The 975,175-nt window shown below is 37.4% G+C and overlaps 2 protein-coding genes, 1 long non-coding RNA gene and 2 other non-coding genes across 7 annotated transcripts; 3 read left to right on the top strand and 2 right to left on the bottom strand.

Moving 5' to 3' along the window:
* Positions 1-2,335: 2,335 nt before the first annotated feature.
* GABRA5 (gamma-aminobutyric acid type A receptor subunit alpha5) lies at positions 2,336-84,044 on the bottom strand. The gene is made up of 10 exons (XM_043554900.1): positions 83,941-84,044; positions 83,399-83,555; positions 69,801-69,922; positions 67,395-67,462; positions 67,064-67,284; positions 32,906-32,988; positions 13,835-13,978; positions 10,525-10,677; positions 7,379-7,590; positions 2,336-4,038 (listed from the first exon to the last, which is right to left on the bottom strand). The coding sequence occupies exons 2-10, from the start codon at positions 83,482-83,484 to the stop codon at positions 3,736-3,738; spliced, it is 1,392 nt and encodes a 463-aa protein (XP_043410835.1). The 5' UTR covers positions 83,485-83,555; positions 83,941-84,044; the 3' UTR covers positions 2,336-3,735.
* GABRB3 (gamma-aminobutyric acid type A receptor subunit beta3) lies at positions 11,028-485,813 on the top strand. Of its 3 annotated transcripts, XM_043554897.1 has the most exons (10): positions 11,028-11,350; positions 169,364-169,411; positions 231,998-232,089; positions 232,318-232,385; positions 412,851-413,071; positions 442,957-443,039; positions 445,687-445,824; positions 466,127-466,279; positions 472,114-472,358; positions 481,190-485,813. In XM_043554897.1, the coding sequence occupies exons 1-10, from the start codon at positions 11,253-11,255 to the stop codon at positions 481,529-481,531; spliced, it is 1,488 nt and encodes a 495-aa protein (XP_043410832.1). In that variant the 5' UTR covers positions 11,028-11,252; the 3' UTR covers positions 481,532-485,813. The 3 variants fall into 3 exon arrangements, with proteins under 3 accessions (XP_043410832.1, XP_043410834.1, XP_043410833.1); XM_043554899.1 differs by lacking the exons at positions 11,028-11,350; positions 169,364-169,411 and adding an exon at positions 231,048-231,142; XM_043554898.1 differs by lacking the exons at positions 11,028-11,350; positions 169,364-169,411 and adding an exon at positions 231,705-231,868.
* Positions 127,660-127,767, top strand: LOC122469722. The gene has a single exon (XR_006293614.1). It is a non-coding gene; the product is annotated as a U6 spliceosomal RNA (small nuclear RNA).
* Positions 485,814-805,266: 319,453 nt separating the features above from the next.
* LOC122467835 lies at positions 805,267-808,049 on the bottom strand. Its single transcript, XR_006293087.1, has 3 exons — positions 807,637-808,049; positions 806,292-806,367; positions 805,267-805,411 (listed from the first exon to the last, which is right to left on the bottom strand). It is a non-coding gene; the product is annotated as an uncharacterized LOC122467835 (long non-coding RNA).
* A 166,447-nt stretch (positions 808,050-974,496) lies between these two features.
* Positions 974,497-974,568, top strand: TRNAE-UUC. The gene has a single exon. It is a non-coding gene; the product is annotated as a tRNA-Glu (tRNA).
* Positions 974,569-975,175: the final 607 nt, after the last annotated feature.

The raw sequence follows: 975,175 nt of genomic DNA, 5'->3' as shown, positions 1-975,175 counted from the left end.
ATTTGTAAAACAGATTTCTCATTTACTGTACCTATTTCCCATAGCTTGTTTCATAGGAGACATAAACCACTTTGTAAAACATTCACATACAAATAGGTTAGAAGATTTACAACCTCTTTGTCAACCTTCAAAGGGTGGGGTGGTGTTTGCTAAACCATTTTAACTTTGATAGTTACTCTAGAAGCATTTGAACCCCATTACTGTAAATTAGCATTTAGACCAACTTTAGCCAAAGCCTGCCCTATATAGATCCATAGATTCCTGAGAAATACAGAAGTAATTCTGATTGCTGGCTTATTAGAATATTCTTTCTATTTATGGTAATGTCAAAAGAGATACATTTAAATACATATCCTCATTCTAAAAGTAGGGCACTGTAATTTATAATTATTTCCAAAAAATTTTATTTCTTACCTTGTTATCATTCTTCCCAAGGTGATTCTTTATTATGTCCTCACTAAAAATAACAAACACCAAAATATCTACAATATAAAATCAGTAAGCAGAAAACTAATGTGATCTTTTTCACTAAATATTAATCATTTTTAAGACTGAGCAGAATGTAAATGCAATAAGCTATCTTCAAACTGGAATTCACCCAGCAGAGCTCCTAGGGTGCTCTGTAACAAAGGCTAGAACTTTTCAAGAAAATTACTGCAACTTGATATGGAACATATCATTTTCCATTAGATGTTTAAAGTGTTTGTATGTATAGCCATTTAGACCTAACTTATAGTATATTTTTCTCCAAACTACAATGCAATGCTAAACTGTAAAGACTACAGAGGGGTGCCTGGGTGGCTCAGTTGACTAAGTGTCTGACTAAGGCTCAGGTCATGATCTCACAGTTTGTGAGTTCAAGCCCTGCGCTGGGTATTGACAGCTCGGAGCCTGGAGCCTGCTTCAGATTCTGTGTCTCCCCCTCTTTCTGCCCCTCCCATGCTCATGCTCTGTCTCTCTGTCTCTCAATAATGAATAAATGTTTAAAAAAAAGGAAGTAAAAAAAAAAACCATAGAGAAAGAATAACTAAACAATAGATAAAATAGAAGCTTCAGACTGAGCCTCAGGTTTGCCTTTTGTTATAACAGATTCTATGCTGTGGTATAAAGAAAACCACATACATTATTCTACAAATATAGCACGATTTTTAATAGAGAAACACTTCCTGCTTGAAGATTTAATCACACTTTTTTGTTGACCTTTACCTTTATATGTGTAATATCCTGAAATCAGGCAGAGATAGCGGAAAATGGACACCCATCTTTTTGAAGAATGATCTCTCATTCTACTCTGATAAAATATGATCAGTGACCTTGAATTCTATGAAAAGCCTTTATGGGATGAATCCTTTGAGTTCTCAATTAATGGATGTTAGTGGCATTTACATGGTTATTCAAGATGAAAGGTGCTGCTAAATATCTGCCTGTGTGAGTGGCCATGGCCATGGCCATATCTATGTCTACCACAGTCAGGTAAATTGGTATTAAAGAACTATGTACCTGGGCATCTGGGTGGTTCAGTCAGTTAAGCATCCAACTCTTGGTTTCGGCTCATGATTTTATGGTTCATGAGTTCAAACCCCACATCATTGAGCTCAATACTGAGAGTGCGGAGCCTGTTTGGAATTCTCTCTCTCTCTCCCCCCCTCTCTCTGCCCTCCCCTGCTTGCTCTCCTCCTCTCTCTTTCAAAATAAATAAACTTAAAAAAATTAACAACTATGTATCATTATGTAGTCAATATAGGCAGGCATAATTTTGATACTGTTTGCTAACTATCATAAATAATCCCCTATTTTTAAATTTATTTTTTATTTAAAAATTTTTGTTTTTGTTAAACAGTTTTGTTAAACTTTTGTTAAAAAGTTTTATTTATGTTTGAGAGAAAGACAAAGCATGACCAAGGGAGGGGCAGAGAGAGAGGAAGACACAGAGTTTGACACAGGCTCCAGGTTGAGCAGTTAACACAGAGCCCGGCACAGGGCTCAAACCCATGAACCATGAGATCATGACCTGAGCTGAAGTCAGATGATTAACTGACTGAGCCACTCAGGTGCCCCAATAACCACCCCTTTTTTAAAGTTTACTTATTTATTTTGAAAGAGAGAGAGTGCAGAGGAGAGGCAGAAAGAGAGGGAGAGAAGGAATCCCAAGCAGGCTGTCCCAAGCAGTGCACTGTCCCTGCAGAGCCCAACATGGGGCTCAAACTCACTAACTGCGAGATCATGACCAGAGCCAAAATCAAAAGTAGGATGCTTAACCAACTAAGTCACCCAGGGGCCCCATCATAACTCCCCTTTTATAATTCCAACTGAGTCATAGAGGAGGCAGCAAGTGTTCATTTTATACACGTTATTCTTGGATACTTCCTCCAACAGTAAGTAAATGGTCTAAATGCAGTACTTGGCATCACTGTTCACACACAGCAAAAGGAAGGAGAAAGAACTGAGCAGTTATCTTGTCCATAGCAAGCACCCAGCTTGGGAACACTGTCAGGGAAGGTTCTATCAAGGAGAGACCCATGTGATGTATGTATGGGAAAAAACTTCTGGTTTTACCTATTTACCGTGTGGTTGAAATTGCTTTCTCTTTGGTACTCTAGAGACTTAGATTGAAACAGACATGAATCACCAAGAGTTTTGGTTTTTTTTTTGCAAAGAATTTCATGATTGGTTTTCTTTATGTCATTTTTAGGCAATGAGCCCATCAAAATATGGATTTTTTTTTCCAAACAATGACATTATCCACAAGATCAGTTCTTTTTTTATTTTTTAATGAACATTTAAGGTTCATATACAAAAGCTAACAGAGCAATTAGTCAGTCATGAAATAAGTACAAGGAAATAAAATGGAAAATAACTCAATTACAGTTTCTCACCACTGAAGCACTACACGCTGGCTGCAGCAAGAGGTGGTCAATGTTTCAGCCAGTGAATGCATGGGCCAAATGCCAAGACTGTCATCACATAACTTTTTGTTTTAACATTTCCTTTTATTTCACTGATCATTATTCAGTTGGATGGGGAGGTGGGGGTGGGGAGAAATGTTTCTTTTCCAAAATAAAGAAAAAAAGGATTTTTTTAAGCAGTTAAATTTTTCCCTGGGGAAATATTTTATCTGTTCATATAGCATATAATATATTTCTGTTATTAAATTTATCTGCATAAATATTTGCCTAATCTATTTCTTAATGTAATATCATGCAGTACTTTCTAATTTCAGAACAGTAAGAATTATCAAAGGCAATTAGTTTTGTACATAAATGCCCACAATTTCCTTTTTAATGAAAAATGTGCTCTTTGTGATCTATGTTTCTTCCAAGAGAGTTGGTCAAGTAATAATCATGGAGCATTTCCTAAAATATTTATTTGCTGGGAAAATTTGTATGAAATGACATTTGAAGTATAAAAAACATTGTTAGGTAACACTTGGAACAGTTAAAAATATACTTATCTTGTTTGTAAACTATCAGTGTAAGATACTGAGTATCTGAGTGTCAGAGCCATTGTCTCCTGTTTTTCTAGAAAGTTGTTTGCTTTGTTTATCAATGTGACATCTTTGAATCATCTGACATTATATATAGAAACATCAAGGCAATATTATTTGTACATATTATTAAACATGCAAAAATTTCCTGAAAGAGAGTGCCCGAATATGGAGTCCCTCTGAGTTCAACCTCTCCTTGGTAACCATTCTGCTGGAAGTATGGCTCTCCTGGAGTTTGGGAGTGTGGTGAGTTATTTTGGAGGGGCAGCCCCTTTAATCACCGGTTCCCTATTCAAATATGTTGCCCAGTAAACTAAGTTGAAAGTGCCAAACAAGACTGGGAATACAATTCGGGACATTTTGTCAATCTTGCTGATGCTGTTGTAAGTCTTTTTGTTTTCAGAAGTTTTCTCTTCGGAAGGCTTTACTGAGGCTGAAGATGCATTTGAGGTCCCTGCCGGGGTCTGTTCCTTTGGGATGTTGGGGGGGTGGGTCATCTTCCCAGTAGTATAAGCATTTGTTGACTTACTTAGTATGAGTTCCCGCTCCTTCTTCTGCAAAATATATAATAAGACTGTAAGGGCATGCTATTTTCAGGCAATTGTCAAATCATTTCTGAAAGTTCTAAAGGTTTATCTCTCAAGAGAGATACAGAAACATCAGCTTAGCTCTAGGGGAGGGAAGTTCTCCACAGACTTCTAAGCCTACAACACCACATGGCCAGTCTTGAACATGAAATTCTAGAATGACAAAGTAATTCTAAATCAGAATAGTGGTTATCTTTGTTGAAGTGGAGACTATAAAGGGCTTTGTTGACTGGTAAGTGGCATAGTGAACTTTTTGGAGAACTGGTGATATTCTCTATCTCGACAGGGATTTGGCTTACACAGATGAACTCATCAAATGTATCCTTGGTATCTGTGCATTTTACACTATGCAAATTTTTCTTTGAAAGAATCAAATGGTAAACAAATATTGAACCCTTGTTAATGATATACATATATTTACATGTATATAAATATATTTAGTGGGAAATATAGTGTCCTTTAACATTTACTCTGGAATGCATAAGAGTATAAAGGTGGTTTGAGGATGAGTGAATGGATAGATAGATGAAAATTAGACAGTAATGACAGATTTTCATTCTGAAATTCTTTAAACATCACAAACATTTGTTTGCAAATGTATAAAATAAAATGCTGCAAAAAGCTGTTCCTTAATATAGTGCCATTAAATAAAATTTATTTGCGAAAACACAGGAAAGTAACTTAAAGGAAATATGTCTACCATAAAAACTATGAAAATGATAACAAATAGGAAGGAAGCACATAGAGCAAGGAGTGAGAGGAAGTAAGTGAAAAGAGAGGAAGAATCAATATGGAACCAGATGCAGAGAGCATGGGGACATGGTGAGAGAGGCTACACCAGTCCTGGGCTACAGTAGGGACCCTCTGGCCTACTCTTCAGAAATACTACAGTTCTTTGATACATCAGTGATCATGTGCACACCCACACTGGTCTGCCAAAAGAAACTGATAAGCATAACTATGAATTTACTGCCTTGAATGGCTCCCAACTCTTGGTGTAGCCAAGAAAAGAACAGATGCTTTAGAAGATAGTAATCTCTGTTGATAACATGTGTTTTACTTGGGGGAATGAGCAGTAGTACAGAATTCAGCACAATTACAATGGCTGTGGTATTCATTGAGATGTGTCCCAGTCCCCCTTCTAGGTCCACCTGCTGCTCAGCTGCAGACAGAGCAGCCAGGAGACAGCCTTCAGCTCCAAATCATTCAGGGCTGACTTCAACTTCTTCCTCTGCTGAAAGTCACTTCCTCTCTGTTCTTTCATCTGTATTCATCCTTACAAACTACCTTGCACTCCAAACTCTTACCTGGAATTTGCCTCTGGAGATCCCAACATGTGACAATGGTGAACACAGTCTATTTTTCAGGCTCTATACTTCTAAGTAAAAGTCAATTTACGTGAGTAGGCTAACACTATGTTTAATAATTCATGTGCATTACCCATGTCTCATAGTATGACTTGCCCACCCAAATGTCTTTAGATGCCCTGATGCTTCAACTGCACAGAACCTTTCAGGCCTAAGTGGTGGGATTCTCCAGCACTACAGCCTTTGAAGGACAACATGAAGCACTGAAGTTCTACAAGACAGTGAGGCATGCTGCTTATTCTAAAAGATCAGTGCTAATCTAGGACTAGGTAAACCATGTTAGCTTCATTCCTCCCTCTCCAAAGGTCTTGCCAGCCAGATCTATGGCAAGTAGTAATAACAGTGGGGCCAAGTGTGAAAGTGGAGGCTGACAAGGATGGTGAGCCTACCTGATAACATTTTAGGGCTCTCCATTCATTCCTTCCTCCTAGATTCAGAGATGTGTGCCTGAAGGCCTCAATTCATGCAATAAACTCCCATCTGCTCTTGTACTCATACTTGAGTATCTCCAGTCCACTGTCACATAGCCATCAAAACCCAGACCCTGAGCAATCATTTCACTTCAGGCAACACAGGGCTGGGCATTGGGAAGCCCTCTTTCCCAATTCCATTCATGCTCCTCCCCCAACAAACATCCTCCATAGCTCCTTTTGTCTTTACCATCAAGTCCAGAAGATTGGGTCAAAAATCTCTAGTTTGCCTCTACAAATGTTTTCCCAGGTCACCACCAATCCACTGTGGTCAGCTAACTCCTGTGCCCCCACTCCATCCCCAACCCCAAAAACATCCACTCCTAAGGTTGCTACTTGTCAGGGCCCTCCCTCCTATCCTGTCTCCTTTGAGAGGGCCCAGCACAGACCCCACTTGGCCTTCCTCCAACCAGGCAAGCTGGACTTTAAAATGAGTTTTCCATGACTGGAATTCTGACATGGGAAGGGATACCTGGCCCTTGGAAGTGAGAAGAATCAGATGTGTCAGCTTAAGTCATAACCTCTGACTTTTACCGGAAAGAAAATAGTTGTGTTAAATGCAAAAAGCAAGCATGAGGCCACTGATGAGACACTGATGAGTGTCCTCAACAAAAAGAGACAGCCCTGGGCGGCTGTTCCTGGTTTGTGGCCCTGACTGGGAGGTCAGGCCAGACAATTCTAGTCTTCTATAATACTTTCCAGGACTCCCTTCATGCTGAATTTTCACAGGACAGATTTTTATTTCAAGTCTACTTTGATAACTTTGATCTACTCTTCTTCAGAGCAAAGGTTTTGCTTATTTGTTTAATGCATGGTGTAAATAGCAGTTTATCAAATGCTGTTTCATTTTCTGCTCCATGTAGATTATTCTCACCTCCCCAAGGACATGGTTCAGCTTGGAATTCTGTGCAACCTTTTTTCTTCAAATATTCCTTAGATTTAGGCACAAATCACCCTCTAAATACCTGATAATTAATTGCTTTGAACAGAGTAATGCTTTCCACAATAACTGTGCATCATTAAGTGAACCAAATCATCTCTTCCTCAGGTAGGGTTTGCTGCCTCCAGTAAGCTGCATGCTCTCCACATGCCCTTAAAGCCACCCTGCAGAAGATCTACTGTATGGTGTAGTGGCAAAAGAGAGTGACAGAGAATATACAATTCAGAACCGGACAAGTAGTCACTGAACAGACAGAAGGTACGTTAGCAAAAATAGCAGACCTATGTGTAAACAGCTCAAGCCATTCACCTGACATCAGACCTTTTGCTTGATCGAAGCTAATGATTCAAAACAAAGTTGAAATAGGACCTGTTGTAAGTAAGACTTGGTAGAGACCCTCAACACAGGGAAGGAGACCTTTTTTTGTTGGGGGTGGGTGGGAGATAGGGAGGAGAAACACTTGTCTTATATTTGATATTTTGTACCATAAATGTTTTCTCTGGAGGAAAGGGGGAAAATGTAGTCAGTACCTTGACCTTGGCTGCTTCTGAGGCTTTTTTGCCATCCCAGGCCCAGCCTCTCTTTGTGAAATAGTTGACGGTGGCAAACTCAATCAGCGCAGAGAACACGAAAGCATAGCACACAGCTATGAACCAGTCCATGGCTGTCGCATAAGCCACTTTGGGTAGAGAGTTCCGAGCACTGATGCTGAGGGTCGTCATGGTCAGCACCGTGGTCACCCCTGTGGTGGTTGGGGACGGTGTGGGAGGGGGTGGGTAGGGAGAATGGAAACAGGGATCAGTACTGGCCCCCAGACCCCAGTATAACACCCCTGACCATAACAGATGAAGACAGGAAAGGAAATAGTTACCTTTATCAGTGAACTAGTTATCTTTACCAGACAGAACCTCCCTCTCTACAGTTTCATAACATTTAACACACTCATAGCATTTATTTGCTATTTTATTGCTTATTTTATTTACCTTATTAATTGGCTCCTTCCTCGAGAATACAAGCTGAGGAGGGTAGGGATTGGGTCCGATATATACACATACTCTGTGTCCCCATTGCCTTGAACCAAGCAAATAGCAAATAGCTCTTGTTCAACAAAGATGTGTTGAATAGGTAGTGTTCCTCTGTTCCATGGGGGCAATACCCAATGGAGAACAGGTAATGACATTCACATAGCATCTGGTGAAGTGTTTCACAAAAATTTGCTAGGCACCCTATGAATAGTGGACTCAAGGCAACCTGAAGAGACAAACCTGCTTTTACATGTATTAACCCAACTTGCAGACCTTGAGGAACTGAGAAGCTGAGTGCAGTAGAAGCACCATGTCTGAATCTGAGTCTCAGTACTTTCCTCCATCCAAGAGGGATCAATGTCCCCTAAAAGCCACTGTGCAGGGTGTCTGTGGCCAGTGTGCCTTGGCTTCTGTGGAAACATTGCAGTGATCATGCAGCAAGGCCAGATACGTGGAGGGGAACGTTCAGGACTGGCAGATTACAAGCCATCTATATAGCATCCACTAAGTGCCAGATTGATTTAAGCTACATTCTGGATGGGTGTAATTATCCCCATTCACAGGTGACATGTTTAAAGATTTAAAAATACTTAGCAATGTACCCCATTTCGCTAGCTGACAACTGAGAACCCATATTCAGACCAGGATCTGCAGGACCCTTATAACCCACACAACTTCCACATGCTCTGTGTCTTCCTCCTCACCACAGTTTTGTTTGCACAAGGGTGCACTTGTGTGCATAGGGTGTGGGCACAATGCACCTGCTATGGGCTGGATTGTGTTTGCCCAAAATTCATATGTTGAAGTCCTAACCTCCAGAACTTCAGAATGTAAACTAACTTGGAAATATAGCCTTTACAGAAATAATCAGGTTAAAATGAGATTGTTAAGGCAGGCCCTGATGCAACATGACAGGTGTCACAGACATGAACACAGGAAGAATACTGAGTAAAGACTGGAATTCTCTGTCACAAGCCAGGAAACTGCCAGAAACAAGGAGAGAGGCCTGAAATAGACCCTTCCCTTACAACCCTCAGAAGGAACAAGCTTTGCTGACCTCTTGATTTTGACTTGTAGCCTCCAGATCTGAGACAATTAATTTCTGTTGTTTAAGCCACTCAGGGCATGGTACTCTGTTATATAACCTTAGGAAACCAGTACAGCACCAAGTGCATAATGTCACTGGTGGTCACAGCAGCTTAGTTTTCATCCAATGTCATCCCTCAAAGGTATTTATATGTCCTTATTGAACATGGTACCATGTGTGGAATTAATAGAAATCCACTATTCTTAATAGAATAGAATCCACTTAATTCTTAACAGAATCAAGAGAAATCACTATTAATATTAATAAATTAAATATTAATTATTAAATAGTAGGCATCTTTGATTTTTCTTAGAAATCCACTTAATCATTGTACTTGGAAAGTGTTCTGGCATGACCTTTAACAGGCTTCTTGCAACTTCTTGGGTCCTTTAACACCCTAATGTGCATCTGGAATCTCCAAGAAGAAACAGATGCTAATATGCAACATTGTCCAAACTATTTTTTTTTTCTCAGCCACCTACTAATGTTCCCCTAAAGACCTGGAGCCATAAGTCAACCTCCACACCTCTCCGAAACATTCCTGAAGCTAGATGAAGCAGGGCAAGTGAAGCTGGCCATGTAGGTGGAGGTAGAGAGATAGCCTGACAGGAACACTCCTGGGCCACTCACTTAGAAACTCCCTGGGCTCTCAAGCTTCCCACAGAATTATGGTAGTGTTAACGTAAAATGCTGGTCACAATTACCTTCTTTTCAAGGGAAAGTGCAACAGTAAGAGCTGAGGCATGAAGTATACCTTACAGTTTAGAAATATGTGAGCATCCATTACCGCAACTGACCTGCAAAACTACCTTTAGTATCACTACTGAAATGCGAGGAAGCAGAATTTCCAGGTAAGAGTCAAATGCTGAATTATGTCTGCTATGCTGAGGTACCTCCTGAACTAGATCTTGCTAAACCTCATTTATGTCTTAGGGATGTCAAATGATGTTATTCTGCTAAATGGTTATCCTATATGTGTATGTATGTGTACATGTATATATTTGTATATGTATGTTTATATATATATGTGTATATAATATATATTTATTATTTATACATGAAAATATCCACATATTCATATCATAGACACCATATGATGGTATATATGATATATAGATATGTAATTTATTATTACCATACCACATATGGTATATTGAATGCTTGTTGGGAGTTAATTTTAAAGTGGTATCACGTTTCAAAGAAAACTGCTTGATAACGTAAAAAGCAGTACTTTAGGAGAAGTGTGAAAATACTGTAGCAAAATCTCACATAAGACAGATTGCTACCAGTTTCAAACCTAAAAAAAAAAAAAAAGAAAAGAAAAGCTTACCAGCAAAAGCTTTTCAAAATGGAAACAATGATCAAATAGACCAAGTGTCATTTCCTAAAACCTTGTTAGAGTGCAATCCTAAATCCTTATCCTTAACATTGAATTCTTTACTAATTGGTCTGTTTGTTTTCCAGGTCACAGAACAGACAGCACTAGTCATTCAGAGGCTGTTCTTTGGGGGTAGTTAGAAGCAGTCACAAAACACCAGTGTAGGCCTGGCTTGGGGACACTCACCAAACACTGTCCTGGCAGGGACTGATTCTCTGTTCAGCCAAAAGGACACTTGTGACAAGATCACGGTCATTATGCAGGGAAGGTAGGTCTGGATGACAAAGTACCCAATCTTCCGCTTCAGATGGAAATGAGCTGTCATGATTGTGTATTCACCTGCAAATAAACAAATTAACTCGGGCAACCACCTGTCCTACAGTCCTGCCTATGGTTCCTGCCCCCGAACGAGAGGCAGTCCAGAAGTCCCCTTCTTTCCACCTTCCCACTGGACAACTATTTGTTTGTATTGTTAGGATGAAGGAGATGAAAGAGGATGCATAGATTTCTTAGCCGTCATTCTGTAAGTATTTTGAGCCCCAGCCTCTGAAGAGCCTTTCCTGCTGGATGTTTTTCCTGGGGAAAATCAGATCTGTGTGTTTTCCTAATCCCTGGTCACAATCTGTGCCACTCTCTGCCCACCCCCTCACTGCTACTGCCATCAGGATTTCAGGATTTAGCCTCTCCAGATATAACTCAGGACATCACAGAGCCCTGTTGCAGGTGGAGAATTGTTCTCCCTATTTCCCAGCCAGGGAAAGCTGGCAGGAGCTGGGGGAAAGCACTCCCCACAGGCTCTGCACTCCGTGACAGACCCAGGTGGAGGGTGAAGAACAGCAGTTTGAGGAGGCCACTGGTCTGGCAGCCCCTCCCTCCTGCCACCTACCAGGGGAGATCGGGGCATTTCCTTGGAGATGCCCCAGTGCCTTCTCTGGATCTGCCTGGCTGTGTGGGAGGCCAGAGGGGACCTCCCACTCATTGCTGAGAATGACGCTGCCCTGATGGTGAACTGGTAAGGAGCTGAGATGGGTTGTGGTTGGAGGGTATATAAATGGATGTCAACTGGAAAGTCTTTAATGCTAGATTCCTTTTTCTGAAAAAAATATAGTTAACATATGACGTTGTATTAGTTTCAGTTGTACCACATAGTGATTCGACAATTCTGTACATTACTTAATGCTCACCATGATAAGTGTAGTCACCATCATTCACCATATAAGATAATAACAATTACTACGGTCTGTACTCTACGTTGTGCCTTTCATCTGTGTGACTGCTACTTGAATATACACCTCCCTAGGGAGATGGGGAGGCTGCTTTGAGGAGTGGAGGCAGAGTTAAGCTGATCTGAGGACAAGAGTTCTTTTGCTGAATTGCAAGGAGTAGATGGTGTGGCTGGGGAGCTGGATAGAACTGCAAAGTGGGGAGAAAGGGCTTGAGGCTGCCACTAATGCAGACCTGGGTGGGAGCCATCTGTTTGGGGGTGGGGGGAGGGTCTGCCAGAGACCAATGTGGAGCATTGGTACTTTGAGTCGGATAGCACAGATCTGCCATGTGCTATTGGAATCAAAGCCCAGAGCTCAGCATGGCCAGCTGTGGAGGTCCCTACGTGCCTTTTCTCTCAGCATGCCAGATGTCAGAGGCAGGGGGAACCATTAAGATCACATGTAGCAAAATCTGCCCCCTTCCAGAAAAAAAGACAAAATTCCTAGCAGTGTCTGCGACACACCGGCATTGGCAGGCCACATTTTCCCCATAGCCTGAAGGCAGGTCAGAGCAGCAGAGAGGGACTGAGCAGGTTTTATCACACCAGAAGGAAACAGCGACAAAGAGAAGGAGGATGAGCTATGTTTAATAGCAAGAACTGAATCTTTATAATGATCCAATGTTGCCTCTTCTTAACACCCAAGAAGAGGGGAAATACCAGTCTATTTCTCTGCAGTAGGGTTTGATATTACTCTCCTACTTATAATGTTTTTATTGTTGTTCTTTTCATTCTGTTTTTTTTTAATTTGAGTATAGTTGACACACAATATTATACTAGTTTAAGGCGTACAACATAATGATTTAACAGGTTTATATGTTATGCTGTGTTTACCACAAGTGTATCTACCATCTGTCCCAATACATCCCTATTACAATATTATAGTATCATGGACAATATTCCTTATGCTGTGCCTTGTGTTTCTGTGACTTACTCATTCCATAACTAGAAGCCTGTATCTTCCACTCTCCTTCAACCATTTTGCCCATCCGTTCACCCCCTCTTTCATTTGTTTTATTTTTGAGTTAAGGGTAGCAATATCAGATAATGTTTTAAAAAAGACCATATTTTTAGAATGCAGATAGAGGCAGAAACCCCGTTTACACATTTTTAAAGAACTGTATGAAACAACTCCAAACAGCAGCATCCTCCATCAGCATGGCATTTCTTTACCCCAGACATCTGCCATGCTACCTTTTCACTTGTTCCCATAAAATTAGGCCTGCTTCCTCTTCCTTTCTCTTTAACTAGGCATCCACATGGTGCCACCATCCTCACCATGCTGCCAGGCTCTCTCCCCTCTCCCCAGGATGCCCAGCACCAGGCTAATGGGTAGGCTCTGTAGGAGCCTGTATGTAGAGGAGGCATGCACTCAATGTCCATGAGCTTCCTGCCAGCCCTGAGGTTTGTATCATTTGGAGCGCAGAACTCATCCCCATGACAGGGCCCATTCCATCCCTGTTATACTTTTCTTCTCTGCCATATGGAGACTCTCTGGCACCCTGGGGTCTCCTCCACTCCTGACTGCTGGGGCTGGGCCTCCTGTGGCCAGGAAGCAGCCAAGGATGCACCCTGCAGGTGCAGAACCTTGAACATATTCTGTTCCTTTGGAACACCTCACCCATTTTGAATCAGGTGAAGCCAGGCTTGCCCCTGTGTTACTCAGCCCGGCCCTATGTACATGAGAGTGAGAGCCTCTGCTTCTTTCTTGGTGAGGTCTCAGCTGTTTCTATTCTGCTTGGTTGTACTCCCCAAAATTCAACCCTTGGGAAATCTTCTTAGAAATTTTCAAAACCTCCTGGTAGGGGGAGCTGGTAAATAGGAGTACTTGTAGGAAGCTGTCTACCTTTCCTGAAAAGACTACTGCCTCTATGTCTCAATGCTGGGAGCAGGGACTGCATTATATAAGGAAGTCTATGTCACCTCCAGGCAGAGCCTACGATCACAGGGGCCTGCTCACATGAGGGCAAACACATCACAGATCAATGCCTCCCATGGCTCTTCATGCTGCTAGGCAGCCACTGCAGTTGGTGCCTCCGTGTGCAGCTGCAAGAACAGGGATCTGAATTGGAGGGCTCCCGTGGACAGCACCACACAACCACAGCTGTGCCCCAGCTTGCTAAGTAGAACTCAGGTGTTCCTAGGAGGCATGCCCCCTCCCCCCACCCCCAGCATGGTACAGGAACACTGAGCTCTCCCAGGGTGTGACATTCTATGTGCACTTGGTCTCACCTGTGCTGGTGCTGATGTTCTCAGTGCCTACTGTCTGCCCCATCAAGTGGTACTGGTTCAACCTGGAGCCATCTTCTGCCACCACCACTGACTTAGTGGTTCCATTAGTCCACACATAGACAACTTCGGAATTAGGATATGCATCTGTATTGGAGCGCAGAAGGTGGTATAAACATGGAATTATTTTCAGCCTGGCACAACCAACAATGTCTATAAAAGTAGCAAGAGAGATGGTTGGAAAGTTAAAGGACCTGAAGACTGCACAGGTGGTCAAACCAAGGCAGATGCCGCCACTGTTCAGGTAGGGCCTTCTCATTTCTAGAGATCTGAGTGGTCAGCAATCAGTGCCTGTTTCCCAGTATGTATTTGCTCTTTAGGGTACGCTATCACATGGGCTGAGACTACAGTGCCGGGGGCTCTCCCAGCTCTGTGGTGTTGAGCAAGTAACTTATGGTCTGTGCCTCAGTTCTTCCATCTGTAAAATGGGATGGTTACAGTAGCTACTTCTTAGGGCTCCTGCTATCATGATACAAGCTCCATAATGACCAAATTCGTAGAGCACGTGGAGGAGCACCTGAGTGCATCAGCTATGATAAAGGTTCCACTTTGCAACTGGTACTTATTGTCTTGTCTGACACTGTCCTGGTGGGAGGGTGGCATGGTAGATATGACCTGCGTTGGTGTCATGCCTATGAATGTTACTTTATATGGCAAAGAGCACTGTGCAGATGGAGTTAAGGCTATGGGCCTTTAAATCAGAAGATTATCCTGGATTAACCCAGTGCACCCAATATAATCACTTGAGCCCTTAAAAACAGAGAACTTTCTCCAGCTGGAGCCAGTCAGAAATCCGTCTCAGAGAGATTTGAAGCATGAAGAAAGTACTTGGCTGTCATTGTTGGCTTTGAAGATGGAGGAAGGGGCCATGGCAGGTTCTAGAGGGTAAGAATGACCCCCCAGGTGACAGCAAGCAGGAAACAGGGACTTCCAACCTACAGCCATGCAGAACTGAATCCTGCCAACAACCTGAATGAAGCTGGAAGTAGCCCTGCTACTGTCAGCACTATTGACACTATAATTCTAGCCTGTGGGACCCAGCACAGAGACATCAGGCAAACACACTGTATTCTGACCTACGAAACTATAAGACAATAAAGGTGGTTTTTCTTTTTTCTTTTTTTCCAACTTTATTGAGACATAATTGACATGTAGCATTGTTTAAATTTAAAATATACATTGTAATAACTTGATAGATGTATAAATTGTACAATGATTACCACAGTAAGGTTAGTTACATATTGATTTAAACTGCTAACTTTGTAATAACCTGTCATGCAGCAATAGGAAACTAGAACAGTTAGATGGAGAACAGAGGCTCTCTCCCAGAGGAGGGAGAAAAATACACATAAAACATACAACACGTGAGTAATTGCTATGGAGAGCTACAAGTTATGAAGAGGGAAAAGGTACAATTTTAAGTGAGCTTCTCTAGGAAGACCTCACTTAGGAGACCCAAGAGATGTTCAGGAGCTGCCCACAAGGCTGTTAGGAGGAAGAGCATCCCAGGAATGGATGCTATAAAGGTCCTGAAGCAGGAGCATGCCTGCAATACCTGAGGAGAAGCCAGGCAGGCAGTGTGGCTGGACAGGGAAGAGGGCAGAGGGAAGAGGAAAACATCAGATAAAACAGTGTCTCGAGGATATTTTATAGCTTTTGCTGTGAGCTAATCAGAAGACATGGAGGTAGGGATGGGGGATTAAGCAAATAAGTGACATATTATAACTTATGCTTTAAAATGATCTGTCTGGTTGAGATGGAAGAATAGAATGTCGGTGAGAACCAGACAGAAATGGGAGACTGCCTAAGGCAACATTGAAATAATCCAGGTGAAAGGGCACCTGGGTGATTCAGTCAGTTAAGCGTCCAACTCTTAATTTAGGCTCAAGTCATGATCTCATGGTTCATGAGATCGAGCCCCACATCAGGCTCTGTGCTGACAGCACTGAGCCTGCTTCAGATCCTCTGTGTTGTTCTCTCTCTCTGGCCCTCCCCTCTCTCTTTCAGAAATAAATAAACATTAAAAAAAATCCAGGTGGAATACGACAGTGGTGGGCAATGGCAAAAAGAGGAGAAATTAGGGATACATGTTAAAGGGAAGATTTGTCCAGTTGCCAATGAATCATGTAACCTGTGACAGGAAGAAGGTGGCCAGGCTGGACATCTGGACAGTTCATTTGCACTTAGGATGGCAAAGATTCTGGAAGGACCTGGCTTCTGGTGAAATAGGAGCAGTGCAGGTGCAATGTATCAGAAATGATACCTACAAGGGGTTTACTTGGGGATCCTGAGGGAGCAGCTGGCTATATAAGTTAGTTCATGGGAATGGTACCGAGTGAACATGGGATCTCTCCAGTTGCTAGCATATGGATGTCAACTGAAGCCTGGGCTGATGAGATCACCTGAGTAGTGTTGGTGGATAAAAAAGGGTGGTAAATGACTTCCTAGCATGCTGCAGCGTGCAGAATATGAGAAGGTGAGGGGGAAACAGCAAAGCCACCGGAGCAGCAGGCACTGTGGTGGGAGGGCACAGGGAATGTGCTGTCCGGGAGACCTGTGTCACAGACTTCAGATGATGGATCAGGAGTGGTCACAGGACCTAGCAGGATCTGGCCACCATGGCAAAAGCAGTTACATAAGAGCAGCTGGCTTTGAAGAACTGACAGGCTCATTTGTTCCAGTTGTCTCTTGAGGCCCCTGAAGGTAAGCCAGCATACCTGTCCCATGATCAGGCCCATGAATCTTGAATAGATGCCACATCCAACCACTTTGACACCTTTTGAACAAAGAGGTCTGCTTTGCTCCCAGCTGCTTAAGCAGAGCATGACCCTCAAGCATGTTTGAAAGGAACCATGTACCCATAGAGATGAGAAATCTGTAGATGTCTCAGGAGATGAGGGATGAACTGCAGAGGTCTGATGACACTGCTGGCAGGGGAGCCATCCCTCAGTATGACAGCATGCTCTGCGACTCTACTCCAAGCTGAGTAAGCCCACTGCACTGTGAAGGATCCCCTGGAGCAGCAATTCTATTAGATCAGGCCAACAAAACTATGCATTTGGATCAGTGATCTTAACAGGTAGAAGTCAGAAGAATGGGCTCTGGAATGATCAAGAGTTCTACTAAAAAGCATAGAAGTTTCTTTGCTAATGCACATCACTACCTTTATTCTTATTTATGTGCAAAAGAGTATCCATACAGTTGAAAAATAATGAAATCAGCATGTATGTTGCACTCAGCATAATACAGAGGAAAACAGAAGAAGCTTCACGACTCCCTGTGCAAGACACACTGAAAACTCACATCCTCCCTACAAACTGGCATTCTGAATTTTATGATAACCATTGCACTGTGTGCTTTGTAGTTTTACTTCCTGGACAGAAGCAGAAGTCAGTAAACAAAGTTGGTTTTTGTTTTGTTTTGTTTTGTTTTGTTTTGTTTTGTTTTGTTTTGTTTTGTTTTTGGGCTTTGCCTATGTCTTCTTTGTGAAATCTGTTCATGTTTTGACTCATATTTCCTTTACATATTCTGACACTTTTCATTCTATGTATTGCAAATATCTTCAAATTTTTGGCTATTTCACTGTGTTCTTTTTTTTAATTTTTGATAAAATTAATGTTTGTCAAATTTATCAGTCTTTTCATTTTTCTGCATCTTATTTCAGAGGCCCTTGCTGTTCTGAGGTGACACTATATTACATGTGCATTATCAAAGTTTTAACACATTGTCTTTCACCATGTGAAGCTGACTTCTAGAAGCTGACTTACTAGAAGCTGACTTCTGTATATATTTTCCACACAGAAGAATCCAATGGCATTTTCTCCATGTGATTTTCTGTGTTGCCACCAAAATTATTAAGCCGTCTCTCCCAGCCACTCACTTTCAGGGTTTGCTCTGCCAAGTAAGGTTTCTGTCATGCACTGGTTTTCTCTTTGCTGGGTCCTCTGCTAAGCTCTCTTTTCCTGTCCTGCTTTAAAAGACCCCAATAACTGGAAGGGTAACATACCCCTCTTTTCTTCTTCAGGGGCCCCTGCTTATTCCTCTGCTCACCCATATACATGTTGGAATTGGCTTAGGCTTCCATAAAAATACTCTGATGAGATTTATACTGGAACTGAGCTGGATGTATATATTATAGACTGGGGAGACATGACATCTTTTGGTATTGTATTTTTTTAAATTATGGACATGATGTGTCTCTCCATGTATTTAGGTCTTTGTAGTGAAAGTGCTTGACAATAAGTTTGTTTTTTTTTTTTTAATTGTAAGACAAGCACCTGATGTTAAGCTTTTGATTGCTGAGGCATCTACTTCATGGCAGCCTTCTAGAACATACTGCTAGCTACACAACTAAATAAAGAGCCAGGCCACCCCACCCATGATATTCCCCTTTTAGAAAGCCCAGTGTGACCTAGATAGCTGACCACTTGAGTCACCCCACTTTTCCCTTCCTTTGCCCTAATTCTTGCTCTTATGGTTTAAATTTGACAATAAAGAATGAACTTGCCAAACCCTAGGCACCCCAACCTAGACCCAAATAAAGGAAAACTCTGGTTCTGTGCTCCCTCTTTCCCTCTCTCTACCTGTGACCTTGCCATATGCCCCCAGGTGTGCTGTGTACCTTCTAGGACTTGTGAGTAATAAATGTTTTTTCAAAGTTCCCTGATGACTATTGCTGAGATTATTCTTGCAATCATAATGAGAACCACAAGAGTTGGTACCACTACAGCACTGGCTCCACTAAGAGAAATGTCTGTAGGGTTTCACTATGAGTAATATGGCCAGGAAAGTGCCCAGGCATCCTAAGTGATAGCATCACTATTGACATAGGCTGAGGCCTACCCAAAAGTTTTCTATATTGAAATATTTTTAATAAGTTTGTATCATTCTCTATCTTTTTAAAAAAGTTTATTTATTTTGAGAGAAGGAGAGAGAGAGCACATGCATGCATGCACAGGGGAGGGATAGAGAGAGAGAAAAAACAGACTCCGTGCTATTGGGCAGAGCCCAACACAGAGCTCAAACTCATGAACCCATCCAGTCATGACCTGAGCCAAAATCAAGAGTTGGATGCTTAACTGACTGAGTCACACAGGCACCCCTCATTCTCTATCTTTTTGCTGGATGTCTCCTCCTAGATGTGTGATACTCAATATTCTTTTTCAGTAACCAGCGTACTCTGTCCTTGAGCAAAGGGCAAGTGATAAGCCAACTTACCAGAAAGTTGCTAAGCAAGGGTGGGGTCAGAACCATTAAAATGAGTGATGACTCTGAGATTTATCTGCATACTAATGATTTGAAATGGAAGTAAACAGAGTAGACTCCATTATAACAGTTAATGAAATATCATGGATGCTAGACTTCACTCACATTGCAGGTAAACGTTGAGTGGTATCCTTGCCCTTTTTTTTTAAATTAACATACCTTCATTTTCAAGTTTTAGGTAATATATAACTATATTTTTCACATTAAAGCTTCCTGACACAAGTACATACTGTTGTAATTTCCCTTCTCTCCTGGGGAGATGGGTGGCTCTCTCTCTGGAGAGATGAATGTGGGGGCTGATGATGCCTCTACCTTGGCAAGCTGCTTTCCAAATGTCTGGTCATAGGCGCCACTGTGCATGTGCTAATAAGACTGTGAGGGCTCCCTGCATTCTACATAAATGACAGTGAGATTTCTATCTTCCTCCTACTTTGTAAATGTTATAGGATCCTAACTATTAAAGAACTGTGGCACTCAGACATGGACTTAAGCAGAGCAGCCCTGCTGGATTCTGGTCAAGGCTGTGAGTGTGGAGCAGACAGTAGATGGTATGAAACTATATCCCCTGGCTTCTTACTGTCCCCAGACTGGCTCAGGAAGCTTCTGTTTCTATCGTCTTATACACCCGCTGTGTATCTTTTTCTCAGTTCATCCACCTCACAATGGGGAGAGCTGCTGCCTGTGAAGCTGGCCTCCCTCTGACTACAACTCTAGTGAGAAGTGCTACAGATGTCCCATTAACAACTCCTCATTCCATTTCCCAATCCATAGGGGAGATGTAAGTCTGACCTCTGGTCAAGAGAAGGGGATCCCCGCAACCCTTGGGAAATGTGAGTAGATCAGAAAATGTTAATCCTAAAGCTCAATAAGGGAACTCAAATCTCAAGGCAATAGGTTGGAGTGACCAGGGTCAGTTCTGAGAGTTAGGAACATCTGGGAACACAGACGTGTCTAAAAAAGAGTACAGAACACAGGAAACAATGTTTTCCCCATGGAACTGCTTACTTGGTGCCAAATCTGCTCAAGAAAGAAGGGAAAGGAGGTGAAGAGCATATAAGAGGCAGGAGAGAGAAGACATCAGGACACATGGAGCATTCTGAAAAGTGGTAGAGGTCTAGAGGTGCAAGTGTCCTTTCTGGTGGCCTGGAGTTAGGTCACAGATTGGAGTCCTGGGGTGGTGGAGGAAGCACTGAGGTGGGTGTGAAGACTGGTACAGGCCTATGGAAGGCACAGACCCCACCCCAACTGCTCTCTTGACTGCAGTGCTGGGAATTACTTTCTACAGTGGTATTGGAGATGGCACACAGTTGCAGATGGCTCTCCTTGAGCTCTGAGGCTAAGTGGCATGTTGAGCAGGGAACCACATCTATGCTGCAGGGATCACTGGCTGGGCACAAGGCTAACTCTGATACATGCAGGCTTGTTGGGCATATAATCTCTCAGCCTCTTTCTCCATTTTTGTTGAGTGTGTGTGTGTGTGTGTGTGTGTGTATAATAATATTTATAATAAAGACCCAATAAAATAATAATTGTTAACTATATAAAAGTTACTTGAAATCACAAAGTGATATATGAGTGTATCTTATAAGGCAAACTAATAATTCATAACATCTTGCTTTTCAAATATTAAGTAGCCTGTTCAAGTATTAAATAGCCTATTGATATTGATAATGTTAATAGCATTAATAATAACAACAAGAGCCAGTGTGGCCTCTGTCATTTCAGTTCAGTATTGCTAAGTTCTTCTCTCTTCATCAGATTAAGGGTGAGAATAAATGACACTCATGTGCATTTCACCCTGGGTATTTAGCACTAAATTATTCTCTTTGTGTTAGCTGCATGGCATTCCATCTTTTAGCCACGCACAACAGTAAATGAGGCAATCAGGTTTGTTGTGCTATCATTTGTTATGAGTTAGAGCTCTAGAAACATAATACTCGCCTCCTGTCAACCATATGTCAGCATAGTAAGGCAGGAAGGTTTTAAATACTTTCACTCTTAACTGACTTGGGAATTCATCACTGCTTTCTGAGTGGCTCCTTTTCCTGGGTTGACACTTTCTGTTTATCCAGGTCTAGCTTTGCAAATCCTGATTAGAAGGTAGAGATGTCACTTTTAACCCTTATTTATAAGGACTTTCAAAAGCAATAAGTGTTTGCTAAACTATGAAAGAAATACAGCAGTGTGACTCTGAACTTCAACAGCCAATATATGCTCTAAACCTCTATTTCCGCATCTGTAAGTTAGGGAAAATAACTCCCATATCCTAGGGTCACTGTGAGGGCAAAGTATATTCATCAATGTTAGACATTTAGCATATTCCTAACACAGTAGGTTGCTTAATAAATATTAGAAACATACCCATATATTGGGAAGAATTTTGGTTTGTGTCAGATCCAAACTTCAAACTTTGAAAAGATCTTCAAACCTAAATTGACTTTTTAACTGTCAGTCAAAGCAAACCCAATGTGTGAAGACCATTGGTTAACCTCATCTGATAGGTTGCATGGACACTTGGGAACCCAGGAACTGCCAATAACCAGACAGGAAATCCATTTTACCTTGTGCATTCATTGCCTATGATGTTAGAAGAAATGCAGATTAGTATGTACCCAATGAGCCAAATTTGGGTAATTTGAAAACATACAGAATTTAAGTTCTCTGACAGCCATGTCCTCAGCCCTCCTCTCTCTTCTGAAATGGAAGGTGGCAATGAGCAGAATAACTGCCTAAGGAGACCTCACTAACCATCACTTGTACAACCTTCTGCAGGGTCCTCAACCTCCTTGAGCCTCAGTATTCTGTGCTGAAATTCAAGTCAACACTTGACCCATCAATTGCATAATTTATATTACAAACTTCATAAGATATAAATGTATGTAGATACATTATATCTAATGGCCTACTAAATACCAATATCTCTGCTTTGAATTCAGTAGGTAAAGTTACCTATGCCTTTTTCCTTGCCTAGAATCAACTGAGACATAAGGGTAGCTATCTGCAGATGGAGATGAGCAGATAACATTTCTGCCCTGTTACCAAAGAAATTACAGTGGATGGTTGAGGGTTGCTAATCAAATGGCCCATAACCACTCCACAATCCAGTCTGTAAAATTATGTATGGTCACTGCTGCCTGGTCTAACAGAGAGAGTCAAAAAGACTACACTGTCTGTGTCCATGGACTTAAATGGGAACCAATCAGGAAAGAAGGACTAAGGCCGGTCACTACCCAGCAGAAAAGACCCTCCCCTTGTGAAAAGGAGTGAGAAGCAGAGCAAAAGCCTAGAAGTAACATTAGAAAGAAATCCCTTCATGTAATTTCCCATCACTTCATAAACCAATCAGCTTTTTTAACTGAAACCAGCAGTTCCTTCCAATCACTTTCAATTTCCTTAGGGAAAATAGATTTCCAAAGTCACATAGTCTTAAAATCACGATGCCACCCTTGACTCATGTCCCCCTTTGATCCTGGATCACATCTGGCCAACACCCTTGTCACATCTGGTCACCATGCTGTTCTCAACTCTCAGTGTCTCTAGTGCTTCAGGGCAATTCCTAGCTCTTGGTGTCACCTACCTAGTAGTGAGCCCAGCACATCCTCCCCTTGCTCCACAAACCTCTCCCACTCTGCCTACTGCTTTTACACTTTCATATTTGAATGGTTATGCCATCCTGTCATTTTCCCAAAAGAGGTGTTCATCACCTCTACTAAGTGACCCCCAGTCATTTGTGCTTTGTCCTTATTTCTGTTACCCTCTTATTCAAATCCTTCCAGGTTCAGTTTAAAATATCATCCCCATAAAAAATATATATAAATAAAAATAAAATAAAATATCATCGCCATGATGAGTTTCCCCATCTGAATTCCAAGTGGCTTTCAGCTGTACAGGGGTATTTAACCTTATTATGTAATGTGTCCATTAACTCCTTGGGAGCAGAACTTATGCTTCTGTGATTCTCACTGCATCTAGCATGAGAACACACCCAGTGTAGCTGTTAAATAGTAATCACAGTTAACTAGTGCATCTAAGACACAACACAGACAGAACTTCAATGTGTTTCTCAGACCTCACAGACTAAAATGCAGATTAGACACTTTGAAACCTGTGTTCTAGATCACCTACACTCATGCTGAGTTGCTGGGCATGATGAATGCGGTTAACAGTGTCATAATTCCACATGTTTGAATGAACTAATAGCTTACTACAGTGAGATTTACCCTAATTTTGTGAAATTCTCTCCACTGGATGTTTACCAAACAGGCATCCACATCTAATTTAGCATATATTTTCATGAATCCAGATGTTGTTTCATGGCTTAATTTACTATTTAATGCATCATTCTACAAATAAAATAAACAAAAAATAAACTTTTTTTTTAATTCCTAAAAAATCTTGATTTAAGCACTTGCTTCCAAATATAAGCCATGCCATTATCTTTAAGGAATTTCTTTGTGGACTAGGAAAGATCCCTTTGTAAACTAGGGCTAATTTCAACATTTGTTTGAATTCTTGAGAGTAGAGATAGCAATAACAGAAATGTCTGTTAATTCAGTCCTGCATTAGAGAAGCCAGAGCATGTGGCTCATTAGAATAATGACACCTATTTGCATTCCTTTGTCTCCTAATAGCAGAGAACTGTTGGATTGGGTAATTTGAAACTCATTATACTATCACATTTAGCCTCTGCACTGTGCTCAGATGCCCATGGAATGAGGGAACTACTTGGCCAAGCAGCTATTTTTAGTAAATCAAAAAGATGAAAGACAAGTAAGAGACACACTTAATTAAATAACATTTCTTCTGTTAAAATTATTATATCCTGAGCTGAAACCATATAAGCTGAGGAAAGGTAAAGTTTATGCAGTTTTTCATTTCTTGGGCAACTGTATATAAACATGATGTATGAAGAAAATCCTTTAAATCACTTTGAATCTGATAGCAATGATATTAAAATTTTTTTAACGTTTATTCATTTTTGAGACAGGGAGAGACAGAGCATGAATGGGGGAGGGTCAGAGAGAGAGGGAGACACAGATTCTGAAACAGGCTCCAGGCTCTGAGCTATCAGCACAGAGCCCAATGCAGGGCTCGAACTCAATGGACCCCGAGATCATGACCTGAGCTGAAGTTGGACACTTAACAGACTGAGCCACCCAGGTGCCCCTGATAGCAATGATATTAATAGCAGATATACAGAAACAATCAACATCTAAATCAAACCAATCTTCAAAATATCTGGCAGATAAAAAAAATAAATTTATCATGAGAGTTCAAAATCTCAAGAATGTTTATATTTGTTTGGGGCTCTCTCCTGAGTTCAAAATACACACACACACACACACACACACACAAACTGAGCCCATTTGGTATCACTGATTATAGAAGTGATGAGATCCTATCAGATGTGTATTTTATCACTGAATGTAATAAACGACTTAACTATAGTTGGTTGACTGTTGAATACGAGATATTTTAGTGAAGAATGATTTAGAGGGTCACATATTTTCTTTAACCAAAATTTGCTCTTGTGCTGCCTATCCTGTAAACCATTGTCATTATATCCCATTAACTTGATCTTATTTAATTAATGATGAAAAAAATGACAATTTCACTTTTAGTGTTTTGCCTTTGATCAAATAAAGAGCATAATTTTCACATGCAAAGAGGGGTCTAATTTTACATTATACAACTCATTTTCCTTTTGGGGACATGAACAATTTATTTTCCTTCAGGGACATGAATCAGTGGTTTCCAAATAAGATGCCTCAGGATCTTTTGAAGGTTTCATCTCAAGCACTGATGTGCACAGCCTCCACATGGCAACATATTATTTAAATAAATCCTGGTGAAAGTTGCTTTCCATTATGCTGCTTCTCCCAAATAAATGTGTGTTGAATCTCTCCTTGGCATTTAAAGGTCATAGTTTGAAAAAAAAAATATTTCCATCCAACCCAACTTTTGGCTCATCACACACATACACATTTCCTAATTCCAAAAACCTGTTTGAAATGATAGAAGTAATGCAAAAGGAACCCCTTGGAATCAAACAAACTTCCCCTGCCAGTAACAGCAAAGTGATTGTTAATAGTTGTTACTATTAACACCATGTAAAAGAGAACTCCCTGAAGCGCACTGGAGAGTGAACAAATAGAGGAAAAGACTGGAGGGAGTTGGCTCAGAGGAAGGGAATGCCTTTCTACTTAAAAAGCTTTGAGTCAGAGCTGTGAAGTGGCTAAAGCTTGGATGGATTCCTTTGGTCTTCCTGGCTCGAAGAACCAAAGGAAAAGTAGACTATCAGAATAGCACATCTGAAAAATGACGTGTAAAATCCTAGAAAGGAAAGAGCCACGGAGAAGAAATCACAAATTTGATGTAATGGATGTATGTAAATTCTACCCAGATATGTATACTTACCCTGAATTATACATACATGGAGCATAATCCTACCAGCCCAACTAAGGTAGAAGAACCATCTGACATTTCATCTGTTGCCTACTATAGGAAAGACAGTGTTTGGAGTTTTCCTTTGGCCAAGTTAATTAACTAAAAAAGAAAAAAAAATGACACTCTAAATTTAACAGAATCCAGCCTCTGCAATACAACACTGAGATAGCCAGGAAAGAATTAAAAATATATATTAAATGTAAAAGAAACACAGAAAAGTGACCCAGACTCAAGAGAAAATACAATCAATATGGAATGCTCCTAAGAGGATTCAGATCCTGGATTTAGCATATAAGGATTTTAAAGCAGATTAAATGGCTATGCTTAAGAGTGTAAAGGAAAAAAATGTAATGGTTTGTAATGAAAAAATGTAATGAAAAACTAAGAGTAAGTCTTAGCAGAGGCATTGAAATTATTTTAAAGAAACATATACAAACTCTAAAACTGACAAATACACTAAATAAATTTTTTTTGTATCAATTTAGTCACAGATTGAAATGACATAAGTCAGTAAACTTGAAGACAGAGTGATAAAAATTTTCCAATATAAAGAATAAAGAGGGGTGCCTGGGTGTCTCAGTCGGTTAAGCATCCAACTCTTTTTTTTTTAATATTTATTTTTCAGAGGTGGGGGAGGGGCAGAGAGAGAGACAGAGAAAAAGAATCCAAAGCAGGCTCCAGGCTCCGAGCTGTCAGCACAGAGCCAAGGCAGGGCTGAAACTCATGAGCCCTGAGATCAGGAACTAAGCCAAAGTCAGACATTTAACCCACTGAGTCACCCAGGTTCCTCAAGTGTTCCACTCTTGATTTTGACTATGCTGTCAGCACAGAGCCTGCCTGGGATTCTTCCTCTCCTCCTACACTGCTTGTGCTCTCTACCTCAAAATAAATAAATAATAAATAAATAAACAAACAAACATTAAAAATTAATTAGATTAGACTCCAGATGGAAAAAGAAGGATGGGAGAGAAAAATATTAGAAGAGATAATGGCCAAAATTCCTCAAATTTGGTGAAAAACAAATTTAGAAATTCAAGAAGTTCAGTAAACCCTAGGAAATATAAATAATAATAAAAATACATGCAAGGGGACTTCTGCTTCCGGGAGAATGGAGATGTGTTTTCCCCTATTCCTCTCACTAAATATAACTAGAAAATCTGGATATGACATAAAATATAGGAAGAATCTGAAAGGTAGAAAGAATAAGGCAGACAGGTCTTGGGATCTTGGTACTCAAGAGATGACCCAGTAGTGAGTTCTGTGGCTTTATTCTTGCCTTATGCATCTCAGACTGGGAGCCCAAGAAGCTTAGCAAGAGCTGGTGTTTCAGGTTGAGTACAAGGCAGGAAAAGGCCAGTGGTCCTGATTAAGCCAGTCAGGCAGGAGGACTTTCCCCATATCATTGGAAGGCCAAACATTTTGTTCTGTTCAAGACTTCAACTAGTTGAATGACATCCGCCTGCATTAGAAAAGGCAATCTGCTTCACTCAGTCTATTAATTTAAATGTTAATCATTTCCAAAAACATCCTAACAGACATCCCCCAGAATAATGTTTGACCAAAAATCTGGGCATGTCATCGCCCAGTCAAGTTGACACACAAATTAACCTTCACAGAAGTGAAAAATACAATAACTGTAATAAAAAGTTCGATACATGAGTAAATAAAAAGGATGGAGGAAAGAAAGGAAAGAGTTAGTAAACTCAAAGATAAAACAACAGAAATTAAATAATGTGAGAAACAGGGAGAAAATAGGAGAAAATGAAAGAGCCTCAAAACTTATGGGGATATATAAAAAAATCTAATATTCATGTCATTGAAATCAGGAAATGAGAAGAGAAAGATGATGGAGCAGAAAAAGTATTCAAAGAAATAATTGCTCAAACTTCTAAATTTCATAAAAATCTATAGATTCAAGAAGCTTAGCAAGGCCCAGGCAGAATAAACTCAAAGAAATCTACACCAATGCATAGTTAAATTTCTAAAAACTAAAGGCAAAGAAAATAGTCTTGAAAGTAACCAGAGAAAAATGACATCCTACCTACAAGCAAAAAATGATTTGAATGGCATCAGATTTCTTATTAGAAAACAAGGAAGCAAGCATAAAAGAGCACATCTTTCAAGTGCCAAAAGAACTATCAGTACAGAATCCTATGAAAATATCCATCAGGTATGAAGGGAAAAATCAAACCTCTTCAACTGAAAAAAAAACAAAAAACAAAGACAATTTATTGCCCAAAAAATACCTAAAGACAGTTTGCTAGTTATAAATAAGTTTTATTATAAAATATTTTGTTATTATTTTATTATAAAACAACTTAGTTATAAAGAAGAAATCTTGGAACACTGAGAATAAAAAAAGAACACAGTAAGTAAAAATATGAGTAAATACAATAGAATTTCCTTCTTGTCTTGGGTTTGTAAAATTAAGTATGATGGTTCAAATAAAAATTATAAAACTCTCTGATATGGTTCTAGACATATATAGACAACATCTTTAAGGCAACTGTATTTATAATTATGGGAAGGTAAGCACATGTAAACGGATGTAAGGTTTATTTTTCATTTGATCTGGTTAAATGAAGACACCAGTAGACTGTGATAAGTTATGTATATAGTTAACCCTTGAACAACATGGGTTTGAATGTCCAGCTCCACTAATACACAGATATATTTTTTTTTATAATTACAGCATAATACTGTGAATGTATTTTCTCTTCATCATGATTTTCTTAGTAATATTTTATTTCTCTGGTTTACTTTATTGTAAGAATATATTATATAATAGCTATAATATACAAAATGTGTGTTAATCGACTGTTCAGGTTATTGGTAAAGCTTCTCATCAACAGTAGGCTATTAGTAGTTAAGTTTTGGGGAGTCAAACTTATTGCTATGTAGTAGCAACTGTACTTCAAATTTTGAATTTTTCTCTTTTCCCAAGTTAGCAATATTTGTTCTGGGCTGTGGCAGTGAACCAAAGCTCCCAATCAATCATGTGATCACAAGGGTAAACAATTGATATATTTACAACAATTCTGTGCCCATGCAACCATTTGCATGTTTTTCATTTTTAGTACAGCATTTAATAAATTGCATGAGATAGTCAACACCTTATTGTTAAAACAGGCTTTATGTTAGATGATTTAGTCCAACTGTCAGCTAATATAAATATTCTGAGCATATTTAAGGTAAAGTAGGTTCAGCTATGATGTTCTATAGATTAGGTATAATAAATACATTTTTGATTTACAATATTTTCAATTTATACTGGGTTTATCAGATGCAATCCCATCACAAGTTGAAGAAGAACTGTATAAAATATTATAAGTCAAAATGTTATCATAATAAAACAACTAATCATAATTGTCCAGCTAACAAACAGGGAGACAGAAAAAAGGAAATAGAGAAATGAGAAAGATAAAGAACAAAAAACAAAAATAAATAAATAAAATGACAGCCTAACATATCAAAAGATACATTATATGTAAATGATGAAAATATACCAATTAAAAGACATAGATTGACCACGTCATTAAAAAATATTACGTGGCTATATGATGTCTATAAGAAACTTATTTTAACATAATGATATATAAATATTGAAGAGTAAAAATAAGAAAAATAAATACCACTCAAATATTATTCAAAAAGAAAGCAAGAGTGTCTATGCGGATATCAGACTGAGTTCAAAGCAAAGAAAATCACCAGAGACAGAAAGGGATATTATATAATGATAAATGGTCAAGCCACCAAGACATAACAAACTGATTGAATGAAAAGCAGAAACATACAAATCCACATTTATATTTGGAGATTTCATTATCTCTTTCTCAAGAATTGGTGTAAAACAACTAGACAGGAAGTTGTAAACATTAGTCTTAACTAACGCAGTATTATAAGAAAAGGAAACAAAAGGTGAAAAGATTAAGAAAAAATAAACAAAACTATCTTTCTTTTGTTGTTGTTGTTTTTAATCTGTACACCTTTATTTTCTTTTCATGCCTTATTTGCACAGGCTAGAATTTCCAGCACTATGTTGAGGTAAAAGTGGTAAAAGCAGACATCCTTGCCTTATTCTCAGTCTTAGGAAACCATTCAGTCTTTTTTTACATTAATTGTAATGTTAATTACACGTTTGCATTGTGACTGTTTGTTTGTAGAAGTGTTTAATCAAATTCTGGGATGTCCCATCTATTACTAGTTTTCTGAGAATTTTTACCATGAATAGGTGTTAATATTGTCAAATGCTTTTCCTGCCTCAATTGATATTATTATCTTAGCTTTCTTCGTTATTATGTTAAAATAGTGGATTATATCTCAGTCTTGCATCCCTGGAATAAACTCTACTTGGTCTTGGTCATTGTGTATTATTCACTTTGTTGTTGAACCCAATGAACTAATACTTTGTTAAGAATTTCTTTGTGTCTCTATACATGAAGGATATTTGTCCAAAGTTTTGTCGTTTTTGCAGTATCTTTGGTTTTGGTGCCAAGGCAATCTGGCTTATATAAAGAAAACTACAAAACTCTGATGAAAGAAATCAAAATAGAGCTAAACAAATGGAGTTATTTCATGTTCATGAACAGTAGGACTAAATTATGTCAAGATGTCAGTTTTTCCCTACTTGATCTGTAGATCCAATACAATCCCAATAAAAATCCCAGCAAGTTATTTTGTGGATATTGACAAACTGACTCTAAAGTTCACGTGGAGAGACAAAGGAATAACCAGTACAATACTGAAGAAGAGCAAAATCAGAGAACTGATACTACCCAACTTCAAGACTTACTGTAAAGCTACAGTACTCAAGACAGTGTGTATAGTATTGGCAAAATAATAGGCAACTAGATCAATGGAACAGAACTGAAAGCTAAAAAACAGACCCACACAGTCAACTGATCTTTGACAAAGGAGCAAAGTCAATACCGTGGATAAAAGATAGTCTTTTCAATAAATTGGTGTAGACATCCACATGCAAAGAAAAAAAAATGAGTATCTAGATACAAACCTTATACTTTCACAAAAATTAACTCAAAATGGATCACAGACCTACATGTAAAATTCAAAATTATAAAACTCCTAGATGAAAACACAAAGAAAATCCAGATAACCTTAGTTTTTAGATATAACCTCAGAGATGTGATCCATTAAATAAATAATAAGCTGGACTTCATTAAATTAAAAATGTCTGCTATGTGGGGATAACTGGGTGGCTCAGTTGGTTAAATGTCCAATTTCGGCTCAGGTCATGATCTCACGGTTTGTGGGTTCGAGCCCCATGTCAGGCTCTGTACTGACAGCTCAGAGCTTGGAGCCTGCTTCGGATTCTGTGTCTCTCTCTTTGTTTGCCCTGCCCCCCCCCCCCCAACTCTGTCTCTGTCTGTCAAAAATAAATAAACATTGAAAGAAAAATTTAGTTAAAACAAAACAAAACAAAAAGTCTGTGTGAAAGATACTATCAAGAAAATGAGAAGATAACCTGTAGACTTGGAGAATATATTTGTGAAACACATAGCTGATAAAGAACTGGTACACAAAATATATAAAGAACTCTTAAAACTAAACAATAAGAAAATGAACAACCAGATTAAAAATGGGCAAAATCCCTGAGCACACACCTCACCAAAGGAGATAAACAGATGGAAAATAAACATATGAAAAGACATTTAGTATCATATGTCACAAAGATATTGTAAATTAAAACAAGATACCATTAGACACCTATTAGAATGGATAAAATCCAGAATACTGATAACACCATATGCTGGTGAAGATGTGGAGCAAAAGGAACTCTCATTCTTTGTTGGTGGGAATGGCAATTTGTCAATTTCTTACACAGCTAACCATATACACACTATATGATCCAGCATTGGTGCTTCTTGATATTTAACCAAAGGAGTTGAAAATGTATGTCCACACAAAAACCCTCACACAGATGTTTTTATCAGCTTTCTTCATAATTGCCCAAACTTGGAAACAACCAAGATGTCCTTCAGTAGGTGAATGGATAAATTATGGCACAAGCATACAATGGAATATTACTCAGCACTAAAAGGAAATTAGTTCTTCAGCCAAGAAAAACATGGAGAAACCATAAATACATATTACTAACTAAAAGCAGCAATCTGACAAGGCTTTGTACTATGTATGAACATTCTGGAACTGTATGACATTCTGGAAAAGAAAAAAATATGGATACAGTAAAAAGATCTGTTAGGGATTGAGGGAAGGGATGGTGAATCGGTGGAATACAAAGGATTCTAAGGGCAGTGAAACTACTCTATATGATAATATAATGTTGGAAACATTTATCAAAACCTATAGAATATATAACACCGAGTGAACCCTAACATAAACTATGGGCCTTAATTAATAATAATGTAACAATGTTGGTTCATCGATTATTAAAAATGTAATACATTAGTACAAGGCTGCTGATCAATTTCCAGGAACACATTCTTCTGCTTTTAAAAATCAAAACTTCGCATAGCATGAGTACAAATGGATAGCATGAAGAAAGAAGGAAACAGTTTGGTTCTAACCCTGCCTCCCAACATCTCAGAAGGGAGGATGGGGCTGCAGGCACACTTTCAGAGACTGCAAAGGTGTTCACCTAATGAATAATTATTTGTTCAAGAAACACGTTTCCTAAAACGTGTACAGGGTGAGCAGTAAGGGTGAACATCACAGTGTCATTGCTTTTATGGAATATTCTATTAAGAAGTGAAGATCATGGCTGGGTACTGGAAACTGAGTCATGAATGTTGGCTCCTTAGAGGATATGACCTGCAGTCTGAGAAGTAAAAATAATTGCCAGGAGCACCTGGTGGCTCAGTCAGTTCAGCGTCCGACTTCAGCTCAGGTCATGATTCGTGGTTTGTGGGTTTGAGCCCCGCATCAGGCTCTGTGCTGACAGCTCGGAGCACGGAGCCTGCTTTGGATTCTGTGTCTCCTTTTCTCTCTGCCCCTCCCCTGCTTGTGCTCTGTGTCTCTCTCTCAAAAATAAATAAACATTAATTTTTTTTAAAAGAAAGAAAGAAAGAACTGCCAGGTGAGGGCCTGAAAACACTTCTCCAGGATCATATTCTTTATGGTATGTGCCTCGACACATAATTCTTTGTTAGAGACAAGAAAACTAGTCTGTGAGGACAAAGGTATGAGGACTCCACAGCATTCCAGTCTTCTCAAGCAGACTGCCACCCATATTGTGTTTATTCACATATGGAACCCAAGTTCTGAATGAATGTGGAAATAACCCCAAAAGTATATCCGTGGTTCTTACTTGTGAAAATAACTTACAGCTGCCAAATTTCAGAGGGCAAGCATGGGCATCCATCGGGAAGTCCTCAAGTTGCATTGGGCATTCTGCAGAAATAGTCAAGCTGAAAAATAAGAGATGAAGACTTTTTAAATGACTCACCAATTCTGGCTATTTACCGAGCAACCACCATGTTCCATAGAGCTATATTAAGTACTTCAGTCATTATTTTAATTACCATCTTTTATGAAATTGTCTGCCTGACCCACCAAATTATATAGGTTTGCATTGAAGATGGATATCATTTAAAAATATGGCTTAAATAAAATCTAGTCAGTTCTGTGGCTTCGTATGTCTATACATACGTTACCACTTGTAAAGTAATTCCAGGTGCCTTTAAAAATGATTTATTGTTTGTTTCCCATTCCTAACTCAGAATAATCAAAACATTTCCTTGGACAAGGTTGAAATATATGTATTTTATAAAATAGTTTATAAGCTCAAGAAATATAAATGTATAATAAATTCTCAGTCCAAATTCTGACCAGAAACTGGTTACAATTATTGTGTATTGGACTGATGACATGAAACAGAGTAGATGAATTGTGTCATGACAGCAATCTTCTGGTACAACCTAATTGTTTTTAACCCATGTCTGGTCTTGCAGATAGTAATACTACTGTCTGCTACGACTGCCACCAATACTCAAACAGCAATGGACATCATATCCACCAGTTGTATGTCAGGCACTGTGATAGGTGCCTTACCTGCATTAACACATCTAATCAGAGTAGCATTATGAGATTTGTTGCTATTAACATCCAAGTTTACGAGAAAGGAAAGTGATGCATAGATATTAAAAGATCAGGACAAGGATGCAGAGCTATGAAGTCAGGGAGTAATGATTTAAGCCCAAGCCTCTGACTGCAGTGGCTTCCTGACAGCACGTCCACCACACACTAAGTAGGAATGGGTTCTGTACAATTCCAAAATTGCCATATTGTTGTGCTTTTATTTCCCTACAGACTTTACTAATTAGATAGTGAATCTAAATTTCATTAATGAGTTAATCTTCTGTTTCTTAAATTTCTTCTTCTACTATTTAAAATGAAATTAAATTGTATAGAATGAAATCAAAATATAAAATATTCACCTTTAAACAGATGTTATAGTTATATTTTTAGACAAATAATAATTCAACAAGATATTAGCACCATTGGTCCTTCCCTCTTATATTGAGTCCAGATCTTGCCTTTGTGCCCAGAGTGAGAATAAAAATGTAAAAACATTCATTTTTACCTTCACTACTTCCTCCTGTTAAAACAGATTAGCCTTCTGCTCTGAGTACCTAATTCATAGTTAATGATTACAGACAAAGAAGTCAATGTATGTATACTGTGAATGAGACAAATTTACGTGTTAGTGCAAGAAAGGTCTGTGCTGATCAAAGAGAAGAAATCCTCTGCTGTCTCTGGTTTGAGGGGCCATTCCCCCAAAGATGGAGTGACTTTTAGATGGTGTGAGTGCACATAGATGAGAACACATCATCAAAGTATGACATGCAGGCAGGGAGATGGTATTTAAAATGATATGTGGTATATGTTCATAGAAGGAATGGAAATATACAAAAGAATTTTAAAGGAGAAAACTACAAGTAGGTATCATTTCACTTGTAATTTCACTTGGTAAATTTTTTCTATATATTAAAAAAACTTTTTTAAGTTTATTTATTTTGAGGGGGGCGTAGGAGGGGCAGAGAGAGAGGGAGATAGAAAATTCCAAGCAGGCTCCATGCTGTCAGTGCAGAGCCCAATGTGGGGCTCGAACTCACAAACAGTGAGATCATGACCTGAGCTGAAGTCAGATGCTTACCCTACTGAGCCATTCGGGTGCCCCTGTACAGATAATTTTGACATGTACATGTATTTTCTTTCATTCTTGTCTTTTGTATATCTAACATTAGAACAGGTTATTTCCCACATGAAGATCTCTACATAATGATTACTTTGAAAGATGAACTATATAATTATAAGATGCAGATGTCTGGACTATATGTACGTGTGTAAATATAGAATATATAACTATATATTATACACATATAACATATATACAAATGTACATATATAATATATTTCATATTATGCATATATAATATATATTCCATATACACATACATATGTGTATGTATAACATACATACATATATATGCATATGTTTCATATTAAATCAATTATGTATAATAATAAATAATAAAATAATGTATATATATTAAACTAACTAGCTATTTTTTTTTAATTTTTTTTTTCAACGTTTATTTATTTTTGGGACAGAGAGAGACAGAGCATGAACGGGGGAGGGGCAGAGAGAGAGGGAGACACAGAATCAGAAACAGGCTCCAGGCTCTGAGCCATCAGCCCAGAGCCCGACGCGGGGCTCGAACTCCCAGACCGCGAGATCGTGACCTGGCTGAAGTCGGACGCTTAACCGACTGCGCCACCCAGGCGCCCCTAAACTAACTAGCTATTGTTAGACTTTTAGACTGTTTTACATGATAAGTAATCTGCAATGGACTTCTTCAAGCATAAACTATGTATGAGGACTATTATTAGAGACTATGAAGTGGATAAGGTAAGTATTTACTTACTAGAATTAAGAAAATTATGACTTAACAATCACAGCCTGTGAGGAAAGCCTTCAGTCAGCACAAAAGAAAATAATGTTAACTTCATTTGGTTTTTAGCGAATTTAAGAAATTTTTAAGGTAAAGCAAATAGAGGGACAGAGAACTTAAATGAGTCAAATATGTTTTAGAGAATAAATTCACACTGAACTCAGAAAATCTAGAATTTTCCTCAGAAGCAAATTTTTTAGTAAGAAAATAGAAAGTGTATATAAAGCTACAATGCCAGGTACAAAGCAATGAATGCAAAAATAAGCACAAGAAATAACAGTGCTGTAGGAGCTTGGAGGAGAACAGCTTTGATTTGGAGATTCTGTGCTGGTCTACAGCCTCTGTTCAAATATTTTAGGTGTAAGGAAGACCCTGGGCTCAGATAGTTGGGGTAGTGTGGAGTGGAGTGGAAGTGGGGATGCTTCAGGTGATTCTGGCCATCCTAGCCCAGCCACAGGTACTACAGACTTGAACCAGCAGATCCAGTTCTGCAGTCTTCAAGTTGCCCCCTACACATACAATATTGACAACTTTATGGTCCCACTCCCATCATCAGGCTGATGTGGAGATGGTCTCTCCAGGGCAGAATCTTCCCTCTAGATACTGCCACGTCTGCCAGCTCACATAACTGAACTTCTGTCCCCCAAGAAACACTTTATTGCCCACTGGGTCTAGAGGCTGACTTGAAGCCAGATCTGTTGGTTTTTTGACAGTGTGGTGAATCAGAGTTAATTTCTCTTCCTTCTGTGCTTTGTGGTGGTACTTTGTTTCTATGTCAATGGCCACTGGAGGCACCACCACCTGGCATTTCTATTGTTTGCTCCTACTTCTCAGAGAAGATCCCCTCAGAGAGACCTGACCTCCCACCTTGGAAACACTGCTCACTCCTGGATTTTTCCCTTCTCCTCATGTCTTCCTTCATTCTTGGCCAACACCCTGTATTTATGAGGTATGAGAAGCCTTTCTTTTTGCCATAGTGGTCTCAACTCTTACTAAAGACAGCATCTTCTGTCCTGCTTTATTCTGGTTCCTTGGTCCTGAGAGCTGCCTACCTTCTGAAAACCACTGCACTGACATTTAAAGATGATAAGGATTGTACACCAAGGAGTCTGCTTTCAGGATATAGCTGGAAAAGTGGAGGATGTAGTGATGGTGGGCAGAGACATGTGGACGGAATTTAGCTGAATCTAAAAAGAAGAATATGTTAAAGAAGAAATAATCCCAGTAAAAAATATAAAAATAAAAAAATATAAAAATAAAAAAATATATAAAAAAGATGATAAGGATTGTACACCAAGGAGTCTGCTTTCAGCATATAGCTGGAAAAGTGGAGGGTGTAGTGATGGTGGGCAGAGACATGTGTACAGAATTTAGCTGAATCTAAAAAGAAGAATATGTTAAAGAAGAAGTAATTCCAGTAAAAAATAAAAAAAAAATAAAAAAAATATATAAAAAGATGGTAATTCTACAATTGCTATCTCAATAAATGATATCATTAAAGCCTCATGGATTGTTCCCCCATTTTAACAGACTTCCTTAGGATTAGAGTTCCAAACACTGGAAAAATATATGATAGTGTCTTTCTTCTAAAGGATGAACGCATTATTCAGCTAAATCCCCTTAAGTAAATGTTTCAGCCTCAGTAGGGGAACAACATTTAAATTTTTTATCCCTTTAAACATTTCAAAAATGGCCTATGCTTTCATAATACAAAAAAATATATATCTCTAGGTAAGAGTGAGCCTTCCATTGATGGGGTCTCTGAAATATAGAGTACCTTGATGTATAACCAACCTCCTTCATAGAGAATTGAGATCAAAGCACTCTATGGAATAATGGATTGTCCTAGCTCAAAGGAGTCAGACTACCTACCAGAAACCTTCACTTTTCAGTTGAAGGAAATGAAGCCCAAAAGGTTAAGAAATATGCCTTACAGAAAAACTTCTCTAAACTACTGGTAGATCCAAAAATCCAGCATTTCCACACTCCTGCCCCAGAGGTCAAATTTCTATTTTGCTCCTAATCTCTGTTAAGACATTCAAGCATTAACTTATTGAAACAAGCATCCCAATTTTCAACAACATTTTAATTTTAGGGTCAAGAAATGACATTTTGTGAGTTAAAATATTTGCTTCAACTTGGATTTGTATCATCCTAATCAAGGGTTTAGGGTCCTAAACTCACTAAAGAATTCTCTGCTTGACCAGGGGAAGGTCACAGTGGAGAGAACTTTAAATGGTTAAAACAGTGAAATTCTAGAGTAGCTTTGCCATTAACTAACAGTTTTACCTTTGTAAAACTGTCTAACTTCTCTGGTCCAGTCTTCCCATTTGAAAAAGAGACATAATAACAGTTGTTTTTACTCTCTGAGAAAAAAAAAATACTTAAGTGTGAAAAGGGGGTTAGTCTCTAGCTTCCCACCCAATATTCTCTTCAGATTTGAGCGTTTTCATTTATATGAAAACACTGCATCAGTGCAGTAGAAGATGTGGTGGTGGTAGGCAGAAAAATGGTCCTACAAAGATGCCCATGTCCTTACCCCTCAAACCCCCAAACCTATAGATACATTACTTTAAATGGCAAAGGAACTTTGCAGATATATTAAATTAAGGCCCTTGGGACAGGGGGGAATATCCTGGTTTATCCATATAAGCCCAGTATAATCACAAGGGTTATTTTGAGAGGGAGGCAGGAGTATCAGGAGATGTGATGTGAAAAGGAGATGTGATGGCAGAAGCAGAGGTCAGAGTCTGTGGACATGAACTCAGGAATACAGGTGGCTTCTAGAAGCTGGAAGAGGCAAAGAACAGATTCTCACCTAGAGAAATCAGAAAGAATGCAAACCTACCTACAACTTGTTTTAACCTTGTAAGACCCTTTTGGACTTCTGACTTCCAGAACTATCAGGAAATGAATTACTTGTGTTTTAGCCACTAAATTTGTGATAATTTGTTACAGCATCAATAGGAAAATAATGCAAAGTTTTGTACTTATAAGTGAGGTACTACTGTAACAAATACCTAAAAGTGTGAAAATAAGTTTGGAATTGGGCAGTAGGCAGATGCTGAAATTCATATAGAGATTTACAATACATAAAACTTTCCTTCCTTGAACAGATTGCTAATTGAAACATGGATGTTAATTATTCTGTGCTGAAGACCTGCAAGGAAGTGAGGTGTATGGCAGAGAAAACTGACAATACATGGTCATAAAGACACTGTTGATAGGAATATGGACATCAAAGATCTTGCAGACAAAGGCTCAAAAGGAAATGAGGAACATGCTATTGGAAACTAACTGGAAAAAATGAGATCTTTCTTATATAGTGACAGAAAACTTAGCTGATTTATATTTATAATTATGTGGAAAGCAAAACTTACAAGCAATTGTAGTAGGCTAAATAATGACCCCCAAAGATATCAGATCCTAATTCTGGGAAGTTGTAAACACTATCTTACATGGAAAAAGGGTCTTTGTAGATGTGATGTAAGTTAAGGGTCCAGAGATGGGGAGATTATCTAGGTGGGCACTAAATGCAGTCACAAGGATTCTTACACGAGAAAAGTAAAAGTAGATTACAACATACATAGAAAAATATAGGTGATGCATGAAAGCAGAGGGTGGTTTAAAGATGCTATTTGCTTCTGGCTTTGAAGATGTAGGAAGATGCCCTGAGACAAGGAATGCAAAGTATGCAGCTCTACAAACTAGAAAAGGCAAGAAAATGGATTCTTCCCTAGAACCTCTAGAGGAAATATGGCCCTGACACCTTGATTTTGCCCTTTGACACAGATTTCAGATTTATGGCTCCAGAAGCATAAAAGAATAAATGTGTGCTGTTTTAATCCACCAAGTTAGTGGTAATTTATTACAGCAGTCATAGGAGACTGATACAATGATGAATTTGGATATTTAGATGAAATTTCCAAGCAAAGTGTTGAAGTTGTGTCCTGTTTTCTTCCTCTTGCTTATAGTAAAACATGAGAAGGAAAAGATAGGTTGAGGGAAGAACTGACAACAAAAAGGGGACCAGGACTTGATGATTTGGGAAATTCTCAGATTATCTGGGTTGCAAAAGATGCTATAATTAGGAGATTCACTGTCAGGAAAGAATGCTCTTAAAATAAAGACTAGGGTGTGGCTGGGCGACCTTTTGCTAAAGCCTCAAAAGTGTCAAAAGGTCAGAGTATGCAGTCACACAGTAAGTAGGCTCTTTGAGATTAGGTGTGTGACTCCTGAGTCCCCTTAATCATGTAAACAAAAGCCAGGAATAAAGACTAGATTATTAACGAAAGATTTATGTAGGAACCTCTTATCTAATGGTGTGAATTCTTGAGACACACATAGGGAACCCACAAGACTTCTGAGAATTTTATACCAGCAGAAACACTGCCAATTTGTACTGAAAAGGACAGAGAGAGGGAATAGTGCTTCATTTTTTCCTGACATTTTCTCCTCTTTCAAATGGGAATATCTGCAATTGTTATACGCCTGTCCAGCCATTTGATCTTGGGAACAGAAACTTGTTTCTTGAGTTCCACAAATTCATAGATGGGAAGGAATTGCACTCAGAGTAGATCATACCCAGATCCTCTTGTATAGCTGACTTAGATAACTCAGATTTGGAACTTTTGAACTGGCAAGATTTGGGTGAGATTATGGACTTTAATTTAACAGCTGTAACGAATTTTGAATTTTGGAGATATTGGGATGGGGTTAATTATTTTGCATGTCAGACATACATGAGTTTTGAAGGGGACCAGAACACAGATTGTGGTAGGCAAAATAATAACCAAGGTGTCCTGTCCTAATCCTTCCTACCTACCAGAGCCAAAGGAACTTTTCAGATGGATGGTATTAAAGCTTTTGAGATGGGGAGATTATCCTGGGTATTCAGGTGAGCCCAATGTAATCACAGGACTACTTATAAGAAGGAAACAGAATCAGAATCAGAGAAAGATGTGATTATGGAAGGAGTGATGGGCCAAGGAAGGCACACATCTTCTAGAAGCTGGAAAAGGAAAAATATATTCTTCCCTAGAGAATCTGAAAGAAACACAGTCTTGCCAAAAGCTTGGTTTTAGCCGTGTAAAACCTGTTTTATACTTTTGGTATCCAGAGCAGTGAATAATAAATATAAACTGTCTTATGGCATTATATTTGTGGTAATTTGTTACAGTGGCAATAGGAAATAAATATAGTAGTCTCCCCCTCACCAAATAAATAGTATTACTAATCAAATAACCAGTCGTTAGTGTGCTGAACAGCAACCCCATGTATATTTTGTTTTTTTAAAAAAACTTTATTTATTTTGAGAGAGAGAGAGAAAGAGAGAGAGAGAGAGAACCCATGCAAGCAGGGGAGGGGCAGAGAGAGAGGGAGATAGAGAATCCCAAGCAGTCTCCACCCTGTCAGTGCAGAGCCTGACACAGGGCTCAGTCTCCCAAACTGTGAGATCATGACCTCAGCTGAAATTAAGAGTCAGATGCTTACCAACTAAGCCACCCTGGCACCCTCCCATGTATATCTTAAAACAATTTTCCAATGTTAAAAAATAAATTTGGTAATATTAGCCAATATATAAACATCTCACAAAGTGCTTGCTACAATGAAAACTCAGACCTTGACAATGAAATAGCATTTCATGCAAAATGTCCTGGCTTGGTCAGTTTTTGAACTGTACACCATTTACATGCGTTATATTCACTCAGTGGAAACATAACTTCTCTAGAAAGATGTTACAGTGACTCTCAGGCAATATATGAAATTTATTTGGGGACTCTTAGAATTAAATAGTTCTAATGATTGGTGTTATGGGAAAGAAATAAGGCGCAAATTGGTCGTTATACTTTTCTAGCCCAGTGAGTCTTTGTAAAGAACAGATGAATGCTTACTGTAGATAACTTTATATTTACCATATCTGTTCCCTTATGAAAGGCTTCAGGGTTTGGAGATGGAGCAAAGATAATGCTACTCACCTGGCATTCCTGCCGGCAGCATCTTTACATCTTGTACTGTAGCCTTATCGTGCTGCCTCTCGTGTGGGGCTGTGAGGGACCTTTTAACCCTTTAGTAGGGATGCTGCTAGAGAGTTCTTCCTGCTCTATAGCTAAGTTACATCCTCAAAGTTGATGGAACTGTATATTTATACTGCATGTGAGAAGCATCTTTTCTGCTGTGAGGGGGTGTCTGAAAGGAAGCCCAGCTCTGAGGGGCATATATGCCTCCTCTTCCTATATTTGACTCACCTCTAGATTAGCAAATGAAGAGAGGTCTGTTCATGCATTCAATTACAGAAAATTGATATTTTTTATTAATACAAATATGTATATATAGTATATATATAATTATAAGTTATATACATTTAATAAGTCACTAGTGATAGGAATACAGATAGCGCTATTTCTCCTTCAGAAATTTTCCTTTGATATCTTCCTGATGCCAAAACCCTGTCCCACTAGAACTTTCTCCAATGTATGCCTGACTTCAAAAAAAAAAAAAAAACTGCAAATTTTTCATCAAATAAAAGAATGCAAGAAAGCACTGGTCTTCTTATAAACAATCACTACTAACATGATGCACCATGCATACTGTTGGTTAGTTAGGAATTACCAGTTCTTGGGAACCTAGCCACAATTTACAGTAATGTGTTTAGGAAAAAGGTATTCTTTGTTTTTCCCCCCTTCAGCACGTTTTATTAACAAAGCTTAACGTTATGCCAGTTGGCAAAAGAGAAATGTTTACAGGATCCATCTCTCCTACCAGGGCAGGCAACAAAGTGTGTTTTTGGAGTGGAGAGGCAGGACATTGTTAACTGACATATTGGTATCTTCCACTTTCCTTCCTTTTTAAAAAATAATTTATATATTTAAATTCAAATTAGTTAACATATTAACATACAGTGTGGTATTGGTTTCAGGAGTAGAGCCCAGTGATTCTTCACTTACATATGACACCCAGAGTTCATCTGTACAAGTGCCCTACTCAATGCTCATCACCCATTTAGCCCATCTCCCACCCTCCTCCCCTCCAACACCCTCTTTTTATTCTCTGTATTTAAAAGTCCCTTATGGTTTGTCTCCCTCTCTGTTTTTACTTTATTTTTCCTTCCCTTATCCTATGTTCATCTGTTTTGTTTATTAAATTCTACATATGAGTGAAATCATATGATATTTGTCTTTCTCTGACTTACTTCGCTTAGCACAATACACTCTAGTGGAGAAAAATGTATTCTAAAGTTCAGTCAACTATATAAAAACTGAAATTTTAAAATCTAAACATTGTCAAGCTGGGAACAAGTTATTTTGGAAGCCCAAGGTGATTGGCAGGCTCATCCATTTCCTTGACTTTTTACTAACTGTACAGTGCGTACTGGTCCCTTCTGTGATAGTTGTAGGCCTACTGCAACTGGATTTGGTCTAGACCAAAACTGCAAGCCTAGTTGCTTTCATGGCTGGGACATTGTGCTTGTCCTGGGTAGCCAAACTCCTAAGGGATCTTCACCTTAGCACTAACCCTGCCCCTACACAAATCACAGGCAGGGTTTTTGCCTGTGATCAAAAACGGATGAGATACCAAATTTGCGAGTGGTTGGTGAAGTATGGGAATGGGAAGTAGCTAGTGGAGAGCTAAAAGTGACCTGCTTAAAATGTAATAGAATTTAAATTCAGTGAAGAGCAACCTTGTAAAAAGCAGAATTTAGAGAATTACCTGAAAGGTCAGATAAGAATACACTAAAATGATGAGTGTTCTGGTTTATACAATTGTAGAGTTTCATCCTTTCAAAAAAATCTGTTATTGAGATAACATAAATGTTTCCTTTTTAGCAATAGATCCAACTTCTACAACTTACTTCAAGCTTGAGTTACAGATTTCATTAGTCAGTTCATTGTTCATTTTCTACTCTGTTTGTTAATGTTTATTCAATTTTGAGAGATAGAGAGAGCCCAAGTGGGGAGGGGCAGAGACAGGGAGACAGAGAAGTCCCAGCAGGCTCTGCGCTGAGGCTTGACCTCATGAAACATGAGATCATGACCTGAGCTGAAATCAGGAGTTGGACACTTTAACAAACTTGAGCTACCCAGGTGCCCCTCATTTTGTACTCTTGATGTAATAGGAACATCCATGAGACCAACCATCGTAATTATACTGGACTAAAAATTCTCTCTAAACTTTGCATTCCTCTTCAATTGTTGGAAATAAGATGTCAGCAATTCTCATTTATGTTGGGAAAACTAGCATATGTGAGATAATTTTGCAAAGTTAGCATATTTTTTATCAAAAGGGGACAAACTTTATTGATATATTTTGATTAATATGGCTGGTATCTATTCTTAATACTCATATTTCTTAGGAAGGCTCTGTAATAATTAATGTGAGCATATAAATATTCTGTTTAAATTTTTATATGTATTCACATGTCCAGCAATAATCCTTCTTACTAGATCAAATATAAAAAAATAAAGACAAGCCTGAACAATAAAAACGTTGCAAAAAAGGAAGAGCACAAATATGCAAAGAAGTTCCTTTCTCAAAATAAAAATCAAATATGTCTTTAATAATAAAGTATAAGGCCAACAATACCATAATGGAGGAGAAAGCAGATAGAAGAGGCAGTGGAATCAAACAGACCCTTCAACTCTCATCTCAGTCTCCATGTACTTACTGTGTTACTCAACTATCTTGGGCATAAACTATCATCTAAAAGGGATTATAAAGTTTATTATACAGTGCTGTTTTAAGCCCTGAATATAAATATGTAATACAATGCCTGACACATGATAGATGTTTTAAAAATTCTAGGAAAGAAGTAAAAGTGACATCATCAAAAGTAGTGAATTAAGGAACATGCACAAATGCAATGAGTAAGGTGACAAAAACTGTCAGCATATATATATATATATATTTTTTTTTACAAAACTAGAATCTAATAAAGAACTTACAACAGCCAGGAGAATAATTAATGAAGAAAAAGAATACCTGAATTTTAGTGAGCAAGCTCTTTGGTATTTGAACTTATTCTGTTACCAGTCCCCATTTTCTAGCTCTGCAGTGGCCTTGAAAATGGCAGCATGCATTCCTGCTGGTTGCTGGTAAGAGGAGCAGAAGGTGGATTGCTGAAGGAATGACTCAGAGATTTCCAGGGCTGGGGTGTCCTCTAAGGGATCATTTGTTCAAAACATTTAAATACAAATATATTCACTGCAGCCATGGTGCAATGTATACAGCTGGGCAAGCAAAAGACAGACTGAAAAATCTAGGAAGGAGAGGCTAGGGAAAGAAACTCTTGGGGAAGTAAGGGCTGGAAAGCTCCACATATTCCAGAGAATCTAGAAAAATGTGTGCATGCCCAGGATTGGATGCATGTTTAGAAAAGACCCAAGAAGACTAAATTCTCATCTTCAGCTGACCTAAAGGCATTGCACAAGCAAGACATGAAAGCTATGGAAGTTGTAAACTGCCTAAGTAATGAAGGAGTGCCCAACACACACAGAACTTAGCTGCAAAGACTAAGAGAGTTTTCATTTTTTGGGCATTGTTCCAAGTTTTAATAACATACATAAATACAAATGCCAGGATTATTATATTTTTGTTTATAACCCCTCTCTTATCCTATATGATTTAAAAGACAAATTCATAACATGAGAATTATAAATCTATGTTTGTGACCACATTATATTAAAAGATCTAATTTGTTACAGTAGAAATATAAAGGAACAAAGCTATATGAGCAAAGTTTATATATATCACTGAAACTAAGTTGGTATTAATTCAAACGTGATTGTCATGAATTTGGATGTTAATTTAAATCCAGAGTAACCTCTAAGAAAATAATTAAAAATATATACAGTAAGAGAAATGTGAGAGAATTAAAATGGTACACTAGGGAAAAATGAATTGAACACAAAAGAAGATACTAATAAAAGAATTAAGAAATAAAAAAGAAGACATACAGAAAGCAAACAGAAAAAAGGCAAAGTCTTTTCTTGTCAGTAATTATATTAAATATAAATGGAGTAAAACTTCAATTAACAGCAAGAGACTCATAGAATCAATAAAGAAATATGAACTATGCTGTCTGCAACAGCAGACAATATGATAAATTGAAAATGAAAACATAAAAAAAGACATTCTATTCAAACAATAATAAAAAGAGAACTTTAAGACCAAATTTGTTATAAAAGACAAAGAAAGACACTATACAATGATAAAAGGCTCAAACTATCAAGAATATATAGAAAGTATACACATAGATGAACCTCACTTCATTACATCACTTTCAATAATGGTTAGGAAAACTGGACAGAGTATTGACCAGAAAACAGAAGACTGAAACAGAAGACACTATAAACCAATGAAACCAAACAGCCATATATAGAACACTCCATCCAACAACAGCAGAATATACTTTTTTTTTTTTTAAAGAGCACATGGAACGTGATTCAGGATAGACCATGTGTTCAGTCACAAAACAAGTTTCAATAAATTTAAACATATTGAAATCATACAAAGAATTTCTTGTGATCATAATGGATAAACCTAAAAATGAGTAACAGAAGGAAATATGAAAATTTCACCCCATGTAGAAGTTAAACAACACATTCCTAAATAACAAATGAATCTAAACTAAATCACAAGAGAAATAAGAACACATCTTTGAGATGAATGGAAATAAAAAACACAGCATACCAAACCTTATGACATGCAACAAAGGCAGTCCTCAAAATGAAATTTAGAGCTGTAAATGCTTAAATTAAAAAAGAAGAAAAATCTCATAGCAACAACCTAATTTCATATATTAAGTACTGGAAAAAGGAAAGCAAATTAAACCCAAAGCTAATTGAAGGAAGAAAATATTAAGACAGGATAAATTATATAAAGAACAGAAAAACAACAGCCTACTGGGCTTACAAAGAGGTCTTAGAGCTTAGGGCATAGCACATGCTAAGTAGTGATGTGAAAGCTCTCAGGGACATCAACACCAGTGCCAGTCTTTCACACTAAAGATGCTGCTGTTTTCAATTCCTGAATCTCTTCTTTCAGATTTCTGAATGCTCTACATAATGAGTGGGAAATTTTAGCTACTTTTAGAATGTTATTTAATATGTTTTAATAACCTAGTATCTTTTCAATGATGACACCACATCCTTCTTTTGGGGAGCTAATATAAAGTATAGTGTTGCAGCATGTGGGTGCAAAGACAGACACTTGATGTACTAAGTGATGCTAAGAAGACTGAGTTCAAGGGTGGCCACATCAGAGTGGCAGCCTGCATCCTCTATGATGCAAGGGCTTGGGCTGTTTTCTGTTGGCCTTTATTTACTGAGCAAAGAGGATTTCCTTTTCTATACTCAGAGACTTGACAGTGATTTTCTACCTGCCAATCATTTCTCTCAATTTTAATCACTGTGGTTTTCCTCTCAATCTCTTCTTCATAATTCACATTTAAAAATGCTCTATTTTCTACTATGGCAAATTCCTTGTTTTATTGAGGTGTAGGAGACACACTAATATTTTATTAGGTCAGGTATATATATATATATATATATATATATATATATATAATGATTCAACAATTCTACACACTATGAAATGCTCACCACGATGAATATAGTTACTATTTGTTACCATACAGCTATTACAATATTATTCATTACATTCCCTATGCTGTACTTTTCATCTCCATGACTTATTTATTTTATAACAGGAAGTCCATACATCTTAATCTTCTTTGTCTATTTTACCCATCCCTGCACGCATCTCCCCCCTGCCCACCATCAGTTTGTTGTCTGTATTTATGAGCCTGTTTCTGTTTTTTTGTTCATTTTTTTATGAATGGATAAAGAGTACATGCTATATATGCATATACACACACATGTAATGTAATATTAGTTACTGTGCCATAAAATAAAAATGAAATCTTACCATTTATAACAACGTGGATGGACCTAGAGGGAATTGTGCTAAGTGAAATAAGTTAGAAAAAGACAAATACTATATGACCTCACTTACATGTGGAATCTATAGAAACTCATTTTGTGACAGTCTATAATTCCTACAAAGCACATAAATATTCTAGATTATCTGGAGTTTCTGTGAATCAAGAAAGGCTTCAGGTTTCTCTCACTATTCTTCAAATTACTAAGTTCAAGCCTACCAGTACCCAAGGATCATCAACTTATAAAAGGTGAATTATTTTAGAAAAGGTGATAAAACAAGCACTACAAAATTCCTCCATGGGTCAGCCATGTCCTCAGTACACAGTGGATTCCCTAAAAGTGGCATTGATTGGTCTAAACCATGCTAGCTAGGTAAATGGTGGTCCCTGGAAGAGCCAGTGCAGTATGGTAGAGAAATAATAAAAAGCAGCAGTGATATACAAAACCAGCTGGTTAACAAAAAGTAGGGAATCAGTCACAATTTTAAAACTCTGGGATGAGTTTCAGAACTTGGCAGGATGTACATTAGGGTATGGTATCCTGTGGGCCATTAATCAGGGCTTGACTGTGTTTAAAGTATATAGGTAGATAGACAGTAGTTGGACCCATAGAAGCAGATCAGTTTTCAGAGAAGAAAACCAAAAGTGACACTAGAAGACAAAACACTAGAGGAACCCTACTTTCTGTTAGCCCCAGCTACGTCTGTATGTCCACACAACCAAGTCTCAGTTAAATTATGTACAGCATAATATATGGGCAAAATATATACCCAACCTCCTCTAGAGACAGCACACAACACACCTTGAGTGGCTATGAATAACAGATGTTAGCATCCTTCCTAGTGAGCAAGGAAAGGAATAGTTCTGGTGACCGGAGGTTACAGGAAAATACAAGCAGTGAAGAATAATGAATGTTTTAGTGCCCCAGTGTTCTGAAGGCCAAGAGATGAAGATGAAGGAAAACTGAGGGGAAACTGGATGTGACTGGGAAAAGATCCTTGCCAACCTTGGACCTGCTGTTATAAATAGGTGACAAAGAAAGGGCTAAAGCCCAAAGCTGTGAGTAAACGCGTGTTGTTCTGTGCATAATGCGGGCTGTACACAGAAGCACCTCCTGTGTGAGGCTCCAGCCCAGGCAGATATTGTGTCAGGAACCTTGCCTGCACCCATCTCATTGATGACTCTGACTCAAGGAGATTCTATAGTGACTGTTCTAATCTTCCCGGGAACCAGACTCTGAGAGATGATGTTGCCCGGTGAAGTGGCAGAGCCAGACTACTGCCAGCCTGTCTGATGAATAAAGTTTATGGACCAGACACATGGTTAGTCTCTTTCTCCTTAAGTAGCCCAAGTGTTCAGAGAGAATTGTAGTCATTACATGGAAACATGGATCCCTTCCAGAAGGGTTTTATTTTTGTGTTTTTTTTTTTTTTTCTGAAGTGAATGCTGTAGCTGCTGTACATGGTGGTCCCCATGCCATAGGTCCAAGCCTTCTGCACCCTGCTGTCTGGGGAAGGACTTTCTCACCTGGCGACTTTTTTTTTAGTCCTTTACTACTGTTTCATTAAGGATTTTTACATTTGACTTCTATTTTAGAAGTGTGTAATTTTACAAGTTATGTGAATAAAATCCCAAGATACGATGAAGAAGTTTTTTTTTTTCCTTCTATAATATACAGACCTAGCATTATTATAAAAATATTCAAAACTGACCTAGCCCTTATTTTTCACCTGGTGATTTTGACATGGCTTCTGACCTCATGACTTCCTCTTCTATTAAATGGAAATGGTGGTTCCTAGTCCTACACAGATATGTGAGGAGGAAAGGAGATATGTGGCCTATATGGGTGGCCAGGAAAGGGTCTGATCCTTTCCTTAAAATTTCCCACAGCCCAAAGTAAAAGTAACTAGCCCCAAATATAGGGATCCTTTGAATCAGCCCCTGTCCATCATTTAGGTCTTATTCCTGCTACAGCACACACTTCTAAACTAACTACTTGATTCTGATACTTTTACATTTGTATATTTGTCCCCATGTCTAGAACACACTTACAACTCCATCCCTTACCCCAACTCCTCCTCCTCAAGACTCAGCTCAGATATCATTTCTGTGAACACGTTGCCCCTCCCCAACCCACAAAGCCAGGCCCCTGCCCCTTGGTCACTGTGTATTCCCAAATATGCCAGCCTCCATCTCTGTGACATCCAGGTTCCATGGATGGTGTTCAATGCACAGCTTTTCAAGTAATTTTAAATTGATGAAGAGATAGAGCAAGTGGAGAGAAAATGATGGTTAAGTGAAGGGCTGAGCAAAGGGAGGGAAGCAGTCAGACTGTGGGTCAGCTCATGGGATAATTGCTTAGTTATTTAAATGGACACTCAGGATTAGTCCAAACAGATCCATCTTGCCTCTCCTCTCCCTGGTTAATAATATACTTTCAATAAGGAGATTAAAGTCTATCCTCTCACTCCCTCCCCTTGACACACACATGCCCACACATTGCTCCAACTCCAGTACTGACATCTTCATGAAGAATATTCTCACTAACTCAATTGTGCACCAAGAAAACAGAGTGGGGAGGGGGGAAGGAGTATGTCCTTCAGAGCATTTGAAATTTTTGGTTATCTATGTAAACAAAGCATAGCGTATATGTTTGGGGCCTGACAGAACACAAGAGATGGAGGTAAACACCAGCCCAGTGGACACCACCCAGAGACAACCAGGAAAAGATCATGTCTGTCTGCCAACCCCTAAGCATGAGCTCTGGTACACTGACCACCTGCTGTCCAGAGCTTTGTCTCTGCTACTCCACATGCAGGGAAATGGTTTAGTAATTTACTGAGAATCAAACATAAAACACCTAGTTTGATTGCATTTTGTATGTGCTACATACCTTCACTTAGCAGTCTCAGAGACTACACAAGCTCAATTTATTTAAAACAAAATTCAACCTTTCTTTGACCTTCTCAAGAAACCCTGGTGCCCTTAAAGTGTCCCCATTCACTCATTCCTTCAAATCATTTTCTTGATTTAAGGAATATTTGAGGGATAGCACAACTTCTGAAAGACAGATGGGAATCATTTTTGACATTTCTTATACATCACTCCATATCAATTCTATCAGCAAATCCTGTCAATCCGCACTCCAAAATGACTCTGTCCATTTTTTTTTTCCTATGGCTTCAGCCTCTGGCAGAGTCTTCCTTATTTCCTGCCTAGATATGGAAAGCACCCCATAAAAGCTCTTTAATTCCACTTGGAAGCCTGATTTCTTTAAACTATATTTTTTCACAAGGCAGCAGATTCCTAAGCTTAAATCACAGTAGAGGTCCCCAATGCATTTTGTAGAATGCACCTCACTCCCCACATCAGCCTGTGCTTATTTCATTAAAAATACTGAGCTCTGAGCATCTACTCATACCCCTTTTCTTACCCACCCAATGCTGCCTCATTTGCAAAATGACTTAAAGAAGCCATTCTGGCACTACTCCCAGCCTAAAGAGCCCCTCCGATTATTCTCCCATGTTCTTTTTCTTCTCTGTGTCTGAATGCTAACAGATAATAACATTTCCTAAGTTTATATTTAATAGTGTGTATTTATTGACCTTATTAATATTACATAAAGCATTGTGGAAAAAAAATAGGTTCAACTGTAAACAAAAATTATTTCAATAACAAAAATTAGATTAGCAATGTTTAATATTTCCTTATTGGATGTCTATTAAAATACTTATAGTCTATTTGGTCATTCACACTTTTTCAATGCTTTTTTTTATTTAAAAAATTTTTTTTCAACGTTTTTATTTATTTTTGGGACAGAGAGAGACAGAGCATGAACAGGGGAGGGGCAGAGAGAGAGGGAGACACAGAATCGGAAACAGGCTCCAGGCTCTGAGCCATCAGCCCAGAGCCTGACGCGGGGCTCGAACTCACGGACCGCGAGATCGTGACCTGGCTGAAGTCAGACGCTTAACCGACTGCGCCACCCAGGCGCCCCTCAATGCTTTTTTTTAAAAATCACTCTAGTTAAAACATTGTAGGGAAGTGACATCATCAAAATGGCAACTTAGGAGAGTCCGGTGTCTCTCAGAGATCCCACAAAGATCAACAATTAGCTATCCACAAACAAAAACAGCTCTGTTAGAGACCTGGAGTCCACTTAAGAAACTTTAGCAACACAGTGGAACAAACACCTGTGGATAACCACACAGAAAAGATAGGAAGACAGCTTTACTTTGTTGCATCATCCCACCCCCACTCCAGCTGGCATTATTCAGAGCCAAGAGGACACACCCCAGGTAGAAGAGTATCTCTACCAGCGAAGGAAGAGCTAAGTGAATGACCAGCTTCCCTGGCCTTTTGAGGCACCACATAAAGTTCCCACTTCAGTTACACTCAACTGAGACTGGCAATGTTGACACATATGGAGGTGGTGAAGAATAAGGAATAAACATAGGGGCTGCCAGCAGTAGCCACACAGCAGGTGCAAGAGTGATTTACAGTAATCTGCTCTGCAAACTAGTAGGTTTTACTACTGAAGAAACCAAAGGCTAACACAGCCAAAGTGGAAACCCTGCAGATTCTGCCAGCTTTTGCCCCTCAAGTATTCACATTCACCGGTGCCAGCTGGCTGAGTTCCTCTTCACTGTAACCCTGCCAGAGCCCAAGAACTGCAGCTAGCCCCTCCAGCTGTGAATAAGCATCTTCCAGCCTGATCCCTGTCACCAGTCTCTACCACCATGTACCTGTGGTATAACCCAGCAACTACGGTAGTGCACACAGACATCCAAGGCCTCTGTGTTGCCAGTGAGGCCACAGTTGGGCCCAGGCCTTTCCTGGTCCCCACCAGTACATGCAACCAGACTCTGCCACTACACAGTTACCTGCAGCTGTCTCCTACAGCCAGTGTATGCACACCACTGGTTCTGGCCACCACAGCCACCTGCCCTAGTTCCTAGGCACAGACCATGGAGATGCTGCTGAGGACCCAGCAGCCATCACAGCCACTCAGTGAAGTGTTTGCCAAGGACCACACAGTTGTTAGTGCTGTGGAACCCAGTGACTGAGGTGAAGAGACATCATGCCCCTTGGACCGAGGGTCACACATGGTCTGCATTTGGTCCCGTATGCCACTAGACTCAAGGTAATATCACTATCTAGTATACCCCCACCAGTAATTGAAAGGATTCCCTTCCAGAAATCAGTCTAGAATGTCTGAAAGAGGGTACTGTTTCTTCAAACGTGCAGACAACCATTCAAGGCTACAGAGTTCACAAAGAATCAGGGAAACATGACTACGCTGAAGGAATACAGTAAACCACTTTTAAATTACTCCAAAGAAATGGAGATCTAGGAATTGCCCAACAAAGAATTCAAAATAATTGTTCTAAAGATGTTCTGAGAGCTACTGGGGAGCACAGATAAATAATTTAACAATGTCAGGGAAATAATCATGGTCATAATAAGAAGATCAACAAAATATAAAGAAACAAAAATATAAAGAAACAAAGAACTAAAAACAACCAGTGGGGCTGAAAAAGACAATGACTACACGGATTCAATGGAGAGCTTCACAAGCAGACTTGACCAAGAAAAATAGAACATCATTGAGCTAGAAGACAGATCAATTGAAATTATCCCATCAGAGAAGTTAAAAAAGAATGAAAATGAATGAAGAAAACCTATGGAATTTATAGGACACCATCAAGGAAAAAAATATATATCATCATCAGAAAAGAGAAGAGAGGGAGATGGGAGTAGACAGCTTATTTAAAGAAATAAATAAGAATGTCCTAAACCTGGGAAGAGATTTGGATACCGAAGTCCATGAAGCTAGTAGGTCACCCAAAAATTTCAACCCAAAACAATCTTCTCCAAGACAAATTATGACCAAACTGTCTTATATCAAAGACACATAGAATTCTAAAAGCCTTAAGAGAAAAAAAAAATTCTATCATACAAGGGAACCCCCACAAGGCTATCAGTGGATTTTTCAGCAAAGACCTTGCAGGCAAGGAGAGAATGAGATGATACACCTAAAGTACTAAAGCAAAAGAAAAAATGCCAACAAAGAATACTTTACCTGATAAAGTTGTCCTTCAGAAATGAAGGTGTCATAAAGACTTTTCCTAACAAACAAAAGCTGAGGGAGTTCATCACTACTAGTCCTGTCTTATAATAAATGGTGAAGAGAGTTCTTCAAGCTGAAATTAAGGGACACTAATTAGTAACATGAAAACAAATGAAATATGTAACACACTGGTAAAGATAAGTATATAGACAAATTAAGAACACTCTGTAATACTCTTATATGGTGGTATGTTAACCATCAATACTAGTAAAAAGGGTAAAGGACAAAAAGTATTGGGGCACCTGGGTGGCTCAGTCAGTTAAGAGTTCTGCTCTTGATTTTGGCTCAGGTCATGATCTCATAATCTTCAAGCCCCACATCAGACTCTGCACTGACAGTGTGGAGCCTGGTTGGTATTCCACCTCTCTATCTCTCTCTCTCTCTCTCTCTCTCTCTCTCTCTCTCTCTCCCACTCCCCTTTTCATGCTCCCTTTCTCAAAATAAAGAAATAAACTTAAAAAAAGGAAAAAAAGTATTAAAAATAAATATAGTTACAATAATTCATTAATGATACACAATATAAAGAGATAAATTCTGACATTAAAAACAAGTGAGCAAGGTAGAGAATTTGTATATGATTGAGAATAAATTTTTATCAGCATAAAATAGATTGTGATATTCATAAGTTTTTAAAAAATTTTCTACACTTTATTTTTGAGAGAGAGAGAGAGAGAGAGACAGAGAACAAGTGGGGGAGGGGGGAGAGAGAGAAAGACAGAGAGAGAGAGACAGAATCCAAATCAGGCTCCATGCTCTGAGCTGTCAGCACAGAGCCCCACGCGGGGCTCAAACTCACAAACCGTGAGATCATGACCTGAGCCAAAGTCAGACGTGTAACCAAATGAGCCACCCAGGTGCCCCTATTCATATGATCTTTTATGGAAGCCTCATGTAAATATCATTTCACAAAGGAAGACAACAAGAGAGAGGAAAGGAACAAGGGAACTACCAAACAGCAAGGAAACAATTAATAGAATAGCATTAGTAAGTTCTTATCTGTCAATGTAAGTGGATTAAATTTTCCAATCAAAAGACATAGCGTGGCCAGAGGGATAACAAAACTAGACCCAATTACATATAACCTACAAGAGATTCAATTTAGTTTTAAGGACATACATGGGCTCCAAGTTAATAGATAGAAAAAGATATTCCATGCAAATGGACATGAAAAGAGAGCAGCAGTAGCTACACTTATATAGGACAAAATAAATTTTAAGCCAAAAAAAGATAAAAATAGATAAAGAAGGTCATTATATAATTTTAAAGAGGTCAATTCATCAAGAAGATAACAATCAGAAATATATATGCACTCAACATGGAAAACCTACACGTAATACGAAATGTAAAACCTAAATTGAATACTAACAGATCTGAAAGGAGAAACACACAATACGATACCTCACTTTCAACAATGAATAGTTCTTTGAGACAGAAAATCAACAAGGAAACATTGAACTTGAACCATACTTCAGACCAAATGGACCTGACAGACATAAATAACTATTTTCCAACATATTGGATAATCTTGAAGAGATAAATAAATTCCTAGAAACATACAACCTACCAACACTGAATCAGAAAGAAATAGAAAATCTAAACAGATGAATAATGAGTAAGGAGATTGGATCAGCAATTAAAAACTTCCAAAATAGAAAAGCCCAGGACCTTACAGTTTCAGTGGTAAAATCTTCTAATATTTAAAGAATTAACACCAAACCTTCTCAAACTTTTCCAAATAATGAAGAGGAGGGAAGACTCCAAAATTTATTTTACAAGACCAGCATTACCCTGATACCAACACTGGACAATGACACTATAAGAGAAGAAAACTGAAGATCAATTCCCCTGGTAAATACAGATGCAAAAATTCACAATAAAATATTAGCAACTTGAATTCAACATTATATTTAATGACCACTGTATGGAACCACAGAAGACCTGAATAGCCAAAGCAAACTTGAAAAAAAGAAAGCAAAGCTGGAGGCATCACAATTCCAGACTTTAAGTTATATTACAAACCTTTAGCAATCAAAATAGTGTGGTACTGGCACAAAAGTAGACACATAGATCAACAGAACAGTTATAAAATCCAGATAAACCCAAAAACATATGGTCAATTAATGTTCAACAAAGAAGAAAAGAATATCTAATGGAAAAATGACTATATCTTCAACAAATGGTGTTAAGAAAACTGTACAGCTACATGCAAAATAATGAAACCACTTTATTATATTATGCACACAAATAAATTCTAAGTGGATTAAAGACATAAATGTGGGACCTGAAACCATAAAAATCCTAGAAGAGAATACAGGAAGTAACTTCTTTGACATTGGCCACAGCAAATTCTTTCTAGATATGTCTCCTGAAGCAAGGGAAACAAAACCAAAAATAAACTATTGGGATACATAAAAATAAAAAGTTTCTGCACAGTGAAGGAAATAATAAACAAAACTAAAACAAAACCTACAGAATGGGAGAAGATATTTGCAAATGACATATCTGATTAAGGGTTAGTATCCAAAAATCTATAAAGAACTTATAAAGATCAACATCCAAAAATGAATAACACAATTTAAAAATGGCAGAATACACGGATAGACATTTTTCCAAAGAAGACATACAGATGGCCAGCAGACACATGAGAAGATGCCCAAATCACTCATCATCAGGGAAATGCAAATCAAAACCACAATGAAAATCACCTCACACCTGTCAGCATGGCTAAAATCAACAACACAAGAAACAACAGGTGTTAGTGCGGATGTGGAGAAAGGGGAACCCTCTTGCACTCTTGGTGGAAATGCAAACTGGTGCAGGTACTGTAGAAAATAGTATGGAGGCTCCTCTAAAGTTAAAACTGAAACTCCCTATGATCCAACAATTATACTACTGGGTATTTACTCAAAGAATACAAAAATACTAATTCAACGGTATGCATGCACTCCAATGTTTATAGCAGCAATCTACAATAGCCAAATTATGGAAGCAACCAAAGTCTCCAACAGCTGATGAACCGATAAAGAATATGTGGTACATATACAATGGAATACTACTCAGCCATCACAAAAGAATGAACATTTGCCATTGCAACGACACAGATGGAACTAGAGAGTATTATGCTAAGTGAAATAAGTCAGTCAGAGAAAGAAAAAAACCATATGATTTCACTCATATGTGGAATTCAAGAAATAAAACAAATGAACAAAGGGAAGAAAAGAGAGGGAGAGGCAAATCAAGAAACAGTCTCTTAGAGAACAAACTGATGATTACCAGAATGGAGTTGGGTAGGAAGATAAGTTAAATAGGTGATGGGGATTAAAAAGTACACTCATTGTGATGAGCACTGGGTGATGTATGGAAGTGTTCAATCACTGTATTGTACACCTGAAACTAATATTGCACTGTATTTTAACTAACTAGAATTTAAGTAAAAACTAAAAATAAAGTACCATACACCATGATCAAGCAGGATTTATTCCTGGGATTCAAGGATGTTTCAATGTACACCAATCAATAAATATGAAACACCATATTAATAGAATCAAACATGAAAATGATATGATCATCTCAATAGATGCAGAAAAAGTATTTGACAAAATACAACATCCTTTCATGATAAGAAACACCGAACAAATTGAGTATAAAAGGAACATAACTCAACACAAAGAGGCCATATGACAAGCCTATAGCTAACATTATACTCAATGATTAGTTTGAAAGCTTTTCCTCTAAGATCAGGAAAAAGGCAATAGTGCCCACTCTGACCTCTCCTATTCAATGTAACACTGGATGTACTGGCCAGAGAAATCAGTGAAGAAAAATAAATAAAAAGAATCTAAATTGGAAGTAAAGAAGTAAAACTGTCTTTGTTTGCAGACCATATGATCTTATATTGAAAGAATCCTAGAAACTCACTAACCAAGAAACTGTTAGAACTAACAAATTAAGTAAAGTTGCAGGGTACAACACCAACACATAACAATTAGTTGTTTTTCTCTACACTAACAATGAAACATCTGGTAATGAAATAAAGAAAATAATTCCATTTACATTGGCATCCAAAAACAATAAAAGATTTAATAAATTTAACCAAGGAGATGAGAGGTCTGTATGCGGAAAACTACATGACTCTGATGAAAGAAACTGAATGAAGAAAATACAAACACAAATCCTGTGTTCATGAATCAGAAGAATCAATATTGTTAAAATATCCATATTACCCAAAGCCATCTATAGATTCAATGCAACCCCTGTCAGAATTCTAATGACATTGTTCACAGTAGTAGAAATAACAATCCTAAACTTCATATGGAACCACAAAAGACCATAAATAGCCAAAGCAGTCTTAAGAAAGATGAACAGAGCTGGAGGCATCACACTTTCAGATTTCAACTATATTATGAAGCTGTAATAATCAAAGCAGTATGGTATTGTCTTAAGTACAAACACACGGACCTATAGTACAGTATCAAGAGCCCAGAAATAAACTCTCATGTATACAACCAATCAATGCTTGACAAAGGAGCCAAATAAACTATCAGGAACAAACAGTCTCTTCAATAGTTTTGGGAAAACTGGACAACCACATGCAGAAGAATGAAACTGGAAACCTATGTTGTACCACTCACAAAAAATAACTTGAAATGGACTGAAGATTTAAATATAAGACCTGAAGCCACAAAACTCCTAGAAGAAAACATATGGAAAAGCTCCCCAAAAATCTTCTGCAAATCAAAATAAATAATCATCAGTATGAAAAGGCAACACTGGAATTGAGGAAAAAATTTGCAAATCACATATGTGATAAGGGATTAGTTTCCAAAATATATAAAGAACTCATATAATTCAATACCAAAAAAAAAAAATCTAAATTTTAAAAATGTGCCAAGGCACTGAAAGGATGGTTTTCCAAACAAGACACAAATGGTTAACAGAAACATGAAAAGGTGCTCAATTATCACTATCAATCAGGGAAATGTGAACCAAAATCATAATGAGATATAGCCTCACAGCTGTCAGAATGGCTATCACCAGAAAAACAAGAGATTAAAAGTGTTGACAAGGATGTGGAGAAAAGAGAACCCTTATACACCGTTAGTGGGAACACAAACTGGTATAGCCACTATGGAAACAGTATGAAGGTTCCTCAAAAAATTAAAAATAGAACTACCATATGATCCAATAATCTCATGTCTCAGTATACATCCTAAGGAAATAAAACTCAGATCTCAAAGAGGTATCTGCATTCCCATATTCAGTGCAACATTATTCACAGTAGCCAAGACATGGAAACAATCTAAGTGTCTTTCTATGGATAAATGGATAAAGAAAATGTGGTATATATGTAAAATGAGAAACACAGAATACTGTATTACATACTTCAAAGTTGCTAAGAAAGTAGATCTTAAATGTTCTCACCAAAAAAAAGGGGGGGGGGATAATTATGTGATATGATGGAGGTGTTAGATAATGCTAAGGTAATAATCATTTTACAATATATAAGTGTATCAAATAAACATGTTCTACACATGGAAAATTAGATCTCAGAAAATCTGGAAAATAAATATATAAGTAAAATACCGTAGCATAAATGTTTTAACTATCGTCAAACTATTTTAAAATGTTATTGAAGTCTGAGGATTCCTGGCATCCTCGGACCGTCATCTTTTCTTCATCCCTATTGGCTTACATGCTGTATGTGCAACTATGATCAGGGACAGTGGACAAAGATGAGCACTAAAATAATGTTTCTGCTTCTCTGAAACCAGGCTTATTTGCAATGGAACTTTCCATGATGATCTAAATGTCCTACATCTATTCTGGCCAATACTGAAGCCACTCCACATCCAGCCATTGGCCTCTTGACATAGGCAAGTATGACTAAGGAACTGAATTTTAAATTTTATTTAGTTTAACATGCACTATGTGTCTATTGGCTACTATGTTGGACACCACAGAGTATTGAAAACAAAACAAAACAAAACAAAACAAAACACAAAAAAACTGATTACCCCAGGCCACTTGGGAAATAATTTTCAGCACAGATGACTCTGCCACTTTTTCCTTCTCTATAAGCATCAGGCAAATTCCTAATTATTTTCAAGGTAAATACAGAAATCCTCACTGCATTGGCCATATTACCGAGGCAATGACCCCCTTGAATTTAACACTACCGAAGGTACTTGACTAATATTTATGGACAATCTCAAATTCAAAGCATGGAGAGAGTATGCATGGGATGAGATCATCAATTTCAGAATGCTAAAGGACCGTAATCTTAGTTGACAATAGGAGGGCCGGTTATTTACTTTTCTCCAGGTGAAGGGAGGGAAGGACTTTTTCAGCATCCCCTTGATAATAAGTCAGCACTCTGGTGACCCAGTGATTTGGTGATAGATGCAAGCTAACTACAAGCTAGGGAAAGAGTGGGTCTAAGGATGGATTTTTTGGCTCTGAGCAACCTCAGGTCTATTGCAGATGTGCCAGCTGCATTTCCACGGGAACACATTCCAGAAATGCAACAGTCTATTTTCCTTAAAAGTGTTTCCATAAAACCAGTGCTTTACTCTAATCTGATAAAGTAACAGGGTACTGAGGAACTCTATCCTAAATTGGCATGGCACCATCTGCTGGACATTATTTTCACACATGTTGGCCAAAAAGAGTGCATAGAAGCAACATAACTTCTTAAATATTATATTGAAATAGATATAGGCAGGTGGATTTGGCATTTGAGCTCTAGTGATAGTGTAATTCCTCAGCTATCAACAGGTAAAATGATGGTATTAAATTCTTAGGGTGCTATGAGTTTGTTTCTGAAGCACCCAGCACATAATAAAGGCCACATATGTTTCTGAAAAGTAATTAACAGCCCAGCATAGGTAGTTCTTTTCAGACACTACTGAAGCCTGAACCTTATCTTTGTGAGGCTGGGGGCCTGGAGCCAAGACCCTATCCAGCAGCTGCCTGGGGCTTTCTACCCAGAGCCTCCCAACCACCACTTCCAAAGAGTGGTCACTAGAAATTCCTGGAAATCTTATAAAGATGTGGCTCTTAGCTTGCAGGTGGCTCATTTCCAAGAAGGTCCCTGCGTATATAAGAAAGCCAAGAGTGGCACCAGAAGCCTAGGTTCTCTCTCACTAGGAGAGAATGTCTGACAGCCTTTGTGAGGTCAGAACCTCAGAAGACAAAAATGTGCTAGAGGTGGCCCATTTGCAAAGGATGAAGTGGTCCTTCATGAAATGTGTGCCTCAGTCTGAAAGTCCAGACTGACTAGATTGAATTGACCCAGAATAATTCCAGTCATGTTTTCAAACCAAACATGCAAGAAATATGTATTAATATGTCCTCACTTGTGTCCCACAAGTACACATTGTTAGCCAAACATCAACTTGAATCTTTACAAACTGGCAGAAACCTAAGCACTGAGCATGTTTATGAAAGAGAAATTCTGTAGGTCTCTTTTCTCAGTCCCTCAAAGTAAGTTCTGAGAAGTGAGATAGCCAGACTGAGAGAAGAAGTCCCATGCATTCCATTATCACTGTTCAAGGGCCAGCCCAGGTGCTAGTTGCAGGGACCAAGATCACTCTGGGTGCCATAAATCACAGAGTATCTGCAAGGTGAGTCAGGGTGACAACAGGCTGATGAAGAACAGGAGGCTTCAGGAAGAAGTTTTGGAGAAGTCTCAGGTTTCTATGACTGAAGATACTGAGCGAGGATATGGGTGTGTGCTTGGTGGGTGACGGAGATCAGAGAGGTGGTGTGCAGGACAGCTTGCACATCCCCAAATTTAGAAACAAAGATCATTCTCAGCCAAGTCAGTGCAGGAGCTGTTCTATGAGAGTGATTTCTCAAAGGGAAAGAAGAAACTCGATGTGACTACAAACCTCAGGATGAGTCAACTTTTAGACACTGGTTGCTAATTACTTCTCCTGTAGCAAAAAGGGGCAGTACTCCATTTTCATCCTTGCATATAAGATGTCAGGGAGGAAGTGATAGAAATGATAGAGATGATCTCTACTCCCACTGCTGGTGAAAAGGAAATTGCTGCAGATTTTCTAGAGAACAACTTGAAATTGGGTATCAAAAGCCTTATCTTTTGGCCAATTCTTGGAATTTATCACAAAGATACAATTATAAGCTTGCATGGCAGTGTTGTTTATTACATGGAAAAAAATGGAAATGACAGGAATTTTTGTTAGACACCATATAATGACAGGATATTCACATGATGGAATGTGATGGACCATGAGGTTTCAGAATGATGTTTAGTGACAGGGCAGGGGAGAAGTTTCCACTATATTTCAAATTATAAAAGCTGCTTACAAAATAGTTTTCAGAGAATGAGAACACTCAAAAACTATAGCAAAGTGTGTAATGATGCACACAGATATACAGAGGTGTACATGTGTGCTTACACACATAAACACAGGTACATGATACACACCAAACCTTTAACATTGATTCTCTTTGGCCTGAGAGTTATCAGAACTAATTTCCATATCTGGCGATATTCTATGTTTCACATATTTTTAATTCATATGTAATCTTTGTTATTAAAATAAGTGTTAACTTAAAAATTGCAAGATTTAGCCAATACATCTGTCGGTATCATGAAAGACATTTTAGATAGACACTGGTGTGTGCACGTGTGTATAAAAATGGATATATAGATGCTTGTATGTGTATATAGGCACACATACACATTATCAGTGCCCTGTTAAAAACTTCTAATTATAAATGCATAATTTACTTTAAATATATTTTCCACAAGTCAAACACATATAACATACATATAACTTCCTTCAAGTTACTTGTACTATCACTTAACGGATGCCGCCAATCACTATGCAAAAATGTGATTATGCTGCCTCCCAGTGGCCATTCCAAGAATAAGTGTATATATTACCAGTTATCCAACTTTCTCAGACCCTAGAGCTACACAATTTAGGAAGAAAGAAAATGAAAAACAACAATAAAAATCACTCTAAGAGATATTGGATTCATGAGTACTAAATGATACAGTTAGGACTTGAGCTTAAGTCAGCCTAACCCTAAGGTGCATGCTCTTTTCACTACATCATAGTCCCTTAATTCAAAGCAGTGCTTTCTACTGATGAAAATGTAAATGGAGTGTTAGCATTCATAAAGATATGCTGTTCTATTAAGAGAAGTGCTTTAAAACACATGTAATAAAGATGGTTATGAGATCTGTTTGTGCAGTAAACTTTGAGGAGAGTTTATTATTTTAAGGAATGGATGATAGATCTTCCATGATGCATGTAAAGAAGTATTTTAAAACAATGGTAATAACTAAACTTAAAAGTTCTGTACTCATTTGTTAGGAAAAGATCAGTGTGGGTTTTTTTTTTTTTTTTTTTTACTGTTTATTTATTTTTGAGAGAGAGAGACAGTGCATGAGCCAGGGAGGAGCAGAGAGAGATGGAAACAGAATCTGAAGCAGGCTCCAGGCTCTGAGCTGTCAGCACAAAGCCAGATGCAGGGCTCAAATCCATGAATCTTGAGAGATCATGACCTGAACCAACATCAGACACTGGTGCCCTGGTGTGTGGGTGTGGTTTTTTTTTTTTTTTAAGTGAAGACATGTGTTTGTCATTTTTAAATGCATTTAGGGTAGTTTTAAAACACATGTAATGAAGATCTTTATAAAAGTTGTAAAAAATATGAGTTTCTCAAAATAAAAATAGCACAGGTAAATACATATTGTGTAAAGGTGACCATGCAGAGTGGAATGCAGTACATGACTCTGTCCAGTGCTTTCACTACATCAGTGCATTCTATGACCCCCAGTAGCACAATACTCAGCACAGTAAAATGTCTCTTATTACAGGCAAACGCACGGTGATCTTGGGTGGAATGACAGCCAGGTTTTCAGAGACAGGCAGAAGTCTGTGGTACTAGCAGAGTCTGCCTTGTAGTAAGTTCTTTCTTGCTTATGGTTTCCTACACAAGAAACTAAGAGAGACTTGCTCTTCTGCCAGAGCCCAAAGACTAGGAAAATATGCCCTACAGTGGGCCTCACTGTGCATCTCCCAAGAGTTTGAACTATTGGAAGATGTGGGAGAGGGACATCTGGGTGGCTCAGTTGGTTGAGTGTCCGACTTTGGCTCAGGTCACAATCTCATGGTTCGTAGGTTCAAGCCCTGCCTCTGGCTCTATGCTGACAGCTCAAAGCCTGGATCCTGCTTCAGTGTCTGTCTTCATTTCTCTCTCTCTGCCCCTCCTCTGCTCATGCTCTCTCTCTCTCTCTTTCTCTCTCTCTCTCTCTCTCAAATATAAATAAACATTAAAAAAATTTTAAAAATAAGATGTGGGGGACAGGGAGATGAGAGTAGGTCATTGTCTTCCAATTTATGTGCTCATAAAAGAACATGGATCACCAGATTTGGCATGCTCCCTGAGAGACGTGGTAGTCCTATATCACATGGGCTTGCTGGGTAATGGAATTGGGACATGCTACAAGTGAGGACAACCACAAGTTCTACCCAGGAAATAGAACAATTAGCAAGGCTGGCCAGAAGGACAAGTCATTCAGTCCCTAGATAGACTAATGTCAAGCTCTGGGCTCTGCACCTCTTCTCTCTTCAGCCCTGCAAGGGAAGGCCCAGGAAAACTGCTGCACTGAGGTTCCCTTTGAGGATTCCTGGCCACTTGTCTAATGTCTGAAGTACAACTCTAGGGATGATTCTATAAAATGTATCACTCTGTTTGCCAAAAGACTGTCCTCAAACAAATTGTTTAGTACTCTATTAAGTGTCCTCTCCTTGAGGGTCCAACAGGAAATATTTGTTTGTACTCTATGGAATTACCCTGAGCAGCTGATGATTTTTACCTTTACATCCTATAAACAGATGACCCATTGGTGGTAGAAAGTTCTTTAGAACCAAAATTGACAATGACTTCCAGGCAAACACCTAAGGTTTTTGGCACACATTTGGGGAGTGTGTATCTCAGAATACTACTTTACTATTCAAATGATATCTGGACCATGGAGAAGATTTTACACAAAAACCATAATCTGCATGGAGTTATTTTTAGAGGTTGGTAACAGTACTTTATTAGATATTTGTCTCAGTGCATCACAGGAACCCTAATTTGTTCTACACTTTCATATTTCATCCTTTTCACTAGGTCTCAAGTTTGAACAAAAATGTAAAAAAAATATAGTTTTAGCTGGAAAATGTACTAAATTTTTTATATTCCTTCCAATGTTTGGTATCATAAGTAACATAATAATAGAAATCTTTCCCCTTAAAGCTTAGTCTATATTTCTAATTATTTCCTTAAGATGGACATTACATGGGAATTCCTGGATCTAAGTATATCATTGGTTTTGCAAGGCTTGACAGGGGTGACCCAAGTGCTAACCAGAAAAGCTGTAACAACAAAGGGGTGGGGGCACTGAGACACCACTGGCCTTTTGATTGGTCACATCACACTGTCTTTGCCAAATCAATAGGTAAAATGCCATCAAATTATAGCTATAGTTCTTTCACATTAAAATTCATAACACTTTCAACTGGAACTATTTCCACATTCCAAATGTATATGACTGGAAGAGAAAACTCATTATCAACTTTGAAAATCATTAGCAGACTTCCTCTACATAAACAATGAAAAATTCTACTGCTGACAAGTTGCTCTGGTTCTCACTGTCCTCCTTCTGTGGATGACATTTGACAAGAGTAAGAAAAAGGCTATTATATGTTAAGTAATGTTGCAACCCTCCAATTTTCAAATGTGGTGGATTAAACAAGGAAATTGCTAAGCCTGAATTCAAATTCCTGCTGCCTTTCTCACTAGCTATGTGACCTTGGGCTGATTATCAAACCTTTCTGAGCCTTGTTCCCTTTTTTGGTTAATGGAAATGGTGTCACCTAGTGGCCATGCTGTTTGAGGACTGAAGGACCTGTGAATTTGCCAGGTACACAGACACTCAGTAAGAGGCCCTTCTGCTACCTCTTCCCCCTCTAAACAAGGAGCCTACCTCACCACCCTGTTTGAGCAATCATAGTCTTGGATCCAAATATAATCTTTTAGTGATACAAACCAGATGTGAACCACGGACAATAACCTGTGAGGACTAGGGATATTTTTATTCTATGAACAGAGTGAAGGTGCACAGCAGGCTCACATGGTGTCCCCACATTAACGGCATCTAATCATTCATCCCAACTGGCATCTTCCAAGATCTGGGACTCTTCACACCTACCCTCTGCTCACAAGGCTAAACAAAGTACCCTTAGATTCACTGCACAGACTACCTTTTACAAGAATGATGACCAAGGACTAATTTTCACCACTTGAGATATTTTGTAGCTTTTCAACATACTTCTCTGCATGGAAAAGGCACTGTCCTGGGGCACTGATGTTCACAATGCATGCTTCATCCATGGGCATAACATGTTCAAGATCAATGTAGGGAAAAGGAAAGAGTGAGAAATGGAACAAAATGCTATGGTATGTATTACAAGCTCATTTACCAAAATCCTTATTGGACTGTTATATAAAAAAATTGCTGTCAAATAGGTTTGGGACACAATGTATCAAACATTCCTCAGGACATATGTTAGGACATGCAGCCTCAGAAGATGACAGCATCAATGTTATTTCCACTATGATGACTTCTTTTAAATATGAAGTTTATTGTGAAGAATTCTAAGTAAGGAATTTCAATAATTCTCATATAAATACATGCTGTTTTTAAAATTTTATTTAGCTTTAGTGCTTTTTAATTCTTTTGACTTCAAATAATCTTTTCTTGAAAAATACTTAGGCCCACCATGGAAACTGAAAAGCTATGAAAGAGACTTTCTTGCCAGTCAATTTATTGATTTACTCAGATGCAATGAATAATTCAGAACAACAACAACAAAAATGACTACTGATCATTTTAAATTAGGAATACTAAAATTTAACCTCAGCATTGGAATGTTATCAGAGCCTATGAGAAATGGGCTTTTACAATTTACAAGAGTGCACAACTGCAATAAGAAAGGACCCCCATAGAGGGTTTTAAATAAAAATTTTATAAAATAAAATCTCCCTAGCTTACATTATTCTGGGTCACTCTCTCAAAGATGTTTTCGATCTTGAACCAAATAAACAAGTGGACCGATAGCAAACACATGGGCCTATAGCATTTCAAGGAAATAAGCTATATGGACATCAGTATGGGCAGGTCAAAAAGTAAAAATCACCCAAAGCACGCATATGCGCGCACACACAGCAATTTTTGAACTCAATAGGCTGTGGGACCCTTGGGGCGAGACTGGTGGCTACGTTTGCCCTGCAATGCGCCCCTGGCCAGACACGCTGCCACACCCCCCCCCCTCCCCGCCCCACCCACCACTCAACCTCAAGCGCTGCACCAGGGTCTGGGCTAAGCCATCGCCACAGTGCTGTGCGCGCCCTCTCCCCACGCTGTGCCGGCTCACCGCATGGTGTAGAGCAGCGTGCCATCGTCCTCCAGCCTCAGCAGCTTGTTGGGCGTGGTCATATTGTGGGCGATGGACTTCTTCCCGTTGTGAAAGAATGTGTCTGGGGTCCAGATTTTGCTGGCGAGAAGATTGTTGAGAGGGAGGCGCTGCATGGGCCCTTTAAACCGAAGCCTTTCATCTTTCCAGCTTTGTCGGAAAAACACATCTATGGTATATTCCTAATGCAAAGGAAGGCAACCAGGTGATGCCTTAGTAGAGAAGGCCCTTAGGGGAGCTGGTTCAGTGCCTATTTAGAATGATCTGGGCGGGGCCATGCCCTGAGACCTACCATTTCCGTGTCGGATACTGGGCCAAAGCTGGTAACGTAGATGTCCGTCCGCACCTGAGTGATTCGCTCTGAAACACAGACACAGGTTCCTGCCTAGGCACCGAGCTCACATGGAACCACCCGTCATAGCGTATTTATGTCCTTAGTCCTGTAACCAATTCATTCTTGGCAATCAGAGGGCTTTTATAATGTGTTTTTTAAATTTGGAGGACTAGACTAACACCAAATGAAATCAAACTGCTCCAAATTATAGCAGGAACTAACATATCCATCATGTAAGGAAAGGGTCTTAGCTCTCATTACACTTCTTGCCCCTTTGGGGGCAGTCGTGAACAGAGCAGAGAGGGATCCTGGTTCTTTGGCCTTGATTGGTCTTTAGTTTCCTCCTCCGTAAACCTGGAACAGTAATTCCAACCTCACAGTGCCTAACCTCACTCTCCTACAAACAGCTGCTTTCCAAAGGGTTAGGCAATTGTGATGAGGGGATAAGATTTAAAAGAATCTCTAATCAAAACTGCAGTACTAGGTGTTCTCTGAGGAAAGGATGTGTGACTTGGGACAAGACCACTTGAAAAGGAAGACCCACTTCCTTATATGTCACCTTATATGTCATTTTGAATTGTTAGAAATTTCTATCATGAGAGACTATTATAACAATTAAAATTATTAAAATATATATGGCAATAAAAGTAGCTAATAATATTGAGGGGAAATTTGTGTATGTGTTCCTTGGGCATCACCTTGCAACACCCTGTGGTCATGAATGAGGACAATAGACTATACTACAGTCCACCATTAATAACCCCAAACCACTGGATGGTATCACCACTGACTCAGAGCTTCAGGGGGCAGGGCTTTTTCTCCCTGCATCTCATTGTGTGGTAACCATATATGTTACCACATACCAAATACATGGTGTGTATTTATATGTGTGCAGGTGTACTTCTTAACTTAAGGTATGGTGCTGTGTGCTTTCGGCACCTGTCTTCCCACTGAGATGCCTGCCCCAGCAGGCAGCCCCTTTGGCTCTATGTGGTGTCCTAAGGATCCTGCTCCACAGGAGTGTGACACATCCTGGGTGAATGAGACAATATTGTATAGCAACAACTCATTGATTCTCTACGTGTTTTGATCCTTGTGGATGTGTTCAAAGGGACAGAGGCTGCTGGACACAGGAGACCCAGGGACATAACTCAGAGGGTAGAGTAAGGGGGTGTCAAGGAGGCTTTGTGGACTTTTCTTTGCCAAAAAGGTAGAGAATGGCAACTCATGCTTTAAGTGAATCTCCCTGTTAGAAATGTAATAATGAAGGGGCACCTGGGTGGCTCAGTCGGTTAAGCGTCTAACTTTGGCTCAGGTCATGATCTAGCAATTTGTGAGTTTGAGCCCCGCATTGGGCTCTGTTCAGATGGTTCAGAGCCTGGAACTTGCTTTGGATTCTGTGTCTCCCTCTCTCTCTGCCCCTCCCCTGCTCGCACTCTGTCTATCTCTTCCTCAAAAATAAATAAACAAAAATGTAATAATGGAAAAGAACTACTTTTTCCTCTAAGAATGTAGTTGTTAGAGGGTCTCAAACTTACTTAATGGAGTAAGTTCAAATGCACCACATCTAAATGGACTCGAGTCAATGGCATTGCAAATGCCTGGAAACAGCACACAATTCTCAGCACAAAATTAAGCTGTGCTAAATTGAACCCAGAAAGTGCATTTTGCTATCCACTTATTTTTATCAATTTCCATGGGGTTAAAGTAAATACAATGATTAGTGAAAAGATTAAACATAATATATAAGATGGAAAGAACAATTGCATTAAACAGTGTATTTGTGAAAAAGACTTGCATCAGTACAAGAGTAGGAAGTTGATTATAAATTATTTCTTAACTTAAGGTAGTGTTGGCTTTAGTAACACCTAAGAACTGGTTCCTCCTTAAATGAAGCAGAATGGATGTTGGGGGTGGGGGGGCAGCGCCTGGGTGGCTCAGTCAGTTAAGCAGCCTGGGCTCAGGTCATGATCTCTTGGTCTGTGAGTTCAAGCCCCGAGTTGGGCTCTGTGCTGACAACTCAGAGCCTGGAGCCTGTTTCAGATTCTGTGTCTCCTTCTCTCTGACCCTCCCCTGTTCATGCTCTGTCTCTCCCTGTCTCAAAAATAAACAAAACGTTAAAAAAAAAAAGAATGGATGTTAGGATTATCTAAGGAAAAGGGAGTTTGCATGGAGACCACATCCCCCAGCTTCTTGTACCTAGGTAATGAATATAAAGGATGTAAGAACCTTGGCAACAACTATCAGTTTAAACTCTGGCAAAAAGCTCCTTAATGAATTGGTTGAATCACAGCAGATGTGAGCTTGAGACTGAGTGTAAGCTTTTTCTGGGGTCTAGCGGGCTGCAGCTGAGAACCCACTCACCTCCAAGGCCAGGCCGCAGTCTATTGTCATAGCCATCCAAGAGCCCATCCAAGATTCTGGTAAATATTGTGATGTTGTCATTGGTCTCATCTTTTACTGAACTGGTTGGCATTTGTGAAAAGCTTTTTAACAGAGAAACAAGAGTTAAAACTTGCATTAAGAATTTAAAAATTCTTCTCAAAATACAGAAAACAAAAACATAATATGGTGACTTGTCTTGGAGGGAAGGCACCTGAAAACAGTCTCTTCTACTAATCCAGGATATTGTTTTTCATAAATAAGCCTTAATTCTTGAATTTCCAGAGAGTGTGCTGGCTCTGGGCTGTTCGTCCTGACATCATGCTCAAAAATCCATCCTTCCCTGATTCCGAGGCACAGTGTAGCCATTTTTAAAACAATAGCCACTATCCATAGACTAGCAGAACCTAATCCACTCTTAGGGGATTTCAGAAGTTTGGTTTAAATACTGAAAAACTGAGTCTTCATATTAGTGAATCACCTGTGATGAGCAGTGGGGTGTGGAGAGGACATTCAAAATCTATGCAATCTGAAAGATAAGATTGTTGGGCCCAAATTTCACTGCATCGCTAATTGGGAACATTTGTGCTATGAGGAATATGCAGAATATGGTGATAGAAACAATCATATGGTGATAGAAACAAAAGTTTATGAAATCTCTCTGGGCTCCCCTACTCATCAGCACTGCCTGTTGCTGGCACATTCAGGTCCAGACAAAACAAAGCACATATCCCAGGAGCCATGAGGTGTAAAGACCAGTCTGAAAGCCCTTATTAGGGTTTACCCAGAATTGCCTCAGATAAGGGACTCGAGAAGCACAGTATTCTGAATGACCCAGTATGTCAGACTTATAGTAAAACCCCAAGAAAAGCAGGCTGAACCTTCAAAGAAAAACCCAAGAACAATTCTGGTTTTCCCAATTCAGTGAAGTTATCCAGGCCCCAAAAGTTTATGTAGATGGGGCAAATGGAAATGAGAAACTGCCCTCTGCAGATGTGGGTAAACTGAAGAAGTTACTTGGGAGGGAAAGAAAGTCACCGGTCTAGAAGATGGTAATACACCTCAGAAACATGGATCGCACCACGGGATTCTACAGCTGCTTTCAAATCTTGCAAAAAGCGAGATGTTTGGAATTTTCAAGAACTCAACATACACATTTGGTGTGGATACAAGGAGAACTTATGCAGCTGAAAGCCAGCTGTGGGCCCCAGGAAGTTAGCATCCTTGGCACTTGGGAGAAGAACAGGAGACCCCTAGAACTTCTCTGAAGTGCCTGCTGTGGTACCCCAGCTCTCCATGTGACTATTTCTTTTCCATAAATTGTCTGAAATGAGAGTGAGACTGACCATCAGCAGTTGGCTGCTGAGAGTAGAATTGATGTGTGCTTGCCCCACCCAGTTCTTGAAACTTGGGTCATTTTTATCGATTGCATCTAAACAAATCAATTCTTTACTGCTCTGAAGCTATTCCGTTTTGAATGAGAGAGTATAAAGTTCTTTTGATCTAATTTTCACATCATCATTAACTGCATATAATTGAATCTCTAACAAGCTAAAATTCAGTCCTGTTCGTATGCAGCCCACGGATACAATATTTTACTCTGGGACTTAGTGTTTGAAAATATTAAATTCCCTTTTCTCTGACATCCGCTGTAGTTTCACACTTTAGAATGATGAAGAACTCAGTCTCACAGACCTAATACCTGGACAAAAGGCCTTAATACTGCCTTCCAGATTTGTGAGAGAAAGAAACAGTGATATTTTGCATTTGCCCAGTTGTGTAAACTGCTCAAACGACATCTGGCCTCACTGTCCACCTCGTACGATGTTCGTAACTTTTATCAGTAAGTTTGGTCATTCAATTCTAAGCTATGTCTAAATGTCCAGTTTGGGGGCAGGGCCAGTCTTCACTGGCTCTCTAACTTAGAATAGAGGGGAGAGCATACACACTAGCAGAAAAAGTATATTACTTCCATGTGCAATCTACAAAAGACAAACTTGTAGAAACATAGTAGAACGGTGGTTACCAGGGGCTGAGTGGGGGAAATGGGATGTTGTTCAAAGGGTATACACTTTCAACTAGAAGATGATTACATTCTGGAGATCTAATGTACAGCATAGTGATTATTGTCAACAATATTGTATTATAAGCTTCAAATTTTCTAAAAGATTAGATCTTAAATGTTCTCACCACAAAAAAGAAATGATAATTATGTGACATGATGGAGGTATAAGCTAAGGCTACATACTGTAATATATAAATGTATTAAATCAACACATTATACTATCAATTATATTTCAAAAATTTTGATTAAAAAATAACATCACTATCAGAAAAAAAGAAAAGAAAAATCATACCAATGTTTCAAATATATTTTTCTATGTTATTTATTACCTGTTGTGAAATGTTCTCAAATTACATTTGATCCGAACAGCCTGAAGAGTATTAGGAGACAAATACTTAACTACATCACTGACCATTTGAGATATTCCCAACACTGTCCACTTGTGGGGGTCATCTCCATGACCACTGCTTTCCTTGGCCCTCTGATGCACTGCTTCACCACAGTTTCAAAGAAACACAATCCCATTTGGCTCTGAATCCTACTTCACAAATACCCAAATCATTGCCAATATCAATCCAGTAGGATGCAAAGCTTAAGAATCCCAAATCTCACCTTCTACTTATTAGCCAGAATTTTTTTTAAAGGTGGGGGGGGGGCGGAGGGCTATTTATACCCCTTCACACATCATTACAGTTTTATTGGAAAAGTTTCAATATGTGCCCTATTCTGACATAAGTGCTTCTTGTACTTATCTGTGGGCCTATTCATGATAGAGCTATGGCTGGGGTTTGCTGTGGCTTCTCTGTATTTACTGAGGATAGGACCCAGGAGGTAGGAAACGAGTTCTAAAAGAATCTCTGAAAATGCTTTTCAGAGCAGGAGTCGAGGTTTTCTCTCAGGACCAACTGGTAGCCCTTCTCAGGTCATAGGTCATCCTAAAAATGACTAATTTGCAGCATGTGGTTATGAAATGCACCATTTCCACAATCATGGAGACAAAGGCCCTTTTTGTATCACAGAAAGCAAATGATATGCCTACACACAGGAGAATCTCACAAATGTCTGGCAAACTTACCTGTTCCTCTCTCAAGGTGCATAATCTTCCAGGGCTGCTTCTAAGGTACAGAGTAACTTTAGCTTGCTTTGTTCCATTTTGATTAGTTGAAGCCACTTGAAACCAAAATAATACAAAAACACTGGGCTATGCCTTCAATGAGCAATAATGCAAAGTTACATCTATGAAATCTCTGGGTAGAAACACAAGACTCCCTCATCTCTTTGAACACTCACTCCACTTAGGTTCAGAAGGCAGGCTTGAGCTTGCCGACATTCCATTTCAGAACTGTATTGAGTATAACCAAAGAACTCTGCTGATCCTTAGGTCAACTGTAAATACACAATTGCTTCAAAGATAAGCTCAGCTCTCTGGGGGAATGGATTTTTGTGAGCTGAAACAAAATCCATTATTACTGACAATAACCTTGGACATAATAGAAATACTTGAAAATTTTGGCAGCTGACCCTTCAGTATTAGGATTAATTAGATTCTCTTAAAATATGAATTGTTTCCTTATATTTAGTGCATATTGTCTATAAAAACATGTCACATTTAGTCCATGTGAATAGTTCCAACACTGCCAAATTACTGATGTTCCAGAAAGGGAGTCCTAAAGGAAACGCAGAACCAACCATACTTGTTAAAACACCCTGATTTCCTTGCTCAAATATTCGTTCTTACAAAAGATGCTAGGACATGATCTCTAAACTTAAACACTTTTCCAATTATTTTAGCCTGAAAAATAAGGAAATTAGGTCACTAAGCCCCATATTCTAGCCTGAGAAAGGAAGGTGGTAATTGTTAAATGGGCAGGGACATGGGTGGGCACAGTAGGACAGCAGAGTGAAGCTCAGAGGTGCGGAAGGTCTTCTCAAAAAGCTACACAATGGTACCCCATTAGATAAGTTCTGGACTGTTCAGACACTTAGTAGGTGAAGTGGAGAATGAGAAATTAAAATAAATTTCGTCCACTAGTGGGTTTAACACACTGTTTAAGAAAAATAAACATGAATGTCTTCAGAAAGGGTAAACTCTTGCTATTGTGCAAATTTTCCACTTTTCCCAGTTGTCTTACATCTGACTTCTTCAAGGCATTTGATTTTGGACTCCTGCATTAGCTTCATTCTGATTTCTAGGCCCTAGAGATTTGGCTTTAATTGCTCCCTGAGAAACAGCTACGGGTATTATTATTATTTTTTTTAAGATTCCCAAGTGATCCTCATGTGCAGCCATAGTGGAGAGTAACTGCTATAGGACTATCTAGATTGGAAATGGAAAGGATGGTTTGTAAGCCAAGTGCCAGAGTGACTATAAATGACCTCAGAGAGCTTCTCTCCTCCATTACATCTTCAAGAGGCTGTATGATGAGCTCAGTGCTTATTCCAACAGCTCAGGCCAACAAATGTATTTGGGATGTCAATCATGTATGTTCCTGGTGTTGTAGTAAGTACCAAGGATGTGAAGATGACAAAGATGGTATCCCCAACCTGTCAGACAGAGCTGTGTTCTAAGAGAATCAGTCATGTTCGCAGAGGATTTCAATAGCACATCATAGATGTAGGGATCTATGTGATACATAGGACATTCTAGGAAAACAAAGGAAAGAGAAGGAGCTATGTACAGTGCTAGAGGAGGAGAAGAGAACTAACCTGAGACTTTAAACATGAAGATCTAGTCTCAAGCTAAAGAAGGAGATGTTGAAGGGGTTGTGAGCAGTGGCCTCAGGGTAGGAAATGATGATGTTTGCAGAGGGTAGTAAAGAACCTTGGTGAGTAAAGTAATGCATGTCAGTGGAGAGCAGCACATATCAAACCATAAAGGACTTCACATGCCATGTTGCACTCCTAGGGTCAGTCCTGAAGGTAGTGGGAGCTTCAAAGCAGCTAGACAGGGGTCACTTACTTTACCTGTGGCTCCTGGGCACTTTGCACATGATGGACTTGGCAAGGGCGAGGCTAGAGGCATGGAGGCCAGTTACCCAGGCAATTGCAATGGTGATAGAGATGCGGTTGCTGGAGCCACCAGCAAGGTTTCTTAGGGAAGATGTGGGGAGGAGTCTGAGCAGAGCAGGATAGGGAATCCCAAACAAGTTACCCCCCAAATCAGACAGTTACCACACAGAGTTAACCCTATAGTAGAATCCATGCATTGCTCTGAAAAGTGAGTTGCATTATTAATTTAATCTCAGAGTAATTTTGTTCTTGAGGAACTATGAAGGATTTTACTCCAATATAACTTTATCTCAGTATTATAATTTCTAATAATAATAATAACAACAACAATATGTTGCAGATTCCATCTTTAAAGGTATTTCATTTTCCAAATAATGCCTGATGAGGTCTTATTTTGGCATTTAAAAGGGTACAAGTTCAAGAGTTATGTCACCCTTTCTGGGGTTTAGAAAAGTCTGTTGAGTAATGTATCACAAATGGTGCTATTGAAGGCTAGGAGTGATGCATTTCTTTGTGATGTTATCTCTGCTTATATTGACAGCCATTTTTGATTTATATAAAATGGGATCCATAATGGCAATGAACTTACTTTGGGAATGGAACTAAGTTGCTTTTAAGTGGCAGCTTCCCTGTCTTCTTAAATTGCATTTCTTTCTGCATTCTTTCCACAGCATTTAATTACTTCTAAGAAATATATCTTCAGTTTATTTGCTTGTCACTTTAATCTCATTAAATAAGTATCTCTAAGTGGCACCGTTGTGTGATGTTTCCCTGAGACATCTAAATTTCCACTGCACACCACTTTAACCATTTGAAAAACTATATAAAAGAAAATAACAAACATGGTGAACACTAGCTACACAATGAGTCAATCTTAAGTTTCCAAATAAGAGTTGTTCCACCCTCTTGTGGTGGAAACATGGACTTGAAATGTGTCTCATGTGGACGAAGTCATGGCCATGAAACATTATGTCAGAACTCTTAGATTGTTTTCACTGCCATGGGCCTCACATCAAAGGTGCCCCCAGCCCTGCCTATCAGCTCCCTAAATAGTGCTCAAGCTTACCCCTGCTGGCACCCTTCATGTAGTCTCTTTACTCTTGTCCATTTCACTGCAGCCCAGCTCAGAATCATACTGCCTACAAGGTAAAAAGCCGGTCTCCCATCTCATAGGCCACACCCCCTTCATCTAAACCTACCCACTTCCCTAGACTCTCCCCAACCACACAGGATGCCCCCTGTGTGTGATTATGCTGCACATGAACCATCCTGGTGTTTATTACACATGGTTTTCCCTCCATCCCTAATAATTCCTATCATCAATTACATTTGTTGTAACATATTAGGTCTTTAACATGTCTTTCATTCACCTTATATTCCCTTCCAGTTAGCATTCCATTCTTTGCCCCTCTTCTACTCAAAACTCACTGAAGAGTTGTCTATACTAGAAATCTCTGCTGCCTTTCCTTCCTTCTCTTGTACCCACTCCAGTCTGGCTTTCACTGCCTACATCCCAAAGAAGCCTTTCTTCTGGATGCTACTGCACAATGCCCAATCCAACAATCAGCTCTCAGTCCTTATTTGACCACATCTCCCTTCTTACAACACTTCCTCCTCTTGGCCTCAGGATGCTGCCCTCTTTGTTCTTCCTATATTCACTGACCTCCTCCTCTCACTTGCCCCCACCCCCTTGCCTTCCTAAACTTACACAGGGCACAGTCCAGGGACCTTTTTTTGGTTTATATTCAATCCCTAAATGATCTCAACCAATCTAATGGCTTTAAATATCTCCCATATATGAAAAACTTGAAGTTCATGTCTCTAGCCCCAATCTTTTTTGAACTCTTGACCTCTGTATCCAATGGCTGTCTGGCCACTTGGATATCTAACAGGGCTTAACATGTCCCTAACTGCACTGAAGATTTTCACTAGAACTTTTTTAACTACTGTCTTCTCCAGCTCAGCAACAGGCAATTGAATCTGTCATGTTTTCAGGTCAAATACCAGTGGGGGGAGGGGGGTCATCCTTGACTCCTTTCTTTCATGCCCATGTCAATCTACTAACAAACCCCACTGGCCAAAAATCATCCCTCCCCTGGGTCACTGCATTCGCCTCTTAACTGCCCTGACTGCTCCTTCCTTTACTAACCACCCCTGCCCCAGATTCTGTTCTATCCTCCACTCAGCAGCCAGAGCAAGTTTTTTTTTTTTTAATTTTTTAATGTTTATTTATTTCTGAGACAGAGAGAGACAGCACATGAGTGTGGGAGGAGCAGAGAGAGAGGGAGACACAGAATCGGAAACAGGCTCCAGGCTCTGAGCCATCAGCCCAGAGCCTGACGCGGGGCTCGAACTCACGGACCGCGAGATAGTGACCTGGCTGAAGTCGGACGCTTAACCGACTGCGCCACCCAGGCGCCCCGCAAGTTTTAAAGTTTAAGTCACATTACTGTCACACCTCAATTGGATCATACTTCACTCCTACTTAAAACCAATCCCAGACCTTCTTTGACTTACAAAATAAGAGTCAACTGCTCTTCCTGGTGCTACCTAGCATGGCCTACAAATTCTTTCACATATGACCCTTTCCCCCACTGCCCCACTGCCCCTCTGATTATGCCTCTTACCAGTCTTTCCTTTCAATATCCTGGCCTCCTTGCTGTGCCTACCATCCAAGCATGCTGATAACACTCGCTCCTCCTCTCACTTGTTCAGCCTTCTCCATGAACCGCACTGCTCACATCCTCACATCCCTCAGATGTTTGTTCAAGCATCTACCTTCAGTACACTCACTGTCTCCTACTCTAAATAATTCTTAATAGCAATCGTGACCCAACTGACATGTAAAAACCAGAATGCACCCTCCTTGAAGGCATGCTCTACTCTGCCCACCACAGGAACTCAGCACCTAGAACAGTGCCTGGAACATAGTGAGGACTCAATACACATTGATGCTACTAGCAGCAGGGCAATGTTCTCCACGATGCTCACATTGTAATCTCAGTTTGTGACTATGGATGTACTACATTATATGGCAAGAAGACTTTGCAGACGTGATTAAAGTTATTGGCTTTGCTATGCTTAGGCCCTGGCCCAGCACCAAGCTTATCCTGTAGGTCTAGCAAACTTTGGGTGTCTCCTGGTCACAACACCCAGAAAGATAGCTAGCCTAAACTTAGCAACCCCTCCCTACCTGGCCTTGTTTCAGCATTTAGCATACATTCAGCAACATATCCTTCACATCAGCCCTGTGACGTAGGATCCATTATTAACTCCACTTTGAGATTAGGAAACTGAGTTGCAGGCAGGTTTAGAAATTCCTCTGTAGCCACACAGTGAGCATGCAGCAACAGAGATCAGAGCAGCCTGACTGCTCTCTGTCAAAGTGATACCTAGTGCTATCTCTATAAACTTAACAGGGGTCCTAGAATAGGATCTAGTTTGATTATAGAGTGATGGCCCAATTTTTTTGTTTTGTTAAAATTGAAAATGATCTGGTCTTGGATTTCATTTATTTTTAGGTTTGCTTTTTGGTTTTGAAATAACTTGTTAAATAAATACAAATGAAATAGAGTTTTCAGTGAACTGCTAAAGCCTGTTTCCTAGCATATCTTACTTTTACTATCATATCCCTTCTCTATAATATTTTATTTCATAGGACATATTTTGTGTTTGATTTTATTTGAGCTGTGGCAGACACACTATCTTTAGAACAGTGTTATTTGAGTTCTAGACTAGGACATTCTTTTGTTCCAAATCTATAGATTTCCACCCTCATCCTTTCCCTTTTGATTGCACCTTAAATATTAGACATTCTGGAGAAGGTCCTGCAATGGAGAGCACTGGTCCAGGCCCTGAGGCCTGATATGGATCCTGATTCTGAAAATTAGACACATTTCCCTATGCTCTCCAGCCTGAACTCTTTTCACTTACAAAAGGAGTTTTTTTCATAGTAGAAAATTAAATAGTACATTTTCTGAAAATGCTTTCTAGAAATGAAGGAAATATAAACCCATACAAACAATAATTATTGTTGCTACCAACAGAGTTCTATGATAAGATTTCTTTTTACTTTTGATTCTAATATTTTGTTCTCAAATTTCACACAAATTAAAATATGCATGTTATGCAATCGTACCTTTGTAAAAATCCAAAAGCCCATATTCTCCTTCTCCCCTTGAACCAAGCCAGTGACTCATCTTGGAGCTGATCGCCAGACCGGGTCGGCTAGGTTGGTGCTGGCCGACTGTCCTCGTAAGCTTTGCTAAGCTCACTGCCTGTTGGCATGAGGAACATGCTAAAAGTTTCCTCTATAGAGCATGTAATTGGAAGTATTTTCTTTTGGTACCTTAAAAAATGTTGGGCATTACTCTGTAGCAAGGTCTTAATCACCTTAAGACCCTAATCACCTTAATCACCAAATTTTTGCTATATGCAAGATCTACCTTTCTGATCTCTGGCCTTCTCTGCACCCTGCACTTAAGATGTCCCATCACCTGTCAGTGTCCTAACTGCTTAGGCGGTGCTTCTGTGTGCTTTTTGATAATTATTACAGTGACCATTTGTCCTGGACCTCATGAACCTGCAGCCACAGTACAGGAAGAACTTGCCATCTGGGGATTCAAAAGAGAGAACTTGCCATTTAAAAAGACATTGTGAGTAGCTGAATGATTCAGAGATTGCACTTTCTGCTCAAGCTAAAAGAAAAGAACCATCCTTGAGAATGTGTATGAAAAAGCTCTCTTCATGAAACCAAAGGTACAGGTTAGCACATGCATGTAGTCAGATAAAGAATAACTTTATTCATTTTCATAAGTTACTTCTACAAGAGTCTGCTTTTAATTGCTAATTATAAAACACTGTTTACCAAAGTACATTGGAATGGTAGCTCCCATGTAATAAAATTCTAATGCACTTTTTCTTTTCCAATAGATAAACCTCTAAAATATATTTAATACAAATAAATGAATGGAAACAGATTTTACTATTATTAAGTTGATAATACTCAATTTTATCTTATAATTATCATTTGTCAATTGATTCCGATAAAGTGATTTTTCAAATGATGATAAATTAATTCCAGTTTAAATTTAATATTATGCATTTTGATATTATATTGATTCAAATATTGTTTCTGTGCTAGTTTTTCTATACCCTGTACTTCTGATTACTGGTCTTATTAAAATAATTATAATGATTCAGTCTCCAAATGTGACATAGCATAAGGCTGACAGTTAAATAAGGACTCTGTCCCATTATATGTTTGACTCATGCTCTGTTATGTAACTTAAAACTAATAAAAGAATTATAAAGGCTATTGAAAATGAGCTGCTGGTGACTCTAATCAAATCGAGAGAAGCAAAAGAAACAATACTCATATACTTTAAAAGCAATTTCACATTATCATATAATTACCAAATATATTTTACTTATCAGATTTATAAATTTTCTGATTGCCAAATCCACATACTTGTCACAAACACTGAGTATAACCTTGTATATGCACAAAAGCTCACACTTGCCTCTTTCCTTTGGCTCACTGACCAGTCTTGTGTAACCCTCTTTACCCTCCACCAGTTGTCTGGTTTCTTTTATGTATTTGCAGGAGTCAGTATTTCTCTTGTCCTAAAATGTTCAAGTTAGGACCTTGCATGCTTCTTCTTTCATCTCTATTTGGAACCCAATCACACAAACTCTTTAGGGAGGAAAGACAGAACTTACCACTACTCTTTTTCCCCCCTAATCTCAAAACAAAAAACACTCTCTACCCCAATGCATAGAATAGCTTTCAGAATTACATTCCCTTCCTTTATAGATTTGTTTGACTCAGACCTACTAGCAAGCTCTGTTTGGCCAAGGACCACTAGGGTTAAATCACTGAGGAGTGCTAAGTAACAAATCCTAGCAGTTACTGCCTGGGTTAGCCCTGCTCCCCGACTTTCCCTTCTCTAACTATAAGACAGGGCTAATGATGCTTAGCTTATAAGGTTCCTCCTAGGATTTACCTAAAACAGATAACATAGCAATAGGTGCTCCATATTGTGATAGCTATTGTTTTGTCAAGATTTTAAGTCAAATGAGTGTTAAGAAACTTTTTTTTTTTTTTGCAATTAACAAAATCATTCTTAAGTACATTTAAAGTAATAAGCAAGTGAGAGGAGCCTCGTATAATAAAGGAAATCAATAGAAACTTGTGCTCCCAGATGTTAAAATGTCTTTTGTGGCTGGTTGTTGAAAGCCACACCTTGCTAGCCAGATTTTTGAAACCCCCCTTCCCATTTTGCTAGACACCCTACTTCACTAAATGCAACTAAACCCACAGGATCACAAGTTAGAAGCAGTCTGGAAACCTGACGCAAAATTCCACTTACAGGAATATCTTCTAATAGAGATAGTTTCAAATACTTAAAATAGTTATACGCAAGTATGTTCACTATAGGACAATTTATAACAGCATTATCGGAAAGAATATAAATATCCCAAATTAGGAAAATACTAGATGATGAAGCATTCATGCACTGTAATAATACTCATCTTTTTTTAAATCATAAATATTAAAGAGTCTGTAATAACAAAACGACATGAAAAAAAAGCACAGTACAAAACTGAAGGTGCAGTGTGATCTCAACTATATAAAAATATCCATAGAAATAAGGGGAAGAAGACACCAAAATATAAAGGATGATAATTTCTGTGTGGGGGAATTAAGGATTTTTTTCATTGATATTCTGTGTCTCATGTATTTTTTGCAGTTAGCAGGCATTGTTTTAGGATGGACTATTGAGCATATGTCTTAAAAATTCAAAACTCCTCCAGCAGCTAATTCTCTAGGGAAGTTGAAGGGTCTTATACCACTTGTTCAATGTTAGCTTCCAGAAACTAACAATTATCTCTCTATTTTGAAGTTAACTTCAGAAAACCACCAAATTAAGTAAGAAATAAAGTATAGCGATGCACTAGCTATGGTTAGCCTCCATATGCACATTACTTCATATTTCAGGCTTGCATCCACCAGGAAGTGTAGAAACTTCATGAGTATGAAAAGCACGATAATACATTCAACCAAAATCTTAAAAAGAAAACATGTTTCCAATCCTAGCATATTCCTTACCTCTTAAATATTGCTAAATATATGCAGTATGTCAGTAAACATACTACCTAATGTATTAACTTGGAAATGTAAGCACTGTGTTATGATTTTACTTACGCAGCTTTCATTCAGGGGAACACCTGGAACAACATACTTTATAGGACTTAACAGATGGAAGAGACTTTGGAAAGGAAAATTTTCATTGAACAGATAAGGAAACTGAAGGCAGGGCAGGCGAGGTGTCCACTCAAGAGGAGCAGCAAGGCAAGAATAACAATGAATGCTCTGTTCCAAGGGAATACTCTGAATGGCTGAAAGGGCTACAACATAGGCATGTCCCGTGCTGAGGGACAGGCATGCCCCTCACTGACCTGGGTACCGGTCCCCATGTGGGGATGGTCACAAACCTCACTCCTCGGTAGAGACATGGAAATGTCAGAAGAGAAGAAAATGTCCAGAGGACAGAGAATGTCATGTACCTTAAGAGGGTCTTCCTTAATGGCCAGAGAGGTGTGGCCCAGAGGGGTCTCTGGGTAGCAGAGCCACTGTGTGCTTAAGATCCTTCTCTGATTTACATCAGTGCAGAATACACTGTGGAATTTTTGGAGCTTATTTTTACAGAACAAGTGCTTGGCAACTTTTGTCATTAAATTTAATTTATTAATTATGGTCCATCAACTTCAAGTTACAATCCTTTTGATTAGCTGGAACGGTTTTGGGGAGGAGAAAAGTGTGGAGGAATATCAGCACCTATACAAACATTTACCTGGAATGTTTGTTATCGCTAGTTTGATGGAAAAAAAATCATAGAATGCGTACCCTGATACTAAGGCTGAAATGAAAGAGCTTAAAGGAATCGATAATGCCCTATGCCCAGGTGTGTCTTGCAGACCTTCAGACACGCGTAGTTTCTAGTGTCTCCACTTGCATTCAGGTGGCTACAGTTCAAGGCCTTTGGATCAGGCCAGAACCGCTGCCAAGTCCTGTCAATTCCACATAGCGTGGCCTTGCCTTTAAAGGCAATCCCTTTGCATAATGGAACCAAGGAGGGTAATCAAAACATTGAACATTGTCTTGTCCAACAAGCAGTAACTCCTTTATGCCTGCGAGCTTATGAATCTTGTTTTAACCTAAGTAGAAGAAAACACAGCTGATTCTGAAACCACCTCTGCCTCCATTTCTGAAAACATAATCTGCCTCTTTTCTCTGACTCACTTCAGAGACCCCAAACGTGGCACAGCCTTGCTCAAAATGACAGTGTGGTATAGGACAAGGACTCTATTTATTTACAATAAACTGAAGGGCAGGGGACTGCAAAGACGGCAAGTGAGGGTTTGTTGATGTACTACTCAGCAAAGTGTCTTAAAGGCACTTGTGCACTGAAAACCCTAAAATAAAAGATAGATGGTAACTCACCCAAAGTGACTGGCTAAGTTCATGGAAATACAAAAGAGAAGGAGGTTTTTGATCATGATAAAGCTAGAAAACATTCCATTGTCCATTCCCAATGAGAATAATAGTTGAAGCAGATGAATTTGGAATAACGGTTCCTTTCTTCAACTTGATCTTGAAGCTGAAAGGTACACAACAGGGAAAAGCATATAATGTGATTTTTTTTGTGCCCATTCCTGAAATCATATCCTACTGCTAGTACGCACAATTTACAAAGAAAGGAACCTGGCTGTCCTTCCCCAGCACGGCTCCACAGCAGGTTGTTACCTATGTCCACTGGGCAGTAAGTTGGGACATGGAAAGGAGTTACAATATGTCTTAATTTCTTTCTACTTTTACTCAGAGTGCAGACTCATTCTCCTAATTTATTTTTTCCACGTTTTACTTTGTTTTACTTTTCAGCTTATTATCAAATGACCGATTAGTCCTATTATTAGAACAAATATCTGAAGTTATCTGATCAACTTATTTTGCATTTGTCAAATCCACAAGTGGAATCATTTTACCTTTCTGAATATTTGCCACGCGTTCAAAGCCAGCAAGCTACTCCTTGTTCTGCAATGTGCTGAGAGAAAGTATGTGGAAAGAGGGGAAAAAAGGCACATTTAAGAAACAAAGCTTCTATAGGATCACGATAATATAAGAACTGCTTTCAAAAGAGGGTTGCCACATTCTCAGCATTCTGTCCCCATAACTAAATAAGTTAATAATCCCTCCATTTGGGGAAGTCTCTCAGCTCTGTGCCGGGCCCTGATTAACGCATTTGAAGTCCAGGCAGGCACAGTCCCTGGGCTCTGCAACTAACCTTAGCAAAAGAACATATTTCTCAACATGCGCATAACGCAAATAGGTGCACATGATAGAGGAACACCGCGTGTTCACAAGGAACATTTTCCCAAGGAGACCCCAGGCAAACTCCGGAACTGGGAAACATACAACAGGTACTTCCACCTCAGAAGCGAAGGCCCTGGTGTCAAGAAGGGCAGGGTGCCATGCGGTGGTCTCCTGGGCGCGTGTCCTGAGCCTTGTCGCCAGACCCGGGCAGGAGTCGGGGCGGCGAGCACTCCGCGCTGCATGCGGGAAGCCCGGGCGGCGCCTCCTACTGCCCTCAGCCCTGATCCAGGACCCCCAAAGAGAGGCTCCGCTCCCACGGTCCCCTGACCGCGGCGGGATCTTGTGGGCGCAGGTGGGCTCAGGGGCAGCATTGCGGAGCCGCAGCCTGGCCACCCTGGCGCCGGCGGCCGGGCAGGGTCGGCCTCCCGCCCTGTCCGCAGCAGCGCGCCCCGCGCCTCAGTCTCGCCGACCCTTCCTGGCTCTTTGCTGGCCCTCGTACTCTCCCCTGCTCCAGCCTCAGGTCTGAGCCTCCTCAGCGAGAAACGCGTGCTGCAGCGGCGGCTCTGAGACCCCCGGCCTCAAGAAGCCCGCGCGACCCACCCGCTACACCCCCGCGGGGTCCGCGCCCACCCCGCCAGCAGCTCCGGGACACCACGCGCCTCAGAGCCCCGAGGCTGGCGGGGCCCTCCAGGTGGGCAATTTCGCCCCTCCGGCTCCAGGGACGGCGGCGGGTGTCCCCACACCCCAAGTCCTACCGGCGGGCCCGCGGTAGCTGCGCCCTGGTGCCCCGTCCGGCAGAGCCGCACAGCTCAGGCCGCCCCTGCCCTCCCGCTCTGCCTTGCCCCCGCAGTCGCCGGGGGAAAGTTTGCGCTCCAGGCTGCCTCAGGCGCCCCGCCTGCTCTCCACCTCCCATCTCCAGCCTTGCAGTTCGAGGCTCGGGAGCCCGGAGGAGAGGGATGCGTGCCCGGCCGGGGCCGCCCTTCCTCTCACCCTCGACCGCATCTTCTTACCCCACTGCCGGGGAGGCAAGCCGTCGGCGAGGGTGCCGCCGCCGCCTCCGCCGCCTCCGCCTCCGCCTCCTCCGCCTCCTCCTCCTCCTCCTCTCCCCCGGCTGGCAGGCGCCGAAGGCCGGTGCGGCGTCACCGCCCCATGCTGCCAGCGCGAACTTGCCCAGTTCTCCTGGGCCGAGCGGATCAGCCGCCCCGCGCTCCCGCCGCCGCCCTGCGGCCCCGCTCTGCGCCGCGCCCGAGGCCGCGCGCTGCCCCGTTGCAGATCCCCCCGCGCCCCCAGTGCACTCTCGCGCTCGCTCTCACCTCTCCTGAGCGCCACATGTCGTCTCTGGGATTGAAGAACGTTCCTCTGCAGAGGCGCTCCGGTAGAGGCCGCCAGACTCTCACCAAATGCGCCCTCGGGCCGGCTCAACAGAGGGGGAAGGGTTCACCGCCAGAGGCTTGGCCTGGTTTGGGATAGGCCATATTTCTGAAGTTTCTTGATGGCTTTCAGGAACATACTGGGTGCCTTGTGTAATAACCACTGGTTTCCCGTTTTTACAGAAGAACTGGGAAGGGAGTGTCAGCAAGGCTGTAGCCAGGGCCAGTGCTGGGAGTTATTCTTTTTAAGTCCAACGCTGAGCATCTCCCCAACCTGGTGTCCTTACTCAGTCTTCAACACACTCCTCCATGTCCTCATCTCCTATTCTCTTTAGAAATAAACTCGTTTATGAGGCTTTTTAAAAAATAATTTTATCTGCAATTCATTGCTACAGGAGGGAAAGCCAGAGCAAAACTGGATTAAATTAGAATTAAACCCTTACCTACTTGCAGTATACATTTGGCTTTTGTTTGTTTGTTTGTTTGTTTGTTTTTTCCTGAAGTGTTATTTCTTGACAAGAAGCCGCTTGTCAATGACAAGGGGCTGTGGGTCTGAAGACCTGAGAATAGGCCTGGGGTCGAGTGGAGGAAGCTCGCCAAGGAGTGCTCCTAGGACCCAGACATGGGTGCACTGCACCCATGCACACAAGGGCTTCAACACTGGGGTTTGTAGGAGTATGTCTGTCTCTGTCTCAGTGGTGCAGAGCAAAGAGGTGGCACTAATGACAACTGGAAGGAAATAAGGTCCCCTTCAAGCGACAAAACAAGATGGATACAAAAGCAAGCACCTTCCTTAAATTTAAGATTGCAGCATCTTGTTTACCCAGGAGGTGGATGCCTCTTGACTATGAAAGCCTCCAGGAGAAAATGTTCAAGATTTAAAGTTAAACCACCAAGAACACGATGAGATTTATACTATTATCCTGTATCTTTTGTGACACTGCATTGTTTATAGTCACTTAACAGAATAATTGTGAGAAAAGGCAAATTTCTAACTCTGCTTCAGAAAGGATCTTTAACTTTTCAGTGTGTGAAGTCACTGTATTTTTCAGTTATGCCTAATACTCTGTATTCCAAATCTAAGCTACCTGCTGGTACTTTTACACATTTCAAAAATTCCAAGATTCTCCAAAAGTAAGTAATTGTAAATATATTTCTGAACAGGACATAAAAAAGTATGAATGTTGCAAATATACAAGAGGTGTTATTCTGAACATACATTTAGCCACAGTATTAAATCATTCTGATTCTAGTGGTTCTACATGAAATACAAATTACATAAAAGGTTTATTTGAAATTCTGGTTCTAAACTGGTTAACTTGAACACATACATTTCTTCATTTTCTAATTTTTCAAAAGAGATAACACTGATCAGTTTGTTGATGGCCAAAATCATTAAATTAAAAACAATCAGAATCAACTTAATGTAATTCTCACCTATTAGGTGTTAGGATTCTAGGTTCGGAGATACCTGTGATAGCTGCTCTTCTCTCAGGATTAAACAGCGTAGGGTAAATGAAAGAGTTCAAAAAACTAGTGAATCCAAAAGTTTACAGATTATGAAACAAAGCCATTCAGAAATTTATGCAAAAAAAATTTGTGGATATGCCAGGAATTACTTTTGGATTAGTGAGAGTTACAGACATTAATTCTTCACAATAATACCTTATCAAGGTGTCACGGACAAATAATGAAATATAACTATAAGTGAATATATGTTCTTTTGATGAATTATTTTAAAAATTTCCATATTTTGGGTAAGTTTTTTTATCAGTTTTAATTTCAGTACATATTATTGAATATATGGACATTGTTAAGTAAAATCTAAACTTTAAAATTGTATTCAAGCATGGGGCTTAGATACTTACCGTCTCCCTGTGATAAAATGATAATGCAGTCTCTAAAATAAACTAAAACGTTTATTTTAATATACAATTCAGTGTTTGCCCTGAGGAATAATGATCTATCAACTGAATTCCCATTTATTCCATTAATATTTGCCCTTTTATTGAATGACATAAAGGAAAATAGTTACACTTCTGCAAAGCAGTAGAGGGCACCCCAGTTCCACATAACCTCAGGGTTAACCAGTCTCACTTTTAATTTAGTTTCCAGTGTGAGAGCCTAAAATAGCCGAACTTGGGGATGCTAGGCAATGGGTGGAGCATTTGCCCCAATAACATCCACTGTATGCCATCCAAAACAGAGACAGGGAAGGAAGGCTCTGTGTGAGTATGTGTTGCAGAGATGGCTAAAACATGGGAAGCAATGTCACCATGAGGAAACAGAGCTTGACAAGAAGTTGAGTAGAGGATGTCATAAGCCAAGAGCCCATTTAACAACATAAAGCATTTTTTGTGGAGCTGCATATAATTTTGTATTTATTAAAAATGAGGGTAAAGAAAGCAAGAGGTAAGATGAGGCAGATACACAGAGGCCAGGTGAAAGAAGACAGGAAATGTGGAGCTAAGGAGTTAACTTCCTCCTGCCAACAAGAAAAAGCTACTGAATAGTTTTGTTGGTCGGAGGAAGGACATGATTGTAGAAGAGATTCACCCTGGGAATTGTATAGGGGAAAAAAAAAGTGTTGGGAGGAGACAAATCCAGGCCAGAAACAGGTAAGAATATCACAGTGCCAGCCCACAGTGGGAATTTAATAAATACTTCATTAATGGAACGATAAACTCATTGATTCTCAGGTATTCAAAGCAGAATTTTAAGTGCTTTGCCCAAATAGAAACAAGAGAGTCTTTTTTTTTTTAATGTTTATTTATTTCTGAGAGACAGAACATGAGTAGGAGAGGGTCAGAGAAAGGGATGGAGACACAAAATCTGAAGCGGGCTCCAGGCTTCAAGCTGTCAGCACAGTGTCCAACGCGGGGCTCAAACTCACAAACTGGGAGATCCTGACCTTAGCTGAAGTTGGATGCTTAACCGACTGAGCCACCCAGGCACCCCAAGAGAGTTTTCACTGTTAAGGAAACAGAAAGGTCAAGTCTGACTAGAAGAAGGAAAATTCCTAGGAAAAGATGACAACTGATTTGGACTCAGAAAAAGAATTTTGACAGAAAATATCAGAAAAAGCAAAAGAAAGAGTAGGAAGAAGGGTAGAAGGTACAGGATGCTGTAAGTAATAAATGCTCCATTCACAGAAAGCATACTCTGTGTTTTCAATCCATCATGTAGTTATTTTATTTTCACTTTATTTAAGTTAGAGCTCACATATTAGCAATCTGAAGGCTACATGTATACTATGGCCATGTTTTAATTAGCCAGCATTGTTTTAAAATAAATTAGAGGAACACCTGTGTGGCTCAGTTAAGCATCTCTTCATTTCAGCTCGGGTCATGATCTCATGGTTCATGATATCAAGCCCTGCTTTGGGCTTTGCACTAACAGCTCACAGCCTGTTTGGGATTCTCTCTCTTCTCTCTCTCTGCCCCTCTCCCCACTCATGTGCATGATTGTGCGCTCTCTCTCTCTCTCTCTCTTTCTCTCTTGAAAATAAATAAACTTTAAAATATATTAGAGACAATTAAAAACCAGGCTTCACATGAATAAGTAAATAAGCAAATGAGTGAGTAAATAACTACTTTAAATTTCTGGATTTTCTTAAAAGATAAAAAATAGAAAACAGATTTAGCAATAATAAGCATACATACCCATCCTCTCATCCTACCCCACTCTACTTGTGGGCATGGGCTCCTTAGAACATTTTTTTCTTTTTACACTTAGCCTGCCCCCTTCAATCTGCCCCCCTTACCTGGCAAATATAGGGGCACCTGGGTGGCTCAGTAGGTTAAACATCTGACTTGGGCTCAGGTCATGATCTTGCGGTCTGGTCCGTGAGTTCCAGCCCCACATGAGGTTCTGTGTTGACAGCTCAGAGACTGCAGCCAGCTTCGGATTCTGTGTCTCCCTCTCTCTGCTCCTCCCCTGCTTGTGCTGTGTCTCTGTCTCTCATAAATGAATAAATGTTAAAAAAAATTATGTTACCTGACAAATAGAACCAATTGAGTTTTTTAAAAGGATTTACAATTTTTAATTCTGATTTCACCTTTCTCTCTCACTGGCTTGGTAGTTGTATCTATTTTATTTTGTTTTGTTCTAGTTGCTTTAGGGTTTATTTATTTATTTATTTTAATTGCTTTTAACGTTTATTTATTTTTGAGACAGAGACAGAGCATAAGCAGGGGAGAGGCAGAGAGAGAGGGAGACACAGAATCTGAAACAGGTTCCAGGCTCCGAGCTGTCAGCACAGAGCCCAACGCGGGGCTCGGACTCACGGACCGTGAGATCATGACCTGAGCCGAAGCCGGATGCCCAACCGACAGAGCCACCCAGGCGCCCCAAGTTGCTTTAGGGTATAAAATAGATACCTTTAAAGTAATATATAGTCTACCTTTAAATTACATCATTTCATGCATAGATTATGAATCTTACAATATGCTTCTATTTTTTCTCTGTCCTATTTGCTGCTGTTGTCACACATGTTCTACGTAGGTTAATTGTTAGTCAATTGTCTTTTAACAATCATCTTTTGTTTAATACCAGTAAAATATAATATAAAATTTACACTTAAATCTATTTAAGTGTACAATTAAGTGACATTAAGTTCACTCACTGCGTTGTGCAACAAACACCACTATCCATCTTCAGAACTTTTTCATCATTCCCAGCTGAAACTCTGTAACTACTACATAACCCACCCTCAGCTCCTGTTAATTACTGCTCTACTTTCTGTCACTGAAGAATTTGACTATTCTAGGTACCTAATATCAGTGGAATCATATAATAATTCTTCCTTTGTGTCTTCCTCATTTTACTTGTCATAATTTTTTTCAGGATTCATACATGTTATAGCACATATTTGTACTGCATTCCTTTTTAAGGCAGAATAACATTCCATAGTATGTATATGTCAAAATTTGTTTATCCATTCATGTGTATGTGGACATGTAGGTTGTTTCCACCTTTTAACTATTGTGAATCATGTTGCTATGAACATTGGTGTACCTATTCAAGCCTCTGCTTTCAATTCTTTTCTATGTATACCTAGAAGTACAGTTTTGGGATCATAGGGTAATACATATTTAATTTTTTGAGAAACTGGCATGCTGTTTTGAATAGTGGCTACAGTATTCTGCATTCCTAAGAGCAAGAGTTCCAATTTCTACACATCCTCAACAACACCTGTTTTCCATTTTTGTTTTTTGTTTTATAAGTCTCTGTTATTTTGATTTGCATTTCCCTAATGATTAGTGATGTTGAGCACCACATAATGTGCTTATTGGCCATTTTTTATATCTTCTTTCAAGAAATGTCTACACAGATTTACTCAGTTTTGAAATGGATTATTTCTTTTTTCATTTTTGTGTTATAGGAGGTTTTTTAATATATTCTGTATATTAATCTCTTACCAGATATATGATTTGAAAATATTTCTCCCATTATGTGTGTTGCTGTTCTATTCGATTGAGAGAGTCTTTTGATGCACAAAATTTTACATTTTAATGAAGTTCACTTTGTCTATTTTTTGTTGCTGTTGCCTGTACTTTTGGTGTACATTGCAAGTAACCATTGTCAAACCAATTATCAAATTCAGTCATGAAGCTTTCCTCTATGTTATTTTCTTCAAGTTTAAGCTCTTACATGTACATCTTTGATGTATGTTGAGTTCATTTCACATATGGTGTTAGGTAAAGGTTCAAGTTAATTCTTTTGCATATGAATGCACAGTTTTCTAAACACTATTTGTGGAAAATACTTTTTTTTCTGTCACTGAATGATCTTGGCATCTTTGGCAAGTCATTTGACCATATATGCAAGGATTTATTTCTAGGCTTTTTAGTCTGTCTTTATGCCTGTACCACACTATTTTGTTTACTGTGGTTCAGTGTGAGTCCTCCAACTTCATTCTTCTTTTTCAAGATTGTTTTAGGTATTCAGTGGTCCTTGAGATTCATGTGAATTTGGAAAATGTTTTTCTATTTCTGTAGAAAATAATGTCACTGGGATTTTGATAAGGATTGTGTTAAATTTGTGTATCCCTTTGAGTAGAATTTGCATCATAGCAATATTAGGTCTTCTAATCATTGAACAGGGAATATTTTGTCATTGATTTAACTCTTCTGTAATTTCTTTCAGCTACATTTTGTAGTTTTCATTGTACAAGTCTTTCACATCCTTGCTTAGGTTAATTCCTAAGTATTTTATTATTTATGCTACCTTTATACATAGAAAAAGTAATACAGTTGACTCTTGAGCAACACGGGGGTTAGGGAAGCTACCATTCCATGCAGTCAAAAAGTTATGTATAACTTAACTACTAATAGCCTACTGTTGACCAGAAGGCTTACTGATAGTCATTTAGCACATATTTTGTGTGATATATATGTATTCTATACTGTGTTCTTACAATAAAGTAAGCAAGAGCAAAGAAAATGTTATGATGAAAATCATAAAGAAAAGAATATACATTACCATTTTCATCCATTCTGTTGCAAAAAGCAAGATTTCATTCTTTTTTTAGGGATAAATAATATTCTGTTGTGTATATATAAACCACATTTTCTTTTTCCATTCATTTGTTGATGGACACTTAGTTTATTTCCATATCTTTGCTATTGTAAATAATGTTGTAATGCAATGCGGATGCAGCTCTCTTTTGGAGTTAGTCTTTTTGTTTTCTTCAGATAAATACCCACAAGTGTAATTGCTGGATCATATGGTAGTTCTATTTTTAGTTTTTTGAGGAACTCCATACTCTTTTCCATAGTGGCTGCACCAACTTACACTCCCATCAATAGTACACAGGATTCCTTCCATATCCTCATCAACACTTGTTATCTCTTTTCTTTTTGGTAATAGCCATTCTAATAAGTGTGAGGTAATATCTCATTGTTTTGATTTGCATTTCTCTGGTGATTAGTGATGTCAAGAATCTTTTAATGTACCTGTTGGTCTTCTGTATGTGTTCCATGGGAAAATGTCTGTTCAGATCATCTGCTTATTTTCTAATTGGACTATTTGTTTTTTTTCTATAAAGTTGTATGTGTTCTTCACATATTTTGGATTTATCCACTTATTGGATATATGATTTGCAAATATCTTCTCCCATTTATGAGGTTGCCTTTTCATTTTGTTGATGTTTCCTCTGCCATGAAGACACTTTTAATTTGATATAGTTCCACTTATTTATTTTTGCTTTTATTGCCTTTGTTTTTGTATAAACCCAAAAACTCATAAGCAAAACCAAGACTGATGTTAAGAAGTTTACTATCTACATCTATGTTTCTTCTAGGAATTTTATGGTTTCAGATCTTACATTCAATTGTTTAATCCATTTTGAATTAATTTTTGGGTATGAAATAAGATAGCTTTCCAGTTCCATCCTTTTTTTTTTTTTTTTTTTTTTGAGAAGGAGAGAGCACAAGTTTGGGAGGGGGTGGGGAGAGAGAGAGAGAGAGAGAGAGAGAGAGAGAGAGAGAGAGAAAGAGAGAGAGAAGAGAGAGAGAGAGAATTTCAAGCAGGTTCCACACTCAACACAGAGCCTGTTGTGGGGTTTAATCCCACAACTCTGGGATTGTGACCTGAAATGAAATCAAGAGTTGGACATTCAAACAACTGAGCCACCCAGTTACTCCTCCAATTTCATTCTTATGCATATTGCTGTCCAGTTTTTTTTCCAACACCATTTATTGAAGAAACTCTCCTTTCCCCACATGCTCTTGGATACTTTGCCATAACTTAGTTGACCATTGACACATGGTTGATTTCTGGGTTGTCTATTCTGTTCCATTGATCTATATGTCTATTTTTATGCCAATACCAGACTGTTTTGAATACATAGTTCTGTAATGTAGTTGAAATCAGGGTGTATGATACTTCTGGGTTTGTTCTCCTTTTTCAAGATTGCTTTGGATACTCAAAGTATTTTGTGTTCCCATACAAATTGTAGAATTTTTTTCTTTAGTTCTGCGAAAAATGCCATTGGAATTTTTATAGGGATTGCGTTGAATCTATACCCAAGATTACTTTGGGTAGGTTGGACATTTTAACAATATTAATTCTTCCAATTCATAAGCGTAGAACATCTTTTGATTTATTCGTGTCTTCAATTACCTTCATCAATGTTTTATAGTGTTCAATGTACATGTTTTTAATCTCCTTAGTAAAATTATATCTAGGTGTTTTATACTTTTTGATGTGATTTTATATGAGATTTAAAAATATTTCTCTTTCTGATAGCTCATTATTAGTGTATAGAAATGCAATTGATTTCTGTAGGTTGATTTTGTATCCTGTAACTGCTGAATTTATTAACTCTAACACTGTTTTTTGTAAAGTGTTCAAGGTTTTCTATATATAATATTATGTTATCTGCCATTAGTGACAGTTTTACTTCTTCTTTTCTAATTTGGATGCATTTTATTTATTTTTCTGCCCTACTTGCTGTGGCTAGGACTTCCAATACTATGTTGAATAAAATTGGGAAGAGTGGGCATCTGTGTCTTTTTCCTGATCATAGAGGAAAAGCTTTCAGCCTTTCATTGTTTTGTATTATGTTAGTTGTGGACTTGACACATATGACCTTTATTATGACGAAGAATATTCTCTTTATACTCACTCTGTTGGGAGTTTTTATCGTAAATGAATTTTGAATTCTGTCAAATGTTATTTCTGCATCTATTGAGATATGTACGGTTTTATTTCTCATTTTGTTAATGTGGTATATCATCTATATTGACATGCAGATTTTGAACCATTCTTGCAACCTGGAATAAATCTCAATTGATCATAGTGTATGGTCCTTTTAGTGTATTGTTAAATTTGGTTTTTTAATAGTTTGTTGAGCATTTTCACTGTATTAATCAGGGATATTGACCAGCAATTTTCCTTTTTTGTGTCTTTGTCTGGTTTTGATAGCTGGGTAATGCTGGCCTCAAAAATAAGTTTGGATGTGCTCCCTCTTCTTTTATTTTTTGGAAAAGTTTAAGAACGATTGATATTAACTCTTCTTTGAATGTTTGGTAGAAATTAAGTGAAGTTGTTTGGTCCTGAGCTTCTATTATTAAGGAATTTTTAAATAAAAAATTTGAATTCAAATTGGATATTGTTCCAATATCCTTATTAGTAATGGGTCTGATCAGGTATTTTATTTCTTCATGATTCCTTCTTGGAAGGTTGTATGTTTCTTGGCATTTAACAGTTTCTTCTAGGTTTCCAATGTGTTTGTGTATAATTGTTTATAGTAGTCTCTTATATTCTTTGCATTTCTGTGGTATATGTTGTAAACTCTCTGCTTTCATTATGATTTTATTTATTTCAGCTCTCTCTCTCTCTCTCTCTCTCTGACTAAAGACTTTGTACCTAAAGTTTTGTTAATGTGGTTTATCTTCTTAAAGAACAAACTATGGTTCTATCGATCTTTTCTATTGTCTTTTTAGTCACTATTTCACTAATTTCTGGTCTTATCTTTCTTATTTCCGTTCTTTTACTAACTCGGGAATTCGTTTTTCTTTGTTGTTCTTTTTAGCTCCTCTGGATGTAAGGTTTGGTTTTCAACTTGAGATTTTTCTTGTTTCTAGAGGGAGACCTGTATTGCTATAAACTTCCCTCTTAGAAATGCTTTTGCTGTGTTCCAGAAGTTTTGGATCATTATGTTTTCATTTTCATTTGTTCCCATGTACTTTTTAATTTCTTCTTTGATTTCCTGTTGACCCATTCATTGTTTAGTTGCATGTTATTTAGCCTCCATTTATTTGTGTTCTTTCCAGATTTTTTTCTTATGGTTGATTTTAGTTTAATAACATTGTGGTCAGAAGAGATTCATGCCATGGCTTCCATCTTTCTGTATTTGTTGAGCCCTTATTTTGTGGCCTAGCATGTGATCTATTCTGGAGAATGTTCCATGTGCACTTGAAAAGAAGTGTATTCTGCTGCTTTAGGATGGAATGTTCTGAATATATCTGTTAAATCCATCTGTTCCAGTGTGTCATTCAAAGCCTCTCTTTGTTGGTTTTCTGTTTGGATAATCTATCCATTGATGTAAGTTTGGTGTTAAAGTCCCCTACAATTATTTTATTACTATTGATTAGCTACTTTTTGTTTATTATTATTTCATGTATTTGAATGCTTTATGTTGGTTGCATACATATTTACAATTATTATATCTTCTTGTTGGATTGTCACCTTTATTATTTATATAGTGTCCTTCTTTGTCTCTTGTTATACTCCTTGTTTTAATGTGTATTTTGCTGATGTAATTATTGCTATTCTGGCTTTTTGACATCAATTTTTTATGATAATTGTTTGTCCAATCCCTCCCTTTCAAACTTCAGGTGTTTTTAGGTTAAAATGAGTCTCTTGTAGGCAGCATATAGATGAGTCTTGTTCTTTTTTTAATCCATTCTTTCAATTTTTGTCTTTTGATTCTAGCACTTAGTACTTTTTAATTCAAAACAGTTATTGATAAATGTGTATTTAGTGTCATTTTATTCCCTGTTTTGTGGTTGTTTCTGAAGATTTTCTCTGATCCTTTCTTGTCTTTCTCTCTTTTGTGGTTTGCTGATTTTGTTTAGTTCTATATTTATATTTCTTTCTCCTTATTATTTACATGTTAATTAGTGTTTTTTTATATATGGTTACCATTAGGTTTGTATATAACCTTTTCTGCATATAGCAGTCTATATTAAGTTGAAGATTGTTTAAGTTTGAACGCATTCTTTTCGTTCTTGACCACATTACAGGTATATGGTGTCATATTTTACATTCTTTACTGAAATGTTTATTTTACTTCTTTTGTTTTTCCCAACTTTATACTATCACTTTTGATTTTTCCTTTCCACTGGAAGTGTCCTTTTTAATATTACTTACAGGGCTGGTTAAGTAGTCTGGGAAACTCTTTATCTCTCCTGTTCTGAATGACATCTTGCTGGATAGAATATTCCTGGCTGCAGATTTTTCCCATTCAGCACTTTGAATATATTATGCCATTCCCTTCTGGCTTGCAAAGTGTCTGTTGAAAATCTTCTGCCTACCTTTGGGGTTTTCCTTTGTTAAGTTACTCTCTTCTTTTGTCTTTTTGCTTTTAAGATTTTTTTCTTTATCATTATATTTTGCCAATTTAATTAGAATATGTCTTGGTGTATGTCTACTTATGTTGATTTTGGCTGGAGTTTTCTGTGCTTCCTGGATCTGGATATCTGCTTTCTTCTTCAGAGTAGGAATGTATTCAGCTATTATTTCTTCAAATAAGACTTTTGCTCCCTTCTCTCTCTCTTATTCTTCTGGGACTCCTATAATATGAATGCTGTTATGTTTGATGGAATTCCTGAGTTCCCTAGGTCTATTGTCATTTTTGTGTAATTCTTTGTTTTCTCTTTTCAGCAGATTTCTTTTCATTTCTCTGTCTTCTCTGTCACTACTTTGTTCCTATGCTTCTTCTATTCTGCTCTTCATGCCATCAAGCATATTTCTCATTTCATTTATTAAGCCTTTTATCTCCATTTATCTCTGCTATGTTATTCCTTATCTCTGTCCTAAGGGTCTTATTCATGTCTTCTATTCTTTTCTCAAGTCCAGTGAGTATCCTTGTGATCATTGCTTTAAATTCTAAATCAGCCATGTCACTTATATCTCTTTCACTTAGATCTCTGGCCATGGCTTTGTCCTGTTCTTTCATTTTAGATCAATTTCTCCATCTCCTCATTTTGTCTGCCTCTCTGTGTCTGTTTCTATGTGTTAAGATAGTCAACTGTGTCCTCTCTTTTTTTTTTAAACGTTTATTTATTTTTGAGACAGAGAGAGACAGAGCATGAATGGGAGAGGGTCAGAGAGAGAGGGAGACACAGAATCCGAAACAGGCTCCAGGCTCTGAGCTGTCTGCACCGAGCCCAACGTGGGGCTCGAACTCACGGACTGCGAGATCATGACCTGAGCCGAAGTCGGACGCTCAACTGACTGAGCCACCCAGGCGCCCCTCCTCTCTCTTGAAAGTAGTGACTTTATGAAGAAAAGTTCCTGGAATGCCCTGCAGTGCACTGTCCCATGTTTACCAGAAACTAGAATTTCAGGAGAATATCCTATGTGTGTTGCTTATGCCCTGCTATTGTGTCTGAGTCATTTTTCCTTTCAGGTATCTGCACTGACAGTCTGCATGTTGTGGGTTGTGCTTGCTCTCTGTGGTGTTACTGGGACCCAGGCAGGTCGGCTCTGAAGGGGTATGCCCACAGGGGAACTTGGAAGTAGGGCAGCACTGTTAGCAAAATTTGCATTGGCACACTAGTCCTATTCTGGGTTCCCCCAAAGCACTGTGGCAGCTGGGAGCTGTGTGCTGAGGTGGCCAGGGGCATGAGGCTGGGTGTGGCTTGAGTGATGGCTGTGCGGGGCTGGGCTTAGAGTGGGATGGTGGCTGGGGTGCACAGCTGTGCATGGCATGCAGTGGCAACTTTCTACCCGGTGGCTGGTCATGAAGCACAACAATGGCTGGGGCATGTGGTTGGGCTCTATGATGCAACTGGGCAGAATGCATGTGAAACTTTAACACAATTTTCTCTGATCTCTGGGTTGAAGCTACAAGTGTCTGAGCAGACCTGCCTCCTGCAGGTGGCTCTGTACTTATGCTGGAAGGCAGGGGCTAAAAATGGCACCTACCAGCTCCCTCCTTTTCAAAGAAGTCCCCCAACATGTTCCAAAATCAGTATGAACAGATCTGTCTCCTGTTTGTCCCAGAATTATGCAAATTGTCATTTTTGTGTTCCTTCTCTGGGAAGGCTGTTGTCTCTGACCCCCCCCCCCCAGCTCACCCAGCACTAAATCAGCTGACTTTTAAAGCTCCAGGCTCCAACTCCCACTGTTTTTACCAAATTACAGAATTCAGCCCCTCTGGTTTTTAAACCAATGGGGATTATTATTCTTCTCCATGTAAGCTCCCTGGTGCAAGGGCCCATTTCTCTGCCCTCTCTGTGCGCACAGCTCCCTCCTTCCTGGGGGCAGACTCCTTTTGCCTTTCTGACCTCCTTAACCTTTCAGATGCAGCTTCTTCTTTATATTTAGTTGTGGAATTTGTTCTGCCAGTATTCAGATCACTCTCTGGTTTATTGACTTGGATGTAGAGGATATGTAGTTGTAAAACTGGGATGAGTTGAGCTCAGGGTCCTTCTACTCTCCATCTTTCCAAATTTTCTCAACTCTAAACCCATTTAGTGTAAATGACATACAAATGACTAAATGAGTTATAAAATATTTACCTTATGAATTAATATACATATTTCACTTAATGACTAGTTCTGTAAAATTTATACGGCTTCCTGCTACTTTAATAAACATTTAAATAAATTTTTAAAAACCTGTCAAGTGGTTGCTAGGGAAATTTGAAAATTCCCAAGGAATTCCCTTCTTTATTGTTATATTTTTCAAATTTAATTACAATATGTCTTGGCATTGGTTTTGCTAGGAGTTCTCTGTGCCTATTAGATCTGGATATTTGTTTCCTTCCCCAAATTAGGGAAATTTTCAGCTATGATTTCCTCAGATAAATTTTCTGCCCCCTTTCTTCTCTCTTCTTCTTCTGGGACTCCTATGATATGAACGTTTTTATGTTTGATGGAGTCACTGAGTTCTCTGTTTACTCTCATGATCTGTAATTCTTTCTCTCTTTTGTTCAGCTTCCTTATTTCCCATTATTTTATCTTCTATGTCACTTACTCATTCCTCTGTTTCTTCCATCCTTGTATTCATTATACCCAGTGTGTTTCAAATCTCAGTTATTGAATTTTTCATTTCTGACTTTTTTAACTCTTTTATCTCTGAAGTAAGTGTCTCCCTGATATCGCTCATGTTTTTATCAAACCCAGTGACAAGCTTTATGATGTTGCTTTGAAATCTCCATCAAGCATATTGCTTATGTATGTTTTCATTATATCTCTGGCTGTGACCTTATCTTCTTTCATTTGGAATGAATCACTTGTCTTGGCATTTTGTCTAAGTCTCTGTCTTCTCTGTGTTAGAAAAGGCTGTTATGTTTTCTGCTTCTGAAAGTAATGGCTTTATGAAGAAGAAGTCATATAGTGTTCAGGGCCTGTAGCTTCAAGAAGTGTCTCTAGTAAGTGCAGTGTGTGTTCTGTTGCTGTGTTTTGGTCACTCTATCCTTTAGGCCAGTCATCTGCAGAGGTTCTCCTTACCTGCAGGTGGTAGTGTTTGGACCTTGGCCAGAGTGTGGTGAGTTTTAACTAGGTGTGTTCTGGTCTACTTGTTAAATAAAACCTTGTGCTGCTTTTACTAGAACTAAAGACTTGCTGAACTCTGTGGTTGGGATGCATGGTGTGGGCAGGGGTTTCTACTGGCCTTCTGGGGAAAGGGCCCACTGCACTGGGACTGAGGCACACTTGCCCAAGAATGGCAGTCCAGGCAAGAGTGCTGGGGGGCAGGACTGTCTAAGCAAATTAGGTAGCCAGTGTCAGCACTGTGCTATTTGCTGCAAGTAGGTGGCTCTGTATTTATACTGAGGGGTTGGGGAAGGAAATGGTGCCAGCCAGTTCCTTTGTCCTGATAGAAGGGTCTCTGTACTTGCTGCTCTCAGGGAAGTACTCCTAGAAGAGTGAATAAGAGAGAGAGAGAATTTTAAGCCAACTTCATGTGCATCACAGCCCAATGCAGGACTCGAGCCTATAACCTTGGTATCATGACCAGAGCCAAAATCAAGAGTCAGATGCTCAACAGACTCAGCCACTCAGGTACCCTTAGCAGACCCTCTTTTGCCACAGCTTTAGAGTTGCCAAAAATTTGAATCCTAGAGACATCAAGGATTAGGTTTAAATTGAAATCCTTGATGCAAGAGTTTATTTTTTAAACAAACTTGTAAGGTCTTTGATTACTTTTGGCTCTGAGAATGCATCTTTGTATAAATATTCCCTGTAATATTAAGAGAAAAAAGGATTTAATAGTCATAGCTTTTACAAATAAATAAAATACCAAATAAATATTTTCAAGTTAGAAGATGAAAAAGAATGACATAAATTAGCAAAATTTCTTTGTCTGATTTGTCTTACAGCAAAAGAAAAGCATTTGAATGCTTTTATTTATTTTTTTTTTTGATTTTATTTATTTTTTTTTTGCATTTGAATGCTTTTAAATACAATGAGAGGTGAATTGAAAACAAAACCTAAAAGGCAAATAACTTGTTATTTTCCAACAAAAAAATAAAAAGAAAATTAGTTGCTGTTTATTCTGTACAAAAGCTACATGCTGAAAATGGCTCTTTTCTGCCCTTTCAGGTATTATACTTCTTTGAAAATTAAATTATTTATTGAATTATTATTGAACAATGGCTAGGTAGAAGTCACGCACTCTTCAAAGAGTGCTTGCTTGCATGGTCTCAGATTATACAACTGGCATGGTCAGAAGGATTCATATCTCAGCCATGAGTCTTTACAGTTTTAATACCATGTGTCTTCTCAAATTCTCTGTTTTCTGGGGGCAAGGAAGGAATAGCAACAACAAAGTCATGCAGGAGGATGGGGCGCCTGGGTGGCTCAGTCGGTTAAGCCTCCGACTGCAGCTCAGGTCACGATCTCACGGTCCCTGAGTTCGAGCCCCGCATTGGGCTCTGGGCTGATGGCTCAGAGCATGGAGCCTGCTTCCGATTCTGTGTCTCCCTCTCTCTCTGCCCCTCCCCCGTTCATTCTCTGTCTCTCTCTGTCTCAAAAATAAATAAATGTTAAACAAAAACAAAAACAAAAAAAAGTCATGCAGGAGAAGGCAGTAGAGAGCAGAAGTCTTTCCTACAATATGACATCAGAAAACATTTGCTGTGACATAGCACTGTTCTGGTGTTGCTCAGCTCTCTAAGATTGATGTTTCCCCATCTACAAAAAAGTTCAGAACTTTGCTTCTCAGGAGTAGTTCTGTACCTTATTTTTTACTCTAGTTTCATTTTGTTGTGTTTTTTTTTTTCTTTTCAAAGTGACTTTTTTTGTTAAGATATAAGTACTTTACAGGGTGCCTGAGTGGCTCAGTCAGTTAAGTGTCCAACTTTGGCTCAGGTCATGATCTCATAGTTCATGGGTTTGAGCCCTGCGTCAGGCTCTGTGCTAACAGCTCAGAGTCTGAAACCTGCTTTGGATTCTGTATCTCTCTCTCTCTCTCTCGCTGCCCCTCCCCCACTCACTCTCTGTCTCTATCTCTCTCAAAAATAAACAAACATTAAAAAAAGATATAAGTATTTTAATAAAGTTCCATTTTGGAAAAAAATTATTTTAGTTTGACTCATAGCCTTATTTTTATGTTTAAAATTGTGTTGATCAAAGGTTGTACAGAGTAATCTTAACCCAATTAAAATAAAAATTTCCACAAAGGTTTCAAAAAGTAAGCAAACTATTTCACAATTCCAAAACATATTTTTTTTCCTGGTTAAAGAGATAAATTGTCAGCTTTCTAAATTATCTTATAAAAAAGTAATATGGAAGCACCTAATAACTTGTTGTCTCAATGCCAAATTAAAGCAAATAAGATAAGGTATTTGGAAGTCTCTGAGAAATATGGCACACACATGGAAAGCACTCAGCAACTGGCATCTATAATTGTTACCATATTAATTATTAAAAAAAATCATGAGCCATGTTCATACACACACACACACACACACACACACACACCCTAAATAAGAGGTTATATATAGCAGAATTGTCTAATAAAGAGCTGGAACAGATAATCAAAGGAGAAAATAACATGAGGTAGAGTACTTATAGTGCAGTATCAACAGCAAAGCTAAAGGAGATAAAGAAGTGTTGAAAAATAACAAAGTTAATGTATGTTAAGAGATCAGCCTACAATCAACCCAAACCCATGGAGATCAGCCTGGAAAAGAGTAAATGTACCTATTATGACTAGACCTTGATAACTCAAGATAATATTTAATGGTTAAATTTATTCTAAGAATTCAAGCTGGGTTTAACATTTATAAATCAATAAGTGTAATTCACTTCATAATGGAGAAAGTAAAAATATATGTATATTATCTAAATGAATAGAGAAAACAAAAAAGGTAATGTACTTAATTTGAAAGTAATCTTTTTTAAAAATAGTAGAAAACTTCATATTTAGATTAAATAGTTTCTTTAAACTGAAGGGTAATAAAAGAATTCTCATTGTTCTCACTTCTGTTTAACATTATGCAATAAGACAAGAATATAAAATTAAAATATTAGAAAATAGGAAATAAAACTTTCATTATTTACATTACTCTGTTCATAGAAAATCCAAAGTATCTAAATATAAATTGTTATAATTTATAAATGTGTTTAAAAATTTGCTAAATAAAAGACAAAACTAGCTTTCATTTCCTATGCCAGCAATAAAATTTAAAAAAAAATTAAAAGGAAATTCCTTATTATAGAGTGAAAATGTCCAATACTTAATAATCAACATTGCAAAAGACATATAAAGCCTTCATATGAAAGATATAAAATATTACTGATATAAATTTTGGAAGACCTAAATAAGCATAGGAACAAACCATGTCTCTAGATTGGAAGATTCACATTGTAAAAGAGTAATTCTATCCAAAGTACTATTGAGTTTAATTCAGTCTCAATCAAAATGACAACAGGTTGTGCACGTGGATGTGACTTGAGAATTGATTGTAAAAGATTCAGTTAAGGGATGACAGAGTAGGAAGCACCAGAAATATGTCTTTTCATATATACAATTGAACTAACAGAATCTGTCTGATGTAACTATTTTGGAACTCTGGAGTCTATTGAAGGCTTGCAATTTCCAGGGAGAAAACTTGGTTGGTATATTGGTTAATTTTGGTCAATTCTGCTTTTAGCACAGTAGTAGCCATCCATCTCCCACCCCTCAGCCACATGGCAGGCAGATATGCATATATTCCAAAAGTAGCTTGCACACAGTTTGCAAGAACCTGGGTGGACAAAAAGAACTCTGTCCTCCAAATATTGAAGATATGTACTCTGATCATTGATTGCTGATTCTGATCACAGAGATGCCAAAAAAGTAGAGGCCAGTAGAGGCCATTACTTTTACATGTCCTCATTGCTTCAAGTCCCTACTCTGACTGAAGTAACTTCAAGAAGATTTAGAGTCAATGCCATTTTTTAAAAGTTTTAATTTAAATGCCAGTTAACATACAATGTACTAACATACAATTAGTTTCAGGAGCACAATATAGTAATTCAACACTTCCACACAACACACAATGCTCATTGCAACAGATGAATTCCTTAATCGTCATCACCAATTTAGCCCAACCTCCATCGACGTCCTTTCCAATAACCATCAGTTTGTTCTCTACAGTTAAGAGTTGGCTTCTTGGTTTCCCTCTCACTCTGTTTTTGTTTTTGTTTTTCCCTTTGCTCACTTGTTTGTTTCTTAAATTCCATATATGAGTGAAATCATATGGTATTTGTCTTTCTCTGACCGACTTATTTAGTTTACTCTCTAGCTCCATCCACGTCATTGCAAATGGCAAGTTTTCACTCTTTTTATTGCTGAATTATATTCTATTGTGTATATATACGATATCTTCTTTATCAATTCATCAGATGATGGAAACTTGGGCTGTTTCCATAATTTGGCTATTGTAGATAATGCTGCTATAAACATTGGGGGTGCATGTATCTCTTAACATACACCACATTAATAAAAGAAAGGATAAGAATCATACGATCATTTTAATAGATTCCCAAATAGCATTTGACAAAGTATGACCTTAATTCATGATCAAAACCGTCAACAAAGTACGTTTTTAAAGAATATACCTCAACATAATAAAGGTCATCTAGGAAAAATCCGGAGCTAATATCATCTTCAGGGGAGAAAAACAGAGCATTTCCTCTATGGTCAGGAAAAAGACAGGGTGTCAACTCTCACCATTTTTATTTAACATAGTTCTGGAAGTCCTATCCACAGCAATCAGACACCAAAAAGAAATAAAAAGCAGCCAAATTGGTAAGAAAGATGTCAGTCTTTTCTTATTTGAAGATGAAAGTAAGAATCCACCAAAGAAAATTGCTAGAACTGATAGATGAATTCAGTAAAGTCACAGAATACAAAACCAACATACGGAATCTGTTGCATTTCTATATACTGATAATAAAATAGCAGAAAGAGAAATTAAGGAATCCAACCCATTTATAATTGCACCCAAACCTATAAGACACTTAAGAATAAACTTAACCAAAGAAGTGAAATACCTGTGCTCTGAAAACTATAAAACACTGATGAAAGAAATTGAAGACGACACAAAGGAATGGAAAGACATTCCATGTTCATGGATTGAAGAACAAATATTACTAAAATGTCTATACTATCCAAGAATTCTACACATTTAATGCTATCCATATTAAAATACTAAAAGCATTTTTCACAGAATTGGAACAAACAACTCTAAAATTTATATAAAAACACAAAAAGACCCCAAATAGTCAATACAACCTTGAAAGAGAAAAAAAAAGCTGAAAGCATTACAATTGGAGACTTTAACTTGTATTGCAAAGTTGTGGTGACGAAAATGCTATGGTACTGGCCAAAAAAAAAAAAAAAAAAAAAAAAAAAAAAGAGAGAGAGACATAGGTCAATGGACCAGAATATAAAAACCAGAAATGAAACCACAACTATACAGTCAATTAATTTTCAACACAACAAGAAAAAATATGCAATGAGGAAAAGACAGTCTCTTCAACAAATGATGTTAAGAAAACTGGACAGCTACATGCAAGAGAATGAAACTGGACCACTTTCTTACACCATACACCCAAATAAACTCAAAATGGATTAAAGACCAAAGTGTGAGACCTGAAACCATAAAAATCCTAGGAGAGAACACAAGGAGTGTCTTTGACATCGACCATAAAAACTTCTTCCTAGTTATGTCTCCTAAGGCAAGGGAAACAAAAACAAACATAAAGTATTAGGTCTTCATCAAAATAAAAAGATCTGCACAGTGAAGGAAACAATCAACAAAACTGAAAGGCAACCTATGAAGTGGGAGATGTTCCATGCAAATGACATCTGATAAAATGTTAGCATCCAAAGCATATAAAGAACTTATGAAACTCAACACTCCCAAAACAAATAATCCAATTAAAACATGGGCTGAAGGGGAGAAGCCAAGATGGCGGAACAGCATGGAAGCTTTTTGTGTGTCTCACATCCATGAAATACAGCCAGACCAACACTAAACCATCCTACACACCTTGAAAAATGATTGGAAGATTAACACAACAATCTGCACAACCTGAACCACAGAATTCAGCAGGTACGTGACACAAAGAGCTGAACATGGAGAGCAAGAAGCCCTAAAAGGTAGGGAACTCTTTTTGCAGGTGGAGAGAGGACAGAGACTGGGGAGGCAGGGAGCATACGGGAAAAGCACCCCTCCCCAAAAGCAGCTGGAGAGAAAATGGAAAATTGGAAACAGCCACAGGGACTAAACTAAAAAGGGAGAAAGGAGAGGGTTTAAATTCCATTAAGACTGTAACCAAAGGGAGTGCAAAGGCTGCAACTCCACAGCTCGATACCTGGTGGTGCTCTGGTGGGAAAGGTGAATCCCCAGGAACAGAGTGGGGTCCGGGAGGTTCTCAGGCCACATGGGGAAAAGCGATTCCACTGCCAGAAGGACATTTGGTAGAGACTGTTCAGGCCACCTGGTCCCAGCAGACCCTAGAGGGCAGCTGCATTTGCTGGTGCTAGGGCAAGGTTGTTGAGGATGAAGCTTGATCCCAGATGTGTGTTGCGATTTTCCATGGTCCCTGAAATGCTGATGCTACATTGTCTCACAATCTTTTCTTGGGGCAGGCTGGCAACTGGCTGCAGTCTCAGGGCACTGGCAACAGCAAGGTACAGCGGGCATTCCTGGGTGTAGTCGACATTTGGCCATTGCTCATTTGGCCATTGCTTGGTGAGACCCTCCCACAGAGGGGTGGAGCAGGTCAAAGCCACAGTCCTTCAGAAGTAAGGGGCAGGGGAAAACAGCCGCATCTGAGACAAAACTCGGGAGAGAGGTACTGCCTGGGGCCTGGTCACAGAGAGTGGAAAAGTGGGGAGTGGACAAGAGCTGAAGACAGGACGGGTGCAGGATTCCTGATCCGGGTGGCTCCGGACTGGGTGGCTGGGTGGTGCCAGATTTCACCACTCCTGCGCATGCGCATCTGCACCAATGAGCACTGCAACAATCTACCCCAGTAGGCTAGCAGCGCCATCTACTGGAGAGCGGAGCTGTTACACCGAGCCCTGACCAACTGGTCCAACTTTGCTCTTCAAGAACACAAACCTCACCGCCAGCTTAATTTATGGACTATAAAGAGCTACATGGACTGACCTCTAGGGGAAAATGAAGCAATTTCAGTCCTACTTCAATCTGTTAGCAGGTTCATTTATCCAATTTTTTTCTCTCTCTTTTTCCTTTTTCTCTTTTACAATTCTTTTTTTTTCTTGAATACAAAAAGAGAAAAAACTAATTTTTATTTTCAATTTTTATTAAAAATATCTGTGTTTAATTTTTATTACTATATTTTTTACTTTTGTATAAATTTTTTTCAAATTCTGCTTTACTTCCATCATTGTATTTTAATCTACTTCAGTGTACTCACCTTTTCAAGTTTTCAAACACTTTTATTTTTTTTCTTTCTTTTTCTTTTTTTTCTCTTTTTCATTTCTTGTCTTTTTCTTGAATGCAGAAAGAGAAAAACTTCTTTTTACTTTCAATTTCTTTTGGAAATATTTTTATTTAATTTTTATTACTATATTTTTTGCTTTTATGTAATGTTTTTCAAATGCTATCTCACTCCCATCATTTTATTTCAGTCTACTACAGTGTATTCACCTTTTCTTTTTTTTTTTTTTTAGTTTTTTAAAGGTTTATTCATTTTTCAGAGACAGACAGAGTGTGAATGGGGGAGAGGCAGAGAAAGAGGAAGACACAGAATCCAAAGCAAGTTCCAGGCTCTGAGCTGTCAGCACAGAGCCTGACACGGGGTCCAAACTCACGGACAGTGAGATCATGACCTGAGCTGAAGTCGGACGCTTAACCAACTGAGTCACCCAGGCGCCCCTGTATTCACTTTTTCAAATTTTCAAATGATTTCTTTTTTTTTCTGTCTTTTCTTTTCCTTTTTAAAAAATCTTTACTCTCTTTTTCGTTTCTTTTCATTTTCCTCATATACAGAAAATGAAAAAAATCATATTTCTTTTTAATATTTATTAAAATATTTTTTATAATTTTTTTCTACTACATTCTCTACTTTTGTGCATTTTAGTCTACTTTAGTGTATTCATTTTTTCAAATTCTCAAATGATTTCTTTTTTTCTCCTCTCCCCCCCTTTTTTTTTATTCCTCTAACCTGTCAAACCACTTTCTATACCCAGACCAAAACACACCTAGGATCTAGCATCATCTATTGGATTATTGTGTGTATGTGTTTTTAATTTTTAATTTTAATATTTTTTTATTTTTAATTTATTTAATTTCAAATTTTCTACCTCATTAACTCCTTTTCTCCCTTCAAAATGACAAAACGAATAAGAGAATATTATGAGCAACTATATGCCAAAAAAATGGGCAATCTGGAAGAAATGGACAAATTCCTAGAAACATATACACTACCAAAAACTGAAACAGGAAGAAATAGAAAATTTGAACATACCCATAACCAGTAAGGAAATCGAATTAGTAATAAAAAATCTGCCAAAAAACAAGAGTCCAGGGCCAAATGGCTTTCCAGGGGAATTCTACCAAATATTTAAGAAAGAGTTAACACCTATTCTCTTGAAACTGTTCCAAAAAATAGAAATGGAAGGAAAACTTCCAAACTATTTCTATGAAGCCAGCGTTACCCTGATTCCAAAACCAGACAGAGACCCCACTAAAAAGGAGAACTATAGACCAATTTCCCTGATGAACATGGATGCAAAATTCCTCAACAAGATATTAGCCAACTGTATCCAACAACACATTAAAAAAATTATTCACCACGACCAAGTGGGATTTATACCTGGGATGCAGGGCTGGATCAATATCCGCAAAACAATTAACGTGATGCATCACATCAACAAAAGAAAGGACAGGAACCATATGATCCTCTCAATAGATGCAGAGAAAGCATTTAACAAAATAAAACATCCTTTCTTGATAAAAACCCTCAAGAAAGTAGGGATAGAAGGATCATACCTCGAGATGATAAAAGCCATATAGGAGCGACCCAAGGCTAATATCATCCTCAATGGGGAAAAACTGAGAGCTTTCCCCATAAGGCCAGGAACAAGACAGGGATGTCCACTCTTGCCACTGTTATTCAACATAGTATTGGAAGTCTTAGCCTCTGCAATCAGACAACACAAAGAAATAAAAGGCATCCAAATCCGCCAGGAGGAAGTCAAACTTTCACTCCTCACAGGTGACATGATACTGTATATGGAAAACTCAAAAGATTCCAGCAAAAAAACTGCTAGAACTGATTCATGAATTCAGCAAAGTTGCAGGACATAAAATCAAGGCACAGAAATCGGTTGCATTCCTATACACCAACAATGAAGTGACAGAAATAGAAATCAAGGAATCGATCCCATTTACAGTTGCACAAAAAAACATAAAATACCTAGGAATAAATCTAACCAAAGAGGTGAAAAAATCGTTATACTGAAAAATATAGAAAGCTTATGAATGAAATTGAAGAAGACACAAAGAAATGGAAAAAGATTCCATGCTCCTGGATAGGAAGAACAAATATTGTTAAAATGTTGATACTACCCAAAGCAATCTCCATATTCAACAAGATCCTTATCAAAGTAACACCAGCATTCTTCACCGAGCTAGAAGAAATAATCCTAAAATTTGTATGGAACCACAAAAGACCCCGAATAGCCAAAGCCATCTTGAAAAAGAAAACCAAAGCAGGAGGCATCACAATCCCAGACTTAAAGCTATACTACAAAGCTGTAACCATCAAGACACTGTGGTACTGGCACAAGAACAGACATTGAGATCAATGGAATAGAATAGGGAACCGAGAAATTGACCCACAAATGTATGGGCAACTAATCTTTGATAAAGCAGGAAAGAATATCCAGTGGAATAAAGACAGTCTCTTCAGCAAGTGGTGTTGGGAAAACTGGACAGCGACATGCAGAAGAATGAACCCAGATCACTTCCTTATACCATACACAAAAATAAACTCAAAATGGATGAAAGCCCTAAATGTAAGACAAGAAGCCATCAAAATCCTCTAGGAGAAAGCAGAGAAAAACCTCTTTGATCTTGGCCGCAGCAATTTCTTACTCAACACGTCTCCAGAGGCAAGGGAAACAAAAGCAAAAATGAACTACTGGGACCTCATCAAAATAAAAAGCTTCTGCGCAGTGAAGGAAACAATCAGCAAAACTAAAAGGCAACAGACAGAATGGGAGAAGATATTTGCAAATGACATATCAGATAAAGGGTTAGTATCCAAAATCTATAAAACTAACAAACTCAACACCCAAAAAACAAATAATCCAGTGAAGAAATGGGCAGAAGGCATGAATAGACACTTCTCCAAAGAAGACATCCAGATGGCCAACTGACATATGAAAAAATGCTCCACATCACTCATCATCAGGGAAATAAAAATCAAAACCACAATGAATTACCTACCACCTTACACCTGTCAGAATGGCTAACATTAACAACACAGGCAACAACAGATGTTGGCGAGGATGCGGAGAAAGAGGATCCCTTTTGCATTGTTGGTGGGAATGCAAGCTGGTGCAGCCTCTCTGGAAAACAGTATGGAGGTTCCTCAAAAAAACTAAACATAGAACTACCCTATTACCCAGCAATTGCACTACTAAGCATTTATTGAAGGGATACAGGTGTGCTGTTTTGAAGGGACACATGCACCCCCATGTTTATAGCAGCACTATCAACAATAGCCAAAGTATGAAAAGAGCCCAAATGTCCATCGATGGATGAATGGACAAAGAACATGTGGTGTATATATACAATGGAGTATTACTCGGCAATCAAAAAGAATGAAATTTTGCCATTTTCAACTACGTGGATGGAACTGGAGGGTATTATGCTAAGTGAAATTATTCAGTCAGAGAAAGACAAAAATCCCATGACTTCACTCATATGAGGACTTTAAGAGACAAAACAGATGAACTTAAGGGAAGGGAAACAAAAATAATATAAAAACAGGGAGGGGGACAAAACAAAAGAGACTCATAAATATGGAGAGCAAACTGAGGGTTGCTGGAGGGGTTGTGGGAGGGCGGATGGGCTAAATGGGTAAGGGGCATTAAGGAATCTACTCCTGAAATCATTGCATCAGTATATACTAACTAATTTGGATGTAAATTTAAAAAAATAAAAAAATAAAGTTAAATTTCAATTAAAAAAATGGGCTGAAGACAATGAAAGACATTTCTCCAAAGAAGAAATGCAGATTGTCAACAGACACATGGAAAGATGCTCAACATCACACTCATCATCAGGGAAATGCAAATCAAAACCACAATGAGATATCACTTCAACCCTATCAGACACACTAAAATCAACAAAACAGGAAACAGGTGTTGGAGAGGATGTGGAGAAAAAGGAGCCCTCATGCACTGTTGCTGGTAATGAAAACTGGTTCAACCACTGTTGAAAACAGTATGGAGGTTCTTCAAAAAGTTAAAAATAGAACTTCCCTATGATTCAGTAATTGCACCTCTAGGTATTTACCAAAGAATACAAAAAAAAAAAAAATTCAAAGGAATATATGCCCCTGATGTTTATAGTAGCATTATCTACAATAGCCAAATTATGGAAATAGCCCAATTTTCCATCATCTGATGAATGAATAAAGAAGATATGGTATATATACATGACAGAATATCATCCATCCATCAAAAAAGAGTGAAATCTTGCCTTTTGCAATGACATGGATGAAGCAGAGAGTAGGGTGTTAAGCGAAATAAGTCAGTCATAGACAAATACCATATGACTTCATTCATATGTGGAATTTAAGAAACAAAACAAATGAGAACAGGCAAAAAAAATAGAGCCACAAAGTATGAAACAGACTCTTAATTATAGAGAACAAACTGATGGTTAGCAGAAAAGAGGTGGTCGTAGGGGGGATGGGTTAAATAGGAGATGGGGATTAAGGAGTGCACTTGTGTTGAGCACCAGGTGTTGTAAGGAAGTGTTGAATCACTATTTTGTACATATTAAACTAATATTACACTGTATATTAACTGAAAAATAAACAAAATATATGAAGAGGATTAAACTGAATCCCCTCAAAAGAATAAACTTGAAAGATGGCAGGTGACTTAGGTTTTGAAATCAGCAAGGAAGGATTTTAAAGAAGCTATAATAATTAATTTCAAGGACATGAAGTAAAATATACTCACAATGAGTGAAAAGTTACAAATATATCATCAGGGAGATAGAAATTCTGAAAACAAATTAAAGGAAAATTGTGTAACTAAAAATTAATATCAACAATTTAAAAATTAAATTCACTGAACTAGAGAATATAGATGAAAGATAGAGAAGGAAGATTAAGCCTATTTGAAGGCAGACCAGTAGAAACTACCCAGTCTACAGAACAGAGAGGAAAAAATTAAAAAGAAATAAACAAGCCCCAGGACCTGAGGACACTTTCAAACTATTTGACATATATGTCATTGAAGTACCACAGTAGAAAGGAGCATGAGTTTGAAAAAAAAAATAGCAGAAGCTGTTGCCAAAATTCTCCCAATTTAGTAGAAAACATAAGTTTATATATTCAAGAATCTCATAAATTTCCAAACATTAAAATTACAGTTAATATCAAACCTAGGTACATTACAGTGAAACTATTAAAAATCAAAATGAAGAGAAAAATTTTAAAGTAGCCAGAGAGAAATATAGCATATAGGAGAACAGTGATTCAAATCACCACTGACCCCTCAATAATGGTAACTGAAGCTGGAAGATAGTGGGACTTCTTTAAAAGAGTTGAAAGGAGGGAAGCAAAACAAACTGTAAGCCCAGCATCTTCTATTCAATGAAAGTTTAATTTTCTATGCTATAAATGAAGTGAAAATAAGTTGTTTTCAGATTTTAAAAATAGAGATAATTTGGCATCAAGAAAATATGCCATACAAGGAATGGCAAAGGAAATTCTTGGTGAAAATTCTAATTATTCTAGATTAGAACTCAGATCTTCAGAAAGAAAGAAAAAGTATCAGAAATGGTAAATATATGGGTAATTACAAAAGGCTATCATTTATTGCTTAATATTTTAAAATGCACATGACCATTTAAAAGTAATACTATAAAATTTTTGTGAGCTGTATATCTATAAAGGTATATTATGATGGTACACCAACAATGGGGGGTGACAAATGACCATATGCCGTTGCAAGGATTCTACATTTTATGGGAATCACACAATTTTAAATCTAAGAGGGCAATACAAAATTAAGAATAATATTTTAATATACCAAGTGCCCACCAAAAAACTGTAGAAAGGTTTTGCTAAAAAAAACATCAGATATATAAAAGTGGACACCTAAAATATTTAATCCAAAAGGAGGCAAAAAAGGAAGAACACAGAAGCAAAATAACAGCAACAAGAAAAAAAGGGAACAAATGGTAAAATGGCTGACCAAAATCCAATTACATCAATAGCTAATGGAATTTTAATGGATTAAGCACTGCTATAAGAGACATAAAATGTCAGAATGGATCAAATTAAAGAAGTAGGTGTATATGGTACTTTCACCAAAATAGTACATATGCTGGACCATTAAACAAATGTCAATAATATAAAAGAATTGAATCATACAGAGTATGTTTTCTGATCACATTAAATTAAATTAGAAATTAATGATGAAAAACTTTCTGAAATTTTCCTGAAGTATTTGGAAATTAACAATGCATTTCTATATAATCCATAGACCAAAATGTCACAAGGAAAATTAGAAAATATTTTAAATTGAATGATTAAAGTACAATATATCAAAAATTGTGTGGAAACCAATTTGACAATAAATTTCATATATTAAAAAAATAAAAAATAAAAAATAAATTGTGGGGTGAAGATAGAGGGAAATTTTATAACTATAAATGCTTCTTTAAAAAAAATGTTTTATTTATCTTTGAGAGAAAGAAAATGTGAGTGGGGGAGAGGCAGAAATAGAGCAGGACAGAAAGCCCAAAGCAGAATCTGTGCTAAAAGCAGAGAACCCAGTGCAGGGTCTCAAACTCAGAAACCATGAGATCATGACCTGAGCCAAAGTCAGATGCTTAACCAACTGAGCCACCCAGGCGCCCCTGGTGCACCTAGCTATAAGTGGTTCTGATGAAAGAAAAAAGGTCTAAATTTGGTGTCCCAAGATTTCATCTTAAGAGGCTAGGTGACACAGGGGTGCCTGGGTGTCTCAGTTGGTTAAATGTCCAAGGACACTTCGGCTCAAATCATGATCTCATGGTCCATGAGTTTGAGCCCAGCAACAGGCCCTGTGCTGACAGCTCAGAATCTGGAATCTGCTTCAGATTCTACGTTTCCCTCTCTCTGTGCCCCTCTCCCACTTGTGCTCTATCTCTCAAAAAATGAATAAACATTAAAAAAAATCAACAACAAAAAGAAGCTAGCTAACACAAAGCAAAATAAATCACAGTATCTGCAAAACAAGCAGAAAGATAATAAATATAAGGGCAGAAAAAAACGAAATAGAACACAAATAAATAGAAATTTTAAATCAAAAGTTGTTTCAGAGAAAAGGTCAGTGTCAATTGCTAAAGCCATAGTTGAACAAAAGAGCAAGAACATAGTTATCCTTATTTCTTGTTTTCTTGACAGATGTTTGCTTTATGATAAATTGTTCAACTAAATGTACATTGTTTTGGTGTTTGTTTTACAATAAAATGCTTTCAAAATACTAAAAAGATCTATCTATCTATCTATCTGTCATCTATCTATCTACCTACTAATTGTGGCAATGGTACAAAACATGAGAAGGCTTTGATAAATTGCCCGGTTCTAGCAGCTATCAGCTCATGGTCCTTGTTGTTGCATCTCTATCCTCACCTATTCATTCCCTCTTCTCCCCAGATTTATTGTTAAGCAAATCTAAGATATAATCCTCTTTTATTGGAAAATAATTCCATTTGTTTTCAGTACATATATTATCAAATTTAAAAAAAAGCAAGTTGCACAACAATGTGTATACTATGATGTTCTTCTTAAAGATATATTTGTTTACATATTTATTTGTAGTTGCTGTCTGCACATATAGAAAGAACCCTGGAAACTGACACAATAGGATATAAATATGTTTTGCCTTTCATAATACATGTAGAAAATGTTTTTTTTTTTTTGCAGGATATAGTAGTTTGCACTCTGTTTACTGCCCCCAGATACACATGTTGTATCCCCTTGATAGCCACCTCAGCCTATATTAACAATAGGAATGCAAATATTTCTAGAGGTGAACAGATTTTTTGTCAGTAATGAAAGGAGATATCTATGTCTGGGAGCTTAAACATACACACACACACACACACACGCATGCACGCACACCCACACACACACCAGAAATAGTTTATTATGGATAAGTAAATGGGTAAAAGTACATGGGTAAAATGGGAAGGATATAGACAACAAGTTCAATGTAAAAATTCAACATGCTTTGATCACATACCATGGGTAGCCTCAGAACCAAGTGGGGAAATAAAAAACATGGTCCTCTCTTTTCTGTATCTGTTACAATAATGATGAACATTCTCAGCAACCAGTTGACATTTCACAAAATGTAAACATCACTCTGAAGGAATGCCCAAATTTTATTTTATTATTTTATTTTTAAAATGTTTATTTATTTATTTTGAGAGAGAAAGAGAGCATGAGAAGGGGAAGGGCAAAAAGAAAGGGGAAGAGAGAGAATCCCAAGCAGACACCACACTGTAGGCATGGAGCCAGATACGGAGCTCGAACTAACAAACCATGAAATCATTACGTTAGTTGAAATCAAGAGTTGAACACTTAACTGAGCCACTCAGGCACCATAGGAACACCCAGATTTTATGAAGGACTCCAGATAACTCCTCAAGAAGAACTTTGGTCACATCAGTGTGAAACTCAGTTTCCATGGAAAGAAAAACAAGCAACTCTGAATTGAGAAATTTTAGGGAAAAAGGAAATTGGCTACTATTCACACTATATTTTGCCACATATAAGACATGATCCAGGGTGTTGTGAGGCCTTCATTACAGGAGGAAGTTTGCCTACACTCCCTGTCCCAGCAAGATTGTTATTCAGGAGAATTGGTGTGTTATTGAGATTTACAATTTCTTGGGTGCCAATATTTGGGTAAGGTCAGGTATTGGTTGATTGATATTTAAGCCCAGTAAAATGAGTTAGTTCCTGAAAAAAATGACATTGAACTTATATAAAATTCAGCTTCCTTGATTCATCAAGTCATGAAAGTTAAAAAATAAAAAGGGTGGGAAGAGAGAGAAATTGGAAAGGATCTATTTCTCTAAAAAAGCAAGCTGATGAATTAGATGCAGGAATTTGCTCAGCTGCAGAAATATGATGCTAGATGACACCTAAGGCCTATTCATGATATTTTTATTAAACACAATAAAATTATTGACCAAAGAAAGACCTGATACATACTCTTTTTTCTAGCCTTATTGATATATAATTGACTTTCACTTCATACAATTTTAAGATGTACAACATGTTGATTTCATATACATGTCCAAAATGATGAACACCTTAGCATTAGCTAATGCCTATATCGTGTCTCATGATTAATTTACATTTCTTCTTGTGGTGAGCATATTTTAAAATCTACTTTTAATAACTGTAATCACCATGCTGTACCTGACATCCCCAGAACTTATTCATTTTACAACTGGAAGTTTGTATTCTTTGACCAAGATCAATCATTTCCCCACTTGCCCCAGCCCCTGGTAACCACCATCTACTCTCTGTTTCTGAGTTCAACTTTTTAAAATACCACATATAACTGAGATCATACGGTAGAAATCATACAGTACTTGTCTTTCTCTATTTGGCTTATTTCATTTAGTATAATGCCCTTAAAGTCAACCCATGTTGCAAATGGCAGAATGTCCTCCTTTCTCATGGTTGACTAATACCCCATTATATAAAGATATATACATATAGATAGATATAGCTATATCTCTCATTGACAGTTCACTTGTTTCCATATTTTGGCTATTGTGAATAATGCTGCAATAAATATGGTGGTGCATATATTTCTTCAAGATCCTGCTTTCACTTCCTTTGTGTATATTCCCAGAAGTGGAGTTCCTGGGTAATATGGCAGTTTTATTTTTTAATTTGCAAACTGTTTTCCATGGTGGATGCATCAATTTGTATTCCTGCCAACAGTGCACAAGATTTCTCTTTCTCAACATCCTTTCCAACACTTTTTTTTTCCTTATCATTTTGGTGACAGCTATTCTCTCTGTGCATCTAATTTCATTAGGGATATTGCCCTGTAATTTTTTTCTGATACATATTCTTAGGGAACTTACAGTGTATTGGGATAGGGGAGGTAAAAAATAATCTGATAAGGATCAGAACATGGTAAGGATGGAAAGATGGCAGCAGAATAGGAGGATCCTAGGCTTGCTTTGTCTCATGAATTCAACTAGATAACTATTAAATCACCCTAAATAGCCCCAGAAATTGGCATGAAGACTGGTAGAACAAACTTCACAACTAAAGGTAGAGAGGAGGACACATCAAAGAAAGTACGAAGTACAGAGATACGGTTTGGGAGGGAAATGGATTGTAGCTGCTGCACAGTGGTGGAGGAGGGTGAAAGATGGACTAGCAATCAGGAGAGTGCACAGGGAAAAAAATCCTCATAGTAACTGGTTTGGAAAGTAAGAGAAGCTAAATTTTGTGACTTCTGGAAAAGAAAGCCTAGAGTTTTTAAGGTTAGTGGGGGGTGCCTGGGTGGTTATTCAGTTAGACATCTGACTCTTGGTTTCAGCTCAGGTCATGATCTCACAGTTCGTGGGATGGAGCCCCATGTTGGCTCTGTGCTGACAGTGCAAAGTCTGCTTGTGATTCTCTGTCTCCCTCTCTCTCCATAGCCTCCCGCCACAACTTGTTCTGTCTCTGTCTCTCTCCAATAAATAAATCAACTTAAAAAAAAGTTTAGTGGGCTTGGCAGTGATAGAGCCCAGAGGGATTGAGCAGTTCTTGGAAGGCAGGCAGGCAAAGAATTTAAGGACAAACAACATGAAAACAATGATCTGAAGAGTACCTGGGACACATAGTGGGGAGGTTATCCATTCATCCTGGAGTGCATCCTACAGAGACAGCATTTACTGAGACTCCTCCAGGAAAAAGTACCTAGAAATCATGATTTCCCACTCCTCCCCTTTAGCATAAGCACAGGACCACCCACAAGAACCAGTGCAGCATGGACATTTGCTTTCTCACTTGCTCACACCATGCCCCCAGCACTCCAGTGGAACTGCCCTTCTAGTCATATTTGCCTCAGTACCAACACGGTGGGATCCTTCCCCTGGAAGACTAGCCAAAAACCATGCCAACATCATGTCTCCCAGGGCAGGAGTTTTGTGGATCCTCAGTTCTAGTGGTGTTGGCAACCAATAAGCTGGAGCACACTTCCACATTTAGACCAAGTAGAAAAAACTGTGCACATTAGGCAAAGACAGCCTCTACAGATGACTGGCCTGGAGGATAAAGTGGCCGGTACAAAACAGCAGAGGACATGAAGCACACACTGGAGACACTTCAGGACCTCTACCAGGCCCTGGGGAGCAGGGGGAAATTCACCTCAGGGTGCTACAGGACCTCTAATTCATAAAACCATCACCCTCAAGAACAGGAGATGTAGTTGACTTTTCTAACACAGAAAGACAGGTAAGAGACAGACAAAATGAGAAGACAGAGAAATTTATCTCAAGTGAAAGAATAGGACAAGGCCATGGGCAAAGATATAAGTAAAACAGATATAAGTCACTTGCTTTGTAGAGAATTTAAATCAGTGAACATAAGGATACTCACTGGATTTGAGAAAAGAGTGGAAGACCTGAATGGGACACTTAACACAGAGATAAGGAATAGTATAGCAGAGATAAAGGGTATAATAAATGAAATGGGAAACATGCATTGATGGAATAAACAGAAAGATGGAAGAAGCAGAGGAACTAATTAGTTACCTAGAAAACAGAGAAATGGAAAGTAATTGGCTGAGTAAAAGAGAGAAAAAAGAATTATGAAAACAACAATAGACTTAGAGAACATAATGTCTCCATCAAATCTAGTAATATTCATATTATAGGAGTCCCAGAAGAAAAAGAGAGAGAAAGGGGGGCAGAAAACTTATTTGAAGAAATAATAGCTAAATTATTAGGAAAAAGATATCTAGATTCAGGAGGAATAGAGTGTGCCCATCAAAATCAACAAAAACAGACTTGCACCGAGACATATTATAATTAAATTGGCAAGATATAATGACAAAGAAAAAAATCTTAAACGTGGTAAGACAAAAGAAGAAAATAACTTACAAAGGAAAACCCATAAGGCTAGCTGCAGATCTCTCAACAGAAACATCCTAAACCAGAAGGGAGTGGCATGATATATTCAATTTGCTGCATGGAAAAAATCTGCAGCCAAATGTACTCTATCCAGCAAGGTTTTCATTCAGAAAGAGAGAGAAAGAGTTTCCCAGACAAATAGAAACTAAAAGGGTTTATGACCACTGAACCAGCCCTGAAAGAAATATTAAATGGGAATATTCCACTGGAAAGGAGAAACCAAAAGTAATACTGTAAAGTTTGAAAACATGAAAGCAGTAAAAATGAATATTTCTATTAAAAATTCAGTCAAGGAACTCGAAAAAGGATGTACTCTTTAAATGACCATCAACTTAATATAGACTGCCAAATGCAGAAGTGATATAGAAACCTAATGGTGACCACAAATCACAAATTACTAATAAATATGTAAAGAATAAAGTGAAATAAATCCAAATAAATCACTAAAGAAAATCATCAAGGCAAGAAAGAGAAAAAGACAAGAAAGGATCAAAGAAAATCTCCAAAAACAACTATAAAACCAGTAATAAAATGGGACTAAATACATATCTATCAATAATCACTTGGAATTTAAATGGACTCAATGCTCCAATAAAAAGACACAGGGTGACAGGATGGATTTAAAAAAGAGAAAAAAAAAACAATATCCATTTATATGCTGCCTACAAGAAACTTATTTTAGACATAAAGACACCTGCAGATTGAAAGTGAAGGGATGGAGAAACAACTATCATGCAAATGGATGTCCAAAGAAAGCCACAGTAGCAATACTTATATTGGACAAAATACACATTAAAACAAAGACTGTTTTAACAAACAGTTAAATAACATTCTATAAAAATAAAGGAGACAATCCAACAAAAATATATAACAATTATAAATATTTATATACCCAACATAGAAAAATGAAAATACATAAAACAGTTAATAATAAATGTAAAGGAACTAATTGTTAGTGATAAATAATTGTAGGACCTTTAACATGCTATTTACATCAATGGATACATCATCCAAATAGAAAATCGACAAAGAAACAATGGCTTTGAATAACACACTGGACAAAATGGATTTAACAGATATATTCAGAACACCCCATCCTAAATACACATTATTTTAATGTGCATATGGAATATTCTCCAGAACATATCACAGACCAGGTCACAAAACAGGTGTCAACAAGTTCAAAATGGTTGAAGTCATACCATGCACCTTTTCTGACCACAATGCTAGAAATCAACCACAAGAAGATTCTAGAAAGAGCACAAATACATGGAGGTTAAATAACATGCTACTAAACAGTGAATGGGTCAACCAGGAAATCAAAGAAGAAATTAAAAAGTACAGGGAAACAAATGAAAATGAAAACGCAGTGATCTAAAACCTCTGGAATGCAGTAAAAGCAGTTCTAAGAGGAAAGTTTATGGCAATATAGGTCTCCATTGAGAAGCAAGAAAAATCTCAAATAAAACCTAACCTTACATCTAAAAGAGCTAGAAAAAGAACAATAAATGAAGCCTAAATGCAGAAGAAAGAAGGAAATCATAAAGATTAGATCAGAAATAAATATAAATGATACAGAAACTAAACAAACAAGCAAACAAAAGCAAAATACAACAAAACAAAACCAACCCACAATAGAACAAGTTAATGAAACTAGGAGCTGATTCTTTGAAAAAAAATCAATAACATTCATAGAACTCTAGGCATACTTATAAAAAAAAAGACTCAAAATCACAAATGAAACAGAAGAAGTAACAACCAACACTACAGAAATACAAACAATTCTAAGACAATATTATGGAAAAACTATATATCAACAAATTGGACAACCTAAAGAAGTGGATAAATTCCTAGGAACATATAAACTACAGAAACTAAACAGAAACATAAACTACAAAAACTAAACAGAAAGAAATAGAAAAATTTGAACAGACCAATAACCAACACTGAAATTGAATCAGTAATCAAAAAATTCTCAACAAACAAAAGTCCAGGACCAGATGGCTTCACAGGAGCATTCTAACAAACATTTAAAGAAGAGTCAATACCCAAAATAAGTCAGTCAGAGAAAGACAAATACCATATGATTTCACTCACTTGAGGAATTTAACAAGCAAATGAACAAAGGGGATAAAAGAGAGAAAGACAGACCAAGAAACATACACTTAACCATAGAGAACAAACTGATGGTTACCAGAATAGAGGTAGATGGGAGATGGGTTAAAGGTGATTCAGATTAAGGAATGTACTAGTTGTGATAAGCACTGAGTGCTGTATGAAAGTATTGAATAACTATACTGTACCCCTGAAACTAATATTACACTGTATGTTAACTAACTGGAATTTAAATACAAACCTAAAAAAAAAAATAAAGACTTAGTACCTATTCTTCTCAGAATATTCCAAACTATAGAAAAGGAAGGAAAACTTCCAAATTCATTCTCTGAGGCCACCATCACTTTGATCCCCAAACAAGACATAGACACAATTAAAAAAGACAACAGGCCAATACTCTTGATGAACATAGAGCAAACATCCTCAACAAATTACTAGCAAACTGAATCCAACAATACATTAAAAAAGTTCTTCACCACGATCAAGTGGGATTTATTCCCAAGCTTCCAAGTGTGGTTCAATATTTGCAAATCAATCAGTGTGATACATCATATCAATAAAAGAAAGGGTAAGAACCTTATGATCATTTCAATAGCTACAGAAAAAGCATTTGACAACGTGCAACATCTATTCATGATCAAAACCCTCAACAAAGTAGGTTTAGAGGGAAAATGACAATAATGGCCATATATGAAAAGCTTACAGCTAATATCATCCTCAATGTGGAAAAACTAAGAGCTTTTCCTCTATGATCAGGAAGAAGACAAGGATGTCCACTATCATCACTTTTATTCAACATAGTACTGGAAGTCCTAGCCATAGCAATTAGATAACAAAAAGAAATAAAAGGCACCCAAATCAATAAGATAATAGTGAAAATTTTACTATCTGCAGATGACATAATACTATATATAAAAAACTGGAAAGACTCCACCAAAACTGCTAGAGGTAAATAAATTCAGTTAAGTTGCAGGATGCAAAATCAATGTGTAGAAATCTCTTGCATTTCTATACACTAATAATGAAGCAGAATAAAGAGAAATTAAGAAAACAATCCCATTTACAATAGCACCTAAGTGACATTGGATATAATAGGACACCTAAGAATAAACCTAACCAAAGAGGTGAAATACTTGTACCCTGAAAACTATAAAACACTGAAGACAGAAATTGAAGATGACATAAAGAAATAGAAGGACATTCCAAGCTCATGGATTTAAATATTGTTAAAATGTCTACACTACCCAAGGCAGTATACCGATTCAATGTGATCCTTATCAAAATACTAATAATATTCTTCACAGAACTAGAAAAGTTCTAAAATACATATGGAACCACGAGAGACCCTGAATAACCAAAGCAACCTTAAAGAAAACAAAAACAAAAACAAAACACAAAGCCGGAGGTGTCATAATTGTAGACTTCAGGTTATATGACAAACCTGTAGCAAACAAAACAGTATGGTACTGGCAGAAAAATAGACACATATATCAATAAAACAGAATACAAAACCCAGAAATAAGCCCACAACCGTATGGTCAATTAATCTTTGACAAAGCAGTAAAGAATATCCAATAGGAAATAAACACTCTCTTCAACAAACGGTACTGGGAAAACTGGACAGATACATGCAGAAGAATTAAACTGGATCACTGTCTTGCACCATACACAAGAATAAATTCCAAATGGATTAAAGACCTAAACATGAGACCTGAGACCATACAAATCCTACTAGAGAGCACTGTGTTGGCCATTGCCACATTTTTCTAGACATGTCTCCTGAAGCAAGGGAAAAAAATAGAACTACCTTATGATCCAGTGATCATGCTACTGGATGTTTAAAGAATGCAAAAACACTAATTCAAAGGGATACATGCACCTCTATGTTTATGGCAGCATTATTACAATAGCCAAACTATGGAAGCAACAGAAGTGACCATCAATTGATGAATGGATAAAGAAAACATGGTATATCTTAATACAATAGAATTTTATTCAGCCACAAAAAAGAATGAAATCTTGATATGGATAGAGCTAGAGAGCATAGTGCAAAGTGAAATAAATCAGTCAGAGAAAGACACATACCATATGATTTCACTCATATGTGGAATTTAAGAAACAAAACAAACAAGCAAAGGGGAAAAACAGACAAAAGAGAGAGCAATAAACCAAGAAACAGACTCTAAATTACAGAGAAAAAACTGATGGTTACCAGAGGGGAGGGGCATGGAAGGCTGGATTAAATAGGTGATGGGTATTAAGGAGTACGCTTGTTGTGATAGCATGGTCAAGTATATAGGTGTTGAATAACTAAATTCTATACCCGAAACTAATATAACTCTATATGTTAACTAACTGGAATTTTAAAAATTCTTGGGGGCACCTGAGTGGCTCAGTTGTTTAAGTGTCCAACTCTTGATTTTAGTTTAGGTCATGATTCCAGGGTTATGAGATTGAGCCCCGCCTTGGGCTCCTCACTCACCTCACTGAGTGTGGAGCCTGCTTAAGATTCTCTTTCTCCCATATATATATATATATATAGTCAGAATGTGGTAAACACTGTATGTGTTTATATATGTATGTGTTTATATATGTGTGTCATATATATATGAGAGAAAGAGAATATATATACATATATATGTATATATTCACAATGTGGTAAACACTGTAAAAGAAATAAAATAGGAAGGGTATGTAGTCTGACACTAAACTCTTTCAATCTGGTAAATATTTCACATTCACAGCTTCTATATACTTTACTGTATCTAAATGTAACTACTATATCTAAATGTTGTCATTATAACAGAGATATCTATGGATTGTTTATGTCTGCAGAATATTTCATCTGTCTCAAAGGAAAGGTACTACCTACTGTAATGATACTTTTGTGAGCTTCTGATTTTGTTCTGATTGGATGCTTTCCATGCTTCAAAATTCTGAACTACAGTCATCTTTTGAAATAATGCCATACTAATTTAAATGGTGACATAAATTAAAATACTTCTCAGGTGCTTGGATTCAATTAACATCAAAGTGTCACACATCAGAAAGAAACATAATGATTTATCTTGAAGTAATCAAAGAAGTTTTCTAATACACAATTGCAATGGAGCTGTTGCAATGTGACCAAAATAAATGACTCTGGATTGTTCTACAAAAACCAGAATAGTACAGTATCATTAGTAACAGTAAGGAGTATAGGTGTTGGGACAAGACAAAGTTGAAAGTAAGCACTAACATTGCAGCTTCCTAATTGGGTGACCCCAGACAAGTGATTTATTCCCTTTGATCTTTCATCTCTAAACATTGGAAGGAAATAGAGAGATAATGAGATAATGTATGTGAAGATGGTGTGCCCACATAGCCAAACTGTTCTGTTATTATCTACTCTTCCTAGCCCACTTTTTTGCTTGCTTCTCACACTATGTTCATCTAGTCACAGGTTTATGGAAGAAGGATACACTTTAATACAAAGAGGGAGAGGTTTGGGCATATTAAAACAAACATCACTCCCTCTGCCCTAAAAGTACATGAATTATTGTTATAAAGTAGCATTTCTGTAATTTCCCCTAAAACCACATCATATTTACCATGTTTCCAGATCTCTTTAAGCTCCATTCTGTTTTCATCTCATACCTAAAACATTTCTTCTTGGTGGGAATCCTGGATTGCTCATCATTTGGACCTATGCAGTTTTACCCACTAGCCCAGCAATGTTGATCAAATCATTTTACCTCCCTATCAGCTCCTTCCTTTGTAAAATGGAAAACAATGCTTCATTGGACCCCTCATGGAGTTTACACTCTAGTAAGGTGACACTTAAAAAATGAAGAAAAGAAAAAGAAGTTGCCTATATATTACTTAGCAGTAAAAGCTAAGAAGAAAAATAAAGCGAATAAGGTAGGTAGGAAGTATTATGGTGGATAAGTTTGAAATTTCAGATAAGATGTCCAGGGAAAATGACATCTGATTCAGGACTTAAAGGGTGTGAAGGAATGAGTTCCTATAGAAATCTGGAGCAAGGTTGTTAAGTTGAATGCAATGAAAATACACAGCTCCAGACAGTAGTGCACTAAGTGTTTTCAAGGGTCATGGAAGATGCAAATATGGCTGGAGGGGTGGATGATGGAGGTTTGAGGCAATGAAGACAGAACTCTCATGGCCTCTTGTATGACACTGCAGGTAATGGCAAAAAGTTTTGTAAGAAGTAAAGCTACTGAAAGGTTTTAGACAGAGTAGTGATATGATCTGACTTCCTTTTAGTAGGACCTATGTTGAGAAAAGAATGCATGGAGCAAAAGCAGAAGCATGTAGTCCAGTTGCAATAATGTGAGCCACAATGGTAACAGGGGAAATATTGGCACTAAGAATTAAAGTATAGAAAATACTTTACAAGTGCCTGATACGTGGAGAATGAGATACAATGTTATTTTTTTATTAAAAAATTTTAATGTTTATATATTTTTAAGAGAGAGAGAGAGAGAGAGAGAGAGAGACCGAGCACGAGTGGGGGAAGGGCAGAGAGAGAAGGAGACCCAGAATCTGAAGCAGGCTCCAGGCTCTGACTGGTCAGCATAGAACCTGACACGGGCTGGAACTCATGAACTGTGAGATCATGACCTGAGCTGAAGTCTGACACTTAACCGACTGAGCCACCCAGGCATCCCTAATTTTTAATTTTTTGTAAATTTTAATTCCAGTATGGTTGACATACAGTGTTATATCAGTTTTAGGTGTATGATATAGTGATTCAACAATTATATACATTTCTTAGTGCCCATTGTAAGTGTACTCTTAAACCTCTTTACATGTTTCACCCATCTCCCCACCCACTTCCACTCTGGTAACCATCAGTTTGTTCTCCATAGTTGAGAGTCTATCTTTTGGTTTGTCTCTACCTTTCTTTGGTCATTTGTTCTGCTTCTTAAATTACACATATGAGTGAAATCATATGGCATTTGTTCTTCTCTGAGTTATTTCACTTAGCATTATACCCACTAGATCTATCCATGTTTGCAAATGGCAAGATTTAATTTTTTTTATGACTGAGTAATATTCCACTATCTATCTATCATCTATCTATCATCTATAGATCTATCATCTATCATCTATCTATCTATCTATCTATCATCTATCATCTATATCTCTATCGATGGAGATAGGCTGCTTCCATAGTTCGGATATTTGTAAATAATGATGCTATAAACATTGGGGTGCATATATCCCTTTGAATTAGTGTTTTTATATTATTTGGGTAAATCTCCAGTGGAATTACTGATCTCCAAAATTGGAATTACTGGTGATTCTGTTTTTAACTTTTTGATGAACCTCCACACTCTTTTCCACAGTGGCTGCACCAATTTACAATCCCACCCACAGAGCAAAAGGGCTCTTTTTTTCTCCACATTCTCCCCAACACCTGTTATTTCTTGTGTTGTTGATTTTAGGCATTCTGACAGGTGTGAGGTGATATATCATTGTGGTTTTGATTTGAATTTCCCTGATAATGAATGATGTTAATCATATTTCAAATGTCTGTTGGACATCCATATGTCTTTTGTGGGGGAAATGTCTGTTCATGTTTTTGCAATTTTTAATTTGGATTATTTTATTTTATGGTGTTGAGTTGTATAAGTTGTCTATATGGTTTGGATACACTAACCTTTTATCAAAAATATCATTTCCAAATATCATTTCCTATTTAGTATAGTAACCATCTGTCACTATACAACATTATTATAATATTATTGACTATATTCCTAGTCTATACTTTTCATCTCTGTGACTTATGTATTTTATTATAGTTTTAAATATTTTCTTAGTTTCATTGCTTTAGTGTTCTTATCAGAGGACTTCCATATCATATATGTTGAGCTGTCCTACATATCTTCTATCTGTATACCTTTTTCTCATGCCATTTTTATCTTTTATCTGTTTGTATTTGATAATTTTACTCTTTTTGTTGTTGTTGTTTTGTTTTCTCTTTCTCTTATGGTGGTAATCATGGTATTTAACACCCTTAGGGTGTTTTTCATGTTAAATGCTTTGGAAATATTAAGCTAGAGTTTTTGTCTCTAGTTTTGATTTTCCCAGAAGGAAACTATGAGAAGAGGGTTGGGTGAAGTAGTTCATTTGGAAGGTGGAGAAAACACAAGGGGGGATGATTGGAAGTGAGGCAAGGAAAGAAAGACAGACAAATGAGTGCATTATCAAGAAAGTTCTCTTTCTAGGTAACTAGGGCATAGTCCCCCTGGGGAACTCAAGACACTAAAGCAAAGATTCTGTCCAGAATGATTCCATCTAAAGGATGTTGGAGCATGCTCATGTTGGCAGCACATACCCTGAAAATTGAATCAATAAAGAGAAGATTAGCATGGTCCTGACACAAGGATGACACAAATTTCATAAAAGAGTGTTTGAATTAGGTCTTTTTAAAATCCCCATTATTGATTGAGGATTGCTCCAGGAGAACTTTTATTCTAAGGCACTTTACCATTTCCGAAAGTAGAGAAGCAGAGCTCTAGCCACTGGAAAATGTCCTTGGCCACTGGAAAATGTCCTGGATAAAGAGATGGTGAAAGTGAGGCAGGCAGATGCCAAACATGGTGGGGGGGGGGCACTCATAGTATGATATTTTTCATCACATTTTTGACATTTCACGTTTTGTATTTCCTTTTATCACTTTTTTTCCAGTAGGTTTTATTATTTGTTGGCATATTATTCAGTTAATATAACCATTTCCTAAGTCCTGGCTTTGATTTGAACTCTTTTTGTTCTATTAGAACCTTTTGTGAAAGCAGCAATCGTCAAGCGTAGCTCAACTTCATGGCTCAAGGCACACTCTTAAAAATAAAAGTATCTTAAAAGTATAAGAAATAACTGTGTATCCATTTCTATGTTCCTCAGGATTAACTATGATTCCAGAAGTCTTCTAATCTTTGTGTTTGTGTGAGTCAGAGTTCTACATCAGTGTGTTTTCCTTTTGCAGTAGTCTTTAAGGTCTGCTATGCCATACCCTTTCTTCCTCACATCTTTCCAATCTCTGAACCATCTTTTTCCTGTGATCCTGATCCTTTTATGTTTTGTTACCACAGATTATTCTTTGGGGTAGACTTTTGTCCTTTGAAAAGGAAATGATTAATCTTTCTGGAATCTTAAGCGATTTGGTCTGCTTCAGTACTGCTTCCCATTTAATATTTCCCCATAAATTTCATGCTTATTTGCAATGAAAAGCCTGTGAGAACATTTCTGAATAATACTAGTTTATCCCAGATTTACTCATCAGGTTATTGCTTAGTTTACAGTTTTCTGATGGTTGAGTGGTGGTGGTTTTTGTGATTTTGGGTTCTTGGGGTCATTCTATACTTTAAATTTCTGTGCCATTGCTGAGTAATGACTGGTCTCAAAAGAGCCTTTGGCTCTTTTGTGTTGGGACATGTCTTCCTTTATTCTGGGTTTCATAAAGATTCCTTGTCACTTAGTTTGATTGAAAATGTTGCATATGTTTTACACTCCTACCTCTCACCTTTGCTATCCAAACTGCTCTGTTTGGTTTTCATTAATGTAGTTGGGAATATCAAAAGCACAAACAGACAGAAAGCCTATAATGTTACCATACTCTTGTAGCCAGCATTTCTCTATTTCTTCTATGGTCTGTTTTGGTAAGGTTATTATTTTTTCAAGTAAGTATAAATTAAATAAATAAAATTATATCTCAATTTTCACAGAATTAAAAAAAATGATAATATCCTTTTATTATTTTTTTTTAAATTTCTGCAGTACTTGTAGTAATGCCTCATGTTTTATTTCTAAATATTATGTGTAGTGTCTTTTTATTCCTATTGAAATCTCACCAGAGATGTCATTATTTTTTGTTTTTCTTTTTTTAAATTATTTAATGTTTATTCTTATTTTTGAGAAAGAGAGAGAGAGAGAGAGGCAGAGCATAAGGAGGACAGGAGCAGAGACAGAGAGGGAAACACAGAATCAGAAGCAGGCTCCAGGCTCTAAGCTGTCAGCACAGAGCCCACTGGGGTGCTCAAACTCATGAACCATGAGATCATGACCTGGGCTGAAGTCTGACACTTAACCAACTGATCCACCCAGGTGCCCCTATTTTTGTTTTCAAATAATCAACTTTGGCCTTGCTAGTAATTATATTTTGTTTGTTTGTTTGTTTGTTTGTTTTGCCTTTTCATTTATTTTCTAAATTTTTTACTGAGGTCTTCTTAGTTTAATCCAATATTTGCTACTTAAGAGAAAGAGAACATGTTTTCAGTAATATGTCAGTGACTTGTATATTTACTAAATTTTCTAGAATATTAAAATCAGGGTTTTATTTTATGTTTTTTTTTAATTTAAACTCAAGATAATTAACATACAATGTAGTCTTGGCTTCAGGAGTAAAACCCAGTGTTTCACCTCTTATGTATGACACCCAGTGCTCATCCCAGAAAGTCCCCTCTTCAATACCCATCACCCATTGCTTGTACATAGTAACTAATAATTGCCTTTATTATATGTTTGTTTTCTACTTCTTTGATCTCTTCTATAATCATTCATTATTCTTGCCTTCTACTTTTTTTTAATTTGATTTTCTTTCTCCACCATCATGTAATGTACATTTAGCTAGTAAATTTTTAGTCTTTTTTTCTTTTAAAATGTAAGTATTTATGGCTATAAATTTTATCCTACTAATTTTTAGCTGTAACTCACAAGTTTGATATTTGGATTTTTTTTTATTTCACTTCAAATTTTTTAAAATCCTATTATTTCTTCTGTGACCTATGAGCTAATTTCCAAGAAAATAGTAATTTTGTATTTATCTTTTGTCACTGATTTCTAAATTAATTGCATTTTATTTAAGAAACATGTTTTGTATTTCAGTCTTTCGAAATTTATTGAGATAGGCTTTAAGATAATAATACGTTTGTAAATATTTTACATGGTCATGCAAAGAATATGTATTCTGCATTTATTGGGTGAAATATGCAATTAATGTCCATAGGATCAATTTTGTTAATAGTACTGCTCAAATTTTCTACAACCTCATTGGTATTTTGTCTGTTTGCTTGTTTGTTTGTTTTTACAAATAAGCATTTCCAAGAGTCTTTTTTAATGATTGGACAATTTTTCATTCTCTAGTATCCATTTGATCCCAAGTAATAATCTTGCCTTGAAGTTTATTAAGCCTATTTTGTTAAAGTATAGCTATATAATTTTCCTGTTGGGGTACCATTTCAGAGATATCTTTCTTCATTCTTTATTTTTAATCTTTCTACTACAACACATCATACTTGAAATTGCTTTTTTTAAGTAAGAATATTCAATATTGTAAAAATAATCTAGTAAATCTGAGAATCACTATCTTTTAAGTGGATTATTTATTCTAACCATATTTAATGAAATTGTTAATACTTAAATGTCAACCATATGAAATTGCCCTTTTTATGTAGACACATTAAAGATAGCCCCATTAGTATTATTTTGGATGTTTTCTCAAAGCAAAAAGGCAAGAAAAGAAATAAAAGACAAAAGTATTCTTTTCAAGTATTGTAATGTATACATAGAAACTTGAGCAAGCTGAAGCAAATATTATAAATTATTTTTTAATAGTTTACCAAGATGGTTAGCTACTTACTAAATATATGTTCTAATAGAAGCTATTTAAATCATCAAGAAAAATGTAAGCATATAAAGAGAATAATCTTCACATTAGACAAGCAATTAACAAAATACCTTTGGTAAGTGTAAGTACTCTGTAGCATCTTAATGAAGATAATCACAAAATGTCATTGAATGAGAAAACTTGAACAAAAAAAGAGAGAATACATACATCTGGATAGAAAAACATGAAACTATGTCAATTTTCATAGTTCTTATTTACTATTTACTATGTCTAAATAGAAGAGGAAGCACTAAATAGTGTTAAAGTACTTTATAACACTTCTGCTTTCATCTGTAATATTTGACATACTCTGCAATAAGTTGTAGCACATATCAGACAGCACTGTAATGAAAAAAAGAGGAGGAAGTTCTACTTATAATTTTGTGCACTTGTCAGCCCTTACTGAAGCATTAGCATTGGATCTTTCATATATGTGTGTTTTAATACTTTGCTACGATTTTTGATATTTATTTTAACAAAACATAAGAAGAAAGTGAAGTAGAAAATGCTCACAGGCAGAAAGAAAAAATGTTCTTTTTGGAGAATAAATTAAAGTTGCAAAATTCACCTGCTGTTGGTTTTAATTAACTTACATGCAGGGGATAGAAATATATTATTTAAGGGGCACCTGGGTGGCTGAGTAGGTTAAACGACTGGATTCTTGCTTTTGGCTCAGGTTATGATGTTGGAGTTTCTTATGTTTAAGTCCAACATCCGGCTCTGTGCTGGCAGTGTGGAACCTGTTTGGGATTCTCTCTATCCCTCTCTCTTTCTCTGCTCGTAGAATCACTGTGGTTTCCTGCTTCAACAGTGCTTGGACTGAACCAGTGCTGAACCCCGCCCACAAGGGCGTGAGGGGAGGGTGCCCTCAGAGCCAGCACTTCACCATCTCTTCACAGTCCCCTCTGATTGGTGCCACAGCGGTCTCGGACCCCACAGCCTCTCTTTTAGCCATAGGACCCAGGACTCCTTGCAGGTGCACCAGAACTACCACCAGGCCTGGAGACTGCTTCAATGGCCAGAATAACCTGGAGCTCAATGCTTCCTATCTCTTACTACTTTGACGTTGATGATGGGGCTTTGAAGAACTTTGCCAAATATTTTCTTCACCAATCTCATGAGGAGAGGGAACATGCTGAGAAGCTGATGAAGCTGCAGAACCAACCAGGTGGCAGAATCTTCCTTTAGGACATCACGAAACCAGACGGTGATGATTGGGAGAACAGGCTGAATGCAATAGAGTGTATGTTACACTTGGAAAAGAGTATGAATCTTTCACTACTGGAGGTGCACAAACTGGCCACTGATAAAAGTGACCTCCATTTATGTGACTTCATTGAGACTCATTACGTGAATGAGCAGGTGAAATCCATCAAAGAATTGGGTGACCAGGTAACCAACCTGCACAAGAGGGGCTCCTGAATCTGGCATGACAGACTAACTCTTTGACAAGAACACTTTGGGAAACAGTGATAATGAGAACTAAGCCTTAGGCTGTCTTCCCATATCCACAAGGGTGACTTCCCTGGTCACCAAAGAAATGCATGCATGTTTGGGTTACCTTTTCCTTTTCTATAAGTTGTACCAAAACATCTACTTAACTTCTTTCATTTGTACCATTCCTTCAAATAAAGTAATTTGGTACCCAAACAAACAAACAAACACACTGCTCGTGTTTTCTCTGTCTCCCTCAAAATAAATAAATAAATAAACTAAACAAATAGATTATTTAATCTTAGTTTTAGCTCTTATAGATTACTAGTCTTAACACATTTTTCTATTATCTTTCTTGTATGTCACCCCATAATCAATCTCTCCTCCATGTAAAATCTGATGTGATATTTTAAGGCTCAACAAAAAGAAATCACACCATTCCCTATGTTATTTCTACCATTCTCTATGACTTCCTATTTCAGTTAGAATAAATTAAAATAAAACTGCAACCACCAAAGAGCCTACATGATCTAGCCACACTTTCTCTCCTCCCTCAACATCTATCCTTCTCCGTATCAACCACCATTGTCCCGTGAGAGATACAGCGGTAGTTAATGAAGCACAGAAGAGATGTCTGGGCCTTCCCATGATGTAACAGTGGAATCTGCTAGAGCCATCTTGTGGTCCTGAGGAGAACTGGCCTGGGGATTGCTTTAACACAGTTGGCAGATGGAAAGATGCAAGAACTGTCAACAAGCCAATCCTACAGTAATCTTTACTCCAGTGTTCTTGTTATGTAAAATAGTAACCCTTTACTGTATGAGCCAAAAAAGCTTACCCCAAAACACTTAGGCATCAAAAAACATTCATCAAAGGGAAAAAATTTGATAAAATAAAATAGATACAGATTTTTTTGAGTAAAAAAACAGAAAAAGCAGCTATCTAGACTGGGTGCTGAGAGGGTACAGTGGAAAGGAGCCAAATGTCTGGTAGATACAGAAGATATTCCAGAATTACAGGAAGCAGATATAACAAAGACAAGAATGAGAACTGGGACAGAAATTGGAAGACTTGTTGAATTATGTATATGAGAAAGTCAGCCCTACCTTTTTTTCTCCCATGCCCCATGTACAGTTACCTATTGCTAGACATTTTCATAGAAGCATAAACTAGGGGGATCTTTTGCTGAGGAAAATGAACAAATAGGCAAATAGACATATAATCAATTTTTGTTGAAAGAATGAATGAGCATTTGCTAAAGTTGATCATATTCTACACCATAAACTGATGGAAACAGAACTCAAAAAATTCAGGAAAAAATATATCAGATTTGAAAAAGAAAGATCACATTCGCATATATAAAACACTGCATGTAACAATTCCAAAATATACATTATTTTTACGTATACATAGAACATTTACTAAAATTGACCATATAATAAGAGATAAGGACAAAATTAATATATTTAGAATTGAAACCACATTTCTTGTATTTTTTTTTACTTCAGTGAAATTAAATTTAGATATCAGCAATCCTCCTCCTCTGTGCTCACAAATGACTAGAAAAGATTTACCCATTTGGGAATTAAGACAGTGCTTTTAAATAATGCATGAGGGGAATAAAAAATAATAATGGAATTTTTAAAAATATCATGAACTAAATGATATATAAATAAAGGGTATCAAATTTCAATATGTAACTGAAGCTATGTTGATAGAGAAATAGATCATTTGAAATGCATATAAAAATAAACAAGAAAAGTTAAAGATCGATAATATAATCAGGAACTTTTGGTTCCAGTCAAGAAAGAGTTTTAGAGACTGGATCTAACTAACCTGTTACCTGAAACAAATGAAAATCAGACAGAAAAGTATAAAAATATGACTTTTAAGACATTGAAACTGGATAATGAAGGAATTTCTCAGAGACAGAAAACATACCAGGTAAGCCTATAATTGTCCTAGTTCTCAATGCCTTGGCAAAGTTAAGTATCCAGGTAGAACATGGAAGATTTTGAGTTGAGTAGATGGAACCCAATATCTGGAGAGACCAAGGAGGAAAAACTAGCACTACAGGGTCTATAAATATTAAAGGATAGTAAGAACATATTGAACAACTTCATGCCAATAAATGTGGCATGTTAAATTCCTTAGAAGACATACACTAACAAGGCTAAACCAGGATGAAACAGATAATATGGATAGCCTTATCTCTATTAAAGAAAAGGAGTTAGTAGTTAAAAATCTTCCCCTTCAACAAACAAACAGATAAACAAACAAAAACACTCTAGGTTCAGATAGCTTCACTCATGAATTTAATCAATAACTTTAAAAAGAAATGATACAAATTATAAACAAAATCTTTCAAAAATTGAGGAGGAGGGGATGTTTGTCAAATCAATAAGGTCAGCTTTACTATAAAAACCAGAAAAAGAGGGGAGCCTGGGTGGCGCAGTCGGTTAAGCGTCCGACTTCAGCCAGGTCACGATCTCGCGGTCCGGGAGTTCGAGCCCCGCGTCAGGCTCTGGGCTGATGGCTCGGAGCCTGGAGCCTGTTTCCGATTCTGTGTCTCCCTCTCTCTCTGCCCCTCCCCCGTTCATGCTCTGTCTCTCTCTGTCCCAAAAATAAAAATAAAAAACGTTGAAAAAAAAACCCAGAAAAAGACATTACAACATAAGAAAATTATAAACCAAAATTCCTCATTTATATAGATGCAAATGTCCTAAACTAAATTTTAGATTATACTTAGCAACATATAAAGAGGACAATACATCATTACCAAGTAGAGTTTATCCCAGAAATGCAAGGTTGATTTAATATTCTAAATAAGAGATCAGCTAATTATTTCTGTAAATGGCCAACTAATAAATATTTTAGATTACAGTATATAGTCTTTGTCACAACTATTCAACTCTTCCACTATAGCATAAACATAGCTATCAAACAATATATAAATGTATGGCATGGCTATGTCCCCAAGAAAACTTTATTCACAAAAACAGCTGGACCTTGGGCTATACTTTGCTGACCACTATTCTAAATCATTCAACTGAAATCATCATTTTAACAAATGAAAAGAGAAACCCAATATGATAAACTTAATAGATGGAGAAAAAGCATTTGAACAAAAGCAACATGCACTTCTGCTAAAAATTTCAGCAAAACAAAATAATCTAAGGGAATTTCCTTCTTTTGAAAAAGCACATCTACCAAAAACCACCAAGCTCACATCATGCTTAATTGTGAGAGACTGAATGAATGTTTGCCACCTAAAATTAGTATAAATTCAAGTCTATTCACTGTTTACCACTTCTGTTGAACATTATACTGAAGGTTATAGTCACTTAAAATAAGGCTAAAAAGCGAAGTACAAGGCATCAAAATTTGAAATTAAGAAGTAAAATTATCATTACAGACACAGGAGTATTTATCTGGAATAATGTGATCCTGAAAAAGCTTCTAGACATATTAAGAGAATTTAACGAGGGTGAAGGGTGCATGAACAATATGAAAAAAAATCAATTTTGTTTCTATATAACAATAATGACTGATTAAAATTGAGATTAATAAAATAAAACTTGGGGGTGCCTGGGTGGCTCAGTTGGTTGAGCATCTGACTTCCATTCAGGACATGATCTTACATTAATGGGTTTGAGCCCCACATAGAGCTCTGAAGGCTCAGAGCTGCTCAGAGCAGCTCAGAGCCTGGAGCCTGCTTTGGATTGATTCTGTATCTCCCTCTCTCTCTCTCTCCCCCTCCTCTGTTCACTCTCTGTCCTTCTCTATCTCTTAAAAGATAAAATAAAATGTTTAAAACATTTTAAGTAAAATAAAATAAAACTTTGAGTGACTGGGTGACTCAGTTTGTTAAGCATCAGAATCTTGATTTTGGCTCAGGTCATGATCTCATGGTCCATGAGTTGGAGCCCCATGTCAGGCTCTGCATTGAGCCTTCTTGCGATTCTCTCTCTCTGCCCCTCCCCAGCTTGCATGCACACACACTCTCTCTCAAAATGAATAAATAAACCTTAAATTTATTAAATTAAATTAAATTAAATGTTTAAATAATATAAAAAACTATGAAATACTTAAGGCTAAATATGACAATATAAAACAATATACACTGAAAACTACAAATATTGTTGATAGAAATTTAGAGGGGAAGAGAGGAGACAAGATGGCAGGGTAGGAGGACACTGGGCTCAGGGAGTCCTGCTGATCACATAGATTCCACCCACACCTGCCTAAATAACCCAGAAAACCACCAGAAGACTAGCAAAATGGACTCTCCAGAGCTAAGCAGAGACAAGAGGCCCAAGGAAGAGGGTAGGAAGGGTAGAGAGGCAGTGCGCACTACACAGACTGGTGTGTGGGAGCCAGGGCGTCGGAGGGGCAGCCTGCCCAGCAAGGCAGAGCTGGACTGCATGAGTTCTTACAGCCAGTGGGACTTAACATCTGGAATGTTATAAGTCAACAGCTCTGCTCAGAGTGCCAGAGGGCGAGAGGACAATGGGAGGAAGATGTGTTGAGCCCTGGAAGACAGAGTTCAGCTGGGCAGGGAGCAAAGGCGCTGGCCAGCACCATCTCTCTCACCCATCCCCCAGCTGAAATCCCAAAGGGAACCAGTTTCTGTCACCGAATTTGCTTGCACCGCGAAAACACCCAACACTGTGCTTCTGTGTATACATCCCTCTGATGGGTCTGCCTGCCTCCCTCACCAGGGCCCTTCCCCCAGGGGACCACCCAGGCAAAGTGAGCTAAGCCTGCCCCTCCCACCCCTGTGCATCTTGCAGATCCACCCAGCTAATATGCCAGATCCCATAGAAGCAGCAACACAAGCCTAGCAGTGTGCAAGAAGCCCAGACTGGGCCCACACCACTCCACAGTTAGCCCTGCCCCTGGGAGATGGGAAGATAAGGTACACACTAGTCTGACTGTGGCCCCAAGGGTGGTCTGGGAACAGAAATTGGGTCTGACTGCGGCCACTCCCACCAACACAAGTTACTCCAGACAGCACAGGGGAAGTGCCCTGCAGTTCCCCGCCACTCCAGGAACTATCCAAACTGACAAAACAGAAGAATTCTCCTCAAAAGAAACTCCAGGAAGTAGCGACAGCTAACAAATTGATCAAAAAACGATTTAAGCAATGTAACAGAACATGAATTTAAAATAATAGACATAAAATTAATCGCTAGGCTTGAAAAAAGCATAGAGGACAGCAGAGAATCTATTCCTACAGAGATCAGGGACTGAGAAACAGTCAGGAGGAACTAAAAAATGCTATAAATGAGGTGCAAAATAAAATAGAGGGGACCACAGCTCGGATTGAAGCAACAGAGGAGAGAATAGGTGACTTAGAAGATCAAATTATGGAAAAAGAGGAATCTGAGAAAAAGAGAGATAAAAAAAATCCAGGAGTATCAGGGGAGAATTAGAGAACTAAGTGATGCATTCGAATGGAACAATATGCATATAATAGGGATTCCAGAGGAGGAAGAGAGAGAGAAAGGGGCTGAAGGTATACTTCAACAACTTATAGATGAGAACTTCCCTGATCTGGGGAGGAAAAATGCATTGAAATCCAAGAGGCACAGATAACTCCCTTCAGATGTAACTTGAATCGATCTTCTGCACGATATATCATAGTGAAACTGGCAAAATACAAGGATAAAGAGAAAATTCTGAAAGTAGCTAGGGATAAATATGCTCTAACAAATAAAGGGAGACCAATAAAACTAGTGCCAGATCTATCTACTGAAACTTGGCAGGCCAGAAAGGAATGGCACGAGATCTTCAATGTGGTGAACAGAAAAAATATGCAGCCGAGAATCCTTTATCCAGCAAGTCTGTCATTTAGAATAGAAGGAGAGATAAAGGTCTCCCAAAAAAACAAAAACTGAAGGAATTCATCACCACCTAAACCCTACAAGAGGTCCTATGAGAGGTCCTAAGGGGAATTCTGTCAGTGATATGTTGCAAGGACCACAAAGTACCAGAGACATCACTACAAAGCATGAAACCTACAGACATCACAACGACTCTAAACCCATATCTTTCTATAATAACACTGAATGTAAATAGACTGAATGCTCCAACCAAAAGAGATAGGGTAGCAGAATGGATAAAAAAAACAAGACCCATCTATTTGCTGTCTACAAGAGACTCATTTTAGACCTGAGGACACCTTCAGATTGAAAGTGAGGGGATGGAGAACTATCTATCATGTTACTGGAAGTCAAAAGAAAGCTGGAGTAGCCATACTTATATCAGACAAACTAGACTTTAAATTAAAGGCTGTAACAAGAGATGAAGAAGAGCATTATATAATAATTACAGGGTCTATCCATCAGGAAGAGCTAACAATTATAAACATCTATGCACCGAATATGGGAGCCCCCAAATATATAAAACAATTACTCACAAACATAAGCAACCTTATTGATAAGAATGTGATAATTGCAGGGGACTTTAATACTCCACTTACAACAATGGAGAGATCATCTAGACACAGGATCAATAAAGAAACAAGGGCCCTGAATGATACATTGGATCAGATAGACTTGACAGATATATTTAGAGCTCTGCATCCCAAAGCAACAGAATATAGTTTCTTCTTGAGTGCACATGGAACATTCTCCAAGATAGATCACATGCTGGGTCACAAGACAGCCCTTCATAACTATACACGAATTGAGATCATACTATGCATACTTTCAGACCACAATGCCATGAAGCTTGAAATCAACCACAGGAAAAAGTCTGGAAAACTTCCAAAAGCATGGAGGTTAAAGAACACCCTATTAAAGAATGAATGGGTCAACCAGACAATTATAGAAGAAATTTAAAAATGTATGGAAACAGATGAAAATAGGTGGGAATGCAAATTGGTGCAGCCGCTCTGGAAAGCAGTGTAGAGGTTCCTCAGAAAATTAAAAATAGACCTACCCTATGACCCAGCAATAGCACTGCTAGGAATTTATCCAAGGGATACAGGAGCACTGATGCATAGGGCCACTTGTACCCCAATGTTCATAGCAGCACTCTCAACAATAGCCAAATTATGGAAAGAGCCTAAATGTCCATCAACTGATGAATGGATAAAGAAATTGTGGTTTATATACACAATGGAGTATTATGTGGCAATGAGAAAAAATGAAATATGGCCTTTTGTAGCAACGTGGATGGAACTGGAGAGTGTGATGCTAAGTGAAATAAGCCATACAGAGAAAGACAGATACCATATGGTTTCACTCTTACGTGGATCCTGAGAAACTTAACAGGAACCCATGGGGGAGGGGAAGAAAAAAAAAGAGGATAGAGTGGGAGACAGCCAAAGCATAAGAGACTGTTAAAAACTGAGAACAAACTGAGGGTTGATGGGGGGTGGGAGGGAGGAGAGGGTGGGTGATGGGTATTGAGGAGGGCACCTTTTGGGATGAGCACTGGGTGTTGTATGGAAACCAATTTGACAATAAATTTCATATATAAAAAAAATAAAATAAAATAAAAAGAAAAAAAAAAAGAAAATTAAAATACAACGATCCAAATGCTCTGGGATGCAGCAAAGGCAGTCTTGAGAGGAAAATACATTGCAATCCAGGACTATCTCAAGAAACAAGAAAAATCTCCAATACAACATCTAACAGCACACCTAAAGCAAATAGAAATAGAACAGCAAAAACACCCAAACCCAGCAGAAGAAGAGAAATAATAAAGATCAGAGCAGAAATAAACAATATAGAATCTAAAAAAAAAAAAAAAAAACTGTAGAGCAGATCAATGAAACCAAGAGTTGTTTTTTTTGAAAAAATAAATAAAATTGATAACCCTCTAGCCAGGCTTCTCAAAAAGAAAAGGGGGATGACTCAAATAGATAAAATCATGAATTAAAATGGAATTATTACAACCAATCCCTCAGAAATACAAGCAATTATCAAGGAATACTATGAAAAATTATATGCCAACAAACTGGACAACCTGGAAGAAATGGACAAATTCCTAAACATCCACACACTTCCAAAACTCAAACACGAAGAAATAGAAAACCTGAACACACCCACAACCAGCGAAGAGATTGAATCAGTTATCAAAAATCTCCCAACAAATAAGAGTCTAGGACCAGATGGCTTCCCTGGGGAATTCTACCTGACATTTAAAGCAGAGATAATACCTAGCCTTCTCAAGCTTTTCCACAAAATAGAAAGGGAAGGAAAACTTCCAGACTCATTCTATGAAACCAGCATTACTCTGATTCCTAAAACAGACAGAGACCCAGCAAAAAAAGAGAACTACAGGCCAATATCCTTGATGAATATGGATGGAAAAATTGTCAAGAAGATACCAGCAAATCGAATTCAGCAGCATATAAAAAGAATTATACACCATGATCAAGTGGGATTCATTCCTGGGCTACATGCTGGTTCAACATTTGCAAATCAGTCAATGTGATATATCACATTAATAAAATAAAAGATAAGAACCATATGATCTTTTCAATAGATGCAGAAAAAGCATTTGACAACATTCAGCATTCTTTCTTAATAAAAACCCTCGAGAAAGTCGGGATAGAAGGAACATACTTAAACATCATAAAAGACATTTATGAAAAGCCCACAGCTAATATCATCATCAATGAGGAAAAACTGAGGGCTTTCTCACTGAAATCAGGAACATGACAGGGATGTCCACTTTCACCGCTGTTGTGTAACAGTGTTGGAAGTGCTAGCATCAGCAATTAAACAACAAAAGGAAATCAAAGACATCGAAATTGGCAATGATGAAGTCAAGCTTTCACTTTTTGCAGATGACATGATATTATACATGGAAGACCTGACAGACTCCACCAAAACTCTGCTAGAACTGATACGTGAATTCAGCAAAGTTGCAGGATACAAAATCAATGTACAGAAATCAGGTGCATTCTTAGACACAAATGATGAAGGAACAGAAAGACAAATAAAGCAACTGATCCCATTCACAATTGCACCAAGAAGCATAAAATACCTAGGAATAAACCTAACCAAAGATGTAAAAGATCTGTATGCTGAAAACTATAGAAAGCTTATGAAAGAAATTGAAGAAGATACAAAGAAATGGAAAAACATTCCGTGCTCATGGATTGGAAGAATAAATATTGTCAAAATGTCGATACTACCCAAAGCTATCTACACATTCAATGCAATCCCAATCAAAATTGCACCAGCATTTTTCTCGAAGCTAGAACAAGCAATCCTAAAATTTCTATGGAACCACAGAAGGCCCCGAGTAGCCAATGTCATTTTGAAGAAGATGATCAAAGCAGAAGACATCACAATCCCAGACTACTACTACTTTTTAGCCTCTACTACAAAGCTGTAATCATCAAGACAACATAGTATTGGGACAAAAACAGACACATAGACCAATGGAATAGAATAGAAACCCCATAACTAGACCCACAAAAGTATGGCCAACTAATCTTTGACAAAGCAGGAAAGAATATCCAATCGAAAAAAAGACAGTCTCTTTAACAAATAGTGCTGGGAGAAGTGGACAGCAACATGCAGAAGGATGAAACTAGACCACTTTCTTACACCATTTACAAAAATAAACTCAAAATGGATAAAGGACCTGAATGTGAGACAGGAAACCATCAAAACTCTACAGGAGAAAGCAAGAAAAAACCTCTCTGACCTCAGCCGAAGCAATCTCTTACTCGACACATCCCCAAAGGCAAGGGAATTAAAAGCAAAAATGAACTATTGGGACCTATGAAGATAAAAAGCTTCTGCCCTGCAAAGGAAAAAATCAAGAAAACTAAAAGGCAACCAACGGAATGGGAAAATATATTTGCAAATGACATATCAGACAAAGGGCTAGTATCCAAAAACTATAAAGAACTCACCAAACTCCACACCTGAAAACCAAATAATCCAGTGAAGAAATGGGCAGAAAACACGAATAGACACTTCTCTAATGAAGACATCCAGATGGCCAACAGGCACATGAGAAAATACTCAACGTCGCTCTTCTTCAGGGAAATACAAATCAAAACCACACTGAGATACCACCTCACGTAGGTCAGAGTGGCTAAAATGAACAAATCAGGAGACTATAGATGCTGGCAAGGATGTGGAGAGACGGGAATCCTCTTGCAGTGTTGGTGGGAATGCAAACTGGTGCAGCCACTCTGGAAAACAGTGTGGAGGTTCCTCAAAAAATTAAAAATAGATCTACCCAGAAATAGCACTGCTAGGAATTTACCCAAGGGATACAGGAATGCTGATGCATAGGGGCACTTGTATCCCAATGTTTATAGCAGCACTTTCAACAATAGACAAATTATGGAAAGAGCCTAAATGTCCATCAACTAATGAATGGATAAAGAAACTGGTTTATATACAGAGTGGAATACTATGTGGCAATGAGAAAGAATGAAATATGGCCTTTTGTAGCAATGTGGATGGAACTTGAGAGTGTTATGCTAAGTGAAATAAGTTATATAGAGAAAGACAGATACCATATGTTTGCACTCTTATGTGGATCCTGAGAAACTTAACAGAGGACCATGGGGGGGGGGGAAGAGGAAGGGAAAAAAAAGAAAGTTAGAGAGGGAAGGAGCCCAAACATATGAGACTTTTAAAAACTAAGAACAAACTGAAGGTTGATGGGGGGTGGGAGAGAGGGGAGGGTGGGTGATGGGTATTGAGGAGGGCACCTGTTGGGATGAGCACTGGGTGTTGTATGGAAACCAATTTGACAATAAATTTCACATTTAAAAAATAATAAAATAATATAAAAAAACACAAATCTTAGAGGTACTAAATAAATGGGTCAGAAGACTCCTAAAATTGGTCTTAGAATGAATGCAATTGCAATGGAAATCTCCTCATGTTCTTTGTAGAAATAGACAAAATAATAATAAATTTCCTATCGATCCAAAGCCAATAATTCTTAAAAATATGACAGAAGTTTGAAGACTAATATTACTTGATTTTAAGACTTGTAAAACTTTAATAATCAAGACAATGTGGTATTTATGTAGAGAGAGAAAGTTACATCAAAGGAATGGTACAGAAAGTCCATAAATAAACCGATGCACACATGGAAAAATGATTCTTTTTTTTCAATATATGAAATTTATTGTCAAATTGGTTTCCATACAACACCCAGTGCTCATCCCAAAAGGTGCCCTCCTCAAAAGGTGCCATCTCCCACCCTCCCCTCGCTCCCACCCCCCATCAATCCTCAGTTTGTTCTCAGTTTTTAAGAGTCTCTTATGCTTTGGCTCTCTCCCACTCTAACCTCTTTTTTTTTTCCTTCCCTTCCCCCATGGGTTTCTGTTTAGTTTCTCAGGTTCCACATAAGAGTGAAAACATATGGTATCTGTCTTTCTCTGTATGGCTTATTTCACTTAGCATCACACTCTCCAGTTCCATCCACATTGCAAAATTGCACCAGCATTCTTCTCGAAACTAGAAAAAGCAATCCTAAAATTCATATGGAACCACAAAAGGCCCCCAATAGCCAAAGAAATTTTGAAGAAGAAGACCAAAGCAGGAGGCATCACAATCCCAGACTTTAGCCTCTACTACAAAGCTGTCATCATCAAGACAGCATGGTATTGGTACAAAAACAGACACATAGACCAATGGAATAGAATAGAATCCCCAGAATTAGACCCACAAATGTATGGCCAATTCATCTCTGACAAAGCAGGAAAGAACATCCAATGGAAAAAAGACAGTCTCTTTAACAAATGGTGCTGGGAGAACTGGACAGCAACATGCAGAAGGTTGAAACTAGACCACTTTCTCACACCATTCACAAAAACAAACTCAAAATGGATAAAGGACCTGAATGTGAGACAGGAAACCATCAAAACCCTAGAGGAGAAAGCAGGAAAAGACCTCTCTGACCTCAGCCGTAGCAATCTCTTACTTGACACATTCCCAAAGGCAAGGGAATTAAAAGCAAAAATGAATTACTGGGACCTTATGAAGATAAAAAGCTTCTGCACAGCAAAGGAAACAGCCAACAAAACTGGAAAAATGATTCTTAATGAAAGTACCAAGGCAAATCAGAAGAAAAAGGGTTATCTTTTCAAAAATACTGCAGAACTTTAGATACCCAAGTGCAGAAACAAAAGAAACTACCATCTATAATTCATGATATATATGTAAGTTAACTCAGAATGAATCATAGATCTAAATGTGAGACCTAAAACTATATAACTTCCAGTAGAAAATACAGGAGAGAACTTTTGTAGTGACCTTAGGTTAAGCAAAGATGTCTCTGATATGACCCTAGAAGCATGATCTCTATAGAAAAAAATTGATGAATCAAATTTCATAAAAATCAAAAGCTTCTCTTTGAAAGACACTTTTAAGAAAATCAAAAGAGAATCCTCAGAATTGGACAAAATATTTTCAGTGTATTTTATAAAAATAAAACCTATAGCAAGAATATATAAAAACCTTTTAAAACTCAATAATAAGAAATCACACAAAGTATTTCAAAAAATCTTTAAACAGGTAATTCACCAAAGAATGTATACAGATGGCATGTAAATACCTGAAAAGATGCACAAAATTATAGCTTACTAAAAAAAATAAAAATTAATACCGCAAGATACCACTACACACCTTTTAGAATAGCTAACATTAAAAAGATTCACAAAATCAAGTGTTAGTGAGATTGGAGAAGAAATGGAACTCTCATTTATTACTGTTAGAAACATAAAATTATACAATCATTTTGTTAATATGCCAATTTCTTACAGAATTAAGTGTACTTTCTAACCATATTATCCATCCTTGAGAATAAGACATAAATAGTCATTATCACCATTTCTATTCAACACTATGACTACAAGCAATAAGGGGAGGCAAAAAATATAGACTATAACGGAATATAAAGGAATAAATGACATAATCATGCACACAGAAAAACCAAAGAAATCATAGAGAGATATGTTATTAAAATTAGTAAGTTAATTTATCAAACTAAATAGCATTTCAATATATAAAAGTAAATTGTAATGGTTTTATACCAACTGAGAAAAATTAAAGAAGAAACCCCTTACCATATTTTGAAAAACATTAAATACAGAGTCATAAATAAACAGACTGAGACTTAAGACAATAAAAAAAAATACCCACCAACCTCAAAACCAGGAAAATAAGCATTCTGTAACAAGTAGCCTGCAAAGGCTGACACTCTCTGAGGCACAGTGCAAAAGAAGCTTAAAGCCAAGGATGGAGGAGTCACGGGAGGTCTTGGGGTGTGGAAAACACACCTCTGGCAAGACAACCTCTACTCTAAACATAAGATATCTCTAGAAGAGTCTGAAGCCTGTGGCAACTGAAAGGAGCTGTAAGAACAACAAACCTTAAACAGAGTTCAACTCTTAACTAGTTTAACTGAAACCCTATCATAAAGCCCTAGATGAGAAAAGGCGTATTCCTTTCTAGGAATGAAATCTATTTTTTTCATATTTAACAGCCTGTTAACATATTAACAGACAAGATAGCCAGCTGTGAACAACAAAGATTATGAAATATATGTGAAAGCAAGAAAAAACACTGCTTCACACACACACACACACACACACACACACACACACACACACAGACATGTACACACACACATATGTATATAATGTTTTTAATTGAATCATCCATCAATGGATACTTAGGTTGTTTCTATGTCTTGAATATTATAAATAATGCTTCAGTGGGCATGAGGGTACAACTATCTTACCAATATAGCGATTTTGTTTTCTTCAGGTAAATATCCAGAAGTGGAATTGCTAGGTCATATGGTAGTTCTATTTTTATTTTTTTCAGGAAGCTTTACACTGTTTTTCATAGTTACTGTACCAATTAATATTTGCACCAATAGTGCACAAGGTTCCCCTTTCCCCCCCACATCCCCTCTAGCATTTGCTATATCTTGTCTTTTGATAATAGTTATTGTAACAGATGTGAGGTGATGTCTCATTATGGTTTTGGCTTGCATTTCCCTGGTGATTATGTTGAGCACGTTTTCATGTAATTGTCAGCCATTTTATATTGGAAAAATTTCTATTAAGTTCCTCTAATTATAATTGGGTTATTTTCCTGTTTTTGAATTGTATGAGTTCTTTATAGATTTTGGATCTTAACACCTTATCCGATACATCCTTTACAAATATTCTCTCCCATTCTAGGTTGTCTTTGCATTTTATTGATTGTTTCTCTTGATGTATAGAACATTTTTGTTTGATGTAGTCCCACTTATTTATTTTTGCTTTTGCTGCATGTACTTTGGATGTCATTTAAAAAAAGTCTGGTGCCAAGAATGATGTCAAGGAATTTTTTGTTTTCTCTAGAAATTTTATGGTTTCAGGTCTTATGTTTAAGTCCAAACTCCAATTTGAGTTAATTTCTGTGAGTGATGTAAGACAGAGGTCCAATTTCATTCTTTTTCGTGTGGCTATCCTGTTGTCATGACTCCTTTTATTAACGAAACTATCCTTTCTTCATTGAACATTCTTGGCTTCCTTGCTAAATATTAGTTGGCCATGTATGCATAACTTTATTTTTGTGCTCTGGATCCTATTTCTTTGGTCTATGTATCTGTTTTTACATCAGTATCATACTCTTTGCTTATTATAGCTTTGTAATATAGTTTGAATCATGAAGCATGATGCTTCCAACTTTGTTGTTTCTCTACTTTCACTATTTAGGGTATTTTATGGTCCCATATGAATTTTAGAGAATTTTTCTTTTTATATGAAAACGTCTTTGGAATTTTTATAGGGATTTCACTGAATCTTCATTTTGTTTTCTTTTCTTTTTTTTTTCTTTTTGCTCTTGTGATTGTATAATTTTAAATGATCTCTCTTCAAGTTCACTGATTTTCTTCAAGTCTGATGCTGAAGCTCTCTACTGAATTCTTGAACTCCAAAATTTGTTTGGGTCTTTTATATGTTTTCTCTTTGTTGAACTTCTCATTTCGTTTTTGTAGTTTGTTTGGTATCACTAAATTATTTGCTCTTTTGTAGCTCTCTGAGCATCTTTAGAGCAATTATTTTGATTTCATTATCAGACTATTCATGTATCTTCATTTCTTTGGAATTAGTCACTGGAGGTTTACTGTATTCCTTTGGTGGTATTATATTTCCCTGATTTTTCATGATTCATCTAGCCTTTCATAAGTATTTGTGCATTTGAAAAAGTTATTTTTCTAGATTTTATGGACTAGCTTTGGTAAGGAAAGACTTTCACGTGTAAGTGGGAACTCTCTGGAGCATATTGTGATCCTGGGTCTAGTGGTACATGGCACCAAGTCCAGGGACATATGACAGTTCTGAGCCCGGGAGGGCATGAAGTCTCATCAGCTCAGACCTTTAAGATCCACAGTGTTGACAACTATATGGCCTTTAGCTGCAGCTATGTGGAGTCCAGTGCTGGCTATAAAGACTATCAGAGTCCTCCTGAGCCTCCAGGTCCAGTGTCTAGGGACCAGGGCAGGCATCAGTTGTGGCCAGAACAAATGGTATGCACACACGCAGCTGCAGGAGTTAGCTACAGGTTCCTGTGTATTGGTAGAGTCCAGTTGCAGACACACACATAGTGGTGGAAGTCAAGGCAAGCAGTAATGGCCAGGGCCAACTGCAAGTATGCTAGCAACTATGAGTGCCCTGGGTGTGGTATACTCTACTCTCATTGCTGGGTGTCACCATGGGTGCACATCAGGTGAGGCCAGCATCTAGAGTCAGGCTGAGGCCATGCAGGTGTGTAGCTGGAGAGACTAGTGCAGATCAGATCCTTGATGTCAGCTAGTGACAGGAGACAAGGCTGGATCTGGGCTGTGAGTGTTCTGGCTATGAGCATTTACTCTTATGGCTGCATGGTCTCCTCATGGGTACACAGCAGTGAGGGCTAGAGTCATGAAAGTACACAGCTGGAGAGGCTAACCTCCAATATATGCACATTGATGGGGAACAGTTTCTGGGATCTAGGCTGATATCTTATCCTCCCACAGCTGCAGAGGCCTGGGCTGCCTCCTAGTATGGTTCACAGATCTGACAGTGGTGAGGAGAGGAAGCTTAAAGGGAGTCAAGTGGCTGCTATCTATGATTATGAATACCTATGGAGCACAAATAGTATCTGCAAGGGGTCCATGTTCGCTGTCCTGGCCCTTGGTTTCTTCACTGGTGAAAACTGCTGGGGTCATCTGCAGAGCAGGTCACTGATAACCATGGTTGCCCTGTGCTGCATGCCTCATACTGACAGCTCTTGCTCTTCTTGTTCTGTTCATAGCTGTCTCTGTATGTCTGAGTTCTGTTGGTAAAACTGAAACATGCCCTTCATGTAGTGCCCCAAAAGTTTGGGGAAGCTGGTTGGTTAATCACCCAGCCCCTCTTTTCCTGGCAAGGGGAAGTCTTTCTACTTTAAGAGTTCCCTCCTGAAAACTGAACAATGCTGGCCTAGGGAATGGGATAATGCAGACAAAAAAATAAGTAAATAAATAAATAAATAACTAAAGTGTTCTTCCTTCTCTTCTCGTACAGTTAATCTTGGTTTATTGTTCTATTGTGTTGCTGTAGTGTAAGGGGACTCTAGAGCTCTCCAGGAGCTGTTTTTGTTCATAAATAACTGTCTGATTGTTGATCTTTGTAGAAGGAGAGAAGCTAGGGGGGTCTCCCATGTGGCTGTTTTGGGTTTGGTCAATTGATTTTTGACAAGAGTGCAAAGATAATTTAGGAAGAAAAAATCTTTTCACAAAATGGTCCTAGGACAATTGGATACCAAATGTAAAAGAATAAATTTGAATCACAACAGATACAAAAAAATAACTCAAAATATGTTAAATCAAAATATAGGAGATAAGACTATTAAACTTTAAGAAGGGAACATAGGTGTAAATATTTGTTATTGAATAGGCAAAAATTTTTTTAGAGAAGGAAAGGAAAATAATAGATAAATTGGACTTCATCAAAATGAAAAGTTTTGTGCATGGTAGTATATGATCAAGAAAGTGAAAAGACAATCCATTAAGTGGGGGAAAAATATATGTGAATCATACATCTGGCAAGCATCTACCATCCAGAATATGTATAAAAAAACCTTACAAATCAACAATAAAATGATGAATAAATTATTTTTAATTGGCTAAGGATTTGAGTAGACATTATGGCAAAGACTTTATACAAATGGCCAACAAGGATATGAAAAGATGGTCAACATTACTCTTCATTAGGGAAATGAAACCAACTATAATAATGTACCAATTTACATCCAATGAGATATCTATAATAATATAAAAAAGACAATTAACAATGTTGGTTATAATATGGAGAAACTGGAACCCTTACATGTTGCTAGTAGATATACAAAGTTATGTAACCACTGTGAAAAACAATTTGACAGTTTCTCACAAAGTTAACAATAGAGTTATGATATGATCCAACAACTCCACTCCAAGGTATATATCTGAAAGAATTGAAAATTTATGTTAAAAAAATGTATGTGAATATTCACAGCAGAATTATTCATAACAGTCAAAGAGTAGAAACAACCCAAATGTTCATCAACCGATGTTCACATGTGGTATGCCAATAAAATGGAATATTATTTCATCACAAAAAGTAATGAATTGCTTCTACATGCTACAATAAGGATGAAATTGAAATATAATGTTAACTGAAAGAAGCTGAATACACAAAAACTCCAAATATTTTATGATTTCATTTATATGAAATTTCTAGGATAGGTAAATCCACAGAAACAAGAAATAGATTAATGGTTGACTGGGGGGGTGGCGAGGGGGGAAACTGGGAAGTATAGGTTTATTCTGGGGATATGGAAGCATTCTGGATTAGACAGTAATGATGTGGTATACAACATCGTGAAACACTAAAATCCACTAAGTTGTATACTTGAAAATAAAGAAATAAATTCTGTATTACATAAATTTTGTATGAATAAAACAAACAAACACTCTTAGAAAACCACAAATAGAAGGGCACTTCCTAACCTGGTCGAGGACATCTACAAAGACCTACAATTAACATCAGTCTTAAAGGTGAGAGAATGAATGCTTCCACTCTCAGAGTGGAAAGATGCCAAGAGGTTTATTCTTGGAACTGGAACTCCTAGCCAGTAAAGTAAGTCAGGAATAGACATACATAAAATAAGTGAAATATAAATGAAAAAAAATCATGTGATATGAATGTCTAGAAAACTAAGAGAAATCTACAGAAAATCCCCTAGAATAAGTGAGTTTATCAAGGTCTCAAGAATTAAGGTCATTATTCAAAAGTCAATATGATTTCTATATAATAGCAATTAGATTTTAATTTTAAAAATATCACCTACAATGTATCGAAAATTACTTAGGTACATATCTAACAAAATATGTGCAGAAACTGTACACCTATAAAACATTGAATTCTATAAAAGAATACCTAAATAAATGGAAATACATAATGTTCATGGGTTGGAAATCTCAATATCACTAAAATGTCAATTCTTTTTTTTTTATTTTTTTAACGTTTATTTATTTTTGAGACAGAGTGAGACAGAGCATGAACGGGGAGGGTAAGAGAGAGAGGGAGACACAGAATCTGAAACAGGCTCCAGGCTCTGAGCCATCAGCACAGAGCCTAACGCGGGGCTTGAACTCACGAACTGTGAGATCATGACCTGAGCCGAAGTCGGATGCTTAACCGACTGAGCCACCCAGGCGCCCCAAAATGTCAATTCTTAATTTGATCTATAGATGAAATCTAATTTAAATACAAATCTGAGCAAGTTTTCGGGTAGAATATAGAATGGCCAAGAGAACTTTGAAAAAGACAAGTTTAGGGGTTCCTGGGTTACTCAGTTGGTTGAGCATCCAACTCCGGCTCAGGTCATGATCTCACGGTTTGTGAGTTGGAGACCTGCATTGGGCTCTGTGCTGACAGCTCAGAGCATGGATCCTGTTTCAGATTCTGTGTCTCCCTCTCTCTCTGACCCTCCCCTGCTCGCGCTCTGTCTCCCTCTCTAAAATAAATTTAATTTTTTTAATTTAAAAAAGAAAAGTTTGGGGCATTCACAATACCTGGTTTCAAGATTTACAATAAAGATACAGTAATTAGGAGTCTGGAACTGATGAGTATTTAGATATACAGATTAATGAAACAGAATACAAAGTCTAGAAATATACCAACACAAATCAGGTCAATCAACTTTTGACAAAAGTGTAAAAACAATTCAGTTTGAGAAAGAATAATAGTATTTCTTACAAAAGGTACTTGAACAATAGGACATTTATACTCAAAAAATAAATAAAGAAAACCCCTGAACTTTTACACATATTTCATATCTTGTATAAAATTAATTTAAATGTATCATGGATCTGAATATAAAACATAAAATGGTAAAACTTTCTAGAAAAAAAAAGGAAAAAATCTGTATTCAGTTTTAAAAAGAAATTTAGAAATGGCATTGAAGGCATAATTCATAAAAGGAAAAAATTGATAAATAGCTTTCAGCAAAAATAAAAATTTATACTCTTTGAAAAACACTGTTAAAATAACAAATAGGCAAGCTATAAGCTGAAGGAAAATATTTTAAATTACATATTTGATAAAGGAATTCATCTGATCCAGAATATATCCAGAACATATAAAGAACTCTCAGAACTTAACAGCAAGAAAACAAACAACAAAAAGAAATGAAGACCATGGGGGAGGGAAGGGGAGAAAAAAGTTGCAGAAAGGGAGTGAGGCAAACCATAAGAGACACTTAAATACTGAGAACAAACTGAAGGTTGATGGGGGGTGGGCAGAGGGGAAAGTGGGTGATGGGCATTGAGGAGGGCACCTGTTGGGATGAGCACTGGGTGTTGAATGGAAATCAATTTGACAATAAATTATATTTGAAAAAATAAATAAAATAAAATAATAAAAAGTGAATATATTGGAAAAAATAATAATAACATGACAACCACTATAGAGTGCCATTCCTTCACCCTGCCTTTTATTTTTATAGCATCCATCATTGAGAATCTATGTATATTTGTTCACTGAAATCTGACAAAAATTAAATTCCATGAAAGCAAAAATAAATAAATAAATAAATAAATTAATTAAAAAAAAAAATAAAAATGAACAAATGACCTGATTACACATTTTACCAAAGAAGACATATGAAAGATCAATAAAAATCTTAAAAGATGCTCAATATTATTAGTCATTAAAAAATACACAATAAACTACCATGTGATAAAATACATGTGTATTAAACTGGCTAAAATTTAAAAACAAAAACTAGAAATAACAAGTCCTAGTGAGGATGAAGAGAAATTGGACTTCTCACACTTTACTATTTGGAAAGTTAATTTAGAAGCCACTTTGGAGAACAGTCTGGCAGATCCTTATAAAATTAAACATACATTTACCATATAATTTAGTAATCCTGTTTCTAGGTATTCATGCAAGTAGAATGAACTTATATTCATACAAAGCTCTGTACATCTATTGATTCGTAGGTTTTTTTTTTTTTTTTTATGATTGCCAGAGATGGAAACAACCCAGATATTCCCCAAGGGAGAATGAATAAACAATCTGTGATATATCCATAAAATGGAACACTATTCAGTTCTAAAACAAAACAAAACAAAACAAAACAAACAAAAACAATGTATTGATTCATAAGACATGGATGAATCTTTGGTGAATTTTGCTAAGGGAAAGAAATAAAATCCAAAATATTATATAATGTTTGCTTCAATTTATATGACGTTTTGGAAGGGGCAATACCATACCATCAGAGAACAGATCAGTAGTTGCTTGGGGCTGCAGGTGAGGGAGGGAATGACAACACACAAATTTTGGGGGGTAATTTATCTGTTATATATGGTACTTTGCTAATGGATATATAAATTGATGCATATGCAAAAGCCACAGAACTTCTACTACAAAACGTTAGTTTTTATTTCAATTCAAAAATTTAACAATCAACCAGCATATTAATGAAAGCCAAATTGAATGCAGACTGTGACAGACAAATCTCACTCTATTACAAATAAATGACATAATCACATTGAAAGGGTGGGAAAGAAAGTAGCATGTTTCCTCACCTTATTGCACTGATAGACCTTGGTGTGAGAACCCTCAGAGCAAATGAAAATTTCTTATTCTCTTTCAAGATGGGAAAGGGTACATATGTGAAGCCTGGAGTGCTTCATTTATTTTGCTTCCATAAGGACAGTTATCCTGAGAATAGAAACATCTGAAATGAGGGTGGAATAGAGAGAATCCCAGAGCCACTGTACCATAATCCTGATCAACTGTGTCTCCCACCTACCTGTTTGCACACTCTTTAGGTAAATAATTATTAAATTCTCCCTTTTTCCTCAAAATTTGCTACAAAGAATCCAAACCATCCTACGAGATACACCTTCCTTATGATATTTTGAGGAATTTACTCAAGCACGTGCTTCTGTAAAATTAGTGAGTAAATCAAGAAAAATGAAACCTGAGATTCACAAAACCGTATCTAACCCAGTAATGCAACAACAGCTGTGATCACAGATTTGTAGCGGGCATAAAAAGCAAATGATCCAGACTGGAGCTATCTGGCAAGGTGTGATGTTATGGATTAGATATTATACTTATTGGGTTTTCAGAATGTCAAGGAAAAAATACAGAATAAGGAAAGTATTATATTTATTAGTAGCCAAATATTTTGCAGAAGACACCCAAAAACTTTCCCATTAGCAAAGACTTGGTTATTTGCCTTCACCTAAATCAGCCATAGGCAAGGGGATACAATTCCTAAAAAGAAGTCTGTTGTTTTTTTTTTTAACTTATAAGAGTATGAACATCCTAATGTACCTGGCTTCTCTCATTAAGAAAGTAAGCAGAAGAAGCAGTGTTTTGTTATCAGTCAACAATTGCTGTGGTGGTATTTTGTCAGGCCACTAAAAAGGACACTTACTTTGGGCTAAGAGTCCCATCATCCCACAGTATCAGGACAATAGACTCCCCAGATCTCAGCCAAGAGAGAGAAAGGAAGAAGCCCAAATGTATTTACATCCTGAATTGAAAGTTACAGAAGTGAGTAAGGGATTACATGGATATTATAAATTACATGTGGCAGACTGGATGACTTTACTGGATATTGTAAATTTCATATGGCAGATGCAATAAAAGGTCCAGTGATGGAAATGGAGACAGATGATTGCTTTTCACACACAAAGATAGAGAGCAATGTTGTATTTCTATTAAATGTATTGTGAGAAGGGTTACACATATGTCATAGAATTTTCCACAGCAACAAGGTCTAGTTTAATTTTACATCAAATACTTCCATATCAAAATTGATTTTGTAGCTTTTTCTGTAGTGCAAGGATTACTTGATGTGATAGACTTTCAATGCAGCTTCCACTTACATTGGAATTGATTGCATTAAAGGGCTTCATACACAGAAAAATTCAATTTGCTAGCCATTTATTCCAAAGATATTTTTCTTAGGAAACAAAAAAGTCTGTCATCATTGAAAAGATTAAGAAAGTTTTAGGAGTTTCAGGTCCTCAGGATAAAATGTAAAGTGAGACTGGACAAAGAATCAAAAACTATCATTGAAAAGCAATTCTGTACTAGTTATTGAGGTCTTTTCTTTTCCTAATCACTGTTGATTGTCTCACATTGCTAGAAACTCCAAAAGTCCTGACAAAAACAAATAGCAGCATAACTCCTAACACACTTGTTTTAGGATACATTTTTTTTAAATTTTTATACATTTATTTATTTTTGATGGACAGAGAGAGATAGAGCACAAGTCGGGGAAGGGGCAGAGAGAAGACACAGAATCTGAAGCAGGCTCTAGGCTCCGGGCTGTCAGCACAGAGCCCGACGCAGGGCTCGAACTCACAAACCATGAAATCATGACCTGAGCCAAAGACAGATGCTTAATGGACTGAGCCACCCAGGCCCCCCAAGGATACACTTATTTTTTTATACAATTGTTATATAATATATATCTTCCTAGTTGCTTTAATTTTTCTGAATTTCCATTTTTTTTTAAAAAAAGGCAGATTTTTAAAAATCTCTGAGAGATGTTTTTTGTAATGAATTTAATTTTTTTCAGTTTATCTGTAATTTATAGTCACCTTGGGGTACCTGATTGGCTCAGCCGGTAGACCATGTATGTGACTCTTGATCTTGGGGTCCTGAATTTGAGCCCCACAGTGGGTGTAGAGGTTACTTTAAAAAATAAACATAAATAATTTGTAGTCACCTCATTACTATAAAATGATATATGTACTTGGATACTGCAGAGAACTAAAAATTAACTCATTGTTCCAACGGTCAGTGTCATACATTAAGTTTTGATCTATTTTCTAAATAAACACATGCAAGGTCTTGTATTATGATGTCACTTAGTACTATATTATGAGCATTTTCTATGTCATTAAAGATTATCCGAATAGATATTATGCCTAGTTAAATTCTTTTTTAAGGCTGTTAGCATATTTTATTTAAGAATTTCTGTACTCTTATACATTTAGTCTGTTTTCAATACTTTACTAGTAAAAGTATTCAGATCAATACAACTTCCAGCTGGCTTTATATTTTGTAATCAGAAATTAGCTCAGATTTCTAAAGAACAGATGCCCAGTTTTTCAAACCAGATTTGCAATTACTGGTTCACAGTGCATGAAATTTCTTGAGGCTCAAGTAAAACAGACATATGAAAATTAATAGCATTTATTGCCAGAATGCATTAGAATGCTTTTGTTACAGAACAGTTAGCAATATAAATTATTTTTTTCAAATTAGTTCATGAAAATGCTATCATATTAATTCATATTGCGTCAAAATTTGCTTATAACATTTTTGTCATATTCAGCTTTTAAAACTTTATAAAACATTTATTATTCACTTATTTTTCTATCACTTTTTTTCTCAAAGTATTTTTCCCACTTTAAAACTCAATTCATAGTTATTTTTTCTAAAATATTTATGGCTTAACTTTTTACGTTTTATTTTTAAAATTTTATTATTATAATTATTTTAAGTATAGCTGGCACACAATCTCCCATTAGTTGTACATTGGATGTACATTTTACATTAAGTGTACAATATAGTGATTTGACATTATGTTATGCTCACCATAAGTGTAGCTACCATCTGTTCCTATACAACACTATTTCAATGCCATTGACTATATCCCGTATGCTGTACCTTTTATTCCCATGACATATTTGTTCCATAAGTGGAAATGACTTAAATTTTTAAAATAAACTTTTTATTTGAGGTAATTTTAGATTCACACATGGATGTAAGAAATAATACAGAGAGATCCCATGTGCCCTCTGCCCATGTGCCCTTAAAGGTAATATCTTGAAAATTATAGGGCGCCTGGGTGGCTTAGTCAGTTAAGTGTCTGACTCTTGGCTTCTGTTCAGGTCATGATCTCACAGTTTGTGAGTTTAAGCCCCCTGTAGGGCTCTGCACTGGTAGCATGGAGCCTGCTTGAGATTCCATCTCCCTATCTCTGCCCCTCCCCTGCTTGGTCTCTCTCTCTCTCTCTCTCTTTCTCTCTCTCTCTCTCTCTCTGAAGAATAAATAAATAAACATTAAAAAATTATACTATAATATCACAACCAGGATAGTGACATTGACATAGTTAAGACACATTTTGTTGCCTGCTTGAACTAAGATGTCCAATAGCCAGTCTCCCTACCCCACCTCTCCTTAAACTCTCGCTACCACCAATTTGTTTTCTATGTGTATACTTTTGTCATCGCAACAATATTATATAAATGGAATAATCCAATAATAATATTTGGGGATTAGCTCTTTTCACTCAGCATATATCTCCAGAGTTTCATCAGTTGGCACATATCAATAAAAAATAATTTGCCCTTTTCAATGGCGGAACACTATTCTACAGCATGGATTAAGTAAAGTTTGTTTAAAAGTTCATTTATTGAAAGATATCTGGCCCATTACATTTTGGCTCCCATTAACAAAACTGCTACAAACAGTTGTGCACAGGTCCCTGTGTAAACATAAATCTTCATTTTTCTGAAATAAATGCCAGGAGTGCCATTGGCAGTTTGTATGGTACTTGCATACTTAGAATTTTTTTTTTAGAGACTGTTTCTAGTGTGGTCATGTTTTATTATATTTTCATCAGCAATCTGTAAGTGATGGAGTTTCTATGCAACCTTGCCAGCAATTGATGTTGTTATATATATATATATATATATATATATATATATATATATATATATTTTGCTTTAGCCATTCTGATAAATGTGCAGTGATACCTTGTTGTTTCAATTTGAACCTACACAATAGCTAATGATGTTGAACATGTTGTCATGTACTCACTTGCCATTTTTACAGCCTGTTTAGTGAAATGTCTTTTAATGGCCTTTGCTCACATTCTAATTGGGTTTTGGAATTTTTTTACTGTTCTATTCTGAGTTCTCCATACACGATATATAATAGAGTCCCACTGGATACATAGTTTGCAAACATTTTCACCCACTCTATAACCTGTCTCTTTATCCCCTTGCCCCAAGAAGGGCCTTCACAGAACTAAGAATTTCAATTTTGACATAGTTCAACTTAGCAAACTTCCCTGATATGAGTTGTGCTTTTTTTGTCATGTCCAAGAACTCTTTGCCCAGCACTGTATCCCAAAGGTTCTTTCCATGGTTTTTTTTTGTTTTTTTTTCAAAAATTTTATAAGCCATATGTTTTAAATTAAGTCAACATTTCACCCTTATTTGATTTTTTTAAAGCAGACTTTATTTTTTAGAAGAATTTAAGGTTCACAGTAAAATTTAGTACAAAGTACAGAGATTTCCTATATACTCTCTGACTCCACACATGCATAGCCTCCTTTATTATCACTGCCCTTCAAAGTGGTACATTTGTTACAAGTGATGAGCCTACATTAACACATTGTTAACCAAAGTCTATAGTTTATATTAGAGTTTGCTCTTGGTGTGCATTCTATGAGTTTGCACAAATGTGTAATGACATGTATCCACTATTATTGGATCACATAAAATAGTTTCATTGCCCTAAAAATCCTCTGTGCTCTACCTATTCATTTCTCCCTCCTCCTCAACACCTGGAAACCATGGATCTTTTTACCATTTCCATAGTTTGTCTTTTTCAGAACGTCATATAGTTGGAATCTTACAGTGTGTAGCCTTCTCAGATTGGCTTCTACCACTTAATAATATGTATTTAAGATTCCTACTTGTCTTTTCATGGCTTGATAATTAATTCCTTTTTTATCTTTGAATAATCTTCCATCACAATGATGTATCACAGTGCATTTATCTACTCACCTATCGAAGGACATCTTGGTTGCTTCCAAGTTCTGGCAATTGTGAATAAAGCTGCTATATACATCAGTGTGCAAGTTTTTACATGGATATAAGTTTTCAAATCATTTGTGTATATATGGAAAAGAACAATTGTTGGATTGTATGCAAAGAGTTTGTTTAGTCTTGTAAGAAACTCCCAAAATGTCTTCCAAAATGGCTGTACCATTTTGCATTACCCCCAGCAGTAAATGAGCATTCCTGTTGCTCCACATCCTTACTACCATTTGGTGTTACAGGGTTCTGGATTTTGGCCATCCTAATAGGTGTATAGTGGTATCTTGTCATTTTAACTTGCATTTCTCTAATGATATATGATATTGGGTGTCTTTTCATATGCTTATTTGTCCTCTTTATATCTTTTCCAGTGAGGTGTCTATTCAGGTTTTTGGTCCATTTTGAATTGGGTTATTTGTTTTCTTATTGTTGATTTTTAAGAGGTATTGTATATTGTGGATAACAGTCCTTAATCACATTGTATTTTGTTTTTTTTTTCAAATATTTTCTCCTAGTCTATGGTTTGTCTTCATTCTCTTTACAGTGTCTTTCAAGCAGAAGTTTCTAATTTTAATAAAGCACAGTTTATCAACTATTTTTTTCTGGGATCATGCTTTCCGTGTTGTATCTAAAAAGTCATTGCCAAATACAAGGTCTTGTAGATTTTCTCCTATATTGTCTTGTACTAGTTTTAGTTTCGTGTTTTACATTTAGGTCTTTTATTCATTTTAAAGTAATTTTTTAAATGTTTATTTATTTTTAGAGAGAGAGAATGAGTAGGGCAGAGGCAGAGAGGGAGAGAAACCTAAGAATCTGAAATAGGCTCTGTGTTGACAGCAGAGATACTGATGCGAGGCTGAAACTCAACAGTGAGGTCATGGCTTGAGCTGAAGTTGGATGATTAACCAACTGAGCCACCCAGGCACCCCATTCACCCCATTTCGAGTTAATTTTTGTAAAGGGTGTAAAGTCTGTGTCCAGATTTTTTTTTTTGCATGTGGATGTGCAGTTGTTCCAGCACCACTTGTTAAAAATATATTTTCTCCATTGTATTGGCTTTGCTCCTTTGTCAAAGGTTAGTTGGTTATTTTTATATGTTTCCAGATTCTCTATTCCATTCTATCGATTTGTCCACTTTTTCACCAATATTATGTGTCTTGATTATAGTAGACTTATACTAAGTCATGAAGTCCAGTAGTCTTCCATGTTTATTGTTCTCCTTTCATATTGTGGTGGTTATTGTGGATCTTTTCCTTTTCCATATAAACTTTAGAATCAGTTTCTTACAGTCCACAAAATAACTTGCTGGGATTTTTATTGGGATTGTGTTGCATTTATTGATTACTTGGAAAGAACTGTCATTTTAAAAATAATCAGTCTTCCTATCCATGAATATGGAATATTTCTTCACTTATTTAGTTCTGTAATTTCATTTATCAAAGTTTTATAGTTTTCCTCATATAGAATATATATTATATATATATATATTATATTTGTACCTAATATTTCATTTTGGGGGGGTGCTAATATCAATGGTAATATTTTTAATTTCAATATCCATGTGTTCATTGATGGTGTGTATAAAATTGACTGACTTTTATATATTATCCTTTTATCTTACAACCTTGCTATAATCATTCATCAGTTCTGGAATTTTTTGGTGTGTTCTTTTGGATTTTTCCATATAAACAATCTTGTCATCTGGGAACAAAAAAAGTTTTATCTTTCCTTCTCAATCTATATAAATTTCATTTATTTTTCTTGTCTTTTTGCACTAGCTAGAATTACAGTAGGCTGTTGTAGTGGTGAGAGATGACACCTTTTTCTGATTTTATTGAGAAAGCTGTTTATTCCCATTAAATACAATATTAAATACAGGTTTTTTGTAAATTTCTTTTTTTTAATTTTAATGTTTTATTTATTTTTGAGAAAGAGACAGAGAGAGAGAGAAAGAGAGAGAGAGAGAGTGGAAGATGGACAGAGAGAGAGGGAGACACAGAATCCAGAGCAGACCCCAGTCTCTGAGCTGTCAGCACAGAGTCTGGCACAGGGCTCACACTCTCAAACCGTGAAATCATGACCTGAGCTGAAGTCAAAAAGTTGAACCAACTGTCACCTAGGTGCCCCTTTTGTAAGTATTATCAGGCTGAGGAAGTTCCCCTCTATTTCTCCTGAGAGTTTTTGTCATGCATGGATGTTGTATTTTCCCAAATGCCTTTTACTCATCTATTAATCTGATCAGGTAATTTTTCTGTTTTAGCTTGTTGCTATAATGGATTATGTTAATTTATTTTCAAATGTGGACCCAGTCTTGCTTACCTGGGATAAATCCCACTTGGTCATGGCATATAATTTTTTTTGTACATCATTGGATTCAATTTGCTATTACTTTGATTTTTTTTTTTTTTTTGCACATGGAACATTCTACAGGATAAATTATAATGTTGAGCCAGAAACCAAGTCAACAAATTTGAAATCATTCAAAATATACAAATCTAACCAAAATGGAATAATATTTGAAATGAAAAAAAAAGAATGAGATTTGTGAAAATTAAGCATACTTATAAATAATGAATTGGTCAAAGAAGAAATTACAAAGGAAATTAGAAAATACTTTAAGTAAATGTAAATGAAAACACAACCTGCTAGGACTATGTGTTACAGCTAACACAGTACTTAGAGGAAAATTTAAAACTATACATGCTTTTTTTTAAAAAAAGGAAGATTTTAATCAATAACCTTGTTTAGAGTCTTTAAAATATAGAAAGAAAATAAACAATGGTAGGGAAACAGACTGAAGGAAATAATAAAGATTAGAACAGAAATAAGTAGAAAGTAATAAAAAAAAGCTATAGGAAAAAGCCAATGAAAACAAAAGATATTTTTAAAAAGATAAACAATATGCATAAACTTTTATCCAGACCAACCAAGAAAAAATAAAGAGAAAATATTAGAATTACAAAAATCAGAAATGGAAGAACAATTATTAGTATTAATCTAAAAGAAAAAAAAATATATAAGAGAATATTAAGAACAATTGTAAGTAAGTTGAGATGAATTTGACAAATTTCTATAAAGACAAAAACAAAACTGACTCAAGAAGAAATAGGCAATATTTTTACCTTTAACATTTAGGTTTTTAATTTGACTAGGACCAACTTCTTGATGTTTACTAACAGATCTATTCATATTTTCTTCCTATGGTGACTCAATTATTCTACAACCTCATGCTAAAATGCCCTTTGGTCATTGATTTTTAGTGTAGATTTTTCCAGATTTTCCAGATATATTTGTCCATATGTACTTTCATGAGCAACTGCAGTCTTTACTATGTTCCATTAAACTTTTTGTTTCTTTTTATGAAGTTCCATGCTGGTGTTATTATTATAACTTTTTAATATCATCATCGTATATGATTAATGATTGTTTTTATATTCCTTTTCAAAAAAATCATTGTTGTCAAAATACATTCTTTCTGTTATAAATTTTTAAATAAGTGGTTGAATTCTTAATTTTTTTTTCAAACTCCAGCAGCAGTTTGATTTGGATTGCATTAATTGTATATATTAATTTAGTAAGAATTAACATGTTTATATGATTAAGTCATCCTATTTATGTGCATGGAATGCGTTTCATTTTTGAAAACTTTTTAAATGTCACCTAAAATAGCCATTTTTTTCAATAGAAATTGTATGTCAAATTTTTTTCTTGCTTTTTGAATTAAAGAATATGATTGCTTTTTTTGATGTTTCCTGATGACAACTTTAATGTCTCAACTATTCTTCTTACCCTTATACCTCACATATGGGCAAGCTGATAAGAAACCCCACTTCTCCCTCTGTTGGCACCGGTTGAAGTTTGAAGCTGTACAAACGTTTGTCTATGTATAAGAATACTCCCCCAAGCTCCCAGCCCCCACCAGTGACAATAATCCAACCTGATCTCCTTTCCCCACTCTCCCAAGCTATTTTCTTACCAGCTCAGTAAGCCTGTCCTATTATCCCCCAAATCCCTCATTATGTGAGTAATAATCTTTTTTATACCCTTTCCTTGTGTGAGTGTGACAAAGTTTGGGCCATGTTTTGGGTGAGGAGTCCAATTTCTTTCTGCAGGATGACAGCAACATTGTGGCTAATGGTATTTTTATTATAAATTTATATTTTGTAAAACTTATATTTTCCAACAATTTCACTTTTGTAGAGGTATTTGTCTTTGAAAATTGGCCAAATAGCTGAAGATTTGCCAAACTGTGTTGTTGTTTTAATAGTTTGTGACTTAATTCTCACCGATTTTCTATTTAAATTATCATGAATTTATACATTACAAAAGTTCAATCTCTTTCAAATCCTGACACTTGACAATTTTTATTCTTTTGATATAATATTGTCTAGGACTTCCAAAACTACATTAAAAAGTCATGACTCTAGTGAGCATTTTTATCCCATTCTGATCTTAAAGAGAAGACATCTGAAGACTTCCTACTAATATAATGTATGCTGTAGATTTTTAGAGTGTAACATTTACCAGATAAGGATCATTATTTTATATTTTATTTTTTGACAGTTACTTTTTAATATCATAAGTAAATAGGTGTTGAACTTATGGAAATCTATCTCTGAATCTATTGAGAGAAGCATTTAATTTTTTTTCTGCCTACCAATCTGGTAACTTAAAAATTGCTGACAGATTTTCTAATGTTGAATTTTCCATGCATTTCTTGGTTAAATCAAAATTTGTCATTTAACATATTAACTGCCATCCAATTCTAAGTGTTTTATAATCTTCCTAGGGCTTTGTTAAACTAAAGATCATTTATTTTTCAAAAATATAGGAAATTTTAGCAAGAATATATTTAATAATATTCAAAAAGCAATCTGAATGATACTGATTCTTTGGAACTTGTTGAAGTTTTTCCTTTATGGCCAAAATAATGAATACTTGACAAGATCATGTATTCTCTATATGTGAAATATGATATTCAAGATATGATCATTGACTAAATTTTTTTAAGTGTATGGTTCACATATTATATTTCTCAGTTTTTGTTTTCTCAATTTATAAGCTCTGAAAGGGATGAGTTAAATTATTTATTTATTTATTTCTCTTAAAATTCTATCCACTATAGCTATAAATATTAAAAGCTTATATTGTTAGATACATATATGTTCAAAATAGTAATATCATTTTTTTCTAGTGTTCTTTTTATGAGTAGGTGACATTTCTCATTATCTATGGAAATATTTGACATAAGTTTTATTTTGCATAATATTAAAATTGTTACCTTACTTCATCTAGATTTTCCCTATTTCATTTTCAACTTTTTGTTTCAAGTTGTGTTTACTGGAAACAGAATATTTTTGGATACTTAAAAAAGTAAAATGAATCTGAAAATTTTTGTCTCTGAGTTCTTGTTTTTAATCCATTTGGATCTATCATAACATTTAAAAAATATCACTGAATAAAAATGACTTTTGATATAAAATTCTATGATTTTTCATATACTTATAAATTCATGTAACCACCACCAAAATTAGGGTACACTATAATTCCATCACCACCTGCTAGAGACTGAATGTTTGTGCCTCCTCCCCAAATTCTTATATTGAAACCCTATCCTGCCCTGTGATCTTTAAAGATGGGGCCCCTAAGGAAGCAATTTAGGTTAATTGAGATCAGAAGTGTGGGGCTCTGATCTGATAGAATTAGTGTACTTATAAGAAGAAACGTCAGAAAATTCATTCTCTTTTTCTCCCTGTGCACATGCACCAAGGAAAAATCATGTGAGGACACATGATTCAAGGTGGTTGAAATCACACCAAGAAAACACCTTATACTAGAAACCGACTCTGCCAGACTTTGACCATTGACGTAGAGCATCCAAAACTGTGACAAAATAAATCTTTTATTTAAGCCATACCATCTATGATATTTTGTTATGGCACCTGGAGCAGACTAATATAGATTTTGGTACTGAGAAGTGGGTACTGATGTAACAAATAACTAAAAATGTTAACGTGGCTTTGGGACTGGGTAATATGTAGAAGCTGGAAGACTTTAGAACTACATGCTCGAAAAAGCATTGTTATAAAAAGATTGTTGGTAGAAATATAGATGTTAAAGATGATTCTGGTAAGAGCTCATATAGGAAAAAAAACAGGTGGGCTGGAGAGAAATTCTCCATCTTCTTAAAGAATCCATAAATAATTATAAGCAGATTGTTGGTGTTTTAAAATCATTCTGGTGAGGATTCAGATAGAAATGAGGAACAAATTATTGGAAATTGGAAGAAAGGCAATGCTTGTTATAAAGAGGCAAATAACTTGGCTGAATTATGATCTAGTGTTTTGTGGAAGATAGAAATTACAGATAATGAAATTAGATATTTAGCTAATGAAATTTCTAAGGAAAATTTTACAGGTGCACCTTATGTTCTACTGACTGCTTATAGTAAAATGTAAGAGGAGAGAGATGAATTAAAGGATTGTTAAGCAAAAAGGAATCAGAACTTGAAGATTTGTGAAATTCTCAGCCTGTCCATATTGCAAAAAAAAAGATAAAACATGTCTAAAAAAAACAACAACTAAGGCTGTGGCTGATCAACCAGTTGGTAGGGAGATTATTATGGCTGTGAACCACAGATCTAATCAGCAATCTCAGCAGAAGTCAGAAATAGAGATAAGATTATGCCAGCAGAGACACTGCCAGCTATGCCTAAAGGAAATAGAAAAAAAAAAAGGTGGAATGGAGGAAGGTTGCAAACGTGTTATCCTTCAAGAAAGTGATAGAATGATCTAATAATTCATAGATCATCAGAGCTGCCAATCCTACCACAGGCCCAGGGACAAGGCTGATTCTTTCTGAGTTTCAGAGGTAGGACCTCTCTTCAATTTCACTCCCCCCACGCCCCGCCACAGAGTAGTGCATTGGCAGGGATTTCACAGAATGCCATGGGAATGGGGCCCTTGCAGAGAGTCAAAGATCAAGACTACTCCATAGAGCAATAGAGGTATTGCTGCTGTCCCAGCAAGCCTGGAAGGCAGAGCATCAAACCAAAGAGGATTATTCTCAAACATTAATACCTGGTGGAATTTGCCTTGCTAGCTTTTGGATTTGCTTGGGACCCATTACCCATCATTCCTTCTGTTTTTTTTTTTTTTTTTCTTTTTAAAATGACAATGTCTATTCTAAGCCTGTTCCACCATTATGTCTTGGAAGCACATAATCTGTCAGGGTTACACAGGCTCACAACTGAAGACATATTTTTCTTCAGGGTAAATTACAACTCATATGATAGATGAGATTTTGGATTTTAGAGTTCATGCTAGAATGAGTTAAGACTTTGGGAATGGAATTAATGTATTTTGCATGTGAGATGACATGAATTTGGAGGTGCCAAGGATGGAATTTATGGACTTCATCTTTGTGTCTCCCCAAAATTCACATATGGAGGGCCCCTTCCCCAAAATGACTGTATTTGAAGATGGGTCCTTTAAGGAAGGAATTACTGTCAAATGCATTCAGAACTGTAGAACTTTAATCTGATAGGATTATTGTCCTTATAAGAAGAAACACCACAGAGAAAGGGCATGCGAAGACCTAGTGAGAAGGTGGATGTCTACAAGCCAGAAAGAAACTGACCTTGTTGGATGTTGGTCTGACTTCTATCTCCCAGAACTACAAGAAAATACGTTTACTTGTTTATGTTACCTTGTTTGTGGTATTTTGTTATGGTAGCCCAAGCACACTAATACACTACCCAAATTCCTTTGTGCTATCCTTCATCTCTAATCTCCATAAACCACAGATTTGATCTCAATTATTAGTTCTGTCTTTTTAAGAATGTCATATAAATTAGGTAAAAAATTACAGAATTTTTTTTAGGTTTGCAACTTTTACTAGGCATAATGCCTTTTGGATCCATCCAAGTTGTTTTGTGTATCAGTAGCCCATTTTTTATTGCTGAGTAGTATTCCATTGAATGAATGCAGCCCAGTATGCTCACTTATTTACCTGTTGAAGAAAACAGGCTGTTAGTAGGTTTAGTTCATTTTGAACAAAATCAATGGATTTTGTGTGAATATATTTTTCTATTTCTCTAGAGTAAATACTCAAGAAGTGAGATTTCTGAGTATATGGTAAATACATCTTTAACTTCGTAAGTAACTTAGGTTATCCCAACTATTTTATAGTTATCCCAACTATTTTGTACCATGGCTGTAGTATTTTGCATAACCATCTTCTATGTATGATAGTTCTAGTTGCTTTTAATCCTCACTAGATTTTTTTTTATCCTAAAGTTTCTAACTGTTGAATGGTGGCATCACAATATGATTTTAGGGGCGCCTGGGTGGCGCAGTCGGTTAAGCGTCTGACTTCAGCCAGGTCACGATCTCGCGGTCCGTGAGTTCGAGCCCCTCGTCAGGCTCTGGGCTGATGGCTCAGAGCCTGGAGCCTGCTTCCAATTCTGTGTCTCCCTCTCTCTCTGCCCCTCCCCCGTTCATGCTCTGTCTCTCTCTGTCCCAAAAATAAATAAACGTTGAAAAAAAAATTAAAAAAAAAAAAGAACAATATGATTTTAATTTGCATTTCTCTAATGGATAATTTTGTTTCACATGTTTTTGGGTGCCATCTGTATATCTTATTTGCTAAAGCATCTGGTCATATCTTTCAATCAGTTTTTAATTGAGTTGTTTGATTTCTTACTACTGACATTTGAGAGTTCTTTATATATCCCAGATAGAAGTCCTTTGTTGTATATGCAATTTATAAATATTTTCTGCCAATATGTACCTTGTCATTTCGCTACCTTACACATTTCATTTCTTAAACTAATGTTTTAAATTTTTATTAAACACAGTTTGTCATTTTATTATAGATTGTGCTTTTGGTGCCATGTCTAAGTCTTACTAATCTCAAGTCATAAATATTTTTTTTCCTTTTTTCCCCCCACAAGTATCTAAAAAGAAAAATTTTAGATATATGGTAATTGGTAATTCAGATATATGATTAATTCTGTGATCTTTTTTGTATAAGTTATGAGGTTTAAGCCAAAGTTTAATTTTGCATATGAATGTCCAGTTGTTTAGACACTATTTGCTGAAAGGCTTATCCTTGGTCAGCAATCAATTGAACATATTTTGGGGTATGTACTTCTGCACTTTCTGTTGCGTTCAATTGATCTATGTGTCTATCCCTTCATCAATACCATACTATCTAGATTAGATTATTACAGCTTTATGGTAATTCTAAAAATGCAGTGGAATTTCTTCCATTTAACCTAAAATGTTTCTTATTTAGTTTGGGAAAATTTATTTTTATTTTGTCAAATAATTTTTTTCCTGATTTTTTTCTCTATTTCTGGTACCTGCTATTATCCAGGCTTTGGCATCTGTACTTATATATTTCATTTCTTTTTTCTAATTCTTTACATTATTATCTCCTTATCCTTCAATCCTGCCTTTCTGAGTCCTTCAACATGATACTCCAGCTCTCTCATTTTTTTCTTCAGTTATTTAAATTTTATTTATCCCTCTAAACATGTTCTTTCTGAAAACAGTTATATATTCCATAACTGAAAAATTACCAGATTCTTTTTTATATTCTGTTCTTTTTTCATGATACTACTGTTCTCTTGCCTCTTTGAGATATTTATTTTGCTTATTTTATTTTATTTTATCACTTCATCTTTTTCAATAGTTTTGCTTCATGTAGAAAAAAAGTGGCCTAGTTTTTTCTTTTTAGTTCTGGATGTACTTCCCAAATGTCCAGTATTTTTTTTTTTTCTGTGAGCCCATGTTCTGCTGAAGTAGCAGCTAACCAGGTTGATGATAGATGTTACAGTAAGGCTACAGACCAGGCCTCGGGTTTCATTGTTCCACATCACTGACAGTTTTTCATTGTCAATTAGGTTTTACAGTCTTGAATTATGGATTTCACCTCCATTGGTTTACTTCAATTATTTTTTTTTCAAATTACTCTTTCAGCCTGTGAGATACAGTGACTTGTACATGTTAATCAATATTTATTACTTTTATTGTTTCCATTGGATGATGATGATGAAGTTGAAGATGGTAACTTGTTTCAAATACATCTGGCTCATTCTTACTTTAGAAACTTTGAACTTTGTCTTGCTTTTATTTTCTCACCTCTTCCATGATTCAGATTTCAATTAAAAATTCATTCGCTCAAAGAAAATTTTTTTGTTATCACATTTAATATGGCTCTTCTCAAGTCATTTTATATCACTTTTGTTTTATTTTTATCACTGTACATACTTCTATTTGAAATTATCTTATTTTTATTGCTTTTTTTTCTCTTTTCTTCACTAAAATGTAAATAGTGTCTTGTAACCATTCCAATTACTAACAGAGCAGAAACCAAATCCTAAGCTTACCTAATGTGATGTGTATTGCTTTTTAAAATGTGTGTACATTTCTTTAAGTATTATTTATTGAATTTCACCAAATAGACACAATTTGACAATATGCTTATTGAAGGAATTTCAGATCTAAGCAATATTTTAACGCTAATATCTTATCCTCTTTTACTGTTTTCAGGAATGCAGTCAAAGAACACAAAAAACTTTACGCCATTTATGAAACCAGGTGAGTCCATATCTTCAATTTATCTATTAAAGTTGTCTTCTACTTTTCACTAATAATACAAGTATTATTAGTCATTGTGATATGAGCTTATGAGTTACCTAGCTCTATATATTTTGTGTTTGAAACATCCACCAAAATTATTGTAAAGCATACATAGAAACTAAATAATAATAACAACAATAATAATATAACCTTAAGTTATCTTATGTAATTTTTCTATAATTTTAATTTGAAATTTAAGTAAATAATTTAAAAATAAAATTGAATTCTAAAAGGGCATCTGATTCTATGACTAAGTGCATCCAACGTTAAAATAAAATGTCTTAGTATTAGAGGAAACTTCAAACGTCGTTTGAAATTTCACATATTTGGAAAGGTAGTCCAAAGTTTTGTGTGTATAAAAGCATGTTCTCCAGCTGATACTCTTTTGGAAAGAAATTGGCTACAACAACAAGATTTGGCAGCAAATCTTATGAAAACATGTATTTAACAGAAACTAAAGCATCTGATAAATTCTTGTTTATCTTTAAACATTCAACTACAATATGATTTACAATTAAAATTTCTCTAGATACCAACCACCCCCAACCTCCAAACTCAATCAGCATCTCAGGCAAAAATCATTCTCCTCTGGGCCCACTATTTGTTAATGTTTAAAGCATTTCTATGTAAAGTGCCAATAATTATTTTATTTCTTCCTTCCTTCCATATATCAAATTCTAAGTACTGTAATACAGTGCTATTCAATATTTTTGGTAGAAGTAATAATTTATTAGAATACATCATTTTAGTATTGTTTATTGTGTACATATAATTTCATTTACTTAATCAAATATTTCCTTAAGATAAATTCTTTAAGTCAGTATTATATGAGAAAAGAATATACACATTTAAAATCTTTTAAATTTATGTATGTTTGTACATAATTTTGCAAAAATTGTAAGTATAGAGCACAGGTATTCACAAGTAAACATAGCCATGTAATCACCAGTCGGATTGGGAAATAGCACATTAAGTACTTCAGAAGCTCACTCCAATCTGTGCCAGGCACTCCTTTCTCTTCACCAAAAATAACCAATGTCATGACTTCTTTCACCATCTCCTTAGTTTGGATTCCCCAGAAATAAGATTCTTTCCAAGATGGGAATTCTTTTTCCAGTGCTGTATAGGACAAATGCTGTCAGGAAAAACTTGTGAGAATGATCAACAAGTACGGAATGAGAAGTAGAGAAAATACAAAGAGTATTTTTGAGACATCTAGCTTCTACCAGATCTCTAGGCACTCTGTAACATCAATTATAGAACAAAATCTGTCCACCTAGAAGCCTGGTGGCTATACACCTGCATCAAAACACTTTAACAAGGCACTGTCTCTGGGGGAGGAGCATAACATCCCAGGGATCTCAAGCACAAGGACGTAAGCAATGTTTTGAAAAAAAAAAAAAAAAAAGTGGAGGTTTGAGTGATTTGTAGCCAAAACTACATCTAGGAACTAACAAAGGGAGCCTGGTACCAACAGCATATGCTGCAAACCATGCTTTGCACCATGAAGATCCATTTTCTTCTCATATTAAGTTTATGCCACAGGTTTTTAAGTATTCTAATTGGTCACAATTTCATGGAAAACTTACCAGCAAAGGTTTGGCAAAAAAACACAGCTTACACTGCTATAGTACTTCAAGAGGCCATGATAGATATGAATCACCTCCATGCCCCACCCTACCATACCACCTCTTCTGGGCCAGCTGGATTGCTTGGTGGAACTACCAAGACAATTACCACTGAACCTCTGTTTGTCAAGACACTTTCAGGCAATTGATAATGCTGCCTCCCAACTGACAGTTGAGACTTGGCATATGAATGTCAAGAATAGATCCACTGAAAAGCTGAAAGCTTTTCCTCTAAGATCAGGAACAGGACAAGGAAGCCCACTCTCATCACTTTTACTTCAACATAGCATTGCAAATCTTGGAGCAACTAAGCAAGAAAGAGAAATAAGACATATCCAAATTAGAAAGGAAGGAGTAAAACTATCTCTATTTGTAGATGACATGATATTATATGTAGGCAACTCTAAAGACTCCATGGGGCAAAAAAAAACATTAGAATTAATAAATTTTATAAAGTTGCAAGATACAAAATCAATATACAAGAAACTATTGTATTTCTATATATTAATAAACTACCAGAGAGAGAGAACTTAAGAAAACAATCCTGTTCACAAATTGCATCAAAAAGAGTAAATAACTAGGAACAAATTTAACAAAGTAGGTGAAAGACCTGTACACTGACAACTATAAGACATTAATTAAAATAATTGAAGAAGATCAAATAAATGCAAAGGGGTGTCTGGGTGGGTCAGTTGGTTAAGCATCCGACTCTTGATTTTGACTCAGGTCATGATATTGTGGTTCATGAGTCCGAATCCCATATTTGGCTCCACACTGACAGTACAGAGCCTGCTTGGGATTCTCTCTCTCCCTCTTTCTTTGCCCCTCCCTGCTCATTCTCCCTCTCTCAAAATAAATAAATAAAATTAAAATTTTTTAATTAAAAAAAAAACAAATGGAAAGATAGTCTGTGCTCAGGATTCAAAAGAAAAAATATTATTAAAATATTCATACTACTTAAAGCAATCTTGGGTACAGACACAAGGCAATCCCTATCAAAACTCCAATGAGTTTTTCATAGAAAGAGAAGTATCCTAAAATTTGTATGGAACCACAAAAGACCTCAAATAGCTAAACCAATCTTCAGAAAGATAAACAAAGCTAGATGCATCACTCTCCCTAATTTCAAACTTTATTACAAAGCTGCAGTAATCAAAACAGTATGGTGTTGGCATTAAAATGAACATATAGAAACAGAGTAGAGAGCCCAGAAATAAACCCACACATATATAGTCAATTAATTTATGACAAAGGAGACAAGAATACAATGGGAAAAGTCTTTTCAATAACTAGTGTTGCAAAACTGGGCAGCCACATACAGAAGATGAAACTGGACCACTATTTTATACCACACACAAAAATTAATTCAAAATGGATTAAAGACCAGAATGTAGGACCTGAAACCATAAAACTTCTAGATGAAAAAGGCCTTGGATATGACTCCAAAAGCAACAAACAAACAAACAGGTGGAACCACATCAAACTAAAATTGTCAGCAAAGGAAATCAGCAACAAAATTAAAAGGAAACCTATGGAATGGGGTAAAATATTTACAAATCATATATCTGATAAGGAGATTATGTGCAAAATCAAACAACTCAATAGCAACAAAACAAAACAAAACCCAAAAATCCAATTAAAAAAATGGTAGGTGATCCAAAGAGACATTTTTCCAAAGAAGACATGCAGGTACATGAACACATGTACATGAAAAGAGTCCCAGCATCACTAATGATCAGGGAGATACAAATCAAAACCACAATGAGATGTCACCTCACACCTGTTAGAAAGGCTATTATCAAAAAAAAAAAACAAGATATAACAAGTGTTTACAAGGAGAAAAGGGAATCCTTGTGCACTGTTGATGAGAATGTAAATTGTTGCAACCACTATGAGAAACAGTATGGAGGTTCCTGAAAAAATTGAAGGTAGAGACATCAAATGATCCAGTGGTTCCACTTCTGGGTATTTACCTAAAGAAATAAAACAAACAAACAAACGCTGGCTTGAAAATATATCAGCACTGCATGTTCTTTACTGTATTATTTACAATAGCTATGATATGAAAATAACCTAAGTGTCTTTTGATGGATAAGTGGATAAAGAGAATGCAGTATGTATATGTACAATGGAATATTATCAGATCATGACAGAGAAGTAAATCTTACCATTTGCAACAACATGTATGAACCTTGAGGGTATCATGTTAAGTGAAATAAGTCAGAGAAAGACAAATACTGTATGATCTCAGTTATATGGGAAATCCAAAAAGGAAAGGAAGGAAGGAAGGAAGGAAGAAGGAAGGGAAGGAAGGAAGGAAAGAAGGGAGTTAGAGAAGGAGGGAGGGAGGAAGGAAGGAGGGAAGGACGGAAAGAAGGAAGGAAGGAAGGAAGGAAGGAAGGAAGGAAGGAAGGAAGGAAGGAAGGAAAAAAGAGAGGGAGGGAGGAAGAGAGAAAGAAAAAAAGATCTTATAGAGAACAGATCAGTGACTGCCAGAGGTGGGAGGTCTGGGGGCTTGGAAATATGAGAAATGCTGGTCAAAAGGTGCAAACTTCCAGTAATAAAGCATATAAGTCTTGGGGATGTAATTCAGAGTATGGTGAGTATAGTTAGTAACACTGTATTGTGTATTTGAAAGTTGTTAAGAAAGAAAATCCTAAAATTACTCATCACAAGAAAAAAATTACACCTATACATGGTGGCAAATGTTAACTAGACTTCGTCATAAACTTATGGGTCAATTCCTCTACCAATATGGCAACACCATTGTTATCCAGCTGATTTACTGGCACAAGGATGCCAAAGTGACTATACAACAACCATAGCTTTATGTTTAATAAAGCTATTACTGTATCTACTTGTAAAAGTGTCTCTTCTCTGGGAATCAGGACATGTAGATCCACAATGCTGATCAATTTTTATTATTAACTATTAACAAAAGTCCATAATTTACATTAAAGCTCATTCTTGATGTTGTAAAGTCTATAGGTTTTGACAAATATATACATTCATATATCTATCATTACAGAATCATACAGAGGCATTTCACTGTCTCAAAAATCCAGTTTTCCACCTATTCCCCTCCTCTTTTCCCCTGAAACTTCAGGAACTACTAATCTTTTTGCTGTCTCCATTCTTTTCCAGAATGTCATATAGCTGGAATCATACAGTACATAGCCTCTGTAGATTGGCTTCTTTCACTTAAAAAATATTCATTTAAAATTGTGCTATGTATTTTTGTTGCTTGCTAGCTCATTCCTTTTTATAACTGAATGATCTTCCTTTGTATTGATGTACCACAGTTTATTTATATATTTACCTATTATTTTTTTTAATTTTTTAAAGTGTTTATTTATTTTTGGGAAAGATAGAGAGACAGAGTGCAAGTTGGGGAGGGGCAGAGAGAGAGGGAGACACAGAATGTGAAGCAGGCTCCAGGTTCTGAGATGTCAGCACAGAGCCCGAGGTGGGGCTCGAACCCATGAACCGTGAGATCATGACCTGAGCCGAAGTTGGACACTTAACCGACTGAGCCACCCAGGCGCCCCTATATTTACCCATAAAAGGACAGCTTGGCTGCTTCCAAATCTTGGCAATTATGGATATAGACACTGTAAACATTTGTGCGCAGGTTCTCATTTGGACTTAAGTTTTCATTTGGGTAAATATTAAGGAATGTGATTGTTGGATCATATGATAAAAGTATGTTTAGTGTTGTGAGGAACCACCAGACCCTCTACCAAAGTGGCTGTACCACTTTGCATTCCAACTAGCAACAAGTGAAAATTCCTGTTGATCCACATTCTTGCTAACATTTGGTGTTGTCCATGTTTTGGATTGTATCCATTTTAATACGTATATAGTGCTATCTCATTGTTGTCTTAATTAATGTTATCAATGCCTTGATGACATGATGTTGAGCATTTTCCTATGTACTTGTTAGTCATCTGCATATCTTCTTTGATTAGGTTTCTGTTCATATTTTTTGCTCATGTTTTAATTGGTTTGTTATCGTTGAATTACAAGCGTTTTTTGTATAATTAGATACCAGTGCTTTATCAGATATGTGTTTTACCAGTATGTGGTTTGTCTTTTCATTTTTTAGCAGTGTTTTATAGAGGGCAACCCCAAGTTATTTATTTTAATCAAATCCAATTTATCAGTTTCCTTCTCCCATGGATAATGCTTTTTGTGTTGTATATAAACGTTCAACACTAAACACAAGGTCACCTAAATTCCCTCCTACATTATTTTCTAAGAGTTTTTTTTTTAATATATGAAATTTATTATCAAGTTGTTTCCATACAACATCCAGTGCTCATCCCAAAAGGTGCCCTCCTCAATACCCATCACCCACCCTCCCATCCCTCCCACCCCCCATCAACCCTCAGTTTGTTCTCAGTTTTTAACATTCTCTTATGCTTTGGCTCTCTCCCACTCTAACCTCTTTTTTTTTTTTCCTTCCCCTCCCCCATGGGTTTCTGTTAAGTTTCTCAGGATCCACATAAGAGTGAAACCATATGGTATCTGTCTTTCTCTGTATGGCTTATTTCACTTAGCATCACACTCTCCAGTTCCATCCACGTTGCTACAAAAGGCCATATTTCATTTTTTCTCATTGCCACGTAGTATTCCATTGTGTATATAAACCACAATTTCTTTATCCATTCATCAGTTGATGGACATTTAGGCTCTTTCCATAATTTGGCTATTGTTGAGAGTGCTGCTATGAACATTGGGGTACAAGTGCCCCTATGCATCAGTACCCTGTATCCCTTGGATAAATTCCTAGCAATGCTATTGCTGGGTCATAGGGTAGGTCTATTTTTAATTTTCTGAGGAACCTCCACACTGCTTTCCAGAGCGGCTGCACCAGCATCTATAGTCTCCTGATTTGTTCATTTTGGCCACTCTGACTGGCATGAGGTGATATCTGAGTGTGGTTTTGATTTGTATTTCCCTGATAAGGAGCGACGTTGAACATCTTTTCATGTGCCTGTTGGCCATCCGGATGTCTTCTTTAGAGAAGTGTCTATTCATGTTTTCTGCCCATTTCTTCACTGGGTTATTTGTTTTTCGGGTGTGGAGTTTGGTGAGCTCTTTATAGATTTTGGAGACTAGCCCTTTGTCCGATATGTCATTTGCAAATATCTTTTCCCATTCTGTTGGTTGCCTTTTAGTTTTGTTGGTTGTTTCCTTTGCTGTACAGAAGCTTTTTATCTTCATAAGGTCCCAGTAATTCACTTTTGCTTTTAATTCCCTTGCCTTTGGGGATGTGTCCAGTAAGAGATTGCTATGGCTGAGGTCAGAGAGGTCTTTTCCTGCTTTCTCCTCTAAGGTTTTGATGGTTTCCTGTCTCACATTCAGGTCCTTTATCCATTTTGAGTTTATTTTTGTGAATGGTGTGAGAAAGTGGTCTAGTTTCAACCTCCTGCATGTTGCTGTCCAGTTCTCCCAGCACCATTTGTTAAAGAGACTGTCTTTTTTCCATTGGATGTTCTTTCCTGCTTTGTCAAAGATGAGTTGGCCATACGTTTGTGTATTTTCTAAGAGTTTTAAAGTTTTGCAATTTACATTTAACTCTATGATCCATTTTGAGTTAATTTTTGTGAAAGGTGTAAAATCTTTGTTGGCTGACTTTTGCATGTGAATGTCCAATTGTTTCGACATTATTTGTTGAAAAAAGGTATTCTTTCTTCATTGAATTGCCTTGCTCTTTTGTCCAAGATCTGTTAGTTATATTCATGTAGGTCTATTTCTACACTCTCTATTCTATTCCATAAATCTATTTTCCCATTCTTTCACCAATACCACAGTCTTGAATTTGGGTAGTGCCAGTCCTCTGATTTTGTTCTCCTTCAATAGTGTATTGGCTCTTCTTACTGTTCTGCCTTTCTGTTTAGAGTACATTTTTCAATATATACAAAATAATTTTCTGGATTTTGATTGTGATTTCATTGAATCTATACAGAAAGTTGGGAATAATTGACATTTTGATAATATTAAGTTTTCCTATTTATGCACATGGAATCTCTCTCCATATATATAGGTCTTCTTTAATTTATTTCATCAAAGCTGTAGTTTTGTGATTTACCTCATATGAATACTGTACATATTTTGTTAGATTTATCTTTCTTAATTTATTTGTTTTGAAGTATAACTAACATATGGTGTCATATTATTTTCAGGTTTACTATATAATGATTCAGTAATTATATACACTATTCAGTGTTCATCATAAGTGTACTCTTCATCCCTTTTATCTATTTCATCCATCCCCCATTCACCTCCCCTCTGGCAAACACCAGTTTGTTCTCTATATTCAAGAGTCTTTTTTTTTCTCTTTTTTTCTTTGTTTTATTTCTTAAATTCCACACATGTGTGATATCCTATGGTATTTTTCTTTCTCTGACTTATTTCAGTTAGCATTATACCCTCCAGGTCCATCCATATTGTTGCAAGTGACAAGATCTCATTCTTTGTGGATAATATTCTGTTATGTATATATAGTACATCTTCTTTATCCATTCAACTTTATCCATTCAACTATGGATGGACACTTGGTTTGTTCCATAGTTTGGCTATTGTAAATAATGCTGCAATAAACATAAGGGTGCATATATCTTTTTGAATTAGTGTTTTCATTTTCTTTGTGTAGATAATTAGTAGTAGAATTACTAGGTGATTTTATTTTTAAATTTTTGGGGAACCTCCATACTGTCTCCCACAGTGGCTGCACCAGTTTAAATTTCCACCAACAGTGCATGAGGTTTTTTCTTTTTTTCACCTTACCAGGAATGTTACTACTTGTATTTTTAATTCTTGCCATTCCGACAAAAGTGAGGTGATATCTCATTGTGGTTATTATCTGCATTTCCTGATGATTAGTGATGCTGAGCATTTTTTCATGTGTCTGTTAGACATTTGTGTGTCTTTTGGAAACATGTCTACTCGGGTCTTCTGTCCATTTTTAATTGGATTATTGTTTTTTGGTGTTGAGTTATATAACTTTATATACTTTGAATATTAAGTCCTTATTGGATATATCATTTGCAAATAATTCCATTCAGTAGGTTGCCTTGTCATTTTGTTGATTGTTTCCTTTGCTGTGTTGTTAGATTTATATATAAGCATATCAATTTTTGATGTTAATATTCTAATAGATTTCAGCTATATTATATATTTATTGACTACCATATATATTATAATGGACATTTTTATTAGTGTCTAACATGAATCATTTTTCACTTAGACAATTATTGTTATCATTAATTCAAATGCTATACACATTCTAAACCCTTAGAAGTTATTACTATTATATTAGTATGTTTTATACATTAAATATTAATTCATTTACTTATACATTTACCACTAACGTAGCTTTTTATCCCTTTCTACATTACCATGTGTCTTACAGCATTTGGATTTTGTGTCCTGGAAAGACTGTTTTTAGTATATATCTTAGTGTAAGTGCTGGCAACAATGTCTCTAAATTTTTTTCTCTGGTAAATCTTTACCTTTTTTTTTAAGTAAAGAATATTTTCAAATAGCATAAAATTCTTTGTGGGAAGCTACTGGCTTTCTTCACTTTATTTATTGTCTTATTTGTTTTTCTTTTTCTATTGAGAAGTCTATTCTTAGTTTTATAGTTGCTTTTGGAGTTAATTTTTACATTTTCAGATATGTGTTTATGATTTTTTTCTTTGATTCTGATGTCCAAAAGTTTTACTATGATGTCTTTAAGTGAAATTTTCTTTTCATCTTGCTTTGTTGCCATATTTTTGTGAATCTGTGGCTTTATCTCTTTTTACCAATTTTAGAAATGTCTCAGCCATTATTTCTATAAATGCTGTTTTTACCCCATTGTATCTGTTGTCCCCTTCTGTAACTTTAATTATAATTGTTATTCCTTTTTAGTATTGTCTTATGTTTTTTATTCTTTTTTCTGTTTTTCCCATACTTTTTTTTTCCTATCCATGCCTCAATCTGTTCTTTTTTTCCAAATGATGTATCTTTTAGGTAATGATTTCTCTTTTCAGCTAAATCTCATCTTCTATTTCACCATTTTTAATGTGTCATTGTATTTTTCAGTTGTGGAATTTTCATTTAATTCTATTATAAGCATATTGATTCTATGAAGTATTTCTCCATCTTTGATCTATTTTTTTAAGCATATTAATCAAAGTTTTGTTAAAGTCTGCATCTGATAATTCCACTAATGGTTCACAAATGTCTTATTTTTTATTTTTTTGAACTGTTTCTAGATCTTGGTATGCCTTTTAAATTTGATTCAATTCTAGACGTGCTTTAAAACATAAAATCTTTAAATTTTTTTTTCAACGTTTATTTATTTTGGGACAGAGAGAGACAGAGCATGAACGGGGCGGGGGGGCAGAGAAAGAGGGAGACACAGAATCGGAAACTGGCTCCAGGCTCTGAGCCATCAGCCCAGAACCTGACGCGGGACTCGAACTCCGGGACCACGAGATCGTGACCTGGCTGAAGTCGGACGCTTAACCGACTGCGCCACCTAGGCGCCCCAAAACATAAAATCTTTAGATCAGCAGTATCCAATAGAACTTTCTGTGAACATGGACATATTTATATCTATGCTGTCCAATACCATAGCTACTAGCCACTAGCAGTTTTTGAACACTATGAAATATCACTAGTGTGACTGAAGAAATGATTCTTTATTTATATATTTTTAATAAATTTAAATGTAAATAGCCACATGTGTCTCATGGCTAACATACTGGACAACATAGGTCTAGATAAAATTTCTTGCTGACATTGTATATTAAATGTTTCAAGTGCTCTATTTGATATTTTTTCCACCAGAAAAAAAATCTTCAGCTTTTTGCAAGTAACTAGAGTAGTAACAGACCATTTAATGCAATCAGAAATGGAGCTGAGTTTCTTCATGTCTTTGCTGTCTTTCTGGTTCACCCTTTCTCCTAGTTTGCAGTTCTTAAGGATCACAAATGAAAGTCAAGTGTATTTACCTGGATCTCTCCAACTTGGCTGGCCTTGAACTCCAGTTTTGTTTCCTCAGAATAGGGAAAGTATTGGTAGCTCTCATTAGCTTTCCAACCTGCTGTTAACTGCCTCCTGCTTAGCTTCTCTGCTCTTGCTTCTAAAATGCTGCTTAGAAATTGGCAAATTAGCACATTTGTTTTTGTGGTTCTCTCTTTTCCAGGATCATGACCTCTCAGACCCTCACTCCTTGGTAGTTCTGAACTCAGTTTTTTATCTCATTAGCCCTGTGAGATATCTGAAAACTCTTTTTGGTGTCCCTGCCTCTACCTCTATTCAACTTCACAGATTCAGCTCCCAAGTGACTTATAAATCATCAGTTGGGCTTCTTTAGAAGTAGACCATGAGATAAGTATTAGAGTAAAAATTATTTATTTGAGGGATGCATCAGACACTGGTAGTGACATGAGAAATTCATACAGAGAAGGAAAAACAGCTAATAAAAGTCAACTAATTTAGCCAGTTACCATAGTAAACAACTGGGGCTGAATTCCTCAGTGAGAAGGTGGAAAGTGGTGTAAAACATGTATCTCAGAGATACCATATTCTAGAGCTGAGATCTGGAGTCTTTTTGAACTCCCAGTGGCTGCTTTGGAAGGGAGGTAATGTCAATAACACTCTCTTCCTCCAATGTATAGCCTGCCACCATTTAGAGCAGCATTCCAAGGTTCCAGAATAAAATAAGTCATCAGACTTGGAGATGCATAATACTGGTATTTGGAAGTCAGTGAGAGGACACTAAAAGGCTGATCAATGGAGAAGAACAAACATAGCATAGAAATTCATGTTCCTCCCACAGAATTTGCCCTTTTCCCAGGATTTTGACCTCTAAAATTCTGGCTACCTTAAGAGCTTTATAATACCCTCTCATATATATTTTTCCATTTTTATTCCTTTTTTTCTGCATGTTCTAAGTGAGAGGATTGGCTCTCCTGAAAGCTAGTCAGTCATAGCTGATGGTGGAAAGGTGGGTTGTTATTTTTTGGACACTAAAATGTATTTTACTGAATGATTTATGGGTCTGGGTATTTTTTATTGATTTGGATCAATATATTTTTTATTGATTTGGAAGGTGCATAACTGTTACCTAATTTGTACCAGTTAAACCAAAATGTTTTTAACACCATCAAGCAAAAAACATGCGTTCATTGGTAACTCATTTCCTTATTTGAGTAATATACTGACTGTATGTTCTTTCCAGTTAAAATGTTTTTGTTCTATATTTGTTATTTTTTTCATATGATTATATATGAAAGATTAAAGAAAAGTAAAATTATTCTTCAATATCACCACACAGAATTCACTGATAGAATTGCTTTGAAAACAAAATGGGAAAATGCTAAATAAGAGGAGGGTTTCTCCCTAATCTTATTGTTTATGCTTGCAGAATTTTAACATTTCCAGGCCTGATTCCAGACCACAGTAGTGCCCTGTTGAATGATTCTGGCCTCTAACTTGCTGAGAGCTAAGTTTCCCATTCTGGTACTGCTGTTGGTGTCAATTCTCATGTTCTCTGAAGCACTTCCTCACAGTGGCTGAGTTTTGCTCGTGACAACTGTCAATGCACATCTCCCCTTGGCCTTGAAACTCACCACTCAGCTATTTTCCTGATCCTCAGGAAGGCTGCTCATTACCTGGTACAATACTATCAACACAAAACATGCCCAGCATTAAATTAGGTAACCAATCAGGGACTGAGATCTGAGAGTTTCCATGAACTGTCAAGGGCCACTATACAGTAGATGAGCAGCCTTCATCGTAAGTTTGGGGAATGTGGATCAAGGACAGCATTTGGTAGTACTTGGTAGGCCAAGTACTTTTGATCACACATATTAATAGTAAAAATAATGAAATACAGCCCATATATACATCATATTCTTTATAAAATGCATTCATATATATGAGACTTTTAAGGACAAAAAATCGTCTAATCCCCTCCCGCAAGTGGGGCATTTTGCCAACTTCCTGTGGAAAGCACTAATATAGATAAGAAGAAAGTGGGGTACCAGGAAGTCCAAAGGCACTGCAACTACAAGAGTGTCAGTGCAAGAGTAGCTCAGGGTCAGTCCTTGGAATAAAAGTGACAACAGGCAGAGAAACCACTGTGTGCCAAGTTTCATAGGATGTGATCACTGAACTGGCACCCCCCAGGACAAAATCCAATTTCAGAGGAGCTGCGCTAAACCTTGTAAGCAGAATGGCTAATGAGCAACTTCAAACTGAAGTGGAATATTTAGAATTAGGGTAGTTTTCTGTGAGCAAATCCAAATAAATTCTGAGTTTATTTATACCAAGATCGTTTCTTTGCCTTCAAAATCTCATGTTCAGTGCAATATGTCTTTGGCTTTGCAGTTATATTTGTATCTGCTGTACAACACTAAAAACATAAGGGTGAATTTCCTATCTATTGTGATGAAATTCAATCTAATTTTACTTAGAGCAGAAATAAAGTATAATATGACTTTACGTTATTTAGATTGGATGAATCAAAATCTGATATTGGATTATGCAATTAATCTTACTTTGGGAGACAAATAAAGATATGGATGGTAGTTATAAATACTACCTCAGATTTCCAAGGGACGTTTGTGTTCAAGTTTCTCTCATCCAGCATTTCCTTGCTTGGAAGCAATAGTAACATCACTAATACCATGGAAGTGCCACAAACATTTGTGTTCCTTTTAAATTCCAGCAGAATCCAATGCAGGGTTTCCTGTATTTCTTAAGCCTATTTGTAAATGTCCATGAAGATGAGAAACAGTATTGTATTCTACCACCTGACTTTTTTCTTATAAAATGAAATGGAGAGCATCAGGTAGCTCCTGACTTATTTATTTTTGTTATTGCTGTTTATGTATTAATACCATACAGTAGCTTTAGCTCCATTTATGGCTTGTGTGCATCTGAAAAACCATAACAAGACTTAGATTAATGTCTGATCTCAACCTTAGAGGGGTGTATTTTATCCTAGGAGTATTTGCTTAGCTCTAATTTGAAAGTTTGCTTGTGTATGTTATCAAGTTATTAAAAAAAAGATTTGTGATTATCCCAATTTTCCTATCTAGCTTTTATTTTTAAGTTTATTTATTTTTGTGTGTGTGAGAGAGAGAAAGAAACAGAGCATGAAGGCAGGGGAAGGGGGCAGAGAGGGAGACACAGAATCTGAAACAGTCAACACAGAGCTCTGAGCTGTCAACACAGAGCCTGATATGGGGCTCAAACCTGTAAACTGCAAGATCATGACCTAAGGCAAGTCGGATGCTTAACTGACTGAGCATCTAGGCGTCCCTCCTATCTGGCTTTTTCCCACTTCCTGTCCATCTGTAAATTTTGTACCCAAAAGTTTAAAAATAAGAGTTCTGTATAGGTCATATATTTAAGTGCACTAAAAACTAGTGACAAAAATGTAAGGTGTTTGTGGTCCCCACAGTGAGTCTCCCTACATTACCTGTTCTAGATCATCTCAGGAAATGTAAAGGAACAATGGAGAGTGTCTCACACAGCAGCATCCAGGGTTGTGCTGAGCAGCAATTTGTCAGTACATTACACCAAGGGGCTTTAATGGGCTCAGAACTGAGATCCTTCAGAGAGGAAAAGCGAATAAAGTGTTTCTTATAGTCACTCAAATGTCTACCTGGAGTAATTTCCAGATTTTGGTGCAGGAAAACGTAATCCAAAGAGAGTATAGCAGCCTAGCTGAGTTGAGAAGCAAGAATTGGAGTTATGAGAGATAAGGTTACCATAAACTGGAGACAAGAGTCTCAGAGCTGAAGCATATAGACAGAAAAAGAGCTTCAGAGATGTGAATAAGGGTGCATTTGAGTCTTTGGTTCAACATCATTTTGCATATGCATAGAGTAAAACTCCATATGGCCAGGCAAAGAAAAACTTGCAGAAAGGACTCAATTCTCAGAGGTCACACACAAGCAAGAATTATTTGAATCCCCAATATCCAGAGTGAAGAAAACTCTTTAAATACATGAGATATTCAGGAGACTCCAGAAAGATAATGTCTTAATAATGGAGCAAACTAGACCTAGAGGAAAATCTACCCTAGATCCACTATTACAAAAGCTTAAAAGCAAATCTTGAAAGTATCAAATATATCTATGGAAGCCAGCCAGAACAAAGTACGCAGTCTTTATTAGAATATAACAAAGATAGAGGTGCCTGGGTGGCTTAGCTAAACGTGTATGACACTTGATTTCAGTTTAGGTCATGATCTCAAGGTTCATGAGATCAAGCCTCGCATCTGGCTCTGTGCTGACAGTGTGGAGCTTGCTTGGGATTCTGTCTCTCTGTCTCTGTCTCTGTCTCTCTCTACCCCTTCCCCACTCACCCACATGTGTGCGTGCTCTATCTCTCTCAAAATAAACTTTAAAAAATAATATCGCAAGGCTAGAACTCAAAAATTCATAAATGGTATAAAATTCATAATGTGGTATTTTACTATGTGTAAATTATATCTCATAAAAATTGAACTTACAGAAAAAGATACCTTTATTTCAACAGATAATGAATTTGGTAAAATTTAATACCAGCTCAATTTTTAAAAGTGTAGCAATCTGGTAATAGGAGATAGCTTCCTAAATTTGATACTGGATCATATATCTCTACTAACATTATAGTTAATAATGAAGCAATAGACACATTCTCATTAATTAATATCTGCTGTCAGCACTTGTATTTCATAGGATACTAGAGTTCCCAACCAGAACAATAAGATAATAGAAGTAAAATAAAGGTCATAGGACAGAAGACAAAGAATTAAAGCTCTCACTTTTCACCATAATCATTGTGTATATATAGGTTCAGACAATAATAACACAGCAAGGATTCAAACCTCCTCTCACTCTAGAGTATTTGAATTCCTAAGCAACAATTTATTAGGAAATAAGAATCTTTAAAATGCTACAATTTATAGCAACAACAATGGCAACAACAAAAACTCCTCATATTTTTGCTGAGTACCTTGTTACAAAGGTATTGAAAAACACATTTTTACTAAGCAAATATGAAGACCTTGGAGGAAGATAAAAATTTCATTGAAATGCATAAAGGCATAAATGAATAAGTGGGATATATTATGTTCATAGATGATGAAATAAAATTGTGTTTCTCCTCAAAATTTTCTGTAAATTAACACAGTTCTAGACACTTAACAGAGCTTTTTTGTGAAACTTGAGCTGACAATCCTAAAATTTATATGGAGAAGTTTAGAATCAAGAAATGACAACTGAAGAAGAGGGGTAGTAAGTAGGGACCCATCTAATTCTTTTTCAAGTGTTACAACAAAGCTATGGTGAATAAAACTATGGCACAGGGGAAAAGTATAAGTCAATGGACCAGACCAGAAATCTTACAGCAATTCCAATTTTAATAAAACAGAACAATGTGGAAAGGTTTGTAGTTGAAGCCCAGTCCTTCTGCATGAAGTCAACCCATATGTGTGTGTTGAAAAAATAGGGAGATGTGATTAGAAATGTATTTTATATATTGTATTCATTTGATTCTTTGAGCAAAAATGGTGAAATAATTTCAGCCAAAGCTTTAAATTTAGTAAGGCTGTTCCTGTAATGAGAAGTAGGCTGAAAGGTAGCTGGAAGGGTGTAGTGAAAAGAACATTCATTTTGTTTATTCATAATCTATTTTCACTGGATGAATAAAAGGTATATTTTTGATACAGCAACAAGAACATGAATATGAAACATGAAAGAGGTGGTATTATAAATCAGACAGGAAAGTCTGCACTTAATAACAGATGATGCTGGGACAACTGGCTATACATTTGGAGAACAATAAGCTATATCTTTATCTTACACCTTGATCAAAATCAGTACCAGATGGACCTAAGACATAAAAATGATGGAAAAAGTCTGTTTAAATCTTAAACAAAACCAATGAAAGGAAGAATATCTTGATGACAATGATGGAAAATATTAATTTCCTAAAACACAAAAAAAGCACAAGTCATAAAGAGATGATGGATAAATTTAAACATTTAGTTAATTTAGCTTAATTCTAATTCTTTACTATTAATTTAAATTTAATAGCAAAAATTAACACATATGTGAAAACATCATAAAAAAATTGAAAAGACAAATTCCAAATTGGAAGAAGATATGTACAACTTTTAGCAAGACATAACAAATAATATACAGAATATATTTATTAATATCTTCTGGGGGTGCGTGCATGGCCCAGTCAGTTGAGCATCTGACTCTTCATTTTGGCTCAGGTCATGATCCCAGGGTCAAGACACACATTGGGCTCTGCAGCAACTGTGGAGCCTGCTTAAGATTCTCTTTCTCTCCCCTCTGTCTTCCTCCCCTGCTCATTCTCTCTCAAATTAAAAAAAAAAAAAAGATAAACCAAGCGTTCTGTTGTGTCATTGTGTTATAATGAGCAATGGATATGAATGATGAGACCACAAACTTCTAAAAATATACTAATAGTAAATAAGCATATAAAAATTATTAAATTTCACTACTAATAAGTTGGAAGTTAAGCAGTAATGTATTATAAGTTCATACACATTATATTTGTAGAAATTAATGACTTTTATATGCCAATAGTGATAATGATGTAGGGAAATAAGAAATTTAATATAGAGCTAGTAAGTATAAATAAGTGCAACCACTTTGGAAAGCAATTTGCCAATATTAGTATTTAGAAATATGCGTATCAGTGATTTCATTTCTAAAGAAAATTTCATCCACTAAGATTTATGCAGTAGGATACTTATTTTAACAGTATGTAATAGTGAAAAACCTTCAAAAACTAAGCTTTCTTCTGTGAGGAAATGAATAAATGAACTATGAGGGAAAATTAACATCTGTATAATATTGAATCTTCCTAGGCAGGAATATTATATGTAATTTTATTTACTTTTCTTTATTTTTCCCCTTATATAAGTTTAAACATTGTAGTTAGGCTTATTCCAAGGAATTTTATAGTTTTCATAGTTGTTAGTGACATTGTTGTTTATTATATTTTTAATGGTATATAAGAAATATTTTTTCATGTTGACTTTTTAATGTAACTACTTTCCTTCCTTATTCCTTCATTCTTTCTTTCCCTCCTTCCTTCTGTCTCATTTATTTTAATTTTGTTGTTCTCTTAAAAAATTTATTCACTTGAATATTTAGTTCCTAAATTGTATTTCTTTTTATTTTCTGATAGAGATTTAAGGCAACAATTTTTGTATAAGTGGGAGTTTGGGGGCATAATTTTATGATTATCCCTTGTTTATAAATATATGATTATTTTAGTTTTAATTTCTCTTAGTGATTTAATATTTAGGTAGAGAGATATTTTGACTATCCTTTAGTCGTTAATTTGGAATTTTATCACATTGTTCATTGCATGTTGATTTCTACTTTTAAAAATTTCTTGACAATTTTTTTGTTTGTTTTGTTTTTATTTATTTTTGAGACAGAGAGAGACAGAGTATAAGCAGGGGAGGGGCAGAGAAAGATGGAGACACAGAATCCAAAGCAGTCTCCAGACTCTGAGCTGTCAGCACAGAGCCTGACGCGGGGTTCAAACTCACGGACTGTGAGATCATGACCTGAGCTGAAGTCGGACGCTCAACCCACTGAGCCACCCAGGCGCCCCTCTTGACAATTTCTTATACATAACCCACAGTTAATTTCTGTGAGCAGTCTGTATATGTTTGCTAAGATTATACTGGTTTTGTATATATATATATATGCACACACACACACACACACATATATACATGTATATATATATGTATATATATACACACATATATATGTGTGTACATATATATATATGTACACACATATATATGTATATATATATACACACACACTATTATATTATGTTGTATTTTTGCCAAGATACTTAAATTTGTTGTCAAATCTCCTATATCATATGTATTCTGAGAGAACTGTATTAATATCTCCCACAAATTTTGTGGATTTATCAATTTTTTCTTGCATTATTATTGACCTTTATTATTTATTTTTTGTACACACTATATTAATACCATTAGAAAAATAAATGAGGAAACAAAACCTATTTTACAAGATTATGTTACAGATGACTCATTTCCAAGATACCTATTGCTTATTTTTCAGATAAATAATTAGTGATCTTGAAAATAAGTCATAAAATTATCCAAATTAAAAATAATAAAAGTATTAAATGGATTAAGAAGCAGTCACAACTAATGAGTGAAATACATGTATTTTATATGTATGTGTATAATATATGTGTATGTATATACATATATTAAGTTAGCAAAAATTCATGGTGTATTTTTACCTTTCATCAGTGTTAATATTTATTTTTCTCCAGACAAATAGCATGACAATAACATAGATAAAAGTAGTTAAGATACTGAGTCTCAGGGATAAAGATGTAATGCAATAACTGGAAGGACAGCTTTTGGTACTTAGAAGGTACTCCAGCAGCATTCACCTTTTAAACATCAGTTTCTTCACATGTGCCATGGGTTTTATAAATGCAACCTCCTTTATACATCGTTAGAGGTTTTGGGTGGGTGAGACACTAAATAAAGAGCAATTATCTCAATGCTGGGCATACAGGAAGCACATAGTGTTAATCACCAGTCCCATAAATTATTTAAACATATATGACAAAGACTTAATTATCTTAAAACTTTCTTAGAAAATCAATATGAAAAATACAAAGATATCAATAGAAAAATGAGCAAAAGACAAGCAATTCACAATCAAAGAATAAATAAGAGTATAAGCATATGGATAAATATGTATGTGAATAAGAGCATAAACATATGGATAAATATATATGCAATAAAATATAATAACAAGTGAATTAGTAAAATAAATAATAAATGTAATTTTTAAAAATTTAAAACTATAATTGAAATCCATATATAGCATATGGCAATATATCGAATATACACTGACAAAAATGTAGTATCTTTGGTTCAAATATGAACAAAAGACACACCCACTTAATGCTGGAGGGAGAGAAAGCTGTCAGCTGCTTTCTGGTGCACAGAGTCAATAGTTTCTGGGAACCTCAGCAAGAGGCATTCCATTTGAACTGACAGTTCCACTTTTAAAACTTCAACCCAAGGAAACAAGTAGACAAGATGAAAATGATGTTTTATAAGTTGCTACATCATAGTTTTGTTATAGGTAAAAATTGGAAACTATTAAATATCTAATCATAGGGAATTAAATAGATTATTGTGTAAGAATTACCATTTAGGCACTAATAATAATTTTGAGGTGTATTAATTTTGGGGAATATATTAATATTATATTATTTACTTTGCTATGAAACCAATTACAAAATCCCATTCTCCCAGAGCAATTTGTATATTGAAGTATACCTTGAAAAAAATCAAGGATATACACTAAAATTGTAGCAGTATTAGTTTTTGTTGGGAATGAGGCAATTTTATATTCTTTATTATTTTTCTACAGTGATATTTCCCATTTGCATAATTTTTAAAAAATTAAATAAGGAAAATAATACATTGAAAGTTAAAGGATCTATATACATTGTTAATTATTGGTTTTAATATACATTTGCATTCTTTTATAATCTTCTAATTACCAGCAAAATGATGCATGTTTTGAAGTTTGATCACACCTAGGTCACTGGCATAAAATGCATGATGACTACTGTAGGACAACAAATAGTCATATTGTCAAATATTTTGATTACTCATTCTTGATTATCATTCCTCAAAATATAACAGCATCAGATCAATACCTTATGTTAAAAAATACAAGTTAAGGATCTCACTTGGAATTATACTCATATAAAAAATATGAGAAGGATATCTTTAGATAGTGTAAGCAAATTTGTAAGTTGTTTTTAATAGAAAAATATGGCTTCCAATTTCAGCCTTGACATGCAAAGGAGGCTGGAAATAGTTACTCTCATTTTTCAAAACAAAAACAATCTGAACAATGAGAAAGTTAAGTTTCTTTTGGAGGCATCAGAGAACTGAGATCATAGGGAAAGCAACTACCCAGAAATCTGGAGATACAGGAGTTTGTGAAGAAAAAGAGGTGAGACATTCATGTTGGGGCAGGAGCCGCTGAAGCCATAATCTGGCGGAAACACTCAAAGGATAATTTGGATCAGTTGCTGGTGAGATGAAAACCTGCTGATAGAGACAGTCTTGGGGTGACTCACACTTTTGTGGATATTACCTCCCAAACGCTACCCAGTTTTCACAGTGAAGACCTGAGAAACATTCCCTAGTGGTTCTGGAATGAAGAAGAGAAAATTAACTTTGATGAATTACTCCTAGAGCCTTCTGTCTAAGAAAGGCCTACTTTCCAAGGACAATTTACCTGAGCCTTATACCATCCTTATCACCCTGAGATTCAATCATAATATTATAAAACGCTTCCCTTCCCCCATACCTGACCACCACAACAGTAGGACTTCAGTAGAATAACAGTGAATTACAGTGGAAAAATCTAAAACACGCAGACTATAAGGAAGAGTAAACAGGAAGTCCACATTCAAAAGTGAGGCAAAAGCAAGGACACAGAGGAATTTGAAGCCTCTGGTTTCCCCAGTGAGAGCACACATTAAATACAGGCCAACTTCTATCCAGATTAACATAAATTCTCACACTCAAAGGATAGTTACCTCAGTTTTTATTACCTGACACAAGTCCAACTTTCAACAAAAGTATAAGGAATGGCAAAAGGCAAGAATAAAACACAATCTAATGACAGCAAGCAAGCAATGGATCCAGGCTGAGATATGACACAGATGTTGGAATTATCAGAAAGGGTATTTAAATAGCTATGATTAATATGTTAAGGGATCTAATGGAAAAAGTACAAATATGCAAGAACACAATGATAATGCAAGCAGAAAGATGAAAGTTCCAAGAAAGAGTCAAAACAAAATGCTAGAAATCTAAAAATAGGAGCAAAATTGAACATAGTTTTCTATTTTCATAGACCCTGGGCATGGCCAAGGGAAGGATGAGTGATCCTAGGGAGAAAAAGAGAAAATGATCTAATTGAAATGCAAAGAGAGGGAACATGAAAGGTGGAACCATGTTAAAAAGTATAATATACATTATTGGAATACCAGAAAGACAATAAAGATAATGTAGACTAAAGAAATATTTGAAGCAAGAATGTCTAAATTCCAAAATTAATGACAGACACACCAAACAACAGATCCTAGAAGCTCAGAGAACACCAAAAAGGATAAACACACACACACACACACACACACACACTAAACAGACAACAAACAACGAACAATTAAAGACAAAATGTACCTAGGCAAATCACATTCAAACTGTAGTAAACCAAAACCAAAAATTTGAAAGTAGTCAGAGGATGGGAAAATAAAATTTTCTATAGTGGAACAAGGATGAGAATTACAGTGAACTTTTAGTCAGAAATCATGTAAGCAAGAAAAGAGTGGAATGAAATGTTTACTATGCTGAGAGAAAAAAAAAAAATCAACCTAGAGTTCCATATCCAGTAAAATCATCGTTCAAATGGGAAGGAGAAATAAGAACTTTTTAGGTAAACAAAAACTGAGGGGATTCATCATCGACAGACTGGCCACAGAAGAAATGTTAAAATGATTTCTTCAGGAATAAGGAAGATTATTTAGGTCAGAAACTTGTAATGACAACAAAAAAGGAAGACACCAGTGAAGTTATAAACTAAGATAAAATATTTTTCTTAACCTTAATGATCTAAAAGTTACCTATTTCTTTTTTTTAAGTTTATTATTTACTTTGAGAGAGAGAAAGAGTGAGAGAGAGAAAGTGAGAGAGAGGAGGTAGGGACAGAGAGAGAGGGAGGGAGAATCCCAAGCAGGTTTCGAATTGCCAACATAGAACCTGACATGGGGCTTGAACTCACAAACTGTGAGATCATCACCTGAGCCAAAATCAAGAGTAGGATACTTAACTGACTGAGCCACCCAGGCACACCTAAAAGACATCTATTTCTTTAAAGTTGTAACAATAGCATTGTGTTAAATGATCATAGCACATGAATAATTGAAATAAATGACAGTAAGTCAGACCAGAAATCAGGAATATTCAGTTGTAAGATAACTACATTGTACATGAAGTAGTATATTGTTATTTGAAGATAGATTTAAATGAGTAAAAGTATATATTGTAAGAATATATATGTATATATATATATATATATTTAAGAAGAATATATATTTAAGAAAATACCTAAGATATTTTAAAATAAATATAATTGATATGCTAAGAAAGGAGAAAAATGGAATGATATAAAATGTTCAATTAAAGCACCAAGGCAGAAGGGATAAAAAGGACACAAAGAACAACTGCAATGAACAGAAAAAGATTACAATGATTGTAGATATTAATCCATCTATATAAATAATCACTTTAAAAGGAAGTTGCATAAATACACCAATTAAAAGGCAGAGATAAACAAACTGGATTAAAAAAACAATATTGAACTGTATGTTGTCTATTAAAAAATTCACTATAAAAATAAAGTTATAGGTTAAAAGATGGAGAAAAATATGCTGTATTGATGAATAGTGTCCACCCCAAATTCATGTCCATACAGAACCTTGTAATGTGACTTTGCTCAGAAATAAGTCTTTGCAGATGTAGTTAATTAAGATAAGGCTATACTGGATTAGCATAGGCCCTAAATCCAAAACCTGGTGTCCTTTTAAGAAGCACACATGAAAACACTGGACACACACACAGGGAGAACATGCAATGATGGAGGCAGAGATCGAAGGAGTAATGTAGTTGCAAGCCAAGGAGCACCAAGGACTGCTGGCAAGCTCCAGAAGCTGGAAGAGACAAGGAAGGATTCTTCCCCTGAGCCATCAGAAGGAGCATGGTTCTCCTGATAACCTTGATCTCATTCTGGCCTCCAGAACTGAAACAATAAATTTCTGTTGTTTTAAATCACCAGTTTGTGATAATTTGTTACAGCAGCCCTAAGAGACTACCACATGTGCTAACAATCATCAGAATAAGCTGGAGTAGTTATAGTAATTTCAGACAAAGTATGGGATAAAGGGGTCAATTTTCCAGACATAACAATCCCCACCATCAGTGCCAAGACTAGTCTACAGAGAAATAATTACTAAATATAATGTGGTATTCTGAATGGGATCCTGGAACAGAAAAAGAACATTGGATAAAACTAAGAGAATCTGAGTAAAGAATGGACTTTATATATTGTATTAATATTGATTCATTAATTGTGAAAATATACCCATCAGGTAAGATGTTAATAATAGAGAAAGGTGGTTATGGTTTACATGGGGAGTTTCTGTACTTTTTATCCAACTTTTCTGTTAATATAAAACTGTTAAAAAAAAAATTTGGTCAGGGGGCACCTAGGTGGCTCAGTCGGTTAAGCATCTGACTCTTAATTTCAGCTCAGGTCTTGATCTCAGGGCTGTGAGCTCAAGCCTTGCATTGGGCTCCACGCTGGGCATGAAGCTTACATACATAAATACATACATACATACATACATAGTGTCTGTGTGTCTGTGTGTGCCCCCTAGGAGAAGCACATAAGTAAATATTTTAAGAGAAATTAGAAATGTCTTCAATGATATTTGTAAAACATTTGCCTTAATAAAAATGTTTTATTAAAAAGAAAACCTTAGTGGGGCGCCTGGGTGGCTCAGTCGGTTAAGCGTCCGACTTCAGCTCAGGTCATGATCTCACGGTCCGTGGGTTCGAGCCCCGCGTCGGGCTCTGTGCTGACAGCTCAGAGCCTGGAGCCTGTTTCAGATTCTGTGTCTCCTTCTCTCTGTGACCCTCCCCCGTTCATGCTCTGTCTCTCTCTGTCTCAAAAATAAATAAATATTAAAAAAAAGAAAAAAAAAGAAAACCTGAGTTACTATTTTTTCATGCATCAAATACTCACAGGTGAGAAAATTAAATAAACATTTATGTAGGTGTTCTCAATTGGCCACTGTCATACTCAGCTCATGTGAAAGAAACTTTTATAACATTTGGAAAACAATAATTGGCAATATTTATAGAGCTTTTTTTTTAATATAATATCCATACCATTTGACTAAGTAATTTTATTCCTTGAAATGTTTCAGAAGGAAAGTGTCAAAATGGAAACAAAGTTTTGGTCCTAAGATGTCAGAAACCAGACTTACTAGAATATTGAATATTAAATATGACATGCCTTGCATAATGTCTCAGCAGCCAACATTTTCTTAGTAGAAGACCACTTGGTTTTTAATGTCTTATCTTTATAAGACATATGTCAAGAGCCAGGCAGAGCTGGAAAGGGCTAGGTTGCTAGTTTTGGGAGTAGTTGATTAATACAAGCCAAAGTGAAAGTAATCTTAAGCCTTGAACCACAAACTGCGAAGTTAGCAGACTCAAGAGGCTAAACAGGAAAAGAGCCAGCTCCCCCACTTTTCATTTTTCCTATAACAGTGCCATCGAGGCCCAGTGAATCAACCCCGACATGGGGATCATCTTTCTGCCTAAGGAACCCCAAACAAAAGTTTCTGACTTTTTCTTTCTTTTTTTTTTTTCTTTTTCTTTTTTTTTTTTTTTTTGTACCCAGAGGCCAGGCAAAGGAGAGGAGGAAGGGCTAGGAGTGGAAAGTATTGAGCCCTGAGCCAGACTGGAGAAGAGTCAAGGTCATCTATTCCTGATCAAAAGGGGAGGCACGGAAGGAAGATTTTAGCTGAGACCCCTAGTAAAGAGGCCTCCACATGAAGGTGTCTGGGTGAGAAATGCAGATAGGCATAAGAGCAGGGTGGTGGTGGGCTGTCCTTGACTGCAACTCCCCTGAGAAGCTGCCACAAGCCTGGTATGGAGAAGGCTTGTCAGGTAGAATTTTGTAATTACCTGTGGTTGGGCCTGAAAAAAATCACACATGGGTTTTGACCTGGAGCTGGAGTCCTCAATATGCTTGTATCTTTAAAAATGCTTTTCTGTTGCTGTTTGCAGAAGGCAAAATATATTTGTTCCCAAGTGCAGTATGTTTTGTTTTTTTTTACAAAATGGCATGTGGTAAAATTGTTAAGTAACATCCAGTCACAATGGACAGAACACTAGCATCATACAGAAATGTTTTGCAAACAGTGTCAAAAATCAGAAGGAGGTGGGCATCAGATAGATGTCATGTTATTGAGTGCAAAGCAACTGTTCATTAAAAACACTCTTGTTTGATGTTCAGGAAGCAATGTTATAAGCATTTTAGATCCTGACATGCTAGTTTGTCACTTATGTACAGAAGGTTAGGAAATTAATTGAGATTTTTAGGTGGATAGATACTACAGTATCATCTATCCCACATAAAATAATAAGAAAGAGTCTCCTGGTTATGATGTTCTAGCCAAACATCTAAAATTCTGGAACGGGTTACTGGCCAAAATGTGAGATGCCTCTCCATGGATTACTAGGGAATTAATTAACTCCAGGATTTATTCAATGACTATTTACTCAATGGTTATTAGGTCAAAAAGTAAAACATTATTTGATATTCAAACAATTGGTGAACTAGAGATTAGATCTAGAAAATTACTTCCAATTCAACACAAAGAGAAAATGAGATGGAAAATATGGGAGTTTCATAATCAGTGTTATAGGAAACTATTAAGGTAAACCCTGATGTCAAACCTAAGTATTCCAAAAAATATGCTGGAGATCAGAGATCAGAGAGGGCAAGAAGGCAAACATAACAAGAGATATTTTGTCTGGAATTTATTACATGCCATGACTTTTCAGATTGAACACTCACAAAAGTAGGTAGGATTAAAAGAAATCCACACCCAGACTATCTTTAGTAACTATGTAGAATATCACAATTCCCATGAATCTGAGAAAATTCCAAATAGTTAGATAAGCTCAAAGAAATTCATCAAAGACACAAAAAGTAAAACCATAAAGTTTGTATCAGTTTTTACACAAACAGAAAACAGGCCTGAAGGCAATAAGCTGCTATTATAAAACTACTGATAGAAAATTTTAGCTGTTCAGATATTTGACAAAGCCTGTCATATTTAATATTCAATATTGTAAGTAAGTTCCACTTCTGATACCCTGGGACATAAACCTTTATTTCCATTTTGACAGCCTTATACAATAGAATTCTACATTTAGCTAAATAATATTCCAGAATAAGGACAAAATAAATAATTCTTCGAAAGATAGAAACAAAAGAACAGGATCTCATGGATAAAGTAAGAAATCAGGAAGAAATTAAGTAAGAAACAAAGGATGAGAATGCAAAAAAATACACTGACAACAAAATGGTCAAATTTAACGGTCATTCTCAACTAATATTGCCTTCATAATTAAACATAATGAAAATTATATTGATACATGAGGCCTAAATTAAAATAAAGTGATATACTCTGAACAATGGTTTTGTTTCATGAATGTAAGAACGCTATAACATTGAGGAATTTATTAACGACGTTTACGGTTAAACATGTCAGATTACAATCATTTATCTTCCCTCTTTACTCTTTTTTTACTAGCTAAAATGACAGAAAAAAATTTAACATGTTCTACAAGAATAAAGGAAGGGAGTAAAATTACTCTTTAAAATGGAGTAAATTTAGTATTTCCTATTCTTCTCAGTAAGTATAACTAAAAACACTGCATATTACATTTTTTACAGAAGCAAACATAAGGAGAGTGGTCATTTCAGCTGTTAGCATCTCTTGCAACTGACCAGACAGTGTCAACACAATATGGGCAAACCTTTTAGAATCTCTAAATGTATTCTTGCATCCTCCCAACCAAATAAAGGTGCTAGATACTGGGGAAGGAAAACACAGTTTCTAATCCCACTTGTGGAATGCCCACTTGTGATATTCTGATTTATAACAAACATGCATTTGGTCTTCTTTCCCATTTCTGGCATGGAGCTCCAAAATTAAAACAAAACAAAGAAAAAGAAAAAGAAGAAAACACCAGAATACAGTAAAAGAAAGAGAGAAAAATACAAATGACCTAGGGAACTCAGGAATGACACAACAGTGATTTACCCATGTTCTCTTTTTGTCTCACATATCTCAGACTGAGTACTGTATAAACAAGCTATCTGGAAATGTCAGCAGGTACAGACAAAAGAAAAGAAAAGAAACCCTAACAAAAGGCTTCCCTTCCTAGCCAAAAGACCAGAAAAGGGTAACATAGCAAGACAGAAAAAGTTTTATTTTTTTTTTCAACGTTTATTTATTTTTGGGACAGAGAGAGAGCATGAACGGGGGGAGGGGCAGAGAGAGAGGGAGACACAGAATCGGAAACAGGCTCCAGGCTCTGAGCCATCAGCCCAGAGCCTGACGCGGGGCTCGAACCCACAGACCGCGAGATCGTGACCTGGCTGAAGTCGGACGCTTAACCGACTGCGCCACCCAGGCGCCCCCAGAAAAACTTTTAGACAATAACATTTGTATTGTAGCCAAACACCATCAAAAAACTGTGATCCCGCCCACTCTTGCCTTCAAAGGCTGAGTAGTGTCTAAACACCCCCATGGAGACTGTACAAGGAATCTAATGTCCCCAGCCCCCACAGGCACTGCCAAAGAAGGCTGAATGGAAAGTTACGACTTTCATTCTTAACAGATGGTAACAAAAGTTCCCTACACTCTATGGTGTCTTTGGAGACCATGTGCAGATCTTGGACTTCTTTCCACCCAGTAGTAATAAGGCACATTCTACTCCCCACTGGGGTGTTGCCGGAAGAGGCTTGGTGGAGAAGGTGTTTTACCATGACTCAAAGACAAATAAGGCTGCCACCCTGAAGTGTCAGTGGAGGTCACATGAGGATAAGTAATGAGGCAGTCCTCCCTGTCCTTCCAGGTATACTGTAAGGAGGCCCACTGGGGAATCTGAATGCCACATTTACCCAGATGATTCCCTCCCTGCCCTGGGTGTCAATGAGGACAGAGTGAACAACCTAGACTCCCACTCCTATCTGGCAGTAATGAGGCAATGTGCCCTCTGGCTTCCAGAGTGGAATTGAAAGTTGCTAGATGAAACAAGAGTTCAATGAGATCCAAACATTGTAATACAAAATGTCCAGGTTTCAACAGAAGATGATTAATCATACCAAGAACAAGAATGATTTCAAACAGAATGAAAACAAAAACAACAATAAATAGATGTCAGGACTAAGATGACAGATGTTAGAATTATTTTAAAGCAGCTATCATAAAAACACTTCAACAAGAATTATGAATGCACTTAATATGTATGAAAAAAACAGAGTATTAGCAAAGAAATAGATAATATACAGAAAAACTAAACAGAAATTTTAGAACAGAAAAATGCATTAAAAAAATAAAAGACTCAATGGATGGACTCCAAAGCAGAATGGAAATTACTCAATCTGAACAAAAAAGAGCAAATAAACTAGAAGAAAAATAATAAACACCATGCCAGGGACCTGTGGATCTATATATATCTATATATATCTACATAAAATTTGAGATCTTAGATGAAATGGACCAATTAAAAAACACACAAACACAATACATGCAACATGAAATAGGCAATTTGAATAGGTTTACAACCTTCAAAGGAACTGAATTCATAATCGTAACATCTCTAAAAAAAAAAAAATCCAGACCCAGATGATTTCAGTGGAGAATTTCACCAAATATTTAAAGAAAAAATGAACAACAACAAAATTCCATTCTGTCCAATCTCCTGTGAAAAATGTAGAAGAGAAAGGAACAATTCATGCCTCAGTTTATGAGGTCAGTGACACACTGATACTTAAAACAGACAAAGACACTACAAAAAGCAAACAAAACAAAATAATTAGCCATCAATCCCCCTAATTAATACAGATGAAAAAATTAACAAAATATTAGCAAATGGAATTTAACAATATATAAAAAGAATTATACACCATGATGTCATAGGTTTTATTCCAAAGATAGAAGTCTGGTTCAGTACTTGAAAATCAATCAATATGATCCACCATATTAATAGATCAAGGAGATAATTAACATAATCATATGAATTCATGCAGAAAACCATTTGAAAATATTGAACACCTCTTTTAACAAAATATTTTCAAACACTAGTAATATAGGGGAACTTCCTCAACCTGATAAAGAATATTTACCAAAAATCTAGAGCAAACATAATATACAACAGTAAAATGCAGAAATGATAAAATGGTCCTCTTAGATCAGGAACATGACAAAGATGTCAACACTCACCACTTCTTTCAATATTGTTCTAGTTCTAACTAGGCAATAGGCAAGGAAAAGAAATAAAAGACATACAGATCAAAAAATAAGAAATAAAATTGTCCTTGTTTGCAGATTATATAACTGTAAAGAATCACAAGAAATTAATAACAAAGAATTCTTAAAACTAGGAGGCCTCAGAATACAAGTCTCAGAATACAAGATTAATATATAAAATTTGATTTTACTTCTATATTAGAGCAATGAACACATTGAAACCAAAACTAAAAATACACTACCATTTACAATTGCTCCTAAAATTTTAACATTTATGCAGAAATCTCACAAATGTTATTCAGGACTTATATGCTGAAAGTCACAAAACACTGATTAACAAAATTTTAAAGATCTAAATAAATGGGAAGATATTTTGTTTATGGACTGGCAAACTCAGCATAGTAAAAATGTCCATTCCTCAGATTAATGTGCAGATTTAATGCAATTCTTATCAAAACCTATGCAATACTATTTGTAGATATAGGCAAGATTATTCTAAAATTTATATGGAAAGGCAAAGGAATGACATTAGCTAAAACAATTCAGAAAAAGAATAAAGTGGGCAGATTTATTTTACTCAATTTCAAGACTTATTTTATGGCTATGGTAATCAAAACATAGATCAATGAGGGGCGCCTGGGTGGCTGAGTAGTTTGGGCATCCTACTCTTGATTTCAGCTCAGTCAAGATCCCAGGGTCATGGAATCAATCCTGTGTCGGGCTCTGTGCTGAACATGGAGCCTGATTAAGTTTCTTTCTGCCTCCCTTTGCCTTTCCCCCCCATTCATACTCTCTAAAAAATTTTTAAAAATAAGATATAGATCAATGGAACAGAATAGAGAATTCAGTATCACACATAAATGTGCTCAACTTATATTTGACAAAAGTACATAAGCAATTCAATGGAGGAATAATCATATTTTTAACAAATGGTGCTGGAGCAACTGGATATCCATAGTAAAAAAAAAATATGAACTTGACTTAAGTTTCATATCTTGAACAAAAGTTAACTTAAAGTAAATAATATATTTAAATGTGAAATGTAAAACAAAAACAGTCATAGGAGATAATACTGGAGAAAAATCTTCTGAAAGTAGGGTTTGATGACATAACAACAGCATGTTCCATTAAAGAAAATTGAGTAATCCATTAATTAATCCATTAATCCATTGAAGAAAACTAAATAGAAATTTAAAATATTTTTTCTGTCAACAAAAGGATAGTTATATACCAGGAGAGTATGTTTGCAAATCATATGTCTCACAAAGAAATATTATCTGTAATACACAAAAACTGTGAAAATCAAAATTAAGAAAAAAAAACAATTCAATTAGAAAATGGGCAAAAGACATGAAGAAGTGTTTACTCAATGGATATATATGAATGGCAAACAAATACATGAAAAGGTGTTCAACATCAGTATTTATTAGAGAAATGCAAACTAAGAACACAATGAGATATCACTACTCACCTATTGGAACAACTGAAATAAAAATTAATAATACTAAAATGATGTGGAGGATCTGGTAAACTTGTTTCTCTCACACATTTTTCAATAGCACAGCCACCTGGAAAGAAGTTCGGCAGTTTCTTTTTCATTTTTTTTCTTTTTTTTTAAGTTTATTTATTTATTTTGAGAGAGAGAGAGAGAGAAACCACATGTAAGCAGGAGAAGGGCAGAGAGGGAGAGAAAAAATCCCCAGCAGGCTCTGCACTACCAGTGCGAAGCCCTATGCAAGGCTCGAAATCATGAATTGTAGGTCATGACCTGAGCTGAAGTCAGACGTTAAACCGACTGAGCAACCCGGGTGTTCCCGACACAGTCAACACTCTTAAAAACAAATAACCTCACAGATAATTTTAAATTAAAACAAAATCAACTACTAGTCTTGTTTTCCTAGATGTTTCTAAAAGATCAATATTGGGGCAATTTTAGGCACTATTTAATTTATTTTTATTTTTTTTTATTTTTTTAATTTTATTTTTCATATTTTAAAATCTACATCCAAATTAGTTAGCATACAGTGCAACCATTATTTCAGGAGTAGATTCCTTAGTGCCCCTTACCCATTTATCCCATCCCCCTTCCTGCAACCCCTCCTGTAACCCTCAGTTTGTTCTCCATATTTATGAGTCTATTCTGTTTTGTCCCCCTCCCTGGTTTTATATTATTTTTGTTTTCCTTCCCTTATGTTCATCTGTTTTGTCTCTTAAAGTCCTCATATGAGTGAAATCATATGATTTTTGTCTTTCTCTGACTTATTAATTTCACTTAGCATAATACCCTCCAGTTCCATCCACTTAGCTGCAAATGGCAAGATTGTATTCTTTTTGATTGACAGTTTCTTTTAAAGCTAAACATACACTTATGATCTAGCAATTTCACACCTGGGAATTGATATCTAAGAAATTAAAACTTATGTTCACACAAAACTTGTACAGGAATGTTCCCAGCAGCATTATTTGTAGTAGCAAAAACAAAACAAAACAAAACTGGGAGGAATAAAAAAATTCCCTCAATAGATAAATGATCAAACTCTGGTTCATCTGGGATACTGGTGGCTCAGTCAGTTAAGACTCCAGCTCTTGACTTCTCCTCAGGTCATGATCCCATGGTTTGTGGGTTCAAGCCCCAAGCTGGGCTCTGTGCTAATAGTGTGAAACCTGCTTGGGATTTTCTCTTCCCTTCTCTCTCTGTGCCACCTCCACTTGTGCACACGTGTGCTCTCGCTCTCTCTCAAAATAAATAAATAAATTTAAAAAAATTAAAAAGTAGATAAACTATGGTACATCCTCACCATAGAGTACTACTCAGTAATAAAAAGGAATAAAGTTGGATCACAATGTATTGTGATGAGTGAAAAAAGGCAATCTCAGTTTGATTTCATTTATATAGTATTCTTGAAATTATAGACATAGGAATAGATTAATAATTTCCAGGAGCTAAAGAGGAGGAAGGGAAGAAAGTGGCTGAAGGTATAAAAAGGTAGGATATTAAATCTTTTTTCTGGAACTCTTGAGTCTGTATCTTGACTCTGATAACAGTGACATAAATCTCTATTCATGTAGTTAACTGAATAGAAGTAAATATGCACACACACACACACACACACACACACCTGCACACACAAATTGAATGCCTGCAAAACTGGTGAAATCTGAATGAAGCCTGTGTAATGTTTAAATGTCCATTCCCTGCTTTTAATTCTGCACCATATTTATGGAAGCTGTAAATATTGGGGGAACTGAGTGGAGGGTGCTTGTGTCCTCTCTGTACTATCTTTGCAATTTTCCATGAATCTATAAATGTTTCAAAATAAAACATTTTAAAAGTGTACAAAGTATTTTTAAACATTCTGTAAAGAAAAACAGACTTTTGAGTAAATGCCCATTGCACTTCATTACCTTCCACCACAGACCATGGCCCAGTCAACATCAATTATGTGGTTGCCCATTCCAGGTCCATGACATATCACTGGGCATTCTCATAGTTGTCAACTAATTATGGTCTATTTTCCTCTTACTACACCAAATGCCAGAGATGGCCACAATGGTGGCGGAAGTTCAGTTGATCTTCCATCTGTTTTGGTTCCACAAATCTTATTATTTTATTAAATCACTGGAGCCATGAAGTAGGGAATATAAGTTTACTAGCAATAGTCTTATATACCGTAAGATAATGTGAAAAAAAGAGTTGATACCCAGAAATTCTCCACACAGTAACATTATTTTTCATTTGTGATTGCAACAGAAATATATTCATATAGTCAAAAATCCATAGCATACTGCCTGTTTAACTAGATTTCAAAAAAGTAAAAAAACAAAAACAAAAACAAAAACAAAAAACAAAAAACAAAAATCTCAAACTGAACTCTAACAAATGGAAAAATATAAACAGAAAGGTCAATAAAAATTCAAAGCAGAATTATTTTCATTAAAAAGTAACAAGGGATTCCCTGATGAACATGGATGCAAAAATCCTTAATAAGACACTAGCAAACCATATCCAACAATACATTAAAAGAATTATTCACCATATCAAGTGGGATTTTTTCCTGGGCTACAGGGCTGATTCAATATCCATAAATCAATCAAGGTGATACATCACATTAATAAAAAGAAAAGATGAGAACCACATGTTTTCTCAATAGATATAGAAAATCATTTCACAAAATACAGCATCATTTCTTGATTAAAAGCCCTCAAGAAAGTAGAGAAAGAGGGAAAGTACCTTAAGATCATAAAGGCCATAGATGAAAGACCCACAGCAAATACAATACTCAATGGGAAAAACTGAAAACTTTCCCCCAAAGGTCAGGGACAGGATAGGGATGTCCACTCTCATTCACCACTGTTATTCAACATAGTCTTGGAAGTCCTAGCTTCAACAATTAGACAACAAAAAGAAATAAAGGGCTTCCAAATCAGCAAGAAAGAAGTCAAACTTTCACTCTTCGCAGATGGCATGATACTGTACATGGATAAACCAAAACACTCCACCATGAATTCAGCTAAATCGCAGGATATAAAATTAACATACAGAAATTGGTTGCGTTTCTATATACCAATAATGAAGCAGCAGAGAAAGAAAACAAGGAATTGATCCTACATACCATATACAATTGCACCAAAAAACATAAATAGCTAGGAATAAACCTAACCAGAGGTAAAAGGCCTGTACACTGAAATACATATTCAAAGGAATACATGCGCCCCAATGTTTATAGAAGCATTACCGACAATAGCCAAACTATGGAAAGAGCCCAAATGTCCATCGACTGATGAATGGATAAAGAAGATATGGTGTATATATATATATATATATATACAATTCAATGTTACTCAGCAATCAGAATGAAATCTTGCCATTTGCAACAACGTGGATGGAACCAGAGTGTATTATGCTAAGCAAAATAAGTCAGTCACAAAAAGGCAAATATCATATAATTTCACTCATATGAGGAATATCATATCACATCTGGAATATCATATGTGGAATTTGAGATACAAAACAGATGAACATAAGGGAAGGGAAACAAAAATAATATAAAAACAGAGAGGGAGACAAAACATAAGAGACTTTTAAATACCGAGACCAAACTGAGGGTTGCTGGCAGGATGTTGGGTAGGGGAGTGGGCTAAATTGGCAAGGAATATTAAGGAGGACACTTGTTGGGATGAGCACTGGGTGTTATATGTAAGTGATGAATCACTAAATTCTATTCCTGAAATCATTATTACACTATATGTTAACTAACTTAGACTTAAATTAAAAAAAAATGAAAATAAAAAAAAGATGTGGTACATATATGAATATACAATGGAATATTAGTTCATGATCAAAAAATATGAAATCTTGCCATTTGCAACAATGTGGATGGAACTAGAGAGTATTATGCTAAGCAAAATACACCAGTCAGAGAAAGATAAATATCATGATTTCACTCATATGTGGAGTTTAAGAAATAAAACAGAAACATAGGGGAAGGGAACAATAATAATATAAAAACAAGAGGAAGGCAAACCATAAGAGACTCCTAAATACAGAGAACAAACTGAGGGATGATAGAGGGGTGTTATGTGGAGAATGGGCTAAATGGGTGACAGACATTAAGGAGGGCACTTGTTGGAATGAGTACTGGGTGTTATATATAAGTGATGTATCGCTAAATTCTACTCTTGACACCATTACTACACTATATGTTAACTAGCATGGAGTTAAATAAAACTTTAAAAAAAAGTAACAAGAGCGCTTGGCTGAAAAGATGGGGGAGTAGGAGGACCCTAAGCTCACTTTGTCCCATGTTTACAACTAGGTATCATTCACATACAAGTCAATAAACTGTCAGCAGACCAAACTCCACAACTAAATGTAGAGAGGTTAGGAAGGGCAGAAAGGTGGTTTGGATCTGCCTTCATGAGGGAGGGAGCAGCAGCTGTAGAGAGGGGAAAGCAGTAGGGACTTCACATGAGAAAATGAATCTCAATAATCTCTGGCCTTGAAAAACAGAGGGATTGAATCCCCAAGTTTTTATAACCAGCAAACTTAGAGATTAGAGCTTTTAAAATCAGGTGACCTCTCACTGGGCAGCTGGAAAGGAAAATGACAACTTTTAGACAACAGCCTAAGGAGAGGTAATACAGAATCCACAATTTGCACAACTCATGGGGCAAATGGGAGGGAGATCTGTTTATAAGAATTTCAGACAGAGCCTGTTGGAGGACTTCTCCTTGAACAAAAGAGCTGGCAGATACCATTTTACTACCCCCCACCCCAGCAAAAACACAGAGCCACCTGTGGGAGGCTACATAGCACAGACACTTGCCACCTAACCTGCTGGCATTGCACCTCAATGGGATGAGTTCTCCTAAGGACTCTCACTCCAACCCTACCAGCCTAAGCTCAGGGTTAGGCATAAATCTTTTTAGTGCATAGTGCATCCACTTAGCTCCTGCCTCCACACACAGAATTCTCTCAGCAGCCATTGCACTTCAGAGATTCCTCCTAGAACTATTGGCTCAGTGGAAATTTTCCTAATACCACCAACCTGCCACCAAGTCCTCCTACAGTCAGACGCCCTCAGGTATGCCTGGGTCTCACTAATACTAACTCACACAATAAGCAGAGAGTCAGTGGGGAAGTATGGACTGAAAGGAACAACTACACAGAAATAATAGCAGGACATAAGCAACACACATAGGAAATTCCCCTGAAGTGTCCTGTTCTGGTGAACAGGGGACACTGCACTGCAGGGCACTCCAGGAACTCTTCTTAATAAAGCCACCACTTTCAAGGGCAGAAGACACAACTGGCTTTTTTAACACAGAGAAACAGACACAGAGAGGCAGACAAAATGAAGAGACAGAAGAATATGTCACAAATGAAAGAACATGACAAAATTATAGCAAGGGATCTAAAAGAAACAGAAATATGTAGTATGCCTAATGAAGAATTTAAAGTAATTATCATAAAGATATTCACTGAACTTTAGAAAAGGATGGAGGACATCAGTGAGACCTTGAAAAAAAAAGAGGTAAAAATAACATATGAGAGATGAATAGCTCAATAAATGAAATATATTACATGGAATAAACAATAGGCTATGGGAAACAGAAAAATGTATCAGTGGCCTGGAGGATAGAGTAATGGAAAGCATTCAAGCTGAACAGGTGAGAGACAAATACTATGTAATGAGAATAGATTTAAGAGAACTCGGTGACTCCATTAAGCATAATAACACTCACATTACAGGGATCTGAGAAGGAGAAGGTAGAAACGGGGGCAGAAAATGTATTTTAAGAAGTGATAGCTAAAAATTTCCCTAATCTTTGGAGGACAACAGAGATCCAGACTCAAGAAGCACAGAGATTCCCCAACAAATTCAACCAAAGAAGGTCCACACCAAGTCACAAGTGGCAAAAAAAAAAAAAAAAAATATAGTGATAAAGAATTTTAAAGATTGCAAGAGAAAAGAAGACAGTTACATACAAAAGAAACACCATAAGGCTATCAGCTGATTTTTCAGCGAAAAAATTTCAAGGTAGAGAGGAGTAGCACAATGTATTCAAAGTGCTGAAAGGGAAAAATCTGTAACCAAAAGATTCTATACAGCAAAGCCATCATTTGGAATAGAAGGAAAGACCATAAAGTGAGAGTACAAAATGTAAAACAAACAAACAGACAAATAAAAAAACAAAAGGCAGTAACAATTAGTATTGTTGTAAAAATCAGTCAAGGGATTCATAAAAGGATGTAAAATATGATACAAAATATCTGAAACTTGAAGGAGTAAAGAAGGAGTTCAACATTAAATGACCATGAGCATAATATAGACTGCTATATGTGGAAATTGTTATATGTAAACAGAATGGTAACCACAAATAAAAAAAACAAATAATATATAAAAAAATAAAGAGTATGGAACCAAGCATATCATCAAAGAAAACCAGCAAACCGTGAAAGAGAGAAAGAGAAGAAAGGATCAGAAAAAAAAAAAGTTACAAAAACAAACACAAAACTGATAACAAAATGACAATAAATACATGTCTATCAATAATTACTTTGAATGTAAATGGACTAAGTGCTCCAATCAATGACATAGAATGGATAAAAAAAAGACAAATCCATATGCTGCCTACAAGAGACTAATTTCAGATCTAAAGACATCAGCAGATTGAAAGTGAGGATATGGAGAAATATTTATCATACAAATGGATGTCAAAAGTCAGAGTAGCAATATGTATAACTGAAAAAATAGACTTTAAAAAAAAGTCTGTAAAAAGAGACAACTAAGGACACTGTATAATAATAAAGGGACACTCCAGTATGCAAATATAACAATTGTAAGTATTTACACACCCAACAAGGAAATACTCAAATATGTAAAACAGCTAATATAATAATAAATGTAATTGATAGTAATACAATAATACTAGAAGACATTAACACTCTCCTTACATCAATGGGTAGATAATCTAAAAAAGAAAATAAACAAGAAAAGAGTGGTTTTGAATGACACATTGTACCAGATGGATTTAACAGCTATATTCAATATATTCCATTAAAATGTCAGAAGACACATTATTTTCAAGTGCATATGGAATATTTTCCAGAACAGATAACATATTAGACCACAAAACAAGGCTCAACAAATTCAAAAAGATCATAGTCATATAATGCACCTTTTGTTTCTTTTCTTCAGGGGAGGGGCAGAGGGAGAGAGAGAGAGAGTCTTAAGCAGTCTCCATACCAGCTTGAAGCCTAATGCAGGGCTCCACCTCAGGACCATGAGATCATGACCTGAGCCCAAATCAAGACTCAGAGGCTCCAACGACTGAGCCACCCAGGCACCCCACCATACACCTTTTCTGACAAAATGCTATGAAACTAGAAATCAACCACAAGAAAAAAATCTAGAAAGACCACAAATACATGGAATTTCAATAACATGCTACTATACAATGAATGGGATAATTAAAAAATCAAAAAAGAAATAAAGAAGTACACGGAAACAAATGAAAATGAAAACACAAGGTCCAAAGCCTTTTGGCTGCAGAAAAGCTGCTCTAACGGGAAAAGTTATAGCAATACAGCCTACATGAAGAAGCATGAAAAATGTCAAATAAACAAGCTAACCTTATACTTAAAGGGGCTAGAAAAAGAACAATAAACAAAATTCAAAAATCAGCAGAGGGAAAGAAATCATAAGATTAGAGCAGAAATAAATTTCATAATATTCTTACAATATTCCAACAAATTAAACAACCTATAGGAAATGCATAAAATATCCACTTATGATAATGACTCTCAACAAAAAGGGAACATACCTCAATGTAAAAAGGTCATATATGAGAATCCCACAGCAAATATCATGCTCAATGAGGAAAAACTGAGAACTTTCCCCCAAGGTCAGGGCAAGAAAGGGATGTCCACTCTCACTATTTTTATTCAACATAGTACTGGAAGCCCCAGCCACAGCCATGAGACAACAAAAAGAAACAAGTCATCAAAACTGACTTTTTTTAAAAAGGTAAAATTTTCACTATTTGTGTATGTCATGAAATTATATATGGAAAACCCTAAGCACTCCACCAAGAAAACTACTAGAACTGACAAATGAATTCAATGACATCTCAGGATAAAAAAATCAATGTGCAGAAATCTGTTGCATTTCTATACATCACAATGAAGCACCAGAAAGAGAAATTAAGAATACAATTTTGAGCCACCTGGATGGCTCCGTTAGTTGAGCACCCAACACTTGATTTTGGTTTTGGTCATGATTTGGCTCAGCACTGAGTGTGGGGGCTACTTACTATTCTCTCTCTCTCCCTCTGCCCCTTTCTCCCATTGTGTGCTCTCTCTCTCATTCACGCTTGCTGTGAAAGTCTTGTACTCTGAAAACTGTAAACCACCGATGAAAGAAATTAAAGATGACACAAAGATATGAAAAGACATTCCATGCTCATACATTGGAAGAAGAAATATTGTTAAAATTTCCATGCTACCCAAAGCAAACTACACATTTAATGCAATCCTTAGCAAAATACCAACAGTCTTTTCACAGAACTAGAAAAATTGTAAAATTTATATGGAACTACAAAAGACCCTGAATAGCCAAATCAATCTTAAAGAAGAAAAACAAAGCCAGAGGCATCACAATTTTGGACTTCAAGTTATATTACCAAAATGTGGTAATCAAACCAGTATGGTACTGGCACAAAAATAGACACATAGATCAATAGAACAGAACATAAAACCCAGAAATAAACTCACAATTATATAGTCAGTTAATTTTTGACAAGGCAGGAAAGAATATCCACTGGGAAAAATACACTGTCTTCAACAAATGGTGTTGGGAAAACTGGTCAGCTACATGCAAAAGAATGAAGCTGGACCACTTTCTTGCACCATACACAAAAATAAACTCAAAATATATTAAACACTTAAATGTGATACTTGAAACCATAAAAATACTAGAAGAGAACAGAGGCTGTAATGTCTCTGACATTGGTCATAGCAACATTTTCTAGATATGTCTCCTGAGGTAAGGAAAACAAAAACAAAAATACACTATTGGGACTACATCAAAAGAAGTTTTCTTCCTGCACAGTGAAGCAAATAATTAACAAACTAAAAGGCAACCAATGGATTAGGAAAGGATATTTTCAAAGGGTTAATATCCAAAATATAGAAATAATTTATGCAACCCAGCACCCAAAAAACAAATGATCCAATTAAAATATAGGCAGAAGACATGAATAGATGTATTTCCAAAGAAGATATACAGGTAGCCAACAGGCACATGAAAAGATGCTCAACATCACTCATCATCAGGGGAATGAAATTCAAAACTATAGTGAGATATCACCTCACACCTATCAGAAAGGCCAAAAACAAATACAAAAGAAACAGCAAATGTTGGCAAGTATATGGAGCAAAAGTAACCTTCTTGCACTGCTGTTGGGAATGCAAACTGATGTAGCCAATGTATGGAGGTTTGTCAAAAAATTAAAAATAGAACTACCCTTTGAGCCATTAATCACACTACTTGGAACTTACCTGTAAAATACAAAAACATCAATTTAAAGGGATACAGACTCCCCTATGTTTAATTCAGCAATATTTACAACAGCTAAATTATGGAAACAGCCCAAGTGCCCATTGATAGAATGGATAAAGTCATATGATGGAATTATACTCAACCATAAAAAAGAATGAAATATTGGCATTTGCAGTGATGTGAATGGAGCTACAGAGTATAATGCTAAACAACAACAACAACAAAAGTCAGTTGGTGAAAGACAAATACCATGTGATTTCACTCTTATATGTGGATTGTAGAAACAAAACAAAAGAACAAAGATGAAAGAGAAAGAGAGATTAAGAGAGAGAGAAACCAAGAAAGAGACTATTAGTTGTACAGAAAAAAATGATGGTTATCAGAGGGAAGGCAGATGGGGGGATGGGTCAAATAAATGATGGGGATTAAGAGTGCACTTGTCGTGATGAGCACTGGGTGATGTATGGAATTGTTCAATCACTATATTGTACACCTGAAAATAATATAACACTGTATGTTAATTATACTGGAATTAAAAAAAAACCCTGAAATCTCTTTCTTCACTGATGAGTTAGTCCTAAACAAAAAAAAAATAAATAAATAAAGGAAACAGATAATCATTGAAATCACTCCAATATAAGAATAAATTCTACATAAATGCTTTAAATAAGGCTGTAAATTTCTTATCATATAATTATGATAATTGTAAAGGATGCAAATGTGGAAAGAGAAAAGTGAAATATCATAATTTTTCATGTTACATAAAGAACAAATAAATATAATTCCATGATGAATGTCGTGCATTTGACAAATATATATTCAAACATTTTTTTGACAATCAAAGGAAAGTAATTCATAAAGTGGTATAAGGAAATACTGATAAAATAAATGATGCACAAGAAAGGCACACAAAAATTTAAAAAATGTAAATTGTTTGAGTTCTACTAGAGTACACAAAAATGATCAGGAAGGACAGAAAACTGATTCCAAGTATACGATTCATGAAAAACATCTAATAGCAATAACTATGCAAGGTTAGAGTGAAAAACAATGGTCAAAGATATGAGGCAAATTGAAAGAGAATGTCATTGAATTATCAAAAAAAGTTAGTGCAAATAGCAATAAGTGGAACAACTCATTTTTGTTGATGAAGGGTATCAATGAGCAATGAAAGAAAATAATTGTAGATTAAAGACACAACGTTAAAAATCTTTAGGATGAAAAGGAAAAAATGGATGATAATGTAATAGCAACAAGTAAGTGTAACAAATCTTTCTAGATATTTACAAAAGAAGTAGAGAAAAATAAATGTTTATAATAAATATTTAAACCATATCATTTGTTTTTTTCCTGAATTTATCAACTTTGATAATCTAGAAACATTTAAAATTTTTCAAGTTTTATGAAGTATTTAAAATTGTTGACATATTGTAACACCAACAAACTGCAAATGGGAAAATACTGAACACATTTTCTGATCACACCGCAGAAAATATGGTATATGATGATAACATTGTAATTAAAAAATAAAACAAAAAACGAAGTAAAATCCCTTCATTCAGAAATTAAAAAATAATTCTGGGCAAAGATAAAATAAAACTGGCAATCTGGAGTATCATTTCATACAGAAAACCAATAATATTGTCAAAGCTGATTCAGAAAGGAAGTAATAGACTAAAATGCAAAATAAGAAATAGATAATTTAATAATTTTAACATTTAAATCACGAAGTGAAAGGAAAGATAAAAACAAATAGACACAAACAGAAAAAAATAATGAAAATTAAAATAAAAATATTTGGAAAGCAAAAGAAAAATAGAAATGTTATTAAATCCATTATCTTTTAGAAAAAAAGTAAAAAAAAAACTGTAATCTATTTTTTTAAAAGAAAAAAATAGAGACACATGAAATTACGTGTAGAAACACCATTATTATTATTTAATATGTCAAAATCTGTAAATTTATAAGGCAGTAAAGATAATCATATAATCTTTATATACCCCCAAAATAAAAAATAAAATTCAAGATTTATCATGAATTAAAAAAAAGAAAATGCATAGTGAAGTTTGAATTGAATGATACTTTCTTACCATGTTAAATAATATCTATTCTTATATGTATTATATATATCTGATGTTAATATAAAGAATCATATATTTTCTCTTCTATTTGATTGTAATCAAGTTGTCAAGTAACCACTTAAGACAATTGACAAAAATGTCTGAAATTATTGCTATTTAACATTGTTCTGAAAATTTGAGCCAATTCAATAAATATGACATATAACAATTGAAAATGAATGTGCATTTCCATTATTTCATATTTTATATTCATCTAAAATATCAGAAGAATTTTTTTTAATATTTAGAGCTAAAGAAAAAAATTGGTAAGTTCTGGGTTTCAAAATTGCTAATAGTCAAAAAGTTTCTTATAGGCTTCAGATATTTTTATTAAAAAATATGCTAGGTAAGGGGTACCTGGGTGGCTCAGTTGGTTGAGCCTCTAACTTCAACTTGGGTCATGATCTTGTGGTTGGTGAGTTCAAGTCTCGCACTGGGCTCTGTGCTGACAGCTCAGAGCTTGGATCCCTCTTTGGCTTCTGTGTCCCTCTCTCTCTCTGCTCCTCCCCATCTCACTCTTTCTTGCTGTCTCTCTCCCAAAAATAAATAAAGAATATATTTTTTTAATATACTAGGTAAGCACAACTAAGAAGGGGTGTATAGAGTCAGTGGATGATGGGGTGGGATTGACTGCTAATGGGTACAAGACTTTCTTCAGATGAATGAAAATGTTCTAAAAACAACAACAAAATGATTGTGTTGTTGGTTTCAAACCCTTGTAGAAGTGAAATTAAAAGTAGAATTAAAGCAGAAGAATAAAGCAGGAGGTAGACATTCTTAGAATATAAAACACTTTTATAAAAAAGTAGCACAGCATAATCCATGATCTTTTACAATCTAATAAGAAAAAGAATATATTTGTCCTTGTTTGAGAATACAAACAGACATAAATGACAGTAAATATGAAAAGATGCTTAATTTTATATATAAACAGGAAATTGCAAATCATTATCACACTAATATTTGCAAAATTGCAAAATCATATATGAACAGGAAATTGCAAACTATTATCACACTAATATTTAATTTTATACCAATTGTAAAAATGTAAGTCTTGTATTGCAGAGACAATACAAGTATTGAGTATATAGATCAAAGAAAACTTTTAATGCCTGCTATTGTGATTGTAAATTGATTTGAAAATAATTTGTCAATATTTAGTAAATGTGAAGATACACATACCCTTTGATATGACACACTGCATGTGTGTGCTTATATAAATGCGCCAAAGTCACCTTTAATAGTTATGAATCTAACATAAGGGCTAATAAACAAGTTACACAGAATATGAAGTTTAATAGCTAGCTGTCTAGGACCCATCCCAATACACATTACTATGTTAAGTGTAGAAATCCTTTGTATAAAGAAATAAAGAGAGTAAAACGACTCTCTTCCACTTACCTCTCTCTCTTTAATGTTATTATTTGATTAGCATAGTGCCCTTAAATCTTCAGCTGATAAACTGTGGCTAATATTTAACAAAAGTATTTTTTGTGACTCTATGAATTCCTTCTATTGATAGAAACACAAATGAAGTGTGGAATGACTGTCATGTTTGCTATCTTGGTACTTTGTAGGTTAAATTCAGCTGAGCTAATCTGGCTGAATAGTTTATATATCTTTTCTCCCTCACTGCCTTATGACCGCAGATAAGTGATTGTCTTTAGTAACAGGTATAAGACATCTCAAGTTCACTTAAATGATCCATAAGTCTAGTTTAAGACTAGTTGGCATTTCTGGTATAAGTACAATACCTCTGGTAAACTTAGGTGGTAAAAGTTTTCAGGGGCACAAGAACAACAATAAACTCTATTATTTATTGCCTAAAATATATTTTGTGTTATCACTGATGATTTTTTTCCAGGGAATCTTGTCTTCGATCTCCTCAGTTTAAAATTGCAGCATTACTTTTGTGCTTATTTTCCTATTCCCGTTGGAGTTTAAAGAACTACTATCCCTAGTACAAAATATTTTTTTAAATACATTTCTTATTGGGATTTTACCATAGATGCAAATGCACTTGGTAGAATATAGAAATTTGTTTTGCTAGTAAATTTATTATGTATTTAAATGACTACATAGTGGGTATCATGTGGATAAGTGTTCTTATCACTGATAAGAGTACTTGCTACTTTCAGATCGCTAGACCTGACCTGAGAGTAATGACATTTAATTCCCATTGTGATTTTCCTAAAATCAAAATCAGCTCAATAATTCTTCTGACAGTAATGATGTAAATGAATAAGGAAGATGGAGGCATAGGAGGACGCTGGGCTCACCTCCTCCAGCTGTTCACTTAGACTCCACCCACATCTGTCTAAATAAGCCAGAAAATCACTGGAAGACTAGTAGAATGGACTCTCTGGAGCAAAGCTTATACAAGAGGCCCATGGAAGAGGGTAGGAAGAGCAGAGAGGTGGTGCGTGCTACACGGATTGGCAGGAGGGAGCCAGGCAGTGGAGGGGCAGCCCACCAGGCAAGGCCAGAGACCCTAAAGTCTGTCTTGCAAAAGCAGAGGGGCCAGACTCTGTGAGTTCTGACAGACAGCGGGACTTAACATTTGGAATGTTAAAAGTCAACAGCTCTGTTCTCAGAGAGCAGGAGGGCAAAAGGACTCCAGGAGGGAGACTTGTTGAGCCCCAGAAGGACAGAGCTTGACAGGGGAACAAAGGCCCTGGCAAACGTCATTTCCCTCTCCCAGCTGAAATTCCAAAGAGAACCAGTTCCCATCACCTAACATGCTTGCAGTGCACACACTGTGCTTCTGGGGATACTTCACTCTGAAGGGCCTGCCTCCCTACCAGTGCTGCAGGGCCCTTCCTCCAGAGGACCACCAACTGCAAAGCTAGCTAAGCCTGCCCCTCCCACCTCTGTGCACCTTGCAGATCCACCCCATCCAATATACCCTTGGCCAGATCCCATCAAGACAGCACCACAAGCCTGGCAGTGTGCAAGCACCCCAAACAGGGGCCACACCACTCCACAGTGAGTTCTGACCCTGGGACAGTGGAAGATAAGGTACACCCCAGTCTGACTGTGGCCCCAGCAGTGGGCTGGGGGCAAACATTGGGTCTGAATATGGCCCTGCCCACCAACACAAGTTTCTCCTGACAGAGCAGGGGAAGTGCCCTGAGTTTGGGGTACTCAGGGAATACCCAAAATGATGAAATGGAAGATTTCTCCTCAAAAGAAACTCCAGGAAGTACCAACACCTAACAAATTGATCAAAACAGATTTAAGCAATATAGCAGAACAAGAATTTAGAATAATAGTCATACAATCAATCGCTGGGCTTGAAAAAAGCATAGAGGACAGCAGAGAATCAATTGCTACAGAGATCAAGGGACTAAAAAAATAGTCATGAGGAACTAAAAAATGCTATAAATGAGGTGCAAAATAAAATAGGGGCAGCCATAGCACGGACTGAAGAGGCAGAGGAGAGAATAGGTGAATTAGAAGATAAAATGATGGAAAAAGAGGAAGCTAAGAAAAAGAGAGATAAAAAAATCCAGGAGTATGAAGGGAGAATTAGAGAACAAAGTGATGCAATCAAATGAAACAATATCCATATGATAAGAATTCCAGAAGAAGAAGAATAGAAAGAAGGTGTACTTGACAAATCATAGCTGAGAACTTCCCTGATCTGGGGAAGGAAACAGGCATTGAAATCCAGAGGCACAGAGAACTCCCTTCAGACGTAACTTGAATTGATCTTCTGCACGACATATCATAGTGAAACTGGCAAAATACAAGGATAAAGAGAAAATTCTGAAACCAGCTAGGGATAAACAGGCCCTAACATACAAAGGTAGACATATAAAGGTACTAGCAGACCTATCTACTGAAACGTGGCAGGTCAGAAGGGAATGGCAGGAAATCTTCAATATGGTGAACAGAAAAAATATGCAGCCAAGAATCCTTTACCCAGCAAGTCTGTCATTCAGAATAAGAGAGATAAAGGTCTTTCCAAACAAACAAAAACTGAAGGAATTCAACACCACTAAACCAGTCCTACAAGAGATCCTAAGGGGGACTCTGTGAGTGAAATGTTGCAAGGATCACAAAGTACCAGAGACACCACTACAAGCATGAAACCTACAGACATCATGATGACTCTAAACCTATATCTTTCTATAATAACACTTAATGTAAATGGACTAAATGCTCCAACCAAAAGACATAGGGTATCAGAATGGAAAAACAAAAACAAAAACAAAAACAAGATCCATCTATTTGCTGTCTACAAGAGACTCATTTTAGACCTGAGGACAACTTCATATTGAAAGTGAGGGAATGGAGAAGTATCTATCATGCTACTGGAAGTCAAAAGAAAGCTGGAGTAGCCATACTTATATCAGACGTTAAATGAAAGGCTACAACAAGAGATGAAGAAGGGCATAATATAATAATTACAGGGTTTATCCATCAGGAAGAGCTAACAATTATAAATGTCTAAGTGCCGAATATGGGAGCCCCTAAATATATAAAATAATTAATCACAAACATAAACAACATTATTGATAAGAATGTGGTAATTGCAGGGGATTTTAATACCCCACTCATAACAATGAATAGAACATCTAGACAGAGAATCAATAAAGGAAAAAGGGCCCTGAATGATACATTGGATCAGATGGACATGAGATATACATATAGAACTCAGGATACCAAAGGAATGGAATATACTTTCTTCTTGAGTGCACATGGAACATACCCCAAGATAGATCACATACTGTGTCACAACACAGCCCTTCAGAAGTATAAAAGAATTGAGATCATACCATGCACACTTTCAGTACACAATGCTACGAAACTTGAAATCAACCACAAGAAAAGTCTGGAAAATCTCCAAAAGCATGGAGGTTAAAGAACACCCTACTAAAGAATGAATGGGTCAACCAGGCAATTAGAGAAGAAATTTTAAAAAATATATATGGAAATAAATTAAAATGAAAAGACAACAATCCAAACACTTGGGATGCAGCTAAGGTATTCCTGAGAGGAAATTCATTGCAATCCAGGCCTATCTCAAGAAACAAAAAATATACAAAATCTAGCAGCGCATGTAAAAGAACTAGAAGCAGAACAGCAAAGGCACCCCAAACCCAGCAGAAGAAAAGAAAAAAATAATGTTCAGAGCAGAAATAAACAATATAGAATCTAAAAACACTGTAGAGCAGATCAATGAAACTAAGAGTTGGTTTTTTGAAAAAATAAACAAAATTGATACACCTCTAGCCAGGCTTCTCCAAAAGAAAGGGAGAGGACCCAAATAGATAAAATCATGAATGAAAATATTACAACCAGTCCCCCAGAAATACAATCAATTATCAGGGAATACTAAGAAAAATTATATGCCAATAAACTAGAAAACCTGGAAGGAATGGACAAATTTCTAACCACCCACAAACTTCCAAACTCAAATGGGAAGAAATAGAAAATTTCAACAGACCCATAACCAGTGAAGAAATTGAATCAATTATCAAAAATCTACCAACAAATAAGAGTCCAGGACCAGATGGCTTCCCTGGGGAATTCTACCAGACATTTAAAGCAGAGATAATACCTATCTTTCTCAAGCTGGTCCAAAAAATAGAAAGGGAAGGTACACTTCCAAAATCATTCTATGAAGCCAGTATTACTTTGATTTCCAAACCACACAGAGACCCAGCATAAAAGAGAACTACAGGCCAATATCCCTGATGAATATGGATGCAAAAATTTTCAACAAGACACTAGCAAATCGAATTCAATAGCATATGAAAAGAATTATTCACCATGATCAAGTTGGATTCATTCCTGGGATGCAGGGCTGGTTCAATATTTGTAAATCAATCAATGTGATAGATCACATCAATAAAAGATAAGAAACATATGATCCTGTCAATTCATGCGGAAAAAGCATTTGAGAAAATTCAGCATCCTTTCTTAATAAAAACCCTCGGGAAATTCGGGATAGAAGGAACATACTAAAACATCATAAAAGCCATTTTTGAAAAGCCCACAGCTAATATCATCCTCAATGGGGAAAGACTGAGAGCTTTCCCCCTGAGATCAGGAACATGACAGGGATGTCCACTCTCACCGCTGTTGTTTAACATAGTGTGGGAAGTGCTAGCATCGGCAATTAGACAGCAAAAGTCATCAAAATTGGCAAAGGTGAAGTCAAGCTTTCATTTTTTGCAGATGATATGATATTATACATGAAAACCTGATAGACTCCACCAAAAGTCTGTTAAAACTGATACGTGAATTCAGCAAAGTCACAGGATACAAAATCAATGTACAGAAATCAGTTACATTCTTTTATGCTAATAATGAAGCAACAGGAAAACAAATAAAGAAATCAATCCTATTCACAATTTCACCAGGAATCATTAAATACCTAGGAATAATCTTAACCAAAGATGTAAAAGATCTGTGTGCTGAAAACTATAGAAATCTTATGAAAGAAATTGAAGAAGATACAAAGAATTGGAAAAACATTCTGTGCTCATGGATTGGAAAAATAAATATTGTTAACATGTCAATAGTACCAAAGCAATCTACACATTCAGTCCAATCCCAATCAAAATTGCACCAGCATTCTTCTAGAAGCTAGAACAAGCAAGTCTAAAATGTGTATGGAACTACAAAAGACCCCAAATAACCAAAGTAATATTGAAGAAGAAAAGAGGGAGGCATCACAATCCCAGTCTTTAGCCTCTACTACAAAGCTGTAATCATCAAAACAGCATAGTGTTGGCACAAAAACAGACACATAGATGCCAGAATTGTACCCACAAAAGTAGGGCCAACTAATCTTTGACAAAGCAGGAAAGAATATCCAATGGAAAAAAGACAGTCTTTTTAACAAATGGTGCTGGGATAACTGGACAGAAACATGCAGAAGAGTGAAACTAGACCACTTTCTTACACCATTCACAAAATAAACTCAAAATGGATGAAGGATCTGAATGTGAGACAGGAAATCATCAAAACCATAGAGGAGAAAAGCAGGAAAAAACCTCTGTGATCTCAGCCACAGCAATTTCTTACTTGACAAATCTCCAAAAGCAACGGAATTAAAAGCAAAAACGAACTGTTGGGACCTCATGAAGATAAAAACACTTCTGCACTTCAAAGGAAACAAACAACAAAACTAAAAGGCAACCAATGGAATGGGAAAAGATATTTGCAAATGACATATCAAAGGGCTAGTATCCAAAATCTATAAAGAACTCACCCAACTCCACACCTGAAAAACAAACAATCCAGTGAAGAAATGGGCAGAGGACATGAATAGGCACTTCTCTAAAGAAGACATCCAGATGGCCAACAGGCACATGAAAAGATGCTCAACATCACTCCTTATCAGGGAAATAAAAATCAAAACCACACTGAGATACTACCTCGTGGCAGTCAGAGTGGCTAAAATGAAGAAATCTGGAGACTATAGAGGCTAGAGAGGATGTGGAGAAACGGGAATGCTCTTGCACTGTTGGTGGGAGTGCAAACTGGTGCAGCCACTCTGGAAAACAGTGTGGAGGTTCCTCAAAAAGTTAAAAATATATGTACCCTATGACCCAGCAATAGCACTGCTAGGAATTTCCCCAAGGGATACAGGAATGCTGGTGCATAGGGGCACTTGTACCCCAATGTTTATAGCAGCAATAAATAGCCAACAATAGCCAATTTATGGAAATAGCCTAAATGTCCATCAACTGATGAATGGATAAGAAGTTATGGTTTCTATATACAATAGAATACTACGTGGCAATGCAAAAGAATGAAATATGGCCTTTTGTAGCAATGTGGATGGAACTAGAGAGTGTTATGCTAATTGAAATAAGTCATACAGAGAAAGACAGATACCATATGTTTTCACTTTTATGTGGATCCTGAGAAATTTAACAGAAGATCATGGGGGAGGGTAAGGGGAAAAAAGTTAGAGAGGGAGGGAGGCAAACCATAAGAGACTGTAAAAACTGAGAATAAACTGAGGGTTTATGGGGGTTGGGAGGGAGGGTAAAGTGGGTGATGGGCATTGAGGTGGGCTCTTGTTGGGATGAGCATTGGGTGTTGTATGGAAACCAATTTGATAATAAATTTCATATAAAAAAATAATGATGTAAATGTGACTCAGCTCCCACCATAAGCAAGTAGGAATGGTGAACAGAGTATATGAAGCAGTTATATTTAAACATTGAACAACAGGCACTATAGTACTTTGATCCATTCCCTTACAGAAGGGAAATAGGGGTCCTATAATTGAGCTTTTTGTCTTGAGATTTTATGGAACACAGTGTAGTGAGGCAGAACTCAACGGGATATAACAGTTTCAATGGGTTGAGAAGTCAGAGATCAGCGTTCTGAGAGATTGCAGCAATTTATGCTTGCAAAATATAGAATAGGAAAGAAGAATTCTGTGCAGAGAGTTCCAGGCTTATATGTCCTCTTGCATCTGTTGATGAGCACTAAACTGTACATGATAGGGTGAGTATCTACAATGGTAAGCAGAAAATAAGCAAGGGCCTATAAGCTGTATGATTTTCAGATATTACATAGAGATATCCAAGATCTAACTAGCTAGAATGGAAAGTCATTATTAAACACCTGAGACATTCAGTAGGTATTACAGAAGATAACACTTTAGTAGTATGAACAAACTAACTTTAATGACTAACTTAGACCCTCTCTAAACAAAGCTGTTGCACTACTCTTGAAAAAATCAAACTGATCAGCAACTAACTAAACTACTATAACAGAGTCTAACACTCTTTAAAAGAAAATAACAAAATCCAGCAAAGAACAACATAAAATTGAAAATGTGCAGATTTCCAATAAAAAACATTAGCATACTAAGAGTCAAAGGAATGGTACCTATAACTAGAAAAAAGCAATTCATTAAAAATAGTCTCAAACATGAAAGATGATTAAATAAGCAGATACAGAAATTTTTAAAAGCTTACTATTAATTACTAAAGTAGTGAACACAATGATGGCAATAATGGAATATATAAAAACGAGACCAAGTGGAACTCTTAAAACTTAAATAACATTTCTTAAATGATTATGCCCCTCTACATGACTAAAGGCAGATTAGACACTGCAGAAGGAAAGATAAGAGAACTTGAAGACATAACAACATAAATTATCCAAACGAAAGCTTAGTGGAAAAAATAAACTGAAAAAAAGTGATCAAAGTATTAAGCATATGTGTAAATGGACTTCTAGAGGGAGAGGAGATAATATATTTAAAAATACTAGCCAAAAATTATCCAAATTATATGGATGAAAGCTCTAAATATACAAATCCAAGAAACTTGGTGAATCCCAAGGCAGAATAAACAAAATGAAAACCACACCTAGAAATATCGTAACAAAATTGCTGATAAGCACTAAAAGAAGAAAAAAATCTTAAAAGTAACCAAATAATGTATATGAGGATATGATGTACAATGAGACAGAAACAAATTTTATTAATTTCTCTTCAAAAATATGTAAGCCAAATAACCGTTAAAAAAACATTGTAAACTTTGAAATTTATAATAACAAAGAAATGTTATGAAAATGTAGGCAAAATACAGATTTTCTGACAATCAAATTTAAGACAATATTTCACTACCAGACATTCACTAGAAAAATGCTAAAGTAAGCTCTTTAAATAAAATGAAAATGATATCAGATAGAAATTCTGTTCTTCTGTTCTTCTGTTCTTCATTATTTAATGCTAGGAACAAAAAACATGTAAGTTCTTCACAAAGAAATAAATAATGTTAGGAACAAAAACATGTAAGAAAATAATTATTTTCTTTTTAAAAACATTTCTTAAAAGATATTTATAACAATAACAATGTCTTGTGGTATTTATAACATATGTTAAACTAAAATATAGGAAAATAGTACACAGGGTTGGTGGAGTTTTACTGGGATTAAAGCTCTTACATTAAATATTAATTGTCATTATTACATTTGATGATGGACTGGCTACATAAAGATGAATGCTCTAAACCTTTAATAAAATAGAAAGGCATAGTTAATAAGTCTACAGTAAAGATAGAATTGAATGCTAAAAAATAATCAACTGATTTTTAAGAAGTCAGGAAAAGTGGGAAATGTCAAAGAACATACGAAACAGAAAGCAAATAAAATGGTGCTAGACTTAAGTAGAAAAGTGTTACACATGAAGAAATTCAAACCCAAAGCGCATGTTTTGAAAACATTAATGAAAGCAATAAACCTTAAACTAGGTTTACCAAAACAAACAAACAAAGACACAGAAAATTAACAATATCAAGAAAGAAAGAGGGAGCATAAGTATGTACCTACAGACTATAAAATTATAATGACAAAATATTATAAACATTTTTTGCTAACAAATATGGAAACCTAACATGAAATGGGCAAATTTCTTACCTTATATAAATTTGCAAAACTGTCACCCAAAAAAGTATAAATCTAAATAACCTTATGCCTGTTAAATTATATTAAACATTTAACAAATATATTAGGAAGTCAAATTAATTGACATATTAAAAATGTTAGCCATATTGCCAAGTGATATTTACCCTGGGAATGGAAATATTGGTTAACATTTGAAAATCAATGCCATTTACCACATTAAAAGGATAGAGGAGAAAATTCATATGAAAATCTCCATGGATACAACAGCAATGACAAAAGAATCTGACAAATTCCATTCCTTCTTGATGCAACTTTCCACAAACCAGAAATGGAAGGCAATTTTCTTAATCTGATAAAGGATACCTACAGAAAGCTTTTTTCTTTAGCTTGAAAAAACAAACAAACAAACAAACAACTGGGGCACCTGGGTGGCTCAGTCTATTAAGTGTCTGACTTCAGCTCAGGTCATGATCTCATAGTTCATGGGTTGGAGCCCCCTGTGGGGCTCCATGTTGACAGCTCAGAACATGGAGCCTGCTTCAGTTTCTGTCTCTCTCTCTCTCTCTCTCTCTCTCTCTCTCTCTCTCTTCCCCTCCTCCACTAGTGCACTCTCTTTCTCTCTCTCTTTCTTTCAAAAACAAACATTTAAAAAAATTAAAAGAAACAAAAACCTTAGAGAAAAGTTTGAAGTAGTTCACAACAAACTTTTCCCTGAACCATTTATGCATAAGAAGCCAAGCTGATGACTACCATCCTCAAATATCTGAGGGCTTTTCATACATACAAGGAGAATTTCCTATGTTATTACAATGCAATAATCAAAATGAGGAAATAAATATTAAATTACTACCATGCAATCTTTAGACCCCATTCAAAATCTACCAATTGATTCATTAATATCTTTTTATAGGAAAATGATAAAGCTCAGAATTATACATGCTATAAGCTTCCTTGACTCTAGCTTTCTTCAGTTTGAGGACAGTTTCTCAGTCTTCTCTGGAATTTGGTCACTTTGGCACTTATGAAGAATACAGGGCGATTGCAACTGAAGTTGTAATTGGAGTGTATCAATTTAGAATTGTCTGATGTTTCCTCTTGATTATATTCAGTTTACACATCTTTACTGAAAATGTTACAGAACTGATACAATATTATTCTTAATGTATTGTATTGTGGAGAAAATTATTTTGATTCATTCCATTCTTTAATTTATTCATATTAATCACTTGATTAAGGTACTATCTGCAAGCTGTACTGTTAAGTTTTCTCTTAAAATTAGTATTTTGTTGGAGACATACTTAAAAACTATGTAAATATACCATTGTGATCAAACACTTAATGTGCATGAACTCAAATTTTCCTATTTTCTCCTGTGGGTTGTAGTTCATTATTGCCTTTATTTATTGTTATGCTGAAATTTTCCCATAATTGGGCAGCATAAACACGTTGAAGCTAAACTCTGTGTCTCTGACAACTCTCTGTCATTCCCTGAACACTTCCTTATTTTCTAGGAGTAGATATTTCCAGTATCTCCTCATATTTTCCCTGCCTATCTCAAGAACTACCCATTTTCCAAAGAACCATGGATTTTTTTTCAGTGTAAAATTATATGTAGAAGCCAAAATCTATGTGCAGGGGATGCTGATTGCTATTGAACTGTCACTGTTCCCAGGCCTTATTGATGGATAGAACTAAAGAATATATGTATGTATACAGTAAATATATACACATATATATTTGTATTTGTCTATATATTTTGAAAATTCTTAGTCCACACTAATGCTTTCAGTTGCAGTCTCACAACACAGGGTTTTTTTTCCCTCTTCTTGGTATTTGTAACTCTCATTTCCAACAAAGAGAAACCTAGCTTCCATTACCCTAAATATAGTTACTCATTTGATCAATGTCCCACTATGTAACCAATCTCCCATTGCTGCCCCTACCCAAATTTCCGGCATACATTCTTCTTTCCCTGTTCATTTTCTGAATCCCATTTTGGGCCATCCCAGTGCATAGCAGTCCTCCTCATTTTTCCCAAGTTCTGAGTTTCCATGACAGGTCTCCACAGCACATAGATGCCCATCATTTTCTCACCTTGCACATGCCCATCTTGGGAATGCTGTCCTAACACTTCTTGGGCTCTAACTCTTTATTCTAGGTTAGCTCACTTTTTATGGATGCATTCCTCATTCTGCTTGGGCTAAGAGCCTCACACCCCATTCCTGGACATTATCTTCACCCTCTGAGACCCCAACTACCACAGTAGATCAACATCCATTGAGATGTGCCTTTACCTTGCTTTGGCTCTGATTTCAAACATGGGCTGCTTTGTCCACATCTTTGCCTTCTTACCTTCCATGGGCCGTGACACCCAGTAGGGTATCCCACCCCAGTGATACTGTCCTTACTTTGCTTTGGCTGTGACTTCCAAACTAAGCCTTTAACCTAAAATCACACCTTTCTCACGCATTCCAGCCTTGAAACTTCATAACCTCCTCCTGGTCTCTGACACACTAGGCCAGAGCCTTAAAAGCATTGTACTCTATGACAGATGCATACTTTGTCCTGCCCTACTCTTCAGACTTAAGTTTTCACAAAGGTGAAAAAAAAAGAAAGAAAAAAGAAAAGAAAAGAAGAAAAGGTAGAGAGAACAGAAAAAATATAAGAGGAACATGCTAATGTCACACTTAATGGTAAACAAACATTTTCCCTTAATACTGGAATAAAGCAAAGACATCCACTCACCATTTCCATTTTACATTGTAAAATAGGAGAGGAAGAATATATATGTCTGTATTCAAGGATGACATAATTTTTATATAATCTTAAAGAACCTACAAAAAATAAATTCTATTAAAATAATGAGTTCATTGAGCAAGGTTTTAGGGTGAAATTTCAATATATAAAAATCAATTATATTTCTATATGTTATCAATAAACAATGGGAAACTAAAGTACTACAAATAGCATTTATAATAGCATAAAATATGAAATACTTAGAGATAAATCTAGTGAATCAAATGAAGACCTTTGCACTGAAAACTACAAAATATTTTTGTGAAAAAATAAAGATTGTCTAAATAAATCAAGAGATATAGAATTTTCATAGATTGGAAGATTCAATATTGTCCAGATGTTATTTTCCCCTAAATTCACCCATAGATTTTACATTAAAAAAATTAAAATCCCATGAGGCTTCTCTTTGGAAATTAGTAAGGTCATTCAAAAATGTCTATAAAAATGCAAAGATCTTAGGTAGCCAAAAACAGTTTGAGGAAGAAAAGCAAAATTGTATGAATTACAATACCTGATTTCTATATTTAATTTATAGCTACTTTAATCAAAACAGGATGGAAGTGGTGAAAGAATACACATATAGGTCAATGAAATAGCTAAATAAAATAGAGTCCAAAAATATGTCCACACATATAAGATCAGTTGATTTGCAACATAAATAAAAAGGGAACTCAGTGGGGAAAGAATAATATTTTCAACAAATCATGATGAAACAACTAGACAGCTGTATGGAGTGAAAGAACCTTTACCCTTATCCACATCATCCATAAAAAATAGTTATAAGTATATCATATATCTAAATATTACTGATAACTTCTTAGAGAAAGCACAGAGAAAATCATAACTTTTTAAAAAATATATATTTATTTTTGAAAGAGAGAAAGGATGTGAGCAGGGTAGGGGCAGAAAGAGGGAGACAGTATCTTCCACCAGCTCTGGGCTGACAACAGAGAGCTGGATGCTGGACTTGAACTCACCAACTGCAAGATCACTACCTGAGCAGAAGTTGGATACTTAACCGACTGAGCCACCCAGGTGCCCCCAAAATCATAACTTTTGAGTAGGCAAAGATTCCTTGGGGAGGATACCAAAAATATGAACCAAAAAGGAGAAAGATTATAAATTGAAATTTGTAATTTATTAATTATGTATATAATTTATATAATTATATATATTAATTATATATTATAATTATTATATATAATATATTTAATACACATAATATATTATATATATAATATAATATATATTATATATTTATATATAACTATATAATATAATATAATATAATATAATATATTATATTATATATATTATGTGTATTAATTTGTGTAATTATGTGTATGTGTATGATATTTTATATAATATATATTATATATAATATTATATATTATATGTATTATATATATTATATATTTAATATATATTATATTATATTATTGTCAATATTATTGTCAATTGACAATATATAATATAATATATATTATACAATATTATTATAATTATAATATTATATATTAATTATATATTAATAATTAATTAATTAATATTTATTTATTTATTAACTAAATTATATTCTTCTTTTCGTTGAAAAATACTATCAAAGATGTGAAACAGCAAGGCCAGGGACTGGGAGAAAATATTCACATTAAATATATCTGACAAAGGACTTGTATCCAGAATATATAAAGAACTCTTACATCTCAATAAAAAAAGACAAGGAATGTAATTTAAAAGTGGGTAAAATCTTACATACTCAAAAAGAAGACATGAGTTGTCACTATGAAATTAAATATACTTGTTTGTGTACTTACATGTCATCAGGCAAATGCAAATTAAAATCACAATTACATACACTATATACCTGCTAGAATAGATGGAAATGGGGAGCCTGGGTGGCTCAGCCAGTTGAGCGTCTGACTTCAGCTCAGATCATAATCTCACAGCCTGTGAGTTCAAGCCCTGTGTTGTGCTCTGTGCTGACAGCTCAGAGCCTGGAGCCTGCTTCAGATTCTGTGTCTCCCTCTTTCTCTGCCCCTCCCCTGCTCATGCTCTGTCTCTCTCTGTCTCAAAAATAAATAAAAACATTAAAAAATTAAAAAAAAAGAATAGATGGAAAGGATGTGGAACAACTTCAATTCTCATGCATTGCTGTTGAAATATAAAATCTTCAATTACATTGGAAAATATTTTGTAGTTCCTTATAAAGCTAAACATTAGCTTATATACAATTCAGATATTACACTCCTAGGTATTTACACTAGAGAAATTAAGCCATATACCCATACAAAGACCTGTATATGACTTTTTATCTGTAATAGCCGAAACTGGAAAGTCTCAATAACAGATGAATGGATAAATAAGTTGTGGAATAGCTGTACAATGGAACACACTCAGGAGTCAAGAGAAACAAACTATAGGGGCGCCTAGGGGGCTCAGTCATTTGAGCATCCACCTCTTGAGTTAGGCTCATGATCTCATATTTTGTACGATTGAGCCCTTCAATTCTCCTTCCCTCTCTCTTTGCCCCCCTCCCGTCCTCTCTCTATAAATAAATAAATAAATAAATAAATAAATAAATAAATAAACAAACTTTAAAAAATAGGGAAATAAACTATTGGTCTGCAACAGCATGTATAGATACCAGAAACAGTGTAGTAAAAGAAATAATCTAGACATAAAATAACATATACTGCATAACTCAACTTATATGGAATGCTAGGGAAAAAAAATCTGTAATGATGGAACTTAGGTCAGTGCTTGTCTACAAGCCCTATGAATGACATGTAGGTTTAAGGACTGAGAGGAAATTTTGGGGGTGATGAGAATGACATTTGAAATACATTTGTCAAAACTCATCTAACTATACATTTCACACTTTATTTCATATGCTCTACCTCCAATTAATTGAGTTATTTTTAAAATAACTTTAAAATATACTATCAGAATATACTATCAGAATATAGTAAAATATACTATCAGAAGATTTTATACTATTTAAACAACCAGGTTGATTCTCTATAAGATGCAACTATGTCTGAACAAAAGACAGTTTGGTGAAAGGCATATGGCTCAGCCAAAACGCACAAATATGGAGCAGATAAAGTGATCATGTGATGCTCTTCTCTTCCTTCTTCCTACCTTATGGACCCACTAAATATTATTCCAGTCTGTTTATAACCACTTTACTATGAAAAAAATGGCATTCCTCTCCTTTTTCTTCTGACATGAAAATTTATGCATTGTGCAACCCCATCTCCTTTCTCTCTTTCAGTAGCAAATAAAGTGAAAAGTGAATCAATAATTTCCTGATGGTTTGGCTAATACATTACCACCACATAGTAAAGATATGTAACTATTCTTGGTTTCAGGAATCCTGTCAATAAGAGTCAAAGGATGGAGGTGCTTGGGGTTCAGTGCTCATCCAACCCTCCAAAATGGCTATGTGAGAGGGAGCTGATGCAGGAGGGTGGGTCCAGTGGCTGCATGTCCAGCCTCTGTTGTTTATGTAAGTGCAAGCTGGGCAGCAACTATTATGAGTCTTATAACCCATGAACATTGATTACACCTGCATGCACTCACCACAATTTTTCTCTTTGATTTTGTCTTCATATCATTTTAGGTGATATTTTTAGTAATTTGCCAATTGGTGATGACTTAGCCTGGTTCCCCAGAAAACATATTGAGGCAAAATGTAAATGCTACAGTTTACAAGAGTGTGTAATACTGATGAAAACAGGAGTGAAGGCATGGAAGAAGAGAGAAAACATAGGAGCTACTGCTGCATCTCAGGATATTTCTTAGGTGCAATAAAGAGAAAATTATTTATCTACCTGTTTCCCACTTCCCATTTGTCAAATTCCACCCCATGAATCGCTAATTCTCCTGCAACTTCAGATTGCACATATGTGAGTACTGAGAAGTTCCTGTAGCATCTTAGACCTCATTGTCAAGTGAGAAACTTGAAAGTGGGAGGTGAGAGACAAGGAATGTGGACACGAGGTGATGGATGTAAGTTTGTTCTCTGGTAAAGCTGATCAGAGCTTTTATGCATCTGTGTGCTAAAGTAGAACTGTGGTGAAAAATAAGGGCAAGAACCTCAGAGACTGCTTAAAGCCAATATCTGAAGTGGTACACAGTTAAATAACAATTGCATCTGTAATGTGGTTTTGCAAGTTTTAGAACATAAAAGTAGTAGAAAGGGGGATAATATTTATTATGTTATTGGCTGTACTCAAACACCTTATTCTCATTGTTTACTTTCTATAGCTGTGATCCCCAGCAGGGCCTTTCTCTAAGAGGTATATGCAAATAGGAGACATAGAATAAAACATAATGTAGAGTGGAAGGTATGATAACATAGACCTCATTTTTCTTATAATTCCATTGCACATTAACAGGACACAGAACACAAAGTAGTTGTGAACAGACTTTTCCATAAAACAATTAGGGGGCTATATTTATCTCTTAACCTATCTTAATATCAACCTTTCAGGTACTGCAGTCACATTTTTTGCTCCAAAAATAAAATTGCTGATTTTTTAAAAGGCAATGATATTTAAAATTAATGCACAGAAACATGCCAAGTTGATAATTAAGGTCTAGATTTAGATATTTACCTACATAAAGTCTTGACAGTAGAAAAGAAAACTTTAAGCTTTACAGAAAAAAAAATAAGTCAATACAGAAAAGCAGGTATCTATTATTAGCCATTCATTAAGTCCTGGAATGGCTCAAGAAAGCCTATCAAGCACAAAAGTGAACTTGATTTGTAGGTTTTGTTCTTTAACCACAAGTAGAATTGTGTAACCATCTTCTTCAATATTGGAAGTCTGAGGCACAAAGAAACTATTGAAGATTATTCACTAAAGAAAAATATGCAACCCATGGTCATGGGTGAACAGACACCCCTTAGGCACACGGTTTTATATTAAGAACCACGGACAGCTCCAGGCTGAGCCAGAAAAGGCAAGTTATTTTCCCAACCCTGGAACAACAGTCCAGGGTCTCCAGGTCTGATTTGGACTCCAATTTACTTATTACCTTACTGCTAATAAGGTGTACATGATCAGGCCTCTCTTTACCATTCATCATAAATGTATTTATATGAGCAGGGAGGGCCCATTGCTCATATGAAATGTTCAGGGGTGAAGTGAGAGGAATAGTTTAACGTACAGATTTTTAAAAAATGGTTTTATGGTGCATAAATAATTAACCCGGCCGCCATGCAAGGGGCTGGATGATGGGTCAGGAGGGAAAGCCCGTGGGTGGGGGCAGGGGCGGGGATCCCCGCGTCGCTGTTTGAATGCTGGGTGGCTGTGGGGGAGAGCCGATCCCACTCAGATTCGGTCGGAGGAGCAACGCCATGTGCTCCAGGCTCCCGGCTCTCCTGCTGCCCATCTGGCTCTTCTGGACTCTGGGGATTCGAGGCTCTGAGCCCCGCAGGTGAGGTGGGGGCTTTCCCCCGACCCGCAGCCTCCTTCCAGACGCTGTAGCGCGCAGACCTGCGGGCACAGGCACTGTACAGCACCCACTGATTCTTGGCCTGCGTCGCAGCTGGGCGGGGGTCGTTGAGGGGGTCGGACCAGGAAAGGGGCGGGGGGAAGCGGATGGCGTTTCCCTCACCGCCGCTGCCTGTGTCGCCGTCGGTCCTTCGCCTGGTCGCAGCAAGAGCGGCGGAGCTGGCTTCGCGGCCGAGCCCGGCCCTGTTCAGCGCCGCACAGCCGCGGCTACTACTTGCTGTCCCCGGCCGGGCTCCAGGTCCCGCTCCGCAGCCGCGGAGGCGGGAGGGAGCGCCAAGGGCCGGGGCCACCAGCCGCGGCTAGCGCGGGGGAGGCTAGGGTGCTCGGCGCAGCGGGCTCCGCCTCCGGCTCGCCTTGCCTCCTCCCCCTCCCTCCGCTCCCCGGCCTGCTGCTCCTCCTCCCCTCGCGCCCGCTCCTCCCCCTCCTTCCCTCCCCCTCCCCCTCCGCCCTCCTCCGCTTAGGGCCAGCGCGGCGGCGGCGGCGGCGGCGGCAGCAGCAGGAGCAGCCCCGGCTGCGGGTCGCGACGGCGGCGGGGCGCCCCCTCCCCCGTGCCGGGGCGCGGCGGAGGGATGTGGGGCTTTGCGGGAGGAAGGCTTTTCGGCATTTTCTCGGCCCCAGTGCTGGTGGCTGTGGTGTGCTGCGCCCAGAGGTAGGGTCGCGGGTGGGTGGATGGGAAGCGGGCCGGGCAGCGGGCAGGGCGCGCGGGTGTACGCTTCGGGCGCTGGCGGGTGAGCCACCGCCTGACCCTGCTCTCTGTGCCCCTTGCCCCCTCCCCCAGCGTGAACGATCCCGGGAACATGTCCTTTGTGAAGGAGACGGTGGACAAGCTGTTGAAAGGCTACGACATTCGCCTGAGACCCGACTTCGGGGGTAAGTGGGGTGTGCGCGGCTGCTGCGGGATGCGCGACCCACCGCGCTGGCGGCCTGGGTGGTGGAGGGAGGTGGGGGGCGCTGAAGCCGAGCTGCGGCGGAGTGAGGGGGGGAGAGGTGGGAGGCATTTCACCTGCTACCTCTCCTCGGGTGGGCACCGCTTTCCTCAGTGCCACCCGCACCCGGTGCCCGAGCTTGGCTGATCTCTGTGTGGTGCTCTTCCCGCAGGTCCCCCGGTCTGCGTGGGGATGAACATCGATATCGCCAGCATAGACATGGTTTCCGAAGTCAACATGGTGAGTGCCCTCCCTCCCCAGGGCTGTCCCCGAGTCCCTGCCCCACTGCCTGGGCCCACAGTACTGGGCCAGAGGCCTTCTCTGCCGGGGCCGATCTTCCCTGGCCCGCAGAGGGAGCGGCTCTCCGGGAGCCAGCCTCTCGCTCGTGCGGCTCCCTCCACCCTCCCGGTGTGCGCGGGGGGCGTAGTTGGCGTCGGTTCCGTGCGGAGGGCGCACCCTTCCTGCGGAAGGAAGGGGTCCTAGGCCGGCCTAGCGCTTGGCTTTCACCGCAGCCCTCGTGCTCCCAGCTCCTCCAGCGGTCTGTCACCTGGGCCTGAGGCTTCCCTAGTGCCATCTCGCCTCCTTAGCAACAGGCGCTGGGGAACCAGGGAAGAGAGGCGAGTTGTGGGGGTGGCTCATATTCTAGGTAAGAGGTACTTAAGGTTTCCTTTGTTGTTTTTTTGGAAAGAGATGCTGGCAGCTGGAGAGAACGAGGGGCAATGATTTGTGTACTCAAGGGTATCTCGGGTCAGTTTCCTTGGTCTCAGTGGCTTTTGGAAGGGCAGGCTCCTGGACAGTGAAACCCGGAATCCCGCTCCGCCAGTCGCTGTCGGAGGTGCTGACAGAGCCAGGCGTCTCTGAGAACTGGAGAGCCTGGGCAGCTGGCGGGCTTTCGGAAGGGGCCGCTGTGCCAGGAGAGTCGAAGGCTAGTGAGCCCAGTGTCACTTAAAGCTATGTTAATGTGAACGGGATTCAGTATTGTAACCTGTGGAAACCGGAGGTCCGTGTCCTGAGGTGCGAAGTGGGTGTCATGGGCTTTTTTGCTCAGGACACTAGGACAACTGGGAATAAGAAGCAAAAGAACCCCTTTCATTTGTTAATTGAGATGAAATATTCTGGGATTTGGAAACATTTGATTTTCGGTTGAGTGGCACTTTAGAAATTGTAAGAATGAGCATTTGGAAAGAATATTTTTTGGGGAAAAACCATTTGCTGACTCTAACATAACATTAAGAATATAATGAGGCATGGTTTCAGATAGACCCAGTAGGTTTCTCAAGTCTGGTGTACCTGAGAAAACTTGTTTTAAATGCATACTCCCAGGTTCCTCACTCCAAAAGATTCTGATCCAACCGTGGAGTGGAATCTTGGGGTGTCTGCATTTAAAACTAGTGCCTCACATTTTTTTTTGAAGCACTATTTTGTGGACAGTATTTTAGGAAATATCACAATAAATTATAGAAATACAAACATTTACAAATAAACTACATAGACTGTTTAGCAAGATATGTTTAAAAATATTTTTTACTGTGGATTTTTTAGGAAGAAATCTTTGACCACACAAAATTAATTTCATCAAATTTTCACTCTTAACCTAAAGTTTTTAAGTTATAATATGTGATTTTAAAGTAATGCACTTTTCTTTCAATGTATACTACTAAGGACATTTTTTGTACAAGGAATTATAATAATGAAAGTGTTAGCAAGAAACACAGAAATAATATGACTTTACATACATAATATTAAAAATTAACATTACATATGTTTTACTTTTTAAATAATTTTATAAAAATATTCCTGTTCATAAGGTATGCTTTATGATCTTAAAGGAACAAGTTGACATAATCTGTGATTTTCTTAATTGAGAATTTCACATCCTCTAGAGAAAATTCTTTAAACAAGATAATTGAATAATTAGTGGATTATTATATCAAAATCATTATATTGGATGTCAAATGACATAGGAGATAGATTGATGTGGCCCTTTAAGAACTCTATACAATATTAAAACAACCAGGTGAATAAGGAGAATGTTCTTGCAGACCACTGCACATTTTCTTTGAGTTAATTTTTAAACTTAGTTATCCAGTTGTCATCATGCTGATATTTGGCACCTGTAAAAACTTCCATCAATAATCATGCACCATAAATTGAAGTGTCCCAATTTTCTCTGGACCTAATAATAGAAAGACAAGTTGAAGATACAAGCCATTATACTGAATAATCTTTAATTTAGTTTATATCCCAAAGTCAATAATTTTGCATAACATAGCCATAGTATACTTGTATGTATTTTTTTTGCATTCTCATGATGGTAATTTTTGTGGCTCTCTAAACATAAGTTTACTGTAGGCTATTGGACAGATGGGACTGCTTCACATTTGAAATAGCCTCAACAAGTGGATTGAGTAAAATTGTAGGCTGGAAAAATATGATTTCCCTTAACATGTTTGCTCATGGTTATAGTTATGATGTTTGATCTATTATTAAAGAAACTTCAAATATAACAATGGTTAAGTATCATTTTGGAGCTCACATTTTATAAGGAAAGAGCAGAGAAATGCGTAAGATTAGAACCATCCTTCCATCATGTTATTTAAAAATATAAATCCAAATTATGAGCCTCTTTAATCCCCTTACTAGCCACACAAAAGTAAGTTTTGTGAGGTAATAAAACTAAATAAAAAATGGTCTCGTTTTAAAGGTTTTGTAGCTATTACAGGAGATATGTCAAATCTTTGTAACAAAACATAGGATGTGGTCAGTCTCAATAGAGGAACAAAAGAAAGGAGCATATGGAAGAGAGAGAGGGAAGGAAGAAGAGAGAAGGAGAGAGATATTGGAGAAGAGGGAGATAGATTATTTCTGACATGGAAAGTTTCTTGGATAAGTAGGGGGAGTAGAATTGCAACAGGCATAGATGGAGGAGGGTGTTCTAGATTAGGGAAGAAAAATGGCAAAGGTATGGATGGATAGATGAGCAGGATAGGAGATTGTGAAGTGGAGATTCAAAAGATAAAATTGGAAAAGTGATACAAACCCCTGTTCACTTACCTTCTGCTCTGCCATGCCGATTTCAAATGCTGATTGTCAAGTAACTCCATAAATGTTTTAAACAGGTGATTGACATGATTTGAGATGTGGTTTTAGATGAATCTTTTGGCTAAAATATAAATTTAAAAAGAAGAGTGAGGATGTCTCAGCAGAAGCAAAATTTACAGGAAAATTAAGGATAAATCATGGAAGTTTTATTCCTTGATTTTTTTCTTTTTCTTTTCATAGATATATTTTTGAAAACATATATTTAGTGAAATAAATTTTAATAAATTTACTAATGTTTCAAATAAGAATATACAAAGCATGTGTATCTCAATGTGGGACAGATATGTACTTGTTCATGAGCTTTTGGGAGTGATTGGAAAGAATAATACTATACACTGCATAATAGTAGTATTGTTACTTTTTAAACAGTTGTGAAGCACAATCTTTATCTACTGAGAGTGCCTATAGATCCTGCCTCCAAAGAACACCTCTGTCCTCAAATAAACAAATAAATAGACATATTTGTGTATATACATGTGTGCATGTATCATGCTTTTTGGTATTTTGTAGAGCCATTCTAAGAATGAATTTGAGTATTTTACTATTTAACATTATTTTGCTATAACTTGTTTCATGGAAAATATATTCTACATTTACATTTTCCCCAACCTTCCAATTCTTCTTTTCATGCACTTTTTAAGAAATTAGCTGACTCAACAGCAGTCAAACGAAGACCATTTTGTCTTCTATAACTTCATTTGCTTCTCTTAGCCTTTGTTTTAAAATTTCTTATATATTTTTAAGATTATGTATGGTTAAGAAATTATTTAGACTTAGTCTACATATTTCTTTAAGTGACATTGTATATGTGAAAGAACAGTGTTGACTGAAAACTTTTATATATATTTGTTATAATTCTGATGCTTAAGCATTGGTCCCAGTGTATAATAAACATGTGTTGAATAGGTAGATGGAGAGATGAATAAATGGAGTACCAATAATGAAATATGAATAAATTAAAGTATAGGAAACATAAAGAAATATTAAATATATAAAACAACTAGAAAATTTTATTTTCAAAACAGTATTTTTACTCAGAGAATGAAGTAATTCTATAACTCTTAAAAATAAATTAAAAAATGGAAACAGTATTTTAAAGTAGTCATGAGTTCTTTTTTTTAATAGAATAAGCCATTATTTGATATAGTAATTTAGAGGAGAAACTACACATACTTAATTTTTAATTAATTAACTTTAAAGTATTGAGGATGTAACACTAGATTCAAAATCTAGTAGTATTAATAGTAATTTTTAGGATTTATCTTGTATTTGTTATTACTTTATATTTAATTAGTCCATTAAAAATAACTTAATCCTAATGAGAATGTAACTACAGGATTAATTTTTTCTGCTATCATGCATGTAAATTATATATATATATATACATATATATACATTTACATATATACATATATATACATATATATATATATATATATATATATATATATATATATATAATGAGTTCCTTTTAAGTAACATATAACGTGTATCCTTAGTTTTAATGAGATGTATATTCATCCATTATTCTAGTTCTATTGTATTCCTTTCTTGTTTGTTGCATTTTCTTATTACAAAATCCACTTTTTAAAAAATGTCTAGGTGTAAAATAAGTATTGTACATGACGTAGTTTTGACACATCTCAAAAAGCTGCTTTGGAGCTGCCTCACTGTAAAATGCATAGGTCTCATTCAAGTACAAAACCATGCATGTACACATGCACATAAACGTTTGCACTATCACTTTGTCTTTCCCCTTTTCAGAGAAAGTGGGGTGTGAGGTCTGGAGAATTCAGCTTTTAGGCTTTTTTGTCCAATTTATGTTACTCAATCTGCCCTCCCACCTTTCAGAGTCTAGAGGTTTCTTTGCCAATAGTGAATGGTGAATCTGAGTTCAGTGTCCACTACTGTGCTAGAATCTCAGGTGGAAGAACTGAATCCCAAGAGTCCAGGTAGTGTGCTGAAAAGAGCCTAATGGGATTGGAGTTTTGGGTTCTATTTTCAGGTTTGTGAGAACATCTAGTCTTAGGCAAGTCACTTAACACTCAGTAAAATAGTAGAAGGTTTTCCAGATGCCCTACAGAATTGATTGCAAAGTACTAAATCACAAAGGGCTAAGGTCTACAGAGAAAATCATGGTAAAGACAATCACAGCTACACAAACACATGGTAGAAAGCTATCATTAACTAATTTTTCCAGTCCTTGGCCATATTAATTGCATATTAATTGTTATTAGCATTTTAAAGGTTGGAAATGTGCTAATGCTCTTATTACAAAGTAAGCTGGGGGATGACTCAGGAGAAAGGAAAAGTATTTCTCTGACCCAGTTGGGATTGGAAAACTGCTTACATGGAAGGCACTCCAGGGGTGAGGTCTACAGAGTGTGTTGGCATTTGGTTCCAGGTTGCTGCATTTTGGAGGTAAGGCTGTTTATTGAGGACATTACTTTTCACTGGCAGTATGTTTCATGCATAAGCTATGATCATACATCAATGCTGGGGCACTGATAAGAAAGCATATAATGAACTTCAGAGATGGATGAAAATAATACCTTACATAATATGCTTTTTACAAAGGGAGGTTTGTGTTTAATATTGGAAGGCATGGTATTGAGAATGCAAAGAAAATGCTTTCTGTGTTTTCCTTCAGGGAGGTTGTAAAGCTTATGTTGCTACATCTCTTAAAAGATGGATCTTACACACATTGTCCTGTTGTGAACCACCTCTTATTTGAGCATGTGCCCTGGTTCAGGGTTTGTATGGTGTGTTGCACTTAGGAGTATTTGGCTTGAATTGGTGGTGCAAATACGCTTATTTACATATAAAGATTTTTCTGATTTTTGCAAGTAAAGCAATATGGATTCAACTTTTGACTTTGCTATTATGACTCTTGTTTTCTTCTGTTGGTAGCAGTATCTTTCTTTCTCATATGGGTTTTGTATTGTATCATGCATACTGTCATTGCATAAGAAGCCTATCACCATATGGAATCCTTTAAATAATTTTATAATACATGTTGAGATGCAACTTAGGGAAATAACTAACAGTTTTACACATTTTGCAGTTTATGAAATACTTCAAGTATTCTGTTATATTTGATCTTCAGACCTGGTGATGAACTTGGTAAAGTAGGTAATATGGGTGTTAACCTCATCTCCACTTTTCAGAAGAGAAACAACCTTAGGAATAGCACTAACTTACTACATGGCAAAACTGGCACTTGGTCCTGTGTCTTTGGTTTTTCAACCTTATGCTACGGAGCAGCAAAATATCCTCTGTTCGGAGCACATGTGATTTTACCTTCTTCTGTGACTTTCATTGTCTAAATTTGATCTTCCCATTCTACTTTTGCAAGAAATCTTATTTGCTTGTAACACTTATTACAGTGTTACATATGATTAAGGTGTATTTATTTGCTTAAAGCCTTTCAGACTATAAGTTCCATGAAGCAGAACTGTGTCTATGGACAGTCCTTGCATGGCCTGACACTTGAGAGGCACCTATTAGACATTTGTTGAAAGACAGTATATGAATGAAGAATGAATGAATAAATATATAAGTGCATAAATAAATAGATATGTAGCCTTCCAATGAAATATTTTTGTAACTCAAAATTTGGGCTTATGGCCAAGAAGAAGCTTTTACTGGCTAAATGTGATGTATAGAGATTTTACCTTAGGGGACTTAATTTGATCAGAATTTGTATAATTGTACAGAATATAATACTGTGATCTGGTATTTTATAGCTGTTACCCTTTTTACTGGAGAGCTTTTATGCTGAGTTCAGAGTAGAAAGGAGAATAAAGTATTGTAAGGGTTGGTGTAGATAATCTAAACACCAATCATTGTTGCCTTTTTTGCACTCAAAGTTTCATGTCTACTTGTCAAATGTCGATTCAGTTTTTTTATATGCCACAGAAGTTTTGATTGTTTTTATGTAAGCATTCGTTGGGTTTTGCATTGCTTTCCTGATGGCCAGTCAGTAGTACAGTGAGGCTGCAGTGGTTTTTATTGTTTGCTAGTTTTCCAGCACAGTTTACTTCTGGACCATTTATGCCAGCCATTAAGAAGATTCTTTAGCTGCAAAATTTGGAACACAAAGACTAAGATAGGTCTCACCTCTCGGCAATTTTCTCAGTGTTATCAGTTCAGTGGAAAGTCAAGCTTCTGATCTCTCTGGCTGGGGATGTAGAATTCCTTTATTCCTTATCAGGAGACCACATCAAGTAGTAGAAATCATTTGTAAGCATTAACTCATATATCCCTCTTTTCATTTTTCTTTTTCTTTTTCATGTTTATTTTATGTTAGAGGGGGGGGAGGGGGAGAGAGAGGGAGAGACAGAGTCATCCAGGCTCTGAGCTGTCAGCACAGAGCCTGAGGCGGGGCCCAAACTCATAAGCTGTGAAATCATGACCTAAGCCAAAGTCGGACACAGCCCACTGAGCCACCTAGGCACCCGTTTCTCTTTTCATTTTTCAATCAAACTTAAGCATCACAAAGAAACATTAATACAATTAACAAAACTTTTACAGTGCATGGATCTGACATTTCAGGTTAATGGGAACAAAATTAAGATGTGAGAATGTCACAGCTTTTTAAATGCCCTAATCTGTGCTTCTGCAGTCAATCTGAAGGAGGATGTGGATTCTATTGATTACAACATTATTGTGTTTTATCCCAGTTATCCTCGTTTTACAACTAAATAATTCCTTTTATGTTAAATATTTGCTAAATCCACATGCTATGATTTGTGATATGAAATACATTTGTTTTTATTTTGGATTGACTTTAAAGGACAAGAAAGTCTATGGTTTAAAGCTATATAATCCTGGTTGTGTTTGATATATATGTATATATGATATGTATATGTTTCCATATAAAGTATTTGTTACTTAGTTCAGCATAACATCCCTGTTCTTTTTAACTTTAACTTTTTGAATAAGACTTACCAGTTGGTAACTTTAATGAGTACAAGAAACAAATTTTATGTGTCACCCTCTGCTACATGTTCAGTGTATGTGTGCATGTGTGAGTCTAAGCAAACCAAAATTTGTCTTAAAAGAAGCAACAATTTGGGTAACTTAATGTAATACTACTGAGTTTTCCAATCATGCTGACTCTAAAAATCCATCCAAGAGTTAAGTCCAAATATCAGGTGGAAAGTAGACCACAATGGTTACAGAGTCCAGGGCCTGTTCTGTAGAATATGCTTTATTAAATGAATTTGTGTAGCAAATGACCCTGTGGTAAAGCTTTACCTTTGATTTATTTTATTGAAGAGATTCCTTTATTTGGGTATTGTGCACATAAAATGAACCATGTGTGAGGATTGCTGTGAACTTGTCACAGAGAAAAAAAAAAAAAAAAAAAAGAAAAACAGCAAAACAAAACAAACCAAAACAAGACATCTGAGTTGTGGAAGACAGTGCCATTCTTGTGATCTGGACCAGTTATTCCAAAACTATAGACCAAGAATCTTTGTGTGGTGCTAGAGTTATTGCAAGGGTGGACATAGCTAAGTGTTCTTCTCTAAGCATAATTTCTCACCATTTGTGAGTAAACATAATAGAAAAAAAAAAGAATGGGAATAACTGACTGTATGAGAACCAGGATTGATTGTGTTATATTCCTTTTTATGCTATTAAACATTCTGCAGATAATTCATTAGTATGAAGGCATATTTAATTGTGCTGTTGAATGAGTTTTTATTTCTGAATCTTTCCTTTGTTTTGGCCCTGGGCACCAAAATTTCCTCTGAGAATGTCATTTTATGTGGTGTGGGCTAAAATAATAGTTCCTTAGGAGAACACTGTTCTGTAGAATGTACATGTGGGCCCTGTACTCAAAATATTTCTGCTCAAATCACATTGGAAAGTATGTTAAATATGTAAAATAGGTTTTTTTTGCTGCAGGAATTGTCAGGCCCATAATATGCTAATGATTTTGCAAATCTTCATGAGAGGAGTGAAAAATACAATATTTTAAGGATTATGTTTCATTGGGCATCTTTTATTTGTGGAGGAATGGGGGACCCAATAAACACTTCTTCAAGAGGTTTTTTTGTAGAACACAGTTTAGAAAATGTGGGGCTAATCCAGTGAATCATAGTGGTTGTCAATATGGCCAGTTCTTGTGAATAACTGAGAAGATTACTAGATTAATAAAGGTTTTTCTGGTGACTGTGTCCACAGCATGGAATGCACAGTTTTGATCAAGAATCTACCAGTACATATAGGGATGGGTGATATTTTCTAGAAATGAAGATTAAGCATCTGTTATAATTGACTGATAAAAACCACAAAGATTTTGTTCTACAATAACAGTCTGTCATATTGAGGGAAGTCTGTGTGTTTTTACCTTCCTTGTTTTCTTGTATTATAAGAGTATAAGTACACAATATAGAGGCAGAGATATATATGTTAGAGGAGATGCAAAAGTCTCTTGGGTCAACAGCAACAGATTAATATTAAAAGCAAAATATGGTTCCTTGAGGTTGTTGGGTTTGGCTGGTGGTTTTTAGATGGTGATCTATATGTTATTCATATTTATATGTAAAATAAGATTCTCTTTGGATGAAAGTTTCTTGTGATAAATGTATTTAACATCCCTTAGATTAAGTCACTTCTAAACTTTTCCTTTATGACTAATTATCTATAGTTCTAAGAAGAGTTTATACATGTTTATGAACAGTCAGTGAAAATAGCCTAGAGGGCAGATGTATTTTCTGGATTTTTCTTTAAGCCACAGTAATGTCATAAGGGGCAATATTGCTTAATATTGCCTCCACCACTGTGGAGGCCCCACTGGGTATCTGTGGTGGGCTTAGGGGTTGTAAAAGGCTGGTGGTAATGAGCAGGTAAATCAAAGTAGATCCAGAAAGTATAAAGAGACTCAGAATGTTAATTGATTATAATAGTAAATGGGGTTTTGTTTATTTGCTTGTTTGTTTTTAGCTTTTAGAAGTATAGAAAGCTGGTTTTAAAAAGGGAGGATTCTTATTTTTGAAATATAGTATCTCTTTCTCATATATATGTTTATATATATATATATGGGAAACATATAAAAATATTTAATATATAGAAATAGATTTATAAAAATATTTGTGAATATAAAATATAAATATAAGACAAATATAAATATTTATAAGAAATATAAATATAATATATATATTTTTTCTCCCATGCTATGCTTTATTTAGCATAATGCTATATTTCTTCAAAATTTTATCTTAATTTTACAATTGAAAAGCTACTCTCAAAGCTTCAGATTTTACTTTATTATTGTAAATGGTTTGGAATTTTAATTATCTAGGTGATTTCCTCAATGCTCTAGGCTGTGTTGCCTTTAGAGGCCATAGGGGGTCTAACTTGCAAGATTGCTCTCTGCAGTGGAAAGAGTTGCTTGTCAGAACACTTAGATCCCATGGAAGGGTTTGTTGGAACTTTAGCAAGTCATTCAGACTCGATAGTCTTCAATTTGATCTTTTTAAAGACTGTGTTAATAGGATTCTCTAAATTGCCTTCCAGCTCTGGCTTCTGTGTTTCTTAGAGTCTGTGAGCAGTTAGAAACATAAGGGATCCTTCTATTTGCCTTACACATACCACTACTTGTCATTTGGTACCACATGTGGTTTAATTGGTTATCTGAGTGGTGGTCATCTGGCAGCTTGCAACCTTGTGTTCTAAGCATGGCCAGTGTGAAACCGAGAATTATTTTTTCAGGCTATTTTTTGTGCTATGAACTTCAGACATTTTGTACATGAAGAGCTGGGATTTTAACATTTGTATCCATGCCCATTAATTTTCAGTCTCAAACAGTGGTATTTGCTTTTTTGGTCTGAATGTAGAATTACTAATTTAAGAGTGAAAACCGTAGTGAACAGTGAACTGTTAAGATGCTTTTTTTTTTTTTTGTATTCAAAATATAACCTTTACATTATCACATAAGAAAAATAGTATAAAAATGTCTTAGTTGCTGTTGGGCTCCAAATTTTCTATATTCAGGTTTTAAAAACATTCTATTCAAATTTAATTCATGAACCATTTTTTACTCTTCTGTGTTATTTTAATAGCATGTTATCATTTTTTTAAATATGAAATTTATTATCAAATTTGTTTCCATACAGTACCCAGTGCTCATCCAAACAGCATAGCATCGTTTTAATATTGTTTGAGTTCATAATCCAGTCCAAAAGGAAGAGGGCATAGGTTTGGCCCATGTCATCTGTACAGCTGCATTCAGCCAGGTTGGGATGATAAGCCAACATTCAAAGAAGTAAATTTTAAATTTAGACCTCAAAGATAGAATTTGCATATTGTAGTGCCTCTACAAAAAATGAAGTTTTACCATTTTATACCTTTTTCTTGATTCCTAGTTTCATTTAAAATCGAATTTCTTGGGGCGCCTGGGTGGCGCAGTCGGTTAAGCATCTGACTTCAGCCAGGTCACGATCTCGCGGTCGGGGAGTTCGAGCTCCACGTCAGGCTCTGGGCTGATGGCTCAGAGCCTGGAGCCTGTTTCCGATTCTGTGTCTCCCTCTCTCTCTGCCCCTCCCCCGTTCATGCTCTGTCTCTCTCTGTCCCAAAAATAAATAAACGTTGAAAAAAAATTTAAAATCCAATTTCTTATACATAAAATCAAAGAAAGTAAACCTGTGTGGATGCTATGGCTTGCCTTTATTAGAGATTGCAAATTGAAACATGTAAAATTTTCTAATTTTATTCCATAAAAGGAAAAATGTGGGTGTGCCAGTTATCAAATTAATAGGAAATTGTCTATTTAGGATGATACACATTAAAATGCATAGTGTTACCTAAACCTAGATATAATCGATCAGTAACCAATAATAATAATAATAATAATTTTCAAAGCAATCAGCTTATATTTTTTCAGTGTAAGTGAAATCCTTCTAACTTGTAGTATATAATTAAGGGGAATTGTGGCATAGTCTAAACAGGGTAAATAAATGATTTCCTAATTTACCATTTTGAAGTAATTTGTCTACATTGATAGCCGCATGTACACATGTTCCTCAGTTTTTCTCTCTTGTGCATACTCTTTCTCTCCCTCCCTTTCCTTCTCCTCCACAAACAAGAGGGGTATGAAGGCTCTGGCAAAGTTCAGATATTAAAAGGGAAAGACAGTTTGTTCTAAATGTAACCAAATTAGCACTCTGAGAGTAGAGCCAACTCTGAGGATCCTGAGCAATGGCTGGTTTACTGAGATTAAGGAGAAAAGGCCAAATAAAGGGGTAGATGTTCTCTATTGTCTCTCTGCTGCTTATCTGTGTGACATTTATCTCCCCTTACCAGATAAGAAATGAGGATTATACCTACAAGTTCTTCTCACCATTTATCTTTCTAAGATTTTGAATTCAAAATTTTGGATATCTCAAGAGCCAGTTTGGCTGAGAAATGTTTCTCCTTTTATCATATCTCTCAGTTTCTAAAACAGTTTAGGAAAATCCTTTTTTCTTCAACATTTTTTTGGAGGAAAGCACAATGAAACTTGTTAAACAAAGGTTGACCTGAAAGCAGGTATCTATTAAATTGACATCCAATTTCCTGATATGCCAACCTTTGCCCAAGACTGTGCTTGATTATGCAATATGTGTAAACAGAAAAATCAGAACCCACTCATGCTACAATATTAATAGAAACTGTCAGTTAACCAGAAGAAGGATTCATAAATCAGTCTCATATATTACTGAACTATTTTCTGTGTCTATTACCAGATAAGTGTGAGTGTTTCTAGTTCTCGCTTCTATGGAGATTTTTTTTTTTGTATGACTATTAACATTATAATGGAAATGTGAAAACTACAACAATCACAACAAAACTCTAAAATATGAAAGCAAAATGGTGGAATTCCATTATACTGATAGTAGAGCCTGTTGAGATGGTATAGAAGAGGGGTGTGGAGGCTTGTTTTGTGAATATGTATGACAAAACACTAAATATTAAGTAAATATTTAAAATCCCAAGCTTATCAAAGCACCTTGCATTTATAGGTCAATGCTAGAACTTACTAGAAAGAGAAAAGCAACAAACTTTCTATTTTTAATTTTAAAAATAACTAATATCACTTAATAATTACTTCTTGTATTATCTTTCATGACTTGACTTTTTAGTTCAATTGCTCTATGTTGAATAGTAGATTCTTGTGTTGTCTTTTTCATTCTAAATACTTTTAGATTTAAGAGGTAGCTTAACTAGTATAAAACCATTATCACAACAAATAGAATGCCCAGTGTCAGAAATCCACATGATGATAGTTGGGGATTTTCCACATTTCTTCAGTTAAGGACACCTGTTCAAACTGCCTATATCACTTCAGACTTGAAACACTGGCACAGCCTCAGGGTCACATAAAGTTACCAAAGAAACTCACGAAGAGAGTGCTTGACTAGAGCCAGGAATGAGTAAGCTACGAGTGAGTTGGACAATAAATGTGTGAGGGCTGAATAATTATGAACTCCGTGGTTGCAGCAATGGTAGGAATGAAAAAAGGGCTGACAGACAGTTGGGCCTGGAAAGCTGAGAGATATATAATCAACCACTGGCATTCTAAAAAGCAATTTTGAGGAAATATGGATAGGACTAGAAGGCATGGGAAAGACTTTAAGGGATAAAAATAGCAAAAATGGGTAAAATTGTTGCAATAAATGTATTTTTTATTCTTTAAATACTTCAGATACTGAGGTAGCTTGTCATGTGTAATTAGAAAATAGATATATACCAATTTGTACTATGAAAAAAAATTAAATTGTTTTTTTCTGCTCTTCTTACATTTATCCATGATAAAAGTTGAACTACAGAGGGTGTTGATTCCCTGAAGTGGGGCCTATCATCCTCCTGGTGGCAGCCACTTCAGGTACAAGTCTCTAAGATTTACAATCTACAAGAAACCTGTGCAGAAATTCCTAGGTGTTTTCAGAGCAACAAAACTTACCAGATGCTTGATATATGTTTCTTTCAGATATGATGGGAGAAGCAGAGCAGGAAGGAGAATAGTTAAGTGAAAAAGAAGGCAAGATTCTTTCTTATCTATCTATGAACTCTCTAAATAATCAGCACACTTATGGATTGTTATATACACAGTTGTGTCAGGCAAGAACTTTTTTCCCTGGAGGGATGAATGTTCTGTATATTCATTATAAAACAAAGGCCCTCTTGGCTGGAGCAGACACGAGCATCATCTACTGGGAACTTTGGAACTCGTTACGCCTTTACTGCTTTCACAAAATAGTACTATTATTTTACAAAATTAAAAAAAATTTATATACTTAACCCCTAAGAAATTTTAGAATTTTTGGAAAAATATACTGGATGTATTTTTAAGTTGTTTTATACATATACAATATGTATGCACTATTTTTATATAAGTTATTATCATGCTTTTCCATGTAATTTATATTATATATACTTCCATGCTATTGAACATATTTCCAAGATATTTTAAGTGCTGTATAGTATTCCTGTTTGTGGCTGAAATAATATAGCTTACTTAATATTTTTCTATTGTTGAATATTTAGGTCACTTGTTCTTATTTGCTAGACTTAATAGTGTTTTGGTGAATATCTTGTACATGAATTATTGTATGGATTATTGATTATTTCCTTGGGTGATATTTCATTAAGACTATTGAATCAAATAGCATAAACATTTTTATGGTGTTTGATACATGTAACCAAGTAGCTTTCAAGAAAGGATCTTTCAATTTGGGCTCTCATTGAATTGCCTAAAAATATTCAATATTTATAACTCTAGAATAAAGTTCTGTTGGCAAATGGAAAGAGAAATACAGCTTACAAAAGAGCAGGATTTAAAACTAAAATTGATTTAAACCCCAAAACTATTCTTAACTTTGACATTTTTCCAACATAATCTCATCTAACAGGAAAAATATATGAATAATTTGGCTTTATATTAAAATTTATTTCCTTTTAGTTTTATTTTTGGCATGACAATATGTATAAGGAACAAAGTATACAAGTTCAGGTCATTGTTTTAAATGATTTAGAATTCATTCTAATCCTCCGAATAAATTTTACGCCAAAAAATTAGAATGTTTCTCACATATCAGGCCTAAGTAGTTGGGAAAAAAATTACTGTTAGAGATTCTGAGGTCACAATTGGTCGTTTTTATATGAAAGTGCACATTATCAGAATCTATTAAGATATTTGAATCTGAATTCAATCTCATATTTAATCTCAAAAACTGAGCTAAACCTTGCCCCTTTGGGTGTTTGAATATGTGGGACAGTTGGTGAAGCAAATATGGGGAAACTCTGAGGAGAAAAGCCTAGAGCCTGGAGGAGACCATCACCACTAGCTGCCTCTGAAGGGAGGGTCCTCATGTGGGTCACTGCCTTGATGGTTATCAGGGACACAGTGAAGCTGATTTGAAGGGCCTTCCTGATTAATCTCAGGTATTGTTTAATGAAACTTACTTTGCCTACATGAGTAACACTTTAGGAGACTATTTTCTGTAGAGTTAATGAGCAAAACCCAGACATCATTTAATTTGATACAAAGTTTTGTCTACTAATGCAGGGGAAAAAAATATTAAGTAGCCATTACCATTTAATTGAAAAGGGAATTTGGATTTTTCCACATTGATTATGAGATTAGTGGGTAACCATTCTTCCTCACTGCCCTGATTCCATGATGCCCAGAAATAGCAGTGAAAGCCATTCAGAAACAACCATATATTTCCACAATTACTTGCCTACCCCTGACCTCTGTTCTTACCTTTTTTACATCAAAGTCACACATTTGACTAAAGGTGCCATTCTGCTTTTGAGAAGACCCTTTCTGCTGATCATCTTGTCTTTTTCTCCCAAATGTGTCTTTTTTCTCCCTGTCAGAAGTTTTAGTTCGACTCCTTAAGCACCTTGTTCTGCCTCTCATACCAGACACCAAAGAAATCTATTTCAGGCTTCTCTAGTCCTCATGGTTGTGTTCAGCTTTTGCCCAGCCTTCAAAAACATAATGTCCAAGTGCCACAAGGAAGCATGCCCACTAGGAGGAAATAGTTTCTGACTACAAAAAGTCTACCAGTATATAATTTTATTATTTTAATTTTTCTTTATTTATTGTTTGAGACAGAGAGAGAGAGAGAAAGAGAGAGTATTGCATGCACATTTGAGTGTGGGGGAAGGGTAGAGGGAAAGAGAGAGAATCTTAAGCAGGCTCCAGGCCCAGGGCAGAGCCTGATGCAAGGTTCTATCTCATGACAATGAGATCATGACCTGAACTGAAACCGAGTCTGGTGCTTAACTGACTGAGCCACCCAAGCGCCCCTATAATTTTATTATTTAATCTTCGTCGTCTTCACCACCCAGAATATTCTCTCTCCCTAAGGTCTCCATTCTACCTTCACATCTTTCCTGGTGGTGTTGATCTTAAATTTTGTTTCCCTCAGAAGATTAACAGCACAGGCTTCCTTTGTCCTGTATCCTTTGTCCTGTCTCCTGCTCCTGATGTCTTACTCTGAGAGAGATGTTTTTCCTTCTGTATGAAATCCATCTTGCTATGTTTGCTTGACTTTTCCTGTACTCACATTCACTACACCTTTTTTTAAATTTTTTTTTAATGTTTATTTATTTTTGAGACAGAGAGAGACAGAGCATGAACGGGGGAGGGGCAGAGAGAGAGGGAGACACAGAATCGGAAGCAGGCTCCAGGCTCTGAGCCATCAGCCCAGAGCCTGATGCGGGGCTCGAATTCACGGACCGCGAGATTGTGACCTGAGTTGAAGTCGGACGCTTAACTGACTAAGCCACCCAGGCGCCCCTCACTACACATTTTTAACAAATCTTCCTCTCCATTAGGTTCTGTCAGTTAGCCTTCATATGAGAAAAAGAATTAACTGGATGTAAAAGAGATAAGCCAAGCACTTCCCTTGACTCTACTATCTTCCTTGACCACATATTTCAGGACACTATTTCTGAGACTAGTATCAACCTGTAGCCCTTACCCATACCCTCACTAAAGGCTGCTGAGGAGTGTGTGTATGTATATCCATGTTGTGGTCAGCAATTATTGTTGTGCATATTATTGTTGGTTAGGCTTCCTGAATTGTGCTTCTTCACCTCGTCACTTGGTCCTATAGATAATTTTGCCTTTCCTTTTTTTCCTAATATCCAGTTGTTTGCCATGTCTTGCCCCAATAATTTTGGTAATATATTGAGGCTCACTCTTTTTTTCCCCCATGACTCCACTTTGGAGCCCTCAAATGCAGTGATCACGATCTGTATGAAATCTGTGATTCTCCTGTGTTCTGGTTCCACTTGTAGAATATTGTCACTCTATTCTTCCTGTCATTTCCAAGATGGGAGCACCTAATTGGCCCCAGATGCTTGCTGGATGTGTGGTAAAATGGATGATTGACACGAATACCCACAGTGACAGGATTAAGAACCAACTCCAGGATTTGGAGAAAAGTGACTTTGGGCTATGTCTGTGTACATCAGGTTGATTATAAGGGAAGAGAGTGGAGCTGGATGTTTTGAGGTCTAAGCTGATATCAGGGCCTTCCCCATTTGGTTCATACAAGGGACAAGATTTAGGGTTCTTCCTGAGAAAATGCAAGAACAAAAGTGATGGCTCTGGATGATGGTGTTGACTATACATGTTGGGTTTTGAGAAAGCCCTTAGAATCTAAAAGCTAGGTTAATAGTGAAGCTTTTACCTTAATATGACCAATTTTCCCTGTGATTACTTAATTTCAATCCATTTTAATATGCAGTACAACCTTTAATGTATTTATTTTTCTGTTACTTTTCTATTTGCTTCCAGTTACTTCCCTTGTACATTTCTTCCCTTTCCCATATTATGTATCCCTTTACTTCTCTATATTTCAACTATCAGCCATAAGCAGATACTTTAAAAATGAGTATTGATAGTGATGGTATTTTGATTGTCCAGTTGGCCAGAAGCAGAAAAGGACTTATTCTTCAAGGAAGCCATCAACTTGATACACAGTGCAGGGAGGCAAACAGAACCATTAAAGGTATTCATCAAAGAGAGCAAGCAATGAATGCTGAGGAAGTAATTATGAAATTGTGAGAGTCAGCAGGATGTGTGCTATGGGCTCCTCTCCCCCAAACCATCACATTTACCCTGTGTACACAGTTAAAAAGGAGAATCAGAAAGGAGAGATGGAAAGGAGTGGGTGTGATAAAGGCTCTTGGTCTGCTAGTTAAGTAAGACTATGATGTTGATTTTTTAAAAATATTTGAAAGCATGCTTTTGTTGGATAGAAAAATATATTTTGGGGAGGGGCAAGGGTGCTTTCTCAGCTAATGCTTGTATTTAATACGTATCCTCCCTCCTTCCCCAATACCCATTAGAAGTCAGGTTATATATTGTATCAGAAAATTAGAGGTAAGGCTTACTGAGTGTGGTCAAAAGCATTGCTTTCATTCCTAAAATAATAAAAACCTGAAATTAGAAAAAGAACAAATTTGACATATATGAAAACTGGAGAAGTGGTGACAAGATTTGTGAACTGACCAAATTTCATTTACTGGGATGCTGAACCAACAGCAAAAGTCACCTGAGAAAAGTGGTGAGGTGTTACATACAGCATTGGTTTTTTTCTAAGGTGCTTTGAGAATATTGGGATATGATGAAAATGAAGACCCATACATTAAATTCCAAATCAGGAGGAAGAGGTGAGAGGTGGTTAGTTTAAGATCCTTTATCTCATGACCTTTTATGTCTAGAGAGCTCTTTTTAAACTCTGATCACTGCTCTGTTTTTACCATTGGGCCTGTTCCAGGAGTTGGAAGCCACAGACTGTGGAACAATGCAGCTTTCCATCTGCAATTGTTCTGGATATATTCCGGTACATTTCTGGTTTGAATTTCCACAATGAATTTGTTGCTAGTGTTGCCAGTTGATATTTAAAATGTTATTATTATATTGTAAATATTTGATTAGCATAAACTGTAAAATATGCTTTGTGAAAGAAAGAAAGAAAGAAAGAAAGAAAGAAAAGGAATCCCATGAATTCTAGATAGCTGTGTTATCAAAAATTTTTTCCAAGCTGGCTAAAATAAAAAATACAAACATTTAGATTTTGGAGAACTCTTATAAAATGCATTATATAAGTTTCAATATTAGTAGTTCATGAATCTTTCATAATCTAGACAGATTATAAAAATCTAGAGATTCCTCTATTCCTAGATACTGATTTCATTTTATAACACATTATTTTAGAGGAGAAAACAGAGTGAAATGTTGCACTGTTAAGTGGGGAACTTAAGGGGAAAAAAGTGATTCTGTCAAAATGAAATCTGAAAATAAATTAGCTTTGGAAAACTTATAATTTATGATTTTTCTGAGTTTCAATAATTTATTAGCAAATCTTTTCCTATTCACCAAGTCTACACAGCATTACTCTTGACCTCTTTACTTTTCTAGCCTACTTCACAAACTTCATAGGTACCATATTTCTGGCAGTTTTCTATTATTCATAAGTTAAACATTTCATGAAATTTTATTTCTTTAACTTCACAGAGCCATTTACAATGAAATAGCTCCTTGTGTTAATTCTATTTTTCATAATCAATAATAGCTTATGTAAATCTGATGTAAATCCTATATTTTCAGTAATATTGGTTCACTTGTCTTCATATATACAGTCTGTCTCTTATTATTTAATTGAGCATGCTGCAGAGATGGGTACCATGCCAGCTAGTCCCTTTGCTTGATACAAAACAAAGCGAGTTTTAGAAGTATAATTTATATTTTTCATAACAAAAAGTTGATATTCCCATTTTGTCATGCAGGTTTGCAGTCTGGGATGGAAGTATCTTACCATTCTTTGAGCAGTTCCATCTAGAAAGCATTTGAAGGGCAGTATCTAGGCAGTGAATGGGGTCTAAGTCTTAGGTTCCACTACTGCTAATTGAGGGCTTGGGTTGAATGGATAATTAACACCTACAGATTATTGAAAACCTCCTTATAGTAAGTAGTTTCAACCTCTTCCTTCACTGAACCTCTTCCAGAATTGCTAATGAGTAGCAAAATGGACTGATTTTGAATTCTAGCTCCTTTTATTTCCCTGCCTTCTTTCTGATAAAGGTGCTCATAAGCAAGAATGCAATCAAAAGGCATGAAACATAAGTGAGGAATTAAATGAAACTGTTTTTTAAAAACCTCTAAACAGACTTCTAATTCCAGCCAAGATGGAGTAGCCTCATTTCTTACTCTTCCCTCTTACGACTAAAAAGCCCTCAACATAGCACAGCTACTTAATGAAGATTCTGAAGGTTTAAAGAAAAAAAAAAGGATTGCTTAAAGATCTCAGGACATGAGGAATGGCTTGGTGTTGAATTCCCTAGGTTTTCTTTCTTCCTTTCATAGGTGTCAGACAGTGTAGTAGAAAGCCTACAGCCTAGATAGAACTGCCAACAAACAGAGACAAAGAAAATAAACTCCAAAAAAAGCCCCATCCCCTTCCCCCACAGGGAAAGAATGGCCTAACAGAACAGAAACTTTTTAATAATGCCTATCCTACTTTCACCTAACACCAAAACAAACAAACCCAAAAAACAACCTATTTACCCTCCCCCACCCCCCCCCCCCCGCCATGGCTTTAGTAGGGCCAAATAGGAAGCTAATCTTCCACCCATTGCCCAATAGAAACAGGTGGATATGCTTCCAGGATATACTAAATAACACCTCAGTCAACAAGAGCTGGTTGACATTTAAAGAATACTTCACCCAACGACAGCAGAATACACATTCTTTTCAAGTGCTCACAGATAATTCCCCAAGATAAATTATGTTTTGAGTCATAAGACAAATCTCAACATATTTAAAAGAATTCCCTTCCAAAAACAGGAGGATACAAAAGAATTCATACCATATAGTTTATGTTTCCTAATTACAATGTAATCAAACTAGAAATCAATGCAGAAAGACAAGAGGAAAATCTCCAAATAATTGGAAATTGAAAATAGACTTTTAAGTAATCCAGGAACCAAAGTGGATGTCTCAAAGGAAATGAAAAAAAAAATGCTGAATGAAAATGAAAATGTAGTGTGTCAAAATTTGTGGAATTCATTTAAAACAGTGCTAAGAAGGAAAATTATAGTGCCAAATGCTTACATTTAAAGAAAGGTGACCTTTCAAATCTAAGTCACTATAAACAAGAAAAGGAACATTAAAATAAACCCAAATTAAGGAGATATGAGGACATTATAAAGAGCAAAAATGAATGGAATTGAAAACATGAGCATTAAAGAAAAAATCAAATGAAAAATGGGATCTCTGAAAAAATTAAGTTGATAAACCTTAGACATACATAAAAAGAGAGAAAACACAAATCACCAATGTCAAAAATGACATGGGATCTATCATTACACATTCTGCACTCATTTAAAGGAGAATAAGAAAATAGTATGAATAACTTATGCATAGAAAAAAAAACAATTCCTTAAAAACCGTAAATTACTAAAACTTATCCAGGATGAATTAAGTAATCTGAATACTCCAGTAATGACTAAATAAATTGAACTTGTAATTAGAAGTTCCCAAACAAGTAATCTTTGGTGCCATATAATTTCAATATAGTACATTTGAAAAAGAACACTAGAGGTACATAATTCCCCATAGAAAGGGGAAGAGGAAGGAGCAGGTCCTAACTCATTTTAGAAAGCCAGTATTACTCTGACACCAAACCAGAGAAGGACAGACAGCACACAAGAGGAAAATAACAAGATCTCTCAAGAACATCCACACAAAAATCCTGAACAAAATACTTGCAAATCAAATCCAGCAATGTGTGAAAGCAATTCTATACCATGACCAAGTGTCATTTATTTGAGGTATCCAAACCTGGTTCAGTAATCAAAAATCAATCTGTGTCTACCATATCAATAGGTTATAGAAGAAAAAAAAACTATATGATAAATATTTCAATAGGTACAGAAAATGCATTTGAAAAGTACAATACTCCTTCCTAATAAAAATTATCATTAAACAACAGAGAATTTTCTCAACCATTAAAGAGAATCTACAAAAATCCTATATCTGTCATTATGCTTAAGCTGAATGACTAAATGCTTTTTCCCTAAAATAAGGAATGATGCAAGGATGTCTGCTCTCACCTTTCTTACTCTAGCCACTTCAGTCAAACAAGAAAGATAAAGAAAAGGCAGACATGTTGGAAAGAAAGAAATAAAAATATCACTCTCTCTTACCAGATGACACCATCATCTATGTAGAAAATCCCAAGAAATTTAAACCAAAAGTCCTAAAACTAAATTCAATGAGGTTGCAGGATATGAGTTCAATACAAAAATCAATCACATATCTATATACTAACAATAAGCATGTGGAAACTGAGGGGAAATAAACACATAACATTCATAATCACTTAAAAAATGAAGTACTTAGATATAAACTTAATTTTTTAATGTTTATTCATTTTTGAGAGAGAGAGGGACAAAGCATGAGCAGGGGAGGGGCAGAGAGAGGGATACACAGACTCTGAAGCAGGCTCTCAGCTCTAAACTGTCAGCACAGAGGCCAGTCTGGGGCTCAAACCCATGAGCTGAGAGATCGTGACCTGAGCTGAAGTCCAACGCTCAACCAACTGAGCCACTCAGGCTTCCCAGATATAAACTTAATAAAACAGATAAAGAACCTGTATGCTAAAAAATACAAAATTCTGATAAAAGATATAAAAAAAGACCTTAAATAAATGGTGAGAACTACTGTTTTATGAATTGGAAGTCTCACTATAACAAGACATTGATTCAAATCGGTATATAGGCTTTATGCAATTTCTATAAAAATACCAGCAAGATTTTTTGTAGACACAGATAGACTTATTCTAAACCATATATGAAAAGGCAAGGTGCAAGAAGAGCTAAAATAAACTTCAAAAAGAAGAAAACCGTGAGACAGAACACTCTCTACTGTTTACATTTACTATATAACTGCAGTAATCAAATCAGTTGGGGTATTGGCAGAGGGATGGACATATAGATCAGTGGAATAGAATAGTGAATCCAGTACACCTACACAAACATGCCCAACTGATTTTAAACAAAGTTCAAAAGCAATTCATTGGAGGAAAGACAACCTTTTCAACTGTGGTGATAGAATGAATTTACTTTGACCTAAACTTCAGACTTATACAAAAATTCACACAATATAGTCTTTAATGTAATATGTAAAACTTCAGAAAGAAATGTAGGATAACATCCTTCAGTCCTGGCATTAGGGGAAGCATTCTTAAAACAAAAACATGGTTCATAAAAAAAAATTTGATAAATTGAACTTCACCAATATTAAAATATTTGCTCTACAAAGACCTTGGGAAGAAGATAAAGACAAGGTATATAGTCAGAGAAAATATCTGCAAATTATATTTGATAAAGGAGTTGGATTTAGGATAAAAAAATTCCCAAAATTTAACATTAACAAAATCAACAATCTGATTAGAAAAGGGGCAGAAGATATGGACAGACATTTCATCAAAAGGTATATATAGATGGCTAACAAGCACATGAAAAGATGTTTAATGTCTAAACACCTATCAAGATGTTTATAATAAAAAAATAGTAACAACATCCAATACTAGCCAAAATGTGTGGAAAAATTAGATCACTAGTACATTGCATGTGGATTATAAAATGGTACATCCACTCTGGAAAATATATTGACAGTTTATTATAAAATTAAATATGCATTTACTAGGGGCACCTGGGTGGCTCAGTTGATTAACATCTGGCTCTTGATTTCAGCTCAGGTCATGATCTCATGCTTTGTGAGTTTGAGCCCTACATTGGGCTTCATGCTGACAGTTCAAAACCTGTTTGGGATTCTCTGTTTCCCTCTCTCTCTGCCCCTCCACTGCTCACTCTCAATCTATCTCTCTCACAATAAATAAACATTTAAAAAATATATGCAGTTACTGTACATCCCAGCAATTGCACTCTTTGGCATTGGTCTCAGAAGAACGGAAATGGAAATGGTCTCAGAGGAGTGGTTACACAAAAACCTGTAAACAACTATTCATAGAAGCTTTATTTTTAATAACCAAAAACTGAAAAACTAAATGTATTGCCGTGGGTGAATGGTTAAGGGAACGGTGGTATGTCCATACCATGGAATACTACACATCAGTAAGAGGGAATGAATTATTGATACATCCAACAATTTTAATGGATCTTATGGAATTATGCTTTTGAAAAGAAACTAATCTCAAAAGGTTACACACTGTATAGTTTCATTTGCATAAAATATTCAAAACAATAAAATTATAGAGAAAGGACATATTTGTGGTTGCTAGAAGTTGGAGATGGAAGGAGAAATAATGGTGGTTAAGTGTGGTTATAAACAGGGAATAGAGGGAGGCTTGTGAGGGTAGAACACATCTGTATCTTGACTGTGGTTACCTGAGTCTCATAAGTGGTAAAATAGCATAGAATGATAACCACCATGCCCCAACCCATCCACCCAATATGTATGCGTACATGCATACATACACACACACGCACACACACATACACACATGCACACACAAATGAGTGCATATGAACTTGGTGAAATCTGAATGAGGTCTGTGAATTGTATTAATGTTACTTTTTCTGATTTTGATATTGCATTATAGTTATGCCAGATGTTACCATTGGGGGTAACTAGGTGAAGTGTACTGGAATCTCCTTAAACACTTTTTTTTTTACAATCTTCCATAAATTGATAATTATTTCAAAATTCAAAATTCAAAATTCTGAATGTATGTGTATCTATACATAAGGATAAGTATGTATATAAGCATACATATGTAAGTATATGATAAATGATAATTTTCTGGAGAATATAAATTCAGAATTGAAAAAATGAATTTAGTGGTTGTTCAAATTTTAATAAAATATTTTGCTCTTGTTATGTTGAAAATAATTTCCACAATATCTGGCAACTATATTTATTGCAGGAAGTAAGCATAGTTTATATTTTTAAGAAAAATACAAAATGAAAAGAAGCCGGAGTTACAAAAGTGGTTAAATTTCCATATAGCCTATCTGATTTTCTAAGTGAACTGAGAATTTTCATGCTTGATCCTAGTGTCAAATGCAATTACTGAACGGCTAGTCCTGATCTGTACTAAATGGCATGGAGAAGAGCATGTAGATTGTACTATTTTTATAGGCCTCATTCAGAAGACCTCACTCTGTGTAGAAACCTTCACTTCAAGTTGTGTTGAGCTTTGCCAGTTATTTTGGTAGGAGGCACGATCTCAAGCACACTGGAAGGGAAATTACGTACATCGGACTTTATTTTTGGTAACTGGCATCAGTCTTTTTCCCTAGTTTCCTAATCTGTACATGTAATCTTCCTCCTTAGTGAGAAGACTAGGAAAGAGAATTTCTTTCAAAGAAACCTGAAATGTACTTCTTAGAGACGAGTGCTCAATGCATACAAATTGCTGTTGATACTTGATGCATATTCATTCATCTCTGGTGATCAATCCAATCACTACTTTGAACCAGTCATTTGTTAAGATGGTAGAAATGGAAATGGTACAAAGCAAATGTTCACAAGGAGGAATCAATTGGCAGATGGGGAAAAAATTCATTATGACGCCAGAAAATAGCCTTTTTGTATTAAGGCTGTCATGTTACATTTTGCTTAGTAACAAAACAGAAAAGCTAATGTGGTGTTCACTTTTCCCACAATTTTGGATTTTCTTTGCTCTGGCATAGAATGTCCCTTGACCTAATGAAATCTTATGGGATGGGGCATGTGGGTGGCACATTCAGTTAAGCGTCTGACTCTTGATCTCAGCTCAGGTCATGATTTTGCAGTTTCTTGAGTTTGAGCCTGCATTAGGCTGTGTGCTGATGTTGATCTCTCTTTCTCTTTGCCCCTCCCTCATTTCTGCTCTCTCTCTCTCAAAACAAATAAACTTAAAAAAAATCTCATGGGAACACCTAGTTATACACTGGCATCATTCTGAATCAGAAAATGCTTATAATACATACTAATAATCAAGCACCTACAATTATAACAGGTAAAAAGGTTATATAATTAAACATTCATAGCTATATGCCACAGACAGAAACTGAAAGAGTTTAACTTCTCCAAGCCACATAGCTTACATAAAGCCAGTATTCAACCCCAGTCTGAAATCTTTCTACTATAGAAGTGAATGCCTTTTGGAGTACAGAACCTTGGGTTACAGGTTGTGGGAGGTGTGGAGATAGGAAGACAAAGGAAAGGATATCATCCATTTCATGTGTACCATTTTCATGAGGAAAATAAAGTCCAATGACTGTAATGACAGGATGAAAAGACTTAATATTACATAGATGTTAATGATTCTCAAATTAATATGTAGTTAAAATAAAATCCCAGTTACAATCTAAATGTTTGGCAAGAACTTGATAAATTGATAAAGTTCATATGGCAGAATATATGGGTAAGAATAGCAATAACCATCTCGGAGAAAAAAGATTTATTATGAGAACTTTCCTTATTAGATATTTAAAAAGCAGCATAAACGTTGCAAAAGAGCTTATACGTTGCAACAAAGATGATATAGTGAATCAGTGGAAGAGAAGAAAAAGTCTAGTAGCAGATACATTCATATATGGGAATTAAGGCAGTTAACAAAAATTATGTTTCAAACCAGGGTCAAAATGATAATCTATTTAAGGTTTTGGGTGAAAACATCAGCTACTTGGTTTTCTACCTTATGTTGCGTGTAAAATATCTTCCTGATGGAGCCACGGCTTGCACATTTTAAAAAGAACTGGGAGAAAATATAGGAGAATATTTGGACTACATCTTGGATGTAAGTTATAATTCTAGGATAGAAAATGTTGTGTTCCCTCCCTCCCCCTTCCTTCCTCCCTCCCTCCCTCCCTCCTTTCTTTTTCTTTCTTTCTTTCTTTCTTTCTTTCTTTCTTTCTTTCTTTCTTTCTACAACACACCAAGATCAGGCACTATAAAGAAAAGAGAGTTAAAATTAAAAGTTGGGTGAAATATGGACTGTACCATGACAAAGGGTAACTGTCCATTGTAGTAAAAGGACTCCTAGACCTAAAACATCAGAGAGCTTGTCCTGGTAAGGGGCCCAATAGATAAGCTACAGAAGAAGCAGGAATGTTAATCGTGGTAATGGAGAAGCAGCCAGTATGTGTAACATGCTTACAGAGACACTAGTAAAACAATAAGGACAAAAAATTATTTATCTAGCATTAATAAGGCCATAGGGAGGTGTGTTTCTGAAACATGGCTTGTAAGAGTGCACATGGATACAATAGATACAAAAATTGCATGCTTTTAACTGAGAGGTTGCATCATGAGAATTTTCCTTTAAAAATATTTGCATAATTGTTATAAAGATAATTGCATCATTGTTTAGGACAGTGAGAAACTCGTAAGTGACTACAGTAAATGTCCATAGTACGGGAGGTTCGTTAAATAAGAGTGGATATTTTCAGACAATAGCATGCAGTGAAACCCTTCAAAAACTTACTATATATATCTACATGTTATGGCCCATAAATATTCACAAAACAGCATGCGTGGCATGAACATAAATTTGGAAAAAAATGTATATACATTAGACATGGCCAGAAAGGATACTCACCAGTTATACAATGTGTTTTATTTAACTCTTCTGGAGGGTGTAAGGGAGATAGAATTACAAGGTACTTTCATTTTATAATTTGTTTTTTTTTAGTTTCACAGCTAAAATGATTTTTTTTTTTCAAATGGAGATTAGAAGTACTGGATAGCAGACTTTGGTGTGTCTTATGTCTCTGTATTTGGCATTAGCACTGATAACCACTGGAATGGCTGCAATATTAATTCTCCTTCCTTCTCTGTTAAGGATTCATGGAAATCACCAAAAGCAAGTATTCACTGTGTTACAGGGAATTCAGTTCAATTCACTCAAGGCTTAAACATCTTCCATTCTGATCCTAAGCTTGGAATTGCAAAGAAAAAAAGATAAATAAAAGAAGTAGCAAGAGATGAAGACCATACAGTGCTTGCTTTGTGCCAGGTACTTCTGTAAAGTATCCGTGCATGCACACACACCCCTCCCTTAGCCCTAGGGGTAAGTACCTTTGTCATCATGACATTTTACAGGTGAAGAAATGGAACACTCTAGGAGTGTTCTGTTACTCCAGCCATCTGGGAGTCAGACTCAGAGTCTGTGCTCTTTGTCTTGGCTTTTTGCATCTCCTACTGTCTCTACCCTCCAAATGCCTCCAAGATTGCACATGTATGTGTTGGGGAATCTGGGAAGATTCTTTATAGCTTATCAGTCCACTGGAAGACTTTGAAAGTGAAAGAGCATTAGTAACCATTGTGGGACAAACAGGAGCGAGCCATGGCTGCCCTTGGAAAAGTGGGTCCACCTACAACTGACATCAAATTGGGTGTGTCTCATATTGTCTAATATAGAGCAAAGGTGTTTCATGGCACAGAATAGGTAATATCTTGTGAGAGTTCAGAACAAGTGCAGAGTCCAGTCATGGGAAAAGGAATGTCTTTGTAGGGAGCAGCACTGGCAGGAGGGAGGTTGTCTGAGCAGGATATGCAGAACTGGAGGGGCTAACCTAGATGCTGCAGAGGAGAGACAGACCCAGTGAGGGGTATCAGATGCAAGGGGCTCTTTCAGCCTTATGTCAGACGTTTCTCCTGCCAGGAACATGGCCCAGTCCTCAGGTCCCATTGCAGTGCCCCTGTTACTTGCTTGGAGATAGTTTTGTTCCTTAAGAACTAGCATGCTTTCCTCATTCATGGCAGGTCACTTCCTGACTCAGCCAGGGTGAAGTGATGCCTTCTATCCTTGATAGATCCCTGAGCCCTGTATACACTGCAACTGCACTTTCCCAGTTCATACCAGTGTTGGCTCACTGGAGCATGTCCTCTGCTAAACTCCCCATTACTGGAGAGCTGAGGCCTAGCCTTGCCTGCCAATCTGAGCCCAGGGCCTGGCACCCTTGAAGATGGGGAATGCGGTGGTCCTGGGAAGCTCCTGAATATTGTTTGAGTGAGGGAGTGCAGACACCAAAACTGATTTGTAGGCAGATTACTTTTTTGGTGAGGCAGTTAAAAGCAAGGGAGTCCTAGAGACAGAGATAAATGAGCAGCCTGTGCATGTGTCAAAGCAGGAGGAAGCAAGGTCTATATTCAGTTAGATATAAGATCTGGAGGATAGTTCTTGCATGCATCCCCTTTTACTTCTGGAGATAAAGAATTTTAACTCCATTTTCCCACTTTTACTTGATACATTTTTCTTAATATTTTCCTGAAACATCCCCATAGTCTACTTTTCCAAATTGCTGGTCTGAACATACCAAGCACTTATTACTGAGAAATATCTAGTCAGGAAGAAAAGGTGCAATCTATCCATCTTGCTGCTTCAGCCTCTCATTGCATTCTGACCATCTAGAAGGTATAGATTGGTGCATGAACTAATGCATTACTTCATTCAACAACTATTTATTGAACACCTACTAATCCCATAATATATTTCTGATTTCCTAGCAACAATATTGGACCCACCAAATATGGTAAACAAGTAAGTTCTGTCAGTAATGATAAAGCTGTCTCAGTTTTCTTTTAGCTCTTCCTTCTCCTTGTCACTTCTGATGCAATCACACAGGATATAATATGCACAGAATGGTATTTATCTACTCAAGGGTCCTTGTCATTTGAGAAAAGGTCTGTCATGGGTTTCTATAAGCATTGTTTTTATTGAGTGTAACATCAACCAAAAAGATGGCCCAGGTGGAGGTGGGCATGACTGGGTGAGAGTGGGCCAGGCTGGATGAAAGTGCCCCATCTCCTAGTGTCAGCTGCATAACATTGGACAAAACAACCAACACAGGGCAACTGAGGAACTGGACCACCTGTGTCTACTTTGTCACATCACTAAGCCCAAGTTGAGCTTCTATCTTTGATAATGACCTTGCATGTTTGTTGTTAAAACCAAATTAAGGGGCACCTGGGTTGCTCAGTCAGTTGAGCATACAACTCTTGATTTCGGCTCAGGTCATGGTCCCAGGGTGGTCCTGGGATTGGGTCCCCGGGATTGAGCCCCAATCATGGTCCCCTGTGATTGAGCCCCACATCAGGCTCCATGGAGCCTGCCTAACTCACTCTGTCTCTCTCTGTCTCTGTCTCTGTCTCTCTCTCCCTTTGTCTCTCTCCCCAACTTGTGTTCTCTCTTAACTTAAAAAAAAAATAATAAGACATGTCATTAAAAAAGAGTATTGAGTACACTCAATATATCCTAGGTCTTTCCCACTTTGTTCCTCTCTCTGTCACTGTCAAACATGAAAACCCACCTTCTTTTACTCTATCATTTAATCCTTTGTAACGTATTAAGATATATGGCTGATCTTTCACAGGTAAACCCATCCATCCCTCAGGATGTGATAGCTCAGGGAGTCAGGAAGTGAGGACAGAGTTCAATCAAGTGTTAGGCTTCCCAGAGAGTGAACGTCACCCTGTCTTTGATTGCTTCCATGCAGATGCACGTTATCTGGGAATAAATTCCAAAGTTGGGATGGGAGCAGAGTGTGGAAGGTGTCATGGAGTGAAGATAATGTGAGGGGTGCTAACAGGCAACAGTCCCTGTTAGGGAATCAATATTCTCTGTAAGCTCAGTGGACAGGGGTGTTCACGGCAAGCATGGTGTTTCACTGCTAGCCAATAAGTAGGAGACCCTAAAAAAGTTGATATCTTTGTCTAGTTATTTCTATTCCAGCAATCTATCTCAAAGAAATATTCATAAGCTTAGACAAAGACTTATGCCACATTATAGTTTTAATAGCAAAAACACACATACTAAATGTCCAATGAGTAATGTATAAACAAATGATGGTACAAATTGAAATGGTAGAACTAGGTAATAACCTAGCAATACAATGTTTTTGAGACTATTTTCTTATGGGAGAATGTTCATATAATGTTAAATTATATGCAATAAATTGCATAAAATATTTTAATAAATCAAAATATTGGCATTAACAGGTGTGTGAAAACTGATCAGAAGAATCTCTTCCCATTGGCCTGCAATATTCATCTATGTTTTCAGATTCTATCTTGATGAAAATTTTTACATTTAACCTACCCAAAGAAATAAAATTTATCTTTATTTAAGAACAGTGAAATGATTGATTTTTCCAAACTCTTATTTTTCTGTATCCAATATCCTATTTTGCATAGTGAGTTCTTTTCCCCCTGGGCTGTCAAGTTGTCACTGCATTGGAGGTCTCAGACTTTTGAAGCACAGAACAGAAATTACACAGATACATGGTACTTTTATAGTCAAATATTCTACAAACCAAGAAGGAAGAAAGTACTGGTGGCCTCAGCTATGTTAACAGGAATGCATGTAGAGGGTTTCTTTCCCTGCCTGTGAGTGAGACAGCACACTAGAGGGCATTGGTGGCCCCTGGAGACCTAGCAGTGATACAAGAGACTAAGTGAAAAATCAAGAAGGTCAAGCCCAGAGAGAAAAGGTGGCATTTTGCCAGTTGTCCTCCTTATTGGAAAATGCACTCTTTCCAGACCTAACCTGGAAAACGCTGGTGATAGTGTTTATGTGTTTAAACATGTGCATGCAGTGTCTTCAGGCTATTCCCTTCTCTGGGTCAAGGCCTATTGTCATTTAGGTATCTGCTCCTTCAGTCAGTATGCACTGAACACTTGGGACCTGCTAAGAACCTCCATGGTGTGATGTTGAAATAGAAACACATACCAACTAATTAATAACTTTGCTTTAGATCATAAAGCTGCCCTATGCTCCTGATCCACAACCCTGGAGTGTCCAAACTCCCCATGAGAGTTCAAATGTGGCCCTTTACATGGGGGCATTGGCCTTCTCCCCTGATGTCCAGGGCACCCCCCCTGCAGAGGTTTGGCTCACAGACTGATGTTGCCAATATGTTTTCATCAAACTCAGGATGGAAGATGCCTGATAGGAACATTTTGTTAACAATTTCAGAAGCAGTACTCTTCAAGACTGCAGTTTCTGTCATTTTTTATTATTTCCTTCCCTACAAACTGTTGTTTAAATTCTTTACACCTCAGCTTAAAACAAAGCATAGATTATGCCTTGTAATTTTATCATGTTGCTGAATAGCATATCTCTCTTCTGCTTTATACTGATGGGAAAACAATTGTACTATTCCACTAGATACTGGGTTATGGATGTAGCTTCTATTTTTAAGGGTCTTCAAACATGATAAAAGTAATGAGTAATTGCATCTATTTATCTATAAAATTCCATGTTGACCTTATTCCCTAGGAAATGAACATAATCAATATACAAATATCATTCATTACCCATTTCAGCCACATGGTCTTTTTGCAGGAGGCACAGGCTATTGTAATCACTTAAAAAATATTTATTTATTTATTTACTTACTTATTTATTTATTTAGAGGGGGGGGGGACAGAGAGAGGGACAGAAAGAATCCTGAGTAGGCTCCCACTGTCAGCACTCAGCATGGAGTCCAACAGGGGGCTTGGGTCAGGAACCATGAGATCATGACCTGAGCCAAAATTAAGACTCAGATGCTTAAGTAACTGAGCCACCCAGGCACCCCTATTGTAATCTTTTTCAGAACAGTGCGAAGTGGTACACAAGGTCTCCTTTTTCTTGTTGAGAGCTCTCCCACTTGTTTCTCTCTGTTTGTTTACTGAATTTCGACATAAACTCTTTCCAAATGGTATTATTGTCATTGTCATAGTCCATGCAGAAATAGAAATGCAAAGTGTCAGGAATACAAATATAGGAAGAAAAAGGACATTATGCTACAAGCTCAGTTCTTCTGTTTTAGTTGAGTTTCATAAGAGGGTACAAAAAAAGCCTCTGCGTTGGCCTGCACGCCCTTTGCATACAAGTGTGGGTTTCTGTCTACCCTGCTTCCCATGTGTGTCCCCAGAAGGAACTAATGAGGTTGAAATCTTCTGTCTAAATTCCAAAGTGAATCCCAGAGAGCCAGCAAGCCTCAAAAGGTTTTTTATTCAACTTGAGATTGCAACAGGGATATTATTCTGGTAAGATTTGGGTACAATGAAAAATCATTCTCTTACTAGTGGAAAGAAGTCTTTTGCAAACTTGAGTTGAAAAGAAATGTTTCCTGTAGCAAGCAGTACTTAATTTGTGTGTGTTTACTGGCTTTTTTTTCTTGCTGTTTATTTTTGTTTTGTTGTTTGGTGATTTCTTTCACTATTTTATTAACTAGGTCATGTATGTCCTACAAGTACTTCCCTTTTTAAAACAAGTAGAAATGTGAAATCAGTGTTGATTACAAACATAACTATTGGATGAAAATAGCATCATTGGTTTGATGAAAATATTTAAAAAGAGAGATTGTATCTTTCATTTTAGTATTGCTGAACATAAAAGGAACTTTTCAGTAATAGCTACAAGGATCACACAAATAAGGCTAAAAGTTGAACCTAAATTTTATTCATGATTGTTTGATAGGAGTTATTTGCAAGCTGTTTTTGTAAGTGCTGTGTATGTGCAAATTAATTTTTTGCTTACAACAGTCCTGTGAAGAAAGTGTTTTATTATTAACTCTTTTCTTAATCGATGAGGAAGCTGAGGCCCAGTCAGGGTAATTTGTGCCATATCGTATAGCCAGAAAAGAGTAGATGGAGGATTTAAGTTCAGAAATATGGCTCTGAATTTTTGTTCTTAGCTTCTGTATCATACTACCTCTCATTAATTCTTTCATAAGTACATGCGCAAAACCCAGAAAAATCTTTAAAAAAAAAAGGTCTTAAAATGTAAAAGATGAACAATGGCCTTGAGTGTCCTGTTTAGACTTTAAGTAAAATAAAAGTGGGCTCAGAGGTGCCTCGGTGGCTCAGTCGGTTAAGTGTTTGACTTCTGGTGAGGTCATGATCTCACAGTTTGGTTCATGAGTTTGAGCCCCTCATTGGGCTCTTTGCTGGCAGCACAGAACCTGCTTCAGATCTTCTCCCTCTCTTCCCCTCCCCTGCTCACATGCCTGGTCTCTCTCTCAAAAATAAATAAAAACGTTAAAAAAATAAATAAAAGTGGGCTTAGCTCCTCCCCTGCCCTTTGTACCCCCATGGCCTCAGGCCAGGTGCTCTGTCATCTCAGTTCAGTTTCCTTCCTGCAGTGAGATTCAACTGTGTTTACCCACAGGGCCTTGGCATGTGCACATGTGTGTACTGGGAAACTATAGTTTTCATCCTGTAAATCTTACTATTCTAGATGTTCTTATCACTGAATCAGTAGTGTCATGAAATGAGACATAACCAAAAGAACAGTGTATTTTCTCAGCTTGGACTATCAAAGCAGATATTTGCTGGACTTCTCAGGAACTCAATAGATTTGAAAGCCACCCTTTTTCTATATTCTTTTGTATATCTTAGTGTTTCTTCTATAACACTAGAGGGGCTACTCCTTTTGCTTCATATAGCCATTTGTGTGTTCAATATCCATTTTATAATATTTAAGGAGCATCCCTACATGCCAGGCACTGTTCTAGATATATATCTAGGGCTACATCAGGGAGTAAAGTCCCTGCCCCACTGGAACTGATAGTGTAGGGAAAGAAACAGATAACAAACAAGCATGTAAAAAGACTTAAAAGTTGGATGGTAAAGCCTACTGTGAAGTATGGCAAAGTCGGGCAGATAGGGATCGGGGGAGGCTCCATGCTTGGGTGACATTTGAGTGTGTACCTTGAAACCTTGAAGAAGTGAGAAAGCAAGTCAGGCAGATATCTGGAGCAATAATGCTTAGAACATAGGTACAGAAAGTGTAAAAATTTTGCCATTAGATGGAAAGCTGGAAGTGATCCATTTTTGGCCTAGTGAGTTGTGGGAAGAAGTGAGATTTTGAGAAAGTACAGAGTACCCCTCTCATGCACAGGGTACTTTGGGGGTCTTGTCTCTGGAGGCTTTAGAAATACCCTAGTTAACTCTGTGGCTACTTCTGTAGGAGTCATGTGCAAAGGCTATAGGCCTCCAAGGATCCCAGACGTTAACTGGGTACCAATGTGGCATACAAGGGGTGTTGTAGAAGTGTCAGTTGATAGTGGGTGGGTTCAATGAGCATACTATAGTGTTCCCTGGTCTCCCCAGGTCTGTGTGTCCTATTCAGCCGAATAAAGAGGAGAAGGCCTCTGGACAGGGGTGGTGGGCAGGACTATAAGACTGAGGGCTCCAGGGTTTGCTGCCTATGTATCATTCCTAAAGACTAATTGGAGGCTGGAGGTAGTCATACATAGCAGTCACCAGAAAAGTTGGAACATTCTCTGCAGCTTACGTCACTGAGAATGTAGGGATTCATGCTGTCCTATCACTGCTTCCATCCCACTGCTGGGCCAACAGATAACCATCCTGGAGACGACTGGCAAAGGCAGATGAGATCTGAAAGACTAGATTTTTTTTTAAAAGAATCTGAGTGTGTATCTTACAGGCAAATTATTGAATCAGACTTATTTTACTCACATATACTCTGTGTAGGTAGGGGTGTTTTTGTGATACCCAAAAAGTGAGCTTTATTGAGGAATGCCATACAGGAAGCTATATTTTCATTATACATTTTAGTGCTGTGCATGCAAATTTCTACAACCAGATGCATTTAAATTGTTAGCACAAAACCTGGCCTATATAAAGGTCCAAATAAAAGTCAGCTGTGTAGTATGGGCTGATATATCTAGAAAGGATCAGAGATATTTTGGAAAATGACATACTAATGGAAACACGAGAATCTTTTGTATTTGAAAGTTTGACAACAGTCCTAAAGCAAATATATGATGAGATTTGAAATAAATTAATGGTGACTTTTATAGAATAGTACTATCAGAGCTTCTTTGAAAACTTTTGATAATGTAAACTTACCCTTCCCTCACGAATATCTCACATAGTTAGTATGTGCAATGTGGCCAAGGTGATTACCTCGTCACAAAAATCCACATCTCTGTTTATTTAGATAGGAGCTTGAGGGGAGTAAGAATCAACCCAGGTAACTTAGAAAATAGTATTCTAACCATTGACTCTAAGGCAATAATTCTATTCAAATATTGTACTCTAATTTCTCACAAGTGTATGGGTTAGAATTTTTGAAATGATGTATATTATAATTTTGAGCATATAAGTCAATATATTATGAGTAATTAAAGCCAGGTTTCTCATTGTCAGAGGAAGGAGAGACAAACAAGGAGAGGAGCAAAGACAGAATGAACCAGGCAATGTATGAGCACATGGATTTTTGATGTAGTGTAGAGAGAGACACACAGAAATGGACATAGATGTATGGACTGTGGTTGTGTGTGTGTGTGTATAGACATGAATGTCCCAGCTTTGTCCACTGAGAAGGCTGAGAAGAAGTGACACATCAGTAGCAATGAACATACCTAGCTTCCAGATCTTGGTTTCTAAATATTTTCCAACGAAATAAATCAGACCTTCTTGGAGTAATAACTGATTTCAGGGTTGGGCATGGAAAGTGCAAGATGAACCTAGTATATCTTCCCATACCAGAGAGAAAGGAAGTGCTTAAAAGTGGTGGAAACCTGGTACACCTGTGTGTCTCAGTCAATAAAGCCTTCAACTTTGGCTCAGTTATGATTTCAAAGCTCATGAGTTTGAGCCCTGCATCAGGCTCTGTGCTGACAGCTTGGAGCCTGGAGCCTGTTTCAGATTCTGTGTTTCCCTCTCTCTCTGCCCCTCCCCCAATCATGCTCTCTCTCTCTCTCTCTGTCTCTCTCTGTCTCTCTCAAAAATAAATAAACATTAAAAATAACCAAAAAAAGTGATGGGAATCTATTGAAAAAAACATGGGAACCAAGTTGAAGCATTTCCCACTGGCCAAATCTGGAGCAATTCAAGCAACAAAAATTGACAGTTATGGACTTTAACCTATAGAATAAAAGTAACCCACTGAGGATTAATGAGTACACCTGTTGTGATGAACACCCATTGCTATATATAAGTGTTGAATCACTAAATTGTACACCTGAAACTAATATTACACTACATGTTAAATAACTGGAATTAATTTTTTTAATGTTTATTTATTTATTTTTGACAGAAACAGAGAGAGAGAGAGGTATTGGGAGCATACAAAGGGGAGGGGCAGAAAGAGAGTGAGATACAGAATCTGAAGCAGGCTTCAGGCTCTGAGCTGTCAGCACAGAGCCCAACATGAGGCTCGAACCCACAAACCATGAGATCATAACCTGAGCCAAAGTCACTTACCCAACTAAGCCACCCAGATGCCCCACTAACTGGAATTTAAATACAAATTTAAATAAAAGTAACCCATTGAATAATCCATGAGTTCATACTGGTACATATTTAGTAAATAAATACATAACTAAGTAAATAAGGGAAGAAGGACAGCCCTTCCTTACTATCAGGAACAGTAAACAAAGAAAACCACTATTTGGCAGGCAATCGTAGCAGTAGTTGGTTCAAGCAAAAATGACCAGTGTGTGATAAACAGTGTGTGAAATTTTGATGAGAAACAAAACATTTACACAGTCTCAAAGTCTCTGACCACAAGATACTTATTAATCAAAAAAGGAAATAATAGTGAGCTTATAGTGCAGAAACTCGGCAAACTCAAGTTTAACCAAGTGATGAAAGTTGCTGATGACAAAATCTTGCCAACAGTGGCACAAAGAAATATCCTATGCTTCCTGATGTGAGGCACTGAGAAGAGCACAACATTGCTTCAGTGATATTCTTCCCTAAAACACATAACTTGAGACATGAGGAAAAATCAGAACAAGCCCAAATCACAGACATTCTACAAGATACCTTGCCAGTACTCCTCTAGACTGTCAAAATCGTGAAAGGCAAAGAAAGATTGAGGAAAGATTCAAGATTCAAGAAGACTAAGGGGCTATGACAACTACATGCAATGTGTGATCCTGGTTTGGATCCTGGTCCACAAAGGGATGTTAGTGAAACCATAGATCAAATTTGAACAAGGTCTGGTAATGAGTTAATAACATAGTACCATGAATGATTTCCTGGTTTTGATCATTTGATCATCATGTGGGTTTTGTGTGATATTATCATTGAGGAAGCTTGGCAGGTGGTATATGGGAAATTTTTGTACTAGTTTTACATGATTTTATAAATTTAAGGTTATTTCAAAATGAAGAATTAAAGAAAAAGAAATTAGAAATTATTCATGTGTTATTATATTTTATCATAATAGCATTATCAATTGCTTGCTATGAGGTAGCTCATTTTTATTTGGAAGCATGAACTTATCTGAGTGTCTTGCACAGTGCCTAGAAAGATGCCTTATGTTACAGCCACCTATAACTTTCCCAGGAACAGATATGATTAATTGAAACCCTACACAAGCCTATAAGAATCCAAACTGGTTTTTGTGTGCTCCAGGAAATAAGGTGCCTTTTCCTAAGAACTAATTCATTCTACAGATATCTGGTAGATATTTACCAGGCATAGCATGAAGCACTTTAAGGGACAGTGACAAATAAGGAATGCAGCTGTCCTCAAGGAGGTTGCACTCTGTCACTTGCATTGGGCAGGTCATGACCAACTTCAGTGCAATGTGTTGTATGTTCCATGTGCTGGGATTGCCCAGGTGGGGAGGAGCCATTGATACTAGTAGATGCATTTTGCATGGAGGAGAAGGTAAAGTATTGCAGAGCAAGTGACATTTCAAGAAGATGGGCAGGATGTCCCCTGAAGAAGGGAATTCTCAGTAGATTTCCACATAAATAAAGAAAAACATATGAAAAGTTTGGTTTATTGGGGAACAGCTAGGAAAACAGAGTGATGAACATGGGGACTGTGATAGTGAATGAAATGTGAAAAAAGTGGATGTTTCTAGATTGTAAGATGCCCTGACAAGTCATTTGCTCATTCCTTGTAGCTAACAATTTTGTTTATGGCATTCTTTCTTATTGAAAAGAAATTTAGGGACCACCAGTATAGTTATTTGATATCAGCTATTTGATCAATTTTGTTTTTCTTTGCAAATAATCAGTGGAGCTTTAGGAATCATGGGCAGTGGGTGGGCAGAGAAAGCTATAGTGGGCAATGATATCTTCATTCCCCAGAATCTGTGGGAACAAACAGTGATTGGAGGCCAGACATTTGCCTACCTCCAGTTCCCACTGCTGTGTGTTCAACTTTTTGTCTGCATGCACAGGCACATTCTATCTTCATATGTGCAAAGATAGTTATTTGTTTAAATAAAGCTGAAAAAACTTATTCTTTGCAAAATTATAGCTGACAAATGCCAAAATGTGGGATTTCTTAATATGAGAACAGCAACCCTAGGCGGGGATTATATTCTGAGATAGTCCATAGTTATGAGGATGTAGAATTAGAAAGAATATCAACAGCAAAGCAGAATACAACATTCAAAAGACTCAAGTTATTTTATGATAGCAAAAGGTAAATGACGTGTATCAACCTGTTCTAAAGCACACATAAATTTTATATTGTGGCCTTGTGAAGATGCTAACATTAGTTTGACAAATTTCATCTGCAAAATGAGTAGAGTTTTCCTGAGTTTTCTTAGATATGTGTAACTTCAAGACCCTTTCCTCCCCTTACTAATGTGCTTATTCTGGAAAAGGGGCTTGAAATGTTCTCATTGGAAGTACAAAGGCTCTTCTGAGTGACATTTTGGAAACTACTTTTAAGAGTCTTAAGGTTGACACCTTGTATTGTTATTAAAATGAATTTACTCTCCTGGGAAATGTATGATAAAATCTAAAATAGTTTGAAGCTGTTAGGTCCCTGAGGCAAAACAATGGGAACAGAAAGGCTGTAAAAATTACAGCTGAGCAGAGAAATCCAATGGGTAGGCAAGGAAATTTTGACAGAGAGGCAGAAAGGATCAAAGGCAAGCCCTTTGGATCTGGGAAATCACATTTGAATGAATAAAAAGAGTCAGAAACTCTGAGTCCTGTAACCTTTTCTCTAGTTAGACATTGTATTTCTGAACAAATACCTTTTCCTTGGGTCTCAGTTTCCTCATCTGTAAAATCAAAAGAGCGGTGAAGTGATATATAAAGATGCTGCCAACCTTGAAATTCTGTCAGACAGGAGAGCTAAATGTTAATGTAAAGTTCAGTGAATAAATTGCTTTAGAATTTTTTCCTTCAACCAAATCACATATACGAAGTGCGTGAGGGTGAGAAGCTAGTTTTAATTTTCACAACTCATCATGTGGTTTATTTTCCTGAGTGCTGTTTATTACCTGAGTGCTGTTTTCACTAAGACTCTAAGTGACCCAGAAAGATAACCAAACAGAAAGCCTCAGTGTTCATGCAGTGATTTAGTCCAGTGTTCTCAAATTCCTTTTCATAAACAAGTAATCCAAATAGTGACCCAGAGATTTCAGTGAAGAAGCTCTTAAGTCTTCATTTTGTTGGCTGGTTCTGTATTTTCACAAACTGGCTTAGAGCTGATCCCGGTAGCCCCAATATCTCCTCACCCAACTCAATTGAGTAAAGTCTCTTGCCTGGAACTTTAGGATGGTTAAAAATCTTCCATGTTATTCTAATGATCCACTCCTATTGAGGGCTCCTTTCCTAGATGGAGCAAACTAAGCAAAGGGAAAGTGAAATTAGATGATGTAGGTAGTAGAAGATTCATTGCACAGGACATGCCTGGGGGGTCATTTGAAAGGAAAGATTGTGTTCCAATTTAAAGAATGCAAATCTCTTCCTAGTAATATCGCATAGGTGGAGCACTGAGCTTGGGGTGGAGCTATAGTTGGAAAGATAACTGTGATTATGTTAGCAAGCACTAACTGAGCTACTGCTATGGGTGCAGATCTTCCTGCAGCATTCTAAGATATTTCTATAAAAACTCTCAGAAGAACAGAGGGCACAGCTGAAATCTGCCCGTTCTGGCTCTTTTAGGTGTCTCAGCTGACTCACTAGAGTCTTGAGTAATCAGAGTGCTGATGCCCTGGCAGGGAGTGCTGTGGGCAGTTGGAATATGGACTCTAGCACCCATTTCGAGAGGATGAGCTGCTCTGGCTCAACTCACTGAATCCCAGCAGTGCTTGAGGGATTCTGACTGATGGCATTCAATTTTCAAAAAGCCTCAGAACAGCTGGGGAGATGTCTTGGTGGATGGAAGGAGAAGGGAATCTTTGCAAAATGAAGTGTTCGCTCACATTTAAAATGTTGGCATTTTTTTTTTCCTTCCTGGTGGGATGTAGTTTGAATCCCACTTTTGCGTACTTTATTTGACTCAATGAAATTGACATTTTTTGAGCATTTTTTGATAAATGAAAGCAAACACAGTGTTTGGAATATCAGCATGACTTGAATCACTGAATTAATAGTTTCCATTTTGCAGTCCTTAGGCTTTATCTTTCTTCCCCAGCTTTTCCTCCAACTTCTTCTATTTCAAGTTTGTATTTGAGGGATCTTTCTTCCTTTTGAAGTAACGAAAAATACTCCAGGACTGTGTACTTAGCTGTCTGTATGTGTGTAAAGAAAGTTTAAAAAGAAATAATGTAAAAATTTATGAATCAGAGAACTCTCAGTATTTTTAAGAAAAATACTTGTGGTTTAAGTAAAACCTGATACCTTTTGAAGAGAGAGGGGGTAGGAGATTGGACACTTGCCAGTTTTTAAAAACATTTCTCTTTGGGTCCCTCAGTGCTCTGAAATGACTGCCTGCTTGTGATGGTGGTCTGGTGTCCTAAATCACAGTGCCTTGTGTCTGTAACACACTTATTTCAGACCCCAAATTATACTGAATTGCATGAGTGAAGTGACAATCAGACAGCCAGGAGGTAAGTTATGGCTGATGGCAGGACAGATAATATGGACCCTGATGATCAGTCAGGTTTGGACATTGTCAGTTTTGGTAATGGAATCAACTGTTGGGTGGGTTTTTGCTTTAACCCTTTCTCTATCTCTCTCTAAATTTTTTAATGTTTTTATTTAGTTTTGAGAGACAGAGAGAGACAGAACCTGAGTGGGGGAGGGGCAGAGAGGGAGACACAGAATCTGAAGCAGGCTCCAGGCTCTGAACTATCAGCACAGAGCCCGACGCAGGGCCTGAGGTCATGAACTGTGAGATCATGACCTGAGCCAAAGTTGGATGCTTAACTTACTGAGCCACCCAGGCACCCTAACCCTTTCTCTTTTCATCCTACTGTCCTGATTTCTTGACTGTTGGTAACATTAGTAATCGGGGCTAACCCTCCTGAGAATAACTGTGTCCAGACCAATAATATGACATATTTTGTGACAGAAACAGCTGCCAGTATGGGATAACAAGACACAATTTAGGAATCAATGTGTTCACTCCTTGAGGCAATTTAAAACAAACCATGTTTGAACGATAGCAAATACTCATTATCTAATGTTGTCAGTCATTCAAGGCAGAATATTTTAAGGCTTAGCTCTTACACACCAGTGTTGCAAAATTGAATACATTAAAGTGTGAATGAAATTCGTATATTAAGTTTTAATAATTATCGACAATTGCTTGAATAACCATGCCATGGATTTCCATATAGTGATTTCATGCCTGATTAGAAGTGTAAAATTGAATCTAAGCACATTCAGTTTGTGGGAGGTGCCAACCTGAGTTCCTGGGAAGGTCGACATACATGTCTATGTGGGTGTGGCATCCTGGAATAGTCCACACTAAACAGGGTCATCCATGTAACCAACAATCCCCGAGGTCTTCCATGTGTCCAACTCTATGCTGCATCCCATGCATGCAGAGCAAAGATCATGGAGCTGTTGTGGAGGTGGCAAGAATAACTACAATCCAAACTGGTGTGTATGTGTCCAGAGCCAGTGTGGTACATGCAGGGAGCATGAAGGAAGGTCCAACTGCCACACCTGGAAGATAGGTTCATGCAAGATGGAAGGAGGGGCCTGGATGCCCTGTAGTACCTGAGAGGGCTGAGTTGGGATTCTAAGAGCCTGTGGCTTTATATATGTATAGGAACACACCATTGAGAACTGCATCGTGATCATCATCTTACCTGCTTTGTTGGATGTGTTTCCTTTTTATTTTTCAGAGTGTTTTCCAACTCCACTCCTAGCATGTGCTGCCTCACACACCACCACAGTCAAGAGGAAGAGAGTCAGTGTATGGCATTCCCCTTCTGAAAGCTATTTTGCAGTTTCTATCCTCTGGGCCCCTTGGACAAAAAAAATCAATCACAATCTTCCATTTTCAAAATGAGACTTCTCTGTTTCCTTCTCCCAAGTTGGGATATTGATCAGCTCATGTGCCTGAGTTGTGTGGATTTACTTCAGGAGATGTGGAGAATTCCTTCACAGATCAGTTGCCAAGTCTAATTGAAAACCACCCTCTCTTTTTGTGGAAGTTTGCATTCTTACTATGGCTTTTTCATTCCCTCTGTTTTGTTTTTTTGTATCTGGAAGATGTAGCAAGTCTGGACATTTTAGAGCGATTTTTGGAATGACACAAAGTCACATTCTGTAGATTATTAATGATTTATAGCAAAGCATGCCTATATACATACTTTACTAATAGCTTGTTCACAAAGAACCCCTTATGCATACAAAGCAACAAATAAGATTCAGGCAGTGAAGACATCAGAGGAATCTACTTCCTGTTTATATATTACACAGTATCACAGGAACAATGCACCAGCCCTTTGCACATTAACATTTTTCTAGCATTTGACTATTTGTAATTTTTATTCTGTATTTATATTCTGTATGCTCAGGACTGGTAACATAATTAAGTTTTTAAAATGGTATTGTTAGTTCCTAACTTGGCACTTAAGGACTTATTGTCATAATGTGGCATCTTTGTGAGAGTCTTATTCTATTGTGTGGGTTTTCTTGCCTCTATCTTCTGGGATGCAGCACATCCCACACACAGCTGCAGGGAAAATTCTTTGTAGCCATCATATCTATTGCCCTGTTCCCTGCTCCATTTGAGAGAGGTTCTGAGATCCTTCCACATTCAGAGTTGACTTTGCAAACTAGTAGTGGTGGCTTCAAACAGTTGTTTTTTTCTGCCTTTCCTCAGACCTCTGACTTTTATTAACTAGCCCAGGTCTCCCATATTCTGTTCTGTCTCTGTCCTTCAATGGCATGGTTTTATCAAAACTTACTGGTCCTGGAGAGGGACTCTTTCCCCAGGCCACATCTACCTCCTCCTTTCCTCTGGCCCACACCTGGTCTTCTACAAACTTCCCCATTTGTCTGCACCCACTCTTCCTGCTCCTCATCTGAGTACTGTTAGCTCAGCTATAATTAACCAGCACTGTTTTTTACCTGATTTTTGGCTTTGTAATTTTTCCCATGCTGCTTTTTTGGGATGTGTTTTATCTCTCCTCAATGCAGGTGATGTTTCCTTTTCTCTGTTCTTTCTGTGTCCTCTAAAAACGTCATATTCTACATGGGGTTCAGATCTGTGTTTGACAAATGTTGACTGAAATTCTCTCATGAGCTAGGGACAGTCCCAGGTGATTTCATATACACATGTCATCATTACTAACCACAATGATAATGATGATGATAATAAATAGCTATTGGGGGATTATCATATTTCAGACACAGTTTTCATATATCATATTTATTCTTCCCAATGAGTCATGAGGAAAATAGGACAATCTTCTGAAGCCTGTTTTACAAGTGAAGAAACTGAGGCTTGAAGAATAATGTAAGTTGCCCCAAAAGTATGCATCTAGATGTTTGCACATCTTCTGTGACGGAGTTACCATGTGTTTGAAAGGAATGACAAGTACATTCTCATTGTTGCTATTCGTGTTGCTGGCACATGTTAGTTTCCTTCTGGGTCAAAAGTCCCTGTCAGCATATTACTTCAGCACCCCACAGCAACCCACCCTTGGGATGATACCCTTGGACTTATCTGCTGTGGTTCTCTCCCTTCCTTGGCTAACTCACCCGGGGTTTGGTTTGGTTTTGAAGTATCGCTTACCTGCAGTAAAGAGGAGGAAGTGGACTCATGAGGTGGGCAGCCTGGTAAATATTCACTCATGCATAAGCTGCCACCAGTTCCCAGAACAGAACACTCACTCTCTACCCAGCACATCTGATGGCATCGCACAGTCCTTTGCTGGTGCCCTCATTCTTTCCCATGTCAACACATGTACCCCCAGCTCTAATTCTTCCTTGAAGTGGCTGAGAGCCTACAACCATCCCACTGAGTGACTGTCTCAGAGAACCTGTCATACTGCCCTCTTAACCCTCCACCTTACAGATCCCCAGTCTGGATAATGCCCATGGCCACTGCCTTCTTCCACACTTGGGACCTCAGAGATGAGTGGTGTTATACAGTGACATGACCACCAGCTACCCTCTCCCTCCCCTCCTCCGCCTTTGCTTCACCCTAAGTGTCTGCTCCATGCTCTCTGCACAGGTCTCCATGTACAGAGCCTCCTCCTACATCCAAGGTCAGTGCCCCAACCTCTACCTGACCTCCTCTCCTTCTAATGTTATTTGCACTCTGATAATACCACTAATGAATAACACAATCCCTCCTTTCTCCAGAGGGCCAAAGTCACATCAACAACAACTTGGAAGTTTGAGCATTGCAAGTATAAAATGTCCAAAACAGAGATCTTGAGTCATTGGCTCCTGGCTTCCCTGTACTATTTATCCCTCATTAAAGACTCCTGCAGAGTTCCACCTGTCACATCTGTAGACATCCATCCTCTCATCACTGTTCCCACCAATTCCGTCCATATCCACAACTTCATTGTCTCAATCTGGACCCCTTTGACTCCTTGCTTCTCTCTTATTTGCCCTTCCTTTCCAGTTGTTGCCAGAGTGACCACTGAAAATCAGGCATTATATTCCATATGGAATATAATCCTCTAATCCTTTATGTCTCCTGAACCCACTCTCTGTCCCCATCCTGTGCCTGCCTCCTCGGGCCCCATACTCTAACCTCCTGACAATCTTGATATTGTGCCATTGTGTTAAGTTTGTGTCTACCTCGAGGCCTTTGCACTTGTGCTTCTTGCTCCCTTTTCCCATGTCTGCACTGGGCAAACTCCCTAATATTCAAATCTATATTCAAGTGCATCCTTATCAGAGCACATTCCTGCATATACAACAACTGCTGTCCTCTATCCTCACTCTCTCTGCTTACTTCTGAAATTGACAGCATTGAGACTGCATTATTTTGCCCTTTGTTTATTTCTTCCTTTTCTCTGCTTCTTTAGAATATAAGATTCACCAGGGCAGGTACTTTATGTTGGTCACTGTGGTCAGGAGAAAAGAAAGGTCTTTCTTTACTCTAGTTCTGGTGGGAACCATCCCACACACAGTGTGAATCTCATTCCTTACTGTGCCCTGCTGACTAGCACTGTGCCTTGTACCTGGTAGATGCCCTTTTCCTGGCACTGCACCTCTATCGAGCAGCAGTGAGTGAACAAGTGAGCTTACTGGTAGCTGGCAAATGCTGTGTGTGGATCCATTCTGTTTCTGCATCATAATTACTTAGAAAGATAACTGGAGCATGGCACATACTTGTTGGGCATGACTGTCATGGGGAACAGTCAACTTTATCCTGTTTAGATTAAAAATCTAGAAGAACATGAACAGATTTTTCATAGAACATCTCCAGGAAAATTAATATTAAAATTAAAATCATTTTAAGAATTTTTTCGGGGGGGGAGTAGTTATAATCTTGTGTATTATATTATTTTCCAGGGTTATTTTTTTCCTCTCTTCCTCTGTGATCCTCCCACTCCATGTAACTTCTGCCCCCCTCAACATGCTAAAACCCCTCATGCTAAAACTCCATAAAAACCCCTTTTGCCTAAACTGTGTTAACATTGCCTAAATCCACTAAAGGAGCAATATTCACCCTGTGTCATACTAGATTTCCTTGCAGTATTTGACACCTTTGTCTATGTCTGTGGACGCTGATCACACCTGCAGCAGAGAAATGTGTCTTGCTCCATGTGACTCTCTGAAACATTTCAAATTCACCATTTTCAATAAGAATATGAAGTGAATGAAATAATGAATGAAACCAGGTGTTCACACTTTCCATCACCTAAGACAGAAACTCAGGTTCATCCTTGACCTCATCCTATTCTTCAGCCTGTACTTCTAATTATACAGTCACTCTGAAAGGCTCAGTATCCCTGATGGTTGTTTATCCTCTTGTCCATCCGAAATGTTGCTGTTTTAATTCAACATCTCATCATTTCCTACTTGAATTTTTGAGGTCATTTCCCATCTAGTTTTCCCACTTCTGACCTTGCCATCCATCTTCTATGCTGACAATGCATATTCCTTTAATACAAATCCTATCTCATAACTTTTTTTACAAACTATTTGTTAGAAACATACCTGTCATCCATAATTTTCATTACAAATGTCTCCTCTTCCATGAAGCCTCTCTGGCTTTCACAGATAGTTTCTCCAATGATCCCATAGCATCTGGTACATTTCTGTTATATTTGTCACACGTGCACAATCATGCTTTTCTGTGCTTCTTTCTCCTTTATTTTATGAGTGATTCTAGGACAGAATCCACATTTCTGTCTTCCTGGGCATTTCCAACATGTAGCATATTGTCCTCACAAAGTTGAAGCTTAGGCACTGCTTCTCAAATACCAATGCTCATTCCCCTTGGAACTGTCACTCCCACCTCCCCTCCTCAAAGACTCATTGAGGGCAAAGGAAGGTGGGTAGGAGGCTGAGAATACCTTTTATTTTTATGCAGAGATATATAGACACAGGTTTATAAGATACTGGTTTAATGAATCTTTAAATGAATGAATGGATGAATGAATGAATCTTTAAATGAATGAATGAACACAACCTCCCAAAAAACCCTGTTGATGACTTCCCTCACTTCTCTTACTTTCATTCTGCTTACTTTTTTTCTCTTTGTCCTTGATATTTTCTATATTTACTCCATTCATGCATTTGCTCTTATTTTTCAGCTGTTCTAATTTGGGTTGTTTAAAAAAAATAACACAAATGTCACCAGTTAAGGAAGCAAAACTTTCTTCTTCCTATCTGCAGTTAGTACATTTCTTTGTACACAATAGGTGCTAAATGAATGATTGTGAAGGAACAGACATAGTTACAAACCATACTGTGCCATAATACAAAAATAAAAAGGTGGGGGAAAGGCCCTAAATGAATATTACCTGGCTTCTTGAAAATAACAGCTAAGTATGAATTTCTAAGGAAAGTTTGCTAGGTTTTTGTAACATTTCTTATGAACTCTTTGAAGGAAGATCTAATGAATAAGTAGATTTGTCATGTCTGAGTTGCTTCTTCCCACACAATGGATGTTTTTTCATGGGTGGTGCCTTGCTCAGTTTCTGAGCTGAGATTCCATTGAAATAGGGTGGAGCCTGAGTGACATCTGAAGCATTTTTTGATTGAAATGCACTATCCTTGAGTGGAGTGGTGTATTGTTTTGTTTTGTTTAACATCTTTTTTGTTGTGGAGAACCAAGTGTTTTCTCTCTGTCTGTCTCCTTTTTTTTTTTTTTTTTTCCTTTTTGGCTTCATTTTGTGTTTTTAATAACTCTTTTGAGATATAAGTGACCTACATAAACCGAATATATTTAAATTATACCATATGATGAGTTCTGATTTTACACTCATGGAACCACCACCACAATCAAAAAAATGAACATCACCCCTAAAAGTTTCTTTGTGCTCCTTTGGAATCTCTTCCTCCCACAGCAATTAGCATTTCCTAGAATGTTATGTACATAAAATCATATAGTATTACTATTGTTAGTCTGTATTGTATTGTTTGTCCAGATCATAATATTTTTAGATTTTTTCCATTTTAGAGTGTGTATCAGTAGTTCCTTTTGTTTTATTGGTGAATAGTATCTTGTTGTTTATACCATAGTTTGCTCATCCATCCACCTGTTGCTGGTCATTTGGATTGTTCCCAGGTTTGACTACTAAATAAAAAAGATTGCTACGAATGTTCATCCACAAGATTTTGCATGGACATAATGCTTTCATTTCTCATGGATATATACCTAGGAGCTTATTGTATGGAACACGTGGTAGGTATATATTCAACTTTTTCAGAAATAACCAAAATGTTTTCCACAATGGTAGTACCATTTTATATTGCCATCAGTAATGTATTTCACTTTTTCTTTGTCACTGGCAACACTTGGTGTGGTCAGTGTTTTTAATGTTAGTCATTCTAATAGATGTGGAGTGGCTTTTAATTTTGTGTTCCTGATGACAAATGATGTTGAGCACCTGTTAATGCGGTTATTTTCTGGATATACAGGTATCCCTGTTTTTCAAAAGTTTACTTTATGGCACTTCACTTTTATAAAAGACCTGCATGAATATAAACAGTCTCTGATTTACAATGGTTAGACTTCAGATTTTTTGACTTTATGATGGGGTGGAAGCAATACACATTCAGTAGAAACTCTATTTTGAATTTTCAATTCTGACCTTTCCCAGGCTGGTGATATTCAGTACTAACCTCTTTTGTGATGTGGGCAATGAATGAGACACAGCTCCCAGTCAGCTGGGTGATCAGAAGGTAAACAACCAATACACTTACAACCATTCTGTACCCATACCATTGTGTTTTTCACTTTCAGTATTCAATAAATTAAATGAGATATTCAATACTTTATATAAAATAGGCTTTGAGTTAAATCATTTTGCCCAACTGTAGGCCACTGTAAGTATTCTGAGCCCATTTAAGGTAGGCTAAGTAAGCTAAGCTAACATATTGTATAGGTTAGGTTAATTTAATGTATTTCTATTTATGCTATTTTTAATTTATGTTTATCTGAATATAACTTCATTATAAGTTGAGGAAGATCTGTATTGGTTTTCACTAACTGAAAGAAAACCAAAGAAGGTTTTCATTTTTACAAAAATCATAAGAAAGGCAAAAAGAGAAAATAGCAGTCAACTTTGGTTTTGCAGGGAGCTCTTATAGAGGCAGTTCATAGCCTGAGCAGAGAAGTGTGGCCTTGCCAAGCTCCATCCCCAGGAACTGCACTCAGCCTCTCAGCGTCCAGTGACTGGAGCTTTGAACTGTGTCAGTGAGCGTCTCTGGTTTATTTCTTTATCTATTTTATGTATCCATTAGCAAGATGTGTCCTAAGGTATCAGAAAAACCTAGAACAGGTAATTTTTTGGATCTTGGAATGCTCAAAATTTTTTCCATATAAATTTATGGTAATTGCTTCCTTGCTTTAGGTCCTTCGGGCCTAGGAAAGCTTTCATAGGAACCCTCTAATTTCATATTGTGGGGGAAACTTAGGTGTTTTCTTTGGTGAAGCCTGTTTTCAAAGCTTTTGCCCATTATCTTACTAGGTGTTTTTTTATCTTATTGTTGAGTTTTGAGAGTTCTTTATATACTTTGGATATAAGTTCTTTTTCAGTTATGTTTTCCAAGTGTTTTCTCCCAATCTGTAACTTTTCTCCTATCTTCTTACCTTTCTCACTAGTACAATATCTTTTAAAAAACAAGTTCTTCACTTTGGTGAAATCCTATTTCTCATTTTTTTCTTATATGGATTATGCTTTTAGTGTTGAGTCTAAGAAATTTTTGCCTAACCTAGGACACAGAGGTTTTCTTGTAAGTTTGCTTCTGGAAGTCTATAGTTTCAGGTTTACATCAAAGTCTATGATCCATTTTCACTTAATTCTTGTATATAGTACCAGTTATGGATTGAAGTTCTTATTTTGCATATGAATTTTTCTTTTTGTCTATGGATATATAGTTATCTAATTGTTCTAGAATCATTGATTGGAAAGTTCCTTCTCCACTGAATTATCTTGGGCTTTTGTTGAAATCAAAACCACACTGAGATATCACCTCACGCCAGTCAGTGTGGATAAAATGAACAAATCAGGATACTATAGATGCTGGAGAGGATGTGGAGAAATGGGAACCCTCTTGCACTGTTGGTGGGAATGCAAACTGGTGCAGCCACTCTGGAAAACAGTGTGGAGGTTCCTCAAAAAATAAAAAATAGACCTACCCTATGACCCAGCAATAGCACTGCTAGGAATTTATCCAAGGGATACAGGAGTACTGATGCATAGGGGCACTTGTATCCCAATGTTTACAGCAGCTCTTTCAACAATAGCCAAATTATGGAAAGAGCCTAAATGTACATCAACTGATGAATGGATAAAGAAATTGTGGTTTATATACACAATGGAATACTACGTGGCAATGAGAAAGAATGAAATATGGCCTTTTGTAGCAACATGGATGGAATTGGAGAGTGTTATGCTAAGTGAAATAAGTCATACAGAGAAAGACAAATACCATATGTTTTCACTCTTATGTGGATCCTGAGAAACTTAACAGAAGGCCATGGGGGAGGGGAAGGGGAAAAAAGAGTTAGAGAGGGAGGGAGGCAAACCATAAGAGACTCTTAGAAACTGAGAATAAGCTGAGGGTTGATGGGGGGTGGGAGGGAGGGGAACGTGGGTGATGGGCATTGAGGAGGGCACCTGTTGGGATGAGCATTGGGTGTTGTATGGAAACCAATTTGACAATAAGTTTCATATATAAAAAAAAGAAAGAAAGAAATTAGTTGTTCATAAATGCCTGGGTCTGTTTCTGGACACTCTGAATTGTCTCATTGATCTGTTTATCTTCATGTGAATTCATACTATGACAATTACTACAGCTTTATAGTATTTCTTGAAATAAGGTAGTGTTAGTCCTTTGACTTTGTCCTTTCTTGAAAGTTTTGGCTATTCTAGGTCCTTTGTATTTCCGTATGAATTTAACAATACATTTGTCAATTTCCATGAGATGCTGAGATGTTGATCAAAGTGCTTTGAATATATAGATCACTTTGGAGAGAATTGACATCTTGGCAATATTGAGTTTTCCAACTCATAAAGTTGGCATGTCTATCCATTTATTTAGGTCTTTTAAAATTTCTTTTAATAATGTTTGGTAGTTTTCCTTGTACAGGTCTTTTACAACTTTTGTCACATTCATCTCTATTTTTTATTTTTGAATGCTATCATTAATGAATGTTTTTTAAATTGCCATTTCTTGTTGATTATTACTAGTCCATCAAAAATAAAATTGGTTTTTATATATTGATCTTGTATCTTGCAATTTTGTTAAACTCATTTATTTGTTCTAGTAGCATTTTTTGTAGATCCCATTGGATTTTTGACATAGATAATAATGTCTTCTGTGAATAACGACAGTGTTTTCTTTTCCTTTCCAATCTGGATGTTTTTATTTCTGTTTCTTATCTTATTAATACTGGCTAGATTTCTGATTCAATGTTGAATAGAAATGGTGAGAACAATATTCTTGGCTTGTTCCTGATTTTAAAAGAAAAACAGTCAATCTTTTTACCATTATTATGTTTCATAGATGCTCCTTATCAGGCTAAGGAAGCTCCCTTCTATCCTTAGTTTGGTGAGTTTTTCAATAAGGAATGGGTATTAAATTTTGTCAAAAAATTTTCCCTCTGGATCTACTTCCCAGTAGATAATATGGTTTTCCTTATGATAATATGGTTTTCCTTTTGTTCATATGTTGAATTATATAAATTATTTTTTAAGACTAAAAAATAAAATAACTTACCTTGAATTGCTGGTATACACTCAACTTGGTCAAGATATATTATTCTTTTTATATGTAGTTGGATTTGATTTGCTAGATATTCATTTAAATTTTTTACATGAATGTTCAGGACAGATATTGTTATGTAGTTTTCTTTTCTTATGATTTCTCTGTTATATGTGAGTATTAGGGTAAATTTAACCTCACGGAATAAGCTGGAATATTCCCTACAGTTGTTTTTCTGGAAGAGTTTGATATAGATTTGATCAAATATAGAATTGATATTAGTCCTTCCTCATATGTTTGGTAGAATTCACCATTGAAGTCATCTTTGTGGCAAGGTATTTAAAACTAAAATGTTAATTTCCTTAATAGATATAGGGTTATTCATATTATCTGTTGTTTCTTGAGTGAGCTTTGGTAGTCTGTGTCTTTGAAGAATCTGTCCATTTTATCTAAGTTGTACAATATATTAACATAAAGTTGTTTATAACAGTCCTTTATTTATATATGTAGACCCTGAAGTGATATTACCTGTCTCATTCCTGAAATCGATAATCTTTGTTTTCCCTAATTTTTTCTTTTTTTTTTTTTCCTTATTAGTCTGGTAAAAGTTTATCACTCTTCCTAAAGAATCAATTTTCAGTTTCATTAATTTTTCTATATTGTTTTTATTTTCTATTTCACTGATTTCTAATCTGATCTTTGTTATTTACTTTTTCTACTTAATTTGGATTTAATTTGATTTCTTTTTAGTTTTGTAAGGTGGAAGCTAAGGTCATTGGTTTGAAAACTTCTTTTCTAAACTTAGAGACTCAATGTTACAAATTTTCTCAAGTACTTCATTAGCAGTTCCCACAATTTTGCAAATGTTATATTTTCATTTTCATTTAATTCATAGATGTCACTTTTATTCTCTTAATTTTTACTCTTTTCTCTCTGTATTTTATTTTGTGTAGTTTGTATTTGTATGTCCTCAGATTCACTATTTTCTTCTGCAAGGTCTAGTCTATGGTTATTCTCATTCATATATTTTTCATCTCAGATATTGTAGCTTTCATCTCAGAAGTTGAATTATTTTTATATACTTCATGTCTCTAGTTAACTTTTTGAATATATACAATAGAGTTATAATAATTTTTAAATGTTAATCCCAACATTTTTATACATTCTGGGTATGCTCCATTTTGATTCATTGATATATTTCCTCATTATGGGTTATATCTTTATGTTTCTTTGGATGCCTGGTAATCATTATTTGGATTCCAGACATTATGAATTTTAATTTCCTGAGTGCTCGATATTTTTGTCTTCCTATAAATACTTTGTCCTGGTACACAGTTAAGTTCCTTGGAAGCAGTTTTATCCTTTTGAGTATTGCTTTTAATATTGATTAGGCAGGACTGGAGCATTTCTCAGTCTGGGTTTAATTATTCTCCATTTTAAGGCAAAACATTATGAGTACTTTACCTCATGCTCCATGAATGTATTCTGGTGGGGGCAGGCACTATTCATTCCTATCCCTGGAAGTTTATTTTTAAACCCTGACAAATGTTCCTCTGAATATTTGTATTCCTGGTTCTCATTTGGCTTTTGAGTTTGTTTTTCCTTTTCCTACTGTTTTGATATATTAGCTTAGTGTAAACTCAAAAACTTATCACACTGGATTAAAGAATGACATTTTTCTTGGCTTTATTAAAATTTGGTTATTTAATCTAAATTTGGTAATTATGTTACTCTTACGGAGGTTCAATAGAGCTCACTGAAAAATAAATGTTTTATTATTGTTGTGGTGGTTGTTGTTGAATCAAATTTACTAAATCAGCTTTCTTTTTCACAGTCCTCATAACTAACATTTTAACAGATGAAGTTTCTGACAGCTGAGCGTAGGGAGAATAAACATGCATCTGCTAAACACAAGCTAAACTGAAGACTTTGAGGAGATATAGGAGAAAGGCAATAATGGAGTTGAAAGAGGGTGGATTAGCCCCACATATATCTCTTATCTCCCATTAGACCCTCTCTTCAACTTTTTCCTCCCTTCTCTCTTTATTCTCCTTCTATTTCACCTCTTTTCTTGGACATATTTTTCATTTTCATCATTTAGAACAAGACTGTCTTCTTTTTCTTGTGTGGGTCCCTCATCACCATGTTTTTATGTTCAGAGAACATAAAACAGTCCTTTATAAATGTATTATAACATTCCTCTATAAATGTATTATAATTGTCCTCTATAACAGTCCTCTATAAATGTATCATAATTGTGATTCCCTGAGTGTGATCACACCACAATCAATTGAATTCTAATAGATTTGACTCTGGCATTCACAGCCAGGTTACAAAAGAGATGGAAGAATACATAACAGAGACTGAATATTTCTTTTACCAAGAAACAAGCCAAAGTATTTCCAGCCTTTACCTTCATGAAGCATATGTGTAAATACTCTAGTGTTTTCTCCCTGTTTCTAATTCCCAGGGGCAAATAGGCTAATGACATTAGTCACATCAATCCATCTGTCCCCTTTTCCTTCTGGGGTATAATCAGTTGACATTTCTTTGGCAGCAGAGAGGCTAACCTGGCAGCCTGCTTTGCATCTGTCTTTTCTGCTGATTGCATGGGGGCTGTTTCAACCCTATCCCCTTTGCTTGGTGTGATTCATAGAGGCTTGCTTAGCTGATGGGTTGGAACTCTTTATAAGCTCTAAAGTGATGAGGGAGTTGGGGTGAACTTAAATGCCAGATAATTTCTAAGATCTGAAATTCAATAGAGAAATCAAAGCATTTGATGGGACATACCTTGATCAAGTCCCTGAACCTGACAGGAGAAACAATGGATATGGAGATACAAATGTGAGAAGAACACTGTTGTTTGGTCCTCGAGGTGCTTACATGTAAGACCAATTTTATTTAGCTAGAGTCATTATGATTTTCCAGGTCACTGATCTGAAAAATGTTTGCAGCAGGAATGGAACCAGATATTGCAGTCTCTCTTTATAGCCCGAGGGAAGAGACCAGGCTTTCTGTATACCCTTGAAACTTTGGATAGGGGTGGTGTGTTGTGGAGGGTCCCAGGATGAAAGTGTGTATAGGCTGACATGTATGCTCTCTGTTTCCCATTTTATCTGAAGTCTTACTTTGTAGGATTTGAGAAGTGCGAGAGAGAGAGTGCTAGACTGCTAGGTCCAAGTGGAAATATGAGAAATAGGTCATTCTCAGCAAGGAAGGGAGACTTATCCCATGCTCAGGGATTGAGAAGATAGCTGGTCACTGAGGAGATCATGACTTTTCCTTTTTTATAAAACTCTTTAATTCTAAGGTAGAAGTTCTGCCTTAGTGATTTTTAAAGCATATTTAAATAGTGTTTATTTCCATGGAATTCAAAGGAAAATCACATTATTTTAATAATAATAAAAAAGAAACACACTTTTAAAATAGACCATTTTTATCCTGTTTAAGTAGGATAATGTATTTCTTCAGAAACATTTTCTCCAACCTTGTGCTTAAAAACAATTGAATTTTTAGAATTATACTTCCTGTGCAGTTAGCACTTTAAAGAATCTATGGGGATCTGAAAGCTGCAAGGCCACCTACTTCCAGAAAAGCCTTATATGTTACAAGGATTCTTAAAACTGTGTGTGGGCTTGGATATAAATGTGTTTTAAGCACATGTTTTCTTGTGTCATCTCTTTTTTTAATTCCCCAAATTTGATTTTATCACTTATGTCAACATTCTCTCAAATTCATTACATCTTGGCCAGTTTCTAGGGTGCAATATTGCATTGTCAGATTTAATCCAATAGAACTTCATCAAACATCTCCACACTTAGATACTCCACATACATACTTTTCTTAAGAGCAGTTTGACATCTTTGCCTCCCACCATTCAGTGGTGTTCAGGTCCTCTTATACTCTGAACTCCACAGTACCTTCTGTAAGTTTTATGTTCAGTGTAATGAATGGTCTGACTGGGCACAAAGTAGCAGAGGTCTGTTGGTCACTGGGGAGATGAAACTCAAATTGGCTAGAGCCTTGCCCTGTGTAGATTCAGGTAATTGTTGATCAAGAACCAGGTGAGAACATGCATACATTTGCTGCTTTGCAAGTCCATTCTGACTCAGTACATGAGGTCATACTAGGCATGGCAGACATGAATCAGCCCATAGCAGAATGCCAAAGAATGTATGATTTTCTTTATATACATGTGTGTGACTGTGGAAAGGAGTTTGAGGATTGAGAGAGGGAGGGATGTCCCTAATTTAGATTCCTAAAAGTTTCATGATGGAAGAGACCTCAACTAGTATAAAATTTCCATTTTGAGGAGAAATAATATAAACCCAAACACCATTGCATTTTGGGTTTTTGTTGTTGTTGTTGTTTTCTCTTGTGGTTATTCATGTAGAATTTACTTCTTATTTTCTTACTTAAACCTACCATGAAAGCAAAGACTATAGAGAGTTTTCATAAGTGTCATGAAAAGACAAATTGTCTTTCAGTAACTAAAGATGGTTTCCTTGCATTTCCTGTCTCAGTGTCAACCTCTACACTCTGTTAAGTTTCCAAGATCCAGGAAGAACACCCAGGAGATTTTATTTATAAGCTACAGTCCCCAATTCTATTGCTACCGTAATTATGTTGAATAGATCAATTAAGAATAAGAAAAAATAAAAGATGTTATTTTACCATCACTTATTCTTTGCTTATGGAGATCCTAGTTTCTTACCTACATCAAATTTCTTCTCTCTGAAGAACTGCCAGTACTCCTTGCAAAGGAAGTCTACTGACAACAAATTCTATCCACTTATGTTTGAGAAAGTCTATTTCTCTTTTGCTTTTGAAGCATACTTGCACTGGATAGAGAATTCTAAGTTAGTCATTTTCTTCTTTCAATAATACAAATATTTCATTCCACTCTAGTCTTGCTTTTATGGTTTCTGAAGAGAAGTGTAATATAATTCTTATCCTTGTTCCTCTATACATTTTTTTTTCCCGGCTTCTTTCAAGATCTCCTTGTCTTTTTTTTGTTTTGTTTTTGTTTTTGTTTTTGCAGCTTGTATATGAAAACTGTAGTGTAATGTTTTTTTCTTTTCATTCTACGTGGTGTCTCTGAACTTCTTGTATCTGTGGTTTTGTGTCTGTCATCAATTTTGGAAAATTATCAACCACTGTTACTTTAAATATTCTTTTTTTAAAAATTTTTTTTTCAACATTTATTTATTTTTGGGACAGAAAGAGACAGAGCATGAACGGGGGAGGGGCAGAGAGAGAGGGAGACACAGAATCGGAAACAGGCTCCAGGCTTTGAGCCATCGGCCCAGAGCCTGACGCGGGGCTGGAACTCACGGACCGCGAGATCGTGAGCTGGCTGAAGTCGGAGGCTTAACCGACTGCGCCACCCAGGCGCCCCAAGTTACTTTAAATATTCTTATACTCCTTTCTTTCTTCTCTTACATACACTACATGTATGTTATATCTTTTATAATTTTCTTACAGTCCCTGGATGTTCCGCTCTGTTTCTTTCATTCTTTTTTCTCTTTGCTTTCCAGTTTGGGACATTTCCTTGACATTTCTCTAAGCTGATTCTTTCCTCAGCTATGTCTGGTCTATTGATGAACCATGAAAGGTATTTTTTTTCATTATCTTTCAGTGTTTTTGTTTTCTAGTATGTCCTTTTGATTCTTAGAGAGTCCATCTCTCTGCTTACATTACCGATCTGTTCTTGCATGTTGTTCACTTTTTCCATTAGAGCCCTTATTAATCATAGTTGTTTTTAAATTCCTTTTCTGATAATTCCAAAATTTCTGCTGTATCTGAGTCTAGTTCTTATGCTTGCTTTGTCTCTTCAGGCTGTGCTTTTTGTCTTTTAACATGTCTTATAATTTTTTTGTTGGAAGCCAAACATAATGTACTGGGTAAAGAAAACTAAGATAAAATGGCCTTTACTGTGAGGTTTTGTGACTATCTTGGTAGGTGTTAGGCTGTGTTTACTATTTGCTGTACCTGTACCTGTACCTTGTGGTTTTCACAAGTGTTTCTTGTTTTTTCCTCCCCTTTAAATGAGACAGGAAGACTAGAAGGAGCTGGAGTTGGGTATGTCCTTTCCCTCACATTAGTTAGGCTCTGGCAAAATAGTTTTCCTTGGGGAAGATCTTTGTTAAGGGAAAGAAGACACCCTGAGTATATTTCTAAATGGTTTCTGTTCCTTTTCCCCTTTTGGAAGTACAGAGGATTTTTCTGCAATCTTCACCTTGATAACTTGCTGGGAATCTTGGTGGTAAAAACTCACAAAAATGTAGGAGCCCTTTTTGGTGGTACTGAGGAGTACCCCAGGAGTTTTTAATCCTCAAGGTAGCATATGCTCAATCTCCAGCAAATAATCAATTACCCAGTTGCTAGGTACAGCAGCAGTTTCTACTTCCAGAGAGCTGTAATTCTCTGTATCGACCTATTGGCCTGTCTAGTTTTTGAAGCAGTAGTTTGCCCTGTGACCTCAATTCTTGGATGGATCTAAGAAGAGTTGTTTATTTTTAGTGTATTCACCTTTTCTTTTTTCTTGTAAAAACATGAGTGATGACTTCCAAGCTCTTTAAATATCAGAGTGGAAACCAGAAGTTCCCTCCAGGTTTTAGTCTCCTTCTCCAGAGGACACAAAGTATTACCTTCTTTTGTAGTAATGCAGCTCTAGTGAACCTTCCTTTTCTAACCCGACAATGTTGCCAGAACTGCCTTTGTATTTAGCATGATTCAAATAGAAGTTCTCTTCCATTTCTTTTTGTGTGTTTCCCATTATCATTTCAATCTTCTGGAGCACGTTGGAGATAGTGCTGGAAATGACAGACCAACTTGGGGTTTTAGGCTTGCCTCTGCCACTAATCAGCTGAGTGAATTGAGGCAACTCAGTAATCAATCTGTGCTTTAGGTTTTCTCACCTGTGAGAACAGTTACTGACACTTGTGCCCTTCTTCTGATTGTATGAGGATCAAATAATACAATGTACTAATGCTCTTTAAAATGAGAAACCCTGGGCCATAGATTTCTCTGTACTAATTTTTTTTTTCCATCTGGACAGCATTAGCTCCTCAACACTTGAAATGCATTGTGAGCTTGGGGAGAAGCAAGGCCTTCTTGTGTAGCCCTAGTCTTCTTGGTCTCCCTTTGTTGCATATATTCTCCTACAATTTCTTGTGTGACCTAATAATGCTTTTTTTTTAAATTTTTTAAATGTTTATTTATTTATTTTTCAATATATGAAATTTACTGTCAAATTGATTTCCATACAACACCCAGTGCTTATCCCAAAAGGTGCCCTCTTCAATACCCATCACCCACCCTCCCCGCCCTCCCAACCCCCATCAACCCTCAGTTTGTTCTCAGTTTTTAAGAGTCTCTTATGCTTTGGCTGTCTCCCACTCTAACCTCTTTTTTTTTTTTCTTCCCCTCCCCCATGGGTTTCTGTTAAGTTTCTCAGGATCCACATAAGAGTGAAAACATATGGTATCTGTCTTTCTCTGTATGGCTTACTTCACTTAGCATCACACTCTCCAGTTCCATCCACGTTGCTACAAAGGGCCATATTTCGTTCTTTCTCATTGCCATGTAGTACTCCATTGTGTATATGAATAGACACTTCTCTAAAGAAGACATCCGGATGGCCAACAGGCACATGAAAAGATGCTCAACGTCACTCCTTATCAGGGAAATACAAATCAAAACGACACTCAGATATCACCTCACGCCAGTCAGAGTGGCCAAAATGAACAAATCAGGAGACTATAGATGCTGGAGAAGATGTGGAGAAACGGGAACCCTCTTGCACTGTTGGTGGGAATGCAAATTGGTGCAGCCACTCTGGAAAGCAGTGTGGAGGTTCCTCAGAAAATTAAAAATAGACCTACCCTATGACCCAGCAATAGCACTGCTAGGAATTTACCCAAGGGATACAGGAGTGGTGATGCATAGGGGCACTTGTACCCCAATGTTTATAGCAGCACTCTCAACAATAGCCAAATTATGGAAAGAGCCTAAATGTCCATCAACTGATGAATGGATAAAGAAATTGTGGTTTATATACACAATGGAGACCTAATAATTCTTAAAGTTAGGATCTGACTCCTTTGCTCCACAGAAAATAATTTTAATTAATAAAAAAGAAATTAACTTTATTCAAAATTTGAAAATGTTAGAAATGGGTTAAGTGAAATGAGATTTTTTACTTTGATCATGCATAGTTGTGATTCATAAAGCACCTTAGTTTATATTAATTTACACTTTTCTATTTACACTTTTCTATTATCAAAGGAATATATGGAAAAGATCTTAAAGTTTCTTTCTCTGCCTTCATTGAAAAAGTTATTGCTGTTATTACATATGACTAAAGTAGGAATGTGTATGTCCGTATGAACTACCCCCAGGTAACTGCAGCCACATATGGTACAGAACATGAGACTTCAACTGCACAAAAGGTAGAGAATTAGTAAGCATAAAAGCAGAATTCAAAAGCATAAAAGGTATAGAGTTAATAGTCATAATTTAAAGTCATCCTACTCTAAACTAGAGTCAAACACTTGACTATAGTCTTAGAATGTTGACTATAGTCTTAGAATGTTGAAACGTAACTTTTGAATTAAAAGGAGCTGTTATACTAAATACTTTTATCTGAAGATTTCACATAAATATATAGGAGAGATTTATTATACTCAAGATGGAAACTATTATATCTGAAAACATTTTTGCTAATCTCACTATCATTTGACCCTTTGCTCTAGCCCATTGCCTTGATGAGGGCAATGGACATAGTTGCTGGCTCTTTCAAATGAAACATGAACTTATGAAACGTACAGAGGCCCAACCAAGGGCCAATGTGAGCAGTGAGGGGTGGTGAAGGACCCAGTTCAGTTTCCTTCCATCACACCTATTGTGCAAATGACAACCTTTTGTCAAAAATTAAAAGCAGAATTAAAAAATGGAAATAAATCAGACAGTGTAAACTTTATATACACTTAATAAAATATGCTTCATTTTATGACATGTTTATTCATTTTTCATGAAAAAAATGCATGCTCAGTCACTAGTTAATGTGCTTGCATTTCATTTCCTCATGATAAGCTTGTGATAGGGACAGAAAATCCTTAAAGCTTCATAGCCTTGGGACTAGAAATCAGTGATAACAGTAGTCACCAAGAAAATGTATTTAATTGCTGGTTATATGCCTCCTCCCACAGTCCATCCACTTGGCCTCTCATTTTTCTTTAATGTTAAAATGTAGTTCAGTTGGATACTCTGTCACCTAGACTACAGTAAACCAGAAAGAGGATTGTCTCTGAGAGGAGAAATATCATCTCTAGGAGATTAATTCATGTTAAGATGGCAAAGGAGATACTTGGGACTGGAGGCCAGTCAATATTGAGTTGGCCAGTGTAGGCCAAGTAGAGGTTGAAGGATGGAACAGAATGATCTCTTGGGTCATTTCCACTCTAGTTGTTTATAATTTTAGTTTCTTTAATCCAATTTACTTTGAACTTATTTACAGTGAACTACTGGGAAGAATCAGTAAGGTTTAATTGTAGCTATTTGGACCATTACATGACTCTGGGCAGATAAATAACCTTATTCCTTGTCCTTTTTTTTTTTTTTTTTTTTTTCATAAAGATTAGGTTACTAAATAATACGTGATTAGATTCTTCTTTCTTTATCCTTTCCCTTGAAGTACTGTGGGTCATTTACTTCAGCTCTGTCCTCTCCATTCTGTGAGGCTCCCAGCCCACTGAGACAGCTGCCTAAGGGCAGAGGTAATGAACAGAAATTACACCCGACAAGCCACAGGTCCTTAAGACTGCTTTTTGGGGATTCAACTCTATTAATTCCCATAATCCCTTTCATTTTCTATTGTTCTGGCTTCTTTCTTCCTTGTCTGCTTTGCCTTCTCCATGTTCTTTCCTTCCCTACTGGGAACATATAACTATATCATCCTTAAGCCCTGTGTTGATACAAAGCTCATATCTAAGACAAAGGAGAATATAGTGAAAAATGAATAAAAGAGAAACATAAAGGATATGTGATAAAATAGAATAGAGAGACAAACCTGGGAGACTAAGACCAGAGTCTTAGAGTCTCAATATCTAGCTGAGAGGTGATTTTTATCTAACCAGTGAGAAAAAAAAAATTGGAGAAACAAGGAAGGGAGGAAGGAAGGAAGCATAAGGGTGAAAAGAGAAGGTAAAGATGCCTGGGGAAAAGGAATACGGAAAGGTGAGAAGAGAGGGGCTGAATGATGATGGAGTTCAAGAGAATCTTTAGGACAAATACAATTGGCCAGAACTCTTTTGTTATTACTGATGTGATCACACGCATCATAATGAAAGGTTTTGATAATTCCTCACATCAGAGATCAAAATTCTCATCCCCCTCATCTATTCTTTTTGCTTGTGTCCTGTGAAAATTTGCTACCTGGTCAACATTGTGCCTCACTGTTTATGCTGACACCAGCAGGCCAATGCCAGGGCCAAAGGATCATTTGTACTTGGCTCAAAATGTAACCTTATGCTTCTCAAGAAACCATTTCTTAATTATTTGCCTAGAATGAGAATGGTTAGTTTTTCTTCCAATTAATTGTCCCCAAGTCTTTGTAAACTATTTTTGGACAATAATTTCATTATACCCTCTCATTTTCCATGGGAATGTTGTGAGAACAGTAGGAATTGAAATCTTTGCAAACTTTTATACAGGAAGAGGACTCTAGAAGTGTGATTCCTGCTTTAGAACTTGCATGTGAAAAAGAGGCTTAACTAACCCTGAAAATAAAGAAAACGCTGAAGCTTTGTTACAGATTTGTGCTTTCAAGTCTTATCAACAACTAGCTAGATTCTAAGGTAATAGAAATGTCCTCATAATATCTAGAAAGTTGAAATTATCTGCGTATACCTTTTTAGAATTATTTAAGTATTAAAATGTTCAGCATCTGTAGCCAAATATCAGTGGCTAGTTTTACATACTGTCAAATTTTCTCAACCCCTTGAAAGTGATTGGTCTAATTCCCTGTCCATTGAACAAATACAGTGAACACAGCTCGCTACAGATTTGATCTATATGGCTAAAATCTGGACTGAAATAAACAGTATCTTGGAAGATCTATCACAAAAACCATGTAAATGATATCATTGACATACCTGACATACAGTAACACACTTATAATCTATTGATTCCTTTAGGAAGTCTTCCACTTCTCCAACTGTCTCATGCCCCTCCCCCAAGAAAACAGAAATCCAGAACAAATAGCAACAACAAAACCAGCAATGGCATGGAGTCATGGAGGCTTAGTTCACCAAAGGCTGTCTGTGCAGTGCAGTTTAGCACCTTAAACAAACACACCTGCTGAAGTTTGGAGAGGGAATGCCTGGTTTGAGTTTATAGAGCTAGTGAGTAGTGGAGCAGATATAGATTGCATTTCTGGCAACTATAGTCCATGTGGTTGGTATTCATTTGACCTGTCTAGAGTTGACTGTATGGCTGATGTTTGTCCGTGCCCAGCATGTTAATCTAACCATCAAGATTTTCAGGGGGAAAAGGTATTGGATGCATTTACCTATACCTTTAAACACTGCCATGTGTCTATTTTAGTTTATGATAATTACAGATTTTAAGTTTTTCACTCAAATTATCAGTCTTATGGTCATTATGTAACAGAGAAAATTTCATTTCTAATTATAGTTTTTCTTTTCATTTTTTGACTAAAGATGATATGTCATTAAGTCAGTGTATCTTCCTCAGTAGTAGATCCCCCATTGGACACAAAAAGTATGTTCTGTAAAGATAAAAGTGTTTGTTAAGATTCAGTAACTTGTAACCTATCAAAAATGAAAATTATATGTCTATTTTAAGTAATTATTTAGTTTAAAGCAGAACTTCTTTTTATTTATTTATTTATTTATTTTTTCAGCGTTTATTTATTTTTGGGACAGAGAGAGAGACAGAACATGAACGGGGGAGGGGCAGAGAGAGAGGGAGACACAGAATCGGAAACAGGCTCCAGGCTCTGAGCCATCAGGCCAAAGCCTGATGCGGGGCTCGAACTCCCGGACCGCGAGATCGTGACCTGGCTGAAGTCGGACGCTTAACCGACTGCGCCACCCAGGCGCCCCAGAACTTCTTTTTAAATATATATTCTTTAATGATGAGAAAGAACATTCATCATGGAAATACTTATTAAAATTCTCAGTCAGCAGGTGTAATTAAACAGGACCAGACATCCTACAGGGCAGCAGAAGCAAATCTGTTTGAAAAATGCAAGACATGCCCCATTTTGCTCTTTTCTGTCAGACTTTTTTCAATTAAGTGCAAAACACCAACAACAAAAAATTAGGATGTCATGGTTGTAAATATTTTATGTTATAAAACTTTCCATCACTCTGAGAAACATTTGGGAAGAAAAAAGGGGAGAGAAGGCAGAAGAGATGGGGAAGGGAGAAAGGAAGTAGAGAGAGGGAGAAGAGAGAAGGGAGAGGCAAGCAGGAAGGATGAAAGGAGAAACAAAAATATAAAAGAAAAAAAGTGATGTTAAGATCTTTTGGGACATGGCACTTAAACTTTTCTTGTTAACATTCTTTTTTTTTCCCTTTTTTGTAAATAGGAGGTTGCTTATGTATAATCACTTAGTTACTTGTATGAATAAGCTCATTTAAATAAAGCACTTTGAAATTTTTAAATCTCCAATGAATTCTAAATCTCAAGTGCACACCTATAATCTCATTCTTTCAAAAGGTGGCATTGATAAGTTTCCTGTGAAATATGCTCAAAATAAGTGATGGAAGTTAGGCTGAAAGATAAAGATAAATATGTATCATCTAGAGCCATATGAAAACAGAATGGAGAATCAGCCAGCTGACTGTGGGATGAAGGAGAAAGTAGAGTAATGTGGCTAGAGCAAGACCCCCCTCCCACACACACACACCCAGGGAGGTTTAATCTCCCTGCACTCAGCTCACCCAGGGGGGATGCCCGCAAGGCTTCACCTCTCAGAGATGAAGCTATGTGGTGCTGAAGAGCTGCAGAGAGCTGCCTGGTCATCAAGTTTATGCCTCTTTTGCTGAGGTAGTCAGTTCTAACTCAGCACTTTGCCAGATGCAGCTACTATTGATAAAAGAACTTACATTTAGTGGAGAAGTGTAACACTCTAGGCAGAGCTTTTATTGAACATACTCTTTCCAAAGTAGACTTTGTGCGAGTTTGTGATTCACAGCAACTCCTTAGTGGTGTCCCAGGCACAGCAGCACTTCTGTCCAGGAGCATAAATGTGTTAGCACGCTAATGATGCTGGAGCTCATGCTGCTTCAGCAGTTTTCCTGGGGCATTGCCTGTACAGTATAAAGCAACACTGCTTACATATTATCTTAACTTTATGAAAATCCTTTGATGTGTGGTATGTTTTTCATGAGCTGTTCAGCTATTATCAAATTCATTGTTGAAGCCAAAGTTTGAACCTCCAAATGTTTTGGAGCTGTCAACATCTATTCATGCCTTCTAACAGAAGCTGTATGTTCTTTGGAACTTTAAATGTTGTAATGCACTTTATACTTTGTTATTTACCAATATAAATACTTTTGCTGAGGGTACTGGAATAGAATATATCTCAGACAATATAAAGGTGAGAATGCCCTGAAAACTGCACTGACATCCCATCCTTGCTTATTATTGAAAACCTCCTTCTATTTTTATATTGTGTCCTTTTTCAAAATAGCTGATGATAGTTCTTTATTATGGCAGTCATTCATATTTTGGGAACATGAGGACCACCATACTTACTAGAAATGGTGGATCCAGTCCAATATCCTAGACAAGAGTCATACATTTGTGAGCTTTTCTTGTCAGTGACTTTGACAAGTTAGAAGTCTATTCCTGCTATCTTCACCTTCCTTTAATAATTTATTTTGGGGGGCTTGGTGACTCAGTCAGTTAAGCATCCAACTCTTGACTTCGACTGAGGTCATGATATCATGGTTCATGGGTTTGAGCCCCATGTGGGGCTCTGTGCTGGCAGTGTGGAGCCTGCTTGGGATTCTCTTTCTCTCCCTCTCTTTCTGCCCCTCCTCCACTCATGCTCTCTGTCTCTCCAACTCTGTCTCTCTCTCTCTCAAAATAAATAAACTTTTAAAAAAATAATAACTTATTTTGGATAAGTTATTTCATAAATTTACTATACCTATTCTTGAATATAATTATTTTTTTAATTCTGAATTACTTCTTGAGATAATTTTACCTGTTCATTGCCTAACACTGTCTATCATTTTTTTTTAAAAATTATATAGTATTTTAAACTCATATTAACACATAGTCAAGTATTTTTACAAATATAGAAAACCAACCCATTTCACTTTTCTCTTAGAAATTGTGCTTTTATAGACTTGGATCAAAACTTTCATTTCCACCATTCTATTCAATAATAATTCATACATATATTTCTTTATCACTAATGTTATCTAATAGGAGGATTAGTTAAGTGATCTATATCTCAAGTTGCCATAACATTAACTGTTTTTTGTTTGACTTCCCTGGAAGCAAACCTGAGATTAAGATCCAAGTTTTAGCGGTTTTATTTAGGAAGGGCCTTGAATATTGGCAGAGAAGTGGAGGCAGTGATATAGGGGAGGAACACCAGCCAAAAAAGCCTCATTTTTAATCCACTTCCACTGAGAGTGACTGTAGCTTACTTCCATGGGAAACAGTGGGCAAAGGTGTAAAACACACTTGTCCCCATTACCTCACCCAAGAAAATGGAGGATGCATAGTATGTGGTTGAGGTACTGACATTTGGTTCTGGTAAAGTTGTTGTGAGGAATAAATGCATCATTATGTGGGAAATGCTTTGAATAACCAGGGCCTGGCACATGCTAAAGTGCTTGGTATCTGCTAGCTATTATGATTATTTACTATGAAATTATATGATAGCTATTTTTAAGAGCAGTACATATTTATTAAATGCCAACTATAAGCATAGGATCCATAGATCCTAGGTTAACCCCAATGGATAACACATGGTCTCACTAAGCTTACAAGTTAGTAGGGAGACAAGCCTGTGAAGAAACCAGTGTGGTTGGTGCCAGAACACAAACAGGAAGAGTATGCAGCATTCTGTTTGAGTGTAGAATAGGGGGCCTCATTTAGACCTGTGCTACAAAAGAAGGGTATTTAAGGTTTCCCAAAGAAGGCTGACCATGGAGCCTGGCCAGGCTGAGGAAAGACATATGGGGCCATAAAGACTACAGAACAAATATGGAAACATGGGAAAGATGATGTATTAAAATGAGAACAGATTTTTTATCATAGAACAGTGAATTTGGAAGGCCAAAGAAAAGGACCAGCCTCAAGAGCATGTGCGCTTGACAAAGGCAGTCACCCAGGACCCTGTGCTTGGAAGGGCTCCGGACTTGGTTTAATGCTCTCGCCATCTTGAAATTTTTCATAATTTTTGAAAAAAGGGATCTTGCATTTTAGTTTTCACTAGGTCCCATGAACTATGTAGTGATTCTGCATAAGAACATTAAGTTTGGGATAGATTATAGAGGTTCTTATAAATATTACTGTGATGGTTAATTTTGTATGTCAATTTGACTGGGCCATGAGGTCCCAGGTATTTGGTATTCTGGATGTGTTTGTAAAGGGGTGTTTTTTGATGAGATTAACATTTGAATCAGTAGACTGAGTAAAGCAGATCACCCTCTCCAGTGTGGAGGGTTGAAGTTCTAATCAGTTGAAGTTCTGAATAGAAAAATTAAGCTGACCCTTTTGTCAGTAGGAGAGAATTCTTCCTGCCTGACTGCTTGACTTTGGACTTGAACTGCAACATTGACTCTTTTTGGTTCTTAATCCTGCTGGCCTTTCAACTGGAATTACACCACTGACTCCTCTTGGTTGCCAACTCTATGATCACATGAGCCAATTATTTATGAAATACTGATATACAGATGGATATAGATATGTAGATTTAAATAGACAATTTCATGGTCGATAATCTCCTGTTGATTCTGTCTCTCTGGAGAACCCTGACTAATATACTTGCAAAAGTTTTTGTAGTTTTCTGTAGGAAATTTGCATTTTTTTTTTTTTACAGGAAAATGGCATGTGCTCTAGGTAAAAATCCAAAGCACAGAGAGGATGAGTTAAATCAGGAAAAAGTTAGTTCAGTTGTCCAGCAGAGAGATGATGAGGGCCGACATTTAAGCAAAGTGGTAGTGAAGGAAAGGAAAGCAGTTGGTAAACCATTTGGTGTGGAAATTTAAATAAATTGAGTCAGCAAAGAAAGAGGCAAATGGAAGACAACTTCACAAAGAAAATTTGGGACACCAGAGTCCTCATGCTTTTGTCTTCCCACACTTGAAAATCTCCTAGATAACTTTGGTCATTCGTTTTTTCCTCCTCATCTGCACTACCTCCAGCAGCATTTTCCTCTTGTGGCCACCAGACTATTGCTCAGTGTCCAGATATGGGTGTCAAGTGGGGGTGAACATATTCTCTAGTTGGTCCTGTTATCCATGCTGATGGATGGATTGAACTTTATGTGTCTGTTTCTGACTACAGAAAACATTAGGGGTCTTCAGAAGGCACCCTGAAGTTATTCCTAGCTACCTTTCCTAGGTTGCAAAATAAGAGCTTGGAGCCATTCATTTGGTAAATAACTATATTAACTTAAACATGCATAAGCTGAACCATCACTTACAGCATGTTTTTTCTAAATCTGTCTCCAAAGTTCTGCTGTGGTTATTCCCACTAACTGGACATTTTGCTCTGCACAATAACACAATGTCATCTGAAAACTCAGAGATGGATTTGTACCCTTCTCCTTCTAGGTCAGTTACGAAAATGTCAGCAGCAATCTCCATGCCTCTCTAGAGAGCTCTTCTCATTTTAGTATCTTTATTCAGAGACATACAGCATTATTTCTAACCATCATTTTTTTTCCATCAGCCAATTCAAATGGGTGTACCATTTTATATAGTTTTATAGTGTCTTACACTTGTTTGAGTCAGGGGTGTCTGGTGGCGAAAGCTTTATTTTAAGTCTAAATATATTACATGTATTGGGTTTCCTGCTTTTTTCAGACTCCAGGAGACAAGGGTGACACAATGTCTTTTCACACAGATTGGGTTTTCTTCGTTCTCTCCTGTGATAATCATATTTCTGTCTACAGGTCAGTGTAAAGTTGTCCATCTCATTCATGTATTCATTATGCAAACACTGTAAAGCATTTACCTTAGGTTAGGAACTGGGTTATGGGCTGGCAGTAGAGCAATGAGTAGACCAATGTGGCCACTCTTATTCTTCATCTCACCCATAAACAGACCAGTTCCTACCAGAAAACCCAGTGATGGGGGGTTCTGAAGCTCCAAGTGGGAACTTAATCTTAATAAATTGAAATTGACACTCACCTATCTAGAGGATGTTCTAACTCACATATGACCTTCATATTTTTATTATTTTGTAATAGAGGGCATCTCTAAAAAGAGTCCTTAGAAACCATGTCCTGAAAACATCCAGTGTTGGTGGCCAGCAGCCACTTTGCCCCAATAGTGTTTTTATGAGCAGTTTTCACCATGCTGCCTTAGGGATGCCTCTTTTGACGCTGAAGTCAAAGTCTGGACTCCTGATAACTGAACTTTTACTGAATTTGTCCCTAGAACTGAAGGAACTTGCTGCCTTCATGTGGAATATAGGACAGTGCTCTTTGGTGACTGTCCAAACTATTCAGGCTGCAGTGGTACACACTGCGGGCACTGTGAGATGAGCTCTTTACCAGGGCTGGGGTTGACTCACCATGTACCAACTCTCTGAAGGTCCCATAGGAGGCTGACAGGCACATTCACAGGGCAGCAATGGGCCTGAACTGATGGGTGCCACCCCATCCTGGGGAGTGCCTTCTCAGTGCTTCATCCTTTTACATCATGGTCTAACAATCTGTCATTATGTTATGTACACTAAGGTACAGGGATATGACCTGTCCCAAGTTATACTGGTAGTTAGGGACAAAGCCAGGACCCAGACTTCACAGCACCTTTGGAACTTCAGGATCCTCTGGGAAGAAGAGAAAATTCTCTAGAACATAGAGTTTACCCTCCTTCATTTAGGTAGGAGTAGGAGCCATCTAGTAAGGTACTCAGCATCAACTGGTCATGCATTAGGTTAGGTCAGTCTTAATGTTTTCATAGACCCTGCCCATACTTCATCTTGCTCCACAATAGGACCTTATCTGTGTTATGCCAGCAAATAATGAGGAAGGTTATGAAAACCCACCTGGGTGCTATTCTTCAAAATAACAAGAAAAAGGGTCAATTGCTCTGGGGGTAAGTCAGGAGGAAAGTATGGAAATACTCATTCCAGGATTTCCTGCTGACACTATCGAGGACATTTCAAATATGAAGGTGAAAGCAGGCTTTCAAATACAAAAACTGAGTCAATACTACCTGAGCAATATGAGAGAGAAATACAAGAAACCAAAGATTAGATATCAAATTAAAAGTTTGATTAGAAACCAAAACTAAGGGTAAAATATAGGAATCAGTGATTTAGTATGCCTCTTCTAGAAAAGTGTAAGAAATTGGAAAGTGTTTAGGGAAAATAGAAGCAAGATAGTAAGTAATTTTGATGTTATTCTCCAAATGCGAAGTGATGATTTTATAATAAACATTCTTTGACTTCACCAGAAATATGTTTCTCAAGTTGCAAGGCCTGGAAATTTCTGACACTAACTAGAACCAACATAAACTTATGTTTATGATTTGTAATTTGGACCATTATCTTTATCCTGACACTTAAAAATGATTCTGGGGGAATAGAGAAAAAAAAAGACTTTCTACTTTTCTTTCTGCTTTTTTCTTAGATGTTCTGAGTTACATATGCTTAGCATGGATACAAAATAAATAGGAATCACATTACTGGTCAGGTGTAGCAACTTGGATCTGATAATACTGATAATACTCAAATTTCCCATATATGCAGTCAGATATTGCTTGAGATATAATTTATGCTTTTAATAATCTGATTTTGAAGGGGAATATATTTCATATTGATATTACCCCTGAATAAGGAGATGGAAAGCAAATATATCAACCTTTCATTTTAATTCATATTGGGTGCATGAATCTTAAAAGCCTAAGTTCCAGACCAAGTGAGGAATGAATCCAGGATGATTAGATCAAGTAAGGCTAATATTAGAAATGCTGATCATTGGCTGGTGGTTAACTTTGATGGCCTGCAGAAGATTTAAGGCAGCTTACAAAAAATACATAATTTCTGTAAAAATCTTTAAAATAAGATATTTGAAATCAGGCCTGAAGGAAAGCAAGGGTAAGAAAAGTAATAGGAAGCCATGGGAAAGATCAATTTTTAAAAATGCATACATTCATGGTTGCTACATCTGGAAGAGGAAGGGAACATATTTGGCTCTATTTCCAGCAAACAACACAAAGCAAGAAGGATAGTTATTCATGAAAAGCATGATACTCCTGGGTCTGGTCTGAAGAAGACTCCCCCATGGAGCTCCATAAAGAATTCATCACACTGCACTCTTAGCACCTCACCTTTGGGCTCTAAAGCAATGAATCCTGTCATGACAGTGTTGATGATAATAATAATCATGACCACTTCTTGAATATTTACCACATCCAATTATAGAGAAAATTTGAGTCAGCAGCCATAAAAAGCTCTGCTGGCTAGTACATGGTTTGTTCTCCACTCAATGTGACCACTAAGGCTTTGCTTTTAACCACCACACTGTAAATTAGGAAAAGAACAAATTCAAGACATTTTAGTATGAAAAGAAAGAATCCTCTATGCCAGAAGACAGTGAGCAGTGAGGTTCAATTGACCTATATGTGACTTCTAAAATAGATTTGGACTATTATATCAAGCAGGGTCAATCAAATGACAAGGTTGCTATAATGCTGTAAGGGTATGCATAGGAGTCGTACTAGGGTTACAGTTCTTCCCTGGTCAGGATTCATTTCCATTGAGGTGTTAAAAAGGTAGCAGGAATAATAAAATGCCTGCAGACCATGTCCTGGCACTTTTTTTCAGAGAAATAGAAACAATAGGATGTACGCATATAAAGAAATTTATTTTAAGCAACTGGCTTATGTGATTATAGAGGTTGGCAACTCTAAAGGGTGGACCAACAGGCTGAAGATGCAAGGAAGAGTTAATGTTGCAGCTTGAGTCCAAAGGCAGTCTACTGGCAGAATTTCTTCCTCTTTGGAGGACATCAGTTTTTGCTCATAAAGTCTTTAACTGTCAGACAAAGCCCACCACATTAGGGAGGAATAATCTGCTTTACTCAAAGTCTCCTGATTAAATTGTTAATCGCATCAAAAAAAAAAAAAAATGCTTTCACAGCTACATATAGACAGGTGTCTGACCAAATATCTGGGCATCATAGATTAGCTAAGTTGACACAAAATTGACCATCATACCATGTTATGAAAGGAATAGAGGGAACAGGACGAGAAAGTTAAACTCTATGATAAATAATGGCTATGGACCAAGGCTAGTTTTCTATGTATGTGTTTGGTGTTTGAAGGGCATCCTAGGGAGTGAGGAATCTGATTTGTGGTGTGGGACGCTGGAGTGAAGAACAAGGCCCAGTGGGTGCCATCTACAAGAGCAGACTGAGGTTGTCTGGACACCAAGATGGGCTGCTTCCCTCATTTTGGGAAGCATTTGGGAAGCAGTGAAATTGGCTTTCAGCTTTTGTGAAGAGACCTGTTTGTGGCTCTGGGTGGTCCTAGATCCACTTCTACTGTTTGGTGAGATTTAGTTTAAGATTTTATGATTATTAAATATTCAATTTTGTCTTTCCAAAACAAACTTGAGTAAGTACTCCAAAAATGCAAATGAAATAAATAGCTCAAACCTGAATTTGAAAATGATCAGGTAGAGTGATATGGGGCAAACAGGATGAATATACAATAAACACTACATCATATGGCAATGTGCTTAACCAGATCAGAGTGAAATTCTAATATGTATGTGTGAATTCTCATCAGCAGGTGAGTGTGATTCTCACCATTTTATTCTGCAAGTTCAGAAGGGGTATTTTAGAAATGTGACGTCAGCCAGCACTTATACTAATGAAGTCAGAAAACAAGATTTCAATGGATACTGTAACCACTGGTCAATGAATGAGGGGCTTAGAAGCAATTGCCAGAAGGCAGAAGAACTTTCCCATGGAAATGATTTTGTTTTTATTTTTGTTATTTGAAACATATAATAAGACCAGTAATCCACACCCCACATCTTGTAATGTTAGATTAGGGCATTGGTTTCATTGTCAAATATACAAAGCATGCTGGCCTTGTGGGGATTGAGCCTGGAGGTCTCCGCACAGGTCCCTACAGACCCTCACATAGGGTCCTGTTGGAGCTTCCTCACTCTGTTTTTGAAGTGGAGTCTTGAATTGCTATTCATAAGAACTCACACTGACATTTCATGTGTTTCTAGTTGAATAAATTTTACATACACTGAGCTTTTCTGGTTTTTGACCTGAACCTGTCCTTCAATGAGGCACAGTTCCATCTGGGACAGAGAGCAACACCAATGCCCAACTGCCCCAGAATTGCATCCTTGCCTCAAGCAGCCAGGGCTCTAGAAAAGCAGTCTCCCTAGATTATATATAGCCTGGTGCTCCCTCAGGACCAACCAGAGTGAGCTCAGGGTACATATGGTTTATCCATATTTCCCTTAGACACACTCACATACTCTCTTCCTCTTTCTCTCTGTCTCTGTCTGTCTCTGTGTATCTCTGTGTCTGTCTGCCTATTTTTTCCCCTTCATATCAAATAAGGGTCTGGAGAAGAAAGGAAGGGCACTGGGCCTGGGGAGGGTGTTGCCAACATTGTTCCACTCCCCTGTCCTGTTCATTTTCAACATGCTGAGAACTCAATCCTGGATAAAAAAAAAAAAAAAAAAAAAAAACAAGAACAAAACATTCACAGGAATTTGAAAGAAGTACCAAATTGTGAACTGATTAATTTAAAATAAGAAATTGTCAGCAGACTAAGCATAGAAGTCCTCATGGCCAGCTCATTCTCTCCCTATAATCAAACCCCTGAGAAGCCAGATCATCAGAGCATTGCTTTGGTGGATGAAGATAAAAACCCAAAGCAAATGAGTGGCTCTTCTAGGGGTAGCTTTGCCACTCCTGCAGAACTCTTTGATCTCACTTTTATTCTGGGATCTTTTCTTTGGTGCCACACCTCTTTGATTTTGTTTTCCTTGACATATGTTAATAGCAGCACTAATTGAATTGCAAGGATGCTCACACAGCCCAGTGTACATAGGGTTACCCTTGAGAGCTTAATTGGAAAATAAATTCTTGATTTAAGCATATACTGACAATAGCTTAGGCTGATAGATATGTTTTGATGCTCTAGTTGTCTTCCTATGTGCTGATATCTGGATGAAATTTGGAGTATTTCCCCCCTAATTTATGAATTCTTCTGAGAACCTAATTATCATCCTCAAATATTGACAAAAAAGGAACACAAACTATTAATGATTAAAATAGTTTCATGAGTCAACTTCAAAGGAAAAAGGAAAAATTTTAGAGCAAAGAGATAGCTCAGAAAAATGTGATACTCCATATTAATGTGCAGCTGCCATTCTGGTTCACTTTTCTGTAAATTTTCTCTCCCCCGGCCCTTTCTCAAATAAAGAATGAATGCTATTTTACCTTTTCCTCCTCTTTCTGAGTTTCACAAAATTGGGTAGGTGTTTTGACTTACAGGTTGAGCCTTAGAATTCTAGTTAAGTGCATAAGTGTTCTCTAAAGTTTTGGGGAGAAATCCTCTCCCCCTAAGGTGAGGAATTGTCAAGAGGATGCCAGAGCATTTGGCTTCATGTGTTAGGGTATTCTCTCTATCCCCAAAAATGCACTTTTAAGAAATGTCGGATTAACTCACTATCACTGTCATTGAATGAGAAGACTTAAAAAGTTTTCAACTGTAAATAATTAAGCAATATTTGTGTTATCTCTTCTATGGATATTTGTATATAAACGGTCCATGTTGGAAATAATGAAATTCTAATCGGGGAATTGGGGCATCTTCTAGGTAGGTGGGAGGGATATTTGAAGTGGAATGGCCTTCCTGTTCCTGAAATCATAACTGTTTCCTGCCCAGCCCTTTCAAGGAAAGGACTTCAATGTTAGATTATTCTAGGTGAGTCTGAAGGAAAAAAAAAGGATTCTAGAGGTCAAAGAGGCAACTCAGATAAAACTAATGAATATAATTCTTTGCATAGCTGATCCAGTTAAGGAAGAGTCCTTCCTAGCACAGGGTCTGGACCTGTGATAGCAAGTTTGCTCCAGGAGGCAGGTCTAAAATTCACGAGTATAAGCCAGTTCTTTAGTTAATGTTATTTTCCAAAACGTATCTCTAACCAAAATCACTAGATAAATTTAGAAATGCTTCTAAGAGAAAGAGAGGGAAAAATCCTTTAAAATAAGAAGATATATTCTTCTTATATATTAAATATAATATTTGGCATAATGTGGAATTCTTAATCATTCATCTTGAATTTATTGTTATTTGATTAATACCAGTCATGGCTACACCTGTTATTAAGGCATGAATGTGAAATGCAAATGATGGTATTAACAAGTTTTATTTCAGTTTGTTGGAGATGTTCAACCATGAAGGATTTGGGAGAGTATGCCTAAGACATTGAATAAAACCTAAGATACTAAGAATAAGTTCTTTTATTTTAATAGATTTAGCTTAAGAACTATTTGTGGTAATGGATAATAACACTTCTAAAACAATGGCAGGTGTGTGTGTGTGTGTGTGTGTGTGTATTTGCATGTGACAGATGTGTGAGAATGAGTATGGACATGCAAACACAGTGTCTTGAGTCTCTTTGGTCTGTAAAAATAGTAGTTTTAGTTACACCAGCTTCTGCTTCATTGCAGAGTCACCTTTGTCAGTTTTAGGCAGGTGAGCTCTGTAGGGAGCCTGTTGACTAGGATCTCATCAGACTCAATGGCCATGAGTCTGAGTCCTACAACCACAGTTTTGCTAGGACCACAGTCAGAAATGAGAGAATAAAACCTAAGGGTATCCTTAGAATTGGATTCTGTATAGCTCAATCAAGTACTAGTCACAAAGAGAGCTAAAGTTCTGTCTAAACAAAATAGCTGAGAGCAGGTGCTAAGGAATTTATTGTCTACCAGCTCAGATGTTTTGATAGATGTGCTCCATGTTTATGTAAGCAAAGCTATAAGTCTAACAGTGACTCTGTAAGTGGTATAATTGTCTCAATTCTTTTCTTAAAGACACTTTCCATACTATCTCTACTTACACTGACCCCTCTTAAAACACACACACACACACACACACACACAGGCATACACATGCACAAAATGTTCAGAGTCTTCTGATTTTTCAGCTGCTTCCTGATTGAGTTACATCATCTTGGAAGGGGCCCACAGATGGAGGGGAAATGAAGAGAACGTTGTACAGCTTCTTCTTTTGAACACAAGTTCCACTCTTGAATAGGGTAGAGCACTGAATCAAAACCAAAGCTTTGGTTTTATAAGCTGCAAAGACTTTTAAACATTTGTTGTGTTCCTCAGAAAACTGGGAGAAAAAAAAGTCACGGTGCCATGAGAAATCAACTTCATAATCTCAACTGGACCCAGGGCTCTCGAGTGTAATTTAATATTCAGTGCCTCATTAAGAGACCCAGGGACTCCTGAGATTTCTGAAACCACAAGTAATTATTTCACAGGGAGTCTCACTAGCTTGATAAGTTTGATCCTACGTATCCCAGTGAGAAGGAAGGCAGAGGCTTGGATTGCACATGATTAGAGCTCTCTATGGCAGCTCGGTTCCAGTTAATATATTACACTCTTGATCTCAAGAAGATGACAGTGCATAGTCTAAAAGTGAGCCAACCTGTTTCTTTTGCACAGAAGTGTAGTATTGGTCCTGTACTTGCCTTTCTAAAGCTGGTGATCTTCTGGTGAAATCCTTAATGTCCATGATTTTGTAGCTACACCCTGGTTCGCAATTCACTATTTTAGGTCCTCACTTGAGCACATTCCGTCAGCTCACTGCTCACTGTCATCTCCCCAGGGAGGCTTTGCCATATCACTCTCTGTCTCTCCCCAAAGCTCTGGTTTTCTTCACAACATTCACCAGTCTCCTTCACTGCATTATATATGTAAGTCTTTGTTAGTTCATTAGTTCAGAATTTCAGTATCAGAAGGTCAGAATCTTATTATATTCCTCACTGCTATGCCCATAGGGTCTAAAACAGAGTCTCAGGAAATACTAACAAATTAAAACAAACAGGGGCGCCTGGGTGGCACAGTCGGTTAAGCGTCCGACTTCAGCCAGGTCACGATCTCGCGGTCCGTGAGTTCGAGCCCCGCATCAGGCTCTGGGCTGATGGCTCAGAGCCTGGAGCCTGTTTCCGATTCTGTGTCTCCCTCTCTCTCTGCCCCTCCCCCGTTCATGCTCTGTCTCTCTCTGTCCCAAAAATAAACGTTGAAAAAAAAAATTTAAAAAAAACAAAAACAAAAACAAAAACAAACAAACAAACAAAAACTAAACTGATTGAATGAGTGAATGAATTAATATATTAATGCACCCAGTCCTGGGACTTACGTGGGCCTTTACTGCCAGATAACATATTTTATAGATTAACAGTATTATGAATATGTGTCTTTAAGAGAGGACTTACAGAAAACTACTGTAAAATGTCAGATAAAAATAGAAACAAAGAAATCTACTTTAGTGTGGAGTTTTCCCTATAATGGGTCATTAATTAACTTCTCACATTCTATGTTATATCCCAAGAAGTAAGCTTTGGACAGAGTTTTTAACACTATGGTGCAATTCTAGATGTATTCTTATGTGCTGGGCACAAAGAATAAGAATAAAATGGTGTGGTGTTGACCCTTCCCTCCTGTCTGTGACCCAGGGTCTTGGTGTGATGCACATAGCTGTTTGATTTGCTCAGAATGAGGATGCTTCCTGTGATATTCATAGTCATTACTTGCATAGGCATCCTGAGTCAAACACTGCTTTCTCTAAGAATGGACTAGTAATTCCCTTTCCCAATAGTTTATCAGCCTGGTAATGGTCCTGGGAACCATTCAACTCAGATCAGTGTTTAAGGGCACTGTGACATCTTACTATTGCAAGTTCCTTAGGGGAGAAAGCAGAGTTTTAGGTGGTCAGATAAAACTGTAAGTAATAGAGATAAACAAGGTGGTTACACGAATTCACTTCTCTAAGAGAGAATGTGAAGAGAATAAACAGACTGAAGCGTGAACCTGACTACTCACTCTTCTAATGGTTTAAATGTATTTTTTTATTTTTTTTAACATTTATTTATTTTTGAGACAGAGAGAGAGCATGAACAGGGGAGGGTCAGAGAAAGAGGGAGACACAGAATCTGAAACAGGCTCCAGGCTCTGACCCTCAGCACAGAGCCTGACGCGGGGCCCGAACCCACAGACTGGGAGATCATGACCTGAGCCAAAGTCGGCCGCTCAACCGACTGAGCCACCCAGGCGCCCCACTCTTCTAATGGTTTAGAAGAATCTTGTCATCAATTTGCCTGCATCCACTCTACAAACATACAAACAAAAACTCAGTTACAATTTGAACTTTTTTCTGACAATATTATGATGTTGAGTTTTAGAAGTCACTTGAATATACACGCCTCAATTCTGTGCCCAGCTTATGTTTTTCAAAATGAGTTGGAGTTAGTCTCAGGGAGAGCTGCCCCAGGAAAACATCATAGAAGGTCAATTTAGCTCAATTATGACAAACTCTGAGTTTTGCTTAAAATGCAAATTCTACAATTTTGTGTATTTTTAGGCATGTAAATATGATAAGCACTTACAATTTTTGTGTGTGTGGAATGGAGTTTTAAGATACCATGAAATAATTGTTTATTTCATCCTAAAAAGACCTACTTTTTCTTTCTCTCTCTGTTTTCATTGTTTTTTTTTTCTCTTCTTTAACCTCATTTTATCATTCCTCATCTTCCACATATTTTTCTTCTCTCTTCATAAACATCACATCTCCATTCTGATCATGCTATAGAGGCTTGGGGATTTTCCCATTGTGAAAACTTCACATGTGTAAAATGGAGAGTTGCGCCAAGAAAAAGTTAAATGATATTGGACAGCCTATAAAGTCCTAGGCATCTAAAGAAAAGGAGACAGGGGGAAAAGGAACTACAAAAAGGGAATATATATATACATACATATATATATATATATATGTATATACATATACATATACATATACATATACTTATACATTGCTTACAAGCAGGATGTAAGGTTATTTTTCCAATTTTTTCTTGGTATTATCCCTCCTTCCCACAGCAAAACCATTTGTTGACTGTATCAAAGTGAATTAACAAATATATAGATGTGAAAATGAAAAATAGCATTTTACCTTAGCTAAGATCAAAGTCTTCTAGAATGTGACTAAAAGAAAACAGTTTCTGGTGTATAGATCTCAGAGTCTTACCACCTGTCCCTGTGGCATTAGGGAGGAGGAGAAAAGAATGAGCATCTCCTTCCAAAAACTTGTTTCAATTTTTTAATAGTAAAAAGTAAATTGAAAACACATCAACCATAAAATTGATGAAACACAATAAAGCCATTCTGAGATTCTAGCCAAAAACCCAATGCAAATTAATCAAATAAGAACTTTATAATTCTTTAATACAACCCATCCATAAAGCACCCCCAGCATTATAAAGCACAGGGCTCTATTACAAATTCTGTTGGTCTCTTGATGAATGTTGAAGGCACTCTAAAAACAGCCAAGAAAAGGTGCAGTCCTCAATGACAGATTCTTTTTCAGTAGTTTTGGATCAGTCTCTGAACTAGGAGGAATGTGTCCCTGATTCAACATTAATCCTAAGTCTTCCTGCCTTCTCAGATACAACACATAGATTGCTCTTGATATGGCACTTTTGCTTAGATATATTTGAAAGATGAATTTTCATTTTACTATGAATTTGTGAGTTATTTGTATAGCATAACAAATTCTGTTTATTTCAAACCACTTAGTGACAGATTTTTCAAAATTTATTTTATTACAGAAAAATTTTAAGAGATACCAAAGACCTAAAAGGAAAATGATTGGTTATTTGCATTTGTTCTGGAGACATTTCTGGAAATTAAAGTCCTTATTTTTCTTGATGAATTGATGTTGGGGAAATTTTAATTGTCTTTTCTCCACATATCATGCCATTTCTTCCTTCACTATGTGGCCTTGGCCTCATCAGCAGTCAAATAATGAGAATAGCTTCCTGGTAAGGAATCTTAGTAATTAATGGTCTTTGGAGGAAAAAGCAAGAGCTTAAAAGTAATAAAGGAAGACCACATGAGAAAAACAAGTAGAAAACAGAATTTTTTAAATTATACTGTGTCTTGAGTATACAAATATTGATTTAATCATATTTCTCAAAATAAAGTTACTCTTCATAATTTTCTTGGTATCAATATTATCATTCTTTTAAATCCCACAATTTTATTTTTCTTATGTCAATGTTTATTGGAAAAGCTTGAGCTGGGGGTGTGCTAAACACAGCCACAGAATATGCAAAAAACTAGTATATTCACTGGAACCCTGTGGTGTTACACCATGCACTGGACTTATATTGAACCCTCTGCCCTCTGTTTTTCTCACTTCTTAATGTCTTCTAATGGTATCCTCTGATCCTGCTCTGCCTGAGTCTCTTGGAGGGGATTCACGTTTGGGCAAGATGCCCCAAACCGTGAAGCTGTTCTCCTCTAGATCTGAGGGAGGAAGCCACAGAAAAGGTATGTGGCCCAAAAGAGAGAGAAGATGGGGATGAAGGACAGGGAATCTTGGGACAGGTCAGAGCTTTTGTAGGGACCTAGAAATAAGTGGTTGTAGGGAAGACAGCAAACACACTGTAAAAACAGAAAGAAGCTCTTAAACCAAGATTTAAAAAGATAATAGAAAACGCTAAAGAAAGCAAAATTTTTACATTAGAATAAGAATACTGAAGGAATACAAGTTTTAAGAAAGAGAAAGAACGCTCTCTAGAAAGAGTCTTGGAAAAAGGCTGTAGTTCATGACATCATGGGCCACCACTTTCTCTGGGGGAGAAACAGGTTGTAGTGTTGGATATCCATAATTAAAGAAGTAATGTGATAAGAGTCAACTTTTCTTGAACACTCGCTCCACGGTAGACATTATGCTAGGTTCTTTGGATAGGTTTTGTGATTAAACACTCATAGTAAGTCAATGAGTAAGATACAGTTGTGATCCCTAATAAACAAATGAGGAAACTGAAGTTTGGGGATACCACCCACAGCCAAGATTTGAACCCATGTTGGGAGTCAATGTCTTAGACTATAGTACGAAAACTTAAGACAGTTTCAACTAAACAGTTACTAGAGGTTATGTTTTTAATACCAAATACAGTTTATTGTGAATTTAAGAATTTAGGATAAACCTGAGGAAGTCATGCCTTTGTAGAGGAATTAAGCAGTTTACAATGGCCAGTCTCAGGAATCCACACATTCCAAGTGCATCTGTATCATGCTTCCAGAATTTGCTATCCTGAGCAGTTCCCTCTTGGGGGACTCTGCGCTCTATGTGGCCACTGCATTAGAGCAGTTATGGCAAAATGAAGCAGGTGAAATGTCCTGTGTCATATCCCGCATTCTCCTAGAGACAGAACCCCAATGCAAACACCCATTGGGTAGTTGTTCTGCTTAAGTGGTTTATTCTTTGGGCTCTAGTGTCTACAACTAGACACAACCCTGCCCCTGCTCTGACTTAGCGTGAAACCACAGAATATTGTGCCTTCAGTAAATAATTGTCCCATTATTTACACACCAAAAGCATCTAAAAATGCACAAATGGTGTGCATTAGGGAGTGAGACAAAAGTGTGCATTCTTATACTGCTAAGGTCTTTTTCAAAGGAAATGGATTATCCCTTGGTCCCCTGGGAGAGGGCAGAGATTAATGTTCCAACCTAGAGGTTGTTAGACTTCTGGGACATGAAGTGACTCATCCTGTGTTCCTTCTTTCTGACACATCTTCCCTTTGAGGGAAGCTTTGGATGTTTAAATCTTTTCTGGGACCATGGAATGTTTTCTCTGAGCAAATACTTTCTCTCCTTCAGGGAAGGGGCACCCTTTGTCTGGAATGCCACAGATGTCTCCACTGTATCAGTGACTCTAATTCCACAAATGTGTCAAGTCTTATAGTGGTTTCAGGAATCCCTGAGAAGTCACTGGATTACATTCCTAGTTTACTGTTTTCTTGCACTTCCTTTGGCATGTAATAATGATTGATGGTATAAACAACATCTGTCAGACTCTCTATGGCTTGCAGATCACTTCACATCCCTCCACATTTATCTCTTGCTTCTGAACTGCCTCATGTAGAACAGCAAATGACCCATGAAAAGCCTATAAGGGTTATTGCATCCCTCAGCCTCCCCCTACTTTTCAAGCCTGAGTGACTTCAACTCTGCACATACAAGAAGCCCAGTATGCTGCTGGTCAATGGAAAATACTTTACATCTAACAAATTACTTTTCGGAAAGAGTTGCAATAAAAATACTCACTTCTCACTTCCCCTCTGCCAAGTAATAGAAATAAACTACTCAGTTGGTGGCTTAAAAATTATTTGACCATAAGTAATATGGTAGTTGGGTAGAGTGGAGGAGTCGTGCTTTCATCTGAACAATTCATTTTCCCCTGAAACCTGAAAATAGCATCACACTTGGATAGATTATTGAGGTGTTTTACATAGGCCATTTTTCAGTGCTATTGCCTTTACATAAGCATACTTTCTGTTAGGTATTGGCTTCAGACTGAAAAGCAACACTGTGTGTGTGAGTCTCTGTTTACATGTGTGTGTGTGTGTGTGTGTGTGTGTACTTGAGTGTGTGTTTGATGAAACAATGATCTAAGGTCAAAGAGTTTCAACTCTGAACTACCTGAAATAGAGAAAAGTTTTATACTCATTAAGTCTACTTGTCTCAGTGTTACCATGCATGTGATGCTATGCCATTTAATACACATATCGTTTGTTATCACTCATTGAGAATAGCCAAGTTTGTGTTTTTATTATATAAAACTTTATAGTTCATCCTAATGTTATCCATATGAAGTATCTCATTGGCAGTTTTAAAATGAGCCTGGGTGGCTCAGTCGGTTGGGCATCTGACTTCGGCTAGGTCATGATCTTGCAGTCCATGGGTTCAAGCCCCTCAGCAGGCTTTGTGCTGAGAGCTCGGAGCCTGGAGCCTGCTTTGGATTCTGTGTCCCCGCCTCTCTCTGTCCTTCCCCCACTCGTGCTCTGTCTCAAAAATAAATAAATGCAAATAAATAAATAAATAAATAAAATGAGCAAACGAAAAACAAAACAGAAACCTACATGGCCGCCAGATGAGGATATACCATCTTTATTTTGAAGATTAGGAAACTTTGGCCCTTAAAGACTAAAGGACTAGTCAGAAGTCCCTAACCCATCCATCATGGCTATAGCATGAGCATTAAATGATCCTCTTTGATCTGATACTACTGGCTTCCAATACTTTATTTCCTACTCTTCCTTTTGTCATATGTTAGAAATGGAAGGCCCTTTAGATGGAATATAGGATAAATATCAAAAGAAAAACATTAATTTACTCCACCTCCTCTTCTGCTTCTGCTTCCTCCTCCTCCTCCTCCTCCTTATCTTCCTCTTCTTCCTCTTCCATCTCCTCTTCCTTTTCTCTCTTCCTCCTCTTCCTTCTCCTCTTCCTTTTCTCTCTTCCTCCTCTTTCTCCTCTTCCTCCTCCTCTGCCTCCTCCTTTTCCCATCCCTCTTCTCCCCCTTTGCCACTGCCACTGTCTCCTCCTATTTAAAAGATACAGTTCTCTAACCTTTGTTCTTTAATTCTGTATGTTTATTCAGCCTTCAATAGCAGTTTCATTGACCTATACTACCTTTATAATTTTGTATTAAGTTTCTGATTTATAATTATGTAATAAGAGGACTTAACTCTATAGTCTTTAACATGTCTTTCCACACTGAGTACTATATTACCCAGATTGAATGAATTTACAAATGAGGACTAGGTTTCCAATTCTAACCAAGATGGAGCAGCCCTTTTTCTTCTGGCTTTTATCTCTTATAACTAAAACACCTTAGATGGATGTAACACAACAAATCAGGAGAAGACTGAAGGTGGAAAAACAAGGAAGATTGTCTTGGACCTCAGGACTGAGGGAGAACATGAGGTGAGTTCCTGGCCGTTTTTATCTCCTTTCTATACCAGACACAGTGCTGGAGAAGGCAGCAACCTGGAGGCACCAACCAATAACTACAACCAAAGCCTCTACCCATGATAGATGACCAGGAAAAGGGTGGCATAACAAAATGGAGAGCGTTTTAAACAATACTTACCTTTGTCCAGCCAAACACCAACAGGAAAATGCTTCCCCTACCATTTTCATGGTTACACTAGGGATAAATTGAGGGCTAAATGTCTACCTGCTCCCAGCAGAAGTAGGCAGCGTTACTCAGATTCTCCACCAGGTGGTATCAATGGGCTGATCATTGAGCTGACCTTTCATCCTTTGCAAACTGTAGTGCTCCTAGTTTCCTATCTGGGTGGTGTTGATGGGGTTTAACAGAGATTTGATCTTCCCTCAGATTACCCCAGTGTGGTAGTGTCAGTAAGGTCTAACAGGGAACTAAACCTGCACCCTGATTTAGCAGCAATGAAGTTAAGTAAGGCAGTGTGAGGGGGGTTAATTGGCACTTTGCTTCCTGCCCTCCAAGGCCTCAGTGGGGAGCTGAGAATCCATATCCACATAGTAGCAATATGAATGAGATGGTGTAAAATGTGACTAACTGGTATTCTGCTTTTTCACCTTCAGATACTAGTGGGGGCGATAACAATGAGAATGAGTGAAGTGGTATGAGGTAGGACTAGTAAGCATTTCACTTACTCTACCCCTTCCAGATTTCAGTGGGACCCTACAGGAAGCAGAGCTTTCAAATCACCCTGTACCAACAAGGTGGTACACGGTTGTCCAAGGCAAGTTTAGTCTTTTTGCCCTCATTCCCTTGGGTCAATGGGGCTTGGTTAGGGGGTAAGGTAGGAGGTGGGTTGTGGGTTTTTACACCTTCTTCTAGCAATGAGTGACTCAAGTCAACCATCTGTTGTTCCCCATCACCACTAACCCACTGGAGTCAGTGTGCTCCATAAGGAGTGTGTACATTTCATTTCCTGGGAAGGTGTCAGCAGAGTCTAAGGGGGAAGTTGAATTTACGTCTCATACATCTCCAGTTAGGTGTCATGAATCAGAGAGTGAGGCTGACTGAAAACTTTTGCAGGATAGGGCCAATGGGGCTCATTGGGGAGCTGAAGAAGATCTGCTCCATCTTAATATGCATGCTAAATGTTTACACAGAGTGACTACTTGCTAAAATGAAGATAGGTTGGAATCCAAAATTTTACAATATAATATCCAAAATTTCTAGTATATAATTGAAAATCATTTGTCATATCAGGAACCTGGGAAATCACAGCTTGAATGAAAAAAGAAATAGTCAAAAGATTCCAATACTACAAATCAGATATTGGAATTAGCTGACAATGATTTTAAAGATAAAATGCTTCAGTGAGTAATTACCATATGAAAAAAATAGAAAATTTCAGCAGTGAAATAGGAAATTTAAAAATAATAAAAAGGAACATTAGATAACTGAAAATACAATAAGTGAAATTTAAAAGAACAAAACAAAACAAAATCCTCACTAGATGGGAGACTGGAGATGGTAGAGAAAGGAATTGATGAACACTAAGACAGATCAATAGACATTACCCAATCTGATAACAGACAAAAAATAGAAAGGGGGAAGAGAAAAAGGAATGGAACTATGTGGGGGTAATCACAAAAGATCTAATATTTGCACCTCCACAGTCCCAGAGGAAATGAGAGTGTGGGACTGAAAACAAACTCAAAAATATAACAGCTGTTAATTTTCCCAAAGTTGCAAAAGACATAAATTTACAGACTCATGAGGCTTAGTGAATCATGAATAGATTGAACCCAACAAAATCCATAGGAAAAACATCATGATCAAACTTCTAAAAAAAAAAAAAAGTTCTTAGAAGCAGCCAGAGAGAAATGAAATTTTACCTTCAGGAACAAAACAATTTGAATGACAATGAATTTCTCATTTGAGACTATAGAAAACATAAAGATGTGACACAACATTTTTCAGATGCTGAAGGAAAAGAAATGTCACCTGTGAATTCTACATCCAGCAAAAAATATCCTTCAGAAATGAAGAAGAAATAAAGGTATTCTAAAATTTAAAAAAGAGACAGTTTATCCTAGGAGACCTACCCATAAAAAATACCTGAAAGAGGGGCAACTGGGTGATTCATTCAGTTGAGCATCCGACTTCAGCTCAGGTCATGATCTCAAGGTTCCTGAGTTTGAGCCCCACATTGGGCTCGCTGCTGTCAGCACAGATGCCTGTTTTGCATCCTCTGTCCCCTTCTCTCTCTCCCCTTTCTGTCTCTCCCTCTCTCTCTCAAAAATAAAGGAAACATTAAAAAAAAAAAAACTACCTAAAAAAAAAAAGAACATGAAAGCAGTTCTCTAAACAAAAAGAAATGATAACAGAAGAAAACTGATATATCATGACGGGAGATAGAACTATGGAATGAGTAACTTAGTGGTAAATATAATGAGATTTTTAAAAATGTGATTAAAGATGGGGCACCTGAGTGGCTCAGTCAGTAAGCGTCTGACTTCAGCTCAGGTCATGATCTCACGATTCATAAGTTCGAACCCTGCATTAGGCTCTGTGCTGACAGCTCAGAGCCTGGAGCCTGCTTCAGATTCTGTGTGTCCCTCTGTCTCTGCTTCTTCCCCACTCACACTCTGTCTCTCTCTCAAAAATTAGTAAACATTAAAAATGTGATTAAAGATTGAAGCAAAAATTATAGCATCATCGGATGTGGTGCTCAATTAATGTAGAGGAAATTCTTAACCTACTTCTATTTAAAAAGATAAAAAAAGGACCAAAATAGATACAAGGTGTTTCAGCTTTGCTCAAAGTGGTAAAATACTGATGCCAGTGGACTCTGTGTGTTCTATGCATATATATATATATATATATATATATATATATATAATGTGTATAAATAAATATGCATATAAAACATCTAGAAAACACTAAATTATTATTCTGAGATAATCAAAACATGATGGATAAAATAGACTTCTAAAAGGTGATCTAGTAAGCCATAAAAAGGCAAGAGAAGGGAGACAGGAATAAAAAAACAGAACAGAAAACAAGAAATAAAATGGCAGACATTAACCTTTACCTATCAAAATTTACTTGAAATATGAATGATCTAAACATATCAAATAAAAAACAAGCCTTGTCAGAGTAGATACAAAATATAACCCAAATGTGGTATATGCTTTCTACGAGAAGCTTACTTCAAACATAGCACCATAGACAGGTTGGAAGTAAAATGATGGAACTAAAAATATATCATGCAAACATTAGTTTTAAAAAAGCAGGTTTGGGGGTGCATGGGTGGCTCAGTATGTTAAGTGTCACACTCTTGATTTAGGCTTAGGTCATGTTCTCATGGTTTGTAGGATCCAGAGCAGGCTTTGTGCTGACAGTGTGTAGCCTGTTTGGAATTCTCTCCCCACCCCGCCCCATTTGCTTCTGCCCTGCTCATTTTTTCCCATCCCATGTCTCTCTTTCTCAAAATAAATAAATAATTTATTTCTTTGACTATGTTTACATCAGATAAATAGGATGTAAGAATAAAGAAAAGAACATTACATAACAATTAAAAGATCAATCTATCCAGGTTGACAAAGAACATGAAATGCACAAATGTACATCCCCAATAGAGATGAAAGGGAAAATAGATAAGTCCACAGTTGTATCTGGGAATTTCAATACCTTGGTCTCAGTAATTTATAGAGCTCCTAGACAAAAAATAAATAAATAAATACATTTAAAAAAAATCATATAATGTTCCTAAAAATAACAGAATTAAAAAAATTGGAGAACACATTAGCAGTTGTCAGGGGTTATGAATGGGGATGGGGCGTTCATATAGTTATAAAGGGATCATGAGGGAGTTATGTATTTTAATTGTGGTGGTGGTTACACAGATTTACACATACGATAAGATTGCTCAAAATAATACACACACACACACACACACACACACACAAACACACACACACACAAATGATTTCATGTAAAGCTGGTGAAATCTGAATTAGGTCTGTGAAATCTGAATTGTACCAAGGCCAATTTTCTGCTTTTGATTTTGTGCTTGGATTATGCAAGATGCTAGCACTGGGGGGAAATCCGTGTAAGGAATGTGGAACCTCCCTCTACTTTTCCCCCAACTTCCTGTGTATCTCTAATTATTTCAAACTAACTTTAAAACAAACAAACAAATGAAGAATGCTAACCCCATAGTATGCCACTAGGTTTGTTGGAACTGCATCTGGACTTACCGTCATGCTTTTACAGTCATCACATAAATGTATTCTTCTTTCTTGACCCTATTTAGATTGGGGTTGTAATGACTCTGTCCCTGAAATGCATTGATCTGTGCTGTGGATTGAAAGTGAAAGCCCCCTTGGGGCACCTGGGTCGGTCAGTTGATTAAGCATCTGACTTCAGCTCAGGTCATGATCTCATGGTTCATGGGTTGGAGCCCCAAGTTGGTCTCTGTGCTGATAACTCCAAGTCTGGAGCCTGATTTAGATTTTGCATCTCCCTCTCTCTCTGCCCCTCTCCTGCTAGCACTCTGTCTCTCTCTCGCTCTTAAAAATAAATATTAAAAAAAAAATTGAAAGAAAGTGAAAGCCCTTCTCTAGTGATTGCAGAGACAAAGCTGAATATGTGGGACCAGGGTCTCGAGGCCCCTGGGACCTGAGGCCCAGGGTCTCCCAATTCATCTGCAGACAAAAACCATGGCAATGACGCTGCACATAATTAGGCCTAATTGTTGTGAGGTTTCACTCAAAGCATCAGAAGCTAAAATTAAGGCCATTTATTTCCTGATGCAGGTGTAACATCTATGGAAATACTCCTGGCTGTGAAAGGAGCAGCATAACCCAGTGACAAAGAACACGTGATTGGATACTTCATTTGATGGAAATGACTATGGATGAACATCTCCATCATATAAAAAATTCCTATGTGTCTAATCAAATAGAAAATTAACCATTTGTATCTGATTATCTCTCTTTTAGAGCCATCTTTGAATGCAGGAAATTCTTGAAAATAGTAGAATGAATGCTTTTCTCTGGTATTAGAAGTGTCTATTTTCTTTGTTGTGAAATACGGATTAAGACCAAAGAGCACAATCACTTGTGGAGGTGTATTTCTGAAAAACATACATCTTTCTTATGTGCTATACAAGTTTAAAGCTTCCACTCATTCAAAAGGATTATGTTTTCATAATTATTAAAGATGGCATCTGATTAAAACTAAGAAACAGAGTGGAGATAATTGACTGTTTAGGTTATTGTTTTTAAATATCAATCTTGGCCGCAGTTCTAGGAAGGTGGCAGCGTGGGAGGATGCTTGGCTCACCTTGTCATGCTGATCACTTACATTGCACCCACATCTGCCAAAATAACCCAAAAAATTGCCAGAAGACTAGCAGAATGGACTCTCCAGACCCAAGTGTAGACAAAAGGCCCATGGAAGAGGGTAGGAAGGACAGAGAGGTGGTATGTGCTACACGTACTGGCAGGAGGGAGCTGGGTAGTGGAGGGGCAGCCCACCAGGCAAGGCAGAGACCCTGAATTCTGGCTTGCAAAAGCAGAGGGGCCAGACTCAGTGAGTTCTGACAGCCAGTGGTGCTTAACATCTGGAATGTTAAAAGACAACAGCTATGCTCTCAGAGAGCATGGAAGGCAAGAGGACTCTGGGAGGGAGACTTGTTGAGCCCTGGAAGGACAGAGCTCGGCATGGGAACAATGGCGCTGGCAAGCACCATATCCCTCTCCCATTCCCCAGCAGAAATTCCAAAGGGAACCAGTTCCTGTCTCAGAACTTGCTTGCGCCGCACAAATGCCCAACACTGTGTTTTTGTGGATCCATCCCTCCCACGGGCCTGCCTCCCTCCCGGTGATGCAGTGCCCCTCCTGCAGGGGATCACCAACTGCAAAGCTAGCCAAGCCTGTCCCTGCCACCCCTGTGCACCTTGCGGATCCACCCCGTCTAATACGCCCTTGGCCAGATCCCACTGAAGCAGCACCACAAGCCTGGCAGTGTGCAAGCACCCCAAACAGGGGCCATACCACTTGACAGTGAGACCTACCCCTGGGACAGAGGAAGATAAGGTACACACCAGTCTGACTGTGGCCCAAGCGGTGGGCAGGGGGCAGACATTGGGTATGACTGCAGCCCTGTGCATCAACACAAGTTCTTCCAGACAACACAGAGGAAGTGACCTGAGTTTGGAGCTACTGCAGGGACTACCTAAAATGATGAAATGGAAGAATTATCCTCAAAAGAAACTCCAGGAAGTACCAACACGTAACAAATTAATCAAAACAGATTTAAGCAACATAGCAGAACAAGAATTTAGAATAACAGTCATACAATCAATCGCTGGACTTGAAAAAAGCATAGAGGACAACAGAAAATCTATTGCTACAGAGATCAAGGGACTAAAAAATAGTCATGAGGAACTAAAAACTGCTATAAAAGAGGTGCAAAATAAAATGGAGGCAGCCATAGCATGGATTGAAGAGTCAGAGGAGAGAATAGGTGAATTAGAAGAAAAAATTGTGTAAAAAGAGGAAGCTGAGAAAAGAGAGATAAAAAAAATCAGGAGTATGAGGGGAGAATTAGAGAACTAAGTGATGCAATCAAATGGAACAATATCTATATGATAAGAATTCCAGAAGAAGAAGAGAGAGAAAGGGGCTGAAGGTGTACTTGGATAAATCATAGCTGAGAACTTCCCTGATCTGGGGAACGAAAAAGGCATTGAAATCCAAGAGGTACAGGGAACTCCCTTCAGGCATAACTTGAATCGATCTTCTGCATGACATATCATAATGAAACTGGCAAAATACAAGGATAAAGAGAAAATTCTGAAAGCAGCTAGGGATACACAGGCCCTAACATACAAAGGTAGACACGTAAGGGTACTAGCAGACCTATCTACTGAAACATGGCAGGCCAGAAGGGAATGGCAGGAAATCTTCAATATGGTGAACAGAAAAAATATGCAGTCGAGAATCCTTTACCCAGCAAGTCTGTCATTCAGAATAGAAGGAGAGATAAAAGTACTCCCAAACAAACAAAAACTGAAGGAATTCATCACCACTAAACCAGTCCTACAAGAGATCCTAAGGGGGACTCTGTGAGTGAAATGTTGCAAGGACCACAAAGTACCAGAGACATCACTACAAGCATGAAACCTACAGACATCACAATGACTCTAAACCCATACCTTTCTATAATAACAATGAATGTATATGGACTAAATGCACCAACCAAAATACATAGGGTATCGGAATGGATGAAAAAAAGAAAAAAAAACACACAAGATCCATCTATCTGCTGTCTACAAGGGACTCATTTTAGACCTGAGGACACCTTCAGATTGAAAGTGAGGGGATGGAGAAGTATCTATCATGCTACTGGAAGTCAAAAGCTGGAGTAACCATACTTATATCAGACAAACTAGACTTTAAGTTAAAGGTTGTAACAAGAGATGAAGAAGGGCATTATATAATAATTAAAGGATCTGTTCATCAGGAAGGGCTAACAATTATAAATGTCTATGCACTGAATACGGGGGGGGGCAAATATACAAAAAGATTAATCACAAACATAAGCAACCTATTGATAAGAATGTAGTAATTGCAGGGGACTTTAATACCCTACTTACAGCAATGGATAGATCATCTAGACACAGGATCAATAAGAAGCAAGGGCCCTGAATGATACATTGGATCAGATGGACTTGACAGATATATTTAGAACTCTGCATCCCAAAGCAACAGAATATAGTTTCTTCTTGAGTGCACATGGAACATTCTCCAAGATAGATCACATACTGGGTCACAAAACAGACCTTCATAAGTATGAGAGAATTGAGATCATACCATGCACACTTTCCGTTCACAATGCAATGAAACTTGAAATCAACCACAGGAAAACTCTACAAAACCTCCAAAAGCATGGAGGTTAAAGAACACCCTACTGAATAATGAATGGGTCATCCAGGCAGTTAGAGAAGAAATTTAAAAAATACATGGAAACAACTGAAAATGAAGACAACAATCCAAATGCTTTGGGATGTAGCCTAGGCAGTCCTGAGAGGAAATACATTGCAATCCAGGCCTATCTCAAGAAACAAGAAACATCCCAAATACAAAATCTAACAGCACACCCAAAGGAACTAGAAGCAGAACAGCAAAGAGACCCCAAAACTAGCAGAAGAAGAGAAATAATAAAGATCAGAGGAGATCAACACTATAGGATCTAACAAAAAACAGTAGAGCAGAACAATGAAACCAAGAGTTGTTTTTTGAAAAAATAAACAAAATTGATAAACCTCTAGCCAGACTTCTCCAAAAGAAAGGGAGATGACCCACGTAGATAAAATCATGAATGAAAATGGAATTATTACAACCAGTCCCTCAGAAACACAAGCAATTATCAGGGAATACTATGAAAAATTATATGCCAACAAACTGGACAACCTGGAAGAAATGGAAAAATTCCTAAACACCCACACACTTCCAAAACTCAAATGGGAAGAAATAGAAAATTTGAACAGACACATAACTAGTGAAGGAATTGAATCAGTTATCAAAAATCTCCCAACAAATAAGAGTCCAGGACCAGATGGCTTCCCTGGGGAATTCTCCCAGACATTTAAAGCAGAGATAATACCTATCCTTCTCAAGCTGTTCCAAAAAATAGAAAGGGAAGGAACACTTCCAGACTCATTCTGTGAAGCCAGCATTACTTTGACTCCCAAAGCAGACAGAGACCACCAAAAAAAAAAAAAAAAAGGAGAACCACAGGCCGATATGCCTGATAAATATGGACGCACAAATTCTCAACAAGATACTAGCAAATAGAAATCAACAGCATATAAAAAGAATTATTCACCATGATCAAGTGGGATTCATTCCTGAGCTGCAGGGCTCATTCAATATTTGCAAATCGATCGATGTGATAGATATATCACACTAATTAGAGAAAAGACAAGAACCATATGATCCTGTCAATCAATGCAGAAAAATCATTTGACAAAATACAGCATCCTTTCTTAATAAAAACCTTCGAGAAAGTCGGGATAGAAGGAACACACTTAAACATCTTGAAAGGCATTTATGAAATGCCTACAGCTAATATCATCCTCAATGGGGAAAAACTGAGAACTTTCCCCCTGAGATCAGGAACACGACAGGGATGTCCACTCTCACCGCTGTTGTTTAGCACAGTGTTGGAAGTTCTAGCATCAGCAATCAGACAACAAAAGGAAATCAAAGGCATCAAAATTGGCAAAGATGAAGTCAAGATTTCACTTTTTGGAGATGGCATGATATTATACATGGAAAACCCGACAGACTCCACCAGAAGTCTGCTAGAACTGATACATGAATTCAGCAAAGTCGCAGGATACAAAATTAATGTACAGAAATCGTTGCACTTTTATACACTAATAGTGAATCAACAGAAATACAAATAAATAAACTGATCCCATTCACAATTGCACCAAGAAGCATAAAATACCTAGGAATAAGCCTAACCAAAGATGTTAAAGATCTGTATGCTGTAAACTACAGAAAGCTTATGAAGGAAATTGAAGAAGACACAAAGAAAGGGAAAAACATTCAATGCTCATGGATTGGAAGAATAAATATTATTAAGATGTCAATACTACCCAAAGCTGTCTACGCATTCAAAGCAATCCCAATCAAAATTGCACCAACATTCTTCTCGAAGATAGAACAAGTAATCCCAAAATTTGTATGGAAGCACAAAAGACCCCGAATAGCCAAAGTAATATTGAAGAAGAAGACCAAAGCGGGAGGCATCACAATTCCAGACTTTATTCTCCATTACAAAGCTGTAATCATCAAGGCAGCATGGTATTGGCACAAAAACCAACACATAGACCAATGGAATAGAATAGAGACTCCAGAATTGGACCCACAAACGTATGCCCAACTAATCTTTGACAAAGCAGGGAAGACTATCCAATGGAAAAAAGACAGTCTCTTTAACAAATGGTGCTGGTAGATCTGGACAGCAACATGCAGAAGAATGTAACTAAACTGCTTTCTTACACCATTTACAAAAATAAAGTCAAAATGGATGAAGGACCTGAATGTGAGACAGGAAACCATCAAAACCCTAGAGGAGAAAGCAGGAAAACACCTCTCAGACCTCAGCCACAGCAATTTCTTACTTGACACATCTCCAAAGGCAAGGGAATTAAAAGCAAAAATGAACTATAGGGACCTCATCAAGATAAAAAGATTCTTCACTGCAAAGGAAACAATCAGCAAAACTAAAAGGCAACCAACAGAATGGGAGAAGATATTGGCAAATGACATATCAGATAAAGGGTTAGTATCCAAAATCTATAAAGAACTTATCAAATTCAACACCCAAAAAACAAATAATCGAGTGAAGAAATGGGCAGAGGACATGAATAGACAGTTCTCTAAAGAAGACATCCAGATGGGCAACAGGCACAGGAAATGATGCTCAACATCACTCCTTGTCAGGGAAATACCAATCAAAACCACACTGAGATACCACCTCACGTAGGTCAGAGTTGCTAAAATGAACAAATCAGGAGACTATAGATGCTGGAGAGGATGTGGAGAAATGGGAACCCTCTTGGACTGTTGGTCGGAATGCAAACTGATGCAGCCACTCTGGAAAAGAGTGTGGAGGTTCCTCAAAAAATTAAAAATAGATCTACCCTATGACCCAGTAATAGCACTGCTAGGAATTTCCCCAAGGGATACAGGAGTGCTGATGCATAGAGGCACTTTTACCCCAATATTTATAGCAGCACTTTCAACAATAACCAAATTTTGGAAAGAGCCTACATGTCCATCAACTGAGGAATGGATAAAAAAGATGTGGTTTATTTATACAATGGATTACTACTTGGCAATGAGAAAGAATGAAATATGGCGTTTTGTAGTAATGTGGATGGAACTGGAGAGTGTTATGCTAAGTGAAATAACTTAGGCAGAAAAAGACAGATACCATATGTTTTCACTCTTACGTGGATCGTGAGAAACTTAACAGAAGACTATGGGGGAGGGGAAGGGGAAAATGTTAGAGAGGAAGGGTGACAAACCATAAGAGACGCTTAAAAACTGAGAATAAACTGAGGGTGATCTGGGTGGAGGGAGGGGAAAGTGGGTGGTGGACATTGAGGAGGGCACCTGTTGGGATGAACACTGGGTGTTATATGGAAACAAATTTGACAATAAATTTCATATTAAAAAAATAAGGAATAATTTTGCCAAAAAAAAACCAAAAAAATCAATCTTGTATAAAAGAGACATGATTTGGGAATATATATTTCTGACTTTGGCTATCTTGGCTGTATTTACTTGAATATTCAATATGTAGTATATAATAAAATGGTTTTCATGTATTTTGTGGTAGTCAGTATTACACCTTAGGTGTAACAACTGTGTTAAGAGCTTAGCACCAAAATAGGCAGATACTGTTCCAAGCAATACTTTGTCATGAGAACCTGGAGAACCTGTTTCAGGTGGCTCCTCGCAGGTCCAGAATCACACTTCAGCTCCCTCTTCACCCCACCTGACTAGTGGCAGCTTTTCCTTTGGTATTTTCCCTCTCTTCATGGAATGGCCTTCACCCATCCCCACTCTCTTCTCTGCATCCTGCATGCATTTCCCTCACCAATAATGCTGCTCTGAACATAAGGATGCAGATATCTTTTTTCAGTCAGTCTTTTCTTTACTTTTGGATATATTCCTAGAGGTGGAATTGCTGGATCATATGGTAGTTCTATTTTTAATTATTTGAGGATATTCCATGCTGTTTTCATAGTGGTTAAACCAGTTTACAATCCCACCAACAGTGCACAATGCTTTCCTTTTTTCCATGTCCACAACAGCATTTGTTATCCCTTGTCTTTTTAATAATGGCCATTCTAACAGGCATTGAGTGATACCTCACTGTGGTTTTAAATTGCGTTTCCCTGGTGACAGTGATGTTGAGCATCTTTTCATGTACCTGTTTGCTTTTCATATATCTTCTTTGGAGAGATGCTTGTTCAGGACTTTTGCCCATTTTTAAAATTCAGTTTTTTGTTTTTGACTATTATGTCATATGAGTTTTTATACTTTTTGGATATTAACCCCTTATCAGGTATGTGATTTGCAAATATTTCCCATTTCATAGGTTTTCTTTTCACTTTGTTGATGGTTTATTTTTCTGTTAGGAAGCTTTTTAATTTGATTGTAATTTCACTTGTTTATTTTTATTTTGTTCCTTGAGCTTTCAGTATCATATCCAAAAAAATCATTATGAAGACTCATGTCAAGGTCCTTTGTTCCTATTTTTTTTCTTCCTGGAGTTTCATGGTTTCAAGTCTTAAGTTTTAATACATTTCAAGTTAATTTTTGTGAGTGGTGTGGTATATGGATCCAGTTCCATTTCTTTATTTTATTTTTTTCCATTTCTTTACATGTGAATATCCAGTTATCCCAGCACTATTTATTGAAGAGGCTATATTTTCTCCATTGAGTATTCTTGGTTCCTTTGTCAAATAGTAATTAGCTGTATTTGCTTGAGTTTACTACTGGGTTCTGGATTCTGTTCTATTGGCTTATGTGTCTGTTTTTATGCTGGTACCACACTGTTTTGATTTCTATAGCTTTATCGTAGAGCCTGAAATCAGGAAATATGATACCTCCTGCTTTGTTCTTCTTTCTCAGCATTTCCTTACTTAATAAGGGTCTTTTGTGGTTCCATATAAATTTTAGAAGTATATTTTTTCTATTTGTGTAAAAATTGCCATTGGAGTCTTTATAGAAATTGCATTGAATCTATAGATAGATGATTTTCACAATAGTTATTCTTCTAATCCATAAATATGGGATACTTTTCCATTTATTTGTGTCTTCTTTCATCTTTTTCATCAATGTCTTATAGTTTTTTAGCATGAGATCTTTCATCTCCTTAGTTAAATTTATTCCAAAGTATTTTACTACTTTTGACTCTATTGTAAATGGGATTGATTTTTTTTCTTTTTCAGAAATTTCACTGTTAGTGTATAAAACTGCTACTGACTTTTGTATGTTAATTTTGTAACCTGCAACTTTACTGAATAAATTGACAGATATAACAGTTTTTTCATCGTCTTTAGAATTTTCTATATATAAAATCATTTTTCCTAAAAATAGAGACAATTTTACTTCTTTTTTTTCAAATATGGATACATTTTGTCCCTTTATCTTGCTTGATTTCTCTAGCTAAGACTTCTGGTACTATGTTGTTTAAGAGTGCTCAGAGTGGGCCCTCTAGTCTTTTTTTAATGTATAAAATTTATTGTCAATTTGGTTTCCATACAACACCTAGTGCTCATACCAAAAGATGCCCTCTTCAATACCCATCACCTACCCTACCCTCCCTCCCACCCCCCATCAACCCTCAGTTTTTAAGAGTCTCTTATGCTTTGGCTGCCTCCCACTCTAACCTCTTTTTTTTTTCTTCCCCTCCCCCATGGGTTTCTGTTAAGTTTTTCAGGATCCACATAAGAGTGAAAACATATGGTATCTGTCTTTCTCTGTATGGCTTATTTCACTTATCATACACTCTCCAGTTCCATCCATGTTGCTACAAAGGGCCATATTTCATTCTTTCTCATTGCCATGTAGTACTCCATTGTGTATATAAACCACAATTTCTTTATCCATTCATCAGTTGATGGACATGTAGGCTCTTTCCATAATTTGGCTATTGTTGAGAGTGCTGCTGTAAACATTGGGGTACAAGTGCCCCTATGCATCAGTACTCCTGTATCCCTGGGCCCTCTAGTCTTTTTTTTTTTCCAATGTTTATTTATTTTTGGGACAGAGAGAGACAGAGCACGAACGGGGGAGGGGCAGAGAGAGAGGGAGACACAGAATCGGAAACAGGCTCCAGGCTCTGAGCCATCAGCCCAGAGCCTGAGGCAGGGCTCGAACTCACGGACCGCGAGATCGTGACCTGGCTGAAGTCGGACGCTTAACCAACTGCGCCACCCAGGCGCCCCGACTCTAGTCTTAATACTGATCTTAGGGAGAAAACTTTCAACCTTTCACCATTGAGAATGATGTGAGCTGATGGTTTGTCATCCACGACCCTTATTATGTTGAGATATGCTCCTTCTATGCCTAGTTTGTCAAGATTTTTTATCGTGAATAGATGTTGAATTCTGTTGAATATGTTAATCATTGTGAATGTTATGATTGAATGAATCAACATGTTGAATGTTAATCATTCTTTTAATGTGATGAAGCACACTGATTGATTTACATACTGAGCCATCCTTGCATTCCAGGGATAAATCTCATTTGATCATGGTGAATGATACTTTTAATGTGCTGCTGAATTCGTTTTGCTAGTATTTTATTGAGAATTTTTGCATCTATATTCATCAGGGATATTGCCCTGCAGGTTTTTTTGTCTGTTTGTTTTGTTTTGTTGTTTGTTTGTTTGTTTCCCTAGTAGAGACCTTTTCTGGTTTTTGTATCAAGGTAATGCTGGCCTTGTAAAATAAGTTTAGGAGTGTTCCCTAATTTTTTTGATTTTTTGGAAGAGCCTGAAAATTATTGGTGTTCATTCTTCTTTAAATGTTTGGCATAATTCATCAGTGAAGCCGTCTGGTCCTTGGCTTTTGTTTGTTGGGAGATTTTTGATTACTGATTCAACCTCCTTACCAGTAATTGGTCTATTCAGATTTTATATTTTTGGCTGGTTGAATCTTGGTAAGTTTTAGGTTTCTAAGAATTTTTCCATTTCTTCTAGATTTTTCAGTTTGTTTGGCATGTAGTTCTTCATAGTAATTTCTTATGATCCTATGAATTTTTGTGGTGATAATTGTAACATCTCATTTTTTATTTATAATTTTGTTTTATTTGCCTCCTTTCTTTTTTTAACCTTGGTTAACATAGCTAAGAGTTTGTAAATTTTGTTTACCTTTTCAAAGAACCAACTCTTAATTTAGTTAATCTTTTCTTTTGTTTTCTGTGCTCTATTTATTTTATTTCTGCTCTAGTCTTTTTGTTTTTCTTTCTGCTAACTTTGGTTCAATTTGTTCTTCTATTTCTAGTTCTTTAAGGAATAGAGTTAAGGTGTTTATTTGAGCTCTTTATTGCTCCTTAATGTAGTTGTTTATTGCTATGAACTTCTCTCTTAGAATTTTTTTTTGGAAAAAAATCTTTTGTGTGTTTTGTGTGTGTGTGTGTGTGTGTGTGTGTGTGTGTGTGTGTTGTTTTGTTTTGCTTGTTGTGCCCTAGAGTTCTGGTGTGTTGTGATTCCATTTTCATTTGTCTCAATTTTTTAATCTCCCTTTTATTTCTTCTTTGATTCATTTGTTTTTTTTAGGAGAATGTCATTCATGTGTTCATGAATTTTCCAGTTTTCCTCTTGTTACTGATTTTTAATTTCATGCCAATGTGGTCAGAAAAGATATCTGGTAAGATTTAAGTCTTAAGTTTGGTAAGTCTCCTTTTGTGGCCTATATATGGTCTATCCTAGAAATGCTCCATATGTGCTTGAGAAGAATGTGTATTCTGCTATTGTTGGATAGAAAACTCTGTACATGTCTAAGTCCATTTGGTCTTATAATATTTTTCAAATCTGTTCTTCCCTCACTGATTCTGTGTGGATGATCTATCCATTATTGAGAAGTGAGGTATTAAATTTCCCAATTAGTATTGTATTACTGTTTATTTCTCCTTTTATTTCTACTGGTTTTTGCTTTATGTATTTAGGTGCTCTGATGTTGGGTGCATAAATATTTACAATTGCTATATATTTTTGGTGTATTGGTCTTTGTCTCAGTATGTAATGACCTTTTTTGTTTCTTTTTACTATTTTTAGTTTAAAGTATCTTTTCTGTGGCACCTAGGTGGCTCAGTTAGTTAAACATCCAACTCTTGATTTTGGCTCAGATCATGATCTCATGGTTGTGAAATTGAGCCTAGTGTCAGGCTCTGAGCTGGGCGTGAAACCTGCTTAAGATTCTCCCTCTCCTTCTCCCCTTCCCTCAGTGACTCTCTCTCATTCCCAGTCTCTGCAAGAAAGAAGGAATGAAAGAAAGAACCAAAGGAAGGAAGGAAGGAAGGAAGGAAGGAAGGAAGGAAGGAAGGAAGGAAAAAAGAAGTTAAAAAATAAAAAATAAATAAAAGCTCTTTTTTCTGATATAATTATAACTACCTGTTTTTTTTGGGGGGGGGGAGGTGTTTACCATTTGCTTGAAATGTCTTTTTCTATCCCTTTACTCGCAGTGTATTTGTATCTTTAAGACTAAAGTAAATCTAGGGGCGCCTGGGTGGCGCAGTCGGTTAAGCGTCCGACTTCAGCCAGGTCACAATCTCGCGGTCCGTGAGTTCGAGCCCCGCATCGGGCTCTGGGCTGATGGCTCAGAGCCTGGAACCTGTTTCCGATTCTGTGTCTCCCTCTCTCTCTGCCCCTCCCCCATTCATGCTCTGTCTCTCTCTGTCCCAAAAATAAATAAACATTGAAAAAAAAATTTTAAAAAAAGACTAAAGTGAATCTCTTGTAAGCAGCATATTTTCAATCTTATTTTTTATATCTTTTGATTGGAGAATTTGTTCTGTTTGTTTAAAGTAATTATTAATAGATAAGGACTCACTATTGCCATTATGTTAATTGTTTTCTGATTGTTTTATAGAGTCATTCTTCTTTCTTATTTTGTCTTTTTTGTGTGTTTTGGTGTTTTCGTATTAGTTATGCTTTGACTTCTTTATCATATTATTTTGTATAATTACTAGAAGATTTTCCCTTGTGGATACGATAAGGCTTATACAAAAATCTTTAACTTATGACATCCTTTTTTAAATTTATACCAACTTAGTTTCAAAAGAATTCTTATACTTTATACTTCTATTTCTTCTCCCTCTCACATTTGAGGTTATTACTGTTATAATTTACATGTTTTTATATTGTGTAGCTAATAACAGATTATTGTGTTCATGGTCATTTTTGCTACATTCTTTTCTGTCTTTTTTTTTTTTTGAAACTAGAGCCATGAGTTATGCACCACTATTACCATACTGCAGAGTCTATTATGATTATGTATTTACCATTACCAGTGACATTTGTGCTATCTTTTTTTTCTGTTTTTACAGTGTTAATTAGTGTTTTCTTACTTCCACTCAGAGAACTCTCTTTAGCATTTCTTCTAAAGCAAATCTGATGGTAATGAAATCGCTTAGCTTTTGTTTGTTCAGGAAAGTCTTTAACTAAAGGACAGCTTCACCAAGTATAGGATTCTGGGTTGACAGTTATTTTTTTTTTCAATATAGTGAATATGTCATCCCATTCTCTCCAGGCCTTAAAAGTTTGTGTTGAGAAATATACCAATAGTTTTATGGGGATTCCCATTTACACAATTTCTTTTCTCTTAATGTTTTTAAAATTCTTTCTTTGTTTTTGTCTTTTGGCAATTTTTTAAAAAAATTTTTTTCAACGTTTATTTATTTTTGGGACAGAGAGAGACAGAGCATGAATGGGGGAGTGGCAGAGAGAGAGGGAGACACAGAATCGGAAACAGGCTCCAGGCTCTGAGCCATCAGCCCAGAGCCTGACGCAGGCTCGAACTCCCGGACCGTGAGATCGTGACCTGGCTGAAGTCGGACGCTTAACCGACTGTGCCACCCAGGCACCCCTGTCTTTTGGCAATTTAGTTCTTACTTGTTTTGGTGAAGCCCTGTTTGCGTTCAACCTATTTGAGATCCTTTGGGTCTCAGTGGATCTGGATGTCCATTTCTCTCCCCATGTTCAGGAAGTTTTGAGCCATTATGATTTTAAATATACTTTTTGTCCCTTTCTCTTTTTCTTCTCCTTCTGAAATTCCCATAATGTGAATGTTGTTTCTTTTCATTGTATCCCATGATTCCAGTAGACTTCTTCACTATTTTTCATTCTTTTTTCTTTTTGCTTCTCTAATTTGGTAATTTCTAAAGTCCTGAGTTATGGATTCTTTCTTCTGCATGACTGAGTCTACTTTTAAAGTTCTGTATTGAAATCTTTAGTTCAGTTATTATATTTCCCCCCTCTAGGATTTGTTTGTTTGTTTGTTCTTTAATAGTTGCTCTTTCCTTGCTGAAATTCTCATTTTTTTCATGATTGGTTTTCATAATTCATTTAGTCATCTATATTTTCTCATAGTTCACTAAATTTCCTTCCAAGGATTATTCTGAATTTTTTTTCTGAAAGTTCATAGATTTCCATTTCTCTAAGGTCAGTTATTGGAGCTTTATTAGCTTCCTTTGGTGGTATTTACCTTATTTAACTGATTTTTGTGACATTTGATTTCTTTCATTGATATATACATTTGAGTAATGGAGTTCCTTTTCTAAACTTTGCAGGTTTGCTTTTATAGGGACAGTCGTTCTTCGGTCAGCCTAGTTTGGGTTTCTAGATATGTTTGCTGTTAACATCTTTGCTTTGGGCCAATCAACAATGTCTGCCTTCTTCTTGGTTCTAGTGCCACTGGGCCACACAGCTTTTGGAGGTTGTTACTGGCCTTTCTGGTCAAATGGGGCTGGAAGACACTCTCTATACTAGGTGAGGCTATGATTCAGTTACTTGTTAGTCCTGGGCAAACCTGCTCTAGGGCTGGCAAAATCTGTCATTCGAGGATCCATATACATCAGATTCTACACCTTGCTTAGTTCCCTGGTCAGTGTGCCCCTGACTCGGTTCTGCACATGAGCAAAGCCACTAGTTGCGATTCTACTTGGGCAGTGCAGGTATGAACTCAGTCGGCCGAGATCTATGTTCTGGTTGCTACAAGCCCCTCCCCTCTTTGTCACAGTCAGATTCCCAGTGGCTGGGCCCTGCAGGATCCCTGCAATCCCCTGGTGTGAGATAAGAGTAAGAGCTCCAACAAAGCTACCCATATACTAGGGGTGGCTGGTTGTCCATCCTCCCTGAGTTCCTTTCCCACTGGAAAAACTTGGGGCTCAGGAGAAGCCTCTCTGTGTACTGCTACACTGGTCTGGGGGAGGGACACTGTGGTCAATGTGAAGCTACATCTCTCACCCTTCCAATGCAGTCTGTCTTCATCTCTGAGTTGTAGGATGTTATTGACTCTTCCCTCCATGTTGTAAAAATTCTCTCAGGGGTGTTCTTGCATAGATGTTAGTTAATCTTCTTGTGAGTGGGAGTGACATCAGGAACACTATGTCAACATCTTGGTGATGTTACTTCAAATTTCTTTTTAATTTTTTTAAAAAAATTTTTTAACGTTTATTTATTTTTGGGACAGAGAGAGACAGAGCATGAACGGGGGAGGAGCAGAGAGAGAGGGAGACACAGAATCGGAAGCAGGCTCCAGGCTCTGAGCCATCAGCCCAGAGCCCGACGCGGGGCTCAAACTCACTGACCGCGAGATCCTGACCGGAGCTGAAGTCGGACGCTTAACCGACTGAGACACCTAGGCGTCCCACTTCAAATATTTTTAAAATTCCTTATTTACAAAGTTTGGTCATGCCAGTATTTCACTCTATCATCATAATGGATGTGTGTGGTAGACCTACCTGGTTTTATCTCACTTTTCAGGTTATGAAATGAGGTTCCTGAGAGTGTTGACTTATGTGGCTAGAAAAGGCAAAACCAGATCTAGAGCTCACTCATTCCTAGGTGCTTTCCCTAAAATATCACACAGAATTTGCTGCCTGGAATTCTGCCAGATTAAGGGAATAGTCTTTTACTATCAAAGCATTTTGGGTGGATGCCAGTTGATTCTCATTCTAAATAAGGCAACTATTAATTCTGATATATTTATTCTCTATATGGAAGTTCAGAGGAGAAAGATGAGGAAATTGACTTGGGATTTCAGAACTCCCTCACCATATGAGATCAGGTGATTTTAACTACAATATAACTAAACTGTTTATTACACATACTCAGTTGTATGGACATAATCAAATGTTTCATAATTAATTAGATATTGGGAGGGTCCTAGATCCAGTCACTTATTCACATGTGCATTTTTCCTAATGAGGGTCAAATCTGTCAGTTGCTATTCCCTGAAGTGTACATTTAAAAAGGGATTCCTTCATCTTTCCTGACAATGCTAGCAAAATAGCTTTACAGTGTGCTTTCTGTGACATTCTATGTGCTGTTCTACTTGTAGGTCTTCCAATTGCAGGCTGATGCCTACAGCGATGGTGCTTTACTTCAGAAAGTGCGTGGGTTATCTTTAGAAGCTTCATGGTTGTTTCTTTGCTGATGAACCCTTTTCTTGACAAAGGTTTATTCCTTTCTCACTTCCATCTTCCTTTTTTCATTCTCTCTGTACTCAAACTACCAGGTGAATATGCTTGGAAGATGTGACACTTGAGTAGAGTTTGTTAAAAATCAAGCTTATAGGGGGGCGTCTGAGTGGCTCAGTTGGTTGAGCATCTGACTTCAGCTCAGGTCATGATCTTGTGGTTCCTGAGTTCGAGCCCCATACTGGGCTCTGTGAGGACAAGCTCAGAGCCTGAAGCCTACTTCAAATTCTGTGTCCCCCTCTCTCTCTGCCCTCCCCTGCTTGTGTTCTCTCTTGCTCTCAAAAATAAAATTAATTTTTTTTAATTTTTTTTAAATCAAGCTTATAGATGATAAGCATTTTTATCTTGCCATCATCATAATACTTAATTTTTTTCACTTTTAAAAAAATTTATTTGTTTTTAAAATTTATATCCAAGTTAGTTAGCATATAGTGCAATAATGATTTCAGGAGTAGAATCCAGTGATTAATCCCCTACATATAACACCCAATGCTCATCCCGAGTGTCCTCCTTAATGCCCCTTGCTCATTTAGCCCATTCCCCCACCTCAAACCCCTCCAGCAACCCTCAGTTTGTTCTCTATATTTAAGGGCCTCTTGGCCCCCTCCCTGTTTTTATCTTATTTTTGCTTCCCTTCCCTTGTGTTCATCTGTTTTGTATCTTAAATTTCACATATGAGTGAAATCATATATTTGTCTTTCATTAACTAATTTCACTTAGTATAAAATACTCTAGTTCCATCCAAAAAGATTTCATTCTTTTTGATTGCTGAGTAATACTCCATTGTATGTATACATACCACATTTTTTTCATCAATTCATCTGTCAATGGACATCTGGGCTCTTCCCATACTTTGGCTATTGTCGATAGTGCTACTATAAATATTGGGGTGCATGTGACCCTTCGAAACAGCACACCTGTATCCTTTGGATAAATACCTAGTAGTGCAATTGCTGGGTCTTAGGGTAGTTCTATTTTTAATTTTTTGAGGAACCTCCATACTATTTTCCAGAATGCCTGTACCAGTTTGCATTCCTATCAGCAGTGCAAAAGGGCTCCTTTTTCTCCTTATCCTCACCAACATCTGTCATTGCCTGAATTGTTAATTTTAGCATTCTGACAGGTGTAAGGTGGTATCTCATTGTGGTTTTAATTTGTATTTCCCTGATGATATGTGATGTTGAGCATTTTTTCACGTTGACACATTTTTCATGTGTCTGTTTCATCTGGATGTCTTCTTTGGAAAAGTGTTTATTCATGTCTTTTGCTCATTTCTTCACTGGATTATTTGTTTTGTGGGTGTTGAGTCTGATAAGTTCTTTATAGATTTTGGATATTAACCCTTTATCTGATATGTCATTTGCTAATATCTTCTCCCATTCCACTGGTTGCCTTTTAATTTTGCTGATTGTTTCCTTCACCGTGCAGAAGCTTTATCTTGATGAGTTCCCAATAGTTCATTTTTGCTTTTGTTGCCCTTGCCTCTGGAGACATGTTGAGTAAGAAGTTGCTGCAGCTGAAATCAAAGAGGTTTTTGCCTGCTTTGTCCTCTAGGATTTTGATGGCTTCTTATCTTATATTTAGGTCTTTCATACATTGTAACTTTATTTTTGTGTATGGTGTAAGAAAGAGGTCCAGGTTCATTTTTCTGCATGTTGCTGTCCAGTTTTTGCAACACCAATTGCTGAAGAGACTGTCTTTATCCCATTGGATATTCCTCTCTGCTTTGTCAAAGATTAATTGGCTATACGCTGGTGGGTCCATTTCTCTATTCTGTTCCATTGATCTAAGTGTCTGTTTCTGTGCCAGTATCATACTCTCTTGATGATTACATCTTTGTAATACATCTTGAAGTCCAGAATTATGATGCCTCCAGCTTTGATTTTCTTTTTCCAGATTGCTTTGGCTATCTTTTCTGGTTCCATACAATTTTTAGGATAGTTTATTCTAGCTCTGTGAAGAATGCTGCTGTTATTTTGTTAGGGATTGCAATGAATATGTAGATTGCTTTGGGTAGTATCAACATTTTGACAATATTTGTTCTCCCAATCCATGAGCATGGATGTTTTTACATTTTTTTGTGTATGTCTTCTTCATTTTCTTTCATAAGCTTTCTATAGTTTTCAGTGTATAGATTTTTCACCTCTTTGTTTAGGTTTTATTTGTAGGTATTTTATGGGTTTTTGGTGCAATTGTAAATGGGATCAATTCCCTGATTTCTCTTTCTGTTGCTTCATTATTAGTGTATGGAAATGCAACTGATTTCTGTGTGTTGATTTTATATCCTGTGAGTTTGCTGAATTCATGCTAGAATTTTATATCCTGTGAGTTTGCTAGAATTCATCAGTTCTAGCAGTTTTTTGGTGGAATCTTTTGGATTTTCCATATGGAGTATTGTGTTGTTTGTGAAGAGTGAAAGTTTGACTTCCTCCTTGCCAATTCTGATGCCTTTTATTTCTTTGTGTTGTGTGAATGCTGAGGCTTGGGCTTTCTATACTATGTTCAATAACAATAGCCAAAGTGGAAATCCCTGTTGTGTCCCTGACCTTAGGTGGAAGCTCTCAGTTTTTCCCCATTGAGGATGATATTAGCGGTGAGGCTTTCATATATGGATTTTATGACCTTGAGGTATGATCCTTTTATCCCTGGTTTCTTGAGGGTTTCATCAAGAAAGGATGCTGTATTTTGACAAAAGCTTTTCTGCATCTATTGAGAGGATCATGTGGTTTTTATTCTTTCTTTTATTAATATGATTTATCACACTGATTGATTTTCAGAGAGTAAACCAACCCTGCATCCCTGGTATAGATCCCAGTTGTTCATGGTGAATAATTCTTTTAATATATTGTTGGATCCAGTTGGCTAGTATCTTGTTGAGAATTTTTGCATCCATGTTCATCAGAGAAATTGGTCTGTAGTTCTCCTTTTTAGCGGGGTCTTTGTCTGGTTTTAGAATCAAAGTACTGCTGGCCTCATAGAATGAGTTTGGAAGTTTTCTTTCCATTTCTATTTTTTGGAACAGCTTCAAAAGAATAGGTGTTAACTCTTTTTAAATGTTTGGTAGAATTCCCCTGGAAAGCCGTTTGGCCCTGGACTCTTGTATTTTGGGAGATTTTTATTACTAATTCAATGTCTTTACTGGTTATGGGTCTGTTCAAATTTCCTATTTCTTCCTGTTTCAGTTTTGGTAGTTTATATGTTTCCAGGAATTTGTCTATTTCTTACAGATTGCCCAATTTGTTCCATATAATTGCTCACAATATTCTCTTATTACTGTTTGTATTTCTGCAGTGTTGGTTGTGATCCCTCCTCTTTCATTCTTGATTTTATTTGAGTCCTTTACTTTTTCTTGTTGATCAAATTGGCTAGGGGTTTATCAATTTTGTTAGTTCTTTCAAAGCTCCTGTTTTCATTGATTTGTTCTACTGTTTTCTTTGTTTTTGGTTTCAATAGCATTGATTTCTGCTCTAATCTTTATTATTTCCTGTCTTCTGCTGCTTTCAGGTTTTATTTGCTGTTCTTTTTCTATCTTTACAGTGTAAGGTTAGGTTGCATATCTGAGACCTTTCTTCCTTCTTTAGGAAGGCCTGGATTGCTATATACTTCCCTCTTATGACCGCCTTTGCTGCATCCAGAGGTTTTGGGCTGTCATGTTATCTTTTCATTAGCTTCAATGTATTTTTATGTGTCCTCTTTAACTTCTTGGTTAATCCATTCATTCATTAGTAGGATGTTCTTTAATCTCCAAGTATTTGTTGTCTTTCCAATTTTTTTCTCATGGTTGATTTCAAGTTTCATAGCATTGTGGTTTGAAAATATGCATGGTATGATCTCGATCTTTTTTTACTTACTTAGGGCTGATTTGTGTCCCAGTGTGTGATCTTTTCTGGAGAATGTTCTATGTTCACCTGAGAATAATGTATTCTCCTGCTTTAGGATGAAATTTTCTGAATTTATCTGTTAAGTCCATCAGTCCAGTGTGTCATTCAAAGCCATTGTTTCCTTGTTGATTTTCTGCTTAGATAATCTGTCCATTATTGTAAGTGGGGTGTTGAAGTCCCCTACAATTACAGTATTGTTATCAATGAGTTTCTTTATGTTTGTGATTAATTGATTTATATATTTGGATGCTTTCACACTGGGGGGTGGGGGGCTAAATGTTTACAATTGTTAGATCCTCTTGGTGGATAGACCCCTTAATTATGATATAATGCCCTTCTTCATCTTTTGTTACAGTCCTTACTCTAAAATCTAGTTTGTCTGATGGAAGTTTGACTACTCTGGCTTTCTTTTTGGCAACCATTAGCATGATAGATGGTTCGCAATCCACTATTTGTCAATATGAAAGTGTCTTTGTCTAAAGTGGGTCTCTTGTAAACAGCATATAGATGGATCTTCTTTTCTTATCCATTTTGATACCCTGTGTCTTTTGATTGGAGCATTTATTCCATTGGCATTTAGAATGAGTACTGAAAGATATGAATTTACTGCCATGTGTTGCCTGTAGAGTTGGAGTTCTGGTGCTCTCTGGTCCTTTCTAGTCTTTGTTGCTTTTGGTCTTCATTCATTTTTTTTTTTATCTTTTCTCCCCTCAGAGAGTCCCCCTTAAAATTTCTTGCAGGGCTGGTTTAGTGGTCACCATGTCCTGTAGTTTTTGTTTGTCTTGGAAACTTTTTATCTCTCCTTCTATATTGAGTGACAGCTTTGCTGGATAAAGAATTCTTGGCTGCATATATCTTGCCACTCCTCTCTGGCCTGCAAAATTTCTGTGGATAGGTTTCTGTGAACCTGGTCTGTCTTCTCTTGTAGGTTGACTTTTATTTTTCCTTCGCTGCTTTCATAATTTTTTCCTTGTCTGCGTATTTTGTGAATTTGACTATGAAGCATATACCTTGGTGATGGTGGGTTTTTGTTGAATCTAATGTGAGTTCTCTGGCCTTCTTGGACTTTGATGTCTGTGTCTTTCTCCAAGTTAGGAAAGTTTTCTGGTATGATTTGCTCACATAACCCTTCTATCTCTATTTCTCTCTCTTCCTCTTCTGGGATCCCTATGATTCTGATGTTATTCCTTTTTAATGAGTCACTGAGATCTCTAATTCTTATATTGTGCTCTTTTCCTTTAGTTTCCCTCTCTTTTTCTGCTTAATTATTCTCCATAATTTTGTCTTCTATATCGCAGATTCGCCATTCTGCTTCATCAATCCTTACTGCCATAGCATCCATTCGAGATTGCATCTCAGTTACAGCATTTTTAATTTCATCCTAACTAGATTTTACTTCTTTTATCTCCACAGAAAGGGATTCTGTGCTTTTTTCAACCTCAGCTGGTACTCTTATTATCATGATTCTAAATTCTGGTTCAGAATTTATCTTGTTTATATCTGTGTTGATTAGGTCCCTGGCTGTCATTTCTTCTTGTTCTTTCCTTTGGGGTGAATTACTTCTTTTTGTCATTTTGGAGGAAGAAATAAAATAGAATAAATAATAAATAAATAAATAAATAAATGAAGTAAATAAATAAAATAGAATAAAATAAAATAGAAAATTAAAGTCACAACAACACAGAAAATCAAATAATGAAAGCTAGATCCTATGTGTGTTTTGGTCTGGTTGTTGGAAGAAGCTTGATAGAATAGAGAAAAAAGGGGGAAAAAAAGAAAAGATAAAAAGGAAAATATTTAAAAATGTAAAAAGATGTATACAATAAAATAGAATAAAATGAAATGAAGTAAATAAAATAGAATTTAAAAAATTACATTTTTTTAAATTAGTAAAAAAAATTAAAAATTAAATGAACAGAAAATAAAAATATTTTTTCTCTTTCTGTATCCAAGAATAAGAAAAGAAAAAGAAAAAGTAAATGAATAGATGGATCAATAAGCAGAATGAAATTCAAGTGAAATTACATCCAGTTTCCCCTACAAGTCTGACTATGAAGGACTTTATAGTCCATATGCTAAGCAGGCAGAAAGACTTGTGTTGCTTCTCTAGGGCCTGAGCTTGGTTGGACAGTTGGGTGGGGCATGGTGTAATGGTTCCCTTCTCCACCACATGGCACTGCTTAGCTTACTGGGGTGAATTTGTATGGCCCAGATGAGCATGTATGCACATGCATGGGAAAGGTGAAAGTGGTGTCATCCAGCTTCCCAGTCTCTGGTATCAGAACTCTGCACTCTCACCGACCAGCAATCAAGCACCCTTCCTTTGTCTCTGGCTTCCATCCACTCCCTGCTTCTACACTGAGTCCAAGCCATCAGCCTGCCAGACCATACCACCCTCCTGAATTATATCTCATATGGTACTGTGTTTACGAACCCCTCACCTCTGAGAGCCCTGTGGCTTGGTCCCCTTCTCACCCTATGGGGGAGGGTCTCACTGAGCAATGGCTGGGTGCTATCTAGCCCCCAAGAATGTTGGTGTGGTTGTGTTGTTACAGAGGTTCAGATATTGTGGCTGGGTGCCTACTTGCCCCAGAAAATTTCATGGGATTGTGTGGCAGTACAGGTTTAGAGATTATGGCAAAACAACACACAGCCAGTGCAAGGTTTCACCGCCCCCTGGAGTTTTTTTTTTACAATACTCTCAAACATGGCTGTTCTCCGGCGTCTTTTGGGACCTTTGCCTGTGGGGAGGACATAAAGCCTATACCAAATGACCTCTTAGCAGAGGAACCACCACTCCCCATGTGGCTTTGCTGCCTGCTCCTGGGGATTTGCTTTTCCCACCAGAGCACTGCCAAGTATTGAGCTGTGGAATTTCTGACACTGCTCTCCCCTGTTTATAGGGTCCTAATGGCATTGAAACCCTCTCCTTTCTCTCTTGAACAAGTGGGGTGTTCCCATTTTTCTCTTTCTCTCAAGCTACTTTTGAGGGTAGTGTTTTTCCTGGACTCTCCCTGCTTTCTCTGTCTTTTCTCTGTAAAAACAATTCCCTATTCTTCACAGTTTCTCTCCCTCAGTTCACCTCTTTGTGCTGCAAGTTCTGTGGCTCAAGTTATGCAGATTGTTGTGTTAATTCTTAGATCAGTTTTCTAGGTGTGCAAAATGGTTTGGTGCTAATCTAGCTGCATTTTAGGGACAAGAGAAACTGAGAACTTCCATGCTGCTCTGCCATCCTGGCCCTCACTTCAAAATCTTAAATTGTTTTTAATAAATTGTTGGCTTCATTTTTCAAACAACAAATGAACCTTACAGAGTAAAGGATAGTGTGTGACTTGAAACATGCAACAGAGGACCCACCACTTCACCTAGCAGTACTTATCTCAGACCCATCTCTCAATGTCAGGCTTTGAAAGCATGATAATCTTACTTCACCCCCAGGTTGTGAGAGCAACATACAGTGTACATGGGCTCTGTATTTATGTGACTAAATGAGAAAAAGAAAATATATTCTGGAGGCACAAATTGAATGTTTATGAACAATTTGATCAACTTATTTTAGCACAGTTTTCCTCACTTATGACTTATTTTCCAAATGGGTATGCTATGACTTCCTCTCTTGTTGAACTCTGGTCTTGAATATTTTATTTCAATACAGCAGTCCTGGGGATGTTTGAGATCAAAACAGCCAATTTCTTTTCAAATGCCAATAAATATGGAGAGGTGTTAGTATTAGGTCACTGTTGTGTGAGTACCTACACAAATAGCATCATGCAATGAAAGAATATGAGCTTTGGAATAAGATGGAGACATACTGTTCTGGACATTTATTTATTAGTGCATAATGTAAGTTAATAATAGTCTTTGAAAATCAGATACTTATGGACCAGAAGGGATACCCCCCACTCTTCATATGTTTGCTATGAAAATGTAATGAAATCACTCATATGAAGTAGCTAACAGTGTTTGGGATTTATCATGTTCCTATTAATATTCCCTTTCCTGGTCATTAACTCACTATCTTCATTTTCAGTGATTTTACTTACATTTGGATACATGGGTGGCTAGCTTATTACCTAACGTCCATCATTGGTTTTATCCATAAATATCTCCATTACTAAGTTAGGGAAAGCAATGAAAAGGTTAACATTTCATTGTGAAAATCACTTTGGATTACATTTGACAATTGGGATTCAACTCCGAGAATTATAAACCACTGAGTACCAGTTTTCTCAGAAATCTTTTGAAAATTAGTGAGGAAAGAGAAACCAGTCACCATTAGATACTAAAAACTCCAGGGGGAGGAATGTTTGGTTAAATAAGGCACTAAATAAGATATGCCTCTCCACAGGAGATAAAAGGTCAACCACACATGAAGTCCAAACCATTAGTCTTAAGCCCACCTCTTGCCCACAACAAAATCAGCACTTTTCATGTGAGTTAAGATGAAGGAACAGGAAGTAATTGCTTCTCAAAGACCACAGTCAAAAAGCTTAAGGCTATATTGTTGACTATGAATCCTCCAAATAGTGGATTGGGTTTCCTTTCCACTGCAATACAAAAGGGAAAGTGTTAGTTTCTACTCTGAGACCGGAACTCCTAGGTTAGAACTCATTATCAGTGTTTATAATATCCTACGATATGCTGGGAGCCAAATCACAAGGATCTCAAAACCCAGACAATAATTATTTTTTAAAAAATTTTGTGCTCTGGGATATTCAGAATAAAATTAACAAAGATTAACCATGCTTAAAGTACTTAAAGAAAAATCTTAAGTTTGCAGTAAACATAAATCCTGCCTCTGAGTTTTTCTGAGGGATCTGATTTTACAAGAGTCATTTAATTCTTCTTGACAGCATTTATTATTTAAGTTTAGGAAGGATCAACTGAGTTTTGTTCGTTATAATAAAGTCACGACACAATTTATATTTTCTGATCTGGGAGTGATGAGAGATGGACAGGCTAACTCATTTGTTTTACAGATGAGAATCTGAGGCCCCAAGCAGGTGAGTTACTTAATGGTGATAGAGCAGAAGCTTAGCTCAGGGCAGTCCCCTATGCCTCACAAAAGAGACAATGTTCCAAGGCTGCTGCATTTGATGACTGTTAAAACATGCATGTCAAAAAAGTCACAAAGAGGTAAAAGGAAGACACTACAAATGGAAAACTGACTTATCAAAATATATCAGTCAGAGGTTTCATAACTGTAATATACAAAAAGTGCTGTGACAAAAATAACCTCAAATATGAAGAGAAATCTGGGCAAATGGCACATTTCGTCTACTCACAGAAGAGGAAATGCAAGTGATACAATTGTCTTACTTATACTTAATAATACAAAAAATGCAAATGAAAACAAAAGTGAGCTTTCTTTTGGGCCTAATAAACCAACTAAAAATGCAGGTGCTTGAGTAGTGAGGCCAGGCTTTGCGGCAGGGTCCTGACAGGTATAAGGGTACCCACACCTAGAAAAGTTCTCCATAAGAACATAGGCTGGAAAATTTAAATTCACTTCCAGAATGCAGCCCCACAAAATAGTAGTGTGGAAATATATCCTTGTGTCTATGAGATTACTCATTATTATTATTTGTAACCCTTAAAAAGGGGGTGGGTTAAGGGGTGCCTGGGTGGCTTAGTCAGTTAAGCATCTGACTCTTGACTTCAGCTTATGTCATGATCTCGCTGTCGGTCATGAGATTGAACCCCGTGTCAGGGTCTGTGCTGATAGTGCAGAGCCTTCTTGGGCTTCTCTCTCTCTCTCTCTCTCTCTCTGCCTCTGCCCCTTCCCCATGCTTTTTTGCTTTCTCTCTCAAAATAAGTAAATAAAGTTAAAGAAAAGGGAAGTGGGTTAAATAAATTACGATACCTCCATATCGTGCCTATAATAAAGTGATCGTCAAAGAATTTTAAATGTGGAAAGATGTTCAAAATGCAATTTTACATGAAATGAAGCACACAACACAAAATTCAATATAAGCATGATCTTAGTTATATTAATTTAATTCATGTGTACTATATAAAAAATGTAAAGCAGTTTACCGAAATATTAATACTAGTTATCTCAAGATAGCAAAGGTTTTCTTTATTTTTTTCAAACATCTTCTAATAAAGAGGAATTATTTTTATGACCAAAAAAAAGGGTACACTTATTTTTAAATAATTTAAAAAGTTAAAATCAGATTCATTTTTTAGAGTATCTCAATTTACTATGAAATTAAAAATTTTGGAGTCATCAAACCCCATATGTTCACAGTGCATCCTCCACAGATCACACAAAATGGCTACTGCACACTTCATAATTGTGTTATCACCCAGTGTTCTCTGCTTTTGGGATTTATTATTTTAACATTTCAGCAGTTTATTAGTCCTAATAAACATTACAGTCATGAACTGATTACTTTTACAAGTTGCTTCCCAAATTTTCCATAAGCTTTGAAAAGAGGAACTTATCTCAATATTCAGATACAACAATTCATTCCTTCTCAGCTTCTACATACTTCCTGTTGAAAAAATAATGATAATGACTAATATTTATTCAGTGTACCAAGAGCCCTGTGTGTTCCTCTTCAGGCTGTCTTGCCCCATACAATTCATTTCCATATCTCTGTATCCTGGACCCAGAATAAATAGTTGTAAGTAAATATTTTGTCACTGTACAAAAATTAGATTTATCCTCCATTTAGACTCTAATTTGATAGTCAAAGAAATTGCAAAACTCCATGCCTTGTTTTTTCAGCCTATCCTTTGGCGATGATTAAGAGGCTAATGTTCACCTTTCTGTTGATTGCTTCCAAAAAAAGATTCATGTCTTTGTTAAATAACAAAATTCAACCAAGTAAATTTGAAGATCTAATTGGCTTTATTAAATGAGTTATGAATTGGGAAGAACTACATCTAGCAATTAGAGGAGGCTCTGAGGAATTATACAAAATTGAAGGTTTTTATAGAAAGAGGGTGGAGCAATAAAGTTATTAGCAAAAGAAAAAAAATGTTCCAGGGAGGCCACTTTCTAGGGGGAAAGCAAGGTGTCTTATTATATATGTTGCATCATTTTGAGGAGTGGAGGGTTCCCTGGTGACAGACTCATTGGCTTGGATTGACAAATTCCTGGCTGACCAGTTAACACTACATTTCTGGAGGAGGTTGAAATGCAATTAGATTGTGTATTGAAGCACCAGATTGGGAACTCTAAGTGACACTATTTTGAGCCTGTGGTGTTTTTTATTTTGGTTGGTTCATTTTGGTAACAGCTTATATTTATGTATTCATAGGTACATTCATATTTTAATATGTTTTATTAAATATAAATTTATATTTAAATGGGATTATGGAGACAATCTCTTTCTACATACCACACAATTAAAATTCAGGTGATTTTCTTTTGGCTACATGTGTCTTTGTCTCTGGGAAGATGCTAGCCTTAAAAGTAAAATTGTATATAAGAATTATTTCCCCTTGTAATCTATTTGCCTTTATCTCCCTCAGCACTTAAAAATGGACTCTAATCTCTGATGTTTATTCAGTTGGAAACCACCAATAAGGAGGCTTTTTAGACAGGATTTATATAGTTATGAATATATTTAGATGTTTTCATAAACCAGTACACCTTCTGACTTTTATCAGGTAGCTGAATGCAAAAGGATGATACAAATGCTGATATTAAAGGTACTACATATTTCCATTTGCATCTGAAGTCAGAGGGATCTTTTTGACCATTTGCTTCTCCTTTTCTAACATCATACAATAATATACTAATGTTAGTAAAATTAGATGAGGTGAGTCTTATTTGCTGTGTATGTTTTTAATTAAATACACTGATTATAGAAAAAAAATATGCTCATGTAACTCTCATGGGTTGGGGGGGGGGGGTGGAAGAACAGTTACCCATAGAATACCTTCTGCTTTCCAAGACCTGAATTCATACTTTATTTATTTTTTTCTTTTGTGGCTGCAACTTCCTCATTAAATGTCCTAAAAGTTGACACCCAGCTCCTCATAGAACTGACTTTTATGTGTAGAGTTGATGACTGTAGTGATGAGAAATTTATTTGATCCTTTAGCTATGCAGGTTAATTGCATAACTTTGCACTCCTTTGAAATTCACAGTTTTGTGATAAGATCTGCCCTGCAGTCATTTAAAATGCAAATTATCATAACAAATTGTACTTACAAGGTAATGCCTCACACAATACCCAGGTAGGATGTAAGGAGATTCTCTAGGATGGGGAAGTGGACAGGGAAAGCTACAGCTGAGAAGAAAAGGAACAGGTGGTGACTCAGAGCATTATGTGGGTGGGTCTGGGTCTGTGACCTGTGAACTCTGTGTGCCTGATCAGTGGGAGGGCCTTTCCTGGGGATGGCTGCTGTGACAGGGTATGGAAGCAGGGGACATACTAATGCCCTTAACATGGGCTTGCCAAACCCAAATCTGCAGCTTTGTGGGGAAGGCATCTAGAGAGCACATGACTGAATTATGCAGGTTAACAGATGCCTCTAGGATGAAATGGTGAAGCAATGAAAAAAGAAAATAAAAATGGCTCTAGAGAAAAGTATGTATAAGAAACAAGTGACAGTTTTCACACTTGGATCTGATTTCTCAGATATATATTTGGTTTGTTTCAAGCCCTCTGGCTCTCCACTGGGATTGTGAAGCTCCTTTGCTGGATATCAGGTTGTAAATAGATTTGCCAGGCTTTGTTGCCAGATTTCTTCATGCTCATTATGATTGCCTAAGAAAGGTTTCCTCTGGAATGCCAGCCCTCTCTGAAGGCAGCAAGGCTTTGTGGAAGGACCCAGGACTGGAGCCAGAACTGGGATCTACAAGGTGTTGCCTCAGCCTCAGTTTCCAACCTACAAAATGAGAGCCCTGAACAAGATAGTAAGACTAATTATAGTTCTAATGCTTTAGATGATGTTACTGAGAAATAATTGAATCATTTCAAATATTCTGAATTTTGTTGCATGAAGAGTTTGGGAAATATCAGTGTTCACTATGCAGAACAAAAGAAATGATTATCATACTCCGTTTTTTTTGTTTGTTTGTTTTTTAGCATCTTTAAAGTCCTTTTAGGATTCTGATGTTGTAGAAGTCAGTAATGGGGAAAGATTAGTCTGCATGTTTTGGAGCAATTTTGCTAAGTTATAGTTACTTAGAGAATGTTAGTTTTCAAACAGAGAAAAACAGTTTTTAAACATTATTTGCTTTTTTACCTGCATGCTCTAATTGGGCATACTGAACACGGTTCCTTTTTGCGAACTCTAATTCATAAGGATTTGGAATGACTCAGTAATTTTCCTATAAATTGCTAACACGGAGGATCGTTTTATTCTGAAGGTCTTCATCTTTGATAAATATAAAATGCTTAACTATTAAATAGTTACTCTGTTGATTAAAACTTGGAGAAGTTATAGTATTGTCTCCCACTGTGGAAGTTAATCAAGTTATTATCCATTGTGGATAGTAAAGGATAAAAGTGATTCTTTGCTCTATTTGTATTTATTGTTATATGAATACATGACAAAGTATTGTTATGACATCACCTCCATGTTTTTCTTGATAGGTGACTTTCAAAAGTATTTGGTTCCCTCCTCATGGACTTTCTGTCAGTATTCTGGTTTCTGTTAAGGTAAATGATATAACCAAATAGTGCTTGCTTGAAGAATCTCGTAAGTGTGAAAGTTGGGGGTTGCTGCAATGAGATCACAGTACCTAGTGTAGATGAAGAAATTGTTTTTCCTGTCCCCATCTTAGAGTCATGAGTTGGTTCTCTGCAAATTTCTCTGCAGGAGAAAAATAGTGTATTAATGCATCCATTGAACACACCCATGGGAGTACTCGGTGATGGGTTACTCAAAAGAAGTGTTTGGAACTTGGGCTTACATGGCATCTTAACAAAAGAACAATAAATTTGTAGATAAGTGACAGGGAAAGGTAGAGGCTTTTAGGAGTGACAAATATAAGAGGAAACTAATGGTAAATGGGAGTTGGTTAGTAAAGTGTGCTTGTGTAGACTCTTCTTTAATGTCTCATCATTGATGATAAGGTTATTTTCTTCCTTGTATGGACATGGGGGGCGGGGAGGAAGGAACACCTTCACAAGGGGACTCTATATTCTGTTTTCATGTAAATAGAAGAGCAGAGAGTTCTTGTGTCTGCTTTTTCTTATTTTCCTTCAGCTCAAAATAATTCTTAGAACTGAGTGGCACATTTTGGGATGGCATACTTTGAGCCTTTTCATCAGCTAGGTGTGGGTCTGTATAATGGTGGGACTACCCACAGATCCAGGAAGAGCTGCAAAAGAATGCCAACAGGCACACACTTAGGAAGACAGTGCCTTCAGAAGGAGACTGGGGTTTTTACCTTGGCCATTTTTCTCCTTAAGGGCCTTGGTGACCTTCAGGAAGAAAATTGCTCATGAATACTGAGGGTTCTATGGATGGTCTATGGTGAGTCTGCCTTCCCCTTGTACAGAGTTGTGGGAGAAAATCCATGGTCAAAATGTACAAATCTCCAGACATTGACAGCTCTTAGCAGTACTGAGGGCACACTATCCCTGGATTTTGTGTGGATTTCCCTGGCTTCTGTTTCTTTTTCAGTTTATTCTCAGCTCCTTTCCTTCTTTGTGTAGAAATTCTACCTCGAGTCATGCCTTATACCTTAAGTTCTCAATTATAGATCCATGAGCTTCTCCTCTTGGTACCCACTGTGTCCCAGCCCCATGCTAGCCTTTTACTCTGTTCCTTCAGGATTCCCATCTTACTCAAAGTCCAGTAGTGTTGCTACTGCTTTCAACACATACATGACTGGCCCTGACAGATGGTGTGTACCACTCACTTGGCCCCACTGACTCTTATCTTCTTAATTTGTATAATGCATCTAAGTGTGCTTCTACTCCAGCACCTTTACATGTTTGCTTTTCCCCATCTGGAACATTTCCCTCTAGCACCAACCTGATGGCTCATCACCATATCACTCTATTCTGTGCTTAACTTTCTCCTTTTCAGAGTTTTTCTGTCTGCTCCATCAAATATACCATTTTTCTATAACATTACTCTCCATTCTTTCAAACTACTTTTATTTATCTTTAAAGTATCTGGCATGTCTTATAGTTATTTATTTGTTTTTAATTGTCTATATGCCCCAGAGGAGGTCTATTTGTGCAACTCCTACAGCAATACCTGGTCAATGGGACATCTCAATAAGCTAAATGAAGTAAGTTAAATGAACTATGATGAGTCTTCTTTACATTATGTGACATCATATGTCTTTAAAAATTGCATTTATACCTTCCTTTTAACTCATTTTTGTCTTGTTCTCCTGGATGTAAGTAATACTTCCCATTTTGCCATTCTGTTGTCTTTTCTCCGACACTTAGTTTCCATAAGAGGTTAGCCAAGTGGCTAACAGACTTGCATTTGGTTCAGTGTTCTGTATTCCTTTAAAATTTATACTCTCCAGCTGGACCATCTCCCCATCCTTGTTTCTGTTGCTGCCACACTCCAGAGCACCTTTCTGTGATTCCTTCACTGATGCAGGGCCAATCTCTAGTTGTCCATTTCCTTCCAATCCATTCATATTAGTAGATTTCCTCTGGAGCTTCTAAGTGTGCCTACAATTGCCACTTCACTAGGATTTCCATTCTATTGCAAAATTGTGCAGATGTAGCTCCATATTAACTCTCTGGCAGTTGTTGTTCATATATTCATTCATCAGGAAACTGAGGCCAACCCTGGCCTGGAAGCTGGGACTCAGAGGGGCTATTGATTGACAATCATTTCCTCTAGAAGCTTTTAGCCAACTGATGAGGACACCGAGGAAGGGCTCATTTGAGATGGACCCTGTGGAGTATGGTATCAGAGGTGACAGGGAGGCTCTGGATGCTTCTGGGGTTTGAGGAGAGTTGAGTAGCTCAGTCTAGTCCCAAGGGCAGGGAGGTATGCTTAGGGATCTCCATGGATCCTGTCAAAATACCGCTTAAAGGTTCCACTCCATAGGTCATGGTCTGGTGGATTTAAGTCAAGGCATAGACATTGTACTTTTATTATGGAAAAAAGACACCTTGGGTTTTACATACACATGCAGTCCACCAGTGGTAGTATCTGAGCCAAGGGACCATGTCAACTCTTTATTCACAGAAAAATATCCTAAATTATTTTAGGAGACCCATTGATTAGGCTACTTACCTGCAAACTACTGAACTAGAAGGAAAAATAATTTTATAATGTAGTGCCAGAGAATACATTCTATTGTTGAGGGTAGAAGTTGGAAATTATTTGTGTAATGTATGCTTTCTATATCCAGATATTGAAATAGCTCTCTATTTATTTATCCTTGATGAGAATGCAATTATAGGCTATAAATCAGTACAGGCTAAGTACTTTCTAAAGAGTGGCAGTATTATCATGGATGTTAAATATCCAATATGGAGGAAGCTACAAAATATTTACAGTAAACATTGAGTAACCTGTTGGGCCAAGGTGAAGTTTTCAGTGCTTTAAGTCTGATGCTGCTCTGTCTGTTCACTCATTATGGGCTAGACACTTGTGCCTCTTGACGTCATAGTCAGGGAATCAGGTCCCTCTGGGTCACTATGGTGTTTAACTGCAGAGTTTTAAATGCAGTTCCTTACACCAAGTCTTATGTTAACATTAAGTATCTATAAAACATTTTTTAGAAGATTGCATGCAATCATAAAATGTGAAGTTCTGGAAAGAAGTCTTAATAAAATAGTCACTTACATTAGTCACTAAGACTTTAAATGAAAGAATTAATGAAAGTATTAAGTTATTCCTTCCTTTCCATAATTCCTTTGTTGTTTATATATTCATATGTGCATACACACTCTGATAGGTTCTGATGTGGAAAAAGCAGTTTCTCTCCTCTGCAGCTGCTTATGATAAAGTTATCTCTGGCAGTTCTGACCCCAACACAAATATTTATTTCTTTTACATATACAATGTAAAATATAAGATCCATGAAAGTAACATTTCCCCCCAAATATGATGATCACAATCTTCTGTACATACATCATCAAGTGATATTTAATCATCATAGGAACATGGCAGGACATGCACAACTTCCCTTCCCTGTTCACTGGTCACAGAAAATCACTGCAGTCCCACATAAGCCACACCATCTGAAGGCTGGAAGGATGGGAGACAAGAGATTTGGTGGCTGCACATATGATGCCTGATGAAGGGAGAGTGTTGAGCTTTATTTAAGGATGGAAAGATTTGATTGTATTTGAAAGCAGAAGGAAAGAAGTCAACTGAAAGAAAATGTGCAAACGCCAAGGCAGGCATGGAAGAAAAGAATCAAGAGCAGAAGGGAATGGTTTTCCTGTCTCTATTTCTTCCTTTTTGGTAGATTTCTACTTCTTAATTGCACTTCACTTTTATACTAAACATGAAAGTAGATATCTTGTGAATTACCTGATATTTCCTATATTCTCGGTCCCTGTTTTGTCTACTTTTCTCCTTCAGTCTTCATCTGCTGTCAAAATGCTCTCTGTCCTTCATAGCTCAGCCTGAATCCCATATTCAGAAGGCTCCCTGATGCCTCTTCCTAGATGTATCCTCTTCTTAGTTCCCATCATCCTTCAGCCCATGTTCCTCTCTCTTAGAGCAGTTTTCCGTTCCTGTCTTGTGTAATTATGTGTGCCTTCCTAACAAGGGCGACTTGATAATAGAGACACTAAATTGGTGTTTACTTCAAAATCCAGCTTGATTTCTGCCTCCTCTCTGGAGCATCATGAACTGCCCACACCCACATTCTATTTATCATTTCCTGACCTTTCAAAGCTCATTACATTTTTTTCCGTCCCTATGACTTATTTATAACTGGAAGTTTGTACCTTTTGACCCCCTTCATCCATTTTGCCCATCCCCCAAGCCCCCTAGCTCTAGCAATCATCAATCTGTTCTTTATATCTGTGAACTTGTTTTGTTTTAGATTCTACATATAAGTGAAATCATATTGTATTTGTCTTTCTGACTTATTTCACTTAACATAATGCCTTCAAAGTCCATCCATGTTGTTGCAAATGGCAACATTCCATTCTTTTTATGGCTGAAAAATATTCCTCTGTGATTGTGTGTGTGTATGTTTTACATCTTACCTTTTCATCCATTGGCAGAAGCTTAGGTTGTTCCCATGTCTTGACCATTGTGATAATGCTGCAGTGAACGTGGAGTGGCATATATCTTTTTGCGTTAGTGTTTTTTGTTTTCTTTGGATAAATGCCCACAAGATGAGCTTGATTTCCTTCTTCTCTCTGGAGCATTCTGAATTAACCACACCCACATTGTTTTCTTGACCTTTAAAACTCATTTTTAAAAATAATGAATTGATACCTCTCTTCAAGCACTGATCCTAGTCTATTTTAAATATTTCACATATTTGAGATTGCCACCCATAAACTCGTGAGCTCATGGATGGGTGGTCAGTGAATGGCAGCTCTCAGTATATGCTTATTCAAAGAATGTCTTCAAGGATTATTTTATTTATAGATGTTTGTCTATTGTTCCAGAAAAGATAGTAAGCTATCTGCAGAACCAGATATTTTAGATCTTAAATATCCTTTCAAGAATCCACCATAAACTATACTCAAATTAAAAAAAAAAGAATCACCATAATTCTAGATTAGATGGTTAAAAAGTAATTGACTGTGGGGGCGCCTGGGTGGCGCAGTCGGTTAAGCGTCCGACTTCAGCCAGGTCACGATCTCGCGGTCCGTGAGTTCGAGCCCCGCATCGGGCTCTGGGCTGATGGCTCAGAGCCTGGAGCCTGTTTCCGATTCTGTGTCTCCCTCTCTCTCTGCCCCTCCCCCGTTCATGCTCTGTCTCTCTCTGTCCCAAAAATAAATAAATGTTAAAAAAAAAACAAAGTAATTGACTGTAGTAGAAACCTAGGAAATGCTAGAGTCTATGTGTCTATGTGTATGCTTATATGATATTTATGATGGAAAAGGAAATAGTAGGCAAAATGATTTTAAATGAAGCAGTGCCCTTGTATTTAAAAGCCATAGGGACACACAGCTGAGGAGGTAAAGGTCTATATGTTTCTGCTCAAATAAGTAGCTATTAGATTTCGCAAAGAGGCTCAAAAAACAGAGCTATCCTCTGCCATTTACACAGCCTAAAGGATTCCACAGAGCTCCTGAATATTGTGCCACTGCTAAACAGAATAAGTATTTTATTTGTAACTGTTATTTATAAAGAGAATGTGCTTTGTAACAACCATTGCTTAGTGAAAGAGATGTGACCTTCTTTCTTATATTGTAGATGCTTGCCTTGTTCATTCAGTCCTATAGCAGAACACTTGACTTTAAATTAAACATTTTTATATGTCAGCAGATCCTTTGGTCTCTCCTCAGTTTCCTCTTAGCAATATCCTTACATCTATTTTAGACTGGAAAGCAATGATCTTAAAGTCTTATGAAACCTTGTAGTACTGCCTTATGTACTGGCTCATGGAAGATTTTTAAATATCCACAAAAATAATTCAGTTTATACCGAGTTGATGAAAAAAATTATATGAAAGTCTCTTAAAATATTATGTGCATTGTGACTTTTTGCATACAAATGAAGGGTAACATATTCCTTAGTACAACAAAAAATGAAATGATCCTTCATCTGTATAGAGTCATAAAAATGTACTGTATTTCAAATTATCTTCTCCTCTCTTAAATGTTTCACCTCTGAGGCTTTGTGTGGCAGATAAGATATTTGGGGTCCTGACTGATTTGGTGTTATGGTTGCCTGTGCCCCAGAAAGCTTGGCATGAGGCACTGACAGAGAGCTACAAACCAAATGGGACATTTTCTCATAAAAAGATACTGCTACAATTACACAAATGAACAGTTTTATACTTGGCAAAAGACATGTAATGGTGTCATAGACAAAAAAACCTTAGTGCCTTCATGATGAAAATAGGAGAAATAGAAGTGTGCCCCTGGGAACTACTCACTTGGTGGAATGCTTTCTTCATTCTTCTGAGAAGATGGACGGGAAAAGAAAGGAAGCTGGGGCCCAGCACACTTCTAATCCTGACAGCCCTGCTTACCCAGCCTCTGGGCACCAATATCATGGCATCTGACTAGTGTTTGCCAGTGGTGTTCTTACTGCCCAGCTGTGGGCAGGCTTTACTATCTTCATGTCTAACTCTTAAAATAATTTTCCTTTCACAGTAAATAGTATTCTACACCCAAACCAGAGAAAGATGTGTACTGTTGCGTGTGTGCACAAGAGGATGACTAGATGGGGCTGTGAATAGTTGCCCCAGGTCAAGCCCAAAGGGATTTCCCTGCTCTGAGATATCCCAGCCTGTGATGGTGGCTGTGGGATATGGCACAGACCTGAAGTGGTCTAAGGAGATGAGGTGACTGAGGATGGCCTGCAGCACCTGAGAGGTGCTAGAGGGAAGAAATCGCGTCTGAGCCAGGGACTTTGCTCATAGATGACATCAGCTGATATGTAGGGTCCAAGTGCAGATTCTGGAGAAGGTCAGGCTGAGCAAGAAACAACCCTCGCTCATGAGGCTTTAGGGAGACTGAGCCACTGGAACCCAGATGAGTGAAGCCAAATAGGAGGTGCAGGTTTCCAAGTTCCTGCCTCACCAACACCAGATACAAACTTCTATATATTCACAAGGAAAACAAATACCAGATACATGTGCTTTGCCAGTTGAGTTTCTAGCCTGGCCTGGTTAAGTGGTTGAGCATGATGTTTCCATAAGTCCTTCCATGATCAATTCAGGCTCACACCTTTCTCTGGTCTTCAGAACACTTGTGTGTGTCCTTCCCATGTTTTATTGATCACCTGCTATCTACTTGTTCATTGAGTCAATTGTAGAAAGATTGATGATGAGATTCTGTAACAGATGGAATTTGTGCTCCAGGCTGGTCCTATATTAAATGAGATCATGACGGATACATTTCCACTGATGTGGTCTCATCACCAAGATACTGAAGTCACCAGGATTTCTGCCTCCCGCTTTCTCTAGTGTAGCAAGAGAAAAAAAAATCACCCAATTTTATGTTGGCAATTCCAAGTTGGGAATACTGGAAGCAGATCAGCTTCAAATCTTCTGTGGGACAGGATATCTCTGAGAATTCCTTCATAAGTTTGTACAGGAAAGTTAAAGAACTAAAAAGATATTTCTTAATTCCTATATGTTGAGAGTAATTGCAGTTATATCCAGGTACATTGTTCTATGGGTTGTTTTTATTCACTTCTTTAGAAAGATTATGTAAGAAAGAGAATTGTAAGGTGAATATTTTTACATTATTATTTTTTTACATCAGAATATTTAATGATTGAAAACAATTGTCTCAAAAAGAAAATAGCTGAGAATGCTTACATTTACTTAACATACAAATAAATTGAATAGTGATTTTCAAAGATTAATGGCATGGAATGAAGTCATATAACTCAAAATTTGAGGGATAGTGTAAATATCAGACCTACTATAAATTAGCAGGTAATAAATGTCTTGAATAAGTAGGGCAGGTGATTTCAGATCACTGATACTGAGCAGAACATTAAACATTATGTTTGACTAAAGTAAAATAGATAATTATGGAAATGTGATTATCAAATTTTCTATTTATGTGGAGTCTATTTAAGAATTGGGTACATGAGACAGCTCTCTTGACTTCTTTCTCCTAGTGATGCTTACTGCTCTGGTTTTCTTTAAACGGTAATTTCCATATGTACAAATATGGGACTGTACTGTATAAACTACCTTTTTGTTGCTCATTTATAATATATACTTGAAAGATAAAACTAATGCAACGAGTAATCATGTGTGCCTAGTAGGATAAACTAATGAGTAAGTCATCCAGTGGAGAACTTAGAAATATTAACTGCCAAAGGATAAAGGAAAAGTGTAACCTGCACCCTCAGTTGTTTATATTTTATATAGAGTGATCAAACACTACAGAGACAGCATTGATGATGACTGTAGGCTGGGCAGGAATGTGAAAGCTTTCCACTTAGGACAGAGAAACAGGCAAAACACTTACTCTGTGTGCAAGATTCCTTTGTAAAACACTCACCTAATCACTTTCACAGGCTGAGAATGAGAATAAGATCAGCTGCAAAATATAGAAGTCTTTGGAAAAAACACAGTCTGCTAAAAATAGAAAGAGTATAATTAAATGATAATGATACTGATTATACATGATGGAGTAACAAAGATAGGATTTACCATTCTACCTGGAACAACCAAATATTTTTGTGTTTTTTATGTTTCTATCATAAATAAATAAATAAAATATATGAGACGGTTGTTTTCAAGACACTGGGATTAAGACAGTTAATGACTGTGGTCCCAGAGGGATGAGAAACAAATGAGTAAGCCCTATGATTGGCCCCGTTCACTGCATTGAGAGAGTTTCCAGGATATGATGCAGGGAGGGGAACTCAGGCAGAGCCTGCTATTGACCCTGAATGAAGGAGGCAGAGCAGAGAGTCTGGGGAGACCAAGATGCCTAGAGTTCACAAAATACAATACTGTAGAGGAGAGAGCTACATAGAAAGACCCCTAGAGATCTGTAGAGTCCCGCTCAAACATACAAGAGTATTCTGATCCATGTATGCTGATGAAGAAAATGCTTGAGGCTGAAGGAAGAACAACCCAAAAGGAGCCTCATACTTCCTAGCTCCTTCCACCCTTAAAAGGGGCTGGAAGTTCCCTGTTCCTACTAGATAGATTGGCAGACTGAGCCCAGCTCTGGTTCCACTTAATAAATCTTAAAAAGCAAGATTGAAAAAGATCAAACTGTTTCCAAATAACTAAACAACATCCCAAAATAAAGCTGAAGCATACTTACAGGAAAGCAAAAGTGCCCAGCTCCCAGCATGGTCAAATTTGTAATGTCTGGAACCCAATCAGAATTTACTAGACATGCGCAAAATCCTGAAAATAGGAGCCATAATGAAAGAAATGAATCGATCAAAATTGGTCCAGGATTGAAACAGATGTTAGAATTAGCAAACAAGTGCATTAAAATAGTTATAGGACTTCTAGTTCTGATCAAGATGGAATAGCCTTGTTCCTTCCAGGTTCTCCCCCCTCAGAAAGGAAAATCCATGAACATAATACAATAAACACATTCAGGACACCTCTAAAAGATAAAAGGAGGAAGCTGGGTTGCCTAGATTCCATCAGTGAGACATAAGATAGTGGGAGTAAACCCTAGTGGCCAATTTGTTTTTCTTCCCCATCTGCCACTGTGTCAGTGGAGCCCCTTGGTGAGAAGAACTTTCACTCCCATCTTATAGTAATAAAGCATAGTGATTAGCCTTCTGCTTCAGCCCTACCTGGTGTCATTGGGTCTTAGCAGGAATCTGATCTTACACTCCAACTCAGATGTGATGAGGTGTTGTGAGTCCAGTGCACCCCTGTCCCAATAAAGGTTCTAGTGGGACCAAGGAAGAGGATGTCCTTCTACTCTGATGCACCACAATGAGATGGTACCCCACCTTTCAGGGGATGCTGTAGGTAGAACTAGTGAGAACCTGAACATTCACACCTGCCTGTCCCTTAAGCCATATCTGTACATGGAAACTGTTTACTAAAAAAAATATTAAATGGGATCCATAGTGTCCCAATATAGTGCACCAAATATCCAGGGTATAATAGAAAAATCACTCATCATTTCAAAAACCAGGATAATCACAACTCGAACAAGAAAAGCCAAAACTGAGATGAATCAAATGGTGCAATTGTCTGACAAGGATTTTAAAGCAGATACCACAGAGTGCTTCAGTGAGCAATGATAGACATTCTTTTTTTTTTTTAATTTTTTTTCAACGTTTATCTTTTTTGGGACAGAGAGAGACAGAGCACGAACGGGGGAGGGGCAGAGAGAGAGGGAGACACAGAATCAGAAACAGGCTCCAGGCTCCGAGCCATCAGCCCAGAGCCGGACGCGGGGCTCGAACTCACGGACCGCGAGATCGTGACCTGGCTGAAGTCGGACGCTTAACCGACTGCGCCACCCAGGCGCCCCAATGATAGACATTCTTAAAACAAGTGAGAAAATAGAAAATATAGCCAAAAAAACCAAATTATTAAAATACAGAAATGATAGAACTGACAAATATAATAACTGAAAATTTAAAAGCTTGCTGGATGGGCTTAATAGTAGAGTGGGAATGACATAGATAAAATCAGTGAACCTGAGGATAATTAACAAAATTTACCCAGTTTATACAACAAAGAGAAACTATACTGAAAAAAAAAAAAAAACAACTCAGGGATCTGTGGGACCATAACAAAAGAGCTAACATTTTTTTCAAGTTTATTTACTTATTTTGAGATAGAGAGGGAAGGAGGAAGGCAAGGAGAAGAGGGGCAGAGAGTAAGGGAGAAAGAGAATCCCAAGCAGGCTCCACTACAGATCCCAATGCAGGGCTCTGTTCCATGAACTGTGAGATCATGACCTGAGCCAAAATCAAGAGTCGGATGCTCAACCAAGTAAGTCATCCAGGTGCCCCAAAAGAGCTAACATTTATGTCATTGGAGTCCCCAAAGAGAAGAGAGAGCAAGTGGAGCTTAAATGTGTTTGAAGACATGATGGCTAAAAATCCTCAAATTTGTCAAAAGGTATAAATAAATGTACGGATTCAAAACAACCCTAAGTGGAATAATCCCAAAGAAATCCATGCTGAGACCCATCATAATTAAACTTCTGGAAACTAGAGATAAGAGTTAATCTTGAAGCAAATGGAGAGAAATTATAGAGGAATACCAATTTGAATGACAGCAAATTTCTTATATGAAACCATCTAGACCAGTAGGAAGTGGTACAATAGTTTTCAGATACTGAAAGGAAAGAATTGTCAACTGTGATTTTATATAGTGAAAAATATCCCTTAGTAATGAAGGAGAAATAAACAAATTATCAAAGAAAAACTAAGACAATTTGTTACTAGGAAGCCTACCCTTTGAGAATGATTAAAGGAAATATTTCTATATAAAAGGGAAATGATAACAGAAGTCTTAAACAATCATAAGTAAAAGAACATAAACCATCCCACTTGTCATTACCATTTTAAACCATATTATATGGCTGAACCAAATTACAATTACAAAATTGTAATGTCATTTGATATTTGATATTTGATGTTCAGTGTATAAAGAGGATATACTTAGGACAATTATATTTTAAAAGAAGGACAATAAAGGCCCCTAATGAACATAAAGTTTCTGTTCTCCACCTAAAGTAGTAAAATCTTGATACCAATAGACTATATAGATTTGCATATTATAATATTTAGAATGCTACTAACAATAATGTGAAGTGATGCTCTCAAAATGTTGCAAATAAATCAATGTGGAATCTTAAAAAACTCAACTCAGGAAAGTTAAAAAAGAGAGAGAGGGAGAAAGAAAAAACAGGAAACAAAAGAGAGAACAAATAATAAAATGGTCGGTATACAGTCTAAAATATCAATGCTTACTTTAAATATAAATCATCTGAATGAACTAATTAAAAGATAGGAATTGACAGAATGGATTCTAAAATATATAATTTAATAATATGCTCTATAGAGGTAACTCAGTTCAAATACAGTCACATAGATACGTTAAAGGTAAAAGGAATGAAAAAGATACACCACGCAAACATCAATAAAGGAAGAAAGCAGGTTTGACTAGACTAATGTCATATAAAGTATACTTTAGAGCAAAGAAAACTCTCTGAGACAAAAAAGGCTATTACATAATCAATCCACCAGGAATATGTAACACTCCTAAGTGTGTGTGCCTCAAAATACATGAAGCAAAAAATTTACAAAGCCTAAAGGAGAAATAGGCAAATCCACAATTATAGTTGAGGACTTCAAAACACCACTTGATGGAACAAGGAGGCATAAAATTGTCAAGGATATAGAAGAAGTGAACAACACAATCATGGCTGTTGACATATATATATAACATTCCAACCAACAAAAATAAAATACACTTTTTTCAAGTATCCAAGGAACATCTAGCAATATAGATCATATTTCAGGCCATAGAACAAACGTCAGCAGGAATTGAAATCATACATAGTATATTCTCCGACCACAGTGGAATAAAATTAGAAACCAATAACATAAAGAAATATAAATTTGTCAACATATTTCTAAATACTCCATGGATTAAAAAAGAAGTCTCACGGGAAATAAAAAAAAATCATGGAACTAAATAAAAATGCAACATATCAACATTAGTGGGATGCAGCCAAAGTAGTCCCAAAAAATGAAATTTAGAGCAGTAAATGCTTATCTCACAAAAGAAGATGGGTCTCAAATCAATAACGTAAGTTTCTACTTCAGGAAACTAAAGAAGGTATAATAAACCCCAGACAAGGAGAAGGAAATGAATAATAAAGATAAGAGTAATAATCAATGAAATATTGAGAAAGAAATAGGAAAAAAGCAATGAAATTGAAACCTGTTTCTCTGAAAAGAAATTAATTAAATTGATAAACATGTAGGAAGAGTGACTAAGATAAGAGGAAAGAAAAGCACACACTATCAATATCAGAAATAAAACAGGACATATCCCTATAGATTCTGCTCCCATTAAAAGCATGATAAGACTTACATTCCTTAAAAACCAGAAACTACCAAAACTGACATGAAAGAAAATATACAACCTGATGATCCTATAACTACTAATGAAACCAAATTATGTAGTAAAGAGCACCCCAGCCCAGCTAAAATTGTCTGGTCCAGATACTTTCACAGGAGGATTCTACCAAACTTAAAAGGATAATTAACACCAGTTCTACACAATCTCTTAAAATAGGAGAGGAACATATCTAACACATTCCCAACTCATTTTGTGAGACAACTATTAAGTATTGTCTTGAAACTAAAAAATAATTAAAAAAAAAAATAAAAGACTGTACCAGAGACAGAGAGAGAGAAAAGAAGGAGTAGGAGGAAGAGAAGGAGGATGAGGAGGAAGGGAGAGAGGTGGAGGGAAGGAGAAAGAAAGGAGGAGGAGGAGGGGGAGGAGAAAAGGAGGAGCAATAATTTAGAGACCATTATCTCTAATGAATTTACATGTAAAATCTCAAGAAAATATTAAACAAATGAAACCAGCAATATAAAACGAATTATGCACCATGATAAAGTGGGGTTTATTACTGATATTTGTGGCTGGGTTCAACATTTGAAAATAAACTAGCGTAACTTGCCATACCAACAGGGTATACAGGAAAATCATAATGGCACATTATTTTAGTTAAAAAAATTTGACAAAAGTCAACACTTATTCACGATCAAATTTCTTAGTGAACATATATATAATATATGTATATATATATATATATATATATATATAATTTATTGTCAAATTGGTTTCCATACAACACCCAGTGCTCATTCCAACAGGTACCCTCCTCAATGCCCATCACCCACTTTCCCCTCACCCCCACCCCCATCAACCCTCAGTTTGTTCTCAGTATTTAAGAGTCTCTTATGGATTGCCTCCTTCCCTCCCTGTAACTTTCCCCCCGCTTTCACTCCCCCCTGGTCTTCTGTTAAGTTTCTCAGGTTGCACATATGAGTGAAAACATATGTTATCTGTCTTTCTCTGCCTAACTTATTTCACTTAGCATAACACTCTCCAGTTCCATCCATGTTGCTACAAATGGCCAGATTTCATTCTTTCTCATTGTCAAGTAGTAATCCATTTTATATATAAACCACATCTTTTTTATCCATTCATGAGTTAATGGACATTTAGACTCTTTCCATTATTAGGCTATTGCTCAAAGTGTTGCTGTAAATTTTGAGGTAAAAGTGCCCCTATGCATCAGCATTCCTGCATCCCTTGGGGAAATTCCTAGCAGTGCTATTTCTGGGTCATAGGGTAGATCTATTTTTAATTTTTTGAGGAACCTCCACACTCTTTTCCAGAGTGGCTGCACCAGCTTGCATTCCCACCAACAGTGCAAGAGAGTTCCCCTTTCTCCACATCCTCTCCAGCATCTATAGTCACCTGATTTGTTCATTTTAGCAACTCTGACCTGCCTGAGATGCTATCTCAGTGTGGTTTTGATTTGTATTTCCTTGATGAGGAGTGATGTTGAGCATATTTTCATGTGCCTGTTGGCCATCTGGATGTCTTCTTTAGAGAACTGTCTATTCATGTCCTCTGCCCATTTCTTCACTCGATTATTTGTTTTTCGGGTGTGGAGTTTGGTGACTTCTTTATAGATTTTGGATACTAGCCCTTTGTCTGATATGTCATTTGCAAATATGCTTTCCCATTCTGTCGGTTGCCTTTTAGTTTTCTTGATTGTTTCCTTTGCAGTGAAGAATCTTTTTATCTTGATGAGGTCCCTATAGTTCATTTTTTTTTGTTTTTAATTCCCTTGCTTTGGAGATGTGTCAAGTAAGAAATTGCTGTGGCTGAGGTCAGAGAGGTCTTTTCCTGCTTTCTCCTCTAGGGTTTTGATGGTTTCCTGTCTCACATTCAGGTCCTTCATCCATTTTGAGTTTATTTTTGTAAATGGTGTAAGAAAGCAGTTTAGTTACATTCTTCTGCATGTTGCTGTCCAGATCTACCAGCACCATTTGTTAAAGAGACTGTCTTTTTTCCATTGGATAGTCTTCCCTGCTTTGTCAAAGATTAGTTGGGCATACGTTTGTGGGTCCAATTCTGGAGTCTCTATTCTATTCCATTGGTCTATGTGTTGGTTTTTGTGCCAATACCATGCTGCCTTGATGATTACAGCTTTGTAATGGAGAATAAAGTCTGGAATTGTGATGCCTCCCGCTTTGGTCTTCTTCTTCAATATTACTTTGGCTATTCGGGGTCTTTTGTGCTTCCATACAAATTTTGGGATTACTTGTTCTATCTTCGAGAAGAATGCTGGTGCAATTTTGATTGGGATTGCTTTGAATGCGTAGACAGCTTTGGGTAGTATTGACATCTTAATAATATTTATTCTTCCAATCCATGAGCATTGAATGTTTTTCCCTTTCTTTGTGTCTTCTTCAATTTCCTTCATAAGCTTTCTGTAGTTTACAGCATACAGATCTTTAACATCTTTGGTTAGGCTTATTCCTAGGTATTTTATGCTTCTTGGTGCAATTGTGAATGGGATCAGTTTATTTATTTGTATTTCTGTTGATTCACTATTAGTGTATAAAAGTGCAACGATTTCTGTACATTAATTTTGTATCCTGCGACTTTGCTGAATTCATGTATCAGTTCTAGCAGACTTCTGGTGGAGTCTGTCGGGTTTTCCATGTATAATATCATGCCATCTCCAAAAAGTGAAATCTTGACTTCATCTTTGCCAATTTTGATGCCTTTGATTTCCTTTTGTTGTCTGATTGCTGATGCTAGAACTTCCAACACTGTGCTAAACAACAGCGGTGAGAGTGGACATCCCTGTCGTGTTCCTGATCTCAGGGGGAAAGTTCTCAGTTTTTCCCCATTGAGGATGATATTAGCTGTAGGCATTTCATAAATGCCTTTCAAGATGTTTAAGTGTGTTCCTTCTATCCCGACTTTCTCGAAGGTTTTTATTAAGAAAGGATGCTGTATTTTGTCAAATGATTTTTCTGCATTGATTGACAGGATCATATGGTTCTTGTCTTTTCTCTAATTAGTGTGATATATCACATCGATCGATTTGCAAATATTGAATGAGCCCTGCAGCTCAGGAATGAATCCCACTTGATCATGGTGAATAATTCTTTTTATATGCTGTTGATTTCTATTTGCTAGTATCTTGTTGAGAATTTGTGCGTCCATATTTATCAGGCATATCGGCCTGTGGTTCTCCTTTTTTTTTTTTTTTTGGTGGTCTCTGTCTGCTTTGGGAGTCAAAGTAATGCTGGCTTCACAGAATGAGTCTGGAAGTGTTCCTTCCCTTTCTATTTTTTGGAACAGCTTGAGAAGGATAGGTATTATCTCTGCTTTAAATGTCTGGGAGAATTCCCCAGGGAAGCCATCTGGTCCTGGACTCTTATTTGTTGGGAGATTTTTGATAACTGATTCAATTCCTTCACTAGTTATGTGTCTGTTCAAATTTTCTATTTCTTCCCATTTGAGTTTTGGAAGTATGTGGGTGTTTAGGAATTTTTCCATTTCTTCCAGGTTGTCCAGTTTGTTGGCATATAATTTTTCATAGTATTCCCTGATAATTGCTTGTGTTTCTGAGGGACTGGTTGTAATAATTCCATTTTCATTCATGATTTTATCTATGTGGGTCATTTCCCTTTCTTTTGGAGAAGTCTGGCTAGAGGTTTATCAATTTTGTTTATTTTTTCAAAAAACAACTCTTGGTTTCATTGTTCTGCTCTACTGTTTTTTGTTAGATCCTATAGTGTTGATCTCCTCTGATCTTTATTATTTCTCTTCTTCTGCTAGTTTTGGGGTCTCTTTGCTGTTCTGCTTCTAGTTCCTTTGGGTGTGCTGTTAGATTTTGTATTTGGGATGTTTCTTGTTTCTTGAGATAGGCCTGGATTGCAATGTATTTCCTCTCAGGACTGCCTAGGCTACATCCCAAAGCATTTGGATTGTTGTCTTCATTTTCAGTTGTTTCCATGTATTTTTTAAATTTCTTCTCTAACTGCCTGGATGACCCATTCATTATTCAGTATAACCTCCATGCTTTTGGAGGTTTTGTAGAGTTTTCCTGTGGTTGATTTCAAGTTTCATTGCATTGTGAACGGAAAGTGTGCATGGTATGATCTCAGTTCTCTCATACTTATGAAGGTCTGTTTTGTGACCCAGTATGTGATCTATCTTGGAGAATGATCCATGTGCACTCAAGAAGAAACTATATTCTGTTGCTTTGGGATGCAGAGTTCTAAATATATCTGTCAAGTCCATCTGATCCAATGTATCATTCAGGGCCCTTGCTTCTTATTGATCCTGTGTCTAGATGATCTATCCATTGCTGTAAGTAGAGTATTAAAGTCCCCTGCAATTACTACATTCTTATCAATAGGTTGCTTATGTTTGTGATTAATCTTTTTGTATATTTGCCCCCCCCCGTATTCAGTGCATAGACATTTATAATTGTTAGCTCTTCCTGATGAACAGATCCTTTAATTATTATATAATGCCCTTCTTCATCTCTTGTTACAACCTTTAACTTAAAGTCTAGTTTGTCTGATATAAGTATGGTTACTCCAGCTTTTGACTTCCAGTAGCATGATAGATACTTCTCCATCCCCTCACTTTCAATCTGAAGGTGTCCTCAGGTCTAAAATGAGTCCCTTGTAGACAGCAGATAGATGGATCTTGTGTGTTTTTTTTTCTTTTTTTCATCCATTCCGATACCCTATGTCTTTTGGTTGGTGCATTTAGTCCATATACATTCAGTGTTATTATAGAAAGGTATGGGTTTAGAGTCATTGTGATGTCTGTAGGTTTCATGCTTGTAGTGATGTCTCTGGTACTTTGTGGTCCTTGCAACATTTCACTCACAGAGTCCCCCTTAGGATCTCTTGTAGGACTGGTTTAGTGGTGATGAATTCCTTCAGTTTTTGTTTGTTTGGGAGTACTTTTATCTCTCCTTCTATTCTGAATGACAGACTTGCTGGGTAAAGGATTCTTGACTGCATATTTTTTCTGTTCACCATATTGAAGATTTCCTGCCATTCCCTTCTGGCCTGCCACGTTTCAGTAGATAGGTCTGCTAGTACCCTTATGTGTCTACCTTTGTATGTTAGGGCCTGTGTATCCGTAGCTGGTTTCAGAATTTTCTCTTTATCCTTGTATTTTGCCAGTTTCACTATGATATGTGGTGCAGAAGATCGATTCAAGTTATGCCTGAAGGGAGTTCCCTGTGCCTCTTGGATTTCAATGCCTTTTTCGTTCCCCAGATCAAGGAAGTTCTCAGCTATGATTTATCCAAGTACACCTTCAGCCCCTTTCTCTCTCTTCTTCTTCTGGAATTCTTATCATATAGATATTGTTCCATTTGATTGCATCACTTAGTTCTCTAATTCTCCCCTCATACTCCTGATTTTTTTTATCTCTCTTTTTCTCAGGTTCCTTTTTTTCCACAATTTTTTCTTCTAATTCACCTATTCTCTCCTCTGCCTCTTCAATCCATGCTATGGCCACCTCCATTTTATTTTGCACCTCTTTTATAGCAGTTTTTAGTTCCTCATGACTATTTTTTAGTCCCTAGATCTCTGTAGCAATAGATTCTCTGTTGTCGTCTATGCTTTTTTCAAGCCCAGTGATTGATTGTATGACTATTATTCTAAATTCTTGTTCTGCTATGTTGCTTAAATCGGTTTTGATCAATCCATTTGCTATCTCTACTTCTAGAATTTCTTTTGAGGAGAATTCTTCCATTTCATCATTTTGGCTAGTTTTCTGTTCCTTATGCATTTTAAAAGCTTGTGTGCTCTGCACCTGCGAGCACTGCTATATTAAAGGAGAGTAATACACTGTCCACGGCCTGGCCCTTCAGAAGGTGTTTTTTCAGATTGTTACTTGCTCTAGGTTGTTGTGACTTTGATTATTTTATTACGTAACTCGTAATGACATTTTGTACCCTCCACCAGGTGTCCTTTGATTTGTTCCTTGGAGTTTCCATGTAAAGGAAAACAGATAGATAAATAGGAAAAAAAACACGCAAACACACAAACAGATAACACAAACATACAAATAAACAAAACCAAAAAACTAAGGAGTAAGTAACCAAAAACCCCAAAACACCAACTACAAGTAAAGATGAGGGTGGAAGCAGTGCTGATGGAAGAGCACATAAAAGAGAGAAATGACAGGAGTGGGGGAGAGGGAGAGAAAAAAATAAACATTGAGTAGGCAGAGAGACTAACAGGCTGAATCCAGAGAGAGAGAAAGAAAAATAAAGAAGGAGGCAGGGAAAACGAAACGAAGATAAAGTTACCCAGACAGAGAAACTATATGGCTTGATTATTCCAGAGTGAAAGAAAAGAGTGTAAAGAAGGGGGTGTAGAACATGTATCAAGACAATGGGTTAAATTGTTTAGACAGACCAGTAACCAGAGTAACCAGCATAGGGGAGGAAAGATAAGGAGGAGAAATGGGGGGCGTGAGGAGAGAATATATCTATATATCCAGAATTGACCTAGAGTTAACCTAGGCAATGCTGCAGCGTTTGTCAGGAGGAGCTTTCTGCAGAGTCGGTGCTGCTTCGGTGGATACACAGTTACCCATTTGGAAGGGGTGTGTTTTGGTGTAATCTGGACCCACCTCCATTATGGTTCCTGGGAGTGATCCTTCAGGCCCGCCTTGGTGGCGGGGTTGGGGCAGGTCGGGTTGGGATAATGGTGATCCCCCAGTCTCTTTTCCTCGGAGCTGGACCCAGTGGACTCCTTTTGAGTTGTCCTCACTGTGTTGTGGGCTCAGACAAGGCAGTCCTTCAGGCTTCACCAACTCCACTGACCCTGTGCTTGGGTAGGATTCAAAGTTCCACTCTGCACTCTGGCACTGGGGAAGTGCCTCTCAGTGTGCCAATATGTGGTCCCAGATGGCTTTGTGCCCTGTACTTCAGGGAGGACCTCCTTCTCCTACTTTGGACTGAGAGCTGCCGCCCTCGCTGTGAGCCTCAGGGATGGTGGACACAGGCAGGCTTTGTCTTTTCCCATAGAATTCCAGGGAGACAGCCACCTTTTCTTCCTGCAGACTTTCCCCTCGGCCCAGCCACTGAGCCCGGGGGTGGCGGATGCAGGCAGGCTTTGTACTATCACGCAGCCCTCCAGGGAGGGAACCACTCACTATTTCCAACTTTGGACTGAACCCCTGTTCTACCACAGCACCCAGGCCCCTGGCTCCCCTCCTCCCCAGGTGCACAAACAGGGAGCCGGTCACAGTCTGAATAAAGCCCCACAGTTAGAGATCGGATCCCTGTCAGTCTCAGTCTGAGGTCTTTCTCTTGTCCGCATACAGTTCTACACTTCCCTAGCTGCTCTTTCTCTTTCCTTTGTCTCGCTGCAGAATGGGGCCCCTCCCCTCCATGCCTACATGGCCTTTTTTTAAATCTCCCCTACTTGGCAGTTACCCACTTATCTTTTTTCCAGCTTTCCCATTTTCTTCCTAGTAGATTCAGTCTCTTTTTGTCCCAGGCTCTGGTGTTCAAAGTCCTTTAGCTTCTGCACTTATTTGTTTGAGAGCCATGGGAAGTATGGATCTCCCTACTTCTCCACCATGTTGGCCCCTCTACAGCAAAGTAGGAATTGAGGGGGACTTTCTTAAGTTGATAAACACATCTATAAAGTATCTACACCTAGCATCATTTTTAATGTCTTATAATTTAATGTTAATGGTAGAAGACTGAGTGCTTTTCTGTTAAGATTGGGAACAAGTCAATGATATCTAGTTCCACTAGTCTTTACAACATACTACTGAAAGTTCTAGACACTACAATAAGACAAAAAAAAAAAAAAAGGAAAGAAAACTCATACAGACTGGAAAGGAATAAATAAAACTCTCCTTATTTGAAAATGACATGATTGTCTACATAGAAAATCCCAAGAATCTATAAAAATCCTACAAGAACTAATAAGTGAGCTTGGAAAGTCACAGGCTACAACATACAGAATCAATCTCATTTCTGTATATTAAAAACATGAAAAACAAAAATAAAATCAGAATGCTATTTGGATTTCATCACTCCCAAGAAAGTGAAATACCTATGCATAACTTAACAGAACACATACAGGATCTGTATGCTAAAAATTTCAAAATGCTGATAAAAGAAATCAAAGAAGACCCATATGAATGAAAAGACATACTGTCTTAGTGAATGGGATAAGAACATAGTGAGGATGAAAACATGCTTCAAGCTTTTCTATAGGTTTAATGCAATTTCTATCAAAATCACAGCAATGTATTTGTGGACATAAACTTATTCTAAAATGTATATGTAAAGATAAGGCCTGGAATAAGTAAAACAATTTTTAAAAAGAAAATAATGTTTTAGAATGACTTTCCCCAATATTTAGGCCCATCCTACAGCCACAGTAATCATGAATGCATGGTATTGGCAATGAAATTGACACATAGATCAATGGAACAGAATAGGGAACCCAGAAATAAAACCACATAAATATATCAAGCTTTCTTCACAAATGTATAAAATAATTCAATTGAACATACATAAACTAAAAGCAAAAACAAACAAAATTAAAAAAAAACACCTTTACTGCAGTATTTTACCTTATACAAATATTTTATATTTCACATTCACAGAATTAAATATGAAACTTTAAGCTTTTAGAAAAAAACATAAGAGAAAATCACCAAATAAATACTAGACAAAAGTTCCTTTACTGGAAACCAAAGCACAATCCATAAAAGGAAAAAAAAAAGGTAAATTGGACCTAATGAAAGTTCAGAATGACTGCTCTATGAAAGACCTTGTGAAGAAGATGAAATTACAAATTACAGATCTAGAGAAAAATATTTGCAATCCAAATATCTAAAATGATTTGTGTGTGTGTGTGCTTGTGTGTGTATGTATAATAAAATAATAATAATAATAATCCCATTGGAAAATGGGAAAAAGATATAAACAGGCATTTTACCAAAGGGTATATAAAGGTTGCAAATAAGCACATGAAAAGACGTTTAACATTGCTAACCATTAGGGAAAGGCAAATTAAAACCAAAGTGAGATATCACTGTAATACTTATCAGAATGACTAAAACGAAAAATAGTTATAATATCAAATGCTAATGAAGATGCAGAGAAAATGAATCACTCATGCATTTCTGGGGGGAATGTAAAATGATATAACCACTCCATAAAATAAGTTTGAAGTTTTTCATAATAAAAACCAACAATATGCACTTACCAATATAGCCCAGCAATTGCATTTTTTTGGTGTTTATCCCAGAAGAATGAGAACTATTCATAGCATCTTTATTCATAATAGAAAAAAGAAAGAAGGAAAGAAAGAAAAAGAAACAACTTAAATGTATTTCAATGAGTGTATGGTTAAATAAACTCTGCAATATCCATACTTTGGAATGCTACTTAGCAATAAGAAGGAGGAAGCAACTGATATGTGTACTACTTGGATGGACATCATGGGAATTATTCTGTGTGAAAGAAATTATCTTAAAGATTATATACTACATAAATATGTTTATGTAATGTTCTGTATATGACACAATTATAGATATGGAAAATAGATGAATGATTGCCAGGGGTCACAGATGGGGGTCGGGGCATTAAGGAGGGGAAAATTATCAAAGGCCTTGATATGAAGCATTCTTGTGTGATGCATGTAAAGTATACTGGAAGTAAAGTAAAGACACTAAAGTAAAGTATCTTGATTGTATAAATGTCAATACCTTGGTATGAAGCTGTATCATAATTTTGCCAAATATAACCATGATAGGAAGTTGGAGACAGAATACAGGCTGTTTCCATATTATTTTTATAATAGCACATAAATTTAGAAGAATATAAAAATAAACTTAATTAAAAATAATGATTATATGGGATGCCTGGGTGGCTCATTCGGTTAAGCGTCCGACTTCAGCTCAGGTTATGATCTCGCAGTCTGTGAGGTCGAGCCCTGCATTGGGCTCTGTGCCGACAGCTCAGAGCCTGGAGCCTGCTTCGGATTCTTTGTCTCCCTCGCTCTCTGCCCCTCCCCTGCTCATGCTCTGTCTCTCTCTGTCTCAAAAATAAATAAAAACATTTTAAAAAATTTAAAAAAAATAGTGATTATAACTATTCTATATGTTCGAAAGTTTAGTAGGGACATGAAAGATATAAAAAAAAGATCCAATATCTGAAACGAGAAATGCACTGGATGGGATGAATGACAAATTAGAAAGTACACAAGAAAAGGTTAGCACACTTGAAGCCACTATGATAGAATCTAAAATTAAATAATGAAAAGAAAAAGGGCCCAAAGTGTTATAAAGAATATTGGAGAGCGGAAACATCCAACTTTTGATTTCAGCTCAGGTCATGATTTTAAGGTTGGTGAGTTTGAGCCCCCACATCAGGCTCTTGCTGACAGTGTGGAGCCTGCTTGGGATTCTCTCTCTCTCCTGCTTGCTCTCTCTCTGTCTCTCTCTCTCTCTCTCTCTCTCTTTCTTTCTCTCTCTCTCTCAAAATAAACAAATGTTAAGAGTATTATAGAGGGCAAAAAGATGAGAGAAGGCAAAAAATAAATAAAATAAAGATAGAGTGACCACAGATTTTCCAAGGTTGAGGAAAACTATAATCCTAAATATTCAAGAACCTCAACAAACCTCCAATAAAAGAAGCATGGAGACAACCACACCATAATCAAATTGATCAAAATCAGTAATAAAAAAATATTAAAAAAAGTCAGAAGATAAAAATGTACATAAGTACAGCATAATGATGTCAATAGATTTTTTGTTGGAAATAATGCAAGTGAGAAGACAGTGGATGAACATTATTAAATCCACTGAAAGAGAAAAAAACAATAACTATCAATCTAGGATTTATATCCTCTGAAGATATCTTTCACAATCAAAGGCAAAATAAATAATTTTTTAGACATACAAGATTTGAAAGAATGCATTGCCAGCAGAACTGTAATACAAGAAATGTTGAATGTAGCCCTCAGCAGAAAAATATTACCACAGATGGATATATGGGTCTATAAAAAAGGAATGAAAGCACCAGAAATTATAACTACATGGGTAAATATATAAGATCTTTTTTATTATTTAAATAATTTTAATAGAAAATGAATTTAAACAAAAAAGCAATGATTTATATTGGCATTTATTAAAATATGCATAAATAAAATGTATGAAAATAATAGCATAAAATCTAGAAGTGAAAAAATAGGAGGTAAGATTCTTATATGATATGTGACGTAGTATAATATCACTTGATATTAAGCTGTGATAATTAGATATACTGTTAATCCTAAAGTAACCACTAAAGTAACACAACACAGAATTAAGACTAATAAGGCAACAAAGGAGATAAAATGAAATGAAACATACTCAGTTAATCCAAATGAATGTAGAAAAAGAAAAGATGAGCCAAAGTAGTGGTAAAAATGGAAAAGAAATAGCAAAATGATTAAGCCAAATCATAACAATAATCAAATTAAATGTAAATAGTTTAAATATCTCAATTAAATTGATAGAGCATGATAGATTTTTTTTAAAAAGAATTAACTATACACTGCCTACAAGAAATTTCCTTTCAACATAAAGGTAAAAATAATTTCAAAAGTAAATTATTTCCTAAATATGACACCAAAAGAAAAAATAACTGAACTTCATCAAAATAAAAATTTTGTTCTTCAAAAACACAGTTAAGAGAATAAAAAGATAAGCCACAGGGGCTGGGAGAAAATATTTTCAAAGTGTATATTTGATAAAGGATGATGGATATCTAAAATATCTAAAGAACTCTTAAAACTCAAAGTAGCAAAACAATAAAGCAATTAAAATAATTGATTAGAGATTTGGATAGATCCTTCACTAAAGAACATATATAGATGGTCAAATAAGCACATGAAAAATGCTTGATATCATTTCTTGTTAGGGAAATTCAAAGTAAAACTATGCACTTATTAGAATGGGTAAAATTTTTAAAAGATCAATCATATCAACTGTTGATGGGAATGTGGAGGAACTGGAGGTCTCCTGTAGTACTGGTAGGAATGCAAAATGGTACTACCAGTTAGAGAAACAGTTTGTAAGGTTTTAGAAAGATAGTTATACAGTTCCAATGATCCAGGCTTTTTATTCCTAGATATTTAGCCAAAAGTAAAGGAAATACATGTTTTTGCAAACATACACATATATTCATTGCAGCTTTATTCATAATAACAAAAAGTGGAAGAAAACCCAAATATTTTTCAACAGGTGGAATAGATAAAAAATATTGTATATCCATATAATAGAATACTACTGAGCAATAAAAGGGAATTAACTATGGATATACGCAACATGGATGAATCTCAAAATAAGCTGAGTCAAAGGCAGACCAAAAAGGTTTATACTTCAGTAAAATTCTGTAGAATCATAAAGTCATAGACCTCTTTGTGGACTCAATGCCTCAAGAAAGATTAGAAGGAGGGGATTCAGTAAGACAATTGTAGTTATTAAAGGTAACCTGTCGACATAAAAGTGGAAAGTTTAGATTGTGGCAACTACTTATTTGGGCTGATTGACGTTGTTTCAAAATTTTGTCAATCAATCTTTTTGTCACCCTTTTCTTGATTTTAACACATTTCATCATCATTTCTCATTTGCCCCTTAGCCCAGTATACATCACTTTCCTCTAAAAATATGTTAACTGGAAGTGTTCTCTTTCATCACAAGAACATTCATTAAATGTGAATATTTACGTTTTATTTCTTTTTCTTCAGGTCTTCCTCTCCTTGTGACCAGTATAAGATGTCATTTGATTTGCTTGCTATATCTGTGTTGGTTTTGAGTTACTATGGCTAATTTCTCACTTGTCTGAATAGAATTACGGATAGATCCCTAGCCACATCTTCACACTTAACTTTAAAATAAACTGAGATTGGAGCACCTGGGTGGCTCAGTTGATTAAGTGTCTGACTTTGGCTCAGGTCATGATCCCGCAGTTTGTATGTTCAAGCCCTGCGTCGGGGTCTGTGCTGTCAGCTCACAGCCTGGAGGCTGCTTCAGATTCTGTATCTCCCTCTCTCTCTACCCCACCCCTGCTTGCACTCTGTCTCTCAAAAAAAAAATAAACATTATTATTTTTTTAATAAACTGAGATCTTGTCCCTTTTTGCTTTGAGAAAAAAATATGGCCATAGTCCCTTCAGCTCTGCAGATAGATGTTGCAACCATCCAGGCTTCATGAATGTGCAGCATGTTGAAGCAGAAGAGAATGAGTTTTGGAATGGGGCTCATTTCTGGCTCTGGTGGTGATTTACTGGGCCACCCTGAGCAAGTTACGAGACTATCTTAGCTGGTTTTCTCTTCTGCAAAATAGGGAAAATAATAAGGTTTGCCTTGCAGAATGTTATAAAGATTAAAGGTAACATATGTAAATGGCTATAGCTCATAATAAATAAGTGATATCACTATTAGTTTTTTGTGACTGCATTCTGGAAAAAAGTGGGAAAGGGAACTTTAATGAAAAGGAGACTCTATACCATATCCAACTCCATTTCAACTCTTTTCTTTACCAGCTTAGAATTTCTGTGACACTCTATAACCCCTATCTTAGAGCTGCTAGCACTACCTACTCATCATTAACACAGATGCATCAGTCTCTGGGATTGCTGACTTGATTGAGGCAATCTTTTCCCAGCCTTTACACCTCAGGGGCTATGTTGTAATATAATGCTGGAGTGCGTTCCCCCTCCACCTGATCCTTATCTGATGTCAGCCCTCCTGGTGGGTCTCCATTTTGGAGAATGTGATGTGCCTGTCTCTTTGTTGGGCAGGATGAGTTACTTAGTAAAGGTGGCAAACCCTATGTCAAGTGCCAGACACCAAGATGATATCTGTGACTTGAAAGCCTATTCTGGAGCTTTTCTGGGGGCATCTGATGATGCAAGATTCTTTCTGATTCACCCTGTGATTACTGATATGCCTCAACTAGAGAAAGAAACCACCATCAAAATATGACATGAAAACTGAGGTCTGCTTGCCCAATGAATAGAAATTGAGGCCACACACGTTACTTGTCTACTGTGCTAGGTACTTCCTGAAAAGATGAATACACAGTTACTTCCTGAAGAGGCTCACAGTTCAAGGATTCCTCAAATAAATAAGTTCAAAGGGATATGCCAAATGCAATAATCAAGATATGCACAGGGTATTCTCAGGTTTCTAGAAAAGGGAATAAGGAAAGAGACTTTTTACCTCAGCCTGGAATTTTGGGAAAACCATGCTAGAGTTGATGATGCTGGGCTGCTTCAGGGCAGTTAGGAGGTAGTCAGGCCAAAGGTTACACTGGATGTCAGAGTGGATAGTATGAGCTGTTACGTACTAGCCAGTATGCCTTGTATAATTATTAAATGGGTTCCAAAATGCATGAGCTGCCAGGATATAACAATGGGGTCCTAACTGGGTTGGAGATCTAGGGATGATCTTACAGAGAGTTGGGAGTATGCAGGACAGATGGGATTATCTATACATAGAGTTAAGCCAGGGACCATTCCGGTAAGGCAGAGTACAAGCGAAGGTTTTGAGTTGGAAAAGAAGGTGGGTTTTCAGGAACTTAAAGCAGATACAGTCATAGAGCTTCGTTGTGAAGGAATTGTGAAAGGTTTCCAAACAGGCAAAATATGTTCAAATTTTGTTTGTGAGATACAGTGACATGTTGTAGAAAGTTGATGTATCTTTCAGGCTGAAAACTGGAATGGTCTTGAAGTAGTCTAGGTAAAAATGGCAGGGGTCTGTGCTTAAGAAGTATGGAAAGGAAGGAATCAATTGGATTAAATAAGGGAAAGGAAAACTTATAGGAATTAGTTGTTTGAAACTAGGTTTTCAGCTTATATTAATGAGTAGATGCCACTAATTAAAATAGTTAGGAGAGCAAGCAGGCTTAGGAAGGATGATGGTTTCATTTTTTGATTAGGTTGTGTTTTACCTGTATCTAGGGCATCCAAATATGTGCCTTCTAGAGCCTATTGGGAAAAGGGAATAGGAGGCTTTGGGAAGAGGTTGGTGTCAGCTTGTTCTGAGTGTTAATACACTCAAGTATCCTAGGGTGGTGAATGTGTTATCCAACCACAGTATAGGGGCCACAATTTATCCAGACAACATCCATCTTTAAAGCACATAGAGGGATGAGGTCTCTAAGAAGAGGTGGAGAAGGGTTGAAGGGAGATCATAGAAACTGAAGAAGAGCAGATAGTGTGGAGTGTGTAGCCAGCAGTTAAACACCTCCAAGGGGACGAAAGAGGCAAGCATGGAAATGCAACCTGTGGACTTAGGGTGGTGGAGCTCCCCAGTCTGTATGGAGGAGTGGAGGAGGCCAGAGCAAACCTGCACAGGTATGAGGAGTTAGGTGAGGAGGGCACTAAGTAAGGCCACTTGGCCAGCACACTAGATGAAGGAACACAGGCCCTAACTGCCATCACTAACTGTGAAGCATGTTCCTTTCCCTCCTACCTTAATAAACAGGATATTAGCTGAGTGGTGAAGCCACACAGATACACCTTTAACTCCAGATTACTCTTATTCACAGTTGGGCCTGCTACCCCTTTACTCCTATTTTACATCCTCCCTGGGGTGAAGAAATAGGACTGCTGATGCCCTACATTCTCAAGCACTTTGATTTCTACCATCCCACCAGGGAAGTGACTTGCAAGGAAGAAGGCACCCACAGTGCCCCTGCCCTTGGACCTGTTCACAGCCCCAGCATTCTCCCTGATGCCTTTGCGATGAAAGGTCTTTTCACCCAGAGAGGCTATCTTTCCTCTTAGTTGTGCTCTGGGCTTCTTCCCTACAGTCTGTGCATGCTCCTTTCCAGGCCTGGCTCCCCTTTCCTGAGCGCTTCTAGTTCCTGGAGACCTCCTCCAGGCACTGGGTTTGCTGTGTGAGGGGCTGCATGGGGTATCCCCAAGGACATCAAAATTAGCCAGGAGATGTTCTGATCAAAAGGAGGCCAAACAGGCTTTGATTCAGGAGTTGGGTCAGACTAACTGGCCCCTCAATAAGTTTCATGTGGACGTGCTCTGCAGCCTGCAGTTTCTCCGTAGACTTGTTTAGGATGAAGGATTTGTTTTCACTGCAGACAGGGGACGTGGTGAACTATCAGAAGATCTCTACAGAGTTGTTGAGTGACTATTGTTATGAGAACAGCTGCTCAGAGAATAGTGCTTTTTGCCCCAGGAGCCTTACTTCTTCACCGGTATAACAACTAAACTAGCAGATAATAACAGTAACTTCATTCTTGGATCTTTTCAAACCATATACAGACGGCAGAAGCATCAACCCACCTTTTTAATTACTTCAGCTATGAAAATAAGAAAACCTTCCAAAGCAATTTATAAGATACTTGTTTAAAAAAACTGAGTATGTGCCTAAATATATATTTATTTTATTTATATTATTATAATATATTATATTAAACATATAAATATATAATACATAAACCTATTGTATATTAAATATATACTGTGTATTAAATATTTATATATAAACATATACTTACATATGTATTTGTTATGTATTTGTATATACATATATATTTTACATATATTGAATAATAAATAAATTTTAATAGGGGCAAAGCAGCCCCTATTTCCAGGCTCCATAGGGAGATATATTAGTTAGTTAGTGTCACAATTATGCTGCCTCACAACCTGCCTAAAATACAGTGCCTGAGAACCACAATCATTTTTTCAACTTCACATGTCTACAGGTTGGCTGAGGGCTGAGTAATCTAGACTGCACTCAAGTGGACTTAGTTCCAAGCTGCAAATTGGGTTCAGATTTAAACCATGTATCTTTCATCCTCTGGGCAATACCCTTTGCTGGGGCATGTGAAGACAGGAGTGCAAGAGACTTAGCCCCAGAATGCAAGTACATTTCAAGTTTTTGTTTAAGCCAATCCCCTAAACCACAATGGCCAACAAGCCATGGCGAAGTCTGTCATCAGTTGGCAGGTGAGCATCCCTGGTGAAAGTCTCTGCGGAGTCATGTGACAAAGGATACGGATGCAGGAAAGAGTGAAAATCGGCAACAACAGCCCAATCTACCAAAGGAGATCATTTTGCTTATTATTTAAGCCAGTGGAGACAGTCTTTAATGTGGCTTACAGCTGAAAGCATCCATATAGAGGTAGATGTTTCAAGTTTCCTAACTTACAGGTGAGAAAACACAACATGCAATCTAATCCCAGAGCCTGTGCTCTTGTAGCTGTGCTGAGTAAATACAAGATTATCATTTCTAGGACAGTTGCTAAGAGTTCTTTAGGATTATGTATTAAGTACATTTGCATAGATTTCCTCCCCAAATTGACTTCTTAAATATCATATTGGACAATAAAGGAAAAGACATCATTTAAGGAAGAGAGGAAATGGAGAAGAGAAAGTAGCAGTGAGTTTAAAAGAAACACACACATACATTGGGTAATGATGTAAGACAGTGTATGAGCCACACAAAATTGGTGGTTCAGGTATTACTGTGGGATTAAGAGGTCAATAAAACAATCATTTTTTTTTTCCTGTCAGAACCAGTTCAGAAAGAAGTAAAGTCAACTGAGTGGAAATCAAAATATGAGGTTTATTACTGGTGAGATCTGGAGTGGAGAATATGTCTTTGATAGGCAGGGACTCATGAATTCCTCACAGTACTTCCAGTCACAGCAGCACTGGGAAGCTATAGGCTTCAGAAGCTAGCTTCAAAGGAGAGAGAGCAAGGGGCCCTGTTCAGAGCACCCACATTTATTCTGCTCTGATTGACAGATGAGTTACTCTAGTTCCAATGAGAGGAATGATAGCCTAGCATCAGTCTCTTCCCACCCTGGAGAAGCTCTGGCTGATATCAGTCCCAAGGGAGAAAATTCTCAGCTAGAATTAAATGAAGAACTAAGTCAACCAGAGAAAGGCAAATACCATATGATTTCACTCATATGTAGAATTTAAGAAACAAAACAAAGGAGCATAGGGAAAAGGGATGTGGGAGAGGGAGCGGGGGAGGGAGGAGGGAGAGAGAGAAAGAGAGGGAGAGATCAGGAAACAGACTCTTAACTATAGAAAACAAACTGATGGTTACCAGAGCAGAGGTGGGGAGGGAAGGAATGGGTGAAAGAGGTGATGGGGATTAAGGAGTGAACTTGTCATGATGAGCACCAGGTGTTGTGTGGAAGCGTTGAATCACAGTATTATACGCCTGAAACTAATATTATACTGTGTTAACTGGAATTTAAATAAAAGCTTAAAAAAGATTTAAAAAAAGAACTAAAGAGTCAACTTAAATATGAATATGTCTTAAAAGAAATAAGAACCAATTTGAATGTGATAAACAATAAGGGTGATTTTAGGAAGTCTTGTAATAATGATAGTATTTTAAGAAAACTGAGCAGGAATATAACATGAATATATTACCTGGCTTGAAATGTAGGTAAAGGCTTTGTATATACCTCATTTTGAACCATGACAATAATCAAATATGCCAGAAATATACCATCCGGCTCTGAAGTTTTGAATTGGGGATTCCAGCTTCTCTGACTGTGTTCTGCACTCTTTCATTCTTCTTTCTCTTCAAATCCCACTGTATCTTCAGGCCTGACCTCTTCGTCCTTCCAGGTTCAGCCCATCCCTCAACAATGTTCCATTTAGCCCCTTTCACAAGTCTTAGAGCTTCCTTCTCTCTTCTGTCTAAAAGGGCTCCAGGGCATGGGGTTCTGGTTGGACGTATGTGGCTCCTCCTTTTAATTGCTTAGGATTAAGCAAGTTCATTAACCCAGGCCTCAGTTTTCTTGCCTGAGAGTTGACATGACAGCACTGTGAGCCTTGGGAAGTGACTGAGATGATGAGTGCTTCAGAAATGTGTGGGCTTGGTGGTGTTATCTATCATTCCAAGTGTATCGTTGTTGGGCTGTTGAAAGTAATCAAAAAGAGCTAAAGAAACCTGCTGACTGGCTCCACTATAAATGTTCGGTCTCTGTTGTATCCTACAAATGGCCCAGCATTTTGTTTTGGTTTTGTGTCCAATTTTCTTTACACACAGAATTGGACTGTTTTATCTGGCTAATAAAACCTCCCCCTTATAGAAATTTGGAAATTAAAAAACATTATTTAAAAAAACCATGATCCCGCCCCCCTAAAGATAGCTTTACTCCACTATTTCCACATGTTGCAATATTTTTAAAGTGTATGAGACATCTCTGTCTAGCTGAAATCCATCCATAATCACAACTTTGTGTCTTTCTTTCTCCTATGGACTCAGCAAATTTTCCTCTGTCCCTATCAGCTTTCTTTCCCTATAGCGGCTGTTGGGGAACCTGACGTGTCTCTTTAAACTACCTCAATTCATGCTATTTATCTTTCCAAATGGCCATACAGAAGATACAGAGAGGGAAGCCAACAGCTCTGCTACCTCTTTTTCCCCAGACTCCTATGTGGTCTCCTGCTCCTCTGCTCTATTTCCATGGCTGCTCTCTGCTTATTTTCTCCAAGACTCAGCTCTTCTCACTGCCCTCTCCCCAACATCACTAGCTCTGGTCTCACTCAGGTATCCCCCATCAATAACCTTTAATCTAAATCCTCCCTCCCCCTTTGTCTCCACCCTCCAGCCACTGTTCTTCCTTTTCCCACCAGACAGGCACTGTGGCCTCTCTCCCTCAACCTGCCAACGTGCCCTTGGACTTCTGCCTAATGGTTTTTCAGAAACTGATTTCATATAAGTTGCTCACATCCTATGAACTCCTTGCACCCATTGCCTATTTCCAAACTGCCTTTCCTCCAGTTCTCAGCTGCTACATAAACTCTTGACTGCCTGTGAGTTCCAATTCCCGGTTTTCATGCTACTTGCTCACTCCTCCTCAGAATTTTTTAATTGATTGATCATCCTCTGCCTCTTTCTTAGGGATCATAAGGTTCCTACTCCACACCCACTTCTTGGTTATGTCATCCATTTAAAAATCTTCACCTATTTTAATCTTTAAGCTTTAGACTCTTCCTTTCACATCACACTTACGGCTCCTCACTGCCTTGCCCCACTGCACTTCCAAATTTCTATGAACATCTTTACAGTGAACTATTATTCAGTCTCAAAAGAGAAGGAAATTCTGATACCTGCTACAACATGGATGAACCTGGAGGACATAATGCTAAGTAAAATAAGCCAGTCACAAAAGGACAAATAATGTATGATTCTACTTATATGAGGTACCTAGAGTAGTCAAGTTCATAGAGACAGAAAGTAGAATGGTGGCTGCCAGGGTTTGGAAGGAGGAAGGAATGAAGAATTAGTGTTTAATGGGTGCAGAGTTTCAGTCCTGCAAGATGAAAGGAGTTCTGGAAATGGATGGTGGTGATGGTTGCACAGCAGTGTGGATATACTTAATACCACTGAAGTGTACACTTAGAAACTGTTCAGCTGGAAATATTTTCCTGCTTTATTGAGACATAATTGATATACAGTATTGTGTAAGTTTAATATGTACAATGTGATGATTTGATACACATATATATTGTGAAAATAAGCTGGTAATTTTTTTGTGTTATATGTCTTTTATGTGTTTTATGTGTTATGTGTTTTTACCACAATTAAAAAAAAATCTTTTTCTCCTTTTCTGATTTATCTACTTCCTGACATAGCCACCCTTAGTCTCATTTTGGATAAATGGTTTCTCAGGGTTCCCTAACTAGCACCATGAAAGGCAGCTGTATTCCTGGGTTTCTTTGCACAGCCCCGGTGCTGACCAAACATGCACAGTTTTGGGATCCTGCCTTTCCTTGCAGCCTCTGCTCCTGGCTTGGTCTGGGTTTCATCTCTTGAGAATGGCTGCCTCTTTAGTTTACCCTATTGATTGCATTCCCGAATTCAAATTATACTACTTCTGTAGAATGCCCAGCCTTTGTACTGCACTTCTCTTTACCACGAATGAGTGACCTTTTTTCCTTTCTTTGACAAACAAATTTATACATACATGATCTGCACACAAAAACAGACTCAAAGTGAGTTTCAGTGTAACAGATACATTTATAAAACAGAGAAGATAAAAGTGGGACTAACATTCCTGATCTTAGATTCAGTAAAAATTTTTAGATGATGATAAAAAATGATAAAAAAAAGACAAAATATATTAATCATTTGGATTTTGTCAAAATTTAAAATTTTAGCTCTTCAAAATATTGCTAACTCTTCAAGATATTGCTAACAGAATGGAAAACAATCCATAACCATGGAGACAATATTTGCAAAGCATATAACTGACATAGGACTTATGTTTAGACCACATAAAGAACTCTTGAAACATAATAAGAAAAACACAAAGATTGGCAAAGATTCTTAACAGATATTTCTCTCAAAAATGTTAAATGAATGACAAAAAAGCAAAATAAAAGGGAAAGACAAATTAAAACCAAAATGAGATACCATTTCATAAGTACTAGGATGACCATAGTAACAAAGAAAATAGCAAGTCTTTTCAAGGATGTGGAAAATTCAGAATGCTCATATTGCTGGGGTGACTTTAAACTGATACAATTACTTTGGAAAAACAATTGGACCGTTTCTTAGGGTAGTTACCCTATGACCCAGCAATTCCACTCCTAGGTATATATCCAACAGAAGTGAAAATGTTTGCCCACAAAAGACTTGTATATGAATAACAGCATTATTCATAATTTTCAAAAAGTGAGTACTCAAGTACCCAAATGTTCACTAATTGATAAATGCATGAACAAACTGGTTTAGATTCATACTATGTAATAAATAATTGGTACTGGAAAGAAATGAAGCCCTAACATATGCTCCAACATAAATGTGTATCAAGAATATCATGCTAAGTGAAGGAAGCCAGGTACAAAATGATACTCACTATATGGTTCCATTTATATGAAATGTCTGGGAGAGTCAAATCTATACAGCAGAAAGTAGATTAGTGGTTGCTTAGGGTTATAATAGTGTAATGGAGAGTCACTACAAATAGACACATGGTTTATTTTTGGAATGATGGATATGCTCTAAATTTAAACGGTGGTGAACTCTGAAAATTTGATAAAAAATTATTTAATTGCACCCTTAAAACAGGTGAATTTCTTGGTATATAAATTATATCTCACTATTAAAAATAGATCTCATTATTTGATAGGGTAATATTGAAGTGTGGAAATAAATTTTAAATGTATTCTTAATTAAAATATCAGGCATGAATATATATATATATATATATATATATATATATATATCAGGCATATAAAGGAAAGTTTAATTTCTGTTAACAAGTAATTATCTCTAGGTACACACACACACACACACACACACACCAGACCAGAACAACTGAAAGCCTATGTATCAGAACAGGAACAAGGGTGACTTTTAATTGGAGATATTAGAGGTGTTTTAAATTTTCTCTTTATATCTTATTTTCTAATTTTAGTACAAATCTATAGATTAAAATTTTCATTGAGACTCTGTCACATACTGATGAGATAGAATTACTCTAGCTATCAGCCTGCCTCCTACTTAGTGCTTCCTTTCCTCACCATGTACACACCATCATGGGGACATTGTTGTATCATTGCCTAAATTTCTTCCAAACATATTCATGTCTTTCTTTTTCAGGGGAACAGACATTTCATCCATTCAAAAATGTGAATTTTTTTTCTTTTCTTCCCAATATAACATTATATAAGTTTAAGTTGTATAACGTGATTATTTGATAAATGTGTATATTGGAAAATGTTTGCTATAGTAAGGTTAGTTAACACATCCTTCACCTCACATAATCACAGTTTTGTTGTTTATTGTTGTTATGGTGAGAACGTTAAAGTTCTACTCTCATAACTTTCAAGTATATACTACAATATCATTAACTATTAATTATACTCATCATGCTACACTTCTTTTTTTTTAATGTTTTTATTTATTTTTGAGACAGACAGAGACAGAGCATGAGTAGGGGAGGGACAGAGAGAGAGGGAGACACAGAATCCGAAGCAGGCTCCAGGCTCTGAGCTGTCAGCACAGAACCTGACCCGGGGCTTGAACCCAAAGACTGTGAGATCGTGACCTGAGCTGAAGTCGGATACTTAACCAACTGAGCCACCTAGGCGCCCCTATCATGCTACACTTCTGATGCCCAGAACTTATTCATCTTATAAGTGGAAATTTGTACACTTTGTCCAATGTCTCCCCATTTTCTCTACCCTTCAACCACACCACCAATCTACTCTCTATGAGTTCAGCTTTTCTAGATTCCATATATAAGTGGAAAATAGAGTATTTGTTTTCTGTGTCTTGGCATAATGCATTATATGCTCTCAAAGTCCATTCATGTGGCCTGAAATGGCAGAATATCTTTCTTTTTATGGATTAGTAATATTCCAGCATGTGTGTGTGTGTATCATACATATATATGTGATATGACATATATATATATATGCATTTTCTTTATTCACTCATCTTTTTTATTTTTTTTACATTTATTTATTATTGAAAAACAGAGAAAGACAGAGCATGAGCATGGAAGGGGCAGAGAGAAGGGGAGACACAGAATCTGAAGCAGGATCCAGGATCTGAGCTGTCAGCATAGAGCCCGAGGACGTGGGGCTCAAACTCACAAGTCGCGAGACCATGACCTGAACAGAAGTCGGACACTTAACTCACTGAGCCACCCAGGCACCCCCATTCATCTTTTGATGACAACTTAAGTTGTTTCCATGTCTTGGCTATTATAAATAATGCTTCAATGAACATAATGTCATCCTCTCTGGATATATTTTCAGAAGTGGAACTGCTGGATCATATGGTTTTATAATTTTTGGAGGAACCCCCTTTCATTTTCAGTGGCTGTACCAATTTACATTCCCACTAACAGAACATGAAGGTTCCCTTTTCTGCACATTGTCACCAGCATTCTTTATCTTTTTTTTTTTTTTTTGTATAATAGCTATTAACAGAATTCATGACTTTCTGTTTCCATCACCACCACCCATCATGGCTGTGGCAGTATGTTAGTTTGCTAGGGTTGCCATTATAAAGTACCACAGACCAGGTGGCTTAAACAACAGAAGTTTATTTTCTCACAGTTCTGGAGTCTAGAAGTTCAAGATTAAGATGTCAGTAGGGTTGGTTCCTTCTGAGGGCTGTGAGAGAGTCTGTTCCAGGCCTTTCTCTTAGTTTGTGGTAGTTTACTGGTCATCTTTGGGTTTCCTGGTTTGTAGATGCATGACCCCAATTTCTGCCTTCATGTGCACAGCTGTGCTCCCTGTGTGGTATCTATGCCCAAATTTCCCCCCCTTTTTAAGGACCTACTCATATTGAATACTGACAATATCTTATTTCACTTTGAATTCCCTCTTCTGTGGATTGGCAATGCATATAGATGGTCATCAGTATTATTTATTAGATAAATACATGAAAAAGTAACAAAGGCTTAAGAAGGTCACCCATAGGACTAATCCCAGGTAAAAACTTGTGGAGTGAATCTCCACAACACACACACGCACGCACACACACACACACACACACACACACACGGCCATCCTTAAACCTAGGGAATTTATTTTGAGTTGCATATTGGTTCTGTCATGTACTCATGCTCAGAGGGAATGCAAATGCTAATGACATTGACCTCAGTTTACGGTGAGGGAGTCTGAAGACACCACAAGAAGAAAGTTGCTCCTACCTACAGCTGAAGATTGCATTTTGGTTTTTTTTGTTTTGTTTTTTTTTTAATTTTTTTAATGTTTATTTTTGAGACAGAGACAGAGTGCAAGTGGGGGAGGGGCAGAGAGAGAGGGAGACACAGAATCCGAAACAGGCTCCAGGCTCTGAGCTGTCAGCACAGAGCCCAATGCGGGGCTCGAACCCATGAACCATGAGATCATGACCTGAGCCAAAGTCGGATGCTTAACCGACTGAGCCACCCAGGTGCCTGAAGACTGCATTTTGGCTAATGCCCATGGCTGCTATTTTTAGTTTGCTCTAATAAGTGACTGTCCTTGAGGATTTCAGGTTACTTTGTGGATGTGCTCCAAATGGACTGTCCATTTCTGATTGCTCCTTGTCCCTTTGCATTGTTTGCTTTTCTGTTTTCCCTGTGGCTATATTTTAGCAATCATATATTGCTTTTCTCCCAAAACCCAGAATGGATACATGGAGTTTTCATGAAGCAAGTAGATAGCAAGTACTTGGTAAACTTTTATATATGGCCTTCAGAGAATTGTGAAATCTTAGTAAAGTTGGTAGTCATCAGGGACAACCTCCTTATTTAGGTGAGGATCTGACTGAGTCTACAGTGGAGGAGAGTCCAAGAAGTTTCCATGGTGGATGTGTCGCTTTAGTGTTCTTTGCAGAAAGATGAGATGGAGTAGGAAAATCTTATAAGATGATGAAAATATGGAGAGCCAACTGTGGAGAGGACCAGTGCAATACAGAGGGAATCAGACAATCTGGCCATATTGGTGCAGTTGGGAAATCAGCTGCAAATCTAGTGTGGATCAGCCAGAGTTTATAGCTCATGTGTTGTGCAGGAAGAACACTTAGCTGCTTAAGAAGAGCAGGGTTTTGGCTCAAGCAATGATGATCCCAGTATCAGGTTTATTTTCAGGTGCAAGAGATGTCACCCTTTCAAGATCCACCTGTTGGAGCCCTAGAAACACAGACTGAGGGATACAAGGAAGTGAGGGCATGAAGGCCTGGAGTCTCGGGTCCTGGTCAGGACCAGAGCACATACGGAACTTCTCAGGAAAGGAGAGCCTGTGGCTAGGCTGCAGATACATTCCTCTGTGCTGCCACAGATGCAAACACAGAGTGAGGTAGGTTTGACCACAAGGACTGGAGACTATTTTAACAAGTGGGCAAGAGGACCTAGCTTGAAGCAGGGAGAAATGGTACACTGCTCTGCCTAGAGGTGATGATGAGGGTGGGGGGAAGAAAGAAAGGAAAAGATGGACCTTTAGAAGACTTTGATGGGAGAAAAGATGGGGCTTGAACAGAGGGTCTAAATAAAAGTGTTACACATCTTGTAGAGTGAACCCATAACAAGTATTCCTCTTATAAGCTTAGTTAGGGAAATGTAATAAATAAATGAATAGAAAGAATTGAATGACTGAATGAATACAAAGACTGAATGACTAAGTCCATGAATAAATGAATTGAATTAATAAGTGCCTGGCCATTGACTAACTGATAATCTTTTCTGCAGCAACCCACAATATTTAAAAATTATATATTGATACAACTATCTATTACTGCTTTAATGCGTGTGTGTATGCACATATATATGCAAATACATATATTCAGAGAGATAGGTAAATAGATATAGATATAGGATATCAGCTAGACTTTATTTAGAGTGAGCACAATAATTCAAAGTGTTCTTTATGTTTCTCATTCCTTTACAGTCTTTCTCAGCTTTCTTGGCTGCACAGCTAGGATTCAGCCTCTGTGCTGCTTATAGATAAATTCTTTAGCTGAATAGTCATGGCTTATAGACACATTTTCCTTCCCATGATTTTTGAATTGTCTATTTGTGTGTATTTATATTTACATACATACCCACACATATATTAGTGTGTTTTTGTGGGTGCATGTGCATGTGTGCATTCCTTGTTCTTTATTCTTAGTGCCACTTCATTACTTCAGAACACCGCAGCTGTGTATGTATCTTGCTGTCAGCTCTCCTTTGTCATCCAGGGAAACCCAGCTACACCTGGCACTGGCCCAGCCATAAACTGGTAGATAGACTGGTGTGACTGGGAAATCATCATCCACCCCTTGACATGTCAAGCGTGACTTACCTGTGTTAATTAAACTGACCAGAGCAGATGTAAGCTCCCTCTCAGGTCCAGGGAGTTAATCATGGATAGCTGAGGGGCAAAGTACAATTCTGGGAACCTTAATTCTGACCATGAGTTTGTATTCCATAGGACATGCTGACCCTGTATTCCAGTGTTCTGTTCCCTGGCATAATCTTTGAATCTCAGCTACACTAGTCAATCCACTATTCTCCTTCCTTACTCTCTCACCTTCATCCAGCCTGTCCCAGAGAGAGGGCATCCCTGAGAAGTAAGGTGCCTGGAGCAGCTCTGTCAAGCTGTTCTACAGAACCTCCTAACATTTGCCTCAGGTCTGAAAAGTCAACATGTTCCGTCATCATGGAACAGTGATGAAGTTCCAGACATTATTTCTCTGGCTCGTGTCCTGCACTGTTGTCAAATCACTACAGATCATCACAGGTTGTCATGCATAAAAATAAATTTGATAATGGCTATAAAGGCTGGAAGTAAGTCTAAAGATCATTACAGGTTTTGTCACTCACAGTAACGTTTCATTTAACCTCACACAAATGGCCTTTTTAGGATGTGGGGTTACATTTTCAGTAGGCGCATAGCAGTAGACAACAAAAAAGATTGCAGCTTTTGTGACATCCCACCCTATACGTTTTAAGTGCCAACAGTTTCACAGTGTTAAAGGTGAATATAAAGCAAGTGAATCATGACTGATTAAATTACCAGCTGTTAATTATATTGCTGGTTATAAATTATAAACTCTAATTCTAATTAGCACAGCAGTTAATTAATTGACAACTTTGGTTGTGTTAAAACTGAGTCTGGCATGCACAATTCCAAATTCATGGGAAGGGAAAAAAAATGTGTCTACAAGCTGTGTAATCAGTGGCACTGTGACTAAATCCTAGCTGTGCAGATCCTGAGACAGCCTGCAAGAGATCGAGAAACACAAAGGGCACTTGAAATTATTATTGTTCTCATACTAAAAATAGTCTCTAGCTGCTATCCAACATGAGGCAAGTCACATATGGAAAACCTGTATTTTAATATCCAACATTACTCACAAAATCAGGAAAATGTACAATTAACTTGATAGTTGATGTTCTAAACAGCGCCTTGGTGAATAGAGACATTTTGCTACTTTAAATCACCATCTGGATGCGATGTAAAAGTTTGTTTTCAATGGCTAGAGCTCTCTTGGCTGGTCCACAGCGCTGCTTGATGACTCTTTTGAACTCATTTGCATATGAATAGTGTCAGATACTATGTTGAAGTTTACCAGGACCACAACTGCCAGCTGAGGGAGTGTGCTTGCTTTCTTACAACAATGCTCTGTTTTTCAATAATTGAATAGTTCTTGCTTATTTACCAACTTCCAAAGCAAAATATGGGCATTTTAACAATCAAAATCATCCTTTGCCGACTCCTGTTGGCACCATATATTTCACCTTCTCTTCATGAATCCTAAATCTTCCCTGTGTATTCATGATTTGCAGGCGTAAGTACTGAAAGGGAATAATTAGAAACATCTGTTTACATTTACCAAAAGCAGATATTAGAAGAATTAAAATAAGCACAACCAGCACGTAATGGCTTAAAGAAATTGATTATACGAGAATGTCTGAATATTACGAGAATGCTGGATTTCTATGTAAATACACTATATGAATACACCACTGTATGAATACACTGTATGATATAAAAAGACCCTTTATGAAATGATATAAACAGCAAGCAAAGTTAACATGTACTAAGTATTCTGAAATATTCATTTCTTTTCTTCATTTACTGAACAGCTCATCAGTGTGATGTTGAAGGTAACAATGTCTATTGGGTTGATGGCCACAGTTATTTATAGCATCAGAACCTGGAAGAAGGCAGGACATCCATGCTCTGAGACAGTTCTCGGACACCTGTGCTGAAGCACCACCAGAAAGCTGTGATCCTAGAGCCCTGACCCATGTCTTCATATTGTCATGTTAGCTACTGACAGAGAGTTGGTCGTTTTTGTTGAGACTGCTGGAAGCAGTTTGCAGCAGGATGTATTGGCATCCACTAGAATCTCAGAAGCACGTGGGAAGATTGTGTTCTTGCAACTCACCCAGCACAGACTCAACTCTCCATGGCAGCACAGGGTGGGAGCCGTCCATATGCCTGCATTTCAGTACACATGTGCATGCTTTCTAAATTTAGACTGTTGATGTTAGGAAACAGAGTTTACTGATTTTAATGAAGTGAAAGGATTCTGTGTAATTATAAGTCAAAATAGTGATCAGAATATGAACTCATGGTGTAAAGACTAATTACATACAAAAATAAGAATCACAAATGGAACTTTTAAAATTACCAGTGCTGGGCCTTGCCTCCTACAATTCTGATCCAAGGCAGTTAGGTTGAGCCCTGGAATTAGACTAGGAATAAGGAAAGAGAAAGAGTAAAGATGACAAGGTACTACCAATAAAGCTGTCAAAAGAGTCGTTGGATAAGGAATCAGTGCTCAAAGGAAATCAGTGCTCAATCTGCTGGTTTGCAGATAAAAACAGGGAGCCATTAGCTAAAGATTTTGTTAAATATCTTAGGGATGGATGAGGTCACCACAGAAGAGAGGAAGAAGGAAGGAAGGAACAGGGACAAATCTGAGGCAGTCGAACATTGAGATATACATGGCCCAGGGAAGTACAGGAGCCATGAGCTGAACAGCCAAATTGCAGCCATTCTATAAGCTCCCCAAGTATTGAGTCAGATGAGGACAAAAGATGTGCCCTTTGGAGGTCATTGGGCATCCTTGCTGGGATCAGGCTGGAGATTGGAAGCAAGCCTCAAGAGGATTGATGATGGGATGGGGGCTCTGTGGTCAGCAATTTGGTTGACTTGAAATTCTAAAGAAATCTCAGTACAGGGGCGCCTGGGTGGCGCAGTCGGTTAAGCGTCCGACTTCAGCCAGGTCACGATCTCGCGGTCGGTGAGTTCGAGCCCCGCGTCGGGCTCTGGGCTGATGGCTCAGAGCCTGGAGCCTGTTTCCGATTCTGTGACTCCCTCTCTCTCTGCCCCTCCCCCGTTCATGCTCTGTCTCTCTCTGTCCCAAAAATAAATAAACGTTGAAATCTCAGTATAAAACCATTAGAAATGGTGAACATGGGGCACCTGGGTGGCTCAATCGGTTAAGTGTCTGACTCTTGGTTTTTTGCTCAGGTCATGGTCTCGTAGTTCGTGGGTTGGAGCTCTGCCTCGTGCTCTGTGCTGGCATCGCAGAGCCTGCTTGGGATTCTCTCTCTCTCCCCCCCCACCCCCTTCTTATGCTCTCTCTCTCTCTCTCTCTCTCTCAAAATAAATAAACTTAGGGGTGCCTGGTGGCTCAGCAGGTTAAGTTTCCGACTTTGGCTCAGGTCATGATCTCACAGTTCATTAGTTCAATCCGCATGTCAGGCTCTGTGTTGATAGGTCGGAGCCTGGAGCCAGTTTCAAATTCTGTGTCTCCCTCTTTCTCTCTGCCCCTCCCCCACTCATGCTCTGTCTCTCTCTCTCTCTCTCTCTCTCAAGAATAAATATGAAAAAAAAATAAAAAAATAAAAGTAAATAAACTTAAAAAATTTAGAAAACAAAATCATATTTAAAAAATAAATAAAATCATGTTAAAAAAACAAATGGTAGGGAGTTGCGGCAAGATGGCGGCTTAGGAGGACGCTGGGCTCACCGCACGTCCTGCTGATCACTTAGATTCCATCTACACCTGCCTAAATAACCCAGAAAACCGCCAGAGGATTAGCAGAACTGAGTCACCAGAGCCAAACACAGACGAGAGGCCCACGGAAGAGGGTAGGAAGGGCGGCGAGGCGGTGCGCGCTCCACGGACTGGCGGGAGGGAGCCGGGGCGGAGGGGCGGCTCGCCGGCCAAGCAGAGCCCCCGAGTCTGGCTGGCAAAAGCGGAGGGGCCGGGCGGACTGTGTTCTGACAGCAAGCGCGACTTAGCGTCTGGGAGGTCATAAGTTAACAGCTCTGCTCGGAAAGCGGGAAGGCTGGAGGACAAAGGGAGGGAGAGCTGCTTAGCCCCCTGACAACAGAGCTCAGTTTGGTGGGGAACAAAGGCGCTCGCCAGCGCCATCTCCCCTGCCCATCCCCCAGCCGAAATCCCAAAGGGAACCGGTTCCTGCCAGGGAACTTGCTCGCTCCGCGCAAACACCCAACTCTGCGCTTCGGCGGAGCCAAACCTCCGGCAGCGGATCTGACTCCCTCCCACTGCCACAGGGCCCCTCCTGAAGTGGATCACCTAAGGAGAAGCGATCTAAGCCTGCCCCTCCTGCCCCCGAGCACCTTGCCTACCCACCCCAGCTAATACGCCAGATCCCCAGCATCACAAGCCTGGCAGGGTGCAAGTAGCCCAGACGAGCCACACCACCCCACAGTGAATCCTGCCCCTAGGAGAGGGGAAGAGAAGGCACACACCAGTCTGACTGTGGCCCCAGCAGTGGGCTGGGGGCAGACATCAGGTCTGACTGCGGCCCCGCCCACCAACTCCAGTTATACACCACAGCACAGGGGAAGTGCCCTGCAGGTCCTCACCACGCCAGGGACTATCCAAAATGACCAAGCGGAAGAACTCCCCTCAGAAGAATCTCCAGGAAATAACAACAGCTAATGAGCTGATCAAAAAGGATTTAAATAATATAACAGAAAGTGAATTTAGAATAATAGTCATAAAATTAATCGCTGGGCTTGAAAACAGTATACAGGACAGCAGAGAATCTCTTGCTACAGAGATCAAGGGACTAAGGAACAGTCACGAGGAGCTGAAAAACGCTTTAAACGAAATGCATAACAAAATGGAAACCACCACAGCTCGGCTTGAAGAGGCAGAGGAGAGAATAGGTGAACTAGAAGATAAAGTTATGGAAAAAGAGGAAGCTGAGAAAAAGAGAGATAAAAAAATCCAGGAGTATGAGGGGAAAATTAGAGAATTAAGCGATACACTAAAAAGAAATAATATACGCATAATTGGTATCCCAGAGGAGGAAGAGAGAGGGAAAGGTGCTGAAGGGGTACTTGAAGAAATAATAGCTGAGAACTTCCCTGAACTGGGGAAGGAAAAAGGCATTGAAATCCAAGAGGCACAGAGAACTCCCTTCAGACGTAACTTGAATCGATCTTCTGCACGACATATCATAGTGAAACTGGCAAAATACAAGGATAAAGAGAAAATTCTGAAAGCAGCAAGGGGTAAACGTGCCCTCACATATAAAGGGAGACCTATAAGACTCGTGACTGATCTCTCTTTTGAAACTTGGCAGGCCAGAAAGAATTGGCACGAGATTTTCAGGGTGCTAGACAGAAAAAATATGCAGCCAAGAATCCTTTATCCAGCAAGTCTGTCATTTAGAATAGAAGGAGAGATAAAGGTCTTCCCAAACAAACAAAAACTGAAGGAATTTGTCACCACTAAACCAGCCCTACAAGAGATCCTAAGGGGGACCCTGTGAGACAAAGTCCCAGAGACAACACTATAAGCATAAAACATACAGACATCACAATGACTCTAAACCCGTATCTTTCTATAATAACACTGAATGTAAATGGATTAAATGCGCCAACCAAAAGACATAGGGTATCAGAATGGATAAAAAAACAAGACCCATCTATTTGCTGTCTACAAGAGACTCATTTTAGACCTGAGGACACCTTTAGATTGAGAGTGAGGGGATGGAGAACTATTTATCATGCGACTGGAAGCCAAAAGAAAGCTGGAGTAGCCATAATTATATCAGACAAACTAGACTTTAAATTAAAGGCTGTAACAAGAGATGAAGAAGGACATTATATAATAGTTACAGGGTCTATCCATCAGGAAGAGCTAACAATTATAAATGTCTATGCGCCGAATACCGGAGCCCCCAAATATATAAAACAATTACTCATAAACATAAGCAACCTTATTGATAAGAATGTGGTAATTGCAGGGGACTTTAATACACCACTTACAGAAATGGATAGATCATCTAGACACACGGTCAATAAAGAAACAAGGGCCCTGAATGAGACATTGGATCAGATGGACTTGACAGATATATTTAGAACTCTGCATCCCAAAGCAACAGAATATACTTTCTTCTCGAGTGCACATGGAACATTCTCCAAGATAGATCATATACTGGGTCACAAAACAGCCCTTCATCAGTTTACAAGAATTGAAATTATACCATGCTTACTTTCAGACCACAATGCTATGAAGCTTGAAATCAACCACAGAAAAAAGTCTGGAAAACCTCCAAAAGCATGGAGGTTAAAGAACACCCTACTAACGAATGAGTGGGTCAACCAGGCAATTAGAGAAGAAATTAAAAAATATATGGAAACAAACGAAAATGAAAATACAACAATCCAAACGCTTTGGGACGCAGCAAAGGCAGTCCTGAGAGGAAAATACATTGCAATCCAGGCCTATCTCAAGAAACAAGAAAAATCCCAAATACAAAATCTAACAGCACACCTAAAGGAACTAGAAGCAGAACAGCAAAGGCAGCCTAAGCCCAGCAGAAGAAGATAAATAATAAAGATCAGAGCAGAAATAAACAATATAGAAACTAAAAAAACTGTAGAGCAGATCAACGAAACCAAGAGTTGGTTTTTTGAAAAAATAAACAAAATTGACAAACCTCTAGCCAGGCTTCTCAAAAAGAAAAGGGAGATGACCCAAATAGATAAAATCATGAATGAAAATGGAATTATTACAACCAATCCCTCAGAAATACAAGCAATTATCAGGGAATACTATGAAAACTTATATGCCAACAAATTGGACAACCTGGAAGAAATGGACAAATTCCTGAACACCCACACTCTTCCAAAACTCAATCAGGAGGAAATAGAAAGCTTGAACAGACCCATAACCAGCGAAGAAATTGAATCGGTTATCAAAAATCTCCCAACAAATAAGAGTCCAGGACCAGATGGCTTCCCAGGGGAGTTCTACCAGACATTTAAAGCAGAGATAATACCTATCCTTCTCAAGCTATTCCAAGAAATAGAAAGGGAAGGAAAACTGCCAGACTCATTCTATGAAGCCAGTATTACTTTGATTCCTAAACCAGACAGAGACCCAGTAAAAAACGAGAACTACAGGCCAATATCCCTGATGAATATGGATGCAAAAATTCTCAATAAGATACTAGCAAATCGAATTCAACGGCATATAAAAAGAATTATTCACCATGATCAAGTGGGATTCATTCCTGGGATGCAGGGCTGGTTCAACATTCGCAAATCAATCAACGTGATACATCACATTAACAAAAAAAGAGAGAAGAACCATATGATCCTGTCAATCGATGCAGAAAAGGCCTTCGACAAAATCCAGCACCCTTTCTTAATAAAAACCCTTGAGAAAGTCGGGATAGAAGGAACATACTTAAAGATCATAAAAGCCATTTATGAAAAGCCCACAGCTAACATCATCCTCAACGGGGAAAAACTGAAAGCTTTTTCCCTGAGATCAGGAACACGACAAGGATGCCCACTCTCACCGCTGCTGTTTAACATAGTGCTGGAAGTTCTAGCATCAGCAATCAGACAACAAAAGGAAATCAAAGGCATCCAAATTGGCAAAGATGAAGTCAAGCTTTCGCTTTTTGCAGATGACATGATATTATACATGGAAAATCCGATAGACTCCACCAAAAGTCTGCTAGAACTGATACATGAATTCAGCAAAGTTGCAGGATACAAAATCAATGTACAGAAATCAGTTGCATTCTTATACACTAACAATGAAGCAACAGAAAGACAAATAAAGAAACTGATCCCATTCACAATTGCACCAAGAAGCATAAAATACCTAGGAATAAATCTAACCAAAGATGTAAAGGATCTGTATGCTGAAAACTACACAAAGCTTATGAAGGAAATTGAAGAAGATTTAAAGAAATGGAAAGACATTCCCTGCTCATGGATTGGAAGAATAAATATTGTCAAAATGTCAATACTACCCAAAGCTATCTACACATTCAATGCAATCCCAATCAAAATTGCACCAGCATTCTTCTCGAAACTAGAACAAGCAATCCTAAAATTCATATGGAACCACAAAAGGCCCCGAATAGCCAAAGGAATTTTGAAGAAGAAGACCAAAGCAGGAGGCATCACAATCCCAGACTTTAGCCTCTACTACAAAGCTGTCATCATCAAGACAGCATGGTATTGGCACCAAAACAGACACATAGACCAATGGAATAGAATAGAAACCCCAGAACTAGACCCACAAACGTATGGCCAACTCATCTTTGACAAAGCAGGAAAGAACATCCAATGGAAAAAAGACAGCCTCTTTAACAAATGGTGCTGGGAGAACTGGACAGCAACATGCAGAAGAATGAAACTAGACCACTTTCTTACACCATTCACAAAAATAAACTCAAAATGGATAAAGGACCTAAATGTGAGACAGGAAACCATCAAAACCTTAGAGGAGAAAGCAGGAAAAGACCTCTCTGACCTCAGCCATAGCAATCTCTTACTCGACACATCCCCAAAGGCAAGGGAATTAAAAGCAAAAGTGAATTACTGGGACCTTATGAAGATAAAAAGCTTCTGCACAGCAAAGGAAACAACCAACAAAACTAAAAGGCAACCAACGGAATGGGAAAAGATATTCGCAAATGACATATCGGACAAAGGGCTAGTATCCAAAATCTATAAAGAGCTCACCAAACTCCACACCCAAAAAACAAATAACCCAGTGAAGAAATGGGCAGAAAACATGAATAGACACTTCTCTAAAGAAGACATCTGGATGGCCAACAGGCACATGAAAAGATGTTCAGCGTCGCTCCTTATCAGGGAAATACAAATCAAAACCACACTCAGGTATCACCTCACGCCAGTCAGAGTGGCCAAAATGAACAAATCAGGAGACTATAGATGCTGGAGAGGATGTGGAGAAACGGGAACCCTCTTGCACTGTTGGTGGGAATGCAAATTGGTGCAGCCGCTCTGGAAAGCAGTGTGGAGGTTCCTCAGAAAATTAAAAATAGACCTACCCTATGACCCAGCAATAGCACTGCTAGGAATTTATCCAAGGGATACAGGAGCACTGATGCATAGGGCCACTTGTACCCCAATGTTCATAGCAGCACTCTCAACAATAGCCAAATTATGGAAAGAGCCTAAATGTCCATCAACTGATGAATGGATAAAGAAATTGTGGTTTATATACACAATGGAATATTACGTGGCAATGAGAAAAAATGAAATATGGCCTTTTGTAGCAACGTGGATGGAACTGGAGAGTGTGATGCTAAGTGAAATAAGCCATACAGAGAAAGACAGATACCATATGGTTTCACTCTTATGTGGATCCTGAGAAACTTAACAGGAACCCATGGGGGAGGGGAAGGAAAAAAAAAAAAAAGAGGTTAGAATGGGAGAGAGCCAAAGCATAAGAGACTGTTAAAAACTGAGAACAAACTGAGGGTTGATGGGGGATGGGAGGGAGGAGAGGGTGGGTGATGGGTATTGAGGAGGGCACCTTTTGGGATGAGCACTGGGTGTTGTATGGAAACCAATTTGTCAATAAATTTCAGAAAAAAAAAAGAAAAATAACTTAATAAAAATTGACTCAAGAAAAAAAAATAAATAAATGGTGAACAAATCAAAATAAACATAATTGGAAGGTATCACTGTATCACTTAATTAAAAGGAAAATAAGATAAAATACCAGGAGCCACAAAAATAGCCATATTTGGAAAGAAAGCTGAGGAAGAAAGTGTTGGAAACTGTTCTTGGAGCCCTGGAAGCCCTGGAGTCATTTTTTGTATGTGACCGGTTGGGTCGGTGTTAATGACCAGGCAGCAGAGGGTTAAAATTGAGTCTTCATAGAGCTGGCACACTCAAGGGCCACACACTCATTGAAAGAATATCGTAAGAAAAATTTCCCCAAAGGGAATTCCATCAAAGGGAGATAATAAAGAAATGTGTCTGTCTCATCTGGGCTTTAAGTGACATGAGAGATACCTTCCCTGAGAATTTGTATCATATGGCTATACTAATCTGGATTTAGGGTTTGACTTTAAACTGCCAAGAAATTTTCACTGCAAGTGATCCAAGATTATCAACCAATGTGGAATGCCAGGTGAAAGCACATCCACAATTTTATGAAGGGACATGTTGGCAATCCAGGTCACATAGAAGTTCTGCTCACTTGTTCAGCATATGTTTATGAAGCCTCTATCATATGCCAAGCACTGTCCTGGCACTGTGCTGGGAATACACCAGTGAGCAAAACCGACAAAGTTTCTGTACTCATGCAGCTTACATTCTAGCATGGAAGAAAGAAAATAAACATAATGCAAAATAAATAGATCACTAGAATATGAGCAGGGTTAATAGGACAGAAGATTGCAGGGGATGAAGGTTGCCATTATTAGGAACAGCTTATTCAAAAGGTGAATTTGAGTAAAGACTAAGGTGAGGAAGTCAGACTAGGTGAGGAAGGTTATTTGGAGAAACAGAGTTCCAGGCAGAAGACATAGTTAATATAAAAGGACTAAGATAGGAGAATGTCTGTATTGTTTGAGGAACAACAAAGAGGGTATTGTTGCTGAAGTGAAGTTAGCATAGGAGAAGAGGCCAGAGCATGTCCACCTGGGCTTTATTTTCAGTGGACTAAGGTGCCATTGTATATTTCTAAACACAGGAGCAAATGATCTGACATAAATTGTTAAAAATCATTCTGGATGCTGTGTTGGGAAGAAGACCATGGGAGAATAGAGGTTTAAGAAACCAGTTAGGAGGCTTTGATAGTGTGGAGGGGAGAAAGATGGTTTTTGACCAGGCTGGTAGCGATAGCAGTGATAAGTGGCTGAACCATAGTCCCCTTTTAATGTGGAGTCACAGATAGATTGATGTAGAATGTGAGGGAAGAGATGAACAGAAAATGAATGGAGATTCTGATTTGAGTGACTGCAAGGATGGAATACCTTCAAGTGAATTGGGAAGACTATAAGTGGTTCTGTTCTTAGGGTAAAATTAGCAGTTCAATCTGGATGTGTAGATTTTGATTTATAAATCAGGCTGGAGATAAAATTTGGGAATACTAAGCATACAGATGGAATGTAAAACCATGAAGTTAGCAGAGATCACTAAGGAAGTGAGTGCAGATAGAGAAAAAAAGTGATGGAGGTTTGGTTGATTGGGTAGATGGTGGTTCAGAATAAGGAGCCTTGGGGCACCCTGGCATTAAGAAGAAAAGAAAGAATTGGAGTAAGAGACAAAGAAGATGGGCCAGTTGAGCAGAAGGAAAAGCAAAAGACAGTGTGTCAAGGACAGTGATTGGTCTGGGATTTCACCCACAGTTTCATGGATGCTGGAAGAAGGTATGAATCTCATGGGTGAGACAAAGGATAGTTTACTACTCTTATCTAAGGCCAACTACATTATTTGTGGGATCCAGTGCAAAATGAGAGTAAAAAGCAGGAAAATGTCATTCCTCTCCTATCTGAAAGTTAGCGCTTGTGTTTTTCCTTCCTTACTCACTGTGCTTGATTGAGTGTATGAAAATCTACATCACAGTTTCTTTCTAGCTACCTATACCTTGATTATAATGTCGGAGAAGATAGGATTACTTCATGTAATTACATTCAGTAATGTTCATCCAAATATTTATGCTGAAATTAATAACAATTCAGAAAAAGAATGATTATCAAGCCAATATTTTCTTAGTTATAGAGTATAATATTTTTAATATTGTTGATTTATCTAATAACAATAACCTAACAAGTTCTGGGTAGAAACCAGAAATAGACATGATCTCATAAATGAATGGGCTTGCTGTCTAAAAATAGCATATCTTCTTGGAATCTGAAAGTACTTTAAAATATGTATCATCACTAATCTACATGATTTGTCTCTGAGGAGATGAAATCCATTGTTAAATCCTGATATAGAGGCTTATATATAAAAGCAAAGGGCATTGAACTCTCATAGCATAAGTATCTGGGAGGGGGTTTTCATTTAATATGGGAATATTCTTCCTTTATTTTATGACAAATAAACACCTTTCTTTCTGTTGTAGCATATTTTTCCTTGTTTTCTGTCTTGAAGGGATTGAAACAGAAGTGATTTTAAGTGATACTCAGCTCAGCAAATCTAATAATATGAACTCTAGAAGCCATGCAACCCAAAAGATGACCATCACTATTTAAAGACATACAATCTTTAACTTCATAGTCATCTGCAGGCACCATGCTCAAGCAAGGGAAGAGCACAGTCTTGATAAATGCCACAGAGTCAGAATATGGACAAATCACTCACAAGTCTTCAGATGTAACATTCTTCCAGTTGTTTGAATATCCCTCAAATATAGAGATGTTAAGAGTTCTTTGCACAAGCAATATGTCTGTTTCTCATATCCAATGCTTGGAGCATTTTTGGATGAGTGACATATTTAAGAGACATCACATCCCCTTTTGGGAGCCTATTAATTAAAGATAGTTGCTGGAAAATAAAGATATGTATCTGATTATATATACATAATAATAATTGTATATATAATAACTTTATATAAATGTATATACACACATGTTGCAGACTATAATTTGTAAACAGTCTGGTGTCTTAGTGAGTATTATTCAGATAAATACTTTTTAGAAAAAAGGAGAATATGTAGTGACTCTCCAGTTTATAAGCACATTCCAAAATTTCATTTATATGGCGTTTGTGCTGAGTTGGAACATCTGTTCCCATACAGAGTGTGAGACATCTGATCATATTATATATTCTTCTATTTAACCTCCTATGTATCTGAGATCTGTTGTTGGACTCAGTCTTCTCTAGACATGAGTAAGTGTTCTTCTGGAATGCAATTTGAGAGTTCAGGAGCTTATTGCTAATCATGGGGACATCAGTGGAAACACTCCCAACCCTCTGTACTGTTGTTGCCAATTCATGGACCAGTTCTAGATATGGAAGGCATTTAGGAAATAGGATTAACATAGCCCAGTAACTTAGTAAATGTTGGATGTAGGATGAGAAAGAAGGAAGAGATTGGTATACAGCCTCTGGTTTTGGTTTAGTTGAGAATGAGTGAGTGGGTACAGAATGGTGGTATGGAATGAGAATAGATTTGGGATAGAAAGATAAGGTAAGAAAGAAAGATGAGTTAATTTTGGAAATATTGAGCTTGGGTGCCTGTGGGGCATTTGGAAACGTTCAAAAGGCAGCTGGATCCATCCATGCAAACTCAGGAAAATACAATGGGTCAGATAAACTGACGGAGGAACCTAGGAATGTGAAAGAACAGTGGAGATACTTCTTTCTTCTCGTGCCTTGGTGCCCAGTTTGGGAGAATAAATAACTTCCCCTAGGGGAAAAAAAAGTATATAGAGCCATCAATTTAAAATTAAAGGGGGCTATGGAGAGAACACTTAGTGAACATGTTTTGCATACAGATGGGTCAATTGACTATAAAATAGAGTTTTTCCCATTTTAAAATGGAAAGGGATGTTGAGAATTCTATATTAAAGTATTAGGCTGAGTCTTTTTTACCTGCACCTCTAAATAATAAAGCACATTTTCCTTTGCAGTTTGGCATGCACTTGCATGGAATAATGGGCTAAGGATCCAACTGTTAAAAAGGATCATTTTTCATCATGTGCTGGGGAGGTTTCATTGAGGAATGACTAGCCCTGCTCTAGGATGAGGGAAGAGAATGTAGAATTTTCCAAATGCCTATGATGAGTCAAGCATTGTTAGCTCAATTAATTGCTAGAGCACTTTTGTAAAATGACCATTTTTAGTTTCTTTTTTCCACAAGAGATTTCTGAGACTCAGAGTGATTAGACAACTTTCCCAGGTAAAGTACCAGGCAAAGAAGGTGACCCAGTGTGTCAGTGGCATCCTGCTCCACCACCTCCTGCAAATCACCCCCTGTCAGAGTCTCATTTAGCCTAGGCATCTCTCTTACATCTTCCTAGTTCTCATTGGCTTATGTTGAATTCTTGATTTCTTTGAATACTACCTTTTTTTTTGTCCTTTGAATGTAGGTCAGTATAATCATTTTCCTTTTCTAACTTAATAGATTCAAAAAAATACCTATGATATCTATTCATATATGGAAAGAAAAACATATGTCTAGAGTAATTTATATCCTATGTAAGTTTTTCAGATGGCTATAGAGGCTCAGGAACTTGTAACTATTTTCATCAGCCATTTTACATTTCATACAGAGATGACTGGTTAATCTTTGAATACATTTAACATTTAGATGGATGAATAAAAAATACAAACTATGAACCTTTGGGCAGGTATAACAATTATAAGAAGACCAGACCATTCTCATAGGCACACCAGCTTCCTTCCCTGCCATCCCCAGACTTAGTAGATATCCCTTAAATATATACTTCTTTTGCATTATTGTAAATTTCTTGACTCTTGATGGGTGCTCTTCACTATGCTAAGCCTTTGAGAGTGTGTGGCAGGCAGTCTCCAGACAGAATAAGTGGGCTTAAGTGAAATGATTCACATACATTTGCCCAGCCAGCAGGAGGCTGACTTGAGACTTGGGCATGTTTGATTCCAAAGCTCTTTCTCTTAATCACTTCCATTTTCTTTGGTTCAATTTTATGTCTACCTCCTAAATTGTGAGCTACTTACAGTTACAAATTATGTCTTTCTTATCTCTGGGTCCCTAGCACTCTGCACGGTTCCTGGCTTGCAGAGATACTCAGTGAATGCTTAAAGGGGATCAGGAAGAAGAGAGGGTAGCAAAGAGATGAGGGTCATACTTTCTTAGGAAAGATCACATATGGATTCAACAAATGGGGACTGAAGTCTGTTGTCGGAGGAGAGAGGTATGTAATGTTGGATACTCATTTTTAGGTCATTAAAAAATGTATTAGAATTTTCTAAATATATCTTGTTAATAGAAGTGCCAAGAGTCCCCCAACCTGATCTCAGAAGGAAGTTGCCACCACCTAGGTCTTATGTAAACTTTCAGAACAATTTTCCTTAACCTGATAACAACTTACCTGTAAGGTTTTGTATCATAAACTTGCTGAACCAGATGCAAATGCAGGTGTCCTGTGGCTTTCACAGCTGCAGCTAGATATTTAAATGTAGTTTAGAGATTGCATTTCTTTCTCAGGGTTAGTAAATTTTGTCTTCATTTCCTGTGCTGAGGAAATCTTGTCAATTTCTTAATTGCAGAATAATGAGTAGTATTTCCACTTTTGAATATGTATTCTTGTTTTTAATGTGATAAATGTGGAGAGATTTCCTCAAGCAGAAAGAAATTTGCAATTTATTTGAGTTGCTTGAGTGCCCAAAAGATGGGCTGAGGTTTTATTTTGTTATTTTTGTTGTTGTTGCTGCTGCTGTTTGTATATTCTCAGGAGGTTTTTCAAAGGATCGCCACCTATGTGTAAATGCTTGGCAGGTGAATGACTCATACTTAAGAATGCCTATTCCCTGCCCCCAGCCACTGGGGATTCTGGAGCTATGAGTGCCAGCAATCCTTTCCTAGCAGCCTCAGACTGCCTATCTCCTCCTGCCCGCTCCCCTCCCCATTGCTATCTCAGCCCACTGGCTCCAGACCATAGGACCCTGGGCTGGGCTGGTGTCTTACCCAGGAACTCTGGCTTCTGACTTTTGCATGAAGTGGATTTTTGTAATCTGGGGTAAAACCTGACAACTGTGTCATATTTTTTCGAGGACAGAAATTATACAAATTCTAAATGTGTTAAAAATTTGAAAACTCCACTTACTATTTTATTTGTTCTCACTTTGTGAGGCAATAGGAATGCACCTCAGTGGACTTTAGTATGCTGACTGAATTGATACACAAACACATGCACACATCCACACACAAACACACAGAGAAGAGAGAGGGACCATGACTTCATTAGATTATCAGAGGGCTTAATGATTCCCCCCGCAAAAGACCCAAGGAATAAACAATCTCTTAATTGAATTATTTTGTTTGTAAGACTCTTTTAAATTTTTTTTTTTCAACGTTTATTTATTTTTGGGACAGAGAGAGACAGAGCATGAACGGGGGAGGGGCAGAGAGAGAGGGAGACACAGAATCGGAAACAGGCTCCAGGCTCCGAGCCATCAGCCCAGAGCCCGATGCGGGGCTCGAACTCACGGACCGCGAGATCGTGACCTGGCTGAAGTCGGACGCTTAACCGACTGCGCCACCCAGGCGCCCCTGTAAGATTCTTTTAAAGAAAGACTGTTTTGAATACAATTCTTCAATATTTCTTCATGCTGATCTTTTTTTTTTTTTTTTCAACGTCTATTTATTTTTGGGACAGAGAGAGACAGAGCATGAACGGGGGAGGGGCAGAGAGAGAGGGAGACACAGAATTGGAAACAGGCTCCAGGCTCTGAGCCATCAGGCCAGAGCCCGACGCAGGGCTCGAACTCACGGACCGCGAGATCGTGACCTGGCTGAAGTCCGACGTTTAACCGACTGCGCCACCCAGGCGCCCCATCTTCATGCTGATCTTAAGTTTGTTATAGGCCTTTTATAGGACACATAAAAATTCAAGACATAGAATCTTATCTAATGATTTTGATGAGTTACCATAGTTCAAACCAACTATAATTAAATAATTCACATTTATACATTATATCCCAGAGAATTCTGAGTCCTAGGGGACTAGAGAATTCTGGATGAGGAAACTCCTGGGTTTTCTTCCTTATTGCTTGATGTCTCTCCACTGAATCCCATATCCCAGGGCTACAGTCCCCACTGGAATCTGTCACAGTATAAATCAGAGAGCTGGATGTTTTCCTTGTATGGACAACCATCTCAGATATAGATGAACCTGGAAGGTTAGAGGCTTAGAAGGTCTCAGCAGGGGTCCTGGGTCCAGGTTCCCCCACCCCCCACCACACACACATCTCAGTCCATTTGTGACTAGATATGGGACACAACTGAGTCTCCACTAGTGAAGAAGTGGCTAAGCTAACCTGGGAGGCCAAGGACTGTTGCTCTACAAGGGCTTCCAGCTGACTTCCCTGGCAAGGATTTGGGGCTGGACTACTGAGGGAATAGAGAAGCAGAGGTGGTAGGAGGTGCTGGCAGCTGAAGGGGCTAAGGTCCAGGAAATCAGTGCCTTTCCTTACAGCCTCCCAACTAAACATTCCAGGGTTGTAACTGCATCTAAACCAGAAACCCAGTGTTCTCAGAGTACCCAGGGCTGTTGAATGGCCTGCTAACACAATAGATGGTATTACTATCCATGCACACACACCCAATGTGTCCATAAATTACTTTATGGGAGGAATGTTTTATAAATGTTTTAAGTACTACAAATCTCAACCACCACCCAAAGCACAATCTTCTAAAATAAAGTGATACCATATTATATCCAGAAGGAACTTTGTGAGCCTAGGTCTGAAGAATTTGGGACAGGGTTAGGAGTGAAGGTTATCGTTCTCAATCCATGAAGGCCTCACAGATGAGGGGATTCTGTGTCTTCTCAACACAGGCCTCTGTCATGTGGCTCACTCCATTGGCAGCTATTTCCATAAATCTTGATCTCTCTTGGCCATCACCCCTCCTCTTTCTGCCAGCATGCTCTGTCTAAATGTGCTGATATGGCTGGTTGTGCCATAGCCAAGGATCAGTGCCAGGAAACAGACTGTCTCTTCCTACTGTGTGCTAATCTATTTAAGCCCACCCTCCCAGGGTGAGATTTCTGGAGGCTGTTCCCATTGCACTGCATGGTGAAGGAACTTACTTGATGGTCCCCTGTGTCCCACCCCTCCTGGATACCCACTACTCTCATGAGCCTGTTTCTCCTAGACTCCTGCTTCTCCCCATGTCCCACCCCTTTTTGCACCTTGTTCCTCTGCATTCCTTGCTGAGCCTGGCTGCTCCCTGCTGCCCTTTCTTCCCAGAAGTCCACTATTCCATTGAGCCTCTGTCCTCCAGACTCTTGATTTTTCTCACCCTGGGCCCACCTCTCACTCTGACCTGCTCTGACCCCCGTGCCTTCTAATGCCAGCTTCTCCCCACAGTCCACTCCTCCCTAATCCCCACCCCTCCTCACACCCACTCCTCCCTAATGTCTCTCTAAAGGAGATTTAGTTTTCCCTGCAAAGGGCAGAGATGGGAAAGGAAGAGACCATTACAATTTTCTCTCACCCTAGCAGAAGCTTTTGGTGTCTGAGATTTCTTGTCAGTGTGACTGGAGACGCCTCCCTGTGCTCAAGTGGATCATGTGGTCAGAGCAGGAAAGATGAAAGCCAAGGACACAGTGAGCTCTGCAGAGGCCCAGGACATTGGCATCCGCCACTGGTATCAGACTCACTAGTTCCTACTCCCCATGAACCTTGGAGCCCCTGAAAGCCCTGCACTTGAGAAATGCCATTTCAAGGCCTCTGCCCTGTTCTCTTTGATCTCCCTCAAACCCCACCCCCCAAGCTGCCCCACATTTGGTGGTGACCACTCCAGGAAGAAGGTGAGGAGGGCTTATGAAGACCCTGGGGACCTCTGAATGTGGAAAACATAAACTTATCTGGGATTCCCTAAAGAAAAGAAACTTTCACAAGGCATTTGCCTACATAGCAGCTGTACTAAATATTTGCAATGATGGGGGCTTTAGTGGTGCCACAATTCTTACTCTTCTCAAAAGCTGAATTATCTTACATGACTTGATTCTCTAGTAACCAAGATATCTTTGCAGACTATCCTCCCACCAAGCTCATTTCAGTGTATCATGCAGAACTATTTAGCTTCTGTCCTTAGGAGCTTTGTTTTGAGGTTGAGAGTCACACCCTCCAGGGAGGGAGCCCCAAATTCAAATCTCACTTCCCCAAGTTACTCCTATTTATTGGGGCATGGGGGAAAGGAAGCAAATTACTTGAGCTTTCTAAAACATTTTTCTTCTTTGATGGGGGATGATAGTGAGAATATTGATAATCCCTGTTTTACATTTAAATGACTCTAGCATAAGGCCTAGCACATACCAAGAGATCAGAGCATGTTAATTGCTGCTGACATTATTGTGCATGGTGCTCACCACTGCACAGAACAGGAGTCAGTACTGTGGCCCACTTAACACTAAAATCTCCCATTAACTGCCCCAACTGCACAAGAGAGCAAAGGGAGGATTGGACTTATCTGCTGTCACCTTTCCTTTGTCTGCCAGTCTGTACAGGAGAAAGAAGTGGGATACTGACTAGTGTCCCCACTGGTGTAATGATGCCATTGCTTTAGAAAGCACAGCTGATACAGCAGGTTTGAATTTAAATACTAGTTTTCTCCCTGTACGACATAAGCTCTCCCCAACTCTAATCCACTCAACTCACCTCAGCAAACACCCAAGACCAAAATTGAGAGGTGCTGCTGCTTGTGTGGAGAACAGCACAAGACCCAGAGTCCAAGTTTGATGACAACTGAGTTCCCAGGGCAAAATGACACATTCCCTACAACCTCACAGCAACCCATATGAATGCAAGTTGGAAGGAAACTCGGAGAAGTGCTAGACTTCATGACTCAGGCGTAGGATGTGGGCTTAGAAACCAAAGAGAGAAGCAAGTGAAATGCTTCTATTTCAATAAGAATGTAATTTGGAGCATTACATTCAAATTGAAAATCCTTCAGCTGCTACTGCTGATTTCCAACTTATGCCACCAAAACTTTGCATGTTTTAGTTAAAGATGCAACCACCTACATTAACCATCGTTTCTGCTAATGCAGGGTATGTGATTGCACTCTTTGTGGGTCCATTCACATCAAGCCTAATATCTGTGAAATTTTAGGATTTCCTTAACCTGTACCCCCTTTCCACCTGTTCTCCCTATCACCCACCAGCAAGCACTCTCCACCCATTTGATCACACCTGATTTTCCTGATCCACAATTTTGTGTTTAAAATCGGTTGTATTATTATTTAGGTATGGCAGACACAACAGATCAGGAGGCAGCTGACATTGAAAAGATAGTTTGTTAATCACAGACCCCAAGAGAAGGGGACACACAATCCATTGCAGGGGATGTGAGGCACACAGGGAAGCACCAGGGTCAGTCACAGGAAAGAAGGGAAGCTGTGGGCAAGAGCCTTTATGGTAGTTTCCATGGGAAGGAATGGGCATGGGGGAGGCTGGATAAACAGGCTTAGGATTGGCTAGTTTCAGTAATTAAAGTGGGCCCTATGGTCTACACTGTCTGTAGTTGCCTGGTACTTGGACATAGATGATGTATTGGCCTTGAGTGTGAAAGCCCAATACAGAAAGCACTTGGGATGTGAGCTCTGGCATTTGGGGTGTAAGCTCTGGATTGGTTGGTTTGAATTTGGAGTTTAGAGCTTAATGGGATTGTTTGTTATGTATAGGAATTAGCTAGACCTTGGAGGAGGGAGAGAAGTCCCTCCAAGGTCAACCAGGGTCCAGATGTTAAAACATGGGAAAACATAAAATAAAAGACAAGATTAATACACTTGGTTGGGTCAGTTGCTACTTGAAACCTTCAATGACTTTCATTGGCTATGGAGCTGACATTCAAGTTTTTCCACCTTCTTGGTCACTGCCACAGAATCCAGCCTTGCTGACCACTTTGTCCTTTTCCCTTCTTGAACTCTAAGTTCCAGCAAAACTGAACTCTTCAAGGATTCTCATCAATGCAATAAAAGCAGCACCCTCATATGATTTTTTTTCATGCTCCCTATCTAATATCTGGCTAACCAAGGTCTTTCTGTAATGCTACCTGCTCTGTGAGGATGGGAGGTGGGCTGGGGGACAGTTCACACAGGTAATGCCAGGCACAGAGCTCTGCCCATATAAGTGCCTGGGCGGGGGGGGAACTCCTCTCTGTGTCTTCTCATCTACACAAATAGAATCTCTCCTTCAAGCTGCAAATGAAACCTCTATAAAGACTCCTCAGCCCATTTGAATTTTCTTGATTCCCCCTCCTCTGATTTTTTATGGCCCTTATAGTTTAAAACTTATTCTATTTATAGTTATTTAGAATGCATTGGTTTTTGTCACCTCCTTGCCTGTGAGCACCTGGAGAAAAACATCCAGGTGTGCTCTTTGACATTTCAGAGGCTTCTATGTTCTAACACTCTTGAGGTCAGTGATAAATAGGCATTGTTAGATTAGCAAGCACTGAGAACTGCCCTGTGAGTCAGTAAAATGAGTATTGCATAGGATGTCATAAGACCTGTGTCTAGGATAGATTCTTCAATTGATTTGCAATCCCCTCTTTCACTGTGCACAAAGCCAGGATGTTTTCAGATACCTGTAAGTGTGTGAATTCAGAAGTTCCTATATGTAACAGTGTTTTTTCCTTCCCTGGTTGGAGAGTTTAGATACTTATATAGTAGGGTTTTCAGTTTGGATTCTTATATAGTGTATTGATTGCCAAAAAGAATAGAAATTTATAAATAGAATTTTCATGCTCAGCTTGATTTCTTTCTTTCTTACTACATTAATGACTTTGCAAAAGAAATCCCAAAACAAACAAACAAACAAACAAACCAAAACAGTAGGATCATCTGCCTAGATATGTGCTTATTTTGTTGGCAAGCCTGTGAGGGTTATACCATGGTCCATTTCTCTTCTCCTATATCCAGCGTAAGCTACCGGCTCCCATTTTTCCCAGACGAATGTATCATCATCTCAAGGTGATGATATGGCCTAGTTAGTATAGAAATGGTGTTCTGGAAGAAAAAAAGAATAAGGCATAGAGACCTCGCACAGGTCATTGGGTCGCCAAAGTATGTTTACAGAGTTTGTGTTTACAGCTTTCTCAGAGGGTAGGAGAGGAAAGAGGCTTATGTTGCAGAGAGAATTTGTAAATAGAGGTCCTCTGCCATAGGTGGTGAAGACACATGTGTGTCTGGTGGGAGATGGAGGACATAGGAGAGGGCTCAGGGTCCTGCCAGCAACCTGATATTATGATGATTTTTTTAAAATTATTTTTTGTCCCTTATGTCTGTGTGGCTATTGCTTAAATGCCAATTTGTCTAGTCTGGTTCTTGTCTAAATAAAACAGAGAATTTTTTTTTTCTAAAACAGAGGATTTATTAGCATGATTTATACCTATTAAACCTAGTATTTATTTGCATTTACAAGAAAGCAACCAAGCTTCCAACCCTGCCTGAAAATAATACCCACTTCTTCTGGATTCCAACCTGAATTTGACCAGTCATGGAGGAAATACGCCTGTGGCTGAGCACAAACTAACTTTTTCCTTTTCTTTCCCCCCCCAGGATTACACCTTAACCATGTATTTTCAACAATATTGGAGAGATAAAAGGCTTGCCTATTCTGGGATCCCTCTCAACCTCACGCTTGACAATCGAGTGGCTGACCAGCTATGGGTGCCTGACACATATTTCTTAAATGACAAAAAGTCATTTGTGCATGGAGTGACAGTGAAAAACCGCATGATCCGCCTTCACCCTGATGGGACGGTGCTGTACGGGCTCAGGTCTGTCTGCCTTTTCAGGGCTAATTTCGCAGTTGCATGACGCATTGGCATTGAATTTCTCACTTGAGATGATTATAGGAAGTGAGGCCATGTCCTCAGATTAATTAGGAGACATCCACGGAACACTGAGATTTGCGCGCGCGCGCGCACACACACACATACACACACACACATCTTATAAGATTTGGTGTATTACTGTTACTATAAATAGTCATCACACAAGGGAAAAACCATCTCCTTGGACTGATTTTAAATAATCGCATTGCCGTATCTGAGAGCACAGATTCTCTGAGGACGGATTTCCTATATCATAGCCACAAAGGCTGTAATGAATATTGCTCTGACACTGCAGAGGGTTTCAATAAAGTTGTCCCACAGCTGTTTGCTGAGGTGAAAAAACTGTCTAGTTTTGCCATTATATGGGATAATCTCCTCAGAGCTTTATGAGGTAGTGTCACCAATATTTATGGGAATGACTAAATGCAAGGCTTCCTGATGAGAATCATCTCACCAGGTCTCATAATGAAATCACTTGAATCAGGAAACCAGACTGCTGCCTGGAACCCTGAAGAGGCTCTGGGCTTTCCTGGTTGCCCTGGAAACCACCAGACCTTCCCATAATGCTCCACCACTGTTGGTGGCTAATTATTATGAATATCAACCTTGCTAAATGGTGACCTTAAAAATCTTTTGTCTCTTGTGCTGATTTTGTAATGATTTTTATTTTGTTTTGTTTTAGAGTAATTGTGTGTGGGTGTGGATGTGTGCACGTGTGTCTTTCCTGATCTCCTGGTCTAAAAGTGCTTTTGAGATCTTCTAGGAGTTACCACAGTTTTGAGAGGATGATGGTGGATATCTTGAACAAAATATGTATCATAAAATATTGTGAGACCATAGACCTTTTACTAAGATTCCAATAGATCTTAGTGAAATCATAGCAACATACATTTAAATCCACACCACTGACTTTTCATGCTTCAAATTAGGGAAGGGTTTATTTAACATTGCCTTAGGTAGAAATGTTGAGTGACTTTCTCAAAACAGCAATATATAGAACAGGAGTCAGACTTTAGTGAAAATCAGACTTTTTTTTTTAACTTTAAGGAGGAAAAAAAGTGGTACATGTCAACCAACCTATGGTATTACTATAATAATTGATGTTTCAGGTTGATGTTTCTCTGGGGAATTTTAAGCCTCTTTCATTTTTGCCTGGAAATTAAAAAAATGGATGCAAAACTCCAGAGGTTCTGAGAAGTACATCAGTTTTACGAAAGGTTACCCAGAAACCATGTGAGCATAAAATGAAGAGTCATGTCCCTCATTTACCTGCCCCACCTCCCGCCAAAATGAATAGAAAAACTATATGTGTGTGTGTGGTGGGGGGAAGAGCAAAAAGAAGCAATATCAATAAAAATTAAGCCTAGGCTTGCCTTTTTAAACAAAATTTGCTATTTGGGTTCTCTCCATTTTTATTTTTGTGTTCTTTATTTTCTTACCAGAGGTAGAAAATTTAGTATGCCTCCTTTGAAACTTTAACTGTTAGGAGAATGCCTATCTGGCTGCTATAACAAAATACCATAAGCTGGATAGCTTATAAACAACAGGTATTTATTTCTCACATTTCTGGACACTGGATCCAAGATCAAGGTGCCAGTGGCTGGGGAAGGCCCACTTCCTTGTTGATAGTAGGCACATTCCCACTGTGTCCTCACCTGGTGAAAAGGGGAAAGGAGCTCTGTGGAATCTCTTTTATAAGAACACTAACCCCATTCATGAAGGATCCACCCTGATGACCTCAGCCCCCACTTCCTAATACCACCACCTTTGGGGATAGGATTTCAACATATGAATTTTGGGGGCACTTAAGCATTCAGATCATAGCAGACAGAATGATATGAATGAAAGAACTGTAATGAATTTTCAAGCTCCATTTGAAACTGCTGGATTTAACAACACAAAACACAAGAATAAGAAAAGCCAAGAGAATAAAACTATATCTTTAGCTAATACCCTGCCTGTATAAATATAAATATATATTTATATTATATTAATATTTATATATTATTTAATATAATAATATTAATATATATAAAGTAATTATATAATAAGCCCATGGAAAGTTTTCAATAATAAAATTGGTACAATAACTTTAACTACTCTCCAGTCAAATTACATCCATTATACATCTCAAGCAACCTCTTAAATCAGTAAATGGATTTCTAAATAAATAGCTGTTTTTATTCAAATGCAGTCTCAATATACTCCTTAGGTCTTTATTTAGAACCTCATATTTTTGAAACAATTCTTTAGATCTTTATGGACCTGGACAAGCTGTCAGAAAGAAAATCTCTAAACAACAGACTGCCACATTTTGCATATGCTTAACAGCTACACTGTGCCATCTGATTCCTTTTGAAATTGACTAATCTAGAAATTTCTGCCTTTAGATTTAAAAATCACAAATAGCTATAGAAATTAATTTGAATTTGAAGTTGAAGTTTGACTTGAATTTTTGGACAAAAAGCACATTAGTATTTCAAAATAATGTTATTGAATTCATGTATATACATATTCCATGTTATTCCTTGTGAACTGAAGTAACATTTTTATATATTCTATTTCACACACACACACACACACACACACACACTCACACTGTAAGTATTGTGTTTTGGGTTAAAAACACTGTGAGTGTTTACATTGATAGGAAACCCTCTATCCTCCTCTTAGCCCCAAATCCTACCTTCTCTTTGCTCTCTTTCTACTTTTGTGATCACTGAATCATGTTGGTGACATGGCAAACCCAGGATGTGCCAGTGTATAAAACCCCAATGACACATTATATCTTTTTGGTACTAGGTACCATGGCATGAGCCTGAATGAGGTCTGGTGCAGCTGAGGACTTTAGTGAGTTAAATTCCCATTAAGGGTTATGGAGCACTAGGATTATTATTTATCTCCTGCTTAAAAGCAGGTGCTGCTGATGAAGGTCCAGCCCAATAGGGATTGCATTCTTACTGGCTATATCCCTGAGATACTAATTGTCCTGGCTATATCCCCAAGACATTAAGGTTGGATTTATCTCCCCACTGGAGACTGGGATTGGCCTATACCCAGCTATACCACAGTAGCTTACGCTGGTAGGTCAGTCACCATTTAACTCCTCTAGGCTCTTATTGCTATTCATATTCAGCCATTGCAGTACAGGATCAATAAGAACTTTTGCTTTATCGAGCATAGATGAAGATCTCTGGCTGTGGATGAGCTGTCCATGACATGGGCTTGTACGTCATCTCAGTCTTATTCTGGGAAATCATTAATCCATTACTCTGATGACTCTACAAAAGTGGCCAATGACTGCTCACACAGATACTTGAGAGTGATCATGTTCTTGTAATGACAAAAGGTCATTATAAATCATGAGCTATTTTTTCAATGACTCTTACAGCCCCTTGAATTTGAAACTTGGGCTATCACTAGTTTGAGCTTGTTGGTTTGGGCTCATCTGAATAAAACAATGAACTGAGCTTTGTGAACATGTCTCAGTCACCATGTGATGTGACACAATGCTCTTGATAGGGCATTCATACCATCCTAAAATAAAACTGGGGCTCTTTGAAATTTCCTTTGTGCGGCCAAACCTTTTCAGGAAGATCTTGGCTAAGATGCTTATAGATCTTGGTCCTGTTCCTGTCACCGTTTTTGTGTTTTCTTTGGTGCTGGGCTCAAGATTTTTGCTTCCTGTAAGAAGGCAGAGTCATTATCCCTCTATAATATTCCCATCTTTCTTTTCCAGTCAACTGATCATCTGATATCATTGAATATCTCACCCTGCACCAGTGAGTAAACTTTGTAACATGATCTTTTCTTCAGGCCATGCATTTTGTCTTTGGAACATTTTTCTTATGTTAGGAACTGGTAATAGGTTCACAAAATAGTAATTGATTTGCTTCAAAAAGCATCTGAGAATCTAAGGCTTAGTCATCTTCATCAAAAAAGCATAGCAATATTCTACATGAAAAGCTTATTGCAAAATATATTGGAAAACACATTGTAACATTCCCACTTGCTATTAAAAATACTTAAAATTGTTAAAGTTGCCATTTTTATAATTAAGAGGTTTAATGCAATGCCAAGATGAAGCTACAACTTATTTCACAAGATTCAAATTAAGTCACCTAATTGGTTTGGCTGCCATCTTATTCTGAAACTGTATTTCCTACGGTGGTTCTGATCAGACATCTTTTTCCCCCAGAAAAGACCTAAGCTTACAGAACTAATAAGACTGATGTGATTTGAGCATAGGTGTGCTTAATTCCCAAACTCCCGTTTTGTCTCTGGTTCCCAGTTACTTTTATGTAAGTAAATAACATATTGATGAATTACTTTCTAAAAAGGATTATGCCAATTTTTTTACTCTTATCAGCAATAAATTACATATTTAGGGTTGTGACACATGCTTCAGACTTTATCATTTGGCTACTGTAAATAACCTATTTACTTCATTCCTCAAACCTGTTTAAAATCACTTGTTCCATTTTAAATTCAAGCTCATAAAATTGTATCCTTCTTAAGCTCCATTCATTCTTCCCCTGTTTTTAAGGACACTGTCACATCTTCACTTCAATCACTCCCACCACTCTCATTTGATGACATTACCTCATACTTTAATTAAAAACACAGAAACCTCGGGGCGCCTGGGTGGCTCATTCAGTTAAGCGTCTGACTTCAGCTCAGGTCATGATCTTATGGTTCATGAATTTGAGCCCCACATCGGGCTCTCTGCTCTAAGTGCAGAGCCCACTACTGATCCACTGTCTCCCTGTTTTTCTTCCCCTCCTTCTTCCACCAACCCTCTCAAAAATAAATAAAACAAAAACAAACAAAAAACCATGAAACCTCTTCATCTTCTGATTTGCAAAGAGACCATCTGACATGGCTGTTACTCTTTGACTCTTGCACTCACTCTTTATCATGCTTCTAGTATGCAGACCTTCCTTCTACTCTTCATAAATATCAAGGATGAGGATGTTCCTGTCTTAAGGCCTTTGCACATGCTCTTTGCTGGATGTAATACTTCACTTGTAGATACTCGTGTTTTGGCATCATAGAGTACTTACATAATTGAAGACACTTCAACCGTCACCTCCACAAGGAGAATCCTATTCTGATTGTCTATTCCCTTGTTTTATTTGTATTATAGCACTTAGTCAGATCTAACATTATCTTGTCAATATCTTGTTATTTATTGACTTTTGTAATTACCCATGATGGTGGGGAACATGAGAATATAAATTCTCTGAGAAAAGAACTGTCTCTGTCTTATTTATTGTTCCATCCCAAAAATCTACTATTGTCTTGGGTGGAAAAAAAATATTGTATGAGAATTAAATTTAAATTCTAATTCTTCTTTCTGTAGTACTTTTATTTTTATATTTTCCATTTAGGTTCTTAATCCATCAGAATTTATCTTGGTGTATATAAGGCAGCTTTTCAAATTTTTTCTTCTCAAATAGTCAGCTATTTGTTTCTATACTTACCAGTTTATCTTTCCACATGAACAATCATCTGTTTTAGCAAATTCTAAAAAATACAGTTTGAAATGTTGGCTGGAATTACGCTCGATAAACATTGAACAAATGCTATACTATATTCAATCTTTCCTACATAACTGTGACTTTTCTGCATTCATTCATGTCTTCATGCATGACTTGTAGCAGTTTTATCATTTTCTTCAGACAGCCATCTCATATATTGGTAAGGATATTCCTATTTTTTATGTGTGATACTGTTAGGAATGGGATCATTTTTGTGTTATTTTTAAACTATCTTCTACTGATATGTGGGAAAGCTATAACCTATTTGTTTATAGCTCTTTGTTTAGGCATTTATCCAGTATCATATCCATCCAGGCTTACAGTTTAGTTAGTAATCTTCAGAATTTTAGTCTAATAATCATAATGCTTATAATGATGGGTTTTTTTGTGTTCATTTTCATTAGTTTTACTCTTATTTCTATTTCCTGTTTTATTGCATTGATTTCTGCTTTCAGAAAATGAAACACAGTAGGGATAATAATGTACAGTATTTCCTAGTTCTTTGTTAAAAGAAGAGTGCTTCTTGCATCCCACTATGAAACATGATTTGCATTTTTAGTTTACGGTAATTATGACTCATTCTTTTACTTCCATTAAAACAATATATTTATGGGGGCATCTGGATGGCTCCGTTGGTTGGGCATCCAGCTTCAGCTCAGGTCATGATCTCACAGGTCATGAGTTCGAGCCCCACGTTGGGCTCTGTACTGACAACTCAGAGCCTGGAGCATGCTTCAGATTCTGTGTCTCTGTCTCTCTAGTCCCCTCTCCCACTTGAGCTCTGACTCTCTCTTTCAAAAAAAATATAAATACACTATAAATTAGTTTCTGGGAACTATCTCATGAGTTGAACAACACAGATATCACAAAATTATGGAGTTTATATTCAACAACTAATTCTAAATCAGATAACTGACCCTAGATTACTTTTTCTTTACATATCAGAAGTAAAAGTAGTTTATTAATTAACTCTCTGTTTGCTCATTTTCCTAACTTAACCTGTAATTGAGATGTAATAATTCCCTACCTTGATTCATCCTTGAATTCCTTATATAAATCCTATTTTATCATGGTGGGCAATACTCTTTAAAAACCATTACATTTGTTTTGTCCATGGCTAATTTACAATTTTTTTAATTGATATATAATTGACATACAATGTTCTCTTAGTTTCAGCTATGCAACATGTTGATTCAACAATTCTATATATTACTCAAGCCTACCATGATGTGTGTAGTCATTATCTTCACCATGCAATATTATAATATGATTGGCTATACTCCCTGTGCTGTACTTTCATTCTGTGACTTATTTATTTTATGACTAGAGGTTTGTACTTCTTGATTCTCTTTATGTATTTCACCCATCCCCCCACCCTCTCCCTTCTGGCAGCCACCAATTTCTTCTCTGTATTTAAGAGTCTGTTATTTATTGTTTGCTTGCTTGGTTGGTTGTATTCTACATAGAAATGAAAGCTTACAGTATTTGTCTTTTTCTGTCTGACTTACTTCTCTTAGTATAATACCCTGTAATTTCATCCATATTGTTGCAAATCACAAGAATTCATTTCTTTTTATGGCTGAGTAATATTCTATTGTATGTGTATGTATCACATTTTCTTTATCTAGTCATCTGTCAATGAATGCAGGTTGCTTCCATATCTTGGGTGTTGTAAATAATGCTGTAATAAACATAGGGGTGCATATATCTTTCTGAATAAGGGTCTTCATTTGGGGTGGCAGGTAAATGTCCATAGTGTAATTACTGAAATATATGGGATTTCTATTTTTATTTTTTTTGAGTAACCTCCATACTGTTTTCCATAGTGGTTGCACTAATTTACGTTCCTACCAATAGTGCTTGGGGGGTCCCTTTTCTCCACATCCTTGCCAACGGTTGTTATTTCTTATCTTTTTTTAATACTTAATACTTGCCATTGCCTGGTGCGAGGTGATAGATCATTGTGGTTTTGATGATTGATGGATGATGGATTGATGTTTTTCTTGATAATTAGTGATGTTTAACTTTTTTTTTTTTTGTATTTCTATTGGCTATCTGTATGTCTTTGGAAAAATGTCTATTCAGGTTCTCTACAAATGTTTTAATCAGATTTTTTTTTATGTTGAGTTGTGTTCTTCACATAGTTTCAATATTAATCCCTTATCAGATATATCATTTGCAAATATCCTTTCTAAGTCAGTAGGTTGTCTTTCTGTTTTGTTGATGGTTTCCTTTGCTGTGCAAAAGCTTTATATTTTGGTGTAGTCCCATTAGTTTATTTTTGTTTTTCTTTCCCTCCCCTGAGGAGAGATATCAATAAATATGTTGTTATAATTGTTCTTTTATAATTGCTTAAACAAACAGTTTATTGTTTTTAAGCATACCGTGTGATCTAGTCATAATGCAATTTTGTTTGTTACCCACTATCCCCTTATACACTGTTCATTGGGGTATGAAATTTCTTCACCATGGGTAAAAATTTTGGCAGATATCATGGTTTTCTGCCAATGTTTTAGCATTAGTTCTTTTCCACCATTATGTTACACAACAATTCTGAAGTCAGTGTTTAATACTAAATTCAGATTTAGCATTATTATTTTCCCTTTCCACAGCCCAGCCTTATTACAGACTAGAAGACTGTAATGGCAAAGGAAGGGTAGTTGACTTTTCAGCCTTTCTGATTCTATTTTTCTTCTATAACCCACCCCCACCCTACAACCAAGGTTGATAACAATGTGACTCCTCCCATTGTGAAAATTTAGGATTTGGAGGGAAAATAAGAAAAGTTTTACTTGAACTAGTACCACTTTCTTGTGACTTCATACTCTTTGGACTTAGAAGATACTGAAAATTAACACTTCTCAGAGTTTCCCACCATGAGGCACCTTTCTCTGGCTGGTCCCTTGACCAGCACTGAGGGTTAGGGGAGTAGGAGGGTAGGATATGTTTTTATTTCATGAAGTCTCTTGGAACTCTTTTCTCAGCTCTAGGAATCCATCTTTCATGGTCAGCTTGTCTCTGCCATCTTGGCAGGCCTCTTGTAGAGAATCTAAGATGACTTTGGATCTTCCTATTTTTACACATAGCTCATGTGTGATCCACAGGAAGTATGCCTGCATTGCTATTATGACGATCCATTCCCCATTCAGTTTCCTCTATTCTGCTGCCTCAAAACTACTCAATTTGTCCCGTGTGAAACAGGTACCATTGCTCCTGGAGTCCCAACTGAAGGTATTAATCTCCTAGAAGGATGGCTGGAAACTGTCTCAAGAAATCTATTCCCAGATTAATTCTTTCTCTCTTATTACTGTGACTCTTATTAAGATCTATGACTTACCTGAAACTTCTAAGAACCATGAGCCAATTCACTGAAATTCCTTAGTAAATTGTCCAATGGTGAGGTGGTAAAGTGGGGCACTTTCACACATTTGTGATATATACCATATAGATTCTGTTAAATATATCAATGGATTACATCTGTCTTTGTATTTCATGGTATGTTTTGACATAATATGAATCAAGAAGATTTCTTTTAATATGTTCTGTAATAGATTATATTATACAAGTAAATATTCCTAAAAGATTAGTATTCCTGTAAGTACTCTAAAAAATTAGTTATAAATATACACATCATATGAAATGTTTTCTATAGATGCATAGTATGTTGAATAGGTTCTTGAATGACATTTTCTACCCTGGCACACATGGCTATACTTTTATGTCTCTCTAGGTTTTCTTCTTGCATCAATCTTGAAAATTCATGTTTTTCAGGAAAATTCTCTCTATTTTAAAGATGTTCTTGAATGACATTTTCTACCCTGGCACACATGGCTATACTTTTATGTCTCTCTAGGTTTTCTTCTTGCATCAATCTTGAAAATTCATGTTTTTCAGGAAAATTCTCTCTATTTTAAAGATGTTATTATTGAGTGACATTAGCAAAATAGCAGACTAAGAAACTTCAAGCTCTTGTTTCTTTATAGAAATATCAAAAATAGGCAGAAGCTGTCTGAAACAACTTTGTAGGAGCTCTGAAAAATATTCTAAAGTTTGCAGAAACCAACCAAATGCCAAATAAAGGGAAAAAAAACTATATTAAAAAGAGTTGGAAAGTTTTGTGATATTTTTACCTGCCATTTCCCCATCCCCTCCCTGATGCAAGGGCAGGTAGGAGCCCAGTTGCCAGTTTCCTCCCTTACATTGGTGACACAGAAGAGACCTTGTTTGTAAATATGGTGTACATATGTTCTAAACTGTCTGGAGGATACCTGAAGGACTGAAACAAGATGCTCATATCTATTTTGCATAACTCAAAATGCAGGCAGGAAAAAAGTCAGGTTATGGTCATAAAGGCTACAATACGTCTATAACTCATGGATGTCTAGGTCAAGAGACTCGGGGTAGAAATATAAAATAGATCATGTAAGGCTCAAAGAAGAAGCTGAAGTAAGACTGAGAAATCATGTTATTCAAAAGCAGTTAGGGGTGCCTGGTGGCTCAGTTGGTTAAGTATCCAACTTCGGCTAAGGTTGTTATCTCATATTTCATGAGTTTGAGCCCCGCTTTGGGCTCTGTGCTGACAGCTCAGAGCCTGAAGCCTGCTTCAGATTCTGTGTTTCCCTCTCTCTCTACCACTCCCCTGCTCACATTCTGTCTCTCTCTCTCTATTAAAAATAAACAGACATTTAAAAAAACAGTTAAGTATACAGAATTAAGAAAGTTATGCATATACGCAGGCAAAACATATTCTCAGAAAAAGTCCTGAGAAGACCTTAAGTTTTTACCCTGGCTGATCCCTAAACTCAGAGCCATTCTAGCTATGTGGTGAAGAATGTGCCAGGACAGAGCCAGTCTACAAAGACAGAAGAGGTGGCTGTTCTCTCTTTTTATTTATTTGTTTGCTTGAGTTTCTGTTTGTTTATTTTAGCTCCTGTCATTCAAAAACATCTTTCTTGAAACATCAGCTGAACATGAACTAATAGAACAAAGATTTTGCTGATTATACTGACAAGGAAAAGTCTTTTTAAAACATGATTAGAAATACTTCAAAATAAATGGATAAAGCCTTCCTAAAAATGAACAACAATAGAAAGAAGAAAAACTTGATTGTCATGGTTGTAACATTATAATAGTCAAATGCCCAATTTTCAAGAAAAAAATATTGCAAGACATACAAAGAAAAAATAAAACATGACTCATTCAAAGGAAAAAACAATAAATTGACAAAACCATTCTTGAATATACAAAAACATTGGATTTACTAGATGAAGACAAAATTGTCTGCCTTAACTATGCTCAAAGAGCTGAAGGGAAACATGAACAAAGAAACTGAAGGAAATTGAGAAAATGATGTATGAATAAAATGAACAGAATGCAATAAAGAGAAGTTATAAAAGGTACCAAACAAATCCTGAAGCTGAATGACACAGCAATTGAAGTATTCACTAGAGGGAATTTCACCGAGATTTCAGTAACCAGAAGAAAGAATAAGCAAATTTGAAGACAGAACAATTAAAATCAAGTAGGATAACAGAAAGAAAAATGATCAAAGAAAAATGAATGAAGCTTAAGGGACTTGTAAGAAACCATCAGGTCCACCAAGAGATGGGAGTGAGAAAGGTGTTCAAAAATTATTGGAAGAAATATTGGCTAAAAAATTCCTGAAGTTGATGAAAAATATGAATCTATAAATCCAAAAGACTCAAAAAGCTCCAAGTAGGACAAAACCAAAGAGACCAACACAAAGACACATACAATTGAACATGAAAAGTCACATATACAGGGAGAATCTTTAAATCATCAAGACTGAAGTGACTCATCCTATATAGGGGAGCCTCAAAAAAGATTATGGGCCATTTTTTTCCATCAGAAGCCTTGGAGGCTAGAAGGCAGGGGAATGATTAAATATTTGAATTGTTGAAAGATAAAACTTATGAATACCAAATTCTAAATCTGACAAAACTGTCCTTCAGGAGTAGGGATTAATAATTTCCCAGGTAAACAAAAGCTGAGGGATTTTTATTACCACTAGACCTGTGCCTCAAAAAGGCTACTTTCATTTCAGTTTGAAATGAAAAGATGCTAGACAGTAACTTGAAGGTATATATAGATTTTTAAAAAATCTCCAGTAAAAGTAAATGAAATGAGTATTACTTTAATTTTTTTTGTAACTTCATTTTTTTCTGTTATTGAAAAGACACAAGCTTAAAAATAATTATAAAGCTTTGTCATTAGCTACATAAGGTATGAAGATGCAACTTGTAACATCAATAACATAGGGTAGTGCAAAGCAAATTGAGTAGAGATTTTATATGTGGTTAAAGTAAAGCTTATGTTAATTAATATTAGGTTATTATGTCAGGATGTCCTATATAATCTCCAGGGTAACCAAAATGAAATTGTCTATAGAATATATGTAAAGGAGGAGTGCCTGTGTGGCTCAGTCAGTTAAGTGCATCTGACTCTTGATTTCAGCTCAGGTCATGTTCTCACAATTCATGAGATTAAGCACCATGTCAGGCTCTGCACGGACAGTGTGGAGCCTGCTTGAGATTCTCTCTCACTTTCTCTCTCTCTGTACACCCCCTGATCATGGGTGCTTTCTCTCTCAAAATAAATAAATAAATAAACATAAAAATAAAGAATATACATAAAGGAAATGATAAGAGAATCAAAATATCTCACAAAAAAGTCAGCTAAACAGAAAAGAAAAAGATAAGGGAAATGAAGGAACAAAAGGCTATAGGACATACAGAAAACAGAAAAAAGAAAGAAGCCTTTCCTTATTCATGACCACTTTAAATATAAATAGATTTGGTGTGCCTGGATGGCTCAGTTGGTTAAGCGCCCAACTCTCGATTTTGGCTCAGGTCATGATCCCAGGATCTTGAGATCATGCCTTGCAGTGGGCTCTGTGCTGGATATAGAACCTGCTTAAGACTCTCTTGCTCTCTCTCCCTCTCTCTCTCTCTCTTTCTTTCTCTCTCTTTCTCTCCCCCTCCCTCACTCTCTCTAAAATAAATAAATAGATCATAGATGATAGATAGATAGATAGATAGATAGATAGTAGATAAATAGATAAAGAATATAAATAGATTAAACTCTTCACACAAGAGCTAAAGAGTGGAAAAATGGCTAAAAAAACAAAACAGGATCCATCTATATGCTATTTATGAAAGACTCACTTTAGTTCTAAAGACATAATAAATTTAAAGTGAAAGGATATAAAAATGTATATTCTATACATATAGTAATGAAAAGAGAGCTGAGGTGTCTATACTAATATGAGATTAAATAGACTTTAGGTCAAAGACTACACTAAGACAAAGAAAAATACTGTATATTGATGATAAAAGTCAAATGTCCAAGATTTGATGGTTATAAACATATATACATGAGATATCAGAATTTCAAATATATACAGAATTGAAATGAGAATTATAAAGTTCTACAATAATAAAAAAATATGAGATGCTGGGAAGCAATGTTAAGAGGGAAATTTATACCTGTAGACATATACATTGAAAATAAGAATCGAACTATCCTAGTTCCCTATCTTAGGGAACTAAAAAAAAGAAAAGTAAATTAAAATGAAAGCTAACACAAAGAAGCAAATAATAAAGAGTCGAGTAGAGATAGAAAAAATATAGAGTACTAATGCTATGTAGAAAAATCAATGAAATGAAAATTTGGTCCTTTGAAAAGATCAACTAAGTGGACAAATCTTTAGTTAGACCAAGAAAAAATAAAGAAGACTCAAATAACAAAAATCAGGAATGAAAAGGAGAACATTAGTACCAATTTTACAAAATACAAAGATTTTCAAGTGAATACTATGAAAAATTATATGCCAACAAATGAGATAACCTGGATGAAATGGACGAATTTATAGAAGCATGCAAAACTGATATATAAACAAAGAAAATATGAACAGACTTACAATTACTGTAGCAATTGAATCAGTAACTTAAAACAAAACAAAACAAAACAAAACAAAACAAAACAAACCAGCCTTGGACGAAATGGCTTCACTGGTGTATTTTACCAAATATGCAAAGAAGAATTACCCCCAGTTAAATCAAGTGAATAATTAACCCACAAAAAGTCAAACTCTTCCCAAAAACTGATGAGGACAAAATGCTTCCTTACTCATTCTATGAAGCCAACATTATACCCTGACACCAAAGCCAGAAAAAACACTATAAGAAAACCACAGATCAATAACCCTTATTAATATTAATGCAGAAATCCCCCCAAAATTACTAGCAAGCTGGATTCAGCAACACATGCCTTGATAAAGTGGTACTTATTCCTGGAATGCAAGTATGGGTCAACATAGGAAAATAACATTAAAAAAATGAAAAGAAAAAAAACATATTTCAATTGATGCAGAAAAGTATTTAACAAAATTGAACACCCTTTTATGATAAAAATGTGCAAAGAAGTAGGAATTGATGGCAACTCCCTCACATGATAAGGAACATACATTAAAAATTTCCAATTAAATTCCTATTCATTTGTGAATAGCTGAAATCTTTTCCCTTAATATCAGTAACAAGGATGTTTACTTATGCTATATCTGTTTTAATTGGAAAAGAAGTAAATTTGTCTTCAGAAAATATGATTTTATGTAGAAAACCTAGAGATTTCATGCAACACCTCCCCCTAACCTGTTCTTCTAAAAAATGAATTCAACAAGACTACACATTTCAAAATCAACATATAAAAAACCAGTTGCAGAGAGACCTGGGAAGATGGCAGCGTAGGAGGACACTGGGCTCACCTCGTCCTGCTGATCGCTTAGATTCCACCCACATCTGCTTAATAACCCAGAAAACTGCCAAAAGACTACCACAAAGGACTCTCCAGAGCCAAGCTTAGATAAGAGGCCCACAGAAGAGGGTAGGAAGGGTGGAGAGGTGGTGCACGCTACATGGACGGGCAGGAGGGAGCCGAGATGGTGGAGGCAGAGCCCACCTGGAAGGCAGAGCCCCCCAAAGTCTGGCTTGCAAAAGCAGAGGGGCTGAACTCCGTGAGTTCTGACAACCAGCAGGGCATAATATCTGGAATTTGAAAAGTCAACAGCTCTGCTCTTGGAGAGAGTGGAGGCCAAGAGGATGCCAGGAGGGAGAGTTGTTGAGTCCCAGAAAACAGAGCTCAGCTTCGCTGGGGAACAAGGGCTGGCAAGAACCATCTCTCTCTCCCATTCCCCAGCCGAAATTCCAAAGGGAACCAGTTCCAGTCACAAAACTTGCTTACACCACGCAAATGCCCACAACAGTGCTTCTGTGGATCCATCCCTCAGACAGGCCTGCCTCCCTCCCAGTGCTGCAGGGCCCCTCCTTCAGGAGACCACCAACTGCAAAGCTAGCTAAGCCTTCCTCTCCCACCCCTGTGCACCTTGCGGACCCACCCCGTCTAATACACCCTTGGCCAGATCCCATCGAGACAGCACCACAAGCCTGGCAGTGTGCAAGCAGCCCAGACAGGGGCCACACCACTCCATAGTGAGTCCTGCCCCTGGGACAGAGGAAGATAAGGTACACACCAGTCTTACTGTGTCCCCAGTGGTGGGATGGGGGCAGACATTGGGTCTGAATATGGCCCCACCCACTGACACAAGTTTCTCCTGACAGGCAGGGGAAGTGCCCTGAGTTTGGGGCTACTCAGGGAATACCCAAAATGATGAAATGGAACAATTCTCCTCAAAAGAAACTCCAGGAAGTAGCAACAGCTAATGAATTGATCAAAAACGATTTAAGCAATATAATGGAATAAGAATTTAGAATAATAGTCATACAGTTAACTGCTGGGTTTGTAAAAAGCATACAGGACAGCAGAGAATCTATTGCTACAGAGATCAAGGGACTAAAAAATAGTCATGAGGAACTATAAACTGCTATAAATGAGGTGCAAAATAAAATAGAGCCAGACATAGGATGGATTGAAGAGGCAAAGGAGAGAATAAATGAATCAGAAGGTAAAATTATGGAAAAAGAGGAAGCTGAGACGAGACATGAAAAATCCAGGAGTATGAGGGGAGAATTAGAGAACTAAGTGATGCAATCAAACAGAACAATATCCAATCATAGGAATTCCAGAAGAAGAAGAGAGAGAGAAAAGAGCTGTAGGGGTACTTGAACAAATCATAGCTGAGAATTTCCCTGAGCTGGGGAATGAAAAAGGCGTTGAAATCCAAGAGAAACAGAGAACTCCCTTCAGAGGTAACTTGAATCGATCTTCTGCATGACATATCATAGTGAAACTGGCAAAAGAGAAAATTCTGAAAGCAGCTAGGGATAAACAGACTCTAACTTACAAAGGTAAGCTCATAAGAGTAGGGACAGACCTATCTACTGAAACTTGGCAGGCAAGAAAGGAATGGCAGGAAATCTTCAATGTGATGAACAGAAAAAAATATGCAGCCGAAAATCCTTTATCCAGCAAGTCTGTCATTCAGAATAGAAGGAGAGATAAAGATTTTCCCTAACAAACAAAAATGGAAAGAATTCATCACCGCTAAACCAGCCCTACAAGAGATCCTAAGGGGGACTCTGTGAGTGAAATGTTGCAAGGACCACAAAGTACCAAAAACATCACTACATGCATGAAACCTTCAGACATCACAATGACTTTAAACCCATATCTTTCAATAATAACACTGAATGTAAATGGAGTAAATGCTCCAATAAAAAGACATAGGGTATCATACTGGATAAAAAAAACCAAGACCCATCTATTTGCTGTCTACAAGAGACTCATTTTAGACCTGAGGACACCTTCAGATTTAATGTGAGGGGATGGAGAACTATCTATCAGACTACTGGAAGTCAAAAGAAAGCTGGAGTAGCCATACTTATATCAGACAAACTAGACTTTAAATTAAAGGCTGTAACAAGAGATGAAGAAAAGCATTATGTAATAATTACAGGGTCCATCCATCAGGAAGAACTAACAATTATAAATGTCTATGTGCCGAATATGGGAGCCCCCAAATATATAAAAACAATTAATCACAAACATAAGCAACCTTATTGATAAGAATGTGGTAATTGCAAGGGACTTTAATACCCCACTTACAACAATGGATAGATCATGTAGACACAGCATCAATAAAGAAACAAGGGCCCTGAATGATACATTGTATCAGATGGACTTGACAGATATATTTAGAACTCTGCATCTCAAAGCAACAAAATATACTTTCTTCCTGAGTGCACATGGAACATTCTCCAAGATAGATCACACACTGGGTCACAAAAAAGCCCTTCATAAGTATAAAATAATTGAGATCATACCATGCACACTTTCAGACCACAATGCTATGAAATTTGAAATCAACAACAGGAAAAGTCTGGAAAACTTCCAAAAGCATGGAGGCTAAAGAACACCCTACTAAAGAATAAATGGGTCAACCAGGCAATTAGAGAAGAAATTAAAAAGTATATGGAAACAAACAAAAGTGAAAATACAACAATCCAAACGCTTTGGGATGCAGCTAAGGCAGTCCTGAGAGGAAAATACATTGCAATCCAGGCCAATCTCAAGAAACAGGAAAAATCCCAAATACAAAATCTAGCAGGACACCTAAAGGAACTAGAAGCAGAACAGCACAGATACCCCAAACCCAGCAGAAGAAGAGAAATAATAAAGATCAGAGCAGAAATAAGCAATATAGAATCTAAAAAGACTGTAGAGCAGATCAATGTAACCAAGAGTTGGTTTTTTGAAAAAATAAACAAAAAAACCTTAGTCAGGCTTCTCAAAAAGAAGAGGGAGATGACCCAAATAGATAAAATCATGAATTAAAATGGAATCATTACAACCAATCCCTTAGAAATACAAGCAATTATCAGGGAATACTATGAAAAATTATATGCCAACAAACTGGACAACCTGGAAGAAATGGACAAATTCCTAAGCACCCACACACTTCCAAAACTCAAAAAGCAAGAAATAGAAAACCTGAACAGACCCACAACCAGCGAAGATATTGAATCAGTTATCAAAAATCTCCCAACAAATAAGAGTCCAGGACCAGATGGCTTCCCAGGGGAATTCTACCAGACATTTAAAGCAGAGATAATACCTATCCTTCTCAAGACCTCCAAAAAATAGAAAGGGAAGGAACACTTCCAGACTCATTCTATGAAGCCAGCATTACTTTGACTCTGAAAGCAGACGGAGACCAGCAAAAAAAAAAAAAAAAAGGAGAAATACAGGCCAATATCCCTGATGAATATGGATGCACAAATTCTCAGCAAGATACTAGCAAATCTAATTCAACAGAATATAAAAAGAATTATTCACCAAGATCAAGTGGGATTCATTCCTGAGCTGCAGGGCTGGTTCAACATTTGCAAATCAATCAATGTGACACATCACATTAATAAAAGAAAAGATAAATCCATATGATCCTGTCAATTCATGCGGAAAAAGTATTTGACAAAATTCAGCATCCTTTCTTAATAAAAATCCTCGAGAGAGTCAAGATAGTAGGAACATAGATAAACATCATAAAAGCCATTTATGAAAAGCCCACAGCTAATCTCATCCTCAATGGGGGAAAACTGAGAGCTTTCCCCCTGAGATCAGGAACACGACAGGGATGTCCACTCTGTCACTGTCATTTAGCATAGTGTTGGAAGTTCTAGCATCAGCAATCAGACAACAAAAGGAAATCAAATGCATCAAAGTTGGGAAAAATGAAGCCAAGCTTTCACTTTTTTGCAAATGGCATGATATTATGCATGGAAAACCCAATAGATTCCACCAAAAGTCTGCTAGAACTGATACCTGAATTCAGCAAATTTGCAGGATACAAAATTAATGTAAAGAAATCAGTTGCATTCTTATACACCAATAGTGAAGCAACAGAAAGATAAATAAAGAAACTGATCCCATTCACAGTTGCACCAGGAATCATAAAATACCTAGGAATAAACCTAACCAAAGATGTAAAAGATGTTTATGCTAAAACTATAGAAAGCTTATGAAGGAAATTGAAGAAGATACAAAGAAATGGAAAAACATTTCGTGCTCATGGTTTGGAAGGGTAGATATTGTTAAAATGTCAATACTCCCCAACGCTATCTACACATTCAATGCAATCCCAATCAAAATTACACCAGCATTCTTCTTGAAGCTAGAATAAGCAATCCTGAAATTTGTATGGAACCACAAAAGACCATGAATAGCCATTGTAATATTGAAGAAGAAAACCAAAGCGGAGGCATCACAATCCCAGACTTTAGCCTCTACTACAAAGCTGTAATGATCAAGACAGCATGGTATTGGCACAAAAATACACAGAAACCAATAGAACAGAATACAGACCCCAGAATTGGACCCACAAATGTATGCCCAACTAATCTTTGACAAAACAGGAAATACTATCCAATGGAAAAAAGACAGTCTCTTTAACAAATGGTGCTGGAAGAACTGGACAGAAGAATGAAACTAGACCACTTTCTTATACCATTCTCAAAAATAAACTCAAAATGGATGAAGGACCTGAATGTGAGACAGGAAACCATCAAAACCCTAGAGGAGAAAGCAGGAAAAAAACTCTCTGACCTCAGCCGCAGCAATTTCTTACTTGACATATCTCCAAACGCAAAGGAATTAAAAGCAAAAATGAACTATTGGGACCTCATGAAGATGAAAAGCTTCTTCACTACAAAGGAAACAATCAACAAAACTAAAAGGCAAATGACTGAATGGGAAAAGATATTTGCAAATGACATATTGGACAAAGGGCTAGTATCCAAAGTCTATAAAGAACTCACCAAACTCCACACCCGAAAACAAGTAATCCAGTGAAGAAATGAGCAGAAAACATGAATGGACACTTCTCTAAAGAAGACATCTAGATGGCCTAGAAGACATCTAGACAGGCACAGGAAAAGATGCTCAATGTCGCTCCTCATCAGGGAAATACAAATCAAAACCACACTCAGATATCACCTCGTGCCAGTCAGAGTGGCTACATTCCAGCCACTCTGGAAAACAGTGTGGAGGTTCCTCAAAAAATTAAAAATAGATCTACCCTATGACCCAGCAATAGCACTGCTAGCAATTTCCCCAGAGGATACAGGAGAGCTGATGCATAGGGGCACTTGTACCCCAATGTTTATAGAAGCTCTTTCAACAATAGCCAAATTATTGACAGAATCTAAATGTCCATCAAATGATGAATGGATAAAGAAATTGTGGTTTATATACAATGGAATACTACTTGACAGTGATAAAGAATGAAATATTGCCTTTTGTAGCAACATGGATGGAACTGGAAAGTGTTATGCTAAGTGAAATAAGTCACACAGAGAAAGACAAATACCATATGTTTTCACTCTTATGTGTATCCTGAGAAAATTACCAGAAGACCATGCGGAAGGGAAAGGAGAAAAGAAAAAGTTACAGAGAAGGAAGGAGGCAGACCATAAGAGAGCTTAAAAACTGAGAATAAACTGAGGGTTGATGGGGAGGTGGGAGTGGAGGGGAAAGTGATTGATGGGCATTGAGCAGGGCACCTGTTGGGATGAGCACTGGATGTTGTATGGAAACCAAGTTGACAATAAATTTTACATAAAAATAGTAAATAAATACCAGTTGCATTTCTATATGTTAAAAATGAGCAATTGAAACAGGAAATTAAGAAAACAATTCCATTTAAATTAGCATCTGAAAGAATGAAATACTTAGGGATAAATTTAATGATGGAGGCAAAAGACTCATACACTAAAACTATAAAACATTGTGAAGGAATTTAAAGAAGACATAATTTAATGGAAGACATCTTGTATTCATTGATTGGAAGACTTGGTATTGTTAAGATGAAAATACAACCTAAAGTAATCTACACATTCAGTGCAATCCCCATCAAAATCCCAATTCCTTTTTTCTGTAACATGGAAAACCCCATTCTAAAATTCATGCAGAATTATGGAACCCCAGATATCCAAAACAATCTTGAGAAAGATCAGAAATGGACGTCTCGCATTTACTGATTCAAAACTTACTACAAAGCCCTGGTAATCAAAACATTGCAATACTGGCATAATAATATACACACTGACCAGTAGAATAAAATAGAGTTCAAAATAAACTTTTACATATATGATCAAATGATTTTTGACAGGGGTGGCAAGACAATTCAATGAATAAAAGACAGGATACTTAATAAATAGTGCTGGAAAAGCTGAATATCCACATGTAAGAGTGAAGTTGCATGCTTAAACCAGAGACAAAAATGAGCTCAAAATGGATCATAGATGTAAATGTGAGAGATAAAAGTATAAAAGTCTTAGTAAAAGATGGGAAAAGCTTCATGACATTAGATTTGGCAATGATTTCTTGGATACGGCATTGAAGTGCAGGCAACAAGAACAACAAAATATAAATTGGACTATAGCAGAGAATTCTGTGCATCAAAGAACACAGTTAAGGAGTGAGAGGACAACCAGTGGAATGGGAGAAAATATTTGCAAATTGTATATCTGATATGGGTACTTAATATTCAGATTATGTACAGAACTCCTGCAAGTCAACAACAACAACAAAAAATCAAGCGGTTTAAAAATAGCCAAAGGACTTGAACACACTATTTATCCAAAGAAGATATACCAATGGCCACTTAGCATGTGAAAAGATACCTAACATTACTAGTCACGAAGGGAATGAATATCAAAACCACAGTGAGATACCATTTCACACCCATTAAGATGGCTATTATTTAAAAAAAGAAAAAGAAAAGAAAAGAAGTGTTGGCAAACTTACAGAGTAATTGGAATCCTTATGCATTGTTGGTGGAATATAAAACAGTTCAGACTCTGTGGAAAGCAGTGTGACTATTTTTCGAAAAATTAAACATAGAATTATTATACAGTCCAGTAATTCCAATTCTAGGTATATACCAAAAGAAACAAAAGCAGTGACTCAAACAGGTAGTTGTACACCAACATTCACAGCAGCATTATTCACAATAGCTAAAAGTTTGAAACAAACCAAATGTGCATTAACATATGAATAAACAAAATGCAGTATATCATACAATTGAATATTATTTAGCTTTAAAAAGATGTGAAATGCTGATATATGCTACAACAAAGATGAACTTTGAAAACGTCGTAAATTAACTAAGCCTGGCACAAAAGGACAAATATTAAATGATTCAACTTATGAGAGATACCTAGACTAAGTAAATTTATAGAGAAAGTAGAATAGAGGTTACCAGGTCCCAGGGGAAGGGGAGAATAAGGAGTTAGTGTTTGATGGGTACAGAGTTTTCTGTTTGAGATGATGAAAAACTTCTGGAGATGGATGGTGGTAATGGTTGCACAGCAATATGAATGTACTTTCCAGTAAACTGTCACTTAAAAATGGTGCAAATGGTAAGTTTTACATATATTTTAAAAATAATTCTTTATTGTTTCATGTTTAATTCTACTAATTGTTGACTTGTATGCTATTTGTTTTTGCTCTGTTTGTCTAATAAGCTGTTTCATACCCATTTTCTGTCCTTTACCTATCATCTTCTTTTTTCAAAGCTTTGTCTTCTTCTTCTGCCCTTAGGAAGGTTCTACAAGTTTGCCTTCTCCCTTCCGTTTTACTGTCCCCAGACCAGCAGCAGCACCGTCATCTAGGAAATTCAGAACTGCAGACCTTCTGTTCAGAATCTGCATTTTAACAAAACCCCTCTGTGATTTGTATGCCCATTAAAGTTTTAGAAGTCATTTACATCATTAAATTATTTTCAGCTGTGTCAAGCCTACTGTCTCTGTCTTCAGTATAAGTATCAATTCAGTGCCTATGGCTGGGAATCCTAATCTTTTTTTTCTTAGCTTTACAGAATCTATCTATGCCTTTATCTCAGGCTCTTCTTTCCCTATCTCCCTGTTTTTGTTCTAAAGAGAGCACATATGCATTCGTGCCTTTTGACTACTAGACATACATCTTCCAAATATTCCAAGTTTCATTTTCAATGCTTCCACACTTTTCATATAACACCTCTTTGTTTTATTCACGGTTATGCTTATGTAGGCTATATGCTAGACACAAATTGATTTTCTAATGAGACTATGGATATGGTGACCCTCATGTCCTTCAGCCTCATTCTCACCTTGGAAGCCTTAACCTCTTAGGGTATAAATCTGAAAAATTGGTTAATGTGCTCCATTTGTTATGCCTAATTGCATTCATTCAGAGTAGGACCTCTCTTCTGACTGCTGGGTTAACTGACTAAGCCTTGAAGTCAGGTGTAATGTATGGTAATTTGAACAGAGTCTAGAATGATATCTTCTAATCTAGCATGCATGGTTTCCAAGCCCTGTGGATATCTGCCTTTAGCACCAATAACTTTTCTTTAAGCTCATGGGTTATATGTATTTGGCTGTGTTCCCCAACCACTTTTAACCAGAGAATTGTATCCTCCAAACCTATATAGAAAGAGAGAGGGAAAGAGGGACTGGATGTTTAGGTTATGGGGCAAGGCCAGACCACTCATTCTGTCTGGCTAATGCTATTCTTCTAGCCCTTTCCAGGGGAACTCACTGTAGTCATGAAGATGTTCTAAAATCTGTACTGTCTGATATAGTAGTCTCCAGCCATATGTGACTGCTGAGCACTTCAAATGTGATTAGTGCATCAGAGGAACCGAATTTTCAACTTTTATTTAATTTTAATTAAAGTTTAAATGTAAAATAATCACATGTATTCGTGCCTACCATTTTTGAACAGCATACTTCTAGATGTGAAGCTCTGCCAAGTGACATAACCAGATCCAGATAATTAGGGAGTACTTTCCTTGTTCTTTCAAATTGGTTCCTCCCTTCCTCTTCAGAGGGTTGAGCTTGTAGTATTCTCCTCAAGAACTTCCTCAATCATCCATTTTGACAGTTCTGTTCTTGGCAGATGATTAAGGATCTGGCATAGACTTTTCTGTTCATTTTGGTTTTCAATTCAGCACTATTACCAGTTTTGGACTTCGTGTTGCTTTATCACCATATGGTTTGAAAATCAAGAAGAGATACATCAGGACCTGTCTCATTTTCCTGATATGACTACTCATTTCAACAAAATTGATATTTTTAAAATGATAGTGGTTCTATACTGAAACATAGAGATAAATAATCCTGTTTTAGAAAAATGCTGTCTGCTAAGGGCTTTGCTATCCTATCTCACTCTTGAGAAGTATCAGGTTGTGATTTCCATTTTGTATAAGAGAATTTATGCTTTTCTATGTATGTTATTATCTTGGTTGATTGTTATATCTCTTATCTATTGCTACAATGCTGCTGTGTAACAAACAGCTAGGAAGTCTCAATGCCAGATGATAATAAGTGCTCATTGCCTGTGTGTCTGTGTGATTAATGAACATCTCTGCTCATCCTGGCTAGCTCATTCACAGACCTGGGGGTGGGTGGTCTCTACAAGGGATTAGTGGGCACCTCCATACTTCTCCACTTGGCCATTCTCCATCTAAGACCAGTGGACTCATTTGGGCATGGTTTTCTCACAACAAAGGCAGAAGCACAAAAGGAGACTGGAAACAGAATGCCTCTTGGGAGCTAAGCTTGAGACTGGCACATTGTCACTTCCACATATTCTGGCAGACAAAGTGAGTCACAATTTGGCCCTCATTCAGGAGGTGGGCAGACAGCTTCTTTTTAGTGAAGAGAATTTCAAATGACATGGCTAAGAGCATGGATATTTGGAAGCAAGGAAAGAATGGGACTGCCAACATCAATTTAACCCAAAAACTTTCCCAGCAACATGCTAAGGGGTCTGCATAGCAAAGGCTTTTGGGCAGTACTATGAATGTACTTTATTAAATTTTTTGTAAAACAAAAATTGGAATAACTTAAATGTTGGTTTATTCCTTGTGTTTTCTCCACATTGAATAGTAAGCACTTGCTTTAGAATAATACGTAGTCAGTTTGAGTTATTTGACTTAGGCCCTTAACCCTAGCATCTGAGTTCCTATTCCTGGAAAAATGCCTGATGAACTTCATATATGGAGAACCAGGAAGAAGAAGACTATGAGTTACCATAGAGCTGTTGTAAATGGCTAAATGGTTACCTGTAAAGCACTAGTCCAGATGGGCTGCTATCCCATGACCATAGACACAGCAATTGCCCAGAGTTCGCAGGCATTTAGGCATCCCAAGTGCAAGCCAGAGGTCACACAGGAGGTGCTTCTAACTTGCTCCTAAGTCCTGTTAGTTTAACAAGATTGTGATCAGAGAGCCAGGATTCCACTGACGGCTTCATTTTGCTGTGATCATCACTGCAGTGGAGGCCATAAAACTCATGCACATCAACATTGGCCCACTAAGAATTCATTCTGCAGCAGAAAGATTCACAGAGACCACTTGGCTATTAACACAGGGGGTGTCCCCCAGGCATCTTGACAAATGAGCCCATGGAGCTCTCAGTGAGTCAGTAATTGTGCAGGGCCAGGGCTCTTGCTTGGAGTGCTTGAGAGAGGGCAGGTTGCCTCTTACACTTAGATTTGAGGGATTAAATCCAAGAAAGGTTAAGATATCTCTTTCTTTTTCCACTTCTTGAGTTCCATGCTGTGTGCTTATGCCTGGTCCCCATATCTTCAAAGTCATTTTTTTGTTCAATGCGTATTTATGGGACACCTACTGTGTGCATGCAAGGAACTATTTCAGGCATTGAGGAGATGGCCACCAACAGGAGAGACAAGGCCCTGCTCTCAGACTCGCCTGAGGAAGTAAAAGCGACCTGCAAATCAACAAATAGATGGTGCTCCAATTGTAGATGGTTCTAAGTGTAATGAAAACATTAAAATGGGAGTAATGAGAGGAGAGGTAGCTGGGCTGAGGTACTTTAGTTCTGGTAGGGCTCTGAGAATGCCAGTCAAGGACATTTTCATCTCTGTCCTGTCTGGTATTTACCATGAATCTAAAAGATTAGTACAAGTTGATAAAGAGATTGTGTGCATGGCCTAAATGATTCACTACAAGTAACGATCCCAGACTCTGCCTATAGTCCACCTTTCCCAGCAGCATTGGCAAGGAGGGCTTTTGTACCTTGGCTAACAAGTGAATATTTCAAGTAAATGTTTATGGTATTTAGTGTCATGATAAACCAACAAAAACATTTCCACAGCAGCTTCTCCACGTGGTCTGCAGAGAATTCTGCATTTGTGCAATGACATGAAGAGTTTGCATCTGCCCTTATAATTTTCAATTGGTGAAAATTTAAAAATGGAAGTGCTGACACCAAGGTACAGCTCGTAATCTTAATGTAATTGAGACAAAGTGAAAACCTTGCAACATGCTAAAAGCCATGGGTCTCTTGACTCAGGCTTCCTCACTCAGCTGTGCAGGCAAACGACACACAGGGATAGTTTATAGATGGCGTTCAAAGATGACACTTATCACATAATAGAATTTTAAATTTACTGGGGATAACGCTCCTCATATAAACTTTGAGTTTATTCCTTGGATTACTTTTGACTATGAAACACATCTTTAGGAATATATCACTTATAAAAGCAGGACTACCTACTAAATTCTACCCTATTCCACAATGGGTTAAATATCACTATTGTTACTGCACGTGTAGCATGTAGAATATTTACTGTCTTCCTTTACATATTGTATTTACAACTTGCCATATATATGATAAGAATATTACATGTATGTATATGATCTCTCTGTGTATATATTATATATGTATACTTTATGTGTATATATTTTAGATATGTATACGTGTATTTATATATATAATTACAAATTTCTCTACCTCCTTTGATCTTCAACAAGAACCACACACCATGAGTAGCCTTTTAAAATGTTGAATATACAGTATGTCATACTTTAAGGCAGAAGAGATGTTAAAGAGGTAGTATAGGATTCTGTCTGCTTGGATCTGAATTCTGCATCTGTCTTCCAGCAGCATTGTTAATGTGGTCAAGCTATTTAATGTTTCCTAGCCTTGGTTTGTTTATCTTTCAAATGAAAATGGTAATAACACCTTCATAATATGGTTATTAATTAAACGCATGAGTGTTTAAGGCCTGAGCATAGAGATGGGTACAAAGTAAACTCTCAACCAATGTTACATAAAGTACAGATACGACAGCATGCTGTTCTGAGCCCTGAGATAATAAATCAAAATCCTTTTCTGTAGCATTTCCTAGTCTTCTATCCATCACTTCTCAACTTCTCCATCTTTTTTTTTTAATTTCTGTTTTCAGCACGCTCGAAGTGTGACTATTTGCAAAGAAAGTACATATTGAATGGTAGACACTTTTTCTGTCACTTGGCTACCATCTTTCTCTCTCTCTCTTTTTTTTTTTATCATAGGCATAAATTGCAGCCTTAGACACTCTAAGCACTGTTCTCTCTCAATTAGAAAACAAAAAAAGAAACAATGACACTTCAAAAAAGTATCTACTGAAGAGTAATAATGCAAAACTCCTTAGCCAGTCATGTTTCTCACTGACCCTACCACTATTCCTTAGAAATGGTAGTGGAATTCTCAGATTACAGAGGGTTGTGGAAATGGAGCTAGATATTGGTTAAATTCTCCTCTCAGGACAAATAAAGTTTATTGAGGAAAATATGAAAAGTTGTGGGTAGAGGTTGGGGGTTATGCAAATGGAATTCAGTCACTGTGGCTTTCCTGCCTTTGTTCTATTCCCATTAACTAGGTTTGAGGTCTCAGTTCTGAGTATTCAAATTCCCTTCCACAGTTTCTGCAAAGCCTCAGGCCTCAAAATTTGGCCAATTCATGCAAAAAGTTCACTCCCCTAGTAGTCATGAATTTAGCCCAACTTGGAAGAAGGTTTTGTGGCTCAGGGAGAGGTTTTGGAGTGTTGCACTCTTCTTGATTCCTCTTCCCACCCCCCCTTTCCCTTTTCTTACCTTTCTGTCTCAGTAGCACACAGACCTCTTTCCTTCATGTGTCATCCCTATGCTTACTTTTTGTACCATGAGTAGGCGCTCATGTCGTACTTTTCATCATGAAAGGGTTTCTCTGTTATTTCTTCCATAAGGAGAAGAGTATTAATACATATTTTTACCTTATTCTTCAAGTAAATTAGGAAAAGGGCTCCACTTTATAGGCAGTATTATGCCAGAATGAGAAGACGAGACAACAGGTATACTGGATACTGAATACCCTTTTATAGATTCTTCCAGCATCATGTTCCCCTTCCAGTAATGCCCATGAAACACACTATATAATGTCACAATAAGTGTGAGTCTCTAAACAATCTGGATATGTTTGTGTTCCTGTTGGTATCAGTGACACTGAGAATAAGAAAAACAAAATCGTAATCTCAATTATTGGCCCTTTCAAGTGAATAGGTACCAAAATATGTAGGAACTTAAAAACTTGAATATTTCCAGTAGAGATGTTTTTCCTTTCTTCATAAAATTCATAATTTTAACAGAAATTTATTCTAATTTTGCCTTATAGACATCTTGCACGGATGTTGGGTTGTCAATATGCCATAAAACATGCCAGAATTTAAGTGTGAGGCTGGTTCTTCAGTTGTCTAGAAAGTCAGATGCTATGGAAAAATATACCAAAGAGCTAGGTGTTGACTTTGGATTATAGAATGTTATCCACTCCTTAGAATGATAATTGAAAGTGTTATGACATTTGGAAAGGACACACTTTCACCATTGGTATGGGCTTTATAGCATATGTCTCCATAGCACTTGCATACTATTTGTAGAGAATAATTTAGTATTTATCCATAATTGCCAAATATGTTGACATTTTCCCTCACTGTTCTTTTTGGCCATTGAAGAGTAGAACTTTTCTCAACCTGCTTCTTATCCATATGCTAATAGAAAGACATATTTTACTACTTCACTTATGTTAAATGAGACTAGCCCAACAGAATTGGCACATGCCTGGTGTTTTACTGGTGTTTTGATTAAGATCTGCTGATAGGAACAGAACTTTATCATGTAGCCCAAAATAGAATATTCATATGGAAGTCTATCTAGAGAAAGCTTATTACTGGGCTTCAAGAAAGGTGGAACATGGAAGGTGGTTGGGAATTCAAGGTAACTCGAATCTCAGGAAAAGACATTCTTACTTCTTCATTCTTCTGATCCACCATCTAATGGCTATAATGAGGGCTGGCAGTTACACATTCCACATAATTTATAAAAATGCTCTTCCTTCAAATATGTAGTACATGCCCTGCAAGGCCATGTTCTGTGATCCAGCCATAGTGACCACTATTTCCTCAACCATCTACTCTCTGCATTTTCTCTACCTCTATTATTCTTTCTCATGCCTCACTCTCCAATTTCAAAATGACATCAAAATCCTCTAATTCATGAACTTGCAAGGTCAGCTCTGTTCTTGCCCTGTCTTTAATTTACTTCCATGTAAGAGAATTCCTTTAGATCCATTCTGCCTTTTAACTCAAGGCCACATCATAGATTCTTGATCAAGTAATGGTTCAGTCATCTGTAACTGTGGGTAGGATTCTAGAGAAAAAGAGTATAAAATATAGTGGATGAATTGCATTTCAACTGAGGATTTGTGTAGGTTGGTTTTCCTAAAATGAAGCTGTAGACAGAGTTGGAAAATAACCTGACATTTCTAGAAGTGTTACCTCTTAATGTACAGTTGATTTAACAATTGCATGGTGGAGGTTTAACTGTCCTTGGACAGTTAATGATATAAATTCTTTCCATGGCCGCAGATGACCTTAAAGAAAGCTAACCAACTCAATTTTCATTCATAATTAATAACCAAATATTTTCTTTGAAAAGATATATGATCTCATGGTGAGAAACTCTGAATCACTAGGATCCAGCCCAAAAGACAACTATAATAAAATAGGATCAAGCAGAAGCTTGGCTGAGAGTTCCAAAGTGCAGCCTATGAATCTGTAGCTACATAGACATTCACATGGAAAATCAAAGAATTTAATCTTGATCTAATCAGTGATGTTCCTGCACATATGTTTTTTCTGTGCTATAAAACTGTGCTATAAAAATTGAAGACCAAAGCTTCCTTAGAAACACCTTCTTCTGCTGTAGATTATCCAAAGTCAACATGAGTAATTTTAAGAGATTTAAAGTTTTTATATTGCTTTTCTTGATAAAGCTGGACTATAGGATACTGAAAAGTTATTCATTCAGTACACATTATGAAATATGTTTAATCAGGTGTACTTTGAGGAAAGGATGCCCTACATGGACATTACTCATTGTTTAGCTGGAAGCAGTTTCTTTGCTACATTTTCTCATACCATCTTTAATATATGCCTTCATCTGTGTATTTCAGAATCACCACAACCGCAGCATGCATGATGGACTTGAGAAGATACCCCTTGGATGAGCAGAACTGCACGCTGGAAATTGAAAGCTGTGGGTATCTGTACTTCTTTTTCATTCACTGTATTTTAGGTGTTGTCATTATTTGGCATCTTTTCCAAGGCATATATAATTTTCTTGCCATAGTTTTTAACTATCTTAAATGCAGGAGGCTTAATCCTCTACTCCACAAATTTAACTGTCATGAGAGAGACAGAAACAGAGACAGAGAGACAGAGACAGAAACAGAGACAGAGACTCAGTATAAAGAAGTTCTCCTGTCTAATCTGATTAAGAGAGTCTGCTTGGTGTACTGAAATGTAAGAAAGCAAGCTCTCCTCACCTTGATCCATTCAGTGAGAAGAGAAAAAACACCGAGATGCAATTTTCTCACAACATGCTTCATCACACATGAGTGGCTCTACTCCTGGGAACCTGGGCAGTTGGAGTAAAACTCATTTCCCATCAGGAACTCAGCTTTACAAGCAAGCTATTCCTGCATTTTGTCAATTTTCTCAATTTTAAGAGATTCAGATGCCTTATTGGTATTTCAGTGTTGAATACGTTTTTTGTGAGGGATGAAAACTGCATCTTTATTATCTAATAAACAAGTGTCCCTCCTGATACCTGAACTACATCTCCTGGCATATCCAGATGTTGCTGTTTCTGTTGTTACTTATGCTGGTCTATCATAGATTTGTTTATAATTAGTCTCAGTTAGGTTTAGTCTTGCCATATTTCTTTAGGGGGAAGGCAAATGACTGCAGTGTTACTGATGCATTTGTGGTGAGAAGTGAGTGTCATTGTGAGCAACCATACTGGGAAGTTGTGCTGGGTGTACACATGTTTTCATCCTGTATAGAACTGACCCCACTGTGCACCTCATTTCGACAGTATATCACTGTCAACTTTTCTGAGAGCCATGCTTTCAGAAAGTGGGGGACATGAAATCATGTCAAGTGATGCATAATGGAATCATCTGGGGAGATTTAGCATGGAGGACAGAAAGCTCAGTGGAAAAATAATGATTTCCCAGTAATTGAAGGTTTATCTTAGAAGTAAAGTGGATTCTGTATGGCCGGAAGGCACAACTCCCAGTGAGGTGATGGAAATTTCAGGAAGGCAAATTTGGGACCTAAATAAGGAAGCAGCTCCTACTCCAAATCTCTGGACTCATACTGAGTAGCCTCAGAGGGTGCAGATTGTGATGTTTGTTACTGTGATGTTTGAACTGAGGGGGAGAATGGGTAGGATGGTCTGTTATCAACTTCCTCAGAAAGTCAGGAATAATCCTTCACTTCGGAGCCATTAGAGAAAATCCACAGTTAAAGCATTTGAGTGGAAGAAAGGATTTTCTGGTGACCTGACTACACAGATATACAAATGTTTTTATTTAAGTCAAGATGGAAATGTGGGGAAGTGTGAGCCCCCACACAAGGGGGAGGGACACACTACTGGGCACAGTATGCAGTCTGAGCTGCAGCCAGAAGACCAGTGGTGCCAGGCTGGGTCAGCGAGAGAAAGAGAGTGGATGTACTCACAATACATACAGGGTCCATTTCTGTAGATTCTTCACATCCTTGTAAGGACTTTGGATTTATTTCACTAACTGTATTGGGAAACATTTGAGAGATTTAAGCAGAAGAGTGGCTTGGTAAGATGTGTGTGTTATGAACTGTTGTCATGATTGCCAGATGTGAATGGAATGTAAGGAAGTCAGAGAGAAGGGAGGAGACAAAAGTTGTAACCACCAGATCCAAGGAGAGAAGGCAGAAGATGGGACAAGGGAGATGACATTTGCCATGGAGAGCAGTCATGCCCATAGCTTTGGCCTATTTGTCAAATATTGAGTGTCTGCCTTACATTGTATTACACATTCAAATTAAAAAAAAAAAGTCTGTTATACTGATAGGATATTTTTCTCTAGGTCTAAGTTTTAATCAACCTTACTAATAAAGTTAACTTAATTCTGTGGAAGACTCTTGGGTGGTGCCAGAAACATCAGATTTGATTGTCCTATTGTCTCATTCTGAAGAAGCATTGGTTGATTTATTACAAGGTGAACAATGTACACTATGCTAAGATCTGGGCTTGGAGCTATAGTCTGGGTAATAAATACTACCCTTTCTAAGGTCCAATAGTATCCCAACCAAATGCATTTCTAAAGATGGCAGACCTCATAGCCAGAAACGTCTGATGAAGCCATATAAAAATACCAAGGAGGACCCTACTTTGCCTTGAAATTTTCTAATGTTATCAAACTTCAACATGTTAAATTCACCCTCAGTGTTTTAACTTTGTCATAGTTTTTGAGAGGAGTTGCTTTTCCAGAATTCCTTATACTTGAGGTTTAATTTTTTCTTACAACCATCTTCTGCAGTGCTGTTAATATATATTTTAAATCCAACTCTATGATTAGGCTTTGCAAACAGAATTCTGGTGAGAGCATTCAGCCTCCCCAGCTCCTCTACTTCTCAGTGCTAGTGTGGTCTGAATGAAACAGCAGAGGTAGTAACCAAAAATATTCGAAAGTTAGTTCTTTGATGATGCTTTTTCTCATAGTTAAGCACATGGAACAAATCTACTTCAAATATGGGAAAGCTGTTATTTCATTTTATTAATTACAGTTTCTTTAGCCTTGCATGTAAACAAAATGAAGATTCTTCATTTCTGTCATGTCCCCACTTCTCTCTCATGGCAGATGGCTATACCACAGATGACATTGAATTTTACTGGCGTGGAGGTGATAAGGCTGTCACTGGAGTGGAGAGGATTGAGCTCCCTCAGTTCTCTATTGTGGAGCATCGTCTGGTCTCGAGGAATGTCGTCTTTGCCACAGGTGAGTCCTGTGTTCACTCACTGGAAGCCTAGGGAGTGATGGTCTCGTAATGAAACCATGCAGCTTACTCACAGAACTTGGTCATTCAAAGATGTACTGTCATCAGTAATTCATCATCTTAGGTACTCCTTTTCTCTGTGTCTAAAGGGATTAGTAAACTTTGATGGGAAGGAAAGATCACCTCACAAGGAGATGCATTCAGGGGATAGTTACTGAGAAGTTAAAAAGCTAGGGTGAATTTAACCAACCCACATATGGTAACATAAGAAACTCTCATTTCTGGGCAGACACAAATCCAGTGATAGCCTTGAAGGCAGACAGGAAGGGAGGAAGGAGCAGGAGGAAGATCTGAGGAAGTAGTGCTATTCCCCTCCCAGAAGTAAGATAACTTCACCCCACTTCTGGGGTAGCAGCCTTGGTGGTCCAAGAAATTGGGCCACCCTCAGTGAGTGATGCTTCTTGAAATATGATCATATTCTCCTTACACTATCTGGTTAAGGTTGCCCCAGCCTGGGTTTCATTGTCATCTTTGTTTCAACTATCTAAAGATTGAGAAGGTAATTTCTGCTATCCTGTCTGTCCTTGCTGAGGTTTCATTAAATTACAACTATGTGTATTTTAACATTGTGCAGTGTTTTCTTGTTACCCTTGCATTCCTTCTATATATATTGTAATTGAGGTAATAAACAAAAGTCCTTTTTAATCAGTAAGGTTTTATAAAGACCACAAACTCTGGGTTGAAAATGCTAAATAAAGACAGAGCTGGAACCTTCCACCTCGGCTTTCTCCTGTCAGTATAGCTTGAACAATGACAAGTGGGTGTCAATCAGCTCCAGTTCTGTGAGGGCATCCATAAAGCCCAAGGAAGCCCCTGTTCTTTCTGCCTGTTGCCTCTGGCTGGAATGCCTGTGACCAACAGCCACCTGCCTCTCCTTTGCCTGGTCACCTCTGACTCATTCTTTAGCTTAGTCTAGATGCCATTTCCTCTGGGAAGACTTTTGGACTCTGCTCTGCTTACACACTTACACACTGCCTCCCCAAGCTGGATTAAGTGGCTGCTTTGTGTTGCCACAATACTGCTCTGCTGTGCCTCTCACCTCAAGGATACATCTCCAGTAGGAGGGGCCTGTCCTGGTTATGGTTTACCCCTAATCCCATCCCCATCTTGTATGATGCCTGACATGTCCTAGGCATGCAGCAATAGTCCCTGGATAAATGAACAATGAGTCAAGCACCAACTTCCCTCCTCTCTACCCCAGCTTCTAAGAACCAATGAGACATGCTAAGTATAGACAAAAGCCCGAATGCTTAAGACACCATTCTGGCTCATTTTTATGCAGTGCCACTTTATCCTCTCTTGCAAGAGGTGCTACAGATATCCCTGTAGTCTCTAGAGGCACTCACGTCAGATGGACAGTAAGAGCCAGCAAATACATTGGCTTATTGTTAAGCAATGGTTTCTACAACCAAGAAATCTGCCCTGTGATGCATTGGATAAAATGCTTTACTGATTTTAGAACCAGGATTCAAATTGTTCCACGCTACAAGTGATATGTGCAGATGTTCTGCTCAGAACATAAGAGTAGTGTTCTCTCAGTGGAATAATCTTCCCAAGCCTGCCTTGGTCTTGAAAATTGCCATTGTGGCCATTAGTATGTTGCCTTGAGGATTTCTTACTGCATTTTCATGCAGCCTCATCAAAAAGATGGATGAGGTCTGTGTGCAGTGCTTCCATAGGAAAATGCAACCATTTAGAATGGCCTTCCTGAATCCTCTACCTCAAAACCACTAAGAGGCCTTTTTTTTTTCCTAGATGCACTCTTTGTCTTTCTTTGAAGTATTTATATGGTAGAAAGTCTCCCAAATAGACACTACAGATGTGGGGGATAATATTTAAACTATGCATAGAACAATCAGCCCATCAGAATGAAGTACAATGTCTTCTTTCTAGCACTTACCAAGTTCTGGCATTTGCAAGATATAAGCCAGGGACTCCATATCAGTCAATTACAAACCTCCCAACTTTCAAAGAGCTTGCACTTTATATTGTGTGTCAATTATACTTCAATAATAACGTTTTTTTTAAAGAGCTTGCAGTTTAAAATTAGTCTAATTGGTCAATTCATAAGGAAGTGGCATAAGCTACATTGTTAAAAAATATTTTAAAATTACACTGATTTGTTTTCCTTTCCACAAGTGTTCTTAATTAAAGAGATTTTGATCAGTCAACAGGATTGATCAGTCAATCAGGCTATAGGATTGAAGAATTCTGTAGCCTGATAGAATTCTCAAAAAAGGATTAGTTAAGAACAAACACTCTGGAAGTTTATTTGGACCAGCCAGAGTCCATGATGAGGATTAAATGTAATGCTCTCCACCTCTACTTCCACCTGGAGGTAAAACACAGAGCAGCCACATGAATCTGCAGGACAATGGGTGGAGGCAAGCTAGACTCAGGGGAGGCAAACAATACATATAAGGGGCAAAATTTCAGATATTTATTCTCAGTATCATGCAAGTGAAATTTTGTTTTACCCTCCTAACCTTTGTCCTGCCAATTTGGGGATCTTACAGAAGGTCCTTTGCTGTGATTGCCTACAGGAAACTGTCCTAGTCCATCTCCAGGGTAACATGAGGTTTAGGCTACAGGGAAGAGAACATGCAAAAGCAAGTTATGAATATTCACTCAACAATTGACATGAACTGGTTGTGGGACTGGGCCTGGCATCAAAGAGAGAAACAAGGAGTGTCTGGTCTCCTGGGATTTCTCATTAGGCCTTCATGTTTCAGCAATATTCCCCTGATGATGTCACATAGTCCACTGTGTAAAGTAATGTTTAGTGAGAATTAAGCGACAGTAATAGAGCTGACTTAAATATGTTCAAGAGACACTATGTCTGGGGTTTTAAAACAGATGCTGGAGAAGTCCTAACTGAAACTTGCTAGCAGTGTGACCCAGGGCAATTTATTTAACCACTTTGAAAAATAGGGATATTAATAATATCTATTGGTAGGGTTGTTGGGAGGAATACATGAGTTAGTATAAACAAATAGCCTAGAATAGTGCCTATAGTAAGCATTTATTAGCTCTCACTAACTAAAATGTGGGATCAGGAAGGAAGCATATTCTGAGGAGTCTGAGAATAGATACTGTAGCGGCTGACCAGATCTTTGTATATATTGTCAAATTGGTTTCCATACAACACCCAGTGCTCATCCCAAAAGGTGCCCTCCTTAATGCCCATCACCCACCCTCCCCTCCCTCCCACCCCCATCAACCCTCGGTTTGTTCTCAGTTTTTAACAGTCTCTTATGCTTTGGCTCTCTCCCACTCTAACCTCTTTTTTTTTTTTCCTTTCCCTCCCCCATGGGTTTCTGTTAAGTTTCTCAAGATCCACATAAGAGTGAAACCATATGGTATCTGTCTTTCTCTGTATGGCTTATTTCACTTAGCATCACACTCTCCAGTTCCATCCACGTTGCTACAAAAGGCCATATTTCATTCTTTCTCATTGCCACGTAGTACTCCATTGTGTATATAAACCAAAATTTCTTTATCCATTCATCAGTTGATGGACATTTAGGCTCTTTCCACAATTTGGCTATTGTTGAGAGTGCTGCTATAAACATTGGGGTACAAGTGCCCCTATGCATCAGTACTCCTGTATCCCTTGGGTAAATTCCTAGTAATGCTATTGCTGGGTCATAGGGTAGGTCTATTTTTAATTTTCTGAGGAACCTCCACACTGCTTTCCAGAGCGGCTGCACCAATTTGCATTCCCACCAACAGTGCAAGAGGGTTCCCGTTTCTCCACATCCTCTCCAGCATCTATAGTCTCCTGATTTGTTCATTTTGGCCACTCTGACTGGCATGAGGTGATATCTGAGTGTGGTTTTGATTTGTATTTCCCTGATAAGGAGTGACGTTGAACATCTTTTCATGTGCCTGTTGGCCATCCGGATGTCTTCTTTAGAGAAGTGTCTATTCATGTTTTCTGCCCATTTCTTCACTGGGTTATTTGTTTTTCGGGTGTGGAGTTTGGTGAGCTCTTTATAGATTTTGGATACTAGCCCTTTGTCCGATATGTCATTTGCAAATATCTTTTACCATTCTGTTGGTTGCCTTTTAGTTTTGTTGGTTGTTTCCTTTGCTGTGCAGAAGCTTTTTATCTTCATAAGGTCCCAGTAATTCATTTTTGCTTTTAATTCCCTTGCCTTTGGGGATGTGTCGAGTAAGAGATTGCTATGGCTGAGGTCAGAGAGGTCTTTTCCTGCTTTCTCCTCTAGGGTTTTGATGGTTTCCTGTCTCACATTCAGGTCCTTTATCCATTTTGAATTTATTTTTGTGAATGGTGTGAGAAAGTGGTCTAGTTTCAACCTTCTGCATGTTGCTGTCCAGTTCTCCCAGCACCATTTGTTAAAGAGACTGTCTTTTTTCGATTGGATATTCTTTCCTGCTTTGTCAAAGATTAGTTGGCCATACGTTTGTGGGTCTAGTTCTGGGGATTCTATTCTATTCCATGGGTCTATGTGTCTGTTTTTGTGCCAATACCATGCTGTCTTGATGATGACAGCTTTGTAGTAGAGGCTAAAGTCTGGGATTGTGATTCCTCCTGCTTTGGTCTTCTTCTTCAAAATTACTTTGGCTATTCGGGGCCTTTTGTGGTTCCATATGAATTTTAGGATTGCTTGTTCTAGCTTCGAGAAGAATGCTGGTGCAATTTTGATTGGGATTGCATTGAATGTGTAGATAGCTTTGGGTAGTATTGACCTTTTGACAATATTTATTCTTCCAATTCATGAGTACGGAATGTTTTTCCATTTCTTTATATCTTCTTCTATTTCCTTCATAAGCTTTCTATAGTTATATATTCAAATATTTAATGTACTAAAATATTATGAATTAAAAAAAATACATATAAAACCTCTTTGTACCTTGGGAGGAAATTAAGTACCCCTTTGCTTAGGAAAAGGGAGTTGTGTTCCATAGGTGTGTTTTATTTTTTTTTGAGAGGTAGATAGAGGGGCAGAAGGAGAGGGAGAGAGAGAATTTTAAGCAGGTTCCACACTCAGCATGGAGCCCAACACAGGGCTCTATCTCACTGACTTGAGCCAAAACCAAGAGTCGGACACTAAACCGACTGAGCCACCCAAGCGCCTCTCCCCCCCCATAGGTGTGATTTAAAGACAACAAAGAAATGACTGAGCTAGTTCATGTTAACAAATAATTATTCAGTTACTACCATTATTCAATAAATAGTTTTGTTTTGTTTTGTTTTGTTTGGAAAAAAATCAACCCTTTTAAACTCGAAAGAAAATGAAGCAAGCCTACATTACTCTAACTTCTAACCATAATGGCATGCTGTATTATAATTTATAGCACCTTGTTTTAAGCATTTTTCACTAATGTTCCTTGAAGACTGGTAATAGACAAATAAATTAGCCCAAGTTAAAGTTTAGGAAAACTGAAGTTCAAGAATGATAACAATTTGGAGCCCCTGAGTGGTTCAGTCAGTTAAGCATCCAACTTTGGCTTAGGTCATGATCTTGAGGTTTGGTTCCTGAGTTTGAGTGCCACATCAGGCTCTGCGCTACTAGCAAGGATCCTATGTCTCCCTCTCTCTCTGCCCCTACCCTGCTCTCTCTCTCTCCCTCAAAAATAAATACACATAAATAAAGCATGATAATAATTTGATTAAAGTTGCATAGTAAATCCAGAAAGGATGACGATTCTCATGTTTCTTAAGGAATAAGTACCCCTAATGCATTTTGACAAAGATTTTAAAAACTAGCCTTTTTATGCTTTATTTTAAATGATCATTTTCATCAATTTTACATATTAATGTTATAAGGGTTCTTACAAAACAGGTGAATATGTAGTTGGGATAGCAAACAATGAACACAGTGCCTGCTTTTAGAGCCTGTGCCACTCTCTCCTTCACATGCCTATGTTAATAGGCCATGTGTTCTTGATGAACAGTGCTTTATGCAGGTTTCCAAAAACTGATAATGGGATTGGAGGCCTCCACAATCCCAATCCAGGGCCCTACAATCGCTTCATCCAATACCCAGAAATACTTGGTGGCAAGAAATGTGCCTCTGCCTTCCTATTCATCCTGCACTTTGCTGCCAGATTAGTAGCTGAGGAACACTGTTTGCATGAAGCCATTACCCAGCTCCAAATGCTTTGATGACTACCCTTTGTCTGCAGAGTACGATTAATACTCGTTGACCTTGAATCCATATGTTGCACCAACCTGTCTCTTCAGTTTAGCTCACAAATGTCCCCAGTATGAAGCCATCCTGATAGTTGTTGCATCTAACTCTTTTACTCTCCTCGAAGCATATGCTCCTGCATTCTGCCTAAAGACTTTCACTTCTGTTCTAGCCTCCACTTGATATATTTTCTTCCTGTTTTCCTTATCCAAATCTTGTATGTTTATCAATGGACAGTTCAACCACCAACACCTCCACTTAGCTTTCCTTTAGCGTATCTGTCAATTATCTTTCCTTTGGAAAACTTGGTATCACACTCTACCTGTATCATTCCTTTATCAACTGTCAAAGATTATTGATTTCTGTCAAATATTATTACTGCCACTCTCATATATGTCAGGCACGCAATAAATATATTTTCAATTATTTTTTTGGTTCATAAATTGGTGCTCAGTATTTTCACAAAGTGCCCAAGTCCCAAATATAGATTCTTCTTGAAAGTCAGAGAGGGGGGGTACCTGGGTGGTTCAGTTGGTTAAGCATCCGACTCTTGATCTCAGCTCAGGTCAGGTTACAATCCCACAGTTTGTGATTTGGAGTGGGGCATCGGGCTGCTCTCTGACAGCATGGAGCCTGCTTGGGATTCTGTCTCTCCTTCTCTCTGCCCCTCTCCTTCTCTCTCTCAAAATAAATAAATAAACTTAAAAAAAAAGTCAGAGAAGAGAAAAAAGAAAGTAAATTATTTTAATTAGGCTTATTGTGTGTCATTCGTTGTTCCAATCTACTGGATTTACCGGGAAGTCCTGGATCTATTACAAGTATTCTTTATTGATCCAGAATTATATTTATTTTTTTAATAATTAAAGCACAGTTGACACACATTTTTACATTAGTTTCAGGTGTACAACATAATGATTTGACAACTCTCTATACGTTATGCTATACTTACCACAAGCGTAACTACCATGTCACCATACGACACTATTACAATACCATTGACTATATTCCCTGTACTGTACATATTCATCCCTGTGACATATTCATTCCATAATTGGAAGTTTGTTTCTTTTCATCCCCTTCACCCATTTTGTCCATCTCCTTCCCCTTCCCCTCTGGCAACTATTAGTTTCTTCTCTATATTTATATGTCTGTTTCTGCACTGTTCATTTGTTTGTTCATTTGTTTTGTTTTTAGATTCCACATATAAGTGAAATCATATGGTATTTGTCTCTGTCTTTGTTATTGCATATTGCAAGATCACATACTTTTTTTTATTTTTTAATGTTTATTTATTTTTGAGAGACACAGAGACAGAGTGTGAGCAGAGGAGGGGCAGAGAGAAAGGGAGACAGAATCTGGAACAGGCTCCAGGCTCTGAGCTTGATCTCATACTTTTTAATGAAAGGGTATATGAAGTGAGTTCTCAGATTATTCCTTGGCACCTACAATCTATAGGATTAAGCCAAATCTGAAAACATGCCTGAGTAAGGCTTTCTAAGAAAAAGGAAGCCAGATTAAAAGGGAGACAGAAGAAAAAAGAGAAAGAATACAAGGGTGGGGGATTCTCTCCCTCCTGCAACTTGATACCTAGATGTGAGCTACATGGCATTCTCTTTCTCCTTTAACCATTAAAATAAATTTATTTACTATAGTCAATGTATTTCTATTTAATCTGTCATCTACTTCTGTGAGATCCATTAGGGATCTATGGTAGAATATCAGAAAATACTGAAAAGTATTTTTAAAATAAGTGGAAACAAATTAGTCTTAGAAATTCTTTGGATTGAAATCTGAAAAAGAAAAGATTGGCCTTCTATATAAGCCTTTAGGAATAATGTAAGAAATCTTTGCTGAACCTAACTTTTAAACCTCTTCTAGATTGACAATTCTTAATCATTTAAAAGTTGAGGTCTGAAATATTCTCTTAAAAATGTTTAACAAAGCATTCTTCCTAAAAATGGTTAGAATTTTTCCATGCTTTATAATTTTATACAAAGACATAGATTGTTAGATTTTTTTTTACTTTAATGATAACTTTTATAACTTTTCTGTATGAGCACATATAGAAAAATACTTACAATATAAATGCAGAGCTAACTGAATTACCAGAAAGTGAGCAATCCTATAACTGCAATTAGGTGAAAAAGTAGAATGTTACCAGAACCCCAAAATCCCCACTATGACTCCACCTAATATCCTTACCTCCCTCCTTCTCAAAGAAAACTATTATCTTGTCACAATATAATGAAATTTGTGTTTTTGTTTTGTTTTGTTTTTTGTTTTGTTTTGGTTTTGTTTTGTTTTTTGTTGTTTTTTTTTTTGAATTTTGTGTTTTTGAACCTTATTTGATGGGATAATAGAGTTTGAATTTAACTGAACATTATGTTTATGAAATCCATCCATGTCACTGTATTTCATTTATTTTCTTTGCTATATTACTATGCAATTACACCACATTTTATTTATCCACTCTATTGTGGGTACAGATTTATGAATAATGCTACTGTAAACACTCTTGTACTTGTTTTTGTGTGTGTATGTGAATATTTGCACAGACAAACATTGACTGTATACCTGGAAGTGTAATTGTGAATGTTGAAGTTTAATGATCATGCCAAACTGTTTTCCAAAGTGATTCTGCCAATTTATGTTCATACGAGTAATGCATGAGTGTTCCTTTTGCCCACATCCTTGCCAACATTTCACATGGAAGTTACTGGCTGGGCGTTGGGTGGTTTTTTGTGGTTTTAACTTCCATTTCTCTGAGTACTAGTGAGATTGAGCACCTGTCTTTATTGGTTATTTGGAGATCCTCCTTTGTGAATTACTTGTGCAATTCTTTTTTGTGAATTATCTGTCATTAATTTGAGTTATTTATAGATTTTAGATCCAAGCTGGTTATAGGTCACAGTGTGTTACAAAAATGTACTTTTTTACATTGAAACCTACAGTCCACATGCAATTGATTTTTGTGAATGGTGTGAAGTATGGGTCAGGTTTTATTATTTTCGACAGCACCATTTGTTTTACAGCAACACATTTGTCATAAATTTAATGTGCATAGATCTGTTTTTGAACTTTATATTCTGTATCATAGGTTTATTTATCTATCTTGTACCCTTAACTCACAGTGTTAATTACTGTAGCTTTAAGTAGAGCAGATCCTTTATTTACTGTTTACAATCGACTTTACTATTTACTCGTTATTTATTTTTAACTTGATTATTTTGGTCCTTATATTTCCATGTCACTTTTAAAATCAGATCATTAATTTTCACGGAAAAAGTGCTTTGGCTTTTTATTAGGAATACATTAATTTGGTGAAAGGCATATCATTATAATTTTTTCCAATCTGTAGTATATTTTATCTCCATTTACTTAGGTCTTCTTTAATTTGAGGTAATAACATTTTAGGATTTTCTGTATAAAAATCTTGTACATATTTACTAAACTTTTCTAGATGTTTGATATTTTTCTGATGCAAGTATACATGCTAAAAATTTTTAGCATTATTTTTTGTTGCGATATATATAAGAACACAATGATTTTATATTGAATGGCCTTGCTAAAGTATTTATTACTTCTGATAATGTATCTGAGATGGTCTTTTTACCTCTTCCCAAACACTGTAGAGACCTTTGTGCATTTTAACTATTTCCTCATTTGACCTACATATGCTATCGTCATTATATATTATAACTTTATATATATATTTAAAACCCTATATGATATTATTATTATTGTTAAATGCAGTATATGTTCACTTAGATATAATTATAAATGTCCTGTTTTCTTTGTTATTTATTTTATCTCTAAGTCACTATCTGTGAATGTGTCCTTCTGCCTATAAAACATTTTTGTTTTTTGTTTTGTTCTGATTTGTTTTGGTTTTTGCCTAAAGAACATTTGAAAAATATTTTCTTTAGTCTGAGTCTCCTGGTCACAAATTTCTTCTAGGTTTTTTTTCAAAACCATATATGACCTATATATTCTTGTAGGATTGTTCCAGAAATTTTGGTTGACAATTTTTTTTCTTTTCCATTTGAAGATATTATTTCATTGTCTCTGGCTTCCACTGTTTATATTGAGAGGACACTTGTTGGTCTAATTGGTGCTCTCAAATTAATTTGTTTTTCTTCCCCTTATAGGATTTTTTTTATTTTTTTCTCTTTGATTTTGATTTCATTGGTATTTATGATGTACCAATATATGGTTTTGTCTGTAATTATTTTCTTGGAATTTATAGATCTTCTTGAATCTTTGGTCTTTCAGCACTTTTGGAGCATTCTTAGTCATCACTGCTTTTGCTCTATTCTCTCCCTGTGGTTTTCTTCTAGGATTCCAGTCTCAATTCCAGTTTTATAACTCCAGCACAAATCTCACTGCATCTTCTGTATATCTCAGCCCCCTTTTTGGAATTTTCATTTTATTTTCTCTTCATGCTTCACTCTGGAAATTTTCTTCTGACTCATCTTTCAGTCCCATAATTTCCTCCTTATTTGTGTTTAATCTGTTATTATCCATGGGGAAATTGTGGATATAATTCAAAATTTATGATGATGTTTTATTTCCTCAAAGTGAATGTATGTTACCTCTGTCAGACACTAGAGGCATTAGCAATCCTGGACAGGTGATGTTGAGTTCAGATTCAGTCCTTGTATATGGGTTAATCCTTCTGGTTTATCTTGACTTCTTGGACAAAGCTCTTTGGAATCCCTACTTGTTTTCTGTCCCTAGTTTCTGCTCATTTAGTCCATGATCTGTCAGATGTCCTAATTAGCTTCTCATCTTTCTCTTCTAGAAAGTATGTGTTTCAGCTACCTGAAATGTGGCTCACCTCTCTGTTTCTTTTTCTCCCAGAACTTGCCCCACATTTTTACTAGCTTGCTATTTCTCCAGTGCCTTCAAGGAGATATATTTAAATTTTGTCCATTTTCCTCTAGTTGCTTCCAGTGGAAGTGCTACCTATCTATAATACTCAAACACCATGGTTTTTTTTTCCCCACTCCTCTTTATTTTTTCAGAAAAATTTACAGTTGTTTTAATATTTAATTCTTACTTAGTTTAGACTATTAATACATGAGAGTAAAAAAGAAAAAAATAATATACATTTTGTAATCACATTTTGGAAAATATAATTTTGGATGATTCCAATAATGTTATGTAGAGGAAACACTTATATTGAACAGTGTAAATAGAGGAAAGTGCTGTAAAGCTCAAAGGAGATCTGACTCTGGTTGTAACAATAAAAAGCTGTGGAAATGTTAGGGAAGCACTTGAATAGCAGTAAGGGAATCAGGTTAAAAGAAATATTACATTACATTTATTTTAATAAATATATTCAACTAGTTAATAATCTAAGAGCTCCTTAAATATCACTCTGGACTCAAGATCACCAGATTGAGACTTCATCTTTTGCATTGGTCTTGAATGTATATTCTGCTAACCAGCAAAGTTTGGGATGTACAGTTTTTCCCATATCTGAAATTTACTCCTAATTTTTAGTTTTGTTTCAGCTAAAAGACTGAAATTTTTGCTAGATACATGAAAAACATGTTTTTTAATATGCTTCTTTAATTGTGTCATGTTTTTATTTCTCTTCCTTTTTTCTGGGGTACATTTGGACTGATATCTTCGGGGTTTATTTCAAAATACTTCTGCCAAGATTAGAAGAAAGAAAAAGAGAAGAATTCCAAAATGAATGATAATGAACATTTCTGTTAAGATATGTGAATTTTCTATTCTTCAAAAATCAATTTTCAAAATGCAATTGTGCTTTTCATTAATGTTTATGACAGATTACAAATATTTTTAAAGTCTGCATGTCACATTGTTAATACATTCACTTAATTTTCTCTAAAGTCCATTGTGAGATCCATGCTTTAGTGAACTAAAGCCCTCTGATCAACTTACTGTCCATTGAGTCTATAAATAACATCTACTAGAGGTCTAGAGAAAGTATTATATGAAATATTAAAAGAAGGAATTATCATCTCTATCTTACTTACAATATAATCTAACCTTAAATTCTAGAGGCAAATTCCCATTCTTTTTTTCCTCCTACTGATTTTTGTTAGAAGGATCCTAAGAGACAATTCATCTCTGCTTCCTAGACAAATACTAATTCTTCAGTCCAAAATGGTGGGACCAAAGCAAGCTTACTCTCAGTGCTAAATGAGAGCTTAGCTATCTCATCTTGCTAATATGAAATCATTTTCCTTTAAGGGCTCCTGACCTATCAAACATGTCTCACCACAGAAGCCAGATATCTTCAGAAATTCATTGTTCTGCACTTCCTTTGCAAAAAAAAAATCAAAAATCTTGTCTACCTTTACCTTTTGAACTTAATTTTAAAACTACCGCACATTTTTTTTAATGCTCAATGGTAAGAATTCTTAGATTATAGAATCCTGAGTATAGAAGGCACCATAGAGGAAGAAAAGGAAAGGAAGAAGCAGCAACATTCAGTATTTACTGAATGTGTATTTGGGGCCAGATAGTAAGTTTGTTACTTAATATAAATTAAGTCATTTAATTTCCAGTAAGATACATGTAATAGACATTCTTTTTTTTTTCTTTTAAGAGATTATCAAAATATAATTTAGATACCATAAAGTTCACCCATTTAAATTATATAGCTCAATAATTTTAATGTATTTACAGAGTTGTATAATCATGACCGCATTCAATTTCAGAATATTTTCATAACTCAAGAAGAAACCTTGGGGGTGCCTGGGCGGCTCAGTCAGTTAAGTGTGAGACTTCAGCTCAGGTCATGATCTTGGGGTCCATGAGTTTGAACCCCACAACAGGCTCTGTGCTGACAGCTCAGAGCCTGGAACACGCTTTGCATTCTGTGTCTCCTTCTCTCTCTGTCCCTTCCCGGCTCTCTCTCTCTGTCTCAAAAATAAACATTTAAAAAAATAAACCCTGTGCCCATTAGCAGACACTCCCCATTTCCCTCTACCTACCCCCCAGCCTTGGGCAACCACTAACCTCATTTCTGTTTCTGTGAATTTGCTTATTCTGTGTATTTTATATAAATTGAGTCATACACTATATGGTCCTTTTGTGACTGACTTCTTTCACTTAGCGTGATGCTTTGAAGTTTCATCCATGTTATGTCATGTATCAACACTTCATTCTTTTTTATTGCTGAATAACATCCCATGGTATGAATATATCATATTTTGTTTAACCATTCATCATTGATGAACACTGGGCTATTAAAAATAGGGTTGCTATGAATATTCATGTACAAGTTTTTCTGTAGATATGTTTCCATTTCTCTTAGGCATGTGCTTAGGATTGGAATTGTTGGATCATATAGTAACTATATTTAACTCTTTTGAAGGACTATCAAACTGTTTTTCCAAAGTGATGGCACCATTTCATATTCCCAAGAGCAGTACATGAAGGTTTTAATTTCTCCACATCCTTACCAACACTTGCTATTGTCTTTTTTTATATTGAAATATAATTGACACACAATTTTACATTAGTTTCAGGTATACAACATAGTGATTCCATAGCTCTATACATTAGACTATGTTCACAATAGTAGTTACCAGCTGTCACCATACAACTGTTACAATACCATTGAATATGTTCCCTATTCTGTACCTTTCATCCCCATTATGTATTCATTCCATAACTGGAAGCCTGTATCTCTCATTCCCCTCACCCATTTTGCCCACCACTCCCCCACACACACCTCTTCCCTCTGGCAACCAGTTTTTTCCCTGTATTATGGGTCTGTTTCTGCAGTGTTTGTTTATTTTATTCATTTATTTAGCTTTTTTTTAGATACCACATATAAGTAAAATCATATGGCATTTGTCTTTCTCTGTTTGACTTATTTCACTTAGCATAATACCATCTATGTACATCCATGTTGTCATAAATGCCAAGGATCTCATTCTTTCTTATGGTTGAGTAATGTGTGTGTGTGTGTGTGTGTGTGTGTGTGTGTCTGTGTGTGTGTATGTCTGTTTTCTTTATCCATTCATCTATGAACGGACATTTAGTTTACTTTCATATCATGGCTATTGTAAATAATCTTGTAATAAATATAGGGATACATATACGTTTTCCAATTTTTTGTATTCTTTGGGTAAGTAGCCATTAGTGGAATTATCAAATCATATATTTCTATGTCTGTCTTTTGATTGTAGTCATCCTAGCAAGTATGAAGTGGTATCTCATTGTGATTTTGATTTGCTTTCTTCTAAAAAGTAATAATGCTGAGCATCTTTTTATGTGCTTATTGGATACTTTCTCCTGTGGAGAAATGTCTATTTAAGTCATTTGCCCATATTTAAATTGGGTTGTGTTTTTTTAAGCCTTCTTTATATATTATGGATATAAGATCCTTCTCAAATATATGATTTACAAATATTTTTTCGCATTCTGTGGGCTGTGGTTTTATTTTCTTATAGTTCACTTTGCAGATTAATAGCTTGTAATTTTGATGAAGCATTACTTATCTTTTTTTTTTTTTACTGTGATATTCTTGCCCTATTTCAACACAAGGAAACTGAGGGTTTGAGCAGATAATCAGCTTACCAAAGGAATATTCCAAATAAACCATGAGGCTGAACCTAAACTCTTAGACACCACCACCCTTTGCTCCAGAGTCATGTGATACAATATTCTTGTTTTACTGTGGAGAATCAGAATGAGAATCATTGCCTATTGAAACAATCTGAAAACATTTTTCTCAAGTTCCAGTTCTATTTTTCCTCTTTTTTTTCTTTCCTCTTTCATATATGTTCTTCCCTTCATGCATTTTTTTGAACATAAAATAATTAAGGTGACTAGTAATAGGAGGAAGAAAATTAGTAACACCATTTTGAGTTTTAGGTTGTGTTATGAAGTGAAAAAAGTAGATTATAAATGAATGAGACAGTATGATAAAAAAAAAATAAAAACTCAAGAGCAGCACTGAGAGCTCACAAAACTTTTAGGCAATGGTGGGAGATCCCCTCACAGTGGCCACCTTAAAGAGGGAGATGCACATGTGTGTAGGTCAGCTCTGCTGCAGTTGCTAAAATATCAGCTTATTATTTTATGGACACATTTGAGTGGCTCTCTCCCTCCACAAAGGTGACATGATACTCTGTGTCGACATTGTAAATGACATCTTCAACAATATTAATGCTTTAGAGCACAATTCCGTACCCCGGCTAGATTCCATACCCAGAGCCTTGTTTTTGGCATAACTTTTAGTGCGTCTGAGGAGAAAGGGTTGAGATCAGCATCTTCAATAGGTAGTTTTGCCAAGGAAGCCCTGAACTGGAACAATGCACTTGTGTTCAGGGACTGTTCCTCTCTTTGTTGGCTCAGCATCTACTTGGGAACCTGACCACATCTGCATTGGCACACAGCCTTTAGGGCTTCTGTGCCTTTCTGTTGTAATTTTTAAGCTCTATTGCTGTTTTGAAGGGTATATCTTAGTGTAGCTGACTCACTACTTCTCAACTTTATTAACCACTAGCTATGTGGGGAGATTTCCCATAGATACAACATACATCATGGCATTCACCCTGAATGTAAGGACTTTGTTTAACAAAGCTACAAAAAGACTTTATGTGCTCTTTAAGATGCATATCCAATGACAAAGGCCTTGACCTAAAACAGGTCTTAATATATCTTAGAACTCATGTTTATTAACATTCTGAGGCCTATTTCTCACGGTGTATTGAAAGGCTTTTCTTCATTTGCCCTAGTGAGTCTTTTACCTTGAACGCTCTCCTGCTTCCCTGCCTGAAAAGAATTGTATTCAACCAGGAATAGTATCTTGGTTCAGATGCTATGAAACGTCCCCTGCATCACCAAATCTCATGCTCTAGAATATCTTTCTATCTCCAGCAAGACTCTTACTCTGTTTTACCAGGGCCAAACTGTATGAGTCTTTCTCTGACATGGATTAGGACCTAGATGAGAATGTAGAACCCCTTCTTATTCATTTGTTGTCTGCTCCCTTCACGATCCCCACCTCTGGGATTATGAGACTAGAATGTGTGGGGCATGTGGTGAATGCCTAAAACTTTTTTTTTATTTGAAGTATCACTTCGGTTTCAATAAGTAGAATGTATTTACTATACAAACATAAGAAAGTGGAATATTTCTTAAATCTAAATTTTGCATTATGAATTCTGTTATTCTAAATTCTGTGTTATATCTTGGAAAATTTCCAGAGATCAAGTTATTTTTCGAATGAGATTAGTATTCCCTTCCTCAAGGTTATAATGATTTTCCAAATATTTGACTTTGCATTCATTTCATTGACCTCCCTATTACAGGGGGCAAGTATTCCCAATAGTGTTAATCATACTTCATTGCATAGGTATCAACATTTGCTTCTGTTGGGAACAATTTCCCTGAAGAAGGTGTACTTTGGAAAATATTAAGCAAGTTGATGTAGAAAAATGAAAGTTGGGCAATAAGATAGATTATATTATCACTCAAAAAAAAGTTACTCATCTCCTCTGGGAAAGGACTAAACTCTTACTCCAATGACATAAAGACTGACAGTAGGACTTGCTCTAGACAAGAAAGTGTAAGGGGGAGTATGTGTGGCACTTCTACCACGGTGTCCAGCAGTGTTCCAGATACAGAAAGCTAAGTGGATACACAAGAAAATAAAAATCTTTGTTTTAAGCTATAGAGATCTGGGGTTCTTTTTGTTATTGCAACATAAACCAACCTATCTTGACAAATACAGAAACTATTCCAGTATAGTGGATAGAGTGAGACATAACTGAAACAAGAGCAGCAAATGATTAAGTGATAAGTAAAGCCTGAGATTGTCATTAAATTTCAAACTAAGATCCAACAATGAATTTACTTTGATAAAGATATTAAAGTTGCGATGGGAGTTCAAACATTCAGTAAAGATGTTGAACGTTTTGAGTATTACACTTGCTAGAGAGTAACATAAATAAACCAAATACTCCCATTTTTATGTATACAGATGTATTTGTTGATAACCTATGATAGTTTAGACATTTACCTAGGCATCATATTATATGAAAAATACATCACTTCACAAACTCTGCTTTAGGGACTGTACAACTTACTAAGGAAGATCCTGTCTTGATAAATAGTAATAATTTTATAAAAGAGAAAATAACTCAAAAAGGTAATCACCTACACTTTGATGAAAGAAGGAGAAAGGATTCATGGAAGATGTGGCATTTGATTAAGGCTTTGTAACATGGGTAAGGAAAAACATTTTGTCAGGAGGGAGGAATGTGGGTGAATCAGCAGAAGCAGGAAATATGGACAATTATTTTTAGGTAGTGAGGACACTCTTTGAGCTAGAAAATGGTATTCTTAATGAAAAGATATAGTGGGAAATAAAACAGGAGTTAATTTGGGAAAATGTTTTAGAGAAACTAAAATTCCCAGATGCATATTTGGACCTTTCTAGGAAGCAGTGAGCTATATAAGATTTTGAATATGGGTTGACAGCAAGTGTCCGTGCTGTACTTCAGGAATGTGTGGATGGAACATAGGGCCAGGAATCTGGAAATGGCAAGATAGGACTCTGACCCAGTTCAATGGCACATCATGCCAAGGATCCACATATACATAAAATGTAATGTAAAACAAAAATAGAGTATATCAGACCTATATCAAGGGAAGCTTTATTCCATTGATGGTGTTTGGAGGATTGGTTGATGTTTGTGGAACAAAAAACAGTGTGTATGGATGCTTTATATCAAACACTGAAATAATTATCAACCTTCAAAATAGATTTGTGATTAAATTTCTATTGTGAACTTACCTAAGATTAAAATCAAGTTTTAAAAATAACAAGGAAAACATGAAATGGATAAACTCAACTATATACAAAAATTTAAGTGTTTATATGTCCCCTACTCAAGCCATTACAAATTTTAAAACAAACAACTGAAGAAAGGCTTGCAGAGAATGCACGCAAGGATTAATGTCAAAAGAACTGAAATGAATAGGTAAAAAAAAGGAATAAAAAATGAGAAAAATGAATAAATAGTATAATCAGATCATATATGAGCTTATATACAGAAGAAAAACAAACATTTAGGAAGTATGCAATTAAAGAGAGTAATTGGAAAGGACAAAATTTTCCCAAAGAAATTATCAAAACGTATTTTTGGGGCGCCTGGGTGGCTCAGTCAGTTAAGCGTCTGACTTCAGCTTAGGTCAGGATCTCGCGGTCGTGCGTTCGAGCCCCGCCTCCGGCTCTGGGCTGATGGCTCAGAGCCTGGAGCCTGTTTCCTATTCTGTGTCTCCCTCTCTCTCTGACCCTCCCCCATTCATGCTCTGTCTCTCTCTGTCTCAAAAATAAATAAACGTTAAAAAAAATTTAAAAAAAGGTATTTTTAAGAAATGTTCTGGAACATTGTCATGTTTACAAGGTGAGTAGGGAATTCTATAAAGTGTTGATAGTGACATGTACACTGGTATGATTTTTTGACAAAGTAATTTAGCAATAACCATCAAAAGCCTAAACAATTCCTAGCAATTGCCTATGCCTTGCTAGGCAATTGCAATGGCCTAGCAATTCCTCTTTTGGCATTTTCATCCTAAAGAAACAAGTCCAAATACAGTGAAAGGACACTATGCAGAGATATTAAGAATAGTGTTTATAGTTTTGTAAAAATGGAAATAATAAAAATTTGTTGCATTCAGGAAAATATTTTTGTAAACTAGAGTACATATGTATATATTTGAAGGAAAATTGGGAAGAATTTTAAATTGTGTTTACGAATAACTTGAAATAAGTATGAAAATGTTTATGCTATGATGACAATATGATGTATGCATTTGATCAGAGCTATGTAATAGAAATTATGCACACACACACAAATGACTGGAGGAAATTTCCCACATTCTTAGCCTTTAAGTGCTAAGTCCCCTTCTTCTTCTTTTCTCCTTTACATAATTCCAGCTGAAAATGTGGTTGATGGCAAAGTAGGAGCCTGGAGATAAAAATCTTTCATTTTCAACATAGAACTAATAGTCATATGAGTGAGTCAGACTTCTTAGGAAAAGAATATAGAGACAAAAACAGAAAGATACATGGAACAAAGTCTGGAAAATTTGGGTGTGGGAGAATAGGAGGTTGTCAGTCTTAGAGTAGAAGGAGGTCAAGATGAGCGAGGTACTGCAATCTCAGGAAGGAAGCACCGTCCATCAGTGATTGTGGAAGAGAAAGAGGCAAGGAAATGGATGATTAGAGAAGGTCATTGGGTTTTCACTGGTTGACCTTCCAGCAGCTTCACTAGAATGTAGATCAGGGAGATTTGGAACTGATAAAGTGGATGGTTGAAGTGGACAGGAGGAAATGGAGCCTACACTCTCTTTGCTGCAAGAAAAGCAAAATAAAATGGAGAAGGCAAATATAAAACTAAATGTGGCATAATCAGTGGGCAATTTTCTTATTCTGTAATTGTGGGTATACTAAAGGTATACTGAATTGGATGCACACATCAGATTAGCACTGGGACAAGATGCTGCTCTGAGGCTCTCCTTAATGCCTTGTCTGTGGTCAGAGTAGAGCATCGCAGTGTATACTGCCACCTTCTGTAAGACTGGGTCTGCGTCTATGCCTCTGCAGCTCTCAGGGTACCCTTGAGATTCCTTAGGTGAGGGTCAGTAATTCAATGTCTGTGCACAGTGTTGCTCTAGATGGGCAGAAGGGACAACCGGTAAAAACCATTTTGGTCAATAAAACCTGAAACAAATCTCCCTTATTTACAATGGAGAAGAAGGGTACAGCCATTGATGAAATAATAAACAAGATACTTGAGATGATTCTGTATTCTAAGCTAAAAACTTTCCCAAAGTTTTCCTAGGGATGATTCTCAGCTGAACACTTAGCTTTAGAAGAGTATCCTCATCATTCTCTTAGAGACTGAAATAAAGTCCCCTCCCAATTCTTCTATAAATACAATTAGGCAAACAGAAGCAAATTTCATGGGTCACCCCTCAGTTCATGGGCTTTTCAAATGCATGCTGTTGACCAGTGGAGGTCAAAGCCAACTTTTTTTGTCTGCTATGTCTTTTCTCCTGTGTAATCTTTGTCTGTTTATCATAGGTGCCTATCCTCGGCTCTCATTGAGCTTTCGGTTGAAGAGAAACATTGGATACTTCATTCTCCAGACTTACATGCCCTCGATACTAATTACGATTCTCTCATGGGTGTCCTTCTGGATCAATTATGATGCATCTGCAGCTAGAGTTGCCCTCGGTATGTGCTATTTTTAAATGATAACTAAAATGTAAAGTAACCATGTCATTACAGTATTAAGGAAGTTCAAAAGCTATAGTTCAACTACAATTTTTTGGCATCATGACACTAGTCTTGCCCATAAAGTTACTTTTATCTTAAAATAATAATTTCATGCATGATTCCCTTGATGTGTTAATTTAATTACAAGGCTCAAATGTGAATTTTCATGCCCATGAAAGGGAAAATATGTTTGCCGAATATTTGCATAATAAAACTATTTTTGACACTAATTTTAAATCAAGGATTAACATCTCCTGTTCAAAATTGTTCTGTGGCCTAGAAAGAAGACTTGACTAATGGGCATTCATCTTTTTTAAGTCAGAAAAATAGTCAAATATTATAGCATGTAATTGGAATTACATAATTTAATGAACATTAAAATATGTGATTAGATTCTGAGTGATTATTTGGAGCTCTAGTGATCTGTACTGGCCACTGGTCATTTGGCAATTGGATTGTTAGCTGATATGCAAGGTATTTTACAGGTTCCTATATCATTTGTTATATGTTTAGATTATTAAAAGAATACTATATATTATTTGTTTGTTTGTTTATCATTTAAACACATTTTAGTTGAGTATAGGGCTGAAGAGCAATTATCCAGTCCATCCCTCCTCTGGTAGGATTGAATTCAATTCCTGAAAGCAAAATTATTGGTAATACTTTTACAAATAGATGGAAAATAATTATCAATGCATTTGCTGGTAAATTAGCTTACAGAAAGCCATAATATTTCAGGGTTTCAGTTATCCCTCTTTCTTCCTGATTTTGTTTACCATCTTTTTCCAGGACTTCAGGTTGAATGACATCTTTTTCCCTGGGAAAATGTGTGTACATGTGTTATGTAGATGTCTGGTTTAGAATGACAGGTGACTTGCAGAGTTACATTCATGAATGGATTAATACATAGGAAATTAGGTAGCTATTCCTAAAGGTGTTCATTGAATAAAAAATTGCTTTGAGAAGAAGAAACTATCAAAAAACTAAAAGTGCCATATTAATTATTATGTATTTTTAATGGGAATGGTGAGAAAAACATCCCTAAAGATCTGTAGGATTTTTCTACAGCCTGCAGAGGTTACCCTGTAACATAAGTCCTTTATGAAGGTTTTGCCCTTCTTCTTCTTTTTTTTATTTTTTAATGTTACCAGATTACTCTTTGTTAAAGTATTTTCTCTTCATCTCACCTGGAAAAACCAGACCTGCAATGATTTTGGACGGTCAGATCTAAATTTTGCAGATCTGTTAGCTTATACATTTTCAGGGTCTCTCTTTAAGAAAAAGAATATAAAATAGACAAATATAAAATATCCAGGATCCTTCCCCAAGCCTGGGAGAGGCTTATGCAATTGGAGACCTGAAGCTGAGGCTTCATGAGTTTCACAGTGAATCAGCCTTTGAGAATTTGTCATTATTGAAATAACAAGAGAAATATGAGTACCAAAGAACTGTAATTATCTGACATCAATATGAGTGAGGTGAGCTGAAAATGTGAATTTCTAACTTTTATAGATATATAAATTCTATAGCTCCTTAATTGTAAAATACTGACTTCCACAATATTAAACAGATACTCTATCTGAAGTGAGTTGTAGTCAACCCAACCTTATTACAGTATGTGAAAGTAGATTCCACCTTTTCTAACAACACAGCATTATTATTATAAACCTAAATCATCCTGTTATGGCTTTGCTAAGACAAAGGAATGGTCTGCCCAGAGTTGCTAAGGCTTCACTACTGGAGGAGCTCCAGATTCTGACCAAAGTCACAAGTCTGGGAGGCAGATGTGAGCACAGAGACAGAAATGAATGGGCATTTGCCAGTGTCAAGGTGAACCTGAGGCCTGGGGGTCTTGAAGGCAGCTGTGACCTTAAGGCCACAGCATCTGAGCAGATAAAAGTCCAAGTCCAGATCTCAAAGTAGAATACCAGTGTGTTCACTCCATCTGTCCCACCTTCTGCCTACATAGAACAGGGTCTCTGAGCTTGGATCTGCAGGGATTGGGAAATGTCACCTGGTTACCTTCAATAACTTAAGGAAAAGTATATCATAGGATCATGAACACTGAATGACAACACAATAATCAAGGCTGAACTTTACCAAATACTCAGGTGCCAGGTTCTTTGCAAGGACATTAATGGGGTTGCCTTATCTATTCTGCAGAACATCCATAGCACAGTAAGCAATGTTATTGCTCCCATTTTACAGAACAGGAAAACTAGGTATGGAGAAGCTACATAACTTGTACAACATCATATAATATTAAATGTCAGAATAAAAATTGTAATGCAGTTAGTCTGACTCCAGTTCTCTCCCTTAACTGCTACAGGTGATTCCTCTGGTGTCAGTAGACAGTACACACAGGAGTAATTTTGTCTATTACATTGTAAACACAAGGATTAAAAATAAAAAATAAAGCTAAGCAAGGATTATTATTAATTATTATTATTATTGAGGGATCCCTCAAAATCATTAAAATGCTATGTGCTCTAGTGCCTCTTTAAGAATATATGGCCATGGTATGGGGGCAGGCGGTTAATTGGAGAAATCCTCTTCCCACCCCATTCCACCTGTCTTGTCCTGTACCATACCTTTTGAAATGCCTTGAGTGCTGTTACCAGCATCCTAAATGGTTGCACCATGATGAATGTGCCTCATTTCTAAGTGAGGTCTTAGAGGTACAGGTCTGTGCAAAGGGGTTTTGAGCAAAGATATCCATGGCTCTGGCTCAGGATTCTTGGACCTACAGTTGTCTAGGGTTGTCTCTCTACTGAGAAGGGAAATGTTGGTCCTTCAGAAAGCTGTGTTGCACTGCTGCTCTGTATGCTTCAGGATTTTATGCTTCTTCTGACCAGGGGCTGACTGTCTGATCTGTTGAACTGTTAGTGTTGCAAGCATTCAGACTGCAAATTTGGGAGTTGTAATTAAATGGTCTTCCTCAAAATCCTGAGGTCCACTTATCACTGAATAATAGTACTTGTCCTTTTAAAAGTAAAAATTTATACTAAAATAATTTAGGCCACATTATTTTTATCACAAAGAAGAGAAAGAAAATATCTTTTGATTAAATGATGCAAATTATATTTTTATTTCATAGTCCTTTTATAAATGCATCTTTTCAAATACAGTATTTTCTTAGCATAATCTAAATGAGAAATAATTTGAGGCTAGCAATTAGTGTAAAGACTGAACAGCTTGATAAATGTAAAAGAACAGGGAAAGAACCATTCAGTTATCTCCTGTACTGCAGTTGGATGGGTCCCCTCAAGGACAAAGGACAGAAGTTCAAAGCAAGGCTGTGGCTGTGGGTACTTGCCAGGAAACCAGAAGCTACTGAATAATTTCTTTCCCTGTAATGGTAATAATAAATATGACTATTTGTTATTGTCAGTGTTAACAATGCCAGTTTATTAACATATCACCAATGATTTTCAGGCATTGTATTTAAACTTCACAACAGTTCTAAACAATGGTGTGGACCCATCAAGGCTCAGGTCATGCTGCTGGCAAGTGGCAGAGCTAGGCTTTTGGGGCCATGTGGCTGTACCATCCAGGTCTGTGAATCCCTACAGTCCACCATCATCCACAATATCTAGATAGGAAGTAAAATGATACAAAGAATTAGTAAACACATTGGCCTTTTAAGCTAAGAGCTAATCAGAGCCCAAACAGAGCACTCACCCCAAAACTGTACTGTTAAGGGACTCCTTGACCCTGAGATAATGGGCCTGAGCCAGGGTCCTCTCCCATTTTTCAGGGGCCGCTTTTACCTGGCTGAATGCCTGTGACATGTGCTGGGTCTTCTTATCCCTGTGTTCTTTCAGCCCATTTCCTGGGATGTCCACTAAGGCCGGGGTCATATATGTCCATTCAAAATAGTCAACTGGGGAACCAAAGCAATGACTAAACCAAAGCATTCAAGCTTTCCAAATACATTTGAAAGGAAAAAATTATGGCAGCGACATTACAAAATTTTTGAATAATGATGAGAACACCTAATTTCAGGGAGTTTGCATGGTGTTTTCACATTTACTTGTAAACTGTAATCATTCCATTGCCATTTTCAAATTTTAAAAGTCCCTAGGTACACATGATGGTACTTTAAAGGGTAATCTTAAAATATTCTGACATATTCAATTTCCATGTATTACATAAGCTATCATGATTTGCAGTTATATATAAAAATAGTTTTCAGTGCCTCAATTCCCTCCTCTACTTTTAATAGCAGTTTAGAGATGGGTGGAAGGAAAGCACATGCTAGTGACAGAAGACCAGGCTTTATTCCCTGCTTTCCAGATGGTCCTGAGCAAGAGGAGATCTGTGGTCAGGAGGTTCTCTGTGTGGGATACACAGGATGAGGATGCCTACCTCCAACAATAGGATGGAAATCTAGAGGGCATCAAACTAAGGTTCTTAACGAATACAAACCCTACACTGGAGAGTTGGGTGAGGATCTGCAGACTCAGATGCCTTTGGGCAGAATCATATGTAGAGGTGGTCTGGGCTCTGCCGTGTATCTTAGCAACACTTACCTCTCTGGCCTGCACTGTCCCCTGGCCTCAGTGACATCTTTTTTTCAAGTTACTGTGGCTGAAGGACCATGGCTAAAGCTTTACTTTCAAAAGTCTCCTTTTTGAGGGAAGGCATGACATAGCAATGAGGAAGAAGTGTTTCCATTGGGTCCTAGAAGACACAGGGGATATCTCATTCAGTGGCACCAGTTAAATAGGTAGATAAGAGCACTCTTTGGAGATATCTTTCTTCCTTGAGACTTCTTAGTATTGTAAGAGAGAGCAAGTCAGCTGTAATAGTTACTGTCCCACTAAGAAACAAGCAATCCATATCTTTCTTGGATGTGTGGCTTCACTGTGTTCAACAAACTCTGGTTTTGTCACTAACTGACATGTCCCCTCCTCTCTATGGCTTCAAATTATCCATATGAACTCTTTGTAGAGAAAAACATGTCCATTGCTATGGAAGAATTGCAAAATATGGTCCTTATATGTTTTTGGAGACTGGACTTGGCTCTGTTGGGCAAAAACTGAGATCATTCACACACTACTATGTAGAGAAGTCAACATAATGACATAAAAAAAGAGTGATGAGGATCTGTCTTGCTCCAGAGTATGGCAAGATTCAACACTTTGAATACAATCATTATACATTGATTTCACCAAGAATGTTCTGAGAAGCTTATATAGACTCTTAGTTAAGGAGGAAAATACTGTGAGCTAATCTGCCGTCAGGAGCTTCCTTGAAATATTCCTTTCTTTTTGAGCTCAGGACTGGATCATGTTCATTAACAGTTTTGAAAATCATTGCCCCATCCCCCCTTTTTAAAAAGCATTATAGTAAGAATTGTTTTCTTCTGACAGGTAGGCCCCTGAGACTTCACTAATGGCCATAGATGACCCTCGTCCTTGATTCGTCATAGATTCATTCTTCTTGAAAGCTCATTCAGACACTGAGAATTCTATGTTAATTTCTGGTTTCATTTTCATTTTTTTTCCCATCTTTCATAAAAAGCACATTATCCTTTGCTGTCTACACAACTCTGAATTCCCTCTATGGGCCAAGTACCATGTGGTAGTGCCCTGCAAGGGAATAGAGGTGTCAGCTTCTTGACCTGACCTGCTGCCCACATGACATGTTTCATGCTCTTTTGCTGATTGCCCAATAATATTCAAGCTAATATCTCCAACTATTTCAAGCTGTTTGAGAAAATACAAAAGTGAAAAGTCAGGAATGGAGCGGCAAATTTGCAGCCTCTCACACTTCTGTTTCTTTTGTAGGGATCACTACCGTGCTGACAATGACAACCATCAACACACACCTCCGGGAGACATTGCCCAAAATCCCCTACGTCAAAGCCATTGACATGTACCTCATGGGCTGCTTTGTCTTTGTGTTTCTGGCCCTTCTGGAGTATGCCTTTGTCAACTACATTTTCTTTGGAAGAGGCCCTCAAAGGCAGAAGAAGCTTGCAGAAAAGACAGCCAAGGCGAAGAATGACCGTTCCAAGAGTGAAAGCAACCAGGTAGGCCCTCTACCAGCTTGACCAGTCACCAATCATGCCTATCACAGACCCACCTTGCCCCCTACCACTCATCTGTCTAACTACAGTTACTTATATGACCCTTAAATAGGAATTGTGTGGCTTGTTGTTTATGACCTGAAATGTTGCCTCCTGCAAGTCACTGAGTTTTATATAAAACCAAAATTAGTAAAGAAGCTAGAGAAGCCATAAGCTTCTAGTTCTCTGCAAAAAGAACAGAACATGTGAATACCATGTGGAGTGGTAGCCTGAACCTGACAGGCAATAGCATTTTTCCTAACTGCTGCCTTATTCCTTTAGTGATAAAATTACAAATTTGATTATCCACCATGCCACTGTTCTTTTACAGTGTGGGCAGGCCCCTCTGTCATCTCTGTCTGGCTTAGATCCTAGTTCAAGGTCCTTAGTGTAAGGTAGGAGCCATGCTCTTCCAAGGGCTCTCCTCCATCTGCACTGGTCCTCCCCTGTCAGTGTGTTCACAAAAGCCAGAGCCTGGCAAACCCAGATAGCAGTAGCCAAGGAGGGCACATTGCTTTAGGAAGCCTTGGGCAGTACACTCCAAGAAAGATCATAAATAATGTCCACCCCCTCCAGCTCAGCTCAGTGTTTACATCCTTCCAGTTACAAAGTAACTTTGTAATTACATGTCATTTCAGTTTATTTTTTAATAAAAACAGTATGTCATTGCAATTATAAACAGTACTTTAAAGAAAGTACATTATCATTTCTATATAATTTTTGTTTTTATCTTTCTACCTCTTGCATCCCATCAAGTTCTCAAAAATATATTTCTCCTTGCTTACATGCTGGGCTTGCTTCTGCATTTCTTTATTATTTAATTCTTCTTGCTGAACTTAGTCATTTCTCAAGTCTGTGGTGTTTCCTTGCTTTTTACAGGTTCTTAGTGCATAATGGGTCAGTTTCTCAGAGGAATACGGCAGCTCTTTGGAGTATTTCCTGTGTCCATAGCTCACTGGAGGCCCAGAATAGGTTCACAAACATTTATGAATGAATAGAGGCAGTTAAATGAATGTAAATGGCTCCCGTCATTTCAGCAAAACATAAATAGGGTTGGTCAGAGAAACCCAGGATCTGTGAAAAAACTCAGGCTTCCATAAGCAAAATTATCCTGAACTTCTTACTGGAAAATATACTTAGTATCACACTGTTATGTTTCTAAATAAATCTGCATCTTACTATGAATACACAATATGCTTTGGTCATGCTGTTTCCAAGGAAACTGGGATTCATCACATCATTATTGTTTCCATCACACAGATATACAGACACACATACACATGCAATGCTGTTTTCCAAATTCCCTCATAATTTAAACAGATTATAAATTTGTTTCTTTCTTCTAAATGAGATGGTTTAGAACAAACCAACACGTCAAATTGTTGTGCTGCAGAAATACCTTTTTGAGTGTGAAGCTTAAAATTTAAAACAAAAATACCTCTAACATCCACAGAGAAAAATAGCAGAATGTAAAAAATATTGTATATTGGATATGATGATATAAATCAGATGCAGAGGAAAATTTTGTTTTATTCATAAGACCATTTTTATTGTTTTTCTAAAAATTTGTTTTCCCAGCAGCTTTTTTAAAATCTTTACATGTTCATATTTTTAAAAATCTGTGATTGTAGATCAGCTGTTAAGGTTTGAAGTTGGCATACAAATGCACGGGTACTAGTTTTAAATGCATATTTCATGTCCTTAAAGGCAAGCATTAAAAATTCTTGCTGACAAAACCTAAGAATTTAGTGATAATATTTAGATGGAAGTGAATATCCCAAAAAGCTTATATCATGTGATGTGGATAACTTAAGGGAAAGTGAGAAAAGAATCATAAACTTCATGCAAAGCAGAAATAGCTCTATGTACTGGCCAACACTTTCAAGAGTTATTTGTAATTATAGTTATTCATTTATTCACTTTCAGTAGTATCTCTCAGGATTGCTTGCTAATGTGGCCATCAACAGCCCAGGGAACCCCCTCTGTGTTATAAATGGGAACCCTAAGGGTCCAAAGGCTGTACCTTTCCTTGGACTGAAAGAGGACACTGGGCTGACCACAGGAACTTGCACTGGCATTGTCATTCTGTCTTGTAAGGGATATCAGGGAAGTACACTTAGGAATTCTGTAGGCCCCCAAGGAGGGATCTGTGCCACCAGTGACTATCCTTGGGATGATGGTGTTTTTGTCCTTAATATAAACCATGAGTAGATTTTCCTTATATTCAGTGGTTGTACACTATTTTAACTTAGTGGTTGATTCATGAATGCTCAAAATGTTCATGTATTCACTTAGTTTCTCCTCAGATCAGTGGTGCAATGTAAATTGTGACCTTAATTTATTTATGCTTAGCCTCCTTTCTTTCCTGAATTGTTTCTATACTCAAGAGTTAGTCTTTGGTTGTGATGTATGTATTATGGTTACTAGCCTTGGATATTTTGCAAGTTGACCAATTGGTATTTGAATTTCATGAAGTGGCAGAAAGCCTGAATTCCTGCCAAGTTATCAAAGCTGTAGACTTGACATCATTCCTCTTACTACAGAGCAAGATTTCTTTCCTCAAATGACAAATACTTTTTTCATTTTTCTAAAATTACAGTATTTTACTTATATAGAAGCATGAAGGTAAAGAATGAATATCAATAATATGCCAATTTGGTGACAGATTCTAGAAAAAAATGAAAATCCCTCTGTGATATATTCTGCATGAGATGTTTTTCACCTTTGAATATTTGTCCCTGTCAAGGTTATAAGCAGGAAGAAAAACTATGTTGAAATCAATGATTCTAATTATCTTATATACCAGACAAACTCTTCAAAATATGGAGTATTCATGAAATGCTTTAAAAAAATGCAAGTCATCATCTGTCTTTCTAGACAGGACATTTTAGTCTTGTGTTTCACTCACAACAACTTACATCTGTTTTGAGATTTAAATTTTAGATGATAGAAAAAGATTAACATCTTTTTGGGACCTATTTGTTTTAAATGCTTGGTTTCCAAGATGTAACACATTTTAATAACACTTTAATTCCTTTAGAAAAAAAATCTTCTAGTAATTTTGTTGGAAATGTTCTACATGTTGGTTTACTTTAAATATAAATTATGCAAATATAAAACTATAAGTCGAAAACATCCAAACTAATTTACACTAAGCTCTTATTATTCAGTATATGTTCAAGTTACTTTCAACATTATTGTTTCTGTGACAAGTGTTCACCCACTCTGAAAGAGAAATAATGAAAAATAGTATTGATTCTTGAGACCTACCTCATATGAGCTGTGTCTTGAAACAGCTGCAAGTTAGCCATAATTCTTCAAAGCACTCAAGAGCACTCTAATTTTGTAAATTATTGATGATATTGGATTTGGCTTCCTCCAAGGTAGATTTCCTTCACTAGAGTCAAGGGCACAGGCTTAGATCTCTTACCCCATGAAGTCCTTTCACAAATGCACAGGACTAGTCACAAGGGACTTGAAAAGACAGGATATCAATTCATATAAATTCATCATGAAATCATGAAAAATCAGCTCAATATTCAGTTGACCTTATTTCTTGTGTTTTCTCCACTCTCGCTGGGTGCCTTCCAAAATCACTCTGCACATTATTATCTCTTTGCCTTGGATTCCCTCTTCCAGAATCCCTTTCTTCTTCACATCTTTCCCTCCTTCATGACTGACTCTTCTCCCTGACATTGTCCCTGATTTTTTTCTACTACTTGTTTCCATCATGCCTCTGTCACTCCCCTCTTCTAGAAGTTGGTTTTGTCCCTGTTCTCCCAACTTCCATGGCACATGCTCTGTAGTTGTGAAATGGCATGTCACATTTCATGTGGCCACCATGTCTTCTCTACTAAACAGCATTTGCTTCTTTGCATCTACCAAAATATTCACACCATGGCTCAGACATAGTAAATGCTCAATGGAATATGTGTTCATAAATGGGTGATATTTGTCATTAATTTGGTTCTGCTGCTGTGGTGTGTTTTTTCACTTTTCTAATGTGAGGAGAAGAGATGTTTCATAAATGTATCTTTTTAAAGCCAGGTGAAGCTGTGTTATTAGAACCATCAACACTCATTAGAATTATCATGTCACAAAATACTCCCCTCCCTTCCTTTAAGAAAATATTCGTCTTTATTTGGTATTTCATTCTACAAAGTCATTATTTATAATCTCCTAAATTTTGATAAAAGGAGCCTTTCATATGGCATTTTTTGTAACTAAAAACAGACTGTATTGTTGGCATTTATTTAAAAATGTGTTTAAAGTTCATTATGTAGTATTCTTTAAAAATGTGCTTGTTGATTATTTGAGACTCTCACCTGGTAGACGCCTTAAGGGTAAGAATATTTTTTGTCCACCTATTAGGGTGTCTCCACTAGCACAGGACATGGTACAGAGCAAATATAGAGTAGATCTTTGCATAAATGATCCCAAGAGTCTGGACTCTTCATGTGCATGTCTCCAGTGAGGCATCCACCTTCCTAAGTAGACCACTGGGCTTTTTATCTCATAGTTTTGTTGTATTTAAAATATTATGTAAAATGGAGAGAACATCTTTCAGAGTTAAATAATGTTTTCTGTTTTCCTACCTTTAGGAAAATAATTTCAGCCCTCTGAAATTCTAGTTAACATATAGTAAATCATATATTATTATCAAAAAGTATAAATTCCACATAAATATTTTAAAAAAGGGGAAGCATCTTCCACCTTCGGTTATTCTGTGACTCACCTTTAGATAAATTTTATTTTAAATACATCAGCTTACCATGTAAGAAGATGTATTTAAAATGTTGAGTAGTTAAACAAACTCTAATTGAGATAATCTGATAAATAATCTCAGTTTGTTAAATCTGTTTAAGTGATAACTTAATATACTTTCTGTCATAATTCAAAGTCAGGTATTTGGTAGGATATCACACCTATTCAGTTCAGTATTAAAATACACTGAAAAAAAAAAAAAAAAACAGAATCACCCTGACTGACTCCCGTTCTAGAAAAATACACCCTGAGTGAGCCAGGCAGTTCATTCATCATCCTGTTCTCTCCTGTGTGGCAAAAAGCACTATGGAAGGTGCTAGAGAGAGATAAAGATTACTAAAAGGGTTCCCTCTTCTAGAACCCTTCTTTGAAACCTTCGTATAAAGCCCAGCTCAGCTAACTCTATGCACTTTCCTCTCTGCTGACTTTGGATCTAGCTATCCATAGCTTTCTAAGCAGGTTCAAATCACCCCTTTCTTAGAGAGAGTGTGACTACTTGCAGAGAAGACATGCTGCTACCCACTGGGCTTTCCTTTGTTGTCCCTCCTATTTCAGCCACATCTTAATGTGCCTCTTAGGCTTTGCCTACCACATTCTCTTCCTACAATAAGAGACTGTCTCCCAAACCACTGGAGGCTTCACTGATCCTGAAGATAGCCAAACAGATTTTTGTTTTTGTTTTTGTAAGGATTTTACTGCTAACCATTCCAGGGCAAGATAACAAGAACAGATACAGAACACATATCCCAAACTCCTACAAAGGTCTAACATTCCTGGTACTTTCAAGATACAAACCTTATTCAAATTTTTCCCTCTATTAGATTAAAAAACAACAAAACACAGAACTCTAATGTTCTGTCAGTGCTGTCCCTCCCCCCAAGAATGGGTCTAGAAGGGTCTTCTCCCCAGTAGCTCTGGTATTTCTGTGGTCCATTTGCATCTCCAAGCACCCCCAGGCTAGCTGTCTTCCATTCTAAGGAGACCATGAATCTTCATGGTCCCTCCCTACTGTGATACTGCTCCCCCTTCAGTTCAGAGGCATCACTGAGGAAAACAGTGCAGCCTGGGCTAATTTGTGCTCATTGCTGCTGCCCCCTATACCCCGCATGGGCAGTATGAGCATTTTTGCACGGAGCTCAAGAAGGGCCAAGAGGCCAGGTGGGAACAGGATGGCAGGCAACTCTCTCTCCACTCCTTTTTCACTTTCTTAACTGAAGAGTTAAAGAAATGAGTTACGATGGCAGAGCACCACTGCTGTGTGGACACAGCATATGTTGGGAGTGCTGGGGTTTGTTTCAGTGGCATGAGGAGAGTATTACTCACAGCTTCTTGGAATTTCTCCTTGAGACTGCTCTAAAGGAAACAGAAAGGAGTGTGGTGCACTCCAACAGTGATCCATCTCCTTACCCTCTCCTCTCAAATGTGTATTTTACTTTTTACCTTGAAGCTTGGGTTGCAGTTCAGAAATATGTCATCTTTCCACCTAGAAATCACTGTTACTTTTTATTACCTGGAAGGTAAAGTTGAAATTCCTTAATGTGACTTGCAGAAACCCTTAATGGCTTGACTCTAGTGTGTATTCCTGTTCATCAACAGGTATATTTCCTTACTATATTAGGAAGATGGTAATGACAGCAATGAGAATGACCATTGTCCTGTCAACCATGATCTTAGCATGTGCCAGGACCAATTCTCACCAAGACTCCAGTCCCACTTAGCTAGTTTGCCTTTCTCAAAACATTTCAGTCATGCTTCAATCCTTTGCTTGTGATTTTTTTTTCTGATTTTTGCCTGGAAAATATCTACTCATTCTTGGAGGCCCAACTCAAATGCATTTCTCTTCTGAAATCTTCCCTCTTCCTTACTGTAGTAGTTTTGATTGCTACCCCAACAAATTACCACAAAAATAGCCACTTAAAACAGCACCCAGTTCTGTTGGTTAGAAGTACAGATTCAGTGGGGCTTAGCTGGGTTCCCTGCTGAGAGTCTCAGGAGGCTGAAATCAAGATGTCTGTGGGGCTATATTCTCTTCTCGAGATTCTGGGGGTAGATCTCTCCCCAGACTCATGCACATTGTTGATCATAGTTTCTTGTGGTTGTAGGAATGAGGCTGTCAGCTGGGGCCAGTCTTTGCTCCTAGAGGCTGCCCCATTTCTTCCTATGCTTTCACTGCAGTGCCCTCTATCAATAGCAAATCCCATTCTTCTCCCACTGCAAATCCCTCTGCTCTCACCTTCTGCTACATCTTCTTTCCCTTCTGTTTCCAGATGGAGAAAATCCTTTACTTTTTATTTTTTTTTAGTGTTTATTTTTGAGAGACAGAGAGAGACAGAGCATGAGCAGGGGAAGGGCAGAAAGAGAGGGAGACACAGAATCAGAAGCAGGCTCCAGGCTCTGAGCTGTCAGCACAGAGCCCGACATGGGGCTTGAATTCATGAACTGTGAGATCATGACCTGAGCTGAAGTTGATATTTAAATGACTGAGCCACCCAGGTGCCCCCAAAATCCTCTACTCTAAGGGCTCATGTGATTAGATTGCCCTTCCCCCCCCCCAAATAATCCAGGCTAATCTTCCTATTGTAAATTTCATAACCTTAAATAATGTTTGCAATGCCCCTTTTACATGTAAAGTAATATATTCACAGGTCTGGGGAGTAAGGGGTGGTATCCTGATGACCACACTTCTTCTTCCCTAGCCATAATTGAATGGTACTCCCAAACCATGGGATAGGTATCACAGAGTCTATTTTGGCACCTTTGTGCCAGAGCCTGAGTGGCCCCTGGATGTTTGCAGCCCTTCCTGTGTCTGGGTTACCTTGGTGTCCGGGGGTCATCCCACCTGTGGTCTCAGTACTGCTAAAAGGTCTGCACAAGCACAGACTTCATTTAACACTGAGGGCCTCTTCTTATTGGGAGTCTTCTCTCCCTACCTCACCTCCTTCACATCTAGCATAATGTCTTTAATGAGATTAAGGAGTATTCAGAAGAGAGGAACATGCAAATTAATATGTCAATGAATTATTCCTCCACAAAATGACTAACTTTGTGAAAGCCTCATAGAAGAAGCTATAGATGCATAATCTAGCTCTAGAAGAAATGGTAGGCTTTCCACAGACAAAGCTAGGACAAGGAAGATGGACTTCCAGGCAAAGAAATGAAGATAGCTGGTGAAACCTCAAGCATGCTGGAGATCAGTGACACCCAGGGGACTGTGGAATGGGCCATGTGGTCCTGAGAGGGTTTGGCACTACTCAGAGAAGGATTATTGTCACACTCAGAAAGAAAGGACTCCACTGGCAACCCCTAGCCTTAGGCATGTTCCATGAAAATTTCATAGAAACAAACAGACCATTGACATCATCAAGAAAGGTCTGAAGCTGTATTTAGTACAGAATAAAATGTTATTTTAAAGTTTGTCTCCAATGTGGGAGGGACTTTCATCTGTCTTAAATACAGCCCTTAAAAAAGAAACCTCCTGTCAGGATCAGGATTGGGCAAAGAGATCATACTAGGTAGCAGTCTGTATCTACACCCATCAAAGTCATCAGGAGTGTCCATTCATCACAGGACTATTTGATTGTTTCTCCACAGTAAAGTAAATAGTTTTGTACCATCATAAAAGGGGACAAGGTAATTTCTAAAAAAGAATGGGAGAGTATAGTTTACATCCAGTGTCCAGCTGTGAAAAACAGTTAAAATACCTGAAATAACATATTGAAAGGGAATTTTACTCTAATTTTGTCTTCACTAAGGACTTGTATCCATAATGTGAAATTTCAATTTAAAAAGTCCCCCTTTACTTAACCTTCTCACATAGAGTGAGGATTTTTAAATTTGAGAAAATAAAATCTCTAAACTGTAGTTAAGCCTCCAAAATGGCACTTTCCACAAAAACAGTGTTGGGTTTGACAAATGTGCAATTTCTCATAATGTACGTGATGTGATTGCATGGCATAAGTCTGCACTGTGTTTGTATATGAAAATTAGATTCACTGGTATGCTAGCTAATGATGTGCACTTTCTTCAATTAGGTGGATGCTCATGGAAATATTCTATTAACATCACTGGTGGTTCACAATGAAATGAATGAGGTCACAGGCAGTGTCGGTGATACCAGGAATTCAGCAAGACCCTTTGACAACTCAGGAATCCAGTACAGGAAACAGAGCATGCCTAGGGAAGGGCATGGGCGACACATGGGGGACAGAAGCATCCCGCACAAGAAGACCCATCTACGGAGGAGGTCTTCACAGCTCAAAATTAAAATTCCTGATCTAACCGATGTGAATGCCATAGACAGATGGTCCAGGATCGTGTTTCCATTCACTTTTTCTCTTTTCAACTTAGTTTACTGGCTGTACTATGTTAACTGAGTGACTGTACTTGATTTTTCAAAGACTTCATTTAACACTGAGTGAAATATTACTCTGCCTGTCAAGTTTTTATACCTGTACACACACACAGACACACACAAGCAGACACACATATATACATACGCAATTGTATATATATGTGAACTTTCTCAGCATATATATAAAATACACGTGTATATGAGGATGTATGTGTATATGTTTATACACACAGGTATAAGTACCCATGTGTATGTAAAACAAATACACATACATATATACATTTTGCAGCTATGGACAATTTAACACAGGATGCATATTAAAGAAAGTCATAGTTTTTTCTTTTTTAATTGAAAGGGACAAGCATCGTCTAAATATTATGCCTTGAGAATGAGGGTGTGAAACACATCATCCAAAAATATGTGTTTTATTATCATAAGTTAGATGTTTTAGTTTGAAAATCAGAAAGAAAATCTTAGTTAATCTTCAAAAATTCATTCAGTGGTATTGCTAGTTTAAAATGAGTCACATACTTCATACTGTTTCTGTTTACTAAGCGAAGGCTTTTCAGCTTTTTTGGTGATGGGGTTTGCTTTCATCAGGCACACTTTTTCTATAACGGTTTAGTGGATGAGGTGAGCCACTGGTGTGTGCTCACCTGTTGTCTTAAATATAGATAGATCCCACGTTGATGTCTGAAACATCCATCTTTAGAAAACCCATCAGGAATGGATGGCATCTCATTGTAAGTACTCCTAATGTACAGTGTATTTTTTTGTTGTTCACTTGGAGTGGATTCAGCTTACCTGTCATATGGGAATACAATGGCATGTTTTGGCAATGTTTAGTTGACATTTCAATCACTGAAAATGTGCTCCACATCTTGTATGGATTTCTAGGCCTGATCTAACAGAAAGCATAGACGTCTCAGGTTATTTGTTACTCTAAGGTAAAACCATCTAGGATGATTTTCCCCCTTGTCTTTACGTTATCAATCACTCTTATAACATTGTATGTTAATATGAAGTATATTTGCATAATATGCATATATATGTATATTTACCAATATTTTGTTTCTTAATGCTTGCTATCATGGCAGCATGCGATGTCATAATTTTCCTTTACATGATGTAACTACTTTCTGTTACCTAGAATTAAGATTGAAGCTTAAAACACATTTACTGTTCAATTTCAGAAACCAAGAAACATCTTCATGCCTTCATTTCTGTATCTGACATATTTCATAAGCACATCCAACTACTCCTAGTCTAACTAGGATGCTGCAGGAACATGACCAGTACACACCACGTGTCACCCAGTAATCCATGACCGTTCTCTTGAGGCAAAGGAGAGAAACCCAACAACAAACAGTCATTTTTGGTTCCTTCTGATCCACAGCCTCATCAGTATTTGGACTTTTTAAAGCTCGTAGAAACAAGACAAGGTGCACCGGTTTCATAGACGCAACCTTAACTTACTATTTAGATGAGATCTTTCTAAAGAAAAAAAAAGAGATGATATATTTTTTGTAAACAATATTTCTATCACAGGCCTCCATAAATGGAAATGACTACAGTTGTGCAAACAGATGTCACAGTGAGGTTAAGCATTTGGAGAAAAAAAGCAAAATATTCAGGAAAGAACTGCTAAATTAATACTTTATCCCAACATGCCACATATGCCTCACCTTCTCTGTTCTATCCTAAGCCAATGACCAAAATCTTGTCCAATATGCTACTAGCTGGCACCAGTTTGCTCCACGTAGATAGAGGCACCACCTTCCCTGAGGATGCATGTGGTGTGAGCTATCACCATAAGCTTACCATTACTTGATTTTTCTTTGGTATAAAGATAACAATCTTTAATTTGTGGAAGTCTGTCACAGTTCAAGACCCACTGTCAGGTAAAACACAACCCACAAAATCTCATGCTAGAAGCAATGACTAGTTTTTTACCTTAACCCCTCCTTCATTCCGACCTTTCTACAACATCTTCCACCTACTGCTCTCTGGTTTTATTTTGTATCTGGAGATTAGCCAGTGATTTCTAGTCTTGGGCTTTTCTCTGACAATTTTTTTTTTCATGGGTAACAATGAGGGATCCTAAAAGTTAAATAGATTGGGAAAAACCTTGTAAGTGGCCTTATCATTGTTAACATGTTAAAGAAAAAAGACATTTGTGAAGACCTTATCCCTTTCAATACTTCAGGTATCTTTTTCTGTATCCAGTAATTCAAGGAGTAAGCTCCACATGCAGAAGAGGGACCCCAAAATGCAAATGAATATGGACAAAAGCAATCAATGCTCGATTTACTTGTACAATTTATACTATTCAGAACTGTGACATTAATTCTTTCTGTGAGAAAAATGATTCAAAACATTTTTGATGCATAGTTGAGGTACCCAATTATCAAAGGAAGAGACCCTATGGGGCTCAGAAGAGCTGCAGTCTACTTACCAAGGTTTTCTGGTTATAAATTTGCATGGTATAGTCATAATAGCTTTTGAGCTTTTTATATGCATTTGGCACCAAGACTGGGATCCACAACTTTGTAGACACTGCGATGAAGTTAACATAATAGCTATACTATAAATAGTGTTTGTAACTACACACATACATACATACACACACACACACACACACACAAATACATACATATATTCTGTAAAAAAAAAAAAACTTTTTAAGATCCTTGGGTATGTGTTTGCTTTACTCCATTTCAGAAGAAAATTACTTTTCTTCTAATAAAATTATTTTATAGCTTCTCCATTTTTAAAAGTTGTGAGAAATATTGAGAAGCAGAACTCTGTGCTGACAGAAGAGAGTTGAGTTTGGTTCTCTGTTCTGTTTCAATGACCTCTCATTATTCCACAGTAGTTACTGGAGCCAGTGTGCAAGCTGTATTGATGAATTCTGAACCTGGACCTCCGACATTAATGTGAGGTGGCTGTCACCCACATCCAGACATCTTGAGTAAGGAGAGAAAAGTTGAATTTGGAATATAATGGTATTTCTTTCTCAACAACTGAACATAATAAAAAGTTAATTTTCTATGTAGTCCTGTCTTTCCAAAATGCTTCACAGGGGCTCAAAATGTACTGAAGAATCTTTCTCTGAAAGTTGGTTATTACCCATATTTAGATATACTTGAGACAACTCAAGAGCCCTACTACATAAATCCCTACAGTGAAAGACTGATAAGACTTGAGTAAATCTTGAAAACAAGCGTTATTCTTGTTCACCTACCCCAGTAATGTAGAGGGGTTTCACTGTCTATATCATGAGACATGCATTTCCCCCCTGAATCATAAATGAACTAGGAAGTATGTCATGATAATATTCCTGTTAGGTTTGAAGATTACATGTGCATCTGCAATATCATGTGTTTTTAATGCCAGCATCCAGAACTTTTGACATATTTGGTCAGTTACGTCAAAGGCACTTTTCCCCTGTGCAGCTTCGGAATTAACATTTTCACCCAGGAGGAATCCCAGAGGTGATGCCACACACTTTTGGGACTGGTTTTAAGGGGACAGGCACATTGGCAGCTGTAGGTGTTCATTTTCAGCATCTAGTAGATAACCCCATTGGTGTTAGTCCCACAGTGGTGTGTTTGAAAAAAGAGAATATGTCCAATTTTGAATCTCCTGGCTTGAAATTATAAACCATCTCATAATCCTTACTTAATGCTCCACCTGAAAACTAGTTCATATTTCTGACCATTTTTATGTAAGCAAAATTGATCAATTAGTGAAATATTTTGTTACTCATGGAAATGACTTCGGCTCTCATTTTATGTGAGCCATCAGTCAGAGTAACATTGAATCATGGGGCAAAGAGCTGTCCAGGTGGACTAAATTTTCCCAGGACACTAGCTAGTGTGCCTTGGATCAATTACCTCTTCTACTGCATTGAAAGGTGCCATGTTTTCCAAAATACTCAATTCCCAACACCTGGGTAAACAGTGACTTCCCAGAGAGTGGCCACAATAACATGCCTCTCCCTAGGGTGAGCCCCATAAACATGTTTTATCATTCTTGTCTTATATTTCTACTTTCCAAGTCAGTGAGTGTATTCAAGGTAAGTACAGGATTATTCTAGTAGGAATAGGCGATTGCTGTCATGATCAATTCCCATGTGGATTTCATTTCATTGTAAAGATAAACTAAAATCCAATTTTGCTTAAGCACATTGATGTAATTTTTTGGTATTATTTGACATGAAAAAAACAGCAAAATTGAGTGATAGATACAATATGAAACTTGTTGATGAATGAATTCAAATTTATTAAAAAAGAACTAACTGACTTAAATAAGAAGACTGACTTTTTTTTTCTTCCTTGGCTATCTTTTGGTGATACGGTGTGGTTATTTTAATTCCAGCTATTTTTAGATGTACATGTCCATTTAGATTACGTGGAAAGTACAAAGAAATAAGCTCAAAACTGACTGCATTTGAGAACAACTGAATCGTGACTTTTTTTGTATTAAAGATGATTTATTCTAAACTTCAAAAGACAACTAAATACAGAGATCCAGCTTGTGCCTGTCTTCAAATAAGTTGTTAGAGAGAAAGAAATATTTTTCTATTAAAGGCAAGGGAAGAAACTTACCAATAACCTCTGGGCACAGGTGGTTTTGGTCCTTACTCTTTACTTTTTTAGCACTGAAACGTAATTTCCCTTGTCTCCTCTCCAGTGAGAAAGTAACAAGCAATGTCATGAATGAATGAATGGATGAATGAATGAGTTCACATCCTCAGACACCTCAAACCAGATAGAACTTGTATCAAGAAATTTATCTGTATGTTCCTAGAAAGGCTGCTGGCTCACATGCAAAAACCTTAAAAAGAAAGTTCCCCACTGTGGTTGTCAGTCTAGTATTTAATGGAGGTTTATCCTCAAATGTATCTATTCTCAGCAAAATAATACAAGTTCTTCAGTAATTCTTTACAAGGCCTGTTTCCATTCTTTCATTTTTTTCACCATATGCTTTTACATCCCTGCTTTACTTTGGGACCCTGTCTTGGACATATTTCACACTAATTCTTCATCTAAGACTGGAACATCACTATGAGGACATTTCTCATCTACTCCATTAGGCTATAACATTATTCATTCAGATGAGAAAGTTTAAATTACCAATAACTGCAAAAACAAAGTATTTTCAATTTTTCAGAGTTTATTTTTTTATTATGAAATTTATTGTCAAAATGATTTCCATACAACACCCAGTGCTCATCCCAAAAGGTGCACTCAATACCCATCACCCACCCACCCTTCCTTCCCACCCCCCATAAACCCTCAGTTTGTTCTCAGTTTTTAGGAGTCTCTTATGTTTCGGCTCCCTCCCTCTCTAACCATTTTTTTTCTTCCCCTCCCCTATGGTCTTCTGTTAAGTTTCTCAGGATCCACATAGGAGTGAAAACATACGGAATCTGTCCTTCTCTGTATGACTTATTTCACTTAGCATAACACTCTCCAGTTCTATCCATGTTGCTACAAAAGGCCATATTTCATTCTTTCTCATTGCCACGTAGTATTCCATTGTGTATATAAACAACAATTTCTTTATATATTCATCAGTTGATGGACATTTAGCCTCTTTCCATAATTTGGCTATTGTTGAGAGTGCTGCTATAAACATTGGGGTGAAGTGCCCCTATGCCTCAGCCCTCCTATATCCTGGGTCATAGGGTAGGTCTATTTTTTAATTTTTTGAGGAACCTCCACACTGTTTTCCAGAGGGGCTGCACCAGTTTGCATTCCCACCAACAGTGCAAGAGGGTTCCCATTTCTCCACATCCTCTCCCGCATCTATAGTCTCCTGTTTTGTTCATTTTAGCCACTCTGACTGGTGTGAGGTGATATCTGAGTGTGGTTTTGATTTGTATTTCCCTGATGAGGAGCGACATTGAACATCTTTTCATGTGCCTGTTGGCCATCTGGATGTCTTCTTTAGAGAAGTGTCTATTCATGTTTTCTGCTCATTTCTTCACTGGATTATTTGTTTTTTGGGTGTCTTAAATCTTCTTTCAAAAGCTTCCTACTTCCAAATAACCAAAAAAGCCTCACCGAATGTGGAGTTCAATTATGCCCAGAGAGCCTCTACCCAGAATCTACTCCCTTCTATGTCCCAGGGCTTTCACAGCCCCTGCACACATTTGGCATCATTTTATAATTCTTGCCTATCTCCTTTTTATCAGCCTCTAAAGGACAGGGATTGCTATTCTCCTTTTAGTGGGAAAAATTATTCAGGGGAGATTGACTCTTTGGAAGGCAGGGCATTGAGCCCCTTATAAGACTAAACCAGCAATGGTTATTGATTGGGGCACTTCTGGCATTAGAGGCATCTATAGTTTTATTTTCTATCAATAGGTTCCATTTAAAATCCATAGGCAAGCAATGTAGAGGATAATAGTAAGCGAAGTGCAGTTCACAGAAATGGTGTGGAGTGGTTGTGAATGCATGTGTGTGCATCTTGAAACCAAATAGGAAACTAGTTAGTAGCTTTGGTAGCTGGATAATTGTAAGAAAATACCTTTACAACTGAAGTCTCCACTTCTCCAGGTTTTTAGGCAGTTGTCTCTCAACTCTCCATTTTTTAGATAAATATGTCAATAACCCTATAATTTTATGTGTTTCTCTTTCCTCTGTTTCACCTCCCATCCTCTGTTAACTGTAACTGTACGTTTACATTACCAAGGTGTAACACATTTGCATTCTACCTACAGTCATAAAACTATATCTTACTATTTAATATTATGTTTATAGATTGATTCTAAATGAAAACTAATGAAACAGCCCACATTATTGATCTATATTACATGGGTACAGTTCAATGTGTAGTATTTCATTTGAGGGTATAAAGATAAATCTTAGAAGGAAAAAACCAAATACTGTAGTTAATAGTTTTCCCTACTGCAAAGTGAGTTCAACTGATGTGTAAGAAAAGTGATATTCCAGCACCTGCTACTGGGGAGACTGAAAACTTTCACAATTAGCACTGTAGCTATACTTCAACCTTTAGGATTTTACTTATAAATTAATTGTAAAATTTGAAAAAATAATGAAAAATTTTATCAAGTATATAAATATTATTCAAAGCAGAGCTAAGCAGTTTGCTCCAAATTCTCTGTGAAATATCTCAACCTTGGCCAGTTGAGGAAGAATCACTGTAAGATCCAGATAAAATGAATTACTTTTTCCTGCACTACTTAATTTGATCCAAACCACACACCATGTGTATTTCATCAAGACTTTCCTGATTTAATCCCCCCCAATCACCCACAAACACCCATTCTGGAGTTTCTAATTTGCATTCTTTTTTCTTAATAAGGAAATAATAGTATGCTTTCTTAACCATGTAGCTAATATTATTTACCACCTTAGTCATTAAATTTATTGTTTGTTATCCTTTCTATCTTTCTTCACGAAAATATTTTTCTTGGTGTTAACTGACTACCCATACAAGTTATGACTACTTGCATTTTGGACCTGCTGCAAAACTCTCATCCTATGATTTTTTTCCATCAGACTCTGGAAGTCCTCATTTTAACAAAGATCATCCTCAGTAAATGTCCAAAAAAATGAGTATGGGATAGATGGTTTCTAGGCTTTGCATATCTGAATTCTTTCCTTAGTTTTTTTGTTGTTGCTGTTGTTGTTGTTGTCGTTGTTTACTTGGTAGTTAGCTTGATATTGATGCAGATTCAAAGCAATCTCCCACAAACTTTGAAATCATTGTATAATTATATTTTAGCATCCGGTGATACTAATAACAAGTTTGATGTCAGCTGATACTTACTTACTTATAGAGATTCACCTATAACTTCTCAACCCACCAAGGATTAAGGAAGATTTTGACATCTTTCTAACATTTCATAAAGATGTATTTAGTGTGAATCTTTTTGGCTTAGTATATTTTGGATCCTGAGTGAAACTCTGGATCTAAAGATCTATATATCGTAGTTCTAAACACCTTTCTTACATTACTTGTTAAGAAAACATCCTCTGCCTTTTTTCATATGCTCTCAAATTTTGTACTTAATAGTTCTGTCCTTAACATACAATTTTTCCAATTGTAGTCTTTTGTTTTAGCTATATGTTCTGAGAGATTGACTTTAACAATTCTATTTCATTTTCTAAGTAGCTTTTTTTAAAGAATAAATGATATAAAAAAACTGCACATATTTAAAATATATAATTTGATTAGTTTTTACATATGTGAAGCCATCATCACAATCAACATTTCATAATCAAAAATTTATTTGTGCCACTTTGTAATATCTCCACTCCACTGGACACACTCATTCCTGTGTCAAGCAACAAGTAATGTGTTTTCAACAACTCATGCACTAGAGATTTGTTTGAATTTTTTAAAAATTTATACAAATGAAATAGTATTCACTTTTTTTCCTCTAATTTCTTTTTCTAATTTAAATTCAAGCTAGTTAAGACATAGTGTAATAATAATTTCAGAAATAGAATTTAATGATTCACCACTTACATATAACACCCAGTGCTCATCCCAACAAGTGTCCTCCTTAATGCCCCTAACCCAGTTAGCCCATCCCCCAACCCAAAACCCCACCAGCAACCCTCTTTGTTCTCTGTATTTAATACTCTCTGTCTCCCTCTCTGTTTTTATATTACCTTTGCTTCCCCTCCCTTATGTTCATCTGTTTTGTGTCTTAAATTCCATATATGAATGAAATCATATGATATAGATCTTTCTCTGACTGACTTATTTCACTTACCATAATACACTCTAGTTCCATCCACATTGTTGCAGATAGCAAGATTTTGATTGCCGAGTAATATCCCATTGTGTGTGTGTGTGTATATATATATATACACCACATTTTCTTTATCCATTCATCAGTTTATGGAAATCTGGGCTCTTTCCATAATTTGGCTATTGTTGATAGTGCTGCTATAAACATTGGGGTGAATGTGCAGCTTTGAATCAACATTTTTGTATCCTTTGGATAAATTCTTAGTAATGCATTTGCTAGATTTTAAAGTATTTCTATTTTTAGTTTTTTGAGGAAACTCCACACTATTTTCCAGAATGGCTGCACTAGATTGCATTCCCACCAGCAGTGCAAAAGGATTCCTCTTTCTCTGCATCCTCACCAACATCTGTTGTTGCCTGAATTGTTAATTTTAGCCATTCTGGCAGGGGTGAGATGATATCTCATTGTGGTTTTGATTTGTATTTCTCTGATGATGAGTGATGCTGAGCATTTTTTCATCTGTCTGTTGGCCATCTGGATGTCTTCTTTGGAAAAATGTCTATTCACATCTTTTGCCTATTTTTTTCACTGGATTATTTGTTTTTTGGGTGTTGAGTTTGATAAGTTCTTTATAAATTTTGGATACAAATCCTTTATCTGATATCTCATGTGCAAATACCATTTCCAATTCCATTATTTGCCTTTTAGTTTTGTTCATTGTCCCCTTTGCTATGCAGAAGCTTTTTATCTTGATAAGATCCCAATAGTTCACTTTTGCATTTGTTTCCCTTGGTTGTGGAGACATGTCAGGTAAGAAATTTCTACAGCCAAGGTCAAAGAGCTTGTTGCCTTTTTTTTTCCCCTCTAGGATTTTGATGGCTTCTGTCTTAGGTTTAGGTCTTTCATCCATTTTCAGTTTATTTTTATGTATGATGTAAGAAAGTGGTCCAGGTTCATTCTTTTGGATGTTGCTGTCCAGGTTTCCCACACCATTTGCTGAAGAGACTGTTTTGTTGCATTGGATATTCTTTCCAGCTTTGTCAAAGATTAGTTGGCCATACATTTGTGAGTCCATTTCTGGGATATCTATTCTGTTCTAATGATCTGCGTGTCTGTTTTTGTGCCAGTACCATACTGCCTTGATGATTATAGTTTTGTAATACAGTTTGAAGTCTGGAATGATGATGCTTCCAGGTTTGGTTTTCTTTTTCAGGATTGTTTTGGCTCTTCAGGGTCTTTTATGGTTCCATACAAATTTTAGGATTGTTTGTTTTAGCTCTGAGAAGAAAGCTGGTGTTATTTTGATAGGGATTGCATTGAATATGTAGATTGCTTTGGGTAGTATTGACATTTTAACAATATTTTTTCTTCCAATCCATGAGCATGGAATGTTTTTCCATTTTCTTGTGTGTCTTCTTCAATTTCTTTCACAAGCTTTTTATAGCTTTCAGTGTACAGATTTTTCACCTCTTTTGTTAGGTTTATTCCTAGGTATTTTATGGGTTTTGGTGCAATTATAAATGGGATCAATTCCTTGATTTCTCTTTCTGTTGCTTTATTATTTGTGTATGGAAATGCAACTGATTTATGTACATTGATTTTTATATCGTGCAACTTGCTGAATCCATGAATCAGTTCTAGCAGATTTTTGGTGGAGTCTTTTGGGTTTTCCACATAGAGAATCATGTCATCTGTGAAAAGTGAAAGTTTGACTTCCTCCTTGATGATTTGTATGTCTTTATTTCTTTGTGTTGTCTAATAGCTAAGGCTTGGACTTCCAACACAGTGTTGAATGCCAGTGGTGAGAGTATACATCCCTGTCGTGTTCCTGAGCTTAGGGGGAAAGCTCTCAATTTTTCCCCATTGAGGATGATATTAACATTGTGTCTTTCATATATGACTTTTATGATCTTGAGGTATGATCTTTCTATCCACACTTTCTTGAGGGTTTTTATCAAGAAAGAATGCTGTATTTTGTCAAATGCTTTCTCTGCATCTATTGAGAGAATCGTGGTTCTTTTCTTTTATTAAGGTGATGTATTCACATTGATTGATTTGCAGGTATTGAACCCTCTCTGCATTCCAGGAGTAAACCCCACTTGATCTTTTAATGTATCTTTTGCTAGGATCTTATTGAGAATCTTTGCGTCCATGATCATCAGGGAAATTGGTCTGTAGTTCTCCTTTTAAGTGGTGTGTTTGTCTGATTTTGTAATCAAGGTAAAGCTGCCCTCATAGAATGAGTTTCCTTCCATTTTTGTTTTTTGGAACAGCTTCAAAAGAATAGGTATTAATTCTTCTTTAAATATTTGGTAGAATTCCCCAGGAAAGTCATTCAGCCATGGACTCTTGTGTTTTGGGAGATTTTTGATAACTGATTCAATTTCTTTACCGGTTATGGATCTGTTCAAGTTTTCTGCTTCTTCCTGTTCCAGTTTTGGTAGTTTATATGTCTCTAGAAATTTGTCCATTTCTTCCAGATTGCCCAATATGTTGACATATAATTGTTCATAATATTGTTATTATTGTTTGTATTTCTGCAGTGTTGGTTTTGATCTCCCCTGTTTCATTTGTGATTTTATTTATTTGGGTCCCTTCCTTTTTCTTTTTGATCAGTCTAACTTGGGGTTTAACAATTATGTTAATTTTTTCAGAGAACAGAGAACCAGGTCCTGATTTCATCGATCTGTTCTACTGTTTGTTTGTTTGTTTTATTTCAATATCTTTGATTTCTGCTCTAGTCTTTATTATTTCCCTTCTTTGCTGGTTTTGGAATTTATTTGCTGTTCTTTTTCAAGCTCTTTTAGGTGTAAAGTAAAGTTGTGTATGTGAGACTTTTCTTCCTTCTTTAGGAAAGCTTGGATTGCTACATACTTTCATCTTATGACCATCTTTGCTGCATCCCAGAAGTTTTAGGCCATCATGTTTTCGTTTTCATTTTCATTGGCTTCCATGTACTTTTTAATTTCCTCTTTAACTTCTTGGTTAACCAATTCATTATTTAGGAGGATATTCTTTAATTTCCAAGTAATCATGGTCTTTCCAATTTTTTTCTTGTGGTTGACTTCAAGTTTCATTGTATAGTGACCTGAAAATATTCAAGGTATGATCTCAATCTTTTTGTACTTGTTGAGGTCTGATTTGTGTCCCAGTATGTGATCTATTCTGGAGAATGTTCCATGTGCACTCGAGAAGAATGTGTATTCTGCTGCTTTAGGATGAAATGTTCTGAATATATTTGTTAAATCCATCCGGTCCAGTGTGTCATTCAATGCCATTGTTTCCTTGTTGATTTTCTGCTTGTATGATCTGTATATTGCTGTAAGTGTGGGGTTGAAATCCACTACAATTATGGTATTATTATCAATGGATTTTTTTTTATTTTTGTGATTAAGTGATTTATATATTTGGGTGTCTCAAAGTTGGGAGAATAATATTTACAATTGTTAGATCCTCTTGGTGGATAGACCCCTTATTTATGATACAATGTCTTCCTTCATCTCTTTTTACTGTATTTTAAAATCTAGTTTGTCTGAAATAAGTATGGATACTCCAGTTTTCTTTTGACCACCATTAGCATGATAGATGGTTCTCCATCCCCTTGCTTTCAATCTGCAGATGTTTTTAGGTTAAAATGGGTCTCTTGTAAGAAGCATATAGATGTGTCTTGTTTTTTTATCCTTTCTGATGCCCTGTCTTTTGATTGGAACATTTAGTCCATTGACATTTAGAGTGAGTACTGAAAGATACGAATTTAGTGCAGTTGTAGTGTCTGTAGAGTGGGTGTTTCTCATGATGGTGTCTGGTCCTTTCTCATCTTCATTGCTTTTGGTCTTTTTTTGTTTTGTTTCATCTTTTCTCCACTGAAAGAGTCCCCCTTAAAATTTCCTGCAAGCCTGCTTTAGTGGTCATGAACTCATTTAGTTTTTGTTTGTCTGGGAAATTCTTTATCTCTCCTTCTATTTTGAATGACAGCCTTGCTGGAGAAATAATTCTTGGCTGCATATTTTTCCCATTCAGCATGTTGAATATATCCTGCCACTCCTTTCTGGACTGCTACGTTTCTGTGGATAGGTCTGCTGCGAATCTGGTCTGTCTTCCCTTATAGGTTAAGGACTTTTTTCCCTTGCTGCTTTCATAATTCTTTCCTTGTCTGTGTATTTTGTAAATTTTACTATGATATGCCTTCGTTATGGTGGGTTTTTGTTGAATCTAATGGGAGTTCTCTGTGATTCTTGGATTTTGATATCTGTGTTCTTCCTCAGATTAGGAAAGTTTTCCACTATAATTTGCTCACATAAAGTTTCTGCCCCTTTTCTCTCCCTTCACCTTCTGGGACTCCTACAATTAGGATGTTATTTCTTTTTAACAAGTCACTGAGTTTTTTAAGTCTTGTATCATGCTCTTTTGCTTTGTTTCCCTCTTTTTTTCCTGCCTCATTATTCTCCATATATTGCTGATTCACTGCTGCGCTTCATTCATCCTTGCCTTCGTGGCATCCATTTGAGATTGCATCTTGGTTATAGCATTTTTAATTTTGTTCTTGATAGATTTTACTTCTTTATCTCTGTAGAAAAGCATTTTATACTTCTTTCGACCCCAGCTCATATTCTTATTACCATGGTTCTAAATTCTAGTTCAGAATCTTTCTTATACCTGCATTGATTAAGTCTCTGGCTGTAATTTTCCTGTTCTTTCTTTTGGGGTAAATTCCTTTGTTTTTTTTCAATTTAGAGGAAGAAAAAAAATAATAAAATTGAAAAATTGAAAAAAAAGTCAAATAAAGGAAACTAGATCCTAGGTGTGTTTTGGTGTGCTTGTTGGAAGAAGCTTGATAAAATAGAGAAGAAATGGGAAAGAAAAGCAATAAAAGAAAAAAAAGTAAGAAAAAACTTAAAACTTAATATATATATAGAGAGAGAGAAAGAGAGAGAATTAAATGAAATAAAGCAAATGATATAGAATAAACATATAAAAATTAAAAATAAAAACATTTTTCAAAATTAAGAAAAGTAAATTAAAACTTTCTCTTTCTGTATACAAGGAAAAGAAAAGAAAAGGGAAAAAACAATTTAAACAAAAACAGAAGCAAAAAAATGAACTAATAAGTGAACCAGTAAACAGAATGAAACCTGAATGAAATTACATCCAGAACTATGAAGCACTATATAGTCTGTACACTAATCAGGTGGAAGGACTTGTGTTAGTCTTCTAGGGGATGTACTTGGAGAGAGCAGTTGGGTGGGGCTTGATGTAACAGCTCCATTTTCCACTAGATGGCACTGCTTAGCTTACTGGACTGAATCAGTGTGGCCTACATTTGCTTGTGCAAGTATGTGAATGCACAGGAGAGGTGGTAATTGTTTCACCCAGCTCCCTCATCTCTGGCACAGAAACTTTCTGATCTCACCAACCAGTGATCAACCAACCCTCCTTTGTCTCAGGCCTCCATCCACTCCCAGCCTCTACCCTGTCCATGTCCAAGCCATCTGCCTGCCAGGCAGCACTTCTCTTCAAATTTTTATCTTGGGTGGGGTTGTTTCAAAACCCCACACTTCAGAGATCTCTGTGGCTTGAGCCAACACAGACTCTCTGGGGTAAGGTCTCTCTGAGCAATGGCTGGGTGCCAGCTTGCCCCAGAAAACATTCATGCAATTACATAGTAGCAGAGGTTCAGAGATTATGGCAAATCATCACATACAGCCAGTGCCAAGTTTCACTGCACTCTGGCATCTTTGTCCTAATACCAGAATATGTGGCTGCTCTCCAGGGTCCACTGGCACCTTTGCCTGTATGCTGTATGCTGTATGGCCTCTACCAAATGCTTTCCAAACAGGGGAACTTCTTCCCCCATGTGGCACGTGGACCCGCCACACCTTGCTGTCTGCTCCTGGGAATTCACCCTACTTCCTCACCAGAGTACTACTAGGCACTGAGCTCTGGAACTTCACACTCTGCTTGTTTATAGAATCCTGGTGGTGTTGAAACCCTCTCCTTTCTTCTTGTCAGTGGAACATATTTCTTGTTCAGTCCCCTGTGAGTGTTTTCACTCTCTCTCTTTCTCTCCAACTAGCTTTGGGAGAGTGTTTTTCCTGCACTCTCCTGATGCATCACACTCTCCTCCTTTCTCTGTCCTCTCTCTGGAAAAAAGTTCCCTACACTCCATGGCTATTCTCTCCCCCAATTCACCTGTCTGCACCCTGTACCTGCCAAGCTCTGTGGTTCAATTTATGCAGATTATCAATTTCCTAGGTGTGAAAAATGGTTTGGTGCTGATTTAGCTGCATTTCAGGGATGAGACAAGCTGACAGTCTCCATGCTGCTCTGCCATATTAACTCCTCCTCTAACTTCTTTTACTCAGCACAATTATTTTGAGGTTCATTCATGTTGTTCCATGTATTAATACTTCACAACTTTTATTGCTGAATGATATCCCATTATTATGGGTATTCACAATTTGTCTATCCATTCACCTCTTGACAGACGTTTGGATTGTATCTACTTTTTGGCTTTTGTACATAAAGCTGCTATAAACATCAATATGAAAGTTTTTGCAAAGGTATATGCTTTCATTTTTCGTGAGTAAATATCTAAGAATGAAATAGCTGGATGGTGGGTATATGCTTAATTTTTTATGCTTATCTATTTATTTTGAGAGAGAAGGTGTGAGTAGGGGAGCGCCAGAGAGAGAGAAAAAGAGAAAATCTCAAACAGGCTCTACACTGTCAGCCCAATGAAGGGCTCAAACTCACAAACCATGAGATCATGACCAGAGCTGAAATCAAGAGTCAGAATCTCAAACAACTGACAACCTAGGTGCTCCAGTGTATGTTTAGTTTTTAATGAAACTGCCAAAATATTTTTCTAAAGTGATTTTATGGTTTACATTTTACCAGTTGTAATGTTGCCAGTTGAGAGTACTAGTTCTCCATGTATTCTCCAATACTTGGTGCGGTCAGTTTTTCTGATTTTAGCCATTATAACACTTATGCAGTGATATCTCCTTTTGGTTTTAATTTGCATTTCCTTATTGGTTAATGATGTTGAGCATTTTCCATGTGTTTTGTTGCCATCTGTTTCTTCTCATTAAAAAGTGTTCAAATATTCTGTCCATTTTTAATTGCCTTGTTTTTTATTGTGTTTTCAGAATTCTTTACATAGTTATATGCTTCAGATACAAATTCTTTATCAGAATATGCTTTATAATTTTTTACTGCCTGTCCATGGTTTACCTTTTCATTCTCTTAACAGGTATGAATTTCAAATTTTGATGAGGTCCAATATAGTTTTTTTCTTTTATGGGTTATGTATTTTGTATTATTTCTAAGAGATCTTTGCCTAATAATAGGTCACAATGATTTTTTCTTTATCTTTTCTTTTGTAAGTTTTCTATTTTTAGGTATTGCATTTATACTATGACACCCTTGGAGTTAACTTTTGCAGATGTTGTGAAATATAAATGGAAGTTCATTTTCTCCACCCACCTATATCCAATCGTTCTAGCACCATTTGTTAAAAAGACCATCCTTCTCATTGAATGATTTTCCATCCTTGTTGAAAATCCATTGTTCATATGTATATGGCTCCGTATCTGGACTCTCTTTTCTGTTCCATTGATCTACTTGGCTAATTTGAGGTCAATACCACACTGTCTTGACTGTTGTAGTTTTATACATCTCAAAATCAAATAGTGTTAGTTAACCAAATTATTTTCCATATTCATTTTGACTATATTGAGACCTTTCCATAGAAATTTTAGGATCAAATTGTGTGTGTGTGTGTGTGTGTGTGTATACACAAATTCTGAGAATTTGATTGAAACTACATTGACTCTATACACCAGTGTGCGGAGAACTGGCATCCTAATAGTGTAGGTTTCTTAACCTTACACATTGACATTTTGAATTACATAATTCTTTGTTGTGGAGAGCTGTTCTGAGCATTGTACAATGTTTAGCAGCATCCTTGGCCTCTACTGACTAGACTGCAGTAGTACAGTCTGCTTCCTCAGTTTGACAACCAAACATGTCTACACATTGCCAAATGTCCCTGGGAGTATAAAATTGGTTGAGAATCACTGCTTTAATTCTTCTTTAATTTCTTTCAGGAATAGTTTTTTTTTTTTATTTTAAATGGAGGGACTTTGTAAATCTTTTGTTAGGTTTATCTCTATTATTTTGTTTTTAGATGATAGTATAAATGGTATTTTTTTTATTTCAATGTCTGATTGTTGCCAGTAAGTGGAAATGCAATTGATTTTTGTATATTAATTTTGGTCTCAGTTTATTTCTTAATTCTGTCTGAGAATAGTAAAAGTTTTCTTGGATCCCCAAAGATTTTTTTATTTAGAACTAATTTTTAAGTTTTCTTTATTGTTATTTTTCTTTCTTTTTTTCTTTCTTTCTTTCTTTTTCTTTCTTTCTTTTTTTCATGCCAGGTGGTTTCTAAGACTGATGGCCTTTTGTGAGGTATTTTGTGAGAACAGTTTTCTCAGGTTTTCTTTGTAACAAAAATCTCATGTGTTCTTTTACAAAAATGTTTTTCCCATAAACATAAAGACTAAATTCTAGATCTGAGTATGTTTCTGGAATGTTAGCAGAAATGTTTTATTTTAGGGTGAGCAAACAGAGAGATGACCTAAATGTGGGGGACCCCAATGCCAGAACAAAAAGGGCCTTTCTTTTCTGGGCTACTTATCCCCCCTCTAGGAGGCTAGTTCTTCATTATTTTGTAATGTCTACTAAAGATGTTTGTGAATATTTGTTGTTGTTTATTTGTTTCTTTTAATTTGGTAATAAAATTCACAGTACATGGGGTTAGAAGGAAGATGATAGAGCAGTAGTGAGGGTGGAGTTCCAATGAGACTCATTGTCCCAAATGGAGATATTCAGGAACCCTTCAGCTTTTTGGACACCTCTTTTCATACTGCTAACATCGTTTATGTTCACTGTATGGCCTGTGACGTCTATTTACTTTCTGACCTTTACAGGAAAAAATTTGCAGACTCTTGCTTTAGATGTTTTAGATGAATGAGAAGCAAATGGTTTGGAACCCAGGTTTTTAGTTAAAATCATTTTCTATTCTTTGGTCCTGAAAGGCTTCTCTCCTCAAACAATTTTTCTTATCTTCACTATTATGGACTGAACATGTAAAATTTTCCAGTAAACTACACTGAGTTAGCAATGGATTTCTTTTTCCATCAAACCTGTATCTGGCCATAGCTTTAATCATCTATTTCACAGATGATTCCTTAGTTCATTGTTTGAGCAAAGTTTCCTTGAGAAGATAAGTTTAACAGTAACACTTAAAATAAAAATTCAAACTTTATATTTTTAAATAAACCAAGTAAAAATTATTTAGCCTTACTCATTCAAAATTGAAATGATCTTCCTGAGCTAGATGAGGATAAATCACTGCTGGACTCATCACATTAATACTTCTTTACTCTCAAAAGAATAAACCTCTCAATGGAAGGAGGAGAAAACTATTTCTGTAGGATCTACTGTCTTGGGTTATTTACAAGGTTGATGTACATTACCTTCCCAGAAAAATAATATTATTTCTTTAAACAACAAATGAATCTGAGCTAAAGGGAAACAAATTTCAGAGTCTTGAGCCTTTGATAGACAATGCCCCATCCATTAAGAACAAAAATTATTCTTTGTGGAGATTTATCACAAGGTATCAACTTTTACTCTGAGTATGGTTCTTGGGATTGAAAATAATTTAATTAAAGCTGACTATCTCTAATAGTAAGAATTGAATTTGAATACAGAAAAATCAATGAAACCAAAACTAGTTCTTTGATAAGATTGACAAAATTGACAAAATTGTAGGCATAGTTACCAAGAAAAATGAGGGAGACTAAAATACTAGAATCAGAAATTTAATAGGGGACACTACTATCAGTCATATAGAAATAAAAAGGATTAAAAAGAAAAACTATAAAAAATTATACCAATAAATTAGATAACTTAGATAAAATGGACAAACTTTTAGAAAAATGTAAACTACCAAACTGACTCAAGAAGAAATATACATTCTGAAAAACTCTATAACAAATGAAGTGGTTGACAGTAATTTTAATAATTATCCACAAAGAAAATTCCAAACCCAATTGCTTTCACTGTTGAATTCTACCAAACATTAAAAAAAAAATCTTCAAAACTCTTCCAAAATGTAGGACATGAGAGATCACTTTTCAAATTATTTTATGACTCCACTATTATTCTTAGACCAAAACCAGACAAAGATATCACAAGAACAGAATACTATAGACCAATATCCCTTATGGATATAAATGTAAAAATTCTCAACAAACTCTAACAAACTAAACCCAAAAACATATAAATAGAATTATAAACCTTGACCAAATGGAATTTATCCCAGAAATCCAAGGTTTGTTTAGTGTCCAAAACTAAATTATTCAATACATTATATCAATAGAAGAAAAAATAAAAATAACATGATCATTTCCATAGATGCAGAAAATACACTTGACAAAATCTAACATCAATTCATGACAAAAAAACAGACACTTAAGCTGGAAATAGAAGGGAGCTGCTTCAATCTGATATAAGGCATCTACAAAAATCCACAGGTAACATCATGGTAAAAGAGCAGGTATTATCCTACTGAGACCAGGAACACATTTAGAATGTCTTCTTTTATCACTTTTATTCATAATCTAATGAAGATTTTACCCTGGCAATTAGACAAGAGAAAGAAATAAAAGTGATCCAGATTGGAAAAGCAGAATAAAAGCTAACTCTATTTGTAGATGACAAATATATAGATAGAATCCTAACAAATTTACTAATAACCTGTTATAAATAATAAATGAGTTTAGTAAGGTTGCAGGATACAAGATCAAAAGATAAAAATAAGTTGCATTATTATATATGTGCAATGAACAATCCAAAAATGAATTTTATTTAAAAAATTTTAGATGTTTATTTATTTTTGAGAGAGAGAGAGAGAGAGAGAGAGAGAGAGAATGTGAGCAGGGAAGAGGCAGAGAGAGAGGGAGACATACAGAATCCAAAGCAGGCTCTAGGCTCTAAGCTGTCAGTACAGAGCTGACACAGGGCTCAAACTTGTGAACCATGAGATCATGGCCTGAGCCAAAGTCAGATGCTTAACCGACTGAGCCACTCAGGTGCCTACAAAAATAATTTTTAAATGCTGTTTATAAGGGTATCATAAAGAATAAATCGTTAAAAATAAATTTAACAAAGAAGTGTAAAAGTATACTCATAAAGTATCAAATATTGTTGAAGGAAATTAAAGAAGTTCTAAATAAATGGAAAAACATCCTACATTTATAGAGTGGAAGAGTTAACATTGTTAAGATGACAATACTCCCCAAACGAATCCACAAATTCAATACAATCTCTATCAGAGGTATTGGCAAGATAATTCTAAAACTCATGGGACATTGCAAGAGACCCAGAATGGCCAAATAATCTAGAAAAAGGACAAATTATTATTCACCCTTCTTGATTTCAAGATTTCCTACAAAACAATAGTAATTAAGACAGTGCAGTATTAGCACAAGAATATGCATTTAGATAAATGGAATACAATTGAGAATCCAAAAATAAATGTACACATCAATGGCCAACTGATTTGGACAAGGGTATTTAGAAAATTCTATGGAGAAAGGGCCATCTTTTCAACAAATGGTGCCAGGACAATTGGATTACATGCAAAAGACTGAAGTTGGACCCTTACTTCACACCATGTAACAAAATTAACTCAAAATGGATCAAATTTCTAAATGTAAGAGCTAAAGCTGTACAATTCTTAGAAGAAAACAGAGAGATAAATCTTTATGACCATGGATTTAGCAACATATTCTTAGTTTTGACATGAAAAGCACAAACAAGAAAAGAAAAAAAATAGATAAATTGGACTTTATCAAATTTAAATATTTTTGTACCTGAAAGAACATCAACAAGAAAGTGAATAGACAACCGACAAAATGCAAGAAAAAATTTGCAAATCATGCATCTAAAAGGACTTATATCTGAAATTTGTCAATCATTAAAAAAAAAACTAGGTAAAAAAAATAAGCAAAGGATCTGTAAAGACAGCTAATCAAGGAAAAAATACAAATGACTAATAAGAACATTAGTCATGAGGAAAATGCAAACCAAAATCACTATTCAATACTACTTCACACTCACTAGGATGTCTAAGATAAAAAAGTCAAATAATAAATAACAAATGTTGGCAAGAATGTGGAGAATTTGGAAATTGTCTCGTATAGTGCTGGTGAAATGGTATATCCATTCAGTCTGAATCTAACAGTTCCTCAAATAAATAAACATAGAGTTTGATACAGCAATCCACTCTAGGAGTATTCTCAAGAGAAATGAAAACATATGTTTACATAATAATTTTACATGAATATTTATAGAAGCATTGTGCGTAATATCCAAAAGGTGGAAATAGCCCAAATTCCAACAATGAATGAATGGATAAACAAAATATATGATATCCATACAATAGAATATTATTTGGTAATAAAAGGGAATGAAGTACTGATATGTGCTATATAATGTGGATGAATCTTGAAAACATTTTGGTAAATCAAAGGAGCCAGTCACAAAAGACCACATATAGAGAAACTTATTTGTTCCTTAGGGCTAGGGTGAGGTGGGGTGGGTGCATAGCAGGGTAATAACTAAAGAGTATGGGATTTCTTTTTAAGGTAATGAAATGTTATAAATTTGGCTATGGTGATAGTGGCACACATCTGTGAATACACTCAAAACCATTGAATTGTATACTTTAAATTGGTGAGTTACTAGATATATTAATTATATAATATTACTCAATAAAGTTGATAAAAAATTGAATTTTGTTGGTAACAAAAAATAAAGTAAAATAACAGTGGTTTGAATAAGATATGTTTAATTTTTAACACATTCAAAAGATCTGGAAGTACTCATTCTAGAGTATATATGGCAGTCCAAAGTTTCAGAGACTCAGGCTTCTTCTGCCTTATTGTGCCCCAGATTATCTCATGGTCTACTGGCTGCTGGGATAGCAGCTATAACATTCAACTTTTAAACAACAGGAAGGAGGAAAGGGGAACAAAAGTTCAAACCTCTCCCCTTTAAATGACACATTTCACAATTGTACACACCACAATTAGCCATAAGGTAGTCACATAGCTATACCTATATAAAAGTGAAGACAAGGTAATTTTTATTCCAGCACTACTATTGCAATCAAATGGAAGAACAGTTGTAAGTGAACATCAGCAATCTCTGTCATGTTAACAGAATAAATCTTTGATCAGTATAGTCATAAAAATATAAATATTACTTACTAAATTATAAAATAACTTTCTTACTGAGGTGTGAGATGGGTAGAGAAAGGAGGAGAGAATATTTAATTAAACATATAAAAAATAGTGAAAGTTTATATCAGAAACTCTGAGTGACACATATTAATTATAATCAACTGTCAAATAAAGGTTTTATAAACTACAGAGAATCAAGTATAAGCTTCAGGAAAGCAGCTAATTTCAAGCAGCTCTGAAGTAATAGGAAGATAGATAAGTTTGGTATCTCTCCAAAAGACAAGGCAATTAAGGTTGCTGGAGTATAAATATTAAAAAAAATGAAGAGGTAAAAGTTCATTCAGATCAATTAAAAGTTGACTAAAGATCTATTCCTTTTTTACTCTGTCTCTGCTATCATGAAATAGATACATATACTAAGGAAATATTTCATAAGTGATGATGTGTGGGAATAAAATCTCTTTATTTTATTACAAGATCTTTAGGACAAAATAAAGCATGTGTTGGTGTATCAGAAATTTAATTTAATCTACAGTCCTTGTGTTTGACTGATTTTGGACTGCACAGTCAGAATGTTGGAAAAAATTCAGGAGCCATGGTGTTTACTTTAGCTTGAATTCATAGTTCCCATTGCAGGGTTGATATTGGCATCACTTTGTCAACTAATGTAAATAACCCATGAATAATCATTTAATAACCAGCAAAAGTGTTGATACTTAAGTGCAGTATCATTTTTAGTCACATACTAAACTAAGTAAAATAATGCATTTGTATCTTCACACATAAATTTTAAAATAACCATTGTTTTTCTGATTGCTAAGGCTAGGACTTCCAACACTATGTTAAACAACAGTGGTGAGAGTGGACATCCCAGCCGTGTTCCTGATATCAGAGGAAAAGCTCTCAGGTTTTCCCCATTGAGGATGGTACTAGCTGTGGACCTTTCATATGGCTTTTATGATGGTAAAGCATGTTCCTTCTATCCTGACTTTTCATAGTATTCTCTAATAATTGTATTTTTATAGTCTTTGTTGTGATCTCTCCTCTTTCATTCATGATTTTATCTATTTGGGTTCTCTCTCTTTTCTTTTTGGGAAGTCTGGGTTATCAATTTTGTTTATTTTTTCAAAAAAACAGGTCTTAGATTCATTGATGTATTATACTGTTTTTGGATTCTAGAATGTTTATTTCTTCTCTGATCTTTATTATTTCTCTTCTTCTGCTGGCTTTGGGGTTTATTTGCTGTTCTGCTTCTAATTCTTTTAGGAGTGAGGTTAGGTTCTGTATTTGGGGTTTTCCTTGTTTCTTGAGATAGGCGTGGATTGCAATACATTTTCCTCTTAGGACTGCGTTTACTGCATCCCAAAACACTGTTATGTTTTTATTTTAATTTGCTTTCATATATTTTTAAATTTCTTATTTATTTATTTATTTATTTATTATTGTTTTAATATTTGTTTATTTTTGAGAGACAGAGAGAGAGAGCACGTGAATGGGGAAGGGGCAGAGAGGGAGACACATAATCTGAACTAGGCTCCAGGCTCTGAGCTATTAGTGTAGAGCCTGATGCAGGGCTCAAACTCACAAACTATGAGATCATGACCTGAGCTGAAGTCAGATGCTTAACCGACTGAACCACCCAGGTGCCCCTAATTTTTTCTTTAATTGCCTGGTTGACCCCTTCATTCTTTAGTAGGATGTTCTTTAATGCCCATGCATTTGGAGGCTTTCCAAGTTTTTTTTCTTGTGGTTGATTTCGTTTCATAGCGTTGTTATTTTCATCTGAAAATTTGAATGGTGTGATCTCAATCCTTTTATATTTATTGAGGGCTGTTTTGTGACCCAGTAAAAGCATCCAAATTGGCAAAGAAGAAGTCAAACTTTCACTCTTCACAGATGACAACATGAGTATGTATGTGGAAAACCCAAAAGACTCCACAAAAAACTGCTAGAACTGATATGTGAATTCAGCAAAGTCACAGGATATAAAATCAATGTACAGAAATCGGTTGTATTTCTATACACCAGTAATGAAGCAACAGAAAGAGAAATTAAGAAATTTATCCCATTTACAATTGCACCAAAAACCATAAAAGACCTAGGAATAAACCTAACCAAAGAGGTAAATATCTATATGCTAAAACTATAGAAAAAATATGAAAGAAATTGAAGAAGACACAAAGAAATGGTAAAACATTCCATGCTCATAGATTGGAAGAACAAATATTGTTAAAATGTCAATACTATCCAAAGCAATTTACACCTTCAAAGAAATCTCAATGAAAATTGAGCCAGCATTCTTCTCATAGCTATAACAAAAAAATCCTAACATCTGTGTGGAACCACAAAAGACCCTGGTGAGCCAAAGTAATGTTGAAAAAGAAAACCAAAGCTGGAGGCATCACAACCCCAGACTTTAGCCTCTACTACAAAACTGTGATCATCAAGACAGTATGGTATTGACACAAAAACAGACACATAACCAATAGAATAGAAAAGAGAACCCAGAATTAGACCCACATGTATGGCTAACTAATCTTTGACAAAGCAGGGAAGAGTATCCAATGGAAAAAAGACAGTCTCTTTAGCAAATATTGCAGGGAGAACTGGATGGCAACATGCAGAGAAATGAAAATGGAACACTTTCTTACCCCATACACAAAAATAAACTCAAAATGGATGAAAGACCTAAATGTGAGACAGGAAACCATCAAAACCCTAGAGTAGAGAACAGGCAACAGCCTCTTTGACCTCAGCTGCAGCAATTTCTTGCTTGATACATCTCCAAAAGCAAGGGAATTAAAAACAAAAATGAACTATCGGGACCTCATCAAGATAAAAAGCTTCTGCACTGCAAAGGAAACAATCAACAAAACTAAAAAGCAACAAATGGAAGGAGAAAAGATACTTACAAATGACCTATTGGATAAAGGTTTAGTGTCCAAAATCTATAAAGAGCTTAACAAACTCAACACCAGGAAAACAAATAATCCAGTGAACAAATGGGCAGAAGACTTGAATTGACTCTTTTCCAAAAAAAGACATCCAGATGACCAACAGACACATGAAAAGATGCTCATCGCTCATCATCCGGAAAATACAAATCTTAAACCGCAATGAGATACCACCTCACACCGGTCAGAGGTGTGAAAATTAACAACTCAGGAAACCGATGTGGAGAAAAGGGAGACTTCTTACACTGTTGGTGGGAATGCAAACTGGTGTAGCCACTCTAGAAAACAGTGTGGAGGTTCCTCACAAAGTTAAAAATAGAATTACCCTATGACCCAGCAATTGTACTACTAGAGATTTATCCAAAGGATACTGGGGTGCTGATTCATAGGAGTACATGTACCCCAATGTTTATAGCAGTGCTATCAATAATAACTAAATTATAAAAAAATCCCACCTGTGAATGGATAAAGTAGATGTGGTATATATATATATATATATGTGTGTGTGTGTGTGTATATACATATATACACAATGGTATATATAGTATACCATATATATGGTGAGATATATATATACACACACACACACACACATATGTACACACACACACACACACACAATGGAATATTGCTTGGCAATGATAAAGAATGAAATCTTGCCATTTACAACAATGTAATGAAACTGGAGGCTATTATGCTAAGTGAAATAAGTCGGTCAGAGAAAGACAGATGTCATATGTTTTCACTCATATGTTAAACTCAGTTTCAAACAGAGAGGGAGGCAAACCATAAAAGATTCTTAAATACAGAGAACAAACTAAGGGTTGATGAGTGGGGAGGGGGAGGGGAAAATGGCTTATGGGCATTAAGGAGGGCACTTGTTGGGATGAACACTGGGTGTTGTATGTAACTGATGAATCATAGAAATCTACTCCCAAAGCCAAGAGCAAACTGTATACACTGTGGTTAGCCAACTTGACAAAAAATTATATTTAAAAAAATTAAAAAATAAAATAACTATCTTAATGAAAACAATCATAAACATTATAAATGATCCTTATATTAATAAAATTTCTAAAAACAGAGGGAACTCTTTCATAAAGCTTATTTGCAAAAGTATGGAAAAAGAAGATAAATAATGCACAGATATTAAAAGAAAGAACCAATTTCCTAGCATTTTTTAGCTCTAGAACTAAGATGTTACTAGAATAATGTCAGACCTTTGATGAACATAAAAAGACCTGGACTAAATATCATTTTCTAACTATGTTACCTGGGAGAAGCTAATTAGCTCTTCTGAGCTTCATTTGTCTCTGGCACAGAACAGTAATAATCTCCTTCTTGTAATGAGAGATCACCAAAGTGCTTGAATATAATAGATACTATCTTTCCACACTCCACTCTCCCTCTTTGCTCTTTTATGGAACTACATCAAAATTATCAGTAGAATAAAAGGCACAAGGCAGTGGAAAAAAATCAGACAGCCTGTCATGTGGGTCACAGACATTTATCTTTCCCTTAATTGGTTCCCAAATTAGTATTTGGTTTACAATTTGGTTGAGGACAACAGTTGATGGAAGATGAAATGATTGAAGGGGGCTATCTGCTGACATTGGACCTAGAGTGTCAGCCTCACCTAACACAGGATATTTGTATTTCATAGCTTTTTGTCCCAGTCCTGGATGCATACAGTCCTGGATGCATAATGGGCTCTAAGAAGACTTGGAGCTGAGCAGCCTGTGTTAAAAGCGGAGAAGCCAGATTTCCTTCCTCTCCTGACCTTTGGCTGGGTAGCTTCTCCAGGACCTTTCCAGCCCTTCTTTTCTCTACATGGTGCTAACTACTGCTATGGGGCTAATAAGCACATTCAGATGGATGACTAATAATTTCTCTACCATCAGCTCTCATTTATCACAGCCAGATTATTTGAATTTCAAATTATCTCCAGAAAGCCTCCCTTTTGAATGTTTATTGACATTTCAACAACTCTTCTTAATTAAGTACTTTATTGGAATGAACAAGATCTTTGTTTACTCTAGTCCAGCAGAAGCATGAAGAGTCAAAACAACACCATTACTGCCCTGTGGAAGACATCAAGAACTTTGCCAAGAAATCTTTGTTCTGCTTTAGGTTCGTTATTCATTCATTCAACTGGCAATGAGTAATGTGTAGGATGCACACACTGCTGGATTCTGGGCATGTGTAAATGAAAAGATATATTTGCTGACCTTAGGAATCTGAGAATCCCCCAGGGAAGACAGACATGAAAACATTGATAATATAGAAAGAAACATGTCTCATGAAAGGCACAGTGGAGAATGGGAGGAGACATCTAAATCATCCTCACAGAATGAAAGATAGGCCAGAGGAAATGGTACTGGAATTCAGCCAAGTTTGGGTGGCTGTGAAACTGGAAAAATGCCATGTGTAATGGCACTACAATGTGGCAGACAGAGGAAACATCGGTCCTTTGTTTCAAATGTAAGTTTTCTGAGTGGTGATGTAATCCTTTTCCAATAGAAGATGCATGATGGAAGTTGTATGCCCATGATGGTTTCACTCTTTAATGTAATATGTGAATCCTTGGAATATTAGAGGCACCTGTCTTCATACGTTGATGTTAAATAAATCAAAATAATTGTATTCATATATTTATTATTTCAGGCATTTCATGCCCTTAAGGACAGGTTGACTGCCTTCACTTTTGTATCCCATTAGCCTCCATTTGAATTGTTATGATGTGCAATTCTTATTCCGGGAATTGGAGTTGGCATCTGAACAACCATGAAAATAGAGTATCCAGGTGTTGAATAAAGGGCTGTGTGTATTGACTTTTTACATAAGTCATCTCAGTAAACAATATACACCTATAATTAATTTTAGTTATGTTTGTTTTTAAGTCTCTATAAATGCCATTGCCAGCAAGAGAAAAATATTAAAAATTTGAGTGTTTTTCTTTGTGCAAACCTTAGTTTCCTAACAAAAAAATATTTCTTTTAATCAAACTAATAATTTTATTTGTTTTAGGTGTGTTCTATAAATATACATTAATAAAAAATTATTTCCTTAGCATTCATTGACCATCATACTATGTACCTTTTGAATTTATTTCATGTTTTCAATGATCAATGAATACAATTTTTATTAAATTTTTATGATTAATTAAAATGATTGAAGAATAAATGTATATAAGTAGTAAACCATTTCACAAGGCATAAAGACATCATCTAGATACAATTCTGGGAGTCAGAGCAGCTTTGAGCGATAACCAAATTTAAAGGCCATCTTTCCCTGCACTTACTCCAGGGAAGTCACTTTTTAAAAGTTGGTTTGAACAAAAGAGTAGAAAAAAAGCAACCCCCTGGGAGTAGAAAAAATAGCAGTGTGGACAGTGTTATTATGGAATATGTGAATCAGATGACATCATAACCTGCATGTGGACATTTTCCTTTGACTTTTTCTGGTCTCCTTCCCATTCATTTCTCCAAGTGTGGGATTGTAAATGGGAAGAGGATAATCATGTATACCATCATGGCCTGGATACATAAATGGTTCTCACTGCTGTTGGCAACTGGACAATGGATGAATTACTTAAGGTATATCCTTAGAGAAAATATTAACATTGGAATATTTGATGACAAAAATGAAATATTTTAAGCCAGAAAACAAAGATCAAATGAGACTATCTGATTTTGCTGACAACAAATAGAGACAGAATTCCCCCCTGGCTTTAAATGTTTTAAATGTTATTATTTTGTAATTATACTGTGATATGTATATTCTATTTTGATTTGTCTTGCACAGGTTATCTAGTGCAAATGCTTTTCTTCAAACAGAAATTCATTTGATCAGTTCTGTGTTAACAAGAAAGTACATTAGTGTCTGTTTATCAGTGAATATTAAGTAATAAGAATACAATTTTAGAAACAATGATGCAGGTCTGTGAAAATCACAGCATTTATTTTCCGGCTGCCTGAATTTAAAAAGAAGGGTCACAAAACAAAATGGAACAAAATCTTATAACAGATTGGAGTTATTTTCCTTTAAATATATTCTTGATCTTATTTAAACCTGAGTGTCCCTAGAAGCAGAGCCTAATATAGGGAATCAGGTTCAACTGACTTATTGGTAGTGGTCTCAAGTGAAGGGAAGTCTCAGCTCAAACTGGCTTCTGTCCCATTCTAGGAGGGGTGATGTGCAGGATCACACAGGGGAAGGGGCTGGCTTTTGCACCCATGTCAGTCACTGGGCCAGATTTGGGAACCATGGTTCCTCTTTGGAAGAGGGTAGTTCTCCAGAGAATTGTGCACAACGCAACCAGACCTGTAGCAATGACTGAGAAGCTACCTTCAGACGCTGAAGGTAGGAAGTGAGTGGAATTCATGGGAAGATGTGCAGGGCAACAACTGTAGTTGGCAGCCATCTTCAAAGATGGTGCCATGTCAGTACTGGGATATTAGATGCGCTCCCACAGGTGACCTCCAGTTAGCCCTGTGTCTTCTATAAATTGCACAATTAACACCTTGGGAAATGGTGACCTTGTTGGCATGACATTCTGGCAGAAGATTTGCTTAAAGCACTGTCATCTGGGTGGCAACTCACCTACAGTGCCAAAAGCTTCCCACAGTCACTTTAAGCCTTCCAACTTTTTGTATGCAACAGGTGAGAATAAATTAACACTGCTGAGTAAAAGGAACCCCCCCCCCCCGAGAGAGAGAGAGAGAGAGAGAGAGAGAGAGAGAGTTATTTAACCAAAGCAACAAAAGTGATTCTCTAGGTACCTAGGGTCATAAAAAACTCATCTTATTTGCTAGGCAAAGGTCACATACCCCCTGTGCTGTGATACATCCAGGCTTAACTGTCTGGGGTGGGGAGGAAGCAGAAGCCTGATGCCCCAGACCCCAGGTCTGGGAGGCCTGGGAGGGTCCATCCCCAATCATGTTGTCCTAGAGGCCATGTCTTCACCAGCTGGAGATACTGCCACACTAATATCCTGGAGAGCAAGCACTCACTCCACTCTTGTGCCAAAATTACCAGGATGGAAACATTTCAATAGGAGCATCACCAAAAATATGCTTTATAAATTTTACAAAATTTTACACTAGTTAGCTTATATACCATAGCCCCTTTGCCTTTGGGAATGCGCATGCAGTCAGGTAATTATTTCCATTAAGTTTCCTGGCAACTGACTAAGCCCAGCACAATGCAGCTTTCATGAGGTATAAATAGGAAAGCTGATTTAAATCCTGGGGGCCTCCTCAGTTCAACAAATGAGTTTGCTAGGTGTTTGGGACTATTGGAAAGGAAGATATTTCTGTGCACTCTGCAGATTGGAGGGGTGAGAATGAAATGAGGGAGGCCAGGTAGGAAGTTATTACAATGGAGCCCTTGAGATGCTTACAGAATGCAGTGGTGGCTACAGGCAGGAGCAGCCAGACAGACATCTCTCACTGATGTGGACCTCACTTAGCATAGATTTGGGTCCATTCCTCCCCGTATCATGTAAGAGGAGCCAACAAGAAGATTCCTCAGTTCTTTGGCCACCATTGATCTAGGGAAGGGTGGGGGGATGTATCTCATTATTCTGAGAGAAGCAGGCATTAAATAAAAGTTGATATCCTAGATAATGTAGCATTTAATATCTCCATGGGATAAATTAGCCTTGAAAAATCAAACAACAACAACACCAACAACAACAAAACAGAAAGTGAGCCCAAGGAGATCCTCTCCTGTTTCCCAGCAATCAGAAGAAAAGGGATGACTTTACAAAGGAGTTAATATGGGTGCTGACCCAAGCAGTCTCAATTTTTTTCCTGGCAATCCCCAACAGTGTGAGAAGAGCCAAAAAGCAAAATACTGTCAGATGCTGCCTCTCCAGGACCTTTCTCAGCTGTCTTCCGCCTCCCATTGCTTTACAAGGTGAAGGTAAGATCCCAGAGTGGGATTTAAGTGTTTCCCAATGGCTCTAGCTTTATTCTCACCTTCCAATATGACAGAAAAACCACTCTGAGTCACAAATGCAATGCCTGATTCAGTTACAAAGAGGTCAAAAAACAATTTAAAAAAATAATCATTGGAAATTCTTCTATAAGCTGGATGCAATGCCCAGCACTTTCACATGCATTTGTATTGCTTGTTTTCTCAAACTCTTAAAACAATTATAGGAAATAACGTTACTAGTTTAACTTGACAAATGAAAAACCTGCAGCTGCTATGCCAAAGTTACATAATAAATTGAAAATCTGAGAGAACCTCTGGTCTAAATTGAATTAGATGGTGCTAGTGGGTTCAAGGTGACTAATTTATTAATTAATGTTTTGTTCCTGTGTAGTTAGAAAGAGTTCATGGGAGCAGAGGAGTACATAAGCCCATCTAAAAGAGAAAGGAAGAATTCTTTTATACATACATATATATGTGTAGAATATAAAATATTCAGGAGTCTAAGCTTTATGTGTCCATCTGTTTCCCTTGCCCCTGGGTCTCAAGGAATGATTCAGGGTGGTTCAGAAGCTCACTGCACATGCAGTGAGTCTGTATCACAGCTAAGCAACCTTGAATTTAGGAAACCTCAATCTTATAAGGGGCCCCAAAGAGGCCTATTTCATCTTATTTACCTGTTCAAGAGAAAAATATGTCTCTGTCCTGAGAGAGATGCAATCTCTGTCTTCCATGGATGCCACAAGACATGCAGAAACACCATGGAAACTTGCCTCCAATGGGCATTATCTGGAACCTGTTAGATATACAAACTCGAGGTCTTTCCCATTCCTGGACCTACTACTGAATGAGATTCTCTGGGGAGAGTTTAACAAGCCATCAGGTGATTCTGTGAGAAGCATGACTATACCTCAGCACTCTTGGTTCTGATTAAGTGTGAAGCTGTATAGGTAAGTGATTAAGGGCTTTCAGGCCAAGGAGTTGAATCATGTATCTGCAAACTGGAGCCATCCTCCAGTTTAACCACATATACTAGATTGAAAGCCCAATTACTTCACTACATAGTCCTTGGGATAATTTTATAAGGGCAATCTCATTGATGTGCAATCTCTCTTTTTCTTTTAATTTCACACAATTATAACATTGAAAATGTAGATGACAGTTTTGATAGTCACAAAAATGTAGCTTCAATTAGCATGTTGATTACTTGATCTAAAAAATCAGATGCCCAAATATTATTAAAGATCACACAGAAGAAATATTTAATTTTCATCTTTCAATATTTGAATTTTATTGAATTAGAAGTGATTTTATTTAGTTGCATTAGAAAGTGATTTTATTTAGCTCCCCACCACCCCCCTTAATTTTTTTTTCTTTTGGATAATTATAGAAATTCAGACTCATAAAAGGAAGGAAAAAATAAGATTACCCAGTCCCTATGTATTAGTTACCTTTCTTTTTTTTTCCCCCCTAGTAGCAAACATTTAAAATAAAGCTAGGTGAAAAGAAGATGTGTAACAATACCAGTATAAGGAACGACTCTGCTTGATATATCATTGAAAGGACAAATTTGAATAAAGTGTCATTTAGAAAGTGTTAACAAAACTATCACTCTATCTTTATTTTTTTTATCATTGTTTCATAGATTCCAGGTGAGATTTTTAACTAAGGTTTTTTAACCATGACCAATTAGGTGAACTTTCTACAATCTAACTTAAAATTAAAATATTATCAATATTCCCTGTACTTCTCATCAATTAGTTTGTCAATAGAATTAAATTAGATGGGTACTTATTCTTGGTAAATCCAATCTAAGCTATACCCAACTGAGGTCACTACATGTTTCTTATAGTCCTTATCTCTATCTTACTAAAAAGAATGAAAACTAATGGGGCAATTGATGTGAAAATTGATATCCAACTTAAATTCATACTAGAATAATTTCCAACTTTGTTGTGTCAAGTGACCCTGTTTGTATATTAATTATGGAATATTCCATCTCTTTGAATCCTAAGGGTTTGGGCATCTTACAAACTTCTTTACTTGCCTAAAGCTTGCAAGGCTTCAGCAGTGACTTACCTTCCTTCTATTTCATCTTGAATTAACAAGTAAAATGTTAAGTTTTTGTTAGACATTTAATACATTATTATAGCCTTCTGTAAGAAAATAATCAGCCAAGTTTTTAACATGTGATTTAATTTATTAGATTCCACATATAAGTGAAATCATATAGTATTTGTCTTTCTCTGTCTTATTTCACTTAGCATAGTTCCCTCTAGTTCCATCCATGTTGCTGCAAATGGCAGCTGGCAGGGTAGAAGATGGGCAAAATGGGTTAAGGAAGGGGCACAGGCTTCCACTTATAGAATAAATAAATCACAGGGATAAAAGGCACAGCAGAGGGAATATAATCAATGGTATTGTAATAGTGTTATATAGTGACAGATAGTAGCTACATTGCAGTGAACATGGCATAGCCCAAAGAGTTGTTGAATCACTGTGTTGTACAACTGAAACTAAGGTAAGTTTGTGTTGACTATACTGCAATAAGAAAACATGTGATATTATATGTTGATTAATAAGGCAGTTAGACCCACCTTCCTTCCTATTCCTGCCTTACAGGCTGTGCTCCACCAAAGCAAAAACCACTCAGTGTTTTTTGTTCAGTATCCTGAACTAGCATAGGCAGGAACTGAGCCACAACTTTTTAATTTTATCTTTATTAACGTAACTTGTCTTCATACAGTTGTTTATAGTATTCCCTTATAATCCTTTATATTTCTATAAGGTCAGTAGTGATGTCTTCTATCAACTCAAAACTACTATTGAGCCCCTCTAGCAAATTTTTCATTTCAGTTATACTTTTCAACCCCATACTTTACATTTGGTTATCTTTATAGCTTCCATCTCTTTGTTGACATTTGTTATTTGTTTAGTTATTGTTATCATACCTTTATGTAATTCTACAAACACAGTTTTCTTTAATTTCCTTGAATATGTGATAATAATTGTTTAAAAATCTTCATCTGCTAAGGCCAACATCCTGGCTCCCCCACAGGCAGTTTTTAGGGCCTGTTTTATTTCTTGCATGGTCCTGACTCTTATTGCTTTGCCCATCTCATTACAATTTGATATTGAAAACTGAAAATTGTAGATAATATATTGTAGCAACTCTGGATAATGACACATACCCTCCTTATTCTGGGGTTTCTAGTTTGGGATCATTTAGTAGTATGTTTGGTCATTTTGTTTAGTGGTTTTGTTGGAACAAATCTGTGAAGTCCATTTTGCCCACATCATATGGTCTCTGATGTCTTTACTCAAAACTTCCCCTTATTTTTATCTTGTAGCTTGATTTTCGAGGGAGGCACATCCAGGGTCTGCATTAACTACTTCTTTGGTCAAAGGTTGTGTTTAAACACTTTTAACCAGTTACATTTTCAGCTTGTACTACTGGTTGCATATGTGGCTTAGAGACTGCTCTCACTATTTCAGGAATTTAGAATCTTGCGTCCTCCCTTTCCCTCACATTCCTCCATATACTAGTAGTTTTTGTTTGTTTGTTTGTTTGTTTTGTTTTTTTTTAAGTTTATTTACTTATTGAGAGAGAGAGAGAGAGAGAGAGAGAGAATTCCAAGGAGGCTCCATCCACACTATCAGCTCTACAAAAGCATGAACTGTGAGATCATGACCTGAGCCAAAACCAAGAGCCAGATGCTCAACTGAGCCACCCAGTTTCTCCCAGAGACTAGCAGTTTTGAAGTTAAATCTCCAGTTGCTTCTGAAAGGTCCCAGCCTTGGGTGTGTGCATGATCTTCCTGATCACCAGAGATAAGTGTGATTTTTTAAAAGTTTTTATTTAAATTCCAGCTAGTTAACATACACTGTAATATTAGTTTCAGGTGAACAATATGGTGATTCAATACTTCTATACATTTCCCAGTGTTCATCACAAGTTCACTCATAAATCCCTATCACATATTTAACCCCTCCCCTGACCTACCTCCCTTCTGGTAACCATCAGGTTGTTCAACGATCAGTGTGATTTTATTTTTATCCCTAGCTTCTATGAGATGCCGGAGGTTGAAGTGGTTTATTCGTCTACCAGTATTAGTCACAGGTTGTTTTTAAGCCCCTAGAGCCTTTAAGAATCAAGGGACTTTACTGATAGATGTATGGGTGGCTTGGGGAATTTTTTTCAAGTCTGAGCTACATCCTGATTTGATTTTCCTGTGTAGGTACAGCCTAGGGCATGAGCACATTCTATGATCCCTCAAGAGGGTGACCCAAGAGGGCTCCTCCTGGCTATCGCTTTTCTTCAGTTCTTCTGTTAAACCTCAAACTCTGTTTTCCAACAGGGATTTTTGGAATTCCTTAAAATGTTATTTTTTGCCCACTTGCATATTAGTCAAGTCCACTTCAGATTTACTAGGAGCAAGATAAATTAGACAATATCTAGCCTGATTCCCAGTGGTTGGCAAGCTTTCTTTTGCTACATCTATCCTGAGCTACAGTCTATGGTGAAGGAGACATGGTGCATTGTTGCTAGCCTTATTCTCACCTTTACTCTGCCTAGAAAATCATTATATGTAAAGATTATATTCTCCAGACTATCGCGCACTTCTCCCCAGTACTCTGAATAATAGAGGTGAAATGACGAAAATTACTCTCTGGCTATAAAGGAAGAAGGATGACGGGGAGGAGGAGAAGAGGAAAATTTTTTATGATTAGATGGACCACCTTTTTTCTTACTCATATACATTTCTTAGACTTATCAGCTGGGCTTTTGGTAGCATATCCAAGAGCATATTTTGTAAATACTTTAAGGTGGGCTTGCATACAGAATCTTAACAGAAACAGTTTATTTTACATTTTTTTCAATGCACTCTTCACTATAGTTTGAGTGCAAATTTCTTGGAGATTCTGGCACTAAATTGTCAATCCAATAATTCAATATTGTAGTAAGTTTGTATATGTTTCTGGGTACTCACAGTTATGCTTGTGATAAATTAGAAGAGTTTGTGGTAAGGAATTCTTGTCCTTGTGATATATTACAGCAGAATCCCAATGCATTTTGTAAGCATTAAGCACCATGTGTAAGCATAGACTGAGGATAAGTTAGATCACTGGTTCTCATAGTGAGTTATATGTCTAGCAAAAATAGAAAGGTCATGTAATTCTGTAATGCTGTGTCCCAACTATTGGAGATAAACAAAGTACATTATCATATAAAGGCTTTGAAAAGCCTATAGCATGCAGACTTTTTGAATGTTGTGTCTTTGGCACCACACTTCACTTGTCACCTTAAGTTAGCCCAAATAAAAAGGGATTGAGTAGATATAAAGGGCAGTATCACAGAAAACCAAACTTGCCACATAAGACTACTACTAGAAAGTGAAAAACTGAAAACAAAATTTGCCACATAAGACTACTACTAGAAAGTGAAAAACTGAGGGTATTTCTCCTTCTCTTCTGGAACTGTCTCTTCCCCATTACAGGTCTGTTGTGTTCTGTTTATCTGTGCAAACAGTCTTATTAACTTTGATCATCCCTACTGTGCATATGATTTTGTTTTGGAAAATGCCAGCTCCATCCCAGGATATATGCCATCTCTTATTTCTAATTCCCTTCATAGTTTAACTGGTTCATACTCTCACCATCTCAATTCCAAATTCTCCAGAAAGTACTGACTCAACATGGGCCAAAGGTCCACTCCTGGTCCAGTAGTGGCTGGATGACATAAGAGGCCTGTAGGGATTGTATGCAGGGTCAATTTTCAAAGATGAGGGTTTGAGGGGCACCTGGTAGCTCAGTTGGTTAAGTGTCCAGCTCTTGATTTCAGTTCAGGTCATGATCCCACGATTCATGAGATCCAGCCCCAGGTCAGGCTCTGTGCTGACAGTACAGGTTTTCTGGAATTTTCTCTATCCCTCTCTCTCTGCTCCTCCCCTACTTGTGCTCTTTCTCTCTCTCTCTCTCTCTCTCTCTCCCTCTAAAAATATATAAATATAAATTTAAAAAAAGACAAAGATGAGGGTTTGAGTATAGAGAAGATAATTGGCATACCTGTATGTTCTCGGTATCATCATATCATAGCCCAAATTATTTGATAGGTAACACTTCTTTTACATGAATGACACTTATTAACATCCTTTACAGATGACAAACATTTGGAAACAATTATCATAGATAAGATGGTCATGTGGAAGAACATGATCTATGAAGGTAAAGAGGATGACAAAACTATTAGAAGTTCTAATGAGAGAAGGCTCTGCTGGACTGTCTTTGTATGTATGTTTTTGGATGTGTCTTTCATTTCATTTTGAGAAAATTGGAAAAAGTTTCCACATAGCAGAGAATACTGTGTGTATAATGAAAAATCTGTGATGGGAAATGGTTAGTTTTAATGATAGAAATTTATTCAGGTAAGATTCACCCCTCTGCTCAGTGGCATGTTTACTGAGAGAGTTTATGTAAAAAATATGAAAAACTAGAAAAGAATCAGAAATTAATTTTATTAAAAACTGGAAAAAATGGCTAGTATTATCAAAATGGTGGGTTCCTTTCTTACTCAATACTATTTTCCATATAAACAAATAATAGTCGAAAGCAAGGAGGTAATAGAAAATGTTCTAAAGGCACCTTCTCCCCAATTAGGTCTCTTTCATAGTCAGAGTTTTATGGGTTTAGAGTAATTCAGAGGCTGGAACGCAAACTGGCATCAGGATTTTTCAAGAAAGGGGGAAAAGGCTTTTTGGAATCAGAGTGCCACCTCTTTTCTTCCTTTAAATGAGTGCTAGTCCAATTTGTCATGGCTCTGGTAGATGCGGATTGTTATTACAATTACATGGTAATGAACTTGAGGCCATCTAGAGGGTTGGCATGCCATTTGAACTGGATCAAAGTGGTTAAAAACTGGGTCATATGGGCTTGTTTGGAGTTTGCATCTGACATCTGGCCTTAGTTTCTTGTGGCAGGGCTAGAAAACTGGGTTATTGTGGCTTGTTTGAAGTTCATTAGTGAGTCCCTGGTGACGGTATTATCATTTGAAATTCTCTGGTAAAAGCTGAATTTGTGCTCGTAGTCTTATTTAGCAGACATCAGTGAGTTCTCCTTCTTTCTTCTCTGATCATTTTAAGCTCCAGCCCCCAAGCATTCATCAAATAAGAGCCTAACCACTGCAATTTGAGGAAGGGTCAACCCATAGTATATCCACATGTTTCAGAGAAAGAATAGTGACAGACCTTAAGGAACAAATTTGATTTGTTTCATCATCATTCCTTAATGCTTAACAGCAAGCTAGACTGGACTCCTTGGCCTATGCCCAAACCAGCATCTGGCTACCATATGGAGAGAGAGAAGACAGCTAACCCACTTCCACAAGGGCCTGCTTCTCTTAGCTCTGCCAAACCATTCATTTCAATAGTGGAAGGCAGTGCAAGAAAATATACTTCATGTGAGCATTGAACATGATGATGTGACCCACCATGACACATGATGCATGACACAGGCCCAATGAGTGTCAGGTTCTAACCAAGCAAGTTAACTCCTCCTTCTGTGTAGCAATGATCTAGTGGATATAAAGGTTGACATTGTTTCCTCCATTCATTTCTACTGTGGGAGAAGGTTGGGTAGAAATTCATCTTGCCTAGGACAGAGGTAAATATACAATGACTAAAGGAAAATTGATTGTTCTTCCTTGATATCCTACTCTTCTGGGTAGATATTAAGAAGTCAAAGAGTCAGGCACACTTATTAAGGTTATGACTTTGTTCAAGTTATGTCACCTCAATGAATTTCAGATTTCATCTGTAAAATAAGCATGCTAATACCACCTCGCTTGAATCACATGTGAAAGCCCCAAATGACATAATGCATGTTGTGTGCCACTTGCAGTGCTTGAAGCAACAAAAAAGCTCAAAAATATTAAACAATTTTCTTTACTATTACATTATGGATTATAAAGAGAAGTGCATTACTATATTTCATTATTTATGTACTCAATAAATTGTATGTCTTTGTTTCTTCTAACCATAAAAAAATAATTTGAATAGATAAATGAGAAAATTATTCAATTGTTTCACAAAGTGTGTGGAAATGTTTTAACATCATATGCAAAAGGATGACTTATGTTAACCAAAAACAGAAATACTAAAAATCAACAAGATAGGGGCTCCTGTGTGGCTCAGTCAGTTATGCATCCAACTCTTGGTCTCAGCTCAGATCATGATCTGATTGTTCATGGGTTTGATCCCAGAACTGGGCTCTGAACTCCAGTGTAAATTCTCTGTCCTTCTTTTTCTGCCCCTTCCCTCTTCTCTCTGTCTCTCAAAAATAATTAAATAAACATTTTTATTTTATTTTTTTATTTTTTTTCAATATATGAAATTTATTGTCAAATTGGTTTCCATACAACACCCAGTGCTCATCCCAAAAGGTGCCCTCCTCAATACCCTTCACCCACCCTCCCCTCCCTCCCACCCCCCATCAACCCTCAGTTTGTTCTGTTTTTAAGAGTGTCTTATGCTTTGGCTTTCTCCCACTCTAACCTCTTTTTTTTTCCTTCCCCTCCCCCATGGGTTTCTGTTAAGTTTCTCAGGATCCACATAAGAGTGAAACCATATGGTATCTGTCTTTCTCTGTATGGCTAAATAAACATTTTTAAAAACCAACAAGATGAATTGGAGTCCAAGGGAAGCAACAGACATTATATCAGTTATTCAGCTTTGAACATTTGTTCTATAAAGGATTGTTATATGGAATATAAAGTGTTGCTATAGAATAACTATCATATCTAACTGTTCCTGAAAAATTTCTTTTCCTGGAAATGAAATCTTTTTATTATTTTTTTTTTATTCTCAAGTTAGTTAACATACAGTGTAGTCTTGGTTTCAGGAGTAGAATCCAACAATTTCTCATTTGCATATTATTCCTAGTGCTCATCCCAACAAGTGGTCTCCTTAACGCCCATCACCCATTTTCCCCACCCCTATCAATCCTCAGTTTGTTTCTGTATTTAAGAGGCTCTTATGGTTTACCGCCCTCTCTCTTTTTATCTTATTTTTCTTACCCTCCCCCTATGATCATCTGTTAAGTTTCTCAAATTCCCCATATGAGTGAAATCATGTGATATATTTCTTTGACTGACTTATTTTGCTTAGCATAAGCAGTTCCATCCACGTTGTTGCAAATGGCAAAATTTCATTCTTTTTCATCACCAGGAAGTGTTCCATTGTATATATATAACACATCATCTTTATCCATTCATCATTTGATGGACATTTGGGCTCTTTCCTTAATTTAGCTAATGTTGATAGTGCTGCTATAAACCTTAGAGTACATATGCCCATTCAAATCAGCACTCCTGTATCTTTTGGATAAATTCCCAGTAGTGCAATTGCTGGGTCACAGGGTAATTCTACTTTTAATATTTTGAGGAACCTCCACAGTTTTCCAGACTGGCTGCACAAGTTTGCATTCCCACCAATAGTTCAAGAGAGTTCCCTTTTCTCCACATCAGTTTCCTGAGTTGTTAATTTTAGCCACTCTGACTGGTGTGAGGTGGTATCTTATTGTGGTTTAAGTTTTGTGTTTTCCTGATGAGTGATGTTGAGCATCTTTTCATGTATCTGTTGGCCATCTGGATGTCTTTTTTCGGAAAAGTGTCTATTCATGTCTTCTGCCCTTTCTTCACTGGATTATTTATTTTGGGTGTTGAGTTTGGTAAGTTCTTTATAGATTTTTGATAATAACCCTAATGAATAATATGCCATTTTCAAATATCTTCTCTTATTCTGTCAGTTTTTCTTTTTAGTTTCATTGATTGTTTTCTTTGCCTTATGAAGGTTTTTAATTATATTAATCCTTACTATATTGTAAAAGAATAATTACCATTTATCATCTGGATCCATGGAAACTTTTTAAATATATATTTATTTATTGAAAGGGGGAGAGAGAGAGAGAGAGAGAGAGAGAGAGAGAGAGAGACTGTGCATGCATAAGCATGAGCAGGGAAGGAGCAGAGAGAGAAGGAGAGAGGGAATACCAAGTAAGGTCTACTCTATCAGCACCGAGCCCAAAGTGGGGTTCAATCTCATGAACCATGAGATCATGACCTGGGCTGGAATCAAAAGTCAGATGTTTAACCAACTGAGCCACCCAGGTGCCCTGAAGCTTTTTATTTTTAATTTCAATGAAGGTTTAGGTCATTTTTAAATTTACACAAGACTAAAGTAATAGTGAGAAACAACTTTGCTCAGAATTTTAATAAATATTCAATATTGCAAAATAAAAATTTTATTTCACCTTCCTAGTTTTGGAAATTATATATACACAAAATGGGCAATGTGCTTTGAATGCAACAAACTTGTTATCAACTCTCTTGCATAAACCTATAAATACTGATTACAGATTTTAAATACTGTAATAGGTTCTACATTACTATTAATTCTTTTTATGCTTGTATCATCAAACTGAAATATTCTTGAAAACTTCAATGGTTCATATATTGTTAAGGAAGAATTTTCTTTACTCCAAAGTTACAAACACTTTCACTTTCAGATTACCAACACCTACTACAATGATCAATCCAAGAAGTCTTTTTATTTCTTCATTATCTATTTCCTTCCAATCACCACCATATGCACACCTGCCTTCATAATTTTTCTAAACAACTGTATCAAGTAAACAATGGTGCACAAACATCATAAAAAATGAAAGAATATTGTCATACATCCTTTAGCAGAATAAGATGGTCTAGATTCTTGTTGAAAAATATTGTGAAATCCTTCTAGTGAAATGACTAACTGGATGAAAATGCTGTATTTTCTTTTTGTTCTTATAAATGTATTGTTCCCTCATCTATTTGAGAAAATTCACCTAGAAGAAGAAGAAGGAGAAAGAAGGAGAAGAAGAAGAAGAAGAAGAAGAAAGAAAGAAAGAAAAACCAACTGCCATGGTTTACAGTACAAATGCATATTATTTCATTAAAAATAAACAAAAATGCTCTTTTGGGGGGATGGTGACCTCTAAGAAAGAAAAAAAATGTCTTATAAAATGTAAATCCTTATAAATAACTGGAACTGCTTAAAAAAGAAACTAAAAAACTAGAAAGAAATCCAATGGAAACCGATGGTTTTTCAAAGACTAAAACTCAAACTATTTTCTTAAAATGTTTATTTATTTATTTTTGAGATAGAGAGTGAGAAGGGGAGAGGCAGGGAGAGAGGGAAAGAGAGAATCCCCAGCAGGCTCCATACTTTCAGAGCAGAGCCCAATGTGGGGTATGATCTCATAAACTGTGAGATCATGACCTGAGCCGAAATCAAGAGTCAGATGCTTAACTGACTGAGCCACCCAAACACCCCTCAAATATGGGCACCTACACTATGGATAGAACAAAGAGAAAATTCTTAAACATAGCAGTTTTAGGTTAGGTCTATTATAAGAAAATTCATTAAAATTTGTTAAATACTGAAGTATACCACCAAGGGAGGTAATCATAATTCTTTTGTTTAGATATCCTTATGAACACAGCTAAAAAGTAAAAAAAAAAAATGTTATGAATGTTAAGGGTATTTCTAATCCCATCTCTTTAGAATTTCATTTTATTTCTTTTTTTTTTTTAATTTTTTTTCAACGTTTATTTATTTTTGGGACAGAGAGAGACAGAGCATGAACAGGGGAGGGGCAGAGAGAGAGGGAGACACAGAATCGGAAACAGGCTCCAGGCTCCGAGCCATCAGCCCAGAGCCCGATGCGGGGCTCGAACTTACAGACCGCGAGATCGTGACCTGGCTGAAGTCGGACGCTTAACCGACTGCGCCACCCAGGCGCCCCACATTTTATTTCTTATTAATGCCCCTCAGGATCCCTCCTGTCCTGCTCTGCTGCCATGCACACATATACTTTGGTTTGTTTGTCTGCTTTTCCACTGAGATTAAGTCATGAATGTTGTCAGAAGGGCTACCTGGTATTATGAAAAGTAACCATTAAAAAAAACCCAGAAAATTAGCTCCTAGTCAATTTCTCTACTTATTTGCTCTATAATCTTATCAATCACTAAAACTAAGTATTTCACAAAGTTGTTATGGGTCATATAAAAGAATGGGATTATATGTGCTTTGTAATATAGAATATAGATATTAGTAATAGAGCACTAAGTGCCATTCCCACTCATTCTTTCAGGTTTTTTTAGATTTATGCATTATTATTGTTTTTAGATTTTATTTATTTATGCATTATTATTTCTTTTCTTCATTCATGGAATTTCCAAGGTCCTTGACCACTGCAACATCATGTGCATGAACTCATTTTACTTCCAACTTTCTCTACATGTCAGCTATTCTGGCACATGAAATTGGCAAAATCAGTTAAATGGGAGTGCTCTTCACTCAAAATCATGATGACTGATATATATATATATATATATATATATATATATAATCTTCATAGGACAGGATTATATCACCAAGTCAGAGTTTCTGATATAAATATATACATTGACATTCTATTTTTAATGATTCAAGGTGGGCATCCTCCAATCTGTTGAGGGCCTGAACAGAACAAGACATGGAGGAAAGGAGAATTTGCTTGTTCTGCCTGAGCTGGGACATCTCATCTAAACTTTGCCTTCAGATTGAGACTTAACACCATTAGCTATCCTGGTTCTTAGACCTTCAGACTTGGACTGAACTATACCACTGGCTTTCCTGTCTCTGGCTTGCATATGGAAGATCGTTTCAGTCTTCATAAATGTGTGATCCAATTCCTCATAATAAATTTCTCTTTCTCTATCACTAAATATATATATATATATATATACACACATACACATACACACACACACACACACACATATATATATATATATATTATGTTTTTATGGGTTCAAAATTATTTTGGGGCTCCTGGGTGCCCTAGTAGGTTCAGCTCTTGATCTCAGCCAGGTCATTATCTCAGCTCAGGCCATGATCTCACAATTTATAGGATTGAGCTCCACATCAGGCTTCGTGCTAACAGCACAGACGCTGCTTGGGATCTTTGGATCCTCTCTTCCTTTGCCCATCCCCAGCTATCTCTCTCTCTCTCTCTCTCTCTCTCTCTTTCTCTCTCCCTCTCAAAATAAATAAATTTTAAAAATTGTTTAAAAAAACAAAATTGTTTTATTTTCAGAGCCTGTAGTAGTTGGTAGCAATGCTAATTAAGATGTATAAACTGAGGGCCATCTCATTTTTCTCTTCAGGCAATCAACAGAATCCCTACAAACAAGATTAGAGACCAACTGAGATGTGTCTCAGTGTGGGTAGGGCAAGAGGCTTTCTCTCTCTCCCCTCCTATTCCCCTGTTCCCCACATACTTTTTTCTGACGTGATTGTTTTCTAGCCAAATACAACCCAAACCCATGACACAGCAATCATTCATCTCCAATATTACTGATTCTCTTGACAACCCCACAATGGGAAGCCAAGGGAAGAGGGGTCTATCTATCTATATATATCCCTATATAGGTTCTGTTTCTCTAGAGTGCTCTAACACAATACCCATCTATTTAGCTTCATGTCAGTTTTTAAAGGAAACACATATATTATCACATTGCTCTTTATTTTTCTTTTATCTTTGGTTTTATATTGTGACAGATTATGACATATCAAGATTACCTGTTTCAACATTATGTACAATGGGAAGTAAAATTTCAAGATAGTTATTTTCTTTACAAACTTTAATCATTTGAATGACGAAGATCATCGCAAAAAGTTGGGTAAAGAATAGTCAAGAATTTGAGGTGAGATTTCAGATGGACTATATACAGCTATGGAAGATATTTCCTGAAGCACCTTAAAGTTATCACTTGGGCTCTCATAATATATTTTTCCTTGAGTTACTAAGCTTTTGGCTACTGAGTTATAAATCCTAACAAGTATAAAGTGTTATACAAGTAGATAGACCCACATACAATGAAAAGTGCACTGGAGTTTTGTAGAAATTCAAATTACCAAAAATTCTAATCAATAACCAAGTGGAAATTGGAATTTCAAAGATCTTAATATTTTAAGAGTAAAAAAAGAACACATGTTTACCTTAATGAGATGTTCAGGATCACACCAAGAAAGAAGAATTTAGCAGATATGTCATTCGCAATCCAGAGTATTAAAAAATATTTGAAGTTTGTGGGAACCAAATGACCATGGATCATGTCTTCTTCCCAGGCTGACTCTTGCTGTATAGGTAAAATGTAAAAGGAACTCTTTTCTCATTTCATATCATGATTCAAGTCCAAGTCATTGGGACTTATAGAAGAGGAGTATATCCTTTCTTTCCCCTTTATAATCATATCTGAACCAACTTTAAGCTTCAGAAAGTGAAAATTATGTGTGGCTTTCATAAAATGCTTTGTTAAGCAATTAATATTTTCATAGCCATCACACTATATATATGTAGTTTTATTTATATAAATATATATAAATAATATATATATAGTTTCTAGCTCAATATATTATATTCAAAGATTTTATATTTATAATGTATTTTCTGTCTTTACCCAAGCATTTTAACAGCCTTTGCTTAACCATTAACTTATTCCATTTATTTGATGCCAAAATATCTGTTTCTCTGATTCTAATCAATCAGAAATGCTGTCTAACATATGAAATTATTTAGATAAGCTGTTAAGACCTGACTCTATTTTAGACTGCCAGTGATAACAGATTTGGCCCATGTTGATTCTCCTAAAATTTCTCGATAGAATATAACATTTTCACATTTTTTCATGGATTTATTAAAAACTTAGGGGAATTCTTTCAACTTCCTAATTTTATAGATGACAAAATATATTCATTTAACAAATAATTTTTTCTATCTATTTTTAAAACTTTTTATTTTGAAATAATTTTAGACACAGAAAATTGCAAAGATAGTACAGTGTGTTCCTGTAGGCCTTTCACATAGCTTCTTAAATGTTATCTCATATGACCACAATAAATTTATCAAAACGAATGTAGTATATCATGAATTTACTAAACCCTATACTTGATTCACATTTCACAAGTTTTGGTGCTAATGCCCTTTTTCTGTTCCAGGATCAAGCCAGGACTTCACATATGATCTGGCATCTACCTGCCATGTTTCATTAGTCTTCAGTCTGGTACAGGTCCCTAGACATTCCTTGTCCTTCTTGACCTCAGCAGTTTTAAAGAGTACTGGTCACAATTTGGGTTTATCTGATATTTTCCCTTTGTTCAATTGGGTTTACCCATTTTTGTTCAGTGCATCATATCAGGTAATGCATGATGTCTTATTACATCTTGATAACTTTGTTAAGGTGCTGTCTTATGGTTTCTTTACTAGAAAGTTACTATTTTTCCCTTTGTAATTAATAAATATCCTGGGAGAGATACTTTGAGATTATACAAATATCTAGTTTCTCCTTTTTCCCACTCATTTTAGCATCTCTTAGTGGACCTCACCTACAGTAATTTTACTGTGATGTTTGCTTCATTGTCATTCTGTATGTCCCTCATTCCTTCTACATTCATTAATTGGAATTCGTCTGCCACAAAGAACGGTCTCTTATTTATTTATTTATTTATTTAATCATTTGTGTATATAAGTATCAACACAAGCATATTTATTTTATTTTAGGGCTTATAATTACTATTTATTTTTTTGACAAAAATGTTTCACCTTTGACTACTGGGTGTCCCTTTGAGTTCACTTCCTTCAACATGTCACCATCATTTAATTTTTTTTTAAGTTTATTTATTTTTGACAGAGACAGAAAATGAGCTGGGGAGGGACAGAGAGAGAGGCACAGAATTCGAAGCAGGCTCCAGGTTCCAAGCTGTCAGCACAGAGCCTGATGTGAAGCTCAAACTCACGAACTATGAGATCATGACCTGGGCCAAAGTCAGATGCTCAACCAACTGAGAAACCCAGGCATCCCAAAAATATTTTTCATTGAAGAATAGTTGATATGCAAAACTACCTTAGTTTCAGCTGTACAGTCACCATTATTTTTAAGCTCTTCTTTACTTTCTGATACCACAGATCCTCCAGTTTTATCTTCCATTTTTGCGGTCCCAGCCCTGAAATCAACCACTTCTCCAAAGAGCCCTGGTTCCTTCTTTTAGAAAATAGTATTAGAAACATAGATATAGAAGCTAGAATTGAACACATATTAAGTTTTAGAAACTTGATAAAGAATAGTAAACAAGTAGATCAAAAATCTCTGCCCATCTGGGGTTTGCATTCTAGTTTGTGGGCATTAACAGTAATCTTCCAAAAGAAGGTAGTAAATGCTAAGGGTAAAATTCAAAAGGAAGAAAGAAAACAGAAGTTCTAGAGACAGTGGGGATTTGGCTGAGATCATAATGCCATATTAAAGAGAAAGATTAGAATGAGACTTATTGAAAAGGTGACATTAGAGCAAAGACTTGAAGAAGTCAGGAAAGTATTTTAGTCAGCTCCAGCTGCTATTACAAAACAGCAATTGGTGGTTTGATATCCAGATATATATTTCCTACAGTTCTGCAAGCTAGAAAGTCTAAGACCAAGGTGCAGACATATTCAGTTCTTAGTGTGGGTCCACTTCCTGGCTTGTACATAGTTGTCATCTTGCTGTTTACCTACATGACCTTTCTCACTGCATGCAATTGGAGAGAGATCTCTATATTCCTCTTTTTGTAAAGGCACTAATTCCTTCATGAGGATCCCACCCTCATGACTTTTCTAAACCTAATTATCTCTCAAAGGCCCTTCCTCCAATGTCACCCATTAGGGTTAGGGCTTCAATATATAAATTTTGGGAGGGCACAAACATTCAGTACATAATAAAAACTGCCAAAAATCTGGATAAAGTGCATTTAAGAAAGAGAAAGTCAGTTGAAAGGTCTTAAGCATGAGAAAGACTGTGTGGTCTAAGAACACCAGATATGTCAATGTAACTTAAGGGAAAGGAACAGGGGAAAAAGTCCAGACAGAAAAGATCACAGAGAGCCAAATAAGTTACTGGTCTCTAGGTCACTGTAATTTCAGAGGTTTTGAGCAGAGGAGTGGCCAGATTAGATGCAGGTTTTTTGGTATCAAATTAGTTGCTGCATTGAGAATGAGCATTAAATGGTTAGGGTAGAGGTATGTAGATCTGGGGTCTGCAGTTACTGAGGTGAAATATGAGAGCAGTTCAAGTCAAGGTGGTATCAAAGGAAGTAATCAGATGTTGCCAGATATTTTGTATATTTTGATATAGAGTCAACAGTTCCCTGTTGGATTAGATGTGTCATATATGAAAAAGCTAAGATTTTGGTTTGAGCAACTAGAAAGGTAGGCTTGTCATCAACTAAAAAGGTGAAGACTTTATGTAGAGGGTATGTGGCAAAAGATCAGAACCTCTATTTCCTTACTTGAGAGTATTCACTTCACAAAGTTGTTCTCATGATTGCATGGCAAAATGCCTACAAAGACACATAGCACAGTGTCTGGAATATACTAAGAGCTAAATAGATTACTACAATTAATTTCATATTAATTGGAGACATGTGCATCATCTCCATCAATATCATCACCAATGAGATGTCCCAGTCTGTGGTAGAATAAGAGAAGTTGATGGAAAGGGCTGAGTGTTTTTGGAAACCAGTAACTACTTTAATCCCCTAATTTTGCAAAAGAGAAAAGTTTGAACTGAAGTAATGAAAAACTCATGATTTTCTAGTTTCCCTGTTTCCTTAAAGTAAACTCTGAGAGAAAAACAGATGTGTATGTGTTAAAGCCTCTGAGACTGGGATGGTTTGTTATAGCAGTGTAAGCTTAACCCATTTTCACCAACAAAGCAAGCCATCATAGAAGTTGGTGTTTTCTTGTTTTCTAGCTTAGAACACCTTCTACTAGTCCATGATATATGATTATGTATTCTAAAATATTCCTCAATAAATTACGGTTAAAATGAATAATATGGTGTAAATGAAAGAAGGCAGAATCTTAGGGGAAATGGTTATTTGTACAGCTAATTTATTTTTTATTGAGAGTAAAAAAAATCTAACAGTCATAATTCATTATCCATGCAGTGGGTTTCCATTGTGAAAAATTACATAAGTAGAGCCATTTTTAAAGTAGAGCTGGAGAAGCCAGTTCAGGGAGACTGCCTTGCACATTCTGTTTTCTAAACCTTTGAACTGGGCCAAACCTCCAATAGTCCAAGAGGTCAGCAAGAACAAGAAAATCCTGTTTGAAAAGAGGAATCAAAGTAAACTTCTGCCTAGTTGACCCCTTCATTTGACCAATCAATGAAGTACATACAAACCTAGCCCTGCTTATCAGCACTAATGAACTCCTCTTAAAAACAACTTACTTAATCTTCCTTTTTACCTCCATGAAAACCCTGAGTCCATCTCAAGTAATTGGGACACTATTTGGATTTCTACCTAAATCTGTGGGCTCTAAATTGCAGTTCTTTAAACCCAAATAAATACTTTAAATATTGAACTTATTTTTATTTTTAGGTTGACACCATCCAGGAGCTAGGATTTGGAGTGGTGTGAAAGGTAACAGTAAAGCCCACAATGCCCAAACCTGGACCCCAGGTGAACTACTTCTGGGAAGACCAATTTCATCTTTGCTTTGGACGACTGTGCAAATATGGAGTCAGATGACCTTTAATAGGAGCATTATCTAAGAAATATTTCAAGACATTAGAAATCTCTCTCTCTCTCTCTCTCTCTCTCTCTCTCTTTTACATTCATCAATGTTATGTATCCATATAGTTTAAAACAACCAATTTTAGGGGCTCCTCAGACTCTTGATCTTAGGGTCATGAGTTCAAGCCCTGTATTTGCTTTAAAATTTTTTTTTTGCAAGGCTTGTTATTGAAAAAATACCATCTGATATACTTCCAATATCCTATTCTACAGAGCCTTTAACATTTTTAAGTGTTTCTTTTGGTTTTTATTTTTACAATTCTATACAGCACAATTATACTGCCACTTCATGATTTTTTAGTTTTTTACATTATGAGAACTGCTGCTTCTCCTAATATTCTCTGTTTCCCTCTCTCTCTCTCTCTCTCTCTCTCTCTCTCCATGTCCTTGGTTCCAGTTCTCTTAATATATTATAAGATATTGCAGTTTAAATCAGTATTTATTGTTTATATCATTACTATTATGCAAATGTTAATCATAGATCAACCCCCTGGCACAGTACACTTCTTCCTTTTTTGCATTTATTCTTGTCCTCAAAGCTAATTGTCTTATTTTCATTTTCTTAGTTTCCTATGAAATTGCCAGCATTCCAGACAAAAATGTCTAAATATCTTTAAAAACATCAATTCCATATTCTTAAAGAAAGCTCTTTAAGAGATTTCATTTACTTCCTATACTCTGCAGTTCTTCACAGCTGAACCTGAAATCTTCCCTCCTCAGTATTCTGAAGGTGCCCCCTTCGGCTCTTCACTGGCATGCGCTCCCTATATCCTAGAGCTGGGGGCCTCACCATTGAGTTACTATGTTGATACAGTACAGCTCCATTGCAACGAGCTTCCTGGGAAAAAGGATGTACATGTCCTCCATCCTGATGGTTAATAGATGATTTTCCTAAGTTTAAGGTTGGATACAATTACCCTTCCTAATTTTAAAACTTTGGCTGCATTGTTTTCAATTTTCTGTTTCACTATTGAGAAGAACAAAGACATTTTTATTCTTAATCCTTTGTACCTGACACATTTTTTCCTCTAAAAACTTAAAATATTTCCCAGAATTGTGATAGTTCATCTCAAGCTTGATTTTTTATTTATTTAATTTTTTAAAGTTTATTTATTTACTTTTGAGACAGAGAGAGAGAGAACAGCACAAGCAGGGGAGAGGCAGAGAGGGACAGAGAATCCCAAGCAGGCTCCATAGTGTCAGCTCAACGCCTAAAGTGGGGCTTGAACTCACAAATCATGAAATCATGACCTGAGCTGAAATTAAGAGTGAGACACTCTATATCACTTAATCGACTGAGCCACCCAGGCACCCCCAGACTTGAATTTTTAAAAAGTCTATTGTGTTGACTACTTGATCGGCCTTTTCCATTTGAAATTCATGTCTCTTAAGATGGACAAATGTCCTTGAAGATTTAAAACACAATTGTCTACATGCTTTTAATGCTTTTTGCTCTTTCTGAAACTCATTTATTTCAGTGTTAGATCTCCTGAATTGACCCTCTACTTTTCTTCTTTTCTTTCCTAATATGCATCTATTTGACTTTTTATTCCACATTCAGGAAATCTTTCTCATGTTATCTTGCAACACATATTTAATTTCTATATATTTAACTTTAATTTACGAGAGTTCATTCTTACCTTAAAACGCAATATATTGATTGAGGAGATAGTGGCATAGAAGGACACTAGGCTCACCACGTCCTACTGATTGCTTAGATTCCATCCATATCTGCCTAAATAACCCAGAAAACCACCAGAAGACTAGCAGAATGGACTCTCCGGACCCAAGCATAGACAAGAGTCACACAGAAAGGGGTAAGAAGGGCGGAGAGGCAGTGCACGCTACAGGGACTGGTAGGAGGGAGCTGGGGCAGTGGAGGGACAGCCCACCCAGCATGGCAGAGACCCTGAGTCTGGCTTGCAAAAGTGGAGGAGCTGGACTCCATGAGTTCTGACAGCCAGCTGGACTTAACATCTGGAATGTTAAAAGTCAACAGCTCTGCTCTAATGGAGCGGGCAGGGTGAGAGGAGGGAGAATTGTTGAGCCTAGGGAGACAGAGCTCAGCTCTGAGGGGAACAAAGGCACTGGCAAGCGCCATCTCCCTCTCCCATCCCCCAGCCGAAATTCTGAAGGGAACCAGTTCCCATCACCGAACTTGCTTGTACCCCACAAACACCCAACACTGTGATTCTGTGGATCCATCCCTCTGACGGGTCTGCCTCTCTCCTGGTTCTGCAGGGGCCCTCCCACAGTGGACCACCAATGGCAAAGCGAGCTAAGCCTGCCCCTCCTGCCCCTGTGCACCTTACCGATCCACCCCAGCAAATACACCAGATCCCATTGAAGCAGCACCACAAGTCTGACAGTGTGCAAATAGCCCAGAGAGGGGCCACACCACTCCACAGTGAGTCCTGCCCCTGGGACAGGGGAAGATAAGATACACACCAGTCTGACTGTGGCCCCCAGTGGTGAGCTGGGGTAGACATTGGATCTGACTGCAGTCATGCCCACCAACACAAATTACTCCAGACAGTACAGGGGAAGTGCCCGGCAGTTGGGAGCAACCTGCGGAACACCCAAAAGGACTAAACAGAATTCTCCTCAAAAGAAACTCCAGGAAGTAGCGACAGCTAACAAATTAATCAAAAACGATTTAAGCAATATAACAGAACAAGAATTTAGACTAATAGTCATAAAATTAATCTCTGGGCTTGAAAAAAGTATAGAGAACAGCAGAGAATCTATTGCTACAGAGATCAAGGGACTAAGAAATAGTCATGAGGAATTAAAAAATGCTATAAATGAGGTGAAAAATAAAATGAGGGTGATCACACCATGGATTGAGGAGACAGAAGAGAGAATAGGTGAATTAGAAGATAAAATTATGGTAAAAGAGAAAGCTGAGAAAAGCAGAGATAAAAAAATTCAGGAGTATGAGGGGAGAATTAGAGAACTAAGTGATGCAATCAAATGGAACAATAACCTTATAATAGGAATTCCAGAAAAGGAAGAGAGAGAGAAAGGGACTGAAGGTGTACTTGAATAAGATATAGATGAGAACTCCCTATCTGGAGAAGGAAAAAGGCATTGAAATCCATGAGGCACAGAAACTCCCTTCAGACATAACTGGAATTAATCTTCTGCATGACATATCATAGTGAACCTGGCAAACTACAAGAATAAAGAGAAAATTCTGAAAGCAGTCAGGGATAAACAGGTTCTAAACGACAAAAGGACGCCATAAGACTAGTGGCAGACCTACCTACTGAAACTTGGCAGACCAGAAAGGAATGGCAGGAAATCTTCAACGTGATGAACAGAAAGTTGAGAATCCTTTATCCAGCAAGTCTGTCATTCAGAATAGATGGAGAGATAAAGGTCTTCCCAAATGAACAAAAACTGAAGGAAATCATCACCACTAAACCAGCCCTTCAAGAGATCCTAAGGGGGACTCGGTGAGTGAAATGTTGCAAGGACCACAAAGTACCAGAGACATCACAACATGCATTAAACCTACATACATCACAATGACTCTAAACCCATATCTTTCTATAATAACACTGAATGTAAATGGACTAAATGCTCCAAAAAAAAGACATAGGGTATCAGAATGGATAAAAACACAAGACCCATCTATTTGCTGTCTACAAGAGACTCATTTTAGACCTGAGGACACCTTCAGATTGAAAGGGAGGGGATAGAGAACTATCATGTTACTGGAAGTCAAAAGAAAGCTGGAGTAGCCACACTTATATCAGACAAAATAGACTTTAAATTAAAGGCTGTAACAAGAGATGAAGAAAAGCATTATGTAATAATTACAGGGACTATCCATAAGGAAGAGCTAACAATTATGAATGTCTATGTGCCGAATATGAGAGCCCCCAAATATATAAAATGATTAATCACAAACATAAGCAACCTTATTGATAAGAATGTGGTAATTGCAGGGAACTTTAATACTCCACTTACAACAATGGATAGATCATCTAGACACAAGATCAATAAAGAAACAAGGGCCATGAATGATACATTGTGTCAGATGGACTTGACAATATATTTAGAACTTTGCATCCCAAAAAAATAAAATATACTTTCTTCTTGAGTGCACATGGAACATTCTCCAAGACAGACCACATACTGGGTCATAAAACAGCCTTCCATAGGTATAAAAGAATTGAGATCATACCATGCACACTTTCAGAGCACAATGCAATGAAACTAGGAATCAACCACAGGAAAAATCTGGAAAACCTCCAAAAGCATGAAGGTTAAAGAACACCCTACTAAAGAATGAATGGGTCAACCAGGCAATTAGAGAAGAAATTTAAAAAATACATAGAAACTAAAGAAAATGAAAATAGAACAATCAAAACGCTTTGGGATGCAATGAAGGCAGTCCTGAGAGGACAATACATTGCAATCCAGGCCTATCTTAACAGACTGAAACATCCCAAACAGAAACATCCCAAACAGAAAATCTAACAGCCCACCTAAAGGAACTGGAAGCAGAACAGCAAAGACACCCCAAACCCAGCAGAAGAAGAGAAATAATAAAGACCAGAAGAGAAATAAACAACATAGAATCTAAGAAACACTACAAAGCAGATCAATGAAACCAAGAGTTGTTTTTTTTAAATAAACAACATTGATAAACCTCTAGCCAGGCTTCTCAAAAAGAAAATGGAGATGACCCAAATAGATAAAATCATGAGTGAAAATGGAATTATTACAACCAATCCCATAGAAATAAAAGGAATTATCAGGGAATACTATGAAAAAATTATATGCCAACAAACTGGACAACCTGGAAGAAATGGACAAATTCCTAAACACCCACACACTTCCAGAACTCAAACTGGAAGAAATAGAGAACCTGAACAGACCCATAACCAGCAAAGAAATTGAATCAGTTATCAAAAGTCTCCCAGCAAATAAGAGTCCATGACCAGATGGCTTCCCTGGGGAATTCTACCAGACGTTTAAAGCAGAGATAATACCTATCCTTCTCAAGTTATTCCAAAAAATAGAAAGGGAAGGAAAACTTCAAGACTTATTCTATGAAGCCAGCATTACTTTGATTCCTAAACCAGACAGAGATCCAGTAAAAAAAGAGAGCTACAGGCCAATATCCCTGATGAATATGGATGGAAAAATTCTCAATAAGATACTAGCAAATCGAATTCAACAGCATATAAAAAGAATTATTCACCATGATCAAGTGGGATTCATTCATGGGCTGCAGGGCTGGTTGAACATTAGCAAATCAGTCAATGTGATGCATCTCATTAACAAAATAAAAGAAAAAAAACATATGATCCTGACAATCGATGCAGAAAAAGCATTTGATAAAATTCAGCATCCTTTCTCAATAAAAACCCTCGAGAAAGTCGGGATAGAAGGAACATACTTAAAGATCATAAAGGCCATTTATGAAAAGCCCACATCTAATATCATCCTCAATGGGGAAAAACTGAGAGCTTTCCCCGTGAGATCAGGAACACGCAGGGATGTCCACTCTCACCGCTGTTGTTTAACATAGTGTTGGAAGTTCTAGCATCAGCAATCAGAAAACAAAAGGATATCAAAGGCATCAAGGTTGGCAAAGATGAAGTCAACCTTTCACTTTTTGCAGATGACATGATATTATACATAGAATACTCGATAGACTCCACCAAAAGTCTACTAGAACTGATACATGAATTCAGCAAAGTCGCAGGATACAAAATCAATGTACAGAAATCAGTGGCTTTCTTAGACACTAGTAATGAAGAAACAGAAAGACAAATAAAACAACTGATCCCATTCACAACTGCACCAAGAATCATAAAATACCTAGGAATAAACCTAACCAAAGATGTAAAAATCTGTATGCTGAAAACTATAGAGAGCTTATGAAGGAAATTCAACAAGATATAAACAAATGGAAAAAAATTCCAAGCTCATGGATTGGAAGAATAAATATTGTTAAAATGTCAATACTACCCAAAGGAATCTACACATTCAATGCAATCCCAATCAAACTTGCACCAGCATTCTTCTTGAACCTAGAACAAGCAATCCTATAATTTGTATGGAACTACCAAAGACCCCAAATAGCCAAAGCAATATTGAAGAAGACCAAAGTGGTAGGCATCACAATCCCGGACTTTAGCCTCTACTACAAAGTTGTAATCATCAAGACAGCATGTCGATTGGCACAAAAACAGATATATAGACCAATGGAATAGAATAGAGACTATAGAATTGGACCCACAAAAGTATGGCCAACTAATCTCTGACAAAGCAGGAAAGAATATCCAATCGAAAAAAGACAGTCTCTTTAACAAATGGTTCTGCCAGAACTGGACAGCAACATGCAGAAGAATGAAACTAGACCACTTTCTTGCACCATTCACAAAAATAAACTCAAAATGGATAAAGGACCTGAATGTGAGACAGGAAACCATCAAAACCCTAGAGGAGAAAGCAGGAAAAAATCTTTCTGACCTCAGCTGTAGCAATTTCTTACTTGACACATCTCCACAGGCAAGGGAATTAAAAGCAAAAATGAACTATTGGGACCTCATGAAGAAACAAATCTTCTGCACAGCAAAGGAAACAATCAAAAAAACTAACAGGCAACTGATGGAATGGAAAAATATATTTGCAAATAACATATCGGACAAAGGGCTAGTATCCAAAATCTATAAAGAGCTCACCAAACTCCACACCCGAAAAACAAATAATACAGTGAAGAAATGGGCAGAAAACATGAATAGACACTTCTCTAACAAAGACATCCTTATGGCCAACAGGCACATGAAAAGATGCTCAATGTCGCTCCTCACCAGGGAAATACAAATCAAAACCATACTGAGATACCACCTCATGCCAGTCAGAGTGGCTAAAATGAACAAATCAGGAGACTATAGATGCTTGACAGGATGTGGAGAATCCGGAACCTTCTTGCACTGTTGGTGGGAATGCAAACTGGTGGCGCTGCTCTGGAAAACAGTAGGAGATTCCTCAAACAATTAAAAAAAAAATAGATCTACCCTATGTCCCAGCAATAGCACTGCTAAGAATCAACCCAAGAGATACAGGAGTATTGATGCATAGGGGCACTTGTACCCCAATATTTATAGCAGCACTTTCAACAATAGCCAAAATGGAAAGAGCCTAAGTGTCCATCAAGTGACTAATAGATAAAGAATTGTGATTTATATACACAATGGAATACTACATGGCAATGAGAAGGAATGAAATATGGCCTTTTGTAGCAACGTGGATGGAACTGGAGAGTGTTATGCTAAGTGAAATAAGTCATACAGAGAAAGACAGATACCATATGTTTGCACTCTTATGTGGATCCTGAGAAACTTAACAGAAGACCATGGGTGAGGGGAAGAAAAAAAAAAAGAGGTTAGAGAGCAAGAGAGCCAAACGATAAGAGACTCTTAAAAACTGAGAACAAATGAGGGTTGATGGGGGGTGAGTGATGGGTATTGAGGAGGGCACCTGTTGGTATGAGCACTTGGTGTTGTATGGACAGCAATTTGACAATAAATTTCACATTAAAAAATAAAATAAAATAAAATAATTATTGATAAAAAATAAAAGAAAATAAAAAATAAAAACAATACTTTTTAATCAAGATTCTGTCCATGTTTCACAGATGTAACATCTTCTTTCTTCTTTCTAGGAATACTTAAAAGTATAGGAAAGGGATTCTATAATAGTGCTTGTATTATTAAGGTTTAATTGTCCTGTGTGGTTTCTGTTTTGAGTATTCTTTCCCTGTTATTTATTTTTCATTGTTACCTTTGATATTAGAGATTTTCATCAATATCTAGTCATTCTCACTGTCTGCGCATATTTATGGATGAGCCACCGAAATAATGATTGGGATATCTGCATGTGGAATGGTCAACAGTGGGCTTTACAAAGTACAACTGGGATGGACAATTTCACTGGGGAGTCCCTGATCTTAATTGTCTGTAGGTTTTTCTTCTCATGCTATTCAGAATCCATGCAGAAGATTTTTCATCTCCTGCCTGAAGTTTTTAGCCTATCTTATGAATTTCTAGGCATCCAGTAGGGAAGATGACTGGAGGATTTAATACTCAGTGTATAAATATTCACTTTTTGCCCATGTTTTTAAAACTATACCTTTCTTCCCCTGTGTCAACTGTCCCAGATGCCTTAAGACAAGCATCTCTCCTGAGAGGGTAAACTGCTGGGCTTCTGTTGGAATCATCCAACTATAGTGTGTGTGTGTGTGTGTGTGTGTGTGTGTGTGTATGAGTGTGCATGTACATGCATGTGCTATTATGCGGGCAGAAGGGATATCTGGTAATATAGCAGTTTCTTAAACATGCTTTTTACTGATCCTTTTTATTATCTCCTTTCATTTCCAAGACCATTTATTAGTTAAGTGATTCTAAGCATACTTTAAGCCATAGATTCTTCTATTATCAAATGAGAATAATATTTCCAATTCTGTATGAAAGCTTCTAACTCAGAGTAAACACACAGTAAACACACTTGGTAAATACCCAAATGTTGTTTAATGTGGATGTTAGCCTAATACAAAATGGTATTCACTGAAATTGCATCCCAATAATCACAAAAAGCTACACATGAGAATATGTATTTTAATTTTCTCTTTATTTTTGTGGGGACTTGATATCAATAAAGTCTCCTCAAATTTAAGAGAGTAAAGCAACGTACTCTAGGCATATTTACATGGATACTTTAAAGATTGTCCACATTGAGAAGTATTCCCATTATGCAGTGAGAGTCACCTATTGACCCACACACCAGTCTCTTCAGTACCTGCAAGGCAAACTATTCTAAGCATGTTGTTTGCTTTCCCTCATGCCAAATTTAAAAAGATCCTTTTGGGTAGTTATAATAGCCCCATTATAATTAGTGCTTAAAAGTAAACTAAACCTAATATTCACTCTACCAATGCCAGTAAATTACTTTGCAAAGTTATGCATAGTTGAAGGTTTTCCCACTCAGAATCATTAGAATAAATATAGTTATATGATTAGCATTAAGTGGATGCCAAGAATGAACTTTGAAAAAATATGGAACAAAGGCATTCTGAAGGGTGGGTAGGAAATGCTGGCCTAATGTCTCAAGTTAGCTCCACTGAAGAGTCTCTATATTTTATTCCAGAGATTCATTTTAAAGCATTGTAATAAACCTACATTGGTGACCTTTCATGTGCCAAACATGGAGTTGTTTGTTGATTTAAAACAGAATGTTTGATAATGATTGGCTTAAAGTATATTCTAGGGTGCTCAACTTCCTACCATAGCTTGTCACATGATGATCTCTAGGGAAAGCAAGCAAATGCACCAAACTACACCTAACCCTCTACCCCACTTATAAATTTATATAACTGCCTTGAAATTATATAAACTAGCATTAAGAAAAACCATTTAGTCTTCTCTGAAGTATTACCTGAGTCAAAATGATCCATCCATTGGTTTGAGAACCAAATAGGTAGCAAAGTACTCTAGGCATGCTTACATAGATACTTTCAAGAGTGTCCACATTTGAGAAGTAGTCTCATTATGAAGTGAGAGTCACCTACTGGCCCACACACAAGTCTCTGGAACTGGAACCATCATGTGTTGAAGCCCCAAGATGGGACAGAGGCAGCTTCCACATCTTGATTCCTCATGCTCTTTAGGGCTGTGCCTGTGTTTGACTGCTTCAGTCAAGACTTTCCTATAAATACTGTCCACTCCAGTCTCTGCCATTCCTAAATTCCTGAAAAAGCATCCTAGAGTAGTTTAGCACATTTTAACAAAAATGCATACTCTTGAACACTTTCTTCTCTTTCTTTCTGGAAAAAAAAAGCTACATTAAAGGAATTTTGGCTATGTCAATGCTAGGAAATGGAACTCAGGAGCCTAGTGAGTTACCACACATTAGTATCACTAGAAAATTTACTGGACATATCATCATGTTCCTCAATAAAACTTAAGTGCTTAGCCCAGAAGGTCTCCAAATATTGAAGTCCATTTCAAACATCATTAGGGATGATTCTTTTACCACTCCCCCAAACATGATGGCAATTTCACAGCTGCTTATGGAAAAGGAATGGGCAGACAGTGTATAGGGTGAAGGGTAAAGGGTGAGAGTAGCTAGGAGTGCAATGAGACTGGCCTTTCTTATACACTAAACAAGACATCCCCCTTTCTCATGAGTGTTTCCTTCATGTTTGTGGAAAAGGAAAGGGAACAAAATAGATATTTATAAGAGCTGGGTTGTTCTGTGCTGGTCTCAGCTTATCAGTACTGATGCTATTGGCTAGAAATGTCTAGGTGCACTCACCTAGACCCAGGTTCCTCTTTTGGAACCAATGTTGTGTCTTTCCAGACCCTTATGGTTCTTATGATTGTAGGATGAACTCACCAACAACCATCAGGAAACTTTAAAAGAAACAAGGCTTATTACTCACGAGTCCTATAGGGTATACATCACATCTAGGGCCACACATTGAGGTCCTTGTTGGGGTGGCGGGGGGAGAGAGAGAGACAGAGAGACAGAGAGGCATGCAAAGAAAGTGAGGACCTGGGTCTCTAGTTTTAGTGGGTCGAGAGTGGGGGCCTAGGGTTTCAACAGTTCACTTTTTATTGGTGAACTTAAGAGATAAGAATGGGGGTGTATGGGTGGCTCAGTGGGTTGAGCACTAGACTCTTGGTTTTGCTGAGGTTTCATGAGTTTGACTGCCATGTCAGGCTCTGTGCTGGCAGGTGGAGCCTGCTTGGGATTCTCTCTCTCTCTCTCCCTCTCGCTGTTCTCCTACCCCCACTCACACTATCTCCCCCTCTCTCTGAAGATAAATCCATAAAGTTAAAAAATACATAAGAATTGGAATTAAAGTGTGGGAAGAAAAAATGTGACTAAATGATTGGTCACTGAAATCAGCCAAGATCTTTAAAACAAATGAGGCTAGGGTTGGGATGGTGGGGAGTTGACCTGGCTCTTTATCTGGTCATGTAGCTGGCAATGTGTTTATTTGAGATAGCTATCTTTGAAGTGAATGCCTCGGGAATCAAAAGCTTACAGGTACTTACATTACAGAAAAGAAAAAATCACTACCAGGGCTTACACGAGTACAAAGAACAGGTGGTGCATTTTACACATGCTATCCACCAACACTGACATGCTTGTAAAAAGAAAGAAAGTCAGTCAGTAGAGACTGAATGTGTTCCCCCAAAATTCATATGTTGAAATCTAATCTCCATTGTGATGGTGTTATGAGGTGGGGCCTTTGGAGGTGATTAGGTCATGAGTGTGAAGCCCTTGTAAATGGGATTACTGTTTTTATAAAAGAGACCCCAGAGAGCTCGCTTGCCTCTTCCACCATGGGAGTATATAAGAAGTCAGCAGTCTAAAACCCAGATGAGAGACCTCACCAGAACCCAACCATGCTGGCACTCTGATCTTGGACCTTCAGCCTCCAGACTCATGAGGACTAAATTATTGTGTAATCTACCAGTCTATGGTACTTTGTTATAACAGCCCAAATGAACTAAGACAGGAATGCAGTGAGAACTTTACTTCCATGATAGAATATATTATGTTATTTTTCAAATTTTGTGTACAACGTGGACTTGTAGTTTACAGGTTTGGCGACTTTTTATCTGGGCAGAAAGACAACAATGTACATGATATGAAAAATTTTGAGGGAAAAGTTACATCTTGATGAGAATCATCTTTAAGAAGAAATGCCTAATTGGGAAGGAAACCACAAGATGAAGCAAAGTTATCTCCTGAAGCCTGCCCCTTCTTGACCACCCGACCTACCTAAGGGTGTCCCCCAGGCCTTGGTTACTCTGCAGGTCCCCTTGGCCTTCAGTTTGGTCTTTCTTTCAAAACATGTCCAGGTCAGTGCTGACACTGACCAAAGTCAGATTTTGGCCTCAATGATTTAGGCCTCAATGCAGTCTTGAAATTTAGTAAAAACAAATCTCTTTCGTTGCTTTTGGAATAAAGTGATAGAGTGTTATTCACACTTGGAGGAAAGATAATCAACCAGCCTTTCCTCTGGAGCCTGGTAGGCCCTGTGCTTTTCATTCATACAAGATTCTAACATGGCCTAAATAAAATTCTAAGCTGCCTAAGAAATTTTCATAGACAAAAAAGCTAAATTAGGTACTAAGACATGTGACCAGAAACTTCTGTAGTTCATTTCTTGACATATCTTTACATGAAAGCACTATTTAAAAAGTTTGTGTGTTATTATGTACATTTAATTCAGGAACCATCACACTTTGAGTCTTCTTTATGTGACATACAAGAAAACATTTCCCTTAATTTTCCCTAACATTGAACCTAGGGTAATAAAAAGGGACAGTATCTAGGCACAGCTCTGACCTAACTGTAAAACTCACTATAGAAAACAGAAGTCACTCTAGGGGCTCCTGGGTGGCTCAGTCAGTTAAGCATCTGACTTCATCTCAGGTCATGATCTCACACTCCATGAGTTCAAGCCCCACGTCGGGCTCTGTGCTGATGGCACAGAGCCTGGAGCCTGCTTTGGATTCTGTGTCTCCCCCTCTCTCTGCCCCTCCCCTGATCATGCTCTGTCTCTCTCTGTCTCAAAAATAAATAAATAAATAAATAAATAAATAATAAAAAGAACATGGTCCAGAGATTTTACCAGGATATGGTCTAATACATAGAGGTAGATACATATACAATAGGTGGAGTGGCTGGAAGAAAGTATAAGCTAGACCTCCAAGAAAGACTCCTTGAACAACAGAAATCTCACTACTGGGGAAGTTACTACATTAAGGCTATTAAATGCTGCCTGTGAGTTGCCCTTGCAACTGCAAATCAAATATCATAAAGCTGTGCCATTGCTGCTGTCTCTTCTTTTACTCAGGAATTGGGAGAGGTGCCACTGAAGTCAGCTCCTGCAGAAGACCTCCTATTCCCATGACTTTGCCTCCCCACAGGACAGAACTCTGGCCTCTGCTGTAGCCTCTCTTTCAAATTATATGCAAGTTCATCTAACTGGCTAAGACTAATTAACTCTCAGAATCCTAGCGGCAAGGGAGTCTAAGAGACAGTTTTTTAATTTTCCAACTTCCCCAAATATAAGTCAAGTGGTGCAAACTAGTCCAGAGCATCTTCTGTCTATTTCTCTTCCTTCTTGAGAAATGAAGAGGCAGCAGCAAAAAGGAATGACAAGTGTGAGATACTCACAAGTAAGCTGCACTGCTCATGGTGGTCAGGGTGTTCATCAAAGTACAACAATAACAATAAAGTCAAAATGGAAGTCCTCAGGTGCCTTGACCCAGCACTGCCCTTAGGACCAGAACTGTGTCCTGACTGCAGCTCTATGTCAGTGAGGTACAGAGCTGGGACCATTGATGAGACCCTGCCAAATTCAAATTGTCACCCACAGTGCCTCACTGATGAGTCCCCATGCTGGGCTGAGACCCCATCCCACTCAGTGTCTTAGCAAAAGTTGGACAGGGACACCACAGATAATAGATTATAGACAAAAAATACTGCCTGAGGTTTAATTGCTGTTGCAAGGGCTCAAAGGTGGACTAAGAAGTATCTTCATATTTGCTAGTAAACAAAGACAACAGCAATGACAGCAAATATCTAAAGTAACTGAAAGGTGGGACACCTGGGTGGCTCAGTTGGTTAAGCGCCTGACTTCAGCTGAGGTCATGATCTCATGGCTCATGAGTTCAAGCCCCGTGTCCAGATCTGTGCTGACAGCTTGGAGCAGGGAGCCTGCTTCTGTCTCCCTCTGTCTCTGTCTCTCCTGTGCTCATGCTCTCTCTCTCTCTCTCAAAAATATATAAACATTAAAAAAATTAAAAGAACTGAAAGAATCTTTCTTTCATGTACTTTTAAACTCACATTTTTGGCTTAATATTTGATTTAAATTGTCTTCTCCTATTAATTCCATCATTTTTTATATCCAAATAATTTCTTTCACATGGTATATTTTAATTGAGAGGTGACAAGAGAGAGGCTAATTCTATCACATGTGTAACCCAAAAATAGAGATTATGGGTGAATAATGAAAATGAGATTTCAACACCTTTGACTAATAAGCTCCTGCTTTTCAACTTTTTTCAAGATGCCATTTCCAATAGAACAATAAATACTCAGAGAATGATTTTCCAAACAGTATCATTAAGTAAGAGCCTTGAAATTCCTGTCTAATTGAGTTATAACTAGAAAATTGTTTGAGGGGCACCTGGATGGCTCAGTCGGTTAAGTGTCCAACATCGACTTAGGTCATGATCTCCCAGTTCATGAGTTTGGGCTCTGTGCTGACAGCTTGGAACCTCGAGCCTGCTTCAGATTTTGTGTCTACCTCTCTCTGCTCCTCTGCTCCTCCCCTGCTTGAACTCTGTCTCTTTCTCTCTCTCAAAAATAAAATAAAACATTAAAAATAAAAATAAAATTGTTTGATTTCTGCTTGTCCACAGAATCCAAAATATTGTCCAGACAACAAACCAATACACAGGAGCAAATGTGAGCCTTCATGGAGAGGACCCTGAATTTCAGCAGAGGCTCACCACAGTTGGGAATCTATTGGTTGTAGTGACAAAGTATAACAGAGTCCTTTCTTAAATGTTTGCTGCAAAGATCAGAGTTTCTTCAGATTAAAAACTGTATGCTGGGGTGCCTGGGTGGCTCAGTCAGTTGAGCATCTGACTTTGGCTCAGGTCATGATCTCAGGATTCATGAGTTTGAGCCCTGCATTGGACTGTCTGCTGTCAGCACAGAGCCTGCTTTGGATCCTCTGTCCCACTCTCTCTCTCTCTGCCCTTCCCCTGCTCATGCTTTCTCTCTAAAAAATAAAAATAAACATTTGAAAAGAAAAGAATGAAGAAAGAAAGAAAGAAAGAAAGAAAGAAGAAATAAAGAAAGAAAGAAAGAAAGAAAGAAAGAAAGAAAGAAAGAAAGAAAGAAAGAAAAAGAAAGCTGAAAGAAATAAAACTGAATATTTCCCCAGAGCCTTGGAAAAGGCACCATTATTTGTGACCTATGACTCCATATGTGTCTGTCTACCTATTAATCTCATGTCATGTGGACTTTGTTCCCTAGTAGTCATGGCATTCTTTCCCCTGGAGGGCATGATAGTATTTGAGAAAATGGGACCATATGTAAAAATGACTTTAATTCCAACTTGGTCTCAGTCTGCAAGCAAGGAACATGGTGCCTGGCACCAACAGAGGAAATTCAGCCAACAATGGGCTAATCCTTCACATGTGATATTTTCTGTTTTTCTCAAAATCTTTCCTCTTCATCACATTCCTCTGATTTCCTTTGCTTTTATCTAGTACCTCACCCCATGCCCTATGTTTAAGCTTCCTTTCTGGAACCCCTCTGATTTTCTTTGCTTTTGTCTAGTACCTCACCCCATGATCTATGTTTAAGCTTCCTTTCTGGAGCCAATCAGTTCACACTGGTTGTCTGGCATTTGCATATCTTTTCCTATGCATGGGAACTCCCCACCTCATGCAAATTTGTGGGAGACAAAATCTATTTCCATATATATTCTGCAGAAGCTGGATACACCTGGTGGTCTGCTTTGACATTCTTTGTAGCAAGATGTAGGTTCTGGCCATTTCAGACAACCATACTCTGAGTCAGGAGCAAGGAATCAGAGCAAGTAAGCAACATCAGTGGCTGTCAAAAGATGCAGAGAGATCAAGCTTCTGAGAGAATTAGTCTGTTTGGGGTGCCACACAGACTATGTGACTGAAGCAACAGACATTCATTTTTACAGTTTTGGGGATATGGAAATCCAAGATCAAGTGACCAAGAAGGGTCGGTTCCTCATGAGGCTTCTCTTCTTGGTTGACAGACTGACCCTTTCCTTCTATATCTTCACATGATCGTTCTTTGTATGTGCGCATGTCTGGTGTCTCCCTCTTCTTATAAGACCACAGGCCTTTTGGATTAGGGCCACCCTTTGACCTCATTTAACCTTAATTACCCTTTTAAAGGCCTTATATTTAAAGAGAGTCACATTGGGGGTTAGAGCTTCAACATATACATTTTGAGGGTACACAATTCAGTCCATAACACTGGGCAACAATGCTGCAGTCCACATATAGTGTGCAGGCCATTGGTCACATGCCAGCACAGTGTCCACTGTGCAGCCAGATGAGTGATACTCCCACCTGGAAAGCCCTGTTACATGGTTTGGGACATAGTTCTGGCCAGGTAGTCCCGGATTTAGCTCTTTAGCCCTCCTGGAGAAAATTCTTTTCAATGTGCTACCAAGGATATTGAACAAGGAAGTGAACTCTTAATTTCACCCTACTCCAAACTGTAAAACTGTAGCTATCACTTTGAAGACTATCTTTACATTCTCAATTCCTGGATTTCAGCTTAGTCATAAATTATTCCCCCTCAATTAAAAAATAATAACTGGAAATCATGATTCTGGACTAATTGTGGAAATTTACATAAACCAAATTACACCTGTTAGGAAACTGGCTTTTAAAGTGGGTCCCTGGGCAAGGGTCTCACTTGGGCACTCATTAGAAATGTAAGTTTGTGGTCCCATTCAGACCCCAGAAATTCTGGGAGTAGATCCCTGTAAAATGTTTCAATAAGCCCTCCAGGCAATGCTAATGCACAACAATGTTTGAGAACCACTGGTTAAGAAAAACTTTAATTCAAATATAAAACATGAGGGCCAAAAAACTTAATAAAAAAAGAACATTGCAATTATCACCATGAACCTGCTTGCCCCATATTCCTCAACCTCATATGCATGGCATCCCAATGCTATTTATGCCTAAAGTCAACATTTTTATACAATTTGTGTGATTGGAAATGTGTTTTTTACATGTGTAGGAGTATGCTGTTAACTAAAAGTGTGTCTATTAATCCCTTTTATATGCCAACTATATTTTAGCTATGTGGAATACCACTCTGGAACCCCCATTTTGCACAAAGATCTTATATATCTATCATGTAGTAGAGTGAGGTTTTCAGTGTTCATCAAGGAAGTGAAGCTTCTTGTTGCTATTGCCATGGCCTCATGGGGCTACCTCTGTCCATGAAACCCCACACTCTCTTTTGATGTCTCTAATTAGTGGGAAATGTTTCCTATGTGGCCATAAATAAGACACCAATAAATTTCTTCAGCATAAATATTTTTCCAGTTTGACAGTGTGTCCCACTCTGTGCTTAGTTTAGAAACAACATGTTAAGAAAAGCAAGCATTTCATACTTATAGCTGATTTACTTGAGGGCATCGTCTCTAGGGCCTAAGAGAATACTGGGACACCCTAAGAATATTTTCTCCAAGTCTTATGTAATGCCACATAGGCATGTACAACAGTAAATGTTTACTAATTCAGAATCTGAGAAATCACTATACAGTGGTTAAGGAAGGCTCCAGGATCAGATGCCCATTCTACTGCTTTGGAGAAATCAGCTTTAGTCTGTGAAATTTTCTAGGTTTCTGTGTCCCTGTCTGTAAAAAGGAGGTAATAATTTTCCTATTTCATAGGAACAACTCTTAAAATATAAAATCCAATAGAAGTAACATGTTTAAACTCTGGCATACCCTAAGTTGCAGCCACTACCTCCCATGAAAGAGCTTCTTTGACATTTTTTAAAATTTACTTTAGAGAGGGAGAGAGCTCAAGCAGGGGAAGAGGCAGAAGGAGAGAGAGAGAATCTTAGCATGCTTGACATTCAGCACAGAGCCCCATGCAGGGCTTGATCCCCAGATCCCCGTATCATGACCTGAGCTGAAATCATGAGTCCCATGCTCAAACCCTCAAACACTCAATTGCCTGGGCCACTAAGGCATCTCCCTTTTTTGACTTTTTTTTTTTCAAAGGAGACTCTTAGGGTCACACCTAGTTAGAAGGCCAAGTGGAGGACGCTAGAGCAGGGAGTGGGTTGCTGGAGGCTCTGCTCATCCAGCTCTGACTTCACACTCCTGCTTGCTGTTAACAACTTTTATCTGTTTTACAGAAAACATTTAAAAAAAGAAGAGGGGAAAGAAAGAAAGAAAGAAAGAAAGAAAGAAAGAAAGAAAGAAAGAAAGAAAGGCAAATCAAATGGACAAAGAGGATTTATGTTGGAGGCCAAATCAGATAGGTGGTAATCTGGAGGAAAATGTTGTGTGAGGAGGGCACCAGGCTGCAAATTAAAACTCTTAGATTCCTCTGGATCCAAAATAGGTTAGCTAAACTCCCTGTTGGCCTCTTTTCTTTCATATACAAAATATGAAGACAAGGTAAACTTCTAAGATTGTTTCCATGACATAATACTAATCATTTTGTTTAGATATCCCAAATGTTTTCTTCTCTTTTTTTACAGAAAATCTATGTGCTAATTAAAAATATTTTTGGAGGGCGCCTGGGTGGCGCAGTCGGTTAAGCTTCCGACTTCAGCCAGGTCACGATCTCGCGGTCCGTGAGTTTGAGCCCCGCGTCGGGCTCTGGGCTGATGGCTCAGAGCCTGGAGCCTGTTTCAGATTCTGTGCCTCCCTCTCTCTGTGACCCTCCCCCGTTCATGCTCTGTCTCTCTCTGTCTCAAAAATAAATAAATGTTGAAAAAAAATTAAAAAAAAAAATATTTTTTGCCTAAACACAAAGAGGAATGAAGAAATTTTTGGAGGTGAAGTATGTTTATCACTGTGATTGTGGTGATGGTTTCTCAGGTGCATGAATATTGTCCAAAGTCATATAATTGTATACACTAAATATGTACAATTTTTATATGTCAAACATACCTGAATAAAGCTGCTAAAAAATACCTCTTTTTGCCTCTCATTTAGATAATGTCTCTACTGACAAGACTTAATTGGCTGAGCCTTTGTTTTTGTAAGCATTGGAGAGTATAACTATAAAATTTTAAGTAACACATTCATTTAGAACCTCTTGTCCTTACCCTTTAATCCTAATTAATGTGGCTTTACAACACTATTTGTAGCCATGACACTTTTTAAACAGAAACTTTCAATCATTTTATTATATTTAGATGATCAATGCTGTACCAGGATAGTTATTAGTTATTTCAGTTTGGTTTAATGAAAGTCATAGCTATTCAAAAAGAAGATAACTTAAATTCTCTTGTTAAAAGAGTAATCATTTCAAAAATCAAAATTTTTCACTATACGAGATGTGAAGCATGGTACGTGTTTTATATTTAAGTCAATAGAAAATGACTTTATTTTTTTTTCTGTAGAACAAGATGCTATGGAAACCAAGCATTTCTTAATATCATACCTCTATTTTAGCAATGTGGCTTATAAGTGATAAAGCTTTATAGTACTTCATTTATGGAACACTTTTGCCAAACATAAGGGAATACTATATATGCTGTTATGGAAAATGATACCACAGACTGATATAATGTTATCATCATGGAAGACAATGGCACTTTCAAAATGTTGACATCCTCAAAATAAACAACTTCCACTTAGTATATCAGAAATAAGTGTTTTCTAGAGCACAAAGTAGAGTTAATCTCTAGACCTAGAGAGAAAGATACTGATGTGGTCAAACAAGTCAGCAATGGTAGAAAATTAGTGTTATAGACATTTGGAAAAAGGTGTGCAGTCTTCTGCAAGTGCTCTTCAGGATTTCATGTATTTACTTTAGGCTTTGGCCATAGCACTGGGAAGAATGACTTTCCAGTCCTGTTAAGGGAATGGACCAAAAAGGATACTAGGTGTAAGAAAAGGAAATCAGGATAGTCAGCTTTCTTCTTTAGAATGTCCTCAGGAAAAGGCAGCCCAAAGAACCTTCCTTCTGGCCAAGGTTTGTAGGAACCTTCTGGTTCCACTCTTGTTTGCCATCTACCCATTCACTTTATTCATTCACTTATTCCTTCCTTCCACAAAGTGCTATTGGGCACCTCCTATGTTCTACGCTCTGGGCAGCAGGAACAAGCAGTATGAAAAACAAAATCATGGGGTTCCCATTCTTTTCAATTGAAAAGCAGTTTATAAACAAGAAGGGCACTCTCCCAATGACTGAGTAAAATGAACTGCCAGAAAAATGATGTGGTGACCCCTGGATTGTCCTATGGATTGCTGCAAGCCCTCTGCTTCATGGCTCATATGATGTTGCCAGTTGCATACCAGCCACCTACCCTTCCACAGAGCTGAGCAACCTTGTGTCAAGACAGCCTATTGGCTTCTGGAGAGTGAAATACTGACACTGTTCAAGCAGTCCTGGAGAGGGGATTTTGCATCTTTGACTCAAAATGAAAAAAAATTTAAGACTATCAGGGGCCTAGCCAAAAATCCTCATTTGCAAAGAAGATTTTACAGATCATTCAACATTCCTAAAAGACTACTGGAACTTCACAAGCTGACAAAACCCAAAGGACAGCTGGGTAATTTTATACAGATACATTTAGATCCATGAAACCTACTGGAGCCTTTCCAACCCTGCCAGTGCAAAATCTGGCCCCATTTGGAAGCTATGTGTGCACACTTCTGTCAGCCTCTAAAGAGCAGCACCCCTGCATGGCTGCCCTCATTTGCTCAGTGACCATCTTCTGCTGGCACTCCTCTGGCTCTCTGCTCAGATGGACTCCCTTGATTTTCAGAGTACCAGCTTCCATTCTCCCTTTGAGTATGCCTGTTATGTCCAGTCTTCTCTAGGAACTCTGACAGATTGTGTGAGTCCAAAAACTACTGACCTCTTTAATATCTCTTTGTAAAAACAGCTTTCATTTCTCTGTTCTCCATATTTAAAAGAAACAAAAGCCACCCCAATAATGGAAGGAAAGTATTTGAATTTGAATTAGATCTCTGTGATTGCTATGTGCTCTCCTGAACTAAATTTAGGCATGTATGAGTCCATTTTTCCTCTGCAGAAGCTAAAGCTGTGACTGTAAATTTAGTCACATACCTGATACACATTGTGTACAGCTAGGCATGTATGAATGGTCTGTTTATCTTGTTTCAACTGTGGGCTTCAACCATGCTTCAACCGTGGGCTCTCTTCAGGTAATGCTGGGAAAGTCAGACTCAAAAGCAGGAGAAAGAGGTTATAGGGCCACAGCAGGAATTTTTTGGGATTCTAGGTACAATAGATGAGAAGATGGGTAATGAAACATCATAAATACATACATCTTCAGCACATACTTAAAGTCTTTGAGTCAGTAATTTCTTTAGAATAGGTTAATCATTGAAACAACATGGATGGACCTTGAGGGCATTATGCTAAGTGAAATAGTCAGATAAAGAAAGACAAATACTGTATGATCTCACTTATATGTGCAATTTAAAAATAAAATGCAAACTCATAGAAAAAGAGATCACATTTGTGGTTATCAGAGGGGGGAGTCAGGGAATTGGATGACTGTGGTTACAAACTACCAGTTATAAAGAAAAATAAGTACATGGGATGAGTTGCACAACATGATGACTATAGGTAACACTGCTGTATAGCATATTTTAAATTTGTTAAGAGAGTATACCCTAAAATTACTGATCACGAAGAAAAAAAACATTTTTCTTTTTTTTTCTTCTTTTGTGCATATATGAAATTATGGATGTTAACTAAACTCATTGTGTTAATCATTTCACAATCTATGTAAGTAAAGTCACTATGTTGAACACCTGAAACTTATACAGTGTTCTATGTCAAGTAAATTTCCATTAAATGGGAAAAAGATTGAGTACTTCTGGGGATCTAATGTAAACATGATGACTTTAGTTGATAATATTATAACATATAATTGAAATGTGTTAAGAAAGTAGATCTTTGTAAAAAATTTTTAATGTTTATTTTTTGAGAGAGAGGGAGAGAGAGAGAGAGCATGAGCAGGTGAGGGGCAGAGAGAGAGGGAGACACAGAATCTGAAGCAGGCTCCGGCCTCCAAGCTGTCAGCACAGAGCCCGATGCGGGGCTCGCACTCGTGAACCATGAAATCATGACCTAAGCCAAAGCGAGATGCTTAACTGACTGAGCCACCCAGGCTCCCCAAGAAAGTACATCTTAAATATATTCACATACACAAGAAAGGTAACTATTTGAGGTGATAGGTATTTTAATCAACTTGATTTTGTCAATCCTTCACAATGTATACCTATGTCAAATCATCACATTGTGCACCTTAAATATACTACAATTTTATTTGTCAAGTATACCAGAATAAAGCTGGGGGGAAAAAAGAAAAAAATAATATGTTAATCATTGTGCTTGGTATTCCATCAGTTGATTCCCCAAATACATTATAAGTTCCCTGAATGTGATCTGACCTCAGGCTACCTGGGCTCAGTCCTGGATTCAGTATACTAGTGTCAACCAAAAACAGGACAAATGCAAGAAATGTAGGCTTCCAATCCACTAAAATGAAGGATTCTTTACTTATGGTCTCAAATTTAGATAGGCAGATAAAAGGCATTACATATGACATCCTTTAAGGTTTGAATTTTTAGACCAGCAATATTAATGCCAGTATTTCTCAGAAAGATCCAAGGAGAATCTGAATCATTGCACTTGGGCGGCCACTAAAAACATTGATTCCTAAAATTAATAAAATTTTTAAAAGATTGATTGCTGATCCATGTGGATAGCTCCTACTCACACCAGAATGTGTAGTCAGACTTTGGAAAAATCCCTGTTTTAAAGGAAACAGAGCGATTTTTAGGCAAACTAAAGTTTGAGAATCCCATTCTGGGACTCAGGTGGCTGCCAGCAGATAAATAGATCAAGAAGGGGGTGGCTGGGTTTTCTTCCAGCTATTGAGATTTTAAAAATCCAGAAACATATATAGAACAGAAAACCAGTGATACAAACCAAGGAGTGGGCTTGATCCAGCCAGGAGATACTCTTTGAGCTATGCAGTGTCTAAAATAATTTGTACTTGTAAGGCAAATTTGCACTTGTAAGGTGGATCATGTTCTCCATTTTGCCATAGTCCACAGTGTTCCCTGTTGTGTCATACTCAATCCATCTGACTGACTTTGAAGGTATGACCCATGAAATGTGGACAATTGAGAAAAAACACTTGGGTCTACAGACTTAACAAGTTCAAAAGAAATTTAAAGGTAAACCAAAATGTCAATTTATTCAACAATAGTCATAAATAGTTGAAAGATGGATAAACATTCACACAGCCTGACCCTGAACTTCTGGTCCCATAGGTAAGTCACCTATGAAGGCTTATTACTAAAGATCTCCAAGAAAAGAATGGGTTTTCTATTTAAATATTGAATGGCTAAATGAAAAAAGTTTGGCACATTCCCTTCCACAATGTCCGCCATACAGACAAGAAAATTGCACTGGCCTGGGAAGTCTAATGTAAAAGATTCTTTATTGAATCATGGTATTCTTTGTGAATTTAGATATCCTGATTTTGGTTTATTGTATGTTGATTTCATAATTTAAATCTCAAAGATGATTCTTACTTCAAATCCTGAGCTAACATTTAAAATTCTCTTCTACATCTCCTATAGAAAGAAAAAGTAAAATTGACACTTGTTGAGGATCTGTTTGTGTTCTGTATATGATTGCATCAATGTCCATATTAGCTTGATGGTATATGCATTATTACTCACATTAGTATGTGAGGACATTGACCCCCAGGGTGGTTACATAAACTACCCAAGGTCACATCGTAAGTGGCCGGACTGGAATTAAAAACTACATGTATGAATTCCAAAGTTTAGACTTCCATGAATCATGTGGCCTCAGGATCCAGCCAAATGCTTTTCCAACATAACAAAACAGCAGTGTAAATACTCAAGGGCCCACACCTGATATTTATATGCCTTATAAGAAAATACACTATTTAGAGCACAATTTACTGCAGTACTTATATACCAATTAGTTAGTCTATAAACAACAAATATACAAAATGAGTTGTAAGTGCCACAGGGGAAATGGGAGTTTACAATCTGATGTCTCAGAGTTAAACAACTGTTCCAAAATAAGAATCTTAGAAATGCTGTAAGGCAGAACATAATTAATAAGAATAAGATGTGGAAATTCAAGACAAATGATGAGGGCAGTGTGAGAAATAAGCCCACTGACCAAATCAAAGGAGACTCTGAGCACAGTGAAGCAAGGCTTTAATCAACGTTCTTGCAAGAACTGGTGTCTGATGGACAGGCATACTCAGGGCAGTTATAGTAGGCAACTTATCTCCTAGTGTGCAAGTTCCTCCCCTGATTCCTCATTGGCTGAGTACTACAGAGGTTACAGCCTTACCTGGAAGTTGCCTATGCCCATGTAAGGCAAAAAATAGTCTGATTGGGACAAATGTACATTTCTTGAGGTGATGCAGAGACTTCAGTTCTTTGGCTCATGCTCATTGTAAAGCCCAAGAAATGGAGAGGGGAAGAAGAACCAGGAAGTGAAGTGTCTAAGTGTTTGGGACTCCACCGTTGGAAGGTGGGGGGTTCCTACATATTTCCAATAGATTGTAAACCTATTGTTAACTAGACAGCACAGCTTCTATTTGTTATTTCTGAAAATGAATCATCTCACTTCTCACAGGCAGCCTTCAAGATCACAAAGGATTTGACCTGGGTTTTGCAGAATTTAGGACACAGAAGAGGTGGTGGCATTCTAGTATATCAGACTGAAATTTAGAGACCTTGGGATGTGGAACAAGGGCGCCTTATGACCATAAGTAGTTCTTCTCTTTTTAAAGGCTGCTGTTGTACCTCACTAGCTTCTTGAATTCCAACCTGTGGGGTTCAATGGTTCTGGCTTTGACTCAAGCAGAACTTTTGGTTGAAATGCAAATGTCCCCAGCCCTGCTGCTGCCACATCATTTACATGAGAAAACAAGCTGCTTGCAATCTGCTTTAGACCTTAGATTCCAAATGATTTTTCCCTCTCTTTACGTTAAAAATAATTTACAAAAATATTCTTAGATCTTTAAACTAAGATACAATGTTTAGCTCACAATAAGAAATGTGTCTTGTATTTAGTTTTTGTAAAACAACTTCCTATTTTTCCTTCTTGGGTTCAGTGGGGATATCTCTACATGGAACCCTTCTCACTCTGAAAACTCCCAGTAAATGGGCAGAAATGTTGTTTTTAGTTCACAAAGGCAAACTTCATCCCAGTAATCAAATACTTTGAGGGAAAAAAAAAATATTGATTAGAACAGAACACACTACCCCAAAATATGACACCTTGGCAAATTGAATGTTTAAGCTGAAGAGATTTGAGAACATACCCCATCCTTCTCCCCTGAAGCATGTCATAAACCTTCCTACACCAAGAGGAAAGCAACACCCTCATTTCCAAGATGCGGTACACTAAGAAAATCAGAAGGGATAGGTCTTGTTAAGTTCCCCCAATTCATTATTCATACTATTTGTCTTATCATTCTTCCCACGACTTTCCACTCTATCAAACCTAACATAAAAACAATCAGCTTTAATAACTTCTTAGGTCTCCATTTCCTTATCAAGACTCCCTTGGCATGTAAAACTTATGCTAAATAACTTCATGTGCTTTTCACTTATTAATCTGTCTTGGTAAAAAACAAAATTCAACTGAGTACATTTTGATGATCTTACTAGCTTTATTTAAGATTTATGAATTAGGGAGCCTCTAGTCTAGCAGAGAGAAAGGAACTCCAAGGAGCTATACAATATGAAAGACTTTTATAGGAAGAAGGGGTTAGGAATGAGAAAGTTATGGCAGGCCAAAAAAGTAGGCTGATTATTACAAGGTTACTTCCCTTTAGGGGATGGCCAGGGCCTATTAACTAGAGCTGACTAGGTGATTCCTGATTTACTGGTTTTAAGGTTCCATTTATGGGAGAACCAAAATTATAATTAAGTTAAATCTCAGTATGGTAACATGGTAATAGATAGGAGGCAAAGGGAAGTTACTCAAATCAGAGGGATAAAAGCTGAAAGCTATCAGTGGAAGAGAGGCGGGGGAAAGGACAAAAGCAGAGGAGGAATGTATTTTGTTTTGTACAACCAACAGCTCCTACCAAAGAATCATAGCCTGGGTGTTTCCTCTGATAGCTCATTGCATGAGCCAATTTTAGCCAGTTTGGAGCATAGGACCTGGCAGAAGCCCCCCAGAGTTGTCATGAAATGATCTTTAGCTCATTATAATGCTAAGATTTCCTCCTATGCGTGGAGTTTTCTTCCATTTTGTTCTTTTTTTTTTTTTTAATGAAGGTTAAGGTCTTTCCATTTTTTGAACATACAATGTGTGCACTATCATGCTCACATGCTAGGCATTCACAGTTTAACCCAAGTGCCTAAGTAATTGAATATACATTAGTTGTTTGGTGTATATGCAAGCTCCCTGCCCCCACCCTCTAATACACTAATGAAAGCTTCTTGTACTAACCCCCGAGGGAAACAGTGCTTTGAGAGCTATCTCCCTGTCTCCTTACTTGTAACAAGTAATAAAAAATTCTTTGCTTTCAACAGTTCCTTGGGTTATGTTCCATTTAATGCATCCCAAGGGGTGAATGCCTTCAGTTTGGTTACAACTGGACTTAATTATAAGCAACTCTATTTTGGTCTGTTGTATTGTTTTCACATGGGGTTGATAAAGGATAGATTTTTATTTTATTTATCTCACTTTATTTATTTATTTATTTATTTATTTATTTACTTATTTACTTATTTATTTATATTTTAGAGAGAGAGAGAGAGTGTGAGCAGGGGAGAGGGGCAGAGGGAGAAAGAGAATATTAAGCAGGCTCCATGCTCAGCACAGAGCCCAACATGGGGCTTGATCCCATGACACTGGGATCATGACCTGAGCCAAAATCAAGACTGAAACACTCAACCGACTGAGCCACCCAGGCACCCTGATTCTTCTCAGGATGTTATGTAAGGTGGCCAGAAACCCTTGCTTCCTCCAGCTCATAGTTCTTTTCACACTTAGCTGTGTTCCCAATCTCGCATACCAAGGTGGCTGCTAAAACTCCAACTGTTGTAACTGGACTAAGGTTTACTCCTTGGTGGGATGCAGATAGAAACTACACTGGGTGTTGTCCCAAAAAGTAACTATACTTGCAGCAAATGAGGAGATTCAGGGAATAACTTCCAAAGCCATGACTCTTTGAGCAAGGGTGAATGGATTCCTTTTATTTAGAGCTAGGATGAATATTTAGATAAGGAAGTCTTGTTTTTTGCCAGCTAAACCTATTAACCTGTCTTCATTGGTATAACTTAAAGATCTAGCCAGGGATCATAAGATGTCAAGGAAAACTTTTTTCTCCCCTACAAAGGCAACAGCTATGAAAATGCAGAGAAGGGCTATGGCATGGCATCTCTAAAGCCTCTGCAGACATACAGTGTGGTTGCAGCTGGTCAGAGGCTGGTCTTTCACCTTCCACAACCTGTGACATCTGTCACCACCTCAGGCTCCTTATTTACTTATGTTGAACTTCTCACTGCTTCTGGTGAAGGTGCTGGTTCTGATTCAACTTGGTCAGGCTATTCCAGGTATGTAACTCAACTCATGGTAACTCAGAAGGAGTACTTCTCCAAAATGTCTACATCCTCTTCTCCTGTTCCCTTTCCTCTTCCGGGCAGCATTAGTCCTCACCAGTCCACAAAAACTGGTCTTGTGAAGGCCAACAATGACCTCCATGGTGCTAAACCCAGCAGTCTTTAACCTACTTTATCTTTAGGCTGCATTTGGCCTGGCTGACTCTATATCCCCAGTCTCCAATATCCACATGGGTGTGGTCCTTCCCCTTATTGCCTTTATATGTCTGCCAAATGTCGCTTGACCTGAGTTACTCTGCCTACCTTCTTCACCTTGGTATTCAAGGCCCTTTATTCCATTGATTGTCCTTTATGACAGTTATCACAGAGGCATATTATTTGTTTGCGGTGTAGGGGAAGAAAGATTTTCCCTCCACTATCTTAGGTTCAAAACCTGGGTCTGTGAAATCAATTGATAATAGGGAAATTAACAGGGGAAAATTATGTTAATTTCATAATTTTTAATATTAGATGCATGGGAGTATTGCAGGGGGAAAAAAGTGAAAATCCAAAATAGTGTTACGATTTGAGAGCTTGTATACTGTTTTAATATGAGAAGAGGAGGGGAGATAAAAGTCACTTGGGGGAGAGTAACTGATTTGAGGGAAAGCAAATGGCCCCTAAGAAGGATAGATGGGAGGAAAGATCATTTGTGACAAAGTCTGGATATGATGTTCACTCTGGTGTCCTCTCCTGTGATGAATCAATCTTCCCAAACTGATGAAAATCCTGGACCATACAGGGGTAGGAATCTATAACAATTGCATTCCAATTATGTTCATTTTGGAAGACCTGTCTTTAGTTCAGAGAAAGCTTCTCCTTACATTTGCTGTTTTTCAAGTGCCTATAGCTCAAAATAATAAATATATCAAAGCAGCATATTTTAGGGTGGCATGTCCTAAATTCCTTCAACTGTCTCCCCCACAAGACTTTGTCTTTCCTGCTCGCTGTTCTACCACTGAATTTGCCAGCACCCAGCAAGTTTTCAAGATATATTTACTGGCTAGATGGAATCAGCAGGCTCCCACCAATGGAATCATGGTTATGTCAGGCAATTCCAGGCTCTTGGATTCCTCTCTCCAGTACAACCATGACATAGCAGTTATAACTGCCAACTTGTTTTAGAAGCTGCTTTTTAGACACCTCACTAAACATAATCATCTAAATAAGCATTATCCTTCCTAAGGATTCAATTTGGTAAGACACATGTGCACTAACCCCACTAAAACAGCCATCATCTTAATATTTGAAATTCCTTCCCACAGATTATTTTAGAATACTGAGCACATTTCATAGTGGCAAATATCTAGAAAAGCAGAGACAAAAAAATGAGGTTTCAAATTATGTCATTCAATATAAATATTTTCTTTCTTTTTTCCTTCTCTTGGTCAAAAGAAGATCTGAACACAAAATACTGAGACCACTCATTTTATTGTGATATATATATATATATATATATATATATTGGATCAGCAATTTAGTACAGAAAAAATTATGTAAATAGAGGCAGCAACCTCAGCATAGGCCCATTACTTTACCAGAGGTCCACCTTAAAGGATTTTCAATTTTGTTTACATCTAAAATTAGATTCTGAAATTATAAAAAAGTCATTCACTTCATCCCTAAACCCAATGTTCATTTTACCAAGACCTCTAAAATCGTATACAGTAAAACTTTGGATTGCAAGTAACTTGTTCTGCAAGTGTTCTGCAAGACAAGCAAATATTTCTAATAAATTTTAATTTGATGTGTTGCAATACAAGTAGTACATGAAGCCAAACAATATGTGATCACAACTGACACAATGGTTACTGAAATTTGCCTTGATATACAAGTGCTTTGTATTACAAGCATGTTTTCAGAACAAATTATGCTCACAAACCAAGGTTTTACTGTATTATTATATTCTCAATTTCCCTAACATTGCTATAAAACTTTTATGTAATGTGAGTTATTTGAAGAAAACATTTTCATAATGGGCTTAATTTAAAACCTAGGGATAACCTTGCCATGAAAGAGCAAGCTAAGGTGTATGTTAGTATGAACAAAGAGATATTGAAAGATAAAAAAAAATAACAATTTCAAAATAAGATTTATTACCTTAAATCTTACTTGTTCTTTATCTCTGTACTCTATCCTCATTTACCTCCAGTACTGCACATTAGGAAAAAAAACAACAAAAAAACAAAAAAATACCAACATGACTTTTTCTGTAGATAATAAACCTGTTTAGCTCCATCTTAAATACCATATGTAAAATACCTTTAAAAATCAATCTTATTAATATTGAAAAGGTCTCCAACTAATCTGGTAGTCAAAATTAGGTTCTTTTTTCAGTCTTGATTTAGAAAATTAATTCAATAGTGTCAGAAGAGAATCTCTCATCTCTTGTTCTTCTTCAAGTATAATAACAATTGTCCACTAAAGCAAAATTATCTTTACCAAAAGGAAATCCTGGCCAATTTCCCTTTAGGTAAATCTATCAATCAGATGATTTTCTCAGTAAGCTCTCTTTGGGTTTCAGATCCTTGTGCTATTTTTCCCTAGAGATCAACCAGAATGGAATTGTTGTGACATCTTGAATTACTAAAGCATCCTTACCTGTACAAACTGACAGCAAATCTGCAGATTGTCCATGAAGTATTATAATAAACAATTTACATTTTGCTACACTGAAAGCAAATGTAGAAAACACTCAGCCGGATTTGGTGTCTTTCATTTCTGTTACAGTAGGAGCCTTATTTGCTTTTTAAATGATTAATTCTAAATTGTACTTGAGTCTCTAATATATAATACCTGTATTTGTAGATACTTCAAATGGCAATTATAACATTGAATTGTACAAATAACAGGTTATTTGATAAATGACCTGGCAGGTAGTTTAGCAATCAAGGAATATGATGCCCTTATTTTACAGATAAGACACTAAGGTCTGAAGAAGTCGGATGTCCAACTGTACCACATGAATAATTTATGGCAGAACTAGAATCACATCCAGTTCTCTTGATACATGCAATAACTTGGCTGATCACTAAAGCAATATGTTGACTTGCACATTCCTTCACATGGAAAGACTTTTTAGGTAAAAATAATTTTTTACTTTACAAGTAAGTAAATTCCTTTATATGAGATAATATGGGCAGCAATTATTTTTTCCTCTCAAGTCATATCAAAAATCTATCTTATGGTACTTGTTATTTCAGCTAAGAGAAAAGAAAAAAAAATGAAATTTGTGTTTAAAAGCATACTTAGATATATCAATCATAACTTTGTGAAGAATATTTTAAATCTGTGTCTGTGGCATCTGACTTAATTTTGGAAATTAGTAAAAATACTGGAAGTAATTATTTGACATTATTCTTATTTTTCCAATATACTCTTTGCTCTCTTATCTTTATTATGTAAGTATTTATGTTACAGTTTATTGAAAGAACATTGAAACCTCATTATTTTCGAATGCATCTATTCAAGTCCATCTATTCAGTGACTGAAATTAAGTAAGAATTGGTGGCCATCCCAACCTCTGTGTTAGTAGTACCAAATCATTTAACCAACCATTTCCTTGGCATTTCTATTTGTTAGTTTAGAATTAAAGAATTAACTCACTTACTCACTGATTTGTTCGCTGCTTATTTATTTATTTTATTTATCCGTTCAGTGTTGAAGTGATGTGTTAAGTATTGGTGATTAAGAGGAACTACATAAAACAAGATCCCTAACCCCAGGAACACAGAGTGTCTTAGAACTGACATACTTATAAATACACAGAATGCAGACCAACACATATGGTTCCAGATAAGCCACAGGGTGTCAAAACAGTCAGTAGTGTGTCTGTTTAGGGTATTTGTGAGGCCCCAAAGGTGCTTCCCAGGTGAAGAAGGATTGGCCAGACATTGACTGTAGGCATTGGATCTACAGTGGTATAGCATTGTTTATAAGGAACAGGATGATGTTCTTACAGGAGGTAAAGTAGGCTTTGGTGGCACAATGGCAATGGGTGATGATGAGGCTTTGTGGAGTGGTGGTGGTAGGGTTCGGAGATGACAGCCAGGAAAGAATTATTGAGACATCTTTGGTGCAAAAAAAGGTGATTTTTATTAAAACACGGGGACAGGACCTGTGGGCAGGAAGAGCTGTGTGGGGACTGTGAGGAGAGACTGATTATATACTTGAGATATACTTGAGAGTTGGGAGAGATAAAGTCAAGAGGAAGTTTCTAAAGGGATTTTCTAATGCTAAAGAAGACTCACAGGATACTGGAGGCCTAGCTATTGTCAAGCTAAGGTTGTTTTTCCTCTAACAAAGCATTAACATCAAGACAGTAGGGAGTACCTGAAGAAATGTTTTACTCTGCCTATCTCAAGTATTGTCAATGGACTGCAGGTTATAAGGAAATTTAATTCTGCCATTTCCTTCTACCTTTGTTTTCAACATCAGGTGACATAGGATAAAAATTTTGTGACAAATGATTCGCTTTGTTTAGCAACATAAGGAGGCAGAAGTTTAAGTAGAATATTAAGTCTATGGAAGATAATCTTTAATTGCTTTCTGATCTCCAGTGGAAAATTTCTCCTTTTTAAAAAATGTTTATTTATTCATTTTTAGAGATAAAGAGAGCACCTGCAAGCTTTGTATGTGTGAGTAGGGAGGGGCAGATAGAGGGGGAGAGAGAATCCCAAACAAGCTCTGTGAACCATGAGACCATGACCTGAGCTGAAGAGTCTGACACTTAACCTACTGAGTCACCCAGGAACCCCAACTGATTTTTTTCTATAAATACAAGGTATTTCTATTTTAATACAGAGTATTACCTAAAAATCTAGATTAAAAAAGTGAAACAGCAAGTATTTAATAAACTAATATATGACAATAATTGACATTCTAAATATTTCACGGAGACACCAGCATGATCCTTGTGAATCTGAACCAGTTGAATCTTCAAGGGGTTTAGGTATAAATGTATTTCATTTATCATTTTAATTTTTTTGCTAACCAGTGTTGCTTTTATATTATTCTTGATCGGTTAATTCCTTATTAACCAGAAAAGCAAATTAAGCATAATATCTGATTTTTTTAATTATGATAATAAATAATTTATCATACCTTACTATAAAAGGAATCTTATGAAGAAAATTTTCAAGTTTATCTATGAGATATTTTTTGGTCTCTTTTTACTTACACTTGACAAAGGAAAATATATGGAATAATCAATGACTATAGAAGCCAGAGGTATAAATAACAGCTAATAAGGATTCTTTCACAATAAGTCTCCAAAATGAAGTCTCACTGAAGCTAGCTGCCATTTTTTGTTTGTTTATGTACTTATTTTTGAGAGAAAGAGAGAGAGAGAGAGAGCACATATTCATGTGCATGAGCAAGCAGGGGAGGGGCAGAGAGAGAGAGAGAGAGAGAGGGAGGGAGAGAATCCCAAGCAGTCTCCTTGCTTTCAGCACAGAGCCTGATACAGGGCTCAAATCCATGAACCATGAGATCATGACCCAAGCTGAAATCAAGTCAAGTGCTTAACTGACTGAACCACCTAAGCACCTCAGTTAACTGTCATTTCTAATGAGCTGCAGATTATTACTGGCAAAGGGGAACGATTTGAAAATATTTATTAGAGCTGTTGAGATATGGAAAATAAGACCTAAATTGTGGTGAATATGATTATTTTCTTAATGTGTCCGAGGTGAACCAGAGGTTAGCTTTACCCTCTAATCTGAGGACCTAAATAAGTAACAATGTGGAGGCTGAACTAGAGACTTCTGTGATGAGGCTGAAGAGGAACAGAATCTACCACTGTAAAATCTGCCCCTGGCATAAGGATTATTTTGAGTTGATTATTTTGAGAAATAGCAGATATAGGACAAGCTCTGAAATCAGAGAGGTTACTCTTTTGTTAGGGAAATTTACATCTAAGAAGAAAATTTCCATTTGTAAGGGTGTCTCCCTCTCTATACCAGGAAGAGGAAGATTCAAGGGAAGAGGCTGAGATTTAAATCTGCATAACAAACCTTATTCTTGTTTACCTTGCTTTTCCTGGTCACCTTCCCTTAACTGGCCTCCTCATACCTTTCTTTCTTTCATTAGCTGACAATGGTGCTTAAATGTATGGCTTCCACCACCTCAGGGAGTGCCCTGATGGATGGACATGGGATGTAAGTTCTGTCTTCCTACTAGGTTCTGCTTGACACTGCCTGGCTGAGAGGAACCCCTCATTAATCTTCTCCACAAGGCCTCCAAATGATGAAGTTTTGGTATGATGATGGGGTTTGGAACTAATGGCCAAGAAAGAATTCTTTAAGATGTCTTTGGTGCAAAAAGGTGATTTGATTAAAGCATGGAGACAGAACCTGTAGGCAGAAAAAGCTGCACGGAGGTTGTGAAGAGTGACTGGTTACATACTATGGAGTTAGGGGAGGTAAAGACAAAAGGGAAGCCTCCAGAAGGACTTTGATATGCTAAACAGGACTCTTAAAATACCTGAGACCTTGCTATTGTCAAGCTAAGGTTGTTTTTCCTCTGGTAAGGCATTAACAATAGGATGCTAGGGGTTTCCTTGGAGGAATGTTATACTCTGTATTTGCCTCAAGTATTTTTCAGTGGGCTGCAGGTTATAAGGAAATTTAATTTTACCTGCCATTTCCTTCTTGCCTTTGTTCCCCACATCACTATGGAGGGGAGGGTGATACTAGGGGCTCCAGGAAACTGAGTCTCTAGGTTTCTGGAGATTAGGCTATTGATAGGATTGCCTTTTTCTTGTAATTTACTAAGATATTTGTAAACCCTTGGAGATTCATGTCCTGTATGACTGTGATCTCTATCAGTTAGCCATTTGTTTTCTTTCCTTTCCTTTGTTCTTGGGCAACCAGGAGTGCCTGAGGAATATCACACACATCCCACCTGGGTGGGGGGGGGGGGAGCGGGGTAGGGCAGTGTGCTAGCTTGTGTTTTGCCCTCAGCTTGCCTTATGGTCCCTCATCACAATGACTAGACAGTGGGAGAGATGGAAGTTCCTTACTGGTGGTGGTAGCCAAAACTTTCCACTGGACTTCTTTAGACCCATGCAGTGAGGGAGGAAAAGAGGGAGGGGAGGAGCTCCTTAGAGCCACCAGGTGAGAATGGAAGTCCAGGTTCCCTATTCAGGGTTTTCTAACACAATCTTGGCAGGAGATTACAGTCACATCATTACATCTGAGTGAAGTGAAAATACAGGCTTTCCCTTGAGCCTTTGATTTTTTTTTAAAATTTTGTTTAGTATTTATTTATTTTTGAGCAAACGAGAGTGGAGAGAGAGAGAGAGAGAGAGAGAGAACAAGCAGGGGAGGGGCAGAGATAGAGGAAGACAAAGAATCCAAAGCAGGCTCCAGGCTCTGAGCTGTCAGCACAGAGCCCTACGAAGGGCTTGAGCTCATGAACTGTGAGATCATGACCTCAGTTGAAGTCTGATGCCTAACCAACTGAGCCATCCAGGCACCTCTTGAGACTTTGAGTTTATGAAGGGAGCTAGGGCTTCAATTTTTTTCCATGTGTAGTTATTTTCTGAAAGTATTGTCTTCTTAAGCTGCTCCTTTCCTGGTCCCTTGGCTAGAGAAAACATACCTTTTTTGAATATTTTCTTGTTTTTATGTTGCCCATTGGTTTTCCAGTTTACCTGTTTCTCTAATACACTTTCTGTTATATGTCAGGAAAAAGAAAACACAGGGCACTAACCACAGTGTGGATCCTTGAGTCTCAAAAGCTCTGATAGTCTTCCTTTTCTCTACTTTTTAGAATCACCAAATATTTATACTGTATATAATGTCCAGGTTTTTAATCTCTCCTCCATAGAATGTTCCAAGTTTTTGTCTAGTACTATTCTCTCTTATTTGAAGAATTTCCTTTACCACCTTTTTGAGAGCAGGTCTTCTGACTATCAATGCTCTTAGTTTCCCTTCATTTGAGAATGTCTTTTTCCTGCAGGATATGTTCACTGAATATAAGATTCTGAATTAATTCCTTTCATTCCACACTTTAAGAATATAATTCCACTTCCTTTTGACCTCTATAATTTCTGATGAGAATTCCATTGTTATTTGTTGTTCCTCTATAGATAATACATTATTTTTTCCTGTGGCCGCTTACACAACTTTTTGTTTGTCTAAAGTTTTTTCAGCAGTTAATTATGATGTATCTGGTTGTAGATTTCCCAGGCTTATTCTCATTAGAATTCACTCTGCCTCTTGAATCTGTATTTTCTTGCTTTCACCAATCGTGGGAAATTTTTCATCATTATTTCCTCAAAAAATGTTTTTGGGTTGTACTCTACCTCTTCTTCTGGGACCCTAAAGACTCGAACGTTCAATCTTTTATTGTTATTTCACAGGTCTCTGAGACTCTTCATTATTTTCTCAATCATTCTTTTCTGTTTATTGTTGGGATTGCATAATTTCTATTGTTTCCATTTCCCATGTCATCACATTATTAGCATATTTTAATTTTTTTCCCTCCTCTTGTAGAGCCTGCTTTTAGGCAACAGGCAACCAACTTGAACAATGCAAACCTGAGTAAGGTAGAAGGGCCCACAGCAACCACCTGGCTGAATACAAACAGGCCCATTTGGCAATGCACCTCAAATTATCGATAAACCCTAGCGACCAATGGGTTACTTATACCAGGACACAGGTACAAAAAAAATGAGAATTCCATATGTTCCCATACCTCTTCACCTTCCCCCTTAATTATAATCTCCCACCACTGTCTCATGGCAGACAGTCTCTCCCTTGCTGTCCTGCCCACTGCTCCCTAGTGATGTATTCAATAAACTTCTATCTGTTTTGCTCTGCTTTGGGTGAATTTTTTTCATTGCCCACACTGCTGGTCCCCACCCAATAGAGTCACCTCACATTTGGTGCCCCTCCATCCAACCAGGAGATCCCACACATGAGGTGAGATTTTCATGGCTCTTCATATGTAAAGTGACTTTTGTTTGTATCCTGAACCTTTAGAGATTTAGATAATGAAATTATGGATTTTATTTTTATTGTTTATTTTGCCAGCAGTGGGATTTTCCAATGTCAGTTCAGTTTTCAAAGTGTTTGCTGTGCTTTTCAGAACTGCTCTGCATGTACAATATGTAGTGGCCAATCAGGGACCTGGGTAGAGGTTCTCAAAATCTTTGGCATATTAATTACATTCAGATTCATCTCAGGTGGGCCTAAGAATTCAAAACAATTTTATGGGGCAATTTTCATGAACTTCTCCATCTACATTATCTCCCCAGTACTTTCTGTTTCACTAAACTCTCTGTTTTGGTCCTTTGGCTAAAAAAAACTACTCACTTCTTCAGTTATGACACATTCAAGGCCAATTGGCAAGAAAACAGAAAGGAAGAAAGGCACCACATTTCTACCCAGTGAAATTCCTGTTCTACCACAGTTTTGGCTCCCGGGAGCTATTATACCTCTCCATTTTTGACATCACCACTTGTATACTGACAACCCACTATGGGACAATTTAGACACTGGGGTATAAGAGAATAAAGACAAAGAGAGAGGACCCCCCCCCCATTGATTTCTCTCATTGTCTTTGAATTTTAGTGGTCCGTTTTCTTCCCCTACAGCAAATTAGAAGATTTCTTTTGTATCTCACTGTATTTATACCATAGTGCTTACTTCCAAGTTTTGGCCTGTGTTGAGTTCAGGCTAGGGATACCAGAGCCAAAAATTGTTAAGTTTACTGTTTTTCATGGTACTTCAAATTCTTGTGTTATTCCCTTATCTGCCTGCTTGTGTTTATTTTCCAGAGTTGTCAAACAGTTGTCCTTGTATTCTCACCAGGTTTTATATCTTAGTAGGAAATGAAGGGAGGTGTGTTTTCTCCAACTCTGGAAATTAGAGGATGTATTCATATTTCCAGAAGAAAAAGAGGAGTGAAAAAAAAGAAATTTAGCAGTTATATGATGAATTTATCAATGTATGTTCACCTGATAATTCAAGTGGGTTTCCTGAGCACATTAATGAGAAGTAAGGATTTGGAAATTTTATGGTTGGTTAATTAGGTCACTATTCCTGTAAATTGTGAAAGTTTTCCTTACTTGTGGGCAGTGTTTGCCATAATATAAAGTGAATGATGCCTCTAATAAAATGTGACTCCTTTTCAATTCCCACATAAATGCATAGATCTCAGGGATATACAAGACATATATCCATAAGACACAGCTAAAGTTGGTGTGTTCTATTTAATTTTCTTTAATATGTTCAGAGGGGATCTTCGTATAGGGAAAATTCTGTGTGATTAACACTATTTTCATTGTTCCTCTGTTTCCTTACATTTAGTTTCTTTATTGTCATTAAATAAGTTAGTGGCCTGGAAAAGAATATAAACTAACTTTAAAAATGTATAAATTAAGTTGCTGTATTATGGGTTGAATTTTGTCTCCCAAAATTCATATGTTGAAGTCTTAAGCCCCATTATCTAAGAATATTATCATATTTTTGGTGCCTGGGTGGTTCAGTCAGTTAAGCAACCAGCTTTTGGCTTCAGCTCAGGTCATGATCTCATGGTTTGTGGATTCAAGCCCCACGTTGGGCTCTGTGCTGATGGCTCAGAGCCTGCTTGGGACTCTGTCTCCCTCTCTCTCTGCCAATCCTTCATCATCTCTCTTTCTCTCAAAAATAAATAAACAAAAAATAATATTATCTTATTTGGAAAAAAGGATTGTTGTAGATGCAATTGGTTAAGATGGGGTCATATGATGGGCCCCTAATACAATATGACTGGTGTCCTTATCAAATGGGAAAATTTGGATGCAGACAGAAACAGGGAGAATACCATGTTAAATGAAGGCTGAGATGGGACTGATGCTTCTATAAGGCACATAATGCCAAAGATTTCCAGAAACAATGAGAGAGGTAAGCATATTTTCTCTCATAGTTCTCAGAAGGAACTATCCCTGCTGACATCTTTAACTAGTACTTTTAGATTACAGAATTCTTTGTAAGACAATATATTTATGTATTTTGAGACAGTTTGTGGTTTTTCCAAGTAGCAGTCCTAGCAAATGAATACATTCAGAAATGTAACTACCGAAGAAATACATTTTTGTATTCAAACGACTTAGAACTTTTTTGGTCAGTGAAAAATATCTTTTGGGGATAGTGCTAAATAAACCCCATCAAAAGTAATAACAGAGTAAGATAAAAATATAGTTTTGCTATCTTAAAAGTAGATGTTGTTGGGGGGGGGAGGCATGAGTATAGTTAGTTGAAAAATCTAAGGTTTCAGTGCTGCACTGTGAAAAAAAAATAAAATAAAAAGTTGGTTTTACTCCCATATCAGCCTGTATAAAAGGAATGCTGGCAGGGCATGATTGGCTCTGCTAATAATTAAACCCTAAGTAGAGAGGGACCACAGCTGGAGCTAGAAAGGACTCAAATTACACAGGGAATATGGCACAAGAGTTTACAAATAGCGAGAGAGTGTGTATGTGTGTGGTGTGTGTATGTGATGGGTTGAAGAAATCTTAACAATTTAGGCAAACAGATGCCAGAAGCAGTGGTCCAGATGGATTAGATAAAGGCTTTATACAGTAACATTAAAAATGTTCTTGCAAATGATGCTAGCTTTTATAAATCTTACTAAAACGTATCTTAGAAAATCCTGATGAAAACAAAATATAGTCCACAATAGTGGTAGGAGGGGAATAGGGAAACTTTTCCCTGGAGAGACATATATTAAGTTGATATAGTTAGCAAAGACTGTCTTTCAAAGTCTTAGGGAATTGGTCAAAGGGTCTAAAACAAACTGGGAACCATTTAGTCAATTAAAATCTATGGAGACTGAGCAAGAAGTGAGAGGCTATGATACATAAACTAGTTACTGCACTCATTTCCCTCAGCTCTGTCTTGTGGGACAACTGCTCCAGTGGCCTCAGCAGCTGGGTAGCAATTTTACCCACCCAGGTCCCTGTGGGAGAAATGTTACCTAGGTGCCTTGGTTGGTGGTATTAGCAAATACCATTTTTCACAGCTCCATGCTAAGAATGGCCTGTATCAAGTAAGTGCCAGCACCTGGGTGGCACCAGATTCCAATCTCAACTCCTACAATGAAGGGAGGATATGGGAGGGGCAACTGGTGAAGAACAGAGTTCCCTTTCTCTTCAAAGCTCTGTGTTTCAGGAGAGCTGGCCCAGTGAGCTTGGAAATTGAGTAGAAGCTTTTATCTCCTCCAGCTTCCTTAAGCAGATCTGTTCCAGGTTGGTTCAGCAGCCAGTGAACATTGGTCCATCCCATCTTATCTGCTCAGGCTACAGAAGATTAATACCAGGTGAAGTGGTATGAATTTGCAGAAGTTAGGTTATAGCACCTGTTTCCCTTCCATCTTCACTTCACCTCCCACCATACACAACTCTTATTATACACAGGAAATCTGTGTGAGATAGCCAGCAAAGAGCAAAGCCCCTCCCCAACCAGGTTTTGCACCAAAGTGCAGAGATCTTCCTCAGAGGAGGGTGGGAGCAAATTGCAAATATTGGCAGTTCTCCACTCCCGCCAAGGGGCTCAGATCCAACAGGATCAGGTTGTGGAGCAATTTGTGCTCCAGGACAATGTCAAAACCAATACAATAATTAGCTAGTAATTAATGAAAGCTAACAACTGGATGTAATAACAATAGATGCTGGATGAAGAGATAAAGGTAAGAAACAGTCAAAATTATAGTCACCCCTCATGGACAGGAAAACTGTATAAATAGCTAAGGCTACATCCTGTGAGGAGTAACATCACATCACAGGCTTCTCACTGAGGGGAAAATAGACTTCACTGATATACTGAATAAAAATACAATAGAAAACATAAATCCAGGGGTGCCTGGGTGGCGCAGTCAGTTAAGCGTCCGACTTCAGCCAGGTCACGATCTCGCGGTCCGTGAGTTCGAGCCCCGCGTCAGGCTCTGGGCTGATGGCTCAAAGCCTGGAGCCTGTTTCTGATTCTGTGTCTCCCTCTCTCTCTGCCCCTCCCCCGTTCATGCTCTGTCTCTCTCTGTCCCAAAAATAAATAAACGTTGAAAAAAAAAATTAAAAAAAAAAAAAAAGAAAAGAAAACATAAATCCAAAAGAAGTTGGTTCTTTGGTAAGATCAATAAAACTGACAAATCTTTAGCTAAACTGACAATAGGAGATGAAAAGACACAAATGGCTAAAATCAGGAATTAAAAGGGGATACCACTGCCAATTTTACGAATCCAAAGGAATAAGATGACACCAAAAAAATTAGATAACTTTGATAAAATGAAAAAAACTCCTAGAAAGACACAAAATACTGAAACTAAATCAAGAAGAAACATAAAATTGGAATTGTCTAACAAGTAAAGAGGAAGAATTAATAATTTTAAACTTCTTAAAAAGTAAAGGCCAGATGACTTAGCTGGTGAATTCTAATAGACATTTAAAGAAGAGTGAACACCAATCCTTTATTAATTCCTCCATAAAATAAAATACTGTAAACACTTCCCTACTCATCGTATGAGGTCAGTTTTACCCTGATACCAAAATCAGACAAAACACTACAGAAAAACAAAAAAAAAAAAAAAAAAAAAACAAAAAAACAAAAACAGAACAATATCTCTTTTGTGTACAGATGCAAAAATTCTTATCAAAATACTAGTAAACATTTGAGTCTTTTCATCTCCCATCGTCAGTTTAGCTAAAGATTTGTCGGTTTTATTGATCTTACCAAAGAACCAACTTCTTTTGGGTTTAAGGCAAATTTTCCTTACAAAAGAATTCCAAATAATATATGCATATACTTATCTTTCCAAAAGATGAATTTGAGTACAACTTCCATTGGTTGTTGACTATACTCAGTGTCTTCCTTCCAAAAAAATGGAGTATGGGGGGAAGAAAACAAACATGGAAACTTTCCATGGAGAAACCTACCATAAACCACCTTACCTAGGTGATCAAGGTTGATATCACCAATGATGTCAAGTGGATATCAGATACCCAGGGCACCAAATTGTGTCATTCTTTAAAAAAAAAAAAACCCTAACCTCACTCTAATCATGAAAAAAAAAAATCAGACAAACCCAAATTCTTTTATGACTTTGCTATCATTCACTTCACTTATCTATATGTTATAATCACCCAATTGCTACCATTGTTGTTACTATTTGGGGTTATTTTCCAAATCATTTAGGAATAATAAAAATAAAATATTTCATTAATTCACCCTAGTACTCTTCCTTTCTGGATATTGCCCTAAATTTCTGACCTATATCATTTTCCTTGGGTGAAAAATTTTTAATTTTTTTTTTTTTTTTTTTTGGCAAGGCATGTCTGCTACTGGTGAATTACCTCAGTTTTTATTTGTTTGAAAAAGTCTTCGTTTCTCCCTAAATTTTTATTTTTTTATTTAAAAATTTTTAATCTTTATTTATTTTGAGAGAGAGAGAGTGTGTGAGCAGGGGAGGAACTGAGGGGAGGGGGACACAGAATCAGAAGTAGGCTCCAGGCCCTGAGCTGTCAGCAGAGAGTCCAACGCGGGGCTTGAAATCACGAACAGTGAGATCATGACCTAAGCCAAATTTGGACGCTTAACCGAGCCACCCAGGCACCCCTCTCCCTAAATTTTTAAAGAATACTTTCTCTGAATGTAGAATTCTAAGTAGATCTTTTTTTTTGTAACACTATATATTTTACTCCAGTTTCTTCTTGCTTGAATTTTTTCTGACAAGATGTACACTGTAATTCTTATCCTCATTTTTCTAGAGGTAAGGTTATGTTTTTTCCCCACTGGCTTCTTTAAAGATTTTCTTTCTTTCTTCTTTCTTTCTTTCTTTCTTTCTTTCTTTCTTTCATTTTTTTTTCTCTCTCTCTCTTTTCACTACAGTTAGGATATGATGCTCTGTTTAGGTAATTGTCCCACTCTAATCTGTGTGCTTCTTGGTTCCATGGTTTTGTATTTGCCATTACTGGTGAAAGTTCTTAGCCAGTACAAATATTTCTTCTATTGCTTTATCTTTATGGTATTCCAATTATACATATTTATACCTTTTGAAACTATCTCTCAGTCCTTAGATGTTATGTTCTCCTTTTAAATCTCTTAAAAAAAAACCTTTTTTTGTCTTAGTATTCCATTTTGGGAAATTTATATTGGCATATCTCAAGCTACATGATTCTTTTTTACCTTGTTCCTACCCAATCTACTGATGAGAATATCAAAGGCATTTTTTTTCATTATGTTAGTGTGTTTTTTATTTTAGCCTTTCTTTTTAATTCTTTTTTAGAGTTCCCATCCCTGCTTACATTACCAATCTGTTCTTGTACTCATCTATTCGAGTTCTCAACATATTAATCTTGACTACTTTAAGTTCTTTTTTGTTTTTAAACTATTTAAATTCCTTGTCTGGTAACTATTTTAAACATCTTTGCCATATTTGAGCCTATAAGACAGTTTGAAAGTTACTCCAAATGTTAAACACAGAGTTGCCATATTCCTATTTCTAGGAATAGGAATTTCTATTCCTAGGTACCTATCCAAGAGAAATGTACTGATATCTACACAAAAACCTGTATAAGAATGTTCATAGCAGCATTTATTATAATATACAAAAGCTGGAACAATAAAAATGTCCTTCAAATGATGAATTGATATGTAATATATGGTATATTAATTGACAATTGCGGTAGACAGAATAATGTCCCTGCCCAAAGACATCCATGATCTAATTCCAAGAACCTGTGAATCAAATATCTATCTTACATAGCAAAAGGATTTTGCAAATGAGATTAAGTTAAGGCTATTGATGGCAAGATTGTTCACTATGATTTGGGTGGATCTAATGTAATTACTCTCAAGGTACTTAAAAGTGGAAGAAGGAGGCAGGAGAGTCAGAGAGATATGTGACTATGGAAGCATGATGAGAGTCATGCAATGTTGGTAGCTTTGAGGATGGATGAAGGGGGCCTCCAGGCAAGGTGGCACCTAGAAGTTGGAGAAGGTAAGGAAATGAATGGATAGTCCCATAGAGCCCACAGAAGAGAAGACAGCTCTGCTGACACCTTGATTTTAATCCAATATACTTGTGTTGGACTTCTAACTTATGGGACCATAAGATAATAAAGTTAGATTGTTTAAACTCAGCAAATTTGTAGTAATATATTACAATAGCAATAGAAAACTAATACAACAATGAAAAGGAACGACGTTTTGATACATGCTAACATAGATAAAACTTGTGAACATTATACTAGACAAATGAAGCCAGTCATAAGAGATCACACACTGCATGATTCCATTCATATGAAGTGCCCAGAATAGGTACATCAATAGAGACAATGTAGATTTTTAGTTGCCAAAGGCTGGGTGGTGAGGCAGAATAGGACAATTTCTCATGTGTATGGAATTATTTTAGGGGTGATGAAATGTAAATTTAGATTGTGGTTATGGATATACACATTAAAAGGGTGAATTTTATGTTATGTGAGTTATATAAAGCTGTTTTAACAAAGAATAACAAAAAGGAAGAGACAGGATTGATTTCATCAGTCTTTCATTCTTATTTTCACTGAAAAAAAAAAAAACAACACTGCTGTACTCTGAGAGTACAAGTACTCTGGGATGTATTTGATTCAATTTTCCCCTAAACTCAGCAGATATCCCTTTTCTGGGTTCCCATGGATTTCTTTCCCCATTATTTAGCTTCTTGTAATAGAGTTACTGATTTACTTCTTGGCCTCACCCTGCAGACTGTGAATTCCTTGAAAGAAGGACTGTGCTTTTTATTTACAATGCTTTGTATTGGTGGAGCCTAGTCAATGTTTTTGAAAAATAGAAACAAAAAGAAAAAGAGCAGAAAAAAGGTTAGGGGGAAAAGGAAGAAAAGCTCTAAGAGATGAGCACTCCACTTTAGAGAAGCATATAATCTCCATCACAATCCAAAAATATTGGCTCTGGTCTGGGTGTATCACATAGATACTCTGTGTGGTAGACTAGTAATAGCCACATATTCCTTCAATCCTAGTGTACACAGAATGTGGCTTTGTTACTCATTCCACAAAACATGGATTCTACTTCACTGCTTTTAACCGGGCTGGATGTGTGACTTGCTTCATTCAGTAGAATGTGGCTGATGGAGCATTCTAAGACTTCTGAGGCTAGACCTTAGTAGACCTGTGGCTTCCATTTTCACCCTCTTAGAATGCACTGTGAAATGAAGCTAGTCAGATCTACAGGTGATGAGAATAATTGTGGAGGACGACTGAGGCACCATGACAATAGCCATCACCAATGGTATTGTGTGAGTCAGGCTACTGTGGCCCTTCTAGCCCAGTTGACCCTCACAAACTGCAGCTGCATGAGTGATCTCAGGAATAGTCCATGGAGAAACTAGGTACCTAACCCACATAATTGTGAGAAATACTATATGGTTGTTTAAAGCCACTGAGTTTCTTTTTCTTTTCTTTTTTTTTTTTTTATTTTTGGGACAGAGAGAGACAGAGCATGAACGGGGGAGGGGCAGAGAGAGAGAGGGAGACACAGAATCGGAAACAGGCTCCAGGCTCCGAGCCATCAGCCCAGAGCCCGACGCGGGGCTCGAACTCACGGACCCCGAGATCGTGACCTGGCTGAAGTCGGACACTTAACCGACTGCGCCACCCAGGCGCCCCAAAGCCACTGAGTTTCAAGATGGGTTGTTTGTAGCTACAAGTAACTGATATGCCTGGATTGGAAAAATAGCAACACACTTCTTTTTTTTCCACTGATTTTATTTTTTTAATATAAAATTTATTATCAAATTGGTTTCCATACAACACCCAGTGCTCATCCCAAAAGGTGCCCTCCTCAATACCCATCACCCACCCTCCCCTCCATCCCAACCCCCAACAACCCTCAGTTTGTTCTCAGTTCTTAAGAGTCTCTTATGCTTTGGCTTTCTCCCTCTCAAACTTTTTTTTTCTTCCCCTCACCCATAGACTTCTGTTAAGTTTCTTAGGATCCACATAAGAGTGAAAACATATGGTATCTGTCTTTCTCTGTATGACTTATTTCACTTAACATAACACTCTCCAGTTCCATCGAGGGCCATATTTCATTCTTTCTCATTGCCACGTAGTATTCCATTGTGTATATAAACCACAATTTCTTTATCCATTCGTCATTTGATGGACATTTAGGCTCTTTCCATAATTTGGCTTTTGTTGAGAGTGCTGCTATAAACATTGGGGTGAAGTGCCTCAGACTTCCTATATCCTGGGTCATAGGGTAGGTCTATTTTTTAATTTTTTGAGGAACTTCCACACTGTTTTCCAGAGTGGCTGGAATGCACCAGTTTGTATTCCCACCAACAGTGCAAGAGGGTTCCCTTCTCCACATCCTCTCCAGCATCTATTGTCTTCTGATTTGTTCATTTTAGCCACACTGACTGGCGTGAGGTGATATCTGAGTGTGGTTTTGATTTGTATTTCCCTGATGAGGAGCGACGTTGAACACCTTTTCATGTGCCTGTTGGCCATCTGTACGTCTTCTTTAGAGAAGTGTCTTTTCATGTTTTCTGCCCATTTCTTCACTGTATTATTTGTTTTTCGGGTGTGGAGTTTGGTGAGTTCTTTATAGATTTTGGATACTAGCCCTTTGTCCGATATGTCCTTTGCAAATATCTTTTCCCATTCTGTTGGTTGCCTTTTAGTTTTGTTGGTTGTTTCCTTTGCTGTGCAGAAGCTTTTTATCTTCATGAGGTCCCAATAGTTCATTTTTGCTTTTAATTCCCTTGCCTTTGGGGATGTGTCAAGTAAGAAATTGCTGCGGCTGAGGTCAGAGAGGTCTTTTCCTGCTTTCTCCTCTAGGGTTTTGATGGTTTCCTGTCTCACATTCAGGCCCTTTATCCATTTTGAGTTTATTTTTGTGAATGGTGTAAGAAAGTGGTGTAGTTTCATCCTTCTGGTGTTGCTGTCCAGTTCTCCCAGCACCATTTGTTAAAGAGACTGTCTTTTTTCCATTGAATGTTCTTTCCTGCTTTGTCAAACATTAGTTGGCCATATTTTTGCAGGTCTAATTCTGATGTTTCTATTCTATTCCATTGGTCTATGTGTCTTTTTTTGTGCCAATACTATGCTGTCTTGATGATTACAGCTTTGTAGTAGAGGCTAAAGTCTGGGAATGTGATGCCTCCCGTTTTGGTATTATTCTACAAAATTACTCTGGCTATTCAGGGCCTTTTGTGGTTCCATATAAATTTTAGGATTGCTTGTTCTAGCTTCTAGAAGAATGCTGGTGCAAGTTTGATTGGGATCGCATTGAATGTGTAGATAGCTTTGGATAGTATTGACATTTAACAATATTTATTTTTCCAACCCATGAGCACAGAATGTTTTTCCATTTCTTTATATATTCTTCAATTTTCTTCATAAGTTTTCTGTACTTTTCAGCACACAGATCTTTTACATCTTTGGTTAGGTTTATTCCTAGGTATTTCATGCTTCTTGGTGCAATTGTGAATGGGATCAGTTGCTTTATTTGTCTTTCTGTTGCTTCATTATTAGTGTCTAAGAATGTAACTGATTTCTGTACATTGATTTTGTATCCTGCGACTTTGCTGAATTCATGTATCAGTTCTAGCAGACTTTTGGTGGAGTCTGTCAGGTCTTCCATGTATAATATCATGTCATCTGCGAAAAGTGAAAGCTTGACTTCATCTTTGCCAATTTTGATGCCTTTGGTGTCCTTTTGTTGTCTGATTGCTGATGCTAGAACTTCCAACACTATGTTAAACAACAGCGGTGAGAGTGGACATCCCTGTCGTGGTCCTGATCTCAAGGAGAAAACTGTTTTTCCCCATTGAGAATGATATTAGCTGTGGTCTTTTCATAAATGGCTTTTATGATGTTTAAGTATGTCCTTCTATCTCAGCTTTCTCGAGGGATTTTATTAAGAAAGGATGCTGAGTTTTGTCAAATGCTTTTTCTGCATCTATTGACAGGATCATATGGTTCTTATCTTTTCTTTTATCAGTGTGATGTATCCCAGGAATGAATCCCACTTGATCATGGTGAATAATTCTTTTTATATTCTGTTGAATTCGATTTGCTAGTATCTTGCTGAGAATTTTTGCATCTATATTCATCAGGGATATTGGCCTGTAGTTCTCTTTTTTTACTGGGTCTATGTCTGGTTTAGGAATCAAAGTAATGTTGGCTTCATAGAATGAGTCTGGAAGTTTTCCTTCCCTTTCTATTTCTTGGAATAGCTTGAGAAGGATAGGTATTATCTCTGCTTTAAATGTCTGGTAGAATCCCCCTTGGAAGCCATCTGGTCCTGGACTCTTATTTGTTGGGAGATTTTTGATAACTCATTCAATTTTGTCACTGGTTATGGGTCTGTTCAGGTTTTCTATTTCTTTGTGTTTGAGTTTTGGGAGTGTCTGGGTGTTTAGGAATTTGTCCATTTCTTCTAGGTTGTCCAGTTTGTTGGCATATAATTTTTTCATAGTATTCCCTGAAAATTGCTTGTATTTCTGAGGGATTGGTTGTAATAATTCCATTTTCATTCATGATTTTATCTATTTGGGTCATCCCCCTTTTCTTTTTGAGAAGCCTGGCTAGAGGTTTATCAATTTTGTTTATTAAAAAAAAAAAAAACAACTCTTAGTTTCATTGATCTGCTCTACAGTTTTTTAGAGTCTATATTGTTTATTTCTGCTCTGCTCTTTATTATTTCTCTTCTTCTGCTGGGTTTGGGGTGTCTTTGCTGTTCTGCTTCTATTTCCTTTAGGTGTGCTGTTAGATTTTGTATTTGGGATTTTTCTTGTTTCTTGAGATAGGCCTGGATTGCAATGTATTTTCCTCTCAGGTGCCTTCGCTGCATCCCAAAGCTTTTAGATTGTTGTATTTTCATTTTCATTTGTTTCCATACAATTTTTAATTTCTTCTCTTATTGCCTGGCTGACCCATTGATTCTTTAATAGGGTGTTCTTTAACCTCCATGCTTTTGGAGGTTTTCCAGACTTTTTCCTGTGGTTGATTTCAAGCTTCATAGCATTGTGGTCTGAAAGTATGCATGGTATGATCTCAATTCTTGTATACTTATGAAGGGTTGTTTTGTGACCCAGTATGTGATCTATATTGGAGAAGGTTCCATGTGTACTCGAGAAGAAAGTATATTCTTTTGCTTTGGGATGCAGAGTTCTAAATGTATATGTCAAATCCATCTGACCCAATGTATCATTCATGGCCCTTGTTTATCAATCCTGTGTCTAGATGATCTACCATTGTTGTAAGTGGAGTGTTAAAGTCCCCTGCAACTACTACATTCGTTTTAATAAGGTTGCTTATGTTTGTGGTTAATTGTTTTATATATTTGAAGGCTCCCATATTTGTCACATAGACATTTATAATTGTTAGATCTTCCTTATGGATAGTCCCTGTAATTATTATATAATGATTTTCTTCATCTCTTGTTACAGACTTCAATTTAAAGTCTAGTTTGTCTGATATAAGTATGGCTTCTCCAGCTTTCTTTTGACTTCCAGTAACATTATAGATAGTTCCCCATTCCCTCACTTTCAATCTGAAGGTGTTCTGAGGCCTAAAATGAGTCTCTTATAAACAGCAAATAGGTGTGTCTTGTTTTTTTTTTATCCATTATGATACCCTATGTCTTTTTTTTGGAGCATTTAGTCCATTTACATTCAGTGTTATTATAGAAAGATATGGGTTTAGAGTCATTTGATGTCTGTAGGTTTCATGCTTGTAGTGAAGTCTCTGGTACCTTGTCTCACAGGATCCCCCTTAGGATCTCTTGTAGGGCTGGTTTAGTGGTGATGAATTCCTTCAGTTTTTGTTTGTTTGGGAAGACCTTTATCTCTACTTCTATTCTGAATGACAGACTTGCTGGATAAAGGATTCTTGGCTGCATATTTTTTCTATTCATCCCATTGAAGATTTCCTGCCATTCCTTTCTGGCCTGCCAAGTTTCAGTAGATAAATCCATCACTAGTCTTATCAGTCTCCCTTTATAAGTTAGAGTGTGTTTATCCCTAGCTGCTGTCAGAATTTTCTCTTTATCTTTGTATTTTACCAGTTTGACTATGATATGTCATGCAGAAGATTGATTCAAGTTACGTCTGAAGGCAGTTCTCTGTGCCTCTTGGATTTCAATGCCTTTTTCATTCCCCAGATCAGGGAAGTTCTCAGCTATTATTTCTTCAAGTACACTTTCAGCACCTTTCCCTCTCTGTTCCTCCCCTGGAATCCCAATTATGCATATGTTATTACGTTTAATTGCATCATTTAGTTCTCTAATTTTCCCCTCATACTCCTGGATTTTTTTATCCCTTTTTTTCTCAGCTTCCTCTTTTTCCATAATTTTATCTTCTAATTCACCTATTCTCTCCTCTGCCTCTTCAATCTGAGCTGTGGTCACCTCCATTTTATTTTGCAGCTTATTTATAGCATTTTTAAGCTCCTCCTGACTGTTTCTTAGTCCCTTGATCTCTGTAGTAATAGATTCTCTGCTGTCCTCTATACTTTTTTCAAGCCCAGCAATTAATTTTATGACTATTATTTTAAATTCATTTTCTGTTACATTGGTTAAATCGTTTTTGATCAGTTCGTTAGCTGTCACAACTTCCTCGAGTTTCTTTTGAGGAGAATTCTTCCATTTCGTCATTTTGGATAGTTTCTGGACTGGCGCAGAACTGCAGGGCTCTTCCCCTGTGCTCTCTGGAGTAACTTGCATTGGTGGATGGGGCCACAATCAGACCTGATATCTGCCCCCAGCCCACTGCTGGGCCACAGTTTGATTGGTGTGTACCTTATCTTCCCCTCTCCCAGGGGCAGGACTCACTGTGGAGTGGTGTGCCCCTGTCTGGGCTTCTTGCACACTGCCAGGCTTGTGGTGCTGCTTCTATGGGATCTGGTGTATTAGCCGGGGTGGTTCTGCAAGGTGTACAGGGAAGGGAGGGGCAGACTCAGCCCACTTTGCCTTCTGTGGTCCCCCTCAGGAGGGGCCCTGCAGCACCGGGAGGGAGGCAGACCTGTCGGAGGGTTGGATCCACAGAAGCACAGCATTGGGTGTTTGCACGGTGCAAGTAAGTTCTGTGATGGGAACTGGTTCCCTTTGGGATTTGGGCTGGGGGGTGTGTGAGGGAGATGGCACTGGTGAGCACCTTTGTTCCCTGCCAAGCTGAGCTCTGTCCTCCGGGACTCAACAACTCTCCCTCCCATTGTCCTCTAGCCCTCCTGCTCTCAGAGCAGAGCTGTCTGCTTATAACATTCCAGATGTTAAGTCCTGCTGGCTGTCAGAACACACTCTGTCCAGCCCCTCCGCTTTTGCAAGCCAGACTCGGGGGCTCTGCCTTGTCGGTTAGGCTACCCCTCCACCTCCTTGGTTCCCTCCCGCCAGTCCATGTAGTGCACACGGCCTCTCAGCCCTTCCTACCCTCTTCTGTGGGCCTCTTGTCTGCACTTGTCTCCAGAGAGTCCATTGTGCTAGTCCCCTGGTGGCTTTCTGGATTATTTAGGCAGATGTGGGTGGCATCTAAGTGGTCAGCAGGACGCAGTGAGCCCAGTGTCCTCCTATGCCTCCATCTTCCTCTATTCTCCCAACACCCTTCTTTCCACACAGATGAATTTTGTGGAGAGGAATGATGATCTACTTACCCTAAAGAATCTTTTGATGTTATTCTTTGGTAATCTCACCTCAAGGAGTTCTAAATGTCACTCCCCACTCCCCACTGAAAGCAATATTGCAGACTTTAATGGTCAAGTCTCACCACTGAGATGGAAAAAAATAGTATTTCTAATAATTATTATTTTCCATTTATAAGTTTGAACATGGGTGAAAGTATGAGTAAGATAACATTACATACATTCCATACAACTTACATTTATGGAACTGATTCAATATGCAAGCCTCTTTGCTAGGAGCTATGAATAATGACAACAATATGGACATTTGAAAAGCTTATATCTAGTGGGTGAAATAGATGTAAACATAAATAAATATTATTCAAGGCAAAATGTGATATGTCCTTTAATATAGATAATAAGGAACATAGAAATGACTCGTGATGGAGGTGGAGATACATATCAGGCTTCAGTGAGTAAGAAGGTATGGAGCAAATAGTCCAGTTTACTCCAATACATTAAGTCTTTTTATGTCATTGCCATTCTATAAGTGTACTGTATATGTGGAGTGGAGTAAATGATGTGCTAAGGCCTGCTGTGCCCACAAACCCCTTCAGTAATTCCTTACACTTGAATCGTTTTGACCTTGGTCTTTAGACTCTGCAGCCCTAATCACAATTTACTGAGGCAGAGATAAGGCTGACCCAGGGGTTGCCAACAAGGTAATATCTCCTTCGAAGTTCAACATGCAAGGTGGGATGCAGTCCTGCCTGTCACTGCCCAACGTAGTTTGTTGTTGAGATGGGAGCAGCTAAGATCTCTCACAGGTGTTAGTTCTTCATTGGGGCTTATACATGTGGCTACTTGGGAGAACGGATCCAGGCATTTTGGACTTTTTTTTTTCAGACATGGAGAGCACATGCCCAAACCAGGGAGAAGAGCAGAGGGAGAGAGAAAGAATTTCAAGCAGGGTCCACACTCAGTGAAAAGCCAGACTCAGGGCTTGATCCCATGACCTCAGCCAAAATCAAGAGTCAGATGCTCAACTAACTGAGCCACCCAGGTTCCTCATTTTTTCACTTTGAAAAGGTGAAATCAGGGGTGCCTAGTTGGCTCAGTCAGTTAAGCATCTGATTTAGGCTCAGGTCATGATCTCACAGCTCATGAGTTTGAGCCCTGCACTGGGCTCTATGCTGACAGCTCAGAACCTAGAGCCTGATTCAGATTCTGTGTCTACTTCTCTCTCTGCCATTTCCCTACTCATGCCCTGTCTCTCTCTCCTTCAAAAATAAGTAAACATAAAAAAATGAAAAAAAAAAAAAACAAAAGATGAAACCAAAAGGAAATGTTTGAGCTTCCTGTATTCCCTAGGCTGTGTTGTTCATTTCCTATATATGCTGATTTGAAGTCTGAGTAATGCAGACTGGCTACATATATGAAACGTTGACTTATGTGGTCATGGAGCCAGACCTTGTCAGACCCAGAGTGTGGTACAGGTAGGTTTTCCCTGGAAGGAAATGATTATTATCACGTCACAATTCAGGTATTTGGAAATAGACTGGAGACATTTCCCCTTAACCCTGCTGGGTTTGAAAACTGAGCTGGCCATGGCCAGCCAGGAAAATGAAAGTCAGGCAGGGAGCTGGCTCAGCCCAGGACCTCAAGAGGAGCTGCGCCTTTGCCATAATGAACCATTCTGTGGACTATAGTTGCTTTCCATTACTCCCAACTTTTCATTAATGTTTTATAAAAAGGACAGTGTGTTCTCTGTTGTGTTTGGGGACCATGGATGAACTGCCCCATTTAGGGGAATTCATTTAAGGGAGAATAGGACACACATTTGACTCTTTGGCTTATCTTAGACTGAAGATATCAGAGACACTGGGCCTATGTTTTTTTTTTCCTCTATGAGGATGCACAATTATATTAACTAAAGCTGCTAAAAAGGCTAACACAGTAGCAACCATTATCCAATCACATATATAGTCTTACATGAATTATTTTTGAGAGACACAGAGAGAGCAGGGGAGGGACAGAGAGAGAGAGAGAGAGAGACAGACAGAGAGACAGAGAGAGAGAGAGAATCTCAAGCAGGTTCCCACTGTCAGTGCAGAGCCCTGTGCAGAGCATGAAGTCATGAACCATGAGATCATGACCTGAGCTGAAGTTGGATGCTTAATTGACTGAGCCACCCAGACACCCCAGTCTTACATGAATTTTAAGGAAGATTTGACTCACAGCTTAAATCTCATTATTATTCTTTTTATATGATTTTTAACAAAGATGGGAAAACTGTTAAGTTAGTATTACAAAGCAGGTAATATTTTTCCTAGAGTTTTCATAAATTCTGTATTGTTAGGTCTGTCTCCTAAATCAAAACCTTGGGCCCCACTATCCATTCATAATTTATGATCTCATAAAATTTGTATACATTTATAACTTTATTGTTTCATATATTTATGATATTATCAAAACTTTTATTGAGCACCTATCATTTGCCAGGCAATGTGTTTTGTCTTGGAAAATATAAGCAGTCAGACCTTGTCTCCTTGCTTCTGGGGTCTTTGTTTCAATATTAAATCATAAATTGGCTTTTGTTTTTCCTTATTAAAAAAAGAATTGTAAACCACAAACTCACAGATTTTGAAAGATGATGTGTGCCTTTAAAAAAAAATGAAAGATTAGTTTTCCTTCTCTCACAGTATTTATTTTGTCATTTGTTGTAATTTGTATTTGTTTTATTTCAGTATCTTTCCAGAAAGTCAGTGTTTTTCCAAAGGTGTTCACTATAATGTTTTAACTGTTTTATTTTTTTTAAGTTTATTTATTTATTTTGAGAGAGAGAAAGAGCACACAAGCAGGAGAGGGACAGAGAGAGGGAGAGAGAGAATCCCAAGCAAGTTTAGCACTGTCTGCATAGAGCCCAGTATGGGGCTCAAACTCATGAACCACAAGATCATGACCTGAACCAACACTAAGAATCAAATTTTAATCAACTGAGCCACTCAGGCACCCCTATATAGTGTCTTAACTATTTTAAAGCTGGAATGTGGGGGTGGTAGTGCTTGAATGGTTCAGTCAGTTAAGCGTCTCACTCTTGATTTGGCTCAGGTCATGATTTCACAGTAACCCTGCATGGTGCTTACACCGACAGAATGGAGCCTGCTTGGGATTCTCTCTCATTTCTCTCTTTGATCCTTCACCCACTACTGCATGCATTCTCTCTCTCTCTCTCTCTCTCTGTAAAAATAAATAAATAAACAATTTTTAAAAAGGTAGAGTGCTGCAAGTCATGAATTAATAGAAAGCACATGAATTTAGGGTCAGTGTATTGTATGTATATATCTGCGCTAAATGAAAGAAAACAGTATACAGTAAAACCTTCATTTGTGAGCATAATTCATTCCAGAAATGTGTTCGTAATCCAAAGCACTTGTCTGTCAAAGTGAATTTTAAAAACCATTGGCTCAGTTGTGATCAAGTGACATTTGGCATCACGTACTACTTAAATTGCAAGATGTTGCTTGTTTATCAAGTAAAAAATTTATTAGAAATATTTGTTCGTCTTGTGAAACACTCACAGACCAAGTTACTCACAATCCAAGGTTTCACTATATATTTATATTGAGCAATATTAGCATAAAATATCTCTGGAAGGATAAGCAAGAAACTTGTGTGAAAGAGGAAGAGAAGATGACTGAATCAAAAGGTGGGAGACAGATTTTTCAAAATCCTTTCATACTTTCTACTGTCAAACCAAGTGAAGGATCATTTGCATAAATATATAACAAGTTTCTAAAGAACAAAACCGTGTGGATTCTTGGGCTCCATATCACCAGCAGAATCAGAATCTCTAAGAAGGATGCCCTAGAATGGGCATTTTCATTATGTAGTACAGGAGATTGCTATATCCACCAACATTTGAAGCACATTAAAGAGCCTGGAATGTCCTATTAAGCCCTGCAACTTTGTATTGAGGGAAGTAGGATACCATATGCAGGATGCATGGCATGATCACACTGAACTATAATCTGATGAATTTGGACACTGTGTTGATGGTAAGTTTGAGCCACCTGAGCCAACCTGAGGGACAAAAGTTGGATGGAAGCAAAGAGTATGATGAAGTAGCTGTTAAAGTGGCCAAAATAAGAGGTTATGAAGAGCTGATCTTAGACGTTGGAAACTCCAGTCTACACAGAAATTCAGGAATCCAACAGAGGACACGGCCATCCTGATAATCGCTTAGCTAGTCTCCTCCATGTCTCCCACCCTCATGACTGTGCGTGACACAGCTCAGCTTACTGCTCTGAGGTTCTACTACTGAGGTCCTTATTGTTTGTGCTTCTTCTGCCATTTTCCATCACTCTTCTCTTTTCCTGTCTTCAGTTTTGTTTCTGAGCCTTCTACTGCCTCAAAAGTTCTTCTAGAACTTTCTCTTTGTTTAATACTGATTTTTTAAAACTTCTGTTGAGGCATCTGAATGGGTTATCAGTCCTATTCAGGATAGCACTCCACCTTGAGTGTTGTCCCACTGAGCTGTTGCCTAGATGGTAGCCTCTGGGTCAGCTTGATTTCTGCTTCAATAAATTGATTAGGGCTGTGGAGTCTAAAAATCAAGTTCAAAGTCATTAAAGTATAAGGAATTACTGGTGTACTGTGAGTGTAGCAGTCATCAGCACATCATTTACTTAGCTCTAAATACAAAATATATTTATGGAATGCACAAAAATAAAAAAAAAGATTTAATATATTTGAGAATATGTCCAATAGTCTCCATATAATTTCAGTATTACTTGTATTGATAGAATCAGATTGGAATATTGAGAAATGAAGTTCCCTTACACTGTGATCATCATAGGACAAAATACTTGATTCTTGGAAGAATCAAGTGCACATGAACCTCCCCATGTGTCTACCTTGTTTATTCATTCTATATTAACTTTCTTTCATGCATGTTTTAGTCTGTCTCCTGGAGAAAAAATAATTATATATCCTCACCAGTTAGCTCATATGAACAAAGTGACATTTCCCAAAAGTAAAATGTGGCTCTGTCTGTGGTATTTAATCTATAGGGGTTTGTACATCATGACTGACAAGGAACAAATGGTTCCCATCCTGAGAGCTGACTAACTCAATGTCGCATTTTAGCACTGTCATAAGGTAGGGCTCTTTGCTGTTACTAGGAGGTTCATTGGTCTGCTCCAATTTTACTTTTTTTTTTCTTTTTTTAGTTTAAATTTTTCTTGTGATAATTGGAGAATCACATGCAAATGTAGAAACAATACAGAGAAACACTGTGTATACTTTTCCTGGTTTTCTCCAATTTTAACATTTTGCAAAATTATATTAGTATCACAACCAGGATATCAACATTGATTTAATCTACCAATTTTATTCATATTCGCCAGGTTTTTCATGTACTCATGTGTGTGTTTAACAGGATCTACACAATTTTAACCACTGTAAGGTAAAGATACTGAACAGTTCTAATACCACAAAGATCTCTTATGTTTACCTTTTGTAGCTACACCTACTTCATTCCCACAAGCCCCTGGCAGCTACTAATTTGTTCTCCATTTCTTTTTTTTTTTTCATTTAAAAAAACTATTATGTAAATGGAAAAATACAGTATGTAACCCTTCAGGAATAGTTTTTTTTTCTTTTCACTAAGCATAACTCCCTGGAGCTCATCCAAGTTGTTGGTATTAATGGATTCTTCTTTATTTCCCAAGTAATATTCCATGACATGTGTGTAGAACAGTTTATCCATTTACTTATTTTTTATTAGTTTTTTTAATATTTATTTACTTTTGAGAGAGAGAAAGAGAGAGAGAGCACGAGCAAGGGAGAGGCATAGAGAGGGAGACACAGAATCTGAAGCAGGCTCTAGGTTCTGAGCTGTCAGCACAGAGCCCAATGTGGGGCTCAAACCCATGAGCTGTGAGATCATCACCAGAGCCAAAATTCATGCTTAACCAACTGAGCCACCCAGACTCCCCTATCCATTTATTTATTGAGGGACATGTGAGCTGAATCCAATTTTTGGCAATTACAAATAAGGCTACTGACATTCATGCACAGGTTTTTGTAAAAACGTTTTCATTTCTCTGAGATAAATGCCTGGGAATGCAATTGCTGGTTGGTATGATAATTGTAACTTTAGTTTTGTAAGAAACTGACAAACTGTTTTCCAGAGTGGCTGTACCATTTTATATTCCCACCAGCAATGCATAAGAAATCCCTTCTTTACACGTCCTTGCCAGAATTTGGTGTTGTCAGTATTTTTTCTTTCAGCTCTTCAGATATGTATGCAGACATCTCACTGCAGTTTTCATTTGGATTTTGCTGATGGTGAATGATGTTGAATATTATTTTATCTTCTTATTTGCCATCTGTACATGCTCCTTGGTGAAAAATCTCTTCATGTTTTTTGTGCCTTTTCTAATTAATTAGTTTGTTTTACTTCTGTATATTAAGACATCTCTATATGTTGTGTATGTTTCAAATACTAGTCCTTTGTCACACACATAGATTGCAAATATTTTCTCTCAGTCTGTAGCTTGTCTTTTCATCCTTTTCTCATGGGCTTTCATAGAGCCAAGCTTTCTGTTTTAATGAGGTACAATTTATTGATTTTTTTCCTTTTATGAACAGCACTTTTGTGTTAAGTCTGTGCTGTGTCTTATATCCCAAAGATTTTCCCTTATTTATTTTCTAAAATTTTTACAGTTTTGTATTTTAAAATTAAGTTTATGGTCCACTTTGAGTTAAGTTTTACATGGGGTATGAGGTAAGGTTAATTTTTTGCCTGTGGATGTTCAGCTGATTCTCTTGATTAAAAAAGTTATTCATTCATTAAATTACTTTTGCATCATTGGTAAACAACATTAATTGAGCCTACTTGTGGGTCTATTTCTGGGTTTTCTATTTTGTGCCATTACTCGATGTGTCTCCCTCCACACTGTCCACATTACCATGACCAATGGAACTATACAGTAATCTTGAACTCCAGGTAAAGTAAGTCCTTTCACTTTCTTCTTTATTGACTACATTACCTACTCTGGGGTTTATTCCTATTCATATAAATTTTAGAATAAGCTTGTCTATACCTTGATAGGATTTTTATAGGTATTATGTGAAACCTCTGGATCAATTTGGTAAGCATTGATAGCTTGGCTATGCTGGCATGCTAGCAAGTCTTTATATTTATTTAGGTCTTCTTTGTTTTCTTTCAACAACATTTTGTCATTTTTATCATACAGATCTTACACATTCTTTGTTAAGTGTATACCTAAGTATATAATTTAATTTTGAATGATTGTTAATGGTATTGCATTTTTAATGTTAATTTATACATATTCGTTGTTAAGTATGTAGATATAAGATTTATTCTGGAGTGTAAATTTTGTGTCCTTTGATATCTTCTAAGTTCTGGAAATTTATTTTAGTTTAGTTCAGTTGTAGTTTAGTTTAGTTTTGGTTTGGCTTTTTTGGTAGAATACTGGAAACTCTCTAGGTAAACAATATATCATCTAAAATTAGGGTAATTTTATTTATTACATTCCAATCTGTATGCCTTCTCTGTCTTTTTCTTCCCTTATTGCCCTAGCCAGAGCCCTTAGCACTATGTTGAATAAGAGGGGTGAGAGTAAATTCCTTGCTTTTTTCCCACTTTAGGGGGAAAGTATTCAATCTTTCACCATTAAGTATGATGTTTGCTGTAGGGTTTTGGTAGATATTCTTTATTAAACTGAAGTAAATTCTTTTTATTCTAAATTTGCTAGTGATTGGCATAAGTGATGTTTCTGGGATATTAGCAGTTTTCTTTTTCTTCTTGTGGATGGTGTTACATAAGTGCTATACAAAGTGTCACACTGAGTGTGCATTTATATTTTGTGAACTTTTCTGTACATGTGTCATATGCTAATAAAAATTTTTAGGTAACTGATAATATCTTATAATAAAATGTAAAAAAAATCTCAAAGTTGCCAGAGAGAGAAAAAAAAAGATAACCTGCAAATAGAAAGATTCAATTAACATTAGTCTGTTATTAGCAAAAATGGGCCTAAGAAGATTAACAATATTTTTTTTTTCATTTTTTTAAACATTTATTTATTATTGAGAGACAGAGAGACACAGAGCATGAGCAGGGTAGGGGTAGAGAGAGGGGGAGACATAGAATCCAAAGTAGGCTGCAGGCTCCAAGCTGTCAGCACAGAGCACAATGTGGGGCTCGAACTCACAAACTGCAAGATCATGACCTGAGCTGAAGTCATTGGCCCAACCAACTGAGCCACCCAGGGGCCCCTAACAGCAATATTTTAAAGGTGCTGGAGAGAGACACATTTTAAATTAGAATTGTATATCCAGTCAACTTTCATTCACATGTAAGAACAAAATGATGACTCAGATCATCAAGAACTCAGAATTTTTACTAAAGACAAACTATGAAAATGAGAAGTTATATTTCAGCAAGGAAATGAAAACAAGGGAAGGAAATAGAATACAAAAAGATGATCAAAGATATTTGTGAAAGATACAAATAAGATACAACATAAAGAATTTGCCTAAGTGAGTTGTTTTCAGTTTTAGTATATAATCTTGTACTGAAGTGCCAGATAATAACAGGGAAGGAGAAGGATGAGTAGAGACAGTATATCATGCTACGACTTTTATCTTTTTGGGAGGATACAGACATTGTTTATTTTGTTCAAGTATGTGTGTTAAAAACTTAAAGACAACACCAAGAACAGAGAGAATGTGTAGTTCAAAACTGAATGAGTAATTATGAAAAATAAAATAGGTATTGAATTGACATTTCATTTAATTCTAAACTGTACTTTTTTGTGCACCTTTCTATTTCTTTCAACGTATCCAATTATGTGAAAACAGTGCCTGGCATTGATACTACATCACAAGCAAGAGGTTTGATTATTGTGAATGCGATAGCAATGTTCTTACCTAGGATCAGGTTTGTATTTATTGAAATATATCTCAAGGAATAAAAAAATGAAATTTCTGAAATATGATTCCTTTCACAAATGAAAACTCAAATTAACCAAACTCTATTAAAATCACTGAACTTTGAATTTCAGAAAGCAAAGGAGAAATCCTTTTTTTCCCCTTCTGTATTGGTGTTGAATTCAAGGGGAAAAGAGTGCAGAATAAGCTAAACAGGAGCTATCTATATACTGTCTAATGGCAGTGATAATGACTTATTCTTACACAGCTCATATGGATAGCAAGTTGTATTAATAGCCATATTAACAACTTTTATATGAAGTTTTAAATATATTTTTATTTCTATAAAGAAATAAAAGATAAAATGTGATGAGAACACAAGGACTCTTAAAGGAACAATATATTCCCTTTACAAGTATTCAGAAAAATGAATTAAAGTTAAATGTCCATCCAAAAAGGGTACATTAGATATATTTATACAAGGTAGCCACTTAATAGGATGATTTGGATTTTGGGGCAGGAACATATTTTTATAATATAATAAATGATACTAATCAGGTTACAAAACAGGATATATAGATTGTATTTTTTTTATTTTTAAATGTATTTTAATAAAAATACTTACATATATATTTGTATATACAGAGAAGATATAGGGAATATGAAACATGAACATTGGTACATGTGTGTAGTACTACCTTCTTGGTGTTGTGGGTATTTTGTTTGTTTGTTTCATCATTTTGTTTTTTCAGTTTTGCTTTTAATTATCTGAATTTTCTGAATTTTATACTTCAATTAAAATTTATTGCTTGTGTATAAAAACAAAGGAATGACCTGGGTGGCTCAGTCAGACACTTGACTGGTCAGGTCAGGTCATGATCCTAGGGTTGTGGGATTGAGCCCTGAGTTAGGATCCATGCTGAGTGTGGAGCCTGCTTGAGATTCTGTCTCTCTTTCTCTTTCCCTCTCCCTCTGCCCCTCTCCCCAACTCTCATGCTTTCTCTCTCTCTCTCTCATTCTCTCTGAAATAAATAATAAATAAATAAATAAATAAATAAATAAATAAATCAAACAAAGACAAAAGAAGGAAGGTAGTCATGAAAAGAATAGTGAAAGAGATCATGGAAGCTACCTAATCAAAATCTCTCCACAATCTTCAAAAGCATCCAAAACCAAAAAGAAGGAAGGAAGGAAGGAAGGAAGGAAGGAAGGAAGGAAGGAAACCCAAAACCAAAACTACACAGATATACAGATTAACAAGAAAAATAAATAAAAACACACAAAATATCATACCTTTAACAAAATTAGAAGGTTGAAAACACTAAAAGAAAGTACTTGTAAACAAACAAAAAAATTTACCAAATTTAGCAGAGCTTCAGCTCAAGCTTCTAGTGTAAGAATTTTGAACAAGCAAGAGTAGCATAAATAAACTCTATGGGAGAGAGGGAGAAAAAAGAGAGAGTTGAGAGGGTGAAGACAGCCTAATATCACCCCTTAAGGGGAGTCCTAGTATTTAAAAGAACTGATTTCAGGGATGAGATTGAAAATTACATGGGGTTTACATGGAGGTGACAGACTCCCAAATGCATTGCTTCTAGAGGTGAAAAGGGAGTAAGTGTTGAAAAAAGAGGAGCCCTTTGGGTACTGGTTGATGAGAAAAAGAAGCCAGAAGAGGAAATTTGGGATTTTGAAAACAAAAGAAAAACAAAAATTCAAAAGACCCATAATCCACCCCTTTCTATACAGACAAATGTTAACTCAGCAGATCTGAGTTGTTCAAATCCTACACATCCCCAATAAAGGTCCTTGACCAGCTTAGGGGAGATGAGCTCTTAGCCCTAAGAATATTATGCCTGATAAAAGTATTTTTGTATGTGTGAGACCACGGACTATGCTGTACTAGTTTGATTAGAATGTATGCTAATAGTTATTATTTATTTAAATGTTTTTGCTGAATAGCAGAGGTAGGTAATGCAGTTGCTGCATGCCTATATGACTGACTTCTAATGAAAACTCTGGACATGAAGGCTCATTTGAACTTTCCTTGTTGCTACCACTTTGCACCTGTTATCACACACATCGCTACTGAGAGAATGAACTTCATTGGTTAATTAACTGCATTAGATTCCACTGGAAAGGATACCCAAAAGCATGGATTTTGTCTCATGCATCTTTTCCCTTTGTTAATTTTAAACTATAATTTTGCTGTAAGACTCTAACCAGGAGTGTAGTCAGTCAGCTTTTCTGAGTTCTGTGAGTCCTTTGGAACCTCCAAACCACTCATTATAAAAATCCATGTATTGAATAAAGGTTTACTTAACAGATGATAAAAATCATCATTAAAATGCAGAATTTTCTTCTTCTCTAGAGGAAGTAAAAAACCTACTCTCATATCAATGTTCTAAGCTTTCATATGGCTATAAAGCATCGATATACTATCTGACTGAAGTTGAAGACTTAATGCCTATTCTCAAAGAGATTAAAATTTAGTTCTGATATCATTCTGGAAGTTGTAAATCAGTTTTTTCAATAAGGAAAAGTTGCTAAAGCATAGCTCTTGAAGTTCTTCCAAAGCTTCTGGCACTTCTAGTTCCTTCTTCAGAGATATCCCTATTGCCAGTAAGATATGTATCCTTCCACTTCTTTCTCTCAACATCTGCACCTATGCTCCCACTGAAAATACATGGTACAATACCTATGGGTATAAATTTTACATAATGTTGATCAAAAATTCCAGTAAAAAAAAAAAGAAGACATAAAACACACAGCCCAAAATAATAATAGTGTTTAGGGATGTATACTTAGGAGCCAAATCTATAAAGAAAAACTAGGATGCCATTATCATAAATCAGGATAGCAGTTAATATTAAGAAATGGATGGGGAGGTGATTAAAAAGAGACACAATGGTGGTCTCTAAGTTTGTGGCAATATCCTCTTTTGTGACTGGGGATATTTTTGCATTGGTGTTCACTGTGGTAAATCAATAAAATGGTATCCTTATTTTGAACACTTTTATGTATATAGAATTAAAAAAAGCGAATAAGAATAGTAAAAATATAACACAGGAATGTTAACTAAGAAAATAAAATACTTTTTTCATTAATTTGAATGAAAGTAATAGAGAAGAAATGAGATTAAAACATGAGGGTTAAGGGGTGCCTGGGTGGCTCAGTTGGTTGAGTGTCCGACTTTGACTCAGGTCATGATCTGACAGCTCGCGAGTTGGAGCCCTGCGACGGGCTCTATGTTGACAGCTCAGAGCCTGGAGCCTGCTTTGGATTCTGTATCTCCCTCTGTTTCACATGCTCTGTCTCTCTCTCTCTGTCAAAAATAAATAAACATTAAAAAAACAAACATGGGGGTTAAGTAGAAATAAATAGTTAGCTGACAGACATAAATTCAAGTATATCCATGATTACATGAAAATGTTATAAATATTCCAAATAAAGTAATAGAATTATCAGAATCTATTTTAGACATATTATACTTGCTTAGAATGACATATTATATACTGCTTATAATGAATTGTCCTCAAATATGAAAACACAATAAAGTTGAAAGCAAAAGGCTAGGGACATTTTCAGTGCTGTCCAAGATGGAGAATGCTATATTCCAGGAGGGAATAATGGACATTCTTGAAATACAAACTTTATTTTTATCTTCATTGTTTTGAGTTATTTTTTACATTTTTTTAAATTCAAGTATGATTAACATACATTGTTATATTAGTTTCAGGTGTACAATATAATGATTCAACAATTTTATACATTACTCAGTGCTCATCACAATAACTGTACTCTCTTTTTTTGCCATTAATTAATTTAACATTTATTGAACAGTTATTATGTACAAAGTATTGTTTTAGGTTGTTAAAAGATACTAACTCACACACTACTCCAGTGTATATTAGTTAACCAGTGAAGTGGAAACTTAAAAAAAAAAAGAAGCAAATAGAAAATTCAGAAATGAAAACTATGTCTGAAATAAAAAGTTCACTGTATGGCCTCAAGGGAAAACAGAGATGATGGAGAAAAGAATCATTGTACTTTATGTTAGATTATTAGAAATTAGCTAATATGAAAAATAAATAGAAATATTGAGAGAAAAACAAATCTACAGATCCTTGTATCAAAACCAACATTAAAATGTCTAATATTCATGTAATTGGATGTCCAGAAAAAAGGGGGAAAGGGTGGTACAAACAAAGGCTTGAGTGACTATACTAATATCAAAGTAGACTTCAAATCTAGGAATATTACCAAAGATAAAGAAGTAGATTACACAATATTAAAAGTTGATTCATAATAATTCTAATGATAATTCACCAAAAAGACACAATTTAACAACACAGCTTCTAAAGGCTTGGAGCACAAACTAATAGAACCAAAAGAAGAGATAGACAAATCAGTTTTAGTTGGAGACCAATACACCTCTTTAAGTATTTGAAAGAACAACTAGACAGAATATCCACAAAGATATAGAAAAGCTGAACATTACCAAGCAGCTTGAACTAATTGACACTCCATACCCAAGCAACAGAATGTACATTCTAAGTGTATATGGACTCTTCACTGAGAGAGACCATATTCTGAGCCATAAAACAAAACTTATGTTTTTTAAAGAATTGAAATGATATGGAATTAAACTAGAAATCAGTAACAGAAGGATTATGTGGAAACCCCCCAATATTTGGCAATGAGATAACACATGCTGAAATAACACATAGGTAAAAGCAGAAGTAATAAGAAGTAATAAAGCATTTTGAATTGAATGAAAATGAAAATAGAAAATATCAAAATTTGTTTCATGCAGTTAATGAGGTACCTATAGGGAAATATATAACATGTAATGCTTGTATTAGAAAAAAAGTCTCGATGGTCCATGCTTCCACCTGAAATAACTAGGGAAAGTTGAGTAAATTAAACCTAATATAAGTAAAAGAAACAAAAAATAAGAACAAAACTAGAAATCAATAAAGTAAAAAATAGGAAAACAGCAGGGAAATAAATAAAACTGAAAACTGTTATTCTGAAAAGGTCAATGAAATTGTTAAACTCCACCCAAGAAAAAGAGAGGAGATACAGATCACCAATATGAGGAATAAAAGAGGACTTATCACAGGAGGCCCTAGAAATATCAGATTATCTGCAAATTCTACAAACATCTTTATGCCCATGAATTCAAGAATTTAGGTGAAATAGTCGCCTGAAAGACATGAACTACTAATACTCAGGATTAAATTGGTAACTTGAATAATCCTATATACATTAAATAAGTGTAATTTTCTATTAAAAACCTAAACAATTACTGACAAGGAAAATTCCATGTTTTACTGGCAAACTCAAACTTTTAAGGAAAAATTCATAGAAAGTCTACACAATCTCCTTTAAAAATACAATAGGAGAGAAAATTTATAAAGCCATTAAATGAAAGCAGCACTACCCTAATACCAACTAATCAATGTATACTGGCAAATAAACAAAAGAAGAAAAGCATATAATATTCAATATATGCAAACGTAAATTGTGAAAAAATAAAAATTTAATCATAATAAAACCAGGCACCTAAAAACCTACAGATAAAAGCAACTTAAAGATGAAAAACTGAATGTCAAGACATTCAGGTAGACAAGGTAATGTATATATAACTCTCCTTGCATCTCCAAACTAAGTACAATTCAGCCCTGGAGATAACGCAAGAGGCAGCCAAAGGAGAACTCTGAAAGGTAGAAAAACAAAGGTGAACTGGTTAGAAATTACAGGAACAATAGGGTGGCAGGCCATCTTACATCCCCACCCACCAAAAGAATGCAATACAGGCATGACTTTTTCTACCACCACCCCATCAAGAGAAGTCTGTCCACATGGACTCAATCCTTACCTATTTCATCTTGTGAATCCAAGTAATCCACATATAGTTTTCCTTCTGCCTGAAGATCTTTTGACATTTTTTATGTCTACTGGCAGATAGATATGGCAGGTCTACTGGCAATAAGCTCCCTCAGATTTTCTTTGCTGACAAATATTTTTCTTTCACTTTTAAGGAAAAACTGGATATAGATATAATCAGATGTGGAATTCTAGGTTGGCTAGGTCTTTTCTTTCAACAATTAGAAGATTTTACTATAGGCTTTTCTTGCTTGGATGGTATCTGAAGAGAAGACTCCTATATTTCATATCCTTGTTCCTCTCTAAAAAAGGTGTTTTATTCTCTCTCTTACTTCAAGATTTTCTCTCTTCCTTTTTATGTCCAGAGTTTGAATATGATTTGCCCATTTTATTAATATTTATATCCTGCTGGTTATTCTGTGCGATTTTTTTTTTTTTGAGAGAGAGTGCAAATGGGGAAGAGGGGCAAAGGAGAGAGAGAGAAAGAGAGAGAGAGAGAGAGAGAGAGAGAGAGAGAATCCCAAGCAGGCTCCATGCCCTGTTCATAGCCTGACCTGGGGCTTGATCTCATGACCCTGAGATCATAACCTGAGCCAAAATCAAGAGTCAGATGCTTAACTGACTGAACCACCCAGGTGCCCCTCTGTGAGTTTTTTGAAACTGTAGTTTGGTATCTGTCATTAATTTGGGGAGGTTTTAAATCATTATTTTTTCAAATATTCCTTTTGCCCATTTTCTTTTTGTTCTTTCTGCTATTCCAGTTATGTGTATGTCACACTTAGTGATATCTTCCACAGTTCTAGTAAGATTTTTTGGTTATTTACATTTGTGTTACCATTTCTGGTTTCCATTGACATATCTTCAAGTTCACTGATTTTTTTCTTCAGCTGTGTTGAGTCTAATGATGAATCTGTCAAAGATATTCTTCATGTCTATCATTGTGCTTTTGATTCTGAGCATTTCCTTCTGATTTTTATAGTTTTTATCTCTCTGCTACCATTGCCTTCTGATTGTGCATGCTGTCTTCTTTCCATTGATAGCTTTGCCATATTGATCATACTTATTTTAAATCCCTTATGTGATAATTCCAAGATCTGTGTTATATCTGAGTTTGATTTTCATGATTGCTTTGTGTCATCACACTATGTTTATATTTGCTTATGGGCATGTCTTTTAATATTTGTAGAAATCCAGACATATTTTATAGGGTAATAAACTCCTTTCATATGAGAATTTATGTTACTTTATCAGTTGGGCTGTATTTAATATTTGATGTAGCTATAGGTATCAGAGGCTTCAAATTTCTATAGTGAAATTTTTTTAATCCCCTATCTTTTGGGCTTCCCTTTGTACTGTCCTTAGTGTGTGTCTTGCAGTTCTTTAAACTGTAATCCATTGTTATCAATGTATCGTTTGTTTCATCTTAGGATAAATGGGAGGAGGACATTCTCTAATATTCTAATTAAATGTCAGTCTTTTAGTGGGCCTGTGATTCAGGAATGTTGCCTTTGGAAGTGTTTTAGAACTGTCCCTCTTTGACATGTCAAACATTGCCCTTCCTCCAACCACTGTTCTCTTTTCTGATTCCAGCATTCCTGGTCTATTCCTTTAAGCACCTTCCTCTATTGGTGATGCAGTGTGTGTGTGTGTGTGTGTGTGTGTGTGTGAGAGAGAGAGAGAGAGAGAGACAAAGATAGAAACAGAGACAGAGGGGCGCCTGGGTGGCGCAGTAGGTTAAGCGTCCGACTTCAGCCAGGTCACGATCTCGCGGTCCGTGAGTTCGAGCCCCGCGTCCGGCTCTGGGCTGATGGCTCAGAGCCTGGAGCCTGTTTCCGATTCTGTGTCTCCCTCTCTCTGCCCCTCCCCCGTTCATGCCCTGTCTCTCTCTGTCCCAAAAATAAATAAACGTTGAAAAAAAAAAAGAAAAAAAAAAAGAAACAGATACAGAGACAGAGAGAGAGGAACGTTGGAGCAGCCTGGAGTAGGGTAGATGTCCCTTCTACTAACAAGGATAAGGCTTCAGAATTGCTTGTTGTTTGGGAGAAGGGTTTGTAAGGGTTTCAAGATACCTGCTCATCCCCTTCTCCTGTCAGGGCAGTGTTGGGAATTTTCCTGGATCCCTTCAATGAGAATCTGGTGGAGTTTCTAGAGGAAAATTCTACAAAAGGATGGAAGTTCTTATTATGATTGCAGTCCCCAACAAATCCCCTTCTCAGCCCCTAACAAATCATCTAAATTATTATGTGAGTGTTCCTGCTGGCTTAGGGCATCCAGTGATTTCTGCTTCAGGAAAGCAAATCTTGACAGCTGTGTATCTATGGATGCGTCAGACTCTCCTGATCTTGTGATGATGATTTGGTCTGCAATTTTAATTCCCAGATAGGTTCAAGAAAAGTCAACAGTTTTTTGTTTGTCCAACTTTTTCTTACTGTAAGGAAAACCTCCAAGTGCTTTATAAGTCTGAGTTGAATTGGAAAGCTTTTGCTTTTTATAACACTCTACTCTGCTGACTTTCTTCCACTTACTCAGGCCATTATTTTCCAACAATCACTTTTTTTTTCACCTTAGCTTTTTTGGAGCCATGTGAATGCTGCTATTCCTGCAGGTCCTGCCACTGGATCTCATCTTTATAGATAAGATCTATTTGGCCCAATATATTCACCTCCATGACTTCCTCCACAACATGTTGCAAAAAACTACTAAATTCCTCTTTTCAACCCTATCTGCCTTCCTCAACTCCAGACACATTGTTTCAGATTCATCTCAGCATCTTCATATTCCAAACTGAAGTTGTAATGTTACCCCCACTCTTCAGTCCCCCAAACACTCCTTCTTATATTTATTCCCTTAGTTTGCACCAAATATCTCCTACTCAGTTATCAAAATTGTACACAAGTCAACCTTCACATTTGAGCCCATATACCAAGTCAGTGGCCACACTCCAATCCATCACCACTACTGTTTCTCAGTAGATTTTACTCCAGGCCAAGGCAATAATACAATGATATGCTTCTCTCACTAGTCTCCACCCCTCCTGCCTCGGCTCTGTAGTTATCTTACAATTCTACAATTTAGCTTATGTTCTTCTCCATAGTTATATTGTTCAGGCCTTCCTGTTGTCTTCCAAGATAATCTCTTTTATGAGGTTCTCCATTATCTGGCCCCCACTGCCCTGTTCCTCCCAAACACAGCTTCACATGCCCCTATGGTCTGGTCTCATCAAGCTTCTGAGGCAGGCTATTTTCTTAAGCTTTTTACCTGCTTTACCCTCATCTGGTCAGCATCCTTCTCTCAAGGTAATGGCTACTAGTACTATATCTTCAAGATTCAGCTGTCAAGTGGCTTCTTTATGAAAGGCTTCAGTGGCCTTGTGTCAGGAGACCCTCTTCTGTGCTCACAAATCACATAAGTGATATTTCTATTTATGCCCTCAGTAGTCTTTGATCATACTGAGGGCAGGGCCTGTCTGCTGGGCCCCAGAGTACATATTCAATAAATATTTGCAGAATTAATGAAAAGGATGAATGAAAAAAAAAAACCTGTCATTGAAACCTCTTCCTCTGAAGGACCCAGGAAAGCAGCCCTCAAGTGAGATAGTGATGACAATGTGCTTGTAGCTTGGTCTACCACTTGCTCCCTTGGGCACCTTGTCTGTTGCCTTGGATGTGATCACAGCTCTGAAGCTTACTGTATAGCTAGGGATGCATTGACAGATGAATGATGAAGTTTAGTCTGATTTCCTAACTCTGAGGCCATAATCATGTGAATTCATTAGCTCTGTGCCACATCTGTGAACTGGGAAGGATGATAGTGATAACAGATTTCACAGTCATTCTTTTGATCTGGATAATAACGGGACATTTCCAGGGTGCCTGGGTGGCGCAGTCAGTTAAGCATCCGACTTCAGCCAGGTCATGACCTCGCGGTCCGTGAGTTCGAGCCCCGCGTCAGGCTCTGGGCTGATGGCTCAGAGCCTGGAGCCTGTTTCCGATTCTGTGTCTCCCTCTCTCTCTGCCCCTCCCCCGTTCATGCTCTGTCTCTCTCTGTCCCCCCAAAAATAAATAAACGTTGAAAAAAAAATTAAAAAAAAAAAAAACGGGACATTTCCACAGAGTACTCACCCTGTCCCTTTATGTGAAATATATGGAGAACTTCACCTAAAACTTGGACAAAGGGGAAATACTTTGATGGGTACATGGTCAGTATTTCCTGGGGTCATGTTAATTAACATTAATCAGAATGCCAGATTATAATACCAAAAATGGTCATTGTCTAAATGTTACAGGGAGAACTGTTGTAAGGAAAAAAAAAAAAAAAAACAAAAACACTTGATATCCAGGCACTGGTTGTATCTGAATAATAATAATTATGCAGAAAATTGTGGAGGGCAGGCAAAGGGAGGAAGAGGGTAAGATCAGGCTGCTGTGAGGTGAATGACCAGGTGTTCTGAGAAAGTGGTACCAGCTAAATATAAGAGAAAAAAAAAACTGTTTAGATAGCACCCAAACATAACTACTTTGAAATTCTATATGGAAATTTTGTGTTGGAAATGTTACTATATTTTAGGGAAGCAGAATAGCATACAGGTATTTTACAATATATTTATATACAGTGTTATGCTATATGCTTTGAAAGCATAGATTTGGGGTTCTCATTTGGACTTAATTCAGTCCTCACCATTGAGCAAGGTATTTAATGTCCCTGAGCCTCAGCTACTTGTGAAATGGAGATAATAACAATACCCACCTGATATGGTTATTATGAAGACTAAATTAGGTAACCCTTGTAAAGTTCTTAGAACAGTGCTTGTACATGTTATGCACATTAGAATCTTAAGTATTTACATCATCAACATCACCATCTTTATTTATTTGTCTTCAAACAAAAACCATCCTAATAAGTTTCATTCCTTTCTATAGGTCTGCATTGGGAGCTGAATATTGCTGAATTTAATGCATCATATTAAGACATCTAATGTCCAAGTTTCACTTCATAACCTACTCTAAGTTATACATTCTCCATTAATACTAATGCCTTAAGAAGAAAAAAAAATACTTATTTTATTCTTGCCGTCCATTTCCTATCATCTGTGGTATTGTCAAATATTTTTCTTCTTATAAGATTCATTATATGGAAAGGAAAATCTGGCACTCCAATTCTTGACAGCCATACTTTCTATGAAGAATATATGTTTGGTTTGTACACTTTTTGGTGGATATTAACTTTAGACATTTGTGATGAAGTTGAGGTTGTACCAAGCACCCTTAAGTGTCTACTACATAGCACGTCTAAGGCTAGATGAGAGAGCCAAGAATGATATGTTGTCGTTTTATACTTCATGGAGAGATGGTCCTATTCCTCTTTTGAACATATTGATTAAGAAAGAGAATAAGGGGTGCTGGGATGGTTCAGTCAGTAGAGCATGTGACTCTTGATCTCAGCATCATGAGTTCAAGTCCCATGTTGGGCAAAGAGCCTACTTAAAAAAATATATATATATATATTTTTTTTTTTAAGAGAAAGAGAATAAGGGGTGCTTTGAAATTTAGTGAGAAAATTTTTAGTGGGTTTTAGGTACACTGGTAGTCTCTTAATTCAAGGGCAAGTAATTCTTTTCAAAAGTATAATCTTTCTTCTGTAGCTGACTCTTACCTATCTTAAGAAATATGCTTGATACTTTCTGTGTAAGCCCTCCTTGGTATTAATGTTGTAGGATAGAGCACATAAGGTGCTGGTTGGGCTGTTTTGTACTTTTTTATGGGTATGATGCATGCTGTAAATTCTCTTCCTTTTAGAGGTGAATCTGACTGATCATTCTTTTTAGAGTATCTTTTGACAAGGTTGAGAGTCAAAGCACCACCGCACAAGCGTGGTGATGTATGTGGATGCTCCTGTTATGAACATTGTCAGTCCTGTTACTTGACAGCTTATATATAGAAAGACAGTTTTAGTTGAGTCTCATCAAGTCACTGCACTTGCTGATATTTCTGTTGTTATAGTTAATGGCAGTTTCATGGATTTTTGAATTTAAAAATGTTTTATATAAACATATAGACAAGAAGAGCAAAAATAATTGCTGTATATTCCCAGAAATACACTTTCTGAAGTCTTAACTTTTTTAAATAAAATCATGTTAAGGAATTCCCATAGGGTAACTGAAAAATCCTGATACAAGCAGAACATAGTTTTAAATAAAATTTGATTTATAGTAGATAATAGAAACCAATAAATGTACCAGGAAAGGAGACGTGCTGAGGAAGCAGTTCAGTCTTTTTTTTCTCTCTCTCTCTCAAGGTATCTCATTTGATTGTGCTATTTTCAGAATGACATTCTGCTTAGAGCAGAGGAATTCAGATGAACCCAGATATAAGGCCTCATTCGGTGTGGCATGATACCCCTCTCCTTCACTTCATCACCTTGCAGCTATTGACAACCTTATCTTCTCTGTGGAAGGTGGTTACTTGTCAGAGAATGCCTAGTTCCTGATCTCCCTCTATACACTAATTTAAGAAATTATGACCACGGAATTCTTGTGAAAATTTTCAAGGGCTTTGGGGTTTTAAAGCTTAATTTAATCTCTTGATTCATTTCATTGAGTAAAAGTCAAGTACTATCCCATGGGTACACATTAGAATCAACTGGGGAGCTTTTAGAAAATATACATGGATTCCCATCCCCACTTGAGGCATTCTAAGTCAGGGCCCAGACATCAATAGTTAATTTAAAAACAAAAAACAAACAACAACAACAACAACAACAACAAAACCTAAAACACCTCATCCAGGAGATTCTACTATAGTGTCAACATTGAGAACTCTGCAAGCTCAGAAGAGACATATGTACAACAGAGTTTTTAATGCTGCCTTTCTAATTCCTAGACTTTGGTCCTATATAGTTCTTGCATCTGAGCATTTATTAAAGATTTAAAATATGTAAATATAAATTCCTTAAAAGTGCTTTTGCACAAAACTGTAGTCTGCAGAATGTGCTCCATCTAAATAACCTTAAGGAATTATCTTACAAACAATATCCTACAAAAATCAAGATGTACTTCCATGGTTACCAAATACTAAAAAATAAGAGATAAAGTGATCTGTTTAATTAGTTAAGATGATTTTCCTTTAAAGCACTTTACATGAGATGAAGGACGATGTTTTTACTAGTTTTCCGAGAACAGATGTAAGCATGCAATATTCTGAGATTCAGATAGAACTGCACCTCCCAGGCTACCTCCCAAGGCACCTCCCAAGAAATATCTTAAATCTAGAGATCTATTTCAGAGAATTTTTCAAGCTAAATGCATTTTTGCTAATAATACGCAAAATACATTTTATGCCCACAAGTAATGTGTTTAGCTTACCTACTTTCTTCTGTCCTCAATCATCTTTGCCAGAGTCTAACCACTGAGAAGGTAGAGGAGCATGGCAGGCACTTGGTGACCACACTGAGAGGATATGGGCTCTATGCATTATCTCACAACCCATAGTGTAGATAATAACCTAGCTCTCCCTGGAATAGGAGAGCAACAGCTGGGCTCTAGTTCACGAGCAGCTCATGCAGCACTTGTGAAATAATTCATGGACAGCTACTATAAATGAAATAAAACATATACAGACAGAATGCAAAATGAGGGCATTTCTGTCACCTTGTAGGTTTCTGGGGTGAAGGACAATAGCTTTGTTCAATGCAATAATCTTTTCTTGGCTCTCTTCTTAACAACTATACTGACCGGGGTGATGAGAATAATAATGCCAAAGCACAATGGAAGAAGAAATAGAGTTGAGTATAATCTTTTGAAGAGCTAGGGAAAACATTTTCCTTTGTCATCCATCTTTGAGCTACCAAGGGAGGAAGACCTCTCCTCATTGCCCTTCCTCCCCTCACTCATGTGCCTGGGTATTTATTAGTAGTTGCTTTTATGGCTGTGAAAGAGTTTGGGCACACATGTGAGAGGGTTTAGTTCTTTCTGCACCTTGGCCTTCCTGCCATAATAAACAGAAGTCAGCTACTTTGTGTAAACTCACTAACTTCTTTTTAATGTGACATATCTACACCAATTACAACAGGAGTTTTTAAGCCCAGTCCTACAATTTTAAATAGAAATAATATTCTTCCTCTTACCAAATATTCATTGAGAGCCTATTATACACATCATACTGTTCTAAATACCAAAAACATTTTGCCATATAGAAAACCAAAAATCAAAAAAACAAAGTCTTATAATTACAGTTGACCCTTGAATAACATGGGGCTTATTAGGAGCACTGACCCTCCACACAGTCAAAAAATCTGTGTATACCTTTTGACTCCTCAAAAAGTTAAATAGTACCTACTGTTGACTGTAAGTCTTACCAATAACATAAACAGCCAATTAACACATGCATATTCTATATGCTACATGTATTATATACTGTATTCTTACACCAAACTAAGCTAGAGAAAAGAAAATGTTATTAAGAAAAACATGATAAAAATAAATTTACAATATAGTACTTATCTTTAAAAAATTGTGTTTAAGTGGGTGGCTCAGTCATATAAGCGTATGACTTCAGCTCAGGTCATGATCTTGTGGTTAGTGAGTTCAAGCCCCGCATCAGGCTCTGTGCTGCCAGCTCGGAGCCTGCAACCTGCTTCAGATTCTGTCTCCCTCTCTTTCTGCTCCTCTCCGCTCACACTCTGTCTCTCAAAAATGAATGAACATTAAAAATTCTTTTAATTGTGTATAACTGAAACTATGCAGTTCAAATCCATGTTGTTCAAGGGTCAACAGTACATAAGATTTACTTCATGGTTTCACGAAGTATAAATTATGTTTTTTCTTTGTCGGCCTTGTCAAGGTTTCTAGCTTCCTCCACCCTATCTTATTTGAAGCTGTTCACTTGTTATGCCATTCCATATTGAGCAGTCTAATCAATCCTTCATCTTTGCACAGCTATTACCACTCAACTCTACTCTTTATTTCTAAAGTTTTTGTTTTCTTATTATTCATTGTTGACTAGCATCTCTGAACTGACTTTACAACAGAGCCATAATAGATGACTTGTGTCTGCTTCCAGATCTGTATCCTCTTCATTCTGACTTGTGAATGACAGACCATCTCTCTGAAAAATACCAGAGCCCTTTACAGCCAAAACCATATTCATATGTGATTACATAACATACATTTGGTAGGAAAACATAAAATCGATTCTTCAAGCTAGGCGGGAACCAGTAAGAGTCTGTGCTGGGAGCATTAGAAGAATAGTAAAGCTCATTTAGTCCAGTGATTGTCCAATGTCTGAGTTCTACAGAGCTTCTAGGAGTGATCACCCAACTTTATTGATTTATTCAGTTCTGTGCTCTGATTTGAGGTCATTTCAACTAACTTTAGTGAATACAGTGGAGAATAAAAGTGAAGAAGAAAATGTTTCTTATGTGACTTTTATTTGATCACTTATATACCCTGGTATTTCCTGCAATTGTGATGGTTACCATCAGTCTCTGACAGGAAACAAGTGGCATAGTGAAGGAAACTTTAATGAAACATCTATTCACTCAACATGAACAGAGTTATAGAAGATGACAAAGAATGGTGACACACTTCAAGTCCAGCAACAGTAAGAACTCCAAATTTCCCACAGGCCTGCAGGGGCCACTGGGGAGAGGGACCACTAAATCTTATAAAAGTAACGGTAGCTCTAAGAGAAAGTCACAGCACATAAACTCCCAGAAAAGTGAAGTAGCCACTGCCAACCCAGAAGCCCAGTATGGAGAAGTCTAGTGCCATGATGGCACTCTCTCCCCATTCCCCATTTTCTTCAGCCCATCAAGAAGCCAGAAGATGAGGGTGTCCACAGTAGCTCTCCATAAATCAGCACATCCTGGACATGGATGGATGCAGAAACTGGAAGGTGGACCTAGAAAAGCAAAAACAGAAAACCGCCATCATCCTCCACTTTTCTGTATCAACATCCAGTTATTTCTATGTTTGTATGAAAAACAAGTATTTCATTATTTTTTGATAACTGAGTAATATTTCATTGTGTGTGAGTATATATATCACATATTCTTTATGCATTCCTTAGTCAATGGACACTTGGGCTCTTTCCATAATTTGGTTATTGTTGATAATGTTGCTATAAACATTGGGGTACATGTATCCCTTCAAAGCTGTATGTTTGTATCCTTTGAGTAAATACCTAATGGTGCAATTACTGGATCATAAGGTAGTTCTATTTTTAATTTTTTGAGCAACCTCCATACTGTTTTCCAAAGTAGCAGCATCGGTTTGCATTCCCATCAACAGTGTTAGAGGGTTCCCCTTTCTCTGCATCCTTACCAACATCTCTTGTTTCTTGTGTTGTTGATTTTAGCCATTCTGACAGGTATAAGGTGGTATCTCATCATGGCTTTGATTTGTATTTCCCTGTATCTGTTAGCCATCTGTATGTCTTCTTTGGAAAAATACCTGTTCATGTCTTCTTCCCATTTCTTAACTGGATTACTTATTTTGGGGATGTTGATATGGATAAGTAATTTATAGATTTTGGATACTAACCCTTTATCAGATATGTCATTTGCAAATATATTCTCCCATTCTGTAGGCTGCCTTTTAGTTTTGTTGTTTCCTTTGCTAGGAAGCATCTGTCTTTTGATCACCAGATCCTCTAAACTTTTCAAGCCTAGGAAAGTAGGGATAGACACAACAACTCCTGATATGTGCTATTTGGGGCAAAACTGACATATTCTCCTGTGGGTATACATCCCACAGACAGGTTTAAAAAAAGCAATACTTTCTACCTAAGATAAACCAAAAATAACGTGTATAGTTCTGGTCTCAGAATAAATAAAACCATAAGAATTTCCCACCAGTTGCTGATTCTCTAACAAAAATAAATTCAATCTTCATATCTAATAACTGAATGTATCTGAAGATATGCCATGCTTTTATGGATATGGTAATCATGTGAGAAAGTCACTCTTTCTTCATCATAAACAGATTAAGTGTAAACTCATTAACCTTGACAGTTTTGTAGAAGTTTTTCCAATTTGAATGAGTGCTATAATTTGACTTGCTGAGTCTTCTGAAGTCTGACTTTCTTGCACTCTTCAGGGAAATCTCTATTTTTGCTTTTCTAAATGCTTTTATATTACACTCTTCTTTTCACCTGCCCCTGGACATCTCAGTGACCTGTCGGATTCTTAAAATTTTGGACAACTAATTTCTCAGCCTTGGTTATTCTTGGACCTCACCAGCGTTGTTTATTACATTCTACTTTCAAGATCCATTTAGCATGATAACATCACTGACTATAATGAACTAGTGTGATGTTCTATGGATCATTAACATAATCAAGATCTCTCCAAACAATATGTTGAAAGAAAATAAGAAAGCAAATATAGCCAGGGGTTAAAACAAACAAAAAGGTGCATTGTTGTCCTTAACATGTGAAGCAAACTGCATGAAATAATTATCTTTGCTGGTAAGATTTAGAATATTAATTCATTAGCTACATAGTAGGTTCCAGGTACTAGAAGGATTTACTCTAGTTAAAATATTATCCTGAGCAATATCATTATCTGAGTAAGTATTCAACAGACCTTAGTCATTTTCTAAGATCCTTCCAATTTTTGCACTGATAATAAAAGAAAACTAAATGAGATGTACTAAAAATCACACACCCTTTATCTTTCAGAAGATGTATAGTGCCATTAATCTCTGATATTGCCCCAGGAATATGGTTTTGCTTTGTTAAGTGACTTAGAGAACAAGCATTCTAGGGGCTTTCCTCTATCTGGATTTTCCTACCTAAGTAAGCATTATATAAATCAGGAAGCCAATGTGGAGACTCTGCATGTTACTAAGTATAAGTATTCCCAGTTATATTCTAAGACTTAGAAAATTACTACAAAGTGTGTCCACATTACCACAGGATCCAATATGAATTGAATTCAAGCCAAGTACATTTCACTTATATTATATATGGTACACACTCCGAGTGATGGATCGCAGTGGCTTCCCAGGGATCTTAGAGCTAGAATGTGGATGTTTTCCTTTCCTTAATAGGCAATAATTCTGGCAAATAACTCCAGTAAACTGGCAAATAACTCAGCATGACCTTCTGGGGAAGGCTTAGAAGAAGGTACACAGTACATACCTGGAGCTGTGTGGCCAGGTCCATCCTCAAAATGAACCAGCATACTCCTCAAAGAACCTCAATTACGTGAACTGGCCTTAGGTCCAATCACTAAGAAGAAAAGTCTATAAGACTCCATAAGGCAACTGGTGTCAGGTTTCTGCCCAGTAGGCTTAGAGTTTTTTTGCCTTGAAAATTTTTAATCAACATGGTAGTCTGTTTTATTTTTAAGAAATCCATGGTCAATTCAAATATAATATGATTTCACTCATATGAGGACTTTCAGATACAAAACTGATGAACATAAGGGAAGGGAAGCAAAAATAATATAAAAACAGGAAGGGGAACAAAACATAAGAGACTCTTAAATATGGAGAACCAGCAGAGGGTTACTGGAGAGATCATGGGAGGAGGGATGAGCTAAATGGGTAAGGGACATTAAGGAATATATTCCTGAAATCATTGTTGCCCTATATGCTAGCTAACTTGGATGTAAGTTGAAAAAATAATTTAAATTAAAAAAAAATCCATGGTCAATCAACCATAACCACAGTTATGTGGGTCAAAACAGTTATTCAGAGAACTGTTGTGTCCTTCAATCCCCACTACCATTCTAACAACAGTGGGATAAAAATAATAGCAGAGCATGACCTGGAGAACTACAAGAGATAGACTCTCTTTAGGGAGAAGCACAAAGGGAGACAAAATGGTGAGACAAAAACAGCATATCTCTAAAGGAATTGAATCGGAGGCCTCTTGTGCACTGAGGGTAATCGTAGTAATAACAAACTTCAAACCCAGACCAACCTCTGACTAAATTAATGCAAAATTTCATACACTTCAATTATACTTCTGGGTATGCATCCAAAAGAATTGAAAGCAGAATCTTGAAGAAACATTTACACACCTATGTTCATAGAAACATTATTTATTATAGCCAAGAGATGGAAACAACATAGATGTCTGTCAATAGATAAATGGATCAAGAAAATGTGGTATATTCATTCAATGAAATACAATACAACAATAAAAAAGAAGGAAACTTGATCACATGCTACAACATCAGATGAACATCGAAGACACTGTGAAGGGAAATAACCAGTCATAAAAGGACAAATACTGTATGATTCCATTATATAAGGTATCTAAAATAGTAATATTCATAGGTACAAAAATTAGAATGGAGGTTACCAGAAATTGGGGATAGGGAGTAAAGGGGAGTTGTTGTTTAATGGGAACAGAGTTTCAATTCTTCACAATGAAAAAGTTCTGGAGATTTGTTTCAAAATAATGTAAATATAGTTAACACTACTGCACTGTACAGTATAAATGGTTAAGATGGTAAAATTTATGATATGCTTTTTTTAACCACATTTTAAAAGAGTTTACACTAAATGCTTAGCAGAAGAAAGCGCATGCTCATCTCCAGGCATGAAAACTATTTACCTCAATATCTAATACCCTATAAAATGTCTGACATTCAATAAAAATTTGAAGAATAAAAAGAGAAGAAAAAAGTCTGATGAGACAAAGCAATCAGAAACAAATCCATACATGACACAGATGTAGGGACTATCAGGGAATTTAAAGTAATTATTATTAATGAAAAAATAGAGAACATTTAAGATCCAAGAGGTCTTCAGGAGAATAAAAAAATATGAAAAAGAATTTTAAAAACACAGCTACAGATATGGAAAATATCTTCAATAGGCTTATAATCACATTCAACACAGTAGAGCAAAGAATCAGTAAACAGAGAGAGTGCAATAAAAATTACTAAAGGCAAAGAGAAAAAATGAGTAAAAGAAACAAAACAAAACAACAAATAATGAGCAACCAAAAATAAACAAACTAAAACCTACTAGCCAACAAAAAACAGAACAGAGAGTTCAAGAGATATGTGAGATAGCATATGAGTAGCTGGGAATTCCAGTAAGAAAAGAGAGATTGGGTCAGTGAAAGAGTTGAAAAATAATGATTGAAAATTTTCTAAAATTAAGGATACATACCAAAACACTGGAGACACACACACACACACACACACACTGCACATAATCTAAAAGGGAACCAGGATAAAAATGAAAATAAACTTCTCATAAAAAATCACACAAACAAGAAAATAAATGGAATAATATGTTTAAAGTGTAAAATGCTAAAAGGAAAATAACCTGTCTGTGGGGAATAAGTTTAGGAATTCCCTGAGTCTGAGCAGATGGGTTAACAAGGCAGAAAGAATTAGAAAGCTGTAGGATGTATGCACAAGTTTGGATAAACAAGATTAAGTAAATAAGCTTAGGTAAACTGGGTAAAAGCCCCCAGTATAGGACAAGTGGGGCAAAGGTCCCCAGTATAGGACAAAGGTATAGGAATAGGGAATGCCAGGATGAAAACATCCAAGATGAGGCAAACAAGGTTAGGTATTGGGGCAGAAATGCCCCCCAACACAGTACAAGAGCACAAAGCTGCTTCCACAGGAAGGAAGGACCAAATTAGGTAAACAGGTAAATAGGGCTATAGAGGCAGCAAGGCAAAGTTGCCCAGAGCAGAGCTAATTAACAAAAGAAAGGTGCCTTGTTGACCCTGAGGTAGCATGCTCTATCTTTCTTGTCTCCTAGGTCGGTTTAGGTAAATGGAGGTGGAGCCTCATGTTTGCTGTAAACAACCTTCCATCCAGCACCATAATCTTGTTTTGTATTGACCCAAACCCCTAACACCACATATCTCCAAAACCTCCTTTTCCCCAGGCCCATGAGTTAATGTTCACTGTTTCATTGTCCCTCTGTGCATGCCCATGATGCTTGTAAGCCTTATGATCCTAATAAAAATGGAGTAAGGACTCTTACTCAGAGCTCTTGTCTCCTTCCTGACATCAACTTCCCTCTCATTTTTAATCTTGCATCCTGCTTTCTTGCTGGACAAGAGAGAACATGAGACCCAGGGTGCATGGTACCTGTCAGTCCAGAACTATTGGTATATTTTGGTATTATTCTTTAAGAATGAACAAATATGTGGGGCAACTGTCTGGCTCAGTTAGCTGAGCATCTGATTTCTCATGTCATGATCTCAAAGTTCATGAGTTCCAGCCCTGAACCAGGTCTCTGCTGTCAGTACAGAGTCCACTTTGGATCTGATTCTCTGCCCCCCACCCTCCCCCATCTCCCATTTCTCTCTCTCAAAAATAAACATTTTTATCAAAAAAAAAAAAGAATGAGAAAATATGAAATGACATCACAGTTGACTAGAAATTCTATGAGATTTGAAAAAAGTATAGGGATGTACAACTACAGTAGACAAAATATCAGTACGGTTATATATAGATGACCAGAAACATTATCCATCAATCTGATCTAATTGACATTATAAAAAAATCCACCTAGTAATGTCAAGTGATACATGAAACATTCACCAAGGCATAGCACATCCCAGACCATAACAAAAAAAGTTAACAAATTTATAAATATAGAAATCACACAAAGTATATTTTTAACCCCCTAAAAATTTAAACTAGAAGTCAGTAAAAGAAGATATCTGACAAATCCCAATATTTTGGAAATTAAAAAATGCTAAAGTTAACCCATAGGCTAAAAGGAAGTCTGAAGAGAAAATGGAAGTAATATTTTGAAATAAAAGTGAAAAACAAAAATGTCACCAAAATATTAGCAAACTGGATTCAACAATGTTTAAAAGAATTACACATCATGACCAAGTGGAATTTATTCCAGATATGCAAGGCTGATATGTCATTTGAAAAACAATTAATATCATACATCACATCAACAGGTTAAAGATGAAAAATAATATGATTATGTGAATAGATGCAGAATACACATAGATAAAATCCAACACACATTCATGATGAAAATTCTCAGCAAACTAAGGAATAGAGGGAAACTTTCTCAAAGGTATAAAAATTATCTAAAAAAAATCCTACAGCTAATATCATACTTAATGGTCAGAAGCTAGAGGCTTTCTTGCTAAGGGCAGGAACAAAGCAAATATGTCCTTTCTCAACTCTCCTGTTCAATAGACTACTGGAAGACCTAGACAATGCAATAAGACAAGAAAAGGATTGCAAAAAAATAAATAAATAAAACCATCTTTGTTTACATATGACATAACTGCCTATATTGATTGTATAATCAACAGAATCAACAACAGAAAAACTAGAACTAGCAAGTGATTGTAGCAAGGATGTAGGATATGAGGTTAATATACAAAAATCTATTGTTTCTTATATATCAGCAATGAACAATTAGAATTTGAAATTTAAAATGCAATACAATTTACATTGGTATTCCCTCAAAAGAAATAGGTATAAATCTAACAAAATTTATATAAGACCTATCATTATATGTGCAAGACCTCCATGAGAAAAACCAAAAATATAAAGAAATAAAGAAAAGTTAAATAAATAGATATTCTACATGTATGAATGAGAAGACAATCTTGTCAAGATGTTAGCTCTTTCCAACATGATCTGTAAGTTCAATGTAATCACAATAAAAATTATATCAAGTTATTTTGTGGGTATCAACAAGATGATTCTAAAGTTTATACAGAGAGGCAAAAGATCCACAAAAGCCAATACAATATTTAAGGAGTACTGATTCTACACAACTTCAAGACTTACTATAAAGTTACAGTAATCAAGATAATATGGTTTTAGTGAAACAATAGATAAATACATCAATGAAACAGAATAGAGAGCTCCCCTAAAGACTCTCATAAATATGGCCTGACAAAGGAACAAAATCAATTCAATGGAGAAAAAAACATCTTTCAGCAAATTAACATCCACATTAAAAAAAAAAAAAGACCTTACACCTTTCACAAAAATTAACTTAAAATGGATCATAGGCCTACATGTAAAATACAAAACTATTAAACTACTAGAAGGTAACAAAGGAGAAAATCTAGGAAACCTTGGATTTGATGATGAACTTTTAGATAGAACACCAAAAACATGATACATGGAGGAAAAATTTGATGAGTTAGGAGCACCTGGATGGCTCAGTCAGTTAAGCATCTGACTTTGGCTCAGGTCATGATTTATTGGTTTGTGAGTTCGAGCCCCACATTGGGCTCTGTGCTGACAGCTCAGAGCCTGAAGCCTGCTTCAGATTATGTGTCTCCCTCTCTCTGCTCCTCCCCTGCTCTCTCTCTCTCTCTCTCTCTCAAAAATAAATATTAAAATTTTTCTAAGAAAAATTTGGTGAGTTAGACTTCATCAAAATTTTAAAAATTATGCGTTGCAAAAATATTATTAAAAAATAAGACACCACAGACTTAGAGAAAATATTTGCAAAATGCATATCTGATAAAGGGCTGGATTCCAAAATAACAAAAACTCTTAAAACTCAACAATAAGAAAACAATCCATTTTTTAAAATGGATAAAAGATCTGAATAGACCTCCCACCAAAGAAGATACACAGATGGCAAGTCAACACATGAAAAGATGCTCAACATCATGTGTCATTAAATAATTGCAAATTAAAACAACAAAGAGATAACACTATACACATATTGGAATTTATGAAATTGAAAACACCAACAACACCAAATGCTGGCAAAAATATGGAGTAACAAGAATTCTCATTCAGTGCTCATGGGAATGCAAAATAGTACAGCTACTTTGGAAGACAGTTTGGAGGTTTCTTACCAAGTCAAACATATGCTTACCATATGATACAACAATTGCACTCCTAGGTATTTACCCAAATGAGTTGAAAACTTATGTTCACAAAAAAACCTGCACATGGATATTTTTAGCAGTTTCATTCATAACTGCCCAAATTGCAAGCAATCAAGATATTCTTTAATAGGTGAATGGATAAACTGTGGTACATCTATAAAGTGGGATAAAAACAAATGAGGTGTAAAACCACAAAAAGACATGAAGAGAACTTAAATATATATTATTAAGTAAAAGAAGCCAATCTGAAAAGGCTACATATGATCCCAATTATATGTCTTTCTGAAAAGGCAACACTACAAAGATGGTGAAATTTAGTAGTTGCCATGGGTTATGGGGAAGAGATATATGAATAGGCAGAGCACAGAGGATTTTCATGACAGTAAAACTATCTTGTATGGCTCTGCAATAGTGGATTCTTGTCATTATACATCTGTCAAAACCCACAGAATGTATAACACAAAGAGTTAATCCTTATGCCAATTATTTACCTTAAGAATATATCAACATTGGTCAATTGTAACAAATGTGTCACACTAATGTCAGATGTTAATAGTAGTATCAACTCTATATGTGTACCACAGATATGAGAGGGAAACTGGAATTCTCTGAATCATCACTCAATATTCCTGTAAACCTAAAATTGTTCTAAATACTAAAGTATATTAATTTAAAAGAAGAAAAAATAGAATGAAAAGAAAACATCAAAATTTAGGAAATACAGATAATTTAGTAAATACACATTCTGTAGTGTTACAGAACCAGGCTGACGGAAAAACCAAGTGGCACTCAGAGATCTTGGTGATCGGAGATTTATTTAACACCCATGGGCTCAGAGGAGACCATTTCTCCAAAGATCTGAGTGACGAATAAGTGGGGAGGGTAATTTATTGTTGTCAGCTTCCATATCTGTGGGGGTTTTTGCACGTGCAGCACACCAAGGAAGAATATCCCAGAAGAGGGATCTCTAAGCTAGAGACCAGAGCTTGTTTTAGTCCTATCAGCCATCTTTGGTGTACTTTACTTCTCCAACATCCCCCCCCCCTTTGATGTCTTTTAAAAAAAACTTTTAGTAGGCATCACCTTTCAGTTTTACAGGTTGGTACTCTTGGAGGGCTAAGATATGTGCAGTAGTTTGGCGAGCAACATTGTTTTCAATAAAATGTACCAGAATATTCAGTATATAGGGGCAGATGGATACAAGTAAAATTATGGAGAGAGGGCCCTGTCAGGGCAGGAAGCCAGGATGCCCAATCCATGAGATCCCATCCTTTCCATTGATTGATACTTTCTTGTTGTCTACATTGAATTCTTTCATGAGTTCCTTAACCTTAGTTGTAAGTATTCCTGACTTACAGCTACATTCCTCCCCCAGAAAAATGCAAGTCCCTCCTTCTTCTGAAGTGAGGAGGTCAAGGGCTCACCTATTTTGGAGGGTAATTGCCGCCAGAGAGTTTATTTGGCTTTATAAGGTTACCAGAGAAACTGCCACCTGTTCCATATCTTCATTTAGCTCTTGAGATAGTCTATGGTACAGTCCTATGGATGAACCTATGCCCTCTATTCCAGTTCCTATTTCTGTTGCAATTCCTGCTCCTATCAGAACGGGTAGCAGGATTGCCCCTTTAGCCCAGGACTTGGGGATAAAGGCTGTTAGGAACCGATCTTCAGTGTATATGGATATCTCTGGGTGAGAAAGATGGAATAACATATCTGAGTCCAATTGGCCTCTAAGCATTGGTAGGCCAAATTAGAACACAGATAGAACACCCCAGAGGTTGAACATAGGGTTGTATTCATCTTAAAGTTATATTTCTTCCACATAAAGAAGTGCCATTCATACCTTCAGGGACTGTACAGATTAGATTGTTGGCATTTATGAGACAGATCCCAGTGGCCAGTGGTCCAATTAAGACAGAGGTGTTGGCTTTGAGATTTTTTAGGAGCTTCCAGGTCAAAGAGTTGGGAGTGGCTGAGGGGCAAGCACATCCAGCAGGTTTGGGTGTGATTATGTATTTTATGGAGGACTTGTAGAGTAGTGTTGGCCCAATGCCAGAGTGGGGGATTGGTAACCATCTGATTGAAGGCTGAAAGGTTCAAACCCTGGTAGGCTGCTGGGGGAGTAGTCGCCTGTATGGCTTGTATTACCCTATCCTGGGTATCCTTTATAACCTTTTGAAGGACCCTATCTTGCACCCTTCCCCTGTCAGAGATCCCCCATTGAGGAAGGTAAGTGTAGCAAGTGCGCTTCCCTCTCTGGAGGCCCTTGTTGTGACATGGGTTCCTAACATTTTGGGTTATCTCTACTGTCCAATACTTAGTCCTTGGGGCACTGGGTGACTGACAGTGTGTGTTTTTCCCTTCTAGCAATCTTTGTGGAGGGAGCTGAAGGCGCTGAATGTTCTTGACACCCTTATTGTCATATAACAATCCTGGGGGCAAAGTGGTAAGCGGCTGTTGTGAGGATGAGACAGATTATCATAATATGTAGGCAACACTTAAAAATCCTCCCATCCAGAGGAGGTGTGTGAGACCCAGCATGAATCTTTTGTCCCATGTATAGCTTGTTGGTGCAGTCTCTATCAGCCCAACAGTGAGAAGTAAGATCAGGGATATGACACGAGTAAGGGGCAAGGACTGGCAGAGTTGCATCCAAATCCCTGGGCTAGGTTCACGTATTGATTCCCCAGGCTTCTGCTGTTCTCAGGCCAGCCAGCTTCCAGGTTGTGACTGGAGCAGGGCTGGAGGTCTCAGGGACCAATTTCCCTTTTGAGGGTCAGTTTAAGTGGGTTGACTGGATCTGGATCACATTGCCAGGTTGTGGGTTCTTCTGAGTTGGCCTTCTTAAGTCTGGAGTGATGGACCCATGGGGTGATACCTGAAACTTTTAAGGGCTGTAGAAGTTGCTAGAATAACAGTATGAGGCCCAGTCCACCGTGGTCTAAGAGGTTCCCTCTTCCAATCTTTGACCCATACAGAGTCCCCTGGCTGAAAGGGGTGAACGGGAATCCCTAAGGAAATTGGGACCTTCTCTATGGTGTCTCTCTGTAACTTCTTTAGGACTGCCCCCAAGGTCTGGAGCTATTCTCTTATTCCCTTGTCTTCAATCTGGATGTAGTTCTTCTTGGAGTTACATGGGGGGGGGGGTGGCTAAACATGGGGGGGGGTGGCTCATATAATAACTCAAAAGGGGAGAATCCCAGTGCCCCAGGCATGCATTGGGCATGCAGGAAGGCCAGCGGTAGTAAATCTGGCCATGGGAGATTAGTCTCTTGGTGGAACTTAGCCAGAGTTTCCTTGAGGGTGCGATTCATCTTCTCTACTTTCCCTGAGCTCTGGGGTTGGTAAGCAGTATGCAGTTTCCAGGTAACGTTGAGGGACTTTGTCAGGGTTTGTATAATATCTGCCACAAATGCAGGTCTATTATCACCATGTATGGTTAAGAGTAGACCAAACCCAGGCACAATCTCCTGTAGAAGGGCTTTGGCCACCTCGTGACTTCATTCCATTCTGGTCAGGAATGCTTCGACCCATCCTGAATATGTACAGATTATTACAAGAAGATACCTGAACCCTTTATTTAGTTGTATGTCGGTAAAGTCCACCTCTAAGTCTTCAAAAGGGGTGGCCCCCATCTTTTGTGTGCCAGGCAGGGGCTATGGGGCAGAACAAGCATTGTTTTTGGCAAATGTTACACATTGTTCACTCACAGCTTGGCATAATTCTGGTAGCTGGCTGTTATAGTAGTTCTTTTTGAGAAGGGCCTCTAGTGAAGTTTTCCCTAGGTCGTGAGTTGGTGATATTCCTTCATTAGGTGTTTCACCGTAGATGATGGGACAAAGATGTGTCCATTTGGCATAACCCACCATCCCTCTTCGCTTAGTGTTCCCCCTTCTGTTGAGGCCCAATTTCTTTCTTTGTGTACTGGGGTGGAGAGGCTTCCCTCTGGGGCACAAGAGTCACACTGTAGGTAGGAGCTTTGCCTGGGTCACAACTGGCAGACACTCTGGCTGTTTTGTGGGCCAAGTGATTTCCTCAAGTTATGGGGTCGTCTCCTTTCTGATGTCCCTTACAGTGTAGTAATTTATGCTGTCAGCTTCCATATCTGTGGGGGGTTTTCACACATGCAACAAACAAAGGAAGAACCCGGAGGAAGGGGTCTCTAAGCTACAGACCAGAGCTTGTTTTAGTCCCATCAGCCATCTTTGGTATACTTTATTCAACAGTAGGAGGAAATTTATAACATGAAATTCTTCTATTAGAAAAATTAGCAACTTCATATTCCACAAAGAAAAACTAGAAATGAGAGAAGGAGAAAATTAAAGCTAAAATAAACAGAAAGAATGAAATAAGACAAATTAGAGCAAGTCAATATACTTGATAACAGAAAATGGAAAAACAATAAGGAAAATTATCATAGTTGGTTCTTAAAGAGATCAGTACAATGAATACACCTCTAGTGAGGATCACGAAGATAAAGGAAGGTAAACACAAATTACCAATGTCATGAAATAAACAGGCAACCTCAATACTGATCCTACAGGTATTAAAAAATAACAGAATCCTGGAGCACCTGGGTGGCTCAGACAGTTAAGCATCCAACTTCTGCTCGGGTCTTGATCTTGTGATTCCTGAGTTAGAGACTCACGTTGAGCTCTGTGCTGACAGATCAGAGTCTGGATCCTGCTTCAGATTCTGTGCCTCCCTCTTTCTCTGCTCCTCTCCTGCTCATGCTCTGTCTGTATCTCTCTCTAAACAATAAATAAACATTAAAAAAATAACAGAATCCCACAAACATCATTGTGACCCTAAATTTGAAAACTTATGTGATATAGACCAATTCCTTGGGAGCCTCAAATTACAAAACTCACTCAAAAAGAAATAGATAACCTGAAAAGCTCTATACTTATTAAATAAATTGAATTTGTAGATAAAAACTTTGCCCAAAAATATAAAAAAGCAAAAGTCTCTGTCCAAATAGTTGACCAAGATGACCAATAAATTGATTTTAAAAAAATTGTGGCATATAATACAATGGAATATCATTCAGCAATAAAAACAAATGAGCTGGAAGAAAAACAGACACTCGGATCAATGGAACAGAATAGAGAACCCAGAAATGGACCCACAAACATATGGCCAACTAATCTTTGACAAAGAAGGAAAGAATATCCAATGGAATAAAGACAGTCTCTTCAGCAAGTGGTGTTGGGAAAAATGGACAACGACATGAAGAAAAATGAACCTGGACCACTTTCTTACACCATACACAAAAATAAACTCAAAATGGATGAAAGACCTAAATGTAAGACAGGAAGCCATCAAAATCCTCAAGGAGAAAGCAAGCAACAACCTCTTTGATCTTGCCTGCAGCAACTTCTTACTCAACACGTCTCCAGAGGCAAGGGAAACAAAAGCAAAAATGAACTATTGGGACTGCATCAAAATAAAAATCTTCTGCACAGTGAAGTAAACAATCAGCAAAACTAAAAGGCAACCAGTAGAATGGGAGAAGATACTTGCAAACGACGTATGAGATAAAGGGTTAGTATCCAAAATCTATAAAGAACTTATCAAACTCAACACCCAAAAAACAAATAATCCAGTGAAGAAATGGGCAGAAGACATGAATGGAAACTTTTCCAAAGGAGACATCCAGATGGCTAACAGACACGTGAAACAATGCTCAACATCACTCATCATCAGGGAAATACAAATCAAAACCACAATGAGATACTGCCTCACATCTGTCAGAATGGCTAACATTAACAACTCAGGCAACAACAGATGTTGATGAGGATGCAGAGAAAGAGGATCTCTTTTGCATTGCTGGTGGGAATGCAAGCTGGTGCAGCCACTCCAGAAAACAGTATTGAGGTTCCTCAAAAAACTAAAAACAGAACTACCCTATGACCCAGTAATTGCACTACTAGGTATTTTTCCAAGTGATACGGGTATGCTGTTTTGAAGGGACACATGCACCCCAATGCTTATGGCAGCACTATCAACAATAGCCAAAGTATGGAAAGAACCCAGTGTCCATAAATGGATGAATGGATAAAGAAGATGTGATACACACACACACACACACACACACACACACAATGGAGTATTACTTGGCAATCAAAACAAATGAAATCTTGCCATTTACAACTATGTGGATGGAACTGGAGGGTATTATGCTAAGTGAAATTAGTCAGAGAAAGACAAATATCATATGACTTCACTCATATGAGGACTTTAAGACACAGAACAGATGAATATAAGGGAAGGGAAGCAAAAATAATATAAAAACAGGGAAGGGGACAAAACATAAGAAACTCTTAAATATGGAGAACAAACAGAAGGTTACTGGAGGGATTGTGGAAGGGGGGATGGGCTAAATGGGTAAAGATCATTATGGAATCTACTCCTGAAATAATTGTTGCACTATATGGTAACGAATTTGGATGTAAACTTAAAACAAAATTTAAAAATTTTTTAAATTTAAAAAAATAAAAATAAATAAAAATGAATTGTGAATTAGAAAAAATAAAAAGGACCACAACTTAATGATAGTTAAATTTACCAGAAAAGTGTAACAATTCAAATCTCGCATTCCTTTAAAATTAAAGCCTAAATTATGTAAAGGAATATTTGCTAGAGCTACAAGGAGAGATTGATAAACCAACCATTAAAGTGGCTGTGAGTTAAAATAAATAAATAAATTAATTAATTAATTAAATAAATGAGCTACTGAATCACATAATTAGTATTAAATAAGCTGGACCATAAATGAATTTATAAGTATTGGATCAATATTAAATTGTGCAAAGTGAAAGAAGCAAGACCCAATAGGCTACACAGTTCCATGTATATACCTCATAAAAAAAAAAAAAAAAAGCAAAATCACAAGGGATTGCCAATGATTGATGAAGGTGGGGTTGACTTTAAAGGGAACACACATGGATATTTAGGGTAATGGAACAGTTTTATATGGCACTATGATGGTAGATAAATGAATCCATGAATTTGTTAAGACTCATAGAAGTGAGTGAAATGCTACAGAGTGAACTTATTTGCATGCTAATATCAAATAAATCATTAAGGATTTGGGAGATCCCAAGGCAGGATGCCCAGTGTAATAAAGAAATCTACTGTATTATAAATGTATGCATAGTCTTATTAAATTGAGTGTGGCAAGGTGTGCCTGGGTGGCTCAGTTGGGTGTGTCCAACTCTTGATTTTGGCTCAGGCTTACAGTTCCTAAGATGGAGCCCCCATGAAGCTGTGCACTGACAGCAGGGATCCTGCTTGGGATTCTCTCTTTCTTTTTCCTCTCTGTGTCTCTCTCTGTCTCTGTCTCTGTCTCTCTCTCCCTCTCTCAAAAATAAACAAACAAGCATTTAAATTGAATGTAGCAAAAATGGCTTGACCTAAGTAACTTTGGAAAATTGTTTTGACTAAATATGATAAGGTTAAAGACAAAACAAACCAAAAAAAACCACAAAAAACCCCCACAACAAACCAAACCTGTATGTAAAAAGTTACAATAGTGGGTTTGAGTTAAGAATCATGAATTTAAAAAAAAAAAAAAGAATCATGAATTAAAGTTGCATGTACAATGGATTTAAATAAATAACTAAATTGTAGAAAATGAAAACTAGGGTTTTTTTTTTGTCAGATATAAAGTTAATAATATGTAAGGAGAGGGAAAGATAGAATAAACCCTAGATGCTGAGCTGGAATTACCATGAACTCATGTTAATTTTTATCTATGTATCACTTTTATAGGTAGGTAGGTCAGGGTAGGTAGGTAGGTAGGTAGGTAGACAGAAATTCATTATGTGTAAATGATAATATACATATATATATATTTTTTTCTAGCTACCCACTGAGAGGGTCTAGAAGCAGTAACAAGCCTACAGTAATGACATACCCAGCACCCAGATCTCATTTTCAATTTCATTCTCCAACAAATAGAACCAGGTTTACTAAGAGAAATGGTTGATTCTATGCTTGCAGAAGGGAAAATTCAAACAGGTTTAGTGCATCTTGAAGTGCCAGAAAGTAATTTTGGAAGTACTTTAAAAAATGTTAGATATAAAAAAGGATATATAGACCATCCTAAAACAGCTTCCAATAGTCAAAGCTGGCACATTTTGAACAATACTATAAATAATGAAAATATTGAGTTATAATCCAAAGAAAAAATCCATGAATCCATAATGATATAAATAAATAGCTGAATAATAAATAAATGTGAGAAGGTACAAATCTTTCTTGCAAAAGAATTCCAAATAATATACAAATACTCTCCCTTTCAAAAGGTGAAACTTAATTCCTCTCCTCTTGGGTTTGGGTTAGACTTAGTGATTCTCTCCCAAACAAGAAAGTATGAAAAGGAAAAAAAAATTGACATTATAGTGGAGAAACTTCATCAATACTACCTTAACCAAGTTATATAGGTTAATATCATCAATAATGAGTCACTTTCTGGTATCCCCTGACATGATGTGATGAGAAGGGCACTTTACTTTTGTGGTATCATTCCCCAAAGTCCTTAACCCTAGTCTAATCATTAAATCATCAGACAAATCCAAATGGAGGAACACATTACAAAATACTTGCCTAAATACCCAAGTACTCTCTAATATAGTCAAGATCATGGGGTGGGGGTGGGGTGGGAAGAGAATAAGACACTATCATAGATCAGAGGAGACAAAGGAGAATAAATGCAACATGGATTGGATCTGAAAGCAGAGCAAAACAAGAGAGAAAAAAAACTAGCTAAATTCCAGTGAAGTCTGTAGTTAGTTAATTGTACTGTGTAATGTTAATTTCTTACTTTGGCAAATTTGCCACAGATATATATGATGCTAATATTAAAGAAAGCTGGGTGAAGCATATATGAGAACTCTCTGTACTATCTTTGCAAATTTTCAGTAAATGTAAAAGTACTCCAAAATAAATAGGCTTTTCTTTTTAAAATCACCCTAATTGTCAATCCATCCTCCAACTTTTTAGTTCCATCATCTGGCGTCTACCATTCCAGAATCATATTATTCTAACTATGAACAGGGAATCCAGTATCCAGTATAGTACCTTCTACTGTTAATTTCCAATTACAGAGGGCAGACATCAAAGAATTTTTCAGGTATACTAGTACCATCTACACCAATTAATTCTTTGTATCTTGGTGAAAAGAGTGTCTTCCAGGTCCTCTGTGTAGCTATTTAAAGAATGGCTGAGTAGGGGCACCTGGGTGGCGCAGTCAGTTAAGCGTCCGACTTCAGCCAGGTCACGATCTTGCGGTCCGGGAGTTCCAGCCCCGCGTCAGGCTCTGGGCTGATGGCTCAGAGCCTGGAGCCTGTTTCCGATTCTGTGTCTCCCTCTCTCTCTGCCCCTCCCCTGTTCATGCTCTGTCTCTCTCTGTCTCAAAAAAATAAATAAAAAACGTTGAAAAAAAAATTAAAAAAAAAAAAAAAAAAAAAAGAATGGCTGAGTAGTTAGCACATAAGAGATCCACTCCAATATGCCCATTTCCTGAACTCTAGGGGTTGCCGGGAAACTTTTGACTTCTCAGTCTCATTAATTGTGGGCAACAGTTGAATGCAGCTTTTAATTACACAACTTAGCGTACTGGTAATATCATTCCACATGGGTAAGCCAACAAATTACATCCATGTGAACACATCTGTATTAATAATTTCAGTTCAATCTCATCTCAAATTTTGTCCATTTTGTTATAATATTCTTAAAATTCACTCTCATGCATGTTTCCTCTGACTCTTGCAGATAAAAACTGGTAAGTGTTTGCAGCTTTTTTGGCATTTGTATTATCTTTCTAAAAATGACTAGTTCTCTGACTGGCTTTCCTGGGATCTAATTCCCACTATGGATCTGGATGCCATGGGGAGAACTGAGAAAAATTAACATCTCCTTCTGAGGCAATTGCCTTAGATACAGTCATTGAAAAGACTTTTTCCTGAAGAGAATAGGTCCCTTCACTTGAGGGTGGGAGAGGAGGGTCAGGAGGAAAGTTCACATGGAATGTGGCGTCAAAATGCTCAGCTCTATCTCTATTTGGGCAAATTCTAACCCCTGCATTGGTTAATTATTGCTGTATAACCAGATTACTGCAGAACTACTGGCTTAAAACAACACAAATCTAATGTGTTTTTCGTGTCAGAAGTGTGGGCATCAATTTGCTAACATCTCTGCCTCAGGGTCTCACAAGCTGCAAGCAAGATGTCAGCAGGGGCTGCTCTCTCATCTGAGGCTCAAATAGGAAAGGATCTGGTTCCAAGATCATGTGGTTGTTGACAGCATTTCTTATAGCTGTCACACTAAAAGCCTCAGTCTCTTTATGGTTGTATGTTAGAGACCACCCTCAGCTCTATTCCACGTGGTCCTCTCCATGTGGTAGCTCACAATATGGCAGCTCACTTCTGCAAAGTCACAGAGAGTGAGAGAGATTCTCCTAGCAAGACAAATTACATCCTATGAAATGTAATCACATGGATCCCATCACCTTTGCCATCTTCCAGTGTTTTGAAGCAAGTCACAGTTCCTACTCACACACAAAGGTAGTGGATTATATAAGAGTGTGAATACTGGGAGGCAGTGATCATGAAGGCCACTATAGCAACTGTCCAGCACAATCTCCATCCCTCATCTTAGACCCTCATCTTCTCCACCAGTACCCTGGTCTTAATTTAAGGGACTTGGCAAGGTTGTATATTTAGGTGGAAGTAGAAGTCTTGTGCATTATGGATAGGGATGTAAATTGGTGCAGCCACAGTGTGGAGATACCTCAAAAATTAAAAATAAAACTACCATATGACCCACCAATCTCACTTCTAGGTATGTATCTGAAGGAAACAAAATAATTATCTCAAAGAGATATGTACACTCTCATGTTCATTACAGCATTATATTTAACAGCTTAGATGTGGAAATAACCCATGTGTCCATCTAGAGATGAATGACCAAATAAAATGTCATATATGTATACAATGGAATACTATTCAAACATGGAAAAGGAGGACATCCTGGCATTTGCAGCAACATGAATGGAAGTTGAGGACATTATGTTAAGTGAAATAAGTCAAAGAAAGACAAATACCTTATGATGTCACTTATATGCAAAATCTAAATATAAAAGAAACTTACAGATATAGAAAACAGTTTGGTTGCCAGATGTGAGGTTGAGAGGTAGGGGGAATGGGTAAAGGTGATCAAAGGTACAAATGTCTTGTTATAAGATAGATAAGTTCTGGAATGTAAATGAGTTCTGGGATGGTGACTGTAGTTAACAATACTGTATTGTATATTTGAAAGTTGCTAATTGCAACTATGTGAGCAATGATCATTTTGAAATATATACATATATCCACTCATCATGCTTCATGCCTAATGCAATGTTATATGTCAATTATATGTCAATAAAACCAGGGGAAAAGTCATCACCAACCAACAAATCCCTCCCACAATAGGTAACTAACTAATTAAATGGAACTGCAACTCTACAACTAATAGAACCAGGACTTGTTTTTCACATCTTCCTTGCAGTAAAGAAAGTAAAGATGTTACTCACTCATACAGATTTGCCGATTTGTCTATGCATGTTTTGAGTTGGGGACATCACACCTTCAAATTCCCCTTTTCCCTTTGTACATTCTCTCGGTCCACCTAGAACAGCCACATAACTCCACAACATTATAATCATCCTTGTTGCCATAGTAACTAAGTTTCACAGCCACTTGACTGCTCAATGCCTTGCTTTCATCGTTCTTGATACTTATAATTAAACACATATTGGATTGTGCAAAATCCTTTTATGTCTGAAACTTTGTTTCTCTTTTCCACTACTGAAAATTAAATGTAGATTTATCATAAAACAGAATAACTCAAGAAAATTAGTACCTATGAAAATTTCACTTTCTTAACAAAAAGAGTAAACACCTGCAGTTTTATTGATGTGGAATGACATCCAGCCATTGTATGCTACAGTTTTTCCCATGAACAATGGGAAAGATCTTTTAATTCTCAAAACAAGTGCAACTACCTACATGCCAGAGTAAATCAAGTATTTTTACTCCTTCCCACAATGTCTCTAAGAAACAGTAGCAATCTTAGAAAGGAAATAATCTCTACTTTCCTCCATGGGTCATCAGGTTGGACCCAAGAAGGAAAAGCATGAAAAGGGAGAAAGCAATCTTGGATTTCTGTAAACTTTTGTGTATAGGGCCATTGTTTGTAGTCCATAAAGTGACACAGCAACAAAAGATTGAAGCACATTTTCAGCCTTGGGCAGAGGAGAAATGATAGAAGGCAGAGCAATATCATTACCTGAAGCTGTCAGAAAGTGGAAGCATGGAAGTCAGAGTGGGGAAATACTTCGTCAGGCCAGAAAGGCCAAGGGATGCTCCACAGAGAAGTTGGGCATTGAGCAAGAAGACAAGAAGTAAATAAAAATAAAACCTGGTTGGGGCGCCTGGGTGGCTCAGTCGGGTAAGCTTCTGACTTCGGCTCAGGTCATGATCTCGCGGTTTGAGTTGGAGCTCCGCGTCGGGCTCTGTGCTGACAGCTCAGAGCCTGGAGCCTGTTTCAGATTCTGTGTCTCCCTCTCTCTCTGACCCTCCCCCGTTCACGCTCTGTCTCTCTCTGTCTCAAAAATAAATAAACATTAAAAAATTAAAAAAAAATAAAAATAAAACCTGGTTACTAGAAATCAAGAAGATCATGAATCAGGAGATCTAGGTACTAACCCCCCAGCACTACACTGTTAGCAGTGCTTCACTTTTCTGGGTGTCAGAGCAAGTCTATAGCTAAATGGAGTATTCCGCCATTCCCTTTCCAAGCCATCATTTTACATACATGGCTTAAATGACCCCAGTTGAATGTGTTGTGGATACCACAATTTTCATTTCTCTTTTTGTCTAATAGTTTTTCCAACATTGTCAAATAAAGAGACAGCATGCCCAGAAAAGATGATATTCTCTTTGTCATTGTACATGGTGTTCAATCATGGCCTCATTTTTCATCTTGCTTTATGTTCTGTGGAGTTGAATCAATAAACCATCTCTTATTCTAAATAGTCCACCTGATGAAGTATAAACTAATTCAAACTTAGAATCTGATCTATTTTAAACACTTAAAAATAGTTAAGCGGGCTGTTAGATATTCCAATCTCAGAACTAAGATGTGTTTATAAAAATAATTTCTCTAGGGTGCCTGGGTGGCTCAGTCTGGTAAGCAGCCATCTCTTGATTTCAGCTCAGGATATCATCTCAAGGTTCGTGAGTTTGAGCCCCACATTGGGCTCTGCGCTGACATCGGTCTCTGCTCTGAGCCCCACATCAGATCCTCAGTCTCTCTCTCTCTGAAAAATAAATAAATGTTAAAAAAATAGTTTCTCTCGATAGTGGCTGTTTGATTCTGAAACAAGTCAGTACTTATTTTGTCTACTCCACCAACCCATTTCAGGCATGTGCTCTGAATCAGTAGGTTCTCCCCCAACCCCACCTCCATGGCAATTGGTGTTTCAGGTAGTAACAGCAGCACTCTCAAGGAACACAAAACCCCTTTTCCAGCTTCAGAAATTATTTCTGAAATTCTAGGCCATAGGTGAATTGGCATTTGCCACTAAGTTATTTTGCTGTTACTTAGTTTGTAAGACTGATATATATTGGATGAATCGGTTTATCCAAAACCAAGTAAAATCTAAAACCTTTATCTAACGAAAGATCCAGAGGTAAGGAGTGATACCAAACTCTTACTTAGTGGACTTCCCACCTCTCTGAAAGGGGTATACCCATCGATGGCTTTTGCAGATTCTCTGATGACAGGGAAAGCTGACTGGGAGGCTGCTGCCACCACGCCTGTTTCCATGTGGGGTTTACACAAGAATGTTCAGGCCTAAATTATTATCTACAGTTTAAAGGCCTATATCAAATGATTACATGAAACAGGAATTACCATCACCCCACATCATCAGTGAGAAAATAATGGTCCCAAAATGAAATAACTTTCACAGGTTACAGGCAGAGGAGTAGGGCTGAGCCCAGATGCAAACTGTGGTCCAGCTGACAATCCTGAGAGCACTGTCTATCTGACAGTCCCAAATTTAGCACCCAGCCTATTGCCCCAAAAGCCTGTGACTCTGCCTTTTGATTCTCTTGCAAGTACCAAGACGTTCAATGTAAACCAGAAACTTGGGAGTCATTTTTGTTGTCCCCTCCCCTTATCTCCTTACAAACAAGGAATTAGCAAATTCTGCTGATTTTTCTCCCTTAATAGTCACCACTATAGTATTTGCCACTTTAATATTTTATTTAAAGGCAATGTTAAGCATAGACTTTGGATTGAGATTATCTTTTTTCAAATTGAGAGTAAACTTTATTCAAACTACTCATCCAAAAAAATATACTTGGTACATATGGTAATGTAGCAAAAAACTTGCACTCATAAGCCTTTGAAATATTCAAGTAATCTCCAATGATGCTGATCAGGAAATTCCTTTATTGGTGGGAAGAAATTACTTCTCCTGTCTCCAGAACTATATCACCTGGGAATATTCTGAGTCTCCTTTCTTTTTTTTTTTTTATTTTTTTAATTAAAAACAATTTTTTTGATGTTTATGAATTTTTGAAAGACAGAGAGAGAGCACAAGGAGGGGTGGGACAGAGAGAGAGAGGGGGACACAGAATCTGAAGCAGTCTCCGGGCTCTAAGCTGTCAACACACAGCCCAACGCGGGGCTCGAACTCATGTGCTGGGAAATCATGACCTGAGCCGAAGTCATAGGCTCAACTGACTGAGCCACCCAGGCACCCCAGAGTCGCCTTTCAATGATGCCTCTAAATGTGTGACATTGAGTGAGGCACTTTTCTTCTCTGTGCTTCAATTTTCTCACCTTTAAAAAGGTGAGCTACTCCATAGCATTGTGTGAAGATTAATGTATGTAAAATTCTTAGAATAGTACACACAAAAATTGAGCCTTAAATATACATTTGCTGCTGTTACTGTGTGGTCATGCATGACTTCTGGAAAGTGTGTTCTTTCTATATTCAGAATGCGATTCAAAATCAAGATTTCTTCAGGAATTTTTCTGAAAAATGATACCCAGGCAATTCAAGAGCATAGAAGTATATTGCCTATAATCCTGTGCACTTGGCTGGGAAGGTAACATGAAGCCTCAGTGACATAGACTATGTGGATAAACCAGGTTTGCAGAAGATAGGAGCTCAAAAGAGTTGCTAGAATAGAGGCTGAAGAGCCCCAAGAGATACAGCACAGCAGAGACAGACAGCACAGGGAGAAGAGAAGATAGGCTGGACTAAAAAGCATCTAGCCAGGATAGAAGTTCTGAAGAACCAATGCCTACTTTAATAGGAGAAGCTGGCCTCAGTTTCTCTAAAACGGATTTTGACAAGAGTTGTACAACAGGATATCAGGAGCCTGCTTAAGTACTTCAGAAAAGGGCCAAGACTTTAGTAGGACACTGGATGTTGAAAAGAGCAGAAGAGTCTGGTAAGAAGTATATGACTTAGAGGACATGCAGGGGCCAGGGCTCATCCACAGTTTCCAGGACATCAGGAAAATGGCAATAAGGATATTGTGGACCTCTGAGATGCATCTTTGCCTGGTCAGGCTGAACTCTGGAGTCAGGTTGTTCTTCCTGTTCCTTTCCCTGGGACGTGGCCCCTAGACCTCAGTTTGCTAAACCTGCCCTACAGCACTAGCTGTTCTCTCTCTGACCTCTCCATTCACTCCACTGCACTGAGTTCTGTCAGTTCTATGGCCTATCATGGCCATGCACCACAGAAAGGCCTAAGATTTCAAGACATTGTAAACCATGAGTTTCCATAATCTCATTTGTCCTTATTGTATGAATAAAGATAGAGCATGCCTTCATGCTGAAAACTAAAAAGTAAAGTTAAAGATCATATTACCAGGTAGAATATCCACAGCCAGACTGGCTTCCAGGGTCTATAAGGTGAGGGTTAGTTGTACAGCCAGCTTTGCTGAGCTCATGCTTAGAATGAAAGCACTTCATTGCAGGTTAGGGAATAGAGGAGAAGCAATCTAGAAAGACAAAGCACCCTAAATTTCCTCTCTATTTATAACTATATATTAGGGGAAGGCAATTTAATGGCATTTATTAAAACTTTAAAAATTTATAACATGTGCAGAACATAAGCACCCTGCCAGTAGGAACTTGATTTTCTTCACTGCTATACACTGCTATGAACCCCAGAATCTGGAACAGTAGGTTCAAAATCTTTTACTTCAAAATATTTGTAGAATGGACTTAAACTTATGACTCAACCATTCTACTTGTTAGAATTTAGTTACACTATTCAGCTTTTGCAATGGTATTGAATGTCCCTAATATCCCAGAGTGGTATAATAAGAAATCTCTCTTTCTCTGTTACCACCACTTGGGAATGTGGGTCAGCTCTGGTCTTCTCTGCATGTGCTCCCATTATGGAGTCATAGATGGAAGAAAGCAGCCCTTATCTCAGATATGCTGTTCCTGAGGCAAAGGGAGAAAGAGCCACAGGTGGAGCTGAACCACACCATCTGAAGCAGAGTGTCCCTTCCGATGTGGTGCTCACAGGTCCAAAGCCAATAATGGGGCAGGGAATGTGCTTTGCTTGCTTGGAGACATGACAAGGGCAGGATAGATATGATGCAGTGTGAATCAGTAGAACACAATTGTAGGGAAACCCAGACAAACAAGTAGGCTTGTCCCAGGGTGTTTTTAGCATCTTGTTTGTGAAAAAAAAAAAAAAAAAAAAAAGTTGTAAAATACTATCAATTATTGAATGGATAAGGCATACTAGAGAATATACTATAGCAGTTGTGCATGATAAGGAAGATTTTTATAGAATGAACAACCCCCCAAAACATACTAGTTTAGTGAAAATAAACCCCTGCAAAATGGTATATAAAATAGCAAACAGCACAAAATACTATTTGTATTGGGTACATTCATGTGTCTACATGCCTTTAAGAAGTAGGGCAATATGATAGACCTATTTTTAACTTTTTGAAGCACTTTCATACTGTTTTCCATAGTAGCTGAACCAATTTATATTCCCATCAACAGTGCACAAGTGTTCCCTTTTCTCCACCTCCTGGCCAGCACTTATTATCCCTCATCTTCTTGATGATAGCCATTCTAAAAGGTATGAAGTAATACATCATTGTGGTTTTTATCTGCATTTTCCTGATGATTACTGATGTTGAACATCTTTTCATGTACCTGTTGACCAAATGAAATATTATTCAGCCATGAAAAGAAAGGACATCCTGCTGTTTGTGATAACATGTATAGAACATGAGGACATTATGTTAAGTGAGGTAAGTCAGAAAGAAAAAGATAAGTACTGAATAATATCACTTGTATGTGGAATTTTAAAAAGCTAAATATGTAAAAACAGACAAAGGAAAATGGTGGTTATTAAGATATGGGGGGAGGGTAGGACAGACGTTGAAGGGTGCAAACTTGCAACAAGTACTAAATAAGCCCTAGAGACTTAATGCAGTCTTGTATTATAATCATCAAACTTGCTGAGAGACTATAATTTAATTCTTCCAACCATTAAAAAAATGATAATTAATATGGTAGGTGTTAATTATGGCTACAGTCTCAATCACATTACAATATATAAATGTATCAAATTAAGATGTTGTACACCTTAAATTTACACAATTTTATGTGTCAAATATATTTCAACTAAAAACAAAAGTAAAGGGATGGGTTAAATGGGAAAGGGGTATTAAAGAGGGCACTTTTGGGGATGAATACTGAGTGTCATATGTAAGAGATGAATCACTGGATTCTACTCCTGAAACCAAGACTACACTTCTATGCCCAAGAGGATAAGAAAAACTGACTTTTATGGCAAATACCTCTTCCTCTACTTAGACAAGAAGAGCAACTTAAAAAACAAATGGCCCAATACTAAAGCCAACTCTTACGATAATATTTCCTTTCAAAGTGAGCCTGAAATTGGTGGCTAAATTTCGTTTAGAGAAATGTTATAATTTCTGGTAATGTTTTTTTTTTCATGGAAATAATCTTGAGTTGAGCCCCAAAGACTGTGTTGGTGCCACTGGTTCATTCTACTCAGTAACCAGGACTCTAATGAAAGCTTTGAACCACTGTCCTCCAGACGCTAGATCATCTGTGTTAATTCTGCCACCTTTGATTTTTAAGGAAAAAAAAAAAAAAGAGAGAAAGCAAAGCATGTAACACTTTCTATCTTCAATGAGCTCTGGTTGAACCTGACAGATGTTGGAGCTTCTCATTTTCTCCTCAAGCAAGGCTCAATGGAGATTATGTTACCAGGGTAATCGCCATCACTCTGTTTGCTTTATTAATCTACCCTCTCTAAATGTTGATTCTAGATATATAAATGTGGCCTTAGTGTCCATTTGTCCACAGACTTACCAGCTTGGGTCTTCATTTTGTAATTTTACTAATATCAGTCCTCAATTAGAGGACTTTAATTAAAAGGAAAAAAGAAAGAAAGAAAATCTTCAACTGCTGTGGCTGTAAATCACATACTTGGAAAAATAATTTTACTTATTCTTTGGTTTGCTTCAAGATGAGGCTATTATTCTAACTAAACACTTCTCAGGATGTCTGGGATTTGGAATCACACATACCATTGTTCATCCACTTTCTAACAGGGAAAAAAATATCTGGACTTCTGTGAGCCTCTGTTTCTACCCCTGTAGTACAGACATAATTATTACCTTACACAGTGTCATTAAGAAGATAAAATAAAATTAGGTAAATTAAGTACTAGGCTACTGTCTTCAATACAAGATATGTTCCCTGGAAATTTAATCAATGGTATTGTGGTTGCATTATATGGTGATAGATGGTAGCTATACTTGTGGTGAGTATAGATAGCATCAGTATAGAGTTGTTGGATCACTATATTGGATACCCGAAACTAATGTAACATTGTGTGCAAACTATACTTCAAATAATGATAATTTTAAAAAGGCAGTTCTCTTAATATTAGTTCCTGAGATTCTGTCTCTGATTATGTATGGGAAGATTGGTAATACTAACATGAAGTAACTTACTCCCTCTCTTTTGCTACAAATTGAGTGCAGGAGTATTCCCCAAGAAAAAGTAGAGAAATACTTGCTCCACTTAACAAGGAGGAAAGTGTTCTGGCAGGGAAGCAGACCTTTCTCAAACCAACACTACTCTACACACTGTAGCTTGATTTTAGTCACCACAGACCTCAGGGCAGTCCTCCATCCAGCCTGCTGAACCTTCAGTGTAGGTCAGTCCCTGGACTTGAGGCTGAAAATCTGGCATAACATAGGACAAGAGGAATTCAAAACACGTGAACTTAGTGAGACATTTTACCTTTCAGAGTCTTAATCTTCTTATCTGGACAATTGAGGGGGGGGGGGTAAGATAGATGACCTTTGAGATTCCTTCTGGGGGTACACACAGATAAATCATGACTCTGGGGTTCTAATCTGCTGTTAATATACATAACACAAGTAGTCAGTAGGTGCAGTGTAACTGGATGGTGACTCACCAATGGTGGATTCCTGGTTTCCTGGAGCTGTTTCTTTCTGGGATCTGTCTCTCAGGAAACCATAGTTGCTTTACTGATTCCCAAATACTCTTCTGCAGACATTTGCTTTCTGGTATGCAAAAAAAAAAAAAAAAAAAAAAAAAAGAGTGACTTATACTGATTAGGTTTACCTTGTTAGAACTCTGAAAGACAAACTGACAAGGAATGGTAGATTCACTGTGCTTACTGTTTACTGACCCTGGCTGCTGTTATTGTTGTTTTGGCTAACTCTAGACAGAGTACTAGATTTCAACCACCAACTTGTCTGAGACCATGCAGAAAAAAGACCCATATGTTTTGAGCATCCACAATGGACCCAGTGTTACATGGAAAGCTTCATATATCATTCATATATATTTATTTTATAATGATAGCAGTGTATTAAAAATAAAACAAAACAAATAAATAAGACTCCAGCTGTGAAAATGAATAAAGAGAAACCAAAAAAGTAGATTCAGGATGCTAGACAGGAAGGCTACTAGGGGGAGCCATACCATCCAATGCTAATCACAAGAAGAATTGTCAATTACAGACCCGACAGAAGATTCCTTAACAGGAAAGAATGATCAATTATAGGCCACCCAGGGAAAGTACATTGCATCTTCTACAAGAATTTACCTCTGCAACTTAGCCAATGAGAAACCTTCACCACCCTGAACTCTTGCTTTTCTCCAAAGGACTTTCCCTCAAAACAACTCCTCACAACTTCTTCCTTCTCTATAAAATAATGTTCCTTTCTCTTTTGTTGTTGTTGTTGGACTGACTTATGATTTTGCTGTGACTTGCTAGCCATGGATTGTAATTTTCTGCTTTTCTCAAATAAACCTATATTTTGCTAGTAAAATAACTGGCAGTTTTATTTTTTTTAACATTTGTTCATTTTTGAGAGATTGTGAGTGAGGGAGGGGCAGAGAGAGAGAAAGACAGAATCTGAAGCAGGCTCTAGGCTCTGAGCTGTCAGCAACAGAGTCCAATGCGGGGCTCGAATTCGTGGACTGCAAGATCATGACTTGAGCTGAAGTCAGATGCCTAACCCACTGAGCCACTCAGGCGTCCCAGTGGCAGTTTTATTTTTAAGGTTGACATCATACATTCTTAAGTCTAGTTAACTTGTGTTCAGATTCTGACTTTTCTCCTTACTTACTGTGTCACCTTGATTAAGCTATTCAGCCTGGTGAGACTCAGATTTTTTATCAGCAAAGTAATAATAACCACCATTTTTTTTCAAAATTCTGTGTGAATTAAAAATAGTATCTGTAGGGGCACGTGGGTGGTTCAGTTGGTTAAGTGTCCAACACTTGATTTCAGCTCAGGTCATGATCTCACAGTTTATGTATTTAAACCCTTTGTCTGGTTCTGTGTTGACAGTGGAGCCTGCTTTGGATTCTCTCTCCCTCTCTCTCTCTGCCCCTACCCCATGCTTGCTCGTGCTTTATCTCTCCCCCTCTAAAAACAAATAAATAAACTTGAAAAAAATAGTACCTGTAAACCATAGCACACAATGGGTTTCCTTCAGCAGCGGCTATTGGTACCATTACTGACTGACACATGGAATATAGATGCCATATGTCACATTTCTGCTTTCTGTACTATTTTTGTGAAAGCAAGGGATTAGTTTCTCAAAGTCTGTTTCCTCATGTTTAAAAAGGATTAACGGTAGTGTATACTTCTCAGGATTGATGCAAAATGCATTTGGCAGAGTGAGTCCCGGAAAATAATTAGTACTCAGTAAATAATTGCTACTTTCCTCTACATTTTCTATTATGTGCAATAGTGTTATATTTAGAACAATCTCTTTCAGTTGACCCATATCATTCTTTGAATAATTTGTGTTCAATTCAATGCTTGAAATAGGCCAAAAGTTAGAAGGCATTCCATGATATCCGAGGTTGTGCTGGGAGTTTCAAACACCCTTTCCTACCCTGCTGACATTTCATGTGCAACAGGACAAATATTGCACATGTTTTTGTCTACAGAAAAACAGCAAACTTACATTTGCCTCTGATTTCTTCCAGGCAGGACTCAGTAGATCTTGTTTGCCAAACACAGAACCAGGTATCAGAGGATAACATGAAAGCCAGGTGTATACAAAATGAGATCTAGATTGCATTTCAAAAGTGGCTCTGAGATGGAAGGACTTTTTAAAGAACAGGTGTTTGGAGCCCCCCCCACCCCCCACCTTCTATATTTCTACTATGAACTTTTCCTCTGAGATTAAAAAGCAACAGGCTTGCAAGAGGCTTTTCTTTCCATTTTCTGTGCTATTTTTGTGCTATTTTTCTAGTATTCAGCCCTGCAGTTTTTTTCTCCCAGTCTTCACGCTTTTTTGACTGAACGTTATTATCACTCTTCTGTGTTTGGAACTGGTCCCTAGGAAGCTCAGATTCTCGCATTTTCATTTCTAATCTAGGCTATGTGTTCTCACCTTTTGACTGTCTGCTTCTGACTTACCTTTTCACTTACATCTACTTGGACAATTGGCTTTTATTTTTTTAATCAGCAGACTTATTTCATTAGGCAGTTTTAGGTTCATAGAAAAACTGAGCAGATACTGCACAGAGTTACCATTTATCCCCTCTTCCAGAATTCAGTTCCCCTACTATTATTTTTTAACAGATTTATTGAGGTATAATTGATATACCGAAAGATGCATATAGTTAATGTATACAATTTAATGAGGTTGGACATATGCATATGCATGGAACCATCATCACAATCAAGGTAATAAACATATCCATCACCTCCAAAAAGTATCTTTGTGCCCCTTTGTGTTTGCTTATGTGTGTGGGGAGTTGTAAGAGCACTTAACGTGAGATTACCTTCATAACCAATTTGTAAGTGTGCAACACAGGATTGTCAACTACAGGCACATTGTACAGCAGATCTGTAGAACTTACTCATCTTGGCATAACTAGTTCCTTTATTGAATACATTTTATTTTAAAACATTGCCTTCCACTGCTCTGTCAGTGATGAAAGCTTAAATACTTGGGCTCCATCCCCATAAGGTGCATTTCACATCTTGGTTTCCTTGAGATTATACCTACAAGGACTATTTAAGAATGAAATAATGCTTTCTGAGTGACAAATGCTAGAAGAGTAGAGATCATATATGGGATGCTTCTGACTGAGACATTTTGTTTAATCTTTCCTTACGAGCTTTGCCTTTCGTGTCATCTCACATTTACAAGTTTATATTTGTTAAGAGAAGAATGACATCAAAGCAAAGCCTGAGGCAAAAGTTAGGCATTAATACCTAGATAGTAGAATTCCAGGGAAGTATGAGTGAGCACAAAAGCAACAAGACAGGGAAGGAGAGACAACCAGCCACCTGGTCCATGCAACCTTGTGGGTTCATCTCCTGAAAGGCAATGTGATCGCCTACCTCTCAGGGCAGCTGAAACAGGGAAAGTAAAGAAGAAGAATATATTGACTGATCTTCACCTCCTACTGGTTGGAAGATCATACTTATAGTATTTTGGTATTCCTGCATTTCCAGTTGCACAGACGTGGGTACAAAGCATATCCTATGGAATCTTATGCCTCAATACCAATAAGCAAACTTATGGCAGGTGATGAAAAGTGACGAGTAAGGCAGGAGGCAAGGTGCTATTGGGTTATGCCTACATGGAGCTGGCTGCCTCATTGTTCCTGTGAAGCTGGAATAATGCAGAAGGAAGCTAGAGGCAGAGGGACTGAGAGGATTTAAAGTAGCAGAGTAGGGTAGGTGGTGATATTTGGGCTGTTGATGATGGAGACTATAAATCACAGAAAGGAATAGTGTTTTCACAACAACAGTATGGCTGAAGCACAGCCATATTGATATTCCATATTTTGACAGCCACAATAAAACTACATAACTAAGTATGCAGTCTACCTAATAAAGAGTGCTTTGATTCAATAGAAATTTAATGAAGTTTTGGTTCAAGATGGAGATGTAGGAGGCTCCTGCACTCATTTCTTCCCTCTGACCATTGAAACTACAACTACATACAGAAGAATACCCTCTAAAAGAAATCTAGAAACTAGCTGAGTGACCCCTACACATCTGGTGAACAAGAAAAAAAAAAACACATTGAACTGGATAGGAGAGGTAGACACAATCTCACCACAGCCCCACCCTGGGGATTTTCCCTATGATAGGAAGGGAAATCTCAACTCCCAGCTTCTCCCCAAATAGCAAAGGATTTAGACCCCAAATCCAGCACCCCAACTTTTAAGACTGCGACTGCCACCTGAAGGATAAAACCCCAAAACATCTGGGTCTGAAAGCCAATGGACCTTGTGTCCATGAGACCCATTGACTACAACATAGAAATAGTTCTTATGGGTTATTGAGGACTCACTGTTCTGATTTTTTTTAATTAGTGATGGCATTTTGATTTTAATTTAATTTTATTTTAAATTTACATCCAAATTAGTTGGCATATAGTGCAAAAATGATTTCAGGAGTAGATTCCTTAATGCTCTTTACCCATTTAGTCCATCCCTCCTCCAACAACCCCTCCAGTAATGCTCAGTTTGTTCTCCATATTTATGAGTCTCTTCTGTTTTGTCCCTCTCCCTGTTTTTATATCATTTTTATTTCCCTTCCCTTATGTTCATCTGTTTTGTCTCTTAAAGTCTGCATATGAGTGAAATCATATGATTTTTGTCTTTCTATGACTGACTTATTTCACTTAGCATAATACTCTCCAGCTCCATCCATGTAGTTGGCAAGATTTCATTCTTTATGACTGCTGAGTAATACTCCGGTGTGTGTGTGTGTGTATATATATATATATATACCACATCTTCTTTATCCATTCATCCATCGATGGACATTTGGGCTCTTTCCATACTTTGGCTATTATTGGTAGTGCTGCTATAAACATGGGGGTGCATGTGTACCTTCAAAACAGCACACCTGTATCCCATGGGTTAATGTCTAGTAGTGCAATTGCTGGGTCGTAGGGTAGTTCTATTTTTAGTTTTTTGAGGAACCTCCACACTGTTTTCCAGAGTGGCTGCACCAGCTTGCATTCCCACCAACAATGCAAAAAAGATCCTCTTTCTCCGCATCCTCACCAACATCTGTTGTTGCCTGAGTTGTTAATGTTAGCCATTCTGACAGGTGTGAGGTGGTATTTCATTGTGGTTTTGATTTGTATTTCCCTGATGATGAGTGATGTTGAGAGAACTCACTGTTCTAATTTAATACATATTAAGGGGTCTGTTGCAATTCTTTCCAGAGACTGATGAGGCTAACATGTATCATTTTTGTGTTTTCCCTCTGCTCAGCTCCAGATCACTGAAGTCTCCTCAAAGAGAGCTTGTGAGCATGTCTGGTGCCTAGTTTTGGCAGCCTACACCTCTTAAGCTCCTGACTCTGGTGGCCAGCAGAACTTTGGTTCACAGGTACCACAAGACTGTATCAAAGAAATGGTTCTGAACCAGCTATCTCACAGAGCTCAGCATAGAGCCAGTAGTCAAAAACCTTCATCCCCCAGTCATTCCCTAAAACAAGAGTATTTGCATATAACAATAAAGAGTGCTTGAAAATAACAACCAGATTCCTCTAATCACTGTCATCATAACTCTGGGAAATGGAGCAGGAAGATGGGCCAATTGTGGATATTTCATCTGACTACCTTAGAAGCTTAGGATGATGAAATTGAACCACAAAACACAAACATTCTTTGAGGCCAGGAGTTTTTCCTTCTCTTTTTCTCATCACCGTATTCATGACCTGGCATACAGTAGTCAATAAATATTTGTTGAATGACTAAATGACTAAAATGTAAATAATATGCACACACAGGATCATGATAGGAAGCTACGTTTCTCAGTGGAAAAGGTTAAACTTTGCTGGGTGAGGAAGAAAGAAAGCTCTTCTGGTAAGAGGCCAAGCAGAACACTAGGAGACCAGGAAAACCCACTCACTCCACCAGAGTTGATGGCATAAGCAAGACTTGTAAACCCCTAGAGGCAGGAGTAATTTCCTTACGAATGGGTGGACAAGAGAACTGGAGGGTTGACTCTTCCAGGTGGTTATACAAATACCATTAACCTAGTATATATTATTCCACATGCCAATGGCAGAAAACACTCTTCTCAAATGTACACAATTCATTTCACCAAGATGGACCATATTTTGGGATACAAAACAAAAATTAAAAGAATAGAAATTATATAAAGTGTCATATCATAATAAAATTAAGCTAGAAATCAGTGAAAGTATCTTAAAAACTTTCAAATATTTAAAATAACTGAAGAAAAAAGATGAAGTCTTAAGGGAATATTTTTTTAAATAAAGAAAAATGAAAACACAACATGTCAAAATTTGTGGGGTATCCTTTAAGCACTACTTAGATGGAAATTTATAGTATTAAATTAACATGATAGAAATTAAGAAAGTTCTCAAATCAATTATCTAAATACATACCTTAAGAAACTACTGGGCAAAAAAAAAAAATAATCCAAAAGCTTGCAGAATGAAACAAATTATAAAAATATGTGAGCAGAAATCAGTAAAAGTGAAAACATAAATGTAGAAAAGCAATGAAACTAAAAGCTGCTTCTTTAAAAAATTTTAAAAATTGATAAAACTCTAGCCAGTCTGACCGGGGAAAAAGAGAGAAAAACACACTTCCAATATTAGAAATGAAAAACTGGACATATATACTGACTTCATAGATATTAACAAGATAAACAGGCCTTAAATTCAATAAACTTAATAAATTCTATGGCCCTAAGTTCAATAAATAAGACAAAATGTACTACTTCTTCAAAGACAAAAATTTATCAAAACTTACTAAAAAAATAATATGAATAGTTCTATATCTATTTTCTAATTGAATTTTCAGTTAAATATGTGCTTCTCTTCCTAAAGGAAAAAAAAAAAACGAAAACTTCAGGTCCATATGAGTTCACTAACAAATTCTCCCAAGCATTCAAGAAAGAGACAGTATATATTCTACATAATCTTTTCTAGAATATAGAAAATACCTCCCAACCTATTTTATAAGGCTAATATTACCCTAATCCCAAAACTGGACACAAAAATAACAAGAAGAAAAACAAAAGACCAAAATCCCACATGATCATAGATGTAAAAATCTTCAATAAAGTGTTATTAGGAAATTGAATACAGAATATATAAAAAGGATAATATATCACTGCCACGTAGGGCTCATGACAGAATGCAAGACTGGCTCAATATTTGAAAATCAATCAATATAATTCACTGGATTAACAGACTAACTGGAAAAACCATATGATCTTCTCAATTGTTACAGAAAAAGCATTAAAATTCAATATCCATTTATTGATGAAAACTCTAAGCAAATGTAGTTAAACCAGATCTTCTTAACCTGATAAATAGTATTCACAGAAGAAACCCTACAGCATAATCATGCTTAATGGTAAAGGAGGCAATATCTCCACCCACTCTTCAGCATCAGGAACAACCTTGTCCAGATAGTCACAACCAATGAATCAGGGGAGTGGGAGGAGAAGAAGAAGAAAAAAAAAATCTCAATTCCCAGGCAACATGACATAGAAAATTCAAAAGAATCTACAAAATCAGTTTATAACTAATAGTTTAGCAAGTTCATCTTTATACATGATCAAAATACAAAAGTTGTCTGTATTCCTAAGTAAATCTGTGGCAGCAATGACAATCAGGACTTGAAATGATAAAAAAATAAAAAAATAAAATAAAAAAACAGGCATTTCTAGTAGTCATTTCCACTGCATGCACATAAGCACACATACAGAAAAAAACACACAGGTACAAATCAAACAGAAAAAGTGCAGGATCTGTATGCTGAAAACTGCAAAACACTGATAAAAGAAAATAAAGGTTTTTGTTTGTGTTTTTTTTTTTTTAGTTCTAAATAAAGAGGCATATCATGTTTATGGATTACAATATTCCATTTTTTTAAGACATTAATTATGCATGAGGCCCCTGTTTGGCTCAGTCAGTTAAGCGACTGACTCAGGTCATGATCTCAGGCTTGTGGGTTCAAGCCCTGCATCAGAGTCTGCACTGACAGCATGGAGCTTGGTTGCGATCCTCTCTCTCTTCCTCTCTCTCTGACCCACCCCTGATCACATTCTCTCTCAAAATAAATAAATAAATATTTTTTAAAAGATATTAATTCTTCACTACACAATCTATAAATGTATCACAGCCTTAAACAAAATCTCAGTAAACTGTATTAGATATTGACAAGCTAATTCTAAAATTCATATGAAAACTCAAAGAAATTAGAGTGGCCCAAATAATCTGAACAATAACTAAGTACAAAGATTCAGACAATCCAGGTTTATAAAGAAGGATATATGTGAATCAATGGAACAGAAGACAGAGTCCAAATGTAATTAAGTGATTTTTTAAGGTTTTATTTATTTACTTTTGAGAGAGAGAGATAGCATGAGTGGAGGAGGGGTAGAGAGAGGGAGAGAGAGAATCCCAAGAAGGCTTCATACTCTGTTATTAGCCCAATGCTAATTAAGTAATTTTTGACAGAGATGCTAAAGCAACTCAATGGACAAAGGACTGTCTTCTCAATAAATGGTGCTGGGAAACCAGACATTCACATACAAAAAATAAAGTGACAGATACATTGCACTTTATACAAGTGGGTCATAGACCTAAACATAACACTTAAATTATAAAACCCAAAAGAAAACATAGAAGAAATTTGATACAATAACAAAAGCATAATCTATAAAAGAAAAAACTGAAAAACTGAACTCTGTCAAAATTATGTCATAGCTCTGGGAAATGTATCATTAAAATAATGGCAAGACAATCTACAAACTAAAAGTAAATATTTTAAAAGCCTCATATATGACAAAGGACTTGCATCTAGAATATACAAAGAACTCTTAAAATTCAACAATAAAAAGCTAAAGCATACAATTTTGAAAATTGGGCAAAATATCTGAGTAAACACTTCACCAAATAAAATATAAAGTTGGCAAATAAGTATATGACAAGAAGCTTATTTGACCATGTTGACAATATTTGTCATTAGGGAAATGAAAAATTAAGACCATAATGACATACCACTAAATACCTATTAGAAGGGCAAAACAAACAAGGACAATACCAAATATTTGCAATGATGCAGGACACCAGGAAATCTCATTCATCACTGGTGGAAATGCAAAATGAGACCGCCAATTTGGAAAACAGCTTGTTATAAAATAAAACCATACACTTATTAAAAAATCAAGCAATCCCACTCCTGGGTGTTTATCCAAGTGAATTGAAAGACTTTGCTCACCAAAATCCTGTATGCAAATGTTTATGGCAGCTTTTTTTCATAATAGCTGGAACTATAGATAGGCAAGATACCCTTTCATTTGTAATGGATAAACAAACTGCAAAATAGTCATAAAATGTAATAATGCTCAGCAATTAATAGTAATGGGCTACTGAGCACTTAAGAATATGGATGAATCTTGGGGTGCCTGGGTGGCTCAATCAGTTAAGCGTCAGACTCTTGGTTTTGGCTCAGGTCATGATATCATGGTTCACAAGTTTGAGCCCCACGTTGCGGCGCTCTGTGCTGACAGCTGCAGAGCCTCCTTGGGATTCTCTGTCTCCCTCTCTCTCTCTGCCCCTCCTGGTTCACTCTCTCTCTTTTTCTCTCTCTCAAAATAAATAAATAAACATTTTAAAAAAGGATGAACTTTAAATGCATTTTGCTAAGTGAAAGAAGCCAGACCCAAAAGGCACCTCGCCTTCATCATCTATTTGAATGAGTATCACTGGGAGGGGGTCTGGGAACTTGAATTTTCTAGCCAGTTTTCAGGTGATGATGATATCTTCTGATTTTAGGCCACATTTGAATAGCTCTGTTCAAGTATGTATCTGCCCCAGACTTTACTAGTCAACAGTCCCCACAGACAGATCTATAAGCGGAAGGAACCAGATTGCAACAAAAGGGAAAAACAAAGGTGCATGGGAGTAGGGGATGTAACTGCAAAAATGTAACATTGTTAACCACTTCTTTTACAATATATTTTATCTTTTGGTTTACTTAACTATATCTGTGAATAGACCAGGAGTATGGAAAAAAATGTTTTCTTCGGTTTTACATCATCATGGCTTAGTACAATTATAATCAAGTCATAGAAACTAAATATCTATGTTAACCTGTGAATAAAATCACAAAATTAGAGACCTCTTTGTTTACTACTTTGTAACCTTGGGAAATATACCCACTTCTCTCTTTATCGAACCATAAAATGTGAATAATAACAGTAATAAGGTTAAAAAGAGTTAATACATGTAAATTGCAAAGAATAGTGCCTGACTCTTAGCAAGTACTAAATAAATGTTAGTTGTTGTTATTTCACTGTGTAGAATAGCATAAAATGTGGTTGTGTGTCAGTACATGCCTAATTACCTTGGAAGGAAAAACCTATCTACTGCTTTGTTGCTAGGGAAATACAAATTTCAGCAACAGCCTGATAGAATAAAACACTTTCAGTGGTGTATGGACTGGTATTGTTAACTTCCATGCTACTAGAAGTAATTGTAATTGATAATTTTTTCTCCTCCCAAAGTTTCTATTTTTGAAATGATATACAAACACAACATTTTTCAAATCCTTTTCTTTCTCTTTATTTTAGCAATCAAAATCTCCTCAAATAAGTGTAAAAGGCATAATAGTGTTTCATTAACCTCATGTATGGAAAAAGACAGAGTTATTTTATCTCCGTTGGAAGTTACACTAGCTTAAAATATAGTTTACAGCTATAATCTTCTTTACTTATCCAAATATAAGCACAACATGAAAAGCATTTTATTAAAGTGGTAAAACGTATCAAGTCCTATTACACTCATTTTTTTATTAGAAATAATAGGACATCCCAAATATACAGCAGATTAGCAAGAGGATTATTCTTAAGTAATTACATTCAATTCTGTAGCTATTAGCATAGATTTTATTGGCATAATCCAAACCACACTACCCTGGCACTCTACAGTATAATAGCCACCAGCCACATCTGGCTACTTAAATTAAAATTAAATTAAATACAAAATTTAGTTCCCTAATCACACAAACCATAATTCAAGTGCTCAATAACAGAGCAGAAATAGAACATTCCATCACCATGGAAAGTTCTATTGCAGAGTGCAATTATTGCATTAGCCAGTTGTCAACCAGAAATATTGGGTTTTATCTCTGTGCTCTTTTGAGGACTGTTTTAGAGTGATTAGTATTTTTTTTTCTATAATGCTTTCTATCTTTATAGATGACACAGTTGATGAACTGAAAAGTTTCCTTGTGGGGTCCATGAGTAGCTCTGAATGTGCAGAAAGCTGGTCACAACAGACAGCTTCAGTTCACTGTAGGCCCCTGGGGTAGAACTCAATTAAAAATAACTTTGCACCTGCTCATTTGCTGAACACAACTAAGTGAGGGAAATGTGCTTCTGCACCATTCCCAGAGTCCACTCACCCAGACAGTCACTCTCTCCCCTCTACCTACACCATGCACCTGGTCTGCTTTCCCTAAAAAGGTATGGGAGACAAACTGTGCCACGTTGTTGAAATGTCGAATCTTTGAATTTTACAGGATGATTCTTCAACTCAGCCAGTATCTTTTTCAGGAAATTAAAACACCAACTTAGTAAGTTTCAGCTCATTTTCAGAAATGACCTACCTTGATCAGGCCCCAGGTACTATAGTATGTTGAGGACACAGGACTGGATGAGGCTGTGGACATTTTGCAATTGAAACACAAACCTGGATCAGAAAAGGTGGGGATTTTGAACTGCCAGAATGTAACATGAGCATATGAGATAAGAGAGGGAAGGATTAATGGCAAAGTGGTTTCTAAAGGGCCGTGAAAAGCCACCAAGGCAAACTTCCCACAGGGCCAAGGCAGCAGCAATCAGGCTTGTCGGCAAGCTTCTACACTGGGCTTTCCTCTACAGTGAGCAACACAATAAAGTGGTGTGTGGATGGATGGATCTGAGGGTGATGTTCAGTATGACAAGTGGGGAAACCATCAGGTTACAATAGTCTATCTGAAATACAGGTACTGGCTCTGCAGCTGCTTCATTACTCTGCTGCAAGACCCTGAGGCATCCAGCTCAGCCTCTGGAATACCCTGGAACTCTGACACACAATGCATTAATGAGAAGCAGGTGGTCAGTTAGGTGGCATCTCCCTGTCCTATGTTCCATACAAGTCTTTCTGGATGTATGGATAAAAATGGAGATTCTTTTAAAATATATGTAAAGACAGGAAACAAATATGCATTGCTCAGAGGTGAGCACACAGCAGCACTGACCAAATGATACCCTCACTCTCCCAGAATAGCATCCCAAACCTAGGACTTTACCCAGGCTTTCAAGAAAGCTGATTTCATGATGTCCAATAAAGTCAAAGCCCTCATGTGCATAGGACTACTTCAGGAACAATCTCAAGGGAGGTGAAGTTGGAGGCTGCTTAGCTGAGTGTGGATTCAGGATATGACTAGTTTCTTACAGGGCTCAAATACATACTGGAGTCTTGATCTGATAATCCGCAGGTCTTTATTATTTAAGAGATACAGTCTGACTTTGAACCTATTACATAGACACCTGTCATAATGCCCTAGGACCCAGAGAGCCCGTTTGTTCATCTCTTAAGAGAATATTCATGTTTCACTTCATTTACTTGACTTCCTGTTCACCATGGGAAACTCTTTTGCTTTTAATATTTTTTTTCAATATTTATTTATTTATTTATTTAGAGAAGGGGGCAGAAAGAGAGAGAGAATCCTAAGCAATCTCAGTGCTGTCAGTGAAGAGCCCAACATAGGAATCAATCTCACAAACCATGAGATCATGATCTCAGCCGAAATCCAGAGTCAGACACTTAACCAACTGAGCCACCTATGCGCTCCTCACCATGGGAAAGACTCTTGATCCAGTCTCTAGGGAACTTGCTATCCATTTGGGGACAGATTGCTGCCTGCTTTCTGATTCCACTGGAGAAATGAATTGATACACCTGGAGTTATTCAGCAATACTTTGGACAAACACAGTCTTACTTACAAATGCTTATTTAATGTGAGTAACCATTAAAGACATTTGCCCTCCCTAAAGAGAGAGATTTTATTCCTGTCACTGTGTTTTGATTGTATACCAATCAGGGACGCATAAGAAATGTGAGGGGTGCAGAGCCTGCCCCCTGCTTCAGCTGCAGGCTAACCCTCTGGGTATCCTTAGCAGTTCTCCCAGCCCACCTGGCCAGTAGTAGGGGCATATATTTCTGCTTGTGTGAACAACCTGAGGAACATAGCCTATTTTAACCGTGGCCATCTGATAATAAATGTTCTGCCATAATAATAAAATAATGAAACATAAAAAAAGAGAAAAAAAGTGCTCAATAATGAAAAGGAAGCAATAGCAAAGTCTTCCTTTATCTTTGAGATAATAACCTCACAGCAAGTCCATCATTCTCCCAACATTTCTGTCCTCCTGTCCCTCATGAGGAATGTGTTCTCATTCTCCTTAGTTTATACAGAGCCCCAGGCAGCAGATCTTCAGCTTGTCTGCACACTTAAAAGAACTCCCTTTCCACACATCCTTGTCTCTCTTGAAAACCCCCACTGAAAACCCCACCTAATAGACTAATTGGCTTGAGTGAGTCAGGAAAGGGGAGGATTCTCACTACCTGGGTGTTCTGCATGGAAACTTCCTGTTAAAATATGGGTTACACACCCAGAAATTCTGAGGGACATTGGAGCTTCTTTTTTCAGATTTCTCTGTTTATTCCTAAATGATCCTTGTGGTATGCAAAATAACAGTCCCCAAAGATGTCTAAGTACTAATGCCTGGAATCCATGACTATTTTAACTTACATGGAAAGGAATTTTATAGCTATGGTTAAGGATCTTGGGATAATTATTCTGGATTATCTAGGGAGCCCAATCTAATCACAAAAGTCCTTATAAATTACAGAAAGAAGTGGGGGAGTCCAGATCAGAGGAGGAGATGTGATCAAAACATGAGTTGGAGTGATTTGGGACCATAAACCTAGGAATGTGAGTAACCTTTAGACCCTGGAAAAGACAAAGAATGTATTCTTTCCTAGAGCCTCCAGAAGGAAGGCAGGCCCAACAATGCCTTCATTTTAGGGCTTCTGACCTCCAGAATTAATAGATTCATCTTCTTTTAAGCCACTATTTGTGTGGCAATTTGTTACAGCAGCAATAGGAATCTAATATGAGATTAGAAATGTTTGGTTTGGGTACATAGCGATATTATGAATAATAAGAATCTATATAAACTGCTTATTCATTGTGTCCATTTGCCACACACTGAAACTATCATACAAATCATTAAATATTTAGTATATAGACCTTATTTTGTTTCTTTTTTAATTATAATACTAAACTTTGCATGGATAAGTCACAAGGCTTGATGATACAGCAAAGCTGTACATGATACTGAATTGAGAGCCAGAAGATCCTGATTCTAGTGCCGTCACTGTCACTTAAGTGTGACCTGTGACATTTCTGAGCCTTCTAGTTTTAACAGTTCTTAACTAAAATTAAATTTTTAATTCAGTCTGAGTAGAGAGTGAAAAAGAAAAAAAAAGCAGAAACAAAAAGAGCCCTCAGCTTTGTTGCTTGTGGTTCATACCAAGAGGTAATCAAATAAAAACTTTTGTTTTCATTAAAAAAAAATTAGTATCAAAGAATTCTTTTTTTTTTTAATTTTTTTTTTTCAACGTTTATTCATTTTTGGGACAGAGAGATACAGAGCATGAACGGGCGAGGGGCAGAGAGAGAGGGAGACACAGAATTGGAAACAGGCTCCAGGCTCTGAGCCATCAGCCCAGAGCCCGACGCGGGGCTCGAACTCACGGACCGCGAGATCGTGACCTGGCCGAAGTCGGACGCCCAACCGACTGTGCCACCCAGGCGCCCCAAGAATTCTTTTTTTAAATTGAATTTTAGTTAACTTATGCAGCAGTATTGGTTTCAGGAGTAGAATTCAGTGATTTATCAATTACATACACCACCGAGTGTTCATTACAGGTACCCTCCTTAGTACCCATCACCCATCTAGTCCATTTCCCACCCACCTCCTTCCATCAACCCTCAGTTTGTTCTCTATGGTTAAAAGTCCCTTGTGGTTTGTTTCCCTCTCTTCTCTTTTTCTCTTCCTTCCCATATATTCATCTGTTTCTTAAATTCCACCTATTAGTGAAATCATGTGGTATTTTCTTTCTCTGATTGACATATTTTGCTTAGCATAATACATTCTAGCTCCATCCATGTCATTGCAAGTGGCAAGATTTCTTTCTTTTGGATGGGTGAGTAATATTCCATTGTACATACATACCACATCTTCTTTGTCCATTCATCAGTTGATGGGCATTTGGGTTGTGTCCATAGTTTGGCTCTTGTTGATAATGGTGCTATAAACACTGAGGAGCATTTAACCCTTAGAATCATTATTTTTGCATCCTTTGGGTAAATACCTAGTAGTGCAATTGTGGGATCATAGGGTAGTTTTATTTTTAACTTTTGGAGGAACCTCCACCACAGTTTTCCAAAGTGGCTTCACCAGTTTGCATTCCCACCAACAGCACAAGAGGGTTCCCGTTTCTCTACATCCTCACCAACACCTGTTGTTTCTTGTGTTGTTAATTTTAGCCATTCTGACAGTGTGAAGAGGCACTTAATTGTGGTTTTGATTTGTATTTCCCTGACGACGAGTGATGTTGAGCTTCTTTTCATGTGTCTGTTAGCCATCTGGATGTCTCCTTTGGAAATGTGTCTATTCATGTTTTCTACCCATTTCTTCACTGGATTATTTGTTTTTTGGGTGTTGAGTTTGGTAAGTTCTTTATAAATTTTGGATACTAACTTTTTATCAGATATATCATTTGCAAATATCTTCTCACATTCTGTAGGCTGCCTTTTAGTTTTGTGGATTGTTTTCTTTGCTGTGCAGAAGGTTTTTTTCTTGATGAAGCACCAATAGTTCATGTTTGCTTTTGTTCCCTTTGCCTTCTTTGATGTGTTTCATTCTTCTGCGTTCATTGTCTAGTTTTCTCAGCATCATTTATTGAAGAGACTACCTTTTTTCCATTAGATATTCTTTCCTTTTTTATTGAAGATAAGTTGACCATATTGTTGTGGGTCCATTTCTGGGTTTTCTATTCTGTTCCATTGATCTATGTATCTATTTTTGTGCCAGTACCATACTGTCTTGATGACTACAGCATTGTAATATAGCTTGGAATCTGGAATCATGATGCTTCCAGTTTGGTTTTCTTTTTCAGAATTGCTTTGACTATTCAGGATCTTTTGCAGTTCCAAACAAATTTTAGGATTGTTTGTTCTAGCTCTGTGAAGCAATTTTGTTTGTAAATACCAAATTGCAATTATGGTCACTGGGGAAAATAAAAGTACATGTAGCATCGTGTACTGATAAAAGCATACTAGTGAAACCTCAGGACGCACTATCAGAACCAGTAAGGCAGAGAAGTACAAGGGAACCTCAATGCTGCCTTATTTCCAAACTCTTCACACCTCAAATATGCTCTTAAAATCTCTGCCAAAGAGAATTAGAAATATGTGAATTTTCCCTATTAAAGAAAAAAAAGGAAAGAAGGAAGGAAAGAAGGAAGGAAGGAAGGAAGGAAGGAAAAAGAAAAGCTTTATTTTGAGTCCTCCATTCCTCTCTCACTACACTTAATTCACCCAAGGCAAAAAAATAGTGATCTAATTCATTACATCCTGGACAATGGCTGTAAACAGACGTGAAGGTGCCAGACCAACATCAGCAATTGCTCTCAGTACAGCATCTAACCCCTAAGCCCATATGTACACTGACAGCTGAACTTAACCCTTGGAAATTACAGTATCAAAATCTGACAGATCCATCACTGTCTTTCATCTTCCTGGCCACAATAATTGCTGGAAGGACTCAAGTTGGCCCTATTAAAAATGCCCCTAGGATTTCTAAATGGAAGCCAGGAAACATGTACATCCTTTCCTCTTTGGCAGTGACTTGTAAGGAAGTTAACACAAATGTGTAAGCACCATGCCTCACTTTCAAGGAAAATGCAGAAGGAGATGATCCAGTCAAGAGGTATGGAGCTCCTGCTTTCAGTTACCCATCAACTAAAACCCTGCATTTTCTGCATCCACAGTCAATAAATCTGCTTTTTGACAGGCTACATTCTGTCTTCACCACCTGTACAATCCGAAGAATTTAAGCTATTACTGAATCAGCCCCAGTGAATGAAACACATCAAGATTATAAGGTATCAGTATAGTATTCCTCTTCACCAAGTTTTTTGTTTGTTTGTTTGTTTGTTTGTTTGTTTTGTTTTGCCTGTAGTGGCACTAATGTCATACACACCACCTGGCAAACAGCTCCCAGGGCCTGTGACTTTGGACCAAATAACTCATCATAAAGACCAGCTGTGGGATCAGGTCGATAATAACCTCTTGAGCCCACCAACACTAGGGTACAATGATGTCCTCAAGAGCCTGCCTCAACTGAGGTCAAAGATTCACATGTTATTTGCCTTGCTCTGCTGATTATATTCTGTATATTCACTTTTACTGGAGATCAGGAAGATACAAGTGGTTTATCTGGAACAAGATTCAGGTATTACCAACTTCCTTAGAAAAATTCCTTAGAAAAATTATAATCATCTATTAATTTATCTAATAGCAACACATTTCATTATGCTTTTTCTAGAAGACTGGGAACTTAGCATGCAATTATTTTTTCTCCATATCCCTCACTTTTCCATGTCTCTGTCAATAAAATAGACAGGGTTAGAATTGGAGATAATTTCTAATATTTCAAAGAAAGGCTTAATGTAAAGGTATGGGAAAATTTACAACCTAGGAGTTCCTTTTGCAAGAAATAGATTTACAGCTGAGGACATGCCATCTAAAGATATTTTAGACAGAAAGGCTGTGACATATCTTGGGTTATTTTAATGCCTCTCTATCTGAACCACAAAGATAGAACCAGAGGAGTTGTAGTGGTCTGTTCTTAGTAAACTTGTCACCAAAGAAAAGACAAAGTTCACCATCACATAAACCCACGACTGAAGAGCTACTTACTGGGACTTATCTTGACTTAGCTTTTAGAATGCTTAGAGTCTGTATGTTTGGAAAGTTCCCAGATGTACTTCTAGAATGAAGCAATAAATGAAGCTACTTAAATGACTAGGAAACTGGTGTTGATTAAAGGATTGTATAGACATGCTGGCACAAGTTCAGAAGTAATTCAGATTACTTCTTTGTACTTCTTCACTATCCCACTGCTACTCATTCTGACTCAGGAGAAGGGGGTTAAAGGGGAAGTCAGAGCCCATCCTTGTGCTTCTCTCTTCTCTGCTGGGAACCTGCCATGCTGGACCATCAGAGTGTGCACTCAGGGAATTCTTATTTGAATGTGCACTTTCTGCTTCATGCTGTGTCCTTACAGATTTAGCAGCTCCAATATTAGACAAATGAGGCTGGACAGAGCCTTAGCACACAACATAGCTGGCATTCAACAGCTCAACTGTAAAGGAAGATGCATTTTGTCCACTCCAATAAACAAAGTGGCACACCAATGGCAGTAGGCTAGGGCTAGGCAAGAGGAAAATGCTAGGAACAGAAATGCAGGCTCTTTTAGTAACCTAGTCCTTAAAGAAATGACTTTTCCTATTACTTTATTTCTCATTTTTAGGGACTGCTTTCAATTTCGAAGAAAAGGACCCAGAGGAGCTGAGAAAGTGGCACAGCACAAAGCAAATAAACATCACCTTAGCCAGTGAGTCATGGCCTCTACTGCTGTGGCTCACCTGACTAGGATCTGAGACTTTCCACAGATCTCCCTTTGCAATTCATGATGTAAAAAAAATACATACCTTAGAAAGTATGAGCTAGAATCCCATAAGATTCCAGGATTTCTTTCAGCTTCTTACAATATGGGTACAGGCAGATTTGGCCTTCCCTCTCCTGGGTCACTGGGGGACCAACCCTCTTCTGCACTTACTACTCTATAGACATAAATGCAGGCTACATTCAATTTAAGGTGATTTATTATTTCCTTGTAAATGATAGCGATTAGTTTTAAAAGAAAAATTCTAATGGATTCCAGATTTTCCCTTGGTGACCTTATTTTGCAGTTCATTATGTGAAAAGGAAACATATCACCCATCATTGCATTTGCAATGATATCTCAGTAATACTACCCCACTTCATAAAAGTGTTGTGAGAAACTGATAAAATATAAAGTGCTTTTCAATTATTTATGTTTCCAGGAGCTATAAGTTGTCCAACTTAAAAATAAGGAATGACATGTTTGGGCCAAATATTATTAGGCAGTGCATTGACTTAATATCCATCTAATGAAGGAAAAAAATAGGATCCTAATCCCTGAGTAAGGACCACTGAGAAGCAGCCTCCTGTTAGGGGTAAGAGCTTCAAGATACTTGGCTGCATTATTAGTAGGAAACAAAACCCAATGTGGCAACACTAAAATGTTAAAACTTGGCCCAGTTGCTTGTTCCTGAACCATCTGTGGTTCCGCAGTGTTCTCTCCAATAGGAGGAATGATCCTTATGTTAGAATGAGGTTTCCAAATACCTTGGAATGCATCTGTAGTACTCCATTTCCTTTTGGACAAGAACAGGGGATGGGGATATTCTTGTCACCCAGCCTGAAGAAATTGATAAACTAAGGGAAGAAAATACTGAGGGCTGAGTTTATGAAGCTGGCTCCAGGAACCAATTGATTCTGTTTTTGTACATTTAGAAATAACATGGAAGACCGGCTTTGAAACATGATTCATACCAAAAGAATATTTAAAGGTTTAAAACCTGTGCTAACAAGTTGTTTATAGTTTAAGCTGCCCCTCCTGTTAACAACATGAGATAATTTCACAGTTTCTTTAGATCACTCCACAAAATACAGACTAAAGTGGATTTAATAGTCCAGTGAATTGACAATTAACAAAAAATATGCAATTTTCTAACATATGAAATTTTAGGCAAAGTTTTTGTTTTGTTTTGTTTTTCTATGGACTTGAAATTACTGTAAGACATGTGACCAACAATATTAACCCCAGCAGTGTAAATGAGAAAGACATTTATATTCAACGTCATGAGGAAATTTGGGGGAAAATAGTATGTATTTCTTGATATCTCTTCCCTCTGTGACTTGTTACAGTCAAGTTTGTGTCTAATTTAGTATCTGAACTGAGGGGAGAAGACTTCTATGATGTATTCTTAAAGTAAATGACCAACGTGTTAACCCATGAAATATCAATCAGAATATGTCATGATCTTTGCAATTTTGGCTGGCACCTAAATAAATACATTATTAAACCAAGAAAGAGATTTTGTAAAACAATTTTTATGTAAGTCCACTTTCTTCTCAGACCCTTAGATTCAGTCTGTTTCATGTGCCCATATGTGTACTTGGGCACAGATGATATGAAGAATTACGAGTGGTGAGTATTTTTATAAGTAGGTATCATCATAAGTTGTCAAAATAGGCACAAAATGGAATTATTTCTGGAAAAATAGCCAATAGAAAGGGTTGAAAATTAAGTAGGAAATTCACTCCACTCAGCAGAGAGAACTGTATTTATTCAAGCTGTTACTTCTGGTGCTATAGTCAGGCTGAGCTGAAGCAGTTTACCAAACTCTTATCATTTGATCAAAGAATTAATTAATTTTTATTTTAAGAACAATAATACTTGGTTAATTATTCCTCTAAATATAAAAAATGATCTATTTTTTTAAAAGATATAGTAGATAGTAGAGGGAAACAGAGGTAGCATGCCTAAAGGTGATGGCAGCAACACCCATGGGTCTATCTTAATCCATTCAGGCTGTTACAACAGAAAATCATAAACTGAATGGCTTATAAATAGTACACATTAATATCTCACACTTCTGGAGTCAAGGAATTCTAAAATCAAGGCACTGGAAGACTCAGTGTCTGCTGAGAGCCTGCTTCCTGGTTCATAGACAGCCATCTTTTCATTATGACCTCACATGTTGGAAGAAGCCAGCTAGCTTTCTGGAATCTCCTTTATAAGGTCACAAATCTCCTTTATGTTGGTTTCTCATTCATGACCTACCAGTGCTCAAAGACCTCACTTCCAAATACCATCACACTGAGGATTAGGATTTATCATAAAAAATTTTGCTTGGACACAAGCATTCAGTCTATAGCAGGATCCTCATCCTGCTGTGCTTGAAGGCCTGGAGCACCCTTGAAGGACTGACACAGGGCACATCTCTGATTCAGTGCCACCTGTTCTCTGTTCCTAGGCAAAGTCTGTAAAAACTCTGTCAAAGATAACCAAGCATGGCTATGATTTTTGTCTAAATTTACACATTTACCACTGTCATTTTCAGCCTCCAATTGTGTGCCCCTTTCCTTCATTAGGGTGACCCCAGTATTCAGAATATTGAGCCTTCTAAGTAACTTAAGCTTTTCCTTTTATGGAAATAAATAGGAAGGCATCTGATAATAGCTATTTATATGTATTGCTTGATTACTTCATTACAATTTAGATTAGATTAGGTACAAATGTTAAAAAAGCATTTAGATTTGGGGGCTATTTCTCTCTCAACTATGGAATAAGATTTTGCCATCACTGGTTAAAGGGGTGTCAATTATTTATAAGAAAATAGTATGTTCAAATGTTCAAATATGTTGAAGAGCACAAAAATTCTTTCCTTATTATCCAAGTAGAACTAAAAATAAATCTTTAAAAGATAATAGAAAATTATGATTTTTTTAAGCTTCTTCTCCAAAAATTCTTCTGTTTTCCTACTGAGAGTGAGTGAGAGATAGGCTCTTGGGTATGTAGTATCAGGAGCTACATGGAGTAGGGAAGTTTGGGAACCAACAAGTTGACCTGTCCATGTCAACTTTATGCCTTTATGCCAAGATTTCTAAATGATGTTCTTTCTGATACATTTTAACAGTTTGTTTTATGTCTTGGAACTCATTCATCAATTCACTCATTCATTCAGCGGATGTCAGTTAAGTGTCCATCATATGCCAGACAGTATTCTGGGTACTTGTGAAACATCACTGAATAAAACAAATGAAAACCATTTCTACCTTCATGAAGGTTATATTTTACCATAGAATAGGCAGACAGTAATAGCATATAGAGTATATTAGTAGACAAGGGCTAAGGAAAAATGTAGGCAGTGGAATGTGTTCAGAGTTCTCAGAACATGGGGACAAGCATCTTTAAATAAGCTGGTCAAAAAAAAAAAATAGTTTGGTCCAGGTTGGGTCTCATTGGAAGGAGATATTGAGGAAGGACTTGAGGAAGTCAAGGGATTTGTCCATATGATCATCAGCAGGATGGGTGCCCAAGCTGCACAAAGGCTCTGTAAACAAGCGTGCTCACTGTGTTTAAGGAACATTAAGGAGGCTCAAATGGTTGGAACCCAGGGAGCCAGGTAAAGACAAACAGGAGATTTTGGAGATCTATAAGGGGCTAAGACAGGTAGGACCTTGCCAGTCACTGTAAGGACTTTAGCTTTTACTCTGAATGGAATCAAGAGGCATTGGAAGGTTTTGAGTATGGTCAACATGATCTTTTTAAAAAATGTTTTTATTTATTTATTTATTTTGAGAGAGAGAGAGAGAGCAGGGGAGGGGCAGAAAGAGAGGGAGAGAGGGAGAATCCCAAGCAGGCTCCACACTATTGGTGCAGAGCCAGATGCAGGGCTTAATCTTACAAACCATGAGATTGTGACCTGAACCAAAATCAAGAGTGGGACGCTTAACTGACTGAGCCACCTAGGTGCCCTTAATTTTTTTAATTTTTTTTAATGTTTATTTATTTTTGAGACAGAGGGAGACAGAACACGAGTTGGGGAGGGGCATAGAGAGAGGGAGACACAGAATCTGAAACAGGCTCCAGGCTCTGAGCTGTCAGCACAGAGCCCGATGCAGGGCTTGAACCCACGAACTGTGAGATCATGAGCTGAGCCGAAGTCAGACGCTTAACCGACTGAGCCACCCAGGCGCCCCAATTTTCTTTTTTTTTAATCATCACCCTGGGTATTGGATCTGGAGCTCAGGAGAGAACACTGAGCTGAAGGTATAATTCAGATTCATTAGCATATGTATGGCATTCAATACCAGAACAATGGAAGAGATCATGTCAAGAGTGAGAGAGAAGAGGTCCATGGACTGAGCTTGGAAATCTCCAGTTTGAAAGGGTCAGAATGAAGAAGAGGAATTATCAGAAAAGTCTGAAAAGGTACAGCCAGTAAAGTAGGAAGAAAACTGGGCAAGTATGATCTCCTAGAAGACAGATGAAAATCTTTTCAATGGAGAAAAAGAAACAAGACTTAATGTATGATTACTTTTACAGCTCAACTGCTTACCTTCTTCACACTGACCCAATGAATGGTTGTCTTTTTTAGTGCTCTAAAGTTTGTATACCTCTTCCATACACTGTATAATTTTATACTCAAACAGTATGAGGTAAGGCATCAGGTATTAGGTTCACTGTTTTCCAGATGTAAAATCCAAGGTGTAGAAAGAGTGGCTTTCAATTCCCCAATTTCATACCAGAAAAAGAGAAAGAGCCAGAATTAAGACAAAGTCTTCCAAGTCTAGTCCAGTGTTCTTTCTTCTACCATATGGCACTGGGAAACCTGACTACATTGTTTTGGGTCCATTTAGGATTAGCCTATCAGTTGTTGCGGATTGAGGTGCCTAAGAGATTTCTAACCCTAAGGGCATTGGCTAAACTCCTCTGTAAATTCTAAGTGCCTACTTTGTTATTCTGCTTGCCTGAAGGGTCTCTACTCTTTCAATGCTTATAAAATGTCCATGAACACACAAATAAGTTTAAAATGTTAACTGAAACTTCCAGGTAGTAAGTGCTAAATGCATCCCTGCAGAACAAGGCTGATCTTGACCTGCAAGGGGTTGAGTGGAAGCTTTTTTCCTGGCCAGACTACACTTGTTCAAATATAGGCTCTACTTAGTACTGTGTACTGGATTGGAGGAAACTTACTTAAATCTGTACCCCAAAATTCTCATCTGTAAAATGGAATAATGATAATAATAATAAATGGAAATTCATAGAAGTTTGAAATAGTGAGAACTGATACAGTATATAGATTTAGAATGGATCTAGTGCAAAATAAGCACTCAATAAATTTTAGGTCTTGTCATTTCTGTTTCCCTACAGTTAATTAGTTCCCTATGCAAAGTTTGTATTCAGTGCCTCATAAAAGATTAAATAAGGGAATAAATGAGCAAAGGGTTGATCAAATGGTATTGTTGCAATACTTTACAGAAAATCAAGAGATACACTTCGTGCCACTTGTGTCCAAACCACCTGAGAGAAAGGAATTCATATAAGGAGAGTTTACTCGTGCTCAGTCTTGAAGCAAGGATGACAAGCCCCAAAAGGGAAGGGAAGGTGGAAGATGGAGCAGGTAGAAATGATGTTTGAGCATCCATAAATCCATAAATGCTGAACACGTGAAACCTGTCTTATAGTTCTGCCTCTGCTAACACACAGGGGAGATATATCTGGAGGTCATTGAAACTTGGGACAGAAAGGGTGTGAAGAAATTAATCCATGAGTCTCAAAATATAAGTTAAGTGATTTGATTTAGTTTCCTTCCACAATCCCCAGAAGAAGAAAAACATGCCCTTTCTCTGTACACAAAATAAGTACAAGTGTAGGAAAGAAGTAAAACAAACAAACAAATAAAAAAAATACAACAGAGTGGGATATTTATCAGTGAGATAAGGGGAGAAAATGCACCAGGGTATAATGTAAATTAGGCAATCACTCCTGAAAACTCTGAGGGGTGATTATTTTATCAGTTAATAGCAGTGCCATTTTTGTTTCTGATAAAGATTCTTATTTTATTCTTGTTATATTTCTACACCCAAAGCATAGCTTTGGAGAAATAGGAAACTATATTTACATTCAAGCCTATCATTTCCTGTTAGATAATTTTATTCTTTTAAAAATAAATCTCCTGGGTCCCACTTTTCTTATCTACAATATGAGATATTATCCCAATTAAGAGAATTGTTTTGAGGATATAAATCTGAAGTCTGTGAAACAACCCAGAAATGTACCTTCCCAATTTAAAGTCGTGGTGTCAATATTTCCTTCACTTCCTTTAATGAATAGCAAATCTGATTTTTATGTTTTAAGTTCTAGCCCAAATGTTAAGTAAATAACTAAATAAATAAATATTACAAACCTTTATGAACTTTTCTAATTAAGTTCAGTCTTACCCTCTATGAACTCAGTACATTTCTTTCCTTTATTATAACATTTATTAAGTTGAATTAAAATTATTCATGTGTCTGTATATAAGGTGAAGTACATAGTGTAAGCTATAGAACTTAGCTATGAATGATTAAGTGGAAAAAAGTGGATAATTAATTCATAGAATTTGTTCCTTCTTGAAGCTCTATTAAAAAGAAAGAGGGGCTCCTGGGTGGCTCAGGTCATGATCTCAGGGCTCATGAGTTTGAGCCCCATGTAGGGCTCTGTGTTGACAGCTCAGAGCCTGGAGCCTGCTTTGGACTCCAGGTTTTCCTCTCTCTCTGCCCCTGTCCTGCTCATGCTCTGTCTCTGTCTCTGTCTCTCTCTCTCTCAGAAATAAACATTAAAAAAATTTTAAAAAGAAGGAAGGAATGAGTTTTAAAGGAATAAACTCATAAATCCAAAGGAATAAAAGAAGGGAAATAAGCAATAAAAATTGGAAAGTCTAAAGGTATTAAAAGAGTGATAATTGACTTGTACGATCCAAGAAATGTTCATTAAAATGCAGCAGAGAGACTCAAGAAAACCTCCAGACCTCTTCCCCATCTCAATAGGTAAAACATAAGCAATAGGCTTTGGAGGGCATTAGAAGTTTCTTCTCTGGGGAAGATGACAAGTTCCAAAAGGAGGTAGGGGGACAAAAGCTAAAGATGCTGCTGATTTGGGACTTCTTTATATAATGCCCTAGTCACATTACCACAAAATGAAACTTACAGTCAAAAGCTCTAATCAAAGAGAATTTCTACCTAGCTTTTTATTGCCCTGTCTCAAATACAGGTAGACAGTCAAGGATCATCCTGTATCTGCGGAAATTCTCTCACATGAAAGAGATCAAAACAAAGATGGAGCACCTGGGTGGCTCAGTTGGTTAAGCATCTGACTTCTGTTCAGGTCATGATCTCATGGTTCATGGGTTGAAGCCCCATGTTGGGCTCTGTGCAGACACGCTCAGCATCTGGAGTCTGCTTCCAATTCAGTCTTCCTCTCTCTCTGCCGTCCCCTGCTCATGCTCTGTCTCTCTCGAAAATAAAATAAAAAAACATTTAAAAAAAAACAGAAAAAGCAACTTTGAGAAAATAGAGATTATGCATAGCACAGAGATGAAAACTTCTAAAGATGAGCTAGCAACAATACCTTCAGAGGAGTAAGAAAAAATATACTTGTGAAAACAAGAGTGCTATAAATAAAAGAACAGAGTGCTATAAATAAATAAAAGAGGAGCAGGACATTCAGAGGGAAAAATAATCCTCTTAGAAATTAAAAATGTGTTGCAAATATTAAAAAGTAAATGGATGGATTGAAATGTAAAGTGGAGAAAATCTCTCAAAAATTAAAGTCAAAGACTTCTAATGGAAAGTAAAAGAAAAAGGTATATAAGGATATTAAAGTCATTCTAGAAAGTCTAACAGTCAAATTAAAGCAACTCCAAAAATAGAAGAAATGAATACAATGAGGATATATTATCTAGATATATTTAAAGACCTCTTTTAGGATTTGAAGAATATAAATTTTCAGACTGAGAGATTCTATGACTTTCTGAAACATGGGGCAAAAATAGATCTGCCTCAAGATACAATCTAAGAATGCTAGTGTGAGGTATATATAGAAAAAATATATATATATATATATTGGTCTCTGCCCCAGGTTATGGACCAAGAACTCCTAAAACCCTTGTAATTTCCTAAGTGATAAGAACACTAACATCATATTTTGTTTTAATGAGGGGACCCTGGGTGGGATCCTGGGTGGCTCCTGGATGAGAGCTTGTCACCAGAAAGGCCAAAACATAGTTAGAAACTTGGAATTTAAGCTCCCCACCCCACTTCTCTAGAGAAGGGAGAGGGACTGGAAATGAAATTAATAATTGATCATGCCTACATGATGAAGCCTACATGAAAATTCCAAAATACGGGGTTCAGTCTGCCTCCAGGTAAGGGAACACATCAATGCTTGGGGAGGGTGATGCACCACAACTCCACAGGGACAAAACTCCTGCACTTGGGACCCCCCCCCCCCCCACACACACACACAACCTCCTAGACCTCACCCTGTGTATCTTTTCATCTGACTATTCTTCTGTGTTCTTTATCATATCCTTTAATAAACTGATAAACATAAGTATTCTGCAAGCCACTATAGAAAATTAGTTGAACCAAAATAGGGGAGCATGGGAACCTCAGCTTTGTATTGGATCAGTCAGAAGCACTGGTGACAACCTGGACTTGTGACTGACACTTAAAGTTGGGGGTAGTCTTGTGAGGCTGAGCCCTTAACCTGTGGGATCTGATGCTACCTCCAGCTAGATGGTGTCAGGATTGATTTAAATTATAAGACATCCAGCTGGTGTCATAGATTATTTGGTGAGAGGGGAAAAAAACAAACAAACAGATATTCGGTGACCATAAGTGTCAGAGGTGAAGTGTTCTGTATGAGTAATAAAAGAAGACACTTATGTTTTCTAATATAACTGGGGATAAGGAGAAGATTCTAAAAGCTTCTAGAGAAAAGCAAGGCAAAAACAAAATTAAAAATCAAATTTTCTAAGTCTCCTCAACATTTAAACTACAAAAAATGATTGAACATTATCTTGAAAATTCTGAAGAATGACTAACCTTAATAAAAAATTTCTATACTCGACAGAAATATAAATTATGAGTGAAAATAAACTTAACAATTTCAAGTATTCAAAATTTCAAAAAATTATCTATGAATCTTCTCTCCAAAAGTTATTGAAGGATATAACTCCCCCAAATGAGAAAACAAAACACAGAAAGAGAAAGACAATGAGATTCAAGGAACAGGAGATCCCAAGGATGATGGCCAAGGGCAACTCAATATGATAGCTGTGTACCAGACCTCTTGAAAAAGGAACAAATCTAGATCGCAGCTTGCAGAAAGCTCAAGAAGAAATGCCTCCAAAAAAGGTAAAATTGGTAGAATATATATTTAAGGAGATTTAGATAACTAGGGGAAGGTTAGGGATAAATTAGTGATGATGGAAGCTAAGCAAACAATAACAAAAATATGATTATTAATCTCATAAAAGAAAAAATCAAGAAAGTATAGGTTAGTATGTACTATAAGTTTCAGCTCTGAAACATTGAATGCCAATCTAACCCAAAATATGGTTATGTATTGAATATATTTAACCATATTGAAATGATAGATGAATGATATGCATGTATATGTGCATGGAGGTGGTAAAAGGGAGGTTAAGTCAGTGGTGATTTCTAAAACTAAAAAAAAAAAAATTAAGAAGTAGCAATACAAACATGGTATCTAGGTTTATGGAAGTAAATGCCAAATGATAATGACAATGATGATGATGATAACTAAAAACGTTGAAAATCTCTGAGCATCTGAAAATTGGGATGGAGTATCAATTGGTTAGGAGGATGCTGGCTTTCAAATGTAGCTATAGAGAATGATTTGACTCTTTAAATTATGTTCATACATACCTTTGATTAAAATTAAAGGAAACTGATGGGTACCTGGGTGGCTCAGTCTGTTAAACATCAGACTCTTGGTTTCAGCTCAGGTCATCATCTTGCAGTTTTGTGAGTTCAAGCCCCATGTCAGGCTCCGTGCTGATAGTGCAGAGCCTGCTTGGGATTCTCTCTTTCCGCCCATCTCTCTTCCCCTACTTGTGCTATCTCTGTCTCTCTCAAAATAAATAAATAAACTTAAAAAAATAAAGGAAACAGAAAATGAGGCTATTGAACCATTTGGAATGCTAAAGAAACAGGCTTGGAACTATCTGGAGCTACACTGCCAGGGCCAGTGTCTCAAATCAAACATAAAGAGTATACAACACTGCCATCACATCCAGAATCCAGATCATAGATTACTGCTTTCACCACTGACATTGTGGTGGGAAAGACCATCAGCCCAGACTCTGGAGAAAGGCTGCCATTTATTGAAGATCTACACACAGAAAGAAACAAGAGGAACAATTAGCCGTAAGCTAGAGGAAATACACAGACTTTTCCAGACATAAGCTTATGTATTTAAGGGGGGGGGGACAAAAAGGAATACTAAAACACAAGGGTTTAAATGTCCAGAATAAGCAAATATACAGAGATGGAAAGTAGATTAGTGGCCGCCTAGAGCTGGGAAGCTCTGGAGCATGACTGTTGATGGTTGTGAGGTTTCTTTGCTGCTGATGAAAATATTCTAAAATTAGATTATACTAATGGCTGCTTAACTATGGTTGTACAACTCTGTAAATATACTAAAAAAAAACATTGATTTTTACAGTTTAAGTCAGTGAATGTTCTGGAATGTAAATTATATCTCAATAAATCTATGAAATATGGATTTTCTTTGACTACAGTACATTATTAGGTAGGCCAATACATATAGAGAATACAACAATGCAAAATATTTGCCAATAGATGTATGATTAAATTCCAGGATGATAATCTCAAAAGACTATTTTGAAGAAGCACTTTAACATACACTTGAAAACAGTTACAGAAATTTAATTAGTAAAACATTAAAGATGTATATATATATATATATATACATACACACACACACACAAACACATGCACATACACATATACAGACATGATTCTTGGTATTTTTCTAGGAGAGTATAATATCGAGGGCATCTTTGTTTGTTGAGCCACTGTATATTAATATCCCTAACATGAACATAGATTTTTTATGAGGGCTTTGCTTCATCAATAGTAATGTTCTACTAGTTCCACTACCAGTAATGCCCTTGAGATTTGCTCTTCTTGCAACTTCTGTCATCTTGGCCATAGAAGGGAACCTGCTCAGGACCATGCACTTGCTCACCTGGCCCTGAGCCAGACCCAGGGTAGATGCACAAATCCCATGCTTGATCATCTGTACTACACTTTCATCAGCACTGTCAATCCCCTGCTTTTCCTAGCTTTCTGCTGCACTCCACCCTAACAAAAGTCTGGTCCAAGATTTATATTGTTACCTTCTTTTACTCCTTTCTATAGCCAGAATGGGACTGGAGAATGAATTCATGGTCCCTATCTTCAGGGGGTACTTGTTCCTTGGTCCTTGCTCAGCTCCCATTTCCATTCTCTTCATCAAATATACTGAACACTTGTTGCTTCCAGAAATCCTATACTTCATTGCTACCTGCCTCCCTTCAACTCTTAGCAGAGGGCCATTCCTAACTAGTCCCTTCAAATTAAGAAGATAAATCATTAGCTTCCTCAACCGGCCTTATCCCTGCTTCCTCACTTTCTGTTCTTTCCCCACTAACTCTTAACTTCTCTACATCCACATTCATCCCTCTTAGCCTGTCTCCAAGATTCCTAGAGAAGTGTACTCTTGTTCAAAGTCAGCCTCTCTACCCATGATCCCTCCTGCCTCTCTTTCTCTGGGACCTTGCTTCATCTATCCCTCTTCTTGATCTAAAACTAACCACATTAAGGCCTACCACCAAAGGAAGTGCCAGGAACTAGATCGGGTACTGGAAACTCTCCCTTTCCCATGGTACTTCCCCAAAGTATTTTTGATCATTTTTGATCTCCACTCCTTCACATCCTGAAGAGACTTTCCACAACTCCACAACTTCCTCTAGAAAAGTCTATCTCCTCTTATCACATCTAAACTTCTCAAACAACAGCATAAAACAAATATCAGTTACTTCTTGTACCATTTATCTTTCATCTCATCCCAAATTTGCTTCTTTTTTTTTTTCCACCTAACTGATGCCACCTTTTCTAGGAGTCAGGAATGACTGCCAACAAGCCGAGTCCAGCACTCATATTTCATGTCCCATGTTATTGGCTTTTTTGTTCCATTCAGTAGTCAACCAACCCTGTTCCTTAGGCTCTCCATTCCCTTAGTTTTTAATGTACTCCTAATTTTTCTCATCCACCTCTGATTTCCTCTTGTCTGTTTATCCAGTGGTTCCTTCCTCATCCTTCAACAATCCCTAAAATAATATCTCCCACCACTGTTTGGGGGCCACTTTTCTTCTCTATCTTCAATTCTTTATCAATAATCTCATATGCTTTTATTAGTTTGGCTATCAACTAAAAGCTGATGAGTCTAAAATTTGAATATGCATCCAAGACTCTACACTCAGCTTCAGACTCACATAAACAACTGACTCATGGACACACCTACCTGGGTACACTAGTAGCCTTAAATACAGCATGTTCAAAACTGAATCCTACTCATACCTATTCTCCCATGCTGGCACTACCACATTACCCAGTCTAAATATGAATTGTCATTTATTATTCTCCCCTGTTCCTCAATTTCCACATCTATATACTAAGTCTCTAAATTCAAATTATTTTCTCTCCTAACTTATTTATAAGTATAATTAATATCCATCTCTCTGTCTGACTTATTTTAGTTAGTATAATGAATTCAAAATCTGTTAGTTACTTTTACATTACAATTAATATTAAATATTAATTACCTTTAAAAGATAACTTTTACCTATAGGATAATGTCCAAAATCCATCTCTGGACATAAATAATCCTTTGTAACCTGAACTCTGGCTAGCTTTCCACTCTTGCCTCCGAATTTAGTATATTTATACACACACACCATATCTTTTTTGCCTGTATCTCTTTGCTTCTTTGTACCTTTTCTTTAGACTTTATCTCATTCATCTGTGGTATATCTGGCACATAAGTTTCAATGGATATTTATTGGAAGAAAAAGAGGAATAAAGGAAAGGAAATAGGAAATACAAACACGTCCCCACTTCCTGCTTCCTTTATGGTTCTCCTCATATCTAGCCAACTCATAACTTTTACTTAATAGTCAACTCCTGAATCACCATCTTCTGAACCTTTTTTTTTATCTCCTTCTCTTCTCAATGCCAATTAAAAATCTTTCTCTTTACTCATAAAAATTAACATACATAACTCCACCATTACAGTTAGCATATTGCATTACCTTTCTACCAGATTATGAACTCTTTGGAGGTAAAGATCAACTATGCATTCTTTCTTTCTTTTTTTTTTTTAACGTTTATTCATACATGAGCGGGGAAGGGGCAGAGAGAGGGAGACACAGAATCCAAAGCAGCCTCTAGGCTCCAACCTGTCAGCACAGAGCCTGATGCAGGGCTCGAACTCACTAACCGTGAGATCATGACCTGAGCCGAAGTCAGATGCTCAACCAACTGAGCCACCCAGGCACCCCAACTATGCATTTTCTATGTGAGTATTATTAATATACTTTACACATAACAAGAACATGGTAAATGTTTTTAGAATCAGTGAATTAATAAATTTTATACATAATACCAAGGCAAATAACAAATGAAAAGACTGAATGCTAACTTCAGAAACTTGACAAGATTCTCCAGTGCAGTGTGCTGTTGGAATATACTTCCACTGACTTCAGCCTGGCCCATGTTCAAGGGAAAGCTAAATAAGACATGAACAAGATAATTATGCATCACGGATGCACCTAGAAAACCTGTGTTGATTTTAAGATTCTAAAATTCCAGAGTATATTTTAATGAAGTCTTTTAGAAAATAAAAACAATTGAAACAGCATAATATTAAGAATTTATTAGACTCAGAAAATATAATTTATGGCAATACCTGTTAGTCATGACAGACTACAGAAATACTAAACTAATGTATGCTTCAAAAAGACAAATAGATGGAACGTCTTCAGGCTCAATGTAAGTCATTTAAGATAGCATTATGACCATTGATTTTATTTTTATTGCATCTCTATCATCAAAAGGAATTCCTGTGCTTGCTGGGTATACAAATTCAACGCTTCCTCAGCAGATTCACTGCAACTTAATATTAAATAATGTACAGAAAAAAACCATATTAAAATTGTAGTTGTTTTTAATTATTTACTCTAATTTTGGCATGGTTATTATTCTTTACCCAGTGAGTTACTATAGGAAAAACAATTTATAATGCAATAAAAGAAAGTACTGGTAAGGGAAATTTCCAGTGTTCTATTATTTTAGCTGCCAAACTGTGCAGAACAGAACTAAACTTTGCCATCTTTTAAAAATAATCAGAAGTACCTGCAAGCAGTCTGAACACACTGTGCTTAAAACAGTCGATTTATGTTCCATTAATAGGTGATCCCTACCTTTGTTGTAGTCCAGTAGTCATTTTTAGGCTGGTAAATGTTTCTAATAGTGTTCTCCTTCCCCAGCCTTTTTTCTTTGCTAGTTGTTTTCTGTCTCTGTGTTTACCACACAGTACCTCTCTAGTTTGGGAATTCAATGCCAATGCTATCATAGTAAATTGGAAGGAATAAATGGTTGTTAGATAAATGCCAAACTTTGAAGCAGGAACTACAACTTGATTTGATGGTTCACTGAGCATACCTTGGTCAAAATATGGATTGGCATGTGTTAGCTCTATAAAACTGAGTTCTTTTTTTTTTTTTAATTTTTTTTTTCAACGTTTATTTTATTTTTGGGACAGAGCGAGACAGAGCATGAACGGGGGAGGGGCAGAGAGAGAGGGAGACACAGAATCGGAAACAGGCTCCAGGCTCTGAGCCATCAGCCCAGAGCCTGACGCGGGGCTCGAACTCACGGACCGCGAGGTCGTGACCTGGCTGAAGTCGGACGCTTAACCCACTGCGCCACCCAGGCGCCCCTAAAACTGAGTTCTTTACTTCATTACTTGCTTTCATACAATTGTCTTTTTGTTTTATTTTATTTATTGTTATCTTGTACATTTTTTCACTTTTTTTCAATTTAAATTTTAGTTAGATAACAAACAGTGCAATATTGGTTTTAAGAGTAGAATTCAGTGATTCATCCCCTACATGCAACACCCAGTGCTCATCATAAGAAGTGCCATCCTTAGTACCCATCACCCATACAATTGTCCTTTTAAAGTGAACTTTATGAAACAATAGAGTTCAGGCACCCATGAGTTTATTTAACCCATAAATCAGTTCATCTTCATCTTAGGCCCTGAGATGAGTCTGTCACAGAAGAAAAGTCTCATCATCTGATCTGTTTTCCCCTCTTTAACCACAGCCTCTTTTCTGATTGTATCACTAAGTGCTTTGGACTCCTGACTAGTACTGTATAAAACCAATTACCCCTATTTTAGGTGACACAAGACAAGTTGTTTAAAATGGAATAAAAGACAAACCTAGAACCTACCAGAGGAAAACAGTGTTTGTTATTAGTGTACTAGTTTAAACTCAAATATTTATATCTGAAACCATGAAAATAATGTATTTTTCCACTCTAAAAGTACATATATTATTGTGTGCCTACTAAAACTCAGTATTACACTAATAGCTAGAACTGTAGCAATGAGTAATACTGCCATGATACCCATTTTATGGTTAAATTAAATACATAATTCCAATAAATTGATAAATTCCATAAAAGGAAAAATAAAGAGTATATGATGGGCACCTAACTCAAGGCTGAGGGGAGGCTGGTCAGAATAGGCTTCCCAGGAAAATAAGAATAATTAATGTTAATATAGCAACTAGTTTATAGAGGGCCTGTTAGGAGGCATATGATAGCAGTGAAGTATTCCAGGTAGTGTCCAGGTAACGACCTGGACAAAAGCTATATGTTAAACTAGTCTATTTTAGGAAGGAATTCAGTATATGTGAAAGGTAAGGCACATGGGCTGAAAGACAAGAGATATAGTTAGAGAGGTAAGCATTGTCTTTTAGACAATGTCATGGAGTTAGGTTTTATCTAAAATGTAATGAAAAGTGAACAAGGGTTTATGGAATAAAATCATGTGACACACTCATACTTTATTAAGATGTGTGATAAATTGGAGAGGAAAGAGACCATTGTCAAAATGCACTTAAGAGAAATGAAGGCCTGATCTTGGGTATAGTTGGTGGAGATATAAAAAAAAGTACATGAAATATGAAAGTATTTAGGAGGTAACACTGCCAACGCTTGGTGATTAAGAGAGAGAGGAAGAATGTTCAAGTTTTTGGCTTGGGCACATGAGTTGGCAGTACTATCATCAGTTTAGATATAGAAGTCAGGTAGACTGGAATTTATAAGTTTGAGATTGGAATATCTTGGGAAATTTGCATGGTGAAATCCAGTAGATGGCCTGAATCTTATGAGAACAATTTGGTTTGTAAATACAGCTTTCTGGGTCACTTATAGACATGGTTAATGTACACTTCTGGGGTAAGCAAAAATGTGTATAGGGTCAGAATAAAAAAAGGTTGAAATAGAACCTTGTGTCCTGCAACTTTGGTGAATTCATGTATCAGTTCCAGTAGACTTTGGTGGAGTCTATCAGGTTTTCCATGTATAATATCATGTCATCTGCAAAAAGTGAAAGCATGACTTTATCTTTGCCAATTTTGTTGCCTTTGGTTTCCTTTTGTTGTCTGATTACCGATGCTAGAACTTCCAACACTATGTTAAACAACAGCAGTGAGAGTGGACATCCCTGTTGTATTCCTGATCTCAGGGGGAAAGCTCAGTTTTTCCCCATTGAGGATGATGTTAGCTGTGTGCTTTTCATAAATGGCTTTTATGATGTTTAAGTATGTTCCTTCTATCCCGACTTTCTTGAGGGTTTTTATTAAGAAAGGATGCTGAATTTTGTCAAATGCTTTTTCTGAGTCGATTGACAAGATCATATGGTTATTTTATTTTCTTTTATTACTGTGATGTATCACATTGATTGATTTGTGAATGTAGAGCTCACCAAACTCCACACCTGAAAAACAAATAATCCAGTGAGGAAATGGGCAGAAAACATGAATAGACACTTCTCTAAAGAAGACATACAGATGACCAACAGGCACATGAAAACATGCTCAACGTCGCTCTTCATCAGGGAAAAACAAATCAAAACCACACTGATATACCACCTCACACCAGTCAGAATGGCTAAAATGAACAAATCAGGAGATTATAGATGCTGGAGAGGATGTGGAGAAATGGGAACCCTCTTGCACTGTTGGTGGGAATACAAACTGGTGCATTCTGGCCAGTCTGGAAAACAATGAGGAGGTTCCTCAAAAAATTAAAAATAGATCTACCCTATGACCTAGCAATACACTGCTAGGAATTTACCCAAGGGATACAGGAGTGCTGATGCATAGGGACACTTGTACCCCAATGTTTATAGCAGCACTTTCAACAATAGCCAAATTATCGAAAGAGCCTAAATGTTCACAACTGATGAATGGATAAAGAAATTGTGGGGGCGCCTGGGTGGCACAGTCGGTTAAGCGTCCGACTTCAGCCAGGTCACGATCTCACGGTCTGGGAGTTCGAGCCCCACGTCAGGCTCTGGGCTGATGGCTCAGAGCCTGGAGCCTGTTTCTGATTCTGTGTCTCCCTCTCTCTCTGCCCCTCCCCCGTTCATGCTCTGTCTCTCTCTGTCCCAAAAATAAATAAAAATGTTGAAAAAAAAATTAAAAAAAAAAAAAGAAATTGTGGTTTATATACACAATGGAATACTACATGGCAATGAGAAAGAATGAAATATGGCCTTTTGTAGCAACATGGATAGAACTGGAGAGTGCTATGCTAAGTGAAATAAGTCATACAGAGAAAGACAGATACCATATGTTTTCACTCTTATGTGGATCCTGAGAAACTTAACAGAAGACCATGGGGGTGGGGAAGGAAAAAAAAATTAGAGAGTGAGGGAGGCAAACCATAAGAGACTCTTAGAAACTGAGAATAGGGGCGCCTGGGTGGCGCAGTCGGTTAAGCGTCCGACTTCAGCCAGGTCACGATCTCGCGGTCCGTGAGTTCGAGCCCCGCGTCAGGCTCTGGGCTGATGGCTCAGAGCCTGGAGCCTGTTTCCGATTCTGTGTCTCCCTCTCTCTCTGCCCCTCCCCCGTTCATGCTCTGTCTCGCTCTGTCCCAAAAATAAATAAAAACGTTAAAAAAAAATTAAAAAAAAAAAAAGAAACTGAGAATAAACTGAGGGTTGATGGGGGGGTGGGAGGGAGACGAGTGTGTGTGATGGGTATTGAGGAGGGCACCTGTTGGGATGAGCACTGGGTGTTGTATGAAAACCAATTTGACAATAAATTTCATATTAAATAAAAAAATAACTTTGTGGGACACCAAAATATAGGAAAAGCAGAGTAAGAGAAATATACAAAAGATTCTGGGCAGGTATGGCCAAAAGGTAAAAGGATGAAGGTGTAGCATCTTGGAAGTGAAAGGAATATACATTTTTTTTTACTTTTTCAGAGAAGAGAAATCAACAATATCAAACATAATAAAAAGAACAAGAAATATAATGAATGGAAATGTGCAGAGTTAGTAATACCATTTTTTTTCACTTCCTTAGTACATTAATCATCATCTTTTTCCTCCTGTCCCACCTGTCGTCATAATCATCTGCTGTATAAAAACCGTACTGCCTCAGTCTTGTGTTCAAACCTACAACCACATTCTCCAACCCATAACATCTCAATGTCAGACACATTTTCCAGGAACTCTCTTCCTCAGGCTTAACCTCTCATTTTTATACTTACAGAAAACTAGTTTTCCAGTTTCTGGTTAAAGAACAAAATGAGCTTGGATTAGTAGAAAACACGCTTCATTTGAGTTTAAACATGGTTGCCAATTCCAATGAGTTTTAGAATAACTATTTTCACCTATCTTAACAATTTCTGAGGTAATAAATCAGAACATTCATACCATCAAGAAGATAGTCCCAAATAGGGAAAACACTTTTTTAAGCTGGCGCATTTTATTGTTTTGATACAAACAATTTTAATACAAGTATACATTTTAGAATCTATTCTCTGATGTGTCACCTTTCTGAAATGCTGTACACAACCTGTGTGTGATATAGTCTTTTCGATGGTTTTAACATATTATGATCAACATCAATCCCTATGTACTATCTAAAATCAAGTAGTATATTGAGGAGAAAAATAAAGATCACAACATTTTAATAGTTTTACCCTGACTCCAGGGAATAATGATGAGTAGTCTTTGCAAAGATACGTTATGAAAAAATCTTTGTACATTAGCAAGAAATGCAGACTATAATACTAGATTTTGTTTAGTGATAAAGAACTCATAATATACAAGATTATAAATATGTAAATACATTGGAGACTCATTTAAAATTTTAGAACTGTACTTATTCATGAAACAAAATATTCTCATGTATTTTTCTTATTAATGTCTCTAGTTATATTTGCACATTCAGCTACATGCCAGACACTTATTATTTGATGACAGGAGATACACTTAACACATACAGTATAGAAGTTCTTTCTTTGGCTACAAAAACCACTTGCAAAAACATGATATTAATTTTCATGGTGAACATTAGTTGGAAGCAACAACAAAATGTCTGTGATGCAGCTAAGGAAAAAAAAACAGGTCTCAATGAATCTACAGTCAATGTTAATAAAATCGCCTTTGAATCTCTGTATGCATTGCCTTTTTTTGGTAAACTTTAATCATTTTCTGAACTTTATTCACCTGACAGGATGATGGGCTGGAGATGTAAAAGGATATAGGAAAAAATTAAAGTTTTTCCCTTAAGAAAAGTTGTGATGCCATCTCAGGAGATTGGGGCAGCAGCTCTAAAAAAGACTTATCTTATTCAGGAGGGTCAGAATGAAGTAAAGGCTAGAAGAGACTTCCAGCTATTCCAGAGTACTATCATTATCCCTTTTAGGAGCAAAGAGACAATACAATAGAATACAGCCATCTCTGTAACACTAAAATTAGATGATTACGTTAATCAGTGTAATATGTTGGTTAAACAGACAGTCTGATACCACTCAGTGACTTTTCTGTCTTTCTTATGCTTGTATTCTAAGGGTTTGCCATAGCAGGATGTTCATGTGAGTAACAGGAATGTGTAACTCAATTATGTGTCTTCACGAGGCTTTTATTGATATTTATTGAACATGTTTAAGATTTTCCACTGACTTACTCTATGCGCTGAACTTATCATATTACCAAGACCATCTTTATTGTATTTTTCTTTCAGAAAAAGTCACTGGAAATGTTTTCAATCAAAGCCAAGTAAGGTGTCTTCCTTCCTTTTCCTTCCTTCCTTCCTTCTTTCCTTCCTTCCTTCCTTCCTTCTTTTTTTTTTTTTTTTTTGGTCTTAATTTTGAATAACCATATGAATTAAATACAGGTTACAAAATAACATGAAAGTAGTATTGGTTAGCATAAAATGGGTGTTTTCATTTGCTTAATATTCAACTATTCATCACATGATCTCAAAAAAAAAAAAACAGTGGGGTGATATCTCTTCTTTCCAATATGCTAAGTACCCTGCTCTAGGTACGGTTGTCATGGATACTGCTTGCTGAGCTCATGCAGACCTTGACTCTCCAGTGTTTATAGGGAATTGATAGACTGAAACTAAATGTTACACAACAGAATGTTGTGCTTGCTGAAAGCCTGGCAGGGCAGACATGACAGAAGAAATCCTTGTCCCCTTCTGGGTGTGCTCTGATAAGATTAGATAGAAAAAGCCACTATCAGTCCATTTACTTTTCACATCGAGGGCAGGAAAAGTTGGGGGAAAGGAATGGTCATACAGAGAATGGGCAGGTGAAATAGATCCATAAACCTAAATAGATCAATCTAAGAAGAAAGATCATAATCAGAATAATCTAAGAAAGCAAACACATTTATGAAATCTCGATTCTATTAGCCTTAAAAACCACAGTCTATATAGACCCTAACCTCTTGGAGTTCAAAGACTAGACTTTATTCACTTTAAGGTTTCCCAAGTTACCTAGTAACAGTAGGTTACCTGCCTCCAGTAGGTTATCTGTAATCATTTGTTGAATTAAATATGTGCCTTTTTACAGTTTCCTTCCATTTCCTTTACCAAGAAATGAAATGCCCACTGTACCAACTGCCTATAGGGAAGAGTGATTTTTCAAAATAGCCAGCAGGACACTGGCCTCAACCATCAGAGTGGGCTTTGTTGATGGCCTAGGTCTGAGGTGGTCCTGGGACCCTCCTGCAGGGTGGGTGCCATCTACAGGTGGCAGAGAAGACCCAGGTGAGAGGGATGGGAACTGAGGCAGTGAAGGAACAAGAAACTAGCTGGCTAGTAGTGATGTTTTTGAATATTTTAAAAGCTGTTATGAACACACTGTCACAGATTAATTGAATAGCGACCCTGCCTGCAGGATTTAGAACCTTCCTATGATGCATTAACATCACAAACTTTAATGTTTCTATCAAGAAACTTTGGCCAGATCCTACCATATTTATAAATGGTCTCCTTGCAAATTTCAAAAACTTGGTGACAGAGTCATTAGGTGAGTAAGATAATTAGCTTTCTCAGTGAACCAGATTGCCACTGAATATAGAACTACCCCAGGACCCAATGTGCACTCAGAAAACAAAGCTGCCATAAGTGAAGAGGAGTAGCCAGGACTGACAGAATCAAGTCAGGGTGCTATGTTACACTACAGACAGTATGTGCTAAACTGTCTCAAGGGTTGTCCAATTAACTTCATATCTAAGTCCCCTTAGAAAAGTAGAGCTTATACTTGTCTCTAGAAAAGTCATTTGGTTTAAATAAGGCAATGTCTAGAAATTTATACAAAATCTCGATAATTGAACAAGGTAGCTAAAGACCCCTCTTCTCATATTGGTGCATAGTTTTTCTGTCATGTGAATAAACATGGCCCCAAAACTGGGTAGTTGGTCATTAGAATTGCATGCTGCCTGTTTTCTCTCAAAAAAACATTTTGTGAAGTTTTCTCCATTGCTGTCTACAGGGAGCAGGCTACCGAGAACATCTTGGAATGTGTACACTTTCCTTATATTTTATGTCTGTGAAGGGTCTTCCTTGGGTTATGAGTTGAATTGTATCCCACCCACCCCCCAAATTCATACATTGAAGTACTAACCCCCAATACCTTAGAATGTGACTGGAGACAGGAGACAGGGTCTTTAAAATGGTAATTAAGGTAAAATGAGATCATTCAAGTGAGTCTTATCCAATCTGGTTGGTGTCCTTAGAGTAAGAGGAGATTAGGACATAGATACACACACAGGAAAGAAGACCATGTGAAGACACAGTCAGAAGATAGCCATCTACAAGCCAAGGAGAGAAATCTCAGGAGAAACCAACCCTGCCTGTGTCTTGACTAACAGCAAGAAGCTCAGTGTCTAAGGGAGTAATTTTGCCTTCCAACTTGATTTTATATTTTCTTTGCTTAAAGCTATTATTCTTATTCTTCATAGTAAAACCAGAGTTTGCCCATGTAAAAATGTGTACACTTAAATGTATGATTTTTAAAGCATTCATCAAACATCTTATAGATATGCACAGCTATCTACAGAGCATGTTTACATTCATGAATATTAAGATGATTAGTTATATTTTATTCTCACAGCACCTTATCAAGTGACCATGGAGAAAAATTAAGCCAAGAAATACTGGTCTGGAGATGAGGGCATGAGTACCACTCTGCCTCTAGAATGACCTCATTGCAAGAGGCTCCTTTAAAAATCACTGTTGTTTTTAAAGACATAGACATAATTTATGATCCTAAATAGACATGGAAGGTTCACAGAGTGACACCAGGAAATTCAGGTGAGGGTGGTTTGTCACGTTTTGAACTTGTGAATGTTCTACAAGGCAGAGCAGGTGCTGACAGCCTTTAATGAAGCACTATTTATATGATTGCACTTTGAAGAAAAAAAAACACATTGGAATGGAAAGAAATGGGACACAAACTGATCCTGGTCTTTCAAAAATCAAGTGCTGAGATATTTTAAATGGGATGGCAAAAGGAGAAATCTGCAGTTGAATGGCTATTTGCTCTGATTATGAAATCCGTTAAAACTCCCTATCAAGCTAGAAAAAAAACTAAGTCAAAATATTTTTAACATTTTATGGAGTTGCAAGTTGAACCAGAAATAATGAAAGCAGATGCTAAAAAGATTGCCATCCAGATAGAATCTGCTTATTAAAAATAGGAAACAGATTTATTTACATGACCCTTCAAACAGCTTTTAAGGAGGCTGTTAGATCATCCTGCTAGTGCCATTAAAAGAGGGAAGAAAAAACAGTAAGAAAGACAAGAAACAAAGGAATGGAAAAGTAAAAACAAAATAAATTAAAAATAACGTGTACTTTTTTGGTTGTTGCAGATAAAAATCCTGCTAAATTTAGAAATAATAAATCTGTGACAAATATACATGAAAATATCTGAATGTTGACAATTTGTTATATCACATGTGATTTAAAACAGTTAGAACATTTTCCCCATGTTTCTTAAAAAATTGAAACAACAAAAGTTCACAATCATATTCCTCTCACCTAAAAGAGAAAGCTGGTGGAACCAAAAAAGTAAAGATATAAAACCGATATGAAAAGAGCCTTAAGTAAAAAAAATTCCATTTACAGATTTCCTTCTCTTGGAGATGATACAGTTTCATCTTCATGGGAATGAAAATTAAAAAGCTGAATATTTCCCTTTATGATTTGGCTGCTTGGGAGCTCAGAGCCAAACCTGTGATTCATTTATAACAACTATCATATTTCTTCCTGATTGCTAATTCATATCTATATACTTGAAATACTCCGATCCAGAGTTTTAATTTTTTATAGTGTCAACTTTTCTTTTATTATGCAAAAAATACATGGCTCTTATAAAATATAGAAGTAAACAAATAATAATTACCCATAAATCTGTGTGTCTCATCACCAAAGACAGCCATCCAAAATGTATTGCTAATAGTCTTCTGGAGGTGCATATATATATATGGATAAACACATACATGAGATTATGCTATATATGCTGATATAGACTCTTTTGCTTTATCATAAACATAAATAAATGTCAATAAATAATCACATATGATACATTAATGTCTTTTTAGCATTTTGTTATATGGAGATGCCATGTTTTACTTAACCTATCAAGTTGTTTCCATTTTTTTTTTATTATCACTGCTGAAATATATTCTTGATAAGTCTTGCAGATATCCTAATAAATAAGCTTACAGTAAGTTTCTAGAAATAAAATTGCTGGGTCAAATCATAAGCAAATTTTTTAGATTTTTAACAGTGATTACCAACATTATTTGTTATTCAGGATGGTAGCATCAGTGTATACTCTTATACCAAGCACATATTTAAAAATTTATTTGTCTTTATATCATCACCACTGTCTTTTTTTCCAGTTCGATAAATAGGATAAATTGGGGGGGGGGGGGGAATCACATCCTTCAAAGTAAAATCCCCTAAATCACTATAAAGCTTGAAAAAAATCAATAGCTTTCTGGCCTCACCACTTTCTTGGTGAAAATGCAATGCCTTGAGGGGACATTCTATCTGCCCTCCTTTTACTCGGGCATCCTAGCCAGGGTCTCCTGGTGATGTTCTGCCTATAAATTCTGTAGTATTTACCTCGACAATCTTGAATCTCACCATGCCTCACACGAGGTGTCGAATTTTTAGTCCCTGAGAGTTATGAGCAGTACATTTTTAGCTGTCATTTTTTAAGGCCCATTCCGACCCCTGCATTGTCTAACGCTATCATGTCACCATCTTTAAGTCATCATCTCACCTTTAAGTATAATGCCATGTTTCCAATTCACAATCTGCCAGACTTTGAGGCAAGCTAAACACGGTAGGATTAGAAAGCGCGACTTGAACTTCTAAGCAAAGAAAGAAACTTCACAAAGATATATGATGTTTTTGTCTTTTTCTTTTTGGTTTGTAGGTGTGAATCATTGTTAGAAAGGCCCTCCCTGCTCTAAGGTTGAAATGGATTTTGCATGTTTTCCATTAGCCGTTTTATAGTTTTCTTTAAGTGCTTATATTCACTTGAAATTTGTCCTGGTATATGGCATCCTCCATTTGGCTATCTGGTTGTCCCAAAACTTTTTCTTCTCAATAATTGTCTTTTTCATGAGGTGTAGCTTACATGCAGTAAAATACACAGACCAAATATTCAGTATGTGAAGATATAAAATATTTCCATTATCCCAGAAAATACCCTTGTGACTCTTTTTAGTAAACTCTCCATTCACACCTACCAGAGATAACTACTTTCCAATTTTTGTCTTTATGGATTGCTTTAGCCTGTTCTAGAACCTAATAAAATTGGAGTCATACGGTATATGCTGCTTTGGTGTGGTGTAGATGATATCGATACAGACGTACACATAGAGAAGCTCCCATGCAAAACGGGGACAAGATTCCCTGTCAACTTGATTGGGTTGGAGATGCATCAGTGTTCTTCAAATTAGAAAAGAACAGAGCAGCCTATTGTTTCTTGCACCTGAAATTTTTAGGGTACAGTTATTCCCTCAGTGAGTACTCTCATTTTTTCCCTGATTAATTTTACTCACATTTAGACTGGTAATTCTCAAATTTATTTGCACACTGGATTTACAGGATTCTTAAGACACTACTGATATCTCAGTCTCACCTCCTTCCACATACCCCCACGGAGATTCTGATGAATTTCTCCAAAGTATGATGTGGATATTTGAAGTTTTAAGATATTCTCTGGTGAGTGTAATGTGCAACCAAGGTGGAGAAACAAGGATTTGTAGTGCTGCTTCAAGTGCATTAATATTCTCAAAAATTACAAAGGATTTTTGTTAAAATTCGGATTTTGATTCAGAAGTTCTAGGGGCTGACTCCATGTTTCAAACAAGGTGATGTCAGTGCTGGTGCATGGACTATGCTTTGAGAAGTGAAAGATGTAAATGTTCTAGACACTTTCCTTACTCCCAACATCTTCTTTCAACTTTCTTGTAATCCTGAAATCCATTATAAAACTCATCCTGATGAAAACAGTGTTGGTTTTCTGGTCACCCCTGCTGTGTGACCACATATTTTTTACTCACATATTAGAGTTTCTTGGGTCTGCAATACTCAGTCCTTTCCTTCTCTTATTTAATAATTTTTCCTTAGATTGAATCACCCTCTCTATGCCAATAACTCAGAAACACTTCTTTAGCTTAAATCTTGTTCTTGAGTTTCAGACCTGCATACCCAACCATTCAATTTGATATCTCCTCTTGAATGTCTCACAGAAGTCTCAGCATAAGTAGTTTCAAACTGAATTGATGATTATTTTCCAAACAAATATGACATTCCCAAAAATCTTTAATATATATATTTTACATGTTATACACACACACACACACACACACACAGGTGTATATATGTAAAAAATATGGAACCATCCTTCATCTTTTATACCTCTCCACCTTCACACCCAATGGACAACATTTTTGTCAATCTTCAAGACATATTTTGACTCTTTTATTGCTTCTCTCTGTGTGCACTACTGCAACTAGCCAAAGCTCTTATGATTTATTATCTGTATTAGTTGTCTACTTTTACCCTGACTCTTCTAAAATACATTCTCTGCAAATCCAGTGTTATTTTCATAAAACATAAATCAGATTATGCCATTACCATGTTTCAAGGTGTTGTATGGTTCTTAGTGCATTTACAATAAAATTGAAAATCTTATTTAGTAATGTTTCTGGCTATCTTAAATGTTTCAAGAAATAATGACAACAGCATGTTATTTCAATGTTGACAAGTGCTTTGCTGTAAGGTAACAAACATAAGGCAGATACTATGAAGAAAGTTCTGGGAATGAAGTTGAGAATTTACCCTCTGTGGGAATGACTTAGATAGAGGTAAGTCCCCATTCTTATGTATAATTGGTCAATAGGATCCAATCAATGTGGATTCCATAAGGAGGCAGAAGTCTATTGGGTAAAAAGGATCCTGTGGCACTTCACACCATTTCTCCAAAAATGTGGAGATGGGGGACTTTTAAGATAGACTATAGTTTCCCATTCCAAATCTCAATGGCAGAAAGATAAATAAATACATTGAAATTCAGTGACCTTAGGGGAAACAGACTGCTAAGCCAGGTGGCATAAGAGCCTAAGGTTTCTTCAAAGCTAAGGGCCGACCTCTGCTCAGGGTGAGAGGGGCTCAGGCTGGGACCTAGGCGGAACACAGTGGTTGAACTTCTAGGAACATTGTTGAGGTTTTTAGTGCAGGGTCATAATTGTGGTATCTAATGAGGACCACTCCTGTGGCTCCAGTCAGGACTGAGATAGGAAAAGGCAATTCAGAAGAAGTGGACAATTGCCATCTTCCAAAGAGCCCTAAAATAGTTTTTTAATGATGATAAGGTCAAACACAGGAGACAAGAGAAGGCTGTAATGAACCCTGTGTGATGCCAGTTCTCTCTCCATATTTGTGGATGAGGCTAAGCTTTTTGTTTTGAAGGAGATCCTTAGCTTTAGGTAAACAGGGATAGGAAGAAATAGACAGCTTCAAGAAGCACACTGGCCTTTCTGCTGATAGAGTTGGTGGATATCAGGGAATTGAGTGAAAAAGGGAGAGGAAGGGGTGGAGATGATGAGATGACAATAACTGTACCCCAAGGCCATGCCAGTTTCATTTTGTCAACCTCACTGGAAACCTTCACAAACCCTTATACAGAAATCACTAAATACAACTATATTGTTGATGTCAATTTACTCATTGTCATTCATTTGTTCATTCATTTAAAAAAGAGTTACTGAATATCTACTGAGGACTAAGTGCCCAGAATAATTCCAGGTGCTAAGAATATCACAGTGAAAAAAGCATTCCAAAGCTGCTCCTTCGGAAGTCCATATTCTAGTGGTAAGGTTGGCAGGAAACTGACAATAAACACAATAGATAAGTCAAATGGATAGTATGTAAGAAAACGAAATGAGATACAAAGAAACATACAACAGAAAAAGGAGATAGGAAGTACATACTGGGGATTAATTTTAAGTAGGAAGGTTGGGGAAAGTCCCTTTAAAAACATAATATCTGAAGAAAGACCAGTAATAAGGAAACCAGACATGCAGATATTGGGGGAAGATAGTTCTAGGCAGTAGGACCAGCAGGTACAAAGTCCCTGAAGTAGGCATGTGTTCAGTATTCAAGGAGTTGCTAGAAAGACAGTATACTAGAATAGAGTGATATTGAGGAGGGGAGACAGGAGACAAGATCAGCCAGCTAAAGGGGAAGATAGATTCTAGATATCCTTGTAAGCCATTGTAAGAATGGTGACATGAGTAATATGAGAAGCCACCGAAAGATTTTGGGCAATGAAGTGGCATAATGTGTCTTATTTATTTTCAGGATTACATTGGCTGCTATATTGAGAATCAACTATAGGAAGGCATGAGGGAAAACAGGAAGACCAGGTAGGAAACCACAGCAATAATCAGTATGAGAGACAGGGCTGGTGAATGATCAGATGCTGGATATATTTGTAAGGTACAGGTCACAGGGAACCATCTATGAATTGGAGATGAGGTACACAAGAAAGTAAAAAATTAAGAATGCTCCTAGGGTTTTTGACTTAAGGAAATTTCATTCACTGAGATAGAAAAGGATTTTGTTGGAACAAGTTTAAGAAGGAAGAGCATGTTGTGGCATATATTCAACATCCATCTGTAGATTTTACATAGTTGGAGTTATAAGACTGAAATTGAGGCTGGGTGGGAGGAACTGTAGCTGAATATATACATTTGAGGGTTAAATGTGGTCAGTAGGGTATAGATGCCGTCTAAAGCCATGAAACCAAATGGAATCAACAAAAGAGAACAGGTCCAAGTACCAAGACTGGAGGCATTTTAATCTTGAGAGATTGGAGACATGAGTAGGAACTATAGAAAGAGAAAAATGGGGTACATGTGGCATCCTGGAAACCAGGTTAAAAGAATTACATATCTAGGAGGAAGTAGCAATAAAATATCCTATTTTGTTAGGATAAAACACTGCTGATGGGTCAAGTATGATGAAGACTGAAAATTGACCATTGAATTTAGCAATGTAGAAGTCAACTTGCTGTTTGAAACAATAGCCATGCCCAAGAAGTTTAGTACACAAGCACTGTTATGGACCCTTCCCAGAGAGAAGAGAACTGTAAAAATTTTGGGGTAAAATGTCCCTTTATGATGCTCTACAACCTTGGTTCTCAAAGTCTGGTCCACTGAACAGCAGCATTGGCACCAACCAGGAGCTTACTAGAAACACAGAATCTCAGACCCCACCCCCCAACGTCCTTCATCAGAATCTGCACTAGAACAAGATCCCTGGCTAATTTGCTGTGTGTTAGAGTTTGAGACACACTGCTTTAACCTACCTGGACCAGGGATCCTAAGTCTTGTTGTGTACCATACTGATGGCATGTGGACTGGTGCTCCCATAGTCTGTTTGTGGGCCTCCTGATGCTGGGCTTTGCTCACTCCCTGTCTTATGAGCTCTAAGGCATAGGGATTAGGTGTTAGAGCCAGGAGGGACTGAGGTTCACCTATAATGCTTGTAAATTAGTGTTTTGGGAGTTAGTTTTTAGCAAAGAAGATAAAATGTCACTATTTTGGTTCCTGTTATGTTCGTGATCTCTCCAGATCTGAGTATCAACTTGGTATGTCTGTTCAGTGTTCACTATGGATTCCCTACTTGTCTAGACACTGGCTTTCAGTTAATCCCCTTCATCAGGTACAGAGGCTTATAATCACTTGGCATGCACTCCTGAAGCCCTCAGCCTTAGCTGAATTGAGGTGTGTTGTTGCCTGGTCATCCCCTCATGTAAGGTTCCTGGTCATCTGTTCTAGGATACCTGTGTCTTAGTATGGTGCTTAATTTGTTCTGTAGAATGTTAGTCACACACAATGTCCTTGTAAAAAGTTCTATAAAGAAATATGCTTGAGAAATTGAGAGGTTTTGTTCCCTTTAAAGAGTTAAACTGCACACTGAAAGGCTCTGGGAAGACCTGTACTTAAAATCCTCCACCTACCACATGTAGTGCCTTGTGCCAATCAGGCCTTTAAATTCAATGGCACTAAACATTGTGTGGACACATGTTGAGAAATAAACTACCAACAGGTTCACCCTTAACAAAACTCTTGCCTCAACCATATTACTGTTTGTATGAAGGAAAGAGCAACTATGTAATTGAAATTAAAAATTGTGTGTCTGGGTGGCTCAGTCAGTTAAGTATCCAACTCTCGATTTCCACTCAGATCATGATCTCCCCGATTTCATGAGTTTGAGCCCTGCATCAGACTCTGTGCTGATGGTGTGGAGCCTGATTAGGATTCTCTCTCTCCCTCTCTCTTTGCCCCTCCCCTACTACACTGTCTCTGTATCTCTCAAAATAAATAAACTTTAAAAATAATTTTAAAAATTGTGTCTGTATCATACAACTTATAACATAGTTTAAATGTCACCATTTAAATGAAGACCCATTCTTTTATTAGAGCTATTATCACTAAAAAAAATTTCTCTGAATCTGCTACTTTAGTGTGAGTATAAAATAAATGAAGTGCAAAGTCAGGGAAAAGGTTTCAAATTAGAACTAGTTTAAACTATTTTTTTTTTACAATTTAAACAAAAATTTAAGCAAAAATCTACTATGTGTATAGATAAGCTCCTTTTTTGCTATAATAATGACATATATCCTTTAATAAAGTTTCAGGAATGTTATATACATTAAGAATTAAAATTCTGAATGAAATATATATATTTGCATTACATAGAATGATTATATATTTTTATGCAAAGTCAGGAATAAAGAACATTTGTTTTACTAAAATAGTCTTATTATATTCAAGATACTATCCAAAAGACTTCCATTTTTACATATAAATACACCCATAATTTAAGAATTAACAAATTTAAGAATTTAAGAAATGACAAAGAATCTGTGGTAAGATTTTTTTCCTTTAGCTTTTTCCATCTTAGATTTTGTCTAAATGGCTCTTTCCTTCAGTTATACTTTATTATTTTATTTTATTTCATTTAAAACAGAGCACTTAACATTACACCTGTCCTCTTACCAAATTTTTAAGTGTATAATATGCAAATGTTGACTATAGATACAATGTTATACAGCAGATCTCTAAAGCTTATTCATCTTGCTTGATGGAAACTCTGCATTTCCCCTCAGTCCCTGGCGAGAGCTGTTCCACACTTTGTTTCTACGAACTTGATTCTCTCAGACCCACATATAAATGGAATCATAGTTTTTTGTGATTGACTTTTTTCACTTACCATAATGTCCTCCCTCAAAGTTCATTCATATTGTTGCATATGGCAGAATTACCTTTTTTAAGCTGAATAATATTCCATTTTATGTATATACTACATTTTCTTCTTTCCTTATCCATTTATCTACTGATGGAGACAAGAGTTGTTTCCATATCTTGGTCATTGTAAATAGTGCTGCAATTAACACATGTGTGCTAATATCTCTTTGAGATCCTAATTTCTTTCTTTTTCTTTTTTCTTTTTATTTGAGTATAGTTGACACACAATGTTACATTAGTTTCAGGTGTACAACATAATGATTCAACAAGTTTATAATATGCTATGCTACCATCTGTTGCAATACAATGCTACTACAATAGCATTGTCTGTATTTCTTATGCTGTGCCTTTTATGCCAATAATTTATTTATTACATGTCTGGAAGCCTATATCTCTCACTCCTCTTTACCCATTTTGTCCATGCCCCCCTGTGTCTACCCTCTAGTAACCATTAATTTGTTCTCTGTATTTATAAGTCTGATTCTGCCTTTTGTTTATTTATTTTGTTTGTTTGTTCATTCAATCATTTATTCAATGAATATGCACATATTCATTTTTTTTGGATTCCACATGTTAGTGAATCATATGGTATTTGTCTTTCTCAATCTGATTTATTTCATTTCGCATAATAATCCCTAGGTCCATCCATGTTGTTGCAAAAGGCAAGATCTCATTCTACTTTATGGTTATGTAACATTCCATCACATACATATGCCACATTTTCCTTATCAATTAATCTATTGATGGACATTTAGGTTGCTTCCACATATTGCCTATTGTAATGTTGCAGTAAACATAGAGGTGCATATATTCCTTCAAATCAATATTTTTGTATCCTTTGGAATACAAAAGTAGTGTAATCATTGGATCATATGATATTTATCTTTTTAACTTTTTGAGGAGCCTCCATACTGTTTTCCACAGTTGTTGCACTGAATGTAATTTGATACATTCCTACTAACAGTGTACAAGGGTACCTTTTTCTCCACATCCTCACCAACAATTGTTATTTCTTGACTTTTTGATTTTGGCCCTTCTGATAGGTGTGAGGTGATATCTCATTGTGATTTTGATTTGTATTTCCCTGATGATTAGTGATATCGAGCATCTTTCCATGTGCCTGCTGGCCATCTGTATGTCTTCTTTGGAAAAATGTCTATTCAGGTCCTCTGCCCATTTCTTTTTTGTTTGTTTGTTTGTTTGTCTTTGGGTTTTTTTGTTTGTTTGTTTGTTTTTGAACAGAGAGAGACAGAACATAAGCAGGGCAGGGACAGAGAGAGAGGGAGACACAGAATCCGAAGCAGGCTCCAGGCTCTGAGCTGTCAGCACAGAGCCTGACCCGGGGCTTGAACTCACGGACCTGAGCCAAAGTTGGACGCTCAACTGAACTGAGCCACCCAGGTGCCCCTCCTCTGCCCATTTCTTAATTGGATTGTTTGTTTTTTCAGTGGTGAGATGTGTAAATTCCTTATATTTTGTTTTTTGTTTTATATTTTTTATGTTTATTTATCTTTTGAAAGAGATGGAGAGACAGAGCAGGAACTGGGGAGGGACAGAGACAGAGGGAGACACAGAATCTGAAGCAGTCTGTAAACACTGAGTTGTCAGCACAGTGCTGGATGCAGGGCTCAAACACACAAACTGTAGGATCATGACCTGAGCCAAAGTTAGACACTCAACTGACTGAGCCATCAAGGTGTCCCTCTTTTTTTTTTTTTTAATATTAACCATCAGCTATATCATTTGCAATTATCTTCTCCCATTTATTAGGTAACCTTTTTGTTTTGTTGGTGGTTTCTTTTGCTATGCAAAGCTTTTTATTTTGATGTAGTCACAATTGTTTATTTTTGCTTTTGTTTCCCTTGCCTTAGGAAACATATCTAAAAACCTATTTCTATGGCCAATGTCAGAGAAATTACTGTGTTCTCCTCTAGGATTTTGATGGTTTCCTGTCTCGCATTTAGGTCTTTAATCCATGTTGAGTTGTATTTGTGTATGGTGTAAGAAAGTGGTCAAATTTAATTATTTTACATGTAGCTGTCCAGGTTTCCCAGAACGATTTGTTGAAGAGACTTTTCCTCATTGTACATTCTTGCCTCCTTTGCCATAGATTTATTGACTATATAAGCAGGGTTTTTTGCTGGGCTCTATTCTGTTCCATTGATCTATGGAAGTGTCTATTTTTGTGCCAGTATTATGCTGTTTTGATTATTGAGATTCTGATTTTAATTCTTTTGGATGAATATCCAGAAATGGGATTGCTAGATCATATGATAGTTATGTTTTTAATTTTTTTGAGGAACCTTCATATTGTTTTCCATAGCAGCTGCACCACTTTGCATTCCCATCAACAGTATGCATGCTTTGTAATTTTTGTTAGAGGCTGATGTTTTATATAGAACAGTAGATACTGGGGTATGTATATTTTATGCTTGGAAATGAGCATGCTCTTTAGAGTGGCATTTTGTTTACTCTCTTTAGGAATTGGGCTGGGTTTGTAATTTGTTGTTGCTGTGGTTACCATCAGTGCACCATTGCAACTTCAAATTCCTTAGCTTAGCTTTACATCTTATCTTTATGCTTCTCTAAAGACAGATCTGTCTCCCACAGATCTATCAGATATTTTAACTGATGATTATTCTTCCACTGCTTGTTAGCCTGGTGGTGAGTGATGGAAGAAGGGAATTCCCTCTGGTGTTCCCTGGTTGATCCTCAGCCCTGGGCAGGCACTGTGAACCTGACCTCTGAAGTGTGGACTTCCCAAGTACTCCTGCCCCATCTGCAGATGAAACGTTGTCTTCACACACATTCCTCCCCTTTCCCAAGTGTTTGAGCTTCTCTTTTACCTCTGTTCCCTCCTGCAGTTACAGTGGGTGGCCAGAAGTGCACTTACTGTGTTTTTGGTGACTTTCCTACCTCCCCTTTCCCCACAGGGAAGTATTTTGTTCTGTAGGGGAGATGAATCCCAGTGAATTCTGTTCCTCTCCCACCTGCAATGAGATTCCACAGGAGCCCATAGGTGGCTACAATTTCCCCAACCCCAGCCAGTATCATCTCTGAGCTTTCTTGACTCTCTCCATTCCCCCTATGGACATTTGGTGGATTCCTGGAGGAAGAGCCTCCAAAATGTTGTAACCCACTCAAGTCTGCAACCCATAGGGGCTTCACACATTCAGCCTTCAGCAATTTGTTAAAAATGGTTACTTTACTTTTCTTACCAGATGTTCACTGGTTTTTAGTGGTGTTTACCCCAAATAAGCAAATACCCAAGACCTGTCTCTCCCTGTCTCTCTTTAAATCTTGTGTTCTTCACTCTGTGATTCATCTTTCTAATAGGCTTTTAAAAAGTCATCAATTTGAAACTCTTACAGGCTTTTTCTTGTTACATGGATGGGGAAAATACTCTTTTTAGCTCTTTGCATCTATTTCTGAAACACAGAAAAATCTATGCCCTCTTAAAAGTCAGGTCCACAATTCAAGTAGTACCAGAAATAACAAGTTAAGTCTAGCATTTCTTTATATTATCTGATCCTAGAGTTCAAAACGTTTATTTTTTCAAAGTCATTCTCATTGTCCCCTTTCATTTTATCCAAACAAATTTTTAAATTCAGATATTAATTACTTAAAAACATAGTCTACTTCATATAATCAGAAATATTGCTGGTAAGTGATCAAAGTAGCATTCAGTTACATTTTTCAGATATATTTTATTGTACTTAGCAAAGTCTAAATGCACCATTCTCTAGTGATTTAATAAATGCAAACATTGAAGTTGTCCCCCTCCCCCTAAGTCATATGGTATATGTTGACTTAACAGAAAAGCATGTTACTATGACTGTTCAAGAATTATGTTTTTAATTAGGAGGAAGCCAACTGCAAAGGACTGGCAAGTCCAGTTTATATGCTTATCACATTTCATCAAAACTTCCTGATCACACTGGGTCTTACTATAGAATTATATTAAAATATTTTTCTTGCAAGTTTGCAAATATCATTTTTGTTTCATTTCCTTTGCAGGTCAATCCAGAAATAGTAAATAATTCAATGATAATCTAATTTGTAACATTTTATAAATCTGCTCCCAATCCCTAGTCTCCTTGGCTCACTCAGAATGGGTAAGAAAAGTCTTTAGTAGATGCGACACACACACACACACACACACACACACACACAGTTGGAGGCACATGCTCTTATGGTCAATTACTAGACCAATGAAATCAGTTCTTATGTTACTTCTTTGAGGCCCAAATCTTAAGTTGTTTTTTCTTTGACCCATGTCCCTTGTTCCAAGTTGGGCTGAGCTCATCAGGTGTCTCTTGAGGCTTCTGTAGCAATAGAGCCTATCTCTGTAGGATGCATGGACCAGTGGGCATTATGACTGCTTCTTAGGTGAAAAGGGCAAGTACATACCAGAAAATCTACTGCTTTTATTTAAGTTTATTTATTTTTGAGAGAGGGAAAGAGAGAAATAGAGCTTGACTGGGGTAGGGGCAGAGAGAGAGAGACGAAACAGAGAATCCCAAGCAGGCTCCAGGATCTGAGATGTCAGCACAGAGCCTGACACAGGGCTCTAATTCACGAACCATGAGATCATGACCTGAGCTGAAGTTGAGTCATATACTCAATTGACTGAGCCACTGAGGTTCCCCCAAAATCTACTGCTTTAATGGCATGGTTCTCTGGGTGACATCAGTAACTTGGGGTTACATTCTTTAGGTATAATAAATGATCATAGCTATCCCTAGATATGAAAGAAAACATCCTCAAATGCAGGGACTGTTCTCTGACTCTGGATGTCCTGCCAGCATGATTCTATATTTCCCTGAATGGTCACTATCCCTCCTTCCCAAGTTAATCATGACCTTGAATTTTGGGCAAGCTTTGAAAACTTTGAATATAAGAGAAGATAGTCTGTTTCTTAGAAGCTGAATCTTTACTTGTTCATTTACTTCCACATGGTGACTATTCTTTATGACAAAGCCTAGGGTCACTTATGCTTTTTATTTTTAGTAGCAGTTCTTACTTATCCTGCCTGCCTTCCTCAATGCATTTTCCACTCAGCAGCCAGAGTGATTTATTTACTTAGTAAATAATAGTCTGGCCACAAGATACATGTGTACAAAGCTCTTCAATATCTCTTGGGCTTCTTCCTAACTGTGTAATCTTGGGGAAGTTACTCAACTTCTCTGTAGCTCTGTTCTCTTATGTGTACATGGGGCTAAGACTTCCTGCCCCACAGGATTGTTAGGAGAATTAAATGCAAAACGCTTAGAATAAGGCCTGCATATTGCAAGTCACAGTAAATAGTGCTGCTGCTACTACATTAACCACTATTAGTATTGATGTTACTCAGCTGAAAGCCCCACAACAATTTTCTCTTGTGTTTTATTAAAGCAAAACTCCTGCTAGGGCTGTGATGCCCTGCGTGATTCCTTTCTCTTCTTCTCTAATCTCATGTCTTATCTGCATTGTAGCCACAGAGACATGCCTTCTGTCCTTGTTTCCATGCCTCTGTGCCAGTCAGTAAGTGTCCCTCCACACTGCTCTCAGTGCTGACCTGGGGCCCTAAGTCACAACTCTCTTGCAGCAGGTCCTGAAGGCTCACTGTGGGGATGCTGGATGGTGGAGCCAGAGTGGAGGTCTGCTGCTCCCCTACTCTATGTTCCTGTTAGTGTTGCCTGGGCCAAAGCCCTTCACCCCATTTGCAGCAGCAACCAGCTGTAGTGGTGCTTCCAGAATTAACCTCAAGGTGTCCAGTCACAGGCCCCTGGCACCAGAACCACTGGCAGTGCTGTCCTTGGAAATCTGGCCTCAGTTCATGTTTGGATCACTCCAACCTCTCCCCTTCCTCCCTCCCACTTACTTCCTCTCCCTGTGTAACTACTGGCTCTGTGTCTCCCCAGCATTCCCAGTTCCCTTTCTCTATCCTCCAAAGCCATATGACCCATTCCTTAGGTTATATTATTTCTGATTTGTGTTATTTTCCAGAAAAGGCCTTTGCTTACCCCTCTTGGTCTAGAGTGTTTTTTCCTCCCACCCTCTCTCATCTCTGCCCCTTAACCTGCTGATATTGAGTCATGTTTAAAGTCTTGGCTTAAAGCTTTTCCTTGACTTCTCTAAAAGGAGGTTCCCACCTCTGCATTTAGTGCATCAGTTATTAGTTTCATTCCTACATTTCTCCCAGCTTGTAATTATTATTTGCATTCCAATTAAGATTTATGTGGGAGAAACCATTTTCTTCCTCATCTTTAACACATCTTTATTTGAGTAATTTTTTAATGTTTATTTAATGTGTGTGTGTGTGTGTGTGTGAGAGAGAGAGAGAGAATATGAGTAGGGGAAGGGCAGAGAGAGAGGAGACACAGAATCTGAAGCAGGCTCCAGGCTCTGAGCTGTCAGCACAAAGCCCAGTGTAGGGCTCGAACTCACAAGCCATGAGATCATGACCTAAGCTGAAGTTGGATGTTTAACAAAACAAGCCACCCAGGAGTCCCTAACATTTCTTTAACTTTGTGATCAACACAATGCCTAAACATAGTACATAATCATTAGGTATGTCTCTATGAGTGAATGCATTCCTACTACCTTGGGACTCTTGCAGTAATGAAACTTGTTCTTAACACCCATTTTTTTCAAGGCTTGTGTCTGTTGCCCCTCCTTGGTAAACCAAAAAGGAAGTGTTCTGAATTTATTGTGTTATTTCCTCTGGGTAATTGAAGTACATTTTTTTTTTTTGCTTACCATATATTAATAATAGACCTTATAAAATTACATGGCATCATTAAAACAATCCTTTTAGGTAATCCCAAGAGGTAATTTTTTTTCCCTTTCCTCTTTTTAAAATAGGATTAATATCAAGTTTTTTGTGTGTCTCGCGTCCATGAAATACAGCCAGACCAACACTAAACCATCCTGCACACCTAGAAAATTGACCTGAGGATTAACACAACAATCTCTATAACCTGAGCCAAAGAATTCAGCAGGTATGGGGCATGGAGAGGTGAAGTGGGGGAAAGAGAAGCTGTGGAGGGCAGTGAGCCGCTTTTGCATGCAGAGAGAGGACAGTGATGGGGGGTAGAATATGGGAAAAGCACCCCCCCAAAAGCAGCTGGAGAGAAAGTGGAAACTGGAAACAGCCACAGGGACTGAACTAAAAAGGGAGAAAGGAGAGGGTTTAAGTTCCATTAAAACTATAAATGGGGGAGGACAGAATCTGAAACTCCGCAGCTCCATACCTGGTGGTTCTATGGCGGGAAGGGTGAAACCGCGAGCAGAGTGGACTCCGAAGTTATTCAGGCCACACAGGGAGAGGCGGTTCCCCTGCTGGAAGGACACCTTGTATAAGCTGTATGGGTCCCCCAGAGGCAAGGCCCCATGGGACCTGGGAGAACAACCACATTTGCTGGTGCTGGAACAAGTTGATTAAGGATGAAGCCTGGTGCCGGATATGTGTTGTGATTTTCCATAATCCCTGAAACACTGCTGCTACACTATCTTGGGAAATTTTTCTGGGGCAGGCTGGCACCTGGCCACAGTCTCTGGGCATCATCAGCAGCAAAGACTCGCAAACATTCCTGGGTGTGGCTGGCACCTGGCTATTGCTGGGTGAGACCCTCCTGCTGAGGGGCAGAACAGGTCAAAGCCACTGTCCCTCAGAAGTAAGGGGTCAGGAAAAACAGCCGCACTGGAGACAAAACTCAGGAGGGAGGTGCTGCCTGGGGCTTGGTCACAAACTGTGTAAAAGCAGGGAGTGGACGGAGGCAGAAGACAAAGGACGGGTGCATGATTGCTAATCAGGGAGAACAGAGTTCTGATACTAGAGATGGGGTAGCTGGGTGACGCCATTTTCACCATTCCCATGCATGCGCATACACACCTACAAGCACAACAATCCACCCCAGTAAGCTAAGCAGCGCCATCTAGTGGAAAATAGAGCTGTTACACTAAGCCCTGCCCAACTCTTCAGGAGCACAAGTGTCTCCATCTACTTAGTTTATGGACTATAAAGCATTCATAATTAGACTTCTATGGGGAAACAAAATAATTTCAGCAGTATTTCAGATGGTTTGCTGGTCCATCTATTAAATTTTCTCTTTCTTTTTTTTCTTTTTTAATTTTTCTCTTTTTCATTTTTTTTCTTTTTCTTGAATACAGAGACAAAAATTCATTTTAATTTTTAATTTTTTATTAAAAACATTTTTCTTTACTTCTTTATACTATTTTTTTACTTTTGTGTAAAATTTTTCAAATTCTATTCTACTTCCATCATTTCATTTTAGTCTACTTCAGTGTTTTCACTTTTTCAAATTTTGAAACCATTTCTTTCTTTTTTTTCCCCCTTTTTTCTCTAATCTATCGAGACCTTTCAAAACCCAGACGAAAACACACCTAGGATCTAGCATCATTTATTCAGTGTGTGTGTGTGTGTGTGTGTGTTTGTTTGGTTTTAATGATGAAACAAAGGAAATCACCCTAAAAGAAAGAGCAGAAAAAATGACACCGAGGGACTTAACCAAAACAGATACAAGCAAGATGTCTGAACCAGAATTTAAAATCACGATAATAAGAATACTAGCTGGAATCAAAAATAGATTAGAATCCCTTTCTGTGGAGATAAAAAGAGTAAAAACTATAAAAAATGCTATAAATGAGTTGCAATCTCTAATTGATGCCACAGTGGCAAGGATGGATGAGATATAACAGAGAATCAGTGATATAGAGGACAAACTTATGGAGAATAATGAAACAGAAAAAAATAGGGAGATTAAGGCAAAAAAGCATGATTCAAGAATTAGAGAGGGGCGCCTGGGTGGCTCAGTTGGTTGAGCGGCCGACTTCGGCTCAGGTCACGATCTCGCACTCTGTGAGTTTGAGCCCCGTGTTGGGCTCTGTGCTGACAGCTCAGAGCCTGGAGCCTGTTTCAGATTCTGTGTCTCCCTCTCTCTCTGACCTTCCCCCGTTCATGCTCTGTCTCTACCTGTCTCAAAAATAAATAAATGTTAAAAAAAATTAAAAAAAAAAAGAATTAGAGAAATCAGTGACTCATTAAAAGGGAACAACATCAGAATCACAGAGTTCCCAGAAGAGGAAGAGAGAGAAATATAGGTAGAAGGGTTATGTTAGCAAATCATAGCGGAAAACTTTCTTAACCTGGGGAAAGACACAGACATCAAAATCCAGGAAGCACAGAGGACTCCCATTAGATTCAACAAAAACCAACCATCAACAAGGTATATCATAGTCAAATTCACAAAATACTCAGACAAGGAGAGAATCATGAAAGCAGCAAGGGATAAAAAGTCGCTAACCTACAAAGGAAGACATATCAGGTTTGCAGCAGACCTAGCTACAGAATCTTGGCTGGCCATAAAGGAATAGCAGGATATATTCAATATGCTGAATCAGAATAATATTTAGCCAAGAATTCTTTATCCAACAAAGCTGTCATTCAAAATAGAAGGAGAGATAAAACGTTTCCCAGACAAACAAATATTAAAGGAGTTTGTGACCACTAAACCAGCCCTGCAAGAAATTTTAAGCGGGACTCTCTGAGGGTAGAAAAGATACAAAACAAAAACAAAAACTAAAACAAAAACAGATAAATGAAGACCAAAAGCAACAAAGATTAGAAAGGACCAGAGAATACCACCAGAAACTCCAACTCTACAAGCAACATAATGGCAATAAATTAATATCTTTCAGTACTCACTCTAAATGTCAAAGGACTCAATGCTCCAATCAAAAGACACAGGGCAATGAACAAGAAAACAAGACCCATCTATATGCTGTTTACAAGAGACCCACTTTAGACCTAAAAACACCTTCAGATTGAAAGTAAGGGGATGGAGAACCATCTATCATACTAATGGTCAACAAAAGAAAGCAGGAGTAGCCATACTTCTATCAGACAATCTAGACTTTAAAATAAATACTGTATCAAGAGATTAAGAAGGGTATTATATCATAATCAAGGGGTCTATCCACCAAGAGGACCTAACAATTGTAAACATCTATGCACCAAATGTGGAACACCCAAATATATAAATCAATTAATCACAAACATCAAGAAACTCATCGATAGTAATACCATAATAGTAGGAGAATTCAACACCCCACTCAAAGCAATGGGCTGATCATCAAATCAAAAAATCAACAAGGAAACAATGGCTTTGAATGACACACTGGACCAGATGGACTTAACAGATATATTCAGAACATTTCATCCTAAAGCAACAGAATATACATTCTTCTCCAGTGTGCATGGAACACTCTCCAGAATAGGCCATATACTGGGATACAAATCAGCCCTAAATAATCACAAAAAGATCGAGATCATACCGTGCATATTTTCAGACCACAATGCTATGAAACTCAAAATCAATCACAAGAAAAAATTGGAAAAGTTAACAAATACTTGGAGACTGAAGAAAATCCTACTAAAGAATGAATGGGCTAATCAAGAAGTTAAAGAGGAAACTAAAAAGTATATGGAAGTCAATGAAAGTGATAACACCACAACCCAAAACCTCTGGGATGCACCAAAGGCAGTGATTAGAGGAAAGTATATAGCAATCCAGGCCTTCCTAAAGAAGGAAGAAAGATCTCAGATACACAACCTAACCTTACACCTTAAGGAGCTGGAAAAAGAACAGCAAATAAAACCCAAAACCAGAAGAAGACAGGAAACAACAAAGATTAGAGCAGAAATTAGTGGTATCAAAACCAAAAAAAAAAAAAAAAACAGATCAATGAAATCAGAAGCTCCTTCTTGAAAGATTTAACAAAGTCGATAAACCACTAGACAGTTTGATCAAAAGAAAAAGGAAAGGACCCAAATAAATAAAATCAAAAATGAAAGAGGAGAGATCACAACCAACACAACAGAAATAAAAACAATAATAAGAGAATATTATGAACAATTATATGCCAATAAAGTGGGCAATCTAGAAGAAATGGACAAATTCCTAGAAACATATACACTACCAAAACTGAAACAGGAAGAAATAGAAAATTTGAACAGACCCATAACCAGTAAAGAAATCAAATTTGTAATAAAAAATCTGCCATAAAACAAGAGACCAGGGCCAGATTGCTTTCCAGAGGAATGCTACCAAACATTTAAGAAAGAGTTGACACCTATTCTCTTGAAGCTGTTCCAAAAAATAGAAATGGAAGGATAACTTCCAAACTTTTTTTATGAAGCCAACATTACCTTGATTCCAAAACCAGACAGAGACCCCACTAAAAAGGAGAACTATAGATCAATTTCCCTGATGAACATGGATGCAAAAATCCTCAGCAAGATATTAGCCAACTGGATCCAACAATACATTAAAAAAAATTATTCACTACGACCAAGTGGGATTTATACCTGGGATGCAGGGCTGGTTCAATATCTACAAAACAATCAATGTGATTCATCATCAATAAAAGAAGGGACAAGAAACATATGATCATCTCAATAGATGCAGAAAAGGCATTTGACAAAATACAGCATCCTTTCTTGATAAAAACCCTCAAGAAAGTAGGGATAGAAGCATCATACCTCAAGATGTTAAAAACCATATACAAGCGACGCAACGCTAATATCATGCTCAATGGGGAAAAACTGAGAGCTTTCACCCTAAGTTCAGGAACAAGACAGGGATGTCCACTCTCACCACTGTTATTCAACATAGTATTGGAAGTCTTAGCCTCTGCAATCAGACAACACAAAGAAATAAGTTGGCCAAGAGGAGGTCAAACTTTCACCCTTCACAGATGACATGATACTGTATATGGGAAACTCAAAAGTTTCCACCAAAAAACTGCTAGAACTGATTCATGAATTCAGCAAAGTTGCAGGATATAATCAATGCACAGAAATAAGTTGCATCCCTATACACCAACAATGACAGAAAGAGAAATCAAGGAATCGATCCCATTTACAGTTGCACCAAAAACCATAAAATACCTAGGAATAAGTCTAACCAAAGAGGTTAAAAATCTATACACTGAAAACTATAGAAAAATTATGAAAGAAATAGAAGAAGACACAAAAAAGGAAAAAAAAGATTCCATACTCAAGGATAGGAAGGACAAAAGTTAAAATGTCGACACTACCCAAAGCAATCTACATATTCAATGCAATCCCTATCAAAATAAGACCAGCATTCTTCATAGAGCTAGGGCAAATAATCCTAAAATTTGTATGGAACCAGAAAAGACCCCGAATAGCCAAAGCACTCTTGAAATAGAAAACCAAAGCAGGAGGCATTACAATCCCAGACTTCAAGCTATACTACTAAGCTGTAATCATCAATACAGTATGGTACTGGCACAAAAACAGACACTTGGATCCATGGAACAGAATAGAGAATCCAGAAATGGATCCACAAACGTATGGCCAACTAATCTTTGACAATGCAGGAAATAATATCCAATGGAATAGAGACAGTGTCCTCAACAAGTGTTGCTGGGAAAACTGGACAGCGACATGCAGAAGAATGAACCTGGACCACTTTCTTACACCATACACAAAAATAAACTCACACAAAATGGATGAAAGACCTAAATGTAAGACAGGAAGCCATCAAAATTCTCAAGGAGAAAGAGGCAACAACCTCTCTGATCTTGGCCAGAGCAAATTCTTACTCAACACATCTCTGGAGGCAAGGGAAACAAAAGCAAAAATGAACTATTGGGACTGCATCAAAATAAAATGCTTCTGCACAGTGAAGGAGAAACTCAGCAAAACTAAAAGGCAACCGGCAGAATGGGAGAAGATATTTGCAAACGACGTATGAGATAAAGGGTTAGTATCCAAAATCTATAAAGAACTTTCACACTCAACACCCAAAAAACAATCCAGTGAAGAAATGGGAAAAAGACATGAATAGACACTTCTCCAAAGAAGACATCAAGATGGCCAACCGACATATGAAACAATGCTCCACATCACTCATCATCAGGGAAATACAAATTAAAACCACAATGAGATACCACTTTACACCTGTCAAAATGGCTAACATCAACAGCTCAGGCGACAACAGATGTTGGCGAGGGTGGGGAGAAAGAGGATCTCTTTTGCACTGCCGGTGGGAATGCAAGCTGGTGCAGCCAGTCCAGAAAACAGTATGGAGGTTCCTCAAAAAATTAAAAATAGAACTAACTATGACCCAGCAATTATACTACTACGGATTTATCCAAGGGATACAGGTGTGCTGTTCTGAAGGGACACATGCACCCCAATATTTATAGCTGCACTATCAACAATAGCCAAAGTATGGAAAGAGCCCAAATGTCTATTGACAGATGAATGGATAAAGATGATGTGGTATATATATACAATAGAGTATTAATAGACAATCAAAAAGAATGAAATTTTGTCTTTTGCAAATAGTGGAACTAGTAGTTCCAGCGGATAGAACTAGACGGTATTATGCTAAGTGAAATAAGTCAGAGAAAGACAAATATCATATGACTTCACTCATATGAGGACTTTAAGACACAGAACAGATGAACACAAGGGAAGGGAAGCAAAAATAATATAAAAACAGGGAGGGGACAAAACATAATAAACTCTTAAATATGGAGAACAGAGGGTTACTTGAGGGGTTGTGGGAGAGGGGATGGGCTAAATGGGTAAGGGGCACTAAGGAATCTACTCCTGAAATCATTGTTGCACTATATGCTAAATAATTTGGATGTAAATTTAAAAAAATGAAATAAAATAAAAAACATATCCACTAGACTATAAAACACATGATGAAAGAATTTATACATCTTAATAAATGGAGACCTCTAATATTCAAAAATACAATACAATACAATACAAAAAAATGGAATTAATATCAGTAAAGCCAGTTAACCTCCCACATTATATCAATCAGTTTTGACAAGCACAGACACCAAGGTCCAGAGGAAACTGTATTACATTGTGCTGTGTTTCACATCATTATTCTACTGTGCCCTAAATGTTTCTCTAAGCAGCATGAAGTTGGGAAAGGTATTTTAATCAATTACCTCAGTGTAAATGAGTACATCAGTGCTTTTCAACAGTTTCTCTTTTTAAGGTCAGAGTATTTCCCTTTGTAATATTTGTCTTCTTTATGAGGTCTGGCTTCACAGGTCAAAATTCTGGTTTTCATTTCGTAATATCATTTATTTCCTGTTAGGCTATTTTTATGTAGCCTACGTTGTAGGCAAACTTCTCTGAGATACAAGTAAATGCGAAATATTATGGAATCAACCAAATGTGTAGAATGAGTCACCTTAAGAATGTATTTAATAAGTAAGAATGTATTCTCACAACTAGAGGGAATGCTGTGAACAGTCCACAGAGCCCTCTGACACTTTTGTTTTTGTCTAATGGAATGAGGGAGACAGACTCATGATCCATTGCCCCATTGTCCATAAGAGGTTAGGTACCTGCAACTGATCATATTTAGATTTTTCTTCTTGAAAAATTTTTTCACTTTTGTTTTCACTATCTCTACCCTTTCATCCTAAGGTATCTCGACAAATCTCATTTGTATGAAGGTTCAAATATCCCTCAAATATTAATTGCTCCAAAACATATACCTCTAATCCTACAATTTGTATCTTAGTCTCTGGTTATTCTCTTATTCAACAGTCTTCTCATCCAAGAACATTGCACCTACTCTGTGTCACTCCCATCATTTTCCCACATTGGAACTTCTGTCCTGACCCCAGAGCACCACACTTGTCACTACACACTGATCATTTCACTCTGCCTGTTGTGTGAGTGTCATTCACATGGATCTTTAAATCTTTCCAGCTTTCTACTGTTTGGATTTATACTTATAATTGCTTTTCCTTGGTCCCTGAAAAACTGGGAGAGCCAATGGAAGATTTATTTTTCCACATGAGATGCTCTAGGACTTTGTGCACAGCACTGAGCAACATCTGAGACGGTGGCTGCTCTATCAAACAGAGGGCTTGAGTAACCGAACACCTGCCAGCCAGTGATGGATAGGGAGCATTTGTGAGAAACAAAACTTTGTTGTTAGGCAACCAGATCTGAAGGTTGTTTATTACCTCAACACACCACTAGCTTATCATGGATGAAATTCATTCATATAAGTGACCTTCAACTCCTTTAAACTACATGTAATTTAAAGAGACAGCAGCCTTTACATTTTAAACCACACAAAAGGTCATTTCATCCAGTAGTTGCTCAAAGTTGTGTTTTTTTAAATTGAGATGTATTCAAGTAAAACCACAAGTAAAATTAAAGAAAAATGTGATTTTAGGGAGGTGGAAAATGTTCCTTTCTCAACTGGTGAAATGAAACATGGATACATTAGTGATTTTTGGCAATGCTCAAGATGTAACTAAGCAAATACAGTATTGGGTACATTTTCAGAAATGAAAAATAAATTGTGCTGATTTTACATAAAGTAAGCTTTTGTTTTCCTGACACAGCTATTTCTCAGAACAATACAAAAATATTTGCTTTACCATATTCTTGATTGTTTGGCTTTTAAAACAAGGACAGTTGTCATTTATTAAAACCTCCTATCAGTTCAGCATTTAATTATAGAGTCAACTTTTGAGAACAATAATATTTAGGAAATGAGCAGGAGTTTTTACTCAAGCTTCTGTTCAAGATGAGTTTATGTTTCTGGTATGTTATGTTCCATGTTGAAGAAATATAAAAGCTCAAACTCATCCAATTGAACAAGGAAAGATTGAAGACCTAGTCATGTAAAGCTTGGCCCATCACAGGCTGGTTGGAGCAGAGAGGTTACTTATTACATAGAATCATCCCCTGAAAGAGAGATCTTATAGATCCACCTCTAGTGGAATTTCTGTTACAGTGAGATGGCCAGGGCACCCATTAATGTTGTCTAACTATTCCTTTGGATTTTCTGTGTATAAATCTATCTATGGAAACTCAATGTGAAGACAGAGGAAAAAGGCATCAGGGGTTATTATACAGAGTCATAGAGTGAGAATCAGGAATTAAATTTGAGGTCCAGAGTCTGCCATTGGAAAGAAGGCTTCTCTGGTTTGCTCTTGTATATCCTTTTGTCTCCTGATAGCCTGCCAGGGCATGCCCCAGGCAGCTTAGAAAGAAAACAATATTTCTTATATGCAAGAATATGAAAATTAGGATCCTTATTTTTAGCATCACAGTATACTTTTATAAAAGCAAAACAATTTGAAGGAGAATGACTATACACATTTTGTGACATAATAAGAAATACATATTTGGTTTTCTATCCCCAGTTCCTGACACAGAGCTCCCAAAAGCTCCTAAAACCCTTGTAATTTCCTGTGTTATGGGGATGGTGGTGATAGCAACACCTTGCAAAGACCTCCTACATCCCTTATAATTTCCTGATAGGAGCATACTTTTCTGCTGAGATGAGAGCTACTAGGTGAGCTCCTGGATAGCTTCAGGATAGGGCTTGTCACTAGAAAGACCAAGCCATGATTCAGAACTTGGAAAATTCAGTCCCACCCCACCATCTTCTGGAGAGGGGAGAGGGGATGGAGATTGAGTTAATAATTGATTTTGTCCATGTGATGAAGGCCCTCCCCAAATCCCTAACCTACAGAGTTTGGGGAGATTTCAGGTTGGTGAACACATCTGTGTGCTAGAGGGTGGCCCACCCCAACTCCATGGGGATAGAAAATCCTGCACTAGGGATCTATCAGGACCTCATTTTGTGTGCCTCTTCATCTGAATATTCATTCTTTATAATAAACCAGTAAACATAAATCAATGTTCCCCGGAGTTTTGTAAGCAATTATAACAAATTCTCAAAACTGGAGAGGGGCTGGTGGAGACATCCAATTTATAGCCAGTTGGTCAAAACACAGGTGACATCCTGATATTTGTGACTGCAGTCTAAAGTGGGAATGGTCTGGTGGAACTGAGCTCTTAACTTGTGGGGTCTGCACCAACTCCAGGTAGTTAGTGTCAGAATTGAGTTGTGAGACACCCAGCTGGTATCCAGAGAATTGGAGAATGGAGATGGGAAGACACCCCGCCCCCCCTCCTCTGCACGCACATGTACACACACACACACACACACACACACACATTTGGTGTCAGAAGTGTTGTGAGCAGAGGAAACAAGTTTTCTTCTAAAACTCTACCAAATTAAGGAAAGCATCATAAAAGGTGAGCTCTTCGGATATCACACAACCTCAGAGTTTCTTTGGATTTAAGAAATGCAAGTGACCATTTTCCAGAAATAGCATTCTTTTTAAAAGGAGCAGTGGCAGTATCCCTGGAGTAATGCAGGCATTAACTGTAATTTAATTTTGAGAACTTCTTTCACAGTTGTTGTTACCACTTTTGGAAATCGATGACTGTGTTTTACTCAGCTGTTGAGACTTCTCTCCTGATTTATTGATCTCCAGTCGCACTCCAGATGGCTGATGGGGGAGGGACCTCAGTGCCTGATCAGCTGATGTTTCTATCAGCCCTGCTGACAAATTCTGGGAATACTGGAGACTTTAAATTTGCTGATTTTTCCTCAGATGCAGCAACTCTGTATCCAGATTAAATGACTGTGTGTGTGTGTGTGTGTGTGTGTGCGTGTGCGTGTGCGTGTGTTTTAAATCCTCCTGCTGGTAGGTGGGAGGGGGCATTACAAACTAAAATCTTAATAGAAAATACTATGGTTTTTACTGAATTGAAAAGCAGGTTTATATTTATTCACTTTGGTTCACAGTTTCTCTTTTTATACCCAGAGAAAGAGAGGTAAAGTGTTGTCTAACTCTTATAACTATGATCACTGCCCGGTTAAAAATCTCCTGGATTATGAGGTGTTTGTCACATTGTCATTGGTAGCAAATTGATATGATACTGTTCTTAAAAATATGTGCTAGTTTTTTTAAATTTATTTATGAGGGTATTATAATCAAAGAAGCTTTTTAACACATTTCCTGAAAAATGGCTGTCAAGATACTTAGACGTTAGACAATCTGAAACAACTTAGGGCAAGAAGGAGGTCAAGATACATATGTGTTGTTTTCATCTTAACTGAAGGAAAGATCTTGAACGCTGCTGTAATGTTATTCACCAGATGTCCTATTTTCCATGTTCCTAATTACTTAATTTTCCTCCCACTATCCATTTGCTGTACTTAGTGGAATTGCCTCTTCATTGTAGTGAAAGTACTGAAGGATCAGAGGAAAGCACTCAGAGCTGGCCATATCCTGCAGACTCTGGCCTCCTGAACCAGGTTGCCATTATTCCTGTCACCTGACTTTGCCAGGCCACATCAGCATTTTCCACATTTCATCAGCAGAATTACTACATTTCTTTTCCAACAAATGAGTGGTTACATGTTGACCTATTGTGTCCCTGTCAGAACAAACCCTTTGAGGACAATGGAGGCTCACCCTTGAATCCCTAGTTCCTAGCAGTGAAGATGGAGCTAAAAGAAGTACTTACATGTGTATGCAAAGTGACAGGAAAACTTTTTAAAAATTAAAAAATTAATATTGGGTCTTACAAACTAAAACATAATACCAAGGGTTACAAACTTTTAAAATGCATACACTAGAACAACTTCCACAGAAATATAAGGTTAGCATTGAACCGCCAACTTTCTATTTTGTCAAGGAAAGGTATTTTTTTAAACTTACAATTAAACCATTCAATTTGTTGCTGTTATAATATGCTCAAGCACATGCAGAAAATAAGTTTACAGTTTTATAAGACACTCTGTATTTTTCTTGTTTCCTCAGTCTTCTATTTTTTTTTAATTGAAGTGCAATTGATATACAATGTTCTATTAGTTTGGGGGTACATCATAGTAAGTTGATATTTTAAATATTTTTAAATATTTTGTTTATTTTTGAGACAGAGAGAGATAGAGCATAAGAGGGGGAGGGACAGAGAGAGAGGGAGACACAGAATCCGAAGCAGGCTCCAGGCTCTGAGCTGTCAGCACAGAGCCCAATGCGGGGCTTGAACCTACGAACCATGAGATCATGACCTAAACTGAAGTTGGACACTTAACCAACTGAGCCACCCAGGCACCTCCGATATTTGTAAACATTATGAAATGATCTGCATAATAATTTAGTTACCATCTGTCCCCATACAAAGTTATTTTACTATTATTGACTATAATCCCTATTTATACGTGACATTCCCATAACCATTTTTTTTAGAAGTGGATGTTTGTACTTTTTAATCTTCTTCACCTATTTCAGCTGTCCACCAACTGCCCTCAGTAACCAACAGTTTGTTTTCTGTATCTATGAACCTGTTTCTGTTTTGCTTGTTCATTTGTTTTGTTTTTAGATTCCACGTATAAGTGAAATGATAATGATATTTGTCTCTTTCTATCTGACTTACTTCACCTAGCATATTACCCTCTAGGTACATCCATGTTGTCACAAATGGCAAGATATTCCTTTTTATGGCTGAGTAAAAATATATTCCATTGTATATGTGTGAGTGTGTGTGTGTGTGTGTATGCGTGTGCCTTTCTTCTTTATCCATTCATCTATTGATGGACACTTAGGTTGCTACAGACACCATGGATCTGTGAAAACTGCTGTATCTATTTTCTATTGTTGCTGTAAGAAGTTACTGCAAATATGGAAATTACACAAATTTATTGTCTTATAGTTCTGTAGATCAGAGGTACAAAATGGTCTACCTGGGCTACAATGGAGGTCTCAGTTAAAGCCAACATATGGAAATAGATTTCTTTCCTTTCTAGCTTCCCAAGAGCCCCCTAATTTTTTGCCTCATCGCTCTTCCTTCCTCTATAAAGCCAGCAACACAGCATCTCTCTGACTCTTCTTCAACTGTCTCATCTCTGAGTAGCCAGAAAGAGTTCTCTGCTTCTAAGAACTCATGTGCTTAAATTAGGCCCCCCACCATTATTTCCCCATATTAAGATCTATAGTTCAATCACACGTATAAAGTCCCTTTATGAAAGTCTACATAGCCATAGGTTTAGGAGATTAGGACAAGAACATCCTAGGTGGGGAATATTGTTCTAGTGACCACAATTCCTCACACATGGGCCTTGCTGCTGAGAATGCTGCATTGGATTTCCCAGGCAAAGAAAGTGATTGATGGATTTGGTCTGAAGAGCGAAGAAAAGGAAAGCTGAAAAACAGAATCTTGATGGCCAATTTCTTCTGAAAATATTGTCTAGTGCCTCCTGGGAATTATCTGGCCTCATTTATGGAACTGGTCCATTACATGGAATTAAGATTTGCACCAAGCTCCTTTGAAATCCATTTTTATACCACCAGGTCCATGGATTGACATGATAATTATGGCAAAAACAGAAACGAGGTTTAGACCATTGTCTTTCTCTGTTGGTATATTGGTGGAAAGTGTCATCTAAGATAGCAACACGTTGAGGTGAGCACATCTTCACATCTTTGCAGGACTTGAAACCATACACAGATATGACCTCTCTAAACACACTAGCATTAAACAGCCTTGTTGCTGGAGGGGCTTTGATGGTAAATTCAATATTTGTGCTCTTCCTTGATTCAAAACTCTTATCTTCCTTTTTGGTACATTTTCTTCCCTTTAATTGTGATTATGCAAAAACCAGAGAGAATTTGTGTAATTTTCTTAATTATAAAAGAATGTCTTCTAGATTTTAGTAACTCTTAAGAAATAGATAAATGTCATGTAAAAAGCGTCATTGATATGTATATTGCACCAATTATGTACATTTTAAGATACAAGCTTCTATACAAACCATAGCATGATATATATATATATATATATATATATATATATATATATAATGCAATAATTGCATTATTTTTCTCTTTTTTTATTATTCCATTTGTAAAATAAAGTGGTACTGAATGTACTGTGTAAGAATTGAGGGTTTTTTTTTTAATTACAGCTTTGCAAAGATTTAGTTGCGTATTCATAACCACTGGTGACATGGTGCCAAGTGCTGAAACAATTATTCAGTGAATTCTTTGCATGACACTTCAGGGGAAACGATAAAAGTGCTGAAGCTGGGTTCTATTTTAAGATCTTTGGCTGATGATTGTTAGACTGCATAAAGGAACATTGCACAGTGAAAGAAAGGTTCTAGAGGAGGAGAAACAAAGCACATGTGATTACTCAGAAGGAAAAATTAATGTAGAATATGGCACAAACTGAATTCCTTAAATATTAACTGAATAATTGAAACCATCCTAGTTTTAGGATAAATGCTCCAATTTCTATTTATAAAGTTAGTATTTGTACCTATTTATTCATAATTCATAACTTCTAAAGATTTTATCTATTAAATGATATAGGAAAAACAATAGTCCATCATGTTTAAATGTTATTCCAAATAATCAAAAATGATAAGCAGAACAAAAATATATATCCCCCTTTTTACAAAAGAAGAAACTGAGGCAAATGAGTTTAAATGTCTTATTCAAGTTCTCAAAGGTGGGAGCGTTAGTCAGAAATCTAGTCTTCTTATTTCTTTCCATGTGATTTTTCCAGTATGCTACGCTGCAAATCATAGGAGCATGCTCTTTATTATCCAATGATCCCTGTTGCAATATGAGTTAACTTATTTTAATAAAAAGTAGTAACAAATAGAAATTCAGTATCCAACTGTTGAAGCATTTTCTTCTTTGTGTATGTGTTCAAACAATACCTAAGTTGAACAGTAGAAATTACTTGATTCAGATAAGACTTTTAAAAAGACATCTTACACTTGGAGTTAGGGCCAGCATCTTCAACAAGGTGAGAAAAAAAAAAAACAACTTTTGGAGCTTGCTTTTCAGCAGAATCTCATAATTCCATTCCAGGAGACAGAGAATATACAAAAGGAAATCAGTTTACAGTAGTTTTTATTTTTATAAATTAACAATTGAGGCATAAATAGCATACAGTAAATTGTACTTATCTAAAGCATTAATTGTACTTTTTTAAAACATAAAATTTCATAATTTCCTAAGTTTTAACATGTATATACCTGTAAGATTATTAACTCAATCAAAAGGATGAATATATTCATTGGGCCCCCAAATCTTAGCACCCCTTTATAAATCTTCCTACTTCCACATATCATTGGACCTTCCCACACCCCTAGTCCCTGGAAAATTACTGCTTTCTGTCACTAGAGATTAGTTTGTATTTTCTAGAATCTCTCGTAAATGGAATTATAATCTGTAGTGGTTTTTTTGATCTGGCTTCTTTCACTCAGTATAACTGCTATAAGATTCATCCACATTGTGGTATATACCAAGTTCATTCCTCATTATTGATGAATAGTGTTTTATTGTATGAATATATCATAGTTTGCTTATCCATTCATCTGTTAATGGATATTTGGATTGTTTCCACTTTAGGGCTTAAAAATAAAGTTGCTATAAACATTTATGTCCAAGGGGTGCCTGGGTGGCTCAGTTGGTTAAGCAGCTGACTCCTGATTTCAGCTCAGGTCATGATCTCATGGTTTGTGAGATGGAGCCCCACATCAGGCCCTGCACTGACACCATGGAGCCTGCTTGGGATTCTCTCTCTCCCTCTCTCTCTGCCTCTCTCCCGTTCATGCTCTTTCTCTCTCCCTCTCTCTTCTCAAAATAAATAAACATTTAAAAATTAAAATAAACAAACAAAAATAAACATTTGTGCCCAAGTCTTCACATAGTTATATTCTTCAATTTATCTTGGCAAGTGTATGTTTAACATTTTAAGACACTGCCAAACTGGTTTTTAAAGAAAATTAAATACAGGAATTAAAAAAAAATGGATAAAAGTAATCTAAGATCCCAAGAGCAAGAGTACATTCCTTGTTCATTTTGTGAGTTAGTACCTAAAAGTCCCAGTTCTTCTGTATCTTCGTTAACACTTAGCAGTCAGTCTTTCAAGTTTTGATGTTTTATTGGTGTGCAGTGGTATCTCACTCTGATTTTAATTTGCATTTCCCTAATGACTAATGAGGGTAAGCATCTTTTTATCATCTTATTTGCCATCCACATATTTTAACAGTTTTATTATGAAATAATTCACATACCATACAATTATATTTAAAGTAGAATTCAATGCTTTTTAGTGCACTCACAGATATGTGCAACTATAACCACAGTCAACTTTAGAACATTTTTATCACCTCAGAAAGAAACACCATATCTTTTACCTATCATTTCTCAAACATTTCCACCACAGAACCCCACCCTTAGCCCTAAGCAACCACTAATTTACTTCTGTCTCTATGGATTTCTCTACTGGTAAGAATGGAATCATATAATACATGGTCTTTTGTGACTGTTTCTTTCACTGAGCATAATGTTTTCAAGGTCCATACTTGTACCATGTATCATTCTTTCTATGCCTGAATAATACTCCGTTGTATGAATATGCCATTTTTCTTTTTTCATTCATCAGTTAATAGACATTTGGATCGTTTCCACATTGGGGCTTTTAAGCATAATGAGGCTATAAACATTCATGTGCCAGTTTCTATGTGAACATTTTTCATTTCTCTTGGTTATGTAGGATTGGAATTGCTAAGTAATATGATACTCTTCCAAACTGTTTTTCAAAGTGGTTATACTATTTTACATTCTTACACTCAGTATAAAATATTTCAAATTTTTCCACATCGTAGCCAACATTTATTATCTGACTTTTTAATTCTAGCCATCTCAGTGGGTGTGGAGTGGCATATCATTGTAATATCTCTTTGCACTTCCATGATCACTAATCCTATTAAACATCTTTTTATATGTGTATTGGTCATTTATATATCTTTATTGGAGAATGTTTATTCATATCTTTTGCTCACTTTTTAATGGGGTTATTTTTCTTTATATTGCTGAGTCAAGAATTCCTTATGTGTTCTAAATATAAGTACCTCATCAGGTGTGTGGTTTGCAATACTATCTCCCTCTCTGTGGGTTGTCTCTTTACTTTCTTGATCGTGTCCTTTGATACATAAAATTTTCTACTTCGATGAAGTTCTGTTTTCATTTTTTTTCTTTTGTTATTTGCGCTTTTAATGTACATTTAAGAATTAATTGCCAGGCATAAAGTCGTAAAGATTTACCCTTCTTTTATTTTAAAAGCTTTTTAGTTTATCCCTTATATTTTGGTCATTAACTCGTGTTGAATCAATTTTAAATATGGTGTGAGGTAAAGGTCCAACCTCATTCTTTGCTTGTTATTAGCCAGTTTTTGGCAGCAACATTTGTTGAAAGACTGGTCTTTCCCCTTTGGCACCATTTTTGAAAATCAGTTAACCATATATAGATAGACAGTTGAGAGTGTTTTAAATAAGTAATAATAAAAGAATCCAAGTATTGGGGAAGATAAAAGGTAGACTTTACAATTTATATGAAGTTTAGATTAAAAGTTCAGCTGAATTCGTAAGTCCTCAGCAGTAAGTTAGAATGTTCTTTATCTGTTACCATATTTTATGCTATTCCTATGGCAGGTACTTGAGTAATTCTGATAAACTCCTTTATTTGCATGGAATGCCTGACTGTGGGAGTTGGCTGAAATTAGTATTGACTGGTTGGTACTGAATCTGGCTGCAATTTTTCTCTAGGGAAGATATTGAACCATAACTAGAGTGGAAGTTGAGGATTGATTGATGGGTCCAAACTTCCACTCCAAAAAACCAATGGAACCAATTCTGCAGTTGGAGATAGTTATATTTGGTATCTGATTAGACTGGATTCAGCTAAAAAGAAGAAGTACTCCTAATTAATTTTGGATTAAACAAGACAAAGGTCTATTTCTCCTTCAGATGAGTGTTAATTGGGGTCAGAAATCCCGGGCTGATATAGCTATTAACGTCACAGATTCCTTCTAGCTTACTGCTTCACTACCCTCTCAGCAAAGCTATCATCTTCAGTTCTCCAAAATGGCAAATTGTGCTCAAACCATCACATGTGTACTCCACACAGCAGATCGTGAGAGGAGATATAGAGAAGGAAGTGAGCAAAGGGTGCTCACCAGATGCCATTAAGGAGCTTTCTTGGAAACCACCATACAACCTTTCCTCAATCAACTCAATCATAGAGATACCTATTGGCTATGCCACACAGCAATGAGGACCAGAACATGTAGTTTTTACCTGGTGCCTTTACAGAGATGACTTTTATTACTAAGGTTATTGGGATAGGCAACTATAGATGATATGCTAGATGCAGACCACAAGGAGAGATCACCCCTGCTTCAGGCAGTAACTTGAAAACAATAATAAAATTGACTAAAAGTGTGTTGTGATTGCCATGTGGCAGTAAATCTAAACAATGTTAATAGTAACATACTCCTCTCTGAAAGCATCTTTTGGTGGCATATTGTCTAAACCAGGGTTTCTCAACATTGTAAGATTCTCAACATTGGTATTTTGAACTGAATGATTCTTTTTTTGTGGGGGGAGGTTCAGCTGTCCCCTGCATTGTAGGATGTCTAGTATCTGTCCACTCAGTCACAGAACCCCCATTGTATTGTGGCAATAAATATATGTCCAGATGTTGCAAAATTTCCTTGAGGAGCAAAATTGCACCCTGCCAAGAACTAGTGGTCTAAACATTTGCTACAGTAACCACTGAATTACAGTAATGTCTATAAAATATTCAATTTATCATATTTGAATAATTTATCCTTTAATAAGCATTATATTTTATGTGGAAGTAAATTTGCAAAATTCCTAATGATGCTGTGATCCCACACATGTGGCCTTAGCGACATGTATCTGTTTTGAAATTAAGTTTGATTGGGAATAATTTGAGCTTGCTTTGCGTCCAACCATAATAGACTACACACTCCTGCTTTAAAGCAATATATTCAAAAGTAGATTAAAAAAACAATGAATATAGGATGAAAACATAAAATTTGAATTACTTCAAGTATATCATTCTTCATGACACTATAAGTTTTTGTGTTTGAAACAAATTTCATTTAAGTGCAAATTTTAGATCATGTATGAAATATCTTATTGATTTTGTATAAGAAATTTAAAATTGACATTTATTATATAGAAAACCCAGGGGCATCTGGGTGGCTCAGTCGTTTAAGTGTCTGACTCTTGATTTTGGCTCAGGTCATCATCTTGTGGGTCTGTGGGTTCGAGCCCCACATTGGGCACTGCACTGACAGCATAGAGACTTCTTGGGATTCTCTCTTTCCCTCTCCCTCTTCCTTTCCCCATCCCTTTCTCTATCTCAAAATAAATAAAATAAACTTAAAACAAAAAAAAGAAAACCCAAAAGACTCCACCAAAAAACTGATAGACCTGATAAATGAATGCAGTAAATTTGCAGTATACAAAACCAATGTACAGAAATATGTTGCATTTCTATGCACCAATAATGAAACAACAGAAAGAAAAATTAATGAAACAGTCCCATTCACGATTGCACCCAAAATAATATTAGACCCCTAAGAATAAACCTAACCAAAAAGTTGAAATCCCTATACTCTGAAAACTATAAAACACTGATGAAAGAAATTATAGGTGACACAAAGAAATGGGAAGACATTCCATGCTCATGGATTGGAAGTACAGATGTTGTTAAAATGTCTATATTACCCAAAGCAATCCACACATTTAGTGCAATCCCTGTCAAAATAGCAACAGCATTTTTCACAAAGCTAGACAAAACAATCATAAAATTTGTATGGAATCACAAAAGACCATGAATAGCTAAAGGAACACTGAAAAAGAAAAGAAAAGCTGGAAGCATCATAAGTCTGGACTTCAGGTGATATTACAAAACTATAGTAATCAAAATAGTATAGTGCCATTACAGAAATAGACACAGAGATCAATAGAACAAAATAGAAACAGAAATGCAACCACAATTCATATTCAAAAAAGCAGGAAAGAATATCAAATATCCAGTGGGAAAAAGACTGTCTCTTCAAAAAATGGTGTTAGGAAAACTGAGCAGCAACATGCAAAAGAATGAAACTGGACAATTCTCTTTCACCACACACAAAAAGAAACTCAAAATAGATTAGAGACCTAAATGTGAGACCTAAAACCATAAAAGTCCTTGAAGAAAGCACAGGCAGTAATTTCTCTGATATGGGCCGTAACAACTTTTTTTCAAGATAGGCCCCCTGAGGCAATGGAAACAAAATCAACATTAACTATTGGAGCTACATCAAAATAAAAATATTCTGCACAGTGAAGGTAACAAATTAACAAAACTAAAAGGCAATCTAGGGAATGGGAGAAGATATTTGCAAATGACATATCTAATAAAGGGTTAGTATCCAAAATTTATAAAGAACTTATAAAAATCATCACCCAGAAAATGAATAATCAAATTAAAGATAGGAATAAGGCATGTATAGGCATTTTTCCAAAGAAGACGTACAGATGGCCAACAGATACATGGAAAGATGCTCAACATCACTTACTATCAGGGAAATGCAAATCAAAACTAAGAGATATCACCTCACCCTTATCAGAATGACTAATTTCAACAACATAAGAAACAACAGGTGTTGGCAAGGATGTGGAGAAAGGGGAACCCTCTTGCACCATTGGTGGGAATGCAAACTGGTGCAGCCACTCTGGAAAACAGTATGGAAGGCCCTCAGAAAGTTAAAAATCGAACTACCCTATGATCCAGCAACTGCAAGGTATTTGCCCAAATGATACAAAAATACTAATTCAAAGGGATACATGCACCTGGATATTTATAGCAACATTATCAACAATAGCCAAATAAACTATGGAAACAGCCCAAATGCCCATCAATTGATGAATGGTTAAGAAGATGTGGGTGTGTGTGTGTGTGTGTGTGTGTATGATTTAATATTACTCAGCCATAAAAAAGAATGTAATCTTGCCATTTAAAACAGCATGGATGGAACTAGAGTGTATTATGCTAAGTGAAATAACTCAGTGAGAGAAAGACAAATACCATATGATATCACTCATATGTGGAGTTTAAGAAACAAACAAGTAAAATGGAAAAAGAGAGAGAGAGAAGAAAATCAAGAAACATACCTCTAACTATAGAGAACTGATATTCACCAGAAGGGAGAAGGGTGGGAGGATTTAAACAGGTGGTGGGGATTAATGAGGGAACTTGTGATGAGCACTGGGTACTGTGTCGAAGTGTTGAACCACTATACTGTACACCTGAAGCTAATATTACATGTATGTTTACTAATTGAAACTTAAAACTTAAAGTAAAAATTATTATTGGAGGAGCCAAGATGGCGGAACAGCATGGAAGCTTTTTGTGTGTCTTACATCCATGAAATACAGCCAGACCAACAATAAACCATCCTACACACCTAGAAAAATGATTGGAAGATTAACACAACAATCTGCACAACCTGAACCACAGAATTCAGCAGGTACGTGACACAAAGAGCTGAACATGGAGAGCAAGAAGCCCTAAAAGGTAGGGAACTCTTTTTGCAGGTGGAGAGAGGACAGAGACTGGGGAGGCAGGGAGCATACGGGAAAAGCACCCCTCCCCAAAAGCAGCTGGAGAGAAAATGGAAAATTGGAAACAGCCACAGGGACTAAACTAAAAAGGGAGAAAGGAGAGGGTTTAAATTCCATTAAGACTGTAACCAAAGGGAGTGCAAAGGCTGTAACTCCACAGCTCGATACCTGGTGGTGCTCTGATGGGAAAGGTGAATCCCCAGGAACAGAGTGGGGTCCGGGAGGTTCTCAGGCCACATGGGGAAAAGCGGTTCCACTGCCAGAAGGACATTTGGTAGAGACTGTTGAAGCCACCTGGTCCCAGCAGACCCCAGAAGGCAGCCACATTTGTTGGTGCTGGGGCAAGGTTGTTGAGGGTGAAGCCTGGTGTCAGATGTGTGTTGCAATTTTCCATGGTCTCTGAAATGCTGAGGCTACACTATCTTGCAATTTTTGGGGGGGATGGGCTAGCACCTGGCCGCAGTCTCAGGGCACCGGCAACAGCAGGGTCCAGTGGGCATTTCTGAGAGCAGCTGAAATTCATTGATTGCTCATTCAGCCATTGCTTAGTGAGACCCTCCCGCAGAGGGGCAGAGCAGGTCAAAGCCACAGTCCTTTGGAAGTAAGGGGCCAGAGAAAACAGCCACATGTGAGACAAAACTTGGGAGAGAGGTATTGCTTGGGGCCTGGTCACGGAGACTGGAAAAGCGGGGTAGAGCTGAAGACGGAGGACCAGTGCTTGACTGCTAATCCAGGAGAACAGTCTGGGTGGCTGAGTGGCACCATTTTTCACTGCTCCCGAGCATGCGCACCAACGAGCACTGCAACAATCCACCCCAGTAAGCTAGCAGCGCCATCTAGGGGAGAGTGGAGCTGTTACACTGAGCCCCACCCAAATGGGCCAACTTTGCTCTTCAAGAACACAAGTCTCACTGCCAGCTTAATTTATGGACTATAAAGGTCTACATGGACTGACCTCTAGGGGAAAATAAAGCCATTTCAGTCCTACTTCAATCTGTTAGCAGGTTCATCTATTCAGTTTTTTTTTCTCTCTTTTTCCTTTTTCTTTTTTACAATTCTTTTCTTTTTCTTGAATACAGAAAGAGAAAAAACTCAATTTTATTTTCAATTTCTATTAAAAATATCTGTCTTTAATTTTTATTATTATATTTTTTACTTTTGTGCACTTTTTTTCAAGTTCTACTTTACTTCCATCACTTTCTTTTAGTCTACTTCAGTGTACTCACTTTTTCAAATTTTCAAACAATTTCTTTTTTTGTGTCTTTTTCTTTTTTCTCTTTTTCATATCTTTTATTTTTCTTGAATGCAGAAAGAGAAAAACTTCATTTTTACTTTCAATTTCTTTTAAAAATATTTTTATGTAATTTTTATTACTATATTTTTTGCTTTTATGTATTTTTTCCAATTCTATCTTACTCCCATCATTTCATTTCAGTCTACTACAGTGTATTCACTTTTTCAAATTTTCAAATGATTTCTTCTTTGTGTGTGTTTTCCTTTTTTCTTTTTTATCTTTTTTCTTTTCTTTTTCTTAAATATAGAAAATTAAAAATTCATATTTATGTTTTTATTAAAATATATTTCTATAATTTTTTTCTACTATATTCTCTACTTTTGTGTATTTTAGTCTAATTTAGTGTATTCATTTTTTCAAATTCTCAAACGATTTCCTTTTTTTCTCTCTCCTCCGCCCTTTTTTTGTTTTGTTTTGTTTGTTTGTTTCTCTAATCTGTCAAACCACTTTCTACACCCAGACAAGAACACACCTAGGATCTAGCATCATCTATGCGATTTTTGTGTGTGTGTGTGTGTTTTTAACTTTAATTTTAATATTTTTTAATTTTAATTTTTTTAATTTAATTTTTTCTACCTCATTAACTTATTTTCTCCCTTCAAAATGACAAAACGAAGGAATTCACCAAAAAAGAAACAACATGAAGAAACGACTGCCAGGGATTGAAACAACCCAGACACAAGCAAGATGTCTGAACCAGAATTTAGAATCACAATAATAAGAATATTAGCTGGAGTTGAAAATAGATTAGAATCCCTTTCTTCAGATATAAAAGAAGTAAAAAATAGCCAGGGTGACATTAAAAATGCTATAACTGAGCTGCAATCATGGATGGATCAGGGGCGGCAAGGATGGATGAGGCAGAACAGAAAATCAGCGATATAGAGGACAAACTTATAGAGAATAATAAAGCAGAAAAAAAGAGGGAGATTAAGGCAAAAGAGCACGATTTAAGAATTAGAGAAATCAATGACTCATTAAAAAGGAACAACATCAGAATCATAGGGGTCCCAGAGGAGGAAGAGAGAGAAATAGGGGTAGAAGGGTTATGTGAGCAAATCATAGTAGAAAACTTTCCTAACTTGGGGAAAGACACAGACATCAAAATCCAGGAAGCACAGAGGACCCCCATTAGATACAACAAAAACCGACCATCAACAAGGCATATCATAGTCAAATTCACAAAATATTGAGGCAAGGAGAGAATCATGAAAGGAGCAAGGGAAAAAAAGTCCCTAACCTACAAGGGAAGACATATCAGGTTTGCAGCAGACCTATCCACAGAAATTTGGCAGGCCAGAAAGGAGTGGCAGGATATATACAATGTGCTGAATCAGAAAAATATGCAGCCAAGAATTCTTTATCCAGCAAGGCTGTCATTCAAAATAGAAGGAGAGATAAAAAGTTTCCCAGAAAAACAAATATTAAAGGAGTTTGTAACCACTAAACCAGCCCTGCAAGAAATTTTAAGGGAGACTCTCTGAGGGGAGAAAAGATGAATATATATACCAAAAGTAACAAAAGATTAGAAAGGACAAGAGAACACAACCAGAAACTCCAACTCTACAAGCATCATAATGGCAATAAATTCATATCTTTCAGTACTCACTCTAAATGTCAGTGGACTCAATGCTCCAATCAAAAGACATAGGGTAAGAGAATGGATGAGAAAACAAGACCCATCTATATACTGTTTACAAGAGAACCATTTTAGACTGAAAGACACCTACAGATTGAAAATAAGGGGATGGAGAACCATCTATCATGCTAATGGTCAACAACAACAACAAAAAAAGCAGGAGTAGCCATACTATATCAGACAATCTAAACTTTAAAATAAATACTGTATCAAGAGATGAAGAAGGACATTATATCATAATCAAGGAGTCTATCCACCAAGAAGACCTAACAATTGTAAACATCTATGCACCAAATGTGGAACACCCAAATATATAAATCAATTAATCACAAACATCAAGAAACTTATTGATAGTAATACCATAATAGTAGGAGACTTCAACACCCCACTCACAGCAATAGGCAGATCACCTAATCAAAAAATCAGCAAGGAAACAATGGCTTTGAATGACACATTGGGCCAGATGGACTTAACAGATATATTCAGAACATTTCATCCTAAAGCAACAGAATATACATTCTTCTCCAGTGCACATGGAACATTCTCCAGAATAGGCCATATACTGGGAAACAAATCAGTCCTAAATAATCACAAAAAGATCGAGATCATACCATGCATATTTTCAGACCACAATGCTATGAAACTCAAAATCAACCACAAGAAAACATTTGGAAAGGTAACAAATATTTGGAGACTGAAGAACATCCTACTAAAGAATGAATGGGCTGACCAAGCAGTTAAAGAAGAAATTAAAAAGTATATGGAAGTCAATGAAAATGATAGCACCACAACCCAAAACCTCTGGGACACAGCAAAGGTAGTCATAAGAGGAAAGCATATAGCAATCCAGGCCTTCCTAAAGAAGGAAGAAAGATCTCAGATACACAACCTAACCTTACATCTTAAGGAGCTGGAAAAAGAACAGCAAATAAAACCCCAAAACAGCAGAAGACAGGAAACAATAAAGATTAGAGCAGAAATTGATGCTATTGAAACAAACAAACAAAAACCAGTAGAACAGATCAATGAAACCAGAAGCTCCTTCTTGAAAGATTTAACAAAATTGATAAATCACTAGCCAGTTTGATCAAGAAGAAAAAGGAAAGGACCCAAATAAGTAAAATCAAGAATGAAAGAGGAGAAATCACAACCAACCCAACAGAAATAAAAACAATAATAAGAAAATATTATAAGCAATTATATGCAAATAAAATGGGCAATCTGGAAGAAATGGACAAATTCCTAGAAACATATACACTACCAAAACTGAAACAGGAAGAAATAGAAAATTTGAACAGACCCATAACCAGTAAGGAAATCGAATTAGTAATAAAAAATCTGCCAAAAAACAAGAGTCCAGGGCCAGATGGCTTTCCAGGGGAATTCTACCAACGTTTAAGGAAGAGTTAACACCTATTCTCTTGAAACTGTTCCAAAAAATAGAAATGGAAGGAAAACTTCCAAACCCTTTCTATGAAGCCAGCATTACCCTGATTCCAAAACCAGACAGACACCCCACTAAAAAGGGGAACTATAGACCGATTTCCCTGATGAACATGGATGTAAAAATCCTCAACAAGATATTAGCCAACTGGATCCAACAATACATTAAAAAAATTATTCACCACAACCAAGTGGGAATTCTACCAACGTTTAAGGAAGAGTTAACACCTATTCTCTTGAAACTGTTCCAAAAAATAGAAATGGAAGGAAAACTTCCAAACTCTTTCCATGAAGCCAGCATTACCCTGATTCCAAAACCAGACAGACACCCCACTAAAAAGGGGAACTATAGACTGATTTCCCTGATGAACATGGATGTAAAAATCCTCAACAAGATATTAGCCAACTGGATCCAACAATACATTAAAAAAATTATTCACCACAACCAAGTGGGATTTATACCTGGGATGCAGGGCTGGATCAATATCCACAAAACAATTAACGTGACTCATCACATCAATAGAAGAAAGGACAAGAACCATATGATCCTCTCAGTAGATGCACAGAAAGCATTTGACAGAATACAGCATTCTTTCTTGATAAAAACCCTCAAGAAAGTAGGGATAGAAGAATCATACCTCAAGATGATAAAAGCCATATATGAGCGACACAATGCTAATATCATCCTCAAGGGGGAAAAAACTGAGAGCTTTCCCTCTAAGGTCAGGAACAAGCCAGGGATGTCCACTCTTGCCACTATTATTCAACATAGTATTGGAAGCCTTAGCCTCTGCAATCAGACAACACAAAGAAATAAAAGGCATCCAAATCAGCCAGGAGGAGGTCAAACTTTCACCCTTCACAGATGACATGATACTGTATATGGGAAACTCAAAAGTTTCTACCAAAAAACTGCTAGAACTGATTCATGAATACAGCAAAGTTGCAGGATATAATCAATGCACAGAAATCGTTTGCATTCCAATACACCAACAATGAACCAACAGAAAGAGAAATCAAGGAATCTATCCCATTTACAGTTGCACCAAAAACCATAAAATACCTAGGAATAAATCTAACCAAAGAGGTGAAAAACCCATACACTGAAAACTACAGAAAGCTTATGAAAGAAATTGAAGAAGACACAAAAAAAATGGAAAAAGATTCCATGCTCCTGGATAGGAAGAACAAATATTGTTAAAATGTAGATACTACCCAAAGCAATCTACATATTCAACGCGATCCCTATCAAAGTAACACCAGCATTCTTCACAGAGCTAGGGCAAATAATCCTAAAATTTGTATGGAACCAGGAAAGACCCCGAATAGCCAAAGCAATCTTGAAAAAGAAAACCAAAGCAGGAGGCATTACAATCCCAGACTTCAAGCTGTACTACAAAGCTGTAATCATCAAGACAGTATGGTACTGGCACAAGAACAGACACTCAGATCAATGGAATAGAATAGAGAACCCAGAAATGAACCCACAAACGTGTGGGCAGCTAATCTTTGACAACACAGGAAACAATATCCAATGGAATAAAGACAGTATCTTCAGCAAGTGGTGCTGGGAAAACTAGACAGCGACATGCAGAAGAATGAACCTGGACGACTTTCTTACACCATACACAAAAATAAACTCAAAATGGATGAAAGACCTAAATGTAAGACAGGAATCCATCAAAATCCTCAAGGATAAAGCAGGCAAAAACCTCTTTGATCTTGGCTGCAGCAATTTCTTACTCAACACATCTCTGGAGGCAAGGGAAACAAAAGCAAAAATGAACTATTAGGACTGCATCAAAACAAAAAGCTTCTGCACAGCGAAGGAAACAATCAGCAAATCCAAAAGGCAACTGACAGAATGGGAGAAGATATTTGTAAATGACATATTAGATAAAGGATTAGTATCAAAAATCTATAAAGAACTTATCACACTCAACACCCAAAAAACAGTGAAGAATCCAGTGAAGAAATGGGAAAAAGACATGAATAGACACTTCTCCAAAGAAGACATCCAGATGGCCAACTGACATATGAAAAAATGCTCCACATCACTCATCATCAGGGAAATGCAAATTAAAACCACAATGAGATACCACATTACACCTGTCAAAATGGCTAACATCAACAGCTCAGGCAACAACAGATGTTGGCAAGAATGGGGAGAAAGAGGATCTTTTTTGCACTGCTGGTGAGAATGCAAGCTGTTGCAGCCAGTCCAGAAAACTGTGGAGGTTCCTCAAAAAACTAAAAATAGAACTACCTATGACCCAGCAATTGCACTACTAGGCATTTATCCATGGGATACAGGTATGCTGTTTTGAAGGGACACATGCACCCTCATGTTTATAGCAGCAATATCAACAATAGCCAAAGTATGGAAAGAGCCCAAATGTCCATCAATGGATAGATGGATAAAGAAGATGTGGTAGATAGATAGATAGATAGATAGATATAATGGAGTATTACTTGGCAATCAAAAAGAATGAAATCTTGTCATTTGCAACTATGTGGATGGAACTGGAAGGTATTATGCTAAGTGAAATTAGTCAGAGAAAGAGAAAAATCATATGACTTCACTCATATGAGGACTTTAAGAGACAAAACAGATGAACATAAGGGAAGGGAAATAAAAATAATATAAAAACAGGAGGGGGACAAAACAGAAGAGACTTGTAAATATGGAGAACAAACTGAGGGTTGCTGGAGGGGTTGTGGGAGGGGGGAGGGGCTAAATAGGTAAGGGGCATTAAGGAATCTACTGAAATCATTGCTTCACTATATACTAACTAATTTGGCTGTAAATTAAAAAAAAATAAAAAAATAAAGTTAAATAAAAAAGTAAATATAAAAAAATAAAATAAAATAAAAATTATTATTGTTTATTTTTACTATTATCTATTATTAAAGTCTAATATTATTTATTACTGTTACACACTGATTATGTTTTCCATTTGTTCAAAAATATATTGATGTAATTAAGATGCATTTGTAAGTGTTTTGCTTGTTTGTTTCCGTTTTAAATAAGCTCTTCTCCCAACCTGGGGCTTGAACTCAAGACTCTACACACACTTTTACCAACCGATGCAGTCAGGCACTTGCATTTATAAAATTTTTGATTGTTTACAGATAAGATTATATATATATATATATATATATATATGTATATATATATATGATTCAATATTAGAACATTTTCACTGTCTGCATTTCCTTTCTGGCCACTATTAGTTCACTAAATTATAAGTTATAAAAAGTTGGGGGTTGTTAAAAAATGACCTGCTCTAGATTTACCTCTGCCAGCTATGTCACTGGGCAGCCAGCATGTCTGCCATCACTAGATTCAAATAAACTAATTCTGAACATGATAGAAAAGATGTCATCTTAAAAATGGGAGGCCTAGGAGAAATTTCCTGCCAAAACTAACTCATTTGAAAAGAACAAATGACATTTCAAAAACTGTATGATCCAGAAACTGGGCAGGAGGCACCCAAGTACACAACCATTTTAGTCAGTTTCTGCCCAGTGGCTGAAGGCTGGGAGAGGATAAGTGACAGACTGATGAGAGACACTTTATTTTGCATTGGAAAAGCTCAACAGTGGCATTTTCCCTAAAGAATACTGGGACTAGGAACTGTGATCCTACTTGAAGAGAGGAAATCTGTGCTCTGTGCTCACCCATTAAACCTTGTTCGACATTGTTGAAAGTTTAGGGCGTTTCCTCTCAATGAGATTATTAACTGAATGTAAGAATTTCCAGAATCCTGACCTCTCTGAGCTTCTTCATGTCTACAGAATGAGTTAATTAGAAGCTCACAAACAGTTTATGGGATTCTCTATATAACAAGGGTGAAACAGTTCTAGTGGTCTTTGTGCTGAAATAGACATGAACATGCAAGGAGCCTGAATTAGAAAATGAAATATATTTATGCCAAAACAAAGCAGAACTACATTGACCTATATTTACTTTAAAAATTCTGCATTAAACTCTTAGGAAGATTTGGGTTTTCAGAAGCCAGTTTCAGAGTTAGGAATAGCAATCTAGATATATTTTGCATTGAATACCCGATAACATAACAGCCAGGCTTTTCCCCTACTGATTTAATCCTGGAGTCGGGACCAGCTGGTGCAGTTTTAGATGATTGTCAAAAGTGGTCAATAGAATTTAGACTTCTATGCTAGATCTTTCTTATACAGGCATGCCCCTCTCCTCATGCAAGTTTATTTGATATTCTATTCTATTGATAATTATTAGTGTGATCAGGACAAGGTCATCTTCTCCAAATAATATGATGAATCCATTACTATATGGTATTAATAGTGCATTCACAGGACATTCAGATAGAGAAGTCTAGGACATAAATACTACCACAGAACTCTATGATAACAGAAAAAGAGCCAATGCCAGCCAAAGATGAGACAATCTGAGCATCAAGATTCTCTTGTGAATGAAAATTAGTACCTCTTCTGGAGCAGATTTTCCCAATATCCAGAAAAATTGCATGGACATTTTCAGGTAATTTAGTAATCCCACCTCTAGGAATCTATCCCAAAGATATGCTGGCAAAAATATATGAAAAGACTTTTGCAACATGATTTATGAAGTTGAGGACTAGAAATAACAAAGTGTTTACCAAAAGGGAACTGGTTGAATTAACTATGATACACCCATATAGTGGAGTACCAGCCAGTTTATGGAAGGTAAAAACCATCACCCCTTCAAAAAAGAAAAAAAAGGAAAGAAATAAAGAAAGATATCCACATCCACATCTTAATCCCTGGAACCTGTGAATGTTATTTTATACAGTTAAAAAAAAAATCTTTGCTGATGTGATTAAGGATCTTGATAGAAGGACATTATCCTTATGTAACCTTATAAGAAGGTGGTCTTGGAAGATTTAACATGCACAGAGGAGAAGGCAATGTGAAGGTAGAACAGAAAGACTTGAAGATGCTGACCTCGAAGTGTGCAGTGATGTGGCCACAAGCTAAGGACGCTGACAGCCACCAGCAGCTGGAAGAGGAAAGAGACATACTCTTTGACCAGGGTCTCTGGAGGGAGTGCAGCCCAGGTGATATTTTGATTTTGGTTCAGTGATACTGATTTCTGAATTTTGGCCTTTATAACTGCAAGAGAATAATTTTCTATTGTGTTAAGCCATCTAGTGGGTACTAATTTGATACAACAGCCACAGGAAACTAATCAACAGATGTAACCTGGAATGAAGAACACATTGCTCTGAATTGGTTATCCAGCATACAGATATTGACAATTTTTTTTCTATGAATGGACAGATAGTTAATATATTTGGCTTTGTGTGTCATATACTCTGTGTTGCATTGACTCAACTCTGCTACTGTAGTCATCAACAATATGTAAATGAATAGGTGTGGTTTTGTTCCAATAAAACTTTATTTATAAAGATAGGCAATGAGCCATACTTGGCCTGCAGATGGAGGAAAAGAAAAAGGGATAATGGCATAATGTGCTACCATTTGTCTAAGAAAGAGAAACAAGAATACATATAGAAAACAATGGAAAGAAAACCCAAAAATATTTTCAGTGGTTACATGTTGGAGAAGGAAGAGTATAGAGTGAAGGGAGTGGGGATATAAACCATACTTTTTATACTATATTTTATTTTACAGATTGGGATTTATAATCATAAAAAATATTTCATATAAACATAAATCAAAGTTAAATTTACAAAGCAGTGCCTATACACTGAAAGCAAAAGAAAATAAATTAACCTGTATCTCATTGGTGACATAACTATACAAAGACTTCAAAATACAGTTATTTGACTATATATTCATGTGAGGAATATTCTCAAGAACAAAGAAAAAAAAAGAAACTGAAAAGCAACTTAAAATGTTTTCAGTAATAATGTTGCTGCTGATTGTATTTGTATTCTAAGAGTAGTGGCTGCATGTTGTGAGATGAAGCAAATGGGTAATTTATTTGGAGTATTTGAAAACATGGATTTTTAGCATGAAAGACAGAAAATAACGGTGTGTAAAATAAATTACATATAGCCTGAATTTGAATTGAAGGACAAAATATTTCATGAACTAATGAAAAATGTATATGTATTTCCTAACTCTGACCACTGAAAAGTCTAAAAATAAAGACCAATTCAGTAGTAACAATTCTCTCCAGCATCCTAATTGTGACCTTTGAGTAACATTCCCCAGTAAAGGATACCAGTGTTCCTGGGAGAAATTGCAGATTCCAGCCTGGGACAGGAATTGCTGAGATGACTATTAGCATTAGACTATTAGCAACAACTTGTATCCTCTCTTAATGGCCAAAATTATAACAATTTGAACATCAATAAGATTATACTGGAAAGGGACTGAAATGAATTCACTCTGTATAAACCCATTAGTTCATACTGATGCATTAATAGTACTGAACACCAACATAACAAACACACCTAATTTGGAAAAGACTATGGAGCCACCTAATTATTTTTAAAGCTGCTAGTACACCACTATTCATGAAGTTGTCTTGACAAAAAACAAAAGAAAGTCAAATGTGAATTTCATAAAGTCTGTAGATCTAACAACCTATTTCCATGAAACATGGTGAAGAAACACTTTTAAAGCGCTAACAAATTCAGAGTGTAGGAAAGCCTATAAGATAAATGAATTAATTTTCAATAAAAAATTGCAAAGAAGAACAGAGGAAAGGGATTCCATTGATTAAAAGAGACTTAAAACACACATCAAAAATGATAAGATTTTTTCAGTCATTAAGAGAAAGCATTAAAAAAATCAGGAGACAATCAGGTACATGGACACTGATTTGATTTTGAAGATAATAAAGAATTACCATTCATCGTTTTTAGGCATGAATATTTACACATAAAATTTTGTGATGTTTGGGATTTGCACCAAAATGATATGCAATGGGGAAGAGAGGAGCATAGGTGAAACAACATTATCCATGAGGTGATACCTGTTAAAGCCAGACAATAAATAAATGCAGCTCTTTACAGAACTCTCTCTAATTTTGTTGGAATTTTTCATAATAGATTTTTCTAAGTAAAGAAAATCAAAACAAAGCAAAAAAAAAGATATCTCCCCAAAATAATAAAAATATCAATGACTATCATAAGTCAAATACATAACATCAAATATATATCCAATACATAAACCCCATGAGTTAACAATGATACATTTAAGATAAGTAAATTACTTGCTCACTATTGAGATTGCTAGGGCACAAGGTCACTCATTATTTCTGAAAATTTATAAATACTGGGAGACAAAGTCCTTCTTGAGTAGACTACATTTAATGAGACAAAGTTATTCTTTTTTTAATTTTTAAATGTTTATTTTTGAGAGAGAGAGAGAGAGAGAGAGAGGCAAAGAGAGAGGAGACACAGAATCTGAAGCAGGCTTCAGGTTCTGAGCTGTCAGCACAGAACATGATTCAGGGCTAGAACCCACAAACTGTGAGACTGTGACCTGAGCTGAAGTCAGACGCCCAGTCCACTGAGCCACCCAGGAGCCTCAACAAAATTATTCTTTATAACTGAATGACAGATGATAAAAGTAGAAGAAAGATAACATTTTTTAAAATTGCATTTTGTGATTTCTAGTGAAATTATGGAATCGGGCAACTTTAACAGCTGATAAAACCGTTAAGTGAAAGGTTGAGAGAACTTTATAATGGATGAAATAAGCTAACATCAATTGACCTTGTTGCTTATTCTTAGTATTAGAAAACAAGGGACAACCTGGCACAACCCTCCTCTGATATAGTGCAATAAGGAAGCACTATCATTCATAAAGCATTTTTTTTACCAAAAAGCTGAACTTTAGTCTAAGTATCTCCCTCTGTATATCTATCCACCAGTTTCAGAATACACTGGAGGCTGAGGAGCTTGTTTAACAAAACCAAGAGGAAGCAATAAGTCAAATCCAAAGTGTCAAAAAAAAAAATCTCAGGACAACTAATGCAATTTCTTCAGCAAACACATGGTACAGAAAGTGATGAGGGGATGTTCTAGAGGAAAAGAGACCCAGAAGGTGTGTAGAAAATATATCTGCACTCTGACTCAAACAATTCAATTGTTAAAAGTCATTTTTATGAGACCATCAGGGATTGGACATTAGATGATGTGGAGGAATTAATATTGTTAGTTGTGATAATGGTGTTGTGCTTACATTAAACAAAGAAAAAACATTGTCCCATAAAGACACCTACTAAAATATTTACAAGCGGAATGAAATGGTATTTCTTCCTAAAATACACCAGCCTAGGGTGCATCCAACTCTTGATTTCAGCTCAAGTCATCCAACTCTTGATTTCAGATCTCACAGTTTATGGACTGAGCCTTGCATTGGGCTCTGCACTGACAGCATGTATCCTGCTTGGGGTTCTCTCTCTCCCTCTCTCTCTGCCTGTCTCCCACTTGCTCTCTCAAAATAAACAAACTTTAATGTAAAAAAAAAAATACACCAGTCCTTGCCCAGAAAATGTAGTAGGGGAAAGATGAAACAGCAAAACTAAATGAAGAGATGACATAAGAAGAGCATAATGGAAATGGTTGTTAGAGCTGTGTCATGGGTTCCCAATGGGGTGGTTCACTGTTTTCTGCAATCTGGTTTCATACATGTTTGAAATTTTTCACTAAATCTAAAAAAATAAAAAAGCTCCTGCTGCTTCCTTCCTCATTGTTAAACATATCAGTTACCAACTGGTTACAGGAATAGAATTAATGTTCAATGTTTTGCTTTTGGAAAACAGATATAAGTCAAATTCTGAAATTAATTTTTCTCTTTTTTTTCAGTCATATGCAGCTGAGAGTTGCATTTTAATTTCAGTACACAAAAGTTTTCATCATTCCAGGAAGCAAATAGTATAGGTTACATCTAGCAAATGGCAGCATGCCTCATTTATAAGGACATGTTTAAAAGCCGTTTAAGTTCAAACTGATAGACTGGAAGTTAGTAAGTATGACTGTTTGAGCAGTTAATGAAAACAGCCTTCATAGCCTTTTATATCTAAAAGAAAGAGAAAAAGAAATCCCTCATTTCATGCTTCCAACTTACTAATCATGCTTGTGATGATTGATTCCATATTCAGATTACTTATTCACAGAAAAGTCCTGAAATAGAGTCTTACCAAGTGCCTGCTTATATATTAATCACCAAGTGCTTTTGGCTTTCTTGGCTGCAGGCTTTGAGTCCTTACCCTGGGCAAGACTGGAAAAGACAGCCTACATTAAACAAAGACTGATAAAACCCAAAGACCTTGTGCTGCCTAGGACAACTGCACTGAGAGATAATAAGCTGACATCCTCTGGGGCGCCTAGGTGACTCAGTCAAACATCCAACTCTTAATTACCCCTCAGGTCATGATCTCATGGTTAGTGAGATTGAGCCCATGTTGGCCTCTGTGCAGATAGCACCAGAGCATACTTGGGATTCTCTCTCTCCTTCTCCCCTGTCTCTCTGCTCTTCCCCTGCTCTCTCTGTCTCAAAATAAATAAATAAACTTAAAAGGACAAAGAAGCTGAGGTGCTGAAGGGCTAAATCAGTCAGCTGTGGCCCCACCACTGTGTGGAAGCAAAAAGCCTGATACAGTCTGGGTTTCCCGAGCCAGGCCTGCGATCTGCCATCCTGGTCAAAGATGCAAAACATGGGGTGCCTGACACCACAGACTAGCAATAGTGTAGGTGAACCCTTCAACTTTTAATATTTGATGTTTTTTAAAAAATTATGATTATGTTTAAATTTACATAAGGTGTATGTTTTTGTGGACACACAGTTCTGAGTTTTAGCCTATGTGCAGATTCATGTAACCAGCACTGTAATCAGGGTACAGAACCGGTCCATCACTTCCAGAAAACTCCCTCATGCCACCCCATTTTTTCATTTTATTTATTTTGAGAGACAGCATGTATGAGAGCATGTGTGTGTGTGGATAGGGGAGGGGCAGAGAGAGGGGGGAGAGAGAATCCCAAGAAGGCTCCACACTGACAGCAGAGAGAGCCTGACATGGGGCTCGAATTCACAAACCGCGAGAACACTACCTAAGCCAAAGTCAAGAGCCAGTCGCTCAACTGACTGAGCCACCCAGACACCCCCATTCTATCCTTTTTTTTGTCAAACACTACCCACAACCTGATCCCTGGCAACCATGAATCTCCTTGAGTCTTTGAAAATTTTTTATTGACATTATTTGCCTTAAGATTACATCGATGCTGCCTGCCTACTTCCAGTCAGCTTTGCCAAATACCCCTTATCTTTCCTGAACAACTAAGAGTTGTTAGTTATGTTTCAGTTGCCAAGCATGGAAATGACTTATGCATATGTGCAGGGATAATTTTCATCATTGTTAAATTATCCTTTGCCTTTAAAACAAATAAACTTCTATTGTCAGATAACTCACATTGTTTCACCCAAAACAGGATCCTGCTTTGTTTTTTTTTTTTTTTTTCTAAATTGGAGGCCATAGAGAAAGAAGGGCTGAGATGAGTACTTTAAAGCCATGCAGAGTTGGAACTGCTCTGAGCTGGCTGGGTATCCAAGACCCGAAGCACAGGAGCAGATGGATTTGAGAAATTATGGAGAAACACACAAGTCCCCACCCCAGACCCTGGTCACTTATGCAAGGATGATGAAATATCAAAGTAATGTTATGGAAGGCCACTTTTATAGTTAGTAACAATTTTAAGTAAGATTTTGGTCTGTCAGACACTGGGTCTAATGGCAAAGTCATGGAATTAGAAAGTGTTGGAAATTATAAAAAAGAAAGGAGATAATCTGCATGGAATGTGTACCTACATGCCAGGAATCTCTCCCTTCCTGAATTCCTTTTATTTCTCACGGCAAATCTTCAAGAGGAGCAGGGTTAACTTCTGCTTTTTAGAGAGGATAGATCCGAGGTAATGTTAAGTTTAACTAGCATATCCATGAGCCATATTGGGACTGGGACCCAGGTTTCTGCAATTCAAGCTTGTGAAGGTACTAGAGAACCAAAGACTTGTCAATGAAAATTCTCTTAACTTTTTTATTTTTATTTTTATTTGTGTTTTGATATGATCTGAGTCTTTAATCCCTTATCCATAACAGGATACTGAGACAATGTAGCACTAGGTAATAATGGCTATAATTATACAAATAGTATCTTTGCAATATATAGATTTATCAATTCTTAATATTCAGATTATCTCAAAATTCCAGGCATCTAATATAGAAATGTTTCCCTCTTTGTATTTTCCCATCAGTTAACTAATTTATCTAGGGAAATTGCTTTTAAAATTATTGTTTTCCTCCCTTTTAATGTTTCCATATTACAGAACATAGGAAAATAAATTCCACAAACAAGCTTCTCCCGATTTGCTCTTCCCACATTTGTATCTTGCTGGATAATCAATATTGAGCCTTCCAAATTGGCTCTTTGTCCAATGTGATGGAGATAACAGAAGCGACTGGCATGTGAGCCTAGAAGATAGAACACAAAACCAATTGCAAGCACATTACTCCTTGGCACCTGAAATAGGCCTAATCTGCTCTGGAGAAGCCCAGGCTTCTGCATTCATTTATCTACTGTACTCCCTTCCCTTTTTAAAATAAGTTCTGCAGCACTGCTACAAAATAGCAGGTGGAGCACTCACCTGTGCATAAACTGCATGGCTGCTGCTGCTGCTGCTGCTGGGAAAGGCTATTTTTCCTTTCCAAAGTAACAAACTGAAACAACTGATCCAGTTTCTCAGAATTCAACTCCTAATTAAAGGGGGAGGAGAGGAAAATGGATCTAGTAACAAATACATCCAAAGTCTTCAGAGAGTTCATTCTCCTTCCCCCACATCAGCTGGTTACAAACTGCTACCGATGAAAAGTAGGGTTGTCAGCACCTTTGAGCCAGTGTTGATCAGCAATTTTTCTCTTGAAGCCTTGGTTGCTGTGTTCTTTGTCATTTACAAAGATGCTGACAATGGAGCCTCCATTTCTTATATTTTAGATACAAAACCAACAAACATGTATTTCACTTAACCTGCATAAGTAAGTACTGGTAATGTAACAACATGATGACTCTAGTTAACACTGCTCTGGGATATACAGGAAAGTTGCTAAGAGAGTAAATCCTAGAAGTTTTCATCCAAGGAAAAATACATTTTCTCTGTTTTTTTTTTTTCTTGTATGAGATGATGGATGTTAACTAAATTTACTGTGGTAATCATGTCACAATATATATGTCACATCATTATGCTAGGTACCTTAAACTTATACAGTGATATATGACAATTATATCTCAATAAAATCGGAAAAAAGACATAGTAAAGGAGGAACAAGTGTATGACTTGAGAAAATTTTTTTCCCATTTTGACAGTTGGTTGTCTTTTCACTTCATGATAGCTCCCTTTAAAGCACAAAAGTGCTAAATTTTGATGAAGGCCAATTATCAATCTTCTCTTTATTGCTTGTGCTTCTGATGTTATATGTATGAAATCATGTGCTACCCCAACATTGTGAAGATGTACTTCTGTGTTTTCTTCTAAGAGCTTTAGGACTTTGGGTATTACTTTTAAGTGTATGAGACACTTTGAGTTAACTTTTGTGCCTGGTGAGGTGTAGGGGTCCAGCTTCAATCTTTCGCATGTAGATATCCATTTGCCTCAGTGATATTTGTTGACCAGATGATTCTTTTCAACACCAAACACCAAAATATTTCAAAAAATGTTAGATTCATAAAAAGAAACAAAATATTACCTTAAATCACCTGGGAACCCATATTTTTGTGTGTTTGGACCAACAAAACAAAGGTAGCTTGAAGTCTAGAGTTGAGACATATGCTGGTACAATCAACATGAAGAACCAGTGCAATGAAATGGACAGCAAGAAAGCTCAAGGGCCCAAGGGCCAAAGCAACTTGGTGTAAAAGGAGGTAGTGATGCTACCCTAGCTGTCAGGGTAATGAATGAAATGCAAATGAAGGATTCAGAGCAGAGTCTGGCTCTCAAATAATGCTATTTTTAAATAGGTATTTTTCCAAATTTACAGATGAGAAACTTAACATTTAGAAAGCTTAGGAAAATTTTTCAGCTAGAAAGGGACAGAGCTGAGATTTGAATCAGTCAAGTCTGATTTCTCAGTTTCAAGTACATTTCTTGTTATTTCCCACCAGCGTCCAGCTTATTACTCTGCCTCTGCAGAAACTATCACCTCTCAGGAAATATTAAACTTCTTGCACAAATTTGTCCAATTGGATTTGTTCTCACTGGGAACATAAGCACTGGGAATTTTTTCTCCCATTCATCTCTTCCTTCCCTTCCTTTCTCTCCCATTCTCTCTCCCTTCCTTCCTTACTATAATTATTAAGAATTTATCTTTATTTTTTTTAGATTTAGAATAAGTTTTCTTGGCTTGATAGCCCAAAGCTGCTGAGAAAATATTTTAGAGACTGAAAAATTTAGTTACAGGAGTGGGTCTCAGTCATCTCCACCTCTGATGCAATTTGTTCAGGAATGGCAAATACCTATTAGAAAATACAAATGAAAATCCTGTGTTAACTTTCTGAAGTTAAACTTTACAATGTAGAGGTAACCAGAAGTAAGAAGCTGACTTTATTTAGTTAAAAAAAATCACTCTTCAGAAAGCTGCCAAACAATAGTGCTCTGGGGGAAGTATCAGTAATGTGATTGCTGACCAGAGTCCCTAACCCCCATCTTTTATGAGCTGCAGTGCTGACAAAATTTGACGATATTGGTTCTGTCTGCCAAACTCAGCATTGGCAGGTGCAAGTGAGTCCAAATAATTGATTTGGAGACGGCAAATAATCAAACACCAGAGACTTCTTATTTGAAAGCAGGTTTTTTAGGTGTGTTCTGAAGTCTACAGTCTCTCTATTCTCCCACAGTTGAGGACAAATCAAGCTCAGGAGGATCATTGTTTTTTTCACTCCAGGAGGCAATTCAACACTTTGCAGGGAAATATCTTTGGCTTTACAACCCAGTTCATCACTTACAAGTTCTGCTTTCCACGCTATTGAAATTTTGCTAATATTTCTGCATTACATAACAAGGATTTCCCTTCCTCCAGTTTTCAATAATACGTTGCTCACTACCTTCTGAACCCTCAGCGTATCCAGATTTCTACTATTAATCTCTCCAAGGTGATTCAGTGAGGGAGTGGGAGAAGAACCTAAAAAGTGTGGGGTTCCAGAGGGAGCTGTCACAGGAAGGGACAGGTTCTTGGGGAGAGGAAAATACTTGAGAAACAGAGGAGTTTGTTTCTTAGACACTTATTAACAAACTATGGAAGCAATGGAAGTATGGGAGGTATTGTTAAAACTGGATAGAGGGATATGAAAAATAATAACTACACATTTTTATATAACATTATACACCAAAATAAAATCCAAATGGATTAGAAATCCAACTATAAAAGTATTCAAGTACTGGAGGAAGACATGGATGCATGTCTCTATAATTTAGAAATGAAAATGCTTGTAAATATAACTCAAATTGAAGAAGACTGGTAATTTAACTACATTAAGAAAAGCATGACAAAAAATCATGAGGAAAGCTAAAAGACAAATAATTTGAAGAAAACATTTGCAGTTCATATCATACACAGAGAGACTCATTTTCTTAATATATTATAAACTTAAAAACAGAAGAGACCAAAAAATAGCACAAGCCATGGACAAAACACATGGACACACAAAGATACTCATAGTAAAAGTAATGCACAAAAGTGTATGAGTTACCAATTCCTCACCCACCAGGTTGGCACAAATCTGAAATTTAACAACTGACTCTGTTATTGGCAGGGTTATGGAGAATCACACACTAAATGGAAGCGAATTTGGCAAAACCTTACAAAATTGAAGATGCATTTACCTTTCTATCCACCTACCGCACTTTGGGACTGTCACTTCAAGATTCACATGAACAAATACAAAACAACGTATTTCCATAGTTATTCATTATAGCATTAATATAAAAAATAGCCCAAATATCCAATAATAGAATTGACTAAACTATTGTAACAAACTGCCTAAATAAACTATGAAGTAAAATAAAAAGAAAATTGATGCAGCTTTGGAGTGACCTTCAGAATATATTAAACGCAAAAAGCAAGGAACAGATAGTGCATATAAACTGCTTTTTTCTGTTCAGAAAAGGACCTTTTGCATACAATTTTTGCAAAACTTATCCATTGTGTAATATTTTTGTTTACATTAGATTGAGGATCCTTGAAGCAGAGGTTTTCCTATTTGTTTTTATTTTGTTTTCATTTGATTTTGCCCCCAGTGCCTGGGATACATTAGATGTTTTCAATAGATGTAGACAGGCTATTTCCTCTCTCTCTCTTCCTCCTCTTTCAAGGATTTCACATAGACTCTTTGGGAGCTGATGTCTGATTAACTTTAATAATAGAATTTTGCTCCACACCTCATGTTTCATACTCCAAGCATCCTCACTGAGTTACATCTGGGTCTATAGCTCCCAGAAACTCCATGAAGGACCTCCCATCTTTCTTTGTTGCTTGGTAACACTATTCAGTGATTACTTTTATTGTTCCCATGTGAATTACCTATCACTGTTCTAATTAATGTTTCAAACAAACATTCCTGGAACTCTAGAGAAATATTCCATCCTTTCCACTTACCCCTTTGGAGGTAAGTGAAGATGTGTAACAATGGCAAATATTTTTATTACATAGTCCACGTGCATTCCGTCACAGTATTCAGGAAGAAATGTTTCTTCAAATTCTCTCCAGCCTTCAAAGTTTAATTTTCTTTGTTTTTACAAAAGATTAGATATAATTCAAAATTAATGTAGTAGAAACCTTATATCCCAACTCTTCCAAGACATTGTTCTAATTTTGGGTTTGTACCTTTATGTAAATTGTTGTGATGTAGAAATGTTTTCCAACCACTGATATGTTTCTATCAAATCCGTTTTCCTTCTTTTTTCACAACTAAGTCTACTGAAGGCATGTGTACTGTATGTGGTTTTTTTAACTTTTTTTTCTTTTTTAAAAAAAAGTTTATTTATTTTTCAGAGAGAAAGGGGAAGATAGGTAGAAAGAGAGGGAGACAGAGAATCCCAAGCAGGCTCCATGCTACCAATGCAGAGCCCAACACAAGGCTTGAACCCACAAACCCATGAGGACATGGCCTGAACTGAAATCAAGACTTGGAAGCTCAACCAATTGAGCAACTCAAGCACCCCTATATCTTTTCTTCTTAAATATATATTTGTATCATCTATGATAATCTATTTCTTTTCAAAATTACCCAGATAATAAATAGAATATTTTAAGAATGTTCAGGGATTCAGTGATACTGATAATGAGGAATATTGCTGGCAGGTGATGTAGAATGTGAGCTGTGAAATGGATGATGTGTTTGGGGATAAAATCAGACATGGAGTGCTATAAATCATGATGGATTAAGATTACACATTTTCTTTTAATGACAAAAAAATTGATGAGTATTAAGTGGAAAGGACATGATCAAATTTATCTTCTGGAGAGAGCTTATTGGCTGCAAAATGAAGCTGACTTGGAAGATGAGATAGGAGGCCATCTGTGTGGTGCTGCTCCTTGTGTGGCAATAACATGAAATGCTCTGGAGGCTCCTGACTCAGTGATAGCCTGTCCTGAAAGTTCACATGCTGTGGGCAGCAGAAGACCAGTCCTGCCCACACCAAATCTCAAAGTCTGAAACTCCTCCCAGCACTGATTTCTGAAGTTTCTGGATTAAGTCACTAGAAATATAGGAGTTCTCTTTTCTAAAATGGGAATATGGGAAAGGTGCTCTGAGGATAGAAAATACAATATCAAGATTTGTTTGGGGGTTGAAGAAACAGAGTCAAGACCCAGAGAAAAGGTTTGTGATCCTTGGGAGAGTAACATTGGTGGGAACCTGCTGTTTTTGGCAGTGGTGGGGTGTCTGTGCCTGCATTGTGCTTGTGTGTGTGTGTGTGTGTGTGTGTGTGTGTGTTTAGTAGTTTAAATGCAGGTGAAGTAAAGTAAATGCCTATGTTGGTAACATATCTAAACATAGTTCATGCCCTCCAGTTCTTTCCACTTTATGAATTTGATTTTGCACTGAACCTAATTGCTGTGCTTCAGAAGGAAAAGGAGAATTGTTAGACCAGTGCTTCCCAACTCTGGCTGCTCACGTGATCCAGCTGGGGCACTTCACATACAATAGTGGTGCCCAGCACCCACCACCAAACTAATGATAGCAGAATGTCTGTGGTGGGCCCTAGAAATCTAGTTTTCCAACTTATTACAGCATATGCCCAAAAGTGAGAGCCACTGTACAATGGTAAAAATGGGATATTCATAAATAAAAAGGTATCTTTATTTAAATTGTATTAATATAGTAATTTTATTAATTCTTCTAGTAGAACTTAAAGACTTAATTTGGAGGCATTCTGGGTAACTTTGAATTCATTTTTATTTATAAAGTTATGATGACTTGAAAATTAATGAAATCCAGGGCCGCCTGGGTGGCGCAGTCGGTTAAGCGTCCGACTTCAGCCAGGTCACGATCTCGCGGTCCGTGAGTTCGAGCCCCGCCTCGGGCTCTGGGCTGATGGCTCAGAGCCTGGAGCCTGTTTCTGATTCTGTGTCTCCCTCTCTCTCTGCCCCTCCCCCGTTCATGCTCTGTCTCTCTCTGTCTCAAAAATAAATAAACATTGAAAAAAAATTAAAAAAAAAAAAGAAAATTAATGAAATCCATTGTTTGACTCTGACCCTTAAGAGTCATGTTGGGTAATGATTGAATTGGAGTTGAAGACATGAATCTTGGTTAGTTCAAGGTTGAACCAAAGGGAGCTCCATTGTTTCTGGTAGCCAATTAGGTATAATATGTCTAGGTGCTAATACAACTTGTATATTCTCCAAGGACTCTTTACTGGATTTCAGTTTCATTACCTGAAAAAATAAGGTATCTAGTAAGATGTTTGGATGCCTTTTTAAGTCCAAAGTATGTGATTTCCCTTATGAACTCGATTTGAAAAAAAATTTAAGTCATATATTTTTATTCATTCCATTCATATTTGAATTTCTGATAGTAAAGTTGCTATATAAATTCATAATAAAAAATAGTAATGTTCAAATGTTCATTTTAAAAACCATCCATAATTTAAGAAGGACTGGTGCCATTTTGATACTATGTTTTATACATTATTCTTAGAAAATATATTTCTGTCTTAAAGCTTTGGAGGTGTTTCTCTTTGACAAAGCTGATGATTCATATTACAATTCTCATATATTACAATTTAGTTTACATGTCAAGCTTGGGGAATTATGAGATTCCACGGTTTATTCTTGGGACTCAATTTATATAGAATTGAGGTCTGTATATTTAACTTCCTAAAATATTTTTATTATCTAGCCCTCCCTCCACATCTCCACATCTTTACCTTAGTTCAGACATCCTTCCTAAGGTTTTAACTTCTCATTAGTCTCTATCTGTCTCTGTTTTACCGACCCGAGGAAAGTTACCAGTGAATATTAGCTGTGGGTCTATATCACCATAACCAATTTAAAAAGGTGATTTAAAATTTAAAAGTATGATTGAGACTAACACATGAGGATCCAGAAGCTGAGTTATAACTATACCAAAGTTAGACAGGTTGGCTTAAGTGTACTTCTTCTCCCAAAAGTAAACCACAGCCCAGAAGGAAAGAGGGCCAGTGTGAATGTCTATCTGCTCCATCTGCCAGACACAACCCCCCATCCAGGTGTGCTCATAGTGACTTCTCAGCAGACTCCCACAACAGGACACTGCTTTACAGTTCCATGAGATCAGCCTCAAGGAGAACATTTTCCATCCCTATCAGTGAAGCCCTCATGGAATCTATGAGTGGTTCCACCACAGGCCATGACTGCAAATACAGAGATGCACAGTCTGAAAGAGAAAAGTGGAAGAGCTGAGCATGGTACTACAAAATTGGCACATAGGATCTGGGAGCTTTTGTACTAGCATATAACAATCTTCAATAATTCCACACCCACTGTTTTTAATGAGACACCTAATAAAAGATGAGTTCCCATTTTAACCCAACAAAGTGCATTTTTTCACATGAATTTTACCCTTGTATTTATCCTTTTATCTTGAATTCATGCACATTTTATCCTTGCAAGATCCCTGATCCTTTTACAATGATGTCATTAGGCTGAAAGACTACAAATGACATAATGCCTATAATGTACTTAAAATTAGTAGTATAAGAATGACCAGAAAATGAACAATGTAAAATATGAATGCATAAGTATTTACATCCCAATTCAATAATTATTTTGAATTTTCCTCTCATATATTGGTGTTTCCCCTATTAACAAGCCTTTAACTTTCCCAGCATTTGATGCTGAACTTTAATTTCACTGTCATGGATTAAAGAGTGCCCCCCCGTCCCCAAATTCACATCATCCTGGAACCTCAGAATGTAACCTTATTTGGAGTAGGGTCTTTGCAGATGTAATTAGTTAAGGATCTTGAAATGAAATTACCCTGAATTTAGAGTGGACCCCAAATTAAATGACGGGTATCTTTATAAGTTAAAGGAGGGAAACATATAAGAGTCCACAGAGAAGAAAGCTGTGTGAAGATGAAGAAGAAGAGTTTGGAGTGATGCATCTATAAGTTAGGGAAAGCCAAGGATTGCTAGCAACCACGGGAAGATAGGAGACAGGCATGGGATGGGTTTTCTTCAGAGCCTCCAGAAGGAACCAACCTTGCTTACATCTCAATGTCAGACTTTTGGCTTCCTGAACTGTGAGAGAATTGATTTCTGTTGTTCTAAGTAACCTAAGGTGTGGTTACTTACACAATAGCCCCAGGAAACAAATGCACCCACTCTTTTTATTTATTTTATTTATTTATTTATTTTATTTATTTATTTTAATTTTTTTTAATGTTTCTCTATTTCTAACAGAGGGAGCATGAGTGGGGGAGGAGCAGAGAGAGGGAGACACAGAATCCAAAGCAGGCTCTAGGCTCTGAGCTGTCAGCACAGAGCTCGATGCAAGGCTCAACTTGAGAACTGCAAATTCATGACCTGAGCCAAAGTTGGATGCTTAACCAACTGAACCACCCAAGCGCCCAGCACCCAATTTTTAAAAAATATTTATTTATTTATTTATTTATTTTGAGAGAATCAATTATCTCAAGGGAGGGAGGAGGGGCAGAGAGAGAGAGAGAGAGAGAATCCTAAGCAGGCCTCATGTTCAGCAGAAGCCCAATGCAAGGCTCAATCCCACAAATACAAGATCATGCTCTGAGCTGGTATCAAAAGTCCAATGCTTAACTGCCTGACCCACCCAGGTGCTCCCAAATGCACTTACTCTTGAGGCTAAGTTTCATGGTACTTATATATGGAGTTCTATCTGCTATGCTATGTCCCCTCCCCACCCTGACCTTTAAGTGCAAGTGTTTGATATTCTCTATTTCAGTACTTAAGATACTTAAAAGATACAGACATTCTCACAGGTGAATGTACATTGTTTATTCCTGTGTAAAATCTCCACTTTCTTTTTTAAAAATTTTTAATTAAATTCCAGTTGGTTAACATACCAGTTAATGTAGTCCCAAATAATCTTTTACAAAGCAGGAAAAAATATCCAATGGAAAAAAGTCTCTTCAGCAAATGGTGCTAGTAAAACTGGACAGTGACATGAATAAGAATGGACCTACAGCAGCTTGGTCTTGAAAATGATGACATAGGAGGACACTGGGCTCACCAGGTCCTGCTGATCACTTAGATTCCCCCCACATCTGCCTAATTAACTCAGAAAACTGCAGAAGACTAGCAGAATGGACTCACTGGAGCAAAGCATAAACAAGAGGCCCACAGAAGAGGATAAGAAGGGCAGGGAGGCTGTGTGTGCTACATGGACTGGGGGGAGGGAGCTGGGGCTGTGGAGGGGCAGCCCGCCTGGCAAGGCAGAGCCCCCGAGTCTAGCTTGGAAAAATGGAGGGGCCAGACTCCATGAGTTCTGACAGCCAGCTGGACTTAACATCTGGAATGTTAAAAGTCAACATTTCTTCTCTTGGAGAGTTGGGAGGGTGAAAGGACACTAAGAGGAAGAGTTGTTGAGCCCCGGGAGTCAGAACTCAGCTCAACAGAGGAACAAAAGCACTGGCAAGCACGATCTCCCTTTCCCATCCCCCAGCCAAAATTCCAAAGGTAACCAGTTCCCATCACCAAACTTTCTTGCACCGCACAACACCCAACACTGTGCTTTTGTGGATCCATCCCTCACACGGGTCTGCCTCCCTCCTGGCGCTGCAGGACCCTTCCTGCAGGGGACCACCCACAGCAAAGTGAGCTAAGCCTGCCCCTCCCGCCCCTGTGCACCTTGTGGATCCATCCTGGCGAATATGCCCTTGGCCAGATCCCTTCGAAGCAGCACCATGATCCTGGCAGTGTGCCAGGGCACACACCCTAGACAGGGACTTCACCACTCCACAGTGAGTCCTGCCCCTGGGAGAGGGGAAAAGAAGGTACACACCAGTCTGACTGTGGCCCCACCCACCAACACAAGTTACTCTGGACAGTACAGGGGAGGTGCCCTGCAGTTTGGAGCCACCCAAGGGACTAGCCAAAATGATGAAACAGAAGACTTTACCTCAAAAGAAACTCCAGGAAGTAGTGACATCTAATAAATTGATCAAAACCGATATAAGTAATATAAAGGAACAAGAATTTAGAATAATAGTCATAAAATTAATCACTGGACTTGAAAAAAATATTGAGGACAGCAGAGAATCTATTGTTACAGAGATCAAGGGACTAAGAAATAGTCATGAGGAGTTAAAAATGCTATAAATGAGGTGCAAAATAAAATGGAGGCAACCACAGCTCGGACTGAAGAGGCAGAGGAGAGACTAGGTGAATTAGAAGATCAAATTATGGAAAAAGAGGAGGCTGAGAAAAAGATAAAAAAATTCAGGAGTATGAGGGGAGAATTAGAGAATTAAGTGATGCAATCAAATGGAACAATATCTTTATCATAGGAATTCCAGGAGAAGAAGAGAGAGAGAAAGGGGCTGAAGGTGTACTTGAACAAATCATAGCTGAGAACTTCCCTGATCTGGGAAAGGAAACAGGCTTTGAAATACTAGAGGCACAGAGACCTCCCTTCAGACGTAACTTGAATCAATCTTCTGCATGACATATCATAGTGAAACTGGCAAAATACAAGGATTAGCGAGAATTCTAAAAGCACCTAGGGATAAACAGACCCTAACATACAAAGAGAGACCAATAAGACTAGTGGCAGACCTATCTACTGACACTTAGCAGGCCAGAAAGGAATTGCAGAAAATCTTCAATGTGATGAACAGAAAAAAGATGTAGCCAAGAATCCTTTACCCAGAAAGTCTGTCATTCAGAATAGAAGGAGAGCTAAGGGTCTTCCGAAACAAACAAAAACTGAAGGAATTCATAACCACTAAACCAGTCCTACAAGAGATCCTAAGGGGGACTCTGTGAGTGAAATGTTGCAAGGACCACAAAGTACCAGAGATATCACTACACACATGAAGCCTACAGACATCACAATGACTCTAAACCCATACCTTTCTATAATAACACGGAATGTAAATGGACTAAATTCTCCAACAAAAAGACATAGGGTATCAGAATGGATTAAAAACAAGACCCATCTATTTTCTGTCTACAAGAGACTCATTTTAGACCTGAGAACACCTTCAGATTGAAAATGAGGGGATAGAGAACTATCTATCATACTACTAGAAGTCAAAAGAAAGCTGGAGTAGCCATACTTATATCAGACAAAATAGACTTTAAATTGAAAGCTGTAATAAGAAATGAAGAAGTGCATTACACAATAATTACAGGGTCTATCCATCAGGAAGAGCTAACAATTATAAATATCTATGTGCCAAATATGGGGGCCCCCAAATACATAAAACGATTAATCACAAACATAAGGAACCTTATTGGTAAGCATGTGGTAATTGCAGGGGACTTTAATACTCCACTTACAACAATGGATAGATCATCTAGACACAGGATCAGTAAGGAAACAAGGGCCCTGAATGATACATTGGATCAGATGGACGTGACAGATATATTTAGAACTCTGCATCCCAAAGCAACAGAATATACTTTCTTCTTGAGTGCACATAGAACATTCTCCAAGATAGATCATATAATGTGTCACAAAACAGCTCTTCATAAATATAAAATAACTGAGATCATACCATGCACACTTTCAGTCCACAATGCTATGAAACTTCTGGAAAACTTCCAAAAGCATGGAGGTGAAAGAACACCATACTAAAGAATGAATGGGTCAACCAGGCAATTAGAGAAAAAATTTAAAAATATATAGAAACAAAGGGAATTGAAAACACAACAATCCAAACATTTTGCAATGCAGTGAAGGCAGTCCTGAGAGGAAAATACATTGCAATCCAGGCCTATCTCCAGAAACAAGAAAAATCCCAAATACAAAATCTAACAGCACACCTAAAGGAAATAGAAGCAGAACAGCAAAGACACCCCAAACCCAGCAGAAGTAGAGAAATAATAAAGATCAGGGCAGAAATAAACAATATAGAATCTAAACAAAACAAAACAACAACAACAACAACAAAAAGAACTGATCAATGAACCGATCAAAGAAGAGCCGATCAACGAAACCGAGCTTTGTTTTTTTTTTTAAATAAATAAAATTGATACACCTCTAGCCAGGCTTCTCAAAATAAAAAAAAAAAAAGTGAGATGACCCAAATAGATAAATTCCAGAATGAAAATGGAATTATTACAACCAATCCCTCATAAATACAAGCAATTATCAGGGAATACTGTCAAAAATTATATGCCAACAATCTGGACAACCTGGAAAAAATGGAAAAATTGCTAAGCACTCACACATTTCCAAACCTCAAACACGAAGAAATAGAAAACTTTAACAGACCCATAACCAGCAAAGAAATTGAATCATTATCAAAAATCTCCCAATAAATAAAAGTCCAGGACCAGATGGCTTCCCTGGAGAATTCTACCAGATATTTAAAGCAGAGATAATATCTATCCTTCTCAAGCTGTTCCAAAAAATAGAAAGGGAAGGAATACTTCCAGACTCATTCTATGAAGCCAGCATTACTTTGATTCCTAAATCAGACAGAGACCCAGCAAAAAAAGAGAACTACAGGCCAATATCCCTGATGAATATGGATGCAAAAATTCTCAATAAGATACTAGCAAATCAAATTCAACAGAATATAAAAAGAATTATTCACCATGATCAAATGGGATTCATTCCTGGGTTGCAGGGCTGGTTCAACATTCACGAATAAATTAATGTGACACATCATATTAGTAAAAGAAAAGAAAAGAACCATATGATCCTGTCAATCAATACAGAAAAAGCATTTGACAAAATTCAGCATTCTTGCTTAATAAAAACCTTCGAGAAGTCGGGATAGAAGAAACATACTTAAAGATCATAAAAGCCATTTCTGAAAAGCCCACAGTTAATATCATCCTCAATGGGGAAAAACTGAGATTTTTCCCTCTGAGATCAGGAACACGACAGGGTTGTCCACTCTCACTGCTATCGTTTAACATAGTGTTGGAAATTCTAGCATCAGCAATCAGACAACAAAAGGAAATCAAAGGCATCAAAATTGGCAAAGATGAAGTCAAGCTTTCACTTTTTGCAGATGACATGATACTATACATGGAAAACCTGACAGACTCCACCAAGTCTGCTAGAACTGATACATGAATTCAACAAAGTTGCAGGACGCAAAATCAATGTACAGAAATCAGTTACATTCTTATACACTAATAATGAAGCAACAGAAAGACAAATAGAGAAACTGATCCCATTCACAATTGCACCAAGAAGCATAAAATACCTAGGAATAAACCTAACCAAAGATGTAAAAGATCTGTATGCTGAAAACTATAGAAAGCTTATGAAGGAAATTGAAGAAGATACAAAGAAATGGAAAAACATTCCGTGCTCATGGATTGGAAGAATAAATATTGTTAAAATGTCAATACTACCCAAAGCTATCTACACATTCAATGCAATCCCAATCAAAATTGCACCAGCATTCTTCTCGATGCTAGAACAAGCAATCCTAAAATTTGTATGGAACCACAAAAGACCCCGAATAGCCAAAGTAATATTGAAGAAGAAGCCCAAAGTGGGAGGCATCACAATTCCAGACTTTAGCCTCTACTGCAAAGCTGTAATCATCAAGACAGCATGGTATTGGCACAAAAACAGGCATACAGACCAATGGAATAGGATAGGGACTTCAGAGTTGGACCCACAAAAGTATGGTCAACTAATCTTTGACAAAGCAGGAAAGAATATCCAATGGAATAAAGACTGTCCTTTAACAAATGGTGTTGGGAGAACTGGACAGCAACACGCAGAAGAATAAAAGTAGACCAGTTTCTTGCACCATTCAATAAAATAAATTCAAAATGGATGAAGGACCTGAATGTGAGACAGGAAACCATCAAAACCCTAGAGAAGAAAGCAGGGAAAAACCTCTCTGACCTCATCCACAGCAATTTCTTACTTGACACATCTCCTCAGGCAAGGGAATTAAAAGCAAAAATGAACTATTGGTACCTCATCAAAATAAAAAGCTTCTGGACTGCAAGGGAACAATCAATAAAACTAAAAGGCAACCGACGGAATGGGAAACCATATTTGCAAATAACATATCGGACAAAGGGCCAGTATGTAAAATCTATAAAGAACTCACCAAACTCCACACCTGAAAAACAAATAATCCAGTGAAGAAATGGGCAGAAGACATGAATAGACACTTTTCCAAAGAAGACATCCAGATGGCCAACAGGCACATGAAAACATGCTCAACATCAGTCATCATCAGGGAAACACAAATCAAAACCACAATGAGCTAGTACCTCACACCTGTCAGAATGACTAAAATTAACAACTCAAGAAACAACAGATGTTGGTGAGGTTGTGGAGAAAGGGGAACATTTTTTAACTTCTGGTGGGAATGCAAATTGGTGCAGCTACTCTGGAAAATAGTATGTAGTTTCCTCTAAAAGCTAAAAATAGAACTACCCTCTGACCTAGGAATTGCACTACTAGGTATCTATCCAAAGGATACAAAAATGCTGATTCGAAGGGGCACTTTTTGAGGAGCCTCCATACTGTTCTCCAGAGTGGCTGCACCAGTTTGCTTTCCCACCAACAGTATGAGCCTTCTCTGCATCCTTGGCAACACATATAGTAACATGTCCACTTCCAGTAGACATCCTTCTGTGTGCTGCCCACTCCTTCCCCTCTCCCTCTGTCTGAATGTGTGTTATGCTGAACTAGCACCACCTCAAGTTTTCTCAGATTTCCCCAAAGCTCTCTGTATGTTGCCACCACCACCAAGGACAATTGCATCTGTGCTTCTCTCTCTCTTCATGCAACTTCTTACACAAACCTTCCTGTACGGAGGAATTCTTCTCATATGTCATGCACTATGGTTCATAGTGAAGCTCATCTCAGATCTCCAATTTTGTCTCTCAATCTATGAAAGCCAAGATTTCAACATAATGTACTCTGAGGAGTCTGGTTGAAACCAAACATTGAACAATGGCATTTCTGTTGATGTTTTAGGTGTCATCTACTCTTTCTAGGAAGCAGTATGTTGATTTGATGGATAGGAAGACATGGGGCAACCTGCTTTACTGCAAATTAAAATACATAAGTCATTTTTTAAAGGTATTAACTACCTACACAGTCTACCATCCATTCACTGATTCAGTTTTGGAGTGTCTACTGCATTCTGGACCCAAGATATGACAAGATCATCCGTGACCTGAGGAACTGCTCAGTATACAAATGTAATCGCACAACGTGGGGTACAAGTCCCCAGTACGTATAAGTGCTACTTTATGTGGAGAACCTGTAGGGGAGCTGAGGATCAAATGCCATGGCTTACTACCTTTCATTGCAGTACTGCTGCATGTATGACCCAGTCACCTTTATAAGGTTGTCTCTCCTAACCAGTGGTGATATTACAGCTATTTAAGCGGATGTATGGCACAAATACTGACTATGCAATGGCTAGTTAGCGTGAATGAAACTGAAGCCAGACATGCCCTTCAGTTGCTAATTTCCCTAATCCTTGGTTTTTGAAGGCTTTTAAAACTGTTTTGTGGGGTAAGGGATTATTCTAGGAACATCTCTTTCTCAGAGGTGAAACAGAGTGCAAGGACTGTTCCCCTTTTAGCCTCCAGGGGGAGCCCAAAGTTCTTTGCCATCAAAGAACAATTGGAATCAAAGGAATGCTGTTCAGGTGTTCCAGGATATCCACCTCCTTATCTGAAGTTACACCTTTCAAGGAAGATAAAGAACATAGACATTCTCTGCTCCCTTCATTTCCTGCAGCCCAAGGAGGCACTTCTCTTTGGACAAGTTTTGCCTCTTGTAGTAGCCTCTGAAGGCCCTTGTTCCAGGATGATAGAACGGTTCTCCTGCCACTTTTCTTCCTTGAGCTTCCTTCTGCTGCTAGCTGGAGGGGTGTCTCACAGGGGGTGCCAGACAGAATACAGGACACAAAGTGAAATTTGAATTTAAGATAAAAGTGTGTCCCAAATGTTGCATAGATCATGCTACCTCTGGGTGCCAAAGGGAGGGCCTGGGCCCCACTGCTCCTCCCATTCAGCACCCTAGAATCCTGCTTTGGGTTGGGAGTCAGAGCTTATCTACATGTCCTGACTGTTGGGGGCAAGTAGGTACTAGTGTGGTTCTGAACCCCAACTTGACACGTGGTGAAATTCTCTGATTAAACATGACTTTTGCTAGCATGCTGAATTCACTTTGCAAGGAGGCTTATCCAATCCCAGTGGGCCCAAAATTAACACACAACACAGACCCAAGACTCATCATCCATCTTGTTAGAACCTGCTCTACAGGAACTGGAAATTAAGGTGTTTTTAATGCCTGAAATATAGCAGGCATAATTTAACAATTAGAAATATGGTTATATTTTGCATTCCCAAATTCTGAATAAAGATGTGACCTACCAAATTGCTTTCAGCTATGACTGCAAACGGTGACATTCTGCTGGTGGCATTCAGAGTTCTATCTTTGAATGCCATGGTAATCACTTGCTTCCCTTTGAGGCTGTCGTGTCTGGCATGAAATTTAAGAATTTAAAATATCACCTCAGCAGGCTCATGCCCAACAGAGATGGCACGTTTGAATGTTCAGTTAATGATTGCACATTGATATATTTCAATGTAAAAGTGAGGCAAGTGGTGACTGACAGTAAAACAAATAAAAAAACCCCACTAAATAAATTAAAAATAAATACTTTACGCACAATGGTGGTGGTATTCAAGGTTACAAATAAGAAATTTCAGATTCACTCCCTTATGAGGTAGCTAGGCTGGATAAATTCAGCTCCTTTTGGCTTGCTCAAAGCAGATGCCCCAAACCAAATGAAGATTTTTGAGTTGTCCCTCAGCTCTGAGAATGCACAGGGACAAACATCAGGGACTGGATTCAAGGAAAGTACCTCTGCTCCCTTGGCTCAGTATTCTGCCTCAACTCCAGTATGCATGTGGTACAGAGTGGGTGCTCAATTAGTATTTGTTGAATTGTTCTGTTGACTTAAAATTACAAGGGAAGGAAGATATACACCTGGGAGAATCTTCCCCAGTGTTGTTGATTATAAACTTAAAAAAAAAAAAATAGATGTAGTTGGTGTCCCTTCCATCTGTAAATTTCTCTTATCCATTGACTTCATGCATGCTGAATAAAATATAATAATATGCCTCCAATATAGACACAGCCAGAAATCCATTCTGAGAAACTGCTGATACTTTCAGTATTTTTCACAATCATTATGAGCTTGAGAATCAGGGTCTGCCTATAGTCTTATGGCATTTCAATCCTCTGCCATGGCTAAATGTACAAATATAAAGTGATTCTCTAATTTAGAAAGAGCAAAGTCTCATATTTAGCAGGGTCTATTTCTGATACTGCACACATAGCATCACTTCAGGTATAGCCAGTGATTAAATACAATCTTGGAAGTAATTCAGTCTAGCAAGGCTGTAGAAAAGTGGCAGATGAAAAATAATGTGAGCAAGAGCAAAATAACACATCTAGAAAAAGAAAAAAAGGAGCTTAAGCTATTTTCATAAGATTTTAAGCTCTGAACTTTCATCTAGGATCCAGGAAATGGACCTCAGATTCACTATAGACAATTTACTGAAGACATTACTAAAATGTGCTACTGCTGCTACTAGAAAGGTCAGCCAAATGTTCTGATTCACCAGGAAGGGCTAGAAATGATTCAGAAAGCATTACCTTACCTACCTGTAAAATCATGGTGCATCTTTTACCCTGGGTATGCAATTGCCTGAAGTTCTAGTTGCTGGTCACAAGAAAGTTCTAGCAAGACAGAATCAACTCAAATAAAGAAAACCAAAATGAAATGTTAGAAGGGACATATGGCATCTCTTTTAGATTGAGTAATGGATAAGAGGAAGAAGTAAGACTGAACGTTGTAAAAGCAAATATCAGATTTCAACTATGCCTTTGGAATCTTGTGTATGTGCTTAAGAGAAGTGAATAGTAGTATTAGTTTAGAAAAGAAGAGAAAAAATATCTTATTAAGGAAGTAGTGATGTTGGAAAACCTAAATAAGTTCTAAAAGATTTGAGATACATCTTTTATATTTTGAGTTTATAGAGAATACTATTTGGGAGAGCATTCTTAATATTTTGAATTGGAAAACATTCCTAACAAAATTCTGCACTCCAGGAGGAGCAAGCAGACCCAGCATTCAGATATTGGTTTCTTTTATTCTCCAGTTAAAAGAATGAGGGCTCTTTGGAGTGGCTGTTTCTAGAGTTGGGGCAGGGAATATATAGGATAAACCTGGAATATCTTGTAGTGTTCAAAAAACCAATGATGGGCTTGTTGAAGGAATACATGAGCCAACTGAAAGAGCTGTCAGTGGTCAAAGCTGGTACAATTTGGGGCAACAAAATAAGTGACATCATACTGAATTATAATCCAGAGCATAAAATAAATATCCATGAGTTCATACTCATATAAATAAATCATTGAATACATAAATAACTATGAAAGAATAGACTAATCTCCATGTAAAAGAATTCCATATAACTTGTTTACCTATTCTTCCCTCAGAAAGGTGGAGCTAGACTTAAGTCTCTTAAGTGTGGGCTTCCTTGCAAACTGATTTCCTTCCAAAGAGTACAGTATAAGGGAGAAAAAAAAAAGTAACTTTACGGTGGGAAAAACTGACCAATTTTCCCTCAGCCAAATGATTATGGTCAACAACAATAATGATGAGTCATGTAGATATCATGTGCCCTTCATATTATGTGATGAGAATGGCACCTCACCTATGTGGTTTTCCTACTGAGAACCCATAAACTCAGCATAACCATGAGAAAAATAACAGACAAATCCAAATTGAGGGACCTTCTACAAAATACCTGACCAGCATTCTTCAAAATGGTCAAGGCCATCAAAAACAAGGGAGGTCTGGACCACCTGGGACATGCAGTTGGGTAAGCATCCCACTCTTGATTTACGTTCAGGTCATGATCCCAGGGTGGAGCCCCTGTTGAACTCCATGCTGAATATAGAACCTGCTTAAGATTCTCTCTCTCTCTCCTTCTGCCCTCTCTAAAATAAAAAAAAAATTTAAATAAAAAATAAATTAAATACATCAAGGAAGTTCTGAGAATCTGTCACATCTAAGATAAGCCTAGGGGACATGATAACTAAATGTAATGTGATATCCTTGATAGGCTCCTGGAACAGAAAAGAACAAAAGGTTAAAAACTAAGGAAATCTAAATGACATATGAACTACATTTATTTAAAAAAATGCATTATAGAACCAGGATAAGACCTTGGTTCTAGGATGCACATTCTTTGTTATTTTTTAAATAAAATAAAGAATGGAAATAGATGTATGAGAGGAGATAGGCTGAATGAGGGAGCCCATAATGAACTTACACACTTGAAAATGTGTGCTTCTGTGTTCTGAGATTCCTTCTGGAGATAAATTAAGATAGAATAATTGTTTGCTTTTGACACAGCAAGTAAATCAGGACCTTGTTCTCAAAGCAAGCACACAGGAGGATTTCTTTTTCCTAGTAATCTATATAAGAAAGTGAAGTATAGACACAAGCTGAGCGGAAACACTGTGCTTATACACATGGCCTTATTTTAAAATATACCTTTAAGGGAGGGAGGAGGAGATGGTGGCAGAGTAGGGGTATCACCCAGTAGGGGTGGCAGAGTAGGCCCACCTCCTCCCATGACTGCAACTAGATAACTATCATATCATCCTAAATACCCCAGAAATTGATTGAAGACTGGAAAACAAACTCCACAACTAAAGGTACAGAAGAGGCCACATTGAAGAAGGTAGGAAGTGCAGAAACATGACTTGGGAAAGAAATGGATTGTGTCAGCTGTGCTGGGGAGGAAGCTGCAGTCACAAAGAAGGGTAAGAGACAGACTAGCACACAGGAGAGTGCATGCAGAAAACAAATCCCCATAGCAATTGGCTTGGAAAGCAAAAAGGCCTGAATTTCTTGAGTTCTTGCAACCAGAGGGGCTTAAAGCCTAGAGGTTTTATTTTGTTTTGTTTTGTTTTGTTTTGTTTTGTTTTGTTTTAAGTTCATTTATTTATTTTGAGAGAGAGAGCAAACAGGGTAGGGGCAGAGAGAAAATACCAAACAAGCTTCACACTGTCAGCACAGAGCATGATGTGGGGCTTGACCCATGACCAAAGGTCACCCATGACCTAAGCCAAAACCAAGAATCAGATGCTTAACTGAATGATCCACCCACGTGCCCAAAGCCTAGAGTTTTATGTATTTTTTTTCAATATATAAAGTTTATTGTCAAATTGGTTTCCATACAACATCCAGTGCTCATCCCAAAAGGTGTCCTCCTCAATACCCATCACCCACCCTCCTCTCCCTCCCACCCCCCATCAACCCTCAGTTTGTTCTCAGTTTTTAAGAGTCTCTTATGCTTTGGCTCTTTTCCACTCTAACCTCTTTTGTTTTTCCTTCCCCTCCCCCATGGGTTTCTGTTAAGTTTCTCAGGATCCACCTAAGAGTGAAAACATATGGTATCTGTCTTTCTCTGTATGGCTTATTTCACTTAGCATCACACTCTCTAGTTCCATCCATGTTGCTACAAAGGGCCATAGTTCATTCTTTCTCATTGCCATGTAGTATTCCATTGTGTATATAAACCACAATTTCTTTATCCATTCATCAGTTGATGGACATTTAGGCTCTTTCCATAATTTGGCTATTGTTGAGAGTGCTGCTATAAACATTGGGGTACAAGTGCCCCTATGCATCAGTACTCCTGTATCCCTTGAGTAAATTCCTAGCAGTGCTATTGCTGAGTCATAGGGTAGGTCTATTTTTAATTTTTTGAGGAACCTCCACACTGTTTTCCAGAGTGGCTGCACCAGTTTGCATTCCTACCAACAGTGCAAGAGGGTTCCTGTTTCTCCACATCCTCTCCAGCATCTATAGTGAAGAAAAGGCCTTTGACAAAATTCAGCAACCTTTCTTAATAAAAGCCTAGAGTTTTAAAGGTAAGTGTTCTTGGCTCTGAACAGCTAAAAGGACATTGAGGCTGCTTTTGGAGAAAACATAGGACAAAAATCCCACAGACTTAAAGCATGAAAATAGTGCTCTGAAGAGTGCCTGGGGCACACCATGTGGACGTTAGTTGTTCATCTTAGAGCATCTCCCAGAGAGGCAGTGTTCAATGGAAAAACTTCTCTTGAAACAAAGTAAATGACCTGTGACATTTCTCTCCCCTGCCCCTTAGTCTAAGCACAGAGACACCTGCAGGAACCAGCACAACTTGACACTCACTACCTAACTTGCTGACATCAAGCCCCACACCACCATGCTATGGTAGAACTGCCATTCCCAGTCATGTTTGCCTTGGTCCCAGCACAGTGAACCCCTTCCCTGAAAAAAACAGCCCAAACCCAGTCCAACCCACTGCATCTCCTGACCTGGGTTTTTTTTTAAGGCCTCAGTTCTGGTGACAGTGGTTACATGTCTAATTTCACAAGCAGATCAGAGCACACCTAGTTAAAACATGTCACATTCAGGCCAGGCACCAAACACTGCCCATAATAAGCAAAGAAAGCCTCTGCAGATGACTGGCCAGAAGGATAAGGTGGCCAGGACACAATAGCATAGTACACACAGTACTCATTGGAGACACTCCTGGAAATTCCAGACCCTGAGTCACAGGGGACACCACTGCACTGCAGGACACTACAGGACCTCTTCTTCATAAAACCATTACCCTCCAGAACAGGAGATGTAGCTGACTTTCCTAACAGAGAATCAGGCACAGAGACTTAGACAAAATGCAAAAATATAGGAATTTGTCCCAAATGAAAGAACAGGACACGATTATGGCTGAAGATCCAAGAAAAACAGTTGTAAGTAATATGCCTTATGGATATTTAAAGCAATGATCATGGGGCGCCTGGGTGGCGCAGTCGGTTAAGCGTCCGACTTCAGCCAGGTCACGATCTCGCGGTCCGTGAGTTCGAGCCCCGCGTCAGGCTCTGGGCTGATGGCTCGGAGCCTGGAGCCTGTTTCCGATTCTGTGTCTCCCTCTCTCTCTGCCCCTCCCCCGTTCATGCTCTGTCTCTCTCTGTCCCAAAAATAAATAAAAACGTTAAAAAAAAAATTTAAAGCAATGATCATAAGGATACTCACAGCACTTGAGAAAACAGTGGAAGACATGAGTGAGACCCTTCACACAAAGAAAAGGAATAGCATAGCAGAGATAAGGAGTGACTCAATAAAATGTAACAACATTAGTATTATAGCAATCTGAGAAGAAGAGAGAGAAAAGGGAGCAGATAATTTACTTGAATAAATAAGAGCTGAAAACTTTCCTAATCTGGGGAAGGAAATGCATATCCAGATCCAGGAGGCACAGATAACCGCTAACAAATGCAACAAAAGCATATACATACCAAGAAATATTGTAATTAAAATGGCAAGATATAGTGATAAAGGAAAAATATTTTTAAAAATCAAGACAAAAGAAGACAGTTACATACAAAGGAAACTCCATAAGACTATCAGTGGCTTTTTCAGTAGAAACTTTTCAAGCCAGAAAGGAGTGGCATGGTATATTCAAAGTGCTGATTGGGAAAAACCTGCAACCAAGAATACTCTATCCAGCAAAGTTCTCATTCAGAATAGAAAGAGACATAGTCCCCCAGACAAACAAAAACTAAAGGAGTTCCCCACCACTAAACAAATCCTGCAAGAAATATTAAAGGGGACTTTTTGAGTGGAAAGAAAAGAACGGAAATGACAGTATGAAGATAGGAAACACAAAATCAGTAAAATATTTCTGTAAAATACCAGTCAAGGAACTCACAAAATAAAAGGGTGTAAAATATGACCCCACATAACCAAAATGTGGGAAGGAGAAGAGTAAAGAATAGGTTCGAACTTAAATGACCATCAACTTAAAACAGACTGCTATATGCAGAAGAGATGGCATATAAATCTAATGTCATCCCCAAATCAAAAACTACTAATAAATATGCAAAGAATAAAGAGAAATAAATCCAAATATAACACTAAAGAAAACCAGCAAATCAAGAAAGAAAAAGACAACAAAGAATCAGAGAAAATATTCAGAAACAACCACAAAACAAGTAATAAAATGACATTAAATACATATCTATCAAAAATTACTTTGAATGTAAATGGACTAAATGCTCCAACAAAAGAGGGTGGCAGTATGGATTAAAAACAATGCCCATTTATGTGCTGCCTGCAAGAGATTCATTTCAGACCTAAATACACCTGTAGATTAAAAGTGGAGGAATAAAGAAACATCTATCATGCAAGTGGATATCAAAAGAAAGCCAGAGTAGTAACACTTATATTACACAAAATAGACTTTAAAATAAAGACTGTAATGAGACAAAGGGCTTAATATAATAATAAAGGGGACAATCAAACAATATGACAATTGTAAATATTTCTGCACCCAATATGAAAGCACCCAAATACATAAAACTGTTAATAATAAACATAAAGGAACCAATCGGTCATAATACAAAAATAGTAGGGGACTTTAACATCCCACTTACAACAATGGACAGATCATCTAAACAGAAAATCAACAAGGAAACAATGGCTTTAATTGACACACCAGACTAGGCAGATTTAACAGATACATTCAGAACATTCCATCCTAAAACAGCAGAATGCACAGTCTTTTCAAGTGCACATGGAATGTCTTCCAGAATAGGTCAACAAATCCTAGCAGATCAAAATAATGTCATGTATCTTTTTCTGACCACAATGCTATGAAACTAGAAGGCAACCACAAGAAAAATATCTGGAAAGACCACAAATACATGGATGTTAAATAACATAATACTAAATAAGGAATAACTCAACCAGAAAATAAAGAAGAAATAAAAAATTACATGAAAAAAATGAAAATGAAAACACAATGACTCAAGCCTTTGGGATGCAGCAAAACTGGTTCTAATAGGGAAGTTTATAGCAATACAGACCTACCTCAAGAAGCAAGAAACATCTCAAATAAACAACCTAATCTTACACCTAAAGGAACTACATAAAGAACAACAAACAAAACTTAAAACCAGATCGAGGAAGGAAATAATAAAATTAGAACAGAAATAAATGATATACAAACAAACAAACAAAAGAACAGACCAATGAAACCAGAAGCTGGTTCTTTGAAAAAATCATTAAGATTGAACAATAGAACAGACTTAACAAGAAAAAAAAGAGAAAAGACCCAAATAAAATCATAAATGAGAGTAAAACTAACAACTAACACTTCAGAAACACAAACAGGGTTATAAGAGAATATTATGAAAAACTATGCCAACAAATTGGGCAACCTAGAAGAATAGATAAATTCCTAGAAACATATAACCTCCAAAATTGAACTAGGAAGAAAAAGAAAGTTTGAACAGACCATTTCCCAGAAAAGAAATTGAGTCAGTAATCAAAAAACTCCCAACGAAGAAATGTCCAGGACGAGACGGCTTCACAGGTAAATTCTACCACATATTTAAAGAAGAGTTAATACCCATTCTTCTCGAACTACTCTAAAGAATATGAAAGGAAGGAAAACTTCCAATTTCATTCTATAAGGCTATGATTACCCAGATACCAAAACCAGATAAAGACACACACACACACACACACACACAGACACACACACACACACATATATATATATATATGTAACTACAAGCCAGTATCTCTGATGAACATAGATACAAATATCCTCAACAAAATACTAGCAGACTGAATCCAACAATACATTTAAAAAAATCATTCACCATGATCAGATGGATTTATTCCTGGTTTGCAAGGGTGGTTCAGTATTTGCAAATCAATCAGTGTGAGAGATCACATCAATAAGAGAAAAATAAGACCATATGATCATTTCAATAGATGTAGAAAAAGCATTGGACAAAGTACAGTGATGATTCATGATAAGCACCCTCAACAAAGTAGGTGTAGAGGGAGCATATCTCAACATAATAAAGGCCTTACATTAAAAACTCACAGTAACATTATCCTGAGAGGGGCAAAACTGAGAGACTTTCCCTTAAGGTCAGGAACAAGACAAGGATGGTTGACTCACCTCTTTTATTCAACATAGTACTAAAAGTCTTAGCCACAGCAATCAAGCAAAACCAAAGAAATAAAAGGCATCCAAATTGGTAAGAAAGAAGTAACACTTTCACTATTTGCAGATGACATGATACTCTATGTAAAAAATCTGAAAGATTCCACACACAAAAAATGCTAGAACTGATAAACAAATTCAATAGTCCCAGGATACAAAATCAATGTGCAGAAATCTGTTTCATTTCTATACACCAATAATGAAGCAGCATAAAAAGAAATTAAGAAAACAATCCCATTTACAATGTGCCAAAAATAGGAAGATACCTACAAATAAACCTAACCAAAGAGGTGAAAGACCTGTACTCTGAAAACTATAAAACATTGGTGAAAGAAATTGAAGATGACATAAGGAAATGGAAAGACATTCCATGCTCATAGATTGGAATAACAAATATTGTTAAAATGTCTACATTACCCAAAGCAATTTGCACATTGGGTCTACATTACCCAATGCAATCCCTATCAAAATAGCAACAGCATTTTTCAAAGAATGAGAACAAACATTCCCAAAATTTGTATAGAATTACAAAAGACCCCAAACAGCCAAAGAAATCTTGAAAAAGAAAATCAAAGTTGGAGGCATCACAATTCTGGACTTCAAGTTACATTACAAAGCTGTAATAATCCAAAGAGGATGGTACTGGTACAAAATTAGACATATGGATCAGTGGAACAGAATAGAAAATTCAGAAATAAACCCACGATTACATGCTCAGTTAATCTCTGAAACACAGGAAAGATTATCCAATGGGAAAAAGACAGTCTCTTCAACAAATGGTATTGGGAAAACAGCACCATGCAAAAGAATGAAATGTACCACTTTCTTACACCATACACAAAAATAAACTCAAAATGGGTTAAAGATGTAATGTGTACCTGAAACCAAAAAACTCCCAGAAAAGAACATAAGCAGTAATTTTTCTGACACTGGCTGTAGCAATTTTTTTCTAGATAGGTCCACTGAGGCAAGGGAAACAAAAGCAAAAACAAAAGAAAACAAAACAAAAATAAAAACAAAGAACAAAAACAAACAAACAAAAAACTTTAGGACCTAAACAAAATAAAAACATTATACACAGCAAACAAATTGACAAAACTAAAAGGCAACCTAGGGAATAGGAGAAGATATTTGTAAATGATGTATCTGCTAAAAGGTTAGTAAGTAAAATACATAAAGAATTTATAAAAGTCAACCCTCAAAATACAAATAATCCCATTAAAAATGGGCAGAAGACATGAACAGCCATTTCTCTAAAGAAGACATCCTGATGGCCAATAGACACATGAATTGGTGCTCAATATCAGTTATTATCCAGAAAATTCAAATTAAAACTACAACAAGATATCACCTCACACCTGTCAGAATGGCTAAAATCAAAAACACAAGACACAACAGGTGCTGGTGAGGATGTGGAGAAAAAGAAACTCTCATACATTGTTTGTGAGAATGCAAACTGGTGCAGCCACTGTGGAAAACAGTATGGAAGTTTCTCAAAAAGTTAAAAAGTAGAATTACCCTATGATCCAGCAGTCACACTACTGGATATTTACCCAAAGAATACAAAAACACTAATTCAAAGGGATACACGTACTCTTATGTTTATAGCAGCATTATTTATAATAGCCAAATTATGGAAGCTGTCCAGTGTCCATTGATAGATGAATGGATAAAAAAGAGGTGGTGTATATATATAATGAAATATTATTCATCCTTAAAAAAGAAGGAAACCTTGCCATTTGCAACATCATGGATGGAGCTGGAGAGTATAAAGGTAAGTAAAATAAGTTAGAGAAAAACAAATACCATATGATTTTACTCACATGTGGAATTTAAGAAACAAAATAAGTGAGCAAAGGGAAAGAGAGAGAGAGAGAAAGAGAGGCAAACCAAGAAACTGTCTTAAATATAGAGAAAAAACTGAGAGTTTCTAGAGGGGAGGTGGTGGGGGGATGGGTGAAATAGCTGATAGGGATTAAGAAGTGCACTTTTCATGATGAACACCAGGTAATTAAAATAAAAAGTTAAAAAACAAAAATTTAAAGAAATATATGCCTTTTGGTGGGTGACTTTGAAATCAGGAGGGGTGTGTCCCTCTATGGCTATGAGGAAGTTTAGTTTTGTGAAAGTCACACCACGGAGTTGAAGCACAGGATACTCTTTGAAAGGATAAAATATGAGCTTCTCGCTTTGTTTTAAGGATCAGTGGTTTATTCCAAGCACACAATTTTCATCTTTTATGGCACCCAGTCAACAGCTTGCATTGAGCATCTATTCTATGCCAATCACTGAGCCTTCAGCTGAGGCATAAGGTGTATAAAGGGAGGTTCTTGCTTCAGGCCAGCAAATGGGCCCCAGAGGCATGTCTGACCAGACTTTGAGAACTGGTGACATCACCCTGGAGGAGATGATGCCTGAAGGCATGAGAAAAGAATTGCCAAAGTGAGGGTAAAGGTGAGACATTGGATTGTGGGGTGTTTTCTTTTTAAGTTTTTAAATTTATTTTCAGAGTAAGAGAGAGTGAGAGTGGGAGAGGGGCAGTGAGAGTGAGAGAGAGAGAATCCCAAGCAGGCTCTGCACTATGAGTGCAGAGCTCTCTGTGGGGCTCAAATTCACAAACTGTGAGATCATGACCTGAGCTGAAATCAAGAGTGAGACATTTAACCAACTGAGCCATCCAGGCACCCCAGATTATGGGGTGTTGAGTGCTGTGGCTTGAACACCATGCAAAGGAAGATGCTAAGGGGACAACAGCCAGACTTGGTCAGCTGGCTATCTTCTGCTGTGTCCAGGAATTGTGTTTCTCATCATAGGAAATTTTAGCATAGGAATAACATAATCAGTTTTGCACTTGAACTGTGGAAACTGTGTGGGAAATAGTCTGGATGGCTGAATGATTGAGGGCATGCAGGCAGCTATCTATCTCATGCAAAATCCAGGAGGTCCTGACCCCAGAGAAGAGCTCCTGACAACAAAAGAAAGAATGGACTAGAAAAACCATGACTTCAATTACCAGGCAAGACATGGGGCCAGGTCCAAGGCCTGACACTCTGTGTGTGTACAGGGCAGTCTCCACCTTCCAGATATCAGACACATCATAAGCAATGAGAGCTTATGTTATAACAGGGAAGATGTGGGCGCTGCTGGGGAGTGTATGCAGGATTTCCTGTGGCCTGGGGAGGAAGAGAAGATATCCCAAGTGAGTAGCGTGTAGGCTAAGAATGAAGAATGAGTACGTGTCCATCTGGTGAAAGGGTACAGAAGCAGATGTGGAGGATATGGCTCCAGCCAGTGGCATGGGCCTGCACAAGGTCGAGTTTGGTGGACTTTGCTGGGGAGAGAGGGAAGGAGCTGCTGCTGACCAGTTGGACAGAGAGCCATAAACAGCTGCCAAGGACTTCTCATTTGAAGGACTATGGGTAGCCATGGGAAAGGTTTAAACAGGAAGAGAGTGATTTGGAGTGTCAAACAGGTAATCTTTCTACCACCTAGAAAAACAACAAGAGGGGGTCAAGTGTGGATACAAAATGACTTGTTAGGAGGTTGGTGTCGAGAGGAGACGATGATGATTTGAACTTGGTCATTTTGGGTTTCAAGAGAGATTCAGGAGCTCTTCAGGAAGTAGGAATGGTAGGGGACTGGATGTTGGGAGATGAGGGGCAGGTTGAGGGAAAAGTCCTCCCGGCTTCCTGCAGATATGGAATCATCCCCCACAGCAGAGATCCAGGGGCCTGAGCAGGCTTGTATATATGCATATGTGGATATGTGAGTGGGATTTGGATGTTCAACCCTCAGAGAAGAATTGGACAATAGTCAATTGGTTATATAAGTCTGAACATAAAAGAAAAGAAGGGTAGGGGTGGGATTTATTCACAAACAGAAGTATGTAGAAAGGAAGTACAGAATAAACCAATCATGGGAGAGGGTATGAATAGAAGAGACCTGAAGCCAGAAACCTAATGAACCCCAGTATTTAAAAAGTGGACAGAGGAAGATGAGCCCTTAACAGAGTGATATACTGGAAGTAGTTTAACATTCGTTCTATGGGAACAGACAATAAAAGGCCCTGAATTGTAGCACTTGCCAATTTCAAACACTGATATGACACCAACTGGCTAGCAAAATGTCTGAAAATGAACAATTGAATCTGAGCATGCCCTAACACATACCTAGCTTCTTGGAGCAGCTGGTTGGGCTGGGAAGAGAGAAACCAAGAGAATGTTCTGCCTGGAGGCAAGAGAAGAGAAGATCTTAGAGTATTGAAAGACCAAATGCCACAGAGAAGTCACAGAAACAGTATAGTAAACTTTGGCTTTTGCAGCTCAAAATGCCATTGATTTGTTAGAGCAACTTCTGTGGCATACCAAAGTCTGAGGTTGACTGCAAGCAGTTAAGAACTAATAAACACAGAGAACAATCTGAGCGTTGCTGGAAGGGTATTGGGTAGGGAGACAGGCTAAATGGGTGATGGGCATTAAGGAGGGCACTTGTTGGGATGAGCACTGGGTATCGTAAGTGATGAATAACTAAATTCTACTCCTAAACCAATATTACACTGTATTTTAACTAACATTGATTTAAAGAAAATGAAAATACATACATACATACATACATAAGCCTTAAAAAAAAGAGAACTGACTAAAGAGGAAAGAAATCACTGAATGTCATTCTTTTAGGAGGATTACACAGGAAGTCAGACATCCTGTCTTGCTTTTAAAATCCTTGATTTAAATAAAACTCAAGGAAGAAATAAGCTAACAATATGAAAAGCCACGCTGAAAGAAAGCCTTCCTCTTCTGTTTTTAGAATGTTTGCAGTTTTTAGAAGCTTGCCACTTCCCTTCATGTGATGCATGCCAAGGTAAGTAGAAAAATTGAAGTCCTCTAGCTCAGGAGCCACAGTGTTGAAAGTCAGCAACAGCACTGACACATTGTGACCTAGGACAGCTCCCTCACTTCTTCTGTATAAGCAAGGAGGGTACACCTAAAGACTTCTCTTGGAGCAGCCCTCTGCAGGGTAAAAGTTGCTTTCACAGGCAGTGTGGGGTCAACAAGTCCATTCTGTTTGATCTGGGGACAGAGAGAACCAGAACAGGAGAGTGAGGGAGTTTCCTTGTCACACAAATAACAAAAGAAGGCACTAAGGCTTCATTCTACTATTTTTACAAAGAGTCCTTGCACTTCATTGCTCTCAAAATAGTGCAAATAAAATGAGACAGATAAAGGGACACTAGGGAAAAAATACTTAAAAAATATTTTAAACAAAGTGCAGTGACATTATTTTTTTTGAAGTCACATTGTTTTTACGTGACATGTTTAATAGCTAAAATAGCTGATGTTTGCTCAGTACTTACCATATACCCATTATAAGATATGACGATCAATTTATTTGTATTGCTTTGTAAATCTCACACAAGTCTGTGAAGTGATGGCTAGTACGACCCCAATTGTAAGAGTGAATAACTTGTTTAAAAAGAGGGAAAATTCTGGGGTGCCTGGGTTGCTCAGCCTGTTAAGTGTCCGACCGGCTCGGGTCATGATCTTGCAGTAGGAGAGTTCAACCCCTGCATCAGACTCTGAGCTGACAGCTCAGAGCCTGGAGCCTGCTTCAGATTCTGTGTCTCCCTCTCCCTCAGTCCCTCCCCTGATGGCGTGCTGTCTCTCTCTCGAAAACTAAATAAATATAAAAAAAAAATTTAAAGACAGAAAATGTCAACATGTTCAATGTGGCATTGTGGGCTAGGGTAGGCTTATATTACACATTCTTTGGTGGGTCATGTGTCACCATCTGGTGGTTGTGATTTGCTTCCCCAAAAACCCCCATCTCATTTGCCATTTCCTCTCCCAGCCCACTGAGCAGAAATAAGCAAAGAAATAATGAGCCTAGTGAGTATCCCATATTCTCAAAAGCATGCCTGCAGGACAGGTAAGTCTAAAAAGTATAGGAAAAGCAGAGTAAGAAAAAGATACTAGGGGTGCCAGCATGGCTCAGCTGGTTAAAAACTCTTGATTTCAGCTCAGGTCATGATCTCACAGTTTGTGAGATTGAGCACCACATAGGGATCTGCACTGACAGTGTGGAGCCTGCTTGGGATTCTCTTTCCCTCTCTCTCAGTCTGCCCCTCCTCAGCTCTCTCTCTCTCTCCCTCTCAAAATAAATAAATAAACTTTTTTTTTAAGATGCTAAAAGGAAAGGGGGTGGAAGGAGGACAAGGCAGGGAGACCACCACCTGCAGGCAGCAGGAGCAAAACAGGGTAGACACTACTCAGAAGATGAGCACTCCTCAAGTCTAGATGTAACAATACATCCCAGGAGACCCCTTACCTATGGTCTACCAATCTGCAGCCCTGGATATGTGTGTCTCTCAACAGAGGGTGGGGAGCTTGGATACCTTGCCTATGAATCAGGGCAGGGAGGTAGACCTCAGCTCTTGATTGGGGTGGATGGAACTAGTTGATTTTTTCACCAGTGTCCATGTCAAAGCAATAAACATTCTTATTTTCTGGGAGGCAACATACATAAATGAGCTTTGATTTTAGTAGCAGCAAGGTGATTTTCTTCTGTTATTATTTTTCTTCCACTCAGATTATTTTCATATCTCAGAGTTGATGTTAATTATTAAAGTCATTTAATTTGACTACAGTTGAGCTAGTTTCAGCTTATAAATACTCACAGAGTGTCACTTATTTTCAACCGATAGGAGACCTTGTTCCAGAAAGCATTGTGGATATATTGCTGTGTGGTAGGTTTTCAATGGCAAACACAGAAAAACCATAGCAACCATCATCAGGCAGTAGAAAATGAGATTACTAAAAAGCTCCATCCGTCAGTGTAAAGGTCCAGCTTGGGGCTCGGTACTCTGCCTGCACTGTTGTATGGAAGGTGAGGGGAAACAGTCAGCCCTCTACAGCTTTGTCATGTTTGGGAGTGTATTAGTTATTGATTGCTGTTGAACAAATTAACATAAATGAAGCAACTTCAAACAACACCCACTCATTATCTCAGAGTTCTATAAGGCAGAAGTTCAAGTGGGATCATCTGGGTTCTCTTCTGTGGGTCTTACAAACCTAAATCAAAGTGTTGTCTGGATGAGACTCTTATCTGGAGACTGGGGAGAATCTAGTTTGAAGTTCATTCAAGTGGGTAGCAGAATTCAGTTCCTTGTGGCTGTAGTACTGGGGTCCCTGTTTCCTTGTGGGCTGGCAGTCAGAGGTTGCTCCCAACTTCTAGAGGCCACTTGTATTCTTTGGCAAGTGTAACACCACCTTTCTCCCCAAATTTTCAAATCAGCGATAGCATGTCAAATTCTTCTTATGCTTACAGGCTGACTTCCTCTTCTGCTGCCAATTTCAGAAAACACTATACTTGTAGAAGGCTCGCCTGATTGGTCCAAGCTGACTATATAACATTAGTATCATATTTTAAGTCAACTGACTTGGAATACTGTTAAAACTAGAAAATCTCCTCATAGCAGCCCCTAGATTAGCATCTGCTTTAATAGCCAGAGGAGAGGATCTTGGGGTCATTTTTCAAAACTGCATCAATCAAGAGATACAAGACAGCCCCCAGGAGACAATGATGAACACAAGGGGGTATAAACCAAGAATGTAAACACACACACACACACACACACACACACACACACACAGTTAGCCAAAGAAGCCTGTAGGGGGGGGAGAAGGCTATGGTGGGAAGAACTGGAAGACTTTGGGGTGCAGGTAAGGAGGTGCAGGTGTATACCATGAAAGAAGAGCAAGCAGGCACTGCAAGCCAGTGATCAGTGTGTGCTGTCACCCATGGATGACCCCAAGTAAAGGTAATTAAAAGAAAAGGTGACAAGGCAATTATTAATTAAAGAATCGTTAGTGATGCTCCCAATACTACCTGTCATTTAAAAGATACACATGCACCTGCTCCTTCACACTAAGCCTCTAATTAACAAAGTGAGGCAGGGAGCTCCAAGGTCTCCCTTTCATGGGGGAATTTTATAGCGTTGTTTAATGTGAAAATGCATTATGCTTACGTGAATTTCTTAGGGATGTCATAACAAAGTACCAGAACTGGGTGACTCAAACCACCCAGAAATTTATAGTCTGGAGGCCTGAAGTCTGAAATCAAGGGTTGCTTCCTTCTGGGGGCTGTGATTGGGAATCTCTGTGAGAGAAAGATAGGCATATTGACTTAGACACCAGAAAGGATAGGAGTGCCAAACAAAAAAGGTAAAAATGTAAAACCCTTTGAGAAGGGAAAAACAATGAAGCAAGGATTTGGAGACAAAGAGAGGGCCTCATGAAGGGGCTGGTATTAAAGTGGTGTCCTTGTATCCCTGAGACTTGAAAGACCGGGAGAAGATATCACTATCCCTTTGAGATTTATCCGGTGGAAGGAGCCTCTCTCTGAGTCAACATGAGAAGCTGGGCTGTTTTCTGGCTTCACTTCACAGTCCCAGGTACTGGTAGCCCTCCCTAGTTGACACTCATCAGGACTTCAATCTGCACCTGAAGCCTGCAGCTGGCAGAACCCCTTCCCTCTTCAGATGTGACTGGGCCATGCTGGGAGAAATGGAATTTGGAGGTAATATAAGAAGATGGAAGAATTATACCTCTTTCCCTTCTTGCCCTGCCCCTGCCTTCCCTTCTCTTTTCTCTTCTCCTCTTCTCTTCTCTCTTCTCTGTTCCCTTCCTTTCCCTTCCCTTCCTTTTTCTTCCTTTTTCCATTATTTTTTCTTTCTTGTCCCTTCTTTTTCTTCTCTTCTTTTCTTTACCCCTTTCATTTTTGATGATTAGTCTCTTCTGTTTAATTTCAGAATAATTATGGCTTTGAATAAATTTATTTTCTCAGTCATAAGAAGACCATAAAGAGAATACCAGCCTGGGCCAGCTGCCACTGAGGCCAGAACCAGGAAGGGGACGGGCTCAGAGAGGATCTGTCTTCCAAGTGGGCCAGCTGGCCACAAAGGGCAGTTATATCTGCCCAAAGACCTACAAATGATGGAGGTTGGCTCTTCCAGAGGTTTTCTTGAGAGATTCCCACACCTGGGGACCTGCAATTCCTATGATAGGCACACTATTGTGTTCCCCAGGAGTCCATGTTTCTTGATCTCTCTCCCAGCCATCCTTGGAGTGGCTCCTGCTCTCTATTCCATAGGAAACACCAACTTCCTGACACTGACAGACTGAGAGAGGGGCTGGACCAAGCCACTCACTTTCCTGCTTCTGCCACCAAGGCCATCCTCTGCCATCCCAGCCTCTAACCCAGGGACCATCAGACCCATATTGAGAGGTCTCCCAGCTCCAAACTTCCTGAGGCATCTTAGAAGGCCTCTCCCCAGCTCTGTGAGTGAAAGCAGAGAGCTACACACACACACCTCTGGGTTCATGGAAGTGATGGGGACCCACTGTGCCACAGCCGTATTCACCCCAGGAAGATCACCCCTCCAGGGCTCTCTGCTCCTGCTCTCTCTCTCTCTCTTCTCCATTATTCTCAACAGGATGAGAGTGTTAAACCTGTAAGGTTTTTCTTTTGTAGATTCTGTATGGGATTGTCTGACACATCACTTTGCCATCACACTTCAAATGTATCTCAGTGCTTATAGGAAACTTGTATTTTAGCATACTGTTACAAGTATTTTCATGTAGTAGACTCAGTAAAAGGCCTGAGCAGAGAGAAGGTGGGAGTTGGGTCACATGGGGGGAGCTTGAGGCTGCAGTTTGGAATGCAGTATAGATAGTGTCCAAGAGAGTATAACAAACTAGGGCCCAGCATGAACAGAACATGCTGCACAGTGGTGGGCAGACATGGATGAATCCAGAATTGAGGGAAGCAGGAAGCCAGGTCTCACCTGTGTGGTCAAAGCTAAAGGAAGGATGTAAGTCTTATCAGGGGAGGAGACAAAGCCCTAGTCATGGCGATAATGGAGGGACAGGGTTGTGTTTCAGGATATGGGTGAAAGACAACTACTCATGAACCTGATTCCAACCTTTCCTGAACTCCTGCCTGTGCCAGTGTTGGCTTCAGGCAGCAGTCCTCCATCCTAGCTGAGCACTGGAATCCCCTGGGTGGCTTATAGCATGCTACCAATATCCTTTCCCCACACCCCCAGATTCTTTATTGGTCTGGACACAGTTTTGGTTTTGTCTTTAAAGCTCCCGTGGTGATGATGTGAGCACACCAGAGGTGAAAGAACAGATTAGGAGAACCTGGGTGGGGAACCCAGTGGCTAGGTGAGAGGGCTATGTAAGGCAAGGGCTGGCAGGAGTCTGGAAAAGTGGGCTTGGGTTCCTTTATTTAAAGCATTGAGGACCAGACTGTAATTTACATGCAGCACAGGGATCATGCTGACAAATTTGGGGTAGGAAAATTATATGATTGGAACTGTGTTTTAAGAAGACCAGTTTGGCTGTTTTGTGTAAGATGGGTTGGCTAGAATTCAGAGACCAGTGAGGAAGCTATTGCAGGAGATGTGTAATGAAGACATCAAAAGCAAGATAAGGGCCAGGGGGAAATTCCAGATCCTAAAAATATTTCAGCTCCGAAGGGCAGGTGTTGCAGCCTGAGCCACCCAGTGTGAAGAGGCAGCCAGCTTGTAATTAGCCTGCACACGTTTCATTGTTGCCGGAGATCAGGATGGCTGCTGGCTAATTAGTCCTTCCTGGAGGACAAAAACAGCTGGTATTTTCCTTTCTGATTCCAGTAATGACGTACTATTTTTACATAATAAAAGGATTCACTGGCAAGGGTGGGGGCGCTGCTTAGATGAAAGGCCTAGGTGACTAGGGGCCCCTCTGTTTGTTCAGAGGCTGCTCAGAGATTCCAAGGAACATTGCAGGTCTCATCAAAGGAACAGCCAGCATTCTGCTGCAGCATCTGAATGTCAGACTTGTTCTAAATTTACATAGTTGGATGATTGAAGCTCACAGGAAGCTCAGAATTGTCTGTATTATCTTTGATCTTTAGAATCCTAAATCTTGCTGTTTATGGTTAAGAAGCAGAGACACGCACATGTCCAGCAACAACACTGACCCACCAGTCACCCTTAGCTCCCTCTACCCCCTTACATGAGATAGGAAGGGAGGAGTCTTCCACCTCAGTTAAGACTTTAGTAAAATCTTTCCCCTGGAGAGTAGGCTTTTGATATGAATACTCCACCCTGTGTATGCATCCCAAAGATTACTTTTCCTTCCCCTATGCTAGAGCATTGAAGGGATCTTCCTTAATTCTTCACAGTGAGAACCTGATGGAATTATTGGAGGTAAAACACACAAATGGGTGGTGGCTTCACTAAGCCTGGAACCTCCAAACTTTCCCTTTCATAGGGTATTTCATACACAGTATGATGTTTCATTTTATGTGTCAATTAGGCTAGGTTATGGTGCCCAGTTGTTTTTTCAAACACTCATCTAGATATTACAGGGAAGGTATTTTTAGATGATATTGACATTTAAATTGGCAAACGTCCAGTAATATAAATTCACTTCCATGATTTGGGTGGGCCCCATCTAATCAGTTGAAGGCCTTAAGAGAAAAAGACTGACCTACTTTGAGCAAGAAGGAATTCTGCCTCCAGGGGTTCCTGGGTGGTTCAGTTAGTTAAGCATCCAATTCTTGGTGTTGGCTCATGTCATGATCTCAGGATTCCTGAGTTTGAGCCCTGCATCAAACTGTGTGCTGACAGCATGGAGCCTGCTTGCAATTCTCTCTCTTACCCTCTCTTTCTGCCCTTCCCCCACTCACTCACTCTCTCTCAAAATAAATAAGTAAACTAAAAAAAAAAAAAAAAAAAAAAAAGAATTCTGCCTCCAGACTGTCTTTGAACTTGGGCCACAACATCAACTCTTCCCTTGACCTCCAGCCTATGGCCTGGCCCTACAGAGTTTGGACTTAACAGTCTCCACAATTTTGTGAATTGTTTCTTTAAAATTTCTCCTTCTCTCTCCCTCTCTGTGTATATGTATGCAGATGTATATGTACATGTATACATTCTATTGGTTTTGTTTCTCTGGAGAACCCTGACCAATACACTCAGTATCCAGTAATTCATCAAAATTACCCTTTGAGGACAGTTCTGAACATGGCAGAGAGTCAGGGGGATCCATACGTCCCGCGTCTCTCCAACAAAGAAGTGTAGAAGCCAGAGGACTTTGAACACCAGAGCCTGGGAGGAAAAGAGACTGAATCTACTAGGAAGAAAATGGGAAAGCTGGAAAAAAGATAGGTGGGTAACTGCAAACTGGGGGAAATAAAAAAGGCCACATGAGCATGGAGGGGAGAGACCCCCTTCTGCAGAGAAACTTCATTCTGCGGAGAGACAAAGGGAAGAGAAAGAGTAGCTAGGAAAGTGCAGGACTATAGCCAAACAGGAGAAACACCTCAGACTAAGACTGAGAGAGATCTGATCTCTAACTGCCGGGCTTTCTTTGGACTGGGGCCTGCTCCCTGTTCGCACACTGGGGAGGAGGGGAGCCAGGCCTGGGTGCGGTTGTAGGCCAGAGACTCAGCCCACAGCTGGAGAAAGTAGTTCCCTTCCTGGAGGGCTGCAAGATAGCACAGGACCTGCCTGCATCCACCACCCCCTGGGTTCAGTGGCTGGGCGGAGGCACAGTCTGCAGGAGGATAAGGCCGCCTTTTCCCTGGAGTGCTGTGGGAAAACACAAAGCCTGCCTGCATCCACCACCCCAGGGGCTCCTGGCAAGGGCGGTGGCTCTCAGTCCACAAGCAGAAGGTGGTCCCCTCCCTGTAGTGCAGAGGCACAGACGAAGCCAGACTGGAGCACATACACCCGAACGGAGAGGTACTTCCCCAGCAACAGAGTGCATGGAGCGACTTTGAATCCTAGCCAAGCGCAGGGTCAGGTGAATTGGTGGAGTGAAAAGGACTGCCCCCATCTGTACCCATGGCACAGGAAGAACAACTCAGTCCACCGAGTCCAGCTCCGTGGAAAAGAGACTGGGAGATCACCATTCCCTCCTGCCCCACCACCACCACCAAGGTGGGGCCTCAGGGATCACTCCCAGGGCCCATAGTGGAGGTGGGTTCAGAATACACCAAACCACATCCCCTTATACTAGGTAACTGCATATCCACCAGAGCAGCACAGACCCTGTGGACAGCTACTACCTACAAGTGATGCAGCAATGCCTGGATTAACTCTAGGTCAGTTCTGGATATATAGATATATTCACCTCCAACCCCATTTCTCCTCCTTGTCTCTTCCCTCCCCTAGGCTGGTTACTCTGGTTACTGGTCTGTCTAAACAGGCATATTTAATCCATTATCTTGTTCTACACCTCTTTCTTTACACTCCTTTCTCTTTCCCTGGAATAATCAAGCCATATAGCTTCTCTGTCTGGGTAATTTTATCTTCGTTTCATTTTTCCTGCCTCCTTTTTTACTTTCCTTTCTCTCTCTCTGGATTAAGCCTTTTAGTCTCTCTGCCTAATCAGTGTTTAATTCCCATACCCCCATCCCTACCTCCTGTCATTTCTCTCTTTGTATGTGCTCTTCATTCAGCACAGCCTCCACCCTCTTCTTTACTTGTAGTTGGTGTTTTGGGTTTTTGTTTGTTTGTTTGTTTGTTTGTTTTTAGTCTTTAGGTTTTTATTTGTTTGTTTGTGTTATTTGCTTGTCTGTTTGTGAGTTTTTGTCTCCTGTTTGTTTATCTCTTTTCCTTTACAGGGCTAATCCAAGGAACAAATCAAAGCACACCTAGTAGAGGGTACATAATATTACTACCAGTAGGGTAATAAAATAACCAAAGTCACAACAACACAGAGCAAGGAACAACCCCCAAAAAAACACCTACTAAAGGGCAAAGCCCTGGATAGTGTATGACCCTCCTTTAATATAGCAGTGCTTGCAGGTACAGAGCATGAAAGCTTTTAAAACACATAAAGGACAGAAAAATAAGCAAAATGACAAAATGGAAGAATTCTCCTCAAAAGAAACTCCAGGAAGTAGCAACAGCTAACTGATTGATCAGAATCGAATTAAGCAATATAACAGAACAAGAGTTTAGAATAATAGTCATAAAATTACTCTCTGGGCTTGAAAAAAACATAGAGGACAGCAGATAATCTATTGCTACAGATCAAGGGACTAAAAAATAGTCATGAGAAATTTTTTAAAAACGCTATAAATGAGGTACAAATGAAAATGGAGGTGGTCATAGCACGGATTGAAGAGGCAGAGGAGAGAATACATGAATTAGAAGATAAAATTATAGAAAAAGAGGAAGCTTAAAAAAGAGAGACAAAAAAATCCAGGAGTATGTGGGGAGAAATAGAGAACTATATCCATACCATAGGGAACAATATCCATATCATAGGAATTCCAGAAGAAGAAGAGAGAGAAAGGGGTTGAAGTTGTACTTCAAAAAATCATAGTTGAGAACTTCCTTGATTAGGGGAAGAAAACAGGCATTAAAATCCAAGAGGCACAGAGAACTCACTTCAGACCTAACTTGAATTGATATTCTGCATGATATATTATAGTGAAACTGGCAAAATACAAGGATAAAGACAGCATTCAAAGCCGCTAAGGAAAAATGGGTCCAAAATACAAAGGTAGACATATAAGGGTAGTAGCAGACCTATCTACTGAAACGTGGCAGGCCAGAAAGGAATGGCAGGAAATCTTCAATGGGATGAACAGAAAAAATATGCAGCCAAGAATCCTTTACCCAGAAAGTCTGTCATTCAGAATAGAAGAGATAAAAGTTTTCCCAAAGAAACAAAATCTGAAGGAATTCATCACCACTAAATCAGCCCTACAAGAGATCCTAAGGGAGACTCTGTGAGTGAAATGTTGCAAGGACCACAAAGTACCAGAGACACCACAACAAGCATGGGACCTACATATATCACAGTGACTATAAACCCATATCTTTCAATAGTAACACTGAATGTAAAGGGACTAAATGTTCCAACCAAAAGACACAGGGTATCTGAATAGAAAAAAACAAAACAAAACAAAAAACAAGACCCATTTATTTGTTGTCTACAAGAGACTCATTTTAGACTTGAGGACACCTTCAGATTGAGAGTGAGGGGATGGAAAACTATCTATCATGCTACTGGAAATCAAAAGAAAGCTGGAGTAGCCATACTTATATCAGACAAACTAGACTTTAAATTAAAGGCTGTAACAAGAGATGAAGAAGGGCATTATATAATAATTACAGGATTTATCCATTAGGAAGGGCTAACAATTATAAATGTCTATGCACCAAATACGGTGGCCCCCAAATATATAAAACAATTAATCACAAATTTAAGGAAACTTATTGATAAGAATGTGGTAATAGCAGGGGACTTTAATACTCCACTTACAACAATGGATAGATCATCTAGACACAGGATCAATAAGAAAACAAGGGCCCTGAATGATACATTGGATCAGATGGACGTGACAGATATATTTAGAACTCTGCATCCCAAAGCAACAGAATATACTTTCTTCTCGCGTGCACATGGAACATTCTCCAAGACAGATCACATACTGGGTCACAAAACAGCACTTCATAAGTATACAAGAATTGAAATCATACCATGCATACTTTCAGACCACAGTGCTATGAAACTTGAAATCAACCACAGGAAAAGATCTGGAAACCTCCAAAAGCATGGAGGTTAAAGAACACCCGACTAAAGAATGAATGGGTCAAGCAGGCAATTAGAGAAGAAATTTAAAAATATATGGAAACAAATGAAAATACAACAATCCAAACACTTTGGGATGCAGCAAAGGCAGTCTTGACAGGAAAGTACACTGCAATCCAGGCCTATCTCAAGAAACAAGAAAAATCCCAAATACAAAATCTAACAGCACACCTAAAGGAACTAGAAGCAGAACAGCAGAGACACCCCAACCCCAGAAGAAGAAGGGAAATAATAAAGATCAGAGCAGAAATAAGCAGTATAGAATCTAAAAAACAAACAAAACAAAACAAAACAAAACAAACAAAACAGAAGAGCAGATCAATGAAACCAAGAGTTGTTTTTTTGAAAAAAATAAATAAATAAAATTGATACACCTTTAGCCAGGCTGCTCAGAAAGAAAAGGGAGAGGACCCAAACAAATAAATTCCTGAATGAAAATGGAATTATTACAACGAATCCTTTTGAGATACAAGCAATTATCAGGGAATACTATGAAAACTTATATGCCAACAAACTGGACAACCTGGAAGAAATGGAAAAATTGCTAAGCACTCACACATTTCCAAACCTCAAACACGAAGAAATAGAAAACTTTAACAGACCCATAACCAGCAAAGAAATTGAATCATTATCAAAAATCTCCCAAAAAATAAGAGTCCAGGACCAGATGGCTTCCCTGGGGAATTCTACCAGATATTTAAAGCAGAGATAATAGCTGTCCTTCTCAAGCTGTTCCAAAATATAGAAAGGGAAGGAAACTTCCAGACTCATTCTATGAAGCCCACATTACTTTGATTCCTAAATCAGACAGAGACCCAGCAAAAAAAGAGAACTACAGGCCAATATCCCTGATGAATATGGATGCAAAAATTCTCAATAAGATACTAGCAAATCAAATTCAACAGAATATAAAAAGAATTATTCACCATGATCAAATGGGATTCATTCCTGGGTTGCAGGGCTGGTTCAACATTCACGAATAAATTAATGTGACACATCATATTAGTAAAAGAAAAGAAAAGAACCATATGATCCTGTCAATCAATACAGAAAAAGCATTTGACAAAATTCAGCATTCTTGCTTAATAAAAACCTTCGAGAAGTCGGGATAGAAGAAACATACTTAAAGATCATAAAAGCCATTTCTGAAAAGCCCACAGCTAATATCATCCTCAATGGGGAAAAACTGAGATTTTTCCCTCTGAGATCAGGAACACGACAGGGTTGTCCACTCTCACTGCTATCGTTTAACATAGTGTTGGAAATTCTAGCATCAGCAATCAGACAACAAAAGGAAATCAAAGGCATCAAAATTGGCAAAGATGAAGTCAAGCTTTCACTTTTTGCAGATGACATGATACTATACATGGAAAACCTGACAGACTCCACCAAGTCTGCTAGAACTGATACATGAATTCAACAAAGTTGCAGGACGCAAAATCAATGTACAGAAATCAGTTACATTCTTATACACTAATAATGAAGCAACAGAAAGACAAATAGAGAAACTGATCCCATTCACAATTGCACCAAGAAGCATAAAATACCTAGGAATAAACCTAACCAAAGATGTAAAAGATCTGTATGCTGAAAACTATAGAAAGCTTATGAAGGAAATTGAAGAAGATACAAAGAAATGGAAAAACATTCCGTGCTCATGGATTGGAAGAATAAATATTGTTAAAATGTCAATACTACCCAAAGCTATCTACACATTCAATGCAATCCCAATCAAAATTGCACCAGCATTCTTCTCGATGCTAGAACAAGCAATCCTAAAATTTGTATGGAACCACAAAAGACCCCGAATAGCCAAAGTAATATTGAAGAAGAAGACCAAAGTGGGAGGCATCACAATTCCAGACTTTAGCCTCTACTACAAAGCTGTAATCATCAAGACAGCATGGTATTGGCACAAAAACAGGCATACAGACCAATGGAATAGGATAGGGACTTCAGAGTTGGACCCACAAAAGTATGGTCAACTAATCTTTGACAAAGCAGGAAAGAATATCCAATGGAATAAAGACTGTCCTTTAACAAATGGTGTTGGGAGAACTGGACAGCAACACGCAGAAGAATAAAAGTAGACCAGTTTCTTGCACCATTCAATAAAATAAATTCAAAATGAATGAAGGACCTGAATGTGAGACAGGAAACCATCAAAACCTTAGAGAAGAAAGCAGGAAAAAACCTCTGTGACCTCAGCCGCAGCAATTTCTTACTTGATGCATCCCCAAAGGCAAGGGAATTAAAAGCAAAAATGAACTATTGGGACCTCATGAAGATAAAAAATCTGCACTGCAAGGGAACAATCAACAAAACTAAAAGGCAACCCATGGAATGGGAAAAGATATTTGCAAATAACATATCAGACAAAAGTCTAGTGTCCAAAATCTATAAAGAACTCACCAAACTCCACACCTGAAAAACAAATAATCCAGTGAAGAAATGGGCAAAAGACATGAATAGACGCTTCTCTAAAGAAGGCATCCAGATGGCCAACAGGCACATGAAAAGATGCTCAACGTCACTCCTCATTAGTGAAATTCAAGTCACAACCACACTGAAATATCACCTCACTCCAGTCAGAGTGGCTAAAATGAACAAATCAGGAGACTATAGATGCTGTGAGGATGTGGAGGAACTGGAACCCTCTTGCACTGTTGGTGGGAGTGCAAACTGGTGCAGCCACTCTGGAAAACAATGTGTAGGTTCCTCCAAAAATTAAAAATAAATCTACCCTATGACGCAGAATTAGCACTGCTAGGAATTTACCCAAGGTATACAGGGGTACTCATGCAGAGGGGCACTTTTACCCCAATGTTTATAGCAACACTCTCAACAATAGCCAAATCATGGAAAGCACCTAAATGTCCATCAACTGATGAATGGATAAAGAAATTGTGGTTTATATACACAATGGAATACTACATGGCAATGAGAAAGAATGAAATATGGATTTTGTAGCAATGTGGATGGAACGGGAGAGTGTTATGCTAAGTGAAATAAGTCATACAGAGAAAGATACCATATGTTTTCACTCTTATGTGGACCCTGAGAAACTTAACAGAGTATCATGAGGGAGGGGAAGGGGAAAAGAAAGTTACAGACCGGGAAGGAGGCAAACCATAAGAGACTCTTAAAAACTTAGAATAAACTGAGGGTTGATGGGAGATAGGAGGGATGGTAGGGTGGGAGATGTGCATTGAGGAGGGCACCTGTTCGGATGAGCACTGGGTGTTGTATGGAAAACAATTTGACAATAAATTTCATATTAAAAAAATTATCCTTTGAATAGAGCAACTCTTGTGCATTGTTGGAAGGAATGCAAACTATTGCATCTACTGTGGAAGCTAATATGGCTTCGTTCCTCAAGAAATTAAAAATAGAACTACTTTAAGTTCCAGTAATCACAGTACTGGTATTTACCCAAAGAATATACTAAGTTGAAGAAATACATGCACCCCATGTTTATTGATCATTATTTACATTAGCTAAACTATGGAAGCAGCCCAAGAGTCCATTATACACACACACACACACACACACACACACACACACACACATAATATTATTCAGCCATCAAAAAGAATAAAATTTTGTCATTTGCCACAACATGGATGGAGCTAGAGTGTACTATGCTAAGTGAAATAACTCAGTCAGAGAAAGACAAATACCATATGATTTCACTCATATGTGGAATTTAAGAAACAAAGAAGTGAACCAAGGTAAAATAAAAAAGAGAGACAGAGAGGCAAACCAAGAAATAGACTCTTAACTTCAGTGAACAAACTGATGATCATCAGAGGGGAGATGAGTGAGATGCTGGGTGAAATAGTTGAAGGGGTTTAAGAGTACAGTTATTGTGATGAGTACTGAGCATGTTTAGAAATGTTGAATCACTATATTGTACGCCAGAAACTATGATACTATCTACACTTGTATTAATACAATGCAATACATTACAATACAATACAATACAAAAACCAACCAACCAAACAAGCAAACAAAACAAAATTACCCTTTGAATGTTCCTACCAGTTTATGGCTCCAGTGGCTTTTGTTCCAGGTAAGCAGATCTCACTGTGTCTTGTATTCTTCTGTCTTTCTACATTTCAGGGTGGTGGTTTGAACTGTGACTGCCATTCTCTGGTGGTTTCAAGAAAATTCAGTGATTTTTCAAGTTATTCAACTTTTTCTCTTGTAGTAAGGATAGGAGTGACACTTCCAAGCTCATTACATGTTGGACCTCTGAAACTGAAATCTTCCAAAAACTTAAACTATTTTAAAAAGATAATTTTCACCAATTGTGTTTGTTTTACTGGAAAGCAGTTCTGCAGACCTCCTCACCCTGCCATTCCAGAAGTGGAATTCAGTAGATCTTTTCTTAATGACATTTATGGCTAATATTTGTTGAGTACTAAAGCCAGAAACTCCTCAGACTTTTTATATGCATTATCTCATTTAATCCTTGTGAAGATTTCCTATGCAAATACCATATGAAGAAGGTGTTATTATTATGTGCAGCTTTTAAGTGAGGAATCAGACTCAGAGACATTATGGTCTGCCAAACTTGAATTCAGAATTCTGTAGGAAAATGGCAAAGACTAGATTAGAGAAAAAGGAAGGGCATTAGGCTCTAGAGCAGTAGATATATAACGAATATCCAATGAAAATGTAATGAAATAGAGTGAAAGCCATGGTATACTTTAAAATGTTGTAATACCACATTTAAATATAAAAATAAACAAGTAAATAAAAAACAAATAATTAAACAGATAAAATTGATTTTAATACTGTTTTAATATAATATATTCAAAATCATCAATTCAATATACATTCAATAAAAATTATTAGTGGGAGGGGAGCCTGGGTGGCTCAGTCGGTTAAGCGTCCGACTTCAGCTCAGGTCATGATCTCGCGGTCCGTGAGTTCGAGCCCCGCGTTGGGCTCTGGGCTAATGGCTCAGAGCCTGGAGCCTGCTTCCGGTTCTGTGTCTCCCTCTCTCTCTGCCCCTCCCCCGTTCATGCTCTGTCTCGCTCTGTCTCAAAAATAAATAAACGTTAAAAAAAATTTAAAAAAAATTATTAGTGGGATACTTTACTTCCTTTGTTTGTACCAAGTCATTGAAATCTGGTGTGTAGTTTGCATTTATTGTGCATCTCTGTTTAGACTAGCCACCTCTTAAGTACTAAGTAGCAGTCCTAAACTAAATGGTTGATATTTTTATATTTAAAGTTACTGTGCAAAGAGGAAAGGCTTTTTACAGACTTTAGGAAGATCCTCAAGGAGACAGTATGGGAGGTGGATGGGGGAGGAGCAAGAGAAGAGGTTCAGAGATTAGAAGTCAGCATTGGAGTTTACCAAGAAAGAAACTACAAAATAAAAAGTAGACTAGAGAAGAGAGAACAGAAAATAAATATAAAAGAAAAAATATTATACCAATAGAGTTATGAGAAAATTCACCAAGACTTGGTGACAGGTTGCATGTTGATGATAAGGAAAAAGATGTCCAGGATGACTTATAGTTTCTTTCAGTTAAATGAGTATTTTCATCTGTCTCAGACAGGTATTGGACAACTAAGGAAAGATTTGGAAGAAAAGATTAATGAACTTTGATATATCTGTGGGCTTCCCAAAAGAGATGTCTCCTGGCCAATTTGTATAGAGTGTGACAAGACGTTTTCTTTTCTGTTTCTAATAGCATTTGTTGTTAATGTATCATGGAAACTCTAGGAGTTCTTTCTTCCTGTGTTTTACGCCTAGAAGTATATTCGCTTCAGGTGTAAGCAAGTAATTTCTCTGTGGTGCTATTAGCCAAAGAAAATTCTGCCTAGTAATCCATTCACTAATGCCAGACAGTATTTATTTCACTTTGGGATATAACTACAAACCAAATGGGCACAAACAATCAGTTGCCACCAGCACTAAGATGAACCAGATGTTGGAAATACCTCACAAGGATTTTAAGACATCCATCATCCATTCATCCATTAGCACATTTCTGATCTACAGATTCAAGAAGTGAAAAACAGAATAAACCCAAAGAAATCCATCCCAAGTCATAAACTAAAATAGTGAAAATAAAGACAAAGAAAAAATCCTTAAAGTACCTAGAAAAATGTATGATGCATTACCTATAGAAGAGAGATGCATGATGCATTACCTATAGGAAACACCAATTCAAACAAGAGTGGATTTCTCATGTGAAAACATGGAAACTGGAAGGATGCACCTCAACACTTTTCAAGTGCTAGAAAAAAAGAACTTTTAAGAGTGAATTCTGTGTCTAGCAAAACCATCTTTAAGAATGACAAGGAGGGGCGCCTGGGTGGCTCAGTCGGTTCACCGGCCAACTTCGGCTGGGGTAATGATCTCGCCGTCTGTGAGTTCAAGCCCCACGTCAGGCTCTATGCTGACAGCTCAGAGCCTGGAGCCTGTTTCAGATTCTGTGTCTCCCTCTCTCTGACCCTCCCCCGTTCATGCTCTGTCTCTCTCTGTCTCAAAAATAAATAAACGTTAAAAAAAATTTTAAAAAAAGAATGACAAGGAAATAAAGATATTCTTAGAGGTAAACTAAAATAATTTGTGATGAAAACACCTGCTCTTGAAGATAAGCCAGAGGAGCTCTTCAATAGAAAGGAAATAAAAGAAGGAATCTTGGAGCATTGGAAAGGAAGAAGGAGCACTGGAAAGGAAGAAGGACCAGAAGAAAGAGCAGAAATATGGATACATACAGTAGGCTGTCCTTTTCTTCATGAAATTTGCAAATCATATTTGATGATTGAAACAAAAGTTATAGCACAGTGTGATACTCCAAACAATATTTTAAAATGAGAAAAATAAAAGGTACTAAGTGGAAGTGAATTTTCCACAATTCATTTGAAGTGGTAAAATGGTGATACTAGTAAACTGTGATAAGTCACATATGTATATGGTTATACACAAAGCAGCCATTATGGAAACTATGCAAAGAGGTACACTCAAAAACCTTTTAAGTAAATCAGGTAAAATTCTAAAGATTATGTATATATATATATATATATATATATATATATATAATACACACACACACACATTCCACAGGAAAGCAAGAAAAAAACAGGAATGACAAACAGAAAAAACATACAGAAAGTAAATAGTACAGTGACAGACTTAAGTCCTAACATGTCAGTAATTATTTTAAATGTAGTTTAAATTTAACAAACCCAAGACAGAGATTGCCATAATGTATAACAAAACATGTTTAATAAAATATAACTCAACTAAGTGCTATAAAAAGAAATTCTTTTCTAATCCAATCCATAGGTTGAAAATAAAAGGATGGAAAAAGATACACCATGAATAGTTTTAAAACATCAAGAGTGACTATATTAATACCAGAAAAACCTCAAAGTAAAGTCATTTATTAGATAAAGAGGGGTATTACTCATAATAATAAAATTATTACACCACCAGGAAGGCATAATAATCCTAAATGTGTATGCATCAAACAACAAAATATGCGTGACAACAGAATATAACAAACAGAAAACACAAACTATGGGAAGCAAAACACTGATAGAGCTGAAAAGAGCAACAAACAAATCTACAATTATAGTTGGGGATTTCAACACTCCCTCTCACCAACTGGTAGATCCATTGGACCACACATCAACAAGAATAGGGATGATCTGAACAACAAAATCAATCAGCAGGAACACTCCACCCAACTAAAGCAGAATACATGTTTTATTCAAGTGTCCATGCAACATTAAACAAGATAGACCACATCCTGAAACATAAAACCACCCTGAACAAAATTAAGATAATTAAAGTAATAAAGATTGTATTTCTGACTATACTGGCATCAAAGTATTTCTATTCAATAGCAGAATAACAGTAGGAAAATCTTTATCCATATGGAAATTAAGCAACACATTTTTAAACAATTCATGGATCAAAGAGGAAGTCTCAGAGGAAATACAAATATGTACAATAGAATGAAAATGAAAATACAACATATGGAAATATGTGGGAGGCAGCTATAGCTGTACAGAGAGGACACTGAAGCCTAGGTGCTGACACTAGATACAAGAAAAAGTCTCAAATCAACAATCCAAATAACTCCATCAAGAAATTTTTTTAGGGGTGCCTGGTGGCTCACTTGGTTAAGCAGCTGGCTCTTGATTATGGTTCAGGTCATGATCTCATGGTTCATGAGTTTGAACCCTTGTTCGGGCTCTGTGCTGACAGTGCAGAGCCTGCTTGGGATTCTCTCTTTCTCTGCCTCTCTCTCACCCCTCTCCTGCTCATGCTCTGTCTCTCTCAAAATAAATAAAACATTTTTTTTTAATTTTTAAAGGAGGAAATAAACTCAAAGAAGCAGAAAGAAGGAAAGAGTAAACATAAACATAGAAATCAATGATACGCAAAATAGGAGTACCAAAAAAAAAAAGAATTAAACAAAAACAAAATGTGTTTCTTCCAAAAATCAATAAAATTGTAAACTTCTAGAGACTGACAACCATAACAAAAGAAAAGACATATCACCCATTTTAGGAAGTAATAGTGGATGCAACCACAGATTTTACAGCCATTAAAAAGATAAGGGAATACTACAAACAAATTTACACTCATAAATCTGACAATTTGGGAGAAATGGACCAGCTCCTCAAAACCCACAAACTACCAAAACTCCATTAAGATGAAATAGAATCAGAATAGTCTTGCTATCTTTAAAGCAACTAAATTTGTAATTTAAAAGCTCCTGAAAAAGAATTCAAGAAAGACCCACATGATTTCACTTCAAAATTATATTAAACATTTTTAAAAGAATTAATAATTTCACAAAGTCTCTTCCAGATAATAGAAGAGGAGAATATTTCCAACTTATTATCTCAGGACATTATTACCCTAATAGCAAATGCAGAAAAAAAAAAAGGCTTGAGAGAGACAGAGAGAGAGAGAGAGAGAGAGAGAGAGAAAGGAAATTATATAATGGAAACTATAGATCAATATTTATTACCTTTGATGAAAAACTTCTCAAAATATTAGCAGTAAAGTCCAACTGTGTATAAAAAGTATTACACACCTCAGGGCGCTTGGGTGGCTCAGTCGGTTAAGTGTCTGACTTCGAGTTAGGTCATGATCTCATGGTTTGTGAGTTCGAGCCCCGTGTCTTCTGTGTCCCTCTCTCTCTCTCTGCTCTTCCCCCACTCATGCTCTCACTCTCTCCTCTCTCTTTCTCTCTCTCAAAAATAAACATTAAACAAAAAATATTTTTTAAAGATTTTTATTTATTTTTGAGACAGAGAGAGACAGACCATGAGCAGGGGACAGGCAGAGAGAGAGAGGGAGACACAGAATCTGAAACAAGCTCCAGGCTCTGAGCTGTCAGCACAGACCCTGATGTGGGGCTTGAACTCAAGGACGGTGAGATCATGACCTGAGCCAAAGTCAGATACTTAACTGACTGAGCCACCTAGGCGCCCCCCAAATTGTTTTTTAAAAAGAAAGGATTACACACCTCGACCCAGTGGGAATTATTCTAGTTCTGAAAGACTAAGTCAGCATCCAAAATCAATCAATGTCATCCATCACATAAACATATTAAAAAATAAAAATCATTGAGGAGTTAGGATGGTAGAGTAGTAGGGACACCCTAGGCTTTCATTGTCCCTCAAACATAGCTGTTTTGAGGTCAGATCACTTGAGACATCCAGGAAATCCATCTGTGGACTGGCAGAAGGATCTTCATTGTTGCAGGGAGATAGTGTGGCAAGTACAAGGTGCGTGTAAGTGAATTGGGAAAGAAACATGGTACTGCAGAGGGGAGAGAATCCTTTCCATGGAGAAAGGGAGAGACAGAGAAGGGTTAAGAAAGTGCAGCATTGAGTTCACACAAGAAGAAGGACCATGGACTGGGGAGCAATAAGTACTGAGTGTCACAGGTTGGGTGTTGTTGTTGTTGTTGTTGTTGTTATTGTTGTTGTTTGCAAACAATGCTTGGAGCTCAAACTCTGAGGTTTTAGAAGTGTGCAACTTTCTCTGGAGCAGAGCTGCAACACCCAGGGTAGAGGTATCTGCCCCTGGAGTGCATAGCATGGTGTAGGGATCTCTGGAGCACTTTGGGAGAGAACATTCCCCTTTCTGGAAGATTTTTGGAAGAGGGTATATTGCCTCCCCAAGGACAATAGATCCTGCGGGTACCAGCAAAAAGCTTTTCATCAGCAGGGAACAGAGGCACACCCAAAGGGAATATAACCTTTGCTGTTTTAGCAGTAACTCTCTAGCAACTGCTTATTTACAGGGGCAAGACTGACTCTGAGCCAACACAGCCAGCATCTCCTCCAGAAGACCAGCATAGGCAGCACCCCACATGTACCAAGTGTCCTAGTCAAGCTGAAATAAAAAATGCTAGAACTTACAGGTAAAACTGACTGGATACAGTCATAATGAGGAGTGAAGAAGCAAAGGAGACAATAGGTGATATAGAAGATAAAATCGTGGAAAATAATGAAGCTGAAAATAAAGAGGGAAGGGAAATTATTATACCATGAGGGGAGACTTGGAGAACTAAGTGGTATTATGAAGAGAAAATTATAACCATATCATGGGAGTCCCAGAAGAATAAGAGTGGGAAAAAGGGGCTGAACATTTATTTGAACAAATTATAGCTGAGAACTTCCCTAATCTGGGGAAAAAAACAGGCATTCATGTCCAAGAGACAGAGAGAGCTCCTCTCAAAGTTAACAAAAGCAGGTCAACACCATGATATATCATATTGAATCTTGAAACATACAAATATAAAAAGAGAATTCTGAAAGTAGCTAGGGACTAAAGGTCCTTAACCTATAAGAATAGACACATAAAGTTAGCAGCAGATCTGTCCACTGAAACTTGGCAGGCCAGAAAGGGGTAGCAGAAGTATTCAAGGTGTTGAATAGGAAAAATATGCAGCCGAGAATCCTTTATTCAGCAAGGCCGTCATTCAAAATAGGAGAGATAAAGAGTTTCCCAGAAAAACAAAAACTAAAGGAGTTCATGACCACCAAACTAGGAAATTTTAAGGATGATTTTCTGACTGGAGAAAAGACAAAAAAAAAAAAAAAAAAAAGACCAAAAGCAATAAGGGCTAGAAAGTTCCAGAGAACATCAAAAACACCAACTCTACAGGCAACATATTGGCACTAAATTCATCTCTTTTCATAATCATTTTAAATGTAAATGAAATGAATGCTCCAATCAAAAGACATAGGGTAACAGAATAGATAGGAAAATAAGACCCATCTATATGAGTGCCTACAAGAGACTCATTTTAGACCTGCAGAATGAAAGTAAGGGAATGAAGAACCATCTATCATGCAAATGGATGTCAAAAGAAAGCCAGTGACCATACTTATATGAGATAAACTAAGTTTTAAAACAGTGTAAATAAATAAATAAATAAATAAATAAATAACAAAAATGTAACAGGAGATGAAGAAAGGCATTATATAATAATCAAATAGTTTATCCACCAAGATCTAACAATTGTAAATATTTATGTCTCAGACTTGAAACCACCCAAATATATAAATCAATTAATAACAAATATAAAAAAAAAACTCATCGATAATAATACCATAATAGTATGGGACTTCAACACCCCACTTACACCAATGGACAGATCACCTAAGGAGAAAACCAACAAGGAAACAATGGCTTTCAGTGACACATTGGGCCAGATAAACTTAAGGGTATATTCAGAACATTTCATCCTAAAGCAGCAGAATACTCATTCTTCTAGAGTGCACATGGAACATTCTCCAGAAAAGATCACACACTAGGTCACAGATCAGCCCTCAATAGGTAAAAAAAAAAAAAAAAAAAAAAAAAAATTGAGATCATGCCATGCATATTTTTTAGATCCAACACTGAAACTTCAAATCAACTACAAGAAAACATTTGGAGAGCCCTCAAGTACATAGAGGTTAAAGAACATCCTACTAAAGAATGAATGGGTTAACCAGGAAATTAAAGAAGAAATTAAAAAGGAAACACATGGAAGCCAATTAAATGAAAACACAACTGCTCAAACCCTTTGGGATGCAGCAAAGTCAGACCTAAGAGGAAAGTACATTGCAATTTAGGTCTATCTCAAGAAGAAAGAACGGCTGTAAATACACAACCAAACATTTACACCTAAAGGATCTAGAAAAGGAACAGCAAATAAAGCCTAACGCCAGCAAAAGAAGGGAAATAATAAATGTTTGGGGCAGAAATAAACGACAGAGAAACAAACAAGAAAAAAAAAAAAAAACAGTAAACCACATCAATGAGACCAAACACTTTTTCTTTGAAAGAATTAACAAAACTGACAAACCCCTACCCAGACTTATCAAAAAGAAAACACAGAGGACCCAAATAGATAAAATGATGAGTGAAAGAAGAGAGACCACAACCAACACCACAGAAATACAAACAATAATAAGAGAATACTATGAAAAATTATATGCCAACAAACTGGACAATCTGGAAGAAATGGTCAAATTCCTAGACATTCACACACTTACCAAAACACAAACAAGGAGATATAGAAAATTTGAACAGACCCAAAACCAGCAAAGAAATTGAATCAGTAATGAAAAATCTTCCAACAAACAAGAGTCCTGGACTAGATCGTTTCCCAGGGGAAACCTACGAGACATTTAAAGAAGAGTTAATACCTATTCTTCTCAAACTGTTCCAAAAATTAGAAATAGAAGGAAAGCTTCCAAACTTATTCTATGAATCCAGCATTACCTTGACTCCAAAACCAGACAAAGATCCCACTAAAAAGGAGAATTACAGGCCAGTATCCCTGATGAGACTTGATGCAAAACTTTTCCACAAGAAAGCAAATTGAATTCAACAGTACATTAAAAGAATTATTCACCATAATCAAGTGGGATTTATTCTGGGATACAGGGCTGGTTCAATATTTACAAATCAATCAATGTGATACACCCATTAATCAAAAAAAAAAGGATAAGAAGTATATGATTCTCTCAATAGATGCAGAAGCATTTGATAAAATACACCATATTTTCTTGATAAACACTATCAAGAAAGTAGGGATAAAAGGAACATACCTCAACATCACAAAAGTCATATATGAAAGACCCAGAGCTAATATCATTCTCAATGGGGAAAAACTGAAAGTTTTCTTGAGGTCAGGAACACAACAGGGATGTCCACTCTCATCACTGTTGTTCAACATAGTACTGGATGGAAGTCCTAGCCTCAGCAATCAGACAACGAAAAGAAACAAAAGGCATCCAAGTCAGCGAGGAATAAGTCAGAATTTCACTTTCATCTTTGCAGATGACATGACACTCTATGTGAAAAACTCAAAAGACTACACCAAAAAACTGCTACAACTGATACATGAATTCATCAAAGTTGCAGGATATAAACTCAACATACAGAAATCAGTTGCATCTCTATAAACAAATAATGAAGCAACAGAAAGAGAAATCAAAGAACAGATCCCATTTACAATTGCGCCAAAAATCATAAGATGCCTAAAAATAAACCTAACCAAAGAGGTAAAAGATCTATACAGTGAAAACTTTAGAAACCTTATGAAAGAAATTGAAGAAGACACAAAGAAATGGAAAAACATTCCATGCTCATGGATTGGAAGAACAAATATTGTTATAACGTTCATACTACCCAAAAAAAAGTATACATATTCAATGCAATCTCTCTCAAACTAACACCAGCATTCTTCATAGAGCTAGAACAAACAATTCTAAAATTTGTATGGAACCAGAAAAGACCACAGATAGCCAAAGCAATCTTGAAAAAGAAACCAAAGCTGGAAGCATCACAATTCTGGACTTCAAGCTGTATTACAAAGCTGTAATCAGCAAGACAGTATGGTGTTGGCACAAAAACTGACACATAGATCAATGGAACAGAATACAGAAACCAGAAATGGACCCACAAACGTATGGCCAACTAATCTTTGACAAAGCAGGAAAGAATATCCAATGGAAAAAGAAAACAGTCTCTTCAGCAAATGGTGTTGGGAAAGCTGGGCAGCAACATGCAGAAGAATGAACCTGGACCACTTTCTGGACCATACACAGAAGCAAATTCAAAATGGATGAAAAGCCTAAATGTGAGGCAGGAAACCATCAAAATCCTAGAGGTGAGAACAGGTAACAACAGCTTTGACTTCAGCTGCAGCAACTTCTTACTAGACATGTCTCCAGAGGCAAGGGAAACAAAAGCAAAAACGAACTATTTGGACCTCATCAAAATAAAAAGCTTCTTCACAGTGAAGGAAACAATCAGCAAAACTAAAAGGCAACTTAAAGAATGGGAGAAGATATTTGCAAATGACCAATAGGTCATAAAGGGTTAATATCCAAAATTTCCAAAATAGGATTTTCAAAATATCCAAAATAGGATTAAGGGTTAATATCCAAAATCTATAAAGAACTTATCAAACTCCACACCCCCCCAAAACAAAAACAAAAACAAAAACCCAAATAATCCAGTGAAGAAATGAGCAAAATACATGAATAGAAACTTTTTTTTTCAATATATGAAGTTTATTGTCAAATTGGTTTCCATACAACACCCAGTGCTCAACCCAAAAGGTGCCCTCCTTTTCCAAAGAAGATATCCAGATGGCTAACAGATAGGAAAAGATGCTCAACATCACTGATCATCAGAAAAATACATATCAAAACCTCACACCTGTCAGAATGGCTAAAATTAACCACTCTGGAAATAACAGATATTGGTGAGGATGAGGATAAAGGGGAATCCTTTTGCTCTTTTGGTGGGAATGCAAATTGGTGCAGCCCCTCTGAAAAACAGTAGGGAAGTTCCTCAAAAAAATTAAAAATAGAATTACCCTACAACCCAGCAATAGCACTAGTAGGAATTTATCCAAAAGATATAGGAGTGCTGATTCGAAAGGACACATGCACTCAAATGTCTATAGCAGCACTATTAATAATAGCTGAATTATGGAAAGAGACCAAATGCCCATCAACTGATGAATAAATTAATTAGATGTGATGTATATACATATCTAATTATGTGTATGATATATACATATATACAGTGTAATACTACTCTGTGATTAAAAAAAAATGAAATCTTCCCATTTGCAACAATGTGGATGGAATTAGAGTATATTATGCTAAGCTAAATAAGTCAATCAAAGGAAGATAAATATATGGTTTCACTCATATGTGGAATTTAAGAAAAAAAACAGATAAACATAGGGAAAAGAAACACAGACAAAAGCAAATCATAAGAGACTCTTAACTATAAAGAACAAACAGGGTTAATGAAGGGAGATGGGTGTGGAATAGGCTAAATGAGTGATAGGTATTAGGAGGACACTTGTGATGAGCGCTGGGTGTTGCATGTAAGTGATGAATCACTAAATTATACTCCTGAAATCATTATTACATTATGTGTTAATTAACTTGGATTCAAATTTTAAAAAATATAAAGAAAATACACCTGTTTAGTCACTGATCCCTGTCAATGCCAGTCTAGGAGTTATCCCACACAGCTCCCTCATTATCAACTCCTTTTTGCCTAAGCAACAAGTCAATGGAGCCACCTATATTAGCAGCTCTTAGTTATAGAGATGTATGTCAGTTGTGTGAAAAGCACAGTGGTCAGAGTCCATCATCTTTTTCGAGGGCTTATTTTCAGTGCTTGAGTTTCTGCAAAAGTCTATCTCCAAAAACCATGTTTTGGGGCTTTCAACATCTTTCTCAGAGTTATCATGTCTCAGATATGTCTTCCCCTGCTGCCCTGTCATATTTAGGCACATATCAGCAAAGACTATTAAGTATGACTGCAACCCAATTACACTTTGTTTATTTCCTCACAAACATAGTATGAGCCTTCAAACCACACTGTAATTATAAGGGATGAAACCATATTGTTTGCTTCAAATATGTAGCTCTTAGTCCTGTTGTTCCTGGTGCTGTTTCTCCTTGCTTGTACATACTTTCTCACTTATTCTGAGGTGATTGCTGCTTACTCAACAGGAAAGAGGAGAAAATATTCATATTTAAACAATAATAGACTTCCAGGCTGAAAATTGTAATTGTAGGCTTTTCTTGGAGAGCCTTTAGAGAGTGTACCTGTTACCTTTGTGAAAATGGATGAAGTATATTGAAATAAAGGGTTTCAATGGCTGTTGGCCATCATACATGACAGGAAAAAATACCTCGCACTTACTTTTTCTTCTTAAACACACACATTCTACTGTATTTACTCTATTATAGAATTTGCCAATCGTATAAGAATAATAATCTTTAAAAATGCACATTATATATCTAAGCATCAAGCTTTTTATGAAGAAAAATATATCAAGATTGTATGGCATAGCCAAGATTAACCTAACTTGACCTTCAGAGAATTGCCATCTCAGAATATTTCAGACAGAAATGTGCTAAATACTAAAAGTTTAGGTTCCTTTATGGATTCCCAGCATTGCTTAAAAGATTCCATTCATGAGAAACGTGTAAAGCAATTCCTGTAGGGAATACTGCATTTCCTGAAGGAATTTAAAAAATGTTTTAAATAGAGATGGAAACTGAGACTAGGCTGCCAGAGAATTAGGAAGCCCAGAGCTAGAGATTTGCAAGGCTAGAATTCTGATCTATGTGCAGCTTGGGAGATTTCACAGTTTGACTTTCCTGAAAGAATTGCTGCCTGAAGTAAATGGCTTCCTTCTTCTCGCTGGTCTTATTGCTTATGGTCTTTATCTGGGGTCTTTCTGAACCACATCTGTGTCAGTGGCCTAAAAATTTCTCTTTCCAGCTATAGATAAGGTTTGGAAAACTCCATTTACTCAAAAACCTTCCAGTAATTCTTTAAAGAGAGAAACAGGACTCCACTTGGGGGCCTGTGACATCCGCACTTCCTCTGAGCTATGCTTGGATCTGTATGTTAGCAGAGGAGCTTGGGTGCTCTGAATTTGGTGTTCCCTTTATTCCTCTTGTTATCAGCAGGGATCATCTGTTAATGAAAGGTAAAATGTCTTCCAGAGAGTGGTTTATACACCTGGAACAAATATGTATGTTAACTACACTGGAATTAAAATAATTTTTTAAAAAAAAGAAAGAAAAACAATTTCTGAGGATGTTATGTACAATGTGACAATAGTTGCCAACATTGTATTGCAAATTTTAAAGTTAATACAAGAGTAGATCTTTAAAGTTTTCATCTGAAGAAAACAAAGTTTGTAACTATTTGTGATAATTGATATTAACTACACTTACTGTGGTATTCTTTTAGCAATATACACATATGCCAAATAATTATGCTGTGCACCCGAAACTAATAAAATGTTTTAGGTCAATTTTAAAAAGTAAAATGATTATTGCTATTTTTTAAACTAATCTACTTTAAAAAAATTTTTTGGGGCGCCTGGGTGGCGCAGTCGGTTAAGCGTCCAACTTCAGCCAGGTCACGATCTCGCGGTCCGTGAGTTCGAGCCCCGCGTCGGGCTCTGGGCTGATGGCTCAGAGCCTGGAGCCTGTTTCTGATTCTGTGTCTCCCTCTCTCTCTGCCCCTCCCCCGTTCATGCTCTGTCTCTCTCTGTCCCAAAAATAAATAAACATTGAAAAAAAAAATTTTTTGAGGAACATTCACACTGTTTTCCAGAGCAGATGCACCAGTTTGCATTCCCACCAACAGTGCAAGAGAGTTCCCATTTCTCCACATTCTTGCCAGCATCCATAGTCTCCTGATTTGTTCATTTTAGCCACTCTGACCAGCATGAGGTGGTATCTCAGTGTGGTTTTGATTTGTATTTCCCTGATGAGGAGTGATGTTGAGCATTGTTTCATGTGTCTGTTGGCCATCTAGATGTTCCTCAAAAAATTAAAAATAGAAGTACCCTTTGACCCAGCAATAGCACTGCTAGGAATTTGCCCAAGAGTTACAGGAGTGCTGATGCATAGGGGTACATGTACCCCAATGTTTATAGCAGCACTTTCAACAATAGCCAAATTATGGAAAGAGCCTAAATGCCCATCAACTGACGAATGGATAAAGAAGATGTGGCTTATATATACAATGGAATACTACTAGGCAATGAGAAAGAATGAAATCTGGCCATTTGCAGGAACGTGGTTGGAACTGGAAGATATTATTCTAAGTGAAATAACTCAGTCAGAGAAATACAGATACCATATGTTTTCACTCATAGGTGGATCTTGAGAAATTTAACAGAAGACCATGGGGAAGGGAAGGGGGAAAAAAAAGTTACAGAGAGGGTGGGAGGAAAACCATAAGAGACTCTTGGATACTGAGAACAAACTGAGGGTTGGTGGGGGTGGGGGAGAGGGGAAAGTGGGTGATGGGCATTGAGGAGGGCACTTGTTGGGATGAGCGCTGGGTGTTGTATGGAAACCAATTTGTCAATAAATTATATTTAAAAAATAATAAATAAAAAAAATAATCTCCATGCCGAACATGGGACTCACAACCCAGAGATCAAGAATTGCACACTCTGCCAACTGAGACAGCCAGACATCCCAATTATTGCTATTTTGGATTAATATTTAGCATAAAAAATAAGAGAGGTTGAGGGATTTTGAAAAGAAAGTGTGGAAGGATGCATGAAATGTCGCAAAGAGACCCAGAATGCTGACTTGTTAATAGATAGCTTTGTGAAATCAGATGACAGAATGCACTATACTTGTTTAACCAATTAGCAATCTTAGACTAGATCTTTATTTTGTCATCTGAAACCCAATAAATGAACACCATTTAAATCCCTTTCTATTTCCTAATGTGTATGAAGAAATTGCATATCCTTATTAAGTTTCCAGCACACAGGGTCCAGAATGTGGGAAGAATAAATAATGAAGAGACCCACACATTGTTGTGTTAAAGTAGCCACATGATGAGACACAAAGCTACCAGAGTGTTTATGAAACATTCAGATATCAAAGATTTTACTTCAAAGGAGGGAAAGATCTTTGTCACTCCCAGTTCTCTCCTGGGAATTGGCTCCACACATTTACAGCTGCAGATGTGGCAGTTATATTTGCCCCAGTTATGAGAGGCACAAATGGTCCAGCAAATGCTGGATATTTCCAGTAGCTACTGCAAAGTCTAGGGCTGCTTGTGTCCTCCTGGAACTGTGGTCACTATATATTTATTACCTATTATTATTATAGTTCCCTGATGCTTAGGAAATTCTCCTGAAAATATGTTTTGCTCACTAAAAAATTCCACACTTCTAGTTATGCAATGTAATATTGTGGAGAATGCAGTTGTCATGTAAACACCTTCTCTGAAACATTTTGTTTTGATATCATAAGAAATACCTCACACAATTCTGCCTCTTTGTACTTGTGCACTTCCGTGTGGGTGTTGTTCATAGGAGGAAAACAATCCTGGATCTTCCAGGGCATTGAATGTCTCTAATTGACATTCTCTGCTCTTCCCTCTACATGTGGCATATGGGAAGGGCATAACAAATGTTTATTGAAACAAATCTGAATATGGGGGGGGGGGGAATGTCCTTTTCTTTTGACAAGCTTTGTTTTTGAAGCTAAGAATTATCTTATGGTTTAAAAATATCCCTCTGTAATCAGAATTTGTTATAAATTGTCCTTCACCTTGTCTGACCACACACAAGTCTTCAAGAAAGCTTTCAGGGCAATAGAAGGTCAACTCTAAAAATCAGTGTAGCCCACCCAGTCCATGGAGCAAGCAATGGAATCATTGAGAATGATGATGGATTCATGCTATGAAATGAGACCTGCGTATCATTTTCTAGATTTTTTAAAACTGTTATAGTCCTTTAAAAAACTGTTATAGTCCTTAATACTTTACACTGGGGTTTGATATTGATTTCTGTTTTTTTGTATTTTTAAAAATAGTAGAAACAACAAAATCTTTTAGTCAAGTGTAGCTAAAGAATGGTCTCGCTCCTGGGATCAGGTGTGTTCTCCTCATTTTCTGTTTCTGTTGTTGTCTCTGCAAGCCCCACACTCCTTGTTGTCTTCCAGAATGGTTTTCAAATTGCATGCAACCAGTGCATTAGTACTTGAGCTGGCTTCTCCATCTATAGGATCTGGTGTTGTAGACATTTCCTGGCTCTTTCTGGGTGCTCTTTTCTGGAGATACTGAGTCCTGTGCTCACATGGCTTTGATACATCAAGGATTTCAGTGTGTCAACAGTTTGTGCGCAGTCGTAGTCCTAATCATAAGGGCAGCACCCCTGAAAGGGACCAGTGCCCATGGAATATCACATCACTAAGACACCCATTTTTTATGAACACGAAGTTTCAGAAAAATGTGATGAAATGTCAACTCACCCTTGTCAGAGGTCCATAACCTCTCTTGCTACAAAATACCTCTCTCCAAAGCTCTCCTGTGTCACAAAGGATCCCTGAGCACAGTATAAAGAAATAGAAATTTTCTGGGAAAGCAATACTTCTCTCCATCATGGTCAAAGGAAGCTCCTGACCAAAGACCCAAACACCTTCAGGCACTCTGAGGTACTGGGTAGGTGACATAGAGGAGATTGATAGCCTGCATGCAGTGCACACTCACTGGTGTTTCTGCCTTTCCCTGACTCTTGTTTCACTCCTTCTTACAAATAGATTTTTAGTAAATTACAGCATCTTAATTTAAATTGTTGAGTCTTTGAACATATTTTGAGGGACTCCTGAAATGGTAAATTTAAGGACAACAGATAAAGTACTGGTTTTCACAATAAAGGGACACCATTTTAGAGCTGAGGATTGTGACTCCAAACCCTCTACTTCATGTGTGATGCTGTTAGAGATCCTGGCCCTGAATTTTTCCAGTATATATAGACACTGAAGAACCAAACTCATGAGAATGTGGTGGCAGCTATATATAAATAAAGTAATCCAAACCAGACTGTGGGAGATAGCAAGTAATGCTATGGGCACTAACTCTAATCCTGAACCAACAGGGTGGATTCCACAAAGTTCCCACAGAGCCCTGTGGTAGAGAGACAGCTACAGATGCAGACACCCATTTGTTTTATGCAATGGTGAAAAGCTAAGCCAAGCAAACCATCTGTATCCTTTGTCAGCCCACCCATACCTTATCACCACAGCAGTCATTTTGATTAACACCTGGGGATCTTTCTTGCACTGCTGTTCTCTAACACTTTTCTGCCTGCCTTTCCATTTTGTATATGTTTACATTCCTTGAGGGAAGGAGTCAACAAGTAACGCTCCTTTATAACTCCAATTATATTTAATAGAGTGCCTTTGAACATTCAATACTATTTCTTCAATCTATGAAGAGAGAATTGAAACATGCACACAATCAAACAGTCCACATCTATATGGAGGACTTACTGTGTAACTCAGTGTGAAGTCATTGAAATGCAGAAGACACAGTCCCTGACGTCATGCTGTGTCACTGAATATCCACCTGTAGTCTTAAGAAAGGCATTTAAAATCATGCTTTAACTTCTGCAACTGCCTTTGAAAAAGCAAAACAAAACAAAACAAAACAACAACAACAATGAAAAGCCTTTCCTTCTGACCTAATGGATTTGGCTAAAATAACTTCATGAACAAAGAAATGTATTTGATACTTATACAGTGTATGAAAATGTTCTCTACTTAGTTTCTTTCTTTATTCAATTTTCCCCTCTTATCCATATTCAGAATCATTAACTCTGCTACAGAAGACAATGCTACAGGTCATTTGTCAAGACTTGGATGCTGGAAGTCTTGGAAACCTTTCCAAACTAATCAGCACTGGTGTTTGGTGATTTTTTGCAGTTCCAACTCAGCTACCAGTGTTAGAGCCATTGTCTAAACAAGCCTCATGTCTTAAGAAATATATCTGTATTCTTGGAGTAAATACACCTTCTCAAACTCAAAATTATTTAGCTGTCTTGTTCTGTTCCCCCTTCCTGGGGGGACATTAGCATCAAACATTTTTGTTTACTCCTAACAACATTAAAAATCTTCTTCACACATGAGTAACAAGTGTCAATGAAACCCCTATCTCAATATATAAATTCCATGGTCATCCTTAATTTCTTTCACTGGTATGCCCTTGAAGAAATGCAAGTTTACTAGGGAATGAGTGGCTTTGACACTGCATAGATGTGAAAAGTAGGTCATATTTATATATATATATATTACAAGGTACCATAAAAATAAGCTTTCTACAGGGAATATTCATACATTCTCTCTTTGCCACTGCAATGATTTAGACCTTTAGCAAAGGAAAGAGAAGGGTCAGGAATGGAGACAGAAGAATAGATAGTGAGTAATGCTGTGATCAGGCTCAGAATTCCAGCTGGCCAAAGACTCTGACGGTTGCTGCCTGTGCCTCTCCAGGACTATAAGCCAACAAACACTGAGGCACTATCCAGGGACAAAGCCTGTCCTCAGTTCAGGGGCTACAACACCACTGGGATAACTCCTGCTTTCAAGAAGATAGTTGAACGCAGTTGTCCTTCATAACTCTTTGGCTAGAGGTTTCAAATAAAAATGAGCATATAGTTCTACATTTTCTGTGATTAATTTGTATAATTTTTTTCATGAATAAATTGGCTAATACTTAAGTAGAAAGTGTTTTTTGGCAAATGGACTAGAAATTGTGTGGATTGCATACAGTTGAAGATGTTGAAGATACTCAAAGAAAAGAGGATATTAGGAGGCTACATCACACCTGTCTATATGTATTTTAAAGACCACCTGGGAAAAGAAAACATTAATAGATATATAAACAAAAGTTTTAACACTCAAAAGTTTATAAACCATATGCATATGTATTAACTCATTTACTCCTCTGAACAACACTGTGAGGTTCAAATGGTTATCAGCTCATTTTACAGAAAAGAAAACTGAAATGTGGTCACTTGTCCAGCTACCCATGCAATAACTACTGAAAATAAACTATAATGTATAGTCTAACACACACACACACACACAAAAACACCACTTCTAATTAAAGATCAACAACTTCCCACTTCACTTGAGGAAAGAGATTGTATTAATTTTGTCTTATACCGAAGACGTGACAACTTGGAGATGGAAAACAAAAGATTTCCAACAGAAAGAGCAATTCAACAATAGGAAGTACTGCCTTTGAAGCAATGATCCCCCTCCACCAGAAGCCCCCTCCTGTCCCTGGAATAATCACAAAACTTAGGGGACAAATTGGAAGGTGTGTGTGTTAGTTTCTTATTGCTTTTGCATCAACCACCACCAACCTAGTGGCTTAAAACAACACAAATTTATTACCTTAATTAAAGGTCTGGAGGTCAGAAGTCTGATACATATTTTTGATGGGCTAAAATCAAGATGTTGGCAAGGCTGCATTTCTTCTGGAGACTTTGAGAATCTGTTCCCCTGCCTTTCCCGGCTTCTAAAGGCTGACCACATTTCATGCTTCTTGATTCCCCCTCCTTCTTCAAAACCAAAAGTGTGCCATCTCTCTGACCCTGCTGTCACCACATACATGTCTTTGACCAGCCAAGAAAGGTCTTCTACTTTTTAGGGCCCTTGTAATTACATTGGGCCTTCCTGGATAATCCAGGATAATCTCCTCATCTCAAGGGGCCCTTTTGCCACGTAAACTAACATTTATAGGTTTTAGGCATTAGGACATGGGCATCTTTGGATGGATATTATTATGCCCCCTACAGAAGGGATTGTTTTAAATAAATGAATTATCAGTTGCTGGTAAATTCTTTTTACTTTCTGAGATTCTTGAGGAATTCTCTGATTATACTTCCTGTCCATTCAAGTAATACTTTCTTTTAATGGGGTTGACCATACTTTTGTAGAATTTTTATTATACTAAGTATATTATTCAGCTCAGGCTCCCAAAACAAAGCACCACAGACTACATGGCTTAACCAACAGAAATTTACTTTCTCATAGTCTTGGAGGCCAGAAGTCCAAGATCAAGGTGCAAACAGGTCTGGTTTCTCCTTGTCTTGCAAATGTCTTCTCACTGTACCACAAAATCTTTCCTCTCTGTGTCCATCCTTGCTGTATTTTTGTCCAAATTGCTTCTTTTTATAAGGACACCAGCCATATTCATTTGCAGTCCATCCTAATGGCCTCTTTGTAAATTAATCATCTCTTTAAAGGCCCTATCTCCAAATACAGTCACATTCTGAGGAATTAGGGGCTAGGACTACAAAGTATGAATTCTGGGGGACAAAATTCAGCTCATAACACTAAGATTTTAAGATATAAATTACACACGGCTTTTCAGTCAAAGGCATATGCTTCATGGCCTGACCTTAGTAAACGCAGTCAGATAAGCTACCCAATGCCAGAGTAAATCCTGCTTTATGCTCCTCCTCCTGGATCATCTCTATCTCTACAGAAACAAGAATGTCTCCTCCCTCCTAAAGGAGGAGGCTCCTACTTTAAAGGCCCTCACAGGCTCAGAGGTCTCTGTGGTCTGTCACACCAGTTCTTTCTCCTTCCATCCAATCTAGGTTCCTACCCTCACTTGGAGGCATGGAGATGTTGGAGGAGAAAGGAAGGGAAATGCCTCCCACTCCATCTGCTCCCTGGGTAGAAGATAGTTGTACCTCTTCCCCAATAAACTACATAAATTTCCCTATTTAATCTTTGTCCCATTTCCAGGTCCATGTTGAGTCCTACCATTCTCTTTGATCCTTTGTCCCAAGTATAGAGCCAAGGCTGAAATTAGTGAAATACAATGTAGTGCTAACCTTGTCTATAGATTACTCTTAGGGAAAGGAATTCCTTTTATATTTCCAGCATCAGGGAATTACATGACATCAGATTTAACTCCCTCTAAAAGTGCTAAATGTTTATGTAATTTGGGTTTCAGTGAGTGAATCTATTTCTCTCATGTGGCAAACTTTTTACACTGATTACAGATCTCAATAATAAATATGATATCTATGATATGATCTACATTATCTTCAAATGTTATTTTATTCTTCAAAGACATTGGAAACCATTGTTTGAGGCAGTACTTTATTTCAATTACTCTTAATAATGGCAAAATGGTCTACTTGTGGAAAGTCATTTATTCCAAAATGGCAATGAAATATGACTTTTGGTGTATAGTTCTGGCCAGATACCTGTCCAGCTCTGCCTCTATGCTATGGCATGAGCAAGTGCCATGTCAGAGACTGAGAGCAGCTCTTGTTGCCTACTTGTTTCTACCACCTACCACCTCTGATCTCTTGAATCCTTTGGTCAGAATCTTCACTAATCACTCTCTCTGTAAGCTTTCTCAAGAAATAGCACACAAAAAATGAAGTCTGAGAGAATCTGTTTATTATTAAGGCAATGACATATTTAAAATATATCCTAAGCACTGAAATATAATATATTTCAGCCTGAAAAGGAAGGGAGTAGAGTTTACTTTTTACCAGGTTATTGATTGATGATGATAGTCCACAATACTAATACTTATCTGCAATTGCACAATCCTCAAAGCTCTGAAAACCCAAATCTGTCTTAAATTTGGCACAAAAACTTGCCAACAAGACGTGATCTGAACTAATGGAAAGCTATAGGTAGATCTCATTTATTCAACTTTTGGATATTTCTATTTTCACTGAAGAATATTAATGCGTTTTATTACATGATGCTGTCTCTGATACTGCTAAGGTGCAAGCAATATACATGGTGATATGTACCAAATGACTTTTTAGGTCCCAATTTTTTTAATTCTCAAACTTATCTTGCTATAGTAGTTTTGTGTAAGGTACTATGGATACATAGATAATAATAATACTCTATATTCAAGATTTATTTGCAAGGTTACATTTAAATACTGTGTATATGCTACTCAGTATAGTGAACAAATCAATACAAAAGTAAAGGTAGTTGCAAGTTGTTTTCAGACATGAACACTGCCCAACTACACTTTTTTCATTTTCAGACAGTTGTATATAAACAGCTTTAATATACAGCAGGAAAACTTCTCTGTGTTCATTTGAAGGAAATGCGTTAATTTATTTAATATGTGTTAAGTGTATCATCCCCTACAAGGCTCTGTCCCAGGTACTACTGGAAAAACAAAACTACTGGTTACATAGATGCTAAAAAAAATATTAAAAAAAATTACTACCTCCACTGAAAATTTTTACATAAATCTTAGAATTGTAACTCTTCCACATGTTTCTGAATCAACTCAAGGTTTTTGTTGTGAATTTTTGGCCTCAGTTTATCTTTATTGTTAAACATATTAATGAAGCTTGTTAAGGTTTTAATAATTTTATTAATGTTATTGCTGTTACTGTTAAGCTTATCTTTTATTCTATTTCCTGAAGTTTTTGTTATAGTTATGTAAAAGCTTCAAAAACTTTTTTAGAAGTTTAAATTAGGAATTTATCTTGAACTTGAAACTTATTTCTCCAATGTTTATCTGAATTTCTTTGATGTAACATCAGACTGAATTTGTAAAGAGAAGCAGTAGGCTTCTCTTTACAAATATTGCTTCTGGTAGGATCAAAGTTCAGTGAAAATAGAGTTTTCTCAAGGGATTTAGAACGGATTTCTTCTAGGCTAGGTTGAAAAACCATGTTAAATCAAAAGGAGGAGAAAAACGTTATTTGAACCATTCAGAAACTCTGAGTAGAATGTATTCAGCTTAAAACCTAAGCCAAAGTTGTAGAAAGCAAAATCCAACAATTAATCTTTTTTTTTCCAAAATGTAGATAATGTATTCATCAGGAATATGTATTTTAATTAAAAAAATCTTTACATAATTTCAAAAGCTGTCCACTGCCTATATAAAGTTAGAAAATAGAAATCAACAAAACTAAGACAGTGATAATATACTCTGTCACTCAGAAGTGACACTATCTGCCCACAGTGGATGTCTCTAGATCTTTTTCTTTGTATATGACCATCTACCATTATAGTTTTACCAAAATAAGGCCATACCACATATTATATTTGAAAAATATGTACATCTTGTCATGTCAAAAATTTTATTCAGGGAACCTGGGTGGCTTGGTTAGTGTCCTGCTCTTGATTTTGGCTCAAGTCATGATCTCTCAGTTTGTGGGATTGAGCCCTGCATATTGCTCCATGCTGACGGCATGGAGCCTACTTGGGACTCTCTCCCTCTTTCTCTGTTCCTCTCTCACTCACACTTTGTCTCTCTCAAAATAAATAAATAAACTTTAATTTTTTTTTATTCTATGAAATATCATCTGTCCTCAGTTGTATGTAAAATCTCCTCTATGGTTGTCTTGTCCAAATCAGGATTCAAATCCACAACTATACCTTGAATTTTGCGGTGATGACTCTTACATCTCTATTACTTTGGTACAGTACACCTTCTTTCCCTTGTCTTTATTCATGACACCAACTTATAGAAAAAATTTCCAAAGCTAAGTATCCCAAGAGAAATATTCAGCCTTATGAATTTGTCTGGTTATGTCCTTGCAGCATTTCTCAGTTTAATTCTCTAGCTCCTATAGTTTCTACAAACTGGCAGCTAGATATGCAAGCTTGATAAGTTCATGCAAAACATTATTGGCCAGTATTCATTTTCTGTGATATTGTGTACTTTGTAATGCAGGACAGCAGGAGGCAGGACATCTGGTTGACCAATGGTTAGTGATTGGAAATCAAAAACTGAATGGAGGTTATGACAATATTACCCTTCCTTGTGCAATTAAGCTGTTTCTTTTGCTCCTTGAAACTAATCTATGTGGTATTATGCTAACACTCTGTGAAAATCCAGTTGCCCATGAATAAAATGTGGTGTCATAATGATGATGTTTCTAATTCTATGACTTCTTTCATTCTTATCACTATTAGTTGTTTTCTCATATAACAAAGAGCTTTCTTTATCACCTAGGTTTATTTGTTCACCTCACCTGTAGTTCCTACTAAAAAAGCAAAATAAAGACACTGATTTTCAAAGCAGTAACATGACTTTTAATTATTTTTTTTTCTGGTGCTGTCTTTCCTGAGTTCCATGAACCCATGTATGTTATTGCTTAAATGTATTCCACTCTACTATAATAAAACATTTGAGTCCATTTTATGTGACCTCATTGGTCTTTAAATGTTTTCTTGTTTTGTGGCACTAGATCCCTTCTTCACCTTATTCCTTCCTGTGTTCTTTGTACCACCATTTCTCCAAGCAGACAGTGATTTACTTATCAATGACTGAAGGAGGTTAAAGTTAGATTCCTTAGAGCTTTGAAGATGGCACTTTCAATGCTAAATCAATGGAAAGCTAAAAGCCATTTCTGTCAATTTCTATTGATTAAAGAGACCTCAAGTTTAAAAGGCTATACTACTATTAGAATGAAGAGTACATCATTCAAAGTAACCTTTTCATACTTACACATAGAAAATTCAAGTCAAAAATTAATCAAATGAATTTTTAGGATTTTTCCCCAGAATTATAAAAATTTATCTAAAGAAATCTTAGACATGCAGCCAAATCTGATTTAAACTCAGAGCAGACTTCCTTTCACTGGGAAACTGAAACTAGACTCCCACAACTAAGTGTTCAAGCCCATCTGTTACTAACAACATTCCTATAATATTGCAGTTGATTTAATGGGAGTCAACTGGGTGATGGTACAACCAGCTGGACATGGGACATACAAGAAGAGAAAGAGTATTCTCTGCAAGAAGGAATTGGTCATTTGGAGTGAATTAGATGAATAGCTCCTTCTGTCCCACAAACCCCCCAATCCTGACAGAAGATCCCATGCAATATTTGGGATATACTTATACTAAAAATTGGGCTGTTTATCTGAAATTCAAATTTAATTAGGCATACTATAGTTGATCTGACAGCCCTACACTCAAAGCCAATTCGTTTATGGCTGGAGGTGTGGGGTGGGGGGGGGCACACATCTTCTATAGTTGTCCCTTATCTTACTTGAGCATAAGTTTCCTCCTTGCTGGAATCTTTGCCTTACATATCTATTACTCACCTGCTATGTCCTCTCCCAGTTCTTATGTTAAGTCAGGGTCTTATGATATTTGTCTCTATGCCCTACTTTTCCTTGTCATCCTAAACCGATAATCCAGTTTCAGATTTTATGCCTTTAAATGCCTTACCCAAACACAACCAAATATTACTCTCATTCCTGTGTTCAGATAACCTGTTTTTTTTTTTCATGACCTTCAGTTCTGCCAGACTTCTGGTTATAACCTTCCATAATCTTCTACTGTTCAAATGCACAATTTTGTAGCTCAGATGACTCTACATGAAAAGAATCCTAATCTGGCATAGTGAAGGCTTTATTTTATGCTTTGTTTGTTACAGGGCTGGAAATAAATTGTATTGCATGTGCTTGTTCTGCTTTGTGACAAGTGACTCATTGTTGATTATGTTTTAAGGGTTTTTTAAGAAGCTATTGGTTATATTGTCTCTGTTCAAAGCTAAATGGGTTACCGGGTGTTGGCACTTGTCCTATTAACATTTTGATTGAACTATCTTCATCCTGGAAACATGTTACAATGTGTTACACATGTTACAAGTTACATATCACTTAGGTATTTGGTGTTTTATTTTATCATATATCTATATCATCATATGTATCATATATCAATTTTATCAATATCATGCCTTGTCCCCACTTCCATAGATCTGATTCATTGGATCTTGGTTTTAACACAGATGTTTGTGCATTTTAAAGTTTTCCTGGTCATCGTAATGTGCACCACAACTAAGAATAAACTAAAATGGAACAAAAATGGGATCAGAATACTACAGTTAATACTATATTTTTACTATTGGCTCAACTGAGAGGATGAAACTCATTCTTAGGGGGTGGGGATTTCTTGGTAGGTTTTAGGATAATAGCACTCTAAGAAAGACAAAGGAAATTCTAGATATATAGAAAAGCAATCAAGGCAATACTAATGAAGAAATGTATGGCATGTTTTGGAAATTAAGGGTAGATTGGTAGAACCAGGGGTACCCCTACAAAAGACATATGCATTTGAGTATGAGATTCTTACCTCCTTATCAGGCTTCTTCAAACAGTTTATGGAATCAATGCTGAAGTATCAAATACTATGGAATGTACCTAGAATATATAATGTTAATTAGGCTCAAAAAGCAAATAAAATGCCCAGGTTCTCTGTCAACTAAAATCAAGAATGATTCTAGAGAAGACCTGGGTTAACATATTGACAAGCATTCAGGAGCAGGACCAATGGATAAGGATGAATCACTGAAGGATGAGAAAGAGAACCCTAGTTTGGATGTGAGATTGTTTCCAACTGGATATTATGCTCAAATTAGATGGCACAGTCCAGCTTCCTGGTAATGAGGCTTGATAATGGAATTCCTTCCATGCAGTTGTGCTTGTGTGTGAATATAGACACAATACATCATCTCACCTCCTAAAATATTGTCTCCATTGTCCACTCCAGCCCTTTCTTACCTCTACCTGGAGAAGAATTCAGAGCATTTATCTCTGAATATTTTAGAGAAATCTAAGAACATAGTCATAGAAATAATTGCAATCATTTTTTCATGTTTAATAAAAAGAGGAAAACTAATCTTCCTGGGAATTTATTCCCAGATAGAAATGACTTAAAGTGAATGTAGATCTTTCCTCCTTATTTGTATCATCATGATCATCAACATCTTTAAAAGATTTTCAATAAACAAAGAAGAAGATGATTGCTGTTGTCTTCTGGAAGGCCTTAATAAAGAGAAGTGTGCCTTAATCCTATATACATGTGGATCACAAGCCCCATGAAGCCTCACTTCATTCTTTAAATCATGTGAGAATGATTCTGGGTAACAAATAATCACCACAGTGGTCTCTAGAGATGAGTCTGTGGAGGTATATGGGAACAGTGAGTGTGGTTCAATTGCTAACTTTACAGAGAACAAGGTGCCAGAGATGTAACCACTCAGCTTACCTCCTTCCCTACAGGCTCACTTTCAAAGACTTGGTGCTGCACATCTTGTGCCAGATGATGCCTTAGTCATCCTCATACAATGGAAACACTGTGTTCACTTAGACACCAAAACAAACACTTTGGTTTTAGTAATACCTTGAGGAGGAAACTTTTTGTTTGTTTGTTTAAATGTTTATTTTTGAGAGAGAAAGAGAGAGAGGATGAGTGGGAGAGAGGCAGATAGAGGAAACAGAGGATCTGTACTGGGTTCTGTGCTGACAGCAAAGAGCATGATGCAGGGCTTGAACTCACAGACTTTGAAATTGTTACCTGAGCCAAATCGGATGCTTAACCAACTGAACCACCCCAGTGCCCTGAGGAGGAAATTTAATTGCACTTCATCCTAGAAAGGTAAGTAGGGACTTTCTTTGTATATATTTTCTCCCTGTCATATTTTTAAGAATATCTCTTCCTGAATCATCCATAAGGGTAAGGGTAGGAATGGATCTGTCTCATTTATGACTATAGGAACCCCAATGCCAGTACCATCCTTACTCCAAAGCAAGTGCTCAATATAAGTTTGCCAATAAATACATGAATGACTGAAGGAAACTGAAAATTAAAATTAGGTAATTTGTTACCTAATGTAAAAGTTCATCAAGGCAATGGTTCAATGTGATTTCTGAATGGAAAATATGCTGGCTAATAAACCACTTGTTTTTTCCCAAAAGCTTAGGAAATACTCTTTGTCCCAAGGAACTTAGAATTTATCCATCTCATAGATGCAAAGACTGATAAAGCGTGTAGTATGAAAAAGAACAAAAAATAAAGTCAACATCTTAAATCAATGTATTAGTTTCTCAGAAAAAAAAATATATAATTCTAACAGTGAAAGGCAAGCACCCTTAACATAATCTGTGACTATAACAAATTAAGCAAATGATAATGGAAATTAATTTATTGCTGGAATTTTTTTCATTCCCATTTTGTTGAGTAAACCCATGACTCATTTTATGATAAAATCAAAATCATTCATGAAAAGTAGAGATGGAATCGGTATGAGTTGAAACTAGACTTTCTTCTCTTGCATTATACATGAGCAATTTGCCAAATTGCCAACTAACTGTCCAGAGGCACATTTTTTAATACATGAATGAGCTAATGTAGCCGTGCAGATGATGGTAAAAGGAGTTCACCTTGCATTAGCCTTGACTCATCACAATAAATTTAAAATGTTACCATAAATAGTTGTCCTCTTTTTGTAAGTGACCTACATGTCATGATTTAAACATTTTTGTGTCCAAATGCATTGATGGAGGGCATTCTGGTTGCCTAAAAAGATATGTCTCTTTAGGGAAGAATGTTCAATGAGAACCCAGAGGCAAAGTTGGTAGCTACAAGTGGTGGTCTTGTACTCTGCCTCCACAAAGAGACCCATTAATGATGAAGTAAAATTGTGAGGGAATTGGTATTAATGAAAATATTCTTTAAATTAATTTTCAACCAAAGAGGCTCCTTTTAAAAATCTTTACCATAGAGGAATTGCCTCTTGCTTTTTCCATACTCTTCTATAGATTGAAATATGTTTTATAGATATCTTATTCATTTATACAACAATGTTGAATCATAAATGAATAAGTGATATTAGTTTAAAGTAAAATATTTCTGGGGCACCTGGGTGAGTCAGTTGGTTAAGCGTCTGACTCTTGATCTCAGCTCAGGTCATGATTTCATGGTTCATGAGATAGAGTCTTGCATCGGGCTCTGCACTGACAGTGTGGAGTCTACTTGACATTCTCTCTCCGTCTGTCTCTGGCCGTTCCCCAACCCCCACTCTCTCAAAATAAGTAAATAAACTTAAAAAATAAACAAATAAATAAATAAAGATATTCCTGAGTAAGAACCTTGGCTCCATCACTTTATTATGGATAAGTGTCCCAGCTTCCTAGAACCCAGGTTTCTGTATTTACGGTGTGTGTATAACAATCCCTACATCATGGGGTATGGTGAGGAGCAAGTAAAATAATACATGTAAGTTTCCATTGAAGTACTTCAGCCTGTGATGTATGAAGAACTTACTATATGATGTAAACACACAAAAGAATAAGCACTCTCCCACACCTCAAAAAGCTCAGAGTCTTGTGGGGAAGTTATATGTGAAACAATATAGCATGACCCATAATTCCAATAACCTCAATATGTGGAAAAACTATGAGATGCAGTGAAGAAATTTTCCATCTCAGTTCTATTAATGTCATTTTCAAATACTTGTCTTGTTTCTATCTCTTATTCAAAGATCTTCTGTAGAAAATTGTGATTTCCTTGGAAATTCAATTCCCCTGATTCTGTTCTCTGCATAATTATGATGCTTAGATTTTTGGGTATTGAAGTTTTTCTTAAGCACACTGTAGAAAATCCTCTCAAGACACATACACAATAATCAAGAGGATGGAGTATATAATGCACAATTCAACTAAAAATTAAAATTTTATGGGATCAATACCAAATGAATGTCAAAGGCCACAAAGACTTGCCAGAAGTAAATATTTGATTCTGACATTTCATATTTTAAACTAGATTCCTAGGGATTTAGTACGTGCATTTACAAGTTATTATGATACTACAGTGTATGAGTGATGTATTAGTCAAGATAGGTCATGCTGCAGTAGCAAACAACTCAAAATCCAAATTGCTTACAACATGCATATATAGAGTATGTTTTCACAGAAAGTCTCTTCTTATTTCACTGTTACCTGGGCACTCAGGTGACAAATGTTCCATTTGTTATCTCAACTCAAACTTCAGGGTATGCTGTGGTTGAGGGAGTGAGCTTGGAAAATTGGTCTCCGGTTCTTAACTATATCCACTTGGAAGGAATACATTTCTTTACCTCAAATTTCCTTAATCAAAGCAAGCCATAAAGTCACCCTAACATCAAGGGGGTTGGGGTGTGCCTCAGGAGAGGGGAGAAACAGTAATGAATTAAACCTACTAATGTCTAGTACAATCTACCAAAGGGATTTTCCACATACAACTAGTCAATACTCATCCTCTCTCTACAAAGTACCCAAATTCCCATTTAGTACATCACCAAGCTCTCAAGGATACATAGAAATGTCTTCATTGGGTGTGAATACGGCTTCTTTTGATCCTTTTGACCAACGAACAACAACAATAACAACAAAAAGTGTTTTTTTTTTCTTTTTTTTCCCATCGAACCACCCTACCAAGGTGAAACAAGGATAGGATCTCTGCATCAAACACTCCTCTTTGGAGAGGGAAACAATAGGCACACATTGTCACTGGTACAGAGCAACACTGAAACCCTGCTAGGCAGATGATGTGAGAGTTCCTGAGCTGTGAAGGGAGAGTATATCTTAATTCCTCTCCTTGGGAAGAAGTCTCAATTCCACTATTCAAAAAAAACATTGTTCATGTTTCTTCATTTTCTGCCTTCAGTTTGGGGAGTCTTCCTTTTCATTTGCTTCCTCAACTACAGTAAAGTAGGTGCTGAGGATGAACTTTGTCATGGGGAGTTAGTGGAAGGAAGGGCTGTGAGAATTTCTACATGTCTATCTAGATGGATAGGTGCTCAAGGGTGACCTTACACCTAGAATAATCTCAGCTTCCTGGTTCCCTCATCAAAAATTTAGCCAGTTTCTTTATCAGTTTGATTCCAGTGAGTGGTAGATGCCAGCCAATAGCCTTACTTATATCATTTTTTGAGATGGTGTCTAGAGTGCTAATTTTTTTTAATCTTGGCTTCAGAAGAGTTTTATTAAGTTTAGAGGCTAGGACCATGAATATATCTAGCTTATGTTGGGAGGACCACAACAGTTGTGATTTATCCTCTATCCTGATTTTAATCCAATTGAAAATGTACTGGGTGTCACACTCTACTTCTGATTCTTTCTCTGAAACATCTTGGTTGAAAGATTATACAGGGCATTTGAACCTGGAAGCCTCTCTTAATTTTGTCTTTTACTATTTTGGGTCAAAAATATTATTGTCTAACTTGCCAGACTCTGAGTTTGGGGATGCTTTACATTTCTTTTTACTTCTGCTTAAACACCAATTATTTCCTAAGTTAGCATTTATCTTGTAATACCTTGCCAAACAAAGCTGACAGCTATCAATAATAGTATTACTGTCATGTGTATTAACTTCTAAAGCTATAAATATATTAGGTTCATAGTTCATTAGGTTCACTAGGCACAACTCCTCTGAAGTTATCAGAGGTGAGAATTTCAACAAATGCTTTGACACTACATAATAAAAACAGTCTTCTCTTAAAGCTCTCACATCAGTGTCCTCACTGTTAGCCACATAATTATGTTTTGGATGTAGCTGTAGCCTTGTTCCATGTGACAATCACTATATTTGTCAGGACAGATTAGATGATGCTATGTAACAAACAAGACACAAATCTCAGTGGGTTTAAGCAACAAGAGTTTATTCCTTGATTGGGCCTCATGTCCTTCAGAGGTTGTGAAGAGTGGGGATGGGGGAGGAGAGGTTGGGAGAGCTCTATTTGTCTGAGATCCAGGCTGAGAGGGGCTGCATCTTCTCATAGTGCCCTGTAATGCAATAATGAGGCCATGTAACCCAAATCCACTTAAGTTCAATTAAGGCAAGATATCTGGCTTACAATTTTATGAATTGAAATACAAACTGAAATATTTTTATGTTGTTTTAAAAAGTGTATATATTAGTAGACCTAGTATTAGAGTATGGTATTATAGCATGCTTGATATTAGAGAAGAAACACTTGAAATGTTTCTGACTTATATAATATTGATAAACATCAGAGGTTATTGACCATGTTAGTCATTAGCACTTATTCTTTCATTTCAATTAATTACTGAATGAAATTTTCTTAAGATTTTTTTTCGAAGTTGAGCAGTCATTGTAAAAATACAGATAAACAACTGATCAAAGCAAATAAAAACAAAGACCCTACATTGAAACAGTATAGCAGTTCAATAGATGATAAGGGAAAGAAACAACAAAGACATTGTGAAAGCATGAAGTACACAGCTTACAAAACAATAGCCATTCTAATTTTGGCTAAGGTTTTGCATCCTTATACTCTCAGAATTTCCACTGATACATAAATGGAACCTGACTCAACACTGAGACCTTGCTACTCAAATGTGGACCAGTGGCATCAGCCTCACCTGGGAGGTATGTTAGAACTGCCGAGTCTCAGGGAGCCTGAGTTGCTCAATCAGTTGGGCATCTCACTCTTAATTTTGGCTCAAGTTATGATCTCAGAGTCTGGGATCCAGCCCCGTGTTGGGCTCCACCTTGAGTGTGGAGCCTGCTTAAGATTTTCTCTTTTCTCCCTTTGCCCCTCCCCACTGCTCATGTGTTCTTGCTCTATCTCTAAAAATAAATAAATAAATAATAATAATAATAATAATAATGAAAGAAAAGAAAAACAGAGTTTCAGCCCACCAGGCTCAAGTTAGAATCTGCATTTTAAAAGGATACAGGTGTTTTCTGTCCATGGTAAAGTCGGAGGAATGCTGCACTAGAAGATTGTAAAATCATTTCAACCTTGTTAAATTAAAGAAAACCTCTCACCAACAGTCTGCACAGCCCCCGCCAAAACCTGAAGGCATAAATAAACTGAAAGTACCTTTCTTCTAGTCAGTTTTGAAATTAGAAAATTCCTAAGAATATAGACATGAACAATTTGTCCATTCTTGCCCCTGCCCTCTAGATAACATAGGCTGATAAATAATCTACTGGCCTTGCAGAACCTGATCTGAAGAAGACAATCGTGTTTTCAAATGTCAAGTCTACAAGACATTGATGTTGCCTGTGTGTTAAAGCCCCCAGGTTTGTGTCAGACCCTCTGACTTGGAAAGAGGAGAGAGAATCCTATGCTTTCCTCTAAACCAGGAGAGGAGAGAATTTACCCTAGGGAGAGGAAGGTGATTCCATCATGTAAGAGAGAGATGCTGCAGTGGGAAAAGGAATACCGGGGGCTGTGAAGGAAGAAATACCACAGCCACTTGAAGCGACATGTCAGGGGTAAGCAGGAATCACCAATGTGTGCAGTAGCCACTAGCCACATGTGCCTTTCTTCCCCTTTCAAAATAGCTGTCAGATATACTATTCCACTGCTGCAAATCCTGCATGTAGACCAGGCCCAGGCTTTCCATGGACTTCAAGGTCTGCAGTACCTGGATATGGCAACCTCTTTGTCCCTCTGCTACCTTCTCTCCTCCTCAGTTGATGTTTTCCAGATGCATCAGGCACCAAGTATATGCCAGCCTCAGGTCCTCTGCATTTACCATCACATCATTCTGGAATGTTCTCTCTCTGACACCCACAGACATAAGTTTTTGTCACTGCGTTTAGGTTTGCTTACCCAATACTCCTTACCTTAACCCTCATGTGAATATCCAGTAGACACCAGCACCCAACCTGCCCCAGGTCCCTCTATTCTCTTTCCCTCTTTTATCCCTTATAACACCTATCCTAACTAACATATTTATGATTACTTATTTATACACAAGTTTTCCCCCTTCACCAGAAGACAAACTACCAGAGTAGTGACTTTGCCTGCCTGCCGCAGTTATCCATGTCCAGTGTCTTGAGTAGGGACCAGTGCTGTGACAGGTGCTCAATGAGTAGCATGAATGATAAAATTAGTGTGTGAGTCAGGATGGCTATGATGTTTCTGTAACTCCCAGGCAGCTCTTTCTCCCCACAAGACCTGTCACCAGCCCCTAAGACCTCGGTCCACTGCCTTCTCTCAAACTCAAAACCTCTGGTTTATAAATGAGCCTACCTTGTATTGTTGTTTAAGATGAGGGCTACAGGAGACAGCAAGGTGTCCACTAAGTGTATCTTTAATACCTAAGTAGAACTTGCTTAGAAGTTATATACATAGTTTCTGGTGGTTTCTATAACAAATCACCTTGAACTTCATGGTTTAAGACCACAGAAATGTATACTCTCATTGTTCTGGAGGCTAGAAACCCAAAATTAGCACTAATGAGCCAAAATCGAGATGGAAGCAGGGGCACACTCCCTCCAGAGGCTGTAGGGTAGAACCATTTCTTGTCTCTTCAGGCTTCTGGTGGCTGCCAGCATTTCTTGGCTTTGGGCTGCATCACTCCAGTCTTCAAGACCAGAATATTCTTTCTGTTCCATCTTCTTTTCGCCTTCCCCTATGTGGGCATGTCAAATTTCCCTCTTCTTTCCTTTGATAAAAATACCAGTGTTTGTCTTTAGGAACAACCGAGATAACCCAGGAAAATAATCTCTCCATCACAAGATCCTTAATTGATCACATCTGAAAAGATTTTTTTCTTTCTTTTCTTTCTTCTTTCCATCCTTCCTCCTCCTTGTTTTCCCCCCCTCAGTAGGCTTCATGCCAGCATGGAGACTAATTTGGGGCTTAATTTCACAACCATGAGGTCAAGAATCAGACCCTAAACCAACTGAGTCACTCAGGTACTGCTCCTTATTCTTCTTTTTCTTCTCCCTCTCCCTCTTCCTCCCTTTTCCCCCCTCCCCTTCCACCTCCCACTTTTTCTCCTAACAAGTCCCAGGGATTAGGGGATTAGGACATAAATGTTTTCTAGGGAGTCCTTTTTCCGTCTACACACTATAGATTTTGTAATTTCTATTTAAAGACAAATCACAAAATACTTTATCAACATTTCAAACAGGAAAAGAAACTACGAATTAAAGAATCAATTTTTAGCATTCACATGTGAAGTTTTATCATTTTTCTTCTTTTTCCCCCAAACAGTATGTGCTTCTTGGAACAACTTCGGTTTTGGTAGCATCCAATATGGAAAAATTAATTATAGCTGCTTGTGATGAAATGGAGTATTGGCTTTTAAATACCAAAATAAAACTTAATGGGGCACCTGGGTGGCTCAGTCAGTTGAGCATATGACTTCAGCTTAGGTCATGATCTCATGGTTTGTGAGTTCGAGCCCAGCATCAGGCTCTCTGTTGTCAGCACATAATCCACTTCAGATCCTCTGTCCCCCTCTCTCTCTCTGCACCTCGCCTGCTCATTCTCTCTCTCTCTCAAAATAAATAAATAATAAAATATTTTTAAAGAATAAAAAAAATAGAAATGAAACAATTATTTTTAGGGAGTAACAATGTTTGCTGCTCTGGTTTTACAATGTATGTGTTTGCATGTAAAAGAAAACAATATGCTTGTGTAGCTTTTGATAATATGAAACCTTCCTTTTGTTTTTTATATGTAATTGGTACACAGATAACACATTATATAATGAATGAATAACATTTGAATGGTGATATAAGTATATTTTTAGTCATTATGAATTTTGTATGCTTCACTTTAAGGAAAATAACATTTACATGTATTCATGGGTTATGAATGAATGAGAGACACTGTTTTTCTTCATTTAGTACTTTTCTGTTGGTTAAGAACAGAATCCTCTAGCTATTAACAGATTTAGTTCCTGGCAAAATCCTGTAAGAGGAAATTGAGAATGCCATGAGTAATACTGAAGACACACATAGATCTAGAAAATCTTCAACTGCCCTTGATTTTAAATGCATTTAGAATCTTTTCAAAACCTACAGCAACATGTGGTTATTTGAAATGCCACAATATGTTATTTTGGCTAAAAAGATATTTATAATGAGGATTGCTAAAAGAAAAGAAAATGGTGTCAAGTCATATTTGGTTGAGATTATTTAAATTCCTTTCACCTATGAAGTCTTAAGGTCCTATTGTTTTCCTCAACCTCAGCATTCTAAAAATCACACATTCCACATTTTCTCCAATTCTAGTATGCATGTTTTTATTTTTATGTTTAATATTTCTGAACTTGAGAAAAATGTCTGCTATAAAGGGAGGATAAGTTGTAACACCTTGGGACAAGTCCTTTTTCCAAGGGAAAACACCCACTGAGATGAAGTTTTCTTTCATTTGATTTCCATGATGGTCTTCATTGGTAGTTCCATAAGGAGTGGACTTGTAGAGTTTTTTATAACTCTTGTTATTATTTAAAATGCTTTCCATGAGATGACATTATCATTATTTATTGAAACAAAAAGTTGGGCATGCATAAAGTTGCCAGCAGTGAAACTCTGGGCAGTAGACATTGCCAAGCCTCTTGGAAGAGAATGTAGAAATTTCAGTTAGTTGAGGTTGATATCTTCAAGTATCATTGTTCTAGAATTGGAAAACTCTTCTAAAACACTGTGATTCTATATAATATTGGATGACAATCTTCTATGATTTTAGTTGTGATTCTCCCTAAGCCTGGAAAGCATTCAGCTCAGGATTAAGTCTTGGGCCACAGTTATTATGAATGATAGAATTGCCCCCTAGACTTCCTTCTGGTAGGCTAAGGGTAGAGTCTGTGCAATTGCTACTATATCCTGCCTAACCTGAACTAGTGTTTCTGGTGAGTAGAAAGGTCAGTGATGAAACTTAAGGAGAAGGACAACTAGCTTTCTAAAACATCCCTGATAGTTTATGAGATTTATTCAACTCTAAACTCTGGTATCTTGGGGATGCAGGGGACATGGCTGAGACAAACACTGCAGTAGCCTTTTACTTGGGGGTCCTGTTGGCAGTAGCCTTAATTAAACTCTGTATGAGACAAACTGAACAGATTTGGTCCCAGCCTCTGCCAATCAGAGTGGCTGACAGAGTGATGTAGCCATGGGGATATTTGCCAAGAGTCATGATGGCGTAGAAATGATGCGTAGATTTTGTTAGGTGACAATTCTCTACGGGTCTGTTGTGTTTCTTCATGTCTTGTGAGCAAGGTGTTGACAGCCCTGATTACCTTTGTTTTGGACTACCTTTTTTGGGATGTTCATAGAGTCAGCAGTCTTGGAAGACAGAGATAGTCTCTCTCTTTCTGTCTCTCTCTGTCTCTCTCTGTCTCTCTGTCTCTGTCTGTTTCTCTCTCTCTCTCTCTCTCTCACACACACACACACACACACACACAGGGAAGCCATGCTTACTGCCAACTATAAATAATTTGAGTTTTTAAGATTAGAGTTCCTTTACTGTAGGACTACCCGCTGCATAGGCAGGTATCATCAGGTTCTCAGTGCTACCCTGTAGGACCGGGGTTCAACGAATTATCACAAAAATGCTAATATTCTGGCTATTGCTATTACTGTAATACACTGTTCTTCACCTTTGACCCAGGAGTCTTGTGTATCCTGCCAGCATCCATAAAGCAATAAAAGGCTAACATGAAAGCTTACAAATATGGTGAAATTGCAGACCCTTCACAGTTCTTGACATGTAAGAGAAACTATTTAACTTTTAGCAACATGTTATTCAGTTAAAGAAAAAATGGAAATGGGTTTAGCTTGACAGAAATGTGTACAGAATTTTCTCTGGTATTCTTTGATTTCCCTTTGAAGATTATACAGTCAATCCTAAAGGTTATAAAGAAGTCGAAATCTCAAGCACTAGATAAGGAAAGAAAATTATATACAGGATTCTTTTTATAATTGCTAATGACCAAAAGTAATTCAGAAAAACATTGAGTCTACAAATACAAACATAATTTTGAATCAAACTTTAATTATGGAGATTAGGAAAGTTGGAGGTAATTGTATGCAAAGGTGTGTGCTATCCTTATGCATATTTTTAAGTGTATTTAATATAAAATGTATTTTTTCTCCAAAAGTTTTAATATCTTGACCATACATCAAATAATTGATGGAATGTTGGACTTGAAATATTTTAATTCTTTCTCTCAAAGATAATTTATTGTACCTACAAAAAATTAAAACATAACTTTAGACTCTTCAAATTATGAGAGAGAGGGAGAGAACCTATGCAGGTGCCTGAAAAAAAGTAACAAAACAGATTTGGTTTAGATGAGAATAAAGTTTGGAAAGTAAGAAAATTCTTATTTTTCTTGCTGTTTGCTTACTTCCATTTTTCTACCTTAAAATATAACACTAAGAATTTTCATGATTTGTTTTACAATTTTTGGAGGCATAATCACTCTGTTTCCATTTCTCTTCTTTGTACATACTTGAAGTGATAAAAGAACAACCCATCATTCTTTTTTTAATATAATTTATTGTCAAATTGGCTTCCATACAACACCCAGTGTCCATCCCAGAGAGTGCCCTCCTCAATGCCCATCATCCATTATCCCTTCTCCCCTACCCCCCATCAACCCTTAGTTTGTTCTCAGTACCCAAGAGTCTCTTATGGTTTGCCTACCTCCCTCTCTGTAACATTTTTCCCCCTTCCCTTCCCTCATGGTCTTCTCTTAAGTTTCTCAAGATCCACATATGAGTGAAAACATGGTATGTGTCTTTCTCTGACTGACTTATTTCACTTAGCACAATACCCTCCAGTTCCATCCATGTTGCTGCAAATGGCAGGTTTTCATTTGTTCTCATTGTCACGTGGTACCATTGTATATATAAACCACATATTTATCCATTCATCAGTTGATGGACATTTAGACTCTTTCCACAATTTGGCTATTGATAAAAGTGCTGTTATAAACATTGGGGTACATGTGCTCCTATGAATCGGCACTCCTGTATCCTTTAGATTAATTCCTAGTAGTGCCTTTGCTGGGTCATAGGGTAATTCTATTTTTTACTTTTTGAGGAAATTCCACACTGTTTTACAGAGTGGCTGCACCAGTTTGCATTCCCACCAACAGTGCAAGAAGGTTCTCATTTCTCCACATCCTCTCCAGCATCTAGAGTCTTCTGATTTGTTCATTTTAGCCACTCTGACTGGCGTGAGGTGGTATCTCAGTGTGGCTTCGACTTGTATTTCCCTGATGATGTGTGACCTTAAGAATCTTTTCATGTACCTGCTGGCCATCTGGATGTCTTCTTTGGAAAAGTGTCTATTCATGTCTTCTGCCCATTTCTTCACTGGATTATTTGTTTTTCGCATGTGGAGTTTGGTGAGTTCTTTATAGATTTTGGATATTAGCCCTTTATCTAATATGTCATTTGCAAATATCTTTTCCCACTCCATTGGTTGCATTTCAGTTTTGTTGATTGTTTCCTTTGCAGTGCAAAAGCTTTTTATCTTGATGAGATCCCAGTCGTTCATTTTTGCATTTAATTCCCTTGCCTTTGGAGGTCAAAGAGGACGAAGAGATTGTTTCCTTCTTTCTCCTCTAGGGTTTTGATGGTTTCCTGTCTCACATTCAGGTCTTTCATCAATTTTGAGTTTATTTTTGTGTATGGTATAAGAAAGTGGTCTAGTTTCATTTTTCTGCATGTTGCTGTCCAGTTCTCCCAGCACCATTCGCTGAAGAAATTGTATTTTTTCCCTTGGATATTCTTTCCTGCTTTGTCAAAGATTATTTGGCCATACATTTGTGGGTCCAATTCCAGGTTCTCTATTCTATTCCATTGGTCTATGTGTCTGTTTTTGTGCCAACACCATACTGTATTTCTGATTACAGCTTTGTGGTAGAGACTAAAGTCTGTGATTGTGATGCCTCCCACTTTGCTTCTCTTCTTCAGTATTACTTTGGCTATTCAGGGTCTTTTGTGCTTCCATACAAATTTTAGGATTGTTTGTTCTAGCTTTGAGAAGAATGCCGGTGCAATTTTGATTGGGATTGCATTGAATGTGTAAATTGCTTTGGGTAGCATAGATATTTAACAATATTTATTCTTCCAATCCATGAGCATGGAATGTTTTTCCATTTCTTTGTATCTTCTTCAATTTCCTTCATAAGCTTTCTATAGTTTTCAACATACAGGTCTTCTACATCTTTGATTAGGTTTATTACTAGGTCTTTTGTGGTTCTTGGTGCAATTGTAAATTTGATCAGTTTATTTTTCTTGCTGTTGCTTCTTTATTTGTGTATAAAAATGCAACCGATTTCTGTACATTGATTTTTTACCCTGTGATTTTGTTGAATTGATGTATCAGTTCTAGCAGATTTTTGATGGAGTCTATCAGAGGTTTTCCATGTAGTGTATCATGTCATCTGAGAAAAGTGAAAGTTTGACTTCTTCCTGCCAATTTTGATGCCTCTGATATCATTTTCTTTGTCTGATTGCTGACGCTAGGACTTCCAACACTGTGTTAAACAACAGTCATGAGAGTGGACATCCCTGCGGTGTTTCTGATCTTAGGAAGAAAGCTCTCAGTTTTTCCAAATGAGGATGATATTAGCAGTTGGCTTTTCATAAATGGCTTTTATGTTGTTTAGGTATGTTCCTTCTATCCCAACTTCCTTGAGGGTTTTTATTTAGAAAGTATGCTATATTTTGTCAAATGCTTTTTTCTGCATCGATTGACAGGATCATATGGTTCCTATTCTTTCTTTTATTAATGTGATGCATCACATTGATGGATTTGCAAATATTAAACCAGCCTTGAAGCCCAGAAATGAATCTCATTTGATCATGGTGAAAAATTCTTTTTATATGCTGTTGAATTCAATTTTCTAGTATCTTGTTGAGAATTTTTGCATCCATATTCATATTGGCCTATAGTTTGCCTTTTTTGCTGGGTCTCTGTCTAGTTTGGTAATCAAAGTAATGCTAGCTTCATAGAATGAGTCTAGAAGTTTTCCTTCCATTTCTATTTTTTTGAACAGCTTGAAAGGGATAGATATTAACTCTGCTTTAAATGTCTGGTAGAATTCCCCAGGGAAGCCATCAGGTCACGGACTCTTATTTGTTGGGAGATATTTGATAACTTATTCAATTTCTTCACTAGTTATGGATCTGTTCAAATTTTCTAATTCTTCCCATTTGAGTTTTGGTAGTGTGTGGGTATTTAGAAATTTGTCCATTTCTTCCAGGTTGTCCAGTTTGTTGTCATATAATTTTTGATAGTATTCCCTGATAATTGCCTGTATTTATGAGGGATTGGTTGTAATAAGCCCATTTTCATTCATGATTTTATCTATTTGGGTGCTTTCTCTTTTCTTTTTGAGAAGCCTGGATAGAGGTTTATCAATCTTGTTTATTTTTTTCAAAATACCAATTCTTGGTTTCATTGATCTGTTCTACTGTGTGTGTGTGTGTGTGTGTGTGTGTGTTTGATTCTATATTGTTTATTTCTGCTCTGGTCTTTATTTCTCTTCTTCTGATGACCTTGGAGTTTCTGTGTTGTTCTGCCTCTAGTTCCTTTAGGTGTGCTGTTAGATTTTGTATTTGGGATTTTTCTTGTTTCTTGAGATAGGCTTAGATTGCAATTTATTTTTCTCATAGGACTGCCTTTGCTGCATCCCAAAGCGTTTGGATTGTTGTGTTTTCATTTTCATTTGTTTGCATATATTTTTAATTTCTTCTTTAATTGCCTGGTTGACACATTTGTTTTTTGGTAGGATGTTCTTTAACCTCCGTGAATTTGGAGGTTTTGCAAACTTTTTCCTGTGATTTATTTCAAGTTTCATAGCATTGTGATCTGAAAGTGTACATGCTATGATCCCAATTATTTTATATGTATTGAGGAGCACCCTTTCATTCTTAAGCTATTTAGCCAATTTTTAAGGTCCTACGTAGGCACCACACCAAAGAGTAAGTGGGGTTTTGATCTTCCTAAAGTAAACAGTATTTTTATCTATGGGGAATGACTGTAATAATTGTCATTCTTCCTTATAACCCTCCCCAGGCACCTGGCCCAGGTCATTTGTGGCAGCAATCTACTTCTGTATTAATAGGTCTTACATTTACATATCTCCATGTTGAACTGGAAATGGTTGTACTGTATCTCAAAATATTGATATTGAAAAAAGCTACTGGCTATTCTTGTTATGGATAGCAACCACAATATATATATATATATATATATATATATATATATATATTGTTGTTGTTTAATCAGTAATTGAAAACCAATCAAAGTAAAATACATAATACAGTTAATTCTTCTTATTCACAATAGATTTATCTTATAAGGTTACCACAAACATTGAATCAATGAACACTGAACTGCTGTTTCTAGGGGAAATACTGGGTGAATTTCCTATGAGTCTCTGGTCACAATTTTTTATTAACTGATTGATAGATAACTATGTATCTAAACAGTGTATGTTTAAAAAAAAATTATTAGGGCCACCGAAGTGGTTCAATAAGTTAAGCATCCAGCTCTTGGTTTTGGCTCAGGTCATGATCTCACAGTTCATGAGTTTGAGCCCAGCATCAGGCTTTGCACTGACAGTGTGGAACCTGCTTGGGATTTTCTCTCTCCTTCTCTCTCTGCCCCCGCCCCATTCAAACTTGTGCTCTCACTATCTCTCTCTCTAAAAATAAATAAATAAACTCTAAAAAAAATAAAGACACTTTGTTAAATACATACTGCTGATTCATTAAAATTCAATTCCTGACCAACAACAGTATAACTCATGCCTGAAGGAAGCTTATCTAGATTTTCTCTGCAAGGCACATCACAGCTTTCTTGCCCTTGGGAACACTAGACAGCACTTCAGCATTACACTTGGGAACCATTTTAAATAGTGAAATTATCAAAAAGGCACAAAACTACAGCTCCCGTGTGGACCAAGGCAGCACTGGAAGGATCCCAGCAGCCGTGGTGAGGCTGAAGCACCCCTCGCCTCTGTCCCTGAGACAAAGGACCACGTGGGAAGGAACGAAGTCTACATTTGTTCAGACTGGCAAATGAAGTGAGTTTGATTTCACCTACACCTGCCTAACTAACCCAGAAAACCACCAGAAGACTAGCAGAATGGAGTCTCCAGAGCCAAGCGCAGACGAGAGGCCCACGGAAGAGGGTAGGAAGGGCAGAGAGGTGATGTGCACTCCATGGACTGGCGGGAGGGAGCCGGGACAGAGGGGCAGCCTGCTGGCCAAGCAGAGCCCCCTGAGTCTGGCTGGCAAAAGCGGAGGGGCCGGACAGAGTGTGTTCCAACAGCAAGCGGGACCTGACATCTGGAAGGTTATAAGCTAACAGCTCTGCTCAGTAAGCGGGAAGGCTGGAAGACAAAGGGAGGGAGAGTTGCTGAGCCCCAGGAGGACAGAGCTATTTGGTGGGGACAAAGGCACTCGCCAGTGCCATCTCCCTCACCCATCCCCCAGCCAAAATCCCAAAGAGAACCAGTTCCTGCCAGGGAACTTGCTTGCTATGCGCAAATACCCAACGCTGTGCTGCTGCAGAGCCACCCCTCTGGCAGAAGGTCTGACTCCCTCCGGCTGCCACAGCGCCCCTCCTGAAGTGGATCACCTAAGGAGAAGCGAGCTAAGCCTGCCCCTCCTGCCCCCAAGCACCTTGCCTACCCACCCCAGCTAATACGCCAGATCCCCAGCACCACAAGCCTGGCAGTGTGCAAGTAGCCCAGACAGGCCACGCCACCCCACAGTGAATCCCGCCCCTAGGAGAGGGGAAGAGAAGGCACACACCAGTTTGACTGTGGCCCCAGCAGTGGGCTGGGGGCAGACATCAGGTCTGACTGCGGCTCCACCCACCAAATCCAGTTATACACCACAGCACAGGGGAAGTGCACTGCAGGCCCCCACCACTCCAGGGATTATCCAAAATGACCAAACGAAAGAATTCCCCTCAGAAGAATCTCCAGGAAATAACAACAGCTAATGAACTGTTCAGAAAGGATTTAAATAATATAACAGAAAGTGAATTTAGAATAATAGAAAATTAATCGCTGGGCTTGAAAAGAGTATACAGGACAGCAGAGAATCTCTTGCTACAGAGATCAAGGGACTAAGGAACAGTCACGAGGAGCTGAAAAACGCTTTAAACGAAATGCAAAACAAAATGGAAATGACGGCTCGGATTGAAGAGGCAGAGGAGAGAATAGGTGAACTAGAAGATAAAGTTATGGAAAAAGAGGAAGCTAAGAAAAATAGAGATAAAAAAATCAAGGAGTATGAGGGGAAAATTAGAGAACTAAGTGATACACTAAAAAGAAATAATATATGCATAATTGATATCCCAGAGGAGGAAGAGAGAGGGAAAGGTGCTGAAGGGGTACTTGAAGAAATAATAGCTGAGAACTTCCCTGAACTGGGGAAGGAAAAAGGCATTGAAATGCAAGAGGCACAGAGAACTCCCTTCAGACGTAACTTGAATCGATCTTCTGCACGACATATCATAGTGAAACTGGCAAAATACAAGGATAAAGAGAAAATTCTGAAAGCAGCAAGGGGTAAACATGCCCTCACATATAAAGGGAGACCTATAAGACTCGTGACTGATCTCTCTTTTGAAACTTGGCAGGCCAGAAAGGATTGGCACGAGATCTTTAATGTGCTGAACAGAAAAAATATGCAGCCAAGAATCCTTTATCCAGCAAGTCTGTCATTTAGAATAGAACGAGAGATAAAGGTCTTCCCAAACAAACAAAAACTGAAGGAATTTGTCACCACTAAACCAGCCCTACAAGAGATCCTAAGGGGGATCCTGTGAGACAAAGTCCCAGAGACATCACTACAAGCATAAAACATACAGACATCACAATGACTCTAAACCCATATCTTTCTATAATAACTCTGAATGTAAATGGATTAAATGCACCAACCAAAAGACATAGGGTATCAGAATGGATTAAAAAAAAAACAAGACCCATCTATTTGCTGTCTACAAGAGACTCATTTTAGACCTGAGGACACCTTTAGATTGAGAGTGAGGGGATGGAGAACTATTTACCATGCTACTGGAAGCCAAAAGAAAGCTGTAGCAGCCATACTTATATCAGACAAACTAGACTTTAAATTAAAGGCTGTATTAAGAGATGAAGAAGGGTATTATATAATAATTACAGGGTCTATCCACCAGGAAGAGATAACAATTATAAATGTCTATGTGCCAAATACCGGAGCCCCCAAATATATAAAACAATTACTCATAAACATAAGCAACCTTATTGATAAGAATGTGGTAATTGCAGGGGACTTTAACACTCCAGTTACAAAAATGGATAGATCATCTAGACACGCGGTCAATAAAGAAATAAGGGCCCTGAATGACACATTGGATCAGATGGACTTGACAGATATATTTAGAACTCTGCATCCCAAAGCAACAGAATATACTTTCTTTTCAAGTGCACATGGAACATTCTCCAAGATAGATCATATACTGGGTCACAAAACAGCCCTTCATAAGTATACAAGAATTGAAATTATACCATGCATACTTTCAGACCACAATGCTATGAAGCTTGAAATCAACCACAGGAAAATTCTGGAAAACCTCCAAAAGCATGGAGGTTAAAGAACACCCGACTAAAGAATGAATGGCTCAACCCGGCAATTAGAGAAGAAATTAAAAAATATATGGAAACAAACGAAAATGAAAATACAACAATCCAAACGCTTTGGGATCCAGCGAAGGCAGTCCTGAGAGGAAAATACATCGCAATCCAGGCCTATCTCAAGAAACAAGAAAAATCCCAAATACAAAATCTAACAGCACACCTAAAGGAAATAGAAGCAGAACAGCAAAGGCAGCCTAAACCCAGCAGAAGAAGAGAAATAATAAAGATCAGAGCAGAAATAAATATAGAATCTAAAAAAAACTGTAGAGCAGATCAACGAAACCAAAAGTTGGTTTCTTGAAAAAATAAAAAAAATTGACAAACCTCTAGCCAGGCTTCTCAAAAAGAAAAGGGAGATGACCCAAATAGATAAAATCATGAATGAAAATGGAATGATTACAACCAATCCCTCAGAGATACAAACAATTATCAGGGAATACTATGAAAAAATTATATGCCATCAAATCGGACAACCTGGAAGAAATGGACAAATTCCTAAACACCCACACTCTTCCAAAACTCAATCAGGAGGAAATAGAAAGCTTGAACAGACCCATAACCAGTGAATACATTGAATCATTATCAAAAATCTCCCAAAAAATAAGAGTCCAGGACCACATGGCTTCCCAGAGGAGTTCTACCAGACGTTTAAAGCAGAGATAATACCTATCCTTCTCAAGCTATTCCAAGAAATAGAAAGGGAAGGAAAACTTCCAGGCTCGTTCTATGAAGCCAGTATTACTTTGATTCCTAAACCAGAGATCCAGTAAAAAAAGAGAACTACAGGCCAATATCCCTGATGAATATGGATGCAAAAATTCTCAAGAAGATACTAGCACATCAAATTCAACAGCATATAAAAAGAATTATTCACCATGATCAAGTGGGATTCATTCCTGGTTCAACATTCGCAAATCAATCAACGTGATACATCACATTAACAAAAAAAAAGAGAAGAACCATATGATCCTGTCAATCGATGCAGAAAAGGCCTTTGACAAAATCCAGCACCCTTTCTTAATAAAAACCCTTGAGAAAGTCGGGATAGAAGGAACATACTTAAAGACCATAAAAGCCATTTATGAAAAGCCCACAGCTAACATCATCCTCAACGGGGGAAAAACTGAGAGCTTTTTCCCTGAGATCAGGAACACGACAGGGATGCCCACTCTCACCGCTGTTGTTTAACATAGTGTTGGAAGTTCTAGCATCAGCAATCAGACAACAAAAGGAAATCAAAGACATCAAAATTGGCAAAGATGAAATCAAGCTTTCGCTTTTTGCAGATGACATGATATTATACATGGAAAATCCGATAGACTCCACCAAAAGTCTGCTAGAACTGATACATGAATTCAGCAAAGTTGCAGGATACAAAATCAATGTACAGAAATCAGTTGCATTCTTATACACTAACAATGAAGCAACAGAAAGACAAATAAAGAAACTGATCCCATTCACAATTGCACCAAGAAGCATAAAATACCTAGGACTAAATCTAACCAAAGATGTAAAAGATCTGTATGCCGAAAACTATAGAAAGCTTATGAAGGTAATTGAAGAAGATATAAAGAAATGGAAAGACATTCCCAGCTCATGAATTGGAAGAATAAATATTGTCAAAATGTCAATACTACCCAAAGCTATCTACACATTCAATGCAATCCCAATCAAATTGCACCAGCATTCTTCTCGAAACTAGAACAAGCAATCCTAAAATTCATATGGAACCACAAAAGGCCCTGAATAGTCAAAGGAATTTAGAAGAAGAAGACCAAAGCAGGAGGCATCACAATCCCAGACTTTAGTCTCTACTACAAAGCTGTCATCATCAAGACAGCATGGTATTGGCACAAAAACAGACACATAGACCAATGGAATAGAATAGAAACCCCAGAACTAGACCCACAAACGTATGGCCAACTCATCTTTGACAAAGCAGGAAAGAACATCCAATGGAAAAAAGACTGCCTCTTTAACAAATGGTGCTGGGAGAACTGGACAGCAACATGCAGAAGGATGAAACTAGACCACTTTCTCACACCATTCACAAAAATAAACTCAAAATGGATAAAAGAGTTGAATTTGAGGCAGGAAACCATCAAAACCCTAGAGGAGAAAGCAGGAAAAGACCTCTCTGACCTCAGCCGTACCAATCTCTTACTCGGCACATCCCCAAAGGCAAGGGAATTAAAAGCAAAAATGAATTACTGGGACCTTATGAAGATAAAAAGCTTCTGCACAGCAAAGGAAACAACCAACGTAACTAAAAGGCAACCGAAGGAATGGGAAAAGATATTTGCAAATGACATATCGGACAAAGGGCTAGTATCCAAAATCTATAAAGAGCTCACCAAACTCCACACCCGAAAAACAAATAACCCAGTGAAGAACTGGGCAGAAAACATGAATAGACACTTCTCTAAAGAAGACATCCGGATGGCCAACAGGCACATGAAAAGATGCTCTACGTCGCTCCTCATCAGGAAATACAAATGAAAACCACACTCAGATATCACCTCATGACAGAGTGGCCAAAATGAACAAATCAGGAGACTATAGATGCTGGAGAGGATGTGGAGAAACGGGACCCTCTTGCACTGTTGGTGGGAATGCAAATTGGTGCAGCCACTCTGGAAAGCAGTGTGGAGGTTCCTCAGAAAATTAAAAATAGACCTACCTTATGACCCAGCAGTAGCACTGCTAGGAATTTATCCAAGGGATACAGGAGTACTGATGCATAGGGCCACTTGTACCCCAATGTTTATAGCAGCACTCTCAACAATAGCCAAATTATGGAAAAAGCCTAAATGTCCATCAACTGATGAATGGATAAAGAAATTGTGGTTTATATACACAATGGAGTACTACATGGCAATGAGAAAGAATGAAATATGGCCTTTTGTAGCAACATGGATGGAACTGGAGAGTGTGATGCTAAGTGAAATAAGCCATACAGAGAAAGACAGATACCATATGGCTTCACTCTTAGGTGGATCCTGAGAAACTTAACAGAAACCCATGGAGGAGGGGAAGGGAAAAATAAAAAAGAGGTTAGAGTGGGAGAGAGCCAAAGCATAAGAGACTGTTAAAAACTGAGAACAAACTGAGGGATGATGGGGGTTGGGAGGGAGGGGAGGGTGGGTGATGGGTATTGAGGAGGGCACCTTTTGGGATGAGCACTGGGTGTTGTATGGAAACAAATTTGACAATAAATTTCATATATTGAAAAAAAATGGCACAAAACTACAAAAAGTGACACTAAGTAGGCCACAAAAAAGATCACTTGTTTGCAGTATGAGAGCTGAAACAAGAAAGCAGTTGACATCTATTTCAACCCCAGCTGGGAATATGTACATGGGAGACTCAAGTTTTTGCTGTTCTGTGCATGTCTGCAAATGATCATAAAAGCACTGAGGGTATAGATCTGGGAGAGACAAATTTTAGTGAGTAAGAAAGTTTTGCAAATATTGAATATGTGAATAATGAGGTCTGAGTATACATATATTAATTTCCTTCTGGACACACTTTCTTTCTCAAAACAAGGTTTGAACTTAAATTGCTTCTGAGACACATGAAACAGCACTGAAAACACTGAGTTTAGGACCTTGTTATCAAGCATACATTTATTAAAATCCCAATGTGTATATTACTGACTCTCTCTATTATAGCTCTAGAGATTATGGATGCACTTTTCTCTATATACAGCTTTGTTCTTTTTTGTTTGTTTGTTTGTTTCTTAATTTTGTCTATGTAATAAATGTTTAAAGTATATTCGTTTGTCACTATATGCATAAAGAGGGATCACCTTTCATTTTCATTTCCAAGGAAGAACACAGGGTGAACCATAAGCCAGACACATAAGTACCAAAAAATAGCAGACAAGAAGAGCTAATCAGCACAAGTGATCACTTCTCAAAACTTGGTGGAAAGAGGAAGAGCAGCACGGGAGTTAATAATATATTAACCGATGACACAAGAGAACAAGTGTTTCTGCTGATACACTGCATCATCTGAATTAGTAATTCATTGTAATTCAGAGGAAGAATTACTAATAGTTTACACTACTAAATAAGCTTCCCTGGATCAAAAATAAGCAATTTTATTTGATTCCAGGTAATAATTAGAATGGGATATAAAAGGCATAACAGAGAAAAGAGTAAATGCATGGGAGGCTTCTAACAGCTGGCACTCAATTGCGAGATATCCAGAGAGGTGGCTTCCAGGGAGGTGTTAAAAGTGGCAAAGGGGTGGAAAGAAGGAGGGTGTTGTGTTTTTGTATAACATATAAACTGGACTCATAATTGTACCATTGAATCCTTGCTAGACTACGACTGAAATTTCTGCTATGAATTGTTGGTGGAGAAGACAGTGAACTACCAGAGGGATGTCTGCAAACAACTATCTTGGTAACTATGATTTGATAATGGTAACCATGCACCTTTTAACGATGGCTGTAAATTTGTACGTAAATTTATAAATTTACTTTGTGAATTGGGAGTTAGATGACACATATCTAAATATTATTTCATTCATTAGTAGATCTCCATACACCTACACTTGTAACCCCAAGTGGAAAATCATTACCACACTGAACAAATGTCTACTATAGTTGAAGCATCATTTTAAGATCTGGGGAGGATACAAAGAGGCATAAGGCATAATTACCATCCTTTGGGATTTTAGATTATGATTGGAAACACAATATATGTTACAAAAAATAGGAGAGATCAGTACACATTTTTATAATTTTCAGATTATTATATGTTACATAAAATAAAGTTCAGTGTTTTGCTTATAAATCCAGGTGTATAGCCCAGCTGCAGTGGTTAGAACACTGCAAGAATTGCTCTGGTGTTCTGCTTCCACAGACAGTAGCCAGTGCCAACTGACCAGTGGAAGAGACTGGGTTTGGGCATCTAAGATGTCCTTTCTTACCCACCTAATATCTAAACCACCTGAGAATTAAAGCAAAAGACATCAGATGGAGAACCAATATACCATAATTTTACAGAACAACAATAAGTATTGAAGAATGTGTCCTAAATCAGTGGACATGAGAACTTTTCAAATGATACTCTAGAACAAGACAACATGTTCCCAATCATCCCCATGGCTGAGAGGAGAGGGGAGGAAATGCTCCTCTTTTCAGAGGAGAGAGAGGATAGACCCAAATTGAGCATTCTGGATCTAGCCTTCTGCAATTCAAAGTCAGATAAACCCCTCTTTCACCCTCAACACAGAATGAATAAATGCATGGGGGAAGGGAGGCATACTGTCACTCCTGATGCCAAATAAAGTACACAGTGCCAAAATATCAGTGAAAGTAGAAGGATAATGAAAGATGTATGGTGCCTGAAACCTTTAACAACTTCAATTTATATACACTGCAAATCATCATAGACAGAGGAACAAAAATATAGATTCAGGATCAAAATTCAGGAGCAATAATTAGACAGCTGACTTGGACATGACTGACCAAATAGGTTTTTTTAAGTTACCAAAATAACAGTCCAGGACTCAGTTTTCAAGGATAAAAGTTCCACTCTCTCACTTGCCCTTTAATGAGATGCAATTTTCAATTATCTCAAAGACCCTGAGTTCTCAATAAAGTAGCAGAACTTCACGTTAAAATGCTAATTTCCACATATAAGTCATGGAGGTGGTGGCAGAAGAACCATGAGCTCCATAATTACTGCTTAAAGGATAATTAAGAGATTAATATTATGAAAGTTAATTATAAAATTATATTAATTAATTTTAATAGCCCAATGATCCTTCTGGAAATGATGTCTAAGAAGTATGCAGTCCCTAGAGAGACCCACAGGGAGAAAACAGTGTCAGACTGACATTCAGCCCCAGAATGCTGCCCTCTTTGGTCTGAACTGTGATTCAGGAAACATAGGACACATAAAAGGTATGAATGTAGATGTCTCAGATTCTTGGGCTCGTGGAGTGTAGTGAGGATGGAAGAGTAACACCTGTTCCCAAATACCTTTGGATTGCAAGAAAATCCTTTCAAGAACCAAAAGTAAGCCTTATGACTACTTTATACATTTTTTCGGTCTTACATTACACAAAGGGAAATTTTTTAAATATCATGATGATATTTCCTAAATGTAAGATTTGATGATGCATTTACTATCCAAATTACTGCAATAATTAGCTGTCTTCTGGTCCATTTCTCATATAATTTTGAGATCTATGGCATGGAGAATAAGTTTAACGCTGAAACTCCATACTCTGTTGCAGGCCACAAGCCTTGAGTTGTGATTCAAAGCATTCTCATTGTGATATCATCTGTAGTCTGTCTTCCTCCCTAAAATTCATAAATGGTGGGGGTTTTGAGGCTTATTTTGCTTCCAGATTAAGGAAGCTCTTCAATATTTTATTTTTCAAGGGAAAAGAGATATATGCAAGCAAGAATAGTAAGGGTTTGAGATATCATTGTGAAGATAAAAGGATTTGTTTATATGAAGCCAGTGATTTTGGTCTATCACACATCACATGTCAGACATTATCTAAAAGAAGCAATAGTAGGTGCAAAGATTTAACCCTGATCCCATGTAACTGAAGAAGTGAGTACTCTGGGAGTAGTTAGGTACATGGGTTCCAGAGAAAGATGAATCTTTTATTTCCTCACTACCAGACCTTGAATTGGTACACTGGTAGCCCCTAATACCTCTCTCAGGTTCAACAATTTGGAAGGCAGCTATGCTCACGACTATACCACCAACGCTCAGGTTCAACAATTTGATGGATGGACTCACAGCATTCAGAAGAATCTGTTATACTCAAGTTATAGTTTATTACCATAGAAGGACACAGGTTAAAGCCAGCAAAGAGGAAATGCACAAAGGATGAGGTCCAGAACAAAAAGGCACAAATTTCCACAGTGAATAGCTATGCTCTCCATGTGTTGCATAGAAGGTGCTTAATTCTCCTGACAATCATGTATGACAACACCTGCTCAGTGTTACCAACCAAGAAAGCTCATCTGAGCCTTGGTGTCCAGGGCTTTTATTGGATATCTGTCATAGAGTCATGCAGCAACGACAAGACTGACAGCCACTCAATATTTAGCACCCTCATAAGTGAAACAGATACAACATGCCTAAAGCCTCAGGCATACAATAACAGATAATCACCCTAAGTCACATTGTTAGCGTGAACTCTCTGGTCACATTGACACAACCTGGTCCAGGGCCTCAGTCATAGAAAACCCTTCTCATCAGCTCCCAGAGGTCATCTCCCAGGACTTGGCCAAGGACCAGTCCTTTCCCTGGAATGTGCAGAGTGTGAGTCCCTAAGCCTGCTTAACCCTTCATTGCAGACTTACTCAGCCTCCCTGGGACTTGGTGTCTTTTTGAGAAAACTGGGCTAATAAAAAATAATTGCCTCACAAACTTATCATGAGGATAAAATGTATACATATACGTGTAATGTGTTCAAAAGCATGCCTGGCTCATAACAAGAACTCCATTTGATTATTTTTAGACTAAAAAATAATACCAATTATTTCCACTTCAAAGAAGATGGAGTATCCATTCATGTTCCTATTCTCTCCTTTAAGTACAACTAAGTACAACTGGAGATTATATATGAAACAATCATAAGAAGACTCTGAAAGGTGAATAGCAAATGGAAGAGTGGTTAGGGACCAGGGCACCCAAGGAACACAATGGTGAGTTCTCTGGGCTTACTTTTTTGCCTCATATAGCCGCAACTTAGAGCTGAAGAAGCTGGTGAGCCACAAATGTCAATAGGAACAGAAAAAAAAAATCCCCAAGGAAAAATACCTTCTCTAACCAACACAGCAAGAAAGGGGTAGCTTAGTAGGACAGAAAAGTTTTACACGATATCCTCTCTACTGCAGCTAACCACTGTAGACCTATATCCACCCAGGATAGCAGAGGCCAGATGGGGAGCCTAAACCTCCATGCTCACCAGGTATAATGAAAGGACCAGCATCCTATTCCCACTGAGTTAGCATCAGATAAACCTGATAAGGAACAAGGATGTTTATCCCCAATGGGTAGTAATGACCCCTTCTCCTCTTTCCCCTAACCATCCTGTTGGTGGAGACCATAAAAGGAGCCCGGACTTCCTGGTCATCATGGTGGTATCAAGCACCTCTTCCAGCTGTGGCTGAATCAGAGGAGAGCTGAAGGATATTCAGGACTTCCATCACTGTCCAGTAGTAATAAGACCACACCACACCTCTCTCATCCCCGTAGAGGCCATATGGATAGCAGTAAAGGCAGTTATATGCATTCTAGCCAAGGTGACATCAGCAGAGGTCTACTGTGGAGCTACAACTCCTACCTCACCCATTCCTTATGAGGAAGTGTTCCTTTCCTCAAGTGTTGATGAAGGCTGGGTGGGGAAGGAGAAGCTCAAAAAAACACTCAAAGAAATATTGGCTGAAAACATCCCAAATTTTGCAAAGGCTGTAAACCTGGAGAAACATGAGGCTGCACAAATCAGAACTGGATGAACTTGAAATAATCCACCCCAAGACCCATAATAGTCAAACTTCTGAAAACTAAACTCAATGAAAAAAAATGTTTTTTGAAAGTGTGAGAAATAGCAATTTAGCTATAGGAAAAAAAAATTTGAATGACAATGGATTCCTTATGAGAAATTGTGGGAGCCAGAAGAAAGTGGTATGACATATTTGTATGTGCTAAAAGAATTGTCAAGCTATAATTCTATATCCAGTAAATGAGAAGAGTCCAAACATAATTTTAATTCCAAAAAAAAAAATTTTTTAAATTTGGAGCTTTTTTTTCTCCCTTACCTGAATTCAAGTCCTTATTTCCTGCCTCAAAATTAATCTCTTATTAGAATTAATGAATATAGGAACATCTGGACACTTTAGAAGAAACCAGTTATTAGCCAAAGTGGTATATTTACTCAAGTCCTGTAGCTCAACATGGCAATCCTAGAACAGTTTGACATTGGTACATTCCCAAAGTTAGAGATGTTTTTCAACCTTGCATTGTGTAAAATTGTCTACATTTCATTTATACGATGTTAAATTTTCTTTCATGAAAATTCGTTTAGGAAACTACTTTTATACCACCTTCTTACATATGTACTTTTAAAACATGCCATGTTGTAAAGGGGAAACATCTTAAGCATCTGGACTAGTTTACTTGGACGAAACTACCTTAGAGAACTGCACCTGCCAATGTAGCAGTAGTTAACTACAAACGTCCATTTCAATTTACATTAAGTAAAATTAAAATTTAGTTTCTCTGTTGCACTAGGTACATTTTGATTGTTAAATGTTGCTAGTGGCTCTCATATTGGCAGCCTACATCCAGAACATTCCCATCATTGAAGAAAGTCCCAATAACAGCACTACTTCACATATTTATCTAGTTACTGTTACCTGGGACATAGTTTAAATGAATTGTGAAGAGCAGGGAAGATGGCAGCATAGGAGGACACTGGGCTCACCGTGTCCTGCTGATCACTTAGATTCCACCCACATCAGCCTAAATAACCCAGAAAACTGCCAGAAGACTAGCAGAACGGATTCTCCAGAGCCAAGCATAGACAAGAGGCCCACAGAAGAGGGTAGGAAGGGCAGAGGGCACTGCGCACTACACAGACGGGTGGGAGAGAGCCAGGACAGTGGATGGACAGTCCACCCTGCAAGGCAGAGATCCCGAGTCTTGCTTGCAAAAGCGGAAGGGCTGGAATGAATGTGTTCTGACAGCCAGCGGGACTTCAAATCTGGAATGTTATAAGTCAATAGCTCTGCTCTGAGAGCGGGAGGGCTAGAGGACAACAGGGGGGAGAGTTGTTGAGTCCTGGAGGACAGAGTTCAGCTTAACAGAGAACAAAGGTGCTGGGAAGTGCCATCTCACTCACCTATCCCCCAGCCAAAATCCCAAAGGGAACCAGTTCCCATCAGGGAACTTGCTTGCACCTCGCAAACACACACAGCTGTGCTTCTGTGGATCCATCCCTCCAAAGGGATGGGTGTGCCTCCGTCCCAGTGCCTCAGGGCCCCTCCTGAAGTGGACCACCTAAGGCAAAATGAGCTGAGTCTGCCCCTCCTAACCCTGTGCACATTGCAGATCCACCCCAGTTAATGTGCCAGATCCCATAGAAGAAGCACCACAAGCCTGGCAGTGTGCAAGTAGCCCAGACAGGGGCCACACCACTCCACAGTGAGTCCTGCCTCTGGGAGAGGTGAAGATAAGGTACACACGAGTCTGACTATGGTCCCAGCAGTGGGCTGGGGGCAGATATCAGGTCTGACTACGCCCCACCCACCAATGCAAGTTACTCCAGACAGCACAGAGGAAGAGGCCTACAGTTTTGCGCCAATTCAGGGACTATCCAAAATGGCAAGACGGAAGAATTCTCTTCAAAAGAAACTCCAGGAAGTAGCAACAGCTAATGGACTTATCACAAATGATTTAAACAATGTAACAGAAAATGAATTTAAAATAATAGTCATGAAATTAATCTCTGGACTTGAAAAAAATATAGAGGACAGCAGAGCATCTATTGCTACAGAGATCAAGGAACTAAGAAACAGTCAGGAGGAGCTAAAAAATATTATAAATGAGCTGCAAAATAAAATGGAGGCGACCACAGCTCGGATTTAAGAGGCAAAGGAGAGAACAGATGAATTAGAAGATAAAATTATGGAAAAAGAGGAAGCTGAGATAAAAAGAAATAAAAAAATCCAGGAGTATGAGGGGAGAATTAGAGAATTAAGTGATACGATAAAACATAATAATATATGCATAATTGGGATTCCAGAGGAAGAAGAGAGAGAGAAAGGGACGGAAGGTATACTTGAAGAAATCATAGCTGAGAACTTCCCTGATCTGGGGAAGGAAAAATGCATTGAAATCCAAGAGGCACAGAGAACTCGCTTCAGATGTAACTTGAATCAATGTTCTGCACGACATATAGTCAAACTGGCAAAATACAAGGATAAAGAGAAAATTCTGAAAGCAGCTAGGGATAAACATGCTCTAACATATAAAGGAGACCTATAAGACTAGTGATCTACTGAAACTTGGCACGCCAGAAAGGAATGGCACGAGATCTTCAATGTGATGAACAGAAAAAATATGCAGCCAAGAATCCTTTATCCTACAAGTCTGTCATTTAGAATAGAAGGAGAGATAAAGATCTTCCCAAACAAACAAAAATTGAAGGAATTTGTCACCATTAAACCAGCACTACAAGAGATCCTAAGGGGGATCCTGTGAGACAAAGTACCAGAGACATCACTACAACCATGAAACCTATAGACATCACAATGACTCTAAACCCATATCTCTCTATAATAACACTGGACGTAAATGGACTAAATGCTCCAACCAAAAGACATAGGGTATCTGAATGGATTAAAAAAACAAGACCTATCTATTTGCTGTCTACAAGAATCTCATTTTGGACCTGAGGACACCTTCAGATTGAAAGTGAGGGGATGGAGAACTATCTATCATGCTGCTGGAATTCAAAAGAAAATGGGAGTAGCCATACTTATATCAGACAATCCAGACTTTAAATTAAAGGCTGTAATAAGAGATGAAGAAGGGCAATATATAATAATTATAGGGTCTATCCATCAGGGAGAGCTAACAATTATAAATGTCTATGAACCAAATACAGGAGCCCCCAAATATATAAAACAATTACTCACAAACATAAGCAACCTTATTGATAAGAATGTGGTAGCTGCAGGTGACGTTAATACTGAACTTACAGAAATGGATAGATCATCTAGACACAGGATCAATAAGGAAACAAGGGCCCTGAATGATACATTGGATCAGATGCACTTGACAGATATATTTAGAACTCTGCATCCCAAAGCAAAAGAATATACTTTCTTCTCGAGTACACATGGAACATTCTCCAAGATAGATCACATACTGACTGGGTCACAAAACAGCCCTTCATAAGCATAAAATAATTGAGATCATACCATGCACACTTTCAGACCACAGTGCTATGAAGCTTGAAATCAACCACAGGATAAAGTCTGGAAAACCTCCAAAAGCATGGAGGTTAAAGAACATTTAACCCCACTAAAGAATGAATGGGTCAACCAAAATTAAAGAAGAAATTAAGAAATATATGGAAACAAATTAAAATGAAAATACAACAATCCAAATGCTTTGGGATGCAGCAAAAGCAGTCCTGAGAGGAAAATACATTGCAATCCAGGCCTATCTCAAGAAACAAGAAAAATCCCAAATAAAAAATGTAGCAGAACATCTAAAGGAAATAGAAGCAGAACAGCAAAGACACCCCAAAACCAGCAGAAGAAGAGAAATAATAAAGATCAGAGCAGAAATAAACAATACAGAATCTAAAAAACTGTAGAACAGATCAATGAAACCAAGAGTGGGTTTTTTGAAAAAATAAAATTGATAAACCTCTAGTCAGGCTCCACAAAAAGAAAAGGGAGAAGACCCAAATAGATAAAATCATGAATGAAAATGGATTTATTACAAGCAATCCTTTTGAAATACAAGCAATTATCAGGGAATACTATGAAAAATTATATGCCAACAAACTGGACAACCTGAAAAAAATGGACAAATTCCTAAACACCCACACATTTCCAAAACTCAAACAGGAAGAAACAGAAAGCTTGAACAGACCCATCACCAGCAAAGAAATTGAATCAATTATCAAAATCTCCCAACAAATAAGAGTCCAGGACCAGATGGCTTCTGAGGGGAGTTCTACCAGACATTTAAAGCAGAGATAATACCTAGCCTTCTCAAGCTATTGCAAAAAACAGAAAGGGAAGGAAAACTTCTAGACCCATTCTATGAAGCCAGCATTACTTTCATTCCTAAACCAGACAGAGACCCAGTAGAAAAAGAGAACTAGAGGCCAATATCCCTGATGAATATGGATGCAAAAATTCTCAATAAGATACTAGCAAACCGAATCCTACAGCATATAAAAAGAATTCACCGTGATCAAGTGGGATTCATTCCTGGGATGCAAGGCTGGTTCAACATTCGCCAATCAATAAATGTGATACATCACATCAATAAAAGAAAAGATAAGAATCATATGATCCTCTCAATTGACGCAGAAAAAGTATTTGACAAAATTCAGCATACTTTCTTAATAAAAACCCTCAAGAAAGTTGGGATAGAAGGAACATACTTAAACATCACAAAAGCCATTTGTGAAAAGCCCACAGCTAATATCATCCCCATGGGGAAAAACTGACAGCTTTCTCTCTGAGATCAGGAACACCACAGGGATGTTCACTGTCACTGGTGTTGTTTAACATAGTGTTGGAAGTTCTAGCATCAGCAATCAGACAACAAAAGGAAATCAAAGGCATCAAAATTGGCAAAGATGAAGTCAAGCTTTCGCTTTTTGCAGATGACATGATATTATACATGGAAAATCTGATAGAATCCACCAAAAGTCTGCTAGAACTGATACATGAATTTAGCAAAGACGCAGGATACAAAATCAACGTGGAAAAATTAGTTGCATTCTTGTACACTAATAATGAAGCAACAGAAAGACAAATAAAGCAACTGACACCATTCACAATTATACCAAGAAGCATAAAATACCAAGGAATAAACCTAACCAAAGATGTAAAAGATCTGTATGCTGTAAACTATAGAAAGCTTAAGAAGGAAATTGAAGAAGATATAAAGAAATGGAAAAACATTCCGTGCTCATGGATTGGAAGAATAAATATTGGCAAAATGTCAATACTACCCAAAGCTATCTACACATTCAATGCAATCCCAATCAAAATTGCACCAGCATTCTTCTCGAAACTAGAACAAGCAATCCTCAAATTCATATGGAACCACAAAAGGCCCTGAATAGCCAAAGTAATTTTGAAGAAGACCAAAGCAGGAGGCATCACAATCCCAGACTTTAGCCTCTACTACAAAGCTGTCATCATCAAGACAGCATGGTATTGGCACAAAAACAGACACATAGACCAATGGAATAGAATAGAAACCCCAGAACTAGACCCACAAACGTATGGCCAACTCATCTTTGACAAAGCAGGAAAGAACATCCAATGGAAAAAAAGACAGTCTCTTTAACAAATGGTGCTGGGAGAACTGGACAGCAACATGCAGAAGGATGAAACTAGACCACTTTCTTACACCATTCACAAAAACAAACTCAGAATGGATGAAGGACCTGAATGTGAGACAGGAAACCATCAAAACCTTAGAGGAGAAAGCAGGAAAAAAAACTCTCTGACCTCAGCCGCAACAATTTCTTACTTGACACATCTCCAAAGGCAAGGGAATTAAAAGCAAAAATGAACAATATATTGGGACCTCATCAAGATAAAAAGCTTCTGCACTGCAAAGGAAACAATCAACAAAACAAAAGGCAACCAAAGGAATGGGAAAAGATATTTGCAAATGACATATCAGACAAAGGGCTAGTATCCAAAATCTATAAAGAACTCACCAAACTCCACACCCGAAAAACAAATAATCCAGTGAAGAAATGGGCAGAAGAAATGAATAAACACTTCTCTAAAGAAGACATCCTGATGGCCAACAGGCACATGAACAGATGCTCAACGTCACTCCTCAGCAGGGAAATACAAATCAAATCCACACTAAGATATCACCTCACACCAGTCAGAGTGGCTAAAATGAACACATCAGGAGACGCTAGATGCTGGAGAGGATGTGGAGAAATGGGAACCCTCCTGCACTGTTGGTGGGAATGCAAACTGGTACATTCCAGCAACTCTGGAAAACCGTGTGGAGCTTCCTCAAAAAATTAAAGAGACCTACCCTATGACCCAGCAGTAGCACTGCTAGGAATTTACCCAGGGGATACAGGAGTACTGATGCATATGGGCATTTGTACCCCAATGTTTATAGCAGCACTCTGTCAGCAATAGCCAAATTATGGAAAGAGCCTAAATGTCCATCAACTGACGAATGGATAAAGAAATTGTGGTTTATATACACAATGGAATACAAGGGAAAAAAAAAGAGGTTAGAGTGGGAGACAGCCAAAGCATAAGAGACTCTTAAAAACTGAGAACAAACTGAGGGTTGATGGGGGGGGGGGGTGGGAGGGAGGGGAGGGTGGGTGGGGAGGGCACCCTTTGGGATGAGCACTGGGTGTTGTATGGAAACCAATTTGACAATAAACTTCATATATTGAAAAATAAATAAATAAATAAATAAATAAATAAATATTATTTAAATAAATAAAATAGCTTCTTGTTGCCATCATGCAACTGTTTAGAACTGGTACTGTATTTAGCATACAAATTTAATTGAATGATTGTAAATAGCTCCCTAAGTATACTTGGAATGAAATTTTTAACTTTAATTTAAATAATTAGTTGTGACTATGTTAAGTAATCTTTTCTGTAAGTGACAACATAAAATATTCACATAAAGATTGTGATATTGGTGGAATGCCTGGGTGGCTCAGCTGGTTAAGCGTCAGTCCAACTTCGGCTTGGGTCATGATCTCGCAGTTTGTGGGTTCAACCCCAGGCTCTGTGTTAACAACTCGGAGCCTTGAGCCTGCTTTGGATTCTGTCTCTTTCTCTGACCCCTCCCCCCACTCCTTTTCTCTTAAAAATAAAAACAATATTAAAAACAATTTTTAAAAATACTGTGATATTGGGTTACTTGATCCATTTATAGGTCCAGAGTTAGGAAACAGCCCCAAACGCAGGAGCATTCAGGCAGAGTATCAGCATGTGCCTCATTATTAAGAAAAAAAATCTAAAAACTGGTGAAGCTATAAAATCAAATCCAAGAATGCACTACATCCTTGATGGGAAATGGAGTTACCACATTGATCATCCCTCCCCATTCCGCCCTGGTGTACCATTGCTCACCTTCAATATTACAGATTCTCAGTGACTTCTTTATTTTGATTAGGTCAGTGGTTCCCAAACTTCAGTGTACGTATCCATCAAGTGGTAAACTTGAAATGTGGTGCCCTCGGGATAGAAGGAACATACTTAAAGATCATAAAAGCCATTTATGAAAAGCCCACAGCCAACATCATCCTCAACGGGGAAAAACTGAAAGCTTTTTCCCTGAGATCAGGAACACGACAAGGATGCCCACTCTCACCGCTGCTGTTTAACATAGTGCTGGAAGTTCTAGCATCAGCAATCAGACAACAAAAGGAAATCAAAGGCATCAAAATTGGCAAAGATGAAGTCAAGCTTTCGCTTTTTGCAGATGACATGATATTATACATGGAAAATCCGATAGACTCCACCAAAAGTCTGCTAGAACTGATACAGGAATTCAGCAAAGTTGCAGGATACAAAATCAATGTACAGAAATCAGTTGCATTCTTATACACTAACAATGAAGCAACAGAAAGACAAATAAAGAAACTGATCCCATTCACAATTGCACCAAGAAGCATAAAATACCTAGGAATAAATCTAACCAAAGATGTAAAGGATCTGTATGCTGAAAACTATAGAAAGCTTCTGAAGGAAATTGAAGAAGATTTAAAGAAATGGAAAGACATTCCCTGCTCATGGATTGGAAAAATAAATATTGTCAAAATGTCAATACTACCCAAAGCTATCTACACATTCAATGCAATCCCAATCAAAATTGCACCAGCATTCTTCTCGAAACTAGAACAAGCAATCCTAAAATTCATATGGAACCACAAAAGGCCCCGAATAGCCAAAGGAATTTTGAAGAAGAAGACCAAAGCAGGAGGCATCACAATCCCAGACTTTAGCCTCTACTACAAAGCTGTCATCATCAAGACAGCATGGTATTGGCACCAAAACAGACACATAGACCAATGGAATAGAATAGAAACCCCAGAACTAGACCCACAAACGTATGGCCAACTCATCTTTGACAAAGCAGGAAAGAACATCCAATGGAAAAAAGACAGCCTCTTTAACAAATGGTGCTGGGAGAACTGGACAGCAACATGCAGAAGGTTGAAACTAGACCACTTTCTCACACCATTCACAAAAATAAACTCAAAATGGATAAAGGACCTGAATGTGAGACAGGAAACCATCAAAACCTTAGAGGAGAAAGCAGGAAAAGACCTCTCTGACCTCAGCCGTAGCAATCTCTTACTCGACACATCTCCAAAGGCAAGGGAATTAAAAGCAAAAGTGAATTCCTGGGACCTTATGAAGATAAAAAGCTTCTGCACAGCAAAGGAAACAACCAACAAAACTAAAAGGCAACCAACGGAATGGGAAAAGATATTTGCAAATGACATATCGGACAAAGGGCTAGTATCCAAAATCTATAAAGAGCTCACCAAACTCCACACCCGAAAAACAAATAACCCAGTGAAGAAATGGGCAGAAAACATGAATAGACACTTCTCTAAAGAAGACATCCGGATGGCCAACAGGCACATGAAAAGATGTTCAGCGTCGCTCCTTATCAGGGAAATACAAATCAAAACCACACTCAGGTATCACCTCACGCCAGTCAGAGTGGCCAAAATGAACAAATCAGGAGACTATAGATGCTGGAGAGGATGTGGAGAAACGGGAACCCTCTTGCACTGTTGGTGGGAATGCAAATTGGTGCAGCCGCTCTGGAAAGCAGTGTGGAGGTTCCTCAGAAAATTAAAAATAGACCTACCCTATGACCCAGCAATAGCACTGCTAGGAATTTATCCAAGGGATACAGGAGTACTGATGCATAGGGCCACTTGTACCCCAATGTTCATAGCAGCACTCTCAACAATAGCCAAATTATGGAAAGAGCCTAAATGTCCATCAACTGATGAATGGATAAAGAAATTGTGGTTTATATACACAATGGAATATTACGTGGCAATGAGAAAAAATGAAATATGGCCTTTTGTAGCAACGTGGATGGAACTGGAGAGTGTGATGCTAAGTGAAATAAGCCATACAGAGAAAGACAGATACCATATGGTTTCACTCTTATGTGGATCCTGAGAAACTTCACAGGAACCCATGGGGGAGGGGAAGGAAAAAAAAAAAGAGGTTAGAATGGGAGAGAGCCAAAGCATAAGAGACTTAAAAACTGAGAACAAACTGAGGGTTGATGGGGGGTGGGAGGGAGGAGAGGGTGGGTGATGGGTATTGAGGAGGGCACCTTTTGGGATGAGCACTGGGTGTTGTATGGAAACCAATTTGTCAATAAATTTCAGAAAAAAAAAAAAGAAAAAAAAAGAAATGTGGTGCCCTTAGCTGTATCATCAGAGATTCTGATTCATTGGCTTGAGGTTGGACCCAAGAATATGCAGTTTGGAAAATACTCCATATTAATAGATGTAGGTATTCCAAACACAAATGGAACAGACACACATGGTACTTATTCTTCAAGAAACACGAACCAAAGTCTCTTTTACTTCATTGTTTCTCTGATCTAAATTTTGACTATTTTATACAATGGACAATAACATGAATTAGAAAATCAGGAAGTCTTGGGTTAATATACCTCAGTTTGTTCTTATTAACTTTGGATAAATTATTTACTGTTTTTAATATGGAGTTACCTTCAAGACTGTTGTAATTGTTTCTGTTACTACCATGTACCCTCAATGGCCATCACCAGTTTAGAAATATGCACACAATTTTTATTACGACCTTACATGTGGCAGAAGAATCTTTTCCAGGCAGCTATGTAGCATCCTTTTGGATGTATAGCCCAGCAGCCACTAAAGTCACAGAGTTATTTTCATCCTTTGTATAGTTTTAAAGTTGTTACTCTTTTCTCCCATTTCTTTTTCTTTCCTTCCTTCCTTATTTCCTTCCACTCTTCCTCCCTTCCTTGTAGTTCTAATTCTGGTGTTTATTCTTAAAACTATACTTTCTCTCATATTCCGTCAAAATACCATAAAAATATATATGCAATCTGTCAGATTCAAATCATAAGTTTTATTTCTGGAGTTTTTCATTCTAATTCTGACTTTATTGAACTAGGATCATTTTACTGACATGAATTTTTAAAGGTTTGTTAAAGCTTATATTCCAGGTCTTCTGCTCTTAGTAATGTTTCCTGGTAAATCTCAGGAAAAGAAAACTATCCTAAGTGTCCAACTACAGCTCACAAATATTGTGTCTGCATCACTACAGAGAACATGTCCTGATATATTTTTAAACATTATATTCATAATGTTAATTTTTATTCAAGTCGAATACTATGAAATTGGTCTGTTTTATATATATGTATAAATGTTTTTGCTTAATTTTTGCTTTGGTCCAACAGTTAATTTTTTTTTCCATTTGTGTATGGGTTGATGTGCCAGCATATTGAATAATTCGGCTAATTAAAAGGTATAAACTTCATCCCAGGTAATTGGTTCACTAGAGAAAATGGAAGAGAGATGTGATACAAATAGCAATGCATTCTTGATACTCTTTCGGTTCTCTTTTAATTGATATCAGCACATAAGCTGTCAAAGCTGCATGGCATAGTGGGTTCTTCCTGTGTGTGTGCACATGTGTTCATGGATCACATAAATATACTACCAAAATAATGTAAGTTCCCCTAATTGAATTGCAACTAAGGGAGGATTTATAGGAGTCAAGCAACCCATATTTGGTTACTCTATTTCTTATTAAACAAACAAACAAACAAAGGAAAACACTGGGAAAATGGCTAGCCAGACATGAGGTGCAGTAGATTTATGGTGCAATTTTTTCGTATGCTAAATTACAGACTTTTTAAAACTGTTTTTTAATGTTTATTTATTTTTAAGAAAGAGAGTTCAAGCAGGGGAGGGGCAGAGATAGGGAGACAAAGAATCCAAAGCAGGCTCCAGGCTCTGAGCTGTTAGCACAGAGCCTGACACGGGGCTTGAACACACGAACTGTGAGATCATGACCTGAGCTGAAGTCGGATGCTCAACCAACTGAGCCACCCAGGCACCCCAATAACAGGCTTGATAAGAAAAAAATCTGGAACCTTGTGTCCTGATCTATTGTAACTAATGACCATCTTAAAATCAATGAATGAAATTTCTTATTTTTGCATGAATTATACTGACATTTATTTATTCATTATTTCAATTTTTTATTCAACACATTTGAATATATTTTATGTGTCAGTCAAAGGAGACTGAAACAAAAGCCTTGCTCTCTGGGACCTCATAGTCTAGTCCAAGAGATAGGCTACTAGAGTCACAATGCCATATAAGGAGATATAGTGAAACCCAGAGCACGGCATGGATTTCAGACATCCAGATACTCAATTTATCATGCCAGGCACTTAGGCACTATTGAGCCTTTGCTCAATCTGAACTCAATTCCTACAACCACCTTCCTGGACTCAAGCAATGGATGAATCTAAACTTGTTCTTTGACAACTTGTTCAAATATGACCCTTTCTCTAAGGGCTTCCTTCATCCTTCTTCCTTCATCACACTTTCCACACTACCCTCAACCTCCTTCCAGGAAAAAATCCATCATTCCCTTCTTTGAGCTCCCAAACACTTAGAACATGCATTGGTATAGCAGCCACCTCATTTCATTACAGCTGTGGCTTCTGAATGAAGATGACCTTCTGGAAAGAAGAAATCAGCCATTCTATGTCCTTGCAAGGCATCTGGTCCACTATAGGTATTAAAAAATATGCCCTGGATTGTATTGACCCAAACAGAAGAAGAGCCGTTGACTGTGGGCTGCTATCCACCCTCTGTACCAGCCCTGGCACCATCTGCCTTCTTGTCTTTCTGAAGTGCTGCAGAGTGATTTTGCAGCAAGGAACAATAACAGGTAGCCCTCTTGTGGATGAATGTGAGATGAACCAGTTCTTATTTTTGCAAAAAAACAGAAAAGGTTTCCTGATTAGACACACATGGTATTTTGCCACCACCATTCCTGTCCCACCTTTATGTTTCAGCACTGACCCCTCACAGGAATCTCGGGGTGTCACTCTGTGAGGCCTATCTCTGTTAACTTGGCTCATGTCTGTTCTTTCAGATAAATGGAATTTTGTGCCCAGATGACATTTTTCTGTGCTTTGGCCAAGAAATTCCATGCCTCTGACACTGGAAAGGCAACAACTTTGGTGGTGATTAGCAACTTCAGTCTGTTAATAAATACTGTGTATGAAGTCTCTCATGTTCTTAAACCCAGCCACAATCAGAGCTGTGTATTATAAATTACCTCAAATCAAATTGAAGTAAATACCAAATTTAAATAGAGAACCTAATTTACTGGACCAAACTCTCCCCAAAGTTCAACATAAACACCTCACCTTGGGCTCATCACTTTCTCTTTCAGGTTATTTATAATATAATGCAAGAAACAGTATGTTTTTTCTTACCTTTAAGGCCTCTCTTTCCTCTTTGGAATATTCATCTTTTTTACGCCATAGGAAAAAAATTGTTAGAAAAAATTAAATTTTAACTTACGAATTCTGGGCATGGTTCAGTGTAAAAGGAAAATCACTGCACATTTGGGGCAGTAAAATGAATCTGAAGTCTGTCACACGTGTAATTGTCTCCTAGGAGACCCAAGCGTAAATCATCACCATGGAGACCACTTCAGCCTTCACTGCTTGAAATCATTAGCATGGATAATCAGCTGGGCTTTGTTTTGGGGGAAGAAAGACTATAAATACCTGGCCAAGCCTTACACACTATGACAGAAGTTGGGTGCCTAAGGGTGAGCTGTGGGATGCAGTGATTCCAAGTCTCTCCAGCATCGTGGGTGGGAAATCTCATGGACTATGCTCTTAAAACCCTTCTTGTGCAGGACAACAGATGGACAGTTGTAGAAATGCAACAGCACCAAGGAGAGATAGCAGGCAGATAGCCTTTACAGGAGAGATACTTCACTTGAAAGCCAGATCAGGAAGATGCCTACCCAGAAGCAGCCCGTCTGTTGTTTGCCTTGTCTGACCTTCCCACTTCTCTGACTGCTCCCAAGGTGGGGCACCCCTAGTTAGAGGAGAGACCCACCATGTTGCAGTAATGCTCTAGAGTTGGCTAAGAAGAAGAAAAAAATACATGATGTTTTGTCTCTGATTTAAATTTCCCAAAACTCAATTTTTATATAATAACAAAAATAATCATATGAACAATTCTAATAGTTATAATAATTAAATCAACCACTTACTGAGCCCTTCCTTATTAGAGCTGGGTATTGAGCTAGGTGTTCTAGATATTCTTTCACCAGTCTGGGGAGACCAGGAAATGGGGCTTTGCTCCAGGCCTACCCTCCACTACCGGCTCTACTTTTAGTGATCACAGTTTGCAACACACCAGCCATATGCAGAGATTGGTAACCATGTCAAGAAAATATTTCAATAATGTTTCCTAGTGGGAATAGTGGCAATGTTGCCTGGTGAACCACTCCTGAGGACTGGTTTGGGAAGGCTGGAAGATGATATGGAAAGGGAACACATGAATTTACCTAAACAAACAGCTATTAAAATAAGTGAATTTAGTAAGACCACAGAATATAAGGTCAATATAGAAAAATCAGTGAAGGGATACACATTAAAACTATAAAACATGACTGATAAAAATGATCGAAGACAAGGAAATCAAGAGCTATATTATGTTTACAGATTAGAAGATGAAATACTGTTAATGTGTCATATTGATCTATAGATTACGTATTGAACTATAAATTAAACTCAGTGCTAATCAAAATACTGATACCTCTTTAATAAAAATTGATAAACTGATCCTAAAATTTATATAAACATGCAAAGAACTTAGAATAGCCAAACAAATTTGATGAAGGAGAACAAAATTAGAGAAGGTGCACTAACAGGGTTCAAGATTTACTAATCAAGACAGTGTGGTATTAACATAAGAATAGGCATATGGATTAATGCATCATGATGGATTCACACAAAATATAATCACATGTATAGGATCAGTTGATTTTTAAATAAAGGTGTTAACATAATTCAATAAGAAACAAATTGTTTTGGGGTAGATTTTTTTAGGAATAAATATTTTTTTTAGGAAGGAAGGAAAGAAGGAAGGAAGGAAGAAGGGGAGAGGAGGGAAGGAAAGAGAAGGGTGAGAAGGGAAGGGAAGGGAACGGAAGGGAAGAGAAGGGAAGAAATGGCTTGAAAAGATAAATGTTGATGCATTGGTCATTCTGTAGCAGGCAAGCATAACATTCTCTTTAGATTAAGGACAGATGACATTCAAGTTATATACATAATACCAGGAAATGTGTTTTCTAATTATCTATTTTTATTCATATAAGTTTAAATGCTGACAATATTTAACATGTGGTCAGCCCCTTGATAGCTGATTTATTCAGGGAAGATTTAATATGTCTTCCACTTTTCTTAAACCCCTAAGAGCACCTTTCCAGATGTGCAGTCCTTTAAGAACTCATATGTCACCTGTTTCGTGATGCTTTTCAGACTTCACAGTCATCTCTCCCTACGCCACTGACCACCGTGCTTCTGTAGTACTTAGTGTGTTCCAGTTTCATTTGCCAAGGCCTCACTTCTCACAGCATAGTTGTGCACATAAGTGTTTCCCCAGATGGCTTGGAAGCTCCTAGTAGGAAATATCTGCATGTGATTTATCTTTGAGTACTCCTTTCATTCTTTCATCCATTCAAAAAAATGTTTATCAAGTACCAAAGTGCCAAGCATTGACCAGACAATACTGAAAGAAACTAGTGGGCCTCCTGGGAGAGATGCAATGAAATTGACAAACAAGGGGTTCAAAGGGGCAATGGTCTGGCTCATGCTCTGAGAGAGAACATCAGAAGTAGGGGCCTGCTTCAGCCAACAGTCAGAGAGAGCCACCCTGAAGGACAAGAGTTTAGCCCTGAAGAGCATTTAGCATTTCCTCTGCAAAGAAAAAAAAAAGGAAAGCATTTAGTCTGAGGGAAGGGTGAGTGCAAAAGCCCATCGTGGGTGAATGGATTGGGTGAATGAGTATTTGGCAGAAAGGTCACCATGGCATTTATGTTTTGAATAGCATCACTCTAACTTTTCTGATGAGGTTGAAGGAAGGAAAAAAAAAAGTGGTCGTTGTTTGACCACAGTTGTGCCTAGCTGTGAGAGTTTCTTGCCTCAGTGCAGCTATTACAAAGCCCCAGAGCCAGAAGAGGAGGAAAGTTAGGACGAAATGATATCATCACACCAACAGCCTCAAGTTAATGGTTTGTGGTTATATTTAAAATAGGGAAAAAATCTGACAGAGCAGAGCTGTCTAGCTTGTGTGCCTGTGCAAATTCATGCCATAAAGGAAGGAGTGGCAAGTGTGCCTTGAATGTGGCTCCTCTGAACCCTCAATGAGGCTGTATGGAGCCCCTAGACCATGCCATCTAGCCACAGCAAACTCCTCTGTCACTGCCCATCTGGGCAAATATTATCCCCTTCTGCATGTGTCATGATGTAAAATGATCTGGAGGCATGACAGAGAGCTATACCTCTCAAGAGGGTTCCTTAGAAATCTGTTTATGGAAAGTGTTTTTTGGGGAGTAAGAGGCTCAAGCAAATAAGCTCAGGGACATTTGGATGTTATATCCTACACTCACCTTTTGGAGATTTACAACATATTGCCATACCAGAGATACAGAAAGCCCTCAGTAGAAGAACATTTCTTAACTTTCTTTAACATAAAATTTCCCAGACATATTTTGGTCATGGGGTCAATTTTTAATTATGTAATGCATATTACTATTCCATAGTATACACAGGAAAAAATACTCTTATAGTTTCTTCTAGAGCAGTTGAGATGGGTAGAGAACTTTGTGGAGGAATAGAACAGAGAAAACTTGGGGACAGAAACAGAATCACTGGGAAAAAAATAAAACAACCAGAATGAATTCTTATATAAAATATGCATAAATAGATCCACCAAAAAACACACATTTTCAAAGCATGTTCTCCACTGAGGCTTTTTGTTCTCACAACTATTGTGAGAGAGGCAGGGCAAGAATTATCACAATTTACCAGAGGATAAGGCTCTGGAAAGAACTGGCTTGCCTAGAGTGAGGTTCTTAGTGAAAGAAGATGAACCTTGAATCTGACTGCAAACCCAAAGCTCTTTCCACTATAGCAGACTGTTTCACATGTCACTGAAGTACTTAAGGATTTCTAGGGAAATGGTCAGAGGTAGCATTTAACAGGTTCCTTGAAGAACCTATGAAAAACTTCATTGATAAAATGACATCCAACTCAGCACATGTTGTGAGCGTCTCCTGTATGGACAATGTTTCATTTATTTATTCATTTATTGCTTTGGGGTGGTGGTCACCAAGCAAAGCCAAAGCATGTATAGCATTTAATTTAAACAACCAGAAGTAATCATTACTATCCTCAAAGGCAACTAAAATGGAGATTTTTGTTAGCAGGATCTTTGGTTTTAGGAAGTCCTGTCTCAATTTCAGGACTATCTTGCCTCTACTGGTCAAATGCCAATATCGAATAAATTGCTGGCTTTCACACACACAAACATCACACATCTCATATGAATAAATTAAGATGAAGTATCTCCAGTCACATAAAAAGCTGGTAAAGAAAAGAGTTGGTAACCAGATATAACTTGTCATCCGCTGTTGAGATGGGACATCTCCTGATGAAACTCCTGTGAATGATTGGTCTATGGTGACATAACCTAAAACTACAGTCCTTGAAATTCTTTGAGGGTTCAAGGTTGGAAAAGAACTCAAGCACCTACAAAAGTAAAACCGAGCTATTTTGATGTTCATGTACACGGATTCTAAATGGAAATACAGGGGCGCTTGCGTGGCTCAGTAGGTTAGGCATCTGACTTCAGCTCAGGTCATGACCTCACAGTTCATGAGTTCAAGCCCCACATCAGGCTCTGTGCTGACAGTTCACAGTTTGGAGCCTGCTTCAGATTCCGTGTCTCCCTCTCTCTCTTCCCCTCCCCCACTTGTACTCTGTCTCTCTCTCCAAGTAAAGACACACAAAAAAAATAAAAATAAAGAAAGAAAGAAATGGAAATGCATAAAGAGAATAACTTAATAACTTAATAAATGCAATAAAGCAAATGTTCCTTCTAACTCAAAGGATGGATATGTTTTAAGAGCTGAGGGTACACAATCTACATCTCGGGAGTAGTATTATAACTATGGAAAGTTTTTTTTTTTTTTTTTTTTGCAGACAAAAACTACATGTTCTTGGTTTTGAACAGGCACATTCCACCTGCCTTGTTGACTATTGAATTTTTCCCTTCTAAATATAATCATGGTTCATTGTCTCTTATGTTATTCTAACAATCAATCTAACATTTCCTGTCTCTACTAACTTTATATATCTTCTAACTTTACATCACTGCTAGAGAACTTTAAATGTTGAAGCTTCTATATCAGTGACTATTTGTCTGAATTTTTTTCTAGGTGTTTTGTAACAACATCTGTTTTATCCACTTCTTGTGCCATGAACTCTTTTATTCCTGAAATTGTTCTTGTTCTAATTAGAAATTTGGTACCATTGGTGTTCAAATCTTCTTGCCATCTCACTTCTTCCTCAGGCATTCATAGGTAATCAAAATGGTCCTATATACATGTATGTCTTCTGTGGAAAGTATTCCTAATTCTTGACAAATGGACATGTACGACAATAGATGTGATACGTGAAATACATTTAGATAGGAAAATCCATCCATTTGACAGGGAGGTAAGCAGATGTAAGAATTAAGACCAACCAGGAGAAATTGAATACAATTGAAAAAAAAAGTACAATTCTGATCTTCCAGATGATGATTAAGTTGTACTATTTTCAGTTGCTGTGTGTTGGTGGGAAAAAGCATGGCTTGGCTGTGTAAAAAGGCAACATCCCCACCCTCAGTGATGGTACTTGGTTGCTGAATGCCCTACACATCATGGCAGAAGTGGATAAAGAGACAAGGAGGAACATGTAATTTGAAATAGCATTTTTGCCCTTTCTCTGATTTGGTCCTTCCTCGCGTGCAGTGTGGCAAACAATGGAGTGGATGGTTAAGTGTTCCTCAAGGAGAAAAATATGATCTTGCTGCTCTCCCTGCTTCACCATTCCATACAGTGGATTGTTTCTACTGAATTCACTATTAAACTGTTAATCACAACCACTACAACAATGATGAAACATTTTCTACACCATAAAATCCATGTGAACATCTTTGACCTACAAGCATTCGGTATTTGCTTGAATGAACAACAATAAATCTCAGCCCAAAAGATAATCTCTCAGAATGTCATCAGAAAAGATGGGGAAGGTTACCAAAAAATGCTGCATCAAAGGGTGGTGTCACAATCAAATAGAAAACATTCAGGGATGCTGCTTTATGCAATGAGTGGTGAATAATAATGGTCTAATTTAAATTTATTCATCACACAATCAAGCAGAAAATCCACAATATTTACAAAAGGAATTTATAGAAGTCACTTCCTTAATAATTTCATATCCTATGCTCTAGTGTTCATCTGGCATATAAATCGTGTCTCATTTGTAGCCTTGGGTATCACTGTGTGCCTTCCACATCTTTTACACTGTCATTGCCATAGTAACTAATGTACGTTAATGACAGCAAAGCACAGAGACTAAAATGAAGTAATAAAAGTAAAAAGGATACAGTATTGTTAAATTGCATGAGTATCAAACTAAAAATATTCTTATGTGAAATGCTATTGATTTTATTAACACAGATTTACAAACTGTCAAACTCATGCTTTAGCTGTCTATAAATAATGCTAATATTGAATCATCAAGATTGGATTTTTTCTTTAGGATCCAACTTTCCAAATTAGTAACCGTGTTTATTTATTTTCTCAAATGAAACAACTACAAATGAAGAATATGCCCTTCATCTTGTCCCCATTTATTTTTCACACACAGACTCAAATGAAATCAAACATAATTTTAACATTTTTCAATAGTCAGATTTATCTGTCTGGCAGGGCTAGAGTTTGGGGACAATTTTTAAATAAGGGCATAAAAATGGAGGTAAAAATTAGTTTCAGCAGAGTAAATAGCAGAGAGTGTAAAAGGAATCAAAATGAGGCTGTCTGAAAGAGAATAAAACAGGAGCAGAGGAAGATGTAAAACGAGACAGCAATGCAGAGAAATCTTGAAATACTCTTCATTGTATTGACTTTAGCCAGCTCAAGGTCACTGCACTGAGGACCTGTTGCTTGACAAGCACTTTACAAGATGCTCCTGGGAGGCTCAGAAGGGGACAAAGGCAGCCTACAGGTGCCCTGCATTTCATAGACACGATGGAAAGATCAGGCAAGTATGCAAGTTTTTCTTTACATTGAACACTATTTTCAAAGAATTGCTAGATACCAGACTTGTCAGTTTGTTTCTATTTCCACCTCTTCTCAGGTCTCAGTTTTTAAATGATAAAGATAGAACAAAGGGAGAGTTTACCTTATTCTCCACTCCTCCTGCCACCATCACCAGATTTCCTAGCTACATAACATAGTAACTAATATTTACTGAATATTTAAAATATGCTAGGGACCATATCAAGGCTTAATGAGCATTGTTTTATTTTATTTTATCTTCACAATGACAATGTGAAGGAGGTATGATACTTCTTCCTGTTTTCAAATGAAGAAATCAAAGGACCCAGTTCTGTCTGGGTTCTAACAGCTACATCTAGTGCCTCACAAACACACATCCAAGCTTTCCAGGTTCCAATGGCTTCTACTCTGGAATAACATGGCACAGTGGGAAGTGCTAATGAGTGGAAAACCCATCACTTGCCATAACCCTGAAAATGTTATTTAATGTCTCTGAACCTATTTTCATCTATAAATGGTAAAAATAATAACATCTTCCTATTTGAATAAATTCCAATAGGGCTTAAAGGAATGTTGTTTGTGAAAGCACCTGCCCAAATGCACTCAACTCAGAAGGGAGGTTCCTTTCTTTCTGGAGCAGGGATAGTCTCCACTCTGCCTTGCAATCACTGAACACTGCCCCAAACCCAAGTAATGTATTCTGAAAATCCCTCCTCTAGCCACAGCCAACACCCATCCAACACTGGCCCCAATCCATTCATCATCATCATGACAAAAAGCTCCGGCCCAACAAGTGCTATGTCTTGTACTTCTCTCCCTGGTTTCATTAGCTTCAACCCTCAGCATGCCCGCCCCCTGCCAATAAATCAGCTTACCAACACAGACCTTGTTTAGGTTTTTCCTCTGTGTCATGGACTCCCTTTCAAACTAAAATATTGTAATACTTTTTAAAGTGTGGATGCCTTCAGGATCACCTGACTGCTGGTTAAAAATGCAGACCTCAGAGTCTGAGCTCAGACCTATCAAAACAGATCTTTGGATGTAGGACCCAAAATATGAATTTTAATAAGGCTCCCAAAATTATTCTTAGGTTTATAAAAGGATAGGGGAAAGAAAAAACAAATTGATCCTAAAATTGAGGAACTTGAATTCCATCCCTAGAATCAGATGTTAACAGCAATTTCTAGAGATTATATTTTACTGTTATACAGATATTGTACCATGATGTTAAGTATCATAATTAGAACAATGTAAACAAATAATTATAGTGATGATTTTTATTGTGGTAGAGAGAAAATAAACAGAAAGTAGGCTGACTGTGGAAATTACCAGATAATAGGGTCAAATGAAAAGAAATTCAATCAAATATTTCCCAGACCCTCTTTCAGAAAGTAAGAGAGAGAGAACTACTGTAAAATCCTATCTCCTAAAAACCCCTAGTACTAGAGTTTACAACAAATAGTGGGTCATCTCACAAGATACAGAGAATGGGTATTCAAATAGACTTCAGTATGAACAGTAGGCCTTCAGATCGACCAAATAAATAGCCTATCTCTCCACACAAGTTGGGATTGTTCAATATTCCTGGATTTATTATTATTTTTTCCAATAATTTATTATAAAACTTTTTAGACATACAAAGGAGTTGGAAGAAGAATATAATGAAGGTCAAAGTACTCTTCATCTAGATTCAACACTTGTTAACATCTTGCCCTATTTGCTTTATCTCTAAATATATGTGCATTTGTGGTGTATGTTCAAACTCATTGGAAATTATGTTGTAGGTATTCCAATATTTGAGCTCCAAATATGTCTTAGCCTGTAAGAATACCATAATTTTCTAATATCATTTAATACACATTCCATATTCACATTTTCCAAATTATACCCAGAATTTGCTTTATAGTTATTTTTTTCTCCTGATTCACAGGAATAATCCAATCAAAGTTCATGCATGCATCAAACTATTAAACCTCTTTAGTTTTTTAGAATCTAGAATCTAGAACCTTCCTCCACTTATCCAGATATTCACTTTCTGAAAGTCCAGGATAGACTGTTCCACATTCTGGATTTGTATGATTCCTCATGTACGTTTTTGTCATCTTGATTTTCTCCATGAATTCTAAGTTATATCTAGAGATGTGATACTTCTGGATTAGGCATTTTGGCAAAAATACTACACAGGTTACACAGGTACAATGGAAAGTGTATAATGTCCGTTTGCCCATCATAGTTAATGCTAACCATAATCTTTTAGTTAAGGTGCTAACTACTTGATCTGTCAGCTTTAACACTATATCTTCCTTTTTGAAATCCATATGGATTTGGTGAGATAATATTTTGTCAGCATTAGATACACACTGCTCCCCAAAAATCTTTCACATAACAATTTCAGCATCCATTGATAATTCTTGCTCAAATCAGGTTTTATATTTGGATTTTCAAGATATTTTCACATATTATTGTTTTTGCATTTATTAGGTGATTTTCTTTTATACAGAAGAGATTTCCTATTTTTCTGTTTTTTGGAATAGCATTCTGAACTCATGAATATTTGTTTATTTTGTGTTTGTTTTAGTTATTATGGTTGTGTAAAATGTTATACCGATGGAAAATAAAATAAAGTATATATATACGTGTGTGTATGTGTGTGTGTGTGTGTGTGTACACTTGCAATGGAATGTTATTTGGTCTTAAAAAGAAAGGCAACTCTGACACATGCTACAACATGGATGAAGCTTGAAGATATTAATCTAATTTAAATAAGCCAGTCACAAAAGGACAAATACTAAATGATTCCACTTATATAAGGTACCTCGAGTAGTTGCATCCATAGAGACAGAAAGTAGAATGGTGGTTGCCAGGGGTAGTGAGAAATGGAGAGTTATTATTTAAAGGGTGAAGTGTTTTAGTTTGGGAACATGAAAGAGTTCTGGAAATGATTGGCAGCAATGACTGCCCAACAATGTAAATACACCTACTGCCAATGAACTGTACACTTAAAAATAGTTAAGATGGTAAATTTTATGTTATGCATATTTTATCACAATTTTTAAAAGTAATATAAATAAATAAATAAAAATTATCTCAGAATGCACTGGCATGAAACAATCATTTATTGTTTTTACTGATTATATGGGTTAGGCCTCTGAACAGAGCACAGCAGGAATGGCTTGTCTCTGCACATCTCAGTTGGAAAATTGAAGGATAGGAACTAGAATGATCTGAAGGGCCATTCACTCACATGTCTGACTGTTGATCCTAGCTGTTGGCTAGGTGGCTCAGTTCCTCTCCACACAGTCCTCTTCAGGTGGTCTCTCTGAATATAACTGTTTTGGCTTCCTCACAGTGTGGTGTCAAGGGCAAGCATTAGGAAGGAAAGGAAAGAGATAGGCTTTAAGCTTTATCTTTTTTATGACTTAGCTTCAGAAGTCACTCATTTTCTCCAGGTCCAAGTAGCCACAAAAACTGATCTAGGTTCAAGGGAAAGAAAAGTAAACCCTTCATCTCCTGTAGGAAGACTTTCTGTTACATTGTATTAGGAGGGCAGAGCATGAGAGAACACACACACAAACACACATGCACATACACACACATATACACACACAGCCTTCATGGAAAATACTATTTACCAGCCATAAGATGCTGCTATCAATTACATTAGTTAATCTTTTTGATGTTTAAATTGTCCCAATTCCTGCTGCATGAGTCTTTTCAACCTGGTGTCCAAGTCTTTCTGACGTTACTTGATGAGTCTTTCTGTACTAGCTTGCTTTCTGGCTCAACATGATACTTCAGACTCATTCTTTTCCTGCCCCAACCTCGACTCAGCATTTCACAAAGGAGGCCTAGGCACTTCTATGTGGGAAACTAGATACTGTGTAGATTCATTGCTACTGACATGTCTTTGCTTCTGGGCCCTTTCAGTGGACAGAACTAGGAGATATTTTTTAAAAGAAGCAACTGGGAGTTCATACCCCTATTTCCAATTTTTCTTACCTTCCTTGTTTTATTTAATCTTTTAAAGTTGAATCTTAAACTCTTGATTCTTAATAATGTTTACACTTTTGAGCTTGAGGTTCAAGATGGCGGCTTAGGAGGATGCTGGGCTCACCGCATGTCCTGCTGATCACTTAGATTCCACCTACACCTGCCTAAATAACCCAGACAACCGCCAGAGGATTAGCAGAACGGAGTCGCCGGAGCCAAACGCAGACGAGAGGCCCACGGAAGAGGTTAGGAAGGGCGGCGAGGCGGTGCGCGCTCCACAGACTGGCGGGAGGGACCCGGGGCGGAGGGGCGGCTCGCCGGCCAAGCAGAGCCCCTGAGTCTGGCTTGCAAAAGAGGAGGGGCCTGACGGAGTGTGTTCCCACAACAAGCGCAACTTAGCGTCTGGGAGGTCACAAGTTAACAGCTCTGCTCGGGAAGCGGGAAGACTGGAAGACAAAGGGAGGGAGAGGTGCTGAGCCCCCTGACGACAGAGCTCAGTTTGGTGGGGAACAAAGGCGCTCGCCAGCGCCATCTCCCCCGCCCATCCCCCAGCCAAAATCCCAAAGAGAACCAGTTCCTGCCAGGGAACTTACTCGCTCCGCCCAAACACCCAACTCTGTGCTTCTGCGGAGCCAAACCTCCGGCAGCGGATCTGACTCCCTCCCGCTGCCACAGGGCCCCTCCTGAAGTGGATCACCTAAGGAGAAGCGATCTAAGCCTGCCCCTCCTGCCCCTGTGGACCTTGCCTACCCACCCCAGCTAATACGCCAGATCCCCAGCATCACAAGCCTGGCAGGGTGCAAGTAGCCCACACGGGCCACACCACCCCACAGTGAATCCTGCCCCTAGGAGAGGGGAAGAGAAGGCACACACCAGTCTGACTGTGGCCCCAGCGGTGGGCTGGGGGCAGACATCAGGTCGGACTGCGGCCCCGCCCACCAACTCCAGTTATACACCACAGCACAGGGGAAGTGCCCTGCAGGTCCTCACCACGCCAGGGACTATCCAAAATGACCAAGCGGAAGAATTCCCCTCAGAAGAATCTCCAGGAAATAACAACAGCTAATGAGCTGATCAAAAAGGATTTAAATAATATAACAGAAAGTGAATTTAGAATAATAGTCATAAAATTAATCGCTGGGCTTGAAAACAGTATACAGGACAGCAGAGAATCTCTTGCTACAGAGATCAAGGGACTAAGGAACAGTCACGAGGAGCTGAAAAACGCTTTAAATGAAATGCATAACAAAATGGAAACCACCACAGCTCGGCTTCAAGCTCGGCTTGAAGAGGCAGAGGAGAGAATAGGTGAACTAGAAGATAAAGTTATGGAAAAAGAGGAAGCTGAGAAAAAGAGAGATAAAAAAATCCAGGAGTATGAGGGGAAAATTAGAGAACTAAGTGATACACTAAAAAGAAATAATATACGCATAATTGGTATCCCAGAGGAGGAAGAGAGAGGGAAAGGTGCTGAAGGGGTACTTGAAGAAATAATAGCTGAGAACTTCCCTGAACTGGGGAAGGAAAAAGGCATTGAAATCCAAGAGGCACAGAGAACTCCCTTCAGACGTAACTTGAATCGATCTTCTGCACGACATATCATAGTGAAACTGGCAAAATACAAGGATAAAGAGAAAATTCTGAAAGCAGCAAGGGGTAAACGTGCCCTCACATATAAAGGGAGACCTATAAGACTCGTGACTGATCTTTCTTTTGAAACTTGGCAGGCCAGAAAGAATTGGCACGAGATTTTCAGGGTGCTAGACAGAAAAAATATGCAGCCAAGAATCCTTTATCCAGCAAGTCTGTCATTTAGAATAGAAGGAGAGATAAAGGTCTTCCCAAACAAACAAAAACTGAAGGAATTTGTCACCACTAAACCAGCCCTACAAGAGATCCTAAGGGGGACCCTGTGAGACAAAGTCCCAGAGACATCACTACAAGCATAAAACATACAGACATCACAATGACTCTAAACCCGTATCTTTCTATAATAACACTGAATGTAAATGGATTAAATGCGCCAACCAAAAGACATAGGGTATCAGAATGGATAAAAAAACAAGACCCATCTATTTGCTGTCTACAAGAGACTCATTTTAGACCTGAGGACACCTTTAGATTGAGAGTGAGGGGATGGAGAACTATTTATCATGCGACTGGAAGCCAAAAGAAAGCTGGAGTAGCCATACTTATATCAGACAAACTAGACTTTAAATTAAAGGCTGTAACAAGAGATGAAGAAGGACATTATATAATAGTTACAGGGTCTATCCATCAGGAAGAGCTAACAATTATAAATGTCTATAAGCCGAATACCGGAGCCCCCAAATATATAAAACAATTACTCATAAACGTAAGCAACCTTATCGATAAGAATGTGGTAATTGCAGGGGACTTTAATACACCACTTACAGAAATGGATAGATCATCTAGACACACGGTCAATAAAGAAACAAGGGCCCTGAATGAGACATTGGATCAGATGGACTTGACAGATGTATTTAGAACTCTGCATCCCAAAGCAACAGAATATACTTTCTTCTCATACTTTCTTGACAGATATATTTAGAACTCTACATCCCAAAGCAACAGAATATACTTTCTTCTCAAGTGCACATGGAACATTCTCCAAGATAGATCATATACTGGGTCACAAAACAGCCCTTCATAAGTTTACAAGAATTGAAATTATACCATGCATACTTTCAGACCACAATGCTATGAAGCTTGAAATCAACCACAGAAAAAAGTCTGGAAAACCTCCAAAAGCATGGAGGTTAAAGAACACCCTACTAACGAATGAGTGGGTCAACCAGGCAATTAGAGAAGAAATTAAAAAATATATGGAAACAAATGAAAATGAAAATACAACAATCCAAACGCTTTGGGATGCAGCGAAGGCAGTCCTGAGAGGAAAATACATTGCAATCCAGGCCTATCTCAAGAAACAAGAAAAATCCCAAATACAAAATCTAACAGCACACCTAAAGGAAATAGAAGCAGAACAGCAAAGGCAGCCTAAACCCAGCAGAAGAAGAGAAATAATAAAGATCAGAGCAGAAATAAACAATATAGAATCTAAAAAAACTGTAGAGCAGATCAACGAAACCAAGAGTTGGTTTTTTGAAAAAATAAACAAAATTGACAAACCTCTAGCCAGGCTTCTCAAAAAGAAAAGGGAGATGACCCAAATAGATAAAATCATGAATGAAAATGGAATTATTACAACCAATCCCTCAGAGATACAAACAATTATCAGGGAATACTATGAAAAATTATATGCCAACAAATTGGACAACCTGGAAGAAATGGACAAATTCCTGAACACCCACACTCTTCCAAAACTCAATCAGGAGGAAATAGAAAGCTTGAACAGACCCATAACCAGCGAAGAAATTGAATCGGTTATCAAAAATCTCCCAACAAATAAGAGTCCAGGACCAGATGGCTTCCCAGGGGAGTTCTACCAGACGTTTAAAGCAGAGATAATACCTATCCTTCTCAAGCTATTCCAAGAAATAGAAAGGGAAGGAAAACTTCCAGACTCATTCTATGAAGCCAGTATTACTTTGATTCCTAAACCAGACAGAGACCCAGTAAAAAAAGAGAACTACAGGCCAATATCCCTGATGAATATGGATGCAAAAATTCTCAATAAGATACTAGCAAATCGAATTCAACGGCATATAAAAAGAATTATTCACCATGATCAAGTGGGATTCATTCCTGGGATGCAGGGCTGGTTCAACATTCGCAAATCAATCAACGTGATACATCACATTAACAAAAAAAAAGAGAAGAACCATATGATCCTGTCAATCGATGCAGAAAAGGCCTTCGACAAAATCCAGCACCCTTTCTTAATAAAAACCCTTGAGAAAGTCGGGATAGAAGGAACATACTTAAAGATCATAAAAGCCATTTATGAAAAGCCCACAGCTAACATCATCCTCAACAGGGAAAAACTGAGAGCTTTTTCCCTGAGATCAGGAACACGACAAGGATGCCCACTCTCACCGCTGCTGTTTAACATAGTGCTGGAAGTTCTAGCATCAGCAATCAGACAACAAAAGGAAATCAAAGGCATCAAAATTGGCAAAGATGAAGTCAAGCTTTCGCTTTTTGCAGATGACATGATATTATACATGGAAAATCCGATAGACTCCACCAAAAGTCTGCTAGAACTGATACAGGAATTCAGCAAAGTTGCAGGATACAAAATCAATGTACAGAAATCAGTTGCATTCTTATACACTAACAATGAAGCAACAGAAAGACAAATAAAGAAACTGATCCCATTCACAATTGCACCAAGAAGCATAAAATACCTAGGAATAAATCTAACCAAAGATGTAAAGGATCTGTATGCTGAAAACTATAGAAAGCTTATGAAGGAAATTGAAGAAGATTTAAAGAAATGGAAAGACATTCCCTGCTCATGGATTGGAAAAATAAATATTGTCAAAATGTCAATACTACCCAAAGCTATCTACACATTCAATGCAATCCCAATCAAAATTGCACCAGCATTCTTCTCGAAACTAGAACAAGCAATCCTAAAATTCATATGGAACCACAAAAGGCCCCGAATAGCCAAAGGAATTTTAGAAGAAGACCAAAGCAGGAGGCATCACAATCCCAGACTTTAGCCTCTACTACAAAGCTGTCATCAAGACAGCATGGTATTGGCACAAAAACAGACACATAGACCAATGGAATAGAATAGAAACCCCAGAACTAGACCCACAAACGTATGGCCAACTCATCTTTGACAAAGCAGGAAAGAACATCCAATGGAAAAAAGACAGCCTCTTTAACAAATGGTGCTGGGAGAACTGGACAGCAACATGCAGAAGGTTGAAACTAGACCACTTTCTCACACCATTCACAAAAATAAACTCAAAATGGATAAAGGACCTAAATGTGAGACAGGAAACCATCAAAACCTTAGAGGAGAAAGCAGGAAAAGACCTCTCTGACCTCAGCCGTAGCAATCTCTTACTTTACACATCCCCAAAGGCAAGGGAATTAAAAGCAAAAGTGAATTACTGGGACCTTATGAAGATAAAAAGCTTCTGCACAGCAAAGGAAACAACCAACAAAACTAAAAGGCAACCAACGGAATGGGAAAAGATATTCGCAAATGACATATCGGACAAAGGGCTAGTATCCAAAATCTATAAAGAGCTCACCAAACTCCACACCCGAAAAACAAATAACCCTGTGAAGAAATGGGCAGAAAACATGAATAGACACTTCTCTAAAGAAGACATCCGGATGGCCAACAGGCACATGAAAAGATGTTCAGCGTCGCTCCTTATCAGGGAAATACAAATCAAAACCACACTCAGGTATCACCTCACGCCAGTCAGAGTGGCCAAAATGAACAAATCAGGAGACTATAGATGCTGGAGAGGATGTGGAGAAACGGGAACCCTCTTGCACTGTTGGTGGGAATGCAAATTGGTGCAGCCGCTCTGGAAAGCAGTGTGGAGGTTCCTCAGAAAATTAAAAATAGACCTACCCTATGACCCAGCAATAGCACTGCTAGGAATTTATCCAAGGGATACAGGAGTACTGATGCATAGGGCCACTTGTACCCCAATGTTCATAGCAGCACTCTCAACAATAGCCAAATTATGGAAAGAGCCTAAATGTCCATCAACTGATGAATGGATAAAGAAATTGTGGTTTATATACACAATGGAGTACTACGTGGCAATGAGAAAAAATGAAATATGGCCTTTTGTAGCAACGTGGATGGAACTGGAGAGTGTTATGCTAAGTGAAATAAGCCATACAGAGAAAGACAGATACCATATGGTTTCACTCTTATGTAGATCCTGAGAAACTTAACAGGAACCCATGGGGGAGGGGAAGGAAAAAAAAAGAGGTTAGAGTGGGAGAGAGCCAAAGCATAAGAGACTGTTAAAAACTGAGAACAAACTGAGGGTTGATGGGGGGTGGGAGGGAGGGGAGGGTGGGTGATGGGTATTGAGGAGGGCAACTTTTGGGATGAGCACTGGGTTTTGTATGGAAACCAATTTGTCAATAAATTTCATATATTAAAAAAAAATAACAGACAAACAGAAAAAAAATAATAATGTTTACACTTTTATTCATTTGCTTTATCCTGTAATATTCATTAAAAATTTCAAAATTACAACTCCAATATTATTGCTAACAATAAAACTACCAAACGAGTTTTAAAAATTATTTTTAGTTCTCATTGCCTATAGAATATACATTACAAAACCTGTTTAGAGAACTATATTAAGGATTACATAAACTGATAATTTTCTCTATATATTTGTTATCAATTTTATATATTTAGATTTGTTTCTGTTTGTGTTCAGTATTAGGGCTTATTTTTTTTCTTTGACTTAACGTTTTAGATATTTTATATATTTATGGATGAACATATATACCAACACTTATATGCACATATGCATACCCACATATACATAGTTCAAACGTCAAAATCATCTTAAAAGTATTTTCAAAGGTGTCTCCATCCCAGCCTTATCCCCTTCACTCCATTGCTTGCCACACTCTGTAGTTAACTATTTTCTTTTGTTTCTCCCTGTTTTTCTTATAGTATTTCTTTTTTTCTTACACAGTTAAAAACCCACACAATTTACTATTCTATACATTGCCTTCAGTTGGAAGAAGCAATAAGATAGGAGTATCACAAGATGGAGGAATTCTGGCCCAGATTCACATCATGGAGAAGACCCCCTCTGGCCACCATTGGGCTTTGCATAAACCTGCATTCAACTTGTATTGTTCTCTACTATGAAATTTGAGAGTTTTTTACCACACAACTCCATCTTATCCTGACCTCCTTTTCAATACCGACTGCCATTGAAATTATATGATAGAAGCATTCCTAACACAGAATTTAGCACATAGCACATCCTCTGCTCAAACCCTCTTACTGACATGCTTAACTCCCTCATTGTTTCATTTCTGGACCACTGACCTAGCTTCCTAAACAAGCCCTGATTATTGTTCTTTTACATATTGTTTGATAACCTGGACACTATCTTTATTTCCCCAAACATCAGTATCATGAGGATCTTTCTTCCTCCCCAATGTAATTTTCATAGTAATACTCCTCCATAGTCATGTAAAAACTCTCTTCTGCTACCATCTATCTCTCCAAATTCTTGCCATCCATACCTCCCCCCGGTGCTCTCACTTATTCATTAAACAAATTAGCCCTTAGTCCACTACCCTCCTTTCCACCCACAGTGATGCTATTAACTTCACCATTCTTACAGATGACCCATGCAAAATCTAGCCTCTTGATTCCTTGACCCCATTTGCTAACAACTTTCATTTTTTCTCCATTACCCATTTCCTTATAAGGAAGCACTAAAACTCATGATAAAAAATTAGAAATATCATACCAATTAACACAAGTGTTTACTGGAGTCTTCTTATATAACCAATGAAATGCATATTGTTTCTATGCCTGTTCAGTGAATGTAATAAATTCTTTATGTGGATTTGAACACTTAACAGGCAAATTTTTTTTGTTGACTTTTACAATGGCCCACTGGCATGTAGGGAGAACTGATCCTAGAAACTTGGATTAATCAGAGCAAATTAGGCATACTTACAAGTATTAACTAATGGTGGATGTATGCAGGCTTGGAGACTGATGCTTCTACAATGCTAAATTGCTCTGAATGAAATAAAAAGAGATTTTTAAAAGGAGGAGAAGCAATCTGGAAAGGAAGATTTACGGGCTTTTTGGTTTGAAAGCTGAGGCAAGAGAAAGGCAGAGCAGACATAGTAGCTATGCTGCTGAAACAAAGAATCTTGGGAAGGAAGTATGTCTATAAAAAATGTCCCCATGTGAAATCTTTATGCAGCATAAACCTTCTCTATATCCCCAACAGAGTCTTCATTAATTTTTCCATCTTTAAAATGCTATCATACAAAAAGATTTTGTTTTGGAAGAGTCCAATGAACAGACTTAGGTAATAGCTGATATATGCATTAATATCTATTAATAGAAAAAAAAACATTGTTAATTAAGGAACACTGAAGGAGCACAAAATTGTCAGCCTGTCATGGGGCAGGCACCTGTCCAGGTGGCCCTGCTGCCTGACCTATGGCACCATGGGAGCCTCTTTGATAGAACACAACTTGCAAATACAGTAAAAATATTTTGCTTCTTACTTTTTAAAAAATGTTTGTTTATTCATTTATTTTGAGAGAGAGAGAGTGAGAAAGAGAGCCCATGAGTGAGGCAGAGAGACCATGCATGAGGGGAAGAGAAAGAATCCCAAGCAGGCTCCCGCTGTCAGCACAGAGCCCAACACAGGGCCAGAACTCATGACCTGAGATCATGATCCGAGCTGAAATCAACAGTCAGATGTTTAATTGACTGAGCCACCCAGGCACCCCTGCTTCTTACTTTTATTAGCTCTTGGTGACATGTGATACTGTAGCACATACCCTCCTTGTTGAAATAGTCTCTTCTCTGGGCTTCCTCAAAGTTCTTTTACCAATCCCAGTTCCATGAAAGAATACAGAAATTCTAGGCATTTTGAGAAGAAAAAAAAAAGATTTCAATCTAGGATATTAGTTTCTTAACAAAATTCACAGATGGACTAGAAAATGGACTAGAAAAGCAGAAGTCAGTGGTCTCCCATGGGATCAGGGTTTGACAGTACATCACCAAAGCAATGATCTTAGAGATAAGGAAAATGCAGCTGCCACACTTGTGTCCTCCACACCTGCCTCTAGGAATGTACAAAGTTGGTGACTACACATTGGAAAGCTTATTCCAGCCACTTTAACTGCCACCAACACCCATGACTTCACAGATTGTTCACCAGTAGTGCCAGCAGGAAGAATATAGCCTCTATTTCCTGCAACTGTCCATGTACTGCATTGGTGTATCTCAATATCCTTGCATGTAAGCCTCTGGGAAATATTTTGGATTGTTTTTACTTTTACCCTCTCTAAGTTCTCACACTGGAAAGAAGGTGAGGTGAAGGTAGAGAGTGCCAGTGCACTGTCTTTACCCAACTCCCGTTTGTAGATTTTGTCCTGCCTGTATAACCACACTGGTCCCTCCAGCACTGGTTTCTCACAGATGCCCTAGGCCTACAACTCATGAGCCACATATTCACTGGGAGGATCTTATTCCTTTCTTGCTTTCAACTTACATTTGGTAAAGTGTCTCAAATCGATGTTGACAGCCCAGATCTCTTCCAGCTGCCAATAAGAAGCATTAGAACAAGTGATGCTACGTTAATAAATTGCCTCAGTTTTTTTAAGAAAACCAAACTATTTTCAGCTCTCCAAATCACCAAGTTCTCTCTCACTTTTTCACATTCTGCTCCATCTAACCTGACCTGTTTCATCCATTTCATCCATCTCTTTTCTAACATCCTTGGGGTAAGCTTAGCTGTCCCCCAGCTGGCAAATCAAAATAGGTGATGCTCTTATACCCTCCCAGGAATCCTAGCATCTGGGGACTTGAAGCTCATGGACAGCAAGAACAGAGCTCTATAGCTCACAATTCCTGGGCCACAAGAAACATCCCCTCTAATGAATGGCAGCTCTCAAAATCTGGTAATAGCTCAATCAACATTTCTTACAAGTTGAATCCCATATTCTGCATTGCAGCTTCCCTCTGCTGCAAATAACTGTCACCTTTCTGTGATGGCTAAGCATTTGCCAGAGTTTCCCATATTTGTGTCATTGCTGATAAAGACTTTCTTCTGGGATTTCCTGCCTTTTCCTTTCAGGCTACCAAGACCCTTCTTGATCTTCAACTCATGTTTCAAACAAATCTTCTCCATTAGATTTTCCCTCACCCCTCAGCTGGATTGAGTCCTCACATATTTGAACCTCTCTGCACTTTGCCTTACTTCCCCTGGAAAACTCACTATGCTCTACCTTCATTTAGATTGAAAGACAACCTTGAACAAGTGTCTGACAAATCCCTGTGCTTCATAGAGTAGATGGTCAAAAAAAGCCACTTAGTAAAGACTAAGGATTATTCTCTTGAAATACCCCCCAAAAAGGCAAGAAAAATCTCTTCCAAATATCAAAGAACAAAAGATGCCTGGATAAAGACACAAAAATCCATATAGCCTCCTTAAAATTAGACTAATTGATGTCATGGGAGACACATTACTCTATACTTACCAATTTGCAAAGGCTCCAGTCTCACTTCTGAAACCAGTTTCACCATTTTACAGTTAAACTGGTTTCAATAGCATGCCATAAAAATCACTACACATTAGACTTCCATAGAAAGAAAGTTATACTGCTAGTCCAACAACAAGAAATGAAAAATCCTGTTCTGGTTGTGTTTATTGAAAGGAGATCAGCTGAAATTAGCAAAAAGTGAAAATCCAAATCAGTTAAATGCAAGAGTACGGGCCAGAAACTTATACTGTAAACGTATTGTAGCACTGTTGGGGGGGAGGGGTTGGCTGTCATTTCTTCCTCAAAGCCTTCAGACCAGGGAAGAACATGATTATCCCCATTTTACAGGTTAAGAAACTGAGACTCGTAGAGGCTAAGTAACTTATCTAAAATTACAGAGTCAGTAATCTGAAGAGTCTTTATTCCAACCCAGGTCTGTCTTATTCTTTATCATTCTGTTGTACTTTAAAAATAGACCTGCAATTAGTACAGATTTAAAAGCATAGAGTAATTCCTTGGAGGAGTTACTCTAATGAGTAGGTGAGTGTGATTGTAATTAGTGTATCAACAATCTCTAACTAAATTAGCGCTTCCATATACAGAAGGGGGCTTAAAAAATAAGTTGGGTTAGGTAGGGTTCTGTGCTCAGCCTTTCTATAAAGAGCAGTGACTCATCATTCCACCATTGTGAAGGTGAAAATTAATTAGATTTGACTGTGTACAATTCATCAAACCAGAAGAATAAAAAGCATTAATCGCCACCCTTTTTTTCTATACTATCAATTTAATTAACTTGAGGCTGGTTTCCCAATGAGTGGTAAAGCTTTGTTATGTTAGACTCCCAGCCTCCCCTGAGCCTCATGAGAATGGAGCTTACCCTGACATGTCTCTTTACACTAATGGGTGCCCCTACTGCATCCTGGCATGAGAAGAGTTCACTGGAGGGGTCACAGATCACTTGAATTGGAATCCAGCCCTGAAATGCAGAAAAGTTATGTATCCTGTCTCTGAGGCAGGCTTCCTATCTTAAAAACAGGGATGTTAAGAGTCCCTACCTCCTGGGGTTGATGGGAAGATGAAAGGAGTTAATACTTGCATATAGTTAGCCCCCATAAATCTATTATTATTATTGCTAGCAATTCTATACATGTTTTCAATAAACGTTTTGAATTTGGAGACTGTTATTAACTGAATGTTTCTGTTCTCTCAAAATTCATATGTTGAAATCCTAATCCCCAGTTTGATGGCATTTAGAGATAGAACCTGTGGGAAGCAATTTGGTCATGAAGATGGAACCCTCATGACAGCATGAATGGCCTAATAAGAAGAGACAGAAGAGAGTTTGCTTAATCTCACTGCTGTCTGCCATGTGAGGTTACAAAAAGAAGAGAGCTGGTCTGCTAACCAGGGAGAGGGCCTCACCAGACACCACACCTGCCAGCACCTTGACCTGCTCTTCACAGCCTCTGAAACTGTGGGAAATATGTGTTCATTGTTTAAGTCACCCAGTCTATGGCATATTTGTTACAGCTCTCTAAACTGACTAAGACAGAGATTAAGAATAGGAAGACAGGAAAGGAGGGGAGAGAAATAGAACAAGACATCTAGAAAACAGTTTTTTTTTCTGGAAAAATTTTAATTTCACTCTGAAAACTCTATTCTGTAGAACTCAAATGACTTACTCTTCTGGGTCTCCTAAATGAATCCTTCTTTTTCCAGGAAATTATCAAGGCAACTCAGGTTTCCCAAGGCCATGCCAAAGGGCAGCTCTCCACAATGAGGTCATCTCAGAAGCCACGGGAGAAATCTTTTAAAAAGGGCTCTCACTGACCTCTAATGCATCCCTAAGACCACTAGCACCATCCCTAGATCATTAGCAAGCTTCACGCTGGCACCAAAGCTGTATAATCTGAGTAACAATAACATTAAGAAAAAAAAAACCAACATCCTGGGGATGATGCCAGTGATTAGGGCACTGTAATTGCTATAATTAAAAGCAAATCAAACACTGCAGCAAAAATAGGTCAGTCATCCTCTTGGTGCAATCTTGAGAGTGGAAAGCAAAAATTAAAAAAAAATTGAAGGGTAAACAAGTTTCTATAACACTTAAGCAAGAAATTTGTTGGGATACTGCATGGGTGTGTCTTAGTGTGCTGCTGGCTATTAAAAGATAAGCTCATCAGTGCAGTGATAGCTCAGACAATGTCAGAACTGTGAAATCTCCTGGCATAGAGGGTGTTTTATTCCAGTTTATGTTTGATGATGCCTTTGTTGAATAACAAACATGTTCATCCAAAATAAGGCCCCTTTTACTTGTATGGGGACAATTCCCTTTTCATCCAAAGCAAGGAGACTGTGTTATCTTTTTGCTCTGTTTTATCTGCAGAAGTCTTATATCCCTGAAAACCTTATATTTCTCTTATTTCTTCTGCAGTATGCATACATTATAGTTGGCCATTGAAATACTGACTGCACACATTCAAGCTTTATATACAAAAAATAAATCATGGAAAGTGAAGCTGAGACCACCAGTGGGAGCTGAAGAAATATGCTTTTATTTTAGAGCACCTTTCTGGGTTTATTTTTTAGGTGGACAATTTTGTGCAAGGTTACATGTTAAATGAACTTGGGTAAGTTCTTTATTTCTTGAAGTCTTTATTTCCCATTCTATAAAATGTATACAAGAATAATAAATGAAATAACATATACTAAGTAATAAAGTATTTAGTATTTTGTTGGTATTCAATAAATGGAAACTCAGTAATTTACTCATGCTTCCTAAGGATACTACATTTTTCTAGATCTAATTTTTTCCTTTCTGTGCAAATCCAGCTAAGCATCAGTAAGGGGTTGAGGGTGGGTGTGAGGGAAAGATTATCAAAGTTTCCTGGAACCCATTTTGTGATAAGACCAGAAAAAGCAAACAAAGAACTAAAAGCATGTTAACATATTTCACAAGAAGATAATTTTACAAAGATAATTATTAGATGAGGATCTTTGGCATTTCACTGACCCTTCATCCACAAAGCTCTGATTGCATAATTCAAGTTTTGTGATGTGCTAAATTTAGGTGTCCCTAGAGGAGTGGCCAGGTTCCCCCAGTCAGAGCCTCCAAGGTCATCTGGGTGGACAGTCTGTGGGTGGGATCTTGCAAGAGATGAAAGGCCAGGCCCTGCTCTTCAATAGATGGTATGTTTAAGACTCTTGGCTCTTCTCTTGGATATAATACTTTTAACTATCAAAGACTTTCCTTTTATAGACAACACTGTTGGATTCTCAGATTTTACTCAAAGACAAATATACTGACATCAAACAATAATTTGAGGAAGGAATTTCTAGCATTCTTATCTATTTATGCAACGTATTTTACCACGGGGACAAATTCTTCAAGGCCAAATGTATATTCACATCTCTTATTTCAGGACTGTCATTGCTGAGTTCCCCAGAAGTGGACCCTAATGATAAGATTAATATGCCCATCATTTATTAAGTAATTTCTTCCACAAGAATTGTGGGAAAGCACAATTGGGGGGAGCAAAAGAGGGAAGAGGAAGGAACCAAACAAAGGTGCAATTTCAGACAAAGCCCCAGCCTGAGCCTTGTCCTCTGGGGAGCTCTGATATATGAATTACACTTCAGACCTGTCTCCACACAAGGTGACAGCTGAGTTGTCGTGTCTCCTGTACCATTTGGTAGTTGGCTAAGACTTCTCTGGGAGAAGGTCAATTCTCAAGCACCCCAGGCTGTCTGTACTGAGGGCAAATGGGCTCCAGCAATCTTCTGACCTTATTTTTTTTCTTACTGAGGAGCTACAGGTGCTATCTATAGAACAAAGGGGCTGGAATAGGGGTGCAATGCAACTGGGGTTGCCAGATTGAGCAAGTATAATTAGAAGGCAAATAGTCAATGGTATTTATATATACTAAAAAATTGTTTGCTATTGATCCAAGAGTCAAATTGAACTGCCTCCTGTGTTACACCTGGAAGCCCTCACAGAAAAAGTCAAAAGGGTCTCAGACATTTGGCTGTGCTTTGACAGTGTGTGCTCAATGCCACACTGTGCATCCAGAACTATGACTGGTCCTTCATGCCCTGCTTTCACTCATCACATTTCCTTCTGAACCACAGTCTTTACAAAATGTAATCCCTCTCTTGCTCAAAAATGTGTAATGAAAGAGTGATGAACAGTTCTTGTGTCAGTCTGTTTCTTTGTGAATAATTCTGGAGGCTAGAAAACTTCCTTGTCATTTTCCATAATTCTAATTAGGAAAGGCAAGTTTAATCCACTGTCCACATTATAGCCTTCATAGGTATTCATGGTTGTTATGTTTTGTTCTGTTTCAGGCTAGAAACCCTGAATTGTCACATTACTTTGCTTCTAGAAGGTTCCAGGCTGCACCCTAGATGTGAGCATTCCCAATATCCACGAACACGGGAGACTTACCTCTTGTGGTTGCTGATGTGTCCTAGAGTAGTAAGTAGGTGCTAAGTAAATATTTTCTGTAGGCTGAAAGCAGAGCTCTCTTTGTTAATATCCCTCTCAGCAGTCCTTGTTCTTACTTACATTTTGTATTAAAGTATATTGAAATAAATAAAGAAAGGGAAACCGTGTTAATTTTTCTTGAAATGAATGGAGTTTTGTTATAAAAGTGTTTCCATGGCTTCCTATGTTTGCCCTCGATAGCCTTCTCTTTTGGATGCTTTTGCTTATAAACATAACCTAATTTTCCATAGAAACACCAAATTTTCCCTTAAATCTTCCATTTAAAATTGAATTTTCCCAGTTCTAAATGTCAGTCCTTCAAACCTATTATTTAGGGACACTGTACCAGAATTAAATAGGCAAGCAGCTATTTATTCTAACTGTTTTGCTATAAGACACTGAACCTGGTCAATGCACACTGAAGGGACTAGAGAGCACCGAGATGAAATTTTTTTTTAAATTACCCAACAGTTGGCCTTTTTAACTTAACTTTTCACTTCGAAATTACAAAAAAATATATATCATAAATACAAAGAATAAACTGGTGGTTGCTAGAGGGGAAGAGTGTGGGGGGATGGGCAAAATAGGTAAAGGGGATTAAGAGGTACAAACTTCCAGTTATAAAAATAAATAAATCATGGATATGGTAAGCACAGCATAGGGAATATAGTCAATAATACTGTCATAGCTGTAGTGACAGATGGTTAACTACACTTATCGGGGTGAGCACTGGGTAATGTATAGAATTGTCAAATCACTATGCTGTACACCTGAAACTATTATAACATTGTATGTCAATTATACATCAATTTAAAATTAATTAATTGATAAATCCATAGAACGTTGCAAAAATAGCACAGAGAGGTCCTGAGTATCCTTCACCCTGTTTCCTCCATTGTTGCATTTTTCATAATGAGAATCTGATATCAAAACCCAGGACTGGGGTACCTCATTACTGCTGGGTGGGTGTGGGGGGGGGTCAGGTCCCCCACTGGAGAGCTGATACTGGGGTGGGTCTGTGGTTTTACTGTGGTGTTTGGCTAGGGTTTTGTCTAAAATTCTCTGACTTTCTAGGCTACCCCTTTTCTGGCCCTTTAAATAGGGGCAAGCAAGCTTTTCTTGGAATTTTTCGTCTGTCCTCATTGACATTTCTGGGTTACTGACTTCTCCAGAATGTGGTCCAGCATATATGAGGCAAAAAGAAAACTGAAAGAACTCAGGGATATGACCTCTCACAGTCCTAAGGTTCCTAGAGGGTTGCCTTTTCCTCTCCACCTTTCCAAGTCTTATGTTTGTTGTGTATACAATATCCAGGGGTGGGATTTTAGCTTTTTTGTGTGGGGCACATAGATAGAAGCATTTCTACTCTATACTGTTCTAAAGTCTTCCCAAGTTTTCTTTCCTACACTTAGATGCTTGATTTCTCCAAAAAGTATTTTCTCTCTTTTTTACATGAACACCATCAAATCAAGTGCAATGCCAAACAACGGAAAAAAGTACCTTTAAAATAACAAGTAGCTAATACTACTGTACCAAATAATAACCTTACCATTTTAAGTAAAGAAGAAATGGTGATGAGGCCATCTTTGGTGAAACGTAGGGTCCACAGCACACATCTTGACATGCCATCCCTCCTTCAGCTCCCCTGAAATTTATATTTAATCTGAATATAATAAACATCAAGGACATTCCACTTAATAGGACTGGGAGCCTAAGCATAGAAGGACCTAAATGCCATGGGAAGGTTCTAGCCAGGCTTACTTATGTTGTCATGGTGACAGCAGAAGGAAGGTGGAGATTTCTTACAAATGCCTCGAATCTTTTATAAAACCAATCTGTGGGCATGGCTTCTCATTCTCCCTCTGCCTTTTACCACCTTGAGTCCAGGCACAGATGCCCTCAATAGGTAAGACCAGGACAGCTGTCTCACATGAACGTATTTTAGAAATAATTTCTACCGAGTAGTGGTGATTCCTGTACATCCCTTTGAATTAAATATCCCTTTCATTTAAAAGCATTTAAAAATAATTTTTCAATATAATGATTCAGATGAGGATTACTGAATACCCAAGCCATTAGAGGAATGGTGGTTGAAAAACAAGGTATTTGAAGGTGCCAAAGAGTCCCTGCAGAGAATCATTGCTAATTGCAAAAGGACAATGTATCTTCATGATGGAGAATCTGCTAGTCACCACCTGGGACAACAGGTGTTATTTGCTTCCTAATGAACGTGAAGCACACAGCATCATCTATGAAACATTCTTGCCAAAAGTTTACCCTGAATCTAAAAAAATCACCTAGATCTGTCAGTTCACAGAAAACATGACAAATAGAGGGACACATTATCCAACAAGGAAAAATAATCTACAAATCCAGAATGTTGGACACGGTAAAGATACTTTCAGACTTTTCAAAACTAAAGATCATGGGGGGAAAGCATGGACTATTCTAGATTAAAAGAGACTATAGACTCATTAAAATGCAATTTAATGAGTAAACTTTGGATAGATGCTTATTAGGAGAAAAACATGCTAGAGAACACATGGGGGACAGTAAGTCAAATTCAGTATGGTTCAAAAATTAGATAATATTCAAGAATAAGCATTAATTTCTTTAGTTATGGTAATAGCATTGTAGTTAGGTAGGAAAACATTTTTATTCTTAGCAGACATGTACTGAAATATTTATACCTCAAGAAATGTCATTTCTTACATTTAAGTGTTTTACACATAAAATATGTAAATAATATTAACAATTGCTAAACTTCTGGGAGCACAGATTCAGCAAACTATGTCCCATGAGCCAATTCTGGTCAACTCCCTCGTTTTGTCCAGATCTAAGAAAAGGATTTTACCTTTTTCAATGGTTGAAATAAATGGAAAGAAGAATAATATTTTCTGGCATGTGAAAATTATATGAAATTCAAATTTCAATGTTCATAAGCAAAATGTTGTTAGAATGTGACCACACTCAATTTACATATTTATGGGTGCATTTACACTACAATAACAGGGCTGGGTACTTGGCATAGAGACTATGGCTCACAAAGCCTGAAATGTTTTACCAATATATTAAAAGAAAATGAAGTTCAAAGAACATAGGTTTAGTGACTTGCCCAACATCCCCCTACAGTTAGTGATGGAGGTGGGCCTAAACATATGGATCTCTGCACTTCTATCCTCATGTTACTGCCCCTGATGAAACAATTTTTAAAATAATTTTTCTAAATTGAGATCTTCTAAAACAATAACAATCAGTGTTCAAAAACTCGTTTCTTCAATGTTCAAAAAAATGCTTTTCCACAGGTTTTATTCCGTATCTACATCTATGTGAAAAGTATAAATACACAAAAATGTGCAATAGTGAATACCTCTGGAGACGAAGGGAAGAATTAGGCCTGGGAAAGGAAGAACAAAGGGAGGAAGATTGAAAAGGTATCTGTAATGGGATTTTTGTTGGATTCGAATAAATCATGTTAAAATGTTAACAGTTGGTCATTGTGGGTGGTGAGTATATTACATTATTCTGTTTACCTTTCAGTAATGTTTAACTGAAAAGAAAGGAAGACCATGATATTGTCTGCCTAGGTGGTCTTCTCCTTAAAGCACTCCCCATGGGGTCGATTACTGCACAGCACTCCTTGTAGAACTTCTGGCCTAGAAGACAAAGCTTCCCACTTTTACTAGCCCAGGATACGCCATCTTCCCTTGATGTTTTGCCAAATCCCTGCTTACACTTTTAATAATTAGTCCTTTGCCTAAATTATCCTCTCCTATAATTCCTCAATTTTGAGACAGAAATACAGCAGGGATGAAAACTTTCACCACTATTATTACTTTTTCTGAATATTCTAGTCAAAACAATTTCATAAGAGGAATAAGTGAAGGAAATGAAAATACTGGAAAGTATGTGGCAAAATTATCATTATTTATAAATGATATGCTTACATCCTTGTACAGTAACAGAGAAATCAGTTACAATAATAACAGGTATAAAACACTTTACTAAGTGGGCTTATTAGAAAATTATATTAAAAACTAATAATTACACACAAAGACCACCATTAAAAGTTAATGGAAAGCAAGAGAGAAGAATGGATTTTTAGGACATTGAAACTACTCTGTACAATACTAATGGTTATTATGCAATTGTCCATACCCACAGAGTGCACCCAAGAGTGAGCTCTAACATAAGCTATAGAGTCTGGATGATAAGGATGTGTCAATGTAGGTTTATCAATTGTAAAGAATGTACCACTTGTACGGGATGTTCACAGTGGAGGAGACTATGCATATGGGGGAAGGAGGGGAGTATATGGGAACTTTCATTTTTGCTTTAAACCTAAAGCTGCTCTAAAAAGTAAAGTCTATTAAAACATTTTTTAAATCAAAATACTTGCTAGGGAAAAATTATACAAACTCATACTTTTTTTTTTAATTTTTTTTTCAATGTTTATTTATTTTTGGGACAGAGAGAGACAGAGCATGAACGGGGGAGGGGCAGAGAGAGAGGGAGACACAGAATCGGAAACAGGCTCCAGGCTCTGAGCCATCAGCCCAGAGCCTGACGCGGGGCTGGAACTCACGGACCGCGAGATCGTGACCTGGCTGAAGTCGGACGCTTAACCGACTGCGCCACCCAGGCGCCCCCAAACTCATACTTTTAATGCAAATTATTGGAACAATTGGGGGGAAAACTTTATATTACCATGCTACAAATGAAGATATTTGATTTCAAACATCCAAAAAAAAATGAATGGAAGAAAACATATGAACAAAAATTTGACTAACAATCACAGATGACTTCACTTATAATTTAAAAGAAGAAATAAAATTATAACAAAAAGGTTTCCAGTTCCTACTGAAATTGAGTGAGCTCTTTCTGGTCTCTCTCCCCCTATAATTACAACTAAAATGTCTGGACAAAATACAATAAGTAACTACCTGAAAACTGTCAATTATGTAAACAAAAGCAGGTGGAATGTGGAAAGGAGCTAAAACTTGAGTAGCAACCTGGAAGGGGGTGAAGTTCTCATACCATTTTATTCTCAAGGCTTTTAAGTGAGTATTCCCACTGTGAAATCATGCATCAGCTAAGAAGGCTAAAACTCTGAGAAAAACTCCACCATTTTACCTAGAGGAATCATGAAAAGTGTCTTTTGTGATTTGAAGATAGTAGAAGTAGCCTCTGTGTGTGTGTATATTTAGTTACCTTTTTTTATTCCTGTAGTTTTTCCCCAAGAGTAGGCCCCTACAATGGAGCTGTTGCTGCAGCAATGGCAAAATACTTAAATTTTTTCTAGCCAGAGGAACCAGAACGAGCACCCTTTCAGAACAAAGTGGGTAATCCAATGGAAGAGACAGCTGAAGAAGGGGATTCCTTAATTCTGTGTATAAGCCCACATATCCCTGAGCTACAGAATGTGCAGGACATACCCAAAACAAAATATCAAAGGCTTGAGAATCAAACTAAGATTTAAATCATCACTGGAGTGCCTGGTGGCTCAGTTGGTTAAGCCTCTTACTTCAACTCAGGTCAAGATCTTACAGTTGGTGAGTTTGAGCTTCACATGTACTGACAGCTAAGAGCCTGGAGCCTGCTTCAGATCCTGTCTCTCCCTCTTTCTCTGCCCCTCCCCTGCTCACACTCTGTCTCTCTCTCTCTCAAAAGTAAATAAACCTTAAAAAATAAAAATAAAAAGATTTAAATCATCACCTAAATCTTTTTTTGTTTTTAATTTTGAGAGAGATAAAGAGAGAGAGAGAGTGCATTAGCCAGGGAAAGGGGTAGGGGGAGACAGAGAGAATCTTATCCAGTGCAGAGTCTGACATGGCACTCGGTCCCATTACTCTGAGATCATGACCTAAGCTGAAATCAAGAATCTCACACTCAACCCAATGAGCCACTCAGGTGCCCCAATCATCACTGAAATCTTAAATGAACATATTAGTGACACATGTGAAGAATAGAACCAAAAGAGTGAAACAAAATGTTTGGAACAAATCTAAGATTGGAACCAGAATTCACAAAAAATAGGATAGAACCAAGTATTGGACCTATCTGGATTGATGGGCTGTTAAAGTGAAAATATTAACATTTCCCAGGAATTTTAACAGGACTAAAACAGCTCAATATAATACTCGAAGACTTTAAAGAAGGAAATGTAACTATATCAATGAGATAAAGATACACAATTGAAATAGATTGAAAACTGTTTTCAGCAGAGAAATAAAAACTAAAAAAAGAAGCAAATGATAATTTAAAAACTTTAAAATACAATATTTGTAATAAAACATTCACTAGATGGCCTCAAAAGCAGAATAGAGATGACTAAAGAATCAGCAAATTTGAAGAGTCAATGTAAATTATCAATCTAAAGAGAAGAGAGGAGGAACCAAGATGGCGGAACAGCATGGAAATTTTTTTTGTGTGTCTCAGGTCCATGAAATACAGACAGACCAACACTAAACCATACTGCACACCTAGGAAACCTATCTACGGATTAACACAACAATCTGCACAATCTGAACCACAGAATTCAGCAGGTACATGGTGCAAAGAGATGAACTGGGGGAGAGATAAGCTGTGGAGGGTAGGGAGGTGCTTTTGCATGGGGAGAGAGGATGGAGACAGGGCAGGGCAGGGGGAGAATATGGGAAAAGCACCGCCCCAAAAGTAGCTGTAGAGAAAGTGAAAAAGTAGAAACAGCCACAGGGATTGAACTAAAAAGGGAGAAAGAAAAGAGAAAGGAGAAAGGAGAAAGGAGAAAGGAGAGGGTTTAAATTCCATTAAGACTATAAACAGAGGGAGCGTAGAGTCTAAAACTCCACAGCTCAATACCTAGCAGTGCTCTGGTGGGAAGGCAAATCCCCAAGAGCTGAGTGGAGTCAGGGATTCTTCAGGCCACAGGGGGAGAGGCAGTTCCCCTGCTGGGATGACACCTGGTAGAGGCTGTGTGGGTCCCCCAAAGGCAAGGCCCCAGTGGACCCAGGAGAACAACCACATTTGCTGGTGCTGGAACAAGGTCATTAAGGGTGAAGCCTGGTACCAGATGAGTGTTGTGATTTTCCATAATCCCTGAAATGCTGCTGCTGAAATATCTCATGAACTTTTTCTGGGGAGGGCTGGCACCTGGCTACAGTCTCTGGGCATCACCAGCAGCACGGTCCCGCAAGCATTCCTGGGTGCAGCCTGGCACCTGACCATTGCTGGGTGAGACCCTCCTGCTGAGGGGCAGAACTGGTCTAAGCCAAAGTACCTCAGAAGTAAGGGGTTGGGAAAAACAGCCGCATTGGAGACAAAACTCAGGAGGGAGATGTTGCCTGGGGCTTGGTCACAGACTGTGTAAAGGCGGGGAGTGGATGGAAGCTGAAAACAAAGGATGGGTGCTCAATTGCTGATAGGGAGAACAGAGTTCTGATACTAGAGACGGGGTAGCTGGGTGACGCCATTTTCACTGCTCCCACACATGTGCATACACACCTACAATCTCCTCAACAATCCACCCCAGTAAGCTAAGCAGCACCATCTAGTGGAGAATGGAGCCGTTTATAATAAGCCCCACCCAACTGGGCCAACCTCGCTCTTCAGGAACACAAGTCTCTCTGCCTGCTTAGTTTATGAACTATAAACCACTTCATAGATTGACTAGTAGGTGAAAATGAAGTAGTTTCAGTCGTATATCAGTCTGTTCGCTGATCCATTTGTTCAAGTTTCTTTCTTTTTTCTTTGTTCTTTGTTCTTTATTCTCTTTTTCGTTTCTTTCATTTTTCTTGAATACAGAAAGAGAAAAAAATTCATTTTTATTTTCAATTTTTATTAAAAATTTTCTTTAATTTTTTTCAACCATAGTTTTTTACTTTTCTGTAATTTTTTTCAAATCCTATTTTACTTCCAGCATTTCATTTTAATCTACTTCAGTGTATTCATTTCTTTAAAATTATCAGGTGATTTTCTTTTTTATTCTTTCCTCCTTTTTTTCTAATATATCAAGCCCTTTTCAACACCCAGACCAAAACACACCTAGGATCAAGCATCATTTATTCTATTTTATTGTGTGTGTTTGTTTTTAATTTTTTAATTTTAATATTTTTTAATTTTAATTTTTTTACCTAATTAATTCTTTTCTCCCTTCAAAAAAATAAAATGAAGGTATTCACCCCAAAAGAAAGAGCAGGAAGAATCGAAACCCAGGGGGTTAACCAACACAGATACAAGCAAGATATCTGAACTAGAATTTGGAATCACGATAATAAGAATGCTAGCTGGAGTCTAAAATAGATTAGAATCCCTTTCTGTGGAGATAAAAGAAGTAAAAGCTAGTCAGGATGAAATAAAAAAATGCTATAAATGAGCTGCAATTTTGAATGGCTGTCACGGTGGCAGGGATGGATGAGGCAGAACAGAGAATCAGCGATATAGAGGACAAACTTATGGAGAATAATGAAGCAGAAAAAGGAGGGATATTAAGGTTAAAAGAGCACGATTTAAGAATTAAAGAAATAAGTGACTCATCAAAAGGGAACAACATCAGAATCATAGAGGTCCCAGAAGAGGAAGAGAGAAAAATACCGGTAGAAGTGTTATGTGAGCAAATCATAGTGGAAACGTTCCTAACCTGGGGAAAGACACAGACATCAAAATCCAGGAAGCACAGAGGACTCTCATTAGATTCAACAAAAACCGACCCTCAACAAGGCATATCATAGTCAAATTCACAAAATACTCAGGCAAGGAAAGAATCATGAAATCAGCAAGGGAAAAAAAAGTCCCTAACCTATAAAGGAAGACAGATCAGGTTTGCAGCAGACCTATACACAGACTTGACAGGCCACAAATGAGTGTGGCAGAATATATATAATGTGCTGAATCAGAAAAATATGCAGCCAAGAATTCTTTATCCAGCAAGGCTGTCATTCAAAATAGGAGAGATAAAACGTTTCCCAGACAAATATTAAAGGAATTTGTGACCACTCAACCAGCCTTGCAAGAAATTTTAAGGGGGCCTCTCTGAGGGGAGAAAAGGTGAAAAAAAAAGACAAATAAATGAAGACCAAAAGCAACAAAGACTAGAAAGGACCAGAGAACACCACCAGAAACTCCAACTCTACAAGCATCATAATGGCAAAAAATTCATATCTTTCAGTACTCACTCTAAATGTCAATGGACTCAATGCTTCAATCAAAAGATGTAGGGTAACAGAATGGATAAGAAACTAAGACCCATCTATATGCTGTTTCCAAGAGACCCACTTTAGACCTAAAGACACCTTCAGACTGAAAATAAGGGGATGGAGAACCATCTATCATGCTAATGGTCAACAAAAGAAAGCAGGAGTAGCCATACTTATATCAGACAATCTAGACTTTAAAATAAAGACTGTATCAAGAGATGAAGAAGGATATTGTATCATAATTAAGGGGTCTATCCTCCAAGAAGACCTAACAATCGTAAACATTTATGCACCAAATGTGAGAGCACCCAAATATATAAATCAATTAATCACAAACATAAAGAAACTCATTGATGGTAATGCCATAATAGTAGGAGAATTCAACACCCCACTCACAGCAATGGACAGATCACCTAATCAAAAAATCAACAAGGAAACAAAGGCTTTGAATGACACACTGGACCAGATGGATTTAACAGATATATTCAGAACATTTCATCCTAAAGCAGCAGAATATACATTCTTCTCCAGTGCACATGGAATGTTCTCCAGAATACACCATATGCTGGAACATAAATCAGCCCTACATAATTACAAAAAGATCGAGATCATACCATGCATATTTTTAGACCACAATGCTATGAAACTCGAAATTGACCACAGGAAAAAATTGGAAAAGTTAACAAATACTTGGAGACTGAAGAAAATCCTACTAAAGAATGAATGGGGTAACCAAGCAGTTAAAGAGGAAATTAAAAAGTATATGGAAGTCAATTAAAATGATAATACTACAACCCAAAACCTCTGGGACGCAGCAAAGACGGTCATTAGAGGGAAGTATATACCAATCCAGGCCTTCCTAAAGAAGGAAGAAAGATCTCAGATACACAACCTAACCTTACACCTTAAGGAGCTGGAAAAAGAACAGCAAATAAAATCCAAAACCAGAAGACAGGAAATAACAAAGATTAGAACAGGAATTAATGCTATTGAAACAAACAAACAAAAAAACACAAAAAACCAAAACAAAAACAAACAAACAAACAAAAAACAGTAGAACAGATCAATGAAACCAGAAGCTGGTTCTTTAAAAGAATTAACAAAATTGATAAACCACTAGCCAGTTTGATCAAAACGAAAAAGGAAAGGACCTAGATAAGTAAAATCAAGAATGAAAGAGGAGAGATTACAACGAACACAGCAGTAATAAAAACAATAATAAGAAAATATTATGAGCAATTATATGCAAATAAAATGGCCAATCTGGAAGAAATGGACAAATTCCTAGAAACATATACACTAACAAAACTGAAACAGGAAGAAATAAAATTTGAACAGACCCATAACCAGTAAAGATATCAAATTAGTAATCAAAAATATCCCCAAAAAACAAGAGTCCAGGGCCAGGTGTCTTTCCAGGGAAATTCTACCAAACATTTAAAGAAGAGTTAACACCTATTCTCTTGAGGCTGTTCCAAAAATTAGAAATGGAAGGCAAACTTCCAAACTCTTTCATGAAGCTAGCATTACCTTGATTCCAAAACTGGACAGAGGCCCCACTAAAAAGGAGAACTGTAGACCAATTTCCCTGATGAACATGGATTCAAAAATCCTCCACAAGATATTAGACGACCTGATTCAACAATACATCAAAAAATCATTCATCACGACCAAATGGGATTTATACCTGGGATGCAGGGCTGATTCAATATCTGCAAAACAATGTGATTCATCACATCAATAAAAGAAAGGACAAGAACCATATGATCCTTTCAATAGATGCAGAGAAAGCTTTTGACAAAATACAGCATCCTTTCTTGACAAAAACCCTCAAGAAAGTAGGGATAGAAGAATCCTACCTCAAGATCATAAAAGCCATACACAAAAGACCCAATGCTAATATCATCCTCAATGGGGAAAAAACTGAGAGCTTTCCCCGTAAGGTCAGGAAAAATACAGGATGTCCACTCTTGCCACTGTTATTCAACATAGTATTGGAAGTCTTAACCTCTGCAATCAGACAACACAAAGAAATAAAAGGCATCCAAATCAGCCAGAAGGAGGCCAAACTTTCACTCTTCACAGATGACATGATACTCTATATGGAAAACCCAAAAGATTCTACCCAAAAACTGCTAGAACTGATCCATGAATTCAGCAAAGTTTCAGGATATAAAATCAATGCACAGAAATCAGTTGCATGTCTATAAACCGACAATGAAGCAACAGAAAGAGAAATCAAAGAACCGCTTCCATTTAGAGTTGCACCAAAACCCATAAAATACATAGGAATAAATCTAACCAAAAAGGTTAAAAATCTATACACTCAAAACTATAGAAAAATTATGAAAGAAATTGAAGAAGACACAAATAAATGGAAAAAGATTCCACCTTCCTGGACAGGAAGAACAAATATTGTTAAAATGTGGATACTACCCAAATCAATCTACATATTCAATGCAATCCCCATTAAAATAACACCATCATTCTTCATAGAGCTAGAACAAATAATTCTAAAATTTGTAAGGAACCACAAAAGACCCAGAATAGCCAAAGTAATCTTGAAAAAAAAAAAACCAAAACAGAAGGCATTAGAATCCCACACTTCAAGCTATCCCACAAGGCTGTAATCATCAAGACAGTATGGTACTGGCACAAAAGCAGACACTTAGATCAAAAAATTAAAAATAGAACAACCCTATGACCCAGCAATTGTACTACTTTCTATTTATACAAGGGATACAGGTATGCTGTTCCAAAGGGACACATGCACCCTAATGTTTATAGCTGCACTATCAACAATAGCCAAAGTATGGAAAGAACCCAAATGTCCACTGATGATTGAATGGATAAAGAAGATGTGATACACACACACACACACACACACACACACACACACACAATGGAGTATTACTTCGCAATCAAAAAGAATGAAATCTTGTCATTTGCAACTATGTGGATAGAACTAGAGCGTATTATGCTAAGTGACATTAGTCAGAGAAAGACAAATATCATATGACTTCACTCATATGAAGACTTAAAGTCACAGAATAGATGAACACAAGGGAAGAGAATCAAAAATAATATAAAAACGGGGGGGGGACAAAACATAAGAGACTCTTAAATATGGAGAACAAACAGAGGGTTACTGGAGGAGCAGTAGGAGGGCGGTTGGGCTAAATGTGTAAGGGGAATTAAGGAATCTACTGAAATTAGTGTTGCACTATATGCTAACTAATTTGGATGTAAATTTAAAAATTAAATTAAAAAAAATTTTTAAATAAAGAGAAGAGAGAAACGTGTAGAAAAAATAAATAGAACTTTGAGGAAGTGCAATTTATGTGGAAAAATATTAATGATACATTTGTCTAACACTCACATCACTGGAATGCTAGCAAAAGAAGAGAAAGAAATTGGTGAAGAAAAAAACTGTATTCATAATGACCCTGAACTTTCCCAAGCTGTTGAAATTCATAAATGTACAGATTCAAGTTCATTGAACCTCAAATGAGATAAACTTAAATAAAAGCATGCCCAAACACAAAATCAAACTTCTCAAAAGCAAAGATAAAGGAAAATCATGTGAACAACTACAGAAAAAGGAAGACATACAGAGTAACAATGGTACAAATTACCACATATTTCTCATCAGGAAACCTGCAGACCTTATTTACCATAGCCATACATAAAACCACTTAGGTTCCTGATGGATAAACAAATATACATATTTGTGTGTGTGTGTGTGTGTGTGTGTGTGTGTATGTGTGTGTGTATTACAATGGAAACAATGGAAGAGTATGCATCCATAAAAGGAAGGAAATCTTTCAATTTGTGATAACATGGATGGACCTTTAGGGCCTAACTGAAATAAGTCAGAGAGAAAAAGACAAATATCATATGATTTCTCTTACAAGTAGAATCTTGAAAACACCCAAATGCAGAAAAATAGAGGGTATATTAGTGTTTGGCACTGGCAGGAGTATAGGGGAAATGGTGAAAAGGCACAAATTTCCAGTTATAAGATGAATAAGTTCTGGGATTCTAATGTACAGCATGGTGACTATAATTAATAATATCATTTTGTGTATTTGAAAGTTACTGAGTGAGTCAATTTTAAAATTCTCACCATACACACACACACACACACACACACACACACACACACACATACACAGTAACATGTGAGGTGATGGATATGCTCAGGAAACTTATGGTGGTAATTATTTCACAATACATATGTATATACAATCACCATATTGTACACCTTAAACTCACACAATGTCATTATGTCAATTATATTTCAATAGAGTGAAAGAAAAAAAAAACAGAAAAGAAAGCATACAAGCCAGAAAACAGTGAAACATAACCACTGAAAGAGTTGAAAGAAAAGGAGTCTTAACCCAGAATTCTATACCCAGCAAAAGAATCTCTCAGGACTGAAGGAAAAGTAAATGTATTCTCAAATGAAAAAGTTGAGACAATTTGTCACCAGCAGAATTTCTTTTAAGAACAATTTAAAGGACATACTTCAGGATTAAAGGGATATTTGAATTTAAGGAATAAAAGAACTGCTTCAGAAATGATTGTGTTTGGATAAATATAAAAAACAATTTTTTTGTTTTTAATATTCCAAATATAGGTTAAATTATGTTATTCGTCAAACAAACAAAGAAACAAAACCCAAACTCTAAAATACAGAGAACTGGTGGTTGCCAGAGTGGGTGTGTGGAGAGGAATGGGTGAAATAGATGAAAGCGATTAAGAGGTACAAACTTCCAGTTATAAAATAAGTCATGGAGATGAAAAGTACAGCATAGGGAATATGATCAATAATATTATAACATTATATGATGACAGATGGTGACTAATCATGGTAAGCATTGAATAATATATAAAATTGCATCCCTATGTCATATATTTGAACCTAATATAACAATATATGTCAGTTATACTTAATTAATAATAAAACACTGTTTTTCACTTTTAAAAGTCTTTAAAATATATAAGACTTGGGGTGTCTGAGTGGCTCAGTAGTCTAAGCATCCAACTCTTGATTTTTGGCTCAGGTCATGATCCCAGGGTGGTGGATTGAGCTCCATGTCAGACTCCATGCAGGGCATGAAGACTGCTTAATATTCTCTCTCTCTCTCTCTCTCTCTCTCTCTCTCTCTCCCTCTGCCCCTCCTCCTTGCACTTTCTTTCTCTATAAAATAATATAAAATAAAATAACAAAATAAAATATATAAGACTATTGAAAGCAAAACTTATAACATTGTATGGTGGCATTTTCTTTTTATTTTTATGTTCATTTTTTATGTATGGTAGCATCTTCTATGTTATTGTGCTCTATAGGAAAATTATAACATAATTGGAAGGAGTATTAATGACAAATATGATTATGAGTCTTTTGCTTTTACCTGATGTGAAAATATGAACTCTAAGGAAACTGAAAGGTTATGTATGCATATTATAATCCCTGGAGCAACAATTAAAATGAACAAAATTTTTTAAAAATATCCAAAAAATAAAGAAAATGATATACTAAAAATACTGAAATAATGCATAGACAGTACAGTTGGAATAGCGGAGCAGAAACCAGACAGACTAAATAGAAAACAAATTTTAAAATGGTAGAACAAAATTTAACAATCTCACTAATTACATTAAATGTAAATGATCTAAACATATGTATTAGAAAAGAACACTAAAAACTAGATTTAGAAAAATATGACTCAACTGTATACTGTTTATAAGAAACCCACCTTAAATGTAGAAAATAATAAATCATGATTAAGATTTATAGCAAGTTTATGTTCCTGGTTTAACATTCAGAATGTAATCCATCATATCAACTGAATAAAGAAGAAAAAGACATGATGGTTTCAATAAATAGAAAAAAAAATCACTCAAAAAATTTCAATATCCATTCATGATAAAAATTCTCAGCAAATTAGGAACAGAAAGGGACTTATTCAACCTGATAAAGGACATCTATGAAAAGGCTACAGCTTAACCACATACTTAATAGCAAAAAATTGCATGCTTTGCTCCTAAGTTCAGAAACAAAGCAGAGTTACACTTGCACCACTTCTGGAGGTTCTAGTCAGTGCAATGAGGCAAGAAAAAAAAAATAAAAGGGATAAGTGTTGGAAAGGAAGATATAAAAGTGTCACTTTTCACAGATAACATAATTATCTACATACACAATGCCAAGGAATCTGCAATAAAAAAAAAAAGTACTAGAACAAGTGAGTTTAGCCCAGTCATAAGATATAAGGTCATATTCAAAAATCAATTATACACACATATATATATATATATATATATATATATATATATACATATGTACCTACTAGCAATGAAAAACTGGAAATTGAGATTTTAAAAATACCACTTTCAACACCACTCCAAAACATGAAAGAGGTATCTAACAAAATATGCACAGTGTTTGAAATCTGAAAACTACAAAACATTCATTTAATTAATAGTTAACTAAATAATTAAGTAGAAACCAATGAAGGCAAATGCATATAGCTGTAGTAAACTCATGTATTGGAAGACATTTCTGAAAATGAATCTATAAATTAAACACAATTAAAGCCAATATCCAATATTATAATATACCAATATTAAGTTTATATGGAAAGTAAAAGGAACTAGAACATCCAAAGTAATTCTGAAAACAAAGAATATATTTGGAGGACTGTCACTATCTCACTTAAAAATCTACTGACAACTTATATTAGTCAGGATGGTATGGTATTGTTAGAATGATAGACACAAAGAACAAAGAGAGGCACCGTGGCATATTGTGGGTTTGATTCCAGACCACCAAAGTAAAGCTAATATGGCAATAGAGTGACCAAATATTTTTTTTTTGGTTTCTGGGTGCATATAAAAGTTGTTGATAATATATAGTAGACTATTAAGTGTTCAATAACATTATGTTTAAAAAAAACAATTTACATATCTTAATTTTAAAATGCTTGGGGCACTTGGGTGGCTCGTTGGTTAAGCAACTAACTTTGGCTCAGGTCATGTTCTGCCAGTTCCTGAGTTTGAGCCCTGCATGAGACTCTGTGCTGACAGCTCACAGCCTGGGCCCTGCTTCAGATTCTGTGCTCCCTCTCTCTCTGCCCCTCCCCTATTCATTCTTTCTGTCTCTGTCTCTGTCTCTCTCTCTCTCTCAAAAATAAATATTTTAGGAGAGAGTGAGCAGGGGAGGGACAGAGAGAGAGAAAGAGGGAGACAGAGAATTTCAAGCAGGTTCTGCACTATTAGTGCAGAGCCTGACGTGGGGCTTGAACTCATGAACTACAAGATCATGACCTGAGCTGAAATCAAGAATCAGATGCTTGGAATTTCCTGGAAGATGGCGGCGTAGGAGGACACTGGGCTCACCGCGTGTCCTGCTGATCACTTAGATTCCACCTACACCTGCCTAAATAACCCAGAAAACCACCAGAGGTTTAGCAGAACAGAGTCGCCAGAGCCAAGCGCAGACGAGAGGACCACGGAAGAGGGTAGGAAGGGCGGCGAGGCGGTGCGCGCTCCACGGACTGGCGGGAGGGAGCCGGGGCAGAGGGGCGGCTCGCCGGCCAAGCAGAGCCCCCGAGTCTGGCTTGCAAAAGCGGAGGGGCCTGACGGACTGTGTTCCCACAGCAAGCGCGACTTAGCGTCTGGGAGGTCACAAGTTAACAGCTCTGCTCAGAAAGCAGGAAGGCTGGAGGACAAAGGGAGGGAGAGCTGCTGAGCCCCCGGATGACAGAGCTCAGTTTGGTGGGGAACAAAGGCGCTTGCCAGCGCCATCTCCCCCGCCCATCCCCCAGCCAAAATCCCAAAGGGAACTGGTTCCTGCCGGGAAACTTGCTCGCTCAGTGCAAACACCCAACTCTGCTTCTGCGGAGCCAAACCTCCAGCAGCGGATCTGACTCCCTCCTGCTGCCACAGGGCACCTCCTGAAGTGGATCACCTAAGGAGAAGTGAGCTAAGCCCGCCCCTCCTGCCCCCGTGCACCTTGCCTACCCACCCCAGCTAATACGCCAGATCCCCAGCATCACAAGCCTGGCAGTGTGCAAGTAGCCCAGACGGGCCACGTCATCCCACAGTGAATCCCACCCCTAGGAGAGGGGAAGAGAAGGCACACACCAGTCTGACTGTGGCCCCAGTGGTGGGCTGGGGGCAGACATCAGGTCGGACTGCGGCCCTGCCCACCAACTCCAGTTATACACCACAGCCAGGGGAAGTGCCCTGCAGGTCCTCACCACACCAGGGACTATCCAAAATGACCAAGCGGAAGAATTCCCCTCAGAAGAATCTCCAGGAAATAACAACAGCTAATGAGCTGATCAAAAAGGATTTAAATAATATAACAGAAATTGAATTTAGAATAATAGTCATAAAATTAATCGCTGGGCTTGAAAACAGTATACAGGACAGCAGAGAATCTCTTGCTACAGAGATCAAGGGACTAAGGAACAGTCACGAGGAGGTGAAAAACGCTTTAAATGAAAAGCAAAACAAAATGGAAACCACCACGGCTCGGATGGAAGAGGCAGAGGAGAGAATAGGTGAACTAGAAGATAAAGTTATGGAAAAAGAGGAAGCTGAGAAAAAGAGAGATAAAAAAATCCAGGAGTATGAGGGGAAAATTAGAGAACTAAGTGATACACTAAAAAGAAATAATATACGCATAATTGGTATCCCAGAGGAGGAAGAGAGAGGGAAAGGTGCTGAAGGGGTACTTGAAGAAATAATAGCTGAGAACTTCCCTGAACTGGGGAAGGAAAAAGGCATTGAAATCCAAGAGGCACAGAGAACTCCCTTCAGACGTAACTTGAATCGATCTTCTGCACGACATATCATAGTGAAACTGGCAAAATACAAGGATAAAGAGAAAATTCTGAAAGCAGCGAGGGGTAAACGTGCCCTCACATATAAAGGGAGACCTATAAGACTCGTGACTGATCTCTCTTTTGAAACTTGGCAGGCCAGAAAGAATTGGCACGAGATTTTCAGGGTGCTAGACAGAAAAAATATGCAGCCGAGAATCCTTTATCCAGCAAGTCTGTCATTTAGAATAGAAGGAGAGATAAAGGTCTTCCCAAACAAACAAAAACTGAAGGAATTTGTCACCACTAAACCAGCCCTACAAGAGATCCTAAGGGGGACCCTGTGAGACAAAGTCCCAGAGACGTCACTACAAGCATAAAACATACAGACATCACAATGACTCTAAACCCGTATCTTTCTATAATAACACTGAATGTAAATGGATTAAATGCACCAACCAAAAGACATAGGGTATCAGAATGGATAAAAAACAAGACCCATCTATTTGCTGTCTACAAGAGACTCATTTTAGACCTGAGGACACCTTTAGATTGAGAGTGAGGGGATGGAGAACTATTTACCATGCTACTGGAAGCCAAAAGAAAGCTGGAGTAGCCATACTTATGTCAGACAAACTAGACTTTAAATTAAAGGCTGTAACAAGAGATGAAGAAGGACATTATATAATAGTTACAGGGTCTATCCATCAGGAAGAGCTAACAATTATAAATGTCTATGCGCCGAATACCGGAGCCCCCAAATATATAAAACAATTACTCATAAACATAAGCAACCTTATTGATAAGAATGTGGTAATTGCAGGGGACTTTAATACACCACTTACAGAAATGGATAGATCATCTAGACACACGGTCAATAAAGAAACAAGGGCCCTGAATGAGACATTGGATCAGATGGACTTGACAGATATATTTAGAACTCTGCATCCCAAAGCAACAGAATATACTTTCTTCTCGAGTGCACATGGAACATTCTCCAAGATAGATCATATACTGGGTCACAAAACAGCCCTTCATAAGTTTACAAGAATTGAAATTATACCATGCATACTTTCAGACCACAATGCTATGAAGCTTGAAATCAACCACAGAAAAAAGTCTGGAAAACCTCCAAAAGCATGGAGGTTAAAGAACACCCTACTAACGAATGAGTGGGTCAACCAGGCAATTAGAGAAGAAATTAAAAAATATATGGAAACAAACGAAAATGAAAATACAACAATCCAAACGCTTTGGGACGCAGCAAAGGCAGTCCTGAGAGGAAAATACATTGCCATCCAGGCCTATCTCAAGAAACAAGAAAAATCCCAAATACAAAATCTAACAGCACACCTAAAGGAACTAGAAGCAGAACAGCAAAGGCAGCCTAAACCCAGCAGAAGAAGAGAAATAATAAAGATCAGAGCAGAAATAAACAATATAGAATCTAAAAAAACTGTAGAGCAGATCAACGAAACCAAGAGTTGGTTTTTTGAAAAAATAAACAAAATTGACAAACCTCTAGCCAGGCTTCTCAAAAAGAAAAGGGAGATGACCCAAATAGATAAAATCATGAATGAAAATGGAATTATTACAACCAATCCCTCAGAGATACAAACAATTATCAGGGAATACTATGAAAAATTATATGCCAACAAACTGGACAACCTGGAAGAAATGGACAAATTCCTGAACACCCACACTCTTCCAAAACTCAATCAGGAGGAAATAGAAAGCTTGAACAGACCCATAACCAGTGAAGAAATTGAATCGGTTATCAAAAATCTCCCAACAAATAAGAGTCCAGGACCAGATGGCTTCCCAGGGGAGTTCTACCAGACGTTTAAAGCAGAGATAATACCTATCCTTCTCAAGCTATTCCAAGAAATAGAAAGGGAAGGAAAACTTCCAGACTCATTCTATGAAGCCAGTATTACTTTGATTCCTAAACCAGACAGAGACCCAGTAAAAAAAGAGAACTACAGGCCAATATCCCTGATGAATATGGATGCAAAAATTCTCAATAAGATACTAGCAAATCGAATTCAACGGCATATAAAAAGAATTATTCACCATGATCAAGTGGGATTCATTCCTGGGATGCAGGGCTGGTTCAACATTCACAAATCAATCAACGTGATACATCACATTAACAAAAAAAAAGAGAAGAACCATATGATCCTGTCAATCGATGCAGAAAAGGCCTTTGACAAAATCCAGCACCCTTTCTTAATAAAAACCCTTGAGAAAGTTGGGATAGAAGGAACATACTTAAAGATCATAAAAGCCATTTATGAAAAGCCCACAGCTAACATCATCCTCAACGGGGAAAAACTGAGAGCTTTTTCCCTGAGATCAGGAACACGACAGGGATGCCCACTCTCACTGCTGTTGTTTAACATAGTGCTGGAAGTTCTAGCATCAGCAATCAGACAACAAAAGGAAATCAAAGGCATCAAAATTGGCAAAGATGAAGTCAAGCTTTCGCTTTTTGCAGACGACATGATATTATACATGGAAAATCCGATAGACTCCACCAAAAGTCTGCTAGAACTGATACATGAATTCAGCAAAGTTGCAGGATACAAAATCAATGTACAGAAATCAGTTGCATTCTTATACACTAACAATGAAGCAACAGAAAGACAAAGAAACTGATCCCATTCACAATTGCACCAAGAAGCATAAAATACCTAGGAATAAATCTAACCAAAGATGTAAAGGATCTGTATGCTGAAAACTATAGAAAGCTTATGAAGGTAATTGAAGAAGATTTAAAGAAATGGAAAGACATTCCCTGCTCATGGATTGGAAAAATAAATATTGTCAAAATGTCAATACTACCCAAAGCTATCTACACATTCAATGCAATCCCAATCAAAATTGCACCAGCATTCTTCTCGAAACTAGAACAAGCAATCCTAAAATTCATATGGAACCACAAAAGGCCCCGAATAGCCAAAGGAATTTAGAAGAAGACCAAAGCAGGAGGCATCACAATCCCAGACTTTAGCCTCTACTACAAAGCTGTCATCATCAAGACAGCATGGTATTGGCACAAAAACAGACACATAGACCAACGGAATAGAATAGAAACCCCAGAACTAGACCCACAAACGTATGGCCAACTCATCTTTGACAAAGCAGGAAAGAACATCCAATGGAAAAAAGACAGCCTCTTTAACAAATGGTGCTGGGAGAACTGGACAGCAACATGCAGAAGGTTGAAACTAGACCACTTTCTCACACCATTCACAAAAATAAACTCAAAATGGATAAAGGACATGAATGTGAGACAGGAAACCATCAAAACCTTAGAGGAGAAAGCAGGAAAAGACCTCTCTGACCTCAGCCGTAGCAATCTCTTACTTGACACATCCCCAAAGGCAAGGGAATTAAAAGCAAAAATGAATTACTGGGACCTTATGAAGATAAAAAGCTTCTGCACAGCAAAGGAAACAACCAACAAAACTAAAAGGCAACCAACGGAATGGGAAAAGATATTCGCAAATGACATATCGGACAAAGGGCTAGTATCCAAAATCTATAAAGAGCTCACCAAACTCCACACCCGAAAAAGCAAATAACCCAGTGAAGAAATGGGCAGAAAACATGAATAGACACTTCTCTAAAGAAGACATCCGGATGGCCAACAGGCACATGAAAAGATGTTCAGCGTCGCTCCTTATCAGGGAAATACAAATCAAAACCACACTCAGGTATCACCTCACGCCAGTCAGAGTGGCCAAAATGAACAAATCAGGAGACTATAGATGCTGGAGAGGATGTGGAGAAACGGGAACCCTCTTGCACTGTTGGTGGGAATGCAAAGTGGTGCAGCCGCTCTGGAAAGCAGTGTGGAGGTTCCTCAGAAAATTAAAAATAGACCTACCCTATGACCCAGCAATAGCACTGCTAGGAATTTATCCAAGGGATACAGGAGTACTGATGCATAGGGCCACTTGTACCCCAATGTTCATAGCAGCACTCTCAACAATAGCCAAATTATGGAAAGAGACTAAATGTCCATCAACTGATGAATGGATAAAGAAATTGTGGTTTATATACACAATGGAATATTACTTGGCAATGAGAAAGAATGAAATATGGCCTTTTGTAGCAACGTGGATGGAACTGGAGAGTGTGATGTTAAGTGAAATAAGCCATACAGAGAAAGACAGATACCATATGGTTTCACTCTTACGTGGATCCTGAGAAACTTAACAGGAACCCATGGGGGAGCGGAAGGAAAAAAAAAAAAAAGAGGTTAGAGTGGGAGAGAGCCAAAGCATAAGAGACTGTTAAAAACTGAGAACAAACTGAGGGTTGATGGGGGGTGAGAGGGAGGGGAGGGTGGGTGATGGGTATTGAGGAGGGCACCTTTTGGGATGAGCACTGGGTGTTGTATGGAAACCAATTGGTCAATAAATTTCATATATATAAAAAAATAATAATAAATAAATAAATAAATAAATAAATATTTTAAAAGTTTTAAACGCTTTATTGCTAAAAATGGTAACCATCCTCTGAGCTTTCAGCAAGTTGTAATCACTGATCACATAACACCATAACAATTATAATAATAATGAAAAAGTTTGAAATATTGTGAGAATTACCAACATGTGACAGAGACATGAAGTGAGCAAATGTTGGGAAAACTGGTGCCAATAGATTTGCTTGACACAGGGTTGTCACAAACCTTTAGTTTATAAAAATGCAATATTTGTCAAGTGTAGTATAGCAATATGCTATAAAATGAGGTATGCCTATATAATAGAATCTAGAGATAGACCTGTTTATACATATGTGGTCAATGACTTTTTATACAGGGGAAGAAATTAGACTTCTCAAAAAATTGTTCTGGAACAATTGGATGTCTATATGCAAAACACACAAATACACACACGCACACACACACAAACACACACACACACACACACACACACACACACACACACAATCTTTTCCCATATCTTATTATTTGGTATCTTATGCTAAAATTATGCACAATAGACCTAAAAGTAAAACCTAAACCTATGAAGCTTCATGAAAGCATGGAGAAAAATCTTTGTGACTTTGGGTTAGGCAATGATTTCTTAGATATAATGCCAAAAACATAATCCATTAAAAATAAATTAATAAATTAGGAATTATCAGAATCTAAAAATTTCTGTTTCACAACATACATTTTTAGGACAATAAAAATATAAACCACAGACTAGGAGACAATATTTGCAAAACATATAAGACAAAAATGTTATGTACTGAATGCATGAAGAACTTCCAGAACCCAATAAAAAAACTAATGACCCATCAGGGAAATGAATCAAAACTACAGTGAGATATCACCTCACACCTGTCAGAATGCCTAAAGGGAAACAATAGGTATTGGCGAGGATGTGGAGAAAGGGAAACCCTCTTACAGTGTTGGCGGGAATGAAAACCAGTGCAGCCACTCTGGAAAACAGTGTGAAGGTTCCCCAAAAAATTAGAAATAAAACTACCCTGACCCAGCAATTTCACTACTAGGTATTTGTCTAAAGGATACAAATATACTGATTCGAAGGAGCACATGCACCCCAATGTTTATTAACAATAGCCAAATTATGGAAAGAGCTCAAATGTTCATCAACTGATGAATAGGTGAAGAAGATGTGGTATACATACACATAATGGAATATAACTCAACCATCAGAAAAAATGAAATCTTGCCATTTGCAATGATGTGGGTGGAGCTAGAGTGTATTATGCTAAGTGAAATAAGTCAGTCAGAGAAAGACAAATACCATATGATTCCACTCATGTGTGGAATTTAAGAAACAAAACAGATGAACGTAGGGGAAAAAAACAGAGAGGGAAGCAAACCATAAGAGATTCTTAACTATAGGGAAGGAGGGAGGGAAGTGGGTGTGGAATGGGATAAATGAGTGATGGGTATTAGGAGGACGTTTTTTGTGATGAGAACTGGATGTTATAGGTTAAGTGATTAATCACTAAATTATATTCCTGAAACTAATATTACACCATATGTTAACTAACTGGAATTTAAATTAAAAACTTAAAAAAAAAGGAAAAGAAAAGAGAAGAGAAGAAAAAAGAAAAAGAAAACTAATGACCCAATAACAAATGAGCAAAAGATCTGCACAGCATTTCACCAAAGAAGATGTATGGATGGCATACAAGCAGGTGAAAATATGCACAACATCACATTAGGGAAATACAAATTAAATCACAATGAAATATCACTGTGCAAGAGTGATATTGGAATTAATAAATTGGCATTAATAAATTAATAGTTGTGGATAAGAGAGGAATTTATGCAATATTTTGGGAGAATAGTTTTGTGAAAACTATTAAAAATTTAGTGAACACAGTCTTAGACACAAGGTTCTACTTCTGAGAATTAGTTTCCTTCCAGCTAAACAAAGATGTACGGGGATGTCCACCTAACATGTATATATGTATGAACATTTTATAATCATTAAAATGTGAAAGAATCCACAAAATATTAATTGTAGTGATAGCTAAAAAATAAGAAAGTAGAAGTAAGGAAGGATACATTTCCTTTTTCAATTTATACTCTTCTCTAATTATTTCTTTCAATTTTTTACCATATGTTTGTATTTCTTCTATAATTAAAATCTAAACAGCTGAGGTGGATGCATATTAATAAGCAGTGGAATAGGCAGGATGAGTTGTCAGCATTTGGCAAATTGAAGGATTCCAAGTTCCAAGTTGACATACTTTTGGAAAACTGTAGTCCAGTAAATTGCAATGTACCATCTGTTTTTGGCTCCCTGTCAAATGGAATGTGGTGCCTAAGTTAGGGTCTTTGTTTAATAAGTGTAATTTCATCACCTAAAGCTATGTTCTTTTTGTCATTGTGTCAGTGTAACGTGGTACCTCCCCCGTGTTCTGAAGCTGGGTTCTCTACAATGGTATTAAAATGTCATACTTTATTATCCACTCCTATTTCAACTGTTTATAACTTTTTGAAAAAGAAAAAAAAACTGCTATGTATTCTCTGTTCTGCGTTTATTTGGATACAGAGCTTACCGAAGTGTGTTCAGGCAAGATAACAAATATGATCCTTGTCCCCCATGCTCTGCGTCCCTACAACATTACCTCAGTTCATGGCCTCATAAATTATTGCCTTGATTATACAATAGACTTAAAAACTGGTCTCTGAAACCCCAATAATCCAATACATTCCTCAAGCCTGTTATCCATGTAGCACCTAAAGGGAGCTTTCTATAGCACAGGTATAGCCATGGTACTCCAGCCTAAGCTCCATCAGTGCCTCCCTGTTCCTATCAGATAAGTGTTATCTCCTTCAGATGACCCCAACCTCATCACTCATCATTACATGTTCCATAATGTATTCCCCAGTCACAGAGAACTTCCCAGCCACAACACATCCCAAGGCAAGAGGCATACTCCTCTCTTTCCACTCTACCAGCCCCACTCCAGCTCCTGCTGTTCTTCACTAGATGCTGTTCTTGAGCTGAGTTAAGAATCCCCCCTAATAGTTTATTTACCACCCTGTGTTTCTAGCTAACCAAGGTACACCTGCATCATCCAATTACATAATTGACCTCCCAATTACTGTGTAAGCTCCAAGGGAGAAAACATCTTTATGTTGATGTTCCTTTGCCAGTAGTTAAGATGATGGTCATATGAATCATCATATTTCAATCAATAGAAACAGGTAGCCAATGATCAAATGATATTTTTCACACACACTTCATTATTTATTTGTTTGTTTGTTTGTTTGTTTATATTTTTTATTTGAGAGAAGAAGAGAGAGCATGTGAGAAGGAGGGAGTAGGGGCAGAGAGAGAGAGAGAGACAGGCAGACAGACAGAATCTTAAGCAGGCTCCATGCTCTGTGCAGAGCCTGATGGAGGGCTCTATCCCCCACCCTGGAATCATGACCTGAGCCAAAATCAAGAGTTGGATGCTCAACCAAATGAGCCACCCAGACAACCCCATTTTTCACTTTTTAGAGCAAGAAGCAAATGTAAACAAGTTGGACTTTGGACCAAAGTGTTTACTTTGTCAAAAAACAGTTCCATGAATATGTATCAGTCCATGCACAATTCATCTGCTTTTGTAGCAGTAGTCCTAAAAAACTATCCAAGGATTTACTCACCTTTCAGTTATGCCTTCTTGCTTTATTTTTTGTCCTTTATCGGTGCCTTTTTACTGAATGGAATTACACAATGTCTCAGAAGAAACATTAAATTGTTGGTGTTAATGAAATCTCAATCAGCCAATGATGTGTGTTAGACAAGCATGGTGTAAATTTTCAGTCACTTGCTGAATTGAGGCGTATGGGGCAGGCAAAACACGAGAAAGTCTATATGCACATGGGAATAAAAGGGCCTTTTTGTTGTTTGTTTTTTTGGGGGGTGGATTTGTTTGTTTGTTTGTTTGTTTAAGGAATAAAAAATGAAAGAATCCAAAAGTTCAGAGGATTCAGGAGGTTGCCAGACAGAGATTGTCCCCTTTGATGTCTGGCCAGCCAGATCAGCCAACCATTCCCCTACATATCAGACAGAGGCTGAGACCATTGAGGTGGGCACCTCCTGTGCACTGTTCTTTTGGTATCATTCTCCTTGCTCAACAAAGGAGTGCATTTAAGTTCACTGAAAAAAGGGAGGTTAGGAGTTTGCACAAGGAACCCAGCTAACCAGTGTAAGAGCAAGCCTCAAGCTCAGTCCTGTGGCTCCAAGTGAATGAATGTTCTGTGTCTCCTGTTGCCCAAGCAGATGATATCAGATGTGAGGATGGAGGAAGAGTGCTGGCACACTGCAGGTATCAAAAGTGTGAACTGACACCGTGTTATTCCCTTCTTTTTATTTTTAGACCAGGATTCAGCCACTTTTCAAAAAGGGCCATATTTCATTCTCCTGCCAAGGAGAAGGGGTGGACATGGTGTACAGTCCCCACCCCCCACCCATCCTCACGCTTTTTCCCACTCCAGCTATGTACGACCTTTGTGAACACCCCAGGATCTAGCCTGTGCTGGCCCAGCATCAAGTCTGTTCTGTTGCAAATTTCACTGCAAACTCTCTCCCTAATTTCCCCTAAAGATCCATGGCAGCTCATGTTCTGATAGGAACAAAAAATGCCTCATTCTCTTGTTCACTCTTTTTTTTAGGGTTACTTATTTATTTTTGAGAGAAAGCACAAGCAACAGAGGGTCAGAGAGAGGGGGAGACAGAATCTGAAGCAAGCTCCAGGCTCTGAGCTGCCAGCACAGAGCCTGAGATCAAGCATGGTGAGATCATGACCTAAGCAGAAGTCAGATGCTTAACCAACTGAGTCACGCAGGCTCCCTTTACTTGTTCACTCTTGGTCTGTCATCAGTGAAAAGCCAGGACTCTCCCCCAAGGACCTTTCCCAGGTAGCACAGACAGCAGGCTCCAGCAACCATGGAGTGGTTGAGTTTTGCTCAACCATTTCCAGTTCCATATTGCTAACACTGCCTATTTATTTATCTCATTTAACAGTGGAATGTTCTGTGGAGCTGAGAGTCAACAAGAAAGCAGATGTCATAGGTCATTGTTTCCTTGATTTACTGAATGTTATGAAAACCCATTCATATTATTTATCATGAAGTATTCTTAGTCTTAAAATAAAGAGATGTCATTATTATAACCCCCTTTACAACACTGGGATTTTCTCCATAACAATCAACAAAGCCTTGTCTATAAAACACTCTGTGATATACACACTTTACAGTATGGTTTGATTATCTGGATTTAAGAGCAACATCCCAGAGGTTCCAAACCTTTGTCTGTTCCAGCTTATCTTCATTTATATTCAGTGCAGCTGTTAATAGCAGCTGTTGGCCCCTATCAGGCTACCAGTGCTTGTTAACAGAAATTCTTGGCATCTACAAAGCCTCTTCTGTTTCACATGCATAGTTTTCATTTAGTGGTCACTGGAGCCCAGTAGAGTAAATATTAAGATGCCCCTTTAACAATGGGGAAAAGGAGGTTGCAGGTGTCTGGGAAACCTGGGCAAGCATATAGTCTATAAACAGACTGGAATATACTCTTTCTTCCTGCACTGATGTCACAGGCAACACCTGGGGCCCTTATTTCATTCTCCAGGCAGTCATGAAAGGATCACAGATGCCACACTCCCAGCTGAAGCCAGCAGCTCCATGTCACTATGCTGAGATCTACATGCTGTGTAAAGCACCATCTGATAATGCAGGGAGGAAATACAAAAAAAAAACTCAAGAGTTTAGGGGAAATGAAGGAGAGAGTTTGCAGTGAAATTTGCAACAGGTTTGTGGAAATCCACATTTTTTTTTCCTTTGAGAGAGAGAGAGAAAGAGAGAGCATGTGATCAGGGAGAGGGACAGAGGGAGGGAGAGAGAGAATTTTAAGCAGGCTCTACACTCAGCGCTGAGCCTGATTCAGACCTTGATCCCACAACCCTGGGATCATGACCTGAGCCAAAATCAAGAGTTACATGCACAATGGACTGAGCCATCCAGGTGCCCCATGGAAACCCACATTCTAACTGATATCCCAGAAACTCAGCTTCAATGTGCATATATCTGTGTATATATGTAAACCTTAATGTGTTTACTTATACAGAATGGACAAAAACAGACTTCAAATGCATTATTAATCATTCAAGTTAAGCATACCATAGCAACCAAGCTCATTACAACTATGCTGATACTAGCAGCCTGCTGAGCATGAGAGATGATTCCATCCTTTAACTATTGACCACATTGGCTTTCATTGTTTCCTGTTTTTGCTGTAATTATATATCTGCATACAGAGATTGTATATATTGTGTGCATCTTTCTGGAGGAAGATCAGTGTCTATTGGCAGAGGGTCCCCTGACACCAGAATTCTGTAAGCTTTCTACTCATGCATACATACCAATTAACAGAGTGATTCAGCCCCAACTCAGAGTGGAGCTGATTTTCCCTGAGTCAGGTTTCTCCTCTCCCATTCTCTTACTGCAAAGTTAAATATACAGCCATAGCGTGGCCTTTAAAGATAATGTATCCTCTGATTTCTCTTCTGCTTCTTATTCCATGAGACTGAGTGAGATATGAGCACACCACAGGGCAACCAATGCATGGAAGACCAGCATAGTCTATCCTGAAATCCCCAGAGGATAAGCCCATGGTCATCGTAAATAGCATGACCCTCCTCCTCCAAAACCAACCATACAGAATAAAAGAAGGAAGATGGAGGGTCTAGGGGACTGAGGTAGGTGGGAGTTGCTGGGCTCCATACAGGAATGTCTCCTTGTCATCCCTTGGAAAGAAATATTATAAATTGCCTTAATGGGGATCAGTAACCAAGGGTTGGCTATTTTCTTTCCAGCTGGGTTGACAAAAGCATTTCCATGCCTCTCTGCCAAAGTACTGCCCCTTACCTAAGAGGTAGTTTTGGTCATTATAATCTTCTGATCCTGTGTCAAAAGTTTCATGAGTGCTTGGAACAGGATCAAGGAAACAATATTTCAACATGACCCCACACCCACCCACCCAAAAAATGGTTTGGAGATTGTAGGATTCAGGAAATTCAGTATGAGTCCAATATGAGATTGTGTTTCTTTCTATCTTTCCCCCACCCCTCCCAATGGTTTAGGAAATTTAGATGTCAATTTATCTAGAATGACTTTAATCCACACTGACCACGCAAGAGCAGGAAAATAGCATCCTGAGTTGAGAAGCATATGCCAAGAAAGAGATGGGCTTCCTGGAGCACACTGAAGGAAACAAGCAGGTTTGATTAACTTGGAGGCAGAATGGGGGAACTGCCACTTTGTTCAGCCCAAACAGGGTTTCAAACATGAATTGAATTTACATCTAAAATTCAGACTATGTCACATACAAATCTGGAATCTGATTGGTTTTGTTTTTTAATCATAAACAATCAGAAGAACTAATTATACTGTTCTGTTTTCCCATGAAGCAATCATGGGCCAGAGAGGAGAAGACCTGCTGCTTTAGGTAGGGTATACACTCCCAGCTGGACTCAGACTGTCACTTGCAGGTGTCTCCTCAGCACTAAGACAGCCAGTCAGTTATCAATTACCCTCAGATGTGTGACACTCTTCTTCTAGTAGATAGATATCTCTCTGCATTAATGTTTATCAAAAAGAGAAAAATTGAATACTTCTAAGTGTAAGTGAATAATATTTCTGTATGTTTAGTGCAGAGAGCTGGCCCACTTAACTCCTCTATTTTACTTGCCTGGATTCTGTAAACTATTTAAATGTTTGGTCCCTAAGGTGTTTTGCCTAAGAAATGGCTGAAGGATCTAGGAATGATTAACCCAGAAGAGAGGAGACTTGGGTGCTACACGAGGTTAGGTTCAATGCATGTAAGATTGTCACAAGGGAGAAATATTGGGCTGACATGCAAGGTCTCATGAAATCCGCTAGGAGAAAGGGATCAGCTCAGTGTAAAGAAATCAATACCACCAGAATTTTTCAGGAATAAAATGTCTGGAGATTACAGTGAGCCCCAATTACTGGTAGTTTTGAAACATAGGAGAGTACTCCTAGGTAGTAACACCAGGATGCAAATTGACCAATTGAGTGTGCAGTTGTACCTGGCCAGAGATGCTCACCTGGGTAGGTGCATTCAGGGAAACTTTTTGGATGGCTTCATTGGCCATCAGTTATATGGAATTGTCTACAGATATGGAAATAAGATTCTCAAAAGAAGAAAATAAAGGATGCCTGGGTGGCTCAGTTGGCTGAGTGTCTGACTCTTGATATCAGCTCAGGTCATGATCTCATGGTTCATGAGATCAAGCCTTACACTTGTCTCTGCACTGACAGTGCCGAGACTGCTTAGGAATCACTCACTCCATCTCTCTCTGCCCATCTTCTGTTTGTGCTCTCTCTCTCTCTCTCTCTCTCTCTCTCTCTCTCTCTCTCTCCCTCTCTCTCTCTCCCTCTCTCCCTCTCTCTCTCTGAACAAATAAATAAACATTTAAAATAAAAGAGGAAGAAAATATGTAAACCTGGATCCTTACAACTTACTAAGAGTCTCAGTCTCTCCACACTCCATCAAATCCTGATATTTTCTACAACCTGATGAGGGCTTTCCAAAGCATCTCATAAAACTGTCAAACAGCCACCTTTCTACAATTTTAGTGACTGAATGTGGCCATATATCCCAGCCCAGGGCTTTTCACAAGCTGTATAATGAGAAAAATGATAGGATGTCTATGTTTGTGTGAGGAGTTTGCCTATGCTAGCTTCACATAAGTCCTTAATATACCTGATGAGCAACAATAGAAGTGTTTTCAGGTGCCTGACACCTATATAGATTTATTTGGGCACAAGAAATAATGTTTGGGCACAAAAATGTTTGGAGAGATCTAAAAACTGACTCAATACATTAATGTTTTTCTATCCAAAAGTAGTACCATTCAATTATTACATTATTATTCAAGTGGAATTTTGCTTGATCTATTCTCTTAAACTCAGAGAATAAACATGTTATTAGTGATGATGAAATGGGGAAGATTATTAACTTCCAACAATGGCAGGCTACATAACAGCCTATTCTATCCCCTGTGAGCATCCAGATCAATGGGACTAAATCTATTATATTAAATCTGTTTGAAAACATGGAGAATAAATAACACAATAGAAAAGAATAAAGCCAAGGGGTGCCTGGATGGCTCAGTCAGTTAAGCGTCTGACTCCTGGTTTTGGCCCAAGTCACAATCTCACATGTTCATGAGTTTGAGCCCCATATCGGGCTCTGTGCTGACAATGCAGAGCCTGCTTGGGATACTCTCTCTCTCTCTTTCTCTCTCTCTCCCTCTCTCAAAATAGATAAATAAACTTAAAAAGAAAAGAAAAAAGAAAAAAAGCCAAAATCTTGTGGAAGAGCACAACTTTGAGAAGCAAGCTTAGAATTTGAGCAACTTCTCACCTAGGGGTGTCTGTCCATTCTGGAAGACCCAGAAAAAAGGCAAGATAGACAGCAGCATTTTGACAGCCTGGTGGTCCTAGCAGTGTCCAGAGACCACTGAAGCAGGATCTGATAAACCACCTACTTTTTACTTTAGAACCCTAAAGAATAACACCCTGGGACTATTAAGGCAAAAACAAAAACATTGTAACATTGGTATTATAATGTATGTGGAGGTAAAACATATGACAGTAATAGCATAAATGCTGCGGATAAGGAAAGGTAAATGAAATTAAACCACTATCAATGAAGTAGGCTGTAAATAAGTGAAGTAAGATATTGACTGTACATAGACTTTTATAAGTTAATAGGACATATTATTATCCCAAGAACAGCCACTAAAAAATAGTAAAAACAAGGACAAATAAGACGGAAGTTGTAAGAAAGAGTCTGACTCAGTTTTTGATATTTGACTGCTGAAGTCTTTTAAGCCTCTCTCATCCCTTTTACTCTCCATCCTACAAATAGGCAAGCTGATAAGCAATCCAAGGCTCTCCCTCCTTTAGTTCTGGGGGACTTCAGAATATACAAACCCCCAGCTTGCACAAGAGAAGGCTCTCCATGACTCCACCCCATAATCGCCAAAAAGCTACCAATCTAGTGTACTTTTGCTGCCTAAAGCCACTTTTGGACCAGCTTAGGAGCCTCCCCTGCTCTTGCCAGAGAGTCTCATTATATGAGTAATAAAATTTGTCCCACCCTCTTAGAGTATGTGATGTCATCAGTCTTAATATCCAGACCAATTTTGGGATGGGGACCTTACCCACATATAAAAGACCTCCAACATCAATGAAAAAAATAACATTAAAACTAAAACTGAAGATGAAATAGGTATTTTATACAAAAATAACTAAAGGATCTTATTATTGGCATATTTCTCTAAAGGAAATGCTAAAAAGTATTCTTCAGACAAAAGAAAAGGCTCCTAGGAAGATGGTAAATTGAATTGAATATTGAGTATATAAAAATAACACTAGTTTTAAAATTTAAGATATATATTTTAATGTTATATATGCACATATATAGATAGGTAAAACTTTGCATATACACTTTGTTTAGGATAAACAGTATTTTTTAATTTATTTTTATTTTCAGAGAGAGAGAAGGTGCATCTGCATTGGTGGTCATGGGGAAGAGGAAAGGGAGGTAGACAATCTCATGGTTTTTTTTAATTTTTATTTATTTTTGAGACAGAGAGAGAAGAGAGAGAGAGAGAGGTGGGGAGGGGAAGGGCAGAGAGCAAAGGAGACAGAATCTGAAGTGGGCTCCAGGCTCTGAGCTGTCAGGATAGAGCTCAACACAGAGTTCAAACTCAAAAACTGAGAGATCATGACCTGAGCTGAAACCAGATGCTCAACCGACTGAGTGACCCAGGTGCCCCAAGGGATGTAGAGAATATTAGGCAGGCTCCATGCTCAGGATGAACTCCTATGTGGGGCTTCATCTCACAATCATGAGATCATGACCTGAACTGAAATCAAGAGTTGGACACTTAACCGACTGAGCCCCTCAGACCCCCCTAGGATAAACAGTATTAAACATTTTAATATCTTTGCATTGTCTGAAGAGATTTAAAAAAAATTATTGATTAACATTAAAGACTTATAAGTCAAAAGTTTGTGTTGTAATCTCTGGGCTAATGCCAAAGTAAAGAATGATACAAGGGACAAAACAAATCTGGGAGTTTAATTGGAAGATGGCCATGTAGGAGGATCCTGGGCTCACCTCTTCCCACTGATCGATTAGATTCTACACAGGTCTGCCTAAATAACCCAGAAGACTAACAGAATGGACTGTCCAGAGCCAAGCATAGACAAGAGCCCCACGGAAGAGGGTAGGAAGGGCAGAGAGGCAGTGCTTGCTACACGGACTGGTGGGAAGGAGCCGGAGGGGTGGAGGGGCAGCATGCCCAGCAAGGCAGAGCCCTCAAAGTCTGGCTTGCAAAAGCAGAGGGGCCAGACTCTGTGAGTTCTGACAGCCAGCAGATCTTAACATCTGGAATGTTAAAAGCCAACATCTCTGCTCTCGGAGAGCAGGGAGAGCGAGAGGACGCCAGGAGGGAGAGTTGTTGAGCCCTGGAAGACAGAGCGCAGCTCCGCGGGGAACAAAGGTGCCCACAAGTGCCATCTCCCTCTCCCATACCCCACCCAAAATTCCAAAGGGAGCCAGTTCCCATCACCAAACGTGCTTGCACCATGCAAATGCCCAAAGCAGTGTTTCTGTGGATCCATCCCTCCAAGGGGTCTGACTCTCTCCTTGTGCTGCAGGGCCCCTCAGGCAGGGGACCACCAATAGCAAGGCCAGTTAATCCTGCCCCTCCCACCCCTGAGCACCTTGCGGATCTACACTACTGGCTAATCTGCCAGATCTACTGGCTAATGTGCCAGATTCCATCGAAGCAGCACCACAAGCCTAGCAGTGTGCAAGTAGCCCAGAAGGGGCCACACCCCTCCACAGTGAGTCCTGCCTCTGGGACAGGGGAAGATAAGGTACACACCAGTCTGACTGTGGCCCCAGCGGTGGGCTGGGGGCAGACATCAGGTCTGATTGTGGCCCACCCACCAACACAAGTTACTCCAGACAGCACAGGGGAAGTGACCCGCAATTTGGAGCCACCACAGGGACTACCCAAAATGACGAAATGGAAGAATTTACTATAGAATTGAATCTCAGGTGCTCTGTCATCACTTTCAATCTTTGTGACTTTTCAATCTGAGATAAAATCTCTTGCAACTAGTAAACATTTTTTAATTTTTAATTTTCCCTGGTCTGATAATCTTTGATGTTTGATGAAATATTTTAGCCAATTTAAAAATAGATTTGCATTTAGATCCACCATTTTATTACTGTTTACTATTTTTTGGTCTATTATAAATTAACTTTTCATAGTTCTTGCCTCTTTTTAGAGTATTTTTTAATATTCCACATTTTCTATTTTCTTAGAAGTTTTATGTCCTTTATCATTCTTTTTTTTAAATATGAAATTTATTGGCAAATTGGTTTCCATACAACACCCAGTGCTCATCCCAACAGGTGCCCTCCTCAATGCCCATCACTCACCTTCCCCTCCCTCCCACTCCCCATCAACCCTCAGTTTATTTTCAGTTTTTATGAGTCTCTTATGCTTTGGCTCCCTCCCTCTCTAACCTCTTTTTTTCTTCCCCTCCCCCATGAACTTCTGTTAAGTTTCTCAGGATCCACATAAGAGTGAAACATATGGTATCTGTCTCTCTCTGTATGACTTTTTTCACTTAGCATAACACTCTCCAGTTCCATCCACATTGCTACAAAAGGTCATATTTCATTCTTTCTCATTGCCAAGTAGTATTCCATTGTGCATATAAACCACAATTTCTTTGTCCATTCATCAGTTGATGGACATGTAGGCTCTTTCCATAATTTGGCTATTGTTGAGAGTGCTGCTATAAACATTGGGGTAGAAGTGCCCCTATGCATCAGCACTCCTGTGTCCCTTGGGGAAATTCCTAGCAGTGCTATTGCTGGGTCATAGGGTAGGTCTATTTTTAATTTTTTGAGAAACCTCCACACGGTTTTCCAGAGTGACTGCATCAGTTTGCATTCCCACCAACAGTGCAAGAGGGTTCCCATTTCTCCACATCCTCTCCAGCATCTATAGTCTCCTGATTTGTTCATATTAGTCACTCTGACTGGCGTGAGGTGATATCTCAGTGTGGCTTTGACTTGTATTTCCCAGATGGGGAATGACATTGAGCATCTTTTCATGTGCCTGTTGGCCATTTGGATGTCTTCTTTAGAGAAGTGTCTATTCATGTCCTCTGCCCATTTCTTCACTGGATTATTTGTTTTTTGGGGTATAGAGTTTGGGGAGTTCTTTATAGATTTTGGGTACTAGCCCTTTGTCTGATATTTCATGGTAACCTTTCATTTTAAAATGAATAAAGATTAACAGAATTACTAGAAAAATCATCAAGTCTACAATAGTGATAAATTCCAAAAGTTACTCTGTAACTGATAAAACAATCACATCAAAAACAAAACAAAACAAAACAAAACAAAACAAAACCAATAACAGTATGGATGTAAAAGATTTGAACAACAAAATTACTATGATTTAGTTGACGTATATGAAACACTGCATTCAATAGCCACAGAATACAAGCTTTCCATGTACTCACAGAATATTTAAAATTGACCAAGCACTGTCCCATAAAGCAGAGCTCTACTAGGTTCATAAATTTGAAATCATACTGAATAAGTTTTCTGACCACAATGCAATTGAGCTAAAAATCAGTTACATGTGTTACTAGAAAATCCACATATGGAAGTTAAAAATACCCTTCTAAATATACACAAGTCAAAAAAGAAAATAATTTGAAATGAATTTTATGAATTAAACTACACAACAGAACACGTGAGATATAGAGGAAAATTTATAGAAAAGAAGAAAGCTAAAAATTAATGAGACTATTACATAAAAAAATTAAAAAGAACAACAAATTTAGCCCAAAAGGAAGAAGGATGGAAACAATAAAGATAAATGCAGAAATCAATGAGTTAGAAATCAAATGTACAATAGAAAAAATAAGATAACCTAAAATTTAAATCTTGAAAAGCCTGATAAAATAATAAATTTCTGGTAAGATAGTTCAAGAAAAATATATATCCAGAAGGAAAGAAAAAGATATCATCAGAAAAATCATTGTGATTTTAAATGAGGGCATCACAAGGACATTACAAATATCATAGGAGGAAATTATAATAATAATAGTGCCAATATATTTGAAAATTTAGATGAAATGAAAAAAATAGAAAAATACAACCAACATTAGAAAATATGTAATCCTATAATTATTAGAGAATGAAAACTGTAATTATAAATCTTTCCACAAAGAAAACTCCAAGCCCAGCTGGTTTTTCCAGTTAATCCTGTCACAAATTTAAGGAATATGACCTACCAATCTTGCTTAATTTTTTCATGGACAAGAAAAAAATATAGATTAAGTACTCTGCAGCCTGTTTTATATAAAATAAAACCATCGTAATCTTGATTCTAAAATCTGGCAGGGAAAAATAAAATTAGTAGAAAAAATTATAGATGCAACTCTCTCAGAAATTCAGCTATAAAAATTATAAACAAAATAATAGCAGATAAAATCTGGCACCACATAAAAAGGATAAATCCTAGTAACCAAGTTAATTTATTCTAGCAGTGCAAGATTTATATACAACAAATGACTTATCAGCATGCCTGGGTGGCCCAGTTAGGTAAGTGTCTGACTTAGGCTCAGGTCATGATTTCATAGTTTGTGAGTTGACCCTCCTGACGGGGTCTGAGCTAACAGCTCAGAGTCTGAAGCATACTTCAGATTCTGTCTCCCTCTCTCTTTGCCCTTCCCCGCTTGTGTTTTTTCTCTCTCTCTCTCTCTCTCTTTCTCTCTCTTTCCCTTTCTCTCTCTCTCAAAAATAAATGAATAAACATTAAAATAGACAAGTAACTTATTTAAAAATCAATCTTAATAGAAGACCATTGGGGAGGGGAAGGGAAAAAAAGTTATAGAGAGAGAGGGAGGCAAACCATAAGAGACTCTTAAAACCTGAGAACAAACTGAGGGATGATGGTGGGTGGGGGAGAGGGAAAAGTGAGTGATGGACATTCAGGAGGGCACTTGTTGGGATGAGCACTGGGTGTTGTATGGAAACCAATCTGACAATAAATTATATTAAAAAAAACAAAGGTAAATTCAGGTTGAAAGAGAAAAAAATAAAAATAATAAAAATCAATCATACTAATTTACCATTTTGAAAGAAAAATTATGGGGGCACCTGAGTGGCTCAATCGGTTAAGCGTCCAACTTTGGCTCAGTTCATGAACTCACAGTTCGTGAGTTTGAGCCCCGCATTGGGCTCTGGGCTGACAGCTCAGAGGCTGAAGCCTGCTTTGGATTCTGTGTCTCCATCTGTCTGCCCCTCCGCTGCTTGCACTCTGTCTCTTGCATTGTCTGAAAAATAAATAAACATTAAAAAAATTTTTTAGAAAGTAAAACTATTTGGTTATATCAATAGATGCAGAAAAAATATGATAAAATCTAACACCCATTATTATAAACCCTCTTAGTCAACTAGGAATAGAAGAGAATTCCCTTAATCTGTTGAATAGCACTACTCCATTTCATTTCATTTAAGATTGAGAATGAGACAGGAAATGCCTCTTCTGCCCACTGCCATTCAACAGTGTATTAGGAGTTTTGCTGATTCAACAGGTCAAGGGAAAGAAATAAAAATTAAAATGGTTAGAAAATATGAGATAAAACAGTCACCTCATTTTCAGGTTATAATTATATTTGTAGAAAATCCAAAGAAATTTACTGACGAGTTGTTGATTAATACGTGAATTCAACAAGCTTGCTGATCTAAGGTCGACCCCCCAAGAAAAATTAACTAAAATTCTGTGTACTACCAACCTACCACTAAAAAGCAAAATTATACAATATGATACAATTTACAATGATAAAAATGTTAAAACCTAGGAATAAGTCTAATGAAGATATGCAATATCTCTATACTGAAAGTATGAAATATTATTAAAATAAATTAGAAAACGTCTAAATAATGGACACACATGCCAAGTTAGTAGACTGGAAGACTCAAAAGTCTAAGGACATAGATTCTTCCTACATTGATCTATACAATTCCATCCTAATCAAATAACAACAAGGTTTTCATTTGGGTGGTTTTTTTGTTTGTTTGTTTGTAGGTATTGACAAAATTCCATTTTATATGGAAATTAAAAAGAACAAGATCAGCCAAGATATTGTTAAAGAAGGATAATTTGAAAGATTTTGTCTCACAAATATTGAGTTATAATTAACCTACAGTAAAATGGTATTGTTGACATAGTCATGAAGAAGATTCACAGAAGAGAAAATTGAGAAATAAACTCACATGTATATGGATACTTGATTTCTAATTAATTTGGTACCAAAATAATAAAGAAAAACATTATTTTCAATAAATGTACTAGGTCAATTAGATATCCATACGAAAAGAAAAATCTGACCCTAAGTTATGAGTTGAATTGTGTCCCCCCAAATTCATATGATGGAAAAAATCCTACTATCTTGGAATATGACTCTATTTAGAGATACGGGGTCTTTAAAGAGGTAATTAAGTTAAAGTGATGACTGTAGGGTCTGCCCAAATCCAATATGACCGGAGTCCTTGCAAAAAAAGAAAGACACAAGTACACACAGAGGGAAGACCATGGGAAGACAGGGAGGTAATGGACATCTATAGTCCAAGAAGAGAAGCCCCAGAAGAAACCAATCTTTCCAGGACCTTGATCTCAGATTTCTAGTTTCTAGAATTATGAGAAAATATATTTCTATTGTTTAAGTCACCCAGTCGGTGGCTTTGTTATGGCTGTCCTAACAAATTAATATACCCTAAATTACATTATTCACAAAAATACTGTGTGGATTATAGAGCTAAAACCCAAACAATATCGCATGTACAGACAGTATGGATAACATCTTTACAACACTGGGGTTTCAAATGCCATTTTAAACCACAAAAAGTACTAATCATAAAGGAAAACATTGATAACTTGAACTCTATTAAAATATGATATTCAGTTTAACAAGAGATACTACTAAAATTGTTTAAAAGGCAAGACAGGAAACTGAAAACTATATTAGTAAAACATATAAGCAAGCAAACAAAAAAAGGCTTGTATCTAGTACGTACAAAGAATGCTTACAAATCATTAAGAAAAACCTAATAGAAAAATTAGCAAAAAACTGATGCACTTTGTAAGAGGATATGCAAGAATGTTAGTTGCTCAGGCAGCTATACCAAAATACCATAGACTGGGTGGTTTAAAAATCACATTTCTTGGGGCGCCTGGGTGGCGCAGTCGGTTAAGCGTCCGACTTCAGCCAGGTCACGATCTCGCGGTCCGTGAGTTCGAGCCCCGCGTCGGGCTCTGGGCTGATGGCTCAGAGCCTGGAGCCTGTTTCCGATTCTGTGTCTCCCTCTCTCTCTGCCCCTCCCCCGTTCATGCTCTGTCTCTCTCTGTCCCAAAAATAAAATAAAATGTTAAAAAAAAAAATCACATTTCTTATAGTTCTGAAGGCTGGTAAGTCCACGATCAAGGTGCCAGCTAATGCAGTTTCTGCTGAGAGCTCTCTTTCTCACTTTCAGAAAGCTGCCTTCTCATTGTGTCTTCATTTGACAGAGAGAGACAGAGAGTGAGAGATCACAATCATAGGGGCCCTATTCTTATGATCTCATCTATATTAGGGTTTGAGTTTCAACAGATGAATTTTTTTGTCAGATAATTTTATTTATTTTTTTTCAATATATGAAATTTATTGTCAAATTGGTTTCCATACAACACCCAGTGCTCATCCCAAAAGGTGCCCTCCTCAATACCCATCACCCACCCTCCCCTCCCTCCCAACCCCCATCAACCCTCAGTTTGTTCTCAGTTTTTAACAGTCTCTTATGCTTTGGCTCTCTCCCACTCTAACCTCTTTTTTTTTTTCCTTCCCTTCCCCCATGGGTTTCTGTTAAGTTTCTCAGGATCCACCTAAGAGTGAAAACATATGGTATCTGTCTTTCTCTGTATGGCTTATTTCACTCAGCATAACACTCTCCAGTTCCATCTACATTGCTACAAAAGGTCATATTTCATTCTTTCTCATTGCCATGTAGTACTCCATTGTGTATATAAACCACAATTTCTTTATCCAATCATCAGTTGATGGACATTTAGGCTTTTTCCATAATTTGGCTATTGTTGAGAGTGCTGCTATAAACATTGGGGTACAAGTGCCCCTATGCATCAGTACTCCTGTATCCCTTGGGTAAATCCCTAGCAGTGCTACTGCTGGGTCATAGGGTAGGTCTATTTTTAATTTTTTGAGGAAGCTCCACACGGTTTTCCAGAGTGGCTGCACCAATTTGCATTCCCACCAACAGTGCAAGAGGGTTCCCGTTTCTCCACATCCCCTCCAGCATCTATAGTCTCCTGATTTCTTCATTTTAGCCACTGACTGGCACGAGGTAGTATCTCAGTGTGTTTTTGATTTGTGTTTCCCTGATGAGGAGCGACGTAGAGCATCTTTTCATGTGCCTGTTGGCCATTTGGATGTCTTCTTTAGAGAAGTGTCTTTTCATGTTTTCTGCCCATTTCTTCACTGGGTTATTTGTTTTTCAGGTGTGGAGTTTGGTGAGCTCTTTATAGATTTTGGATACTAGCCCTTTGTCCGATATGTCATTTGCAAATATCTTTTCCCATTCCGTTGGTTGCCTTTTAGTTTTGTTGGTTGTTTCCTTTGCTGTGCAGAGGCTTTTTATCTTCATGACGCCCCAGTAGTTCATTTTTGCTTTTAATTCCCTTGCCTTTGGGGATGTGTCAAGTAAGAAATTGCTATGGCTGAGGTCAGAGAGGTCTTTTCCTGCTTTCTCCTCTAGGGTTTTGATGGTTTTCTGTCTCACATTCAGGTCCTTTATCCATTTTGAGTTTGTTTTTGTGAATGGTGTGAGAAAGTGGTCTAGTTTCATCCTTCTGCATGTTGCTGTCCACTTCTCCCAGCACTATTTGTTAAAGAGACTGTCTTTTTTTCAATTGGATATTCTTTCCTGCTTTGTCAAAGATTAGTTGGCCATACGTTTGTGGGTCTAGTTCTGGGTTTTCTATTCTATTCCATTGGTCTATGTGTCTGTTTTTGTGCCAATACCATGCTGTCTTGATGATGACAGCTTTGTAGTAGAGACTAAAGTCTGGGATTGTGATGCCTCCTGCTCTGGTCTTCTTCAAAATTACTTTGGCTATTGGGGGCCTTTTGTGGTTCCATATGAATTTTAGGATTGTTTGTTCTAGCTTCGAGAAGAATGGTGGTGCAATTTTGATTGGGATTGCATTGAATGTGTAGATAGCTTTGGGTAGTATTGACATTTTGACAATATTTATTTTTCCAATCCATGAGCACGGAATGTTTTTCCATTTCTTTATATCTTCTTCAATTTCCTTCATAAGCTTTCTATAGTTTTCAGCATACGGATTTTTTACATCTTTGGTTAGATTTATTCCTAGGTATTTTATGCTTCTTGGTGCAGTTGTGAATGGGATCAGTTTCTTTATTTGTCTTTTTGTTGCTTCATTATTAGTGTATAAGAATGCAACTGGTTTCTGTACATTGATTTTGTATCCTGCAACTTTGCTAAATTCATGTAGCAGACTTTTGGTGGAGTTTATTGGATTTTCTATGTATAATATCATGTCATCTGCAAAAAGTGAAAGCTTGACTTCATCTTTGCCAATTTTGATGTTTTTGATTTCCTTTTGTTGTCTGATTGCTGATGCTAGCGCTTCCAACACTATGTTAAACAACAGCGGTGAGAGTAGACATCCCTGTCGTTCAACAGATGAATTTTAAGGGAACATAAACATTCAGTCCATAACACTGAGGATTGATAACATGTGAAAGAGTGCTTGCCTTTATTAGTCATCAGGAAATGCAAATTAAAACTACCATGTGATACCACACAAGACTGACAGTAGCAAGTATTGTTTAGGAGATGGTACAGTGGATTTTCTTGTGCTACTAGGTAAAAATGTGTTTTATACAACTACTTGGGAAAGTAGTTTGGTTTATAACCTGCTTCATTTGAAAATGTGTACATCCTATGACCAAGCAATGCTAGTCCTATATATATGCCCAACAAGAATATTGCTACGTGCAGGAACAGTCAAGTATATGGGAATATCTATAGCAGCGTGCTCATGAGAGTTACAAACCATAAACAACCCATAAGTCCTTCAACATGATATTGGATCAGTAAATGATGGTGTATACATACAGGAGAATATCGTACAGCAACAACAATGAATGAAATGTAGTGACATACAACATGGGTGAATATTACAAGTATAATATTATTGAGTAAAAGAAGAAAGCCACAATATAATATATACTGTATATTCCCATTCTGTGAAGTTGAAAAATAGAAAAAAAAAACTTAACTGTAGTGCAAGAATTTAGGATAGAGGTTATCTTTGGAGGAAAAGTAAAAGCCTAATGCCTCTGAGAAGGCCCAAGAGAGGTATCTGGTATGCAGCCAACATTCTTTTTCTTAACCTTAGTGGCTTGTTTTGTAATAATTTATCCAACACTTTATTTGTGTTTTCACACTTGATTATAAGTGTGCCACACTTTAACATTTAGAAAATTAGAATTGGTTAAACATCAATGATATGCTCAAATTTTGTTAGACACTTTGCACATAGCTCCTTTAATCCCTTTGGCATTATTATTCCTATTTTGCAAATGAGAAAGCTGAGTTTCTAAGAGGTTAGAATATTATGTACTACCTATAGTAAGTAAAAGTAGAGATAAATGCAATAGTTTTTTTTTTAATTTGGCTGAAACAAGAGAAATTCACTTTTTTATAGTTCTGAAAGCTGCAAATCCAAGATCAAGGTGCCATCAGAGTTGGTTTCTAGTAAGACGCCTCTCCTTGGCTTCCAGATGGACATCTTCTCACTTGTTCTCATAGACTTTTCTGTATGTGCACATTCCTGATGTCTCTTCCTCTTCTTGTAAGACAAAGCCAAGCTCTGTTTCTACATGATAGACTCTCAGAGAGTTCTTTCCTCAGCAAGTAAGAATCTCTCTCTTATCAGAGCTCTTAGGACACTGATGGTGTTATGGACTAAACTGCACCCCCTAAAAAAATTTGTATGTTGAAGCCTTAACTATCAATGTGGCTTGTAACTGTAAGTTAGCTCATTTAAGGAGATAATGTTAAATGAGGTCAGAAGGATGAAACCCTAAATGTGATCTTTTTCCCCAGGGTACACTGTTGCACCTCAACAATGAATCTAATCCTATTCTTACCCCATCTACCTGAGCTTTGCTATTTTGGAAGGTAACTATTTAATTAATTATGCACAATAATATCTTTTAGGCCATATCAACATGGACTTAGATATATAGATATATTATATAGATATAAATGATATAGATGATATAGATAGATGTAGATAGATATAGACACAGATATACGTATAGATAGATAAGAAAAACAAGATCCAGTTAGCTGAACAGACCACCTAATACTAAGCATTTGAATGATGATATTGAGAAAACCAATTACTATAAATTTTTTTAATGTTTACTTTTGAGAGAGAGACAGAGACAGAGTTCAAGTGGGAAAGGGGCAGAGAGAGAGGGAGATACAGAATCTGAAGCAATGCGGGGCTTGAAACCATGAACCATGAGATATTGACCTGAGCTGAAGTCAGACGCCCAGCCAACTGAGCCACCCAGGAACCCTCAAGAAAACTAATTATTATAAAAGTTCAAATTATTTTTCCCTTTTTCATATAGTGGTAAATTCATAGGAACATTGGAAGATATAGATTATTCTCTTTCTGTCCAAGGGTTACCCTCCCTATACTTCAAGTTTTTCATTTCATAAAAAAATATGCATAAACCTATCCCACTTCATAGCACAGTTATAAAAAGAACATTGGAGAGTGGGTATAATAAGACTGTATTAAAAGCATTAAGACCTATGGAAATGGAAACAGCCATTAAAAGCCATGGCATTACATTTTACAAGGAACCACACATCTCCCATGTTCTTCACAAAAGCAATCATTGGCAAATTGGAAATTTGTAACAGTTTCAAGGATAAATGAGTTTTCAGAAAGGAAAGGGAAATGAAATTGTCATTCTCCATTCCATCTTCCAAATGAGAAAATATATTTCTGTGTCTTCATCTAAAAGTAAGTAAATCAGCAGTTTAAACATGTCATGTAATTCTTACAGAAGGGAAAAGGATAATAATCCAAACAATCCATTTGTTTCTCTCTGAGTTCAAGTTTCTAAGAGGAATTGGATTACAGAATACTGTGACTGAAAAGGAGTCAACAAGTGCCTGTGAAGTTTACACTACATGCCAAACAGCTTGTAGGCACTTTGGGGTCATACGGTTCTTTTGATTATTCCAACAATGTGAAGGAAAGTATTGACTTCATTTCAGAGAAGAAGAAATTGGGATTTGGAGATTAAGTAATTTGCCCAAGAGCAGGTAGGTGAATGACACACCCAGGATTTCAACTCAGATATTTTTATACTATTTCCAACTTATTTTCACAAGGAAATTAAAAAAAATCATTTATCATGTGCAGAAATAGATCCAGAGAAGGCAAATTACTTTTACAAGATTACTCAGGTGATTCATTCAAATCAATCAAATAAAAGATGGTTCCTGGATTTCACCTGTGCAAAGTCCTGTGCTGGATAATCACAGACTACAGATAAAATTTTTTTAATGAAAATAAAATAATAATAATAATAATAATAATAATAATAGAGATGTTTGGAGTTTCTATATCTCTCTCCATGACCTAGTGCCTCAGGGCTCTTGCTACTAATAACATTTAGCTTATGGAAACCTGAGAAACATTTGTTGATTTATACTCAAGTTTCTCACAGCAAAGATATGATTTAAATTCTAGATCTGGTTAAATCATCAAAATTAACTATGGAGGGTTGCATGGGATTTGAAAAAAAAATCAATAAAATTAATTACTGCCGAGTCTCAGAAATATTTATTAAATCACCAAACCTCTTAGACAAAATTCTTATCCTCTAAGAGAGTGAGACTCCAGCTAGTCATTGACCCTTTGGGACATTCTACTGATTTAATTCAGTGAATTCACATCCTTCATATGGCCAAAGCCAACTTTCCACTTGAAAATTATTCTGTGATTTAAGATCTTACTTAGCTCCAAAAAGTCCCTATAAATAGCTTCACACATTTATTATAGACTTCCTTTTCATGAAAATGTTAAAAACTCATTCTAAGAAACCTCTAAAAATCACTTAACATTTAACATTTTTCTCAATCAATTAAAAAAACCCTTAGATGTAATTAACAAATACAATATACAAATATTTTATTAAGGAGACATAAAATCATGATTTTTTATGTGAATTAAACTATTTTTGTCCCCTAGTTAATAGTTAATATGGGTTTGTTAGTAAAACTGCCTTTTCTTCCTTCTCTTAGCTCAACATTAGGAACTAATAATGGATGCACATTTAATTCTTCAAGTACACTGGAGGTTACATCTCTATATTAAACCAAATCAATAATGTTTTGCATTGATATTTATTAAATGAAATTTGCTAAACATCACTTGCAGAATGCATCGATGCTTGAGTTGGAGTAATGGACATTGCAAAGCCTCATGTGTGGTTTGGACAACATGATGGGTTTAGCTCCACTAGCAGCATTCATGAAACAATGAGCATCGTAGATTCCAATTAAAATATGAGATGTGTTTGGTAAACCATGAGGCTACAATCTTAACAGTCCTGTTGTTTTCTACCTATAAAATCCAGCTAATTGATATCCCAGGGGCCAGCCATAAGCCCAGTTAACAATGTGAGATAAATTAATGCTTGCATTAAAGCTGATGAAGTCCCTAAGAGACTTAGGAAAGACCTGCTCTTCAGGGGAAAGAGCAAATAACTTCTTTGTAGATATCTGAAAGAAGATTTCATGAGCCTTCACTAGTTGACCTAATGGGAATTTACTGGCATTTGTATACATGGGGAAACCTGCTCCTCTACTTTATGCTGGAAAATTCCACCAGCATTCCAACAAACTTCTCCAGGAAGACTTCTCTGGCCAAGATTAGTCTCCAACCACCTTTTCTTTCTCACGGTAGGGCACAATTTTACTTGAGTTTCTTTCCTCTATACCTTCCACTATCCACTCTATTCCTGGGGCTGGTTCCTTCTTTAAACACTGGAGCCCAGTTGGGGTATAACCTCCCCAGTCTTCTTTCCTTCTTTTCTAAAAACAAGCACATTTTATTTGAACTATGTAAACCTAAGTCTTAGAGTGAATCAAGGAGAAGAAAATAAAATAACAAAATAAACTTTTGAAATGCTAAAACCTTACCCAAACCTACAGAATCTTTATAGCCTCCATCTCCAAACTATAGTCTGACACCCTTGTTACATGATAACTGGATTTCCTTTCCTGATTTCCCTCTTTCTCCTCTAATTCCCCTTCCTGCCACATTCCAACACTGGGTTGGAGGTTTGGATTGAGTTTAATTCAGTTAATGTCAATATAAACCCATATATTTATCAAAGTCATCCTCAAATGGCTCCATTGTCCTCCAAACACAAAATTTTCAAAAATGAAAACATTTCCCACAATAATTCTGATGCAAGTTCTGTCCAGCTGCTTAAACAGAAGACTTGGGCACTATGATTTGAGAATGATTCTCACAGAGCTTGTTTCCCAAATCATTATGGGATATGCCTATGGCTTTATTTCTTGGGCTCTTAGAAGCTTTTCTGAACTTGAGATATAAATTCCCTTATAAGGATTTATGCCTTAGGTATCTAGAGGGAAGTGGGGAAAATGGAAACCTAAAAGTGCTCTACATTCTGCCCCTTGTCCCAAAATGGTCTTTCTTAAGCAAAAGCCATTTGATTTGTCCCTTACAGTATTTAATTAAGGCTACTATCAACAGCCTCCAAGTAACAGGATGAGGCCAATCTCAATCATGACCCCTACCCCAAAGTTCCAGATTCAGTTAGTTTTAAATAAGTCGTAGAGACATAGTCCTTTGGGGATAGCCAGGATGTAGTGTAAAGTTGGACTATTATCCATTACAACCCACCCAAAGAAGTTTAGACTGACTTTCTGATCTTTGGTGTCATTGTGAATAATTACAGAAGCACTATATAGGTCATAAAAAGCCCCACTTCCAATGAAGCAACATTCCATGGCCCACATACAAACATATAAACCAGAGGGTTTTACATTGATTAGGTTAAGTTGCATGGGCAGTATCACTGAGTAGATGCAGCCTCAGTCACCACACATGGCATATCCTAAGGCCACTTGGACATCCAGAGAAGTATATACATTTGTATTAGTCAGACCAAAGCAGGGCCGTTATGTCTGTGGGTCTGTATGCATCAGGCACAAAAGAATCAGGATCTGCCATGTCCACAAGAGTTTTGTTTTCATAGTACATGGATCAGACAACAAACCCAGCAGCGAATGAGATTGTCAGCTGCAGCTGCTATCTAACTCAGACATTGTTGCTGAATCTAGGGCACAATGAGAGCATTAACTGCCACCATGACACCTCTTGTACTTCCTAAGGTTTAAGATATTCTCTCCTCATGTGCCAGAGTCCTTGCTCTTCTTACACCACCCTAACATTGCTGTGTCCCCTCTCAGTTCCTATTATATCTTTTCTCCAATCACACCCTACTTGACCAGACCTTTTGTTATAAACAATCAGAAAATCTTCTCATTTCAAAATATTTCCATATAACTTCAAGTAATGTGTAAGCTCTACTTGTTTGTTCTGATTATTAGCAAGGAAACAACAGAAAGGAAACAATCCCTTTCTGGGAATAGCTGCATCCAGCCACACTGCCTTACAAAAGTGTGGAGACCTGGAGGAGGTGACAGAGCTAGAGTCAGGTATCCTTCTGAGTCAATATTTTAAGAAGCCATTTCAGTGTTCCTCAATACCAGGTGTGTGTGTGAAATGTCTGTCAATCACTTTGAACATTGACCCACTACTGGGTGGCCTTTGTGACAAAAGGTGTACCACTGTCAGACTAGAAAAGGTCCAGAAGCTGAAAGCGTGATACAGCTTGGTTTCAAGGGCCATGATGGGATAACTGGGGTTGGCTAATTAAATGTGAACCACACTTAACTAGAGTTTGTCAGTCTCATTACACTTACATTTTAGGCTAGATAATTATTTGTTTGTGTGGGGCTGGGGTGAGCACTGTCTTTGTGTTGTGGGGTGTTTGTCACCATACTTGTGTATACTCACTAGATGCCAGTTGTACATATCACCAAGTTGTAGCAACCAAAAATAGCTCCAGACAATGCCCAATGTTCCCCCAAAGGACAAAATTGCCCCCAGCTTAGAATCAGTGCCATAATTTCAAAGGCTGTCAACAGTGAAGATGCACTGATAGCTTGGAGGAAGGGTCATAAATGCAACAAAGTCAGCCCATTTGGAGTTGACAACACCCTGGCAAGGTGGCCACTTGGAACTTAAGACCAAAGGACCAACTCTTGGCAGGAGTCCCAAGTTCAGCATACAGTACATACATAAAACTATTGCATACTTGGTGCCCAGCCTGTGACAGTGGCACTATGAGTGGAGATGCTTGACCAGAAACTTGGATTCTTATCATTCTCATCAGAAAAAGAGTCCATACCGCCAACATGAGTGACCCACACAGTCTGATCATGGGCCATGATTCATTTCCATGGTTCAACCCCCACCCCTAGAGGTGTGTCTTTAATATGAAACCTGTAGTTTTCCAAGTGACAGACCAAACACTAGACTATTGACAACAGCCCAAGAGTCATTAAAAATGCAACAAACTTCATTAAGGGAGTATGGCCAGAGCTACAAGAACAGCCTTGTGTCCTGTCCACTGGAGAGTGACCAGCTACATTTTTGTTTCTGCAGAACTGGTGCTGGAGCCAAACAGCCACCATTGCACAGTGGACACCACCAGATTTCAGCTTAGCTGAAGCATCAGTGAACCAACCCAGGCATTTAGGGAAGTCTGTGCATTGAAGCCCCTGCTGAGCAGCATCTTTGCTTTGAGCAACCTAGTTTCCCCAAGACAGGCAGATGCCATCCTTCATGCAAAATTATGAGATGCCATGGCCAGGCCAGCTGCTCTGGCACACACCATGTTCAGTTAGCCATCAGGTCTCTTTAGTGTTGCAAATACTGTCTGTATTCCATAGGAGTCCAATAAGGCATTCGGGCCTCCTCTGTAATAGAGGGAGCTGAAAAGACCAAGATTTTTCTATGACTATCAAAGGAATTGAACTTTGTGAATCTGCTCACATAGTCCCAAGAAACTGTGCTTGGCTAGCAGAACCCCTGACTTTTGTTGGGGTTTATCAGCTACCCTTACTGACAGAGGTGTGATTAGACTATGGTCAGGACCCATGAGACTTGTCAGCTGATGCTGGGATAGGGCTTCTGAGGTGTGAACCATCAGGACATCACCTATAGGGTGAACACTTTTCCCGTCAGTGCTTAGAGGCCCTCGTGCTAAATCCTGACCCTCCCACTGATGGCAAAGTGAAGTGATGTTTGTCCTACTGTTGTTTCTTTACATGCAGTTCTGCCCTGAAAGGGAGGAAGAGAGAGCTTCCTACACTGAGTGAACATTTCATTTAACATTAATTTTCTTTAAGTGTGTTATGTAGAAAAAATTCTCTGGACACAATCACCAAGTTTGAGGACTTTTTATACCAAGTACATTCCCACTGTTTCTATTATGGTTGAAACAGGAAAATATTTAGCTCCATTTTCTTACCATCTTAGATTTGACCATGATCTACTGTACCATCACTCTCCCCTTCAAAATGTCATCTTGTCATGTGGCATTGGGCTTGTCATTGGCATCTCAGTCTTTTTAATTAGTTGATCTTAATTAAATGCACAGGAGGTAGAGCTAGATGTCTTCAACACACATCTTCTTTAGAACTGCTCTAATTCAGGGAGCAGAGAAGATAGCATGTTAAAGGGACAGTAGTCTTATAAGTGCTTCTCATGCCATTTCCCCATTCAGTCATTCCCTGTTTCATGAAGAAAACCTTTCTTTTATGTCTTAATTCCCAACATGAATTATTAGCAGCTAATCACAACTGCACAATTTTTTCCTTCTGCCTGGGATGGCCTGCAGCAACCAGGTTACAGACATTCTGTTAAAATGCATTTTATTAAACTACTCCAGTAATGGGTTTCAAAAGGAACTTGTAATATTAAATGAACAAAATATTGTAAATTTGGAATTTGACAACAAAGTATTAAAGGAAATTCCTTATGAACTGCTCTAGAATTCTGGGTCACATCCTTCTGTGGATGGAACACCTTTCCTACCTTCTCTTGGGTCTACAGAGAAGTTCTCCAATGATCATTTTCTTGTTCAATAATTCATCAATCTTTCTATCTAGAACAATGCAGCAAAAATGGTAGCAATGACTTATAGAAGTCATTGAGAAATACTTTCAGCTTAGGAGTTTGATTGTGCTTAATGTTGTTAGGGGGGAAAAAGCATTAAAAAAATGAGCACCACAACCATGTATTAAAAATAGAATTAAATCAGTAGTATGGTAGAAACAAAAAATTCTGTGGCTGCTTCTCTGTTAGTTATATGCAGATAATCAATTACTTTAACAACTTCTTCCTATGTCTAAAGCAATGAAATATACTTTGGACAAAATTTAATTTTTAAAAATTACTTTAAACTTCTTGCTTTAGACTTGATGTTATCACAAAATGTATTCAATTAGCATATTCAGAAGAAACTTGTTTCTTTTCGTTTTTTGTTGGGATGTCATAAAATATGCATGCTAGCAGTTTACATATTTATTACACAATGTATTTTTGGCCGTATTTAATGGATAAGTAGATTACTACTAGAATAGGGAAAGTAAATATAAATTATTATCTTAAAAAGAATAAATAACAGGGGCATCTGGGTAGCTCAGTCAGCTAAGTGTCCGACTTCAGCTCAGGTCATGATCTCACGGTTCATGGGTTCGGGCCATGTGTTGGGCTCTGTGCTGACAGCTCAGCCTGGAGCCTGCTTTGGATTCTGTGTCTCCCTCTCTCTCTGTCCCTCCCCCGCTTTGGCTCTCTCTCTCTTTCTCAAAAATAAATAAACATTATTAAAAAAAGAATAAGTAACAAACATTATTATAATGTCTGGGAAAAAAGTAACATCTTTTTAAGTCTAATAGAAATTAGTGTCATGTACTAATAATGTACTATTTACTAATTATATGCTGTTAGCAATAAGCATTTTCTGATCTGCAGATGCAAAACAGTGATATATTTATTTTACATTATTTAGTGTGTCAATGTTTTATAAAGAGAAATGAAGGAATATGTAATGAATATTTGATTCAATATTTTGAAAGAGAAATAGTGCAAAGTAAGTTAAGACTATGTAATAGGGTCTATCCATTTAGAGTAGTTGCCTTTCAATTCCTCTGTACTCTTTTGCCCTGGTTCCTTGGTTTCTGTTGTTCCTGTCATCTAGAACACTGTTTCTACCTTCCTGCCCGCACACCATTTCCAAACCTGCTTCCTTTTCTGGATATGTATATACACCCAAGAAACAGAAGGAGGTGCACATGACACACATACTTATCTCATTGTTAGCACCAGGGGTCATTTGCATGCTCCTTATAATTATGCTTCTCTGCCTCCTGCTGCAGGTCACCATTATCCTGATTTTGTGATAAATGCCTCTCTGTGCCTTTACTTAGAGTTTTACCAACTATGTATGCATTCTTATAGACATCATCCAGTTCTGCCTGTTTCAGGGACTTTATATGAATTGCAAGAATGAAAGTGCTACTTTATAATTTGCTTGAATACCAAAATCCATCCTTGTTATTGTGCTTAGCTGCATTTTATTCATTTCCATTGATGTATAATATTCCACCACATATTTGGGACTTGACTGTGTATCTGGTTTGGGGTTAATTCAAGAACACTGCTATGAGGTTCCTTGTACCTGTTTGCCCATATACATATGTAGAAGTTTCTCTGAGATACACCCTAGTGGAGGAACTGCTGGGCATAGGGGTATATATTTCCTCATCTTGATGTGTGATGACGAGCTACCTTTCCAAGTGGTAGTGTTAATTTTCATTCTCACGAACACTGAAGGGTTCCAATTGTTCCACTCTCTCACCCACACTTAATATTTTCAGACTTTTACATTTTTGCCAACGGACATATAATTAAAGGCACTTCCCTATCGTTTTAATTTGTATTACTTTTCTTACCAAAAAGACCTGAGCCCATTTTCTTGTGCTTATTGATCATTTGGATCTTCTCTTGTGTGGACTATGTCTTTGAGTGTTTAGCCCATTTTTTCCCAACTGGTCTCTTTCTTATTGATATGTAGAAGTTTGTTACATGTTTGGGATACTAACCCTGTGCTGCAAATATCTTTCCTGCTTGGTGCCTTCCGTTTCCACTCTTCTAATGGTGTTATTTATTTATTTATTTATTTATTTAGAGGGGGCAAGGGGGTAGAGAGAGGGAAAAACAGAATCTCAAGGAGGCTCCACGCCCAGCACAGAGCCCAACACAGGGCCTGACCTCACTACCACGAGACCATGACCTTAGCTGAAATCAAGATTCTGACACTCAACCAACTGAGCCACCCATGCACCCAGGTGGTGTTGATTTTTTTAAACATAAGTTCTTAATTTTCCATGTAGTCAAATTTGTCAGTTTTATTTCCTGTTTATTTCTGTTTGTGCTCTATTAAGATGTGTTTTTATATAATAAAGGGGAAAAAGAGGTTAATCTCCCAATTGCTTTCTAAAGATTTGATAGCTTTGTTTTTCACATTTAGATGTACATTCTTTTGTATGTTGATTTTCTTATATACTGTGAAGTAAGACATAGTTCATATTTTTTCCATATTTTTTCCATAATAAATGCCACCAACACCACTGATTTATTGGTGCCACCTGTGTCATATATCAAGTACCAACGTATAGGTCATTTTCTGGCTGTCTATACTATGCCCCTGGTCTATGTATCTATTCATAGCCTTAAGGCAAACTATCACCTTCATTATAGCTTTATAATCACTGCTGATAGCAGAAAGAGCAAGTCCTGTCTACTTGTTCCTTAAGCTATTCTAGACCTTGAATTTTAATATGAATTTTTAAAACAATTTATCAAGTACTACTAGACATCTGCTTGGATTTTGACTGAGATTTGTATTGCCCTCCCTATCATACGGAGTCTTCCAATCAATATGCATGTCTATCTCCATATATTTAGATCTTTGCTAGGGTATTAAAACAAAGTTGTTACTTCCCTCCCTCTGTAGAAGTCTTTCATATCTTTGTTATATTAATTACTAAGTATTTTGATATTTTTAATGCTACTGCCATTAAAAATATGCCAACCCAAAAAAGCCACTTTAGCATAATGAGTTAAAGGCACTTAAAAAATCTAATTTCCCCTTTTCTTCACCAAAGCAGGAAACATCAGTAAAGTAAGCACATCTTTCTCATGTGAAACATGTCCTTCCTGTTGTACCAGGAAGAAAGAAACATTCTTTTCACCAGAGATAAGGAGTAGAAGCCTAAAGAATGCTATATGAACAGACCTTAATAAAATAAACCTCTTCTTCCTTTAATCTCTCCAAATATTTTATTTACTTTTCCACAATTGTCTCCTTGTTCAACCTGATATAAATGTGGTTAGATTTTTGCCACTTCTTTCCATTATGAGGTCACTTAAAACTTAACATTAAATCAATATCTATCCTTTTCTCTTGTCAATCTGTCTTTTGTTACAGATCCCCAGCTGAAAACCTAAGATGAGTAGAGGAAAAATTGTTCTCCTTTACTATGTTAGAGTAAAAATTTTAATTTTGCTTTCTAATAATACTTTTGTGGTAGAGGACATTTTAACTGGTTTTTCTACTAACTTTATATTAAGAAGTTTTATTAAACTCTCATTAATTTTAATTATTAATTCTGATCTATAGATCATAACTCTTTCCACACCTTGTATTTGTTATTTAACATGGCTGTGACAAAGCAGAAGAAGAAAAATTTTTTGAACTTTTTTCCAATTTTATATATTTTTAAAATATAATTTATTATCAAATTGGCCAACATACAGCGTGTTAAGTGTGCTCTTGGTTTTTGGGGTAGATTCCCATGGTTCATCACTTATATTTAACAGCCAGTGCTCATCCAACAAGTGCCTTCCTCAATGCCCATCACCCATTTTCCACTCTCCCCCCATCAAGCCTCATTTTGTTCTCTGTATTTAAGAGTATCTTATGGTTTACCTCCCTCTCTCTCTGTTTGCAACTATTTTTTCCCCTTCTGTTAAGTTTCTTGAGATGCACATATGAGTGAAAACATGATATCTTTCTCTGACTGATTTGTTTCACTCAGAACAATACCTTCCAGTTCCATCCATGTTGCAGCAAATGGCAAGATTTCATTCTTTCTCATCGCCAAGTGGTCCCATTGTATCTATAAACCACATCTTCTTTATCCATTCATCATTTGATGGACATTTAGACTCTTTCCATAATTTGACTATTGTTGAAAGTGCTGCTGTAAACATTAGAGTACAAGTGCCCCTATGAATCAGCACTCCTATATTCTTTAGATTAATTCCTAGTTAATTCCTAATTAATTTAGATTAATCCCAGCTATTTCTGAGTCATAGGGTAATTTTATTTTTAATTTTTTGAGGAAACTCCACACTGTTTTCCACAGTGGCTGCACCAGTTTGCATTCCCACCATCAGTGCAAGAGGGTTCCTGTTTCTCCACATCCTCACCAGCATATGTTGTTTCCTAAGTTGTTAATTTTAGACACTCTGATCAGTGTGAGCTGGTATCTCAGTGTGGCTTTGATTTGTATTTCCCTGATGAGGAGTGATGTTGAGCATGTTTTCATGTGCCTGTTGGCCATCTGGATGTCTTCTTTAGAAAAGTGTCTATTCATGTGTTCTGCCCGTTTCTTCACTGGACTATTTGTTTTTCAGGTGTGGAGTTTGGTGAGTTCTTTATAGATTTTGGATACTAGCCCTTTGTCTGATATGTCATTTGCAAGTATCTTTTCCCATTCCATCAGTTGACTTTTAGTTTTGTTGATTTCTTCTTTTGCAGGGCAGAAGGCTTTTATCTTAGTGAGGTCCCAATAGTTCATTTTTGTTTTTAATTCCCTTGGCTTTTGAGATGTGTCGAGCAAGAATTGCTGTGGCTGAGGTCAAAAAGGTTGTTGCCTGCTTTCTCCTCTAGGGTTTTGGTGGTTTCCTGTCTCACACTTAGGTCTTTCATCAATTTTGAGTTTATTTTTGTGTATGGTGTAAGAAAGTTGTCTAGTTTCATTTTTCTGCATGTTGATGTCCAGTTCTCCCAGAACCATTTGCTAAAGAAACTGTCTCTTTTTTTGCATTGGATACTCTTTCCTGCTTTATCAGAGATTAGTTAGCCATACATTTGTGGGTCCAATTCTGGGTTTTCTATTCTATTCCATTGGTCTATGTGTCTCTTTTTGTGCCAATACTATACTCTCTTGATGATTATAGCTTTGTGGTAGAGTCTAAAGTCTGGGGTTATGTTGCCTTCCACTTTTGTTTTCTTTTTCAATATTACTTTGGATATTCAGGGTCTCTTGTGGTCCCATACAAATTTTATGATTGTTTGTTCTAGCTTTGAGAAGAATGCCAGTGCAATTTTGATTGGGATTTCATTGAATGTATAGATTGTTTTGGGTAGTATGACATTTTAATAATATTTATTCTTCCAAACCATGAGCATGGAATGTTTTTCCTTTTCTTTTTTTTTTTGGTTTGTGTGTCTTCTTCAATTTTTTTTATGTTTTCTATAGTTTTCAGTATACAGATCTTTCACAGCTTGGGTTAGGTTTATTTCTAGGTATTTTATGGTTCTTGGTGCAATTGTAAATAGGATTAATTTATTGATTTCTCTTTCTGTTGCTTCATTATTAGTGTATAAGAATGCAACTTATTTCTTTACATTAATTTTGTATCCTGCTACTTTGCTGAATTCATGTATCAGGTCTAGGAGACTTTTGGTGGAGTCTTTCAGGTTTTCCATGTAGAGTATTATGTCATCTGATAAAAGTGAAAGTTTGACTTCTTCTTTGACAATTGTGATGCCTTTGGTTTCATTTTGTTGTCTGATTGTTGATGCTAGAACTTCCAACACTGTGTTAAACAAGAGTGGTGATAGTGGACATCCTTGTCATGTTTCTGATCTCAGGGAGAAAGTTCTCAGTTTTTTCCGAATGAGGATGATATTAGCTGTGGCCTTTTCATAAATGGCTTTTATGATGTTTAGGTATGTTCCTTCTATCCCAACTTTCTCGAGGGTTTTTATGAAGAAAGGATGCTGTATTTTGTCAAATGCTTTTTCTGCATCTATTGATGGGACCATATGGTTCTTATCCTTTCTATTAGTAATATGATATATCACATTGATTGATTTGCAAGTATTGAACCAACCCTGCAGCTCAAGAATGAATCCCACTTGATCATGGTGAATAATTCTTTTTATTTTTAAAAAAAAAATTTTTTTTCAACGTTTTTTATTTATTTTTGGGACAGAGAGAGACAGAGCATGAACGGGGGAGGGGCAGAGAGAGAGGGAGACACAGAATCGGAAACAGGCTCCAGGCTCTGAGCCATCAGCCCAGAGCCTGACGCGGGGCTCGAACTCACGGACCGCGAGATCGTGACCTGGCTGAAGTCGGACGCTTAACCGACTGCGCCACCCAGGCGCCCCAATAATTCTTTTTATATGTTGTTGAATTCAATTTGCAGTATCTTGTTAAGAATTTTTACATCCATGTTCATCAGGGATATTTGCCTGAAATTCTCCTCTTCGTGACATCTCTGTCTGGTTTGGGAATCAAGGTAATGTTGGCTTCATAGAGTGAGTACAGAAGTTTTCCTTCCATTTGTATTTTCTGGAACAGCTTGAGAGGACAGGTATTAACTCTGCTTTAAATGTCTGGAAGAATTCCCCTGGAAATCCATCTGGTCCAGGACTCTTATTTGTTGGGAGGTTTTTGATAACTGATTCAATTTCTTCACTAGTTTTTGGTCTGTTCAAATTTTCTAATTCTTCCCTTTTGAGTTTTAGTAGTGTGTGGGTGTCTAGAAATTTTTCCATTTCTTTCAGGTTTCCCAGTTTGTTGGCATATAATTTTTTATAGTATACTCTAATAGTTGCTTGTATTTCTGATGGGTGGGTTGTGATAAGTCCATTTTTACTCATGATTTTATCTATTTGGGTCCTCTGTCTTTTCTTTTTGAAAAGTCTGGCTGGGATTTATCAATTTTGCTTATTTTTTCAAAAATCCAGCTCTTAGTTTCATTGATCTGTTCTACTAGTTTTTGTTTTGTTTTGCTTTATTTTGTTTTGTTTCATTCTATATTGTTTATTTCTGCTCTGGTCTTTATTATTTCTCTTATTCTGCTGGCCTTGGGGTTTCTGTGTTGTTCTTCCTCTAGTTACTTTAGGTGTACTGTTAGATTTTTTATTTGGGATTTTTCTTGTTTCTTGAGATAGGCCTGGATTGCAAGGTATTTTCCTCCTAGGACTGCCTGTGCTGCATCCCAAAGGATTTGGATTGTTCTGTTTTCATTTTCATTTGTTTCCATATATTTTTTAATTTCTTCTGTAATTGCCTGGTTGACCTATTCATTCTTTAGTAGGATGTTCTGTAACCTCCATGCATTTTGGAAGTTTTCCAAACTTTTTCCTATGGTTAATTTCAAGTTTCATAGCATTGTGATCTCAAAATGTGCATGGTATGATCTCAATTCTTTTTTATTTATTGAAGTCTGTTTTGTGACCCAGTATGCAATCTCTCTTGAATAATGTTCCATGCACTCAAGAAGAATATGTATTCTTCTGCTTTTAGATGAAAAGTTCTGAACATACCTGTCAAGTCCATCTGGTCCAGTGTATCATTAAATGCCCTGTTTCTTTATTGATTTTCTGTCTAGATGATCTGTTCCTTGTTATAAATGGAGTATTAAAGTTCCCTACAATAATTACCACATTCTTACCAATAAGATTGCTTATGTTTATGATTTATTGTTTTATATATTTGGGTGTTTGTGAATTGGGTGCATAAACATTTATAATTGTTAGCTCTTCTTGATGGATGGACCCCATCATCATGATAAAATGTCCTTCTTCATCTCTTTTTACAGCCTTTAAAATATAATTTGTCTGATATAAGTATGGTTATTCCACCTTTCTTTTGACTTCCAGTAGCATGATAGATAATTCTCCATCCCCTCTCTTTCAATCTGAAGATATCCTCAGATCTAAAATGGGTCTCTTGTAGACAGCAAATAGATGGGTCTTGTTTTTTGTTGTTGTTGTGTTATCCATTCTGATACCCTATGTCTTTTGGTTGGAACATTGATTCCATTTACATTCAGTGTTATTATTGAAAGATATGGGTTTAGAGTCATTGTGTTATCTGTAGGTTTCATGCTTGTACTGATGTCTCTAGTCCTTTGTGGTTTTTGAAACATTACACTCAGAGTTCCCCTTAGGACCTCTTGCAGAGCTGCTTTAGTGGTCATGAACTCCTTCAGTTTTTGTTTGTCTGGGAAAGCCTTTATCCCTCCTTCTATTCTGAATGACAGCCTTCCTGGATAAAGGATTCTTGGCTGCATATTTTTCCTATTTAGCACTCTGAGTATTTCCCGTCACTCCCTTCTGGCCTGCCAAATTTCAGTTGACAGGTTTGCTACTACCCTTATATGTCTACCCTTGTAGGTTAAGGTCCATCTGTTCCTAGTTGCTTTCAAAATTCTCTCTTTATCTTTGTATTTTGCTAGTTTCAGTATAATATGTCATGGAGAAGATCTATTCCTATTACATCTAAAGGGAGTTCCCTGTGCCTCCTGGATTTGGATGTCTGCTTCCTTCCCCAAATTGGGGAAGTTCTCAGCTATGAATTGTTCAAGAACACTTGCTGAAACTTTCTCTCTTCTTCTTATGGAACTCCTATGATACAGATATTATGTTTATTGAATTACTTAGTTCTCTAGTTCTCCCCTCATGATCCAGAATTTTTTTATTTCTCTTTTTCTCAGGTCCATCTTTTTCCATAATTTTACCTTCTATTTCACTGCCTCTTCAATCCCCGCTGTCACTGCCTCTAGTTTGTTTTTCACCTCATTTACAGCATTTTTTAATACCTCATGATATTTTTTAGTTCCCTGATCTCTGTGGCAGTAGATTCTCTGCTGTCTTCTATGCTTTTTTCAAGCCCAGCAATTAATCTTTTGACTATTATACTAAATTCTTATTCAATTATATTGTTTTATATCCATTTTGATCAATTCTTTAGCTGTCATTTCTTTCTGGAATTTCTTTTGATAATTCTTCCATTTCATCATTTTGGTTAGTTTTATGTCCCTTATGTGTTTTAAAATCTTATGTGTCCTACACCTGTGAGCACTACTGTATTAAAGAGGAGTCATATACTGTCCAGGGCCTAGCCATTCAGAAGGTGGTTTTTGGAGTGTGTTACTTGCTCTCTGTTGTTGTGACTCTGGTTGTTTTATCTCCCTGCTTGTAGTGATGTTTTGGACCCTCCACAAGGTGTGCTTTGATTTGTCCATTGAAGTGGCCTTATGGCCTGCCAGGTTGTCCCCATGGGTCCCTGTAGATGTCTTTGTCACTCTGCAGCCTGTATTATTGGAATTCAAAGTCCTTTGGCCTCAACACTGCTGTGTTTGAGGAACAAGGGAACTTTAGTTCCCCCTACTTCTCTACCTTGTTGGATCTCTCTCTAGAGGAACCATTTTCAAAGCTTCTGACCAAAGTGCCTACACCTAGTGATCAGACATTCTTCCATTCTCTTATTCATTTTCCATTTTGGGGGAGTTGCTGGTGGTACTATGGGAGACACACCCTTGGGAGAAGCCCACAGTGAGTCATAGGTGGATCTCAGGGAGCAAGATTTTTACCGTATCTGAGTGAGAAAAGGGCTATGTAATAAAGTTAGATTTCTTGATATTCCATGTAATTTTATTTTATTTTATCTTATCTTATTTTATTTATTTATTTTGAGAAAGAGAGAGAGAATGTGAATGGGGGAGAGGCAGAGAGAGAGATTCCCAAGCAGGCTTTGTGTCCAGTGCTCGAGTTTATGAACCATAAGATCATGATCTGAGCTGAAATCAAAGGTGTCACTTAACCAACAAAGCCACCCAGATGCTCCTTCACATTCTTTTAGAATCATGAGCTTCCTACTCTCTGAAGTGAAATTCCTGGGTTCTTTCCTATTTTTTTATTTAAAAACCCAATTTTAATGTCTCTCTCACAGCAAAGATAATGCTACACCTCAAAATTAGCTGCTCTGCTCTCTAAGCACACTACTAACTTTTTTCTTATCTCCTAATGGCATACCACAGGATATCACAGCATATTTGTCTATACCTCTGTTTCATATCCTGTTAGCCTTTTAAGTACAGGCCTGTGATTCCTATACCAGTACTATAATAGACATGAAATAAGTTCACATAAATCATGAATTGAATACTTTGAATACACAGTGGTTTCATTTTGACTGTGTCTCACTAACATTAAATCCTAGTTGCTTTTTTAGGGGGTGGGTGGGGCTAGAACTCTCTATTTTCATTTATATTACATGAACTCTGTGATTATTAAAGTCTTATATGTGGATAGGTCTCTCTCTCTCTCTCTCTCTCTCATGCACACAAGGAAGTAGGAATATTTTTCTACAATGTAATTTGAGGCAGGGAATACACCAAATATGTATTAATTGAACAAGAAGGCTTATATTTCTTAAACTTTATTTATTTTGAGAAAGACAGAAACAGAATGAGCCTGGGAGAGGCAGAGAAAGAAGGAGATAGAGAATCCCAAGCAGGCTCCACACTATCAGTGTGGAGCCCCATGCAGGACTCAAATTCATGAAACCCCGAGATCATGACCTAAGCAGAAACCAAGAGTTGGATGCACAACCAACTGAGCCACCCATGTGTCCCAAGAGACTTAGATATTTTATGATCAACTTAGGATATAGTGTACATATGAATATAAAATGACTGCTGAAGACCAAAGCTAGTAAACTTCAAACTGGAGAAAAAGAAATACAATATTCTTGGCAAAGGCTGTGAAGATTGTTTCAAGCCACCAAGTCACATTTTGAGTCTCATTTTTAGTAAGATTGGTTATAGATTAGGGAGAGGTGTAAAAGAAAAGAGGAATACTGTGCTTTCATTATAACCTTGCTTCACCAAGTGTCTTTCTTTGAAATAATTTTCTTGTGTATAAAGTGAGGTTTGGATGAGCCTCAAACTTCTCTCAGCTCTAATGTTCTAAAACTTTATTTGAGTGAAATAAAAGAAAGAAAAAGAAATCAAGAAATCAAGCAAGAAAGAAAGAAAGATGGAAGAAATAGGAAGGACAGAAGGAAGGAGGGCAGGGAGAAGAAAGGAAAAAAGGAAGTAAAGGAGAAAAGGGGGAGGGGGCAGAGCCCAGGATTAAATTTTCTAAATGATATTGAAACCAAAAAGTGAAGATCCAAAATTACCTTATCTGAAAGTCATACCATCTGACCTTTCACATGACATAAGTATTCAAAATTGCAAGGGGAAATTTCCTCCCCCAAAAGAATTGACCTGAAATGATGATTTGGGGTTTTTATATGGAAATATTGGATCTTAATAAAAGGCTGTAAGTCTCACAATTAGATTCACTTGGACAGTGCAGACTAAACTATGCTGCAAGGCAATTAAAATAATACTCTCTGAGTTTACTCATGTTGGAAAGACTCCAATGTAAAAAGTCCACTTGACATTTGTTGGGTTTCCTGGTTTGCAAAAAGTTCTAGTTCCAATTTTAAAGCTATGTAAAGAAGTTTTTATCTGAAATTATATAAAGAACATAATCTTGATGTTAGAGATAATGTCTTTTACAATCATCTTCCAAAAGGATTAATAGAACTTTTTCATTGAATTGACTATTCAGTGAAAAAAAATAATACCATGCCTTCAAACTCATTGTCATACATGTAGAACCAAATAATTATTTGGTGTGAAATTCTATTCAAATTCTTTTGTCCACACATCTTCATTGTGCAGATCAATACAGAGGTATTCAGAATGCATTAGTAACTTGTAGCAAAGGAATAACACACAGCTTTCTGATATGATCAGAAAAATCAGAATAAGGAGTGCCTGTGTGGCTTAGTCCATTGAGGGTCTGACTCTTGATTTTGGCTCAGGTCATGATCCCAGGGTTGTGTGATGGAGCCCCACATCAGGCTCCACACTGGGAGTGCTTAAGATTTTCTCTCTCTCTCCCTCTGTCCTTCTCTCTTGTTCATGCTTTCTCTCTCTCTAAAATAAAAAAAAAAAATTAAAGACCAGAACAGAATACGTTCAAGAAGCAAAAATAGCTGCCAAAGGAAAATAAATTGGTCACAGAAAAACATATTGCCACTCTTGGCCTCAGTTTCTCATTCATATAAGTAGTTAATCTGTAACAGTCCATTTTTTTTAAAATTTTTTTTTTCAACGTTTAATTATTTTTGGGACAGAGAGAGACAGAGCATGAACGGGGGAGGGGCAGAGAGAGAGGGAGACACAGAATCAGAAACAGGCTCCAGGCTCTGAGCCATCAGCCCAGAGCCCGACGCGGGGCTCGAACTCACGGACCGCGAGATCGTGACCTGGCTGAAGTCAGACGCTTAACCGACTGCGCCACCCAGGCGCCCCTGTAACAGTCCATTTTAAAGGAAAGTTTCATAGGACACTGGTTTCACTGGATATTAATAGTATGTGTACCATTGTCAAGTACATTTGCAGAATACTGGGATAAATAAAGGTGTTGCTAGTACTTTTACTTGTACGGTGATATATGTGGTCTCAGTGCGTACCATATTCTACATTCCTCTCTGGATCATTCCTCTCTGAAATGTGATGTGCACTATTTCCCAAACTTTCTACATGAGATTATTTTGAAAGCCTCTCCTGACACTGGTATCACCACAGATCAATCATTCTAAGCCCTCCTGTGATATGGGGAATCCAAGGGCTAGCCCTGAGCCAAGTGGTTTTCATACCTTAACACTCACATGGAGTCTATGAGGTACTCTCATGCCTTTGTTTCACAGACACTAAAGTTCCAGGGTTTACCTTCTAGTTTTGATGACTTGGAAGACAGTTCCCTGTATCCAACGGAGCTCAACACAAAGAGGAAGGTCCCTCAGAGCAGTGCCAAGCCTGATGTAAACTAAGCCTTGCTTTGCAAGGGTTTCAAAGAACTGTTAAGATTTCCAATCCTCCTCTTTGTTTACAGTCTTTAGAGATGACCTAAACTATTTTGTTTTCCTCTTGCAGAGTTTCTATGTTTACTGCATCCAGCTGGTGTTGCCATATTATGCATAGTACAGGTATAGTGATGTAGGAACAATGATTTCTAATTTGAAAATTAAAAACTCCTGTGAAAATACATATATAAACACATTGGATACAAATATAAGACAATGTAGAAATTAGTACACATATCAACATAAACAAAAAGAAATCTCTGACTTGGTGGACTCTTGGCCCCATTCCTCTATTCCATTATGAAGCAGTCTAGCCTTGCAGCTTCTCCTGAACTCCCTTCTTTGTTTTCTATCAATAAACTAGTTCTTAACCTTAACACTTTAAAAACTTTGAGGAGTTTTTCATATGGATTCTGAAGATTCTGACTCCATTGACTGGGGATAGAGGTGTGACCCAGGCTTCACTATTGTTTAAAAAAGCTTCTCTCACCGCTAAGATGAATCTAACATGTAGTCAGAGGTAAAATTCACGATCCAAGATTAATGTCCTTCCGAGGAAATCTAAATCATCACCCTAAAGATTATTGAGAGCTGTCATTCTTATACAGGAGGAAAAATAAAATGTCACAACCATCAGTCCAATAATCTTTTTTTAAGTGGGTTTTTTTTTGTTTTGTTTTGATTTTTGTTGTTGTTGAGAAAGAGAGAGAGAGAGCAAGGAAGAGGGGCAGAGAAAGAGAATCCCAAGCAGACTCCACATTCAGTGTGGAGCTGGCACAGGGTTCAGTCCAATGACTCTGGGATGATGACCTGAGCTGAGATCAAGAGCCCAATGCTCAACTGACTGAGATGCCCACGTGCCTCAGTCCAATAATCCTTTTTAAAGGCCACTGTATTTTAGTCGGGGTTTGCCAAAAAAGCAAAACCAAGAGAGATGCATATAGGCTGAGAAGTCTCATACTCTGCCATTTGCAAGCTGGAGAATGCAGAAAGGCATTTATAATTAACATCAAGTCTAATTCAGTGAGTTCAAAGACCTGAGAACTAGGGACGGCAGTGGTGTAAATCCCAGTCCAAGTGCAGGAGAAAATGAGATGTCTTAGTTCAAGCTATGAAGCAGGGAAAAGGGGGAAAATTCCTCCTTCTTTCATCTTTTGTTCTACTTTGTTCCTTTTTTGTTGTTGTTGTTCTATTCAGGTCCTCAACAGATTGGGTGATGCCCACCCACTTGGGGAGAGCCATCTATTTTACTGAGTCCACCTACATAATTGTTAATCTCATCTGGAAACACCCTCATGGACATACCCAGAAATAAAGTTTAACCTGGGCATCCTATGACCAAGTCAAACTGACACATAAAATTAGCCATTATAAGTATGCATCAGGATCATCCAGAAGCCTTGTTAAAACAAATGGTTGGGTCCCACCTCCAGAGTTTCTGATATGGTAGATCTGCGGTGAGACCCAACTGTTTACATTTCTATCAAGTCCCAGGCAATGCTGATGGCACTAGTCTGTATACATTTTGAGAAGCACAGCCTTCAGCAAATAACCATAAATACAAATTTATTAAAATAAAATGACAGCTACAAACATCCTGATGTTTGCATCACACAGATACTTACTTCTCCAATTCTCAACTGAATATCTTTGAACTTTAAGTTTTGGGATTTGAAGGCTAGTATAATACCAATCATTGCTTTTGCTTGTCATAGGGGAAAATAGTTTGATCTTCAAAACAAAGTAAAAAAAAAATTAAAGGCAAAACATTGGATCCTGAGCTGATAATAATGTGAGAACTTTGTAATTTATATTGCTTCTCAAATCTTAAAGACATGATTAGCATTGGATTTCTATCACAGTTTTTTTTATTATAGACTCAGTCTAAAGTGTCTTAAAGTACACCCATGGGGTGAGTAAAATAAATTCTAATTATGTATTTGATTTCTTTCCTGCTATCATGTTTAAATTTTAATTTCAAAGTAAAAAAATGTGTCATATATTCCTTATTTTATGTGCATAAAATAGCATGGACTATTATATATATCATTTACACAAATTCACCAATTCTGGAGACGTTTAGAACCTTAAACTTACTAAAAGAAAATGTAAAGGTTTTTCCACATTTGAGAGAAGAGGTTTTTGGATTAGAACAGCATGATGAAATTGTGCATTATTATGGTTGCCAATATAACATTTGAAGACAAACCATAGTGATCTGTTCCCCTCTCTCACACTGCCATGCTTCTCTCTCAGCCCTTTGCATGATGTCAATATGAGGGATATATTTTAAGAATCTTCTTCAGCTTAATTTTCTGAGGCCCTTTATTTGGTTTTCCTGATTATCACTGTATGTTAATACAAGTTTAGATACATATATATTTATAAAGCCTCTGTGAGGTGCTAAGGGATTTACATAAGAATCTAAACTTTGCAGGACTGGAAAGTGACTCCCTTGAGGAAATCACAGTGTCCTTTGTGGCAAGATAAGAAATTGCCTGCCTGGTTTGTAGTGGGTTTTAGTGTATTTATTTGCTAAATGATGTTGGTGGTCAGAAACATCATGCTATTTTGACAAACTGCCCACCACCTGATGTAAATCCCCATCTCAAACTGGCAACCACACACAGCGGGACTACACTCTCACGAGCATCATCTGCTTTCTAGCCTGAGCTGACTGCAATGTGTTTAAAGCCAGTAATTGTCTCTTTGAATCTTAGCTTCCTTCCATTTTCCTTTTTTTTAAATTGTTTTCATAACTGATTTCATGAATTCATAAAGTAATTTTATTTATCTCAGCACAGACTAAGAATGGATTTAAATCTTCAGTTGAAGGAATTTCCCACTGTTTTCAGATAAGCTGGGCCTAGGATAAACAGTGTCTAGATTTTCCATTTTCTGCCTATATATCCTTCTTTTCCTTTTCTGTTGTTGTGTCTATTTCCACATAACCAACTACCTCAAAACTCAGCAACCATTGTACTATATCACATAATTTTGTGGTTCAGGAAATTGGGTGGGTGGTTTAGGAAACAGTAGGGTGACCCTTCTGTTCCAGGTGATGTCCACAGGGTTCACTTAGTAATGATCCACTAGCAGCTGGTCTGGTTTGGAGGATCTATAGTAGCTTCAGCTGCATGCCTACAGTCTGGGCTGGGATGACTGAAATATCTGGACAGGCTCCCACTGTTTTGTCTTCACTGTGGCCTCTCCATGTGTCAAGTTTGGGCTTCCTCTCAGCGAGTAGGATCTTAGAAAATGATCACATTTTCTTTTCTTTTTTTCCCTTTATTGTTTTGAACTTGCCACTCTGTGGTGCTTCCCTGAGTCTCCCAGCCTGTTTGTGGTTAAGCCAGCCCAGGTGACTACTTCTGGCCAATATGAAATCTCTACTATAATTGTGAGTTTGACAATGTGTGCTGAGTTGGAGGACCCACAGGATCCAAACAGCCTAGGCACTTAAGTCAAGTCACTGCTTAAACAACAGCTGCCCTCCTATAGTGTAATTTACAGGAAATTTACCAAGAAATTCTGACTTCTGAGCTGAACATAGTATACCAATAAGACTATTGAGTTACCGTCCTTGAGAATGAAAGGGTATTTGATAACCATAAGAGCAGATTGCAACAGTGATGTTAATTCTCACCAAATATTTTATAAGCACTGTGAGTCCCATTGCAGTAAGTTTGTCTGTAATGGATGTCACTTTCCAGGTAAAGTGTAGAAGGGTGACTGTGAACTTCCCATGTGCTGCCTTCCCTTTTGGTACAGAGTGTGGAAACCATATGATTACACTAGCAGGAGCACATAATCAATCAGATCCACCAGGATTGCTGAGGCAGAGCCTTTGGGGAACTGCCCAACATACATCAGGATTTGTGTGGCTAAGAAATAAATGGCTTGTATAGGTCACTGAGATTTTGGATTTACAGGTCACCATAGTGAAACCTTGCCTAGCCTCTCCAATATACCATTCCATTTTTACTGCAGTAGAAGCTATCCTTGAAAGTGAAACATGCATAGTTGATTTAGCAAAGTCTAAAATCAATCATTATCTTTACTCTGTTCCCAAACAATGAAAATACCTCTGAATTCTTAATTATATTGGGCATCTTCCCTTGCAATCTTACATGTTATTGTCATCCAACATTGTAGTTCCATCTTTATAACCTCAATATCAATCATTTTATTGTGATTTATTATTGTTTATACAAATATTTTTTTCTTTAGATTTACCTACAGACTTAGTAATTTTTGCTCACCCTTCCTTGCTGCATTACACTATTTCAGTTCAGATTTCATTTCCCTCACAAAGCAACTTTCTCTTTGAAAAATAGTTAAACAGGTATAGAATTTTAATAGTCAGCATATTTGTCTCGGAATTTTAGATATAGATCAGTGTCTTTCATCCTCTGTACCAGGGGTCAGCAAATTTTTTCTTAAGTGCTCAAATAGAAAATATTTTAGGCTTTGTGGGCCATATGGTTTCCATAACAACCACTCAACTATACTGTTGAAGCATGAAAACAGCCATAAAAATATGTATGGGTATAAGTGTGTTCCAATAAAACTGTATTTGCAAAACAAGTTCCTGGACCATCGCCTTCAGCTATTGTTTGCTGATGTCTGCACTATAGTTAAATTAAGAAGTCTGCAGTGAGTCTAATTGCTTCTCTTCTAAAGTAATCTGCCTTAGGTTCTCTTCTTTGTCTTTGGTGATCAGCATCTTGGTGTAATTTATTTTATAAATGAGACTCCCTGAGGATTAATGTTTCCTGAATCCGAGGAGCAATACTCATAATGATTTCTAGGAGAACTGCAACTACTAACTCTTCAAACACTGTCCATTCTCCTCATCCTTTCTGCTTTTGTTTTTTGGAACTTATAATAAATTTATGTTAAAAATGCACTCCTAACCAACAAGTCATTCATACTGTTTCATACTTTTTATCTTGTTTTTCTCTGTGCTGTATACTCTTTAGATGTTTAATTCGTTCAGTAATTCTTTCTTAATCTATGTCTGATATGTTGTTTCATACACAGAATATTAATTTCTTATGTTTAGAAGTTCTCTTACTTCCTTTAAAAATCTGTATTTCTCTTTAAAAATATTTTGTTCTTTTAAAAGTTTTTCAGTTTTTGTCTTATATGCCTTTAATCATTTATAGAATATTTTTACAGTGTAGGGGCACCTGGGTGGCTCAGTCGGTTAAGCATCTGACTCTTAGGTCATGATCTCAGTTTTGTGAGATTGAGACCGCATTGGGCTTCATGCTGGGTATTGAACCAGTATTATTTGATAGTTTCATTACCTGACATTTTTTGAGGGTCTACTCCTATAGTTTCTCTCACTCATGGTAAATTATTTCCTCCTGTGCTTTATAATTGTACATTATGAGTTCATCATCATCAGGGCTTTATCTATGAGTATCATGTGAGAAATTGTCCCTCCTAATAAGACTTACACTTTCTTCTGCCAAAAATTCCATGAAAATGTGACCTAGAACCATTTTATATATTAATTTCTCACCTGAGGAATTACTGTACTACTCCAATAATGTAAATATGATCAACAAATCCATGTAAATTGCAGACAAAATATTGTAAATTCTAAGACTGGCATTTTCTCCATTCACAGCCTAAACTAAGAGTTTAACTGAGAGTGTAGGTCTTTATGTTTCTGGCGTACGAATCTCAGTTTCAAATATACACCTGTCTAGGGCCCAAAAGCACACCTTATCTCCTTACCTGGTGTCAACATTAAAACCCAAGCACTTGAATTACAAACAGCAGAAGTAACTTTCCCCAAGGCTAAGCAGCTGCAGTCATCGCTCGCATTCCTCGTCATTTCTTTCTCCTTTTAGTCTCCTATAAAATTATCTCACATTTTCCCTTTGTTTTTGTTTTTTCCCCAATTTTTTAATGTTTATTTATTTTTGAGAGAGACAGAAACAGAGTTCAAGTGAGGGAGGGGCAGAGAGGGAGAGAGAGAATCACAAGCAGGCTCAACGGGAGGCTCAAACACACAAACTGTAATGTGAGATCATGATCTGAGCCAAAGTCTGATGCTCAGCCAACTGAGCCACCCAGGCACCCCTGTTTTTGTTTTCTGAAAGGAAAACACACAAATTTAAAAGATATTTGCTGAACTTTATCCAACACCCTATGTGTTTGTGAAAGAGAGGATTTTCAAATTGTGTTTTTTAAATATTTATTGGCTCAGACTTGCTTTGGAAGCAACCTAAAGGTATAGTGTAAATGTATCATCTGTCTAGATTTAAATCCAATCTTTGACACTTACTCATTATTTATTCTTAACATTAGTGAGCTCCAATTACTTCCTTTATAAATCAAAATAATAAATCCTATCTTTATCAGTCAGCTCAGTTTCAGGTAAAAATATTTTAACCAACTAATGAAGACATACTTTGAATTTGATATTTATAAGTGTTCACAGAGCCAGAGTAATTGACTCTAGACTTGGCCCCTAGACTTAATGCCCAGAACTGGGGAACTGGCCCCTCAATAGAGCTGTTGCCTTTGGGAAGCACAGTGTTCACTGTGATGCAGGAATGGGAAAGCACTGCACTGCAACACAGCCATGTTGCACCTCCTAGTCCACAAGAATAAAACAGAACCCAGATGGACACTCTCAACCCTGTCTTTTGATACCTACTAGTGATACCCAGAGCTAACAGTTCAGCCAGAAAGACAGTACTCACACCATGTTTGCCTTTCTAATCTGTCTACAAATGTGATTGAAACAACAAATAAGTCAAAACTCTATCTGCATTATGGTGTGGCAAAGGTAAGATCTAGCTAGCTTTCCATCTTCTGTAGGACAGATGCTGAGAGAGTCAATTCATGGTATCAAGCAGGATGGTAAGCAAGGAATAAATGAAATGATATGAATGAAGTATTTGGCACTGAGCCTGGCATATAGCAAAACCCCTTCGGTTTCCAGTGCCCTGAGTCCTTAAGTCTATGCCCAGTGAGGCAGAATTTGTGCCATCTCAGAAGTTCCCTGGGCATGAACACATGGGGATCACTCACTCATGAAGGCATTAGTTTCACCAAAATATGATTTCTTTTATGAAAAGAGGATTGAGGTGGTGATTTGGAAATTGAAACCATGGTTCTCCTCCAGGGGTTTCATTACTTGGCCAGTCAGACAGGGAGTAATGCACAACTACAGCAGCCACATCATCAACTCTGAGGGCTCTCTCTATGTCCAAAATATGGAAAATATCGTTATTCCAGATGGTAGCCCACACACAGCAGTGCAGGGAGTGGCAGTGCAGTGTCTGCATTACTGAGGCAAGAACACAAACAACCTCTATGGTTGCTCACGTACGAGGCCAGCAAGGATAAGTTCAGTCTCCTCAGATGAAACTATCTCTCCTTCCTGATGGCATGAAATGCTGCCCCAAATACCTGACTCTGCCAGTGACATATTCTTCATTGCGTATAATGTGGAATTCTGCATGAAGAGGAAGAGTGGCATAAACGCTGTAGTTGAAGGTATTTGATACAAAAGAAATAAACTAAAATATAAAATTTTAAAAACAATAAACTAAAACTTCCCCAAATACCCTTCTCCTGACACTGTGAAGTATATTTTAGCAAATTATCACTAAGTAGACCAGTTAAACAATTATACGCATATGCCTAATTATAAAATTATAGTCTGAAGTGTTTAATATAGGAGAATTTTAAGTGGACATAAGGGATAAAAAGTAGAATAAGCTTTTATACTGCATGACTCAGCATGGCATTGCCCATCATATCTGTGACTCATAGCAAGGGCTGTCCAAATCAGAGCTGTCACAGTGAGTCCTCTGGTTCAACATTTCTATGTTCATCTCATTTAATTCTCATAGTGACTCCTAAGGCAGGTATAGGCTACTCACTGGACAATTTAATTTGTTCCCAGAGAGAGCTGAAAGTCTGGACATTTTAAGGTAGATTTTATCTCAGATGGGTTTCATAGTATACATTAGAGATCTTGTGCCAGAAATCAATTTCATCCTTATAAAAATAACAGAATCGATTACAAAAATGATTTTAAAAAGTAAGGCAAAAACATATTTTTGGCAAAGATGTATAAAAGCTTTATGGCCAAATACTCAAAATACATAACATCACCATTTTGTGGAGGACAGGGATTCTACCTACACTATACTGGCTGGAGCTTATAATAACAAATCTGGTGAAAGTGGAATCAAAATAATGTCTCCTTTTTCTGGTAGATCTCTCATGTTCAACCTCCATTCAAAATCAACATCACCGCTGCAAATCTCGTTGACAGCTGGATGCCTCCCATGCCTTCAAAATCAGGAAACAAATTGCAAATGCTAAGCCAGAGATATTTCCATCTAGTTCCTTCTAAAATATTTGACTGTTAAAACATTTACAACTTGGTGGACAGGCTTTTTTTTTCCTTTTTCATGTTGTTTTTCTTATTATTGAATTATAGAAATTCTTTATATATTTTGGATATAAGGATACAAGTCGTTTATCAGATATATGTATAATGAATATTTCTTTTTTATCATTTTATTTTATTTTGTCTTCATCATAAGTGTACTCTTTAATCCCCACCCTATTTCACCCATCTCCTCACCTACATCCCCTCTGATAACCATCAGTTTTTTGTTCTCTATAGTTAAAAGTTTGTTTCTTAGTCTCTCTCTCTCTCTCTTTCTCTTTTTCCTTTTCTCATTTGTTTTCTTTATTAAATTTGGCTGGGTATCCTTTTGATGTGTACACTGACTCTGGAATTAACCCTGAAGGTCATACTTACTAGCATTGCAAAGTTTCTAACAGTGGTCTGGGCATATAAAGCTCTCCCAAATCAAGGACCAGCTGTTTCAGACTCTCCATTGAACAGGTGATATTCCAAGAGGAATTTTTAAACTTGCCTGAAATCCTGAGCATAAATGTCACTCTGTACTTGGTTTTAATTCTAACTAAAAATTCATGTTCTTTTTTTTTTTTCCTCACTGGGGAAACTTTCTAATGATAACATATATTTGTTTGACATAAAAAGTACCAGACATGAATAGACATTTCTCTACAGAAGATATACAAATGGCCAAAAGACACACGAAAATATGTTCAAAATTACTAAACCATAAGGAGATACTAACTTATACCCATTAGGATGACCATAATAAAACAACAGCAGAGAATTAGTGTTGTAAGTGCATAGAAACTGGAACCCTCATGCATTGTTTGTGGAAATGTAAAACGGTGCTGCCACTGTAGAAAGCAGTATAGCAATTCCTCAAAAAATTAAACATAGAATTTTCATTTGATTTGGCAATTCCAAAAGAAGTAAAAGCAAGGACTTGAACAAATATCCGTGTATTTATTTCATAGCAGCATTATTCACAATATCCAAAAGGTGGAAACAACCCAAATATCCATCAATGAACCAATAGATTTTAAAAATGTGGTATACTCATACAATGGAATATTATTCTGTATTTTAATTTTTTTCATTTTTTTCAATGTTTATTTATTTTTGAGAGAAAAAGCACAAGCAAGGGAGGGGCAGAGAGAGAGACACACACACAGAATGCAAAGCAGGCTCCAGTCTGTGAGCTGTCAGCATAGAGCCCAATGCGGGGCTCAAACTCAGGAACCAACTGAGCCGCTCAGGTGCCCCTATTCAGTATTTTAAAAAGAAGGAAATTGGGGGGCACCTGGGTGGATCAGTCAGTTGAACATCCAACTCTTGGTTTCGACTCATGGTTAGTGAGTTCAAGCCTTGCGTTGGGCTGTGCGCTAACAACGTGGAGACTGCCTGATAGTCTCTCTCCCTCCTCTCACTGCCCCTCCCCCACTTGTGCTCACAGGTTCTCTCTCAAAGTAAACAAACTTTTTTTTTTTTTTTAAGAAGCAGTTTTGACACATGGTACAGCACAGATGAACCTTGAATACGCTATGGTAAGTAAAACAAGCCAGATACAAAAGGACAAATATTTTATGATTTCACTTATACGAGACAAGTAAAGACATCAAATTCATAGAGATAGAAAGTAGAATGGTAGTTGCCAGGGGCTGGGAGGATGGGGAAAGTGCTTAATGAATGCAGAGTTGGGGAAGATGAAGAGTTCTGGAGATGGGTAGCAGTGATGCTTGCACAACAATGTGAATGTACCTAAGCCACTGAGCTCATAAATGGTTAAGAGAGTAAATTTTATGTTGTGTATATTTTACTACAAGTTAAAAAGAAAAAGTACCATCCATCAGACTCAGTGGTTCTGATACCCATCACTTACTTGGAATTCTCTCACCAGACCCTCCTGACAGGTATCCTCAGGCTCATGTGGCAGAAAAGGAGATGTGTCATGTTGACTGATGGTCTTAGCACTCACAGCAGGTCACCAGACTCCAGGACTTGCGTTCACAGAGAAAAGCCAGCCAGCAGAGGTGCTGCAACTCCACTGCAGAGTGTGCAGAGTAATACAAATGCTTAGCTGGCAACAGCTACATGCTACTTGGGAAAAGGGCCTCAAGCACCTGTGTCTCCAGCCCTGCAACCTGAACAGCTCTCCCAGCTAGGTCAGAAAGGGGAACAGAGAATCCATTCTGGTTTGGCTTTTAGAGATCACCTTTGTGTGGACTTGCACAGTGAAGTTGCTGCAATTCAGAGCATCTCAGTTCTGCCAATATATGTGAAAGAAGGGGATGAGTCTGCAAGATAAATGCTTGCAGAAGAAACCTAGCTTTTTAGATATGTAGCTTTTACTCAATTAAAATGATATTCAGTAGATACCTTTGACATTTTCCTCTTGAACATTTTCCTTTAAAGTCCTAGCACACTAATCAAGTGATATGATTTTATTCACTCAAGAGATACTGTTAAACTAAAACAAAGCAAAAAATTAAAAAGCCCCAAATGGAGTCATTTGCCCTCCATGACAGAAAACCAAGACCTAACTACAGTTTCAACCTATCTTTTTACAGTTTTCACAGGTTTTAACCTATCACATTTTAACAGAATGTGATCTTTTAACAGTTAATCTGTAATTTTTTAATCAGTACTAGTGAGGTCACTTGTGTGATAAAAAAAAAAAAAAACTGCTGATATCTTCCTCCCCCAAAGGAAGATGACCTGTCCTGAAACAGGCCAATATTTATTTTTCCAATAATTTTTTTTTGCCTTATCCTCCTTCCTATAAAAGGCTTCTATTTTGTACAACTCTCAGAAGCATCTCTTTACTTGCTGGAGGAGATGGCTGTCCAATTCATGAATCCTTTGATAAAGCCAGTCAGATCTTCAAATTTACTCAGGTGAACTTAGTTCTTTTAACATAACTTATTAACTACTACATGTAAGAAAACCTCAAAAGGCAAAACTTTTATATCTTATTCTCAAGAAGTCTATATCTTCTTAGACTTGAATTACCATCTTTTCTCCTGAATCTATGGCCAGAAGAAAGAGATCCACACAAAGGTGGTCTCTAAAAGCCAAACTATAGTCAGCCAAACCATAAGAGACTTAAAAACTGAGAATAAGCTGAGGGTTGATGAGGGTGGGAGGGGGGAGAGGGTGGGTAATGGGCATTGAGGAGGGCACCTGTTGGGATGAGCACTGAGTGTTGTATGGAAACCAATTTGGCAATAAATTTCATATTAAAAAAATAAAAAAATAAAAAATGAAAGCCAAACCAGAAAAACAGGTTCTGCATAATCAACAATCCACTGCCTGATAGAGTTTAAAGCATAAAATTTTATCTTGTTCAAAATTACTTGCAGTCATTGTAGATTGTTAATGAGAAATGTTTCCCTTTTAAATTCAATAAAAGCAGTAATAATATGCTTGACAATTCTCAGCCATGGAGGGGTAGTTCATATCAACACATTCAAACAATTTCCCTAATGGTTCTGTCAAAACTAATGAATGTAGACCCTGCAAGAACCCAGAATGTTAAAAGTTTTATAGCAAGTGCTACACTCACAATGTGAGGATCTCAGTGCTATAAGGAAGCTTGTCTGGAAAGCCTTGCCTTCTGCAAATAGAATTAGTGGGGGTACAATGTGAAATCGGTGAAGAAGTAGGCAATTTGCAACCTTTTGGAAGTTTTTAATTGCAGGCCAGATTCTGAGTAATGATAGCCTGTTGCCCTACCATTCCTTGGATATTTTTAACCATGAATTTATTTTTAACACTTTTGTTTTAGCCATTTCAATAGGAGGAAGTCATCTTTTGCGTCCTCTAGTGATTTTCTGTGATATGTTTTGGAGAAAATAGCTCAAATATACTTCACACCTATAATTTTATTGCTTGGAAAGGACTCCAGGCCTTGGCAGGCATGGTGGTGAGCCTTCAGCGGTGAGCCTATGGTCTCCCGGGAGCCTAATTCTGCACCCTGATGAAGTGGAAACTTCACTGCATACACATTTCTTCCTTATACAGATACTTGAATTTTTACTTATTTTAGGTTCACAGGAACTTCCCAGGTTGACATTACACAGCATCCACCTGAAGATCTTGAGACCCTCACCCACTTTCTTCCTATTATCCCATACTATCCATTCTTATGTCCATTCCATGACCTGTTCTTATTTATCAAAAATGTGTTAGCCTCTTCTTTTCTAAAATGCTATTTGCTTTCAACTCAAATTACCACCTTCACTACCTCTGGTATCTTCTGATTGTAAATTGATTCATGATGTCAACCTGAAAAATAAAACAGCCAGTTATGTTACTAGCAGAATGAGTGTATTAGGGAATAGCAGAAAATTGCAATTTGAGACAAACAAAATAATGGTGAACCATCAGCAAGTCCAAATAGACAAAGGGAAAGTCAGCTTTCACTGGGTTTTAGGAGGAAAGTGGGGAAGGTTGTTTTAAACAAAATTTATTTGGAAAAGAACAAGAGTTTGAAGTTGTAGTGGTTTCTCCTTGGCTATAAGCTATGGTTAGTGCATTGTTGCTGAGGCAAGGAGGGATGTTCTTTCTTTTTCTTGAAGGCAGGAGATAAAAAATCCCTATGTGAAAAATGTCCTCCTTTCTCAAGATAATTCTTATCTTTCTTCTTTCTGTTGACTATACAGGCTTTAAGGAATGGTACATGCATGAGAACTCCTTTTTCAGGGCTTCCTGACTCCATTTTATATGGGGTTTCCTTTATTTATTTTCACAGTATATTTCCAGTTCCACTCATATACTTTTAGTACAACTGGAAATGTATTTGGTCTTTGTCACTAGAGCCATGCAGAGAGCCCCTCAAACACTTGGAATTTCCTGAGTGACAAGAGTGTCTTGTCATTCATCGGAAGGCGTTTTGAGCCCACCTGAGTTTATGCTAATGAGATGACCTAGGGTGGGGACCCTACATCACCCAGGTTGGGGCTGGACATTAGAAAGACCAAGTGATTAGAACGTTGGAACTTTCTGGTCCACCCACTGACCTCTGGGAAGAAAAGGAGAGGTGCTGCAGATTAAGGTCCATAAAAACCACTGGACAGCAAAAGTTGATGAGCTACCACATGCTGGGAAGGTGGTGCACTCCAGTTCCACAAGGACAAAAGCCCATGTACTCAGGCCCTTTCCTGACCTCATCCCATATACCTCCTCATCTGGCTATTCATCTGCATCCTTTATAGTATCCTTTATAATAAACTGGTAAATGTAAGTAAATGTTTTTCTTGAGTTTGGGGGTCACTCTAGCAAATCAGTCAAACCTGATGAGGGCAAGAACTTCCAATTTGTGTAGCTAGTCTGTAAGAAGCCCAGATGACAACCTGAATTTTTTTTAACATTTATTTATTTTTAAGAGACACAGAGAGACAAAGCATGACAGGAGGAGGGGCAGAGAGAAAGAGGGAAATACAGAATCTGAAGCAGGCTTCAGGCTCTGAGCTGTCAGCACAAAGCCTGACATGGGGCTTGAACCCATGAACTGTGGGATCATGACCTGAGCCGAAGTCGGCGCTTAACTGAGCCACCCCTGGGTGCCCCAAGAACCTGAATTTGTAATAGGTGTCTGAAGTGGGGATGGTCATGTGGGACTGTGAAATCTGTGAAATCTGATGCTATGTCCAGGTAGATGGTGTCAGGATTGAGTTAAGTTTGTGGGATACCTGGTCAGTGTCTGATGATAACTGAACAGTTGTTTGGTGATATTGGAAAAAAGAAAACAACATCAGAATAGAATATCTCATTCAGTCCTAGATAGGAGTCAACTGTCCCTTTTTTGTTGATATGGGTGTATTTATTCAAAATTCTGTCCTTTATTTGATTTATAATTTCAAGCTAGCAATACTTATCGAGCACCTATCAGCTTCTATCATTGTGAAGAGCACTGAGATTTAAAGATGGAAAATAATCCTGATTTTCTCCCTTTAAGGAGTTCATATTCTACCATTTCATTCAGTTCTATTTCATCTAGTGAAAAGAAGGTCAGCTCTGTGGGTGAAGGATGTGCAAGATCTCCCTGCTCCCATACAGATGGCATTGCAAGTAATCATCGCTGAGATGGGCAACTGCTTAACTGGAAGGGGTGTGAAGGTGGCATGGCCTTCTGAAATCCTTGCAAACCTCATTTCCCATGTCCTCAGGCCATCATTTTTATCACATCCAGGAGCCACTTCCCTTCACAGGCACCCTGAACATTGTCAGGACCTGAACTATCTCACTCTTAATAGCTATTAGCATCTCAAATGACTGCAGCCTCCCTTCTCTCCCAGTTTCCTGGGATGCCCTACAACTCCATCAGGAACTCTGTTTTCTAACCCCTGAACTTTCTCACCTACTGATGTACGAGTTTTAATTCCATATTCACCATTTGAACACATTGTTGCCACTACCTTCAACTCTCTAGCTCTAGGTCTTCCTGTCTTATCAGCAGACAAACCTCTACCCTGAGCAAACAATGTTATCTCCTTTCTCAGAACTCACATGACCTAGCAGTTCTGAAGAAAACCACATAGTAGAATGAATTTTTTTTCACTATAAACTCACAATGGCTAATGAGACTTCACCACTAACCACAAACCCTGTTCATTTTCTATATATGCTACTCATGGCAATGGTGTTTCAAACCTGCCTTGCTCATACCCCCACCCACCTGACTTACTTTTGATTCTATCATATCTCTTACTTGATATGGAAAATAAAAACCACTAGAGGTGAAATTCTTCCATTTTCCCTCACAAACAGCCAAACCTCCCCTGTCTGCACTGTTTTCTTGTCTCCTTCCATGGTAAGAGAGGCTCCCCTTCTCTTGGGCAAAGCCTAATCCTTCACTAGGGGTTAGCTTGATCTCCTTCCACAATATAGATTATTTTTTCTCTTTGGGATAGTCTACCCTTTAAATAGCTCCACCCCATCTGTAATGCAAACATGATTGAGCCCATGCACCCCATACATCACATCTATCATGTAGCTGCAGTGACTCCCCCACACAGGTCACTGAAGTATTTAAAGCCAATCCCAAATTTCAGATCAATGCATCTATAATACTTCAGTACATACGTCTAAAAAATAAGGATTTTTTTTTTTAATTTTTTTTTCCACGTTTTTATTTATTTTTGGGACAGAGAGAGACAGAGCATGAACGGGGGAGAGGCAGAGAGAGAGGGAGACACAGAATCGGAAACAGGCTCCAGGCTCTGAGCCATCAGCCCAGAGCCTGACGCGGGGCTCGAACTCCCGGACCGCGAGATCGTGACCTGGCTGAAGTCGGACGCTTAACCGACTGCGCCACCCAGGCGCCCCAAGGATTTTTAAAAAAAACTATAACCAAAATACCTTGTTACACATAAAGGACTTAACAAAATTTAACACCATCAAACTACTCAGTGTTCAAATTTCCCAATTGTCTCACAATTTTCCTCCTGTAGTTGGTTTCTTTGAACCAGATTCCAGTATTTGACCAACATGTGTGTGGGAGGCTGTATAATAGCCTCACAAGTTTTCCATATCCTAATCCCTGGAACTTGTGATGTTACCTTATTTGGAGAAAGGCACTTTGCAGATGTAAATAAGTTAAGGCTCTTGGGATATAGAACATTATTCTGGATTATCCAGGTGGGCCTAAAGTCAATACAAGGATCCTTAGAAGAGAGAAGCAGGAGTTTCAATCAGAGGAGAAATAACAGAAGCAGAGGTGGAAGTAATGTGGGGCCAAGACGTAAGGAATGCTGGTGGCCTGGAAAGACAAGGAAACAGATACTCCCCTCCAAAAGGAGCAAGGCCTCCTCATTCATATAATATCATGGACCTGCAGAACTATAGAGGAGGATAAATTTATGTTGCTTTAAGCCAATAAATTTGTGGTAATTTGTTACAACAGCGATAGGAAACTAAGGCAATACCACTTCAGTATATCTTAGTCTATGGCATCGCCCGGGTAATTTTTGTTTCCTTTTTGAATTTTCTTTGTTGAAGAAACAGTGTCATTATACTGTAAAATTTCCTATACTTTGGATTTCGCTGACCACATCCCTGTGGTTGTGTTCAATTTGTTCTTCTATTTTTTTTTTTTTATTATTTCTTATAAACTATTAGTTTGATTTTGAGGCCTGGTCAGGTATAAGTTTAAGATTTTGGAAACAAGACCTCATAGATGGGCCCAGAAATTTCTTATTGCTTCAACCCAGGAGGCACATCATGTCTGATTGTCTCTCTTTTTGTGAGTAAAGATTAATTATCTGATTCAAGTTTTATCACTCTCTTATAAAGTTTCCATCAGCCTTTCAAATAATTGTTTTAGTGACATTGTCATTAAGGAAAGCAAATGGTCATATTCTCATATTATTTCTTCTGCAGTTATGGGTTCCATCTATTCCATACAAAAAACCTTTCTGGGGCACCTGGGTGGCTCAATCAGTTGAGTGTCCAACTCTTGATTTTGGCTCAGGTCATGATCCTAACATGGGATTGAGTCCTGCATTGAGCTCCACACTGAGCATGGAGCATGCTTAAGATTCTGTCTCTCTTCTCTCTTTTTCCCTCTGATCCCTCTCCCCAACTTGCTCTCTCTCTCTATCTCTCTCTAAAAAATTGAAAAATTAAAAAAAAAAAAAAAAAAAAACTGTTCAGGGACGCCTGGGTGGCTCAGTTGGTTGAGTTTCCGACTTCGGCTCAGGTCATGATCTCGCGATTTGTGAGTTTGGCCCTGGGTCGGGCTCTGTGCTGACAGCTCGGAGCCTACAGCCTGCTTTGAATTCTGTGTCTCCCTCTCTCTATGCCCCTTCCCTGCTCATACTCTGCCTCTTTCTGTCTCTCACAAATAAATAAATGTTAAAAAAAAAAAAACAAAACTCTTCAGATACCCTGAGATACAGTTTAAAAAGGAAAGGTAGAGTAAATATTTGTTTTTCTTTATCAATTTTCAGAAAAAAAGATTAATATTTTGTACGTTTCAAAGGTAACCAATGAGTTGTTGTTTGTTTGTTTGTTTTAAGTTCTATGGTAATCCTATGGACTTTAACATATTTGATGTATTTCCATCCATTACAATTATTCTTTTTGCTTCCTCTGACCAGTGGATGGCCCTGGCTGGGAATGTTGACAAGTGCAGTTCATTCTCTCAAATGTCCTCTGACAACACAGATCTTTCCTAGATTTCAGGACAACAGCCCAGTTTGTGATTTTCTCTTCCAGTAAAAGGTAATTGTCTGAGACTGTCATTTTTAAAATTAATTATTGAAGTATAGCTGACATACAATGCTACATTAGTTTCTAGTATATAACATATTAATGCAACAATTCTATATATTACTCAATGCTCACCACAATAACTGTATTTACTGTAAAATGTTATTACAATATTATTGACTATATTTCTTATGCAGTACTTTTCATCTCTAAGACTTATTCATTTTATAAGCAGAAGTTTATATCTCTTATTCCCCTTATCTGTTTGCCCTTCTCCTCACACCCTGCTTGGGCAACCACCAATTTGTTCTGTGTATTTATGAGTCTGTTTCTGTTTGTTTATTTGTTTATTCGTTCATTTATTTTGTTTTTTAGATTCCACATTTAAGTGAAATGATATGGCATTTGTCTTTCTCTGTCTGACTTGTTTCATTCATTTAGCATAATACCCTCTAGGTCCAAACATGAGTTTGTCATTTTTATATGAGGATTTATACTAAAATCCAACTCCCTGAGTGGGTCAAAGCCACAGGTACTGTTGGTACATAAATGTCAGGAGCTTGGGTTCAAGTCACTTGGGTGGGTCTTTATCCAACTTTCACAGACTCACAAGATGTGATTATGCTTTTCCAAACTCTGTTCAGTGATGTCACATTGTAGTTTGAAATCAGCCATGGTATAAGTAATTACACCATGGAAATTGGCAAACATGACAAGTCAAAACTTTTATCTCCTAGAGACCCAGATATTCAACATTTACCCTACACCACTGTAAACCCCCAGAAGCCACCAGGCATCAGCCTGGGTCCTTCATCTGGTTGTGATTTTTATTTCTATTTTTTGGTAACTGAGAATTTCATTTATCTTTTCCACTTACATTTAATGCTATCTGATCCAAAATGTACTCATGTTTGTGGCAGGAAAGGCTTTTCCAGTGTGCCACATTGTGAGAAATATCTATAAGTAACCATGATAGGATTTGAGGATTAATTGAGGATGAAATAGGGAAGGGGGTAACAGGATGTAAAATGCCAAGGAAGCAGAACTTGCCAACCACCCCTCACCACACAGGTGCCATGATGCCCAGACTCCAGAACCAGTGGCCCACATTCAAATATTTTTAGTTTTATAAGGTAGCAGTAACCAGAACAGCAAAAGGGAAACACGCTGAGACCAGGGAATGCTGATTCAGATGCAGGATACAGGAGAAACTCCTACATGGTAAAGGTAACCTTTCAATCAGTGAGGAAACTTTAGATAAAATAATTTCAAAGGAAATTATAAAAGTAAATTAATACAAGAAAATTCAGGTGGATATTTTAATATTGTTTTGTGACCAACCAAAGTTTCAAAATTGATATGTCACCAAAGCTAGAAACTAGGAAGAAAAAGATTGATAGGGTTTATCCATGCAGTATAAAACATGTCTTTTTGTAATGAACAAGTAAGACAGACAAATGACTGATTTTAAAATATCTGTAATATTTATTGGTTTTTGAGCTTGACAAAATTATCCTAAAGTTCACTGTACAATAATTAGAAAAAGTATGGAAGAAAGTATGAAAAATATGAAAGAACCTGCATTAGAGGACATTAAAGTTTATTATAAAGCTATAATTACAATATCATTCTACACAGAAATAGAGTGGCATGTGTTAACCAATTCCATTGTATAAAGGAATGTATAAGTAATCATTTTAAATTAGTGGAGAAAGGTTGTTTAATACTGGACCATTTGGTTACTTCTAAGGAGAAAAAATAAGCCAGATTTCACCATTACAAGACACACTAAAATGTATTCTAGGGAGCTCTTAGAGTAGTGTTGTGTTAACTAAGTTTTAGTCAGTTTAAAAGTATAAGAAAAATCCGAATCACTTGGGTGGCAACCGACTCTTGATTTTGGCTCAGGTCATGATCTTACAGTTCATGGGATAGAGCCCCATGTCAGGCTTTGCACTGACATCATGGAGCCTGCTTGGTGTTCCCTCTCTCCCTCTCTCTGTCCCTCCCCCACTCATGCATGTGCCCTCTCTCTCTCTCTCTCTAAATAAACAAATAAACTTTTTTAAAAAAGTATAAAAAAAACAGTTAAACAACTAGAATCATAACAACTTGAGTCAACCTAAGACTTTTCTGAAAAATCTCTCCAGTATAAGTCTGATAACACAAGAGTAGGCACCAACATTGAAATACTGGAATTTGCACTGGTGGGAGTGTGTGTCATCCAGGGGACTTCGAAGTGTTCACACTAAGGTTGAAGACTGTAGCTGTCCATCTGATGGTCCCATTGCTAAGACATGCTCCTTAGGAGTGCTCCTTAGGAACATGAGCACTTGCACAGCAGGAAACATGTGCAAGGATATTCATGGCATCATTGTGTCAAATAAAAAAAATGGAACCAACCTAGGGGCGCCTGTGTGGCGCAGTCGGTTAAGCATCCAGCTTCAGCCAGGTCACGATCTCGCGGTCCGTGAGTTCGAGCCCCACGTCAGGCTCTGGGCTGATGGCTCAGAGCCTGGAGCCTGTTTCTGATTCTGTGTCTCCCTCTCTCTCTGCCCCTCCCCCGTTCATGCTCTGTCTCTCTCTGTCCCCAAAATAAATAAACGTTGAAAACAAAATTAAAAAAAAAATGGAACCAACCTAAACATCCCTCAACAAGAGAATAGGTAACCTATACCTTGTTTGTAAATTAATGAATGAGATCTACATGTACTAATTCTGAGAAATCTCCACAAATATTAAGTGAATAAAATGACATTAGGTGGGAAACATAATTCTTTTTTTGATGTTGTTTTATTGAAATATTGACATACAGCACTGTATAAGTTTAAAGTATACAGCATTCTCACCTGACTTATACTATGAAATGATTACCACAATAAGTTTAGTTAACATCCAACATCTCTTATAGATACAAATATAAAGGAAAAAAATAATTTTTTCCTTGTGATGATTTACTCTTAGCAACTTTCCTGTATCATACAGTGTTAACTATAGTCATCGTGTTGTACATCACCTCCTCAGTACTTATTTATCTTATAAGGGTAAGTTTGTGTCTTTTGACCATCTTTTTCCAATTCCCCCACACTCTACCACCTACCTCTGATAACCCTTTTTCTATGAGTTTTTTTGGTTTGGGTTTTGGTTTTAGATTCCACATGCAAGGGAGATCATACAGTATTTGTCTTTCTCTCTGTGTCTGACTTATCTCATTTAGCATAATGCCCTGAAGGTTCATCCATGTTGTCACAAATTCCTTCTTTTTTATGTTTGAATAATGAATCATAATTCTTATGCAAGTAACTAGACATACAAATGATTAGTATATATATTTTATGAGCAAATACAAACTGAGTATTTTCAGGTTTTTTTACAGAGTACAAAAAATGGCTTGCATGCTAAAAAAGACCCAGAAATTTAAGCTGGTGATAACTTCTGTAAGAAAAGCCAGAAAGAGTGTTAGGGTTAAACTGTAATTTTAATGCTTCTTTAAAAAAAAAAAAAAAAGATGATGAGGGTGCCTGGGTGGCTCAGTTGGTTAGGCACTGACTTCAGCTCAGGTCATGATCTTGTGGTTTGTTGGTTTGAGCCCCACGTGGGGCTCTGTGCTGACAGATCAGAGTCTGAGCCTGCTTCAGATTCTGTTCTCTCTCTCTGCCCCTCCCCTGGTCATTCTCTCCCTCTCTCTCAAAAATAAATAAACATTAAAAAATTTTTTTAAAAGATGATCTAAAGCCAATAGCATAAGTCAATAATGTCTATTGACTACAATTAGCATGTATATAAATGATTTACTTTTTTTCTTTTCTTTTTTCCCTTAATTTTTCTGAAAAAAAATTTAGAAATGATTAAAGAGAAGAAAATGTAGACTAAGGTTTAGGTGCTCTCAGATGAGAAATATCTTTCTACATCAAACAGGATAGGGGTGCTTGGGTGGCTCCATTGGTTAAATATCTGTCTTCACTCAGTTCATGATATTGCAGTTCATGAGTTCAAGCCCTGTGTAGGGCTCTGTGCTGACAGCCTGGACCCTGCTTCGGTTTCTGTATCTCCCTCTTTATCTGCCCCTCCCCACTCACATTCTGTCTCTCTCTCTCTCTCTCAAAAATTAAATAAACATTAAAAAAAATTTTAAAAACAGGATAAAATGAAAATAAAAACTAGAATACTCCAGGAAATGTCATCAGGGAGATTAAAAGGCAATTTAAAAGCTGGAGAAAAGTATTTACAAATTTATACAAAAAAAAAGAATATCAAAAGCAGGGAGTTGGAGCATTTAGTTTCAAGTAGAAGATTATCTATATTGTTCTAGGCTATCGTCTTATTTAGCTGTGGAATAGGAGTTACAGATTTGGTGGATGAGGAGGGGTACAATGGGGTAGGAGGAAGAGTGTTGAGAGGTACAGAGGGATTGATGAACTCTCTGTATTCTTTGCTGTGGTTGGAGTGTCTAGCTCCTTAATTTTAGGAGGGGTGCCTGAGTGGCTTAGTAGGTTAAACGTCTGACTCCTGATTTAGGCTCAAGTCAGGATCTCAGGGTTTGTGAGGTCAGGCCCCTCATCAGGCTCTGTGCTGACAGTGAAGAGCCTGCTTGGGATTCTCTCTCTCTCCCTCTCTTTCTGCCCCTCCCCACCTTGCCTCCCCCATCAAAAAAATAAACATTAAAAAAAAACAAATGAAAACAAGTCCACTCTTCAGTGATGCCCCTTTTCCACCTAGATATGCTTGTATAAGAGCAGCTAAATCACAAGCAGAGCAATCCTCACAAGGCAAAACAGTAAAGGCCTGCTATATGCCAGGCACAGTTCTAAGTGCTGAAGACCCAGCAGAGGACAAAATGGAGCAGGTCACTCTCCTCCAGTGGAAATAAATACGTTCACAGAGAGAGAGTAGGAGGTCAGCTTGTGATCCCTGCTGTAGGCAGCAGAGGAGAGGAAGATGTTTGGGTGTGGATACAGCATGCCATTTTCCTCTGCCTGAGATGTTTTTTTCTGAGGCTGTGCTTGGAGTACTGAGCCAGACGGGTATCTAGGCCACAGAGAGTCAAGAAGGATGCATTTTTGGTGCTAGATTATTTACGACTTCACTATTTTTTAAGTTTCTATTTATTTATTTTGAGAGAGAGAGTTGTGTGCACAAGTGGGGAAAGGGCAGAAAGAGAGGCAGAGAGAGAAAATCCCAAGCAGGCTCCATACCATCAGCGCAGAGCCCTATGTGGGACTCAAACTCACAAGTCAGACACTTAACCAACTAAGCCACACAAGTACCCCAGTTATTTGTGATTTTAATTTCTTCTTCCTATTTTTACATTTCTTTAAATCTCTTGAATACATTTATTTAACTTTTTAAAATTAAGCAAATATCAAGAATTGGTTAACTTCCTTTTGTGACAGTATGGTGAACTAGACACCCTGAAAAACTCCTCCTGCTGAAAACAACTAAAAATTGTAGAAAAGGTTTAAAATTTTTTTTAGTGAGTGGACAAGGTAATAAAGAAGGCTCAGAGGCCTAGAAAGAAGTGGAAGCAGGGACCAATTAACAGGTGTCTGGCTTTGTAGCCCACTGTCCCTAAGGGGCACATACTGCATCTTTGGCAGACTTGGTGGGTGGAGATGGGGTGAGGGGGTGGGTTTAGGACCAGAGGTATATAAGGACTCCAAGGATCTAGGGACACTAGGAACATGAAAGCTGAACAAGAGCAGAGAGGAAATGGGATGCTCCAACTTCGATAAACACAGCAACCACAGACTGGCCCCATGTGGTTGGTGCATCCAATTCATACTTACCATTCACACCCAACTCCTAATCTCAAATTAGGAATTTATCCTAAAGAAGTCCCAGATTAATAGTGAAGTCCTGCCTGATCAATATAAGTTAATCTCAGAAATATAATGATGAGTAAAATAAGCAAATCACATAAGACTAAGTATCAGATGAAGGTGGTCAAAGGTAGAAACTTCCAGTTACAAGATAAATAAGTATTGGAAATGTAATGTACAATATGATGACTATAGTTAACACTGCCATATGGTACATATGAAAATTACTAAAAGAGTAGATCCTAAAAGTTCTTATCACAAGGAAAACACATTTGTGTGTGTGTGTGTGTGTGTGTATGTGTGTTTATGTATCTATATAAGGTGATGAAGATTAAGTAAACTTATTATGGTAATCACTTCATGATATATGCACGTTATATATTTTAAGTTTATGCAGTGCTGTATGTCAATTATATCTCAATAAAACAGAAAGGAAAAAAGAATACATACAATGTGCTTCCATTTTGATGATTTCCAAAAATATAAAATGTTTAACCATGTATTGTTTAGGAATATGTGTGATACAATTTTAAAGAAAAGTTCTATAGCTTCAAAATTCAGAACTCAAATTCTGCATAGGGATAGACTTAATCATACCTCTTTCAGAAAGGGACAGGTCAAATGACTCTGAATTCACAATTACCAAAGTTACATTCATTCGTTAAAGAATATGCTTTCTTTTCAAACACATATATAATTTTCAAAGTCAATTAACCATGCTCTGATCCACAAAGGCAATTGCTATAAATTTTTAAATGTTGTACATTTAAACCACATTTCTTCTCAAAATCAATAAAATAAGAAAACAATGTTAGAAGCCAAACATTTATACAACTTTAAATCAACAATCAAATAAAAGTATAAACTGTAAATTATTTGTAACTGAATAACAAATGAAAGCACCATATTTCTAATTCTAAGAAGGAGGCAAAAGGGACATTTAGAAAAACACATTCTTAAATGCACTGAGTAGATTCAAAGACAGATTAAAATAAATTGAATTAAGCCTTCCACTCAAGAATCTAGATAAGTGAACAAGACAATTAACATAAGAAATTAGGAGAAAAATTGTTAAAGACATAAACAATTTAATTCAATAAAATAGACCAACACACAAAATGTTCAGATGATCAGCATCACCAAAAAAATGATATGAAATCACCAATAAAACAAACTTTTGGCAAACAAAATCAACAATAAAGTAGGGTAGACACAAGTAATAAAGGAAACAAACAGCACACAGGAGCATCAAAACAGAGAGGATTAATATGTTATAAATGACTTATGTGCAAATTTAGTTCAATAAAAATAAAGATTGGTTTGAGAACCATAGGATATATTGGCAACTCCTGTGCATCCTATTTTATTTCTGCAAGAGATATACAGTAGCTCACCATGAAATGTGAACCTCCTATCTGTTTTTGATAACCCACACTGAAAAGTAAATATTTTAAAGGAAGAATAGTATTGAAAATTGGGCTGCTTGTGAAGGCAGCAACGGAAAAGTATGTAATCTAAGGCATTTCCTTCTTCTAGAAGAAAAAAAATAGCATGGATCCTTTTCACCATTTACATGCAACTTAAATAAACAGGAAGTGCATTTATGCCAATAAGAACATGAAGAGTCATTTTGAAAACTGTCCCATCTCTTCCAGCCACACCCTTAAGTATCACTAAACATAGCAAGGAGGCGAGTGTGCCAGCACCCACACCAGAGGTCATCTCTAGCAGTCAGCACTCTGATTTATTACCCTACAACCTGCCTCCTCCAGGAGGCAACACAGTATCCCTACTATGGTTCTAGCTACAGTTTTATAACCCAAGGGAAAAATAAAAGCCCACAAAATTATTTCCATCGCACTGTGTGAAGAGGAAGATAACTGCACCTGGTCCCCATAAGCCAAACATTTCTAAATCTTGGCAAAACAAGGTGTATTCTGCACCATCTTTTGGGGGCATTACAACATATAAGGTCATCAGAAACTCTGTGGTTGTTTGCAGTACAGTGGACATTCACATTTACAGCCTCAAGAGTGTCCACTTTCCTGACAAACACCACACTGTGCACCCTCACATCCTTGCCAAGGTTCTTGGCCTCCTTCAGCTCCTGGTGGGACTTCTTCTCTGAAGAAGGAAAATGTGGTGTTGAAAGTAGTTCCCCCAAAGGATGGCCTTACAAAGAGTTTGCTCCAGCAATGGCATTCTCCTGGGTACAAGCTGTGTTTGAGCTCCCTGAGTTTTCAATACAAACTAAACTCCAGAAGAAAGGTTTACAAGCAGTCCCCCTTTGCTCCTTCTCGAGGATTGAACAAGCCCTGTAATCTCCATCTGGTTTATACGATAGTATTCCACGTTCAGACTGAGTACGCTTCAGGGGACAGGCCAGGAATGCTCTCCCAAAGGAGCAGCATTTGGCCCTCCAGCTTGTTCTGCCCACTCCCAGAGGGAGCGAAACCCTCCACGATAGAGTAGGCCAGTGCTCCTGTAATGTTGAGCAGTAATGAGTGTAAACCCCTGAAGACCTGTGTTGGAGAGAAGGAGAGACTACATTTTCTATTCAGAAACAACTTTAGATGAACATAGGGTATATTTCAGAGTTCTTTTGCCAGGGATAGATATGTATTGAAAATAGTCACTGGGGGATTTTCACCTGCTGTGTTTTCCCTCCAAGAGTAGGCTACCTTATGAACTGGGGGTCCCTAACTTTCTTGTCCTGTCCCACATCTCTCTATCCACCACCTGATTATTCTGCCATGACAGCGCTCATGTATCCCCACTCCCAGCACAGATGGTAAATCTTCACTGTGCCAGTTGATGGGGTTTAGGAAATGCTACCCAAAATACTGTACTTTGGCCTATTGGATTCCTAAGCTGAAGGAATTTGAGAAAATGGCAGAAGCAAGAAGACCTCCCTGCCATGACCTGAAACAGGTTATAAATCTCCCAAGTGAAAGGTGCCCTCCCTGTACCGGAAGGAGAGAAGACATTCTCAACACCAGAGATGGTGAACTGAGGGCCAAGAGAGAGGTACAAAACAAACCATGTAAAACTAACTGTTATCTTCCTACTTACTTTTGTCACTTTTTACTCCCTTTACCACAATCCCCTTTGTCTTGTCAGTTATTTACAAATACAGTAAAACCTTGGATTGTGACTAACTTGTTCTGCGAGTGTTCTGCAAGACAAGCAAATATTTCTAATAAATTTTAACTTGATAAACTAGTGAAATCTTGCAATATGAGTAATACGTGACATCAAACATCACATGATCACAACTGAGACAATGATTCTTGAAATTTGCTTTCATATACAAGTGCTTTGGATTACAAATGTGTTTCCAAAATGAATTATGCTTGCAAACCAAGGTTTTACTGTAATAGTGTTTCTGTATCTAAAAGATATAAAAACTTCCAGCTCTGGCCACTTCTTCAGGCATTCATTCCCTTGTGAAGGCTCTCAGGTACATTTAACAATTCAATAACATGTGTAGGCTTTTCTCCTGTTAATCTGTCTTTATTGGTGGTATATTTTTTAGACCCAGCCAGGGGCCCTAAGAGGGTCAAGGAAAACTTTCCTCTCCTCTACCATAATAGCTGGAGCACCCGAACCTCTTACCTCTTGCCATCTCTCAGTGTTCACAAAGTCAGGGCAATGGTCACACATGGCCTTTTAGCTGAGCAATATAACAAAATTTACTTTTAGTATGCGAGATTAGAAAGTCACCTCTGTGTTTCTACTTCTCAAATAACTTGTTGCTGATAAAAACAGTAGCAATCTTATTGTCACTTTAAAATTCAGTAGAGGAGTTTATTCTAAACTAAAAGGATGTATCTCTTTAAATCTTAGCATTCAAATACATTTATTTAAAAATATAATCTTTCATAAAATGTCTCTCCCAAAAATTACAGTATAAATTATGTGTTGTATCCAGTAAATCATTACAGAGACCTACAGAGAACATGGGCATGAGCTCTCCATCCCCCTTCTCATTTTAACCTCTAGTCCCTCCATCAGATAGCCGATTTTAACCTGGTGGGTACCACTCTAAAATTTTGTTAATTATACCTTATAAAAAATATAAATACACGTATACGTGTAAACAAATTCCATCATATATTCACATGTATAAATAGGACTTGTGTTGTTGATAGTTTTTAATTATCTAATTTATTTATTTTGAATAAGTGATAAATATACATAGTGCAAATTTCACAAGATTCAGAAGAGTATACACAAGTGTATTGAGTTGAACAGTGTTCCTTAAAAATTTATTCCATCCAGAACTTCCGAATGTGACCTTCACAGGATCATTGCAGATCTTTTTAGGATTTCAAGACAAAATCATCCTGGGTCAGGATTAGGATCAGACCCAAATCCATTGATTGGTGTCTTTATAACAAGAGGAGAGGACATCTGAGTCACAGAGGTAACAAGACCAGGTTAAGACAGAGGTAAAGACCTGATTATGTTGCCCCCAAGGAACCTGGGGCCACAAGAAGCTGAAAGAGGCAAGGAGATCATCCCCTAGAGCCTTCAGAGAACACCTAGCCCTGCCAACGCTTTGATATCAAGCTTGCTGATTTCAGGTTCTAGCCTCCAGAACTATGGAAGAATAAATTTCTGTTGTTTTAAGCCAAAAAGTCTGTGATAACTTATTATGGTGCCATGGGAAACTGATACAAAAGGAAAATATATAGCCCACCCATCCTTTCCCCATATTCCCAGTTTCCTTTTCTATATACTTACTGCCACTAGTTCCTTATATTTATTTCCAGAAAGAGTTGATGCTTAACAACCACATTCATCTTTATGTGCTCTTTCAGTGAATAGCAGGTTGCACTGTTCTGCACCTCACTTTGTTCTCTTAATGATAAATTCTGAAGTTCAGTTTATAGTGGCTCATATATCAGTGTCTCATTCTTTTTAGCAGTTGTATCTTTTTTTATTTAATCATTTTCCCCAATGTTTTTACAGCAAACAATGCCGAAATGAATGCCCCCATATATTTTCCACTTGCGCATGTGTGAGTAAACCTATAGGCTATATTTCTAGCAGTGCAATTGTTGGACAAGGATTATGCTTCTTAAATTTTAGCACGTTAGAAAACAAAATCCAACTGAGCAAATCTGAATATCTAACTGACTTTATTAAACAATTCACGACTTAGGCAACATCTCATCTAGAAGTAGAAGGGAGCTCTGAGGGGTTGTACCAACTGTAAGGTTTTTATAGGAAGGAAGGTGGGGCAAGAAAGATACAAGCAAAAGAAAAGAAAGGATTGTTCCACGCAAGATCACCTTCCCTTAGGGGGAAGGACAGGGTGTTTTTTTGTTTTTGTTTTTGTTTGTTGTTTTGTTTTTGTTTTGTTTTTGTTTGGGTATTTTTGGGTTTTGTTTTGTTTTGTTTTGTTTTTTGCAGATTACTTTTTTGCATCTTCTTTTAGGGGATAGAGAGGGCCCATGTGACGGATTGACCAGAAAATTCCCAACTGACAGGTTAAGACTACACTTCATGACAAGGGGTGGGTTGAAACTGCAATTAGGTTAGGTATTATGTTTTAGTTTACTGACTTAACACAAGTGACACCCTATTTTGGGTCTATGGTTTTCTTTTTAACAGTAGTTATGGCCAAATTGTGTTATCCCCAGCATCATCATATGCAAGTGCCTATGTTTCTGTACTCTTGAGGACAAAGAATGGTATCAACTATCTTAATCTTTGGCAATCTAAAGGAAGGTGGCATTATGATTTCAATTCACTATCTATTCACATATATAGGAGTAATTTGTATTTCCTTTCCTGAAAAACTTATTTTGTTTTCTATTTTTCTGTTGCTCTGTTAAGGATTTGGTGATTGAAGCTGCTCATTATATGTTAAGAAAATTTATATTCTCCTGTGATATAAATTGAATAAAACCTTCCCAGATTATTTGCTTTCTGACTTTGTTTATGATATCTTGGTAAAGATGTAAAGGAGGCATATAAATCTACTTGGATGTACAGTTTTTCCCAATCCATTTATAAATATATTCCCTACCAATTTTTATTCTAACTTGGCAAATTTAGTCTATTTGGGTACTTTCTATTTTTTCCATTTATTTTTCTGTTCAAGGCATGCATTACACTCTTTTAATTATGAAATCATAAAATATGTTTTAAATTCTGGTACAGCTTGCTTATAAGTTTCTTGGAAATTATTTGTTTATTTCTTTTTTTGTTTGTTTATTTATTTTTTTATATATGAAATTTATTGACAAATTGGTTTCCATACAACACCCAGTGCTCATCCCAAAAGGTGCCCTCCTCAATACCCATCACCCACCCTCCCCTCCCTCCTAACCCCCATCATCCCTCAGTTTGTTCTCAGTTTTTAACAGTCTCTTATGCTTTGGCTCTCTCCCACTCTAACCTCTTTTTTTTTTTTTTCCTTCCCCTCCCCCATGGGTTCCTGTTAAGTTTCTCAGGATCCACATAAGAGTGAAAACATATGGTATCTGTCTTTCTCTGTATGGCTTATTTCACTTAACATCACACTCTCCAGTTCCATCCACGTTGCTACAAAAGGCCATATTTCATTTTTTCTCATTGCCACATAGTATTCCATTGTGTATATAAACCACAATTTCTTTATCCATTCATCAGTTGATGGACATTTAGGCTCTTTCCATAATTTGGCTATTGTTGAGAGTGCTGCTATGAACATTGGGGTACAAGTGGCCCTATGCATCAGTACTCCTGTATCCCTTGGATAAATTCCTAGCAGTGCTATTGCTGGGTCATAGGGTAGGTCTATTTTTAATTTTCTGAGGAACCTCCACGCTGCTTTCCAGAGCGGCTGCACCACTTTGCATTCCCACCAACAGTGCAAGAGGGTTCCCGTTTCCCACATCCTCTCCAGCATCTATAGTCTCCTGATTTGTTCATTTTGGCCACTCTGACTGGCGTGAGGTGATACCTGAGTGTGGTTTTGATTTGTATTTCCCTGATAAGGAGCGACGCTGAACATCTTTTCATGTGCCTGTTGGCCATCTGGATGTCTCCTTTAGAAAAGTGTCTATTCATGTTTTCTGCCCATTTCTTCACTGGGTTATTTGTTTTTCGGGTTTGGAGTTTGGTGAGCTCTTTATAGATTTTGGATACTAGCCCTTTGTCCGATATGTCATTTGCAAATATCTTTTCCCATTCCGTTGGTTGCCTTTTAGTTTTGTTGGTTGTTTCCTTTGCTGTGTAGAAGCTTTTTATCTTCATACGGTCCCAGTAATTCACTTTTGCTTTTAATTCCCTTGCCTTTGGGGATGTGTCAAGTAAGAGATTGCTACGGCTGAGGTCAGAGAGGTCTTTTCCTGCTTTCTCCTCTAAGGTTTTGATGGTTTCCTGTCTCACATTTAGGTCCTTTATCCATTTTGAGTTCATCAAAATTGCACCAGCATGCTTCTCGAGACTAGAACAAGCAATCCTAAAATTCATATGGAACCACAAAAGGCCCCGAATAGCCAAAGGAATTTTGAAGAAGAAGACCAAAGCAGGAGGCATCACAATCCCAGACTTTAGCCTCTACTACAAAGCTGTCATCATCAAGACAGCATGGTATTGGCACAAAAACAGACACACAGACCAATGGAATAGAATAGAAACCCCAGAACTAGACCCACAAACGTATGGCCAACTCATCTTTGACAAAGCAGGAAAGAACATCCAATGGAAAAAAGACAGCCTCTTTAACAAATGGTGTTGGGAGAAGTGGACAGCAACATGCAGAAGGTTGAAACTAGACCACTTTCTCACACCATTCACAAAAATAAACTCAAAATGTTTATTTCTTAATACAAACTTTTTAATTGGCTTGTCTGGTTCCCACAAACATATTCTGTTGGTATTTTATTGCAATTATGCTAAATGTATAAATTACTATTGTGATAATCAATATAATCACGATACTAATTCTTCTTATCCAAGAAGAGAGTCTATCTTTCTGAGGCAGAGCAGGGACTGGACCTGGATCCCACAACCCTAAGTATAAAATCCAGCATTCTTGATAGCTGAAACCCTATGCCCCTTAAGTAATATATTTTTCAGGAATGTGGAAGCAGGATGCTTACCTAAAGGAAGGACTGGACTATGACTAGCCAAGACTAGCAAAGACAGAACCAAATCCATGTGTGCCAAGGTGGACTCCAGCACTCACCTTTCAGAACTTTCTCCCTCATCGTAATACTAAAATTCAAGCCCAGGGGTAGAGTTTCAACACACTAATTAGACGTGCAACAGTAAAAAGCATGATTGTTAGGTGATCAAGCTCCAAGAAATCCCCACCTCTACATGCTTAAAAGTCAGTCCTTTCCCTCCTTAGTCCTTTAAAAACTTTGGGGAGCCAGCTTGAATGATCCTTTCCTTTGTGCTTTTCTTTCTTATGCTCAAACATAAGCCCCAATAAAAAGCCTTGTCTGGAACATCCATTTGGCCCCAGTCAATTTTTATTGCTCTGAGTGCCCAAGGTCCCAACTTGGTAACATCTCCATATGTTCATGCTTCCTTTTGTATCACTCACGAACACTTTAAATGTTTCTTCATAAAGGGGGCACCTGGCAGGTGATATATTCTAATTCAATGTACATACAAAAGTGTCATCTTTAACTCTGACAAGTGAATGGTATTTTAATTGGGAATACATTTTTGGGCCTAAACACTATTATTTTAGTATTCTGTAGATATTATTCCACTATCTCTGAGGTCCAGTGCCAAAGAAGACAGGTCTGATGCTATTTTAATTTCAGTTGTGTTTGTTTTTTACATTTTGGAAATTGAAACAATTTTTTCTTTATACTCAAGTGTCAGAATTTCAAAAAAGATGTGTCTAAAGCATCTCTTTATTTTTTTAATTAATCTTTTCTCTACCCAGTGAGTTTTTTTTTAATCTGCAGACTCAAGTCTTTATTTATTTATTTATTTATTTATTTATTTATTATTTATTTAATTTATTGTTAAAATAATATTTAACATGAAATTCATTATTCATTATTGTTGAATCCAGTCTCAATTTTGTACAGAACATCTCTAGAACTTATGTTGCTTGACTGAAACTTTGTGCCTGTTGACTAGTAACTCCCCATCCCCCCCTCCCCAGCCCTTGGCAACCACCATTTCATTCTTGATTCCATAAATATACTACTTTAGATATTTCATATAAGTGGAATGTAGTATTTATCTTTTTATGATTGGTTTCTTTCATTTAGCATAATATCCTCAGTTTTTCCATTCACATATTGCAGAATTTTCTTCTTTTTTAAGGTTGAAAAATATTCCATTATATTTTTATTACCACATTTTCTTTATCTATTCATTTGCTCATGGTGACTTAAGTTCTTTCCATGTTTTAGCTATTGTGAGTAATGCTTCAATGAACATAGGAGTACAAATATCTCTGAGATTCTTATTTCAATTATTTTGGATAAATACCTAGTAGAGGGATGGTGGGGTCATGTGGTAGTTCTACTTTTAAGTTTTTGAGGAACTTTAATACTATTTTCCATAATGGTTGCACCATTTTGCATTCCCACCAACAGTATGCAAGGTTTCTGCGTCTTCACCAATATTGCCTTTTGTATTTTTGATAATAGCCATCCTGATAGGTGTGAAATAATATCTCATTGTGGTTTTGATTTGCATTACCTCATAGTTAGTGATGTTTTTCATGTACCAGTTAGCCATTTGTATATCTTCTTTGGAGAAATGTCTATTCAGGTCCTTTGTCCATTTTTAAATTGGGTTTTTTATTGTTTTTACTGATGAGTTATAGGAACTTCTTATATATTTTGGATATTAATCCCTTATCAAGTATATGGCTTGCAAATATTTTTTCTCATTCTATAAATTGCCTTTTCACTCCATTGATTGTTTCCCTTGCTATGCAGAAGCTTTTTAGTTGGATGTAGTCCCACTTGTTTATGTTTGTTTTTGGTACCTGTGCTTTTTTGTGACATATCCGTGATATCATTGCCAAAAAACAATGTCATGAAGATTTTCTCCTTTGTTTCTTCTAGGAGTTTTATATTTTCAGGTCTTATGTTTAAGTGCTTAATCCATTTTGAGTTGATTTTTGTGTATGGTATAAGATGAGAGGTCCAATTCCATTCTTTTCCATGTAGATATTCAGTTTTTGGTGATAAAACTTTATTATTGCAGAAAATTTTCTTTATAATTTAATTATCATCTCTCTTTTGACTATTTTTATGTCTTTGGACTGCAGAATTATTTGCTTGTTATATTTTCTGAAACTACTGAAATACTTTCACTATTTCTATTCTTTTGGTACATTTGTTTTCATTGTTAAACTTTTTTCCAATTTTTCTATAAAAGTTAAATTTGAGAAAGTCATTTTTGTGCTCTAATTGAATCTCTTCTAAAGGATAATTTTTTTGTTAAAACTGTCAAATGGTTTATCTGCCAGTTCTGTTTCATTCATGTTTACTTGTAGCATAATTCCCCTTAAGCATATTGTTTTTTTTTTTCTGTCTGTTTATGATTCTGTACATGCTCTCAGCTGCCAGATCACTTAGAGTCTGTCAAGAAGTGGTAAACCCATGTAGGTAAATCTACTTTTTTTTCATGCAGGAAACAAGCTTACAAACTATGAAGCCTTTCTTGAGACAGAAGGATGAAGTGTTTTATATATTTATATATATAATCTGTAAACTGCAGTTCCTCAAAGTTGATCCTTCAACAAAGAAACAAAAAGTATATACCCAGATATATTCCACTGCCTAAACCCTATACCAATTTCCTTTATGCACTCTTTATGCCAACCTCATCTCTTGCATTTAACATGCCTTTTATAAATATTAAATTTCCTGTTTACATGGGAACCCTCTTGCACTGTTGGTGGGAATGCAAATTGGTGCATCCACTCTGGAAAACCATGTGGAGGTTCCTCAAAAAATTAAAAATAGACCTATCCTATGACCCAGCAGTAGCACTGCTAGGAATTTACCCAAGAGATACAGGAGTACTGATGCATAGGGGCACTTGTACCCCAATGTTTATAGCAGCACTCTCAACAACAGCCAAATTATGGAAAGAGCCTACATGTCCATCAACTGATGAATGGATAAAGAAATTGTGGTTTATATACACAATGGAGTACTACGTGGCAATGAGAAAGAATGAAATATGGCCCTTTGTAGCAACGTGGATGGAACTGGAGAGTGTGATGCTAAGTGAAATAAGCCATACAGAGAAAGACAGATACCATATGTTTCACTCTTATGTGGATCCTGAGAAACTTAACAGAAACCCATGGGGGAGGGGAAAAAAAAAAAGAAAAGGTTAGAGTGGGAGAAAGCCAAAGCATAAGAGACTCTTAAAAACTGAGAACAAACTGAAGGTTGATGGGGGTTGGGAGGGAGGGGAGGGTGGGAGATGGGTATTGAGGATGGCACCTTTTGGGATGAGCACTGGGTGTTGTATGGAAACCAATTTGACAATAAATTTCATATATTGAAAAAAATAATAAAAAAATAAAAATAAAAAAAAAAATTCCTGTTTACAGCAATGAGTAGATTTACACAACAGCTAAATCCCCAGGAAATTCTGGGCAAAGAGCTGTAAAGAAGAAAGCCTGTCACATGTATTATTTCATGTCATCCTTACGAAAGCCCTGTGAAGCATAGGTGATGCCTCCAGTTGACAAATGAAGAAACAGAGGGGTCAAAGAGTTAGCCATTACCTCATTTCAAACCATAGTACATGGAGAGGCTGTGGTGTTGAGCTTTGTTTGAGATTAAAACTGGGCTCTGTTTTCCACACCCTCCCTTGGTTTTGATTCCTAATGAAGAAAACACATCCAAGATTGCTATAGAAGCAGTTTGTGGCTATGACTCAGACTGAAGTAAATCACCACTGAGACCACAAATGAGTACTATACAAAAACTCATAGGAAACTAATTTCAACTATAAGAAAAAAAATGTTCAAACTGCCTATTAAATTAAATTCATTTAAATTAACATAAAATACCATGGTTGGGCTGACAGCCTGACAAAGATGAAAAACACTGACCTTAGTGCTGGTAGGAGTATAATGGATGAGCATTCTCAGTCCCTTCCAGTGGAAATAAAATGTTAGCAATTTTGTGGGGAAAAAAAAATGTGTGTATCAAAGAACTTTAAGGGGCTGTTAAAATTTTATATAATAATTCTAATTCTGGGGTTTCATCTGAAATGAGGTGAAAGATTTATGAATCATGTGGTTTGTTTCAGCATGATTTGAGATTAGAAAAAGTTGAAAATAAGTTAAATGTCCAACATAAAAAAAAAATGTAAAAAAGAATAACCCCACAGGAGAAAACAGGCCAGAAGGAGTTGTGACTAATTGGTTAAGGTGGCTATTCCTGGATGGAGGTGTGGGTAAGTTTTTATTTTTATAACTACACATGGTTTCAAAATTTTCTGCCTGCGTCATTTGATTGTCAGATCAAATGTGGCAGGCCCTGGCTTGGTCCGCTGGAGGCTATTAACAGAGTAAGAAATGACACATAAAATCACATATGTGCAATAAGGCAAGAACATCCTTCTGCCATAGTAATGAGATCATTGAATGCTGATGGGGCAAAAGATCAGAATATAACCAAAGAATCTACACATATTATAAATAAGCATACAAAAAGGTATTCATCATCATTTGTCATTAGGGAAATGTCAACTAAAACAGTAATGAGATATCACAACACATCTATTAGAATGAATTAAATCCAAAAACGTAATAAAATCAGTTGCTGGCACAGATATGGAGCAAAAGGAACTCTCATTCATTGCTCGGTGGAAATGCAAAACGATACAGTCCTTTTGGAAGATCGTCTATCAGTTTCCTACAAAGCCAAACATACTTTTACCATGTGATCTAACAATTGTACTCCTCATTATTTACCCAACTGAGCTGAAAACTTATACCCACACAAAAACCTACCTATAAATGTGTATAGCTATTTATAATGGCCAAAAGTGGAAGCAACCAAGATGTCCTAGGTGAATGGATAAACAAACTTTGGATGGGGTACAATGAAATATTATTCAGTGATAAATAGAAATAAGCTATCAAGCTACACAAAAACATGTAAACCTTCAATGTACATTGCTAAATAAAAGAAGTCAGTCTGAAAAGACCATATATTATGTGATTCCATTCATAGAACATTCTGCAAAAGGCAAAACTGTAGAGACAACAAACAGTAGTTGCCAAGAAATTGTTTCCTTTCTGTTCTAAAGTGCTGCTCAAGTGAACTATCCTGCCTATATTAAAAATTCTCTAAAGTGTTCTCTTTGGTTTCAAATGTCTTGGTAAAATTGTGCCAGTTAGAAAGATATGCACAATAATTTGAGTTAATAGTGATAAAATATAAGGAAAGCAAGGGGTCAGCCTGGAGGAAGTGTAGTTTATATTGAAGAAACCAATGAAAATTACAAAATATCTATAACCAGCACTCTCAACAATAGCCAAATTGTGGAAAAAGCCTAAATGTCCATCAACTGATGAATGGATAAAGAAATTGTGGTTTATATACACAATGGAGTACTACGTGACAATGAGAAAGAATGAAATATGGCCCTTTGTAGCAACGTGGATGGAACTGGAGAGTGTGATGCTAAGTGAAATAAGCCATACAGAGAAAGACAGATACCATATGTTTTCACTCTTATGTGAATCCTGAGAAACTTAACAAAACCCATGGGGGAGGGGAAGGAAAAAAAGAAAAAAAAAGAGGTTAGAGTGGGAGAGAGAGCCAAAGCATAAGAGACTCTTAAAAACTGAGAACTGAGGGTTGATGGGGGGTGGGAGGGAGGGGGGGGGGGTTGGTGATGGGTATTGAGGAGGGCATCTTTTGGGATGAGCACTGGGTGTTGTATGGAAACTAATTTGACAATAAATTTCACATAATAAAGAAATAAATAAATAAAATAAAAAATAAGGATGGCTCTCGTGTGATTGCGTGTGTCTGAAGCTTGGTAAAGACCGATCATCATCTATTGGGGCCAGAAAATATCTGGTTTCAAGCAGATAAAATTGAATAAGTGCAGTTTTTGAGAGAATACAAAAATAAGACTGAGGAAGAAGTTCTTACCAGGGTTTTAGATGGTGATCAGGGCAAAGTTTGCTCAAAGAACACTGAGAAGAAACCTCAGTTTCTCAGCCCCTGAGATGGCTTGATGATGGATTTCTCAGATCTGGATCTATAGACTTTCCCTCCAAAGACAAACAACTTCTAAGATACAAGGCAAGCAGACAACAGGAGATTAGACAAACAGGTAGTAAATACTAATAAACAATTTTATGAAAGAACAATATGAATATACTCTGATGAGTAAAAATCCCAAAAGACCTAATTCCTAAGAAAAACAAATAAACCTAATGCTGAAAAGGCTTTAGCAAAATAGGGGAGTTCGATTCAGCATGTACTCACCACGCTGCCAGGGCACATGGCATCTGGTGCAGGTACAGGCACAAAGTCCAAGATGTGTGTGCCATCACTGAGTCAAGCATATCAGGCCAAGGCAGGAAGCTCTCAGTGCACCTAAGTGGAGCTTTATTTCCATAATGCTCTTCAGCCAAAGACCACCAGGGGCATACCTGTAGCTAAACAAATTGGTTTTATTACTCTTTTCAGTGAGAAAGAACATGTACCCTAGGGAACCATGGCATCTTCACAAGAGGCTGTTCCAAAGAATCTATCATATAATTTGGTTTCTAGTTGGCTGAATTGATATGCTCTCAGAAAATGTAGACAATTCTGTAACTGGGTATCCCAATTCATCATATCTAGGGGGAGGACCCTCAAGACTATAGAAGGAAAAAGTTATAATTGATCAAGAAATTGCAGTCACTCATTATAGCTGAGAGAGAGGTGTTTGGTATTTTGTGGGTGGCATAGGGACCTTGTTTTTCATCTATACTTAGACAACATTGAAATGGCCTTGCTTTGTCTCACTTCATAATGGGCTCAGAGGGACTTTGTCTGAGTTTTGTGTTCTGTAAGATTGCTTATGTGCAATAGGAAAATAACATGATCTAGATATGAATACCAGACCAACTCCCTGGATATCTGGGGCTGTATATTTTTTTGTCTTTCTCAAAACTAAAGTTTTGGGAAATACACACATACAATTTGAATTAATTATAATATAGGGTGAGAAGTGAGTTATAAGGATGTATAGAAGGTGGAGTAGTGGTATGATGTAGGGAATCATCTAAGGTATGGATGGGGGCCACCATGGAGCAAAGCTTGGTTCTAGAAAAATATCCACAATGAGGTGATATTTAACCTAAGTCTTGACAAATAAGGAAGCATTCCTTAGGTAAAGCAGATGAAGGATATGCACAAAGTTGGGGGAAGAAGGCAATTTAGTAGAGGTAAATTGGCACATACAAAGGAAAAGAGTTTTTAGTACTGCACAGTAGGAGAAACAACAAAGAATACAAAGCATGGAGAAATAAGGCTGTATGTAGAGGCATGAGTCAGATATGAATGACCTTTCTGAACTGCTAAGGAATTTGACCTTAGATGATAAATAACCATTGGAAGGTTTTAATTAGTGGACTAATGAGATATTAGATAGAAGATAAAACCAAGGTATTGACAGACCAGCAAGGAAACATTTTCAATCATTCAGGAGTTACCCAAGGGAGGTCTAAACTAGGGCCCTGTTGATGGGATAGAAAGGAGGAAGGTGACAGAGACTTTAGGTCTACTTCCTAAAGCCAGAGGTGAATTTTTCATGAAGTAAATGAGGCTTTAGCTTTAGGAAGCTTCACTTTTCACTGGCCCTTTTCAAGACCCTGGGCGTGGCTCACAGACTGTCTTATGTAGTCACAGGTTTTGTAAAGTTTACAAAGTAAGTTATTTTAACTACAATCAGGTAAATGTCTCCTTCTCCTTGGAATTCTGGTCCTTCACAACTCCCCTCAGGTTGGGTGGAATTGGATGGCTATGAGAATTCAAGGTCTGGCTGAAGAAAGTAATATGGGGGCATTAGAAGTTAATAAATAAAAATACCCTTTTCTAGATTTTTTTAATGTTTATTCATCTATTTTGAAAGAAGGAGAATAAGTGGGGAAGGGGCAGAGAGAGAAGAGAATCCCAAGCAGGCCCCATACTCAGCATTTAGCCCGATGTGGGGTTCAATCCCAAGAACTATGAGATAGTGACCTGAGCCAAAACCAAGAGTCAGACACTTAACTAACTGTGCTGCAGAAGTGCCCCTCTTTTCTAGATTTTTAAATATTTTTGGTATTTTTCATTTTGTGTATGTGTAATTAGTTGTCATTTGTCCACAATGAATATTCACTTTCATACAGAATTTTGCATTCATGAATTTGTATTCTTTTTCTTTAAATGGATCCCAACATTTGTATGAGTGCTGAGCCTGACAGACTTGAACTTCACCATGCTAATCACTCAGTATTATGACACAAACAGCTAGAGGTGTTATCTTGATAAGAACATTTCCTATGGCTCTGGCACTGGAAGATGTCTGCAATGGAAGAAAAGCAGCTTTGCTACTTACAGAGCCAGAAGCTAGCCTGTGGAAAATTCTTCCAATTACCAGACATGCAAAATTTTAACTAGAGGATGGCATTATCATTGGTTTCCTCTTAGGAATATACTTGATACCATTCAAAAACTCCTAGATACTTTTCTGGATAGGAATCATATAGAAAATAATTTATAACAAGTCTTATGATTGCAAAGCACAAAATCACAGCTATCCTACAAACTGTGAATGTTCATCTGTGTGTGAAATTATGTTTTACACATTCCAACACAATGGGGTTTTAACAAATCTTGACACATTATGTGAAAGTCACATAAATAATACCAAAGTAATAATTCATTAAGAAAAAGATATAAATTTCAAAAAGAAGTGGTAAATAAACTCTTAAATTCTTTGATAATCTAATTAATAAAAAGGAGCAAATGGGGCTCCTGGATGGCTCAGTAGGTTAAGCATCACTCTTAATTTCATCTCAGGTCATGATCTACGGTCATGAGATCAAGCCTGCCTTGGTCTCCACACTGAGTGTCTGTCGAGCCTGCTTGGGATTCTTTCTCTCCCTGTCTCGCTCTCTGTCCCTCCCCAACTCATTCTCAATCTCTCTCTCTCTCTCTCTCTCTCTCTCTCTCTCACTTTAAAAAAATAAAAAAGGAGCAAATCATATGAATTCATTGAGGAAATATTTAAATTTCCTGCTGATTTGACACAAAATACTGATTTCAACAAAGACTGAAACAACCACAAAATCTTCTAAGATGCCAGTGCAATGAGACACAACTACTAAACTGGTAAATAAGTGTCAACAATTGAGGGAATATTTGAAATATCCTGCAATGTTATGATTCATGTATGAAAAAACTTTAACAGAAGTTGCTGTAATTTAATAGCAATGTTAAAAATGTATGTTATTACTAACAATGAGTTGAGAAACTAAAATAAAAATTTTCAACTATCAATAACAAAAGAACAATTTTCAAAAATCATGCTAAATTTTTAAAAAATTTTAAAAAGGTGGGGGGGGGGGGGCACTAGGTGGCTCAGTCGTTTAAGCATCTGACTTCAGCTCAGGTCATGATCCCGCAGTTCGTGGGTTCAAGCCCCACATTGGGCTTTGTGCTGACAGCTCAGAGCCTGGATCCTGCTTCAGATTCTGTGCTTCCCTCCCTGACCCTCCCCACTCACACCCTGTCTCTCTCTCTTTCAAAAATAAATATTAAGAATTTTTTAAATTCAAAAATCATGCTAATGACTGCATTATCTTTAGATTCTCTCCACAGAAAATATTACATTCTGTGTCACATGAGGAAAGGATCAGAGTATGCAGCCAAAAAGAAATGTAGAAAAAAAATTAACATGGGGGCATTAGAAGTTAATAAATAAAAATATTCTTTTCTAGATTTTTAAATATTTGTGATATTTTTCATTTTTAAATGTGTAATTCATTGTGATTTCTTCTTACTCTAAATATTCACTTCCATAAAGAATTTTATATTCATGATTTTGCATTCTTTTTTTTTAATAGATCCTAACATTTGTGTAAACTCTAAGCCCCAAAAACTTGAATGGGCTTCTACTCAACCAATAAAAATCTAAGCCTGTGTGCCCTCAAGAATTATCTCCCTGACAACTTCATTCCTACTGAAAAGCAAGCATGGCTTCATGATGAATGACATCATCTTTTTAATGGTTGCTACAGTCTCTTCAATCACATGCTAATTCTCTAAGGCAATGACTATTTTTTTCAACATACTTGGAAATGTAGCTTATTTTAAAGGAGTCCCCATTTTAGAGATGAATTCATAAATGTTTTTTATTCACTGAAGGGAATTTTCTTCTCCCTCTAATAATTCAGGAATTCTCATTGATTTAAATAATGTTGAATTGGGGCACCTGGGTGGCACAGCAGGTTAAGCATCCAACTCTTGATCTCAGCTCAGGTCATGATCTCATGGTTTGTGAGTTGGAGCCCTGAATCAGGCTCTTTGCTGATGGTGTGGAGCCTGCTTGGGATTCCCTCTCTTCTCTGCCTCTTCCCCAATTGTGACGCTATCTCTCACTCTCTCTCAAAATACATAAGTAACGTTAGTTTAAAAATTTTAAATAATGTTGAAGTTGCGAATCACATTTCAACTCTGCTTTTACACACCAGAATAAATTTGTTAAATAAATACTCTGTAACTGCTCTTTTCCCACCCCTCAGCCCACTAGGCTTTCATCTTTGCATGGTGACTTTAAAAAGCAAAGTGTCTATATCCTGGGAGCAAGTGTAGTTTTTTATTGTTGTTGTTGCTGTTGATATTGCTGTTGGAAAACTCAGATTTCAATTAAATAGTATGTTTTCCTTAAGTCTCTGCTATTATTAGGTAAATCTGGATGATCACAGTTAGGGGAAGAATTGTGTTAAAACATGAAATTTCCATTGTAGTAAATCAAAACCAGTGGGTAATTGGCAATTCCATGTGGCTAGCCCAATATAATGAACAGTTACTTTTTAAATAAATGTTTGGTTTGGCTTAGAGAGTAATCAAAGATGCTCTATAGAAGCAATGCCAGTTTTGTGTCTGCTTTGTTTAGTGTATTTGTTAGCAAGAGTAAGGGTGGTTACCATCTTCCTTCCCAACTGGACACATTTTTAGAAACACAAGTTGAGGAACTCGGACTTGCCAAAAAATCACTTTCATAATCTTACTATCGTTGAAAAGAAAATAAACCAATCAAAAATTATTGCGTATCTATCATATACTAGGCCCCATGTTTAGTATGGACAGGATAGAGAGACAGTTCAGAATCCTACTCCATCTTAAGAGCCATCTTGTGGCTCTGGCCCCTCCTGCCTCAGAAGGCTCTGCATTCAGGTGATGAGGGGCTGGGGGATGCCAGTCAACTATTGATTTTTCAGAATGTTAATGAATAACCTTGAAGTCTGTGCTGTGCTCTTTGTTCTCCCATGTGGGAGCTGCAGAGTGTGTTAAGAGTAGGAAGAGGCCCCAAGACTCTCTACTGAGAGGACTGCCTCCCAGACAATCTTAATATGCTGCCATCATAGGGTACCTGGCTATGGGCAGCACAGAATTGAAAATGCTGAATTAAATATATACCTTCCACACTTCAATACCTAATTGCCAAGTTGTTCCTACCCATTCCTTCCCTTCCCTCCACAAATGGACTGTGCCTATTTCCATTGTCTGGGTTTGTGTCCTCACTTCTTCCCTAACACTGGATATTTTAGCATTGTTTTACATTGTGCTGCCATGGTTACACATGAGGCTGAGCTTTTTCCCTGAATTTACTGGCTAATCAGAACTCCTTGCCCCCTATCCCTGTGGGTTTCCCCAGATGCTTAGTTTCAGTTGTATGGTATGCATAGTCACCTTTTCCTATAAAACATACTTCAAACATTTCCTTACAATCTGTAGCTAGAATTTTGACATATTGATGTTATTTATGGTCCCTTTCATGTCGAAAAATGTTTTCAATTCTTAAGAATTTTGATTTTTCATCAGACATTTGAAATTCTTAGAGATTAGGAATATTTTAATCCCTTCATCCTTTTTCCCTTTTTCCTTAGGGTGATCCTGGCCCTCCACTGTGGTAATGTTATCATGCCCCAAGGTGTGTGTATTACTTGCACAGCAGTGTGTCTTGATATTAAGTGTCTGAGAAGCAGTTCAAGAACAATGCGGGGTTTACGAAAATTGAAAAATAGAATTGCTTGGTCATAAACACATTTAGAAAATCCTGACACTGTGCCTCCTTGATCAATTTTTAGGAGTTTCTAAGAACTTCCTTTTTCCCACATACTTGCCAACACTTCACATTTTCACACTTTTGTTTTTTGTCCAAATGCTAGCTGGGAGCCAGAGAGGTTGAGATTTTTTTCAAATTGTTTTGTCCATGGGGTTCCTCTCCAACTAATGGCCTATTCACAGCAAGTTCTCACTTTCATATCGCAGTGTTTGTCTTACTAAAAATCGTGTGTGGTTTCTTATCTATGTATTTATCTTTTATGTTTATTCCCAATCTGTGTTGTTGTTGTTGTTGTTGTTTTTATTCCCTCCACCCCCACCCCCAGGTACGAGTTCTTTACTGTAGTGCAATGTGTGGATTTTTCCTTTACTTAAAGTTTTGGGTGTTTTGCTTTGGTTTTATTAATGTAAGGCCAATCCTAAACAAGATCGTGAAAACAGTAGTCTCCGAAGGCCATATTCGCCCAAAACGTTCCCCACAGGTTATTCCGGGTTTCATTCATGCAGGCATCTAACTGTGAAATTCCAGTTAAAATGCCCTAAGGGCTAAACTCTCATGATTGGAAAAATCTGGTCTAATAAAAGGTTATCCGCAGCGACAAACCCGGAGAACTGGGACCTGGGGAGCCAATCTCAGAATTTGTTCCTTGAGCCATTTAGTCCATTCTTATCCAAATCTCACCTCGGGAGCTTTTTAACAGAGATTTCTGGAGGTTCAGTCCTGGCTGCAGCCTCTCTAAGCAGGGAGACAGGCAGGCCGCAGCGACCATTAGACAAAGCACCCGCTCCCACCCTTGGGCGGAGAAAGCGTCGGGAGCTCGCCGCAACTAGAGAAAGCCGAAAAGCCACGCTTGCGCAGAAAGCTGGAGCGGCAGGAGGCGGGGTCGAACACAGAAGGCGGAAGCTGAGAGAATGTTTCAATTTACTTACACGGCAAGCTAGAGCTGTCTTCTCCCACATGGTCTAGCGGTTAGGATTCCTGGTTTTCACCCAGGCGGCCCGGGTTCGACTCCCGGTGTGGGAAAGGGTTACGTTTTAGAACTCTCTTAAAATTATCACCCAATTTAGACCATTCCTAGCAAAAATGTATTAAATAAAGCTGTAATTACTTAAATAAAGCTGTAATTACATCGGGGGAACGTGGAGATCGGAACGCCTAGCTTGTGATACTCAACCCAGAAAAGCTTGCTTGTGTGGTTAATTAACTTCTTCCCATCATACAAGTCATGTAAAATGTTACAAGTGATCATAATATTTAGTGGTCAAACTCTATTAGGTAAAGGATTTTTTTGTTGTTGTTCCTACTTTATTCAGATAATTTACATATAACACTGTGTACGTTTAAGGTGTACAGCATGATGGTTTTTACGTTATATATTTACCATAGTAGCGTGAGTTAATAAATACCTCCATCACCTCACATAATTACCAGTTCTTTTAGACTTCTTAGAATTCTAATGTCCTGGCCAATTCACTGCTGTCTATGCCAACGCTAAGTGTTTCTGGACCAAAATTAAAGAGACGGTGAACAATAGGAAGAGAGAAGGGGCATAAGAAACCTGCACTCAAGAGCAGCTGTATTTGAGAACTCAGTGGGGATGGCAGGCTGCTGTCCTGAAGCAAGAGTCACT

The sequence above is a fragment of the Prionailurus bengalensis genome, chromosome B3 (genome assembly GCF_016509475.1).
Source record: "Prionailurus bengalensis isolate Pbe53 chromosome B3, Fcat_Pben_1.1_paternal_pri, whole genome shotgun sequence".
Classification (NCBI taxonomy): Eukaryota; Metazoa; Chordata; class Mammalia; order Carnivora; family Felidae; genus Prionailurus; species Prionailurus bengalensis.
The sequence above is the reverse complement of the archived record's forward strand: the minus strand, read 5'-3'. Positions and strand labels throughout refer to the sequence as shown.

What these genes read in the sequence shown, in the direction of transcription:
- GABRB3 (XM_043554897.1), top strand. Translation starts at nt 11,253, where the DNA reads ATGCCCCAGTGCCTTCTCTGGATCTGCCTGGCTGTGTGGGAGGCCAGA. An exon ending in TACGCCATTTATGAAACCAG is followed by an intron (nt 169,412 to 231,997) that starts GTGAGTCCATAT and finishes CCCCTCCCCCAG; the next exon opens with CGTGAACGATCCCGGGAACA. An exon ending in TGGTTTCCGAAGTCAACATG is followed by an intron (nt 232,386 to 412,850) that starts GTGAGTGCCCTC and finishes TTCCCCCCCCAG; the next exon opens with GATTACACCTTAACCATGTA.
- GABRA5 (XM_043554900.1), bottom strand. Translation starts at nt 83,484, where the DNA reads ATGGACAATGGAATGTTTTCTAGCTTTATCATGATCAAAAACCTCCTT. An exon ending in CCCTCTGAAATTTGGCAGCT is followed by an intron (nt 13,979 to 32,905) that starts GTAAGTTATTTT and finishes GCTCCAATACAG; the next exon opens with ATGCATATCCTAATTCCGAA. An exon ending in CAGAAGCAGCCAAGGTCAAG is followed by an intron (nt 4,039 to 7,378) that starts GTACTGACTACA and finishes TATATTTTGCAG; the next exon opens with AAGAAGGAGCGGGAACTCAT.